Source organism: Pisolithus orientalis (genome assembly GCF_024613125.1).
Source record: "Pisolithus orientalis strain OTSU chromosome Unknown F5J12scaffold_8, whole genome shotgun sequence".
Taxonomy (NCBI): domain Eukaryota; kingdom Fungi; phylum Basidiomycota; class Agaricomycetes; order Boletales; family Pisolithaceae; genus Pisolithus; species Pisolithus orientalis.
The window spans coordinates 1-994,887 of NW_026260789.1; the positions used below are offsets into that span (position 1 = coordinate 1).

A 994,887-nucleotide genomic window follows, 5' to 3' on the forward strand; every position below is an offset into this window, starting at 1 on the left:
AGAGCCTCTAGCTCACAAGCCATCCTGTCCAGCATCTGCATGGTTTCATCCTGTTGTATTTGGAAATCATACATTCGATCCTCATAGTATTGGCAGTGGGCCTCAGCATTGTGGAGTCGATGTTCCAAATCTTTGATTCACTCTTTGATTGTGTTGGATGTTTGTGACACCTTGGTGATTGGGGTGCAGACGGGTGATGGTGCACTGGGAGTTGCAGCGGTTGCGAGTTGGACAGGTGCTGCTGTTGTCAATGGGTGGGTGTCTGCTTTGAATACAAGGGTTAACCATAGCATAAATGTAGATTGATTAAATGTACCTGCTGCCATAGATCCCTCTACCTCCTGTGCAATGGATGGGCCAGCCTCAATGATCAAATCCACTCATACAGTGGCTGGGATTGGGTGGGAATCCCTGTGTTTGAATGCAGGAATACAAATCTCTAAATAAAATTTGAGTCAGCATAAATACGTGAAATTGTGAACATACTGAGTGAAGATCCCTCAGGGATCGTCTCTCCCTGGTTGGAGGGCCCAACCCCAGCATTGATGGCTTTGGAAGCCATTGAAACATGTCACTTTGGGGGACATTCCTTTGGACTTTGGGATTCTTGGGCCTCCATCATCAGGGACAGACTTTGAGCTCACTTTTTTCCCCTGGCTCATGATGGATTCCATCGAGTTGGAGCAGAAATCCCACCTTTGGCATGGCTACATCGAATTTTGTGACCATTGCATGGGAAGCAGGACTTCCTGGGGTTCTTGTAGCATTGGACCTTGTGTCTGTGGCACAAGTCACAGGAATGGGGGTCAGGGGAAGGCATCCTTCTGGCAGCTATGGCAGTGCAACCATATAGTCCATCTGACAGTGGACAAGGCTTGCATTTTGATTGGCCCTGAGTGGGAACGTCTTCATCATCATCGGTTTCTGCTGTTGCCTTCCTAGAGTGGGATTGACATCTGGATCAATGGGATGTCATTTTCGCAGCAGCTTTGCACTTCTGCCTGCCTTGCACTGGTTCTTCCTCATCATCCTCCTTCTCTGGCACCTCTTCTTCACCCTCATCATCCACCTCCATCCTGTGTGAGCTATCCACCATCATTTGCTCCACCTCTGCCTCAGTCACTTTCTGTTTTCCTTTGTCACTCATAGGCATTATGGTCTCTTGAGCAGGTGGTGTTGGTGTTGGCACAACACAGGGCATAGGGAGGCCTAACTGGTGGTAGTTGTATCAACACTCAACAATGTTGGCTCAATTGAGCACCTGTGGCCTGAGTGGAAGACCACCCTATCCCCTTCCAAACTGATGTTGCCAACCACAAGTGGCTTGACATTGTTGAGTGTTGATACAACTACCACCAGTTAGGCCTCCCTATGCCCTGTGTTGTGCCAACACCAACACCACCTGCTCAAGAGACCATAATGCCTATGAGTGACAAAGGAAAACAGAAAGTGACTGAGGCAGAGGTGGAGCAAATGATGGTGGATAGCTCACACAGGATGGAGGTGGATGATGAGGGTGAAGAAGAGGTGCCAGAGAAGGAGGATGATGAGGAAGAACCAGTGCAAGGCAGGCAGAAGTGCAAAGCTGCTGCGAAAATGACATCCCATTGATCCAGATGTCAATCCCACTCTAGGAAGGCAACAGCAGAAACCGATGATGATGAAGACGTTCCCACTCAGGGCCAATCAAAATGCAAGCCTTGTCCACTGTCAGATGGACTATATGGTTGCACTGCCATAGCTGCCAGAAGGATGCCTTCCCCTGACCCCCATTCCTGTGACTTGTGCCACAGACACAAGGTCCAATGCTACAAGAACCCCAGGAAGTCCTGCTTCCCATGCAATGGTCACAAAATTCGATGTAGCCATGCCAAAGGTGGGATTTCTGCTCCAACTCGATGGAATCCATCATGAGCCAGGGGAAAAAAGTGAGCTCAAAGTCTGTCCCTGATGATGGAGGCCCAAGAATCCCAAAGTCCAAAGGAATGTCCCCCAAAGTGACATGTTTCAATGGCTTCCAAAGCCATCAATGCTGGGGTTGGGCCCTCCAACCAGGGAGAGACGATCCCTGAGGGATCTTCACTCAGTATGTTCACAATTTCACGTATTTATGCTGACTCAAATTTTATTTAGAGATTTGTATTCCTGCATTCAAACACAGGGATTCCCACCCAATCCCAGCCACTGTATGAGTGGATTTGATCATTGAGGCTGGCCCATCCATTGCACAGGAGGTAGAGGGATCTATGGCAGCAGGTACATTTAATCAATCTACATTTATGCTATGGTTAACCCTTGTATTCAAAGCAGACACCCACCCATTGACAACAGCAGCACCTGTCCAACTCGCAACCGCTGCAACTCCCAGTGCACCATCACCCGTCTGCACCCCAATCACCAAGGTGTCACAAACATCCAACACAATCAAAGAGTGAATCAAAGATTTGGAACATCGACTCCACAATGCTGAGGCCCACTGCCAATACTATGAGGATCGAATGTATGATTTCCAAATACAACAGGATGAAACCATGCAGATGCTGGACAGGATGGCTTGTGAGCTAGAGGCTCTGCATATTCAGGTATATGGATGAGCATTGGGTGACGATCTCATCAATCTCTTAGGGCCTCTGGCAGATGAGACAAGGGCAGATAGGACAGCAGGGTGAATGAGGCTGTCTATCATTTTACTCCTCCATGGTACATATAATGTCATTTTGTATTTCCATTTTAACTGACCACTTGTGCCGCATCACATATTCAACCTTTATTTAAGAGTGAGAAAAAGACAATAATGGCTAGACAGCCAACAGAATTGCAAAGGATAATCTCATTCTACTAAAACAACTGCTAATGTATCCTGATAGGTGGAAGCTTAGCAAATGCATGGCTTTTTGACATAGAATAGTTAACTTGAAACTTAAAAAATGAGATAGCAGGATGGTCTCATTCTGCTAAAACCAGAGCTGATGGAACCTGATAGACAGAACCTTTGCAAATGAACAGACTGTGTGACATGCAATAGCAACCTGCCATTCAACACAAATGCAATTAATAGTCTGATTTGGCCAACACATCTGAGTCTGCTAATACAGCTGCTGATGAATCTGAATAGATGGACACCTGGCAAATGAGTGGGCTATGCTATTTACAGTGTTCACTTGAGAGTTACAAAACAAGATAACAGCTAATAATAGGATGAGTGGCCTGGGCAATATGCAAGGTTGATATGGACTGTCTTGACCTGCTAACATGGCATTCAATGGATCCTGATAGACAGAACCCTTCAAAATGAGCGGACTGTGCGAGATGCAAGGCTGAGAGCAATCAGTCATCAGATGCAAATGCAAAGCAATATTCTCATTGTGCTAACATAGGATCCAAGGTATGCCCACAGGTGGGACATGTGCAAATGAGTGGATTGTGAGATTTGCAAGGTTCAGTTCAGGGAAAACATTGCATTCTGCTATTGCAGGAGCCAATGTATTTCGATAGGCAGAAGCTTGGCAAATGAGCAGATAAATATTTCTCCACAGATGGAAATACAACCAAGGGCATTCAGCCAGTCACTAGTGACCAATTCACCCTCTGTAGTGAGAAATGAGTATTCTGTTTCCCAACAATGGTTTGTTGCTGTTCACCTCAGCCCATGGATGCATGAGCCTTTCAAGACAAATGACATACATACTCATGTCATACCAGACATATCCACAATGGAAATAAAACATGTGAAAGGTGAATGAATGGGCTAGCTTGCCACTGGATGTCTCCCACAAAGTACCCACTGACCCGCCCATCAGCTACAGGGTGGAATGCAAGGGCAGGGAATGGAAACTGCAGGTTCACATTAAGCTAACATTTAACTACAAATCTTTCTCCAGAACAAACTGAATATCAGTCGCATTCATGGCCTGCCATTTGCATTTGGCATGCTCAGCCAACCTCAAATACATCATCCTCCGCCTCACTGCATAACACTGCACCCCAGGAGCTCCAATAGCACTGCTTCCCATCTGTATCTTATGCCATTCTTTTGCTCAAAATCTGAAGAAACTTATAGCCCATTGAAATTCTGATATTACAAGCTCTTCCTCTTCTTCCCAACAATCTTTGACAGATTTTGCTTGCAGCCAATGAATGCAATAAACTAATTGAAGAAAGTTCATCAACCTTAAAGCACTGTTGAACAGTAAGGTCAACATACATTCAGACATCCAACTCTTTGATTCTGTGTCCTGTGGGATGTCAATTGACCAAAACCATGGAAGATGGGTTCCATGGTGCTCCTGTGCATTTTGGGAGAAGGCCGCTGTCTGCACAGCCAGGTCTTCTTTATGAAGCTCTTGATAATGTCCTAAGATATCTGCACCTGTGCCAAGTACAAGCATGGCATCTCTGCATTGATTATAAATTGTGGCCTGTTGTTTTACTGAGACATTGATAGTGTGGATCATATCCCAGGCCTGAGTTTTTGCAGAATAGCTCTTAGCTGTGTGCACCACCCCCCAAAAGACAGCCACCTTGTCTGCCAATGTAAGATGGAGGCCATGTAGCACATCATTAGCTTGACCTGTGCAAAGCTTCAGCTCCATTTCTGCAAGATTTTGAAGCCCTTGAGCTTGACATGCATCAATGCCAAGAGTGGATGGAAGTGGCAATTTGTCCTGCAGTCCTGCCTGGGTTCCATCTGAAGCAGGCAACTCATCCCCCACATTGTCCAGCCAACCATCATCCAAAGCATAATCCTGCTCTGAATTTGCATTGAGAAACACAGTCTGCTGTACAGATTTGCTGGTGGAAGTGTTGGAGCCTGCTTCAAGGTGCAGCTTCAAGTAAATTGCGGCATCCACAATAAAACCCAATTGTTCAGATGCAATGTGATCAGCATGGCATGCTATAGCCAATTTTTTCAATTCTGATGCCCATTCCCTGACATCCTTTCTGTCCATGTGAAGTGAGGTTATGGCCTCTTCTAAGTGTAAACTGCATGCTAGCCAACTAGCTGCTCCATGTAGGCTTCTGCTGGGTCTTGGTTCCTCCAATAACACTAGTTTGATGGCATGCACTGTTGGTGCTTCTTGTGATATGTCAGTATTTTGCATTTATCCAAAAAGGTGGATTCCATACCTGCCCTTAATTGAACTTTGAAGATGTCCATGACAGATGGGTCATCAATGTGATCATGCAGTGCATGAATCTCTTGTGTTTGCCAGCTGCTTCGCTGCTCTGCAGTCAAGGCTTCATCTAGCTTTATATATGCCTGCCTCACCAATGGTGCTGCTGCTCAAGCCACTTTGAGCTTCTGTGATAGGCTATCCACTTAATCTTGGATGTCAGAGAGTGCGCTGCAAGTGGATCCTCAGACTAACCAATCCAAATCATCTTCATGAAGTTGGAATCATTCATCTGGAAATCCAGCAGTTCTTGGCAGTGTGGTGAGGTCATCCCAGTGTGCAGATGTGGATGCCACATTAAGGATGGACCACAATGTTTCAATGATTTCTCTGTCTACCCATCCAGCCCCCTTGATGAACAGCAGGGCATACCATGCATAACATTCCTTCTTGTGTCCATGCACATTCCATATGCCAATTCCAGGGATAATCTGAAGTAATGATGGGATATCAATCATCTCACTTCAACCCACATGCTTCTGCAGATTCATCATGTAGGAGCAGTTAATGTCATAGAAGCAAACCACTTGTTTGATCCCTTCCATATTGTATCCCAATGCATTTGCCAAAGAGTAGTCCATGTTCAACTGTCTGCAGCGCCATCAGCAGGTGTCAAAATTGATGATTCAACCTCATACCTTTCTCCTTTTTGGAAGTCAACAACACAATGCAGATAAAAGCATCTGTGCCATGTGCATGCAGTTGCCCCAATTCCGGTTGCATGAAGCTTTCCCTGGGCTGTGTTTGCCTGACTGATAGCTCTGTGGTTGTTGCAGGTGGATTTCTGTGCCTGAGCTCAGATCATGTTTTGCATGGGTTGAATGAATTCATACCTCTGCAACATGTGGAGTGGCCTTCAAATAGTCCACATAGTGCGGATTGGTCACCATATAACCTAGTCTGTCCATCAACCACACCTGATCTTTGGATTTCTGCTCATGCATGTGTTCCACTTTAAAGTTTCTGTCCATTACTACTGTGCAGGTCAACTGCCAGCTGGAGAAGGTCAGCATATGAGGATTGCATTATTGGAGCCACTTACTGGTCCAAATCCTCATTAGTATCAACATTTATTCCAGGCTGGGGGCATGCTGCACAAAATAATGCCAGTCCACCTTTCTCTGCTGACCTGGTTGTCCTGCAGAATCCATTCCATTTAAGTAGCTTGAGGTATTGCCATTTCCATGCAACCCATAGAAGCTCATGGTATCTATCCTGATTGACCCTTCAGACATTCCAACACTTGGAACCAAAATACCAAATCTTACTGGAACAAGGTGTGGAAACACACTGGATGTGATCTGACACAACTTTCTGTAATAGTTCATACCAGACATTCCACATTCCAGGTTGTCCCTCAGGAAGTCATCCAGAACCACAAATGTGAATGTGGTGCTTGGCTTCTTGAATGTTGAGGGAAATAGTTTGGCTCTGAGTAACTGTATGTATCAGGTTTCTGCAGTCTTGCATTCACACCAATTCACTACAATGAAATGAACACCTGTGACATCCATGATGGTGAGATATCTTGACCCCACTGGAGGATGGAGGTGCTTTAGGTTTTCTTCAATATCTTCCACATCTTCCCATTCTTGATCATCCATGGGCAGAGGTTCACCTGCTGCTTGCTGGGCTTGTGTGATTGCATGGGGACAGGGTGCTCTGCCATGTCCTAGGTGCATCTGAATGCCAGTCTGTGGGTCTTGATGTGAATGTAATTCTGGGCAACCAACTGATCTCTCACCATGTGGAGGGCAGATTCCTCATAGAAGTCCCCTGTCCACTGTTGGATCCTGTGGAAAGGCAGGCTCTCATGACTCTTCTAGCAACATTCTGTGCAGAATAGGGGCTGATGCAAGCAATCCAGACATCCATATACCCCATCATTGCCATACCAGGTGCAGTTCCTTGGCTCTGGGGAGGCTTCCAGCTCCAGGAGTATCTTCAAGAACTCCCCCTTCTGTGGAACCCATTCACAGATGTAATCATTCTGCATCTGACACACCATGTGAAGTCCACTTTTGGGTTGGCAAACTGCTGCATACCTTTTTCTGTGGTAACATCAGTTGCTGGACCAGTGGGCTCATGCTTTCATGTCCATCAAAGGCTGAATCTGCCCATGCATCAAAGTACTTGTGGGAGCAAGACCTTGAATGCTTGGATGGCGAGGATCAGGGAGAATGGACAGGGGTTGTTGGATCTGGCTGTGTGATCACAACTTCTACCAATCACAATCTATATCTACCTCCAGTTCTTCGAGTCTTGACTTCCAGCTGCTTCACCCTGATGGCCTGGGGTAGGACCAATCATTCTCATACTCTTTTGAGTGCTTCCCTTGGCCATCTGGAGGTTGCTGATTTCACAGTATGAGGTCAGTTGTTAGAAATGCTACTGCTAGTGCAAGTCACTTTATCATTTAGCTCTATCAATGTTGGTACCTTAACACATGTCAGGGCATAAATACAAATGCAACTACACTGGCCTTGCACAATGCATGGTGCTGCCTTCTTATTACTACTCAATCCCTGCCTGCACATTCCCTTCCTGCTGCAACATTACCTGGGTGCTTTGCCTGGATTATGATGGTGAATTTGGATGCTATATTAGCTGATGAAGGTGAAACAAGATGTTCAGTATCAATATAAGTATGGATATGACTGGGCAAGCCAACTGACAGCCCAGATGCAAACCAGGAGCTAATCCACCTTTGGGCAGGATCCTGTCAAAGAGATCAGCCTGATTGGATATTTCAGTTGCTTCATGGAGGTCTGAACAAATTCCTTGGCATGACCACACTAGTACTGAAATGCATTGAGACCAAACAAGGGTGTGAAAAAACTTAGTAGCCAACCATCTATTATACACCATTATACATCATACCACATCATACTCCATGGAGTCCCAGTACAAATCAGATGCCTGGGATCAGACAGAAAGAGATGATGCTGATGGTGAGGGAAACATAGAACCATCAGATGTGGGGGAAAGGGAGGAAGAAAGGTTTGAAGTGGAAGAGTTGGAGATCCTTGGGTGCCAATGCCAGGAATGGAGGCAAGCAGGGAAGAAGAAGCCTGCAGTTCTGCTATCCATATGGGAGGAGATGCAGCGATTGGACAGGAACAAGGAGTTGAGAGGGAGCAAATCCAGGCCAAGTGCAAGGTATGCTCTAAAAGTTCTGATTCAGATGCTCACAATTCAAAGCACCCTTGTAGCTAATACAAGATTGGTTGAAAAAGCCCCTCCAGTCAAAGAAGCCCCACATTACCCTTAGATGCAGTTACAAATACTCTGTGTGGGCAGTGGTCTGTGAATTGTACCAAGAGCAAATACAGGAGAAGCTTGCAAAAATGAAAGTAGAAGGTGATACCCATGGAAGCAAGCAGATCCAACAGTATCAGAATGCATTGACAGCTTTTATTCATGACAACCTGATGGAGGAACAATTGGCTGCAGCTGAAGATATAGTGGAAAGGTGGAATGGGCAGGAAGGCCCCATGCCAGAGACAAAAGCAAGGTGTGATTGTATGAGGTCAACTTCCCAGTCTTCAATTTATCCTGGTTCCCAGGAATGCAGCCAAGTATGGGTACAAGTATGTCTGGAACTTTGCAATGGAGATGTGGAGGTATTGCAGAATGTGCATAGTGTGTATGGCTGGGTGGAAAAATGAGGAGGGAACTATACAGGCATGCACATGAGTCCACCATATTCTCCTCTAGGCCTAGGTAAGACTCATGCAATGACAGTATGGACTTCAATAATGAAATCATGGATGGAATCCCCTTCAATGATGTCCACACACTGGAAGGAAGCTGGCAAGAGTACCTTGGGGAAACATTTGAGGAACCAGGAACACCACCCAAGCATGATGGTGAGTCAAGTCCTGAACATGCTCAGAAAAAGACAGTGGCCAAAGCAACAAGGACTGGCAAGGTTGACTCTGTGAAATTGGTGAAAAATGCTGATGGAGAGATTTGGATAGGAGAAATTGCAGGCCTTAGCCAGGACCAACTACAAAAAATGGTTCACAGATTTGTGACTGCTCACTACCATGAGTGGCCAGAGTATTTAGTGTCCTCAATCTCTGATGAGTGCTATCAGGATTAGCATGCAGAAATCCCTTGTCAGCAGTGCCATTCAAGAATTTTGGTCATCATCAAGCAGAAATGATAGCAGCCTGCCATCTTCCTGAAGGATTTACCTTCAAATGTGACCCAAATCACATGTGGATGACAACAGCTACCCAGCTGCTGTCCTTTTGGCACAAGCAACAGGAATCCCATCCAAATGATGTGTTTGGATTTCAGAAATGGATTGATTGATCTGGCAAGCTGCAGCCACCAGTGGATAGAACTTTGGCACCCCTCCAGGTTGTGAGGCAGTGGAAATACTGAAAGACACCTGCCCCCAAATGCAAAAAGAATCCTGGAAAGAAAAATGTCAAGGGCAAGGGTAAAGCACAGGAAGAGGGAGTGGCAGATGATAGCATGGATGATAGTGCAGATGACAGCACAGATGACAGTTTTGATGATCACAGTGAGGCTGAGGCAAGCAATGTTGGAACAGATGGTCCCTCTGCTAAAAAGGTGCACCATGTGTGATTTTCATGCCTGACAGATCAGCACTAATGTAATTCTGGTCTTCAGGTATCTGGCGGGAGGCAAAACCATGCCAAGACACCATTCCCTTCTCATTCCCACTCAAATCCCCCACCAGCTGATGGTTCCCATAGTGAGTGGCTCTCTGCACCTCCAGCCCATGCAAAGACCCTGGTGCATCATCTGCAAAATAAAGTGCTAACTGACTATAATGGGCAGGAAAGCAACAGCCATGATTCCAATGATGAAGCTGATGAAGACACTCATTTGCCCACCCTATCCAATTCAAAGAAAACAGCAACATCCTTGAATAGTGAGCTTCCCACTGTAACTTATATTTGCAGCAAACCCTGATCTGCACTCAGGGAACGAGTACACAACTGAACTACAGGACCACTCAGAATATGCAGATGAAGATGGATTGGAGAGCATTCCTTTCACTGACCACCCAACTGAGGAGGGGTCAACAAGCAGAAAAAAAGGTGGAAAGCTGAAATCTGCCCTGAAGCACACACACCAGGCAAGTTTGGTCATGTTGAATCAGCTGTCATGGCTAACAAGTTTGCACTGTATATTAAGCAGGCTCTGTCAGAATCAAGTGAGCCAGACCATAATGGATCTGTGACCACCAATGCAACATCTGCAAATGTGAAACAGGGCATCCCTGGGAGCACCTGGAAGTCACCTCATGTCAGAAAGGCCCCTGCAAGGCCAGATGCAGATGTTCCATCTCCTGATGCAAAGAGATCGCACAAGCAAACAGGCAGCAATCAGAAGCAGAAGTAGTTGTCAAATCCCTCAAACAGTCAGAGTGGAAACCTTTTTTGGAACTTGTGTATGGTCTATAGAGGGCTTAGCCTAGTGTGACACATTAGAATACAAGTGTATGGCATGTATGGTAGCTCATGACACCATGGTGGTTGTGAGAGGCATCTTTGATATCAGAGAGAGGGATAGTTAAGCAGGATTGTTGAGCACGACAATTGAGTGGAGAGCTGAACAGGACAGGTCCACATATTGGCCATGTGGAAGTGACTGGTAGCTATCTATGTAGGGAGATATTGCTGCTCATCTCCCATGTATTGCTGTTACCCAAAATTTGGCTCCATCTGCCATTGTCCAACCTTGCTGAACCAAATATGGCTGTGTCTGCCATTGTCCAATCTTGCTTCCCACAGTGTGAATGATATTCTTGCCATTGTTCCTACAAGTTTAAATCTTGATTGATCATCAACCTATCAGTGAACCCATCATTGTCAAATATGTCCACTGAACAGTCCTGCCAAGTTTGTTTCTGTCATCAAGGTGAGGTTGTCTTCATTGTTGGATCCAGCAACCTAAGCCATCCACAGCTAATGTAAGACCAATTGAGCCAAGGCAATCTGGCTCCCATGTGAAGCAGTCCAAAAATCTGGAGGAGATGCTAGTACAACTGCATGAGTTGCAAGAGCCAACCCCTCCACCAATTGTCTCAAGTGGAAGGGCAGATATGGCAGGGTCAAACATGGATATTGTGGCTGGTGAGTGAACATGATTTCTCTCCAAGCTAAACAACAAACATTCTTTCACTATAGATTCATGCAAAAGCTTGGTGGATCAGTTCCTGCAGGAAAGGGAGCCAACTGCTCTGGCAGAGGGCAGAATTGTGGCTGGTGAGTTGGCACGATTGCCCTTCAAGCTAACACACAAACTAATTTTCTAGTAATAGATCCACATGACAACTTGATGAATCAGTTCCTGAATGAACAGGAACCAACTGCTCCCCCAGCAGATGGTATGAATGTGGATCTACTCAAGCAATTGCTGAATGTGTGGGAACCATCAGCACTGCCAGTCATGCCTGAGAAATTATACAGGATGGATGGGTCTTCAACACCTGCACAAGACATTACTATGCAGGTTGATTTTCTGGCAGACTTGCAGAATGTGTGGGAACCATCTCCTCTGCCCATCACCTGCGAATCATCATATCTGAGGGACTGATCTCCTTGACCTGATTCTCTGACTAACCTGCTTGCTCAATTGCAGGATATGAAGGAACCAATGCCTCCCCCACTTGTTTCAAATGTACCCATCGAATCTTTTGACTTGGCAGTGGATGAGGACAATGGTGCAAACCGTTTGACTTTTGGCATGCCTGAATGATCAGAGATGAGGGATCTTTTCAAGGAAATATGCAACAGTGAGCATTTATTTGGTTCTATTCATGTGATCAGTGATATCCATCGATTATGTAGGTGAACTCCCATCTGCACAGCAATCTCTTCAAATGGAACAATGGGGATTGGCACCTGTTCCACAATGCAATCAAGGTATGGGCATGAGCTTAATCTGATACACCTTTGACATTGATAATTTTAGTCCTGTGTGCCTTACATGCTGTGGTATCTCACTATCACAGAAACACCACTCCCAGCAACACACCATTTGATCCCACCCTCAATAGGCACCTTGTGCAGGCTGCAAATGCCATTGTGAGAGAATTGGGCACAGCTGCAAGGGACCAGTATGGTGCAGCCTCTCAGGGCCTTTGACTTGTCAATATGCTTGATTTGATGAAAGTCATTCATTATCCACATTCTGCCTTTGAAAATTGTCCTGAGCCATTCATCACCAGCCAATCACACCCATCTTGCCAGTCTGTGGTAGAGATGGGTATCCTCTACTTGGTGTGCCAGATCGAGGTGGCCTCTGTACATCTGAAGCAGACTGCCAATATCATGGGATGGCCCATGCATTGGTTTGCAAACCTAGCAATGGACTTGGTAGGTTTTACATCAATTTTTCACAATGTGTGACTGATACATAATTCCTTCAGAATCAGCTTAATAGCTGGATTCTTCTGATGGTGTTGCATGCCAGTTATACTCCTCCCCTCCTGGCATGCTACCATGTGTACCTCAGACACCAAGATGATGAGGTTAGCTTCTGTGATCAAATACAGCTAATGCCCCTTTGCACATTTAGCATAATTGACAATATCAGCACCATCATCCCACATTGGACCCCACACACAGCTGATCCCAATTCTGGCTTTGCATTCCCTTGGTGGCTATATTGTTCCAAGGAATATGCAGTGGATTCCCAAAGATTGCAAGGCAAGGGATTGTTTTCCACAGCCTGGGATTTTTTTAAGGTATGCTGCTTATTCTTGTCACTGCAAATAGTTGATGATGGCCCAGGGCTTGTGGCCATTGCCTGATGTGCCAATCACAGACTGTCTTGATGGCCATATTGAGGAGCAGGTAAACTACTGCATCGAAAATATCTGGAAATATGCCAATGTTGTCAGTGGTCGGGGTTGACAAATTGACCATTTCTACACTAGGTGGTGGGCATTGTGCGGGTTGTTGGGCATGCTGCTTCAATAGTTTACATGTTTTTGACTGTGGAGTTGGTTGAATATACATTGCTGTAAATGTCAATCATTTATGAGATGCCACCCATTCACATGATGTCTGAACCCCTGCCCATCCATGCGATGTCCGACAATCTGCCCATCTGCATGATGGCCTGAGTAGGTTTATTTTTTTTGCAGTTTATGATGCACACCCTTTAGCTCTGAGTACCCACCCAATCTATGATGTTGAAGCACCCACCCATTTGCAAAATCTTGGCAACACCACCCATCCAAAGTTCAAGAGCCAGTATATCCTAATAAAATACAAGATCCACATTGCCTACTAAATCTTACATTGAATTTTGCAGCTTCAAATCAACAGTTGTCCAGTTGCAACTGGTCTAGGTAGTAGGTCATCCATCCACAGTGATTGACACATGGGAACATGCACCAACTGATGTACATTGGCATGCATGTAGTATGCCAGGCATGCTCTGTCACTGTCTACAGCTCCCACCCCATGCTCCAGTGCTGAACCTGAAAATGCAATGATCATCCCTGGGTTGTAGCACAGCTGCAGATTCAATGTTGGAATGACAAAGTCCAAGGGCAGGTAGTCACCCACAGTTACCAGCATGTCATACCATGGATCCCATCCATTGATATCCCTGTGGTAACAAGTTGCCCAATTCACCATCACGGACATGCTGCTATATGTGGAGCTCCATATCAGCAGTATGGAGCTCATATCTGAATCCACCCGCTGTTCTGCCTGTTTGCCAAGGCAGATCAATGCTTCCCTGCCATCTGCATACATTGGTGGATGGATGACATGCAGGATCACAGATAACAGGGCATTGGTGTCAGACATTTGGTTGACCCATTCCCTTGTAGAAGTGTTTTCCATCCTGGATTTGAGCAGCCATGAGGCTTCTGGGAAACCATTTTGGGGCTTCAAGACAGATGAGTGCTTTATTCACAAGGAAAGAAATGATCACCCACCCCATGACCCTGTTGAAACCATGCAGGTGACAGGTTGATGGCACCTTTCAACTCAGCATTATCACAGAAATATGACTTGTCTGTCTGCCATGCCTGTGGGGAAGCCTTTATGCTCTCCTGCAGTGGTTCCCTCAGAAGATAAAGGTGGTTCCATACGTCGGCCTGCCATTGCATTAAGTCAGTAGAATATGAGATTCTGCATTCCCTTACCCTTCTTTTTGGGCTGAGAGCATCCAGCAAATACCAAATGCAGATGGTGTTTGAGTCAGTCACCAGAATGGACAGCTCAGTCACTTCCATGTATCTCTCAGCAGCTTCTGCATCACAGGTTTTTCCACCCTGAATTTTCCTGACATTGACTGTGGAAAGATGAAAACTTCCATCGCACCATTATGATGGACTTACTTGGGTGATGATAGGCCTGTGAGATTACTGACAATATGTGATCCACTTCACATAACACTGGAAATGGAATTGATATATCTGGAAGGGCGCAAGGTCTGCTGAATACCTCCTCTTGAAATCTGGCTTTCATATATGATGCAATGCAGTCTGTTAGTTCCATTCACCATCCATGGGGGGTTTATAGACATGTCTTGCATAGTATTCATGCTTGGGGTGGATGAGGTTGGAATTGTATAGCAGGCAAGCCACTTGCAGCTTGTTGGAAAATTATGGCATGTTGGGACACTTGCCTCAATATTTTGCTGTGATCCGATCAATATGTTGTGATGCTATATGTGCTATTGGTGTTGGGCCCATCTTATGTTGTGACAGGGGTGGATCTTACTAGACAGACCTGTCCTGGTTTTATCGAAATATAAAAGATATTACTGAAGGGCCCATCCATATGTTATGACCATATAAATAATACTGCTGAAGGACCCATCCTTATGTTGTGACCACATAAATGATACTGCTGAAGGGCCCTTCCATATGTTGTGACACTATAAATGATATTACTGATGGGCCTGTCTTTATGTTGTGACAGGGGTGCATCTTACTAGACAGGCCCATCTATGTGCTGTGACACTGTAAATGATATTGCTGATGGGCCCATCTTTATGTTGTGACAGGGGCGCATCTTACTAGATGGGCCCATCTATGTGTTGTGACACTGTAAATGATATTACTGATGGGCCTGTCTTTATGTTGTGACAAGGGTGTATCTTACTAGACAGGCCTGTCCATCTGTTGTGACAATGTAATTGATAATACTGACTGGCCCATCTTTATGTTGTGACATGGGTGCATCTTACTAGATGGGCCCATCCATGTGTTGTGACCCTGTAAAAGATATATATTGAAGGGCCTGTCTTTATGTTGCAACAGGTACATCTTACTATGGATGGGCCTGCCCATGTGTTGTGATGGTATAAATGGTATTATGGAAAGGCCCATCCATATGTTGTGATGCTATAAATGACATTACTGATGGGCCCATCTTTATGTTGTGGCAGGGATGCATCTTACTAGATGGGCCTGTCTATGTGTTGTGACACTGTCAATGATATTACTGACAGGCCTGTCCTTATGTTGCGACAGGCATACATCTTGCTATGGATGGGTCCATCTATATGTTGTGACAGGGGTATATTATCCCAAAGACTGGCCCTTCCATATGTTGCCAACTCTGTAATCTATCATAGATGGGCCCCTCTTTATGTTGTGACCCTATAAAGCATATGACAGGCAGGCCCATCCATATGTTGCAACCCTATAAAGCATATGATGGGCGGGCCCATCCATATGTTGTGACCTTCTTCATGATACAATAGGTGGGCCCATCCATGTCTTACAGTAGCTTAGCATACTTACTTGGTCACGGGCCCATCTATATGTTGCAGCATCCTTACCCTCCACAGGCCCTCCCATATGATGTGGAATTGTGTTTATGGGCCTGTACATATGTTGCTCTCACTATAGGCCCTCAGGCCTGTCCATGTGTCATGGCTAATCTATTTAGAGGGGCCCATCACAGGGTCTATATAAGTGTTGGCATTTTGGCACACAGGCTACCTATATGTTGTGACTAAATGGACTACATGGGGTCAGCTGCAGGGTTCTTCCAAAGTCTCAGTGGTGGCAGCAGCATTGTCACTTGTCTGAAGTGGGTCTAATGGAACTGCATGCCCTTTGCCCTTATCAATGGGCCTTCCAATCTGGTACCATGGATGGTCTGTGACATTGGCATCCTTTGCATCTCTGATCTTGTCAAAGTTCAGCCACTCCTTCAACACCATAAGCACCACCAGATCTCTCATAATCATTTCAGCAGTGATGATGTGGGTAGGGATGGTGAATTTTGAGGGCAGTTCCTCAACCAAAGGGCACACATGGGTCTGGAATGTTGTAAATATTGCAGGATAAATAGATTGGCATGCCACAAACCAACTGTTCCCAAATGACATGCATAGCTCTTTTCCAGTATTGCTTGTTCCTGTGGTCATGGAGTGTCAGAAGCTCTGCCATGACTATGTCTGCAGCATTAGTGACTATTTCATGTGGGAGAGTGATGGAGGGAGTGGTGGTGGCAGCAGTTTGGGATGCTTCAGCATGTTGGGACATTTTTGTGGAAGTGGGGTACTGGTGCAAGAGCAGTGCAGTCAAGTGATAGTTGACAATTGCATCAGCAGTGCAGCTGCATTTTATATTTTCATGAACCATTGTGCTGGCATCAACACTGGCCAGTAGACAAACAAGCCAAAATAGCCAAATCTGACATTGCAATCAACTTATCAACATTTTACAGATTGCTGAATATCATGGAGCAAAAGTCAGTAAGGTGGAGGCCAGGCAGTCTGGACACTTGACGTAAGTAGTTGTTATAAGATACAACTATCAATAACCTTCACCAGTCATCTCCCCATGTAATAAACTGCAGGTATTGCCAGGTGCTGACAATACAGATATGGTTGTAGATGAGCCAGAATTTCTACCATTTGGTGCAGCCACAAATGCCACAGCTTCAGGCCATCAGCTAGGATCACCATCATCCTCCATGCCACCAAATGCCAGCCCTTCCCTGCCATCACTCAGCATGCTTGTGCCATCTTGGGACTCACCACCACTTTCACTGGAGTTGCAGCCATCTGCTGCTGATCAACAATGGGAGGTGTGGCAAGCAAGTCATTCCATGCCATCCTTGGCTGCCATTGCACCTAGCTGGGATTCACCAACATCTTCCCTGGCAGTCTCACCCCCACCTAGATCATTGCTGGCATCTGCACAAATTCCACAAACTGTGCCATCTCCCATGGTTCATGCATATATGGATGAGTGGTTAGATGGTGCAGCAGCCTCTGAGCCACAGCCCATCCCAGCTATATCATGGCAACCATCCCCCCAGCCTACAGCCACCAATGCCACTGCTGGTCAGTACCATGTCATCTCTTGTTGCTGCCAGTATTAAGTGTATTAGCTCGCTTTTCAGTGCTGCAACATTTCTCCAGTGACTTGGGTATACAAGGACTTCATGACAAAGGGCCAATTACAACATGTAAGTTGTTTTATGATATCCCTCACATATATATCAATCATCCAGCAGTGGAAAAAGCATGGCAGCTTGCAGTTCTTCTTGTGGGACTGACTGATGAGCACCTGCCCCATCTTAACACCACTACTGATGGGCCAATCATTGCAGCCTACAACCACTACAGCAATATATTGGTGCAATCAAGCATCTGGTTCCACCTGTTGCTTGCAAGGAGAGTGCAGCTGGAAAGGACTCAGCAATATATACAAGATTTGATGACCAGCAATTGGGATGGCAAGGATGAATTGGAACTGGATGAGGATTTGTTGTAATGCAGCCATTGGCTGTCAAAATGTAGTATCACATTCCATGGCCATGTAAAATACAAATGCTAACATTGCCTATGTTTCTTGGAGGGACTAGGAGTAGGAACATTGTCATCAGGCTGCTTTGGTGCCTTCCACACCTGTTTTGATTGCCACATACCCCTCATATTGTCTATGCTGGTCCAGTGCATGGGTACTAGGATTGAGAGATAAATTGAATCCACAATTCAGTGACCATGGCACAAGTACTGACTCATCAATGGAATGGGCAACTTGCACTTTGAATCTTCCTGTTTATGGTCTCTCCTGATAGTTGTTGGCACTGCCAAAGGATCTGCCAGATGGACTGAATCAGGCAAATCAATGCAGCAGGCATCAGGCACAGGTTGCACAGGGCTTGTGATGCTGCCCTCAACCTGCTGCAAGGCATTTGATGGTTCCTTGCTGATGGCTGAAACATGTCAGCCATTAATGTTAACAATATTCAGCTGTTGTGATCCTGCTGGCTTACCAATTGGCTGGCAGGTGTTACCCTCAGCCACTTGGCATCTGGCAATCCACCACTGGGAATCTGGCAATGATACTGCCTCTGCAGTGTCTTCATCCACCATGCCCGTGCCTGTACCATCATTTCTGTTTGATAGTAATGTTGGTGGAATTTGACAGAGATTGGATTCATCGTCAGAATCAGACCCTACAACTTTGTTCCCCATTAGATAATATTGCAGCACATTTAAGTTCCAGTTGCATTCCTTCATACCTGTTTGCCATCACAGCTTCCTCCTACCCCACATCATTTTATCCATCATCCTTTCACCTGCTGAGTGTTCTGGTCTCCCATCCAAATCCTGCTTCGCACACATCCTCACTCCACTGCTGTCAGCCTCTGCCACTGGCATTCAGAGGGACCCCCCAGCATCTCTCCACTTCTTGAAGCTGAATATATTGTTGGGATGCTGCTCTTTTCTCTCTTGCCACCATTCTAAGATTGCTGTCAACTTGTCCTGGGTAAGTTGACTTGGCTCTTTGAAGGGAACCTCAGGTGGCAGAACCTGTGGTGCAATATAAAGTGCAGTGTTGGTTGTTATCGCACTCCATGGAACAGTTGCCTGTGAATTCCTGCAGGCCTTCCCTGTAATGCATTTCAATGAACAGTATTTCCCCTATTGTTATACATACGATAGTGAAATGTCACAAATGTCTGCATGATATCCTTCAACTTTGGTGCCCACATGTCCAATATGTTCAGGATGTACAGTGTGCTGTTTTCACTGACCAGCAGGATGGTTTTAGGTTTCCCATTGCTCTTTCTCTGCCTTGACCATGGAGCAGCATCTTCATCTGGTGACTCAGCATCAGTGCCACCATTCCCAAATGCTGTTTGTGCATACATTACAAATTTATCCTGGCACTTGTCCAACTCCTCAAATAATTTGCCATTACCCAATTCATCATTGAAATCATGTCTGGATGAGTTGGTCAAAATCTGGCAGTACTCATCTGCACAAAGAACAAATTCCTCACACTCCAACTATCACCTCTCCATTGGCATCTTCCCATGCTGCCATCACTACCACCCTGGCACCTGTTATGCTGATGACTCGTATCGCATCATGAATTGAGTGTGATGAAGCACAAGCACATGACTGTGTGAGAAGTGACGTGTAATTTAACTTCACTAGCAATGGAACACTAGTCTTGGCCAACTGAAGTCATACTGGCGAGTCCTTGTTGGTACAGTGTGCAGAGCTAAGGGTGGTTGCAAAGTAGATTTCGAATGAGGGACTGGTATGATACATGTGGGTTTATATATGTATGTACAGTACCAGTATGTCAAACATTTGAATACAAGGTTAATCGCTCACCAGTTCCCTAAAGCAGAGGGTGCAAGGGCAACCATACTGTGGACAGAAGGGAACAGGGGTAAACGAGGGATTAAACCTGCACAGGTGAGAGGGATTAACCACGTACGAGTCATAAGTGGAGTGTTCAACCAGGGTTAAATGCATCACATGACTGCATGGATCAGGGCCACCAGCAGATCACAGAAGGAAGGGGAATGGGTGCAATGCCTGGCTATAACACAATGTGGGGTAGACAGGGGTCTACCATAAAAGGAAACAGAGAAGGGGAAATGTATGGAACACAAGTCCAACTGTGTAGACAGTGGCTTGCAGGTAAAGGGAACACCTCAAGAGGCGAGATGAAGTGTGAATGGGTTATGTAAGTGTCTGTAAGAGGGAACAATGTGAGCGCAGCATAACATCACCCCCCCTCAAGGCCTGAGGTCCTCCGAAGGCAAATAAAGGCCTTGGACTACCCACGAGTGGATTTTGGAGTTAGTTGCCACTGCGAGTTGGGCAGTTAGACAACCAATGTCCAAGGCATGAACATCGGTAGCAGGCAAATTGATGCAGGGGATGCTGCCAATTGACGGGAATGAGCCCACCAAGTTCTCTCTTGCTGAGAGAGGAGATAGGTACAGGGACAAAGGGAGTTGCTGGAAGAGCTCTTGATGTGTGATGAGCATAGAAGAGGGCCCTTCCAGCGGCGTCACCTCAGGCCTGGGCGAAGAAGTCAAGCCAGTTGTGGGGTGATCCATTGAAGGGGACTGCAGTGAGGGCATCTGCGATGGCTTGGAAGTGTTCTCGACCTTGGCCTGGTATAATCTTCTCCCAGCAATCATGACACCTCTGTTCAACATCTCCTTCAGCTTCTCCACCTCCTCTGGCTTTAACTCTGGTCCTTTCTTCCAAGACCTCACATGCCTCTCTTCCGAGAGGGTCCTCAGGTAGGCCTGATCTTCCAGACATTGCTTGACATGTCAGAGGGAGGAACCCACGAACCACGATGTTGAGGGGGGTTCAGTCGAGGAAGGCGCAAAAGGAAGAAATGAGGGAGGGGCCGTAGTCTTCATGGATGATTTTGACAATGGCCTCTTGGGTCTTAAGAGCTTCTTGGAGGATGGAGGAGTTGGTTTTGTCAATGTCCTCGTATGTATGCACTTCGAAACTTGCTTCTGCGGTCCCTACCTGGTCATGTACTTGTTTACCAATCACTTCTGAGCTTCTGAAGATCTTAGACAACACCCATAGATGTTCATGACATTCTCCTGCTCTCCAGCTGTGTGATTCCCAGCGCTCGAAGTCGTTAAGCAGCCACACATAACCAAGGAAGATGCTTGCCTCAGGAGCCACCCATTTGGTCATAGAGGGGGCTGCAGGTGTAACTGTGGGGGCCAAGAGGTTGGCTGGTGTGACAGATGGTGCTGGAGCAGATGTACCAGAGCAGGGGAGAGGCAAGGGGGATCTATAACCAGCTTGGGAGAGTGGGGGCGTGTTGCAGGGTCTGAAAGAGGCATCATAGTGAGGTTCAGATGGTCCTGAGTGAGCCTTGGACTTTCCCTTGTGGGCGTCCTTACAAGCTCTCTGCGAAGAGGGGACTGAGTGGATGACTGGGTACAGGTATGGGCACAAGGTGGAGGCAACAGAGTCATGAAGGGGTTGGTAAGCCCCTGCATATGAGGAGTGGGAGGATACTGCAGGGGATGGGGAGCATAGCACTCCATGGGGGCATACAGGTGGTTCTGAGAGGCATGGAGGGGTGCTGGCATAGCGATCAAAGTATGGGTGAGATGGGTCATAGGGTTCATCGATGTTGGCATGGAAGTCATTGTCAAAGTAGTCAGAGCTGGGATTTTCAGTGTTGGGGGTGTAGGACATATCATGTTCAGAGGTTGTGAACATGCTTGTACTCCCCGAGAACCTCTGGGGCATTTATAAGGTTGTCCTCACTCTCCCAGCTGTTTTGGGAGTGCGGGTAACTGAGCCACTTGACCAGATAGAGGTATTTTTGCTGCAGGGTTACACCGGGCTCTTTGGATGATGACTTGACCTTGCATGCACGTTTATGTTTAAGTATAGCCTCAACTTCCCATTCATTCTCATCTCCTACCAATTCAGGTGGAGGCGGTGTTATGCCTGAGCATGGTGACTTCTTCAAATGGAATAGGCACGAAGCATGCGAGGTGGGAGTCTACAGGCCAAACTTGTCATAACCCCTATGGCTGAGTTATTATCTTGATCTGACAGAGGTTCTGTCTGCTGGCGAGTCCCTAAGGTTGTTCGCGTGGAGAGAGAACAAGGACAAAGATAAAGGGATGAAGCTCAGTTGCAAGCTATCAAAAAACTGCAGATACAGGATGAAGTATGTAGGATTATATACCCCTAAGTACGAGTACTGTACCAGTCACGATGCATATCCACAGTAGTCAACAAAACAATCAGTCAAATAAATAGGAGTCATGTGGTGTCAAAGGTGGGGGTAGGGAGGCAACAAAGGCTATACTGGCTGGCGCAATCAATGTGCAGCAAGGAGCCAGACACTGGAGCTATAGTACAACATGTAAGCAATATAAACAAGTCAACAGGGACCAAGAAATGAACAAGTTGTCCATCAGAGAGGGCAGTGGAATGCCAGATCACAGTGGTGGCATAGTCTCGACAGGTATTGGAAATACCTTGACAGTGGGGGATCTGTACATTCCCTGGAGCATTCAAGCCCCTAGGATGGCGACAGTTATGAGGGACATGACAAGGCATGTGATGCATGTGACCGCGAGGAGCCGAAAAAGGAAAGACCCCTGATGGAGGTGTAACAGGCAGTGGTTGTGCCAGGCCATACTCGTGTGTTTTGATGAAAGGAGTGAGTTTGGATGCATGGAAAACAGGGTGTATATGCCAGCTAGGGGGCAGCTGGAGCTTGTAGGTGACCAGGCTGATCCATTTGGAAATTACAAATGGGCTGTGGCATCAGGGCGCAAGCTTTCGTGATGGGACATCCCTTTTTAGGTCAGAAGCATCCAACCAAACCTTATCTCCTATGGAGAACTCCGTATAGCTTCCTTTCAATTGTTGTTTCATTAACTCCTGTGCTTCTTTATGAGCGATAATCATGGCATCCCAATTGGTGGCCAGTTGCTTGAGTTGATCACCTGCTAACGACTCCTGTGGGGTTTGTCTGTGGGATAGGGTGCAGGGTCGAATCTGTACATGAGTGAATATGGTGTCTGGTTGTGGGACAAGTGCACACACAAGTTATGTGCCATTTGAGCATCTGGGAGTTTGGTGTGCCAGTTGTGGGGGTCCATGTCTGCATACATGTGCAGGTATGTGCCGACTTCTTGATTTACACATTCCACTTCGCCATTGGTTTGTGGATGGTACATGGTGGAGGCTTTCAACTCGATTCTGAGGGAGCAGTACAGGTCCCTTGTGAAGGCAGAGATGAATTGGGGGCCTCTGTCTGAGATAACAGCCTCTCAGTACACCCCAATGAGGGTAGATGTACGTGTGGTAGAGGTCTGCTATACTGATACTATCCACAGTTTTAGTAGTCAGTAGGAAGAACGTGCCTTTGGTTAGTCCTTGGTCAATGACGGTGAGGATCAAGTCGTATTTTCTGCTGGACAGGGGCAGGTCAGTAACCAGATCCATGGAGATCTGTTTGAATGGGAAGGGGTTCTTTGCTACTGTTGTGTGGCATGATAGGTGGAGTGGTTGGGTGTGTATTGACCTTGTTTGCCTGGCAAGAAGGGCAACCTTTGCAGTAGTTGCAGATGGACTGGTACATTCCAGGCCACCATATGTATTTGTTCATTTTCTTCGTCATTGCCTTTACTCCAGGGTGTCCAAACGCAGGAAGGTCATGGTACTGCTGAAGGACATCTTGGTGGACTGGTTCTGGCACGAAGATTCATCTTCCCTTTCTTCTGACTCCATCAGACCCTTCTGTTGTTTCAGGGGCCAAGAGGAACACAGATGCTTTCTTTACCTCCTGGTACAGGTCAGCATTCAGCTGCAAAACGTGTCCTTTACCTTTCTGAACCTTCGGAGTTTCCTCACATGGGCATTCAGCAGGTTTTGGCTCCTTGAAAGTGACCTTTCGGACAGGCTTTGGAGCTTTTGAGGGCTCAGGGGCAGTCTGGTCGATCTTGAAAAGGGAAACAATGGAGGGTCTCACCCCCCCCTCAAGCCAAATGGCCTTTGGAAGTAGGGTAGAGACGGTACTGGGCTCGGTATTGAAGTCCAAGTGGCAGGAAAGGGTGTCAGCAGCAGAATTTTTGGTTCCTGCAATATGGATGAACAGGAGTGGGTACTCCTGCAGGGTAGCCTGCCAGTGGGCTTGACAGGTGGTGAGCTTCTGTGGTTGTGCATAGTAGGTGATGTTTTGGTGGTCTGTATAGACCTTAGTCGGTTCCGGGGGTGACAGTAAATAGGGGTGCCATTGTTTGAGGGCATGCATTACTGCTAGCATCTCCAAGTCATAGACTTGGTAGTTTTGCTCAGCTCCAGTAAGCGACTGAGACATGTAAGTGCAAGGGTGAAGTACTCCCGAGTCATCAGCCTGTGACAGAACAGTGCCAGTGCTGAGTTTTGAGGCATCAGTGTGGAGCACAATGGGCTTCCAGAGGTCCAGAAGACAAAGAACTGGTTTGGACAAGAGGGCCTTCTTCAGGTCCTCAAAGGTGAGAGCCTGTTCAGGTCCCCAGGTCCATTTTGCATTTTTCTTGGACAAATCGTGCAGTGGTTGAGTGGTTTGCAAGAAGCCAGAAATGAACTGTTGGTAGAAGTTACAGAAGCCTAGGAAGGAACGGAGTTCTTTCAGGGTCTTCAGAGCAGGCCAAGTTTTGATGGCTTTGATTTTAATCTCCGATGGTTTGTATTGACCCTGACAGATCATGAACCCTAGGAACTCTATTTCTTCAGCTTCGAAGGTACACTTCTTGAGTTTGAGACATAAGTGTTCCTTTGAGGTGATCTCGAGGAAGTGTTGGACTGCAGCACATAGTCCTTCTTTTGTTCTTGAGTGTATGGTGATGTCATCCATGAAAATGATGGCCTTTCTCTCGTTTTTGAGCTTTCTGAATGTGTTGTCCATGTACCTCTGGAATGTAGGCAGTGAGTTGCACTGCCCAAAGAACATTACCGTTGGTTTGAAGAGTCCTCTAGGGGTAATGAAAGCCCCTTTCCACTTGTCACCTTCCTTTACCCTGATATTCATGAATCCCCAGCGAACATCAAACTTCATGAAGTAGCAGGAGTCGGCAAGTTTGTCAAGGAGGGACTTGACATCAGGAAGGGGGTACAAGTCAATGATGGTGTGAGAGTTTAGGTACCAGTAATCTTGGATGAGTCTTCTTTTGCTGTCTTTCTTCCCTATGAAAAACATGGGGGCAGCTTGCAAAGATTTCGAGGGGCGAATCTTTCCACACTTGAGGTTCTCTTTGATAAACTCATCAAGGGCTTTGAGTTTGTCTAGCAAAAGTGGATAGATTGCTCCTTTCTTTGGCTGGAAGCTGGGCTTCAGGCAGATTTTGTGGTCAAGGAAACCTCGGTGAGGCAGAAGAGGGATTTCTTCTTTGGAGAAGACTACTGAGAAGTCCCAATATTCCAGAGGTAACTCAACTTCTGCTTGTATGTGCGAAGCCTCGAGCTTCGTAGAGATAGATGTGTGATTTATTTTGACCATCCTTGTGAAGTCAGTTCTGTGGACTCGGTTTTTCCTATCAAGGCCATGGTCTAGTTCTCCCCAACCAATCAGCTTTCTTGACATCCAGCTGATTATGGGGTTGTGTTCCTTGAGCCAAGGCATTCTGAGAAGGGGGGATTCCCAATTTCCAAGCTTGAGGACATACATGTGGATGTGCATAGTCTTTCCCCAGATCTTGGCTCTGAAGGAAGCGATATGGGTTACCCAGTCTCCTGTCTTGCTTTTGTAGCTCCTTGACTCCCATGGTCTTGCGATTTTTCGAGTCGGGATGTCGTACTTCTCAACTATCGCAGGGTCAATGATGTTTGTTTCGGTGCCTGAGTCCAGGATGGTTCAGACAGTAGCATTTTGTCAATCAATGAGGTAAGCGAAACCAGTGATAGAAGTGATTGACATATCTTGTTCATAATCATACACTTTCTCGGTCTCTATCTTAACCTCTATCTTTCAGGATATGATGGGCTCTCTTCCTGACACTACACCAGTGGAGCCTTTCAAAAATCTGGGTTCCCTTTCGGTCCCCTGTCATCTGTGGGTTTGTCATTCTCCCCACAGTAGTGGTCAATAGGTTCTGAATCTTCCTCCTCTTCGGAATTCTTGTCGAGCTCCTCGAGCATGGCCAGGATGTGAGTACAGAATTTCTGGGCGAAGGAAGACCTACTGTTTGTTGTGGATGAGGGACACTTAGACTTCATGTGTCCTGTCTTACTGCATCCATAACAGGTAGGAGCTTTGCTCTGTGATCGGACCTTGGACTTCCAATTGACATCCATGGTGTAAGGGTCTCGGTATGGAGTCTTCAGAGATGAAGCAGATTTTGATCTGTGAGAACCTTGTTGTTCTTGCTTCCATAAGTAGGATCAGTCTTGGAAAGAAGCTTTTCCAGTGAAGACCCTGAGAGTTGCCATTGCTGTGTGTGCTGCTGTTGCTTGCTGGATCCAATTTTGAATGGTATCAGGCTTGGGGCCTGACATGAGGATCCACTTATTAATTTCCTCATTAAGGCCTTTTCCGAAGAACACTGCAGCAGTAGTGTTGTGGGTGGATATTCTGGCTTTGTTGAGGCAGTTGTGGAAATCAGCGAATATACTCGTGAAGGGAGTGGTCTCCTTGGCAGATCACCGATAGGTAGATTAGTGTGGTAGCTTTGGCATCTCCTACTTGGAAGGTTTCTTTTAGTTTAGTGACAAACTTGTCCCATCCATCGAAGATTTTGAGATCTCCAAGAGCAGTTGTATTTTCATTGATGTAGGCCTCAGTGAAGGTGCAGGCTGAACCACTCCCCATGTAAGAGAGGGTGAATGCGATCTTGGACTGATCTTCATAATAGATATGGTCGTTAGTGGCGAAGATAGAGTTTGATGCTGCTTAACCAGGCAGAGAAGTCCTGGTGTGCTCTGTTATACAAGAAGGGATTGTTCAGGCCGATTTCTTTCAGTCCCCCTCCCTTAGAGTTGTGTTCCTTTCTTCTCTCCTCAGAACCTTGGGAGGGGCCCTTAGGCCTTACCACATCTTGGTTAAAGAGTGACTTGTAGAATTTGGCAGCCATTTCAGGGGTTACCCTACTCTGTCTGGCAAAGGGGTCCTGGAGATTTAATCCAGAGGTTTGGTGGGTGAGTTCTTCTGCCATCTGATCGGCTGAAGTAGTAGGAAGGTAAATGTTTGTTGGTGAAGATGAAGTAGAGGGGTCCGCTGGTCTGGCTGTCCCTTGAGTGGTTTCAATGTCCAGGCTTGAAGGCCTGGGATCACGATAAGAAGTAAAGTTTACTGGAGAGGTCAATTCTGCTGCTTGCCTGAGTTGGGGCCTTACTGGCAGGTCTTCAAGACCTATATGTGGGTTTGGAGTTTGCACTGAAGGGTGACAAATAAGTGGCCTCGCTTGGAGGACTTCTTTTCCTTTACAAGAGGGTACAGGAGGTTTGAACGAAGAGGCTGCTGATGGAGGCCTCTTACTTCCTTCTTCTTGGCGGTTCGAAGACAAGTTGACAAAGTGGAAGGTTAGTGCCAAAGGTTAGGGGCTAGCTCACTGATATTAAACCAGTGGTTCCTGTTAAAGTGGTGGGAGGTGGTCGTTTTGCAGGCTATTTTGCCTAGCAAGGATTCCAGACCACAGGTATCTGAAGGTAAACTGGGCTTTGATGTGTCTGGGTGATTCGAGATCTTCTGTTATGCCAACAACTTGTATCATGTCACGAATTGAGTGCGATGAAGCACAAGCATGTGACTGTGTGAGAAGTGACGCATAATTTAACTTCACTAGCAACAGAACACTAGTCTTGGCCAACTGAAGTCGTACTGGCGAGTCCTTGTTGGTACAGTGCACAGAGCTAAGGGTGGTTGCAAAGTAGATTTTGAATGAGGGACTGGTATGATACATGCAGGTTTATATATGTATGTACAGTACCATATGTCAAACATTTGAATACAAGGTTAATCGCTCACCAGTTCCCTAAAGCAGAGGGTGCAAGGGCAACCCTACTGCAGACAGAAGGGAACAGGGGTAAACAAGGGATTAAACCTGCACAGGCGAGAGGGATTAACTGCATACGAGTCATAAGTGGAGCACTCAACCAGGGTTAAATGCATCATGTGACCACATGGATCAGGGCCACCAGCAGATCACAGAAGGAAGGGGAACAGGTGCAATGCCTGGATATAACACGATGCAGGGTAGACAGGGGTCTACCATAAAAGGAAACAGAGAAGGGGAAACATACAGAATGCAAGTCCAACTGTGTAGAGAGCGGCTTGCAGGTAAAGGGAATGCCTCAAGAGGCGAGACAAAGCGTGAACAGGTTACATAAGTGTCTGTAAGAGGGAACAATGTGAGTGCAGCATAACAGCACCACACCACTTCCACATTTCCTTAGCAAATTCCTCAGCATATTTATGGCCTTTCTTCTCTGTGGTTCTGTTTCTTGTGAGTGATGGGCAGCATTGCCAAATGGTACATACTCTGACTGAACATCCTGAGGTGGCTGCTGCTCATTCCATTCTTTGGCCAATGCCTTGGCCTCCTGTATCTCCTTAGCAGTAAGGGACTTCATGATGGTGTCAACAGCCTTCTGATAAGACTTGATCATTTCTGTGGATCCCTGCTTGATACCAGCTTCTTCCAATGCTTTGTTGATTGATTTCTTTTGATGGTGCATGACCACCTTCCTCAGTGTCCAACTGCCACCATATTTGATCAGAGCCTGTCAACTATGGCTCTGGCTGTGGTTGTACAACCAAGTCTGAATTGCCTGGAAATGGTAAGGACATGCCAGGTAATCAATCACAGGTGTGGCACACCTTCTTCTTCCAAACCCATTCATGCATTTTCAGCATCACATTTGCATCAAGGTTCTTTATCTTGTTTCTGAGGGTTAACATGATGGAGCTCCTCTTGTTTCAGTCAGCATTTTTCCATGACTCTAGCTTGGCCTCAAGAATCTCAATTTTGGCTGGCTGAAGACTGGTTCCCTTTTGCAGCAGGGAGGGTTCAGTGTTGTTGGAGAAAGAGTCACTTTCATAGTCACTGGATGCCATTGATGATGGAGGTGCTCATGCACAAATTTTCTGGGGACAGCTAGTATGATGTCTGTTAAAGAGAATAGACTTCTCTGGCATTCTCCCATGTCAATGAAGGTTACATTTCCATGTCTAGTCCATTCTTGCATGCCAGTTGATCAGACAGTTTCCAAAGATGGCTAAGGTTGTTAGTCAATCATGAGATTTCCATCCCTGAGCCATGTGCAAAGGTGGTGCCTCTCAGACTGCATGGATCCAAGATCTTTGGTAATTGGGCAATGTGCATTGAGACACTGTGGATGGTATAGTCACTATGGAAATGATGTAGGACAAGGCTTTTTGCAAGTGCTCATTCATTTCATTGATCTCTAGGCAATGTGCAGGTGCCAGCACTGAAATCATGTGCCAGATCCTAAGACAGCATTACCATAGTTGGTGGTCAGACCTTGCTAGCACATGTTGGCTGCATGTATTTGTTGCAATCAAAACCCTTCTGCATTGCAACATTCATCATGGGGAAGTCAAAGATTGCACCAGCAGGACCTGCTACAAGAGTGACCCAGGTGACCTGGCAACAAGTGAATACCACCCAAGGATATAGGGATAAGATGGTAAAAGTAGCACCCAGAAAGTGGGTGCCAGGCCATGCAACTCAGCTGCCTGTGCAGCCTGGCTCTGTTATCCTGAATCACCTGGACTGCCTGTTGGATGATGTGGGTGAACAACTGCCTTCCAATAATGATGTATTGCCTGCAACACCTTTTAAGCCTTGGAAAAGTCAGGTGTGTGGAATGCCACATTGCCCCACAAACCTGCAATGACAGTGTCACACAATTGTAGAATAGTTATCTGCAGCAGTGGTTGCCACACCAATGGCATTATCTAGCCATCCTGTTGGACATGGAGGCCCCACCTGAGCCAAGGGATTGTGTCCTGTGTGGAGCAGATGGAATCTTCCAGTGCATTGAGTGTGCCCATCAGCCAGTCTTCTGCACCATGTGTTGCCAGGCAGAACACAAGCACTGGCCATTCCACAGGGTGGAACAATGGAATGGCACATTCTTTGAGGAATCATCCCTGCAGCTGGTAAGCAGCTGAATCATGATGGTTGTTCCTGTATTTACCATTCAGGCCAGTTTGGTACTGCATGTTGGGCATGGTGGGAAGCACTGCCCAGCCAGTGGTTGTTCAAATGATGAAGTCACAGCTGAGGAGGAAGATGATTGGGAGGATGTGGATCAAGATGGTTGTCCACCAAATCTGCAGGCCCTGAAGAACCAAAGCTGTCTAATTGTTGTGCACACCAATGGAATACACTACTGCAATGTGCAGTATTGTAGATGCCCTGGGGCAGAGGATTCACACATACAGCTGATGTGGGCTGGGATGTTTCCTGCTACCACAAAGGCTACAAGGACTGCATTTACCTTCCAAGTACTCAATGACTTCATTTGAGACAATGTGGAATGTGGTACCTCAGTGATGAATTTCTACAGCAGACTTCACTGCATAACCTCCAATGCCATTCCTCATCTGGTGCCAGTGCATCCTATTTGTTGAATTGTATCACTGCAACATGGCTCTTAGCTGGATGATAGGATAGGTACAGGGAACTGAGAGTTGCTAGGATGTGGTGGCTCCTGAAACTACTGAAATGGCAGGGATCCCACACAAGTGCAGAAGATGCCAGCCCTGGGGAATTAGTGTTATTCTGTCCAGCATGTCCTCAGCCCAGCATCAACATTCCTGAAGATGAAACAGATTATTCCCACTGGGTGATAACATGAACACTGCTAGCCATTTATACAATGTGTAATCCAGTTGGACACTGGCAAGAAGCTTGGTCATGGATGGGAATTTCAAGGCAGAGCATATGCATCCAAAGGATGCTGGCAGCAAAGCCTGGTTGATGGATGGAAAGGGGTACATGGTCACATCACAGCCATACAAGGAATATTTGAGCAGCACTAAAAATGTGGTTGAGGTGGGTGATGTGTATGAATGTATTACACAATGGACTGATCACACTACAAGATCTCAGATTGCAGCAATCATCAGGCAGTTAATCAAGCAAATGCCAACCAGCAGTGGCTCACATCTACAGGAATAGGGGATGTGCCTGTGCATGGCATGGCTGTTTTGTGCTGCATGCAATGGTCAACTTCCAGAAGGGTGAACAGTATGAATAACCTTGTAACAATGTATGACATTATTGACATTGACATCACAGGCAGGTTAACATGGACTATGTGCTTGTGCATGCCATCAGGCATGGCACAGTCCCTGGCCAGCAAGTGATACATTTCTATGATATTAACTGCCAGTATAGCAAAGGTTTAGAATGATGGCTACATGCCAATGCCTATATATCCATGCCAGATGGCATGTGGATCTGCCCTGGCATTGGGTTGTGGCATGTTCATGGCCACCACACAGAATGCTTTGCACAATATGCTCCCAATTTCATTGTCGGTGCTGGCCAGGTGGATGGGGAGATCATGGAAACCTTGTGGTCCTCCCTGAATATCATTTCCCCATCTGTTAGAGGCATGGCTACTCCCCATCAGCAGGAGGTACTTGATTTCCAAATGAATGATAGCAATTTCCTGAAAATGGTCAGAATGCATAAGTCTAGTGCTTGTATCAGACATGGTTGCATGGTTAACAGGCTACAGCAATGAGACTCAAGCAGAAACTCAAGGTTGCTGAGGAATCTTATTTAGTGGTTGAAGGCAGATTTGCTGATTTGAATGGTAATGTCCCACTGGCAATCAGCCAATCATGGGGGGAAGAAGCAGCAGCAGCATTGGAAAACCAGCTGTCAAGGCCACAGGCCATGGATATATATGAGGTCAGGCTGCAGAAAGGTAGGTAATGAAGGTTAACCTGGACAGGATTTGCACTGAGTGGTATTGAAGCTCCCTCTGAAAAGGAAATCGAGATAGATTTACTGGCCATCCCCCAGCCAGGGCATTCGCAAGGTATGGTGACCTGGATTGCGAAGGCATTGAAGATAGAGGAAGCACAAATCCAGCTTACAGTGGCATGCCAGCACATCACCTCAAGAGCAACAGAAGCTCAAAATCTCCACCATTGCATGTCACTGTGATCATCTCCAGTCCCATATACATGGCATTTTTGACACTGCTGAAAAACTATTTGGGAACAGATTTGAGGATGCCAAGCTGTGCTGGTCATCTAACCCACATGATCCAGAAACCATTGCATTGCTGCTGCCATCCAATGTTGGCAAAGATCATTTTGAACAATCTGGCCTGGGGTATGTGACAATAATGGAGCTGCAACTGTGGCAAGGACAGGCCAATGATTGTCTTCATGAATTGTGGCTTGTGCTTGCAGAGAAGGCAGTCATCTTTCAAACTGACATTCACCATGGAAGTAATTACCACATGGCCACACATGCCTGGGGAAGGGTGGCCAACACTGAAGCAGCAGTGCAATGTCATGCTGCTGTGTACTTCCAGTGCCACATTCAAATGGGCAGGTTAGGGGCCAGGCCGGTGTGAGTCAAAGTGAGGTTCAGTGGTGAAAACCAACCAAAACCAACACAAAAGACAATGAAAGTGAGTGGTGGTGTGCCTATGCGGAACCTAGATGGTAGAACCTGTTCTTTGGGAGGGTTTTTGTGAGCTACAACACTCAAAGATGAGTGCTGAGGGTTGGGGGTGCTCCTGACGAAGAGGGAGCAAGAATGTGATAGAAAGCGATAGGGTAGACTGCTGTCAGCCTACAGAAGGATGGATGGTGACTTAATTCGATGTCCTAAGCTGTACTGAGCTCAGGGAGGGCTTGGAGCGAAGTATATGGATGATAGATGATGATAAGCGAAGTAGATGATAGCTAGACCCTTAATAAAGTCTCAACTATCGAAGCTGATGAATGATTTACTGAGAGATGATAAATTGCGAGCAAGAGGGGCTCTCTGATGTCTTTTTTTTTTTTTTGCTACCTAAGTACAGTGACTTATATACAGTACAGGGGCGTTGCCTATGGAAAACAAGGTGCAAACACTTGGTAAGTGATTGGTAACTGATGAGTAAGGAATGTAAGCGATGGGTAATCATCTTGGAAAGCATTGGTAAGCATTGGTAAGGATAAGTAAGCCAAAAAGTGAAGAATCAGTAAGCAAAGTCAAAAGATTGGTAAGTATTGGCAATAGGTGAGTCAAAGACAGTCAGAATGTCACAGTATGAGTCAAGCAATGTCAGGAACTGGGAAAGTGCACTGGAATCACATTAGGGGGAGGCTGTGCATGTCACATCTTGAAGAGATCACTTCTAGGCCAAAGTGGGATGACAGAGAGGCAGCGCTGATCTGATGCTGATATAGTACATCCAAAAGTGGACAGGGTGAGTCAGATGTCAACAGGGGTCAAGCTTTGGGGGTCTGTGGGGTGACAGGAGCATAGGGGATCACAACTTTCCCCCCCAAACCATCCTCTCAGTGAAGCAAATAAAAACTTCATGAACGAGGCTCTGTTGGAAGAGAGGATGAAGGGGGAGCGTCTTCTGCTGTATCTTGCAACAAGGAGGCAAGATGTGCATCATACTTGTCATGGACGCAATCAGGGAGAGTGGAGAACAGTAGATTATACTGTAGCTGTCGCAATTTTGGGAGAATGACAGACGAGACTGGTATGAAGATGTTGCAGGGGGCAGGGAGGAAGGATCCATATGCTTCTTGGACTGGAGAGACTGAAACGACCACATAAGACCTTTCCAAGCGAATGACAGACCTGAGGCGACCAAAGAATGTCCTCCTGGAGGTCATACTGACAAAAAGAACACGCTGTCCAAGCTGGATGGGCTGAGAGGGGGCAGATGAGGGTGGGATGTACCAGGATGCTTCAGGATGGAAGCTGGTAGGAACTCCTGGTAGATATATGTAGCCATGGTCCCTAGCAAAGGGGACAAGCAAAATGACTGATGTGGAGGCAGCCATATCAGAAGAATTAGCGAAATGAGCATCTTTTGGAGGGAGTGCTGTAGAAACGTGTGGAGTGTGCAAATCCTTTCCAATCCTGGAAGGTAGGATCACGTGGCTGAGCACTACAAGCAAGTGTGGGAATGGTTTCGGTGTCTGCAGAATTGGTGGAGATACGTCGAAAACTGGAATGCCGTACATGGGCGCTTAAGAATTTTACTGGCACTTCACTTGCCTCCTCCTTTTTCTTTGCTATTGACAACTTGTTCTTGTGTGAGGGATGACTGCCGACATTGCTGGCTGTCCTTCTTCGCATGAGGGCTATGGTCTTCACCTCCATTCATCAGCTACATCCATGTCCACCTCACCAAACACCTTTGGTGTGTGACACTGGATATCCTGGAGCAATACAAAGAGTTGAATGACCCTGACCTAACTATCAGCATGGCAGTATCTGACCCAAATGCCAGAGGTCACAGAGATGATACCCTACCTTGGATCTGGACAATGGATGTACCAAGGGACATGGCCACTAATGATTGGATGTCAGAATGTGAGAGGAGCAATCACATGGCAGCAGCATCTGAGATTTACTTATCATTTTCTCTAGTCTACAGGGTCAATTGGCTCTGAATGAGGGCACTGCGGGACAGATGGAAGGAGGAGGTTCAGCTGTTGAAATGTGAGCAGGAGTGGACTAAAAACTTCTTTGAAAACAAGGTAAGATTTTGGACTGGCAGAAAGGCTGCCACATTGGCAAAGGGACAGGCCAGGCCAGCATGCTATTCTGCACAGAAATGCCAGATGTATGGCAGATCAGCATGTCTTCTGTGAACCATTTCCATCTAGAGACCACTAGCTATCTGCAATGACATCATTTTTGAGATCTCCCAAATGATGCCAGGGTTATGGATTGTATATTGGTTGGTGTAGTTGAATGCAAGCTGAGCATTTGCTGATGAGTGCTGCCTTAATGGCAGATGCATGCCACCATGCAAAGCCATGGGAAAGTTGGCCAACACTTATATAGTATGACATCTCATCTTTCATGCCAGTAAGTCATGTCATCAATGTTCACCATGGCCAAACTCTCCATGGCCATACAGTACTTGGGAATAAGGTTTTGTTGCCTTGTCGCTGCCATGAAGAAGCCAGATTGGTCTGAATACCAGCACACTAGTTGGTATCAACATTTCCTGGCAGAAGCAGTAAGCCACTGTTCCTGTGGTGGTGCAATGGTTGATAGTGGTACAGGGTACAATGGAGTGTCTGATGGGCGCAGCATCTCGCCATCCCATTACCCTGATTGTGCCTGCTCACAGCCAACAGGCTGTTAGTGTACCTGAACGATGGTGATTGGAGTCCCTGCAACATTTTAGCTTTCATCAGAAGCTTGAATCCCTGCCTGACTAGGATTAAGGAGTGCCATGTCAAACTGGCCACTACCATGTCCCATGCATGGTGGCAGAACAACAGTGGCAAAGTGGAATTGGGATATGAGAGGAGACCTCTGTGGGACATAATTACAGAAGCCACAGAATTTTTCGCAGGAGTATCAGTAAGTGGCAGCACACCTTTGCTCACTTCCAACTCACCCATTGTATCAGAATGGCAGCATCTCACTACCACTGCTTATTAATTCACATCCATCACCCACTGCTGAATGCACTGCACTACATGTGATGTGCACAGAAGGCTTGAAGGATATTGATCAAGAGTTATCATATCTTTCCAAGTTAATCTTACATTCACAGGAGCAGATGTCATCAATAGAAGCTGTTACCCAATCTAAACTTGCTTTACAGGTTGTGTGGGTGGAGTCAGTGTTGAACATGTGGGAATGAATATACAGCCTCTGTACATATTATCAACCATCTATAATGAGTTTACTTTGGGGCTGGTAGCTTTACCTTATCAGAATCTATGCTGGTAAATGGATAGGGGCATTCCCTTGATCAATGGATCTTTTGTGCACTCTTCTCCCTGTGGCCACAATCATGTCAATGTCATTCTTGGGCCAGCAGCCTATAAAGCTATCCACCAGGTTCACAGTCAGAGATCCATGATGTGCCAGCACCATTGAACCATCTCCAGCATGGTGCTTGAAAACTGCCCATTCAAAGATGCCACTAGCAAAACCAGCTGGTCATCTGGACCTTGATTCATGTTGCTGGCAGTATTGGAAATGTGCAACCCCCAATTGGAACATGTGGAAGGGGCTAATATCTTCTGTAATGTATACTTCAGCAGCATTCATGGTTGTTCAAGGTTGTGTTCCAGCCAGGCTGCATTCCAAAATGCCAATGAGGCTGTGTTCTCATTGCTGCAGAGAGCTTCTATGCCACATTTAGTTCAATGTTACCACATTAGTCACTACCATTGCCAGCAACATTGGCCACACAATTGCTGCAGCCAGAGGGATCCATGCCATGTGTATTCCTTGCATCTCCAGATGATATCCTCCTTGTTGCTGGTGGATTCCCTTAACTTCCCCAACCTGATCACATTAGAAATGTCTGGTACCAGCACATTCCCATCCAACTATCTACTTTCTGACCAGCTTGTAGAGTACATGCACTGCCAAGTTCTCCATGAGACACATCCTTGCATTGCCACTGTCCTGCCACAACCTCTCAAACTCAAGATTCAGACATGTATTGTGCTCAATCAAATGGTGACAACACTGGCCAAGGCCTATTGTAATCCCCATATGCTGTTTTAAGAGAGCTGCCACACATCCCACTAACATTTAATGCAGTTCCCTCCAGCATTGAATTAATCAGGCTGTTGGAAAGCTTATCACCTTGAGAAACAGGTTTCAATTTGGACCAGGAGGCCTGCATCCTTTCTGCTCATCCACCATATCTGAGTGGGTGTATTTGGATGTTCCTGCAATCATTCCGGGTGAAGAGGATGCAATTGCTTTGTGGTATCTACCCAGTGCATTGTCACAATCAATGCAGGTAGGCATTGTGATGTATCCTGCTGTCCTCAGTTCACAACCCTATCAAGGACCAGATGATGGGAGCTATTCCCCCACTTTCCAATATGTTGACTCAAAGCATATCCCATGGTTCCTGGCAAACATCACCCAATTACTTTCTGGTGGATCACCATTTGCCAGCAGGCTGCTTAGAGCTTTCACCACCCTGGCATCAACTTGGTCATGCTGTGAGGGTCATCCTCATGCTTCATCTCAAAATACTCATTGCTAATGTTGTAGACACTGGCACACCAGCCTTCCATATCTGCCAACCTTGCAGCTCCAGCCACTTGGCAATGGATCCATGCCATCCAAACACCATTGGCAATTCTCTGCTACACTTTCAATTATGCACCCTCCTTTGTACAATGCTGGTCACCAAGCCATGCAGCAGCTGACTGAGTGGTCTGCCATAAATGATCCCAAAATGTTGGCAGTCCTCCAACACTGGCCAATGGTTTACACCAACATCTCCATGATTGCTAACCAGTTGGCTCCCCTCCATCATGACCTGCAATCCCATGCTGACTGGTATGACATGCTCATTAGTGTCAGCAATTATTCTGAATGCATTCTTGACATTCCCTCTCTTGGTCTTCAATTTGATTACTGGCCTGGCACTGTTGTAGCCTTTTCTGGCCAGCTTTTGCAGCATGGTGTGAATGATGTGAGCGGCAACCATTGCTCACTAGCATTTTACATGCAGGACAATATTCACAACTGGCTTGGAGTCCCTTGAAGTGATTGGATCCACATTCCATTGGTGTGGCAGGCTCTCACAGGCATGTAATGCACCCATGGCACCCTGTATTGTATTGTATTGGTCCTTATTGTTGGAAATATCATAATAGTTCTGACTCTAGATTTACATGTGTATCAACACATGGTACATCACATGACTTTGCTCACCAATCAGCTCCACAATGATGTCATTATGATATCATCTATTGCATCATATTCCATAGCATTCTCTGCTATTCTTTACTATACATAGTAACTATACTGTAGCTCTTTCCTTTTAAGTTACTGGACCGTGCATACAGCTACATGTACATAAACTTGGGGTATCTTTCCTAGAGTCCCCATCGTCTCAAACAGACAATCTACTGTTCATACACACACTTGAGCACCAACAAGTTTACCTTTTCAAATCTACTCACTAACTCATAAAGGCAAGTGCTCTTGTCTAGCTCTTCATAGTAGCCTGTCCTCTGCACAATACTTATTTAATGCCCCAGGCATCCAGTATTTGATCAGCACAATCCCAGTTTGAATGAAATCTATGAAATCAATGCAATATTACTAGCCACCATTCTGTGATCATATGAAGTATAGGTTATGATCTTATACTGGTGGTAAGATATGCAGTATACTGACAATTCATGCTATGCTTCATGTCCATATCTATAGCACCCTAGCTGTGTGCTGCTGTATACAGAACTATCCTCACTGGATGCCATGCACTGACATGAATCCTACTCAATCTGGATGTGTGCTGTGGTATGTTGGGTCAATGCCATTGGCTGCTGAGAACTGCCAGTTTATTCTTCTGCATCTAACTGTGTGCTGCTGTATGCAGAACCATCCATGCCACACATCAAACCTTGATGTGGATCCTAAGGCAGTCAGGTGTTTACCACTGTTTGCCATGCCCATGCCACCAGCTGCTGCCACATTGCCAGTGTGTGCTGAGCAATATCTGCCAGCTGCCACAACCCTCCAGAGACTCCCAGAGTAGGTGCTGCTAGGTGCTGCAGTACATGTTGCCACAACTTCCCCATAAATTATGCTGCATGTTGCATTGTGCCATAATGTGGAATGCCATATCTGTCAGATGCTACTGCTTCCAAATACAAGGTGCTGCACTGCTGAGCTATCCCAAAGCATGCTGAGGTCTTGTGCCAACTTCCAGTGCTGAGCTACACATGCTGCAGCATGCCACTGGATAGGTGACATCTCATACTAGGCTACTCCAGGTACTACAGGGACAATTTGATTGTGGCCTACTCATGTGTTATTTGATAATAGAAGCTGGGCTGGTCCATACAGCAGGGGGATGACTCAATGTAGGGCTCAACCTCCACTGGCCCATGGTTTTGGAGGATGACAAGCTGCAGGATTGTCAAGTCTATGGAGAGGAATATACTCAGACTTCAAGTTGGTTGAAGCTGAGGTGCAGTAAGGAAAAAACAAACTGCTAAGTGTCCGCTTTTGGATTACATAATGCTGTGCTTGGTGAACCACAACTAAGGTGAAAGTGATAAACTCCAACACATGGGACATGGCCAATTGTCAGCCTCTGCTGGCCCTGTCATATGGTACAATGTAGGTACATTATGTGTGATGACTACAGCATGTCTGGAGTTTTGGAGGATGACAAGCTGCAGGATTGTCAAGTCTATGGAGAGGAATATACTCAGACTTCAAGTTGGTTGAAGCTGAACAATTAACTACCTATGGAGAGGAATATACTGTAGGTAGGTAAGTAAGTATTCCAATATAATGAATGGAAGGAGTCCCACCTCAGACTTCAAGTTGGTTGAAGCTGAGGTGCAGTAAGGAAAAAATAAACTGCTAAGTGTCCGCTTTTGGATTATGTAATGCTGTGCTCAGTGAACCACAACTAAGGTAAAAGTGATAAACTCCAACATGCCCCTTCAATGAGTATAGTCAAGAAGGAATTAAAAGAAAATAATACCCATAGCTTCAGAGAAATGAACATGCTTCTCCCTAGACACACCCTTAGTCAGCACATTGGCCACCTGGTCATTGGTAGACACATAGTTGACAACTACTTCTCCAGAATCCACCTTCTCTCATATGAAGTGATGATGGATTGCAATATGTTTCATGCGGTCATGGAACATCACATTTTGAGCCAGTGAGATAGCAGATTGATTGTCAATGAGGAGTGGAGTGGGTTCATGTGACAACACAGTCTTGAGTTCAAGGACTAGGGTACGAATCCAGATAGCTTCCTTCGTGGCAGCACATGCGGCCATGTACTTGGCTTCTGTACTCAAGAGAGCAACAGATGATTGCTTTTTTGATGACCAGCTAACAGCTCCACCAGAAAGGATGAAAGTATAGCCAGTAACAGAGCAGCAGTCATTGATATCCGCTGCCCAATCTGCATCTACATACCCAATCATGCATGCATTTGAGTCTTGCTTATAGGTAAGATGGACATTGGGGGTGCATCACAGATAGCGAAAAATGCACTTTAGCACAGTAGAGTGTTCATGCCCAGGGCATGCAGCATGACAGCTCAACATGCCTACAGTAAAGGCAAGGTCAGGCCTTGTTGCTAGCATTGCATACATAAGGGCTCAGAGCACCCTGGTATGACTTGGTGTTGGCCTCTGGAATTTCTAGTTTTTTGAGCTTTAGGTTAGGCTCAATGGGGGTCACAATGGCTCACCCCTCACTCATTCCAAAGCACTCAAGAATACTCTCAACATATCTCTTCTGTGAGAGCTGTATGATACCTTTATCATGGTTGTGCAGTATCTCCATTCCTAAAATCCAACATGCCTCCCCCAGATCTTTCATCTCATACTCCTGCAAGAGCTGAGCCTTGACATGCTCAATGGTTGTGTGGCACTTTGAGAGTATTAGCTTGTCATCTACATAGATAGCAACAACAATGAGTATGCTGTTCTCGACTTTAAAGAAGAGGCTATGGTTGGCCTGGCTTCAAGTGAAACCCAGGGATTCGAAAACAGTCCAAAGACAAGAGTACCATGACTTGGGGGCCTGTTTAAGGCTGTAGAGTGCTTGTAGCAGCCACCAGACTTTGTTGCTGTCAGGAGGAAAGCCCAGAGGGGGGCAAAGGTATATTTCTTCATCTAATAGTCCATTTAGGAATGCAGATTTAACATCCATCTGATGAATTTCAGGATTATACTTAGCAGCAAGCACCAGGAGTATGCAGATGGTTGTGAACTTGGTGATGGGTGCAAATGTCTCCATGTAGTTGATCCCATGTACCTGTGTAAAGCCTTTGGCTACCAAACAAGCCTTGTACCTCTCAATTTCACCAGTTGGCCCTTGCTTGATCTTGTAGACCCATTTCGAGTCAATCAGTTTATGGCCAGGAGGCAGGGCAACTTCCTCATACAGTCTGATGGACTTAAAGGTCTGTAATTCGTCAATCATTGCAGTGTACCACTGATCTGCATCAGTGCATCGCATTGCATCATTGAATGAGCAAGGTTCATTGTCATGTGTTGTGGATGCTTTGTAAGCCACTTCCTCATTCATCTCAGCCACCTCAGCCTCGCTGTTGCCACACACATGCTCTCACTCTCGAGCAACTTTGTTGATGGGGCTTCCACCCTCACTCTCTGCACCTGAACCCTCCAGCACTGCAAGCTGTTGACTAGGTAAGGTTGTCCTGTCATAGGAATTGATGAAAAAGCGATAATCATCATCTCTAGGTGGTGCTTTTTGTGATCTGGTGGACCTGCAGGTCTCCTGAGGCAGAATTGGAGTTGGATAGAGCTGCAGGGGTGTCGCTTTATGCATGGTAGGTTTTGGCATCGTCCTAGCTCACTTTACTGATGGTTTTGAGGCCATTTCAAGCGCCTTTTTAGGACTCTGGCTGCTGCCTGGCATGTTACCCTCCAAGTGCTGTGGGGAATGATCTACCTTTGATCCTGAGTGATCAGGTGCGTCGTTTGACTCGATTTTGACCTCATGGACAACATCTTCACTCTCTCTCTCACTAGACTCAAGATCCCCATCATCAGACTCCATGTGAGCATGGCCTTCCATGCCTGAAGCCCTGATGGTATCCAGGTGCAATGTATTGCCCTTTTGGGCATTCCCTCTTATGTCTGCTGGTTTACTAACCATGCCTGCAGGATCTTCTTCTATCTGGACATGATCTAGGCCCACTGCTGTGCTTCCCTCATCAAATACTACATCCCAGGATTCGAAGACACTGACCAGTGGGCTGGTGTAAGCACAGGTATGCTTTCTTGTTCTCTGCAAAGCCCAGATGAATGCATTCTAAGGACTTTGCATCTAGCTTCTTTCTTTTTTCCTCAGGTATATGTACATGTGCAGTGCAGCCAAAGGTTCGGATATGGGCCAGCAATGGCTTAATCCCTGTAAAGGCTTCATATGGTGTGACATCCTTGGAGATGGCACGGGTCAGTAATCGGTTGATTAGGTAGGCCACATACTGGATAGCATCCCCCCAGTATTTATTTGGCAGTCCAGCATCTTTTAGCATCACCCATGCACTTTCAACAAGTGTGCAGTTCATCTGCTCAGCAACACCATTCTCCTGTGGGGTATAGGCATTCATCTTCTCATGGTGGACCCCTTTCAACTTGAGGTAGGCCTTGAACTCATCTGTGCCATACTCCCCACCTCCATCACTCTGAAAATAATTTGCTTTTTCACCAGTCTTGAATTCAGCTCAAGCAAGGTAGTCTTTCACTGAGGGGAAGACTTTGTCCTTGGATTTTATTAGTTTAACCACAAGGTGGTGCAAGCGAGCATCAATGAAGGTTACAAAGTAGCAGTGTCCAGTTTGGGCTGTAGTCTCCATGGGGCCACATACATCAGAGTATGTCTGGTAGAGTACTGTTGGGCTTTCAATGTTTGACCTGATGGGTATCACCTTATGGTGTTGCTTCCCTTCAAGGCAAGGTTGGCATACTGAGTTCAAGTGCTCAGTGCCAGTAAGCTCCATGCCTTCAACCATTCCTGCTTTAACCAGTTTAAGCACAGATTTTGTATTTGCATGCCCAAGTCATCGATGCCACAAGTCAAGTGTGGCTACAGACTTTGGTGCTGCAGCTGCGAGTACCAGGAAAGTAAGGGTAGGGTCAAGTAGTGGAGATGGTCCTTGTACGACAAGTGCTCCATGACTCAGAGAGTGAGTCCTTGCTGCAAGGATGTAGAGTGAGCCTTGATGACGACCCACACCTACAGTGTCTGTACCATTGGTGACTGAGCATGTTCCACCCATGAAGGTGACCTGGACATTTCTAGTAGCAAGGTATGCCACTGAGAGGAGGTTTGCACTGAGATCTGGAACAAAATAGACCTTCTGTAGTAGGATTCTACTGGTCTTCCCATTTGGAAGGTCCATACAAAGTTTGATCTGTCCAATGGCAGTAGCAGGAATTGTGCTCCCATTTCCAACGACTACAGGCTGTGGGGGTGAGAGCATCTTTAGTGAAGCGAACCATTTCTGCTGACAGCACATATTCACAGAGGCACCAGAGTCAATGACCCAGTGCATGTGTAGATTCTCACCATTGTCAGTGGCCATGAAGAGCTGTAGGGTGCTGTCTTCAGCAGGTGAGATGCATGCGACTTTAGCAACAAGTTTGTCCTCCTTAGGCTTATCCTTTTCAGCCTGTGACAGGGACTTGGCTGCCTCATCAGCCTTCTTCTTGTAGCAGTCATCTTTGACATGGTTCGTCTTCTTGCAATAGCCACAAGCCTTTTTCTTCTTTTTTGTCATTCCTCTTTCCCTTTTTGTTAGGCATCTTTGTTATGAGGGCAGTTTGTGCCAAAGAGGTGTGGCAAGACTTCTCTTCTATCAAGACTTGGGAAATGACAGAGTCCAGAGTTAGTTTCTCATCAGATGACATGAGTATAGTGCAAAGGGTTGAGTACAAGGTTGGAAGGGAGATGACCATGGCTATGGCAACAAGAGAGTCTTCAAGGGGCTGTCCAAGAGACTTTAGGATTGTTGCCTTCTGCCACATGGCATTAAGCTGCATCTCCATTGAGACATCATCTGCTAGGGTACCATGAAATAGTTTGCCTATAAGGTAGGCTATCATTTGTTTCCCTTTGCCTTCATAGCACTTGCATAGCTTTTTCCAGACTTCTGCTGCCATCGTGGCATGCAGAACATCACTAAGTGGGTCATCCTTTAGAGTAAGCATGATTTGAGCCCTTGCTTCTTTATCCTTGTAGTGCCAGTCTGTGCATGCAACTGGATCAGCTGCTGCATCAGGTGCCTTCAACTTTCCTTCTACAAGCTCCCAAAGTCCACAGACATCTAGGATCATCATAATTTGGTACTTCCACATCTGGAAGTTTGAACCATTGTCTTCAAGGGATGGTATGTCATAGAGTCAACTGGAGGCTTGAGTAGCTTTACCCAAAGGTGTAGTAGAGGTTACTGTTGAGGCAGAGACCAGGACCTTTGAGGGACTGGAAGTGGATGCTGACAGACCAGACATAGTAGACACTTTGTACCAGACTTGATGTGTTCAACTTTCCTAGGATTAGAACTCACAAGTGGGGCTCATAACCTTTTGGAGGATGATGAGCTGCAGGATTGTCAAGTCTATGGAGAGGAATATACTCAGACTTCAAGTTGGTTGAAGCTGAACAATTAACTACCTATGGAGAGGATTATACTGTAGGTAGGTAAGTAAGTGTTCCAATATAATGAATGGAAGGAGTCCCACCTCAGACTTCAAGTTGGTTGAAGCTGAGGTGCAGTAAGGAAAAAATAATCTGCCAAGTGTCCGCTTTTGGATTATGTAATGTTGTGCTTGGTGAACCACAACTAAGGTAAAAGTGATGAACTCCAACATGGAGAGTTCCTAGAGCTATGAACTACAGGACAGACTTGTCGACGGTATCATGGCTCTGGAGGAATGTCACATTCCTCTAGAGCCATGACATGGTCTTGGGGCACTCGCATAACTCTGGAGTGAAATCGTGCTGACCGACAAGCTGCCTTTCACTGCTGCATACCTAGAAACCCAGGTTCCTCTCAACGTTATCATTATAAATTGGGTGGGTGATGGTGCAAGAAACCCCAACTTCGACGTGGTACATCTATGGCCAGATGTCTTCTTTGCCAGTGCCAATCGCTGGCAGCACCCTCACATACTTGATGTTGGTTAGTACCGTTTGCATAGCATCATCTACGCATTTGAAACTAAAGGCCTCGCGGGCTTGGAATTGCCTTCTCCTCAAGGACGTTCTTATCGAGAAGCATGGGGAATGCACCCATCCGTATTCTTTCTTGCCTGACCTGCTGCAGCCTCTTGCCCTCAGGAATCTGAAACTTGTTAACTTTGTCCCTACACCTGAACTTGCAACTGCCACACCCACGACACTTGATCTGACGTTCTATGGTCACCCGAACTGGACCGCAATTGCTCATATACCTCTGCTTATCCCCGCCCAGCTACTTACGATACGCTTACTCACCAGCTACACCACTAGTCAGATGCTTCTGCCAGACCCCGTTGAGCTTCCGCTTCTCGAAACACTCATACTCGCGCTCGACAACTAGTATTCAGTTATGTTAAGACCGAAGGCATCGACATTACCATTTGCTAGGATATATTTCAGGACAGGACTTTTCATTGCAGATGACATAATTTTGGATTCCTCTCCAGCAAGTGTTCCACGAAGGTATGCATACAACCTTGCATCTTATAAACACGTAGGTTACGTGCACAAGGCTCGCCGCACCTTGCTGTAGCGACGGCGGGGCTCATTGGTGGGTCGAAACGGAAAGTGCCTGTGTCACGCTCATTGGCAGTCTGTGATCGTCAATTTCTGTGACTTACCACCTACGCTCATGGTACCCACGCGTTCGCATACGATGAGTATTCTGAAACGACATTTTTAAATAGGTGATGTATTGGTATCGTCCCTACAGATGAGCTTATACTCCGGGTCATTCTTGGGAGAAGTGTTCAACTAAAGCTTGCTTGTGCAATTCCAAGTCTTCAAGTGTACTGCGCAGGGCCCTCCGTTCCCAGTTTCCGAATATAAATCCTTCGTATAGCATGGTAGTAGCCAACCATGTAATAGCAATAGTAAACAGAACCAAGATAGGGTTCACCCACGGGACAGCAAGTGCCATAGAGCCAAACGTGAGGATCAGCAATGCTAGAATACATATTGCGAACGTCGTCAGCTCGCGGCGCGACCGTCCCCATGAGACACGATAGGCAGCCTGGAGCGCCCCAAGGACCGCCGAAACGGATGTCAACGACATTTCAGAAGCCTCCCTGGCCCATATCGACGCAGTGCTCTTTAATATGTCGTTCGTTTCTGGTGCCGGCCTGTTTGCTGCCTCAGGCATATCGATTGCAAATGTTGCCTCCACCCCGAAATGATCGGAAAAGGAGCAATTGTTCCTCGGGATCAGGGTTGTAAAGATGACCTTGGAATCCTGACACTCCAGTTTTGGGATGGGGGGGTTGTGGAAAGGATGGTTGGGACGACGAAAAAGAATGTAATCGAGGCGTTTTCCTTGATACATTCTAACCAGCGGATCGAGGGATGGCTTTGGATCACGGTAAGAGTTCAAGGGGGAGTCGGCTGTAACGCCGTACTTCACGATGCCGTCGACCGGAGATATCACTTCGGAGGGGGGTGAAACATAATTGTGGGAAACCGTCCAGGCATCGAACAGACCAGCGTGATCAAGGATGACGCGCATGGGAAGGCTACTGGGTACACTATTGAAATCACCTAGCTGGAGTAACAGCGTAAGTGAGGTGCCATCAGTGAACACAACCAGTTACTTACAGCAATCACATAATTACCGAGCTCAGCAGCTTGCCTGACCACTTTTGCAAATTCCCAAGCATTGACCAGGCGATGAGCGCGCTTGTATTCTGGGCCATCTTCGCCTCCTTTAGCGTATAACTGAGGTAGCGGGTTGAGAAGCCGCAAAGAAGGGCGGTATTTGGGCTTACGTGGGTATCAAAAACCTGCACCTTTCCAAGGATAGGGTGCATAATGACAATACTGCCTACTGCTTTGCCAACAAACCAGTCACCACCTGCCACATCTATTGGTTCTCCGTTAAGAGAATATGGTGTGACGCTGGTGGAGATGATAGGCCATTTCGTGAAAATAGCCAGACCAGCACCCAACGCACCGCTGAGATAATGGTATCAACACAAAATCGTAAAAGGGCACACAGAGAGCGCACCTTAGAAATCGTTTGGCATATGGCAGCCTGTGTGATACGGCGCTTCGAATTTCATTATAGTCCCCCTCGACCCACAGCTCTTGTAGGGCAACAATATCATGGTCGGAATTGGAGAAAGCGTCGGCAATGGCTGCAATGCGTTCCCGACGGTCTCTCGAGACATATTTCAAACCCCTGCAGAAATAACATGAACGATTCAGAAGTGTGTTGTAGTACGAGCTCGACTCACCAACAGTTAAGAGTGGCAACCCGAATGACGTCCATGCTGCCATGAGGCCACTGCTAACCGCTCGTCATGGTCATCAAATATTAGGGAGTCATCACGTGATCGTCTCCTCATTAAAATGTAAACGCGGTTGCCATTTCAGTGGCAGAGCAGGCGACGATGGCTGTAGCGTTTACTCGTGAAGAGTACGTTTCCCGCATTGTATGGGTTACGATACTTACCTGACGTGCTAATGGATAGTATCGAGATATCGACGAGAGCGGCTGATCACTTCACGCGCCTCTACTACACCACTTATGATTCCCCCACTCGTGTGGAGGACCTCCCCAAGTTCTATCGCCCCACTTCAACACTAACGTGGAATGGGAATCCTTGTCAAGGGTCCGAAGGCGTAAAGAAACTTATCCAAGACATGCCCAGCACCCGACACGAGGTCCAGTCATACGATTGCCACCCCATATCCGGTGGGTAACTTGGCTCTCCTTCTCTTGCCTCAGTATTCAATTACCTCAGGGACGCAACCACCCTCGCTGTTAGTATTTGTTTCCGGGAGTGTTTCCCACGGAAAGGTTCCAGCAACTAAGTTGACTTCAAGTCGCTCCGTCGACGACCAACCTCGGGTGTTCTTCCAAACATTTGTTCTGGTTCCGGATCCCGTTGCGCCATTGGCCAAGGTCGGGGAAGTTGCCAAGTATTACATTGATGCTGATGCGATGAGATTTGTTGGTTGAGGTCCAGTACTCGCGCTCAATTGACGAACCAATCCATGTCTCACTTCTTTACGAAGCGAATAACCCCGAAAGCTGCTGCGACTCTCGGAATTTCTATGCAATAATACCTTTGCTATCGAGTTAACGTGTGCGGAAAACGTTGCGGGATGTCCAGACGCGCTTCGTGGAGGGCAAGATTTGTCGCACTGCAACCTGCCCCGCCTTGGAGACACACTATTTGCAAGGCAGGATTCCATCCTCCACAATACTACTCAGCGGAGCTTCATCATGCGTAATGGTTGCTCAAGTCGCTGTAAGCTGGTGTCAGCCTGGACCACCACAAAGAAGACAAACATTCACTCCTAACCACGCCTCAATTCTGTGAGTCGGCGACTAAAACGTATGGTGGCATTCTCATTCTGGAGCGAGCGGGGCACAGCCTCACGTGGGCCCAGTATATAAGATTACTAGAAAAGGACGTGTTTACAATGCCCACAAGCCTCCTAAGTTCCTACCCTTCTTCATCACCCCCACTCACACGACCAGCTGAGTGGAGTCGGAGCACCGAAGAGCGGTATTCGGGGAAAATGCAGAGTTTCTGACAGGTTTCAACCTGCAGTGGACCTTGTAGACAGGGTCACATCCTCAGAACCCTTTTATGTAATTGGAAAAATAGCAAGATTTCAGATCTTGAAATATCCGAGTCAGCCCCAGAACTAGCCAGCATCAAGATGCCTCACTCGCTGTTGGCAACGATTCGGTTTGACCCGTTTCTCGAGACCTTTACCTGGAATAATGACCTGGCAGACGGTCCCCCCTCACCATATTTTTTGCTTTCGTATCAGTTTCACCGTTTGGTATCGGCTAGCGTTGCCGCCCAGTGGCCCTCCGCACACCTAACTTTTGACAAACTGAAAAACGTCTGCGACAATATTGTATGCAACGTAAACGGTGGGTGTATGCGACAACCCTTAAAGGTGAGTTTGGGGATCTCTTTGCCTGACCACGCGACAACAGGACCGTCCAATAGATACGCGTCATTTTATCACCTTCCGGTGACCTTACTGCGTCTGCCGTACCTATTCCCCCGCTGCGATATGACCCAACTTTACCATCACTGTTCAGTCCAGACGTGATTTCCCAAGTTCCACTCGAACCGATCTGGACAATTCATATTGACACCCAACCAACGTCGGGCACGACGTCTATGAAGACAACCGATAGGCAACCGTATGACGACGCTCGTGCACGCGCCGGCATGCCTCCCGTGGGCGTTCCGCCCCATGGCGTGGATGCGCCGGGCTGTCCGGACGACGTGATTTTATACAATACGTCTGGTGCAATGACGGAGACTTCAATATGCAACATAGCATTTTATCGCAGAGGGAAGTGGGTCACGCCACCACTCAGCGTTGGCTGCATATCGGGGGTACTTCGGCAATGGCTGCTGGAAAATGATCGCATCTACGAGGCTGAAGAGAATGAATTTTTACTGAATACAATTAGTGATAATGATTGGGTATTGGTCTTCAATGGTGTCATTGGCTGTCGACTGGGAAGGGTGCGAATACACGATTAAAGATGGGAATACGTATACTTTTTTTTTTGGTCAATCAACTCGTGCGCATCATTCGCCCGCTACCACGTGGCCCTCCCCTTCGAAAATCTCTCCATCCATTTCACTTAAAATGTAGTCCAGGACAAAGCTTTCCTGGACTAATCGGCCCAACCTAGAGAGGTGACGTTGTGTGTATGGAATCAAACTATCAATCAACTCCTTGAACGCGGTTCTTCCGCCTGCCTGCTTTCGGGGGTTAGCTTCGGACGAAAGGGCGTCCGACGACTCGTTTCCAAAGGCAGAGACGATGTCTTCGATGGGCCGTAGTTTCACCATAGCGTACAAGACACTTTGAGCGACCCCACTCGTTTTGGCATTGGAGTTCCAGTCGCGAACGTACCGCAAGAGTAGTGCAAGGTCTTGCCCAGATAACGAACGGAGTACCTCATCTACTGCCAGATGGCCAGTCACGGATCCATTGCTTACTGACAAGGACTCTGTCGCTGATGACTTGATATCCCCAAACAGTAAAAACAACTTCCCAGGTTGCTGCATAGAGAGCGCAAGCTCTATTGCTCTGCGGTAGTCATGCAGCGCGATATAATTCACGAAGTCTTGTTCTCTATAAAACAGGCAGGTCAAGCGAAAGTAAAAGGGGTCACTACGAGTGTCTCACTTGAGAACCTGCTCAACGCGCTTCGCTTCTTTTTCTTGTTCATATTCCTCAGTGCAGTCTTCCCAAAACGTGACAACAGAATCAGCAGCTGCAGAAACTATAACCCGCTCGTCTGTGCTGATAGCAAGAGCCCAGACCTAGCAGTCCATAAGAAAAAGGTTCCAAATAGCAGTGACCGCCCACCTTGTCCTCATGGTTATCCAACGTCGCAGTGCATTCTTCTTCCCTTGTGCTCCAGAGCTTCACAAGGCCATCGGATGCGGAACTAACCAACTGAGTTCCGTGATTGATGAAGTCCACGCGGAGAACTGAGTTGGCATGTCCCTCGAATGTCTTTACACAGGTAAAGTCCTCCAGATTCCACAGTCTTATGGTCTTGTCACCGCTGCCTGTAGCCAGAACACGTTCCGTCTTCCCAAACTTCACATTCCAGACACCCCGTTTATGCCCTTTGCATGTCCCCAGGATCTTAATTTCGCCAGACGGAGGTCTTGACCCGGAAGACGGACAATAGAAGATTTCGTAGACATTTGCTGTGCGGTCTTGTGACCCCGATGCCAGTAATTGGTCGGTTGGTGCAACGTCGAGGGAGTTTATATCCTTTTCGTGAGCCTTAAACGTTGTAAGGCTGCGACATTTAAGGACCTGTTGGTCGTCACTCGTCAGTGGGACGTCCGACAAATCCCACATTTTTATCGTGCGGTCCTGACTGCCAGTAAATAAGAACCGAAGTCGTGTATCGGTGTCACTATGCGTCCGAGATATTGCAACCGCCCCAACACTCCCTGCGTGGCCCTCGCAGAAAGCGACGCAAGTCCACTGCGCGCTGACGGCTGACGAATGCGAAGGGGCCCATATTCTCGCAGAGTTATCCTTGCTACCGCTTGCAAACACATGACCACCTGCACTTCTGTCCAGAGACAACACAATGTCCGAGTGGCCAGGTAGCAGTTGAACACTAGAACCCGAAGTCGAGTATACACGAATCAGAGAGGAATTGGTAGCGAGGGCAATGTAATTGTCATGGACGCTGCTTTCGGAGGCATTCGAAGGATAAACTGCCGGAGATAAGAAGGCTGCGTCAACAATTTCGTCATTAAATCCAATCAACTGCTGGGTAAGTTTTCCGGAATTAACAGAGTGGATGAAGATATTCTGGTCTGCGTGAACGGAAAGGACAGCTTCCAGAGTCGGTATGTACCTGTTTGATTCAGAGAATCGCAGGAAACGGTGATGATCCAGTGCTTACATCGCTTCAAGTACCTGTCGCTGCTCCTCCTGCTCCTGTTCCCAACCTGTGCCCAGATGATGAAGGAGAGTTCCTTTCCAATTCCATATTTTAACAACGCCCTTTTCTCCAGCAGTAAATAGATGTTGATCGGCGGCCGTGGAGGAGCCGTCACAGTCGCAGTGGACAAATCCGACGGCTTCCACCCGTTCCATTACGGGGATAGTCTTGACCGGGGTGGGACTGGTGACCAAAGCTTTGGACTTGCCCTTGTTTTGGCCAAGGGTTGCACCAGAAAAGGTCATGTCCCATATCAAAACCACCGCATCTCTCCCGCCACTGAGAAGCCATTTGCCGTCTGGTGTGACGTCCAAGCCACGGGGTACAGAGACATGACCCTCAAGAACAGCAACAGGACGCAGTGCCCCCTGATCGTTCCTCGACGTTGCCGTTAAGTCAAACACCCGTATCTTGGTGTCAACAGAGGCGGTTATAAGCTGGGCGACACGTTCATGTTGGCCGAGAGACTCGTTTCTTGGAAAATTGAACTTCAACGCACTAACTACACCACCGTGCCCCTTGAATACGTGAGTCACATGCCCGGTGGATATTTCCCAGACCTTTACGACACCGTCCGCTGATCCGGACGCAAGGTAAGTTGAAGTTGGGTCGACAGCGCACACATGGACTGGAGCATCATGTGGACGGGCTGTTATTCGAGAGGGTGGGGCAGGTTGGCCAGTAAGCGTTTTGGGAATCTTAAAAAGCCTGAGAGAAGGTGCATCCGTAAAAGTGACGAGGTGGGATGCATCCGGCGTCAAACAAAGTGAAGTAATACTTTGGCCATCCTGCACGCAGAATTACCACAGCCAACACATAGTAGCAAATGCACCACTCACACTCGGGAATCGACATAGTAATCGGCCACGTTTTACGTCCGTAAACAGCGCCTCTCCAGAGAGACAGGTGACAATGTTTGAACCATTCGAGGTGATCGCTACCGGGCCACCTGTATACAATGGTTCAATCGTACGCAATTTCTTGTAGCTTCCCGATTGTTAGCGTATTCGTTACGTAGGAATTCCGAAAACGACACACCCTCTGTATTTTAAACGCTGATTTCCTACCATATTTCTTAGTCGAGGTACTGGAAGTTGTTTGGTCACTTGAACACCAGTCTGAGAGCACCAGCAGTATTTGCAGCCTATGTACACACTAAATCGCGAGTCTGATTGTCGTTGAATCACGTGACAAAAATTCATCACGCGCAGCTCTGTACAGTCGCGATTCCTCGCTAGCGCCTACAAAGCATCCTTCGACCACAGTTGTGTACAATTGCGGAAGGTTGATCTTACTGGTGGGCTTCGGCCAACCGGAGTGTTACATATTTTACGGGCTTGGACCAGCAACGAACATACTCACCGGCTTGCACCGGGCGCTCTCTCCACTGACACGCATTTCATGTTCTGATACTCCATCCTGCCACTAGGTGCAAGTTCTAAAAAATATGGTACTATCGGTGGTCTATCAGCGACTACATCATTATAAACATTTCGTTAGTACTTCTGTATTTACCCGGTATCCAATGTGCGTGTTCTACATATGTACTGGAAGTGATGGAAGATGCATACTAAGCATGCGGGCCTTCAAGGGCGAATGTCGGGAGGGTGGCATGGAATTCGAGGAAATTCGCCAGTCAGAATAGAGTAAGGAGATTCCACCCGGGAAGCTCCATGCGATACCAGAGATAGTGTGGCAATAGTTGTGACGAGGAAACCTTCGGATGAGAAGTTCCAGTAAAGGACGACGAAACGTTAAGTGGAATCAGCACTTACTGGATGGCAGAAGGTTTCAGCTCGCATGACTTACGCTCTCCCGTTGACTCTGAAGTCGGAAGATGGTTTCCTCGGCAACCCTTCTCAATCGTGCTTCCTCCTGTGCCACCCTCTCGGCCTCCCTTCTCTTCCTACCTTCTTCTTCCAGCATATTCTCAGTAACTCTCAGGGCAGCCTTTGCGCGTGCAGCCTCCGCATGCGCCTCTGCGAGTTGATCTGATATTCGCATCGACAGGGATACCGCGTCCGCAGATTGGCGACGCAGCCCTGCATTTTCTATTTGCAGACGGTCGATAAGGCCTTCGTCAACGGTGGCAAACACGTTAAGGCTCCGTTCTGGACTGTACACACGTGAAGGGCCCTCGCGAACACCAAAGATTCCGAGGCTAGAAGTTGATGGATGATGATTACGAGGGACGATCATGTCTTCTTCGCTCTCATACTCCACTTCTGACATATCACATTCGTCATCTTCTGCCGCTATGGTAGAGCGCTCTTCAGCTGCATCGAGTTGCATTTGCGAGCGTAACACCGAATTTAGGCGTGATTCGCTTGGAGATGCTGACTCTGGCTCCGTCCAGACTTTTGGTAACTTCGAGTTACTGATAGTTTCTGTCGGCTTCCTTGGCCTTCCACGTCTCTTTTTCTCTGAATCTTTTTCTGAAGTCTTCGAGGATCGTCCGCGCTTGCGCGGTCGTTTGGTGCCCGGGGGTGCGGAAAGATTTACCGTCCAGTATGAACCAAACCCAGGATCAGTGACTGGGCGGGGTTGACGCTCAAAAAGCCTGTTTAAGGAGAGGTGGTGGCGAACTGATTGCTGTAGACAGGTGTAAAAAAGTGACTACGAACAACTGCATAATGTGATGGCATACCTTCCAAGTAGGGCCTGCGTTTCGAAAATATGTGTATTTGTTTTCCATAGCCGCATATATTTCGCGAATAGTCAAGCGCTTATTAGCACTTCCTAGTATCGCACAACGAAGGATCACGGGTAAGGTATGCTGTGGCCGACCATCTGTATCGGGCAGACAGTCCAGTGTATCAGGACAGTTGGGGTGTGGTTTGCGTTGCGCACATCTCAGATCCGCCGTACTGGAGCTTGGCTCTGCAACTACACTTGCACCCGCGTCCGATGCAGATACGGGTGACTGCCGACCATCCTCGCGCTTACGGGGGCTGGACGACGGTCTGACGACCATCGACAAAGGGGTGAAAGAAATGAGCACAGCCTTCCATGTTTAAAAAGGAACATACTCATATAATTCCGCTTGATCTTCCGTAGGATTAAGCAAGTTTTTAATGCTCGACATGCTTGCGCACGAAGAGACCTGCTAGCAGCCGTCAAGTCGGACAGCTGTAAGTATATACAGTCGAGTCCCCGACGCGCATTTGAGGTGTGTTGTGGGTCCAGAATGGATTACCTAAGCAGGAGTCGATCATTTCTTTCTTGAATCAATAACCCTACTGACAAACTGGTTATTAAGTTGGACTAATATTAATCCAACGATATTCTACATCGAATAATCAAAATCATACATACAAGCAAGCCCGAAGATGGAAGAAAAATAAAAGAAAGAGAGAGAGAAAAAGGCGTTAATAATAACCACTAAAGGGTCCATGACCATATTGATAGCTGATAGGTGTGGACGCTTGCGATTCCCACTCCTGATCCAACCAGCTGGGCTGATAACACAGGGGAGGAAGTGCACCCTGAGCAGAGATATTTACGATTGGAGGCTGCAAGTATGGCTGAGGATTAGAGGAAGTCGTTGTTTGGGGCCACGGTTCATATCCAGGATGACATGATGTGGCAAGGTCGATGCCTGGGATGTCTAATCCCAGCATTTGAGCCATCATGCGAGTGCTCATGTCTTGGATCCCTCCGGTGGGCGTCATGAACTCCGTTACTGCAGGATCAGCAAAAACCTCCTGCTGAGGCGAATCGGGGCACTTCTCTCGCCCAAACGCGTCGTCCGCGCCACGTTTTTGCCGATCAGCATTCTGTTCAAGCCGTAGGGCAATATTACTGTCGACCTTCACCTTGGCTCCATTCAGGAGATCCCATGTTCTCCCCATGCTTGGCCACGTCCCCTACTCGGACGTTACTACATCGCCACGTATATGTTATGCACACTTACTTGCATCTCTTGCAAGGCGGCCAGCAGCTGTCGAAGCCCAATATACGCTTGGACGTTTGAGGGAAATAGCGTCACTGAGCGCACTCAGCACTAACCAAAATCTCCTGTCGACCTGGCAACTCACATGTAAGGATATGCATAATGCTGCCTCAAAAGTTAATACTCAAGACGACAGCATGCTGCAATTAACTCACCCAGCACTGAGAAGATAGGAAGAAAGGAATGGTGTACTGTGTTTAATATCGAAATTCTCACGATAGGTTGTTACTAACCCCACGTGAGCACGCATCCCTCGGAGAGAAGGCTAATTATTTACCAATATTGCTGATATATGTAGCAGCGCCCTGACATAGATCAAATGCCTTGAGCGTCGTTGTATCTGAATTACCAGGCTTGTTGTATAAGTCAGAATCCGAGCTAGCAGTGGAGTTGATCAGTTATACTGATGGGAAACCTGTTTTACTCACCCACTCCAATTTGGAATGCTGCCATCAGGATGCTATGTGAGTAAGTCATGAGGTGATGGGGAAAGTTACTCACAAGGCTCTGTGCAGTAGTAAGACAGCGGACCAGTACTTGATATGGATAAACAGGATCGGAGGTGGTGGAACAATACGCTTGCTGGCTGGGTCATAACTAAGGCCGTCCGGAAGCTGGTGATACCACTGATCCAGGCGGGCTTCGAGATCGCTTAGAATTGCACGCCTCGAACCACGCCTGGTGGCCTTGACCGGATAAACTTGGGATGAGATAGACCCTATGACTACAGCTGCAGGTAGCGCACTCAGCATCTGTTAACAATGAAGTACAAGAGACAACACGGACAGAGAGATGCGGCAGCACGGAAACATTGCATTACTAGTATAGTTGAGAATGGTTGGCGAGTGACCAAATCGGCGCCACCTTCATCCTCGTACTGTTGATTGATGAGATTCATTTGCACAGCGACAGAAACGACCCCACCTCGTCAGCGTCAGGGAAGAGCGTATCATAGTCATTCTCCCTTATAGAAACAGGACGCCCTAAGAACAAAGTGAACATAGAAAACAGTCGTACCAATGCCCACACACCCATATAGATGGAAGTATGCCTAGACAACCAAACATTAACAAAGACCTGGCACTCCACGACAAAAAATGTGTACTTGTCTGCTATGCAGCATGCCCACCAAATTTGTTTCCTGACTTGGTTCTCCTCAGCGGAGAACATTCTCTTTCCGTTGCACTGCCAATCGTCCGCGGAACGATTTAGTCCAAGATCCAATGCCTGTGATTGCACCTCAGGAAACCTCCAAACCTAGATCTGAACGAATACAAACCATCCTAATGGCCATTCCTAACAGAAATGAGCTTTTTCAGTAACTGCCTGAACCCACACAAGTTTACAATACCAATATAAAGCCATCCTTGCTCCATGGAGCCTAGAACATCCATGAGTTAGGTTTCTCCTCGACGCATATGCGCCCTACCTATCCCGAATTCACGGTGGCCTAAGAGGAGTAACGCCTGACATGTGGTAGCCCGACAACTTTGATATACTTGCGCTGCAGTTTGATCAGTCATTGAACGGCGAAGCAACGCTGAGAGGCAAACCTAGAATGTTCTTCGCTTGGACAAAATGTTCACACGTAGTATTTTCCCATAATTTATCCGTCGACCCAGGATTCGGCCTGTCAAGGTAACGAGCAGCAACAGCGAACATGGAGAGAAGGAGCAGTTTGGTAACAGTTTGTGATGGTTCCGGCTGCGGCGAAGACGAGCTCCCACTGGCTTCAGGCGTAGCCGGGTTGCTCCTTCCACTGCAGTGAGCAAATAAAAAACGATAAGAATTAAAATCCCACTTTCGCTTCCTGGATAGAGGTAGTCTGTCAAGCAAGTCATTTCTGTGGGCACAAAGCTTACACTCACCATTCGTTCCACTCTCGCAAAAACCGACCCTTATGAATGACAGGGAACATCGGGTGGGCGTAGGAGAAGTATAGGTTGACAAGTTGATCTTGAACAGGTGGTGGAGGTAATTTGACGTTTATGTCATTCTCAGGCGCATCATATGACATGTTAGCTTTGGTAGATGGCCAAAATCGGGCCATAGGGAGTCTCCTGAAGAGATGTTAGTGCATTAAAATGAAAGATGAAGGTGTAAGCCCAACCAAACCCCTCCTTCATTGCGTTTATCCAAACGATCACTCCTCGAAAGGAGATGGAGGCCGCTTGTTTTTCCGTGATATCGAATCTGGTTCAACAAGCATCAGAAGTAGGATCAAGAAACCGCCAGGATCTTACCTCTTGATTTTCATCCAACGACAGTTGGCCGAAGGCCGTGGTTGCACGAGACTCATCTACGTCATCTGAGTCTGCATATGCCCAATCCTCAGCAACCAGACGGGTAGCTTAACCTTAATACTCGCCAGATAAGCTTTCTATGGTGTACATCTCATTCCAGTTGGGTTGATGTGGGGTCGGGGCGATGACTGGTTCGTTTACCCGAGGTCGTCGTAATACGGGACCCATGTCCGAAGGGCGGGATGGAGAATGGGATTGCCCGCTGGTTCCTTCTTTGTCGAAGGCAGACCTTGTTAACCGCGCAGTCAAGCGATCCTGCCAGTCCGTCGTAGGAAATGTGGACAATGAATTAGCTACATAGGAAGTGAGCCAGGAAACGCCACAAAATAGTCCGAGCCAGACGCCTTAAATACCTCTGGATGATTTTGATACAATTTCTCTAGACATGCGAGACTGACGCCTGAGCCGTGAGGACTCGCGCACAGAACCTTCATTGCTTCGAAAAATACAGGCTAAAAAGTCTTCTTTGGTAGCCCCGGTAGCTTGTGTAAGGCGTCCTGAAGGGCCCTGCACCATAGATGAGTGACAGCCTCGGAACTATATCCCAAAGCACAAGCATACGAATGGGCCAGTGTCCACCCTGTCCAAAATCTCTCGTGCTAAGTCATCCTCTCGAATCTCTGCCAGTAAGTTTTGCACGCGCGAATCGGAACAGGCAATTATGGCCCCTAAGAGAGCCTCGACTTGATGCCACCGCTGTTCGATTGCTTGAATGTAACCTTTCGGAGGCCCACGCTTATAGCTTGGCCCTGAAGAGTGTTGACTGCCAAGCTGACTTTGCTGCACGTAGAACTTACCGAGGAAAGTACATGCTAAGTGGGTGGAACATATGAATCCACTCAATCAGGGCGGTACGAAAATCCACGCACTGTTACCACCGACTGCACAACTCCTGCAAGATCCCGGTACATGAGACGGCTCGCATTTGCTCTTCGTCTTCCTGCACTGGTCACAAGCTGAATTGACCACTTAGCACACAATACGACCTGAGGAACAGCGTGCAATAATACCCCGAGTACTGCGTTTTCGAGAAGAAAACTGGTCTTGAGTGACCTCGTCGTCTGAGGGCTCTGAGTCGTTCCACTGAGCTGCTGACATGGCGACACACAGGACTTCGAAAGCCTACTTCAGTAACACCCACTGTTCCGACTGGATTGATAATATGTCTATACTCAGTCACAATCTTAGTAGTACCTTCACACGCATCACCTTGAATAAATTACAAGTATTCAAAGCTAGACCCTCCGAACCCGGCCGAACGGAGGAACAGGCTGGGAACAACTAGGGAGATGTTCAGGATTGGAGACACAAATCAATGTTATATACGCCGACAGTCAGGAAACTGGCCATGTTTCTCCAGAGCTGTTCATGAGCATTGAAACACAGCTAAAGCTGCAATATTGCAATGTCCCGGTAATAAACCCTCACTTGAGGGGACTGTACGGGAGTGGTGCGAGTATGAAAGAATCCATCTCTTTAGCAAGCTGTGCGGTCTAAAGCGAACGCTCAACATAGAACCGGAAGTACGTGTGTGCACAATACCTTGGAAACAGTTTCCGCCCAACCGTCGATTTGCCATGCTTTCTCTCTTGTTTCTTTCCTAGCATCGAGGCTCCTGCAAGGGTCAAGAACCAGTAAGTGGCAGTTCTCAGATTTGGATCACGCCATACGGGTATTGCCATAGGTGATGCACTTGGTGAAGTCTTCCAATCTGCGAGAACCACGCGCCGACTGGCGATACAAATTTGCGACGGGCCTCTATCCCTCTACGCCTAACGGTGCGGCATCATTGATAACTTCAACAGCGGTCATCAACATTCGAGCACCTACCAAGCGTTTTCCCATTCCAGTAGCGTCCCCGGTTTCAGCTGATAACACCGGAGCTCGAAGATTCCGCCTTGAGCATGTGGCGGGGCGGTGGGTAAAAAAGCAAATTCTTGTGCAAGCTGTGTAGTGCGGGAATTTATGTGTGGGAGAAGCTTTCTGTAGGACTCCACGTGCTATTAAAACGATTGATATCAGCAACGCAGAAAGACGGAATATGTCGAGAAACTAACCTGCGAATTTCTAATGAGCTCCATTGTCTTATCGTAGCCTGCGTAATTCTCGTATTCCAGGATGTGAACTTGAGAAAGTACGTTATGAGTGGTTGCATTGGAATGAATAACCAAGACTACCAAAGACATCCTGGTCGCCGACAAGAGTCTCCCAGCTACCCGTGAGCTTGACATGCAGTCGTGGATCACTCTTGATACCGGCGTAATAGTTCTCTCTAAAAGAAAAACTTGTCAACACTTGCAACGAAAAGAGTGCAAATTACCCACGCGGCTTCCTTATACTTGTCGATGGAGTCCGGCTTCGCGCGATGCACTATGGGCAAGGTCAGGTCGACTGATGAAGAGTAGCTGGTTTGTGTATTCGACCTTCGAACCCATGCACGTATTTTCCTCTCGCAACGAGCCTCGAGTGCTGCAGAATCTCTATGTCACCAGCTTTCTTCGCCTCGGGTGATCCGTGAAGTAAGGACTGGCAACTTCGGTGAGGGGGACAGTGACGAAGAATTTTAGATATTACCCTGACTGATATACACCTCGATCCTTTCACGAAAAAGTTGGGCTTCAGTGGAGACTTTGCTACGTGTCCCAACATTGGTGCAGTCACAGAGACGAAACGTAGTGGCGCAGGAGCGGGCTTAGCCTCACCAGGGGGATCATTCCTTATTTGGGCGTTCAAGGTGATTAGTAATACATGGTACTATGATAGCTCTCTCAGCCAAATTTCGGAAATGGTCCATGCCACAGATGCGTCAGATTTTAGTAGAGCCTTGAAGTAACGAACATTTCCATCCACCACTCGGACACTGCACTCGACCAGGGCAAAATCTTCAGAGAACCGATTATACAATAAGGTAGTGGTCATTGATGTATTCCTACACATCAGTGGGTGGGGTGAAGAAAACTGAAGCAACAATCAGCCTAGGAATAATTGCTTAGTCAGTCGGCTTACCCAATCGCCTCCATCTACCGAGGATTGGAAGACAGATTTCCGGAGAATCTCTTCACTGCTAGGGGGAACGAGGAAGACAACCTCCAACTTGACATCCAAGGAACCCACAGGATAGAGGGAATCGAGCATGACGTACTCCCCCCGTCTTGCCACTGCAGATGATGAGAGCCTCAGGTTAAACTTAAGCATAAGTAAATCATAACCCACAAGACGTGCTGCGAAACGCTGTAGCAGGCATGCCGTCCACCGCTTTGGACAGGGAGTGACGAGTGTAGTTCAATACTGCCTTTTTGTCCATTGCACTGGCATATTGTCCCTCGCGAGCGATGAGATCAGTCGCAGCATGGCCACTGGGGACGTCATCGCCCAGCAAGCGGATGTTGGTTTCCAACAAACACGAGGAACCAAGACAGGGCGACCTGCTGATAAACCATTGCCCAATATCAGCGGCTGCCTTTACAAACGGAAACGCCTCCAATGCAGTCTCCTGATGGGAAATGTCATGGATCCCAGACACGAGTTGGTCAAGGTATGCGCAAGCATTCATCTTATATGTTTGGCAGTCAAAGTGAAACAGTGTAGACCAAGGGCTTACCCCACTCACAATATGTCGCAAATTGCGCTCATGGCCCTCCTGACCAATAGTGAATGGTTCACCTCCACCGAGTTCAACTCCGTGATCAAACCATATCTCTGGTATCTGGTTGCTGAGAATCGTGAAGTAGTTGTCTGCTAAACGAACCTCCTCAGGCGGCATATTGAGATGCCGAAGGAGGGAGACAAAATCAACTGCCTGCTTTCGAGACATGATGGCACCATGACCAAGCCATGCAAACCCCGAGTGAACACCTGAAGGAGTCAAGATTGTACGCAAGCGACTTGATAAGTGTTCATGCGCCGGAAGGAGGTGGATTGCAGTTTGCGGTGATTCTGCAATCCGATATCGAAGTGTCTGTATGATCTGAGGGAGAACAAGGTAGTCGTCATCCTGGAGTCCACTCAGTGAGCTATGAGGAAGACGCCACTAACTGACGCTGACCTGGAAGAAACAAAACTGTGTCTTAGCCTGAACACACGCCAGAAACCGCGCGTGAAAGTAGAGGTTGCGTTCAGAGTTGTAAAGTCTAAGCTTCGCCTTGGGGCACCCGCTGCTAGCAAACGTCTGCAGTATTCAGATGCTCAGGCCAGGCTCATCGAATACAATATACACCAACCTCATACGTCAGTTCCTTTGGACTATTATTCCAGATGAACGCTTCGGCGACAGTGTCGAGCAGCGATTCCTCGCAGAGCAAGGAGACAATGCGAACAACATTATCCAAGCGAGACCAGTTCAACACAATTGCAGTGACATCAGGACGTTGTCGAGGAGTAACTGTATTCTGCGAACGAGCACGACTGATATTCACATCAATACCATCCACGAAACTTGGAAGGAAGAATCCCGGGTGGAAGGTACCCTGCAAGGGCAGTTCCGCCGCGGCTAGCTCTTCGCAGGATAAGAAGATCGCAAATCGCACGGAAAGAAGCACCACAATAGCGGCGACCAGTACGGCCAGGGTCCTGCAGGGCCACTGCATACTATGGACTAGGGACAATGATGTAGCTTGCCTCTGCGTTTGAGCCCACGGTCTTTCGCGGGCAACACACTCATCAATTCTGAAACCCCGACCGGGCCTTGGTTTCATCCCATCTCGTATGATGTGTATTGGCTATAATTGGTACAGGGACTCTGATAATTGGACAAGTCCGTACAAAGCTGCTGCCTAATCCATCCTGCCTTTCAACGTACGTGTTACGACGCGATCTTTGGTACTATGATACAGTCAGTCTCACATAGCAGAAGTAGAGGGAATCTCACATGACATGTACAACCGCACCCCAGCCAGAGAACGCGTCCCTGTCAACACCGTTCAAGAGTGTTTGTGAAATAGTCTCAAAGAGATCTTCAGGTCCCAAGTCAGGTTCCCATAGTCCCTCTGCCAGACCATAAAGTTTGGAGCTCGCAGTTCCAGCAACTACGAAATCTTTGGCAAAATTGAGGCAGCCGATAAGGTCTGCTGCCGCAATAAATGGTTTGGAGCCCGATGAAGTATTCTCCAGCCCGGCTATAACAGGCTCGACGAAATACGGTCCGAAGCGGTGTTCGTAGAGGGTGGAGGAAACAAGGTGAGCAAAGGTCTGAGGTTCAATGTCCCTTTCCTCCTTGATCGTGTACATGTTGACACGATAGCGAAAGCGTTCTCGACTGCTACACGTTAAACAATGCCTTACAGGAGCGAACATCTCGACTCACAGAGTAGTCACGTCAGTACCCAGTCCAGCCAAGCCAACGTAGGTTCTATCAGTCACAGGGAAGATCTACCAAGTAGTTAGTGAACAGGAGGGTACGGAAAACAAGAGTGATATTCACTCTCTGGAAATTAGATGCGATACCCAGAGCCTGGTTTCCAAACCGCAAGTCTGAGGCAATCGCAACGCAATCCTTCCCGACCATGGCTATGACGGAGCCACCGTTGTATTCCATTATCGACTGTAGCAGCACTGTGTCAGGAGAGAAGGAAGCCTAGTTTAGGGACACACCATCTTGTATCAAAGGTCGAGCTGACGATGGTACGCGTTAACTGGTGGTATGAATGCATACCACCAGGCGACCACAGTTCTGACGCGTCCACTTCTGTCACGGATGCGTGACAGGTCACGTCACGGTCGATCTGATCGCCGATCGCCGTGGACAACTTCAGAAGAGTCCAGCATGCAGACATCACTCCGACTTCCATTCTTTGCACTGGGTCAGCGTAGCCTATTACGCTTTTACTCGCTGCGAGGAGCTACGGACTTGCAAGCCCGCGCTCGGGTACAGTGAAATCACCCACTCTTTCTTTGCTTCACTTTTCGACGTTCAAGCCAGGGCCGGATCATTCAAATAGACTCCCGGAATCCCCTTCCAGAGCTTGTCGACTCCTTCAAGAGGAAGCACGATTATCTACGCATATCCCTCACTGAACGGTGTAATCTAAGATGTGCGCTTGTGTTGTTGTATTCTTGACCTTCGCCCGCCAATGAGTTGATGATAGGCTTCTACTGCATGCCTAGCGAGGGCGTCCAACTCTCCCCAGCGGAACATATCCTCACAGACGACGAAATAATTCATTTGGCAACCTTGTTCGTCAGAAGTGGTATAACAAAAATACGCCTGACGGGGGGTGAACCGACAATCAGAAAAGGCTTGGGTACACTCATCAGTAATACACTTAACTTTACGGGGCCGCACTTGGCTGACGGTCGTCTCAGAGAGGCTCGACTCTTTGCGTTCGCTTGGTTTAACATCAATCGCGATGACAAGCAATGGACTTGCATTGCATCGTCAGCTGCCAAACCTTGTCGACTCGGGTTTAACTCATCTCAACCTGAGGTTTGCGTTTATTTAATCGACTTGGGAATACCCTGATGGTTATGGCTAAGGTAGCCTCGACACACTTGACCCTTTCAAATTCGAAATTATGACCCGGCGCCTAGGGCATGATGCAGTCCTAAAGTCGCTAGGCGTCGCTCTCTCTTGCCGAGGCCTACAATCAGTCAAGTTGAATGTCGTCGTCGTGAAAGGCCTCAATGATTCCGAGGTTCTTGATTTTGTCAACTTGACCAGGGACAGAGATCTTTGGGTGCGATTCATAGAGTTTATGCCTTTCTCAGGCAAGATTTGCTCTTCGGTGACCGGGTTTTCCCACTCACTCCCGACTGGTTTTAGGGAACAAGTGGGACAGGAATAAGGTGGTACCGTCAGCGGATCTCCTGGCCATGATCAGGAAGCAGCACCCAAGCATCGAACAAGTGCAGACAGTGCCGAGTGACACGGCTCGTTTATGGAAAGTCCCAGGTCACAAGGGCGGTATTGGTTTCATTAGCAGCATGTCCGATCACTTCTGTTCGTCTTGTAACCGGTTGCGCATCACCGCTGATGGCAAGATTAAAGTCGGTACACTTTCCGTTCTTGAACACGTACTCACAAGATGGCGCCGCAGGTTTGTTTATTCGACCCAAAGGAAATCAGCCTTCGTGACGAGATGCGACGCGGTGCGAACGATACCGAGCTACTAGAAGTCGTTAGATCCGCAGTTTGGGGCAAGAAGGAAAAGCACGCAGGCATGGATAATATTGACACTGTTTCGAACCGCCCTATGATTCTTATCGGAGGTTAGGCTCTTTGCTTTGCACGCGTAGCAACCTCTGCGGGATACGACCACAGTACCTTCCGTCCTTAACGTATCTTTCGCCGCTTGCCGCAGGACCCCGCAATTCTCAGCATTCGGTCCTGCATCTGGGAAGCACAACAGCTGTTATCCGGCCATCGAATTCTGTTGTTGCGACCCCTACTGGTCATCTTGCGCGTGGCTGCGACCAGCGTCGATGGAGTGCGCGATCCGCTACCGATGAGCCGCGACTAACGCACATAGATGTAACTGGTCAACCGTCGATGGTCGACGTAAGTTCCAAAGAGGCCACAAAACGCAGCGCTACTGCGATCGGCCACATTTACATCCCCAAGATCGCCTACGATCTCGTGTTGGGGATGGATTCTCCACTTGCCCATCGGCCACCGCCGTCGCATGAGAAAGCATGGGCGAAGTCCCTTAGTAAAGGACCCGTCCTGACAGTAGCGCAGCTTGCGGCTATCATGGGGTGCAAACGGACGCCGGAGCTGATTCCGCTCTGCCATCCCTTACCGCTATCTAATATCTCGGTGACTCTGACACCTGAGGCAACACCACAAGATGAGCAAATGCAACATTCCACACATAGGCTACCATGCCGAATCAAATGCACAGCGACGGTTACGTGTGAGGGTAAAACTGGTGTCGAAATGGAAGCCTTGACAGCTGTATCCATCGGACTTCTCACAGTTTGGGATATGCTGAAAGCTATAGCTGGGAAGGATATGGCCATAGGGAATATCATGGTATCACATAAGAGTGGCGGGAAAAGCGGCGACTTCGTCCGTGACGAGGGCAAGTAAGATAACTAGAGTTAGTCTAGCAAAGCGGTTTGTTCGAAGTCTGAGGCCGATTTCCGAACCATGACATTTGGGGGAACCACAGATTCCATAGCCGGCCGGGGCTTATCGATATTGTTGATGTGATTCCTGCGGCCGCAGCCTACATAGTCCGAAGTATGAACTCATCACAACTAGTGCAGTTTGGTGAAAATCTGGAAAGCCTTTGTAACACCAGACTGAGATTGGGTGACTTGCACTGCAAATAATGGGCATGTCGAAACGAATATAATGGTATCAGCGGGGGGTGCAGATGAAATTCTCAAGCTTCCAGGCAGGGAACAGGTAGTGTTGTTTCAGAACTCCTTCGGCTCGAGATCTTCGGGGGGGGTACATTTCCACTGTCATTCGGTGCATACTTTAGACCAAGACCCGACCAAAGGTTGACGATCGCAACTGCATGGTATAAGTATTTCGGATGAAGGAGCTTCTGAGTCGCCCGCAGCCGACAACGCACGTCCGTGCTCCCACATACCGGCGTTCGTGCTTTTATACTCACTGTAGAGAACTGAGCGTTTTCATCAGACGGTTCTAAACCGTCTGACTTTCGCCGTACATATTGCTTTGGTCAACAATCTTGGCACAAGACAGTACAGCCGTCATCTGTTTGGGACTGATTATTCGCCGAAGCTTCTCCGGACGCCATCTATCCACTGATACAAACCTACAGTCAATTCGACTCGGCCAAACACACCTAATGCCACGGACCTTGGATCGTAATGAACAGGCGAGTTAAGAGTATCAAGCGTCGTGTGACTGGACGAAAGACGAGAATTTAATGGGATCTAGCAAGTCACCTTCCACCAGACGGCTGATCTCTTCATCTGCCTGCAATTCGCTCCGAAACTTCAGCGCATAGACTGGGTACGTGGGCGGCTCACATCATTCAACCTGACGATCGTTGGGATGGCGGTGAGGCACCATGGGTCCTTGCGGAAGATATTGTCCTGGGACTTCCATCTGACCATGTTACGTGGAATTGAGTGCCATCATTCGGCTGAGCAGGATATATTGCTCTTACTCTGCTTTCTGGCCAACATATACGAGAACCGCGAATGGACTACTCTCTGGAGCAAAGGTTTCGTTGATCAAGTTCTCCACAGCTGCGCAGTCCTTGACCACAGCTGTTGGAGAAAACTTCACGAAAATGCAAAGAAAAAGAACACACGGGGCACCACAATTTACCGTCCACTCGAGATGAGAAGAAAACAAGGAAGCGGTTTTGACCAGTCGCGAGAGCTGCAAGTTCAGCCTCTTGAAGAGGCATCTTGATTCTTGATGATCTGAATAACGCCGAAGTACCAAGTGTGGTGCTGTCCAAGCGCAGTAAAAGCCGAGCTCCGAAGTCCTAACTTAACAGGCGCTACGGAAGTACTGCATGCCCACCGCATTCCGAACTGGGGACGCAACCCATACATATGTACATAGGATAAGATATACGGATGTCGATGACTCCGTAAGCATAAGCTGAGTGTGATCTAGTGTACGCAGTCAGATGGCAGAGAAACTGATTCAGGGTAGCCGGGGTCACGGAAAGAAGATCCAATCGCAGATATCCTAGAAACACGGAAGGCTCTAAGGAACTCAGAATATCATGCCTGCTCTGAAACAGAAGGTACGAAGGGTGGAGTAAATCTCGCAGCACGACGACCGAAATCACCGTGTACGTCCAGCAAAATCTTCAACGCATTCCGGGCGCGGATTCTTGATATATCATCTTGTCTGGATGTTAGCGCTGTTTGTACCTGAGGTGGTTTCTCCTCCCATGGATACTGAATAAAGCATAAGCCAGTCATGGTGGAAAATACAATTAGCAAAACTCACCGGCAGGAACTGCAAGAACGTAGAACATCAGCATCGCGGTAAATATACTACATGGACTGAAGCATACCTTGTGCAAGTATTCGTACGCAAGCAGAGTGAAACCAAACTGTGGACTACTCCTCACAACTCGTGCAGGTCCGCCTTTGAACAGTGCTTTGAAGCCTTCTTCACGATCTAAATTTGTGCAACAGCGTTAATCATTCAAGTCCAACGGAGCTTGTCACGAACAAATTTTCACAAATGCATCTGCAAGTCCCTTGTAATGAGATTGACCTTTGCGAGCTTCAACTTGAAGGCGAGTTTTTACAACGTCTGCAACAAATCAACACGAGCACAAGAGAATAACATACACCAAAATACAAACCAGCAGGTGTCGTGAGATAGGCTGCTGGCATTCCACTGTATATTGGGTCAACAAAATTGTGATGAGAGCGATGAGCAACGGAATGACACTCACGCGATCGCAGCCGAACCGAGAGTCTCTAGAAAGCTTAGCTGCTTTCCGTTGTACCCTTCGTGGAAGATGTCTTTCTTGAGATGCGAATATGTGGGGAAATATATAGCGGAGAACGGAATGTCACGAAGCAAGCAAGCACTAGCACCTCGGTACAGACCGAGGATACCCAGCTGCCGCACGATATGAACGGCACCCTTGGGAGCTGCACCTTCCACACGCGCGGTCTCGCCTTGCACTTGTAGGCGAATTTTCCTGAAGGCTCTCTGAATTGATTAGAACCATCGCAGATCAATGGGGCTTACACAATTTCCAAAGGATTTGTGAATACCTAAGAGATTGAGCACTTAAAACGCGTCGATGGATGGTAACGCTCACCACTTGGCAACCGCCCGCAGTACCCCCAGCGATGAGCTCCCATATCAACTTGATTCGACCAGTCTCGGGGTCCATCGCTCGCTGCCGTACGAAATCATTGACAGTAAGCTTAATGGCTTTTTCAGGTGCAACGCCCTAATGCTTCTTAGTTCGTCATCATTAGGAACTGAAAAACTGTTACCCACGATCAGCTGAGGGCCAAGGCCACGATAGAAACCGATAAAACCCTCGTTTCGGAAAATTTTACGCGCACAGTCAAAACTGTTCTTGTAAAGCATTTGGCCGACAACGGTACTACGCTGATTTTGCATCCTATTCCATGGAGAGAATTAGCATAGCAATAAATAATGAATTTCCATTGTATCGCACCGGGTCTAAAAGACAGGAATTCTTCTGTCATCTCGCAAGTATTCAGCACCTTAGCAAACGCACCTTAACTGTCGAGTGGCACGTCAGTACACTATATTAGAGATCATAATCGACGAGCACACACCCATATCTATCGGGTATACAATAGTTGCTCCAAATGCACCTGCGATACCTAAAAAGGCATTAGAAGATACTTTGTTAACAGGTCATCTTGCATACCTCCTTGAGCGAAGTTGTAGACCGACTGCAGGAATCCATTTAAGAAGGACATTTGGGCAGAAACAGATTTCACTTCAGTCTCTTCATGAGGAGCCTTCCAACGAGGGTCCAACAGCTGCGCAAAGTCTACCAAAGCCAGCCGCTTTTCAGCGCTGCCTCTCCCCGCAAAGTGGAAGATAATAGATGCCTCCATGGGTGTAAATAAAGAATAACGAGAGCTAATCGAAGCATGGTTCAGAAAATCAGATTGATCTATACGTCCGTCTTTGGATTTTGCGGTAGCTTCTCGAATGATACTACGGCAATGTCAATTTTGAGTTGGCAATATTACTGGTTACGCACCGTTCTACCATATCCATCTCTGAGGAGCACTCAGCGTCCATGTTGCATAAACTCAACCATCACGCACCTCGAACCACATTATGAAAGGCCACCACTTCCGAATAGGATATACGACCCCCAGGTGTAAGCGTGCACAAGGTCGGTAGGCGTTCCACAACAGCATCTGATAGTTTATGTCCAGCAATTTCCTAAGTGAGACGGGGTTACAATGGTCTAATGGGCTCTGCTGAGATACAAACATACTAGTATTATCTGTTTGAACTGGTCTGGCTTGATGAAGCCATCTTGATTCGCATCTAGGTACTGGAAAGCTTGTCGCACTCGTTCGCCTTGGAGACCCTTCATCAGTTGAGTGAATTCATTGTCTAAATAAGTGTTGGTTAGCTAGAGCGACCCCTCGGAACAGTATACCGACATCCAAGGACACGGGTTCCATTCTTCTTCCCAAGATATAACTTAACCCAATCACTGCCAGAAGTCAGTTGAGACTCGATGACGCGCAAAACATGCCAATCACCATTCGAAATCAAAAGGAATGGCGGAGGAGTTGACGTTGGCAGTAAATACATTTTTAAACTCGTCTAAAGAAATTGTCCCGGAGTTATCGCTTATTATATAAATAATCAGACACTGGGGCATTCCGGATAAAATGTTTCGGACTCACACGTCGAAGTATTGAAAGGCTATCCAGTAATCGGCATCGGGGCGCTTTAGCATCGTCTCGAAGACAGTGAAGTCGTCCCATGAAACTAGGCCACGCCTCGACGTGTCCGCGACACGGAAGAGAATGGCGAATTGGGCACGACCAATCTTAGACAAGTCCCCTCTTGGTGCAATGGCATTGACAAAATTTTCTGGGTCAAGGTATCTGACGTTTACCATTAGCGAAAATGTAATTGGCGCCCGGTAAATCCCTTGCTTACTTTTCCCCGTTAACCACCACCTTCGCATTAGCATCAAATACCCGCCTCCAACGCCTTAGTTCATTCTCTGGGGTGGACACGGCGTTCCGGACTGTTTTCAGCGCAGAACCCGTAAACGAGGAATTAGCTTGGGTATCGCAATGTACCGTCGGCAATAGAGGCAACATCATCCTAGCACTCCTCTAGATTTCCAGGTCTATCCGATTAGATGTGAGAGTATGGGTATCTCTATGAAGAATGCGCCCGGCGGGAGTAGGCTTGCGCCGAAGCCAGTCTATGTAAACTGCAGAGGATGTCGAAAGAGAGGTCAACAAGTTTTTAGCCAAGCACCCGAGGCAACCGGTGCGGGGATACTCGTTGATTATCTAAGCTGTGTACAGCCGCAACACGGCATTACCGCGCAAAAGCCACAGAGCGCGGCAACCTAAAGCTAATGCAGTACATGTCCTTGTTCGGAGCAACTGATCGCACCAAGTGCAAGTCCACATCTTCCTCAATTTTGTGCCCAATCTTTGCCTCCACTCTCTAGTGAAAGCAACCTTCGTTCAGATTCGATCTTGTGAGGCTAATATCGGCTCACCAGCCTTATATCCGCTTCCGCTTTGACCGGTTCCAGCTCCCGTGTGAAACAATAGCAGTGGATCATTGGCATAGCATCGTATAGCCTGCCTGGTCCTTCTCCAGTCCCGTCTCGTGAGACCATTATACCCCGAAAAGCATCCAAGAAATCTAAGGCGGAATCGGGTAAATTCATAACAAAGCGCGTAATGACCTTCCTTGGGGGCAGAGTAGGAGCTAGAGGATGTGTTAAATCCCTGGCGACTTTGAAGCGGTGCTTGTTGATCACGACGTGACTGTTTTTCCTTGAGCCGGCTGAGCTTTGGTCCAGAATATGGAGGAAACGGGTTCTCCATGACGTTGAAGACCGCATTTCGGATGAAGTCACGACCGTCTTCACAACTAGCACGGACCAAGTCGACCACCTTGCGGACAAGTTAGCGCCGATGATAAAACCCCATAATTATCACCTACGTTATTTTTAACAATGTTCGTCGATAAAAAATACGCACTGTCCGGGTTCAAATCGTTCGCCAGCACAGCACATCCCTTCTTGGCGGCCGGTATTGCGAAAGGTCCAACGCCTGCAAAAACATCCGCAACAACGTCTTCTGGCTTGAAAAGTTGGACAAGACGATCGTGTTCCGTGTGTAACCGGGAATTCCAGTAAACTTTGGAAAAATCAAAGGTAAAGCGACAATTGGATTCGTGCTACAAGACGGGTGTCAATGATGCATCATCGCCTGTCAAGATGAAGGGAACAAACATGCTCTACGATAAAATTAGGCTCGCCAGCGAGTAGTTCCATCTTGAAGAATCGAAATTTAGTGTCAATGCTATCGATCTTATTTACGACGGTCTTGATGGCTGGATTTTTCTGCGGAACGCTGAATAGTGGTCAGGGTCAAGTGCGGCTACAGACTCACGTCCAAAATGACTTTGCCTATTATCTTCTTGTACGGTAAGTACTCTTTGTTAAGATTCAAGTGCGCTGGTTCGGGAACATCAGCGGAAATGAAGGTGCGCCCTCCTTGAAGCTCACCGATGTGTCCGGTTATAGAGAAACCTGTCGGAGAGCCGTCGAGCAGCTCCTCAGGGAGTACAGCTTGCAAGATGTCGTCTACATGGTATTAAGTGCTGTCCCGATGGTAAGATGACACGGATCCTGGTACCTGCTGTCCAATAGTCGTAGTTCAAGTGGATCGTGTGGTCGACGAGTTCAGCCGAGTGCTCCGTCAGAAATATACGTGCTTCCGACGACAGGGCGGCTGGTTCGTAACGACCATTGACAGGGACGATCGTAGCATCACGAAAGGCTCACTTACCTTCCGTCGCGACCTTGAATAACAGCAAGCGTCGGCCCTGCATGTCGGATGGATCCCACACGACGCTACGGATCTTGGGTACATCCACGATGTACCTATCCTATGTAAGGAGTCTGTCGACCAGGAAGATACAGGCTCACCTTCGCAATACATCTGATTTCAAAAATGTAGTGGTCTTCTGAGCTGGGATACGGGCTGCAAGGACCATGATTGATTTCTGGAAAACTGATCTGTCCAAGTCGTCCTTCATCCACCGATGTATAGGGGGCGACATGTCCATTGCAAGTTGCTGCATATTTTGTCGTCCGAACGAGCTCGTGCTGTGGAGGATGGTCGATGAGATGCGATGCATATGTGGTCTGTCGCGAGTTCAACCCCTTTCTGCACAGTGCGACGATGTCTTCGCCGTGGCAACTACCCATGCCATCGCCATGCGTCTTGCAGCATGTTGTCGATGTCCATTGTCACCCGACAGACTCACCCGTAACGCCAGCAGCTATGGACCAACTACCAATAACAATTTGCGCCATGTCTTCTCGCCCTTCCGACCAGTCCCTCGTGCGAGATCTGGCGTTGAGATATCCTGAAAAAGTCGTCCCGTGTTTCGGTTAGCATCATGTCATGCTCATCTGCTCGCTTTCTCTACCAAGTAGGTTGACGATCAATCAATCCTTCGTTGACCACGATACTAGGATGTCACCCGTGGTTTTCTCATTGGATCTCCCTGAAACCACGTGTTTCGCGGGAGGAACACTACCGCCGACTTTTCTCTCCTTCCAATGAACGAGAAGACACGTTTAGAACGATGCTGTCTTGTTTACCCGATCCCGTGCTGTTGGAGGACGTGCTCCTTACGCTTCGCCAGAACTTCGAAGCGTTTCCAAGGGCGATGTTAGGAGAAGTTGGTATCGATCGGGCTGCTCGCATCCCAGTGGATCATTCTGCTAGCATTGTGGAACTAACGCCTTTCACGGTCCCCCTTGAACATCAGCTCGCCATTCTGGAGGCACAGATGGACGTGGCAGTAGAACTCGGTCGCAATATAAGCCTTCACAGTGTAAAGTCCCATCAAGCTACCTTGGACCTTTTGAATCGAATGCACGACAAATACAAGGCCAGTTGGTTGCATATAAATATCGACTTCCATAGCTGCGGCGTTAGCGTAGAGACTTGGAAAGCTATAGAGGCGAGTTTCCCATCACGAGTTATCTCGCACTACTTTCTGATGATGTGCAGAAACGCCATCGCAATGTTTTCATGTCGTTGTCCACCGCTATAAACGGTCGTTCGCCAAACCACAGGGCACTCATAGCGGCTTGTTCTCCTCACCGCATCCTGGTCGAGTCGGACTATCACGCTATCGAAGGGTGCACCAGACGCACTTGGGACATGGTGCTTACTGTTGCTGAAGTTAAGGGGTGGTCTGTGGAGATGACCTGGATCGACGATGACATTAGAGAAGAAGAGTGGGGTGTGGTCCGACATCTGGAGAACAATTGGCACGAGTTTCGCCTTCGAAATCACGCTGCTCCGCAGTCAGCAAGATGAAGTCCGGTACATTAAGACGCAGGGCCATCAATTAGACACGGGTATTTGCATGTAAAACAGCGACTAGCGAGTGATATAACTGAGAAGCAATATCAAGCACACGGCGATGACAGTCCCAAGTACAACAGAATCTCGCCTCCTCCGACTCTTTATCATCGACAGAAGATTGTTTATACCAGGCATTGTTTCTACGGTACACGTCAATCATGTACTCATGCCACGAATACGCTCCGGCTTACCGACGACAGCGGCCATTCGATTGCCGACCGAAGATAAAGTGGTTCGTTGACGGCCGAACTCGGCCCGTGTCTCATATGCTTGTCTGATGACCCGACACTTAAGTTTCTGGGATAAGGAAACAGTCGGTGTCAAAGGATACTCACTCCAGGATATCGTCCGTCATTCGATGGGAGCTGTCGATGCGCCCCCGTTCCGCTAGTAGGGCGTCAGCAGTGGACGACTTGTAAGCGCTACAAAGGCTGTGAGCTTTACCGCCAAAACGATGAAGTTCGCGTACTCTATATCATTGCGTACACCCGCCAGGAGATCTGCTTGTTCCAGAGCCTGTTTCACGTTACCCTAGACGCAAGAGAATCAGCATACATCAAGAATAACCGAGGGACCACGCACCTTTGTCCGATGGAACTCCCGTAGGTAATCCTGGTATACTTCCCGATGTCGTTGGATAGCACGGGACATGGATTGAGATGGCGGTGATGTCCTTGGATTGTTGGAGAGTGCAAGCAGAGCATCATTCGTCTCCTTAAGCTGTATCATGTATCAGCCAGATACACCTATTGGATGAGTATTTGCATCATTCACCTTTTCCAAGAGATCCTCGACTTCACCCTCGACGTCACGCCACCTTTCCCGTGAACACCCAGCTTCTACATCTTCTGAATTCCGAGCAATAGCAGATGCCATACGTGAATACGCGGTCAGCTTGGTGTCAAACAGGGACTCGAGGGTCCTGCTTTGTCGGTGTAGAGTATCATACGTCGCCATGATAATGAAACGTGTCCTTGACCTGCAATTAATGGACGTTGCGTTTGACTGACCAGAGCCAACGTTGGACTGCGCTCAGGAGCTCAGGCCACAGGCGCGGCAGATGCCGGGTACCATGATGTAAGCACACGAGTTACATAAAATCATGCAAGTGATGGTCGAGTGCTGCTAACTTCGTGCTACGCTCGCCATGTTGGAAATATCCTTAATAGTTCCAACTCTAGATGTGACTAGACTTACACGTGTATCAACACGTTGTATGTCACATGACTATGATTGGTGATCAGCTCCACAATGATGCAATACTATACGTCATATTCCATGACCTTCTATGCTGTTCTTTACTATACATAGTTAGCTCTTTCCATATATGCTACTGGTCTGTGCGTAAAGCTACATGTATATAAACTCAGTCTTTTTGACCAGAGTCCCTATCGCAATTCCACATTGCTTTCTTCTGTCTAAATGACAACTACTGAGCCCCAAGCTTATTACTCAAATCTACTACTGTTCTAACAAAGGCAAGTGTTCTTGCTTATTGCTCTTCATTTCTCCCATTCCTCTGTGCAATAGGTTATGAGCCCCGCCTTCTAGGCTGGTGTGCTATTTACACATTTGCATTGAGTGATCACTGCCGATGGGCAAATCATGATGGATGTCATAGGCCTAAATGCACTAGGAATGGTAGTAGTTGTTTTCGCCATGTCACTGGCCGCTGGGTTAAACCAGGCAGTTTTATTACTTCATTATGGTGGTTATGATCCAATTTACCTGTGGGAGCTGTTTGTATGCTCTACCACGTTTTGGCTTTCTTTTCTAGGTCTCTCCGCTTGGTGGTGAAGGCAACAGATGTTGCTACAAGAGCAAATTCTTCACAGAGCAGCTGCTACAGCATCTCATTCTTCATCCGCCAACTCCTCCACTGCATTATTTACATTTCCATCTTCCTGATGTCGACTTCGACACTGACCTAGATCCTGTTCCACCCTATGATGCTATTGAGGCACTAGATGCACCTCCTGTTAGGCGTGCACCAACTCCTCTTCCTGAGGAAGTGCAAGCCATGAACGAGTTGCTCAATCCTGAGCTTGATCTTGCTGTCATCCTTGATGACAATGCTGAGTTTGATTTACTCTAATTTGTTCGTGGTTTTTTACAATCATTACGGGAACTAATCTATGGTCATTACAAAGATGTCTTTGGTCATTGCCAAGAAAACTGAACTTCATATTGCTGAACAGTGAGACGGGATGTATGATGATGGAAAGTGGCGAAAGTATGTGGTTAAAGAGATCATAGAGTATACTGAGATGTTGTATGTACAGGACTGTTTGTCTTGGAGAGAGGCCATTCCCTTGTCAGTCGCATACTTCAAGAAGCCAAACGTGGCTACATACCTTGTTCCACTGCAAACCGTGGAAACAGTGTGGCAAACTATGCCCCACTTTCCCAGGTTCAAATCACTTTTCTTCTACCCTGGCCTTCATATAGCATGTTTCATGGATATCTAACCGACTTCTTCCCGAAACTCACTCATATGTCGACTCCGCATGCCATCGCCAATTTTAACAGTTGTGATCTTCCTTCAGCTTACTATGAAGATCCTGCCCTTGACACTGTTCTAGCGTTTTCAGTCACCCACAATACGTTCGTATATATCTACTACAACGTCCACCCACTCTACGACCCATGCTTCAATGGCATCATCCCTCCTCTCCACCTTTGGAACCAGCATCTTGAGTTCCATTTCAGAGGAGTTTGGGTTGATGGAAGCACTGATGTCTGGTGCATCCCCAGGTGGTTCTGAGAATGGTGATGCAGAGGAGACTGCTTTGAGAGCGGTCTGTTTATGTTTATATGACGGTTCTGGGATGAAGCAGATATGGGAGATTGCCTGCAATATACACCTACTAACTGGCATCTTTCATGGGGTACAGACCCCACTAATGCTAACTTCACTTACTGGCCCAGCACAGCAGAGATTATTGCTGATCTCGAACGTGTCATGGAGAAAGGTACTTTTGATTATCTCGCAGAACCCTGACCTCGAGGAATATGCACTATGGCTCTTAGCAGAGCTCGTGAAGCTCAAGCCATACGTCAGAAGCTATCCTCTTCCAAGTACTCTGGATGTACTGTATGTATCCGGTGGGTGATACGACATGGGAACTGATAGTTGTATTATTGACGAGTCTTACAATTGTCTTGAAGTTTTTGTAAAAGATCTTCATTTTTGCCATTCTTATGCTTTTAATGTACCATATTCATGCACTGATCCATATCTTGGATTTCATTCAGATGGAATACCATTGCATGATTGCAACTGGAGCTTCTTAAGCTACCACTACTTCCCTCCGCTAGACTTTGAAAGTCTAGAGCGCAACAACTCTCGCATCTCTTCTAGGAGATTCACTGAGAGAGGCACAAAGCATGAAAAGGTCTGGCGAAATCCTCGTCCTCATATTCCCAAACTTCACAAGCGCCATCCATCTCAAGCTGCTAGAGCATCAGCTTGCAGACCAAAATGAATCAGATTTCATCAATTAAATCCTCCATCCATTAAAATTCATCTGACTCACTCGTTCTTATTCGAACACCTTCTAATGGACTTTTAAAGATGTCCAAAGGTCTTTCGAAACAAATCCCAAAACTTAACAGATTGAACTATGCCTCTTGGTTGGTTCTAATGAAGGCTTACATGCAAACACTCGGTATTATGGGAATCGTTGGCGGTACCACTCCTCGTCCTGGAGCTGGTGCTAATCAAGCTGAACTTGATGCATGGGATACCTCTGATGCTCGTGCTCAGGGGATTTTAACTCATTATTGCAATCCAATGATTGCAATGTCCATTGACAGGTTAGCCACCTCAAATGAAAAGTGGCTTGCTCTCAATATGAGTTATGGCACTCCATCTGCAATGACTACTTTCATGGAGTTTCAACACCTCATTCATATTCAAATAAAACCAAAGGATGATATTATGGTCAAGATCTCAGAGATTACAATGCTCCTTATGGCCATTGCAGCTCAGGGTATAACCCTAAATGATAAAATGAAAGCTCTCATCCTGGTTCATGCTATGTCCCAAGCTTGGGAACAAGCACCTGTCAATATCTTATCATCTATCCCTGCCAACCAACTCTCTCCTGATACTGTTATACCTCACATGAAAGAGGTCTGGGCCCACAAATCAGGCAAATCTATACTTCCCCAAACCAAAAAGGCTGGGTCTTCTTCTCAGACTCAGATTAAACAAGAATCAAATTCACTTCTGGCATGCATGAATAAACCTCCTCTTTGCAATATCTGCAGAGGAGGACATAATACTCAAGATCATATCAGTGGATCAGGCTCTGGATCATTCCGAGGCTGTGGTGGCTGAGGAAGAGGTCATGGAGGTCACGGATGTGGACGAGGAGGCTATACTCCTTACCCACATAATCAACAGCAATCTGGTTCAGGTGGTTGTGGCCATGGACAGAACTGTCGATGTGGCAAAGGCAAAGCCCGAGCCAATAATCTTGAAGTAGAGGGTGCAGAAGCAGTTAACTCTGCTTATATCGAAGAGTTCCTTGAGGACTCTTATGATCCAAACACTCACTCTTATGCTGGATAGTTTGGTGATCACTATGATCAACCTCTCGTTGAGAATTATGAAAATGCTGCTGCTGATTTTGATATAACCGCTCTTGATATTCCCATTCGGGAAGATACTCCAGAATATTCTCTCCCGGAAGCTACTCCGGTTGAAAGAGTTTATTCAAATGACCTTAATACTTATCTCGGATCTCATGTTATCACAGAGACCAAAAACTATGATCCAGATCTTTCACGTCAAGATCTTACTATGGCTATGGAAACAGTTGGAAAAAATTCCAATTATCCAGTTGATGCTACCACTGGCAATCTTGCTCCTTGGTATCTGGAGGAAATTGCTAATTTCCAACTGGATCAAGTTGAGTTAGTCAAGATTCATGTCAAAATTCCTAAATCTAATACACCATGTCAATGTTCTATTTGTCACCGAGCAGCCCTCTCTTGCAAGCTGCTGGACTCGTCCCTTCGGGAACAGTCTCAATGGAAGAACTTGGACTCTTATCAGAGGACGATTTCCCTTCCCCCTGTTGAGCAGGATGGGACATGTATGAGTGGTTCCTGTGAACCCTCAGTACGAGTGGGAACTTCCATTTTGGTTGGTGAGAACATGGTGGAGGATAGGAATGTTAAGGATAATGGCAGTTCAGCTTCGCCGAAACGGATTGTTGATCAGTCTGCCTCTCGATTTCGAGGACATGATTGTGATGACAGAGGATCTCTCTGAAAATCCGTACTTATAAAGAATCAGAAAAAGAAAAACTGCCAGACTATGTCCTTATCTCAATTTCACAAATCTGTGCCAGAAAAGCCTGTATGTAAACCTTTTCGTATAAAGCATAATCCAGACATCAAGTATGATCCAAATGAATCTGCATCGGGATATCTCCCTTCTGCATTTGATGGACATGCCTTTGATTCTTATGACTGTTACCCTTTGGGTGTGTCATATGCAAAACTAAAACAGAACCTTCCAAAGGGTGAGTCTTTATGGATGTTGGATTCTGGAGCATCACACCATGTGACTCCTTTTAAAACTGATTTCCTCACCTATCGAGAATTTAAAAATCCTTCTCTTGCTTCAACTGCTGGCATGAGTTGAGTACAACTTCTTGGTGAAGGAACAGTGGTTATTCACCTGGAAAATGGCTGTAACCTGCCACTACATAATGTTGTTTACAGTCCTCTTTTTTCAAAGAGGTAATGCTCAAGAAATGCACTCTTGAAAAACAGGTACAAGAGTACAGTGACACTTACTGGCAAGACAATCTGAGCACCAGATGGCTGGACTGTCCTTGAAGCGAAAGTAGCTTCACCGACTTCACCGCTACACTGGTTTGTGGGCATACTGCTTCCACCTACCAATGCGTTCACGGTCCTTTGCCCTCTGGATAAGGAACATGAAGAGTCTTTATGGCATAATCGTATGTGTCACCCAGCTCAGGCTGTTCTCAGACATATTTGCCGATTAGGCTTGAAACAAGACATACATCTACAGGGGGAGCAATCCTCATGTAAAGGTTGTGCACAGGGCAAATTGTCTTCCAAAGCTTTTAAACCTTCTTGGAAATGTGCTACAAAACCTCTTGGGTTGGTCCATGCAGACTTACTTGAATTACTGGTCGAATCTTATTTCCGGTCCAAATACATTCTAACCCTCTTGGATGATTTTTCATCTTACGGTTTTTGTCTCTATCTTCGTAACAAATCCAACACTTATACTGCATTTGCCAATTGGCTGGTGTCTATGCAAAATATGACTGGCCATCATTTACTTGTGCTCTGTTTGGATCAAGGGGGAGAATTCATGGGTTCTACCTTTAAAGCACTCCTTTCTTCATGTGGTATTACTCACCAATTGTCCATTGCTGATCAACCTCAGCAAAATGGTCATGCAGAACAATTTAATCAGACAATTCTGGAAAAAGCAGGGACCATTCAACATCATGCTTGCATTCCAAAACGCTTCTGGAATTTTGCCTTCGATTGTGCACTTCATGTGTACAACTGTACTCCTCTTAAGAGGATCCTATTCAAAACTCTGGTCGAACTTTTCTTAGGAAAAATTCCAGATATCACTTATTTTCGCACCTTTGGCTGCAAAGCTTATGTATGGGTTCCTAAAGAACAAAGAAAAGACAAGTTGGAACCACATGCAGTAGAGATGGTTTTCCTAGGCTACGAGCCTAACACAAAAGGATACCACTTTCTGCATGGTCAAAAAATAATACTTTCACTGAACTGCAAAATTCGTAGAAGACTCTTTTCCTTTCTGTTTGGATAACAAGAAGACTGAAACCTTTGACCCTGATTCTGAAGACTGACCATGAATCTATATCTTCTGATGCTGAAAGCCTACATTCATTTCCAGATCCTGATCAGATCCAACTGCCGCCTCATCACTGGCAACCACCTCGTCCAGTTACTCCACCACAATCACTAAACCCACAGCAGGGAGCTGTGGACCAGCATAGAGCTCCAAGAAGAGCACCCACTGCTGTAACACCAGTCGACCCTTGTCATCTTAGGCATCCTCATCAACCAGAATTTATTCAAGGAGACTCGCATAATGTTCATAGAGCTCATCCTCCTGCCGATGACAGAGAACCTTGTCCAAAGCATCGATTTATACCAGTATCTCGTCCTGGAAACATCTATGGAAATAGACCTCCAGTAGAAATCAAGCAAGATATACAACAAAATCGGGATCAAGCACAACAGTGGATTCATAATGCTGAGCAGCATGCTCGCAATTCCAGAGAAGATATTCAGAGATATGCAGAAGAGTGCAGACCTCCTTCTCCAAGGTTACCTCCTGCATTAGTACCTCCTGAAGTTCCTCATCAGTGGACTGAACATCCACAAGGAACTACACCACCATCTCCTGGATCTCCACTTACTCCTATTCTGGATACTCCTGATTCTCCAAAAGGAATGCCTGGTCAAGAAGCAGAAATGCATCCTTTTGAATTTGCACTTGCTGCATGGGTTAAAGAATCTCTGGAACATTATAAAGATGTGCTAAAGTTATCTCCCGATTTACAAAAGAAATGGTTTGATGTGATGAAAGATGAATTAAAGTCGATAGAAGAATGACAAGTATGGACTTTGGTGGAACCACCAAGAGATTGGAAACCAGTCAAGTGTCGATGGGTTTTCGCTATCAAAAGCGATGGTTGTTATAAAGCTTGTCTTGTGGCAAAAGACTTCACACAAGAATTTGGAACTGATTTTGAAGATACCTTCTCTCCAGTTGCTTGTTTTGAGACAGTGCAAATCTTACTCGCATTCTGTGCTCAGAAGAATTGGGAAACTGAAGCACTGGATGTAAAAACTGCTTTTTTATATGGCAGTCTCGATGAAGAAATCTACATGGAGCAACCAGAAGGTTTCAAAATTTTGGGTCAAGAACACAAGGTTTATCAGCTGCTTAGAGCCCTATATGGCTTAAAGCAAGCAGCATTAGCATGGAATAAAGCCCTCCATGCTTCCCTTCTTCACATGGGCTATATTCATTCAAAAGTGGATGCTGGCATATACATCTTCTTGTCAAAAGCTGGCATAGTCATTTTCCTCATCTATGTTGACGATGGATTATTCCTAGGATCAGACAAACATCTTCTAAAAGCCAAGAAAGAAGAATTTATGAAGAAATGGGAATCCCAAGACCTTGGTGAAGTCAAGGAATATCTTGGTATTCAAGTTCACCGAAATCGCTCCAAGAAAGAAATTTACTTGGATCAAATACCATATGTTAAAAAGGTCATTAAAAGGTTTAACATGGAGAGTGCTCGAAATGTTTGCACTCCATTACCTTCGGGATACCAACCAGAAAAAGCACCATTGGATTATCAAGCAACTTTATCCATTCGATCCCAGTATCAATCAATAATAGGGTCATTACTCTATATGGCTCTAGGAACTCATCCAGACATTGCGTTTGCTGTCATTTGCATGTCACAATATATGGTGAATCCCACAGAGGATCATCACAATAAAGCCCTGCACATAGTTTGCTATGTTGCATCTACTCCAAAATTGGCTTTATATTATTCTGGACTCAAGTCAAGGATCTTTGGATTTGCAGATTCCAATTGGGCTTCAAATAAAGACACTCATCATTCCACTACCAGTTATGCCATGTATCTTGGCAATTCTCTCATCTCTTGGCACTCTCGCAAACAGAAGACCATTGCACTCTCTTCCACTGAAGCCAAATATATGGCTTTATGTGATGCTGCACGTCAAATCAAATGGCTTCATATGCTATTTGAGGAACTTAAACTAAAAACAGAAAAGACCATATTATACTGTGACAATATGGGAGCTCGCTTTATAGCTGAGAATCCTGTATCTGATGGACAGTCAAAACATATAGACGTCCAATGGCACTTCGTTCACAAATGTGTTCAAGATGGTTTATTCAGTATTGAATATGTTCAAACCGATAAACAAAAGGCAGACAGTCTTACAAAATCTTTGACATGGCAAAAATTTGAAACTAATCGCTCGTCGATGGGTTTGGTAAACTTACCATTCTAGAGCGAGGGGGAGTGTTGGAAATATCCTTAATAGTTCCGACTCTAGATGCGACTAGACTTACACGTGTATCAACACGTTGTATGTCACATGACTATGATTGGTGATCAGCTCCACCACATGATTCAGTCACTTGTAGTCCTAAAAGTGGGTCATCTGACATGTACATTTCGTCCTGAAACTGGGACTTACTGACATTGGCCGGTGGTCCCTAGGGTTGGGTAGGCCGGACTGTGAAGGTGGGGTCAGCTTATGTCACAGGATGATGGATCAACTTCCCTGGAAGTGGGGTCGGCTGACATGACTATAGGATGGATTGATGACCTGGAAGTGAGGTCAGCTGATGCAGCTATGGGATGAATTAGTGTCCTGGAAGTGGGGTTGGCCGACACAGCTATGGGATGAATTAGTGTCCTAGAAGTGGGGTCGGCCGACACAGCTATGAGGTAGATTAGTGTCCTAGAAGTGGGGTCAGCCGATGCAGCTATGGGATAGGTTAGTGTCCTGGAAGTGGGGTCAGCCAACACAGCTATGGGATGAATTAGTGCCCTAGAAGTGGGGTTGGCTGACACAGCTATGAGATAGATTAGTGTCCTAGAAGTGAGGCCAGCTGACACAGCTATGAGATAGATTAGTGTCCTAGAAGTGGGGTCGGCCAATGCAGCTATGGGATAAGTTAGTGTCCTGGAAGTGGGGTCAGCCAACACAGCTATGGGATGAATTAGTGCCCTAAAAGTGGGGTTGGCTGACGCAGCTATGAGATAGATTAGTGTCCTAGAAGTGGGGTCAGCCGATGCAGCTATGGGATAGGTTAGTGTCCTGGAAGTGGGGTCAGCCAACACAGCTATGGGATGAATTAGTGCCCTAGAAGTGGGGTCGGCCAATGCAGCTATGAGATAGATTAGTGTCCTAGAAGTGGGGTCAGCCAACACAGCTATGAGATAGATTAGTGTCCTAGAAGTGGGGTCGGCCGATGCAGCTATGGGATAGGTTAGTGTCCTGGAAGTGGGGTTGGCCAACACAGCTATGGGATGAATTAGTGTCCTAGAAGTGGGGTTGGCCGATGCAGCTATGGGATAGGTTAGTGTCCTGGAAGTGGGGTCAGCTGACACAGCTATGGGATAGATTAGTGTCCTAGAAGTGGGGTTGGCTGACCCAGCTATGTGATGAATTAGTGACCTAGAAGTGGGGTCAGCCAACACAGCTATGGGATAGATTAGTGACCTGGAAGTGGGGTTGGCCAACACAGCTATGGGATGAATTAGTGACCTGGAAGTGGTGTCAGCTGACACAGCTATGGGATAGGTTAGTGACCTGGAAGTGGGGTTGGCCAAACCAGCTATGGGATAGATTAGTGACCTGGAAGTGGGGCCAGCTGACATGGCTGGGGGAAGGGATGATGTCCTGGCAGTGGGGTCAGCTGATGTGGCTGGGGGGAATGAACCATGACCTGGAGTTGTGGTTGGGCAGACACTTTGCAAGAAAGACCAATATCTTGCTAGTGGGTTAGTGGGGCTGGCCAATCTTATTACTCAGTACACTACTTCCTTGGTAGTTAGCTGGCTGAACCCACATGGTTGTGGAAAAATCCTATATCCTATCCTTATCCTGTGGTATTGAAGTTAACTCTACCAATCTGGCCATTGTATTGGAATTAACATTGGGCAAATTTACTCAGTTGTGTATCAGTACTTAAGGAGGAATTGTCCTGCAGGAAATTACTTGTTTTTCTGAACATTCAATGTCATATGAAATTTGAAAACACAAAGCAGCTATTTTTGATTGTAGTACATGCATATCATATGTATCAAGGTAGGGTATTTTACAAAGATTCCAACAGCCAGGATGATGTTTGCCCCTTTCTCTGTGTCAGTTTGGTAGCCCCTTTGGACATGCAGATAGTATAGGTTTGGGGAGGCTGAGATGTGCCTTGTGTGTCCTTCCCACAGCCAGGATTCTTGCACTCATAGGAATAAGTCTGCCCTGAACAACCAGCTTCCCACTTCTGAATGCTATAACTACTGAGGGCACTGGGCAGGCAATTGTTGTCCCCAAGGCCTGATGAACTTGTCAGTCCAGACAAATTTCTCCACCACTACCTTCTCCTGCCACAACATCAGGATGATGTTGGAGTGCCTACCCAACATACCACAGTCATTCAGGGCATACCTGACTGCACTTTGGACATGGAAGCCTTGAACAAGGGTGGAGTCAAGGACACTCATGAGGAAGGGAATGGTGGTGACTAGTTGAAGTCTCTCAGCATCAAAAAGCAACATGGACCTTGGCTTGAAGCTGATATGGTGTCAGCCATAACCACCAACATTGAAAGAAAACCTACTGTTGCACAGCTGCCTTCAGTCCTTGGAAGCTCTGCTCCTTCCTTACAGTAGAACCACATACAAAGAAGATGAGGTCTCCACCCTTGACAATGTTGGAGAGGGGTAACAGAAGGCCTTGCAGAAACTGCAACTGGTCAGATGGGAGTGACAGTCAAACAATGGTGACTTACCTCAAAGACCTCTGTGGCTATTGGAACCTTATTCTCCATTCCAGAGAACAGATCCCCCCTGTCTTCATCAGTATGGGTAGTAAGGAAAATGACTACCTTAGCAAAGGTAGTCAGACTTGAAGCTAGCTTTGATGCTGCAGTGTCATAGGCAGCTCTGGACTCCTCAGTGGCAAAGTTGAAGGGCAGTTGTGAGAAGTGGTAGGTGTCTTGTCTGAAATATCCCTGCAACATGGTGTGAAGGATATGCACAGGGGCATGGCCAAGCTCTAGAGACTCAAGGTGGAGGTGGATAATGGCAGTAGAGTTACCAGCCACTTCAGAGGTGGTGGCATGCTCAAACCCCCCAATGACCACAAGAGGGTGTTTCAGGACTGGCTTGCCTGACAAGTAGAAGCCCTGTACTTGGAGTTAGAAGTGATTGGGGTGGCAATATGCACTTACAAAATAGGGCTGAGGACTTTCAAATCTTGTCATTTTCCAATGACAGGAAACACACCTGAAGTTCATCCAGAGTTTGAGTCAATGGAATTAATTCATAAAAGGGAGGTTAACACACCTGAAGGTCACAGGAAGCTGGGTGACCTCTGCAAGGCAATCCTCAGGTACTACAACACACTTGTTACACACTACCCTTCTGCAACCTGCCTGATCACAAGGCCACAATGTCCCTCCATCCCTGCACATCACACAGAACTGCATAGAATGTTAGAAAGATGGATGGAATATAAAAAGAGACTTGCCAAGTTCCTCATCCTTCTCTTCTTGGCAACAGGGGCCTTCCTAGCATGGGCCTTGCTTGACTTGGCAGCATGTTTTTCCCTAGCTTTCAGACCAGCAAGAGATACCCTGGGAGCTCTACCCCCAGTGGTCTTCTTAGCTGTCTGCTTGGTCTTCACCATCTGAGTCTATTATGCCAACATTAGTGAGTGGCAGCAACATATGACACAGAAGGGAACAGTAGCATACCTTATTATCTTTACAAGACACAGAAGGTGTAGGGGACAAGCAGTAAGATAACAATAAATGCATTTAGTTTAGTACATATATCATGCAGCAGGGATAGATATCTACATATTTATGGAAAAGAGAAGCCAATGTATGCAACTACACAACACTGGGCACTGGATAAGCAGACCAAAGAGGGTGATATGTAAGTATCATCTGGACACCATGAAGTAGAAGTCCAACAACATACCTTATTGGATGAGACACAGCAAGGGAGATGCAGTGTGGCAGGAGGGAGATATGAATTGATAGCCTACTAGTGTGTTTTGTGAGTGGTACAGGGACACCAGGAACTGGGACAACATACCTTTTGTAGGATGAGACACAGCAAGGGGGTGTTCTGTGAGTGGTAGAGGGATGCCACAACCTGGGATGACATACCTTTTTTTTTTTGATAAGGCACAGCGAGGGGGTGTTCTGTGAATTGTAGAGGGACGCTGCGAAGCTGGGACAACACACCTTTTTTTTTGGATGAGCACAGCAAGGGGGTGTTCTGTGGGTGTTTTGTGAGTTGTAGAGGGACACTGCGCGAGCTGGAATGACATACCTTTTTTTTGGATGAGGCATGGCGAGGGGGTGTTCTGTGAGTTGTAGAGGGATGCCGCGAAGCTGGGACGACATACCTTTTTTTTTTGGATGAGCATGGCAAGGGGGTGTTCTGTGAGTGGTAGAGAGACGCTGCGCACTGGGATGACATACCTGTTTTTTGGATGAGACCTGGCGAGAGGGGGGGGGGGTGTTTTGTGAGTTGTAGAGGGATGCTGCGAAGCTACTTACCTTCTTTTTGAATGAATGGGCTTTGTGAGTAGTATGGGACACTGAACAACGTGCAATAGACTGAGAAGAATGGCAGCATCCTGGTGTGTGATGTGAGTGTTGAAGCCATGAGAGGTTCGACAACATACCTTTTTTGTTTTTTTTTTGAAGGGAGATGCAGCACGACATACCTATTTTGTGTTTAGAGAGGGAGAGGTGCGAGAGATCCAGAGGACGACGACATACCAAAAATTTTGCTGAGATGCAGTGGGGCCAGAGAGTGGGATAACACAACAACGGTCGGTGAGGGAGACACTGTGTGGCAAGAGGAGAGGAGCAAAAGACCATGTCAATCTGGATACTCGGATGCACAGATCTTGATTTTGGACAGGTCACGTAGTGAGACCTATGATAATCTTGGACACAACCTTAATTGTGACATGAACAATGTCACGGCTGTCATGATTATCACATGTGTCTACCCGTACTTTGGATGTGTCTCTGGAACATTACATAGGACTATATACGGAGTGGTCAGTCACTGCTAGGCCGATTTCCGGTTTCAATAAGTGACTACATGTATTAAATGATCCGGTAGTGCTACTACAATACATTTTCTGTGAAATCCCAAGGGTAAGCCACCACTACCGCTCAGCCAATGGCATGAGGGAGTGCTTGCTCGGCTCGACAATGCAATTACGAGAATGTCAAGCGAACATTTAGTATTTAGTATATAGAAGCCGAATCCGGTGACAGTGGAGTCATGTGACATCGCTATTCACGATGTATAGTACGACACACGGTACTGACTCAGAGGAAGTTGCTGGCACTCATGGCAACTGAACATGCGCCGAGGCCAAGAATGTGACATTGATGGTGACCTCGCTAGTTGGACTGTGGCCAAACAATGGTACATAAGACTCAAGTATATAAATCCCCCCCAGTCAGTGGCATGTTTTTTCCCTTACTGCATTTCCCTGCGATGTGATGCTTCCCCTCCATCGTCCTCCCTCTCCCTCCATCTCCATCTCCCTTTCCCCCTCTCTCTCTCCCATTTTGTGTGCTACGTCATCTTCGTTTTTATCTCAGCCCATCGTCTCGGCTGTCATAAGGTAAGTGGCACCTCTGATCCCAGAATTTTCACATTACTTGATTACCGTTACTTTGCAGCATCCTTGGTGCCTCACTATTGACTGTAGTCTGCAGCTACAGGATGTAGGGAGGGGCTGCCCTTGACCTTAGATTGTGCTTGGCCAGCACAATTTTTGGTTGTTGGGTAATATGTTGGGTCTGGGGGAATAGTCTGTGCCTACATTGTAGGCCAGCTCATATGGGATCTGGGGGCTAGTCTGTACCTACATTGTAGGTCAGCTTATGATGTTTTATTTGGTCTGTACCCACCTGTGTGGGTCAGCCTATGACGTTTTTTTGTGTGGTATGTGTTGGTATATATTGGTAGTAGCTAGTTGGTCAGGCTTTGGTGTAGTGAGTATTCAACTTCTGTATAATCTATGTTGTACTGACATAAACTTTCTAGAGCTGTTTGTCTTTGACTCCTGGTGAATAAATAGTGCACCTCAGGTATGTGAACTTTGCAAAGTTGTGTTGATGCTAATGTGTTTTTAGTATCTTTGTTATCAGCTTTTGTGCGCTTTTTTGGGAACTTGGTTGAATTGAGGACAGTTTTTATTGGCCCAACTGTACTTCTGGAGGAGGGCCCCCTCTGGAATGCAGGCAAGCCTTGGTTTCTTATGAAACCATTATACCTTTGTAGTTGAAATTGTAACTGTAGTTGAATTTATGTATGACCTTGTAAATGTCACTGCTTTGATTGGATTTGAATGCTGTGTGGGAATCTATGCTTCTTTTTTTGAATGAAGCATGTGCTAACCCTAACCCTAGCATAAGACTTGGTGTATTTCTTCATGCAAGTCTCCTTCTAACCCTAACCTTAGCAAATGACTTGGTGTATTGTTTCATGTCAGTCTGCCTGGCTGGTGGATGGTGCTAGATTAGCACTGGTGTTCCATGGCTGATCTTCTTAAGCAAGGTTTCCCTTTGATGCTCAAGAGCTTGCCAATGGCATTACTAGCAACCCAACATCTTCCCTTCAAATGCTGACTGGATGTGTTCCTAGCTGTTGGATGTTGCTAGATTGCTAGATTAGTATTGGTGTTCCATGGTTTCCCATGATGCTCAAGAGATTGCTGGACTGGATTGACTTGGAGTTCAACTGCTGCTGAGTTTGATTCCACCATTCCAGGCCCCTGCTTACATGACTAGATGTTTCAAGAAACATGGTGTATCTAGTAGACTAAGTTGGGTTTCTGGATTCTGGATCTTCCCCCAAGTCAAGCAAGGTCCCTTGTGGAGAATAACTTCCAACTTATGTACTGAGTGATTTTTAACTATTTTTCTCATGGTTGAAAAATTTTCCTTTGACTTTTCCAACACCCCCCACATCATCATGGATGATTCCCTGCATACAATGGTGGTTGGAATGCTGAAGGCTGCCTTTGGAACAGTCCCTATGATCTCTTCCAGCTCTATTTTCTCAAATCACCAGCTCAGGAAGCCAAGGTAAGCCATAAGCAGTGATGCTACACTTGCTGTGTATTTAGTTGGATAATAGACTTCGATCCTTGGCTGAGTTAACCCAAGTCAGGGCAACATTGCAAGGGGAATCTGGTCTAACTTCAGATGCTATTACATCTTTGGAAGTTAGGCTGGCATCTGCAGTCATTACACATGCCATCCTCAATCCCTGTAGGTGATTTCCACAACAATTGCAAGTGATCCAAGTCTGACCCTTAATAGATGTGTTGCATTGGGATGCAGACAGGTTTTCTGAACCATTGGTGCATGCCAAGGACAGGACCATCCATTTTGAAAACCCAAAAATTGGGTATATCAATGCTCCTGCCACAGTTCTGGATGTGCATGGCAGGGTGATAGTATGGTATCTGCCTGGTATTGTCCCAGATGCACGGATAGTGAGTGTTTTCATTCTCTGACGACCCTTCACTACAGCTTTTATATCATAGGAACTTCTCAATTCCCTTCTCCTTTCCATAAAAGACAATCTTCAGACTGAGCCCAAGAACAAGCCAAAAGACAAAAGCAAGCTTAACAAACTGATATGGCCATAAGCATCAGCCTGTTGACCAAGTCATGTATGGACATGGCAGGATTTCCATGTCTCCTGCCACATTCCAACAGGCTCATGAGGTTTGTCCAGGTGCTGTGATTTCCATGGTAGGGGCTGACAAATTTAAAGAGGTTGGTTGATACACTCTATCAAAGCACATCCCTCAAACAGAAAGCCAATAGGGAATGGCTGCTCAAGATTTCTTATGTGGAACACTTCTGGAGCAATATAGCAAAGGTCTCATTGCCAGATATGGCCAGGGCTGGTGATCAAGCAATGTTGGCCAAGGCTGGCAGGGTGGAGAATGAGATATCCCTGGATTGGCCATCGGTCTATACCAACATTGATATTATTGTCAATCAGGAAACTCCCTCTCACTGAGATGTCACATCCACCCCAACCCTTCTGGATTCATTAGTGAGCCTGGGTTCTCACAATGCTAAATTCCTTATTCCAGATCTGGGGGCTGAACTGGCTTATTCCCCAGGCACCATGATTTTCCTATCAGGAAAAATCCTTCAACATTCTGTGCCAAAGTGGGAGAAGGGAGAAAGAATTGCATTGGTGCATTATATGAAGGACAAAGTACATGACCTGACTCAAGGTCACAAGACCAGCATGGACTACCCAAAAGGACATTCTTGGGTTGGCTGTCAGATACACTTAAAACACATTTTAGTGGCAATTTTTGGGTACAAATATTTTAAATACATTTGATAACCTTGTTCTGGACTTGTGTGGTGTTGTTTTGGGGATGAAAAATTTTCAATACAGCTGAAAACCTTGCTTTTGACTCTTCCTGTGCTCAATCATGCGTCGTCGTAGAACCAAAGTCCTTGGCAAAAGCTCTGCAGGAGGTTTGTATAAATTTGAAGTCACTAAAACCCGGAGAGGAAAGGACACCTACAAGGAGGTGGATGCTAGACACCTCTACCTCCCATCTCAGAGTCAACCTTCAACTCCAAGGACCCCCAGGACAATAGGCTCCCAAAATGTTGTCCCAGACTCCTTTGACATGCCTACCTTGGACTGGAATGATGAGGAAGATACCCCAAATACTAGGAGGGTTACCAAGGTGGGAAGTTTTGCCTGATACTGCATTGGCTAAATTATCCCCTAGAGTCAAAATGATTTCATCAGAGAATGGCTGCCTTGGAGAGCAGAATATCTCAAAGTCATTCTTGAGGGAGAGCAGCTGGCTAAGGGGGGGATATGTGAGCAGTGCTGTCAGGCAGAAGGAAGTATCAGATGCATGTCCTGCATTGGTGTGCATGCCTGGTGTGGTCCTTGTGCTGTGAAAGTGCATCAAAATCTTCCATTCCACAAGGTACAAAGATGGAATGCTACTCATTACCAGGATACCTCTTTGATGGCACTTGGGTTCCTTTGGCACATTGGCCATGGGGGTTGTCCTTGCCCTCAAAACAGACAGAATCAGGATCCAGACTCAGAGGAGTTGGGCTATACTTCTGGGGAAGGGCCTCCCAATTACAGGTCAATGGCAGTCATATCCTGTAGCCTCCATGTTAACCTCTGGTAGCAGGAGATCCTTCAGATCAAAAATGACCATAGTGCACACAGAAGGAATTTTCACTCATGAGATTTCTTGGTGCAATTGCCCTGGATCAGATCCAATCGACTGGCACCTTGATTTACTCAGGGAAAGACTCTTTCCAGCCAGTATAACAAAGCCCAAGACTGCTTTCACCTTTGATGTTCTTAATCACTTTCTCATTGATGCCCTGGAATGCAAGACTTCAGCTATGAGTTTCTATCAGAAGCTGAAGAGGTTCACCAACAATGCATTTCCTGACTGTATACCAGTTGAGTGCCATGCACTATTTGCTCTTAGGGGGTTCTATTAATGCATTCATTTCCAATTAGGACAGGTACCGAGAGCTGATGAGGGTTTCCAGACTGTGGAGGGATTTGAAACATAGGAAATGGTTTGGCTTTGGTCATGATAAAGAACAAGATCCTAGACAAGGAGAACTTGCACTCTTTTGTCCTGCCTGCCCACAACCAGGTATTAATTTACCTCCAGATTGGAAAACCCGATATGACAGGTATGGAGTGATAATCTGTAGGGTTTTGATTTCTAACTCCCCTCCCCCCTTAGTGATACCATAATGAGGCAATATGTCATGGATGGCAACTTCACTGCTCAGCATATGAAAATGAACAAGCCTGAGTTGGATGTGTCATTAGCAGATGGAACTGGTTACATGGTTGCTGAAAAGCCCTACCAGGCCCATCTTGAGCGGTCTTTGGATAACAAGGAGGTGAGTTGTCCCAAGGTCATGGAGTTTAAATGACCCACTGTACTGGTAGAGATCCACCTGCAGCAATCACAGGGCAATCAATGCTGCTAATATTAACAAGTCCAATCTCCGGTCCACTGGGATTGGTGCCACAGCCTGTGCTCAGCATGGCTGCTTTGTTCCCCATTCTGTGGTGGACTTTCAGAAAGGGGAAAAGTGAGTGGACCTGATGGATGTACTGGAAGCCTTTGGAACTCATTTTGTGCTAGGTACATGAACACAGATTACTCCATCTGCAGTGCTCTTGATTATCATTCAGAAAGCATCACAAAGGCCCTTGTCATTTATGATGTTGGGTGCCAGTGGAGTATTAACTTCCAGAGTCGGGTAAAATCCAGCTGCTCTCTCCATCTCCCTCCCTCCCTGGAAATCATTCCTGCTGTGGGGAAGTTTCATCTTGCTGCCCACAAACTCTCTTGCTTTCCAAGATATAGCCTCAACTTTATCAAGGGTGCTGGTCATCTGGATGGTGAAATTTTGGAGACATTGTGGGCTCCATTCAATAAGATCTCTCCCACTGCAAGGTCTATGACTCAGGCCCACAGACAAGAAGTGTATGATGACCATATGAGAGATTCTAACTGGAAAAAAATTGTCAACATGGGTGAGAGACCTTTTCTTCAAAGAGAAGTTAATTTACCCTGTACATCTCAGTTCCTGCACTGTTGAAAAAATACAAGACCTCACACAAGTGCCTAGAAGAAATGAATCAGGCATATGAGCAGTTGACAGCTGTTCTAGACCCTGGCCAACTTGCCCAATGGGAGTCGGATGTTCTTGAGGCAGAAGCAAATCGAGGTGATTCCCTAGACATTTATTTGTTGAAAGGGGAAAAAGGTCAGTATGTTCCTAAGAAACCCTGGGCATGTCTGATGGCCTGTAGCCCCTACCATGGGTGAAGTGCAGTTAAAGCTCATGAAAAATCCACCTGTGTCCCCAGGGAGCCATGGTTCTGTGGCTTGGCTTGTGGAAGGAATTAGCATAGAGGATGCACAGTATGGTCTGTGGTTTCCAGAAGCAATAGGTTGCTAACCAGACCTGCAGGGACCAGCTAAGATCTGAGCTTAGACAGAGCCACATGTCTACCAGACAAGAAATCAAAGTCTCAGAGAAAAGAAAAAGACTTTCTGCCAGGATTGACAAATTCCATGGCACCAGCCAGGCATTTCTCAAAGGTTTGGAGGTGGACGATGTCTTCATACCCCAGGATGATCCAGCATTCCTTGGGCAAGGTGAAGAAATTGATGACAATGGAGAGTACTGGGAAGATGATGAGGATTGGGAGGCTACAGAAGAAGGAGAGGAGCTACCTGCTGAGCTCATGAGTATATGGATGCCCTCATCCATTGGAGCAACCAAACTGATGGAGCTTGGCCTTCATGACCTCCTCAAAGAAGAAATGGAACTCAGGATTGGGCAAGCTAATGATTGTCTAGACCAGCTCCAAACCAACCTTGGACACAAGGCAATGTTATACAGACAGAACTTCCACAGTGCACAATCAACTAGGGAAGGTACAAGAACCAAGCAGGACATCCAAAAAGTGGTGGCTCGGATAAACAAGCAGGTCAGAAGTTATCAGAGGGCAAGGCAGGCCATTCTCCAGTTGGAACCCAATCAAGAGATTGGACAAAAATATCAGGCTATTCAGCCCCAGGACCTGGCAGTGAGTAAGGATGTTACAGAGGAGAACCGGTTTGGGCAGGGAACCAGCAAAATGGCATGGTTTTGGATGATGGATGGTGAACAGGGTCAACTGAATGCTGAGAAGGGGGGTTTAATGGAGGAGTGTAAGTGTTAATACTACTCAAAAAAATCTCACTGATAAATTGTGGGGCAGTTTACAGGATCAACTGGCTCAAAGCAAGGGCAAGAAGGGACAGGTGGAAAGAAGAATTGTCATTGGTGAGGCATGAGATGGTTTGAGTTCCAGAAGGACATATGGGAGAAAAGGGCTCTACAATTGTTGGAACCAGGGAAAAAGGCTTATGCTCATAAGCAGATAGTGTTGTGGACTGACTTTTCCAAAAAGGCCCAATTGATGTTCCAAGGTAAACAAATGGATTGTATTTAGAACATGGGTATATGTGTATAGTTTTCCAATTACCCTTGCTTTGCACTTGGTATCTGAATCAAAGTGAATAGCAAATACATCAAAACAATCATACCATAATGGTACCTTTCCTAAAAGAGTGATGGCCAAAAACTTCAACCTCCTGCCTAAATTGGGAAAGGCTGAAAATTTTTCACCTTGCTTCCAACCTCCATCATCTGTGCTGCTAATTATCCCCCTGATTTTATTCTCTCATGGCTGATTGGTCTGAAGTCTACTCTGATCTGCTGTCCTCCTATGTGGAGCAGTACACAGATGCCCGAGGGAATCCTGACCTCAGGGCCCAGATCCTGGCTGATGTGAAATCCCAGATCCTTCAGCAAGCATCTTCAGGATCTGTGGAATTGCCCCAGAACTTGAGAGTGGTAGGGTATCTTTTTCATCAAGTTTCACATATCTCAAGTGTATTTAGGCCATCAGAAGGGTGTTTTTGCCAGAACTAGACCCTGAAGACCAGGATGATGAGGAACACATCATTGAGAGCATCCTGGCTGCAACAGACAAGAGGAAGGAGCAGCCTGGGACTGGTGAGGATGAGGATGGCAGAGAGGAGAGGACCAGACCTACCAAGGCTGGAAATTACAGAAAACCCTTCACTGATTTTACTGCCTCCCAGCAGCTCTTCAAAGAGGACATGGATGCCTATGATAGGGAGAGGAGGGACACCAAGGACCCCAAGACCATAGGTCAGAGGACCAAAATCATCCAACAGTGGTGGGAGTCTCTTGCAGATGACAAGAAGGCTGAAGCAGGGAGGGCTGCTTCCAAGTGGAATAAGTTGGGAGCTCCAAAAGAAACTCATGAATTGTCAGTGCTGGTCTACTTCAAATGTCTTATACTAATCATGCAATAATTCAGGTACAGGAGAAAAAATTTTCCCAACATGGCCAGAGACTTTATTGAAACAGTCAGGAGGACCATGGGGTCAAATATAGTGATGTTTCTGGCTCATGAGACTACTGATTCTCAGATCAAGATGGCAGTGTAGGTTCCCCTTTACCTTGTCTATCCAATGCTAATGAAGAAACCTAGCTTTGAAACACAACCCCCTGATGGGAAGAAGGCCTTCTCAGAGTCTTCAGAGCCCACCAAGGATTGGGTTCTAAAGGGAGAGCAAATGTTAACCAATTATCTTTTGACTGAAGCTGGTAAGTGATAAATGTTGGTGATCAATGTAATATGTGTACCTAGGTTGATTCCATACTCAGCTGAGGAAGATTTGAATGATGAGAATCCAAAGGTGGAGATAGCCTTGGATGATGAAGGAAACCCAGAGGTACCAGCTTGGACTGGTCAGAAACTCAAGGTCCAGCAGAGTTTGGCAAGAATGGTCTTCCAGGCTGCCTATGGTATGTTCTTGATTGTCAAGTGCATCTACAGTTGTTGATGGAAGTTGGAAACATAGCAAAGTTTACAGGGAAGCCCAAGGCCAAGGTTCCCTGGGGCCTGCTTATCAAGTCCCATTTGGAGTATCTGAGTTCCGATTCCATCCCAGAAGGATTTGTGATGAAAGATCCTTCAAAATGGACCAAGGCCAACATGTGGATGCTTTGGAATCATTGGAATTCCCAAGAGGAGGAGGATAAGGTGATTGTTTCATTCATCAAGTGCAAAAAGGAGGACGAGCCATTGGGAAGGCCCTGGAACAGGAAAACCCCATCCAAAAAGAGAGAGTGGATGAGCCCTGGGGAGGACAGTGAAGCTGGGGTGGAGGCCAAGCCCTCAGATTTAGGGGAAGAAATTGGTGGGGCTGGTATGACCCCTATAGCAACTTCATCAGGGGCCCAGGATATCCTTGACTCTGGGAGGGCCCCATCTGAAGATACCCCTCATGAATCCAGCCCTGCTTGTCATGCCAATGGGGACAGGGTGAAATATTTAAAGTCCCTTTGCATCATGCCCAGGTACCAGGAACTTGTTGAGCTTGTAGATGGCTTGCCAGAGACAGTAAGTGATAAACTTTCTTCAAATACCAGGTTAACAAACATTTTGTACAGGAACCTGATGCTGGACCAGTCAACCTGCCTGTCTGGGCATCTTGGGCCTGGAGTGCCCAGTATTTGCCCCAGGAGATGCATGGCAATGGGGATTCCTTCTGGAAGGCACTGTATCAATTGCAAAGTGAAAAGTTTGCATCCACCCAGAAAGGTCTTACCATTGTACTGGGATTTGGTTTGTTGTGGAGGGAGTGCAAAAGAGCACAGGACATAGAATCAGATGACCCTGAAGCTGCTAATCTGGGCTTTTTGCTAGGCTCAGGTCTTGATATCCACAAGGGGGAAGATGTTATGGGTGCAGTGGGGCTGGTAGTTGCAAGACTGCAGCAGAATTCTGGTGGCTCAAGCAGAGGGATTGGTGCACAGGAAACAACTGGGGTCAGTGCAGGGGATTCCTGTCCCACCCAGGGGGGTGGCATGAAGGAATCCCGGAATACAAGAAAGGATGTGAGGAAAAGAAAAAGGGGAGGCAGTGGGGATGTTGATCAGAAGATGGCAAAGGAGGGTGAAGAGGCAAGCAAGAAATCAACTAGAGCTCGTCAACCAACCAAGAGAGCTCTGGGTCTTGGTCTATAAATAAACTGTAGATGGTGTGAATCAAAAGGATCCCTATATATGGCTACCCATGCTCATTGCAAGTTTCAAACCCTGTGAGATCACTGACATCACCTGGAGGTGAAGAATGGCCATGGATTCAGGGGGTAAGGCCACCCCCCAGTGAGGTTGGCCAACACTGGTCTCAGGGGGTATGTCCATCTGGAAGTGTCATCAGAGTCAATACTTCTGGTAACATCTAAATTGACAAGCAATTGATTATGCCAAGGGAATTTTCAGGGTTTGGCCAACCCTACTTCCAGGTGGTGAGGTCTGTGTCCATCCCCCAGTGAAATCGGCTGACACCACTTCCAGGGTGTGAGTCCATCCCCCAGTGAGGTCGGCTGACACCACTTCCAGGGTGTGGGTCCATTGCCCAGTGAGGTCAGCCGACACCACTTCCAGGGTGTGGGTCCATTGCCCAGTGAGGTCGGCTGACACCACTTCCAGGGTGTGGGTCCATTGCCCAGTGAGGTCAGCCAACACCACTTCCAGGGTGTGGTTCCATCCCCCAGTGAGGTCGGCCGACACCACTTCCAGGGTGTGGTTCCATCCCCCAGTGAGGTCGGCCGACACCACTTCCAGGGTGCAGGTCCATCCCCCAGTGAGGTCAGCCAACACCACTTCCAGGGTGCAGGTCCATCCCCCAGTGAGGTCGGCCAACACCACTTCCAGGGTGTGGGTCCATCCCCCAGTGAGGTCGGCCAACACCACTTCCAGGGTGTGGGTCCATCCCCCAGTGAGGTCGGCCAACACCACTTCCAGGGTGTGGCTCCATCCCCCAGTGAGGTCGGCCAACACCACTTCCAGGGTGTGAGTCCATCCCCCAGTGAGGTCAGCCGACCTCCCTCCAACATGTCGGCCTATCCACCATCAGGGTCTATAGGCCAATGTCAGTTAGTCCCACTTTCAGGACCAAATGTGCATGTCGGATGACCCACTTTCTGGATTACATGTGACTGAAGGGTCTGGCTCCACAATGATGCAATACTATACATCATATTCCATGACCTTCTATGCTGTTCTTTACTATACATAGTTAGCTCTTTCCATATATGCTACTGGTCCATGTGTAAAGCTACATGTATATAAACTCGGTCTTTTCGACCAGAGTCCCTATCGCAATTCCACATTGCTTTCTTCTGTCTAAACGACAACTACTGAGCCCCAAGCTTATTACTCAAATCTACTACCATTCTAACAAAGGCAAGTGTTCTTGCTTATTGCTCTTCGTTTCTCCTGTTCCTCTGCGCAATATCGCCCACATATCATTCAGAACCCAAACCATCTCTTCGCCCCTTGCTTCGCCGCGACTCTCCTTGCCTGGCGGTAAATACTTTTCAGTACCACACCTATCCTGATGTAGTAAAAGTTACCTCTGCGACCATCTCTTCCGTCCGTTGGGCAGTCGATTCGACACGCTGCTCTACGGCACCAAGCAATTCCCTGGAACCACACGCCATGAAAGTCATGCAGCTGTAGAAAAGATTAGACTTACCCTCTCTCCGTTAAAGCGGAGCTCAGCCTGCCATAAACGTCATCCTGTGCGCGTCGAAGGGTGTTGGCGACTGCAGACTGGGCACTCGAATGGTCAACTGGTTCAACGTCCCGGGATCCGCTATCTGGAAACCGAAGGCGCGGCACAGGTCTATTTTGACCAGCAACTAAAACTCATTCAGTAAGGTAGCTCAATTCCAAGCAGACTGTCGTACATATGTTATCAAGCTGCTGTTCCCCTGACGCAGACATATGGGGGCCGAGCCATGCACTTAGAACTGATGACAGTCCTGGAGGTGCTGGTTGTGGCTGGGGTGGTATTGGTGGTGTCGTAGTCATGTGCTCTAATAGAGCCGTAATCGGCTCGTCATAGACGCCTCTAGAGGAGAACAAAGAAGCCAGCGTAACCCTCGACATAGCCGGCCGTTCGGTCGTCTCACAATAGATGAAGTCACCGGTTATGTCGACGGATATGAGATTGAGGCTGGTGAGATAGTTAGGATCTCTGGTTCGAAGCGGTCAGAGCCATGTAATTACCTTGCAGGCATCGGTGAGAAGGTGCTTGTGTGCAAGAGCTCGAGAGAAGGAAGGGTGTACATTAATATTTCACCCTTCGACCCCCATGCGACGAATGACTGGGAACCTGGCCTGCATCAATCACCAGGTAGGTGCATTGGATTGAGAAATTTACCGTTTCTCTCGACGGGCGAAGCGTGGATTATGTTCTGTTTGGCGTCCCAGTTCACTCTCCCCACCCGTTTCCCCGTGATATCCACCCTGCACTCTGCACCTTGCGCACTTGCTGTGACCCAAAAACAGCTATTCGCTGCAACACTATCACCTTGCCGCAGTGCAACAGCAAACATAACCTTGTCAGCGCGCATCAGTGCGCCAGTTCTGGAGTCAATCACGAAGGATGAATTGTCAAATAGATTGGGTAGGGTCTCTGTGGTGACTGCTTCCACATATGAATATGATGACGAGCCCGGCTGCCGAGCCAGCTTGTAGACGTAGGATGCTCCAGATTCATGAACAGAAATCAACCTCAAGAAAAGGTTTTGTTCTATTTGACGTCAGAATCATTCCACTATACTGGACTCCAGCGTTACCAGAAGCTATTCCTGACACAGTCCACGTCAGGGAAACAATACCGTCTAGTCCACAGTTGCGTGATTGATGGAAATCAAGTGGACCCTTTCGCGGGTGATCAGGTCGCGGGACACGGAGTATGGAAGGGCCCCGCAAGTCGACGACAGAGATACAACCGTCTGCATAACCTACTGCAAGGAAACCTATCGGAACATCAGCAGGTAATGAACAAGCGGGAGAATTGCGAACTCGCCAACGTCATTGAGGGAATGAGACGTCGTTTTACTTGGTCTTCTATGCAACATCAGGTACGGGCGAAATTTGCAACCTGCAGCAAGACTTTGATCAAGCACAACAATTTCATCGTCCACCTCCTTCGGCACGTGTTGTTGGCGATCATTCAGCCGGAAGCGGTAGAGAAGAACTTCCCCCGTCTCTAGGGCAATCGAACACTCCAGCGACTCTTGAGTGAACTGAACTGACTGTATTTTTGGGAGTATCGGCAGATTGACCTTGCTCAATTGAGGGTCCGCAAATATGTCACATATGTTAATGATCAAGTCAACGAGTGTTTCGGGGAAGTCCTTGGTCATCGGAGACTCTCGCGTGGTGATGAGAAGCTGTGGACTGATATCGTGGAATCGTACGCTGGCGTCACCATGGATCGTTATGAGGAGTCGTCTTGGCTGGTACTAGGCGTATACTCTTTAGGCTCCTGCATGAGGCAAGTTTAACGGTAAGCACCTTGGAGAGTTTGGCTTGTGTTAGACGGGCAGGACCAAGCCATGCTGCGCCACCGCATAAGACCAACGCATTCCCTGCGGTCGAAGCTTTGGACAGATAATCCATGATTTCGCATTTGACGTCCAGTGCATAGACTTTAACGATTTTACTTGGGCCGCACCTCAGCGCACTTGGCGGCACTAACAGCTCCTGATCAAGGTCAAGTTTCATCTCCTCTAGTAATGCAGCGAGATGGCCAACGATATCGGTTTCTGACGAATCGGATGAATTCCCCAAACAAGCAAGGGAACTGTCAAGGAAACTCCGTGGGGGAAATCTATACGTTTCCACGCCCTGCGAGCCAGACGAAGTGCCACACAAGCAAATTACGGCAGCAGGATCCCATATGCCGGAAAAGTGGGGGGTCTGGCAGGAGACAACGCAAAAGTCACGCACTTGGGCAGATGGTGAGTAAATGTGTGCCCTCTTGGGTATCAATACTTGAACCATCTCATCACGCGCAGCTTGGTGTAGGGAAGTTGACTTGTCAGGGAAGGGTGCCGATAAGTCGGGGTTGAATGTAGGCATCAAGAGCGCTACTAGTCCCCGATCGCTTGTGGTTGGGCACCCTCCGAGTACGAGAAGCAAAGAATTCCCTCCGCACGAATCGCTTGTGTTAGGGAATCCACACCATGCCAATTTGCATACCGGCTCCAAATTTGGATGTTGGTTGTTTTCACCAACACCCCCAGGTGACTGTTCGAATGGCGACCAACCGCCGACATGCTCACCTAACTCAGCAAGTGTGTTGACGGATAAGGGCCGCGCTTCATCTGCGATCGCCCAGAAGCCGATGACACCATCTGCATAGCCAACGGCGAAGAAATGACCAGAAGGATGGATGGCCATCGACGTCGCAAATGATGCACTGTGTATCGAACCCACCTGGAGAAAGGGTTTATTGTTGTATGCATACAGAGTTCGCTAACACGAATACTGACGCTGACGGGCTCTGGACGCGTATAAACGGCCACCACTGAACGTTTTGCCTGATACAGGTCATGATGGCAAAGGGTGGTAGCTGGATAGTAGCACGAACCAAGTCACAAAGCACTACCCCACCTACGCCCGCCAGGAATCAATACTACCATAGCGTGAAAGACTTGTGGACACACCTGTGAACACAACAAAAATCCATTTCAAGTTTCGAGGGTGACAGATAATTTCTATGGGCAGCTCCCTAGATGCAAATCATTTGTCGATGCATTGGAATCTTTGCAATTGGTCAAGGACCCACATCGCCGGGTCAGAGGGTAACTTCATGGTCGCGTTTACATCTTCGATGTGCAAATTCCACAAATTAGGGATCATGTACGGCGACATCTGGAGGGAGAGCAGGTCATATGCTCTGATCTCCCCCGTTTGAAACACAATGAGAGCCTAGGGATTATAAGTCAACCCGAAACTCCCCAGGAAAGGGATTTATATTACATGGGTATGGAAGGGAGAAAGGGATATGTCGCTGTCAAAATGCGAAACACCTCAGCTCATCAACTCTTGAGGTGTCTGAAGATTCTATACTTACCTGACACAAGAGTTCAAAGCCGACGTCTGTTGGTGCAGCGGGCGTCCAACTTGGCTCAGGTCCCAGACATGTAGTTGGTCGCGTTCGTCTGGGGTCACGATCAACTTCTTCTGGTGCGGGTTTCGGTGAGGATCTGCTCACCGATACACACGAGTTGACGTGTGGAAGCTGAAAACCGAAGAAAGGATACCTGTAGTGGTTCTGGTAGGTCTAGCGACACGTCTACACCCGGAGCTCCAAAGATACGGATCACACCAGACGAAGTTCCTATGGAAGAGTTGATAGGCGTGATCTAACGTCAGTCACCATCGCCTAATAACTTATACGTACCACTCGAAAGGAGTCCCAATGTCGGATCGAATGCGATGGTGACCAGGTCGAAGTGAAAATTTAGAACCCGCAGAATGTTTGGATGCCAGTCACCCACTTCCTTGGTTGTAGTTAGATCAGAGAAAGCCTCACTTTGGTGTCTCGATGTCAACTTAGAAAAAAGCATGTTGATGTACCATGTGTCATCAAGGTAGTGCTAGGCTAAGGCGCCTCAGGCAGCATACCGATATTGAGTAAGTGCTTAATAATGTGTAATGCGAGAGCGATCACTGCTAATGAAAGGTACATATGGTGGTAGCGTATGCTACTAGGATAATTTGTTCTTCGTAAATTCGCTGGAATGCGATGTCCATGGTTTTGCAGGAACTGTAACACTATTGTTTTGAGACGCGGAATTGCTCCGAACCTTCCCCAGCCAACTCCTCTTCTTGCCTACCTGGGACTCGCTGTGCGAAGACGTACGCGGACTGTTAGTGACATCGGTTATAGTGTGAGATGGTGTTACAGCAGTGGTTGCATGACGTGCTGGAGATGGATGACCACCGCGCGGTCGGGTACTACGACTAGGGGTAAACCCGGTCTGCTTAGTGTGTAAGGTTCGTCGCGAGTGAGGTGTGGAGGTATCTCGCATAAGGATGTCGGCGGCGTAATGGCCCTCCGGGGGAACACTGTCCCTTTCGTCATCGTCGGGTGCACGTCGTTTCATGCCTGCCACAATGGTTGCAACATTTCCAGCCGTTTCTGGGACAGCTGATGGAGCGAACGTGGCACGATGGTCGTGTGTACTTGTCATTCTGGGTGTGAGAGACATTGTCATTTTCGGAGTCGCATGAAGTTGAGGAGGCGAAGACGTCTCGCCGGCTTGTTGCGGTGTAGGCATCATCGATGAAGTTCGAGGGGACGCAATTTGCGGGTTTTGGCTCTTTGTCGATGCAAGCTTTGTTTGCAGAGTTTGCACCTTCCGAGTTAACGTTTCCACCTTTGAAGTCAACTTCTTATTCGCCTTGAGTGTTCTGTGAGGTGAATATTAAATTTATTTCGAGCGCAAACATTGCATTTGACTGACTCAAGAATTCGGTCGTCGTATCCCTCGATTTCAGCACATTTAGCCCTGAGGAGGTCGTCCATCTCGCGGTTTTTCTCCTCTGACTCGACCAAGGCGGCATGCAAGTCGGGACCAGACTGTAAAGATGTGAGCTGGTGTCGGAATGCTGCGGCCATTTTCTCATGCTGAGTAGCTTGCAAGACAAGACTGAGCTCGGCAGCCTTTCCTGCTTTTTCAGATTGCGCAAGATTCATTTGGCACTCTTGCAGAGCATTCTGTAATGTCACGCAAGTAGACTCGCTGACAGATGGTCAGAGACATGGTAAGGAGAACGGCAGTCGTAAACACCTCTCTCTGTTCCTGCTTTCCAAGTGTCGTGTGAGTGAATGCAACCGTTGTGTTTCCGCTTCCAGGTTCGTAATCTGTTCTTGCAGTGCATTCCTCTCGTCCTGGAGTACCATCACTTCCGAACGCAGCTCATCAAGCTGTTGCCGTGATTGAGCGATGACCTGGCGGTGTTCGGTCTCCGTCGCAGTCGCGCTGGCAAGCCGACTTTCTACAGCTTTAATTTCCTGCTCGAAAAGCGTCTCGGCGCGCTTGCGAGCATCCGTTTCGGCTTCGAGCTGCCTGCGCAGTGCCTCCAGCTCGCGTAAGCGATCGTCCAGTTGGGCAGAGAGTGAGTCGGACTCCGTTCTGTGCTTTTTCTCCAACGCAAGAACGCTTTGCTGGTGTTCAGCGTGCAGAGCGTTTAACCGCTCCTCTGTACTGGTAAGTTTGTCCTCGAGATCTTGCTTGGCCAAACTTAGCTCGTTCATGGTGGTTTCGTGGCGTTCTAAGAGGCTGGTGTGATTTTGTTGAGACGAGTGGGCCTTCGCCCTTGCATCTTCGAGTTCAACTCGCAATAGACGACAAGCGTCGTCGATCTCCTTCCTTCCCTCCCGGAGCTCATTTTGAACGGCGTCTTGATCTTGCAGGCGTAAGGACATGGTCTTGATTTGTTCTGCCATCCGAACCTCCGCTTGTGCGTGACAGACTCTACTTTCGTCCAGGGCTTGCCTTGCCTCAGCGAGTTCTTCGACCATGGCGTCGAAAGATTTGCGCAGGGCATCAGCATCACGCAAACGATGTTTCAGTTGGTCCAGCTCCCGTTCAACGTTGGCATATTCCTCCTGCGTCACGTTCTTGTCTTTAAGGCCTGCGTGGGCCCGAGATAGCTGGTGTGCAGTGTCCTCCAGCTGTGACTGCAAATCAACAACTTTGGAACGCAGTTTATTGATTTCCGTTTCGCGAACTTCGTTGATTTTCGTAGCAGCCTCTGATGCTGCCTCGAAATCCGTGAGTTGACTGCGTAGAACGTGAACCTCCTCTTGAACATCATCAGCATGCCGGCGTCTTGACAGAAGCTCCTGGGAGAGTGTATCGATTTGACTCTGCAAGGAACTTGCACTACCAGAAGCGGTTTGTAGCTGTTGAGCAGAGGTTCGCCAAGAACGATGTAGGGTAGCGAGCGCGACGAACGCTTGTTGAATCTCGAGGTCTTTTGCGTGCGTCTCCGCTTTCAATTCTTCAAATTGATTCGTGGCAGTATTCAAATTACCATCTATCACCGTCCGTTCGGTCTTTAGCGACTGTATTTCCACTTGGAATTCTGCGTTGGCTAACTCCAGCGCAGCGATGCGACCTTCTGTGCTTTCAGCACCAGAAACCAGTTCGCAACGCTCTGAAGTTAACCTTCCCACCTCCGAAGACATCGTGGCCAGCTGCGCTTCGCTATCCCGTTTCATCTGGTCAAGCAACTCTTCCAGTCTCTCGATGTCTTCTTCCGCTGCTTCCAGTTTCTGGATCGCTCGGTCGCGAGATTCGCGGGCTTCTGCGCAATCCTCCACCATTGCCTCCTTCTGGGCCCCTAGGACTTCCAGCTCTGATGTCATTTCCGCGATGCGCTCTTCTTGGAGTTTCATATTGGTTTCCAAGCGATGGATGTCATGTTGATGAATACCAATCTGCTCTGTACGACGGAGGACACGCAACTCCAGTTCCTGTATATGATCCTTGAGGGCACGAGTCATCTCCGAAGTGGACATGTCGTTAAGCTGCTGGGTTCGCAGGGCATTGTAACGATCCTGAGAGGCGGCGAGTTCATCTTGCGCACGAGCAAGATCGTCTTGCAGGTTTGCTACTTGGAGAGATAGCGAATTCCGCTCCGATTCGACCACTTCATACGTTTTGCTTAATTCTGAAAGACGCTCCTTTGCCTCGGCAAAACCCTCGTGTGCGTGCTTGTAAGCCGTCTCAGTTTCAGCGTTGCTTTCCTCCAGAGACTGCACCTTCCGTTCAAGTTCTGCCACAAGCGACAATGCCTGGGTGCGTTGGTGCTCAGAGGTGGAAACCTCTGCGCTCAACGCATCCAGTTTAGAGAGCAGGACCCTCTGCTCCTGTTCTGCCCCTTCCAGAACATGGCCCCGCTGCTGGACAAGTTGGTTAAGGTCGACAAGGCGGGAATTAAGCACATCCTTATCAGAACGTAGGGACCAGATTCGCTGTTCCGAGGATTCGAGAGCGTTTTGCAGGTTGGTGATGACAATGGAAAAGGCAGTTGCGCATTTAATTAGTTGCCTAATTTGAACCTCCGTATTCCCGTGGTTAGAAACTGAAGGGGCTGTTAAGACTTGAGCCGGACGCTCAGACACCTCCTTCGATAATGACGCAATCTGATTTTGGTAACCCTGTACAGTGATTCGATACTCGACCTCGGAGAACTCGAGTGCTCGCTTCACTTCGTCCCGTTCGTTACGTAGTCGATCAATAGCGTGCAACAGGGTCTCGATATGACTTGCCACTGCCGACTCACTAACATGAGTCGAGCGCCTTCCCACATCGCTCCCAGGTGCATCATCAATATCCATGGCATTATGGATTTTCTGTTCACTCTCTCGCTCTTTCCAGTTCTCAGATGTCTCCACTTGCGCCTGGAGTTGTCTGATCCCCAATAAGCGAAAATCACGAGAAAAGCTTCCCACTTACATTTGTTTGCACTGAGAGTCTCGGAGGAGGCGTTGCGTCTCCTGCAGGAGTTCATTACTTCTTGAAAGCTCCTGCCGGATAGTGCCCCGCTCCTCGTGTAACTCCCTCCTTTCAGCAAGCAACTGAGCTCGGGAGTCTTCGCAACGATGCAATCTCTCGCTTTCTGCTTTGAGACGACTTTGTAATTTGTTGTATGCGGCTTGATTGACGCCATTCGCCTGATTCCCTTTCAGCATGCTTTCCAGTGCGGCAATCTTGGCTTCGTCCTCGTCGATTCTTTGAAGCAATGCAGCTTCCCGTTCCCTTGCATCGCCGTCCGTCCCACCTCCTTTCAAAGCCTCGAACTCCTCCTCTTTCGCTTCTAGAGTAGCCAATAACTCTGACACCTTCTTCTGACTTGCCTTCTCAGCGGAAATACGCATGTTCTCTGCTTTGACAAGGTCCTCCTGGGCGCGTACGAGTTTTTCGCGGAGAGTACATAGGTCCTTCTCTTTGACGGCTAGCTGGACCTTGCAATCGTTGAGTTCCTGATCCAAATTTGGGGATCGGTGGTTGGTAAGGGAGGAAGAACGTCGCCTTCCGCCCCTTTTGGGAAGACGGGACGAAGCTGCCTGCGCTTCATGTTGTTGAAAAATTATTTGCAGCTCGCGCACACGGTTCTGCAGCGCAAGCTTTTCGTTCTCGAGAGCCCGGCGCTCTGCATTGGTGGATTGTGAATGTTGAGAGAGCGTGTCCATCGTGGCCTCCAGCTCTTTGGTGGTGCGTTCCTGAGCTTTGAACTTCTCTTGTGTCGCTATCAGTGAATGCTCTACATTCTCCCTCGATACGCGTTCTGTCCTGAGCTCCGTGTCGCGGTCCGCAAGGGCTCCCTCAAGCCGCAGGGCCCGGTCAGCCTCCTTGCTAAGCTGTGAGACAGTGAGTCTAAGGCGGAGCATTAGTAAGTGAGAAGTGCTTGACTTTGTGGAGGGTTTCATTTAAGGATGCCTTAATCTCGTTTAGTTCAGCTTCGCGTCTCATGAGGAGCGCCCGTAACCCCGCATTCTCGGTATCTGGAGAGTTGGTAAGCCTCTGCAAATGGCTCGACGACCATGATGAGCAAACAAACCTTGACTTGCGAGCTTGTCCTTAATAGCTTGCATCTCTGCAGAGACGTCATTCTTGCCCAGGTCACTGAGTGACATGATACTTTGGACGGACGATGGTGGCAGACCACTTCGATCGTGACCAACCTCCGCAGGACAAAACAACAGTACACAACAACGACGCGTCCAGTCACGTGGTCGTACTATCCTACACCCTTACAACCCTGTAACTATGGCCATGACATCTTCTGCAACCCCCCACGAAGTCTGGTATCCCGCCGCCCTATGATGGTGCATGTTTAGATAACCTTTATCCAAGGTTCGGTACTTACCCGAACCCATATGCATGCACGACCCGCATTTTTCCTTCCTCCAAAGAAATCGTGTTCCAGGGGACGAGATTGTGATTTTCTCCGCGAAGTGGAAAATGGACGATCTCAGCCTCCAGCCGTGGTCCACCCTCACGCGCAGGGCGCAAGCCAACATTATGTGCCAGTATCTTGGTCTGTTCACTATTTCTTAGACTGGGTGCCAGTTCCGAACAACGATCAAAAATAGCCTGTGCAATGTTCATGTCGAGGGAGGTATCCCAATCTCCCACTTCGAATGTGCCCCCGAGAAGTGCCGTATCCGCAAGCGATCTTCCAGGGCGGGGTATAATGTAGGTGTCCGGTACTGCACCGTCGTCTGTCGAGGTTAGTATGCATCGACCCTCCCTTGGGATGTCGGATCAAATACCAGGTTTCAACGCCAGAAATTCTTGCAACTGCGAAGACTGTACAAGAACTGTTTGTCCACGTATTGGGAACAGTTTGGTGTCCTCGACACCAACGATTGATCTGGAACCTATACGGGTCCTCGTACATTGTGAAGAACAGTAGAACGTCCCCGACGTACCAAGAGAGGATGCATTCACCAGTATACCATCAGCCCCAACCAGGGGCCTCAGCTCTTCCAGAGTTCTCACGTGTTGGCGAACGAACTCAACATTACGTGCCCTGAGCTCCGAGCTGAGCCATGGTATATACTCCTGCGGATTGATAGAAACAGTGCAGAAAGCCACTCCAGCAACATATGGTTCCGGTATTTCCTCCCGAGCAAGAATTCGGAACTGGCGCAGCAACAACGATCGAATGCGCTTGCATCAATTCAACGTCGACACTCACTTCGCGTACTAGATCATGCCACCACAACTCGGACGCACTTCCGGCACTTTTTGAGTAAATCTTGGAAGGAAGTTTCTACATACGAAGTCGTAAAGGGTTTATCCAACCTGGAACACCAAGTGCGTTCACCTTCACAAGGCCAGTAGGGATCATGTTCCAGAACTTGTCACTTTTGCCACCCTAAGTCTAACAAGCCACGGATGACTATGTCTCTGCTTACAAGGTAACCTGCTCCCGTCGGCGCACACGTGGATCAATACCCCCCATGGGCATGGGGGACCAATTTGCGCCCTGTGCCAAGAATTGGCGTGTTGAGTGTAGTGAAGTGATTACATCTAAATGGCATACCGCAAATGGACTGGCCCATGCCTGGGACTCCATATCCTCAGGCATATCTCGAGCTACGATAGTCACCCTGAACAAAGCATCAGGAGCTACAGATGCAAGGTAGGCGATCGTGAGACCAATAACGCCGGCGCCGAGCACTACTAGCTGTTTCGGAGACTGATCTCGGGCTACCATAGTGAAAGCGCCTGGTTTGGGGTTGAAATGCTACCTATGGCGTCAAACGTGGTTGAGAGTCAGGAGCGCAAGATACATAAGTGCAAGCGCTTGAGACTGATAAAGGCTTACGAATCATTGATTCGACGACTTGCCCGAGATTAGGCGAGAACAGGTGATAATGATTAACCCGGCAGCTGTGTATACACTACAAGAGCAGAAGTAGACGAAAACAGGCCACCAGGACCTTCCAAGGGCATACACAGGTATAGATAAGGAACACAGCCTCAGTTATACAACGTTGGTCACTTGTACACTGTCGTGCTCTATATATACCTCAACCCCACAATGTGAGTTTGGTAAGCTGCATAACATGACCATCGGGACGTGCGACGAAGAGAGCTCCAAGACGCGTGGCTAGTCGATAGACGCGATATCAGCTAGCGGATCAATGCAGCTCGGACTACGGTATACTGACCTCCAGCAATACCATCACCGTCACAGGGCGTCGCGATCAGTCCCGCACTCTCCAAGGCTGTCGTTACCTGGCCGTATGTCCCGCGGAATAAACCTCCCGTGCTGCTCTCTTTATTTATCTGCGACTTATTCCCTTGCATATTTCCCGCACAACAGCCGGCGCCAGTAGCCGGAGTTTCCATTCCTGCAGCTAAAACAGCAGAAGCCAAAGTCTTCTGCAAGTGTACGAGCCTCTTCTTCGGGTGCATTTGTGGTCCAGCCACATGTGCGCGAAAGCATATGTGAAGCCCAGCCACCCGCAAATCCGACTCGGGAGGAGATCGCATCTGTGGCAGGGCCGGAAGTGGTTTTGGTGGAACAACAATCCATGAAGAACGGATGTTGCTGTTGTCAACACAATTTTGCGACGGGGAAGAATTAAATGCTAGAGGATCAGAAACTGCGCGACACGGCTTCCGTCTCAGCAGTGAGGACGCAGAGCGCAACGAGAATGATCGAGAGAAAAGTCGACGCGGTGTCGGTTTATCAGTAGCTTTCTGCAGAGGTAACGACGGCGAAGAAGTGGAGAGAAGAACGCGAGTTAAAGAGGATGTAGAAGATGATGGAGAATAGGATTCAAGACGTGTAAGAGTCAGGTCAGCAAGGGAAGAAAGGGAGGGTGAGGGGCATTCATGATGAGCTGACTCAAGGGTACTGGATGAACAAAAAAACGAAGGATCACGGAACTCAGTTGTATAAGGAATGCCAGATGAGTTGACCCGGATCTCCTGAAACATTGAAGCGAAGAATGCGGGGTCACTGCTCTGCAGCAGGGCTGTCCGATACTAACCGAGGAGCTTGGTTACGATCCAACCAGACTTGCAGCTTCGAGTTTGTCCACGCACGATGGCCGTGCTGTGAACACGTTGTGATGACACATGCCTGAGGTATCCGCATAACTAATGCCTATATGAGCTGGCTGGTGGTTACACGCCGAGAACGATGGAGCGCGCGGAGATATAGAACGGTTTCGAGTGTTAATGTGGAACGCCACTTATCTGAGAAGGTAAATGAACTCGCAAGTCCGAGGCACCCGGTCAAAGTTGGGAACAAAGATCATAAAGCAAACACTTGATTGAGGTATTTCCAGGGCGAAAGGCATAGGTGGACGTCGGCGGTTATGAGGAGCACGTGGAACGACTATCCGTACGAGTCCTCGCAAGCGCTAACTTGCACTGCGTTGTGAGCATCGAGTCAAGTGGTGTCCAACACAACGGATGGACGACGATAATGACGTTCACAACGTGTCCAAGTGGATCAGCAGTGAATTGGCCACTACTTTGCTCCCACGGCCACGTCACGTTTACCTGTCCGTGGGGCGTAACGATGGAGCTTTGTCGGCACTTTTGGACAAGGAAGAACTTCGCATTAGCAAAACAAACCGGCTCGGCTGAGTTTAAGTTATCTATGGGCAGTATGCATAGAATCCCTATCAGAGTTTGCTAGCTCCCTTCTCGCCACTCTAGTCCTTATGGCGTCAGAGAAGGAGGGACCCGGCCTGCACGGCGTCCGATACTGCCTAACAAAGCACTCCTTAATCTATGGCGAGTGAGGGCTGTGAGGGGTAAGTGCATTTTTCCTTGCCACAAGAAGGTCACTTAAGTTAGGAAACTGAGCAGGCACATCCATCGATAAGATGACCAGAGAGTTTGCCTCGAGCGAGCATAATATATTCTGTATACAAGCGTACTTGCTCCTGCATGAACTCGCGGGGGCACCTGATCGGACAGTAGACGAGCTCCACTTTTTCTCTGCACTATAGCCCAGAGATCAAAAGGTTCGATCAGCCTATGACGTCGTCGTCAACCACTGACCTTCCTAATTTGGAATCCATACCCAAGAAACACAACGGTTTCATCCAAAATATATAGAGTCCCCTCGAGTGCTCAGTCGATAAACGCCGACTGCGTGACTTCCTTAAGCTGCGTACTTTGAAAGGCGACCGCCCGTTGCCATCCTCGCGTATAAAAAGGTTCGCCTCCTCACACTTCGTCTCCTCATCTCCCGTTCCCTCTGAACCATGCAGCCCGACTACTTCCCTCCGACGCCTTGTGCCTCAGACTCTGAGCAGGACAAACACAAAATGTCCTCCATCTCTGCCAAAAGTGAGCCCAATGGCGCCGAGCCGACGGCAGTTACTACTAAAGGATCTCGTCTTTCGCCTGGAGCTCCTCCACGCGTTACCCTTCATCTTGGTCACTTGCCGAGCAAGACGAACATGAGCGTGCCCTACCCACGTTCTCCCTCCAGGGTTCGTATTCCTCTTCCTCATTCTGAGACCGACTGGTTCCTCATGCAGTTTACCTTGCGCAGGTTGACCCTAATAACCCTCCGTGGCCAGCCTTCCGCGGCTACCACCGATACTCATTCGCTCATGCAACCATGGGTGTACGGCTGCCCACCATTCTTGGAAAGGCAATCGATGATGCTTCTCGCACTCTGAACGAGCAATCCTCCGAAGATCTTATAATCGATCTCGCCAGCTGCCTTGAAAGAATGGACCAGCTCATGGTTGACCTTAGTGGGAATGCTAAACTGCGACCTATAATTGATGATGCTGAGGCAGATGTATCCCTCTGGAACAAAGAAATCGCAAAGTACTTCCAAGGTGGGTCTGACGACACAACCCCATTGTTTGATGGCACACCAGTTCTTTCCAAACACAGGCAAAGACTTCATGAATGCTCCCTGGTTATTCGCAGAGGCATACAAGTACCGTCGTTTGCACGAGTGTTTCAGCGTTAGCAAATACTGGAAAGATTACGATGTCTTCTATCGACAGAAGGTGCGTCAGTATCTTGTCAAACGCTACTCTGTTTACATGGTTCGCAGTGCGATACCTTCTCGAGATCGGCAGAAGCCGTCTTTGAGCTTTCAATGCGGTTCGCTGAGCCCTTCTCACATGCAGCGAACCTTTCTGACGCTGAGAAACTGGATGCTGACCGTCTCATGTTCCTGGAGCTGACGCAAGGTAACGGCATTAGTTGTCATTTTGCTCTTGCGTTCTCATTTGCTTTGCTATAGTTTGCCTTTGGGGTAATTCCACCGACCTCTCCCTCCTAATCAACATGTCCGAGGAGCAAATCAAATCTTTGCAGTCGACTGGGGGTGACCACCTGGCCGCTACAGAGAAGAATATTCTTGGAAACCACCTTAATCGGCTTTGGGAAACGGTGAAGTCGATCCGAGAGAAGACAGGTGGACGCGTAGATTTCGTCCTCGACAACGCAGGATTTGAGCTGTACTGTGATTGCGTTTATGGTGACTATGGGTGCTCCAATACCGCTTGATTGCCCTAAAGTACCCTGATTAGCCGATTTCCTCATTCAGAGTGGGCTTGCTAAACAAATCCACTTCCATGGCAAACGGTACCCATGGTTTGTCTCCGACGTGACTAGGAAAGACTGGGAGTGGTTGTTGAACATTATGGTTTACGGCCATCTTTTCCCAAAAGTTACTGAGGTCGAAAGAGAGTCGCTGAGAAGACTTGGAGAGCGTTGGAAGGTGAGTGTTCACCTCCTCAGTTATTTGTTCTGAGCTGACTGACAATCTTCCAGCAATATGAGAGAGACGGCAAGTGGGTATATGAGCAACATCCATTCTGGTGCACCGGGTACACATTCTGGGACCTGCACAGCGAAGCGCCTGACTTGTTTCTGCATCTTTCACGCTCGGACCTGGTTTTCTTCAAGGGTGACCTGAACCATCGCAAGTTGACCTACGACTGTCATGCACCAGCCAGCACTCCGTTCGATGTCGCCATTGGTCCAATGGCCAGTGCGGCGGGTGCCCCTCGTATTTGCAGCCTGCGCACGATCAAGAGTGATGTCGTCGTAGGCCTCGGCGACGATGGTGACCTCATCGCGAAGAAGCTAGATGATGATGAACCCGGCTGGAAGATAAGCGGGAAATACGTATGTATCCATTCATATCGTGCTTAGATCCGAGAGCTAAGGCGGACGCAGGCCGTTGTTTTACTTTCCGACGGTCGCCCGGGAGAGAAGGTTCGCTTCGCATAGTCCAGCAATACCATATCCATCACCCTGTGTTTGTATCATTACTATTTCTCGTTGTTGTCAGTGACATGGAAATTTCATCTTATGACCTTGGCATGGAGAGCGTTGTCAATCTTGAGATGTTCGCGTGGCTCGCAGCAGGCCCGGGTCGCGAGACAGAATACAATTAGTGAGGGAAATGTTACACGAAACCACAATGACTGGGAAGAAGAAAAACCTCTCAGGCCTGCTCCGAGGGCATAAACCGAAAATGTAATGACACTACTGATACCTCAAAGCTAGTGCGTGAGAGAATGTTCGTGGTGGTCAAGATTCCTCTATCATCTGAAACACGGGGGCATCGAGATAGCACGTCAATGCCTGCCATCCGACCAGTGTCCTGGAAAATATGGTGTGCTGCGTGAATTGTCGGGCGTACTGCTGCCGCCAGACATTGAAGAATAGCTATTTCCACCGCCGCTTCCGCTACTGCCGCTTGAATTGCCACCTGTCCCACCGAATAGCGACTGAAAGAAGTTCCCAGTACCACCACCGCCACGCCTAGAATTGTCCAGAGACTGCGAACGCGGGGGTTGGTTCGGCGGAGATCCACGGGAACTTTGACCAGGGTTCCCTCCTGGTTGGGGTACGAGTTGATACCTAGAACATATGAATATAAGAAGGGGAGCCGCGGAACAGAAAACCAACTTGACGCAAACCTGCAAACTGGACAAGTTCCGCTTGACTTCAGCCACGGTAAGATACAATCTTGATGGAACGGATGGTCACACGGAAGGGTGACTACGATCAATTCTCCATCGTCTTCAGGATGTAAGTTGAATTGTTCCTTGCAAACCGCGCAGTCCTTTTGAAGTAAAGGGGCTGGCTGGACGTTAATATGATAACATCGAAGGCATGGACATGTCGCGTACAGCCTTCTGTCAGAAGGTCTCTGGGCAACTTCATTATTATCTCCTCGGTCGCAGGGACGGGTCTCCCAGCGCTGGAGTTTTCCATGATCTGGGTCATGATCTGATCAAGTGCTACGAGAAGTCATCAGTAAACGCCCTCGGAATATATAGACAGAATGCGAACCATCCTGAGTGAAGACATAGTCCCCCAAACGACCATCTCGACCTCCGAAGAACTCCATAAAAGGATCACTGTCATGGCCAGTCGGATCACGACCGATTAAACTCAACAAGTACTGGGCCATAAGACGTCCATTGATGTCATTGCCTTGCTCGCGACGAAGAAACCTGGACTACGGTGAGCAGCATCACAAAGAGAGGCCCGGGAAACTGACTCCGACATCGTGGGTACGTTGTCCCCCTGCCCCTGATTAGGCGAGCGCCCGAGAGTGTTTGGACCTCCAATGATAAACGCTCCACCGGGTCTAGAATGTACTTCCAGTCGGAATGCGCCACTGCCCTGTTATGAATGAGTATTGAATAAGAATGGTGTGCGGACAATAGGTACCATTCCTCTCTCGGGGCTGCGTGATGGAGACGGTGGGGAAGTCGAGTGTCTAAGTGGATCATGTGGTGGACCGAAGACATTTCGCATACCACCTAGCAAAAGGCAACCAAATGTCAGAAGGCGGACATGGGCTGAGGGTGCAGACGAACGGAAGAAGTTATCTATGGGGTCGGGGATGGGATGATCATGGAAATCATGAAGATTGCGTTGGAAATCGCGGGGGTCATCTGACGGGTTCTCCAGCTGATGAACGATCGTATTTAGAATTGTGAGCGGGGAAGAGAAGCTAGATTGCGGGCGCAGTGCGCACCTTCTCCACAAAGGAGCCCCGACAGGAGGAGCATATGGGATCTGGAATCTAATACAAGTATGAGACGTCTTTCCGGGTGGACTGAGAGTCTGAAGCCTCAAACTACGGACCATCAACGGTCTCATCTCAGCGTGGCACTAGTGGGCTGTCAGAAGAAGAGGGCTTGTCAGGAACTAGTGTACTGACTTCGTGACAAAACCACAGGGGTTCTCTGAAGGACATCTTGAGGAGTGTTGGTGGGAGAGTGTCCAAGGGTTGGAGTGCCTCTTACCGGCTTTGAATGTGACGGTCACTGCTTGGCTTCCACTGATGACGCTGTGGGCATTGCCTTTCTCAGCAACCATACTGCTTGTGCTGCTAGGCACTGCAAGGCAAGTTTCTGATTTCGATGTGATTCCATTTTATGCGAGGGTCACTCTTCCAGGACATGCTTTTATTGTTTCTTCATGTCTGCAAGACCTCTAGAGTACTCAGGGTCATACACCAACGGTCACTTGTTGGAATGAAACGAAATGCACCGAAACTATGTATAGATATTCGTTACACGACATCTTCCTTAGCACCCTTTGCCACGTTAACAAGACGGACATGTTGAACATTAGTAGGTTCAATCTAAGTCGAGGGCGACTTTGCAGTACCACGCGGTGTGGGTGGTAGGGTCTTTTCCAGGTAATCTGAGACGAATAAACCCGCTACGCCCAGCGTGCAGACACCCATTGATATGTAAAGTCTTGTCCTGGCAGGCAGCACTGGAGGGACATGTCGATGAGATCGGATGCGCGCAAATTTCAAGGCCTCACCCTTGTATGACCCCCACAATGAGTGATTGCGTACGCGGTCTTTTGTAGGAGAATGTGGTTGCATGGTTGAAACAGTGACACCCTATGAGACCGGATGTGATGACTGGGACAAACTTCTCACTTTGTAATGATGTCACGGGTTGTTCACGATGTTCACTGGTCTGGTACGTTCAGAACCTCGGCCAAGGATGACACGGCGACGTTCACAATAATCTAGATCGAGCACTTGGGAAGGGTGTCGTTCATCGAACGCGACGAGGGAGGGTGTGCCCTCACAATATCTGATTCAGGGAACATCCTGGGTGATTGCCATGTCGGCGACTCCATTGCGGTGAACGGTGCATGCTTGACGGTCACTGAATTCGACACCGCACAAGACGGAGGGTACTTCAAAGTGTGGCTTGCAAATGAAACACTGGACAGAACAGATCTAGGTATGTAGTATGTGCATGCTGATCCACCTCATTCTGACACTCAGTGCAGGTGACCGTAGAGTTGGAGACCATGTGAACCTCGAGCGGGCAATGGCAGCTCATGTCAGATTTGGAGGCCATTTCGTTCAAGTATGGATGCATGCTCGGTACTGGATGGTCGTCGTTTACTATTGTCTACAGGGACACGTTGATACCACGGCAACGATCGTTAAGAAACAGCCGGATGGCGAATCACTGCGGGTGTGGTTCCAACTCCCAGAATCCACGCCGGAGGGACGTTCATTGATGGCCTACCTGGTTCCAAAGGGATATGTGGCCATCGACGGCACGTCGTTGACCTTGACAGGAGTTGACGATGCCGAAAGCACATTTGGAGTGATGCTCATCAAGCACACGCAGGAGAAGATCAGTCTTGCAAAAAAACCTGTGGGTGCCAAGGTGAATATCGAAGTCGACATGGTGGGCAAATACGTAGAGAAGAGCGTTGCGGCTGCCTTGGCTGGCGGGGGAAGCAACGCCGTGCGTGGATTGGTGGAGAAGATCGTGGAGGAAGTGTTGACCCGACGCCAGCAGAAGTGTTAGTTGTACGTATGTAGATTGTTTTGGGTGACAACGTCAACAATACACGAAACCTGCTGTCATTCAATGCAATGGACGTCCCCGTCAAGAGAAAAGTGAGTCTGTCCTCTTCGCAGACTCTCCCATTCGCGTTTCGACTGCCAGCGTGCAGGTGCAGGTCACTGCGAGACTCGATCACAATGCCTATCCTCGCGTCCGGCCCCTCTCCAGGCCAGGCTCGCCCACCAAACAGCCTGTCTCCTCCCTTCCTCCCCAAGGCCAAGGTCAACGGTGGCAGGGATACCCTTCGCAAACTGTCCAGCTCCAGCTCGCTCAACGTCGCCAAGTCGAATGATGTGTCTTTCAGGCCTGGCTCGCCTTTCAAGTCTCTGCGTCCCTCCCCAAACGGATCAACACCACCTGTCACTCATCTAAAGCACCCCAACTCTCCACGGCCCGGTATTAAATCTGCCCCAGTTCAGATAGCGAGCCAAGGAACTCCCGAGTCTCGTCAACGCTCCCTCACCTCCGCGTCGCCTAACCTCGGCATGCCACACCTCGACGACAGGCCACGGAGCGGCAGTGTTGGCTTGCCCTCCCCGAAACTCCCCCCCTCTGGACAAGCTTCGCCCGTGTCCGACCGTATTATGTTGGACAATCTCCAACTAACACCGACATTACCTCCAACTAAGATAAAGTCCAAGGTGTCCAACCTTGCCAAACTTACTAACTCCAATGATGCTTCTTCGTCCTCGTCCTCGCCGCCATGGGTTACAACACGACCAGTCACCAGAACCCGAGCACCTTCACTAACATCCAGCATATCATTACATACGCCGAGCTCCTCACCCCCAACAAATCCGATGTTTTATCCTATCACCACCGCTGCTCCAGCAGCCAATCCCCACCGCTACAACGTATCACGTCCTGTACAGTCACCCATTCGCAATCAGCAGGTTTATGCTCCTACCCAGGATACGCCTCCAAAGAAATTACCGTCATTTCCTAAAGTAGATCCTGCTTCCATTCCTCTGCCCCCACATTCTCCCCCAATATCCGCCCTGTCGCTTTCCTCTAAGTCCTCGGTCTCCCACATATCCGAAACCAATGTTCCTCTCGCGGGAAATACGAACTCCATAACTGTCGGGTCACACGGACGTGCACGCAGCGTCGATTGGAGGGGTGCAGCGGGTCCCTCTCCAACTCAGCCTAACGCTGTGTTCCCCGGCACCCCAGTCGGTGCTCGCAAACATGAAAGTGATGTAGAGTCAGCTGACGAGTCTGAGCGGCACTTACGAGCTGAAGCGAAGACGAAGCGCAAGGTCTGTAATGTTTTTGGGGCGTTGCACGCTATCCATCGATCTTGTTGCTTACCGTTGCCTGGCAGATAGCAGATCTGGAAATTACCAATCGGTCACTTCTTGCGATCAACGCTTCCCTCGAAACAACAAAGAATCGTCAAGCAAAGGAAATAAGGGACCTTCGACGTAAGCTGAGAGAATCAAGGCTGATTCTGCCTCCACGTGCATTCGATGCCCTCAATTCATCGTTTCCTAATGACGGTGATGATGAAATGGACGGCGACGATGCTGATAGTGAAGATATTGATATCGAAGGTGTAGAGGATGAAGGCTTCCAAAGAGTAAGGTGCCTCATTGATGGTTTAATCCAATCTGGCAGGCGCGCACTCGAGAGCAAGCCTGAAGAGTTTAGAAACAACTCCGCAAAAGTCCTCAACGCAGACGAAGTTCGCTCGTGGCGGGACTCGGAGAGGTTCATTGCATCTGCAACAACACGAACAGACGACAACCATGACGAGGACGGAGATGACCAGACTACGCAGAGTCGGTTGTCAATAGCGACTGTCACAGTACCAGGCAGTGACTGTGAATCTTCTCTTGAAAGCGTCGAGGGTTGTTCCCTACGCCCTGCGAGTACAACTTCCCCGTTGCCCCCCATCACGATTACGCCTTCATGACATATACATATCTCATAGACCATAAGCATATGTTAGATTTTACTGTATACCCGTAGCCACCTGACTTCACCTCGCAACCTCAATGTCGTCTAATGGAAGAACTAGCATGCTCCGTACGTTCAGGGGTAAACTTCATGACACTCCGTACTGGCAATGTCCTCAGAAAACTATTCAGGTTTGTTATTCTACGGTATCCGGTATAACTTTGGGTCGATGCGATGTGAAAGAGATATCTCGTTCGCCACACAAAAATTGGTTCTTAAATATTAATCACCTGTCATTCGTTGCGCCCGTTTAGCAAGCTGCAAGTACACCTATGAGCTGTAACATCATTGGAAAAAACTCGGAATACCTACAGCAGCGGCTAAATCCAGTTGACCAGCCGGTGCAGTGGGCCTCGAGACTGCCGCTTTCGGGGCCGAGCCGTTGCCGACCGGAGGACGAGGGGGTGCAGGGATAGGTGGTTTGCCTGGTTGTTTTGGAGCTGGCTTCGTAGCTACTTGAGGGGGAGTCGGCTTAGGTTTTGTCGCAACTGGCGGAGGAGGCTTCCCAGCCGATGCGCTTCCAGGCCGGGAGCCAGTAGAGTTAGCATTAGTAGTATTGTTCGCGGTCGGCTTTTTCCAAGGTGTGGCCGATGAGTTCGAAGGAACAATACCAGGAAAGACCGCTACCGGTTTCGCCGAGACATTAGCTATCTCCGGCTTCGGTGATGGTGTGTTCTTGGAAGCAGATGACGCGTTCGCGGCCGGCGGCACTAACGGCGGAGGTCGACGAGCTGGTGGTGGAGGTGCGATAGGAGTACTCTTAGGCTTCCGGGGCACTAACTCCAGATAATTGTTAGGCGCCCAGCCTTCTTGTCCATCTTTTCGAACGAGCCACCACCCGTTTTCATCCTTCTCGACCAACTCGACAACGTCATCCTTCTTCAGAGATATCTCCCCTTCCTGTCCCTCAAACGCAAATTTAGCACGATATTGTTCCACATCAGGCTCCTCCAGTGCAGGAGGGGGCGGAGGAGGAGGAGGGGTTCTAGCTACGGGCGGTGACTGGAATGCCGCGGCAGCACTAGTTGCGGGCTTCCCAGGAAGCGGTTGGGCAGCTGGTTTGGTACGCGGCGCGCGTTTCGAATTCTGGAGCTTCCATTAGTGAGGTCGATCACAAATGTGCACATTTCCTCACGTTGGATGGTCCACCCGCCCGCAATAATTTTCCTTGAGTAATGGGCCTCACAGTACCTGGCTTCCGCTTTGGTGGCGGGCGCGACACACTATTCGGCGGCTCTCCCGAGGGTACACGAACCGTATGGCTTTTGTACACATCATCACGAACAACCGTCTCATCCTTCGTGAAGGTGATAACTTGCTTCTTCTCTTTCTTTTTGGCATATTCGATGCTAAGGTACCATTAGAGAAAAGAAAAGGAATTCCGAAGAGACGATTACGTTGGTCCAATAGAGACATTTATTGACGCCTGTGTCAGACGCAAAAGCTGGACAACGAGCTCGGTCTTGAAGTAGCAGTGAACAACAGGATCGCCTTCCTCAGAGGCGTTGCAGTTGAAAACCTACAGGATTCGACAGTGAGTAATCATCAAAAAAACAACTTCCATGAAATGCTACCATCCAATCATCCCGTAAATTTGACATGGATATGCTCTTGATGGTAATGAGCGGTATCTTGCGTTCGAGCGCGAAGTGGGCCTGGCCATCCTTCTCTGTGCTGACGACAACATGCACAGCTTTGTTCGTCTATAAAAACATGAGCGCTAGTGGCAAATCCAACGAGATTGTACACACCACTACCAAGAAGCGAGGACTCGGTTTGCTGGAGCGAGCGAATTTTGAAATTAGTAGCTGTGCTTTAGAGCTGAAATTGACTTCTTCGGCTATATAAAACCAGCTCAATATCAGTCATTACATGCGCAGCGAGCGAATATACTAACTGCCAATTCCACAGGCTGAACGTAGCTCCGTGCCTAACGCATTTTCGCCGTTTACATCCAGATAGTCTCCCATAAATCTTCGATAGCCAAGAAGGCTGAAACGTCTGCGTTCTTTCCTGCCTGCAAGCACTTGATGACCATAATCGCGAATCTTGGCATATTCAAGTCCCTCCTTGTTGTTCTTCCAAAACCGTTGAATACGCTTGGCGCATTCGTTTTTGTAGCGCCAGTAATTGCGCCAGGCACGTTGGATGCGAGCAGCCATATTGTGCCAGTAGCGGTCACGCATCGTCTCTAGCGCAAAAAGCTGGAATATGGTTATAACAGCTACGAGATGCAGGAGAAAGTCCTACAGTTTCTGGGTTTTTGATGAATGCTTTCGTAACGCCCATCTGCCACTCATCTTTGGGAATTCCTGTGTCCTTCAGGATCTGCACGCATCCCGATTTTGTGTCCCCTTGCCAAGTGTATTCACCCGCGTATGACGTCGATGGTGAGAGAAGGTAGAACCTTTCTACCATTTTCTCGAAAGTGTTGCGGTAGGCAAAGCCAGCCCGCCGGACACGAATGTTCTCCTGTAGTCCGAGGTACTTTATCTGATGAAGAATAGCTTTGGAGTCGTATTCAGTTGAGCTGCGATTCTGGTTCGGCTTGATCGTTCGAATATATGACGGCTGGGCTTTCATCAGATTGTCCACAAGTGCACCAGCAGAACTCTTAATGGTGACAATCAGTCAGTGCTTGAAAATATACAGAGTTCGCACCTTGATTCTATCTCCAGCTGTCGGGGGGCGCTTCTTGCTGTTGGGATCAGGGCGGTCCGGGAAGAGGGATTGAAGGAATTGGTTTCCGCTACTGCCAATGAGGTCGAAGATATCCTTGATCAATGCGTCCTTATTCTTGTCTGTCATTCCTGCAATGTTGTACGTGACATCGCCAGCATAGTGTCTGACAAGGAACTGTGTCCCGCGGGCTTCGAAGTGGGGATTAGACGACAAAATAGCCGTACGCTGCATGAAGCTGTTATCGGCTGCTGCAGAGTCCGCATGCGCCGTCGCACAAGCATCGTTTAGCGCAGCGAATATGCCAGGTGGTTTCCGCTCTTCTATGAGGTCGCACACAATCTTGTTGTTGAAATATTTGATGGGTGTCCACTTGATTTGCTCCCTTACGTACTCTTCTTGCTCGGTCTTCAATGTCAGTTCGATGAAGATTTGTTGGAGCTTCTCGTTCACGTAATTAATGCACAATTGCTCGAATGAATTGTCCTGAAAAGATGTACGTTAGTGTGCGCAAGCTGGCGCATCAGTATCCTCATACCTCAAAAATCTCGAAACCGAAGATATCCTGTACGGAGAGAAGAAGTAGGTATGTGGTTTATTGGCTGGGATCGCACATACCAAAATGCCAATGACATGAGCGGTCGCACCCCTTGGTTTCATTGAGATGTTGATTCTTGACACGATCCACTCGAATAGGTTGTTGTATATCGCCTTCGACAAGGCGTCCCTCCCTGCTGTAGCTTGCGTTGGGTTGAGAGGCACGTCATAAATTGAACCCCGTCGACCACCACGCTGTGTCTCCACTACTCTCGTTGTGAGCACTTTCTGGAGCGTGGCAGAGTCCGCATCCATCAAATAAGCGATAAAGTCGGTAACACTCGTGTCTGCAATTCTGGCGTTTCCGTCGTCCATCTCCTCGAATTGAACGTTGCCAAGCCAAAGGATGATAGCAAGCATTCGAAATATTTCACTTTGCTCGTTTGCGGTGAGGCCAATGATCCGCATCGCATTCTGTTTAAATGCATCAACTGGATGTGCTCCAAAAGCTAACAGCATGCTCACTAGTGTGGCTCCGAAATCCTCGGTATCGTTGATGTTCTGGACTTCCAGGCAATTTGACACACTTGTGTATGCGTATGACTCCGGACCCTGAAGACCAAACTGCTCTGCAGCGCCAGTCAGCGTTACGTGCATATCATTGCCAGCACACGCACCCCGTTGATCGTCGGACGCAGCCTTCGTAAACTGATAGAAGATATGAAAGTTTCGTTCGTTCTCCACCTGACCAACCACACGGCCCTTCTCCAGCAGGTAATTTGTAATCTGAGCCCCAACAGGTTCACCCTGAGCATTAAACATAATTTGTAAATACTTTCCCTATGCGAATATGAGCAAGCAATCGTTACGCAGGGGAAAGGGACACGCACATGCCGACTTGAATTATTATTGCGAAGAGTTTTAGCACAGCCAAAACTTTCCAACAATGGATTTGTAGCCAACACCATGTCTTTGATTTCCTGTATGCTGTTGTCCTGGCCTCCTGATACCGCAGCAATATACTGCATTATACGTTTGGCAGCTTCGGTCTTCCCTGCACCCGATTCTCCCGAGATAATAACGCACTGATTCTCGTGATATGCATTCATGTTGTAGTACGCAGATTCTGCGATACCGAAAACATGAGGAGGTACCTCTAGCCGGTTCTTGCCTTTGTACTTCTGCAGTACTTCGTCGGTGTAGATGCCAAGATCTTAGCATTATAGCCCGGGTGAACGTTATGCATAATAGAAGGAGGAGGAGGACATGCCTCTGAAAGGATTGACGGATATCAGGACGCCACCGATGTAAGTATATATCTCGGCATTCAACCAGCGTTTCTGGAGGTTGTCGTTGATACTCTCGTTGCTGATCGTGGTCAGCAGGGTCATATCCGAGACTCCGACCTGCTTTTTCTTGAAACCCTCCTTCCAGTCTGCCTGCATGCGTGACAGTTAATCTTGATATCGCGCGAGTCCCAAGCCTACAACATACCTTGGCTACTTTCGTGGCCCCTGCCTTTGCCGGGGCGGCAGCCTTCTTTCCCGCCTTCTTAGAAATTGCCTATCCCATGAGATGAGAAAGGAACCCAGCAAGCCTGACCCAAAACACGCACCATCTGTGGATGCTGAAAAGGTCGAAACAGAAGTGAGATCTCCAGCTGTATCACCAGCACTCAGGACCCCGAGCTCCCCTTGCCAGCATGGTGGCAGGGGTCCCGTCCGCTGCGGCTGCGCTGAGTCGCTCAGCGACCGTAGCACGAGCTCGTCAGTGACAACCAACACTATGGTCAAGTCGTCGGACGTCGTCCTCATCCTAGTCAGTAAACCCGCATCCTTGTGTCATTGCATTTCTTGACGTCTCGTAGGTCGCTATTATCTTCCCCCCAGCAGCCGCTGCTTTCGTGTCAGGGTGCAGTTGCGACTTATGTATCAACGTATGCTTGACAATGTGAGCTAAATCACATTGTCCCTGTTATTGCACTCGCTTAACGCTCAAATAGTTTGGGCTACTTCCCCGGCTTACTGGTGAGTAACTCAGCGGTCCTGGTCCTGGTCATGAGTTATACTAAACCGTCGCCCCAGCATAGTCTTTGGCTCATCTACAAGAAGATGCAAGCTGAGGAGCGCTACGGAAGAGGCGGCTTCGTATGTGAGTGGTCGCCTAATTCAATCCGCCGCCCATATCTGATAAGTTTCCAGATGTCGGTAATGGCACCTACCAGCCCGTGCATAACGCACCCAATGCTCCCCCTGCTAACTACGGAGCCACTGCATAATCTAGTGCTGTTGTCAGCAGAAGCGAGGCACATGTTAGGCTAGCTAGACTAGTGGTGTGCCTGCATTATTCCGTCGCATTTCGTTGTATCTATATGGACATCCCCTTTTCTTTCATTCCAGCTAGGATCGGATCATTTTGGTCCGAGCCATCATGTGCTCAAAGTCTTCCAAGCTCATAGAGCCATCCTCCGAACTGGAAAATACCTGAAGCATTTCCCTCACCTGTGACAAGGGGATAAGCATAAGCACAGGGGTTCCCGGCGTAGTACAAGCTACATAACTAACTTCTTCTGGCTTAAGGCTTTCCTTCAATAACAGAGCTGCTTGAATTATCTCTTGAGCTGTTATACAGTTGGCTATCCAATTGGGCGTCTGCAATCGCAGGGAAAAAACGCGCGAAATCTTCCCTGCAGATAGCTCTCTGTTCTGCGGTGACACGGACATCATCCAAACTGACTGTGGAACACTTCGAGGAAGCTTTGCGGGAACCACTGGTTGCTTGCTTTGATTTGACGATGCCCGAGATATTGTCCTGGTATTCGTCCGAAGATTCTTCCTGGTCGCTAGATAGAACGGAAATCTGATATTCGTCACCTTCTGATCCGCTCTCTCCTTCGACTTCAACAACCTCTGCCTCCTCGCTTCTTGGCGAATTCCCATCCTGCCCTTCGAGTAAGACAGCACAAACAGCCCTCCAATCCTTCCTGTTGACACCCTCAATATCTGTATTTCGAGCACCCCAGCCACTTGCGGCGTTACGAAAGACACCCAGTATCTCGTCATCAGACTCCAGGTCTAGCAGGTGGAGAGTGCCAGGAATGGACGACAACGGAACGTAGAAATCATCGCCAGATATGTCCGAGCCGTGGACACGGGAAGTTGATGATTCACTGTCAATAAAAAACCCTCCTGGTTCCTCCTCTGCATGTGCAGCGGCACTATCGACGTCGTCGATTATAAAACCTCCGGGTGCGGCAAGTTCGTCGTTATTTTGCCGGACAGGTGTTGGTTTCCTTGGCACAGCGGATGCATCGAAAGCCTCGTCCACGCGGCGTCTAAGTCTGGCAGGAAGTGCCAAGAACGCAGGGTCATCCGCATCGTCATGACAGTGGGAACGTTGTCTCGTTGAAACCATCTGCCTACAACGTCACACCGCGAGGAGTACATACGGTAGTCGTCTAAAGCGTTAGTCACGTGCCCGTGCGTGTACTTGACCAATCCGCAAGCTTTTTAGCTACTTCAGCAGCACATTGCAAGATAGTAGTGTCGTAGGAACCCAGATCTCCATTCAGCAGTTTTGAAAATACCCTGAACAAATCTGCCCTCTCCATCTCCTCCATGAGTTCCGTGTGGGATAACTTTTCCGCATTCAAGATGTTGCGGAAACAAACCACACCCCTATGAACCAACCCAGAGTCACCTTTGACCGGAATTGCTTCGGATACAACTCCTGTATCACCGACTTGAAGCGAAGGATCGATGAGCCTACCGATAACCGAAAATGCCCTATGACGCCCCTTCTGAAGTTCAAAGACTGCACGGCATGCACCGGCGGTGCTCGTGAGCATAGCCAGCGCTCCAGAAGCAGCCATTCTGGTTGGAAGGTCTTCCACGTCCGACATCGCAACAAGTAGTTGTATTTTCGAGGTTCCGGATTGGCTACCACCCTCATTCCCTCCATACCGTGCGAAGACTTCGTCTGACCCAGCGACGAGGTTGCAGATCAATTCACAAGACGCTCTGCGAACTAGAGTGTGATCGTCGAGGAGCAAAAGCTCTACTCTGTTTAGAAGATTGGGAAAGGATGCAACTTTAGACGCGCAAATAGGGCTGTGAGATGCCAGATTCGTCAGCGCCATCATCGCTTCGAATTGTTGAAGAGTGCTAGCAGAAGGGTGAAGGATCAACTGCGAAAATGGTCGGACTGCGTCCATCATATTCCCTTCGTTCGGACCAAAAACCTGCATCGGTGAAGAAGTAATTGCGAGTTTTGCAAGAGCTTGAATAGGGACTAGCGCTTCAGAAGGAATGGGGTCTTGGGAAGACGAGGGATACGACTTGATGGTACGCGAGAGGTTCTTTACACCACCACCTTGCAGAACTCTGCCCCTATTTCCTCTGTCCTCCACCAAGCACAAATAGATGCGACCAACAAGGTTTCTTGACGCAGCACTCTCTTCCCCAGTTGCTACAGTCAATACATCCAGCACTCCACTATCGATTGCGGTGCGGCACCTAGTCTGGACATGCATATCTGCGTCAAGCGGATGCGAGAGTTCTTCATCACCCTTAGAACTAGACTGCTTCTCCCCCTGACCTAACTTGCGCAGCTTAGTCCATCTGTCGCTCCTCCTGACTCAGACGTGGCTTGTAGGCGCAAAGATTTGCAGCGATGGCCAGAATACCGTATAACACAGTCGTATGATCATGCAGAACGACCGACTTCGTGCGTTTCGGAACGAGTGTAAATAACGTTTTCAGCACAGTCGTATCCGCTAATGATTGTTTGACTGAGGGAGTGACGCTAAGATACGTCAACCCTTCCACGGCATCACTGACGAAAGCACGGGTATCACTGTTACCAGCAATCATCTCCATTAGTTGGGCAGCATATTCCTCATCCTGATGCTCGACGTTTCCGGGTAAAGGTGTCTCCGCCAGGCCAGAGGAGTCGGACGCCATCCCGCGAGACAGCTTAATCAGAGAGAGAATAGCAGCGGCGCGAATGGCTCGGTCACCTGTTTGGCGGGACTGGTTTCGAAGCCAGGTGACAGCCTCGGCTGGAATGGCCATACGACAAGTCTTGTGCCCGCTCGCCTGCGCGAACAGTCGGGAAACTGCCAATGACAAGGGAGGAGAGGGAGAAACGATCAAAGTCGACAAGAGGTCAGCAAAGCCGTCATCTTGGAAGATATATGAAGCAGATTGCCTATCGACTTGGAAGAGAGCATATAGGAACGAGACACCTGCAATTATGTCGGAATCTCTGGATTCTGACAAGTGCGATGCGATAGGAGGCTGAAAGATGCGTGCGAGGGACTCCGTGCCAGCCTCTTCCTGCTGGCTTCTCCCCGATGCTAAGGAACGCGCGTTTTGACAGAAAGTAGAGAGTACCAAGTACGCCTTGGTGTGTAAAGGAGGAGGATGTGAGGGTATGAACGCCGCCAGTAGTGAGGACAGTTGCTCGGGCAGAGGTGGTTGTGAGTGACGGGCCTTGTCAAGTAGAGCATCCAGGCCTTCTTCGATTTCTTGTAGGCTGCTTTCGTTGGCAGACTCGGTCTTCATCGTGGTGGAGTGACGATTGATCGGTGTGTGGGTGGATCGTCAACCTCACTAGGAAATCTAAATCAAGTGCCATATCCTTCCCGAAGCTTTTACCACCTTCTCAAGGCTATGGATATTGGAAACAATGCAGGGGATGCTCACCATCTCCGCAGAAACAGTACCATTCAACATGGACACAATGTTCTGTTCAAACTACCTAACGGCGAGGTCCGGAGCATAAAAGTGGAGAAAGACTCGTATGTGTCGCGTCTGTTTTTTCTCTAGAGGTCGTTCTATTGATCCTGCACAGAACCATATCGCTAGGCCGGGTAGGCTCGTTCTTCGCAAACGAACTCATTGGGCAGCCTTACGGTTTGTCACACGAAATACACGACAAGAAACTCAAGCGGCTTCCCCCACGCGCGACGCAAGATATCGGTGAGTGTATTGCGTCCTGGGTATAAGTGCCAATTGGACGCGGATTTAGAGGAGACGGATGCTACAAACGAGTTGATCAATGACGGGGATTTCGTGCAACCTCTGACCGTCGCAGAAATTGAGGATATGAAAAAATCTGGCATTCATGCATCTGTATGGTTCCCCCCTCCCTCTAGTTTCGTCATGGGTGCTGATGTCAGAGTGGCAGGAAATTATCAAGACTCAAATTGAGCAGCATGCCAACTATTCTTTGAAAACGGAGTACAGCAAGGAGAAGTATAAACAACGAAAAGAAGCAAAGTATGTGACCTTTCAGGATATGTGGACTTAGGACTAATGCCTGCCTTCAGATATTCCAAGTGCTTTGAGGTCATAGAGCCAACTATATACGGGGTCTGCGACTATTGGTTCAAGAAGGACCATCACAGGATACGAGATATTCGAACCGATACGCTTTCGCAAATGCTCAATCTGGCCAATGTGCGGCCAGGGGGCAAATACATTATCGTTGACGAAGCCTCCGGACTAGTGGTCTCTGCCGTTCTTGACCGACTTGGAGGTAGGCGAAGTGCGGCCTGGCGGGTCAAGCCAACTCACATGTGTTCGCATTTAGGCGAATGCCGAATCATCTCAATCAATGACTCCGATTCTCCCCCTGCGTATCCCGTTTTGAACCTCATGAATTACGATAAAAAAGCTCTTGCGTCAGTGCTGTCAACACTGAACTGGGCAACCGCTCAAGAGGACCATGTCCCCAGTTTGTCCCTTATTGTTTCTGGCGTTACTGCCGCTCATATAATTCCGCAGTCCACGCACCATTGGACCCTACGCCAGGATGCGTATACTCCGAACGTCAGCGGGTGCGGCTGGACAAACGTAAGGCAGTGTCAGACGCCGTCATGAAAACTAGGTCAGAGCTATTCACAGGGGGATTTGATGGGTATGCCAGCTTTTTCCCCTATGGAGATGCCATTGACATGTTTGCTTAGACTACTTATCGCGAGTGACTACGATCCCTTCCAGATTGTGGAGGCCTTGTCTCCTTACCTGGCCGGATCAGCGTCCATTGTTGTGCAGAGCCAGTTTTTACAGGTCTATATCCTCTTTGATAATGGCAATATTCCACATGGGACTGACAATTTTATCCTAGCTTCTAGCTGATCTTCAAGCCTATATGCGCCAAATTCCCAGATACCTAGCTCCGTCGATAACTGAAGGATGGCTACGTCGTTATCAGGTGTTGCCGGGCAGAACACACCCAACCATGAACACGTCCGGGTCAGGGGGCTTTCTCCTGCACGCGATTAAAGTGTGCGTGCAAATATCCCTTCCGTGGTATGATGAAAAGTGACTGACCAATGCATACCGTATGGTACTTCAGTTTTGATGACACGTGTGAGTTAGGTAGTCAAAGCGGGACAGTTTCAAGAGGCCCCCCTACGCCGATGCAACTGGACTTTCAGGAAAGGGGAACGTCGGAGGGAGAGGCAAATACACAGGATTAGGGTTGGGTCACATGGGAACTCGTCGCGAGCGTCGGCCTTTCTGGAAATATCGCAGCGACCAACTGTCCGACAGCCCACGATTATCATCAGAAGGGAAATCAGGTAATTTCCCTCACCTCGTCAAGGATGGTATAGGAGATGTGTTGGTTCAGTCGACGGTTCTGCAACACGGCAAATATCCGCCGTGCTCCTCTTCGGGCATTTGACCGACCAATCATGTTAGCTGCGAGGTCTGTGCCAGCAATGTCAGGTGAAAAGACAGAAGGAATTGAGGATTGCCTTACCGGGGACTAGGGCTGATAATTTGCGGTTAGCTTCGTTTCTGCTACGGAGTTTCTCCTCGGGCGTACGTGCTTGCGGTGGTGTTCTCATTTCCCCCCCTGGCCACAACGTGTCTCGCAACATGCCAAGGGCGCGGGCTAGTTGGCTCTCGTCATATAGAGAGCTAAGGCTCTGGCGCATCTTCCTATAAAACCGTCAGTATTTTTCAAGGTATGAGCCAGGTCATCTGACCTCTCAATGGTGTCGCCCAGAACCTGCTGAAGAATTATGACAATAGCTTGGCGGCGAAGCCAGTTATTCTTCTTGTCAAGCTCGAAGACGGCAAGAACTAAATCGCAGATGGGGGCGGAGAAACTAGACGAGCTCGTCTCGCCATCTAGCGGCTTCAAATCCCCTGACATTTGCATCAGTGAATCCCAAGGTGTTACTTTGCCTAACGCCTTCAGAGCCTGCGCAACTAGTTCTTCGTCGTTGACTGCGGAACCTGCTATCCCCACTAGGCTGGCTGCTTGGCGTGTGAGACGTTGAATCATCACATCCAGCATTGACGGGCCAAAGAACATGTCGTCGATGCTCTCCGTGACCGAGCGGTACATGGTCCGAACAAGGTGCCGGCCATAGGAACTGGAACCTTTAGGCTCTTCATCTTTCACTTCTGACGCTATGAAAGGCGAAACTCTAGACAGAAATGCCCGCAATTCCTTACTTTCGCATACAGCGGGGATAGCGATCAAGTTCTAGTGAATGGTCAATTACATCCGAAGCTGAACGATGGTGACCTCGTTACCTGCATATACTTTTCCAACGCTTGGCGCCGAGTGTCGACAAAACTGCTGGTTAAGGATGTGACTAGCCGTTTACCTGGGAAGTCGAGCGCACGAACGAGAGCATAATTCTCGCGAAGTTGGTTGTGCATACGCAAGAATTCGTTATACCGACGAGCGACAACCCAGCCGGAAGTAAGAGTACTATCGGGTGCAAGCTGTTGCACCTCAACAAGATACCGCACGACAGACTTTCCCTCTTCTTCGCCCACCGTCGAGTTCACTATAGATACTTTCGTGCTCTCGGGAACGAGCCGATTGGCGGACTCTTGTTGTTCGTATTGAGACTTCTGGAACTGCAGCTGTCTAATCTCTCTGGTCATCGAAGATTTCGCTTTGCGAAGGAGCCGAAGCTCTTGTGTGTCACCAGTCAATTCTGCCTTCTTGATCAGAGTGTCCAACATAGTGGCGTGGGCTTCCAGTTCCTTGAGCTTGTTTTCCAAGCGACCGATCTCATACGACAGCTGGAGATCCCCAGGACCGGCAAGCTGAAACGACTCTTTCACAGTATCAACACTGCTTCCAGTGCCGTCTTCTTCGTCGTCTTCTGCGTTGATATATTCATCGTCCTCTGTCATGCCGTGGGTTGTTCCGGGACCTTGAACGGTTGAAGAAAGATTACCGTCATTGCTGTGTAAATGGCGGAGCTGCTCGTCCGTAGCAATGATGTCTGTTAGAGCAGCTTGGATAGCCTGCATCCGCTCCGCCTCATCAGCATCACGCACTTTGTCAATGGGATCGTCGAACAGTGGTGCTCGCGCCGTTTCTGCGTCAGTCACTGGTGACATAAGGACGTCGATGTTACTGCGTGAGGCTACCGCCGACGGGTTTTTTACATATCCGGAGCCAACCGGTCGACCTCCTGAAACGAGGTGAAGGTCGGAGAATGCGAGACTGGGTGACGATTCTGAGCGAGCAATTCGTTTAGCAGGCAGTAGATTCAACTTGGGAGTGGTGGCGGGCAGTGGTGCTATCGATCGTGATTGCGGAGCAGCCATCCTGGCATTATCAGACGAAGAGTCTTCGAGCACTCGAAACCAGAATTCAGATTTTTGGAAATCCTCGAAGTCTTGTTCCATGCCTTGTTCGACTTCTCTTTGAGCCAACATGACGCTTCGGCGAACCTTCTTATTTTCAAGGTCGCTTGGAGTCACCTCATTTGACGCGTATTGGCGAATGGTATCGACGTGCTTCTTGGAAATTGATGATAGACAAGGATGGGGAGGGGTTATGGAGAAGTATAGATCGTTAATCATGGAGACGTCCTCCCTGAGAGTGGTCGAAGCGGAGGGATCCTGAATGGGATCATCCTCATCCTCGGAGCTTGAGTCAACTGCTTCCAGCGGATTTTTGAAACTTTCCACAGTAAGCCAGAACTGAACCAGTAAAGAACGGTGTCGCCGATCCATGAACTCCATGAAGTAGGACAGAGATGTTGGATTGCTGAGGACATCTCGGAAAGATACCCGGGATCTCGTACTTGTTTCCGACATGTTGGTGACCTTACCATAGCTATCAGTAATGACGAGAGGAAAATGATTGGATTAAGCTCACCGGATCCTCCCCTCCTCCGAGGATGGCAATACGCTGTTCAACTGTCCGCTTTGCAGTATACAGCCTATCTAGAAATGCCACGACGTCTTCTGTCCTTTCCCCATCAATCCAGTCGTCCTTTTCATGGTTAGCTGACACGACGTGAGACTTTTGTTGACGGAGAAACAACCAGTTGAACATGCCTAATAGCAGTCTTGTCCTGCGGATCTCAACCATGATATCATTTTTAAGGCGTCGTGCATCGAGTAGTGAGGAACAACGATTGATACTTCGTAGAAAGGATTGAAATTTCCGGTTGTCCGTGCGAACAGTGATTGTATCCCCTCCAGAGGTAAGTTTTGACGGGGTGGATCGGTGTCGCCGCGATGATTGGGCTTCCAAGACGTTTCTCACTTTCGATACCAGCTTCCTGAGGGAAGGCGTCTGTGAGGGGGTTCACGACTCATGCGGTCTATGACTTACTGTTGATGTATTGCAGCACCTGCCTAGATAACAAATGAAGTGGATTGAGGATGCCAAGAAGGGAAATCACGTACGACCTGGTCTATAGTGCAATTCCAGAAGTCCGGGTCCGCAATCATATCCATTAGGGGGTAGAGCACAGTGCACGCCACAATCTCCCGCACGATAATCCTTAATACGTTACTTTGAGCGTCCTGTTCAGGAAGAATCTGTGGGAAGATCCGGTCTACAATGCGCCTCAGGTGCTGTTCTTCGTTTTGTTTCGTGAATGTGGAGGAGAGATTGTCTACGGCAGGGTGCAATCTGGCATCCTTACTAGCATATTTGCTAGCCAGTAGCATATCCAACTCCTCCGATTGAGTAAGACGACGCTCGAGTCCCGCACCACGGAGCACAACCTCTGACAGGCGAAATTGCTCGATATGAGTAGTGACCTTGGGCAATATGCGCTTCACAATGAGAGACGGGAAGTCAACTGCACACACACGCTGCAAAAGCTGATCCACCGACGAGTGTAGTGTGGTAGAGACTGCGGTAGGAAAGGCGGGGGATGAAGATATATCATCGTACCAAGAAAGCACGAAGTCACGAACAACAAAGGTAATGACCTCGTTCAATGAGGTGGAAACGGTGGGCATGTTTGGCAACAGAGGGGACGGTGATTGGGATAGCCTATGGGACCACTGTGAACGAATGAGGACTGCTTGCCATGCTGCGGGAGTAGAAAACGCTAGTGGGCGGGCAGCATGCAACAGGGGACTGGCGCGGTTCACTTCCTTCGAGTCTAAGGTGTGACCGAGGGAGATACTCGCGAGAAGACACGAAATTGCAACTAGAACGATGAAAATCGGGGCGAGGACGACAAGAACGACTGGCGACGAAGCCACGCGAGCTATGACTGGCAAAGATATCGCGAAGAGACCAACAAAGAGCACCGTTCTAGTGTTGATGGCAGGAGGCCCGTCGTAGAGGACGGAAAAGCGATTCATTGCGTCAGATGCGCGGACAACTCTGGAAAGCTAACAACATGAGACGCGAGGGACCGGACAAGCTAAATCAAGCAAGGCCTCGGGGTCCAGTGTCAAACGTTGCGCACGGACTCCGGGAACAATCCAAAAGCCTTCGGGTTATGTAGCTGAATATAATCTAGCCCCTACTCGAGGACCTTCTGGTAATAAACAGCTGCATTTCATGATAAAACACGCGCAGGACACGACCTTTACGTAATCCAGTAGACGCCCTTCGGAAACCGAGTAATGGTCAGAATATAACCTAGTGCAAGTCTCTCGGCTTGCGATACCCTCATCCTAATAAGCATGGCCAGCACGCAAGGTCGTCCGCTGACTACCGCAGAAAGCTTTCTGTGTGGTGGTCTTGCAGCATGTATCGCTGTAAGCCCATGTTGCTTTTACATGAGGGTAGCTAAATCCCGCCAGGTAACTGTTTCCAATCCTGCCGAGGTCGCAAAAACACGCATGCAGCTTCAAGGTGAACTGGCAAAAGGCGGCGGTGAAAGGGTCTACAAACATGCACTCGACGTCCTCTCCAAGACTTGGAGAAATGAGGGAATTCGCGGACTTCAGAGAGGTCTTGGACCAGCTGTGTGTAGTACATCTTTCCCCGAGAGCTCTACGTTTTTGACCCTTTTTGTTAGTACGTTTACCAGGCATAGTCATTTTTTCCCGAATGAGCGAGACACGGGGCTAAACGATTTGCTAGATGCTACTTAACGGCTCTCGGCTTGGTAGGTCCACTTGCTAATATGGGATTACCAATTTGCGGGGTGCTGACACTCCACCAGGACTTTATGAGCCGTTCCGGCGAACCATTAATCGTGTCATTGGCAGGCCGGTGACGGATCAAATACCCTTGACATCTGTAACTGCTGGTGCTGTCAGCGGTGCACTGGGAGGTTCGTCGCATCCATGTTCCAGTGCACATTTTTAACAGCGATGCAGCTGCTCTTGGAAATCCCTTATTTCTCATCAAAGCTAGGATGCAAGTAAGTTACTCACTGCACGCTGCGACCAAACTGCAAACAGTCATCCCAGGCTTATTCCCCCGCACTGCCAGTTGGTACACAGCACTTCTACAAAAATTCTTTCGACGCCTTGTCAACAATATGGAAGTCTGAGAAAATTCGCGGTCTCTACCGTGGCGTAGACGCTGCTATCCTCCGTACTGCAATGGGTTCCTCTGTGCAACTGCCGACGTATAACTGGACAAAGAACCAACTTATCACACGCGGCATTCTGCCTGCAAATAGCGTGTGGACATACCTGGCAAGCAGCTCCGTCTCCGGCGTTTGTGTGGTATGGGTTTGTTATATTGTAATGTCATTCCATCGCATCTTATTCGTGCTGCAGTGTCTCGTGATGCAGCCTGCTGATACAGTAATTACCCTGTTATTTACATCGTGCTCTTGTTGATAAGTTTTAGGCCCTCACAAGAATGTATAATCAGCCTACCGTGATGGGCCCTGACGGTAAGCGTCGAGGGAGCCTGTACAAGAGCCCTATCGACTGTCTCTGGAAAACCTTCAAGGTAGAGGGAGTGTATGGGTGGTACAAAGGTCTGATTGACTAATCTGCCACAGAATGTTACGCTGACGCAAACGTATCAGGTTCAACCGCACATTTCCTACGTATTGCCCCACATACGTGTGTAGGCTTTTTTATCGCGTTGTATTTGGCTCTCAACCATCTTGTCGCAGCATCATCACCCTAACTGCGAATGACATCATTCTAACTGCATACGGGAGACTCGCCTCGAGTTGACCGCGTCGTACATGGTAGAAACTCATTATCTGGTATTTAGTTGATAGTACGATGTAGACGTAGAACTGGTTTCAGAGGGGACCCAGCTCCGAACCTCGACATTACTACACTGGTATATTACTAGATGATCGTATAGAGAAGAGGTACATGTTGATCATCCCGACGAAGTATTTGGTATTAGCGTCCATCTGGAGTTTCTTTTCGTTGCCAGGTAAACCACTGAACCGGGGGATCTGTCCATCCATGCTGACGGCTGTGTGGGTATTAAATTCGTAACCTATGTATACGGGGGGTCAATGACACTGGCATTGCGTGCGGGATCAGACATACCAGGTATCGCTGACCCGTTTCAAACCCCTTGATCGATTCCTCGCCCGTTGTTAGACTAACCGCATCCCACACGGTTATTTGGGCTGTCCGATTTTGGGGACGCCGTAATGTGCGCGCGTCTTTCACGGCAACGACACAAAAATCCTTCACGTCTCGCGCAGGGCAGAGAGCCTGTGGGCGTGTCAAAGTCAGCTTAGGTACTCCAAGGCAAAGATATTCATACTTCGAGCTCTCGCTCAATCTCCCTCTCTGCGTCCTCTCGCTCTTGAACGGTCCTACTTTGAATATGTCGCGCAAGCCAGCCTGCATCCTGAGGCCTAATCGAGGATAGTATTTTCTTGGCCATCGCTGGGTCCTCCTTCAGTGCATCATATAGGTCATGAAAGTTGTCCGGGGGCTCTAAGGAATTAATCGATAACCTAGCGGCTGAAGACTAGCACACAAGTCACCTCCGTGCTTTGGAAATGCTGACCGCGCCCGCTCCTCAAGGCGTTCCGCGTAACCATGCATCGTGGACCACCGTTCGTCATATATGGCCCACAACTTTGCAGCTTCTGATTCTCGCCTCCTCTGCCACAAATCAGTTGATGGTGCAAGAATAGTACTGAATTTCCTACCTGCCACTGTGATTGCAGTTTTGTCTCCTCCTTCTCGTCACGAGGTCCGTCCGGTGTCTTTTGACCGCGCTCGTCCTCGACGAACTCGATATATGCGACTGGATAAACCTGCAGCACGATCAACGCGTGTCCGCTGGAAATAGGCTTTCATACCTTGATAATCTCAACAACCATCGCGGCGACATTCCCGCCATCGGGCGTCAAACTATTCAGCGTCGCTATGAAGGGTGTTCTCTGGAAACCAAGCTTCGCGTGCCACGGAGCCATATGAGACGAATTACCGGTGATGACAAGGACAGTCGAATCGTAGGCTTCGAGAATCTCTGCTCCTTCTTTGCGTTGTGAAGAGAGCTGCGGACGATATGCAAGGATGCCCACTCAACATGTGTAATGGCAGCTCACCTTCGCACCAGCAACAGCGATCTTCCTCCCAATCCTTATAAATCCCTTGCGCGTGGCTCTGGCCAGAGGCTCGTCCACGTGAGTCCGAAGCCTGTACCAACCGTCCGTAACTTCCAGTTCGGGACGCGACACGACAGACCGCCCATTCTCGTCAACCTCACCGTTAGGCCAGCTGATATTTGAAATGCAAAGGACCATTGGCGACTCCACTGATACATCCCTGGTCACGATCAAGCGCAGCGGTGGGCGCGAAGATCCATTTAAGTCTCGCTCGTACCTTGGGTGTTTGTGAACGTTGGACCAAGGACGTTCCGAATTTGAGCTTACCGATAGAGTAACTGACGTATCACCTCAGACCAGCACCAGCGCCTCCGAGCTGGGTCCAGTTCACTCCTTGGATCAAGGGCGACCATACCGGCTAATTTCCAAAGCACGAGTGACCAATGGTTTTCGACCCATGCTTTTGTCGCAAGAGAGCACCCTTTTGCGTGAAGCTCTTCTAAAGCGGCAGCGTGACCCAACGGTGTATTACAATTTCTGCCTGATGACGATGTCTCAGCCCGAAATGAATAGGAAAGAGCGGTACGAGGGTTGATTTCCTTTAGTTCCTTGACGTCTCTTAGATCAGAGTATGAGCTGAGTCTCTCGAGAAAGTTCGGCAATAGACGCACATCCCAAAACCTTGGAGCTCCTCTGCCCGATAGGATTGTGGTCTGAGCGTTGAGGAGGCAAGTAACGTCCTTCCAGCAATTGCAGCTGCTAGATCGCTCAGACGCTGGAATGTGTTGAGTATCACTCTACCTACGTGCATTAAGAGCATTTTTTGTCACTGGCCTATTGTCACTTTCCTTACGCGTGGTCAAGGGGGGATATATCGGACTAGAAATGGTGCTGGAGCGGAGAGCGGTTGAAGTCTTCGAGGGTGTGAAGTCCCACGAGGCAGGACCTTTGCCATTCTTGAAAGGGGTGACAAACCTTGATTTAGGTGCTGATCTTCCGCTGCCTATTGTATAGCCTAACGAGCGCTGAAAAGGTTGTGCCCTCAGTGTAGATGCCGGAAGTTGAGGAGATGGCGGTGCGAATGACGGGCCAGCACCGCTGACTGGGGTGCTAATGTTGGCAATCGTGGATCGTTGTAGGGGAGAGTTGATTGTGGTAGCGACTAAAGGAGATTTAAATGATTTCGAGTGCTTGGTGCCTGCGAACTGAAACGAGCCTGGTACCATATCGTGCGCAGTCGGCACAGGGGTTTCAGGCATGTGAGATAAAGATGCCTTCGGTGCTGGAGTGCAGGTGGCCATCCGGGAAGACACCACTGACGAGACCAGTTCCCCCGAGTCATGCTGCTGGGTTGCGGAGATTGTAGCCCCTTCTTCTTCTTCTTGCCACAGTTTCATCTTCTGCTTCGCTTTGAGGAAGGCAGAGGCAGAAGGGATAAGGAAACCCTCGGAAACACCAGTGACAGGAGCTCCGCCGGAGTGTTGTTCACGGCCTTGAAGTGCAGTCGTCGCAACTTTGAAGCCCGAAAAATGGAGTGGTTTTACTGGATTCAAACCACGATAAGTAGTCAGTGTCTTGGGGCGTATGGCTGGAGGAGTCCTCTGGACCATCAACGTGGGTGGTCGGCAAGCTTGCCGCACTCAGTGCAGACGCTTTAAGAAATAGAGAGGCGACGGGTACTTTATGCGGAATGTCAGTATTGTGCTGCCAAATCAACTCCCACTCTAGACGAGAATGGATCGTCTTCGTCGTCGGATGTCGAAAGCGAAGTAATAGCGTTGTGTGTGTGACGAGTCTGAGGAAGCTTGGGTGTTTCTGGCATGGTTCCGCAGAAGCGCAGGTTAGGCTAGGTTGAGAGAGAAGTGCATTTGCGGCGTCAAAAGCGCTGATGTCGTCCTGGCTGAGACCCTCCACCTGATCGTCATAAGTCGGGGATGAAAGCCGCATTCTCTTTGGAGAGGGCGATAGGGAAGCTAAGCAGGGACTCTGTCAGAGCGATCCCACTTCACATACATACTCGACGTGTACTTGTACCTTGTCTAGTCCTAGTCTTCATGACTCGGGTGGTCGTCGTCGTCGACGACGCGCAGGACACTTCATCAACGCGACGCGCCTGTGATCACGTGACAGTAGTGAAATGGGATACCGGAAAGAGGCCCTGGTGGGAGTTATGTACAAATTATCATTTATAGTACGGGTATGTATTACTGGAGATTGGGATGGGCATCAGCGGGGATGGCTTGAGTATTCAGAAGGTACATAGTTGGAATTGTAGACGATGAACGACCTATCGTCGGTCGACAGCCATCCACTTGGAATAAATACTCACCCACTTTCATCATCGTCGCTGCACTTGACGCAGTGCACCCGAACACCTCCGCTTGTTTTTCCCCCAACGTTCTCCGAAGAACATTCATCTACTCAACTTTTGTGTTCCCTGCATCCCCCGCCGTCGACGTAGGTCCAGCGCCGCCATCACAACAGAGGTGACTGCACCCATGAACGGCACCACCAGCAGTAACATCGCCCAACAGCCGCAGGCAGCAGCGCGTACGCCCAAACTAACCCCCCCTCCTCCCACAGTCTCCCCTCCGGCTCCTCCAAACCACACCCCGTTAACCAATACCAACAAGTCAGCCGTCCCATCCACCACCGTCAATGGAAGCCATCCTAACACCCAGAAACCCAAGAAGAAAAGTGATGCGCCCCTGGATCCTGCTGTCATGTACGAAAGTCTCAAGAACAGGATCGCTGCATTGGAGGAAGAGGAAGTCCTGGAGGAGGAAGAAGAGCGCGGGTTCGGTACGTCGGTGCAACCCGCTCCCTTCACCATGTTTTCACCGTCATCCAGCCGAGGAAGCCTTGAAGTCCGTCAAAGGTTTGGGAGAGAACGCCATCCATGCCAAGTACATCGAACTAGTATGTCCTTCGTGACACACTGAAAACCTTTATACATACCTATGTCTCCCCACAGTTTGCGGAACTCAAAAGGTTGGAACGAGACCACGCTAGAGAGAAGCAGAAGCTTGTCAAGGATAAAGACGCAGGTCGGTTCTACATGTAAAACTTATGGACCCAAGTGCAGTGGCCTTAATTATGACACGGTGACAGCCAAAGGTCAGCTAACCAAGGCGAACCAGACCAAGGCCAAGATGGAGAACCTCGCCCGCGAGTTACAAAAGGTACCGTCCCCCTATCTTTCCCAGTTCTGCAGCTCAGTTCTCCATACAGGATAACAAAAGGCTCCGGGTCCGTTTCCTAGTCCAGCACAGACCTCAGGTACTCTAACCAACATATAGGAGGACAGCAAACGCCTGGCACAATGCGTAGAAGAAGCACAAGAAGAGGTATAACAACTCTTCATCCATATATGTCATGACTTATCCAATACCAGATACTCCAAATGAAAAATGACATGGCTAAACGGATGGACAGGGCAAGGATGCAAGACATCAAATACCGCGAAATGCCGGACATTGTCGTCAAAGTCGTTTGTCGGTATCGTGCTGAACTCTTCTTCAAGATCTCGCGCAAGACAAAGTTCTCTCGACTGTTCAATGCTTGGACGGACAGGATGGCAGGTACGGTGGGGAAAAAAGCAGATGGGAAATTGCTTGCAGGCCCGCATGGTACCTTCAATGGCTCCGCGAAGAACGATGCTGCGAGCACCCATACAATAAATTCATCGAGCTCCACGTCTATGCAGTTCATCTTCTCTCATAATGGTCGCACACTCTACCCTGATCAAACTCCAGAGGAACAGGGGGTGGAGGATAATGACGAAATCCTAGCTGTCGAGTTAATGGACCTTACGGAGGGTCCAGGCCTCGACGAGTGGGTAAGTAATTCAGGTATGTGGCGTGGGTAGTTGTAACGGCGACTTCAGGATGAATTAGCGGAGCCTCGACGTCAGACACTTAAAAAGAACTGGACAGACGACCCTGCAGAGTATGCTTTATGTTGAAATGCTTGCATCTGGCCCCTTACAGTGACTTATCAGAGCTAGACGCTCCCTAGAGGAGATATTCGACGGGGTGTACGTCGTTCCTGAGCATTCGTACATGCAAGAGATTGACTACGCCGTCGTAGTGTACGGGAACGTCTGAAAGAAGTTCTTAGACAATACGAGCTTCGCGAACGACATTTCGAGTGTGTCATCCGTTCCAAGGAGTTGGAGGTGCTGCTTTCTCGAGCTCGAGCCGCCTGAACAGAAGCAGCTTGCGGATGGAGAGAGAGCCCGAACGAACAAGGTGGATGAAGAGGTGGGTCACTCTTCCCTAGTTAATGACCGCCTCTTGCATAACCTTACCCCTTATCCATTCCGTCCAAAATCCGACCTGCGGTTTCAATTTGCAGAATCGGCGACTTCGAAAAGAGCTGGAAGAAGCACAAAATGGGCAGGAGATGCTTATCAACAAGCTCATCAGCTGCTGTAAAGAGGTCAGCATCGAGTTGCCCGTGTTCTCTCGTATATCTTCATCTCATCTTCCCAAGATGTCGGAGCTTTGCTGACACCCCCGTTTCATTCTGGCAGCCCAGCGCTGAACGCACACAACGGCTATTTTCGTCGCTGCGAGAAGAACTCGAGAAGCGGACTGCAAGAGGGAATGAAACTAGCGTAGGCTGAGATCTGTGTCCCGTATGCCTCCGTCATCGAAAATCCAATTCTCTCCGTAGGCATTTTAAGGATAAGTCGTACAATGGACTGAATGTACATGTAACGACCGAGCCGCACTCTGATACACACGTGAGTAGGAAATAGCCCGTTCAGAACCAGAATTCGGGAACCACTACGATGCACATCGTCACAACAAAGCATCCAATTCTTCGACGTTCTCCACGTGACCTGACTTTGTGAACGTCCTACCCTTCACAGATTCCAGACCCTCTCCAGCGTAGGTGACGAGCGGAGAAATTTCAATCTCCACGCCACCTCGCACGCGTGCACCAGCCTGCTCCAAAAACCGCCTGTGTTGAGCCAGCAAGTCACGGCGACTAGTGTCAGGATCGTCCGATCCCGTTCCCGGGGCATTTTTCAAGGGACTAAATTCCTCGTTGCGTGCTACCTCCAACACAGCGAAACGCTTCGTGAAAGGGAACACGTCAAAAACGAACATCTCAAGTTTCATACCGTTGGGTTTGGAAGGTTTGATGACTGCGCCAGTCTCCAGATCAACGGTGGGGATCTTCTTGCGCGCAATGTGGAACGCGAGCTCGCTCTCAAACGACTCTACTGAACGCAGGAAGGCAGTGGTATAGAAATGGTTGGCAATATTGGCTGCGTTAAACATCAGTTCTCCTGTCTTTCGGTTGCGCAGCTCGGCCTGTTCCTTGGTGATCTCTGAATACTCCACAACGCTGAACTTGTCACCGCGACGCGCTACGACGCCAACGGACTCGGAAGGCGAAGTTTTGGGTACGACCTTGGCAGCGCAGTCGGCTTGTTTGCTGATGCAATAAGCCGAGGAAGACGGGATCTGCGACTTTGACAAGGCAGTTGTCGACGCAGTAGGCATGCACATAGAGCACGCCCCGCGAAGACAAGTCTGTGAGCACGCTGCGCGGCTTGTCTGAGGGCGAAAGTGGGGATCGGGTGGCAGCATAGAGACCACCGTTGCCATCAGGCGCAACAGCAACCCGCGATTTGGTCTCCAGCATGATCTTGCCGTCCATGGTCAGGCATGGAAGTGTTCCTGGCATCAACGCAGAGTGAGCGTAAGTCAGACTCAGATAAATCCACACAGGGACGACCTTGTTCGAATATGATCACGTTCTCCGGGTTGAGGCCGAAGTGCTTGTGATTCTCGAAGAAAACCTCCGTCTCTTTGCGAGTAGGGCCACTGGTCATGACATACCACGGGATGATGACGGAGCCTTTTGGCTTCTTGTGCGTCGTCTCTGCGACGGTCTGAAGACGGGCGATGCGTTCTCCCTGGTACTGGAAGAGGGATTTATGGGAGGGAAGCCCGATGTCATAACACCCCTTGGGAGCTGAGCTGCCCAGTCTGGTTCCCTGACCACCTGCCATCAAAAGTACACCGACCTCGCCACGGGCGATGGCTTCGAGGCCGACCTCACGCCACTTGGTTTCGTTGGAAGGGTTGTTGACAACAGATTCGCAGGCATCGACGGGGAGAGGCTCGATGATATCGGCAACGTATTTAGGATCAGTGATCACTTTCTCTGCATCGACAGCCTTTTTGTATATCTTGTTAACCCTATGTACATCGATGGATTCGAGCTGCCGGATGAAGGCGTTGCGCTCTTCGTCCTGATAGGTCTGGGCAGAAGGTGAAGAGGTGATCCTGCCCGGCTGCCTGGTATTTCTTGCGAATGGCATCGATGGCAGCCATCACGTCGACAATGAAGACAATGAAATGTGAAAATGATTTGAATGATGGATAAGAAGGCTGGCTGAAGCCGACTTTATAGCCCCGAAGGACAGTTCCATTTCGGTCCCCGCAAGTACATTCACAACCACGCACGGCATGTACATAACTTTATGCACCTTCACCTCGACGTGGGGTATGTGTCTGGATTCTTCGCGAGCAGTCCGACAATCGATCTGACATGATTGGCAGGAGATAAACTAACTATCTACTTATTATAACAACTGCCATTCGAGCAGTGGTTTGATACTAGCTGTCAAGTCTATAAGTTGGTTGGCACCTGTTCAAGGTTTCGGGATCGGTGAGGAAGACCTGGACATTTTTACGACATTTTCATCACACACTGACACACTAAGACTCGTTGTGAGGGGTGACTCAATTTCTACCTTCGAGAACTCTCGGAAATACAGCTGAGATTGATATCTGTACGATCTACGGTAGCAGTGCGGTGGATCAACCTGCAAAGCTCGATGACCAGATCCCGGGCCACGCCTTCGCAAGTTGCATATCCATGGTCAGTGATATTTTTGTACGCGGTGGGGTGCGTGTTATAGCCGAGCCTAATATTGGGCTGATCACGCGGTCGCCTACTAAAAACACAACACTGCTACGTAGGTCTTCTCCATCATGTCACGTTAGTGCAATTCATCAAATTCATCCCCCAGCCATAAGTCCTTCCACGGAACGGTGGTCTGCCTCTTTCACAAAGCTATGCCAAATGGGCCACCTGGATGCTTTGCTTGTGGCCTGGTCATCCGCGGCTCCTTTTTGTGAATTCTCAAGCACATGGAAGCAATGGTGTTCCACTGCGCCTTGCAGGGGAATCTGGTCTTTAGGGTTCTCACTTGAGGAGCCGATCTTAAAGAGCATTTTCAACAAACCGGCTAATTCGATGGCCCAAATCGGCTCAGTCTCGATCACGAACCCAACCCCCGCCAGACTATAAAAATTTCGGTGTCGGGTTCTCCATTCCTTTGTGCCACCCGTACCCAATGTATTTTGTCCACACCACCCTCCTCGCGCTTGCTGCTGTGTTACCCACCGCCCTCTCCTTCGCCCCTGGATTTCCTTATGGGACCCAGAAGGTGCGGGGGGTCAATCTCGGCGGGTGGCTTGTCCTGGAGGTTCGTCATTATCATGACTTTCGCCACCACGGGCTGACCGACCGCTAGCCATGGATAACTCCGAGCATCTTCGACAACACTGGTGATAGCAGCATTGTCGACGAGTGGACTTTTTGCCAGTATCAGGATTACAACACGGCCCTCGGTGTCCTCCAGAACCACTGGAACACATGGATCACCGAAAGCGACATTGCCGCCATTGCCGCTGCAGGGTATGTTCATTCACACACTCTACCTACACATGGCCTTAGGTCACAACAGTTTAAACCACATCCGCATTCCCATCGGATATTGGGCCTTTGAAGTCGGTCCGGGAGAACCGTACATTCAGGGCCAGCTGCCTTATCTGCAGAATGCCGTGCAATGGGCAAGTACCTACGGCCTGCACGTTATCGTCGATCTACACGGGGCTCCTGGAAGCCAGAATGGGTGCGTATGTTGGACCAATCTGTTGCTAATGCGATTCACCGGGGAAACGCAGCTATGATAATTCAGGGCACCGGATGTCTTACCCTACTTGGCAGTCGAATCAAACCAACATCCAGCGCACCGATGACATCATAAAGACCATCGCTTCCATGTTTGCAGGTCAAGAAAACGTTGTACCCATCATTGCTCCTTTGAACGAGTAAGTTCGCTAATGGTTATGGGCTCGATCGGTTCCTCATGCCCATGTGCTTAGACCAGCAGGCTATATCGGTTCGTCCATGATGGATCCTCTGCGGCAGTACTACCTTGATTCCTACGGGAACATCAGGTGCGATTTTAGGGCTAGCATGTAACGCTTCCGTTCACACACAATTCAATAGATATCCTTACGGCACCTCTCAGCAGGGCAACACAGTCGAGATGATCCATGATGCCTTCCAGCCTCTCAGCTACTGGAACGGATGGGAAACCCCGCCCAACTTCGAGGGTGTAATGATGGACACCCATATCTATCAAGTATTCTCGGATGCTGTAAGGTCCTTTGATTTGCATACGTAGCCTTCCTAATTGTTCACGTTTAGGACGTCGAGATGACCGAACAGCAGCACATTTCTGCGGCATGCCAGACACAAAGCACTTTGTCGAATTTCGACCTCTGGCTTCGCTGTTGGCGAATGGTCACCTGCCATCACCGACTGTGCCACGTACTTGAATGGGCGCGGTATTGGTGCACGCTACGACGGCACATATCCCGGCTCAACCTACGTTGGTAGCTGCAATGGCTGGACGGGGAGTGCATCTACCTTTAGCTCGAGCTATAAGACCTTCCTTCGACAGTTCTGGGAAGCGCAGGTAATTTCTTACGAGAAGGCCGATGGATGGTTGATGTGGACATGGAAAGCGGAAAATGCAGATGAGTGGTCATACCAGGCTGGACTTGCTAACGGATGGATACCCCAAGACCCCACCAATTTAGAATATCCTACCATTTGTGGATAAGATATCTTGTACCTCTGCCACACAGGATAGTGTTATACCCCTTTAGTTATCATCGTCTAGTTTCCAAAGTCTGTGAATAATAGTTGATCCTGGCACAACCTATACATGAGTGTGATGGTCCGAGATCCGGCACTGAGTGCGAGTGCTACACGTCGGCGACGGCGTATTTGCGGAGCGTTGCTTGCCAATCCCCCAAATCTCCTCTACCCATGGTAACAATAGATGCTTTGTTCCCAGATTGAGGTCCGAAAAGGCGGGTTGCGACGCGACGAATGGTTTCTGGTGTGACTTTGTCAATAGCTGCAGTCATGTCAGTAACAGGTATCTTGCGGTCATGCACCAATATCTGGAATAATCATGTCAGCCTCTGGGGAAACTCGAATACTAGGAGTCTTGCCTGACGACCCAAATCCTCCACTTCCACTGCCCTGCTCTCCAATGCCATCATCAAACTAGATTTGAGCTGATTCTTGGCCCTCTCTAACTCAACTGCTGGAACACTCTGGTATATCAACAAATTCAGTTGATGCACAAGATGAGGCAATATTTGGGCGGGCGTGTTCCCCTTCTGCATCGGTATGTCTGGCACGAAGGACGCAAATAGCCCAAAAAGCGACGAGTCAGAGTAGATGTGGTGGAACGAGGCGCAGTGGTCCACTTGCGGGAAGTGGTTGAGGATGTGAGTGTAAAGTCGAGAATACATCCCTTTACCCGGACCGCCTGCCGAAAAGCTGCCTCCACCGCCGAGTAGTACTTGCATAGTGGCAAGGGCATAGATATCGTCATCATGTATGCCTACGCCCTCGAACGCAAGATAAAGATGGTCAAACTCCTGGGTTACGCTTGGAATGTGTCGTACGCCACCAACGTAAAGTGAGCCAGGATTGACGGGATTAACAACGTCGGTATAAGAGTTGGGATACAGGTATGACGCTGCGCGGGTGAGTGATTTGTACACAGACGGCTGTGACGATGGAAGAAGGTGTGGCGGAGCCACCGAGGCTGTTGATAGACGGGGCGTGGAAGGCGAAGGAGAAGTCGTAGGTTTAAGTGACGAAAAGTACTTGTCAGCCAATTCGACAAGTTGCTCGTGCTGCATGCCGGCACCAGCAATAACCATGCGCTCAGGAGTGTACCAATTGGTAATACACTGCCGAAGTAGGTCAGGAGTGATGGTGTCTATACGGTCGCCGGGACACATGAGGGGATTCCCGAGTCCTCGCAGGCCGTATGCAACCTCATGCAGCACCTCTGGAAGTATCATTTCCGGCTTATTGTTGATCTCCCTTATCTCGTACTGGGCCGCGTCTTTTTGTAGGTGGAGCTCTTCGACTGCGAATGTGGGCTGAAGAACTGTTTCGGATATGAGAGAGAGGGCAAGAGGAGTGGCGCGGTCAAAGTGAGAGGACTGATACATGATGGTTTCACGAGCGGAGGATGCCATGATCTGTCCTCCTAGCCTATCCATTACTCTAGCCATATCCTCGGACGAGCGTGTGCGAGTGCTCTTTTTGCGTCGTTAGAAGAGAGCAGGGTCTCTCGCAAAAAGAGAAGGCGCACCTTGAATGCCATCCTGTCCAAGAAATGACTGGCTCCCGAAGTCGAGGAGTCCTCATACCGTGAACCGGCGTCGATATAGAGGCCAACGGAAGCAAAATGACCCGGAGTGGACTCGGTCGCAACCCGAATTTTGTTTGGGAGGGTAGTTATCTTTAAGGGTGGAAGGGTTGCCTGCGAGGAATGTCTTTGTAGTCGCTTTCCGCTGCCATTGCGCAGGACGGTTCTCATGACGAGCAACGTCAGCAGCGAAGAGACTTGGATTATGTCATACACACATTTGGAGAAACAAACTAGGACAAATAGAAAAATAAAATAAAAAAAGCAGACCCCACCGTGATTTGAACACGGGACCCTGCGATCTGCAATCGCATGCTATAACCACTTAGCTATGGAGTCTTAGTAAAGACCTTGACTTCATACATAATGAGGGGACGTTGTCAATACTACTATCGATACGCGAAATGAGTAGTGGTATGAGCCTACTCGACATCTTGCCCAACCGTCCACTTGGCAAACTCTAAGACTTCGATCCCGCCTTCTGCGTCATCATCCACCATTCCTCGCTGCTGACTCCACTTGTTCAAGGCATGACGAACAGTTTCATCTGCACCCTCCGCCCCAAGCATCATGAACGGTTGGTTGTATAGTGAAGTTTCGTCATCGGGGGTTGAACGTATAGAACGGGTGTCAAAACCCGCTATCTGACGACCAATCGCGCGTTCCAACTTCTCGAGGTCCTGCACGAACGTCTTTCTGGACATAAGCTCTGGCAGCCTTGGCGTTTTCAACCCCAGGACTGCAACGGACCCAATACGGCCTTGGAATCCAGAACTCGTAGCTCCGTGAAGATATGAAGCCACGCGGAGACCCAGCACATGAGATTCTCTGCGTAGAGGTCCATGCACCACGGTGACGGCTCTCTTTAACGAGATTTTCTCCCCCACTTTCGCAATGAGATCCCGTATCGAACTAGACACAGTTGAGGATGTCTGCACGTGGGGTTCGCTTTGAGAAAGTAGTGGTGCATCTCCTAGAACGTCCAAGGCACAGGGTCTGATAAAACTTGGTGAAGAGGCATCGTGTTCTGTAATGAACGCGGCTGTGTGCGCGATGTCGGCCGCCAGTCGTGCGAACAACTCGTTCCTCCCCACGAAATCCGTCTCGCAATTCAATTCGATCATGGCGGCACGGACACCTCCCAATTCGCTCGACACTCCGGTAGGGTCTTGCCGAGTGCCATTCGAAAGGACGCAAACAGATACGAGCCCCCCCCGTGTCGTACGCCCTTCAACCTTGGCTGCCTTTTTGGCACCGGAAACGGCGAGATCCTTCTCTATCCATTTCAATGCAGCCTCCACATCGTCGTTAGAGGCAGCCAGTGCTTCCCGTGCCTTAGATATCGGAACGTCCGTGAGCTTGCGCAGCTCCTGAACCAGATGTATGGGTGATTTTTGCGTAGTGGAGTAGGACGCCCTTCCGTAGAGGCATGCTGGGGAGACAGATACCGGTCGTCGGTAGAACACAGACAGTAGTGCCATGAAGACGTTGTTCACTAATAACTAATAACGAGCTCTTTTTTTTTTTCTCAACGCGTCCAGTCACGTGATTTGTGATGGAATCCAAAAAAATTTGGTGCGCGTCATACCAGACGGCTGACGACTTCGGTATGGCTTTCGAGTTTAGAAAGCCACACACTATTCCTCAGGATCTGCTTCTTATCCAAGGCATCGTTGCAACAACACCGTCCATCGCGAAAACCTGCCCGAAAACGGATGAAGTGACGAGTGATGACGACTCGATCGCTAGCACGGACAACGAGATCGACAGCGAGGTGGAGGTAGAAGCAGACCTTGTTCCTGTCGAAGAAGACAAGGAAAAACAAGAGTGAGTTTCCTTGCCTTTCCAAAACCGTTTGCTTTACTGGGTTCTTTTAGTGAGGTACCGGATGGCGCAGCACATCCCTGCTCGCCCTCGGATTCTGAGTTAGAATCAAGCTCAGAGGAAGACTCCAATGTAGAACCAACACTAAGGGACGCTCACGCCTTAGCCTCACATGATCATGGCTCTGACAACGAATACGAAGATGCGGGGGCAACTGGTGATACTGGACATGATGTCCATACGAAGAATGAGGTAGTCGACGCAGGCATCGTCATTCCCGAAGTATCTGAAGTTAGTTCGGAAGACACTCTCGAGAAGGTCGGCGAAGTCATGAGTATTGTTGGAAATGTCGTCGTAGTTAAAGGTCTTCTGGCTGACAACCTGAAAACATTGTCTGAACGCGCTTTGGACGCTGAAACACTACTCGTGTTCGACGATAGAAAAGTCCTTGGCTATGCGAGTCTGTCTTCTCCTCCTTCCGCTAAGGTGCTGACGTTGACTAGATATACGAAACGTTCGGGCCCACATCGCAGCCTCTGTATCAGATAAAATTCAATCAAAAGTACCCAGTGGACACGGAGAAAATCCGAATGTCACGCGAAGTTTTCCATGTCCCTCGAAGGAGCAAGTACGTCTTCGTTGAACAGCTTAAAAGGATCCGTGGAAGCGATGCTAGCAATATACATGACGAAGAACCTGCAGAGGACGAGCTGGAGTTCTCTGATGACGAACAGGAAGCGGCATTCAAGCAACAACGCAAAAAAAGGTGAGGGATCTCACATTGTCTCGGTGGCCCTTGCATTGAATTGTAAAACAGGCGCCAGCAATCCGTTGCGTCATCCAGGCAGACCACTCCTGTGCCCCAGCAACTGTATCCAGACAGGATGTCTGACGAACTTTTCACTAGGTCTAATCCCTACGATGCACATGGACCATATGACGACGATTATAGTTTATCTGGCCCATCTCGGCAAGCTCCCTTACCTTACGACGACCCTTACGCTGAACAACCCCCACCTGAGGCAGTAGGTCAGGAACTTGACAAGCCTGCACATGTACGCTCGCAACGACCGCACCCCAGCGCGGCCGAGAGAACTTTTGAAACTCGAGGGAGGGGTAGAGGCCAACGTGGACGTGGTCACCAACGTGAGGTAAAGGGTCCTAGAGGTCGGGGGTCTCGAGGCCGACTTGGGCGCCATCATAGTGGCTCGACATGGGCTTCCTGGAGGTCACCCGTCATCATCTCCAAGTGCGTTTGAAGGTGCAACGACTGGGAATTTTGCCAGCGATGCTTCGATGTACTCACCGTCACAGTCTGAGCCAACGTCTTGGTATTATCCACAATCGAGAAGTCTCCAGTCGCAGAGTTACCAGCCCCCCGTTCAACCACACATTAACCCTCGTTTTGCATCTGCCTTCGGGTTTGCATTGCCAGGTAACATGGGACCATGGAATTCCCAGCAGACGCAACAGGCTGTCCCGTATTACACGGAGCAGTCACAACAGGGTTGGAGTGTCCCATGGACACGGCCTGGCGATGATTCTGCAGACGGGGATACATACACTCCAATGTAATTTCATTTATTCAGCTTCGTTTAGCATGACCTCGGGACTCCCCCACCGAGGTCAGCTAGTCGAACAGTGTGACCTGTAGCGTGTCTGCTTCGAGAGCTCATGCTTTCTGTCTGAAACGGCGACGGAGATGCAACCAAGAATGTGGTAACCAGACGACAAGTAGATGTTTAGTTGATTATTGTTGACCTTGTGGACTTCCTCCACGTCGTGTATTTGGACAAACCGGTGTGACTGCATGGCAAATCATTGAGTCTAACGGGCGGCTCGTCGTATCTGCACATACCTCTTCGCTTTACGATGCCTCCACCTGCCGACCACCCTGCATTTCGCCTGCAAGTTCTGCAACAAATATTTGATATCAAGCAGTACCCCTGTGACCTACGATATATTGGATGTGTTGGATAGTCTCCGGGCATCTTTGAATCAAGCTGGTTTATTCTCCCTAACACGCACTGCCGAGGAAGGTCTCCATTGTCCATCAGGCATGTGAGGGTGAAGGTCGATGGAAGTGTATCAAGATTCTGGGTCCGATGGACTTCGGTCACTACATATTACGATGACCTTTAAGTGATACGGCGCTCATATGGAGTTTAGGGCTGACGGGGGTGATGTGCAACTTCACGGCACCGCTGAAGGAGGCGAAAATCCCAGTGTTCGTCATTTCAACATGGTTTGTTCTTCCCCGTCAGTGGCCCATCTCCAGCGCCCTGACGGATTTTCCAAGGAATACGGACTATGTACTGATACCTGCAGGGGATGTAGACAAGGCTGTCGCAGTCCTGGCCCACGATGGTTGGCAGTTTGTATAGTACCAGGTTGGAGGGGCTGGTGGTATTGTGAGCGCTTGGTTGCGTTTGGCCCACCCTTGTTCGCATCAACAATTACGGGGGAGCACCGGCACCGGTGAACATTACACCACATAGTTCTCTAGTGCGAGACCTCGTTAGCGATTTGGTTTCATTCTCCCTCCTTGCAATTTTTCGTTAAGAGTGACGGCCCTACCCGCGTTACGGCGTTGGTTAAGTGCACAGCGGTCGACATCGTGGCCCACATAACGCTCTCCGTGTTTTTCTGCCCATGGCAGATGCAGCGTCAAACTCAACGCCGAATTCCCGCCAGAAACGCGTCCTTCCCTCGCGGTCCCGTCGCGGGGGCCCCGGTATTGGAAGTTGTGACGTCGACCTTATGATACTAGACGCGCAGAGGCGACGATGTTCGTGGCTTCATATTTTACATCGCACTACACGCACGCTCACACCGTTCAGTCGATAACGAACCCTTGGTTCCTGCGGACACACCCTTCCTATTGACAACGGACTCCACTTCAGCGGACGGTTCAAGATGCGCGAACGTATTTCAACTGAACACCGTCGCGAGACAGCGCTACTTTGACCGGCCCGATGTTATTAAGGCCTATCGGGAACAGCAGATCATTCAGACCCCTGAATTCACACTTTTGCCAGAGGATGCTTCTGTGGGTGGGCGCTTCAGACCCCGGTCGTCAGCAGAGGTAGGCACGCTGTCTGCTCAGTTGATTCCTACGGCTGATCCAGGGATCCCAGCAGGTCTCGGTGGACACATCAGACGCAGCGTACGAGAAAAGGCATCGGAAGTACGAGACCTTCGAGAAACGGCAACGGTTGCGGGAGAAGGAGAAATTGAAGCACGAGCAGTACAAGCTGAAGGAACGTATCGAGCAACTCAGAGCTATGGACAGTTCTGCGTTCCTTGCTCTACCTGCCTCGTCATTCTCTTTGCCACGAGAAAGAGATCACACGGCAGACGGAATTGGTTCCTCTCTGCATGCCAACGGAACCACTGCCCACAACGAAGGAGAAAGACGGCGGCAGCAGATGCTGGAAGTTGCGTCGATGTTGGAGGAACGTTATCGTACATTATTGCCTTCCGATAAAAAACTAGCAGATCTCAAGAGCGCTAGTCGACAAAGCAGCGTCAATCTGAGCTCTTCTGATGCCCGTCACCTGGAAGAGCTTGTCAGTCCTTCCGCTCCTCAGCCAAATAGCTCTTCCATCATCTTGAAGATCAAAGTTCCTCCAGCTCGGCAGAAAGATCATCTGTGGTTATTCCCTAGCTCCCCAAAAGCAAACTCAGAGGCCCTTTCTCACCGCTCGATATCGCCCACAAAGCCAGTGCCCCGAAACAGTTCCCCGGAGCGTCCACGGAAACGTCCAAGAGAGGATTCTGACTCTCCCTACTCCACCCCTGATCGCTGTACCAGGTATGCGCACTCGGGAACGCCAAAAGCAGAGGCTTGTATGCTCGTGCAATGGGCAGAGCGCCATCGATCTTCTTTAAACACGCGAAAGACTCAAAGGCATGTTACAGCCTTTGGTACCAAGGTTCCCCCGGAAATAGAGGAAGTCCGAGATTTTGAGATTCCGTCTTGGATACGAGTTCCTTCGCCTTCAGCGAGGTCAGACGCGAGAGAGGAATGTATGGCTGCCGGCACCGAGCTGCCTGCTGTTACTTAGCACCGTACTAGCGCAGCAGTGCACTGATTATCTTATGTTTATTCGAAGCTCTATTCATGTATTAATCGAGTCGGTTCAGCACATCTAATGAGAGGAAAGTCATGCTACGATCATGTCAGCTAGTGTTAGCATCTGTGGCCGATTGCTCACGAAGGACGTACCCTTCCTCGCTCGACTAGGAATGCTCTGGCTGATGATCTCCATCGCCCGGCGTCTTGACTCGTAGGGTACGTCCTTGTTCCTTCCCAAGGCTAGCAGAGCGCGCTCGAACGGTCCAAGGCTATCAAGTGAGCGGGTGACCGCAGGAGGAAGATAGCCGGAGTAATCTCCTCCCCTTCCTCTGGTTTTTTGAGCTGAGTAGACCCGTGGTGCGAAAAATTCAGCGAGATTGGTCTGAGGCAGGTTCTCGCCCTTGCTCTCCGGTGGGGCTTTCACAAATTCACGAGCATGCTCTCTCTCAGATGCGAGTTGGGGTGATTGAATTGTACTGCCCTTTGTAACCGCGTTTTGCATGTGCGGGGGTTCATCCTTCGAGTCCACAGCCACCGCAGGCCGAACACATTGCTGAGAGGGTATTTGACGTAGCTCTATCCCCTTGCTGTCATTTGCATTCCGGCTGGGTCGTACGGAGGGTGGCGGATGTGACGCATCTGAGCGTGGTCGAACATTATCCAAAGGTCGTTGCACCGGTCGCTTAGGAGGTGGGGCTGGTCGATTGCTGGACCCTGATTGTGTTGTCATCGGTCTATGAGTGCGATTGAACTGTGAAAAAAAGAAAGGTAGACTCACGGGTGAGAATGCTGCCTAGCGAAGTTTTAGGGCGATGAGGGTCAGCACCCGTCGTCACCGAGGCCAGGTCAGAATAGTGCAAAACCCATCTCAGCCGACAGGGTATACCACTCTGCAGTAGAATGTTGGAACGGTGTACAGTGGTACCGACGCCCCGTCGCTGCAACATGGCCGAACAGGAAAGGCCCGTGCGGAGAGGTGTTACTGTGTGGTACTACGTATAACACACCAAACTTGAAACTAGCGACACATACTACAAAGTCAGACTGTGGCTTCAATCCACAAGGTCCCCATGAACACTTTCCTAGGACGGTTGGCAGTTACATTCGTGCTCTTTCTTATCCTATTTCCTGTTCTCACTTCCCAAGTCTTCATCGTATGGCCCTGGTATGGCCACATGTGGACAGCCGAGCTCATATTCTTGCTGCTACCTTTCAAGTGAGCCTAGCATCGGACGGAGGGTGTTTTGCTGACCGCCTCCCTCCAGTGTCGTGTCGGTCATGTTACTGTGGAACTACTACCTCTGCATAGTTACGGACCCCGGTAGAGCGCCTGATGGTTGGGTAGCCTGTCATGCGACCATGTTCCTCTGGCACTCAACTAACCATAGTATATTGACAGGAACCAGATATCGGCTCTGGCGAAGAATACGAAGTCAAGAAACATACTGGTGGACCCCGGTATTGCCGCACATGCAAAAGATACAAGCCACCAAGGGCTCATCATTGCAAACAGTGTAACCGGTGTGTCCCCTCCCCTTGACATTCGCTGGTTCCCTGACAATTTCGACAATATGACCTCCAGTTGCATCTTGCGCATGGGTCCGTCGTTTTGCACGGACTTTCACCGTATTAGCCTCATTGGTTCACAGACCACCACTGTCCGTGGGTGAATAATTGCATCGGCTACTTCAACTACGGGTACTTCGTTCGATTCTTGTTTTACGTTGATGTGTGTTGCTCGTATCACCTTGCCATGGTCACTCGGAGAGTCTTCTCATTCAGCGGAAGACGCTATTTTGTGAGTACGTTGTAAGTGGTTATCGGTATTGGTTGAATCGCGCACTCCAGGACGAGCCTTCTGCGAAAGGACTCTTCTTTATTATTATGAACTTCGTCACTGTTGTTCCGGTTCTTCTCACCGTGGGAGCTTTCAGGTATGTGTTCTTACCGGGGCACCTGCCCATACTTAGGCGGTTCCATAGCCTTTATCATTTCCATGGCCTCCTAACGAACACCACAACCATCGAAGGTTGGGAGAAAGACAAAGCAGCCACTCTCATACGGCACGGAAAAATCCGCGAGGTGGGCATTTAATGTTCTCGGTGTGACCCATCTTACAGTGCTTAAAGGTCAAGTATCCTTATGTACGTGGATTGAGGGCTGATCATAACCCTCACTCATAATTGCGCAGGACTTGGGTGCTTGGCGGAATATCACCTCCGTGCTCGGGAACAATCCCCTCAAATGGTGCTGTCCATCAACACCGCAAGGACATGGACTTAAATACCAGCTGTCCTCTGGAGATTGTGAGTGGCCTGAGTTTTCCTTACTTTACGAGGACGATCCATTATCCTTGGCTTTGTCTCCGACACATTTTCTGTATGTTCACCAAAACGCTGCTGACCAACCCTCGATCATCCCAGACGTGGAGAGCCAGCACTCTTGGCCACCTCGTGACCCGACCGCTGAGAAAATGCCATTCAAGCTCCCTGAGAGCCCGTGGACGTATGGGAACGAGAGTGTCAATCCAAATCTCCGTCCGTCAAGCTCGAACATGCGGGAGTCCTACAGTCACCAAGCGTATACGTCTGCTCTACCCCCATATCATCCAGATTTTGAAGAAAACTGCAGCACGCAATCTCTGGAGTGTTCTTCGCCTGATTTGGACACCGACTTAGAAGGTTGTGGAGGAATCAAATTACGACGTGGGTCCGAGGGCTACGAGGTTCGCCCGTTGGATAGAGAAGAGATGCTCCAGAGATACATAGAGACCCAAGTGTCTGAGAAAGGCAGATATCAGCTCTATGAACCTGAGGCATTGTTGGAGCATGACAGTGACTTTGGTCCTGACGGAGATCCACGTAGTGGCAGACTCGATCAGTGTATATTGAACGAACGGATGGATCACCATACCCTAAAGACCTCATAATGTAAAAAGTTACAAGGGGACTGTACAGCATTCATTACGCATTAAAAGGACTAAGTAGCGAAGGTGGTGATAGAACATCACCAAGACCATCAAACGACGGATGACCTTTCCATATGGACCCTCCAGGTATGACCTCCCTTCTCTCCCACTTCCAAAATGTTTGTGCCAGTTTGCAGTTCGATTTCCCATATTCCTTGGTTAGCCTTTGCTGATGCCGGCGTACCGTTTAGTACAACTTGGATGTTCTCACGCGGAGGGGTGGTCGCCGCTTGAGACTTCTTAGGGACATGAACCTCCTTCCCAGAGGCAGAACCTTTGGCTTTACCGCCTCTTGCTGGACGACCCCGTCCGCGCTTCTTAGGGGTTGGCTCCTCAGCCTCTTCCGCGCCTTCTGCGTCATCGCGGGCTTCTTCCTCGCTGCTATCTCCATCTTCCTCGCGGAGGAATTTGACATCGACAATTGACAATGATTGTTCCCCTTGACCAAGCCTCAGCGCCCAAGATTTGACACCGTCACGATAATCCAGCCAAAGTGGTCGTCCCCGAGGTTTTGTGACAATCAAAACTGTTGCAAGAGGTCGATGACCACTGAGAGACGGAGCAGGGGATCTCGACACCGAATGAGCAGTATGCTGTTTGGTGGATGAGGTTGAAGTCACCGTAGACGACTGCGGTGTTGCAGTAGTCTGTGTAGATTGGCGGTATGCTGCGTTGGGGTAATGGGTGTACTGTGTAGGTGTAGCGTAGGTAAGGGGCTGAGCAGCAACCTTGGGGGTGGGGGCAGCAATTTTCGGCAGTACCACTACATTCGGGGTCTGGATGGAGGGAGAGGGCGTGACCGGCGTGGCCGAGACCGGAACAGAAGGCGGGGCTTGGGCAGCTGCTGGTGCTGGTGCTGGTGCGGATATCGGTGTAGGTACGGGCGAAGGTGCCGGTGCCGCTGGAGCTGCAGAAGTAGATGCTTGAGGCGACGGCTCGGAGGGGCGAGCAGGAATTTTGGTAGTGATAACAGAACTCGCCGCAGGCAAACGAAGCGTTAGTGGGGCTTGCGTTGCTGGTTGGTCCTTTGAAACCCCAGTACCCTGTGGAGAAGATGTGGATGCCGCGATCGTTGTCGTTGCTCCGCCTGGGACTTTCAGCTTAATTTTCCCTGTAGCCTTCATGTATCTGGAAAGCGTGTAAGGGGGAGGGAGATCAGACATCAATTGACGAAAGTAGTCCTATTCGGCAGGTCAGTATCGACGACAGAGCAGGATAACGTCCCACTAGCCCGTAGCGTAACAGCATCTTCCCAGATCTGGCTGTGGTCCTGGTTAAATGTTAAAGCATTGGAAAACACCAGCTCGACATCATTTGCAAACTCCTCCGATGTAGAATATTCTTTGCGTTTCAGACGTTTCTGCACGTAAAGTCAACATGGAAAAGTCCATTCCTTAGGTAGTCATTGAGCCGTACGAATATAGTCTCGATGCATATGGGACGTTTGATTTCCTTATAATACGTGGGGTAGTCTTTCTTTGATGGCATCTCCATGAAGGCGTCAGAAAGGACTCGATGCCTGGGAGTAGTATGTGTTGGAGATCGTGCATCTAAGAAACCGTGTTCGACTCACGTTTCTTCATCTGTTTTCTCCACCAGCTTCTGAAGCCTTGCCTTGAGGAGACGGTTCATATTTGGAGGTTTGTTCCTTCTCTTGTCGTCGTCACCTTCACCTTCATCCTTTTCCTCCCCGTTGTCCTCGTCTTCACCGCTCTTCTTCACCTTCTTCCCCGTAATTTTGGAAAATTCCTTATTCGCGACTTTCTGCGTGGGGTAAAGTCCATATGTTAAATAACGAAGTTTTCCATGGACACTCACGAGAAGGAACTTGGCATCCAGCCAGATAGGACTGTCCTTCATATTATACCGCTTTGCGTTAGTGAAGCATAGTTCGAAGTCTTGTCTGACGTCGTCGAGCGAAGGATAACGGCCATCATCTATTTTCTTCTTGATGTCATCCAAACATATAGGTTGCGCGATAACAAAATAGTAGTCAGGATACTGGCGTTTCAACGGCAAACGAATGAATGGCGGTGAGCATATGTTGCCTCTGAGATGTGAGTTTCAGTCATAATGTGGACAGGATACAAAGCGGAACCTGTGAGGCGGCGCTCAACTCAGGTATTGTGACGCACTCTTTGTTGACTGCATCCCTGACCACCTGCCACAACCTCATTGCCTGCTCCTTTAACGTCCCCTGGTCAGCGCTTGAGCCGCTCATGTCCAGCTTCTCCTCATCGTTGCTAGCGTTTGCGTTCTCCGTTGTCGTCGCAATTGGTAGTTGAGCAGCTGTTAGCTGTTCCTTGCGTCGCTTCGTTCGTGGAGCATCCACTTCATGGTCTCCGGCCAACGACTCCAGCTCTCGTTTCATCTCCAATCAACAGGGCAGCCCTAGTAACTTTAGGTAGGTTTTATGGTGCTAGAATGGCGTCGGCGATTTGCCCATTATCTTGACCTGAAGCGCTCACAACTCGGGACTAACGACGTTGTCGGTCACGTGACGACGCCCGCGCCGCGTTACCAACTTCAATGTTACTACTGAGCACCCTGAGCAAAATCATCTTACGATTCTGGAACAGCCCCGCTGAATGCCTGTTTGTCAGAAAGACTTGACTGGTGCTAAGAAATCCTGCCTACTGCGGAACCTCCGCAACAGATAGAGTGTTAACATAAACGAGTGCTTGGAGATCATTCATATGTGCCGCGATACTGTAGGAACATAGAACCTTGCTTCTACGTAATGGCAGGTCCCGCCAGTGTAAGAAGTACAACAGAAGAGGATTCAGACAATAGGAACAGTCCTCTTTGCAGAGGAACCATTGCAAACATCACCAATACTTACTTAGCATGCCATCCTCTCGTAGAATTGGATCATCTTTCTCACACCAGGGCAAAGAGCAAGTCTCAGTCTTTCGGACTCTCCAAAAATATTCTGCCCGTGGCACTCGATCCATGCGCCGAAACGGTCCGAGTGAGAATGCGAAGCTCCCTTAGAGTCGATACCACTCGCCATCATACCGCACATACTCCCCCGAATGATCCTTGCCATTCTGTCCTTCTGAATGGACCACTTCAACCTGTGGACGACAGGTAATAGTGTGCGGGATATCGATGGTGTTGAGGATTCGGTATCAGGCAAGACATGTAATTGGTGGAGCGCTTTCAGCGCATTGGGCATGTGGGGTCGGCGTCGAAGATGAGCGGAGATCACGGCCCGAGTATGTTGTTGATTCAGGCGGAGGCTATTCTCATACAGCTTCACCCACTGGTCGGTTCGCTTTAAGAAACAGGGGGTACACATAGAGAGGAGGAAACAGTACCCACGTGAGGCGAATAGAGATACCCTCCCGTGCGCCATCTCCTCTCAATATGTAGTCCACGCAAAACGCCCCTTTGCACGAGCTCCTGTAGGGTGGGTCTCAGAAGTGTTCCTTGGGGGCTCCTTCCAAATAATGAGTGATCCACCCGGGACGGCGTGATGACTCGTAAGCGCGTGCGATGAAGCACGGGGTCCGCTGTCAGTGAGGCCAAATGCCAGTTTACGCGAGCCAAAGCAGCGAGGTCAGGAAGATCAAGAAATGAAACTGTTGACGAGTATCATGAGTAATTAAGCGCATGTATGAATAGGGACGTACAAATGTGAAGCAAAGTTTCTTGCGGGAGGTCGACAAACATCTTGGGAGTGTTAGATAGGTCGCTCGAGTCAGCGACAGCTTGAGCACATTGAACCGCAGGCTACCCATATATGGACATCATCGTGTGTCCCAGTGCCGTGTGATTGGCAACAGCAAAACGAAATTGTAGCTCAGTGACCAAGTCCTGGTCAGTGATTGGATCGGATGAGAGATATTACATAGCGGGTATTATCGATTGTGTGCACCTCCACGCCAGTGGGGTCGGAGACAATTAAACAACACGGGTAAACCCGCAGGTGTCAGGGGCTTGGGCAACACCCATAACCGGTTCGTCAGCGAACCACTGTTGACGTTGATTCGGACAGACAGCGAAAGTGGACTAGTACATTCAAGTGGGATGATAAGGTCAAATATGCCAGATACCAGCATCATCGTGATACCATTGCATTTATACGTAGGTGGAGATCCTGAAGTGACTGCTTCCACAGCCTACAAGAAGAAAGCAAAACAAAAACAGAAAGACGAGGAACTAGAGATGTCCAAATTATAGGGCCAGTCTCCTTTCAAAAGTACGTTCGACTTAGGGGCTAATTGATCATGCATAATCACGTGATAGCACACAGAGGTTGGTGCAGGATAGAACACGTCGGACCCAGTCACCGATTACCATGGCCAGCCAAGTATTGCGCCTTCGACGTCCACCAGAGGTCCCAAAGCTGGCGGCACCTCCAAAACCAAGACACACCGGCATACTCCAAGATCAGCTTCGCAGGTGAGTATGGCGGTCTTTGTTTTAACGTCTGCTCAAAAATACGCAGGGCTGCTCGGCGACCATGGAATCCGGACTATAGCACAGCCGTACGAATACTGCTTCTTCTTCGTGTAGCTGGAGCGATGTACTCTAACATTCAAGACTGTGACGAGGGTGCGTATATCCTCCTTCCTCTAAGTACATCTTGAACATTGCACAGTGTTCAATTTTTGGGAACCCCTACATTTTTTGGAGCACGGAAACGGCTTCCAGACGTGGGAAGTCACTCCAACGTTTGCCATCCGCAGTTGGGGATATATTCTACTCCACCTTCCGCTAGCAAGATTAGGCGCCTTCTTTTCTTCCGGAAAAGTAGTTCCATTCCATGGGATGCTTACCAATGACATTCAACTAATACTTTCACAGAGACCAGCTTTCTTCGCGGTTCGGATAGCTCTTGCTGTCATGTCCACCCTCTGTGAAGCCAAGTTTTGTAGGGTGGTTGTTGATAAGGTTAACGAGCGCGTCGCCCGATACTTGTTCTTCATGCTTCTCTTCAACACCGGCATGTGGATTGCTTCTCCAGGTCAGCAGGGATGTTCTTCTCTCGTCGTACGGCCTTTCAAATCTTACTAGCGCTTCTGCCATCGTCATTCGTCATGTATGCTACCACCCTCGCGTTTGCTCATGCTCTTGAACCATCCAGTTTGAAGAATGGTAGCAGAACTTTACTGGTCACTCTATTATTTGCCACAGGGGCTATTGTTGGGTGGCCATTTGGTCTAGCCCTTGCCCTACCCTTTGTATTCGAGGAATGTTTCGTGTTTGCAGGTGACACCGTTGTATCAACCGAGTACAAACGTTGGATCATAACTCGCTGGAAGCGTTTGTTCGTTGCCGGCCTTGTTTCACTGTTTATATTCGTAATGCATTTCCTTTCCTTCACACGTCAACAAGAATAACTCCTGTGCCAGGTCCCTGTGGTTGCCATTGACAGTGTTGCCTATGGTCGGTGGACACTCGTGCCCTGGAACATCGTCCGCTATAATATCTTCGGCGGTGCTCAACGCGGCCCAGATCTGTATGGCACCTCCCCCTGGCATTTTTACATCACAAATCTCCTCCTGAACTTTAATATCCTCCTCATCCTTGCCCTTGCCTCCTTGCCATCATTATTAATTTCTTACTTCGTGGACAAGAAACGCCTTGGTAACCAGAAGTCGAGTCCTGGCCGCAGTTCTCCATTTACTGTGTTGGCATTGCGCTTGGTTCCGTCTTACCTCTGGATCGGCATTCTATCAATGCAAGCCCACAAAGAAGAACGCTTCATGTACCCCATATACCCTCTACTATGCTTCAACGCTGCTGTGACGCTTTACCTCCTTCGCGGATGGATGGAAGTAGTTTATATCCGCATCACGAACTCCCCATACAAGGTGGGTCATTATTTACAGGTGCGACCATTGGTGCGATAATCTCTACTGAACGACAGGCATCTCGATCGACATTGTTCGGTACAGCGACACTCATCGTCGTCGTTGCTTCGGGACTTATTTCGATCTCCCGTACCCTCGCTCTCTATCACTACTACCATGCACCGCTTGATATCTATGGCCACTTCGAGGTCTTTGAACTCCCTCGCTTGCTTAACAGTACCGGCCTGCTACCGCCCGTTCCAGCCGAAGTGGATGAGCGGGATCGGCCAAATATCGACCTCACACCAATCAAGGAGTTTAACCTCAGACTTTGTGTGGGTAAAGAATGGCACCGCTTCCCTGGACATTATCTCGTCCCCACTGGCGTCGGAGTTGACTTCGTGAAGAGTGACTTCGCGGGATTACTTCCAGCGCATTTTCAACGTTCTTTTGGCCCCTGGTGGGATAGGCAAGGATCTAAACAAACGCCAGCGGGGCTAAACGACTTAAACCAGGAGGCTCAGGAATTCTATGTGCGGGCCTTCTGTGCAGCATTGAATCTATGCTAATTTTCCGCCAGGTCCCGGTAGAATCCTGTGACTACCTTGTAGATCTTGATTTCCCTCACCATCCAACATCGTCCCGGCAGGAACCGAGGTACGCAATTGACGAAGATGTTTGGCAACGTGTCGTCTGCCTTCCCTTCCTCGACGCCGCTCATTCATCGAGGTTGACGAGAACGCTCTGGATCCCAGGATCGTGGTGGCAGAGCAAGAACGAGTTCGGGGACTACTGTCTGCTCAGAAATGAAGAACGTGTGCATGAGAAGGAACGTAGAGTTGCTGCGCGTGTGCAGGGCGTTGACTTTTAGTGTAATACCAATGGGTTTATATCGCGGAATATGGAACGGTTCTCCCTGAAATCATGTTCGCGGCCGCCTCGAAAACGGCTGTCGTATAGTAATATGTATATAGTACCACAGGGAATGGCTATTGGGCGATGGGGTCTTCAAGGGTCATGCACGTGACTGTACACCTCGACTTTCTCTCTAACCACGAGCAACCTGGTTACCCAATGGCAATCACCCACTTAACATCCATTTCTCAGTTGACCACTATATTATCCGGGTCCAACGATAAGTTGACGGTTGGTTGTCCTAAGCATTACCTAGCAGCAGCGCAACTCACCTCCATGTTCGTTTGTCCTGGACAGGTCATAGATTTCCATGCAACGTGGTGAGCATCTAACAAGAGCGGCCCCTCTCCGCTATCTAAGCCTCTGGTCGAGGTGCCCACCTTGTCATGCTATAGCCCCAATATTCGAAGCTCTTGCAAAGCGAATACCCTAGTGTTAACTTTCTGAAATGTGATGTTGACGCCGCGAAGAACGTCGCATCCGCATACGGTGTTTCAGCTATGTAATGTGAAATATGGCTTCTCGGGAATCGATTCCACTAAAATACGGGTTTAATCTCATCAGGCCAACGTTCGTATTTCTTAAGGGTGGTAAGCAAGTGCATACGATTAAAGGCGCTGACAAGCAGTGAGTTGCAAATGAAATTCTGACACCACACCCTGTGACCTAGATTCATAGGGGACTCCAAAACGCGCTGAAACAACTTACCGGTCCCACTGCTGGCACGTTCCCTGGCCAAGGACAAACTCTCAGAGGTTCCCCGTCTAGTGATGACCGGGGGTCAACGTGGACAAATATGGATCCCCAGCTCAAGATATTACTAGCTCTGGTGGCTGCATATATTTTCTTCTGGCTGATGTAGGATACAATGATTTCAATGATACAGACTTACGAACGTGGAAACACGACCGGACATGAAGGATTATACACCATATTGGACCCGTCGCATGCTATCAATCTAACAGTTTGATGTCAGGGTGTGCCCATCACGCAGGTATAGGAACATACTCACGCCCCCATAACGACTGGTATGCTTGTTTGGCTGCCTCTTCTTTTGCTACCTTCTGGTTTCTTCCGACACCTGTACCTCGGAGCACTCCATTCACTGTGTACACATATAAGCACACCTGCGGGTTAGTTGGAGGTCGTGACTCACCAAGGCACCGAACCACCCAGCGAGGCTGATGAGATGGGCCGTCCGCTGTTGCGTCCCAGTTTATGGTCATTCCTCGTTGAGCACATGTTTGATTGAACGTCGCCAAAACAGTCATGGACGGTGGTACGTTTTGTGGTGGTGGGCTATCTAGGGTTGCCGAAGACAGGGTTGTCGAGGTGGTGGCCGCCGGGCTGGAATGAAGGGAAGAATTAGAGGTATAGGGCGGTGGGGATGCGCCGTCTCCTGGGAGTGGGATGGTCGGAGCCTCAGGGTCGACAAGACGGCCTATCCATTGAATGATGGAAGGAAATCCTTTCTGGTCGTATACAGCTCCGACATACGAGTTGAACAGAAAGTTATATTCCTGCGTATCGTGAGCAAGTTCCGATCAGCTCTTTGCCAGGCTTACTTCAGGCCTATCAAGGATCGACCGGTCGGCGACACCTCTTACTTTGCTCTTCATCCCGTACAAGGACACCCACTCGGGCACTTTTGTAATCAAAATTTCATTGTGTTTTTCCTGGGCGTTTTTCACACAAGCTCTTGACTGAGGGTGGTCGGTTTGGGGCGAACTGGCCGACGTACCTTTAGTTCTTCGGCAGGAAGTTTTGGTTGCTTTGAAAACAGAGTGTGAACGACAGCCATGCTCAACACGGAAGAGCCGAGTTCAGCTAAGCGATCGACACTCTCTTGACCATCTGGTGTGTATCTTATTGATCTGTGGGTGTAGATCTCGAGCTGTGTGTCTGCGTCGAGAGCGGGAAGCGGAGGAATGTGGTTCATGTGGTCTTGGAAGCCTGACTCGAAAGGTGAATACAGTTATTGATCGTGCTCGACTTGTAGTATTCAAGTGTGCCACTTACTGTGATGGATTCCGTTATCGTCGAGTGACTGTAAGTACTATCAGTGGAGTCCCAATGGCCTTGGGGTCACGTGCCCAGTCGTCTTCCCTCCAAAGCACTCACCAGCATGGCGGGGCAGTCGTCGACGTCTGCGCGACGTCCGCTCATCCCCGAGAACTTCATCGATGTACCGTCTCAACGACTTTATTATCTTAGCCTCGGTCTGCTCTTACAGGCAAGCATCTATCTGCCTTTGTGGTCGCTGGCTCACAATCGTCTAGGCTACCAAAGCTTTTGACGTCCTCCAGAACTTCTTTACTAACGACGCGAAACACTATTGCAGGAAGTGGCTTTGCATCGACTTCGCTTATATTGTCGTGCTTTCGCAACTGCGAATTCCGCGGTTAACATACGGAAAGGCCACAGTTTTAGTGCAAATCCTCTTGCTATGGTTTGCAGACGGACTGTTGTTTGGGGGAATAAGTCTGAATTTCGGTCAAAGGTCGCCTGACCTGCACACGCGTTCAAACCTTCAGCGTACGTGGTCGAGTCAGCATTAAATGGTGGCGCACTGAAACAATGTGACCCCTAGAACGAATTGATTTGACTTCTACTCCAGAACCATTCTACTGGACGGATATGTTGTCGCCTTCGAGGCTTGTGTCGCTCTTCTCTGATCGCCGCGACAGGAATCAGCACCTATTGGGACAACATACCGTGCACATGTCTCCAATAAGCACGGCACAACTCAACCCGGACGCGCACCCTTTCTGCCTTTCCCCTCCTGGACATAGCGCATTTGTCCCCATCCTTGTCAACGGCACTGCCCCTTCCAGTGTCAGATACTCTTTCACACCTTTGACATATATCGAGGGACAGCCCGGTACTGGCCGCATAGAGCATGTCGAGATGAACGCGAAAGAACTAAAGGCGATCGCGAAGGCACGGCTTGAAGGCCTTCAAGTTGTCCGTTTCACCAGCTCAGGTGAAGACGAATACGATGAATACGACGACGGAGACGATGGTCCCCTTTCCTCTGAATTACATCAACGGAAAACTGAGTCTCTTCCTCATATACGTGTCACCAAACCAGGGACCGTCCGGCTAGATAGGGTTCTCGATAGTTCTGGGATTGCTGTCAAACTAATGCATCCTCTGGAAGTTACGGTTGTTCCGTGCCCTACGGCTCAGTACACCGAGGATTCATTGCAGAGCACAGAAAGCGAAATCCGCTGCGCAGGAGACAACCGCTTGGACCTCATGATTGATATTCGTGGTGTGCCTCCGCTTAGCCTGAAGTGGTCCAAGGATGTCAATGGAAAGAAAGAGACTTTCGTCGTAGACAATATTGAAGGTGGCAATAATGCCCATTCGTCGTCGGGCGATTTACGGGAAGTTGTTCGTAGAACACGGACTCCCCAGAAGTTCAAAGTTCCTCTATCCCTTTCCGTCGATTCACTGGGGCGAGTCACCTTCGTTCTCGAGAGTGTCATTGACTGTCTAGGAAATGTTGTTTCACTCGACCAGGGGAAACCTAGCGAATCACCCCGTACTGGAGTAACTGTAGACTCCAAAACAGTAAAATCCCTCAATGTCTTGTCCCGTCCTCGTGTTTCCTTTCGACAGTGCGGACCTGGAAATCCGGCATCACTCTTGATTGGGTCTGAGAGCTCTTTATTCCTCGGGGTCGACGATGGTGATCATCTGGATGCTCCTTGGACCGTCCACGTCACGTACGATTCGTCCGAGAGTACCGCAGGCCTGAAACCGCAAGACCTGACTCTGCAAGCAGAAGCGAACACGAGAGTGTTGAGTTTCGGCGTTAGTGCTCCCGGAGAATACACCATCACCGATATCAAGGGCAAGGTTCGTACACAATCCCATTTATGGCACAGTAAGCTGAAGATTTGTGCAGTTCTGCGAGGGCGATGTCCTTTCTCCAGACACGTGCAAAGTTGTTCAGAAACCCCTCCCTACGGCTGAGATTGAATGGAAGCGCATCCACGAGTGGTATTTACACGCGTCTCTACGCATCAAGCAAATTTCCTGACATTGCTCATAGTTCAGGGGACACGGGCGTCTCGGCGGCACTGATTCTCCACGGCACCCCTCCCTTCCAAGTTTATTATCGCACCCAGCGCGATAACGAGAGTCCCCGTGACCTCGTGAAAACATTTACTACATCAAGAGGGACAATCACACTTCAGCCAGAGCACAGCGGGCATTATTATTACACGTTTCTACAGCTGAGTGACTCTAACTACAAGAAGATACCACTCGATGGGCCTAGCATAGACCAAATTGTTCATCCGCTGGCTGCCGCCGGTTTTGTCCCGATTTCGGCAGGACGGAACAAAATGGTATTGAACAGTTGTTCTGGAAATGTGGTAGACGTCGACGTCGATCTCAGAGTAAGGAGACTCGTAGCAACTATTATGGAAGGTCGCTAATTACGTTTTACAGGGAACACCACCGTGGAATCTTGAATTCCAAGTAGTTGGCCCGCGTAGCACCGACCCCCTTGTCATCCGCGACATCAGTTCGTCACCCGTGCGCGTGCCAGTGCCGATACCATCCGTTGTTGATAAAGAAGGTGGCACGTTCGAAGTTGACTTAGGTAGGTCAACATTCCTACCCCGTTACCCAGAAATTAATAGATGGCACAGTTGCTGTGGAAGATATGTATGGATGTAAACGTCCCGTTTCTGTCCCAGGTATATCCGTCAACGTCCGGAGAGTACTGGTAGGATTTCAGCAGCCGTAATAAGAGATGCTTTTCTAATTCTTCACAGCCTAGTGCAAAGTTCTATAGCAAAGATGGTCACCGTCAGGTTACTATACTGGAAGACGAATCAGCTGGACTGCCGTTACGGCTTACTGGTGACGGAGTAAGTACATACGTTTCAGGTGCAGATGTGTCCTAACTTTGCTCAGCCCTGGAAAGTCAAGTATCGGAGGGTGGATACTCCGGATCTAATTCAGACTGTAGTCCTTTCTTCGCCAAACGATTATCTCCGTGTTAGAGGGAAAGGGACGTATGAACTCGTGGAAGTGAGTAATGTGGATCGTCTCTGAGATTTTGTTTATCCAATTCCCTTAGGTCAATGACATGCAATGTCCTGGAGCTGTTGTTCCAGGGGAGAATACTTATGAAGTTGATTGGGTACCACGACCATCTGCGAAGTTGGACTTGCACATGTCGGTTGTATTTGAGCCTTACAATCGTTCGCACATCCTTCCTCCAATCTGTCAAGGTCGTGACGATTACGTTGATCTTGAGCTTTCTGGTTCGTGTTCCTGTACAGTGTGGAGGCTACTTTGATAACCGGTTCAACCGTCAGGACGTCCGCCTTTCCAAATCATGTATAACGTGGCAACAAATGCGGAGTCTGGAGGCGGTACAACCGTGCTAGACCAACCGACAATCAGCAGTATTCAGCATCGCACGCGTTTCCAGCTGTACACGTCTACACCCGGTCGTAAATACTACGAAGTCAAACAAATAGGCGATGCCGCTTACCCACTCCACAAGCACACGCATACATTAATCCCTCGCTCAGAACGCCTCTTATTTGAACAAGAAATTCTTCAAAAGCCCTCTGCGAAGTTCAAGTCGGACAACCGTCTGTCTTACTGCCTTAATGACGTCCTGAGCCCCAAAGATCCCGCATCGCCCGACGGCACTATCTTACTTGATGGAACTCCTCCGTTCCAACTGCAACTCTCAATTAAGAACCTTGCTGCCAACAAGGTCAGAGTGGAGACTGTTGAGGTTAATGACAAGATTTGGAGATTGAATCTGCCATCTTACTACTTCACCTCTGTCGGACCTTACCAAGTCACGATTGATTCCGTCCTTGACTCGTCTCGCTGCGAGCAGGCGACAGTCGACCCCTCATACCGATCCATTTGGATAGACGTTGCCGAAACGGCTGCAATCATCCCTCTTGAAAAGAAGAAGGACTTCTGCGCTGGTGATATCATCCAGTTTGAGTTGGAGGGTACTCCTCCTTGGACCATCGGGTGCGTGGAGAATGCGTTAGCTGTCTTCCTTAAGTACTAAACCATCCGTAGGTACCGGATTAACGGGAAATCTTACACCCGGGATGCCAAAGTATCACCATTCTCTATTCTTCAACAGCAGAGTGGCGATTTCACGATTACGTCGATTGCCCATCAACACAAGATGTGTAAAGCGGCCATTACCAACCTGCAGATGACAATACATCCTCTTCCCTCGGCTCTGGTGGGCCACGGCAAGCGCATATACCAAGACATTCATGAAGGTATGCGGACCTGACGTACGAAATACGCAGAGCTCATGTCCTTGCACAGGCGATCAAGCTGAAATCGTCTTTACTCTAATTGGCGAACCTCCGTTCACGTTCACGTATCAACGTTCCGAACCCAGCCCTAAGAAAGGGAGCAAGCCGGGCAAGGTCCTTGAGACCCATACCGTGTCGGGTGTCACTACGCATGAGTATTCAATAACTTCTGCGGTAGAAGGTTTGTGTCACGTGGTGTGCCCTTGCGTTCACATGCTCATGTTCGCTCCCCAGGTACTTGGACGGTTACTTCCATTTCCGACCGTTACTGCCGATATCCCGCCTTGCAAGCCGAATAAAACTATGAGCGACCTTATACATGAGTACCGCATAACATCCGAGCATCTGTAACTGTAGAATTGTGATGCATCTACTCCCACAGGGAGGACAACTTCATTTTCACAAGACTGATATATTACACTGGCAATCCCAAGTGACAGCGGTATTCTCGATAATTTTACACCGTTACGGATGAGATGTAGAACCACTTGTTGACTGGACAAGACATTAGAAGTGATACGCGTCATTTCTTCTGAATACGTACTGGAAGGATCGATGGGGGCTGGGGGATGCCTGGAGTCCGGGGGAATGTTCGCGTACGTAGGATCGTTCGGGGTGACCATGCCAGGTCCACCAACGGTAAGGTTGCGACTATAAGAGCATGTAAGAGGAGGAATGGCGAAATTGACAACAACGTACATGGAGAGATCGTACGCGGGAGTCTTAGCATCTGTCTCTCCGCTCACCAGACGGCGCCAAGCTTCGTGACACTCGTGAATGATCTCTGTCGCATACTTCTTGTTCTTCGCCTCTCCAGAGAAGGCGAAAGTGTTCTCGCCCTTCCCATCTGGGATTTTATAAATCCTGTCACACACATACGTCTTTAGGGACAGATTTTTAAGTGGAAGGTGATGCAAACCTGAACCACTCATTCGTAGCCCTGATGAGACCAGGAAGGTGACGTTCGACGTCCTCGATATCATTGAGCTTAGGGGCTAAGGGATCGTGAACGTCGACAACGATGACCTTCCAGTCGGTCTCTCCTTCGTCAAGTAAGGCCATGATACCGAGAACTTTGACTTGTTTGATCTGGCCAGTGTACCCGACCTGCTCACCAATCTCGCAGACGTCAAGTGGGTCGTTGTCACCCTTGGCCTTGGTCTCGGCGTGGGTTACATTGGGGTCCTCCCAGGTCTAATTACAGTGGGAGGGGATTGCCAAGAGTGAAGATAGAGAGGAGGACCCGACTGACCTGAGGGAATGCGCCATAGTTCCAAATGTAACCATGGTGAGGGAAGCAGTTGCGGACATAACGCAAACGGCCCTTCTTGGTGTCTTGCTTGATGGGATTGAAGGGCTCTTCCTTGGAGATCTCCATCTTTGCGTTCGTCCAGCGGGGGATCTCCACGATCATGTTGAGGATGCCATTGCTCTGGTCGGCAAAAAGCGGAACGTCATGGAACGATGAGACGACAGAACCGTTCTGTTCGATGTACACTCTGTGATCTATTATCCGACATAGATCAAGATAATGAAACGGAGAACATTGCTTTGCGTACCGAGTGTGTTGGGAGCTCCGATGAGACGAGGGGTGAATGCTGTCGTCACGGTCAGTCGGATTTCGTAGTCAACAGACGGGGAGACAAACGGGGGGGCATGGTCGCTCTTGTTGCAAGATGGCGGAGATGATGGGACAGCCTAAAAGTCGCTGCAGTCCCGGCCATATCCGTTTCCTCGCACAGTACCGGACTGGGACAAAAACTATAATTACTAGGACCACAGTGGTAATTTCTGACCCGGTTATCGCCACTGAGGACGATCGATCTAGATCGTCGGCTAGATAACCAGGGGTACGACGACACTAACAACGCCAATCACAACATTCACAGCCCATCCTCCATATCCTCTGCAAGCCATTTTGGTTTGGAAAATCTCCCATTAAAGTCCAGCCGAAGGAGTAACTGCTCCACATGTCGGCGAACTTCTCCTTCGCCTTCCAAACCTTTACCTCGGGCGAATGTCCGCCGTAAAGTGGAAATGTTTCCAACGCTGGCATTTATCAGCACCGACCTGGATGCGTCCCCTGCAGCAGTGAACGGCTGGTAGGACGTCATCAGCGTCAGTTGCTGGTAAAATGATTCAAAGAGTTCATGCAGACTCTGGAAAAGCCATGAACGACTCTGAGCGACAAGCGAAAAACTCAGTTACCTTATCAATCTCCGAGACCTCCTGGAGTCGCTCCTGAACCAGCGTTCCGACCTTGTCGTGTCCCCCTGCTGCAAGGCTGCCCTCAAACAAGAGGGCCGGGAGTACATCGCCTCCCCACCGTTCAACTTGCGCAACAAAACGCTCGCATATCTCGAGAATGGACCGCACGGTGCCTGTTAGAGATGGGTTGGAGAGCAAACAACCCGCGACAAGACGCTCTAGATAAGTAGTGTGAATGTTTCTCAGTGTCGTGAAGTCGAGGCGAGCGTGGTTTGAGGGTGCCACGTTACCGTCATGCGTGACCGTTGCTCCCTCTCGACCAACGCCTTCGGATCGTTCTCGCGCAGGTCCAGTGACCAAGTCCTTCAATCTCCTGAACTCAAGGTCAACGACATCAACCATAACATATTCCAGCAAGGTATCGAGGAACCAGCCCATGTCCCTGACAACTCCCCACCCGAAACGTAGCAGCTGCTGCCGTACCATGAGGTCCTCCGCTGTTCCACCTTCACCTAGACCAGTCCACCTTCGCCTCGCCCGCTGGGCGTTGGACAGCGACGTCCAGCACCCGTGAATGCGGGTCTGAGTTTTACGTACTGATGACAGATATCCGAATAAGGCCGAGTATACTTGCAGGTCGGAGGCGTGCAGAAACAAATCGAGAGGCCAGGTCGTGTCATACGTGAGAAGAAGGGGTGTGCCGAGAAGGAGGTCGTCGAAAGAGGTGGTTTCATTGAAACTGCCGTTCACGGACGACAAAAGCGATTCCGATCCGACCTTCGAGAAAGATGGAAGGAGAGGTCTGATGGGACCAGACGGAAGTTTAAATTTGAGCTTGAGTAAAGATGGGTCATGTTGGGCAGTGGTACTTAGGGATGCTCGGAGCAATGCTAGATTGAGGTCCTGTTCCTTAATCATAGATGGGACCCCTGTGCGTGAGGTGAGTCGTGATATCTTCAGCTTCTCGATATCACGGATGAGCGCGAGACAGAATTCCCCGTTACGTAGCAGGAAATAGTTCGCTCTGAAGTAATGATGAGAAACCTGAAGAATTACGATGGAGAATCTTGCTCACAGAGAAACAACCGCTTCCTCCACGTCTTTTCTTGTTAGGACATGTAGCCAGAGCCATTCACTGACGTTTGTCCGGATTTGACCGATCACTGAATCAAATTTATATCTGTCTTCAGGTAGAACAGTGTCGAGCAGTTGAGCGTGTTCGACCGCTTGTTCTCGAGGAGTCTGATGTGCCCATTTCTTGTGTTTCACCGTTCCGATAGCTCTTCCGACGTACATGATAGACTCGCGTGCTTGAGGGGACACGCAAGCGGGCGTCGAGCCTTCCAAAAGGACATAGTCTCCTGAAGCTAAAGGATCGGTTGCTGTTATTGATCCATGGACCAAGAAAGCAGCTAACTGTGCACGCCAGGTACGTTGAACGGCCGTGGATAGACGAGAAAATATGTCTGCGATTCGGCTTGTCCCCGTTTTCGATCGTGCCATGAGCATGTCGATGAGTGGTCCTGGTTTCCATTCGTCCTTGGACTCTATCTGTTCCATCAGAGATTCCAGTGCTATGAAAGGGGACTCCCATCCCGAGAAAATGGCCAGTATAGCTGTGAGAGGGACGAACGAGCCCCGAGCTACCAATTCTGGGTCTCGCTTCAACAGTTTGGTTTCGGTTTCGACCACCAGGCCCTCATATTCGTCTTTCAGTATTTGATTTAATGTGGCACACAAAGCACAGATATACCGCGATTGTGATCGCGTCAGTGTGAGGCATGCTTTCTTGATGCTACGGTATCTCGCTGCTATCCTTCCTATCGCTTGAAGACATTGTTCCTCGCCCGGATGCAGCAGAGGGCGAAACGCGGGATTTATGGTGTGGTCAGAAGGAAATATGGAGGACGAATGGCCTGCTAAGACGAGCAAGATTTCAGCGATCATCACGACCTCATACTCACTAGGCAGCTTACATAACCAACCCTTGCTTCTACACGAGTCCTGCGGAGGTAAACACGCGCAACATTGAATATGGAGAGTCTCAGGGCCACACAGGCTGACGATGCAGTCTGGGACGCTGACGGCCAGGACGAGACACCAGAGTTCAGCCAATTTACAGTCCGAAGGGACGTCGAACACTTGCGGCGACTTTCTACATTGCAGGGCGATGTGACTACTGTCAGCGAGCTCGATGCCTCGGTGTCGACTCTTGACCTCAATGATGACACTGGCCCTCCGGACGTGGATTTGGAGTCACCATTCCCTCAATTCCACACTCCAATCAGTCCATCATTATCAGTTGTCGAGCCCGGGTTCTCAGATGAAGCAGATTCGAATCCCTCCGTCGACGGCGATGCACATACAGCCTCATTTGAACATCTTCCTGGAGAAACAAATGCTACTTACCCAGCAGTCCACATCGACATCTCTCAACCACCTCTAACGCGTGTGTCTGTAACGACCGAAGATGGCAGCATTCACCCCGACCAACCCATATCGAAAGGCAATGAACCCGACAGTTTCACCATGGCCAGGCCTGTATATCCGGAGTCAGCCAAGCCCACTTCTTCTTCATCTACCTCGCAGTTGCCTCCCTCTTCATCACAGGGCAGTCATAAACCGTCACGAGCCGTGGGACCAAGCGTGTTTCAGAAAGTAGTAAGTAAGACAAGACCCCATTTTCTTCCTCCCAAAAGCCGGGAAGAGGATCGAAAACATCTGGCTGATTGGGAGGCTATGATGAAAGAGAGTCGCGCAGCAGGTATGGCATCTTCACTTATCGATCGTGCTGTTGCCATCCTAACCGTGCCCCTCGTTTTAGAAGAACGGCGCCGCAAGGGCCTTCAGCAACGTAGAATGGCGCGCGAGTTGAACATCGAAAAGTCAATGCATATATGGGAGAAGGACATTCTACCGGACTGGCGTGTGGTCCATCGGGATCCCACCCTTCGAAAGCTCTGGTGGAATGGCGTTCCGACTAAATTGCGCTGCGTGATGTGGGAGCGTGCTATCGGTAACACGCTTGCTCTGAGCAGAGGTATTCTTTGTTCCATGGATTTTCACTACCCTATTTATTTGTTCCCAGACAGTTACCGTAGCTGCCTTTCCCGGGCAAGGCGCACCCTATCCTCTGGTGTTTTTCCTTCGGACATCCTCCAGGAAATGGAGGAGGATATTGTCACAACACTTCCCGCCCTTCATATCTTTCACCCGGATAGTGGTGCTCTGTACCAAGAGTTGAAAGACGTGTTATGTGCATGGGTCATCTCGCGTGCAGACGAAGGGCTAGGCTATACACGCGGTATTTCAAAACTAGCTGCCATGATACTTGTTAATGTTCCTACACCGCAAGCTTTCGTTGCCTTGAGGAACCTTTTGGAGAGGCATTGTCTGAGAGCCTTTTATGGTGGTACAGGAACGAAAGATGATGTAAGTCGCACCTGCGAAAAGAGACCGCAGTCTAACTGAGCTGCAGAGATCAGGTTGAGGCATATTATCGGTCAGAATTAGTCTGCAGACTTTGATCAAGCACTCAACCACCAGAACAGAATTTTCGACACACTGCTGGCAGACAGTATGCCCAAGAGTGCGTTGTCGTTTTACGCTGAACACGATAACGCGCGAAACTAATGTGACACAGTCTACTTTAATTTCAAACAGCATCAAATATCCCCCGCTGCATATTTGCCCGACTGGTTGGCACCACTCTTTCTGGACCATCTTCCTTTCGAAGCCTGCGCGCGGTTATGGGATGTGATTTTGCTTGAAGGCGATTCCTTCCTTTTTCGGGCTGCGCTTGCAATACTGGCCGTATTAGAACCACGACTGTCCTTTCCTGACAGAGACGAGCTCCTCCAACTTCTGAAGTACGCATTCTCTCCCATTTATTAAGACCGTCTCTCATACAACGTTCATAGGGGCCAGAATAAGGCTGCCATAGAAGTAGCTAAACGCGAAGGTCGGCCGCTAAATGGAGGCAAATACGAAATTTATGGTGTCGACGAAGAAACGCTGTGGGATCGGATTGACAGTATGGAAGACTGGTGGAGGGAGTCCACGTGGAGGAGGTTAACCCAGAGAGAGCTACCGGACTTGTGACTGTGGAGATGTATTGGCTTAACATTATATCCATCTAACCTTCGGAAGCATCATCGTCCTCTGCTACTTCCTTGTATAGTGCGTACATCTTGCGCCGATTTGAGTCTCTAGTGCTCTCAGCGCTAGCAACATCAAATAGCGTTTGCAGTACCCCTTGCCTCAGTGCTGCGGCACCTATCGCACCCTCGGTTGAAGGATCGTGTTGACAGGCCGTCGATAGTATGTTGGTAAACTGGCTACCCGGTAAGCGGGCTCTTTTCGGGGGATTTGGTGTCCGTAGAGGCCTGAGGGCTGTCAGAAGTGGGCGGAATAGTGCGGTTTCGAGGTGTTTGTATGTTGTGGACGTCGGTGTCTGAGTAGCTAAAGTAAAGAAAGGGTATAATAGAGCAAGTAACGGCGCGGGCAACGGCGAATCGAACGAAGCGATGGCCTTATCTAGTTCCTCCAAGTAAATATCTGCCAAGTGGTATGACAAACTCGATGGAACTTTTATATCATTCGGGCTGGGATTCCAGGATAAATCAGGGAAGTTAAAGGTGAACGAAGGGGAATGCGTGCCAGAGTGGTCCACCTGAATCGGTGAGGATAGCATTATAATTCTTCAGAGAAGAATTGTCCCAGTGAGATCGCATAAGAAGGCGGAAGCTGGCATTGAGGAATCTCCTGATAAGTAGGTAATATTTGTCCATCCTGAGCAAGGAATCGGTCAGATGACTGCCTGAAGCCCCACAGAAGTAACACACCGCAAGCGATCGATACCATGCCATTCCCTGACCATGGTCGTCCAGAACCCCCGAAGGAAATGGAGGGACGACGAGTCCCTTTTTATAGTAAGTAAAAGTTCTGCAAGCTCACTTGCAAGTGCTTGCTGTACTAGAGGCTTATCGGACATCCAGAAACCTGCAATGAAACGTGAGTGGACCTCAGTCAGCATAGAGTGTCAGCTGAGAAGTACAGTAGAATATCCCCTTCCACAGCTTTGCCATTTCGAGATCTGGTATTTCATTGTTTTCGTCGTCGGAGAGAAAGGCAGCCAAATTTTTCACGGCCTTGTCTCGCGTTTTCTTTTCTTTTAAGAAACAAAACGATATAGCGAGTGCTCCCGTCTACAGTAGTATTTACACACCTGAGGATGCTAGATATTTGCCCAAAGGCAGCGTCCCGCTCGGTGGTGAAGGCGGCATGCAAGTTTTTGGTCAGATGATCTCGAGGGAGATTGTCGTGTCACGTGATCGAGTCATTGAGATACATTACTTCATAGGGTTTCCTCGTCTCTGCCCCATCTTTTGCACTTGAAGCTACGATGTCAAAGAGCCCGATTACTTGTCATGGTGGGCAATCCGGTAACCCGTACGTCGCTTTGACAAGCTGACTATAGCGCGTAGTCCTCGACGTGTCTATAGGCAGACCAGCTGAGGGTGTCGAAGTCACCCTTCAAGTGTACCACAAGGGCCCTGGTGGCATCGACGTATTCAATCCACTCGCTCAGGGGTTTGTTTCTTAGACTTCAAATCGACTTCATCATATCTGATCGTGATTGGGTAGTGTGACTGATGGTGACGGACGCTGCTCCACGTTGCTTCCGCCCCGCAACTCTGCGGAAGCAAAGGATACGGGACAGGAGCTTCGAGCAGGCATCTACAAGATAATATTCAAGCCTACGGACTACTTTGAGAAGATCGGGCGGAAATGCTTTTACCCTTGGGTCGAGGTACTAGATGCCCCCGATCTTGAACCACTGGTCTTTCGCTGATGTTACCGTAGATCACGTTCGACATCGAGAACCCAGATGAACACTATCATATCCCTCTCCTCATCAGCCCATATTCCTATGTTACTTACAGGGGAAGTTGACCGTATATCCAGTGTACTGGCGCTATGATATGGAGACCATTGTCATGGGTGTATAAATTCGCGGACGTATTAAGATGGCATTAGCATTATGGCTAGGTTGATATCATTATGATCACGTGTCTGAAGGTGCGCACAAAATGTGAAATCTATACGACAACGAGGTCAATGCTCGAGAACTTTGTCATAGTGCACACCCTTGATATTCGCGCCACGCATGGAGGACTTTACGTTGTACAAGAACTGTTCTCGATTCTTTCTGAGTTCCTCGGCTGCTTCTGCATAGAACATTGTGATAAGTGCGACCGGAGTAGACCAAGGGGGGTGACATCTTACCTTTGTTCAGGGGATCGTCTGCATTTGGCTCCAGGAAAAGGTACTGCAGCCCAACCATGACCGAATTCAGATTTAGCACCGGCTTCCAATCTTCTCGCAGGATGTTCAGACAAACATTCCCCTCGAGGTCGACGTTTGGGTGGTATATCTGTGCGCCAGTGAGCGTTTGAACCGTGTAGGACAAATATATACGGCTACCGTTTGTAGACACTTCACCTTTGGGGGTTCATGAGGATAGTTGCTATTGATGTTGAACGAGAAGTTGAAGGCTCCGCCCTGGTACATCCCTATATTGCGTCAAAGGACTTTGTTTGATACGGTGGTGGCGACAACGAACCTTCATCGGGGGTAATGGTAAGAGTGAAGTTTAGGAGGTTGGTTGCGTCTGGGAAGTGAGTCTTCATCGTTGGTGGCAAGTCCAGCTCAGTAAGATCTTTAACGAGTCCCTGTCATTTGGTCTGCAGCCTCAATATATCGACGCTTGACATGCCTTTCTGTACACGTATTTGGGCAGCGCTCGTCTTCGGCTTCTTCTTGGCCGCTGCATCCTCGTTCTTCTTCATACTCAAGATCTACAGGGATTAACGTTGGAGCCTGGGGTTAGATAGACCATACTGTGGTTAATACCTTCAACATAGTGATAGCTGGACAGGATGGGTATGTGTGTTGTGTGTTGAGATGGGGGGAATCGATAATGCGACGGGAGCTGCCGACCACATGGCTTCGGCGTGTGTACAGGCCAACCAGTGGCAGCGCTCAAACAGCAGATGGAGTGCTTTTTATTAGGAACTTGTCTGATTTCTTGTCATGTCAAATCTCTCAGAGACTCTGCCAGTGATCGATGTCGACGTATTTCTTTCAGGAGACGGAACTTCACCACGTATCCAGGAGGAGTGCAGGAAGGTGAGACCCCCCCTCTGGTCGGCAGATTTGACCAGTTCAATGACCTGCCTCCCCGAAGGCAGCTGATGCCTTAATCACTTACGGCGCCTTGCTGCTGCATGACTCTCGGGTATCAGAGGATGATAACGATACCTTCCTCGATCTTATGGAAGACTACTTCGCCCAGCCGCTCGCTGATCTTGAGAGGGATCAGCGACCTGAGCTCTCGTACCAAGTTGGAGTCACGCTGGAAAACACAGAGAAACCAAAGTGCGCTGTGGACGAGTCATGCTTGGACGTCATCGCACGCCTCGACCCGTCAGAGCGTCCGTTGGACATCTCGGGTCATCAACCTGATCCCAAATGTCGTTTCTTTTGGAAAATGACCACGCCTCCTCCGTATAAAACGGATTATCCTGCGTTGAATGCACCGAACGTCATCCCTCAGGCCCCTATGTTCAGCGACATATGGCAATCGGTCATGGAGAAGTGGGGGAAGTCCATGAAAGACGCGTATGCTGTGACACCAATCGTACATATTTTTAAGAGTAAGCCCTGATTTGCAGTGTCGAGAACGTAGCCGAGATGGTTGCCCTTGGTCTTGGACTTCCGCGTCAAACCTTTAAGGATGCTGGAAAATACGGGTCCGCACCTCTTCGCCTTCTAGGTTTCTTTCAGTCACTTAACGGAGGATATTCAGTCCCCACCTTCTTGCACCGACAGCGTCCGACCTCGTGAAGTACGGCAAGAAAGACACGATACTTGCGGGTTTCCATACGGATCTTAACTGCCTCACTATTCATGGAAGGTCTCGATTTCCTGGTTTGAATATATGGGCTCGGAATACTGGGAGGCGCATACCTGTGCGCTTCCCTCCCACTGGTAGATTTTTACTAGTGCAGTCAGGGAAACAGATCGAGCACCTCACGGCAGGTCTTATCAAAGCTGGTTACCACGAAGTTGTGGTTAATGATAACACCATCGAGGTGAGAGCTCGACGGTGATATGCACAGGCACAAGGCAACATTAGCTCACGTTCGTTCTTAGACGACAGCCAAACGTAGAGTTAGCCATCCAAACCGTCCTCTCATTCGGATATCTTCGACATTCTTCTGGCACTTGTCTTCAGATTACGATCTTGCTCCTATCCCCAGCTTGCTTGGGCGTGCCAAGTCCCTCCATCCAACTGAGTCTGAAGCATCCTTGGAAAGTTTATACCCATCGATGAAAGTTGGAAAGCAGGTTCAGAAGTAAGACTCTTATCGAGATGCAATTATTTTACTGAACCATCCTCAGTGAACTCAAGCATATCGCTCTGATGGTTTAAAGCTGTTCTCAGCCGTCGGAATAGTAGACCCCTTTTCAGAAGTTTAACTGACCAGTAACACCCGTATATATGTATGTTTGAACGAAGCTGGATTCATGACGAGGTGATGTAAATACGCGCGATGCATTACAAGGCAACTCCGACCAATTTCCACCGAAACGGGGTATCCGAACATACAGAGAAAACTTGGCAGTTTGGCGAACATTTCTTCCTACTGCCCATCAGGGTCGGTTACTATCCGCGGTTATTCTAAGTATGACAATCTGCAAGTACACCGTTGGGCCCCAACTTACGCACCAGCAGCCGAACACACCAGAGTAAACATTTTGCTTGCCATCCCGAGGGTGCGGAGGATTTCGACACTGCATTTCCTTGGTGCGACAGGTTTGATGAGTAGCATGATACTGTACCCACCAGGGAGAGACGGCGTCTCAGAGACTCCCAACCAAGTGCGTCATTTGTCCGTGGGTTCTCCTTCAATATCCTTTCGGCTACAGTGCAGGTGACGTCTGGCCCCTCGCGGTCGGTTCCTTTGGTGGGGCGCAGCTGAAATGTTGCTTCAGGTGGGCGAGAACAGGGGAGAAATTGTTCTGGAGATGATGGAAACAATGTCGTTGGATGTAGTCGGAGATAACCAGCGTGTGACGCAGGATCAAGCTCGCACAGGACCTTGTGTCGTTGCCATGGTGGTGAATGTACCTCAGATTTACACAGGGAGGATCACGAAGAATGACCCTCGTCTGCGCTGTGAGGAACAACTCGTAGGATTCACCCGCAAGGTGCTCCTGAGCCAAGGAAATACGAGCCTTGTAAGTCTCGTTATCGGATAAGGAAATAGTCATCCGCGCATTCGTTGAGGAATGAGCGACACCAGTAGATGAGTGGAGTGTTCCTGAGCTGCGGAGCGGAATAGCTCAGTAGTATCAGCGAACCACCCGTGGTTGTCTTCTAAAAATGATTGAAGATAAAATATTCGAGTCAAGGACGATGCTGCGTTCTACGAAAACAAAGTTCATGTCAGGGTGACGATGACGCTTCGCGAGGGTAACGAGAAGGATTCAACACTGAGTTCGTACGACAAGTAGCTGTCGAAGCCTCCCCAGCGAGGAACATTGAAAGCGACGCCTTTCTTTCGTTCATGAAGCCCGCTACCCACAACCACATGTGTTGAGATCCCAAAGAGACACGCGAACAGGATCCCCCAATTGCGAATGGAGAAAGTTGTCACCAGTGGAATAAGTAATGTGGCGCAACTCCATATGCAGGCAACCGATGGTGGTATAGCGACCGAGTGGGGCGGTTGACTCCAGTATCGCCAATGGTAACTCATCGTTGGTGACGTCGAGAAGTTCGCATGCCGTCATGCATGTAAACCAGGGAGAGCTGTGAGCGCGGTCCACAAAATAGAGCGGTGGCTCGAGATGAATGGTGGACGTAGGTTGGACCACGGCGAATCGAAAACAGCGGATACCTTGCTGTCCTAAGATAGGAGGGTACGGTTACGGGCAACGTGTGAGACGTCAAAAGTTGAATCTGGTTCCCCCGGGTCCTCGTTACCGCTAAGTTCGGCATACAGAGAGTAGTACCGCACTGCTTCTACGGCGCCGACTCCCTCGAAAATGACTCACTGCGGAAACAGGTTTTTAATCAGGTTCGGGGATAGTCGGGTTGGTAATAATAGTTGTGCTATATGTCGAGGGAAGCCAAAGTTAATAATACCTTTGACTATAGTAGCTAAGTGTTCTTGTTTCCAAGCGTTGTCCCAACTCGATTCACAAACTTATCACCATGGTAATCCTGACAATGCAGATAATATTCAGATTGGATTCGAGTGTGGTTATAGACTATGATATTGAGTTGCATTGTATTAATATTGATGATCCTCTCGACTTCAGTTGTGCTTTTCAGAATAGTAACATCAGATTATATTCGGTGTGCTCGCTATGATGACTGCTTCAAAAATGCTTTCCTGCCCCTGGCACCCCCTGAAAAAAAGCATCCCACCTGTGTGCTTACTCACACTCACTTCCTTTGTGAGTACTTGGTGTTTGTACTGTGGTACAGTACTATGTATTCCCAGAGACAACCGAGCGGTGGCATGCAGCCTGGATTGCAGTCCTCGATGAGTCAAGAGGGTGTCACACACAGGCATTCTCACATACCACAGACCCAAATGACACCCTCAGGGCATTCCCAACATGGCCTTCCATCTATACACAGCAGACTTGACGATCCATTCACATCCAGGCCTGCTGCTCAATGAAGGGACCACAATGGTCCATTGGTTGGTACAAATTGCACCTTTATTTATACTCCACTCACTTCATGCTTTGATTAAAGCTCTTTTTGCCAGAATTTTCCTTCCCCCATCAGCTCCATGACACGATGGATCCCACAAGTCCCATCAATTTGCTTGTTCCACAAGAGGGGTCATCTTATGACTATCAGGGAAGGGGTCAGTCAAACCAACCACTCGAATTTACTTACCATAGCAGCGAGGGCACCCATAACCATATGTCCTTCTCATATGCCAGTGCATCTTCCCATGGTCAGTCAGTTGGTCAAGGGCAAAGTGAAACTCCTTTGGTGTTATGCTTCTGTCAGGGGTCTTTCCTTTTTCAACTTCTCTTGGTCATGTGCATCATGTGCCTTGTTGCATCCCTGATAGTCGTTGCCATCCTAGGGGCTCAAATGCTCGAAGGAACGTTCGGATCTCCCACTGTCACGGTATTGCCAATACCCATTGTGAGTTGAAGTGTGGTTCAGTGGTGAAAACCAACCAAAACCAACACAAAAGACAATGAAAGTGAGTGGTGGTGTGCCTATGTGGTACCTAGATGGTAGAACCTGTTCTTTGGGAGGGTTTTTTGCAAGCTACAACACTCAAAGATGAGTGCTGAGGGTTGGGGGTGCTCCTGACGAAGAGGGAGCAAGAATGTGATGGAAAGCAATAGGGTAGACTGCTGTCAGCCTACAGAAGGATGGATGGTGACTTAATTCGATGTCCTAAGCTGTACTGAGCTCAGGGAGGGCTTGGAGCGAAGTATATGGATGATAGATGATGATAAGCAAAGTAGATGATAGATAGACCCTTAATAAAGTCTCAACTATTGAAGCTGATGAATGATTTACTGAGAGATGATAAATTGCGAGCAAGAGGGGCTCTCTGATGTCTTTTTTTTGCTACCTAAGTACAGTGACTTATATACAGTACAGGGGCGTTGCCTATGGAAAACAAGGTGTAAACACTTGGTAAGCAATTGGTAACTGATGAGTAAGGAATGTAAGCGATGGGTAATCATCTTGGAAAGCATTGGTAAGCATTGGTAAGGATAAGTAAGCCAAAAAGCGAAGAATCAGTAAGCAAAGTCAAAAGATTGGTAAGTATTGGCAATAGGTGAGTCAAAGACAGTCAGAACGTCAAAGTATGAGTCAAGCAATGTCAGGAACTGGGAAAGTGCACTGGAATCGCATCAGGGGGAGGCTGTGCATGTCACATCTTGAAGAGATCGCTTCTAGGCCAAAGTGGGATGACAGAGAGGCAGCGCTGATCTGATGCCAATATAGTACATCCAAAAGTGGACAGGGTGAGTCAGATGTCAATAGGGGTCAAGCTTTGGGGGTCTGTGGGGTGACAGGAGCATAGGGGATCACAACTTTCCCCCCCAAACCATCCTCTCAGTGAAGCAAATAAAAACTTCATGAATGAGGCTCTGTTGGAAGAGAGGATGAAGGGGGAGCATCTTCTGCTGTATCTTGCAACAAGGAGGCAAGATGTGCATCATACTCGTCATGGATGCGATCAGGGAGAGTGGAGAACAGTAGATTATACTGTAGCTGTCGCAATTTTGGAAGAATGATGGACAAGACTGGTATGAAGATGTTGCAGGGGGCAGGGAGGAAGGATCCATATGCTTCTTGGACTGGAGAGACTGAAACGACCACATAAGACCTTTCCAAGTGAATGACAGACCTGAGGTGACCAAAGAATGTCCTCCTGGAGGTCATACTGACAAAAAGAACATGCTGTCCAAGCTGAATGGGCTGAGAGGGGGCAGACGAGGGTGGGATGTACCAGGACACTTCAGGACGGAAGCTGGTAGGAACTCCTGGTAGATATATGTAGCCATGGTCCCTAGCAAAGGGGACAAGCGAAATGACTGATGTGGAGGCAGCCATATCAGAAGAATTAGCAAAATGAGTGTCTTTTGGAGGGAGTGCTGTAGAAATGTGTGGAGTGCGCAAATCCTTTCCAATCTTGGAAGGTAGGATTGCATGGCTGAGCACTACAAGCGAGTGTGGGAATGGTTTCGGTGTCTGCAGAACCGGTGGAGATACATCGAAAACTGGAATGCCATACATGGGCGCTTAAGAATTTTATTGGCGCTTAACTCGCCTCCTCCTTTTTCTTTGGCATTGACAACCTGTTCTTGTGCGAGGGATGACTGCTGACATTGCTGGCTGTCCTTCTTCGCATGAGGGCTATGGTCTTCACCTCCATTCATCAGCTACATCCATGTCCACCTCACCAAACACCTTTGGTGTGTGACACCATCCTCAAGGGTCTGAGGACCTTAGAGGGGGGGTGATGTTATGCTTCTGTCAGGGGTCTTTCCTTTTTCAACTTCTCTTGGTCACGTGTGTCACGTGCCTTGTTGTGTCCCTGATAGTTGTCACCATCCTAGGGGCTCGAATGCTTGAAGGAATGTTCAGATCTCCTGCTGTCACAGTATTGCCAATACCCGTTGAGACCACGTTGCCACTTTGATCCAGTATTCCACCACCTTCTCTGATGGATGACTTGTTTACTTCTTGTCCTGCTGACTCATTTCTGACTCATCTATATTGCTCGCCTGTTGTACTATAGCTCCGGTGTCAGGCTCCTTGCTGTGCATTGATTGTGCCAGCCAGTATAGCCTTTGTTGCCTCCCTAACCCCCATCTATGATGCCATATGACTCTTACCTATTTTTGTTGATGGGATTGTTGATTACTGCAGATACACATTGCAACACATCTGTCGCGACTGATATGGTACTCGTACTTAGGAGTATATAATCCTATGTACTTGGTCCTGTATCTGCAGTTTATTGATAGCTTGCAACTGAGCTTCATCTCTTCACTTCTATCCTTGTTCTTTCTCCATGTGAACAACCTTAGGGACTCGCCAGAAGATAGAACCTCTGTCAGATCACTGCGATAACTCAGCCATAGGGGTTACAACAAGTTCAACCCGTAGTCTCCCATCTTGTGCACTTCATGCCTATTCCATTTGAAGAAGTTACTGCGCTTGGGCATAACATTTGGAAGATCGTCAGAGTACTCTGTACTCAGCATCCCGCTCCCAAAGTGCATCTTACCTGATGGAAGAGTCCGATTATGATCGCACGAGCAACCAGAGTCTACATATGACAGTTGCCCAGCTAACAGCCAATCTGAAATGTCTCAGTGAAGCAAACACTAACCTGGAGGACAAACTTACCAATATCAGAGAAGAGAACAAGTCCATCGTCTCTCGTCTTAATGATGTCGAGGAGGTCCTTGCAGAGCTTCAAAGCAAAGTCATAGGTCACAAAGGGGCAACAAAGACATGTTCAAACAATCATGTAGCTCTCAAGGTATGTATCAGCGCTCCGTTCTTGCAATTGTATGTCAGTACTCACTTGGCACCATTAATTTTGAGTCCATTCTCCAACCATTGTTCTGCCAGTTGTGTGGAATTGACTGTGATGGTAAAAAGCAGAATCGTGTTGTGGCCCTCACCACTATCAGGCCACTTGACAACAAACAAGCCTTTGAGGTGACAAATGAAGGCATACAGATTTGGCACCCACACTGGCTTGGCAATGTCAATGATGAGGTGAATGCTAGATTTATCAGAGAAGTTGCCGAGTGTGCCTTTAATAATGAAAAGGTATTCTTCATAGCAATCAGGATTAACCATGCATGCTCACCTGTGACCAACAGAGTCAGAGGGAACTCAGACAATAAGGGCATGTGACATCTTTTGTTATTTTCCTGGCCAGCAATAAGTCCCTCTCAAATTTGGGCCCATCTTTCCTGAATAATGATGAGTACATGACAACAGAAATGACAAAGTTTACTTACACACAACAGTTGCATACTCACAGTATCAAATGTCTCCAATCCAGCAAAACTGTCCAGGGTAAAAGTATGCCTAATGGAGGGGCCAGAAACTTGCGTGGGAAGAGATGAGACTGGTATTTCCGAAGTAATCTTCTAGAAAGAGTTGTTAATACTGAGAAAAAGAATGGTTCATGAGTCACAACTTACCTTGGCAGCCACAGTTGGGGTCCCCTCCACACTTTTGGGCTCAGTTTCACTATTATCAATGGCAGGGATGAGAGGCACAATAGGCAGGGCAGCACCACCCTCAGGGTTTGTCTGGCCTTTGTCAGCAGGCAAGAGGTGGTCTGGAATACATCTGAACAATCCTTGCATGGCAGGAAGTGGCTCGATGTTGACAAGTAGAGGATCCTATGTAATACCATCAGCAAGGATATGAATTATGCAATGACTTACTGAGATGGCTGAAACATGGGCATCTGCAGACCCCAACTTAACCCCACCAGTACCAACGTTGGCACCGAAGTCAACAACACACGCTTGAGTTGCACGAAAGGTATCATTGCCAAGTTCTGGTGACATTGTCGTTAGGGAGATTTCTATGGTCTGGTGTATGGCCGTGAGTGGAAGACACATGAACAATAATTAGCCACATGTACCACAGGGCCTTGGGAGTTTGGCTCGAAAGAGAGTGTAACGTTTTGGACACTGGTTGGGACATGAAGTTGAAGGATGTGTGGCCTATGTTTGATGACTGTTGGGGGACCAACAAACTCGATTTCGTCGGCTTGTGAGGTTGGAACCATCTGGTTAGCATCGATATGGAACTTTTGGAGGTGAGTAGATAGGCTGGAGGACTCAAGTACCACATACCTTGGGTTGGTTCATGGTGTACATGGCAAACTGGTGAACTTGGAGACCAAGGAAAATTTTCACAAAGTCCATTATTTTTTCTGAGGGGTGCAAGGGTGGCAAGAGCCACTCTTCCGATGGTATTATAGTTGGACTATGGCCAATGGAGTCAAGCATAGTCAGGGTGGCAAAATGCACATATGAGAGGTCAGGCTATTGGTGTATTGCCTACATTGGATTATTTGGATATGTTACTCAAAAATCGTTGAGTCAGACTTTACTCAGACTAATAGCCATATCTTACAAAAAAAAATCAAGGTCAGATTATCTACATTTGGAGAATCTGGTTATGCCCCCTGCTAAAATTTCGTTTTTGCAGTGACTGTACCTGTACGCTCCAGAACAGACATCTGACCATGTTTGGCGAGGAGTAATCTCTTCACTTTCGCGTCATATTGACTAGCCAGACTTTGGAGACCAAGGCAGACGCCGAAACCGAAAGCTGGCACCAGAATCTCATGAGTCTAACAAAACCATTCAGCAGTGAGGATATGGCAGGGAGAGTTCAAGGAAATGACACGATCCTGTGACCTCAGATTCAAGGAAGGCGGAAATGCTTTTCTAGGTAAATCGACCCCCCGGACCTCCCTTGATAACTGTACGAGCGAGTGCAACGATTGTGCATGGCAGCCAGCAGCGACGACCGACAACAAAACTTGTTTCAAAAGGTAAGTGGGATGCTTTCCTGTCGCGTGTTCTGTGCGTAGTTCATTTTACCCGTAGCTGAAACCACTATGCGTGCCTCTGTTGGAAAAGTCGCAACTAACACCCGTCAACGTCCCTACCGTCCTCCATTTACTGTCCGATCTCGAGAATACGTTGCATCGCGAATCTGAACGCCAACTATCGACTTCGCTGGCGTCTTATGTATTCTATCCCATCTCGACGATACTGCGACGAAATGCACTAGCACAAATCCCCGATCGCGTACTAGAGCGAGTGCTCAACGTACTTACGGTTCTCTGCGAATCCTGGTGGTGGGACTGCGAGTCAGAAGTATGGACCCAGCTCTTTATGCTATCTAGTTCTATACTCGGTGGCCTGGAGGGCAAGGGGAAAGACAAGCTCAGAAGTGATGAAACCAGGGAAGCTGCCGCGATGTGTTTGCTAGCACTAACGCATGAACGAGACAACTCGGAACCGCCTCCCGGAGCTGCAGAGGGACTATGTTCTGCACGCATAGCATTGCTGCAAGGTCACACTCAATCCGCGAGGTTCATACCCGTTCTCGGCCAGACCATCGATTCCCTCTTAACCACGTCTAAATCTCGTCACAGACCCCTTCAGCACGTTTCTCTCCAGCTGTTGGATGTGATAATTAGGGTTTATGCTCCTAACCGCCTCGTTGCGTCAGTGCTACCTGGCATCGTTAGCACCATGTCCAGGGTTGCTCTGGGTACACAAGAAAACAAAGGGTGGGCGAACGGTAACATCGTTGCAGGTGCACTGCTCGTCATGCAGAATACGATAGCCATATCTATAGGAGACGCAGTGTGTATCGCCGATGGCGCGGTGCGCAGCTTCGTTGTCCTTGAGGACCTGGTGCATCTGAGTTGCTCCCCGAATCCAACGAAGGATACAACAGGGGCGTCCTACCTCATCACTCGTACGCCTAGTTGGTTACATGCTTCTGCGTCTCAACTGCATATCGCGTTGAATGCCTTGACGCCACTGGTTTATCATCCAACGGCCGTGGCTCTAATAGCGCTCGCGAACATGGCGAAAGAGATCCTCTCGACCACATCTTTGACCCTTCCCCAGTCGCAGCCACTTCTACTATCCTGGCTACTATCCCTTTCTAACTCATCGTACCCCAGGGTTGCCGACGCTGCCTACACGTCTTTACTGCACGTCCTCACTGGCAGTCCAGCAAATGTGCGCCAGGTTCTGCTTCAGACTTTGATGCACATATCCAAAGAGTGTATGATCTCCCTGCCGGTTTCTATCGCCTCTCAGGCAGATGCTCGAATAGAAGATATCGCTGGACACGTGGAAGTAATTTGCCGCCTTGCCGTGTCGATGTCTGATATCCCTAAAGATATTGGACTGTCTTCTATCTCTGGTACTCTGCATTATATCTTGGGGCCTGGTGGAGGTATTGAAAAATGGGGGTGGACTCTTTTGTCGGTTCTCCAATTCAAACCTCCTCCCGTCAGCATCAATCCGGTCTCCATATCACAACTTCTTTTGGAGGGGAATCCAGATACTATTGAGAGAGTCACATTCCCGGAAGTTACACTGAAGAATGCCATTTCCAGATATGCAACCGACCCCCTTGCGAGCATGTTCCGTGCTCTGGGCCGTGCAAGTGGAGATCACTGCCTATATGCTGTAGAGTGGTTCGTGAAGCTTGGCCTCCACTCCAAATCCAGTGCTGCTGCGTCGTCACTGTGGTGCGCGGTTAGACTGCTGGAGGGGGTTAGTGGCATACCTTTAACCAGCGATGGATTACAGAACCAGGGCGTGACGAGCTACAGCAAGCATCTGGAGAAGTTCATCAGGGGCCTAACTCGGGAGGTTGCAGAGCTATGGACTGTGGAGCCTGTGGATCCAAGCACAGCACCGTCAGAGGTGCGTGAAGGCGACGAGCTTTCCCCCCGAACAGAAGTTGTGAAGGGAGTGAAGGAAATCAGAGTAACCCTCGACATCGTGGAACCACGTCCGCCAACGACGCCAACAGCCGACGATCAATCGCTACTGCACCGAGCGTTTTGTCTGCAGCTCCTTGCGCTAGGTGCAGGCATTCTGCAAGCTCGGTTCACGGGGTTGCTTATCCACGTCATCTATCCTGTCTTACATTCAATAATATCTCCTAACCATCACTGTTCCCTGAGTGGCATGGCAGCTCTCGCCTTCATTGCAAATGCTACGTCCTACGCATCGCCGGGAAGCCTTTTACTGTCTCACTTTGATTATGCACTCGACGGAGTGTCACGTCGTCTCAATCGCAGATGGTTTGACGTGGACGCTACGAAGGTTCTGGCGGTCCTAGTGCGCTTGGTTGGCAGTGACATCGTGGAAAAAGCGGGCGACGTTGTAGAGGAATGTTTTGACCGACTTGATGAATATCACGGTTACGAAGTCATCGTAGAAGGCCTGATGGAGGTACTTGGAGAAGTTGTTAAGGCTATCGAAGCGGACGAACCACATGTCCGTGACGAGGTGGCGGAAGATAACTCGCAAATGGCCCACGATCTCCAACCACTATACGATTGGATCACCCATCGTAACGATCCTCTACTTGATAGCGATCACACGGACTACGGCCCTGCGCCACGCCAAGCGTGGCACGACCTCAGACATGACGAAGGTGGACAAGGCGAACCGCAGATCGGTGATGATCAACGCGAGGAAGATCCCGCTGAGCAAGCGCTGACATCAGTGCAATCTCTCACCAAGCAGATGGTTTCACGTTCGGTCCATTTTCTAACCTACGGTTCACCAGTTATCCGCACACGCATTCTGTCACTTCTGACATCTGCAACACCTGTCATGCCTGAATCAGCACTCCTTCCCTCGATCCATCAAGCTTGGCCGTTTATTTTGAACCGCCTTAACGACCAGGAGTTGTTTGTTGTCAGTGCAACAGCAGAGCTGATTGAAGCACTGGCCACCCATGTAGGCAGCTTCATGGGTCGCAGAATATGGGACGACATCTGGCCCCGTTTTCACGCCATTCTCAAAAAGCTCGAAAGCACTGACGGACAAAGCGCTTTGGCTCGGAGAGGTTACGGCGCTGTGGGCACCGACTCGGCCTACACCAACTCTCACCGGTTGTATCGGTCAATTATTAAAACGATGACCGCCGCCGTGAACGGAGTTTATATGCAAGATGGAGCTGGGTGGGACGTTATCTTGGCTTTTAGGCGTTTCTTACACCGCGGAGCACATACGGAGCTACAGATGTGGGCGAGGGAATTATACGCGACGCTCAGCAAGGGCAACGAGGATGCCGTATGGCTAGCGCTTATGGCTACATCAGGCCGTCTAACGGGCGATGTTGCTTTTTTAAGAGAAGTCAGGTGGGACATCAATGACAATATATTGTTGCTACTGAATGAGTAGCCTTTCTGCGTGGCGAGCGAGTCACGCAATCGTAGTTGGAAAGTGCCGTCGGATGTGTATTCCGGCTTCCTGAAAAAGTCGAGCAGAGTCCTCATCACTGCATGAAGGGTCGTAAGTACCCATCGATTAATGCTAAAACGGCACGCTTACACCTTATAACTCAGGTGATAGACTACCTCCTTGACGCCGCTCTGAATGATCTTTATTGTACATTTCAAGCACGGACATCTGGGGAAAAACAATGGCAGCTGACGAATAAATAGGCGGGCGATAGACTTACGTGTTACAATAAAGAATAGCGTTCGGCCCTACTCGGTCTCTACCTGCCTCGAGGAGAGCATTTTCCTCAGCGTGCAAACAGAGACAGTCAGTGCCGTTAGTAATTGAAACGCCGTTGCAGTGCGCACAGCCACCTAGATTCATATCCGGAGCATGTATTTCTTATCAATTCTAATCAGTAGCCCGGCTTACCTTCATTGCAATTTTTCACACCACGTGGAGTGCCGTTGTACCTCCAACCTCGAGTTCGGGGGGCGTATGGCATTAAAGAACGTTAAATACCTACCCGGTGGCTACGATGCGGTTGTCCCGCACTAAGATAGCTCCAACCCTGCGCTTCATGCAGTTTGAGCGTTGTGATGCTAAATCCGCAAGCGTCTGGGAACGTGGTTAATAAATCCGAAGAAGCACCTAGGGACATTCCATGCCATGAAGTAGCTGTCCCATCGGGGCCGTAGCCGTTCTGTGCTGAGAACGTTGATGGAGTCGAGGTGGCTATAAAGATCCGGAACTGTCTGGAACGTGTTGAGAACGTTGACCTTCACAAATGGGCGTATGGCATGAAGTCCCAACGTGCCAAAAACGCGATCGTCATCTTGGCGGACAAATTCCTCCAGTGAAAGGGGATTTCGGCTATCGCTCGAATCAGATAGGCTGTCCACAGGCTCGGCCGGATCCTCACTCAAAACCGTGGCGACGGTATCGTTGCAATAACGGCGCGTCCACTTTGATAAGCAGGAAAAAAGGTCTCTTTATGAAGGGACTAATTAGCTCCAATGAGGTCAAATCCACGGTGACAAAGTTGGACTGCCAGTGTCGGGTAACATATTCTAGGAGTTCACTCGGGGTGGCAAACACTGTGCCTGGTGGGAAGCACTGCGCATTACAGTCGCCATTGGTTTCCTTGGTTTGGGCGTCTATCTGAGGCTCTACACGACGTGGATATCACGTAGCAGCGTTGACGGATACCTATAACTGACCTCGATTTGCGCCGAGTGTTTTGGTTGCAAGGTGCACGGCGATGAATCCTTTCGATATTAGGTAGTCCTCGACGACGGACTTGCCTGCGCAGCGAGTGCCTACGATGGCAATGAACATGGATGGAAGATGAGAACCTCAAGAAGCTACACGATGGTTCTACACCCATGTAGGGTTTGTGTAGTTGCTTGTCAATTGCGAGTACAAACATCCGCTATCGTAATTCCCACACCGAAAAATACACAAGTCGCAGAAAACCCGCATACTTCATAGTTTGATAGGTGTACGGCTAAAGTTTTGGGTAACTATCCGCTCCTCATTGGAAGTGAGAATCAAACGGCTCTTCCGTGAAGGCAGCTGAGAAGGTTGAAATTTCGGTTTGGATTCTTTTCTCGCTCGAAACCTTTGCTCCTTCGCTGCTTTGATGTCTTTTGGTATACTGGTACGTAGCTGCTTAATATGGGTGGGAATAAGTTGCTGTTGAGATGATTCTGATGACGAAAGCCACGGGGCAACGAGGTCGGGGATACTGTCCAAAATATCCCTAATTGATGCAAGAATGGGGTGATTCTTCTTCATACAATCAAAGGGCGTTAATGCTAAGGAACAGAGCGATAGATGATACACACGTGAATGCCGATGACCGCTGCCGTTCGTAAGCCGAGAGCCCGTGCAAGCACTGACTCCGACCCTTTGGGCAAAGGAACTAGTTTGACCTTAGTTGTTGACTCTCCTTTTGCAATAGAGAGCGAATTATAAGACGCCACTAGATGAGGAATGTGTTCCACCAGTATGGGTGGATTAACGTCGCCAGCACATGCAAAAACAAGACCAAGTTCGGAACATGGTTCTTGCGAAATGGCGGGCTGTCCGGGAGCATTTACAGTTGTAAGCCTCCGTGCGGATCGAATCTGACGTTCAAGCGCTCGGGTTATTTGATTGATTCCAAATACCAGTTCCAGACTTGGAGACGCTAGGTCAGCTATTTGAAGAGTGCGTTCTTGGCGATGAGGCTCCCCGCCTCCGCCAGGCTGGGGAGTGCTTTGCGTCGACATGGACGCAGCGCTTGTCCGGACCTTTCCCGAGCGCCGACGAGGTAACGGTTCTAGGCATGTCAGGAGGCGCGCCAGACAAAGGTTTTGCAGGTTCACCGGGATGGACGGCCTTGGGAAGGTGAGATCAAGGACCGCGTGACGAAAATGAGGCAGACCATTTAACTCGAAAGGGGTTCTCCAACACGCTTTTGAATGCCGATTTCCGTTCTAACGCAAGGCGGGCCTTGGCGCGGTTTGAGAAGTTATTCTGCACACGGGTGGCAGCCATCTGATAGCAGGTTATCGTTGAGAGCGCCTACTAATGAGCAAGAATGACTAAGCGCAAGCTCATGCGGTAACTGTACGTAACAAGCGTGACACATCACAGGCGCGCGCCTGCCTGATTGGTCAGTACTCCTTCCACTCATTCAGTTTGGTCAAACTCAAGATTATCTGGAACCCCGTGAGTCCTCGGATAGTCGGCTTCTATTCTTTGATGCCTGAAACGCAGTGGTAGCGCTCCTCTCGCATTCTTCAGTGAGACGATGGCATATCGAGGCTCTTCTCTGGCCATGTATTGCAATTCCCGATTATGTACGGCCGTCGATACCGGTTGTCCTCCCAGTCGCACACTTCAGTCCGTCTCGCCCACTGCTATTTAGGATATCACAGGGCGTTGCATCCCTGCCGTCACTTCGGATATCATCCGATAAATTTTCAATCTAGATAAACCTCCCAGAAGGCTACTTCGCCCACTTTCCTTTTCCTATTCACGCGTCCAACGAGATGACTCTCAACCACCTAGTTCCACGTCTTGCTGTGGCGGCCCGCAAACAGGACGATAGAGAAACGAAATTAAAACATTTTCGGAATTGGCGCGTCCACGTAGATCATGGTGTCTTGAATGTTATACCGTTCCTCGCCAAGGGATTTTCCGACAGGGACAGGGCCATTCTCCGTTGCGACGCCACAGCACTTGCAGAGGTCGTCCGGAAAGGAGTATACACGGCAGTAGATGTTCTAACAGCATTCATCAAGGCTGCAGTAGCCGCACAAGATACAACGAATTGTCTTACGGAAATATGTTTTGAAGATGCCCTCGAAAGAGCTAGGGAACTCGACGAGCATATGGAGAAGACAGGAAATGTAGTAGGACCTTTGCATGGCGTGCCCGTTTCAATTAAAGATCATATAAAAGTCAAGGGCCTCGATACGTCGACCGGGTATACTGGTAAATTTGTTCCTCGGACTACGACATACCTTGACGTTGAATAATGACGCAGCATGGGCTTATAACACGGTTGCCGAAGAGGACGCCCTGGTGGTTAAAATATTACGCGATGCTGGCGCCATCATCTATGTTAAAACCCAAAACCCCCAAACCCTCTTAGTAAGTACCTAATCGGTTTGTTCCCATTCTTGGGGATTCATTATTTTCTTTGGTAGTCTTTGGAGACAAATAACAACGTGTTTGGTCGCACATGCAATCCATTCAACAGGAGTTTAACTGCAGGGGGCAGCAGCGGAGGTGAGGGTGCGTTGATTGCTTGCGGCGGGAGTCCTTTGGGCGTTGGGACAGATATAGGTGGGAGTGTCAGAGTCCCAGCAGCGCATTGCGGCTTGTATGGTTTGAAAGGTTCTGTGGCTCGTCTACCTCACTCGGGTCTGCTTGGATCATATGACGGATTGGATGCCATCATTGGTTGCGTTGGGCCTATGGCCACTTCGGCTAGGGATCTTGCATTATTTTGCTCGGTTATGTTGGAGGCCGAACCATGGCTTAGGGAACCTCCCCTCCTTGAGATGCCGTGGAAAGAGAACGTTGCACGGGGCCACGGATTACCGGAAAGGCTGTCCATAGCCATCCTGTATGACGATGGCGTCGTCAGGCCGCATCCACCGATCTTGCAAGCACTAGACATGTACAAGCAGGCTCTTGAAAACGCGGGTCACGAAGTCATCAAATGGGATCCGTTGGACCATCAGAAAGGTTGGGATTTAATTGTAGGAAAACACGCTTTAACTTGAATGGTTAGCTTTCTCATATTCATATCTCGCAGGTCAAGCTCTACTTGTTGGATGGTGGTGCGGAGTATCATGAAACCATCCAAGCTGGAGGAGAATGGGAAGTGCCTCAGTCGAAGTGGATCCTCGACCATGCACGTGGCAGGCGGCCGTATACGCCACATGAGATCCTGCGCTTGAACGTGGAACGTGAGGCGTTTCGGGCCAACGCACTTGCGCACTGGAACGCTACCAAACATCGCACGGCAACGGGTCGTCCTGTAGATGCCATCCTTTGTCCTGTCGCTCCGACGTTAGCACCTCCCCACGACTCCACGTCTTGGTGGGGTTACACATCCCACTGGAACTTATTGGATCTCCCTGCTGTAGTATTTCCTGTTGGACAATACTCGGCTCCGATGTGGGTGCCAGCTGATCTCTCACCGCCCCGCAACGCAATGGAAGATTTCATCACAAGACAATGGAGCCCTGACACCTATGACCATGCACCGATCAGTCTTCAGTTAGTTGGCCGCAGGCTTAACGAGGAGCGTTTGTTGGCAATTTTGGGGGTCATCGAGAACGTGATGCCCCCGGCGGACTCCGTTCCTTTCTCGAGGCGTTTTAGTCACGGTACCAATGGCCACTACAAGGCCACGGATGGCTAACACTATTCGTTAGACTGATGTCGTTTCTTAGAATTTATTGCCTTCTCATCTTCCGAGGAAACGGAGCGTGGAGTGATTTCGGTAGACACTACACTCATTAATGTGACATATGGTGTAAAGTTTCTGGTGTCACAACATTCATCTTCGTTGGCGTTTCGCTGACATTAAGTAACGTTGTCAGCACACATGTTTGCCACTTCATTAGCACATGGAAGAGTGGCCTCAATCTGGCCGTTGAGAGCACGTTTTCAATGCAAAAGCACATTACGGAAATCCAAGGCTTTCCATGGTATGCGCGCTAGAGATCTTAGCATGGAAAAACATCCAATAAAAATGTCGTGTTGCTGTATTATTACTTCAAACGAGGTAAGTGAGCCATCCTGTCGATATCCGTTCCAGTGTTTACCAGATACGGGATCATACATTACAACCATAGATCCTTGTCACCCACAAGGTGGCCCGGCAACTTGAATGATTCAGGGGCCCAGGATTTTGTGCCGAACATGGCTCGCTAGCCTGGAGATACAGAACGTCGAACTGCCCTCCGGGAACATCGAAATCGTTGCCTGTATTCCATCATGTAAGACCCACCCAGCTATAAAGGGGCCAGCAAGGGAGCAGGGATCAATCACGAACAACCTACTCCTGCAATGGCTTCTCGTGTAGAGAGTTACACCCATGCCTCTGACATCGACGACGCCGTCATAGATGCCCTCAAGAGTAACGAGGGAGCAGCCAACACCATTTACCCCTTCATTTTGAAAGCGAAGGATTTCCCCCGAGACGGCTCGCAGCTCTGGATCGCACATTTTGAACACAACGGCCAGGTTACCTTCGTCCTTTCTTGTACGAGGGGCGTCCTTGGCGATTACCCCGTATTCATCTTCACCACCAAACCGCCGACGGAGCGTAAGGACATCACCCAGCCCCTCGGACAGCTCGCGCAAGCCCTTCGCGCATCCGTGGCCCCAGAGAGAGTCTTTGCTGTGTTCTCCTGCGAGGCCGTCACTTGCGAGTTTGCGAGGATCTGGACCGAACTGACCGGGACTGATGTCGAGCGCGAATATTATAGGGCCACATTCTCCTACTGCACGGCGGCCACGTTCACGCCGTCTTCACAGCTGCGTCCCCTCCCAGAGAATCGCGACCTTGCGATTTGGCTGGGCCCGGCGAATGAATCACACACGGCTAAGGTGGCCGAACTCTGTCATAAGTTCGCTGCAACTTCGGTGAGCAATTGCATCGATAAATGGCATTCATATTGACTCAGTTGTGTGCAGGAACCATACCTTCTGACGCCCGAGCGTGCGTTACTGGAAGCAAAAGCCATGATCAGCAGGAAAGAAGTCTGGGTACACGTGATCCAGGAAGGTGTTCATGGAGAACGGGAAATTGCATCGATTGTGGCGGCCACTCGACAGTCTGGGCGTGTTTCTGCCATCACCAAAGTATTCACCAATCCGCGCTGGAGGGAATTGGGATGTGCGGAACGGCTTCTCCGCCGCGTCTGCAAGGAGTAAGTAATCGAATGAAGCTGCTTCACCGTAGTACTAATGCTGCTTCGTCGCGCCAGTCTACTGGCTGAAAAAGAGAGGCTTGTGCTGTACGTCGGCGTTGGAAATAACGCCGCCAGGGTTTACCACAGAGTCGGCTTCCAAGGTCTCGCGGGGCACGGTGAAGTTGAGGGAGTAGAAACATATCTGGAACTGGGATTTGATAGTCAACGTGTTGAGATCGGCTTCTGGTAGTTGCGTGTCGTTGTTTCTCGACTCCGGACCTTCCCTTGTTTCTGTCTTGTCGTTCCTGTTTGCTGCTGCTGTCTATAAGGACTTTGTATCTGCTATGCCATCTGTTCAGAACCAATTTATCGTTACTCTCCATCGTGAACTGTAAACTATTCCTCAAATTCTGGATACCTTGCAAGCAGCTCCGGGCTTGGAAGTAACCGTGCTCTACCCCAGGCTGGTTCGGGCCCCTCGACGGCATATCGAAGGTCCCATGCAAGCTTGGGATCTGTGTGAGCTTGGTTGAACAACTGATGGCATACGTCCAGAGGTAAGAACGCAGTTTTTACACTGTCATCTGCAAACATTGGTATGTACTTCTCTGGAAAGACGGGTCCATGTCTTGCAGATGTGTAAGGGATGCGAGAACACGTGGGTGGTGTTCGAATTTGCTCCCACAAGCGGTTGCCTATCTCAAATGTTTGCCTGGTGTTTGTGTCCTCACAAGTTTGTACGTTGTCATCTCTTCTAGTTTCCCCCCGCCTACCCCTTGGTTAAAGAGCCCCGTGAATTGCTTGAAATCCCCATTTTTGGTAATCTTCTTATACATAAAGTCTGTCAAGGGAATCTTGTCGGTCCCCATCATAGATCCTATGTATCAATCTCTCAACAAGGCGGAGCCACCCCTCAGCTCCACCTTACATAGTCTGGTCTGCCTTGATACATAGTACGCAACGGTTCAACTGTATGGCTCCTGGATATGGCATAAAGGAGCGTCTATATTGTTCTCGCGTTCATTTTTACCCAGGTGAACGCGAGAACATCAGTGCAGGCCACGTACGTTGCAATAACCTTGTGCTTCGGAGACGTTCCCGATCTTCAATGCTTAAAGTACCTCGAAGTACTCTTGCTACTGTGCAGCAAGAGCTTTCTCCCCGCAAGCCCATTTCCTTCTGGCTCTTTCCGGAACCTTGTCTCCTGCGCTTCAGCAGGTTCCCCCATTTTCCCGAGTTGATGGTGAGGGGAGTTAGATCCCGGGGGAAAACAGATGCTTTGTGCTACGGTTCACATGCAAATATATACTTGCATGGTGACACTACTTGTGCAGGTACGAACACTTTTAGCGTATCTTACAGCGGTTGCTCTTCGCCTATCGCACCCACATCCACGGTTCCGGGAGCCCCAAGCGCGTCGCGACGCGGTGGTAGATGATTCAGACTGTTCCAGCTGATTGCCCCCTGTTTTCATGGCACTGTTTTGGATTTTTTGTCAGCCACTATGCGTGAATTGAGACACCCGCTGTCAGTCGGTGACAACGAAGCCGAGAATATCTCTTACTGCAAGGTTGTCCAAATACCATGTTCGGTCCTCTTGCCAAAGTACAGCACAGTAACGAATACAGGGCGTCAACAAGACGCGGATCTACAAGTCCATCTGAATGTTTCTACACAGTTTGCAAAGAAAGTCTATCCAGCATCACTCTACAAAAACTCGTCCATCGCACTCAAAACGTTCTCCCAAAATTTCTCCACGACTTCCTTGTCGAATCCGTTCTCGTCGTAACCGAGGCTAACCCACAGTTTGCCTGCGAATGTGTAGCCGAATAACAGCATCCCTCCGGAACGTTGCCGACTGCCTGTGGTTAGGGTGTGGAGCTTGACAGCTGGGAATGCGGCATGTTTGTACATTCCATCGAGGTTCCCCAACAACGAAAGACCAATGAGTGCCGAGGACGGCACACGAGGTTTCACGGGTTGTGCTGGGGTAGGCGCTGGCGCCGGAGGGGTATACGTACCGCATTCCCTTTCATCGTCTTCTTTCGCCCACATTCGCGCACGTCGGCCCCTTTCTTCTGCCGTCAGACGACAGCGAGATACGAACATGGGAGTCTTGGCTACTTTTGCGCTTTGAACCTTTGCGGATCGTGCTCTGTGCCAGAACGTTGAACTCGGCGCTATCGAGCGGGGAATAATGTTCGGCAAAACGACGTTGAAATATCCCACGGCGAGAAACCAGTAGGAATCATGTGGAGGGTTTACTTTAAAGTACGGCCGAAGGTTCACAGCCGAATACATCAAGCTGATGAGGAAGATTAGCGGATCTTACTTTGGGCGACGTGTAATGGAACTTGCGTTGGTAGGTCGGGTGGACCATTGCCCACTCTCGCCCAAGCCATGTTACAAATGGCGAAAAGTGCAGCCGAGATAGAGACACCATTTGCCTTGCAACGCTTCAGAACAGATTTTGTGCGGTCTACGTCATAGGACACTGTGGGAACGATTGTGCGCCTTGGCTGTCGCGAATTGCGTGGGAAAGCCTGTCCACCCTGTTGGCCAAGTCAACACGGGTCATCACTCCCAATAATACATCCGTGTGGTTCTCGCAAGGACACGTACGATCTGCTTTCCCTGAGAAAGTTGATAGTCTACTTTGCAGATTGCACGGCGCAAGTTACTTGGTTCAGGGGCGAAATTGTCTTCCAGGCAATTTGGCAGTGTAAACACCTATCATATCTGTGAGTACACTGATATGCAGATCGTCAGGGAGCATCGAAGGGTGAACCTTTCCAGGACTAAGACGGCAAGACTGATTCCATTCCTCGTTAAGCAGAATCTCGAGTTCTTGCAGGCTCCTTTCGGACGCGAGCAAGCCAAAGAAGTCGTTTGCGAACTGGTGTAATGCCATACCGTCGCCAAGGAAATGAGCTGCGCAGATCAATAAATCGTAATTGTGATCCGGCTCCGTTTCGGGTACGTCGCTTAGCTCCCGAGGAGTGAGTGGTGGAGTGGGGAGCGGCGCCGTATCACTGGAGATGATGAGGTAGGATATACGTTGATTGGATAACGTGCGCTCCCCGTTGAGATAATTACCGATGAGTTCTGTGAACAGTGTAAAAACAGGCCACACGAGAGGGGAAGACATACCATCCTTGGTGACGGATTTATATTCGAGATTATTATCCGCATCTTCCAATGCATCTTGTGGTGTCAGAGGTGGTGTATACCTGGGTAATGTGTGCGTTATGAAGGTGAAGGGGAAGCTGAATCGAAGGGAACGCACACGAATCTAACGTCTTCATAGCTATGCATCGCGACGGAACACGACAGAAGAGGGTGTCGCGTACGAAGTATAGCCCATACGAGTCGGACGCGTGGGCGCTGTACGAGATGATCTGGGGCATCGAACCCAATGTGAAGGTACCTGCGTCCACAAAAATCAAAAACCGAGTGAGGAATAATGCCCTGTACAGGAGGTGGCACCCACATGTCGTTCACACCGTTTGCCCTTGCAGGGAGATAGTATGACAACTCGGTGTCGCCCATGCGACGGTTGACGCTGCATGGCGCGGGGTTGTTGGCGGCGGCGTCCAAGTCAGAGGGCATGCTGAGGAGGTTAAGAGTTGGCGCAAGAAGATGCCTCAGCAGATAGATGGTACGATATCGGTCCTGAATTCGAAATACATAGTGGTGGTGTCAGGAGAGATCAAGAGTTACATACTTGACTGGTACCCGGGTCAGCTGGGGTTTCAGAGGGGCCTCGAGGCAAAACAAGGCTTGATCTCGGCGACGTGTCCCCGTCAATAAAGCCGCTAACCGCTTCTGCCTGAAAGTGTGGTTACCCTTCTCATCATGGGTCCCGTGTGCGCAGGGGGTTGATTTCGCACACCCCTGAGACCTAGTAAGCCACAGCCTTCCAGGTACAGCAGGTACAGCCCCGACCGTCACAAATAATTCAGGTTCACTTACCAGTGGCCTCGGGCCACTTACATATTAGTACCTTGCGGCTTCTCACCCAATGATGGTCTCAGGATAATATCCTGCCAACTCGGTTTGAACCTGTCCGAGTACCTGCAAGTACCTGCTTGCCCCAATCCATCGGAAGAACTTGCGGGTCTCGGCCGTTCCACTGCACAGCCCGAGCCATATGTTTTTATATGTAACTTCGCCCAGTTCGCCCCTGCCAGCTTCCAATCCAATTAGCCTAATGTTAGCACAACACGCACACTACCTGTCCCACAGAATTTTCTCCCTTGGTCATTTACTTTTTCCGACGGAGCGTGGCAAGTTTCCAGTTATTGTTCTCGGATTTAGAAGGGACCCACGATGATAATCATGGAGTGATGGAGTCCACATTTCCAACACCAGCCCCAATGATGGCTTCTCACTTGCCATTTCTGAATCAACAAACCAGGTTTTTGTTGAGTACCTGTGGATACCCATTTGGAAAACTGCTCGGAAAGCCTCCACAACCACCAATCAGATCTCAGAGCCCACCTTCGTTGTGTACATAGATGTACCCAGAGTATGTAATTTGTTCGTCTGTAAAAATAATGTCCGTACAACAGGGTTCCATGCTATGAAATTCTGCGATGTCCGAGGCGTTCATAATCGAGAGCGTGTCTATTGCTTATCCTCCTCGGGTGCGTTGAAAATAATCGTCATTTCACTATCGGGATCTTTGGGAATCCCGACCCGACCATTCTCAAGGGCTTCCACGTCGTTCTGCCTTCTGGGCGGAGGGGGAGCGACTGTCTCGGCCGACTTTATCCACGTGTAATACCTGCCAGGGGGGTGTCGATGGTCAGCCCGTAACTCTCCGCAGACGACCTAGGATTCCAGGCCCACTTACATTGTTCCTAGAAGAATCAGAAGAATCGAAGCGGCACGATTTCTACAGATAATTTATCCCGTTGACAACCATCATTCCGTGGTCCTTGGTCCCGAAAATATACTGTTACTTACGCAGTCAGAATGTCATTGAATAACCAAACACCCAATACTGTTTGGATAACAGTCCGTGCAGCCTATGACAGAAAAGTGTTTCAGTCAATCGGTCACATCAACAGTGACTGACTACTGACGCTGGAAAACATGTGGGTGATCGGGCTCGTGACCTTGATGCTTAGCAAACCGGCCACACAGAGCAGGAAGCCGAAGATACCCGTTATGAGACTTCCCCACAAGTATACATTAGGGTCCCAGGTAGAGTCATGAACGAGATCCTCGAGAATAGAGAATTCACCGTGGAGAAAGACGAAGGGCAAGAGGAGTGCGACGGAGCCCAAGTTAGTCCAGTATGCCAATTGGATAGTCGAATTGTTGCAGTAAGGGAGGGAAGACTTGATCAGTACAGCATGCAAAGCGATGAAAACAGAGGATAGAAACCCGTAGAAAAGGGACAAAGTAGAAGGAATGGAAGAGGTAGGCAATGTGGATGAGGGGGCCACGCCCATCAAGAAACCGAATGTGACGACGGCGGCTGCGAGGATGACTCGTGACGAGGGTTTAGAGTGTGTATGGATGGAAGATACGAAGATGGTCAGAGGAAGGTTCAGACCTCTAGCAATCTGGCAATGCGAAGCGAGCTGCGTGAGGTTGGTGCGACGGACCCGAGTAGGCGTGACCTACCTGGAAAAAGGACGCTTCTACGCCTCTGAGGCAGAGAGTATTAAAGACAAGGCCAATTATATTAACGGACACGACCGGGACGAGTTTTCGAGCAGTTTGGAGCTCTAGCTTGGGCAGTTCGACCCGAGAGGTGATCGCAGCAGAGGCATGCAGGAGCACCACAGCGATGATGAGTTGCAGAAGAAGGAAAAGGAGCGGAAGGTCCGGAGAATTGTTGAGGACCGCCTTGTTCCTGTGCCAAAACAAATTGTTGAGACTGTAGTCTAGTCATGGATATGGGACGATAAACTTACACGAAGACCATCTGGAGAGCAACAGGGGTTAATGAAGCGGACAAGTGGAGTAAAATTGACTTACCACCAAGGCGGCCGTCATGTAGAAGGAGACGACGGCGGCGACCTTGAGTGTGTACGCATCGCAACGAGAGCTCGAAGCCATGGCGAGAGGAAGCGCTGAGCTGGGAGATTACACGTTGGGGGGGGACAGTTATAGAGCGAGCTAGTGAGACTTCCGGAGGTGACCCCGAACACAACCCTTTGGAATCTGAGATTCAGGTCAGTAGATCTGTTACATAATTGACAAGTTCGATCCAAATCTGGACTGATTTGTCCTTCAGGGGTGGGTGACCAACGCCCCCACCCAGAATAATATTTTAATATCATACTAGGCTGTTCTGCCTGTGTCTGCCTTGGAGGATGACGATGGCCTTAACGAGCGACGATGCCCTACCTTCGAGGCTCTATCAATATCATGACCTCAGTCGTCCCGGGCGTCCTTCCACCCGCTCTGGCATATCCCACTACATATTCCGTCGCCAATTCATTGCTTCGTGTGCCGCGCTTGCAATCGTCTCTGTCGCTGCTCTCGCCCTCCTTACACTCGTAACCACTCCCACTCAGCTCCAGTCGTTTCTCACTGCTGCTCCTGTCACAGAAGTCGAGGATGCACAGTCCTACCTCTTGGGGCCACCCACCCAGAGCTTGAGAGGTTGGCCTCCTCATCATTCCTCGCTTACGCTTAACTTGCCTTCCATTCAGACAACCTGCGGAACGACACAAAATACATCACCTCGTGGTTGAACGCAGGATGGAGTGCGTCTCGTCACAAACCAGTAATCCTCACTCACTAACCTCTAGCGCGCCAGCCAACGACGTAATGACAATTGTGAGAGACCCTCTAGACCATGCAAGCGAGATAAGCAGCTCCTCATGTTGCATCAGGGAAACTTATTATACCTCGCCTTGATTACGGAACGCGTTCCAATCGTCCCAAGTTTCATTCCATCCCATATCGGCCCGGAGGCACCTACTTTACCCTTCGGCCATGTTTTTGACGTCCCACGTCCTCAGCAAAGCTCTCAGGATCCCTGTTCTAGAGTGGGATCAAGTCAAGGACGTCAACAGCAGTTCCCTCGACGAACTCGGGTGCTGGGCGGTCTGGCCGATCGTTGAGCAAGGGGCACCACCGCGCGATAGCTTCCCTCATTCCAAAGCTAAATCTGGGCAAGTCTCTTACGTTCCCTATCACGTTTTGGCTAACCTGAACGCGGCGCAGACCTTTCATACACACGGGCGCCAGACTGGGTGAAAACTTACTGCGCCAGATATCAATGATAAGCACGTTTCCGTTGTGGTCAGCTCGCCCGTCTGGCATATCCGGAAGCTCGGGAGACTGCAATTAGTCAACCTCCCGACCCCTCTCCGCAACATCAGGTATCCCTCCCTCCAGACGATCATCTTCTTTGTTATGATTACCTGTATTACACGGCGGTGACAAGCGTACGTCTCATCTCAGACTCGAATAACATTTTTCCTCACCTACCTCTACATAGGCATGGGAATGGAATTGGGATTACAGCCCGGTGTGGAGGTTCGTTGGAAAACACATGCACTGGAACGCAACGCTCGAGAAGCTTGCGGACGAGCACGCCAGACGAGCTATGAACATTTCAGATGGCGAGCCGACCCCCCCTGTGAGTCTTGTACTGTTTTTGTGTCTCTCACTTACGACCGTCGATCAGTTCATCTCGATTCATATGCGGCACGGCGACTTCCGCATTTACTGCAACGAATTTTCTGATGATCAGTGCTTCGTGCCACTACCCGCAGTCGCTCGGCGAGTTGCAGAGGTACAACAAGAACTCTTCGACAAAAAGGGTATTAACGTTTCACACGTCATCATGACGAGTGACGAAAGAGATCCCAATTGGTGGGCTGAAGTCCGCAAATATGGATGGACTTGGGTAGATTACGCGGCCGAACGAACTGTGGAAAAATACGGCAGGTGGTACGTTAAAAGGCGTCCGAGATCGATTCCGCCCCCCCGCTCATAGTCATATCCAGGTATCCAGTTCTATTGGACGCCATTCTGCAGTCCCGTGGGGCCGGCTTTGTCGGTACAGAATACTCAACGATGTCCCTGCTCGCGTTACGCAGAGTGCAAGACTGGGATGACGGTGCTGTGCGGATGGCCAAGTGGGGTAGACCAGGTGCCGATGACCATTGATCTTATGTGAACGGGCACGGTTGCGATTAGATTCCGTTCCAAAATTTAGGGTGCGTTTTATCCGACCCGAGTCTCACACGGACGCTGCAGGAATCATGGACCGCCTTAGGTAACAAGTAGTATATCCAGCGTGGACACCGCTATGAGTGACAACGTTAAGTACTCTTAGCCCTTCCCATTAAGTTACCTGGTCGTATAGTTACTTCTCAGTGCTGTATGTTACAGTCTTCGGTTCTCTGGCACCGAACGACGCATATACACCATATCGCAAAGTGTCGAATTCACTGGCGTCGGGATACCGAGTTGTTTGCCAAGGTCAACCAAATACCCATTAAGATACTGGATTTCCGGCGGACGGCTGTGGATGATATCAAAAAGCATGGTTGAAATATTTCCCCGGCGACGTGCAGCCTGCCGAACTTCCTCTGAGAGATGTTCCGCCTCAAGTTCGGGTGGCATTCTCCCGACGGGTATTTGGCTCGGATCCTACATCTGGACCGAGCGCATCCACCCAGGCTTCCGTCTCTTTCTCTAGTTGCCTGCGAAACAGCTCGGAAGCTTCTTTGCAAATATTCTCCAGAATGTTTGCGGAGCCCCGATCGCGGAAGAGCGCACCGTTTCGGCAACCCATGAGGGCTGTGAGAGGTTCGATCACGGCATCGACCACGAGCTTCCTCCGCATGGCATTCTGCACGTCTGCTATCGGAGACCACTTCGCTCCTAGCGCATGCAACGAATTCAGCGCCGCGACCGTCTCTCGAAGACCGCGGTACTGGTTATATAACGGATCCCCCGGACGCGTGATATCGTCGAGGCTGAGATGTCGCTCGTATTTTGGCTTCGTTTCGGCAATGAGGGAAGCTTCGAAATCGCGTTTTCGAGGGTCAGACACGATGCCAAATTCCAGCGTGCCGTGTTCGGCACAGACAACGTGGCCAGTGCCCTTGAGCCATGCGCCGTTGGTGTTGGACGCGAGAATAAAGTTCGGTCTTGTTTCTGGGTTCCGGAAGACCTGCTGGACGAGCTCCTCGAAGATGCCCATTCCGTTTTGGAGCAGCACGACTGTGCTGCTCAGGTTGAGCCTCGGAAGCAGCTGCGAGAGCAGATTCGTGGTTTTCAACATCCTCGCGGCGACGAAGACGGCCGTGATGGGATCTGTGTGGACGTCATCCGCAGGTGGTACGTAGTTCGGCGTCTGGTCTCTGGTGAGATTGGGATTGAAAGTAACGCCGGCACCAGGTCTGTCGTGTTTTTCAAGGACTTCGATCTGAAACCCGCCACACTTTTGAATGACACCACCAGTTTCCACGGATAGCACATCCTTGCAGCGTTGGTGCGCGACCCATGCGTTTTTGAACGACTTGTGTATCAGAGTAACGGACTGGGAGGGTGGCAGGGCCGCACGGAGGTGGTAAGCTATCAGGGTGCCGGTAGCCCCAAGGCCGAGCACGTAGAAGCCCATGGTCGCAGCTGAACGCTGGCAGTGTCGTGAGTTGAACTCTCTGGTTGCCTGATTTGGAAATCAGAGATAAGATCATTGATGGTTCTGGCACTTGTCACAAGGACATCCCACAAACGAATACCGGGCCGCCCGCAACTATTTAATAGACTCCCTTTTCGTGATTCTCAGATCTCACCCATATCATTCTCCACTATGGCGACCATCACCCTGAAGCGAACTGAGCAGAAGGTATGAGTAGAGTCACCACTCCCCAACGCTGAGAGATTGATTGTGTTCTTTGATAGATGCCGTTAGTTGGGTACGTTGTTCTGATATTCTATGGGCGTATCGCAGCAGCTGATAGTGGATCCGACCGTGCAGATTCGGACTGTGGAAGGCAAGTACACATCTGTTGCGGTTTCATTGGTAGAGACTCATGTAGGGACAACATTGTCGTGAGTGTAGGTAAACAAGGAGACCTGCGCAGATGTGAGTTCATTTTGCTCAATTTCCGCTTCATAGATTGATCAGAAATTGCCTTAAGACCGTCTACAATGCGATCAAAGCTGGCTACTGTCTCTTCGACGCCGCTGCCGATTACGGGAACGAGAAACAAGCCGGAGAAGGCCTTCGCCGAGCATTGCAAGAGGGTATCGTCAAGCGTGAGGATATCTGTAAGTAGATAATTTGGATTCCTTCATTTGCGGAGCTCACCCGTTTACACAAGTTATCACGTCCAAGGCAAATGATCCCCGTCTTATCGCTTGCCTATGATGCTTACTTTCCTATAGTTATGGAACACATTCCACGCCCAAGAGCATGTAAGTTTGATCCATTCGAGTGAGATTGGTTGTATTCAGTAAACCGCTGTAGGTCAAGAAAGTAACTAGGATGCAGCTGGAACATTGGGGCATCGACTATTTTGACTTGTTCTTGATTCATTTCCCGATTTCCCTCAAATATGTTGATCCAAACCATCGCTACCCTGCGGAATGGATGGGAGACGATGGAAAGGTACATTTAGGGTGAGTTTTCGAGTACGAATCCGTTGCTCGTGGCTTTGACGTGACCCAGAGAAGGTTCCCATGCACGAAACATGGAAGGCTATGGAGGAACTCGTTGATGATGGTCTTCGTCAAGAACATTGGATTGAGGTATGTCAATCCTGCAGCTAATAGCAGTGGCAAGATATCCACCGCCTTCGTCTCGTGCAGTAATTGCCAGGGGTCCCTCATACTTGATGTCCTGCAGTATGCCAAGTATGAACCTCAAGTACTTCAGATTGAACTACACCCGTATTTGACGCAGGAGCCGCTCGTTGATCTTTGCAAACGCTGGGGCATCGCTGTGACAGCCTACTCTTCATTCGGCCCACAAAGTTATCTGGAGCTCGGTATGGGGAAAACTGCTCCATCTCTCCTTGACCATAGTATTATCGGTGCCATAGCCTCGGCTCATGGAAAGAGTACGTAGTCGATTAAATGGCACGTTTTGAGAAGGTTGACCGCAGCTTCATAGCCCCTGCACAGGTTCTCCTAAGATGGGCGACTCAACGTGGACTAGCTGTGATACCCAAGAGTAACTGACCACAGAAGATTGGTTTCTAATCTGCAATGCGACGGCTTCGACCTGACGGAGCAAGAGCTGGCGGCAATTCAGCGGTTTGAATATGAACTATAGGGTGAGTTGCAGTATACTTGGGAGGGTCCTTGTGAAGCTGACTTGATACGTCGCAGCTGAACGACCCTGTTAACATTGAACCCCTTTTGTCCATCTTTGCATGAGGGGTGTGTCGTGACTCTGGTGGCATACGTATGCAGGTGACTTCGAAATGACTTGTACACTATTAGTTAGGGGGTATTTTAAGGAGACCTGCTGTGGAGCGCAGCAGGGCGGAGTTTTAAAGATACAATAAGAGGCGGACCGTCTCCACTGCAGTCCCCCCATGGCTCCCACTCAGTTCAAGCTAACCAAGCGAGACGGTCCCACCCGTCGTGCCAACTTTAACACGGCACCGGGCTGGGTCCTAGTTGTCTTCTAAGATTGCGTCCTTATTTGACATCCCTAGCGAACGTGTCGGGGTGTCATACATAGACGCTGAAGGAGACGAAATCACTGTCAGTTCAAACGAAGAGCTGAACGACTACTACGCGGCACTCTCTGCTTCTGGAAATCCCGTCATCCCCAAGCTTACCGTGCTTGATCTTGGCTCTGTCCGGGTGACCACAGAGACCACTCCTAAACCACAGCCCAAGCAACCCACAGCATCTCAACAACCCCCCTTCCGCAACACGTTCGGAGGTGCAGATGTGTTCCCTCTCGTTTTTGAGGTAGAGGACGAATGGCAGAATTTACCTAAGGATTTAGGGAGCCTGTTTCTCCGTAAGGGCGCCCCTGACAGCCCTCATGCCTTCGTCGAAGTGTTGGACAGCGATGCCAGCAGGTTCTCAGAGGATGATCCTCAGGATGGAAGTACTATTCGTTCTCACTCGCCCGCCCCGGCATCTGCTGTTGGGAAAGGAAAGGGAAAGGCGCGCGAAGACTTCCAACCAAAGGTGGAAGACGACGATGCGTCCTCAACTGATTCCATTTCCGGATCCGTATTTGATGACCAGATGTCTCCCAAGCCTCCCGTGCATGTCTTTGATGTGAGCAATGTCGATATATTCGAGAAAGCTGATGAGTCTGCCGCTCAAAACGGAGTGGCTACTCCTGCCCAGGCTCAGAGCACCCCTGTATTCTCTGAACAGACGCTCAAGGACGTGCATTTGACGAATGCTAAGGAGCCTACTACTCTTGAGACTGAGGACCCACCCCTTCCGACTATCGATCCCATCGTACCTCCGTCCCTTACGCATGATGTTGCAACCTTGCTTAACAATTTTTCCAATGTCATCGCGTCTCACCCTGAGCTAGGGGAAGGCATCCGCCGTCTCGTATCCAATGCTGCAAGTGGAACCTACTGGGCCGCCCATCGCGAGGCCATCTCACGGGCTGCGGAGAATATTCAGAGGACTGCAGCAGCCGAAGCTGGGAGAACGATTGAGGAACTCCGCCGTACTGCAGGAACAAGAAGCTGGCGGAAGAGTTGCGGAGGCTTTAGGGAGGGTGTTCCGCACCTTTTCTGACGGCGCTCCGACTCACGAAGGTGGTGAAACGCAGCGTGCTGATGGCAATAATACCGAAGCGTCGAACATTGGCGAGCAGGCACATACTACAGCTGGAGATTCTGGGGCACAGTTTGTCCCGGATCCGCCCAACCACCATAGGGGTCATCGCGGTTCGTGGTTCGGTGGACCAAACTATCACCGTCATCACCATCCCCGTTTCGGTCCTTTCTGGGGCCCTTACGCGCCACCTCCGCCACCGCCACCGCCTCCAATTAGTATCCCCACAATTCCCCCTGGACCCAGGAGTTGGCCTCGTCCTCCCCCCCATCGTTTCTGGGGTCGCAATGATCTGAGACCCGAACCACGACCCGTAGTGGTTGAGCCCTCAACTCCTGTGATAGAGAACCGCGCTCGTGGTATTAATACTCCTGTGGTTGTCAACGTAGCTTCCTCACCTGTTACTTCAGATCTACCTTCAGCCCCAATTCAACTTTCCAGGTCGGTGGGGCCTAATGCAGACCCCTCTGCTGAGGAGCTGCGCGCGGATCTGGAAAAGGCGAAGGCGGAGTACAAAGCTCGCAAAGAACAGTATCGTCAAGCCAAGGCACTTAGGAGGGCGTCAAGCCAAAGGCACAATGAGAAGCACGATTCGTCGCTAGAGAGGTAAGCATACGAATAGCTGCTTGGCATGAACTATGTGTTTGACATATAAGCTAGTCCCGATATCTCTGGACGGATTCCGGATTTGGACCCAGTTATTAGCGCCCCCAACAAGCATGTGAAGGCGTCGAGTGTTAATCATACTCCGATCCCTATACCGGTGCCTGTAGTTGCGCCAAGCCCTGTAATCCCAGAGCACTCACCGGCAGGGGTTCATATTGTCAGCAACGCCCGTGGTCCGTATCCCCAGCTGGAGATGTTCGAGGTTCCCAGGCGTAGTCTTACTGTCGGGCACACAGGACGTCAGCACATTCCGGTTGAGATTAGGGAACAGGTACTGAGCCGAATCATGAGGAAATTATCAGATGTCAGTCGCGCTGCTTTGTTCTTTCTATATTATGCTGATGTTATTCCATACAGATGGGTTTCACCGCGGGGTCACACCCTAACCTTCATCAGAAGGTCACAGACCAGCTGATTGCCCATCCTCCGACTAGCAGGGACGTGGAGGACGACATTGTTACCAACTTGATAGAAGAGCTTATTCCGACCACGTCAAACCAACCTCGCGCGGGCCCTTCTAGGGACAGTGGAATCCCTGGTGCATGGCACTAGCGGTCGAATGTCGAAGAATATGTATGAATATCATTTGAGATTGGTGAATTTTTCTGTTGTACCATGTACTATAAAAGATCGGTAACGTGTGTAGTCGAGTAATAACTTTTGAGATCGTGCCTCTTATGTAAGCTGGACGAGATGGAAATTTAAGAGAAATTGAATTTTTGCTTCCATGGTTACAAGTTTCAGGTGTATAAGTTCAAAAGAACACCAACTACAGTAGGTGGAAAAGGACAAGAGACAAGGATGGTATTTAGGGGTGACAAGTCGGTAGCTTCCGGTGGACCCTTATTGCTTTAACCCAGGCAGCGGACCAAGTGTCAGACGTGTGGTCGAGAGCTGGTGTATGATGACGATGGCAAGTATTCGTTCACGGAATTAAAGCCGAGTTCTGTCAAAAATGGACTTGTCGGTGGGCGGCGACTCCCGACATCACGTCATATTCCGCTCAGCGAAATCGACGGTCACAAAGCAAACAACCCTTGCACAAAGTCAATCCGGGAACGCCCTTGTACCTGCCACTGGGTGTGTTTGAGCTGACATCCTAAACTTCACCTATGCAACCGCAAAAGGCCTTCATATATTTCAGAGGTGAGTCGGGGCCAGAAAGTTCATTTATGACCCCGACTCACCTCGCGCGTCGTTCTCCGGGATGGCGGGTTCTGCTTTGTTCCACTGCGGACATTTCTTCCAGGTAACATCCGAATGACCCTGCACAGCTGCGTATTTGGTTGTTCGCGGAGACAGGGTGTTCGGGTAGTGGACCCGGTCGACGTCGGCCACTTCCGTTTCGTGGCAAGCAAGGACACCGTTTTATCCTAGGGGGGGCGGTCCAGCTCGCTATCCACAGATAGCAAAGCTAGGTCACTGGCCTGACAAGGGACAGCAAAGCAACATGGCACTTTGCGTGGCCGGGGAAAATCAGATCCTTTATGAAGGAGACGGCGGTGTCCCCGTTGTTTCGGTGGACTCCCTCGTCCACATCTCTGCACCTTTGTCTCTTGTTCGATGGTGAACGTCGTGAGGTGAGTCCTTTGGGTGCGCTGATGGGAGCTGAAAGGCGTCAACAGCCTTTTCCCAGCAACAAATAAAGGGCGCCCACAGGGACAAACAACACGCTTTGGCAAGGACTTACGCTCCGCTTCCCTGGCATAAATCGATTGCAAATGATCTCAAAAAATACCACAAGTGCCACTGGACTAGCTGGATCCCATAAAACGGCGCAACGCCCACTCTTTCTCATCTACAACCTGCATACCCACAACCCATCCTCTGCCGCATAATAATATTTTTCTTGCATCGAAAGGTGGGTACAAACCGGTCCCCCCATCTCGCCTTTGTCATGAATGTCATAGGGATGTTAACGACGACAATTCAACCTTACAGTGAGCATGGAGCCAAACTCAGCACCACCTCCAGCGCACCAGCTCGTACAGATACCCACCCAAACTCTTCATCCTGGAATATCAGTCCCACTGCCCGGCACGCCCGGCTACGTTGCCCTACAGATTCAAGTCATGAAAGACACCCTTGCGAAGGCATCGGAACCAACGCCTGAAAGCAGATGCAAGGGTCCATCACAAGAACTCTGGACACAATGGACGGAGGAGATTAAGAACGGGGAACAACAGATAAGAGACCTACGCTTCCGGGTCGACCCATCAGTCATCTGCCGTACGGTCCAGCTCAAGTTCCTGAGGATTTGGATGTACTGGCGCACTTTCCGTCTTCATGACCTTCCACCCGAAATTATTGCCAACATCTTCCGCTATGTCGTTTGGTCGACTGGCAACCCCGCTGAAGGCGTGGTGCAGCGGCTTTGGCTCACGTGGGTATGCCGGTTGTGGCGGGAACTTGCCATCGGGGACGCTACTCTATGGAATGCTATCTGGTTTCGCGATCCTGCACCATATGAGCGGTCGTTTGCGTGGTTCGATCGAGCTGGAACTGCTCCCATAGACATTCGTCTCGATGAGAGGAATGCGCTGTTGGGGAAAAATGAGGACCAACGCGTTTTCACACCCGAGCAGATGTCAAACCTCCTTGACAGGCTCTTCGTTAAGCTTCCGCAGATCCGTATGCTGGTTGTTATTGTCGATAAATGGGCCCCTGCCATTACTGTCCTCCGTAAACTCCAGGAAGCTGGAAATGCCGGAATTCCTATCAACATCGAAAGGCTCGAGATTTACCGCACGGGCACACCTAACCCGTTGGTTGGACCTAACATCGACAACGACGGTCATCATGATCCTCCCCTGTTAAACGGTGGACAAACACGAATGTTAAATCACCTTTGCCTGGCAGGTGTGCACGTTGATTGGGACGAAACACCACTGCGAAACCTCTCAACGCTTGATCTTCGTAGCATGTCTGTGGACGTTGCCCCTTCTCTCGAACGATTTAGGGCCCTCCTTCGGGAATGCCCTATGTTAACCAGGCTTGCACTGGACGGCTCTGGTCCGCGACCCGCTGAGAAACCCTTTGACCATATACCTGTCGATCTCCTGCATCTTAAAACGCTGGTTCTGGGGTCTTTCAGCCTCCCATACGCATGTTTTATCGTTTCACAGATCAACGCACCTCACTTACTGGACCTAACGCTGATGGCACTGAGCGGCACTGACTACGTACCTCTCATTAAACTACTTACGCCAAAGTTCACGGAAGTACGATTATTGACGCTGTACGGTGTGCAAGTGGAGATGACACCCCTGGGCAAGGCAGCGATGGCGCGGTGGTTTCTAGCGATGCCTGACTTGGCATATGTGCGCATCGCACAGCTGAAAACGAGTGTGCTCAAGTTGCTACTTGACGATCCCGGCAAGTACAAGCAACTGAACGATACTAGTAACTATCCAAGCGGTGACGCTTTTTGCCCCAATCTGAAAACGTTGGAAGTTCAGGCAATGCCGTATGCGACCATCGTGGACTTCTGTCGACGAAGGACAGAAATGGCTTTGCCCATTACCAAAATATACTTAAACCCGCCTTGGGTACACACGTTGTCCGTACAGGCGGTGAGGGAACTTCGCAGCGTAGCTGCCGTGTACGTTGCTCCTGTCGGCACCAACACAGTAGAAGAGAACGAGTTGCTGCAGCGGGATCCAGAGGGTGGGGATGACGACGATGACGACGACGACGATGAAGATGACGATGAGGACAATTAGCGTGTATACGAGGCTTAATGTAGTACGGATCTATTAGGCTTATATCAAGTACGATAAGGAGTAGAACAATACTATTCAACCTGTTTCTCGAGGCGGGTTACTTTCCGACCTGGCTTTCGGTTAAAAGCTATGGTACATGGCCACGCGTGCATCACGTGTCCCCGACTCAAGATCACGTGGTGGGACGCGACGCGCATTTGATTGATCGAAAGTCAACATATGACTTCTAAGCACTATCCTCGATGAACACACCGTAAATTGTTACACTTCGCTCCTTTTCTCTGTACTGTCCTTCATAAGTAATATGGCTTCTTCGGAAAGCACCCCATTCGTCGTCATCCCCTCCCACTTCAATCCTTGATCTGGCAGGACAATCAACGCATGTCGTGTACGTTCGGCGGCGTAACACCCGAGAACAAACAGAAGCCCTACAAAAAGTATACGCAATGACCGCCCACCCTTCGCGAGGTCAGCGACAAAGTCTGGCAGATGAACTCGGAATGTGAGCTTACTTTGCTACATCAGCTCACGAGTTTCCCCCTAACCGCAGCACGCAGGAAACTTAAGTCCGTTACAAACTGGTTCCAGAACAAACGTCAGACGTCCAGAAAAAAATCGCTTGCATACAAAGAAAATATACCACCAAAGCATCCGAACGGACAGACTAAGTTGGGACAGCGACCACATTTCCCGGAAAGCGGCATCGAAATCTTCCGTTTCACGTTCTACTATCTCACTCGACGAGATAGCAGAGCTTTCTGAGCGATCTACTCGGCTCCGTCAATCTGCAGTCAGGCACACCCTTTAGCCTGGGTATCTCTGATATCCAAAAGGAAGTGTCAACTCCACGGCGCTCTGCAGATTTGTGGAAATACATGCCATCATCGCCACTCACCCCCCACTCACCTCCCACACGGGAAGAAACAGACACGTCATCAGAGGCGAAGGTGTTTCACTCGTTAGAGTGGGCGTGTCTAAGAGCCAGGAAAGAGATCCGGGCCGACGACGACGAGCCCTGGAAGGGGCCCGAGAGCGAGGCAGGGACGGTGTCAGACAACCTTAACTTGTTACATAAACGAGATGCTACGTCTGTGCACACTGCCGGGAGTGACTGCGTTACTCACTCCAAGGACGTGGAGGCAGCAATAACTCTGCTAGCAATCAAAACACGCTCCTAAACTTTGTAATCCCTGGTAAATAGACGTAAAGGCACCGCGATTGTTGTATTCACCTTTGATCGTCTACAAGTATCACCGACTCTTTTTTTTCCTACTGTGCACCCGATACCCCTTCCAGCTAGCCATAGATTTTGCATGCAGCATAAGAGTCAGCGCTTCAGCGACTTACTGATTTCCTCGAGTGATAACGACGTTGCGTCCACGTAGACACTAGCTACTTTCCCAACAAGCCCCCTTGGAGCTGACCATCCTCCATGTCTGACCATACACAGAAATGACTTACCTGGGCCGTCGACACGCGTAACAGCGAGATGTCTCTTGCTCTTCGAACAGCCCCCTCCAATTCCCTGCAGCAGCAGTCCTCCTCGCAAGGTCCCGTCAGCGTCAGAAGAACCTAAGACAAGGCGCGATCGTTCGAGCCTCCCGCCGCCGGAGGAGCTACCGTCGGACAGGAGATTATGACGTTCCTTATCCGCCATTCAACAGGTCCATCTGGAACTCGTATTTCATCAAAACCAATCTTTCAACGCAGCAGAAAAAGGAAATCGCGGAAGAACCGGACACGTAGGTTGCTTGATCTGAAGGCAGCAACCCTCGTCGTCGAATGTTCAACTTCAACAGGGATTATAAAACTGTAACGACTTGGTTCCGGAACAAGGGCCAAATGCGTTACTGGTTCGTTCTCAAGGCGCGGGAGAGCCAGCATATTTTACGTGCCTCCTGCTTCGTTCGGTTGTAGGGAAGCCTGACTTTACCTTCACATGACTTGCCGACCACCGAATCCGATGCGTAGACGCGGACTCCGTCAGGTAACCGGGAAGAGCACGAGGACTTACGATCACACTCGTATCCGAAGCGTACTTGTATTCAAAGCCAGCAGATCTGCACCTACAGCAAAGCACAAGCCCCTTATACTGTCGCTAATGTCGCGAGCCTCGTGGACGATCTATAGGCCACAGATGATTCCGTCAGCCGGGGAAGAATGCTGACGCTCGAATGGGCATGTGAACAACAAACCAAACTTCACAGTTCCACCGGAACGAAAGCGAGACCATCCAAACGCGCCAAATCTGCAACGTCCCCACTACCTTTAACATTGTCCGTCCCTCAGCAACCCCCAGAGGATGTGGTACAAAGCGTCTTCCTGCCTCTCCACCTCAAGCATTCTGCCCACCTATTCCGCGAAGGATAGGGCGATCTGCTTGCATCACTGTGACGATGGCTTATATGCTCCTCAAATCGATGGGTGTTTGTCAGAGTCTTCAGAAATGGTATGCGAGGATTAGGCTACATTCGCAGCAATGATAGTTTGCGGGTACTGCTTGGCGAGACTAGAAGATGCAACAAGCGTCCTATATATATATGCTGAACAACACAACGAGAACATTTAAATACCAACCCAGACCCAGGTAGTACGATGATCAACCGAGGGATGGTCTACTCCGTTTTTTTCCAGCTTTGACAGGCCCCGAAGGCGTAATGGATTGCTCTGGAACCGGGGAGTCCGATTGGAGTAGTTTATCCAAGTGAGGACACACGTCTAGGAGTGGATTTTGCTGGCGCTGGCGCCGTATTTGGCGGGACCGATGCTTTTTTCGAATCATTGGAATAATCAGAGGACTCTTTCCGACCATGAGCAGGGTTTAAAGTTGCATAGAAACTACCAAATACCTGCTATTTCCCTGAACACCGGAATGAGGGTGTTAAGCACACTGTCAGTAGCGATGTCCGCCGACTTGGTGAAGACCGATGGACCGTCATCGGACGGTTTACTGCCGGCTTCCTCAGGAACATCAAGCTCCTCTGGTCGTTCCTCGTCTGCTACTCGTAGAGTTAGGAAGCTATCAACCAACGAGTCAAAGAATGTGTGGATTGGCGGGATTAGATGGGACGGTGCATCGAAAAAGCCCGCCGTCTCGCTGCTTCTCCAGGGTAGAACAGGTCCTGAATTCGCGGTAGTCTGGTCACGAGAGTGCTGCACCGACTCGCTAGAAATAACGGGTACGCCAAACATTTCCTCGAACAACGACTTTCTTGGTAACGACTGTCCTTTTTGAAGTCTCTTGGAAGGAACAGATGGTTTCGCCTGTGGGTCAGCATCATCTCCCATCAGAACCACGTTGTAACTGTGGGTAAGACCAACAAGCGAAAACGATTCGCTGCTAGTTGGGGTGGACGGTCGAGGATACCAGATAACGTTGCGAAGGGCGAACGGGAGCGTGTGCTCCATTTGACGAACTGGTGACCGCACGCGGAAGACGGTAGCGACCGCATGAGCAGGCGTCGAGGAAGACGAATGGATGGTCATAAAAGTGTCCCGGTGAGGGTGGGGTAGTAATGTATCGAAAGGTTGACTATTTCTGACATGCCACAGAACTAAAAGAGATAAGTTGGTCAGTGCCGACGCATCTGAGGATAGACATACCTGACCCCGACATTACACTCCATATAACTAAGTTTGGACCCCCAATAATAGCGAGGAAGCGCCCACTCATGCCTATGAAATGTGCCTCACAAGGTCGCTGAGACTCATGGCAAACGAAGACATGTCGAGGCACATTTGTGTAGGGGTCGTACAGAACCACAGATGGCCCGAACACGACCGCTAAAAGAGACCCGTCGGGAGACCACGAAGCATGTCGAGGGATATCTGATTTATAACCCAAGCTTGACCTCGTTACCCAGGAAACTCAACTAACTGTGAGATTGACTAGTGAGCCAGGTGTAGCATTGACTTACTTTCCTCCTTTCCTTTTTTGTCTTTTGCTATTCGTATTCGCCAACCTTTCACGTTCCCATCTTCTCCCGTCGTCACTAGTTGAATATTCGAAGGGCTTGGGCTAAAGGACATGGAAGTGATCTTGCGAAGGCCGTGAGGCCGGTCTATTCTTGTGTTCAATATCCAAAATGCGTTCTTCTTGTCCCAATACCAGAATTTGAGGTATACCTCGCCCTGGAAGCACTCGTCACCTTCCCTGCGATCAACGGTGGCCATCCATTCTCCAGTAGAGGAAATGACAGTACGTTCCACCCGAGTCGGTTCCAGCATTTTTTCATCCTCTACGTGAGATGCGATTGGAAGGGGAAACTTCGAGTTCGGCCACAAGAGTGAGGGCTGAAGGGGAAAATGTTTGAAGTGATGATGGATGAGAGGATGGGAGGACAAGGGTCTCAGAAAGACCATGGAAGGCAAGGGGAGTGGACGATGAAGACGGGAAGCCATTCGACACGGAAGGAGCTGGGACAAGGTTGAGCACGGATATATGAAAATAGACCCAAGTTGTGTACCTAGTTTAATCCTCGCAAATACCCTCGACAACTTGAGGGTTGTTGAGCTGATGAAAGTATGAGTGGCATCCGCGAGTTCTAAAAGGTACTCTTCGTCGGATGTTTTGGGTGGAGAGACAACAACGCTCTTAATCGGTGAGCCGACACGGGGAACGAATTCACATTTCCCAGTGTGCAACTGCCAGATAACAAGTACGGCTTCTTCACCACCGCTCAGAAGGTATGCACCGTTTGTCGAAAATGCAACGGACGAAACGGCATGAGCATGCCAGTGAAAGGCAGACGTCTGTGATTTTTTCTCTACACCCACCACCTTGACTAGGTTAGGATTCAGGCAGTACCACAGTCGCACGACCCCCTTGACATCACCAGTAGCAAAGTATTCCTCATGAGGATGTACTGCGAGACACGTCAGTGGCTCAGGTGATACGAATTTTATGAATCCGGATTTGAGAGCAGCAGTCTGTGCGACAAATGCCTTCCGTCCGGCGATTGCTATCAATCTTTCGCCACTGGCAGAAACTGCGAGTCCGGCTGTTCGTGTCGTCTTCCCAATTGCAAGGACATTCGACACTTTTTGTGCCCCGGTAAGACTATCGGACTCTTGGGACTTGAGAGGCACGCGCAGCACTACGCAACTTTCGTCCTCCGCGTCTTTGCCGTGGCCGGCTGTCGAACCCATTAGTTTCGGCCAACTTCTAGAAGTACGAATGACTCACAAGAGCCTTTTGATTTCTTGGCTTTTGCAGCGGCAACGAAGATGCAATCCTTGATCTTCTCATGGGTGCAAACATGGTGTATGGGTTGGTCTAGGTCGATAGTACGCAAGAGATTGCCCTCGAGGAAGTCCCAGACTTTGATGGTGCCGTCGAGGGATGCTGTGAACAGCTGAAAAGAATTAAGTGCGCTAAGGGTCGCAGATGTAATGGTATCGGTGTGGCCCTCGTCCTGTGACCTTGGTAATATCGAGACGACCTTTCCGGACGACGTCGAGTGAATTTTTACTGTCGAGCCGAAGATAGAGAAGAAGTGACTAGGCAAGAAAAAATGAGATCATCGACTCAGCCAGGCGAAGAGCACAGACCTCCCATCCTTGGTGAATATCGGTGGATGCGAGCTTGCGCTCGTATCGGCTAGCGAGGTCCAACTCCATTTCCTGGAAGGTGCACTTTCCGGTTCTTTAATCCTTCCTGATCTTTGCTCATCACCACTGGAACCCTGAGGGGGATGTGACACTGGGGACCGCTTCTCCTTGTTTTTCTTCTTGCTAGGTTTCCCTGGCTGATGCGGGAGTGATTGACGCGAAAGTTGTGTGATGGCAACGTCCTTGGTCTGCGGCACTACCAAAGATGCGTGGCTCAAAACCTCAGCTGCTGCCATGGGGCACGTTCTCCCCCTCTGCACACTTGCGATTATTGCACGCCGACTCCAAAAAAAATGTATTGCAGCCAGTGCTCGGCTAGTGCCGGCACACATCCTAAATAGGAATCACTGCATTTGGCAAGGGTGCTGTTGGCACTGACGAGATGCCCAGCTCGTGGTTTGGAAGTAAGTCCAGTCGACAGACGCGACCACAGCCAGTGCTTGAGATACACACGGAGTCAGACACAGCGCCAAACGACTCGCAGCCCGGTGTCAAACGCTCTCAGTCGCACTCGACTTTCGAACCGGCATTCTCGTCCCAGTCTGTGATCCCGCCGCCGGTCGTCCACGCCCACATCAATGATCCAAGTGCATACAAAGCTGGAAATCTGCACCATCCTATCACGATCCCTCTGGACGCCAAGGAAAGGATTGATATCCACGATGAGTCCTCAGAGGCACTAGACGATCCCTATACACGCGTAGACCCCGCGCAGGCTAAGAGAAACAAAGGAAAGGCGAGAGAGAACGAGGGACTCTTCACACCCCAAGATGCTGTGCTTGCAGATGTCTTCGGCTTTACTCTGCCTGACATTCCCGCTCCAGGACAAACCAGATCTTTGGAGGACTCTGACACATTACCACGTTCGAGCGTACCTGCAGGCGGATCAGCTATACCCCCATCATTGCCAATCTACGACCCTTTTACTGGAGGACGGATAGGAGAGCACGCGTCAGCGGTGCCATCTGCAGGTGCTACTGCAAACACTACGTCAACGGCTTTGACGGACCCGCAGGCCCAACAGCAAACCACACTGCAATCTCTCCCAACGGCAGGAGATACGGATTTGTGGACTCGCCTTGCACGTATCCTCGAGTTGCAGGGCGAAGTGGCTCGCATGCATGCTGAGATGGAAGGAGTGGGCAACCCAGTCAGGAGTGGTGCTGCGGGTGCATCAGGAGGCGGATATACTATGGGCACAAATCCAGGTGCTACGAGCGATACTCGTTCCCCAACAGCCAAAGTGAGCAACCCACGGAGAAAAGTGAGAGGCGAAACAATACCAGTAGGAGACGATGATGACCCCCCAGCGCCTGGAGCAGGTGAGATGGGAGGAGGAAACATAACAGATACCACCTCGGATAGCGAGGACGAGGATGATGCAAGCGTATTTGCTAAACGCCGGCGCGATGAAGAGTTCGCGAAACTTGCAGATCAGTTCGCAGAGCGCAAGGTTGCCATCGCGCGAATCATGAATAAGGTAGGATGCAACCAATTCATCAACCAATTCACCAATTCACCGCTTTACAGCTTGACGACTTATCTGATGCACTAAAGGCATTCCATGCACTCCAGACCCCTGTGATGGATTTGGGGTCAACGGGCGCCTCAAGGATGGACACCTTTAGCTCTGTAGCGTCTGATGCGACGCGCACAAGCCTGTCTTCACCGCCACCTCAGTATACGGGCTTTCCTCGGCCCACTCTAGAGCCACCACACATCCCGCAACCACATGGAAAAATTGTTATTGATGCCCAGCATGTCGATAGTCCAGTGGACATGAATCCTGCGCAGTCGGTATTCGGAATGGGCGAGTAGTCTTCCTAGTGAATGCTCCCTTCTATACGTTATTCGCGCGCGGTCCATTTTCCAAGTTTCAAATTTCATCCCACAATCTGCGATGATACTTCCAGAAAGATATTACAGCTAAGCACTATGCTAATGGTCCTATATCATAATTTAATATATGGAGGTGTGCGGTGTGTACCATCGAAAATATTCGATGGATTGAAGACGGAAGACAAGGACCTAAAATAAACGATTCGTTCAACGTGCGCTGGTCAGAGCCTGTTACCAACTGTACTGAATCTCAATCCGCTTTTTCGTACTGCGGACGTAGTCCCCCCAACAAACCCAATGCGACAAGCAACTCCTTGCGAGCCTGCTCCACATCCTCGTAGTCCAACGATGATATCGCAAACCGACAATGTTTCTGAGCCATTGCTACCATGGATGGAGACAGCTCCGATGCCGGCACAGGAGGTGGTAGCGGTGGCAGAACGGCGGCATGTATAGGATGGGATGGCAAAGCAACCGGTGAAACAGGAGATACGAATGTTTCTGCAATGCCGTCACGGGTGTCTACCATACAGGGGGTTGCATATTCGGGGACTGGCGGACCAGTGGGCACGAAACCTGGAGGCAGCGTGACATCCAATCGGGGCGAATGCCGGCGAGGAGGTGAAGTCGACGGTGGTTGTGCCCGCCCAACTGTAGCTCGAGGCGGCGAGCCGGAAATCGGCGTCGATCTTTGCGAGATTTCGTCTTGCTCCGCGATACCCTCTAAGGCATGCTCGTGAGTTAACTCATAACCAGGCGTAGCGGTCGTGCTCCACCGCCCTGGAGTGAGCACCTCCTCATCTCGCCGTCCATCACCGTATATCGGGACATCATTTGCTCGGGTGATGTCAGCAGCGGGTAACTGAGGTGGAGGGGAATGCCGCTTGGGAGATCGATACAGACCCGTTGACGGAGAGGGATCACGGAATGTTTTGGGCGGTGTGGTAGGAGGTTGTGAGACAGAAGAGAGTGGTTCTGTGGACGTTGGGGGTGCAAGGGAGCAGCTAGTTCCGCAGTGACAAGCTCCGGATCTACCTTGGGTGCTGCAGGGCCCGGATTTGGCTTGCGCCCTTCTCGGAAGGCCTTGGCAATATCTGCTGCTTTCCACTGCGCATATCGCAGCTTGGATTCTGTCTGGACGAACATGAGGACGGCCAACAAGCTGAGGCAGGAGACGTACTGCTTCTGAGACTTCTGACTTGGGAAAAATCTTGAGCACTTCGAAGAAATTTGAAGCAGCAAGGAACTTTTTCGCTGTAGACCTGTGGGTCATTAGCTCAGATATCGATATCGCTACGGAATGAGTGACCGCTCACTTGTTCGCTCTGCCCGCTCTGTCTTCGTCATCAGCCATCTTGAAGACTTTCAAGGCGAAGTTTTCGACGTATGCTGCACTTGCAGCTTCCATATCTATCGCATCATTTGGACCGATCTCGTTCTTGAGACGTTCGAGTGCTGTAAGGAGACCAAAGAGGAGTGTGCGAGATGCAGCATCCTTGGCCTTGAGTGAGATGCCCACTTGGGCTGCGTAGTATGCACCTGTGGTGGTGATGTCAACACCATCGTCGATCAGGCGCTGATCGGCAGAATAGTAGACGTACACCAATAGGCGATAACGGGTTCTCGTTCAACGAGTTCTTCCGCGCGCTGGAGGAATGGGGCTATTGCCTTGAGCCCCACGGAAACGGGTGGCAAACCAAGAGCCATGACTAGTGTTGTCAGGAAGTATTTGGATGTAGTAGATTTGTCACTGAGTGAGATACAACTTAGTGTTCGACGGCGTTCCTCTTGGTGGGTTTATATATGTCCAAGCAGTCCGACCTCGACTCTGGAGTGTGGACAGAAAACCACAGCTTGATGAAAGGGCGGAGCAAGCCCAACACGAGGCGGCGGCTGTTTCACGTCGTCTTGTGGATTGTTGGTGGATGGTGCCCTCCTACAGCTCTCTTCCTTTGTTGCAGATATCCAGTCGAATCTGGAGGTTCGTTGGCAAACTCTATCAAAGCGCCGGGGGCCAAATTCGAGGGTGGTGACTGCAATTGCCACTATCTGGCCCCTGGTAGAGATCTCTATGTGTCGATGACTTCATAGACAACGTCGCCGAGCACCAAAAATTTAGCTTGCCCGCATGAAACATAGCATGCGCACGCGACCACAAAAGCACTGCTAGGCCACACACGTTATGTCGGTCCCAATCACACAGACGATATCTCCATTTTGCGGCATATGAATCCAGTGTGGACCAGATCCCAGCGCTACATCGGACTATTGTACTCCCCACTGCCTCACTGCATGGCCGCCTCGAGGCCAACACCCCGCCTGCAATCCACCACTACTGCCCGACCGGCTGGTTGACTTATGGGGTATAACAACAGGAAGGCAACCTCATGGCTGGCGACCTTATTATCCCTCCGAGTGGCGCATGACATGGAGACCTTTTCTTTTTGTGCCGCTACGTCTATGCAGGAAGATTACAACGTGTTTTCGGACTTCTACCCACAGCCGTAAAGAGCGACGTCATCGACTTCCATCTGATGACTTGACGAGTACAGGAAGTACATAGCAAAAACCTACAAACCGCGCACCCATATTACGTGCAGCAGCGGTTCAACCGGGTCACTCGCCTTTTGGCATACTTATAGGTGCTAATAGGCCCTTTCCTGGCAAACGAGTGACTTTCAACATCCATCATCATCGGCCGGAGCTTTCCAGTATTCGATCAACTACGTCCAACCCTGCCAATTACCAATATGCCGGCTATGAAAGTCGCCATCTGACATCAAGGCGTCGGAAAGCATCTGGAAAATTCGCCAGCCCTTCTGGGTCACGGTGTGTAAGATGACTTACCCCATGACGGATCCATGTGGGGAGTGACGTCGTGGTGGATACTAATACCTTCTCTCGCTGATGGAACGGTTACTCGCTGAGAAACGTATAGACCGACTGTGGCCGCTGTGAAGGCTAGTGTATGGTGAATATGCAATTGATGCCCCACTCGCGGACGTCTTAGCGGATGTATTTAATCTGCTTGATTTAGTACGGTGCCCGCAATCCAGCGTCCTTAGGGGCGGACTTGTCTTATGCAATGAGGTGGACTCTCATCGTATTCTCATTGAAATATAGAGCACTGCACATGTACCAGTAAAACGGGCATTGGTCGCGCCGGGTTATCCTGTCAATACAAAACACACCTCGTGGCGCTTCGTGGATACCCTCGCTAGTTATCGATATTTCACTGTGTATTTGCCCACCGCAATGTTGGCATAAGGGATGTCCACTATCCCCCCTTCTCCCATCGCGACATGGGAGAGATTACACCTGCACAGAGTCCACAAGACTGGGGTCATGCCGAACACGGTCACAGCGAGTTTGCTACAGATCATGGGGACCCAACTGAGAGTAAGGTCAGTGGGACGGATATGAAACACGGACAGATAGGGTTCACGGCCCCAAAAGCTAAGAAGCGCATACTAACCATGGAGCCGATAGATAAACTCAACGCACAATGTCATTGATTAATCACAAGAAAGTTGAGGACAAGCCGTGTTCTCGGGTTTTATCGCACCCTAAAAATAATTAGCTCGTGGTGACCGGGCCGGAAGAATTGTAAGGCTGAGATCAAACGTATTGTGGTATAAGTTCGTGCGTAGCCAGCTCTCAAGTCACCTCCTACAATCACTGGCTCAGATTCGGTGAGTCGTACCTTGGTTGCGATGCCGAAATAGTAGGTACCGGGTTCGTTATCGAAGGCCCTATGCATGCTTGCGGAGACCTGATGAAAAGCGGCCGAATTTTATAGTAACCCCAGGTCCGGTGCAAAGTGATAGCCAATTTGCTGTAGCAGTCAATCCGTGAACTCACGCCACGCCACACTTGCGAACTTCTGCATCATACACAAAGTTCGCGGCCACCATAAAAGGAGAGCTCCAGGGGAGTGTTGAATAGGGTGACATCAGCAGCTGCTCCTGCGCGGGAAGCTACCACATGTGCTTATGGATTGGGGGTCATGACCAGCAGCACGATATGTGGTGTCTGCGCCACAGTACATCAAACCTTGCATTGTGGTACCTTATCGTACTGCAAATACATACATGGCTGAGTGCGAAGTGGTGATACAGGGAAGAACGGTGTTCGGACTCAGCAATGTGTAAGAGCCACGCCTGCGACCGAACCTCGGCATCAGTAAAGTTCAAGGCTCATTCCATCGTGGATTTCGTAATCCCTGAGGGTGATGTGGTCCTTATATAAAGTATACCTGAAAAGAGTCCATGTCAATAAACGGTAATCGAGCGAAGGCATCAGAGAAAAATGGGGGAGCGCCACCACTCGTCCCACTTAAATTAATCCACGGGGAGCACATAGAAGAAGAAATTTACCATTTCTTCAATTGGATCTTCCTGTAGTCAGTGCCGGTTTGCGCGCCAATAAGCTTCTTCAAATCGCCGACCGTGTCATCGGGACTACACTTGACACGGACTTCATGAACAAATGTCAGAACCGGGGCTGCAAAAGGCGACTGTTACACACCTTTCCGTCCCAGGCGATCATTAGCTATAACCTTTGGATCTGTTAGCTACCTACCATCGTCATGCCACGCAAGGATTACTGACCTCGATTAATGCCATAAGTGACGTCCACAGATAAGATGCACCGTATGATGCCAACTGGGCGTGACAGGTTTGTCTGTGACCTCTATGTCACATGAGACGGACACGTGATCTCCTACCATGCTGGTACTGAAGGCCTCATATGTTATCGAGGCAGTGCACGGATGGCGTTGCAAACACCAGTTAGAGCAGGGGACCGCGACGCCGGGGTACTATCGTGGGTACGCTCAATCGGCAACCCAGAGAGTGGGACCAAATGTTACCGATGACTATGAACGTACGTTACTTTTCGTCTCTGGGATGTCCCGCTCAAGATATGTCTTCAAGGGTGGTACACCGACGCAACGCCCAGCAACCGAATGGTACTCTCTCTTCGCTGTGGTATACACACCGAGATAGGATGGGCGCTTGATCGGCTGCACAGGCTTTGCACGAATGACCAGTTCGCTCTCAAAGCCATTCCAGGTCTGACTGAAGCACTTTTCGAATGGCCCGAGTGGTATGTCACGGAGGGACATCTGGAGCCCGAAGGTTGTTCTTTCTTTACATCCTCAACGGTCGCAGAGAAGAAACGCCGGCATGCAGTGGAGTCGCTCTTTATCCTACGCAACTCAGTCGTGAACGAGCCTAATGTCCATGAGCTTGCAAACCACTCTCGGACGCAACCACTGCTTTTCCGCGCCCTCACTAATCTCGATTTGGATGCTGAAACTAACAATGAATTTCTCCTGAACACTATAGAGCTCCTGCAAGCTATCTCCCCGAGCGTGGTACTACCCACTCCATCCGCAGACGAGAAGGATCCCCTTGCTGGGCTACTGCACATAGTAGAACATTCTTCCAATCGGTCTTTGATCATTGCGACTCTCACTCTTCTTGGCCAGCTATTTTTCAACACTTCAAATTTACCCCGCCTGCAGGCAGAATCCCCTGCTCTGTCTGCCTCGATACGATACCTTCCGCTCTTCGTTGATAAACCTTTGGTGGAGGCATCCCTTAATTACCTTTACGCTCATCTTTCACATCCACCAATGGTAAAGTCTTTTTTTCATCACCACCTGATGCCAAGCGCGCTTCGCGTTCTTGTGAGTCTCCTATTGTCGGAGCAAGTGGAGGAGACGGTGTCGCAGGACATCTCTTTCCCTGCAAAGACGGTCCCCGCGGTTACAATGGTTACACCTGACCATGATTTGACGCGAGAGGAATTGGACCGCCTTCTGCCAATGCCAGAACCTCAACGCTGTTACGAGTGGTACGTCAAACACATTATCGTTTTGATACTGTATTTGACCCAAAAGATCAGGATGCGAACTATGTTCGTGGCTAAACCAGAAGGTGAAATGACTCAAGTTGACTTCTGGAACCTCTACAAGGATGCGTTTACACCGCACGTCGAGCGTTTTCCTGTTCTGGTTGCGTCTGACGTCATCAAGAACGTGAATGTAGTATTTCCCCAAGCCCAGGCGATGGTACTTCCGGGTCCTCCGCAACGGTTCGTTGTGCGAGGGGTTGACCGACGGAAAGAAGCACAAGACAGCCCAAGGTTCAGATGTCAGTGGGACAAGTCTCAATGTTCGGTCCCAGCATTTGGGTCCGTGGGTGAACTATACGATCACCTTCTCCAACATATAGATGCCCTCGGGGTTACCGAACCAATATGTCTATGGTCAACGTGTTCCATCTCGCTTTCCAAGGCGTCCCTGAGGTCGCATGTCTTAACCCACATGCCTAGTGCACAACTCCCAGCGAAACACGCTTCACAAGATGAAATGGTGACTCTTTCACTAACCGACGAGGTGTATCCTATCGTAGACCCGACTCGGCGGGATCTGCCGCCGCTACGCAATGCAACTATCACTTTCCGTCGACCTGCTGCTGATCCACCTTCTACATCACTCACGGCATTGCTTATCATCCGCATTCTCTTCCGCACCTCCTTTGTCGCAACAGACCTGGCTCCACGTGCGGATGGTGAACGATTTGGTTTCCCAGGGGTTGTTGTAGAAGATGAGGGGGATAATGTTACAAACGAGGAATACGCGTACGAGGTTGAAGGAGAGAGAAGGGGCAGACGTGCATTCGTGGGTGTCAGGAGAATGATGGAGGATGTGAGGATTAAAGATGAAGCACTCATGAGTTGGATAGTGGAAATGAGCCATGCGGCATATGACGGTTTGCCTCAGTCGTGAATGGCGATGGAGACGGGAGCCGAGCCCTCCCCCCCATTCCAGGTGCAGGGCTTACCGTCGGCCGCTGGACCCCGAGGTGTCAGCGGTGTCATAGGGCATCCTTGCATTTGTCTCCAGAGCATGTCACACCGATAGTCTAAAAAGTCGATCTAACGAGCTCGCTTCTCGACAGAATTTGACCGGGATTTCTACAATGCAGCTTTTCGATAACGAAGACCCCCATGGGCAGCCCTCTTAAAAGAGTAGAAGGAAAGCAGTCAATATAAAGCATGCTTACACCTAGTATTGTCGTCGAATAGCTGACTGCGAGCCACTGTTATCAGCTGGCCCCTTTACCGCGCGAAAGATGTGCCCTGGACGACAACATTGAAGCGCGCATACCCACTCCGTTTCACAGTGTACCAACAGAAACGCGGCAAGCTGGGAGGTGGTAAATACACCAGTCAGTAGCAAAAACACGTCGGCACGTCGGCTGTACTGCATCTGGGAAACAGCTACGCGACGCGGCTGTTAACAGCTCTTCCGCACTTGAGCGAGCTCTCTCATTGGCCAACAAGTGTCTTAGCGAGTCTTACGACAAGTCACTTCCAAACGGAGGCAGGTATAACCTGCTCACTCCCTCGGGTAGTTTTGCAGATGTGGTGTGTACTGGCGATGGCCAGACCTTAATACTGCGATTTATGATCGCGGGATAGTTACGGACTGCTGTAAACTGTGGTTCCGTAATTGCTTCATCTCCGCCAGCGTCTGCTTATTGGCGACCTTATCTTGTACCTCAACTTCTCTGGGTTTGCCATCCCGCCACGGTAGGTCCGCAGATATCTTCAAGTTTTTCCAGAATGTAACATAAACTATGGGAACAGGCTTGGCCGCATCAGGAGGTATGTCCGATGGGGAGTCTCCCTGTAGCGTCTGCAATCCCTCGGTCTGGAAAATCCTATTAGACACAATACTTGGCTGGCCCGAGACACTGATACCTGTTTTACCAGAAATTGTGTCTATACCATTAGCGATCATAGCCGGTTTCGTCCGAATCTCGCCAGTAAACGTGCCGGCGTGACAAGAGCGGATCATGCTGCGAGGCGATGCAACGCTGCGCCAGGATTCCGGGTGTCGGTGAATCGATGACCTACATACATTCCACAATGCAGCACCAACCATGGTGTTGCAGCCAACGAAATAGTGGGTGGAGTTGATGGCGCCTACTAGTTGCACAGCTTCAAAGTTGCTTCAAAGTCTAAAAGTTTGGATCGGTCGCGTTTGCCCAAAAGAGGCAGGTGAAAAAAGTTTTTCACATCGATAAGCTGAGGTTAGGGTGCGTCCCCGAGCATGAAATCGAAGATTAAAGTTGAATGGCTGTTGTTCGCTCAACAAACATGTCTGAGAGCCGGCGAACCATGCACAGAGACTATCCTAATCCAAAAATTAGTACAAGACATGCATAGACAGCCTGATACACTCTTATCGGTGAGTTCCAGCCGTCGGATTGGCTATCTCCTCCAAAAGTGTTAATCGACTCGGTGAACGAACCTGGCTCGGTGAATACCCGTAGCTTTTATCCCGGTTTTTCCCTCCAAATTCTCCCTCATCCTCTCAGCCTGCCAACAGCACTGAGCCAGAATTCTGCGATACACATGGCAGCCCTGCGCATTGCATCTGCTTGTCTTAGGCAAACCGCCCTCTGGTCTGTCCCACCCCGAACCCCTCTTTGCAGGCGGTGGCTGGCGACGGCCAGATCTCCTGCCTCCCTCTTCGAGTCGCTCGACACTTTCACAGATAGGCACATAGGTCCTGATGACAGCGAAACTGCCTTTATGCTGTCGCAGCTGGGCTACGACTCAATGGATGAATTCCTCAATGCGACTGTTCCCCCAATGATTCGCATTACCAGCACTACTATCAGTGATAGTTCCATGCCCGCTCTGAGTGAATCGGAACTTCAAGCTCGTGCCAAGTTACTCGGTAACAATAACTCCAAGTTCAAGAGTTACATCGGAATGGGATACCATAATGCAGTAGTACCCCCAGTCATACTTCGCAACGTAGGTTATATGCGACTGGAGCGTATCTCTTCACTTTTAAAACGTTGATTTAGGTCATAGAGAACCCTGCCTGGTATACTCCATACACTCCATATCAGCCGGAGATCGCTCAAGGTAGGTCACACGACCACACCAGCTCGATCTTCTGTTAACTCCGAACAGGTCGTCTGGAGTCTCTAGTCAATTACCAGACCATGATCATGTCGCTGACGGCTATGGACATTGCCAACGCGTCCCTCTTGGACGAGGCAACAGCGGCCGCCGAAGGAATGGTTATGGCATACGTCAATTCTAACCAAAAAAGGAAGACTTTTTTTGTAGACCGGGGAGTTCTTCCGCAGACTATTGCTGTCCTGCGGACACGTGCCAAAGGTTTCGGCATCCAATTGGTCGTCGGGGACGCCATCACCGCACTCAACGACGATATTGTACGCGCAGACCTTTGTGGTGTTCTGCTTCAATATCCCGACGTTAATGGTCGGGTCACTGACTATGCAGCGCTCACTAAAGAGGTGCATGCGACGGGGGCGTTGCTTGTCTGTGCTACAGATTTACTTGCTTTGACACTATTGACCCCTCCTGGCGAATGGGGGTGCGATATCGCCCTCGGAAACTCTGCACGTTTTGGTGTTCCAGCTGGGTATGGCGGCCCCCACGGCGCTTTCTTTGCCGTGACGGAAAGTTTGAAGAGGAAGATGCCTGGAAGGTTGATAGGGCGTAGCAGAGATACCCTGGGCAACCCAGCATACAGACTGGCATTGCAAAGTGAGTGGATCTCGTAGTGCACGCCTTTGTGTGCTCACCCGTCATTCATTAAGCTCGAGAACAACATATCCGTCGTGAAAAGGCTACTAGTAACATCTGTACCAGTCAAGCCCTTCTCGCGAATATGGCGGCTATGTACGCCGTCTACCACGGTCCCGTCGGCCTCACTCGCATAGCAAAGAAAGTCCACTTCTTTACTCAGCTCCTCAAGATTGCTGTCGAACGGCTTGGGTTCAAGGTTGTCAACGACACGTTCTTCGACACTCTAACAATAGATGTGTCCTCCGTGTGCAAGAACGCAGAAGTTGTCCACGCTGCAGCTGCTCTAAAGCATATCAATCTGCGTAGGATCGACGGTTCACGCGTTGGCGTCACCCTGGATGAGTCAGTATCACGGGACGACCTGAATGTCCTTGCGAATATTTTTGCTACCTCGGCGTCTAGAACTTGTGACTCCCTCGCAGACCTCCCACAGCCAGTGAGCCCTGGGTACCCCGAGCCCCTCGCTCGCTCCTCAGAGTTTTTACCCCATCCTGTTTTCAACAAACACCATTCAGAAACGGAGATGCTGAGATATATATTCCATCTCGCATCCAAGGATTTATCCCTTGTCCATGCAATGATCCCGTTGGGTAGCTGCACGATGAAGCTTAACAGCACTTCGAGCATGATTCCTCTCACGTGGCCTGAGTTCAGTAATGTGCATCCATTTGCCCCGATTAATCAAGTCAAGGGCTATAAGCAAATTATTGAGGTGTGTGAATGTCACGCTTGTCACTTCTCATACCCGCATTCATGCTATTACCAGGAACTCGAGGCCGATCTTTGCAGGATTACCGGATTTCATGCGTGCTCTGTCCAGCCTAATTCCGGTGCAGCGGGCGAATACACAGGTTTGACAGTGATACGGGCATATCATGAATCTCGTGGCGAGGGTCACCGGGACATCTGTCTGATTCCTCTGAGCGCGCACGGTACTAACCCTGCTGTATGTGTTTTGTATCCCCTACCCATCGATGTCCAACTAATATTCCCTGGTGACAGTCGGCCGTAATGGCTGGTTTGAATGTTGTTGCAGTCAAGACTCACGCCGACGGTAACCTTGACCTTGCAGACTTGAAAGAGAAATCAGAAAAGCACAAAGACAATTTAGCGGCGTTTATGGTGGGCATTCATATGCTGTCTTGGAGCCCGTCTGACCTGTATTAGATCACGTATCCTTCAACGTTTGGCGTTTTTGAGGACGGTGTTACTGAGGCTTGCAAGATCATTCATGAACATGGTGGTCAGGTTTATCTGGATGGCGCAAACCTCAATGCTCAGGTTGGTTTGACAAACCCCGCAGTATGCGGTGGAGATGTCTGCCATCTTAACCTTCACAAGACATTCGCAATGTTAGTGCTCCATGTGTTTCGGTCAAATCATGACTAAACAGTATTTACTGCAGTCCCCACGGAGGCGGTGGCCCCGGAGTAGGGTATGACTTGCCATGCAACCTAATTCTTCGATACTCATTTCCGATCTCAGGCCCATTTGCGTTGGCAAGCATCTTGCACCATTCCTTCCCAGGCACCCTCTGGTCGAGACTGGCGGCTCCAAGGCCATCGATGCCGTTTCTGCTGGACCGTTTGGTAGTGCATCGATTCTACTCATTTCTTGGGCTTATATCAAAATGCTGGGCGGAGACGGTCTCTCCCAATCGACTAACGTCGCATTGCTCAACGCCAACTATATGGCAAGCCGCCTCACGGGACACTATACGTTGCGATTCAAGAACAGGAACGGCCGCGTTGCTCACGAGTTGCTGATCGATCTCGCTGAGTTTGACAAGGCTGCTGGTCTTAAAGTCATGGACTTTGCAAAGCGTCTCCAGGTATGAAGAGGGGTAGAGCGCTTTTGTCGGTGAGCTGACCAGCTGGTTCGGCTAGGACTATGGTTTCCATCCACCTACATGCTCGTGGCCCATATCCACATGTATGCTCATTGAACCCACTGAATCGGAGACACTTGAGGAGATAGACAGGTGCGTGCGACAGATCTGCGCCATTGCTTAGCTGACGCTGCGCAGGTTCTGCGATGCTATGATTCAAATTCGTCGAGAGGTTGAAGAGATTATTTCTGGAAAGCAACCTCGGGACAACAATCTTTTGAAGAATGCCCCACACCCGCCGTCAGCGATCATTGTCTCCGATAAGGAGTGGAATCGGTGAGACCGTTAGTTTTGTTCCTGGCTTAGGCTGATCATGCATTCAGTCCGTATACTAGGGAGCAGGCTGTTTATCCCATGCCATGGCTGCGGGAGAAGAAGTTCTGGCCCAGTGTCGGTCGCATAGATGATAGTAAGTCATCACTACCCATGTTACCTATGAACCTCTGAGCGAACGGTCCAAGCTTATGGTGACCTTAACCTTATTGTGAGTTCTCTGGTTTGCCGCTGTCGACGAGCTGCTGACTCCGTTTCTCCCCAGTGTGACTGTCCATCAGTGGAGGAATTAGCTTCGTCTTGATTCATTTTACCGGGTTTTAAAGTAGACTTTGAGGTGATCATAGCGGTTTTTAGGCTCTAGGACACCTGTAGAATGCGTAATGTTCAACCACCACGCACTGTATGTTTATACCACAGACACGATTACCAGTTTGGTATTGCCTTTGCAATGAAACCATCTACGAACAAACACTACATTGCGACATGGTTCGGTTTTATGACGATCTCTCCTAACATAGATGGCAACGTCACCCAAAGGTCTGGAAGGTATCGTTGTATCCGAGAAAGCACCTCGTCCTGCTGATTCGCCCTTGTAGCGAATGTCAAAAGAACCTGGATCGTATCCGCATTGGGTGCCACGTCTTTCTGACCTTGACCCATCTGTAAGCAAACTGTTTTCACGGCATCATTCAATCTCCCGACACGACACATGCATTCCACGTAAGAATGCCAATTCCCCTGGTTAAACAGGAAAGATCGTTCAGATAGCCTCATGTGAACCTTTTGAGCCAGAGGCCACGCATTGGCGAAGCCACATGCATCCAGTATGATGGAGACGCTCGCATGATCAAAGTTCTCGCTCACGAGCAGCATTTCCCAAACTCTGTACGCTTCCGCGAACAGACCGACGCGCTGATAAGTGTCCATGAGTTGGTTCCAGAGTGAAATATTAGGTGTCATAGTGGGGTCGAGCGTGAGGTGATCGTGAACACGTCGAACGCAAGCTGCGAGGCGGTCTTTCATGACCTCTGGGGCATCAGGAGCCAAGTGGGCGAGATGCTTGAGTAGTTGAGCGTATATGGTAGGGGTGACAGCCAGACCGGAAAGACGCATATCCTTAACGATTTCGAAGTAGTGCCATACGGGTGGAAGGGACCGGTCCTCTCCGAACGTCAGCTTGGACAATGTATCCAGAATCCACTGATAACCCCATGCAGTGATACGCGGGACATTCGTCTGTCTAGCCAAACGCCTGTATGCCTCCAAAGCTTCATCTACGCTTGAGGAACAGCGCATGGCAATCACGATCAGTGATGCGAGGATTACGGAAGTGTGAGGTATGGCTCTGGCTTCCATTGCAGCTAAAAGAGAGATTGCAACATTGGAGTACTTCTGCACATCGGTTGAACTCCCCATAGCTCGGAGGAGTGTGCCATACATGTAAGCATCCGGTCCGACAGAACGCTCGCGCATGAAATCCAGATCTTCTCGTCGTGGGAGTGCATCAGGATCCGCCGGAGGGAATGTGGTCGCAAGCTCATGATACAACTTCAGTGCCTGGTCCAGCAGGTCATCGCTAGAACCTGAAGTCGCAGTGTTACACAAACCGGTGATAAGGGGTTGTAAAAGAGGGGCGCTGAGCGGTAAACCAGTCGATCGGAACTGACGGTAGCTGGACAGGGCGGAAGGGAGATTTCCAGCACGTATTGCGTTGGCAATAATGATCGACCAGTGAAATGCGGATGGCTTCAAGTCGAGTGCTTCCCCGGCATACTCCAAGTCAGAGATGTCGTGGCTGCGACGTAACAGAATGGAAAGTGTACGGTGATGAACTTTGTATCCATCTTCTTGAAGAGATCTGCAGAGTTTGACCGCGTCGACCATACCATGTCGTTCAACTTCGAGCGCCAGACTTTCCTCCCATTCTACAAGTCTTGGGCTCTCCTTAATTACTCTCTTAAGGAAGTGCCTGTTAAACTCCGCTTTGACTTCTCTTGCTTGTTGAGTCTGGTTAAGCTTCACGAAACCATCATAGAGCATGTTGGCAACGTCCTCGTCGTACCAGAACGTGTACTTCTCTATGTCGTTGAAAGCTGCATGGAAGTCCTTCACAGAAGCCCCAGAGTTGAACATCGCCCTGAAGAGGATTTTGAGGGTACGGTTGTTAGGAGGGCAGCCGCTGTGGGCCATCTTAGACAGGGCAATCCGTATCATCCTGACATGACCCACGTCCGCACAGTACTCGAGAAACATGTGCCAATGCTGGAGATATGGCTGGACGTTCCCAGGCTTCTGACGCATTTGAACAAGCCAGTTTAGCAGAGTCTGAGGATTTCCCTGCCTTAGCAACCCATGAATGATGTGACTGTGGACGTCAGCTACCACGGGGAGACCACACAGAGACGTGAAGTTGGCTAGAACTTTCTCGATCAGAGCGAGGTCTTGAGGCCGTGCAGAGCTGGCAAGGGTGTCGAGGACGCGCAGGATCTGATCCTCCTTTAATGGATGTCGCTCTGGTTGAGATTCATCCAACGAATCCAGCGCGTCGTGTATTTGTGCGCGAACAGACGCCAACTTCTGATGCGGTACCCGTCGTTGCGGTCGGACGGAAGGCTCTGGTTGTGCAGCGAGTGGCAATGTACTGAATTTCCGTGAGCATATTTGGCTGGTAACAAGAATTGGGAACCGGTTGTTTCTGGTGTTGTGCAATGGAGGCTTAGGAAGGCTAGGACGGTGAAAGGCGATTGCGAGACGCTCTAACTGTGAGGCTGCACGGCCAAAGGACATTCATGCGTGCACAAAGGTACTGTCGAGTAGCCCAGTGTCCTGCAGTGTTTCAGACAGCGTGTTATGGGCCAAGTTTTGATCCTACCTTGTTGGATGGCACTGGCACCTGAACACAGCTGGGTGGGTGTCCGTGGGAAGCACGGAATGCGGACACGTCTGCTTCACTCGTACAACTTTCTATAACACCAACATGTCTGAAAAACTGCAGGAGGTCTTGGAAATCCCACAAGAATTCGTTCGGGATGGCAACCAGGTTGGATCTGCGTACTGGAACTCTTAGAGGCCAACACTGACGAACGTCGCCAGTTCCTAACACGCTGCACAAAGCCCTCCCGGAAAGGTGTCCCTCCAAAATGCTCAGTTCATTCTCCACTGTTTTGTTAATCCATGCATCTATCTAGAATTCCTCCAAATATCAAGAGCTGTCGCCATTGGCTTCGCTGTCATGGGATTCATTGGGTATTTCGTGAAGCTTATTCATATCCCAATGTACGTGTCTCATAAGCCCCCTCTTCGTACATTGCGTTGACGCCATTCATCCAGAAATAACATTCTTGTGTACGTCAAGAACCATACGATGACATATTGCAATCCCGCTGACGAACTGTTCCTAGTGGTGGGGCTTAGCCATCATCGTGTTCTCTACTACTTGTCCGAGGCGCTGTTGTTTTACGATCCCCCATATTCCATTGGCGACCGCAGTGGCGCAGAGCTGTACACATCTACTGCGCAGGAGTGTTGAGGTCGACATACCCATAACTTACAGTACAAAAGTTGGACCTGTTGGCGTGCCTCCAATCTTTATTACGGGTGTTCATCATTAGGGAGTCTGAAACGGGGTAATTCTACCGGATCTTCCAGCAGGATCCTGGACGAGTTGTGTGGTTTCGACTAGCTGTGGTGAGTGTACATCTGGACTACGTCTGAACAGGGAATCCGCGAGTGACTATCCATGACCCAGCACGAGGCCATTACCTCGCAAAAATCCTTTCGAAGACAGCGGTATGTAGGTGACGCACGTCGAGGAAGGCAGTAACTGGAAATTACATGACATGAACCATAGATATCCTGCTATCGTCTGTCAATGAGCAACAGCGGAAACCGCGAGGACGGTTGGGTAAGGTTGACAGCAGGGATAAATGTTGCGTCCACATTAGGCACACCGTGCGACAACAACGCGGCCAGTTTATCACCGCTGTCGTTTGCAGGCTGCGTAGAGGAGACGGGGAGGAGTGCTGTTATGAGCATTTGAGTCCGTGCCAGCGTCTCCGAAGCGCTGCGATCAAGGTCGTGATGCGACTGTTCCGGGGAGCGAAGCTTAAGCAAACATCAGTTGATCGGTAATGGGCCCACACTTGAAAGCGTGCTTACTTCTGCTTCTGCATGAGCAATAGCCTTGTCGAGCAATACCTCCGAGTCTCTCCCCCATGTCGAGATCACCCGACGAAGGAAGTAGAAGTCGAAGAGCGCTTGATGATGGTCCAAGAATAAGCCGTCGTCGACAGCATCCACAAACGAAGCAGAAAACTTGGTTAAGGTTTCGAACGCCACGCGGCTAAAGGGTAGGGAATGATGGACCAAGCCCAAGGTATGTAACGAAGAAGAAAGGGAGTAAAGGCATTCCAACATCAGGAGGGATGGGCCTGCACTCGCAATCACTGTTACTCAATTAAAGATGAGCTTCTAACTCTGTAGAAGGACCCGTACCTGTGAGGCGAGATTGCAATGCGATTGTTCCTTCAGTATATCTGGCGATCTCGCTGGAAGCCGCGTGGTCCTTCCAGCGTTCCATAACTCGTGCGAACAGCGCAGCGGTTTCCTGTCGAAAGTCTGAGGTTTGATTAGAAAACATTTAGCATACATGTTAGGATCAGCACCCACCACTTTCTCTAGCATGTCCACAACCAATGCCCGAAGCGAAAGAACTGGTAGACAATTCGAGAGCCAGCCGACCGTGAAAAACCAAACACTTCGCTCCAGGATCCAAGTCTTGTACAGCGTCAAACTGAGAAGAGGCTACCTGGGCTAAACGTAACGGACCTAAGTTTTTCACGAGCCGGTCAATTGACTCGGTAAGGGTGTCGACAATCTTCGAGCACAAATTTTCCGCTTCTGGGCGATAAGCTTCAACTAGATCGTCAATCAACCTTGCAAAAAGTCACCACTTATTGTAAATGGAACTTGGGAAACAAACGGACTGGTTCGGTTCCTCCTTGCCTGAGATCCGGGAAAGATCCCTCTGTACCGCAACTGCAGTATCCTCCAAAAGAGTCAGAACCTCTTGGAGGCGGGGTGTCCGCCCTTGAAGCCGCCTTGTCAAATGAGCTCTGAGCGCCTGGAATGACGCTTCGAAAGAAGAGGGTCCACTTCCAGGGGGCGGGTGGGCTAGAACAGGTAGTGGGGAATACATACTGTGCAAAGGTGGAAATTCTGGGTGTCGTGAGCCATTCAATTGCCTGCCAACAGTGCTAAGCTCGTCACTGTACCTTCCACTTCTTCGGGTCGTATGACTTTCAGTTGCTCGACGAAAGCTCCCTCTGCATGCACAAGAGCTGATTTCCATATGCTCATAATGCGTTCCCCCGCAGCCTCGTCCACAAAGCGACTAAGAACTGACTGTTCGTCATCATTCAATCCACATCGAGAAATCCACTTTTTCAAAGCCAATCGGACCCTCCACGCTCCGACGACACTATGAAGTGACGAGAGCGCTCGTTGTATTGCATCCCGCAGATTTGCAGTTGAGTAAGTGAACCAATCGCCTAGCTTTTCCTCCAAGGTTTCAATACAGAGATTCGACGAAGACGACGACAGGTCAACAAAAGGTTTGTACGACTTGATGTTTGGGGGTAGAAGAGACAAATACGTGGAAGACGGAAGCATTGCTATAATAGTTTGCGTATTGACGAGAAATCCTACAGGCAGTGTCTGGGCTGGTGTTGAAGGTGAGTCTTCTTGTATATATTCCAGTACCTGAGTCGCTAAAGGCTTGGCGGACGGGGCAGCAAATATCTTGCGAGAAATGTTGAGAGTGTCCGAGATAACAGCCAGAAGACTCTGTACGGAGCGCTTCACCTCGTCTTTCGTGTGAAAATGTGTTGATATTCCAGTTGTTCGCGCTTCCGCCGGTTGCCCATTATGCACAGATTTCCCAGAGGACCTCACTACCTTTAGAAAGTAAGGCGTTCAAAGTTTTTGTGCGTTGAGACAGATAAATGGTCAGAGTGTCCGTTAATGGTCGCGACTCGAGTATGTGAAGGGTCAGTAACGTGGCACAGGTATCCTACAATGATCTTAGCGACGGTACGCGGTCGGAAAGGCAACACGAACCTCGTATGACTTCTCGGTTGCCCTCAAAGACAACGTTGCCCTATGTATGATCTGAGTGCGGAAATGTGACACTGACTCCCATTGCCTTTGGATCAAAGGGAATTGCTCCTGCAGGAAAAACGTCATGAAACAGAATTACAATACAAACGTTGATACTAACAAGGACATCCACACCCTGATTAAGCCAACTCTCCTCATCCTGCGCATCGTCTCGTATCAAGGCACGATGGACGACACGAGCCAAAAGGAATAACCAGGCAGCTTGGAAATATTTTTCCCTCTCTATTAACCGCCATAGCTGTTCTGGAGCGTCCAGCAATAACTTTATGTGCGCACAAAGAACTTGTAAAGTATGTAGATGCGAATCTATCAAACGAAATCTGAGATTGTGCAGATAGAGCCTTGGTCAAAACGCACCCTGTTTAGCAGTGTTCGAAACACGATTCCGCACGGGGGGACGCTGCTGTGACTGGATAGCATCCTTTATTTCATCCAGGGCATCGTGAACGCGCTTCGCAGAGGACGCAACGGATATTATCACAGTCGAGGATTGCAATAACTCGCGATAGCGCTCCCTGCCCTTTCGAAATACATTCAAAGAGTGTCATAGTCACATTCAGAACACCGTGACGCACCCGACCATAACACGGAGTTCCTCTTGCTTCGCCTCGGCATCAGCGCTGTTCCGCAGATTAAGCTTCAGGTATGATATCATATACATGTATGAGGTACCTCAGCTGAATTTGTTTCTCCCTGACTTCAGCGATCGTATACTTGGTAAAAAGTTGGTCAGGGTCGACGTTTGCTCCATTTTGTAGGTTCGTCGCCATCGTTATCTTATTGGACTGCAGGACGACAAGAGACACTCTGAGCACTGAGGTGGAGTGGAGGAGAGCCGTCGTCGTACTCGGCGACCTCAGACCATCGATCGGTCTGGCACTAAGGGCCTTCGAGCAAGCACGCTGTACGGATTATGTAAGGCGCATGACTTCGTGAACGAAACAATAAGAAAATCTGAACTACTATTTACAAAAACTAAGTAGCGAGGTGTCATTCTCCGCTTTCCGTACTTCCTGAATCAGCGACATCTGCCTCGCTCACACTCCCTCTTTGCTCCGTGGCAAGAGGGGCAGACACTGAGGGAGATGGACGCGATGGTTGTCCAGAAGGTCCATTTTGGCCAGGCAAGTTACTTGACGAGTGAGCCAGGCGTTGATCCAGTGCCTTGAGAGCAAGGGCGCTGACAGAGATTCAGAGACACCGTCGCTTAGATTGCAGTAAACTCACCGTCGTCTTTCAGCCTCCGCTCGTGCGCCGCCAGGCACTTGACTGTACCCAGCTTCGATGTCTTGAGGAAACGATGAAGGGACCAAACGAAGGCGGGTGGCAACTTTGTAGACCGTATTGGCCAGTGCTGACACCGGAGTACTAATGCGCACAAGTTAATCGAGACAAGAGCAGTGCTGTGATGGCACACTTACTGAAGAAGTGGAGGAAACCAGCTCGTAAGAGCAAATGTTTCACTCCTGTCTCCGTATGTGACCACACCACCGAGCGTGTCGGTGACGTTGCGTTTGTAGAAACGAAGATATATCCATGAAACAAACCAGCCAAATTGGATGATAATGTAAGGACACTGGAAGCCAAGCAACGTCATGATAGTGGAAAACGTCACGTATACCATCGGGAGTCTCTGCTCTGGCGTTCAGTTTGAATTCCATGCCAAAGGATGCGACCACACCTTTACGCGAACCCTAAACAAACCGAATATCTGCACTTGATGTTCTGGTATGATTTGAGTGAAAGCCACGAGAAAGCTTGTGAAGAGTGCCATTTGGCCATGATACTGCATGCCATACCTAGCAATCGGCGTCAGAAACGAGGGTCCGGAAGATTGTACGGCACCACTTACAGAAACAGGTCTGCATCTCCTATCGCCGCATATTCGATCCAATTGAAGGCAAAGACAATCAAGTTTGGACCCGTTACACATACAAGGATGAATTTTAGAATTTCAAGAGAGCCCCATAGACGTTCGAAATAGCGTAACGATGCTGGGATTACGATCAACGTGAAGGCGAGCTATGGTCAAGGTCAGAAGCTCGGAGGGAGAGCTTTACCAAATTCTGTGACGTACCTCCCAAAGACTCGCCTCCACCAAAGCAGAAGATACAAATGTCCATGGGTAGAAGAGGCTTGAGCCGGGTACAAGAGTCAAAAATGGTATGTAGGTGGTCTCGGCTGACCACCAGATCCAGAGGTAGAGAGAGGACAACGCGATCGTCGCAAGAGTGAAATAGCGCGTGACGGGCGGCACCGAGGTCAGATAGTGGAATGGGGTTGACAGAACGGCCATTTTTGAGGATGTCGCCTACTGGATCATCAAGCAATGCCCTCCTCCGCGAGAATTTGATGGTCGCAAGCCCCGTGCCCAGACCCAAAGCCCTTTTCACGGCGGGACGAGTTGGATGGCAGCCTTGTTTGGCTCTGTTTGCCAGCACAGCGGAACAGAGTCGGGTTACGTCAGCACATCCTCTTGTTCATGGCCGACTACGACTTTCGCCCGGGAGGCTCACTCAAGTTCAAGGGTGGCGTCGCGGAGGGCGGGATTGTCAAGAAGTACGTGCATTTCTTGACTCACAGCCTTTGTTCTTATATTATCAGGAAGAAGAAGGGCAAGTCGCGATCGCAGGTTGATGACAGCCAGGACAGAGAACGACAGCGAGATAAGCATCGACTAGGTAGCGAGGGCGTCGAACCTGTGCCGGGTTCCGCCCCAGGCAGCAACCGTGGCTCCCCTGCTTTGTCTGGAAAGGATGACAAAAAGACGGAAGCGGAACGACGGTTTGAGGAAGTTCAGCGGCGACGAGTAAGCCCAAGACTCGGATGGGAGATCTATGACTCACTTCCTTGTTCTTGCTAGCTCGTAGCCAAGGTCGCGAAACATGCTCGCAAGACTCACAAAGACCGGGTTAATGAATTTAACGCTAAATTGGAAGCGCTTAGCGAACACCACGATATCCCCAAGGCATGTGCACCTCACTATTTTCTCATGTGCGGGCACTTACAGCGAGTTTCTAGGTTGGTCCTGGGTAAGACATGCCCACTCATGGGGAAAGCCCCTTGCTCCCTTTTCCAACCCCCCCGAGTGCCTCCCCGTTGTCTCAGCTGGTATTTTTGTGATATATCCTGTCATTCCGCCCGTCATGTACTATCCTACCGTCGAGAATATACACTGGATACAGGAAAGGGTGGAGCGGAGTTACTTATTGTGAGATATTTGGCGTGCTGCTGTTGATATAAGTAGACACGGATTAACGGCGCACAAGCCCGTGACAACTCTCTTAACCACATTCTACTTACACTTGGCTGCAACATGTCTGCAGCGCAGCAGCTCGAAAAGAAAGGGCATATCTGTCCACCCTCAAATGCTAAGCATCCATCCGATAGATGGGAGTCACTATTCGTGTACTCCTTTATATGCAGGTTCACAAATCTGCGTGGCAAGGTCGAGGGGCTGGAAACTCCAATGGAGTGAGTGTTCATCGGTTGATATGCTCATTCTCTTCTTCAAATATAACACGCGATTTCCTCCGATTGCAGCTTCGAGAATGCGCTGCTTCCCCGCGAACCCGATCCGATGCTCTCTAGGATACTACAGCAGTTCATCCTCAATTTGCGACCACAGACGCGTAACTTGAGGTAAGTGCATGTGCCACAGCTGAGCTGTGCAGCAGAGATACTCGACGTTGGAACCATTTTTCAGTGTAGACCAAATATCCTCTACAGTCTCCAACGTTCTTTCAGAAGCCTTCAAGAGCTCAGAAAGAACGGTGTTCTGGGACGACCAGCTGGGGGCAAACGTGGACCCTTTCGCCAAACTGGAAGGTGGTATTTTTACCGCCGATTGGGATCTCAAAGTGTGTGACATTTCGTAATTTCTACGCAATAACCCCTAAACGCGTCCCTTGTTGTTCGGGAACAGCTCAAAATTTTACGCCAACTGGTGGAACTGCAACTACAGCACTCTCAGGAGATCAAGGGCGTTATCGATCGCTCGTGGGGCGTGACGCAAAATAAGTACAAAAAAAAGGACGCCACAAATGCCCCGCCCGAACCAGCGGACGCAAAGAGTCGGGAGAACCTGCAACTCGTTCCTATCGGACAGGACTGTGCACGAAAGCGCTACTGGGTTGTGGATGGTCCGTGTGTCTTTCATTTTTCACCCCACTACCTATTTGCGTGTATTTGGTGCAGAGGCCGCATTTTTTTGACTTCATGATTCCGGCGTTAGCCGTTCTGGATGAATTTTCCGCTGACCGCCACTTTGATCTATCTCAGATTCGCCACGGATATATGTGTCAACCAACCCTTGGAAGGTCACGGCGACATTCCAGACCGTGTCTTCAACGCGCGAGGAATACCTCGCCGTGATACAAAGTCTGAAGGCCTCCGCTCCGCAAGGCGCGAAGAAAAACAAGATTGAACAGGCCCATGTTGCTTTAATACAGGCTCTAGAGAGTCGTGTCGAAGCCGTCGAAGCTGAACTAGCGGTAAGTCGCGTTCCGTTGCGTAAATGCAGTTAGTTCAGAGAAAGGGTACATGCTGTGTGTTGGATATTTCGCTGACATGATCTCGATTAGCGTGTTCAAAGGGTCCGCCGAAAGATCGAACAGAGACATGTCCTTATGGCCCAGGCAGAAATTAGAGAAACTCGGACACGCCGTCAGACACGCCGTCCGGACTACGTATACAACGACATGGAGAGCGGCGAGGCAAGTCAATCGCCGAGGGGTAATACTAATTCACTGCTAATACTTGGACCTTCGCCCCAGGATGACGCTGATGAATACGCATTCGAGGAGGAGGATGACGACGAATTTGAACGCACCGATGGTTCCCATTCTCGTGAGAAACGGTCTACTCGCCGCGCAACGGGCCTGCAGGCACGACGGAGATCTACGAGGGTTACAAGAGGCAAGCGCCCTTCGCCAGAATTTTTGGCACACGAATGGCGGGGTGAAAGACGGTCGACTCGCCTTGGAACGTCGGAAGATACGCAACTTGACCGTCCGCCTAAACGAGCCCGGACAGAGGAGAGTGGGTCGAGTCCTGGGTCTGCTGCTGCAGGGAATATTCTCGCGCCGTCCACAACCAATGGCAGTTCGAAGCCTAAGACGGACGGTGCTGCGGCAGTAAAACCGACCGAGATTGCGGTTGAGCAGGTTGGCGGAAAGAAAAAGAGCAAGTATTGGTTTTACGCGGTGGAGCCTATCCATCCGTCAGCGACGAATGGGAGAACGACCGTGACCGGCAGCACAGCTTTGACCGCTACAAATGGCCACCATCACAACGGAGATACGGGACCTCCCGCAACTAACGACGGTCAATTTGCCACAGTCAACAGACACGGGGAAGACATGGATTTAGATGGGTCCATTGATGATAGTCCACCGCCTTTACCAGAGCAGCCAAGGCCACACTGATTTTTTGATACGGTTTGTCCCCAGGAGCCACTTCCCTTCCAAGCATTTCCCTACAGGTTGTATTTCATCTTTCATCCATACCACCTACCAGCATTGGTTTAAGCATACTATAGTCAGTCACTTTATTCTCTTACACGACGTTATCATACATCTCAGCGTTCTAACGATGTCAATGTTATTCCATGCTCTCGTAGTAATTTATGCACTTTTCCGACCTGTACCCGGTCTTGTTTAGCGTTGCGGGACCAATATATGACTCCGATAGTTGAAAGAAAACTGACTTGGATGGGATTCCGAAATTTGGGGGTCGTCGGTGCTTCTTGGCGAGTTGTGAGGCTGGGTTATGTAAACGTCTCATTGTCAGTGGCTGTAATAGTTGGCTTGACGCACTCCCAAAAACTATCCGCTCGTCATCACTTGATGATAGCCAGACTAACTCAAAATGTTTTTCGGAAGCTTCTCAGGCCTTCGTTTCGCTCCAGGGTCTGCCGGAGTAATATTGCGGTCCGCAAGTCGTCAACGCTGACACCAATTATACCGCCTTCACCAGACGACTTTGATCTAGTGTCTCTCTTCGATCAGCCTCAGTCCAGCCACAGGACGCGAGCAGTCCCCGTGACTGGGATATTCCAGCATACGCATTTGACGACGCCTTCAGCTTTCACCGCGTTAGCTGACTCAACTTTGGTACGCGCCCAGCTACTGACGGCACGTATTCTGCGCGCCGCACAGTCGCGAAGCGAGCTTTTCAAGGTCGTTAAAAACCTGGACAGGCTCAGCGATTTACTTTGTGGCGTCATTGACCTTGCTGAGCTCCTCCGAAACGCCCATCCCGATCCACAATGGATGCAGTCCGCTAACGACAGTTACGAAAAGCTGTGCGAGTACATGAACGTGCTGAACACAAACATTGGCTTGTATGAGGCGAGTGGGCCCTTAGCACTGTAAGCTTGTTGCTTACAATGCATTCAGGTTCTTGACGTGGTGTTGCATGACCCTGAAATCGTCAAGTCACTCGGTCCTGAGGCTTATCAGACTGCGCTTATATTTTGGCGTGATTTTGAGAAGTCAGCCATACGATTGCCACCGGAAAGCAGGGAGAAGTTCGTATCCCTCTCCTCTGAAATCCTATCCCTTGGACACGAATTCGTCAATCAGGCTTCCGCTCCAAGGCCGGCTGCATTAATTGACGCGTCAGAACTGGAGGGCCTGAAGGATACTGGCATGGGCGCCAGGCTTCAACGACAAGCTTCTTCCACGCAAAAGAGTTTACTGGTGTATCCCGGATCTCACCAGGCTTATATGATCATGAGATCTGCGCCGTTAGAATCGCCGCGCAAAAAGCTATACGTGGCTGCGCATTCAAGCACCCTTCGGCAGATTGAATGCTTGGAGAGGCTTTTGCGCGCACGAGCTGAGTTGGCATGCTTAGTTGGTTGGGATAGTTATGCTGGTATGGTTCTTCACGACAAGATGGCCAAGACTCCGGGTGGGTGATTCAGTGGACTGACGGTCAGTTTATTCCTAAACCTTGGAATTGTCATTGCAGAGAACGTGAACTACTTCCTGGACACGTTTTTAGATCGGACGGCTGTCCATGCGCAGGAAGCTTTACATGCTCTGAGGCTCCGCAAGCAAGCCCATCTCAAGACCACGTCGTTGCCCGTCATTCAAGCTTGGGATAGATCGTACTACTGTCCTCCGGAACCTCCAGAGCCGCCGATTCCACTCCCTCCACTCTCCCTTGGACGGGTTTTTATGGGCCTGTCACGCCTGTTCAAGCATCTATACGGTATATGGCTGCGGCCGTCAGAGGTTCTTCCTGGTGAAGTCTGGCATCCGGATGTGCGCAAAGTAGAGGTTGTAGATGAGGAACATGGGGTCATCGGCTGGATATATGCTGATCTTTTTGCGCGAAACGGAAAAGCGTGTGGAGCTGCCCATTATACGGTGAGGTGTTCACGGCGCACTGACGACGATGACGAAGCAGGTGACATTAGAGTGGACAGTGTGGAGGAGGGGTTGCTGAAGGCCTCACAAAGCTTTGAGCTCGTGAAGCGACATAGGCTACGTGGTATCCAAGGGGAATACCAACTTCCTCTTGTCGTGCTACTGTGCGAATTTAGTCGACCCTCGGTTCACTCTGGACCAACTATTCTCGAGTGGCACGAGGTGCAGACTCTTTTTCATGAAATGGGCCACGCCATGCACTGTGAGCTCTTGTATCAGCGTGTACGATTGCTAATGCAGTTTTGTCCCGTATAGCAATGATCGGTCGCACCGAGTACCATAACGTTTCAGGTACCCGTTGTGCGACTGACTTCGTCGAGCTGCCATCCATTCTCATGGAACACTTCCTCAGTTCACCGACCGTGCTCTCACTTTTCGATACCAACGGCTTTTCGACGGATAGCCAAACTGGTAACAACCATCGAGATCCATGCCACTTCATTGACACGCACAGCAGTGTATTGCTTTCGGTGCTCGACCAAATATACCACTCCCCATTGGCTTTAGATTCGGAATTCGACTCTACTGCAGTCCTTGCGTACTTAACCAATACGCGTGGCTTGATTCCACACACACCAGGGACTTCCTTCCAGACGCAATTTGGTCATCTTTTTGGTTATGGGGCAACGTATTACTCGTACCTCTTCGACCGCGCGATTGCATCGTATGTATGGCGGCACATATTTTCGTCAAGCCCTGTCGAGCGGGAACTGGGAGAAAGGTACAAGCGAGAAGTATTGTGTTATGGGGGTGGAAAAAATCCGTGGCTTATGTTGAGTGCATTGCTTAAACTGCCGGCATTGGAGGGTGGGGACGCAGCAGCTATGCAGACTGTTGGTCAATGGGGGATAGACGATAGCAGTGTTTCCAGCCGCCATTAATGTTAACAGGGTTGAAAAACCACATTAACATCAATATTCAATGATGAACGATCTAATTTGACCGTGACTTTGGGCTCGAAGTGCAACTAGGAGGTTGCAGGGCTGATGTTCAGCAAAAGCTAGGGGATTGCACGTATAGCGCAAGGCCGTCGCTAGTCGGACAGAGCACGCCTCCTCGAGTGAACAATATAGTGTAATTGTTTTATAGATACAATTTGAAAAATACACATAAAAAACATGGGTTGCAAATGAGAGAAAGCAGGTGGAGCAGTAGCGGGACAGCAATCACTGGTGAGTAACTAGCAACATGCGACGGCGGAACGCCAATGACGCATATTTATGAATAAAGATAATGGAGTTACGATATCAAGCACCAACGGGCAAACCAATATCCCCGAGGACAAAGGCCGCCTGGCTGTCTACCAGAGGGTGTGGCACCGAGAGGTCGGAGAACTCGAGAAAGCCAAACTCAGACGTATTGGTGCTGACACTCTCAGCCTGAGAAGTGGCTTCGCAAAGTGTTACCCAATTGTCAAGGAATGGTACACCTCCCACGGAAGGCGTTCCGTCGGACAGGACGACTTGCTGCTCCGGGGAGAGCAGGAGGTCCGACGAACGTATACCCGGCAATGTATCTTCAGAAGCCTCATTTCCAAGGGGTAAGAAAAGATCGTCAAAGTCGCCGAAATTACTGCGTTCCAGGACGTCCTGTAGCACAACCTCGGAGGACGCCGGTGGTGAATGTGTCACTGATATTCCATGAGTGGAGATGGGTTGGAAAGTAACTAATACTCACAATGGAGCTCACTCTGGACCGAAGCTGAGGGTATCGAATATCCACCAAACAAGACTTCCCATTGCGTAGAGGAGTCAAGATCTGAGCATTCGACAGGAGCAGGGAGGTCAAATAGTGTCTGAAAATTGGTTTGGAACCAATCCTCGATATCACTTTCATGTGATATCGTTCGGGGAAGCGGATCGGAAACCACTTGAGGGCGAGGCACAACGGGCAAACCGTGCGGGCGTTTGGGAATGTTGGGTTGAGCGCCTTCAGAAAGCCGCCGCTTGCGAGAACGAGGCAGTGCACGGCTAGCTTGCGGTTCTGACGAAGCGTGAATCGTTATTCCCTCGTCGGACGAAGGGGACGGAGGCTCGCTTGTATCAGTACTTGGGGTTGGGGAAGACCGGATACTGGGTCAAACTCAGCTCAGCAAAGTGTCAATCACAACGTGTTACATGCCATAAACGTTTTGGGCGCTCAGTGCAAGGAGCACACTGGTTTTCTGATAGACACGCTCTACGTTTGCGACCAGCTAAGACAGGGGGAGCGACATCTTGGTCTTCATCATCGCTTTCATCCGATAATGAGGGGACAAGAGTGGGAATAGCTGATGCTAGAGGCGGCGGGGATGAAAATGGAGAAGGGTATATAGTTGTTTCGGAGCGCTGGTCCTCGTGATACGCATGTATCTCTGCTTTCCTCCCGATGATTTCTTGCTGACGGGTACGTTCCATGGTGAATTTCTGCGTGCCATAGTCTGCCGTATCGTTCCCTACCACATCAAGATCTATCGCAGTGCTGTTCTTGGTGAACGCCGAGTACAGCCCCTCAGCATTCGACTTGATAGCCGCAAAAGCTTTGATTATGGCTGAAGGCAGCGGGCGAGCTGGATCTGGTCGAACCAGGGCACGATATGCAGCATCCACGGTGTCGGCTCTGCAGTTACGGAATTGGTCACGACACAGAGACGTCCAACCAGTGCGACGCCGTGCACCGATAAACCAAGAATTAACCGAATTCTGTGAACAGCCGCAACCTTCAGCGACAGAAGCTTTGAATTGAGGTGAGGGATACGGGTTATGAATGTGCTCAAGCAGCCACTTGGAAGTTGTCGCGATGAAAGGAGTGCATCTTTGGAACCACACTGGTCAGAAACGAGAATTCCAACGTGTCATGAGACAGACCTCTCTTCATTTGGCTGAGTTGACGAAGCTGACGACTTAGGAGCATGGGATAGATGTGCCAAAAATTCCTTCCCATTATTCGCGAACCTCGTCCTAAGAAACTCCTGCTTTTGTTGTAAATCAAGGTAACATTGTGAAACAGTAGAAATACGCGATGCGACGGCATGCGCCAATGCTAGTGTGTCTTCCCTGAGTCCACCTTGCGATTTCATGTCAGAAATATCGACTTGTAATTTTGACCACGTGGAATGGAATGGCAACAAGAGGTTTTCATCAGATAAAGCAGACAACAGTTCTCCTTCAGCGTCGATGAGTCGCTGGTGTATTTCAGCGTCCATAGTTGAGGGGAGTGGCAACGATTTACGGCAGATACCCCCGCAGCTAGCAATTTTAGAGAACTATAGACAATGCGGAGTTCGAAGCGCAGCTCGAACTTGACCCTGTGTCACCCAATCCGTTCAAGTATTTAAGTATCCAATACATATACACCCGCCCTCCGGCAGTTCAGGATGCGGGGACTTTTTCTTGTGCCTATTAGGGTCACAGTGTTTGTCTCATACATTGACGAAGTGACCATGGAGAAGAAGTGTAGGAGTACCAATCCGCCGTCACACCCAGATAAGGAAATGATGACACACAAAGGGTGCAGGATACATGTCATAACCCCAAGAGGGGGTAAGCAAAAACAAAATACAAAGGTGGGAGTAGGGGTGGACATGCCCCAACAGACGAGATATCAAATGTATGATGTAGATATAAGGTAGCTACCACAGGGGAAAGAATCCTCATGAGACAAGAACATCACCTTGTTGACCTGCATCTCTGCCTGAACATACTGAGTCCTAAGCTGGCCATCCTCACACATATCATTGCTCATACCTAGTCATTCCCACATCAGTCACCATGCACACATCATTCCTAACGGGTTATGAGCCCTGCCTGCTCATAACTGACCTTGTCACCAAGCCACCAACATAGAGCCAAGAAGATCCACCCACTTATCTGTCAGAAGGGGGAGAAGAGAGATGTTGAGAGTAAGGGTGCTGGCCAATCCATGAGGCATGATGCCCAATGGGGATGGACCCCCTAATGCACAGACCAATGAGCCAATGCAGTCCTCACCTGCAGCACCAATGGCATGAGCTAGTGTCCTGAGGACACTGCAGGTAACATCTAACTCACCTATGGATTCACCCACAGTTGCAGGCCCCTTGTCACAACTGATAGGGCTGAGCCCAGTCATCAATGGGTCCTCAATGCTGATGACAGCATTGTCAAAGGGGGTGAGCCAGGTCTAGAGAGAGAGGATGAGAGGGAGATGAAGATAGTCAAGACAGAGAAGCTCACCTCTAATAACTGGGCAGCATGGAAAAAGAAGATTTCCACTGTACTCTGCCTCCAAGATCTGTATGAGATGGTGACAGGGGACAACCCACAGCTGTCCAAGACCCTGCTGGACAAATTGAATGCCTGGCATAAATGTGACAAACATGCATACATGATGCTTATGGTAAACCTTGCTAACAATCAGACCATCCATGCCCAATCAGAGACAGAGACTAGTGCCACATTGTGGCATAATCTACATGTGGTACATGAGACTCAGGGCCAGCAGTCCATCACTGCTATTAGGCACAAGATCTATGGCCTCAAGGTGCAGGAGGACATGGACCTCCCCAATCATATCACTAGACTATGCAACTTGCAGAACTGGCTGTATGAAATGGGTGATGTCATGCCTGACCCCCAGTTCCAGGCCATGCTGCTGTCATTGCTCCCTACCTTGTGGGATAGCTATACCTCCAGCTTCCTCAGAGGGTTGCACTCACAAACAACAAAGATATCTATGCAAGAGATAATATCATTACTCCACACTGAGTGGGAATGCCACAAGTGTGAAGGCAGAGAGAGTGGGTACTATGCCAAGAGCAGCAGGAGCAATAAACATAAGGTCAATCACCTGGGCCCATGTGACATATGCAGTCACACCAATCATAAAACCTCTGAGTGCTGCTTCAAGAATAAACCCAAATGCAGACACTGCTGATGGTTTGGCCACACCACTCAAGAGTGTTGGACCAACCTGGACAATAAAGATAAATGGCAGAGACAGAGATCTAGAGACTGAGGTAGAGATCAGGATAGGAAGCAATCTAGTAAACACTCCAGATGATCAGATAAGGCACATCGCATGGTGGAGAATATGGACTCCAAAGACAATGTAGCATTTTCTTCTACTGAAAGTGTAGATACAAAGTCCCCCAAATCAGAGACTTATTCTGTGTATGTGTGGTTGGCTGATAGCACTACAACATCACACATCTGTGCTCATTGCAAAGTGTTCACTACCTACAAGGTACTACTGGACAAAATAGTCTCTGGGATAGGCACCAAGCCAGCCCAGACATGGCACAGTCACAGTGAATAGTCAAATAGGTGACCAGACAGTCACTGTCAATCTATGCAATGTGTTACATGTGCCATCATTGCCTAATAATCTATTTTCAATTGGCCACTTAGATGCACAAGGTGGCTGCTCCATCAGTGGAGGAGGCCAGATCAAGTTGTGCAATTCCTCAGGGGATGTCATCACACTGGGAAAGTGGAAAAACCATTTGTATGAACTACAATTTATAATACCTATAAGGAGCAAGCAAACCAGCCTCACAAATGAAACAACCTTGTGGAAAACATGGCATAAACACTCTGGCCATATCAGGATAAGCAGACTGCACTGCCTCTTCTGTAAGAAGTTAGTAAAAGGGTTCAAAGTTGATCCAAACTCACCCAATTTCAATTGTGAAGCATGCATTGCCACTATACAGACATGCAAACCTCACCTGCCCAAGGCAGTACACTGAGCCTTGGTGCCAGGAGAATTAACTCACACAGATGTGTGGGGACTGGCACAAATGATGTCCATACATGGTCATTGATACCACATATCATTTATTGATGATGCAACAAGGTACACTACAATGTACTACATGAAACAAAAGGGGGAGGCAACAGAACATGTCAAAGAATATGTGCAGATGTTGGAGAGACAGAAAGACATACTCCCTAAACAAATTAGATGTGACAACAGGACTGAATATATCAATAATGCACTGGTGACATGGTGCAAAAAAAAAAGGAATACTGCTAGAACCCACAGCACCATACTTGCCATCCCAAAATAGCATGGCTGAGTGATTCAACTGAACTGTCATAGAGCTGGGGCAGGCAATGCTACTGGCAAAGGACTTGCTGAAATTCCTGTGGTGTGAGGCCATAAACCATGCAGTCTATGTATGCAATTGCACATGGACATGTACCTGTGAGAAGACACCCTATGAAGGGTAGCATGGGGAAGAACCCAATGTATCACACTTGCAAGAGTTTGGGGCATGCATATGGATCTGTTGGAGTGAAACAACCCCTGTCCTTACTTGGACTAAGGCACATGATTGTTGTCACACACCAAAGGTGTTTGGTGAGGTGGACATGGATATGTTATGCCCAAGCACAGTGACTTCTTCAAATGGAATAGGCATGAAGTGAGTGAGGGGGAGTCTACAGGCCAAACATGTTGTAACCCTTATGGCTCAGTTATCTCTGAGGTCCAACAAAGGTTTGCTCTGCTGGTGAGTTCTTCTGAGATCACACAGGGAGGGAACAAGGATGAAAGAGAAGGAAGTTAGCTGAGTTGCAAGCTATTGAAAAACTGAGGATACAAGGTAAAGTATGAGGGATTATATACTCCTAAGTACAAGTACCATACCAGTTGTGATGCGTATCTGCAGTAATCAATGAAACAATCAGACAAATACATGAGTCAGAGGGAGTCATATGGTGTCATATCACAGGAACAACCTGGGAGACAAAGGCTGTACCGGCTGCACAATCAATGCACAGTGAGGAGTCAGACACCGGAGCTATAGTACAACATATGAGCAACACAAACAAGTCAGCGGAGCAAGAAGTGAACAAGTTGTCCATCAGAGAGGGTGGTGGAATACCGGATCAAATGGGAGGCATGGTCTTGACAGGTATTGAAAATACCTTGACAGCAGGAGATCTGAAGGAGCCTTGCAACATATGAGCTTCTAAGATGGCAACGATTACAAGAGACACAATGAGGCATGTGACACACGTGACTGTGAAAAGTCAAAAAAGGAAAGACCCCTGACATGGTCATAACATCACCCCCCCTCTAAGGTCCTCAGACCCTTGAGGATGAGCCAGACATGTTGGCAGGGTGGGCAGAAAGGGGTCTGCAAGTAGTATAGACACAGGAACAAGTGTGTGAAGTGACAGGCGCTGGTGGTGATGGAGACAGCAGTTCCTCAAGGGCTGGAGTAAAGTGGGAGCCATGTCCATTGTGGCAAGACCAATGTCCCAAGTAACAACACTGGAAGCATGCGTGCTGATGAAGGACATGGTCCACAGGGACAGGGGACTGGCCTCCCAGGTAAAAATGAAGCTGGTCGAGAGGGATGGGGACGAAGGGAGCCACAGGGAGAGGGTTGGTGGAGTGGATGGCATTATGATAGTGTTTGTGAAGTCCAACCCATGATGCATCCTGCAGAAGTACCTCCCAGCTGGAGTTGTGAGTTCCCATTCCAAGTCGAGCACCAACCTCTTTAAACAAGTCTCCAGAGCTGACATAAGTCAACTCCAGTGCCTTCCACTGATCCTCTTTTTCTCGTTCTGCCTCCTTCTCTTCTTTTTCTCTGCAGGAAGCTGATGGTTCCTCTTGCTTTGGGCAGATCTGATCAAGAAGTTGAGAAGCAGGGCATGCTAGGAACTTGCTGATTTGTTGGTGATGAAGATGGTGATAGGCTCCACCAGTGACAGCTTCTAAAAGTCCTGAGGAGCTTCTTTCCAGCAGGTTAATCATCATCACCTCTGACAATGGAGTGGTGCCACTAACTTTGTGTGTACAAATTTTGGAGACAGTGGCATTGACTATGTCTGTTGCTCTGTAGATTTCAGACAACAGCCCAAAATACATAACCTGTTCTGGTGAGCACCCATCAATGTTGTCCCTGTTGTGGAAGACATCAAGTGCCCTAACAACATCCAGGTAGTCAGCTGCTGCAATTGGTAATCACGGCTCATCATCCCTGGCAAGGGCTGCCAAGGCAAGGAGGTCAAGGGCTGCGTGTTGAGTGCCATCAGAGTAGGTGGTGAAGGCAGTGCATAAGTTGGCAGGTTCAGGAGCATGGGTGGGACCAGCATCAGTTGCTCTATCACCAGAGTCATCGTTAGCTCACACCTTACCCTTTCCCTTTCCCTGCTGGTTACTGTCCCCTGTGAGGGAGACTCTGGCCTTGGGGGCGGGGACCCTCTTGACTGAGAAGGATGCATATGGATGTGGTTGGTGAGGGCAGGTGACAGGGGGCAATGACATGTGAGGTTGCAAGATGGGGGACAAGGGGTACAAGTCAGAAAAGCTGGTGGTGGTCATTGGAGGTGAGGTTGGGGCATAGACAGTGATGGGTGGGATGAAGAGGTCATCCCAGTCAGCTGAGGGGTCATAAATGGATTCAGAGAGGGGGAGGTCAGCATAGTCATTTTCAGTGTTGATGGAGTGAGGGGAGTCCATTTAATTATGAAGATGATGGGCAAGTTTGTACTGGGAGAAGGCTTCTGAGGCATGGTCTTTTATGTGTTCCTCAGGTTCCCATGTATTTGACGAATGTGGGAACCCTTTCCACTTTACCAGGTATCACCTCTTACCTCTGCACCCATCAACCTTGTGATTGATTATTGACTTGACCTCCTGTTTGATTTCATCATCTACAAGTTCTGGTAGTGGTGCTGCAGCCACAGCTCTGTAGGTGTCATTTTCCACAAAAGGGAAGATTCAAGAAGCATGAAAGATGAGGTGAACCTTCCAAGTGGAAGGAGGCTCCAATCAGAAAGCAACAGGAGACACCACTGGAGTCACTTTGAATGGCCCAAGACATTGGGGCACAATCTTGTCACACTGGTTTTTGAGGCAAAGGTGTCCGGTATCCAGGAGCACCTGATCTCCAACCTTGGGCAGCACATAAGACCCTTTTGAGCATGAACGCATCAGGTCCTGTGCTTTCTTGTGTGCGAGAATGGCAACATCTCTGTTTGAGGCCAGTCTTTCTAACCTTTCATCTACCAAGGGGACTGCAGTTAGCCAAACTTCAGGATAGGGGACAGGTCATAACCCAGGAGTAGTGAAAACAGTGTCATTTGATGGACAGAGTGGACATGGGAGTTGTGAGCAAATTCTGCAGATGGGAGTTTTGCTGCCCACAAGTTTGGCACTTTGGCACAATACAGCCGAAGGTATCCTTCTACCTCTTGGTTGACATGTTCACTTTCTCCATTGGTCTGGGGGTGGTAACCTGTTGAGAGTTTAGGAGTTACCCCTATCACTTGGTACAGTTCCTTTGTAAATGATGAGGTGAACTGTGGTCTGTGATCGGAGATTACTGATTCAGGGACACCATATCAGGAGTAAATGAACTGATGGAAGAGACAGGCAACCCCAACAGAGTCAATTGTTTTATGACACAGAACAAACAGGGTGGCCTTTGTCAGCCCCTGATCGACAACCATGAGAATAGAGTCATATTTTTGTTCTCCCGAAACCAGGAGATTGGTGATGAGATCCATAGATATTTGTTGAAATGGAAACACGGTCTTGGGTGTGTCATGGGGGATCATGGGCAGTGTAGGCGGGTGAGTCATGACCTTGGTGGTCTGACACAAGGGGCAACCTGCCACATAAGCTCATATGTCATTTCCCATACCTTCCCACCATACTTCCTTTTGCATCTTTGCGAACATCGCTTTTTGTCCAGGATGTCCTGCTGACTCATGATCATGATATGAGCACATGCAGTGGCGATGATCTTTGGGGGGAATGTATAACTGAGTGGTTCCAAATCATTTTGTTCCATCTTCTGCTATGGTGATGTTATCCTTGGGTTCTGGACCTGTCAAATCCTTTGGCATATTGTTCTTGACATGTTCATACAGGTCCATGGATATTGCATAAACCCCCCTTGCTCCTTTTACAGGTTTCCTCAAAGGGCGAGCATCAGGGAGCCTATTCTCTTTTGACTTTACCTCACATGGGTGAGAATACAGCTTTGGGTCTGGTTTTGAATGCTGGATCTGGGTGGGTAGTCATCCAATGTGGCAGAGATGGTTAATTTTTAGTTGTTTTTGTATTTTTGTAATTGAAAACAAGGGCAAAATAAGGCAAACTTGGGGATTTACCCCCTCCAAAAGCCAAAGGTCCAGGGGAAGGACTGTGGCCACAGGGGCAGGCTCTGCCAAGGTGCCTTTATGGGAAAGAGTGTTGGCCAGGACCTGAAGGCGACCAGCCTGCCAGGAGAACCAGATAGGGTAAGACTGAATAGTGGAGGCCCACCAGGCCTGTCGAGGGGTGAGCTGCTGGGGCTCATGGTAATATTCTAAGTTCTTATGGTCGGTTCAACAGGGGAGAGGAAGTAGGGCCAGAAAGCCTTAAGTGCACAGATGACAGTGAGCATTTCCAGGTCATAAACCTGATAGTGCTGTTTGGCACTGACTAATGACTGTGAGAGGTAGGAACACAGGTGCCATTTGTTGTCATCTCCTTTCTGGGCGAGGACCACACCAGTTCTGAGCTTCAAAGCATCTGTAAAGAGAGCAAAAGGCTTCGAGAAGTTGGGGATAGTGAGGACCGGAGAGGAGCATAACAAAGATTTCAACCTTTTGAATGCAGCATCACATTCCAGAGTCCACTGGTAAGAAACCCCCTTTTTAGTAAGATTGTGAAGGGGTCTGGCGATGCTTGAGAAGGAGGGAATGAACTTGTGGTAAAAGTTGCAAAATCTGAGGAATTGGCAAAGTCCCATTAAATTGTCAGGGGCTTCCCACATACTGATGGCATTGGTCTTCATTGGTGAAGTCTCCATATGCCCTTTTCTGATAATCATCCCAAGGAATTTGATTTCTTTGGCCTTGAAAATGCATTTACTTATTTTGAGGCAAAGACCTTCCATTTTGCAGATCTTCAAAAACTTGTGAACCTGAGTTCAAAGTTCTTCCCTTGTTTTGGCATGGATAGCAACATCATCCATATATCCTACCTGTTTACCTTGTTGTTTTTCAAAGGTTTTATCCATGTACCTCTGGAATGAAGGGGGTGAGTTACATTGTCCAAAGAACATCACTGTAGGCTTGAAAAGCCCTCTTGGAGTGATGAATGCTCCTTTCCACTCATCTCCTTCCTTGACCCTGAGGTTAGTAAACCCCCAACAAATGTTGAACTTGGCATAGAACTTGGATTTGACTAGCTTGTCGAACAAGGCCTGTGCATTTGGCAGCAGGTGTACATCTGGGACAGTGAACAAGTTGAGATAGCAATAGTCTTGGATTAATTGCTTCTTTCCATCCTTCTTTGCTACGAAGAACACCAGTGCTGCTTGAGGCAATGTTGACAGTTGAATCTTTTTGCATTTAAGGTTCTCATCCAAGAACTCATCTAAAACTTTAAGTTCGTCAGGAGACATCAGATATACCATTGCTTTCTTTGGTTTGAAGTTTTCACAAAGTTGAATTTCGTGATCTAATCCTGGCCGATGTGTTGGGAGCAGGATATCATCTTCTGTGAACACCCTGGCAAAATCTTGATACATTTCTGGAAGCTTGACTTCCTCTTTTCCACTTGCCAGGGTGGCTTCCAGTTCTGTGGACAGAGTTGTCTTGTTAATTTTTACCTTGGGGGTTCCACCTGAGACCTGTTTTACCACTTCCAGGGACAGACTGGAAGATTCCTTCATACTGTCCATGTCTGAAGACACTACCTGTTTGACAAAGTAATCAGATCCTTCGGGATACACATACCCATCATCCTAGCACATAATTTTGCTGGTTTCCCAGTTCATTCTTGGTTTGAACTCCTTGAGGAATGGCATCCCAAGAAGGACATGTTCTTTTCTGATGAGAGGGCCAACATAGCACTTGACCTGAATAATGTGCTCCTTGATTTCCATTTTCAGGTTCACCTTGCAAGTAACCCACTCTTCATCCTTTCCGGTGAATGAGGTCATCTTGAACTTCTTTTCCACCCGATACATCAGGATCCTAAGTTTCTGGACCATCTTCTCCGAGATGAGGGAAACTTCAGCACCTGAGTCAATGCAGGCCCATATTCCTGTGCTGTAGTCCAGTAATTTGACCAATCCAAGAGGAGAATGAATTCACATGTTTGATTCATCATCTATAGAAGTACATTTAGTGGACAACACACAAACAGGACTGACTGATGTAGGAGATTCATCAGTCCCCTTTAAAAACCCAACAACTTTTGCTCCTCTGCATTTGCTTCATGATCTCTGACATAGGTGGTCTTTGTGCCATCTTCTGAGAGGACGATGCAGATGTTGGACAGTTGAGTCTTCACCTTGACTTTACAGTCATGCTTGATGTGACCTTTGGCTCCACAGTTGAAGCACTTAATTTCTGAACCGGAATGTCTAACGTTCTGTTTGCATTTGTTGATGTCCATTGCATCAGGATCTCAGGAACCTCCATGGTAATGAATGAACTTTCTTTCATACTGAGATTCCTTCCCTTCTAGGATGTGCTTCATTGCAATCGCAGTTCGAGCTTCTCCCATGCACTGTATCCACTCTATGACCATGGAAGGGGCATGTCCAGAATTGAGAACCCAGTTGCGATATTCTTTTTGCAATCCTGTTCCGAAGAAGATCCCTGCTTCACATGATTCTTCCTTGAGTTGAGCCTTGTTAACAAGCCCTGTAAACTCCATGATGTAAGCCTTGAGTTCTCATTTGCCTTGTTGGATATCTGAGAGATGTAAGATGGTGAGGGTGGTCTGATCACCTGACTCGAAAGGTTGCCTTCAACCTTTCAACAAACCTTTGAAAGGTGTTGGTGTAGTAGATTGTACCATCTAGCATCTTGTTTTCATTTTGGTAGTTCTTGGTGAATGACATGGCTGTGCCTTTAGTCATATATGTGAGTGTGAACAAAATCTTAAGAGGTTCTGTGTTGTATACGTGCTTGTTCAGGTTCAAATAACCTTTGACCTGTGTAACCCAGGTCTGAAGCCCATTGTGGCTTCCATTGTATTCTCTGGGACACCCGACATTAAACTCCCGACCTCCATTGGGTGGGTGGCTTCCATATGCATCATTGTCATTGGCTGGGGCCTTACCCTTACTGGACCCCTAAATGGGGACCTCTGGGGAAATTACCTTTCCGAAGTTTCAATGATACCAATCACATAGGGCCGAGTCTGTAGGTGTACCTGTTGGGAACAGGCCACTTGATGTTGCACACATTGCCTGGTGGAGCTCCTCTGCCATAGTGACTCTTTGTTCTTCCAACCTCTGTCTCAGTTCCTCTTCCAAAATGGTCCTCAAGGGCATCTCAGGAACTGAATCTCTGTGACTGACTGTCATGGACATTTCTTCTTGGCTGCAAGCTTCCTGTTCTTCTTTGAGGACTGATCCAAACAAAGTATCAGACTTCTGATTGTCTTCTTCTTCTGAACTGAGCGTGACTTCTGAATCCCTAAACCAGGATAGATAAGATAACCAGGGATTTGTTGCAGTAACTGAAGGACCGAGTCATCCTAAAGGGATAGGGGGCAAGGGTGGATTCTGTCCAAGTCCAAGGGGGTTAGGTCAAGGAGGGACTGGAGGTCTTGATATCTGTGGGTTAGACACTTTTATGAATAGTGACAACGAAGGCTGAGGGAGGATTTATTTCTCAAGAGAAACCTGTCAGCATAGAGGGGTGTTTGTTGCGTGAGTGGCTTTTCATGAAGGGAGACACAAGCATGAGCCCTAGGGAGGTGATCTATTAAAGCCTAGTGGCTGCCTGTAGAGTGGTGGATTTGATTGAGGGTAGAGGGGTGCTTCTTGATTTTGTTACATGAGGAAGTGGGAGGAAAGTGAGTTAGTCTTTACTCTGAGGGAGACAAACAAGCCTTTCTTTAAAGGAGTAACTTGGTTTGTTGAAGTTCAGTAACCAGGGATGAGTAGACTTTTGTGAAGAGGTTGATGTGTCCCAAAAGCTGCGTTGAGTTTTTCAATTTTGTTATGCCTGAGCACAGTGACTTCTTCAAATGGAATAGGCACAAAGCATGCAAGGGGGAGTCTATGGACCAAATGTGTTGTAACCCCTATGGCTCAATTATCTCTGAGGTCCAACAAAGGTTCACTCCACTGGTGAGTTCTTCTGAGATCATGCAGGGAGGGAACAAGGATGACAGAGAAGGAAGTTAGCTGAGTTGCAAGCTATTGAAAAACTGAGGATACAAGGTAAAGTATGAGGGATTATATACTCCTAAGTATGAGTACCATACTGGTCACAACACATATCTGCAGTAATGAATGAAACAATCAGACAAATACATAAGTCAGAGGGAGTCATATGGTGTCATATCACAGGAACAACCCAGGAGACAAAGGCTGTACCAGCTGCGCAATCAATGCACAGTGAGGAGTCAGACACTGGAGTTATAGTACAACATATGAGCAACACAAATGAGTCAGTGGAGCAAGAAGTGAACAAGTCGTCCATCAGAGAGGGTGGTGGAACACCAGATCAAACAGGAGGTGCAGTCTCAACAGGTATTGGAAATACCTTGACAGTGGGAGATCTGAAGGAGCCTCACAACATACGAGCCCCTAAGATGGCAATGATTACAAGAGATGCAATGAGGCACATGATGCATGTGACAGCAAAAAGTCAAAAAAGGAAAGACCCCTGATGCAGTCATAACAGGATACAGCTGATGAGTGGAGGTGGAGACCATAGCCCTCATGTGAAGAAGGACAGCCAGAAATGTCAGCAGTCATCCCTTGCACAAGAACAAGTCATCAGTGCCAAAGAAAAAGAAATGGAGCAAGTTAAGCACTGGTTAAAATTCTTAAGCACCTGTGTATGGCATTCCAGTTTTTGACATATCTCTGCTGTCTCTGCAGATACCAAGACCATTCCCACACTCACTTGTAGTGCTCAGCCACATGATCTTACCTTCCAAAATTGGAAAGGATTTGTGCACTCCACACGTTTCTACAGCACTCCCTCCAAAAGACACTCATTTTGCTAAATTCCTCTGATATGGCCACCTCCACATCAGTCATTTCACTTGTCCCCTTTGCTAGGGACCATGGCTACATATATCTGCCAGGAGTTCCTACCAGCTTCTGTCCTGAAGCATCCTGGTACATCCCACCCTTGTCTGTGCCCTCTCAGCCCATCCAGCTTGGACAGCATGTTCTTTTTGTCAGTATGACCTCTAGGAGGACATTCTTTGGTCACCTCAGGTCTGTCATTCACTTGGAAAGGTCTTATGTGGTCATTTCAGTCTCTCCAGTCCAAGAAGCATATGGATCCTTCCTCCCTACTCCCTGCAATGTCTTCATACCAGTCTCATCCATCATTCTTCCAAGATTGTGACAGCTACAGTATAATCTACTGTTCTCCACTCTCCCTGATTGCATCCATGATGAGTATGATGCACATCTTGCCTCCTTGTTGCAAGATATGGCAGAAGAGACTCCCCCTTCATCCTCTCTTCCAACAGAGCCTCATTCATGAAGTTTTTATTTGCTTCACTGAGAGGATGGTTTGGGGGGGGAAAGTTGCGATCCCCTATGCTCCTGTCACCCCACAGACCCCCAAAGCTTGACCCCTGTTGACATCTGATTCACCCTGTCTGCTTTTGGATGTACTATATCAGCATCAGATCAGCGCTGCCTCTCTGTCATCCTGCCTTGGCCTAGAAGCAATCTCTTCAAGATGTGACATGCACAGCCTCCCCCTAATGTGATTCCAGTGTGCTGTCACACACCAAAGGTGTTTGGTGAGGTGGACATGGATGTAGCTGATGAATGGAGGTGAAGACCATAGCCCTCATGCGAAGAAGGACAGCCAGCAATGTCGGCAGTCATCCCTTGCACAAGAACAAGTTGTCAATGCCAAAGAAAAAGGAGGAGGCAGGTTAAGCACCAATAAAATTCTTAAGCACCTGTGTATGGCATTCCAGTTTTCAACGTATCTCCACCAATTCTGCAGACACTGAAACCATTCCCACACTCGCTTGTAGTGCTCAACCATGTGATCCTACCTTCCAAGATTGGAAAGGATTTGCGCACTCCACATGTTTCTACAGCACTCCCTCCAAAAGACACTCATTTCACTAATTCTTCTGATATGGCTGCCTCCACATCAGTCATTTCACTTGTCCCCTTTGCTAGGGACCATGGCTACATATATCTACCAGGAGTTCCTACCAGCTTCTGTCCTGAAGCATCCTGGTACATCCCACCCTCATCTGCCCCCTCTCAGCCCATCCAGCTTGGACAGCATGTTCTTTTTGTCAGTATGACCTCCAGGAGGACGTTCTTTGGTCGCCTCAGGTCTGTCATTCACTTGGAAAGGTCTTATGTGGTCATTTCAGTCTCTCCAGTCCAAGAAGCATATGGATCCTTCCTCCCTGCCCCCTGCAACGTCTTCATACCAGTCTCATCCATCATTCTTCCAAAATTGCGACAGCTACAGTATAATCTACTGTTCTCCACTCTCCCTGATTGCATCCATGATGAGTATGATGCACGTCTTGCCTCCTTGTTGCAAGATACAGCAGAAGACGCTCCCCCTTCATCCTCTCTTCCAACAGAGCCTCGTTCATGAAGTTTTTATTTGCTTCACTGAGAGGATGGTTTGGGGGGGGAAAGTTGCAATCCCCTATGCTCCTGTCACCCCACAGACCCCCAAAGCTTGACCCCTGTTGACATCTGATTCACCCTGTCCGCTTTTGGATGTACTATATCAGCATCAGATCAGTGCTGCCTCTCTGTCATCCCACTTTGGCCTAGAAGTGATCTCTTCGAGATGTGACATGCATGGCCTCCCCCTAATGTGATTCCAGTGCACCTTCCCAGTTCCTGACATTGCTTGACTCATACTGTGACATTCTGACTGTCTTTGACTCACCTATTGCCAATACTTACCAATCTTTTGACTTTGCTTACTGATTCTTCGCTTTTTGGCTTACTTATCCTTACCAATGCTTACCAATGCTTTCCAAGATGATTACCCATCGCTTACATTCCTTACTCATCAGTTACCAATCACTTACCAAGTGTTTGCACCTTGTTTTCCATAGGCAACGCCCCTGTACTGTATATAAGTCACTGTACTTAGGTAGCAAAAAAAAAGAAGACATCAGAGAGCCCCTCTTGCTCACAATTTATCATCTCTCAGTAAATCATTCATCAGCTTCGATAGTTGAGACTTTATTAAGGGTCTAGCTATCATCTACTTCGCTTATCATCATCTATCATCCATATACTTCGTTCCAAGCCCTCCCTGAGCTCAGTACAGCTTAAGACATCGAATTAAGTCACCATCCATCCTTCTGTAGGCTGACAGCAGTCTACCCTATTGCTTTCTATCACATTCTTGCTCCCTCTTCATCAGGAGCACCCCCAACCCTCAGCACTCATCTTTGAGTGTTGTAGCTCGCAAAAAACCCTCCCAAAGAACAGGTTCTACCATCTAGGTACCGCATAGGCACACCACCACTCGCTTTCATTGTCTTTTGTGTTGGTTTTGGTTGGTTTTCACCACTGAACCTCACTTTGACTCACACCACATCAAATGTTACGTCGGACCATTGGTAGAAAAAAAACATATCCTTTTAGGGATGCCATTCCTATGCCAGTTCAAGCCAAGAATGGACTGGGAGAAAAACAAGATCACTTGTTGGGATGACAGGTTTGTTCCTACCAGGGAAACTGACATTTATATTATGGAACATGTTCCTTCCTATGAAGGATACGCAGTAAAATTTAACGACAACGGTTCCATACAGGAACCAGCTACCATTAACAAAACAACTTTGTCTACAGAACTCGAGGCTGCCCTATCCTTGACAAAGGAGGAAGTAAAGCTTCCAAGGGAGTATCAAGAATTCACCAAGGTGTTTTCAGAAGAGGACATCCCATTGCCACCTCATCGGCCAGATCTCGATCACAAGATTAGGTTGCGAGAAGACTTCAAACCCAAAAAGGCAACTGTGTACCTGATGTCCCCTGACGAGTTACAGGTTCTGGATGAATTCCTTGAAGAGAATCTCAAATGCAAGAAGATTCGACCATCGACATTGCCTCAAGCAGCACTGGTGTTCTTTGTAGCAAAGAAAGATGGGAAGAAACAGCTAATTCAAGACTACCGTTACTTGAACTCGTTCACAATTCCCGATGCCCATCCTTTGCCAAGTGCCCAGGCTCTTTTTGATGAATTGGTCAAATCAAAGTATTATGCCAAGTTTGATATCCGTTGGGGTTTTACGAACCTCCATGTACAGGAAGGAGATGAGTGGAAAGGAGCATTTATTATGCCCAGAGGGTTGTTTGAACCCATGGTAATGTTCTTCGGGCAATGCAACTCACCACCTTCTTTCCAGTGTTATATGGATCAAACTTTTGAATCTCAAAGAGGAAAACAGGTAGGCTACATGGATGATGTGGTGATCCATGCAAAGACCAAAGAAGAACTTCAGGATCGAGTGCAGGAGTTTCTGATGATATGTGAAAAAGAAGGGTTGTGCCTCAAGATTAGCAAGTGTGTCTTTGAGGCCGAAGAAATTGAATTCCTTGGGATGATCATAGGAAGAGGGCGTATGGAGACTTCGCCGATGAAGACCGACGCCATTAGTACTTGGGAAGCCCCTGACAACCTTATGGGACTTTGCTGATTCCTTGGGTTCTGCAATTTCTACCGAAAATTCATCCCTTCCTTTTCAAGCATCGCTCAACCCCTTCACGACCTAACAAAGAAAGGGGTGTCCTATCAATGGACTCCGGAATGCGATGCTGCATTCACCAAACTTAAATCTTTGTTATGCTCCTCTCTGGTCCTCACAATCCCAGATTTCTCGAAACCCTTCGCGCTCTTTACCGATGCTTCGAAGCTTGGGACTGGTGCCATCCTCGCCCAAAAAGGAGCTGACAACGAGTGGCACCCCTGCTTGTACCTTTCGCAGTCCCTTGTTGGCGTGGAACAGCACTACCAGGTCTATGACTTGGAAATGCTGGCTGTCATCCATGTGCTCAAGGCATTCCACCCCTACCTCCTCTCCCCCATCAAACCGACTGTGGTCTTTACGGATCACAGGAATTTCGAATATTATCGTGAGCCTCAACAGCTCACCCCTCGCCAAGCTTGTTGGGCTGCAACTGTGCAGTCATACCCCATTCATTTTTCATGGCAGGCTGGACGACTTCAGGTCCCTGCTGATACTCTCTCATGCAAAAGCGAGGTGGCAGAGCCCGCCCCAGTGGCCACAGTCCTTCCCCCAGACCTTTGGCTTTCAGAGGGGGTGGGTCCCCAAATTCGCCTCGTTTCACCCTCTTTTTCTATAATGAAAATACAAAAACAACTAAAAATAAACCGTCTCTGCCATATTGGTTGTACCCCGGTCAGGAAATTGTGCCCTCAATCAAACTCCAAGCCATATTCCTGCCCTTCTGAGGAGACACCAAAGGGGAATAGGCTGCCTGACGCTCGCCCTTCTGAGGAACCTGTCAAAGGAGCCAGGGGAGTGTATGCGATATCTGCGGATCTCTATGAGCGTGTCAAGAATGACACGTCAAATGTCTCGAGAGGTCCAGAACCAAAGGAGAATATCACCATGGCAGAAGATGGAACTAAAAGATTTGGAACAACATGCCTTTACATTCCCCCCGACCACCGCTGACATTGCATGCAAACCTACCATGACCATGAGTCCTCCGGACACCCAGGACAGAAAGCGATGTTTGCTAAAATGAGAAAGGAGGTCTGGTGGGAAGGTATGGGGAAAGACATCAAAGCCTACATTGTGGGATGCCCTGTCTGTCAAACGACTAAGGTGGTGACTCATCCACCCAGGCCTCCGGTTACCCTGCATCAAGCCCCAAAGGTTGCATTCCCATTTCAACAAATATCAATGGATCTTGTTACAGATCTCCCGGTCTCAGGAGAAGCTGCCTACGACTCAATTCTCACGATTGTCGATCAGGGCCTCACTAAAGCCACCCTGTTTGTTCCGTGTCATAAAACTATTGACTCTGCCAGACTTGCCCAGCTGTTCCATCAGTTCATTTATTCCTGATATGGAATACCAGAGTCGGTAATCTCAGATCATGGACCCCAGTTTGCGTCATCGTTTACCAAGGAGCTCTACAAGGCTATAGGGGTCAAGACCAAGCTTTCATCTGGCTACCACCTGCAGACTAATGGTGAGAGTGAACATGTTAATCAGGAAGTGGAAGGGTACCTTCGACTCTATTGCTCTGAGTTCCCCAACTCGTGGTCCGCTAAACTTCCCTCCGCCGAGTTCGCTCACAATGCCAGAGTACATTCTGTCCATCAAATGACTCCCTTTTCCCTTCTCCTTGGTTACAATCCTTCCCCCTACCCAGAGGTCCGGCTTACCCCAGTACCTTCCGTCGATGAAAGGCTGGAACGACTTGCATCAAGCCACGATGTCACAATTCTTGCTCACAAAAAAGCACAAGATCAGATGCATTCGTGCTCAAAAGGGTCTTATGTTGTGCCCAAGGTTGGTGACCAGGTTCTCCTGGATACAAGCCACCTGCGCATCAAGAACCAGTGTGACAAGATTGTGCCCTGAAGGCTCAGACCTTTCAGGGTGACTCAGGTGGTATTGCCTGTCGCATTCCAATTGGACCTTCTGCCCACTTGGAAGGTTCATCCTGTGTTCCATGCTTCCCGGATCTATCTGTTCATCGAAAATGAAACATATGGAACTGCGCCCGCAGCTCCTATACCCAAGTTGGTCGACGATGAAATTGAATGGGAGGTCAAGTCAATTCTGAATCACAAGATTGATGGTCGCAGAGGGAAATGGCGTTATCTGGTCAAATGGAAAGGGTTCCCCCATTTGTCAAATACTTGGGAACCCGAAGAATATATAAAAGGTCATGCATTGGAAGCCCTCGACCAGTACAAACTTGCCCAACATCTCAGAACCTAATGGACTCTCCCCACTCTGTTAACACCGAAAACAACTATGCCAACATCCCCTTTGCCACAGAATCCATTTATGACCCCAACAATGATGGGGTCGTCCCCCCTGTCACTGTCTATGCCCCAACCTCACCTCCAACGTCCCCCGCCGGCTTTTATGTCTCCGGGTACTCCTCCCCCGTCTCTCAACCCCATCTGTTATTGCCCCCTGTCACCAGGGCTCGAGGACCACGTCCACTCCAGAGGTATTCTGTCCAGCGTGTCCTGGTCCCAAAGGTCAGAGTCCCCCCCCCGTGAGGACAGTAGCCACAAGGGAAAGGGTAAGGCACGATCTGGCGATGACCCCAATAGTCCAACAGCCCCTTCTGGTAGCACCAATGCTGCTGAATCTACCAACTTATGCACCCCCTTCACCTCCTACTCTGACAGCACTCAACGTGCAGCCCTTGACCTCCTCATGACTGCAGCCACTGCCTGGCTTGACCAGCAATGATTACCAATCTCAGCAAGTGATTACTTGGACATTGTTAGGGCACTTGACATCTTCAACGATGGGGACAACATTAATGGGTGCTCACCAGAACAGGTTGAGTATTTTGGGTTGTTGTCTCAAATCTACAGAGCGTCAGACGTGATCAACGGACTCGTCTCGAAGATCCATGTTCAGAAATTGAACAGAACCACCCCATTGTCCGAAGTAATCATGGTCAACATGCTGGAGAAGGCCTCCTCGGATCTTACTGAAGCTGTGACCAGTGGAGCCTATCATCAATTACGACAACAACAGATAGGAGAGTTCTTGGCACCACCTGCTTCTCGAATCCTTGATTGGATTGTCCCGAAACAAGAGGAACCATCGGTTTCCAGGATCAAGTTAAAAGAAGACCTAACGGATCAGGAGAAGGAGAAGCATTGGCATGCAGTGGAGTTAGGGTTCATTGACTCCAGAGAGCTTTTTAAAGAGGTTGGTGCTTGGTTGGGAACTGGAACTCATAACTCCTCTTGGGAGGTGTTGTTGCAGGATGTGTCGTGGGCCGGAATGCACAAAAACTACCATAACACGGTCCACTCTGCTGACCCTATCCCTCCAGCTCCCTTCATCCCTGTCCCTTCTGATCAACTTCAGTTTTACCTCAGAGGACAGTCCCCTGTTCCACCCGACCATGTCCTCTATCAACATGCCTGCTACCAGTGTCATTACTTGGGACATTGGTCGTGCCGTAATGGACATGGATCCCGCTATACTCTGGCCCTCGAAGAACCACCAACTCCATCGCCGCTTGGACGTGTTCCCATGTCTATACTACTTGCTGACCCCTATCCACTCGCCCGCCCAATGCAATTTCTGGCCCATCCTCAAGGGTCTGAGGACCTTAGAGGGGGGGTGATGTTGCATTCCTGTCAGGGGTCCTTCCTTTTTCAGCTTCTGGTGGTCATGTGTGTCACATGCCTCGTCACATCTCTAATAACCATCGCCATCCTAGGGGCTCGAATGCTCTGGGGAACGCTTGGGTCTCCAGCTGTCAAGGTATTTCCAATACCTGTCGAGACCATGTTGCTACTGTGATCCGGTATTCCACTGCCCTCTCTGATGGATGACTTGTTCACTTCTTGTTCCGATGGTTCGTCTCTGACTCGTTCATATTGCTTACTTGTTGTACTATAGCTCCAGTGTCTGGCTGTTCACTGTGTGTTGATCGCACAGCTGGTATAGCCTTTGTTTCCTTGTCTATCCCCATCATTGACACTGTATGACTCTTTTATATTTCATTGATGAACTTGTTGATTACTGCGGATACACATCTGTCGTGACTGGTATGGTGCTCGTACTTAGGGGTATATAATCCTACGTACTTCGTCCTGTATCTGCAGTTTTTCAATAGCTTGCAACTGAGCTTCATCCCTTCGCTTTGTCCTTGCTCTTTCTCCATGCGAACAACCTTAGGGACTCACCAGCAGACAGAACCTCTGTCGGACCATCATGATAACTCAGCCATAGGGGTTATGACAAGTTCAGCCCATAGACTCCCACCTCGCACGCTTCGTGCCTATTCCATTTGAAGAAGTCACCGCGCCCGGGCATAACAACAGCAACAGGTACTTGACCTGTTTCTTCCTTTCCCAAACCTCCTTTTGGAGGTTCAGTCACCTGTCCCTCGTACCAAGGGACTACCTGTTTTATGTAAGCTTCAGATTCAGAAGTTGGAACATACCCATCATCCCAGCAAGAGATCCAACCGGTTTCCAAGTTCATATGTGGTTTAAACTCTTTTAAGAAAGGCATCCCAAGCAGGATGTGCTCCTTTCCAACCAGAGGTCCAATGTGTAACATTTAACTCGTATCACTCGGTTTTTGATGATCATCTTCAGGGTTACCTTTCGGGTGACCCACTCCACATCTTTTCCGGTGAATGAGGTTGTCTTGAACTTGCTTTTGACATGGTAGGTCGTAATTCCAAGCTTCTGGACAATTTGTTCCAATATCAAGGAGACTTCAGCTCCTGAGTCGATACAGGCGATTACTCCTGCACTGTAGTCCAGCAAATATACTCTTCCAATCAGCAAACAGGATCGCATGGCAGATTCATCATCTATAGAAGTACATTTAGCAGACAACACAGCTGCAGGACTGACTGAGGCAGGAAATTTGTCAGTCCTTTCTAAAAATCCTTTAACCCAAACTGCTTTCGCTCCTCCATGGTTGCTTTGTGATCACCAATATAGGCGATCCTACTCCCATTGTCCTTAAGGACCACGCAGATTTGCAGTAGTGGTTTGCTCTTGGATTTGCAGTCATGCTTGTAGTGACCTTCAGCTCCACAATTGAAGCACTTAATTTCTGAACCAGAACATCTTACATTCTGCTTGCGTTTGTCAACATCCATCGCATCAGGATCTCAGGAACCTCCGCAGTAATGAATGAACTTTCTTTCATACCAAGATTCCTTCCCTTCTAGGATATGCTTCGTTGCGATTGCGGTTCAAGCTTCTCCCATGCATTGTATCCACTCAATGACCATGGTAGGGGTGCATCTGGAATTGAGAACCCAATCACAGTATTCTTTGTTTAATCCTTTTCTGAAGAAGATCCCTGCTTCATGCGACTCTTCTTTAAGTTGAGCCTTGTTAACAAGCCCTGTAAACTCAGCAATATATGCTTCAAGTTCTCATTTGCCTTGTGAGATGTCAGAAAGGTGGAGTATTGCCAATGCAGTTTGATCACCAGATTCAAAAGTAGCTTTAAGACATTCAACAAATCATTGGAATGAGTCAGTGTAGTAGATGGTTCTGTCAAGAAGCTTGTTTTCATTTTGATAGTTTTCAGTGAATGAAACAGCAGTGCCTTTCATCATGTATGTGAGGGCAAACGAAATCTTGAGCAATTCCATGTTGTACACATGCTTGTTCAGGTTCAAGTATCCTTCGACCTGCATGATCCAGGTCTGAAGCCCATTGTGGCTTCCATCGTATTCTCCAGGATGCCCGACATTGAACTCCCTTCCTCCATTGGGTAGGCAGCAATCATATGCATCGTCAGGATTGGCTGGGGCCTTACCCTTACTGGTCCTTGCCAAGGGGACCTCTGGGGGAATTACCTTTCCGAAGTTCCTGGCATACCATTCACGTAGTGCCAAGTCCATAGGCATTCCTGTTGGAAATGGGTCACTATTACCAGCAAGCATTGCCTTGCAAATTTCTTCTGCCATAGCGAGTCTTTGATCTTCCAACCTCTGTCTCAGCTCCTCTTCAGAAATGGTCCTTGTAGGCATTTCAGGAGCTGATTCTCCATGACCGAGTGTCATGGACATATTGGGTGACTTGCATGCTTCTTGTTCTTCTTTGAGGACTGATCCAAGAGAAGTATCGGACTTCTGATCGTCTTCTTCTTCTGAACTAAGCACGACTTCTGAATCCCTAAACCGAGATAGATAAGATAAGCAGGGGTTTGTAGCGGTAACTGAGGGGCCTAGTCTTCCTAAAGGAATGGGTGGTAGAGGAGGATTCCTTCCAAACCCAAGAGGTTTATTGCAAGGAGGAACTGGCAGTCTCGATCTCTGTGGGTTAGACACTTTAACGAATAGTGACAACGAAGGCTGAGGGAGGATTTATTTCTCAAAAGAAACCTGTCAGCATAGTATTTATTTGTGACATTGTGTGAGTGACTTTACACGTAGGGAGACATGAGCACAGGCTCTAGGGAGGCGATCTATTAAAGCCTAGTGGCTGCCTGTAGAGTGGTGGATTTGATTAAGGGTTGTGGGGTGCTTCTCAATTTTTGTTACCATTTTGTTTAACGGGTTGAGGAGCAGGAAAGGCAGGTTAGTCTTTACACTGAGGGAGACCAACAAGCCTTCAGAGAGCAGAAAGTTGGTTTGTTGAAGTTCAGAAACCAGGGATGAGTAGACTTTCACAAAGAGGTCGATGAGTCCCGAAAGCTGTGTAGAGTTTTTCAATTTTGTTATGCCCGAGCACGGTGACTTCTTCAAATGGAATAGGCACGAAGCATGCGAGGTGGGAGTCTACAGGCTGAACTTGTCGTAACCCCTATGGCTGAGTTATTACAGTGATCCAACAGAGGTTCTGTCTGCTGGTGAGTCCCTAAGGTTGTTTGCACAGAGAGAGAGATCAGAGATCAGAGTAAAGGGATGAAGCTCAGTTGCAAGCTATTGAAAAACTGCAGATACAGGATGAAGTACATAGGATTATATACTCCTAAGTACAAGTACCGTACCAGTCATGACCGACACATTGCAATGCGTATCCACAGCAGTCAACAAGACAATCAGTCAAATAAATAGGAGTCATACAGTGTCAAAGATTGGGGTAGGGAAGCAACGAAGGCTATACTGGCTGGCGCAATCAGTGTGCAGCGAGGAGCCTGACACTGGAACTATAGTACAACATATGAGCAACATAAACAAGTCAGAGAAGAACCAAAAGAAGGGAAATTAACAAGTCGTCCATCAGAGGGGGCAGTGGAATACTGGATCACAATGGCAATGCAGTCTCGACAGGTATTGGAAATACCTTGACAGCTGGAGATCCGAACGTTCCCTGGAGCATTCAAGCCCCTAGGATGGCAATGGTTATTAGGGATGCGATGAGGCATGTGATGCACGTGACCGAGAGAAGCCAAAAAAAGAAGGACCCCTGCTGGAAGCATAACAGGATCTGATTCCACAGACTGGCACCTTCATTTACTCAGGGAAAGACTCTTTCCAGCCAGCATAACAAAGCCCAGAACTGCTTTCACCTTTGATGTCCTCAATCACTTTCTTATTGATGCTTTGGAGTGCAAGACCTTGGCTATGAGTTTCTATCAGAAGCTGAAGAGGTTCACCAATAATGCTTTTCCTGACAGGGTACCAGTTGAGTGCTATTCCCCATTGAGTGGCTTGCATTAATACTTTCCTCTCCATTCAGGACCAGTACCGAGAGCTGATGTGGGTGTCCTGACTGTGGAGGGATTTGAAACATAGGAAATGGTTTGGGTTTGGTCATGATTCTGAGCAAGATCCTGGGCAGGGAGGACTTGCACTCTTTTGCCCTGCTTGCCCACAACCAGGTATTAATTTACCTCCAGATTGGAGAACTTGCTGCAGCAGGTAAGGGGCTTTAATCCATAGGCATTCCATTTCTAACCCCCTTCAGTGACACTGTGATGAGGCAATATGTGATGGATGGCAACTTCACTGCACAGCATATGAAAATGAACAAGCCAGAGCTGGATGTGTCATTATCAGATGGAAAAGGCTACATGGTTTCTGAGGCACCCTATCAGACTCATCTCCAGCAGTCTTTGGATAACAAGGAGGTAAGTAATTGGAGGCTTGAAGGCCCAGGAATATAAAAGACCTGCCATACTGTTAGAGATCCACCTGCAGCAATCACAGGGCAATCAATGCTGCCAATATCAACAAGTCCAATCTCCAGTCCACTGGCATTGGTGCAACAGCCTGTGCAAGACATGGTTGCTTTGTTCCCCATTCTGTGGTGGATTTTCAAAAAGGGGAAAGGTGAGTTGGCTTGTCAGGCAGAATGGATGCATTGGAGCTCACTTTGGGCCAGGTATATGAACACTGACTACTCCATCTGCAATGCTCTTGATTACCATTCCCAAAGCATCCAAAAGGCCCTTGTCATTTATGATGTAGGGTGCCAATGGAGTATCAACTTCCAGAGTCGGGTAAAGTCCAGCTGCTCTCTTACTCTTCCACCTGGTCTCCAAATCATTCCTGCCCTTTGGTTTTGGTTTCAGCTTCACAGGCCTTGCTTTGACAGCATCTTGCATTGCCTGCTCTACCTCCATGGTCACCTCCATCTCTGAGATCTGGGTGCAGCCCTGTTGAACTGCAGTGGTGCAGGCATTACTCAAGTCCTTTGCACACAAGTCATCAGCTTTCTTCTGGCTTGAAGTACATCATTTAACCTGCATGTCAAGAACTATTTGTCCTGGGTGTAGATTAGCCTTTTCTCTTCACAGACAATGACTTCTAGAAGAATCATCAGCCAACATAGTACCTGTGATGCAAGGAGAGAGATGGAGACAGAGCAAGGTGAGTTTAAACTTCGCTTCTTTATGCAAAAAAGATCTCACAAACAATGTACCTAGTTTTCTGTACAAAGTCCCGCTTACCTCAAGCTAATTCACCCACACTGTCCTAATGTGTTTCCTTACATTGAAAATGCCTGCATGACTGACATTTAATGTGCTAGGACACCCTTGTGCCAAACTGGGGTGCAACCATTGGTTTAGAAATCTCTCAGGTCTTACTCAACACATGTGCATGCATCATCCTAGTTTAGGCTGCATTCCCCCAAGTTTCACCATCAGCACAGGGTCACCTGACCATTTGGGACAAGACTACAATGGAACAGACCATGACACAGACATGTTCCCTCCAGCAACTGAGTATGACATTCCAACTCCCAGCCATCAAGAACTCAGTGATGTCGATGGCAATGGTGATGACTCTGACTCATCAGGCCAGGAATGTGAGAGTCTAGGGTTGGAGTTCATTGGTCCTGTGGGTAGGACTTATCACCATTTTCATCCAGGTCTAAACAGTAATTTGTGTATACACTACAATAACTACTTCAACTAATACCTCATCCATAGCATGAAAATGCGATGCCAGCAGTCAATATCCATTGGATGATGCACCACCACCACTGTCTGCAGAGAGGTCTTCTGATGACTGGTCCCCTTTCTGAAACTGGCTGGAATTTAAGCTTGTGGATTTTCTCTTTAGGCAGGCTGAAATGCCTGCCAAAAAAATCAACATGCTGCTTGAAATCTGGGCCACATCATTACTTGCCTTACATGGGGAACTGCTATTTGCTAACCAGAATGACCTTTATCACATCATCAACAGCACATCTGTCAGCAAGGTCAAGTGGGAGAGTTTTGTGGTGCAGTACACCAACAATGGACAAGATGGACAAGACAGCAATACAGCTCCTTGGATGCTCAACAGTTATGATGTATGGTATCAAGATCCACATAAAGTCATCCACAATGTCCTTGCTCATGCTGACTTAATAGGTCAAATCAACTACATACCATACTGGGAGTATAATTCTACAAACAATCAAAGGCACTGGGAGGATTTCATGTCAGGAGCCTGGGAGTGGAACAAGGCAGTAAGTCATGCCCACTGCAGCTTGAAATTGATGCTAACTTCACACTCCTAGGACAGAATCATTAGTGAGGATCCAACAACAGCTGGGGTGACACTAATTCCCATCATTCTCAGTAATGACAACACAACGGTATCAGTAGCAACTGGCCAGACCAACTATTACCCCTTGTATCTCTCCATCAGAAATGTTTGCAACACTGTTCATCATGCTCACTGTAGTGTGGTAGTCCTCATTGGGTTCCTGGCAATGCCAAAGAGTAAGATCCCATGTTCTATGAGTTTGTATCACTGCTAACATACCATTTAGCCACTAGAGAACATGCCAGATCCTCTGCTTTCCAAAATTTCAAAAGGCAGCTTTTCCACTCCTTGATAACACACATTCTTTGTTTGCTTTGACCCACCATGAGTGTCCCAGAAATAATATTATGTGGAAACAAATACTATCAGTGCATCATATATGCACTAGTGGCTTATATAGCTGACTACAAGGAACAAGTTCTGTTGTCTTGTATCATACAGAATTGGTGCCTGAAGTGCCTTGCACACTGGGAGAGTCTGGATGATGATGTGCTCTGTCATCATCGTGAGCATGCTGACACTGTGATTGAAGAATTTGACTTTCATAAACTGTGGGACACATATGGGATTGTTGGTGACATAGTGGTAAGTGTAACCCCATGTTTTCTTTCATTTTCTAATCAAAGACAGCTGTTTACAAACAATTTTCCATGTGCAGACATCTATGGCATGCTTTCACCAGATATCCTCCACCAGCTTATCAAAGGTGGGTTCAAGGACCACCTGGTGGATTGGGTCAAGCACTACCTGATCCACATTCATGGAAAGACACAGGCAGAAAAAGTCTTGGATGAGATTGACCAGCAGTACATGACTTCAACTAATATTCATATCTACTTCATGGTCTTTCAGGATCGCAGCTGTTGCCCCATATACTGGGCTGTGGCATTTCCCTCAAGGTCAACACTTCAAACAGTGGACCAGTGACAATTCCAAGGGCCTTATGAAGGTGCACTCATCCATATTTCCTTTGTGTGATTATTGACCAGTCCTTCACAGGTTTACATTGCAGCAATTGAAGGTTATGTTCCACAATATGTCATCTTCACTTTTCAAGCCTTTCTGGAATTTTGTTACCTCATTTGTCAGAACATTATCACTCAATAGACATTTGTTGAAATTGACAATGCACTCAGGTGCTTCCACCTTTATTGTGAAGTCTTCTGGAATGCTGGGGTAGTTGATACCTTCTCACTGTGCTGGCAACATGCTATGAAGCATTACTACCACCTTATCTGTCAGTTTGGTGCACCTAATGGCCTCTGCTCTTCAATTACAGAGTCCAAACATATTAAAGCCATCAAATGGCCTTATTGGCACACTAACTGCTTTCAAGCTCTCAGATGGATGCTTTTGATCAACCAGAGGCTCAACAAGCTCATCACTGCACACACTGACTTTAAAGAACATGGTATGTTAAATGAACCATTGCTATCACATGCACTCAGGGCTCTAGGTATGAGTATTAATCCTATGATTCACCCCTTTCTGACAGGTGTTCAGGTCAATGTTCCAACAATGCTGATGATCCATGCAACCAAGTTGGGGAAAGCCATGACATGGCTGACAAAATTGAAGAACAAGCAGGGAGTTATGAGGAGGAACTGGGCAATGCCATTGATGCTCCCAGGTTGGTCAAGGCCCATGTATCATTGGCTCATACTCATCATATGTCTCAACCTTCCACTCTGTACATACTTGGATGCTAACTAGTTTAAATATCTTAGAACATAAGTGCACAAGGACCATAGGCACCCTAGCAGCTGAGCTCTGCCTGCCACAGCTTCCCAACATTCTGTGCCACTTCCTCTACTTGCAACTCTTTCCCACTGATGATCTGGATGACATCCCCCTCAACAAGTGCCCACCCTATGATGGTAGCATGTGTGTCTACAACTCTGCATGTTCCACTTTTTTGTACCAAGTGATCTATGTGGCCTCTATGGCATGTGCTGTCACACACCAAAGGTGTTTGGTGAGGTGGACATGGATACAGCTGATGAATGGAGATGAAGACCATAGCCCTCATGTGAAGAAGGACAGCCAGAAATGTCAGCAGTCATCCCTTGCACAAGAACAAGTCATCAGTGCCAAAGAAAAAGAAATGGAGCAAGTTAAGCACTGGTTAAAATTCTTAAGCACCTGTGTATGGCATTCCAGTTTTTGACATATCTCTGCTGTCTCTGCAGATACCAAGACCATTCCCACACTCGCTTGTAGTGCTCAGCCATGCAATCCTACCTTCCAAAATTGGAAAGGATTTGTGCACTCCACACATTTCTACAGCACTCCCTCCAAAAGATGCTCATTTTGCTAATTCTTCTGATATGGCCACCTCCATGTCAATCATTTCACTTGTCCCCTTTGCTAGGGACCATGGCTACATATATCTACCAGGAGTTCCTACCAGCTTCCATCCTGAAGCATCCTGGTACATCCCACCCTTGTCTGCACCCTCTCAGCCCATCCAGCTTGGACAGCATGTTCTTTTTGTCAGTATGACCTCTAGGAGGACATTCTTTGGTCACCTCAGGTCTGTCATTCACTTGGAAAGGTCTTATGTGGTCATTTCAGTCTCTCCAGTCCAAGAAGCATATGGATCCTTCCTCCCTGCTCCCTGCAGTGTCTTCATACCAGTCTTGTCTGTCATTCTTCCAAGATTGCAACAGCTGCAATATAATCTACTGTTCTCCACTCTCCCTGATTGCATCCATGATGAGTATGATGCACATCTTGCCTCCTTGTTGCAAGATACAGCAGAAGAGACTCCCCCTTCATCCTCTCTTCCAACAGAGCCTCATTCATGAAGTTTTTATTTGCTTCACTGAGAGGATGGTTTGGGGGGGAAAGTTGCAATCCCCTATGCTCCTGTCACCCCACAGACCCCCAAAGCTTGACCCCTGTTGACATCTGACTCACCCTGTCCACTTTTGGATGTACTATATCAGCATCAGATCAGTGCTGCCTCTCTGTCACCCCACCTTGGCCTAGAAGTGATCTCTTTGAGATGTGACATGCACAGCCTCCCCCTAATGCAATTCCAGTGCACCTTCCCAGTTCCTGACATTACTTGACTCATACTTTGATGTTTTGACTGTCTTTGACTCACCTATTGCCAATACTTACCAATCTTTTGACCTTGCTTACTGATCCTTCACCTTTTGGCTTGCTAATCCTTACCAATGCTTACCAATGCTTTCCAAGATGATTACCCATCACTTACATTCATCAGTTACCAATCACTTACCAAGTGTTTGCACCTTGTTTTCCATGGGCAACACCCCTGTACTGTATATAAATCACTGTACTTAGATAGCAAAAAAAGAAGAAGACATCAGAGAGCCCCTCTTGCTTGCATTTTATCATCACTCAGTAATTCATTCAGCAGCTTCAATAGTTGAGACTTTATTAAGGGTCTAACTATCATCTACTTCACTTATCCTTGTCTATCATCAATATACCTTGCTCCAAGTCCTCCCTGAGCTCAGTGCAGCTCAGAGCATCAAATTAAGTCATCATCCATCCTTCTGTAGGCTGACAGCAGTCTACCCTATCACTTTCTATTGCATTCTTGCTCCCTCTTTGTCAGGAGCACCCCCATCCCTCAGCACTTGTCTTTGAGTGTTGTAGCTCACAAAAACCCTCCCAAAGAACAGGTTCTACCATCTAGGTACTGCATAGGCACACCACCACTCACTCTTTTTGTCTTTTGTGTTGGTTTTGGTTGGTTTTCACCACTGAACCACACTTTGACTCACAGCACCATGAGTACATTCATTCCTGCCCCATGTGGAGGAACAAAGGACCCTGCTTTGACTGTGTCTTTGTTGTAACTGATCCAGAGGCAGAGGGTATGTGTGGACTGGACATTGCCTGTGTTCTGTGCTTTTTTTTGTTCAAGTATCAAGGCACTTTGTATCCATGTGCTGTCATACATTGGTTCAACTGCATGGGAGATGGCCCAGATGTAGCTACAGGGATGTGGATCATCTGCCCAAGTTACAATGCATGCAATGTCCCACACATCACCATCATTCACATCAATGCAATATATCATGTGACCCATCTCATCCCCATTTATGCTGCCTACAACATCAACACCAGAGACATCAAGCCTCATGACTCCTACAATACATTCAATTCCTTCTATGTGAACAAATTCACTGACCATCATGCATTTGAAATTGCATTCTAGCTTGCCATGGTATGCTCGATGCATACTCAAGAACCACCCAAATCAATTGGCCATATTTACCATGTAACATTTGCTATCCAATTCCTGACCATGAGTTGAAGCAGGATCATCTATCAAGTTGACTGGTGGTGGCCTCTACTAATTAGTATCCCAGACTCTGCACTGGACACATACTCACATGCCATCTGAATCAACCTGTACATCTCTGAGGTGTGTCATGTCATTTCATAGTGACTACAGTTGCTAAAGAATGCCCAAGCAACTGGTGGTCAGCTTCCTGCTGCCCCTGGTCTGCAAGACATTCACCTGAATGCCTATGCTAACCCATCTACACTTCCACCCAGCTTGAGTGGCCCTCCACTCCTCCCTCAGTCAACTTCCACCTGCCCCTTACTTAGGTCTGACTCTAGAGGTCCAGGAAATAATGATAGCCTTCATTTGCCCCTGCCTCCTGTGCCTGTTAGCCATGCCTTTCCTCCATTCAGGGGTCCTCCCCCTCCTGTTTCCATCAATGAATCACAGCATCCCACCTCTCACACCCCACTTGCCCCCATCACTGTGACTTCTCTGGCCCTTCCCAGGATAGTGTTGGTTGTGGCCCTGCCAGTCACCCATGTCTCTTGCTGCACCACCCTGTCCCACAACAGCAGCTCTTGACAGAAGAACTGTGATCTTCCACCAACCAGGATCTAGCACAGCATTTGGAGTACTTCAACTGCCCACTACATGTCCCTTCAGGATCCACATCACCTGCTCCCCATCCCACTTGCCCTCACTCTCCTGTTTCCACCTTCCTGGCCTACCCTCCATGTCACGTCTCGGTTCAACGAAAACTCAAACACAATCCAGCAGCCAACAATAACATATCAAAAGCAAACCTACTATAAAATACAGATATTCACACCAGTTCTATGCCGAACGACCTTTAACCTTTACAGAGCAAACATTGCAAGTTAATTATATATTACAGTACTGAGAAGACACTTCCTAGGAAGACTGGAATGATTGTTGTAATGACGTGAAATTGCTGCAGAAGGTAAGTCCCTAGGTATGACATAATATAGCCCACAAACCACGTAGATATAACAATAACGATAACTATGCATGCAATACAAATGGAGTCCACGAGGGTTTAGTAGGGCAAGAAACGCTGCCTGGGTGAAAACTTTTTCACCTGGTGTGAAAGAGTAGAAAATAGTGATGTTCAAACAGTTAACGCAGGCAGAAAGCCCCAAGGTGGTGTAGCGTATTTCGAAAGACCTCGCCGCCCGATTGGAAATACCCAAGGAAGACTACCATTCGTTTGGAGTACGTGTCTCGGAGTAGTATTTGTGGACAAGGTCGGAATTGAGTGTGGGGTGACCTGAGGCACTCTTGAAGAAGCGACGTCACATTCGGCCATGGACAGCCGTTCACATACGAATGAAGTTGCGCCAAGGAATGAATCTTCTGAGATAACTTTCCGTTTTTTGTGCGGCGACTCGGGAAAGTCAGAGACAACCGAGGGAGCCAATAGATTAGGTAATTGATGGGAATTGAAGGCTCGCAGACGAGTAGACCGAGAAGCGCTGGTACGTGGGACGATAAGTGGAGGTAAGGGTGGTAACGATACATCCCCTCTTCGAATAAGAGCAGGAAGCGGCGCAGGTGTTGGCACAACAGTAACGGATGAAGTAGCAGCAGGTGAATAACACAAGCCAGCCTGGTGCTTTTTACCCCGCCCACCTGTGCGGTCCCGGACTGACAACTGAGAAAACTTTTCCACCAGACCTTCCATATCAATGAAAGATTGCCTGGGGTTCACCAAAGAAGGGCGACGAGGCCACCAACTCGGGTTAAATTCGATTTCAGCCTGTGTCGAACAGCTAATCACAGGACATTGGTCGCGCGGTTGATCAAGTGGATCGGACTGCTTCGCCTCCTTACAACAATCAGTTCAAAATGAAGATAATCGTAGAAGACCACACGTACCTTGTCACTGCAATTTTCGTCGACGGTCGCCTCGCCAGGTTTGGTTACCCAATTATCCATACGGACTGCAGGGCTGTTGGGAGATAGGGCGGTGCCTTCGGACATTGTTCTTTTGCGGAGAACCTTGCCCACTTTCCGATATCGGCTTCTTCGATTTTGAAACTGAAGGATAATCAGACACGTTCCCTACGCACGCCTGCCAGAACGACGCTTACCCACACATGAATTTGCTGATAGCTCATACCAGACTTCCTGGCTAAGAAAGCCTTATCTGCATGAGTCGGGAAGGGATTCTCGTCGAAAAAGTGCTCCAGAAGGGGCACATAATCCTGAGATGGGTTCAGACCGAGCTCATGGTACAAATTGTGACACTCACATGGTTAAATATTCGATTGAACGGTCTCTTGTGGTCAGGAAGTCGCCGCCTGCGAAACATATCAACACCTTCGCGCGCCCAGTCCTGCAGGGCTTTTGTGTACATTCCGAGAAACAGAGGAGTGAGTTGGTCGTCAAATGTGTCGATGTCATCAGTGGGTAGCCGAGAAAGATCTTGTCGGAGACGGGAGATCAAAGCTGTGAAACGCGTCCTGAACTTTTTCGCGCGGTCGAGATAGATCGTGTGCATTTCTTGGGCAAGATGTTGAGGAGCACCAGCCTCCAATAGACGCGCGAAAATTGGAGGAGGCTTTGCAACGCGTATAGGTTCTAGCAGCACATTCGGGTTGCGATTGGCTGTGACAGGTAATGTATCAAGACTGCTTTTCGTGCAGACTAGTATTCGCTTCGACATGGAGCCGAGAGAGGCAAGAAGTTCCTCGGGACTTTGAGGCGTAGACATGGTGGTTTCACCCGAGCTCACAGTACTCGTCTGGTAGCTTGACAAAGGCATACCGCAGGTTTAAGTATGGTTTATAACAAAGTTACAAATCCGGTGTGTGGTGACATTTTGACATCTTTGGTTCCGATTTTCAAGGTCCGCATTGTCCTTTCGCAAGCTCATATCGCCACACCATTCACTCAAGTCCCGTTTCACACTAACATCTACCATGGACAGCGATCTACTTTCGCGACTCGACCACGCTGAGGGCGGTCTGCTGTCGTCGGTTCTTGCAGGAGAATGCTCTTTAGCTTCGTGGGAGGCGCAATGGTCGGCCTTAGTGGCAGATTTGACTGAAGCCTCGAGTTCAGGAGCTAGTACGGTCACTGTAGCCATCGGTGATGCTGTTGTTTCTAAGGTCGCTACCATCGCAAGGTGTTTCTTGGATGTTGAGCGTAAAGATGAGGTCCTTTCGTCGAAGTTGCAGGCCGATATCGACGAGATATTATCCTCTACGCAATGTCTTCACTTGTCATCTTCCACTCTCACCCTCGCCACGTCCACCAGCAAAGCGGATTCCGCACTACCGAAAAATTCCTATGTCGACACGAACACTGCATCCCCTGCATTTATTGGTCCTGCGTACCGCTGGCTACTTCAGCATATCCATAATCCCTACCCACCTCACGATGTAAAACAATCCCTCGCTCTGGCTTCCGGCTGTTCCCTGAATTCGGTTAACTCTTGGTTCACCAACGCTAGGAAACGGATGGGGTGGACATCAATTTGTCGAGAACGTTTTCACGGTTGTCGCGCGGATGCGGTTGACGCAGCATTCCGGGTTATGGTCCAAGATGACCCTGACCGTCCAGTTGGAGACGAGCTCACCAGAGCTTTCATGGAAATGAAGGTCGCAGCAGAGGAACTCTATCCCTCTACGCTCACCAAGAGTAAACACGAAGACTTTGGAATCGTTCGCGAATCGCCCTCTGACAAGACGTACGAAGGATCCCGAATGAACAGGCACATGCATAGTAGCGCTGAGAGTGTAAACGAAGGCGGCTTATACGTTGACGTTCGCTCACTGACATCGTCTCCAATGCCATCCTTAACTGAGGGCGATAGCAGCGAGGATGAAGAAGAAGTAGGACCACCTCCCGTGGCTGGCAAGAAGCGACGTGTGATGTGTGAAAACCAAATGGACATGTCCTTACGAGGCGATAGACCTAGGAAACGTTTACGGTATCTTCCTGCATTTGGTTCATCATATGTAGTGCTGATGACCAGTTCGTTTAGTTCCAGGGAACACCCCGTCATTTCACCGCCAATGCCTCTTCATGTTACTTCTAAGGACCCCAATGACGCTTCTTACTCGTTGCGTGATGTGAAAGCGCCGAAACGACAGGATATGAACTACTGCGCGGATACCACTCGCAAGCGATGGCTATCTGAAGTTGATGTTCAGGGTCTTCCTAAGGACTTCCTTGGGCCGAGCACTGGACCCCGAATCCACGCTGTTTCCGACCCATTACCAAGGGCAACGTCGGAGACGTCCGATATCGATGAATGGTTTAACGCCCACTTTACGAACCTGTTTGAATTCCCTCCTCCCGTCTCTACTGAACTAGACCGGTCCCTTCCTTGGGAAGTGGAACTGTACCAAAATTATTACATTCCTACGCAAGGCGACAATAGCCTGCAAATACCTGATAGTAAGTTTTCTTTTATCTTAGCTGATAATTGAAGTCATCTTATGACCGCGACCTAGACTCGTCGTCATCGGCTATAGGGATGTCTGATACGTTATCCGACTTTCAGGTTGGTGGTGTCACACATGAAAGTGATCTACCGTCACTGGTCGACAGCCATCTGTTGGACCTGTCCAACCATGAGGACATGCCTCTACCTTCCAATTCTCCGAGCATTTCCTGTTCCCCAGACTCGTCGATCCCAACCTTGTCACCTGTCATTGACTGGGCCCACCTGTTCAGTTCGAACGTTGATACCACCCTACCCGACCCTCAGCTAGGCGACTCTGCGATAGCTCACCTTGTGTCTAACACTCCCTTCCCGGATGACGATATTTTTGGTTCGACTTCGATGTTGTTGGCCAACGAACAATTCCTATTCGAAAGGAGCACTTACCTCCCTCGAACCAGCAAAGTTGGGGCAACGGCATGACACGTTTTCATATAAGTGGAAGTGTTTGTAAGTGAAATCCGGAGCGTTCTGGAAGGTATTTTAACCCTCTCCTCTAGGCTGGCGCCGGTTTACTCGTTCGATATCATTATTGCTATGTATTATTTGCGCGGCTCTTACTCCTAGTGTCAAGTGTTTTTACATTGCTACATTGTATAATAATACCCCTGAACCGAATGCTTGTAATCCGAAACAATGCGACGCTAAATATCTTATTGTCAGCGAATATCCTCGGGATCACACACTAGAAATACTGTTGTGTGCTTGTTCTCTCACACAGTGAAGCTGTCCACCTTTCGAGTATCTCTTCTTTCAATTGGCCTGGATAATTTTAATGATTCTGTTCGCAGAATTTCGTCCTGATTCCTTATCACCAGTTGCATACATTTCTAATATCACAAGGTAATTTCGAACTTGATGGCGAACATATACGTATGATTATATCAACGAGGCGCAGCGCTGTTTTCACATAAATTTGCTTGCCTGCTAGCCGTCAGTGACCTGCAGAGTACAACACTCAAACGACTTACAACACCCATTAAGCTTCCTAGTCCACCGCTGTTTCCACCGCCAACAGTACCACCGCTGAATTTGGATTGAACAAGGAGCTTCATGACAGTCATTGCTGCGCCGTTGACCGCGTCTTGCTTGCTACCAGAGCTCGCACCCCCACTACTATCAAAAAGCTTGCTTGCTTCACCCATCGCTAAGCTGATCAACTGGCTCTGGCTGCCTCCACCACTCCCTCCGCCGGAAGTGAATGATTTAAGTGCCTATCATCACGTCAGTACGAGCGTCTTTCAAGGCCCCGACAAGTGGCGGTGGACTTATCCTACCTGCAAAGCAGCCGCGCTGCCCATCGAGCTAGCACTCATATTGCTAGCGGACCCTTGATTGTAGGCCCTATCGTGGGCTTCCTGAACCCTCTCCTCGTCTACGGGCTCCTCGTGTTCGTCCTGGGTACAACGATGAAAACAGTGGTTAACAAGAAGAATTCGGCGACATACTCGGCGCCCCCTGACATGGTTCAACGCAGATGAGAACATGCCGGAGTCGTCAGAGCCACTGTGGCTACTAGCATGCCGGACGACTTCGTCGTCGTCGACTAGATCGAAATTGATGTGGTGATTATGACGATCAAGTGATGTGCGGACAGTGGGCGGAACCTACATTCGGGTCTATCGCTCTCAGCTCTACGGTGGTGAGGACTGTTGTATTCCTCGCCGCCCGTTCTACGGAAGTCGGCTACATCATTGTCTCTGTCACGATCTGCGCGATCTCGTAAAGACAGTGTAGAACACTAACACTGAGGCCTAGATTGGGATTGGGATTGAGATTGGGATTCCGAGTACGTCTGGTAACCTTGCTTCGCGAGATTGATGAATGTATCCTGGAATCGGTAACGTCAATGAGTCGTTTAAGAATTTAGAATTCCGTAAGTGCTCACCATGATGAAAGGCGATGGTAGTATCAGAGGACGGGGTAACCTCGATTCGTGACATCTACCCAGTTATTATACTTATCTAGTCGCACAGCATTATGTCGAAGGCAGTTATATTCCCCTACAAAGAGGGACTCCATTTCACATGCCATGACGTCTCGGCTGATCCTGAAGTTCCATCAGACTTGCAATTCGGAGTCAGACACCTGCTAACGGCTTCTGGCGAACTCCTTGTGACACACCTGCCTAGAACGTGTTTGGCGTTTCTTTTCCATATCACCCAAACCAGACGGAAGACCTCTCGAGTGGGGTCAAAATAGGGTTGTTGATCATCGATAGTAAGTTATCTCTTTCCTGTGTATGGACATAGCTACGGGGGTATCTTGCACTCAGATCCCAGCAACATACTTCAATTATCAATACCTAAACTCGTTCAGCCCTAGGGTTTTGACTCATTCACATTTGTCGTAGTTACTGGTAGTCCAGAATCGCCGGGGAATGCACCAGGTACCCCCTGTGCTGTGTCGGAACGTAGGTTCGTTCTTGGACGCTCAGACGTCTCAACGGGCGGAGCCGCCACACCCGATGTAATCGACTCTGTGCCCACGCCCAGATACGTTTGTGCAACCTCTCGCACTCTGTCGATGTGTGGCTGGACCGTTGCTTGTGCGCTAGCTAGATACTGTTGGCTTGCCCCTACTGCAGAAGACGCCTTTTCTTGCAGTGATGTGAGAGCATCGCCGGTCCCCCAGCTCGGAGAGGTAGGTCCTGGCGCAGAAATCCCCGTCGAAGATCCCATTGAACGTGGCTTCTCTTCCGAAGTTCCATGTAGGGCATTCTGCAGGTGTTCAGTTGCCACCCGCATCGCACGCCAGGGGGAGCGGACTAACCTTGGCAGAATCGACGATGTTGCTCGCCGTGGTCTTGGCCTGGTCAGCATATTGGCTACCAACATTCTTGGCTGTCCCGATATCCTGCTGTCCTTGTGCAACAGCAGCATTCGTCTTATGCTCGACTTCGCGCTGTAAGACATCAACACCAGAAACAGGGTCGCCAGTGACCTCGGGGCCCATTCCCTATAGACAAACAACAATTCACCCATACCCTATTTCGGCAAATGTGATGCAATTACTTACCTGTGCGGCTTGGGCAGCTTTTTCGGCAGCTTCCCTTGCCTGAATTACGTTCCCCCTTACTTCATGTGCGACCGCAGGGTTCGGTGCCATTGCCTGGGCTCCTGCAGCGGTGGTCTCGCGCTCTGCGCACCTAGAGAAAACAATCGTAAGCAATTGGATGAGGCAAGTGTTGGTGGGGTCAGCTCACTCGCTTCCCTCGACACCATGTACAGGTTCTTCAGTTCTTGTACGATCAGTCATGGTTGTAAGTGTATCACAATTCAGCGTTCTATGTTTCCGTTCCCCCCAGTACATGTTTATATATGTATGCACCCGGGGGGACCGACGTCATCTGTCCTTGCTCCGCACCTTGGCTGTCGACGTCATGGGCTTATGGTTGTTTGGGATGTATCGCTTTTTTGGGAAAACAGTACTACTATTTGCTGGTTTCCTCATATATAACTGGTGGAAGGAGCGTACAAGTAGAACATGAAGAGACAAGATAAATGCTTGCCGCCGAAGCAAGTGTGGGCGGTAACGTTACCAAAAGTAGTAGGATCTACACATAGATCGAGAATTCACCCACTACTCGCCGTGTTGGACACCCGAAAGCCTGGATATGGCCGCTTCAGATGCCCGCTTGACTGCTTCAACATCACGAGCAAATTCCCAAATGCGGGACCCCTTTCGGGTTGGGGTAACAGGTCGTGCTCTGTGAGGCAACGGAGAAGTGAATACATCGCTAACGTGCAATCTGGGTGAAGCTGAGAGGCCACCCGTTCTGTGTTTGCTGATGGGGGGCAAGCGGGTAGGTGTGTCTAATGGTGTTGAACTTGGGATTGGACCAGCGTCGCCTGGGGTCGCAGAGACGCCCTGCGATATCATGATCCGGGACGATGCAAAGGGCCGGTGTACGTTAGGTTCGGGAACGTCTTCCACCAGGAGAGAGGAGAACATATTAGACCCAGTAGCAAGGAAGCCAGGTCGCTGGGAGCTATTGCTCACCTCGCGAGACCGTGACGTCATCCTCAAGGGGTCCACTGCAACTCGTACGCCCGCCCTAGGATAAGTCTGCACTCCGATAGATCGATACCACACGCCTCCAACATTATGCATTACCATACACTCTCCCGGCAGTTGCTCCTCATTTGCTGACTCCGCATCACATTCATCCTCAACGTCTCCATCTTGGCTCTCTGCTTCCAATAGTTGGTGGGACTTCAACCTTGAAGTTGGAACCGAGGATTTAGATCCAGGACGAGCTTTAAGAGGAAATTTCCGACTATGAGGCATATAGTCCCATGCATTCTCTTTATAAAAGATATCCCCCAAAGGGGACGGTTTGGCAGACTGAGGAATAACTCCTCTGTTCGGAGTGTATTGGGTGGCAGTGGTGGCAGAAAGGTGGAGGGGAGAAAGGGTATTGGAGAGCGGGGCCTTGTCTTCAGGGAAAACCCGTCTAGGAGCAAATTCTCGCTCCTCCCACGCGAAGACACGCTTTACCTTGGTCGGATCAGGAGCTGGTGATCTCTCTTCGCTTATGTCATTGCAATACGAGCCTTGACGAAGTAAGAGGTGTTGTTTGTCAGCTGCAGCGGGTTCTTCTAGTGGTTCAGTGCGACTGGGTGCAATTTTGGATTGCACAACGCCTAGATTGCTTGCTGACGCGTCACCAGCAACAGGAAACATAACTGGTAGCGGGGTCAGACTGCCGGAACCAGCACGGTAATGACCCCAGAAATTAGAGAAGTAGGTGGTCGTTTGAGGAGCCGATGGAGTCAGATTATTGGGAGATAGGACAGCTGGATTCCACTGCAAGGGGGGAGATGATAAAGGAGTGGGTAACATTCCAACCTGTGGTTGCGGCGAATCAGCAGCAATGACGGAAGGTTGGCGAGAAGAAGCAGGGTCGTAGTGAAGGGGAGTGGGTGGAAGGGACAATAGTCGCACATGAGGGGCGGCCGGGAGCTCGTTTGGACCAGGTGTAGGTAAGCACGTCATTTCAGAAGACAAGGCAGAGAGTAACGCAACCTGACGAGCAGGAGTTGCTGGCTCATCCTCGGGTGGGAAAAATCCAGTGAGAGCTTCCGTTCCGACTGAGTCAGACGAAGAGACTGTGAGTGACGTTTGTACCGGTTGCTCATGTTCAACCCGCGTCAGAGGGCGCATCAGATGAAAGCGCCCTTCAAGAGGCATAATCCTATACTCTCCCTCGTCGTTGGTTCGACCGTATGAACAGGCGCTTAGTGATCCCATGCCCCCGACTGCCACGCGGCGGAGCTCCTCGAGACCAAGAATGAGCCCCGTCGATTCTCCAACCTGGGAACTTTCATTGCTCTGTTGATTCCATATAGAAGTATACCGAGGTATATCTAAAGCCTGGTTAGGCAGCTCACACCGCGAACGACAGTGGGAGTCGTATACGTTAAACCAGCGATCTACAAGAGAGCCATAGTCGTATGCGCGTGGCGGTGGATACGCCGAAGATTGCTGTTCTTTCATGTTGGTGGATGTTTGCGCAGAGGAGCCAGGAGCACGAAACGGAATAGCATGCCAGGGCTTGTTTGGACCGATGAAGTGGATGGCTGATATCTGAGAACCAAACCGTTCATAAGCGGGGGCGTAGCTAGAGCGACCGTGTCAGGATATCATAAAATAGCGAGGCAAGTGACTGACGTATAAGAAGCTGTTGGAGTCGTATTGTACGTAAAACGGAGTCTATGCCAGTCATCACCCCTCCATTCGTTGAGGATGCCTTGATCACCACCGTCCCAACTACCTCGAGTATTAAGGAGATCGTAGACTTGGTTGAACTTGTCCTCGCCAGGAGAAAGAACCATTACACCGGAGTTGAATATATCGGGCCAACCAACATCAGGGGCCGCGGCGAACTCGTGCTCTATTTTGAAGAGATGAGACAAGGGGCGGACCGGAAGAACGTCTGCGTCGAGGAATGTGACTTTGGAGTACTGCGTAAGGCGCAATACGTGTAACTTGGTGAGAACTGTATCCAAATCAGGGCGACCTGTGAGAGGAAAACGTCAGTCTAGAACACTCGAGCTAGGAAACAGGAAAGGATGGAGGAAATGGTGCGTTAAGATGCGACGTGGCCCGGGCGAATGTCACAGATGTATTCAACGGCCGCGGCGAAAGATAAACACGTGGATATGATATGGAAGGGACGCACTCACCAAGTAAATCAAGCTTTTGGTCGTCAGGGTTGGTAAGGACTTCGACGCCAATGACCACGTCAAAAACTTTTCTGAGGAGCTTGGGTGTGCTGACATCGACGGTCTCCGGAGTTACGATACAGACGATGTCGTATTGTAGCTGTTGATCAGGTGGGAGGTTCCGGTGTGCGTCCTTCAAAGCATAAGCGAGGGTGAGTGCACCCGGCAGATATGAATCTGAGGTGAGAAGGGTCACAAAAGCGTACTGTGGAGACATTCGTGAAGGGTTGTTGACGAAGAGCAAGATGAATAAATTAGAACGGCTGGTCACGAAGAGGAGCTGCTCCACGGGCGCAAAGCCGACATGGCCATATTTGGTTCCTGGTTACGGGCGAACTCGTAGAGCTCGTTTCTAACACTTCTGCCAAGGAACAGACCGCTTGTTTGATCGACGTCGTGTCGACTCCCGTCGACGTTAAACTGCGCGTCTCAAACATGCCCCCAAATCAGCATTGCACGGGTGGCTTCGAGTTGAAACTGATTTTATCACGTGATCAGGCATATCGCGGAGGAAACGGAGTTCAGGGGTTTAATGGTCTCATACCATGACAGACACCTTGACCTTCAATCGTGCGTGCATCATTCGATCTTGTTCTGTAAACAAGCTATTGAGACTAGGGTGCAGAAACTCTGAAGGCGATTGCAGAATTCAGTGAGTGGTTCATGGAGCTCCCTGTCTTCCTGTTGCTGAAATTGTCTTCAGTCGAGGTAGCTATACACACCATCCTATATGTTCGCCAGATATATCCCCCAGACCTATTCGTGAGACGGAAAAAATACGACACGCCCGTTTACCAGTCCCGACACCCTGCCTTGAATGAGTATATATCAGGCGCTGTCAAAGCTGTTGCAGACGAGCTTGTTCTGGTATGCCCACACCACTCCCGTGGAAACAGATCCTGCCATGTTTTAGGGGAACGTGGACAAAGTCGTGGTCGTTATGAAGGACAGGGATCATGTCGCTGTAGAACGCTTTATTTTCTCCGTGAAGAACATGATCCAAGTTGAATCATACGATAAAGACACCAGGTAAGGTGCTCCACTGTCTACGCCATTGGTGCCAGATTCCTGAAATCCTGTAGCGTCCAGGATGCAATGACACCTGCCACGCTTAGCCAATACTTCCGGTCATTCCTCATCAAACTAACAATGATCGAATCCCAGCTGGGATTACTCGAGCACCATGGTCAGATTCTTCTTCCTTTACCGTTTGCTACCCCGACGGTGTCTTTAATGTGCCTTCGCACTTTTAGAAGATTATTCGTTTGCCATAGTAATGGAACTTAACGACGAGAAGGTTCCATCTGTGAGTCGGGACAAGGTCTGTTGCTCGTCCATCGTATTGTGGTCCAGTCGCAAACTCAGAATCCAGAATCCTCCGCCTTGGGTTCTCGCGGACCAGCAGCACACCACATCAGGGGCATCAGAGGATTCCCAGCTCCACCTGTTGCGCGCAGTCGATACTGGAATTATCAGTGTAGGCCAACTCACCTTGACTTAACACTCATTCTCACGGCCACCTAGCTTTCTTTGGCGGTGCAAGAATCAGGGGAGAAATTTCAGAAAGTTGTGTCCTCTGATCCAAAAGGAAAGGGAAAGGAGATAACTTAGTGGAGAGCGAATGTGCTACCCGCAGAAACTGGAATTTACAGTCCTAGCAATACACGACCTGTACGATTGCCGTACTACAAACTTGCGCCCAGCAAGTCGCAGTCGGGGCTAAATATCCACCCGTATACGCTGAATGATGGGTATGATTCGGTCCCATTCCTCCATAGCCTGCCGACGTTATCTAGTTTTGTTGAGTCCAAAGTCGCTGATGACTTACCGATTGGTAGAACTCGATCTCTCCGTCCGCAAGATTACTGAGCATTTCCTTCATTTCAGCTTCTTTTGTATTCTGGAAAATCCTCTGTTCCCGCAACGTCTCATCGCTGAAAGCATCAGACGTCTCATGCGCCGTGGTGACTGCATCTTGGAGCTACGCGCAAATTGTCAAATTGAAACCCACAAGTCGGAGAGCCATCCTTACTTCTTTGATCTTGATGTCCAGCTTGCGCATCTTTTCTACCCGGCTGCGGTCATCGTCTGCTCCTCTGATCGCATCAACTTTGTCTTTCAGATACGCGCTAAGTCCAAGACCGCTGCTCCCCGCATGCCCTGATATGATAGCGGATAAACGGTCGCGCTCGAGGGTAACGCCTGATAGGTAATCTGACAACTCCTCAAAGTCAAGCTGCTTCTGATCACGAAGCTTCAGTACGGCACGATTTGCATGGGAGTAGATAAGGAGAGAGTGCAGGTGAACAAGAAATGGATCGGTCGACGTTTGGGTCTGTAAAATTCCGAGGGGTCACTAAGGGAGTTATTTATGACCGAGCGACCGACCTTATGGCGCAGCAGGGCTGAGAACTCGAGCAACGTATTTGAAAAGTGATTCAAGGGATCCGTGATTCCCGACTCCAAGAAACCCAGACCCTGAGCGGCAACGGCAAGATCGTGGTAGTCAGTCATGAGATCTTCATGAAGTGCAAAATGACCAGTCTCGTTCAGCGTTGAGTCCCACGTCATGGCACCGGCTTACCGTTCGTTCTCCCGCGGATACGGTTCCAGAGTCGCTCAGAGAGGACCAGACCCTCTTCGAACTTATCGACGCTTTCACGCATCTCCAAGAAACGCTCGTCTGGTTTACGGACACGTGCGAAAGCGTTCAAGAGCGTGTCCGATATGTTGTCAAGGAGTCCTGGTGTTGGTTCAGGTCCAGGGGGGTGTGCGAGGTGTTGGTGCATGTAGACATGCTCGAGGACAACGTGAGTGACAAACCAACAACTAAGCTACGCCTTACCCATTCCGTGGACTCCAAAAAGGCACGCAAGAGCGTGCTGCGTTGCAGCGTAGGGTGCCGAGCTATGCGCTCCAAGAACCGGTGGAGTCTGCGGAAGTCAGGGAGCGCACCATGGCAGTGAATATATGCCTACTCTAGTCTGCGACGTTCCATAAACTCAGGGCTGAACCTATCGCCAGTTATATATTCTGAGGAAGGATTAGCCTGTGTTGGGGTGATTTACATAGGCCGCACCCAACCGATGCTTGTCGGGGAGCGCAGGTACCACACATGCTGGGAAGTCTTTGACAAGGTGGTCTCTGAGAAATACAAAGTCCTGGAACCGTCGACGAGCCGAGGGACTCTGAGACGAGAATATGGGAAGGTTGGTCTAGCCACATGGATCAGCGCGGCAACAGGACAATGAGGTCATAGGACGTGCCTTTGCCACAACCAGATATGAAACGTATGCGTCCTTGGTCTCTGCTAATTCCTTGACAGGGTCCTTAACGATAGTGATAAGATATCCCTCCCACTTTGGGTCGTGAGGACTGTGCGGCTCTTCAGCTCCCGCCGTGCTCTGTCTGAACCCGGGTCCTGCTTGTTTCACAGCATAGTCAACATCATACGGCGCTGAGGCTGATTCCCATGTTACGCTGTCGAAGACGTCCTCGTCCATGACTGGTCGGCTTGTCGTAAGCTATGTAGTTGCAGTCGGACCCGGGGCTAATTTAAACTAGCATTCCCGTTTGTGTGACGTGTGTGACCACGTGACACAAACGTCGCAGAAGCCGTTGCACGACAAACCACAACAACCGCTTTCTGCCATGCGTCAATATTCCAGCCACGGTCGGCTGGCGCTATTGGCACTGCTCAGCGCGGCTTCGGCGGTCGCGGGTTATGAAGTTACATTCGCCGACTCCGATTACTCCAGGCAGGTATGTTCTGGGATGTGGGGGGACTCAAATACCTACATCAATGGTGCGCAGTTATTGCACCCTTGAGGCGGGAGCAAACGTTTCATCTCTGCTTGACAGTCACCTTCGACCCACGAACATCCTATGGCCAGGTAGCTATGGCTATATACGAGTGGAAAGACGTCAAGTATCTGGGTGCGGTCACTTCTGAGTCGGACGATTCTCTTCCCGTGAGCTATTCCTCCAGCGGCCTTGACAACACCTGACGGTTCTCTCGAATTAGCAGAAGACCTACGTATGCACTACGGACGCTGTAACCTCTGGGCTGTGCCTGTACCAAGATATTGGCAAATTCATCTACAGCTCGGACGATGGCACCCCAATGAATCAGACAAGTTTCTGGACTGCAAGTGTTACGCTGGATCAAGTGGTGTCTTCACACAAACAACAAGACAAAAGAGGCGGAATTGCTTCAATTCAGACTCACCCCATCGCTCGCCAGGAAAGCGAGACTCTCAATCCGAGCCCTGCTGGCACGCTGACGTATACTGGCCCAATCCAATATCAAGTTCGCAAGACTGGCTATTATTGTGTGGGTACGTGTGACTTCCAATATGACGACGCCCTGTCATGACATCTCTCCAGCCATTGTGCCTGTTACGATCATTCCACCTACTACTCGCCAAGTTTCTAGTGATACGCCGTCCCATCCCACTTACAGTGGTGTCGTTCTCTTCCAAAATACATTTGACGGCCAACTCCCTGCCGCAGACTATCCCAAAGTTAACGTAGGTGTTCTTTGTAAACCCGCATATCCATCTAATCGGTTCGTAATACAGTTTTACCTTTCCATGTTCTTTGCATATGCACTGCTGGGGTGTGCTTGGGCTTGGCTATGTTACAGACATATGACTGAGCTACTACCCATCCAAGTACGTACTTCACTGTTGTGGGTGACCTCGTCAGCTCAACCGTGTACAGTATTATCTGTCCGGTCTCGTGGCTTTCATGATCGTTGAGATGGCTGCGAACTGGGGTGAGCTTCTCATAGACGAGCTCTTGCACTTCTTTTGATGGAAAAATGGGAAACAGTATATTATCGGTACCTCAATGCGCACGGCAAGAATACTGCTTCGATCGTCTTTCTCTTCGTTGGTTGGAATAGAGTTTTCACGATACATAATGTTTTGAACTAAAATTCTTTTTAGTTGCCATTCTGGATGCCGGCCGGAATGCGCTTTCATTCTTCATGTTGCTCGTGGTTTCACTTGGCCTCAGCGTGGTCAGGGAAACATTGGGTAGAACAATGATAAAATGCCAGACTCTAGCTGCGGCTCACTTTGTCTTCGGAGGTTTGTCAATATCTGCACTATCTATGCCTTCTAACGCCATAGCAGTACTATATGCTGTCGGGATCGTCGAGCTCTCACTCGAGTCGACGTCGGCATTGGTTCTCCTGCTATTTGTTATCCCATTGGCCTTCACGCTTAGTGGCTTCCTTATGTGGATTTTGCACTCTCTGACTGGTACTTAAATCTTAGGCACTGTGTAAAACCAAGCTGACCGCCGTTCCAGGCACCATGAACCAGTTGGCCGCTCGTAAGCAACGATACAAGCTCAAAATGTTTCAACGGTTGTATTATATCTTGCTTGGTGCCGTGGTTGTGATTGCAATATTTTTCGTCGTGTCATCATACTCGTTCTCGGACCGACTAGCGGAAGGTGAGTTACTGTGTAATGAAGGAATCACTGGCTCAGCTTGCTCAGATTACGCGGCAAAATCATGGCGTGCGAGATGGTGGCTCCTTGACGGTTACCTTGCCCTTCTATTTTTCGTCGCTTTCTGGTCGATCGCCTACCTCTGGCGGCCTACGGAAAATAACCGCAGATAAGTATTTGTCCTCTCTGTTGTTAAGGTCTTCCTTATCTTTTTCCGTTACGCTTGCGATGTCAGACGAGATCGCACAAGAGGACGAGGATGCGGAAGATTACGACCTTGAAGCCCTTCAGGACAGAACCGCTGCACGAGAGGACGACGAGATTACTCTTGTAAACAACCGAAGGGAACCGGATCCACTTGCGGAAAACCATGTCGTCTTCGAGATTGGCGATGAGGACGCCGGCAGCGACGATGAAAGTGATGCCACTAAGAAACGCCGAGGTGGCGAGCGGAAGTCGGTTGAAGAGCTTGAGGGTTCGACTGACGAGCGGGAGGGTCTCATGGGGGGAAGGTCGAGAAACAGGAATGATTAGACTACCCACGGACGCTCCTTTCTGCACTCATTGGTCTCTTTCTCATATCTATTAGTACATGTAGAATACGCCTTTACTTTCGACGGCTGGTATGGAACATGGTATAAGACCGTCGAGGTTCGGGAAAATAGTAATTGCTTCCAATCCGGTGCCCATCACCAACGTACCAGTCCCCGGAGTCCTTACGATCATGCTGCGCTCGCACTAGCAAGAGACTTCGCAGGGAGGTACAGCGATCAGGAGATAGGTGTTAGGTTTGGAATTTGAAACCTGACGCTGCGGTCCGTCCAGTCCCATTAGGGCCGCTCAAAGTTGGCGCCGACGCCTACAGCTAAGTTATGGTAGTCGCGCTGTAGGCGTAGGCGTAGGCGTCGGCGGCGGCATCTTTGAGGAACCCTATTGATAAGCTGTAGGGAGTAAGCTGACCACATTCCTCTGGTACCAAGAATCCAGTCCATTAGAAAGCAAATCAAGTATCACTCAGGAGGGCAGATAGAAGTAATAACATTCTGTTCCTTGGCGTTTCATGCTGGACCAGTATCCTGGACTTTCCAGAGACTGTCGGGATACTAAAAGAAACAAATTATTATCCGGGAACGAACTACAAATGATAATGCAAATAAATCTCGACGGAAGGAGCACAAAGTACAGAGACGAAGGACCGCCTTAGCTATTAGAATCTCTGACGCGCCCAGTCGACGTCGTGTAAAGTCGTGCGGCGATGTTCATGCTTTGTAATTCCTGGGGTGATATAAGAAAATCTGGTTCCATAACACAAGAAAACAACCTTACTTGGAACAAGAGTTTGGCAGCATAAGGGATGTACAATTGCGAACAAGCCGTTTTGTTCTTGCATGCACGACACTCAAAGGTTTGCTTTTTCTGAACAAGCATGCTCAGTACGTATGATCGGACGATTTGATGTTGGGTAGCGCTTACAAGATTGGCTATTGCAGTCAGGCCGCAGCTGTCATTGCTTGTCAGTAGAACCTCGAGATAGGGACAGTGAAACCCACATATCGCAAACATGCAGACGGTAGGCATCGCTAGCGTCGAACAGCCGTTCCTTCAAGAAGCCAGCAACACCATGCGAAATCATACAATCGCGCTCCATTTCTCCGAAACGGAGACCACCATCACGACTACGCCCCTCCACAGGTTGTCTGGTCAAAATCTGCACAGGACCTCGGGCGCGAGAGTGGATCTTGTCGTCCACCATGTGTTTTAGGCGTTGGTAATACGTCGGCCCGAGATAGATTTGCGCTTGGAGCTTCTTGCCCGTATGGCCATGATACATTACCTCTAGTCCACGGGATTGATATCCTTTCTGACGCAAAAATGTCGAAACGGATTCGACTGTAAGCTCAGTGAAAGGTGTGGCGTCACCCTCGTTGCCAAGAAGGGTGGCAACTTTTGAGAGAAGACACTCAACCAAATGCCCAATGGTCATACGTGATGGGATGGCGTGAGGGTTAATGATCAAGTCAGGAGTGATGCCCTCAGCTGTGAAAGGCATGTCGTCCTGGCGATAGGTGATTCCAATAGTACCTTTCTGACCATGACGAGAAGCGAATTTGTCGCCGATTTGAGGTATACGAGTGGAACGAACTCGGACTTTCACAAACTTCTGTCCCTCAGAGTTCGTGGTGATCAGCACCTGGTCGACGATTCCGCTTTCTGTACTCTTGAGAGGTGTTGACACATCACGTCGAGTATGCGTCCGTGTACGCTGTCCGAGCTCCTCACTATCCGGAGGTATTGGTGCTGTTTTGCCAATGATGATATCTTCTCCCAGAGCACGGATACCAGGAGCAATCAAACCATCGTCCTCCAGCTTATCGTAGGTACCGTGCTTCATTCGCAGGGTCGTCTCGCGAGTAGGCTTTTCGAATTCCTCCAGCTGCTGGATGCCACTCTTCTTCTCTAAGTCCATGTAACTCCGGTAGTAGATACTTCGGAATAAGCCACGGTCGATAGAGCTCTGGTTCATAATAACGGAATCCTCTTGATTGTACCCGCTATAGCACATGATGGCAACGATGGCGTTCTGACCAGCGGGGAGCTCGCGGAACTTCAAGTATTCCATCGAGCGCGTGGTAGCAAGGGGTTTCTGAGGGTAATACAAAATATTCGCCATGGTATCCATACGGACCAAAAAGTTGGTTAGGTAGATGCCCATGGCTTGTTTACCCATGGCGGACTGGTAAGTATTACGAGGAGACTGGAAGAGGATGAGAAAACCCGTACAGTGATACGGATGATCAAACCCACCTGATTGTGATCGGGGAAAGGTATGATACTAGCACAAACACCCAGAATCATACTGGGATGAATTTCACAATGCGTCCATGTATGCGCAGACGTCTTTGCTTTCAGCCGCGCAGTGGGGTCATAGTCGCCATCGTTTTCGTAAGGGTTGATACCGGCAGATTGCAATCTGGAATTTTCGAGATCTTCTGGCGTCATGGATATCATAACAGTCTCCTCTTCTTCCGCGTCCAATAGCTCCACAATGCCAGTCTTGATCAACTGCTCCCATTTGAACTCCTCGCCATCATCATCCCGGTAACCTTGGCCGAGCCACTTGATATGTTTCTTCTGTAGAACGAGTTGCTGGTTTTCAACAATAAAGAGCGGCCGACATACACGACCGGCGTCGGTATAAAGTCGAAGCTCTCGTTCGCGAATATCGCGAACCACGGAAACTTCGGGACTGATATCGTCCTTCCGACGGAGTTTCTTTATCGTTTTAACGAGGTTGGCAGGGTCCCGATGTACACCCATCCAGACGCCGTTTACGAACACTTTCGTGCAAGGAGTAGCAGAATGCGCGTTTTCCTCAAGAGACTCCAAACCCCACTCTTCTAAGAATTCGATAACGGGAGCTGAATAGGAACCGACGGAGATGCATGCCATAAGCGCCAGATTTTTAACGAGCCCACAAGCTTGCCCTTCTGGAGTTTCAGCGGGACACACCATTCCCCAGTGCGTATTGTGCAGTTGACGGGGCTTTGCGATCTTTCCCTCACGCCCCAACGGCGTGTTACACCGCCGGAGATGAGATAACGTCGACGCATATGTATACCGGTTCAACACCTGGGACACACCGGCCTTTGCTGACATCGATTTTTTCTGATCTCCCCAATTTCCAGTTGCCAGCGAGTACTTCAGACCATTAGTGATTGTCTGGTGCTTCACGGCTAGCGACAGGTTGAATTCCTTGTGAGTCTCAACACACTGCGAATTACATGAGTATGTGAATGTAAAAACAGCGGCCACAATCGACGTACTTTTTGCAGATACCGGTATACATCCCTAGTAAGCTTCTTGAACAACATGCGGAACAGATTTGCAAGCAATGGCCCAGCGAGATCGAGACGTTTCTTCCCAAAGTGGTCACGGTCGTCGAGTTCTCTCCTTTCTAGAGCTGCAAGGAGTAACCGATGGATCATGTACCCGAAAAAGTAGGCCTTCTTGGACTCCGAACCCTCCGCCATAGAAACGTGTGGAAGCATTTCCTTCTGCAGAATCTCCTGGGCATACCGTATACGTCGTTCACGAGAAAGACCAGTAGTCGTTCCACGGTTACCAATGAAGTCCAAGGCGACCTCGCGATCTTGGATGACAAAGCCTTCATCTATACAGGGTTTGAGCATCTCTAGCATTTGAGAGTCTTGCATGTCATAACAAATGTGTTCGAGAATGTCACGGTCTGAGATGACACCCAACGCGCGAAAGACTACCCAGATAGGGATGTCTACACGGATGTAAGGAATGGTCGCTTTAATGACGTTCCCCAACTACAGAGTTGTGAGAGCATGTCGGCACCAAAGGCTATGCATACTCACAGTTCGCTCCTGGTTGCGGTTGAATAATTTGACCTGAAACTGGCTAATGGTCTTCCCGCCTTTTTCTACAGCACTCCGGATCTCAGCCAGGAAACTTATAGGAGATGGCTGCGCTTTTGCGAACACATATACATGATTTGTAGCCATGCGCTCTTGAGCGATGAGCACCTTCTCCGACCCGTTAATAATGAAGTAACCCCCAGAGTCGTACGGGCACTCGTTCAGATCATACAAATCTTGGTCTTGCAACCCTCTGAGGATACAGAAGGTTGAGCGGAGCATGATGGGTACCTGAGTAGCAATGCTGTTATATGTAAGTCGCACTACCATCGTTACACGGGCTTACCTTGCCAATCCAAACTTTTGTCGTGTCATCCGCACTCTCATCATGTTCTGGCTCCCACAGAATGTCTCCAGGAACACCATTTGGATCCTCTCGTCCAACAAGCACCCTCTTCTTCATCTCTATGTATAACGGCGCAGAATACGTCAAGTTCCTCAGACGTGCTTCTTGGGGGAAGACTGGAACTACGGAACCATCCGCTTCAGTGACAGTGGGCCGCGAGAGGTAGATTTGCCCAAATTTGATTTCATAACGTCGTGTCATATCTGCTTCATGACCCGTATGCTGGTCTGCCTGATCCAGTATGAGATCCGCGTTCTCGTCCACCAATTCCTGCATCGTGTTCTGCACGAATTCGTCAAAAGAGTCTAACTGTTGTCGCACAAGACCCTTCTGTTCGAAAAAGCTGGAAATCACGGTCCAACAATCCTCCTGCGTAATTTCCTCATACCCTTCTTCCTCCTCGTCCATGCCATAGTCGGGATCTCCGTACGTGAACTGTGTTTGTGTTTGAGAGGCATCCATATCTCGAATGATAATTGAGATACAATTCTCTGGCAAACTAACGTCTGTAGATACCTTGGCTCATGATGGAAGCCTAGCAGCGTGTGGTTGTCGAGACAAACGAGGAATTAGACGTCTCGATAGCTATGAGCGACCAATGTGCAGGGCCTAAGCTGAACTTGGGTTTGGTTTGACGAACTTCGCTGAGGAAGACGGTGGTTCGAGAGCAACGACGAGCGCGTCGTCCAGCTCAGCTAGTAAGCCATGTAAGATATGTTGATGTGTCTTTGCGCACGTGGATGACTAATCACAATGTCTATACAAGTGGACAGGCCCTCAACAACTTATTCATTTTCTGAAGAGCACTACCGGCATATCCACCCTGCGATGAGTTCGTATCAGTAGGTATACACCTTCCTTTCTTTTATGGAGATGAACACTCACTCCAAACAGTGCCGTGTGGTTCAAGTAGTGATAAAGCTCGTAAAGATCTCCACGGAGGTTGTATTGCTGGACAGGCTCGGTCTTGGGCATGTGCTTGTGGTATGCAACGAAGAAGCTGCCTGGTATTCCTCCAAATATACGAGCAATCGCTAGACTGCACAAGGCTTAAAGGAGATTCGTGATCGCTATCCACGGAAATTACTCACTCAGCTTCGTTGTGTCCGTAGTAGGACGACGGATCAAAAATGACCGGTTGACCCGTTTTCCTGTTAGGTCCCTGTGTTACCAGACTACGCAGGGATTGGATTAGTTATGAATGGAAGGACGGAGAACTTACCCAAAGATCACCGTGTAGCAGAACTAGGTTCAATCACTAACGGTTGGAGGAGCCACGGTATGACTCTGCATTTCAAGTACATAAACCGTCGTTCCACCAAGCATACCGACCGACATACCTCGTCCGTACCTCCTCTCCCTTATGCGACAATTCGGCATATCTTCTTTCACTCGGAAGCTTCTGTAGAAGATTCTTGATCATTGCGCTGAAACACTCTTCCCAAGTGCCAAACCATCCGTTGTCTTGTCTGGTGGCTCCACAATATGTTGGAACGGCAAACCCGAATCCTTTGGGACTCTTGAAAGCGTGCAATTCCTTCGCAAGTCTTTCGCCCAGCAACTCTGCCGTTTGGACGGTCAGACTGCCAATGTCCATGTACTCAGAGAGGAAGAATGGATTTCCAGGTCCCGATGGTGCATCGTCTCCCGTAGTGCCGCTAGCCAATAACCTTGGCGCCAGCCCAGGCGCAGCTTCGTAGATGGCGCGGAGCGATTCTGCTTCTCCCACATATTGGTCCTTCTCCCCCGGGCTTCCAACCTTAGCATAGTACCTTTTTCCTGTGGATGATTTGACGAGGGGTAAATCGAAGGTGAATTGCGCGTCTGGCTCGATACTTTGGAGATAGGGGAGAAAGATGCTACTCATTGCTGGATCGATAAGGCGAGCAACTGCTGTGTGTAATCGCAGGCTACGTAGGCTAATCCAATTGGAACTGGGACTGGAATTGGCTGACAATGCAACCAGCGGCAGTTATAATAGTGATGTCATGTTCCTTAATCTGGTAAGGGCCCCTGGAATACTGATCTACTCAGGCAGCCAACCGAACCATCGGTATTCAGCCCTCCCACTTCGAAGGAAGTCTAGCACTCCTACGCCACGGGGCGGTATCAATGCGGAGTGAATCCTCACATATCCCAAAAGGAAAGGCACGGATGGATACTGTGTTAGGGTTTTTTTTGCAGAAGTCGCAAACGTCCTGACCTCCTTGTTGCTATGGGTGGCCTCCTTTAAACCATCTTAAAACGGTCATACCTCGATCAAGGGAAAGCCGACGTCGCCCTCCTCGTATGAGAACTTATATCCCAGCCTTGGGAGCTGCCGTTGAACCCGCAAACCAATTCTAGCCTGGACTGACCTCGTAAAATCTAACAGCAGGACTCCTGCGGGACGCGGCGTATCAGATGTCTCACATAAATACACAGTAAATACTCAGCATCCCGAGGGGCTCAGGCTTCGGGACTCTCGTTTTTCAGCATTTCCTCAGCCTCTGAATACCTTCTTTGAGTCCCCTGAATGACGGCCTCGTCGATACCCCAGCCTTCGCCGCTACCTCCAGGCCCACTCTCCAGGCCCTTGCGATACCCTACAGAGACTAGCCAATCCCTCACATATTGTTTGTCGAAGCTGGGTTGAGGCTTCCCTGGAACGTATTGATCGAGAGGCCAATAACGCGACGAATCCGGAGTGAGAACCTCGTCGACAAGGATGACTTCATCCTCCGAGGTATCCGCGGTCGACGGAATCAACCCAAATTCAAACTTGGTATCCGCGAGGATAAGTCCATGGGAATATGCGTATTCAGCCGCAGTCGAATATAACTTAAGGGCTATGTCTGCAACGCGGGTGTAAACCTTCGAACCGATAAGTTGTCCAGCTAGATAACGTGAATCGTAATACTGCGTGGTAAGGTATCACAAAGTACGCACCCCTATCCGGAGAGATGTTCTCGTCGTGAGCGCCTTGTTCCGCTTTCGTCGACGGGGTTACCAGTGGTTGGGGTAGCCGCTGGGACTCGACCATTCCCTCTGGAAGAGGCATTCCGTGCATAGTTCCAGTTTTCTTGTACTCCGCCCATGCGGATCCTGGGAGTCTCAAAAAAGTCACGAGCAGTCGAATCCAAGAATCATGGAACCTCACCGGTGAGGTACCCCCGAACTATAAACTCGATGGGTATGACTTTAGCCTTCTTCACAAGCATGGAGCGGCCATCGAGTTGATCCTTGTATTTCCTCACTTCCTCGGGCATCTCGTCTATATCGGCCGTCACGAGATGGTTTGGAACGATACCCTTCAGTTTCTCAAACCAGAATAGCGATATTCTCGTTAATGTCTTCCCTTTGTCGGGAATACCCTATATGAGCGTCGTAAGGATAACGACAGCCAGCGATCGAAACCACCCACATCCTTCAAGATAACGTCGAATACTGATATTCTATCGGTTGCGACGAAGAGCAAGAGATCTTCTGAGGAAGTGTGGTAAACATCGCGCACTTTTCCCCTCGATATAAGAGTGAGGTCTTGCAGATCAGTCGTCAACAGTGCGGAAGGCATTAGTTGAACAGGGGACAATCGAGGGAAAACTTCAAGAGTCCTCGAGGGTGGTATCGGAACAAAGTTATATCGTGGCAAACTACATTGCGGGAACCGACGCAACAGCCCATCGGCCGTTGGATTGGTATATTATAAGTGAATGGTGGTTAGGTCTCACTGTAACTATGCTACATGGGTGTCCATAATATATGTATTGCGAAATTCTACCGCACATCTACCTTTTGGTCCAATCCTCATTGATCGTCATCAACGTTCATACGCTAGGAGTGAGCCTGTTCACGTCTCCGATCAGAGTCATGCTCCTTCAGTAGCAGAGCTGATCACGTACCAGCCGTACTTCACCATGTCGTCCACATCGACAAATGCGGCCGAAGCCAACTGTCTGGCTTCAACCCATACCCAGACCTGTAAATTTCACTTTGTATACCACAACAGATCACATGTGTTTATTAACTGACCTTCAGGAAAGCCCCGAGGTTGTCGGACGGCAGGTGGGCAATAGATTCTTCCAATGTCATTTGCCTTCCGAGTTGTCTTAGAATTGGTAAGGCGCTCTTGAATAAGTCCAATGTCGGGTCAAGTTGTCGCCCTATACCCTCCAGCAGCAAGATAGATATCACTGTGTTGATAAAATCTCCCTCCATTTTCACATGGTGTTGCCGGACAGCCTTCAAAACCTCGGTCAAGATATCCGAAATTCTGATTTGACCAAGCGAAAAAGTCTTGCGCTTCACGCCGAGCACGATATGTTGCATCCTGAGCGCGAATGTCTCGGCATCTACGACGAGATCAGGAGTGCGGCATCGTTCGACCATGAGCTGTCCGGCGCGATAGCCATCAAATTCGGCCACGGCACGGAAAAGATCCAAAAAATTCCGACGGTTCTGGGCATTGAGAGTGGTCACCAAACCGGTATCAATGAAGACAATTTCAGGGATGTATCCGCCGTCGCAGACCCTCTGCAGTTCCTTTCGCCACTCTACAGGTTTGCCTCGAAGTTCTTGCAGTTGGGAGACAATCTGATCGGATTCTGACTGATGATGGAGCGTGGACGCGGTCCCGTCTCTTTTGTTAAAGAAATTGTCGAAAAGACTACGTAGGAGATCATAACTTGTAAGCGACCGCGTGAACTTGACCATGATATTTCCTGGGTGAAGATCTGCGTGGACAAAGTTATCAAGCAAGAGCATGTTCTGTATAGGTCTTTTAAGAAAGAATATCAGGTTCATGATGCTTTGCCTACCAGAAAAGCATCGAGACCGATGGTAGCCAGTTGTTTGTCGAATGGCCCAGCACCGTTCTTCAAGAACAGTTCTAATGGCAGAGCTCGTTCATATTCCTCTACAAGTAACTCAGAGGTAGAAAATTCCTCGAGGGGCCTTGGAAAGGTGACAGGAAGAGTGCGCGGCGCAAAGTTTTGCTCGAACGTAACCAAGTTTCCCGCTTCGCGACGGAGACATAGTTGTTGACGCATCATATCACCGAAGACAGCGACCTCCTCAGGTAAGGAAATCCAGCGCATGCCGGGGAGGAGAGTGATGACATGGGCGAAAAACGACATGATCGAGAGGTCACGCGCGATTAGTTTGGCGACACTTGGATGGAGAACCTTTACGGCGACTGCGGCGGTTGGTACTGACGGTAGCGGTTGGTCTAACATGACAGGATTCAACGAACCAGCCATTTTTGGCGAGCGTTTTGGACCGAGATACGACGGTGGTATAACGTCTGGCCGAAGGGTAGCTTTGTAAACCTCATGTGCCTTCAGTGGACAGCGCTAGCGAAAGACGATAAAAGGCACACCTGCGCTATTGCACCGGTACCGATGGGATTCTGGTCGAACTCTTCGAAAATTTCGCTAAATGGCCTCTGGAAGACCTTTTCCAAGCCGTATATTGTAAATTCTAATGGATGAGGTCTCCCCTTGGAATGCAATTCTCCAAGTTTGTCACAGAGTAAAGTAGGAAAGAGGTCAGGACGGGTCGCAGCCCATTGGGCAAGCTAGAGATGCAAACTTAGAGTAGATCGTGGCAGAAATGCGTGATATTCACCTTTATAAAAGTGGGACCCGCTACCTGCATTTTGGAGACCAACAATCCGTACCACCAGACGGCACCCCAACGGTCTCCTTGCAATCCCCTTTCTGGATTACCAACCAGCAACATTGGCATCGTGGCAATGACCGGTAGGAAGAGAAAGAACAGCTGTAAGAAACGCTTTGCAGTCATCACAGGATCCAAGACATAGTCCTGAAGTAGACTCAGTATTCGGGAGATGACTGAGAGGTGGGGTTCTGCAGGTGATCCAATCAGGTCCTCGTTCGCGAAGTCCCTGACACGTTTCTGGGTGTCTGGACAAGGTATGAGGGTTGGCGACGCAAAGAGAGTGGACAGATGTGGTTGTGGACTTGGAGACAGGTACAGAAAAATCCCTCCTGCGACTGGAAAGAGCCATAGTCTGGAGCGCCAAATCCAAGCGTGGGCGTTAGGGGGACGGAAAGGATGGGAGGAGGGTGGTGATAGTATCGACTCGGTCCTGACGGATGCGCGGGGGACCTTTGGCACGAAGTTCACCGTGGCGGGCCGGGAGGACAGAAGGAGTGACCTGAACCCATTCCAGCGAAGAGCCATCGACGGGTATGCCAGACCACTCCTCAGGCCAGGACTTGCAGTGGTTAATAGTAGAGCAGTGTCCGCTGCACGTGATTATAGCCGAGTTATCTGGCACAGACTCCAAATCTGCTTCCATGTCATACAGGTACCAGCTTGCTCGGTGGTAACTCGGCTGCTCACTTACTGCGGTATTTAAGTCAACCGGAGGCTAGAGTGTAAAAAGTTTGTCCCCTCCCGCTTCTCTCGTTTCACCGTTTACATCTGGATGACCGCTTTTCGCAGTGTCTTTGTGCTCCTCCCCTGGGCCGTGCTCTCCGCCGCGCTCGCGGACCCCACCTCGGCCGCTGACGCGTGTCAACAAATTGCGGCTTCAGTTTCGACCTCTTCCGGAGTCTTCTATCCTGGTTCGTGCCATTCAGCGAAATATTCTATCCGACTCTGACATCATGCAGGTACCTTGCCATATCCACGCGACGTGACCCACTGGGCTTCGTCCAGCTCGCAAAATGCGACTTGCTCTTTCGAGCCCGGAACGGCTGAGGATCTGGGGAAAGCGGTAGGCTCTAAATCGGCTCTGTCCTACTAAAGTGACACGTCCGTAGCTTAATGTGATATCTACGCTGCGAACACCTTTTGCAGTCTGTTTCCCCTTCTCTCGTTCGCGTCCTGTTCTGACGCCAAAGTTATGCAGGTCAAAGGTGGTGGCCACACCACAAACCCCGGCTTTTCATCTACCACTGGCGTTCAAATTGCGTTGTCGCGCTTTTCGGACGTGGTCTATGACCCGGAATCGCAGACAGCGACCATCGGCGCGGGTTTGACGTGGGACACTGTCTATGCTGCTCTTGATCCTCTCGGTGTCAATGTCGTAGGCGCGAGAGGTCCAGGAGTTGGTGTTGCTGGTTTATCACTTGGCGGAGGTATGTACGATCGAGTTTGGGCCATTAATAACTTCGTACTTAGAACCGATTGTAGGATATTCGTACCTCACAAATCAGTACGGTTTGACTGTTGACACCGTGCAGGCTTATGAGCTTGTAATGCCTAACGGTACTGTCAAAAACGTAACGGCGCAGGACCAAGACCTTTTCTTCGGGCTGAGGGTACGTCTACGAGCTACGTACGGTATCTAGAAGGGCTCTGACGGTAATTTGTAGGGTGGGTTCAACAACTTTGTGTGCATTTTCCTTATAATCTTTATGTTTGCCACTCACTCTCCTGTAGGGCATCGTAACAAGGTTCACTTTGCAGACGTTTTCGCAGGGACAGGTTTGGGTGAGTCTTCCCGGAGTGAACCCGCGAACCAAGCATTTCTCAGGCTTCTGCAGGGTGGTTTCATCACCTACTCCGCCGACAATATCGGGCTCCTTAATCAGGCAATCGTTGACTTCGCGTCAAAGACGACTGATCCGAAAGCATCTCTTATGATCACATATGACTACTTCCTCAGTCGAAACTCGGTACTGTACTTTGTGCATAACCTGGTCTACCCCCTGCTTACCAGCCCACAGTTGGGCCCATCGGCGCTAGTGTTCTATGACGCGCCCACCCCGCCCTCGGGTGTTTTTGACGAATTTCTAGCTATCCCCTCTCTTGTCAAGAACGTTTCGACTATGTCGTTCCCTGCACTTATCAAAACGTCAATGGCCAACGCCACCTACGGCAGCCGGTAAGATAAATGCAAACCCAGAGAACTCTCCTGACCGGCATCGCACAGCGCGATTTTCAACACCATATCAGTCCTAAACTACTCCGTTCCATTCCTTAATGCTGTAGTGAACGAGACCACTGTGAGTACAGTGTCTAATCCTAGCATTATGAATTCACGTACCTGGGTTTGTAGTTCTGGGGTGCAAGCTCGACCCTCGGCGCTGAATTCGTGTCCTATGTTGTAGAACCATTCCTTCCCTCTCTATACAAGCATTCCTCTACCCCGTCCGCGTTCCCTCCGACACGCGCCAACGGCTTCACCCCTCTTAAAATTTACTACTCGTGGGCCAACCAAACGTCCGACTCTGCTATGCATGCTGCGGTACGGGAGAGTGCCTCGACTCTCCAGAATCTAGTGGGCGAACCTCTAGCACCACGATACCCCAACTATGCCATATTCGATACGCCGGCGGAGATGATGTACGGAGACAACCTTCCGAAATTGCGTAGTTTGCAACAGCAGGTGGATCCTAAGCACGTCATGGACTTGGCTGGCGGTTTTAGGTTTTGAATTATAATGGACTTAGATATACAGTAGACTTCCTTGCAATCCCGTCGTGTCACGGGCTTGGAAATTCGAGTTCTGCAATGGAAGAATTTGTTGGGTTATAAACACCGTGATAGAATCGTGCAAGCACCACAAAAGTACTCTGCAAACACTGAGACGGGCTATGGCGTATCAGTACTCCAAACAGCCATGGAAAGCGCTCTACCTAGCCTTTCAGGTCCCTGTGACCTTGTTTGTGCGACTGCCTGTGTGGGCGGTAACATATATTTTCCCTTCCGCCCGGCCACGACCAACATGGTCGTGGAGACATGCAATTGCGGTTGCACTCCTTCGACGTGTAACTGCCACCGCTGCTCTGTAAGTGTTATAGCCCATTTTGCGTCGCCATCTCCCCTGCTAAACTGCTGCATCGTTGGTTGCACAGCGTGGGCGGCTTTGGACCTGTCCCCAACCATCGTGCAATAACTCCTGCAAAAAATGGAGAAGGTGTTTGGATCGACGGAGTACCCCACCTCATTACAGCTGAACTCAAAGTCTGGACCACGCTCTCCAACGTTGAGCCCATTCGTATCCCAGGATACTGGCTTGGAAAGAAAGGTATCTCCCATATACCCGATTCACCAGTACAGCCTGGTAAAAAGGTGTTTATATTTTTCCACGGAGGAGGATATACCGTCGAATGTGCCCATCCAGACGGTGGCACAGCCAACATACCCCGCGCGCTGATCGAACTGGATCCCCGTATCCCACGTGCTCTGGCGGTCGAGTACCGGCTTTCATCTACTCATCCATTACTTGATCGTCATCCGTTCCCTACCGCTCTTCTGGACGCACTTGCAGGGTACAATTACCTCGTGAATGTCGTAGGCTACAGCCCACACGATATCATTGCAGCCGGCGATTCTGCAGGCGGGAATCTGGCCTTGGCACTTGTACGATATCTTACTGAAAGCGTGTCCGCTACTGAGGTGTCCTTGCCAGGACCACCTGGCGGTCTCTTACTCTTCTCACCCTGGACGGATTTGAGTAATTCGCATGACACCCCTGGCTCCTCTTTCCTCACTAACACTATGGACTTCCTCGACGATGGAGGTGAGGGTTCTTTCGTATCCTATTGCAAACAAGCTTTTCTCGGACCTTATGGTCTTGGAATGGCCTCCTGCAATCGCTACATCTCCCCTGCATGCATGCATCCCTCCGTTCAAGCTCGATTCAAAGGCTTTCCACGGACGCTCATCACTGCTGGCGATGCAGAGAGGCTGCTCGACCAGATACGCACTCTGAGGAACAGGATGGCCATCGATATGGGAGCAGACAAAGTGACTTATTACGAGGCGACGGATGCTATTCACGATTGCCTTGCGTTTCCTTGGGATCCCGCATGTCCTGCAACGCTGAAAGCCATTCAGCAATGGCTCGCTCAGTGACCATATTGGGCTGGGTCATAAAACAATCCTCAAGCCTCAAGAATGATGTACTGGTATCGCAACACCTCGTCTGCTTAATGTGGTGCCCATACTCTGTGTTATGTATTCAGGTTTGAGTCCTAATAGATGTGAGGTAAAATTACTCATACTCTCGTACACTAAGGACCCCCTTGGAACATGGACTACGATAATAATTCACCTCCGGCGGCTTAGTTCACCTCTTTCAGGACCCCGGCCCTGGACTCGAACGTGATCTCACGAGATCCGGGGAAGGGACCGCTTCGTTAGTTTCGTGTAGGTACCGATCACTTCCACTTGACATTTCTGCTATGTCATTTCAGGCCATGAACCAACCCGTTTCGTTTCACTGACGTGTGTTTGTCTGATTGGCCTAGGTTGTCACATGCAACATCCAATTCTGCCTAATACTATATTCCTGATCAGATTTGCCGTAATGTATCCGAGACTGCCCACATGTTCCGATTTTCTCGGTGAGATTTGCTGAGTGTATAAGATTCGTATACTGGGCCCGTGCACGAACTCACCGGACCTCGTCAAGAGAATCAAGCATGGCAGACCATGGCAAATACTCCAGACAGCCATGGAAAGCAATCTATCTTGCATATGAGATTCCCATAACTTTTCTCGTGCGACTGCCAGTGTGGGCGGTAACATATGCTTTCCCGTCAGCGCGACCACGACATGCATGGTCGTGGAGGTACGCAATCTCGGTTGCATACACTCGGCACTCAATTACCACTTCTGCTCTGTAAGTGTTGTTGATCCACTAGCGTTGCTATCCCTCTCACTAAGCAGGTGTGCCTCTGGTTGCACAGAGTGGATGGTTTGGGCGGTCTTCCTGACCATCGTGCCATAACTCCTGCAAAAAATGGAGAAGGTGTTTGGATCGACGGAGTACCCCATCTTATTACAGCTGAACTCAAAGCCTGGAGCACGCTCTCCAATGTCGAGCCAATTCGTATCCCGGGATACTGGCTTGGAAAGAAGGGCATCTCCCATGTGCCCAATTCATTCGTGCAGCCTGGTGAAAAGGTGTTTATATATTTCCACGGAGGAGGATATACCGTCGAATGCGCCCATCCAGACACCGGCATTCTTACCAACATACCCCGCACCCTAATGGAAGTTGACCCCAATATCCCACGTCTTCTGGCGGTCGAGTATCGACTTTCATCTGCGTATCCATCGCCTGATCGTCATCCGTTCCCTACTGCGCTTCTGGATGCACTTGCGGGGTACAATTACCTCGTGAATGTTGTAGGCTACAGCCCGCTTGATATCATTGTCGTTGGAGATTCTGCAGGCGGGAATTTGGCTTTGGCGCTCGTTCGATACCTTGTTGAAAACAGTTCATCCACCGAGGTGTCGTTGCCAAGACCACCGGGCAGTCTGTTACTCCTCTCGCCCTGGGCAGATTTGAGTGGTTCGCATGATATCCCTGGCTCATCTTCCCTCACCAATACTATGGACGTTATCGACGATCTGGTCGAGGGTACTTTTGCGTCCTATTGCAGACGAGCCTTCCTCGGTCCTCATGGTCCCGAGATGGCCTCCTGCAACCGCTACATTTCCCCTGCGTCCCTGCATCCGTCCGCCCAAGCTCGATTCAAAGGCTTCCCACGTACGTTCATCACCGCAGGCGGTGCAGAAAGACTCCTTGATCAGATACGCACTCTAAGGAACAAGATGGTCGCTGATATGGGTGCAGACAATGTCACGTACTATGAAGCGGGGGACGTTATCCACGATTGGCTTGCCTTTCCTTGGGATCCTGCATGTCCCGCAACACTGAGAGCGATTCAGCAGTGGCTGGCTTGACCATTACTCTGTAATTAGTTGATCGGCTTCGCATATGTAAGAAAAACGTTCTGGAATGGTGTCCTTGTACTATGTCCCTTTATGATTTCCACTCCGTATCATACTTGTCGTATAGTACTCTTGGCAATAAGAATGATCACTGTAAGACGCATTCGTTGTATATCCCCACGTGACCTTGTCAGTGGCGTTCTTGCCAACGGTACCAACTTGGCTAGTACACTACCTATGAGTTGAAGCCAAGTACTGTGGTCCAAGCGCTGTAGTAGACTCGGCAGGAAGGCGGTTTGCAGTCTTGACCAAGTCTTGACCATAAATATTTGGCATCGGACGGGAAGACCGGTACGCTGTAAGTACATTTACCGCAGTACATAATTCGCCATCCAGGTACGCGCCACAGAAATTCCTCTATGCATCCCCAGTTGATCCACACGCAGCTTCTTAACTAACTTGTTCGTCCACCACGCGGGGCTCAAGCTGGGCGAGAGTTTTAGCGCTGTTCTCCTGGTGAGCCACCTATTGTGTTTATCTGGTATATGGAGTCAGGTTATAAAATCTGTCCTCAAATGAAGATACGGTTGAGATGGTCAGTAAACATCGCGCTCCACGCAAGCAAAAGCGCGGGTCACTCTCCAGCAGAGCGCAACTGGCGCGGCTGATGAAAGAGGTTACGTGCGGAACTGCGACTCGAGCAACAGACCATGGCGAGAACTTGGCTTCTGCTTCATTGTCCCCATCCTCAGAGCCCTCATCTTCTGGTCACATCGTATGCACTTCTGTCGATGCGAGAGGAAAAGCTAAGACCAGCCCCATGGTTAACTACGCTAATATCCTCCTGATCGAGCGCTTCCAAGCCGCCGTGGAAACTCGGACTGCTATCTGCCGGCGGCTTGAACAGCTCGTGCGCAGTTCGACCATATACTCGCCAGCGGTGCAGAACCGGCTTGTCCGTTTCCTCCGCGATGATTTCATCCGTGGCGATAGGACGCTTCAGATAATCGAGGGTCTCAGGCACTCGGACTTCATTAGCGCACCTCCTAGTGAGGATGGAATTGATATCGTGCGGGAAGAAGTCTCGGAGAGTACAAAAATGCTCTTCGAGGGGAGTAAGGAACTAATGGTAATCGGGGACCAGATCGCGACGTATTTTTCGTAGCAGGCACGAGTCTCATCCCTCGTTTTGTTAATTGTGGTTAGCTTCGTAGCTCATCAAGGTGTTTGAACATGGCAGGGTCAATGATTCAGATTGTCAGGCGTATAGTACATATGTGGCTTGTAATTCCAAAAACAGTTCGTTGTAAAATCGTGCACATGGTATCCTAGGCTCTAGTTGTTTCGTACACGGCGCTTGGCTCGAGAACGCGGACCGAGCCAGAGTATCAACCAAATCATCGGGCTCGTAGAAAGACTAATCAGTGCGAGGATCGTGTAGGTCCATCCTACACCTACACCATTCAACATCAAGTCTATGACCGATACGCATGCTGCCCCAAGCGCGCATCGCACTAAGTTGTTCTGTGGGTGAAAGGATTTTAGGGGTCTGAAAAGAACGAAACTAAAGCACAAAACGCACACAGGCTGTCACCGACGAACCCTGGGTAGGCAGCAAGTCGACAAGAAGTGTTTGGGTGGTGTTCAATATAGCCATCACTGAGAAGCAAACTGGCGAAAATGAGTCTCAGAACTACATTGAATGCCCCAGAGCCAGAAAATGATAACGTACATATGAACTGCAGTACCAGTGACACTGCAATGTTAACCTTCTGATGCAAGCACCACCCATAGCCAGCACAACATGCAATGCAGATTAAGAGTTGGATAGGTATGGTCTTCAATCTCGCCTTTTCAATCGGGAAGTTTTCTTCATAGACGATAGCTTCCCGGGATCCTGGCGTGTCCGAGGTAATCCTGTGTTCACAGGCGAGTTTCTCCTTCAACAGCCTGTAATCCCTGTCCATTATTTTCCCGATGACATATCCTCCGATGATGGTTCCAAGACCGGAAGCCAAGAAACATAAGCCAGTTTCAGTTTCATTGAGGAAGGAGTAGGTGGATTGGAATATAGTTGATATAGTGGCGATGATCGCATAGAACACGGCATACTGAACGGCATTGAAGAGCAGGAGAGCTAGGACATCCGGATATGTCAAAATACGCAGCGGATTTACAAAGGGAACACGCAGGGGTCGCTCTGTCGTCATGCCTTGCCTACCATGGCCCACAAGTGGAACCAGAGGTCGATAAAATCTAGATGGCAAAACGCTACCGTCCCCAACCAGTTGTCGCAAAGTCTCTGGGAAGAACCTGTAAAGAAATTGATGTTGTGACAGGGCGACCAATATTGAATAGTACGTACACCAACAGGGCGACAAAGCAAAGTGCAGAAGCGATGGCAAGGATCCAAAAGATCCATCTGCATTGTCGAAGTGAAGTGAATTCGGGACAAACGTTGGTCTGCCACTCACCTCCATCCAAGGGTCTGTGTGAGAACACCTCCAATTACCGGACCAAAAGTGGGACCGAACTTGCAGAACCCGGATTGGTCATCATCCGAAATGTCCAAAACCTCAAAATGTCTACTCACTAGCGGTCCTACAGAGAAGAGGCCGAAGAAGCTACCGCGCTCTGCGCGAGTGGCAATATCTCCTATAACCCCAGCGCCTATCCCGGTTTGAGTTGAGTAGATCTAATATTGGCTGCAGATGCAAAATCTACCTAGCGCGACAGTACTGGCTGAGCCTGCAGCTTGGACGCAACGTAGCACCAAAAGTAGCCAGTAATCCGAAGTTGGAGTCGAAGCAAGCCCAATACAGGCAACGGTTAAGACCAGCATGCAAGATAGGAAAATCGGTCGCCTGCCCACATAATCCGCCAGAGTTCCCCAAAATACCGGAGCTGCAGCGTGGTGCATATGTATTCGCTAGCATAAAGGATAGTGATATACTTACAAATACCCTGGAAAACCATATAAACAGTGACGGTCAAGTTGATGAGCTCGACTGATTTATGGAAATCCGCAGCTATAACCGGGATGGCGGGCATGTATGTCATAGCAGCCAAAGGACTCATGGGATCGTCAGTGTCTCGTTGTGGCTAAGAGGCCTGGGTAACTCACCTGAAGAGAGCGGCAACGGAGGCCATTACCACGATGAACCACCTTTCGGCGGGAGTGTAGATGCTGTAAGGTCTTTCTTGTGCTCTATTTGACGGCGGAGAAGGTACGGCCTTTTCGACGTCATGCTTGTCGTTGGTTGGCGGAACCGTGCACTCTTGATGGTCTTGGTTCATGAGAAACTGAAGGCAAGATAGTGACAGTAGACTTTCAGGGCGTTCCAAAATCGACCCATCAGACGGCCGATAAGTTAGTGACGTTCCAACGATTACACGGCACCGTGCCCGGCAGGATGGGTGGGTACGGCTTTACATAATGATAATGGAAAGCCTCCACAAAGCCAGAGCAAAGCAAAGTCGAGAGAAAATCGAAGACATCCGGATGCCCAGTGCCCTACCAGCGGTGATGAACACGTAGACCACGATGAAGCAGCCTTTGCACGTTTTCCGAAGGGTGTGAACTTCCGCCTCTGCATGGCACTAATGTGAGGACTCACATGAGGCTATGATAAATCAATGGTTTTACGTGGTGGTCGACTTGTCAGCAAAGTCAGCTCTTTGCAACCATGTACGTTACAAGGAAACGCCGTCACCTTGACGGTGCGAAAACATGGCGTTCTTGACCGTATGAATTCATGAAGTGGGTGAACGACAATCCAGAAAGGAATCCATTGCTCGTTGCATTTGCAGGGTTTGCGCTGTTTTTTTTCTGCTTTGATACACTAGTATGAGTATGTATCCCTGACATCGAAACGGAGGTGGCAAATGTCCAGGCACCCTGTCACAGGTCTTGCAGGAACATTCTGCGGATTCGAATTCATAGTGATCACGTGAATCATGGATTGTCTAACTTTTAGTGAGAGAGCAGTTTGAGGTTTAACTTCCCTCTTAACTCTCAAACTTGCACATATACTCGTCGTATTTTGTTCTATAGTATATTCTCTCTACCAACAGGTGTTCCTGCCCATTCGACGTTGTTTATATATGTCTATCCCAACTGGCGTTACCCAGCCTATCCCTGTGCCTCTCAATCGCCCACCGTTCCCTCCTGAGACTTTCCACTGCTACTAGTATCTCGGCCAGCCAGCCCAAAAATCGTTGGTCTCATGCTTTCTGCTTTCCCCTCTACGAAAGTCACTGTCGATAATCTTATCGACACAGAGTGAGCCCATTCCTCTGCAGCCTATAGGTGGTGTTCTACCCACATCGTCAAGCGGCATTTGTCTTCGAGCTGGCCATAAATACTTTGTATGCACCGTAGGGTCCATGGAGAGAGGTTGACAAACCTGTTCGAGACCTCGCGAGGACAACTCGTCCGTCGAATGCCCCTGTCCGCTCCTTCCTTCAACTCGCTGTCGCCACAAGCCTCGTCGTGGCGACCATTCCAATCAGCATGGATTCCTCTTCAGTGGTGCTCAGGATCACAGCACTTCCGACCGCAGGTCTACCATCTACCTGACGACGCCGGGGCTCCTTCATCCTAGTGTCTTTTTTTCATTCATGTTACCTGGCTTTTCCAATTTTGCTCTCTTTTCGGTTACTTGTGAAAATTTTGACTCGAACTTCTGGTGCATTGGGATGCATGCTTCTCCTATTGCAAATTTGGAGCCTTCAATCGTATCCTACGTCTCTCCTGGTCAGTCTTCAGGTCAATGATCAAATTGATTCGGATGACCTCCGTACTTGTTTGGGGTCAGTCGAGTTTACTGTCGTCGATAATATTGTCTGTCTCTCATTAGTTGGATATTGCGGGATGAGGAATGTTCTCCGAACTAACCCCGGAATATTTGAAGGCACACCCACTCAAATCCTATCCGGGCTGTATCTTACAGTGGCCGTCTCCGGTCATTCGCCCTCTCTCATCCTTCACTCCTTTTCTCCTAGTTCACTCCTGCCCATCCTGGCAGCGAACCCCATGGTTAATTATGTTAATGTCCTCCTGATCCAGCGCTTCCAAGCCGCCGTGGAAACTCGGACTGCTATCTGCCGGTGAGTTGAACAGCTCGTGCACAATTCGACCATATACTTGCCGATAGTGCAGATCCGACTTATCCATTTCCTCTGCGCTGATTTCATCCGTTGCGGCAGAACGCGTTATATGATCGAGGACTTCATGCATTTGGACTTCGTTAGCACACCATCCAGTGAGGATAGAATTGATATCGTGCGGGAAGAGTACAAAGACGCCCTTTGAGGAATGGTAATTGGGGACTAGATCGCTACGTGTTGTTCGTAGCAGACGTGGGTGTCCCTCTCCGATTTGTTGACTGCTGTGAACTTTGTAGCTCTCCCAGGTGTTCGAATATAGCAGGATCGATGTTTCAGATTGTCAGGCGGTACAGTATGAGTATATCTGTGGCTTGTAATTCCAAAAACAGTTCGTTGTAAAATCGTGCACATGGTATCCCAGGCTCTAGCTGTTTCGCGCGCGGCGTTTGGCCCGAGAACGCGGACCGAGTCGGACTATCAACCAAATCATCGGGCTCGTACAAAGACTGATCAATGCAAGGATCGTGTAGGTCCATCCTACACCTACATCGTTCAACATCAAGTCTATGACTGAAACGCATACTGCACCAAATGTGCATCGCACTAAGTTGTCCTGTGGGCGAAGGGATTTCAGGGGTCTGAAAGGAATAATGACACTAAAGCATGCAACGCACACACGCTGTCACCGACGAACCATGGGCAGGTAGCAAGTCCACGAGAAGTGTTTGAATGGTGTTCAATATAGCCGTCACTGAAAAGCAAACTGGCGAAAACACGTCTCAGAACTACATCGAATACTCAAGAGCCAGGAGACGATTACGTACATACAAATTGCAGTACCAGTGGCACTGCAATGTTAACCTTCTGATGCAAGCACCATCCATAGCCCGCGCAACATGTGACGCAAATCAAGAGTTGAATGGGTATGGTCTTTAATCTCGCCTTTTCAATTGGGAAGTTTTCTTCGTGGGTGACCGCTTCTCGCAATCCTGGCGTGTCCGTCGTAATCATACGTTCAAGGGCGAGTTTCTCCTTCAGCAGCCTGCAATCCCTATCCAATATTTTCCCGATGACATATCCTCCGATGGTGGTTCCAAAACCCGAAGCCAAGAAACACAAGCCGATTTCGGTTTCGTTAAGGAAGGAGTAGGTTGACTGGAAAATAGATGATATAGTGGCGATGATCGCATAGAATAGCGCATACTGAACAGCATTGAAGAGCAGGAGAGCTAGGACATCAGGATACGTCAAAATACGCAGCGGATTTACGAAGGGGACACGCGGAGGCCGCTCTGTCGTCATGCCTCGCCTACCATGGCCCACAAGTGGAACGAGAGGTCGATAAAATCTAGATGGCAAAACGCTACCATCACCAACCAACTGTCGCAAAGTGTCTGGGAAGAACCTATAAAGAAGTTGACGTTGTAATGGAGCGACCGATATTGGATAGCACGTACGCCGATAGGGCGATAAAGCAAAGTGCAGAAGCAATGACAAAAATCCAAAAGATCCATCTGCATTGTCGAAGTGAAATGAATTCGGGACAAACGTTAATCTGCCACTCACCTCCATCCAAGGGTTGGAGTGAGAGCACCTCCAATTACCGGACCAAAAGTGGGACCCAACTTTCAGAGCCCAGATTAGTCACCATTGACAAAATGAGGTCACAAACGTTCACTTACTAGTGGTCCTATAAAGAAGAGGCCGAAGAAGCCACCGCGCTCTGCGCGAGTGGCAATGTCCCCTACAACGCCAGCGCCTATGCCGTTGAGTTTTAATATCGGTTGCAGATGTAAAATCTACCTAGCGCAATAGTACTGGCTGAGCCTGCAGCTTGGACGCAACGCAGCACCAAAAGTAGCCAGTAATCCGAGGTTGGGACCGAGGCAAGACCAATGCAGGCGACAGCTAAGACCAGCATGCAAGATAGAAAAATCGGTCGCCTGCCCACATAATCCGCCAGAGTTCCCCAAAATACCGGAGCTACGACACGAGGCATACGTATTTATTACAAGAGAGGATAGTGATATACTTACAAATACCCTGGAAAACCATATAAACAGTGACAGTCAAGTTGATGAGTTCGACTGATTTATGGAAATCCGCAGCTATAACCGGGATGGCGGGCATGTATGTCATAGCAGCCAAAGGACTCATGAATTCGTCAGTGTCTCGTTGTGGCTAAGAGACCTGAGTAACTCACCTGAAGAGAGCGGCAACGGAGGCTATTACTACGATGAACCACCTTTCGGCGGGAGTGTAGATGCTGTAAGGTCTTTCTTGTGTTCCATCTGACGATGGAGAAGGCACGACCTTTTCGACGTCATGCTTGTCGCTGGTTGGCGAAGCCGTGCACTTTTGATGGTCTTGGCTCATGAGAAACTGAAGGCAAGTAACGACAGCAGACTTTCAGGGCATTCCGAAATCAACCCATCAGACGGCCGATAAGTTAGTGACTTTCCAACGATTAAACGGCACTGTGCTCGGCAGGATGGGTGGGTACGGCTTTACATAATGATATTGGAAAGCCTCCACAAAGCCAAAGCAAAGCAAAGTCAAGGGAAAATCAAAATCGAGGACACCCGGTGGTCCTACCGGCGATGACGACCACGTAGACACGATGGAGCAGCCCCCGCATGCCACCCGAGGCGCATGGACCCCCGCCCCTGCATGACACGAATGTGAGGACCCATACGAGGCTATAGCGAGTCTATGTTTTTACGTGGGGGTCGACTTACCAGCGAAGCCAGCTCTTTGTGATCGTGTACGTTACAAGAAAACGCCCGCTTTGACAGTGTGAAACTTGGGCATCCTGGACCGTGTGGATTCACAAAGTGGGCGAACGACTCGCCGGAAAGGAACTCAGCACCCAGTGCATGGTTTGCGTTGTTTTCTTCTGCTTTGAGATGTAAGTTGAACGTTTGAAAAGCCCAAGGCCAGTGACGACGTCTATATGCGGACATATGCTCTGAGCCAAATGCGGACTGGCTCTCCTGGATGGATCGAAACTTTGTGCACTAGTGATGCATGCTCGGATCCACTTGCAATGCCACTCAGGTCAGGCCATCAGACAAGCTTCAAGTGTTACTTGTCCGAAAATCCGACACGTCGTGTGTGCTTTGATTCTTCAGGTGCGAGGACGAGGATCGCTAGGGGGTGCTGGGATATTGGTGCGATCCATACCACACAGGATGGGCGTCGAGGACAAATACTTATGATCGCCTTGAGTGTGCGCCACATACATATTACATAATCTAGTCCTCAGCCCCACGCAAAAGGGGATGGAACTAAAATGCATGTTAGCTAATGCACAGCCCTAGTAACTCCAATCCTATTAGGACCCACACGGTTAGAGTTCGTGCGGACTTGTGATAAGTGCATTTATTCCGAAAAATTTGCAGGTGGCTGTGCTTACAGCCACTGCAAATTTTTCGGAATAAATGTACTTCATCCAAAAATTACAATATTGACTGTCAGAACGCTTCAGATAATCAGGGGTCTCGGCCACGTTTCGGATATGGTCAGTCAACCATCCGGTGGAGATGAGACTGATGTCGGTTGTGTGGCCGCACAACACGGCATGCACGGTTCGTCATTGCAAAAGCGGTTCGTTTCGACATCGTGCGTAAGGGATATGTAGAGTATCACATCGTCGCTGCCATCCTAACTGTTCCGCGTGCGGCGCTTGGCCCGAGAGCGTGGACCCAGCCAGACTATCAACCAAATCATGGGGCTCGTGGAAAGACTGATCAATGCGAGGATCGTGTAGGTCCATCCCGCGCCTACGCCGTTCAATATCAAGTCTATAACCGACACGCACGCCGCTCCAAATGCGCATCGCACTAGGTTGTTCTGTCGGTGAAAGGATTTCAGGGATCAAGGGAGAATAACGGTACCAGGCGACGAAACGCACACAGGCTGTCACCGACGAACCCTGGGCCGGCAGTAAGTCTACAAGAAGTGTTTGGGTGGTGTTCATTATGGCCGTTACTGCAAAGCAAACTGGCAGAAATAAATACATCGAATACCTCGGACCAAGAGATAATGACCTACATACAAATTGCAGTACCAGCGGCACTGCAATGTTAACCTTCTGCTGCAAAGACCACCCATAGCCGGCGCAACATGCGACGCAGATTGAGAGTTGAATGGGTGTGGTCCTCAATCTCGCTTTTTCAATCGGGAAGTCTCCTTCACAGGTGCCCATAGCGATTCCGCGTTCACGAACGAGTTTCTCCTTGATCCCCCTGTAATCTCTATCCATAATCTTCCCAATGACAAATGCTCCCGTGATGGTTCCAAAACCTGAAGCCAGGAAACATAAGCCGATTTCAGTTTCGCTCAAGTAGGAGTAGGTTGACTCGAATATAGTTGATATCGTGGCGGTGATCGCATAGAACACCGCATACTGTGTGGCGTTGAAGAGCAGAAGAACCAGGATGTCTGGATAGGTCAAAATACGCAGCGGATTCACAAGAGGGACACGCGGAGGGCGTTCTATGGTAACGCCTTGCCTACCATGGCCCACAAATGGAACGAGGGGCCGATAAAGTCTAGACGGCAAAACGCTCCCGTCGCCAACAAGCTGTCGCAGGGTTTCTGGGAAAAGCCTGTAAAAAATTGGTGAGGTAACACAAGTATTGGATATATGGTACATACGCCAACAGGACTACAAAGCAAAGTGCAGCAGCGATTGCTAGGAACCAAAAAATCCATCTGCATTCCATAAGTCCAGTAAAATTAGATCAAACGATGATCTACACCGCCCACCTCCATCCAAGGGTCTGTGTAAGAACACCTCCAATTACCGGTCCAAAAGTGGGGCCAAACTTGCAGCGTCCGCGATGGTCAACATTAACACGATGTCTAGAGCCTCAAACATTCACTTACTAGCGGCCCTACAGAGAAGAGGCCAAAGAAGCTTCCGCGCTCTGCGGGCGTGGCAATATCCCCTATAACCCCAGCGCCTACCCGGTTTCGAGTTGAGCAAATCTAATGTCGGTTTTCGGGTGCAAAAGATCTACCTAGCGCGACAGTGCTGGCTGAGCCTGCGGCCTGGACACAACGCAGCACCATAAGTAGCCAGTAATCCGAGGTCGGGACCAAGGCAAGCCCAATGCAGGCAGCGATCAAGACCAGGATGCAGGATAGGAAAATCGGTCGCCTGCCCACATAATCCGCCAAGGTCCCCCAAAACACGGGAGCTGGAATGCGTATAATAGAGATGTATTCACTACCAAACGGATGACGATGTACTTACAAACGCCCTGGAAAACCATGTAAACGGTGACGGTCAAGTTGATGAGTTCGACCGATTTATGGAAGTCTGTGGCTATGACTGGGATGGCAGGCATGTATACCATAGCAGCCAGAGGACTCACGAAGTCGTTAGTACTTCCCAGTGGGAGCCAAGATATTCGGCAACCTTACCTGAAAAGAGCGGCAACAGAAGCCGTTGCCACAATAAACCACCTTTCGGCGGGAGTATATATGCTGTAAGGTCTTTCTGCTGTTCCATTTGACGACGAAGAAGGTAGGACCTTTTCGACGTCCTCCTGCTTACTTCTGGTCTGCGCAGACGTGCTTTCTTGGTGGTCTTGGCTCATGAGAGATGGAAGATGAGCACACGAAAAACCATGGCAAACGATAGAATGCTCTTATATCTGTCGACGGCTGACTGTGACCTTCCGGTAACTACACATAGGCAGCCAGCGTGCTGCGGACCTGCGCGTCCCCACGGCAGGGTGCATATGCTTCTCCATGTTTTACGTGGGGGTCGACTTGTCAGCAAAATCAGCGCTCCATGATCATGTAAGTTCCAAGGAGGTACCGTCAATCACTCTGGTATGCAATAATTCTATCTCTTCGACAGGTGAACTCATAAGTTGATGAACGAATACCAGAAAGTAACTCACTGCTTGATGCCCTTCCAAGATTTGCATTGTTATCTGCTGCCTAACGAAGAGAGTAATATCAGTGACGAGATCGATATAATGCAATGTGTAAATGCGTTACAGGTGAAAGCATCGGCCGAATTATTTCCGATGGGACCGACTACGCCGCCGACTCCGATGTCTAGTAGCCGTTGCCTGCACCAGTCTCACAGGGGACCTAAAATATACCCAGAACGCCACTCAGTGAAACACAATCCGTTAATGTTGTGGTATACAAATTGGCGGGAGTCACCGTTCTCCCAAAGGAAACTGCCATTCTCAGAACCAGCTCGACGAAGAACCTTGCTTCTGATGTGGACGTATCAATAGTTTACACGCTGTTACACTGGTAATACCGTCAAGACATTATAGTACATGAAAGAGAATGGAAAGTAAACCGTGGAGATCAAAGAACGCACTAGGTCTGCTTCATTCTCCGTCTGCCACCAAACCATGACGCCCTCTCTTGATACGGTCCTCCAAGCCTCCTGCACCCCCGAATACTCTCTTCTGCTCTTGGCTCAGGAAGCTACCCATGCCCCTAGATTTCTCGCGTGCAAGTTTTTCAGCTTCGAGTTCAGCTTTCTCCTTCTCCAACAGAGCCAACAATCGCTTTTGCCGTTGGGCCTCCACCGTTGTAGCGTCCGATTGCATGGCAGCCAAGCGAGCAGCCCGGTCCTGGCCGTCATTAACCGGTGTCTTCGAAACTGCTTCCGAGGGACGCGAAACAGGAGGTGTGACACGAGTGCGTTTGGCATAGCCGTGGTCGTTTGCGGGGCTAGGACTCCTCCGACGTTTGTAGCTATCCCCATATTGTCGTCGGCGATCATCGTCTGTGGGGTGGTCGTGGCGGTTGTCGTCGGAATCGTCGGACCGTGGCCAACGACGGACCCTGTCGGCAACGTGGCGCTCTCGGCTTCTATCGTCCCGGTGTCTACGATACGAATCAGAAGAATGACTCCGGCTCCTCCTGGAACGGTATTCATTGCGATCGTGTCGTCGGTCATCTCGGTAAGATCGCACTGGCGATCGCGAGCGACGACTATATGGGCTAGGAGATCGTGGATAATCAGAGTCGTAACGACCAGACGAATGTTTCCGATGGTCATCTCCTGAACGCCGGGATGGGGACCTGTCTCTGCCACCCGGCTCTCGGCCTCTCCTGCTCTCTTTTTCTTTCCGCTCTTTCTTTTCTTTTCTATCCTTTTTCCTCTCCTGTCTGTCTTTCTTGGGCTTAATGCCATTGCGCTCCTGTAACTCACGAAGACGGAGAGGATTTGACATCAGTGCCTGATAAGCAGCCTGCTCTTGTTGCTTGATGGCAAGGAGAGGATCCTCGCGGACCTTGGCAGCAACATCACGAGGGGTATTTGCATTCTGCGTAGCAATGAAATTCTTGTGTGCAGCACCAAGCTGAACCCACCAATATGTTAGTCTCGGCGAAAATATGATACTTTTGCACCAAACACACCTTTGCATTCTCATCCCCGATCAATAGCTTATCCACTCGCTTTTTACCGAGAAGATAATCCTCCAAATCGTTTGCATTTGTGCTAGTTCCAGTGGCAGGAGTAGCGTACATCCATTCTAGCTTTTCCGTCCTCTTTTTACCAGTTTGTTCCTCCTGGAGACGCTGGAGTTCCTGCAATTGCCGTTCTTCCTCCTTCTCCTTGCGAAGCTGGTCGAGCTTCTTCTTCTCTTCGAGCTAAACACATATACAAAGTGTTAAAACCAATGTGTGGAGTAGAGAAAATGATGAATGCGTACAGCTTTCTTCTCCTCGAGCCAGACCCGCTCCTGATTCTTAAGCAGGAGCGGGTGCCAAGATTTTTTCATGTTCAGGTCTCCACCACCCATCTTGACTTGAATTCAGTTGCGTGGTAGATGAAAAAGGGTCTGAGTGGGTGATGATAACGGACAACCAGTGGTCGACGCACTGCGACCGAATACTGACTCAAGTGATTACTAATCGAGTCAACATAATGTTTGTCCTTGTTTGGTCACACGCTGTGCCTGCGGTTGACGAAGGGCGCAAGCCGCGTGTGGTTTGGTCATGACCACCGCCACCGTCGACCGTGTCCTCGTCGACCACTACCATGCCAGAGCCACCAGACACAAACGACCTGGGGGACACAGAACCTCTCAACAGTGGCACTGATGAATTCTCACACCCCATGTCAGTTGTCCTTTGGCCAGCTCGTGATTTCCAAGTTGACACTGACATACGACGTTGCATTCGAACCTCGATAGATCTGCACGTTCAATGTATGCGCTCACCCGTCGTGAAATGGCGCGGGGAATTGCCAATCGATTCGTTCACTCACGGACGTACATCTTTCTCTACCTCATCATGGCTGCCCTTTCGGTTACCACAGTTGTACTTAGCCTCCACGATGGATGTCCAGGTCTCCCCTTTTACGTGTTGGAAGTGATTATCAATACTTCTATGATACTCGAAGTTAGCGTGCGCTTTGTTGCCTTCGGAAGGGTAAGTCTCCTTATTAAACCGTCCAAGTTGCTTGGATCTAGGAACTCCGTTGCAGCAATTCTGGAGATCGCCCTTCAATGTATTCGATTTAATCCTGACTGTATTTTGTGCCACAACACTGCTGGTCTTGGCGTTTGCCGGTTGCGGAGCGACAAGCAAAGAAGAGGAGTTGCTGGATACATTGTTGCTAATAGCGCGTAACGTGCTGCAATTTGGTCGTCTGGCTTCTGTGATGAGACAGTGCGTTGCAGTGACTGCGTTTGCACGTGACAACGTACTGACGAATTTGCATACAGATCTGGCCAATCTATATTCTCGCGGCCGAAGCCCATCGACATTACGGCAGTGCGAAGAGCCGGGTATACCGAACTTGACTTGGACCTAGAGGATGAAGATGAAGACGCAGAGCTTGGTAGGCCGCTTGTGCAGGATTCGATACTGTTCGATGCCCAAGGAGAACAGGGGGAAGAGAGGTCGAGGATGTCAACGATGCCTCGAGCTGCTCAGGCAATACACGAACGGGATTCTGTGGATGTGTGGGCAGAGATAGGTTGAATCTTGGCTGTGATGCAATGATTGGTTTTGTTTAATTCTCGACATGGGCTTGGCAGTGGAAGTGAGACACGAGGATGGTGAGTAGTGAATGTGTAATATGCCTTGCCTTGAAAAGATGCAAGTGCCCCTGGTGTATTGGACATCGCGCTGCTTCATCGATCGATCTTGCTCTCGGCGGAGTTGTCAGCACGTCAAGTGAGCACCAGAAGTGCGATTTGGAATTGATAGGCGCGCTTCACATAGTTGACGGCGTGCAAATTCGTGACCGAGCTCAATTTAACAGGTGATCAACGTTGCTAAGCCAGTTGTGGAGAGCCCTGAGGAGCCCCATGTGGATTTTTGACAAGGGACTCCGAGGAGCTACATGCGGTGATCGGGGATGAACCCTCGCTGACAGGGAGGTAAGCGGCTACATGAAGTTTTGTATTCATGTACGTGTGCCTTGTTTTGCCTCGAGAGTGAAGATGGACCCCAAATTATGGATAGCCTGTTGACAACGACTCACACGAGAACGGGGATGATGATGTCTGTACACAAGGAGAGAGTTATATATATATTGGTGATAAGTAGTAAGATAAGCGCTTTAGATTGACAGGTCTACGTCCTTGTGGAGGTCCCCTGATCCTAACGGGTCAACGTAGCGACGTCCGACGTAAAGTGGAAGTCGTCGGACACGTTGACTGCCACATGTCTGACTGTTAGTGTCCCTCAAGAGTAAGTCGTGTTGACTGTGCGGGGCCGTAAGGACGGATGCGGTGTCCCTCATTGGCTTTCTATGGCGATTTGCGGACAAATCACGACTTCGGGGCTTCTCCTGCCACGTCTACTGCTGCGCCCTGCAAAATTGACAACTGGCAGCGGGCGCCATCGGGAAATCCCAGTCATTCTGAATACATATGTAGAGTGTCTCACCCGATCGCAAGCGTGCGAAAGGGCTCGCGAGTAATAAACACTAATAAGCTACGCTATATGGTAGCGACTTTTTATGTCAAGACGGCTGTCGGTCTGCGGTGGAAAAATATACCGCCACTGGGGGAACCCTGTTCCGTCTAAAACTTATCACGCGTTCCTTTTGCATGGGACCCTCCTCCCATTAAATTTCTTTTCCCGTGTCGTTCGACTCCATACCAGCACCGCGTATCAGCGCTGCTGCAGTACATGTCATTTACACTAACTGTCGTTTGACTACTCACCGATCCCTACACCCAGTGGGTGAGTGTGGTAGCTTCGGTGTCGCTGCCTTCTCACTCTAATTCAATGTCTTCCCAGCACCCTCATGTCATCTGCCCGACAATGGTTTACGAAGCACGTTTATTCCACTTCGAAGCCTCCAAAAGATATTCCTTGTCCTGTCACAGAGAAAATTTGTGATGGCGCAAAATCTCCCGCTTCCTTCAAGTTCAATACGTTGACTGCAGTCATGGGCAGGAAGCCCAGAAAATTACGTCGGCCCCCTCCTAATCAGGACCAGCTTTCTATCTGCCCGTCAGGCCACCATAATCCTCCAAGGTTTTCAAAGAGACCTCACTCCAAATCTGTCTCTTCTACCGTTCGTTCAGGTAATGATTCCATGAAACTCCAGCCCCCCTCCGATGCTCCCAAAGGCCGTCCTTCATTAAACCCCCCTTCTGTCCTAACCCTCTCCGACCCAGACCCGTTCGCTGTGAATGCAATATCAGTACCTGGTAGTATCACCGATAGCAATGGAGTCTCTCTTTCATCAAGTTCCGTTACCGCAGACGTCATCCGAAAGGAAAATGCCGCACTCGAGCCTGCACGTACTTCTTTGGCTTCCTCTTCCTCGTGTTCCCGTCGCCCCAGTGATTTGTCGTCCCCTGATTCGCCAAGTTTCCCGTTTCTTGACAGCGAGAAGGCTCAGATCAGGTATTTATTAGTCCATCTTTATCTTTGCTCCTAACTAGACATCTCAAAGGACGCGCCTTGATCGAAAAGGCCACCACCCTTATCCATCTGAGGAGTCCCTTGACAACCGTCGGGTTTGTATCTATGGTCTCAGTTTGGTTGGGTGCGAGTCTGCTGCCACGTTGACAGAGAGGGATATTTCTGGTACCCTCCCGCCTTCGCGTCCGAGAGATCACGCGGAATCAACGTCCCACAGTTCTCCAAGTCTTCCTCAGACGCTGCGCAACGTCGTCACGCCACCGGAGTGTGAATCAGTGCCAGTGTTACCCCGTCCACCTGCTCTCAATCGTAAAGTGTCTGCTTTGCGACTAGCAACGGAACCACCGTGTGCTCCTCCACCCCATGCCCTTCCTGCTGTTCCCAGGTCAAGTAAATGGGGCCCCGAGCACGAGGAGGAAGACCCTCATCCATCTCCGTCTGGATCTGGGTCATCGTCTAGTATATCATTTGCTTCCTCTGCCTCCTCGACACCTGATGAGAACGATGAGGAATCCCTTGACCCTCGATATCGGACCCTGAGGGAACGACCGATGGTTGACCAGGGACCAGTGGCTTCTATAAGACCAACACAGCGGGATATCTCGAATGCTCCGCCTTCGGACATATTTGTGCAGTCCCCAACGGCCGCCTCTCCACTGTCGTCTTCCTCCGCACATTCCTTGAAGAAGTCTGCCTCTCACTCCACTTTGCAAAGGTGCATGATGGGCCCCTGGCTTTTCTCTCCTGCTTCTTCGAATGATGTAAAAACCCCGAACAAGGAATCAACGAAACAACGCTCGTTCCATCAGTCTCAGCGCGCGCATCGCCCAGCGCTTCCTCCGCTTCGTCACTCTAGTTCTTGTACACCTGCGGCGTCGACACCTACTCCGGGATCGCCCGACTCACGGCGAGGTATCTCAAGTAGCCCTCCCGTTAGTGTCAGGAAACGCTTGTTCTCAGGGTCCAGTCAACGGAGGCCATCGACAGCAACTACCGAGGATGATCTGCGTTCCATATTTAGTTTACCCTCGGAGATGGAGCTTAATCATGGGTCCATATCTCTTCATTCCGTTTTATTAAATGACGCGGACTCTGAGGTACTGCCGAGTGGAACACCAACGACACAAGCAACAGACTACGGGCAGCAGATCATGTCTCCAGCTGAGATGTTCGCTGTTGAAGCCAAGGTACAAAGCGAGTTCGACAGCAAGTACGGAGGGGTGATACGGAATCGGCAACGCGTACTGTCATCCGTCTTAACTCCGTCTCCCGAACCTTCATATGTGAAGGAAGGGTTTAGTGCTGTGCCGCTGACATTTACTCGCTCCAATGTTCGTGCCTCACAGAGTCTGTCGGTGCCGCAATTAAGCGTTCGGTCGTCAACAACGCAGAAAACTCCCTCCTTTCCAGGATCGTTAAACGTATCCTCCGGAGGGTTACCTCTCCCGCCTCCCCGTTTGCCCAGGCGTCCACACACGGCCGAGCCGCCATATGGCATGCCCTCCAACGCTATAAGCGTTTCGAACAAGCAGGCGAGCGATGTACCTTTTATCTCTTTAGCTCCGCCACCTCGCAGAACTTGCGTACTCCCTATCATTCATGGAGACTCGCCCCAGAAATCGATGATTCGCAAACCATCCTTCTTGGATATTGCAGACGAATCGCCCTTTATGGACAATAGCTTCCTTGACCTTGAGGGCGGGAAAGAATCATTGGATCTCTCCACGGACGAGGGATGCGAGGATGACTTTGTGGTCTATGCTCTATAAATCACATGCCATCTGCGGACCCACGCTCTTTATAAGATCTTTATTGGTTTCATTATTTACTACTATAGCCTCCCTCCACTTACCTTACTCCGCGTCTCTAAGTTGTCGCCTTTCTACTGTTGTTCATTCGATGGTTGTTTTACTAGCTTACATCCCAGTCGTATGACTAGTGTGTTTTGTTATTTCCACTGCATCTTCAATTCCCTTGTAACCCTCTGATCTGGAATCCTGGCCTTTTTTCGCGGACACATGAGCACCTCATTGTCAATCTGTAGACTGGTACGTATAATGAAATACCGGAATCAGGAATTTCAACCACTGGCAGAAGCATTGCGTCGCCATGTAATTTCCATTTGAATGCTGAAATAAAAACTTACATGTAGATTACTATTTATCCAGAAAGAAAGCAACGAATGTAATAAATCCAAAGCGAAGAGGGTAAATCCCTAGTTTCAGTCTGTCTCATCAGTGTGGTACCCAGCGCGTCTCATAGCGCCCAAGCGATGTCTAGCAGCACCAAGGTCTTTTTCGAGTCTCAAGATCTCAACTTGCTGCTCCATTTCCCGTCTCTTGAACTCGAGCACGGCCATATTCTTGTAATCGACGTCTTCCTCGGCCGCTTGTTTCGCGGAGATAGCCTTGACTTGCCTCACAAGCGCCTTGCACGCTTCTGTGACAGCCTTAGCTGCGAGCTCTAGTCGTTCCTGCGTCTTCGACATGAGGTTTGCTTTGACTCGGGATGCAGCTACTAGTTGGGCAGTCGCTGCAGCGACTTCGTTTGAGGCAACGATGAGCTGCTCGAGCGAGTGCGTACCAGAGAGCACACCGTCAGCGCTCTCGATGAGTAAATTGGTGGCAAAAGCGACGGATTTAGCAGCCGAAATGAGACCTTCTGTCCATCTGTTGTTCCGCTTGTAGAACTGTTGGACCGAACTCGATCCTTTCCCTTGTGCGACAATCTCCTGCTGAGACTCCGTTGCAGCCTGGATCAGTCGGGCAATGGCATTCGTAATAGCCATTGCTGCCGACAAGATAGAGTCGTGTACCTGGAGATCGACCGCACTGAACCGCGAAGAGTCACGTGGGCGGGACATAAGCTCCTGTAGTCGTTGGGTGGCAGACTCGATAGCTTGGGCCGCATTCAACATTTCCTGTTCCACGATATCTCCAATATCACCATTAGCCTTTCCAAGTGCCTTGGCTCCTTTAGGCACCATGACATCAACAACCTCAGAGAGACGCGTAAGAGCGTTCCTAGTCTCGCTGTTGTTGCGCATTGACACTTCTTTCCGTTGAGCAGGTTTGAGGAGATCGAGTTTGTAGGATTGTAAGTTGAGGAAGAACCTGAGGCCAACGTCTCCGGCAGTTTTGGCAACGGCAATGATTTTGTCAGACGCATCGTCATCATTGGCAAGGCGGGTGATTCCTTTGGTATTCACAAGGACGTCGGACAAGACTTGAGCGAAGTCATTGGCACCCTTAATAACGTCAACGTAATCCCCGCCAACGTCCCCAGAGAGGTGGAGATTGAAGACAGTGGCAAAGTCTGTGGCGGTACCGATCGCCTTTTCTATCATGGACAAGGTATACTCCGGTGTTGAGTTGATGTTTCCGGCCTGCGTTGGAGATTCGAGTTCGTAACTTGCATCATCCACTTTCTGCACGCATGCTTGCAAAATTGAATCTGAAGTCGATCTAGATCAGCTCCAAAAACTCGAGCGCCAAACCTATGCACTAACCAATGATCTGGTTTAACTTCTTGCGATTATCAAGGATAAGCGTGTCAATTTGAGCATTGGTAGCCTCCTCGCTAATGCCTTGGTTCTATGGAGGGATTAATCATGAACCCAAACCTCTTTGTATTGACCCTACCTGTTGTGCCTCCGACAGCTGTTGGATGGTGCTGTCCATGCCCTCTTGGAGGATCATGATCTCCTGATCCTTCTCTTCACGCAGGCGTTCCATATCAAGTTGGGCATTGTTCACTTTCTCCAGTAAGTCGTCCATTTGCATTTGTTTAGCCTGCGAACAAACATGAGCATGAGGACAACAGCCGCATATGTGGAGCAACCAACCCTCAATGAGTCCTCCAATTCGTTGATTTGGCGATTGTACTTGGTCAACACGCTTGATACTTCTGAGCTCTTCGAACGCATTGTGTCATCCGCGCGCTCATTGGCAAAATTAATCTCGCGCCGCAAGCGATCCAACTCGTCTTTATGGGAGGCTTTCTGGCGATCAATATCGAAGCGAGCCTTGTCACGTTCACGGATCATGTCAGCAAGCTCTAAATTCTTCGCCTTCAAATCCCGCTCCATGCGCTCCATGCGATCAACAGCCTCCTGTGCAGAATTGGCCTTCAGCTGCATTTGTTTGAATTTCGTGAGCATGTCCAGATGTTCCGTCCTCAGCTGGCTGTATAACTTCGCCAAGGCTTCGTACTTATTCCGCCATAGAGTTACTTGGTCTTGCAGCTGTTTGATGAGGTCATCCTTCGAAGCCATCTGCGCATTGATATTGGCTGTGACGCCGCCAAGCTCATTTTCAAGTGCTTTTACACGCTGCAGAGGCAGAGTCGGCCAGTCAGATGGTATGCGAATGTAAAATCACCTACACGATCATATTGCTCCAAGAGTAGTTGATCCCTCTCATACTGTCCCCTCATGGCTAATAACTCTCGCTGGTAGTCGGCCACTTGTTGAGCAGCTTGGTTATTCATTTGCATCATCTGCTGTTGCAGAAGTTGTTCCTGCGCTAGGCGTTCTCTCTCCTGTTGCTCGTGTTGCCGCTGCTCAAACTCGCGTTGTTGTTGTGCTTCAAGCTCCTGCCTCTGTCGTTCCTCGGCTTCGCGTTGAGCTCGCAGGGCAGCTTGTTGATCTTCGTATTCCTTTAGCAATCGAGCCTGTTCACTGACGGCGGCAGCATCAGGGGAGGGTGCTGCTGGGGGTACAGTCGGGGATGCAGCAGTCTTCGGCCTAGCTGGTAGATCTGGGGGATTGCCACTGTCGAACAGATTAGGTGGTTCCTGGAAACAGAGGTCCGTAAATGACGAAAAAATAGCCATTCTAGACGCGTACTTGACCAAGCTTCGGTACGTTGATAAGACTAGTCAAGAACTTGAGGTTAGAGCACTCGTAGTAAAACTTGCGCAAATTGTAGTGCTGTGCGTTAAACCGTTGGTGGAGTGGTTCAAGGGCTTCGTGATCATTTGTTCCTGTGTACAGTCAGTGTTCCGTTCATTTTTGGACGTCCCTTCAAGCACTTACGCCTGTACAAAGCGCGCAGCATACTAGTGATAAACCTGTATATCCCCCAACTCTCCTTGACCAATGGCACCAGAGATGATATGCGACATTCATTATTAGCGGAATGCCTGAAGTGCGAGAAGACCATCCGCTCGAAGGACTCGATCTGATCCTGCAAACCCATGAGATCAGTGATGGTCTCATATCTGTGAGACGTTAGTTTTTATGATCAGCATCATCAGACTACTGTCCGCACCCTTCGTTTGGATCGTGGATTCCTTTCAAAGAGATATACTCCTCGTATTCAAACAACCCATTGAACTCTGGCCGGATTCTGTGGAATCGAAGTTTGGCTAGAATGTATTGTACGTAGGTCCTTATTAAGGACCCATAGCCTAGCAGGAACGATAAGATTTGTATTGCATCAGACGACTTATAAACACAGACCTCGCTGGCCATCGGTACTGACGGAACGTGCACAGGTCTCGAGCCAACCTGTTTGACCGTGTGCTTCTTTGATGGTCTGCATGTTGAACCTCAGCGACGATACCTCGATGGCTGCAGAGAGCAACGCACGACTGGATGTCCTTCTTGGAGAACTTTATGGACAGTTATGAGTGCCTTGAAAGTCTGCACCTCGTCAGATAATATAGGCTGTACGCGGAGTCCACTCCAGAACGAGATAGAGCTGTGATAATCCCAAGTGTAAACGATGCATTCTGCCAAACGTTCAAGGTGTAGGTGTAAGGAGCCGAAGGGAGATGAGGTTACGAGAACGCACTTCGGACGTGTTTCTGCTTCGGAGCTGACTCGTCAGAACTAGTGGCCTTCTTGATATTGATGACTAGTTCCTGTTCTGCCTTGTCCTTGTCCACAGGACGGGTGGGGTAGTGAACCTCTTCCGAATCCATGTCGAAGCCATTGGGACGACGTCTCGTGGACCTGAATAACCAGGGTCAGCCAGTGTACTGGTGGTTATCTATCGAACTACGCCTACATGACTCCCGGGAGAGAAAGTGGTGGTATCCGAGATTGAGAGAAACCGTGGCGGAGCGGACTGCAGCCGCGATGAATTGATTGTGGAGAGCACTCAGTGCGTGGGAAACTCACCTCTTTGCGATGCTCTCGTTGTTCAGGACAGCATCGCTTCAGAGTAGACCTCTGCTGAGGACTGGACAGCGTTTTGCAGGTGCCCGTCAATTGGTACATACTGACGTGGTCAAGAGTCCGACCACCTATACTGCACGGAAGGACTCCTGGTACAGTCCAACTATCCTTCTCTTGGGCTTCATCCCCTTCTTCACGTTTGCACTGGGAACTTGGCAATTGCAGCGTTTACAATGGAAAATCAACCTTATTGACGAGTTGGAAGAGAAGCTTCAGCGTGACCCTATCCTTCTTCCAAAGAGAATAAAGTGCGTTAACGACTTCATGAGTGAATTGTTTCTGAACTTGCTCGAAAACTGGAAAGCGTCTCTGTCATTCCAGAATTTAGTTACCGCAGGGTGCTGCTTCGAGGAACATGGGACCACGACCATACAATGCTACTTGGGCCTCGTGTTCGAGATGGTGTGCATGGTTACCACGTAGTCACTCCGTTACTTCGGTCGGAGGGGTCCATCGTGCTGGTAGACCGGGGTTTCATATCCAGCGACTTTGTGGGTAATTACGATCGCAGTGAGAAAGATGAGGTTGAGGTGCAGGGGATGCTGAGGACTTCGCATAAGCGTAACGCTTTCACACCTGATAACCAGCCTGTTGAAGGCAAATGGTTTTGGGCTGATGTTGACGCAATGGCTGAATACGCGGGTGGTGACACTGTCGGTGTCCAGCCTGTCTTCATTGAGCAGATATTCTGTGAGTCGCCCACGTATGTGGACAAGGATAATGACGATGACACATGCCAGCTGGTCACGAAGGCGAAGCCACCTCAAATATAAGTAAAGGCATCCCGGTTGGTCGTGCAGCTGCGGTAGACGTGCGAAATGCACATTTATCTTACGTCGTTACATGGTTGGTCCATTTCCATGATAAGTTCCCTCGCTCACTTCCAGTCGGAAGGTACTCGTTATCAGCATTTACCGCTGTTATGCTTAGCCGTCTCATAACGAAAAGAAGGGCGCAAAGGCGTGTGCGACCTTTGCCCAGGTAGCCATGGCATCTTGCGACTATTGGATGGTATCGCACTACGTTATATCACTGCTTGAGAATTTGGCTGATAGAGCTTTGTGATCGCACTCTCCCGCCGAAAACCAAGGTACTAGTCCCCCGTCCCTTAGGTTTTGACTGTGCTCCGAAGTACGGTGACTCCAGAACCTGGCCAGCCTTTGGCTGGCGAGTAAGTAACAATCTATGCCTTTGCGAGTTGTAAATGTCAGGAGGTTTTAAAGTCCCGTATAGCAAGGTCTGCGGTCATCACTCTATTTCGGTGCTACGTAGTTCACATTGAGTCGATCAGTGGGTGATAGAGATGGCTTCAGGCTTCACCAGTCACCCCGCGAGCAGAGTCTGCAGGATTATACTGTCGTAGACTGACATCGATGTCTCGCTTTTCCTCAGGGTACCGCTGTTCAATGCAACGTACGGACCTTCGCAAGGAAAGTAGGCTGTAAACATTCCGGAAAGAGGTCCACGCCTCTGATTGGATGTCTCTTTCTCTTACTTCAACAGCGCGGTTCTGTTCCGGAAGGTGAGTCGTACTACTTTCCTTTCTCTCACCACTGCGATGCAATTGATATGGTTCTGCAGTGAACCCACTCCTGAAACTCGACGGGTTCATGAAACAACTTGGTAGTTGGCAGGCTGCAGTCCTGAACACAACATGCACGAATAGCGTTAGTTCATATTTAATCAAAATGTTTTACTGATGCCATTGCATCATCATCATCGCCTGTTGCCCATCTGACACCTGTTGAGCAAGAAACCGCTAGCGGACGCAGTAGAAGAGACTGATATTGGAGGTGTTACTTCGTGCGGCTGCCAGGAACCACGAACGAGTCTCCCTCCTCTCTGATCCGAAAGATTACGTCAAGTTCTTAGCAGTCTACAGAAGTGGCCAGGGCGATGTCAGTGAATCTCTTCGCAGCCGCCTGGCGCTCAAAGCTTTCGAAATGACAGCGAAATATGACGACACGATCAGCGGCTGTTTCAGAAAACATTATGTGTCTTCGGGCGACAGCGGTCCAGTCCAAAGAATGCCCCTGTAATACGGCGCAAATCCCCACCAAAAGCCTGCCCAGGCCTTCGTTACGAAGAGGATTCCGTTCAAGGGTAAGCGCGACTTTAGCGTGGTTGCATGGCCCGTCATATTGACGAACTTGGCTAGTGCTCTGTGGCCCCCCTGGATATGTTAACCTCTTGGATGCCCTCAATTTATATGCTCTCGTCAAGGAACTTCAAGAGGCACTTAAGCTCCCCCCGCCGCTTCCTTCAAGCACGTCTCTCCTGCGGGTGCAGCAGTCGGTGTTGCGCTTGATGAGGTAGAGAAGCGGATGTATGGTGTCGATGATCTGAGGGAAACCCTCACACTACTAGCTTGTGCATACGTTCGTGCGAGAGGTGCCAATCGCATGTCGTCGTTTAGAGACTTCATAGCGCTTCTACAACGTGCGACCTCGCAACTGCTCGTATCGTCTCAAGGGAGGTTTTGGATGGTGAGATGGCCCCAGGCTACACGCCCGATGCCCTCGACGTGCTGAGAAAGAAGAAAGCCGAGAAGTACTGAGTACATTTCCAAGGTGAACCCCAATTATGCGCCACCCGAATTAGAAAGACGTCAGGTGTATTGCGTGAGTCTCGAGCAGCGCAGAAACGATATTAAGACCGACGCCAAGTTGTTCGAGAACATCGTAACCCAAAACAAGGATGCTAATACTCTCATCTGCCGCGTAGGACCAACGCTGATATATACTTGTTGCCACCCTTGCCTTCAAATACATCCAATCCAACTGTGTCGGGTATGCCAAAGACGGCGTAATCATTGGCCTCGGCACTGGTCAGCAGTCTCGAGTTCACTGCACCCGGCTTGCAGGCTCCAGCACCACCCTCGTGTACTGGCACTTCCGTATAGAAAAGATGTGAAGCGTGCTGAGAAAGCGAACGCGATCGACTTGTTCGTGAGCGGTGAAGTCCTTGATGAGGATGAGAAGTTGCAATGGGAAGGTCAATTCGAGACCACGCGGGCCCCGCTCACAGACGAGGAGAAGATGGAATGGGTAGCAAAGCTCGACAGACTGGCATGCTCCAGCGACGCATTCCTCGTCTTCCTTGACAACGTTCACCGTGCGCGCAAGAGTGGTGAGATACCTTGCCGCCCCGAGAAGCGTCATGGACGAGCTAAAGGGCAAGAACCCTCTTAAGAACAACAGGACGGTCGTGCTTACATTTCAAAATACAGAAAACATTGCTCTATACAATCCGGAGAACTCTTGGACCGACCATGAAGTCCGTCGTTCACAAATGATTTTTGAAGAATAGTACAGCAGCCTTGAAGGAGCCCTCCTTACCCGCCTTGACCTCCGGCTTGGATACATCACCACGGATAGCAAACCCATGCGCACATCCCTCGAAGTACTCGCGGCGGTAGGTTTCCGTAAATTGCGCACCCTCGCCAAGGATCATATCCGCTTCCGCCTGGGATTCCTTGAGGAACTGTGTGTCAAACGTGCAGGAGTTGATCAGGAGGGGGGCTTTGGACAGCTTCTTGTATTTCTGCACGTAAGAAGACAGAACGTCAGATTCGTGCAAGGGATTTGAGATTGAACAAAGTTACCTCAAGATCCTCGGGAACTTTGAGAAGCGAAGGGTGAGAGACGACAGTGACCTTGGAAATGTTCTCGAATGCGATGTCGAAGCCGTACCGAGCTGTTGCGCTTCATAACAGTCACACTGAGATCGGTTTTCGTTCGTCCCAGTAAATAAAGCACCCACCACCGAAGCAGTAACCAGTAGAACCAAAGTCCTTCACACCCTGTTCCCTGAGCGCAGCAACGACCTTGTCGATGTTGGGCCGGGTCTGGTCGTTCCCGTGTCTAGCGAACCAGGCAGGAATATCATATTTGCCACCCTGCAAGATAGTCAGGGACACTAAGTCATCTTCATTGAGTACAATACGTACAGTGAGGGCGTCGCCAGGGAGCGGATCACCATTAAGGTAATCAATCGCGATGGTCTCGTGGCTTTATTATGTGATCGGGCTTTGTGGAAGGAAAACCACGGCTGGACCCTCACCTTGAATCCATTTCTGGCAAAGTCATCCACGAGGAGCTATCCGCAGTGAGCACCTACACTTTCTAAATATCCCAATGGATGAGGTGCTTGATCCTACCTGAGCGTTGATGAGGTCAATACCGAAGATGGACGGGAGAAAGAGGACAGCCTTCTCCTTGTTGTATTCACCAGAAGGTGTGCTAACGTAGCGTCTCACACCTCCTATGAACTCAATTTCACCTGGATTGGCAGTAATGTGTCACGTCAGACACCCTGATAGTTGCAGCTTTATGAACGAACAAACCTTCTGGTGTCCCCCCGTGGCGAACGCCTGGCAGGACGATTAGCGCCCAGTCTCGCTCGGCTATCTCAGGTATTAGGTGCGGTCACTTACCCTTAATGCAGTCTGGGCATAACGACATCTTGCACTTTGGAAATTCCAAAGATCAGTAGGTGAAGATAATAGTGTTTGTCGCGAGGTGAAATAACGGGGCAATTCGACCCAACTTCGATAGCCGAGGTGCGACCGAAGTGAGTACACGTGAGTTGGACGAAGTACTAGTTCTGGTCAGGTAGAAAAAGTTGGCGAAGTTACTCCGAACAACTACATATCAGCTCATAAACAACCAGCCTGAGCAGGGTAACCGACCCAGAAATTCATCAGAAAGAAGTGTGAGGTGGTGCTTCATATGCAGCTACAGTGAGTGGTTCAGCCAGACAACATCATGTAGCAAACTCAGTGCCAATCCCAGAAGCACAACACGTCCAAAATTTGAAGATGAGCTGACCATTCCCGTGAAGACCGTGTCACAAGGGGTGAAACAACCCCTGCGCGGTCATATGTATAACATTTACGCACCACATGTATCATGAAGGCATTCACATGCCTGGCACGAAGGTTGGACTCCAACAGTGAGACTGGCATATGCTGGCTCAGAAAGGAAGGGCAGACAAGGATTATCGATTATATTTGGATTCTCTAAATGTGTTTAACCAGTGCTTCCTTTTCGTGGCATAGCGGTGGACGGTGGAAAAGAAGGACAAGGATCCCCAACAACACCGCTCAGGGGCAAGTCAGTTATGCCTACTTCATTATGTAATCACGCGGCATTGCATTAGGAGCTGCCTAATTTGGGTGCCACCTTGACCACACTTCTCTGCCTGTGCTCCAGCGAACCAGGGCATAGAGTCTGACACTAACTAGGTCGTTTTCAGCTTGGCTAGATGGGAGACAAAGGTTCCTCCATAGATCCAGTAGCCAGCTGCACATTGCGCATGGAAGACCCTCCCGCTCGATCACCCCGCATTCGGCTTCCGGACAGGTTCCTCACATCTCGGTCTCATGGAGGGTCTTCTGGGTCATCCTTCCCGTCTTCTTTGCAGGAACCTATTTCATTTTCAAGGTTGGATGTGCTTGACCCGGTGGGTTTGAATGAGTCCAGGCGACGTGCTCAATCGTTTGGCTTGGAGTCCAATGAACACGAACGAAACACCGTGAAGAAACCTTCCGTGCGTTACGGATCACGCAGGAGGTCAAAGCGTGCCAGCCAGGGTCCTCGATGGTCGGGTTTAATGGAAGAGTCACTGATGCCCGACTTCCAGCCCGGCGCCTTCTCGGATGAGTACGACCTGTGTGCGTTGACTACTAGATTACTTGTCATTCACGAGTATTCATCCCCGTATTTACAGCGCAGGAAGGTAAGCGAACGAGTCTTGACCCGCGTGCACTGACCAACGTTTGCCCAACAGATCCCAAGATTTTACAAGATGTACAGAGAGCTCTGCAGTTGCAGTCGCGACGCAGAGATCGCAGGTCATATCAGGCTAGGCCCTCAGACGACGACACATCACAATTGACCAACGTTGTTGATTCCTTCACTGCCCGTCCGTCCAGCTCTTCGACAACACCAATGGAACAGTCCACATCCGATCATCTACTGGTTACTCCGCTGCAATCGGCCGTAGACTTTAGTCCACTTACGAAGTCGGTCCCTCTCCATCCTGTCCCTCTATCCTCTAACGGAGGGGCTACTCTTGACTGGGCTGGTTCACAGTCTGAAGATGAAAAGTTGGACAAGCTATGGCCAATACACAAGGGTAGGCGTAAGGGAAAGGAGAAGGTACCACCCGCAAATCGAGCATTCATTGAAAAGCAAGAAGCACTCTTCATAGGTTTGTCGTTATGGATAATTATGGAGGAAAAAGCTCACCAACAAGGACTTTTTGACAGACAGGATTGCCAGAATCAGAGCAGAGGCATCTGCAACGACAGTTCGGAAAGCAGTTATTGTGAAAGAGCAGCTTGGTCGCCAGTATAATGTGGTGTTCAGTTCAATTGCCAACGGACTCACTATCAACTTGGCCGAGGTGGTGCGCTGGTATTTTGCTTCCACAGCTTGATATGCGGGCCTGGTTAGATGGTGCTGAGCCTTTGACGTGGCTGAAGCATCTGTTAGATAATCGGGGGAATGACCATGTAAGATGGCGCGTGTCAGCTCTCCTTATGGAAGAGTATGCAAGGTTCAAGAAGGGCGCAGGCCACGGACACCCTTCTCCTATTGTTGGCTCAACGGTGTCATCCCCGTCGTTCCCTCGTATCTCTCACCTCACATTGCAAAGTCACCTATCTCAATCACGGCTTCGTCAGACGCCTCCCCCAGTACTTCCTGCCAGCAAGGCTCGCTTACCAGAGAGTCATATATCGTTTAGTCCGCTCGTGGCAAACTCTCGCGACTCTATCGACGACTCTCAAGGTCATGGACATGCAAGGGTCAAGGGCTGGCGACGGTCCTTACCCACATTTATCGAAGGCGCAAGTGCCCGTGTTAATCCCTTCCCATATAGCGCTGTCACACCACCAGGAAGCCTCTCTCCCGCGAGCAGCCATTTCGGCTTCCGCGACGCCGTTCGCCGCTTCCCTGAAGAGGGGTCTTCTTCAGCCCATGGCTCTCAATCTGAGGATCAAAATGATTCTTCTCTTGATGCATCTCGATTAAACCCTAGGCAGAAGCGCGAGCCCCGTTTTCTACTTCGCAGAGTCCAACCATCCCGGCCACCATCACCAGGGATGAACGATAGAGGGGGACCCTCTGATCCGCCATCGCCTGTCGCGTCGAGAGCCGAAATCGAAGGTCATATACAGAACGACACTGTCAATCCTGAGGCATTACCCTCGAAGAGTGCAATTGTGGATAAGGGAGACTCGACCCTCTCTGGCGATGCCCCTCCCAAGCCTTCATATCGCAGTATATCGTTACCGCTTGGTAATTGTATGCCCTTCAAGCCGGCCTCAGAGAACGACGAAGGCAAACTAGAGGCGGAGTATGGCCTTAGATGGAGGTGAGGCTTGTGTTCATCCTTGTGATGCATGATTAACGATGGTGACATTCCAGGATACTTGAGGAGTTGAAGGGTCACAATCATAGGCTCCGTCATAGGCTGCAGAGGGTAGCAGCCGATATCCGCGAATACGAGATTCTTTGTTCAAATGCACTGCCTACCCTCGGAATTTCGTACCGTAGTCTCCCTCCAGAGCTCCTCGATGCCATTGGCCATGACCCTTCCTCGGTAACCGGCGGAACCCGTAAATATCGAGGTTGGCAGGCTGTTGAGGATGTCCACGATCGTGTCACACGTCAGCGTGAGATTATCAGGCTGTTTCTATCCACAACGGGTGAAGATGCCCTTGCTATTCCCGACATCTTAGACAAGCCCATCACGCTGTTGATGGAAAAGCTTCAGGCAATCCAGCGGGCGCAACAACCTCTGAACGAGAAGGCTGATGATGTTAACAAGATACTTGCGGAGGTCAGATCGATTCACGCGACCGTTAAAAGGGAGTACAACGAGGCAGTTTCGCACACCTCAGTCGTCTATCCAGAGGTTAGTGAACATGTCTTTGTGTAATGTATGCCTGACTACTAACCCTGAATTCGAGTTATCCCATGTTGTCGCCCTGGTAGAAAAGTACCAAGACCAGTACCAACAGATCTGGGAGTTCGGCATGGACGTGTTAACGTTCGTCCTGGATACAATTACACCTTTCTGGAGAAACTATGGAAAGACTATCATGGAAGATATCCAAGACTTTCTTATCATCCCTTGGTACCGGAATGAATTCACTGGAGAGCCCAAGCGTTACCCAGTGGAGTCCTTTCCTCGTCGATCTGTACGCCACTGGTTCTCTTTCTTGGGGCTGTTTGCTTTTATTATCTTGATTGCTTTCCTCCAAGCACGCGCCGCAATTACCTCCACATGGCATTACAGGCTACTCTGGATTGATAACCATGGGGTTCGGTGGGCGATTCTACCACTCTTTTGGGTTGCAATTGTCATCCAGTGGGTTGCTGTTATCATCGAACTTTGCATCGTCTTCTTGCAGGCTGCTGTCGTCTCGTGGTGGCTAGGTTGGCTTGTTGGGCTCTGCACGTAACTTCCCCATGCTTCTAAGTTTCATCCCATGCATTCATTAGTATACCTTTAACTTGCGTCATAATCGTACATCATACACGATACCATCAACTCTATTTATATATTCAGATCATCAATGGCATTTTTATTGTTATCAGCAAGCGGGATCTTTGTAGCAGCCGTTGCAGGTTGCGAGGCAGGTTGTTGTAAATCCTGGTCCGCTTCTTCAGTGTTCGGAAGATCACTAGCAGCGACAGGTTTTGCTGGCTTGGAAACCCGACCATCATTGACACACGGCCGACAGTAGCCTGTAAATTCGTTGCGTTCAGACGAACAACGACACCAGCTAACGTACTTACGCCCTCCTTGGATGAGTGGTACTTCGCTCTGACCACACGAAAGACAAACAATCCGTGGAGGCTCAAGTTGGTTTTTGTTTTGAGTGAGTCGCTTCCGTTTTGCAGTGAGAGAACCTGGAGCGTTGCCATCCGCCACGCTTCTTGCGAGTCGTCTTTCTCCTGTTTTTACTGCTTTCTGTTGCAGGTTTGATGAGCTTCATGGAATATGAAGGTACTGCAGCCTGATTGGAGGTAAGCAACGTAATGTCGTATCCAGAGTCATGAACTCGCGTTTTGGACTTGAGAAAGCTGTGAACCCTCCGGAAGTCGGTGCGCCAGAAACGCCCTGTCTTGCGGTTTCTGCATGGAACACGCGACTGAGTATCATTATAACAAGGGGTGGATAAACTACCTACGATTTCGCTAAGGACTTTGCAGTTCTCTTCTGCATTGGGTCCCGCCCAACGTGAGATTGTGTCCCATACAGCCGAGCTGGCCGATTTAAACCGGAAGCTCACGACCTGCTTCGGGGTAGTCTCGACCTCCGGGACACCTTCAACACTCTGAGCGTTCGGGAAAGTAAATGGGACAGCAGTGGTGAGGATGATGTCCCCGAACGAGCCTGATATTCCGGGTAAAGAGACAAATTCACATTTCGAAGGTCCTCGAGGAAAAGTCCAACGATCGATTAGATTTTCTCTAAACTCCAATACGAGATCGAAATCCCTGGTGGGGGGTTGTAGTTGATATTGCGACGTTGTCGGCAAGGCTGGAGTTCCGGAGTCGGCACGCGCTTTTGACTGAGTAAAATCGATGGATGGTTGGGTGGCGTCGACTGCCGCGGAGGGAGAGCTTGCAAGGGATTGAATGAGTAGACCAAGTGTCTTGAGCTGATCTGGCGATGCTTTCCCGGCGACGGCCAATTGGAGGAGATTTGCAAGGGTCGGATTAGAAGCAGCTGCCTGGTTAACTTGTGCAACGAGGGCTTGCGTAACGTGGAGCGTCGATGGCAGAGAAGCCAACAGGGGGGTAGAGTTCGGCAACGCAGTCAAAATTGTTTCGTTTGCCTGGCTGGATTGGGGCCTCAATTGCCACGAGCCTGATGGCACCGACTGATACACAAAGGTAGTCGACGGTGCGACAAGCACGGCGACTGGGTGGTAGTGAACCTCGAAGACCGTCGTGTCTGTGAATATATGGGGACCAATTTCGAGAGTGCATCTTCCACGGTTATACATTGTGTGCGGCGGCGGCACGACATCGGGCTGCTTTCCTCCTCTTGAACGAGTCGAGAACTTTGGGAACGACGATCGCAGCCATTTTTCCCTTGCTGCAGCAAACCAGAGTGAGCATTCCCGACAGAACGACGAGAGACGTTAGGCAGATCTGACATTGCTTCAAAGACTGTAATATTACAAAACTGGCTAAACCTGAGAACGCAGAAGACACGGAGAACAGAATTTCATTACCTTTCGTCGACAGCCTTCAACTCGGCCCCTGCAAATGCTCTGGTCTCCCAGTCAGGCGTATCCCCGACAGGCAGCTTCAAGATCTGAGTGGATCGGTTCATAGGGTTTGTGTGATTTTGTTTGTCACACTACTTAGGATATGATGGATTTGATCTTGTCAGACCAGCGATAGACTGCAACTATCGTGGTGACTTCGTAGTTGAAAATGAGCACGCGCGTTCGTAAGTCGATCGTCCTGTGTTTCTCGTTAGAAAAATCTTACTTCTCTGTCTACAGAAAAGGGTGGTACTGTCTTCCGGCCCGTTACAAAGGCCCGAGCGCGCACGGCAGATACCTCCTCGGATAGGCAAACTTCACTGTCTCAGGATACTCGCTTGTCACAGGCTACTCCGCTACCTGATGAAGCTCCTGACAGTGCACCCCCACCCGCTCTTTCCCCGATGCCGCCCACGGTAGTCCCCGTTAGACTCTCATTTACCCCATCTTCAGATGTATCGAATGTTCAAACCGTTCCTTCCGGTACTCCGATCATTGTTGCACCGTCTAGAGCACCATCGCGAGTGCAACTGACTGAGTTACAACCACCACCTGTGTCAGAAGGCGATGTAGTCACCAGTTCAGTCGAGGACGAGACTTCATCTCAGAAAACCACACGGCGACCAAGATCAAGGTCTGGATCAACCACGTCTAGAAAACCTCGGAAAACACGGCGGCCCACAACTCCTGCTTTTGATGCCGAAGCTGACACGGGAGAAGACCTAGATCCGACCTCAGTTACAATGGCAGCCTTATGCGAAGACACGGGCCAAGGTCGCGTCAGTAGCAAAGCTGCCCAAATTGTTCAAAATCATCAAGTATGGAAAAAGTCCAATCGCGAAAAAAGGACGAGAATGCGGGTGATCATGGAGGCGAAGAAGTACGGTCGTGGTGAGGACGCTGAGACGGCTCAAGAAAATGGTGCTAGGGAGGTTCGCTCCGAAGAAGGTTCTACAAGAAACACGACCCCGGGAATGTGCACAGACGCTACTTCAGTTCCCACAGCTGAAGATACCTCTGGGAGCGGTTTCGATTACTCGCAGAATGTTTCTACAAGCCAGTATAATGTCCAAGTTCGCATTGGGCCCAATGGGGAAACGATCGTAGACGAGGAGTCCTTATTCGTGGACCGTAATGCAGAAGAGGAAACAGCAAATTACACCCTTGTAGAAGAATCTGACGTCTCTAAGTTTGTCAACTCGGGGACCTATGGCAAACGCTTCCGAGGTTCGCGATGGAGTGCAGAAGAAACGGAGCTGTTTTACGATGTAAGACTGAGATTCCGCGTCGATTACCATTTTTCTCAGAGCCCCGTAGGCGTTATCGCAATTCGGGGAAAACTACGAACTCATTTCCTACGTGCTTCCTGGTCGAGATCGTAAAGCATGCAAAAACAAATTCAAGGCAGAGGACAAGAGGAATCCAAACAGGATTGACTTTTGCCTCAAAAATCGCCGGCCCTATGGTATCGTCTTGACTTTTTCGCAGAAGCGTTGCTGACGTACATTTGCAGATATGCAAACACTTTCTCGCATGACAGGAAAAGACTTTAATGGACCCACACCTGAGATTCGTGCCCCCATAACATTGTCCCTGGCAGATCAACCGAAAGGTGCCGAGCAAGAGGACCAACAGGGCGAGGAAGACATCACCAAGACATTGCCTGCTGCCCAGGGGAGCGGCGAAGAAGTACTTGGAGATGTAACAATGTTTGCAGCATGAGATCTGTAGATATCATGGTGTTAGATGCCATCCACAGGAAGACGAACATATTGTGAAGCCGGGATAGCTCAGCTGGGAGAGCAACAGACTGAAGTTGGTCGATTTCTGGAGGTCCCGTGTTCAATCCACGGTCCTGGCACTTATTTTACAAAATTTTTGTCTCGGAGGACATGGCAAGGGAGATTTCCCATCTAACTTTGGGAACGTTCATCGATCCATCAGTGAACGTGCAAGTATTTCTGTGTGGCCAGGCTGAACTGGGTCGACGATGACCTAGGTTTGGTTATCCCCTGGAAAAATCCTGGCCATAAAGCGGCGCCCCCGCAGAGTTTACACTCCAATGTACTAATATTTGATAGAACGCCCATAAAATACATGTTGCATGACCTCAGGTTAGCCGGCATCGTTCTTAGTCTCTTCGCCAGAGGTGTCTGGTGGCAGTTCTGCTCACACCGTGTGGGTCTCAAGCGACAGACTACTTTCCGACGCCAAATCCTGATATCGAGGCATTGCTCTTGCAGTACTCCTGTGAGAATACAAACGTTCTCACAAACTCATGTTGCAACGTTGTGAAGGGCCGCCTAGTGTTGCAAACTCAGTATTGGGACACTTACACGGGGCTGGAGGATTACGGACACCTTTTGCCAGGAGGCAGTTGGACTATTCACGGCCTCTGGCCCAATAATTTAACGGGTAAGCTAGCAGGTTGCAGACTTTGACGGCCAGTGTTCAGTTCTTATAACCAGTATCACAATTTGACCAGGCGATGCGACTCCGATCTGTCGCCTTCAGATCTTCCAGTTGGCACGACGGTCCCACCGGTATTCCCACCGTAAAGACATTCATCGAAGATTTTAACCATTGGGACCTTCTCAAATGCAGTAAGTGAGGAATGTCGCAGTTCAGAATCGGGTGTCCAAGACTTCCCCTCCGTAGTGGAGGCATTCTGGACCAGTCAAGACGTTCCGAATGAAGATTTATGGGCGCACGAGGTTGGCCAAATGCAGAGAATTCCGAACAGGTGTGTTTGACGCACTTATGTAGTTCTCCAAACATGTAACCTGTACGTCCACGTTCGAGGTCGCTTGCTATGAGCCTGACTACAAGGAACACCAAGATGTGGTGAACTTTCACGAAACTGTCGTCAGTGATCCAGTTCCGTCCCACGTACAACATGCTCGCAGTATGTGGTTTTCGTCCTGTAAGCACATGGTGACTCCATCCGATTCGACTTGGCAGAGCTGGTATCATTCCTTCGAACGAGACAACCTATATGCCAGCACCATCCCGTATTCAGGGTGCAGTGGACATGGTGTCATTCTCGATGAAGTGTGGCACTTCCATCATGTCTTGGGCACTGTACGCATACTTCCCTGAGTTGATGGTGTGTGCCACGTCCGATGACAGGGGTAGTACGGCCACACCGTCCAGCTGCAGAAGCGGGGGATTGTGGTACTATGAGCGTACGCCCACCTCCGAGAGCGACGTCACTTACTAGTGTGGTATTACCGTGTGTTGGTGTGATGCCAACTGGGAGAAAAACGTGATAAACGCGACGCGACACGGAGTGCCAAACACACCCAAACAAGTCGGTTGGTTGGCCAGCGGTGGGTCTGCAAGGAACGTCATGAAAACTCGGAGGGCCGCTTTCAACCACATTCCTTGTCATTTCACCACAGACTGTGTCGGACATGACAATCACACTCGACGTTAACGCCCCAGCGGCAGAATCAAGCACTCGGAGAGCCCTAGCGGACATTTCACTCTCAGTCGCTAAATGCAAGAAAATCGTGGTCGTCACTGGAGCCGGTATCTCCTGTTCGTGTGGCATACCCGTGGGTGACTCCAGAAAGTGGTGGTCAAACACAACCGTTGACCTTCCACATAGGATTTTCGTTCTTCAGACGGCCTGTATGCTCTAGTAAAGGAGCAGTACCCCGACGTGGTTATGAAAGGAAGGGATCTCTTTGACGCGTCGCTATTTCGCGACCAGACATCCACTTCTGTGTTCTACTCGTTCATCTCGCAACTGAAGCGTTCCATCGATTCTGCCTCGCCTGCACCAACACACGAATTTATCAAACGCCTGGACAACAGACACAAGTTACTGCGGTCATACACTCAGAATATCGACGGCCTCGAGGAGAAGGCCGGCCTTATCTGCAGCTCGACCCAAGGGACCGACTCAAATATAAAGGGGAAATCAAAGCTGTGGGCAGACGAAGTGAGGAACATCCAACTCCATGGAGATATTCGCCGCGTTCGATGTACTTTCTGCTCTATTGACCTCCCTTGCACTGAAGAACATATACGCATGTTTGAAAAGGGCGTACCTCCGGATTGCCCGGAGTGCACGTCGCGTTGTAAGTTTCTGTCTCCTATGGTTTTTTCCTCATCTAAAACAGTCCCTTAAGCGGAGGCACGCATCGCTAGGTCCGCTCGTGCCTTGAAGGTTGGATCACTGCGGCCTGCTATCGTATTGTACGATGAGGCCCATCCGATGGGGGACGACATCGGGAAGATACAGTCACAGGATATGGCTCGCAAGCCTGATCTACTCATCGTCATGGGCACGTCCCTCAAAGTTCATGGACTGAAGAAGCTTGTGAAGGAATTTGCGAAAGCTGTACACGCCACTGCTCCAAGTCCAACCGGTTCCCCAAAACGAGCTAAGAGGTGGCAAGGAAAGGTCGTCTTTGTCAATAAAACACCCCCAGGGAGCGAGTGGTCGGATGTAATCGATTATCACATCATGGGCGAGATAGATCAGTGGATCGAAAAGGTGACAGAAGACTGGAGGAGGATCCGACCATCAGATTGGGAAATACAACAGACATTGGATAACGACGGAAATTTTAAAATAGCGAAAAACAAAGGTCAGGACCTTACGTGGTCGCTTGATACGATCGTTGATATGAGCGTCCAACAGGCAAATCCAAGCAGAAGCCGCCGGGGGCGGAGAATGCTTCGCCCTCTGGCGGAATTCCGTTTCCATCCATCATTATAAAGCCTGGTTTGAGTGCACCATCGTCGCCTTCGAAGCGGCGACAGTCTATTTCACACTACTGCGACCTAGACTCCTAGTCCAAGGAAAAGGCGGGACGTAGCGAAGACCTATGACAAAGCAAGCAAATGCCTACTATTCGTTGATGCGACGAATTCCATTCCCAAAATGGAGGATGGGTTCGCTACGGATCCCTTTGGAATCACCCTTCAAGCATCCTGAGAGACGGCCAAGGACACGGACCATGTCGACCGAGATGGACATAAAGAGACCTAGAGCAAATAGTACTACAGCTGCGTAAAAAACGGGTAGAAATTGCAGTGAAGTCGTAAATTTTGTGCAACCATACTGTACACTACATACTAGTTGCTAAACATATTCATTCGTACATGTGAAAAGCGAATGTCTTTGTTCGCAGGTTGAATTATAGGCAATACTTTTTGTACCGCCAGGCAAACAGAATGGTATAGCAAAGCAAATGCCCGAAAGTACGGGAGAGCCATTCCGAGAATTCGAGGTCTACTCACTGATTAACTCGGAGACACTCCAATCCTCGAAGGAACCGTCGGGTAGATATCGACGGATGATAAGGGGAATTTTTCGTTGTGAAAGCTCCTTTATGGCAATTTGTAGCGCGTCCGTCTCCCCGTCCAAAGGAACGAGCACTGGAGCGTTCATACTTTCCAAGAGTGCTTAATAGGCCAAGGGACAGACACAAATGATGGCATTGTAGACTCACCTGATCTGGAGGGCCCGCGTCCCCAATATTCGTGCACGTTCGTATTTTGTGAGGTATGGCGTTGTGACACGGACTTTATTGGGTTGCCTCTCTCCGTGCAGGCCCACAGCAGGGGCAGGCTGTTGATACTGGGACTGATCTTCTCCAGTTACCATCTCTTGTTCGTGGTCTTCACCATTAACCCCGTTTGGATGGGAGACCTCGCCAGTACCCTCTTCGCCTTGTTCCTCCTGGTGTTCTCCTTCGTGCAGCTCCCCCAAAAGGTCATAGGTTTCGTCCTATATATACGACACATGAATACCCGAGCAGAGTCCCGCAACAGGGTCTAGACGCACGAATCCACCATCAGCAAAACTAGGCAAGACATGTCCATGAGACTCTAAAACATTTTATGTGGTGCAAGGGACGGACCTCGGACCTTCGTAGTCGTAGTCATCCCTTCCGCCACCGTCATAACCATCGTCGGACATGTTTGCTCGTTAGAGGAGAAGATCAAGCCAAGCACAAACCAGAGGCGAATCCCAGACTGTGGCAGTGTATTATGTAATCAGATGCATGGAAGGATCAGTTCGACGAAAGCCTTGGAAGCCTGTGCTACGCCTCGAACAGTCACATATTAGTTTGTAATCCTCGCAGACAGTACTTTGTGTCCTTGTGAAATTGGCTGCTCATGCACCAATCGAACATTGGTAGTAGTGTTCGGTTGGTTCATGTGAGATTGATCCAGGTAAGGTTGCATTGATGGCTTGGGGTTGGCACTGTAGATTGTTCCCATCATGCCGGAGCTGCACTTGATGACTTGGATTTCTTAGTTGGTTGACTATGGTTCCCCATGGCGACCTCGAGCCGTTTTCGTCGACCCGCCAGGTTGTTATATTAGTGTACTGTAGGAGGTAAACCGTGATTCCATTTGTGCTTCCAAGGTCTAATTTTCTTTCAGAGAACTTGATTGAAATGTAATTTCGACGGGTGTGTCTTGCAGGAAGATTGATCGATGACCGGTATTATCCGCGGAATTGAGTACTTGTAACTCGATGGATTAGACTCGGACGACTGTCCGCTCTGCGACTTGTCGTCTTACCATGCCACCACGAAACAACCCTCGCTCATGGGGCAGTCGCTTTGACCCTCCCACTCCTGCGGCTGACTCGATCACTCCTTCTCCCCAGTCGCAGACAGCCGGAAGTGCCGAGTCCAACTGTCCGCCAGACAGAGTTGTCCACGACGCTAGCATTTTCATAGGACGGTAAGAGACGCGCCGCAGTCGTCGACCGTCGGCTAACAATGCCAGCCTCCCCTCCGGTGTCGATCATGCCATACTTTCGGCGTCCCTTGCTGAGCACTTATCACAGTACTCCGAGATTCAGGGTATTAAAGTCGTCCATGATTCCAAGGGCGGCACCTGCGCATTCATTCAGTGTCAGGTATCTTGCCTTTTCAAACCCGCAGTGGATTGTCTCATCCCTTTCCAAGGACCCTTTTACCGCAGCTACCCTTTTGCAAACTCTCCGTGCTTTACCTCCATGCCAGTTTATGGGACGATACTTGCGATATGAGCCTGCCAGGGCCTTCCGTACCCTCCTCATCTCTTACAGGTAACACGCAATTTCCCTATATGCGCATATATACATCAGCTTTCTTCGCACTGATTACCATCTGACGCCTCCTCCAGGAGTCCGCGGCAATACAAAGGCAACGTGCACCCAGACGGGACTCCTATGGGCGTACCACATCAGCTTAACTGTGGCGAGTTCGTAGAGCTAGAATTGCCGACAGCTATGAAGCTCATCAAAACACCCGGCGCAAGGTCGTTTGGTTCATACGAACTGACTTAGATTCTCACCAGATTTACAGGAGGCGTACTATCCTGTACAACTCGGATGCCCTTACAGATCACGGGTACGAGGGTATCAGCCTTCTTCTGGATCCCCTTCTTTATGATACAGAAGTAAATCCATATTTCCTTCCTTCTAGAAGTCACAACCCAATGCTCATCTGCGCCAGACGTTAAAGAAGATTGCCACACTGTTCGGGCCTGTCGAGCACTTCCGGCCCTACAAACTCCAGGAGGATACCTCACGGTGCGGTGGATATCTAAATCTACACAATAGCCCGCGCTCTGCGCTTATGGACCCTGGCTGTTGGCAAGTGAAATGGTGTCACCGTGACGATTGTGTGAGCGCTTGGATGGTGCATATACTGATTATTGTCATTGTCGTGCGCTGATATCCTAGCTCTTCGAAGACACTCCGCAGTGTCCCTCATTTAACAGTAACGTGGGCGCACCAATCACATTCGGAGAAGCACGGCCAGCAGCAGTCAAGCACCTCAAGCACCTCACCTTCCAATCATACCTCGCAAGTATGGGGCAGCCACGTAGTCGCTCGTGATAGCCTGAACTCCCCTGAATGCTCCCGTTTCATTCCCTCTTTCCATGGTCCTCCCATGAATCGTGATTCCTTCACTGACCAAGTCGATCTCATGCCGACGTTGTGGGTACGAAATGCCCCTACAACCCCGGATAGCGGAATACAGCAGTGTCGACCCCGGGCAGCATCCCTCACTCAACCCAAAACCTTACCTCCATTACAGTCTAGCGAACAACTTTCGACGCCTTGCGGGTTAGCTTTGAAGAATCCGATTTCAAGGACCTTTCCAGGCTGGCGGGATCGCCGAGGGTCCCGTTAATCACCCTTCACATGCTAGTGCTTCCAACCGGAGGATTATGTACTCTGCGACCTTCACTGTGCTCCCACCGACACATCCATCGTTCAGCGACTCAGGGGACGCTCATGACGTTAATCGGCAAGAAGTTCCATCGTCGCCCAAGCTCGTAGCATTTCCAGCTCCGAGCGAAGCTGGTGGACGCCGTTCTCGAACACCTGACGATGATTTCTCGATCATGTCACCTAGGGAATTCACCAGGCAACTGATGCAGTCATCATCATCTGAAGGGAGACAATGTTGCCCGTGATCCTACGACGATCTTTGTTGGGGGCCTGCGGATGTCTGGTCCTAAGCCCTGGGTCGAAAGTAAGATTCGTGCGATATTTTCGAAATACGGAGGGGTCAAGGATGTTACTGTGGTTCGTCCTGGTCAGTCAGGTTTCAGACTTTGAGACCCTTTCCCACTGACCACCGAACATCGACAGTGAACAATCGACCTGGCTATGCGTTTGTCAAGTTTGATAACACGGAATCACCTCTTCAAGCCATAAGCCGAGAGGTAGATTCCACTCCGGCAGGTACAGACACAAATAATTAAAGCAAGTTTGCAGCACAATCGCATCGTAGACGGGCGACGGATTCGTGTGCAACTACGGGATTTGCGTCCCTACCGATGGAAGACTTTGCAGTCTATTTTCAGCCCGGAAGTTCAAGGTTCAGAACCGTCGACAGGTTCCGATGAAGGATCTCAAGACGACCTGACACACGGGAAAACTGAAATGAGTAGCGTTACCGAGGACATGCGAGCTATCGACTTGAAAGATGTCTCTGCGGTCGCTGCCGTCCAAGATGCCCGTCCGCTTCACGAAGGGAATGACGAACATCATGCGAACCATGCTGTGCGGGGAGCGCAAGGCAGTCACCGAGCATTGACTGCCGTAGCAGTCCCCACACGCAACCAGCACCAAGGAACTGATAATAACACACCTTCGGGGACCGTAGATGTATTTCAAACTAACGTGACACTGGTACCTCCACCGGTAACAGCTCACCCGGTACCTGCCTTTGCATACTACCACCCTCAAGGATGGATGCCCGGTTTTGGACCATACTCTCACCCTCTTTTAATCCCACATTACCCAGGATACCAAGTGGCGCCGCAAATGACACCGCCATTTCTTCATGGAACCGGCATGGAGGGTACACAAAGTCCCCTAGGCCCTGCGCCGCCCAATGGGCTCGAAAGTGGGTCAATAGTGAGTCGTTCAAATACGTCCGCTGTCGAAGTGGAGGTGACAAGCTTCTCAGCCCTATACACTGTATCCACACGTGGTTGGCTACCCCTTCTCAGATGGAACTCGACCCGGGACGGCCGCCATGCCACCTAACCCCAACCATCATGTGCCAGCTCCTTTACCTCCCACTGGATTGCATCCAGGTGATCGGGGCCCGCCATTTCCCACGTCCCATTCCCTGAATGGAGGAACCTCCTTCACTCCTGAGAACGAGAACTCGCCTTCTGTTACTTGGCGGCCTTACCCTCCCATGCAGTCGCCACCTGTCTTCTTCCACCCATTCTCACAGCCGCTGCCATTCCCCGGCAATACTCTCGGACCGAACCTGTGGCTCCCCAATTATGGCTGGCACGAGGAAATACTTCATCCATCAGCTGTACAGGCCCTCCCACGTCCGCTTATCCCATCCACCCACGAGGTAAATGTGGAACCAAGACTTCGCAACCATCCCTCTCGCCGACCGCACCGCAGGGACGGGTACCACAGGAATAACCAGTCCCGTGCACCGGCTGGCCGCTAGCTTCGGTGCTCTGCCTCGTCTAGTGGAGCGTCTGATCACGCCATTAGTGCCAACACCACTCAGAAAGACGCGTAGAAGAATCCCATGCTTGCCAAAGACGAACCCTTCTGAGATCAGAACAGTTTCTTTTTCATTTCCCGACCGAATAATCCGAACACATCAAAAATGATGACTGTAATTTCATGTACTCGTTATCATAATGTGCACCCTATATCGATTCCAACCACTTTCGTCTTGCCACTCTTTTGTCCCCTTCCACACGTTAATGTGACATATGACACTCCAACCTTGCGCAAAAGTTAGAGGACTAGATGTCTCCTGTTCTACCCTCTTACCGTTAGGTGCGGTTCCAAAGGTCCTGGTCCAATTTCGACGAGTTTACAAGTATTCCACATCCCAGTGATCTGTCGAATTTGATTCGTATTTGCCACGTGATCAGCAAGCTGGATGGATTACGATTCTACGTAAGTTTTGTCATAAGGATCGTCAGGACACAAAGCATATACTCCTCGAGGAGGTAGAAATAGTATGGACGGATGAATGCAATAAAAACAGCATTGTCGTGATTCATCGAGATGTAGGTGCAGGGGGTATACGTGCTAGTCGATATGCAGTGAAATAAAATCGCCGTCAGCTGTCTGCGCGAATAAGATGGAAGAAGTAAGGAGGGCATGGTATCATCTCTGTACATTCGTGAGGCTGAATTAGGGTCCTCGGAGACCAGACTTCGAATAAGCATCGGATTAGGTTGTGTGTAGTGTAAAAAAGAATTCGCGGCCTTTCACTTTGAAAAAAAGTCCGTGAACTACCTCGCTAAGTAGTAAACGGATTACTCACTGCTACAAAGAAAGATGCAAGTGGGGTGTGGTCATGCTATTATGATCTCTTGTGTCCGTAGGTCCAAGACAGATGCACACTGCCGACTCCGGCAATTTGCACCCGTGCGCGCACACGGCACACCTGGAAAATGAAAGTCAAACGCAGCCGTACCCCTCATTGACGTGGAAACGCACCATGTCCGCAACTTCGGCCTTCCGAAAGTTGACATGAAGGTCGCCATTAGGCATTCTCGTGATCTGGTCTATCTCGCCAAAGGACTATACATCAAGCATGAGCACGCCGCATAGAAAAAGTCTCAGAAATGTGTCCTACTAACTTCGCACCACCTCTGGACGGCTTCCAAACGCGCATTGTCGTTGAGAGCAATTCCGCTAATAACGAGCTTCTTTCTGCGGGATTGGCTACTAATCGAGGACAGGGACACACGGGGTCCATTGTTCCGACTCGTGTACAAAACATGCGGTTGGGAAGACCCTTGCTCTTCAACGACTGCCTGATTTGCGGCATTATGCGGACTCGACTTAGGCTTGTTCGTAAATGGCAGACGGAGAACGCTCGCTTTCCGCGCTATGGTGCGGGACAAGCCAGGAGGGCCAGGAAGGTTCAATGACGATCTAGGTTGGGACCATGCGCTTGGTGATGATGACGTCCGAACGTCGGGTTTGGACGGCTGTTGAAATGAGGTTCTTGATCTATCTGCCCGAGAACGGATAGAACCAAAAATAGACGAAGCCTTGGAGGGCGTGGACGACGGAATGGGAGAATCACCGTCGGCATCTATCTTGGTGGTCGCAGTAGGGGTCGAAGAGAAGGTGTTTGTAGATGATGACATGCTTGGTCGTGAACGATCAAGAGTAACGTCGGCAGGACTCAGAAGACGGTTGTCGGGGACCGAAGCAGACTGGAAATGACCAAGAACAGACGGCCGCCATCGCCATGCAGAATTTTCAGGCACCTGAAGACCTGCATGGGGTGGTGAGCTTTGGGAACTCGAACTTCGGGCATGCTGACCCGCCAGACTTGCTTTGGAGCTGGACCCCGCGCGAGATGATTTGTGGAACATGGATAGCTTGGAAGGATTGCGGGACGTCGTCGACGACATTGAAGGAGATGCAGGACGTATTGAGAAATGGAAATTACGGGATGAGGGTGCAGCATTTGAGTGTCGAATTGTTGCATCTGAGAGCGCCTGCTCGTGTGATGCCTAAGGAAATTATGCATGAGGTTGGGAATTAAGTCGGACATAAGTGGCATACCTTTACTCGAACGGGTTGGTCAGCTGGATAGGTTGGCGCTTCAACGTTATCGACCAGGATATAGTCGTGAGTACTTGCACCGTCCTCACATGTCTGACCATGGGTAGTGGCGCCGAGATGCGGGTAGGCAAGATATGGATTACACCGAGTGCCAACGGGATCCACGTGAGAGAGGTCGTCGATATCGGAAGGCGTGGATAGGCCTGATTGATTCGGGAGTTCTGCGAGCCATCGCGATAGACGACTTGAACGCCTCCGCAGGGATGAATTTGGCAAATGCAGAGAGGCAAATGGGTCCTCGTCCAACAAATCATTTGCGCGCGCCGACGCGTCTTTTCTCCGAGCAAGAAGGCTCGGAGGAGAGCTGGCATGCAGGGGTTGACCCTCTCCTGTGAAAGGGATGCGTGAGTCCGTTATCTAAAAAAAAAGAGAAGAAAAAAAAAAAAAAAAAGAAATATGCCTACGAGATGCTCTAGGGAGATACTTTGCTGTTTCATTGCTGAGATGTGAGGCGAGTGATCTGGGTGGGTGTGGGTTACTAGACACAGACGCGGAGGCCAAAGACGCGGATAGCTGGTCGACAGACATATTATTAGGCGTTACGAATGGTTGCAGGAGGGGGGTATACGGGGGAAGAAAGGAGCGTCCCTCTGGAGTGAGCGGTGGGTCGACGCCTCTCACTATCTTGGAATATCAGTGCATGTGCATGGAACCAACACGCCAACTTTGCTTGAAACGAGGCCGGCTGCCACACTCCACTCCGCATATTCGGGTTGCCTATTTCGGGTGGGCCAATGTGATTATATAATCCATACATCTCAAAATACTTGTAGCAGTATTATGTATGTAACTGGAGGGCTACATCAGCGTGTGTTCCATGACAGGAAGTCATGATGTGCCTTGTGCACTTGCTGTATCGCCAATCATAGTCTCCTGTGCCACCTGCACCGGACCGATCGTATCCATCACCTTGTGCGCAATGGCAGCGAAGAGTTTGGCTGACGTTGTCTTCCGATACTTCTCAACCACCTCAAAAGCCTTATCGCTGCTTCGCTCCCGTCCTCCGCCGGCTTCGTTAGGCGGCTCTGCAGCGTCCAGAAGAGTGACTAACTCGGGGTCAAGCGGCATTCTACCCAGGAACGGCAAACCTTCCCGCTTTGCCATCTCTTCTCCCCCTCCGGTAGAGAACACGTTGCTGACTTCTCCACAGCATGGGCAGACGTACCCACTCATATTCTCGATTATTCCCAAAACTGGTAGATTGACTGCACGGGTAAACGAGAGACACTTCATCGCATCCAGTAGAGCGACCGCCTGGGGAGTAGTCACGATAACCGCTGATAATCGCGAGTGTACCGGTGCCAGGTGTTCTAGTAACGATAGATGTTCGTCAGAAGTACCTACATACTGAATTGAGTGTCGTAAAATGGACAGCTGGAATCCGCACGTACCGGGAGGCGTGTCTATTATGAGATAATCTAGTTCCCCCCATCTCACGTCACTCAAAAACTGCCTGATCATGGCATTCTTCTTCGGGCCCCTCCATACGACGGAATCACCTCTGTTCTTCAACAGAAATCCAATGCTCATACATGCCAGTCTCGGAACGCCCTGGCCATGGGCATCTGCATACACCGGAACCCAGCCGTCGCTACTCTGATGGATGCCGTGACCATCAAGACCGAGCATGCGTGGTAGCGAAGGACCTGTCAAATCGACATCGAGAAGACCTATGTGTGCGGTCGGCGACGACGCATGAAGGCTGAGAGCGAGCTGTGTGGAAACAGATGATTTCCCGACGCCTCCCTTGCCCGAACATACGATAATTATGTGCTTGATTGGATTTACCCGTCGAGCGACCGGGGTCGTCATCGGTGAAAATCAAAGGAAGATTACATAAACCAACACCCAGACTCTCATGTCCATGCCATCTGGCACTGCCAAGTATCTCACGTTCTCGTCTTTTTTCCTTCCAGTTGTTCTCCGTAATTACCTTGCTTTCTTGCCCTTGTTGGGGCCATCGGAGATCTGAACCGCGTACAGTGGGAGACGAGGTGGTTTTTGATCATCAAATGAGTGTGCCATCTTTATAGGTCCCCCTAGGTTCTCGCACATGTGGCTGACAATATATTTTGGTAAACACGAAGTAGCACCACCAGCTAGCTACTCATACATATCAGTCTAGGATGCAAAACACTTGAACACGAAGGAGGCTCTTCCACTGACTTGCTGCGAGATCTGTGCACGCCATCTTCAGGATTCCAGCCTGCTCATTAGCAAACTGTCAACCAGAATCTGAGAAAGGTGAAGCGGTGCATGAGTCCATCGAACTTCATCGGTGGGTACCCTGCGAAACTTTGTCAACCGTACCCCAACAGCAGGAAAGGTGGTAGGCTAACCTTCCGAAACAGAACTGTGCCTGCTGGAATAAGAGAAGAGAGATAACCAACCAGAGGCGTGATCCCTGTCCAGCACGTTTGTAGCCTATTTTTGTTGCAAGAGGCGCGTAGGTCGTGTAGAACCACAGTGCCCAGAGGAAAATCGCGCTCTCAACGATAAAATGTGCGACAGCGTGATCTAGCAGACCAACGCCGTGCGCGCTCTGCTCCGGGGGGTAAAGCTTGATGCCTGTGGTAGTGATGGATGCGTCAAACCTACACTTGGAGTGAACCACAGCAGCGCCCCGTACCGGGTCTGTGCGACGGAAGTTCGAGGAAGAAATGGCTGAAGGTCACACTGAATACGGCAGCTACTTCCTTGGCTTTCACTCTACGATCCAACAGCAGTATATATGCGGCAGTCAAAGCAACACCTGTGTATTGGTTATTCCATCGTCGAGAGATTTCCTTTGCAACTGACCTGTGGCTGCTATTCCGACAAGGGAGTGACTGTAGGGATAATCGGTAGCATACGGGAAGCACCCCCCACGTCGTGCAGTTTCTTCATGCGCTTGAAAGCGCTCTATGCCGAACAAGTTGAGTATGGAGAAGGTGGTATCTGGAAGGAATCCTGCTAAAGTGAGCAGCCACAGGGGAACTCCTGGTGCGAACACCTTGGCCACCAGACCTGGAGCTACGTGTCCGATCCACATTGTTCAATAAGATGAACTAAGGTGCCACCTGGGGATGAGATGAACGGATTATATAGTACCGATTTTCAAACCAAGGGATCGACGTCATCGACGACGTCGAGAGACAACCACATTCGTCACGATAGGGCGCACCGCCCCTAATTCGTTCGAACGTTCACCAACTTACCGATCGAGTCGCCCATATGAGACTTACTGGTTACATTTTAGGCCTTCGAAGAGGGGCCCCACAAGTCCACGGCGGTGCAATAAATACGGTACGCCACACACACACCGGGTCGATCGTGTACCCAAGGACCCGTACTGCGCATCGGAATTTATCTAGCGGATGCCTGTGTCGCAGCCTGTGTTGGTTAGCAGTTGCACTTACATGGACACTCGTCGTCTATTCACCCGATTCCATAATCACGGATCCGGTCCACAACTCGAACGTCTTGGAGCGGACAGCTATGTACATAAGATGAGCACACGTGTGCACGCCATGCCACCTGTATCCTGCTGATTACGCTGACGCGTATACGGAATGTTGTCGTACTAGTAATGATGCAAGATTATCGTGGATTTTAAGCTCCGCCGTTGTGTTGGTTGGCTGGTTCCCACGAAGCCTTGTCCTGCGTCGTCTCTCTGCGCTCTCCTCTTCGCCTCTTCTTGGTCTCTCCCACTCATCTCCACCGCTGCTCATCCTCCCAACTCCTAGCTGACCTCCAGGGAGCTCCTCTCTACGTGACAAGCACCCGGTTTTTTTTTTCTTCCCCTCTCAGTGAGTCTACTTCAGTCCAACCGTGCGGTTTTTGCAACCATCGCACCACATGTCCACTTGAGCGCCTCAAGGCGACCACGTTGTCTTTTGACTCCTCAGACGAGCGTGATACGTGAGGCCACCTTTGATCCTCTGGCCCGCTCTCCACTCCCTGGGGTAGCTGTGGCGCTTGTCTGAGTTCGCCATCCCGCAGTCCGGCCGGTTCTACACAGCAAGTAATGGAGAATCTGCTAACGAATCGAGACACTGCTTTACACACCTTTTCCACCTGCTTCTTGTTATTTTAGCTTTCTTGCATGCCCTAGCTCTGCATACTCACTCTGTTGTCCAGCCGTATCATCAGCCCCGTCGTACAGTCATTGCTATCATGACAGACAACCCAACCCATAGACTTGACCTCCGTGTCGGTGGAAAGTACAGGCTCGGCAAGAAGATAGGCTCGGGCTCATTCGGTACGCAGGGTCATTGTGTGCTTGAATGCATGCCCACCCCAACCACTCCCCAGGTGACATCTATCTCGGAATCAACATCATCTCCGGCGAAGAAGTGGCCATCAAGCTCGAGTCTGTCAAAGCAAAGCACCCTCAGTTGGAGTACGAGTCCAAAGTTTACAAGACTCTGGCCGGCGGTGTCGGCGTTCCGTTTGTCAGGTGGTTCGGCACAGAGTGTGACTACAACGCGATGGTCTTGGACTTGCTCGGTCCGTCCCTCGAGGACCTCTTCAACTTTTGCAGCCGCAAGTTTAGCCTTAAGACCGTGCTGTTACTGGCTGACCAGTTGGTTCGTAAACACATTTTCATCTTTTTCTCATCTAATTCACATCTCCAGATCTCTCGTATCGAGTATATTCATTCTCGCAATTTTATCCATCGCGACATCAAGCCCGACAACTTCTTGATGGGGATCGGGAAACGAGGCAACCAAGTCAACATTATTGATTTTGGTCTTGCAAAGAAGTACCGTGACCCCAAGACTCATCTGCACATCCCGTATAGGGAGAACAAGAACCTCACAGGGACCGCCCGCTATACTTCGATCAACACTCACTTGGGCGTCGAACAGGCCCGCCGGGATGACCTGGAGTCCCTTGCTTACGTGCTCATGTATTTCCTCCGTGGTGCACTTCCCTGGCAGGGCCTCAAGGCTGCCACCAAGAAGCAGAAGTACGATCGTATCATGGAGAAGAAGATGACTACTCCCACGGACTTGCTGTGCCGCGGCTTCCCTAATGAATTTGGCATATTCCTCAATTACACTCGTGCACTTCGGTTCGACGACAAGCCCGATTATTCCTACCTCCGCAAGCTCTTCCGTGACCTCTTCGTTCGCGAGGGCTTCCAGTATGACTACGTCTTCGACTGGAGCGTTCAGCGCGGCGCTCCCGAGGACGGTAGTGCCGGCACGAGTCAGAAGGCGAGCGCTGGCAGAAGAAAGGTGGTCCAAGAAGAAGAAGACCACCGTGCCAGTGACAGGATGTAGGTGCCGCACCCATTTCCTTTGTTGTTGTTTGACTCTCTAAATCGTTGCTAGGCTTCGTTCGCAGACCCGTCAGCTGCAAGCCAATGCTGCTGGTACTGTAGGCCAACAACGTGGTGCAACTCGTGGAAGGGAAGGTGATATTTGGTAATGGACATGCTCATACTTTCTGATTTGCGCGGGGCACGCCCTGGGTGCGACCGAGATTGGGGGCGGAGGGAAGTGGTGAGGTTACTCGGTTGCGGTTGGTCAAAGTTTGCAGTTGGGATGGCGGACCCGGTGGGTCGTTCTGCGGTGGAATTGGGGTTATTGTAGGGCACCTCCCGCCCTTGCGGCTGGCCCGATGCGTTACTTGTTCTCGGTGACGGTTCAGCACCTCAAGTCTTGTCGAACCTACGGTTCCGTTCGATGTCCGCTATCGATTCGTCTGTTCCACGGTACAACGGGATCGCCATCGCATCCGAATTGATCATTCTGTATAGCACGGACGCTCTTTTCTTTCAAGCTACCCTGATCTCCCTCTGTGGAATGAGAAGGGTGGCCGTCTATTCCATTCTTGCTTTCCAGACTTATCCCCTTCAGCGCCGTCCCCATACAACATATACTACTATATTTGCTTCTTCATGTCCCTTCCATGCCCGTATACGCTCTTTTTTGCGCGCCCCTGTTTTCCATTGTGTGGTTGCTTTTGTTCACGCATTTGTTGTCCTTCTGTCTTCCCTTTCACTAGGATAGTCTTTCCAGTGAAGGCGAGTAGGCGGAAGAGGGCGCCGAGTTGAGATAGTGGTAGGAGATATGACTGGCTTTTATGAAAGAACGAACTCATGTTTCGATACGCCTACTTGCGACTTAGTAGTGTGGTAGGACTCTCCATACACATTAGCCTAGCCTGGGAATTATCAAAGCCATAACTCTCATTTATCGTCGCAGAGATCTTGCTGCAGTCACCGATCACACAGCACCATGGAGACAACACACGGATTACTGTACGCTATGCATTGACAAGATAACATACAGGCTCAAGGCCGTAACTAAACCTCGAGACTTTGTGATGGACCTGGGGTAATTAATTTTGAACGACTATGTGCTTGGCAGTCTTGTGGTCCTACGACAGGGTTGGGACTGCGGGGGACGATGTCCCGGCAGTAAGCCGCGGTTCGTTCGTCAGGCACCAGCTACTGGCATTGCACAGCGACGCTGCAACAGCCGCCGTCAGTTGCGGGGATGGGAAAGAGAAGGATGGCAGGGACGTACAGAGCCGTAGCTCCCATAGGCAAGCACAACTGGTTAAGCAAAAGAGTCAGTGATGACACTCGTCGCAAGCAAATCGATGGGGTACTGACTCCGGTGTTACCCAGCGTGCATCACCTTTCCACTCTCACATTCCGGAGGGCGCCCTCAGGAGTGCAAGAAATATCGAGTTGACACGGACTGGATACCATGCATGGGTGATGAGCACGGATAGCAAATAGAAGGAGTGCCTACCTTGTGTCCATGAAACAACCCGGGGTCACAAGCATTGTTCCCAGGGAAAGAAAGGAAGACCCGGTCGACCAGCGCTTTATAGGTCATCCTCGCTCACTTCAGGGGAGGCCAGTCCTTCCCAAAAGGACAAAACACCAAGATTGATCCAAGCCCACCCCTATAAAGTACGTACTACATACAGCATCTCATCACTGATGGCTATCATGATAAAAGCTAAAAGCGCAGTGCTTCCCACGCAAGTTCATTGGCATGTTCTATCGCAGAAATCGTGCACAAATCATCCTTTAAAACGTCTGTACTCAGCACAGAGACGCTCGTTTGATTTAACCCAGTGCCTTTTGGCGTCCCTTCCGTTTCTCAATATGTGATTCCGTGGAGTGGCGGAAGAAGGCCAGGGCTCAATTTCAGAACGTCGGCGATCTTCGACAGAACACGGAGGTCCGTTAGAAGAATAATGTGGGAGCAAGTTCGGTACTTCATTCCATTTGTAGAGGACGTCTGCTCGGCATACTACAATTTTGATCAGTTCCTGTGCGCGAGGCAAATGGAATAAAGGCAATTTCGGCTGACTGGCAACAGCGAACCGGTCCTCTGTTGATCTCCGCTATATTGAACATGCCAAGGCCTCCTGTTCCAAGCGTTCCAAACGGCTTGTTGCATGCCGCCATCAACAGATCGAATGTGTCTCGTAAGACGCATCGAAAAAGGACTAAACCCATTGTACAATGCTACTCGGCGCCAGCCAGAAAGGTTTCAGTGCACCTGGCAGGTCAAGTCCTACGACTTTCCCCTCTTCATTAAACCTTGCACCATTCTCCACCAGTGCCAAGATAAGTCGAGGAATGGCAGCTGCTGTGCCGTTGAGCGTGTGTGCAAATGCTGTCGCTGACTGTGACGACCCGTGGGTGGAAGGTCCATTGGCAGAGGCTTGGGGTGCAGCAGGTCGACGATAACGAATATGTAAACGGCGAGCCTGATAGTCGGTACAGTTCGACGTCGAAGAAATCTCGCCCCAGCGTCCACGACCAGGCATCCAAGCTTCCATATCATACTTCCTAAATGCGCTGGCACCTAGTTCCTCGGTCGGCATGTCTAGGACGCTGAACACAATACTCGTCATGATCGAGCTTTGGCGGCAACGCAACCACCCTTACCGAAATGGTATCCCCAATCCCTCAAATATCTCCGTCTGAACACGTCGAAATTCTTCCATGATACGCTCGCTGTCATCGTCTTCGCATACAGCAAAAAGTTCTACCTTCGTGAACTGATGAACACGGTACAGGCCTCGGGTATCTGCGCCTCGGGAGCCTGCCTCTGCTCGGAAAGCCCGACCAAGTCCAACGACTTTCATTGGCAGGGTATTTTCAGGAAATATCTTATTTGCGAACATGCCAGCCAATGGTATTTCCGCGGTTCCTGAGAGTACAAGCTCAGGATGTGAGTCAGCAATGAAGTACGTTTGAGAAGCAGAGCTGCCGGATTGCTGGTCTCTGGGTTGGAAACCGCACCGGGAGGCAATATCCTCACGAACAACATCTGGTGTCGTAACAAACTTGAAGCCATGTTTGAGAGCGATCGAGATAGCATAGTTCGTCAAAGCACTTTCAAGCAGTGCAGCCTCCCCCTGCAAGTAATACCATGATGATCCTGTAACGATTGCTGCCGACTCGAAGTCAAATAGAGCCAGAGCCCGCCCAGCTTCCGTGTGGTCACGGTCAGCACTGGCGGGCATTGGGGGAGGGCCGTGAGTAGATAGGACAGTGGCAGCATCCTCTGGGCCAATGGGGGCATCGGGATGCGTATCGTTCGGAAGTTGTAATGCGAGGTTCAGGAGCGTTTCTTCAGCTACAGCCAGGTTCTCCTCAAGTTGTGTGATTTCCGTCTTCAGTGTCTTAGCCTCCCCTAGTAAAAATTGCTTTTCCGTTGGATCTTTGATCATACGAATGCGGTCGCCCATGGTGGATCGCAAGTGACGTTTCATACTAAGCTGACTGGATAATTCCTTCTGCTCCGCGTGCGTGCGCGCGATGGATTGGAGAGCACCGACTGGCAAGGGATATTTCCTGTTAAACGCGTTATGTGATTTATACACTATGGATTCAGAGATGGCATTATAGTCGAGTCTGGGCTTGGGGAGGACCGCTGTGTCGGAGACGGATTTCGAATGTGACCGACGACCTTAAGGTGTTTTGTTAGGCAACGAATTCTTTCGATGATGTCGAATTTACCTGGTTGAAAGGTCGAGCAGAGACAACGGCAGCGCCATTTGGAAACGGTCCACCGCAGGATGGTGGACATGTCCAGCAAACAATTTGGGAGTATGAATCGCGGGCCGTCACGGGGCCGTCACGCGGTTCTTGAAGTCAGTCCTGGGTGAACGCGTCTCGCGTCGGGCTCAAGTGTTATATATCATGGCATCCAAGGGAAAGCTTCCAGACAATGGAACCACAGCCGTGGCCTACGAACTCCCCTGGTAATCCCTTCAACGTACTGCATCACACATTAGCAGGTAACGAGTGTCCTCCAGGGTCGAAAAGTACAGGCCAATCACTTTGGACGACGTAGTGGGCAACACGGAAACGATTGAGCGCTTGAAGGTAATAGCTAAGGAGGGAAACTGTCCGCACATAATCCTCTCCGTGTGTCGAACTTTCGCGTTATCCTAGGCTGGTCTTCGTGACACTCTGCCTGCAGGGGTTGCCCGGTATTGGCAAAACAACGAGCATCCATTGTCTTGCACATCAACTTCTCGGGGATGCGTACAAAGAGGGTGTACTCGAGCTGAATGCCTCAGACGAGAGGTCCGTTGACTTCCACTGAGGTACAGTTCGACTGATCCATGAATGCCACAAAGAGGTATCGACGTAGTACGGAATAAGATCAAGGCCTTCGCCCAGAAAAAGGTGACCCTCCCACCGGGAAGGCACAAAATTGTGATACTGGATGAAGCGGACAGGTGAGGTGTCTAGTACTGAGCGGCGATCCATCCTCACTCTCAATAGCATGACGCCTGGTGCTCAACAAGCTCTTCGCCGCACTATGGAAATATTCTCGAACACCACGCGATTCTGCCTCGCGTGCAACATGTCAAACAAAATCATCGAGCCCATTCAAAGTCGATGCGCCATCCTTCGCTACTCAAAGCTGCGGGACAGTGAAATACTGAAACGGTTGTTGGAGATTTGTGAAATGGAGAAGGTGAGTCCGAAAGGCACATTTCCCGCGTATTCGTTGACGACGGTGACCCCAGGTCCAATACAACGATGATGGTTTGACGGCACTCGTCTTCACATCCGAGGGCGACATGCGCCAAGCTATTAACAATTTACAGTCGACACACTCAGGCTTCGGTTTCCTATCAGGTGAAAATGTGTTCAAAGTTTGCGATCAGCCCCACCCTGTGATCGTCCAAACTATCATCCGCGCTTGTATAAAAGGCGACATCGACTCGGCAATGGAAAGGCTAAACGAACTTTGGCAACAGGGGTATAGCGCAGTTGACATCGTCGTGACGATGTTCAGAGTAACGAAAACATTTGATGAGTGAGCCAGAAACATGTGGAAGGGTGGTAGAGGTTAATACGTCACTTCAGGTTGCCTGAGTATACCAAGCTTGAGTACATCAAGGCAAGCACCCTCCCCAATGACGACCAGTAGTTGGCTAACTATCGTTAGGAAATCGGATTCACACACATGCGGGTACTTGAGGGCGTCGGCACCATCATCCAACTTGGCGGGCTATTGGCTCGACTGTGCAAATTGGTACGGTACAAACCTTCTCTCCATGGAGCAGTGTTGTTGACAAAGCATCAAGAACATCAAGCCTGAGCTATTTCAGTTCTAGATAAATTTGCTATAGAGGAGACCCGCTGCTAATGGTATTCGAATCATAGCCACCTAGCGTGTTGAGTATGTAGAGATGTAGCTAAGATAGGGGCAATTATCCGAAAATGGTAATCATTGGCATCGGCGCTGACATCGTTACAGTACAGTTGCAAGTCGCTGGTCCTTGCCAAAGACCGCAGAATGGAACAACTTGGAGATATAATTCAGCAGATTCCTTAATCCTGTTCGTGATGACGCAGATGCTATCTTGGAGGATATCGGCCTAGGAACCGTCCCGTCCACTCAGGCAGTTCATGATGAGATCGAACGGAAACTACTTTCTCCTCCAGACATCCTACCGGAGCATTGGCTTCCCACTTACCAAGTGTATGACTTTTCTTAGATGGTTTGTGCGACATTGACCTTTCTCGGCGCAGGCATTGGAAACATGACGTCCATATACCTTCTCTATTGTCGCTCGCTCCTGCTCCCCCACCAACGAGCTTGCAATTTGTTCGTGCTGGATTAGACGGCCACGTAACTGGCTATGTCGAAGTGCGTTGTCGAGGTTTATCATGCTTTCCGTGATCTGAATACACTCAGGCCCCCAATCCTCGTGTTGCCACCGCGCTGACATCCAGCTCGATGGACCGAGCCCCCGCGCCTCCCGCAAATTTTGTTCGGGGAAAATCAAGTTACATTCCTTTTCAGCCGGGTGGCCTAGATGATGTGTTGTTATCCTCAAAGACTGGGCAACCAACCGAGAGAGGACTGAGAACCGTAGCTCCTGGGTTATCTAGGGGCTTACGACTCCCCGGCGACGAAGTCGACGACGAGACTCTTGATGCGTTGGAGGAATCACTGCGACCGAAAGCTGCTGCTGGTGACCTCGTGATTGTACTTCCTCTTCTGCTACTTGAGAACCGTCTGATACCGTCACTCTTAGGGCGATGGCTTCCTGGTAGACGACGAACAACGTATTGACTCGGGAATATCCCAGAACGGTCGCCCAACCGAGGTGGATGAGTTACTACCAGCGGATGTGAGGTGAACGTGACTCCCCATGCTTATATCGCTTACACCCAGTTTCAGCGATCCCTTCTCCGACCAACAAAAACAGGTCGCGTGAAGCGTTCCAAAGCAGCGAAGCGTGAATGGGCTCATGAGGTCGACGTCGGAAAACCGATGACCAACTTCCACAAGCTTGTTCCGGTGATGGCGCACAAGGTAGTCCTTCTGCGTGGTGGTGTGCACATACGACGTGTTCATGCTCCTCTTTCACAAGTATCCCTTTGAACTGGATACCTTTCAAAAGGAAGCAGTTTACCATCTCGAGATGGGCGACTCAGTGTTTGTTGCTGCTCACACTTCCGCTGGAAAGACAGTCGTTGCGGAATATGCTATTGCGCTGGCAGAGAAACATATGACTAGGTATTTGCTTTCGTCCATGAGGAAAGTCTCTTTTTCCACCTCGATCTCAGGGCAATATACACATCTCCTATCAAAGCTCTATCGAACCAGAAGTTCCGTGACTTCAAGCAGACTTTCGGTACTTCTTCAGTCGGCATTCTCACCGGAGATGTCCAAATAAATCCAGAGGCTAACTGTCTAGTTATGACTACTGAGATCCTTCGTAGCATGCTTTACAAGGGTGCCGACCTCATCCGAGATGTGGAGTTCGTAATCTTTGATGAGGTTCACTATGTCAACGATGCAGAGGTGAAATATACCCTTTTCTGGCTGTATCCTGTTCGCTAATCCGTGCCTGACGCGCAGCGAGGCGTTGTATGGGAAGAAGTTATCATAATGTTACCTGACCATGTCAGCATTATACTGCTTTCGGCAACTGTGCCAAACACCAAGGAATTTGCAGATTGGGTTGGGTCTGTTGTTCTCATCCTTCCCGGCAACTTGGTACAGTGACTCACCGCCCATCAGACGCACAAAGAAGAAAGACATCTATGTCATTTCCACCTTTCAACGCCCAGTACCTTTGGAGTTTTACATCTATGCAGGCAGGGATATGTTCAAGATCCTGGATGCCAGACGTAACTGGCTTTCTGAAGGGTACTTATTGAAATCTTGAAAATCTATTTTTGGCTGACATGAAGCGCCTGCAGATACAAGGAAGCATCTGAAGCACTCAAGAGGAAACAAGACAAAGAGAGGGAAGCGGCTGGACTCCCCCCCCTACAGCGAGGCGGCGCGCGTGGAGCAGCACAACGTGGGCAACGAGGCGCAGCTGGGGGGCGCGGAAATCATCAGGGGTCTTCGTCACGTGGACTTGCAGCCCGTGGTCGCGGGGCTGGAGGTCCTTCGCGCACCATTCATACTGGTGCAGATAAGAACTTATATGTCCATCTAGTAAACCATTTGCAGAAGAAGGGGCTCCTCCCCGTCGTCGTATTCACACTTTCAAAAAAGAAATGTGGAGAGCACGCCAATACATTGTCGAACGCCGACCTCTGCACTTCCGCGGAAAAAAGTGAAGTCCATGTCACGATGGAGAAGGCGTTGTCCAGACTGAAAGGTGATTTCTGCGTCACGAATGGGTCGTAGCCTTATTCAGTTCTTCAGGTTCGGACAAAAAATTGCCACAGATAGCTGAGATGCGCTCTTTTTTGTCCCGTGGTATTGGCGTGCATCACGGTGGGCTCCTTCCAATTGTCAAAGAGGTAAATAATCGCTACCCTGTTTCGACAACACTCATATTCCCTACAGGTGGTAGAACTCTTGTTTTCTCGGGGACTTGTTAAAGTTCTGTTCGCCACCGAGACGTTTGCGATGGTGAGGTGGCATGATCTCTACTTGGTGGGTCTAATAAGGCTGCCCTGGACAGGGCGTCAATATGCCTGCAAAATGCGTAGTATTCTCCAGCACCCGAAAGCATGACGGGCGAAATTTTCGTCAAATACTCCCAGGAGAATGCACACAGATGGCTGGTCGTGCTGGTCGGCGCGGACTTGATTCGACAGGGACCGTGATTATTGTCGCAGGCAATGAGTTACCGGAGGTAAGCAGTTCCTTTCCCTGAATTTTTGTGATTTTAAAGTGCATGGACAGCAAGGAGACCTGAGCAACATGATCCGTGGAACGCCAGCAAAGTTACAGTCACAGTTCCGGCTAACATATAATATGATTCTCAATCTCTTGCGAGTCGAGACCTTGCGGGTAGAAGAGATGATCAAGCGCAGTTTCTCTGAGAATACGAGTCAACGACAATTACCAGAAAATCAGAAAAAAATCTTGGAGGTGGGAGAGATAAGTCCCCCTGTTAGTGAACTACCTAACATATATCTAAGCACGAGCGAACGCTTTCATCGTTCCCTAAACTCGAGTGTGGCATCTGCTTGGAAGACATCGAAACCTACTACGACTCCTCGCAAGCGGTAGCTTCCCAAAACAACCGACTCCTGGAGATGGTCTTAAAACATCCATCTAACCAGAGCATCCTGAACCCTGGGAGAGTAGTAATTATCAGGGATCAAGTGCGTTCGCATGATAATGTAATTTATAACACTAAATGCAGCGGGACTTTCCAGCTTTTTTACCCATTCAAAATCGCTGTTTTATTAAGGCCCGACCTTCGTGAGAGATCTGCAGACAAGAAGTTCTTTGTATTGGCCGTCGTAGATCAAAGAAGCAAAACCGGGAACTTCGGTGAGTGGAAATCATAACTGCAGTAACGGAGCTCATCAGTGCAATCTTCAGATGTGAAGGAAGACGTTCCTCCGAGATGGTGCTCGAATGCTCTTTCACTTACAGTGGAAAATGCAACATACCGATTCGAGACGGTGCCGATAAGCAGCATTTCCTTGGTAACAAACAAGATAATCAAGGTAACTTCACAAAACCCGCGACGTCGCCAGCCGGTTCTAACGGTTAGCCGAAGGTAGACGCTTCAGGAATCATTGAAGACCGCAAGAAATCCTCCATGCTTGAAACAGTGACTCTCTTGCAATCTACAGTCCAGGAATGGTTGTCTAGCGGTACAATTCCGGAGGTTCAATGGGGACGTGTGCGCCTGCTGGAATTTCAGGAAGCTCTACGAGAAAGGGATCAAATTTTGCGCGGTATCGAGAAAGGTATCTTGCGTGCTTTGTGAGAACTTCGAAGATCACGTGCGTTGCCCCTTCCGCGTCGGTGGCGCCGAACTCATTTCGCAGTATCTCGTCTTGCATAGAGCTAAAATCTTGGCTAAAAGCATTGCCGAACTGAAGGCCGAGATTTCGGAACAAAATTTAGAGCTTATCCCTGACTATGAGCAAAGGATTGCAGTGCTTAAAGAGCTCAATTTCATCGATGAAAATTCCACTGTCCAACTGAAGGGGCGCGTGGCGTGTGAGGTATGTTAGTTTTTGATCGGTTCCGCCGTACTTGATGATGATGAACAACCGCAGATAAATTCTGCCAACGAACTTATTCTCACCGAGCTCATTCTCGAGAACACCCTTGGTAACTACGAGCCGGAGGAAGTCGTTGCACTTTTGTCTTGTTTTATTTTCCAGGAAAAAACGGATGTCGAACCGCTCATTCCTCCTAAGCTGTCAGAGGGCTTAGAGGCCATCACAGCTATAGCTAACAGAGTTCTGCGTGTCCAGGAACACTACCAAGTTCCAACAGAGGATTCCAAATCCGGTTTTAAAATAGGCTTGGTAGAAGTAGTGTATGAGTGGGCGAAGAGCATGGTGCGTAGCCGTTCGATGGTGCAACTAACTGCTAAAGCATCTCTTCACAGCCATTTGATCAGATCATGGCACTGACAGATGTCCCTGAGGGCACCATCGTTAGGGTCATCACACGGTTAGATGAGACTTGCCGTGAGGTTAGAGACGCTGCCCGCGTTATAGGCGATGCAGAGCTGTTCAAGAAAATGGAGGAGGCGCAAGTGAAGATTAAGAGAGACAGTAAGTTGACGCATTCCCAACTTCGCCGCAATTCTGACCCAGGTGCCCTCAGTTGTATTTGCGGCAAGCCTGTACTTCTAAAGCACTTTGTTGTAGAAATTTGGTCCGATCGTCCGAGGATGCCAAGGCTTTTCCCGCGAAGGTCCTAAGGTTGAGCATTTTTGTACATCTGTTGTGGTCGCCGTGAGGATCCGCATGTGGCTAGTCCATGATGGTACTAGTACATATGCGAGAACCATATCAACATGCCCGATAGACAACACAACTCCTGTTCGACTTCCCTCCACCGTCTACACCTAGTTCGTTTTCTTGTACATCCACCTGTAACCTACGACGCTACTGTAGTGATACCCAAGCAGGAGATTCGGCCATGAGCGACACCATTTCCCCTGCAAAACTATCCTCCACGGGTATTGTTCATGAAAGGCGGCGAGTCAACCCTGAGAACCTGGCACTTCGACTTGGACCCGACCTCGTACGCGACATGGAGGCGCTCATCGTTCCTGGGAACATTGCAATGCCTTCATTTGCGGTTCGAAAAGTGCTTCAAGAACGGTACAATGCCGACAGGCGCCATATTTACGACTACTTTCACAGCCGTGGTTTGCGGGTGGTGAGGAAAGAAAAGGTAAACAGTGGCGTAGAAACCCCTGTCTCTCAGTCACCAGTAGGTTCAACTGCACCCTGCATGATGGTCTCCAATTTTTTAAAATATACTTCTTGTTGCGTAGCACCACAGAATTCGTTTTTCGAGACTGCGCTCGCGTCCTCACCGCAATAATAAACCTACTGCGTTGCCGAATACTAGACGTCGAACATCTCGTCGAATAACCAAGTCGAAGGCAGGACCTCGCGAGAATACCCCTATCAATTTTGGACGTACGAAACTTTCTCCCGCGCCGATCAACACTCAACAAGAACAATCAACGTGCAGTGGCGTCTCTCAGGAAGAGAAGTATGGAAGGTTTTCCGTGACATCGGACGCCAGTGATCTCATGTATCCACCCGGAGTTCATGACTCTGATTTCGAAGTCGATGGACACGTTCCTACCTTGGCACCCATTCAGCAAGAATGGAACATAGCTTCGCTATGCTCTACGAGCACCAACGGTGCCTTCCTCACGGATGCGAGATCACCTTGTAGCACGGAACGACAGACGATCTATGGGGAATTTTCTGACAGCCTCGGCCCTGTTTGTGGAATCCAGGAGTGCGTTGGAACTTATAGGCAGCACATGCAAGATCGCTCTCGGCTGTATTATGACTCTGTCCACCCCGTAGATAAGCCATCGCTCCCGGCGGATTTGAACAGGACGCCCGCACTTGAAACCAACGATTTTAGGTTCTGGGGACTTTCCAGCGATATCCTCGGATCCGAACAAAATTATCTCACTCGAATCAAGCACGATATCCAAAAGACGATGATGAAACAACTCGAAGACAGATTAAACTACGAGTACCGCGTGCCACTGATTGGATCCGATCAATCTTTCGTGCAGACACTAGATGATCTGTTCCCTACCCCGCCAATGGATATGAGCCACATTATAGATTCACCGGTCGTTCGTTCTGGGCAATTCGCTGTCACTTTCCCGTTCCGTACTCTGCCTGAGATCAAGCGCGAACTGCCGAGTGAGGACTGGCAAATACACGATCCATTCGGGTACCACACCAGGTTCTTATCTTATCTTTACGTCTAGCAATCAACTAAACATTTACAATGAGCAGTGATATTCATGGCTTTACGACCCATACAAACCAGCAGAGCGCAAATATACCTTTGCAGGCCGTGGAAATGGAACGTTTTCAATCGACACCGAAATCCCTCACATCTTACGCCGACCATCACAGTATTACTCTTTCAAGTGCCAGTAGCGGTAGTTCGACTTTAGAATGTCGCGTGCGCAGGTGCAAGGGTCCGTTTGACCAAACAGATGCACACTTCGTTACCTTCGGGCAGTGCAGGTCACCCCTCCGCGAACGGCATAGCATGCGAACTATGTCAGCTACGTCCCGTAGCGAGCCAAGAACACAAGCTACTGCGCCTGCGGGTGGCAGCATATAGATTACTGTACTGGTCTTCATCCCGGTATCTTGGGTAGCTCATTTCCAAGCACACCGCCCGTCGCCTGGTGCGACCAGCGCATGCTTGTGTACACAGCTGGATATTATATTCAGTATCACACCAAATCACGCAGGCACGGTATAGCCTGATTTCTCCGAGTCTCTATCAATCTCGCTGGCAAACCAGTCACGGCTGTTTTAGAAGCAAGAATCCAATGATGGACGTAATTTTCTATTTAGAAGCTGTTAGAGGGATAATGTAGGGTCGATTTGTCATTTCTACAGTAGAAATTGTCGGGGAATACCATTGGAGTACCATTACTGTTATTTTGTAAACATACACGCAGCAGCCCTGGAGAGAGTACATAATATGTTGTGTTGCAGAACAAGTACAAATGCATGGTAAGTCCCTGGTTAGGGTATTTCGAGAAGCCCAAAAGCCGTACAGCCTCCGACGGAAGCTGGTTGGAGGTGTGTTCGTCTGAAAATTAAATTACCGATTAGTGCCATCTTATCGCCATAGTCCTGCAATCGCGGGAGTACATAAACCCTTCCGCGGAATAGGTCGCGATAGATTGCGACATCGGTTGTTCTTGGGGAAGGCATAAACCTTGACACGCCCCTTCTGATGCGTCTTCATCATCATCATCATCGTAGCATTCAGGATCATCCAAAGACGCGCTGGGTGACGAGTTCTGGAGCTGATATCTGACAGCGTCAGATACAGGCTGACACAACAAAGGAAGTGGCGAAAACGCCTCCGGGCGCTGGGATGATAAGGCTCCACAGCAGGAGTCAGATTTTGGACTGTTCTCGATCGCGCTGGACGTAAGCTCGTCCAGGGGGATAGGTGGTATAGGGCGGATAGGCTGTGGCTGCATGATGGGTATTGGATGGGACATATTTGTACAAGTGATTGCGCTAGAATAGCAGAAAGGCTGGTGACGTGATGCCATAGCAGATGGGCTCCCGATCGGAAGAGACGAAGTCCCGAGATCGCTATAAATGTGTTGTAGGGGGTGCACATGTGGCGTGGCTGGAAACGCTTGGCTGGGATGCGAGAGCTGTTCTCTTTGGAACGCTTCATCAACGATCGAGTGATACGAGGTAGTTGGGTAACCGGGCGCTGACGCGGTCATTTTGCGGTCGGAAATGACGCGCACGGATGAATAGGTGTCGCTGTGGTGGTGAGGGTGGTGGGTAAACGATACTGCAGGTTCCGATTGATCGCCCTGCGTAGAAGTTTTAATGGTCTGCTGTACTGGTTGGCTAGCATGGGTTAATTCATTCGGATCTTCTTCAAGAATCATCATTGCGTCCTCAGCATTGACGCATTCGTCATATTCGTCGTCATCGTCATAATCGAATTCGTCAAAGTCTGGTTCTTCTGGTGCCACAGGGTCGGCGACGTCAAAGTGACCCAAGGCAGACAGGGGGGTGGGGATGGAATATGATGACGCAGACGAGGGCGTGGCGACATCTGATGTCGTCCAGTGGGTCTCCTTGGGGTTCACCGTAGCCACAGCTCGAGACTTTGACGGCTGCTGTGGTGGACACCAAAACGACGACCAGGATTTGAAGTTGGACTCAGAGGACATGTCTGCTTCAGCATAAGAGTACAACAACATTCCTGGTGACGATGAAGAGCTCCCAGGAGAGTGGGCGTATGCATGCATGGTGTCTGTTGGTGGTCAACGCGTTTCAGACTGGCAGCGGCATAATATATGCAATGTGGTATTTCACCTTGACTGTAAGGGGATACCCATTTACTGGAAGGATCCGTGGTGGACAGAGGCTGGGCAGCAAAGATCATGGAGTTGAAAGGGACGCCAATGAGTCAATTGGCGAATAAGACTTAAGGTGGTACATATATCATTGGAAGGGACTAGCACGCACCGCATGATGGGGTAGATATATATGCGTGTACCTCCATCGTTGGCAGGTGACGGAGAAATTGCCCTCCAGAATCAGTGATGGGATTCATCAGGGCTGCGGCAGGACCTTTCCATTTATCAAATGCCCGTCACGGTCCGAATGGCAATTGAACAATGACTAGAGTTGCATGCCGCCAGTGGTATCTATAAGTATGCATGACACACGTTGCCGGCTTTTTACGAAGGGTGCCACCCCTTTGAATCGGTTCAAGAATGGAACCATCCAGTATGTGTGCTTCTGCAGCGCCAAGATGGCGATATATCTGGTAAATCAGCGGTCAGAAGGCTGGGGACGGACATCGCCACCCTACTATTACCTGTCACAAAGGATGGGATCTCATTGGATGTGGCGACCACAGTCCTGACCACCAAGTGAAGGTGTCTAGGAAAGCATGCACCTGAGCCTCGTGTTGGCAGCGCCATCATCGAAAACCTTACTGACGGGACGCGGCGCCTATATGACGATGAGGTACACGGCCTTGTGACTTTTGACGTTTTTCCTCATTCTTATTCACATCGTGAGGCTGCGGGGAGTAGAAAAGGTGTCATCTTGCAGAGATTGACAACGTACAGATCCCTGCAGCCGGCTGCAGGGACGCAGTCTGCCCAGATCTCGCATGCAGCGTAACCTATCCCCCCGTTATCGCGTGGAGTTCTTCCAAACACCCTCCTTGGAGCCGGAAGCCTGTGCCTTTAGATGTCCCAATACTACTAACTGCTGTCAGAGGCGGTGGCTGTAACAAAGGAGCGTCTTCGTTGATGTTCGCCTTTTTGTGGCTTAGACTTTTTTTTGATAGACGCGTTCACATCATTTTTCATGTCACCAAGTCAGCAAGTGAAGGGTCCCACAACCGTAGCTGCATCACTACGACAACACAAGGGTTGGTGGCCGTGTGCGCTCGAAATGATTGCAAGTAAGAAAACGAATGGCGTGTGCGAAGAACAGACATGAGGCGTGCTACAGCAAGTATCACCCGAGGAACAGGGAAAATATACAACACTTGACTATTAGTAAAAAAATGGAGCCAACAGAGAGGCACGTCAAAAAATTATGCATCTCGCCAGAAAAGGGAGAGCACCGATTAGCAGGTTCCAGGAACCCCAGACCTTTGCATGGCATCGAAACGTCTACTCGGCTACGGTAAGACCACTCATCGCTTTCTGAACGCCTCTGTCCAGTCCGTTCGAACTGGCACCGGAGCCACCATTCATGGTTGCACCTCCGTTGAAGACACGCGGACCCAAGCCAGGGTGCCTTACACCGAGCGCAGCCCCCAGCATCCTTTTGCCAGGGTCACCGATCTTGGGAGGGCCCTCTGCGTGAAGAATAGCGGGATCTTCGGGTGGCATGGAAGAATTAATGAGATCATTCAGGGAGGGGTGAGAGGGAAGCGAAGGAAGCGTTGGTGAAGGTTCACGCCCATTCATTCGATTAGGTGCATGCTCGGAGATGGTCGTGTTCAGCACGTGGCCGTTTTGGGTACCGTTCCGAAGACCGCTGCTACTGGACTGGCTATTGTTCGCGCTACGGGTTGGAAAGACGGAGATAGAGGCGGCGCGCATATTATGTGTGCGGGAAGGGTTGCTATTGTGCAGACCGCGAGAGTTGACAGCCTGAATGATGAGCTGAGCGTCCGGTGCGTCATACGGTCTTATGACGGCAACACAATTGGTTGTCATGATGGATGGAGGGAAGGCAAGCGTGTGGAGATAGGCACGTTTAGCTGAAGACATGAAAAGTGCATGAGCAGGTGATAAATACAACTGCGTGGCGAGAATAGATGTGCTCACCGACAGAGGCGTCTTGGAAGACAATTAAAAGACTGGTGTCGTCCCTCCACTTGATCTTAAACCCGCCACCCATGTTTTCCCATTCTGCGAATGCGGTTTGGATGTCCTTTGTCTTGAGTTCTTTTGGGAAGCCGCTCAAGGAGAGGATGCGCGTGACTGCAGCAGAGAGACCCGAAGTGGAAGCGGAAGACATGGATTCACGGGATTATATGGATGCAGAAGAGAAGGATGGGATGCTTGTAAATATTGAAACTAACGGTGGGTTGAAAAAATGTAGACGCTTTGCCGAACCGAAACGTGGTGGAGAACACAAAAAAAAGGATGACAGCCGCCGACAGAATATAACTTGACGAATGAGCAGGATGCTAATATGTATTCCTCTGATTATTAAAAAGCGAGCGTCGAGTGGGATTTCTTGGGTGTTGTACAGAGCCAGTACTGGGTTGGGTCTGACCCTTGTCTTCCTGTCCCATCAAATGATTGCCGAGGGCGGGTCTTGGGTTCACACGGTCCCACTATGATGATCATGGACAACGACGTCCTCCTCCGAGCCTGTCTCATCATACACGAACTCGCCGACTCCATCAACCAGAACCAAAAACTAACCAGCGCCATCAATGCCCGCGCAGCAGCACTCAAGGTTTGTCTTCTACCCTGTCAATCAGACGCACGCTACAATGATGCATGCAGGATCAGGCTGCGCAATCCATCTCGGGTTTCGCACTAAGACGTGTTAACACAGATATATCCAAGGGTACGTATGCTCTCCATATCCCATCAGCTGTGCTCGGACACTACCCTGTCATCCCACAGAGTTTTTCGAGTCCGAGCTCGAGCGCACCAATGCCCAGCTTGTCGTCGAAAACCAGACCCTCCTGCACGAAAACAAGCAGCTCAGCATGCTCCTGAAAGAGCACGAGAACACCCTCGAAACTGTCATGTCCAAGTTCCGTCACCATGCTGTCCGTACACACTTTTTTTCTTCTATTCGATGGCGTGCCCTGCTCTGATGCCACTGCCTTTTACACAGTTGGCGGCGCAACACCACGAACAAACCCTGACACGCCACTACGAAACTTTACTCCTTGCTTGCGACTCCCAAAACCTGTACACGTCTCTGGCCAGCGAAACTCAGACCGCACGTGGCCTCCAACGCCTCGCAGTCGCCCTCCGCTCCCTGTACCGTACTTTGATCGGCGAAGACCCTGAATCCTCTGACTCGGAGCCTTTGGACCTACACGCACTCATCGAATCTCTCTCCGATGAGTCTGCTATGCCTATCATCCAGGATGACTGGGCACTCGAACGCGAGACCGAGATCTCGCGATTGCGACAGGAGAACGAAGAGCTCCGCAAGATGCTCGGTATTGACCCGAGCAGCCTCCAGGAAAAGGGTATCATACTAGATATGGAGCGTGAGGGTGGTGAAATCGGAAGACTCTGTGCAGCCCTCCGCTCTGAGGTACCACGCAGGCGCAGTGAATCTATGTCGCCGCGAGGGTCCCGGTTTAGCGCGTGGGCCTCTGAGGAATCGTCTCGCGAGACTGCTCCATGGCAAGGGTGGGATACCAATACAGGTCCACAGCATCAACAGCAACTGTCACACCCGCAACCACCACAGCAACACCAAGCAGGGATTGCACCCCCACACCAACGTGCGATGGACCTCCAGCCTGGAATACGGATGCAGCAGCCGCGTCGTCCTCCTATGTTCGCCAGGGCAGCCGCACCAGCACCACCTGTCAGCGTGGGTCCAAATCGGAACATCCCACCCTCACAATGGTCACAACAGGCATGGTCGCCCGCAGGGTCGGCTTTGGATTTGAGTCGGTGATCGATCGTGTTGTGGTTCCTTTATCTCTCACACGACTGTACTTTTACTGCACGATACCAATTTATTAACGCCAATTCATCATTCGAAGATGATCAATCTGAGGTCGGACGATCGATTGCAGGTGTCTATGTAAGTGGGTCACGTCGAAAAAAAATGGAATGCAAAGGTAAATTGGCGAGGGAAAGCGTATGTGACTTCAGAAGCTATGTACGAGGGGTGGGTATCGCGGATAAAACATAATAGGAATACAACAAATTGCTTACCACTAAACCGACCTGCTAAAAGGAATGCGGGACGTGGTACATGTACAACAAACGGATAACAGTGGAAAGAAAGGGAACCAAAAAAGACACGAGTAGCATTAAAGAAGGAAATACGTCCATTATAGCCCGTTCCGGTTGAAGTGGAACCGGTGACATAGAATACCTTAACGATAATCCAAATCTAAACGCAGCCCATGATCGTGAGCAGGCTCAAGCGACCGCAAAGCGTACCTCACAGCCGAGCCCACTTCGTCCGCGACCCTCGAATGCGACGCCTAACATACGTTCCTTGCCACATCCAAGCCCACCTTCGCGCGCACGGCCCTCCCACTCCTTCCCGCGGGCACACATCAAATTCTGTAACGCCCGCAGCCGAAGGACGGTAGGGTTTGCGACAGGCCGGAGGCGATAAGCAAGCATCGTAGGTGGGGTACGAGGGCGGAGTGGCGACGGGATGATGATGGCATCGGCGGTGGATAGCCGATTCTGCGACAGACCACCACAGCTTGGTGACCTTGGTGTAAGATTGACAAGGGGGATAAAGAGGACAGGTTCGACAGGTGTTGCTGTAGCTGAATGATCCGGGGACACGAATCTCTTCACGTCCCCGGAGTATGCACGATAACCGGTCGGCCGTCGAGACTGGCGCGCAGGGTGCTGTGGAGACTTGTCATTGGCTGACATCGGTGGCCCAACTGTCAACAAGGCAGCGTAAACATGTTCGACTAAGCCGGCGACCGAACAGCCAACCCGGTGAAGAACGGATTGCCGCATTCGGCCAGATGAGCTCGCTGCCCCCTCTGCGCTAACAACACCGTTACGATTATCCCCGCTCGCCTGACGTTCGGATTGTAATGGCCTGGGAAGGGTCAGGGGACTCTCCTCGAGGGAAATAGGAATGAATGAGCAACGCGGGTAATGGTAGTCCCGCTGATTCTCATGAGTAGCGGGTAAGAGGACAGGCAGGGAGCACTCGGATGGGGTGGCTACCTGCGTATCTGGGATAGTAACATCGGTGCACGAGGATCTCCAGCTGCCAAATGAAAACCACGAGTTCGATCGCGAGGATAACGGCGAGGACATCGACGTCAGTGACTCAGACGACGGGGGGGAGGGTATAGGTGCTGAGTCGCGAACGACGGACTGCGAAAGATGTGCAGCACGTCTGCAAGGTGCGCTGGCGGCTTGCGCCTTCCGTCGGTCGCCTTTCCACTCCACAGGTTGCAATAGATTATCCAGCAACTGGGTACGCGCTGACGGTCTGCGTCGATGTCGTGTGTTATTGGATAACGAGTCCAGTCCGGCGATACACCGAGCATCCTCGACTTGCTCAGATGCGTCCGGAGGGAAGAGCCTACCCTTCATACACTTGACGACCTCCCTGAAACATACCGTGGGTCTCGGCGAATCGGTGACGGCCTGTTTACCTGCCGCTTTAGGAGATCGAATGACTTGCCGGGTGGAGGTTGGGCCGGAGGGGTTGGTGGGTACCATGAAGCTGTATTGAAATGGGGTTTCCTCTCGTGTAGGGTTCGAGTAAGAATATCTCTCTGCACGAGCCTGAAACCCCGAACTGTCAACGAAAATTCAGAGCAGAGGTTCGGAACTCGCACCCTTGAGTAGCGTTGTTGTCTTTGCGCGGCGCGTCTCCGCTCGTTCTCTGCAGCTGCGAGTTGTTGCTCTCGTCTTCGCATAGCGGCGAGCTTGTCCGCCTGTAAACGTTGTTTCTCTTCCTCCCACCTTCTCTCGCACGCCTTTAATCGCATGGATCTCTGTGATTTCGCTGCCCACTCTCTTTGTTTGCGTTGGGTCTCCTCCATGGCTCTCCTATCTGCTTCCTCGAGGGCGAGGGGACCAGAAGGAACAAAGTAAACATCGAAGTCCTCGTCGCGGACCTCGTCTATCCTAGGGTCGTCGTCAGAGGTGACTTCAATGCCTTTGAGTTTGAGGAGAAGTGTCTTGGCGAGTCGTATGTCATCCAACGCGTAAGCTACCTGAACCTGGTCCTCGAGTGTGGTGGGCGGCGATGGTGGAGAGTCATAAAGGTCGGAGGAAAGAGAAGCCGAGGAAGACGAGTCAGATGAGTGGGCGGCTGAACTATCCGGCATGGGAGATGGTGACCGTTCGAATACAACCGAGGGGGAAGAGGGGAGGGGAATGGTGATAGATGACTCGATGGCAGTGGGATGAGGTGGCGAACACGCGTCACCCGCAGCGCTTGAGGATGGGACCGATTCCGATTGTAAAAGGAGACTGTTGGCCATTGTGTCCGGTTGGGAGGAGGGTTGCGGTTGCTGCTGTTGCTGTTGCTCGAGTAGATGGGCTCTCCTTTCTTCGGAAGCCACTCTGGCCTTGGCAGCAGCAGAGATCTGGCGAGACCTTCCCCTGTGCTGCAGTGGAGGAGGACGGACATACCAACCACCCGAGGGTGGACGGAAGGAAGCGGTGAGCATGGGGGGCGGGCGGAAGAGAAGACGAGACAGGAACGGAAACAGAGATAGTTAAATGGCAATTGGAATGATTACCATGTATATGAAGTAAAAAAAAGGAAAACACGCGGAAACACACTTGACATACGAAAATGAGACGGGTACGTAGCCAATGGCCTCGAGGCAGATGTTTTATGGGCGTCTCGATATCGGCCTTTTAGGCTGTGATGGCAACACAGCCGAATGCTGTACTCGCCTCCACCACCTCAATCCCACCTTGACCGTCAATGAGTGTCCTTGTCGTCGTCGGCGGCGACGATGAGACCGACAAATGGGCTGACTACAAGTTGTGCAGTCACTGTGCGTTGAGCGGGGGAACCTCGATTGGACGACCATAACGGGAAAAGCCGGCCAAGTTTACTATCATCCAATCAGAATCGGCCAATTTGTGTGGCTGTCCAATATATGGCGGGGCTGGTTTTGGACACGGTCGGGCCCATCGTCGACGACAATGCAAGACAGCTCCTCAATCGATATCGATTATCGTACGCCTCGAGGCCTGCCTCCACAGACCAACAATGCCATTTGGATAAATCACCTCCAACAACGAGGCTTTGCTTCTTTGCCCAACCGTACCCCTTTCAAATCGATACGCTCAGCCCAGTTTGATCACTTGTGAACGTGTGCCGCGGAGTGTCTCCCTTGCAGGGTTACCACGTCGTGGCTCAATATTTATCTCACGTCCACCCTCCAAGAAAAATGTCAGGTCTGACGTGTTTGGCCGTTTCGAGGCCACGGAACTGTCTAACTTTGTACATGGTTTGCTCCGAATTTCATACCCACGCACAGTCCAGACTTTTGCTTCCGCTCTCGCTCCAACCAACTTGTCAGTCCAACTTCCACCGACCAGTCATCGCTGCTGCGCCCATAATACACCAATTTCCATTGCTTCCCGGCAGGGTCGCTCGGCTTTATGAAGATATCGGACGGAGCTGGTTATTTTTCTGATAAGACCTCCCACAAACCTACTAGCTAGCATGTCCATAGGCTGTGTGTCACTACTTCCCTGCGAGGCTGGCTCAGTCTTTGAAGCAGACCATCAACCTCATGTATCACCACAGTCATCCGTCTACTGTGCCACCACTCATTGAGTCACGAAACAGAGCTTTTGGTGTTGATTATCATATGTAGCGTGCACCGGTCATCTGATGCCCTTCAACTCTCCACACCGCATGCTCCCCCAGATCCATGCCATGATAAGTATGTAGCATATCTCACACGTATGAACAGAGGCCGGGCAGGCTCCATTCGCTCAACCTCCAAAGCACCACCGGTAATCCAACGCCTTGTGCGTCAGTTTATTGCTTACAGATCCACGGGCGCTCCGCTGCACTCAAATTATTTGCGGATGCCTGAACCTTATCAACCCCCGTTCCTATTCCATCAAGTCTTGCACAAACACGGTAAGTTGTTTCGCAAAGTCCCTGTCTGGTCGATGTCATTCATCTTGCAGGTGTCTCTAGGTGTCCCCCTGACCGAGGTAATGTTATTGGCTGGCGTCATGGGGGATCCCCACGCAGTTCTCCATCGTTCTGTCAATTCGTGACACTACATATTCTTAGACGGGTGGGCGGTGCGCGTGCCTACTCTAAGCTCAACTGATGCGATGACTGCCCGTTCACACTAATGCTGCTTAACCATGAACCGTAAAGCGCCGAAACGCCAACGCTAATAGTCAAGTGTCCACTGGATTCGTCGCCTTTGCGCGATTCCCTGTAGTGAGTCTGACAGAGCTAGCCAACCCTGTGCACAGGAACGAACGATAGCAAGGATAGGCATGTCCGCCCTGGGATGAGGGTACTATTTGATTCATTGTCCAGCTTAGTGTCTCCGAGCACCCAGGATGTCGATAAATCAATGATCCCCGACACTGCCCGCCTTTTAGCTCGTATTTGGTAGTACATTCCCACGATCCGGCATTCGGCATTCTTTTTGAATTTCGCGCGAATTTCACGCGACAGCTGTGAGCGGCTCAGGTTTCAGCGTCTCCAGTGTTGGTCTCACTTGTGAACGACGTGTGTGCCTGCTGATGTCGCATTTCAAACTGCCGTCTACCACGTTCCTCTTCACTAGCGGGTACGTCTAACTACCTCGAATACCGACATGTTCGCCCGTCTGTCGCGGCAAGGAACACAGTGGCTGACTGTGCATGTGGAGCGTTCTCTATCTTCACACGAAGACAGCGATGGGATTGTGAGTGTCCACTCAACGTTCTCAGAAGCTGACACATACTCCGTACTGTGCAGTCTGTGGACGTGAGCCTAGCGTCCCTGGTTTCTCCCTCTAACCTGTCGTGGGGTTGTGTTACTGGATTATACGAACGTAGCATCTTGCCAGTGTACGAGAGTCTGAGAAATATTGTAGAGGAGGATATCGAGCACGTGTCGAGACTACTTTCCGAGCTCGAACCATCAGGGGGGAACGGGCCCTTCAGAACAAAATGTCACGGGCACAGCTAATTCTACATCCCGTTCATGTCCAGGCAGTCCACCTCCAGAGAGGCGGAGGCGTCACCGCCGGCGACCATCTCTTCCTGTGAGTATTTTATGTCATCTTCCAATTGTAAAGTGCTTGAGGTTATCTCAGCCTGAACTTCCTGTTATTCGCCCGCTCGAACCGTCTGCTCCTATCGTGATCGTGACACCATGTCCAGACGCGCCCCGAGAGACATCCTGCTGGGTTCCTTGCCAAGATGCATCTTTCGGCATGCGTCTCACCGTGCCCACGCATGTTGCACTTAATAAGGTGCACCCACCGTTGATGACAGATGGCATGCACCCCGCTCCGCGGATCGACGAATGGCAGTACATTAACGGCCGTTGGTACGCAGTCGTTCCACCTCCGGCAGAGCAGTGCAAAAGAGGGATGTACTCAAGGCCAGCCAGTGCAAGAGTTCGATCGCGATCTCGGTGTCCACCGTCACGGGTGATGAACGTAGAGGATTCGATCTATGGTTTGTGACTCTATGATTATGCATTCTAGGCCCTGGTGGCATTTGTAGTTCTACGGGCCAATTGAGTTTGGTTCCGTGTATGTCTATATCGTGCTATTGTATTCATCCGTGCAATACACAAGGGAGCAGTGTGGCCTGATGCTTTCACATTACATTAACATTGTTCCGCTTGTATAAAGATGTGCTATTGGGACACGTTGGTTGAGTGACTTTGAGGGGTGGGAAATTACTATATGGAGTACGACTTGACCTTCTCCGCAAGTGCCATTAGTGGCCGGTGTGTGGTGGTCAGTGCAGGTACCCATACGAAGGTATTCTTTACAGGAACCCCTCATCCCACATGTCGCTTAGAGCGTTGCTGTATGCCTACGTGCTCGGTGGCTTCACGTTCATCCCCCTCGTCCTATGCGCACTCAGTCGCCATCACCATCTACACGTCGGTACCCGTCCAAGAACCACCCAAGGATGCCAAAACAGCGCATGCTCGAGCATCGACACTAGAGAAGTCCAACTCTGCCCATTCTACAGAGGCAGAAGGTTCCATTGCGGCAACTACAGGGGGGAGTGAGGACTGCCGAACTTGGACCTCTCGAGGTCAACGACCGCCCCAGGACTCGGAAAGGCTGGCTAACCGTGCGCCGGACATTCGAAGAATCGGAATTCGACGGATTTTATATGACGTTCGTAAAGTCTTACCTTGATGCACGGTCCAAGGACCCGAAGCGCTCGCGGCCCAAGGACATGTGGTACGTCGTACTCAAGGGAAAGATTCTCTATCTATATGAGGACGAGGGTATGACGGAGTGCGAAGCCGCGATAGAGCTAGGTGGCCATGAGGTGCTGGTATTCCCGGAGGGACTGGCGGACGGGGAATTGTTTACCAGACGGAACGCGATTTGTCTGAGGCCGAAGCCGAAGGCACTTGTTGAACAGGGTATGCCAAGCGTCACAAGACAGATGGCGATGGGGAGTGGGGATGCAGAGAGGGACGAAGAGGTGTCAGTGGCAGCGGCCGAGAGCGGAAAGGAAGGAGGGAACGGGACGAGAAAGAGACATTCCAAAGAACGCGACGGGGCCAGTCGAGAACTTGCCAAGGAGGAAGCCTTCAACATTACCTCGCCATGGTTTATCTTCGTCCGATCGTGCGTGGAGATGGAAGATTGGTATCTGGCACTCGTGCATGCCTCTGACCACCCAGCCGGTACGCCATTGCTAAGTCCACTCCAAGCAGTATTTTCGCCATTCGAGATGAACCACCTCGTTGCAACACTCGATCAACAGCCGGACGTTATACCGATGCGCTGGCTGAATGCACTCCTCGGACGTATATTCTTTAGTTTCTACAGGACCCAGATGCTCGAGTCTTGCATCATCCACCGGCTCATGAAGAAGCTTTCCAAGGTTAAGCGGCCCGCATTCCTCACTGAAATTGCAGTCACACGGTTCTCGATCGGAGACAAGGTTCCGACGCTGAGCAAGCCTATGCTCAAGGAGCTCACGAAGGAGGGCGACGCGTCGCTCGAAATAGGCCTCTTTTACAAGGGCGAGATCCGTGCCACTGTTGAGGCAACCGCCGTGATCAACCTTGGAGCACGGTTCAAATCTTACACCGTCAAGCTAGTACTAGCGGTGGTACTGCGCGAGCTCGAGGGGAACCTTCTTGTCAAGGTGAAGCGACCTCCAAGCAGCCGGATGTGGTATGCGTTCACGAAACCGCCACGAATGGTGCTCAACGTGGAGCCCATCGTGAGTGACCGTCAGATCACCTGGAGTATGATTCTCAATACCATCGAGTCCAAACTCCAAGAAATCGTGAGTTATTTTTATGGACAGCGTTGATTGTTTGTAAATTTATGCCACGCTGCCAGATCGCCGACTCGGTGGTGCTGCCAAACATGGACGATATCAGTTTCTGGGACAGCACATCCTACGAACACCGGGGTGGCTTATGGTCAGACGCTGCGCGGACAGAAAAGCCGGTGACCCCTCTGGCAGAAGAAGTAAAAACAGACATTCCTACAACCTCCGCTGTTTCCGAGGAAAAGGAATCCCTGATGACCCAGCTTACGCAGCCCATTGATGCACTTGCTTCTGAAACACTTCTTCCGGATCGCGCCCCAGGTATACGGTCTGCACCCGCCTCTTGTTCTTTGGACAGCGATAACAACCCCAAATCATCCGCGCGACGGTCCTGGTTCGGTGCGGGAGAGATGATCGATAACGGCGATGCAAATGACAGCCAAGATACTGGCATCCCACGCGGCAGAAGAAGCAGGGCCCAGGGTGCGGCAGTGGGCAGTACAGTGCCTGCTTCTGGAATTACCGCTGCACCCGTGTCAAACGTTTTGGATACTGAAGAGGACGTGCCTAGGTACCTAACCCCGGAATTTCCACTGCGATCGTCGTCTGCACATTCTCAAGCACGCTCATCTCGCACTCACTCTGTGTCATCCTCCGTCGGTGATGATACAAACGTGCTTTCAGACTCGAGTGTCGCGTCTGCGTCTCAAAGTCCTCGACATTCGTTTGGTGCAGTTTCTACGACAAGCTCGTTTTTGTCGACCCTCAAGTCAAAGGCTGCAGACAAACAGGCACTGAGTAATACTGCTAGGGACACAATACGAAAGTGGGGAGCTAACTGGGCAACGTTGAGGAGAGATATCAGCAAGAGTGGGACCCAGGACGAGGTCCCTGATGCTGGTCCCGCTGACCAGCGTAGCGGGACCGATAATACTCACAGCAGGCCGAGTTATGCAGAGGTGCGGGCAGCAGTTGCAGCACGGAGGGAGCAACACGGGCAAGCTAATGGGGAATACAAGGCTTCGTCACCGATCCCCATTCCTCAGACAGGATCACCACGCACAGTGGACAATGTCAGCTCACGTTCTGCGGATTCGTCACTAACGAAGACATCTGACGGGGCATCTACGTCGAACAAGGCTACTGGAATAACCCTGTCCCGTTCGGTGGGAGATAAGAATGCTGAACCTTTCTACGACCACGACTTCAGAGATGATCACCCCGGACCGTCGCCCATACATACACAGCCATCTCAGGCACGCACAATGACCATTCCCGGCATTCATGCTAGCCATCGTGGAGAGATCATGTCACTGGGGAACGTTGCGCCTGTATCCCATCCTACGGAGAATAAGCCCAAGGCAACGACGATTCAGAGTATGTATCGTCTATGGAAGAGTCCTACGCTTTCTGGTCAACAGGATGGATCGGAATCTCAGACAGATACGCGTTCCGAAGGTGCGGATTGTAATCAAGATGTTACGCCTCTTGCACTGTCACCAGACTCAACCCCAACACCACCATCAAAGCCTGTGCCACCCCCATTACCACCGAGGACGGTGTGTTCCGCGAAACTAGCGCCACAAGTGGCAGGGGCGCAGGATCTGATTGAACGGCCCTCATTACCATCTACGCAATTTTCGGCGAGCGACGGGGCGTCGGATCGCGAGTTGCCAGTTTCATCGAGTTCGCCCGAACACGTAACCGAGGTCACAGAGCCAGCACGGGTACGGGGTCCAGATTCGAAGCCACCACTGCCGCCGAGGAGGATTCATACGCCAGCTTTGTGATCTTGTGCTGTCATTTTTTTTTTCCTGTCGATGTCATATACACGGTAATAGTTTAGTCATTATTCTATCGTATTTGCTGTCCCTGAGGCTGTCGCTTTCAATTGTGGATCAGTCAAAATGGAGGATTGACAAAAAGCCGGTCCGCTTGCCACACAGCCACGCCTCGGGTCTGTTGTCAAGGGAGCCGGGCAAGAACGCCGGCCTCGCAAACTGACAGTCGTTTAGCTTATACTACATATTAGAATGAAGGCAAAGTCAACAATAAAACGCCATCATTGGGTTTGACGGATTCTTCTCGCATCTTTACCGCTACTTGTGTAGTGGCGCAGCCTGACGCTCAACCGACCCCTCGTTTCATAATAATACTGCTGGTGGTTTACGGACTTGTCACTGATTCGCTCAGTTGCACCGGAAGTTGAACACTTTAGCCGAACCACTCTTGTGACAAATTTCAATTCGATACTGCCAGCCGGGTTTTCATTGAGCTCCTCGTTCGATCGCCCTGTTCAAGTTCTTCCCTCACAGCACCTTATAACGACCGACGCCGCCGCCAGCACGCGTTGTCTCCATACCCAGGTATACCCACCCCCATCGACCAAGTTGGATAAATCCATGGCACAGACATCTCCTGTCGTGGTGGCCGGTTCCTCACTTCAGATATCCCCAAACCTCGAGGCCCTGCTCCAGTACGACGAGTTAACCCGTCACAGCAGCTCACCGACAAGCTCGCGTCCCTCCCTCGCGTCTACTTCGTCCGAGTTCCCATTTAGTCTCCCTCCCCCACCCCCGCGTAACTCTCAATCGAGTAGGAAGGTGACCACCCCGGAGACGGTGAGCCCCAAGAGCGCGGGACGGCGACGAGGCGTCAAGCTCAGATCAGACTCTTGGCCCGATGCTCTTCTTGTCGCTATGCCGGACTCTGCATCCCCGGTCGAATCAAATACCACATCTGCGACAAGCATACCCAATCCTTTTATTAATCCTACACCCGTCGTTGCCAGGTTTGACAGCGTGATAGATGGTATGTACAGCATCCGATGTATCTGACAGCATGATCCCATTGACCGCTCCAGATGGATTATCCACTCCCAAGCCGGGTGACGTGTTTGTACCCACGGAGTCGCCTACTCAGGCTTCACCAAATGAGCTTGTTGTATCATCACCCGAGTCTTACACCTCGCAGTCATCCACTTGTCATCGCGCCTCCCCCGCGTTGCACAAGGTAGAGAAGATGCTGAGCAAGGGGAAAGATTCGTTAGCCATGTTCGCGACTGCAGCCACGCCGGGCAGCCTGAAACAGAAGTCGGATAGCCTAGATGTTGGCCGCAGGCGCTATCGTGCTGAGACCATGGATGCGGACAACCTGCCTGCAATGAGACGTATGTCACTTTTTTCTGTAACAGGGGTTAATTCAATTTAACTTATTGTTGGCAAAAAGGCTACTTGACAGGGACTCCCAGGCTGGGTACGTCAACCGCTTATGGCAAGGGTGGTGCCAGTTCCCCAGACACTTCTACAATAACTCGACCTTATCCCACTAAAATCAAGCGGTCGTCGGGATCAGCTGGACGATACACTGGTTCTCCACTGCCCTTAACGCATCCTGCAATGTCTGATAAGGCCTCAACCCGTTCACTGTCAATATCATCATCTACTTCTTCATGTTCATCGCTTAATGTCACTGCGAACCCGGCTCGTACATACCCCGCATCGTCATTACCCAACTTACCGCTTTCATCCATGACATCTGGCAAAGAAAGACAGCATGAAGGCAGCCGACGCGATATGGATAATGAGAGTCGACATTCATTCATCGATTTTTATTCTCCCTCTTACGCGGACGGCATGATTTCTTGTTCCGAACACGGTGATAACAGCAAGAAGGATCCACCTTCCCGCAAACAACAACTCAACCTTACCATTCCCTCCAACGACATCTACGGGACTTCGACTGGAAATCCTTCCTTAGTTTCCCTAGCTACCATGACTTTTGCGCCTCCCAGTCCTGTTCCTTTTGGGGAGTCGCCGCTTCAACAAACCCCGAACTCTCCCTCGGCCTCTTCCATTGCTCTTTCGGCCATGATATTTGCGCCTCCAAGCCCTGCAACCGAATTGCCATCCTACGGATTTCTAAGGCCAGAGTCTCCTGGTTCAGCCGCTACCCTTACCCCCATTGAATGCGCGCCGCCGTCCCCTCCAGCGGTCGGTCACCGGAGAAAGCGTGAGCTTGCCACCGCCTTCAAGATGGCGTCCTTGCGTGTCGGGCGTAACCGAGGCGGAAAACGTTCTCTTTCGTTATCTCCCCGTCCACCATCTCAAAGCCTGGCTCCAATGCCGCCTACAACTAACTTACTTGGACGTGATGAACGCGCTGACCTCGTACGGCGCAATCGCAAACTCGCACAGGTCTTCGGCCAGACACCAGGCCATGACATGTCTGCGTTAGATCTTCAGGAGCCCCGACGGCTAAAAATGCCGCCGCTAGCATTAACTTCCTTGCTCGGAGCTGGGAAGCAGCGCAATCACCGACAAGCAATATCTGTCTCACACGGTCCCGTGTCCTGTGATGCGAAGACGGAGCCTTCGTCCCCGTGGCAAATTGACGATTCGTGGTCGCTGGGAGAACGGAGATACTCTATTCCACTGACACCTAGTTCGTTCACATTCTATTTTGATGATGATACGTCCCGCACGGTTCCAACAAACGATCATCGTGGGGTGCATAGCCTTAGAGATTCGCCACTTCAGCGAAATTCTTCAAGTTCATTCATAGACTTATCTGACGACGAAGAAGTCTCACGTGGTGATGAAGCTCCGGCTATCACAGCAGACGGTAATGGGATCAGCGGACGCCGAACCATCTCTCACTTTTCTTCCACACCGTCCCTTGTCGACAGTTTGGATCCAGACAGACAAGCGGAAGGCGAGCGTCGGCGTAAACGGGATAGGTTGGCCAAACTTCATCGCTTTCTCGGGTCACGAATTCCACCAGACCTCGTACTCGGTTTTCCGGCTGAACTTGAACCACAGCCATTGTCAAGTTCGCCACCAATGGAATCTTTCCACGATTCATGGTTGCGCGGCCGCAAAGGGGGTGCATTGGACCATCACGAACACTTCGATCGCGGAAAGGAAGAGCTTGATCAAAGGGAGAAGGCACTGAACGTTAGGCGTGCGCAGAAGATGGAAAAGGTATGTATAACGCCGCTGGACCGCACCCCGCATACAATGATTTTATCAGGTATTCGGTACGCCTCCTCCGCAAACTCTTTTCCACACCCGCCAGGGCCCCTCCACTCTACCGCACTCTCAACCGTCCTCCCCTACTGGGTTGACGTATACCTCCAACCCTAATCAATCTGCGTACAAAGGAAAGAGTTCCCATCGACCACCACTATCCGAGTCTGTGACGTGTTTGCTGCCCAAGAGGCAAAGATCCTCCATTTCAAACCGCCGAGTATCTATTGCCCAATCTTCGGTTTATCTAGATTACGAACAGTCTCTGAATTCGCTAGTGGACATAATTGACAGGGTAGGTGTCTTTTGGCGTGCTGTCAGAGATTCGTCTGACCCTTTCGATCCAGGATGATCGCGAATCGCTTCTTGAATTGCATCGTTTCATCAATAGCGAGCTGCCAGACCTATCCTTCGACATGGAGCGTGTGGCAGACAATAAACGACACTCGGTCACGAGTTCCCACAGATCGGAGCGACGACACTCTCTCCCTAGCAGCGCGTCCATGCTTTCACTGGCTTCTGAGTTCCATTCCGTTCCACACGAGACATCAGAATTTCAAGTTCGTCGGCGGAGAGCAGCCAAGCTAACCAGTTTCTTTGGCGTTGATTATCGTGACCTGATTGATGATATTTTGGAGAGTATCGAGAGAGGTGTGGAAGAAGAACATACGAAAGGTACTCTACAGCCTGAGGAAGCCGAGGTAAGCCAACATAAATCGCCTTTGACGTTGACTGAGGCGTAGCCAGGTCTTGCTGTACAAAGTTTGGTCTCTCAAGTCGACTCAGGGTCAACAATCGTAGTCAATTACCAAGCGGTGTTCTTTTTCTGTTTCACTATTACTTAGCATCCACGTGCAACGCCCATGATGTTTGTAACATTCACACCTAATTAATGCAACTATGGAAATATGGTGATAATGGAGTAAACGTAAACGAAACGGGTGCGGTATCAGAGAATGACCAAGTCTCCACGGCACGAGTGACACCAGAAGATGTGTGATTCATCCATGAATTGCGGTCGCCATGGATGTTCTTCATGGACCGAAGATAAGGAATGTTCATTGCCCTGCGGCACGGGAGAAAGCACCCGTGGAGTGTGGCTGTTGGCAGCAGTCTCACTCTCAATCCTCGCTTTCAGCATGCTGAGGCTGACTTGTCGCTTATGTCGGGTTTCCGGGGATAGTCCGACGTCGAACACGGACCGAGTCGAGGGTGGGACTAGACTACTCTGTTTGCCAAAAGATGCGCGCCGTAAGCCCGAACTCGCTCGACTCGATGGTCGTACAGATGTGCTGGGGGAAAAGGGTCGCGGAGTAGCCCTTGAAGTCCGGGTTTGTGCTAGTTGATCCTCCAAGACACCGATCTGGCGCTGGAGACGGTGCGCCCTGTCTTGCGCTTCGAAGACGGCGGTCTCCAACGCACGTATTTGTGATTGAGCAGAAGAGAGCTCCAAGACATGCTGCTGCTTGAGCGCGCTCAGCATCTCGTTATCTAGTGACGAAGGGGTAGCGTCGTCGGTCACGGGGGTTTTCTGGAAGCTCTCCAACTCCTCATCCTTTGCCATAAGCTCGCTACGAAGAATCTCGATTTCGCTTCTGTACTGATCAATGAGGTTGCGTTGCTCTTGTTCGATGTTCCGCTGCGAAACGAGCTCAGATTCTAGTTGAGCAAGCTCCTCAGCCCTGCGTCGCGACTCAGCAGACAACCGATTGCTGAGGTCAGCTTGGCGTATTTCCACCTGACGCATCTTCGTGCGCTCGGTTTCCAGTGTATGTACCGCAGCCTGCGATGTCTGGAGCTCCGCTTCGAGAACAGCATACCCGCGTTGCAGGTCGGCGATAGTTTGCTGCAAAGACGTGACATCCTTCTCCCGCAAGTGGTCTGATTCGCGTTTGAGCATCGCAGCCTCTGCTTCTCGCTCCGTCCCTTCGTTTAGAGCAATCTCAAGTTTTGAGATTAGAGTATCGCGAGACTTCTTGTCGTGCTCCAGTTGCTCTATCTGGTCCAAGAGCTCCACTTTGGCGGCGGTCAACTCCACGATCTTGGACCGCATTTCCTCTGAAGATTGCACGAGTCTAGTGCCTTCTGCCTGAAGATCCCGTTGCGTCCTCTCAGACTCTTCAGCACGACGAACGGCAGCACGCAGCTCGCCCTGCAGGTTTGTTAAGCTTCTATCTTTGGAGGAAACGTCGGCGGCAAGTTCGGCAAGTTTCTGCTGCAGTCCCCTTACGACATTCTGGTTGAACTCGACTTGGGACTGCAGCGACGCGCGTTCTTCCTCTAATTCGCTCCGACGGTTGTTTGCAGTATCAAGGCAGGCCCGGATTGTGGAAAATTCCTCTTCCAGAGACGAATATTTCTTTTCCCACCCGGCTTCGCTTTCGGTCGTTGAACGGAGTTGAGACTCTAATTCGTCCCTTTCGCTTTTGAGGCTGTTATGATCCTAGAAGATGGTTTCAGTTAGACACGTAAATATGACTCGGAGGGTACACCGATGACCTGTTTGAGTTTACTCAGCCGGAACTCCAACTCGTCAGCCCGATCCTGAGTGTTCTTCAGGGAAGCCTCCAGCCTGTCCGCTCGATCATCATTTTCAATTTGTTCCTCAAGCTCCCGAACGCGTTGCTGGTGTTGGTCACAGGCTGCTTGCAACTCGTCCAGCTCAGCTTTCCGCAAGTGAATCTCACGCTCCTATTGAACATTAGTACGCATACATATGCCAATTTGGAAGTCCACAGACCTGATCATGACACTTCTCAGCCAGCTCCTTCTCCTTTTGAAGTACTTGCCCAAGTTCGTCGCCCTTTTGGGCGGCTGAGACCTCCAGATCATGCACCCGCTCTAAAAGGGCTTGTGTTTTCGCTTGCTCGGAGTGAAGAAGACCCTCCTTCTCTTGAAGCTCTGTTTACCGGTTAGAACTGCGTTCATACACAGTGAGAGTTGAATCACACCTGTCTCAGTGGCCTCCATGCGCTGCAGAGAAGAAGTCAGAGACGCCTTCTCAGATACGAGTAAAGCAACGGTCTGTTGTCGGCTCTGATCCTGTTCTTGCCAATGCTGAGAATTTTCAGCAGCCTTCGCGAGCAGGTCGTTTATGCGTCCGTGGGCCTCAGCAAGCTCGGCTTCTATGCGCGTGGAGTGACTCCTCAACCCATCAGTTGCTCGCCTTGACTCGTTCAGTTCGGAAGTCGCCTTCTGTAACTCTACTCCACGAGCACGCTACTCAGAACAGCCCCACAAAGTTCCTTTGCACGTACCTTCCTCGAGTGACTGGACCCTACTCAATGTTGTGCGGGATAATGTGTCTAACTCGCCGCATTTCGAAGTCAGCCGTTCAATTTTGGCAAGGCTCGCCTTTTGGAGATCTTCCAGGCGTGACTTCTCTGCCGCGAGGGCGTCCAGGTTATGTGTCATGGAGAGAGATGCTTCTTTTGCCTGAGCAAGCTCGGCTTCGAGTGCCTTGCATCGCAACTGCTCGTCTTTTAGCAGTTTCTCTGTCTTTGGATCTTCTAATTTGCCGCACAATGAGACAAAGAAAGTTTCGGTCTCGAGTATTACTTGCCTGACCGGATATCACCCAACCTGTTGAAAGATGCTCGGTGTGTATTCGTCTGTGACTGAGATGCGGTAATGTTACCTCTGTTCAGCAACATCGAGATGTAGATTATCCTTGTCACGCAAAGCAAACCGTGGGCTCGACAAGGGGGTGCCGAAGCTCGGAGAAGTCGCGCGTTCCGGCAGTACCTGGGTCTTGGCCGGGGTTAGCTGTGGACTCGAAGGTAACGACTCAGGTTTTGAATCTTTGACTTGGGCTTTAGCCAGCGACTCGAGCCAACTGGTATCCACTTCTGTATTGTTGAACCTACGAAAGGATAGCAGGCCTGAACTCGTGCAGATGCGCGAAAATATGAAGGGGCGTACAGGTCACTGATATCACGCTCGGGTTTCCCGTCTCCTGCTGGCGCTGTAGATTCTGCGGGAGCTGGAGTGTAAGACCTTGACGGCGGGGGACTAGCTAAAGCAGCATTGCCACCAACACTCTTCTTTTGCTGCCGTTTCTTGAGCTGTTGTGCAACGTCAGGACTCGGAGCTGGAGCAGCACTACAGTGACTTCGTGAACGCGTACCATGGCTTTCGCCCTCGCAGTTTTCGCAGCTCTGTCATCCTCAGACATGTAACGAAGAGAAGGTTGGCCGCTTGCGGAACCGTATTAAGGCTTGTTGGAAGGAACAAACGTATGGCTGAGCCTAAGTCTGCTAATGCTACATATCATTTACCCGGAGTTGCAAAATGCAGAAAATGTTTCGGCAACAGCTCACTCATTACCACACATCAATACAGTAAAAGTACACAGTCATGTTGAAATCTGAAAGAAGAGCAGAAATAAAATAAAATAATGAGATGATGCTCCCAGAGTGGTGCAAAGAGTGAAAAATGGGACAGAGTTGCAGAGGGAGTCCCCACCAAGCGAATTGTCACAGTGTGACACTGTAGTAAATTGCAACTCCGACGACGTATCCCTCAGCGGTGAGCATCAGAGAGTAATGGATTTTGATACTCCGCTCGAATTTGTCACAGACCTACTTACTGCAGGCCACACTTGCTCGTTTTACGACTTGGAATGCACGATCTACCTTCATTTAATCGCTCGCGGCTTCTACACTAGACTCCCGTCTACCATCTTTCAGATGTGCCAGTCTGGGCGATTAGCCCATTTTCCGGGAAAGAGCTCTGTTCTACGTCTTTGTCACCTTTCCCAAGTAAGCCACTTGGTACACGCTTGAACGTTTGAACTCTCGCCTACATCACATCGCATACTCCATGAAGTAGTACGACAAGTCACGCATTTATGGCACATCTTGCCCTGCGTCTTCCATCCTCACTGATATCGGCGAACCCGAAGATCGTGCGATGGAGTATCGCTCATTGGATGCGTTACTGATCAGAAAATGGTGTCATTACTGTTATATATCTAAGCCAAACTAGAGGTTGCCGTTGGCTCGATCGTTGAGACATATACTATATATCCTGCAAAACCCCAGGGGACAAAACGGTTTTCGGACCTGGAACAGGGTGCGTTTAGGAATTGGTGTCTATATCAAAGCATGTATCACGGAATGTGGCTTAACAGAGCTGAGTATGCCATCCACGCTCCTGGGCCTGCAATCCGAAGCCGTACACCCCCACCGTAATTATCATCAATATCGCCTGCCTATTCGACGATCTCCAGCTATCTACTTCGTCTGGTTTCGGGCACATCAACTTCACCCTCTGGACCGAAGCCCGCTTGATTAACACCTTCCGATACGTCTTCTTCCGCTGCTACGCCTGCTGCATGGGCATCTTCCGTATCTTCAAATTGCCCGAGCACCTTCGTTAGCTCCTCGTTAGCTCAGCATCGTCTTCAAATAATGTACGCCAGTCAAGTTTTCCTTTCTGGATGACAACCTCGCCTAGAGAACGTAGTTGGTTGGCTTTCATCAGTATCGCCTCTTCCACCGTGTGCGAAGATATAAACCCGTAGATATGGACATCACGGATTGGATTAACGCGGTGGGCTCTGGCAGAAAATATGAACCACCTAGTTACTCCACCTCGCCGATCCTCACGCCACCTGCTCATCTGAGGATTGAAGTCACTGTCATAAAAGATAAGCTCCTGTAAGTCTGGAAAATAGTTGGCGTAGGACGGCCCACGAAATATGGCAGAATGTAAATACTCGGTGATATACCCTTTGTCTTCAACCTTGGTTGCACCATATAAGCGTATCCGTGAACGATAAGGAATATCTCTAGAATATATTCAGAACCTGAGTCCCCCTATCTTTTCCTGACGAAGCAGACAGCTAAGTTCTTGAAGTTTACTACAGTCGGGTTGGATAAGCGACAGATCGGGGAATGCGATCTGCAGCTCTGCAGCTTAGGAGTACGCATCTTGACAACCTGCACACGCAAAGCGAAGAACGTCCCTCGCGCAGTACAATTGCAAATCCCATGATCACACCCACAAGGCCCTGAGCACGCTGCTCGTAAGCTATTACCATTGCGCTTGGCGTCGTCACCGTGTCTAGGTAGAACGACTTTAGGTCAATGTGGAATAGCGGTAGAATGGACCGTCGACATCACCACATGATGTTGAGCATTTCGTCACTACAGATGGGTGTATGTGAGCAACACAATAATTGAAATGGCCGATTTGGGCCGATTGTGCTTGCAAGTAACGAGCACAGTATGCAAGATAGCCTTTGACGGTACGCGTGTCCTCTTCGACATCTTTCGTAGCAAGGAGCAGGGGCCGGTTGCGTTAGGGAGTCGGGTTTCCAGGGCAGCAACAAGCGGAGTGTCTTGCTGACCGATAAAATGGAACCCGAAAAGGTCAACATTAACTTTCTCCTCCTCGTGCTTGTGTAGGAGTTTTCGCCGAACAAGAAGCTCTTTGATCTCATGGCCCTCAACGGCAGAACGAGGCACCGCAAAGGAAGTAATGACTGGTTGAACTTCGAAAAGATCTGGATGATTACGCACTTTGCGAGGATGTTGGCAAATTCTCTGGTAGACGCCAGACTGCGAGGCTTCGTAAGTTTGGGCACGGAACATGAATTCCTTGTATAGGAAACGCTGCCATTCCCCGAGAGGGCAAAGAACAAGGTGGTCGTATTTGCTCGGAGGTTCCTTTTCGAAGTCTCTTTCCAGGCGACGGAGGAGATATGGACGTAGCAGTGTGCAATTTGGATACTCATTGAAGATTCCCGTTGTCAAAAACTGTACCCATCTCAATTGCACGTTTCAAAGGGTCTAACGGAGGTAGATGTGAGTCACAAGGACAAAGTCGATGAATCAATGTGCCATACTCGAAAACCACCGTCCAAATTCCTTTAGGTTAGCAAAATTTGGAGCAGATTTTGAAGCGGGGTTCCAGTTAGAAGAAGGCGTCGAAATGAACGAATCATCAGGAGAATGTTCCATCTCGGGGATTTGAAGTTCTTGATCATGTGCGCACATCAAGAACCATATAATACCATATCTTGCGCCTACATATGGGCGCATCCTAACTCGCCAACGTGCATGAGGTGACGTACGCGTTGAAGTGATGTTTATTAGTCCACCCTTGGCGCAACTCCTTTCAACATTTCAAAGCCGAGAATCTTAAAACCAGGGAGAATTTCTTTAGATTCCATCTCCTAGTTTAGGAGTAGGCTCGTCAGCACAATCTATGTGATTTGGTTCAGGTTTCGGAAATGAATGTCGTGCCGAGTAACTTACGATAGGATGTGGTCCTTAGATGTCGCGATCGTTTGAATGGGTTTCCCAAACGTTTTTCGTGCATTACATTCCTGCCACTTTGAGTGCTGCGCAATGCTAGACTCACCCAAGTCCCATTTCATCCACAACAATGTCATTTAGGTCGCTGGAATGTAGAGAAGCACTCCTCGCAAAAGGAGGGGAGGTTTTATCTTGCTGTCTGGCAACCAGTCGACGGGTGCAACCGTACAAGGTTTCAGATAATTGGGTACGCAAAGGGTCTGCTAAGACAGACCGTCTGCCATGTCATCCCTTGACAAAGGTTTATGCGGCGGTTTTCAGTCTATCTTCCTTCGCCGTCGCTCCAGTCAGCAGGTTGTTGAGGCGTAAAAGAATAGCACTTTCTTTGTCGGTATCATCGTCGAGCCTAGGGTTAGTTAGATGGTGAGTTCTTATCCACTTCAGAGGGGGACCTGGACTTGTTTGTCGAGATACATCCTCAATAGGCGAGCTAGTGGCAACGTCCTCACTCAGAGGTGTATCAAGTGTTGTGGCGTTAGACGCGGACCATACACGCTTTCCAGCAGAAGAAGCTGACTCTGGTGAACCGTAGGTGTTGAGGGACAGCCCAATGCTGATAGCTCGTGCACCGACTCCATCTGTTCCGTTTCACCGGGTGGAATACTGTCCGCCGTGTCGTCCACGGAGTCCTCCTGCTCATGCATGTTAGCAACCTTGGAATCATCCTTGCCCTCAAATCAAGTAACAGTAACGTCTGTGTCGACTCGTCTTCCCCTTCGCTGCCTTCCAGGTCTGACTCGTCCGCATTATGCACCGCGTTACAATGTCTTCTGCCATATGAATCTCACTGGACTCCTCTGCGCTTTCCGCACCCTCCATCGAGATGCTACGGGACCAGCTCCGCGATCTCGGCATATCACCTCTTGCAAGTGCAAACTGCTGCCCTTCCAGGATCCGCCTGGATTGATCCAGAATTGTGTCTGGGTGCTCATATTCACCTCGCTTCCCCTCAGCTTCTGCACGCAGTCTCATTCACGGATGTACTGTAGACATACCAAAATAAAAAATCAGCAACTGCATGCCAGGCACGGCTACGTACTAGTATAACAACGTACAAAAACCGCTTTTCCCCATTCGCTTGTAACGGGCGTCCTCAGCCACCCACTCCTCTTCTTGTACCTCAACGGCCTTCTCTCCAGACGCATGTTGATCCCAATACATCGGTATGCGACTCGCAATGTGAACAGCTACTTGCTATCTTCTCGGTCATGCCGGCCCCGTTGTATGACAGCCTCATATACGCAGTCCCACGCATCCTTGGGACGTTGGGGCTCTTGAGGGGTAAAGAGCATTTGCTGACGGAATTCCTACTGCACCCACCGATACAACTGCCGCTACTAGCGGAACCGAAAGATGCCGAGGATGGGAGTTCGGCATAGGGGAAAACCTGTCCAAGCCTCTGCAGCTATCAATCGCGTTGAAGAGAACCACTTTTTGTATCGCTATTGTCTAGAAAGTCGTTTCCGTCTGATCTTAGTGATCTACTAAAGTTAGTGTATAATCGCAAGAACGACTTCAGAGATGACTGAAACCATGTAGTGGCTGCGGGTCGGGTTTGTGTAAGACTGAGGGGGATAACGCACAATGAGGCACGTGCGCTTTACAGGGGGTGTTGTCTTCTCTAGTGGGACTGCTAAGGCTGAGGTAGGGACGGTGAGCGCGTGTTCCTCATGAGCTCATACCTTCGGGAAGTACTACACACAACTTACCAGAGGGGTCGAGGCGGAGTCATCAACTATCGTTGCACTCTCCTGCTTTCGTATGGGAAGGAACCACCTCCCTGTCCGCCATGGACTCTGGGAGCTATCGGTGAGGGCACTGTGCCCTTTACCGATTGGGCACCCCGCTTGGACACCAGCGTCGAGTTTCGCATCGGGTACACCTCTATTTACTTGGCCTTCGTTTTCAAGGACGACACCGTGGGCGGTGCGCTAATGGGAGGGACACTTATTTAATGCGGCTGTGGATTGCGTGCTGAGAGGTAATGGTCATGACGCGTTGCGTGTAGTCCCAGAGGGCCCCGCCTCGGTAGTAACTTGCTTCAATTGGTTGGACTTCGCCTTATACTATCGACAAAAGTCAATTGTAACTGTAGTTGGAGAACGAAGAAGCTGAACACATACCTCCCGGAGCACAACCGAGTCATCTTGCTCCGCAAATGGGGGGTCATAAGTTAGCAGTGTCACGAAATCTTCGAGGGGAATCTTTTCCGGGCCCTGGATCCAGGTGAAATAAACATCCATCAGCCTCCATCGCAGGGAAATAAGATGCCAACTTTAGGCACTCACCAAATCGTCATGTTTATCCCGTACCTGGTCCACTGGTGTTGTAAGGATGGCCTTAACATCCACCTCGGCGACACCATTGACGGACGCGAGCGAATGGAATTGGAGGCGGGTCTGCTTGTATCAACACGAGCATGATCGGTTGTCCGTCGCCAGCTTTCACCCTCGTCAGTCCGCGACCCATTCGCATTTTGCTCCTTCACCAGCAGTGGCCTGAGTCTCCTTCGTACTACCGCTGGGGATCGCGTTCTTCCTACACTCCATCCCATCCGAACAACTGAAATTCCTCTTTCTAATCCTCTCCTTGTTTAATTCAGAGGTTGTTCAGCTCCTTCAGACCCGCAAGATTTCCGTGTTTCCACATCTGCAACTCCCAGGTCTAAGTAGACGAGTCGTAACCTGTACGACTTTGTCTTCGCTGTATGCAAGAATAGGGCTGTAATAACCTGCACGAACAGCTTTAATAAGATATCGTATATTACGTACGAATCCTGTCGTGGCTGGAGTGCCAGAAAACCTGAGTACGTAGCTACGTACTGAGCTAGAAAATTGCAAGCCTTCGAGCTTACCGCAACTCTTGCACTGATCGCTCAACTCACTCACAAATCGAATGAAAACGACGGGATATATACGACGGGGCCGGAAGGGAGGGAAAAATTGGATAATAACATCTGGGCAGCAGCAGATGACCGATAGCGAGACAATATATGTACTGACACGCAAGAAATACTAAACGGATTTCCAATGGATTGTAGGGACTGACGCATGGCGAACGCTGCGTTGGTGCACCAACATAACAGTCACGAGTAGGTATAGGGCAACGATAATGGGAACAGATAGTGGGCGGAAACATTGAAAGAGATGAAGAATGCAAGTGTCATCAGGCAAATTTTGGTCATGCCCATACCTACAAGAGCGGACTCAAGAATAAATTGCAATGACAGGTTGTTGGCACTTACCCTAAGGGTGCTGTCCCAGCTGCCTGTGCAAAGGGCCATGCCATCAGCGGACACACCAAGACAGCTCACTCGGTTCTCGTGTCCAGTCAAAACTCCTACGCGCTCCCCTCTTAAGGTATCCCACACATTGCATGTCCAATCATCATAACCTCCGAAGAGAATGCGACCCGAGATTGAGAAGGCAACTGAAGTAATACCGCAAAGGATGTTGTCATGTGTAAAGCTGTTTAGCTCCCTGTCTGCACGGATATCAAATAGCCGGCAGGAGGCGTCGTCAGAGCCGGTTGCAAATGCATCACCGTTTGGGAAGAATCTAGTTGATACATGTTGAATACCAACAAAACACGAGCGAATACTTCGATGTACTTACTGGACTGCATTGATGTCAGACTCATGACCGGTGAAGGTCTGTGTAGCCCGACCGCTGCGAATATCCCACAATTTCGCAGTGGCATCGCAGGCGCCAGAGACAAATACGTTCTGGTTTGGTCCCAGAGACAAACTAAGGAACCGTCAGATGCAAAAATAATAAACAATGTGGCAAATAACGTCACCTCATGACATCGCCAGTATGGTCGCTAAATTCGACGACTCTTACACCAGCTTCGATGTCCCACAACATACAGGTCATGTCGCCCGAGCTGGTGACGATTTGCCTGTCGTTGATGAACCGGCAACAGCTGAGATAGCCGGAGTGAGCGCTCAGCTCGCGCGCCCCTCTAGCACCGTTAGCGTCTCTACTGTTCAGATTGTATATAGAGCAAATGTTGTCGAGACCACCGCAAGCGACGAAATTCCCAGAAGGCGAGTAAGCGCACGTCATGACCCAACTGGACCGTAGTGGGATGGCGTGAACCTTATTAGTGGTATAGGCGTCCCAGACAATAAGTTTTCCGTCTTGTGACGCTGAAACAAGGTGTCGTCGGTCCGCTGACCAATGCATGGCGTAAATCTTTGCAAGGTGACCCTTCAATGCGCGCCGAGGCCGCATCACAATACGAGGGAGGGTGTCGATGTCTGCAGCCATCGTACGCACTGTTGTGGCAGAGCAGGTGTGGACATGGTTGAAATCATTGGAGCGGCAAAACACATACAGCTTGTGTCAGCTGAAGCCTCTCGGCTAGCACGTATCTTCTCTTTCAGTATCTCAGCTTCACGACGCGCTGCTGCGATCCGCTCCTGTATATCGCCTTGCGGTTGAGCCATTGTGAATCTTTAAGTCTAGATAGAAGTCACAAAGGTTGAAAATGAACAAGAGAAGAAAAAAGGGCAAACCTTGCAATATTTTGTCAACCAAAGAAAGATGGACGTCAGAAGGAGAGCGTGAGATCTGTGAAATACGTCGGATAGTGCCGGGAAGTGCTGTAAAATGGAGCTGGGGTGTACAGACACCGTCCTCAACGACGGCGACGGGGACAAAAAGAAAGGAAAAAGAGTTTTGGTAAAGAGTTGATGTTTGGACCTGAAAGCTGAAACACCACGCTGGCAGGCTGGGGCGGGGCAGCTTCAAGTTCTGTCAACTGATGGATCGTTCGACACGGCAATCGGCTATTTCCGTAACTCCGCTAGTCAAATATTTCCTAACAATAGCAAAGTAGATTTACCCCGAATAGGTAATACTCGGAAACACAACAGCACCAATAAATATTACTAAAGCTACCTCCAACCCCAAAAGAGCAAGAAATCCTGCAACACCTTCATTCATCGGAAACTTAGACAGCACCCGTCTGAGGGTAGTATGGCTGCTGAGGATGAGACGAAGCAGGCGAGTGAGTATACTGATGTTGGCCAGATACACCCGTGTATTGAGGTTGTTGTACCGGTACCTGGTACTGACCAGCCGGGGTTCCTTGATACTGGCCCATGGGCTGCGGTGGCGGAGGTGCTGTTGGCGAAGGCGCAAGGAACCTGCTGTCCTTGACGGATTTCAGCCAGAGTGAATTGCCCCGCGAGGCAGCGATGCAAGTAAACACGAGCAAGACGATGGTGTATCCCAACACTGCGAGTCTTAGCTCCAACGGGATAGGTCAACGTCAACCGAGTAAGGCACTTACAAACAAAGAAGGCGAGGAAAGAGAAAGCCTCAACAGCTTGGATTTCGCGACAGGCTCCGTTAAGGGTAGCATCTGTTACCGAACGTCAGCTACGTCAATACGCGGTAGAGATTATCAAAAGAACTCACAGTTCTCATACACGCATCCTGATGGGAAGGAAATGTTGCCAGCGGAAACCGCTTCCGCGGCTGTCGCTACCCACAAGACCCACAAGATAGCTGCATAGCGACACGCATCAGTCAGCGACCATCTCCTCCAAATGCCGATCTATCTTACACAACCAGATCAACTCAACAATAATCATCGACGTGAACGCTCCACGACGAACGACATCGACTATGAGCCTAAGAAAGAAAGAAAAATGTCAGCATCGAACTGCGAGTTGGCGACATCGATGTAATGTACATGACTGGGACAGTAAAGATGGTCAACACGGCCGTGGCAATACCTAGCGCGCAAAATACAAAGTAAAACGCGTAATATTGCTCGGTGAGGGAGATGAGATGGCCGGACAGGCTCATGACGATGAGTGAGAATACCACCAACAGGGCTACAGAGGGTGTCAGACACGGCTGTTGCTCTCGGAATTAACTCACCCAGCACGATAATGCGAGCAATATGGAACACACCCATCTTCAACGTTTGGAATGAAGTGAGAATGGTTCGTTCAGCTCTTGTCCCTTATATGAGGGATCGGTAGCCCTGGCATTTCCGCACTGCCTCCAAGGTCCCAATAAAGTGGTCAGGGCAAAGACAGGTCCCGCGACATTGTCAGCTTGGCGAGATCATGCCAGCGTCAATAGATGCCCCTGTGAGTCCCATATAAATGAACGATCGTCACCGAATGCAAAGGCATTGAAAGCAGAGAGAGACTGCCCGGCATCGAAAAAAACTGTCTGAGCTGATCAGATAGAGTGGGACGACTACACGTCTCAATTGTTGTAGAAATGGAAGGAATCAGAGTCTCCAGGAACAAGGTAAAACCAGGAACATTACTTGCCTAGAACATCGCAATGTGCACAATAAGTAACGCCACAGGCAGTCATGGTAATACTGTATCCGCCACTCAAGCTCAACATGCAAATATCGGCGGACGCCTTGGCATTGGAGGATGCGGAATTATCGAGACTACGTGTCTGGGTCAGACCTGTCCTCGAGCACCGCATTTCTTTCGTGAGTTCCGAGGTCCAGACAGTCGCCAAGGCATCGACACTGAGTGATGACACGTGACACTCCCGGAACTAACATTCACAAGTTAGGAAGTTCTTTTTCTATCCAGAGATTGGCCACCCATCAGATTATCAGGTTGGCGAATTGAAATCATGGATGCGTGTCGCGGAGTTCATCGGGTAATAAGTGACAACGGCTTGATCACGATATGTATCTTCAGAACTACGGGAAGACTCCTCATTTTCCAGTGGCTTTGCTTTGGTACGGCTCTGTTTGACGCGGCAGTAGTTTTACCTCCCGCCAATGTGCAGAATCGTCGGGACCGTCCGTTAAAACCCGCGGATGTCGATGCGCCTACTTGACAGGCACCCTAGGTAGTGCTGAAAATCAGAATCCCAGGCTTTTGATGTGCCTAGACGCGCATTAATCGACCCTTAACATGACCGGAGGTCCTTGTGTCCTGGCCTCGTAACATGCGTCATGAATGTTGAATGGCCCATCTAGGGAGACGTATCTGCTACTGCCCTCGGACCCTTCCCCTGTGCGCTAGTCGGTGGTATTCGGAATACTTCCCGCTCTTGTCCAACGCAAAAGCTACATCTTTGAGTCTGTAAGTCACTCCGCACTGGCACATGTCAAGGTTTACCCATGGAACCCAGGCGTTCTTCGCCCGCCACCCCACCAAAGAAAGTCGACGGATAATTTGGTCAGGTGTAGAGACGAAAGAACACTAGAATGACGATTACCCTTCTCGGAGCGACTTTCTGCAGCTCATTTCTGAATGCCTGTCGTGGTGAGACCAAACAGACCCCGTTGTAGGTCTCGATAGCCGGCAAAACGACGTCTGTTTTTACCCAACAGCTCTAGCCATTTCGTTCCGGGTACGCAGCCTTCTGAATGGGGCAGAATACAACCAAGTCATTTAGGAGCGTCCGGAAACGCCTACCTGGACAGCGAACAAATGAGAAGGGGAGGAGTAGCCAGGTCGGCTAATTGGGAAGCGATGGCATCCGCGTCATGGCCCTGCGATGTGAACGCCTTAACGACTTCATTGACCATACGAACGTCCTGGCTGCCCGTTATCGTCTCTTGGAAGTTGCCAGCGCCATAGTAGTTGGCTGATCGCGGGTGGCTGTGTAAGACCGGGCTGGAGTCTACGGACACTCTCCCGCTACTGGCAAATGCTCCGGTATCACTCATATTTTTCAAAGGGCGAACTGATACACGCACTTACACAGCGTGGTTCATGTGGGAAGTTGGTCGAGATTTGCTTGACTTTCCATAAACCCCGCCGCTGCCAACCTCGTTTCGAGTGCTTCAATGCGTACTCCGCATGTTCTCATTGACCGATTCAACTGACACCGAATCATCGCCGTTGCAGCATGTCTGTCCGTCCGAAATACACTTGCTCTGAGAGGTACAGTCGTTTCGAGTGTGTTAAATGCGAAGGTTTCCTAGTTAAGCAAGTACGCAGTCAGGTGAGTGCACTAGGGGCGCTCAATCTCCTGGCAAATGTAGTGCTTGCCAGAGGGTTCCCCAGATTGGCAACAGTACCAGCCAGGCGCGGCCCTATACTGCGATGGCGATTATCGGCAACGCACATACCGGACGAACGTTGCTCTACTTGCCTGGTTTCCGAGCGCAAGGGAGTTCGAAGATCGTTTCATAGACCTCACCAAGGATGTGGCCGACGCCCTATGACGGTGCGTGGAGCGATGCAATATGAGATACGCGACATGAAGTCCTCGTGGTTGTTTCTCGTCTCTGCTTCTCGCCAACCAGTCCGATCGCTATTGCGTGCAGAGTGCGCATTATATTCCAGAACATAATTTCGTCCGTCGTTCTCCCAACTTAATGGGCCATGCAGCGATCACGAAAGCGCCGACTTTAATTCCGTTCGGTATTGCCCTCGCAAGCAAGCCGCCGTCGCCCGTATTTTCAAAATGCGGCCTCCGTCAACTCATTATAAGGGGCTTTGACAACGGAATGTAGCTAGCCAGTACAACATCCAATGTCTCGAGGTTTGTCTTATTCTCGATATCCGCGATATCGAGGTACTCAGTCCATCGTTGTAGACCCAATCGTCGCACTCAACAACTGTATGTCGGGGGACGTGCAGTTCGTTGACCACTGCTGACACCTTTCTTTCAGACTTGCAATCCATCGGCCAGCCCACCGCCCTTAGCTGGAAAGACTCCAAGAGTGGCTCTCCTCATTCTCCAGTGTGGAGCTCTGTCTGCAAAAGTTGAGTCATCGTAGATTATAGTCACGATCACTAACATTATACAGTATACGGCCGCGAGTATGGGACAGGCACCGGTGCCCAGAAACATATCGCACGAGGCGACGCAGCAGCGCAGACCCTGGAGGCGCTCAGAAATGAAGCCGGAGGTGGATAGTATAGCAGACTTGGCCCCTGTGTTGTCTGATCATTTCTCGCTCTTCTCCCTCATCTATGCCCCATTCACTTTCTGTTAACAGCTTATTTATTTTGTTCTGTGCTTGTTGCAAAAACACCCTTCGTCGTGTTGTATATGACTTCTCTTTCGTACTATCATTGTTCGATCGTTCCAATGAGAGCGTGAAAAGTCCGAGATCATCACAAGATTAATCAGAAACACGTTATTGGCAACCCAGCATCTCTTCATGCAACGGCCTCTTATTCCTATTTCAGCCAGCTGTCCAAGTCGCCTTAATATGACACTTTTGTAGGAACCAGTTCACACCAAGCCAGTTCAGCCAACCACCACCGATTCATTAAGCCGAGAAAATCATCTGGTGGATCTTGTATATTGACCTGCCACAATCGGACTCCGGTTTGACAGTCAGGGAGGGGGCTTAATCTTCGCGCTTACAATCGACAGCATACTGTATTGTGATAAAGCAAGTTCAGGAACGTCTAGATAGCTATGCCTCTAGTCCTTCCAAAGTCCTTGCTGCGCAGTGATGTGGCCGGTAAGCAATGAATGCTTTGTCCATGATAACCTTGAGGGTACCGTCAATTAGCTTGACCCGGCTACGACTTCGTCGTCGAAACCTTAGGTGGTGTTGGTACTGTGAGACTGTTCCCCATGACCCTGCCAAGTAACAATATCTTGCGCGAGTTGTCAGAAGCTGATCTTCGTTAAGTCTAGTGGTGAGAAGTGCCGCTGAGTTTGAAATCCTTCTCTGCTCGGGACGCCTGAGTTTAAACATTGCCTCTGCCACAGAGATCGCCAGTCGAGTAACCAGCGCGACCAGCCATGTCTCGACGTTATGCACCACACATCTTTGCTGGTCTATTGGGTGCGAGATTATCCCTTTGAGAACGTCGCTGTATGCTTGAGAGCGATACTTGGCAGGTATGGCAACTGGCATATACATCTTCAAGCCGGTACTCGATCAAGTTGCTGTTGAAAAGTAAATACACACGTTCCTATTAATTGGCCTGCCTGTCACACTAATGACTCTTGACCCATAAGTAAGGAGGGACTAATACCCAACGATGGTACTGCCAAGTCTGCAGTCGGTGGAACTCCACCTCCCTCTTCAGCTCAACAGTCACTAGTGACCAAGTAGTGTCTCCAGTTTTTGGTCGCTTGAGCCTTGCACTGCGAACTGCGGGTCTTTGACTTACCTCATGTACGTTACGAAAAGCCAACAAATAAACAATTATGGGGGTTCGGGTGGAACGGTGCTAACTACGCCTCAGATCTATGTTACACGTCGGGCATCAACCCATATAGACACGCGGCAAGTGGTTGTTATCTTCTCTCCTCCCTTGCAAAAACACCCCCGCTAACGATCGCCATTCGTTCTCACCGACACGCCATCGGTATTGGGGGCGCTCGCACTACGGCGTTCCCATATCTGGCGTAAGTAGGTGTCACCGTTAGTGTTCTTGATATTGAAAAATTGTATTCCAACCTGCAACACTGATTCGCCCAAAAAAATCATTTCTTTTCGCGTTTCTTCGACAATTAGGTCTTGAATCTGGAACCACTTCTCGCCATCACCTCCTCCTCCTCCAGCACGGAGATGAACTTTCCAGGTAGTATTCTCTTTATCACGCGTGGTGCCCGCAACGGATTCATGGGTAACGTTTGCAATCAGATCGTAGACGGTTGGTGGATGTGAAGGTGGTGCATCAAGGTCTGTCACCGTAGCGACATAACGTGGCGGTATCATTGGTTGCGGCGCGTCAGTAGAGCATGCCTGAAAGATCGACATCACTTACATTCGCGGAAATCAACGCCCCTAAGTGGAAACGTGACAATTGTATGGTTCTTCTCTTCCACAAATACGTTGTTTGTGAACCGTTTATAATGGAGAATGATGTAAGGCGGAAGCCGCTGGCACTTATACCTGCGCAGTTGACCAGCAGATTCCTGATGACGGTCGGAAGTTAGCACCACTGACAGAGGATCGTTCAGCCTACCTACCTGGGTCGTAACACCGTTGTACTTAGCGAGCACAGAGTAGATGCTGACTTGAGGAATGATATTCTTCTCGACCGCATCCTGGAAAAGGGGTGGCGGTGGAAGATCGATAGCTAAGAAGAGAAATGGTGACGTTGTCGACTTGATCTCTGATATGGAGTTTCAGGCCGTTGTATGAATAGAACATTCAGAATTCAGACCTCTGTCAATATCAAATTTCGGTTTCTCATTTCCGCTAGCGTCCGGGCGAACTATGACTTGTTGTGTCTCCATACGCAGCTCCCCCTGGAACGTCGAATAGATTTTACCTATTTCGCTTATAGGGGTTAAACCTCATCGAGTGTGTGACACAACTCACTGGAATTCTTCTTTCTTGAGCCGCCCATTTCTTTGTGAAGGTGATTCAACAACCACCCCAAAAATTCCACAGGATCTCCTTGTTTTTCCAGCCTAAACTTCCCTCCACTAGCACGGTTGACTTCTTGGAGGAACTCGTGCGGACTAACTTGACTCTTGAAAAGCCGCGGGTTCCATATCTTTTTGGCAAGTGTTGCAAAACGCTTCAACAGCTCTGGTTCTTTTCCTTTGAAATTAGACAGAAGGAGGTGATCGCGTAACGGTGGGACGTGAAGTAATGAGTGTATGATGACGTTCATGTGATCGTTGCGCTTGATGTTATTGAGACCAATATAGCCCGAAATGTAGGGTCTGTTGTTCAGATCGTAGGATGGTTTGAGTAAATGCGTAGGTGATGACAAACCCGATATCGACGCTGGTGTGAAGGTCGGGTTGAGTACGAATGAAATGTCCTCCAAGGAGGGGTCTGACACATGATAACCATCTGGAAGTACATAGACCTGACAAGTAACCAGGTTAGTGTGAGACACTTATTTGCGCCAGAGTCATGCACCTTCGCCGTTTCAAGGTTGATGAATACGTGGTGGTCGTCGTGAATAGAGTGGGCGTAAGCATACGAGTTTCGCCCCCGTCCTTGAAAGTACTTTCCGCACACCAAGCAACCATATGTATTGATATTCGACGTAGAAACAGAGCAGACCTTCTCGAAGTCGAAATCGAGCAAGGCTCTGTTAATCTGCAAATACAGTAAGAAGCGCAAACATAAAGTCCGGAATGGTTAGCGCACGGTGTCAAGGTACAGGTCTGACGTCCTTGGCTCGTTTTTCATGTTCCCCGGCCCCGTGCCATAGAGGTCCTCAAAATCGTCATTCACAGGAGCGTCGGGTATTGCATTTCCGTCAATGGGCTTGTGTTCATTTTCGCCACCGCCAATCGATCGAAGTTGGTCTGGGCTGTCCTCCACTTTGGCTCGTTTAGCGGGCCGTTCGCCATCTACGCTTGCTGCGTGTACAAAAGACTGTGCAGAGTTCGGCATTGCCGCTTTGTGTTTAGTGGACCAACGCCGAGTCTCAGTGGTAGCCTGTAGGCTGTTGTCGGTAATTGGATTATGTAATCTCTATCGCTTGACGTTGAACATCACCACAGTAAGTCTAGTAGTACTTCGGGTTCAAATGCAGACTGCATGACTGAAGCCGTCTAGTTGGTATGTTTTGCAGTCATTCAGGCTCCGTGCGTGTACTATCTCGTGTGGGACTCCAAAATGTCGCTACGTTGTCATCGTCAGCGGTGTTGCGCTCAGCACAACCTAACCCCTCTGTGCCGTTGGATCCTACTTTGAAAACGCTGCTACAAGGTGTAGATTTGTCGGTGTCCGGTTACAAGAAGACAACTGCAGGCAACGTCAGCTCGAGAACGCTTCGTGAACTCGAACCATTTCAGGATGAACATGGAGATGTGGCATACCATGGCATGGACGACGAACGAAGCGTGTTGGGCGAGTCTGTGCAGGGAAGAGAAGACAGAAAATCACCCGCAGCTCGATTTGGGAGCAGCGGTATTGGGGCTGTTATCCTACCTGTGGAGCTGCAGCGAGCCATTGTCTCACTCATTGATGGTACGCGTATGCACCCACAACCAACCACCCTTTAACATGGTTCCATCTTGGGGACAGATTCGGACAAGTCGCAGCTCCATAGTGATGCTAAGCGCCTCTTCTTAGATGAAATCGGAGCGAGAAGCAGCTGGGATGTAGCTTACGACGTGAAATACAAATCCCGGAAGCAGAGCTATCGGCATGCTACGCGTGATGCCACCGCATTTTCCTCTGTCATCCTTCCACTTCACTACTCTGCCATCTACGCAGTGTTCCATCATCTTAAACACAGGCTGGGACCGACGTGGAATGTACAAAGGGTGATCGATTGGGGTTCTGGGACAGGAAGCGGACTTTGGTATGGATCTGGGAACGTGTATAGATCAGTGCTAACCAAGGTGCTACGAAAATAGGGCAGCGTTGAATGCCTTCCGAAAAGATCCAACTTTTGAGGAAGCTGGTTCCCTTGTGTCTAATTCAAGCATTACCTCCTACGTCGGTATTGACAAGCGTGAGGGTCTCGTTGGCATTGGGAAGCGATTACTTCAAAGTTCGGCCTTTGGTTCCTATTCCCGTCTGGAGCTAACTTGGATATAGGAGCGGGGTCGGGTTCACTAAGTGTGACTTGGCGAAAGGCATTTCATGAATCGGACCGTGTCAACCGTGCTGACGGCCAGAACACGGTTGCCCTTTCAGCGTTTATGCTCTCCTCGCAGCCATCACAGCTCTCCAAGAAGCAAATGGTCAAAGACATGTGGGAAAGTGGAGCACATACCATTGTACGTCCGACGAATTTTGCACAAGCATCTGTCTGCCTGCTTGCAGGGTTCTATTTCCTTTTCTTGTGGGTCTGTGACCATGACGGATACCAATTATTTTTTTAGATCCTGGTTGACTTCAACACCAAAGCCGGCTTTGAGAATATAGCAGAAGCAAGACAGCTCTTGCTCGACCTTGGGTGCAAAGATCTGCAGGATCCACGATCCCAACATTTGTCTTTTCGTGGATCGCACGTTGTTGCGCCTGTAAGTTATTCTTCCCGAAGAGTAGCTCCATCATCTCATATCCAATATCCGGGAACAATTTGTTCCATCAGTGTCCGCACGATCGTCCCTGCCCCCTCTATCAGCTTGGTGCCTCCCGCCTTACATGCGGGTTTTCGCAGCGTTTACAGAGCCCTTCGTTCCTCCGACGCACCAAGCACGTGAAAGAGGGCTATGAGGACATAGGATATTCATACATTGTTGTGCAAAGGGGTGCGCGGCCAGACATCGTTGCAGAACCTGTGGGGAGAGTCGGCGCAGTGGGAAAGGAAGCAATGGAACGTGCACGCACTGCTAGGTTAAGGGAACTTAAACGGGCAGATGAACGTCAACACACCGCCCAATCGGCGTCGACGGTTGACGTCGAGACCGAAAATCAGAAGTTGCAAGTCCAATCAGGCACTCTTCCTATGGGGCCTAACACCGCTGCACCTGTTTCCGGCCAGGCGAATGTAGCTGATGCCGATGCCATTGATGCTGCGACGACCACCAGTTTTCCTCATGGTGATGAGGACCTACCACCGAATCCGGTGCGAGCACAGATTTCGACGGCGGACCTTGAAGAGACATTGAGGCGTGAGGCATACAGATGGCCACGACTCGTGTTCCCTCCACTGAAGAAGAGCGGTCATATCATTATTGACGCGTGCACAGCAGAAGGTCTGTCATGATCATTGCCGTTATCACGTACTGTGCTTCCACGATTAGGATCTGACATATTAATTTGTGTGGGTTTTGTGGGTGCAGGGAAAATCATGCGCCTCACGATCCCGAAATCACAAGGAAAGCAAGCGTTTTATGATGCTCGAAAGTCATCCTGGGGTGACCTCTTTCCTCACCCGCCCAAAAATAAGCCCGTAGAACGGTTCCAGTCGGCGCAATCTGGCCACGGAGATGGTCCAGTGCGAGGGGATGACATAGGGAAGAGGGCGAAGAGTCGTGACAAGCAAAGGAAAGCGGAAGGAAGGAGCTATGAGGCAATAGACGCCAAAATTCGGGAAGAGAAGCGGAAAGCATCCAGGAAGGAGCTGGCTACTGAGAAAAGGCTTGCTGAAGACCTGGACATACCCTACTGACGATTGCTCGTGTCTGCATTGCGACACTGTACACTCGGTCCTTTCTACTCTTCACTCACTTTTTAGTTTCATTACGACAAGTTTGCATCGTCACGGCGTTCCAGTGCTACTCAAGTATCTTAAGGCTGTTACGCTATGATTAGACCATTTCCCTTGCTTAGTTTATGATATTGAGGAAATTTCTAGCATCGAAAGTACAGCCAAGACCAGTGCTGCTGACCTCTGCGGGTTGATCAAAGATCTCTTATTTGTATCCCCGGCCCTTGCGAAGAACTGAGGAGAATGCGAGTGATGGCGTTCACTGTGCATTCTCGGTCAGTATTCTATATATAAAAACAGACAGAAATTGTCGGAAGGGAAGAAGACTTCAACGGCGAAGTTGTGGAAACAGTAAGAAGTGACTGAACCGCATTGCCCCGTTTGCTGGCGGATGGCTGTGTATAAGTTTCATAGTGAAGCAGACCTACCTGGTTTAATGCTCTTGCTCTTCGACTTGCCTTTCTCCGCCTTCGCGTCGGCTTCACCCTCACCGTCCTTCAAATTACCAGTTGCACGCTTCACGTTGGAAACGAACAACTTAACGTTCTTCACTACGTCCTCGATAGGGAAATGCATCTATTTGCAATATTGAGCAGATATTAGTGACGCTCTGAATATACCTCAATGGAGGAAAGAACTAGCACACCTTGGCAATGGGCATGCGGATGGTACCCGACTTATCCCCCCTCCACTCAGTGGTGCTGGACAGCCTTGAGATGTATCCCTCAATGTCATCTGTCACCGTGCCGCGACGCTCAGATGGCATGAGCCCACGCGGACCCAATACACGGCCGAGTTTCGATGTGATGCCGCGGATAAGACTAGTGGTGCATAGCACTGTTGTGCAATTGTTGTGTTTGCCCGCTGCGACCTAATTACACCGTTTGGCTGGAGGCCGTGTTTCGGAGAATGAAGTGATATCACGTACGCTCTCCACAAGCTCAAGGCCACCAACTGTGTGAGCACCAGCGCGCCGTGCCTCTTCCGCCTGCCGCCCCTCCGCAAAGACGAGGATGCGGGCTTCCTTCTTGGGTTTCGCCTCCCGTGGAAGATTTATCCGGCCAGTAGGAACTGGTGCACCACGCGACATGGCAGTCCTAATGGTTATTTCGTAAGTCGAATGAGGGCGTGCAACCTCCACTGCCTGTCGAACTGGTTAGCAATGAACCAAAGGAGGTTGCAGGAACATACGCGAAGGACAGCGATGGCGTCCGGGAGTGTCATCTTTTCTTGTGCATATGCATTCTTTTCGCGTTTTTCTGCACGTTTCTTTGCTATCAGCGCAAGTTGTTTCTTCGTGAGCTTGGGTTTCTTTGTGGCAACCCTGGAAGCAAGTACTCCAGGCGTGGACGAGAAATGCCGCGAAGACAGCTCCAAGTTAATGGACCCCTTGTTGCTCAGTGGAGTGACTACGCAGGTTTGGTTAGCCAACAAGCGCGTACATCGCCCACAGAGAAGTCCAAACGACATTGAAAAAGACTACAGTGTTGCCAAGTCCTTGCAGTGAGCACAACTACACGATAGAAAAGTCGTGTGTTTACGTAATTATTTACCTATCATAGTAATAACTACCCCTAATCCCAATATATGTCACCGTGAGAATCCGTCTTGAAGAGTTGGGTCTCACTGCCACCGCGGTTTTGGCCTCCATCAACGATGAGCTTGTCTCGTGCGTCGCTGCCGTCGCGGATCGTCAAGACAGCTGCTCGCTATAGCACAGCACCGGATGCCACAAATGCAACCAATGCCAAACGCGAAGTAATTCGCCGAATGCTCTACCCACCTAATGTGCGGAACCGACCCTCACCGACGGGCTCCTGGCGTCCCAACGTCGGACATGCTCTCCAGCGCGCTATTCCCTCTGCACAAGCCCACGAAACGATAGAGCGTGCTTGGAAGCTCTATCAACGTCATCTCCGCAAGAAACGAGATGCCGAGCTCGAACGCAAGTTCGAGTGTATGCGCAAGGCAATGGCGGAACTGGAGGAAATCGACCCCATATTGTTCAGAGATGCAAATAAAACGGAGGATCCAAGGACAAGGAGTCCCGCTGAAATGGAGGCACTGAAAGACATCCCCTCTGCCGAGAGAAGAGCGATCGAGTCGCGCGTAAGGGGATTGTTCCCTCGAGAGCTGAAGGTGCCCGCCGACACGCCATCGTCAGATGGCTGGCAGCATGAGTGGAGACATTTCGACCGTCCTCTACACTAATTCTGTGAGTATTTTTCGGTGGGTACGTAGTCTAAGGCTGATTTGACATGTTCATTTGGCCCACGGCCAATTGGACAACCAGCCTGTGTTTTTGTTCCCGGTGGATACAGGTCCTTGAGAATGGATCTCACGACCCTCAAAGATACCTGCAAGCTACTTAGAATGTAATTTCTCTAAACTCTGTGAATCTTTCGGGGACCATCATAAAGGGATCAACTGTACTTCGCCCGGCCACCTTGGCAACAGCAGCAGCATGCACACCTTCCAGTGCTTCTGTCCACGATTGTAGTGCAGCGTAACGTTGCTTCTCCAGTGCTTGGCTACAAAGAGATGGTTACAACTGAATTTTAGAGAGGGAAACGAGACTTACGTCCTATCCAGTTCCAACCGCATGCCAACTTGGTCTATGCGACCATCCACCTTACCTTCAAGAATAAGTCCAATGAGCAACTCCTCAACATCAGCGATTTCAACGTTGAGTTGCTGGCAAGAGCAGCGGTGAGCTCCTTTGAGGATTACTGGTAAGGAGTGTAACAACGCACCTTGGCAAGGAAAGAGAGTTCAAGTCGTGTGTAAGGTTTGATGAGGTCTATGAGGTACTGGGTTCGTAGGCTTTTTAGGAGTTCTCCAATGTAAGAGCGGATGAAAGCATCGTCCATGATCGTCGAACGATTGTCTGCAAGGTAAACAGTGAGTATACCTCGCGACCAATAATACAACCCATACCCTTTAAGATCTTCTCTGCCGAATGCACCTCTCTCCGCTGATACGCATCCACTAAATCAGTCATTGCCTTGATTTGAGGATCATTCTTGTATGGCTTCGTCTCCTGGGAATCGAAGGGATTCACTTCTGAACCTGTCAACATGTTCGCAAGTACAAGGTACTTCAGTACTTGGATACGCTGCGGTGAACCTGCTTCGTCGTAATTCCGGAAAGATTCGAAAAAATCTTCCGATGCACGGTTCCATCGACCTGCGTAACATACATAAGTGTCGGGTAACTTGGCAGACCCGTAGCCGGAAACTGACGTTCGGCCATCCACATCTTGCCTCCACATTCCTTGATGACCCCCATAATTCGAGGGTGCGGTATCGCAGATCTCACATTATTGGCGGCGTTATATATTTCCTACGTTTAAGCTCTTTGAGGATAACCAGGCACCGCAAGCGCGAGGTCAAGCACACCTTAAGTTTTTTGACATTACGCATCTCGTTATGCATCTGGATCTCGAGCGCGTATATCTCGAGTAATTGGGTACCACGTTGGGATTGGTCCTCGTTGTCCATGGCAGCCTTCGTAGTGGCGTGTAATTCTTGTATGCGCTGTGTTTTCAGTCGGTGAAACGATCTACAACAGTCGCCGGCGCACACAAACCTTGCTGAGTCGGCCATATTCTTTCCGGTCCAACCAAAGCTTGGCAAGCTTGAGGTTGGTCTTCACTGATAGCCGCTGTAAAGAAAAGGCATGTTGTGCGGTTAATAGATGACAGCCAACGTGGACCCACCTCATTTTTCGCCTCCTTCAAGGCCTCATTTGTCACCTGGTAGAACCTTTCCAACACCTCGACTTCAACGGGCCCACCCTTTCCTCCTCCCACGTAATCAAGGATCCCATTGATGGTTTTCTCGGAGTAATTGCGCGTCACAGCAGACTTAGGTGTAAGTTAACAGTTGCGTGTATGTCTTAAGAGCATCGGCAGGTCGATGGAGTTGGAGGAAGAGGAGCTTAGTTGATTGTTTGAGTGCTTTGAACCCCCTATATATGCAACACGTAGAACCCAATGTAAACGAATGGTGGTCAGGAGCGCACCAGTCGCCTTTCTCGGTTTCCTGGTCCACTATGACCTTGAACTCCTTCAACGCTTGCTCTGGATCATCCTCCTTCTTCGCTGAAGGAGACGGATGTCAAGTCCCAAGATCACCATCCGTATACAATGAATCGAGTGACAGGACGGGACGTACACTTTGCAGTGTAGTACATATTCTCGACATCTGCACTCCCCGAGTCATTTGCCTCGTCATTATCGGAGTAGTCGAAACCATAGTCCTGTCATCGAAGTCCATCAGCCCAGGGTTGACGGGGGCGGCGCGCAGGTAGTCGCTGGTCGACGTGCCTCATCATCGCTGCCTTGCATATAGTCAGCGTCATCGTCATCCATTGTCTCTAGTAAAAACGGTGCGGTGCAAGTGATCGAAGTAGTGGGCTTGACGTGAGCGCCAAGCGTCTGCAACCACCGACGCTGTGGGATAAGCTAGGCGTCCCTCTGCAAACTCAAGCACTAATTGTGTGCGCCACAGACCCCTCTTGAGTTAATATCACTATGTTCGGCTACTAGTAGGAAGGTACATGCTAGGTAAAATACAAAATGGGCAACGAAGCGATAACAACATAGGAGATGCGTCATGAAAAAAAAAGTGGCAAGTTTCTACCAGTCTGCGAGGGTATTGGAGTCTTCTTCAGGCGAGTCTCTGTCTTTCATCCATCGATCAGGAATCTAGACGCATAATATCATCAGCCAAACGCTTAATTAGCAAAGGAGATGCCAATTTACCATCGGGAAGTATCTCTCCATTGCGCTGAGGAAGCGTTGCTTGTACTGCTTGGGCGTCACAATCGTCGGCTCGCCTTTCCCGCCACCCAAAAACGTAGATTCTTTCACCCAGCTTTCCAATTTCTTGTCCCATGTGTACGTCCGGATATAGTCTGCAGTATTATCGGTTACGGACATCCGCACGGTCGATAAGTAACTGAGGGCATACCGACGATACCAGCGACGAGTTCATGTGTGTCGTTGTCTGCACCAACTACCAGCGAGTAATCCATGACGTTGATATCCGCCAGGAAGGTGCTGTCGTTGTAAAGCGCACCCCGCAAGATGCGTTTCGAGTGCTCCCGCACATAGAAAGGCGAGAGATGAGCGGCTGGCAGAAAATTAGCCACACGAAGCAGACAGACCAGGCTAGACATACTTTCAACGAGGTTCTCATCAAGCAATACCTCATTTTCCCGACCAGTCGATTGCACGTGACGGTTTCTGGTGGACCCTTTCAGGTCATATATCTGGATAAAATGATGAAGCCAAGTGTGAGTAGACGAGAAGTCGTCCCTACCTTCGCAAAACGGCGGTTGTAAAAAAGGTTCTCCATAACTAGTAGATTCATGTGCATAACTTTAGCCTCTGTTTCTCTCTTTTGATTTCTTGAACGTTAGCTTGTAACAACCAAAAACTTTGGCAAGAAGTGTAGGCCGCTAGAATGCAATGAGCGTACGCTTAGGATTTATGTCAACAAAGCGTACATCTGCCGCGAATGCTGATGCCATATAGTCAAAATATGCCTGGTGCAAAGGACTCCATGGTCGCCAACTCAGCCCTCGACAGCTCCTTCGCAATGAATCGATCATCTACCAGTGAAAAAAGGATCATAATTACACACTTCGACTGGGAAAAGAAAGGGATTAACCTCGGGTCTTTAGAAATGCCGAACCAGATTTTCCGCCATTAGCGTTCCATTTGACACATCTTGCTAATGACTCGATGATGCTTTTGTCACAATCGTACATTTTTCGCAAAGCGTCAAACTGTTCCGGGTACAAAATCGTACAGCTTATCGTCAAGCCACCACTTTCAAATGCTGTTGTTTCAGGTAGCATGGATGAGTGTGTACGAACCCTTGAAAGGCGAAACGCTTACAAATTACCCATGACATCTTTGAAGATGCTGATTTCAGGTCGTCTGTCGGGTTCAAGCAGTCCAATGTATCGACATTAACCACGCCCCAGGTTGAGGAACAGTCGGTAGTGGAGTGATCGTCTGGCATGAATGCTTCTCCTTCAGTAAGTTTTGGTTCCTTAACTGTTCGTTTCTCTGCTCGTGATTTGGCCAACATTTCACGATATTGTATTGAGCTTTGGAAACGTATGTCAAAAACACCTTGCAGATAGAGTGAGACGACGCTCACTTTAAGGACAAAGCAATGATGGAGGTGGGCTCATCAGTATGAACGACCATCGACGAGCCACGGAAAATATGCTCTCGATCATCGAGCGTGTCATCATCACACTCGAAATCCTTACTACGAATAGACAATAGTCGGTATATAGAACCACGGATGTCATCTAGAGAGATGGTGGGCGGCGTCGGCGGTGCTAGATAGCCTGAAGGCTCTGCTTGAAGAAAAGGAGACGGCGGTAGAGATCGTGAATGTTCCGGGACTATAGAGGGCGGCGGTAGAGGTGGGGTGGAAGACCGTGGAAGAGCTGGCTGTTGGGGTTCAGGGATAGGCTCCTCTTGGACTGTGACTTGTGGCAGTGTTTGGGATTGTTCAGGAGAGGATTCCGTAGTTATCTTGTCAGATGATTTGCGTGCTTCGTCTTCGTCGCCCCCTTCGTCATCTGCCTCACTAGAGCTATCGGAAAGGTCGGTATCATCTTTGATGGCATCTTTAATAGGCTGTACATCCACCTTCGCCTCCGAGGAAGCCACAGGACGGGCTTTGCGTCCTCGGATGACTGCATATCTGCGGTTGGCACGTTCATTGTCCCTACTTATGCGTTCGAAGTGCCTCGCAATGGTGGAAACCCTCGAGCCCCCCGGCTGTTGCGACCTTCTGTTGGTAAACTTTGCGGTACCACCAGAAGGAACGCGTGTGGACGGTTTCTCCCGACCTACGGGGCGAGAAGGTGTTTTGACTCGTGCCCTTCCTCCAGCAGATCCTGAGGCCAACTTCGAGGAGAGTGGCGGAGATGCCATAGACCCTGAACTCTCCATACTCTTGGACCCACGTCTGTCCGGCGAAGTCTGGCGAGAAGCGTCCGGAAGTTTAATTGTATGTGGCGCCTGCCTGGAGGGCCGTCGATTTCCCAAATAGCGAGGAGCTGCGTTTGCTGCGTAGCCAGACTCGAAATCAGAGACAGACTGTTTCCTGGCAAGGTCGTGTCTGTGCTGGCCACGGACTACCCGCTGGGGAACTCGGGGATTATCTTCCTGCTCGCTCTCCGAGACAAGTGGAGGCGGTGGTAACAAGGCAGTTTTGGCGAGTTCTTCAACGCCTTGCGCAGGAATGAAGTCTTGATACCTGGCGACGAGCTCCGCGACGCTGGGGTGCGGAGTCGAACGGCGGGGTAGTCTTGATACGCGTGGGGGACGATCAGTTCCAAAGCCATTCCGCTTGGCCTGAGGATCACAAATTACTGAGACAAGAAGTACAATTTTCTCTTCGTCACTTACCCGTCTCCGTTCGGATACAGTACCATCCTCTTTCGACGCTCCAATGGTGGAATCACTATCCGGGTCTGATTTAGTAGCAGAAGCTTGGTGGACCAACTCTTGAGGTGCAATGGATGCTTCCTCCGATTTCAAGGACAACTCCTTTTCAGCAGGGCTCTCCAGACATGTTTCGAGCTCGGGCTCCGAGATGTCCGATGCAGAGGAAATAAGCGACTCTGTAGTATCTGTATCTTTCCGCCTGCCCAATCCACCTTCCTTCACCTCTGAAATTCTCATCGACGGCACGCGGTGTTCAGAAATGTGACTTGCTAGGTCAGGTCGCTTTCCCCATCCCACCCGCACAGCACCGAGTGCGGACACGCGGCCAGTACTTTTCTCCAGAGTCAGAGAGCCCCGGGGTTTAGGGAGCTTGTCAAAGTCCTGTTGCCACGCGACAATACGATCTTGACGGAACGCTCTGACTTGATTCAATGCCAGCGTGTCTGTTGGCGGTGACTCGTTATACACCTTGTTGATCAGATGAGCGATCTCCTCCCGTTCGGCCAGGGCGCGGGCGATCAGTTTATTGATGTCAGCTGTGAGGTTGACGTTGTGGTCCTCATCATCGGTAGCAGGCATCGATGCCAATAAGCTGTAGATCATCGATTAGTGCCGAATACCAGGTTGCATTCCGCAGCTGGAGGCGCTCAAAATCGGCATTCTTCAGCTCCAGCTGTATTTCCGGGCTCACGCGGATGCGCATGGCAGGATATATGATCTCGTGCAACGTGATAGGATCTGCCTGGAACCGAACCGTCATACCCCGGACGGCGAAGTATCTAACGTGGTGTTGGTATATGTTATGCTGACAGCCGGCGCCTTGCACGAGCCTGACATCGGCAGGATAGAAGTGAAGTTCCATGAATTTCGCAAACGAGTACCGCTGCATTTCCGCCGAAATCGGAATGAATGGCGTTGCTGAACCACAGACACGACAAGCACTCCAAGTGGTGATCATATCTGGGGAAGGGTACATGTGCCTTCCACGGATCTGACCATCCCACTGCTCGACGGCAACGCAAAGCCGGGTTTCATTATGTACGAAAACCTGGCAATGTCGTGCAAGCGGTTGGTCACATCCTTTGCTTGTGCAGATGGCTCTAGGGTCAAGGAATTGTACCAGCGTGTCGTTGACAGCCTTTTCGATGAATTGGCCAAGCGTGCAGTCGTTTTCGCCGTAGAATGAGATATAAACCATGCTCGGCGGGGAGCAGGCACCATGGGAACCGAACTCCTCGATTGGAGTGGAAAACTTCCACAGACTGATGCATTGATACTTTTCTACATTCAGGTCGTCGCGATTCTTGCGAAGGTACCACTCCCAGATGCGACGATGTTCATCGTGTTTCCACTTGACCAAGCTCAATTGGCTCTCGAGTGCGATATCAGCGGTGGTCTTCAAATGACGCAGTCTCCAAACTAGACGGCATAGACGGCATAGGAGAAGCGGCGTATGCTCCTGGCAAAATGTGTTCTGTTGAATTCGGCTGTGGTTCGAAATAACTTTTTGGATCTCCTATGTCATACTTCTCTTGGTCCGGAGGTGGAGTGTCGGGCAACGCAGGTAGCGGTAAAGCTTCAATCTGTGCCTTCACATCGTCACAAATATTAGCATCAGTTTGCGTGTCGTTAGTCCACCGCGGTCTCCAGTGTTGGTGTCCTGGAAGGATTATTCTCCTTGAGTTTGTCCAGTGTTCCCTTTCTCTTCTCGCCGAACAATCTCATCCTCCCAGGCACGCTGTGCACGCGTGAGCTCCTCATCTAACTCTTGCATCAGCCTTATTGGGTAGGGCGGGGGGAAGCGTAATGTAGCAGATACGGAAATGAATGTCTTGTAGTATGGCTCAACTGATGCCTTGATGCGTTTCGATAGTCGCACACGATCGGCATCTACATCAGGAAGGTCTTCCTCAGTAGCTTCGCCACTGGGGTCGTCCATTTTTTCCCTCTCTTCGCCAGTGGCGGTCTCCAAATGAATTAGCGAGACAGATGAAGGCACGAGTGCACTTGGGCCATGTCCGTTAGGAGTACCGGACGCTTCCAACTGCAGAGACTGCCGCGACATTCGTCGCTGGAACCGCCTCTTGTGAGAGAGACGGTAAAGTTATGACGGAATCCTTCCAAAGATGCGTTTCCAACTTCAAGTTTCTCACGACGAACGTCAGGAACCGGATAGCTTTCTTTACCTTCCTCAACGTCTCGGAGTCCCCGCCTCTCAGGACAATGGTACACCCCATATCGTGATTACAACCCTCGAAGCGCATGTACGTTTTGCGCCTCCCTGGGATGAGCGGGTGGTCAAAAGTTTGGATACGGAATCGAGTGCAATGGCCTAGACGAGGTTCTAGGGCCAACTTGTCCATAGATGAAAAGATGTCGCCCTGAGTCATCCTTGCTACGAACTGGATAGCGGAGGGCTTCACCGACCGAGCAACAGCAATGTTTTGCTTGGCAAGCGCCTCGAGCGCAATGCGCGAGACGGATTTTTCCGCTATAACGATGTGCGGGCGAAGTGCAGCAATCCGGCTGGTAAGATTTCCAAGGTACTCCTTCTCCTGACGCATTACCTGTCCGAAATTCACATACTGTCCTTCGACGCGATGGAACTCCAAGGGAAAGGTAACGAGCATGACGCGAGGGTTATGAAGCGTCCGCGACATTTGTTTATGGGCCACGTTCTTAGTTATGACAGCCCCGTCAACATATTCTGAATCTGACGGTGCACCGCCCGGTATCTTTTTGATCTTCACGTAGCGCCTGATGTCCATGTCCTCACCCTGACGATAGGGAAGCGAGGTGAAGGTGAGTTCGCGGGCTATTCGAAGAGCAAGTTTCAGGAGCGTTTCTTCCCATTCCTTGATATTCGGTATATCTTCCGTCAAAAGCATCTGCCGTAGCATTATTCGCAGGTGAAACATCGAAATCAAGTTAAGTTCATGTGCATATCTACGGCCAAGGAGTAAGTTATCCGAGTAACCGGTAAAAGATGCTTACGCGGTAGAATCCCTCCTGGTTCGCCAACTGTCTATATTTGTGATGCTATCCAACCGAGAATGCGCCCTGCTTCGGATAAACGGTGTGGCTACGTCGAAATCCCCAAAGCTGTTGAACCTCGACCTCACTGTTTCACAAGCCCCAGGGCCATCGGAGGTACCAAAAAGATCTGGAGAGCTAACTGGAAATTGGATAGTGCTTGTACTCGGTCGTTCCACGTTCATTGGAGTAGTCATAGGGAACTCCACAGGCGCTTCGGGTAGTGTATCGTCTGGATGCGTGTTGCTACTTTGCTGGTGCTGGCAGACAACGGCTTCGGGAACCTTCTCATCTTCGATAAGACTCCGCCGGAAAGGAGCGGTACTATCTCGAACGGGCTCAGGGCACCTAGGTGTCACGAAAGCAGATATGTCCGAACCCGAGAGTGAACGCTTCGTCTCCGCGATTGAGTATAAGTTAAATGGCTCTTCAGATCTTCCGAACAGTTGTGATGCAGCAAATGGCGACTGGGGATGGTGACCTAGACCGAACGTGAATGCATCCGTTCCGAGTTGGTGAGCCGGGAATGGGGATACCGACGACGTAACGGAACGGTGGTCATCATCGTCTTCCTCATCAACAGTGGCAAGCTTTTCCAGGCATAAGTTGCATACACGTAACATGCCGTCGTGGCCAAAGCGGGTTCCTTTGATGATGTTGGAGGCACACCGGGAGCAGAATATCTGGCCTACTACGAGTCATCGAGCAGTCATGCATAGTGGCAGAGTACATACCGCAGATGCGACAATGGTGCTTTCGGCGCCAAGTCGTGAAGACACTCTTGCAGTCGTAGCATTCTTTAGCATTCCCATCGTCCATCCAATAATCCCTCGATAACCCTACGCGATGAGTTAGCCTTAATGCCATAGAGAAGTTCCACAAGTGCGACAGACCTTCCCCCCGTATTCTTCGAATGACCTTCGACACGGATGCAGACCTCTTCAACGACGTTGTGGTGCGTATGCTCCGAGCATCGTCTGGTATGGGAAATCCAGGAATAGCAGTACCGAATGCCGGCCCATCGGTTCCATCATAGAAAGGACCGCGAGATGGGGGTCGGTCAAATTCGGGCCCGAACGTAGGAGATTCAAAAACGACGGGTGTGAGAGATATGAGAGGAGGGGCAGGATCTGGGGGTACTACTTTCAGCGAAGTGGGGCGTTGCTCGGAGGATGACCTTGACGAAGGGTTGACTTGTGTATTCGGCAGTGGGGTGGCAGACGGGCGTCTCTGTATGGTCCCGTTGGCAACCAGCTGGGAATTAGACGTCGGGGCGGGCAATGACAATGCCAGCGGGGCAGTAAAACTGTTCTTTACACGAGAGAAGAGAGAGGTGACCAGCGCGTAAGAAGAGTTGTCATTCTCATCCTCCTCAGCGAACGGATTGAACGACGTCAGGCTGGTAACGCCCTCGGCCACTTTCGTGCTACTTCGAGAGGCTGACGGAGGTCCACTCTGTGCCAGAGACTCCATGTAGACACTTACTTGTTGATCAGGAGCTTGACAGCTTGGTTATCACTGCTTCCATACTTAGGTAATACGCGCTGTGCCATATCGGCATCTCCCGAGAACCTTTATGCAGTCATATAGCCCCTGATTTACCCTACAACTTTCTTGTCCTGCTGTCCTCGGTCTTCTGGGACAGTGCTTGAGACTGGTGCTTAAGCTCAGCATTATATCGCTCTCTCGTCTGCTTTTTTTCAACACGCTTGGTCTGGCGCTCAGCCTTGACGGCTTGCTTCCGAGCCTTTTTGTCTTCCTTGGACTCGTCGCGCGGTCGGGTAACTGTTTGCTTGGGAACTTGGGTCCGCAGTGAGTACATAGCCTATGACGCCTGGAAGGAAGGAATTACCTTGTAGAATTACCTTATCCTCTGCAGAAGGGCTTTGATTTGTGACGTTCCTCCAGAGCGTTCGTGTCTGCACTGGGAAGACCGGTACGATGATCAAGTTTGATTTTTGGAACAGGTTTAGATGTCCTGGCACGGATGATTTTTGGGTGGTTCTCGAGATTAGTGTAACTCGCTGTAGAAATCAGTTGAAGCCATCCAACTCATGGGAGTCACCCACTAAGTATAGTTTCGCAATCCCATCGGCTTTCCTTCTCGTTAGCATGGTACGATGCAAACAATTTCTCGTCATCTTCCTCGTCACTGTCGTTTTCCACTACCGATATTCTCACAGCCCCGTCCTGACCTATTGCCCGCCGAAGAGTATCGAGTTTGTCGACAGCAGAATCTCCAGGAAGAACAGGTTTTAGCTTCCGCCCCAGTAGTTCGTAATTCTCCACGAAGTCATCAACCATGGCAGCGAAGTCCTCGCGACTCGTAATGAGCTCGGGCGCTTCGTCGCAGTCGGATAGATCAGGCGATGCTTCGTCCTCTACTTTATCCCCGTCTGAACCATACTCATTCGACATGAGCTAGCGGACTAAGGTCAGGGAGTTTGACTGAAAGAGAGAGCAAGTCACCTGATCAAAACGCTCGTCCAGCGTAAGTAGTGCCTCTGTGCGGTACATCGATGAGCTGCTCATACTGTACCCCGATGCTACGGAGGATCCTTTTCGTCTCTGCTTACCCCCAACGACACGCAACTTTGGAAGGTTACCAACCGTGTCGCCGCCCTCGGAGTCGAGCTCCTCGTCACAATCACTTGGAGGGGCTCTCTTCTGTTCTTTCTGGAATTTTGCAAATCTTTCCTCCCAACCCCCAGCTTCCTCGTCACCATCTTGGTCACGTTCTGTGTCTGACGGCTCTCCATCTTCCTTGAATTCATAATTAACTTCTTCTTCGCCCCTTTCCCCTCCGGCGACCAAATTTCCGAAGAAGTCATCTTCTAGAGAATCGTCCACAAAAGCATCGTCTTCAAGGGCTTCTAAGGTTTGTCGAAGATGTGGGTCCATATCAGGCTGGAAACCGGAAATCGAGTCGGGAATAGCTTGCTGTGACTCGAATTGATGGGGCATCTCATGCCTCGAAGGAAGCGCCTCCGGTGGAAGGTCGTTAAATAATATATCATGCCTGTCCCTTTCCCTTAGCTTTGGATTTGATTTGACGCATGGACGGAGCCTCGATAAGAAAGCTCTCTACACCTTCCTCCTCGGTCCCCACAGAGCGGAGATGCTGCATGTAATCATATTCGACGTCATCAAAGTAGACACCATATAGCGCCGCTTCGCCGACGTTTAGACGGGCGTCATGCGCGATGTCTTTTGGATCTAGGGCAGATTCCAACTCTGCGCGCGTTTTCCCCTAAAGTGCATGCCTAGGTATTGATTTCACTGACATTTCAGCTGATATACGCACCTTTCTGTCATTGCCTCGTACAACCTCCTTTAGCACGTGCTGACTCGCGTCTGGATCATTAATAAGAGGATCTCTTTGTGATCTATGGACAAGCTGGAAATGCTTTGCTCCAGGCTGTCTGAATATTGACTTGGTGGGCATCCTTTCTCCCCATCCACACATACACTGAGTAAATGTAGGAGGAGCACAGCCACCAAGCTTGCGGATGTATTACGTAAGCGTTGTCGGTTGCTCCTTCCCCGTCACGAATCCCACCGCTGCAGCAGTGACGGTGGAGGCCACTGCACTTGCTACGTCTTCAATATCTTGCCATTCGTTCACACTCGCGTCAACGTCTTGTCCAGCATCGTAAACTAGTCGAAAGGACTGCTATAGAGCACCTGAAGTTCGGCGCCTTGGTCTGCTTGCAAGTTGGAAGATGCAACGGGAGCATGTTCGTCGTGGTTTCTCTATATAAGTTCCTTTTCTTCGCTTTCTTTCCCTTGCAGGCCAATTGACACGTATTTCCCGTATATACTAGTCATCAAAAGGTCGTCCTAGAAATCGATTTTTCTGGTTGTCTCTGGGTGTGTCTCCTCAGACTTTGACGCGCGGTAACTTACCACCACGGTGACAGGGCTACACAGAACTTACTTTAGTTCCAAATAACGCGAATCTAAAGACAATCCATCTTCACGCTAGACAATGTAGTACGTGGTTCCTTGGTCCCATGCAACTCACCAGACTGACTGTTTCGCAAAACAGCAATTCATTTTGTCACAGTTGCTTCTCATCAAGCCGATTTCGTGCATGGTGATCCGCTTGCCAATGTCAACAGTTTCGACTCCTCAAGACTGTCATACGTATCCGGAACTAAAGAGAAAGATCTACACGGCCCTTGCTGAGGGAGATGAAGGCGAGCTGTCTATCGCGATACCAAAAGAGGTGCCGTTGAGGCAAGTTGGCCAATCCGGTCATTCTACCGCAAGTGGTATCTTGAGCGAAAGTGAGGAGTTCCTTCTGCTTTGTTTCGTTTAACTCAACAACCCCACAGCTGCTACGCCTGAGCCCCAGACACCAGGCCCCTCTTTCCAAGCCCCAACGGGACCGGAGTTTATGCCTATCGTTGTCCACATCGAATATAGTCTGAGGAATCCCATAGATGGTATCCAATTTGTCCTTCCTACAGATGCTTACCCATATGTGAGTATCGTTTGCATTCGTCATGCGGAATTCCTTATAAGTTGCAGCGCGTTCCTCACGCGTTTACTACTCCTTCCTCCCCGGATGCGGCGAGATGTTGGGTGCCATGCATTGACAATCCATGGGAGAAATGCACATGGGAGTTCGAGTTCGTGGTTCCTCGGTACTTGGAAGAACCAGATCCGGTACAGCAGAGCGATGACGGTGATTTCGGTGAGCCGCACGGTTCTATCCCCACAGTTGTCGTGTGTACGGGAGATCTTGTGGAGCAGGTGTGCTGTCGTTCCCCCCCTCTCCTGCGGAGATACCATAACACTTTGACTCCTAGGTCTCCCATCCAAACAACTCGAATAAAACCATCTTTCTCTTCTCGCAGACGGTTCTGACGTCGGTACAGCATGTTGCATTCGCTGCTGGCCCCTTCCACGTGTATCAAATTCCGTCTGAGACAACTATGGAAGAGCCAGCTGGCGCTGCACAACCTGCAATGCATGCATTCTGTCTACCTGGACATGAGTCTATGTTGCACACGTCGGCATCCTTCCTTCGCTTGGCGATGAATTTCTATAGCACTGACTTCGGCTCATATCCATTCGGGTCTTACAAGATTGTCGCCGTAGATGATTTGCCTACTCAACGCTTCGATGCTGCAACGTTGTCGCTTGTTACTATCGATCTTTTGCATGGGGATGATGCCATCGAACAGGTCGTAGAAACACGCCAAGCTCTCAGCCATGCCCTTGCTTGTCAGTGGATGGGCATCAATATCTTGCCAAAGACGTGGTCGGACACCTGGCTCGTCAATGGCTTAGCTTTGTATATCACAAGCCTTTTCATTCGAAAGCTCCTGGGGAACAACGAGTACCGTTACAGGCTTAAACGAGACATGCAGCGCGTCGTAGAGTGGGACAGTGGCTCGATGCCGCCAATCTGCCAACCACAACACTTGGATCCGCCAGACTCAGCCACTTTACCGTTCGTTAATCTGAAGGCTCCGCTTGTCCTTCACATACTTGATCGGCGGCTTGGAAAATCGGGGACTTCACTTGGCCTCTCGCGAGTCTTGCCCAAGATTTTCTTATCTGCTATCAGTGGGGAGCTTCCAAACAATGCTCTGTCCACGCATTCCTTTCTTAGGACCTGTAGAAAGGTGAGCGGTGCTGATCTACGCACCTTCGCAGAACAGTGGATATATGGAAGTGGATGCCCCGCCTTTGGTTTCACAGCAACGTTCAATAGGAAGAAGATGGCAGTTGAGATTACAATGCGCCAGGATGCTCCTGCTTATCGTGCGCACGAGCATAATGCAGTGTCCAAAACGTTGTTGAAGCCTGTGCCTTTCTTTGAGGTGCGTTTGAGGTCCTTCAGGTCCCTTGACCCTAGATTAACCAGGTGACCGAAGGGTCAAATGACTGTACGAATTCACGAAGCTGATGGAACTCCTTACGAACACGTTCTTGATATCCGTTCTACCTTCAAGCGCTATGAGGTGCCCTTTAACACGAAATACAAGCGTATCCGCCGGAACACCAAACGGTATCTTGCTCGACAGCAAGCTGCGCAGGCGGCGGCTGAGGGCGATGCTGAGGCTGCTGAAGCAATGGGTCTCATAGATATGGGCTTCGGACTTGAGATTTGGGAGAATGAGAAAGAACGGGAGAATTGGAAGGTTGCAGATTGGACGGAGGAGGATGAGCAAGTGATGTCTGGAGCCACATATGAATGGATTCGCATGGATGCCGATTTTGAGTGGATTGCGGCTATCGCCTTCGAACAACCAGACTTCATGTGGGTGTCGCAATTGCAACGCGACAGGGATGTCGTTGCGCAGCTCGAGGTATGTCCCAACCAGTGTGGCAGCATGAAATGTACTCAATCCTCTTAGGCTGTCCACGCACTTGTCGAGGCAACCTACGGCCATCGTATCCAGTACATTTACCAAGACAGTGTTGGTCACCAACTATTACTATCGGATTCGGTGTGAAGCAGCCCTGGCATTAGTGCATGTAAGTCAGAGGAATCAACTGAGGGAAATTTAGTACTGAAGTTAGCTAGTGTGCCATCCGGACGCTTAATTTCCTAGGCTTGTTTCATCTGTTTAAGCTCTTCCTACGATATTGCTACGACCCTGAGGATCCAGCTCAGGACCTCTTTGCACATACGTATGTCCCCAAGCCAAACGACTTCTCTGATCTTTCGGAGTACTCTGTCCGTAAGGTTAGTTAATAATGTCTAGTGTCCCATACATTGACGATCACTAACAACACTATGCAGAGCCTTGTCCAGGCTATATCTAAGGTCCGCTTCGAGAATGGAAAGACGCCCTCCGTGGTTCGGCAGTTCCTTATCGACCAACTGAGGTACAATGACAATACTGCAAACCCTGTAGGTAGTCGAGCCCTCCAGACAAGCTGCTTACTTACACGGAATCCCAGTATTCCGACACTTTCTACATCTGCACCCTTATATCATGTGCAGCATGCGCTTTGGTATCGACTGCTCCGCCTGAACGTGGTGAACTTCTCCGAGAAGAAGTGCGATCCGAGCAGACTGCCGAGGATGTTAACCTGTTAAAACAGGCCGTTGAAGAGGCGAATAGGTATAAGAGCATGGATAGGCTTATCCCCTCACCTCACAATGTGGTATCAATAGCAGTGTTGGAGGTAAGTAGGCATCCGAATATAAATGACGTTTTCTGACAGCGCTCAGTTTTACTTGCTGATGACAACGGCCAATCTTGTTCCTCACGACCTCCGTGTGTTCTTCCCTCTCACTCGGTATGTTTGTTCTGGTGGCCGATTGACACTCCTGCTTATCGTCATCAGAGAAGGAAATTACACGCAAGTCCGGATCGCCGCATTCGACGGGTTATTCATGTCGAAGCAGTGGTACACTCCCGCTATTATGCGATATATTTTGGCTGTCATGGCTAATGACCCCTGCCGAGTCATAAGGCGCCATGTGGCTCGATGCGTGTGCCAGAGCTTGGCCCTTCTGGTGACCATGGGCGAGATGAAAAACGCAATGAAGGATTCAGAGTCTTTACTCATCGAAGAGGATGGGTCCGTTCAAGAGAAAGCGAAAGAGAACAAGAAGAGCGATGTGGACTTGATGATCAAAGTCCTTCGTAAAGACCGAGAAATCGGCAAGAATGAGGTTTTGCGGGAGTTCTTAATGCCCATTGCACTGTGAGTGTGGCCCCCTCCTTAGCCCAAGCTGCATGTTTACCCTGCCCAGGGCTCCTAATGTTGACCATGAAGTTCGATGGGGTATAATCAAGCTCGCTGATATCGTTCTGCGGGGTGTCGAGGAAGCTCCGCCGAAAGTGACCATTCACTTACCTCCGACACCCATTGCGGAGCAACCACCGCCAATCAAGCTCCCTCCCAAAGTGGCAGCGCGGCCAGTCAAAACCAGCGGTCCGCCTACGCGAAGCCCACTCGTCCCCGCGCCTGCGCCTCCCAAACTGAAGATTGCGCCTAGCGGGTCACAAGTCCGTGCTTCTTCCTCGACTGCTCCTGTCGCCCCCCCACCGCATGTTCCCCGAACTGTGCCTCCACCGGCCGCGAAGATCAAGCCGAAGCTGAAAGCCCGGCAGCCAATGGCAAACGGCGTCAAAGCTCCTCAAGTTCCCAAGGCGCAATCCGGCGGAATGAGCCTAAATGACTTGCGTGCTTGTCGCAATGCACTGAAGAAACTGAGATTGCACAAAAATGCGGCAATCTTCTTACAGCCAGTGGACCCTGTCCGAGACCATGCACCAAAGTTGGTGTCATAGCTCCTTTCCCCGCGTGAAACTTAACTTTTCTTAGCTACTACGAGGTTATCAAGAATCCTATGGACTTGAGTACGATAGGCGCTAAGCTGGAAGAGGGGATGTACAAGGATCGCTTTGCGCTCGAAGCAGATTTCCGTCTCATGGTTTCGAATGCGAAACAGTACAGTCCGCACGGCACGTTTGCACATACGGAAGCCATTAACTTCGACATCTTCTTCGAAAAGCGTAAGTATTTTCTGGTTCGCGTTGCGTTTGCCACTGAGCTGTTGTTAGTGTGGAATCGCATCAATAAGACTCTTGAAGTCGCGGGCAAGACCTCCGAGTCACGATCCGCAGTCCCGCAAATCGATACGGCCAAACAGTCTTCATCGAAGTCCACTGTGGAGGTACCAACTACAACTCCTACTGCTCCCGCACCGCAACAAAGACGAATTGTCAAGCTAAAGGTCGGCGGTACTCAGGCTAAAGCTGCCGAGAAGGCTCAGGAAAAACCCAAAGCCCCTGTCGTGGCCAAAGTGCGCAAACCTATCCTACCAGACGAGGCACCACCGCCTTACGTCGACGACGGGTCCCACGATCTTCTTCAAGAGGTTATTGCAATTGAACGGGAGAGAAACGAGGAAAAGCGACATCGCAAACCTAAGGAAGTCGTTCGAGATGTTTCTCCCAGCAGAGCTTCTGGAAGTGGACCTCCTGGGAAGCGCAGGAAACATAATGTGGACGGAGACGATGACATTCTGGCCCTTGCTACACCGCTTTCACGGAAGGATAAGGCCAACGCGCCGTGTGTGACATCGGGGACGTCCACCCCAGCTCCAGAACTCTCTGTTACTCCAACATTGAAGATAATTCCTCCCGCAGCGAAATCCAAGAAGGAGAAGGCTCCTGAACCGGCAGAAATCTCCACACCAGCGGCAGAGGCACCTCGCACATCAAACAAGGGTAAGGAAAAGGAAATTCATAATAACCAAGTCGCTCCCTCCAAGCCACGACCGACAACTGCTGCCATACCCCTCAACGAGAAGAAATGTCGGGATATCCTGAAGGCTCTTTCCAGGCTTCCTGAATACCCTATCTTTGGGCAACCCGTAGACCCAGTGAGGGATGGGTGTCCTACGTACGTTTATGACTTCTCTCTACTTGTATGGTCACCGAGTTTTTGTCCTCCAGGTACTTCGACGAGATTGCTCACCCGATGGATTTTGGCACGATGGGTCAAAAGTTGACCGAAGGCAAATACGTTACCATGGAGGAGTTCGCCAAAGACGCGGAGCTGGTGTTCAGTAACTGCCGACAATTCAATCCTCCTACCACATATCCCGTTAATTGCGCGGACGCTGTCGAAAAGGTGTTCAAGAGAGAATGGAGTAAAGCTTTTGAGAGGAAGCTCTCTTGGGCGGAGAAGCGAAGCCTACAAGGACTCGTGACATCCTTGGTCAAGGATGAAATGTATGCCCCCTGAAACTGTTACCTGTCCGGGTCTCTAACTTGGTTTTCTGACTAGCTCATTCGTGTTCCGGGAACCTGTGGATCCGGTTTTGCTTGGTATCCCGACCTACTTCCAAATCATCCCCAAGAAAGATGCGCGCGATCTGCGGACGATTCGCCAGAAGCTAGACACCGACAAGTACGACACTATAGAAGCGTTTGAGACCGACATGGACCTCATGATCCGGAATGCCATCACGTTCAATGGGATTGAGTCAGAGGTTGGGCGGATTGCAGTCATCGTCAAGGACAGGTATAAGGATATGTTGAGCAACATCAAATGCGGGGGTGGCACGAAGCGGCGGAAAGAGGCGGATGGGAAGGGAACGCCGCAACCGTCCAAGAAGGCCAAGCTCGGCTGATACATGAGTACTTGAGCACCTCCCTGCTTGGAGTCTTTGACTGCTGGACGAACACCCGATCTGCTACTCTACGAGGTCCTTATAATTGCATCATATCTATCGTCGTTTATGCTTTGGTTATGCTGTGTATCTGCTTTTGTATCGCATGCAATAATGTCATGCATTGGCTCAACGGGGAGAGTAGTCTATCGCAGGGATCGACAGTTTACTACGTGATCGGAAGTCCGCGTGTACCGAGCGCGATATAACACCTGCTTCAACGACGTGCAATCACTTGCAAATCGACCCGCTGTTCAAAGCTTATCCTCTCAAAAACATACACGATGGCCCAGGAGCAAAGGACCCCCGAAGATGCGATTGATCCCATATGGACATCCAGCCGTACAGCGCGTCAGATCTATGCTTTAGGAGAAGTAGAGAAAGTGGGTAGGCATGCCGCTCCCTAGTCTCGGGGCCCTTTCATCGGCATTCCCTGTGTGTAGGACATCACCCAACTGCTGTCGCTATCAGCGTCCTCGGTGTCACTGCTCGCCCTTCCACAGACGGATGAACCAGGAGACGAATTACCTCAGGGCGAAGAACGCTCTGAGGAGTTCGTGGCCAAAGTGAGCGAGTATTTTCAACGACTGGATGTGAGTATACCAGTCGCTTTCGCTTCCGCTCTTTTATGACGCATTGGCGCTCCTTACCGACATTAATGTTGCCAATCGTACGCGTCCCCTTGATGATATACGAAGGCCATTCAAGTTGCCATTCGCTCCTCTCTCGCTCACATCCGTCAATCCCGTATAGCACCATCTGCGATCAATGCGCCGCCTCCCAACTTCATCCCGCCCTCCCTCGGTGTAAGCATACCGACGTCGAGCGCAGGCACTGGCACTGGCAGTTTGAATAGGGGAAGCGAAGGCGCGACCGAGGTCAGCAGGGGCCTGCAAGAAGAGAGGGTAGACCGCGACGCATGGGTTAGTATTCTAAATGCCCTGAATAAACTCAAGGCCGCTCGCGAACAAGAACAAGAATCCGGAAATGCAGGACAGTCATCTACAACCACAAGTCGGGTTCGGGATCAAATTCGGGCTAGCAGGGATACTACAGGGTGATGGTGTTGGATGTAGGAGAGGGTCGCTACACTACGTCTCTACTGGCTACCGCTCAAACGAGGGGAATTAACTGTGCACACGTTGGAGGTAGAGGGTTCCGGTGATGTGAGCAGCAAGCGAATAGTGTCTGCCGAAATGAGGGGTCAAAACGTCGTGCATATGCTGTGATAAAGGTGGAGGATGCCACGGGAGGATGCGCTTTACTGACTTACGCGTTCGCTTCCTTTAGTGCTTCCTCGGCTTTGACCAACTCTTCATCGTTCTCAAACTCGGGCTTATTCTTGACAGAAGCCTGTTCCATCACAACAACAGCATATAATCGAATTGATTTGCCATGACCGTCAGAGGGCGACGGTAGAAGGGTGAAGGATTTCGAGGGTGCATGACGCAAGGTGTGAATATCAGTCACAACGAAGACGGAGAAGCGAGGGGGGACGTACAACGAGCGACGTGAGTTCTTGGACAGTCTTGTCCAGCCTATCACGTGTATCATTGACCATTCTTTGTGACTCTTCTGCTATCCGTCTCTATAGAGCAAATGAAGTTCCAAAACAGAAAACACAGCTCATTAGTATTCATCGTTTCACTTGTGCGCGTCAACCACACCCAAGGGTCGAACCGTACGTTCAGTCCGCACGTTCCCCCTTGGTTGGAATCTGTGGAATTCGAACCACGATGACGAAAGATTAAATGCCACCGTCATATAGCGTATAGGAAGCAGGCTAACAAAAATAGGATTCATCCCTTTCCGCGCGGTGGCGTATGAATACGCATGCCGTGGAGGTTAGAAGGGAGAAAAGAGAAAGGAAAAGGAAGTGACGAGAAGACTCGCTGACTCGAATGATCAGTGCTAGCGTCGCAGCTGTCTCATATCAATTTCCGCTGGTCTGGTGCAGTATGCCAGTTGGCACGCAAGGGTAAAACAGGGCGTGCCGTCTAAGAGGTTGGCATTGAAACCACAGGGGCTGCCCCCGATCCGCAGCCACATGAAACACAGCAAAAGGGACCAGAACTCTCCATCCACACAGCAAAAAAAAGGGGTCCAAGGGAACATGGGAACGGGGTCCGATTTTTTTAAAGCAGTAAAGAAAAGGGAATCGCTCACAGCGTGTTTGAGTTCCCATTCATCTGCGTTCTCCTCGGCAAGTTTGCTCAGCTTTTGCCCCTGAGCATGCGCTTCGTCGCGATACAAGATGTGTTCTTTCAGAAGCCTAAACGCGTGTCCGTGTGTGTGTGGTTCCGATATTGCGGTTATGTGCCATGTATCATGCAGGTCAGTAAAGATGCCAATTCACGGAAATCGTAAACATAAAATGAGATGAGAGCTTCTGTCACGGTAGTGATGGATCATGGAGACGGCATGATAATGATATGATGATGATGAGTGATGTCAGTCAGAAGCTCTACTACGATTCATATATCCTCTGGTCCCGAAGCAGCGGGCCATCGAGTCACGGAGAGATAGGCGGAAAGCGGAGAAGAGCTATACCTACAAGGCAAATGCAAGAACGGGGGAGAATATGAAGAAATGTGCGCAATATGTGCGGTAGGACGTTTGATGGCAAATCGTACCGTTTAGCAGCGGCAACCTTGATCTTAAGCTGGCGGCGTACGACCGCCTTCTCATCTGGGGTGCCGTTCAGCGTCGGTGCTGGGGACATCGTCGGCGTCGGTCGAATGTATGGATGATATTGAGAAGGTCGACACTCGTCTGACCTAGTCAGGTTAGTTATCGATCATCAGCCGATAATACGACATGTCCAACAATCAAATGCGGAAATCACACCCATTTTCCAGAGATTCATGCGAGGTCGTTCAAATTTGATACAGTAGGCACAAGACAAGCACTACATACATCGCAGGTGCAAGGAATCGTGTACATGTCATCTGAACCAATAGACAGCTACACTACCTACGAAAGAACAGACCAGACGCATTCAGAACAGAGCAATAAAGAAAGCGAGACCAGGTAGGACAGTAGAGTAATGACGCGGATTCGATATTCAGCGAGATCAACACAAACAGACTTGTGCGGCAGTAATAGATGTCGTGGGCAAAAGACGAAGAGAACGCAGCTCAACAGTGGCTTCCAGTTCCTGCAAGCAGGAACAGACCAGAACCACAGGTTCCACCAACCTGTGCCCCCTCGCCCACAGAAGCCAAACCCAGGTGCTCAAGCAACCACCCAACAAACGTTCGACTGGCGAAACGTCGTCAAGGGAGCGAGCTCACTGAAGACGGCCATGGTACGGGAAACAAAGGAAGGGATATACCTCACTGTCGAGTGGTCTACGATTCACCTAACAATGCCCTTGACTCGTGAATAGCACATAGAATTCACCCACCCAATGAGTGCAATAAAGGAAAGACAGTCTGGATGTCTCCGTCGCTGAAATAATCGGAGGTGATGGAGGGTAAGAGAGCGGTGCGTGTCGTGAAGCGAGCGCAGATGAGGCGCTCAGTTCATGACGGAGACGTGAGAGCAATCGCGGGCAGTCCTCGAGATGTACATATGACACCAAGCCATAGTGGTGCGGAAGACGTCGGAGGTTGTCGGACGTGGGGATGAATGCCAGTGTATCGGCACGCACGAGGGACGTAACCACAGCGAAGTGGTCGTCGCCTATAAGTGCGTAGCGGAGGTATGCAGAACGGGAGGAGATCGACGAAGCGACAACTGAGATTTTTAAAAAAAAAAAAAGAACAAGAGGTGCACGCGGACGCATCGAAACGCGCACGCCACTCGCGTGGGGGCACAGGCAACGTTTCTCGTAGTTCGCGGTCTTGTGTCTGTGACGTGTCGAATCATCCTACAACCGGCTCTGTGGGTTCCGAATCTTCATCCTCTGAATGACACCTCCGGCTCAAGCGTACGTGACCCGCCAACAGGCCGACCACAGGCCAACCTGTGACGAAGGAACACGTCATGAGCGATAGGCGCGGCCAAAGGACCGTCTCCGAACCCAAAGTTGGATGGTGGCGCGTGTCGCGGACAGCTGAGGAACACCGGGGCTGCTGCGATCGTAAAAAAAAATGCAAGGAAATTTAAAAAAAAATGCGATGCAGAAAGTCCATTGTGATAAAATGCGACCCGCTTCCAGGCAGGTATTCCAGTGTACAATGCTGTCATCCGTGTGCAATAATATAGTGCATGAAGAATAAGTAAACCGACGGCGAGGAGGGCAGTCTCCAGATTTTCTTCCAGCAATGGCCAATGTCAAGCGAACAATCAGAAATTTGACTGTGATTGTTGCGACACGGCGGCGGCAGCAGCAGCAGCAGCAGCTGCGTGTCTCTGCTCAGCTGTGCCGAGCATCAGCGCTTCGTTGACACTGATATACTATTATTTAGTAGCTGATCGTGACAGTTGACAACGCGGGTACTTACGTACGAAGCCGCTGTACTTCGTTCTCTGCTTGCTGGAGTCTTGCCTGGAGTTGCTGGGCAGTCATCTCGAGATATTTGACATGAGTGGTAGCGCGGTCAAGGAGGGACACCTTGCTTGACTTCTGATTCGAGACCGGAAGGGCATCCTTGAGTCTGCGGTAACCGTCCCGGAGTTCATCGCGACGCCTCTGCTCCGACTCGATGCGTTGCTTGCGAATGGTTTCGCGGCGGGCATCGGTGGAACCAGAGTTGTTGGTGGCGGGCTGGAAGTCCTCGTCTTCGTCGTCAGAGTCCTCATTGCGAGATTTTCTGCGAGCAGACTTGGCTGCCGAGCGAGTGGCAGGAGCGGCGAGGGGGTTGAAGCGATGGGAGCGGGGAACGGCTGCGTAGGGCACGCTGTGAACTGAGGCGGGGGAGTGAGTTCCACTGCCACGGCTGCGCCTGCCTGAGGTGAGGCTATCCGAGGACAATTCAGCAGCACTCATATTGTAGACAGCAGGGGGCGAGATGCCGCTGTTGTCCGCAGGCGTGTATGACCGGCCCGGAGAGGCGGTGGTGTAGGCAGCAGACGAGTAGGAGTACTCTCCGATGGTGTTAGCCAAGTTCAGCGAGTCAAAGTCGAGACGAGGGGAGGAGGAAGATGGACCCGGCACTGTCACGTGACGGTGAGCTAAATATAACCTGATGGTAGATCCTGATTGATGAGACTCACATGCCATGGTGGAGACGCCGTATGGGGACTGAGGATATTGGAGGTAGGGTTCGAGGTTGAGGGAGTCGTAGGCGAAGGGGCCGTCAATGAAGTTGGGGCTGCGGGGGTGCTCGAGCAAAGTGGAGTCCATGGCGAGAGGAACGTCGGTTTGAATGGTAGGCGGGGGATGTGTTTGCACAGCAGACAGACGGAGGGGACGGCAATAAAAGGCACTGGGGCGCTATCGATGGTATTGTGTTGAGCGTCGACAAGGGACAGACAAAAGCAATAAGATATACTTACGTGAGAGCTGGCTTATACGACCCGGCCGCACAATAGATCTGCACGCAAGCGAAAGAAAAGAAGAAGAAAAGAAAAGAAAAGAAAAAAAGGGCGGGAGGAAGGAGGAGCGAGGAGACGCGGAGTCGAGGATGCGAAGGTTAGAAGATGGGGAGGACCAGAGACGGATTTGATTCCGTCGTTATATCCTTCCTAACTGGACCCGATTCGGCTAGGTCTTTCCCTATAAGGAAGGAAACGCGTATGTTCCATATAAGGGAAAAGAAGGGGGGGTGTTGCCTCGTGTTGTGATCGGAATTTCTAGTCCCTTGTGTGAAGCCTTCTGTGCGTAGAAAAAAGGATCTCAAACGGGGATTTCATTTGATATGAAAGCTATTCCCTCTCTGTCTCTGTCACACTCGTCTCGGCATCTCGCCGGTCTGTGGTCTGTGCTGCGTGTTATGAATCTCCCTGCATTCCTCAACCCCCCCCTCTGCCCATGACCCTGATTCACTTACACACTCCCCCTCTCCCCCGGTCACACCGCTCCGCCTCCCCGTGCTCCAGACGCTCTATCATGTCATTCAAATCTGTTCTCACCGAACCACTCATCCGCCCTCTCTCAGCGGCACCCGGCTCCCACTCTCGGTTTGCCGACAGAATTCCTTGCAACGTTGTTTTCATAATACGCTGTCCGCCACTGCGCTAACTTTGTGATCAGCTCGCCTTCCCTGCATTGATCCATCATCATTACACCCTATCATCCTCTTCTTCATGATGACGAAACCCAACTAAGCACTCACCCTCTGACGCTCAACGTTCACCATTTTCCAACATTCTCTTATCACCTAACTCAGCGGAGCGCCCAAAACACAAGACGATGCCTTTCATCTATATCCGTAACCTTGGTACCTGCTGTGGAACCATCCTCCCAAGGGATTAGAGCGCTTTTAATCGCGGGTGGGATTTGAAAAATTATAATGACTACAACTGCCGTGATTCTGGCCTATCAGCCAGTCGGCCCATCTGCGTTATCGACTTCGTCCATCTATTGTGGACGGGCACAGTAATCAAATCCTGTAGGTCCATGTTATCGCCCGAAATAATTTTTACTCCATTCACTACAACATCTTGTAGCGAGCAAGATCACAAAGAATGAACCCGGCTTCTTCACACCAAGTGGGTTGGAATGACACGTCTTGTATCTCAATGACGTTATCATATCCACGTAATTAGACTTTAAGGAGGGATGGCATTCAATCTACATACCTCCACGCAGCAACTGCCTGTCCAGAGGAGGCGATGCTGGTCTTGTCTTCCCATCAGGGCAGGCTGACCTAACGAACCCCTGGCCAGTTCGTTTAGTCGACCGGCAGACGAATCACGATAAACCCGATGGTTTACCAAGGATAAGATTAAACAGATAGGCTCTGTTTCTGCCTCACTCCATCCATTCAATAGATAGAAGGAAAGCAGAATGCCAAAGCTTCCTTTCCCCGCGGTGTTCATATCGACCGTCCCATAGTTGAGGGGCCCACTCGCAAGAGAGAAATAAACCGAAAACAGCGGCATCCGACTGCCCACCCATCGTGCTTGCCGTTACACCTGCTGATCGGAGCAGATGCGACATATGGACAAACGGACGTTCGCTGAGTATGGAAGAAAAAAAAAAAAAGATGACGACTCTTCATCAGCCAAGCTTTGAGTGGGTCAAAATCACGGACCAGAACCGAAAAGAGCGTAATGACCCCGTTGAAAACGCACGGCCACAGGGTCGCAGTGGACAAGACAGAACGCTACTTTGCTCAACGAAACGATGCCCGAAACAGTGTAAAGACGTGAAGACAACAGTCACGGAAGTCCATAAGCCAGGCGCATCAGCAGCGTAGCGTGCACGTCTGGGAAGAAAAACCACGGTGCTTGACGTGCACCTACCAGATCGGCCAACCGAGATGGCTTACCAGATAGACGAGCGTTTGCGGCCGCAATCTAGTGAATGGGAGAGGCGAAGAATCGATCCTCCACGGTTGTAAGTGAAATGTGAGAAGATCTGTGGATGTAGGGTTCTCTTCCATTTTTCGGAAGGCTCCAAATTCATGAAAGGGATCGAGAGCGGTGTCCCTTGATTCGTCACAAAACTATATCCTACCCCTGTATGTGTAGCGGGTCGAGTGCTCAGTAGAAGATTGGCTCCTTCCCAACCACAGGGTCATGCGATCCATGGTGCCTCCACATTGTCGCACTATAGAGGAGGAAGAATCTATTATTTACTCTGTATTGCCCCAAACAGTCCCGTTTCGCGGGCAGGTGACGTGCAGTGCGGCAGGGGGTATGGTAAAGTCACGAAGGTGTGACGGCGTGACACCTCTCTTTGTCGTACCACTCATCACAGCGATCGGCCTGCCATACGTACGATCTCAATCAGATCTCACTTCTATCAAGATCAGAGCGATGTGTACCAGAAAAGCCTCTTCACCCCTCCTTGGGAGTACTCTGACAGGTTGCCATTTGCCACTCGGTTTGTGATCTTCGAATGGCCGGCCCCCTAATAAGTGTCCTTGCATCTACAGTACTTAGCTGTATTACTCACACGCGCGCAGCTGGTCCCTGAAGACCTGAATTCGTTTGCCGCCACTACATCTTTCATGTATGTGGACCCTTGGCGCGTTTGCCATTGCACAGCACGCCTTGCGTGCATTCTTATCATTGCAGCAGTGACAAACAGGACTACGCCGTATTGGTCCACTCATCTTTGAAAATCGCCTTGTCACCTCGCCACGTATAGCACAGTTGTTGTACCATTGACAAGAGAAGTAAAGGACGCGTGTTCTTGTTCTTAGCGGCCGCCAGAACACCCGTTGCGTCATTGCGTAGTAGACTATACCTCCCTTGATCTGAGGTGGCGGGATTTAGATTTGACTCGACAGTTCATATCCGCCAAGGGCACAGCAGAGACACCTTTTCTGGTTTGACCTTGTCGCTTTCCTTTTCACAACGCCACATTGAGTCGCATCATGTCAACCGCGCCCTAGTTTGACAGAGATGCCCGACGTTTCCTCCTTCACTGAAACCCCCCTTTTCGAACAAGCGAGGGGCGCCGTACCGTTACTACATCACCGCGGAACAACCGACTTGGGATTCTAGTCCCCTACCGGGAAGCCTTTGGTTCCGGAGTACTAACATGTGGCTTCCCTCCATTCCATAGGTACATTACTGTACATTACTATACAATGAGACGCGATGTTATGTACCGTTCACAAGCCTAGCCAACCTAGTACTACGTTTACTTCGCACATCCGGCTACCCCGCCAACCTCTGGAACTTTCCACCATACTTATTCGCATCCAACCCCGCAGCGTTACTGGGAATTCCAACACTAATTTTGGATGGCCCCCGTGTTCATCGAGGGGGGGTTAGTACCAAACAGAACAGGTAGCCCGGTCCATCCTAAAACAAGTACCGGTATACCCTCCGCCCCGGTCGCATCATGCCACTTGCGTCTGGGCATCCCAAATGACGATAAGTTCTTTTTCATTCCGCCTGTCGGATCCCCACATACGTATATACCTTATCGTTACTACCCTCAAGGACGTTCACAATGATTTTTCAATTCGTCCGAGCCACCCCCCGCGTCACTGGTTCCATATCTGAAACCGGGCTCTATCATCTGCCTCCGTTTCAACGTTTCCAATTCCCCGTCACGGTTTTACCCTTTCCTCCTAGACCCTACTTCGCACTTTGATTATGAGGTTGACTGACATCACGGTTACCGGCCCGTAGACGTGGGTCTGGTCATCCTCACTTGGCGATTCTCTCCCCAAATCATGATCGTGCCCACACGACCAACGCCCGATGATCATCCATGATCACGAGCACCGTTTCCTGGGAAAGAAGTATCCGTAGGAATGGACTCTCCCTCAGTCCAAGTGCCCTCGGATGTTCCTGTGGCTGGGCGTTAATGTTGGCTGGCGGATGTATTATCTAGACGTCCAGGTCAAATGTTAGCATTCCGAGATATGAATAGGTTGCCGTGATAGCTTAAACATTTGACTGGAGTCAAGTCTTCTAAATCTTTGTTCGAGTCATCTAACGTGATAACCACCAACCGGCCTTATTAGCAGAGTAACTTGCCAACTCGAATTCCTGGACGAGGTACGTGGACTCCGAGGACATCCGTATATCGGTGAGGGATCCCGTTCCCGACGTCCGGCTACGTTCCGACTCCATAGCCATACACACGCACTTCGTTTCATCACTACAACCGTTGATCAGTTTACCCACCGCAGACCAACTAGCGACTCCCGAAGTAAATCAGCCCTATTGTCGTGTAGATACCGGCTATAACTCCGTAAAGTGGGTCCACGACTTCCGAGTTCCAGGTCGTTCCAGGTAGCAACATCCATGTGTATAATAATAAGACTCGAATTCCACCACGCTCGTCGCAGTGGTGTCCAAACGAGGGTACGTGGTCCGGTGGATAGTTACTGGTTGGACAGCATTCAGGGTGGTGTGTCCAGAAAGAATGACCTGCTGCGAGAGCCACCTATTAAAAACTCAGCCTGTCATAACCAGTTGCGACTCTCTAAGCGACTCCACAACCTTAGAAGTTCCAGGTCGTTCCAGCTAGGCCTACCATGCGGATTATTATTAGACTCGAATTGAACCACGCTCGTCGAAGTGGCGAACGAGGGTTAGCTACATAACCAGATGGATAGTTACATGTTGGACAGCATTCAGGGTATCGTGGGTGTGGGTGCTCAGGAAGAACGACCCGTTGGGGTAGCCACTTATTAAAACTTAAGCCTGGTTGGTCGTCCGACCCATTGGGAGTCAGTTAATTAAATCTAATTGTCCTCTCGTGTCGACTACGCTCGGGTGGCTTACCGACGGGCAACTCGGTACATGGATGACTTACATATATAACTCTGACTGCAATGCTCATATACTTGTACATATTCCCAGAAACACGAGAGATTAGCTCGCAGCATTCGTAGGATGGAGGGATGAACGCAGCGACCCTGGCATCTAGATTCTAAAGTTAAGCCCATTCTTTTTGATTGGCCCGATCGGTACTCGACCTGTACTGAAGTATTTCAAAATGATTAAGGTGTGTGTTTATGTTTGGCCATTTGACCCTTGGTTTTCGTCGGTGTAGGGCCTGCAGCAGCCCTTCTGGTCTGCGGGCTATTTGCCCCTTGCCGCTTAGCATAGGACATATCGGAAATGTATATTTCTGGATGGGACGGAGGCGGGACGGCCGTCAAGTATGTGAGAGGTTGCCCGAGTCCAGACATGCAATTTGTGTTACTGAAGTGCAGTGAAGAGCAGTTTCTGATAAAGGGATCCCTGGCCGTAGATCAATAGTCTGCCTCAAGGGATCCATCAGTGCGGCTCGGCGGTCAGGGGGTCGTGCGTAGTATCAGTAAGGCAACCAACGACGACAGTGGCAGCCTGATGTTGGTAATGAAAACTTTTGAGAGACGAATCGGTCAATTTCGGGCCTTGGCATGCAGCCTCGTTTCAAAGCCTTTGCGACGGCAACGGTGATACCAACCTAACAGAGGAGAAGAGCGACCCCGATTTAATTTTGGGTTACTCCTTGGGGTCGGAGGCTGAGGGGAACCAATGGGATCAGTGGAGAAGAGATGCGTCCTGTCAACGCATCATCTAAACAAGAATACTGCAGTTTGAGTTCGCCTACATCAAATTCTTTAGGGTGCCATCTTCAGCTGATGAGAGAACCCCCACGGAGGATGGACCGTTTTCAGCGGTATCATTGCGGAGGAGAAACTAGCTAAGCATGCACATGCACAACAAGCAAACTAGCGATATCATGTCCAATATTATCGCGCCCTCACTCTGCGGCCACAACTGAACCAAAGTCCCATCAGCTAAAGGAATCGTGATGCGTGTCGATGGTATTCCCCCAGCCCAGCATCTCGGAAAGCACTGGGCACCCGAATTACGTCTAACGCCGTAGGTCTGTACTCCGATCTAATTGCACCATAGCTTCCTTCAAGAAAGCCACGCGTCAATTTTGTGATCGCAGATATCGGATGTCCATTGGGGAGGCGACGGGTGGGGCTTCGTCATTGCGTGGGTCGAGAAAGAAAAAAAAAAGGAAATCGTGTGCAATTTCGTTCCAGCATTCGTGAATTTGAATGATTCATCACGTTTCATCACGGGTGAAGGGTGTGTGTACATGGGGTCGTATCCTGCGTGTCGTAGCTGGTAGCGTGTCAGAGGGCATCCTGTACCCCGTGCTCGTGCTAGCGTGACCCAGCCCATACCACAGACTGGACGGCAGTAAAAAGGCGGAACGGAGTAGCCAAACGGCGTGCGTCTGGCGACATCTGTGATCGTGATGGGAAAAAAAAAAAGGGTAAAGCGTAAATGGAAAAAAGACGAAAAAAAAAAAGCGAGAACGAGAAGGTCAGAAGAAAGGTGAGGAAAAAAGGTATCAATATTGGCCACCAAGGAAAGGGTGCAGTAGGAATCGCAGGAGGGCACAACTCAACGGAAAGCCGGAAGTAGGCGGACGGGCGCAAGGGTGATGGAGATCCTTCAAAATGTTTCCGTCCGACATCTATCCACGGACACGTTGCACACTTATCGGCCCGTCATCATCGACGGTTGACATCGTTGACGTAAATAAACGGCCAGATCCACTGGGGCCCGAAAAAAACGAGACAGTCGACGGGGGGCAGACAAGGCGAAAAGGGTATGACACGAGGCCAAGACGGGGTTGATAATGCAACCGTGATCAAGCGGATTTTGCGATAGTTGCGATCATGCGTCTCGCTCTCAGAACGAGATAACTTGGTAAACCAGCCGTGTCGGGATATCGAGCCGCGATGGAAGAAGTATTCCAGAAGAACCAGACAAGTGAGATAACGAGGTGAATGAGCTCCTTTGTGCGTAAGCGCTACCGGGCGCCAAATAGCTCGACCAGCCCTCCTGCGAGTCCAGAACTCGCCACTCCCTATTGTTGTGCCGAATGGAGCAAGAATAAAAAATACAAATTGCGCGACAAGAACAAGAGATGCGATACAAAGAAATGGGAAAAGAAAAGAAAAATCAACGTTGGGAAAAAAGACAATGGAAAGCATGCAGTAGCGTCCAACGAGAAAATGATTTTTCGGAGCTGGGATCAGTATCTTTCTGATGCTTCAGCAGGGCTCCGTGAGTCCTCCCGCGGCGGTTCCTGACCCTGCACATGAGTGAGGGAATGTGCGGGCATGCCCGGTTCTGGAGGCGGAGATAGGGGTCGACTATCAATGCCATGCATGGCATTATTGCCATTGTTAGTGACGGCAGCAACCGAGCCTGGGGAGGGGGTGGCGCTGGGAACGCCAAGCGAGATCTTTTCGTTGACTGCTCGTAACCGCTGAACCTCCTGTTCCAACACAAGCAGACGGGCCTGCATCTCCTGTGTGGTTTTCTCGAGGTAGATGATGTGATTGGTGGCTACAGCATGCATGTCAGTGACGCCGCCGATGCCTAGACCAATCAAGGGGAAGCACTAGCTCACCTCGCTCGAGCAGCGATACCTTGCTGCTCTTCTGGTTGGAAACGGGCAAGACGTCTTTCAATTTCGCGTAACCGTCGCGTAATTCGTCTCTACGCCTCTGCTCAGCTTCGATCCTCTGCCGCCTGGTAGCCTCTTTGCGGGAGTGGGCAAGGTTCTCTACAAATGTGGCGCCCATGTCGTCGTCGTCTGAGTCGTTCAATGAGCGTCCTCGAACGCGTCGTCCGGATGAACTCGTGGTGGGGGAAGGGGTAGGGTTGTAGCGTAAGGAGGAACGATGTACTAGGCTAGTACCTCTCGAGGATGATGGGGAGCCTGTCCCACTGCTGTTTCTAGAATGGTGGTAAACGCCGTCCGCTGAAGTGTCCGATCCTGAAATGGGGGGAGACAAGGGATCGTACATGTGTGGAGAGGGCGGAGGGGGAGAGCCAGCAGGCAGAGTCATGGACACATGTTGTGGCGATGAGGTGTAAACAGGTGGCGGATATTGATGATGCGAGGACATGAGGCTGAGATTATGGAACTGCAGGCCTTGATGAAGGTCAGGCGCGGAGAGATGGCCTACACGAGCCCGTTATCAGATCAACATGCGGTTAAGGCGAGTCAAGAGACGCGAGGAAGGAGAACCCACGCGGATGAGGGCCAGGATGCTGTACGACTGGATAAGACTGTTGCTGAATCTGCTGGTGGTTGTACGCGATGTAAGACGTTTCTTGCTCGGCAGGATAATACCCGTAAGGATTCGTTCCACCGAGATTTTGGGTGTGATCATCTGGCATATGCTGTTGGTGCTGTTGCTGATCCATCGTCTGCAAGGTCGTGGAGGGGTCGTGGAGTTGAAATGAAAAGTGTGGGTTGGTGGATCGTGAAGAAACGTGAATAAAAGGCAAGAAAGGGGACCGAAGAATGAGAGAAGAAGGAAGAAACGAGATCCAAGAATCAGAAAACTGTCGAATGGCCCTCGTTCACGCTCGAGGGACCAGAACCGAAAGCCACACACCCCACACAACAGGTTTAAGCCTCTCCCACTTTTCTCACGCACTCTTGTTTGTACACTAGAGAACAACGAGAAGACGATGCTTTGTACACGGAGGAGTACGTGCTGCGACCCGCTGGCCCGACATAAACTCGCTAATTATATGAGCTGCCTCGAGGCATCATCTGCATATTAACGACCGGGGGGAGCACACTCCCCATCAAAAGGTTGATCCAATAGCCAGCACTCAGTACTCATTGTCGATCGTCGAACGAGGGTGGAGCTTGTGGTATGCACGGCTGCCGTCCCTACCGGTATCAGCACCGGTGACGTTCGATAGCCGTTGGCAAGTATGTACCTTATCTACCTCTTCGGTGTCAGAAGCACAGCAGTGGGGCGAGAGGCTGACCCTGCAGTCTCCTCCCACTCGTGAAAAAATAAAAACAGGGGGCAGAGCTGGCGCAGACTCCGATGGTCATGAGGGTTTAATGAATTCATATATCCGTCGTCGGCGGAAAATACAAGTACTTATGGGTTTGATGCGGCGATCGTCCGGAACGCAAGCCGGTCTCGCAGACAGGGCTTAAATCTCGGAGAGAGGGGACTCCGTGTCTGAGCATCTGCAACCTGATACGAAGCCTTTGCTGAGGGACCTCCGAGGACAGAAGTACTGCTAGTAGGTATGTCAGTACGAACATGCAGGAGACGACTGTGCTGTCCAGAAATGGTGATAGCTTCCCACCTGCGATGAACGCGAGACTTTTCGCAGCTCAGTTGTAGCTGCGGGCGCCGTGAAGAGCCTTAGCGCTCAGCTCAGCAACTCGGTCCTTCACGTTTCATACTAGTAGGCTGAGACGGCACACTGCTTTCTGTATGGCTTGATTTCATCCTTTTCTGCAAAGAGTTCATTGCGATCGCGTTTTTCACTTCTGCTAGTTCAGCAAAACGCGATCAGAAACGTCCGGCCAATCCAGCAAAGAGATAATTGTGCGTCTGTCGATCGTCATCGCCATCGAACAGCCTTTTTTCTCTCTCTTTCTTTTCGTCCGTAACCGCCCTTGCGTTTAGCCGTAATGCCATCCAAACCAAGTTCTCATGCCTCCACCAGCTCTCAGAGCCAACAGCCAGTGTGGTCACCTCCGCGCGCACCTCTCCCCCCTCACCGACTCGCCAAGCTAGCCAATGCTCTCGGCGTTGCTGCGCCTCTTCCTGCAACAGGATCAAGCAATTCATTCTTGTCGCAGTCCGCTGTATCTCCAGCACCCCACCCGCACTCTCCCCATACCGATATAGGCTGTCGTGCAGGAACTCCCTCGGTTGCATCTGCACACAACTTTGCGCCTCTACAGTCAAAGTATCTTCTTCATGTCATCCCTCCGGCTTATCTCCCACATGACTCGGATGTGGGCGAGTCTTCTGACTTGATACCGCTTCCACCTGGCGCATCCGGATATCACACCCAATTTCGGCGCGGGATTCTCGTTTCGCTGCAGTCTACGCTCCAAGCACAGTTGATCGTAATAGCACGGGAATATGCACTGCCTAGCACTCTTGGAATCGTTCTTTATCTCGTTTGTTCCTCTCCACAGGATAGGCAGAATGGTGCAGCAGACATTGGAGAACCTGGCCCCCGGTTATCAGAAGACATGTGGAGACACATCTGGGCGCGTGTCCTCCGTGCGGAACGCGACGAGGCGAGCGCCTTCTCTCGAAGTCCGACTCCCAATCCTCTTGGCCTCGGACTTACCGTAGAAACTAATGTCCAGGTTCAGGCACTTCGGCCCTTGGTCACTCCCACGCGAACAGAAACCCCTCTTCCCCTGTCCACCGCCAACCTCCTGACTCCTTCGCCGACTTCTGCATCATCCGCTTCTGACTTGCGTGCTCAGACCAAGTCAGCTCCTCCCTCCACATCGCACACTGACCCGGACACCCCAGACACCTCACATTCATCAAATCAAGACCTGCCCGGAATAGATTTGCCGGGCTTGAAATCGCCGTCTATCATACCTATTCTGGCAAAAGTAGAGTTCGACATTGACCGCAGAAGAGCTGGCTGGTATGAACCTTGGTTACGGAGTCGTCGTATCGCCCACGCCAAACGAACGGAAAGTCGGTCGAGCAACCGGACCGGTTCTCAGTCCCGCAATGGTGAGGCAACTAGTCCCGCGGACGATAGGCGGGCTCCCTTCGATCTCAAGCTGGTCGGAAGAATGCAGAAACCCGGCTTCTTGCGCACAGCCGACGAATCTGATGAAGACCGGGTGGATGATGGCGGTTACGCCCCCCTCTCTGGATCTCCAGATGGAGGGGACGACGAACATCTGGTGGACCAGACCGCTTGCATGACTTCTGCTAGAGATCCGTTGATTGATGTATTTGGAACAGACGCGGAAACGTGGGCCGGGATCCGTTCTAATTCTCAAGGAACACGGAAGGAGGTTGGTCCGAATGTAGTAGAGCTTGCGTTAGACGCATCCTCACTTGCGCCTCTTCCTTCGCTGGCCGATGAACGTGAAACAGAGGATGAACCAAACGATGCCACGGAAGTCCGAGAGATCATGCACAATGTGTCTGCGCTGCCTTTACCATCACCCCCGACCTCTGGAAGTAAACGACCTCCGCCCCTGGTTTTTTCACTCAACGTGTCAAAAGGTGTCGTTCCAGACAACCATGATTTACCCTCGCATGCGACCTGTTCAACCACCTCACCAATAGCGGAGGATTCCGATTTTCGTAACAAAGAAGGGTTTTCCCTTGAGATGGAACAGGAATATTTGTGCTCACGAAGCCCTACAGAGGATAAACGAGTCGGCGCCCTATTTGAGGGATTGGATCTCGGGTTAGATTTCGATGACGAAGAGGAGGTCCGAGTTCACTGTTTGTATGTCGTTTCTCTGAGACTGATGATACATTACCAAAGTACGACGAGAATGACCCTAATGACCGGCGAAGAAGTCAATATCTTATGAAGGCGAGATTAGATGAAATAGAAAGGGTAAGCTTCGATGATCACTGCTGCTAGCGGAGGTGAACCAGTTTGCCAGACGTTGGCTCAGTTCTCGCCTCGTCAACTGAAAACAAGCACCGTGGACGAAGACCTGACGATCACCCACCGCCGTACACTTACCAATACACACTCTCCTGATGCGTTCGGTATCAAGAGCCACAGCCCAACACACGATCGGTAGGTGCAAAATCTGAACGTGCAGATGGAATGTCGTTGAGCCACATACTGCAGCAGCCAGTCTAATTCCATGTCACACGCGTACGGTGCCGCCTGGCCTGCTGTTCCATACCCCTCTGTAGCCACATCAATTCGCAGTTCTTCACGGCGCTCCGATTTACCCCCATCACCTCCTAAACTGGCGCTGAATGGTATCACCACTGGGGCTCCCAAAGCTTTCGTTCCCCCTTCTGCAAGAGGCGGCATGTCACCGGAGACAGAAGCACGACGGCGGGAACTTGATCAGTCCATCTATCCTGCGACAGTCCCGGCTCCTTTCACCCGGCAGACTGATCTGACCTCCGACTCCCCCATACCATTGTCTCCAGATCCATTCGGCCGCTACCCTTCTATGTACGAGGAACAGGTTCTCCCCGTGTCGTCTTACTGGGATCCGGCCACAAAACAGTTCTGCGAAGTTCCCGCCGACTCACGGCCGTCGACGTCGTCAGTGGATGAAGGTTCGCTAGCTTCAACGACGCAATCTAGCCGATTTTCTGCGGACTCAAGTATAGTAACGGACCTAGTTGATAAAGGTGGGAAGGCGCAGGGGGCGCTCGTTAGTGTAAAGGGTCTCAAAAAATTGTGGCGGAGGAGCAAAGGTTCATCTGCCTCCACTGCTCAGCCTCCTACCCCTAGTCCTGGAATGTCTTTCCAGGGCCAGCTACCCAGGCCCCCGCAGGAACAACTTGGACCACCACCTGTAACAACTGCTGCAGCAAGGAATGGCAAAATGAAGGCGCAAATGGACCAGCTCCAGTTCGACCAAGAGTCCCCATATCCCATTCACCCCGGAAGACCTTCACTCAACGGTACCCGGCCAATCTCGCCAATCTTGCCACCTCCCGTATCTTCAGGAGAGAAGATGAGCGTCCGAAAATCCATTCTGAAGTCATGGAAGTCAGTGACAGGGTCGCAGCAGAACCCAGGTGCTTCTGACACGCGGAAAAGCACGGAACGCCCTGTGTCCAACGAAACTGTAAAGCCGAGGCGGCCTAGTGTTCTAGACAATAGTGTACCGCCGAGTCCTAGACTTCCTGACCATCTACTCCAGTCTAATCACGCACGGAATGGGAGCGGCATCTTCGAGCGGAGGAAATCCGCCGGCAGGTCCAAGATGAGCTCAAAAGCGAACTATTCGTCGTCATCACAAGATATGCTCGGCATCACTTCGCAGCAGCAGCGTTCTTCCATTGTGACGATGCAAGCGCCAGGCTCTGCATCTTCGTCCCATTCCCAATTTTCCGCATCTTCGATGGATTCGAACACGGAAGGGCGGGGGAGCTTTGATAACACATCCCAATTCGAGGTGATATCTGCACCTAAAGTCCATCCGAATCTTGCTTACCCATATCAAACGCTGGATTTCGAGTAGTATTAACGGACGTCCGCCCTTCGTGGCCATGAATCAGGGTCCAACGAATGTGCGCACGTCTTGAACTTACTCCTGGCCCCCGTCACATTTGGTATGCACGCTTGACGCCTACGTCGAGCTCCTATTTTCTCCCGTCGTGCCTTGTTTTTTTTGGTCCGCTTTCGTATCTCGCACAATGCATATTGTATATTTTACATTCCCTTCCACCTCACGAGACTAAAGGAATTTTGAAGTTCATTATTTGTTCGGGTGACATCTCTCCATGACACCTCCTTTCCTGGACAAACAAGCGGAGATGACGATCCCAGACCCGACGGCGATCGTTCTGATCGGAACTAAAAATGTGGACACGGCCAGGCGAGTCTTTTATTGGTGCTCCAGCGTGATCTCTGGTGTACAACAAGCTTCTTTTTTCATGTCACATCAACAGAGGCCGATTATCTACGCCTCATCGTCGGGTATGGAGGCAGAAACAAGACGCCGTGACGCACAGGAGTTCGTCACATGTTCATGCATTGAACGTTTGCAGGGTTAACTGAGGCCGAGGACTGGTCTATTAAATTTCACGCCATCTCACCTCGGGGGGTGCGCATGTGATATGGGTGAGTTGATGTGGCACTGCGGCCCATCCGCCTTCGATACATATTATGTGGGTGTGTGCATTCTCTTTTTACTAGTACCACCGGAGGCCTTCATATCCATGAACATGGCGAGAACACGTCCTGTGGCAAAAGTTCAAGGTCACGTAACCACTAATTCCACCCGCGTGACGTTGTTTAGACGCATTCTGAGTTTGAGTGGTTTGCACCTGCCCGCGACGCGTCACAGGTGCTCCAGTCCATCGTTTCATATCTATAAACCCCCTGTAATCATTGGTGGGTCTCCCCTGAATATCAAGGTTTATCCGACCATTTGGCGCCAGCAGCGCAGTCTCCAGAGAACGTTACTTAGTCCATATCCAGGGGAGAATTCGACCCCGCCACACACCACCCCTCCCTTCGGACCTGCACAGCACATATTGAAACAGGGTCAATTTGGTTCCTTGGTGCTAGTCAGGAACATGCGTCAGAAGTCCTCTAACTCGATGGCACAATAATGTGAACTTGCCAAGGGTCGACCTCCTTCTGAGGGCTAAACTTTTCCCGTTACCATTAAGGCCGGAACTGATCTTCAGCGTCCGCTGGAACGACAATCGCAACGTAGCTATCCGAAACACGGGGCATCGTGTGTCAGGCACTGCTCAAGTACAGCATATGAATACTTTTCAGTACAAACAGAAGCAGTACAGTATGGGAAGAGTGAAAGGATCCGTTGGCCGCCGCGAACCTGTAAAAGTCTACTCCGGATCGCCGGTCCGCGGGGAGACAAAACGGTTTGAATATCACAAACTCGGAAGCAAGGTAGAAAATGTATTGATACACGTGCTGGATGAAGACTAATCGGATACGTTCTGCATCGCATGCAAACTTGTTCGGAAAGTGGGATGCGGAACTTTCCGAATCCAATTCTGCGGATAACGGAGAACGCCTATCAACCATCCACCGACGGGTGCAAGGCTAATATAGCTGAATGGCCGCTATTAACCTAGCCGCCCAACACCAGTGGATGCGAATGCAACTACAGCAGCTAATACGAGGCAGACGAGAAGACCCAAGGGTTTAGGGCGCGGACAACGTGCTGAGAAAAACGACGACCATCGATGTTGTTGCTCAAACGAAAAGTGCACACTTACCTGCACTCGTGTCCAGCCGAACTGGCTGCTGATAAGTGACCGTACGAAGGTGAGCTACATGTAGAGAAATCGAACTAGGACGAGGTGAGAGCTGCAACGTAATCCGGAGATGAGCGAGAGTGGTTTGTTGCTCATCGGTAGCTGTGCTGCTAGGGACCAAAACCACCTCATCGGCAATGCCCCAATTATCCATGACAGGAGACGGTTTGATTTTGCAGCCAAGGGTACTCAGCATGGTGGAGAGGACAGAGTCGATGTCATTCCCGTTTCTCAACGGGAACTTTGCATAGGGGAATTTCGGGTCCAAGCTGGAATATGTGGAAAGAATGTCGCGGACATGATTGATGAAGTACATCGGCGGTTGTGAACAATCTCGGCACGGGAGCATAAAGCTGGAACTACATTCGTAGTCGCAATCGTCACTGACACCATTCCTTGGCGTAGAGGGTTCAGCGGTCGTACAGAAACACTTGGCTCCTGTCCGAGTGCACGGCCAATCTACTACACATGAACCAAAGACACAGGAATTATAGGTTTTACAGTCTTCGCAGAGAGATGATAGTGAAGAATGGAGACACTCCTGAAGACACTGGAGAAGATGCTGGGTCACAACGGCATGGATGTCAGCGCAGATGCGAGAGTGAAGCTCCGCAGGCAGAGGGAGCGAAACGCCGCGAAAAGTGACCAGACTCGGGTGGAAGGCGGCGAGGAGCGCATGAGTAAGGGCGATGCGGGTTGTGTGCAGAGACATGATGAATGGGTTAGGCCGCTTATCCAGCGTCTTCAGCGCATGCTAATATGAGCGGCAATGAAGGCATATGATTCAGGGTCATACTGAGATCGATCATGATCATGGCGACATGGTCACAGCAGACAGAAACGATGAGGGCTGAGCGCGTTCTTGCGTGCTCGGTTACACGACGTCGCCGACTGGAGATCCTCCAATGCAACGCATCTGAAACAAAAATTTCTCTCCAAACAAACCACTGAGGAAGCAAAGCGCTAACCCTAACCTTAGTTTAGGTGCATCGACTTCGACCGTGGCCGTTGCTGGCAAGAGCGTTGCTCGTCATTGTACACGATGATCCCGTTGCGTCAACATGCACCATATAGTCTCCGGAACGTTATATTTAACAGGAGAATGTATTCCCTGCCAATTCATCCGCCCGACCTTGCTACAGAAGCTGCAGAGTTCGAGGCCCGCGTCGCCCACCTCACATCCTACTTCTCGCAGCCCCGTTTCGCTAACATCACCCGGCCATACACCCCTCGTGATATAGCTCTCAAACAGGGATCAGCACCAGTTCTTCCCCTTCCTGCCTCTCTTCTCGCCGACAAGCTTTTCCGTATATTCGAGGATGCCAGTGCGAACGGACTCCCCGTACATACTATGGGAGCTATCGACCCCGTCCAGATGACACAGATGGCCAAACATCAACAGGTCGTATATATTTCTGGATGGGCGGCTTCGTCCCTCCTCACCACCGGCAACAACGAAGTTGGTCCTGACTTTGGGTACGTGCGAAAACCTCCCGCGCTCAGCACAATGTTTACAGTGGAGGCCAATGCAGTGACTATCCCTACACGACTGTTCCAAATCAGGTGCATCGTATTTTTCGTGCACAACAACTACATGACCGGAAGCACTACGATGCCCGAATGTCGGCGTCACCAGAGGAAAGGGCTAAAATGCCTTACATTGATTACCTCCGCCCCATCATTGCGGATGCAGACACTGGGTATTTCTCCCGGATTCTCTCGCTATTGTGCATTAATATAGCACAAGACACGGCGGACCTTCCTCAGTTCTGAAGCTCGCCAAGCTCTTTGCAGAATCCGGTGCAGCCGCTATCCACTTGGAAGATCAGCTTCATGGTGGCAAGAAATGTGGCCATCTCGCGGGTAAAGTTCTTGTCCCGGCGTCCACACATGTGTCTCGTTTAGTTGCGACGCGCTTCGCGCTTGACATGCTGGAGTGTCCCATGCTGGTGATCGCTCGTACTGATGCAGAAAGCGGGAGGCTTCTCAGTTCAAGTGTGGATCCTGGCGATCATCCGTAAGAGGTACGTTCGGTCGATTGATACGTAACTAACGCAAATTGTCAGGTACATCCTGGGTACCTCGGTACCTGGACAACCGCTCGCAGAAGCGCTAGCAAGTGCCGTGAGTGCGGTGGATGCAGCGCGCATTGAGCAGGAATGGGATGCTACTCATCCACTCATGACATTTGACGAGGGTATTTCTTATCTGGTATTCCATCTAGCTCGATGCTAACCTGTAAACACTTTTTCATCAGCGGTTCGTCGCGCAATCCTCGATACCTCAGCAATATCTTCACCTGAGAGCACTTTTGAGCACTACAAGTCTCTAGTATCCGGAAAGTCTAACACGGAGGCGCGCAAGGTTGCACGCGACATACTCGGAAGGGAGATCTTGTGGGATTGGGATTGTAAGATCCTTCTCTGATCATTATATGAATCTCAAACTCGTATTGTAGCGCCGCGCACGCCTGAGGGTTACTACCGCTTAGTCCCTGGTCTCGCTCCCGCTTTGGCCCGCACTGTCCGCTACGCACCTTATGCTGATTTGCTTTGGCTTGAGACATCAAAGCCAGACCTTGAGCAAGCACGCAGGTTTGCAAGGCAAGTAAAGGAACAGACCGGTGTGCAAAAGTGGATGGTATATAACCTGAGCCCGAGCTTCAACTGGCTCGGAGACGGATGGACTGGTAAGTGAGGATATTGATGTCTGAGAGCAAGATAAGATTAATGTGAGTGCTAACTGTACGCGCCGCAGAGGATGATTTGAAGAATTTTATTTGGGAACTCGGCAAGGAAGGGTGCGCTGGAATGCCAGTTGTCTCATTCGCTCCTAGATTATCTGACAGAGATTAATCGCAGATTTGTCCTCCAGCTGATCTCGCTTGCTGGAGTACATAGCAATGCAGTGGCCACCGGTATTTATCTATTCTACTACTCCGTTCCATTATCTTACTTACCCTGTCATGACAGCTGAGCTAGCCGAACGATACAAGACAGATGGTATGCTAGCCTACGTCAACCTTGTGCAGTGGAAGGAGAAAGAAATCGGGTGTGATGTATTGACTCACCAGAAGTGGTGCGTTTGCCTACGTTTCAACGACTACGCTGTCATGGCTAATGGCTGCTCATCCTAACTCTCCGTTGTTACTATTGTCTCGCATGCCCACGATTGGCTGCTGGAATGTGTAGGTCTGGTACAAATTACATCGACTCGATTATCCAGACCGTCACGGCTGGATCTGCCAGCACCTCGGCTCTTGGGGAAGATTCTACAGAGCACGGGTTCTGAAATGTGGAAGGGAGGCTGGGCCCGACCTATCTCTGTTTCCATCTACCCTAGAAACCAGGTGCGATGTGTGGGCGAGATTACAAGACATACTAGTTTCTATGGCCAAGTCAGCGGAGCTGTTCTGTATGGGTCGGAAGGTGACTCAAATTTTCTGCGTTGAGTCCGCATGATATGTTCATATCGAGTGAGGAACGATCGTGCATTCGACCTCGGAACAACTAGTGTCAGTCGACTATACGCTATGCTGCTGCATAGGCCCGGGGAGAAAGGCTATGTTAACTGCGTTATCCTGAAAATTTTTACTTCTAATCCCGCATCGACTTGATCTAAGGTCAATGGCAGGAAACCGTCTTCCATAGGGTGTTGAACCTCCACCACCATGAGAGCCTTCTCTGTTGGTTGGAACTATATTTAGGATGGGCTGTTTCGTAACTGAAATGGGGAACCTACTAATTTCCTCCAGAAAATAAGACAAGGTTGCCTGGTTACGTATGGTTATTCCGATGAGTGCCATCTGGGCCGTGCCCTGCGACAACGCGACAGACAGAGTCGCCACAAGTGGTGGCACCATGGTGGGATCGAACACCTAGATAGTATGAGTAGTTGTCCCGCAACAAAAAGACAGCCAACATACTACGTCTGCACCAAGGATGATCTCGACATCTGTATTGGCAAGGAACGAGGCAAGACTATCCGGGGAAGAAATGGCATCGCACCAGTCGAGCAGTCGGTACTCGATATTCGGATGACATGAAGATCGGTCTGAAAAGTAGCGGGCAAGTGATCGGTACATGACGCGCAGATCATCGTAGCACTTACTACATGCCAACTCCATGTTGTGTTGACACCGATCAAGAACGCAAGGATTCACATCCGTAAGATAGATGGTCGGTGGACTTGCCGACTGCGCGCCATCTGTGGGATCTGCCGAAGTAAGATCGAAGCGTAGTTGCAGACTTGCGATTAGGATCCCCAGGAATCCAGTACCGGATCCCAGCTCAAGAACAGTGTGGTGAGCGACGAGGTCTAGGTTTACATGTTGTTAAAGTGCAGGTGAGCACGACTGATCGAAACCGACCAGTATGTTCAATCAAGTATTGGGCAAGAGCGAAACTTGCCCGCCACGTTCGGAGGCCGGTTGTGCCTGCAGCTATAGTAGTGCGTGATTCGAACAGAGTGATTGTCTCGTGAGTACGCTTAACCTCATCCGCGGAAAAGGACCGGTCTGGGGGATTCCAGTAGTGCGTAATGTACGAATCCGAGGGTAGGGCGTTCGCACTGGCAATGTCAGTTATGGTAGGTCATGTTTAGCGCGTTCGGCTCGCACCACAGAGATGGAATAAGGGTTGTATAATGCTGGTACATCCGCTCGTCGATTTCATTGTCCTGCATATGAGATGGGCTAAGGACAACGTGGATGATCGTGGAGGTGAACCCTACCTCTTCGTTTTTGCTCAAATTTTCAAGTTTTTCCAAAGCCCATTTCCAAAATCCGCGCTGGTATTCTCGTGCTGGAGGATACTTGCTGAGATGATCGTTCAGCAAGATGCCGATCAAGAGGTCATGGACGTCGCTGAAGGAGAAAATAGGGGGGATTGTAATATGCCTAGGAGGAACAAGCGCAGAATAGGCATGAAGGACTCTCAATAAATACACCTTTGCATCAGAAGCTCCTCCAGTTCTGCGTGTTGCAGATACGGACATCTTTACGACGTCCACTGAATTTCTAGTTTCCCTCGACGGAGGACAATCGTTCCCTACATAAGAAGCTAATCAGCTTGAGTTTGAGTGTATTTGGTCATCTACGCTACAAAAGTAGCTCAGCTGGTTACCTTCCCGTGTTTCTGAAAGCCCTGAGGGAGCCAGAGATCTCAAGGCTGTCGAAACATGGGAAGGCAAACATGATAATGAAAGATGGCACGGGTACATCGCAGGCGAGCAAACCCTAAAGCAGATCACGTGACCGTCCAAGTCAAAGCCTCAAATTTTCTCGACATGCCCATCTGTATGTTTGCACGAGTCTGCCTTCGTCGGTTGGCTGCCCAGCAGCTGGCGTATCTGCCCCCCAGATGCGTGCAAAGGACGTTCTCGTCATCATCTCCCCGCTTTCTGAGACGACACCGCGATAGGTCACGTTCAGTGCCCGGTGAACCGGATGGTGACTCTGAAGGCCATCTTTCTGCCGAGTTCCTGAAGCCTCTATGTGAAGGGCAAGAAGAGGATTTGTTCGGAACTGAGATCGAGGATGAAGTGACTGAAGTGCAAGGAAAAGAATATAGGCCCAAGCCAAGTACATTTTGGCAGTGGTCAGAAGAGGTCGCTCCAGACTTCCGAGATCCCAAACCTCGCAACTGGCTTGGAGGTGACGTCGTGAGTGCTACCTCCTTCTCCGTTGCATCCCGCGGTGATTGTAAAGTGTGCAGCCCTTTCCACTAAATCCTTCCTTCAAACCTCCTGTACCTCTGTCCGATGCGCTGCGAACCCAACTTTACCAATCTTTCATGCGTGACCCCGAAACGAATTCCGTTCGCGCACTTTCTTCCAGACATAACATTAGCATCAAGCGTGTGGACGCAATATTGCGACTCAAGGGTTTGGAGGAGGCATGGAAAAAGGTACATTTTAGCGTCAGTTATCATTCTTTCGGCCACCCATCCTGCCAATGATGAGCATGAGAAATTCGATTAGTCTTTAAGACACATACATGGTTATAACCTTATCCTCTACTGAACTATCATTTATCATCCGTTTGGTTTCAGTGCTAATCTCACCCATAGGTAAATATCTGGCGTAGGTTGCCGTGCAAGCTAGCTTACTCTTCCGTCTCCCCTTGTCTGCGTTCAATAGGAGGTAAGTCCGATTCCTTGCTTGTGCCGTTGGCTACACGAATATGATGATACAATATACATCATTCGCGTTTTGTAAGCAACCTGCTGTTCCTTACATAGCAGTGGGAATGGTTAAACCTTTCGACCCCATCTGAATCGGTCGCGGCTATCCCCTCGTATTGTTCACAATGTGCTAATTATCTTTCTCCTAGGGCACTCCCCTGCAAACTGGGTTCACGCAAGGAATGGAATATGTGCTCGCCGTGCCTCAACCTGACGAAATTGTGAAAGGAGTTAATGCTGATACGCCGCTTCAATACTACCACACTGGCCGGAGGGAGGCAGAAGAAAACCGAGATCCTTCTGCGACGAATCCCCGATACGACGTGGAAGAAGCAGATAGACAAGATGAGGTCGAAGGTACTAGCGATATGTCGAGGTTTAGGTACCAGCGGATGTTTTGGGAAAATGTTCCGGAGGGAGAGGTGGGTTTATCCTTGCAGTCGAATTCCATCGATCCACATCGTAATCGTGATTCTCCTAGGAACCCATCATGCCCACTATACTGGAAGCTGCTCGTTCCTCGGCGCAGCCTTCTGAACACAAGGCCAAGGTTACGTTTGTCGAGCCTCGCCCAGGGCGTCCTGCAATCAAGTTTGTTGACGTCGGGAATACTTTCTTCGACGCACATGAACAAGAGCGACGTGATAAGGAAGGCGCACGAAGAGCAGTACTGCGGGCTCGCAGGCGCGGCCTTGAGTGGGCACAGCCAGACAAGGCGTAGTGTTGCTGTTGTTTTACACTAGTCCAATACGCTACTTTCACTGCCATGAATAATGATTTGCCTTGCACTGGTGATAACCACAATGATAAGTTGAACCTAGTAGTAGTGCGCTAGTGTACAAGAGCTACTCCGTCGCGAGCGTGCAAACAAGTGTAAATACGAGATTTGGAGTGATCTTCAGCATCTTGTAGCGGGGGTCCATACGATTACCTTGCAAAAATGCAGCGCGGCCTTCCAATGGCAAGTCACGGTATGAACGTTGTGCAGTTCTAAACTGACGATAAATCGTAGCAACCTACGGTGGTCCTTCTCAAGGAGGGGACAGACACCTCCCAAGGCACCCCACAACTCTTGTCGAATATATCAGCATGTCTTGCTGTAGCAGAGACCCTTTCAAGCACCCTTGGTCCAAGGGGGATGGACAAACTGATAGTCAACGAACGTGGCGAAGCACAGATCACGAACGACGGCGCGACTATCTTAAAGCTCCTGGACATCATTCATCCTGCTGCCAGAACCTTGGTTGACATTGCACGTGCACAAGATGCAGAAGTTGGCGATGGGACTACGAGCGTGGTTCTTCTTGCTGCTCAACTTTTGAAGGAGGTCCGGGGCTATATTGAGGAGGGCGTCAGCCCACACATCATCACTAAGGGCTTCAGGAAGGCATCGCAATTGGTATGGCTTGAGCATCAATCGCGTCTCGGCATGATCTGACTCGTCTACAGGCTATTGAGCGTATAAAGGACATTCAAGTTGTCGTGGACAAGAGTAATCCGGAGTATGTTGGCGTCCGGAACCAATGCTATTGACTAACTTGCGCACTAGGCGATTCCGCTCCCTTCTGCTGAAATGCGCGTCTACGTCAATGTCCTCAAAACTGATTCACTCAGAAAAGCCTTTCTTCTCGGAGATGGTTGTTGAAGCAGTGCAGTCTTTAGACCCAGAGGACCTTGATGAGTCTCTGATTGGGGTCAAGAAAATCCCAGGAGGGGGCATGCAAGACTCTGTTCTTGTTCGTGGCGTGGCTTTTAAGAAAACCTTCACTTACGCCGGTGCCGAGCAACAACCAAAATCGTTTAAAAACCCACGCATCCTTAGCTTGAATGTCGAACTCGAACTCAAAGCCGAAAAAGATAACGCAGAGGTCCGTGTAGAAGCGGTATCTGACTACCAGGCTATCGTGGATGCCGAATGGGAGATCATATATCGGAAACTGGAAGCCATTGAAAAAACTGGTGCAAAGGTTGTATTGAGCAAGCTGCCGATAGGTGATTTGGCAACGCAGTGGTTTGCCGATAGAGACATTTTCTGCGCTGGCCGTGTTCCCTCTGCCGATCTACGCAGAGTATGCCAGGCTGTTGGAGGCTCGATGCAATCCACATGCTTTGACATCGGTCCAGAGCACCTCGGCACGTGTGGTCGATTCGACGAGCGGCAAATTGGAGGAGAGCGATACAATGTTTTCGAGGACTGTCCGAAGGCAAAAACTTGCACTTTGCTACTTCGTGGTGGTGCAGAACAATTTATCGAAGAAGTGGAACGCAGTCTTCACGACGCAATCATGGTGGTTAAGCGGGCCATGAAAAATGGTGAAGTTGTTGCCGGAGGAGGTGCTGCAGAGGTAGTAGCTTCTCTTACTTGACTCTATGATATGCTGATTATTTTTCCCCCTAGATGAACTTGTCTGCTTATATTAGAAAGCACGCACTCCAAATTCCAGGCAAGATGCAACTCATTATGACTGCCTTTGCAAAGGCGTTGGAAATCATTCCACGGCAGATTTGTGACAACGCTGGTCTCGACTCGACCGACATTCTCAATAAGCTCCGCATGCGACATGCTGCTGGAGATAAATATTATGGCGTGGACGTGGACGGACCTGAAGGCACCCGTGACAATTTGGAGGCGTTCGTGTGGGAGCCATCCCTCGTCAAAGTTAATGCCATCAACAGTGCTACCGAGGCAGCGTGTTTGATTCTGAGTGTCGACGAGACAGTCAAGAACCCACAAAGTGAACAGGTGTGTCCTCCCAACATTCCTAATGCGATGCTTGGCTGATGCCACGGCTATCTCAGCAAAATCCTGGACCACGCGCACCACCGGGTGCAGCACAGCGAGCTCTCAGGGGTAGGGGTCGTGGCGTACCAAGACGGTGACAGAGTAGGTCTGGAAGTAAAAGAGTATATAATTCCATAACTGTACCGCGTTAGTCCGTATACAGTCAACATAAGTTGGACCAAATCGGTGCAAATAACGCGAGCCTAATGAACGCGACTCTCAGAGCTACCGTGAGCCTAGAGATGAGTAGCAAAGCACTTTTCTTTGCAGGGTCAGATGACGAAACAGACCCTCTTCCGGCCGACAATGCGGCTCCAGAATCAAGCGCGTCTCGGCCAAGTACACCTTCGGAATCTCGCTCGCGGTCGCCGACTACAGCTACCGTCCCGGAGAAGAGGTTATTTCTGGTAGACAGCGATGAAGAAGACGCATCTCACTCTTTGGGACATGCACCGGGAAGATTCAGACTCCCTGACGCCCAGGCTAATCACGATTCAAGTGATATTGAATTACCTTGCTTGGAAGAGCTGCCCCGGACGTCCAGTGTTAGCAGTATATCCTCGGAACTCTCTAGCACAAGGTTATCTCCTATCGCGTCCTCATCCCGACCACCACCTCTCAAAAAGCAGCGGCTAGCCTCTCCCAAGAATTTCCGTCATCCGCCCAATATGGAGGACGCATATATTGGTTGCATCGTATGCAACGCTTGGAGCACCGCAAAGGGGAAGGGATACATCAATCCAGGAGATGAAGTTTTAATTGAACGTGATGCCCTTGAAGACAGGACCGGGCATGTCAAGGGCCGAAATAAAGAGGCAGAGAATAAAGGAAAGAAAAAGCAACTTACACTCAAAGCTATGATGAACCCTCAGCCGTTCAACTTCGCAAAGCGTAAGATAGACGCAGTCATCCGATTGACAAACAAGGCTGGCTTCGGTGAGCAAATACCGTCTGGTGATTAACAATGAATTCTATATCATTTCAGAGTTTGGCAGACTTCCGCAAGATCTATCTGTGTGGATTTCAAGGCTACTCGATCTAGGTGGGTATTACTCCTTCCAATATCCATTATGCACTTATTCATGCGTTGGTTATGGTAGATATGATTACCTTCAAGGGCAGCACCATGATCGACTGTCCGACAGTGCTTCATTCGGGTGCGGACGTTGTTGTATCGCTGTCGGTTTATATTCGCGCATCCGCATTTAAATCTCCAAGTACCTCGGGAATGGAAACGGGCAAAATGTCTGGGCTTGGGCAAGAAACGGAGGAGGAAACTGTTCTCAGGGGACGAAAGACTGCACTTCTGACTTTGTTCGACGCTCTCAACCTCCGACCACGACGTGGCGCTCAAACTTACCAGGATCGCAATGTCTCGAACAGTACGTCCGACAGCCGGTCGGAGCGTTCCAGCGGAAAAAAGAAAGTAAAAACAGAAATTGTGGGTGACGGAGAGGAGGTGGAAGTGGAGGATGGCGAGGAGCTTTCCGACGATGATCTCCAACTAATTTATCGAAAGTAATCAAGTTTCCTTCCTTGCACATCCCTTTGCTGATTTGCTCCAGAGCGCAGCGAAATGATCGAGCGCTAGCAGAAATGGACCCTCCATCTACGTTTACCCTCACGTTGAGGGGATACCAAAAGCAGGCATTGATGTGAGCTGTCCATAAATCACCAGGACCCTGACCGAACGTCAGTCAGGTGGATGCGTTCCATGGAATCAGGTGAAAAATCTGCAAGGGATGCAACTTGCATGCATCCTCTATGGACCGAGTAAGTCACCCTTAACATTACCTTACTTCCCTTACACGCTGTCAGGTATGCATTCCCTGCCGAACCGCGGGATGGTGTTATCGACTTGACCGCAGACGAGAAACCTTTCTACTTCAATCCCTACTCCGGGGAATTGAGCTTGGAATTCCCTAAGTCTGAGCTAAAACTCAAAGGAGGAATCCTCGCGTAAGTCACCCCACAAGTCCCTCGGTATCAGTTGACTTATCTGACTGGTCAGTGATGGTAAGGCACATAGTTCAACTTTCGATGAATTATTGATTTCAAAAATATGCGGACATTCCATGAGACAGAGAGTGAGATTGGTTTATACCCTATAATGATCCAGCCCTGACTTACTCACTTCCAGTGGGAATGGGGAAAACAATCATGCTTTCCGCTCTAATCCACGCAAACAAAGACCCTGAGCCAGTCCGCCCGGAGGACGAGGGTAAGAAAGCCCGTCAACTGAAGCTTGGCAGCACATTCAGACCAGTTCTTAATGGTCAACGGCTACAATCGAAGTTCGGCTCGTCCGCCACCCTTGTTGTCGCACCAACGTCACTCCTTGCACAGTGGTCTGAAGAGCTGCTACGTTCCAGCGTTCCGGGGACGATACGGGTGACGGTTTGGCATGGACAGAATAGACTAGACTTGGATGCTTTACACGACTACGACGGAGACCAGAAGAGTATCCCGGTGGTTATAACTTCATACGGCGTGCTGGCTTCTGAACATGCAAAATTTCAGAAATCAAATGGGCAATCATCTATCTTTCAAAGTTAGTCGGCCAATAGTCCATTGGTTGAAGTGCACTGAACCCGTCCCACTGCTAGTCGAATGGCTAAGGGTCATTCTGGACGAAGCCCATCATTGTAAATCTCGGACGAGTAAAACTGCCCGGGCAGTCTATGCACTTCAAGCCAGGCGGAGATGGGCAGTTACTGGTTTGCGGATTTGTTGATGCACGCTGTGCCTTATTCACATGAGCCTCCAGGGACACCGATTGTGAATAAGCTTGAGGATCTCTATTCTCTTCTGTGAGGGGGGGTTTGGTCTATTCAGATACTTGCATATTGACTCGTCTGGATAACAGAAAGTTCCTGAATTTTATCCCTTGGTCTTCACATTCATTTTTCCGCTCGTTTGTGTATTTTCCTTGTTGCTTGACCTATGAGGATGAAGATTTGGCAGGTTTATCACGGTGCCTTTCCTCGCCCGCGACCCAAAGGCAATTGAAATTGTCCAGGTCATCCTGGAGAGTGTCCTTTTGCGACGAGAAAAGAGCATGCGAGACAGCAATGGTAACCGTATTGTTGAACTTCCAGCGAAGGAGGTTTTGATTGAGAAGTTACAATTTACCCCTGCCGAGCGGATAATCTACGACTCCATATATAATACTGCCAAGCGCAACTTCGACCAGTTGAATGCGAAGGGCTTAGTTGGCAAGAACTACACTCATGTCCTTGCTATGCTTATGCGGTAGGTGTTTTCTCTCGATGGTAATGAGCATAGCTCACCCCGCGGTCACCGTAGTCTACGCCGTGCCGTACTGCACCCGGACTTGGTTGTAAACTCGGACAATGGTAGCCAAGATCCTAGTTCGAAGCCCAGCGCAATCGACCTTGATATGTTGATTTCGGATATATCAAAGGATTCTAATGGTGAAGGGGGCTCGAAAACTGCGTTTGCAGAGAACGTCCTTGCCAACTTGGCCAACGCATCTGAAGTCGAATGTCCAATCTGTCTCGATGTAGTGGAAAGCCCCTTGATTATCCCACGGTGTATGCATCAATGGTGAGCAGTTTCACCTGTCAATGATACGTCGATAACGAGACGTCGCTGTCTTAGCTGTAGGGATTGTATTGTCGCTCATCTTACTGCCTGCTCGGAGCGAGGTGAAGAGGGTCGGTGCCCTACGTGTTCGCAGGGACCAGTTAAGGAAATCGAGCTGATGGAGGTGATTCGTTCAAAAGGCCTGCCAGGAGAAGAACAGTCGCCCTTCGTTAGCACGAGCAAGGAGCTGGCTGGCGTATCGCTACGGCGCAACGACTTCCGTTCCTCTGCTAAGCTGGATGCTCTCTTACAAAACTTACGTGAGTTTCGGCTGCGGGTCTTTGAGGCTATGTATTCTAATTGATGCTTGTGTAGGGCGGTTGCAAGATCAGGACCCCTATTTCCGAGCAATCGTTTTCTCTCAATTTACTTCGTTCCTCTCACTCATCTCCGCTGCACTCGACCGCGAACACCTAACATGGTATAGGTTTGATGGCTCTATGGACATGAAGAAACGGAATGCTGCGATCACAGAGTTTAAACAAAATGAGCGTAAACCAAAGATATTGCTCATCAGTCTAAAAGCCGGCGGAGTTGGATTGAATGTAGGTCACCACCATCATGAGGAAGTGTCGTTATCTCAGCCATGACAGTTGACAACTGCTAACCATGTGTTTATGGTGAGTACTTTATGTATAAGGAGCGTACGGCAACTCCCTGACAGGCGCTTTAGATGGACTGTTGGTGGAATACGGCGACAGAACATCAAGGTTCTGTCGTTACGTTCGTGAGGTTGTCGTAAGGTGACTGATGCCGTCTTTCTAGCCATTGATCGTGTCCATCGATTGGGTCAAGAGAAGACCGTCTACGTGAAGCACTTCATCGTGGGTTCCTTGTAATTTCCCAGAACTTTCGACTTAGATGCTTTACAGGTGGAAGACACCATCGAAGGTCGAATTTTGCAGATACAGAAACGTAAAACTGCAATTATCAAGGAGGCATTCCGAGGCACACAACAGTCTGGGAAAGGTGACCCGGAGAGCATCGAGAACCTCAAGGTCATCTTTGGCGACGATTAGCTCCAAAAGCACCTGTTGTAATATGTTGTAATATACCTGTACTACTAGATCCGCAAATATGTTAGCAACCAGGAGATGCAAGTGCTTCCATATCATTACGTAACATACAGCAAGCTACAATTAACTAGCTTTCGACGTGCGCATTAACCCAGAGCACTCTGTGACTTGATTGTTCCACAAAATTGACACGACCAGAATTGATGTGATATCCCACTCTCCCCGCACACTAAGCATGTCCATCCGGATGACATATCACTAGGCCGTTCTGCAAGACACGCTCCACACTGGAGTGTAATACCGTCATTAATCAAAGTACAAAGAGAGCACGACCATTGCTTGTCAATTGAGGTCGAAGTACCTGAATGCAAGCGATTTTGGTGCCGCCCTAAATCCTGAGAGCGTCCAACTGAGCTCGGCTTGCGGGACGATTCATTAGCCGGTTTTGGCATTGAAGCTGCGGTTGCTAATATGTCGTCGCCGGTCAGATCGAGAACTTCGGTTTGTACGCTCCCTTTGGCAGCCTTAGCTGCTTCGCGCAACGCTACTTGGCCCGAGCCACATTCCAGTTCGTCTCTCTTTCTGCGTTCCGCGGCCTAATAGGAACACATGAGAGAAATCGAGCACCGGTAGAACCTGACTCACTCTAGCTGCAAGTTCCCGAGGGCTCAAATTGTTTAGAACAGTATTTCGGCCTCCAAGCCTTCCCCCGCCTCTGAAAATGGCCTGCAAATTTTGTCTCTTCTCCGCAGCATCAGCGGCTTTCGCTCTCGCAAGATGTGCCGGCAAGTTATGTGATACACCAGTACCCAGCCGATGACCCGGAGAAAAGAAACCCTCTCCGGCATAGCCGGACCGCTGCAGTGCATCATACTCGTCCTCAAGCCCTGCTAAAAATTGATAGAAGCGTTCATCGTGAGGCCCGTGTACGTTGTGTGTGAGCTAAGTAAGGGTGACCCTAGCACCTGAGCATTATCTAACCCCCAAAAGGAGGGAACTCGCCTCGTGAAGCATTACTCTGACAACCTGATCTTCTTCGAGGAAAGTGTCTGACGCCCACGCTGGACGCAGTCTAAGGAGTATCTTCTCGCCACCATTGACGTCTGAGAATCCCATTAGTTTCGTACGCCTCCTGGAACGACACAGTTCGCGCACTTAACCCTGCGTTCCCGGTAGCCTGTTAGTGGACACAGGCCTTGCAGACCTTGTCAAATGGGAGGCCTCACCGAGTAGGTTAGTACTCTCAGGGAAGAACTCGGAGAGCACGGGCAGAACCCAGCCGTGCTTACGCATAATCGGTTTGACGAGTGACGCGACACGCTGCAACATCGGGAGCGCCCGTTCCGCCTTAGGCATGTCCTTAAGATGAGTGAAGGACCGTACGAAGACATCTGGCATTCTGAGGAAGCGTAACCCAAGTGGAAGTACAAAAGTAAGTTATCTGCATTAATGACGCGTACATGCAGGCGCTAATAATAGGCAGGTCATCAAGGGCGTCGGTTCTATTCCAGCTGTGGCTTCGAAGGCTCTGAGAGAGCGCGCATTCCACCTTCTAACCCTAAACGAACGACCCAATCCTTACTGAAGATATATGCGTTCTTACTGATCAGTACCGCGGGTTGGTCAAGTTTTGGACTCAGGGCCTCATAAACGTCAAAGGTAGACACTCTCAATGCTTGGCCTACCGCCAGGTCCTATTTCAAGTTAACTCAGGAGGGACTCGCGGCAATTTCGGACCGCTTCATTCTGATCGATCGAGACCATCTTGAGCGACTAAGAGTTAAGCTAGTGTTAGAGTGGAACATAGTTCTTGACCAGCTTGTACCCTCCCAAATGGTCGTAGGGTCTTGCCTAAACGGATCAGCCCTTCTTCCCCCGAGCAAGATCTATTCTGAGTAAGGAAAGGTCTACGGATGACCGGTTGACCCCCGTGAGCAAAATCCAGTGGAATTGGATACCACAGCGGTAAACTAGCTTACACACAGGCACAGCGTTTCGTGTGTGAACGAACGGGGCGTTTGGGTTCATGAGGCTGTGGGTAAGTCAGCCGGTCTTGGTCTTCAGATTTCTCCAAAGTGTCATGAAGAGCACCGCCCCGATTCCGACTAGTGCTATCTCCAACCCTGTGTATTTCAGCATCCCGACAGAGACGCCCGATCCTCCCCATACAGCACCTGTGACACGACCAGTATAGTTGGAATACTGGATTGCCATCGACGACCACCTGTTCCGTTCGGGTGGGAGTTGTTTGCTCAGAAGGCTGAGCGTCACCGTCGTCGCGAGATTAAAGCCCAGAGCAATTGCCCACCAGCACATGAAAAGCGAGCCGTAGTTAATCTTTCCCGTGCGCAACAGCGACAGGAAAACAGCCAATCCTGCTAGGCCTAGTCCGCATCCTAAGGCAAGCAGCTTTCGATCTTGAATTCGGCCCGCAAAAAAAATATTTGCGAGGAGAAATGGGAATGCTGTGATGCCACCTAACGCGATGAAATTCCCTGCTGCGAAAGGTGACCAACGAAGATCGGGTGTGGCGGCCCCAAATACGGGGAGGTTGGCTTCCCAAGAGCCCAAAATAAAGAAGCATAACATGGCAAACCAACACATACAGAATATCACACCGCACTGTGTGGCAGGAACGTGGTGAAATAGAATCCAGAGGGTAACTCGTGAAGTTGGTGTGCTTACAGTTGCCCGTGTGAATAGGGTTCCTCCTTGATCATCATGGCTGGGTCCCGGTACATTTACGACCTGGAGCGGCAGTGAATTCGTCGGCTGTGAAGGAATCCCGTTCACCTGAGGAAGATCCTCGAAGTATATCGCAATGATGACCCAGAAAATCGCGTAAACACCAGCCATGACCCAACCCGGACTGGTATACCCATTAAAAATTGGGCTGGAAAACCCAATCTTATATAGCAAACCGCCGGAGAAAGGTCCAAGAGTCATCCCCAAACCCTGTCCGACGACCAACCAACTCGCCAAAGTGGTTCTACGACGGATGCCTACGATGCGGGGGTCTGTGCAGTACCGCTTAGTATACATGAACCCAGTGAACGATATCCCATTCAAACAACGTCCGATAAGGATCAGGTATAGGAAATGAAGTCGATAGGCACTGGCATAAGCAATGTGACCTAGAATCGCTGTGAGGCAGCCGACATGCAAGGGCATGGCATATCCGCCTAGATCTTGGGTGAGAATGGACCAGGGATTCACAGGCGCACTCACCCTTGTCGAATTTCGTCATAGGGATGAGTGCCAGACCCCCAAAAACAGTGGGTATACCAATGACCAGCCCAGAGAATGTTGAACTGCCACCCAAGTACTGGGCATACTCATTGGACGACGATACAATGATGAAGAACGAGATCTTCCAGTTCCGGGGTCAGATGGATGGACTCATTGAAGCGACGCATGGTAGCGCCTACCTGCAGTAGTAGGTTCATCGTAAGTATGATGCATAGCGACGCAATTTTAGGAAGCTTGAGTTCCGAGTCATCCTCATAGTTGCCAACGCTAGGACGGAGGGTGACCATCGGATGTTATTTGATATTCGGCGACGCGGCGTGGCAGGGCTGGACGACTACGGGGTGCGGCAGCCGTTGGCGGTCAATGGCAACCACAGCGGCCAGTCGTCTGCTTAAGCGGTCGTCTCGCTGATCATAACATAAATCCACAGCTGCGAGTCATTCCGCCGGCGGCCCTAGGTTAACCTGGGCTACCTGGTGGACGTGGGACTCTTGGATTCTCAATTAAAAGGGCACGTTGCTTGAATTGGGTCGATGCTATTGCTGTAATGACGCGCGAGGCGGAGTACTACTTCTCTATAGAACTTCTGATCTGAGCGCTGGAGTGAAAATGGATGCTTGTCCCGCGGAGGGCCATTGTATTACATACAAAGGAGTTGAGTAATTCATCGGACACCGAACTTTCATCTATCAGTCCCGAGACGGAGGGCGCCTCCTGGGTTCATGTTTGGCGCAGGTAGCTACCGTCACAGCCTCGGATGGACGCTCAGGTGCAACGAGCCGTCCGCGAAGTCAGCGTGTGATACACGCTCCCAGCTGGCAAACTTGTCTTTTAACGGAAGTGGTGGATGCCGATAAGCCCAAGTGAGACCAATTCACCGGGAACACGATGGAAGTTTCAACACGTGGACCTCAAATCACCGATGAACCAAAACGAGGGTTGGAGCTTGGAGATTGGATCAATACTGTACGGATTACGCCACGCCCGGTTTGTGAACTTCGTTGCCGTCTAGGCGCCCAAACGCTTTATAAAGGATCAGCTGTTGTTGTAAGACAGGTCAAACTTCAGCCCACATACTCGATGTCCGCACTTCTTGAAAAAGAAAATAACTCTGCAATTACTCCCATCACGCCCTCCGATCTCAATAATCCGGTTACTTTCCCTACTTTTTGGGGTCTCCCATCAGAGTATGAAATAAATGACACGTACCTGTATTCGACGAAACCCCGCAAACACTGGTGTTTCCTTGGAAAAATTATTAGCAGCAGTGTCCTCGTCCGACTCGCTCTGGAAGTGGAGGACAAGGAGGGGCATAGATTACTTGTCGCGTTCCACACAGACGACCGCGGTGCCGCATTCCTGGACCAATGCAAGGAGGGCCATACGATTGCCGTCCTTTACGCAACACAGCATACATTTGCTTTCAGTCCGCCCGGATTAAGGCTGGAACAGGATGTCCATGTGAAGATATTCCCGTACTCCCTGAATGAGATGTTGGAAGCTAGCAGTGAACTGTTTGAGAAGGGGATGGCGAAAAGATGCGATGGGTGCGACAAGACAGACACTCCTCTGAAGAAATGTAGTGCTTGTAATGGTGCATGGTACTGTTCCAAGGCAAGTTGACCTATATCCGGGATGCTCAGTAAACAATATTGACGATGGTCTGAAGGGATGCCAGACAGACTGTTGGCAAGCGCATAAGCAACGATGTCCGATTCTCAAAGAAATACAGTGGTTCGCAAGGAAAAATTGGGAAAACAGTGTCCATCAGTACTTCTTCCCCAGACACCCAAGAGGTTGGCATGTCCATCAACGTTCTCGAAATGCATTACCGAGTATGATGTCACAGGCTTGTGGATTCTAGGATTATTGATAGTAGGTATAGTGTTACTGCCCTGGAGCATGATGAAACTGTGGAGAAAATGAGTACACCGTACTTGCGCACACGTGAAAAACGCGCACGATGTCCCTCAATCGAGCTTGTGCATCATTAAACTGCTTCTCCAAGTACTTTGACTGTTTTACCACCTCAGGGGTAGAAAGGATAGCGAGAAAATAAATGAACGGACCTTTTTGTTGAGAGAGTTGACCTCGTCAGTCAACTCTTTCTCCTGCGCTTCCAACTCCTGTTCCATTGTCTTCTGTGGAACCATCAAAAACCTACATGGAGGAGTTGTCGTTTCCCAAGGGACACACTGAGTGGATTGCGCACATTTTCCCCACACCTTTGTACAGATTAACGTCGTGTATAACGCTGGATATTTCACTAATAGTCAGCTGGACGATCCGACGCTCGCGCTCCTTGGCGGTGCATTGCTGCTTTGTTAAGTTGAGTGAGCGTTGAGACTGAACGGCCGATTGTTGAATTTGAATGAGGATCTATGGTGTCATGGCTGAATCGTGGCCATTCTCGAGTGTCAATGATATACACACTTTCCTCAGCGTTTCGTCGGGCAACGCAGACATCGTAGTAGCTAATGAGCAGATGAGTCCATGGCATTCGGGTACTTGTACTTGTATGGACCGGTGGACCGGAGTTCAAAAACAACTCCTACGCGGGGGACGCGTTCGCCAAGTTACACTACAGTAAATCATTGGCTTCATGGCTTCATTCGAGGACTACGATGAATTCGGCAACTACATTGGTGCGGATCTTGGCTCGGACGAGGAGGATGAGGCCATGCAGACAGACTTCGGTCAAGCTACCCAGCAGCCTGCTACGTTGGAGGGCTACGATGAAGAGCCAGAGCCAGAACCCGTCCAAGAAGGCGCGCTGATGGAAATTGACGGTCCGTGTCTTCGGTCCAGGCGTACCCTCATCTCATGATAAACCATATCAGAACCCGTTCACAGGGCCGTAGTTCTCCATGAGGACAAGCAGTACTATCCGTCCGCTGAGGATGTCTATGGACCTGACGTAGAGACTTTGGTTCAGGAGGAAGATGCTCAGCCTCTCTCAGAACCTATAATCGCCCCCATAAAAGTACGGAAGTGGGCAGTCGAGGAAAAGGATATGCCGCAGACACGGTTTGACAAGGGGTACGTCCTCCACATCCTCCGCTATTGAGCCATGTTCAACTAGGATACAAGGTTCTTGCTGAATATGATGTCTTTACCAGAGATGGTGAGGAATGTCGCGGTGGTTGGGCATCTACACCACGGAAAGACAGCATTGATGGATACGTTGGTCTTTGAGACACATAAACTCGTCTGGGACGCAGATCACCAGGTGTGCAACATAATTGTCGGCCAATCACGAGGATTTACCGTTCTTTTGCTTCAGTTAAAATACACTGACACCCACGTTCTGTCGCGCGAGCGAGAAATCTCGATCAAGTCGTCCCCCATGTCTTTGGTCCTTCCTACTACTAGTGGCAAGTCGCATCTAATACATTTAATCGACACACCCGGACATGTCAACTTCGTCGACGAGGTTGCCTCGGCTATGAGACTAGTCGATGGCATTGTCCTCGTCGTGGACGTCGTTGAAGGGGTTGGTTCACGTTTCTCAGTGCTCTTCCTCGTGTAACTGATCGTGGCTGTAGACGATGGTCAATACAGAAGCTATAATTCGTCATGCTCTTCAAGAGGACATCAAGATGACGTTGTTGGTCAATAAAATTGACCGACTGATCTTGGAGTTGCGTCTTCCGCCTGCAGATGCGTACTACAAAATAAAACATACCATTGAGGAGATCAACACCTTTATCAGGTAGGTTTCTGCGCACGTTCCATTTGGAAACTTAATTATAGTTGCAGTGGCATCAACCCTGACCCAGAGCTACGTCTGAGTCCTGAGCGAGGAAACGTGGCCTTCGGAAGCACTGACATGAATTGGTGCTTTACTCTCCGCTCCTTTGCGCAGATGTATGCGGTCAGTTATGGCTCGCTCGACGTTACTGCTTTCGCAGACCGTCTATGGGGAGACATCTACTTCGACAGCGAAATGCGGAAATTTACTCGCAAAGCCCCAGAAGGAAACTCAAAGCAGGCTCGCTCCTTTGTGCATTTCATTCTCGATCCGCTCTACAAACTTTATAGTCATGTCCTAAGTGAGGAAACAGAAGATCTCAAGAAAATTCTGGCACAGTTGAAAATTGTTCTGAAGCCTGTGATGTACAAAATGGACGTGCGACCACTGCTCAAAGTGATCCTCGACCAGTTCTTCGGACCTGCGACGGGATTGGTGGATATGATTGTGGAGCACATACCATCTCCTGTTGCCAGTGCGGCAACCAAGGTAGAGCGGACGTATACAGGACCCCAAACATCGGACATTGCCGCTTCAATGAAGCAATGCCATCCAGACGGTCCTGTGATGGTCCAAATCACAAAACTCTACCATACGACAGATGCTCAATCCTTCAGAGCATTCGGTCGTGTTATGAGCGGGACATTGCGGAAGGGTGCACAAGTAAAAGTTTTGGGTGAGGGTTATTCGCCAGAAGACGAAGAAGATATGATGAAGGCTACCATCGAGGACATTTGGGTAAGCGAGGCTAGGTAAGAGGCACCTGTCTTGGCTGTGCTCGGATGCTTTAATCCCCGTTTCTAGGTATTTCATTCCAACAGAAGAAGCACCAGCAGGAAACCTTGTTCTCATCGGCGGTGTTGACGCCTCAATTTCTAAAACTGCAACTTTGGCACCTGCCGACGTGGACGAAGACCTGTACATTTTCCGTCCTATCAAACATGTGACAGAGTCCGTGCTCAAAATTGCTATTGAACCGGTGATGCCATCCGAACTCCCCAAGATGCTTTCCGGTTTGAGAAGTATTAACAAATCCTACCCCCTTGCGACCACAAAAGTTGAAGAGAGTGGCGAACATGTGCTGATGGGCACTGGGGAGTTGTACCTCGATTGTGTGATGCACGATTTAAGGAAACTGTTTTCCGAGATTGAGATCAAAGCATCCGATCCAGTGACTAGGTTCTGCGAGACCGTCTTGGAGACTAGTGCCCTGAAATGTTACGCGGATACACCAAACAAAAAGTACGTTCTCCCCCCTTTCACTTGGTGGGTTGTGCTGACGACGACGACACAGGAACCGAATTACAATGATTGCAGAACCTCTGGAACGAGGTGTAGCGGAGGACATCGAGCGGGGTAGGGTGACGATACGGATGACGCCGAAGGAACGAGGAACATTTTTTCAGGAGAAGTACCAGTGGGACCTTCTTGCCTCGCGATCAATATGGGCATTTGGGCCGGACGACAGCGGGCCGAATATTCTTTTGGATGATACACTACCTTCACAGGTGAGTGCTTGCTTTTGGGGTGAGGGGTGCTAAACATATGTTGGCTGTGATAGGTTGACAAAAAGTCGCTTGGCACGGTCAGGGATCACATCAAGCAGGGTTTCCAATGGGCCGCACGGGAAGGTCCGTTGTGTGACGAGCGTAAGTTGTATTAGTGGAATGGGATCTCGCTATGTAAACTGACAGTGTACTAAGCAATGCGCAATGTGAAGTTCCGTATCCTAGACGCCAGTCTAGCCCCGGAGCCCATCTTCCGTGGAGGCGGGCAAATTGTTCCAACTGCGCGGCGCGTGTGTTACTCTTCATTCCTGATGGTATGGAACCAGGCACATAATCCGATTCCTTGACCTGAGCTAGTGTATAGGCCACGCCGCGTTTAATGGAGCCTATTTACTATGTCGAAGTGCAGGCACCGGCTGACTGCATTTCAGCGGTATACACTGTTCTTGCTAGACGGCGAGGCCATGTCACGCAGGACATACCCAAGGCTGGGTCGCCCCTGTACACTGTGAAAGCGCTCATTCCCGTGATCGATGCCAATGGCTTTGAGACGGACTTGCGTACGGCGACGCAGGGTCAAGCGTTCTGCCAGCAGGTGTTTGACCACTGGTCGATCGTTCCGGGTGAGTGGACCGCAGCGTGTGGATACTTCCAAGAGGCTGACGGCTACCACCTCTCTAGGTGACCCCACGGACACGACCATCAAGCTTCGACCGCTAGAGCCAGCATCCGGACAAGCACTGGCTAGGGATCTGGTGCTAAAGACGCGACGAAGAAAGGGTCTGGGAGACCAAATTGCGGTGTCCAAGTACTTAGACGACGAGTTTGTGGTGAGTAACTACGTTGCACTGCGCATCGACGTGCGTTAATTAGAACGCGACAGCTCGCGTTGTCTGCGTCTGGACACGCTGATTTGCTCGGGTAACTACTAGGTTGTATCGTATCTTAGCGAGCGTGTGTATGTAGAATGCTGAGGAACACGCGGGGGTGGATGAGCGTGGGAGAGCATACGTGGCCAGAAAACAGCCGGAAACATTTTATAGGCAGACCCACGCGCAAAGTTTGTTACCTGCACACTTCGTCGTCGTCGTCGCCCGCTCGTTTCACTTTCTACTTCTCTATATTCCCGTTTATTCCCTTGGTAATATATAGCAGACAACCATGCGCAGCGCAGCCCTGTCTGTCATTCTTGCCGCCGCCGCTGCCGGTGCAAATGCGTCTGAGGAACCCAAGCCAACATTCAAGGCAAGAGAGCTTGCTTTTCACTCAAATGTACACCCCTTGTACTCATACATCATGTAGGCAACGGAAATCTCAGCACCGTTTATCGAGCAATTCACGGATGACTGGGCGGAACGTTGGACACCCTCGGAAGCTACCAAGGAGACTCCTGTTGGTGGCGAGACTTTCTCTTACGTCGGTCAATGGAAAGTCGAGGAGCCCGAGACCGTCCTCATCGAGGGAGATAAAGGTCTCGTCGCAAAGTCGAAAGCCGCCCACCACGCCATCTCCGCACCTTTTGGCTCCGCTGTTGACTTCTCGGAAAAACCCCTCGTGGTTCAATACGAAGTCAAGTATCAGAAAGGAGGCAACTGCGGTGGTGGATATATCAAACTCCTCGCGGATGGGTTCCAGACGAGTGGCAAGGAGTTCGCTGATACGACGCCGTGGGTGGTTATGTTTGGCCCTGACTTGACGTGTCCCGGCAATAAGGTGCGTTTCTGCTAGCACGTTTTGGGGATGGCGTGAGTAGGACGCGCTCATGCATATTCGTTTGGGCATAGGTGCACTTTATCTTCCGCCACAAGAACCCTATCACGGGCGAGTATGAGGAGAAACATCTCAGTCCTGCGCCGAAACCTGCGTTTGGCAAGGACACTAACCTCTACACACTGGCCATCAAGTATGTTCATTTTCCGTTGCATATATGCGGTTGGATGTGATGTATTTATTCCTGCAGCCCCGACAACACCTACGAGGTCAGGTTCAACGGCCTCGTCCAGAAAGTTGGAAACGTTCTCGAGGACTTCGAACCCGCCGTCAACCCTCCCGAATTTATCGACGATCCTGAGGACAGGAAGCCGGAAGATTGGGTTGACAAGAAGAAAATACCTGATCCCGATGCTGTTAAGGTGTGTTTTGACATGGAATGACGTGGAGGATGTACTTCAGCTAAATATCTTCGTAGCCTGACGATTGGGACGAGAACGAGCCCTATGAAATCCCAGACGAGGATGCTGTAAAACCCGAGGGTTGGCTGGACAACGAACCTGAGATGATTCCTGATCCCGGTACGCGGTTTTACCCCTATACTTGTCCCGTTTGCTGACTCGCCGCAGAGGCCGAAAAGCCGGAGGAGTGGGATGACGAAGAAGACGGTGACTGGGTTGCACCATTGGTCCGCAATCCGGCTTGTGATGTTGCTCCTGGTTGCGGTGAATGGAAGCGGTAGGATCCTCCTCAGTTCAGGATCGCGCTGACGGCTGACATGAAGGTTGCTAGTCCCTACAAGGCCAATCCAAAATACAAGGGCAAGTGGTACGCTCCCATGATCGATAACCCTGAGTACAAGGGTGAGTGGAAGCCGCGCCGGATTCCCAACCCTGGCTACTTCCAAGATCTCGAACCCGTCAAGAACCTTGACAAGATCGTACGTGATTACTACAGGTTCAAGGAGTGGAGATTGATTTGCAATCGTGCATGTGTTAGGGCGGTGTTGGCATTGAACTCTGGACGATGACCGAGGACATCCTCTTTAACAACATTTATGTCGGCCATTCGATCGCTGATGCAGAGCTTCTTGGCAACGAAACATGGGTGGTCAAGCACCAGCTGGAGGCTGCTGCAACTGCCAAGGTGCTTGAACTTGATCAGGAGGAAGGGCCATCTTTCAAGGAGGACCCACTTGGTTTCGTGCGCAACAAGGTCACCGATTTCATCGATGCTGCAAGCGCAGACCCAGTTGGCGCATTCATGGCATACCCTGCTACTGGTGCTGGGCTGATCGGAAGCTTCATCGCGGTATTCGGACTGCTCGGTGTTCTCGTTAGCCTCATTGGTTCATCACAGAAGCCTGTGCCCAAGGTATGCATGCATACATTTTATAACCGATATGCGGGGCGATTGATCTTGCTCGTGGAATAGCCCTCGAAAAAGACGGATGCACCCACCCCAGACGACGAAAAGAAAGATGAGAAGGCACCCGTTGCGCCTGCTGGAGGCAAGAGCAAGGAGGAGACGCCAGTCAAGAAGCGCAAGTAAGTGCGTTTGGAGGTGACTGGGACAGGAGTGGTCCGAGTGTGACTGGGAGCGATTGAGAAGGGTATCCGCTACTTTGCCTGCTTATTCTTATCCTGCTCTATCCTACCGCGCTGGGGTGATCAGTGATCGTGATTGTATTCTACCACACTTGGACTTGGTCACAACTATTAGGTAGTTCTACTCGATGAAACCCTAACCCGAACATGCAATAGATCTCTCTCACCTGCCCAGTGCCCATGCTTGTCCTCCAAAGTCTGCACAACTACCTTGCACAGGTCCTTTCACCGCCCTCTATCCACACAGCGCTACTCGTGAGCCCGGAGGGCGCACTGGTGTCGTACGCGTCGCAGTTAGATTGCGAGAATGACCAGGGGTCGGTGTCAAGTTTTGGAACAACGCCGACGGCAAGGGCAATGGAATTAACAGCGGACGGTCCCTCTGGCGGGTCGCCTGATTCATTCGCTGGGGGGCAAACAAATAGCAATGCTTCTGCGTCGGCATCCACTGACTCACCCTCGCATTCATCTGCAGCAAGCTCTGTGGCTCGGTTCATGCAATTGACCACATTACCAGGAGAGCTGCCAGCACGAGTACGGTCAAAAGACGAGGTACGGAAAGTGGCTGGACTGAGTGCAGAAATATGGGCTGAAACGAGGGGGGCGGAGGGCGAAGAAGGTATGGTTGAGAGTGAGGTATGTGTCGACTGGGTTTACATGTACAAATCTACTGCAAGTACTAACAGCATCGCAACCCATCCTATCAGCTTGGCCGAATACTCGTTCTTGCTGTCGAGGAGCCGCAAGAAAACAGCGGGTCTGCAGAAGAACCCCTATTGCTGCTTGCACTCAATGGCACAACTGACGCCGATTGGGCAAGAATGAGCAGAAAGGTGTGTTTCGCGCGCATGCATTGAGATTGTTCTTGCGTCGACGCGCTAGCTTTTTTTTCTTTCTTCTGTAGGCGCGCAAACTGGCTGCCTATCTGGCACCGTCTGTGAATAAACAGCGTGGACAGATGCAACCTGTGTCACCCGTGAGCCCAGCGAATGGAGCTCCTAAAAGTCGGACGCGGAGTGCGGCGACGTCACCCGGCAGAGCCCCACGCTGATTCTTTTGGCGACGGCGATGGGGGTTTGATTGAGTCTTGTAATAGGGTTTTACCATAATAGGCAGTTCGCCTCGAAGTCTTGCAGTACCGGAATGTTTCACCAGAGCGTCTCTGCGTCGTTTGAGACACACTAAAAACCGAATGTTTTGTTGAGAGACAGAAAGGGTACGATGTACTTCTAGAATACCCATGGTTACCGTACAGCGTCCTAATGCATAGTCCCGTTGCGTGGGAATTGGAGCAGCGCGAGAAAAAATACGAAAAAAGCCGGTATATTCGAGTTTGAGTCCGCTGCCGTCGTCACCGAACGTCGAACGAGGATGTCGGGCGGGTCGTGGTCGAGAGTGACGGCGAGCATACGCGTGTCTCGAAAATATCCACGGCTGTCGCGTCGAGAGCACACCGTCAGTGCGTTCGCGCAGCCCCCTCAGTCGTCGCGCACCACCTGTCCGGTCCAGCCTGACGTCGTATCCTCGTCGCCGTCTGCAACAGCGACCATCGATCCTCATGCCTTGTTCTCGGCAGAGGTCGCACAAATACGGTCCCAGCTGTGCAACCTCTTGACCTCGTCCCACCCCTCGCTCACTGAAATCGCGTCGTACTATTTTAGACATCCCTCCAAGCAAATAAGACCGTTGCTCGTCCTCCTGTTCTCCAGAGCAACGAATGGCTTGGGTTCTCATTTCCCAGTCAAAGCATGGGCTGCAGAACACTCTAGACTTAGAGAAGAGGAGCTAGACGCGCCCCTTACAAGACCAGACGTCCTCTGTGACTTTAACCCCTCTATGCCAGACCACACCGCGTCGTTCAGTACCCCTTTCGACCTTTGTTCACCCTCGAGACGAACGTATCCAAGCCCACCGTCCACCCTCTATCCCTCCACATCCTCACCACATGTACCCGTGCTATCCCACTCCATCCTACCCACTCAAATGCGTCTAGCCCAGATCGTAGAGATGATCCACGTCGCCTCTCTTTTACACGACGACGTCATTGACAAATCACCTCTTCGACGTGGTGCACCCTCTGGTCCAGCAGTCTTCGGCAATAAGCTCGCCGTACTCGGAGGTGATTTCCTCCTCGGCCGTGCTTCTGCCGCCATCAGCCGCCTTGGCTCAGCAGAGGTAGTGGAGCTTTGCGCCGGAGTCATCGCCAACCTCGTCGAGGGTGAGATCTTGCAAATGAGCCCGTCCGACTTGCCTGAAGGCACTTGCCATCCGCTGACGTCGTTGAGCGCGTCTCCGGTGAACGGTGCAGCTGCCGAGATCAACCTTGATGCTCTGCACGCGTCGCCATCGACTCCCCCACCATCCGTGTTGTCGGAGCGGTGGAGCACATACCTCAGGAAAACTTACTTGAAGACTGCAGCCCTGATGGCCAAGGGAATTCGTTCCGCTGTCGTACTTGGCGGATGTAGAGACGGTGAAGTCTGGAAGGAGGTGGCTTATGCTTATGGGCGCAACCTTGGGCTTGCTTTCCAGGTGAGTCGCGTGCGCTCACTTTGACGACCGCATCGCCAATCGCTTCTTGTTGCCAACAGCTCGTAGACGACGTCCTCGACTTCTCGTCTAGTGGGTCACTTGGTAAGCCTGGGTCTGGCGCAGATCTCCGTCTTGGCCTCGCCACGGGACCAGTGCTCTACGCGGCGGAAGAGTACCCTGAGCTAGAACCAATGATTGCTAGAGCTTTCAACGAAGAAGGTGACGTCGAAAGGGTGTGTTTTGGGCAGCCTCTTACATCGAAAGGGGGAAGTATTGACGTCTATATGACAGGCACTGACTCTGGTACTTGCCTCGTCAGGCGTAGAGCGTACGCGTGAACTTGCAATGGCGCATGCTGACAAAGCTCGCGAAGTCTTGCAACTCCTGCCTCCAAGTGACGCACGAGAAGGTCTTGTGGCACTGACGGAACGCGTCGTGAAGCGTGTGCGGTAGTTACGCTGCTGAAATGTGTTACTCGTCACAGGGACTTGGATAACTACCGCACCACTCAATATACTACCCACTTATAGATGCACACATACAATATTATTACTTGGCATTAAGGGCAATTTCACCTTAACACGCCCGCCATTGCGGTTGCTACGAGATCAAAGCCGGAAGCCGCTGTGGGACGTACCCGCACCATCCTCCCTTGGGCAACTCCTTCTACGGAAACATTCACCGAGCCCTGATCGAGTAAGAGTACTTGCATTAATCCCCGCGTAATACATTCGTTGGCTGATACACAGCATATGATTCCCACCTAACTTGAGTTGTCGAACGCCCGAAAAAGCTGTGGTACTCGTACATGGATCAGATGTGGCACATCATCCGATGATGCTAGCCAAGCGTCTAACGCCATGTCTCAACTTCATATTTGTCGTTAATGACATCACATTACCAACCGCCACTCAGCACATACCGGGCTGTGACAAGTCAAAAGTCAGGGAGTGTGGCACGTATTCTGACGGAATTCCCTATCATCCCTTCACATCAATCTCAGAAATTAATCCTCGCGAATAACACGGTGGTCCTATGGATGCTCTCAGCGTACCGCTGGAGCCTGCAATGTGATCGTCACGTACATCACAGTCAAACGGGTTCAAGCCGGCGGAAACCCTGTGGCTAGCAATCAGTGCACTGCAATCAAAGATATCCCATCTGCTGCTGCCAGTCCGCTTCCGGCGTTCGTGTATTGAACGAGCAGTGATCAAGCTCTGCTGAGTGATATCGATCGTTGGCATAGGGCAATTCAGTTCGGCTGCCAGATGACGGACATGGCTGTTGGATAATTCAAAACGTTTCAAAAGGGGGACAGAGGCAAACACTTGACACACTCCAAAACATTGACGCCGAGATCGATCGCACATCCGTCCGTGCCATCGAAGCGCTCATTCAGCATTCTGTCGCCGTAAATGATAAGACTGGCGCAGCCATCAACACCCCGCCAGGATTAGTAGGCGTAGGGCGCACCTTGGAGCTGGCATGATCTCTGTAAATGGAGCGTAAACTCTTGTACATTACAGGAATTGGACACCATCATGACAAGTGTACCTTTCATAAGGCTGTATACCGCCTGAGCGCCGATGCCGGACTTTTCTCCGAGTGTAAGAGCCTCGGCCAACAACTCGTTGGCGCTCATAAGCATGCCATTGCATATCAGTTTTAGCATTGGAGCTAGATGCAGATTTATTCTTCAAACGATCGCTATCGGAGGCGATTCTGACCAACCTCTTTCGATGTTCCCACCGAGGTCAATTATTTTCTTGCTAACAGGGATCAGAAGATGGGCAGCCTTCCTCTTGCAATTGTAGTCGCCACTCATGATGATTGTCAGTTGTCCTGCACCTGCTGCAGCAGGCGGACCGAAGACGGGGGCTGCGACGAAGTGGCAGCAAGAAAAGCCGGAAAATAGCCTGTCGATTTCCACTAAAGCATTTCCTCATCCACTGTACCGTCATATTCGGCGAACCATTTTCTAACCTGCTAGTGATGGGCGGATCTAGGAAATGTCAGTCATCAAGAGATGCCCGGGTCGCGCCACCTACTGTGCTCATGTTCACGAATATCTTGGGCCTTGTGGGCAGTGTTTGCTGATGAAACCGAGTGTATCCACGGACACTGTAGCAAGAAGGGAATCCGACGCACAGAAAGTGTCTTGGCGAAATCATTATATACGTGCTGCACCACCTCGTCGGTGGCGAGATTAGTGAAGATCACGTCGCACTCAGTAACGAGTTGGGCTGAACTTGAAGCTACGATGGCATTGGACGACCCGATCTCGTTGACGAGCCTCTCCGCCTTGGCTACAGTTCGGTTGTAGACCAAGATGGGCGATGCTGCTCTGCCCGACGTCGCAATGTTTCGAGCCATGAAGTAACCCATCGCGCCGAGCCCGTACCATCCGACCTTTGGAGGACAGGAGCTGTCAAGTAGAGATGGATGCGCGGGTTGGTCGTTGCTGGGTTGCATGGTGATCGAGTCGTTATCTGGGAAGCAGCGGACGTACTCCTACTTTATACCAGAACGGACTCCGGAGTGACAAGTGTGGATAAGCAGGATCCGAGCTACCCGAAAGCAGTAATCCCATGTCGGCGTCGTCGCTGTCGACAGCCCAACAGACGACTCTGTATTACAATATCGTATTACATTCAAGGATTGCCGATATACCAGCTGTCAGTAGTCTAATCACTCTACACCCTCCCATCAAGTTTCACGTGACCGTGACCCAAGCGGTGACCAGGGTCCCAGGAACAGACCCCGGACACATCATTAGACACGTATCCGAGAGAGTATAGTGCCTTGTTCACCAAACGGACGATGAGGACGACGGTGGTGCTACCCGTTCTTTTGGCAGTGCTCGTCACTGGACACGGTGTTCACGAAGAAGATCCAAAGCTCGCGGATGCCGACTATGCCATTCGTCACGTATGTATCAGCACTCGTTTCAGTAGCTTCCATTTCTTTTCCTGTTCGACACTGGGTGATTCGCTGATGCCGCTCGTCTACAGATGGCCACGGAGCACCACATGTACGGGAATGCATCCCATTGCTTTGGCTCACGGGCGTCCTGACGTCGCAAAAACAGAGACTCGTTTGACCTAGAAAGCTTCTTCCAGTTGCACGATCTTGACCAGTACAGTCCTCTCGCTTATCCATTTTGCAATGGCTAACTGGAAAATGCAGGAATGGCGTATGGGATCGAGAGGAGATAGAAGCCATCTATGGTGTTCACCATGTCTACTCACAGAAGAAGTCCAAGGTAATGCACGCCGTCGCATTACCCCTGTCGGAGTTCTCATCCCGTTAGGACGAAATCGAACACAAGGAGAAGGCTGACTACATCGTCGAAACCGTCCTCAAGGCCCTGGACAAAGACGGTGATGGGAAGGTAACGCCCGAGGAATTCGCTGCCGCTGGATTGAAAGGTCTACCTGCGTTTGACAATATGGGTGCAGAGGGCCACCACTACGACGTTGAAAGCGGTGAGCCAACCCCGCGATGCTTCGTGACGTTTATTTATTTATGCGTTTTCTGATAGAGTTTTTCCTCCATCACGAAGGTATTACACGTGCCCGCACTTGGAGCTTGACGCATTACCTACTTTCCGCATAGAACAGTACCATTCCACTCCAGAAACACAGACTGAAGAGTCGTACAATCATCCTGAAGACAGAGAGCACTTCTCTCATCACGAAGCTATCGAACGCCAAGAGTATGAACGAGAAGCTCGGTACCAGGGCATCTCCGTAGAGGAGGCCATGCAAGCGCATGAACAAGTGCCGATCCGCCAACCGGCCGAGTCCGCTCCTAGACCCAAGATTACGAGAGGTGTACCACCAGAGAAGCAAGACCCTTCAGTAAGGTTCAAGGACATCAACAAGGATAGTGCTACCCAGTCGGAGTGGGGAACTGGCGATCAAGGCTACAAACAACCGAAATCTCCCGCAGAGAGACTCAGGTGAGCGTCGACGCTACGTAAATACTTGACGACGCCCACACATACTGCTTTGCAGGAAAAATACGCCCTACAAGGTAAGCATGTGCGATTCACTTTCAATCCATTAGATAAGCATACTCATGACTAGGAACGAATACAGTATAAGTTCCGTCGCAGCTGGGGCGACTTCTGATTACCTGCGTCTTTCATATATACCACCGATGTTTACAGCTCATCTGGTTTACATGTCTGCCCGGTGTATTTATACCCAGCATTGCTTACTATCTATTATCACATGCAGCTTTTACTGGGTTTCGTCAGTTCATTGCAAATCGTTTGGTCACTGACTATATACTATGTACGAGAAAGAAAACGATCCACCGTCTGAGGTACGAAAAAAACCTGGGGTACAAAAAGGTCACGCGTCTCATCGACTATCAAACATGTCATCCAGGATGCCTTGCTCAACGGCCTCCCAGTCGATGTTGCCTGCGCAAGCGTAGACGCTCTCATATGACGATATACTGACATGTGAGAAGAAGGGCATCAAGTCCCGGATCGAGTCAATCTGGCGGAGGTTGTCCAACATTGGACGTCGCATCTTAACGGATTGGCCTGCGGAAGGGAAACTGATGGACGCGGATGACGTAGGGAATGTTACCCCACTATTAGCCTTCGAATGTTCCTATTACGTTCACATGGGTATAGAGGATATGAGTCAACGAGGAACACGTTACCTTCGTCTCCGGAATCGGCAAGCTGGTGATCGTTTCAGCTAGCTGGTCGAACATGGCATGTGGAGTCCAGTTATCTGGGCGGTAGATTGCATCGACAGTATCTGTGACGAATATCCATTGATGTCTGTGCAAAGGTAGATTAGTACGGCGAGTGCATGCACGAAGGATAAAACCCAACATTTGGAATTCTTCAGTCTGTAGAGTCAATAACAGGTCAAGACACTTGCTAGCTGACAGAATGAGTGGCAACTCTTCGGACTCGTCTGCTGGCACTGTCACGATGATTTGTTCAAAGATGCGGTACTACAAACCAGGGAATATGTGAAAAGGGGACACCTTGAAAACAGCAACTGGTCTCACCAGTTCAGTGAGAATGACCGGCCAGAAGCTTGTCAAATTGTGCGGTGAGAGCCGGCACAAAAGCACACGGATGCACAAATAAACTTCGCTCTGAACGATGGCAGATGGAACATTGCGCAGAATATCCACGAGTTTCTCTTGCACGCTCGGTAGTTGCGTTAAGAAGTGGTTCTTTTCCCCAGTGAACAAAACAAACGAGAGCCTTCGCAGGTTGAGTGACCGAACAAGCATCTCATTTTCCCTATTGGAGAATATGTTCGCAGAAGGCGCAGACGCTATGCGACCTGAAACGAGGGTGTCAGAAGTACGACGCGAGAACTCCGATACCACCCACTCAGAAGATCGCCGAATGAAGTCTTGTCGGAGTCAAACAGTGCTTTGACTACAGGTTTCCATCTCGTCGCGGCCGCAGTGTTAGAATTGAATACTCGGTTATCATAGAGAATATCAATCACTGGTGCCCTCCAGACCTTAAGCGCAGCAGATATCTTGGTCATCTCCTTGATTATCTCTACAACCACTGGATTCAGGTCCAATGGTCTAAGTTCAAGCAGGTTAGGCGAAGGCCCAAGGAGACAAAAGGTGGCGATGTGCTTACCTCGACTTCCCTTTTATCGCCGGATTCACGACGTAATACACGATATTACTACATGCACTTGCTACTTTGTCATTGTCGGGGAGGAACTTGCGCAAATTGGGTAGCACGGTTGTTGCAACGAAGTTGGTGATCTATTAACACACGATCATTAGCAAGTTCATCGACGTTATTTCCTTGTGCGCACCTGGAGTGACAACTCATTGCCCAGCGTTGGTTTAACATTGTCTGGTAATGACGCCGTGCTAGGATTGGCATTGTCCTCTACCTTCTGGTCGAATACTGTATAGATATCGTCTTAAGTGACACCCCAGCTCAGATGGATCCAAGCTTACCTCCGCGAGGCATTGGAGATGAACGCCCGTTCATAATGGATTCTCTTGTGGTACGTCTGATCCAACTCCCAGACTCCGAGCTACGTCCAGCAAACGTGACGCAAGCATCAAGCAGTTTTACAAACACCTCTTGAAGATCCTTCTTGATGCGTTTGTCTTCCATCGCTGTCGTTTGGGTAACTTTCTCGCCGAGCACACATAGGCATCTGTTGGGTTGTCTAAGTAAAGTTCCGCGGTGAGTGTAAACCAACATACCTCAGTACCAGATAAGTCTGTGCGCGGAACTCTCGAACGTTAGAATTGACGTCCTTCGCAAGCTGGATAAATCGTCCCCACACTTGAAGAGCGAGGGGTCCCTCCAGCCGAGACAAGTATTGTTCAAGAAATTTGAGGAGAGTGCTGTCGGACCTACGAGCATATCCGTACGCTGCATTAAAAGAGAATCGCCTCACTTACAGGATACTATTAATATACTTTCGACTTCCACCCGCGAGCCCTGGAGTTCTTGCTCCTACGCTCTCGCATACCATGTGGACGGCGGAATGAGCGCTTGCGATGAGGGTGTCGACTAGTTCGAAAGTGGCATCCTCCGCTTGTTTCGGATCACGAGAATACAATGTAAGGTCGCGATCCCAACATATGACTAGAGATTCGAGTACTTCATTTGGATGTGCTCGAGAAAGGTGCTCAAGTGCTCGGCGGCAACGTGCTCGTGTTCGACTATATATAATCGACAACGAATCATCTTTGGAACGTCTAGAACTAGGAGCCGTCCACACGAGATTGATCCAAATGGCGAACAGAGCACGAATCCCTTCATGCAGCGACCGGTAACCAGGCGAACGAGGCTGTAAGAGGCTCAGTAGTAAGCCAAGGTCACTGAGATGAACTTACAACAAGGTGGTCATCAGGTTGCGTGGAGGCATTATCCACAGTAAACACATTGGAGACAAGACCCAGGATACCACTGCTTTCCGTGGCGGACTTCTCCTGTGACGGGGAGTCTTCGTCTTGTTGACTCAGCTCCGCCTGACTCGCCAATCCGAGGATAAGCAGGCGCTCCACGGCATTGAGCAGCATAATGAACTCCGCGTCAGTAGCAACTCCAAGAATGCTAGAGTCTGGTTGACTGGCTAGAAGAACATCGGCCAAAAATGCACGAAGTTGCCGACAGAGGCAATCGACTATCGGTGATATGGCGCCCTGTAGGGCCGACTGAAATTGCTGGATTGCCATTAGCACGAAGTCGAGCCAGTGTTGCAACATTACACGGTTATGAGGGAGAGAAATGCCATCTATGAGTGTCTGAGTCAGAAGAGGATTCATAGCATATGTCCTTGGTCCCGCCTCTGAACTGCCGCCCTCCGAGCGAAGAACGCTCGATTGTGCAATGTGGGCAGAAATGAGTGAGTGGAGAATGCGAAGTAACTTGTTTTGCAGGTCGAGGCGTCGGAGGTGTACCGTGAAATACAGCTTGCCAATCACGACAGGTTCCAATACCTCAAGCGAAATATAATCGATTTCACCTCGTGCAACAATCGCATGGAGGAGGTCGACGGATGCCGATTGTATTTTGATATTCAGAGGACCCATCGTCGTTTCTTGCTGTTCTTTTGGTTCTGACTGGAGGAAGCTATATCTTGATATCAAATGCGGGACGTTTGGCAATTAGCAGTGAGACGAACCGTGAAAGTACCTCAACCAATACATCAAGGAAATTTGCAGTTGAATCGATAGAGCCTATATTGAAGACATGTAACCTGTCATATCCAGGGCCAACAAATGCATACCTGCTGCAAGCCTGTGGGTTAGTGGTTTGTGGTTCGACCGGTTAATTGGGTAGCTCCGAGCAGTTTTTACAAATCCTTGGCCACCAAACTGCACGATGGCTAGGAGCACTTCCAGAAGGTGGTGAACGTAGCGCTGATCAAATGCTTGCTCGTATATATAACCTTGAACCTCTTTTCCTTTTATCTTTGTCCGGCAGGGTTTCCGACGAATGGTTGGGTCAATAAGGTCGTAGACAATCGGCTCCAAAACCCTCGCATAAGACCGGAGATTACAACGCATCCATGTCTCACCAGCTCGCCGTATGCTGGGTTGGTCGTGGCGGAGAGTATCCAGTACTATCATCATAGGGACCTTTAAGCGGAAACCGGGGGAGACCTCGTCCTCTACTCATAAGGAGTCCACTGAACGTTCCATAATCAAAACCGATGCCTTACCTGTTAGTCTCCAGAGCACTCCAAATGCCTCGAATGCCTCCTCCAGACTACAAAGATTGGGCGAGTTGAGGCTTTGAGCAATGATGGATTCGACGTAACGGTGACCAGTGGAAGATTCGAGGGTCCAAACCAGACCCACAGCTCGCACATGGTAAATGGCACAGTCGTGTCGGAGAAACCTGAAAAGCTATCATACTAAACACATGATGCACATGAAAACACACTACTGCCAACTTACTCTCTTTACCATTCGGCTGACTACTAGCTTTTGCTTAATGGGAGCATTTGGCAGTAGCCTTGACGAATGATGAAGAGCAATGATGAGGCTTATGCAGTGGTCAAGCAAAGGGAAGCCAACGCTCTGGAATTAACTGAACAACGCGACAAGATCTGAGCTTTCATTACATACCTCCATATCCAGGCAATCTAGCATGTCCTCAAGCCAACCGGAGGGCACTTGGGAAGCGTCGGGGCTTGCATCAGGGCTCACATTAGAAAGTTCAACTAGCCACGTAAGCGTAGAGAGTAATTGTGAGAATGTAGCTATCAGGTCAGCACCTGAACCTTGCGTTTGCACCATGCATTTGGCGCACGTCTGACATACTGTGAGTAGCTGTTCAACAGCAGTCGTTATAGGCACTGCTAGACGGTAATTCAAAATAGTAGGTGGGTCAAGATCATAGAACTTCATGGCAAATACGAGCGGACTGAAAGAAGTAGAGGACTCTTGAAGTGCAGTATCACTTAGTTTGGGGCGTTCCTGAAGAGCCTCTGGTACCACATTCCGTAGGACTTCCTGTTGGAGAATACAGGTTTCCCTGACTGCCAAGGATGCCGCACGAGAATTATTCTCTTGAATATGGGTCTAAGTAGGGGTGTGAGTTTCAATCCTGGGATCGTACGTATACTCTTACCAATAGTTTCTCCACGAGCGCCGCAAAAACGATAGGGAGATGTACACTCCGAACTTCGTCGTCATGCACTTGAAGTTCACGAAGAAGGAAGAGTGTCAAATGAATTGCCTGTCGTAGTTCCTATCACAACAGGAAGCGAATGTATACTGCAAGTCAACATACCTCTAGCCGTTTGCCATCATCGATAGAGTGGAGAATGGAACGAAACAACTGCCTCCAAAGAATACTAGGCTCCACAGCTTCCAGCAAGGTGCTCGCTGTCATAGCTACCTGGAAGATAAGTCAACGACTGGGGGCACCCATATGAAAACTCCGGCGCACGTCGTCACTCGTGTCTGACTTTGATTGCATGTGCTGATGAATAGCTTTCAAGGCATCATAAATCAAGTCCTCAGTTAGCGGCGACCCTATTTCCCATTTATCAAGAAGAGAAATAAAGATCTTGAAAGGTCTGGACTCGGCGTATTCTTCGGAGGGAGTGAACATTTCATCCTGGTTAAAGTTAACTTCCTGCCCAAACAGCAGATCACAAAGGCCAGTCACCTTCAAAGTAGAGCTGAGGAGCTGCAGACCATGTTGTCTCAGGTATGCAGATTGAGCATCGCTCTTGTCATCTGGACCCAATAGCCAAGTGTATAACCGTCGGTTGAGAGACAAGTCACGACGCAGGACGACGCTAGTCGCCGCCTTCATGAGAATTGCACGATCTTCTGGTTGTGTACTCTTGAGCGTAGCACTATCCATACGCATCGACTGCAGTAGGATGTCTAGAGCACCCCTGCGGACCAGTAGGTTGTCGTCTTCGAGTACAGCAGAGAACGCTCGAATCATTAGACCAATATCCCGTCCAACAACGTGCGTGATATCTACTATCGCTCAGCCTTGGAAACACCCGACAAAGGGGAAACACACCATCTTCCGAGTGTAGCGCAGGGAGGCGACGCAACAGGAAATTGAGGGCTGATCCTCTAGCAGGAGGCATCGTGATCATGACAAGCCACATATTTTGCATGAAGAAAACTGGAGACACAGTATCCGCTAGTCGATCTAGCAAGCCAAGCACCTTGTCTACGATGCAGTCACGTCACCGACAGAATAAGGATGAACTGCATACCTTGTCAAAGAACTCCCCAGTCTCCTCCTCAAGGCCAGGTAACAAAGCAAGGATAAAGGATTTCATGACGGGGCGCAGATCATGTTGCAAAGGTAGGTAGTAGGTGTCATAGATGTTGAGCAGAGTGGGCTGAGGGAAGCACGGTTGAAATGAGTCACCAGCTGCGACAAATGATCGCCACACATACCTTTACTGAAGTCGACGCGTATTCAAAGAATGGAAATAATCCTGACGACCAAAGGGGGAGATCACGCTTCAAGCCCTCGGTCTGGCACCCTTGTAAGTGACGCGGCATAGTAACAGACGAGGTTCCTTCTCACCCTGAGAACAGATAGGATGTGTGTATACACGTCGAGAGCTCTCTGGTGCACGCCAGCAGGGAGTGCCGGGTTCAGACATTGCGCTAAACGTTTTGCGACGATTAGTTTGTGTGGGATCTCTTTGAACTGCAGGTAGGACTGGAAAGTCTGAGAGAAGCGCGGTCAATCGGATGGCGCCCCGAATCGGGTGAAAAGGTACCTTGAGAAGCTGCTTCAGAAATGCGATACAATCCGCCCATTCGTGGACATTATCGAACGCGTTGAGACATTTCTCGACCTGCTGGGTGTACTTCTTATATTTGGGGTCGGAAGCGTATGGCTGCTGAGAGGCAACTTCTGGGCCGTGAATTCAGACAGTTATCCGCGACATCCTATGCGTTCCACTCACGTCTTTCCGCCGCTTTCGTTGAAGGATGAGAAGATCCCCTTGCATCAGCTCCTGACTTGCCATCGCGTTCTTTGACGGTCGCATCCCTGGCCAACATCTTCGGACTCAAACACCACGAGGACAAGCACGCCTGTCCTGTTGGTCAAACGCGAATATTGAATATCCGATAGTGCACAAGCTTGACGACCACTGAAGCTGGCGGAGAGTAGCCCTCCATACTGCACGTCACTCAATTTGGTATTTCACCCCTGCGCGGAGGGTAATGACGTGTTCACAAAATAAACCTTGAACAAAACCTCTTTAAAGGGAGATTAGACGATGAAGCACAGTCCAAGTAACGGTAAGTTAAATAATGTCAGCACAACCAAAATACCAACGAAATAGTCAAGATGGCTAAGATTCCATGAGATGAATGGCAGATTCAGGCGCAGTTGTGGCGTCCGATTCGTGACCGGCCTCTGAAGCTGGACCAGCTACTACATTCCGCATCTTGGTCGGAGCTTTGGTAGGGTGCAGATCCGGAACTATAGACTCAGAACGTGAGGGTGCTGCAGATATACCTGCCGAACCGCGAGGTGCTTTGGCCCTTCCTGACTTCCCCCCGGGCGCGGAAATCGAGGTCACAGCCTTTGGAACCGCAATCTTGTCTCCTTCAGCGTGCTTGGCAGCTGCCGCCGCCGTCGCGAGCTCGGATTCCTTGTCACCGACCCACGAACGTGCAAACCAGCGGCCCCCTGCTATACCCCTAATTTCACGATTGGCAACTCTCCACCGGCGTGCTTTGATTCCGCTACGATCTAGGGGTAGTGTGGATGCAAAGCCTGTACCGATTTTGGGTGGCGGCTGAACTGGGAATGGCTTCGAAGGAAGGGGATAGACTGGAAGTGGAGATATCTCCGCAGGTCCTTCGGGAGTTGGGGGTTGCGGCTGTTCAGCCTCTCCCGCATCTGGAGAAGGACCAGTTTCTTGTCCTTCCATCGGCAGTGGTGATGAAGGCGCTGTCATAGTATGAGCTGCATGAGTTAACACGAAGGCAATCAGCACAAAGAACGTCGCAACTTACTTTCACTCATTGCGGTATCATCCACAGGAGGGATTGTCAAGGTTGTTGACACTCTGTAGGCAGGGTATTAAGAAATAAATGAACGAAAAATAGAATAAAATAAAGTCGCCCACGTACTTGGTTGCTTTGCCTTTCGCTCTGGAAGCTGCGGGGGCTTTGCGAGCTGCAGCTTTCTTCTTGGGTGCCTTCTCCACAACGGCCACGCTTGGAGCTGGTTCTTCGGGCTGTTCACCGCGCTCTTGGGGTTCTGTCAAACGACTTAACTTTGGTAAACCAACAACACTTGAATACCGACCAGTCTTGTCAGCGTCCTTGTCTTGTTTTTCACTCTTGCGTGGCCGCGGTTTTTTAGCAGGCGCCTTTCGCTTTGTTCCGACAGTAGTATTAGTGGTAGCAACAGTAGACGTTGCCGGTCCGTCGTCATCGTAAATTAATTGGTCTTCCTCATCCTCTTCTTCGACATCTTCGTCGCTTGCAACTGGGGTCGGTCCAGATTGTGCGCCCTTGCGTGCAGCTACTGATACGCTAGGAGGTGAACCCTTCCCTTTATTCTTCTTCTCGCCAACCAACAGCTTCACCCTAAACTTCGACGTTCGCGTTGGCGGAGGGGTATTCTCCTCGTGTAGAGTGGAGATTTGGGGAGCATCCATGTCAACGTCTTCGTCCACGGCAGACATTTTTCCAAGCTTCCGGATCGGAATGAAGTAGCTTGCTAGCGAATCTCAGAACACAGGAGAGCACTGGCCAAGCCGTGTGATTGACGCGTAGCAAAATTGTTCGAGTGCCACAAGATCAATAAATGTGAACGAATTTGGAGCGCGAGATACCGAACCTTTGAGGGGGTCTGCCAGTGAGCTTGCGGTAGAGTCTCCACAAGGGCCATCTTGAAACCAATTATGCAAGGTAGCGCTGCATGCTGAGCTTGGCGCCGTTGGGGGACCACACAACAGTCAACACCCTTCTCAGTCCACACCGAGTCCAGTAACAAGACAATGATACGTCCGGGTTGTGCGTACGAAACCAGGTCAATCGTTTTCATAGCAAAAGCACTTCACCCGGGCCCCAACTACAACGTATGCCTAGTACACATGAGCCTTCGATCGACGGAGTGAGGCGGGCCGACGGGGCGATGATTATGTCAGCAGGGAAACGCCGACTTCCCCCGCCTGTCTGCTAAAGAAACTTGCAATCCGACGTCGTCCCTTGGCAATTACTACATAGGTGAGTCCCCGTTCTACCTTGCACGTCGTCTGCGGGCACTGACGACAAACCACGTCAACAGTGCTGCTTGCCCGCAATCTCCGTGGTCAAGTCTACTATGGTCTCGTCCACCGTCAATGTATGTGGTCCGCTCGCTCATGTCAGAGAACGGACTTGGACATTCCTCTTCTGTTGTCCACAGGTTGCCCGTTATACTGCACTATTTGCTGGTGTCTTCTACGGCATCTACCACCGCCGTTCCTTACAAAAAGCACATGACCATGAAAAAGAACAACACGCCATCCACCACCGGGAACAACTAATAGTACAGGCAAAACAAGCATGGCATCAGAAGCAGGAGAGTGCAAAAGATGATGGCGGTGAGTATATTTCACCTGTGTTGTGTCGTCGCGATTCCAGTTGTGCATCCGTGCCCGCCTGCCTTCTTTTGTGCTGTCTGTCTGACCCGAGATTCTCTCTTCAGTGGTTACCGACCCAGAGGATCCACGGTTTGACTTGGAAAAACTCATTGCCAAATGGGAAAAAGAGTCACTATAGATCCATTTCATTCTTTCCGTCAATATACCGTGATAGATTGCATCCTCTGCTTAATTTTCGAGCGTAGTATGTGTGAGGAAAGTGATGTGCAACGCCCAGTATCGTTCGGTGGTCATTTTATCGTACAATTATATCAACGCTGTGAACTTGGGTTGCAATAGCTGCGCGCGGCCGACGCGACGCGTTCTGTCGTCTTCCATCTGCCTTCCCCGGCTGCAACCCTCAAACCCATCATGAAACCCGCCGTACAAGACGAAGAGATTGAAGATGACCTTGCTGCGGAGGAGGAGAACAAGCTAATTAACGAGGTCCGTTCCAGTGGTACCGGCCGTCGTGCTGCTCACAAGTAGTGTTGCAGGAGTACAAAATATGGTCAGCCAAACCGCCGTGAATGGCTTATTAGATCTCTCAGTCATCCTCCAGGAAGAAAAATGCGCCGTATCTGTACGACTTGGTCATCACACACGCCCTGGACTGGCCAAGTTTGACATGTCAGTGGTTCCCTGACAAGGAGTCGTGCGTCTCATCACCCCGTCGAGCAAAAGCATTCCTCACAACTTCGCTGCCAGACCCCCCAACAAGCCGTATACTGTTCACCGCCTACTGCTGGGCACACATACGTCCGGCCAATCACAAGACCACTTGCAAATCGCGACCGTCCAGATACCCAAACGTTCAGGACCCTCTGCGGAGAAACTCGATCGCAGCGACTACGATGACGAACGAGGAGAGCTTGGGGGGCATACCATCCCACCGCAGCCTCGCATCCAGATCGTTCAACGAATCAACCACCCTGGCGAAGTCAACCGCGCACGGTACATGCCACAAAACCCGGACTTGATTGCCACCAAGGCAATATCGGGCGAGGTATTCATATTCGACAGGACAAAGCATTCCAGCGAGCCTGAGCGAGGAGGTCTGTGTAAGCCTGATATCCGCCTCGTCGGACAGACGAAAGAAGGGTATGTCACACCGCGGCTTGTATATATCCCGTGTCTGACGTGCGCAGATTTGGACTGGCTTGGTGTCCCACCAAGGCAGGTCACGTTCTTGGTGCTTCCGAGGACATGACCATTTGTCATTGGTACGTTGCACTCTCCGAACTCTGCCAGGTCCCCTAATCTTCGCAGGGACATGAACTCGTACACGAAAGCGAAAAATACCATCGAGCCAACGACAGTGTTCAAGGGCCACACTTCCGTGGTTGGGGTGAGTAGGCAAGCATATATATATGAGGGCTCTGTTAACATTGTCGCAGGATGTTGACTGGCATCCCACGAAGGAGAATGTCTTAGCAAGTGTCGGGGATGACAAGTTGCTGATGCTGTTCGTAGTTTATGTTTCGTTTTGCGTTGACTTCCGAGTTCATGGCCCCTGCGCAGGTGGGATACCCGTGCACCGACGGAGCCAACGACGAAAGTGAGAGCACACGATCGGGAAATTCTGGCTTGTGCCTTCAACCCTGCTTTCGAGCACCTCATCATCACTGGTAGCGCAGATAAGGTATTTTCTTATTACAGTCCTCGTCTCCACCTCGCTCTAATTGGATTTCACTGTAAAGACAATAGTCCTACACGACATCAGGGCTACAACAAAAAGGCTCCACACGTTTGAGTCGCATACAGACGAGGTGTTGCATCTTGCCTGGTCTCCCCACACTGCGTCTGTCTTCGCATCTGCTTCGAGTGACCGGCGCGTAAATATCTGGGATCTTGATCAGATCGGGGTGGAGCAGACTCCGGATGATCAAGAAGATGGACCACCTGAACTCTTGTTTATTCACGGAGGTAAATACATTCCGACTACCCTGTGTTCTCGACGGAGTTACATTTCGCACGCAGGTCACACCGCCCGTCCATCGGACTTCTGCTGGGCCCCTGGTGAGGGAGAGATTTGGACCGCAGCCACGACGTCCGAGGACAACATTGTTATGGTCTGGCAACCAACCATGCGTATATGGGCGGGTGACGAAGTCAAGATTGATGAGAAAGAGCTCGAAGGAGATGCCATGGAAGGAGTCGAGAGCACCAACGAAGCCAACGTGTCGGTCACTGCGTCAAGCAGCAAGATTGTGAGCGCAGCCGGAACGACGAGTATACGGAGTCAGAGCATGAGCATGAGTGCAAGTACGAGCAATGTAGACGCAGAGGACGATGACAACTGAAAAAATGCGTGCGCAGTACTGATCCAGAGGAATTATCGGGTGATACAAGGAAGCAATGCCAGGTCGTATGTAGTGAGAAGTGTAACGCGCTATGGGCTCATCTCCACCGAGCCGTACTCAGAGAAATATCAACCTTCCGAGTTCGAATAACACTAGTTGCGGTCCGTTGAGTACTTGTGGTGACTCATCGTCGATAGTGACTTCGAGGCACTCACCTCCGCCTACAACCACAAAGAGGATAATACCGAGAGCCCACAAACTAATGGGGCTCCGTTTCGACAACTGCTCTTGGCGAGAAGGCTTGACTGCCTTTTTACCTGAGCGAACGGCGTTTGCGAATTGAGCGTTCTTCTGACGCAACTCGAACTGGGTAGGCTAGGAAGGCAAGACTGTTATTAGCTTTGCTCGTCGAACATGTCCAGAAGACGCTTACCATGCCAAAAAGTAGGTACAAGGGAATGAGCGACGATGGACACGATAGTCAATATTATTGCTGGGAGTAATTAGACAAGGAAGGGCAGTCTAGTTCAAGGCTGCCCAAACAAACACTGACATCGTCCGATGCCAGGACATGGAAAAAAAGTGTCCCTCAAGGCGACTCTTCAGTCGCAGCAATCTAGGCTGAAGGCAAAACAAAAAGTTGACCACGCCGCACAAGTTGCAGAACAGAAAGGAAAGCGACGCAAGAACCAGAACAGCAGGAAGTCAAATCCATCGCAATCACTACCAACAGTTCCGTTCAGGCCAACGGATGCAATTCTCCTCATCGGAGAAGGGAACTTCTCATTTGCTCGCGCTTTACTTGTCGATCCACCACCTGGACTCGAGCACCTTCCACCTGCAGCGGTGACTGCGACTTCTTATGATGCGGAAGAAGATTGCTACGCAAAATACCCCGACGCAAAGGAAATCGTCGAGACTGTGAGGAACCGGGGTGCTCAGGTTCTGTTTAATATCGATGCGACTAGACTGCACAAATATCCCGCATTTAAAGGGAGAAAATGGGATAAGATAGTCTGGAATTTCCCTCATGCAGGTGAGGGCCTTGTCCGACTGTGCCAATATATCATTGACATCTCATGGGTTAAGGAAAGGGGATCACTGATCAGGATAGGAACATTCTGTCCAATCAGCGACTCATATTGGACTTTCTACGCTCCGCTCCGCATTGTCTCGTACAGGGACCCATACCTTTGGTCCATCGGAAACGGCGGCGAAAGAGTCAAGATGATGACGAAGACGACGAGGATGATGTGGTCATGGACAACATATCTGACTCGGATGGAGAACCATCAGTTCAATCCGCAACAACAACCATTGGAAGAGGCACAGTGTTGATCACACTGCGAAATGTTCCTCCATACACCGCTTGGTAGAGCCTGTGATTCAGTGAAAATTTCGTCGCTCATGGTTCTCCGCAGGGACGTGCCACGACTAGCAAAGTCACCTCCGAAGCCGACCAAGACCGGCGATACTCCAAACCCTCGTTACAAGTTATTGCGCTCTTTTGTATTCCAAAGGAGTTTGTGGAAAGGGTATGAACATCGCATGACGAAAGGGGACAGAGCTCATGGCCAGGGAACAACTGGAGCAGGAGGAGAAGATCAGACATGGGAGCTCTGCTTGCAGGATTAGATTACTGGTCCTCGAAAGATGCCCATCTATATGTCGTAGGTAGTGTATAATAGGTGAACGATCCAGGTGTCATGACAGGGTGCCCGTTTCCGTTCCTTGGCTTTCCTCTAGTCCCTTTTTCAAGCCCTCCAACATCCTCGCCAGCTTCCCTCCACTTGCTTCGCTAAGAATGGCTGCTAGTTGCATGGCCGGTGAACTTAGCAGTCCGACGATCTGGGCACGCAGAGTGTCCAGCGTTGGCAGTTGAGCGACATCCCTGACTGTCGGAGCAGTGAAGACCCGTCCTTCGATAAGAGCACCCATAACTTTGAGCTCGGGTGTTAGGTCAGGTTTTATCCGCGGTCGTGGTCTTCCGGGGATGAAGTCCGCATCGTCGTCTTTGCGATTTTTCGCGTTTCCAGCAACCTCCAGAACAGCTTTCTTACGCGGCACTGCATGATCCATGGCGCGGATAATAGCATTGAGTTGTGGAGGGTTCAGAGATGGTAGGGTCAACACCGCGAAACCGCCCTGCACGAGTCCTGCTACCTGTTCTGTGGCCTGCGCGTCCAGAGGAACATGGTCGCGGAGAGCAATTCCGAAGATGGACGTGCGCATGATGGTCAATTTTGGCGGTGCAACGACAGGTGTCTGTGTAGCCTGCGGTGTGAGGAGGGCAGAGGGAGCACCAAACTTGGAGTTGGCGACCTCGATCTCTCTCCTTAAGAGCTGCAGTTTGCGCGCGTTGAATTCTTTGTGTTGGAGGAATATCATGGGTGCTTGTCCGCTTGCCTTGAGCATGCGGGTGTACTTGTTGTACAAGAACGACTTCCGCTCTCCATAGCGACGCGGGACTGTCTTCCCTTCGTAGATCAGCGACGGGGCCACCGACACTGCATATCCGCGAACCCACGGCTGCGCTGAGACGGCGCGCCCTGTCCACAGCATCCTCCTTGCTTGCTGGCTTGTTTTTCTCAGAAACCATGGAAGGTAGCGGGGACTGTCACAGTCACGTGACCCGTTGACATGTCACGCTCTTTTTCTGTGCTGGGGGCTGGTGTCGCTCAGAACACTCGACGTTGGTGGTTGAGTGTTGAGTGTGCCATGTCCGTTCTTCGTTTTCTTTGGAAGACATTCAAAGTTTATTGACATGGGTCGACCATATTAGGGACGACGACGACGCTTTTCTTTATGGGGAGGAGGCAACTACTACATCGGAGGTTGTGTCGAATTCCGGTAAGGCAGAAATACTCTAATCGCTGTCGGAGAGACCTCCTAAAAACAACACTTGCTGTATCTCGCTCAATGTCAATGCAACTTCTGACCTGTGTTCATTCGCGTGTGTCCGATCAGCAACACCTCAACCGTGAGTCTTGCTCGAATGCGTGGGCTGGGCGTCATTGAAACCCGCCTACAGTGTGCCGCCGGTCGAGGAAGCCGTTCCTACTAGTGCTGTCATCGACAACCTCGAATCCAAGACAGAAGAGGAACCTCCTTTCGGACTACCGCACGAAGAAGACGAAGTAGAGGAAAATGGAGTAATCGAGGAGGAAGAGGAGGAGGAGAGCGACGATGTAAGTGTGCTTGGCCGTCCCACAGATAAACCAGTGCTCATCCATGCTCGCCAGGACGTCGAAATTATCATGGAGCCCACTTCCCGGTCCCTTGATTTTCGGTCCGTGGTTGCATCCTTGTTCACTCCATGGCTCATACCTCATACCCCGCTCCAGACAACAAAACGCGAGCGCGCGCCGTTCGACAAGTCAAACAATATCCAGTAAACGCATGTAACCGTTTGTGTCTGCTCTATTCTTCATGTTAACCGCCATGCAGCGCAGCCACTGCAGCTAACTACAGAGTATACACCTCGAGACAGAGCAGCTCCCGCAAAACTACCACTACCACCATCTATACCAGGTCCACACACTGTCCAACCCTCCCTTCACGATGAAGGCCCAGATCCATCGTCATTTCCACCCGCTACTGTCCCCCCCTCTCACCCTTCCATAAACCCAGACATGCCGGGAATGCTCGATGGTCGGTCCATTCTGGACGTGGATTTGAACGCTATGGCGGAAAAACCGTGGCGTCGTCCCGGTTCAGACATTAGTGACTGGTTCAATTATGGGTTCGACGAGATATCCTGGGAATTGTACTGTTACAGACGACGAGACTTGGGAGATCTCGCTAGTGTCCTCAAAACCAACGTGCTTGTGCGTGTTCAAATCGGCGTGCTCTGTACCTGCATGCTTACATATGCATACATCTGTGTAGAACTTTGCAGCGATGACCGAGGACCAATTAACAGCTCTACCACCAGAGCTGCGAACCATGGTCATGACCGGTGCGAACGCGATGATGAACCAAAGCTCAAGTGCCAACATGATGGGTCCCAACGTCGGCATCAACCCCATGATGGACATGTCTGGCATGGGCGCGATGAACATCCCAATGGGAATGGGCATCAATGGCGACCTCGCCATGCAGATGCAGGCCGGTGGACCGATGATGCAAGATGGGCCAGGACCAGTAGTGACAAACGGGACTCCGGAGCAGGGCGTGCAGATGGGCATGCAGGACGGGTTCGGAGGAGGAGCCCCGGGTCCTGGTATGATGGGTATGGGGATGGGTGGTGACTACGGTATGCAGGTATGGTTGGATCCCCCTTCTTTATTCTAGTTTACTGTATAATGAATTCGTCCGTGGCATCATCGCTTGATGCTTCTGCGTTCCTTCCTTCTAAGCAGGAGCAAGGGCCCATGGGACAAGGGGTATACCCTGCTATGGAGGGCAGCAATACACCTGTTCCGGCCCCAGTGCAGACACCTACACCAGGAGGGCCTCCTGCAGGGCCCGCACATGCCAGCCGGGGCGGTCCGCCACCAGCACAGTTCAGGGGCAGAGCGATGGCACAAGGGTTACGTGGACGAGGGATGTTCGTGGGACGAGGTCGAGGGAGATATGACGGGCGTACGTCAGACTTCGTACTTGGTGTGCTACACGATGCACTGACTCGTTTTACTATCCCCGTGCAGCACCGCCAGGGCCTGTTCGGCCGGCTTCGCCATTACCCCCTGGTGTACCCACTGGTCCACGGAATCAGAACCGCTACAAAGACAGGGACGGGAATGCACCTGCTGTAGAGGGGTTGGATTATGGCGGAACAGCCAAGGATGCAGGAGGGAGGACGCCTTCGGGCGAGCCAGAAGATCGTGGGCACAGCAGGTAAATTAGCATAACGTGTCCGCCGTAACACGCTCTTGTCTGATATTAGATTGAACAGGAAGCGGCGTAGTTCACCAGGCTTGGACGATACGAGGGGAACCAAAAGACGTTGAGCCGATCATACTACATATATGCTTCTGTTTTTATTGTGTGCCGGTGTCTGTTCTCTCTTCATAAGTTGCTAACTATTCCACTATTCTTGGGAGACGCCTTACAAATATTGTGTTTGTGGATGCCTCCATTATGCAGAACGCTTGCCATGTCACGTTGACGAGGGCTTCTGGTCTACATATGGGAATGGCGCGTCGTGTGTGATAATTATTTAGCGTGTACCAACTGGAATTAATCGATAGCCGACCGAGGTCCGAGTGACGTCCAGGTAACCTTTTCCTGCCACCAGAAGGCGAATTGCCACCATCCGTGACGGATTTCCCGTTTCCCCGTGCACCACGCTTCGCATTCTTCTGCCTGGCCCTACAAGCATCGCAGTACCACGTTCCTTCGGGTGGCACGGCAAGTCTGATACAAGTGAAATGAAAGTATGCAGAAGGGTTCACGACGAATCCACTCACGCTCGTTGTTCGTGTCGATACATCGCAGAAGCAGTAAGTCATGCCATCTCCCTCGCCATCGCACTCCCAGTAGCGGTTTCGGGAGTTACGCTGCCTGATTGGGCATTGCGTGAACCAACAGGTAAGTTCAACAGTGTCAGAGGTCCCACGGACAAGCCCGCGTGAGCATCGAACCAGCGAAGGAAACGGTCCTTCACCTATTGCGTAATGAGATAACAGGATCCAGCCTCGATCGAGCGCGACGATATTGCAGACGATTGCACTACGACTGACTTTTTCTACCAGTGTAGATCCAGCTTATGATGCTGAACGATACGGATATCGTTTCTCCTGCAGCGATGTTGCTATCGCTAAGAATGAACTCGCTGCAGCACGAGCTGAATTGGCTCGGTTGCAGAACCGCGAGCGAGAGCTACTGGAGGAACTTTGCAGCGTCCGCGCCGCCACCCGGCTACAGAAAGATAAAATCGACAATCTCTTCAAGCATCACAGACTTCCTGCACCTATCACTCGTCTTCCGCTCACAGTACTTTCCGATATCATTTACCATGTCATTTTCAACATTCGCCCTGAATCGGATGCCCATCGCTGCACAAAGAGGCAATTAGCCAGCGTGTCGCGTCTTTGGAGAGACGCAATTTTCAGCTTCCCAAATCTCTGGACTACGATCGTGATAGATCCTTGGTGGTCTACTTCTCTTCTCTGGGCACATATCGAACGAAGTGAAGAGCGCCCTCTTGAGATTATCATAAGCAATGGGCCGTCTCTTTACGGCATGAATGATTCATCGTTCAACGAACTCCTATGCATTGCCGTCACATGCGGATACCGATGGCGCAGTCTCGTTATTCGACAAGCAAATCCTGCCACCGTCGGAAACATCTGGAGGATGAGATTCTCCTCTCTCGAATGTATCCAGATCTTTGGGGTGAAAATCCCTGATAAATCTCTATTGCTGACGTCTCGATGTGCTCCTTCTCTCAAATACCTGACACTCTGGGATCAAGGCAGTATGGACCAACTTCCGGCGGTTTCCAATCTCAACACCGGCCAGTTCCGCTGGTCACGCAGCGGCTCGGGACCCCATCTATTATCATCCCTGCTTCCTTGCCAGCAATTGAGACGACTCGTTCTTTCCGGGCCTCATGAGTCTTGTGACCAGTGGCCAGGTCCTCAAAGCATTCATTTACCGGCCCTCGTATCTTTAACAATCGAACTCATATATCCGCAGCCGGCGTTGGCAGCCATGGTAGTTCCCAACCTTCATTATCTCTGGTGCTCCCTCCCACGTGGTAACCATGGCTGGGCACACGTCTTTGGGGGCTTTTCCAACGTGTCTACAAATGTTCGGCATCTTCGCCTCAATCATTCAGGTGGATCAACCAAAGCGGATGCCAGGGCCGTATACGAGGCATGCCCTGATGTATATCAAGTAGAACTATCCGCCGATGACATCCCTGCCTTTTTTCGCGGGAATACTCCGGCTGACCGTTGGCCACACCTCGAACACTTAACTCTGGAGGGCATGGAGGTTGGAAAGATACCTCGTGATCTTAAAGAGTGGTTCGACGGAAGAAAATCAAGGGAACAACCTCCATTACCGCTGACACTCTCCGAGTTTCGTGAGACTGAGGGGGCGCCTAATGGTTGGTTGACCTCCCTGTGCAAATCGCTGCGTGGTCATTGCCTGTTGGAACTGAAGAACTTTCCACTGAAAACCACCCTGAGGATGCTCACAAGGGGTACGTGTTTGTACTTGACTTGCCATCCTGACGCCCTAACCTCACCGGGTAGGATGTACTGGACTCATACGGAAGCTGTGATTCCGTAAGAATCTTCATTAATGAGCGTCTCGAAGGATGAGTAGTGATGTTTTCTTTTTCCCATTGACGGCCCTTTGTGCAATCCTAGCAAGCTACAGTACACTTGCTCATAATGCATAACTGTTTCTTTCCACTATTGAATTTTTTTGCGGTACCAGATGCTAGTTTCTGCGGGTCCAACATTATGCATTATGAGCAAGTGTACCGTACTTGCACATGACCATGATGGTTGGGATACCAGACCGTGAAGTATGCCCGTCAACCGTGTTGATTACGTAGGAAACTGTCCACAATGTGTTTGCTCCTCTTTCGATGATGATATTCAGGAGCTATATAATATGTCCTCATATCCGCCTCCCAATATAACATGTTTTCAGATCATGAGTTCTGCACTCTGTACACTGTCTGCTAAAAGCGCTCTTCGTACGACGACTGTGTCAGTGAAATATTATATGTTCAGGATTCTTGGGGGATCATATGAGGAGTCGACATTAATCGGTTCGTTCTTCCAGAGGACGTGATCAACTAGTCACCATTTGATTAATGAGATCTGTCCTCATGTTCTCTTCGATGCAGTACGCCAAGCAGGTATTCGCGCTCGATATAATGGTCTTGGACGTCAGCGCCGTCAATAGGAAGGTTTTCGAGCGGAGATACCTCTGGCCTTCCCCGAATGGGCGGGAGAAGCGAGCGCGACAGATAGCGATTGAGAAAGCAAGCCGAATGGGCCTTTCGATATCGCTCTGTCGGAAGTTACAATACGCCAGGAACGAACTTTGTCACTAACAAATAATCGATGAAAACTCCCTGACATGAAGAAAAGGTGCATGAGGCCCGTCTTTTCAGGGTCCCTCGCACTGCGGTCCTTGTTGACTCATCGTGGAGACCAGTCATAAAAGCTCTGAACACAAGTGATACGACAGGGTACGACTGCATATTATTAGTGCGTGGATTCACGTTAATACCACTGATTAGGGCCGCTCAAAGTTGGCGCCGACGCCGACGCCGACGCCGACACCTACAACTAATTTATGGTAGTTGCACTGTAGGCGCAGGCGTCGTCGTCGGCATCTTTGAGGGGCGCTATTGTAGTTCTGCGAATCGGAATGCTGACGTAGCATGTTAACTACTCCACTATTCCTGGGAGACAATCTACAGATGACTCGTTGCGTTTGTGGATGCCCCCGTTCTGCGGAACGCTTGTTGTGTCGCGTTGACAAGGGGTTTCTGGTTTATCATTTCGCATGTACCAACTGGAATTAAATCGGTAGCCGACTGGGGTCCGAGTGACGTCCAGCTTACTGGGTCCACCTTGCCGATAGCTCCTATACTCATTTCCAAGGTAACCTTGGCTTGCAGATCCGTGGTCACAGTGCATAAGATACAGACTTAAGTATCGGCGTCCAGCTACAGTAGAAGAAAAACGGAAAATAATAGTCACGAATTCGCAGCACTCCTTGCGCCGGAACGTGAATTGCCACCACCTGTGACGCGCTTCCTGCTGCCCCTTGCACCACGCTTCGCATTCTTCTGCTTGGCCCTGCAAGCATCGCAATACCACGTTCCTTCTGGTGGCACGGTAAGTCCGATACAAGTGAGATGAAACTGTGCAGAAGGGTTCAATCAGAAAACGAGACAAGCTCCAAACGTGAATCAACGAACCCATTCACGCTCGCAGTTGGCGTCGTCACATGCGATCATCTCTCCGTAGCTTATCCCGTCGCAGAAGCAGTAGGTTCTGTCGTCTCCCTCGCCATCGCACTCTCCTGCTTCAGTAGCGGTGTCGGGAGGTACGCTGCCTGATTGGGCGTCGCGTGAATTGACAGGTAAATTCGGTGTCAGAGGTCCCATGGACAAGCCCGTATGGGCATTGCGCGTTACGGGAACCCCTGGTCCCTCCAGTTGAGCGTGTAATGGTGGTGCTGCCCAATCGTTTGGGTGTGTGGCAGATGCGTCGTATTTATGTACGCCATTTGTGCCACTACCGTACTGCGTTGATAGCAGCGGGGCTGCAGAGGTGGAGGAAGGCGGAGGAAAGATGTCTTTTCGTGAGCTCGTACCATTGGGTACCTCATCATGTCCCCTTCCGCGTCTACTGGACGAGTTGCCAGTGCGACTAGAACTCCCTGCAGCGCGTGAACGGGTTGTGTGTGATTGAGGAACGGCAGTGATGTTGTGGGACATGGTGGAATGAATGGATTCTGAAGGAGACGCCGCACGTTCGGGTCTTGCAGAGAGCAAGATCAGGACAAGACATTGCAAAGAAGGTAATTATATGGACATACCTTCGTGAACGAATGCCATTGCGAGCACGAGAAGAACCCAAGTCCCCGTTCCGGTCCTTGCGTGGCGACTTGACACTGGGGATATCCATGTCATCGTCTCTGTGGTTCCTTTTGCGCTTCAAAGGGCTGGTATCGTGACCGGTGGACATGATCGAGTTGTAGTTGTTTCTTCTGCGACCACGGGAGTTCTCCATGATGGGCATGTATGATCTCGGGGCAACGTGAGGGTAGGTGGTGTCTCGGCTCAAGGAAGACATTTTGAAGGAAGGTACTAGGCTGATTAGGGCGCGCATGTAAGAGATGTGGCCATTGACATTGTCTGCAGCCTGGCATGCGACGCGGATTTTGTCTTCGCCGCCGAGTCTGAGGCGGGCAGCTTCATCGGCGATTTCAGTGAGGAGGAAGAGCCTCTCTTGCTTTGAGAGAGCGCCTTCTTCGATGACTTGGGTGAGCTTTTGAATCTTGGTGGTGATGGAGGTCATTGACGAGGACAGGACTGCGTCGAGTTCCCGCAAGTCTGCAAAGTTGCGAGAGAGGTCAAAGGGGAGGCAGTCTAGTGTATGGGTGTACTCTGAGAGTAGTGACAGAGTGTAGACGGTGCTGGCATTGCTCGGCTGCTGCGACCTCGACGCTCGCATTGGCATCATTGCTGGCGAGCCTCGTTCGATTGATTTTTGGTTTGGCAGAGAACGAGCATCTCAGCCTCGACCATCGCAGACGGCGTTTGCCGGGCCGGCGGCACTATATTATCTTTATTTTTACATTTTTGTTGTCCATATCGTGGGAAATTTAAAAAGGCAGTTCACGATCGAATGACGGCATAGGAATGGACTCCACACAATTGATAGGAAAAACAAATATACAATACAGCGTGGTTGTAGTAGAATCTATCGAGTAGAAAGATATGGAAACACCGGCGAATGTCGAATACAAGCGTGATGCTGATGATGTCCCGCACCCGTCCACCACGTCGTACAAGCCCCCGATCCCACAGATATCCCTTCCTGTTCCCTCTCCCCTTCCCTTTCCTATGATACAGTTGGGTATAGCATGGTTTGATGTTGATCTTAAAAAGACGTGAAACGCGAGAGGGTATCGCACGCAAGTTACTTGCGGCAGAGTTTTCTGAGGGGGTTCTGGTTACCGCCCGTATGAGACGACTGGGTGCTGGGCTGGAAGCCTAGCTGCGAGCCTAACGAGGCGTACATGGCGTGCGTGTCACGCGGGTCTCCGTGGAGAGTGGGGAAAGCATGTGGAGCCGCCGGGGCCGTGGGGAAGAACCCAAAGGTGGGAGAGCGAGGCGCAGCGGGGTACCCGTCGTAAGGAGGCATTATGATATTAGAACTGCGTTGAATGTTTCTACGGTAGCAAGAGCGTCGCGAACCAGACGTGTGATAGGATGCGTGCGATAGGGGGTATCTGCACAGGAACGAGATAGTAGTGGTTCGACGGAAGAGGCGGACAATGCAAGGCGTTGCGCGGTTGTTCGACCAGATAGGTCTTTGGAGAAGACCAGTGTGGATATTCGAAGCAATTATATACCAAACCAGGGAGACTCAAACGACGCCAGACTCACAAAAACGCAAGTACAAGCCAGCAACCCATTTCGGTCGTCGCCTTGTCCTGATTGGGAAACGATACCGGCATGATCGAGGATATTTCCTTTTCTGGAACAAACAACTCCACGTGATCCATCCCTTGTTGACGTTATGGTGCAGTTTGTTCTTTTTTTTCACAAGGACCCCAAATTGGGGTTATACTCCTAGATCAGGGTTAGGTGTAACTCCATCCCCGATCATCATTGCAACCTGGCGTGCTTCTTTGCTCGCAGTGGTCCCCAGCCGTCACGTTCCACTTTTTACACTTTCAAACACGTGCACTCCATTACACTATCGCAGCGCTTTTCACACATTCCGGGAAACGACATGCCAAAGGCACCCAGGCTCGCATACTACGCGGTTAGGAAGGGCCGCCAGCCAGGCATATACCTATCTTGGTAGGTGAGGTCGTTTCAGGAGGACCAACCCCAATTGAATATCCATCGAGGGATGACTGCTATGCGCAGGTGAAAGGTTTTGCCGGAGCTGTATTCAAAAAGTTCCCTACGGAAGCACTGGCAAAGACGTTCATGCATGCAGTGGCATGGGACGGGTTATCAGCACCATCAAATCATCAGCCCGTCTCGAGTACTTCTGCGGCTGTAGCAAGAGTTGCACCATCTACTGGTATACCTGACGCGGACGGAAAGGAGTTCGATGTCGTCTATTGTGATGGCGCATGTAAAGGAAATGGAGCGACCGGCTCCAAAGCCGGTATAGGGGTGTGGTGGGGCCACAACGACCCCAGGTATGTCACTGACGTCAATCTGTCTCCTCATACTGTTGCATTTCCGTTAGAAATTTGTCGGAACGGTGCCCAGGAGATCAGACGAACAACAGGGCTGAGCTCATAGTGAGAGTATCCTACTTTGCGTGGCATGACCTGACTGTTCCAGGCCATCGTGCGCATTCTGGAAACGACGCCGCCGCTGAAGCGCAAACTCCTGATCAAAACTGATTCGCAATACTCCATCAGATGTCGACGCATTTCGTTTCACAGTGATGATATGCTCATCATTCCTTGCAGGCGTAACATCCTGGATTTTCAAATGGATGACCAACGGATTCCGCACCTCAGACGGACAACCGGTGAAAAACCGTCCTGTACTCAAGTACCTCGCGGCATTGCTTCACGCGCGGCACATAACTTCCCAGACCGTCGAGTTCAAGCACGTCCGAGGACATGTCGGACTTGAGGGCAACGAGGCCGCTGACCGACTCGCCAATATTGGCGTATTACAGCCTCCCCTCCCGGAGCGTGATTGGGAACAGCTAGAACAGAATGTGTCGAAAAACATAAGACAGGAGGAAAAGCAACAGGACGAGGACCTTCAGGTACTACGATAGCGATGGACGTGCCAGCGCTCAATTGTGTTGTCGCAGGCATATGCAGATGGTCTATTGGATGACGATGAACTCGTGTGCCTGAGCAATACAAGCATTGGCAATACACAACCGCCACAGTCACCAACAAGGCCACCGGTCTCGACAACCTCATCCACTGACGTCAACAGGAGCATCAGACCAGCGAAGGCGACCATTCCGGCAGTCGCGCATTCACTCCCCACCTCAGTCGTGCGGAAAGATGCAGAGCTGCAGGTACTTCCGATCACTTGTGATCTGTGTGATCCCTCCTGAATGACTCGAAACAGGACTATGCCTCCTGTCTCCTGAGCAATTCTCAGCTTGCGGCCGAGATGGCAGCAGATGGCGAGTTCCCTTCGGATTATTAAAGCCGTTGGATATGACTCCTGCTGCCAAATGAATTGTGTACACGAGTGTAGCCCGTCTTATACTGTATCAGCCATGTTTGTGGGTACTATAGGTACCGTGGACAGTCACTTGTTTTGCCGTAAGCTCGTGCGGACGATGTACACGGTTTTGTTCGTGGCGTCCGAGTCAGAACTGTGATGTCCGTTGCAACTTATGACTGTAGGTTGTTCCGAATCCTTGCGCTTGTTATTTCATTCACAGATTCATGAGGCACTGATCCCAGATTTGAGGCTTTGAGCCCCTCACGCATGCCCACGCCTCTCTTATTTCAGTAGAATTACCAGTGACCGTAGAAGCGAAACGACCTAATCTCCCTCACCTCTTTTTACCACCATGTCGGTATCTGTCGTTCCCGAGGACAAGGACAAGCCCGAGCAGGTGTCGACCCGAAAAGGAGTCCACTGGTCTTCCATAGCGTATAACGTTGCTTGGCGAGTGTATCATCACGCTCGAAAGCACACTGGCGTGGGCATCGTGTGCTCCGTCGCGTACTTCGATCCGTGAGTCGTCGTTTTCGAGGACCTTCACCTCCGTCGACGCTGACCCGTTTCAGCGGGAACTGGGGAGTTGATCTCCAGGCAGGGTCGCAGTTTGGATATAGCCTCCTGTTCTGCGTCCTCCTCGCTGGCCTGTTAGCAGCCCTTCTTCAGGTATCCTTCGTTACTGCTGCTGGAATTATCGCGTTCATCAGAGACACCTTCTGGCAGGTCCTTGCTAGTCGTTTGGGAGTGGTAACAGGCCTAGGTAACGAATCAATCTACATATATATATATATATATATTTCCCGCTGACACTTGTTAGATCTTGCATCTCATTGCAGACTTCTGCTCCATGACCGCCCTCGGCACAAGATGCTATGGCGCTGGGGCGTGCTATATCCGTTGTACGTCCTCTCGGAGATCGCCATCATCAGTACAGACCTAGCGGAGATGCTCGGGTCTGCTATCGCCCTTGTCCTTCTCTTTCCATCACTCCCTCTTTGGGCGGGCGTCTTGTTGACTGCCTCTGACGTCATGCTTCTTCTGGCATTTGACAATCCGCTGAGGACGAGACCTGTCAAAATGTTCGAGTACCTGATCACCGCACTGGTATGTACCCATCTAGCGCACATGTTCTCCGCTTCCGAGATCGGGTTGGTGACATGCAAAACAGACCCTCGCTGTGCTCATCTGCATGGCGATAATCATAGCACGCATCAATGTAGACTGGGCAGATGTGTTCAAGGGGCTTCTTCCGTCGAAGGCACTCTTCGAAAACGGCGCATTGTACACCAGTCAGTATCTGTGGTATCTGTAACTTGATTTTCTGCCGCTAAATACCATCTTAGCCGTCGGTATCCTTGGGGCCACCATCATGCCGCATAGTTTGTTCTTGGGATCACACTTGGCCACACAAGACCGGATGGCTGAGGCACCTCTCAAGGAAGTTCATACTCACTCTGAATCTGCCAGTTTTGAACCTCCGCAAGACAAGACTTTCCTTCAACGCTTGTACCACTTTGTCAAGCAGCCTTTGAATGTCTTCAGTTGTGACGGTTTACCCGAAGATAATGCGGACTATGAACCCACCACTAACACTCGACATGCCACGTTCTCGGAACGTCTGCGCATCCACTGTAGACGACTTTTTGGAGTGTTTCGTTCCGAAGAGTCATATTATCCAGCCAATGTATTGACACACGCAAATAGAGAGAATAACCCTTTGCCATTCGTTCGGGCACACGTTTACCATGGCATGGTCGACATGATAATCAGCTTGCTAGGTTTCGCTGTCATCATCAATGCCTTGTGCGTCTGATGGCTGTGGATATATCGGCATCATGCTCATATTCTTCACCAGAATTCTCGTTCTTGCCAGTGCTGTCTTCTATTACGGATCTGGTGCCCGGGGTTCGATGGCTCCTGCAAGCTTATTTGACGCCCATACCCTTATTAGGGACACTATCGGAAGGCGTAAGTTGGCCAACATTGCGTAAGTTCGCTTGGTTTTTAACATCTGCACAGCTGCCGCTCTGCTCTTTGCCCTGGCTTTGCTTGCCTCAGGCCAAAGCGCTTCCGTAATTGCAACGCTCGCTGGTCAGAGCGTCTCTGAGGGTTTCTTGCACTGGAAAGTTTCGGTATGACTATCATTCCCAATTACCTGTTGGCAACCATTTAATTAGGCGTTATATCAGCCCATTCTCCGCCGCCTTATTACTCGGTTGCTGGGATTGGTCCCTTCGATGATCGTGGCTATCGCTGTTGGTCCGAATGGTATCAATGCGTTGCTTGTCGCAAGCCAAGTTGTCTTGTCCATCATCCTTCCTTTCATTACATTTCCTCTTATCTATCTAACGTCGACATCTCGTTTCATGAAGGTTCGCAAATCATCACAACCATCATCTTCTGATGGGACAATGCCCCCCCATACGGACGTCGCTGAGGCAGACCCTCCAGCACTCGAGGCTACTCCCAGGGACACCCGCGAGACGCCACGAGACCCAGAGACAGCTGACCAAGCAGAGTATGTTGACTTCAGCAGCGGGAAGATTGTGACTGCCGCCGGCACTTTGACTTGGCTTATCATTGTCTCTGCCAATGTTTATGCATTGGTTACCCTAGGCCAGGGCAACTAAAATGTCGTCATCGTCGTGTAGATCTTCGTACTTTTGCCGCAATTGACGGGAGACTAAATACGGATAAATGTCGGTGTATCTTTAGGATTGAAAAAGTTGTTTCAACGCTACATTCACTTCAACACTACAGCTGGATACTGTGACTACTCTGCACTATAGTAACTCAATACGAAATTGTTTTGTTGGGAGCCTTCCATTGTCATTTTATATGAGTAGTGTTTTACACCTTCGTCTCAGTCTTGTGGTCGTGAGTTTCATCCGTTTCCGCCACATGTGCCCTGTGGAAAGGTCAGAACAACCATCTGCCGGAATGAATGAGAAGCTCCATACAGCGCTTCCTCTTTTAATTCCGTGTGATTCTTGACGCGTAAATAGATCATTGGGAGAGCGAAAATAAGGCCGCCTGCGGTCAAGCACCAAGAAGACAAGAAGATATTCATGTAGCTAGAGAAGCGTTGATTGATCAGGAGAGCGTATTAAAAAAACGACGATAACACACGGAATGCCAACTGCATCTGCACGCCACACGCCTGCAGCTCCGGCCGATTGAATTGATTTATCTGCGTGGTGCACTCATGAGATAAATCGCCACCAGCATGATCATGGGGTGGACCTACAGAAGCCTGTGAAGACGGCAAGCTTCGAAGGGTCGTTTGACATAGCCCCCATCAACCAGTATGCAGTCGTTTGCCACATTGCGTCGAAGAGACCACAGAAGATCATAAGCCAAACATGACCCAGGTATCCATGATCGTGAATATCCATCTTCTGTGTAAGAAGTGCCACTGACTCTCTAGTGTAAGTCCTGTAGACACGTTTTTTCTTCAGTTCGTTGGACAAAATGCGGTTTTAAGAAGATCGTACTTCTGATAAGAATATCCCCACGCGTTCACAATGAATACCATTGCGAAGAGGATGGCCCAGCCTGCAAAAGCCCGAGAACGTCGCTGACAACCTGCCTGGTCGAGGACCAGAGCACCGATCGCGAGCGATCCCACAATTTGAGACAGCCAGTACACGAAATTATTCAGAGACCGTGCACGAATGTCAAATAGGGCCTGGTTGTAGTCATTGAATTCTGCACAAAAGATAGTTAAGTAAGTGGGGAAGCGTATGAGCGCAAATTGCTTACGCCATGTATAGAAATAATTGCTGGCATAGAACATGGGGAACAACAGCAAGATCATGGGATCAGTGCGCAGTGCGAGCCAGAGACCATAGATCTCAGACTTCCAAGATGGATGACGGTACGTTTCCACTTTCGTCCCGTCCGTCCGTATCATTTTTTTTGGATCAGCCATTAATCTCGGGATACATACCCCAATCAAGGTTAGGATCAAAAAGCCGATCTAGAATGTACGTTGTTAGTAGGCAAGGTAGAAGAAGGCAAAATCGGCGCACATATGTTCCATTTCCCACTTTTGAAATAGAAGGTAGGTTCTTGTCAGTAGATAACTCTACCTATCGTAGTCGCAACTCACCTTGATTTGCCTGTGGACACCTTTATTGAGCAAGCCTCAGGGCCAAGCATAAATCACGCTTACCTCGGATTTGAAGTTCTGGCCAAGAGACACCGCAGCGCCGACGACACCTCCCAAGTTGAAAATAGCCCAGAAGACGCCTATGTATTTACCCTTTTCCGCTTCCGTCGGGTAACTGAGCACCAGGGAGCCTTGTGCAGTCCACAGGAATGCCGCGCATATACCCAAAATAGCACCGGCAGCAACGACAAAAGGTCCCGCAGTCGTCGGATGAATATTATCTGCGCTATTTTCCCCTTCAGTCAGCAGATTCCGCCAGCCCCCCAATCTGCACATACAGGAAGGAGCCAATAAACAGTGCGTATCCCACGGTTCCAATCATCAACGTGTTACGAGGGCCCAAGGTATTGTTTATGGATCTGAAGAAGTGCGAGCATTCGAGTACGAACGATCGTCGGAGTGGATGCTGACGCACCCGGCAAAAAACGAGAAAAATGCGAAGGTCGAATACAGCGCAGTATTGGCGTTGGAGGCGGTTCGAGCATCTACTTGGCCACCTCCGCCCAGTCCCGAGAGTGCATTAAACATACCCGGACACATGAAGCATACAAAACCCAGCATACAAATCTGGAAGAGTGGATGGTAATAAAACCCCAAAAAACCCTTGCAGCGTTCGGAGGCAACCTGTTCATCAGTATTAGAGCCCAGGTGGAGTGTCTTCTCGTCGTTGTTTTGTTCAGGTCTTGGTACTGCCATGGTAGTAAGTAGAAGACAATGGACGTAAGGGTCGGCTCCCTCCACCCTGACGCCCTAAATACTCACCTTACCTCCTAACTCCTAGTCGCCCCCCTTTCGTTTATCTTGCACTACAGACTTCGATAAGGGTAATTGCGATACTCATCAACAAAACAAAACAAAAGTATTTACAGGCCGATATAAATCAGTGTCCGTATTAGACGGTGGTACAGGGCACTATAATTAGCTCCGCTTTTGCGATGCCTGGCGCGGTGTATTCAGGCTTTTGAAGGGTTAAATCAGGGGGCGCACACTCACAAGGAATGCCATAAGCTGTTGATAGCCGGGGTTACCTGGCTGCGGTGCGCCGGGCGGCAGGCTTGACATAGGAGGAGGAGACATCAATTGTTGCGTGGGCGGGGGTTGCATACCATATTGGGGCGCGGGGGGTTGTTGCGGGGGCTGTTGTGTTTGCGTCTGCTGAAGTAGAGCAAGGATATTCGCCGGCAATCCAGCAATGTTTGGAGTCTGGCCTGGTTGAGGTGTAATCTGGTTTTGCATTGTCGCGTACGGGTTTGATGCTGTTACTGGCATTGGGGGATATGGGGGTACAGGTTGCTGCATCGAAGATGGTGGGGGTGGATAGTAACTTGGAGGTACAGTAGGCATCCCGAGGCTTGGTTGTACTGGTGCAGGTGCTTGTTGAGGGGGCACCGGAGGAGCACCACCATTTTGCGGCTGCTTGAGAGCTGCCAAAAGTTGCTGAACTTGCCGAGCTTGCTCTAAACGATCATCCATACCACCCTGTAATGATATGAAGCTCATGTACAGCGCTTGAAACTAACGACCACTTACTGTCTGAGTAACAGGTGTGGAAGGCGCGGGCTGGCTGTATGCAGCCGCAGTACTTGTTGGTTGATTATAGCCGCTAGCCTGGTATGGAGGGCGACTGTCAAACCTGTCCGCACCATATCCACCACGTCCTCCACCACGGCCACCTCTTGAGTCTTCGTCGTATCGTGGCCGGTCGCGGTCTCTCCCCCACTCATCTCGGCGATCCCAACCATCATCGTGTCCACCACGGCCGCGACCTCTTCCACGACCCCTCCAACGACCACGGAAACCGCGACCGCCATCTTCCCAATCACGACCGCCCTCATACTTAGCTTCACGGCTATATTCAAACCATATGAGCGGATGGGTACGAGTGTAAAGGCGGGAAACGCTTCCATACCGTTGAGGGGTTGGAGTGACTTCGGATTCCTCCCACGCAAAAACAATATCCATGGTTCCGTCCTGTAAACCCTGATGACGAAGCCTGTCAAACGCATCCTCGCAATTCTGGGACGTCGATTAACGGAGGGGCCTGGAAAAACTTTTATGAACCATACCCTTATGTCAAAGTACTCCACATAACATTGACTGACCATTTGTCAGGGCAGAATATAATTGCAGACAGAATGTCACTCACTCGGTCCGATCATCGACTGGACTAACCGATTTAACGTCTCCAAACTGCTGGAATTTGCGCCTGACTTCGTGGTGATCGATTGGCTGGCGAGAGTCTTTCAAAGTGACGATAAGAAAGCCTTGAAATTGCTAGAGTCGCTCAATCGATGCCGTTCGATTCCGAAATGTTGTGTACTTACTTGGTTCTTCTCTCGGTCGATGCCCTGCTTCGGGTCATCTCGGGGAAGGGAATAGTGAACATCAATCTATTGGTAATGACCAATCATCAGGTCGAGTGACGATCGGTAATTCAAGCAACTCACGGGCCGCCCACTTATTTCAGAACCTTGAAGTCGCTCTCTAGCTCTTTCGGCCGAGCGCAAATCATACTTTATGCTGACTTAGCACTAGTAAGTAGGAACTGCCGTATCACTCACATATGTAACAAAGACCATCCCACGAGTAGCAATAAGGTCAAAGAAGGTCTTGATATTACCGTGTTCTTCGAAAGAACGGCGCACATCCTCGCTGTTGGTTTCGTACTGAATTCAACGCATCATTAGTTCCGAACGATTTGCAGGAACTATGAAATATTTCATCGAAAACAACTTGCCTTAATATTTCGGATAAAGAGAGTTCGACATGGCCGTTCTCGCTGAATGCGTTCTTCGATTATGGAATCATGAACTTTGTCATCACGTTCCCGACGCACATTTCTTCGTGGTCGCATACCAGACCCTCCATCGTCATAGTTATGATCCGTGCCGTCTAAGGGAGTTTGCGTGTGAGATCAGAACCTTCGCGACAAAAAAGACCAAAATTAAGAGGCAGAATGAAACGAGTGACGCATCGGCGGCAACAGATAAACAAGTAAACGCGAAGGTGTTCCGCGGAGGAAATTCAAGTCAAATCCAAGCACCCAATCTCCCAAGCTGCATAATTCAATAGAGATGGCGCCTGGTAAACTCAATCTCTGAGGGATCCGACTTGAATGCTTTGCTAATGAATAGCTTAGAGCTCGCGACAGTGCTACCGCCCAGTAGAAGGCCAAAAAAAATATAGCAGGGCAGAACTGGCAGTCTTAGCCCGCTCCGTTCGCATCTTAGATGATGCCGCGATATGTGACGCTGCCTGTGCTCGCACTGCATTTTTTTTTCAGTCTCAATTCAAGCGCACCTTCATAAGTTCCGTAGCCTTGAGTATAGCCATCTGACGGATCCGGGGCACTAAATTGGCTAGAAGGAGGACCAGCTCCGTAACTACCGGTGCCATTTTGGTAGAACGCATCTTGCAACGAGGCGTCGTAATTATTGTACGGGTTGACGTCTGATTGGGGTGGAGCTTGATCATAGGCATTGGTTGTGTGATTGCTGTCGTAACCAGAATGATGATAACCTCCACGGCCACGACCATATCCTCTGCCACGAGGGCCACCTCTATGAGAGTACGATCTGTCAGGGCCAGGACCACCAGAAGATCCGCCTCTTCTGTAGGGAGCGCCCTCATAGTTTCCGCTACCGTAGGGATGATGACGATTCATTTTATAAGTCGATTTTTGCACAAGCTCAAAAGCGCAGCGGCAGCTTAGTTAAGGCCCGGGGCTTATGAAGTGCGTCCAAAAAGGCGTGCGTGTCCGCTATTGATACTGAGAGTGATTCCTCTGCGACTGGGGCGCTTAGCTTAGGAGGGATTTGGATGACCGAATCGCAGGGGGATAGATGATGGAGGTCTGGAACAAAGAAGCGATGAGCCCCAGCCGGCCGTGAATTTTTCTGATGGCTGGATGAGGCGTCGACCGTGGGAATCAAAGGTGTGCAGATTACGTAACCCGGCGTGATTCCGAAAATGGTTGCCGTGCACGGGTGCTCCTCCCCAACAGCACCACGCCATGTCAAAGCAATTCCAGTTCAAGCTTGTCCTCCTAGGTTCGTCGTCTGAGCGATTCTAAACCAGAGTTTTTCTTCTTATGCTGTTTCATAGGCGAGTCAGCGGTAGGCAAGTCCAGGTACAGTCACGCGCTTACTATGCACCGGCGCAGACCTCATGGCGATTCCACAACAGTTTGGTTCTACGGTTCGTGAAAGATCAGTTCGACGACTACAGAGAAAGCACTATCGGCGGTATGAAGCACCTCTACATTGACCCCTTTTGCACTTGACCCCATCCCCGTACAGCTGCCTTCCTGACGCAAACTGTGACATTGGATGATCAGACTATCGTCAAATTCGAAATATGGTACGTAACCAACGATTATTATGTCTTGCGTTTCTCAGCTCTTAGTCTTACAGGGATACGGCTGGACAAGAGCGCTACAAGGTATGGAACCCTTCCGTTGCTTTTCCGAATGGCACTCACCCCCTTATCTTATAGTCCCTTGTATGTTCACGTTCTGCATTATGACCTGTAATTGAACATACAACCACTTCACAGGCTCCAATGTACTATCGCAATGCAAATTGTGCAGTGGTAGTTTATGACATAACACAGGCTTCCTCGCTCGATAAGGCGCGCACTTGGATCCGGGAACTCCAGCGTCAAGCAGATCCCTCAATAGTCATCGCACTGTGCGGTAACAAGACTGACCTTACTGCTCGCCGACAAATCACTCAAGAAGAGGCAAAAAAGTATGCAGACGAAGAGGGACTCATGTGGTTTGAAACCAGCGCAAAGACTGGGGAGGGTGTTTCGGAAGTATTCACAGCAATTGGTGGGCAAGTTTCCACGCTCTAATAACCCATACTCATCCCGACTGTAGCGAAGAAGCTCCCTCTTTCCGCACCATCATCAAGAACGAGTGCCGCTCGAGGGACTGCAGCAGCACGGCAAGGCGTTGACCTGAACAGGCAGACCACCACCCAGGGTAGCAATGAGGCCTGTAATTGTTGATTACAGTACTTGGTTACACTTCGGCCTACAGTTTGACGGGCACCCCTATCATTCCCCTCACATTAGCCTTTGGCTTATTTCATTTGTAATCATTCAGCACTTGACGGTTACCTTTCCAGACGTACACCTTTCACATCATCATTCAATCGATAAGACTAACTATCAAAACCAACGGATCAGTGTGAAGCTTATTTCTTCGCAACGCTTGTGGCACCTACAACTAGGCTCGAGTTAGGCCAAGAAGTGGAACCCGCACCGAAAATTCCGTTCTCACATCGTTGAAGTCGTTCACTGACATGACTACTGCTGTCTGCTGTCAGATGAGCGCTCACGAGAATCACCGACCTCTCCCGATAAGATACCTGGTCACAAGCTCTTGTCACTAGACATTCCCTGAAAATGTCCCTGTGATGCCCTCCAAACCACTACTGTAGATCTGGTTCTGGTTGGAGCAATGAGTACTTGGCGTGGAAAGCATTCGCCGCAGATTAGGATATATCAGTATTGCGCACCGTGAGAGACCTCCAGGGAGTCTGTGGCAATAAAGTTTGCTCACCTTGACGACCTAAACCCACAAGGAAAGTATCTTGGCAGAGTATTGGCATGTACACACCGCAAACCCCACACATGCACAACAAAGAGCAACCAAGCATTTTGGCTGCCAAGTGAAACGTTCCAACTCGTATGTCAGGAAACAACACTGCACGGCCCATCCTTACAAGAGGAAACTACCTAATGCACTTGACAGCAGCGGACGATCGACATGTGTGACACAATCACGAAATATCGGATCGCCACCACAGGACTACCTCTTCGAGGGATAGAACTAGCTTTGAAGACAAACCTATGAAGCGATTTATTATGGACGAAGAACAGAACTATGGTGATCAACAAAACCTAAGAACGATAACTTGTGAAGTACCTAAGTAGCTACTGGGGAGGTGCGTGTGGTGAAACGCTCTTCAGCGCAATGCGCCGGAAAGGCAACTTCCGCGTTACGTGAGGGGCCAGTCCCTGAAGGACGGACGAATGAGGCACTGACGACAAGGGGAAAGGAGGGCTAATGATATCCAACGGTAATGGCATGCAATCAATGAAAACAAATGAATCGATGCTGTGCTCTCGTAGTTGGGAAGGATCGTTTGGTGGGATGATATCAGTAGGGTCTATAATTTGCATGGGTGGTACCTGCATGGACGTTGGACTGCAGGAATCGTGCATAAACCATGTGACCATACCTTCAAGTCCTCGAACGGTATCCATAACTCGTCTCCCTCAATAGTATGTGGGTAAACTTCCATTTCTCGCTCGTCATCAAATGCTCGGAGGATATCAGGTTCGTGTTCAAGGACCATTTCGTCGAGTTTCCACTCAGGGAGGGGTTCGACGAACGAGCTTGGTATCCAACCAATACGATCCCCTTCTAATCGCATAGCCGCCCACCAACCCGAATCCTCTTTCTTGACGACGGCTAGGACCTCATCTTTGCTGAAGGACAATTGGTCTGGGTCGGGAGACTCGAAATCAAAATTGCACACAACGTGACATATTGCCCAGTCTGACGTGCCAGTGCTTGGGGTGGATCCAGACGTGGTGAGATTCGAAGGAGAGGCGTCCGAGGAAGGATCATCGTAAGACAAGGGTTGCTGAGTGGTTAGGCATGATGTATCAATTCGAAGGGCTTGACGGGACCCTCCAGTGTGGACTGTGGGCATCCTCGTTCAGTCCGGCGGAGCGGGACGAAGGATGGATGAGAAACCACTGATATCTGACATTCAACCGTTTTTATCTTGTCGTAGAGACGAACCATCATTGGTCTGAAATACTTTTTTCTCAAAAAGGAAAGCGATGAGGATGGTCCACGACAGGGTGATGGTTACACTTGACCACATCTGTTGCGACATCGGCCGTGGCAGCTGCGAGCCTTCCCACAGATGCCTACTGGACCACCTCCCAAACTCGCACGTTGTCTTGACACCCATAGGACAGCCCTTAACCCTGAATGTCTCCAAAACGTGTCACAGCACCAGAAACACCTACATCATCAGCGAAGGCGCCCGAGGTACAGTGGGGATGCTCGAAATGAGTTTGCTAGTGTGTGATCGGGAATGGTGGTAAGGCACGGGTGTCACCGCCCCTTTCACTTTCCAGGAAGAGGCTCTGCAGCCGCGTCTCCAGGTCCACCCACGTACCCATTTCTGCAAGGGCTATAATAGTCAGCCTGTCAACGACACTGACAATGAACCTTACTGCCTAGCAACATTCATACATATAAAGCATCCGTCACGGGTCAGACACGTCTCCCACAATTTCCCAGCTGTCCTTGGGCCGGTTCCGAGTTCCGTTCGCAAGTCCACGACCGACATTGGACTTTGATTGGTGGATGTGCGCCTAAGCAGGGTGTCCATAAGAATTCGAGAAACTGCGATCCTGCCAGTGCCGAGGTTGAAGCACTTACATTATGTAATCATTCTTCGGTGCTTATCTTATCGAGTTCGATGCAGAGTACCGTCGTGCTGCGGGAGGATTCAGTACTGTCAGTTTGTCAATTGACCACAATAACATATCGATGCCCTCGACGGCGTGGAGTGCAGCAAAAGCCAAGGTAAGCTCACAGATGTCGCCCATACTTTTGCAGCTTTGACCCCACAAAAGTTGCAACTTCGGTAGGCAAATGGCAAAGTGTCCAGTGACTCACCTCGCCATATCTCACGCGATGTCCTAGTCTTTCTGTACAACGTCTACGGACGCTACAACAGAAGAAGGAAGCCCAGGCTAAGAGTGCGCGTCGTGATATCGCCATCTTACTCGAGAAGGGGAAGATAGAGAGCGCTCGGATTAAAGTGGAGGCTGGTAAGATCGATCTCCTTCGTGACCTAATGATATTATCCCTAATTGAGACCCGTTAGTCATTAATGAGGACGTCACTCTCGAACTATTGGAGTTGCTGGAGTTGTACTGCGACTTGCTAGTAGCTCGCTTTGGTCTATTTGATCAGAGGTAAGCAAACAGGTAACATCTGGACCTTCGCACTCAAACACCGTAACTCAACCTTCTAGCACACGGGAACCCGACCCGGGTATCAGTGAGGGCGTATGTGCTATCATTTACGCTGCCCCCAGAACCGAGGTGAAAGGTATAAATGAGCACCATCCTTCCATAGTGATACTCATGCTGTTTGTCAGAACTACAGGCGCTGCGTGAATTTCTCATGCATAAATATGGCCGTGAGTTTTCGGTAGGCGTGATGGAGAATCGTGGAGGGTGTGTAAGTGACCGAGTGAGCACGCTCTCTCTGGCCGCTTGTTCTTCTCTGAATTTATTTCCGTGCGAATCTGGTGACAATAAGGTGATGAAGAAGTCGGTGGTCGAAACGCCGTCACCGACGTTAGTGGAAGCCTATCTCACAGAAATAGCGAAAGGCTACGGTGTAAATTGGAGCTCTCCTGCCACCAAAGCAGAAGCTTCAGAGGGCGTGTCTTCCCAGGTTAGGTGCATTCTTTGTATGGCAACTCTACAACCAACGATTTCTCTCCTAGGACTCTGTGCCCACGGCCCCCGCGGGCGAACAGTCAGACCAGCTACCAGCCTACTCCGAAGATGGGTCCAACGGCAAAGCCCCTAGCCCTGATGTTCCGCCAACCAAAGAAGACTTAAACGAGAAGTGCACCCCATCGATACCTGGCATACCCAAAGATGGTCCGGAAGACGATTTCGAAGCCTTGGCGCAACGTTTCCAGGCTCTGAAAAAGCGCTAGCGGAGGTCAGATGACATGTACCCTTTTGTTCGCGCAGTTGTCAGTACCGTATAAAGTTTGTAATAATCTCAAATATCCTAGGAATTCAAGCAAAGCCACGTCGAAGGATAATATTTATGCGACACGTTTCCACTGACAGGTGTTCCGGGGGCTGTTGGAGGTCCGCTGATCGTTTTTTGCTGCAAGTATTAATGTATCCCCGAGCTACCTCAGTACGAACACGCGGCAAGATAGATGCCTAGAGGTCGAAGATCCTGAAGGCCTGAATCGTGGTGTGGTTCGCTTTAGTAGTATACACAACTTGCTCTGACCTCCGCCGGGATCTGGCAACGTATGGCTAAAACATTTTATGTGTACTGGACTTCCTTTCGACGTGTAAATAATGCGGTATACATATCTTCATTATTCCGTAGAACGCATGTTCCTTTGTGGATTGGCCACGTCATAACGAGTGCAGACAACCAAGATCGGTAAGGCAAACGGTTTGTAGGTAGGTATGTAGATCGGCGTGCACGCGGCGGGTAGAATACTGGCATACCAACTTGGAAGTGTACAGTATACATAAGAGTTTTCTAGCAATTGGATGTGGCCAATGATTTAATGTACACGGATGGGTTGAGAACCCTTCTCAGAGAGCCGTGCATTAGATCTACGGGGAACATCGGAGTACCGAAGTCCGCGTTCTGATGTTGATGCACCACAAGATTGTACTCGCTTGGTTTTTGGAATCAGTGCGTCGTGCAAGTTGACTAGTTAGGTTCCTTGGGGCAACTCACTTAGGCGGAGATCGAGGAAAAGCTTTGGTAACGTTCGCCAGAAAGTTCTTGAGGATGCGGCGATGTTCGGCTGAACGACCTCTTGTTATTCCATCAAGTAAAGTTCACTGCAAAAGTGAACGCTTTGCTCCCGTAATCGGTCGCTGAGACATGGATTGCCAGTAAAGTAAGTGGCTCGGTGACCCTGAGACAGGTTATCCGCCGCAAAACCTGAGCGCAACAGCAGCCACTGAATCACATATTGCAGAACGTCTTTGGTATCAACGCAATAAATATTACTTGCACACAGGTTCCCGGCGAGACTGTGGGGCAACTACCAGCTGCTGTCGGACTTTTCTGCCACGCGAGGTGAGACCTGTTCAGTGATTTGCAGCGATGAGTTATCGGGCGTCTTGGAATAATAATAAGTCAGCGGAGGCGAGGGATAATGTCCGCCGAAAATCTGCCAGCCGTGCCAGCCGCATGTCATACATAAAATCCGATATCTGTCTTGCTTGCAAGCCTCCATAGTACACCATCATGTCTCCTAGAGAACAGGCCTTCCTGGACGATGCAGACAGCGATTGCGATTCAGATCGCTCCACCCAAATGTCCCTCGACTCCTTTACACAGAGCGCCGCAAGCTCAAAGACGTCTGTAGACGTTTCGATGCGGTCCTCTTCCCCCACCCCCTCGGTGTATTCGATGACGAGTTCTCTGCGCGCTCAAGCCTACATACAGGAGTATGGGAGGGACTTGAACAATTATTCTGATGTCTACCGTTTACCGGCCGACGAGGAAGAGCTGGAACGCCTTGGTTAGTTTCCGCGTCGCTCAGTCCAGTGCCGTCATCATGCCCGCTTCAGACAATCAGTACGTGATGTTCTGCAAGGTCTTGGGAAAGTATCCCCCATCTCTACCGACCGTCCTGGCGGACGATGGCTTTGAGGTCAAAGCAGTGCTTGATCTGGGGTGCGGCAGTGGCATATGGTAGGTACTGTTTACGCCAACCTGCTCCTGTGCTGAGCGATTAAGGATAATGGACGTTGCGCGCGAGTTCCCTCACTGTAGCGCGGTAGCAGTCGACCTCGTTCCCATGCAATCTATGTGAGTGTTTCCCATGAATCCGACATGCACACGGACCCCTAATTTTCCCCAAGACACATGCCTGCAAATTGCAGGTGAGAGACGACACGATGCATTGTCGTGTTATCCTATCTTATTATTCCTATCGGCTGCAGGAGCGAAGTCGACGACATTAACCTAGGGCTAGAGCATTTTTATGGTGACTTCAATGTCGTCCATGTACAACTTATTTCCGCTGGGGTGAGTTCCCAGAAAATGCATGCGAGGTATCCCTGACTATCTTGTACTGCTAGATCCGTGATTATCACGCCATGACAAATCAGATAAGTCACGTCCTGAGGCCTGGTGGTCTTATAGATATCACCGAGTATCCATTTTACTTTACGGGGCCAGACAAAAAGCCGATAATTAAACCAAAGGGGTCATTTGAACCCCCTTGGACGGCCCTCTGGATGTCGTATGCTAGCAGGGCTATCACGGCACGCGGTGGTTCTACCGATGCGGCATTGCACCTACCTGAGTGGATATCATCTAATCCAGCATTCGAAGATGTTGTGGTCAGAGATTCATGGATGCCAGCGTCTCCCTGGCTAAAGGGAGACGACCCAGAAACGATTTTCTGGAATGACATTGCTGTTACCCTGAGGGAGGATATGAAGGTCGGTTGTCATTCACCAGCAATTTGTACAGTGTATTTAGGCGTTGCAGGTGTTCATGAGATCTGGTCGTCCACTCCTCCTTGGTCACGGGTTGTCGGCGGATTTCGTTGATGCGATGGAACACAACGCGTGTCAAGAACTTGATGAAGCAAAGACCCCGCTTTACGCCCTCATTCGGAACGTATATGCCCGCAAGAGGCTTTGAGCTCGCAGCTCGCCTTCGTCCATCACTGCCATCTTCCACTTGCCGCGTACACCATCTTGAGCATTTACTTTCATTTCGGTTATCAAGCAATCCGTATACCTCTGCCTACATGCTGTGTTCTACTATCTCAATATATTACTACATGACTACCTGCAACGTTGCCAAACCTAAATTTCCCTATCGAGTGTTGGACGTTGAATGAGGAGGTTTGACCATGTGCGAACGTCCCAGTACCAACGGCTGATAATGCGATCCGGTTAGTTTCACTTACAAATCTAAACTGCCGTTACGATACAACGCACCAAAGTCAACTGTAAACTCAGTTGATACGGGCCGTCTACAAGTCTCAACGGTCCTTAGCATTGGATTAGAGATTCAATGCTGCAGAAACACCCGAGCCGCTCCCGCGAACAGTGCTAGCGGTCTTATTGAGCTGCAACGTTTCACTCCACTTGACTATAGGCCGACGGTGGTTTAAATTGTCTTTATCTGACCTGCAAAACCACAGGTTCAGCAATGTGCCTCGTGGCAGCTTGCCTCGGAAGGTGACAATCTGAGCAACGTGTGGGATGAAACTTGCTGTAAGTTTAGGAAATACCTTCTGGAGCAATGTGTACGCTACAAACAACGTTGTCAAAGGGCAGTGTTAGTTGGACACATACATCAGAAAGCTGCGGGATACAACTGGATATTTTCTGCTACCTATCGCTAACTGTAGGATCGGCAGCTCCTACTGATTCAACCTGCATCACTTTTGCACCTGTCATGGGGTAAGAAAAAAAAGTGTGCAAGAGGAGGACCGATGGTACGTTACCGCTAGGTGTGTAACCTAATTCGGGTGGTGCGGTGGGCGTGTGTGACTCACATACGGAGGTGTTTGAGGTGGCATTCGACAAAAGGAATATTGTCAGCGCGTTAGTTTGCTGAGAATGCGGGATTTACAAATCATGCATTAGTAGTGAGAAGATTCAGGACTGGCGTTCCTAACGGTGCGTAGGCCAGACGGGGGGCTTCAAGATACTCCCACCTCTGTCAGCCTAAAAAATGCTTAGCGTGCTATGGCTTTCAAATAAGTCAAAATGAAAGAAACACGAACGAATGTGGGAGAGCCTAGGAGATTGCTTTCATTTAACTCAAGCCTACTGAGCAGACAGGCTAGACTGGAGGCCAGCCCTCCGAGGCTGCCAAGCAGGTTATTAGGAGTCATATATCCTTTTGTGGTAGCACAGGTTTTGAAGTTCGCTAATTGGAAGGGAGGGGGGAAGGGGGGGAAGTGTGGTCAGGCTAAAGAATGGAATATATATATATATGTATTCAAAAACGATTGACAATGTATAGAAACCAGGGGCACCTGTTGTGTGCTGATGAGAGTGCCAGTGGTATGGAGTATCATCGATTCATGAACCTGTAGGACTGGAACGCCATCGTCAGGTCAAAACAAGAGCCAAACAAGGCACTTCTGTCTGGGCCACGTCCGTCCCGAGTGTCGGTCTCGAGCTCGTCCTTGACATCGTATGCCATGGCCTACGCGTCCAAAAAAGAAGAGGAGAGCGGTCTCAGCTCCTACTACAACAACAAAACGACTATCATCCAAGAAGCCCGTGTTTTCAACGAATCGCCCATCAGTCCACGGAAATGCAGAGCCCTCCTCACCAGGATAGTCTACTTGCTTTACCTAGGCGAGAGCTTCAGTTCGCAGGAGGCTACTACCTTGTTCTTTGGTACCACTAAACTTTTCCAGCATAAAGACGTGCGTCGGGCTTTTGTCTCTCCGCATTGTGATGTTTATGATATGTCCAGAGTGCTCTCCGGCAGATGGTTTATCTTGCCATCAAGGAGGTGGCCACCACTGCGGAGGATGTGATCATGGTTACCAGCAGCATTATGAAGGATATGCAACCAAATTCTGAGGTTATATACAGACCGAACGCGATCCGAGCCCTGTGTCGCATCATTGACGTGAGTTATGTCTTTGTTGTCGGTCACAGTAACTTAACATTACCACTACTCAGCCGTCCATGGCGCAAGGTGTTGAGCGGTTCTTTAAAGCAGCTATTGTTGACCGTACCCCATCGATTTCGTCTGCGGCGCTCGTATCGTCATATCACCTATTCCCTCACGCCAAGGACGTCGTAAAAAGATGGGTCAATGAAGCCCAGGAAGCCGTTAATGCGAAGTCGTCACCGTCTTTCTTTGGAGGCTCATCAGGGGGTTACCTAAACTTTGGCTCATCGGGCTCGCCGAGCAGCGGGTATCAGCCTATTCCATCTACCAGTTACATTGCGCAGTACCATGCTCTGGGGCTACTCTATCTTATTCGTCAACACGACAGGATGGCAGTGACCAAGATGATCCAACAGCTTGGTGGCGGAAAATCGGGAGCTGGTACAACGCTGAAGAACCCCATGGCGTTGTGTATGCTGATTCGGTATGCTGCAAAGATTATGGAGGAAGATCCAAAGTACGTGGTCTTCGAAACAGTTCTTTAGGCCCTGTTCTCATCGTACATAGCATGCAGAGACAAATGTTGGATCTCCTTGATGGTTGGCTGCGACATAAGAGTGACATGGTTAACTTGGAGGCTGCACGTGCAATATGTGAGATAAAGAATGTCCCTACTGCTCAACTATCGAAAGCAATATCAGGTTTGTCATTGTTGAGGAGAATACAAGCATTTCGCTGATACCTAGGTAGTTTTGCAGTTATTCCTCTCTTCGCCAAAACCTGTGCTCAAATTCGCAGCAACCCGCTCGTTAGCTTCCCTCGCTTTGACTCATCCAAGTAGCGTCGCTACCTGCAATGTGGACCTAGAGAACTTGATCGCTGATTCGAATAGGAGCGTGGCGACTTATGCTATCACGACCCTTCTCAAGGTGATCTCGGTCTCAATCTTTCTCTCCATTATCTGATATTTTGTAGACCGGCAACGAAGCTTCCGTGGATCGCCTCATGAAACAAATTACAAGCTTCATGTCAGAGATCAGCGACGAATTCAAGGTCATCATCGTTGACGCCATCCGCTCCCTCTGTCTCAAGTTCCCTACAAAACACGTGTCAATGCTCTCTTTCCTTGCTGGCGTGTTACGTGATGAAGGAGGCTATGACTTTAAGCGTGCGGTCGTGGAGGCGATGTTCGACATGGTGAAGTATGTTGCAGATTGCAAGGAGCAAGCACTCTCTCATCTGTGTGAGTTCATTGAGGATTGCGAATTTACCAAGCTCTCTGTTCGCATCCTTTACCTTCTTGGCATGGAGGGACCCAAGTCTCCGCAGCCTACCAAATATATTCGATTCATCTATAACCGGGTGGTTTTGGAGAATGCCACCGTTAGAGCCGCTGCAGTCTCCAGCCTCGCTAAGTTCGGAGTCAATGCGATCGATATGGGCCTGCGTCGAAGTATTGGCGTGCTTTTGAACAGGTAAGTGTTTTTCCAGATACCAATAGTGGATATCTCAAACGCGTGGCTAGGTGCTTGGATGATGTTGACGATGAAGTCCGTGATCGTGCTGCCATGTACCTGAAGGTCATGAAGGAACGACCACTTGCAGACGCATACATAAAAGAGGGTACGCATGTTGCACTGATTTATCTTGAGGCAAACTTAGATTTTTGCAGAGTCCGTGTTCTCTTTGGCGGCGTTGGAGTCTAAGCTTGTTGCCTATATCAGCGACCCAGTAGCAGTGTCCCAACCATTTGACGCAACTTCAATACCCAAGGTTAGCCGTGCGCAGCTGGCTGCGGAGTCTGTTCGTAAGTTTTCGCGTGGAGTCTTGTGCATTCAACGCAGGCGGACTTATTGTAATGCAGTCCCGAGTACATTAGATACTATCGCTATGCCCGTCGTTGAAACCGATTCGACGCCGCCCCCTCCGACAGCTGCAGACACACAATCTACCTATGTACACCAGCTCGCTGAAGTGCCCGAGTTGGCTGAATATGGGCCAGTTCTCAATAGCAGCGCGAAACTGGCCCAGCTTACTGAGTCGGAGACGGAGTATCAAGTAACGTGTGCCAAACACATATTTAAGGAACATATTGTGTTCCAGGTGTGTTTCGCATTACATGGTTGCATATCAGCGTTGATCGTTATTGTGCTACAGTTCAATGTAACCAATACCCTTCCCGATACGGTTCTGGAGCAGGTGTCTGTAATCATGCAACCACAAGCAGACTGTGGTTTGACAGAAGACTTTATCATTCCTGTACCCGCTTTGATGACTTCGACTTCACCTGGCATAGTCTATGTTTCTTTCTCGCGAGACAATCCCGAAGAGTACGCTACTGGCTCGTTCCAGTGCACTCTCAAGTTCGTCAGCAAGGAACTGGACCCTTCGACTGGTGAACCCGAAGAGGAGGGGTACGAAGACGAGTACCAAGTAGAAGATGTGGAACTGGCGGTTGGTGGGGACTACATCATACCCAGTTATGCTTCCTTCTCGTCGGAGTGGGACAGATTACGAACAGGCGCTAGTTCTACGGAAACCTTTTCGCTGACTGCCATGGAGAGCATAAAAGGTACGTCACATCTACCGATCTTCCCTGAGCGTGGTCACTGATTGTTGTCCTACGAATCTCTTGACTTTCTACGGTTGCCATGCCGTTGTCAACTCACTGCTTAACATTTACAGCCGCGTGCGACTCGATTATAGAAATTCTCAACATGGAACCTCTGGGAGGAACCGAAGTGCCGACGTCAGCATCGGTCCACACTTTGCAGCTGTCTGGGTTGGTCACTGGAGGTGGGGGTAAGGTGCTGGTGAGATGCCGGATGACATACGCCAAAGGAGAAGGGGTCACTCTCGAGTTAAGTGTTCGCGCCGAACAGGAGAGGGCCTGTGCATTGGTCGTGTCCGCCGTAAGTGGCTAGAATGGTGGCGGAAAACAAATTCTCCGGAGCGCTGAGCGACGTTCTCATAATGAACTATATACATCTACTTAGTCCGCTGGTTGTTATTCTACCGGTACATGGATCAGAGGACATTCCGGGTTTCACATGACATGGTACTTCCGGCTTTGAGACAGGTTGAGAGACAATCGCATTGCGGATCATGCGCATGGATGACTGAGACTTTACAGCAAACAAATCCTGGATGATAACCCGCGCCATTCTTCTGTTCCACGTTCCTCGCTTTACAGCCTTGTCACTTATCAGGGGCCGTGCGCGCGGCATAAACCGGTGTTGTCGACCTTGGAAGTCACCTACAGACACGAACTCACGGCCTCTATAAACGCCGCAATGCCAGCCCCATCCTTGCCCTCCCCTAGGATCATCCACGTTAACACTAGAGGCGCTGTAATTCTAGCGGAGGAGTCGCCCGAGGTGCGTACTCCCGAGTGTTTTTTTCTCGCATTCTCAGCAGTGTAACTGAGCGCTCCGTACTCCCAAAGACTCGTGATAGCAGAGGCATCTACCTCCCAAATCACATTGAACCAGTTTCGCACATTGCTGTGGATGTACGTCGCGTCTAGTTTAACGGCCTTTGCACGACAGCGCTCAACCATCCCACCACAGATAGGTGGATCGTTGGCTAAGGTTGTCTATTTCACGCGTTCACCTGAAGAGCCTCCATCACCCTCGGTTGCCGGTCCAAGTGATGCTGCGAGTAATTCCTTCCTACATGCCGAAGGCACACCGTCACGATCATTGCCACCTTCTCCGCGGCTGCAAGCCAGCCACCCTTACTCACGCAACGGCACACTGACACCCGCGGTTCTTGAGTCATCTCAAAACAATCAAAGTGGCAATGCAAGTCGATCCGATGCAAACGGGAATCAAGACGAGCGGTCCGTGTACGATGGTGAAACTCTTGACACAGAGCTGTTGCGGTCGACGATCCTCAAGCGCACGGCGACGGTACATCACATCCCAGGTGGCTACATCAATTTTGAACGATTCGAAACGGAAAACATCTCCGCGCTCATCTCATTCATTTCCGATCTCATTGTCCGCTCTGCCGAGGCAAATGGCGTCTCTATCGAGGAGATGAGGCGTGGCGTTAAGATTATGGGAACGGGGGGTGGAGCACATAAGTTTGGAGACCTGCTTGAGAAGGAGCTTAAGGTGGAAGTGGTTCGTGAGGAAGAGATGGAGTGTCTGATAGAGGGGATGAAGTTCATGACGATGATACCAGAGGAGGTTTACTATTTCTCGGACGAGCTCATCTCAGAGTTCTCGCATCCCGGTACCGGAAAGTCAAAGAGCTCGGCCGACGGTTCAATTGATAAAGGGAGGGCCGCCACGGCGTCTTCCTCTACAGCAAGTCCGGTGCTCGAACGGCCATCACCTAATCCGCCGAGATATGCCGTGACTTTCGAAACCGAAGAGCCCTCGGCACACCTGCCGTGCCTTCTCGTAAACATAGGGTCGGGTGTATCCATCATCAAGGTTGATGCTGATGGGACGTTCGAGCGGGTAAGCGGCACCAGTCTCGGCGGTGGCACCCTGTGGGGGTTACTAAGTCTACTCACACCTGCGAAAACCTTCGACGGTAGGCATCAGTCTAGGGCAGATATGTGGCGTTTGTCTGACGTGCGGCTCTGGCAGAAATGTTGGCACTCTCTGAGAAGGGCGACAATACAGCAGTAGATATCCTTATCGGGGATATCTATGGCACGGATTATTCCAAGATAGGGCTCAAGTCGAATACAATTGCGAGTTCGTTTGGCAAGGTGTTCAAGAACCGTGGCGAGGGCAAGGCACCAGGCGAACGACGCAATTTTAAGGCGGAGGATATCAGTAGAAGTCTTCTTTATGCTGTGTCGAACAATATTGGGCAGATTGCGTCAGTTCCGAGGAAAGCCCTTGATGAGTTGGCTGACGGCACTTGGTTACAGTTATATGAATGCGGAAAAGTACGGCCTTGACCGGATTTATTTTGGCGGCTACTTTATCCGTGGTAGGTCTTTCGGGTTGACTGGTGCTACTGATCATTACTCAGAGTGTGTGCACAGGTCATTCAGAGACTATAGCAACACTTTCATATGCGATACGGTTCTGGAGTAATGGGAAGAAAAGGGCATTATTTTTCAGACATGAAGGCTTCCTGTATGTTGTCAGTTTGGCGGGTTTAATTTACCATGCTGACCGCCCATATAGGGGAGCTGTTGGAGCCTGGATCAAAAATATTGAAGGCGGAGGGGCATTATCCCAGACGCCAGCATCGGAATCGCTCCACGGGTCGGATCCTTGAAATGTGATACCCTACAATTACTTACCCTGACTGGTGCACCATCGGAGTTCTCGAGGTACAAGTTTCTTGCCCGTCGTCGCGAGGCAGCCATGCTTGCTGCTGACTTCTCATCGCTACTATAAATACAGCCACACCTATCCATGCGATTTTTGTATTAACTCACAGCCATCTAATGTCCTGCCCCTTGACCAGTGCATTGCTAGCACGATAGTGTGGGAATCGCTCATTTTGTTTCATACCGTACATGTTGGGACGGCCCGAACCCGATTTTAGGATTTCCACATTGCGTCTAAGTACAACGTGTATACTAGTGCCTCAGCTCTTTGGAATTGGCAGGGTGTCTCCATTATGTAAATGCGTCCTAATATGAAGAGCGGACAATACTTAATATCACGATGTGGATGACCAGGCGACCCAAATCCGTACCACCAGTACAGTGTACTATATAAGACACGTCTACCATTTTGGGGATGCTAGTTTGCGCCAAGCGCGTAGTCAAAAGCAGGTGAGTTTTGCGCAGTATCAAACCTGTCTCCCTCGTGTCTGGGCTCAATGCACGATAAGATGGCTCTTGCAGAGATGAAACTAAGAAAGCTAAAAGAGGAAGCTTTGACGTCGTGGACGGATAACCCGCGTGAAAAGTTATTTGGCGGGGCAGTGCAGCACGCCGGCCTGCTCGCAGGTGATGATCCAAGGGCATTAGAAACGGAGGTCGAACAGTCGATAGAAAAGGCGGGGCACCCCTCAGTGATGATGTAAGAGAAGAGATCAGCAGGCGTGGGAATATGGCTCATTAACACACTGGTTAAAAAAGTTGCCGTTATAGTATATGGACAGAGCCCGATATACAAAGTCTTTGTCATGTCTCAAGTCTAGTCTCCCCCCTTCCTCCTCCTCCCCCCATCCCCTATGGACACCGTCCTCGACGAAAAGCCTTTTATTTCTTCCAAAAAGTACATGCAGCTTATATCCGTACCCGTCCCCTCTAGCTATATCAGCGAATACGAGGGTGAAACAAACACTATGGTTACCAAACCACATCTAGAAGAGGAAAAGCCCTCCAGGGTGACGGACAAACCACAGGATGCTGCGGACAGCGGTAAACCATCCAAGAAACCCCGTCATCGTCACAGTCCTGCTCAGCTCGCTGCTCTCAACGAGCTGTTCGAGAAAAGTGAACGCCCAAGCCTCGACGACCGAAACGAGCTGGCCGAGAGGTTAGGAATGTACGTTTCTTCTTTCGGACGCTGTCCCATATTCCCATGCTGGTTTTGTACACATGCTTAAAAACTCTTCGTTTATTAGGGAGGGCAAAACCGTCAATGCTTGGTTTCAGAACAAGCGGGCTTCTACGAAGAAGCGAAATAAGGGGGGCCCTTCCGAATCGGCCCCCATGAATCAAGGCGACATACCGGAGGACACTTTCAAGGCATCTCCGCCTTCTGCACTACCATCAATAGCAAGTTTACTAAATGATGCACCCTCTCTGTCATCGACATCATTAAACCCGCCACACTCCACACAGCCCCGCTCATACTCTCGGAGGACGAAGCGGAAAGACTTGCACTCGAGGGATATGGCCTTCCCCAATGCCGATGTTACTATTAACCACAACCAACATGATCATCCTCGAGAGGGTGTTCTTGAAAGCTCATTCTTCGCTGGTCCGCAGGAGTTCTTTTCCATCCAAGACAAGTTCATTTCTCACAATCGTGGGCCTGACGCTGAGGATGGGGCTGTACCATCACTACTAAATGGGGAAATGGCCCGCTTCCCACCAGAAACGGACAGCCGCTTTGTGTCCGAAAACGATGGTGCTGCTGATGGCCATCCGTCTAGGAAGGGAAGAACCGAGTCTTCTCGCATGCGCACCTCTTCTAAGCAGGCGGAAGAACTTCACCGTGTATACGCTATCAACTCTCGTCCCACTCGCGATCAGAGGCGAGAACTGGCTGATCGCATCGGAATGTAAGTCATGTGATTCCGCTCGTCAATTATCTGATCTAAATATGGTAATCATTTTAGGCGTCTTCAAAGTGTAACAAATTGGTTCCAGAACCAGCGCAGTCAAGCCAAGAAACACAAGGATGAACCCAGATCCGTTCCTGCATCCTCACCCGTGGAAAGTGATGTATCCGGGAATCGTGAACACCTTCCACTTCCCAATGATAATGATGGTGCGCCTGCGCCACTGCACTGGAATCATCCCACCGCTCCACCACGTGGTCGTCGGCCGTCTTTGGCTCTGCCGGACAACAGCCTTCCGCCGTTGCAGAAGTTGACATCGAAGTCAGCCATCGAGCCTCTAGGTAGAATGTCACTCCCTCCGTCTCATCCACTGTCTCCGCGGACTCGCAGAAGCATGACCCCTTATGCAAGACATACCCGTTCCGACGAACCCCCACCCCAGAAGGGTAATGTCAAGGCTGAGGATATCCTTGCACGCAATCGCCGTTCCAGACCCCAGCCACATCAACTTCGGGCTCTCAGACAGCTCTTACGGCGGACATCCACACCTTCTATGGAGGAGCGTACTGCTTTAGCATTGGAGATAGGAATGTAAGTGGGCCGAGCACGATGGATAATTTCGTGTTTATTCAGGTGTTCTAGGGATGTTGGTCGGGTTACAAACTGGTTTCGCAATGTCCGCCAAACAGCACGCAAACGTGCGAAGCAGAGTCGGGATGGTTCTTCGTCGCGGAGTCGTCCCCGCGAGCATGACACTTCCTCTGGGTCATCATCTGCGTGTGACGAGGAGGACGCAATGGATCTAGATTATGAGGATCTACTTGACCGCGAGATAGATGACTGGAGTGAGGAAGAATGTCAGGAGGCTGTTACACCTTCTTCAGGGGTGTCCCAGTCTCCACCGCCTGCCAAACGGCCCAGACCGCATATTCCCGTTCATCGTGGGATAGAAAGCATAGGCGTTGGGAGCATGGGTGTTGGCCTGATCGAACCTGGTGCTTTCCAGGAACTAGAAAAGGCCGTCGGAATATCGAATGTTGGCAGTGCAAACGACTACACGCTTGTCCCCAGAAGGAACCCTGCGACCGGTTCTGGGGTGCGAATCGAGGATGCCCTTCTATTATTGAGCTTCCACCAGCATGTTGTTCATTAGTATGTAGGTGCGTCTCTCACGGTCGTCCCCCTGCGTTCGCTTTACTGATAACAGTTGTTATAAGCGTTTTAGAAGTTTGCCACGACCTACCGGATATCCGAGAGGCGCGATCGTTCTGACCTTTCTTTCAGTGTATTCTTGCCTCCCATCACCAGTTCATCGTTGTTGCACGACATCCCATGTGTGGACGCTACCACCCAAGTTTGCAGCATATCCATTATTATTGCTTAATTCATTCTTATTTATTTCTCCTCATCTTGCGATCTGAAAGCGCTACCGTGCTAGCCTCTGTTTCCTGTGTTTCCATATGTGCACATGCTGCAATACTATTGCGTACTAGCATTTAGCTTGTATGTTCTCGTCGCTATATACACCTTCAATCGCGAGAAACCTGTAATCTACCCAGCATATGTCCTAGAGACTGTGCCTGTTGAAATAAATGCTCACCCGTATGATTCTTGGGATGCTAAACGCCATATCATTCAGGGCCACTAGCTCTGATGCAGTGATGGTTATCAAAACTCGGTAAACATATGCATACCAAATTGCCAAAGCTGGGCCCGGGACCTCTGTTAGTTTATCATACGGAGTTGCGTCTTGCGCTTCTCCCTTTTCGCGCAGCTTTGGTTTTGCCAGCCTTTGGACCATCTATCAGCAGAAGGTTCGATAACTTCCCTTCCTCTTCCAGACGATCGAGCATCTCGATTGCGGCTTGGTAACCCTTCCTCTCAATCTCATCAAACTTGCTGAATTGAAGAGTACCGTACTATAAAAGGTGTTTTAGTCGCTATCGTAGAAGATAAGTGATCCGGGAACTTACTTCCTGTACTGGCATCTGCATATATATACACCCCCGGGCAACCTTGGCTTCTTCCAGGGTCCTCACACTTGATACACTGGTCGGAAAACGCCGCCGTCAATCGTCCGTCTATTGACCTACAGGGCCAGACACTTACTAAGCAAGGCGACTCTGGATTTCGGTAATAGCTGGTACACTTCTCGCACTGGAGAAGGGATTCCACCTATTGACAAGTAGCCACCATCCCGATACGGAATCGCCGAAGTTTCGTGGAGAATTGTCGTCAATCTATCAACGGAAAACTCGGTTAATTGACAAGGTCCGGTTGACGAAGGCGCAAAGTAGTCGACATACGGAGCCAACGTCCGATGCAAACACCGCACTTGCTCCCATAGAAAACATGGTGGACACCTGTACGTCTTTGAGAAACCTTAAATATAGTAGGACTTATCACGGTGACATACGGGGAGGTTGTCAACTAAAGAGTAATATGATCATCCCGGGTACGATGGAAATAGCCTCGTGACTTACTGTAACCGCCGTCTACAAGCATACTGCCATTATCGCACAGAGGAGGCAATAGACCGACCAATGTCATGGATGCACCTTCCGGCGCATACGTCAGGGATGATCAGGACGGCTACCATCATACTCACGAATATATCTCCAGGCATACCCCGTATCATGAATTTCCATTCGAGAAGTGATGATGTTTGTGGTGTTGCAATAGTAAGGCAGCCACATGTCTTCAATATGGAGGTCGTAGAAGGTCTAGCCAGCTTCAATACAACGTCCGATGTGAATACCTGAGAGTCCTCTACCTTGTAGATTGTCCGGTTAAACTCGTGTCCCTGCAGAAACATCAGTCAACTCGTGTTTGAGGTTAACGTAAGCGGAATGCGGAACTTACAGTCGTGTATGCGACGATAGGGTAGGTTACGTCGGACAACATCCTCCAGATGTTACCCATCCTACTACTAAATTGTTTCGCGCGACTTCTGCTAAGGATAACGTTGCATTCTCGAGCATACAAGCCCCCAATGAATGATCCGATACTCGTGCCCCCGATGCAGTCGATGGGGATGCCACGTTCCTCAAGCGCACGAATTAAACCCTATTACGCGGCTTTAGGAAAGAAATTCCATAAAGAAGGATAACTTACAAGGTGAGATAGCCCGCGCGCACCACCTCCACCAAGAACTAGTCCAATAGACCTGCCACAAAGTCTCCGGGCCAGCCTGGAGAAGTCATTGACCATGGGTTGACGTTGCGGACGGGCATGCCTTGGGACACCTCTGTACTTCTGTATCTCACTCTGAACTCTGTCCTTCAGATTCCTGAATGCTACCACAGCCCCAGGATCTTGTGGTTGGGACACCTTTGCAAGCGGAACCACCAGACCCTACAAATGATTGCATCAGCACGCTCCGTAGCCAATAGCGAAAAAAAGGCCTACTGGGAGTTCCACGTGAATGTGTTGATGTATCCAAGGCCGGTTCTATGGATCGTCTAAGAAAGTGCACGTTACAGAAACCTGTATACACGTGCCTTCAGCCACTCCCTCGTTGAGCCAGGTACAACTGATCGTTCTGGGTGGAGGAGCACGAGCTCCTTTCGGGCCGTAGTCTTGAGTGAAAGCAGCAGACGCTCATATTCGCCAATACTAGGGTCGTCCCCCATACCAACAACCATGACAAAGTCCGCCTGGATGCCGTTAACCAAAAAGAGGAGTTCTAGACTGACAGCGACCCACCTGACGAATACATGTTTGTGTCCAAGGGCTGTTGACCGGCGAATCCGCCACGTATAGGACGGTGCGGTACCTCTGCTCAAGGTCTGCCAACCAAGCAGCAGCCTTCAGCTTACCCATCCTGGAGAAAGCGTGTCGACCAAGGTGGCCAGAAACGGAAGCCTGAGTGAGATATGACGTCCTTGCTCCCATTTCCTCCAATGCTGACTTCAGTTTCCGAGCGAAGGTGTTGACGGGTACATGACGAGATACGGGGAGGATAGCTACTGTCTTGAGGTTAGTGTTATTCCTACCCAATTCAGACACGGTATTTCGGAAATGGACACTGGAAGTATCCAGCTCATCACGCACGCGCGATGCGATAGTCCGCAAAAGCCTAAATAGCGGCTCTAAATGACATAATAATATAATCTGTGCGCCCACTTACTGTGCGGTTGTACGAGGGTTTCTACAATGACTGATGAGAATGACTAAATACTACATTCAACGTCTGACGTACCGCGATGATATCGCATTGAATAATGTCTGTGGCATGCGAATAAGCTCAGAGTCGCGGATGGCATGCATTGTTGTTCGGCGGGGTGAATTGGTAATGACATCGAGTTCTCCGACGGTGTCGCCCTGGCCATATTCGCCCGTGATTGTCACCTTTCCATTCTCCCCCTCCGTTATTGCGCGTAACCGTCCATTTATGACAATGTAGAAACTGTCACTGATGTCTTGAGGACGCCAAAGTACCTGGCCCGCCGTAACTTGCATCCAATCCAAGCAAGCGTCAATCTGCAAAACTGGCGGGAATGATGTGAGACACCAAGGTCGCTTCCCATCGTATACAGACCTACCCAAGGGAGATAACATAGAAATCAACCGTTTTGCAAGGGTAAGTTGTACGATAGGCCGCTTCTCCACCAAGCGTTCCAAGGCATTCGACGACAAATAGCCAACATAGGTATCAGTCTTGGCTTGAATATCGACATACGAAGGCGTGCTACAAAGTGACGCTGAAGCAGGGTCAGTTGGCTACAAATTACAGTATGGTGACGTACCAAGGTATCCCGCAATACCTCCGGGCTTCACCGTGAAGAGAAGTTTTCGTGTTTCCTGGCTTTCCGTTTCCTGCCTGTGGTCACACGTGCACATTGAATCCGTATCAGAACCGGAAAACCTTGGGTGAGCAGTTTGAGAGGTGAGAGCCTTGGGTGTATCAAGGGGTAGAAGAATGTCAAGGAATCCTTCTATAACATAGTATAGCCCTAGATGAAGATGTAACGACCGTCAACAACAGCAAGGACGGACGTCCTGGGGGGTCCGAACCTGTATTTCGTTCTCCAGCCTTCACTAGCGTCGACCCAGCCGAGAAGAACAAAATCTCCACTTCGTTGTCTAAACCACTCATGGAGTCTGCGACGTTTGACGACGAAGCGCCCGTTGCACTCGACGTACCATCGTCCCCACCGTCAAGGAGAGAAAGAGAGCCGAAGGGGGACGAGAACGTCCCTGTACCAGGACGCACTGGGTCAAAAGGTGGAAGCCCAGGGGAGCCCTCACCAGACTCTGGCCCGCTGATAGGCGGCTGCACCAACCCGATAGATTTCGCGATGCAAGACATAACTTCCTGGCGGAGGTCGAACTCATCCCCGGTGGGACTATTCCGAGGGGAGTCATAAGCTGCAAGCTTTGGTGTGCTCAGAAAACTAAACGTGCGATATACTGGCTTGAAGTTCTCATTGTTTCCTTGACTAGAGGATGTGAACAGGTCACCAGCTTGAACTTGGTGGCGCGAAGTTGACGAACGATGGCCAAAACTTCGCATCGGCAACGGAGGGTCGGCCATTTTTTCTTTTGACGAAGATGTTTCAGAATGATCCTTCAATTTGTTCAACGAGACCGATGATGATGTCGTGTAACTGAAGTAGTCGCTTTCTGAATCCGTACCCTGAATGGCTACATCGTCAAAGCGCTGTCGCAAGTATTGCAACCCGCCACCTTCATAAAACGACGCAGGTAAAGGATGACACGCGATCTCGTTTATGGCTTTCTCGGTACGAAGGACTTCTGTAGTCAATCCCAAATACTTGTGGGCCGCGCTGAACGTTACCCGCGAGAATCTAGTAAGAATGACTGACGGAGGACAACTCCGAATCAGTAATTGCCAACGCATTTGCCTACGACACGAACCTTGCACGATATGACCAGTGGCTTTCGGAAATTTCTTGGTCACTCTTCGGAAGGCTTCAGCAGGTATGACAGACAGTGTACTATCTTCCGTGGCTCTTCCGACAATGCCATGATGGAATTGCGACTGCGGATGCGGACTTGAGTCCGAATGCACATTTGAACGGGCATCAGAAGTAGTTCCGCGGAACTGCCTGTCCACACGCTGAGGTGAGACCGTGTCCGCAAGCGGCGATGCCAATTCACGGGGGTGGGCAGTTGAACCAGACGAGGAAACCGATCCTCCCCGCCCTCGACCCCGGTGAACGAAATGCTCCGCATCAGGATCGAGCGTCACATGCGAAACATCAGAGTTCGTTCGCCTAACTCTAGTCTGTTCTGGAAGCGGTACCTGGTCACCGGACTTAAGAGCCGACAACGCAGCAGGCTCGTCCTGCCAGCTCAACTTTATCTCGTCTGTAAACAAGCTCAGGATACTAAACAGGCTGGACAGTGTCCCACCAGTTCCAACTTCATTGATTAACTGGTATCCGTTCATGTCTTCTTCATCCCAGGAACCATTTTGCCGAACGTTTGGGCCCGTGCGAGCAAACACCTGCACTGTACCATCTATTACACAATAGAAGTTCCTGTCTTGATCGAGGGATATGCTGTCCCCTGCTATTAAGCGCCTGGTTTGCAAATGTCTGGCTAGTTCGTGGAAGACCTACAACGATCAGTCTATCAAGACGTAAATTACCATCCGCACGCGGACACCCACTGGTTTCTCAAGAAAGCCAAAAACGCGAACGGCTTGTAAGAATTCATCTAAGTAGTTATGGAATGAAGGTGGGGGATCGGTGGTGTTAACATCGGGATGTAAAGCATTGACATCAGGCTTGACCAGGGGTGGCTCTCTTAGTTGAGAGTAAATGTTGAGGTATCGGAAGCGTATCCAATAATTAAGCGCAACAGCGGAGGCGAGGAACATGATAGCAAATGACCAAAAGTTTAACTGAAAAGCACGAGAGTATCATCAGTCCTGCAAATCACATACAAGGGGAAGCCGCGACTCCAACCGTCAAAGTCATCGAATATGAGAGAACGAAGTAGATAAAACGGGGGATCGTGATGGTCGCGAATGCAATGAGAGATCTTGCCCACGACAGCATCCATACTGTAGCACGATTACTCGTCAGTACACGTCCCAGCGAAATTACGCGCGCCAAGGATGAGGCCACGCACACATAACCCAGAAACAAGCGGACAGCAGGGAAATCAGCGGGTGTCGCCCATCGTATTCTGGCATACTGGGTGGCGGGGAATCCATGTTGCAGAAACGTCGTCCACCCTCAGTGCGAGTGATGGTTACACGTTACTGGTTGGCCCGCGACGACTCGCCTGGATGACGAAATCAAGTGCCAGCAGGAGACGTCAATGCCTCTTTAGGCAATATGGCCCTTGTAACCGGTGGCAGTGCTGCTGTATTCTGCTCGTCGATGATGGCAGCGACGTCCACACCGTCCTCAGACTTGCAGACGACTTCCGGCGTAGAAAGAGAAACAGAGCAGGGCCTGGATGTCGAGATTCTGAGGGAGAGCGCGAAGAAGGCCTTAATAAACGCCCTTAATTCCGTGCGTTGCCCAGTACCAAGTGTGTACGTACTAACCCTGGTGCAATTGCTGCAGGTGAATGGCGCGAAGACTCTCGTGCTGGACCCCACGCTTGCTGGGCCACTGGGGCTCGTAACGGAAGTTGCATTATTGAAAGTACGCTTTCTGCTCCCAATGTATTGATCGCGCGTGTCGACCACTTTTTGCAGCATCACGGGGTGGACAAGATGTTTTGGCTTGAACCTGGCCCTCTCACATCTACAACTACAAATGTAGTGTATCTCTGCAGACCTCTCATAAAATATGTGAAGATTATAGCAGGTTCGTTGCACGGCATTGTGAATACCACCTCATTCATACCGCACGTCCAGACCAGATCAAGAGGCATGCTAAAGACTCGGTGAAGCATACGTACACGCTCTTCCTCGTCCCGCGGACATCGACACTCGTTTCCAGAATATTGGAAGAGGAGGGTGTACTTGGAGATGTATCTATCTCGTCATACAACCTACAGTTTATACCCATTGCTGAAGATGTGATTTCACTTGAATGTGACAGTGCCTTTAAGGAGCTGTGGGTGGTACGTTGTTCTTGTCTCTCCCGTTGATGGGCCTGATCGCTGCGAATAGGACGGCGACGAGACTATCATCTACAACTCAGCGCTGGCACTGGATGTTCTCCAGAAAATATATGGCCAGTACCCCCGCATAGTAGGTAAAGGAGACTATGCTTCGGTAATGTGATCCGATAGATTGCCATTGCACACGTTGACCTCTAGTAGAAATTAGCTACCTTACTCACGAAATCGCTTGCCAACCAACCATCGCCCGTCACCAACCCCACATCCTCGTCGGCGCCCTTTGATTCCTTGATCATCCTTGATAGACGGGTTGATATGATCACACCTCTACTAACCCAACTTACCTACGAAGGTCTTATTGACGAAGTGATCGGAATTAAGAATGGTATTTGACCCCTATCTGATTCTCGAGTATACTTTTCTCATTCCCACTTAGGTCACGTTGAATTGCCCATGAGTCTCTTGAATCCACCGCCAGCTCCAAATCAAAGCCCACCACAACCCTCCACCTCTGCCGCGGCTACCTCTATCATTGGTGAAAAGACAAAGAAATACCACCTTTCGGCTGCGACAGACCCACTATTTGCCGATCTGCGAGACCTGAACTTTTCATCTATGGGGAAGCGATTGAGCCGAACGGCGCATAGGTTGGATGAAGAGTACAAGGTTAGATAGTCTTCATCGCGCTGGTGGAGTGCGCCCTGATATCTCGTAGGCTCGGCAGCAGGCAAAGACGGTTGCTCAGCTCCGAGACTTTGTTGGAAAGCTCGGTGGCTTGCAGTCTGAACATCAGGCTCTGAGACTGCGTAAGTTCTGGTTTGCGTCACTTGGCGTGATCTCAACAGCATTCTTCAGACACTGGGCTTTCGGAAATTTTGCTTCCTCATACCAGAACGGACCTATTCAACAAATCACTCGAGATCCAGCAGAGTTAGCAAATTATATTATACCTCTATGACTCTCGTTCTGAGCCAAGCTTTTCTAGACCTGCTTGCGTCATATGAGGCGTCCGCGCAAGTGACAGCGATCGAGGAAATGGTTGCTCAAGGAGCGGACATGCAAACCATAGCAAGGCTGCTTTGTCTAGCCAGCTTAACAATGGGTGGCATTAAGACTCGTGCTCTGGAAAGCATCAAACGAGAATTCCTGCAGGTAAGGACAAGTTACTTGCAGGGCCTCTCCTTTACACTTGCTCTACAGGCATACGGCTATGACCTCCTCCCGCTTCTTCTCTCCCTCTCCAGCCCGCCGCTCTCTGTCCTCCTTCCGAACCCTTTGCCCCCTTCAGCCTCACCTATGGTGACCACTAGCAAGCTCCCTTTCAGCACGGTGCGCAAGTCGCTCCGACTTCTCATTGATGACAATCCGGAAGCACTCGAGGAAGTCGAGAATGACATTAGCTTTGTCTATTCTGGGTACGCGCCGATCAGCGTCCGACTCGTACAGTGCGTCGCGCAAAAGAACGGCGTAATCAGCAATCCTGTTGTAGATAAGGTAACCGGCAGTGGCGGCGCTGGAAACGCAGACCACGGTGATGCGGACGGAAGAGGCACTTCGATAAACGCGAAGAAACTATATGCACATCCAATTGTTGGGTGGAAGGGGTTCGAAGATGTCTTAGGCACACTTCCGGGAAAGATATTCGATATTCCAACAAATACGAACAATAATTCGGGTGCCAACTCTGTGACCACCCTCGTCCCCTTACCCAGTAAGTGGATACCACCAGTTTTGCAAATGCTAGGCATTGATTGGTATGTTCCTATGAGTTCGACCACACGAACAAATGTCGACGACTGTTGTGTTCTTCCTTGGTGGGTGTACGTATACTGAGATTGCGGCCCTTAGATGGGTCAATCGCCAGCACAGAGGTAGGTTTCTCCCGTTTCGATCCATTGGGGTGGCTTCACGTAACATCTGAACAGGTCGGAAGTTTCTGATTGCGACAACGGGCATCATAAGTGGTTCGAGCTTGATAAAAAGTATAGCAGAGGATGGGAAAATTGGTCAGGACAAGGTCTAAGAGGCAGTAGGTAGGCCTGGGGCCTAGACTCGTTGAGGCCACGCGGGCTTGTTCACTATGTTCAGTCAAGTTCCTGTGTCGCATTTTTTTGGTTGATGACCATGACGATAGGAAAACAGTACTGCAGACACTCAGAGACCATGTGTGGTCTGTGCGAGCAAAATAGTTATCCTGTTGAAGAGCCGGCGCGTAACCGAGGCGCGTCACGTCTTGTTTAGGCGCTCTGTTTACGGACCCCGGTCACCATACTGCAATTTCCTTGGATAGTGGGTATCGTTAAAGCTGGAAAACGAAGATTTCGCGCAGATCGACACCTGGGCCTCGCTTCTCCCTGTTTCGAACGAACTGCACCACCTCGATGTAGCAAGTGTGCGATGCACGTGACCTGGAGTGCACGGATGCATGCAAGTGCCAGGGGTCCGGAATTGAGTGTGTCCCTGTCAGCAAACAGGAAGGCTCTCTCGTATAAGCTCCGCCCAACCCAAACCAACATGAGCTTTTCCTCCTTCCTCCAGACCACCACTATCGCCCAATTTCTTTATTCCCGTCCACCTCCGTAAACACTTCAAACAGTGCGTGAGTGAATGGTTTACTAATTTTATAAATGCTCCTAACCATAGTCGGCCCCTTTTGTCGGCGTGGTCGTGGAACAGTTTCGCTTAGGCAATACCCACCGTCGTTGGCCAGCTACCCCATCTGATTATATGATGACCGCCACAGAGAAGAAAACGACGACTGAGAAGCCACCGCGGAAGACCAGTAAGTGGTCGTGACTTGTATGCGCCTGCTGTCAGTTCGAATCCATCCTGTAGAATCCTCTGGTGGCGGAGGTGGGAAGAAGAAGCTCACCGTTTTCAATAAGTTCATGCAGTCGGAAATGGCGCGCCTGAAGGAAACAGAACCTAACATGACCCACCAGGAGAGGTATGAAATGATTATGCTTTCGTGCATCACATTGAACTAACCACTTTTGCCAATAGATTCAAGCAGGCTACTGCCAATTGGAAGAAGGCCAAAGAGAAGCCAGCTACCACGTGATTTTCGTCGTGCTTCATGTATTGTGACCGACTTTGATCACATCAGTCATGTTCATCTTTGTCTTATCCAAGCACACCGACATGCTTGCCTTCTTACATTCTATCCCTACATCTTACTACAAGGACACGTTTTGTTCCTTTACCATGTGTCGGGTCTATGATATTCTTATCGATAAACGACATGTTTCTGTACGTTACATGCAATTTCTCTATTCGGGTCGGTTCGTCCACATTCAAATACTGTCCAAGTTGGTCTAGCAGATTTCGTTAATTTCATCGTATTCCACGTTGAACTTGGTAACTTCTTTGAGTTGTCCTGTCAAGTCATTAGGCACACGGAACATCGGCTTGATGATGCAGGCGCTGACGCCCTGTTATCGATGATGAAGCTTGTTTGTAACTGACGTTTATGACGTCGCCATTCAACGTCCAAACGTTCAACTGCTGTGATCGCAGCAACCACCATGCATTTGAGTAAGGGTACGACTGCCCGATGTTGAGCGAGGCGACAGATAAATGATATGGTGTGATAGCCCCTGAGTGAGATGCTTGTGTTCCACAGTTTAGCGTCTTTCCGTTGATGTGCTGTCTGTCTCGCTTGCCTTATGTTCCTCCCGTGGGTCGTCTAGCTTGCCTATAAGTTATTATCTTCCGAATCGCTGTCTGCTGTCTTATCTTGCTGTATCTGTCCTCCTCAACCCATGAAGCTTTCTCAAGCCATCGATAACGACGACGACGACAACCTCTTCCAGTTTGATCCTTATGAATACAGGAATGACTCGGTCAGCAGCCCTCCTGTGCCATTCCCTCCCCCCATGAGTTTCTTCCCTGCTGATGGTGACCGGCAACAGCAACGATCTGTCCCGCCTCGTGCATCTGCCCGTTCACTCGTGCCACAAGACCCTGATGGACCACAGGAGCAGCAGTCTTCCACCCCGACCATGGCGGACCCGGGCAAGGGGAAAGACCCTATGCTAGCGGAACCCCTCTCCATCCCCCCTGTCCCGCAGACGCATGGTCTCTTTGACTCCACCATTTCTAGATTCCTTGTCCCGCAGGACAGCGAAGTTGCTTCTTGTTCATCCTTCCATCCTACTCCATTCGCTCTCGAGTCTACCCATATATATGACTCTTCACACGTTGAGACCGCCACTCAGGGTGCAGACGATCAGTCACTATCTCGTCTTGGCCAACATGATGGTGCGTTTGCGGCCTCTTCCCCCTCATTATCTGGCAAGGGAAAAGACAGGGACATCCCGCCCACGTTGCCTCCTTTGTCTTTCTCCCCAACGGAATTCAGCTACAGCTCCCTCGACTGGCCTTGCCCCTCATCACCAGGGCCTTCCTCGTATGGTTCCAACCATACGTCACTCTTCACACCTTCATTAAGTCAGTCACAGTCCGACACCACTCAGCAACCAGACTCTCTTCCGCAGCTGCAGAGCGGCTTTGGAAGACCGAGTCCCTCTCCTTCGCTTAGGAGGTCGCGGTCCAATTTCTCAATCCGCTCAACGCCCTCCTGTGCACCATCCATGGCGAAGTTCAAGTTCAAGCTCGGTTCGTCCTCCAAGACACCGAGCAACGTTGCGCGTAAACTCTTCGGCAGGAACAAAGGCGACATTTCGGATGCATCTCCAACAGGGACTGAATCTGGCCCCTTGAGCCCGTCGCAGGATGAACTGCTCGTCCGGCCACTGGATTGCACTTTACCGTGGCAGACCTTGGACGACGCTTTGAAACCGCTTTCAACAGACGTGCTGGAGCAGGTGGACAATATCGCTGCAATGATATCCGAAATGCCTATCTCGTGGGATCCTAACGTCCATCGCTTTGAACCGGTACCCAGTCTGAAAGACAAAGGGCGCTCTTACTCATCTCCACTCCCCACCTCGGCTTTCGATATTGTACCTCAACTGGAGCTCGATGCGTTTATGCCTTTGTCGTTTAACCGTGCCTGCAATAATTTCGATGAGGTTCTGCCAAGGGAGTTGAGGCTCCAGATATTCCGGACCTTAATAGAGGTGCACAAAGAGGAACATGAAAAACTTATCCGTAGGGGCGAATGGACAGCACTGAAAGCGTCCTCGTCCAAGAACCGCTGGGTGGGGAGAGACCGTGCTATGCGAGAGTTGGTGAAATTCAGCAGGGTGAGCATCGTGCACCTTCGTTAATACATGAGCCGAAACCGAATATTGGCCAGGTGTCAAAGACATGGCACTCGCTCGTGTTCGATGGACAACTGTGGGAAGACGTGGACTTGCAGGTGTTTCCGAAGCTGCCTGCCCTTTTCCTGGAACGACTCGCGGAGAATATCGGTCCTTTCGTCAAGCACCTTGACCTCTCCGGGCACACTGGCCTCGCATCGAACACACTCCTTGATATGATAAACAGCCTCTGCGTGCGCTCGGCACCCATTCTGAACTTTACATATACGCAGCTAACCACAGTTAATCTCCAAGGCTGTCCTAATCTCACCACACAATCGCTCCACGGTCTTTTAATTAGGTCGCCGTTCCTGCGCTCTTTATGCGTCAAGGGCCTTAGGGCGGTCACCAATGCAACATTTGATGTCCTAGCACTCTGTCAGCAGTTGACATCCCTGAATATGAGTCGTTGCATCCACATTGATGGCGAAGGTCTACGTGCGTTCGGGGCAGCCGTCCTATCGCGGGGAGCCTATCTTGCACTGAAAGAGCTTAAGTTATCGGGGATCCAAGATGTATTCGACGACGCGTTTACGACGTTGGGGAAGGCGGCGCCTGACCTTGAGGTCCTAGACCTCAGTTACTGTCTGAGTCTGCACAACTCGGCACTGGCGGCCCTGGTATCCTGTGCCGAGGAAGACAGACATAAGACGAAGACCATCTCGCTGAGCGCGCGCGAGGCAGGCATGGCGGTAAGGGATTCGCGTCGGTACTTCCGGCGTGTGACGGCGCTCAGACACCTCTCCCTCTCGCATTGCCCACTCCTGACCGATATCGCGTGCTCTAATCTTGCATATGCACTCCCCCACCTCGAATTCTTGGAGCTTGGGGGGATCGGAGGAGAGTTGCATGACGATGGACTGGTGAAGCTATTAAAGACGACACCACTCATACGAAGGCTGGACCTCGAAGATGCGTCATCCATCACAGATGCGGTCCTCACAGTTCTGACCCCAATCAACGAAGATGATTCTGCATCTCCCACGGACGTTGCCCCACCGCAGACGGGCCACGCGCTGGAGCACCTCGGAGTATCACACGCATCGAGGCTAACAAACGAGGCATTCTCGGCCCTTATTCGTGGTTGTCCCAAGTTACGTTTCCTCGAGGCAGATAGTACGTTGGTGTCAGGGTCTGTGGTCAAGGAGTTCGTTTGCACCTCTCGAGAGCGCAGAATTAAAGACGCACATTTCATCGCTGTGGACTGCCGTTTGGTAGGCGAGAATATTGTGAAGGACGTTATGCCTCACACGCGGCCGCGGAGGGGATGGAGGTCATGGGAAGCACGCAAGCTCGGCTACTTGGATGGGAGAGACGGTGAGGACCTTAAGGTCGGGCAGGACGAGTGCGATGAGGAGAGGGTTGTCCTCAAGTCATTTTACAGCTGGCAGACGGTGGATGCCGTGAAAGCTGCGAGAGACCGAAGACGGAAGGCGACGAAGAAGTCCCGGGATAACGGGTCATCTGAGCAGGTGAGCGAGCTGGGGGAAGGGAAGTGGGCAAGCAGAATGAAGTGGTGGTCTCCGAGTAGGAGATCTTCCGGGAACAACACCCCCGGTTTGGACGATAGCGATCGCGATGGATGCATCATAATGTAAAAACAATGGTTCGTTTTCGTGCTTTCCTTCTTCACGTTACTGGTTTCTGTGTTGTTGTACATTCCACGCTGTACCCACCACATTTTGGTAGTGCTACTACCTTTGTATCCAAAGAGAAAGTTAAATGTAACATGATATCGTGGACATAGAACAGAATTATTGTCGGGGTTTCTTTTCCTTACGCTTGGATTTCTTTTTGGACGACTTAGACAACTGTGCTTCCGTTGACGAAGACGGCGTGCAGCGTTGGGATTCACTGACAGAAGGGGCTTCCTGTGGGACAGATTTCGACCTTTCACGGCTACCCGAAGGCTCCGGCGTCGACGAAATGCCTTCGTAGCCTATCGGCAAGAAACTGTCACCACCGTGATCAAAGAAAAGAGGGATAATAAGGGACACGTACCCGCGACTGAGTCGATACGTGGCCGTTTTTTACGGGACGAGGTCGAAACTTGATCCACCTGATTGAGTTCTTCCTTCATCTTGTGCTTACCTTTGTCGACTAGCAGCGTCCCCATCGCGGGCTTCAACTCCAGTCCATCTGGCGTACCTTCCATAGAGTAATCTTCTGCCAGTATTTCGCCGAAAACTTCTAGTTCCTCTTCTTCATCATCACCCAGCTCCTGCAGATTCCGCTCGTACTCCGCACGTTCGAGCATCTTGCTGGTGATTTTGACTGGGACACGCTCTAGTACGCTGGTGCTTGGACCGGGAATAGGTGCGACAACCGCATCCATAGATTCATCGTCTCGTTCATTCTCAACCGACGTTACGTTCGTTGCTTGTGCGATGGCGTGTTTTATGAATCTTTCCGCTGCTTCTTTGTCAAGGCCGAGTTTCCCTGCTCCCACATAAAGTGTTAGAACAGCCAATAGTACATCACGACCGGGGTCGACACTGTTTTGGACTCGTGAAAAAAAAGACTTACGTTTCTGGTTGGACTCTTCAGCGTCTTTGATCTTGTCAAAGTATACGCGCACGCGGTCCTGTTCTGGGAATGGGTATGAGGTATATGTCGGGGGAGAGACAACGTACGAGTTCGCGAACGATCGGATGCGTCATCGGGTCAATGCCACGAGCTTTCAGGAAAACTACATCGCGAAGCCAATAACACCGCCGCGGACGTTTTGACCATAGCATGCGGCCACATCAGCGGTTTAGAAACGCAGAGAGAGAGAGAAAACTGTACACACCAAACACGAGATCATACACCACATACGGAATGATGACCTGCATCTTTGCCTGTTGGACCGTGTCCAGTCTGACCAGCGTCTCGGTGAGGGACTGGGAAAAGAGAGGCTCGAGCTGGGATTCGAGCTCATCGAGATGTTTATTCAATCTCGCGATTTTTTTGCGAATTTTGGTCGCGTCGGTCGACATGGTCGTGAGCGAACTAGTTACAGCCACAGGGTGTGGCATAAATGAAACGTGGAACACGGGAAAATATGGTTTGGGTGGATGGCTGTCAACTTGACAGTCAGGGTCTCGACCAATGAAGTACTGTTACCAAACCAATCAGATCCTGCGGAAAAAGCTCCCGTTTCATAACATTACACCAAGTAAATATGTAGCTAATCGGAATCCTCATCAACGTTGCTCACAGCATCTACCCAAAAGCCGTTACTGACTTCTAATGAAGCGTCAGGCCCTCGTATCGACAACGTAACCTGCCAGAATGCTTTCTCGGCGATCTGAGCAGCGTAGTCGACAGCGTGCGACATGTCTGCAGGTAAGACAGGCACGGTCCAATAAGTAATATCATCCTCGGAACCCATCAGAACGTCGCGCTCTGTCTCCGTCGGGAAATGTTGGGTATAGAACGTCTGGAAGAGGATATTGGGAGGAGGTGATACTGAAGATAGTATCGCTATAAGATAGGGCTCCAGGAGCGCCTTAGCACCTCGTTCCTGGTCCAACAGTGGCATGGACAAGTAGACTATACCTGATATATGGTCATCGTAACATCACACATACCTAGTAGCAAGAGAAGCTCACATTTCCCGGGGGGTGCACACATCGTACCAGGTCCGGCCGTTAACACATGTACAGCGCTCACGTCCGAACCACCCCCAACTGATCCGGGAGGAAACACCATGATAAACGAATCGGACTGCGTCGCCTCGGGCTCCTCGCTGTCTTCACGTGGAGGTAACAAGGGATTATCCAATATGACTATGCCTCTCGCCACTGCACGAATACGACTATAAGCATCTGATGGTTCTGAAGATATCGGTGCGGAAAGATGTCGCAAATGATCGGGGACATGACATTGGGAGGACAGCAGACAGGATGCATAAAGTGGCTCCGGAAAATTGTCAAGTTCGACAGCGTAGCGGCGACTGCCGCCCGTAGCCTCGGAGGACGAACCCCTATAAACAATGTTCGCGATCCGTCGACCCAGAATATACACAGACCCATTGACAGCTGCAGCGCGACAAAAGGCTTGAGCCAGATCTCCTGAACCTCCGTAATAAGAAACGACGAATGGCGAAGGCCCGTAACGCCCTGTAGACTGCAAGCAACTACGCACACGGGACAACGCAGAAGCCGTCGGCTCTTAAAAAAGACAGTGAGTTGACTGGCAAACAAACGGTGGAACATATGGCTCACCATCAGCATGGCTGCAATATGCCAACGCAAATACAATGCTCTGTGAGATGTCTTCGCTCAAAAAGAATGTTTGACGAAGGAATTCCTGGAAGGGAGTGTCTTCTTTACCCTGGAACTCGGGACTACTTTCATAATCCCCAGCAACAAACATCAAGAACCGCATGAGACGACGTTTTTCTATCAACGGGATCTTCTGATCCCTGAACACGTCTTCTTTTCCCCTTGGCACATTTTTGAACTGGCCGCCATTGTATATCGAGACCGGACCTAGCAACTTGAACGAACAGTACCGCGAAATGCCGGACGCTATTACGGATGTGATGAAAGGACCGATGGCGGGAATAACGGAAGGAGATAGAGATATCGTGTATTGCTTCGGATGCGACACGTTGAGCGCAGAACAATATTCTGTGGTATACGTGGGGCATCTCTGGACTTGATCGACGGAATCTGAGGAAGCATGATGCTCAGCCCATGCAACTATTTCGTCCAGCGTCAAAGCAGCCTCGTCTCCACCATAGTATGGGTTCGGATCGACATGGGCTACTTTGAGTCCGGCCTTGGCAAGTGCGCTGGGATCGCAGCGGATCAATTTCCGTTACCAGCGGGCAGGAAGATACATACGCGGCACTCATGGAGTGTGTGAGACCAGTGCCAATGATGATAACATCAAATTCGTTCTCCATTGTGCAGGAAACAGCGGAGACAGGAGTCCGCCGACGCCGACCGACCTAAGTTACCGGACAGTAATCACGTGACCCACGAGCGGCCCGCTGCCACCGGCATTGGAGACGAGTGTCATCTCCTCTCCTCAGTCCACCTCCACCATGGTAAGACCGGTAATCTGCTTTGATCGCTCGCTAAGCAAATTCCCACAATTGTAGTCATCAGAGCTGAGGTACACCGCAAATACACAACTCGAGCATTGTGAGAGACCCTTTGGTTCCTGTTTCAGGGTGTATCTGATAGAATGCTTTTAGTGCATGCTCGTTACACCGGCACAGGTGCGTAGGGGGGTCGCATCAAAGCGATGTTTGGCTAAATTTTGATAGGTCATGCTGATTTAACCAAATAGTGAGTCTGCGTGCGTCACATTGTTCCCGACGGCTGATTTTCGCGGGCAGTGAATGGATAACTCATCAACACCGCGACTCACTTGCGTCTATTATGGGACATCCTCCATTGCTCTCCTACCTCGCTATTGCCGACGGAGAAGCCATGGGAAGGGTCAGGTTTGAGATGACAGAGGTGTGATTTGAGTCGTCACTTTTCGGCGTTCGAGCGACAGACTAAAACCATCCTGCAGCGCATGTTGCAGCCTTGTGGTCCTCCTCCACGTAAGGACGATGACTAAGTACATACTCCATGCTTGGTCAAGTCGGGTTTTGTTATGTATACGTGAAGACTAGTGACACACGTCGTTTGAATGTGCACCTAACGCCTGCATTTCATCATGATTTCAATCTCTTGTGCCTTCGTTGCGTGAGTACGTATGTGTGTGTGTATTGTCTCATCGGTCGTTCTCGCGTAAGGTCTACCCCAAGTGCGGGACGTGATGCGACTGATTCCACACCATTTAATTCCGAGTCAGGTACGTGGCAGAGCGATGGTGTATAGTGACGACGCAAGGCACGGAACTAATGCGAATGAGGTGATACGTGGCTGTCGGATTCGGACAGGATACGTGGAGTGTGAAGGGGCAGCCCTCTGTTTCGAACCAATCGGAGGAATAATTTGCAGGACAACTATAATTTAGGCAAAGCTTCCGAGAAGGCGTAATGACCGCACATGTTTATTGGCGTGCCTTGTTCCCTACTTGGGAAGTCAATGCGAGTTTCCATAACCGGAGCGTCCCAATTGACGTGCCAGGTTCCGTGACCTCGCAAATTATGAGGAGCGCAGGCCAGTGCCCAGTCGATCGCGGAGGGAGTGGAATCCCTCGCAGGGTGTTGCCATCAGCAAGTGGCTTGATCCATCTCAGTCGGTCAAATCCGGTACGCAGACAGCTCACCTCATCGCCGAGACTCACTGCCACCTCACACAGCTCGAGTATAGTAAGTGCTAGCCTTTATGAATATCACCAGTCAGTGCCTGCTAACTTCTGTCTTCTCAGACACCAGCTTCCTGCCAACTGTCTGTCCGGAGTGTCTCTGTGGAACCCGAGGCCCATTATCCGCTTGTCATTCTCATACCCCTTTGTTACCCCATACCTGGCTGTGGACGGCCGCCACAACAGACAAAGGCTGCCTTTGAACCATTGCACGTTCCGCTCTCGCTTTGAGCTCAGTTTTTTTTATATCCCGGAAACCCCACTCAACGATGTCTCCTACATCGTTTGCTTTTCCTCTCCCACCCGTATCCTGCTACTTTCCTGGAGATCCCCCACCTGCTGCTTGTCGAAGCCTTGGGTTGAGGCACAAACGATCTCTCAATCCAGAATCCCTCTACTCGTTCTTGGACCTTTCCGAACAACACCACTCCCTGGTTCGCACATACTCGGGATACTTTGCGTCAATGGGAGAAGAAAGCAGTCGTCGAAGAAGGCTGCTGTCCAGAGCAAGGCGCCCTAAACCCCAGCATGAAGAGGAACCGTCTCCACCCCTACCTCTTGACAGCGCTGCAGTCCCCGAGTCCCCGCAACGCAAAAAGGGAGCCGTGTTTGATTTCATAAAGAAAAGTAGACCACCCGTAGACCCCGAAAACATCCGACCTGACCTGGCCAAGGACACCAAGCCGGATACCGCGGGTCTAGATGCCAGCACCATAACGCTGGATCAACCAAATAGTCCACCTACCAATGGGTTTGAAGCTAGGGATCGCTTTTCTTACCGGCGAGGATTGATGCACCACCCGTATTCGCACGTGGATGCTCCCTATATGCTGTCTTACGATAGACCTTCCATGGAAAAGTGAGTAATGCTGGCCGGTGATCACTAATCATAATTAACGGTTCGTAATAGTGACAAGTTTTCCGAAATGCTCCTGCAGCGACTCAACCCGGATCCCTCGCCTTCTTTTCTCAAATTCGACAAAGAGGGTCCCAAAAGTATTCTTGACCTTGGTTGTGGCTCGGGCGAATGGGCCATTGCAGCGGCTACTTACTGGGGGTCCGCTCGCGTAATTGGTTTCGATCTTGTCCATCCTTCGCGTTTGGGTGGTGATGCTAAGCTGCCGGAAAATCTTCAGTGGAAACAAGGAAACTTGTAGGTACCTCGCCAGCGAATCAGTCACTCCCTAACGATCATGACAGTGTCAAGTACAAGTTACCGTTTCCGAAGAGCATGTTCGACCTTGTACGGATGGCTAATCTGTCACTCTGTATACCCGAGAACCGTTGGGAACACGTTCTCAAAGAAGTTAAGCGTGTGCTGAACCCAGGAGGTTATCTCGAATTGATCGACGACTACATCCACTTCCCTTATTCGAAGAATACACCACAACAGCCCACTAGATCCCAGGCCACTCGACCCCAGTCTCGTTCGCTTTCTTCAGGCTTTGATGACACAGACGAGGAAGGCGTCTCTCAGGGTACCAACGCATTGGATTCAGACGAGGACGAAACTGAAGAGGATTTCGTGAGCACCAAGAGTCGCTTCTCGACGCTGGTGGAACCAGATCCTGTTCCCCCTGACGTTCCATACGATCCTGTCGCCGATTGGAATCGTGAAGCCGAAAACTCGAAGAATTTAGAACAAGTTTTCGAGAATATGCTTGCGCAGAAATTCAATATTCTTTTCCGCCCTCGAAAGAAGATCGAAGATACACTGCAAGACGTGTTTGGACGTTACAACTCAGACCGCATTAACGACTTTCGCTTGTTTCTCGCACCTCCCGCTGACAAAGAGTCTGACAAGGCATCTGTCGAAAGTTCCGAGAGCGGCAGCAGCGCCAGCGCCGGGAGCATCAGGAGGGCCAAAAGAGATTTCGTTCACTGGGTGACGGCAGTCGAACGAGACAGGAAAGACAAGAAAGATAAAGACCGCAAGAAAGGGGACCGTTCCAGTGGGGAAAGTGTGGCGAGCTTCACGCAAGTTCCTGAGAACATTAGCGCCAAAGCAGCTGGTCGCCTGGGAATTAACCCAAGTTCCCCGCGTCATTCGGCACACGGACAATCACCTGGCATTATTGTCAATATGCAAACCTTCATCCCTCTTTCCCCCCTAGAGCTCGAGATGCACGCATGCAAGCACATACATACCCTCCTTAGTTCCAAAGCAGCCATACACGAATATCTCGATGAGGTATCGAAGAGGACCCATCTCTCCGTGCCTGAACACGAGATTGATGATACCCTTTGGGATTATGAATGGTATGGCATCAGATTTACTACATCACTGCTTCGCCCAACAACTCATTGCTTTCTTATCAGCTTCCGTCGAAAGCGGTTTAATTGGCCTGCGGAAGTGCCAGAGTATCAGCTGGACTCGCCAGAATCGGAAACGCCTAAATCTGCTTCCCATCGGCATTCTTTCGATGGGCCGCGGCGCCAACGGCAACTCGAGGGTGAAAGCTCCCCGTATAAGCCGAGCAAGCACTGCCAGCAAGACTTGGACCTTCTCCGTTCGATCTACGTGTACAGAGCGCAGAAAGTGGACGACGACTTCCTCCTGCTCGCATAAGGACGTGTTCGTTTGACGGACTTCCCTCTTCCCACATGTGACGTTTTGGCCACCATTTCGACTCTATTACTTTACATTATCCGTCGACTCGACAGGGTGCCAAGCAACGCTCTCCTTCATAGCAACCACATAACCAATATCCATATTCTTCCACCTCGTCATGGCAATTTGTATCGTTAATTTCGCATTTCGTCGGCTGCCCATCCGCACCCTTGTCATAGATGTGTATCCCTTGTCCTTTTCACCTTGTTTCTTCGCATCACGCAGTGTTCGCTTTCAGTTGTGCTAGAATCATTCGATAGTCGGAGTATGCGTTTTGTAACGGTACAACATCATCACATTTAGCAGTAACTTGTAATATATGGAATTCACATTATGTACACAGTATTTCTCCCTGCTCAACAGGTGACGAATGGTATGATTTGACATGAATGACCTCAGCATTTCTCGCCATCAACTACCGTGACAGTCACACTCTCAACTTCGCAAGCGATCCGAAACTGGCGCATTTGAAAATGGTCCCCGATGACTTCGCTATACCGATTCAAATTGACATTGCCCCTATCCGGATCATAGAATCGCTCTCGGAAGTTGATGACAAGCCGCGTCCCGACGAGAATCTCAAGCAGCATCACGAGCGGCACGCAAATATTTGCGTAGCGAGACTGCGGAGAAGGGTCGTGGATGAACGCTTAAGTCGATTGGGACACGAAATTACGCGAAAAAAGGAACGCACAGTGACGCTTTGCCAGATACCCATGACGACTGCGCACATCACGAGATTCCTGACCCAACAGTCAGTCTTCGCAATACTCATTGGGATCGATCATTGTCAAACACGCTTACATGAAGAAATAGAAAATGCTGTCCCTTGCCAGCACCCTAGTGAAAGAGTTCATCTCTCTTGGTCCCCCAATCGTTCGCAATTGATTTGTCTCCCGTAAATGCGCACAATACACCTTTGCGGCAAGAAGGAAGAGGACGGTCTCGAAACAGAGCACCGGAATAAGGAGGTAAGTGAAACTCCCGTTCACGCCGAAAAACAAGCAAAATTGTGCTTGGGAGGACGAAAAGCGGTTACTTAGTTCAACTAAATTGTTAGGAAATTCTTGGCGTAAGTCCAAATAATCAGGCAGAGAGAAATCCTGCGTACCCTCCAATCCGCTTCCAGGTCCGATGAAATGGGAGATGATGATAGCAATTGCTACAATCTCTGCGAAAAACGAGAAAAGAAGGAATGATAAGATTTTAGTGGAACGCCTATACATCGCATATATGCGCAGAAGCATGATCGCTATTGGCTTCGCGTCAGAATGTAAGGTTTCAATACCGCAGTCTCACGCACCCTGGGTAGCCCATGTGTAAGCTAGCGTTCCCCAAGCACGAAATCGGAACAGTTGTAAACCTAGTATTTTTTATCACTGTTAACTCAACATCGCTACCATATGGGTGGACAGGAGATACTTACACCTGTATGCAAGTGAGATGGGCCATTTTCATAGAACATCAGTGACGTACTCCTGAGAGATATCAGAAGAGGTTCATTTGAGAACCAAGAATAGCGTACCTGTTCCGAACTTGAGCTCGTAAAACAAACTACTCCGTTTCGTTAGATGGTCATTATGATGAGTCGCAGGGACAAACCGCACGGCAGACACCCGCTCTGTCGGGCCGAAGTTATAATCAGCTACTAGAGAAATACTTGGAGGTATCTGCATACAGGAGCACTGCATCGCCCAAGTAGCGGTCCTGCAGGAATGATAAGCACTCCCCCTAAGGTTGTCTCCGAAACTCACTATGATATACAACACTGTAACGATAGATGGCGCAGTCCCCTGCACACATTGAATCAACAAGACCATCAAAATAGGGTTCTTGACGTACCCATATGAGCTCTATCTGTTTTGGGGCCGCATATGAGGCGGGCGAGCATGACACGATCAAGGAGACTCACTTCACGGCCAAAGAAGAGAACTGTGGGAGGGGATAAGCTGCAAACCATTTGCGTACCGGATGAACCATACTGTGATCATACAAGGCAGCTGCAGTGGCAGCAACTAACAGGGAGTGGGTGAAGGTTAGGGGTCACTACACCGAACTCAAAGGACTCACTCTGCACATAGGCAAAGACGCTGTTTTCGGTAGCAAATGCAGCCTGTGAGGAGGATATGCTCATTGAAAGGGATGGTGATGGAAGTCAAATGAGTGGAAGTCAGAAAGAGGCCTTGACAATGAGACCTCATCTCAATCAATCATTTTTGTTCGTCTTGCTCGGTCAATACATGCAGCTTCCTTTCTAGAAATTACTCCTGGCCCGAAAAAATAGGACTGACGTATATTAAATTGTCGTAAATGGGCGGCCTGGAGCGTCGTCGGTGTGTAAAGCCTAGCGGCATCAAGGTGCTCTCATCGGAAACAGACCGACCAAATTTTTTTAAGTTTCGTACTCACGAGTCAGGGACTGTGCTGTCCGTAGTTCGTACTAAGTCATGTGGAAGGACGACCTCAGTGCACCTTGGGAAGAAGGAAGCAGTACTCCATGGAGAAACTGGGATTGTAACATCAAAACGAGCAATCACTCTGACAACGGTTATGCATGACAATGGAGTTCATGCACAGTTGTTAAAAATACCTGCGTATGTAGCAAGCGAATAATAGTTTGCGGAGGTTGTGTGGACTCGAGCCCAACCGGAAACTCGTGTCCTTGATCGATATCGGCTGCTTGTCCTTTGAGAACTGACAAAGCCTACTCGCTCGTTTGTCGAGCCGGACTGTGACCCGTGCCTCAGCGCTGCACTCAACACCAGCGCCCAATTACAAAGCTGATGAATAGTTACATGACATACCACGCTAGTACATACCTTGAGTTACGGCTTAAGGCTGCCAAACCACTCAGGGAAACGCCCGAGGACGTCCACCAAGGGGAATGAGTTCGACGTTACCAAGCGGCCAGAGATTGTATTTGATGTTAGTTGAAACAAGCTGCTATTTGGTCGTTCAGGAGGCTGACCAGACGTGGCTGACTGGCGGATTATGGTTTGATCCGACTTCGGCCTCCATCCGAGTCTGACAACTAACACCAAACCAACGCTATCTCCTGGCAACATCATGCGGGAGATTCTGTACATCCAAGCCGGTTCACTGTCGAATTATACGGGAACACATTTTTGGAACACACAGGAAAGCTACTTCGCCTACGACGAGGACGACGTTTCTCTCGCAGATCATAGCATCTCGTTCAGAGAGGGCCGGGACCCACACGTGTGCCGGTTGTGTTTCAGCTTCCCCAGATAACGACTGACCAGCCGGATAGAATTATCCCACCTTGTGTCCGAGACTCCTGGTCTTCGATCAAAAATGTACGCCTATATGTTCGGTATGATACATCAAGAATGAGCTCATGCTGCAAGTCACAAAGCAAATTTTGGATCACTCGCGAAGAACCGAAGCACGGAAGAAGACGTCTCTTCCGTATCAACTTGGTAGTTACCGTTGTTGATGCGCCGTTCGGTCGATTCCAATTCCACCTTGTAGGCAAGGAAAGGTTCTTCGCCACGAAAAAGAGCGCGTCCCGCAGAGCGAATACCAAGCTTTCCTTGAAGCAGAAAATGAACCGAATGCCTTGGAACTCGATAATAACCCTCCGGAGACCAAAGTCAGATTTTGGTCTGACTACAGTCGCGTCTTCTTCGATCCCAAGTCAATCCAACCTGTTCCTGACACACAGGAGAACGCCGAGGGCGACTGGACTGCGAGCCAAGAAATATTTCGGCAATACGACAAGGTATAGTTTCCTTGTGTCTTTCCGGCTTTTCTGTTCACGTCTCACTCAGGATGTCGAATTGATGGAAGGTCCGGTGCGTCTCGCGATTGAGGAATGCGACAACTTTCAGGTATTTAATACCGGGCATCATGCCCTATTTATATCGAAAAGCACTAATTTAGGGCGTACAAATGATGCACGACACTGCTACGTTTGGTGGTTTCTCGCATGCAATGTTGAGATCTTTCCGCGAGGAACACCGAAAGACCTCAATCATGACTTTTGCTTTACTCTCAGATGTCATGCCGAACATGGCTGAAACCGGCTACGTATGCTCCACTATGATGGATATCTTCCGCTTAGCTTTCAATACGATTCTTGTAGGTTCCCTATACGAGAGGAATTATAAACGATAGTTTATGTCTTCAAAGCCTTCACGAACTTTGTGACCTCACAGTACCTGTCTTGGCTCCACGGTATTGGAGACGTCCTACTAGGACACCTGCATTCTATACCGAAGTGCGTAGCTCAACAACCCCTTCCTTTGTTTCTCCAGCGGCTCATTGAAACAGGCAAAAAATATTCACCAATTGTCTGCCGTCTTGTCCGCTATCGCGGAATCTGCTACACTTCCGCTCAGGTGTTCCCGTTTCCTCCGAGCGTTCTCCATCGGAGCTGATTTTTGAGCAGATTGCGAGGTGGTCTGGACGACCTTGATAGCTACATCGGTCATCTTAAATGGAGAAGATCGCTGCCTTTTGCACATCTCAGCGGGAACCTATTACCAGGAGGCCGCGTTTCGAGGGCCAATGTAGACGATGTCATTCAACTGTCACCACATTCTGAGGTATATGCAATGTTCCAACTGGATGTATCTCTGTAGCGTTTGAACGTCGTCTTTAGGAGCGATGCACACCATATGCTCGCAGGGAGGTTTCTCGGGGATTTGCAGGGGAGGATATAAATGTATACAAATCGTGGACTGAGATGTCCGAACTCAGGCATCCGCTCTTGCTAAGGCAAGTCTTCCTTTGGTCAACCTTGTTTCTTATTTATCAATGCCACACAGTCACCACGCCCCCTCGTATCCAATCCAAACGTCCTTCCCTGACATCTTCCCTGGCTCACGACCGAAATCAATCAAGCTGTTTTCCTCGATGACCACATCTCCATCGACAGCGGCGTGTTTGCCACAGTACGCCACATTTGTCCAAGATGCCGTCAGTCGCAGGGATGTGACGTTAACAGCCATGGACCTGGAGGACGATGATGTAAAGGAATTGGCAAATGTATTGTGGCAAATCGTGGACAGCTACGATGACAGTTCAAAAGAGGAAGACAACGGGATGGAGCTTGGCGAGGATGAGGAATGATGCCGAGTAAAAGACACCCAAGGTGCCCAGTTTGAAGTATCCTGGCGAACCAACGTCCTCGATGGTGTGAATTAAGGTATATTCGAGGGGCTTCAAGGAAAGTTCTACGGGAAGGGTTATACTATGCCCAATTTTGTGCCCAATCATGATAAACCTTTTCGTGGACAATTTATCCTGACCTGCACTAGGGCCTAGAGATACACTCGCGTCAGTCGTGTTAGCAGTAAGTCCAATAACGGTTTCAGTTAAAAACTATCGTAAAACCCCGTGTACGTAGCAGGGGCGATGTCATAAGACGTGCCGTTGGTAGTGATGCCCCTTGGTGCGTTCTCAGATAGCTGATGTAGATAGTATGTTGTGACTAAAACGTACTGGGCACCTGGCCGATGGGGGACCACAGCTCCCCATTAGGGCATTCATACACGCAGTGCGTGGGCTGACCTTAAGGGCGCGTATTAGTTAATTATCACGACAGTTTAACGCGATATACACTTACCAGGGGAACCACAGCAACCCCTTGTTTGTCGATATGATGATCTTTGCGATCACCAATCAAGGTAAATATGACTTAGGCTTTTGAAGCCACAGACGGGATCATATACATCACGGTAAAAGTTATCTGATAGCATAGGTTTTCTTGGATGGAATTGATCAATTGAATTACAAAGCCAATAGCGAAATCCCCGGAGCAAAGCAAGAGATAGGGGTATTCCAACGAGCGGTGCTGCTAACGTCAAGAACTGCAAAATGGACGGACCCAAGTCATCTAGAATGCTTCATTGTTAGCGCGATTGGGTCCATTACGTGGTAGGAGAACGCACTGTACCTGTTAACCCCGGGGTAGACTCCGTATAGTGTATCAAATGTCAGTACTTGATCTTATGATAATCCATTTGGAACCTAGTAACAACGCCAACGAGCTGCAGTCCTTACGAGCCATCTTGTTTCTACCCCAGAGCTTCATTGAACAGCCTTGGACCGTCCATCAATGTGCACAACGACGGGGACTTGCGCGAGCTCCACATGAGAATACTAGAAGGATGGAGCGTACGGAATTAAGGATGTGTCAATTGATAGAAGGGTCTCAAGCAGTTTGCAGAAAGGTGTGCAAACTGTAGTACAGGTCAAAACAGAATGATGGAATGGGTCCAATCTCTTGCCTTTCCAATTACCCTCATACGTGTTGTAAGCGTCACCCTGGTAGTTCTAACATGCACAGACTATCCGTTGGTTTGCTCATGATATCTCCGCGTCAGTTCCGCCCTATGACATACCTGGCCGGGTAAAAGTAACGACACGCAGACAGATACGCCGGTTCCCCCAATGCCACTGCCATAAAAGAACAACATGCCGGACTCGTAGGTTGTCCCGTCACTGAGATTCTGGGACGGATTGAGGTGAGTCATCTAAAACCGCTCTGCCTCGGGGCCATAACTACCACCCCTCTAAACTCCGCACTTACTTGGTTCCCGTTCATTATTGTCCATACGATCATGGATGCGAAAGTCTGGCAGTGCGATGGACAGGGGGTTATGTAAAGAGGAAATCACCGCATTGTCGATCCAGTGACCAGAGCGACCATCAATAACGAGACCATTGATAGGGGATCAGCATTCTCCATGGAAAAGGAATCTAATGAGATCACTGACTCGCAAGATCGACGACGACCTAAGGTTTCAACCCACCCAGGGAACATGGACCGCTTCAGAGCCACATGCTAGAACGTGCTTCCGTCTCAATCAAAATGTCGGGCATTAAAATCGAGTCAGACGTTGCGGTTGGTATTCGATAGATCGCTATCCTGCAGATGTGCGCATGGTGGCTTGAATATAGGCGAAACTTTACGGACAGACGCGATGTCTGCACTGCACGAAAATCTTTGAGGTAACGAAAATAAACGGGCGATCTGGATCTATAGAACGAAGAAGGGCTTCGAAGCGCATGAATGATAACCAGAGGATCGTTGTACGCGCGACCCAGCCCAGACAAGGGATAAAACGCCGACCACGGCAACATAGCGCCCTACCGCTGCACAGCTGAAGGATACATGAGTGTGAAGTAGCGATGCAATACTGGGCATATGGAACATGCAAGGATGGCTAGAACGAGCAAAGGCGAAGCGAGTAAGGCGTAGCCTTGCTCTGCCCTCGCCATGGACTGCAAAAGTTGACAAAACACACGAGGCGGATGTACATACTCATAGTACGGATCCGATACAAACTAAGATGGATGGTAGGAATTTTGAAAGTTGGAACACATGAATGTAATGTGGAGATTCGAGATTGCGCTGTACAAAGTTGGTTCCAACTTGTCAACTCGGTAAGTAGTGGCTGTGACGTGCTGCTTCCGTCCTCGGGAGTCGGAACTAACCCCACGGTGTGGGCCACAGTTCACCGTTCTGGTTCATTTTTTCATCCGTCCACCGAATCATCGAATTCACAAGGTACACGACGCCTGTCTGATTTTCCACTTCTGTGCACTCATGGCTGACGCTGTATGGTGGAAGGGACGGGGGGGATAACTACTGTAAAGCACTTAGGGGCAAAGTCCCGGTCCCTAAAATAAAAGCTCTTTTCCTTCGATACCTTCACTTGTTTGTTCATGGCGAGCTCAGCGGTCGTTGTGAATCCAAACCTCCCAAAAGACCCAAGCTTATCTCAGCCTCAATCGCTGTTGGACCACGACGACCGCTTCGAACTTCCAATCTCCATTGCTAATTCTCCGGCCAACACCCTAGAACCAGTGAGCAACTTTCTTTTGCACCCGCACCGAGTCACACAGAAAATTTGTGTTCGAAACCAGAGCAGAAGGAACCGATGTGATCAAGGAGGCTACAACTTTGTACACATCCTTCACCTCGACACTGGTGAATCTGGGCACCCATTTCCCTCTGTCCTGCGCTTGTAAATTGATCCAGATAACATCTCCCGATGGGAGTTCCCACTGCCGTAGGTTGCATGCTGTACTGTCAGCGGCACCCCAGTCTCAATATATCCACACCAGCCATCTACGTTTATAGTTGCACCTATGGGTCGGAATCCATAGCTACGGAATATATCGACGAAGATACCTTGAGATGGCGTGGATGCCACGTGTGGAAGAGTATGTTCTCCTAGACCATATGATCCCGCAGAATATGAACCCTTGTCCAGGGGGAGCTGACAGGTTCGGTCTTTGCAACGTTGGGCCATCAGGCCATCAGTGCCTCAACGACGACCTTCGTTCATCTGCGTTGAATACTGATGCTCTGAATAGGTATGCGTCCGTGTGTGAATATATTCAGTTTGTGTTCGACTGTCAATCTCTCAAATGTTGCACAAAGGCACACTCACGAATCACGAAGCGAAGTTCAGAGAGCAGATGAGTAAATTCCGTCGAGGCTTGATGCCCGAGGAAGCCATGGAGCGCGTGAAGAGCAAGAGGGATAATTGGATGGCACAACCATATAACCGTAAATACCCTTTTGTGTTGTGACATGGTGATCCACATGGAGGAACATCGTGGCGAGATATGTTCTACTTCATCTCAGGAGCCTTTCAGATCAGAATCAATCTATCACTTAACTGCCCTTCTCATGCACTCCGGTTCGCTGATGAAAACTTCGACGTGTCTCATCCAAACAGGAATGAAGATACCAATGTGCGTATGCAACTGGTTGGCCGGTGAAGTTAGTGTCGTCCACAGGCATGTGCATCCTGAACCATGAAGCCATGGCAGCACGAGGCAGGGACACTGTTGCTAGTGTCTGTGCGGATTCCAACATCAACGCTGCGGCTGCTCCTCTTACCTATAAGCTATAACCATTGTGTACGCGGTAGTTTGGAGCCACCGACCTGTAGCCCTAGTGAGTAGTGAAAGGAGTGGAGGATCGGCGCCTTGCGGGTAGCTATGATATGTATGTGATTGTGTTAGCAAATTTGTCGCAACTGTGCTCACCATTCCATCCCATCCCTGTGTGACTTCGCCCGTAATACACTCGGGCCGTCACTAGGTGGTGTGAGAAAGGCCGTCGCAGACCAGCCGCTTCCTGGAAACAGTGAATACAATGAGAACTGGGAGGATTTGCGTGAGAGCTTCGACCGTACAAAGGCACGAGAGACGAGCGGCTCGCACTCGCCGTGGACGATATCTACACATCTACGATGGTGCAATTACTGAAGCCGCTTTTGGAAACGGCGAGTTCAAGTACACTTTATAGTGTCATATTCAAAAGTACCCTCTGACCATATTCCCGTACAGGCGTCTGGCAGCAGCAGATGTGTTGTCAATGGGGGTTCTCCAACGCGAATGGGACTTTCACGTTTCAGACCAGGTAGCATTCTGGAGTGCACATCGGCGGTAACTTGCGGGAACTCCGCATATCTGAGGGGCAGAACATGTGGAATCAAAGAAGTATCGATCGATGGAGCGGCCTCGAGCAATTTGTGGAAACTGTCCATACCGCAATACAATGAGGCAGAATGGAATGACGAATAGGGCTACACGTGTCCTCGCCTTCCAATTATCCTCGATCACCGAAATACTTGCTGTGGGCTTCACCCTGGCAGTGCATGCATGCGCAGAGCATCTTGATGGTACCCAACGCCCGTTGGGTTCATTCATGAGACCTGGCGAGTGAAAGAAACGATGCGCAGACACGGACACTGGTTTCTCCAACGTCACTGTCATAAAAGAACAATGCGTCGGACTCGTAGGGTGTTCCGCCGACAAGACTCCAGGTGAGTCATCCAAACCCCCCATGCCTAGAGGTCGTAATCATTGCCCGTCCAAACCCCGCACTTGCTTGGCTTTTCCGTTCATTATTGTCCAGGCGGCGACGGCATGCGAATACTTGGCAGTGAGATGAACGGGATGAGCCTTAAAGAGGACGCCACCGCGTTATTGATCCATTGGTCACAGCGACCATCAATAACGAGGTGATAGGGGACCGATGTTGTCAATAACAGAGGGACCCAGTGAGGTCACTGGCGAGATCGATGACAGTGTAGGGTTTCGACCTGGGGCCTAGGGAACGTGGAGCGCTCTGATTTAGAGCTCCATGCATGAGCGTGGTTTCCATCTTGATCACATTGTCAGGCATTGAAATCGAATCGGCCGTTACTGTCGGTGCATATTGACTTGAGACCTTCCGCGAGCTGCTAATCGTGTATGTTGGAGATACGCAGGCCACGGAAACGGCCCCACACCTAGAGTAACGTTTCCGTAGCCGTGTAGAGGTTGCGCGGATTCCGCTCTCGTGTAAGGAACCGAGACCTCAAACCTTCTGAGGTGGTCTGAAAAGGAACGACCACGTACTTAGGAGCAAATGGACTAGACACTGGCCTGCTAATACGTGTCGTAGCACTGAAAAGGGCAAATAAAAGCACGTCCCAACGTTCTGATCCACGAGTTGAGGAGGACCTCACCATAGTAGCATGCTTGGAAACGCGTCACGTCAATCGATTCCTTAACAACATTCATTGTCCACTAACTTCAACGAACGGATTGACCACGTTGAAAGCAGTGTACTCCACCGGAATTTGGGATCGAACTTTGAGCCTTTTTTTGACATCTCCACTTGGCGTTGGATTGGACAAAGTCTGCAGGACGTCTGTTGACAACCGGCGGAACACAGGCTGGTGACCAATCTCGTATACTACGCTGATAAACGCCACTTGAATTCGCATTTCTGCGGTTGGGTTGGAGTTGAATATCGGCCCCGAGCTCCATGCAGTTTGCAAGATGCGTACATGCTGCTGTGTAGTTTTGCTCAAGTCCTGTAGGTTGTGATGGCCGAGACATCCATCGAAGATGGCGGTCCAGGACTTCGGACTTACACTTGGTATGTGACGTTGTTCAATCTTCTGCAACTGCTCCACCGGCAGTGAATGACACGAACTTTAGTACAGGGTGTTAACGAGGGCCGCAATTCGGGGATCGTGAACTCCAACAGTACCTGAGAAACCTAAATCCATTTTATTTGTTTCGACTCCTGTTAAGCACAGTAGCAAAAAGCGAGTGGGTATACAGCAACATTAACTAGTACTGTCTCGATAACGGGTCCCTGACAATGTTCACAAACGTCAAATTGATCGAGGTCAGGTTTAAATAATAGCAAATGATGAGGAAAACGAGTCATAACGAGGGATGGGGCGTGCCAGTAGAAGTGATGCATTGCAAAAGACATCATGCAGAGACTCGCAAACGTCAATCGGACATGCCAATGCTATAGCAGAACACCTCGGTCCTTTCCTGAGCGTACAAGTTGTGTCCATTCCTGTCTCCAGTTACTCATCTGTTTTCGCAGCTTCTTGTCGCCTAGGAGGTGCTCGATCCAGAACAAAAGCGCGTCGTCGTCTTCGGGAACAAACACCGACGACAGTAACGAAAGGACAGTCTCGAAGTTGGCCGAGTTTGACGTGATATGGTCTTACACAGAGAGATGAGAAGCTGTAGCTTGCAGCAATGTACCAAATGTTCTTACCCCGGTATACCCAGATGACTGCAATTGCGGCAGCGACGAATACATCCTGCCCCTCGAGTAGGAAAGCGTCCCATAACCGCAACTGCGTCTGAAATGGCACCGAGTTCGCGAATAGGGTGATGTACCACTTGGTGGCATACGACGTCGTAGAGATCATGTGCTTCCTAAGAGCGGCGTAAACACCAGGCATCTTGGACTGCATAATACGCTCTTGGACATAGATGGCCTCTAAGAGGCCTGGGAAACCCGGAGAGAATATGGTGTGCATAGAATAGGCGTCATGTAGGCGGGAGAGTGCAGCATAAACCCTTTCGGGCTCGAAATAGGTAAGAAGCGTGGCGGCGATGGGGCCCATACCCTGAACGTAGCCACATTGTGAACATCGGAGGGAGAAGGAATGTAGGACATGAAACAGCGACCGTTGCCTAGGCAGGCTCAGACTGAATGGTGATCAGACCAAGACAAAAGACGTACCCCAGACCATAGCGTGTATGAAACAAGATATGGCCGTTAATTGTCCGCGGCACATCCAGGTCGATTTGAATGTCATAACTTGACGGCTTATCAATTTCCTGATAGTAGTACTCTTTCAATCTCACAACTACCTCATGTCCCGACTTGGAAAAGTCATTCATGAGCGTTTCCCATGCTGCATTTCTCCACCGATCAGGTATGCCCTTGTAGACCCGCTGGCGGAGTTTATGGGCTTTCGACGGCTTCACATACCACGACTCGGCATTTCCGCCGCGGTCACGACTACGGACTTCTAGCATCCTTCCCCACTTTGATATACGCGCAGCTTCTTTGAGCGGAGATGATGGCGGCGGTAATGAATTGACGGACACCGCTTGGGGTGGAGCCGCCTTAGGACCCGCGTGAACAGTACTTAGTCGTTTCAGTAGAGGTGCTGATGGTAGTAACACCAATCGATCATGGTTAGTAACCGTAAAGAAGCCATACCTGCATAGAGTGAATATGAGAGTGACGGGTATCCTGTTATGAAATCCCACCGATCTAAACTCGACAAGACGCGCATCTCCTCAGGTGGCAGATCTCGTGATTTCGCAGATGGGCCGTCTACGGCGGCTTCTGCGCGGAGTTCGCTGGCACAACTGGCACGGTTTCGTGCACGCGTGCGTTCCACCCCTTCTTCGTAGCCATCACCACTCACGCCGGTGGCATGTAACTGGGCGTATACACTCCTAACGTGAAAGGAGTCCAGGTCTTCGCCCTCTGAAGGGACGAGAGACGTTTTACTGGACGGGCTGCTTAACTTTGAATACAGTTTGGTAGCTGGGGACGACGGTGGTGTCTGAGAAGACGCTGGGGGAGACAGGGAAGAAGATGGTTGCGGGGGTGCAGGAACAAAAGGGGGTTCGGATGAAGGTGAATCCGTTCGCCTGGGATGTGAGGATGGACGACTTTGCGGTGGTGTGGGTAGCGGTTTGAGTAATACAGGGGGCAGGTTGACCTCAGAACCTGCCTGTGAACTGCATGAAGTAACAGGACTGTTGCGGCCTGAAGGAACGCGGGGAATGCGTGGGGGTACTTCTAAAGTATCCCGTCTGTTGAACGAACTTGGGGTGCAGCCTGAGACTGGCCGTGAACGAGAGGAGGGCCTCGAATTGGGTAGCGATGATCGTTCGTAAGGATTGGCCAGTGGACTAAATTGATGAGGATCGAGGGAAATATCGATATACGCGGAGTCGGTCTTTGATACGTATGTACTGGCGGTTCGATTAACGAAGTTGTTGTAAGAGAAACTGTCCCCTAGGGACAAGTCGAGTTCTTGAGGCGAATCGTCAAAGGCTGACGCGGGCCAAGCTGCAGCTGCAGTTGCAGCCCCGTCGCCGTACATGGAATATATTGAAAATATGGTGGTTTCTGTGGAATCCCGTTCCTGGTCGGTCGACGACAAGGTAAGGTCTGGTATGGAACAGAAAGTCGACGAGGGCGATGAGCCCTGACTTGGACTTGAAGGCGATGGCCTGGGCGGTGCGAGAGACGGCGACGACGATGGCGTCTCCATAAAACACGCCCTGTCAGCGGTGGAAGGGAGGAAAATAGAACGGCGGGAATAAAACAGTTTCAGTCGGTGGAACGGTGTCTTTCAAGTGACGGGCGCTTGTGAAGCTTCCGCCATCATCCGCTTTAGGAAAGTCCTCGCAAGACCGTACTACCAACGTTCAATGTATCAAAGATATCCGGGAAAACAATCTAACTGCTACAGTGCACCCCTGACCGGTAGACCGTTGACGGGCAGTGATTGGCGCCCATCAAGTACCATTGCGAGGAGATCAAATGTCTTGGTGCACTGCACAAGGGGTGGTGGACCCATCAGAAAGCTCGAATAAGTACGGTCCAGGCAAGGAACCGAGTTTATCAACGTGATGCTAGAACGAGTCGAATATCCTATAAGATATATGTACTTGGATCGGTGATCCCCGAGTGACCAGTGAACTTTAAAGAAACTAATCCTTACATGTCGGACAGGGGTGCTCAGGGAGTTTAATTCACCACAAGACCGGTCAAAGCGGCCAAGTGCATTACCGGGTAATCTGTACGATCCGTCGTCAGTGTTCACGTTCAACTGCTGTATGTACGTCTGGGAGCAGCTGAAGTGTGTCGGGGTGTTCGTGCCGCGTGCAGCCAGCAGCCGCTTAGCTAATTAGTAACTCACTAAGTCATGCTTCTAGTAGTACTAAGCACGTCGCACCACTTCGGGAATCGACTCGTACCCAGCTGTATCGGATTACAGGGCTGGCCCGTCTCCAAGGCATCTTGCCTATTGCTGGTCAGGATCACCGAGAATGTGGGAGCGGACTCTCCAAGATCTCATTCGCGGCCTACGCGCCAACAAGAATGACGAAGCCAAATTCATAGCCCAGGCCATGGACGAGATTAGGAAGGAAATAAAGAACAAAGACATGGAACTCAAGGCAGGCGCCGTCATGAAACTTACCTATGTGCGTACGACCCTCGCTCCCGTCGCGTGTCCGGAGGGTGATAGTCTGAGCCATAGCTCAACATGTTAGGGTACGACATGAACTGGGCATCCTTCCATATCATAGAGGTCATGTCGTCTTCAAAGATCCACCTCAAAACAGTCGGGTATCTTGCCGCCGGCCAGTCTTTCGACGACGACACCGATGTGCTCATGCTCACCACCAATCTGATCAAGAAGGTGAGTCATTCGAGTCCGCTCATTAACAATATTCACATTTCAGCAGGATCTGAGCTCTAGTCCTGCCGAGGTTGCGATTACACTGAACGGCCTGTCCTCTGTCGTCACACCCGACCTTGCGCGAGACCTAATACCTGAAGTCTTCGCTATGCTCAACCACTCCCGTCCTCACATCCGCAAGAGGGCCGTTTTGACCCTCTACAGGGTGTGCGAGAGGTATCCGGAAGCTCTTTCTCAGGGTATCATCCGACTGCGGGAAAAGCTTGATGATTCGGATCCAGGTAATCCTTGTCAGACCGTAGATTGGCTTCGTCAGTGCTGACCGCGTCGAAGCCGTCGTTTCAACTACAGTCAATGTCATCTGCGAGCTCGCCAGACGCAATCCTCAGGATTATCTCCCTTTAGCCCCTCACTTATTCCATCTCCTGACTACCTCGTCCAATAACTGGATGCTTATCAAGCTCATTAAACTGGTACGTATTTTCCCAGATACACTGTTAGGTGCATACCTAACAGAGGTGTCCAGTTTGGTGCCCTTTCCCCTCATGAGCCTCGGCTGGTCAAGAAACTGCAACCCCCTATAACAGAGCTCATCTCTACGACGTCTGCAATCTCCCTGCTCTATGAGTGTGTGCATACATGCATCATAGGCAACATGCTTCAGGGGCCTTCTGGTCTATCCCTAGCGCAGACTTGTGTCTCAAAGCTCGCTGCATTCCTTCAGGACGCTGATCAGAACCGTCAGTGTTGTACCACACCACCACTCGGATCTTCGCTGATAGGTGATGCACACAGTCAGGTACATTGCTCTCCTTGCCCTCGTCAAAATCGTGCCTACCCATGCGAATTTGGTTGCGGAACACCAAGACGTTATCCTTGCCAGTGTGGATGACGATGATATTAGCATCCGTATGCGCGCTCTTGATTTGGTCACCGCCTTGGTGAGTTTTCTCTGCGTGTTGCCATATAACAAGCATGTGAACACCATCACCAGGTCAACAAGCACAACCTGCAGTCCATCGTCCAACAACTTCTCTCCCATCTCGTGCAGCCTCAAACCTCAGTACCCTCCGCCGTCCAATCGTTATCCCAGCATGTCGTACCCTCCATCCCCTCTAAGGCACCCTCCCTGCCTTCTCAGTCATCCGCATATCGCCTCGTTCTCTCCCAGCACGTCATTTCAATGTGCTCGAACTCCATGTACGACAACGTTACTGATTTTGAGTGGTATCTCTCAGTCCTTGTCGACCTCACTTACGTCTCAAATGTGGACATCGGCCCCCGAATACGCGACCAACTTGTCGATATCATGGGTAGAGTACGGGCAGTGCGAGCGTATGCCGTGAAGCTGATGGTGAAACTGTTGTCCGATGAGACCTTACTGGTCCATGCTGGGGAGCCTGGGAGTTGCTCGGAGGTGTTATGGGCAGCCGCGTGGATATGTGGGGAGTACTGCGGGTGTGCTTCCTTCCCCACTTCGCTAAGGTGTATTCCCTTACCCCATTTAACATTTTTCTAGCGAGCTGCTCGCACCAGAGGAGCTACTCCCTTACCTGCTTCACTCGGAAATCCACAATTTAGATCCGGATACCATAGTTGTGTATCTTCAGGCAGCCACCAAGGTTTTTGGTTATTGGTTTACTGAAGCTGCCCAACAATGGACAGACGACCTTCTTGACAAAGTGAAGGGCGCAGTTGACAGCATGATGGAACGATTGGAGGACTTCGTATCGAGTCCGCATATCGAGGTACAAGAACGGGTGAGTTCACGTAACCGTTTCCATCTTTTGGCACATCCGCTAAGATAGGCTCGTTTGCCACAGGCAGCGAACATCCTCCAGTTGTTCACATTCATTAAGCATGACCTTACTACTTACCGCCCCAAATCGGAACCCGCTTTCTCAGATGGTTATTCCGCATCGCTCTCGGTTTTTGACGCCCCGGAAATTGACAGCGGGCCAGCTTTCCCAAAGAGCTTGTATCTGATTCACCCACTGTTTTCCACTTACGAGCTTAATCCGGTAGCGTCGGCGGCCCAAGCAAGCGTGCCCATCCCCGAGGGGCTCGATTTGGATGCATGGCTTGTCCCGTCGATGCAGGTACCCGTTAATGACGAAAATGAGGGTGGTGAAATGGTGGCTGAGAAGAAGGTGAGGAAAAAGGGAAAGAAGGGCAAAGAAAAGGGATCTTCGGACCGGACGAAGTCGAAAGAGACGAAGAGACGGACGGAGGGTGAGGAAGTACTTGTTCCTTTGGAGGACACTGAGACGCCAGAGGAGATAACGGAGCGGGAGCGAGTAAGCCTTTTTTCCCCCCTACTGCCAGTATCTAAACGTGATTTACATTGGCGGTCTCCAGCAAAAGGCGGAACGACTGGAACGGATGCGAGAGGACCCATATTACATTACAGATGACCAACCTCCCAAACCCCCTGTGGACGACGTCGATTCAATTCCGATCATACGATTAGACGAGCTACCACCCCCAACGCCCAAAGGTGACGTATAGTCAATGGCGGTCGTCTTGAACATAACACAGCTGACCTGCAAAACGTAGTTGAACCCCGCCTGTTCGCACTCAAAAGCAGCTCTGCGCGTTCCTCTTCTCCCCGGTTTGTCGTAGAGAAAGAGGGAGAGATGCCCGAGGGTGCGATACCTACACCACCTCTGTCACAGTCTGCTCCCATAACTCGACAACAAACGCCAAGTTTGTTCGAGCGAATATCGACACCGCCTCCTATTTTGCCTTCTTTCCAGCAGTATGATGTACCTGGGAATGATGCTCGTGCCAGTACACCAGAGCCCATCAAGGTCACCAGAGTGAAGAGGAAGGGCACTGGTACCGGGAAGAAAAAGCACACGACGGGAACGGGTTAAATAAATTTCGATTGGAGTACACGACATGTTATTCGCACCCGAACCAGTTTATATCTTAGTGGAAGCTACACAATATACAGGGGGATCTATTAGCATACTAGAATGCTAAAGACAAAGGGTATTGGCGGTGTGGTACAGGGTGACTGGGATGTGTGTTTACGATAGCGGCTAAAGTGAGATGCGTTAAGAGTGTCCAAAGGTATACTGCAGGAAAGTATTGCTGGGTAAACGAGGTTTGGAGCACGGCCAACGACAAGAAAGCGAGGAGAAAAGAAGTGATGCGATGTAAATGTCACCTATTAGCCATCGTCCTCCACTCGCTCCACCGAATCTACGATCTCGTTCACAATCTCCAGCGTCACACCAGGTATGATACGCTCGGCCTCCGTAAACGCGCGCTGCAGAGTGCTAAGCGCAACGCGAGCCTCCTGTGTAGACACGCGGGGAAATAACTGGGGGCCATCAAACGTCAGCTGTTTCTTGCAATAAGAGGAAACAACTTACCGATGCAATTGCAGGAAGTATAACAGAGTCAAGCATTGTCGTGTCAGGCAGATCCTCGTCATCCGCACCGGGTGCGGCTTTCTCCTGGACCAAAGTCGCTCCGCGTGGGTATGTCTCCGTATATGCACCATCATAATCACCCTCGTCAGAATGTCGCCCCTCATCCGCAGCCTGACGGTCGGTATGCACGCTGTTCTGACCACCGCTCGGCATGTGCCTAACTGTCGACTGGTCGTGAGATGATCGTCGCGCAGACTGAGGAGACGTTGGAAGTGGTGGTAGTTCCGTCTTCCTTATCGACGAATTGGAAGTTCGTTTACGGGTGGTAGATGAGTGAGACAGTTCCGACCGCGTCGACCCGTTCATCTCCCATGTCAGTGGAGGTCCTGAGACCTTGATGGAATTGTTAGTTCGACCAATGGTCGAAGGCTTGCCAACATGTCGAACGGTGCCGAAGTCCCATAGATCCTCAGGATCGCTGTGATCAGACCTAACACACCGGGGTAAGTTTCGCTGTGGCATTTTCAAACATCACAACTCACTCTGCTTTCGCAGCTTCCTGCTCTTCTTCTAATCTTTCGCCACCTTCAGCTTTCCAGCGTTCGTGGCGTTCAATTAGCTCGGTGAGGTAAATCGTTTTCTTTGCCATCCGTACGAATTTGTGTTTAAGAAGCTCTCGTGCTGATGGTCTCTGGTGGGAGAATTGGGTTAGTACACGTCAACATAAAAATGACAAACGAACGTCGCGAGGGTCCCGTTGCAGACAATATGAGACGAAGTCCCGGAATGGCTTAGAGAAATGGCTGTCCAGTTGGGGAGGAGGGTTCTTCGGGATGAGGAATAACACCTAGGGGTTGAAGGATGCCGATCAATGGCGCAACACGCTGTAATTAAGCTAGAAAAAGGAAGACACTGCCAACTTGCCTTCATTGGGTGCAGCTCTGCATATGGCGGTTCGCCTTTAGCCAGTTCGATGGCTGTGATTCCAAGACTCCAAATGTCTGCCTTGTGATCGTACCCACTCTGTTTGATTACCTCCGGGGACATCCAATATGGCGTGCCAACAAACGTATTCTTCTTCGCGGAAAGAGTTCCGGACAACTGTCCCGAAACCCCAAAGTCGGCCAGCTTGACCTCTCCTGACGCGGATAATAAAATGTTGGCCGCTATTTTGGGCGCAATCAGACGATGTACTGCTATTTATCACGGGTGGTACCTCACCCTTAATGTCACGATGAAGCTTTCCTTCAGTGTGGAGGTAGTCTAGACCACGAAGGAGCTCTCGTAGAATTATGGCGATATACTCTTCTCGGAAAACCCCTGGTTTCATCTTCGTATTGATTCATAAGATTCAGTACCTCTTCTAATCACGCAAACGGTGACCATACCAGATCAGAGCATGAGCCACCTGAACAATACCTGAGGGAAATGGATGTCAACGAGGACACGTACGCGAACGTTCAAAAAGAATACGTACTCCATGACGATCCATAGATGCGATCCCTTGAGGTAAGAGCCATGGTATCTTGCATGAAGAATCGCTGCATGTTAATCTCATCGAATCCAAACAGGGCAGAGCATGGCACAAAGGAGGACGAACTTGGTCACATGGGGAGAGTCTAGCTGTGAAAGGATCTGTATTTCCTGTTGAATATCTTCGATCTCGTCTTCGGCGCTCTCGAGGTCTATGATTTTGATGGCGACCGTTTTCTGCGTTCGCTTGTCGTACCTGAAATACAGATAGCCGAGATCGTATGAAAAGAAAACTTGTTGTTAGGAGGGACCAGACGTACCCTTTGTAAACCTCGCCAAAGGATCCCTTTCCTGAGGGAAGCCAATCAGTCCCGCATCCGTGAACGAACAGACCAATGATACACACCGATCCTATCTTGTTTGACGTAGAAATCCTCTGGGTCTTGATGGCGGGCATCCTGCGGTGACCAACTTCAAATCACACGTTGCCTGCAACCAACTTGTGCGAGCGTACCATGATCACAATCGATGTATTCTGGTGCCAGACGCTAGATACTAGCGACTATAACGTGCCGTGGACACGAGTCTGTGCTCGCGATGCGTTGATAACACGGAAAATGAGAGCGACAGTAGGGAGACACTGGACAGCTATGAGAGGCGTGCTAACTAGTGGTGGAGGGCAGTTTGGCAGAGTTCCTTATTTTGTCGCCACCACAGCTCCACGATGTCAACCGGCCCTTTCATTCACCCTTGGACACTTTTATGTACCGACACTCCCAAATGCCGCTCCGGGCACTGTAACAGAAGCGCACTGGAACGGCGGAGGGAAAAGACAAGGTCATCGGGAGCTCATTTTATTGGTTTGATCTAATTCATATGCGAATCTACCTCGCGCAATGTCTGCTTCTGCGACATCGTCACTACCAGGAAACTTACGTGTCAGTCGCGGGTCGTCAGGGTATGTCTTTTATCAACAATGCAAGATCAGGAGAACGATATCTCGGGCGTGTTGGTATGGTTATATAGCCTTTCGATGCTCCTAAGTGTGCATGTATTAGATCGCGTAGTACAAGTCGACGCCGCAGTATAAACACTCACAGGTGTGTGATCTGTCTCATGATCAACATGCACGAATGCGCGCTCGACATTCGGCAATCTTTCGAGTTTGTCTTGCAGCTGTTGAGAGATATCGTGTGCCTTCCACAGAGGAGTGGCGGCATCCATCACGATGTCAACTTCGACGAAATAATCCTGCCAACAATTAGCAAAGGAAAAACAGTGAATTGCTCGAAACTAACGGGTCCGCTCTAGAGTTGTAAAATATCCATCAGCACCGGTCAGAAAGGCAATTTATGTTATACTACGTACGTGGTACGCACGAACGGTATCGATCTTCTCAATGTCCTCGCTGAATGTCATCGCCTTGTAGATGATCAACTGGATGAACTCGTGCGGTGCAGATTTGCCAGCCAGCAGTCCAAATTGTTCATAAATGGTGTGAATCCATGCAGCGATGACGCCCGTTGCGATCTGGAGGGCATGTATGAGGAAACGGGGTGATTTTTATACGGGCCTGAAGTCTTACGAGGAGACCGCCAACGGGGTCCAGCCCTGGTCTGTGGTCAGCGAAAGCGAGGTTACACCATCAATGTAATACATACACCATTTCCATCTACTGCCACCGGCGGACATGAGAATACCTGTGTTACAAACGTCCATGTGTCGAGAGGCCTGCTAAGGAGAGAGAATTCTTACCAAAACCGTTGATGAACAAATCATTCCGATGGTCTTCCCATAGGACATGAACTTGACTTGACTTGGACCGGAGACCGAAGCAATACAAAAAAAGAATAAATTTAGCTCCTGTATAATCCATATATTAGTGAACAAAAGTCGAGAGTGAAGAGAATTAAAATACCGAGGGCGGCAGCAACAGCGAGAATTGATGCCAAGTGGAAAGAATTATCTGACTGCCGCGACATCAAAGTCTGGATGGCCTCGACTATGACAACCAGGTTGACGGCCGACATGCTATCCACATGTTATTGGCGGACGCTGATAGGTGTAACAAGATAAAACATACAGTGCGCCTGCAAGACAGTATGGTGAACTTGGCGTATTTTTTTACAAGATGGAACTATTTCACCGTATATGATGTTCCCGATGGTCTCCAGCCTAGCCCCACCCACTGGCCATTTGTTCACATCCATCTTCATCGCTTGTTTATGCATGAAATACAAGAACAGGTTACTTCCAAAGTCGAAGACGGCGTCGATCCCAGTTGCAATAAGCGACAGTGATCCAGAGCTTATAGCAGCGTAGACTGTACACGAGCTCAGCTGGAAGAGGGATGAATTACCTCCGGTGACATACGTTGGAGGGCGCAGAGACTAAAGTTTGCTATGAGACTTGCCCAAACAGCAATCCTTATCTGAGTTAACACATTGGCGCGTTGTGGCGGTAATGAATGTTTCAATTTTGGAACTCACGGCAAAGCGGGAAGCCTCTTCGTCAATCCTAGCTTCCTCCGTGTGTTCGTCCATAGACTTCAGGAGGGAAGCAATGAGCTTGATTAAGAGCGGCAGTGTGAGACGACATGATACAGCCCACAATTGAGGGCACGAACTTCGTTTTGTTTACGGTGGTACTCCTCCAGGCTTTTACCGGTCTTATGGCGTCGGCGTAGCTGGTTGAGTTCGTCGTCTGGCATTATGCCCAAGCGAAACCTGTAGGGGTCTGGACGGTGCTCGTCCTTGATTTGCGGCATCACTTCAATATCGCTGCCCATATTTACCTGAGGTGGGGAGATGAGCAGTGAAGTGAAGTGAACAAAGAGGAACAGCGCGTACACCTGACGCAGTGGATGGGTTTACTAGCCTCGGCGACATGGCAGAGCAGGACACAACTGGAAGAGCTGTCGCTGGAAAAACAGTGCAAAAAGTCAGGCAGATAACAGAGACCGTGGCTTGGTACAAATGTAGTTTGGTGCTGTTCTCAGGGGCGGTTGACAAGGGCCGATGGGTCTCCGGTGCATTTTTACCCCGTTTCTCACTGTCAGCACCAAGCAGACACAGCTGAGAAATTTTGTGGTGCAGCCCCGGTTTCGCGATACATAATCATCCGATCCTGTTGAACTGCCGCAGTTCACGATGATGACATCGATGGCGGACCAAGGGTATGGCTCGCTCGCTCTGCTTTTGCTCGTTCTAGCCGTCCTCGTGTGTGTCCCATGTGCCCAATATTGTAATTCACACTCACCCACCCTATCAGCTTTTCAGTCATAGGGTGGTGTATCCTCTCATCGTGCATGGGCGGTGACATACTCAACAGTCTCTCTGAACTGTGGAACCTCCTTGCCCTCTCTGCAAGGACCAGTGGGCCGTCCACGCGGAGACCATACGGGGAAGAAATATGGGAGATGGAACACAGGCGGCGGCCATGACACATACTTTGAGATGGGCCGGAGAGGCGCAACCGCTTGCTGTATCGTTGTGGCCTGGGTCCCATCCCTTGTCCGCGCTGGATCGTGCGTACAGCTAGCAACAGTCACCATTCACGTGCCTTCGAAGCTCTTCTTCGTTCTGCCGATCCAGGCTGTCCGTTTATTTTCGTTGCCTCCAAGATTTCCGTGCAGTGCAGATCCCCGTTATCCTCATGTTGATGCGTCCATCCGTAAGGTTGCGTATATACCCAAGCATCATGTCTGCAGGAGAGCGATCAATCGAAGAGTCTCGCTTATGATGCCAGTGACGGACTCTGCTCTCTTCTTAATGTCTTGCCACATCTGTCATAATGGCGTCTAACTGAGCACGATCGCGGGGTAAGTGGATGTACAGCAAGTCTACAAGGCGTTTCCATTGTGAATTACCAACTGCCGTCGCAGGGATTAGGCAGGTCTATCTTCGTTTCAACATCCCTGCAGGGATCTACATAGTAGTGTTTGATTGCGGCCGCTTTATAGTATATTACTCGCAACTGTAAGATTATCAGGTTGACGGTTGGGGACGCGATCACGTGCAGTAGAATGCTCTGAAGCTCAAGTTTTTGCCAACTGCCGTCGTTCGCGCGGCGCTATCTGTCGTGAAATTTTGTTTCCATGCACACTGTGGGGCTATTCGACCGCCTTCAGTGATGATGATTGGGTTTTCGTTACGGCGTCCAACCTTCCACCTGCAATTCATACAGAGTTATTCTACCAAAGAAATCCGAACTCCTCTCCATGACAAACTTCATACACTGGATCCCTGGTGAGTTACCCTCGGGAAGTTGGAAGACTTGTCGTCTATTCACGTCCTCCGGGTGGATATGTGTCAATGTCGTCCATACAGGCTCGGAAGCAGAAGCAGCAACATCAATGGCGCATTGCGTGCCGACAAAACCTCCTTGAAATGTCAAAATCAGCCGCATTGGACGCACTGGTTCTGGAAAAACCAAGTGAATTATTTGCGGAAGACCCTGTGTGCAGAGCACAGGTCAATCACGACCATTGATGTATAAAAGTATCGCAATTACCTGCTGTGATGTCCAACACGTCTCAGGATTTCCATCGGTGAGGTTTTTTTTGCCAACAGTTTTGTCGAGCGTCGAGCTGACCCTGGGTAGTGTGATCAGCCATCTTCTTAGAATTTTGCACAGATCACTGACTTCACTTTGGTATCTGAAGTCACTAACGGTTTGTAGGGTCCTTCCATCCGACTGGGATATCCTACTAGCCACCCCGTAGGTGAATGAATCGGTACACCGATAAGATATTACTGGTGACAAGAGACACTTCAATACTGCATCGGGCAATTATCAAGGCGTGGGAATTCCGCTCCTCAAATTTAAGCTCGACGAGTCCTTGGGGATACTCTGTCCAGCAACATGTCGTGCACATCCGGTGTTACCTTGCCAGAATGGCTCGCCGCGGCGCGATCAGAGACCTACCTAGAAAAATCATTTACTCTTCTGTGGAGCCGCGAACGGCAGCGCAATAATGTTCGTTTGACGTCTTTATCTGACAACAGCAGATCGACTTTCCGCGGGCTGCTGAGAGCGTCCTTGCCCCATGGTACTGACGAACACTCCAAATACTACTCAGTTGCGATCGGAGGGAGCCTAGAGAATCGGTGGGGAAATCGTTACTCAAATATAGCGCCCTATGACCGCACCCGCGTGGTTGTGGGGAAACAAGGTGGATGCACATGCGGAAGTAATGAGGGAGAGGGGAATGGACGTTACTTCAATGCCAGTTGGGTGAGGGAGTTATATGGGAGGAAGCTCTGGATCGCAACACAAGCTCCGCTGCCCGAAACGGCTCACACTTTCCTCAGCGTTATCGCGCAGCCTATCATGGCATCACCACCCTCGTCAGGTCTCAATATCCCCTCCGGAAGTAGGGTTCGTACGGTTGTGCAGCTTACACTCAATCACGAAAGCGGTCGGACCAAGGCACACTTGTACTTCCCTAATACCGTAGGGGCGACGATGATGGTAGAGCCGGAACGAGGTTGCGACGCCCCTCCTTTCAGAGTGACCTTATTGGAACAAACGATTATCAACGAAGCTTGTTGCCTGAAAAGTAAAGTCGCTTTTGTTCCAGACGTCAAGAATCCGGGCAAGGCTGTGGTCTTCACCCATTTGTTGTACGCGGCTTGGCCTGACCACGGAGTTCCTGCAGAAGAAGACCATGCTTCTCTACTTTCTTTCGTTCGTCTCGTTGATAGAGTCAATAAAGAGGCCACCCAAGGCAGCTCCAACGACGATCTTGATCCTCCTTCCATGGTGAACTGCTCTGCAGGGATCGGGAGGACGGGAACGTTCATCGCTCTGTCCTCCCTACTTCGCGCTTTTGGCCTCCTTTCCTCTTCCACTGTCCCTTCGTCTTCTTGCAAGGGGACTGTTGCTATCAGTGCCCCGTATTCACCGTTGGGCCCTCTGCCCGACGAGTTTCAGAATGATCCCGTTGTTAAGGAGATCGATAGTTTACGGGAGCAAAGGCCGAACATGGTGGAGAGGATTGGACAGGCAGGTTTGATTTACAGCATTCTTGAGTTGGCGTTTTCCGAGAAAAGGTAGTACGTTCATGGTGTTTCAGTTGGTCTACAAATTGCAGAGCACTTCAGGGAGGTTCATTAGTTTATGGCTACTAATGGGTCTGACGGACGCACATTTTCCTGGCTTCCTTGCAGTCCTTATGGAAAATGTGCTTGGACGAGATTGGAATGTCTTCAGAAACCCATAAGTGTGTCCAGAGGATGCACCGCCAATATGTCATCTGCAACGTGAAACAGTTCGGAAGGCCCGAGTCCCCAGCCACCTGTTATACATGTGTGCGGCCGCCGCGATAAGCTGGACTTACTAACTGGAGCGTAATACTGGCTATCATGAGAACGATATCTTACTGTTCTTTGTCATTCCCGTTGCATGCTACCAGCCTTTTCCCGCAGACTCGGTTTACTGTCCCGCCATTTCTGTTCGAGTTCTTCAAGAATGTCGTATCCTGCTTCGATGCATGCCATCACTATAGCCAAGACCGGGGGTCCAGAGGTACTGGAGAAAACCGAAATCCCATTCCCCACAGTCGAGCCCGAGCATCTTGTGATCAAGGTATGATATCGCAAGCGCTTACTCTTCCTAGCTGACGATCGCTGGATGACGGTTGGGGCCGCGAACAGATCGAATATGCCGGTGTTAACTTCATCGATGTATACTTCCGGTATTTTCTGCCGCCTTCTTCTCTCTCTGAAGGTGCCCATTGATGTTACCAGGCAGGGCATTTACTCAGCTAACAAGCCTTTCCCGTTTGCTATCGGCAAAGAGGCCGCTGGGACTGTCGTTGGCCTACCGACTGACTCTACTGTGCTCGATGATCCCGAGTACCAGAAACGAGGATACAAAGTAGGGTCTCGTGTTGCCATAGTGAGTATATACGGCCGGGAAACTGTATGGTACCTTCTGATACGTGAATTGCAACAGGAACATCTAGGTGCCTACGCGGAATACGTTGCTATGCCATGGAGGGCAGCGTATCCTGTTGCAGACAGTATACCCGTGCGCGTCGCGGCCGCTTCTTTGATCCAGGGCGTTACTACCATCTCCTTCATGGAGGAGGCATATACTGTCAAGGAAGGTGACATCGTCCTCATCCACACTATTGCTGGTGGTTTGGGTACGCTCATGTGTCAGTTTGCTAAATCTCGCGGGGCGATCGTCATCGGGACGACGTCGACAAAGGAGAAAGCTGAATATGCCAAGAAGAACGGTGCAGACCATGTTATCCTTTACAAGAACGAGGATACTGTCGCAAGAGTGTTGGAGATCACGAATGGCGAAGGTGTACACGCGATATACGACGGTGTGGGAAAAGACACGTACGTTTTTCGGAGTAGACAACTTTCTTTACTGATTTTGCCCCTTCTATAGTTTTGATTCCGACTTCAAAATGATCAGGAGGAAGGGAACACTTGTTTCCGTTGGGAACGCATCGGGTCCTGTGCCGCCTTTCCCTCCCTTGAAGCTTGTAGAGAAGAACATGAAATTGGTGCGACCGACGTGGGTGTATATTCCCCAGGTTTCATCCGAGCACACGATCTAACTTTCTGTGCTAGGATGGGCAACTATGCCTACACACCGAGTGAAGTGCTATATTATGCAAATGCCTTGTCCAGTCATCTGTCAGACGGAACGCTGAAACCCTCGATACACAAGGAGTATCCCTTCACGGCGGAAGGCGTTCGGGAATCCCACACCGACCTGACCTCTGGAAAGACGATAGGAAAATTATTGATCAAGATCAGCGACTGAAATCAAAGAATGCATGTACACCCTGACGGAATAGTTTGCACTGTACAACAATGAGCCTTACTCGGGTGCTCGTCATTGAATATTGAGTATTGATAACCAGAGAAAAGCCTGGAAATTGTTTAGCACATTCTTACCCTCCGTATACATCTAAGATTGTAACATCAGGCGAATGAAACTTCAATGGATGGAATGCAACTGTGATGTACCATTCAGCTTGTCAAATTTTCGCTGCCTGTAACACTAGATGTTCTTGTTCTCTTACGAACAGGTGCTCCGGGAGAGCCATTCGTGTGTCGTCGGCGAGATAGAATTGACCGACTGCGTTGCCATGCAGCTACATTGGTAGGGTTGCTCAGATGTGAATGCAAAGAGGTTCTCAAGCGCATGTCTGGTCCCATTGTCAACAGGGAAGTCCACGAGTGCCTTCCACATTGGCAGTATGTGCCACTTTGTTGCCTTGTTGTTGGATGATATTCAAATGATATTACCATGGGAGAAGAGGAACCTGAGGACACACTTGGAAAGAGTATACCTGATGTGACGAACTTGAAGAGTACGGTGAACATGCCCTATCACTTTGGCTCTTGGTTGGCCGCTGTAGTGTCTGCAATGTCTCACCAACAAGACTGGTAACTTTGTCCCATGCGAGGTCGGGCAAGATGCAACGGTGTGGTGGCACCAATGTCGAGGTAACCTGGGAAGGACCAGCCAATCAATATGGTGAATGTAACTGTGAGCACAATGACTTACCTGACACGGGTCATCAATTGCAACAGTAAGTCCATTGTTCTTCCGCCAAACTTCTTTCTTCTGCTGGATTTCTTGTCAGCCCAGCCACCTTAGACTGAAGCTCGTCGAGCTGTTTCTCTATTAAAGCAAGTGCTAATTCTAGAATGTCACTGTCAGTTCGAGTCGGCAAGGGAAATATAACGACGCTCAAGCAGTGAACATTCTTCTGTCGCCTTGCCCAAATTTGCGGCCGTTTACCCACCTGCTGACGTCGACCACCATAGTAAATAGCCCCTGTATGATATCACCTTACATAAGCGGACGTTGCTGGCAGAGATTGACTTCCCCCGAAGGTCTCAAGGCCTCATCCCTAAACCACTCTGCGTCTCCATCTGCGAACTTTTCTGCGAACTTTACTGGGGTCTCATCTATATACTTCAATATGAATTTTTCGAGTAAGGCCTATCGTATTATCCTTCGTCTATTCCACACTGACCTTTTGAAGACTTGGAATTCACCCTGGATGATCTGAACAACGCCGGCCTTCTGGGCGATGGCGAGTCCCTTAGTCTTTTTGTTCGTCTATGCCACACTTGCCATCTCCATTGTAGGCGTTTCGGGGTACGCCACACAGGCGATTTCGACAATGAAAGAGCGCCCGGAGCTTTTGAGTGAGTCTCTTCGTTTCTTTCCGCGTCTATCCTACACTTACCACGGTCCGTTCAGACCTTTCTCTCTTCGCTCTCGAGTGCATGAACCTCACGGGCCAACAACGCGAGGACCTTGTCCCGCCCGGCTCCCCGACGCTAAGCGACGTTTCTACGATGTCTTCCAATCTCTCCGCCGTCACCATCGCCAGCGATGCCTTTGAAGTCTCCCCGTACACCCCCAGCGATTTCGAGAGAAAATCGTACTACAACGGCATCACCGGAGATGGCGACCACCCGGAACTTGTTTACCGATCAGATTGCCTTACCACACCCTTCCTCAGGCCCAGCGGCAGATACGCCCATCTCCCTGTCAAGTCAGTCCGTGGAGTCTTTAAGACCTCGCTCAATGGTGTCTGGAGCACTGTCGGTCCCAAGATCTGTGAGCTGATCATGGCTTGGGGGATTAACTGGTCGTCCATCGACCCTGCCCGCTTCTTCACCCATGGACCGCCGGGAGAGGAGGAGAAGGGGAGTCTCGGACCCGTCGTGATCTGGATTGGTGTTGTTCCCAATTCTACCTCCTCCGATACCGCCCACAACGTCTCCCAGGAGATCCTCAAGGTTCTCCGGGATCACGGAGTCGAGGACGTTGTCGTGGAATGGCGCGCGGCCGTCCTGCAGAGGCTGGCTGGTCTACCGCTGATGCGCCATGTCGGCAACACTAATGTCACCCACCACGTCCGTCGCTTCCTCACCCCTCTTCACGGCGTTCCCCTGGCGACGCAAGGAATGGAGAAGGAGGATGCCCAGGGCACTCTCACTCTTTGGTTCCATGAGAACAGAGACAAGGACGGCAACCCCAGCAACAGGGTGTTCGGAGTCAGCAACTGCCACGTCCTTCGCAAGAACACCACCGTCGAGTACGACCATAAAGGCGGTGCACCTAGGGACTACGTTCGAGTTTGTGGCGTGCGTCGGTTCCAGAGGGGCCTTGACGAAATAACGAAGGCCATCGGTGACCACAGCATTGTCGCCAACTTTTGGGCCCGAGAGATCGTCAAACTGGAGGCGAGACTGGAGGCGAAGGGGGGAGCCGACGAGGAGGATGCGGAGGAGATGAAGGCGAATCGACAAAAATTAGACGACGAGAAGAAGGCTATCGCCAAGCTCGAGGCCTTCTACACTGAGGTTAAGAGAGACTGGTCCGACATTAAGCTCCATCGCAATATAGGCCATGTTCAATATGCTGCACCTATCACGGTCGACATTGAAGGCGGCACAAAGTACACCTCGGACTGGGGGGCGTTCTTGGCCGCTGAGGCGAAGGTCAGGGATCAGTTCGAGGGCAACGTCGTCGATCTCGGTGCGTTTCGACTCATTTTTCTCATTTTTATCTCGTCTAATGGAAACGACCTTACTTAGGATCGAAGTATTCTGTTGAAGATCTTACGGCCGTATTTTATTCTCGGGGTAATGGTCCCACCATGTTCAAGTATCCCGAGGGGAGAAAACTCAGGATTATGGGTTGTGCTACTGAAGAGGACCTTGCCAACCCGACAGAGATCGACAGCGAAGGCCGGCCCTACCTTACGGTCGGTAAGGACGGCAACACTACTGACCTCACCTTCGGACGCTACGCCGGCTTGGAGTCATTTACCCGCAACGAGGTCGGTGTCCCGTCTGTCGAGCTCGGCATCTACAACATGGGCGTCAAGACTTCCGACGCCTTCTGTGCCAAGGGCGATTCGGGCTCCCTCGTCTGGTACATGAAGGATGGTAAAGCTTTCATCGTTGGCCAACTCCACTCGGCCGATAACAAAGGCGCCTCGACCAGCAACCATGTTGCGTATTGCACCCCGGGCTGGTACTTACTGCTCCAGATCAAGAAGAAGTTCAAGTACGCTGACTTCTACCGCACCACCTGGTGAGATTGAGAACAATATCGTCGGCTTTCTACGGTCCGTTCTGTGTTCTGCAGTGTCTCGAAATGGAAATGCACAGCATGATGTATTTTTTTATGGCACCAATAACTCTTCATCTACTTCACCAAATGCAATGGGATTAGTACCATTTGGCTTTGCGGGTGATCGGCTTAGATTAGTATCCTTGGAAAGCCAGAATTCTGTACTTCATGGTCCAGTTTCTTGTCAACAGGGAAGTCGACGGGCGCCTTCCAGTCGGTAAGGAAAATATAACGACTCTCAGTCACTGTGGACAAGGAAAGAGGTTCTTTTGTCAGCTTGCCCAAATTTGCAACCGTTTACCCACCAACTGACTTCGACCGCCATAGTAAATAGCCCCTGTATGATATCACCTTACATAAGCGGACGTGGCTAACAAAAATTGACAGCTTCTTGAATCGCTGCCTGAACGATGTCGGAGGACGAGGACTTATGTGAGTGCTCTTTACTGTGCAGAGGTACCACTTGACGAGTGCAGACGACGAATCAGAGACGAGCGGCCTGTTAGACGATGTCGACACTGAAGAAGAGGACATCTATGGAGATGGCATTCCCGCACCCGCAGAAGCTGCCCTCGAAAACGACTTCGAGTATGTTTTGTAGCCTCGTATTAAGAATCTTAACTTCCGACCATCTAGTCGTACAGGCGTCTAGTAAAAGATATTCGAACGGCAGACGATGTATCTTCAGTAGCCGTGCTCCAACGCGAATGGGATTTCCGTGTTCCGGACGAGGATGCATTCCGAGACGAACTGCGTGAAGCATCTGGGATTGGGAAGAGGAAGAAGAGAAAGGTATCGTAAACCAAACTGTCACTTCTCGCCCGGCTGACTCGACGATTATCATATTCGCTGTATTCATCGTAGCGTCAGCGGAGAACCGGACCCGCTTTGTCCCACCAAGTGCGCGCGCTGATTGGTCAAGGTAACCAGGCATACGTAGACAATGACCTCCAGGAAGCCATGCGCATGATGCAAGAAGTCATTCGCATCGAGCCGCGTGCCATATCAGCTTGGACAGGTCCTCGCACAATGCTATGAAGATAAAAACGAACCTCAGAAAGCGCTCCAGCTGAGGATTGTAGCAGCTCATCTCAGACATGATGCGGAGGAGTGGGAACGCCTTGGCGAGGCAATCCAGGTAATGCGGACAGATCCGGGTCATCGATTTCTCTCCTAATGCTTTACGTGCAGAGACTTGGGATACAATCAACAGGCGTTGTATTGTTATAGTAAACTGTACAGTCTAGATCCTACAAACGCGGATGCTCTCTGGGATCGAGCCACACTTGCAAAGGAGACGAACGACCTTCGAATCGTATGTACCTCTTTCCTCACGCCCTTTCCGCCCGCTCTTCCTTATCAGTGCACATGCAGGCTCGCCACTCCCTCCTCACCATTCTCAAGCATTTCCCTCACGATACCACCGTTCTCACAGAACTTCGTCCCATCCTGATAGAACTCTCCGATTTTGTACTGTGTGCATCACTCTACGAAGGCGCATTGGAATATTACCAAGGTTTGTATCCACTTGGGCATGCCCTCGATCCATCCCTCTCTAGAGCGGCTGCTCCACCCATGGAATTCGGATTGATGGAAATCCTTGTCCTCGCCGATTTGCACAATACCATGAACCAGTACGACCGCGCCATCCAGACAGTTCGACGGGGTTGGAGGTGGCTCCAGGGACGCGCTACACAAAAATTTTGGGATGTATGCGAGGATGATCGGGAGTATGACCCGCCTCCAGAGGAAGGTGGCCTCACCGTCCAACGCCATGGCGACGTCCAACCGGGATATTATCCGCTTGACGTCAACGCCCGACACCGGCTTGCCGTGTCGCGCATCAAGATGGGCGATTTTGAAGAAGGAAAGGTTCGTTGTTCGTTTCTTGTGACGGTAGCGACGGGTAATGTACGAGTTTGAGATAGATGCACGCCACCATAGTGCTCTCACAAGACATGTTAGACTATGGTGCCCTTTTTGTGGAAATTGCAGACGCCTATTTTGAGCGGGAAATGTACAGTGAGGCACGACCAATCTATGAAACCCTTGGGGCCGAATCAGCTGTATGTTTCCCACCAGCGCATATATGAGATGGCTACGCTCACTTCCTGTAGACAAGCAGTTTATATGTCCTGCTTCAGGTTGCCACTTGTCGAAGGATGCAAGGCGACTTGCGCGAAGCTTCAGAAGTGTACCAACAAGGTTTTCGCGCCCACTCTCCTCATACCTGTTTCTGATGTCACCTACAACAGTCATCGAAGCAGATCCGTCCAATAATGACGCCAAGATGAAACTAGCCGAACTTTACGAGATCATGGACGAGCCCCGCAAAGCGCTCGAGCTCGTGTATCAAGGTACCATTCGATCACGAATCTTATTCCGCTGCCTCTGACGGGAAATTTTAGTTATCGATTCCAGAAAACGACGTCCAGCCCAGCCTGAAGATATCAACACCGACAGAACCACTCCGCAGCCGACCGCATCTCTGTTCGACGAAAAGTTCCAAACGAGGCAAAAGGGTAAAGCTGTCAATAAGCAAGGTCGACTGAGTCTGGCGGAACTCAAATCGCTCGAAGAAGAACGTGAGAAGGAAGTCGTCACGGGATACAAGCGGATCGAAGAGCTTTGGCCGATGATACTCGGTGATCATCCGGATGATCAAGCTGAGAGAGAATGGATACTTGAGGCTGAGAAGCTTATTGAGATGTTCAGAGAAACAAGGAATCTGTTCCTCACGACCAAGGTGGGTGGGGATGAACTGACATGCACTTGCGGACGCTCGATGGCCGTGTAGAACTTCGATTTCCGGGGCATGTTTCCCAAGCGCCGACATCAGCGAAGAACCGATGGCGCTGACGAAGATCGGATGGCCTCGAGATTGGAGTTGAATGGTGTGTTCTTCACCCGTGCCGTTCATCCGTGATCTTACAGTGTTGATTTCCCAAGAACGTGATAAACACATCCGGAAGGGAAGAGATGACACCCTAAACACAGAAAAGGTTGATTCATTCCGGGGCGTTTCCTTCGAAAATTGGCTCCGCGTATTTATGCAGGTAGGAGATCAGAACTGTCGTATAGTCCGAGACTTACGCTTCCCGTGCAGTATGCGTTCACGCTGACCAAACGAGGGGGCCACGAATCGGCTGAAGAGGTGCTACGACATATTCTTTTGTCGAACGCCTACCGCAGCAAAGAGACGCAGGTCACCATCCGGCTTGCCATCATCAGTATGTGATCTTTCACAATTCCACATTACGAACTAATCAAACTCCTCTCTAAGCCTGCGCAATTTCTGTGGGAAATTATGCCGTTGCTGTCGAACAGTGCCGAAAGTTGATCAACTCACATCAATTCAATAATGAACCATTCCGAATATTGATTTCGTCGCTCTCGAACGGACTGCGTGCTACGGATTCTTTCATAAGCTCTACGCTCCAGAAACATCTGTTTAGGGAGTTGCGTCTCAGTGACGCCGCTGTCCGGACGCCGGAACTCCTGAAGTGGAATAGCTCTAGTCGACGCTACAATTTATCCTCGACAAAAGCAGGGGAAGACGATGATGGGACAAAAGGCGGGGATGTTTTGGATGAGGAGGCTGATGATGCTGGTGATGCTGATGCATCGGGAGACAAAAGGCAACCACGGCTACCGACGAAGAACAACCCGATGCCAGTCGCCATCTATGGACAGTTGTGTCTTGCAGCGAAAAGTTACCAGAGTGCAATATGTGAGTTCCCTAATGATTTCTACTCTTTCATCTAATGTCGTTATGGGTTAGTTTACCTTCTGCATGCATACGACTATTGTCCTGAGGACCCTATGATCTGCTTGTGTTTGGCCATCTCCTCGATTGGGCGGGCGATGCAACGCCAGTCAGATAACCGACACCACCTAATCGTGCAAGTGAGTGGTTTGGCTCCTCGTGCTACCCTCTCTTGAAAACATATTTAGGGCATGGCATTTCTCTCTCACTACCGCAGGATCCGAAGGCAAGATGGGGATCACGTTCTCCCAGAAATTGAGTTCAATTTCGGGAGAGCGTTCCACCAGCTTGGTATCCAGTCTCCTCTTCTTCCGTCATCCACTTACACAGGTTCCATCCAGGTCTTCACTCGCTCGCAGTCACGCATTACGAGAAGGCACTGCAGTTGGTTGAAAGCCGGAGTGACAATGTAAGTCAATGATCGACGTCTAGCTCTCCTTACTGAACTTCTGAGCTGTGCGCTTGTAGGATGTCTCCGTCGCACGAGAGGCTGCGTATAATCTTTCGTTAATTTATGTGACGACGGACGCTGTGCTTCTTGCGGACAACCTCTATCGGAAGTGGCTCTCTGTATGAATAAAGGCCGTGTTTATTCCTGCCTGTATCGATAGTCTCGCTCCTAGTTATGTATAACTCAGTTTCGATGGGAGGGTCGGTTGTGCTTAACGCATTGAGAATGCGATCGGGTATCACGAATGAGTCTGCTGCCAGAGTTACACTCCTTTGAACTCGGGTGAGTGGGGGTCTGCGCAGATGAACCTACTGTTAAAGGAAGGAAGACAATGGGACGCTTGGAAATTTTCAAGTCGTCCCTGTCTATCCATAATCAACGACATACGCGCCCTGCCTACTAGTAGGGATGCTAAACCGCTGAGAACAGAGAACAGACAGCAAGCGAGCTTCTCGAGTTGCCATGGTAAGCATCCGCGCATGATAGGTTTAGGCCAAATTCCTCAAACCCATCACCAGGACACTGAGTGTCTTAGAAGACCGTTGTACCTCCTGCCTGAAAATTTACCTGCTCGCCTTGTAGTTCCTTCCGCGATTCAAGGTTTGACCGCCGTCTCTTTCATGGAAAAGTCATATTAATATTGCTGGTAATTAGAGTTCTTCCTGGCGAGTTTGTGATCACTAAAATTAGAAGGTCGTGTCTGTGCCATAGGCTGGTTTTTTGGCTTGCGACTCCCAAGCTCATATATTTTGCATGCACACATTACTTATCGTATAGAATTGGGGGGTAGCAGGTAAATACGAAATCCTTCTCCAGACTCTAGGACATGCACTGTCAAAAATGAGCGAGGGTTGAAGCAAAGGTACGTACTAGAGCTGGCAGAGCAGGACCTCTGCTGGTTGTGTCCCCCACTAATCTGTTTCGGTACTTGCACATGCGAGTTCAGTGCTTATTACCCATTCAAGCATACTCAGGATAGGAGGATTTCCATAGACGTCCTGAAAAGCACGAGGGGCAGGAAAATGGGTTTAGCGCTCGACGTGCACGAATGGAACACGTACCGAGTTAGATAGGCGCACAGTCAGATTGAACGTCAGCGGGACGTCCTTCAATTCCGGCATGGCAATACTCATTATAGCGTGTCGTACAGTGATATCAACCACAGGCCGCTTGACATGCCAGTCCGCAAGTTTTCGATCGTGAAGCCATTCCGCGAGATCACTGACAGTTGAGTAGCTGAACCCTTCAAAGGACAGATATTCAAGGTGCATCCAGCGGTCGGAGTGGATAAAGGGTTGTCTCCCGCTCCTCCCAGCAAAAAGCATCGAATTCGGACACGTTCATTTCTATATGACCTACACCGTGAAACGCCACATAGACGACAACAGCGTCCTCGATGTTCGTATAACCATTCTGAGGATATTAAAGGCAGAATACTGAACATTTGCGGATGTCACCAACCAGCCAATTCCGAGTTCCAGACACAACGAGTAGCTGAAATAAGTATGCCTTGGGGTCACGATAGCCGCCAAAAATGACCGGGGATCATCGAGCACAACCGCAAGGGACTCGAGAAGGTGGCAAGTGGATACCGTCCGGAAGTAGAACCCCACAACTTCGACCCAAAGATCGAAAGCACTGTCAGCATTCTTAGCGACGTTATAGATAGGTAAGAGTGGTGCTCCTAACGGAGAACGCCGTAACCTAAGAGATTTGAGACTAGCAGCAGCGGAGAAGTTATCGAGTCTTATGCTTTCCTTAAGATCAAAATACTCGAGTAGTTGGGCACTTTCAGAGAGGAAAACGATACGTTCCAAATGCTTTTGATGACTCCACCATCCATATCCTGCGAGTTGTTCTTGACAAGGAAGCTACGCCAGCGGTATCCATAAGAGACCATAAGACCAAGGAGTCCCGAAAACTTTGGAAAGTGATTCCGAAAAAGCCAGTACCGTATTCGGACGTTGAGTGGACATTCACGACTTCTCTTTACGTGTGCTAACACCAGAGAGGTAGACCATGATCTATTGCGATAGTGGTCCAGAGACCCGGTGACTTCATAATTACGTCTCTCCAACGACGTGACACTAGCCAACGCCTGCTTGGTGTACTGGTGGGCATAGGCCGGGCCGGATAGATTACCTGATAAAGAGCTATAACAGGAGGACGGCTGATAGGGGTGTGTGTAGTGTGCTTGAGGAGTTGGTCGATCGTGGATGTTGCAAAGGTGTTTGGCATTCTTGTTCTTCCAACAGTTCCAGTTTGTCTCGGGCTTCGGCAAGTTCATCCATAGTGAGGTCATAGTAATGGTTACCTATCTACGGTTTAGTCATCTGCCCACACCATGTCCAGTACCAGACAATATCTCGTTTCCGCAGTGACTGTCGGTGTAGTCCATGGAGAGTCCAAAGGAAAGAAAGACTCACCTGCATGTCCATGCAGTGTTCCACACCCTTCTGAGAGGGGTCGATTCAATCCGAAAGAGACTCTGCATGTACCGTTATTACCAAGCGCGTGCTGGAACCGAATGAGTGCTAACAGAGAGCAGAAAGTCGCCACTCCGCGCAGGTTGTCCGGTTGCCGCAAGAAACGTTCCCGCTACTGTATTAGCCTCCGCCGAAAAGCTGCGATATGGCATACCCTTCTACGATCCAAGCCATAACCATCACTGAGACTGGTGGTCCTGAGGTTCTCGAGAAAACCGAGATACCGTTCCCTACCATTGAACCCTGAGCATCTGGTTATCAAAGTATGAAACCAATACGACTCGAACCTCTTCGGCATGGTTGCGTTATTGACAAACGTGATCGATGATAGGTTGACTACTTCGGTATCAACTTTATCGATACTGCCTATCGGTAATGTACTCTGTTCTCGTTGTAATCTACGGTACTGACGATATTAGCCGGGGAATTTATCCTCCGGATAAGTTCCCTTTCGTTATAGGCGTTGAGGTTTCTGGGACCATCGTTCGCCTCCCGACAGACCCTGCCGTCCTCAACGACCCTGACTACCAGAAGCGAGAGTACAAGCATGGCTCCCGAGTTGCCGTGGTAAGCGTCCTCACATAGTTGATTCACCCGGCCTCCAAAACCCATCGTTAGGACAGTCTGAGCTCCCATGCGGAATATATTTCGGTGGCCTGGAAGACAGCGTACCCTGTGCCTGAAAGTATAACGGCTCGTACTGCAGCCGCATCCCTGATTCAGGGTTTGACTGCCATCTCTTTCATGGAGGAGTCATACAATGTCCAGAAGGGTGACATCATTTTAATCCACACTATTGCGGGTGGATTGGGCTTGCTCATGTGTCAATTTGCCAAATATCGGGGGGCGATGGTCATCGGAACGACAGTCGACAAAGGAGAAAGCTGAACTTGCCAAGAGCAACGGCGCAGACCATGTTATCACTTATAAGGAAGAGGATACTGTTGCCAGAGTGTTAGATATCACGAATGACGAAGGTGTACATGCAATATTCGACGGCGTGGGCAAAGATACGTGCGTCCGCCTGTGTGTTATAAGAGTCGCTTGACTGATGACGTGTTGGCGGTGCAGCTTCGAGGCCGATTTCCGCATGATCAGGAGGAAAGGAACGCTAGTCTCTATGGGAGGGGCCTCGGGACCAGTACCACCCTTCGCTCCTCTGAAGCTATCCGAGAAAAATGTTAGAATAGTGCGGCCAAGGTACGTTTTCGTGCCCTCGATATATTTCGATATTCCTTCAGCGAGTCGTCTTGCATAGGATGAGCAACTACGCCTATACACCAAGCGAATCATTGTATTACGGGGATGCGCTATTTAGCCCTCCTGTTAAACAACACGTTGAAGCCTTTGATTCACAAGGAATATCCATTCACAGCTGAGGGTGCTCGTGAAGCTCATATGGATTTGATTGGCGGAAAGACGGTAGGGAAACTACTGATCAAGGTTGGCAACTGAGTGGTGTGTTAGACGACGTGTAGTAGAGTGACCATAAAAAAGAATATATGTATATCTGACGTTTAATTTCCCAGTGTACGATACCGATACTGTTCAGCAGCTCGCAGACCTGCACCAATTCACTAGGCCTTTGGATGCTGCCGTGTTCACTGTTATGCATTTCAAATCGCGGCGGCCGTTTATAGAAAGTTTTGTACTTCGGAGGAGTGTCGAAGCCCGCGCGACTAGTGTGCCCTTGTTTTTTTGGTAGTCTGTTGCCATGAAAAACACTGCCCGACCCCGCAAAAGAAAACAAGGAAACACCCGCTGCGTATCTTGTGCAAACAAGGTTCCGAGGCCTGTAAAACGGTGATGATCATGGGACTCACCCAACCGCATATTTTTTTCCCTGCTTGAATGGCGTTTCGTTTCTGGTCTCTGTGCACCGAGCAATCCCTGCCCAACCTTGGTGTCGCCCATACGCAGGATTCTTGGGAGTCACGCGTCAATTTGAAGGGACCGCCATCATTAAATGCCCTATCGGATGACATCCTAATCGACGGTTTTTAGTTACCTGGATGTAGAAGACATCATGTCTTTGCGAAGTGTAAGAGCTCATTGGTTAACCTCACCCACACAGTGGAATTGACTGCTCCCAGGTGAGCAAGTTGTACTACAATTTAACACATCAAGGTATCATATGGAAACGGTTCCTCAGGAGGATTGGTCCAAATGCACCACAGCTTCCGCCCTCGTCACGTCACTCCCCTCGATTCCTAACCTCATTTGAAGCAGAACGGCTCGTCATTAGAGCCGTCACTCTTGACATGAACTGGGTGTCGTCACGACCTTCTACTCTTTTTCGCAAATCGTTTATGGCACACCGGTTAATCCAGTCGATGGTCGTGCTCCCTGGAGGAAAGTATATGGTGGCATCCGTGTCTAACTGGGCAAAAAACCTCTATTCACTATGTGTTTTGGCTCTTGATCACCGTGTCGGAGGTATAGTCCCTGCTAGCTGAGACTCCAGTCAAGCAGAAAGCATACAATCTCAGGGCCAAATACATGAGTGTAGACGGTAATCCGAGCATCGTTATTGCATATGTACGCCGCAAAAAAGTTGGTCGCATTTCCGACGAAAGGTGAGTTCCACTTCCCCTCTCACATATGGGGGTATATTGCTAATCACTGACGATAGCAGCCGCAACGTGGATCCTTCCATATATCACGACGTAAGGAACAACCCCAGACTGAAGATCGATCCACCTGTTCCCTTCCAATATGTGTGCTCTTGCGTGCAGATCCCTCTGGATGCTCTCGATACTTTAGCAGATCCACACCTCGACCCTGGTTCTCGCGAATTCTTTGAATTCGCAGGGTCCCAACCTCCCCCCTTTCGTCTCTTGTCTGTTTTGCGGAGTTCGTCAGAGTTTAGTATAGTTGACCTTGCTATTATCGATGACGTCCCTACCTTGGCAGTGGTCAAGGATTTAGAGACCATCGTCTTCAAGCAGTTGACGGGGATGGGTCTTGTTACCACAATGGTCTGTGCACGCGAGGAAATGAACTCGGATCTTGTGAGTATCTCCTAATGAATGGATCATGTGTACTCAGGGTCCCCATAGATTTATCGGATATGTAACATTCGCATTTTACCTCATCAAGGAGAGATCCTTGTAGTTCGGGCAATAACAGATATGACACCTACCGAAACGAGGGATCCAAGAAGACCACCTGCTCAACCTTCAGGTCTCCTCACTGTGGCTATGTTTGCCATACCGGCTGCCGGCGACAGCGAAACTCCTAGTCACACATCCACCTCACTGGTCTCGTTCCGCGCAGACGACGCGGAAGATATTCAAATCAGTGACCCGCATGATTATGACCTGCTGGGTGGCAAGTCACCCTCGGACCCTGTCGTCGCTCCGCCCATCAATATCTTCTATCGAAAATCGGGATGTCGACTGAGGTGCATCACACTTAAACCGGTACCTATGCCTTTCTGGCTCCTTGGACCAGGTCAACCGCAAAGACCATACTACTCCGTACAGGATACCTTCAACGACGACGCCCAGTCGCTTTTCTCCGAAGAATACACGTGGCACAGTACATGCCGATTGTTCGTCTGTCCCGGCTCCCACCGTACACTTCTATATGGCACCCCGCCTGAGGATCGTACCGACACTCCGGGCGTCAATTCTATATACAGCCATATCGTGGATCCGCATTTTATCGATGAGTACAGCTTGAAGAGACACGAGCTCCTGCAGGGTGTCTTACGAGAGGCGTACGAGCATCGGTCTCAGGTCCTAGCAAAGTTCGATCTGTGCCCAGACCTATATGATGATCTCAGAAGAGGCGTGAAAGCTATAGCGTGGGACTGAGAGCATTGGCCGGATTTTCTACGTGAAGCCGGATGACGCCTATATTCATGTCGTCGACCTTGCGTACGCTCCATCGCAAAGTAAGTTTTCCATCTCACTTCTAGAATGGTCTATCTGATATATCGTGGTTCATTAGCTGCGGATGGCCAGAGGCGCCCACTCCCGCTGGCCGATCAGCGGATGCTTGAATTGTAGTGCATGGACTATTTTCTTCAAGTTGACCCAGATCAATGACCTTATTCCTTGGATACCCATATTGTAGTTCTGTCTTTCTAACGCAACCCACTGTAACATTTGTACGCATCAAGAGTTCTATGTTCACTTTGCTTTCACTGCACTCACTGCCTTTGCTGATCTTTGAATGAATGTATCCGATCTGAAATGGTAGAGGCAAAAAATAGGAAGAATGTCAATAACTTACAACAATTGTCGAGCTACTACAGTACTACATCTAGTCTTGACAGGTATACGTAGAACAAAACAATGCATGCCTTACATCTTGGGACCAGCAGCATAGTGAGGGCAGAGGAAACGGAAGTGAAGACTCCCCTGTGCAAGGACTAGTGTGTAGTAAAGGAAAATGAAAGATGAGACGTGGACGGGAAAAAAAAAAAATTAAGGAGATTATTCCCTTGTGATCTACTCATGACATATATCGAAAATGGTAGCGATGTGCGCCTCGTTCACGGGGAAAGCCCTCTTGCGTCGCGGGCAGAGGGCGACATCAACACATGACCATTGGGAGAATCGTATGACCTTTGCTGGTCACCTCTCACGCTCCCTCTCTTTCTGCTTGTCTTTCTTCCCAAAGCCAAGCATCGGCGCGCTCAAACTAAGCTTACGCCTAGCCCTTCGAAAGCCTGTTTCAGGCGTGCTTGCCGCTGCGCTAGGTAGTAATGGAACATTGAAGGCGTGCGCAGACTTTGGTCGTCCATTGATTGGAGATCGTTCGGCAGTACTCGACTTTATGGTTGATGTTCCCTTCACAGTGTGAGGGGACACATGAGTGTCGCCGTTCGCAATATGCCCGCCTGTAAGAATTCATAGTGCGTGGCGAATGAGTAAACCCGTTCATATACCTTGATGGTGAGGAATCGGCGCCAATCGGGCCGGAAGAGGTGGCGGGACGGGCGGGTGCTTTATGCGCCACGGACGAGTATGTATCTCTGCTGTAGTGTCCTCGTTGTGTGCGGACAATATCTGCGCTTCCCCGTGAGAACGGTGTTGTGTATTCCTGCGTGGTCTTGGAGCCATGTGGAGAACTGGGTATAGGGGGCTAAGCTCCTTATGTACCGATCGGAAGGGGGGGATGCATGAGCAGTTGTAGGACCAGCATATGGGGCTGCAGGGAAAGGTTGAGGTGTCTCCTTGTGTACATGCGCCGCAGACTCTACGGATGGTCGTCCATGATTCGAGCGTAATGCAACATCCGCTGTCAACGGTTCTGAAATTCCGCGAACATTTCGTGATGCTGGGAAAGCAGGAACTGGCGGCGGAGTAAGTGGTGCCAGAGTGCCAAGCAATATGTCAGGTGGTGGTGACAGGGGTTCTGCGTCGGCTTCAGAGTTCGGCCGCAATTTTCCTATGCTCCTGAAGCTTCTCTTGCGGAACCAGCTTGGAATCCTTTTTTCATCCTTCTCTTTTGCACTGGCGTTACCAGTAGCTAACTCATGCGAAGCAGGGTCTTCCTTGGGAACTGGCACAGTGGGGAAAACGCCAGGCGAGTCGGACTGTGCCTCGGCTGCATTAGAATGCGCCGTCGGCCGTGCAGGGCGCAATATGCCGTTCCTTTTCGGAGAAATAGCCTCCGCCATTGCCGCGGAGCCGATAGTTGACACATGGGGAGTGGATGACGAGGATCCCAAATTGATTCTCAAGAGTTGTGACGGGGTTTTTCGGGGTGATTTGGGAGCCGGTGCAGGGGTTGGTACAGGAGGTCCTTGCGGCGATAGCGGCGAAACTGGTGGGGGTGATGAAGGGAGTGAAGGTGCAGATGCCTCTCGGGGTGTATAATGGAGGCCGGGCGGGTGAGAGGGAAGAGTTTTCGATATAGAACTAGGGGAGTCCTGTCAAATTACGTTGCAGTGGCTCGGGGTGAGCCACCGCCTGTTCCACTTGTTCCAGACTTGGCGGGCGGAGACCGAGGGCAACCAGATCAAGATCTGCAGCTTGGTAATAAAGCACATATGCAGAGCCGGAGTTCGACTCGCCGAAATACTTGGGAATGTCGCTCTCCTTGATGGTGTCTACGGTGTCATCATCGAACACCAGCCAGGTATCCATAGTCTTGATAATGCTAACATAGTGTCCATGATTTGGGCCGCTAGGTTCGGGTAAACGTGAGCAGGGATATCAAATGGGCCGACTGAACTAGCGAGAGGTACTATTCACGTACCTTCCGATATGTACGACGATGGCAAATAGTTTGTACAGCCGATCAGGATTCGAAACGTCATCGATCGTATTAAACAGACGAAGTTCGAACGGGAACGCAACACGGTACGTCAGTTTGATGTATTTTTGCACGTCCTCCTGGTATTTGAATCGTTTCAGATGGAGTGCAAGGACGTTTGGAAGTTGCTTAATCTTCATCCTGCATTCTCGTGCCATAAGCAAGCACAGTGATAAGGAACAGCCGGCACCAACCTCTTCTCGGCTTCTTGCAGGCCGCAACATGCATCACAGAAGAACTTATTCCTCTGGCAAAGCATTTCGCTCGCACTAAATTGTCGTAAACAGGCGGTGACGCTGGAGTTTTGTTCGATATCTATGGACAAGTCTAAAAAGGACTCGTCTCGTGAAGATACCTGGAACTATCATGTAATAATGCCAAGGAATGTAATTGGTCAGCTTACGTTCTCGCAGGTGAGACATCGCGTTTCGCTCGTTAAGCTCCCCTCGAATATTTGGTGGACGAATGTACCGCCTGACAAATGGGATGCTGAACTTGAGCTACCACCTATTATGCTCTGTGAGGCGTCTGAAGAAGAATTAACTGATCTAGGACACTGTAAACGGCATTAGTGCATTCGGGAATACAGGTCAATCCCACGTACAATCCTCAGCAGAAGCTAACCGATTTTTTCTCTCCTCTTGTACCTCCTCTACAATCCTGTTTAGGAGGTAGTTTAGGAATTCGTGGGCATCCTGGTGCATTGTGCTTCTAAACGCTTCATTAATTTCTCTGAGCTTCTCAATAAACGCTCGTGGCGCAACCGTTCCCTTGTCAGCTGGATTCTGAGCGATGTGTATGTATAACGAACGGAGGGCGGAAAAGAGAGTGCGCGGTGATGAGGGAATGGGCGGTGCTGGTGAAAGCGATGCACCATTGGGAGTGGATGTATCCAGTGTCGGTCTTCGCTCCGATTTACGACGGGGAGGCACGGAGGAGTTGGTTGACGTGGGAGCACCCGCGGAGGCGCACTGAGGTGAAAGAGGTTGGTGGAGGGATGCATATGGATCTGGATGGTTAATTAGAAGCTCTCGAAACGGTACGCAGAAGTACAAGGCCTGAAGGACAGAGTTGGCATAACTAGGGGGGACACGATAGTCAGCGTGTGAAGGGTGTTCGTGCAAGGTTGCAGCTCACCAAGTATTGCCAAACTGTGAAAGTGGTCAGGATGCAGCAAACAGAGCCTCTAGGAAAGCAATACACACATTCTCGAAGCCAAACTGTTTTCCATCCGGGGAGGGTATCGGTACGGGGGTTGGAAGTGGGATGTCTTGAGTCGCAGGAACCTGTTGGGCAAATGGGTTCCATTTCCCGATCGCCATGACCCAGGTAGAGTGATTAACGGCGAAATGGGCGAGAACAGTAATTAGAAGTTCCTGGTGCGTGGTGACGAAGGTTGTGGCCTGGTGTGGACATGCTCAGGACATGCAGAGAGATTCCGATGCTTGCACTTGCAGACACTCCGGTTCTCTTGCCTTTGCGGGACAATGCCATAAGGGGCAAGCCATTCCCACGTGGCTATTGCCTTATCGTGTTCATCACCCTTGTTCTCTTACAAGTAAGTAGCCAAGACTGCAATGCGCACTGATCCGAGTCCGCTGACGTTGTGTTCCTGACTATTACCCCTGGCGTTCCCCTCAGCGCATGCCAGTAAACCTCAGCAGTTCCAGCGGCTCTTCGTCCTCAGCTGACACCTATTGCTAAACATTCCTGTGCTCCGCAGCTGTCACCAAGGCACTGCTACATTGATGGCGTCGCCGCTATAATATGAAAGGTTTGCGATGCCCAAATCCGCAGAGGTCCCTCTCCACACACGTGCAGATGTGAAACCCCATCATTCATCCATATGTGTTATTGTTAGCCAGCGCATAATGACGAGTAGAAGCGTGCTCACAGACCGGTGACGTCGTGCATAGACACAAAATGCCTGATATCAATGAACGGCTCGTATCCATAGTGCATTGTTCCTCTAGCTTGGCCTAAGGCCACACGAACTATCTACAGAATCGAAGCTAGACCACACCAGTCTGCCTGACATGTACCCAGTCGCCTACCCTCATTACACCTTCCTTAGTGAAAATTCCGTTGCATCCTAGGCAAGGTGCATCAGCTCGCGCTGGATCCAGTCCCTTCCGAAACTTCATCATAGGCTTGAACGGCACGGCGTTGTCACGAACACCTGTCACGGTATCCACATTGGGGAGCTGGGGAAATGGAAAATTACCCATGCACCAGTCGACAGCAAGGGGATGGGGACGTGAGGCGACGTGTGTCAAGCGGGTTTCATCAAAGAAAAACGTATCCTCTCACCATGCAGCGAGTACATTTAGAAACCAAACGCGCAAGTGACGTTGCACGGTCAACAACTTGTTTCTCAGATGCAATGGTCATTTCGGTCATGATATCTTCAACAAATGGGGCTCCTGCCCCTTTGATAACTATGTTTGGTCGAAACCTATAAACCCAAAGGATCGGTCAACGTTTACCAAAGGTAGGTCAGTGACAACAAGGCACCAAGAAGCTTTCCAATTACCTCTCGATCTCTAACTCACGCTCAGTCCACTCTTCGCCCACGCCTTGGGATCCGATCATCTCCCTAGCTTTACCTTGCACAGCAGCCACGCTCTCCTCGGATATGATAAGGAAGGGATACGCATCCTGGAAATACGACGGTACATCCAGTTTCGGGAATCTGCTCGTGGGCGGACACAACCGTGGGCGTGGACCCTTCATTACGAGGTGGACCGAACACCCGAGATACTCCGAAAGAATAGTAGATGGCGATCGACCACTTAGAGATTCGCAGATGTAACCGTCGATATCTTTCTTTCTCCAGAGGGAGACTTCCACCCTAGTAAGCAAGGACGTCGTCAGCCGGTTTTGTACAAGCAAGTTACAGTATACTTGCCTCCGTAAACGGCAGACCTCTTCTTCCCCAGGGTTCAGAGGGACGGAGAACGGCTCACAACCAGAGTTCTCCGGGAATGAAACTTCCAGACGTTCTGGCTTTAAGGAAGAACCCGAGACAATCCGAGGATGAATCAACACCATCTACATGCACGCCGCGCGGCCGTTACGTTAGGAGGCGCGAACTTAGGGCGAGTTGCAAAGCTTGACCCTACCTTGCTGAGCTGTCGAGCAGTTACCACAGAATTGTTGTGAGCATGAATGATGCACCATCTTCTGTCGTACTGTACTTTGTGTTAGTGAATCCAAACCTCCAACGGCCGGCGTTTACCTCAAATCCTTCTAACGTGTATCTGGCCTGTTGCACTGGGGTTCCTTTGCAACTCTGGCGATGGAAGTGTCAACGAAATGGCAGATCCCATGTCTTATTTAGTCACCTTGATTGGATGGATGAGAATCTTGGTCACCCGAATATTCGAAGTGTCAAACTCTGCCGTAGTAGGACTCTGGGTGGTAGGTGCATCACCGCTGGTTGAACCTAATAATTTTATGATCAAAAGCACATGGAAGGACGTCACAAAGCATCAGCCAAGTGCACACATGCACCCACGAGGCAGCCGGAGTAGGAAAACGATCGTCTTCCCTTCACGCTTTGTTTACTGCCTGCCTCAGTCTCCTCTAGGACTTCCTACACAGACTCTCCGAAATTGTATATGGGCTTACCTGAAGATTTGGATCTGCGTAACGCCAGGTAGACACACGAAGCAAAAAATACGAAGGCTGGTATCAAAGCTCTGACGGCGGGCAGCCCTGGGAGGCCTTTCAGAATACTTTCCGTCATACACGACTCTCTAAGGATGCGGCGCGGCTCGAACTGCGATACGTGACCTTCAGCTGCAAGCTCACGCTACGCTTACGCATGTGACTGACCTTGAGGGGGTATGATGCGCGGGCTCTCGTTCTTAGGAACAAGCAAAATTGACATGAAACCAAGCACTCCACATATGCAAACAAAGTATCGTCAGTGACTGCGCGCTGCCGCCGATTATACCTAAGTTACAAGGCTAGTGAGATTCCTGGTAGTACATTGCTTCTTCCAAGCATCCGTTCAAATCTCCTACATGACCACCTCACGCCGTCCTCATGATCAGATGGACCCCACTATCCGTGCTGACAATGCCACTGATTTCTTTCACTTGCAGCGCGAAGGCTGCATCTTCGAACGGTTTTTGCATCTGGTTACGGCCGAAATGGCCAAGGTCGCCATCCGCGCTATGCGAAGAGCAGTCCGAAGTGTTCTCTTGCGAGTTCGCCAAACTTCTCAGCTTTGTTCGAAGCAGCTTGGATCTCGCGCTGGTACTTCTCGAGGATGGCGATCGCCTCTTCTTTAGTTCGTGTGATATTGGGCTATGGGTAGCTTCAGTGCCTGGCAGATCACTGGAATGAACCACAGGAACGCGCACTTCTTTCCAGCTCGATGGACGACGACTAGCTCTGTGCTTCACGAGAAGGTGACTTGCTCTGATCTGACCTGCAGATGGGTAATCCGCTTGAGTCGCATTCAAGTATTCGCGAGCGCCAGGTAGAGCTTGGATATCCTGTTCTTTCAACCCTTGCGGAGCCTCCCATCGAGACTCTTTCGTCTCCTTGTTGAAGAAATAGGGCAGTTTCTTTGAATTGGACATCCTCACTTCCCACCCGGACGACTAAGTGCAACTCTGTTCAGTATCTGGATCATAATATCTTGTCCTCGTTTCGACGCACTTACCATTTCCGAATCAGCTCGCTGAAGAGGGAATATTGGACGTGGAGCTCGTTGTACAAGGATATTAGAAAGGTAGGCAAGCCATGCAAGTACACTGATCTCGCACGCCTGTATCCTTTTATGGAAGGCTGTGCTGAGTCATCAATCGTCTACGAAGATGATGCTTCGTAGACAATCTGGTATCCCGGCTACTCATCATCGATCATTAGCGTAAAGGATAAGTCTAAGGATGTGGATCTGGATAGTATCACAGAGGGTAATGGTAAGAAAATTTTTAAAAGGCGAGCAGGAATTTGGCACAACTTTTAATTGTTCATCATGCAAGGAAGCACAACGCATTTTCAGACCCTCGGGATAAACAGCGGTGCTTTATGAAGATCCTACCAATCTTCGCTGGATGAGAAGTCACTCTGACTCTTGGAGGCGTTCTCTCGGACGCAGACACTCGAGGAGACGCAGTGCCGCTTACCAACGGGAAGAACAAGTATTTCCTGACCAGCGCGGCCGTTTCCTACGGGAACTACAGAGGGGGGTATCATTAACGGTCATCAACGGCTTCTACTACCGTCCCTCTAGGGGTTGGCAAAGTAATTACGCGAGTCAACAAATCCGCGATTCTAAAGGTCGAGTCCGCCATTAGTTGCATGTAGGTAAATGTTGGAGTCGTAAACTATGCATAACCGTTGGGATTTTTCGACTGCCAGTTCCAAAGATCTCTGCACATAACCTCCAAGGGCTGAGGTGCCTTGAAACCCAGTTCCTTTTCAGCAAGGCTCGGGTCGGCAGTGAGATCTGGAACATCCCCACGCCTGCAAGAGAAGACATTTCAGAAGGAAACTTCCGCGTATTGACACGTCAACCTACCTCCTTCCAATAATTTCGTACTTGTAATCGAAGCCAGTAGCTTTGCGCATAGCCTCGACAATCTGGAGTACACTCATCCCACGCCCTTTCCCTAGGTTGTACGCCTTGTAGCGGGCTTCGTTAGGACAATTGTCAAATGTAGTGGACTCGGGAGCTAGAGCATCAAGAGCGAGGAGGTGTCCTGATGCCAAGTCCAAGACGTGGAGATAATCGCGAACACACGTGCCATCACTGTACGAGACCTTATTAGTACAAATTCCACTCGCCTAACATATCATATTTCCATACGGGGTTGGATAATCATTCCCAAACACCTTCAGGGTGTCCTCTTTGATGCGTCCAACGGCCATCTGTGCAAGCAGCGGCAAAAGATTTCCAGGTCGACCCCGGGGATCCTCTCCTATGAGGCCGGATGGGTGTGCACCAGCAGGACTAAAAAAACAAGTGTTAAAACCTGGACCAACGCTAATACAGATAGCTGACTTGAAGTAACGCAGAGAGATTGCACGCCAGCGGTCTGGTTCGGCTGTCCATTCTTGTTAGCGCTACGAAGGTACCGTCAGGACCGAATAGTTTACCATGACATAAGTCCTCAATAATCATTTCAGACATCACTTTCGACCGGCCGTACGGGCTATGAGCTTTTAACCGAGTGGTCTCCGGAATAGGTATTTTAGGAGGTGTGCCGTAGACGGTGGCAGAGGAGGAGTAAACGATGCGGGTGCAGTCATAAGCGGACATGATTTGGAGAAGCAAGTTGGTCGCGACGACATTGTTGGCGTAATATTCCAAGGGCTTTTCTACCGACTCGCCGACTGCCTTGTACGCCTGAACAATTTTTTTTTCCGCCGTTCGATTGTGGGCCGGCTGACAGAAAACGCGAAAAGACTCACTGCAATATGGATAACGCCCCAAATCCCGCCCTTTCCATAGTTTTCAAATACTGCTCTAACTTCTTCGGCGCTCGTTAGGTCACATTGGTGTGCAGTGATTTCTGCACTTTCTAGGTCTGCTGGTGTTGGGTTTGCCGGGAGTGCATCACGCGCAAGTTGGGAGACGCGGGTCAACGCAGTCGGGAATGAGTTGTGATGATTGTCTATAGAGATTACTTTGTATCGTCTTGTCTGCTGCAGGGAAAAGACAACATGTGAACCTGTAAATCGTACAGTGAGTTTCCAAGGTTGAAAACGCGGCCCCGCACGCTGCCGCCGCGAAAGAGTAGACTATTACCGATATAACCTGCTCCGCCAGTGACCAAAACGCGCTGTTTTACGCCGAAAGAAAATCCAAGGTTGAGTCTGTCGTCAGCGGACACGTGCAGCAGAACGCACTCGCAGCCCGTTCTCTGTGGACATTATAGTTTCTCAGTGGTTATTATAAGGTTTCGTGTGGTATAGAGAGAACAGGGAACAGAGGTATCGCGTTTGGACAGTGGTTGTGGTGTCGAGAAAAATAATAAGTTGAGTTTTCCTGTCGAATCGGATGGTGGCCTTACACCGCAGCAGTACGTGAAAAATGAATCCGAACATGCGTGTACTTTTCCTAGCGAGTATGTAATGGCTAACAGGTTGCACAAGTAACACTGCACAATGTCGAGGACAGCGAGGAGACATCTCAATCGAGGGGGAGAGGAGGTCGAGGTTGCCTGGCGCCTTGCTGAGGCCCAGGGTCACACCCAATCCGAAGTATTTCACTTATAGGATCATCGGTCCTCCATCTTCACATCTCCTTCTGCATCCTGCCGACTTGATGGACCAATTTTACTGGCTTCCAATTGGACCTCGTTTATCACACCACGTTCACCCCCTTGCGAACCCATGTTTGGAACATTCTCCTCAGCCTTTTGCGTCTTCTCCTCTTTTTTCTCTCGTTCTTTTTCCTTTTCCGCTTCGATCTCTTGGGCGAGTAGGAGTATATCCCCCGTACCAATCTTACCAAAATGTTGCAGATACTGATCGCGTGCCATCCGCAAGGCAAGCCAGGACCATCTTTGCTTGTTCTAAAAGGCACGTTCAGTGTATCATTAGCAACCATTACAGTACCACACTTACTTCTTCGAATTTCTGAACCTGTTCGTCAACCGGGGGAGCTGATACTTGTGCAGGAGCAGGAATGGGTGTCGGTGTGGCTGTTGCTGTTGCTGGGAGTGCCGGGGCCGCCGAGGGAACTGTTGTTGTAGATGGTTTAGGCGGTAGAGATGGATGTGCGGGTGAGGCAACAGCGGTTGACGGAGGGTGAGGCGACATCTCAGGTTTGTTCGCCTCCGTGATTGATGGTTGGGCATCCTGAGACACAGGTGCAGGGGCGGCACTTTCTGCTGCAGGTTGATTGGATGCTGCGGCTTTTGCTCGAGCTTGGGCAATTCGCTCCGCGGTCCGGGCCAGTGTCCTCTTCCGCATGTCAATCCGAGCATCTTCTTGTTTGATTTTTTTCACGAAGTCCTTTACATCACCCACCCTATTTGTCATTATCAGTAAATGAAGCAGAATGAAAATAAAGCAACCAAACTGGAAAGGGTTCTGTAGATCTGTCAAATCCCTGTAACCCATTTGCCAGATCTCCGTCAACGATTCCGATCCGAGACTCCATGTCCAGTCTTCCGGATCTTCTCTCCGCTTTCCTCTAAGCTCCCTTGTTGCCTCCTCTAACCCAACCCTATTACCGTCCACTTCTTCGCCCCACGGCTCCTTGTCGAATGGAGGGCACATGTCATTTTTCCATCTCACCCAATTTCTTTCTCTGTCAAAAATAACATTGACGGTGTCCGCGAACGCAGGCCCACCAGGCGCTGTCGAACGCAGCTCAGCAGTAGCCTTCGTGATAGTTTCTTGAACCCATTGTGCGTCTGCTGGCTCCAAGGTGAAGTCCATCTGGAGAGAGCGGTTGCGAGGGGTTGCCCATGCTGCTTTCGCTGTCTTCGTGAATGTGAGGAGATGATGAAGGATCATGAGTAGTTGGAAAAGGATTTGACGTCGAAAATGTGTATCAGCAAGCTAGACATAGGTTGCATGAGCGACGAGCAATACGCAGGTACTAGCTTCGCAATACCTCTAAGCTCAAGAGGTCAGGACTGGTGAGGAACTTTGCAAAGAAATAATCGCTGCTATTTGTCTCATCCCCCGGTTCCGGTTCGCGTTTCCGTTTCGATGTATGAGATTGACCAGAAGCAGCCCGGTTACCCATCATAGCGCGTTCTTTCGTCGTGGCCTCTTTGATCACAGGTAAAACCTTGTCTACCGCCTCCTTGAACTTGCTGAGAGTATCGGGGAGAGCGAACAAGGGAGGCCGCGAGAACGGAAGCTGTAAACACCAAAAGGTATTGTAGAATTCTGAAGATAAAATAAATGACAAGAAAAGCGAGGAATTCAATACATACCCCTGTCTTTGGACTCAGCGACTCGTTTCTTGGTGTCATCCTCTGCCTTGTCGTCGACAGTCCATTCTGTCGCCAGGCCCAACCTGCTTAGCAGAATCAACACTCATCTCTGCATCACCGCGGTCCACGTCTATGACCCCTTCCCACACAGGACCATACTCCCCCCGCAGGTTAACACCACTCCGCTCGCCCAGAGGGAATACGCCGCTCAAGAATGTCGATATCCGTCCACAGAAGAGAGTGGTTGAACCCATTTTCGACAGGCGACGTAGAAGATCATTCAGCGTTCTGAGTAGAATGAGAGCCTTCCCTTTCTGTGGAATCATTCCCTTCGTGAGACGGGATGCACGCCCTTCGATCCAGGAGAATATCTGTGAACAGGATGGAATTGTCTGTGTTTCCAGAAGATCCTGCAATACGGTGAAAGGAAAGGAGGCATCACAAGCGTCTGACCTCTGCCGTGAATGGAACAGTTCTAGGAGTGACGACCTGAGTACAAACCGTGTTCGGTGAAAGTGAGGACAAGGTCCAACCGGTCCATGAGCTTGCTGTAGTAGGCAGCGTCGTCCTTTTGCAGAGCTTGTCCCTCTGATTCCTGGTTGCAGATTCTCGAATCATCGTTTCCCTTAGACATGAAAAGGCTGGACGCACTGCCAATGCGAAGACTTCACTCCTAAGGACCAGCTCCCATTGACTCTTGACATTCTCTAGTGACCCCTTGCTCTCCAACTTCCGCACTTCCTTCGCAACCTTATCATCCAGTGCCTTCTGTTCGAAAGGTCGCTTAGGGAAAGACTTGAGGAGTTGCTTCACACTCTGATTTTGTGAGCTCATTATGGATAGCAAGCAGACAACAAATTGGAACGCGCGTGTACACAAATTTTGCCACTCCGCGATTTATCGGCTTTGCGTTATGCCCTCCAACAACACGGACGATGATCTCGCAACTGGCCGCCAAGCGGGACAGGAGACCTCTTTGGAAGAGGACATGGGGGTCTTGACAGAATATCTTTCAGGAAATATTTTGGGCTCTCGCACTTCCGGTGCACAAACCGTGTCGTCCGAGGAAGAAGTAGCTGTCCTTACCACAGAGTGCAGTGAAGACGACTCGGATCTTGAAGAGCTTTTGACACGCTTAGACGAAGCAGATGGTATGGTGACGGGCGTGGAGAATATACTGGACAAGATACTGGATAAACTAGATGATCTCCTGATACATCTTGACTCCCGAGATACAAATCGCCCCAGGACGGACGATCCAGGCGACTCCAGTTCAGCAAAGTCATGAACTCGCTGTGAGTTCGCAAGTCTCTGGATGTAAACCTGTCTCATCATATTTTCAAGTTTTGACGAATCTCCCTCCCAACATGACGGCACTATCAGTGGGTTAATAATGTGCCCGCCATCTCACCGCGATTACAAGCTCAACAGCCTACAGGTACGTATGCACGAATTACAAATGCGACGAATGGATGTGAGGATATCAAAGCGAATTTACGGGAGTGTCCTCGAAGCTCATAGTATCAGACCGCTTCACAGTCTGCACAACATCAGAACCCTTTCTAGCAAATACGAGCTGGGCATTGTTCATGTGAGCCACGGCTGTCAGTAAAGTGTAAATCCGAACGACTCACGAGGTATGGATTCTCAGTCGAACCGGTAGTGTCTGCCAGCACTACGTTCTTTGAGACCTCTGTAACAACCGAGTCATTGTACTTGAACCAGTTCTCGGGCTTCTCCGGTAGATGTCTAGAGTAGAAGAAGTAATGCCCAAAGGACGGTGACGAGCCACGGTGGATGAAGACCGAAGTGAGCTCATAAGGGAATGCCCTGTCGTGCTTCCATACTCCCTCCAATTCTTCTTTTAGCTTCGCAATTTCGGCCTTAACTTCCGCAACTTCGCCGCTCAGTGTTGTTTGCTCGTCATTGAGCTGAGCCACCAGGCTACCGTTAAGTTGTGGAAGTTCGATACTTTGTTGCTTCGACAGGAAATTTAGAGTATTCTCCAGCGGGGGTCCAAATGGCGCATGCTACAGAGTCTTAGCGGTCTTGCGACACATCAGGTCCCACCGACCTACCTTGTCTTCCGTCAAGAGTCGAAGGCGTTCCCTATACGAATTAAGAGCTGCCTGTATGCTCTTTGACTTCGCCTTTTTCAACGGGTCTGCAGTGTCTAGGAACCGGTCCATGTAAATTGTCTCTCCAAATTTCACATATACTTGAGATTTGTAGGGTTGTAGTGTTTCACGATTGAATTGCACTCGCTGCGACATATATATTATTTTAGCACCCCAGAACAATATTTTACTCACCTGCAACTGGATTTGAAGCAGTGGTGGCAATTCAACCAGTGACACTTCCATCCTTGCTTTCGAGCCTTCAAACTCTACCGTGTCATCGAAGTAACTACTCAATCCATCGTAGATATCAATCCCACTATCGATGACGTTGACGGGCAGATGGGAGAACAAGTCTTGTTTCTCATGGACAGACAACCGGGACCGACGCTGATCTGGCAGCACGGAGATGCGTTGTCGCAGTTTTCCATAGAAAAGCCTGCACGCTCCCGTTCAGATCAACAAGTTCCGAACACAGATATGGGTAAAAAAACGACCTTTTGACAATGCTACCTTTGTCGTGTGCGTCGTTCGTATCATCAAACTTGAGCAACGCAATCTCAATCTGGAACATGCAATTGTCCATGCATTCAGCGACATCATGCTGCTTGCCTGCAAGGATCGAGAGATGAAAAACAGTCGAAAACCAACCACTACAATTAAATGTAACTCACCGAAAAGCATAACCGATTCCGAATTCGCCGCAGGCTTCCTGGCTGGCAACGGAGGCTTCTTTGAAGTGTCCTCGGAGGCCTGCACGGCCTCCGTGCGGTCCGCTAAACTAAGGGTCACATCCTGGGAGCTCGAACTACTCGCCGAAGCAATGCGAGGGGACTTCGATCTTCGTGGGGACGGCGGATGTGATACCATCACGTACCCGTTGTTCTCAGCGTCAAGCGCCAGTGTCCCCGGAACATCTTCGTCGATTTCCATGGGGACCCCTCGGCCTTCCCGGGGACGCTTCCCTAGAACAGAGTTGGGTGAATCTGACTTGACAAGCCGAGAGGGTGGGTCCTCTACGAGGGTTGCATCGGTATCATTCGAAGAATCCGTTCCCCCTTTGTCAACTTCGTCATCTTCCTCGTCCCGAGGCGTTACGAGTGCGAGTTTGGCAAGGTCCATTGTAGGAGTAACGGCAGCTGACTCGCAATACTCCAGTTGCCAGAAGAGGTCCGCAAGTTGACCAACGACTGCGCCATAAACTGAGATATCTTAAGATAGAACAAAATAAGATACCCACATTTCCTGGAACGCAGGATTTCTCGTCGAGTTATCAACCTTCCACCAACCCGATGCTTCTTGAGATCGTCATCAGAATACTTCTCGTCTTCCACAGACTTCACACTGGTAGTTGCCAATGGCGTGATGGCGTTACGCAAGTCTTTGATGGTGTAGAAGTACTGCGGGTGGGGTCAGCGTGATGCTTAGAATCACGGTGGTTTCTAACCTGTAGTAAGGAATTCAAATAACAGGTATTGCCCAACTGGTTCAACCCTCTGGGAAGATCAGCACGTGTTGGTGGTAGCATATCGCCCGCTGAAGAGAACGACATTGAGTCCGCAATAGAGTTAATCAGGGGACATCACACACGATCCTGGCCAGTTTCTAAAAATTTTCGTATCCGATAACTATCTCGAGCTTCCGCGATGGTCGCCAACGCGTCTCTCATCCGATCAGACTGGTGGGGTTGTTCCTCCACCTGGTATCGTATGTCTTAGCCACTCCACTAATAGAAAATCGCTAACTCGTACTTACCCTCATCATATACACTGTCATCAACATAGACTCGTCAGTCTCAGGAGGAACCTCCAAGATGGTGTAGGCACGGTTGGGATCCATAGCATTCTTCGACGAATCTTCCCACATCTTTCTGAGTTTTGTGCTACCCCGCGATTCTGCAACAATTCTGAAGGCCTCATTGGCATCCCTCTGGCGTTGAATGCCATTCTTAGCGTCTCTCCAGGCTCTCCGAACACAGTCTTTCCAAGCCTCAGCAATGAAATCGTCATCGACGTCGGCATCCAACTCCACACGGAGTGGACCGTCCTTTCCGAATCCTAAAACGCCGACGGCATTCCTAAGATCATCTTCAGTATACCGATTTCTTGAGCGTTCTTCGAAAACTAAATTTTGGACATCTTGTGGGGGAATTTCTCCAAATTCTTGCATGGCTTGCACGACGGTGAAAAACTGGGAAAAGTATAATGGCGTTTGAGCAGGGTCACATCTGCATTGTGCCATATATGCGAACATCAGCAGCTCTGATGGTAGGGAAAATAAAAATCAGCTTCGTGGTATGATCCTGCTTGTTTACCTGGCGTATACGTAGTCGGCGTCATGCCAAGCCCCCTCAATGCACGTTGGACAGGCTCGAACTCAAGCATCGTTGATAGTGACGACAATCGGGGAACTGTGACAAATATATGAGGATACTACTTCAATGACGAGAATAGAACGCACTTTGATTTGGGTGTGCTCCAATGCCCATTTGGTACATCTCACGGGCTGGATCCGTCTTTACCCACAGACGCTGAAAAGTGTAGTTCTTAAGCATGTTGGCTATTGTACGTCAGTCTCAACAGATAATGCGATGAGTAAAAGGACCTGCCATGGCGGTTTCTGTATTCCAGTAGCCACGCACTGGTCTCTACCCAGAACCTCAGAAGCTTCCTACGGCTGTCTCTACCCTGAAGCGTGGTGGGATCGGTGTTGGGAGGCATCATGGTCTCATCCTTGGCACCCGTTTGCGTATTCTCATTTTCGGTGAGCACAAAGCCTAGGCGCTCAAATATGTGACGACTGGATCATTGGTCAACCGGGTCATGCTGAATGCACAAGAGGAATATCCTCACACAGTGGGCGTCCACCCGATTTTCTGTTGGAAAACCCTCCGATGCACCGGTAAGGATCGATTTTCGCCCTTCCATAACTTGTTCTCGACGATGCTAAAGTAACGCTTGAGTAAAGCCAGCCAAGTGGAGCATATATAACTCACAGAAGAAAAGTCTCCAATGCTGAGACAACCGACTCCTCCCTGTTTTTGTTTGGAGGTGGGTTATCCCACCTATCACGTGTACATTCCTCCAAAAACTTCATTGGTATGACACCGGGGATCACGTCAGAAACGACGCAATACACCGAGCATTGACAGCAGACATAAAGATCGAGCAAATCTCCCTCCTCTTCTTCCTCATCCTCGACCACGGCGTCTTCCCGCATTTTGTCGACGGAGAACTCCGCAAGATTCAACGATGTTATCTTGCGTCTCCTCTCTTTCTTCAGATCAGCTTGCTCCCATCCCGCCCGACGGAATGCGGGATCGAGCTTGTGAGCATCTACAGCTTTTTCGTAATAGTGGAAGTGATGGGTCTTGTTTGCGGGTCCGAAGGGTTGCTCAGCATCTCCCACGCAGGAGACAGTCCGTCTACGATGCGCGAGATCTGGGAGCGGGGCAAGTGGATCGGGGGCGAATGACTTTGCGAGGGGAGGCAGTATTGTAGATGACTTCCACTGTAATAAAACCCACCCATAATGTTTCCGGCAATAATAAACATTGGGATGTGGAACAGCATGAATAAGGTCATCCTTGGAGGGCGGTTCCAAATTAAAACCCGTATCGCCCCCATCTCTGGAAGTAGAAACATCCGGCCTGATATCCGGTGTGATCACGCTCACTGAATACAAAGAGTGTTCGGGGTTATGTAGCATCTCAGCGAGATATGGGGGAAGAACACCAGGACCCGGTCGTTTGCACCTTTCCCGTACGGATAAATCCCACCAATTTTCCTCCTCTTGTGGATCCCTGCCATCGATATCGACTAACTTGGAGGCTGAGATGGTATAACCTCCTGGGTCGTAGTGCTGCGCCCAGGTGGCACCAGAGTCCCAGGACGTGGATTGTGCATTCCATGCATCATCTTCCCATGCCTTCCCAGTACTCCAATCGCTACTCGTTCCGTTGGTCCACGAGTTAAAGGTGGTTTCCGCTGCAGGCAAGAGAGCTGGGACGGGATCCTCGATTATTGGTGCCTCTTCGACGAGTTGGGGCTCACGAAACGGGCTATTTCCTGGAGCGCTATAGTCAGGAGGAGGAGTGCTGGGTCGAATGACCTTTGTATGGGATGATCCGAGATTTTTTGGACGAGATGGGAGAGGCGGAGGAGGGTTCTTCTGACCGTAGAAATGACCCGGTGCGACCGTACCTAGTACGTTTGCACCACTACTGGCGGTTACGTTAGAGGACGGTGGTAGGGGTGTGGAACGATGAGAAGTCTTGTTGGTATCATGGTTATCCATGCTGCAGGTAAAAGGCAAGGTCGTGGTTTGATCAAGGCAAAAAGAACGCGGACAGACTTTGATCCTTGCACAAATGACTGTCCTATGCCCAAGTTGACTCTACACCATCCAGCAGATGGCAAATCGCAATCCTGTTGCAAATGATAAGATTTCGGGGTAAACGACGAGCTGTCCTGTGCACTGCCAGAGAGGATGGGAGCGGCTGCACTGCAAGCAACGCGCGGACGCTTATGTAATCCCATCACGGTATCTAACCAACTTTGTCTACGCGTATGTAGGTATCTAGTGAAGTGGCTCAGAACTTAAAGACCTACGGGGCAGGAGATGTCAGTCGGAGGAATGCTGGTGGACAGGTAAAGCCGACCTGGTCCTCGGTATATCCAAGCTCTTTGAGGATGCCGCCGAGTTCTCCCTGCTCCCTGCCAGCTTTCTTACCCGCGATTGCAGCCACTTGCGGCGGCGGTCCTACGACTCTATGTGAGCTTCGCTTCAGCTCATATGGAGGTCATCTTACCGCAAACAAATACTTTCATTTTCTCTCCCAGAGAAGCGGGTGCGATGTGCTGCTTGATCAGATCAACGTTGATATATCCGCTCGGACCTGCATTGGATAATTGGGAGACTTGAAGGTGAAACATGCGCTAAAGGCTCACCTTTCCATTTTTCGGAAGGCTTGTCGACGACATAAACAACGTCGAAGGTCTTGGGATACTTCTTCTTCATGGCATCCAGCTCCTCGCGAAGCAGTATATCTGCCTCAGAGACATTTGCAAAAAGCAACTTGAACTTAGTCTTGTTGTTCTTGTCTGCTAAGACGTGTTGTAGGACCTGGTACATCGGCGCACTACAGCCTTAGATCGGTCACTGGTCGCCGGAAGGATCAATGTGGAGACCTTACATTCCTGTTCCGCCGGCAATGAGGCCAACCTCGTCAAATTCATTCACTACATCACCAGATGAGTCCACTATCGGGAAGCAAATCCGAGGTAATCACTTTTCCATGGCCACTTTGGTAATGGTCCCTTGACGGCAAGCGTGTCACCGGGACTAAGGGAGTGGATATATTTTGATACATTGCCCGTCTCATACTTCTTAATGAGGAACGAGAGTTCTCCTTCCAAGTCTGATGGCGAAATGGGAGTATAAGGCCGAGCCATGGGTTTCCCGTTTGCATCTTTCAGATCCTCTGCCTTAAGAAAAACACAGGAAGCAATCGGCAGTAGCGAGGCCTGCCCCTCGGGTAAGTCGAAAACGAAGCTGGGTTGATCCGACGTGTTACTGGACGCAAGGCAGGTGAGCGGGATAACTTACACGCTGGTATTATGGCTATAAGGTTCGACTCGCTTGAGCTTGATGTCGACGAACTTCTGAGGGTCGAGCGGGCTTGTCAAGATCTTCTTAGGTTTTTCTGACTCTGTCTTGCCAAAGGTCATGTAGCCATAGGCCCCCGCCACAGCGAGGCCGGCACCGACGAGGTACAATGGAAGGTTAGAGTTTTTAGCGCCAGCCTCCGCTGAGTAGAGCCGGGTGGCAGCGGTCTATGTACACGGGATCAGCCAACTCCGAAAAATGGTGCGGAGGCAGACAGATCTATACCACTGGGCGTGCAACCCGAGAGGTAGCACGAATGAAGGACATCTTTCAAGCGTCTCACTCGTCAACTTTCTCCGCCTAAGCGATGAGAGAACACAGGTATGAGAAGGTGCAAATAATGTTTCGACTTTGTAAGCCTGAGAATCGGTCATTTGGCGGCGGTTACAGCCGTCAATACGGCGGGCCCCCGGCCCAGGTTAAGCCCCACACCAACAGGCATTTTCCAGCGTGTTCCACGATGGCCAGGAAGAGACTGCCATATGCTACCAACCAGGCATACTCACGGGAGAGTCAGACTGGTAGTTGGGATACGTTTCTATTGTCAACGTCGCAACCTCAGCGTAATAGTCAAACTCCATTTATTATCTGCGGAAGACTTCCAGGGAAGGTCATCGGACCTCGGGCACTGCCGATTTCAGATGGCCCTCCCTGCTATTAGTAGTCGGTGATATAGGGCTATATAGTTTCCATATCTCAGCACCCTCGTCGACATCCTGCCATCGACTGAGGTGCACTTTCATATCAGATCTTAAAGGCCTCGCCGGTCTTCTGTCCAGTCACATCTGCAATGTCCTTCGTCAAGCTCAGCATATTCGGCACCTCGTTCGAGGTTTGCATCCCATATTGTCAGGATCGCTTGATTCATTCTTGATCCTCTGAATCTCTAGGTAACTACGCGTTATGTTGACCTGCAACCAGTGGGAATGGGTGAGGGTTACACATCCCGATCACACAATCAAGCTAATGCACGATTTTTCTCCTCCAGGGGCTTTCGGCCTGGTGTGGTATGGCTTCCATCGTTTCAGCGACGCCCTACGTTGACGCCTTGCAAGCTCTGCAAAGGATCAACTGACGGGCTCTTCTGTCGCCATCAAAAAGATCATGAAACCATTCAGTACCCCTGTCCTCAGCAAACGGACCTACCGCGAACTCAAACTTCTCAAGCACATACAGCATGAAAACGTAAGTCTGCTGACAATCAGCTGCTGCGCCTTGCATCAGATATAAACTTTAGTACTGCAGATTATCAGTTTGAGCGATGTATTTATATCCCCTCTCGAGGATTTGTGAGCGGCGTAATGGTACACTCAAGTGCGGTGTTAACTTTACACCCCAGATACTTCGTCACCGAACTACTTGGGACGGATCTTCACCGCCTTCTAACCTCTCGTCCATTAGAGAAACAATTCATCCAGTACTTCCTCTACCAAATACTTGTACGTGGTTTCACATGCTTTCCTCTCCTAGACCTCACTACCCACCCCTCCCGCAGCGAGGTCTAAAATATGTTCACTCGGCTGGTGTTGTCCATCGAGATCTTGTGAGTCACGGCGAACTCTGCGCCTGAATCTAACCTTTCCCTATCTGCGTCGCTCCAGAAACCAAGTAACATCCTCGTCAATGAAAACTGTGACCTGAAGGTGAGTTCGTTTTTCGCCTGCGAAATGACATCGTCGATGTATTCCCTCGTGCAGATTTGTGATTTTGGTTTGGCCCGCATCCAAGATCCACAAATGACCGGATATGTCTCGACGAGATACTATCGCGCTCCGGAGATTATGTTGACATGGCAAAAGTATGATGTGGCCGTCGACATCTGGAGTACTGGGTGCATATTTGCCGAGATGTTAGAGGGGAAACCGCTTTTCCCTGGAAAAGACCGTATGCAGCTTCCTATCTTGTTGACCCTTGTCGGTTAACGAGGAATTTGTCCACAGATGTCAATCAATTCTCGATCATCACCGAACTGCTAGGAACACCTCCAGATGATGTCATAGAGACTATCGCGAGTGAGAATGTAAGTCGCTGTGCATCACTTGACACACTCAGTTTCGTTCTCACGATCATCACGATCTGTCAGACACTTCGATTTGTGCAGAGCTTACCGAAGCGCGAGCGGGTGCCGTTCAGCCAGAAGCTGAGAACCACTGATAAGGATGGTTAGCTTTTCGTGGCTTCTTATCGGACCATGCTTCTATGACCCCTTCTGATCTAGCTCTCGACCTTCTGGAAAAGATGCTCGTTTTCGATCCCCGGAAACGTATCGATGCCGCCACGTCCCTTGCGCACGAGTATGTAGCTCCATACCACGACCCTACAGACGAACCAGTTGCAGCGGAACAATTTGATTGGAGCTTCAACGATGCTGATCTTCCGGTGGAAACTTGGAAAGTTATGATGTACAGTGAAATCCTTGGTCTGCCGTCCCCTGCAATCGCAGAACATCGTTTAACCGATGCCTTGTAGACTTCCACCAAGTTGACGAGTCAACTACGTCTGCACCCATACATGAAGGTGCATTGGCAGGACCAGACGGATACGTTCCTTCGCAGTCATCCCCTTCTTCCAAGTAATCATACAATGGGTTTTCATCGTCCACGCCGGTTGTTTTCTCTCGACCTAGTGCGTCAACCGTCCATTACGGAACATAGCGCTAACGCATGTGTCGCTCAGGATTGTCTTGCGGAACTATGATCGTCTCGTGGCTCTCACTCACTTGAAGGGTTTTACACTTCGTCTTTGCTCAAAGGACGCTTTCAATCAATATCGTACTCAGTGCTCATCTATCTCTTGTAGTCTTGCTTCCGATTTCTATCAAGTTCTTCAGCAATTTCAATACATGTATTGCTTCTAACCCGAATACACGATGGGATAGACACTATTAGTTGACATTGTTGGGATGGGAACCATGTCTGTATATAGTTCAGATCATTACTTGGCAGGTCAACAGTGCTGAAGTGAAGTGTATGTTCCCGTTCGTAAACTTTCACTCGTCCTCCGATCGCGCAAAGCGCAGCTTCCGCACGCCATGTCTCGTCGTAGGCGTCCTACTGCCTTCGAAGTTACCTTTCCGGGAGGAGGCAGCTTCGTTAGGAGAGTCTACCGGTACATCTGACGTAGATCGCAAGCGAGTTCGCGACAGCGATCCCGAAACGCGAGTGCGTTTTTGACGTATTATACCAACAATTTTTTAAATCTCCACTACTTATCAGAGAGCAAAGCGCCGTAATCTCGATGGAACTCCGAGGCCCCGTACGTTGCATTCGACCTACCGGGACCCGTGTTTCGTTCTGACGCAGACCAGCACGAAAGTATGAGCCCAGGCCATACGAAAAACAAGAGGCTGCAGGTCTCAGGCTCCTCGGTGAAGAACAATACTTGATCAATCCAGATGATAGGCATATCAGAATGCTCTCTCGCTTCGCGTTTTTCGACCCAAATCACGAGTTGGAGATAGGTGTCGCTCGACGTGCTCGACGACTTGATTGAAAGACGAGATGAACTCGAAGTCGAAGTCGAAGGCGCGGGCTTTGCGGCTGCAAAGTTTGAAGTTGAAGACGAAGGTCAAGAGGATGACTTGGATGGGGACGTCGACGAGTTGCAGTATATTCGTCTGACAACTGTGCGGCGCTTTGTTATCAACTACTTGTACGAGGACCGGTATGTTCGTGGCGCGCATGTATTGTTCTCATAATAACAGCACCTTACAGCCCGGTTTATGTCGAAACCGATCATGCAATTTACGAACTATTCGAACCATCTAAGAAGTATCGACGCGAATATCGGTCATTCTACAAGCCTCGGCGAGTCATGCAACTCATCATTTCTTCCGCGTTCGAGGATCCCGACAGGGAGTTCGCTGAGTTTGTGCAGCACTTCACGTCACTGGAGGTCCTTGACCAGCCATTGGTGGAGCGAGACCTGTGGGATGTGGTGAGTTTGCGGGTCCGAGTATGTGGGGAGTGCGTCTAACCTATGCATAGGTCCCCAAATTAAAGCAGGTCCTGGAGACTATTTACTATGGTGATCGTGTTCGGGAAAGTCACACCGTTTCATACTTGCTGTCCAGGGATGCACCGAAGTTTCTAAAGATGGTTGATGTCACGAAACTTAGGAGGAGGTCCCCTCCAATTCCGGACATCGAGTACAAAGGCAATCTAGACCTTGCGACTCTTCGACCCGAAAATCAAGTGCCAACTCATGTGACGCCCCGTATATCCCAGCTTGCACTTGGGTTATTTAGAGAAAGGTTACGAGTCGTTGGGCCTCAACCAGTAGCCGAGCCTGAGCCACCATATGCTGACTTGACGAAGAGGGTGAAAGGCTTCATAATACGAGTATCTATGCGTAGGCAGCTGGAATTCTCGCGGCAACAGCGCTTGAAGCCTCGTTCACGATATCTCAAATATCTAACAATTGACCGTTTGGATTACAACGTAAGGAACTGCCATCCTCTTTATGTGTCCTACCTATCAAGCCTCCTAGGTTGGGGATACTATAGTCTCTGTGGTTGGCGAGGACACCGACAGGCGTTCCATTCCTCCCGAACTTCCGCACCCTGATGATGTCTCACCGACAGACATCCTGGCGGACTATTTCTGGTGCAATTGCTTCGATGTTTCAACCTAACGACGACATTAATGTTCCCTGTAGGTTTGCTAGAATAGTGTGGCTCGATTACGAAGACGAATTGGTGCACTGTTCAGTGGTTCGAACACAGCTCGAAGACTTGCATGGCACAACTCGGACATCCTCAGGAACTTTTCCTTACCAAACGCTGCGACAGCATTAACATGAGCTTCATTATTGGGAAAGTCCAGGCGCATTACATCGCCCCGGGGCAGACACTCGCCGAGGTGTCGCCACACGACTTCTTTTATAGGTATGCTAATAGTTATTCCCTTGCGTAAGCGCTAAATTCGCTTTCGAGGTATGAATGGGACGACCACCTTGGAACAGTTCAAGAGTGCAAACATGGAAAAAATTACAGCTGCTCAAGAAAACCATCCACCGGACTGTTGTCACGTATGTGATATTAAGAACAAACTCGATCAGGACCGGCTTGCACTCCCGATAGAGAACGGTGTAGCGTGGCATGCCCGAGAATATCACATCGACGACTTTGTCCTCATCAGGGCTGATGACGGGCCATGTCTTATTGGCCACATACGCGGCATCCTTCTTGAACCGGATTCGGATAATGAAGACGACAACAAGATCGTTGTAACGCTCCTCGGACGGGTAGACAAGGTACATTGCCGGCCGGAAACCGTTCTGAAAGATGAGGCATGTGCATTAGGTTATCTTCATCAGAATACCTAACGAAATATTCCTGAGCTCAGCGGCACTTGTTTTACACAGATGAGAGGGTGAGAATCGTTATATCTGACTTGGTTGGGATCTGTTTTGTGGTGGTCAGCAGCTCACTGCCCGAGATCGAGGATTGGAAAGCGGTTTCTCCGCTCCACTTCTATATCAAGTATAGACATCCTGTGCTTGATGTCAGGTCATGGGATAAGATGGAGGAGATGCTGCCGCAGGAACTGGAGGTATGCCAGCGCTGCCTAGACCCAAATCTTGAAAACTTGAGGGACCTGGACGATTACTTTAAGAAGGGGCCACGGTTACGTGCCTTCGATCCATTCGCAGGTGTCGGAGCATTCGCTCTGGCGATGGAAATGGAACAATGCTTTAAATTAACACATGCCATCGAAATTTCGCCCTAGCGCTGCTGAAACCCTTAAGTGTGTACACCATGGCTTCTCCAACCTTCATGTGGGCTTACATTGGTCCTCAGAAGGAACGCATCGGCGGAGGTCAAGGTATATAATCAATGTAGCAATCGATTGCTTCGTCAAGCCATATTGTTGCACGGGGGAAAAGACCCCGACCCCCTAAGGGCAATAAATGGTGATGCACTACCTGACCCTCCAATGCCAGGTGACATAGACTGTATTCGTAACGGGGTTTCCTTGGTGGGCTTGTACATTGTCAACCGAATAGTGGTCTTATGTACTGATCTTTCCAGCCAACCTCATTCGCAGATGAATATGTTCCAGAAAGCGGATGATCGCAAAAGCAATCTTATACTCAACATTTTGTCTTGGGTGGACTTCCTCAGACCACGATATTGCATTTTCGAGAACGTCAGAGGGTTTTTGACTTACAATCTGAAGGCACGACAAGATGGGCCGCATCGACTTAAAGGAGGCATTCCTATGGGTGGGTTTAAACTGCTCATACGAGCGCTCATTGATATGGAGTATGTATCGTTTAATATGCTCCTAACCCATGGTCTGAGCGCGGCGCACCACAGTTATCAAGTACGTTTCAGCCTATTACAAGCGGGCCACTATGGAACTCCGCAAACACGAACAAGGTTTTTCTTGATTGCGGCGGATAGAAAACATGAATTACCTGAGCTGCCGCAACCCACTCATGATTTCCCCGTAGGTTGATAAGCTTGAAATAAAGCTCCCGAGCGGAAGATCGATAGAGCCTGTCAGAACGGTGCCAGGAATTGCACCTCACAGATTCGTCTCTACCCGTGATGCAATTAGTGATCTTCCTGTGTTTCATTGGTACGTGACTACGGCGCTCAACACTTGTGGATATAACCTCAGACGATTGCGAATGCAGGAAAAACCCGAAAAGGAATTACACCAGGGAGCAAATGCGTGGCCTTAAGCACATTCGGTGCGACGAAAGCAAACCATGGTGTGGCTTGTCAGGACCAGATGTCGCTTATGAACATGAACCCCGAACCACCTTCCAGCTATGGTGCCGGAAGATGGCAACGACAGATCTTCAACACTACACTCGCACGTATGAACCGATAAAAGTCGAACGGTGCAGTAACTGAGCTGTTTCCCTACGTCCTCGACGCGCTAATGAGGTGACTTGCAGGGTCGTCACGATTCCCTTTGGTGACGATGCTGACTACCGGAGTGAGGAAAATGGTTAATCCTCTTATATTCACTATCAGCTGATGTACTACCAGCCTTGCGACCTGATCTTTGGGAATGGCAGTTCAATAACCCACTTTCTGCAACTGCCAGAGACGGCTTCCGACCTGGTAGATATTCAGCTGCTGGAGAGCCCATGCATAATGCTCACCTCTGACCTGCTTCTTCGTCAGGGTATTATGGCCGCGTGCCGAAAGATGGATGGTTTCAAACAACTGTCACCAACGTTGACCCGACAGCCAAACAATGTCGCGTACTGCATCCATATGTGCGTGATTTGCGCATTGCCTTGAAGTTTGGTGCCAACCAAAGCCATCACAGTGTCGGCGCATTGTAACGGTCCGCGAACTCGCCCGCTCACAAGGATTTCCTGACTGCTTTGTCTTCTATGCAGTTGATGATCGTGTTGTCACGGTAAGTAGGAAATCGGGACCAAAGTTCTAGGTTGATTGACTAATAGTTCACTATAGATGCATAGACAAATCGGAAACGCGGTTCCTTGGCCTCTCTCCATGGCTATTGCACGTGAATTTAGAACAGTGCTACTCAAGAAATGGAAAGAAGGGATGGCTGAGGATGTGATGGAGATTGACTGATGGAAATAGGGAAACTTACCTGATAGCTATGTTAAACCGGTAGCTCTGAGACCCAAAGAAGTACATTGGCGATGATTATAAGCAATGCTAGTAGTAGCGACGCTTGTGCGGCAGCTAGTCCTCCACTAGCTCATATCCCACACAGATCACCTCCTGAACAGCTCTGACATCCTACGAGGTGCCGCCCGGACTCTAGATCTTGTTCGATCATGCGATATTCGCCACCGCATCTGCACTCGTAAAACCATTCGTGCTTTTTATCGTTAAAATCCTGTCCACAAGTGGTGACTTCAGTGAATTCCTCGAGCGAAACAAATTGCGCCGGCCGGGGCCCTCGCTCATGTGCATCCTTCGCGAGTGAGCAAGGCGTCGTGCGTTCCACGTGAGGACGGATCGATCAAAGTCCTTATATGCCTCCTTTATCAAGGCGATGTCTACCGATGAATGGTCATCGCTAGATCGCGAAATGGTGTCTGGCACGCCTGCAAGATTGGGATTGGGTCGCTTGTCCGGATGTAATTGTATGAGGGTGCGGTGGTACGCATGTTTAATATCGCCTTGCGATGCATCTCGGGAGATGCCAAGTAAAGTGTAGTAGTCCAGCTCGGTGGAGTGAAAAGATGGTAGAGACGGATGGGACGAGACGTCGTTACTAATCGAGTTGGACCGTACGGCTAGTACTGTCGAGGTTATGGCGATTGCCGTCAGGAACCCACAGCGAGTGTGCTTGTGTCATGGGTCACAGAGTATGCGTTGGTCCACTAATATACACAAGTGCTACACGGGTATGGATTTACACTATCTGTCGTGTCCTGAATGATGGACTGCAGAAGTCCCGACCCTCACGATGAACGTTAGAATATTGAATATCGAATGACCGTACCTGGTCACCATATGCTTCCTAAGCCAACCTCACTGAGGTACTTCAGGCACTCGCATCGATATCCACGAGTTCCTTCCCTTCCTCTACCATCTCACCGTTCGCGCATCCCACAGCTTTGACGATCCCTGCTGCTGCTGCTCTTATCACAGTCTCCGTCTTCATACTCTCCAACACAACCACCACTTGGCCCTTCTCCACCTTGTCGCCTACAGTGACCTTGACCTCGACGACCAAGCTAGGCATCGGCGCACGCAGAGCCCCTTCGCTTGCAGCTAAAACATCCCCTCCCAAAGACACCAGCCACGATGGCGAGGGAAGAGCAAGGGTAATCTTGGATCCATCTGCGGAGAAAATATGTAGACGTTCAGCTATGTCGGAAGTCGTGGATGCTGGCGTGAGTTGAGACACAATGGTGGTTCGCCGCGAGAAAGCGGTGAGGGTAGTTGGCGAGGTTAGCTGCGCAGCAACTGAAGTAAATGTGATGGGACTGCCAGAGGGACTTTGCACCCTAACGTCGAAGTAGCCTGGCGAAGTCTGCCCAACTATAATATTTATGTTTGTTCCAGGTGATTCGTCCATCGACAGAGTTATAGTGCGTTCACACACTTCACCGTTGAACCGACGCGCCCCAAGCGATACCCATGGTGATTGAGGAGCATTGCTTTTTGTTATGTCACGAAGAGCGACATAAAGGGCAGCTTGGGCCAATACCTCTGGTGATGGTTCATTCACCGGAGGGAACAGCTCTGCATAGTGTTTCTAGGTCGCGTGAGCGCTCTTTTTGAGTCCAAACCAAGTGACTAGAGCATTATTACCTTGATGAAGCCAGTTTCCACGTCCCCCTTTATGAAAGTGTCATTTCCGGCGAGAGTACGCAGGAAGTCGATATTTGTAGAAACCCCGACGACTTTGTACTCCTCCAAACCACGACGAAGTACCCGCAAAGCTTCCGTTCTATCCCGGCCATGCACGACTAGCTTCGCGATCATCGGATCATAGAAAACACCTATCTGCGCGCCCTGTGTAAAACCTTGCTCCAGGCGGAGTGAAGGTGTGACAGCGGAAGACGTGTCCGGCGTGCGTTGAGTAGGTTGTGCCGCCTCTGAAGAGAGCAGAGCTAATGGCGCGGCAAAAGCGTGCGTTGGAGTCGGCGTGGAGAGGTAGAGAAGAGATCCAGAGTCGGGAAGAAAATCATTACGTGGGTTCTCCGCATATATACGAGCCTCGAATGCATGTCCCACGAGAGGGATATCAGATTGACTGAGGGGTAGTGGATTCCCGGCTGCAACCTAGATTTGTGTGCTCGAACGAGATTAAACGAAAAATAAAAGAAAATACTTACCTCCAGTTGCCATTCTACGAGATCGAGCCCTGTGATCATCTCCGTCACGGGATGTTCCACTTGTAATCGCGTGTTCCTGCCGTCGCTCGTATCAGCTACAGCGTTGAAATAGTTGACATGACACAAACATTTCCATGAAATAGAACTTCTGCGTGTCATTATCAAATATAAACTCTACGGTCCCTGCACCGACGTAGTTCACTGCCCTCGCGGCCGCGATAGCTTCGTCAGACAAGTCCGCCCGCAATTCAGGAGAAAGACCGGGAGCAGGTGCCTAGCGATCAGTGTCAGTGTCGTTCTCCTCGCAATCGGATTACAAATCACCTCCTCGATAATCTTCTGATTGCGTCTTTGCACAGAACAATCTCGCTCCCACAAACTGACTACGCCTCCCATCGTGTCTGCGAACACTTGTACTTCCACATGTCTCGGGCGCTTCAATGAACTTCTCCACCAGTACGTTCTGGTCTCCAAATGCCTTGAGTGACTCGCGTTTGGCGGATTCGAGAGCATCCATGAAGTCATTAGGTTGAGACACGACACGCATACCCTTGCCGCCACCTCCATGAACCGCCTTGATCAGAACTGGATATCCTGAACGCACGGGTAATGACGTGAGACATCCCGCATTCAGATGCAAAGATGGGAAACTACCAATTTTCTCAGCTTCAGCAAACAGACGTTGCGGATCTTGATCCGTGCCATGATAACCCGGAACACAGGGCACACCGGCAGCTAACCCATAAAAACTCAGACCCATCAGGATTATTCCAAAGTGTAGTGGACACACCTAACATGATGTTCTTGGACTCGCTAAATGTAGTTTCATAACAGAATCGATGGGTACCCAACCACCGCCTTGCTTTACTTACCTCTTTGATCCCATGGATACTATGGCACTTGAAGGCGGGCCGATGAAAACGATGCCTTCCTCGGCCAATCGTTCAGCAAACTTGGCATTCTCGCTGAGAAAACCGTAGCTGTTACGAAAATTCGTGAGAAGTGTTCAACTTGAACACGAACTAACCCACTTACCCAGGGTGAACAGCCTATAGTGACTTTAGTAGCATCAAACGAACAGAATTTAGATGTCTGAAGAGGCCGAACTGACCTGTGCTCCGCTCTTATGACAAACATCGATGATCTTGTCTATGCGCAACTAGGATGGCACTTAATATTGCTTGCTTTTTCCTTCTAAAATTGAGACGTACATAGCTCTCTGCGGACGGTGCTGGCCCAATGCAATATGCTTCATCGGCCTCAAGCACATGTAAAGAATTTGCGTCAACTTCGCTGTAGACAGCGACCGTCTTGATCCCGAGTTTCTTTGCGGTCCGAATGACGCGACAAGCGATTTCACCCCTATGAATTGGTTACATCTGAGCGACATTATACAACGCCGTATATTAAACAGGGAGGGAGGACCTGTTCGCAATAAGAATCTTGTCAAAGTGAGGCCTCCGAATCGAGGACGAGTCATCTGGAAAGTTGACAAGCTCACTGTCACACGCCAGACTGGTAGACACCACTGAGCGCAACTCACTACTGTGGACTGTGGTGGCCAATCCTCTTCGGATGGGGGCATTCACCCGACGAACCGATTCTCCATTCTTGACATTGCGAGCAACGCCTGGAACAAGTGCCGCCGTTCCCGGAGAGGCCCTGGGTATACGAAGGACGGCGACGCCGTTAACGAGGGCTCGGGAAGCAGTCTGAACGGGTATACGACAGAGCGACTGTGCCACAGTGCGATTGGTAGGTATCATTGTCCTAGTGAGATGTAGACAAACCAAGGACTCGAAGAACTTGTCTCGATGATCCGGTTGCGTGGTACATATTCCCAGATGGTTCTCGCCCCTATTATAGGCCGACAGCCGAGTCGAGTTCCGGGCTCATGTGGGTTCCGGCTTCAAACTTCAAGACTTACGATTTATCTCCACAACCATTGTGTGGACGAGCATACAGCAAGCTTTTTCAGGCAGAGGTCAGACCGATCGTGAAGAGTCTTATGATGTATCACTATCCCATCTCACGCAAACGCCGCGAGCATCATCACTGGTCGGAGACACAAATCGTGCACATAACATGAGTAGCGCAAAGCATGTCATATTGGTTGCGAATGACGCTCAGTTTCGCCCAAAAGGTGTCGGGCTCTCCTCAACCATACCAACCTTGGAAAGCTGGCTCCCAATACCAATGGTATCCTGAAGCAAGTCCTCCCCTAACATCTTCAGCTCTCCGTGAGACTTCCGACCTTGCTGTCGTTGCGCAGGTGGGACTCCAAACACCGTCTCTTCCTCAACGACATCTCCAAGTTCTCCATCCACTGAATCGAAGCTATCCTCATCGAATCCGTCTCCTTCTCCTGCATCAACGACGCGTGCAAACGGATGAATAGGTGCTCCAGCCACTTCTTCCCCGCCATATTCCTCGGCACCAAGCGAGTCGCTGGAACGGTTTGAACTGGAGGAAGCAAAAGAGTCGTCCGGGTCAGCATCCCGGGCGGAAGCCATGAGGAATGCCGCCGAGGGCCGAGCAGGCTCATCACCAAGAGAATCCGAATCTGAGTCTGAATCAGCGCGAGATTGGGTCCGACTGCCCAAGCCGATCACGGATTGCTCATCTTCGTGAAGGTGGAAGACGTCTGACGCTTGCTGCTCCGGTGTGTGTATGTCGTGTTGGACGACAGGGGGCGCAAGCAACCCTGCTTCAGCATCACGTTGGACGAATATGCCCGTGCCAGAGGACTCGGAATCCCGTGTCCTTGACTCTGGCATGCTCAGCCCCACACGACGCATCATCGTGTCCAGGCTTGTGTCAGTTTCGTTAGTGTCGTTACCAAGTGGATACGCGTGACGGGTGTACCGTGAAAGCGAAGGCGGCGTTGGGATAGTACTCATTGTGTCATCTTTGACCATAGAGGATCCATATCCATAAGCTTGCGACCTTTCGAAAGTCGCCGCACTTCTCGTAGAAGCGAGGTGACCTTGGACATCTCCAAGTAAGTCCCGCCGAATGCGGTCTGCTGCTTCCTTCATAGGGGTCCTGCCCAATGTGGGGAGATTGCTTTTGCCTGGGGTACGCCCAGGAGGTAGAAGTCCAAGGCCAATACTGGATCGAGGCGCCCTCGCGAATGCCAGTGTCCGCGGGGGAGACATGCCATGCATGAGTTCCATAGAATCGTCGAACGAGTCGTCGAAGTCCTCAAATGGCTTTTTCCCGACTGCTTCGGAGGAGTGCTTCGTAAGAGACGGGATATCAAGAGTTGAAGACGACGTGGATGAGGACGCTGGCAGTTGAGGCTGAGGTTTATGCGGAGACCGTTGGTATGCCGGCCGTCTTGGAGACGGTATTGCGGGCTCAGGCTGCGTTTCAGGGGCAACATATGGCTGGAGGTATTTTGGGATGGCGACTGGTGTCTTTGGTTTAACTTTGAGCGGAGATACATGTGTACCCATGGTTCTGACGCGAGGTGTTGGCATCGCGCTAGATGGATTCTTGAGTATACCTCGAGGAATTGTTGTGGAAGGTTCTTTGTTCTTCCCCTTGTTGTCCACGTTCTGCTGGACAGTATCCTCTTCCTCATACGCAAAGCTGTCCTGAGTAGAAGTAATGTCTTGACGAGCGGTGGCTTCTTCCTCTTCTTCGCGAGTGAAGCTTTGCAACTCACGATCAAGACGCACAAGTGGCGACTCGAGAGAGGAACTCCAAGATGGCTGATCGTCTGCAGTTCGGTCCTGAACATGCACGCCACGGGCGGGCGTGGACGAGATGGCGTTCGCAGGCATAAACGAGCTCTCCGACACAGTAGCATCGTACGTTTGATTGCCTGGGTTGACACTGTGAGAAGACTGAACACTTGGTTCAGGCCGATTTGGAGTCGATTCCGCATCAGAGTATGCAGACGAAGAGTTTTCGGCGAGAGATGTCTGCGATTGCGTCTCGTTCGCATGATGGTCGTCCTCGGCTGTTGGTATGTGGATCTGGGCGGCTTGTTCATAGAAAGACGTCCAGAACTGGGTAGCATTACAGACGTACATCTTAGACCATACTGTGAAAACCAGTTTCACCCACCTTCGCTGCTTCGCGTACGGGCTCCGTGCTGACAGCGTAACGCTTTACGGCTGGCAGAAGCCTATTTGCCAGTATGTTCTGTATCTTGGAGAAATTTGCATCTATATTCTGCGCGTCGACTCGTCATTCATTTTCGTGTTTTGAACGTTGGGAGTGCTTGCCTCTAGCTTAATGGTTATGAGCTGTTCAATCTGGTCAACCTGGTCGTTGACAGGCGCGCTCGTGTCGAGCCCTGGGACGATGATGGACGCAGGGTCCGCTGCTGGTGTCCATCTGGGAGGGTTAGGTGGAATGGGAGTCGTCATGGCCTGTCACGATCGATGATCGACAAGGAGAAGTTCTTTATTTACAGACACCGACGTGCTTCTGTTCGTTCGTGTATCCACTACATACGCCAGACTCCTAATTATTTTTTGTCTACATACATTTACAGTAAATGAGTTGTCTTCTATAACTTACATCCACCTCCAACTCAGAACATGCCATCCCGTGGTGGTACTACAACTGGCGGTGGTCGCGCCGCGCTACCCGGCCTGTTAGTCGACCGAGGCGGTAGAGCTGCCCTCCTAATCGTGGAGACCTCACGTGGAAGCGGTGGTATCACTGTAGGTTCCAATTCGCCAATCGCAGCAGGGGTTCGTATACGCGACGGGACGGACGGGGTTGATGAACCGATTGTCAATGAAGTCGCGGAAGACGACAGTTGAGATGTCCGGGTGCGGGGGACGGACGGTGGAATAACAATGTGCGCTGGAAGTGTGGGAGGTGCGAGGCTCAGTGGTGTCTTCGGAGTCTCCACCAGAAGATCGTCCAGAAGGTAACGGAAGTCAAGACCAAACTCTTGTAGAAGCTTGAAGCAACAGTCAGGTATTCAACACGGAGAGACGATGGAAGGAAACGTACCTTCCGGCTTTGAGTGTGTGCAACTTCTAACGCCTCGTCAACGGTTTGTTGGTCGGCATCGGAGTTGTAGACTTGGTTCCGGAACAACTCCGCAAATATTTCGATTTGTCCTTTGGCCCAGTCAATAAAGCCTCCAGAAGTGTCAACATCCTCACGTAGAAACTAACAAAAAAAGTGACTCACTGCTCGTCATCTCGTGTTCCACGAACCCAGCAAGGAACCAATCCGCGGTGTGTTTAAGCGCTGTGAAGATGACCACCGCCAGGTCATGCACATATAACCCGATATGTCCTTCAAAAGGTATCGCCCGGATGTATCTTCTGATTGCCTCGCTTCTAGCAGCCAAAAAGGTCTCCCGGGCTCTTGAGCGGGCGCCGAGTCGCATAAGATGCCCTACAAGTTCTACGCAAGTGGACTTCGTGTTGCGTGGGCGTGCTAAAGCGTCCAACAACGCGGATGTAAGTGCTGAAATGAGGGGAGCTAGTGAGGGGTAAGAACGAGCGGATTCTGCAAGTTTGACAGCGCGCGACCAATCGCGCAGAGCTATGGCGACGGTAAGGTCGTCAGATAACTCAGACAAAACTCGGGCGTCGTCGTCGCTCTTAGCTTTTGCGGAAAGGTCCTGAGCAGTCGGTGCATTAGCTGCTCTCGCAAGTTCGGCCATCCAATCTGGTAGAGGGGGCAGCTTTTCTGGGTTGAAAACTGCCGAACCACGCTATAACAGATGTTAAACTTGTCGATGCAGCAAAGTACAAAATAAACACACGTCTTCCGCTGCCCATAGGCTCTTTCGGCGTTCGTGCTCACCCTCTCGTTCTTTACGCTTTCGAACGGCAAGTTCTTCTGCTACATGGCGGAATTGACCAAGAAGGGCCTTCTTATCTGAGGACGCCTCAGTCCTATATACGTGTGTTTCTTTTCCATGTCGTATTTTGAAGACGTTGGTCATATCTATCAACACATGACCATCTGCGAAACTGATGCATGAAACATACTCACTGGCTGTGTCTTTGGTATCGAGCACCAACATTTCATTCAGAGGCCAACACCTTTCAGCGACAAGCTTCCCTGTTGTTTCGCCTCCACCCATTCCCGACGCGGCGGCGGCGCCTCCGCCCCTCCTTCTCGCCACCAACACTGCGTCATCCAATACCACGAATCTCACGATATTTACCACCTTGTAGGTCGCTGCGTTCAATTCGAATACCCCATCCATCTCTGAGGTAATGTGCCGGCCGGGGGTGGCTGGAGCAAACTTTGCTGAACCAGATATCTGTGAGTGTAGTGTTTGCATCTGAGAGGCATACAGAATGCGAAGATCAGCGACGGATGAACGAGCGGCACGTCTCCGGTCTAAAAGATGCCCATGTTACTGAGACGAAGGTGTGACACGACTGCTTGAATGTTACCTGCTACGGAGGCCGATTCCTCGATGTGCAGTAGTGAAGGCATGGATTTCCATTCTTGAAGGCTTTCCTTGAGTTCGAGCATCTCGTTCTCGAGAACACTAATCTCCTTTGATATGAGAACGAACTCGGCATAGCTAAGTCACCGGTCAGATGGTGCACGATAAAAACGAGGGCAGACACCAACTTTTTGAACACGTTCTTTTGAAGTTCGACGGCCGTGTCATCCTTGGCTGAGCGCAGTGAAGACTGCAGGGACTTGAGCTCTGCTTCGGTAGAGTTAGCTAGTTTTGCTTTCAAGTCTGAAGCGACGTCAGTGCACGAATGATCGTTTATTCCGAGTACTTGCAAGCATCGGGGTCGAAGTTCTGCTTGTCGAGGAGTCTCTGGTCAGCAAGACGAGGGTCCTCCTTTACCTCTGCAACATCCCGCACAATCTCATCTGGATCCCTCGCGACACCTGGCCTCAGCCCAATAGGAATGGACGGTACAGTAGGAACTGAAACATCTGTTGGAGAGGATATCTCTGCGTATTTGAGAGACATCCGTTTCTTGATCTTATCGTCCACGGTTGATTTGCGGGCATTTTGTCTGGTTGAGGGTGACTTCGCTAGTTTCGAGATGCTCCGTTTGATGGGCTGGCGAGAGTCGGACGGGCGACGCGTTCGCAGAGACTGCATCCTCGCTGTAAGATGGGTATTGGTGCGGGGAGTGACGAAACCGAACCAAGCTGGCTTCCTAGTCGAGACGAGCTGGTTCGCCTGACAGCGGCTGGCAGCCTTTCTGTTCAAGCCTTGACTTGTCCGTTCAACAACGTTGTTAAGTTGTCCCACCGAGATCGTCCTAGCCGGCAACGACTACGACGACGCTGCACAGGAGCAGAGGCGACGGCTGAACCAGTGAGTGCTACAACATTGGACCCGCCCGCTGCATGAACGTGGGTGCGAGGGTGTCCTATTTACGACTCTCTGTACAGTAGGCTGTTCCGGTCACCATATCCATTCCTTTCAGCAACGCTGCTACTGGTATCGGATTTCAAATAGGACATCCACCATCATCGGACTTCCGACCCTTCCTTGGACGTCTACCACTGATATTCATCGCCCTCAACACACAGGGTCCCAGCCATGTACGGCGCACAAGCGCAATCACGGCCCAACTCATTTTACAACCCCGAGCTTTCTCAGGGAGACCCATCTTATCAGCCGCAGCAGCAGTACAACAACCATCAGCAGAAAGACTATCTTCCCGATCCACCCCGCCGCCCTCGCCAGTCTCGCCCATCTAACTCTCCCGCTCAATACCCTGTAGACACCGCATATGACGATTATGACCACGATGACGCCCCCGATCTTGCTCAACAGGATACGGAAGACTTCTACGCACCGCAACAGCGCCGTCGTCCTCATTCCGCTGGCGGGCACTCCCCCCCACCCCATTCCAACGGGCCCCTCCTCGACCACTCTCACCTCCGTCCTGGCAACCAAGCTTCTCTTCTCTCGCACGAGCGAACACTCGAACTCTACCGCGCCAATGCCAAGAAAAATCAAAGCCCCGATACTCAGTTCGAATTCGCAGTATTCATGATAGAAGCCTCAAAGTCAGTCCAGATTCCAGCTCCGACACCAGGAAATGTCGTGGAGATCGAGAAGGCACTGGAGAAGCGCGATAACCTGATCCAGGAGGCAATAGCATTGCTGAAACGCCTAGCTGATCGGGGTCACGCCGAATCGCAGTATTTCTTGGCAGACTGTTATGCCAACGGGATCGGGACTTACAAAGGCAGGCAGGACTTTGATCGGGCGTACCCGCTGTTTATTCTCGCTGCCAAACACGGTCATCCGGATGCTGCGTATCGTGCTGGTACTTGCTGCGAAAACGGGTGGGGATGTAGGCGAGAATCGGCCAAAGCCCTTCAGTTCTTCCGGAAGGCAAGTGCAGCGCTCCACCCCGGAGCGATGTATCGCCTGGGGATAGCCGAACTGAACGGTGAACTCGGTCTCTCGAAGCGACCACGTGAAGGCGTCAAGTGGCTGAAACGATCGGCGGAACATGCTACCGCAGAGTTCCCCCATGCTCTGCACGAGCTGTCGCTGCTACACGAGAACGGAATATATAACGTTGTCTTTGTCGACACCGAGTATGCGGTTGAGCTGCTGGCGCAGGCTGCGGAACTGGGATATGGTCCATCCGCATACCGGTTAGGCGAGTTCTACGAGTATGGGAAGCTGGGCTGCCCACAGGACCCAGCGCTCTCCATCCACTATTACGTGAGCCAATTTGTCCGAATATCGTGTCTTCAAGTGGTTGAAATACCTGTTATGTTGTTGATGCAGAATATTGCTGCCCAACAAAATCATCGAGACGCCTGTTTTGCACTAACGGCATGGTACCTTGTTGGCTCACCAGGGGTACTTCCTCAGTCTGATACAGAGGCGTTCCTGTGGGCGAAGAGGGCAGCAGACGGGGGACTTGGCAAGGCCCTGTATGCCGTAGGATATTTCCTTGAAGTGGGCATCGGTACAACCCCCGACCCAGCAGAGTACGCGTCCCTTGCTGGATTGGGTGGCTCCAATTGACATTCCGATCAGATCTTTATCATATTATAAGAAAGCTGCAGAATTGGGCGATAAACGAGCGCAACAGCGACTTAGAGGACCTCCTGGTAATGGGGCATCAGTGCAACCAACCGACGGTTCAGAAGGGAAGAATAACAAGGACTGCATCATAATGTGAAAATCCGTTCCCCACACGCAACACCTCCGATGGCAGCGGTTCCCGGCGAACTCCCCATTAATATGGACTACAGTTTTGTTTACTATTTTACCTGCCATACTACGCATTGGATTCGGTGGACCTGACTACTTTTCACCACAATACCTACATACTCTCCCTTGATGCCCACGTTCGCTCCTTGCCGATGATTAGGCGTCCTGGGCGCAAGGACGTATTTTGATCCGTTACAGATCTTACCCCAACATCATAAATATCCAAACGTACAGCTATCATAGTATATTGTTGGTTGCTGGGTCACGGTCGACTGGGGAGCAGGCTCACGACCTTTCTCAGTAATCGAGACCCCCTACAGTTTCAACGGGTTCTTAGAGCAATTCAGGTATTACTCCAAGTGTCGTTGTGTACAAAGTTAGGTTTTGTCAAGTAACGTGGGTTTTTCACTACGGTGCTCCGCCTAGGAAGCGAGGCCTCGAGGATCCAAATCCGGCGGCAAGCTATCGGTGACGATGGTCTACGTCCATGCTACATCTCTAGTTCCTTAGGCTAGTGACGAGGTTAAATCTAAGTCAAGGTAAAGGTAGTGTACGTACCTTGCGATGCATTCGATCTCGAAGAGGACGTCTTTCGGAAGCCGTGCCACCTCGACCGCCGATCGAGCAGGCTTGTGGTCACCGAAGAACTCGGCATAAATTCCATTTACGATCACGAAATCATTCATGTTCTTTAAGAATACCTACATAGACCGGAGTCACGTTGATAGGTAACCTAAGAGAAAGTTCGGAAGTGAGATACGCACGGTAGTCTTCACGACACGGCCGACGTCGCTGCCACTAGCCTCCAGGACTGCCTTGAGGTTTGCGAGGGCCTGCGTAGTCTGTTCGACGATCCCACCGTCGATGATTTGCATAGTCGAGGGGACGAGGGGGATGCAACCCGAGAGAAAGACGAGGTCCCCAGCCTTAACTGCCTGTGAATATGGTCCAATTGCAGCTGGCGCATCTGCCGCAAACCTCGTTAGAGCAATCGATCCGACGGAGAGGGGAGATAGTCGTACTTTCGGTCGTGACGGGTGTCAAGGAGGAGTGGGTGGTCACTGTGGTAGACATTTTCCGTATAACTTTTGCGACTGATGTTGATCGAGAAACGTTGAACGGTGTCAGTAATAATCCTCGGCTGGTCAACCTTGGGGTGATATTAATGCCACGGGCGGCCAACTTTAACAGATGCTGGAACATCAGCTGCGCAATGATCACAGGTCTTGGTTAAAACGTGTGTGCGTCCCATAGGCTGATACGTCCCATGTTCCCCCGAGTCCACAACAAATGCTCAGTAGTGATATTCCAATGTCTTAAGAGATCCAAATATGGAAAATTCCGTGGCCGACTCGACTAATGGGCTGGTTCGTCCAATCCAAGATGAAGTTGGGGCTTGTTCGCCACCATCCCAGGCGGTCACTACCAATATCACCACTGCGTCCGAGCGTCCTTGCGACGCACCCGAGGAATATGACCAGAACGATGTCCACATCGCCTCCACCAGACAACGAAAGAGCAACCAAGCGACCGAAACTCGAGCATCTCACCTCTGACTCGTTCAAGAACGGGGTCTTTCTTGCCCCGATGGTACGATCCGGTGCTCGTGCGTCATTTCCGTCCCCCATAATCCGTTGCCTCATATCACGTACACTAGTTCCCACTCGATTGATGGCACTAAAACATGGTGCATCCCTTGTATGGGGTCCGGAGGTAGTAGACAAGGCCATATTACATGCAGAACGCGTCGTGGACCGTCAGTAACCTCAACATATCATCCCTTTCTCTCCGATTAATTGATTGGTGTCTTCATAGCCGTCACCGGTGTGATCTCATACAATGGCAAGACTCGTGCCATTTTTACAACACACCCCATTGAGAAACCCTACCTCATTTACCAGATCGGTTCAGCATCCCCAGAGCTCGCCGTACAGGCGGCGAAGACCGTCGTCCAAGACGTATCAGGCGTCGATCTGAACTGCGGTTGTCCAAAACCGTTCAGCACTCACGCTGGCATGGGAGCTGCCCTCCTAACAAACCCTGATCTCCTATGTGATATTCTCACCGCCCTACGGAGAGAACTCCCACCTCACGTTACCGTTTCAGCAAAGATTCGGCTTCTACCGTCACAGGACTGACACGAAGAGACTTGTGGAACGAATCGTGCGAACTGGCGTAAGTGCACTTACGGTGCATTGTCGAACCCGAAACATGCGGCCAAGAGAAGCTGCGCTTATAGAGAGACTGAGGGAGATAGTAGAGTTCGTGGACGGTCTGGGCCTAGATATACCAGTCGTGGCCAACGGAGATTGTCAGGGTTGGGAAGATGCGAAGCGGGTGAAAAAAATCACCGGTATGTCTCATCGAAAGACATCGAAGCAACAGTTTCACGATTATATCCTTAACATAGGAGCATCTTCCGTAATGATTGCCACTGCTGCAGAAGCAAATCCCTCATGTTTTTCATCCACACCTCTCCAAGACTTGGGGGCAACGCTAATACCCTCATACTTGCGACTTGTAAGCGTCACGATGTAACAATTTCCCATCGTCTTTAACAGCTTCCAGTGCAGACTATATTGATAATCACTGGGCGTTAACCAAGTTTTGCATCAGCCAGTTCAGAGGCGCCCGCAAAGAGGTCACAAAGGACGAGACAAATGACCTCAAGGCTCGGATAATAAAGTCGAAAGGCTTCGAACGAACTCACTGATCTCATCAGCAACTCGTCGGGGGAAGCAGATATCGTTGAGATCGCTGATATTATCCGGTCACGACGACCTCGACCGCTTTTGGTAGACTCCGAAGCAGAGAAGACACTGCAGAGTGTGTCACCAGCAACCGAGAAGGGAGGTTCGTCAGACGATGATGGCCCATTCGTTGCGACACCACCAGATCGTCCTAATCCGGAACCACCTACGTCACGCGCGCCTCTGGGTCCAAGCTCGGATACCCGAATACCCCTACCTGCAATCATTACTGGGAGTGACATGCTTACCCCCACTCCTACTCCAAAGCCTCTTTTTCCATTCGGCTCTTAGTATGTACCTTCGAGAACTACGTCTGTTGTACGGCGCCCATGATGTTGCACAGGTGTTTCATTATCATTCCATTAATCATCCATCAAAGTAAGGTGTGGAGAGCAGTGCTGATATCATGGTTCTGTCAATCGCAATGGCCAGCTTACAAAGCGGGTTGCCTCATGCGTATGACTTCATAATCATATAAATCGGAGGACTGAAACTTCGAAATGCTGTATCATCACAAGCGGGGACCGCTCAAACCAACTACATAGTATGACGACGAGCAGAAATCACACGGCCATAGCTATTACCGGCAAAGCGATGGTGGAATCCATCCAAATGCCTACGGTGGAACCAAATTCTGGGGAAGTACTGGTTAACGTGGCTTATAGCACTATCGCTGCGCCAGACGTTTACATGGTAGACGGTGCTCTGCCAACCAAACCCGAGGACTATCCTATTCCGCTGGGACTCAATGTCAGTGGAACCGTTCTGGCTATCGGAGATGGCGTTCCGAAGCTTAAGATAGGGGATAGGGTGAGTGCACCCCTGGAAGTAGCTACGTACTTGTCGTTCTCATGCTTGCTGCGCCGGCGACAGGTATGCGCGTTTACACTGCTGCAGGAAAAGAGCAAGGGTTTGCAGCTGAAAGCTGTCGTCCACCATACCCTTTGTGCAAAAGTTAGTCTTGACAATGCGTGTCATACTACGAAGGACATAACCTCTTCGTGATGCAGATCCCAGATGACATGTCACTGAAAGATGCGGTGACCATCCCAGACAACTTTGTTACCGCGTTTTACACGATTTTCGACCAACTCGGACTACCTTTTCCACAGCCGTTCCCAGCAACTGCGGCTCCACCGCATGCGGAAGCGCCCATCCTCATCTATGGTGCAGGATCTACAGCGGGTCAATATGCCATCCAGGTTCTTAGACTAGCTGGGTACGTCAACGTCATTGCAACGGCTTCTTCCCGCCATCACGAGTATCTTCGGTCCCTCGGAGCGAAAGACACCGTTGATTACAGGGCGCCTGATATGGCTGACCAAACCATCCGTGTTGCTGGCGGCAAAGTCCAGCTTGTGATGGACTGCATCGCCGCGGAAGGAACGATGAAGAAAGTGGCACAGGTTGTCTGTCCCAAAGCTAAGGTCGCATTATTACTACCGATCAAGGAGGGGGAGTCGTTGGTCCCGGAGAGTGGAAAAATGTGGATGGCGGTTCCCCCTAGCAGAAATCCATTTGGTGAAGACGTTAAAGTTATCGGTGTGAGAACATTCCTCTACCAAGACGTGAGTGCCTCGTCCGTCGTTGATCTTGAGCAAGGAAGCTCGAGCTTATTACCCCTTAACTCGGGAACCCCAGAACGAGTACATGAAGAACAATTTGATGCCTGAGATACTTCCGTATTTGCTGAAGGAGAACTTGATAAAACCAAGCCCGATCCGTATGTTCAATCAAGGCACATTCCTAGAAAGGACGCTCGCGGCCTTGGATTTGGTTCGTAGTGGGAAAGTGAGCGGTGAGAAAGTGGTCATTCAAGTGGCCTAAGTCGTGAAGGGAATTGACCTGTACCTTGGGGCTCAGCGAGATAACCATAACCATGTGATCACAGATATGTAATATAACAATAGTCTCGCAAAGTCATCCGTCGTGTTTCTTTTGAGTTGCCGGCTCATATCTGGTACCGAGTAAGCGGCCATCCCTGAGTCACCGCGTTCTTGAGAAAATGCAGATCTGGGTTTGTCTGGCAGGAGCAAACATGAACACATCGGCTTTGGCAGTCTGGCGCGACGACATCGTCGCGCGCATTGCCCGATTTGCACGAGGATGTCAGCTATGTGAATGTCGAAGAAGTATGACGCCATGTGCAAATGCAGGCGCAGCTGTGCCAGTTAGACTCGCCTTGCCGACCAGACTTCTACATAGAAGTGTTGACCTGGGTACAAGCCTGAAGAAGAGAACTTCGAGGTAGAAAAGGTGTATAGAAAAGGATATGTATATTTAGGCCCAATTTAAAGATCCAATGGTACATGTATAAGCCAGCTCCGGGACATTTATCACAAATCGCATATCAAACAGTCATGTACGTAAAAATGTCAATGTGTTATCGCAGGGTCACGCTGATAGTACACGTGTATGCAGGAGTAGTCGATATGTGGGTGAGGATGGGTGCGTCCAACGTATTCCGAGGGACATTAAGACCAGCATGGTGGGGTTTCTTACATAAATGAAACTTACCTTCGGAGTGGTGACTCGTGACAGCAACAACGCTAGTGTGCCTTGACCAACGGTTGCATCAGGGTTCACACTGGGTTCAGTTGTCAACGGAATTGCCTTTTCCGGAGGGCGGTGGTCAAGGCTTGAATCAGCTTCAGGATCGGGTATCATCCCTACAATTGCCGAGAGGCCATCAGACCGATCCTGGACGAGCTTTGCGTTTCGGTTGAAAAAGGCACACGGCAGGCATGGGGTGAGAGGAGTAAGCAAAGAAAGCAATGGGTGCCTTGCGGCGATAACGTTGTCACCGAAGGCTCGGAGTGTTCATTGATCTATGAGGATTCCCAAGTATGGAAGCCTTGAGCTGGATGACAATATCGTTGACAATGACGAGTTCGCTATTAGCGGTGACGTCCGCGGGTGGGTATACATACCCGAAAACCTGCGCGCGCAGGTCCGCAGCTTGAATCCAATGGCACCAACTATCCGTAGCGACGTGATGTGCAACGGGTGCATTGCCAGCGGCGATGCTGATGATCGATGAGACTTGGAGACATTATAGTGTTGGAAAGCAGCGCCCGAAAGTTCCGGGGCGACCAATCGGAAGCAGCAGCGACCCATGACAAAAGGGAAAACGCAATCACGCGGTTCGAGAAGATAGATTTCTACGTCGAAAGCTTCTGGTTATTATCGACTTTCTGCTAGAAGACGGTGATCGTGTGGACCCCGTGTCTCGCAGATGAGCTCATCCACCAAGCTAGTAGACAAAAGGAACTTCGAAGAGTTGAGTGAATTTGAGTGGTCCACGTGGGAGGCCTAAGCCGGCCCGATTAGGAAGTAGTTGTCCGGCCCCGTTATAGCACCTTGTTGGCAGCGTTTCTCTGTCGTCGAATTCCCTGGGTCATATAAAGTTTTTTGTTCCCAAGGCCGGGGAGCCGCCAGCTCTCGCCTTCCTCCTCTTATCGCCATCATCGTCGCGCATGTCGTCCTCGCCGTGTACAGCGACCGCGACAATGACGGTGATGATGCCCCTAGAACCAAACAGACGCCGGTCCCTCTCTGACCCACTGGCCGCCGCCATCCAACCTCCAGAGGATGAATCACCTGCAGATCGCCACCGGAGACTTCAAGCAGAACACGAGGCAAAACTGGTCAGCGATCGCATCGACGAGATGCTCAGGGAGGAGAAGAAGGAGAAGCGAATGAAGCCAGAAGTCAAGATACTTCTCCTAGGGCAGAGCGAGAGTGGCAAGAGCACGACGCTCAAGCGTAAGTAGTCGCTGCCTTGTCATGCATTTTATCTACTCTTCGCAATATGCTTCCCTTTATGTCACAAAATAGGTATACTTCGGTAGATCTACAGCTTCTTGCTTTTTTCCTATTTATCATCATATCATGGGATCTTGTGCGCATGAAAGTTACTCCACCAGTCCTTCGCCCGTAACATACTTGCAGACACTGACAATCCGTCCGCAGAGTTCCAGCTGATGCATGCACCTGCGGCCTTCCGTGCCGATCGCCTTGCATGGCGTGCAGTCGTCTACCTCAATCTTGTTCGGTCTATCCTCAGGTATTCCATCCGTTTATTTGATCGCCCATTGGTAACTGCAACCTTCTATCAGAATACTTGATGCAGTTTCTCCGGATGCAGATCCTGATGGCGACGGGGTCGATTTGTGGCCCGTGGCTTCCAACCGCAAGTTTGGTACCCGGGTAGCGAAATACGAACAATACCGAAGGGCGCTGGAGCCTTTGCGAGAGCTGGAGGAACATCTAATTCGTATGCTTTCTGCGCCTGACGAAGTTGAACCCGTCCGTATAGCACCCTCAAGGCCTGATTGGAACTTGCACAATATTACTTCTGTAAGCCTCCCCTCGTCAACTTCAAATAGCCGTCGCCCCTCTCCTGTCATCACCATTCCACATCGCCGAAAAGTGTCCTCTCCATTCACCCCCACCTCCCCGAGCACCGCTCAAAGTCTCCCATCACCAGGCGGATCCAGTAGTAGTTCTTCAAAGTCCAAGCCTACTGAAGTCAGCGTTCACACTACTTCCAACTGGAAGAAAGCGTTTAGTCTCACTAATAAAATCAAGAGCACCAAAAGCGCTCATACGAACGAGATTGAGGGGTGGTGGGACGATCCATCAGATCCTGTCCATGTAATCAACGCATGTGGTCCAGCAATGTTGGGTCTTTGGAAAGATCCTAACGTCAAACAAAGGCTCCGAGAGCTTAGACTAAGAGTAGAGGAAAGCAGTGGATTGTAAGTAATGGCATCCTTGTTATTTTATTTCGCGTGCTCACCCGTGCCAGCTTCCTGGATGAAATTTCACGTATCACTGCCCTTCGATACTTCCCAACTGACCGTGAGTGCTCAGTCATTTTTTTTTTCTCACTCACTAGCTGAACAACCATATTCAGAGGATGTATTAAAAGCACGCCTCAAAACACTGGGCGTTGTAGAACATTCATTCTCTATCCCCGATTCTAACCGTAGAACTATCGAATGGAAAATCTATGATGTCGGCGGTGCCCGGAATCAGCGTTCTGCCTGGGCGCCCTACTTCGACGATGGTAGAAATTTCCATAGTCATTAACATTCATTGCTGATGTCTATATACAGTAAATGCTATAATATTTTTGGCACCCATATCGGCTTTTGACCAGGTGTTGGCTGAGGTACGCGTTATAGATTGTAGGAACTCCCGTCCCACGAACAATTAACAAAATAACTAGGACGCCCGTGTCAGCAGACTGGAAGATTCGTTTCAGTTGTGGAAGTCGCTCGTTTCCAACAAACTACTGACTAATGTCAGCATCATACTTTTCCTGAACAAAATTGATTTGCTGCAGGTGAGCACCATTCCCCTTCCACATTTGCCGCTCACCGAACAATGGAATCGTGTGCGTCAGGCCAAGCTCAGGAGTGGCGTGCGCCTTCGTGATCATATGCCACATTATGGCGATAGGCCCTAATGACTACGATAGCGTGTCCAAATGTTTGTTTGATGATTCGCCTGGTGTACATGGTTACTGATCGAATCTTACAGATTTCTATAACAAATTCGGAGCAGTACACCAAGAGTTTTCCGCTCACAAAGCAAGGGAACTCAAGAGTAAGATTCCCACGATGAAGGTGTATAAGTTGTCTGACGCCGTACTTAGTTCATTTCACCTCCGTCACCGATACTAGGCGGACGGCTACTATAATGAAAAACGGTGAGTGTATACATCATACTTGACTAGGAGGCTCCAGCTTACTGTGTTCCCATTTTATAGTCCGAGATATTATCATTGCAACCAACCTAAAGAGTCTCCAGTTGATGTAGCACCAAGTACTCCCATGGTCGCAGACCCTCTGTTTTTCTTCGTCCAATTCGTTCAAACCTGCCTGCTTATACATACTGTACACTGGGAATTTTTAACCATCATCAATTTGTTCTAGATACTGTTTCCCTTCATACCTGACTTGCTTGTTCTGTCCTGAACATGCTTCCCCTTCTCCTATGTATATTTCACTTTTTAATACCCTGTCTTCATATTATCTTAGCATAATTAAGCCCAGCTAATAAGTGGAATCTTATAGGTTGTTGGTAGACTCCGACCATTCCAACTTAGTTGCAAGCATTTCGGTCGTCAAGATACAGGGTAAGCAGATGATACAATGCTGAACGTAGACACCATTACATAGCATCGATAATCTCCTTCAGTCTCACCTCGTCCAGGATTTCAAATCCTTTCTCGGGCGTGACCTGATGAGGAGGTATATAAACGTGCAATACAGACGAAGGAGTATGAATTCTTACCTGTGCGAGCTGCACATTGTGGTGGTCCAGTTTCTCTTCCATTACTTGTTTCAGTACCCGAAGCGTCAATTTTTGTGCTTCCAGCAATGACATTCGCTAATGTGAATGTAAGCGAGCCGTGAAATCGCACAAAGAAAAGCACGTACCCTGTACCACTTGTCTTGAAGCTCGCTCTGTGCTGCTTCTGAACCTGAACCGATGGCTTTCGCCTCATATCGCATGAACGTCCCTGATGGATCCGTGTGGTACCTATACGAAGTCAGCACACAAGTCCAACCCAAGCCTGAATGCGATGCCTACAATTGTGGACCCAGCTCGTCGATACCAGCGATGAGCAGAGCAACACCAAATGGCCGACTCATCAACGCCTCTTCGTCGTGCACACTCTCACCAAACCGCAGGGCCAAATCACAAACAGCCTGAGTGACGCTCTCTACTTTAATCCGTTCGTCGTACGTGAATGCATGGTTCTGCTGCGGTGACACGAGCATGGTCGATCATCATCCGCGCGTCGGCTGTAAGCCCAGACATAGCACAACCGAGATGAGTGTCTATTTCCATGATCTTCTCAATGGAGCTAGATTCTAATAGGGGCGATTGGACACGCTTTTCGACGGCGAGAACGACACCTTCGTTTGTGCGGACGCCTACAGTTGTAGAGCCGAGCTGGCGAGTGACGAGAGCTCAGGTACGCATGGGATCTGGAGTGTGGTGAAGTCGCAGGACTTACTTTGATGGCTTCGATGGCGTACTCGACTACGGAAGGTTCGTGGGATCATCTGTGCGCACAAGAAACGAGATGTACGTACCTTGGAACAGTCGACCCTCTGGCGAGAAGGTATTAACGCCTCGATCTACGCAGGGGACGGTATCAGACGAACATTATATACCCACGAGTTTCGAAAATCGGTCATACCGTACTCTGAGCGCGTCAAGAACATGTTGGACTGGAAGGATGCTACTGAGGAATGGATTGATCAATGCTATGTACATGACACGCAAGTCGACGCGCGTCGGCGAAAGTCAGGAAGATGGGAATGTTTTTCCTTTCTTGGACATCATCGCGGGACTCTGATCAGATGAGTCCGTGCGGAACGACTTGCTTGAGTGTCTTCCATGGTATTGGCTTTAGCATAACTGGAACATTTACAATGAAATGGCATTTAGAGGGTTATGGAATGGACTGGACATAATCGCTTCCCTACGGGAACTGCAAGCGAGACTTTTGGCATTTGTGTAGAATCCACGATCCGATCCGCTTCTCCTCACCACAACTTCCATCATGAGCAGTCTAGGACACGCAGAACTACGCTCCATCCTTACATTCACCGTCAATCTTGCACGTACAGCAGGAACTCTCATTCTCGAAGGCTCCCAGGCCATCCAGTCTGCACCAGATGTTAATCAAAAGAAGAATTCAGTCGATCTAGTCACTGAATACGACGTTGCGGTCGAAAATCTTGTCATGAGCGAGATCAGGAAGGCCTATCCCACCTTTAAGTTGTGAGTGCTGATCTTTGAGTATAAGTAGATTCCTGCGGGAGCTCACGGGTGCTTGACCCTTTGCCTCGGCCAGTATCGGCGAAGAGTCATATTCCTCTGGAACGCGGCCGGAGTTGACGGATGAGCCGACGTTTTGCGTCGATCCGATAGGTGAGCGCAGACAAGGATCGCCGCTCTGCGTGAGTTTGCTTATACGTCGGTTTCGCAGACGGAACCACAAACTTCGTCCATGGTGTTCCCCTTGCTTGCATATCACTGGGCCTCATTTACCAGAAGCGACCGGTTTTAGGGGTCATCTATAACCCCTTCCTCCAGCACTTGGTTCGTTAGACAACCTTACACGTCTTGCTCCGGGGTCTCATCAAAGAAAAATAGTACACTGGTGTTGAGGGACAAGGTTCCTTCCTTACCTGCGGCACCGGGTCGCCCATGAAGCTGCCCCTTGCCAACCCCAAAGCTTTACCGTCGCTTTCGAAGGCACTTATAGGTGACGTACTCACCCTTTCTCGATGAGGATCGACAGCTCATTCGCATCAGCCGTCGAGTGGGGAGCTGATCGCGGCGTGCCGATAATTACTGCCAAGTCCAACTCTTTCCTTCGCCTCGCCAGCGACCCTAATGACGGCGTTCCTGGCGGACGAATGTGCCATTCAATTCGTTCGTTGGGAAGCGGTGCGCTGAACATTGCAACAGTCGCACAAGGAAGTTTCGACATGTTTTGGTACGTGAAGTGGCAACCGGTTGGACATCTTTTATTGAACATCTTCCCCAGGGAAATCGGATGCTGGTAAGTGTTGGATACGCCCTGTTTCCACTAATCGTGATTATGAGTTGAACATCGTGCGTTCTAGGCCCTGGGATGTCTGTGTAGGTTACTTCGGAGTTTAACTCGCAGACTGTCTTTTTTACATCAGTGGGCTCTAGGCGGGCATTGTCATTGCACAAGAAGCTGGCGGTGTTGTGACCGGCTCACACGCCGCGTTGGCGTCAGCTGTTGCTGATCCTTCCGTAGACCCTTTCAAAGTGACTCCGGAGGTCCTGACGGGGCGCAAGTACCTGATCATCAGGAAGATTCCTGATACTCCCCAGGAGACAGGTAGGGAAGCTCAGCTTCGGATCGCGAAGGAATTCTACGAGACCGTCGAGGATTGTGACCCGAAGTAAGAAAAGGTGCATAGGGAACAGACGGGTAGAATGCAAAACAGTGTACGACGGACACCCGATATATTCGCTCGAACGTATCCACAACGGTAGATGATGCGGCGTCGATCTCAGTCAAATGATATCTAGAACTTGTAAATACGATATGAAGGAAGCGAGAAAACAACGTAATGTGGGAATGGTGGCCCGAGAGGCTGTCGAAGGTTTCTCTACTTCTTCATCTTCCCTCTTCACATGCTAGCCTCGATTAGCTTCTGCTTTCTGAGCGACTTTCGTAGTGGGCTCATCCGAGATTGGCCCGTGCGCTAGGTCGTGACTCGCTGATGTGTGGCAGTATCACGCCTGCCAGCCTTAGAACTTCGAAATCGACTATCCATGATACATTGACGCGAACATTCATGCAGATCATGCACTGGGGATATACGTACGGTGTCACAGACCACCTGACCGCGATGAGCAGATGTGGGGCTTTTGTTGTGTCGGAACTTCCCATAAGGTGCGTGGCAGTACCATCTGCTCAAAAATAGCGACACGGAGGCTGAACTCGTGGAAAAGGAAATCAGGAGCTGCGCAGGCCGGCCAGCCGACAGCGCCTTCCCTCGCCCTTTCAGCCTTGCCTGCAGCTTTTCTAACTTCCTACCACGAGCGTTACCCTGGTTTTGCTGACAAGCTTTGCAGGCCGCAGCTGGCAGCGGTATCATGGACCCCAATGTCATTCAGCCCAGACAGCAGACCACTGCAGCCACTGCAGCCGGTAGCAGTGCTACTTCTGCTTCTGCCTCAGCAACAACATCCCAGTTCACTCTTCCCGCCAACGCAGCGCCCGGTCAGATCGTCTTCACACAGCCTCCCCTGCAATCGACTTCGTACTACAAGATCGCCTCAGGGGAATACATCACCTTTGGCTGGAATTTCACCGGCCTATACGTTACACCCACATCTCTGACGGTTTCTGCGGCTTGCGAGAATGGGAACACGTATCCTGTGGGTCCATCGAATGGTGTAATACCCGGGAACGCACAGAGTGTAGTGTGGTACCCATACGGTTACCAAACTGCAAATCCGTCCCTACCCCTTGCTCAAGCGACCTATACTCTCCAAATATGGGGCGATCAGGGTCCGAGTGCTGCCCCAACAGCAGGGTATTTGGAGGCCAACAGTGAATTGCAGTTTGCCCTGTACACGCCACAGCCATATACGCCATTAGCCAGTGGTGGGTTGCATCACCCCTCTACAGCGTTCCTGACAAGCTGACCATCCTTAGGCTGGCAGTGTACAGGTTGTGGGGGTGCTTTGGCACAGCTCTCAGCACATCCTGCGTCCGTCGCTCTCGTGACAACGTTGCTTGTTGTCTTCCTTTCGGGCTTTACCACCTTGCGGAGAGTCTGGATATGAAAAACTCTACTTGACCGCTTTTATCTGCTTGGCGGCTCTGGTGCCACATGTCTTTCATTATGCTCACGTTCTTCGACCAGTTGGACTTGATGGACTACTCACTGGACAATATAGCATGTAGTACATTTTTGGTTTCACTGATACTCCCGCATGTTGTTGCAACACTACTAAGTATTGGGGTAGGATTCCCGTCCTTGGACTTGTACAAGCCCCGTTGTGCAATATAGCATCTTCGCAGGATATATCTGCTGCTTTCAACTTCTTAAATTGACACGCCCCTATACAGTAACTTACGAAAATAACAATTGGATGTTGCAACTGAAAGGTGTGGCCGACATCATGTGCGTGCTGTACTACCGTCATCACTGGCATGCACACATATTTTCAAGTACTTGTCTGACAGTGCGACATTTCTCATCGTCAAACGGCGTGCGCAAGACGCTTCAGTACTTAGGTGGGCTCTCGGTACATGTCTGAGGACAACCCGCTCACCGTGAACCCGACTCATCCCAAATTAAAATTCGGCGCACCTGCTTGCTGTTAAACCGAACAAGGGAAGCCCTGTGGTGCGCACCGGGCACCTGGAGCGGAGCCGGCCGGTAATTGCAGTCAAGTATCGTCTACTCCTTCTGCTGATGCCACTTGCCAGCGAAACCTGTGGTTGCCACATAATTGGTGCTTGATGATATGCAGTAGCTCTATATTCCGGGATCATCGCCATTGTTAATAGAGGCGGTCGATCGACCCACTGGATCCTTGGCAATACTGTAAGTTTAATAATTCCGATTGATATATGGCAAAGTAACGTTCTCAGGTACCCTGTGACGGTGCAGCCTTTCTGTTGTGTGCAGGTACCGGCCAAGTCTAGAGTCCGCCGGCAGGACAATAGGCGTCACTCCTCTAACCCCGCCGGCGCATGTCTGTAATGGACCTCCGAGGAGAAGTAATTAAGCAAATTTTCAGAATTGTGCACAGTTAGATTGGTGTAAAGATAAGCAAGTACTGTTCTCCCCAGAAAAATAGAGCGCAATGAGGAAGTCGGTGAGTGTTATCCATTCATCACGCTCTACCAATTGGAACGAATAACTACAAGTCACCCCGTCCTAGGACGGCGACAGGCATACAAGCGAGTACTGCCTGAATTCATTAATGTGGCTGTTCAGTACACATGTTAAACGTTGACTTCGAAAAAAGCGCCCTTGAAGGCGGAAAATGGCTCGGCCTTTTCGGGTTGCCGGTCCCCAATAACGATCCGCTGATAGAAAGGAAAACAAGATATCGAGTAATCTATGGGTTACTGGTTCGAAACCTGATGCCAAGATCATGAGGAACGACTTCTTAGATGTCCGTCGGCCTTCAACCTAGTGGAATATCTGACAGACAACGTTGATTTTCGTCAGAAATGCGTCCCCATCTACGAACCTTGCACTAAAGGAACAAGGAGTGTGTATGGCGGTGTATGGTACGTGGAGGCACACCGCCTATCTTATTAATTATTCCCGCAGAAGTTCTGTATCGACCAGCGTTTTTTGGGCTTGCCTTGTTGTTACCGTAACGGTTTCTGATTGGCTGGACAGGCTTCGGGCGTCATCTCGGACTGCTGGCTGTGTCAACCAGTGGTGGGGACTCCCGAATATGAAGCTCCAGGTCTGTAGTAACGGTTTAAAAGGAGAACGCAGATGTGGGATGACAGTATCTACCTTAGTGTTTCCCCTTCCTGTTTTACCCTCTCAGCCTCCACTTCTCCTTGCCGATATGACGTGCTCGGATAGGCCGCAGATGTTCTACCTTCCGAACACCATGGCTAACTGGCCATGGCCGCGGAGGATTAACCCATTTTTCGAAGAAGTCAAGGCTGAGGTCGACGAATGGTTCCGCTCCTTTAATGCACTCTCCCAAAAGTCGTTGAAAGCATTCGAGAAGTGTGACTTCGGTTGGTATTCTTCCGTGATGTGCACTGCGTATACAATCCATTAAGCAAGTCATCACTGCCGACAGTTCGCCTTGCTGCGTTGTCTTACCCTGATGCCTCGCGAGGTACGTACACGAATATCTGGTAACTGCGTCCAACTGTTTATACTTGAGCAGAGCATCTTCGAATTGGATGCGAGCTCATGATCGTTTATTTCATTGTGGATGAGTATACCGATGTTGAGGATGCCGATCGCGCTGCGGAGATGGTTGACATCATTATCGACGCCTTGAAGAACCCACACAGACCACGTCCGGAGGGCGAAGTCATCCTGGGTGAGATTATCAAACAGTCAGTGGACTCATCTGAATCTGGACCGACAAGAACACTCAATCATTCTTTTCTAGATTCTGGTCCAGAGCTATACAATCCGCAAGTCTGACGTCCCAGCAGCATTTCCTGGACGATTACATCACCTATCTCCGTGCTGTCATTGTGGAAGCTGGTGATCGTGACAAGAATGCAACTTACGACATCCAAGGATACCTTTCCATTCGTAGACAGACCGTCGGTGCTCAGTCTGCATTTGCCATCTTTGAGCTCGGTTTGAACCTTGTCGACGAAGTGTACTACCACCCCGCAGTGACAGAGCTGATCGATTGCGCCGCCGAGCTGATCCTGATCGACAACGTAAGTCTCGTGTACGGATCGCCCCATATGGTGCATCGCCGATGATGATATGTTTTATACAGGATTTGGCGTCATACAACAGGGAACAAGGGACTGGTGATGAAAATCACAACTTGGTAACAGCGATCATGTTCGAGCTCGGTCTTGACCGGAGCGGTGCGATGGCATGGGCAGCTGCGTACCACACAGAGATCGAAGCCAGGTTCATCAACGGCTTGCTTAAACTACCTTCGTGGGGCGCCAAACTGGATGCACAGCTCAAGGAATACTTGAATGGCATTGCCAACTGGGCACGGGCCAACTACTGCTGGAGCTATGAAAGCCAGCGTTACTTCGGCAGCAGGGGCGGGGAAATCGAAAAGACGAGATTGGTACCTTTACTTTTGAAGGCGAGACGTGATCCAAAATTGCGTGAACAGGATATCGTCGTTGCAGACTTGCAGCTCTGACCAGCATAATGTGCAACTTCTTTCTTGTAAAATACCTCCTCTGTATGTACGTACTCACTGCGTGTAGCAAATCTTACTATGTAATATTTAATGGTGATAGGTCGATCGCTGATCGTCAACGCTCAGTATCCCCGTTTGCTCATTCGTCCCTATGACACGGGAGGTCACGCACCAGGATGAAAGAGTAGTTGCACAGCTGGAGCGCTGAAGATTGATCCTTCACTAGCACGAGAAAGTCAACCCCGCTCGGACCGGGATGGACTAAAGAGAGATCACCCTTCTACGGCCGTGGGATTATGGGGTATTACATAAAATGGTAGTGACCGTTATGTTGTGGACAAGAAGTGACCAGAATATGGGTCATGAGGACGATAGTAACAATGAAGGGAGCAAAGCACTTCCCAAGTCTCAAGCATACCTCATGTTCCATCCCCTAACCACTTCTCCCACTTCTGAAGTACGATTTCCAGTGCGTCGTGGTCCTTAGTTCCGCTCTCAGTCTGCATCCTTTCGTCGCCGTCTCCTTGGGAGGAACGTGGGGCTCCGAACACGCCCTCGACCACCGCACGCCTGAGGAAGGGAGCCATGACTCGTGCATACGCAGCTCCCCCAGCGCGTAATATATCCAACTCCTTGCCACTCGCTCCGCACTCCACAGCATACGTAAACAGTTCTTGCCCTGCCTTTGATAGACTAGACTCTAGTGCATTGATAACGCCATTCACCGCATTAACAGGCACGAATAAACGCAACCTATTTAGTGACCGCAAGTATGTATTCAGGCTGACTGCTAACGGCGGGAAGGATGTCAATATCTCTGGCGGTATATGGGCAGGAGCAGACGATTGTGTGACCAAAGTCGAAAGAGAAGGGAGAGGTTGAACCGCTGAGACCAGCCAAGTGCTTGGTGCTGCTGACTTGTTTTTGCCGGATGTGTACTTGGAGAGTGTGAGGCTCCATTCGCGGTTAGCACCTATTCGTAGGTCACGTGTGAAACCATCTACTACCGCTTGGGTAAGGAGTCGAGAAAGCAGCGCCCGAAAATCCTGTCATGAACAGTTTGTTAAGCCAGAGATACATGACAAAGGTACATACCATTCCGACTCGCGCCATTGCCGAGCTGCAATACGCTAGTTGCGTGGAAAGCGGGGCAAGGTGAGGATATGCCCACCGAAGGTGTGTTCGGAGAGGTGGAAGTAGTAGGGACAACAGTGTGGGCAGCAACGTTTGCTTAATTACTGGATTGGGCTGTGCAGTCGAAGATGAGTGAGAGGGACCACCAACGTGTGATCGTTCTAGGAAGATCGTGGTATACTGAGTGATAATATCATACGCCCCCTCCCTCCAAGCATCAATATATTTCTTGAGGAAACGAGAGACGTCGTCGGCTTGTCTATCCAGTTGTTTCTCCCTATCTTCAGCGGTTGGCCCCGTGATATTGTCATTAACGTCAAAAGTGGCGGCACCGGATACACCGGCATCTCTCTCTAAATTCTGTAATGCACTTCGAAGGCATTCGATGCGTGCACTCGCAAATGTCAAAGCGAGCTCGTCTTCCGGCATGGCCTGCATTCTGCGAAGAAACTGTACAGCTTTCCACAAAGCAGGTAACTTCTTCGGTGGCTCGAATAAAGTGTCGAGGAGGAGGAGCCGCATAGAGCGGAGCGAGAAAGCTACCTCGTCCTGCAGGGATCGCGCTAATTGCAGTGAGGACGATGTAGAGTCCCCCTCTTTAGATTGTAGAGTGCATAGCGCCGCCAGTACAGTTGTTGCGTGAGTGGCTAGCGTAAATGCTTCAGAGTAGAGGCCGTTCCGGACGCAAGTGTCGATAAGAATTGGTATATCGAGTAAATCATGAAGTTTATCCTGCTGCTCTAGCACTACCCTGGTTTTTTGTCGTTCTTCGATAACACTTGGCCCGCTCTTCTCGCGAAAGACGCGTGCGGCATCATCTAGAGCGGGCAAAGCAGTGTCAAGGAGGGCGTTGAGTGATGAATCGAGAGAAGAGAGAGAGCCAAGCAAGGACGTTGAGCTTTTATGTAGCGACAAGAATGTCGGGTACGACGTATGCGTCAGAGCTGTCAATGACGACGTGATCGTATGTGACTGAGTCGTTAACGAAGCCGGTGTTGCCAGAAGATCAGACAGTGGAAGAGATGGCAATTCGGTGAGATAGGCGGCATTCTCTGGGGCCTCGAACACTCCTTGCGATTGTGAGAGTAAGTCCTGAAGTGCACTAAGCTCGCCGTCGGTTCCAGCAGCTTGCGTACTCATGGTCTTGAAGATATGTTCAGCCTAATGGGTTCTGACCAGAAACCACGGCGTTTGTTTGTCCTTGTTAAGTTCCCAAGGCTCTGAATCTGAATCCTTACATTGAAATTCATATTTTCCGTCCCTGATGTTATTTCCGCGCTACGGGGACCAGTGTCCGTCCAAGTACATGTCAGCGGTGGGATACGAATGCGGATTGATGAGTTCTGTCCAAATCCAGCTGGTGGTAACTAGCAACAAACTCTTCGACGGTATATATACACCAAGACTCGACTTCGTGTGTTACATATGTAAAAGTATTTCCATCGACATGGCCTGGGATGTAATTAAATATAGTTTGAGGGTGCAGCTACGTAGTATGTATGTATAAAGAACTAAGTAAGAAGATCAAATAACATGATGTGTTGAATCTTTAGTCCCAGGAAGTGAGATAGCGTCCTGATCAATGGGTGCGTGTAAAATAAAAATACGATAGGCAGAAATCGTTAGAGGTTTCGTGAACAACATGAGAAGCGCGACTAGGCGGCCATAAATAACTACTGTGTCAGATGCTACAAGTGTCCGAGCGAAGCAGCTATTGGGGGAAAAAAGGCGTATGAAAAACACTAGGGTGGTGTCCGTTTCCCGAACGACTGGTCAAAATTAGGGTCATTCTATGTGTCAAAAGTGATTGAGTCAACGGCGCTGAAAAGGGCCGTGGAGTTAGTACGCTCTCCACTGGATCGGGTCGACTTCAGTACTCACCACCAGCGCGCGGTGAAGACAAATGTCTCTCGTTATCCGCAGTTCAACTCCTCGGAAGGCGCAAGCCATCTTCAAGGCCCCTAGTTGCCGCTCGCAATCCCCGCGCCAAACGTTCACAGTTACCGACTCCAACTCATCCTTTGTCTTCACGAGTTCGACAATATGTTGCAAAGGCGTGGATGGATCCATCCCAAATGCAAGATGTGTGACATGCTCGGGTAAATGTTGGAAAACGGTGGGTAATGTCCATGCTCTTTCCGTCCGGAATTCCCGGAGGCCACGGCAACGGATGACGGCATGTGCATGCTTGTGAGTAGTACACGAGGGGAGAGACAACGCGTGCAGTTCCTCGCCATGATGTTCGACAAGAAAGTCCAGGAGGTGGAAGCTTGGCTCCCGGTCTAGATCTATCCCACGAAGGCTCTTGGCCTCCGCGGATGTATGAAGGACCCATCCGAGGAAGTCGAGGGATGGCTCGACTTGACAGTTCATTCTGAGCTTCTCGAGTGTTCCTGGGTAACAGGGCCGACGCTTGAGCGCTGGAGAGAGGTGTGGAGTCTTTCCGGCGATGGAGAAGGATTTCAAAGACGGCCAGACGGCAAGAAGCTGAACGATCAAATCATCGTTATCAGACCAATTGCTGAAATGCAGGTGGGAAATTGCTGGTCCTGTACGGATCAGATCAAGGATGTGTTCCGTAAACGGCGGCGCGGGTCGTTGAACGCGTTCTGTTACATGACCATTCCGTGCAGGTTCATTGAAACCATAGACAGAGAGGTCGATCCCGTAGAGGTTTGGGCACAAGGTGATGGCACGTGCAAAAGAGGCCCGCTCAAGTGGAGAAGGCTGATTGTCGTCCAAGACAACGTGTAACTGCTGAACGGCATCACCGAGCGCGACACCTCGCATTGTAGACCGATCAACGGCAAAAACAAACGATTCATATGCCACCTCTGAGTGCAGTCGGACCCGCCTAAACAAAAGCTTCTGGGCATGGAATGACCATGACCTACAGGTGAGGGAGAAAGATGCAAGGAGTTGAGTATCCGGTTCGTGATTGTCGTTCAAATGAGCCAGCTGGAGAATACAGAGGACAATTTCCAGGGGTATACTCGATATGGGAACACGAGGTAAAGCAGTAGGAGCCATGCGGAAGCCACGTGGAGAGACCGCCACTGCGAAATCAAAGGAAACCTCTTCGGGTACCGCCTGAGCAAAATTATGCGTTAGTGTAAGAGCAAAGCAAATATGGTGGGCATTGAGCACCTTGGGAGACTTGGACAAACCGAAAACGTGCCAAGTTAGGGAGTCCGACGTTCATCGTGAGGAGCGACGACGACGAAAGTCGCAGGCAAGGAGGAGAACGGGCAAGACCTGCAGACAGGACCTAGCTGGCAACGTTTGTGGACGCAATACCTCCTCTCCAAGCAGGGTGGGCGGTATTTATACGATTCCAAGTGCAGATAATTGCCAATTTCCGAATGTAATGTCATACGGAGCGCCGAAGGTGGAAGCCCTAACTTGGCCAGGAGACCATCCTAATGGTTCGGATGACGACGTCGGCCCTTCGAGTTTGTATATCCCTTTTCTGAATAACAAAAGCCTACTCGTTTCCGTTGGAACGGGCATGTATTGCCCGTTCGGTCAGTCCAGGGGTGGTGAGAGATCCAACCCGGCGGTCGCGTTTCCACATGTACGGGCAGTGAGTCTGGATATTGTCACCTCCAAGCCGGATCTGTCCCGGTGGATCTCATTGTTCTAGTCAGTGGGATGAGATAGACTTACATTTCCAGCAGGTATCGCATGGCGCAAGTACTCCAACACCTCGAGTCAGCATAACCACAGAACCCGAAGCGCCGTAATGACCGTGAACAACCGCGGCATTAGGTTGAGGCAGTGACGCTCAACCGCACTGCCCACCAAGTAAGGGTTGTAACCAGTTACCCTACAACGAGTTTATAAGAATTCCCTGCATCGCTGTACCTGGCCGCAGGTGAGCTTCGGCGATTCATTTGCGTACGTTAGTACCCTTGACTTGCAAGTAATGTCTGGTGAAGCTGGTCGGCGTCTGTAAGGCTTAATGAAAACACGTGAAACAGGTGTAATTACGACACTGGCTACCATCTGGGAAAGGATGGAAAGATGTGCGTATTTACACGGCGATTGTCGAGCCCTCATCCAACCATGGTTGCACTGCATATGGGACAGTAAACCGTGTCATGCCAGTTCCCACAGCGCAACTTTACCAAGCGATTTCCCAACGGATGTCCATTTCGTAATGGCGCGTAGATAAGCAGGCTGGCCCACCCATTACTCAATATCGCCGCGTCAAGACTTGCACCTTCCGTCCCAACTGAGTATGTATATGTAGATATACCCCCCGGATCAAGGTACGTGCACGTTCCAGGCACCTGAGAGTTGGAACCAGGCCACTGTCATCTGCTGTTATGTGTCATGCAACCAAAAACACCTAAGTTCAGGAAAAACATACAGCAGTCTGAGGTGTGTTGTACCTCGTGTTGCACAGCGACTTAATTTTCGGTCGAATTTTGGCCAGCTTATCGGAGTCCAACAGAGTCCAGTTTGCACTAACGATGACCCCGCGGAGAATCGAAAGTGGCATATTGTTATTGTTCGACATATGGCCATTGTTCGACAAGGTAATCTCGCAAGTTCAAGGGGGTCGCAGGGTCGCCGGACGGGGCTTCTTTTGCCGCAGTTCAGCGTTCAGCGTTCAGCGTTCAACGTCATTACCGTAATTGTTCCAGCAAGGACTCCACTGAAGTGTGGGCCAGCTATTCAAGTATACACTCATCCTCCGCAAGGATCGCTCCACACAATTTCAGCGTCACTAAGCGTGCTTTGGAAATGATGCCTGAAGGACTTTTGGGGTTAAATGAACGGTGACCGCACTGGACCCGGTCCTAGATATCACAGTACGTTTTGGATTAAATAAAGTCGCGAACACGACTGTTGGATCTGGTGGGTGCACATGGTGCTTCAGATGTAGATGTGATGCATCAGAAAGCTGTGTGCGCACCGTATGCCAACATGACTTAAATAGGATGTCTACAAGCCTCGGTATGTTCAAAGAGCTGTAATTGTAATTTGCGACGCTTCTTTCACCCGCCCTACTTCAATTTTCATACTTTTGTTCGGGACAGTTCTGGAGGTGATAAGAGACCTCTTACAGCAGTCTTCGGCTGGCGCTCTCGTTTTCCGATGGTCGCAGGTGTCGAGTACATCAAGAGTACTCTGAGCATGGCCGTGCCACTGAATGCAAACAGCAGCAAAGTAATAAATCCCAGCAGCAGCCCTCGCACCCAAGTGCACAGCAATATTATTCCAGACGATGTCCAAGTCGTCGCTCTCGTCTGTAGTCTCGAACTTGGTTCGTGCCTCGATGGGCGCGTCAGTACCGGCGTCCGTGCCAGACGAAGACCTCGATAGGCACGTCGCAGAACTCATTCTCAAGGAGGCCAAACAAAAAGCAGAGAGTTACACAAAATTGGGTGTGGAGGCGTATCTCCCTACTGGGTATGTCCCATTCATTCACCCTCTAGTTCTGTGCGAGTCCGTATTGAATATTTCACTTAGGCCAGACGCGAATGCTCCACGTGCTAACAAGCGGTTTCTCTCTTCTATAATCCGACGTACTGATGACCACAACAAGACTATACTTCGTGAACAAGCCCTCGCTGCTCAGGAGATCAAACGTGCAAGAGAGGAGGAAGAGAGACGGGAGAGAAGGGCTCGTGCAGAGGAGGCTGCTGCGGCTGAGCGTTCGAGACGACGGAGTGGGCGAAGAGATTCAAATAGTTGGGGATGGGATGGGAGAAAGGACAAGGAGAGGCGTAGCATAAAGGACTGGAGTTCTGACTGGAGGAAGCAGGACGTTGGGGAGTCCGAGGATGAGCATGCGCGCGGCCGCCACGAGCGGCGTCGACGGCGCCGACGCGAAGACGACGATTCCGAGGATGAATATAGGCGCGAAAGGGTTGAGGGACGGCGGAGCCGAAGACGGAGAGATGACGATGAGAATGACGGGATGGATGAGCACGGTCGGGACGAGGGGCCTCGGAGGCGCCGACATCGCTCCCGCTCCCCTTCCGGTGAGCGTGACAAGGATCGGAGACGTAAGAAGAGACGGCGACATACCCCGTCAAGAGACAGGGACTCGAGAGATGAGGGCTCCCACCGCAGCGAAGAGAATAGCAGGAAACATAGACACCATGATGACAGGGAACGCGAGCATCGTCGTCAGCGACGGCAGAAATCAAGTCACTCACGTTCGCCTTCACCCGCCAGTTCTCCAGCACTTTTGGATAGCAAAACTTCTTCGATACGCGCTCAAAGTCCATCACCAAAGCTTCCACCGCAAGTGCCTCTCAGTAACGGCGAGGTTCCTTCAGATTCAACACAAGGAAACACGGCGTTTCTACCCTCGTCATCCGAGACTCCATCCGACAGCCACTTCATGGATGCTCGCCGAAAAGCCAAAGGCAAGCATAAGGAGATAGAGCCGACTAATTGTTTCGTTCCTGATCCATCATCATCGCCATTGCCACCTCCACAACCATCCCCGCCTCCACGTCGAAAACGCGGGCTTCCGTCCGCCTCTACGTCCGTCCGTTCACCATCTGTTTCACCCCCTCCACTTCCGCCAACAGCTCTTCCGTCCAAAATGGATAAATATTTTGAAGATTCTTATGATCCCCGTCTCGATGTTTCCTCACTCGCCATTCCGTCAGTTCCGAAGACCGGACTCATAGATGACACAGACTACGCTGGCTGGGATGCGATGCTCGAATTTCTGCGGCAGCGTCGACAGGACAAAGAAGAGAAGAAACGGCTAGAGAAACTCGGATTCCCATCGCGCGAGATAAAACCGGAACAGCTAAAAAAGAGGAAGCCTGGCGAGGCTGGTAGTGGCGACGGCATTATGAACATCGAGTACAATAAGCGGGGTAGCGTAAGAGAGTGGGATTTGGGCAAAGAAGGGGTGTAATGAACCTTGCCCTTCGTCCACTTTTTGCATTTGTATTTTTTGTATCATACCCATCGTCATCATAGCGGCTATGTAGTACACTTGTACAATGATTCCACAAGACGGCATTGAAGAATGGGAGAGTAGCTACTGGGATGACTCGACGCACAAGCGCCCTCCATCAATGTCACAGCATTCCAAACTACTTCCCTACGACTTGCTGGATAACCAAAATTTCCTCTGCAGACAACTGGTCGACGTTCGCTGCAAAGTTATTGGTATTCATCGCCGCACATTCCTTGAAAAATCCTATCAAGTGTTCCTGTTGATTTGTTAGTTAACTACTCAGGATCAGCGTGTTAGGCGTATGAACCTTCATATTGATCTGGGATACGGGATCGTTCTTGAGATCCTCATCGTCACTTTCGTACAGAATATCGTCATTATCAAAGTTGGCACCTCTAGGGCCGAGCATCTCCGATAGAAATGCAAACTCGTCTTCTTTGAAACCTTGATGCTGCTGCTCTTCTTCTGTCCATTCTTCGTCCTGTAGATCAGAATAGTAAGACCGGCGCGCCCAAAGCGAGCCATAATTTCGAGGACTCACCCCGTCGTCCGAGTCAACCTCAAAGCCTTCACCAGGAATGGTGGCTGGTTCGCCATCGGAGCGTAGTTCACGCACAAGCAGTTTAAGTACCTTGACTGGGAACGGTATTGACGTGAACTCATGGGGGACTAGGTACAATCATAATCAGTATCCCATCACGACCATAACCCACACCACGCAAGCCACAAGAAAAGCGGAAGAACGATGCGTACTTGTCTTGGTCTTCGACCGGGTCATGATCACTGTGCCAGCGAACACAACCCCCGTTAAACGAAGAATGGATACAGAGGAAGTAGTCAAACAAGTAGACTCACCATTCTTAGTTTCAGGTTTGACGATGATGTCTCCCTTGACCTTCAGGCTCCGAAGGCTAGGTCGAGCAGACGCATACAGCCGGGAAAGTGCAATGGTACTGATGCGCGTAGGCCAGAAGCCCTGGAAAGTCTCCGCGTTCTCGCACCACGTGTGGATAACTATGTCGAGTGCGCTTCTGTCTTGCACCCGCGTCGATTCCAAGAGAGAGATTAATGTATCAGCTTGATTGCAGACCAAGAAAGCGAAGGGAATGACGAGGCTTTGCAAGAATGTAGCAGTCTTTGCGGTCAACATTCTTTGGGCCATTGCGCGCAGGAGTTCGGGGAGCACTGGAAGGACCGACTCTCCAACACGACGCAGGAGGTGGGTGATAAGATCACCAATTACTAGGCCACCAGATTCGTCTTCATTTTGCAGGAGCTTCGCAACGAGCTTGAGTATGTGATCCAATCCAGGCTGAGAATTGGAGTCGGACCAAGAGAGGATTTGCGAACAGTCCTTGCGGACAATCAAGGTGATGCAGACAATACCGTTCTAGAAGGACAATCAGGGCAAAAAGTTCGCACTCCCTTGGTAACGTACATACCTGTAACACATCCCGGTCTTCTGCATGTTCCAGGCAATTGAACAGACTAGGTGCAAGGTGGGCAAAGAAGCCCTCCCCGAGTCCACCCTCCGGCCCTCCGCGGACGAGACTAGAAACCAGGTCGATAGCTGATCCGGCAATCCAAGGTTCATCGGGCTTAGCGTTTGCAATCGCAGTACACAGTGTGGGCAAAGCCTGTTTAACCACGGTCTCGTACACCCCGTTAGCACGAGAAGCAGCGAGGGATTCCAATATCTCTGTGAAGATCGAGAGGAAAATAGGGTCTGATCATATTTTTAATGTTATTACTGACCACAAAATGTCCGTCGATAGCTCACCTTTATTATTTTTGGCCCAAACTTCTAGTACAGCGATGACAAGCGAATTGGCAAGATCCTGGGATAGCCATGAGCCCTTGTCAACGTCCAAAACTACCGACATCGCTTCGAGGACAAGAGATAGCGTATCTTCCGTGGTGACGAGAAGGAATGGCCCAAGGTCTTGGGTTATCCGCGGTGCGAACGGTCTTACAGCAGAATCTTCTGCGCCTTCACAGAAACTGAACGATCTAAGTGTAAAGGCATGCGAAATTGGTTGAATTCCTCACTTGTGGATTGCTTTGACAGCGGATACTTTAACGGGGATTCCGGCAACATTCGATTCCAGGACCTGTGTTGCTGCCTCCAGGTACTGACCGGCTATTTGCAACGGCAAAAGTTTGGCAAACTGGCTAGCAAAGACGAAGGCTCTGCCTTGCAAGAATGGGAATTCTGATGGAACACTTCATCAATCGTGTTAACAGAAAAAGAAAAGACAACTTGCGAGTTTGGGTAAGGATGGATGGGATAAGGTTTGCAAGGAGGTCTTCAATATCTATAGGTTTTGTACGACCTGATTCAACCTCGTCATCGATGCATTCTAGTATGTCTTCGGCATGGGACCCAATGACTGCGAGTGCAGCTTCTAAAGCTTTCCACCTGTAGGAAATCTCAATACCGAAATACGCACAATAGAGGTTTCGTAGGCTACCAGTCAATTGCCTCGCCATCACGGGCGAGGTGGGAATTCGTGATGGTTCGCTGAAGCTGCTCTTGCAAAATAGTGCACACTTGCGCTGCCGAGCGATCCAACAGGGTCTGTTAATGATCTGCACGTCAATCAAGTCATAAGGTAGGAATAGTGCGCCCGCACGTAAAGCAATTCGAAGCCAGCAGGTCGGACGCCATACGTCTGAATTTCGTCTTCTTCCTGTGCAACGAAAGCATTTGCATTTGCCGCCCACATCTCCTCCTGGGAAGGTGTAAGAGTCCGGAAGTGAATATTGTGATTAGTTACTGACATCCTCAGCAGTCATTTGCGTATACTGGAAGATTGCCGCGACTACAGCGCCTAGGGTTTTGTGTTTGTGTCAATAGCCACTCTCTGGCCTTTCCTCCTCGGGCTACATTTGAAAGGAAATCAAATATCGGGCAAATCAGGTGCGGAAGTTCTACGGCTTCGTCTTCCGATGATCCAGGGGCATTTTCTGACGCGGTGATATAACAGCGGTTATAAGTGACGTATATTACTTGCAGATGGTGGAGCGCAGCATTCAGGTAATCTGGTAGGTAAGCGACCATTGCGCGCTGGAACGAAGTATGGATCGTGCCAAGAGTCTGCAACACGCCACCTTTCGTGAGCAAGCCCGAGTTCCAGTAAATTTCCACAAACCTTGAAGACTTGTATTCTGACAGACAGCCCGTCCCAATTCTCCTGGTTAGAAAGTTCTTGAGCAGGATCGAGATTTAAAAGCACTCTGAAGGCATCCAACCACACGGGCAGAATGGATTGAGGTAGCTTCCTTCACCGCCTCGGGATGCTGACCTTTGACCATGTAAAGGGCAGTAACACATTGGCGGAAGACAGAGACCGCTCGCGCTCGGGTCAGGGGCATATGTTGCTAATTGTCGGGGTAGTTGTCAGGATAAGGCAGGAGCTCGTTACGGAGGAACTCACTTCTGGGGCGCCAAGAATCGCCAAAAGCACTGGCAGGAGTTGGCGGAGAACGGGCAATATTTGATCTTCTGTTAGGTCAGATTTTATGAATTCAGTGAGCACTTGCATGGATCCATGGACAGCATCCGGAGAATTAGAAGAGATAAGCTGAATTAGAGAACTCAGGAGATCGGGGTATTCATCTGGCCAGTCACAACTGGCAATTGACGACAGTGTACGGGCCTGGGTATGCCAAAGTCAACCTCTAAAAACCGCTCTATGTATGCTATCACCACTTGCACTTAGTGATCTTATTTTGCGATTTGGGTCTGAGAGTCCCTGAAAAACTGCGTGGCGGATTTGACATTTTACCTGAAAAAGAACGTGAATAAAAGTCATAGACAACGCAAGTAATGGGTACCTCTACGGACGGAGAGTTTCCCTTGAACGACGGAAAATACGGTGACCATCGCTCGGTCACGTACTTTCTTAGGACGACTGCCCGCGGAGTGCTTCGCGCAGGTAAGACGCGTGAAACAGAGAGATACGAGTCACTTATCTGTCGGATGGACACATCCACATTCTGTACCAATGCCAGTTGCGAAAGGGCGAAACCAGCTTCTATTAAACGCGTCAGATCGACATGAGATCAAAGAAGGCATGGTTTATGGATGACTTCGGACGAGCCTTGGTGCTGAAGAACTTCAGAAAGGTTCAGCTCAGCTGACATTCGCCTGTTTGCATCTGAGCTCAAGGTGTCGGCCAGAATGTCTTGGATACTGTTCGACGTCATCGCCATCATGCACGTTGATGAAGATTGTTGCAAGCCTCGCCTCTGCACCTTATAACAGCGTGTATGGCACGCTTATCACGTGATAGCCCCATCAGCGTTGACGGCAATTGCCGGGTGGCAAGCTGAAAGGGCCTGGCTGGAGGCCCCTTCTTTTTCCCTCCCAGTACTATTTACGCCCTCGCGCATTGTGCGCCCTTGAGCATTCAGTACTGACCCCCTTTGCACGATACAGAAATAAGTAAGATGGGTGGTGCAGGCCAGAGCGGGGGTGGCGGCTCTGTTTCTTCAGGGCCTCTCACTGAACGCCGGACGTCTACCCGGCAGGCGAAGAAAAGGCGTATTGCCGCTCCTGAATCCGAGCAATATGAGGAGGATGTCGAGGATGTGGCATCCAAGAAGAAGAAACCTCGCAGGGGCCCACTGGCGGGGAAGGTTGGCGGGCCTTCATGGAAATGCCCATGGATATACTCTTCGAGGTGCGCCCCTGAATCTGCCCTTACCCGACCGGAACTTAGTTGAACTGTTGTGCAGATCTTTGGGCACCTAAACCCCTTGGACGTACTTCGCCTTGCCCGGACTACAAAGCAGTTTAGGCGCGTCCTCATGGACCGGTCTGCTCGCTGTATTTGGATTGCCGCTCGCAATAACCTGCCGGACCTCCCAGACTGCCCACCCTTCATGAGCGAGCCTCAATTTGCCAACCTTGTTTTCGACACCCATTGCCATGTGAGCCCTAGCCTTTCTTGATCTTTTTACAATTCTCAGTTTGATATCTAGGAATGCCTGGCCCCTAACACCCGTTCTGTGGACTGGTGTCTCGCTCGACGTATTTGTATGAAATGTACGAAAGTTTGGTAGGTTACACCACTTGTCAGCTATTCGAAACTTCCTCATCTTCGTCCAGTATGGTCGAAGAGAATTACGCTTACGGTCCAGGGTCGCCATACGCGGCAGTGCCTAGTAAGCTGGGCAGTGAGTACATGAACACGATTCCAAGTAGTTCATCACGTTAATTGGGCATGGTCACGTCAGAGCGAGGACGTCAGTGCTACTACAGGAAGGATTTGGAGGAATTCCATCGGAGGAGGGTTTCTCTAACAGACCCTCAAGAACGTGAGAAGTTCGTTGAAGAGTGTAAGGCCCGTGTTCTCGAAATGAACAAGGTAGTCGTTTGTTCCGCAAGACTTGTAGTGCCCTCTAATGCTCTGTCCTCAGCATGGCGTATTGTTGGATGCATGGGCCCTTAGGCAGGCGAGTGCTCGATCTGTGGAGTTGGAAAACTTGAGGGGTGCAAGGAAACAAGCGTAGGTTTAGTACTGCGTTATTTCCGCTTCAGGTTTTGAATCCTGCTCCTTAGAATCATCGAGGAACTGACCAAACTTGGTTGGGGATCCCGAAATAGAGCAGATCCCTCCGTACGATGACCTTGGTAATCACAGGCTGGTGAAACAGCCCACTCGCCTGACGTCCCGCAGTACGTAGGCTCATTTTTGCGCCTCCGAGCGGTTCCCTGAACCTTGTTTTAGTATGGAGCAATATCAGGCTAGAAATGATCAAGCATATGGAGGACCTAAGAGCTCGCCGTCTTCAGCGCGAGCGCAAAGCATTGGTGTTTTCCCGCAAGCAGCTTGCCATCTCAATTCTTCGCACATATAAGCAGGAGCAACTACCATTTACAGATATTATGCCCGAACCAATGGACTTTTGTACGTTCCCTGAAGTGTCCGCCATCATAGACCTCCCGACGGAAACAGCGGTAACGGAAGCTAGCTTTGCGGACGTGGTTTCCCGGTTGGGGGAACTAATTGCTCAGTGGCGTATCCGCACTCACAACAGTTTCATCGACAAGTTTAAAGATGCATTGTACTCAAAACACCAACGGACTGCTGATGCCTTGGTGGAGAAACAAACAAACGGCGAAGCCAAGGCTAGTGCTTCGTCGTCAACTGATGTGAAAGGGAAAGGCAAAGCAAAAGCTGTCGAACCCCCTCTGCCAGATAAAGCAGAGCTTGTCAAAGTTCTTTCGCTCGCCACCACGGTGTTCCGCTGTGACCATTGCGCTACTGATTCGTGGATGACCTACGGCGATCCTTTCCAGGATTCTCCATCAAAGCACTCTGCGTCGGCCATTCCGCTCTTCTATCCGAAGGTCATGGGTCACCATTGTTTAACTAAGGGATGGGCACAAGAGAGTCCGATCACAGCCTCAGAGCCGATCAGTGAACTCAGGTGGTACCACCGGCATGTGCGTACGCAGTGGACGTGTGCACCTCTCCGAATCGACGGACAAGCTGAAGCAGTCGCCTCTAACATCATCGTTGCATGTGATCGAGATCCACTTACCACCACAACGGCCGAGATGGACACATTGGACTCGAAGCTGGCCTGTCTCAGCTGTCCTAAGTGGGACCCCGTAGTCAAGGATTCGTGTAGAGCTTCCGTGTTTGGTTGGCGCGCAGCGGTAGGTTTATCTGCCCACTTGACCTGACCCCACATTTACATCGTTACTAGTTCATTCACTCCGTTCAAAACCACAACCGCGATGCCAGCGGGGTGAAGTGGCAACTCCTCGATGAAAACCTTGCGAAGGACATTGAGAGCCTAGATGTTAACTTGCCTTCTCCGGAGCCCTCCTTGATTGCAACGTTCATGTCGGCCGTCCTCGGGACAGAATTACATAGTACCAACGAGGACAACACATGGCTCTGTGCTCACTGCATGGATCTTCCCGAAGAGAAGGATTGTTTGATACTCTCCAAGGTGAAGAGTCATCTGTCCGCTGCGTATGTCGTCGAGTCATTTGTCATTTCACCTGACCTAAAACGCTCTGCAGGCACGGGGTGGATGAACCCCAGGAAAATCAGGACTACTATCGAGATTACGAGGCCCCGCAAGGGCGTCGAAACCCATACACACCCAATCTCAAGATTGCCTTAACGATGGAAAGGTCTTCAGTTGTAGCTTTCCCTGATGGCTATATGTCAGATGATAGCTACGATAGCTACGATAGCTATGGGTGGCTATGTGACGCCTGTGGTGACTTCCACGACGAGTTTGACGAGTACGACGATTACCCGTTCTTCCTTTAAGGGTGATCTTCCCTATCTTTCAAGAGAAATTACGATTTCAGCTCTGGCTCTAATTGCACTTTCACGCATTTGTCTGCGCACTTTTGTTTATTCTGGCTTCACTACCGTACTGCCTGCGTTCTCGTAATTGTTGCTGGGACAATGTTCTCTGTTGTCTGTGCCTCAGATCCGGATATGTACTTTAACATAGCAGTCCATGAAAAGGAACATGTATTGTTATTGTGAATGCACTTAAACTACAAGTTCGCCCTCAACGCTTCCTGGCTCAAGGCCCAGTCGAGGGAGGACTGCCTCATAACGATCCAGGTCCTTCTGTTTCAAATACTTCAGTACCTTGGCTCGTTGGTGAACCATGCGCCGCAACGCTCTGCGATTGTCGATATCCATACGGAACTTGAGCAAATGCGCCCACAAATTGCGTATTTTCAGTGTCAGGATAGCGGCTAAAGTGATCGAGATGAACAATGAAAAATGAAATGTTGTGAACTGCCAAACCATACCTTGCACCTCCGGGAGACCAGTATCATTGGGAGTCTCGGGGGTGGAGAACAGTTCTATGCATCTTCTCCGGTTTTCGTACGCGATTCCCTTTGCATTTGCATTACGTAGGCTAACAAGTTTCGCAAACATGTTCGCCTTCGCAACTTCATGCTTCATAGCTTCTTCCGTCTCTCGCACTGTATCCGCGTTAAAGTGGACTCGCCCCCTCTCCGCGGAAAGAACTGGCAAGACCTCGAACAACATCTTCTTGTTGTCTCCAGAGACGCCATAGTTGAGAGTAGAGGGAATATTAACCGCTCCTTCGGGGAATTCGAGGAGTTCGTGAGCATCCTCGGAGTGGAGCTTGTCTTGTGTTATAACAGCTTTTGCAAGATCGCACTGGGGCCACTTGTCCTGACCTCCACGTGGTATACCAAGGACGGCGTGTAGACGTGCAGCATCCTTGACCCGTTTACGTTCTTCCCGTACAGCAGACTTTGACTCCTTGACTTTTTTGCGTTGTGCCAAGCAGACGGCGGATGTATGTAGCTGCACACGCGCCGTCGATGCCACGGAACGCGGTGTCGCTAGAGGCAAATGAGCGGTCGTGTTTCTGGTAGCAAAGTTGCCATCTCACCTTGTCCAGCTAGTATTCTGTACATGAGACACGGAAAGACGCGACGGAAACAGGACTTCGAATCTACAGGCGTGGGAAATTCGTGCCGGAGATATAAATATCGCTTTTTCCTTCTTCTTTCTCTTTTTCTTTTACCAAGGGAGAATGCCACGCTGCGCGACGTAGAACACCCCCGACCGTCGATGACAGTGCCAGTGACGAAAGTCCTGCTCTCTCAAGATAGACCCAGCATAGGAAGTGTCGTATTGACGCTTTTCCGCAGGACACGGCATGTCGACAAACGCTGGAACATATTGTTCATCTTCGGTGCTCTCCTTTATACATCCATACTTGTAGTCGTGTACCGGAATCCATTACGGTTAACGTTCATCTAGTCCGAAATCAGGTCATACATATACTGGCTCGTGCTCCCTGCTAAACACCATTACATTCTTTCTCCACATCAACAAGCAGCTTGGCCCACTTTCCATCATGCCAGCTCGCAATTTTCTCCCACTCATTGTCGTGCAATACCCTCTTGAGCCAAAAGAGGATAGCTGCAACGATAATGTCTGCGTAGGAAAAGACGTCTCCCATCAACCACTTTCCCTCTTCCTTGTCGTACCATTCCTGACTAGTGTTGAACATCCGCTCAAGATTAGTCCAGTGCTCCTCGCGTTTTAGCCCTTCTGCAGAGAGTTCGGTAAATTTTTCTTCAAACATTATCTCCCTTGTGGCGATGTAGTATTCCGCACTGCGCGCGTTCAAGATCTCGCTTGTGCGAACGATAGGAAATTTGAAGGCGGCCCGCAGTAGGTTGATGACTACGCTGTCGAAAGCGCGAATGAGGCCTTTGCTCTTGTTGGAGAATATGGGTTTATCAAGGTATGTCTTCTCAAGGTACTCGGCAATCTCCAAAGAATCGGTGACCAGCGCACCGGTGTTCGGGTCACTTAGAACAGGTAGGGTATACTTTTCTGTGCCATCCAGTCGCTTGCTTGGTTTGGCTCCGATCTCCTTCATTCTCGGAGCGAGATCTGGGTACTCCACCCATTCTACCCGGAACGGAAGATTCTTGTAGCCCAGGGCGAACCTATAAGACCATGTTATACCTCAGTGGATAGGAACAAATGATGGATCCACTTGCCTTGGCTTTGTAGTACTAGGAGACCAATGATTCCCTTCGAGCTTGGAGGGGAAGTCGTAAAGGATGAGGGGTATCATTGGTGCGTGGATGTCAACTTAGAACTGGTATGTCTGGTTCTTATGTGATTCTGAAACAACTGGAATCATGCTGTGTCATGATTGGTGATGACTGCATAGCGCAGTCCTGATCGGCGTCTATCCTACATCCATGCAGCCCGAAAATCAACGCGGTCCGAGATCCCGTGAGGCTGTATGGGGGCGGACAAAAATGGTTGGGGAAGAATTGTGGGAGTGCGCCTATGGCACTTCAGACAACAACACTCCATGCAAATGGACCGAGGCGTATGCTTCTTGAACGCGGACATCACACAAGGGGTGACGATGGCAGATTTGCATCTGATATTCTGTGCGGTGTTATGCATTTGTGCATGGAGGTTGATCGGGACCCCCCTGAAGCTGACCTGAATTCTGTTGCTATTTAGCGTATCCTTCCAGAGGTCCACCTTCGGTCAAAGCTACGCCGTGATGACATTGTCCGTATGGTTGGGGTTTCTACAGACTTCGGATTCACTCTCCTGTCCGTCCACGTAGGAGAAGCTGTTCTTCGACTCTCATTCCTGTTCATTCGGCGAAAGCCCTGCTCTCTCAAATAGACTCAGCATGGGAAGTGCGGTATCGTTGGGTTTAAATTTATATGAGACTGATCGACTAGTGGGTGCGGCCGCCACTACGAGGTCTTTACCCACGCCACATGCGGCCGAAGCTCCCAGCCGCCGGTGGCTTTGCCTACGCGTCATCAGAATCGCCATATCACCTGTCTCTGCAGCTCCGCCCCCCCGCAGGCGGAGTTTCTCCTACAGCCTTGGTGATGGCGGTTACAGGGATCGCTTCGCCCCTCCTGACCTGTTCCCGTCATCTCACTAGGTGGGCCGTTTCCCGTAGCTACCGTTTCTTACTCTCCTGACCTGTCTTTCGTCTGTTTCGCTAGCTCAGCTCAGTTTTTTGGTCACCTGGCCCACCCGCCTCTCATTCCTCTTCGTGTTCGTCTCGCGTTTCTTATGCTTGTCGCGATTTTCTCTGTTCGATCGGCTGAAGTACCTCTCGCTTCGCAATTCATCCGGGCTGCAGTCGCCGCAGCCTTGGTTTTACTATCTAATTTTCGTTTTCGCACCCTCAGAGCACCCTGAGTCGATTAGATGCTTTTCTGCAGGATGAAAAACGCTAGAACATCGTCCACCTTTGGTGCTTTCCTTCGTACATCTATACTGGTAGTCGTGTACCAGAATTTCATTGTTGTCAACGTTCACCTCGTCCGAAATCAGGTACAATCATACACCAGTGCAAGCTTGGGCCGCGATCCTCTCTAAGCACCATTGCATTCTTTCTCCACATCAACAAGCAACTTTGCCCACCTTCCATCGTGCCAGCTCGCAATTTTCTCCCATTCATCGTCGTGCAAAACCCTCTTGAACCAAAAGAGGACAGCCGCAATGATAATGTCTGCGTAGGAAAAGACGTCGCCCATCAGCCACTTTCCCACTTCCTTGTCGTACCACTCCTGACTAGCGTTGAACATCCGCTCAAGAATAGCCCAGTTCTCGTCGCGTTTTGGTCCCTCTGGAGAAAATTCGGTAAATTTCTCTTTAAATGTTGCCTCCCTTGTGGTGATGTAGTATTCCGCGCTACGCTCGTCCAGGATCTCGCTTGTACGAACGATAGGTAATTTAACACCGGGCCGCAGTAGGCTGATGACCGCAGTGTCGAAGGCACGAATGAGACCTCTGCTCTTGTTTGGGAAGATGGGCTTCTGCGGGTATGTCTTCTCAAGATACTCGGCAATCTCCAACGAATCAGTAACCAGTGCACCGGTGTTGGGATCGCTGAGAACAGGTAGAGTGTACATGTCTCTGTCCACAAGCTTGTTTTGTCTTGCCCCGATTTCTTTCATTCTCGGAGCAATATCTGGGTACTCCACCCATTCGACCCGGAACGGAAGACTTTTGTAGCCCAGGACAAACCTATAAGATCAGGTTATGCCTGAGTCAGAGGGAACAAATGATAGACCCACTTGCCTCGGCTTCGCGGGATTGGGAGACCAATGATTCCCTTCGAGCTTGGAGGAGATGTCGTAGAGGATGAGAGGCATCATTGGTGCGTGGATGTCAACTTGGAACAGACGCTTCCAGTTCTTTTGTGTTGCTGAAACGAGTGGAGTCTTACTACGTCACATCAGAGTCAGCAGCTGATGCGACAGCTGCGCAATGCGGTCCCAATTGCGGGGCAGTGACATTAGTATTCCGCGTCATCACCACGCATTTCCCTGGGGATGGTCATCAACTTTTTGTCGCTCGGAACATTGCGGAACTCCGCTGGTATTGCAGCAACGAGTTGCTTCTTTGACCACCAGGAAGATAGGATTTTTTCGTAACCCATTTTTTCAGTTCTGCGCGCACACTCCGTCGACCGGAAGGGCAGTCGTCCGCGGTCCGAGCTTCGTTCGTTGTCATCCGACAACATTTCTTCGACGAAAATCAAGTGGTCGATTTTTATTAATCTCGGGCTCTTGGAAAGGGAATATCAGAAACAGAACCTTGTCTGTGTGCGGCCGGATCGCAGTGCAGAATACGATCATACTAGTGATCCCTGGAAACTCCAACTTGCCACTGGGCGACAGCCAGCTGAAAGTTTTCATGGAACCTCGTGGTACATCGCGGCCAATGCATCTCGGCTTCTGATCACTTCGACTCGAGCCTATAGATCGACACACTTTGGCATGTTTGATAAATATGGAAAGCTAGACTAATTCTCATCGTTGCCCGGATGTCGAAAAAAGGTTGAGGAGATCATGTCGTCCACCCGTCTTCCTCTTCTACCGCCTTCTTCGTTCTTCGAAGCACACTCTCCTGTCTGTCCGATTCTAGCTTTAGCTGGTTTGCATTACCTGGGATGGTTTGATTATCAAATCTTACATACTCGAGTACTCGCTAAACCCCTTTGCTAAACCACATTGCACTCTCTCTCTACATCAGCAAGTAACGTTACCCACCTCCCATCGTGCCAGCTCGCAATTTTCTCCCATTCATCGTCGTGCAGCACCCTCTTGAACCAAAAAAGGCGAGATGCAATGAGGATGTCTGCATAGGAAAAGACGTCCCCCATCAGCCACTTTCCCTCTAAGCTGTCGTACCACTCCTTGCAGGTCTCCATTGCACACTCAAAAATAGCCCAGTGCTCGTCGCGTTTTGGTCCCTCCGGAGAAAATTCGGAGAATTTCGCTTTAAGTCCCGCCTCTCTCGCGGCGATGAAGAACTTCGCGTTGCGTTCATTCAAGATCTCGGACGAACGGAGGAGAGGGAATGTGATGGCGGCCTTCCATAGGTTAGAAGCCGCAGTGTCGAAGGCGAGAATGAGACCTTTGCTCTTGTTGGAGAATATGGGCTTCTCGGGGTATGTCTCCTCAAGATACTCAGCGATCTTCCATGAATCGGTAACCAGTGCGCCAGTGTTGGGATCGCTAAGAACAGGTAGGGTGTACAACTCTCTACCGTCCGGGAGCTTGTTTTGTCTTGCCCCGATCTCTTTCATTCTCGAAGGGATATCTGCGTATTCCACCCATTCGAGCTGAAAGGGAAGACCCTTGTAACCTAGGACGAACCTATAGACCAAGTTATGCCTGAATCGGAGGGAACGAATGATAGATCTACTTACCTCGGCTTCGCGGGATTGGGAGACCAATAATTCCCTTCAAGGTTGGACGGGATTTCGTAGAGGATCAGAGGTATCATTGGTGTTCGAACGGTGACCTGGGGCGGACTCCTTCGGTTCTTATGTATTTCTTGAATGCCAGTGTACTAGTCATGCGGTGTCGTGTGTGTGCGTTTCGCGTTTCGTCAGCAGCTGACGAACACGACACGTTTGTCAAGGCAATTACTATGTACCAAGCATCGCCCCCGTGATCGGTGTTAGTGGGAATTCAGGAGCGCACCGTCGATGGAACACCGGTGAACTACGCCCGTCCGACCACGAACTACGTTGTGTTCACAAGTGCTGGGGACAACCTTTGGTCCTAGTCAAGTCCGAGGTTGGGCGAACAGTCCGATTGTGCGAGTGTATCAGTACTGCGTTTCGATAGGGAAGGAACACCTGTTCGTTATCACCCACACTAGGTACTGCGGTACCCAGCTGGTATCAGTAGAGAGTAGCAGCACTTCGTTTCTCGTTTGACCCACCTCGTATGTCGTGAGGGACATACATGTGTTTGAAATATGGTAAAGCTTCGCGTACACAAGAGTTTGGCTGGTCACACAACCATCAGTCCACGGCGGTAGTGAAGAAGCAAAGAGCATTGTCCAAGCCATCCACAAGTGTTTCTTCAGAGAAAGTCGAAGGAGAATAAATTACAATGTGAAGCAAGTCGCTCTCGCGAAAATTCCGATCCTGTTCGTGACAGAGATGAGAAAATAATAAATTTTACGAGAGGTAAAGGGGAAGCTCAGGGCGTTCTTATTCGAGTACTAATTCATTTTTCCTTCCGTTCTACATCGAATCATACATATGTACCACGCAAGCTTGTCTCGCGCACATCGACTCCTTGCTCAATTAAACCTTTTTGCATTCCTTCTCCACGTCGGCAAGTAACTTTCCCCACTTCCCATCGTGCCAGCTCACGATTTTCTCCCATTCGTCGTCGTGCAATACCCTCTTCAACCAAGAGAGGATAGAACCAGTGAAGATGTCTGCATAAGAAAAGACGTCGCCCATCAGCCACGTTCCCACCTCCTCGTCATACCACTCCTTGTAGGTGTTGAACGCCCGCTCAATAATAGCCCAGTGCTCGTCCCGTGCCGGCCCCTCGGGAGAAAATTCGGAGATCTTCACCTTAAACATTACCTGCCTCGTGGTGATGTAATATTCTGCGCTGCGCTCGTTCAGGATCTGGCTTGCGCGGAAGATGGGGAATTTAGCGGCGGGCAGTATTAGGCTGATGACCGCATTGCCGAAGGCGTATATGAGACCTTTGCTCTTGTTAGAGAAGATGGGCTTCTCAGGGTATGTCTTCTCGAGATACTCAGCAATCTCCCAGGAATCGGTAACCAGTGCACCGGTGTTGGGATCACTGAGAACAAGTAAGGTGTACATTTCTTCGCCGTCCGCGAGCTTGTTTGGTCTTGCCCCTATCTCTTTCATTCTCGGAGCGATATCTGGAAGTTCCACCCACTCGACCTGGAAGGGAAGGCCCTTGTAGCCAAGGACAAACCTATGGACCAAGTCATGCCTGGGTGTGTGGGAACGAATCGCAAATCCACTTACCTCGACTTCGTGATATTGTCAGACCAATAGGTCCCATCAAGTTTGGAAGGGATGTCGTAGATGATGAGGGGTATCATTGATGCGTGAACGGCAGCCTACACTGATTCCTCGGGTTCTTATGTGTTGCTGGGACGGGTGGAGTAGTGACATACGTAAAAGTTGAGACGAGTCACGCTCCTCCTACTGATCGATGATAGACGCCAATCCATTTCGGAAAGGGAACCTGTTGTAGTGCGAAATCTCACTGGTAACATAGAGTTCGCCGCCCTGCAAAGATCAGCAACCCTGCAAAGACGGGCTGACGAGCGTTGCAAGAGCTCGAGTGAATGGAAGACAATTGAACACTCCAGGGATAAAGGAAGCATAGGATGTATCAGGGGCGGGAGAGACACGAGAATCACTGCGTGTCAATGACTTGCGCGGGACTTTACGCGCCTCTTTCTGCCGTCACGAAGACGACAGGCCGACGGAGGTAACGGGAGGTTCCACACGCGATCCTGAAACGCGTTTGATTCAGATCATCGCGAGGGCATGAACCCCATTTGGACACTATCAGGGTGAGGCTGTGCCACTGACTGAGCAGTATGGTTGTCCGAGGAGACACTGTCCATAGTGGTATCAGGTTGCACGACAGAGGAAGAGCAGGTCGAGAGTCGTACACGACTTTCCACGTCCTGACATAGAATGAAAGAAAAGACAGAGAACGCAGGCTCCAGAAAACATACCTTGGGGAAGTTGGAATGAGCCGCGCCATCAAACAGTGTCGAAGGTAGTTTATTCCGATGCAAAAGAACAGAATATGGATCATCTTTTTTTAGTGGATAAACTCACTCTAAAGTGATCTAGGGCCGAGTGGGAGATGACTCTCGTGTTCCCCAGCTTCCGTTGGAGTTTGATTGTATAGGGGAGAGAAACAGACGTACCGAACCACCTGTGATCAGGCTACACACGGCCGGATTTCGTTTCGTTTTCCCTTCTAAAATTCGGTGGCCTGGATTATCTTCCCATCTCGGTCGCGAACAGGCCTTCCCCGACTGAGAGCGTTTTCACGTGTGCGGCTTGCTTTGCATCGCGATCAAAATTGTCTCCTTTAACTTTCTTTAAGGAAACACCTTTGGGTGATGACACGGATGACGAGCATTCGTTGCTGCCATGGCTTGTACGGCCAGTCGACAGATGTCGTGATACTTACTCTTAGGATCTATGGCCAACTGCCCGACTATTGCCGCACCTGATTCTATCCGTTTCCGCACTAGTCAGGGGGTTCAACAAAGATTATCAGACAGTTTCCCACGCTACCTGATAAAAAAGATTGCGGACCAGCTCCACCGCACATCCACCGTCCTCCATCATGTCTGTCACCAAAGTCCATGCCCGCCAGGTAAGCTCAATAGAATCCTCAGTGCGACCTCGTTCATCGTCGTCACTCTCCGTAGATCTTCGATTCCCGCGGAAACCCAACCGTAGAGGTTGATCTCTATACAGAACGAGGTGCGCATCGCATTAAGAGATCGGCCGGTTTATTCACACCTACCAGGTCGATTCCGCGCTGCCGTGCCTTCTGGCGCGTCCACTGGTGTTCACGAAGCCGTCGAACTTCGTGATGGCGATAAGGCCAACTACGTCGGAAAGGGTATGTGTCCGTCGCCGATACAGTAGACGCGCGTGCTAACCATTCGACGATTTTCCAGGTGTCTCCAAGGCCGTTTCAAACGTCAACGATATCCTCGGCCCTGAACTCGTCAAGTCAGGCCTCAAGGTCACCCAGCAGAAGGAGATCGATGATTTCCTTATCAAACTCGACGGCACCCCAAACAAGGGCAAACTCGGTGCTAATGCCATCCTTGGTGTGTCCATCGCCGTTGTCGAGGCCGGCGCTGCAGAAAAGGGTGTGCCCGTCTACCAACACCTTGCTGAGCTCGCCGGCGTGAAACCCCCTTATGTCTTGCCCTGCCCGGCTTTCAACGTCATCAACGGTGGCTCACACGCTGGTAACAAGCTTGCTTTCCAGGAGTTCATGCTCCTGCCCACCGGTGCTTCCTCTTTCACGGAAGCAATGAAGATCGGGACGGAGACGTATCACACCCTGAAGAAGGTCATCAGCGCCAAGTACGGCATCGATGGTAGGTCCGACAGTGCCTCCTGAAAATTCAACGACTCATTGTTTTAGCCGTCAACGTTGGTGATGAGGGTGGTTTCGCCCCTAACGTGTCCGGCGCTGAGGAAGCCCTCGAACTGCTCTCGGAGGCCATTAAGAAGGCTGGATATGAGGGAAAAATAAAGATTGCTCTTGATGTCGCCTCGTCGGAGTTCTACAAGGATGGCAAGTACGATTTGGATTTCAAGAATCCCAAATCGGATCCTCAGAATTACATCTCTGGGACCGAGCTCGCTGAGCTTTATATCTCTTACTGCAACAAATACCCTATCGTTTCCGTCGAAGACCCATTCGATCAGGATGACTGGGAAGCATGGGTTCACTTCACGAAGCACAGCTCCGTGCAAATAGTGGGTGATGACTTAACTGTCACTAACCCCTTGCGTATCAAGACGGCCATCGAGAAGAAGGCTTGCAACGGCTTGCTCCTGAAGGTTTGATTCCCGAGGTATGGTTGTGAATTCATCTAATGGAACCTGCACGCAGATCAACCAAATCGGTACTATTTCGGAGTCAATCCAGGCGTATGTAGTGGTTAAATTTTTGGTAAATACGTGTGTTCTAAATCTCCTTTGTAGTGCGCAGCTCGCCCAGTCCGATGGTTGGGGTGTCATGGTTTCTCACCGCAGTGGTGAGACCGAGAACACTATCATCGCAGACCTCGTCGTTGCCCTTGGTACTGGCCAGATCAAGACTGGTGCGCCCGCACGAAGCGAGCGCGTCGCAAAATACAATGCCTTGTTGCGCATCGAGTAAGTGTTGCTGACTCTGCACTGGTCTATTGCTTAACATGTTATTTTGCAGAGAGGAGATCTCGGGCAGCGGTGCGACATACGCAGGTGGGAAAGGTCTCGCTGAGGGTCTCAACGCGCCTGCTTTGCACAAAAAGTAAAAGATTTCGCGAGGAAGCTGGTTACGATGAGCTTCTTGTTGGAGCAAAACTAGACGGTGTGCGGGTGGCTTTGTACGATTCATTTTAGACGGTTGCATTGATGTTGTGCTCATTATATGCTATTTGCGAGAAAATGTCATTATCGTTTTTTTAGATCGAGCAACAATGGGTTATCAGTTTGCCGAATCTCCTTGATTTGAAGTCGAACGTGATAAGGGGGGTCACGTGCAATGACAAGGATCGCCTTGCCCCAGTACTAGTGTTCTGGTGTATCGCTGACAGTCTGACTCCGCCCACGAACGTGGCTGAAAATGACTATCTCTTGACTGGCCCTACTCCTGATTGGCGTCCAGCGAGCTGTGACGCACACTTTGGGCTACCTTTGATCGCTTACGGGTGGTGTCGGACGCCACGCCACCTGTGCTATATAACCGGCGAGTCACAGCTTTGTTTCTTGTCTCAGACTTGATGTCTACTGCCACATCTTCCACTACCCTGTCGTCCAGGCCCTCCTCCAATGACACGCTGAGTGTTCGCCTCGTCACGGAAGGCGTCGCCAAGGACGTGCGCGCCCATGAGCGTGCTCGTCGTCGTGCCAAGGAGCGAGAGGAGCACGCCCAGGCCAAGGGGCGGAAGGAGAAGGCAGCCGTACTGCGAGCGTTGGGGTTCAAGGTGTCGTCGTCGACATCTTCGGGCGGGCACGGCGGGAAGCCCGCGGTGGCCCGCAAGTACAGCATGGAGATCTGGGATGGTGACCAACCCGACGCTTCGCCGTGGAGCAAACCGTCCTGTGTACCTCTTGAACCCGCCACTGTGCCTCTCCAGAGCAATGTGGGCCCTTTCACCGAACTAACGCTGGCCGACCTTATTTCTGTCCCACGCCCTCAGAAGAAGGGGAAGAGTAAGTACCCCTGACACTGCTTGACTCGGTGTGTATCAATATGGCGCTGACGGCGTTAAACAACAGAGTTGGATTTCGAAGTCATTCCACCTGTCCGTGCTGTCATCGCCTTGGACGATGACACGGATGACACGGAATCTGATGAACCATGGGAATATATCACTCGTGCGAGCTTCCTCACCAGTGAACTTCCGCAGAAGGGGAGGTCTTATGCACAAGCTGCCGCTGCTCAGTAATTTAAGGCCTCACCCTCACCTTCAGGGCCAAGATAACCTAAACTAGATAGTAATTATTTGCCATGTCGTGTTGCGCGGTTCCTTCTTTTTCTATTCCTTATTGTAATTGACATAAATCCCTACATCAATATCTGTCGTTCTCGATCTTCGCCTAGTTAGACTTAGTTACTGATTAGACTATGAATGGGACTATGGCAAATGGCGGCATTAAGAGACTGCTAAGGTGTCCAACGACTGCTTCTATTGCCGTGAACAGTTATGCAGTCTTTGGTAACGCGAAGACCACCGAATATTATTGTGCCCGTTTGGATGAAACTAATGTGTCCGTGCTTCGTTTGTTGACTGCAGAAGTTGAGTCAGCTTTGATGTTGCACGAGGGGTGTTGCTGAGGCTGCAGGTAAGATGTGTTCTTGCAGAGTGTTGGGTCGACTGCAGTTTTGCTAATGATTTGCAGTGACTGGCACTAATGAACTGACATGGCATGTTCGCCTTCGTCGCGTGGAAATTGTGGGTGGTCATCTCTATACTCCATTAACTGTCACTTGGGTACTGGTCAATGCCATGTACGCAAACGGAACGCAAACGTGGCAACCAGTTAGAGGAGAAATCGCTGTTTTCACTATCCGACGCTGTGGAGGGACGAAGTGCTTTTGTTGGTGGTGGAAACGAAGTGAAGATACCATGAAATTGTCAGTTCGTGAGCTGCCTTACTGTTTCTTTTTATTGTAAATTCAGCCTCGCAGGATGCTGACTTGTGGAGCGTGGGTGTAGCTCAACGGTGAGTGTGATATGAACTACCGCAGTCCGCGTCGACCAGTGTGCCACGAACCGTAGCTAATGCCATCCAGTACGATCAGTTGTTGTGAGAAATGAAATATAATCGATGGTCCCGACTGCGTACGTTTCAGAAGAGACCAGTCATGACGTTCGCGCCGACGTATAAATACTTCCGAGAAACGATGTATGCTGGTGCGATCGTATTTATACAACTGCTATGAGGAGTCAATTGGATACCATGCTTAGTGAACAACATACCTGCCGTCAGCGACAGCCTCTTTCTAGTCCTCGGAGATGGGAAGCTGAGCACAGCATGACGGTCCTGCATATGACTCAGTACCCCAATTCTTACCATTCCGTTGGACGTCGACCGACGGGACCCTGGCTGTCGCATCAAGCCGAGGGTACACGTATGTACTACTTACGGCGCCTTGCGTTTGCGTAGCAAGCTCGGCAAGGAAAGGATACAAGGCCAGGGGCCACCACGGCCATTTCTGGGTTCTGACAAGATTAGTTGATCGATTTGCGGATGACGAAACTTGTGGTCCGTTGGGAGTGAGCCTGTAATCCGGCATCCAATCCGCAGTTCCAGTGCATTGTATACTATTTAACCTCCCCTTTCTTGACGTTTGTTGTCCAAATGGATCCAGCTGCTTTACTCTCAACCGTACGCGATAACCTGCTGGCGGTGACTCGCTCAGCCACTTTGCTCGACGTCGTTGCAGTCACCGCTGCTATTTGGGCACTTCGTGGTGCCCTGACAGCTGCCCGGAGGTCCTTCAAGACTACCAAGCTTCGCGGGCCACCCAGGGCCGACCTGATATATGGCGCATCTAAGCGAATCTTTGAAGCACCAGATGCCGGTGCCATATATGAGGCATGGGCTAAGGAGTACGGCGTAGCCTTCGAGGTCCCGACTACCCTTGGCGGGACGAAGATCATGTTAACCGACCCAAGAGCACTTGCACACTACTATGCCAGGGAAACGTGGACATACGTTCTAACTGAATCGGCTAGATTTTTCCTTCAGCGCAACGTATGTAAAATATTCAGTTTCTAATCATTGGCCCTTTCATAGTACTATACAGTTTGGACGAGGGATACTGTGGTCACAAGGTGAAGACCACAAAAGGTAGGCACAGTCAAATTGCAGGCAGGAATTATATACTGATATTTTTCCGTCTTCAGGCAACGCAAGTCGTTGACCCCTGCGTTCAGCCAAGCTGCAATAAGGCACCTTACCCCTATCTTTTACAATTCTGCTCACAAAGTAAGCCTGTGCTTCCCTACGATCTTCGAGACTAAGATCTACGTTTCAGGCGAAAGCCGCGTGGGAAGCCATGATTGACGCTAGTGATGGCGACAGCACTGTTATCGAGGTCCAGAACTGGTATGCTGAATTTGTCCACATTGCGGTCACACAACACTGAGAAAATTTTAATCCAAGGATGAACCACATTTCGTGAGTCAGCTTCGTTCTGTGGTTACTCAATCCAATCTAACCGATCTTCCCAGACTTGATACCATCGGGTTTGCAGGGTTCTCTCATGATTTCGGTTCTCTTGACGGCAAACCAGCCTCAGTAACTGAGATTTTCGATACGTTCGGATCGTCCTCCAAACGATCAGCAGTAAATGTCGGCCTCCTCCTCCTCTCACAAGTGATCCCTCTGTTGTCTTTTATCCCGACATCGAGGACTAAACTGCTTCGTGAGATGCAAAGAACTATGGAGGATATATCGACAGAGTTGCTAGCAAGGACAAGGAAAGAGAAGGAGGAAGGAGTTCTTGACGGGAAAGAGGATAGGTCAATCATTGGGGTGTTGGGTATGTTTCGTGATTGCTACTTGAGATTGTCCTTACAAGCGGTGTACGCAAAGTAAAAGCCAACGATTCGGACTCTTCCATTCATTTGACTCGTGAAGAGGTGTTGGCGCAAGTGAGTGAACAAAACTCTTACCACTGGGCATGCAACCTAATTTCTTCTCCTTGTAGATGAAGGTCCTCCTAATTGCTGGGTATGAAACGACGTCTAGTAAACAATTTCTCAGCTTATTACGCGTCATTACGGACTAATCAATTTCACAGTCACCATGACATGGGCATTGCTTGAACTGGCGGGGAACCCCGACATACAAAGCAAACTGCGACAAGAACTCTTAGCTTTCGGTGAAGAACCGACGTATGACCAGCAACAAAGTGGTTTACCCTACCTCGATGCTGTGGTGCACGAAACCCTGAGAGTGCATCCGCCCCTGACAGATTTTGTTCGTGTGGTGCGTCACTGACTAACAAGTGAATACGTGTTCCCCATTAATCTGAAACCACCATCCCAGGCGGCGGAGGATGATGTTATCCCTCTCTCAGAGCCCGTCGTCACTCAGTCTGGCGAAACCGTCAATAGCATCTCCGTCGCACGTGGCACTCGAATCGGCATACCTGTCTCTTGTATCAATAGATCTGTCGAAATATGGGGAGAAGATGCAAAAGTTTTCCGCCCAGAGCGTTGGCTGGAAGAAGATGGGATCCCAAGGAAGGCAAATGACATTCAGGCATACCGACATTTAATGACATTTGTCGATGGCCCGCGGACTTGCCTTGGCAAGGGCTTTGCGGTGGGTGAGTTTAAGGTGCGCCTTCTTCACTGCTCTGAGACTATCAACGATCACTGATTGGTTTCACTCTCAAGGCGGTTATGTCAGTGCTGGTGAAGAACTTCGTGTTTGAAATGAGAGACGGACCCGATACGCAGGTGGAGCTTGGCAGAGGATTATTGCCTAGGCCCAGGATAGTTGGAGAACAGGGTACTGCCGTGCCGTTGCGCGTACGCCGGTACGAAGGATGAATCGATGATCATGGACGGTCTGTATTTGCGTTGGCCTACGAAATGCTAAACTATGTACTATCTGTTTTCCCTCTGAAATCTAATATGTGCTTCCTCCCGAACTTCTGATGTATCGTAGGCACTAAAGCACCACTCATGGTGAGCTAACTGGGTGATAAAATGTGTGATGAAGGATCATGAGGAAATCAACAAGAATCTGCAACTGGAAACTCGTCTGGTCATTTTTCGTCACGCTCATGGTTGCGTGACCAGATATTGTGACGTAAACAACGTGCCTGGACTGTACAGTAGCGCTAGTCGGATGCATATGTACGAGCGTGCCGCGGAGTTGTGGTCATAGTCAGCATCCCATGATGACTTCATGATGCTTAGAAGCACGACATGATGCTTAGAAGCACGAAGCCAACGAGAGATCGTAACGAAATCAAGCAATGCATTGATCATTGGGACACGTAAAGAGGTCCAAGTCGACCGAACACGAGAACATGAATATGAGCACGGAGGTGTGTAGACTGAAAAGTAAATTACATACTTACAGCGCCTTGCGTTTGCGTAGCAAGCTCGGCAAGGGAAGGATACGAAGCCAGGGGCCACCACGGCCATTTCTGGGTTCTGACAAGATTAGAGAGGACTAATCACTGATCGATCTTCCGGATGACGAATCTTGTGGTCCGTTGGGTGCGAGCCTGTAATCCGGCATCCAATCCGCAGTTCCAATGCATTGTATCCTATTTATCCTCTCCTACTTATCGTTCGTTGTCCACGCAATCATGGACCCAGCTGGTTTACTCGCAACCGTACGCGTTAACCCGCTGGCGGTGATTCACTCAGTCAGGTTGCTCGACGTCGTTGCAGTCACCGCTGCTATTTGGGCACTTCGTGGTGCCCTGACAGCTGCCCGGAGGTCCTTCAAGACCACCAAGCTTCGCGGGCCACCCAGGGCCGACCTGATATATGGCTCATCTAAGCGGATCTTCGAATCACCAGATGCCGGTGCCATATACGAGGCATGGGCCAAGGAATACGGTGTAGCCTTTGGGGTCCCGACTACCCTTGGCGGGACGAAGATCATGTTAACAGACCCTAGAGCACTTGCACACTACTATGCCAGGGAAACGTCGACATACGTTCAAACTGAATCGGCTAGATTTTTCCTTCAGCGCCATGTATGTACAATACTCGGTCTCTAGTAGTCCCTTTCACAGTACCATACAGTTCGGACGAGGGATACTGTGGTCGCAAGGTGAAGACCACAAAAGGTAGGCACAGTCAAATTGCAGGCAGGAATTATATACTGATATTTTTCCGTCTTCAGGCAACGCAAGTCGTTGACCCCTGCGTTCAGCCAGGCAGCAATAAGGCACTTCACCGCTATCTTTTACAATTCTGCTCACAAAGTAAGCCTGGGCTCCTCTACGATCTCCGAGCCTGAGATCTACATTTCAGGCGAAAGCTGCGTGGGAAGCCATGATTGACGCCAGCGATGGCGACAGCACTGTTATCGAGGTTCAAAGCTGGTGCGCTGAATTTTCCACGTTACGATTACACAAAGCTGAGGAATTTTAATCCAAGGATGAACCATATTTCGTGAACCAACTTCGTTGTACGGTTACTCAATCTAATCTGACTGATCGTCCAGACTTGATACCATCGGGCTTGCGGGGTTCTCTCATGATTTCGGTTCTCTTGACGGCAAACGATCCTCAATAACTGAACTTTTCGATACATTCGGATCGTTCTCCAAACGATCAGCCGTAGATGTTGGCCTCCTCCTTCTCTCACAAGTGATCCCTCTGTTGTCTTTTATCCCAACATCGAGGACTAAGCTGCTTCGCGAGGTGCAAAGAACTATGGAAGATATCCCGACAGAATTGCTAGCAAGGATAAGGAAGGAGGAGGAGGAGGGAGTTCTTGACGGGAGGGAGGATAGGTCAATCATTGGAGTGTTGGGTACGTTTCGTGATTGCTACTTGAGCTTGCCCTTACAAGCGATGTACGCAAAGTAAAAGCCAACGATTCGGACTCTTCCATTCATTTGACTCGTGAAGAGGTGTTGGCGCAAGTGAGTAAACGAAACTCTTACCACTGGGCATACAACCTAACTTCTTCCCCTTGTAGACGAAGGTCCTCCTTGTCGCTGGGTATGAAACAACGTCTAGTAAATAATTTCTCAGCTTATTATGCGTCATTATGGGCTAATCAATTTCGCAGTCACCATGACATGGGCATTGCTTGAACTGGCGGGAAACCCCGACATACAAAACAAGCTGCGACAGGAACTCTTAGCTTTCGGTGAAGAACCGACGTATGACCAGCAACAAAGTGGTTTACCCTACCTCGACGCTGTGGTGCACGAAACCCTGAGAATGCATCCGCCCCTAACAGATTTTGTTCGTGTGGTGCGTCACTGACTAACAAGTGAATACGTGTTCCTCCTTTAATCTGAGGTCACCCTCCAAGGCGGCGGAGGATGATGTTATCCCTCTCTCTGAGCCCGTTGTTACTCGGTCTGGCGAAACCGCCAGTAGCATCTCCGTCGCACGTGGCACTCGAATCGGCATACCTGTCTCTTGTATCAATAGATCTGTCGAAATATGGGGAAAAGATGCAAAAGTTTTCCGTCCAGAGCGTTGGCTGGAAGAAGATGGGATCCCAAGGAAGGCAAATGACATTCAGGCATACCGCCATTTATTGACATTTGTCGATGGCCCGCGGACTTGCCTTGGTAAGGGCTTTGCGGTGGCTGAGTTTAAGGTGTTCTTTCTTCGCTGCTCTGAGACTATCAACGATCACTGATTGGTTTCACTCTCAAGGCGGTTATGTCAGTGCTGGTGAAGAACTTCGTGTTTGAAATGAGAGACGGACCCGATACGCAAGTGGAGCTTGGCAGAGGATTGTTACGTAGGCCCAGGATAGTTGGAGAACAGGGCACTGCCGTGCCGTTACGCGTACACCGGTACGAAGGATGAATCGATGATCATGGACAGTCTGTACTTGCGTTGACCTACGAAATGCTAAACTATTTACCATGTTTTCTCTGAAATTTAATATATACTTCCTGAACTAACTGGGTGATATAATGTGTGATGAAGGATCATGAGGAAATTGCAACTGGAAATTCGTTCGGTCATTTTTCGTCATGTTCATGGTTGCAGTGACCAAATATCCTGACGTAAACAAGGTGACAAGGCGCTACTTTCCAGTTACGGATGTCTGGGCTATACAGTAATAGTGCTACGACGCCTATGAGCGTGCCGCAGAGTTGAGGTCGTAGTCGGCATCCAATGACGACTTCATGATGCATAGAAACACGAAGCCAGTGAGAGATTGATTGTAATGAACCAAGTAATGCATTGATCGTTGGGACACGTTAAGAGGTCGAAGTCCACCGAACACGAGAATATGAATACGAGCGCGGAAGTGTGTAGACCGAGAAGTTACGAAACCAAATTCTGGAATGTGCGACTGATCAATGGCGTTGTAAGGCTACAAGATTGCAGATGCCGTCCGGGAGATTAAAGAAGACTACTAGAGTCCGCGATTGGAGAGAATATCGGTAGAGGATGAGCCTATGAATGCGGATGAGAAGAACTTAGACTGTTACATGCCGACGGCCGGCTTACCTCGGTGTTAAAGACGTATTCTAGAATACACCATCAGAATCAGTCATAAACACGGGATATCACCATCGAAATCACTCACCACTTAGCGGAAGAACACTAGCATCAGAGAACAAGAGATAGAGATATTTTAGCGTTTCGCTCTGCAGCATCAGCGAACATCAGCATATTCCTCTCAGAAAATAGTTCAATCTTGGGAAACATACCATCATAAATGTCTCCATCTTGTCCTCGTGTTCAACTGGCACCTGGTCGACGTTCTTTATGCTAGCGTACCCGCCGGTCGGAATGCGACAGTGCTTCTCTATTGCTTGGAAAATCGCCCAGCCTTGGTCACGGTACCACGTATCGCCAGTTAAACGGAACGCGATAAAAAGTGACTCGACTGTTTCTGGGCTAAAATGCGAGATACTGTACAAGTATGACGTGTTATCAGATATCGCTGAACATACCGCAAGATATACCGCGCGTCAAGCGGCGGAGGCTTCCCGGGGCTACGGTGTGCATGCATAAGATGGTCGCGAAACAATATAGCTCACACTAACGGTGAACCTTTGATGTACCAGTCCGGTGGCAATTTCTTCCCTGAATTTTTGTCCTTCTGACTTCGAAGGCGGAAATACGCGATTTCAGGGGGAAGTTTTCTAGAAACCGTTGAACAGACATCTACGTTAGCATAGATGCACTTACGTTTGAGTGTTGTGCGTCGCTAGGCAAGTCTTGATAAGCTCCACGCCAGTGAACCAGTCTCGCTTCCCTTGAGGAGATAACTCATTTGGCAACGGAGGCACAGACACATGGTCAACCACAGCTCCGGAGGTAGTTGCGCCTAGCATGAGTGAACCACCCAGAAAGCACACCAAGTGATCTTGTTTTGGAAGCAAGCGCCAGCCTCTGCAGTGTGCAAATGAGGGAATATCTGTCTGATAAGGTTCTGCAAAGCACGAATGAGTCACCCACGTTTTGCCGTTCTTCGCTCTATCAGGTATGAGCTCGGCCGTGTTGAGCAAATTACCCGGGACACTGCGCTGAGCGAGATACATATGGATACCGGTCATCGCCTCGTCATACATCTGTGAAGGTGTGAGAGGTGTGTGACGTTGTCCTATTGACTCATTCGGGCACTCACTTGGCGATAGATGTCTTCCGTCTGGTTCTGGGAAGGCCGTGTGCATCAGTGACATGGAGGTACGGCTGTTGGCAGACTTACCGTTTGTAAATATTGCTTACTGCGAAAGTGGTTAGCATAAGTTGCCATGGGAAAATATTAGGAGGCCAACAGCAAATACTCATAGTAGGAGTCCCCTCGAGAACCAAGGCGTATCGGGGAGAGTCCATAGATACCAGTTTCGATGCTTTCCGCAGATGAGTCCATCACACCTATCTGAACGCACAATTTCGAAGCCACACGTACTCGATGAATATGGGAGCCAGACCATGAGGAAGCGTTGCAGCTTTCAGAACGACCATTACCTGATCCATTAACATGGGCACGGTTTCTCTGCCTTTCGTTGCAACGGCGTACCTTCTCGACTTTATCCCAATAGATGTCTTCGTCGGTAAGGTATGCAAGATAGCGAAATTCAAGCTGCAGGGTAGATGCCTCTGCAGTACTAACAAAATCTCCAGTATCGCGGTCGGGTACACCTTCTAGAAGATGCAAGTTTACCATAGGCAGCGGTAAACCAGACGGGGTGTCGAAGGCTGGAAGCAAGCGATCGGCAATTTGCTGTGCTTTCTCTAGGAAAAGAGTATCTCCTCCGGACAGATAGTAGGTAGACAACAAACCACCCATGACACGAATCGTCGTCTGATGATACACGCATGTAATCTTTTTGACGAATCCGCCGCCTGACGGGTACTTACCTCGAAAGTGCTGAAAGATGCGTTCCTGTCGAAGGAGAGTTTGTCCCGTATCCACGCTCTTGCACGCTCGTATTCGTCGTCGAGTCCCATGATAAGCATTGCATCTATTGAATCGATGACGGTGTACCCGATACCACCAGCTGCAGTCAGATTGGTACCCTTCTGCGAGATTGGATGGTACTCGTCGTCGCCCATCGCATCCCGTTCTAGCCCCTGTTAAGTCATGCAACCTCCGAAGGGAGCACAGACATACCATACGCCAGCCACGCATGCTGTCCACCGTGTATGAGAGACATGAGAGTGGACCGAGATGAGTTACATGCATTACCTTGAACGCCTCCACCACGGCATCTCGCCTCGCTTCGTCTGCGGTGAACACTGGCACGGAATTGGGACGTACGCCTTTGAGGTAGGTTTCGTCGCGAAAGTATAGAAGATTCTGCAAGGAGCGCAATGGGAACCAGTGCGAAACGCTATACACCTAATGTGGGTACATCATCTTGAGGAGCGAGACTCGTAGAATGCGTGAAGGGAGGACGCACTACAAGGGAAGCCAAGAGAACCAAGGCTGGGATTGCGAGTGCAAAAGGCTTCGGCGAAGGAGACCCGCCATCGACTTTGCTACCGGCCTGCGTCTGAATCTCGTCGGTCTAAGTCACGGAATAGAGACGGCTCTGTAATTACCTTGGACGTGTCGGTTTGGTCAGTTTTAGTTTTGATTCTTCTGTGTGGATGACTTTCCGCCATGGGTCCACGAAGAGAATGCCAGATGGTAGAAGACAAGTAGTTAGCACCACCGTCTGCCAATTGTGGGGAGCACAACACGCTGGAAAGGCACCGAGTTGTGTTATATCCGAGAACGGACAACCCTTCCACAATTAATCCTACATACTATCGAGTCTCCGTCCCATCAATGGATGATTTTCTCCGCGACGATACTACAGTTTTGTTCTTTTTACATAAAAAGATGGTTGTAAATCGTCTTTCCGCTAACGGGGGAAGCCCCAGTCCTCGTGTGGTCGTACGCAAGCTGTATGACGTTTAAGTGTGGACTCCCCCGGATCATTGCTGTGTCTCCCACCCCTACCGACCGTCCTTGTTTCATAGATAAGCCTCTCTCACTAGTTCACTTGTTGTCCTTAATCCCCAATGACAATCGAACTCGCCTCTCTTCCTCTACCTCCCTCCGCAGATTCATCCAAGTTCGTCGACTTTGGCCGTGAAGTCAAAGGCGTCGACCCTGGCAACCTCACCCCGGAACAGTTCTCTGAGGTTTCCGAAGCTCTGTACAAGGCAAGGTGTCTTTATACCATATCGTACTCACACTAGGTCTTAACTGTTTCCCCAGCACAGCGCTCTCCTTTTCCGGAACGTCACCCTCACCCCAGAACAACAGTATGCTCTGACCAAGGTTTCCTTTCGCCGTGAAAACCCTCACGGGACATCTTCGAACTGACATGCTTCCTCCTCCCTAGGCGTTTGACCCTGAATCCGAGTCTTACGGCCACGGTAACAACAAGACTCAGTCCACCAAGAGGTCCATCCTTCACCCAGATCTCAAGACGATTCCCCGGGTCCCACAGGTACAGCTTATAGGAAATGGGATGGTATACAATCACGAAGGCCTCGAGAGCGCCGCTCTCAAGCACCCCTCGCACACCACCTTCCACAAGACCAGGGTTTCCGAAGAGGACGAGCAGAAAGGATACACTCGCTTCTATCGTTGGCACATCGATGCCGCGCTCTATGACTATAATCCACCTCGTGTAACCACCCTGTATGGTATCAAGGTACCAGCCGGGCCAAAGCAGACCGTCAGGTATGATGATGGCACCGGCGACGAACTGTCCGTCCCCCTGGGGACCACTGCCTTTGTCTCTGGAAAGACGATGTTCGACATCTTGCCACGCGAGTACAAGAGTCTTGCCGTGCGCACCAAAGTAAGGTATGCGCCCCATCCTTACGTATGGATGGCTCCGGCCCGTGCTATGCCAACTGGCTTGGGTATCGAAACAGAAGGCCTCGAACTCCCCGTGAACGAGCTTCCCTCCTGGGAGGAGTCCAAGATTAAGACTTTCTCTATGGTACGCCAACTATCGGTCCCTGTTCCCCGCATCCCTCCCAAGTCTCACCGAAACCTGCAGCTGTGGAAGAACCCGATCACCGGGGAATTACACTTCCAGGTTCATCCCTGTGGTGTTCAGGAACTCATCATCGATCCCTTGCCCGAAGGTGCTAATCGAGACAGTGCCCTCTATCCCAATGGGGCTCATCTCAAGGATCTCAAGGAAGTTCGCTCTCTTCTCTACACGATGCAGCGCCCCGCTATAGCACCACAAGTGAGTATGCATCACCACTTTACAATCCCTCGGATCCCTTCATCTTCCCAGACTGAGTTAGCCCATTCACTCATGTAACCCCATCAGCTGGTATACCCCCATGACTGGAAAGAACGAGATCTCGTCCTCTTCCATAATCGCGGTATTCTGCACACCGTCGTTGGAGCTTTCAAGCCTGACCAAGTCCGCGCGTTCCACCAATGCAATCTGGCCGCATCAGATGTGCCGCAAGGTCCCTCTGAGTCAGACGTCCTCAAATGGGCGTGAATCGTTGGGTAGGCAGTGTTGTCATGTATTGTATACTTTGTGTTGCGATCGGGTGCCAATGGAGTAGAAACACTTATCTTTTGGGACTTTCCTGTAGAAACAGGCAATACTAATTGACAATGCAGTGCTGGAAGGATTTTCATACTGTAGGAGCAGTCACTGCGGAAACGAAATTTTAGCAGGGGGCATAACCAGATTCTCCAAATGTAGATAATCCGACCTTGATTTTTTTTTGTAAGATATAGCTATTAGTCTGAGTAAAGTCTGACTCAACGATTTTTGAGTAACATATCCAAATAATCCGACGTAGGCAAGATCCGAATATAGGCAATACACCAATAGCCTGACCTCTCGTACGTGCATTTTCGCCACCCCGACTATGCTCGACTCCATCGGCCATAGTCCAACTATAATACCATCGGAAGAGTGGCTCTTGCCACCCTTGCACCCCTCAGAAAAAATAATGGACTTTGCGAAAATTTTCCTTGGTCTCCAAGTTCACCGGTTCGCCATGTACACCATGAACCAACCCAAGGTATGTGGTACTCGAGTCCTCCAGCCTATCTACTCACCTCCAAAAGTTCCATATCGATGCTAACCAGATGGTTCCAACCTCACAAGCTGACGAAATCGAGTTTGTTGGTCCCCTGACAGTCATCAAACGTAGGCCACACATCCTTCGACTTCATGTCCCAACCAGCATCCAAAATGTTATGCTCTCTTTCGAGCCAAACTCCCAAGGCCCTGTGGTACATGTGGCTAATTATTGTTCATGTGTCTTCCACTCATGGCCATACACCAGACCATAGAAATCTCCCTAACAATGATGTCACCAGAACTTGGCAATGATACCTTTTGTGCAACTCAAGCATGTGTTGTCGACTTCGGTGCTAACGTTGGTACTGGTGGGGTTAAGTTGGGGTCTGCAGATGCCCATGTTTCAGCCGTCTCAGTAAGTCATCGCGTAATTCATATCCTTGCTGATGGTATTACATAGAATCCTCTACTCGTCAACGTCGAGCCACTTCCTGCCATGCAAGGATCGTTCGGATGTATTCCAGACCACCTCTTGCCTGCTGACAAAGGCCAGACAAACCCTGAGGGTGGTACTGCCCTGCCTATCGCACCTCTCATCCCTGCCATTGATAATAGTGAAACTGAGCCCAAAAGTGTGGAGGGGACCCCAACTGCGGCTGCCAAGGTAAGTCGTGACTCATGAACCATTCTTTTTCTCGGTATTAACAACTCTTTCTAGAAGATTACTTCGGAAATACCAGTCTCGTCTCTTCCCGTGCAAGTTTCTGGCCCCTCCATTAGGCGTACTTTTACCCTGGACAGTTTTGCTGGATTGGAGACGTTTGATACTGTGAGTATGCAACTGTTGTGTGTAAGTAAACTTTGTCATTTCTGTTGTCATGTACTCATCATTATTCAGGAAAGATGGGCCCAAATTCGAGAGGGACTTAACGCTGGCCAGGAAAATAATAAAAGATGTCACATGCCCTTATTGTCTGAGTTCCCTCTGACTCTGTTGGTCACAGGTGAGCACGCATGATTAATCCCGATCACTACAAAGAATACCTTTTCATTATTAAAGGCACACTCGGCAACTTCTCTGATAAATCTAGCATTCACCTTGTCATCGACGTTGCCAAGCCAGTGTGGGTGCCAAATCTGTACGCCTTCATTTGTCACCTCGAAGGCTTGTTTGTTGTCAAGTGGCCTGATAGCGGTGAGGGCCGCAACACGATTCTGCTTTTTACCATCACAGTCAATTCCGCACAACTGGCAGAACAACGGTTGGAGAATGGACTCAAAATTAATGGTGCCAAGTGAGTACTGACATACAATTGCAAGAATGGAGCGCTGATACATACCTTGAGAGCTACATGATTGTTTGAACATGTCTTTGTTGCCCCTTTGTGACCTATGACTTTGCTTCGAAGCTCTGCAAGGACCTCCTTGACATCATTAAGACGAGAGATGATGGACTTGTTCTCTTCTCTGATATTGGTAAGTTCGTCCTCCAGGTTAGTGTTCGCTTCACTGAGATGTTTCAGATTGGCTGTTAGCTGGGCAACCATCATATGTAGACTCTGGTTGCTCGTGTGATCATAATCAGACTCTTCCATCAGGTAAGATGCACTTTGGGAGCAGGATGCTGAGTACAGAGTACTCTGACGATCTTCCAAAGGAGCTTCACTTCGCCCTTGACCAACTGACTGACCATGAGAAGATGCACTGGCATATGAGAAGGACATATTGTTACGGGTGCCCTCGCTGCTATGGTAAGTAAATTCGAGCGGTTGGTTTGACTGACCCCTTCCCTGATAGTCGTAAGATGACCCCTCTTGTGGAACAAGTGAATCGATGGGACTTGTGGGATCCATCATGTCATGGAGCTGATGTGGGAAGGAAAATTCTGGCGAAAAGAGCTTTAATCAAAGCATGAAGTGAGTGGAGTATAAATAAAGGTGCGATTTGTACTGACCGATGGACCATCGTGGTCCCTTCGTTGAGCAGCAGGCCTGGATGCGAATGGATCATCGAGTCTACTGTGTATAGATGGAAGGCCATGTTGGGAATGCCCCGAGGGCATCATTTGGGTCTGTGGTACATGAGAACGCCTGTGTGCGACACCCTCTTGACTCATCAAGGACTGCAATCCAGGCTGCACGCTGCCACTTGTGTTTCTCTGTGGTCCGAGGCCATGTTGGGAACGCCCCAAGGGCGTCATTTGGGTCTGCAGTACATGAGGACGCCTGCGTGTCACACCCTCTTGACTCATCGAGGACTGCAATCCAGGCTGCGTGCTGCCGCTCAGTTGTCTCTGGGAATACATAGTACTGTACCACAGTACAAACACCAAGTACTCGCAAAGGAGGTGAGTGCGAGTAAGCACACAGGTGGGACACTTTTTTTCGGGGGGTGCCAGGGGCAGGAAAGCATTCTTGAAGCAGTCATCATAGCGAGCATGCCGAATATAATCTGATGTTACTATTCTGAAAAGCACAACTGAAGTCGAGAGGATCATCGATATTAATACGATGTGACTCAATATCATAGTCTATAACCACACTCGAATCCGATCTGAATATTATCTGCATTGTCAGGATTACCATGGTGATAAGTTTGTGAATCGAGTTGGGACAACGCTTGGAAACAAGAACACTTAGCTACTATAGTCAAAGGTATTATTAACTTTGGCTTCCCTCGACATATAGCACAACTATTATTACTAACCCGACTATCCCCGAACCTGATTAAAAACCTGTTTCCGCAGAGAGTCTATTCATTTTCTTAAATACGATTCCGAGGCGGGGTCCAGGACTCGACAACTACAACATCCAGGTATCGCAGAACATTTCAACCAAGACCGATGGAAGCACAGGCATCCAACAAACGTCGTTCCTGCAATTAACATGTGGGAGACTTACGAGTACGGTGAGATAGCTCTGATCGAAAGGGGCAGACTAACCAGACAAAAAGAGAGAGAGAAAGAGAAAAGCGGGAACGACGATCAAGTTTGTGAACTAGACAAAATAGCACATAGGGGGAAAGGTGGGATAAAATTGAGAGCCGAATCACATCCGTTAGTAATCGGGAGATATCAGTAGGACGATGGGAATGTCGGGATTCTTACTAGCATTAGAAGAACGGTGTTCAACACAACTCGGGCCGCCCATTGGGACGGCCAATCAACCGTCGCCTCGTGGTTAGGCAGATACAGCGGAAGGAAGCGGAGAAGTAGCGGAAGACACTGCGGCAGGAAGACCGGCGGCTTCCTCGGTGGGAGCGCGAGACGCGTTCGCCTCGGGATAATACGGGCTAGACACAGGCTCCGACCTGGCTGAGGAGACATTGTCATGTGAAGCCTGCTCAGCATCTTGCTCACGGACATTGCTGTCCTCGCCGACATTGTTGCTCCGCGATTCCACCTGATCGGGCTCAGTCCCAGAATATACCGACCCGCGGAAAGTGTCTTTGGGAAGGTCCCGAGCAAAGCTGTACAAGGTCTGGATGCCATGACTACCGCGCGTCTCCGCGTCGGTATCCTCAGTCTCCGGTTCTCCCTCACTCTCGTCAATTGCGGTGCGAAGGGATGACACAGCAATGTTAGTGTTGTTCATGAACCCGGCTACAGAGGGGGTATGGTAAGATGGGCCCAACGACGGCAACGGCGGCAGGGAATAGGTACGTGGTAGGGGCACTGGGAGACTTCGTTCAGAGACCCGCGCAGCAGCCAAGCGGGCAGCGGGAATTGGTGGCGTGGACGCAGCAGACTTGGTCTTGCGCACTGGTCGAGAGGCGCGACGCGTTGTGCCGGTCCTTCCGGTGGTACGCTGGGAGTTTCCGGTAGCCGAGGGACTATCAGCAGATGCTGACTGCTCGGCTTGAGCTGCAGCGTTAGAGTCCACTGAAGTCTGAGAGGAATTGTCGCCTTTGTGCACACGCAAGTGTTGCAGAAGGTTGTCGTTGCGGTTGAAGCGCTTATCGCAGGAGGGGTGAGTGCACTTGAATGCTAGTAGCCAAAACAAAAAATAGTGTTAGTAACATTAGAAATACTGTGACGCAGAAGCATAGACCCACGTTTTTCATGAGTGTGGATGGACCTGATATGCCTTTTCAAGTGTTCGCCACGACTGAAGCATTTGCCACAATCTTCCACCTTGCATACATAGACCCTATTCTTCTTACCGTCAGTATCCCCCTCGACAGCGGCGGCGTCTTCTGCGGTGGGCACTCGGCGTCCACGACTTTTCTTTGTTAAATTCGGGACGGGCACAGGGGGCGCGGTGCGTATGCGGGGGCCGCGACGTTCTGAAGTAAACGAGCTCGAAGATGCGTCGAGGAATGTGTATTCGCCTACAGAGGGAGCACGAGGGGTCATCGTTCGTGTTTGCAGGTGGGAAGGGTCAGGGTCTTCGATGGCGGTGGCGGACGACGAGGCCGATAGTAAAAGCGTGGGTTCCACTTTGAGCATCTTGGAAGGCATGTATGGCGGGTCTTGTTCGCCATCTATGTCTGTATCTTCGTCCACGGCGCTGGCGTCGAAGCTGCGTTTGAGAGAAGTAGCTCCTTTCTGCGGGTCTGCGTCAGGGTCGTCGTCTTTGCTGTACTTTCCCCAGCGTATTGTCGGACGACCGGTCGTTTGGGAGCGTGTTATTCTTCGAGCACTGCCAGCGGAGTCCGGTGTTGAAGACATCGGGTCAGCCTGAAGAGGGGCAAAGACCCGTTACCCGAGGGTTCGGCGTTTGCCCTAGTCAGTAGGGGGTACGGGAAGAAAAGGAAAAACGGAGACAAACCGTTTTCTGCGGCGTATTTAGGTCAATGAAGGTCGAGTCGGGCGCTTGCACGATCAACGACGCCCCGTTGGGGGAATTGGCGTGTTCTTGAGGGTGGTCCATGGTTTTTTTTACAGAGCCTGATGACGGGCCATCAGAACAAGGGGAACCCGACAAAGTAGACAAAACAACAAACCTTTGTGGGGAATAAGGAAAAGAGTGTGGGCCGATAAGCCTGAGCGCTGCCAACGGCGACGAGGACGGTTGTTTGCTGAGAGTGGCTGCCGTCGAGGGCGGGCTGAACAGATGAGTTGATTGTCGGAGCCCCTGTCCACCCTGCAACGAGACAGGGAAAAAAACAAGATCAACAGTACCTGCCACGTGTCGGAGGTCCGGCAGGGACCACATATTCAACTCCGCAGGTCCATCACATCCTCGGCACGAACCCGGCACCCACCTCTCTTCGCTGTTAACCCCTCTCTACCAACCATCGCGCACCCAGCACTCCCCCCTCGACATGGAGTTGCAGGGGAGTGCCTTTGCCAGAACTTGCGAGGCAACAGGCTAGTAGTCTTTCCCGTACGTACTCGATTACCATCTTTAAGAGGCAACGAACGCCCGATTTACCACGATAGGGATCCTCTGCTCTCCTGCAGTACCGGTACTGGCTCTCGCCCGGCAGTTTCGAGCGCATGACAGCCCGCACCTAGTCGTTTTGGACAAGAAGAACCGTGGCTGCGGCACCCTTTCTACCACTTCGCACCGTTTCACAGGTGGCCGCCGTGCCGAGTAGGTCGTGAATATACACTATACATGCACTCTATCTCTCATGTGCTGGGCTGAGCGCCCCTCACCTTTTGTAGCCTTGTTCTATCCTAGCGCTCTACAGCTCCACACTCCGTACCTTCCCTTAAATGAGCTGTGGCTTCTTCTTGCCTTCCATATGATCCCCGCTCTTCCTGACAGACCATTCCCAACGATTCATGTAGTTGTTGTTTTGTGTGTGACGTTCGTAGTCGTCTTTCACAGAGTTGCATATTCCTGTTCTTCATCCAAACCTTCCGTATCTTTGGACATCTTCACTGGAAGACGGAAGAAGAAAGCATCGTTTTCATCGGGGACAGAAACGACGTTGGAGACCACTTCATTTCCAGCCCCTGACTGTTCGACCAGCACAGACGAGCAATATCAGCTCGCAACTGCGCATCGTCTCCGTCACGCCGTCGTCCGGTTGTCGTCAGGGAGGGACATAACCGTTTCATGGCCTGGTAAGCTATTAAGTGCCCCCTCCAGAACACTGGTAGTCTTTCCACAGAGAACACCCTCGGGATGGCAAGCAGTCTGCGTTATCTATATTGATGCCGGTCAGCTTGGGCTATCTCGTTTCTCCGTTCCCATCACAATGTGGTGGATACCCGCTACGACTAATTCTGCAGAAGGCATACCTAGCTAAACCATCCGCAGTCTATCTCTCAGATCGCGATAAAGATTCCGGTGGAGAGTGGATCTGGTGCAGCTTGCCAGGGATTCCACGCAGGCCACCCTGCACTCCATACGTACGCGTAAGGTTGCCAAATGAACGGTTTTATCCGGTGGTGCCTGCGGGAATCTCACCTCGCCTATAGCACATCCAAGCCGGTCTGTAGGTATACCAGGCATGTTGCGCGTTACTTATGATCTGGAATCTAGTGGCAACTTCTGGATGGCTTAATGAACGACCTGTAAGACGTGACTATACATCTGGGTATATGGTAAACCCTCGTGGGAGAATAATGTCTGTCAATTTTCTGGTTCTGGACTCGCCTGGTAACTTACTTATCTCCAAACTCTCGTTGGACGGGCCAGGGTTGTTGAGAATCTCACCCTTCAATCAGTCACTACGCACGGCATACCCGTGGTAGCCACATGCCCGCAAAGAATTTGTGTTCGCTCATGAATGTTCGCGATGCGGTCGGTGGTTTCGTTCGCCGCACGTTCCATCTATGATTGCCGTCAGTAGACTACTTATAAGCGCTATGAACGCGAACATGGCGAGGTTCCTTCTGGGCGGCATCAAAAGGCCTTGATGCTATGACTCAGTTTAGTTCTTAAACCCATGTAGGACAATTCACAACTAGTGGTGCATAGGATGTGGGGCTTGTGCGGACTGGGTCAGCCTCTGTCATCGAAGTTTGACAAGTTTAGAGGTGACTTGGTCAAGGGGGCAACAACCAACTTCCCGGCCACATATAGATATGAGGACGTTCGTCCAATTGATTCGTCCCACGGATGAGATTGTCCATATCGGGGTGTGTGTGCTTGTGGGGGGAGACTTACGTCCAGCAGCTCGCTCCCGGCTAGACGAAATACCCTGGTCAACGAGCCGATGATCATGTGCATGCGGGCATGGAGCATTCATAGGCACGGACTGTGTAAGGGCTGTTGAATAGAAAATAGAATAGTTAAAATTGGGCTCACGATCGGTAGCACTCGGCAAAGCAGAGAATAAGTGGAGGGACCCTGTGTACGCTGAAAATGATTTCAATTATGAGTTCATTCCGTGATGTGCGACCAGTAGGAAGACAATAGAGTAAGTGACGGTGAATATGCACAAATTGATCCAGACTCCCCATATATGATTACCCCGTCCGGTAAGAGACAAGATGATGGTGAGACAGAAGAGTATCCGGGGTGATATCGAGAAGTTGATAATATTGAGACGAGCATGACCGCCAATTTTGACCAAGACGAAATAGGCAGAAGGGAAGGGTTCCGTGGCAACCTTCCAATAACAGCAAATGAATGACTAGACCTGGGAATATACTGGAATATGGTACTCGGTTAGCTTACGTTGTTGGGCTGACATGCGTAGGATGGAAGACCTGTGTAGAATGCACAAGCAACACGTCTCGTAAGACGGTAATGTAGTGGAATGTAGGAGCGGGAACAAAAAGTCAGACTGATGGGCCATGGGGTCAGATTAATGAGGACATTGAAAACGATCAGACGCGGACAAGGATAACAACGCGCCGCGCATCGATGGACCAACGGCCACCGGGACTGGATCATGAGTGATAGTTCGGAAGTGAGCGATGAGATGAACTTTGGATCTGCAGGGACCCCGCAGTGGACTCCAACAGTAAGCAGGGCGCCTTGGTCTGCCGCTAAGTTACGAAGAAATGATAACGTTCAGTCGTCGAGATCAACCAACGATCGGAGATGAGGCAAACTTTAGATTTGGGCACACACATCCCCACGTAATGCACCATGACACGATACTAGAAAGCGGACAAACCTTAGTTTTGGAGTACTTGAATATGGGATGATAGCGGCGCGGACCACCCATTCCTACAGATACGGTAACCTTCGACGTCGGGGACCTCGTGTGTGGATCACCGACGCTGCCCTGCAGAACCGGGCTTCACAGAAACATATCGGGAGCACCAGGCGCTGAGAAGAACCTTTAAGGAAAAGTTACACCGAAACTGGGCCCGTGTAAGTTACAGAATCACCGCATCAACAAGTATATACAGGCAAGAAAGAAATACGATTCAGCGTTACACTAGTTCGCTGCTGACTCTTCTGCGTCTTCTCCCAGCTTCCCCCCCTGGGCCTCGTTTCGTTCGGCGGTGCCGTTCCTGCCAGGTCTTTCTGCTGAGATCCGAACAGCCCGCACACCTATTTCCCCAAAGCTTTCCTCCTCGACGAGGGTGGCCCGTAACCGCGGTCGTTATCACCGCCGCCTGCTGCAATTAATCCCCCCCAGCGATTGTTCTCCTCCCCCCCCGCCAAGCTTTCCAGGTCTCTCCGTTCTTCGCGCTTGCTTAGCTGTGCCTTGAATACGACTGAGCATCCGCCAAAAAACAATTCCAATTTCCGAAACTGCTAGTTTATCTCTGTCCGGGTTGGCCACTATCGCAGGGAGCCGCGTCCTTGTCGTTTCACCCCCCGATTGCAATTATTATTAAGGCCACAGCCACCCCGATCACATCCAGGCGACCACTACTAATAGTACGCTTTTCGTCTGTTTCTGCTTTGTATGACCCCAAATTTCCAACATTTTATCAATTGCATATTTCCGTAGACCGCTCCGGACAGGCGCACGTTGCCCGCAACTCAATCCCTACACTCTCTGATTTGACTTGGCTGTGTGTGTGTGTGCCTAAATTCCTTTAAAATACGGATGTCGGACTTGAATCGCTACTCTTCATTATCTTCCTCCCTCACATCCTGTCATCCACCTGGTTCGCGTCACCACTACAACGTCCCAAGTCGGTCTCTGGGCTCCGCAGGAATGACTGGCTCACCCTACTCCACATCTACACAGTTTCGTTCAGACTCGACGCCAGGATCAGACTTGGGACGATTTTTTCCAGTTGCTCACTCTGTGAAGTCATTTAGCCCATATCAGAAGGCAAATTTGGGTTGTAGCCCTTATTCCTCTGCAGTCTCTGCGTCTTCCGCTGAATCTCCCTTGTCCGCTGCCTCCTCGGCGAATGAAAGCCCCCTTCCAGAGCCTCTTGTCGACATGGACTACGACGGGCACGCTCAGATCGTCAGCGGGAACGACGATTGGTGCTCTTACTTACCATCCGACGACATCACTGCGTCTGGCTACCAGTACGGAAATGGCCCTTGCGCGTATCCGCTTTCGACCTATGCAGCCGAGAATCCTGATATCTACAAGCAACCTGTCGCGGGATTGCTTCCCATGAACATGTCCGTTGCCATGAAATACTCGTGGTCCCCACTGGCCAAACGATTTCAGCCGCTATTTCCACAAGGGCAGCAGAACCCGCGAAGTGAAAATAATTATTCTTCGCCTCTCGCGGCTCCCCCTTCCCTGCAATCTGCAACAGGTCCTGCGTGTTCTCCTGCGCAGCCGTTTGCACCAGATCTCGAGAAGACGGACCTTGTTTATCCCCATACAGCTCCATCGCCCCAACACTCCATCACCGCACCTGTGCCGCAATCCCACACGACAGCTCTTGCTGACTACATGTCTACTCAACATCATCGCACTGTCAAACGGGAAACCGAGTCGGGCTTTCCGGACTTGTACGATCGAGGAGGGGACACAGTCAGCTCGAGTCATCCCATGGGTGTGCTTGGCGCTTCCTATGAACCAGGTACGCATAATTCCATTCCTGACATGTCTACAACGAACGTATATTATGCAGGGTCGGTAGCCTCACCGCCTAGCGAGTCCATTGCACTGCCATCGATGCCGTATATGCAGAGCTCTGTCGCGCAAAGTGCGATCGCAGCCATGCCTATATTGTCCGCCCCCATTCCTCGCCACTCAGCGTATTATGGAGGTTCACTCGTCAGCAACTGCGAGCGTACGTGCCACGAACAGGAACACGAGCAACACGAGCGGCAGGCGCTGAGAGTGAATATACAGAGCTTGCAGGAGCAGCGGACGGTTCGGCCCGCCGAAGTGTCCCCGGTGACGGGCTTCACAGGATTACCGAACATGGACGACGATGCCGAAGGAGAGCCGGACGAAATGCCGTTTAACCTCCACGAGGAGGATGTGAATGATGGGTGTAGTACGGGTCATTTTCACACCGCGAGGGTTGAGGGGGTTGTGCGTTGCACCAGTCATCCGAGCAGGGAGACGGCGGCGAGCAATGGGACGGCTAGCGAGGATGATGAAGATGCGGAAGGTGTCGAAGATTGTTCTGTTCATGGTGGTACTGACGACTATAAGTTGGATCTGGGGGATGAACAGGATGAGGACGATGAGGACGGTGATTTTGTGCCACGGCGACGTACTACGCCAAGGAACACGAGGGGCTTACGTGCTCGATCCTCGGCAGGCAGGAATTCGGCGCGATACCAGCCTTACGGTGACGACGGTTCTGTGAAACGTGCCTCTAAATCTCCTCTCATATCTGCATCAGACTTATGTCCAGGGCCATCCGGGAAGTCGAAGAAAAACGCCCGCACCCTCCCTATTCCCGTCCCTATTCCAAATCTCACGAAGAAGTCGAGGGGTCGTCGGGTTCCGACTGTCCAGACCATCAGCAACTGTGCACGGGGTCAACGAGATGCGGGACTGAGCGCTCGCATCTATCTTTGTGACGTCAGCGGGTGTGGGAAGTGTTTTGCGAGGGGTGAGCACCTCAAGAGACATATCAGAAGTATCCACACCCATGAGAAGCGTACGTCACGACTTTATTCCACTCGGGCGCAGTGTGCTCACCGGTGCCGCAGCGCACAGATGTCCTTTTCCTGGATGCGGCAAGGAATTCAGTCGTCATGATAATCTCGGTCAACATACGAAAGTACACAAAGACTCCCCGAAGCTCCTTGATCACATGAAGGCCGACGAGGTTTAAAGCCCCCTCGTAGTTTGCGAGCCTAGTCCGAGGAGTTTCCCAGCTCGCGACCGCCCTGACGGCAGTCGGACTTTACAAGGCAAGGAACGACCTCTTTGGTTGAATTAACACGTTCTCTCCTCTTCTCTCAATATGCGACATGTTCCTCTGTCAATCTCATCTGTCGACGGTCACTCTCCACGATCCAGACCATTAATTTGCCTTATGTTTCCGGTTCCGTTCTATCCCCAGCATTCTCCAGCGTTCAGTTTCCGTTTTCTCGCCTAGTTATGCCCACGTCTACCAACGTCTGTTCTTCCCACGCATCAATGAGCCTTCGCGCTCATACGCTCATGCTCTATGGTGGCATTTGACTCCATTTTGTGGTTTATGGGACTTTGTATCGGGATCTCTCGGTTTTTGGTCAACGCAACGTTCATAACGCCATGACTTCGCTTCCGCCATTTCCTCCCTCCTTCTCGTCATTATTACCCCGTGCGCCTGTTGGCGTATGCCGTTCTGGTGGATGCCCAGAAGCCTACGAGCCTTACGTGCCCTTTCACGACGTGCCGTGTATTATCTTATTGCCGTTCAGATGAGGACGGTTTGGATTTGTATCATTATTCTGCATCGTTCATATACACATACACAACCACGGAGATGGACCCTTTTTCCTCGCTGGGACCAATGATTATATTCTATCATCATGTTGGTGTATGTAGCCTACGTACGTTATGTTTGTAAACTAAGAAAAGTTCTTGCAGGAATTTATGGGTGGCAATTTTTGTCTAAGGCCAGAATTTCGTGGAACTGTGTTTCATGTAGCAGGCGAGTGGATGGTTTGAAATGGTCCCCCTTTCACAAAAGACGTGGCATGGTCCGATGGAAACCGTCGCCCACGCACGGCAGAGCCATCAATGTGTCACATCGATCGTTTGAACGTGATTTCGCATGCGCGTTCATTTGGGACTCTTCCACAGTGACACTGGTTTTTTGCTTGGGGAGAAAAATCAAGAAAAAGAAAGATCATTCCGGCGGAGTACTCGCCGTACGATTATGATTACATTACAATGGATCCAAATGAGAAATACAGCTACTGTGCGCGGAGACAATAAGATGTCTATGAGCGGCCAAAAGTGCCCTCCCATACCGTAGTGTGATAAGAAAGGACTTGTGAGGTACAGGAATTCGTATTAAGGATAGCTCCAGGGGAATCTGACAGTGACAGTTGCGATTTCGCCCAACGGCGGTCCATCGTAACACGGAATCAGAGATTTGAAACGAGCAGCGTATTATGCATCATCGGTCATTATGGCGAAGAACTCCTGTTCATTGATCTCGCCATCCTGGTCGAGGTCGAATTCGTCTATCATTGCTTGCCTAGGAAATGGAAGCCGGAGGTTAGCAAATTTGGAACACAGAAAATATCAAGTCTTTTTATTTTGGGAAATAGCGGTGAATAAATTGGGGCGCTGCAATGGAAGACGAGACCGCACAGCAATGTAGACGGAAACAGGGCATTGGGTTAAAGTGCTGCGCCTAGCTGGATCTTGCCACCCCAAAAAAGTGAAGATTGATGACACCTACAGCTCGTCGTCTTCCAATCGGTCACCAATCTCCTTCGCCACTCTTCTGAGATTCCGTAGGCTGATCTTTCCTGTGTTATCGTCGTCGAATAATTGAAAAGCCCGACGAATTTCATCCATCGGATCTCTGGCGAGTATCCGCTCGCTCACTGGAATGCACGGTCAGCAGCGACTCTCTATACCAGATTCGGGTGAGAAGAGCCTTCCGTAAAACTGTCCGCTGACACAGGCTAATGAAACACTGCGTGGAGTGCTTGCTATTTATGTGCGTGCAGGCAGCTGCCACCAGGCGGCATGCTAGTACTCGAGTTGGAACGAAACGAGGACTCAACTTATTTTGGCGAAATCCTCAAAGTCTATGAGGCCATGCCCACTCTTGTCGTGGTCCCTAAGTATCTTCAGGACCTCCGCCTTCTTCATGTCAAAGCCCAAAGCGCGCATCGCGACCTTGAGCTCGTGGTAGTCCAACGACCCATCCTTGTCGGTGTCGAAGAGTTCGAATGCCTCTTTAATCTCTTGTTTTTGTTCATCTGTCAATTCTGGACGCGTGTGGGTGCGCCTCTTGGCTTTTTGCGCTGACGTCGAGTACATCGTTGAACGTGTTAGAAGTTACGACTGGCTTGTGTAGGTACACGTGGTCACGTGACACAACGCGTGTTAGACCCTGGACACTCCTATATTGAGACCACAAGCATCACCGCATTAGTGCAAGTACTCCTTCCACCGTCATCCCGGTGTGTAATGATTGATTGGTCACTGGATTTCAGTGACACTTATCACAGCGGTCAAGTACTCAGAAGTACTTCTGAATCTGCGTTCAATCTACCATCGTCTCACTGAGTAATCGATTGGCTGCTGGATTACAGTGACATCGATCACTACCGCGCCATCTGTTACAGTGGTTGTCCACTCGAGACAAGATGGTAGATTGTGAACGCTGTGAACGCGGTTTCCCGCATCAGTCGGCGTACTTGCAGCATATCCGCGACTCCCGCTCGCACAACATCTGCGAGGATTGTGATAAAGATTATTTGCACGAGAGCGACCTCATCCAACATTACAAAGGCAGCTCTTGCCATCATTACTGCGCCGATTGTGATACCCACTTTGACGATGAAGATGAACTCATCCATCATTATCGCACGGCAAACGGTCATGCCTATTGCGGCTGGTGCGACAAGGTACTGAAGGGCCAACGTGGACTCGATGATCATAACAAAAGTTGCCACTACTGCTGCAAGAAATGTGGGCGCCATTTTCAAACCGAGAACGACCTTAGAAATGTGAGTATCTCATCTGCTATCATTCCTCGGTCACTGGTTGATTTTCCATCGTTGATAGCACTTGAGGTCCAAAGCCCACCGAGAAGCGGACACCCGTTATCGCTGCAACCGTCCTCCCCTTGTAACGGAGTGCGTCATGGACATCTTTCAAATATCTATGTGACCTGATGCATCGTTTTAGAAGCCCCGATTACGAAGACGGAATTTATCGATGCCCCGATCGTTCTTGTACAAAGCAATTTGGCACGTTTGGGGCTCTATTCCAGCACATCGAAAGCGAATCGTGCAATGCCAGGGAGGATCGGGCTTTAAAACTGCTGGTTGGAGTCGGCAGAGGGATCTACGGCGCGTAGACCTCTTGAGTGGTCCCTTTATTGCTTTCCTCCATTTCTCCAATGCTTCGTGGATGGTGGCAGCGGAAACTATACCTGCCCACAAACTTGTATGTGTGTACATTAGGTGCCTGAACAACATGGATGCAATGCCCCCACATCGTTCGCTGGACCATGATAATCAGTGCTTACGTGAACCGATTTCACGTGAAACGAGTGACTGGCGCGTCGGAGTCCAGAATTCAGTACTCAGGGCCGGGGGTATAAAGCAGAGACGCGTCCGTATTACACGCCTTCAACGTAGACCACCGTGTCACCAGTCCTCAGATCTTCAGAAATGAGCTACTGCGATCGCTGCGATCGTGATTTCTCCTCAGACCATGCTTGCCGTCAACACATTCGCGACTCCGCGAGTCACTACCTCTGCGATGACTGTGGTATAGACTTCTCTTCTTGGCGGGGTCTCAAAGAACACTGGGTGCAGAGTCCTGACCACGATTACTGCCAATACTGCAACGAGCATTTTTCTGGCTGGTCTGATCTCAGTGACCACTATCGCAACCATCATGGCTACTGCGAAACGTGTAATAGGATCTTCAAGAACGAAAACGGACTACATGAGCACAACAGGCAGAGTCACCAGGATCGCTACTGCGTTTCGTGCAGGCGTATCTTCCGATCTGAGAATAATCTCAACTCCGCAAGTTTTCTTTGTTCTGGTGAAGCTGTTGCTTGATTTTTGTTCCATAGCATTTGAATTCCAGCATTCACAAACCGAAGGACGTGAAGTGTCCCTTCTACGGATGTGACATGGCTTTCGTGTCCAAGTCTGCTCTGATACTTCATCTCGAATCCGGTTCTTGTCAGTCCGGGGTTAACCGTCAGAAGGTGAACCAATACGTACGTCAGATGGACCGCAACAACGTCATTACCAATCCGTCGCGTCTTCTCACCGGTGGTGATGACACCACCGTGGATTATATCGCATCTGAAAGGTCTTGGAATGGTCAAGCATACGAATGTGTGCTTTGCCACTCCCGTTTCGCAGCGTTGCTTGATCTTAATCGCCACTTGGCGAGCCCCCGTCACCAGGACAAGATCTATAAATGCCCTCTCAGCTCCTGCGGGATACACTTCCGCACTCTCAGTGCATTATGCCAGCACTGAGAGGTGTGGTATTATGAAGTTCCAGGTTGTTAGGCACACGCTGGACAACATGTTGTCCGGTATTGGTCGCATCGGATATTACTGAAGCAGGTAACGCTCTGTCATCATCCACTCAACCCAGACTCGAACGTTTGCGCAGGTTGAGAATACCCTCGTCATGTTAATAAAGAAACCTAAGGAATCCCCTACTGTATACTTCTAGTCTCTGTCTACAACGTGTATCAGTATAGTTCTGGAGATCGTAACATATGATAAATACTTACGTGGTTTGTCCGTGGTCATGCAATATATGGGCGTTTTCGATGTCAAACTAAATGAGTTGGGGATTGCCGCAGTTGTCGTATTTTCCATGATGTTCGGACGGTCGCCCTTTTTTGCAGCGTCTTGCATCTTCTCGCTATTTCTCTGTAATGGAGTAGCCGCCAACACGGAAATTATCAACTTCATATCTGACCTACAGCGTTCCGTTGAACTCCCTCAGGTCGGAAATTGGTGAGTCGCCACTCGACGACTGTCTACGGCACAAGTAAAGGATCTCGCCGCCCTTTGGACGGTTAGGGCAACACTTAATTCCTCCCATAACGAACGGCGATGGGCGATTCAACCTGCACCCTTAGGCACGCCCTTGCGCGAGGTGTGTGAGGCAGACAAAGAAATCACCCCAACCAGCCCTTCGACGTGCCCTCATGAGCTCTGGGTAAGATTAAACCTAGACGACACGATCTGGAGAAGCTATCGTGCCTTCACCCTTCGTCTCTCATGGGCCGCTTCTGTAAGTCTTGTCATTTGCCCAGGGATTTCCCAAACACGGAGTTCATGAGACTTTTTTTTGCCATTCGTGCTGGTGCTGGTGGACTATGGTGGTCACTCGTCTTTCCTCACCCTAGACTCCCGCGGACTTCTTGATAGAACTTTATTCGCCAGAGGCGGTCTCGACTTTCTTTGCCGGTCAGCACCAGCGGCAGATCACCCTAGCCGAAAATGCCCCTTCATTTCGGGAGAGGCCTCCGTTCCTCATCACACGGACCAAGTATGCACGGATACGGATCGTAGACACTGGCGTGCCCACACCCCAGATTCAGTTAGGTCGCCCTAATCCACGCTTGTCTGATCAGGTGGTCGAACCCAACGTTCACTTCATTCTCATCCTGGAACCGCTGTATTGGGGTGTCCTGCCAGCTTCGCAATTGCCGACCGTATGCTTCCTCATCCCTGTTCTCCTGGCGGCCGCAATGGCAGTCCCACGAGTCCTCGCTTATCTCGATCCATTCGTATTGCAAGCCAGGGAGGATATGGTATCTTTGGACAAGGAACAGTGAATGCGCGTTTTGGCCTTCAGATCAGGTTCTGGGCACGCACTTGTGGCGTGCATGGCGCAGAAGAGTGGATCTAACTGCGCACGGAGAGGAAAGCACGAACATTCATGGAGATTCGATGATCATACTAAATCTCATAACGCACACGATACAGGGCTAAATTGGACCCCTTGCACATTACTCCCCACCTAATAACATTTCCATAGAAATAAACCGAAACACACGTAACTCTCGTATTCATATTGATCCCAACATGCTACAGCTGCGGACAGAGGAATCATTCAAGCAACGCTTTCCAATTCAACTAAGTGCACCGCTGCGAACCAAGCAAGGATAATCTCCACCCGCGGACCGTGTAATGGGATATTGATATTAAGGGGTTTCTTGTTGCCGTTCGACGCTTTGTCTGCTGCTGCTTTGCTAGCACGTTCCTTCTGCCTTCTAGCAACAGGCGCAAGCAACATGCGCACACAGTCGAGCGCCTCGACGAGATCGATACGGCGACTCCCACTAGACGAACATGGTGTTGGCGTGTCACGCTCAGGGGAGCGCGGTGACGGGGTTGCGATCCCTTGGGTCGACGACGATGCGATTGGAAAAGAGGGGTCACTATCTTCAGGATAAAATGACGCCTCTTCAATTAGGCACGTGGATGGCGATCGCGGGGGTGCCTCGATTTCTGCCCGGCTGCGCAGGGAGTCTGCTTGCATAGCCGAGTGTGGCAGAACGCCAACCTTCCATCCGGCTGCAAGACGCTCGAGGGCTTCGATAAACTCGGCTTGAGCCATGGATCTGGGAGGGAGGAAAACAGGGTATCCCTCAAGTCCATCTACGATAACCGCAGTTCTTGCGAAGGTCGTCACAAGGGTGGCAAGTTCTCCAAGCATCATTTGGCAAATGAGAATGTTGAAATGAGACTCTACTATCAGAGGGTGGTATGTGGTGAAAGCGAGAGGAAGGGTGGAATCTGCTATAGAAGGACGACTTGCAGCACTGTGATTTCCAGGCCGTACAATTTCCGTTAGCAGATATGCCAACTCCACCCTGCGTGCCAATTCAGCTGGCGAATCTGTGGTTGGAACAGGAGATGGCCCCTCAATGGTATCAAAGTGGGAGAGGAAACGTTCATGGTCGCGGATGCACTTGCGTAAGTAGCCATCGATTTCGTTACGGGCGACGTCGTCCGCGAGAACCTGTCTGTACGCACGCGCTTTTGGACCGTCGCTTTTTCCCAGTGGTCCGTCGGGATTTCCAACTTCAACCCCTCCGTACCGGCCGTTGGCCAGGTAGCAAAGTCGAAGCTCGGCACCATCGACGGCTGAAGTCGTCTTTGCAATGCCCTCGAGCCCGAGAATAGCCGCCTCGATAAGATAAACAGCCTGTTGTAAATAAGCTGCGCCCCTCAAGAACAACAACTGCGGCTCGATGGGGTCGGGTGCATCAGGTAAAACCGATGCATGTAGAAGCGGCTCTCCGCCATCAATATTAGAGGCGTCTGCCGATGCGCTCGTCCCATTTGGCGGTGCCCGTCCGTGACTTTTATTTGAGCATTTCTTTTGCTTGGCACTCCTTCCGCGAGGTTCTGTCGGCGAGGTAACGGTCCGGTGAGCAGTCCGGCCCTTGCGCACGGAGCGGGCTTCCTTGAGGGCATGCGTGAAGTCCTTGGCAGCGAGCATGTACTCGTCACGAAAACAGTGGACAATGCCACGGGTCCTGAAATATTCCAATCGTTGAGGGTAGGCAGCGATGAGTTCATCCAAAACCTGGGTAGTAGTTGATTCTGTGAGCTGCCTGTTCGCACTACATTTAACAGTTAGAAGGTGTATTCTTATTACTTTAGACGTACCGAGAGGGTATCTTTTCATGAAAGAAGTGGACATATCGCGCATCGGGATCGTTAGGATCTACGGTGCAAGTTTGCTCCAACACAAAATGCACAACAACGGTCCACGCGTACCATGTTTTAGAACTCTTTCAGCAATATCGTCGAACACACTGCCGCCTTGCATGACCATCACGCTGCTGGCAATCTCGTCAGCTTTGTAAGCCGCTGCAAGCTTTTGCACGGCGAGTGCCCGCAGTCTGTGTACACGCATCGCGCTCATGGCAACATTTCTTCCACCGCCGACGTTACCTGTACCGTCAAGACCGAGGGCATGAGTAGCCCAAGACGCGCTTCCCCCTCCATTTCGCATGGAGCCCAGAGCTGCCGCAGAAAGCCCAGAAGATGCACGCACGGATAGTTCAGCTGCCTCGTCGATGAGTCGCCTGATTGCTGCTACGTTACGAAATACACCTGGATCAATAGGTGGAGGCGTAGGCCTTCCTGGTATAGACACTGGGAATGTGGGTGGTGAGGGATGCAGCGTGTGTACGGAGGGCAACGAGGGGAATGTACCCCCCGGCGAGTCAGGCGGTGTATAATCCGAGAGGGACCGGAATCCTCTGTCAAACTCACCCGAGCGAGGAGGGGGGCGGAAGCCAGAGGCTCGTTTCGGAGCATTTCCGTTCTGCACTGGCGGTAAAGGCAGAGGCTGACCTTCTGGAGGAGACATAGTGCCAGGGTCCAGATTCAAGACGAGTAGGGATTCCAGCAACTCGAGTGGGAGTTGTAGCCAAGGTCCCTGATGTGGGAAATCGGCGGGGGAAAGCATCGATGATTCAGCTTGCAAGCGAAAAAAAGATGATGTGTGTGTTGAACTCACATGGTAAGAGCTGATGTATTTCCAGTGTTTGTTCCTGCTGATGCAGAGGACCGGGGGACGTTCAGCTTCGGTCAGGTTATCAACCTGCGGTTGTCCGGTAGCAGAACTTGAGCCGTTCTTGGTGGCAGCCTTCTTGGATTTCTTTTTCTTCTTCTTCTTCTGAGTCGAGGGTGGGGCGACAGGTTGCGGTGAACTGTTGTCGCACAAGCCCTTCGTTTGCGCGAGATGTTCTTCCCGTCCATTTGGGATTGCCGAACAGGGCGAGCAGTCAGAGTTTTCGCTCTGCCTATTGGTCATCTCGGTTCTTGTCGTTTCCATAACTGAACAAGTGCAAATTGGCGTGTGTTGTGTTACAAGACGGAAACTGGGATGGGCAATATTCTGAACCTCCAGCCATAAGCGCATCATTTTCATTTTTGCGGCTGGTTGTAGAGGACACCACATCGGGAAGTAAATTCACATGTGAATTGCATGCAGTATTAGCGCTCATGTTGATGATCAGCGCGACGCTCCCCCATGACGCTTCGCAGTGGGCCAGCCAGTCCATCACGACGTTAGCAGCTCAGTGGTGTGAACGGTCAGCTTCATAGTATTGTCGTAGACATGGCTGAAGATACGTAATTCCTGCGTGACAAGGGCGGTCCTTGGAGCCAAGGTGTTCGAACTCTTGTCCCAAGTTGCGCCGGTTGCACTTCTGTAGCTCTCTTAGTCCCATACTAATCTTAGCGCCCCGACAGCGTGTCGCATTACCTCCGCCAAGTCTTCCGGTGCTCTTCATGACGGCTGCAGGAGCACCAATTGGAGTCAGGTGACCTCTACTTGACCTGATTTGTGGTGTCTTACTGCCATGGCAGTGACTGCGTACAGTCGAGGCGGCCGCGGGCTTGACGTGAAATCTGAATGTATCTCACAACTACGGCATATCATATATCAAGGTTCATAGATAAGTTCACAAAATGCGGAACATTATCTACTTCGGGGACAATTGCCTTCTTGTCGAGTTTTTAGTCTGCCTAGAGGAGACTATTACCTACGACTGCAAGCATGGTCCGAACGTTTTGACGCACGCGTCCACACATCATGCCATCAACGGCGGCCGTCCCTGCTTGATAAGATATGTACATAAACCATAGTTGGATACGATGAAGAATTGCCTCACAAAAGTCTTGACTATCTTCGTCATTCATATGACAGTATACCCCACAACCCAGTAGTCTATTTCCCCACCATGAACAACGGAAGCTATCACACATGTCCTTCCGCCAGTAGTGATCATAGAATCGTGGTTTCCCGTCTCGTGGTTTTCCCAGCGATGGTCCTCAGAGTTTTGTGGGTTGATTGATTCACACAAAATAACGTGTTACTATCGCCGTACATGCCGCGCAGAGGGTACCTCCTGAGATCTACACAATGATTCTGCATGCTTGGACAACGAGTAGTAATAGCAGTCAGCGTCATCTAAAATGACCCGTAGGGCAATTACTGCACCCCGAGTGCCAGGAAGTAAGCCATGGCTCCATGGCATAGTCAGGGTCAGTTCGAAGTTAAGAAAACCAGACGGAATGGACGATGGATATATGTAGTAGAACCGACCCTATGTGACGGAGGAAAGGAACCAAGCGGCGAAGTTAGGCTTAGTAATCGGTCCTAAGACCTTATCCTTATCTTAGCTAGCGTCCCTGATCACGAGTGCAGAGCTGCTAAGCCCGACCGGCCTCCTATGTATAAAGCCTGGGACATTAGTCGAATGGTCAGCCCCAAGGTTACTTTCAATCCTGGCGCTTCTCTAGTCAACCATGCATCTTCTTTCGACTGGATCGAGTGTCACTGGAAACAAACTTGCTGAAATGGAACACCCCCTTGACCCACTCACACCAGACGAGGCATGTGCATAGTCTAAGTGCCAATTAGTTTGCTGACGGCTTATCGGAAATTAGATTAATGCTGTTACCTTGACTATTAGGCGGTACACGGCCGAACACACAGACATCAAAGCGGTGGACTTCAACAACTGCGCTCTTTTGCCTCCCCCTAAGAGGGCCGTCCTCGCTGCCTTGGGCATTCCAATTACTCCTGGCGGAAAGCCCGAAACCCCTAGTAAGATCGTCAGGAAGGCAGAATCAGACGTAAGTACAATACCACTAACCCTCAAGTCGGACGACCACTCATATCTGCGTTAGTTCTTTGACGTTGTGAACGGGTATGTGTTACTTTAGTAGTTCGAAAACTTTATATAACAGAAAACTGCGCCACAGAGTTGCTTACAATGCAGTCGTGGCATTTGACGATGGGGAATGGAAAGTGGAATCCCTCCAGCTTCTTCCGGAGGGCGCGCAACCCCAAATAACTGTAGAAGAACTTATCCACTGTGAGGTTGTTGTACGGAATGATCCCAAAGTGCAAGCTCTGGCAAAGCAAGTTGGTAAGTCGATCGTATGCCACACCTCGCTGGGTCTGACATGCCGACGTAGGTGTTGAACCTCATCAAATCTTTGCCGATGGATGGGCCATTGGCTGGGACGACCGATTCCCGAAGAACCTGCGGCTCCAACAAGCTCTTTTGTTTGCTCGTTTTTCGCAACACGACAACCTTTATGCCCATCCATTGGTGATTTTGTCCGCTTTCAACGTGCCTTGCAACACTTGACTCTTCATGTCACCATAGGATTTCATCCCAGTGATTGATTCACTTGCAGGAAAGGTCATCCAGATCGATTTCCCGCCGTCGTGGAGGAAAAAGAGTGATGGGGATGTTGAGCTCTCTGTGTCTACGACGCAACCACTGCCCCTTTCGGACGATTCATTTCCGGTAGCAAACCGCGCACGTATTCCGCCTCCGCTGGCACCTCATGACTTCCTGCCCGACCTCATGGAGAAGGCAGATCCAAATTACAAAGAACGTGATGACCTGAAGCCATTACATGTTGTTCAGCCTGAAGGCGTGTCTTTCAAGATGAAAGGTCATGTACTGGAGTGGCAGAAATGGAAGATGCATATAGGTGAATAACCCACTCCATTTCTCGTTAATTTGACCACCTTATCATGCCTCCCCCCAAAAAAAAGCTTTCAGCCATCGCGAGGGTATTGTACTGTCTACCATCACATACAACGACGATGGAGAAATTCGTCCGATCTTCTACCGTCTTTCGATTGCAGAGATGGTTGTCCCTTATGGTGCCCCCGAATACCCCCACCCAAGGAAATTTGCATTCGATTCGTGAGTAAATATTGTTGCCAATATAATATGCCCCGTTTAATGCTTGCCGCAGAGGTGAATATGGTATGGGCACAGTGGCTAATGAACTCTCCCTCGGTTGCGATTGCCTGGGCAAAATTCATTACTTGGTGCGCCGCATGCTGCACCGTGGAAGATGCGTTCTGACCGTAGTTCCGCATACCAGTCTGGCACTTATGTTACCCACTCTGGTGCCGCCCTCGTTATCAAGAATGCCATTTGCATTCATGAAGAAGATGCCGGTGTGTTATGGAAGCACTCTGACTTCCGTCCCGGTGGTCGCTCTCGGACCGTGAGGAGCCGGCGACTTGTTGTCAGCATGGTTTGCACTGTCGCCAACTATGGTGAGAATACTACCAATTTCCGCCTTGTTTCATACCAGACACTGAAGACCTTACGTATAGAATATATCTGGAATTACTACTTCTACCAGGACGGTAATGTTGAGGTTGAGATCCGTCTGACCGGTATTTTGCAAGTTTACGTCACAGCCTCTGATGAGCCTACTCCCTATGGGATCACTGTCGCCCCCGGTATCAACGCTCATTATCATCAACACATTTTCTCCCTTCGTGTCGACCCTATGCTGGACGGTTTGCAGAACTCTGTCATTGAGTCGGACATTGTTGGTCTTGATGCGCCGACGGGCACGAATGAGAATTTCGCTGGCAATGGCTTCGTCGTCAAGGATCGCGTTCTCAAGTCTCAAGTTGAAGACGGCGCACGGGATTTCAACTGGGCGAACGAGCGTCGTTGGCGGATCGCGAACCTGAACAAGACCCACTACGCATCGGGCAAGCCAGTGTCGTATGCAATTATGACGAAGGGTACTGTGCTCCCTCTCTTGGCAAAACCTGATTCCTGGATTGCACGTCGGGCTACCTTTGCGCACAAGCAGCTCTGGGTCGTGAGAGACGAAGAAGGCTCAAGGTTGTTCCCTAGCGGCAAATACGTCCCACAGACTCGAGAAGGGCCCAAAGATTCCGTCGGAAAGTGGGTGAATGAGGGTAACGGCAGCATTGAGAACGAGGACATCGTTCTCTTCCTTACGCTCGGTGAGTTGCTTTACTTTCCCCCCTTTGTTTGACAGCCTGGAGTCTTTCCACGTGTACCGTAGGAACGACCCATATTCCCCGCCCGGAAGACTGGCCGGTGTGAGTCCGGCTCTTGATTTCTTTGTCACGAGCTGTAGCTTTGTCCTCCAGCATGCCTGTGGAACACCTTAGCGTCCTCTTCAAGCCTTCCAGTTTCTTCACCAACAACCCTAGTATGGACGTCCCTGGCACCAAAGACCGTCAAAGTCGACCCGCATTCGATATTGTCAACACCAATGGACAACATACGAACGCGGCGAACGGAACCGCGTGTTGCGCAAATTAAACCTGCGGGGAATTAAGGAGTTCAACGCCTTATCTATGTTCTACTATGTTCTATGGCCCATGCTTTCTTTGCACTGTACTCAAACTTGTTTCTGATTCTAACCCATGTATCATCGTGTTTGATATTGTATTATACTGCTGAGTCCATGGAGGGGGCGGGACTGATGCAACAATTGATTCACCGGCAGGGACCTCTTAGCCATGGTAGTAAAAATGAGTGCTGTGTTGACTGACCGCCAATTATCGATTCAACCGACGGTTCAGCCAGATACAGTACCTAACGATTATATCGAAGATGGGACTCGAAACTGAGGGAGTTCCTTACGTGGTAAAGCCCGTCCCATCCATAGGGAATGACACGGAGGGCACAACCTCCGTTCTAGTAGCACGGATGGATCACCATGTCAAAAGCTAAGTCCGTGCATCGTCGGGCGTTTGGCGTCCTCCTCCAATGCCCAGACTTGACGGATCGGGTTTTGGCGTACGTCCGGACCGTCTCCTTCACCGGTATTATCACCGGAGGATAAATTTGCCCTCAACGTAGGCCGAACCCCCAGGCACGCGCATAAAGCCTTATACCGCGACCTAATCAAACGTTGCAGTTTTTCCATGTCGACCTCTTCAGCCATGCTGTGGGACTGCGGGTCCGACGGATTGACCCGCGGAAATTGCTGGATGAGTTCGAGTAAATGTTTGATGTGGTGTACGGTGCGCCTGATGATGGGTCAGCAATGGGCAATATGGCGGGCAGGCAACACGATGGCGCAGGGCACACGCAACTGATCAGTGTCCGGCTGTCGGACATATATAGCTCGCCACGCCAATGCAAACCCTTCGTAAAAGCCAATTTCTTCCCAGATCTCAAAGCCTTTCTCTCTACCCAGTGCTCGCCCTTCGATCAGGCCGTGAATGCGTCCATGAGCGAATCCGTCGGTATATCCAGCGTCATAAAATCTGTGAGACAAAAAAAGGCTCTCAGAGAGCTTGCTTTGCTGGTAACAAGAATGGCCTAGCAAACGTCTGTTCGAGGTGCACAAGTTGCTCGAGATCGAAGCCTTCCATAGCGATAGTGATTAATTGTGGATGGTGCGGAATCGAATCGACTTGGCAAGCGGCTAAAGCTGGAAGAGCCGAGGCCTCTCAGCCGATGCGCGGCATATGATGTTGACATCCACAACAACTCCGAGAGCGTGAGTCTACTCGGCAAATGGAGCCAAATTCAAACTCTGTTCTTCCTAATAGCTTAGGATGAATGCGTGGAGTGTGCTAAGACCCACTTGCTCGTACCACATGGTGATCAGTTTCAAGGTAGGCACTCGCGCGCGGTTGTGGAATCGGCTGCCTTTCTCATTTGCTGGTCGGATGGCTCTTGTGCCGGTTGTACTTGCCAGTCTGCATGCTAGCTTATATGACTTCTCCGAACCATCAAATCAAGCAGCCGGAGCCCTTTTGAACGATATTGGATGGTGGTTCACCGGCCGTACTTAAACAAGTTTCAAATCGGGACCATGGTTCCACCGTCCTCTCTGCCGCTATCATGTCCCCTAACGCTCCCGAAAGTTATATCGACGTTCTAATCATTGGAGCGGGGCCTGCGGGACTCACAAGTGCTACTGCCTTTGCGGCTGCAGGCGGTATTAACGTTAGGATTATTGACCAAAGGTAACTGTAAAATTTAAGTGCCGCATTCAGATTTATAGAGATTAGGGCACCCAGGGCATCCAAGATTTCTGTCGGCCACGCTGACGGCGTTCACGCAAGAACAGTCGAAGTTTTGCAAGTAAGGTTTACCCAAAATTTACTCTTTCGTTCCCCTTAAAATGTTGTAGAGCTATGGCCTCGCCGAACGCATGTTACGCGAAGGGAATCAACTATACATGTATGTACGTTACGATTAAGTCACCCTCCAACTCATTGCACGACCGGGGCTCACTCTCGCACTTAAGGCATTTTACAATCCCAATGACGCCGGCGAAATCGAGGTGAGAACACGGCTTTCTTCAACACACAAGCTAAAATTCGTGCGTCCTCTTGCAAAGCTTACTGGTCGCGCTCCAGGCGTGATTGCACCAACCGCGCGCTTCCCCTTTGTGGTATGTTGTTTGACGTTTGGGACTGCTGGTTATGCTGACTTCCTGTGGTCTAGGTGGGCCTTCACCAAGGAGCTATAGAAGCTATATTCCTTGATTTCATGAGTCAGAATAACTTGATCGTGGACCGCCCTACGAGGCCATATGCTATGGAGATCTCGCAAGGACAGCCTCATAGTCCATCGTCATACCCGGTGAAGGTCAGTTTGCGTAGGTACTCAATCTTCTTAACGTAACCTTCCTGTAGGTAACACTCGAACATTTGAACGCGCCTACCGATGGAGGGAAGACAGAAGTCGTCCATGCCAAGTACGTCATCGGTGCCGACGGTACGCAATGTTCCTGAGTCTCCGCGTCCTAAATGTAAGATTATTACCAAGGGGCACATTCGTGGGTCCGCCAGACTCTCGGCATCGATATGGTCGGAGAGCAGACAGGCAAGGGTTTCAGATTCATTCTGTTTTTAATGATCTGACAAGAATCATCAAGATTATACCTGGGGTGTCGTCGACATAGTTCCGGATACCAATTTCCCCGACATTCGCAATAAAGCAGCCATACACTCCGAAAACGGGGCGTGCTTGATTATTCCACGGGAAGACGATAAAGTGCGGTTGTACGTCCAATTGTCAGAAGACGTTGTGGATCCCAGTACTAGGAGAGTCGATAAAAGTCAAATGAGTCCGGAAAAACTTATTGAGGTGAGTGTTTGCGGTGCGTTGCAAGCTAGTGTTGACTGTGTCTGGCGAAGGTGGCCAGGAAATCATTGCATCCTTACTACCTGTCTTTGTCGTCAGAGATAGAATGGTGGTCGATATATATCAGTAGGTTCCTGAGGTTAGTTCTGTGCATCACCTCATGTTATTCTTCGTAGTTGGCCAGCGTGTAGCATCTAAATATTCAGACAAGGACCGCGTGTTCATTGTCGGTGATGCCTGCCATACGCATTCACCTAAAGCTGGTTCGTTCAAATAATTGAAGCCAACTGTATCCAGTTACTCAATGATTTGCAGGTCAGGGAATGAATGCGAGTATAAGCGACGCGCATAATCTTGGTAGGCTATCCATGCGTCTAACAGAGTCGGCTCTAATTATTGTGTACAGCTTGGAAAATTGTCCACGTCCTTAGAGGATGGGCACATCCGTCGATCTTGAAAACTGTAAGCACTTCGGCTATCAAACCAGGATTGTTTTTTCTTACCGTCAGTCTCGAACAGTATGAGACGGAACGCAGAAACTATGCACAAGATTTGATCGATTTCGACAAACGATATGCAGCATTGTTTTCAGGTAAGCCGAGAACCTTGGAGAATCAAGAAGGCATAACGCACGAAGAATTTTCGAGGTGCGTGCATTGATGCGGTCACCTGCAGCAGCCATAGATGACGTCTTGTATCCAAGGGCGCTCCAGATTCATGGCGGCTTCATAAGTGGTATAGGTGTCCACTATTATCTTTCTGCGATCGTAAACACCAAACATCAGACATCTGCAAAGAATCTCGTCATCGGAGAACGCATGCCCCCTCAAATTTTCATCCAAGGAGCAGACGCGAGACCGGTGGAAGTTCACGATTTGTTACCTGCTGATACCCGCTTCAAGATTCTTGTCTTCCTCGGTCCTCTGGATGGGTCCCGGCTCGTGAAAGTCAACGGACTCGCGAATGATTTAGACGCGCCTACGAGTTTCTTGAGAAAATATTCCATAGACGGTCAATTCTCCCACATATTCGACATCATATCCATCGCGCAGGGAGATAAATTCGTTTTCAACTACCTTCACGTCCCTCAGATTTTTCGACCTCATTGGTCTAAGTAAGTTTTATTCTCGCCGTCGCCCGTACGTCAGTGAACAAACTATTTACATCTCAACCCCTTGCAGGGTCTTGTTGGATGACATTGATGTTGCTAGAACTCAAGGGGGTGATGCCTACGAAAGATTTAGCATCAATCCACAAGAGGTGACGTTTGTGATTGTCCGGCCAGATGGATTTGTCGGGATGATAGCCCCATCTACTGCATTAGAAGATGTGGATGAATATTTCGCTTCCTTCCTGATTCCCCGTACATGTTGAACTATCGTAGATGTTTCCCATTATGCATGCATTATTGTATCGTGTTTCATCGTGCATTTGGATGTTCAATATTTCAATACCAATGTTCAGTACTCCGAAGGTGTCCACCTCATGTACTTATGTAATGCAACAGCGAAGAATCGGCCCGAAATAGTGGCCTAAGCGTCCCCGCCATGGTACGGTCAACAAAATCGGCAAAAACCCCTCGATCTGTGCAGAGCCCAGCAGCATCGTCGTCAAAAGAATTGCCATTGCCTCAGGACGGGTTCGCTGACAACAGCGTCGAGCTCCCTAGCTCGGAAAGTGAGGGTACAGGCGATGCAAATGACAGTATCGACCAGGATGAAACGAATGATGATGACCTAGACGAAGGCATGGACCACGAGGGATTTGCAGGGCCATCCTCAAAAGTGGTCAAGCCTTTGACACCCGAAGGCCTCGCGGCCTTCAATGCAGAGATTGCACGGACGGGTGTAGTCTATATATCTCGAATACTCCCAGGAATGCGCCCAGAGAAGGTGCGGCATCTGATGACGCACTATGGGGAGGTAGGAAGGGTATATTTGCAGAAGGAAGGTCAGTATCTCTCTCGTTTGCGTCGTGGTCAACTCGTCTTCATCATTCTTAATGCAGACCCTAAGACGACGTATCTTCGACGAAAATATACCACCGACAAAAAACCCCATTTTACAGAGGGTTGGGTAGAGTTCAAGGATAAGAAGGTAGCACGGACGGTAGCTACCATGCTCAATGCTCAGCCTATCGGAGGGAAGAAGGGCACGCGATGGAGAGATGATGTCTGGACGATGACATATCTCCCGAAATTCAAGTGGAATATGCTAACCGAGCAAATAGGTCGGTAACAAAATACTCCTTACTCATCACCGGGCACTGATGTTGCGGCGTTATAGCTCACGAAGCAGCTGCGAGAACCGCTAAACTGCGAGTCGAAATTACACAGTCAAGATCAGAACAGAACGAGTATCTCAGAAATGTCGAGTTGGCGCGGATAGTGGATAAGCGGAACGAGAAGCGGAAGGGAAAGGGTTTGGAACCTCTTCAACTAAAAGAGAAAAGAAAAAAACGACCGCCAGTCGATGATGACAGTCGGGAGAAGCGAAGGAAGCGACACAGGGTGGATGACGATGCGAGAAATACTCAGTTGCAGGACGTGTTGGGTAGTATATTTTGAATGACTGTGTGTCGCGGATGCATCTACGCTAAGTTGCTTGCGACCAAACTTCTCATCACCCCAAAGACTTTTCCAAGTGTAAAACCCAACGCAACATCATGCATGCAGCCACCTCCGCCAAGGTAGGGTAACTCAAAACCGGACGACAACTAAAGGCAATATTCCTCGTACTTCAGAAGCAGCGTGAATATGTCGAGCAGCTCCAAGCAGAAACAAATGCTCTGCAGGCACGGCTAGGGTACGAAGCAAACGTTCCGAAACAAGCCCCTATCCTGATCCTCTTTCATGTAGAGAGGACGAAAAGGCGGAAACCATTGTATCGAACCACATTAAACTGCTCCATCGTTACAATGAAGCAAAGGATGCGGCTCAGGTGCGGGAGGTCTCCATTTTTTTTTGGACTTGCTAGCTTATCAGCACTGCTATGTACCGAAGATTCTGGTTGGCAGGGTACGTCGGTGACTTAACGAGGTCAGATATGGTCTCCAAACACGAACTCTCTCTAGCTTGCATCCCTCAAGGGAACGACCGTTCGACAAATTTACATCGACATGGATCTGCTGGACGACGCGAATTGAAATAATCACGGTGAATCGGTGGGGTGCTCTTCGTAACTCTCTTGATGTGTCACAGCCGTGTTGGTGACTGCGTGCATACCCAAAATTAACCATTGACACGCATATATGCGGGAAGGAAGTTCTCTCGTATCCTCCATTGCATACATCCTATCCCAGCAACGTGTGTGACCAGCCTTCTCGAATCTCTCCGAGCTGAGGATCGAATTCACGTCAAGACTTGATCAACCAACACATGGGTTAGGTGCTCGCGGAGGGCTGGAGTGATAGCAACTCCGCTCATCTGCTGTAAGGGATCATTCGATCATTCGAGTTGGTAGAAATCGAATTGTGGACGGGTATCGTCACAGAAGAGAAGCTCCCCACCTGCCCAGTAAGCATGTAATGCGCCAGGCGGCAAATCTGCGAGCCAAACCTTCGTTAATGGGGCACTTTCAGAAACTGGCACATCATCGTACCTCCTAAAGGACACCGAAATGATCATAACACACAACTCTGGGCTGCAGTAATCGTCGACGGTTCAAGCATGCCTAGTCATTGTGATGGCAGAGCCAGCCAGCTAGGTACCACAAGCTGCCCACACATCAACCACATTCCCTATAGGGCCTCGCACCGTCCCTGGGCCAGATTTGCGCAGGAAGGGTGACATCTTCCAGCATTCCAAGTCCAAGGTTTCCGTGCTCGTTCCACCCCCAACCCCAAACACTATTAGATATACCCTTCCCCATGTCCCTTGATGGCGAGGTCAACACGAGCACATGCTCGCTGCCGCATGCCAGCTTGATAATATGGGTTGTGGGCTCGATGGGTAGCTTCACAATGCCAATTGTGTTTGAGTTAGATACCGCAGAGTTAGTTCTGCCAAGTTGTCCTTTCGCATTGCTCCCCGTCGCAAGTAGAAGGTCTTGCATACGTTCTCGGGTATGGACGTATGTCCCGTTCCATGTGCACCCGATTCTCTCAATGGGCATCTGCAGCAATGAGAGGCCATCGAGCTGGTCCTTTCTGTTAGAACCAAGCACTGATATGCGGTTAGATTCGTGTAAGACAACAGTGTGTTCGTTCCCCAGCGCACAGCAACGCATAGGATCGCTCGCTACGTCTATGGGTATCAGTGCTGGACGGCTGATGACCGCAGCCTTCGTTTTCTGGCCCAATTGACCTTGTCGTGAAGATCCCCACCCAACGAGGACTGAAGACAAGGTCGCACCGTCGACGGTGCGAGTCTGTAGCTCTACCACAACGTGTCGCGGTCCCGCCTGGAGGGATTCGATGGTGAGAATACTATTAGGAGGCTTTGCGCCTGCTTTTTCGTCTAGTGCAGAGGCTAGATTGACGATCCTCGCCTTATTTGCGGCATTCAAGTTCTCTCCACCACCTAGCGCACCGAAATCGTGGCTGCCCATGGATATGAGTACGTCTGGTCTCCCGGGGCACGATAATACGAGATATGTTGTCTCCCATGCAGCGGCTACGAGACGACAAGTGTACGGCAATCTCCTCTGCTGAAACAGCTCACCAAACGGCATTGAAAGCGGCCTGAATACGAAGGGCTCATCCTTTGATGCTTCCATTGGCGCGTTACGGTCTGGTCCTAGCTGTCCTTTGCTCCCATCACCTGCACCCCACAATTGGACATCTCCGTCCTTAGACTGGAGAAGGATAACAGTATGGCTTGAACCGCTCGCAAGGCCTAAGATTCTGGCGGTGTTGGTCGGTAACTGGGGACCGTGATCTTCGAACACGCAAGGTGTGAATGAGTGGGCGTCATCAGTGGAGCCGGTCCCTAGCTGCCCGCGAGCGTTGGAGCCTGCTGCTAACAAAGTGGTAGGATAAGGACGTGAGGGTGTTGTCATCGCCTTGAAATCTCAGTGTGCAGCTCAAATTCCAGTGTAGAGTTTGCTTGCCACGAATAGGCGAACAGGTCACTTAAAGTTGGCACCTGCGCCGCCGCCGACTACCAAAAATTTAGCTGTAGGCGTAGGCGCCAACTTTGAGCGACCCTATTGTATCTACTATTGCCTTGGCTTCGAGGAGATTACTGTCGCATCACTACGCAGTACGATACAGACTATAGTTACATATGCGCAATGAAATTATGTACACTAGATTAATGGGCATCATCTCTCAAGGTATCGCTTCCTCGTACATGTACGTAGGCATCAAGGATAAGTTAGGAGAGTTTGGAACCCATAAGTTTGACTATCAACACGCGGCTCGTCAGTATTGTTTCAAAGGTAGTAATTGCAAATACGCACCAGTTCCGTCGGGCTCACCAACGGCGTACATCATTTCTAGAGGGTGGAAAGCAAAAGACGTATATCTGGGAATATATGACGAAGGCGGACGTCGGGAATATACGGGTAACCCTGTCGGCAGCATCATTGAAGAGAGAACGTTGAAATCCGTCATAGAGTGTAACAAGAGTCGTTGGTGTCTCCAGTTCGCTGGGGTGAAGTGGGGACCGTGGCCTTTGAACACGCAAGGTGTGAGCGTGTGAGCGTCATCGATGGAGCCGGTGCCCAGCTGCCCACGAGCATTGGAGCCTGCTGCTAGCAAAGTGGTGGGATAAGTGCTTGCCAGTGTTGTCATCTCAGTGAGAGGCTCGGATTCCAGTGCAAACGTAGCTTACTTGGGAGCAGGAGGCGCCTCCGGCATTTCTGTTACACTCCGATTCTAACAGACCGCTCGTATAGTATTTAGACCTGCGTGGCCTATGCACACTATCCCCTACCATGAGTCGGCACTTTGTTCTGGAGGGGCCAAAACTCAACGTAGGCTGGATTACTTCGTACACCTTAGTTTATACACTATAAATGTGTGTTCGAACTTGTACGAGCAAATTTGATATAGGAGTTGTGTGGGTTGTGGATCACGCGCACGGTTGGGTGGTAGGGGATAGTTACTTTTACCGCGATTGTCCGAACTTATCCGAAGCGCTGAAGTTCACTGCAGTCTGCAACACCTTCAAAGGCCGTATACAAAAAAATTTGTTGTTGTGCAGTCATCCCAAATTTCGTGAAAGTTGTTACATGGAGTACGATGTTATCTACGGTAATTAGGCTGGAGAAAAAACTGAATACACACCGGTCAAGTGTAGTGTATTAAACTGCTAATGCGGAGGGTCCTGGATAACTCGTGCTTGGGACGGCCTCTTGGGTACCGAGTACGGGTTTGTCTCCTGAGACCGCTGTACCAAGCGTGTGCTGCGCAGCCCAAGCAGTAAGTAACAACTGATGTTTCGACGTCCCCGCTCCTGCATCAGCCATGATTCTGAAATAGTGTTTGTTCAGAAATTCGTATCTATGCTATTGCACCGCCTACCGCCGCAAGTGAGCTTGATCGTCATTTGGGTCTGTATGCGTCCCTTCAATAATTCGTCCAATCTGACCCAAACCCTAGTCACAGTGGTTATGGGGATGGTTCAGAGTGCATGGTACGACGTACTGTCATGTTCCCTTCGTTCCCAAGGTAGTCCACGACCTGAGCTACATCAATTGAGTCATCCCACAAAGTTGAAAGTTGGCTCGCCTGTGGCAGTAGCTGTTCCACTTCTTGGCAGATTCCACACCAACAGAGCCACAAAATCTATGAATAATTGGACCTTAAGCCTCAGAAAACAACAACTTGACCATACCTTTCCTGTGATGTCTTCCTCCAGTGCCCGCATTTCATCCTCGTCGTCTGTTGCATCAAGTTTCTCTCGGAGCGCCTTTATCTCTTGCACCATAGAACAAGCGTCTGCATACCTACATCGGCATTCAGGGAATGGTCTATTGGATGATTGAAGGTGCAGTACTGACTTGTCATACTTGGGCTTCATCGGACTAAGACTCAATCAATCGCGGAAAGAGGAAGTGATTTAGGCAAAAAAAAAAAAAAGCACTAACGAGCGTGAGTCGATGAAAGTAGTACTGATGAAATCGAGTAACTTTTCGTGACGAGGATTAGTCGCGGCTTATTCTGGCTGGTAGTAACACATACCCCAACACTCAGGGTTTGGGATATGGACTGTACCTCGCGATCCATGTTTCGCTTCTCGACAGGCGTTCTGCCTCTCACGAAACTGAGAACCGAGAACTTGGCATTTCTTCCGCAAAAAAAGTAACGCCATTTCGAGGCGTGGATCTGGCACTGCCTTGCATGTGCGCCTACCTTTGAATGGAGTATGTCTTACAACCCAGCTGACAAACGAGAATTTCAATAGAGGTGCCCCCAAGCCATTTCCTGAAGTATGTAAGTTTGCATCAGGAACATGCTTAGCGTGACGGCCTGACCATTGACGATGCCTCTTGAGGCGTCAGCGTGTAACTCGGTCTGTGTAATTGAGGGCAGCCTTTCGAAGAATGTTACCTTGCCAACCTACATTTCGAGAGTGTGAATGGCTGACGTATCAGCAAAGTGGATACGTACGAAGTTGTGTAGGTATTCAAAGCCAAACATATCTGAGAAGAACTTAGTTGCTCCATTCGTCGCCTGTTCAATCTGTTGCTACGTTAAGTGTGTGTTCGTAAGTCTCATGCATTGTTCAACACACTGCAGACTTTCGACGAGTTTCGGATCCCCCAGGTCGGCGCTGCAAATGATGTGATTAGTGAGATAGTTAGTCGCAAGATGACTTGCAATAAAATGTACCAGGTTTACTAAAGTGTAAAAGTGTTCCCTACATTCCGAAACATAGCATTAATGTCACCACACGCAATTATCAGTTAGGGCTAACCGAATTCCCTTGAACTGTTCCCTGCGCAGTACGCAAGCAGGCCCTCTTCGCCAAACTTGTGGGCTTGCAATAGTGCACAAGGGGGTGTAAGTACTTGGCTCTAGGGAGCAGCGACCACCATCCAGCGCCGAGCCTGAACCCCGAGGTTAGAGTAACAGGAAGACACCAATCCTCGGGAAAGACTCATACCTCCCAAATCCTTCCGTTCACCCATACGATCAACTGCATAAACTTGTGAACATTGGATGACTCTTATCACGAGGTGTTTGTCTGCAAGACGGGTAGACAAGGCTTTCAATAGCAGCGTGAAATGTCGGTTATTCGGGAGGGAGAGGCCAACCGGTTGATACAGTTCCAGGTGTCTCTCTTCGTTGTGAAATGTCGCAACAAGGTCATTCTGGTTCTGCATCCGATTCAAAGCGGAATGATAGCCGGATGCACGAGAAACCACTGGGCGATAAGCTGGATCAGTGGGATCGAAACCAAGTGACTGCATATCCTGCATATGCTCCAATACGTTGCCATAACGCTTGAAATGGCCGTCGGAGAAGTCTCCATAATCACCCAACTGTATGTATCAGACACGACAAGAGCTTAAGGACGTATGCTATGACTCACCGCAATCCTTTGATGAGAACATTCGTCAAACCATACCGACCTCCCATCCAGTTCCAAGCAGTGCGAACGGCGAAGCGTCTTCATAAGACCAGGTATGCCAAGACCGTCTCGATCATTCTGTCGTAAATCGGGTGGTTAGGTCTGCATGCATATAGAAGAATGTGGACCAACAGAAGTAACCGTCCATCCGTGTGGCCCAACACAACATCCGGAACATTGCTCTACGTCAATCATAATTCTCAGATTGCTTGCATCCCATCTACCCCAGACAACTCTCGCTGCCCAGATTGATCGAGGGAGGTGAGCGTGCTTAATGGCATTCTCGTCGTAACCTGAGCTTGGGCATATTTCGGGCATGGTATGCACGGGCATTCCACATCACATCATACACCTTCTTAGCGAAGTGTATCCAGGCTTCGCCTTGAGGTGCAGGGTGTTCCTCATACGCAATGTGGACCCACCCTTGGTCGAAATGATACCCAAGTCCGACAGCGAAGCGACATTTGCTGAGGTCGCTCGCATAGACTATGACGATAAGATCGTTTGTACGTGACCAGAGCTTGACGGCATCGCCTGAGGTGTCGCGTGGAAACGCACCACAACGGGTGAAACCATAGTGCAGGGTATGCTTGTCATCGAGAGTAAGATCACGGTATGTCTCGTTGGCGTCCTGAGAACAAGAAAGACCGAGTGTTCGAAACTCTGGATATGTGTCATGAATCCCCGTAGTGTCAAAAGTCCTGTCGAAACAGGATCCAGAGGAAGCCAAGTCGATAGAAATCAAATCTCCACGACGGTTCCTACATGCCAGTATGGCCTTAAACAGGGTTGGAGAGTCACGATAGGGTATGAGGGGCAAACACAGTTGAATACCGGCAGTTGGTGACAGAGAACGTGCGATATTGTTGGGAGTGGGCAGCACCACGCAAAGATGCGAGTGCACGCCGATGCGTGTTGCTCCGGGAGTTGCCAAGTTTGAGTTGTTCGATATACTCCACCAGGCGGTCGACGAACTCGTCAGGTTCCACCCTTTCAATGTGGTGACAATCCCGGAAGTAGCTCGGGTCATTTGCCAGGACACTGCCCGGCCGCCGTATCCATCCTTCGGTGTCCCATGCAAATATACTGTGATCGCTAGATACCCGGAGGATTTCGAGCTGTAGCCGTTGAAATGCTTTTTCCCCTTCCCCGTACAACATGGGCATATTCACGCCAAATAATCCCAACAGCGAATACGCTCGATCTTCCACTCGCGTCGTCTTGCGGTCGGCTGCCCAAGACATGACTCGAGCGACACTGGGACACTTCGAGGTCAGGCCATCTCTCAAAACTTCATCCGGAATCCGTGTTATTATTTTCAGTGTATCCGCCAGAGTCTGTTTGTTGCCTAGGAAAGTCCAATCCTTGTTGAAGAATTGGACTTCCTTCGCAGCTATCAGCTCTTGGAGCGTCCAGCCTCGGATGAACCATTCTGGCCAACCGTTGGAGCTGTCGTATTTGCTTTCATTTGGTCGAGTAGGAAAGGCCGACTCGTCAACGTCGTTGAGGTATACGTAGCACCTCTGCGAGTTTCGGTACCAGCGATACATCGAGTTGATGGCTTCTGATAGTTCAGCGCTGCTGCGCTTGTCGATACAACAAGTATCAATCCACAACCACCTATAGCCGTCCCTCATGGCCTGCTCGCAACTCTTGATGATCTTCTGATAGCCACCACGCTGTCTAACCTCATCCCTTTCCTGTTCCTCCATCTTCATCAGCTCAGTCATCTCATCGTAATTGACCTCATTCCCCCAACGGTGTGACAGTATCGCATAGCTCGTAGTCTTGTCATCAAGTTCCTTCAAGATCACCGTTTTTGTGTCGCTTCGTTCAAGGATGCTTTCCTCCCGGTCGAGGACACCTTTTACATCTAAAAACCTCATCTTCCTAAAAGGTGAACGAAAAGCTCAGCGGCATCGTGCAAGTACGGGTTACTGCACATACTATCTAGGTATCTCTTGGATGTGGCGAATTATGCGCTGGGTGAAGGAGAAACGGAAGGCCTGAAACACTCGTTGGGTCTTAAGCATTGGCACATGCGCTGACCATGAGCCCGTGAGCCATATTCAAACACCGACGACCAGAGCCGAGTTCCAGATCTTGATATGCAAGTCGGCGCTTCAGTTGTACAACTGTTCCCTCAACGCCAACGTGGACGAGGGTATGAAGAGTGATGTGGTCTGACATGCAAGAACTGAGTACTACAGTTGTATCACGATATCGCCCAGGGTTCGAATACTTATATACCAAAGCCCTCTGGGCACTCCTGGACACATTTGGGGAAAGCACGTGATGTAGTTCTTTACATTTACAAGCGACTCTACAGGTGATTCTATTGAGTGAGTGTGAGTTCAAGTTTATGGGATTCTATCGAGTGAATGCATGTCCAAGTGTACATAAGAGATTAGTACTGTGGGGGGGGGCAATATCAAACGGAAAAGTCCACGGGGCACATGTTTATGTTCTCTATGTGGGATGGTGGATTACATAACTGTCATTTATGAGAGGATGTTTTCATGCTTAGAGGACGACGTACGAGCAATCTTCGATGATGTGCAGGAAGGAGGCATCTCCCTCTCCGAGTGGTTTTAAGCTGTCGAAACACGTACAACGACGGACAAGCAGCCGAACACTCGTGAACGTGGAGGGCATCGACACACTCTGTGAAATGCCGCAATAGATTTAATATCCTTCAACGTCAGGAAGGGGTACTGTTCCACAAACTCGCGCACTGAGTCTGCGCGACATACCAACAACAATCCTCTAGGGTACACAGACTCGGCAGTAAATTCCTGTAGCTGATAGCAGCAACAATGCTGGCACCAGCCGCGTCAATACACAAGCAGCACATGCCACTGTCCATGGTCGTCTGCACGACGTTATCTGACATGACGTGTACAAACAAAATGCAAATGCAGGAACCCCCCCCGAAAGGAAATTGCACGTGATCGGACTTAACGGTCCGGTATGATCGTTGAGGACAAAGAGTTTGCAGACCTGGCCTGACGGCGTCCAGGAATAGTTTACTAACGCATCGCTACACTGCGATACAAACAATAGTTATGCGCAATGAATTTATATACACTAGATTAATGGGCATCTCTCAAGGTATCGCATGTACGTGGGCATCAAGGATAGTTAGGAGAGTTTGGAACCCATAAGTTTGACTATCGACACGCGGCTCGTCAGTATTGTTTCAAAGATAGAAATTGCAAATGCGTACCAGTTCCGTCGGGTTCACCAATGGCGTACATCATTTCTAGAGGGTGGAAAGCAAAAGACGTATATCTGGGAATATATGACGAAGGCGGACGTCGGGAATATACGGGTAACCCTGTCGGCAGCATCATTGAAGAGAGAACGTTGAAATCCGTCATAGAGTGTAACAAGAGTCGTTGGTGTCTCCAGTTCGCTGGGGTGAGCGCAGATGTACTGTTAAGGCGCAAATGGTTCAGCAACGACCAAACAAGATGTCTGGATGCACGTACGTGGAAAAAACGGCAGTTTGGGGATGGACGTCGAAGGTCGATAGCCCTCCTGGATGTAGATCTAATGTGTGGATGGGGCGCTCGGGACCTCTGACATCCCATAGGCGGACATCTCCAGCAAGGCTGGTTACATGAGCCAATGCGCGCTTGATAAGGAGACTGAAACAGACCTGGTTGACAGGAATTGCCCACTGTATCTTGGGTGATATTTGACGTTCTGTACCCACGAAGGATGACTTTGGTAGGTCCTAACTATTGCATCTTCTTCCTCTAGACGGCGATCAAACATTTTTATGACACCATCTGCAAATGCAGCCAAGAAAGTTGATACAGAGGTGTGGTCAGACACTATAGCAGTGACAGGACTTTCAGAGTTGGTCTCCAAATTCTGCCACAGGGTTAGTACATGTTTAGCGGAGCCCCGATATGCCCATATACTCACCAATACATGCAACTCGGTATGCCCCTCCCAAACTCCGATGATCCTAGAGTCACCGCCCACAAGTAAAGTACCTCCCACTTGTCTCCAGTCCATAACGATTCCGGTTCCTCTCCGAACGCTTATCATCTCATCAAGGGCGCGGAAAGAGCTGACCATCTGCAGTGGACCCTGGTCCAGCGCCGGATCATAATTGCGATACAATCGTATAATGCCGTCGGCTACCGAGGAATAATCAATGGACTTGGGCAGCTCGAAACATCATTAACGAACCCGAGCCTGTCATAATAATGCCGCCAACATCTTGGTTGATGATATGTAGCGACGTGATGCTTGTCCCACGAGGATTGCCGTTGCAGAAATAATTCAACCGCTTCCGTTGGGACCAATCCCAAACGCTGTGACTTCTGTCAGATCTTACAACATTACTTAAGACGAAGTGCAGACCCTATCATATCCGTGTCATTGGCGACAACTAGATGTGGATCGTAGGAATGGAGTGCCATGGAGAGCGGGTTGCCGTTGACTTGCAAGTTTGCTACCGGCCTGTCCCATTGTACGCGTTCTGTACGAGTTCCAACATCAGGCAGAAGATATGGAAATGTCAAAAGAGATTACCTGCTTGGAGAGTCTGGGGCTGTGCCTCGGTTATTAGCTGTTCATTCCGTTGTTGCCTCCAAACTTGATAATTGTACTGCACACTTCCAGGCTCATCTGCTTCTGCTTGCTATGGATATCAACACAACGTGAGATTGGGCCGCACATAATCATAACCTTCGTACCCTCATTTGGGGCTCCTTGAAGTACTCGCAGCACCAATCAAAGAACGAGCTCTTCAGAGGGAGGACATCTCTAAGTCCATTTCCCGTTCCACAGCCTAGCGGCACACTGCCCGAGTCCGTCGAAAACGTACTCCCGCATGGGCTGCTAAGGTCACCACCAAGTCCACTCAGGTCAGGTGCATGTCGCCGCCCATGGGCGCCTGATCGCCGACGTGCGCGCAAGCGTACCATATCCTCTTCCATGAGTGCCTCCATCACGTTCAGTGGCGTGTAGTCGGGTTGCGGAGCATACTCCGTTGGAGATGGTGGTAGCGAAGCCCTCGTGGGGGTCGGCGGACGAGAATAGGGTGATGCGTACTGCGCAAAGTTCAAGTTCGGGGATGGGGGTCGTGACTGTGTTGCGTCCAAGCGTGACGGGGTCGAAAACCCGGGAAGGGGGCTGGGAGGTACCCGACCTTCTTCCACGCTTGGGAAGGCGATTCCACCAGCAAACGAGCGCAGCACGCTTGCAAAGGAGGACGTACGCCGAAGTGTGCTTGTGACGCCAGAAAAAGTGCTAGCTACAGTGTCAGCCCGCTTGAGACTGGGCCGGCTGGTAGTAGGTGTGGGGGGACGTGGCATGAGCGGTGAAGACTGGAGAGATGGACCACGAGAATGTGGACCAGCTGCAGATCCATGGTAATTCGGTGGTACGGGTGGGGAGTCGAGCGTTGTACAATCGAGCCGGTAAAATGGAGATGCAAGGAGAAGGGCCATGACATAGTCGGTGATGGTCTGTGCATTTGTTGCGACTTCGTGATATGGGTCAACAGTGAGCTCAAGGAGAGCGACAAATATAGTGAAGAACGATGAAAGTAGCACGCGATTCTCTTCACGAACCGCATCGTCGTCCGCGAAGGAATCAAGCCATTCGGACATGGCCTGCGAGGTCACTTCTTCTTCACGAGGCTGCGGGTTCATTTCGGTTCGCCACTTCCGATCTTCTTCCCAGTAGATCCATGCGCAGACGACAAAGTAACCTCGCCATTCTTTGACAAGGCAGCTGATAAGGACGAGAAGTTCTTTACGAACCATGGGGCTCGCATCTTCCTTTGCGACAACTGTTGCGCCTGTGACAACTGCAACTTCCATGCGAAAATGAACACGTTCTTCAAGTTGGTATTGCGTCCCACTACCCCCGCCTCCTTGTTTGGCAGGGTCAGCAGAACCACTTGCGCCCATGAACGTGCCCAAGGCGTACATAGCAGCAGCCCGCACCTCCGGAGAAGCATCGGAAAGTAGCGGAACGAGTTTGTCCTGCGTACCCCGGTCGACGCCATAAACCTTGATCTCGTCGTTTCCTTCCCAAATTTGCGCGATACAAAGCGCACTCCACTGCCGGAGCAAAAAATCGTTCTCCTTCAACTTTTCAAAACAGCTGTCGAAGACCCGCTCGCGCCAGCACGCCATTTGACCATGATAGAAATCCCGGGCGACTGTGGCGAGAATGAAGGCACACATAGCCTTATGCTCAGAGCTATTAGGGAGGGAATGCTGAGGCTGATCGTCCGTTAGTCCGAGCACGTTCGCAAAATATTTGAAACCTCCGGTGTTATGTAGATCAACCTGCACGCTAGGGTCGACAGCCATAATGCGGGCCCAGATGAAAATGAGCACCGGGCGTAGGTCCTGGCCCGCTGCCTGAAGCAGTTTGGATATATATGGGAAAATGCCTATGGTGAGGACAAGATTGACGGCCCATGGACCGAGGTCGACAAATTGCGAGAGTAGAATGAGCGCGCGAAGGCGATGGGGCTGTGACAGAAGAACCTGAAGCACGATAGGAAGCTGGTCTGGAGGCTTGCGTGGGACAAGGTCATCCGAATGTTGAGTATTAAGTCCTCTCCCGCCAGCATGTCCATCAGCCACCAGGCCGTCTTCAAACCCAGGACCCCCGTTCTGCACTGGGAGGGATAGTGGCCCACGCTTCGTAAGAGCTGATCCACCACGAGATATCCAGACTTCGAAAGCCGTCAGCTGGTCGGCGAAGAATCGGCTGGGAACGTACTGGTAGGGCTTCTCGCCCTGAGGACCAGTGGTATTACCCCGGGGGCCCTGCTGGCCAATGCGACCTGTGCGTGCAACTGCAGGCCCTAGGCTCGGCGTCGCGTTTCCTGCAGAAGGCACCTTGGAAAGTAGATCGGGAAGCTGTCTGAGACATGTATCAACGGCGAGATCCCATGCTGACCATAGTGGATGGGTGTTGGTTGGAGGTAATGGTGGATACGTGTGAGGTGTGCAATGGTAGTTTTTCATGATACGTTCAGCGAGGAGAAAATTGCGGAATAGCGAGGCAATGAGGAGGTCGGAGCGATACAGTCGTGTGAAGATGTCCCGAGGGAATGTTGTCCACGCAATTGTATCTGTTATCGCCGTGAAAATCCAATTAAGTTCGCCCAGCGGGGTACGACGATCTTTCAGATCTCCTGGCAATTGCATCACCATGTCTGGAGTGGTATTGTTGGGTAGGTGATGTGTCATGATGAAGTAGCGTAATGCGATGTCGATTGGGGACGTTAAACACGATGTGAAAATATCTGCGGGTAGCTCCGGGCAGGAAGGAAGCTGCTCATGTGCGAGACAAGCTGCAAGCTGCAAGGAGTGCATGTACGGCTGCATGCCGTCAGGGTAACCTCCCCGGGTATTGAAGACTTCTTGGTCCCGGCGCTCCGCAAAAATGTTGAAATTGGTCAGCAGGTTACCAGCGGCTGAGCAGTCCCAAATGTATACACCTGGCGATCCGAGCCAGCCCTGTAGCTCCATGAGGGAAACAGGGATATATTGGGTGTAATTGCGGTTGAAACACCACAATTCACCGCTAGGTGTTGGCTTTGGCACGCCGTGGCCGTTATAGTAGAAGCAGACTGTGTCATCTTTGGCTTGTTTGCGAAGAGTCACACAAAATCTGCGAAGGTCTTCATAGGATGGATCAAGAATGGGCTTGTATGGGATTTTGAGGCTGAGGCCCTCGAACTGGTGTTGGAGGTTGGTACCGATGGCTTCTAAGGCTTTGTGGGAGGGCAAAGTATGTGGATCTACCCAACACTCGAGAACAGCACAGGGGCTAGTCTTGATGACATCCGGTGGATCCACGTCTATATTCAAACATAAGACGAGAGCAGCGTTCGCCGTCTTTAACTTTGAAGGAGCAGAGCCCCGCCAAGGAAAGATCTTGGATGAGTACGCCGAGTGCGGAGAGGGGTTGCCGCAGGTGAGATGGCGTTTGGCGGACCAGTAAGGAATCCAGCCACGTTTCGATATAGTATCTGACCCCACCTCGGAGGTCTGTCTATCCCTTAAACCTTGAGCCTGGTAAGTCTTCTGGCAGTGTATGGCAAGCGCGGCAACACCTACATTGGGCATTTCGACCGTGCTGCATCTGGGCGTTTGCCAGTTGACCGATGCTGGTGCAAACGGACGACGGTGCCTGCAGTGTTGCTGTGATTCCACTGCAGGGATGTGATGCCAGAGGCAACGCGTCGATCTGACGTGACGCCGGTGTGACAAGGATGTGACAGATTGGTTGTCACGTCACGGTTACTATAGGGTGGCGGTAACTACTAACTAGTGAATGCTACTTACTAACATTAGGCTTTTCGTCAATATAATAGCGACGAGGACGAACGCCTTTTGGGAATGTCCTCGATAGACCCACCTATAGGTGCTCTCGTCGAGATATCAAACGGTCGGGGAATCGTCCGTTTCTGCGGAACGACATCCTTCGCACCAGGCAAATGGGTTGGGATCGAGCTGTACGAGCCGAAGGGGAAGAATGACGGCTCTATCAACGGGATCGCATACTTTTCGTGCAGACCGCTGTGTGGCGTGTTCATACGTCCAAGCCAGGTAAAAGTCATCTCTGCTGAACCTGAGCAACTCTCCGTGAGCGTGAGTGCATGTCTGGTACTACGTTCTTGCATTCCTAGGCCACATATCCTTTCTAGCGACCTCATCCAGGCGTCGCGCGATCCGGGTCTGGTCATCAGCGTACGCCAAGCACGGGTGTGTCACGCGCTGCGTCCCTCCGTTCGGCCGGTGCATCGTCGTCATCGCGTTCGTCAAGTCCAGTGAAGCCCCCGGCTTCGTTGATGCCCCTTCTTCCATCCGGAACAGCCAGTCCACGCATCTCTCGCCTGGCACCACCATCGTCACCCGTGAAACGCATCTCTTCGCTCGCTCTTCAACCGCGCAAGTCTTTCCCTCGCACATCCTCTGGAGACAGCAGCGGTCCTCTTAGTCCTGCACTTCAAACCCCACGTAGCAACCGGTTACCAGTCCAAGACACAACTATTGTGACGTCCCAACGAGCTACTTCCCCATTGTCTCTCCCTCCTCAAACCGGGTCACCAACCAGATCTGAACCTGCCGAACCTCAGCTACCACCCGAACCTGTAGCAGTACCACATATTTCTCCACAGGTTTCATCTCTTCCTTCCCTAACAAGCGGATCAGTTTCATCCCCTATTGTACCTTCCCTGAGTGGTGGACCCCTCCAAGCACCCACCATACCGGTATCGAGAGAACCATCGTCGCAGAGCGTTGCGGTATGTATGCTTCCTTTTTCGTGGCTAGTTGATTTATGTACCGGAACAGCGCAGTGTCGATGATACAGAGCTTCAAGAACTTCGTGCAAAGACGCGTGTTTTGGAAGCGAGGCGGGCGGATGACGCGCGACACATTCGCGAACTTGAGACTCGTCTCTCAGAGGCCGAGTCTTTCGTGGCTATTAGACCTAAACTACAAGCAAAGCTCAACCAACTCCAAACTGAGCTCATCGCAACGCGCCGCGAGCTTTCAGACGCGCAACAACTAGCGCAGCTTTCCGATAACCGTGGCATAGATGCCCACGAGCAATTGGAAATGGCGATGTTGGATAAGGAAGTGGCTGAAGAGAAGGCGGAACTTGCACAGGCAGAACTGGAGGAGACGAAGGAACGACTCGCCCGCATGGAAGTAGAGTTACAGGTCCTGAAAGAGGGCGGCGGTAAGTGAACTTCCTGGCTGCGTTCACTTTGTCAAGATTTGATGTGTGCAGCTGCCGGGGATGATGGAGATCCGAACGTCAAGACCTCTTTAGCTTACATTCAACTGGAGAAGCATAATGAGCGTCTCAAGGAGGCACTCATCCGGTGTGTACTGCCTCTGCTCGAAGTTGCAGTATCTTAAATCGTCGTTTCTATCTAGTTTGCGTGATATGTCTCAAGAAACAGAGCAAGAGCAGCGCCATCATATCGCCGAACTAGAGAGAGACATTGCCGGGATTGATGAACTTCAAGGTTCTTACCTCGCCAGCATTCCTCACCGCTCGATTTTTGACACAGCATTAATAGAACAACATGAATCTACGTTAATCAAATTATCAAATGCCGAAACACAGATTGAAGATTTGAAATCACAGCTCGATGTTGCACTCGGAGCAGAAGATATGGTGCTTCATCTCACTGAGCGGACCATCCAGTACACCGAGGCAAGCAGTTCGAACATCTATCCAACTTGTATTTCTCTAATCCAGAGTAGAAAATTGAGGAGATGCGTATCACTATCGAAGACCTTGAGGCCCTCAAGGAACTTAACGATGAACTCGAAGAGAACCATGTTGAAGCTGAGAAGGTTTTGCAAGCAGAAATCGGTTTGAAACGGTCGTATTATTCAGCAAAAATCCTCTAATCCAGTATTCTGTCGCACAGATTCCAAGGATGGGCAGATCCGAGAACAACTCCAGAAAATCTCAACACTCGAGGATGCTTGTCAGGATCTCGACAATACCATTGGCCAATTCCGCGAGCTTGTCCTTCAGCTGCAGAGGTATAGTTCATTCACCTGTGCACTTCCTAAATTCCTAAATGTCTTCGCAGTGAACTTGATACGTTAAGGACGCAAACTCAAAACGCACAACACGAATCCGCTGCTGCCGCTTCTCAGACCGCTGCGATGATGTCCCTTAACTTGAAACTACAGTCGTCCGCAGCCAAGAACCAAGCCAAGACAGTCGAGCTTGAGATTCGCAAGCTCGAGACACGAGAAACACGGGAACTCCTGACTATCATACAGGTGTGTTCCTTATTTTCTTCGCACAGGTTCGGTAATAAAGAATGTGCCAAAATAGCCGTACTTGCCGCAAGTGTACATGGAGAATGACAGTGATGCCACAAGTTGTTACCTCTTCTTCCAGCGCTTAGGGTGGAAGATAGATATCATCAACAACATTGTCGGGCAAGCACATGGGTTACCAGAGTCCCTTAATGGCTCAGTATCGGAGACACTTGTTGGTATCTGTGAGATGCGCGGTCGTGCTGCTTATCTTTCTACTCTCTGCAAACGCTTCGCTGCTGTGCTTCGACGATGCGATCCAACGTCATTCTTGAATGCTGGCAGGATCTATCCTGAAGTCGCCCCCATGGAGAAGCGCATTGACATGCATGTTGATCTTCTCAGGCGAGACGAATTCCGAGAAATGGAATTCGTCAGCGATGTTCTCAAGTCCGTTTCGTTGTGCCCAAAGACATGAAGTGTCACTGACTAGTGAATCATCTAGATTGCAAGGCCAGTTTGACCATCTTGCAGAGACGTATTTCAATGGGTACGATTATGATCTTGGTGAAAGAGAACTTGGATATGCGCTGTCGTTTGACTACGATCTCGATGCCGTCGCTGCTTCGATCGGTCTAACGAAGACATCTGTTGCTTCCATCCTACACGACGAGGGTGAGCTATTTTTCATTCGATTTTCGATCTAACTGATCGGGAACAGACGTTCTTCTCGACATGGGAGGATACGATCCGGAGACTGAGCTCTTCGAACCTTTGCAAAAACTCCTTGATCAGTGCAAGAGTGCCAAGGTTCTTTCCAAGTGGGTGCATCCATTTATACCGAAAGTCGAGCTAATTTACGCCATCCCTAAATAGAAAGCTCACCAAACGACTAGAAGATGTGATACAGGATTCGGCAGCTCTCAAGGCACATTTGGTACCGCACCTCAAGTCCCTCAGTAACGCTGTGCCTGAACTTGTGAACTTCGGTATATCTGTACGTCATTCGCATATCCCTTGTTGATAAGACCTTGACATTGTTCAGCTCGCTCAACAAGTAATACCTCACCTCGGCGACGCTCGCAGCGCCAAGTCGTCGTTCCAGCTGACTACCGTATTGTCGTACGCGAAACAGACGGCCATGTCTACTGTTGCGAAGGATATGCGACCCGGCACTTCCTGGTGGGAAGCCGTGAGCGAGGCTATTTCTGCTCTGACGGCGGAATCCAATAAACTTATTACCGCTTGCACTTGAATCGGAGAATGTATGGAAGAGTACGTTATTTGTTTCGGTTGTCCACTTAATGGGTGAGCTAAATCCCTTGGTAGTTACCGGCACACCACCTTGGGTGGCACGGATTGAAGAAATCCGGGCAAGTACTGCCGTCAACGCCGAAGCTGAACGCAAGGCCGCACAACTGCAGGAAGAAGTTCAAGGCCTTGTTCGCACACTGAAGGCCAGAGATCAGAACCTTCAGGAAGCGAGTGTCAAAATTGAGCTTATGGACCGTCGCATGGAGGCCGTTAAGAAGCAGGCGGATACTATTATCGAACTTGAAATCGAGCTCTCAAAGGCGAGGAAACAAGAAAGGGCTTACGAGGAGGCTATGGAACAATTACAGGCAGATTTGGATACATTAGAGCAAGACAATTCCAAGCTGAAAGCAATGGCTGCTCCAGAGAAACAAAGTAGGCGAAAACAGACCAAAGAAAAACAGAATACTAATATGAAAATGTTCGACAGCGACCGGTAACCAACCTGCAGAACCCGACAATGCACCTATCGAAGGCAGCTTTGAAACGTCCCACCTACTTGATCAGGTTGGATGCTCTATCCTGTGCTTTGTATGCCTTTGTCTCATTTTTGCACAGATCGAGGCTCTTCGTGGGACAGTGCGTTTCTTGCGGACAGAGAACTCGTACCTCAAAGGACAAGACCTCCTTAAAGAAATACAGGCATTGCCACCTCTCCCAGATCCCGTCACCCGAATTGCCACCCCTCCATTGGATCCCCCAGGTACCTCAGACACTGACGAGTCGGACTATGACATCCCGAGCACACCTCCGACGTTACGCTCGTTGGCAACGGAAACGAAGGTGCTCTACCGTGATGTGATCAAGTTTTCTTCTTCCCCTCGCGTAGTGGACCTTTCGGTGCTCCGTGCTAAACGCGCAGAAGGCGAAGGAAAGGCCGGAAGGGGTTGGTTGCGCAAGAAAGACATGCCCGCACATCAAATTCTCGAGCGGAAATTGGAAGCGGAACGCTTGCGCAAGCGCGTGAAAGGTCTTCTGGATCGCGCGAGCGTGCTTTGACGGATAGCCTTTTGAGACTGCCGGTGCTAGATAGTTGTCCTCAAATCGCCTTGTGGAAGGCACACACTTTAGGTCAGTTGGTAATTCTCATCATGATCCGGACTAGCCGGCTTGATCAGCAATAATGGATAGACAATAGCTCAAAAAATAATATCCTACACGAGCACTTGTTTTATGTTCGACATTGGGTAGGAAGTAACCCGGTACCCTAGACCCTTTGCCCCGCCGAAAGGAGCTATAATTCTGCCCGCAGCGCTACTTCCATCAGCTTCCATCCTAGCCGATCAGTCACGGCCAGAGATAAAAGGCCCCCATCGGTCTCTTGTTCACCAGCACTCGACCACCATGTCTCTGTCCCCCTTCGTTATCTCCATCACGCTTGATCTTGCTACTCACGAGGCGCTTGACAAACAAGTGACTGATCACGTTCAAGATACGGTCAGCGATGCCGTGAAACGCTGAACCTTGAGATCCCGAGTCACGTTGTTTGCAATTTTTATTCCTCGAGTCACAATAGCCCGTTTTCCAGATCCAATACTTCAAGCACCCTAGATCATTTAACATGGAACGTGCTTACACTTCCTGACATCTGTTGTATATAACCGTTCCCTTATTCCTGTGAACATCACACTAGATGCCATCAGTAAATTGACAACTCATCTCAAGAAACTTACATGCCGTGTAGTGAGACAAATGGGTAAACACTATAATACATCTAATTGTACAACAACCGCAGTCATTTCGAAGTCGTGACGGTGAATCCAACATAGTACAAAGGGGCACTCAAAGGGAGGACGCATATACCAAATGAACGAGAGAAGGACGAGAAACAAATTTCAGAACAAGGTATATCTGCTACTGTCTCCCGGGGTCACTTTGCTTCCGCTCTCGGAGCCGGGGGATTCGGGCCTGACGTTACGAAAGGTGGGGAGCTGAGAACGGTGCAAAGGTTCGAAATAAAATTGCCATCCTGGCGGGGCCAATTTTGGTGGCCCCAACTGACGACTGTATACACGCTTGCGAATTTCCGCCGCATCTCGTGGTCCCTTCTTGCGGCGAATGTTCACATCACGGTCATCAGTAACACTGACAGACTCCGCGCGACGGGTGTAGCTGCTATCTGACTGCAAAGGGGATGGAACGCTTGATGGTTGGAATATGAGACTGGAGAGATGTTTGCTCCGTTGGAAATGTTGCTTCTTGGCTGTGTAAGGGGTCTCAGAGATAGGGGGAGATGTGGAGCTGAAGATGGTCCTGAGAAGATGGACAGGATGTAGGGAGATGGATCCAACACCTGAGGTGCCGGTGAGGTAGCTCTCGGAGGGGTGACGGCGGTTGATATTGAAGCGGGGAGAGATGGGGAGCTTAAATAATCGCCAGAACCATCTGTCGGGTTTAGAGACCGATCGGAGAGAGAACGAAAGGCATCGACGCCTGATGGAGAGAAAGAGGGACCCCGAGTCACGGAGGACACGGCGACGGGATTGAAACGCGAAGCGGAGTGGCTGGCCCGTATTGGGGCGTAATTAGGCCGCCGAGATATGTTGTTGTTGTCCTAGATATTGAGGTTGTTGAAGGATGCGGACAGTTGAGAGCGAGAGACGGGGTAGTTCAATGAGAAGATAGGATCGTCGTCGTCCACAGAGCTGAGGCCGTAGTTGGAGTGATCAGGATGCATGGAAATATTGATAATGAGGGGGTAGGAGAGAGGTGCTTTACATAGCAGGCTCCTTCGAGTGGTATTAGTAGCGACAGTAATCATCAGGACGGCTGCAATGGCCAGACATTTTTCAAACCTTGTTATATATCAACGACTGAACGATCAGAATCCAACCGTTGGAAGGCAGGACTTCCACAGGGAATGTGAGCCCCGCGAACAACGACCTTTGGTCCGATTGGTTAATTCACTACATTACTGGGTTGCTTATATTGAATATGATCCTGGCTGGATTTCAGAACGCACTTGATCAATTGAAGTCAGAAGACCATCAAAGATTTGCTAGGTGAGCTGCGTAGCAGAGCGACACGGCACCGTGTGGCTCGACCCGCGTACGCGTCGACATGTATCGATGATCATCTTACTAGCATCTGTGAATAAGAGAGGCTGTAGTGCGTGCGAGGCACCCACCTGATCCCGGCTGCCCTCGTGATGTAATCCATGTAGAAGATACCACTCACACTTCCCCCTCGTCTTCATCCTCCCCGTCCTCTTCCTCTTCTTTCGCCGGCTTGAACTTCCTCTCCTTCCCAGCCTCCTTATTGCCCACCGCGTCCCTCCATACGGTAAGCTCTTCCCCGAGTTTTAGCCGTGTAGCAGCGATCGCAGTGCGTAGTCCAGCATAGTATTCCCGCACGTCCGCAGGGTCCAGATCCGATGCACTGGATGAAGAGCTATTACCGAGTGGAAACGTATGAGTGACGGTGGGCGTCAGCGAAGGTGGATGCTCTGTTTCTGCGGGCAACTGAAGGGTATACGATGCTGTCACTGTCGGCTTCACTGTAACCGTCGTCATCTCTACTTGTGGATGACTTAGAAAACAATTCAAGATAATCTTATCAGGGGTTACCAGCACCGCCACCATCGCGGAGTCCATCAGTATCATCCGAAGCTGAAGATTTATAGTCCTCATTATCTAGCTGGAATGGCCGTAAACTGAGTACAGAGCCAAAGCACCATTTCCAAGGCGCACTGTCACTCATCGGACGTACACTCCAGTTATCTGCTCACACAAACCAAATAACTTCCATTGCCGTGCAAATAACTCACTTGGTGCACCCAGTATAAGAGTAAGTTGAGCGTGTTCCGCAAGTTCGTGGGCTACTATGCAAGCATGCAACCACGGCAAGTCCTGAGTATACACTGGTGTGCGAGTGGGTCAACACCCGCCAAGTAATCTCCGCCGAACAGACACGAACAATATGTCCAGGATGAGTTCTCATGAAGAGTAAAGCTCCTCTTTTGTGTCTATGCCTGTGCAGCATCGTTTGAGCAAAGCAAAAGGTATGAAAGACCAGAGCTACGACACGCACCTAACTCCTCTCTAACAGATTTCAGCTCGTCCAGGTATGCCTGGTACTGTTGTTTGTTTTCCACCTTCTCCTTGACACCTTCGAATATACGAACTGCAGTAGCATAGTCATTCACCCGCCGTGCTGCACGGAGAGCAGCCTCGATAACACCGGGTGAAGGAACAAGATCATATGCAAAGCAGTTGTTCAGACCGCGCTGAACCTCGAAGAGATCTTGTGCTCCCTCGAAAAATGCAACATAGCGTTGGGAGAAAGCTTCAAAGCTCTCCTGGCCGTGAGCGTCTGAAGAAGCGTAACGAACGGCAGAAAGGGACGGCGCTGCAACACGACGGACAGCAGCAGGACGTGCACGGAGGACGGCCGAGAGGATACGCGAGTTCATCGCAGTCGAGGACAACGAAAATGACGGTTCGGCGCAAAAACACACTTTAGCCGGAATTTACCGGGAGCTAGTTGGATAAGTCAAAAATATTTAATTATTTAATTATGAAACTAATCAAGAGCACACACACGCCCTCTTCGCTTCATCTCACCCACCATGGCTGCCCCATCGTACAAGCTCTTCTGCATCGGCAACCCCTTGTTGGACCTGCAGGTTAGAGATGGCGAAGGGCTGCTCAAGAAGTACGATCTCAAGGCCAACGATGCCATTCTGGCAGAGGAAAAGCATATGCCGATGTATGTCGCATGCTTCTTTTTATGTGCTTATCCTGATCACTGTTGACATTTATACCCTCTTCAGCTATGACGACCTGGTCAAAAATTACCAAGTCACCTACGTCGCTGGAGGAGCATCCCAGAATGCTGCTCGAGGTGCTGCCGTGAGTTATGTTCAATAGCCACAGCACTCAATCAGTCTACAATCTGTGCCCTTAGTATGTCCTTCCACCCGACTCCGTTGTCTACACCGGATGTGTAGGTGACGACAACCTCGCAGACCAACTCCGCGCTGCGAACAAGCGCGAAGGTCTCCACGAGCGGTATCTCGTCAAGAACGGCGAAAAGACTGGCGCTTGCGCTGTCGTGCTTACTGGTCACGATCGGTGGGTTAAGTTCGCAGACCCGTAACCTCCGGATACTTAATTCTATCTAGTTCCCTCGTTACGACTCTGAGAGCTGCTGAGAAGTTTGAAAAGTCCCACCTTTCGTCACCAGAAGTAGCGCCTCTGATCGATGCTGCCAAAGTCTTCTACGTCGAGGGCTTTTTCCTCACACACGGCACCGGATCCATACTAGAGGTCAGCAAGAAGGCTTCAGCTGCCTCCAAGGTAAGTATCTGTGTCCCAGGATCAAGTTGCGTTTCCACGGTCTCTCAAAAAAAATTCCAGGTGTTCGCGTTGAACCTCTCAGCGCCTTTCATTCCCCAGTTCTTCAAGGATCAGCTCCAGAGCGTTTTACCTTACTGCGACGTCATCATCGGGAACGAGACCGAAGCCGAAGCATATGCCTCCGCGACAGGTCTTCCGGAACCCAAGAACCTCGTCGCAACTGCCAAGGCCATCGCAATTTCGCCGAAAGAGAACAAGAGCCAGCCCCGCGTTGTCATCTTTACTCACGGACCGGAGTCAACCGTACTCGTGTCCAGCGCGGAACCGGATAATGCCAAGGTGTTCAATGTGACGCCAATTCCAGATGACCAGATCGTAGACACCAACGGTGCTGGTGACGCGTTCGCGGGAGGCTTTCTGGGTGCCCTCGTTGCGGGCAAGAACCTCAACGACTGTGTCGAGGCCGGGCACAGGATGGGTGCCATGTGTGTCCAGCTGGTGCGTCCTTTCATACAGTTTCCGGTGTTGGCGTATACTGACGGTCTGTTGTGTGTAGGTTGGACCTCAGTTCAAGTGGCCCAAGGTTCAGATTCTGTAATTTTTGGAACAACATCAATGGACATATTCTTTTGTTTCTCTCCATATCCATTGCACGCTCTCAACAGCGAAACCATCCCGTGGATACCACGCTCTCCACAGCATTGTAGCACTCTAAATTGTCTCATTCCCAATGTATCCAGGATACGGAATCGATTGGTTAGCAACATAATCAGTTTCCTCGGCACCCCTGGACGCCACATCATCAATGACAAGTACGTGTCAGCTGCAAATTGCAGTGCAGTGCGAGCAGAACTGCAGATAGACACTCACTAAAATATAACTCTATACGTGGCACTGAATTGTATTTGCCCGTAATGAAGGAGAGAAAAAAGCAAGTGGCAGGACACACATGCGCAGGGAGTATGAGAAAGGGCACACGAGACAACGCACGATAGGGAGTGACAAAGTAGGTGCTGATGTCAACTGGGTATCTACACAATATTAAATACCCTAACTTTACTTTGAAGGATGCTCGCGGAGTCTACAGGCTGAGCAGTAATGAAGGTAGAGGACGCAATCCTTTTGTACTGCGAGTGAGGCAGCTCGGTCAACAGAAGGGCATTAAATGGCCTCCCAAGTGTAAGAAGTAGCTGCTCTTCATTCGCAGCATCTAATATGGCGGACTGACCCTTTGAGTGCCAGGGGCGAACGAGCTGCAGAGTACCTTGCGAAATTGTTGGATCTTCTAGCTTCTCTCGCAGTGTGATCTCCACTGGCCTTAGACCGGATGCCTGGATTTTGTACATGTAACTCCGCGCCGATGGATCTTCCTCTGTCAGTTGAACCGCTGTCACACCGTGGGCAATGCATGGCAGTAAAAGGCTGCGATTGAGGAATCGTGGCAGGGGTGCTCTAGTGAATGAATGGAAATCGTACACGTCGCTTGGTGCGTATGAATCTGGGGTTCGCAGCGGAACCGTCGGGGCGATGCCTGATGGTGTCAGGGGACGGCTGAGAAATCGTGGGAGGAACGATGCGGCGAGTGAGCCACACAGGTTACGCAATGCTTCGAATGATGAGAGGCCCACACTCGTTGCCGACGACTGTCCTTCTGCGATAGATTGATGTCGATGCGTTGGTAGCATTTGATACGCGGTGATGTGAGCAGGGACACAGCTATGGAACGGTGACGATTCTCCGATCCAATCCAAAACCGAGATATCCCCAGACTGCGATATGATTTCGGCTAGGAGACGGCCAAGCGAGTGCTCTGCGGATTCACCATACAAAACGGGTAGATGAACATCAAAGATTCCAAAAAGTGAATACGCGATATCTTCGGGTCGAGTGGTGTGACGCGATGACGCCCATTGCAGTCTGGAACGTGCATCATCCATGCCGGGAGAAAAGTTGGTGAGGAACCGCAATTCTATTTTGGTTGTCCTCTCCAGCTCTTCTAGTAGGGTAACATCGGCCTTATGGTTTGAAGACGTTAGGTTCTTGTAAAGTGACCAATCTTGGGTGTAGAATACTACGGTTTGGGGAGCCAGTAGTTCTTGGAGGGTCCACCCGCGTCTGAACCATTCGCTGCTCCCAAGCGAACCGGTATTGGAAATGTCAGAAAGGTATACGATGGTTAAAGCCGACTGGCGATACCACGCGAACATTGATCCTATCGTTTCTTGCACCTCGGCACTGCTGTGTTTGTCGATGCAGCACGTGTCGCTCCATGCCCATAAGTAATCCCGCTCCAAAGCAACACGACAGAAGGCCTGGAGCTTTCCAAAGCCCCCATTGGTTGACATACTATATACAGGGCGGCCCTCGATGTCGCGCAATGATGGCTCTGCTTCACCCCAGCGGTGGGAAAACATGGCGTACTGGAAGTGTCTCGAGACATGAGTATGGATGATTTCCATTTGCTGGTCCCGGCCGCGTGTTGTGCACAAAGACTCCAGCCGCTTGTACTCTTGACTTTTCATAAAATGTGACACCTGTGCATCACGATTGCACAGGATGCCAGTAGGTGTGTGCAGCAGCCTGGTCGGCACGGTTTTGAGGGTTTCAAAAGCAACGTTACGTATGATTTGCTTAACATCGAAGAGGGTGATACTTGAGGCATCAGAGGACATCATAGCAACTTGTGAGGTGAACTTCATTTGGAGGTAAGCCGTAAGACAGAGCCGGGACACGTCGTAATCTGGGTCCCCACGCACGAGTAATTGCAGGACTTCTTGTTCAAAGGCAATAGCGTCATCCAGATCAACCGCTACGGGTTGTTGGCGAAACCGGTCTGCTAGACACTGTGCAAGGTCGTGGAGGGGTGAAGCACGATTGGGATGCCCGGTTGGGCGGAATTGAAGGATGTATCGGTATAAAGTGATGGCCTCGTTCAGCTCGACGGTTGCGTGATGAGTTTGGAACCTGGCTCTATGGTAATTCGCAAGGGCACATAAATTGTCTACCGCTCGACCAAGCATAACGGGTTCGTCCGAATTTGCCCCCTGGGCCAGCCTCTGAACCCATCCTGCAACGGAAACATCCTCGGAGGGTAATCGGAGCTCTAAAGCATACGTTGCAAAACAAATAGCGTTGTCTAAGTCAGTCATCGTGGCCTGTTTCTGAAACCTATCCCAGAGGGGTAACGAGAGCTCGAAAAGGGAAGAGGCAAGATCAGCCCTGCTTGTAGGACAGACTACCGATGCAACCTGATGAAGGGAATTTGCGTCGTGTGACCTGGGCACGTCAGGTTGTTTCTGAAACTTCTTCAAAAGGTCACGAGCAAGGTTGTAAAGAACTACGGCACGATCGGGATGCCCCGACGGACAGAGCTCTACTGCTGTGCGTCCGAGTGTGATGGCTTCTTCCAAGTCATCGACCACCCCCTGCTTATCATGTCTATTCGACAGACAGAGAGCAAGTTCACGGAGTGATGAAGGATGATCAGGATGTCCAGAGGGACGTAACCCTAAAGCTGTACGGTGCAGTTCGATTGCTTCCTCCAAGTCGTGCATCACAGCCTTTTCTGCGAACCTCTTTCTGAGGTCGCAAGCAAGGTTGTAGAGAGATATGCCATGACCAGGATCTCCTGGTGGACAGAGCTCTAGTGCTGCGCGTCCAAGCCTGATGGCTTCTTCCAAGTCATCGACTACCCCTTTGTTGTCGTATCTATTCGATAGACAGAGCGCAAGTTCACGAAGCGACGAGGGACGATCAGGATGTCCAGAGGGATGTAGTTCCAAAGCCGCCTGGCGCAGCTTAATCGCCTCCTCTAAGTCCTGCATCACAGCCTTTTTCGCAAACCTCTTCCTGAGGTCGCGAGCAAGAGTGTGGAGAGATTCACCACGATTGGAATGCCCCAGTGGACGGAGCTCTAGTGCTGCACGTCCAAGCATGATAGCTTCTTCCAAATCATCAACTGCCCCCAGTTCGTCGTGTCTACTTGAGAGACAGAGAGCAAGTTCATGGAGTGTTGAGGATCGATCATCTCTTGCGGGACGCAGTTCCAAAGCTGGACGGAGCAGCTCAATCGCCTCCTCCAAGTCGCAGAGTGCAGATTTTTGTGCGAACTTCTTCCTGAGGTCGCAGGCAAGGTTGTAAAGAGATTCGCCATGATCAAGATGCCCTCGTGGACAAAGCTCGAGTTGTGCACGTCTAAGGGTCACGACTTCTTCCAGGTCATTAACTTCCCCTTGATTTTTATATCTACTCGAGAGACAGAGAACAAGTTGACGGAGCGATGAAGACCGACGTGGATGCCCAGGCGGACGTAGTTCCAAAGCTGCGTGGTACAGCTCAATCGCTTCTTCCAAGTCACGGGTTGCAGCCTGTTTCACGAACCTCATCCTGATTCGGTAAGCGAGGTTGAAAAGAGATGTATCACGGCTGGGATGCCCTGGTGGACGGAGTTCTAGTGACTCACGTCCGAGCGTGATGGATTCCTCCAAGTCATCGATTCCCCTCTGCTTTTCATATCTGGTTGACAAACAGAAAGCAAGTTCGTTGAGTGACAAGGACCGCTTGTCATTCTTAACTGGCCGGAGTTCCAAAGCCTCGCGGTGCAAAGTGATTGCCTCGTTTAAGTCCTCTATTTCACTATCTTTGTCGTACCTGTCGCAGAGGGCGTACGCTAGGTCGTAGAGGGCGACATCTCGGCCATCTTCGCCTGGACCGCAGCGGTCCAACTTTGCTCGCCTGCGGGAAACATCGTCTGCTGAAGACATTGAATGCAGTTACACCGGGATGATATACACAGCGGAAATGGTTCTGCCTTCACACCAAGTTGGGTGATCAATTTCAATAAGACAGAAACAGCTGAACCCTACATTACCCTTATAAACGACAAATAAAGAGGGTGAACAACCTTGCGTGTTAGAATGCAATTCGAATCAAGGAGGCTAATTGAACAGCGCAAAAGAACCCGCAGGTGAAGACACGGAGTGTAGCGCAGGCAATCTTGTGTGTCTGTATGCCTACTCCGAGGACGGGCAGAGAGTCGGCAGTGATGTTGACAAATGTGACGCTATCGCAGATCCTGGAGCTCTCTGAGTTCACCGAGGGTGACGAGGATGAGGACGACGCCGACGACTCCGAGTTCGACCTTCTCCGACGCGGCTCGGATAACACTACACGGACGTCAGTCCACAAACGCAGCGTAGCGATGGACCGCACAGTACTCACCGATAGTTTTGAAGCAAGTTGGTGGGAAAGGCGAAAGGCCCAGGATTGCCGCCCATGCCGTACGTGCATTAATTGGAAACCGGTGCTGTGACGACTGGCGAGCAATGCAACAAGTATACAGTACAGTTGCTCATAATGCATAGTTGTTTCTTTCCATTATTAGATTGTTGCAGTACCAGATGTCAATTTCTGCTGGTCCGAAGTTATGCATGATGAGCAACTGTGCTGTACACCAATACCGAGGAATTGCGGGCACAGGCATCACATGTCGAGGGTTGGTTTACAGTCCAGCAAAATCTCAGGAAGCAAGTCGCGTATCCCCTTCTCCCATACTTCTCATCATTTGACCCGCACGGCTTCCTGCTTTCCACGAAAAACTTGGATGAGCGAGGGGACCCCCGGCCAGACCAGGACACTGCAATAGGGCGGGCTCGTCCCAGGCTGACTGTAATATGCCAGCTATTGATTATCCACCTAGCTAAAGATGATATTGCCGTCCCCCTACTAGGAAATGCGACGATCCACGCCGCAAAGTTCTGCCCGGAGCTAGGTTTGGGTCGAAGGACGTCAGGGACGCATGCTTCCTATCTACTTATCTCCCACATGGCTACCGTACCAACATACAAGCTGTTCTGCATTGGAAATCCCCTGTTGGACATCCAGGTCAGGGGTGGGGAAGCGCTACTCGAGAAATATGGTCTCAAAGCCAACGATGCCGTTCTGGCAGAGGAAAGGCATATGCCGATGCACGTCCGGCCAAGCGCTCACTCGTAATCAATCAATACTGACAACCACCTTCTCAGGTATGACGAGCTCGTCCAGAATTACCCCGTTACATATGTCGCTGGAGGAGGGTCTCAGAACGCTGCTAGAGCCGCTGCTGTGAGGTTATATCCAGTAATCAGCGTCTCCAGACCGCCCTGTCTAACAGTTTCACCTGGGCCCTTAGTATGTTCTGCTCCCTGACTCCGTCGTCTACGTTGGATGTGTGGGTGACGATGAGTTCGCAGACCGACTTCGCGCTGCGAACAAACGAGAAGGTCTCCACGACCGTTATCTCGTTAAAACGGGAGAGAGAACAGGCGCCTGTGCTGTTATACTAACCGGTTATCACCGGTGAGTGTGCGGAGTCGCAACCTTTCCTGCACACGCAACCAACTTAGTCGAGTCCAGGTCCCTCGTTCCAACTCTACGAGCTGCAGAGAAGTTCGAGAAATCCCACCTTTCGTCACCAGAAGTGGCGCCTCTGGTAGATGCCGCCGGATATATCTACGTGGATGGCTACTTCCTCACACATGGCACGGAGTCTGTGCTTGAGATCGGAAAAAAAGGCAGCAGCAGCCTCTAAGGTAAGCACATACCACTTCGTCCCTAGCGTTGACCCTACATCTCTGGGGCCACTGAAACTCCCTGACAGGTGTTCGCACTGAACCTCGCCGCGCCTTTTATTGCACAATCCTTCATTGCTCAGCTACAGAGTGTCCTTCCCTACTGCGACATCATCATCGGGAACGAGACCGAGGCCGAAGCATATGCCTCCGCGACAGGTCTTCCGGAACCTAAGAACCTCGTCCTAACTGCCAGAGCTATCGCACTCTTGCCGAAAGCGAACCCGAAACAGCCGCGTATCGTCGTCATTACACGTGGACCCGAACCGACCGTGCTCGTGTCTAGCGTAGATTCAAATAATGTCAAGGTGTATAAAGTGACACCAATCCCCGATAGCCTGATCGTAGACACTAATGGTGATGGCGATGCATTCGCGGGGGGCTTCCTCAGTGCCCTCATTGCGGGCAAGAACCTTGACGAATGTGTTGAGGTTGGACACAAGATGGGTGCCATGTGTGTCCAGATGGTATTTCTTCCACACACCCTTGTCAGTGTTCTTATATGTTGATGACATGTGCCGCATAGGTCGGTCCTCAATTCAAGTGGCCGAAAGTCCAGATTCTCTGATTTTCGCAAGAGTATCCCCATACACATACGCATTGTCTCCAACGCATCCCGTCTATTTTGCATAGATACCGCGTTCTCCGAGCCATTTTAGCATTTTGATCTTCTTATTCCCAGCTATATCAGTGTCACATTGTCGAAAGCGGATGCATTTCCGGTGTAAAGCCAGTGTATACAACCGATAAAGAACTAGGAATCGTAAAGCGTGCGTCTATTATACTTAGAGGAACGTTATTAACCAACGACAATTGATCATTATATAAAATCCTGATGATGAAACAAGGATACGTGCGAATCTGTCAATGCGTGAAAAATCCCGCAAAAGCGCAGGGAGAATGATGTATGCATGGTACGTAGAATCAATGAGTGTCGTACAGTCTCATGAAGGAGACGGAGAAGCTAGCGATTCCTGTTTCAGGACGTGCAGCATTAGATCGAGCACCGTGACCTTCGTGTCGTTTACACTGACCTGCGTCAACAACTCGGCTGACAGACGTGTCAGAAGATAACGCAAGCATGAAAGGAGATATAGACTAACCCGGGTTCAACATCGGCTCCCCGTCTTCTGTCAACATCTGCTCCATTTCAGGGGGATACTGTATCGTCGAGTCTGGTGACGCATACGCAGGGTTTGGAGTGCCGTCAGTCGGTGGTATCCCCCCCACCGTTGTACTTGCGGAGGACCCATCCTGTGTACTCGGCTCCGAATCCCCGGAGACATCTCCAACCTCGATCTGCCCATTTTGAGGTGGCAAATCGGCCTTCCCTCCGGAACTCACTGAAGATTCCCTATTTTCAGACGCGGACTTGAGCACTGCATCTACAACTCCCCCCAATGCTGCTGGTGCCTTGGCATCTGGACAGCTCTCATCCAGAGAAGCACCCATGTCTAACGACGGGTCGATGACGGGTACTGTACTCGGCGTTTCCGAGTTTCCATCGCCATGATCCGCGCCGACATTGCCCGCTACAGCGGGGCTTGCCGTACGCGAAGACGACGAGTCAGCCTGATGCGGGGACCCTGCGCTGTTTGGTGATTGATGTTGATGTTGCGGTGGAAGGGGAGGCGAAACCAAGTCAAGGTGAGGTGGCACAGTGCTAGATCGGTAATACGGCGAGGGGTAATATGCTGGATGAGGGGGTGGATAGCCCATTGCAATTATGTGTGGAGGAGGTGGCGGAATCTGTGACCCATCACCCCATGGGGGATGGTGCGGGTGCGTCCAGGGCGGTTGATGTAGGCGAGCAGCGGATGTGGGAAGGCCAATCGGAGGGGGGTACTGTCCGTCGACAAGTAGGTTGCATGGCATTAACACTGCATAAATGGTATGGTCAGGTATGTGCGATGGAGTGACCAAAAGACTATACATGCTTCCTGGTAGTGTGTGTTGCCGGTAGTAGGTTTGAGGTCCGCCAGGAGGTACGGAAGTTTGAGGAACAGACACGGAAGAGTGGACTGAGGGGTTATCCCTACCCTTGGATGTAGATCTGCTACGGCTCTTTGGCTTCGAGCTTGATGATTGCAGATTCTCGGGCGCCGTGCCGTCCTTCCTCTCGGGATCTGAAGGTTCGATTACGACGCCGTTGTGTCTAAACACACGCATAAGCCTTTGTCAAACGAATGCGCCAACTAGAATGAACCTTGATTTCTGATGTCTCCGAAGGGCGTCCGTCTAATACCTGGGCGTTAGCCCAATCTTAGTGAATTGCATGTCGCGAGACTCACCCGGGTGAACGCAGCATCACATTGGGGGCAAGCGCTAGTGGTCACTGACTCAAGCCCCACCCTGCAGGTACAGTGTTACAGTGAAGGAACTCACAATGAGGGTGGAGAATGCAATTTCGTCGTGCGTTGGTGTCGCTTGAGATCTGCCTCTCTTGCAAATGTCTTTCCGCATCCACTAATCTTGCATGCCCACACTGCGGATTCGACCGTTGGTTTCTTCTTCAATACCGAATCCTCGGTCGAAGGTGTCGTCTTCCTCTTGTGCGACTCCTTTTTCTCGACGGACTATTAAATACAGGATTTCGCAAGTTGGCGATAGGGGAACGCCGACGGATACATCGTAAGCGCGTCATGTCCATGTCCAACGGAGAATAGTTCAGGTCGCTGTAGGCTAAATGGAGAGTTCAGGAAAGGCGCCACGCACTGTCTGCTTCGTCTGTCGGACCATCTTCCGATCCTTCTGTCTTTCTTTCGCAAGGTGCCGCTTAGTACGGATACGAATCCCAATCGCAGTTGCCAATCACCCCCACAAAAATGAAAATATCAAGTTTCGCTGTGTCTACTGACCACGGCGCGGCCAAGTTCCCGTTAGTGGGGACTTGTTTATGCTGCTGTGGCGGGGGGGTGGCTGACCCAGGGGGATTAACGAATTTATCTGGTGGCTCTCGTTGGCGGGTGGATGTGGGGGAGACAAACAATCCGAGCACATGGGAATTCTAGTCTACTGTTGATTAGTAAGAGCGACTTCTATGGACATCTTATCTACGATTCCTTGACTATACTAGAATATCGCCTCCTCTTCTAGAGCCTCATGCCTTGCTTCTGTGTCCTTCTCCTTAGAGACACCTTCAAGGTCTCTAACAGAGAAAATCAGTATGCTAGTTAAGGGCTGTCACAAAAAAAGAGCTTACACCGTAGTTGGAACCACACCATTCTCGGGAGCGGTGATTGCAGACTTTGGTCCATCGAAATATCCCGGTAGCCGTGTCCCGTCTGGAGCAATTCCACAGTGGCTGTAAGTTACATGAGGGGGATCAGTCGACCTCACGCGTGGGGATATCAACGCACTCTACAACCTGCTTCCAGTACGACTCGTAATCAAACTCGTATTCGTAATCTCCTCCAAATTCGGAGTCCAGCTGAGACTCGGGAATAAGTTCCGTGACGACCGGATTGAAACGCATCTAAAACAATGGAATCAGACCAGACTGCTTTTGGAGAAAAACGAGAAGCTCGCCTTATCACGCGTGACGGGGTCTAGGAAAGGTGCAATGCCCTTGTAGAAGAAATTGAGGATAAAGGGGAGATTGACGATGATAGCACGTCCCAATGTCTCGACGTAGTGTTGCTGGAGGATGCTGAGGACCTACCTTTCGTTTGGTAACCGCTTTTTTTTTTAACAGCCAATGAAAGGATCGCCCACCTTAATTGCAACGGATACAGAGGGATTCGTGCGAAGAGTTGCTGTCTTATAATCCACAAAAATGACGAGGGTCTCTTGACCTGGAGGCATCATATCCTTTGCCCGTTCTCTATCGAAATGTAAGAGAGTAGGGAAAATGAGCAGAGACAACTTACAACCACCACACAAGGTGCCTCAGCTGGCGTGGACTCGTTTCGGTATTTTCACGACCAGGACGCATGTAAATGATGGGACGTCCGTCTTTGTCGAATCCATTCAAGAGACTCGACACGTTCCTTTCAGCCCCCCCGAACAAACGGCCAAAGGCAGACATTCTCGAAGGACTTACATCTTACCGGTCTCGCTCTCGATTTTGACCTGCAAATATGTCGGTAGTGAGATCACGCATCACCGCCACGCAACTCTCAGGGACGCCAACCTCGTCAGGGGGAATAAGGTCAGGCTTGAATTCCCTCCTCCATTCGAGTGTCCCTTTTATTCGTTTCTGCGCGTCGTTCATTTTCCACTTGGCAGCCCGCATGTACCGGGGTATAGTGTCTGGCTTGTTCAGCCACCGGAGTTCCCAGTTGTAGTATGAGTCTGACTCCGGAAGAACGAGAGTGTGTGCATACTTGATCCATATTCATTAAAAAAATCCGTGAAACGATTAGCATTGAAACAAGTCGCTCCCCGTGCGCGCTTACCTGACGAAGTTCCTCTATTTGAGCGGTCTGCTCTTCAGAGTAAACGTGGATAGGTCTAATGACCGTGCCCGGCTCTGGAAATAAATGGATGCTAGTGGTCCTGGCCATCTCCAGTCAGCAGAGGTAGCTAAACCGTCCAAGTCCGAAATATTAGGGAGAGCGGGAGGTCGCTCATGTAGCACACAGCCTGGTGAGAATAGTATTAGACACGTCTTTTGCCAAGCTTTGCCACCCTCGTGCCGTTTCAAGAGTAGCATGCTGACGTCATCGCCATCCGTGGGAACTCTGCACAACTCGTCGACGTTCGCTGAGCAACCGCCATCATCGAACTCCAACCATGCATTTGATGTATACCCTTGACGAGAACGGCAACAGGGTTTATACCCTCAAAGTACGTCGGTGACTTCTTTAACGTACGACTGAGAGCTTGTCTCACTGTCCGTTCCAGAAATTGACCGACAAGGGTAGTATCACTAAATCAGCGCACCCAGGTGTGTTCAAGTCCGTATTATAGCCTTTCTTCTCACATCCTAGGGGCCTCTAGCGCGATTTTCGCCTGATGACAAGTACTCGCGACATCGCGTCACCATCAAAAAACGCTATGGCGTGCTCCCAACCCAGTTGCCTTCTAAACCCATGTAAGGCGGCGAACATGGATACTGGCGCCAACATCTGCTTTGGGTGGGCGGCGGTACCGCATGTCACCTACTAGTTCCTCGAATTTAACCTTTTTTCGATGCCTATCTGTAGGCCGGTCTCTTCGTGGGCTGATGTCTTGTTGGTCAGCAGCCTGTAAGTTAGATTCGGTGCTCAGACCATTCCGAATTTGTTCCAACTGCTTGCGGTGTAAAACATTACTTCCAATTCGTTACAAGGCTATTTCGCATTCTTATTTCTGTTCCATTTGCGGGAACACGCTTGGTGGTTTACGAAGGCTCCGCTCTGTCCAGATGCACCAAAAGGCGGCAACTCCCGAAGAACATTGCAGTATGCAGTTTCGTGCAGCCCTGTGCAACCCCCTTTTTCCAGGCACGTTAATTCTGAGGCTCGTTACTTAATAGAGCCCCAGTGGCGCATCTTCAGTGACTGATCGTCCAGCACTTACGTCACAACAGGCAAGCTGTCTAACGTCTACGTTCTGCTGACACCGTTACCCACCACCACTTGACCCTTTGGGTGTGTCAGATTGCTTTGCGTCATGCCACGAATATTCCAGCCGACCTCAGTACGCAGTCCAGCACATTGTCTAGAAAGTTTGCTGTCGTGCGTGGGAAAAATCTAGGATGCTGCTCGAGCAACTTGTTGCGCGCTCTTTGCAACTCCTCAGCACTTCGACCACCAACGATCCATAAATTTTCGCTACATACGACACTTCCACACTGAGACATGCCTACTAACACTTCACTACGCAATTACTCTTGGCGTGGTACGGTTGCTTGCAGCTTTACATGAAGTTGGTGTCCCCCCTGAACCCTGTTCTTCATTTTCGGTTGCAAAACATGAGTGAAACCGGCCTAACGAATTTCACTCGCACATGCCGTAGACGCGTGCATGATCCAGTAGTTGTCAGCATGCTGTTAGTTGATGTGAGGTCTCAGACCGTTTCCGAATCACTGGACTAGGCTACAGGTTTCAACTGTTTGATCGCCATCACCGCTCCACACGCCTGGAGGCAGAGATAAGTACCGGCCAACAGAAATAGGTATGCTGTGAAAATGCCGATGGTCGGTTCACCATCACAGCCGATGCCCCGCTGATTAAGAGTTTAGAGCCTTCCACCCTCTGGTGACTGGTAATTCCCGATGACTTGACTCGAACCAGGTCTGTCGTGGGTTGATCGGGCTTTGCGGGGAGCTGCCGAGGAAGCTTCCACACTTCTCTTTGTATACATTTACATGTGTGCATGCTCGGTTTATGTAACGCGAGATAAGCCTGTTTACACCCTATGTGCCTCGGGACACTTCGGAGTACCTTGGGTGGTAAATATTGTATTGTCAGGGGCTAGTAGAGAAAATACCATGGAGTAGTGTTGTTGTACATGGTCTGTCGGGTTTGGTTGACTCGCTTGTCAGTCAGTCATTGCCGTGTTGTTGCCGTGCATGCGAGTCAGGTTTTGGGCTTGGCTCATACTGTGACTCTGTGTGAGTCTTTTGCACCAGTTTGCACCCCGGTACCGCCACGTTGAATCAATCTGTATCAGGTATCCAATCCGACGGGCATTGGTGAATACCCAGGATTGTCAAGTCATTATCCCGGGATCCGATCGGGATCGTCTTGGATGAGCTGTTGTAAGCAACATAAGCAACATTTACTGGTTGGTAAATATGGATGACCAACGAACTGATGGAATATATGAAGCGTTCTGAAGTCGCTGTGTATCCGCCGCTTCCTCAGTTCCCCCTCTCCCTCCCATCATTTGAAGGCCGGCGGAACAACCCGCCTCTGGTTGGACAAAAACACAGTATATAATATCTTTTTTGGTGGTCCTGACATGACGCAGGGCGTCCAGCACATGGAAACAGCGACAGCGAACTCTCATGTCGACATCCAGGAGGCAGAAGAAACTTTTGACGAGCTCGTGCGACAGCTCTCCAGACATTCACAAATTCGGAATGTCCACCGCTCTAACTTGACATCCAAAACTGCCTCCGTGACGTCTCATACAGGCGCTCCTGACGTAGAAAAAGGAAAACTAGACCCTGAAGACGGTGACGAGCAACCGTTCGACCTGCGTGAATACCTCACTTCATCCAACGATGCAAACCAGGCAGCGGGAATAAAGCACAAGCACGTGGGCGTCACTTGGGAGGATCTGGAGGTAAACGTCATCGGCGGCGCTGGTTATAAGGTGGGTTACTTCATAATACGTGAAGAATGTGTTTGAAACAGTCGTGGGGTGGATTCCGCAGGCATATATGCCGACATTCGGAGGTGCGTACTCATGGGAGACATGTTGTTGAGCATGCGAACTGAAGCTTTCATTCAGATGCTGTCATCGGATTTTTCATGTCACCCTTCCTTTGGTTGTGGGGCCTGTTCATGAGTTTTCTCCCGAACAAAAGGCCTTTGACTCGAACCATCTTACACAAGTGCGTAATCGATCATCCTGTGGTTTGAACGTCTCAGGCTCACCTCATTCAGGTCATCCGGCGTCCTAAAGCCTGGAGAGATGTGTCTTGTGCTAGGTTGTCCAGGCGCAGGCTGTACGACATTTTTGAAGACTATTGCGAACTACAGAGAGGATTACGCGAGTGTTTCCGGTAATGTCCTTTACTGCTGGAATCGACGCGGAGGAGATGGCAAAGTACTACCGCGGCGAGGTGGTCTACAACCAAGAAGGTAACGTGAAAGGCTGGCTGTTCCCATGCTGCATTCTACTTTTAGACCGCTTCTTATCTGTGTGCAGATGATATTCACATCGCAACCCTGACCGTAGCGCAGAGTCTCGACTTCGCCCTATCTACGAAAACAGCCGGGCCCCAAGGGTCGCCTACCAGACGTGTCTTCTAAAGAATTCAGGAAAACAGTACAAGATGCGGTACTCAAAATGCTCAACATACCACATACCCGGGATACTCTTGTTGGGAATGCATTCGTACGTGGTGTTTCGGGAGGTGAGCGTAAACGTGTCAGTATAGCCGAGATGATGGCCACTCGTGCCCGTGTCCAATGTTGGGACAACTCGACTCGCGGATTGGACGCTTCTACGGCATTGGATTTCGTCAAGTGTTTGCGGATTATGACAGATGTCCTTGGACAAACCACTTTCGTGACTCTGTAAGTCGTCGAGGCGCATATTTCCAATTAGTTATTCAGAACTTCTTCGAAGATACCAAGCTAGCGAGAGCATATACGAACTGTTCGACAAGGTGCTTGTACTGGACAAGGGTCATCAGGTCTACTTTGGTCCTCCTTCGGAAGCACGTTCATATTTCGAGGGCCTCGGCTATCGTCCACTGCCTCGACAAAGTACCCCCGATTACCTGAGTGGTTGCACCGACCCCAATGAACGCCAGTTTGCGGACGGACACTCCTCAGGCAATACGCCTTCCACTCCCGAAGGTCTTGAAGCTGCCTTGCGCAAATCTCCTATATACAAGGACCTCCAAGACTCCTACCGAGAGTTCACCTATCAGATGGAGACAGAAAAGGTTGATCAGGAAGCCTTCCGGGATGCCGTGCTCGCAGATAAGAGACGAGGCGTCTCGAAGAAGAGCCCATATACACTCGGATTTTTTGGCCAGGTAAAAGCACTCACTATCCGTCAGTTCCGGCTCCGTCGCCAGGACCGATTCCAGTTGGTAACTAGCTTCATGCTTGCTATTGTGAGTTTGTTGCTCGGTCAGATGTTGTGGCAACTTAAAATATGCGTAGACTCTTGCGTTGGTCATTGGTGGGGCCTACTTCAACTTGCCTGATACTGCTGGTGGTACTTTCCCGCGTGGAGGCGTGGTCTTCCTTGCCATGCTTACCGTTGTAATTGAGGCATTTGCAGAAGTAAGTCGTATAGCTTTTTGTTAGTTCAGAGTGTTTACGAGCCGACATAGATGCCTTTGCAAATGGTCGGCAGGCCAATAGTCAACAAACAGGTTGGTTGTTTCGTGGATGAATGCGTCGAATTGGTATCTGAGGTGATGGGTAGACGTCTTACGGATTCTATCGGCCGGCAGCTATCGTCCTGGCCAACTTCTTTGCGGACATCCCTATTGCTGCTGTCCGGGTCTTTATCTTCGATGTCATCGTCTATTTCATGACGAATCTGTGCGTCGCCAGCTTTCTCCCATTCAGCCTGAATTTTAACATGTCGTTACAGGGCACGTTCGGCAGGTGGATTCTGGACCTTCCACCTTTTCGTCTACACGGGATACCTAGCTTTGCAAGGTTTCTTCCGGACCTTAGGACTTCTATGCGTCAACTTTGACAGTGCATTCCGCTTGGCTACGGTTTTCGTTCCCAATATGATGCAGTACACCGGATACACGATACCGACATTTAACATGAAGCGATGGCTATTCTGGATCGTACGTCTTCTTCTCTACATCTTTCTGTGCTTGAAAGTAACTGTGGTCAGTATTACATCAATCCGCTTTCTTATTGTGAGTCCAACCAAATTTTATTCATGGAGAAAAAGTATAATGAATATATGCAGCGTGGGGTGGTGCTATGGAGAACGAATTCATGCGCACCAGTGTAAGTGGTTGTGCTGAACTCATGCAGGCATTTAGCTCAAATTCTCCCAGTATACGTGCGACGGAGACTCCGTCGTCCCCCGTAATGGTCCAGGGATGAATATATATCCGTTTGTATTCTGAACTGTATGGTGGCGTCCGGCATCAACTGACCGTGTTTACAGCAATGATCTCGGACCCAACCAAGTTTGTACTCTTTTTGGTGCACAGCCGGGCAGCGACGTGATTCCAGGGAAAGATTACCTCGAAGCGGGTTTCGCACTTAATACAGCTGACATCTGGCGGCGCAACCTAGTCGTGACTGTGGCCTTCATCGTCTTCTTTTTATTTACGCAGCTCGTCGTAATCGAGTTGTTTTCAGTGCGTATCAAATAGCGTCGTGATGTTGGTTTTTTTTTCAATAACTCTCGTTGTCAGCCTAAAGTTCCTGGCACTTCTGTCAATATTTTTGCCAAGGAAAACGCTGAGACGAAGCGACTCAATGACGCTCTGCGCGAGAAGAAGGCTGCTCGCGCCAACGAGAAACAAAACATAGAAGATGAGAAGGCTGAGGGGAAAGAGCGACTTGCAGATGCGGAGTGCGTTTTGTTATCTTCTTTTTCTACTGATATTGATCTGATTTCGCAGAAACGAAAATCCTCATGCCCATCGCAAGGTGTTTACGTGGGAAAACCTGAATTACACTGTGCCTGTTCCAGGCGGAACCAGGAGATTGTTGCACGATATCTGCGGCTACGTGAAACCAGGTACTCTCACGGCGCTCATGGGTGCCTCCGGTGCAGGTAGTGTTACCTACTTCCATATCAACCCCCGGTTTAATGATTTCCAGGGAAAACGACATGTCTCGATGTGCTCGCCCAAAGAAAAAATATCGGCGTGGTCACAGGCGACGTGCTAGTCGATGGCCGGCCTCTCGGTCCCGATTTCGCTCGCGGCACTGCTTACGGTAAGGTGTATGGAATCAAATCTTGTGACGCGGGATCTAATCAAATCACCAGCGGAACAAATGGACGTTCATGAAGGAACCGCTACCGTGCGAGAGGCATTGCGCTTTTCCGCATACCTTCGTCAACCTGCAGAAGTCTCTATCGAGGAGAAGAACCAATATGTCGAGGAGATAATTGAACTTTTGGAGCTTCAGGACCTTACGGAAGCGCTCGTTTTCAGCTTAAGTGTCGAAGCGAGGAAACGACTTACCATTGGTGTCGAGCTTGCTAGCAAACCGGCTTTGCTTCTCTTCTTGGACGAACCTACTTCCGGGTTGGACGGTCAGAGTGCATGGAATCTCGTCCGTTTCCTACGGAAGCTTGCTGATCAAGGCCAAGCTATTCTGTGTACCATCCATCAGCCTTCAAGCTTGCTCTTTGAAAGCTTTGACCGTCTGTTACTGCTCGAGTCCGGGGGTGAGACGGTTTATTTCGGTGACATTGGTAAGGACTCGCACGTCATTCGCGAGTACTTTGCACGGCACGGCGCACAATGCCCGTCAAACGTGAACCCAGCGGAGTACATGCTCGAGGCTATTGGTGCTGGATTGTCCCCTCGGGTTGGCCCTCGGGATTGGAAGGACGTCTGGCTCGATTCTGCAGAGTACAGGCGTGTACGTGAGGAGATTGTCGAGATCAAGGCCCAGGCACTTGCGAAGCCCGCTCCGCCTGAGGGGAAGACACAGACCTGTGAGCTGTTTACCCTATTTTGACATTTCTCTCTTCCTTACAATGGCATCGGTTGTATGCAGACGCTACGTCGTTCTTTTATCAACTCAAAGTGGTCGTACAGCGAAACAACATGGCTTTATGGCGGTCTCCCGACTATGTCTTCAGCCGCTTATTCGTACATGCGATATTCTCGCTTTGCATCTCATTGTCGTTCCTGCAACTTGGGAATAGTGTGCGCGATCTGCAGTATCGCGTATTCGGAATGTGAGCATTTCTGTGGATCGCAAAAGATTTTTGCAATGAACTCTAATTTTTCGGCTAGTTACTGGCTTGCTGTGCTTCCACCAATCATCATGACGCAACTGGTGCCTCTCTTTATACTCAATCGACGTATGTGTTTTGATTCATCCTATGGTCTCATTCTGATGTGTTCAATTTTATCAGTTACTTTCATTCGGGAGGCATCCAGCAGAATATATTCTCCATACGTTTTCGCCATTGCTCAGCTCCTGGGTGAAGTCCCGTACTCTATCCTGTGTGCCACCGTGTACTGGGTACTTATGGTACGTATGAGGTTCGTGGCGTATACAATTCGCTGAGCTCGCATTTGCAGGTGTACCCCATGGGTTTCGGTAAAGGTAAAGTCCATGCTACTAGTTAATGTTTGTGGAAACTAACACCGAAAATTATAGGGGCCACTGGCACCAATGGGACTGGCTTCCAGCTGCTTGTAGCAATTTTCATAGAATTTTTCGGCGTTTCCTTTGGACAACTTCTTGGGTCACTGTCGCCCTCTATTCAAATCGGTGTCCTCTTTGTGCCCTTTTCCGCCGTAGTGCTAGCAATTTTCTGTGGTGTTACGATTCCTTATCCCTCCCTTATCCCTTTCTGGAGGGATTGGCTATATCAACTCGATCCATTCACTCGGATGCTTTCCGCAATGTTGTCTACAGAACTCCAGTAAGTTCGTTCTTCATATGTAACTCTTGGCCCTGGTATGCGCTAACACGAACGCATAATAATTCGCAGTGGGCTACCCATCGTTTGTGCCTCAGACGAGTTCGCCGTATTCAACCCGCCCACTAGCCAGACGTGCTTTGAATGGGCTGGTGAATTCGTCGATGCGTTCGGTGGCTATCTCAACAACCCGAATGCAACTACTGCATGTCAATATTGCCAGTATAAGGTAGTTTTACTTTGTGCTCTTAATCCAAGGCGACTCATGTTTGAGCGATAGGTCGGAGACGAATACTTCACACCGCTTAATATTAGCTTCAGCAACCGTTGGCGGGATGTCTTCATTCTATTCGCGTACTTCGTCTTCAACATCCTCGCAACCATCAGTGAGTTGCCATTTTCGGCTGTGGCCTCCCATTCCTCACTGATGACTTTTTTTTACTAGTCGCATCCCGATTCCTACGTTACGCCAGACGATGATCGTTGATATATTGATTTGCGCATAATGAGCTAGATTCACATGGAAGCATTGCAGAGTTCACGAACAACCTACGACCCGTAAAGATAATGTGTAGCTAACAGGAATTATAATCGTTGGATGCCTACTCTTTGAGTTGATCGTTTGTGATTCTTTGACTGAAGTGTCAGGCTGCGCACCTCCAGCGGAAAAGGCAGCTCGTCGCGTTTGCCAGCACCATCGACAATCATAATTGGCCTGAAGTGGTGGTTGCTTGCTGGAGGGCGCCATTTACGCGCGGCAAAACCCACCGGTCGTGACTGCCCGAATGAACCATAGCCATGCAAGGGAAACGTTGCAACACATGGGAATCACAATTGTACAGTGGTAGACTGAAGTGTATTTTTATCTTAATCTACCATCAATCAGCCTCCATTCGTCTCTGCGATGTTCTTGATGGGAATAGTCGTATCCGATCGAGCCAATGACTTTTGATTGACCTGCACCCACAAGTTTCACAGCCCCATCGTCAGACTCAATGGAATTCAGAATAGTCCGCCTCGCAGATGCACAATGGATCTACGATATACAAAGCCGCGACCTCAGTCTAGAGCATAACACAGAATATATTAGACTACTGCACATCAATGGCGACATAGCGAGGACCTAAGAACAATCGTCAAGGGCCTTATAAGTACCGAGTGCAGAAGATGGCTGTTTGAACTTGACCATAGGCCAGACCTTGTTTTTAAGGGGCGGTGTCGATCGATATGTGCACCTGAGGAAGAAAAATAAGTGCCCAGCCAACGAGGAGGAAGGAAACCAAATGTAAATCAGATAATTTCTACTATCGGGTTATTCCCTGAGGTTCATCTTTTTCCTTAGGAATCTGATGTCCCTATGCTATTTATCATCACGGACGACATGCCTCAGAAAACAATCAAGGAACGAATTACTCACTTGCTATAGTTCACCAAACGTTAGAATGCAGCGCGGTATGTCTCTGCAAAAAGGTGCCGAAGGAATGAAGGACCATCCTCGTGGTCAGATCCCTGTCGTTTCATCCACTGACACAGCGTTGTCAGTTGTGTCATCCTAGGTCTAACCTCCAGTCTTGGGCTGCTCTTCTCATTGGGTAGGAAGATGAGATGCGGGGAGTCCATTTCATTTGCCCAAAACGCGGTCTTCTCCGGAGATGCGGTACCTTGAGGAAATCGAAGTTTTACCCTCAACTCGTTCCAGTGCCGCTTCCCCCTTCTTTTTGTCTTTCGCATTCTTGGGTGAGTTTCTCAAGGCAGTTGGTTCGTCGGACTCGATACGCTGCCATTTGTTGGGTCTCGATGCCGGGGCATCCTCTGCGTGAGGCTATTGTCAAAAAAGAACGAAAAAAACGCTGCTTATATAAGCGAATTCGACCAATCCTGCTTATGTAAGCTGTCTGAGATAGCCCCTATTGGGAGATACTTCAGGCACTTTGGTTTCCGTGCAAACCCACTCAAGCTTTTCCTTTTCGGGACGAAGGAAAGTGTGTGTATCGGGAAAAATACGCTAAGGAACTCCAGTTACATAACAGAGTTACATGGTGCTTTATGGTATCAAAGTATAGGTACGTATATGTATGCGGTCTAGTGTATATATGATCGCCCATCACCGGACGGAGGTTACGGGTATTACAGCGGATGACGGCCCCGCCGTCGTCCTATATCAATGCATTAAAAACCCTCGTACCGGGTCACGCGCAATGGCATCGCCGTGCCTTCTTCACCGACTATTCGGGGCCTGGGCAGTATTCCTCTGCACAGCTCAATTTGCGTGTCGGGACCATCTCTCATCTCGAATGTGAAACTCTTTACCAGTACCGACAACACCGCCTATGCAGAGGTGTATTAGTATACCCCAATTGAGCATGCGGCAATCCCGAACCCACCTTAATCTCGGACACTGCAAAGCCCTTTCCGAGACAATTCCTTGGCCCATCAGCAAAGGTCAAGAGGTGACGGTATCCTTGGACATCCTGTGCCTTCTTCGGGATGCCATCTCTCTCAAGCCAACGTTCTGGGCGGAAGACCTTCGCGTCTGGTCCCCAGATGGCAGTCGACCGGTTGGTGTATGCCAAGGGTAACCCGATTCTCGTGCCACGTGCTACTGAGATGCTGTTGACGGCCTGACCAGACTTGGTAATGACAGGTTCCGAGAGAGGGATAACGTCATCCTCTGCTGCCTGGGAGAGTGATATGAAGGTCAAAGGGAGGGGATACGACTTGTTTTCAAGTTGACTTACCACGCGGACAAAATCTGTCAAGGGGGGATGGATGCGGAGGGACTCATGTACCACAGCGTCGAGGTAAGGAAGTGTCTGGCTACTCTGCAACTGGTCGTAGGTTGGCTCGGAACCAAAGGCCAAGAGCTCGTCCCGCAACTTGCTTTGGATGTCTGGGTTGCGGGCGAGTTCAACCAACGCCCAGGTCAAGCTATCTGGAAAGCCCGTTAGGCTTGCCAACAACCTTTGCTAAAACGAAGGGCTCACTCGATGTAGTGATGTAACCAGCAAGAAGTAACTCTTTCATCTGGTGATCCCGGCTTGTAAGTGATAACTTGTCAGGAGTAGTTTCACCGTTTACTCACCGACGATAGCACTTCTTCGGGGGTCACATGCCGTCCGCCCTCGGCCTCAGTAGCTTTAACTATGGAAGTTCCTCCGTAAGTCTGACCTCCAATCGTAGCGAGATGACGTACTAAGCACTCCGATGATCGACTTGTCCTCTTTTCCATCAATAACTCCCTCTTTCTGTTCTCTCTCCATCCTCTCTAGGAGATTCTTTGCGACACCCGACAACGTTTCTTGCATGTCGGTGAGTGATTGAACACATGACACCGGTATGTAAGAAAACACAGGGAACACTTCTGCGAAGAGGACGACGGCAATATCAAGGAACGATTGCTTAGCCGACGCGTCGAAGGCACTGAACACTTTTTGGATTGTGGCAGGTTTACCGTCGAGAGAACCGAAATCATGGGAGAACCCGGCCATGCCAATGGTGTCGAGACTGGTGCAAGTGTTCAGACGAAAATTTAACAAATACGACGGTGATTGCCTCACGAGATATGGTTCATCCAATCTTGGATTTCGATGATAGCACTTTCACCGCCACTCATGTCGATCAGAGCGTCCCAACCAGCTTTCGTCTAGGCCATCAATGCTCAGTTTCCGAAAACAAGTCGAACAAATTTGGTAAGCCTTACTTTGTGAGCACAGTTATAGAATATATGGGAAAGCTTTCGCAGGGCGGCGTGGCTGAATGCAGGCGATAAAGACTTGCGTTGTCTGAGGAACAAGGGTAAGTACGTCATCTCGGCGTTGGGAATACTGGAGTTACCTCTTGTGATCTTCCCCGTGCGACCACAGTATCCCTCTTCCGAACTGGATGTCGAGTTGTAAGCGGAACATGCAAGGAACTGTTGTAGTAGAACATACCCCGCGTTCGAGGAATACTCTGGTCGAATCAGTTAGTACAGTATGTCCAGGTTTCCCGGGCATAGTAGTGTGCGAGGGCTCTTGGATCGCATAACATGATCTTCTTCCCGCCGAAACTCGTCGGAACCTCGTAGGCCACACCATATTCCTCGGCCCATGTTTCAAAGATCTCCCCCGTGTCCGGTGACTCGAAGAGGTCCTTCGATGCCCCGAATATGGGGTGCGTGCCAGGTGGTCCACGAAGGCTGGTGGTCTTGAGTTTCCTTCGAGCTGCGCGCAAGGTACTGCGTAGAACCAAGACACCGGCGATACCTGCGAGGACGCTAAGGATAGAAGTCGAGCGATAAACTGCCAGCAGATTATCGTAGCCCGCTGCGTGCATGGTAAAAGTAGTGGAAGACATGTTGTGTCTGAGTCCGTTGCTGCTTCAATGGCGAAATCAGATGAGTTTATATAGTACTGACGTGCCCGCAGAACGCTGGCTATGAACTCAACAGGGTTACACTCCCAGTGGTGGAACCATGACAGTTTGCTACCGATGGTCAGATTCTACTGATGGCTGAACAGCTTCGGATCAATGGTCGTTGGGTGGAAAACCTCCTTACCTTGCCTCAATTTGGTCCCATAATGGAGCGGGAGGAGTACCTGAGACGGGACACCGACCGGAACGGCGGTCTGTCAGCTAGGGGGCGATAGATGAATTGGTTGGATAACTGTCAGTTTCGGGATATGGCAACGATTCTCGGAACAGCCTGTTCAGCGTCAGTCCAAGGGATGGTAATCTGGCGTCTTCGCCTCCAAAGTTCCAACGGACATGACTCTACGTTGTCTCTCTGCAGAACATGCAGTTGTTTTGTGTTGTTAGATATGGATATAGTTCTCGAAATTCGAGGTTATGACATGTTATCTGGGAATGAGAGAAGAACAGAACCCCCTGACGCAGCGGAGACTGCAGGAATCACATGTCTGGCGTGTGAGCTCGGATCAGCGGGATCTTCAAAACCGGGACCAGCACGAGGGCTGGCCACGGGGGTGCTATTTTCCACTCTCCTTCACACTCACCGTGCTCTTCGGGTTGTACCTCTAGAGGCCCTGCAGCGCTTGTTTGGTCGATAGGTTATTTGGTGGCTGTCGGTGCCAACTTCTCGTTGGCGTCGTGTGTTTGTTCTGTTTTTGTTCCCTTGCGTTTACACCTAAACATTAATTCCTGATAGAGCTCGAGATGCCTAGGCCTATCAATGCTTTTTGGTACTTTCGCATCGCCACTGCCGACAGGCTCACGACTTAACGGGGTTATATTGCTCGGTCATACTAATCAGGTGCTGCACAGGTGAATTATTATAGTTGGCCCGCCATCACCGCGATGAGGTAGACATTGGATACTGCAGCTGCGAAGACTATTAGTGGCGTGACTTGTAAGAGCTTTTGTTTCATGCCCTAGCATTAATTCTGCAGGGATACGTTTCAGCATACCGACCTTCAAGTCCTGGTTTTCTCCATGACAAGCGGGCCCTCACTGCCCAGCCTTTCTGATGAGTTTCTGCACCAGTTTCCACCTCACAGACATATAGTATGTTCCAGGGGTCCAGGCATCGTTTTATGGGAGTGAACCGGATCAGATACCCTGATCTTCGCCCGAATCCTAGTTTTCGCATGCTAACTTCATTAACACGTGCCGCCGGCAATCGCAGTGCGTCAGATAACCTGGTTACGATGGCAAATGTTTTCACTAATTTGCAACGCAACGTTCATTCTGCGTCCTGAGACTGCCCCGTCTACCCCGGCATAGCAACGACACCAACGTTTCAGCGATGACGGCGAACTGTGCGTGGCACGACTTGCTCGAGATGCGAGTTTGGAGGTTCTATCGCTGAAGCCCCTGTGCCTCGATTCCCAATATTTCACTAGTTGGTGCTTGCTCTACTAGTCATAACCGAACACTTCGGGTAGGCATAAAGCTCGCACTGGCAGCAGACGTTTGTCATAAGTGCAACCTTCAAGCATTCATACAAATCATGTGGTCCCCGCTCACTGGGTATAGGTCTGCGACGGTGTGTGCAGCTTAGATTCGTAAAAATAAACCACCTATTCAAGTAGAACTTGAGAGGGCCTGAGATGCCAATCAGTGCTTTTTGGTACTGCACAGGCTGGGCCCCTAAGTTTCTTTGCCTCGGCCTTCTGGTCAGGTAGGGTACAAGGTTGTTCACTACTAGACAAGGCTCATCGTCTTACTCGACGTAGAAGCAACGTTAATCCGTCCCAGAATTCAGTCAAAAGGTGACGCAAAGCACTGATATTGCAGACATGAAGCCTACCACATCAGGAAGCGAAAAAATGGTCTAAACCTGTTTAAACCCGTCACCGACTGGTCGTGACCGCGATTCCGTCATTCCCCGTCTCTCTGATGCAGTTCGGATAAACAGAAATCTATCCATTCATCGTTCGGAAAATCAGCCAGTTTTACACACCAGAGAAATTGTTATAATCGGGCGGCAAATGTGAGTGCATGGCATCACTCGATAATGCGGGAGCCGCGAGTTGTACGATAGAAAAAGTATAAGAAAAGAAAAAAAAAGAAACGAGTGCCCAATCGCCGTAAGGAGAGATGGATGGAGTCATGAGGTATCATATGACAAATGCGCCTGCGAAGTCCGTATGTAACATCATCTTTAACATGTACTATGATGTGCAGTGTGAATCGGTCGACCCGTCGTCTAGAAAGTAAAGGGCAAGAGGTCCCACATAAATGACAGCGCTGTAACCTTTCGAGCCGTTAAAGCCAAGGAAAAGTAGGTGGGGAACCAAGCGACCATCGACCGTTAGTAGGCTCCTCCAGCTTGTGGTGGAGCTGCTCCTGGCGGCAAATTAAACGCAGTGGAGGCTCGCGAATACCGATTTTGAGGGGCCTGCGAAGATGACCGTCTTCCTTGGCGCGGCACCCTCCGTACGACATCTGGTCCACGGACAGGACCGTTGTCCGACAAGCTCACACCACGCGTCTGCCTAGGCGGCGGAGGAGGTACTTCCTCTGGTTCAGCGGTGTATCCATAACTCTCATCGTACGAAATGACTTGCGCTTCGGTAGGTCGGAATGGGTTCTGCGTCTCTCCAGGATACTGGTTCGACAAGGTGGGATTGCGCAGGACACCACCGTTGTTACCAGCTGTCCGTGCAACTTGCGCATCAAATTGCGGAGAATACCTGTCACCAAAAACGTCGGAGTATTGTTCCTGAGGGCTAGGTACCAGGCGCTGGTGTGAGTTCGAACCAATGTCAGACATGTGCGTTGCATCCTCGCTCGAGCGGGCCACAGATGTTGCTGACGCCCCTGAAGGGAACGCTCTGGGCACATTCACGGGCAAGGGCGTTGGAATCCCCAGGAATCCATTGCTGTCATGTCGTTGTCGGCTGGTGTGAGGCAATGAGGGCGCCGACTCGGTGGTCGACGAATCAAGGCCGCCGTTCGAAGTAGGGGTAGATTGTGTCCGAATTCGAGGCTACCGAATATCTATTACTGGACCCAACCAGTAGCAGTCAGAAAGCGGTCCAATCAAGGCAAACAAAAAATAAAAACGGAAAAATCAATCGGGTAACTTTACCTCTTGTCTAGTGCAGAAGAATCGCGAGATTGCATGCCGTTCCTCCACCGTCGCTCGCGCTCAAACTCCGCCCAACGCTTCATGACAATGTGCGACGAATCGAATTCACCCTCTTTATCAGCATGAGTACCGCCCTTGTCGCCAGATATCTGCCTTGTCTGTCCCCACGAGAAGTCGTCGAAATGCCAGAAGGCGTAAGCTGGGAGGAGCCCGTTCCATATGGGGAGAGAGACCAGATACACAAGCATCCAGCCAACGTACGCAACCTTGCGAGACGTGATGACAATGAGGAGACCAGGAAGACCAAGGATAATGGCCAGAAGAATGAGAGGGATGGTCGTGTTCGTGCCACCAGGAATGATGGAAACGATGATCAGGTAGAGCGTGAAACTGATCGCAGCAGGTAAAACCAGTGTACCCATCAACTCCATTCCAACGACAAACTGCATCGAGAAGCAGAAAGTGCCGCACAAGTCACGTACAAGAACGAGCTCAGCAAGATTGTGAATAGTAGAGTTGATCCAACGACGCCTTTGCGACAGGAGTACCTGGAACGTGTCAGGGACTATCGTCTTGCAGACTGCCTGAGGGCAGAACATCGTCTTCCGGCGAGGGAAGGTCTTCAAGAGCAAAGTGGTGAGGTAACGATCTTCACCCAGTAGAAGCAAGTTCTTCTTGTGGAGTGTGTCAACGACGTTCTCTGAGTAGTGTTCCACGATATCGGGATTCGCAAGGATTGGAACCCAATAACCGCTGTCGCCCTTCGGCGCCTTAATCCGGTACATGCTGAAGCAACCTGGCAAACATGTTACTCCTCCGAACATAGCCTCGAACGCCTTAGTCATATGATGCGAGATGTAGTACTCAAAGACTACGAGGCAGAAAGCATCAGTACACGAGCAGTCAGTGCTTCTAATGACACTCACCTTGCATCATGGTGACAAAGTTATCTGCCTTGTTGGCGATCTTGGTCTCGCCGCACAACCCCATTATCTCAACATCGACGACCATACATGACACCATACGAGTGAGCGAATCAGGGAAGACCTTGGTATCTGCATCCACACAAAGCACCAGCTCGTATCGATCAGGGCTCACACCCGTCACCCTCCAAATGCAATTGAAGAATTCATATTCAAATGTAGTCATTCGCTCATCAAACATGACTTTCTGAAGGAAAGCCATGAGGACGATCTGACTGTCACGCTTGCCGCGGTTACCGGGTTTAGGGTCATTGGCTTCGAGCGGGTTACCGACTTTGGCGACGACTACCATTGGGACGCGCTGTTGCTTTGACCGTTCGACGGTAGCACTGTCATAGTGGTAGAAACCTGCGTAGACCTTTGCCATGTTGTGCCTCTTGTGTCCGTCTGCGATAGCAACATACGAATGGGGCTCGACTTCGTTAGGAGGGATAATGAAATCCTTCATCATCGACAAACAAATCTCGGGCGTTGTAAGCGTGTTGCCTGCACCCTTGACCATTCCATCAGCGATAACCAGCAAGAGCTTGTGGCTATTAGGATAGTCCGTCGTTGCCAGGGAGTCCAAGGTGGTGCGCAAACCTTCAACAGACTCAGAATATGCTGTGACAAGACAGATGGTGTGTGCAAGCGGGAAATTGAATGGCTCGTAGTCGGGAGGAGGCTGTGGCACAACGTTGACCAATGGGAAGGGGCACGGAGTATCTGTATATCCGGAACGAGAATCTCCGAATGACACTGTGCTCCTGGACGCGCGATAAGCAGGCGAATCAGGAGGGGTTCCCTTTGTCCTCGGACTGGAATGTGACGTGTTCCGCTTGTAAGGAGCGTCTAGCATGCCGTACGCAGTAGTCGGGCGTGGATTGGGGCCCTTAAGAGCGTTCTCTTGCGGAGTGAAGCGAGAAATTGAAGGGAGGAATGCACTTCGCTTTCCTCCCTTTCCGTGACGGAGTCCGTTCTTGGAGACATTTGGACGATACTCACTTGGCGCAGGACGGTAAATATCGTTTGACCAGTCCTCTATTTCCTGAGAGCGTTGCATCCGTTGCTCGTAAGTTTCACGTGGGAAGTTCCCGAGTTTCCACGAGAAAAACCAGGAGAAGAGAACAGCCATTCCGAAGCGGATGCCGACGACCCCGATGATGAAGACGAGTGAGATGTAGAGCACAACTTCAGAGGCGACGCAGCCGATGCTATTCGTGTCAATAAAGCCGACAGTGACAATATCCTGAAGACATCTCCCAGTTTGCTGTTGAGCAGTGCGCATGAACATCATGGTCAAGTCCTTGCCATTGTAAGTCCCATCGGCACTTTTCATTTCGTCGAAAAGCGTCGGGTATTGAACTTCCGTTCTGCTTAGCCACTGTAGCAAGTCTAGGTCAAGTACGGTACTGCCCTAGTGTTAACAATATTTGGACATGAAATTCATTCGGTTTACTCACGATTCATAGACTGCGAGGTTGCGATTTGACGCAATGAGGTCGTCCCACGTATAGTAGACTTGCCCTTGGGGTCTCATACCAGCCAACCCCTGCCTAGCTTGGCTGGAAATATGGCAGTTGGTGGAGTCGCCATAACCAGTCAGGTTCTGACTGTTGGATTGCGGGTTGAAGACGTTGCAAGGAAAGTACCAATCCGGTTGATCATTGCTACCGTTGATGGCTGAACCACTGGCCTTTGTGATGAGGCCGAGGCAATTCTGGTTCACTGTTTGAAAGAGGAAACTAGCATCGTTGGAAGCCAAGTTCCAGCCCCCGGTAATAAGCGGGTTGGTGGACCCATTGAACGGTCCGACGGCGGGATGTTTGAAATTTGAGAAGTCGTAGTCGTAACCGTGGATGATCACAGAAGCGTTGCTGATCTGTCCCTGATGGTATCTGTTCGGCGGCGTCCCGCAGACGGCCTCTGTGAACCCGAATGTAATGAATCCTACGGCGGCCATCTCCATTAAAATGAGGAAGATCAGTCCCATTTTCTCCCTCCAAGCACGCTGCTGTTCTGGCGTTCGAATCCCTGCAGGCCAAATTCTATGATGGTACGAGCAGGGTGGGTTAATGATACTTACCACAGACGCGAAACATGAAACCAGGGATCCAGCAGGTTAAGACGTAGCAGTATATGAACCAGCAATTCTTCGGGCCAGGGCCCATGCGATCTAAACAGCTACGCGAAGTGCCGTCTGTAGGATTGAGTGGTGCAGAGGACTGGGCTGAGGGTGGCCGTTTCCGCCGGAGAGTCGCTCCACGTTTGAAGGCGGCAAGCCCAGTTTCTCGGACATCTTGCTCTCGGCCTAAAAGTGACTTTCCTCGACGAAGTTTTTCCCTAGGATAGTTTCCGGTAGCTGTTTGGGCAAGAAGGAATCAACGAAAGGAGATGTGGTTTTTTTGGCTAATGACTGACTCGAGGGCTGAACGTCTACGCCGCCATCGTCCTCACCCTCCAAGCGAGAGGCATGCGTACGATAATGCCATAGGCGATGGCCTGGTTCTATCTTTTCTCTATCAGGCCGAACGAGGCTCTTCTTTCTGCCGACCTTTCCCCCATCTCCGTAGTCCCCACCTTCGGGGTCCTGGGGAGTGGTTGGCAGTTGGTTTTGGTATGCAGAGGGCATCGTTCTCCTGCGCTGCGAGTCGAGCGACTCCTGCCTGTCCCCAAGCTCCGCGTCTTGAAATGTGATGTACGGTTGGGAACGTGGACTAAGGGGTGTTCGCTGACCATAATCAGCGCTGGGTGATGAGGAACTTTGGGGGAGCGTCGGTTGGGCGTAACGCTGTTGGTCCGTGTGGGAAGGCGGATGAGGACGATTCAGCCGCGTTGGACGCTGTTGCTGATAACTCATGATGGTGTGTGGATGGACAGACAGACAGATGAGGCTGGCTAGTGCCGGTGAGGTCCAGGGCCACCAGCTAAGACCAAACTATCCAGACTATCTACCAGTGAGAATGGCACGGAAACAAAATAAAAAAGAGTGGCAGTGGACACGGTGGAACGGAAAGGCAGCGGATGCCAGGCGGGGCGCTGGCTGCGGCAAAACTTTGAGAGTGTTGGCGGTCGACGACCCGGGTTTGGTCACCTCTCACGCTTGCCTGCCACTCAACACTAATGGTACTACAAACTTTACTTCAGTCGAGTCTTGACAATGTATGTAGACCGACTCGTTCAGAACACTTTCGAAACCAGAACATGCCCCTGCAGGATTCAGCCATGCGGCCAGTTGGCAATCGACACGCTGTCGTGCACGCCGTCTACTTTCCTCATGGCAGTATCTCATCTCACGTGTGTTATGCCGCTGCTTAATTGAATCATGAGCTCATCCGATTACTCCTCACGGAGAACCAGCACACGGGAAGCAGTGAGGGCACCTCGCTGGTCCAATGCTGATGTGGTGGTGATTATTGTATGTACTGGCTGTAACTTCGTCTCTCTCACTGATCCACAGTCGTTTCTCCCAGCATCAGTCCGCCCGTTACAGGGACCTCCGTATCATGAGGGGTTATATGACTCGTTTGAGAGAACACGCCGAACGACTCCTCGGTCATGACCGGGTAGATACACGAACAACATTCTAGCCCATCAACGCCCTCGATCATGGGATAATTCACTCCGCTTTCATGTATATCTGAAGACTAAACGAAACATAATTGCCTGTTCGTTCCCCCATCAATTCCGAGGAAAAGCGATGCGGATAACACCGATGCACCTTCACAATGTGGCAGAATTCCAAATATGTCATCCTTTCCAAGCATTGCTCGAAGCCAGGGACATCTCCATAATTCATTGTTTCGACAGGAAAAGCGAGTTTGAGTGCTGTACTGAACTTCTCCACCCAATCTATACCATGGGGGGTTTCGGAAACGTTATATGGCGTCACTATTCTTGAAAAGCAGTAACTACACATGTTCCCATGGCAAGACACGCGCATGCCACGCGTGTCCGGGCACCATCTCACACTCTTCTCCTTCATATTAGAAGCCTTTGACGTCAAATGGTTCCATCCCCAGGGGGGAACTGTTTGAAGATAGCCATAAGGGTGGTGATAGGATGATGTATCGGTTTACGTCACCGGTCACTCATCAGCGTTCAACATTCAAATACTCAACGTTCAAATGTTCAACCTTCTTAGTTGCCCGCGCATGCCATCCATGTTTGGCGCACGGTCCGATAATAATGACAGGACCTGACACAGGTTCCGAACACAGGGCTGGCCGCGGAGAACTCTCATGTTTTGATATGGCGGTACATCTCGATACATATCAACTGTCTCATTGTAATCGTGATTGGTTCATATCACTACTACGTTCATGAATGCGACAGCCTTGATACGGGCGCCAGCCATAAATCGTCTCGCCTTTACGTTTTTCCAGCCAGCCCCCGCAGTTTGTTCAGTTCATGTATCATTGGCCGGAGATCGCAATCAGGTGCCAGTGAGCAGAAGTGCAGTGCATATCTGGAATGAATCCAACACAAACCGATGATCCCGATTGGTCAAGTTAACTCTGTGCATACCCCTGTCCACTTCGGAACGTCAGATACAGCACGCTCGAGAGGATGCATTTGGGGTGTTTATTTTGACCGCCAGTGCGAGGGCATGACTAGAAAAGGGAGTTCAATACCCCTCATTGTCCCGACCACCCGCTTTGATAAGTACTTCATGGCTAGCTACTCATCAAACATGAGGAAGCTCGAGGTGCACGCTACAGAAATCTACCCCGCCTCTTAAATTTCATACCGCAGGACGTAGAACATGCGTTTGTAGTCATAAACTTCACCACGAGTCGTATATCTCATCTACGAAGAATCGAAGATCTCATCTGTGCTGCAAGCGGTTTACATTTCGACATGCCGCGGCATTAGCTATTAGCGAGAGGTTGGTATCACAGAGCATGGCCAGTCGCGCTCAAAGTATCAGGGCTCCCGTCGGCCACTTGTCAGGTAGATGTGAAATTAAGAGTGTGGCATCATATCTCAAGACTGACCAAGACACACCATCCTCCGTCACAAGCAATGAGGCAAAGAGCACTTGCATCATCCAAACATCGGAGGAAGCTAATTGACCGGATGCAAGGTCCGCCGGATCGCCGTCATACACTTGGTCACCAAGAAAGGGTAAGTAAGTTATCGCCAACGTGATCTCCTTGACTAACGTGGAAAGGCCGTCGTGTTCAGAGTTGCTGACGGTCTTCAGCATGCTGTGGAGTGTTGGCGAAACGCTAAGAAGGACTTATCAATGGAAGTCAGTGCAGTGGTCATCGAAGTGGCGAGATGTGAAACAGGTCGCCGGCGGCCAGTTGAAAATTGTCCTGAACAGATATGACATCCATCTACGACTTGGAAACGAACTCAGCGATACTGGCCACGCGACGGTCATTATGCTCCCTGCATTGTCAATGATTGTCGCCTTGCCTCTTGCTGCTTAAGTCGGAAATCTTGGTGGGCCAAGTGTCTGCGGCGTGAAAAGAGACCGAGATTTCATCAGGATATCGGTCCAAGTAATCGATGCATCAAGGAATTGTCTGCACCGTCCCGCAGACGCCGGAAGTGAAAGAAATGAAAGCACGCACATTCCGCCTGGCCGGTAGCCTTAATGTCGACGAATACCTTCCTCTTTGAACGACGATCTACCGTTGAGAGTGGAGCGGATAAGCAAGCCACACAACCATGGTGGTCGAGCCATCTCTCTGGGAGGTCAGGTATAAAACATCGTGTGGTGGAATAACGGTCAGTAAGACAACCCCTGCCACCAACTGCCCACTTCGGAGACCATGCCTGTCACCTTCCTCACTTCCCTTGCTCACTTCGAGTCCGTGGTAAGTGGATCGTACGGCTTTCTATGACGCCATAGGCGTTGACGTCGCCGGAACCAGATTAACGGTAACAGACCCGTTATTGTCGAGTTCTGGGCCGAATGGTGTGGGGTGTGTCGATCCATGTCACCACTCTTCGAGCAACTGGCAGCACAAAACCCAGCGGCGCAGTTTTACCGCCTGGATATCGAAGACGTAAGAGATGTTGCCCTGGCCCTGGGTGTCCGAAACGTAGGTCGCAGTCTAGATCTGATGACCTTTCGGCTCAATCACATTCCACAGCTGCCAGCATTTAAGGTATTCAAAAAGGGTGTCCAGGTGGGCGACCTTATTGGTGCTGATCATTCACAACTCGTAGTAAGTTATGTCCGAGTGCATATTCGGAAATGTGCTCACGCTGATATCACCGTTTTTAGCGGTTGGTTAAGAATATGTAATCGATGTCTTAGAATCGGGGCTCGCGGCCAGCGGTATGGTTCCTATGGGTGTTATGGTTATTCGTTCGGTTGTGCACGAATCTTCTGGTTGTACATGATGCATTACTTACAAATACAATTTCTTGCCTAAAGGCTCAAAATCCCAAAACGGGGGTTATTGATGTGACATCAGCGCCTTCTCGGAACTTCAGCACCCCCACAAAGATGTTTGGGGAAATTTCTAAACTCGAAGAGTGGGGCGAGACGTGCTTCGAGGAAGCCCACTTTGTCAACGCGTGACATGCCACAATACATTTCATTCGATCTGAGGCTGCGTGGCACGATTTGAGATTCAGGTAGACCAGACGCATCAGACCAGCACTGAGCACAGCTGTTACTAAGTCAGACACTTACCAGCATGTCATTTACAAATGAGAAACCCTCGGGATAGGTGTTAGCCTAGAATAGTTGCCTACTTCCATTTGATATAATAAATCACCAACCTGCGTGGCTTTCCTGAACGCAGAAAGTGTGGATGATGGTAGATAGCAATGCAGCCAACAGCAGGGTGTCTGCAGCCGAGGCTTATACCTCCACTGTCGCCGCATCAAGGGGCGCAAGCTCCGGCGCATGATATCTGGAGTGCACTAAGTATGTAATTGCAAGTATTAGGGCACGACGCTAATGTTTTGCCGTTTAGAAAGGCACGGAAGTATTTGTCCGGCACAAACAAGGTTGTGGGCGGTCGCCTCGAGGTTTCGGTGAGACAATACTTGTGTTGTTGCTCACTCCCAGCAGGAGATCGTCGTCTTTGCTTTCTCCCATTTGTTTCCAATATGGCGGCGGCCTCGATGTCATCTTCGCCAATAACCCAGGTGTCACAACACCAAGTACCGATCCAATCGAACTTGCAGCCACAGCTGCTCACCAGGCTCCTCCTCGACCTGCGCGGGAAGCGCTTCTCGGTGGACAGAGAGACAATCATGAATCTACCAGAATCTGTCCTGCTGTGCCTCTTCCCAAATGGTCTTGTACTTAGCCGACAGAGTTCGGCTTTCTCTGACGGTGGAGAAAACGAGGAGGACGAAGAAGTGTATGGGGTCGACGTAAGCCCCATTCAATCTGCGATGCGTAGCAAGCCCTTAACCCACCCCGTGGAGTAGTTCGACCCGGATTGTTTCTCATATGTGCTGGAATTCTTTCGGAGTGCCTCAGAGACGTTCTATGGAACTGCCACAAACCCTGGCTTGTTTGCTGCTCAGCAACATTTGCTCGACGGTTCACCATCAGACTTTGGCCCCGCGGCCTCTCAGAATCCACTTCTAACGAAGCAAGCTATTATAGTTCTTCGCGAGGAACTTGAATATTTTGCCATTCCCCCAACGGATGGCCAGGCATTGACAGACGATAATGGTATTGCCAACCAGGCTTTGTTAGAAATCAAGCGCCGATGCGGGCAGCATATAATCGAGAAGCGCAACATATTTACCGCCTTGCAGCGCAACGTTCACAAGGAAAATAATGTCGCCGAGCAACATCTGATTGACATGTTGTGCATGAGGTGACTAACTTTCACCTTTGCAGAGATGACAGAACTCTCTGACGTTCGTACAAGTGGATTCAATCGGGATGACGAATGGGGATACCGCGCCGTAGAACCTTCACGATGCTGCATATCGTCCATAGCTCTAGTTCTCCTCAAGACGGGTATCATGCACCACCCACCAGGACCAAATGGTGAAAGGCCAGTGACTATTGATTACAACCAGATGGCGACTGCCCAGAAACTACTGCTATTCTGGAGAAAACCTGCTGTAAGCTGCTGGCCCCTTCACAATACTAGGTGACTGATCTAGTCTGTAGCGTAAATGCTGGTGGGACGGCATGGAAGTTGACATCTCCCAGTCTGAGGAGTCCTCTCAGATAATAAAACTATGGGCGAGGAGGGTTTGGACTCTGGAGCTCAGTCTGGTTGGTGTCTATTATGTCTCCAAATGCGAGTTACTCATTGCCGTTGTAGGTTTGATTGTAGCTTCATGTCATTTCGCGACGTTTACGATGTACCCATTCATGTTGTTCGCACACTTGCCTATCCTGAAAACCGTTGCCTAATTATTTATTGGGGGTTGGTTCATAATGCATAGGGATGGCCCCAGGAAACAATAAACATGTTCTAACTTTACTCCATGATGACATCACCATTGGGCCTGTCCATCTCTACACTCGTTCCCAAATGACGAGTACAAACTTCAGATTCTTTTCTGGACTGGGGTTTCCTACGGATATTGTTTATCTTACATACACAAGCTAATAAGTGACGAGCAGTCAAGAGCTCTACGACGACAGACCCAAAGCAAAACTATGCAACTAAAGAGGAAGCGGTCGCCACGAGAGCCTGCACAACTAGTTAGCTAGGACCACCAGCCAAAGACCTACAGGTACGAACATTCAGTGCGCTGGGGTTAGCCCCGACAAGTTCCTCAGTTTTGTTTCCATTACGGAAGACAAAGAACGCTGGAATCTGAAGAATACAGGGGTCTTAGCATCTTAATACAGATCACTAATGGTGCAATACGCTGACCGATCGGATTTGAAGTTCGCTGCTGATGTCTTGTTGTTCGTCAACATTGAGCTTGTAGAATTTCACTTGCGTATATTGACCCGACAACTCTGCAAATCTAGGGGAAATGATTCTGCATGGCCCACACCAATCCGCATAGCAATCGATGACGACAGGTACATCGCCGTTGATCTGCGATGTATAAGTTAGCCAGACATTACATTGCAATCAGCGGCATTTTGACATACAAGCTCTCGGAACTGCTGGATTGATTCGATTTTCTCAACCATAGTTATGCGTTATTTCGATTGATGGGTCGTTAAGAAGAGAACGATTGCGGAACGGTAAATGATAACGCACAGGATTAGGATGAGTGAATTTATACCCTTATCTCAACCCATGACGCGATCAGAGTCACGTGATAGGCTTATTCACAACGCCATCACTCAACCAGCACTACTGACAAAACCAGGCAGGAAGCGATTACCATCATAGTAAGCCGAGCCCAGGCACGTGGCCAGGTCACGTGCGGAGGAAGTGCATAGCGTTGACGGGAATACTTGGAACACTGCCGGTACCTGCAAATGTAATGGATTTGTGAGCAATAAGAAAAACTTCTGGCACACTCTTCCCTCTTCGCGAAGTGGCCGAAATGATGCGACTAGGGTTATAGGGGTCCATTGATCATCATTTCTGAAGTTGAAACATGTAGAGGATATGGAAGTTCTCAGACGGTAGCTTTATGTCCCGGATGATCCCTAGTTGCGTCTTGATCCGTACACATGTCGCAAGAGATGATGACCAACTCGTAACACGTCGGAGCGCTTGCGAATGCGGATTGTTTGGTTTACCGTGAAGATAATAGTAAGCTACCTAGAGCGTCTTTCCGCAATAATACTCAGTGCGCAAACATGCAAAATGTATGTCAAGTTGTAATAATAGAAGGTGCAGAAGGATCCCCAAGAGCTGTCGATAATATCGGACAGCCTCAGAAAGAAAGAAAGAATGCAAGATTACCAAGGAAATTGCTAATGAATGTCTGATGCGGACTCGGGCCCGGAAGGAAAACGAACGTTCGAATTCATAGAGATAAAAGGGAACGAACCGGCTGCCGCAGAAAACGAAAAACGAAAGGTTCACCGCATCAAAAAATCGTTACTGTATACCTCTTGACCATGGAAAACAGTTGTTTATAAACGAAATGAGGCAGGTCACTTTGCGACCTTCCAACTTGACGGCGGAGGAACCCGACTCCGTCCCGGACTCCTGGGTGAGGAAGGCGGAGCTGCGCCTGTCTTCGCACGAGGTCTCGGAGCGGGCCCATCATATGCACTTGCAGAACTAGCAGGGACGCCACGACCCGCTTGCAAATAGCTCGATCTCGACGACGGTCCAAATGATTCCCCATATGCACTCTTTGACGCCCATCCAGCCGCGCCGCCGAACTCGCTTTGCGTACTGTTGATTCCACCACCATACATCAAGGCTGTGCCCGGGAACATCGTAGGAGCACCATGCCACGGTCCTGGCGGCACGAGCATACCCGTATTTGGCATACCCATCATGCCCGCTCCAGGTCTGGGTCCCGCCCCACCATACACACTCGCCGCGCTACCACCTCCGTACACAGATCCGCCGCTCCCAAACCCAGCGTTAGAACTCCTCTCCCATTCTTCGCCGGCGACAGCAATAGCGTGTTGGGCGACTGCCATCTGGTACGCCTGCTTTGCCATCATCATGGCGCGCTGATGGGCAGCAAGGAAAGCAGGGTCGTTGTTGAACTGAAGTTGAGGAACCACGCCACTCATACCCGTAGCCATCGGTTGTTGCCAAGATACCCATCCACTCGGTGTCATCATGCCCGGCATATTGCCCTCCATACCCATTCCCATCATCGGGTTCATGCTCATTCTCATTCGTCCATTCCCGGAACGATGTGACAGCTCGTCATCCCATCCATCGTGTACCAGTGGACCACGGCTATTGACGAGCTTGCCAAACTAGCAAAGGGAAATCAGATATCGATATCTCGCCCTTTCACAAGAGAAAACAAAGTCGGCATACCTCGATAGCAGCCTTTGCTTCGCTCCTTCTCCTCTCGCGCCTCCTCTCCTCCTCTGCAGCTTCGCTCTTCGCCCTCTCTCTCCCGCGCTCCCTACCTTTTTCAGGTATATCCTCGAAGGTAACGCTTGACTTCCTTATGTGGGCACGTGCCTTCAATGTAGACCCGACATCGCTCCCACTCTCAGGCAGTCTAACACCAATCTCACTCCCATCGCGCGGAGTGAACGGAGGACCGCCACTGCTAGACTCGCCAGTCGAGCTGGGGGCAGGACTGTCACCACGTGCGGAACTATTGCCCACGAAGGGGCGCTGCGGCATCAACTGCGACCCGTATGATAAGAAGCTGCTGTTGCGGCCAGACGAGGACAAAGAAGGCGGCGAAGACATCAGAGATGCCAACGTGTGCGACTGCGGACGCGAGCGGGTCTCTGGAGGGCCGGCAGAGGTTGCACGTAGCTTCATAGTACTCTGGGAAGACTGCCTGTTGTCCGCTTTGACAGATGGAGAGTCGGGGATAGAACGGATAAGTGGGATAGGGGGAACGCGAGACGCGCGAGAAGATGACGAGGTAGTAGACTTGGAGTCTGACTTGTCGGTTGACGAATATGAAGGGGGATTCATCAAAGTAGTGGAGCGCGGACGGGCGCCCACACCAGCAGCAGACCTTGTTGTCCTGATGGGCGGTGAGGAAGTCACCGGAAGCGAGGCGGCGATAGGTGGGGACGGCGAGGACGGCGACGTCTGTGAGATCCCGGACATGCTAGCGCGTTGGGGCGGTCTAGATACTACTGCAAACGAAGACAAAGGTTGTCGCTCGCGGATGGGGGTTGGGATAATGCGATCGTTAGATTTCTGCTCAGGTTCCTGAACCCGAGGGAAAGCGCTAGAGTTGGTCTGTGACTTCTCTTTGTCTCTCTCCGAGTCAAACGAATTAACAAGTCGGATGGCATTTACAAGTTCCTCCTCGGAATCCGAAGGGCCTTTGACTGTAGCGGTCGAGACGGTGGTCGCTTCACTGCTCATTCTCCGATGATGGGTCGTTGGTTGCTGTTTACTTCCCACCACAGGGCTCTGCCCTCTCATCGGTGAGGGACTTGAAGAGTTCGACATGAAACTGTTCGACATGTTGATCGCTGGCGGTGGGGAGAAGGGCTCATCCTTGCCTGTGGGCTTCTTGATCGAGTTCTCGTGCCTCAACACAGGGGTCAGAACGGGAGGGCTTCCGACGAGAGACTTGATATCGATCAGAGGTTTCGGGGGAGCACGCGAAGACTTATTCGTAGAAACCGAAGTTGAGCTTCCGGGTCTCCGAGGCGGAACCAAAGTCGATAAGGGCTTATCCTCTGAGTTGCTACTATCCGAATTATCAGATGAAGTATCTGAGTCGTCATTCTTCCGTCGCTGGGGCACCGATTTGGGCTCTGATGTATTGTGCGTCACGGTGAAGTATGGGGAATTGCCACGATTATGAGCTAGATGCCCCAAAAACAGCTGAAGACCTTACCAGGTAACCCGTGAGCAGAGTTTGTGCCTGCCAAGAGTGACGCACGGCGTGCTGCGGCGTCAGGAATTATCGCACTCGTCGATGCGGAAGCTCTTGCCCGGGTTGCAAACGACGACTCCATCGGGCTCGCTCGCGGCGAATCTGCTCTAGACCATCTCGCAAAATCTGACGCTGATGGAGACGGCTCAGGTAAAGAACCGTGTCCCATCTCGGACTGAGCAAGACGCCGAGAAGTAATGGTGCGCTCTCCACCACGCTTCTGGGTTAGTTCATCGCCACTATCCACGTCTTCATCTTCTTCGGAACTCGAATCTTCCGAATCAGAAGAGGTTTGTACGGCAGAACTGTTTGGCCTAGAGGATGACCAAGGGGGGACGGAAGCACGATTTGATTGAGAGATTTCTGACCCTGAAACAGCCGAAACCGTAGACGCACGCTTCCTGGCAACAGCATCGAGACGGAGTGTATCGGTGGCTGACGGAGGCCGGAAGGAAGGGACAGGGGACTCTGCGCGGCTTCTCCGAGCCTGCGCTTCACGGAATGCGGCAACAGATATCCGCTGTGACGAATCAGACCCAAAACTTTCATCCCGCGGTCGTGGTCGGGGAGGGGGCAAAGAAATATCTGCCACTACTGAAGTATTGTGTGCCTTCTGAGGAGACGCGTTGGTACCTGCTGGAATGTGGCGAAAAGACTTTAAATTGAAAGACGAATCTTCGGTTCCTGATTTAGTAGCGGGGGGAGAAGAAACGGTCGAAGGTGGTTGCGAGACTTTGGATTTTGTGCGCTGTCTCGCCCATGAGAAAAGGCCTGGTTTTTTAGATAGATTCGAAGGGGCAGACGAGTGAGCATCACTGAGTACATCCGTTAACGATGATGTACTGGGGGTATCTGTACAAAGGTTCGAACGTGTGGAATGGGGACTGCGGCCGTTATAGACCCCAAATATGGATGACTTTGGTGGAGGAGGGGGAAGACCATGACCTGGATCTGAGACGACAGAGGATCGTGGTGGTGCGTCGTTCAAGGACACGGGTGCTAGCTGAGAGGCATCCGGTGTGCCTGGCTGATGCACATGCTTGTTGCGACGGAAAGGGAGCTTAAGTTTGCTGGAAGAAGCACCTCTGGGACCTGAGTATACAGGAGTCGGACGGGGCAAGCATTCGTCAGGGAAGACATATTCAGCTTCGATGGACTCTCCTCCTCCTGTACTCGCGACGGATGCCACCGATTCGGTTGCTGCAGGGGTGGTCGAGGACGGGTTGTTCCTCGAGTTGCTGCCGTGCTTGTCACGTTTGAAAAACCCACCCAGCAATGGCATGAAGCGCAGGGTCCGAGTCTAGGAGTAATGACCGTCAGCGTGATCCAGGTAAGAGAAAGGAAAGGAGAGCTGAAGGTTGTCCAGCAGGACCATGCCATGAGGTCCTCGTTCGTAACATTAAATATTTTTTGTTCCGATATCTCCAAATATGGTAATGTAAGGTTGCTATAGTGCACTTCTAGTGGGATGATAAGCGGCTATCAAAACGTGTATGGCAAGCAGGGCGTCTGGTTATTCCATTCTATTGCACGATTGCCTTCAGCGAGCGGTTGGGGTGATCTAAATCATGGTTGTACAACACTGAGATAACGGTGCGGCAGTGTGGCGCAAGGTCAGACACAGGTGGGCCAAATGACGGCTGGGCGTCGACCGTGTGCCATGACGCAATCGAGTCTACGTTTTCTATGCCCCCTATCATCATCATAGGGAACCTGACCGGTGACGGGCCCGCTATGTGGCTAATTGTTTGTTCAACGGCCTCAGGATCTGCATGAGAACACCCCTATCAATTCCGCTGCGTGAGACACAAAAATTCGAAGCTGTAGTAAGAGATCATCGAGTCCACTGTCTGTGCCTCCACACCTGCCTAGCCCACATGTCTCCATCACAACAAGACCTGGCCTCCTGCGGAATATGGCAGATCGCTTCCCAGGATGTCACTACAACACGTTTTGCAGTGCTTCCCGTTCCTCGTCCGTCACCCATTCTCCCACTGTGGTTGGTCAGATTCCATGCTACCCTAGTACACACACGGCACGTCATCCGCAGGAACTGCTTAGATCAAAATCTAGAAGTTGTACCGTGGAACTCTATATAGTGTAACGTAGAAATGTAAACCTAATTAGCCTCGTGTTCAATGTCCTCGTCGGTATCTGGCAGGTGTGAGTACGTTTAAGAACCTTTCTATGGAAAACGTCCATTGACAGAATGGAACTGCCGTCTTCCCTAAGCAAACCAAAGACTCGGCGAAGGAGCCCTCCTTTCCCTATGTTTGGTCTACGCAGATTCGATAATCGAGTCGGTTCTGGCAACAGGACTCGGGCCCGAGTCGTTCCAGCCACCAACGTGCGATCCCATAAGCTTCTGCGGTGATGGTCAGTGTCGAAGTCACAGATCCAGAAGAACCACTGACATGGATATTTCCTGCGTCTACGCCCCCTGCATATCCAACCTTCTTTCCATCCTTGAACACAATGCAGGTGGGAACCTATCGGTGCACGTCACGGTGAGGTGAAGACGAATCAGACATGCATTGGATTAGCAATGCTCACCACTCTAATATCTATTTCCATGGCTACCTCGTCGAGTTCATCGACATTCACCCAGTAAAAGTCCACCCCAATGCGTTTCCAGGTCTCTTCAAGCATCGAGAAGTGCTGGGCAGGGAACTGTAGCATACCGCTTCCGTCGACATAGAAATCTATAACCACAACTCGACCGCTGTTAATCTAGAATTAAAGAGGTCGAGTCTTCTTCAGCGCAATACCAGCATGCCAAGCTTACGATCCTCGTGAAATCCTGGGCATTTTTGATACAGTTTGCAGCCATCGGAGTGCTCTTGGAACAAAGAGAGGAGGATGCACCACTATAGAAGATTGGAAAAGACTAACAGGGACGCGCAAACCGCAGATTAGTGTGACGAGGTACGCCTTTTATCGCCCCAGAGCACAGTATCGGATAGGCGAATGCCATGAGGCCGCGATGTGTTGGGGCAAGCCCGAAAGAAACCTCTTCTTAGTTTTGGGGACGGTAAGCACCAAATGCTTATTCACGGCGCAAGAAAGTACACCACGAACCTCTAACGATGGTTGCGTCGATGCAAGTGTGAACGTCAGTATGACATGTTATATTCTGTATTCTGTGATGGCGCAGTGATGTCATGTACACGACGTCATTCGTCCGACGGTGGTGTGTGACTCAAGTAATGATAAACCTCCGGAACCGTCGAAGAGTTTGTAGGTTCGCACACAGTAGCACTGTACCTGGGCCTGGATCATGAATCAGAATGGCGGTGTTGTTGTGAGGTTGCAGAGCATAGCCAAGTTCAGACTCTCCGCTCAGTTCGGTCGACGGCTCGTGAGTCGATACAACGCCTCTGAGAATAATTCACCGACTCGGATGTCAAAGTGGTCCGAGAATCGACCACCTGCCATTTACGGAAGGCAACACTGATGCAGGCAATAGCTCGACGAGGGTCATTTATTTGAGCCGGCTGTGTGCGTCGACCAACTGCCGTGAGCTATCTGTCAGCACTCCTGAGACCAGCTAGACGTTGCTATCTCCTTGGGCGCGGTTCACAACGACGCCCATTTATTAACCCGTCTGGTTGGTAGAGGTATGTAAGTTTACCATTTTATCAATTTCCCGGCCCACTGAGAAATCGAACGACCTCCAGGTTAGGGAAAATACTTGGCAGTGGGTAGCAGGAAGATGGCGCCAAATTTCCTCACAAAACTTGTCAGACCGTCGGCTGCCCAGAATTCCGCAGTCCCAACTGGAAATACCCCTGCCAGTGACGAACCGCGGCTCGTCAGCTCCAGCTCTCGGCGCTCCTCTATCGCTGGCGAGCCATACTCTCATCTTGCACCGAGACCATACAGTGAAGAGACATCCGACACGCATTCGCCCAGTTCCAGAGGTAGCTTCAAGATAGGCGTCATTCCTCCTTCGCCACATCCCGCAGGCAGCCCCATGTCTGGCTTCACCGACCTTCCTTCGACGGAGTCCGGACACATACACGACGTTCCTTTTTCTACTCACAGACGCACACGTTCACAAGACCGGCAAGTACCTGACAGACATGCGATTTCACTCGCCGCACACACGATGAACGTGAATCCAGAGTGGGCCATCTCTGAAGAGGTTTTATCTACACCCCACCCAGACCGTCCTGAAGTCAGGGGCCCCACAACACTGGAAGCTTCTCCAGCACAGAGTCTGCGTCAACTTAGTCCCGCATCTTCGACAGGGAACCTCAGAGGATTGATCGATAAACATACGTCTCGCAGCGCCACGGAACCTGATGTTCCGAATGTAGAGAAGAAGCCTTCTAAGCAATCTATCCGTAGCCGCACGCAACCCCCTGTCCCGTTGAAGCTCGATCACATTAACAAGTCCAATGCATGGCATGATGTGAGGAGCCGTCAGAACGGCCACCATGAGGACGGCAATAACGAAGCTATGCTTTCGGGTGGTGCCAGTGGCGTAGTCGAGTCGCCCACAGCGGCATCCTCGCAAAAGGCCGAGTCTCGTGAATTCCTCAACCTACGTACTGACGTTGATGCAACTTCGCTTCGGTCAGCGGCAAGCTCGACTTCGAAGAAAACAAAGCAAGCGGGATCGGGCTGGCGCCGGCCCTCTGTGGGAAACCCTACACGTAAGAATACAGGCATTGCTAGTGCCCTCGCTGCCTCCGGTCTAGCAATGGCGAATGCGACATCGCAGGTACCCCCTCTCCCAACTACCCCTTTACCTCAGACGCCCAGGAACGGCAACGCCCGGAACGGATCAAAATCCAGAGAAAGGACCATGTCAGTCAACAATGCAGCTTCCCCCTCCGTTTACTCTATGCCAGGAACGATCAATGATGGTAATAGCGCGAGGCAAATATCCCTGAGCAAGAGTGATTACTCGGACAGACAATATCAATCAGATTCATCTGAATCGACTGGTGGTTCGGAGTCGGACGACGAGTTGGACCTGAATGAAGAGAACATCCCTGTCACTGGTTTCGCAGTCGCGAGCAGTAAACGCAACGCAGACTTCCACGAGCTCTTCCCTAACATCCCCGAGGGTGATTACCTCATCGAAGGTAAAGTGTTCTCTTTGACCCCTAAAAGCCTCAGAGTGACGGTCACCGCAGACTACGGTTGCGCACTGCAAAGGGAGATCCTAATACAAGGCAGAATCTACATATCAGAAAACCATATATGTTTCCACGCAAACATATTTGGTTGGATCACCGACGTATGTTTGCCCGCTCTTATGCCCAAACTGTTAGCCCAAGTAACACGTTACCGTGTAGCTCTCCATTCCTATATACGAAATCACAGGGCTGGAGAAGAAGATGACCGCGTTCGTCATTCCGAACGCAATTCAAATCACCACCCGACAAGCAAAGTACACTTTCGCCTCGTTCCTATCACGTGATACGACGTACGATGTTATCGCAAACATTTGGCGTCTCGCGCGCCCCGAGTATAGCGTCACCGATGGTCCCGGAAGCCGAACAAACTCTTCGCGGGATATTATGTCTACACCAAGCGTTTCGGAGGCCGTGGCAGCTAAGGGGACAGCACCTGTGGCGGGCGCAAATAAGGTGACCCACTGCTCGTGTTCCAAGAGCGGTGGTCATTTGAACGAGGTGGCGCTCGAGACGGTATTACCAGGCACCCCGGAGAAGATAAACAACCTTATGTTTGCGAGCGGGTTTATCAAGCATTTCATGAGGGTGGACCAGAAGTTGACAGGTACCACTTCCTCGGTTCATCTTCGTTCGTGCAGTTTCAGACTTGACTTTGTCTTTAACAGATATCCAGGTATCCGACTGGACACCCGTCGCTCCAGGGTCCAAACTGCTATCTCGAAATATGTCGTACATCAAGCCGCTGAACAACAGCGTCGGGCCGAGACAAACCAAATGCGAACTTCACGACGAAAGCGTGTACTGCGACTTCGACGACCACGTCGTGATGATGACAACCACCAAGACGCCAGACGTACCTAGCGGCGGCGTGTTCTCCGTGAAGACACGCACATGTATAATGTGGGCGAGCGCGGTCTCGACGAGAGTGATCGTCACGACGCAGGTCGAATGGACGGGGAGAAGTTTCATTAAAAGTTGGTCGATCTCTTGGGGTGTTAGCAGGAATCTGACATGGTGGTAATCTCACAGGTCTGATCGAGAAAAGCGCTATCGAGGGTCAGAAACAGTACCATTCCGACCTCGATAAAGCGATGCGGATGTACATCCAGGAACACCAATCCGAGTTTATCCCTGAAGGTTTCGACCCGTGTGCGGTTGCACCCGTCGAGCCGATCACGCCTATCGCAGAGGCAGCAGAACTCGCTTTGGACGGAGTGTCCGGCGAGGAGGTGTGGAAGGCTCGGGAGCGTGATAGGAACAGGCGGGGTCTCCAATGGGCATACGACACCTTGGACGGGGCGTACAATGTCGCGAAGCGGTCGACCATGGGCGCAATCGAACTCGTGAAGGAGGCATGGGACCAGTCCTCGTCAACGACAATCTTGTGGTTCGTCATTGTGGCCTTGGTATTCAGTAATATTTGGACGCTTTCTCTTGTTGGGAAGAGGGAGGAAGCAGGGAGGCGAAAGGAAGCAAAGAAGGCAGAGGAAAGGGAAAAATGGGTGAAGGAGGTTGTCCATAGTATTTGGGAGGAGATGTCGACACGACCATCAGGGAGCTTCATGCCAGCGTTGCAGCTGGGCCCTTCGACAGATTGGAAGGCTGAGATTGTAGGTATCCGACAAGCACTGGATGCGGTGGAGGAGCGGGTTAAGGCTATCAGAGAGAACTTGGATGCTTTGGACTAGTCCAAGTTCTCGGTGTTTCTCGCTGGGTGTCGGCGGGACTCGTTTGTATTTGGTATTTACTTTCGGGGGGGCACATTCCTATTGCATGGCTCACCTCACCTATTAACTAGTGAGATATCGTGCAGCCCATGGTTTCTGGCACTTTGGAAGAAAGTGATTTTCTGCAAGTATATCAGATTCCAAACATATCAGGTCCGCTACATGGGGGACATTTCTTCTGCCACTATTATTATCCACATTCCGATATGCAAGAAAAAAAGCAGAAAAAAAACAAACAAACAAAAGAATAAAACCAAACCTGCGAAGAAGTGATAATGATGGAACTGCTAGAACCGAAAAATTAGGACGAGCGACGATGGTAGCGATGATGATGGGTCTAAAAGGATCGTTATCATTTGGGATGCAAAGGGCTAAAAACACTAAAGACAACAGCAATGCAGGTAATGACAGACAAGGAGAAAAAAGGACATCAAGTAATTATGACCGAGAGGAAAGGGCTGTTGGTTCGGTGATGAAGCCGCTTTTTTTTTGCTTGATTTTTCTTTTTCTTATAAAAAAAAAGAGGCATGATGGTAGTAATAGTCAACAAGAGAACCGGCAGGTGTTAAAAAAGCGCGGAAATAAGCAAAGAAAGAAAAAAAGGAAAGTGAGACTGTTAAAGTAGTGTAGAAACAATGCATGATGATAATGAGACTGGAGAGAGAGACAGAAAATATGAAGCTTACACAAGATAGGGAGACGTGTTTGTTTGCATGTTTGGAATTAAAGAGTCGACGACGCCAAGGATCCGGCCCCCAGTGGCGCGGACAGAAGATCAACAAAAAAAAAAGAAAAAGGACGGTGGTCAACGGGGAGAAGCGAAAAGCGAAAGCATTTTTTCCGCGTTTTCCTTGTACTTCTTCAGCTTTTTGCTCCTATGCCTTTCGGGTCCGGGCTCCTCAGCCGCCGACTGTCCAGGTGACTGGGGTGCGCTCGAGGAAACTTTGACGACTTCCGGGGACGCAAAAAGATCTGGTGGCGGAGCTTCCCCATTGGATTGATCCGACGACGCACTCTGTTCGCCAACGGACACCGCCGACTCTTTCGACTTCAATGAAGGAGGTATGGGCATAGAGGTTGCAGACGGTGTCAATAGTCCATTACTTGACATCGACGAAAGGGTAGTAGTGTTCGTGGTGGAATGCGTAGGAGTCTTCGAGGAGCTCCCATTCTTGGACGGGTAGGAGGATGAAGGTGATTTCCCAGTAAGGAACTGCTTTGGCGTTCGGCGGAACTTCAGACCTGGCGTACGCCCTCGGCGGTGTTTGTCTGAAGGACTAGGCGAGTCCCCGGGATCAGCCGCATGTAGGTCAGATTCCTTTGAAAGACCAGAGAACGAGCGACCGGTAAGCCTCTGGGACGGTGTTGATGCTTTTCGGAACACAGCAAGCTTATACCGGTCCACGACACCCCGTGCAAACAAACTCGTGCCTTTGGAACCGTTACGGTCTTCACCGTCGCCTGCCTCAATGAAGTCCCAGTCATCATCTTCGTCGTCCTTTTCTGTCGATTCCCCGTCTTCGTCCCCGCCATCTGATAGGAAACGGTCCAAAGCGGGTACGCCAGATTTCTCGCGGCGTCCACGCGTGGTGCGCGCATTGGCTTTCGTCGCAGGTGCAGCGATCCTCGCCGTCTTCGTTTTCCCGTCCTTGGCCGGCAAAGGCGGAGCTGGTTCTTTCGGTGACGCTGGTATAGCAATGATGGGTGTTTCTTTGCTGGTCCTGGGGGTAGCCGGACCTTCTGACAAAGGAATAGGTGCAAGAGAAGCAGGTCTTTCATCAGGCGCCGGGACGCCGAGATTGGGCTGTGACTCGGGTTGCAATGGTTGTGGCCGCGCTTCAGGTGTCTTCGGTTCAGACTCAGATATCTGCTCCTCAATGCCCACCGGCGACTCCGAAATCTCTGCTGCCTGTTCTGCCGAAATATCCACCACATCCGTCACAGCCGATGACAGATCTTCATCCGTCTCCACCTCACCACTTTCCTCCGAAACATCTTCATCTACGTCATCTTCCTCAATAAGCATCGAATGACGTCCCTTAAACGAGTATCCATCGAACACGTCCACGGTGTCATCATCACCATTGGGGTGCACAGAAGGACTGCGAGAATGTGACGGGGTCGGGTAGGCATCTTCACCATCCGTCCGTTCAGTATCTGTTTGGTCGCGTTCTTGATCAGTATCCGTCTGAGCATTCTCGTTCGGGTCATCTAATACTGGTGCCATATCCAGGAACGTCTCATCGAAGTTCTGCGTATCGCTTGCATTTGATGGGTCAATCGGTGGAATAGTGAGGGGCTGCAACACATAGGGAGAAAGGTGGGTCAGAAAAAAGGCCACAAAATACCTCCGATTGAGAAACCGACTCACGTATGTAGCGTTTGTAGTACACGTGCCCCCAGTCGCTACGCGAGAGATAAACCTATCAGCACCCAAATGACGGCTCAACCGCAGTCCTCGGACTCACATCATAGAGAAATACGGGTGTCGTTTGATCCGCGGCTCGCATATTCTAAGTGCAGGGTTCCGTTGAAGCAACTGCATAACTGGCGTGAACATCGTCCATCGCGATCAACGACAAACTTACCCCTCGAATCAGGCTCTTCGTGTCCTGATCCATCGCTCTATCCTCGGGAAATTGCAATTCATCTTGCAGTACTCTCACGTACATGTCAGAGTGGTTGTTTGCCCAGTACGGGGTCTACTCAACCACCACCCAACCGACCATGAGCGCAAGCCACATACACAACCGCAGAGAGAACGCTCACAATGCCCATTAACATCTCATAGAGCATGGTTCCAAAACTCCACCAATCAACTTCATAACTGTAGGGCAAGCCCTGGATGACTTCCGGTGCCAGGTATTCGGCAGTTCCACAAAACGTCGTGGTGGTATCCGCAGGTCCAATAGTCTGTCCTGGCCATCCCATCGCAAGATCTCTCTCCCCCTTCATCCAGGGAGGAGTGGTAGCCTCATAGAACTCACCTCTCGTCCCGGAAGGCGTCGGGGGAGCCGTGATCGGTGACATTCTCCGTGGGAATTCCTTGGAGAGGCCGAAATCAGTCAAAACGATATGGCCATCCGCGCCAATGAGGATGTTCTCAGGTTTCAAATCACGGTAAATAACGCCGGCAGCATGTAGACCCTCTACGCCTTCAACAATCTCCGCAGCATAGAAACGGGCTCGATCACGGCCTAGCCTGCCCCAACGTGCAAGCTGCGTCGCGAGGTCACCGCCTGGATGAAAGTCCTGAAACAAAAAATGAGTTTCATGTTTCGGTGAATAAGAGGAACTTAAGAATGGAACGCATATAATATGAATGAGAGAACGAGGTGCATACCATTACTAGGAAGAGGTTTTCCTTGTCATGGAAGCTCCACCACAGCTTGACGACGAAGGGGTCCTTGCCCTCCTTGGCCATCCGCATGAGCACAGCTTGCTCCGTGAGTGTATGCTGCAATTCTTGATGAGCGAGAACATGCCGCTTCGTGATTGCTTTGAGGGCGTAAAGCTCTGAACTGTCCTTGTGGCGCACGAGAAGGACCTTGCCAGCGCAGCCCTTGCCCTAGAACACGCATCATTTCGAAATCATCGACGGCGACCTTTCGCTGAGATTTCTTCTTGCGATTCGGGTCGGAGGACTGGGACCGCTTCTTGCGCTCCCGCCGACCAGCCGTAGTGGATATAGATGACTCGTCGCCGGTTGTCGCCGAGGATGTGCCGTCCATCTGCGTCGCAGAAGTACTGTGCCTGCGGGGACCACGGCTGGGGTCGGCAGAGTGAGAGCGGGGAACCCGTGACGTGGGACCATCGGCGATAGGCGTAGGCAGTGTAGTAACCTCTCCTTCATTGGTAGCGCTGGTAACGGCATCCGCATCGATGGAGGGCACCGGCTCGTCAACAGGTGATGGGCCGGATTCTTCGTCAGGTATCTCAGCATCAACAGGTTGCGTGGATGTAGTACGCTCTTCAGTCACTTCTTCCGTACCAACGCCGAGGGGGGACTCGACGAGGGCGTCAGTGTCTTCTTCCTCTTCCTTGATGCCTTCTTGCAAGATGCTCTTGCTCCCATCATTATTCATTCTCGACTCGCCGTCCATGGTACCCTCCACGCTCTCGATGCCATCCATGACTTCGCTTACGTTACTCGAGCTTACCGTCCTCGAGCTGGCATGGACAGACGCCGCCAACGACCCTTCAGGGTTCGGATTTTTCCCGCTGCCAACATGTGCTGCCAAATCCGATCTCACCCGCTTAATTGCCCTCTCCGTTCTGACACTCTCGAGATCGTCCGTCTTCACACGTACGAACCGTTTCCAGGCACGGGTCTGGCGGAGCGTTGGTTCGTTGGCGATCGTGGTCAGGTATGCTGCGAGACTGGTCATCATGGTGTTTTTATCCGCGGGCGTGCTCGCGGCAGCAGAGGGTGGTTTATTACCGTTCGAAGACGAGAGCGCGCCCACAGACTCTCCAAGGGACATGAACGGATCTCCGGACTCCTGTGAAGGGGACACGAGCGGTGTTTGTGAGCCTGCAGGGGAGGCTCCAAAATTGGGACTGCTGGGAATTCTAAGAGACGCTTGCCGCCCTACTTTGTTTGACGAGGGCGAGGTGAGGCGAGAGAGGGTGTTGAGAAAGGTAGACTTGCGTTTTGGAGGGGAGGGCAGTGTCGACACGTCGATAGGGAGTTTGGGTAGCTTGGCAGATCCATCTGAGTCCGCGAGCTTGGCGTGTAACTCGACGATTTCAGTGGCTGTACGGGTGAGGGTGAGATTATGTGTCGGTGCTGGATAAGAACGGGAGTGGTTAGTGATGATGCACGTCAGAGGATGCATTTACGAAAGGGTAGGGGTGGAACAAACGGAGGGTTAAAAGAGAGGGGGGGATATAAGTTTGGGTACAGCGCAAGCTCTCCGCGATCGAAGGAAGACGCAGGTATTTGAGAAAGGTTGCTGTGATAGTCCTGTGCTTTGAAATGATGGTAATGCATGGCGCGGTAGCGTATGGGAATTGATAGAATGATGTCGACAAGAAGAGAGCGAGGAAAAAGGCATGGATGGAAATGAATACGACGCACTCTTTATGTAAATAGAGTATGAGCGGGCATCATGCGGCGTCTCTGCGACGCTAATGGCCCAGGGCCCGTCCTGTGCATCGATGCGAATGGGCTGTCTTCTGATGGCCCGGGGGGGGGCGGCGTCTAAAGAGTTCATACTGCGGACGGAGGTGTTGGTGGTGGTATCGGCGAGCTGAGGCGCGTGTTGATGAGTTTGAGTCGAGTTCGAGCGTGATTCCTTGAAGAAGGCGGCGAGGTTGGTGACGCTGGCACGTTCGACTCTGGAGGATGTGTGTCGTGGATAGAAGGTAGTTGGTGTGGTGCAGTCGATGCTGGCTCTCGTGGTAGTGGAACTAGACTGTCGAACGGTGTCTGCGGAGGAGCGACCACGACTACGGATAGGGAGCGGCGTCTTTGAGGGAGAGCGCACCGAAGCCGAGGACTGATTTGAGGTTGGAAGTCTTCGGTGCGTGTTGGGCGACGTCGTGCATGCGACGAGCGACGAGAGGGGAGTCGGAAGATCGATGAATTAGAAAGAAAAAAGATAGAAAAAAAAAAGATTCAAAGGGGGGCGTGTCTGCGGCGAGGAGGGGCAGTCACTGGCCACGAGGAGAGAACAAAGAAAAGAAAAGAAAAAAAAGACAGTCTGGGTTTGCCTCGAGGTGGGGTATGTATTTAAGTCAGGACGGCCTCGACAGACCGCCCGTTGCACAGCTACACAGCGACTACCATTCCACTCATTCGTATTGTCAATTCAACAGGAGGTCCTTATCAGACCTGCTGACCAGACCCACATCCCCCACACAAGGAAACGTCGTCAGGGACAACGACCTTGCTGCGATATTTTACCCGCTGCACCACCCTTGCAAGCCCAAACTCGCCACCTCCTGTAGTACTCTAGGAGAACCCCCAAGCGATTGTCATAAACCACACATGACGCCCTTTCCTGTACGACTCGCTACAGCCAGAAACCACGGCACAGAGGTCCAACTTCTCGCGCTGCACAAGGCAACGTCCAAAGCGGTCCAAGTCATTTCCAAGATGATCCATCCTCGGTACCGTGGACCCGGACTCTGAGTCGCTATCCTCTTTGACACCCTAGCGCACTTCGAGTTGATCCTTCAATGCCTCGTGTACACCCACGTTGGACCGTTGGACGGGATTGGTCCTTTGGCACATCGGCCGCAAAAACCTACGGAGGGTCGTTGAGCCACCGCAGCCCTACCGATGGCGAATTGACTCATGTCGCTCCGATTGGTCGATTCGAACCGGAGTGAATGGCCTCGTGTAATCTGGCTCGTTTTCTGGTACGGAGGCACCCGTGAACCAATGCTAACATGCGAGCTTGTTGAGTGCGATGATAAGTTTGGGGTTACCGGTGTAATGTTTGTCACTATCTGGATGCATGGAGATAGGGCGATATCATCCATCCATTCACATGTCTCTGATCGGCGTGCGGCAGACGCGGAAAGACCTGCCAATTCCTGATTGTTCCGGGCTCGATGCCAGCTTGAGACGAGCACTACAGTTGGACTACAACGTGTTCCGTGTCAATGAAAGTTATCGATGTTCCTACCACGTTGCAGGCGATTCCAAATGCGAGCTACGCGTTCGTTTCACTGATAAGATCGCCGCGATGAGTCGATGATCATGGCCAGGACAGCCCACATCGACCTCCTGGCCATTGACCATCGGCAATTCCCGTCGACCCCCCATGTTGACCCCTCCTCGACCCCCCGACATGTCCAAAAGAGAGATGACCCCTCTCTGGGTGTCCCGGCGTGGAACGTTTGCCCTCGTCATTCGCTGCAATTCTTACTCGGAAGTCCACCCCGTCGCTAAACTGACAGACGCCCATGTTGACTTTTTATTTTCTTCTCTTTGCTTGACTGGGCTCATCGACCCTTCTTCTGGACAGATCTATTGCTGTGAACAGGCAGAGTCCCATCTAGCCAACGTCACACCCGTTACCAGCCAGCGGAAAGAAATTTGCTTCTCGGCTCGCAAAAACATACTATCCCCCTCGTCGCTTCTAAATTACAACCATGGCCGCTGAACCCACTACCGAACCCACCCACCCCCTCCCCGAGGAACGGAAAGAGGAATTCGAGGAAGGCGAGGAAAGCGACGAATACGATATCGATGTGAGTCCAATTCGCGCTCCTAGGCAGTTTTTTTGGGGGGTGCCTGTCCCCCCTGCCACACTGCGTCTTCTAGGTCGACTGACGTCATGTAGGAGGAAGACTCCTATGAGCTGAACGAGGGAGAAATCGAAGGGGAGGAAGAGGAGGAGGAAGATGGGGAATATGATGAGGACGACGTGGTCCAAGTGGATCAACCTAATAAAAATGTGCGTAGCTCCTCATGACGAGAGCGTTTTACATTGGTGCTCATTTCGACCCGCCTCTTCTTAGTTGACCGCCCTCCTTCTCGGAAATGTATGTACACTTCATCTCATCGTTCATCTCCACTCATTTTCCACGGTAGGGTGTCCCCCACGATGTGGACGAAGACGAGGACGATGAAGACGATGAAGAGGAAGAGTACTACGGCGAGGATGCTGGCACGGAAGAGAACCCCATCGAGTTCCCGTCCAACAACGACTCGAAACCAGTCAATGCGGGTACCAAGCGCAGTGCACAGTTCGACGAGGAAGAGGATGATGAAGAGGACGAAGAAAGTGCCCCCAAGAAGGTCAAGGTATAGGCCCGACGCTACCATCCAGGTCGGTGCGGTTGGTTATGAACTTGTTATTCGCGTTGTTTTGCTTATTTTTTCTCCTTCCTCACTGAGTTATCGATAAGTACTCCTGCTGTATGTATGTGGTTCGTAGATCTATTTATACAAAAAAGCCTGTCGCGAATAGACTCTTTTCCATGACTTCTGGGACGATAGTGATACAACTGAGAATTACAATACACACCTCTTTCACGGGACAACGATCGTCTCCGTGAACTCCATCTCTCGAAGGTTCCTCCTGTACATCGTCCTCTTCTCCGGTCTCGTCCCCAACTCCACAAAATCCACCTCCAGCGGTTCGATTATCACCAATGCGAAATTCTCCAACGCCTTCTCCACATTCCTCTTCTCTTCCTCGTCCTTGGCCTCCCCCAGGGCAGGCAGCGATTCGGGCCACTCCAGTGCATCATCGTATCCGCCCTTCAGAGGTGTCCCAGGTACAGGTCTACACCACGACGCGCGCATACGTCCATTGAGATGATTGAACGTGGAGAGACGGGTCTGCTCCCAATTAAGGTTCTCCTGTCTCAGAGCGTCAAATAGGATACTGTGGCCCGGTGACGGTATATCGGGATAGGATCCTGCATACGACGACGAGGGGACGAGAGAGATGCGTCCCGAGATACGGAACTGTTCCAATGTTGGCTCTGTCCAGAACACAGCTTCGACGCCGTTAGCATCGGTGACCTGAGTGACCTTGGGTGTGCGGATGTCGGTGGTGCTGACAAGAAGAGGCAGAGAGGGGTGTTTGGATGGCGTCACGAATGAGCGGAGGATGTGCGAGCGGACGCGGGGTGTCCTCGACGGATGGTCGTATGTGGCCAGTTGGAAGACTACAGTGATTGAGTTAGGAGTGCCAGCGACGATTTGGATGAACTGCCGTCGACTGACCTCCTTTCATGTTGTCCACCTGCTCTACCCTGTCCAATGCCTGCACCAGGGCGGGATACCAGTGCCTGTGTGCTTCCATTCGAGCTGTCATGTAGTATCGCCTCGCGTTTAATGGACGATCCTCGCCGTTCGGTTCAAAAGCGTCCCTGAGGAAGAACTCGACTCCTCCCCACCTATCCATCCATACTCAACATGCCCCGCGAAAACAGCTTCTCAGATGCAGACGGTCGTTCTCTCACACCAGACCTCGACAAAGAGGCTGAAAACGACGATCGAAATCGAAATCTGACTACAGCACCCTCACAACGAATTCGCTCTGGTACCGCAACCACCACTACTTTCTTAACACCCAAAGACCGCTTCCGAGCCTGCGTCAAGAAAGTCATCCACCTCCACCGCACGTCCACCTTCTTTGCTCGCTATGGCAGCGCAGGCGCAGAACCGGGCGTCGATCCACGTCGTGACTCCGCCTACCTACACTACGGACACATCAGAGAGAACTGTATCATTACCCTCGTCGATTATTCGGCCATACGGTCCTCCGTCGGTAGAATGTCCAATAGGGAGTTTGTGTCGCTGCTCACTGATACACGGGCCGGTGAGAGGGAGGGCTGGGTCAAGGTACGGTGGATTAACATTTGTGGGGTCAGCTGGGACGTGATAAGTGCGCTGGCGTTGCATTACGGTGCGTGTGTCATTTCTCCACGCCGACGAACCGAACTTCACAAGTTCGTATATAAGACTTGCACCCCCTCGCCATTGAAGACGTCCTCCACCGACGCGGTCGCGCCCGCTCAAAAGCAGACTACTACGCTAAACACCTCTTTATCCAGGTCTTGAGCCATACCCTGTATGACCCCGACGCACCAGAGGGATACGAGGCACTCGGAGACCTCACGGTCGATTCATCAGACGCAGAAGATTCGACGCCGAACCCAGGTCTACTAGGCGAACAGATTCGTAGAGAATACTCCCCCGAACCGGTTTTCTTAACCGAAAAGGATGACAGCACCCCAACGACTAGGTCACGTGCTGGTACCACAGGCACCTTCAGGAGAAAAAGCAGCACCAAGAGACGGCTGGCGCCGGGTGACGTGGAAGACAAGCCTGGTCACCCAAACCCAGTTTTGTCTGGGTCGGTCATCACACGTAAGGAATCTGTCGTACGTACCACTTGGTTTGTGGAGCAAACCTGTTCTGAACCGAGTCGCACCGTTAGGCCCGGAAGAGACGCGAAAAGGCACAACTGACACTCGAGGAACTTAAAAAAGAGGGCAGAGTACATGTAAAAGTACAGCCCATCTCCATCTTTCTCCTCAGAAATGGTATGGGTCCGCTAGCCATGTCGCGCGTATATTGATGCCAACCTGATAAACGAACCTTAGGCACCGTCATCTCCATTCTCCCGCGAGACTGCGTCAGTTTTGCAGAGCCCATCATGGCACGACTGCGCCAGCCGGACACAGGTCTCCGGATGTCTGCAGATGCATCCCTCCTAGTACAGAGTCTCCTTGACCTTGGTTCGTTGTTCTTTCGTTTCATTTTCTGTCGGGCTCTTTGTCTGATAACAGATTCAAGTGGTGGACTCTGCATTCGAGGTCGTCGACGCTTTCCATGAAAAGGTTCTCGAGCTCGAACACGACGTCTTGCTGAAGCCCAATATCAAGACCGTCTCGCGACGTATGTCATCCTACCGTTGTCACGCCCATAATATATTTTTCTGATTTGGACATCCAGTGCACATCCTTTCGGGCGATCTCACTTTGCACAGGCGGACGATGGAGCCACTCAAAACACTTATATACGGTCTGAGACGGTACGACGAAGATCGATGTGCTGCGCTCATCGAACCTGAGGATCACCAGACAAAAATCCAGGGATTCATGAGCCACAAGGCGAAAATATATCTCGTGCGTAGTTATGTTCCTCCCCGTTCTCTGGAATTGGTTACATGCTGAACATGGACAGGCGGACGTACACGATCATATCGAGTATATCCTGTCCAATATGGATACTTTTGCCGGTATAGCTGAGAATTTGATCAACTATACATTTAATGTCAGAGTTCTCCTTCAACTCGTGATGTCCATGCTTACCCTTGTGCGTAGCTAAAATCGTACGAGATGAACGAGACGATGTAGGTTATCGCTTATTGTACTCACGGCATGGATTCCTAATCCCCCCGTCGCGCAGGCGTCGTCTGACAATGGCCACAATCATCTTTCTCCCCTTGACCCTTCTCACCGGATACTTTGTATGTCCCCCCTATCCTGAGCACCTACTATACGCACGCTGACACTCGCGACACTCGCAATAGGGCATGAACTTCGAAGCCATGTGGTCTGTTAAGTTCCATAGCGACTTGTTTTTCTGGGAAATTGCGATACCTGTCATGATCGTCCTCATCCCGTCGTTTTTGTGGCCGGATATTAGGCGGATGTTGCATTATGTGCAGAAGAGATATGTAGAAAGAAGGCAGCGCACGGTGGGTTTTTGTTTTCTTTTGTCATTCTGGAGGTTGTGTTGACCATTTTACTACACTATTTAGCTGGTAAAGAGAAAGATCACGTAATATCGCCGTGAATGTCGATTTTGGGTTTTTTTTTGAGAGGTTGCACTGATAGAGACGAATGGGCTGCTGATCACCTGTATACCCGTATGTATGTCTTTTTTGTTACTGTACTCGTTCCTTTGATGTCTACCGTAGTGTATTGTTTGATTCTGTTGGTCTCTTACCATTTCGGTTGAAATGGATAGCACCCTGTTTTCCTCGGGGCGAATTTGGTGTGCCTCCTGGACATGTTAAGTATCGGTTGGAACAACTTCGGCATCGCATTCCAGTTTCCGGTTCGATATGAGAAGCCACTGTCGATCCCGCCAAATTCTATTCATACCTGCCCCCACTTCTTGAACCAGGGCTTATCCTGTTCATCCACGAGCCAAGGCAGACGCCACAGGGCGGGCCCCCTGCACTGGCCCGCCAGGGGCACCACGCCCATACTTGTTGACAGCGCTGATTGGATTCACCCCGTATCTTGTCAGGTCTGCACTGCCCCAAGTCGATGTGTTTACCTGTGCTCGTTTGCTTCTTGCTCAGCGTCTTTTCTCCCGCAGTCACCTTGGAATTTTACTATCACCGTTGCCATCTCTTGTCGTTAAATCTTCATCGTCGCCGGCAGCTCCAATTTGTAGCAACGGTAAGTATATCATCTTCAATCGATCACCGGCGAGACAAACTCACAGACCGATGGTACGAGATGCGACTCATCCACGTTACTACCATACTCGACTTTGAGACGAGTATCAATCAGGGGAGAGGCATTGACCGTTCAACAGAAATCCTGAGAGAGTTTTACGGTCCGGCTCTCGCAGCGAAAGAGTATGCCATATTGTCACATTGCTGGGGTGTAGCAGAGAACGGCGAGAAAGAAGTGTCATTCCAGGAGATGGAACAGCTGGCGACTACGTACAACAAGACGAGGAATGAGATCAGGGGGCGTACCGGATACAAGAAGGTAATCGACGCCTGCAAGCAGGCCAAAGTGGATGGTCTGGAGTGGGTGTGGGTCGATACCTGTTGTATCGATAAGAAGAGCAGTTCGGAACTATCAGAAGCGGTCAACTCCATGTGCCAGTGGTACGCAAACGCAAACCAATGCTATGTCTACCTCCACGACTCCACTGGCTCTATCCGCTCTTCTGCCAAGTGGTTCACCCGAGGTTGGACTCTTCAAGAACTCATCGCACCCAAGGTTGTCCACTTCTTTGATTCCAAGTGGGAACGCTTGGGAAACAAGGAACAATTTGCATCCAATCTTAGTAGGATCACACGCATCCCGGAGAACATTTTGAAACATGGCCTGAATTCCGAACGCCCCAGCATTGCCCAGATTATGTCCTGGGCTGCTGACCGGGTTACGACACGAGAGGAAGATCGTGCATATTCGCTACTGGGACTGCTTGGTGTCCACATACCGATGTTATATGGGGAGGGGAAGAACGCGTTTCGCCGTTTGCAGCTGGAAATCATACGCTCGTCCAATGACCAGAGTATCTTCGCGTGGGGCCAAACAAAGGATGCCGGGTGGTCTAACAGCTTCTTGGCAGACGACCCAAGCTACTTCAGGGATTGTTCTGATGTCATTTCATTGTCCCCCGATGAATTCACTCGCTTTCTCACCAAGTACCGTCACATCCCGGAAGACGAGCTCAGCCAAATTCCTGCTGAACGGCTTCGCACATTCACGGTTACAAATGATGGCATACAGATATGGCTACCCACGGTAACTCTCGGGCCATACGCTGAGGTCCAGTTGGCGTGCCAGAAGTCCAGTAGGAATGCTCTCACCAATTGTACTACTATGAACCTGGCGTTCTTCGAATCTGGCTGCTTCAGATTTTTCGGCGGCAAAATACCTAACTCGGGGCCGATGGAATTCAAGCCACATTTCCTTCCTTACAAAGACGTGACACAGAATTCCAGCAGCTTTACCTTCGAATTAGATTGCCAGAGTCTTGCCGTTCATGGCTTCGTCGGACATAGTGTCGAACCCAAGAGTGTACAAGCCAAAGGCGACTCGGTCACCCTCTCGAAGGATAACGATTTCGCTACCGTTACTTATGTGCATAAACGACATAAGACATGCTTGGCAGTGGTTCCCATTTACTTCCGTGGCCGAGGCCGTGTGTTTATCATCTCTTCCCGAAATTCGTCCTGGATTCCATATCTGCGTCTTCATGTCTTGAAGGCATTCCTCAAAATCTGGAAAGACGAAGGGTGCCATGTGGGGCATGCCCATGCTCCTCGATCTATCCGGCATGTAAGGGCGATTTATACGGAGCGCTCACGCCTGGGCTGCAAGGTTACAATCGAAGTTGTCCGATGTCCTGGTTGCTGTCCGTCGCGAATGGAATCGGTGGGTCGGCGTACTGCTTTCCAATCCGGATGCCCATGTGCGCTATTGTCTAAAGTTTACATCTCTGCAGGAGGCTCCCCAGCTACCCAGTGTACCAATGAAACCCACGTCTTTATATTCAGTGAATGTATGCTCGGAGTTGATGGCAGACCTCTGGAACATTAGGTGAGCATCTGCGGCACTGGTTCATCGGTTGCTGGAAGTGCCGATGCTGCACTTCGCATCACAGGTTTAAATTCTCTGAGCTTGTTGGATGGGTAAGTCGCATTCAAATCCCCGCCCATGAACATCCGAGGCGAAGGAGCTGAACCAATCAAAGGCTCCGTACGTGGTAGGGACTGTCGAAGCTGCCACTAAATACTTCATGGATATGTTTGGCGTCAGCAACTTTCACAATTTCGTGTGTATTTACCATCCATTTGTGTTTATGATCCGACCTCATGTTATCTGTCTTGGAATAAACACTAGATCGGGGAGATAACATTCTTTAAGGAACTGACTTTGATCATGGGATCAGACGTCAGTGGTAGACTCTGCACAGGGGAAGATAGAAAGGGTAAAGTTGGGTTCCTTTATTCACAAGCTACTAAGATTGAATGTACCTTTCAGAAGACGAACAGGTAACTGAGGTGGCGCAGGAGCAACGCATCAACGCGTCAGTAAAATACTTGGTGCAGATTAAGGACTCGTGGCTCGACATCGAGCCACGATTTAGCCACCCCACTCGAGCAAAATTGTGGGAGGAGGCAATGAAATGGAGGCTGGAGCCAGTTGCCGCCAAGGTAGATCTATTCCTATCTTTAGGGTGAGGTGCCGCTCATTTATTTGACATGGTGGTTAGCTCCTTCGAGTAATCGGTACTGCCTATGAACCGTCTGAGTAAGGAAGCATCACCTGTCTCAGTTAAGTCGATAGCTCACTCCATGTTAGTTCCCACTCAACGCAAGGCCTTAAGTTCAGCAAGTGCACACCCTCTTCTTGCCACGGTAACCCACACTCATGGAGCACTTCATTTAGACAGGAACTTCTGTCCAACCTACAAGAAATCAAGAAACTCCAAGAAACCCTTGCTGAAATTGATGATGACAACGGAAATAACAACAACAATAATGCTAAAAGGCGGGCACTGGTGGAAGATGTTGCGGGAAGGGTGACTGCTTTAGTGACCCTTGTTGTTCGCTGGCTAAAAATGCATATACTAGATCTTACTAACATTCTGGCGCGGGATCTCCTCCGAGGTTTCACACATGCTAGACAAAGTACGACGACCCTCATCTTCTTTGGTAGCGGTTGATATTGATTGGCAGGTTGCTGATCGCTTTCTGAATGATGAGGCAATCACGATGACTCCGGACCTGGTACAGTCCCGAAGACATGTAAGCCGTTCTCTGCGCCTCTCTGCATCGGAAAGCTGAGTTAGTGACACTTCCACTAGCGCCTTTTCAATATCGGACGGATTCTCTTGCAAGTAGCCTCCTCTAACTCAGATGACGGCCTGGATCCACTCCAACGGTCCGTGTTCTCACCAGACATCATAATGACTTGATAATCAAACAAGTTTGTTTTTCTGGTCCAGGATGATGGACGACGCGGCCGATGGTGTTTCGAAATATCAATTAATTCTCGCTGAACTAGCTCGGCGATCAGAAAAAACGAATGCGACCAAGAATGTGCTGAATGGCCGAAGTTGTTGATGCTAAGTTGTGCCGGTGGATTTTCGCACTCGGTGTTATGTAGGGATAGATATATTCAGGAACAAGAGTGAGACAGACATGGCTTCGAAAGCAGTAGCCTGTGCACTAAGTTCGATAAACTGAAGTTGCGCGAGAAGTTGACTTAGAGAGCCTCCTTACCGGGTTATTCGTTCTTGATGCGGAAATTACCGCTAAATGGTAGTTGAGAGTTCTACTCACCGGAGATAATGTGTTGTGGGCTGCCAATCAAACAAGCACATGGGATGTCTTTCATCGTCCACTTTCCCAGCGATGGCCAAAGCATGGAGAGTCACATCCACGAGGACGAGTCATCGGAGTACACTTTCTTTTCCTTCCTACCCTGACCGCTGGCGAGTACCTTGCCTGTCATATCCGGCAGCTTGCCAAAGAGGTTCTTGGAGACATCAGCTGCGTGGTATCCACTGTTGCTTTGATACAGTCAATATCGCTGTTCACGATGATGTCGTTCACTAGAGAGAAAAACAATGAATGGTATGACCCTGCGGACGATTGATCCCGATTCCCGACGCTGGGCACAAGCCTTGCAAGGTGAATGACCCAGGCGGGGCGATCACTCGTGTGACCATCCCGCGAGCTGAGGTGCAGAGCCACGGTCGTAACACAATTCGCAGCTGGACGGCCTGTCGAATGTGTGCTCCGGGAGGCGAACGAGGACGATGAGGACGCAAGGAGTAGGGGTTTCCTGGGGGGTGTCGGGGGTTTGGTGGACTGACCACCTTTCAAACTGCCTCTTTGCTTTACACCGCCCGGCGCCTCGACCAGGGCAGGATACCAGCGCCTACGTGGTTCCATTTGAGCTGTCATACGTAGGACCCCGTGTTTAATGACATGGTCTTCGTCGTCTCTTGTGTAGGAAGATTCGACCTCGCTCTCCCATGCCTCGCGAAAACAACTTCCAGATTCAGACTCAACGAAGATGTCCAAGGCGAATCAATCCTCTAAGGACAAGAACGATTTCGTTCGGGCATAACCACTACCCTTCAAAGACTGTTTCCGAGCCTGCGTCAGGAAAGTCATCCACCTCCGCTGCACCTCTATCCTCTTCGCTCTCCATGGCAGCGCTGGTGTAGAACCAGGCATCGACTCGCGTCGTTTCTCCGCCTAGCCACACTACGGACACATCAGACAGAACTGTATCATCACCCTCATCGATTATTCTTCTGTCCACTCCCCCGTCGATGGAATGTCCAGTAGGGAATTTGTATCGCTGCCCACTGATAGGTGAGCCGGTGAGATGGCCAAGGTGCGGCAGATCAGCACCTGTGGTGTCAATTGGGACGTGCTAAGTATACTGGCATTTATATTACGGCCCATGCGTCGCTTGTCCGCGTTGATGAACTAGATTTTACATGTTCAGACTTGCACCCTCTCCCTACTGGAAACGTCCTCTACCGATGCGGTTAATACCGCTCAAAAGCATATTACTACCTTAAACACCTCTTTATTCGGGTCCTGAGTCATACCTGTATGACCGACGCGCCAGAGGGACATGAGGAACTGGGAGACCTTACGTCAGATTCATCAGACGTGGAAGAGTTGGGGGCGAACCGAGGGCTGGGTGAACAGATTCGCGGAGAATCATCATCATCGCCCGACCCGTTTTCTTCACTGAAAAGGGTGACGGCGTCGTATCGCCGACAAGCCAAAGGGACTTACACTTTTGCCTGGGATGGTCGTTATACATGGAGAATCTGCTGTAGGTCCAAGTTGGTTTGTGAATCGGATTGGTTCTGAACTGAGTCGCGGCGCTAGGACCGGAAGAGACACGAAAAGGCACGATTAACACTCGAGGAACTTAAGAAAGAGGGAAGGGCATATGTAAAAGTACAGCCCATCTCCATCTTTCTCATCAGAAATGGTGTGGATCCCATCACAATGTGGTAGGTATATAAGGCCAACTTGATACACGAATCTAGGCGCCGTCATCTCCATCCTCCCGCGAGCCTGTCAATTTTGCAGGGCCCAGCACGGCACGACTGCACCAGCCAGACACGGGTGTGCGGACGTTTGCAATTGCGCTCCATGAAAGGTTCTCCAGCTCGAACCCGACTTCTTGCTAAAGCTAATATCAAGACCGTCTCGCGAGGCATTTCCCTGCCGTCATCACGCCCACAACCTCTTTGACTTATACTTCGTTATCTAGTGCGCATCTCTTCGGGCGGCCTCGCTCTGCACAGGCGAGTGATGGAGTTCCTCAAATCAGTTATATATGATCTGAGACAGTACGGCGAAGATCAATGAATCGCGCTCGTCGAAGCCAGGGATTGCGTGACAAAAACTCAGGGATTTACGAGTCACAAGGCGAAGATACATCTTGTATGTAGTTTCGTCCCTCTGCATTCTTGTGACTGTCTGACGGCGTCTGCATGTATACACTGGACATAGACAGGCGGGCCTACACGATCACATCAAGTGTGTTCTCAACTTTTAGTGTCAGTCTCCCTCCAACTCATGGTGTCTGTACTTATCCTTGTGTATAGCTAAAATCATACGACATGAATGAGACGAAGTAGGTTGTTGTTCGTGTGCACACATGTCATGGGCTCCTAATGCTCCCATCCCCCAGGCGTCGTCTGACAATGGCCATAACCATCCTTCTCCCTCTGACCCTCCTCACCGGGTACTTCGTGCGTCCACTCTCCTGAGCACCTACCATACACGCGCTGGTACATGCAACACCTTGCAACAGGGCATAAATTTCGAAGTGATGTGGTCCGTTAATCTCCATACCGACTTATTATTCTGGGAAACCGCAATACCTGTCATGACCGTCATCATCCCGTTTTTGTGGTCAGATATTAGGCGGATGTTGCATTACGTGCGGAAGAGATATGTAGAGGGGCAGTGCAAAGTGGGCTTTTGTTTTCTTTTGTCGGTTTGGAAGTTGTTTTGAAAATTTTGTGACACCATTTAGCTGGTTGGTCACCTTTATACCTGTATGTGTCCTTTCTGCTACGCCACTCGTTCCTTTGATGTCTATCATACTGTATTGTTTAGTTCTGTTGATCTTTCTTACCGTTCTGGTTGAAATGGGAATTGCAAACAGCGGAAACTATCAATAGAGACCATCCTCGAGGCGAACTTGGTGTGCTTCCCAGAGAGTTCACCGTAGAATAGCAAGGCATTGCATTCCAGTCTCCACCTTTTACTGGTCACTACCTACCGTCACCTCTTGAACCCGGGCCCATCCTGTCCGTCTACGAACAGAAGTAGAAACCAGACCGCAATAATGCCAGAGGTGAGCCCTGCGCTGACCTACGAAAGGTGCCATGCTTGTTACATGCGGACTGGGCTGATCAGGATCCTGAGCTCGTGCCTTGCCAGGTTAGCATAGGGTTTTCAGAACCACTTTTTGTGAGATTATTGTTATACTGTTCAAGATTCTACTAGCGCCCATAGCCATCGAGCACGTGTATTAAACTTACCTTACCTGCATTCACCTCTGTTGAAAGACACATTCACGTCACGTTGACTGTCTTGTTTGCCCGTGCTCGTTCACCTTCCTATCGCTCGATACCTTTCCTTGTCCAGTTACGTTTGTTTGCCACCACTGTTGCCGTACTGTCACTGGATCTACGTCGCCTTTGTGCGTCTCCCATCCTTGTAGTAACAGTAAGGGTGTCAAATATCAATCGATTAGTGGCGAGACCAACTGACAGACCGATGGTGCAAGATGCGACTCATCCACGTCACTGCTATACTTGACCTGGAGACGAGTATCTATGAGGAGAGAAGCATCGACCTTTCAAAAGAGATTTCGGGAGAGTTTTATGGCCTGGCTCTTGCGGAGAAAGGATATGCCATACTGTCGCATTGCTGGGGTGTAGCGGAGAATGGCGAGAAAGAGGTTTCGTTCCAGGAGATGGAACAGCTCACGACTATGAATGAGGAGAAGAGGAATGAGATTAGGAGGCGCACCGGATACAAGAAGATAATCGACACCTGCAAGCAAGCCCAAAAGGATGGTCTGGAGTGGGTCTGGGTGGACACCTGCTGCATCGATAAGAAGAGCAGCTCGGAACTGTCAGAAGCCATCAATTCTATGTACCGGTGGTACGCAAACGCAAAGCAATGTTATGCCTATATCCACGACGCTACTTGGGACTCCTGGTTATACAAAGACGAAGTCGGCACTATCCACTCGTCAGCCAAGTGGTTCACTCGAGGCTGGACACTTCAAGAGCTCATAGCTCCCGAGGCCGTCCACTTTTTTGATTCCAAGTGGAATCGCTTAGGTGACAAGAAGCAACTAGCATCTCATCTCGGCGGGGTCACACGAATCCCAGTGTATGTCCTGCAAGATGGCCTGGGTTCCGGGCGACCTGGTGTTGCCCAGATTATGTCCTGGGCCGCTGACCGGACCACGACACGCGAGGAAGACCGAGCATATTCGCTACTGGGATTACTTGGTGTACACATGCCAATGTTATATGGGGAGGGGAAGAATGCGTTTCGTCGTTTGCAGCTGGAAATCATACGTTCGTCCAATGACCAAAGTATCTTTGCGTGGGGTCAAAAACAGAATGCTGGGTGTTCTGGTAACTTTTTGGCGGAAGACCCGAGCTGTTTCCGGGATTGTTCTGATATTGTCCCGTTGTCACGCCAAGACTTCATCGACGCTCTCCAGAGAGATGCTATTGCTAAAGAGGCGCTCCATAACATTCCTGCTGAACGGTTCCGCACATTCGCTGCGACTAACGATGGCATACAAATATGGCTACCCACGGAAACTTTTGGGAAGCTTGCCGAGGTCAAACTGGCATGTTCTTACGAGCCCAAGCGGAGCAATTATTATTCTAATATCCCTATCACCATGAACCTGGTGCTCTCTCAATCTGGTTGCTTCCGTTTTTTCGGCGGGCGAATACCCAAAGCGGGGCCAATAGAATTCAAGCAGCACTTTCTTCCTTATAACGACGTTAGGCAGAATCCCAGCAGCTTCACGTTTGAATTAGATTGCCAGACTCTTTCCCTTCATAACTTTCTTCAGTATGGTGTCAACCCCAAGAGTATACAAGTCGAAGATGGCTCGGTCACACTCTCAAAGGATAACGATTTTGCTGCCATTACTTACGTGAACAAATGGCGCCGGACTTGCTTTTCAGTAGTCCTCGTTTACTGCTGTGGTCGAGACCTCGTGTTCATTGTCTGTCCTTCTAAGCCTTTGGAGTGGCAGGAGGTACAACTTCTGCGCATTTGCTCCTTGGAGCGACTGCTCGGCAACGAATGGAAACCCGAAATTCGTCGGATGGAGCATGCCCACCTTCGCCGATCTATCCACCACGTAAGGGTGGTTACCACGAGGCATTCGTGTGGCGTCGGCTGCAAGGTGACAATTGATGTTGTCCGATGTCCTGGTTGCTGTTCTTCGCAGAAAGCTGGCGATTGGAACCCATGGGTTAGTGTACTTTTTCATGCCGTGCACTCATCCGTATTACCAGTTTACATCTCTGCAGGGCTGGAGTGAGGCTTCTCGACTGCCTGGTATTATGCGGGATGGGGCAACTGCTAATGTAAAATATACTTGGCATGTCGATGGTTCTCCCACATCCTTCTATCCAACAAAGTCAGAAATTAGGGTGAGATTGACATGTGTTTTACTGCTATGCCTAACTGCAGTAGCCAGGTGATTATGGTCAGGTTTCACGTAGCGGTCACAATTTCAAGCGGCAGGGCAATATCTTTGAGCTCGCTACGCAACTTGGTATCAGTGGACAATTTGATCTCGTTGAGAATGCCATTAGCCATCCATTTCTCACATCACCAGCAGAAGATGTTTTGATTGCACCATATAGGGGATTCAAGGCAAACCGATACCTAGCTCTCCACAAAGCAATTGGCTGGTCACTGCCAGCCACCCAACCACTTATTTCTCTACTGAGAATCTCCTCTTTCCATCTCACAGGTGCACTTATAGTAACAACAGTCATCGAGTGCTCAGAGTGTTACTGTGATGTTACTGAGATTGCTGATCCAAAGGCAGGGATGAGGCTTGACACCCCTACTCCTTTTCACACCATAATGATGCCCATGTCTTGGTCCCCAGTAAATGATGTGTGCTCAGAATTACTGGAAGATATCCGAAAAATTAGGTGAGCACCTGCTGCATTCATTCATTCATTAGTTGTTGGAAGTGCTGGCACCATATTTCTGAAATTGTAGACTCAACTTCTCTATTCTTGTTGGATGGGTAAGTTTTTTTATAGGGCTGCTTTCAAATCTACCCATGGACTTCCAAGGTGGATGAGGTGGACCAGTCAAAGGTCCTGGAGGATGTGGTGACTGAGGAAGCTGCCATCAATTTTTTCATGGATATGTTTGGTGTCACCAACTTGAGTAATCTTGTATGTATTTTTTCTCTGCTTGTGTTTGTGATATAACCTCATGGTATGATTTGCTTTGGAATGAGCTTTAGGTTGGGGAGATAACATTCTTTCATGAACTGTCTTCAACCATGAATGCAGAAATATGTGGTAGGTCCTTCATACAGATGAAAAAGGGTGAGTATGGGCACTGGGATGCCATTGTCCACAATGTGTGCTTCAGGCTGTAGCTTGCTAACATGGGAATTAAGACAGAAAAGTAGTTGAGACAGTGCAACAGCATCGGATTGAGGCATTAGTCAAGTTCTTGATGCACATTGGGGACCCAGCAGTACTCTGTGATGACCCAAAACCTATTGACATTACCTGGACAAAGTTGCGAGAGGAAGCAATGAAATCAAGAATGAGGCCCTTTGCTGCAGAGGCAGGTCCATTCTTATTTGCTGGCTAAAATTTTTCTCATTCATGTGACATGGTGGTTAGTTCCTTCAAGTAATTGCTACTGTCTATGAAAACTGGAAACCTGGGTAAGAAAACCTCAATTCTTTCAAGTAATATCATGGCTCATTGCATGTTAGTTCCCACCATCAAGACACCAAGTTCAACAAGTGCCACAGCCTGTTCTTAGTGAGGTAACTCATGCTAATCAAATGTACTCTTTAGACAGAAGCTTCTGTCTGATATACAAGAAATCAAGAAACTCCAAGAAGTGCTCACTGAGATTGATGATGACAAAAGGCAGGCACTGGCAGAAGATATTACAGGAAGGGTAACTACTTTATCAAACCTTGTTGTCTGCTAGCTGAAACACCTACATACTATACTAGATCTTACTAGTATGTTGGCATGGGATGTCCTTGGAGATTGCAAGAGTATTAGAAAAAGCATGGAAACCTGCATCTTCTTTGATACTGGCTGACATTGATTGACAGGTTGCTGATTACTTCAGCATGAGTGATGAAGTAATAACCTCACCCCTAGGAGAGTCTCGAGTGAATGTAACTTGTTTTCTGTGTTGAGGAGCCAAGTCAGTGACACTTCTGCTAGGATGTTCAGAAGATTGGATGCATTCTCTCACAAGCAGCCTCCTCTACATTGGATGATGGCCTGGATCCACTCCAGAGGTGTGTTCTCATCAGACATTGAAGGGCTTAGTTACCAAACATTTTTTAAAATGAAAATTAACTGGTCCAGGATGATGCATGATGCAGCAGATAGTGTTTCAAAATATCAGTTACTCCTCACTGCACTGACCAACCAAGCTGCCTTGAATAATGCAAGCACTGAGAGTATGCCAAATGGCAGAAGCTATTGATGTTAACTTATGTTGTATGTAAGATCAGCTACAAGGTGTAGGAATGAATATCCCTGACAGTCTTTAACTTTCTCTTCAATGGATTTCCGCACTCGGTGCTGCCAAGTTCAGATGCATCCCAGAAGTAGTACTACTGCATGGGACAGATGATATAATACGTGACCCCACAACTCAGGTGGAGGGTCGGGGAATCTGCAGCATGATTATTACTGTACCTTGGAGAAGATGCTTACTTCCACATTGTATTCCCACTGCCTCAAGCAAGGTTGAATTCCTCCTGCGAGGATTTGAAAGCTCCTCATAGCCTGTTGTACCAGTCAGACTTCCGTGGAGAACATGGTGGTGAGGGAATTAAACAAACATCTGCCAACCTGAAGTTGTCCACCAAAAAGTTCAGAAGCTTACCTGGAATCACTCAACCTCATACAGTGAGAATGCAAGAGTGAGACAAGTGTAGCCTCGCGGAGAGGTTAGTATGTGAATAAGCACTAGTCTCCGAAGCTACCATCGGATCGGAGTATTCATCAGGGATTTATAGGTGGTGTCATCGTACGAACTCATCATCTCTTTTACAGTGATTCTCATACATATCATCATATTATACACTCACACTGGTGATAAACCGAGTCTGTGCAAGAAGTTGGTTTAGAGAGCTTCCTTAGTTTCAGCTTTCCATCCGTTCTGGATATGGAAAATCGCCGCCGGTTAGTCAGACATGGAAATGATGGTAGGAGTTCTGCTCACCGGGAATAACGCGTTGTGGGGCCGCCAGTCGAACAAGTAGACGGGATGTCCTTCATCGTCCACTTTCTCAGCGACGGCCGAAGTATACAGAGTCACCTCCACGGGGACGACATCAGAGGATGCCTTCTTTTCCTTTGGCACGGCTGCGGCTTCCGACCCGCCCTGAGCGCTGGCGAGTACCTTGCCTGTCATATCCAACAGCTTGCCAGAGAGGTTCTTCGTGATATCAGCCGCGGTGGTATCCACCGTCGCCTTTGTTCTGTCGATACCACTGTTCACGATGATGTCGTTCACTAGGGAGAAAGGCAATGGTATGATACCCCGGACAATTGATCCCGATTCCCGACGCTGGGCACAAGCCTTGCAAGGCGAATGGTCTGGGCGGGCGAAAACTGTGGCTATACCTACTAGCTGAGGTGCAGAGCCACGGTCGTGATACAATTCGAAGCTGTACGACCTGTTGAACGCGTGCTCTGGAAGACGAACGAGGACGATGAAAACGCGGAAGTTAGGAATCTCCTTCAGGATCTCGGAAAGTCCTCGGTCTTTGGCTTTGGGAACCGTCACATGGCTCCAATCGCCCTTGTTTCTGCCTTTCACAGAGGTTTGAGGATCGAAGCCATAAAACTTAGCAATCCTTGCGCGAGCTGCGTGGCGTTCATCGTCAGTGGCCTTCTGGTCAACCTTAACGCCTAGAAACTCTTGGTACGAATAGTCTACAGAGACAACGTTGAGACAACCCCAACGGAGTGGGAGGAGGAGACATACATTTCGGGTAGGAATCGGCGTCTAGGAATCGGGTTTGCTCCGAGGTCCAGTACTCGCCTTTCTCGTTTCTGAATGGGTATAGGGCTCCGCGAGCACCAGCTGGGAGGATTTGCTCGTTGTACACCTGTGCGTAAGTCCCACGTTGCTAAAAAGCTGTTAGCATCACCTTCTGGTTTACAGTGTCGTACGAACCTGGGTCCAAGGATATGCTACATCATCTTTTACATATCCATCTCCCATCCAATAGTCCCTGTAGCACCACTCCCATAATGCGACTGTGGCGAACGGTCAGCAGGTAAATTCCAATCATGCCTTTCTTATACTTACGGATCCTATCTACATTGCTGTGGTGGACTAGCGAAATATTAGATAAACAGCTGGCCAGCACAGGGTGAAGGACCCACAAAAGAAGATGGGATCAAAGGCAGCCTGCACATGGGGTTGTGTCGGTCACGATGGTGGGCTCGATTGTAGTGTAGTGACTCACATAGTCTGGGTCAGACTAGGCACAACAGTCGGTGTGAGTTATTCAGTGTGATAGAGCGAAAGCGCTAACCATGTGCCCATTCCCGCCCTTTGTAACATTTTAGTAACGTTGAAACATCTGATAATCAAACACCTACAATAGTGCCATGAATAATTCCGTGCACAGCCTCGAGGGAGCCGACGTTGCGATAGTCCGTTTCCCTGCGCGATTCATTGACCGAATTCGAAAATTCGTCATAACTACGACCGTCAGCATAAATTCAGGTACGATACATAAAACGTACGCCAGGGCAGGATCTTCCCCGTCCGAGAATGTGAATAGTAACCCGACTTTTGTACGAATGTTCACAGCCTGAGCCTTGAGGGCTCTATCTCAGCGCAGTTAATTGACGTCCTGACGTATGAACGGAGAAAGCTACTAACTGCTGCAGGGCATTGATATCGCTCCCACCCTCTGGGGTGTTTGGAGGGTGCCGGTAGGTTCGCGTCCATTTCGAATAATATGCTGTTTGACGTGTCTAGAAACGTTCTGCTAAGTAGCCTAATCGTAGCCTCCCACTCGTGATCTTACCGTCGAATTCTCGAGGTCAGTGAAGTCAGAAGGGATGCCTCCTTGATAGGTGTAGTACGAAAAGGGGTTCTGGACAGTCGTCTTTTTGCCTCCGGCAACCGTGACCTCCAGTTGATCTTCGTAGAGCACAGGCGGAAGCCCTTCCTGAGCGACCCTTGGATCAGCCCAGTCCCAATACCTGTGCCAAACGGCCGTTATCAGAGGCATGGTATCGTAGTCACTTATCAAGCGTACGGAAAACGAAGTTTCTTCGCCTCTCGGATCCATTTTCCGCGCTCTCCGATGTTGGTTCTCTCGATCTCCGCCGCAATGCGGTCAGCGACATCGCCAACGGCTTGCTGTATGAACACTCCAGTCAACAAAGGTAATTGGAACTCTTTGGTTTTCGAACCTCAATGAGCAACATGTACGGGCGATGCCAAGTGGTAAAGGAGACTGATCCATGACTAACACAAGTTTATCATGCAAATACCATATCACACTGCAAGCCACCTACTTGCAGTAACCTAAAATCGAATCTCAGCATGCACACCAACCTTAGTTATGTAACAAATTTACCACCAAACCGTGAAGGGATGGGTAGGGTATCCTTGCGATCATTTGCGTTATAGTCCGACGCCTTCTCGTCTGGGGTCTTCCGATCGCCAGCGTACTCTTGGTAAGGTTTCCCGTGGATTCCAGCAATCTCCATGTACGAAGTGGCGGGCAATTCAACGCCCGGGAAGACAGTACCGACGGACGGATTCGGCACGCCCTGGACGGCAGCGTAGCTGAGAACAAAAAGTGTGAACTGCTTAGGATGATGCTTTTGCATGTCCTCGATAGGGATGCGATCATAAACACCCCCTGTAGACTTGCGCCCGACGATGGGATAGTAGTAAGGAGCTGTACTCTGCGTGTGGCTTGTAGTTGTCATAGTAAAGATCTAGCTGGAGGATGTAATGAAGTGAAGATAGTGGGTAGATGAATGACAAGAGGGGCAGTATTTATGCGTTTTAGAAAGCTTTGACATACCAGTGTTGTGGAGGGGACGTCTTCGTGCGCTCGGGGAGGTCCATGCCGGTTCACCTTGTCAGGGGCTCCACTGAACAAGTGTATGCCAAGTACGGCGCCACTAAATATCCGGCTATCAAGACTCCACAGCCTTTGGGAAGCGATCCTAACTGAAATGGGGGTAAGGAGCTGGTTCAGCTTAAATTAAAGAACATGCTCATAGTCTCACTGTGTCCACACCATAATGGGCGCAATTGCATGGCTCCAAGGTTGATGACGTAGACAGAGCGACGGAGCGGTGAAGCATTTGGGTATGTGTAACTCCAAGGACTAGTTGAGGGATTATTATTATTCACTCCTTTCGTCTTGGCATTGGAGATGATTCCAGGTTGAATGGTGCGGTTTCAGGGCAATGGGAAAGCGATAGACCGATGCGCAGCGCTCCTTGTTCTAGAGAAGGCTACAGTAGGTGAGAGGACCACAATTGGCATATGTATTACCCCTGTGGACACTTCGGCACGAGGCGCATCGTATACAGATATTGCACGTGAGGCCTGGGGGAGAGAAGAGGAACACCTGACCTGGCCAAGAGGGAGATGAGCGGTGTCTCGGCGCATACAATAATGTTCTGATGGATTGTTCCGATCGTTTCAACGATTCATATCACGGGGAATTGGGTCGTTGGTCTTGGTACGAAGACCACCGCCGATTCATTGGGGGCCGCCGAGATAGTGGGTGAAAACAAGGCTCCTGCTGCGCCATGAGTTCTTGGCTCCGTCGTCCCTTACAGCAATGCAGTGATCCTGCGCCGGTACACCACAGCCGCATCTTAGGACTGTAACCATCCAAGGACGTGCTGGATCATCTAACTCCGCACGATAGTAGAACTGTCCCGAAAACGGCAACTGTAGCGGTGGAGCACTCACCTTGTCATGCATTCCCCTAATGGTGACAGTATAGACGAGGAATCATAAGTTCAGGTGCATCGTGGTTCCTCTCGTCAGCCAAATCTCTCAGGCAACGACGGTCATATTGATGGATTGATCATCCTTGATTGCTTCAACTTCAAGGGTACCAGCGTGAGTAGCGGTGACCGAATTTTCGACTGAACAAGGTTTTGGACCACGCGCACGTGATCTATGAATTAGCCCCTGTGTTATGGTGTTCAAACCCGATCCCGATGATGTCGGCCAGGCTGGCATGCTGATCTGCGCCATTGCTGGTTATGTCCCGTGGTCGATATGGAGTTCTGATGGCCGGGTTCAGCGAGAACGAATTACGGTAAGCGTTCAGGAGGGCCGCTTAATTGTCATGAAAAGGTTTTAATGGCATTTTGCTACCCGACGGCTGAGGGGACCCAGGCCGCTCTGACAAAACTATTCTTTTGTCTCTCTGGTAACCTTCTTTTTACTTCTCGGCCAACTCGTTGCGTCTTGCTTGCGGAGCGGATGGGCGTCTTCGCTCTTTTTGCAACCTTGTTATTTTTGCTATTGGTGGGACTTTCGGACTTAGTTGCCGCCCAAGATGGTGGGATAAGTGGTCCGACGACAAGCCCTGCTGCTTCTGGGTACCAATGTGATCCCAACAGGTGTAAGCTACCCAGTTGTAATTGCGCGAGCGCAAGTCCGCCTGGTGGGCTTGACCCCGTAAGTCTGTCCGTCTTCGCAACCCACTTTACAACCCAGCTTACAAAGCCCTCTCTTAGTCGGAGGTTCCGCAATTCGTTGTCTTCACTGCAGATGATGCTATCCAATCTTACACACTAGATGCCATCAACCAGCTTCTTGCACAGCGGATGAACCCGAACGGATGTCCCATCAAGATGACATACTTTACTTCGATTTCCTATACCAACTACACGCTCGTTACAGACTGGTACGTTGCGGGAAATGAGATTGCTGATCACACGTGGGTGCAACAAGTCTTTTCTACGACGTGTCTTGCCTTCTTCCTACTCACTTGTCGTGCATTACCGCAGGATGACTCATGTGGGGTCACCGCCTGCGAATGAGATCGATGGAAATCTGATTGCCCTCAACACGCTTGCTGGAATCCCCTTCAATGCCATCAAAGGTTTCCGCGCCCCGTATCTTAATTATACCAATACAACTTTCCATCTCCTCGCGGATGCTAACTTTACCTACGACTCCTCCGTAACATCATCTATCCCAGTTACAGACCCGGATACTGACGCCTACTGGCCGTACACGCTCGATTATGGTCTTGCAAATGACTGCTTGACGACTCCGAACATCTGCAAGGGGCAGCCCCAGATACCAGGGTTTTGGGAAATCCCGATGTACGCGTTCTTCGACGACCTTGGGGAGGATGGTCCGCACCTCATGGATCCATGGTTGGACGCCGCCAATGGTGATTCGACAGTAAATAATACTGCTACCTTGGAGTACATGAAGAACACATTCACGGCCCATTACAACGGTGATAAGCAACCCATCGGATTGTACACCCACCCCATTCATATTTCCGTACGTTGGCATTCTCACCCATTCTAGCAAATACTTTTTGGTTGCTGGTATACTCATAGCGAAGCATGTCGATATAGCTTACTTACCCAGGATCTGATGCATCGACTGCGACTATCAATATGATCAACGGGTTCCTGGATTGGGTACAGGAGCAGCAAGATGTCTGGATTGTCTCAAACGAACAGCTTCTCGCCTGGGTTCAGAACCCTGTACCGATATCAGAACTTGATAGTTTGGACGCGCTGAAATGCAAGACTCCGGATGTCGACTCGTCAGTGCAGATCTGTAACGGCATACCAACGAACGAAGCGGGGCTGTTGCAGGAATGCTCATTCCCAGATTACCCCTTCTTCACTTGTGTGAGTGGCTTGTGCCTACCGATAATAAACAGAACGTCGTTGACTAGCCGATTATGTTTGTCCAGTATGGCTGTCCTCAATCAGAGCCATCCCCTTCGAACCCAGACCCTCCGCAACAGGTAGCAACTGGACAACAGGCAAGATTTCGATGTAAGTTTTCTTTGCCCGTCTGACTAATTCTTGTCGACGAGTTTTGTTCCCCTACGTGCTTCTCGTTATTAAGTGCCCGCAAACTGTTCCACACCATTCTGGGACCCCATTGCTGGAGAATGTCTATGCACTTCCACCGCGTGTCAGTACACAGATCAGTCTCTTCCGATTGGAGTATGTTCATTCGTGTTCCTTTCTGAGTGTCACTGATGACGCGCCGATAAAACGTAAAGCCGAATGGTGCAAATCTAACAGGTGGTAATCCCTCTGAGACTTATCAGTCGATGCCTACACTCGTTCTGTTTAATGGTGTTCCTGGTGACTTTGCAGCCAGGGCCAGCAGCATATCGGGTCTGGTAAGTACGCTCATACTTGGAATTGTAGGGGCAGCAGCAGGCCGAGCAGTGTTGAATTTATGAAGACCATAATACGGGAATCCTTGGGAAAGAGATGCTGGAGTGGCAGTCTTAAACCATTCAATCCAATACCTTGCATATCCTGGTGATCGTTCCCTCATGTCGCTACATTCTACTTTCGCATTGGGAAATTCAGGAGTTTTCCTGCCGTGATTACGTAACTTCACAAGCCTAATTTCAACCAGCCCGAACAAACCAGACGAATGTTTACCATGTTCATGGAATGCCCTACCTATTCCCAGTAATGTGATAGAGCGCTATTGACAGTGTACGTCATGCTGCTCTGTATAGCTAACAGCATATCCAAGTACATACGGGACTGGGATAAGAATATGTATGTCCATGAGCACAAGTCAAGAATCGTACTATGTTAAAATCGTGCACGATACATCGAATATAGATGGATACAAAGAGGGGCGTCGCAGTTTCGTCTGTAGAGGTAAAGGGGGTCGCATTAATAAAGGCGAACGGAGAAAAACGGAGAGTAGAGGTGACAAAGGTAGTGCACTATTCAAGCGCGTTAAGCGAAAAGTTGTCCTCGGAAACCATCACCACGTCGTGCGGAAAGTATTCCACGGATAGCCACGACGATGAGAAGGAATGTAGTAAGGATCCTGTCAAGATAGATATTAGCATTGTTTTGATAATCTGTCGCATGAACGCACCATAGAATCCAGGCGAACGCCTCCATTGCGTTTAGCTGGCCACAATATACGAATACGGTGTTGCTGCGCAAGAGTTAGCAGTTAACGTAAAGACATGCACTGCGAGAACTCGCCTGCAGTTAAGCCCCCCGCCAAGCGAGGCTGTGATGCTGGCTGCTCCAGCAGTCCAGAATATCCACGTGAGGACCAAGCTAAATGGACAAGCCAGTTAATTTGCATGGGAACCTACACGACTGAACTTACAAGATCATAAGGGACAACACACTGCTCAACACGCTGGATTGGGATGTAAAGAAGAGCAAGAGGTAACATGAAGACAAAACAGTTGTCCATATCGATGCGAAGAGAATGAAGCGAGTACGATCTCGTTCAGAAATATTGAAGTAGTCATGGCGTGCATTGAATCGGGATGTAAGCCATGCGGAAATAGCAAGCTGGAGGGAACCCATAAACACATCTGTCATCGACAGAGACAACGAAGGGGACCCACTTGAATAATACTGAAGAAGATGATCAACCCAAGTACGACTGTGGTGCTGCTGTCAGCCACCTGCTGGATGGCGAAGTAGGGGGAGAGCTTACATGGGAATCCTCTCTGAAAATGATCGCCAAAGGCCATGTCAGGTTATCGTGAGTCGTGAGAAGTCGTGCAGGAGGGTGAATGGGAGGGAAAGTCATGGGTCGTAAATTGTCTCAACTTGAACATGCCACTGTGGCTGTGCAAAGCTACCGTCTGACGTCATCACTTCACACTGCGGACTCTTGTGGACAGCAATCGTAAAGCCGAGTTACACAGGTCCCAGATAGGTGCAAAATGGAAATGCAGATAGTGTGATACAAATGCTCGGGTCCAAGATATCATCAAAGTCACACTCAAACGCGTCCACCGAAACGCCTGCTAATGGATGAACCTTCGTCCGGCACACAGACCCTATCCCCCGGCATTAACTTGCTGCAAACAATCTGCGGGTTGACAATAAGGAGTTTGTCCAAAGTCGTATTGTGGCTGCGGGCGATGTCGTAACAGGTGTCACCGGATTGGACGATATACGATATTGTTGTACTTGGGCAGGGAGCCGGTGCAACACGGGTAGGGAGTAAAACAAGACGCCACACAAGGAGCAACACGACCGAGACGACAAGGAAAAAGGGAAATAATGTGCGGTAAGAGCCGCCTCGGAGGGTATGACGTGAACCGTGCTAGAGAACTAGTGTCACCAACTCGTCAACTCCAACAACAATGGCTGACCAACCTCATCTATTGCAAGTTGGCGATAGCCATTCCGTTGGGTAGGCGCTGCTTCGAGATCATCGTGGTCGTCGTCGACTTGGGGTGCAACGGCGACAGGCAACTCGGAGACTTTCCAATACGTTGGCCCTTGTCGTTGTCAAAGAGTTGGAAAGACGCTACCTTGGACGAGTTCACCAAATTCAGATCCCTCAGGGCCTTTATAGAGAAGGCCGTCGTTATCACGAAAATAATACCGCCCAGTGTCGCTGTCGTATCCTATCCGCTCTACTCCCTCAGGTAGTCTGTAGTTATCCTGCGTGCTTCCGTCAACAACAAGGAAGAAGTCCATATGAAGACAAACCTCATCGTACTGCGTCCAGCGCCCCATGATCAGAGTCCAGTGCAGAGTCCAGCCAGTCACTGGAGCTTGCAGTCCAATAAGTTAGTTGACAGAAATGGAAGTGCATGGATATATGAAGACGGCGGGGACCAAGCAAGCGTAAACAACGACGATTTGTCTCGACTGCCATGGCCGACGCACAGACCACCTCAATCACAGGGACACCCGTGCCAAATGTCCCTCCTGCAGTACCAGGCCAGGGTGGCGTTTCCACTCCAGCTCAACCAGAGGTTGCCTGCGAAACTTTGTATATTCAAAACTTGAATGAAAAGGTCGGAATCGATGGTACGTGTCCTCCGCTGATCGCTGGCTCTCGCACTGGATCTGACCACCTAGCCTGTGGTGCGTAGTACTGAAGGCGTCGCTACGAGGTCTTTTCAAGTCATATGGTGAAGTCCTCGATGTCGTTGCTCATGGTAACCTCCGGATGCGCGGCCAAGCATTCGTCTCGTTTGCTTCGCCCGAGGTAGCAGCGAAAGCCTTGAAAGAAGTCCGTGGTTTTCCTCTGTATTCGAAACCGATGGTATGTCTTCTTGTTTTATGCATTGATACGTTGTTGATTAGCCTCAGCAAATCTCGTTTGCGAGAACGCGCTCAGATGCTGTTGTCAAACGCCTAGCCCCTCAGAATCTCGAAGTGCATAAAAGCAGGAGAGGCGAGCATAAGAGTATGTGTCCAATTCAACTCTGTGCCATTTCAACTCAAATCTTTTCCCGCACTCTAGAACTTACCCGCTATACCAACCCTCTGAAGCAAAAACTGCGCAGCAAGAGACTGGCAGCAGCAGGACGTACGTCGTTTTTGTGTTCCAAGTCCATAGCCTAACTGTCTTTCAAAGTGGCTGGTGTCTCCGCAATTCCGGCGCCCAAGCGTCCTGCCGTCCAAATGCCAGACGAATACCTACCACCGAACAAGATCCTTTTCCTGCAAAACCTTCCCGAAAACGTTACAAAGGACCAACTTATGGCATTATTTTCTCAGTGCGTCCGCCTTGGTTTTGCTCGATTCGCGCACTGACTGGTGGGATCCCAAGGTATCCCAATTTGTACGAAGTTCGGCTCATTCCAACAAAGAAAGATATCGCTTTCGTGGAATATGTGGACGAGGCAAGCGCAAGTGTCGCGAAAGATGCATTGCACAACTACAAGCTGGACGGAGAGAACAAAATTAAGGTATGTAATGCACGTCAGCCGGACGAGGACCACCTAACAGAGTATTGCAGATTACCTTCGCCCGCAAGTAGAACGTGCACTGCGTTCGCCTTATTATTGTATACGCGGAGTGTAAGATCTTTTGTAATGATGTGCTAATGATTTTTTTTTTTTCGCACTGGACTATGTTACCAATACCTGGGCAGCTGTGCAACGATATTTTGAGCATTTTTCTGGAAAGCATAGACGTGTGATTTCCTTTGGCATCGTAAGGAGAGACTGCGAGACTACCCAAAGGAAGTGCACGTGCTAAGGCGGCTTCTACTGTACCTTCGAGCGTGTCAGTCACTTCCGGCGTTAGCCTCGAGGCGCGACGGTTTGATCTTGAGACTGGGCCCACGCTGAACGTTGAACCACTACCATCGATAAACGCATCAACCAAAGTCTCGCACCATTACAATACTTGTCAGCGACATGCCTATCAGTTTCGTGCGTGAAAAAACCTCAACTTTTTTTTATACATCTGACGTTTGGGATAGGACGACGACGACGACGACGCATACCCTGAAGAGGACGTTGTTCAAATCTATCTGGCAAGTCAAGTCTCTGGTATGCCTCACGTTTGCTCTCCATTTCTTCTTGACTATCCTCTGTCTACGATAGATCACGGCTCCCAATCAGCCCCCGGATCGTCAAGATCCTCTAGTACCTCTTCCTCGATTGACGTTCAAATGGCGAACAACCTCCGTCTCGAGAGTCCCCAGCGCCCTTCTCGGCCGTCTGACGCGAGGAATGTAGGCGTGAAACGTCCTATTACACACGCCGAGTCCTTTTCGATCAATCCCACCAAAGTCCGGAGGACGGGATCCGGGGTCGCGTGCGCAGGGTCGTCACCGGCCAGTCAGACCTTAGACGCTGACACCCTAGACCCCTATATCATCGCCCACGACCAGTATATACAATCTCTACTTGACAAGAAGCGAGTTCCGTGGGGGACTATTTTTGAGCTGGCTCGCGGTGTTACAAATGGTTCGTGGCTTTGGTCCGATGTAACCGAAGAGCGCGTAGATCAGTTGTGCGGCACTAATGCTGAAACTGCACCTCGGGTCTCTAATGTCATGACTGGAAAGCGGACAAATGCATCTGCGGAAGCCATGGAGGTGTGGTACGTAGGGTATGAGTGTTTTGGCTGAGAGACCGTATCTCACCAGTTCATCTTAGGGTGGAGTACGATCGTGAGCAAGCTGCCATCCTGGAGAACAAGGGGCGCGGGCTGGGAGGGATGGGTCCGTGGCATGGGAAGGATGGATGGTATGGGGGAAGAATACAGCAGGTAGCGAGGCTAAAGGAGGCAAGGAGTAAAGGGTCCTTCTACATTCAGCTCGAAAGGCCCGAGATTAGGCGCTCCCACCGCTTTGCACGGTATCTGGGATCACGGCGAATCCTTCAGGTCAGGGTTCCTGACAGCTTCCTTTACCAACAGGGGGATGAGGTACGGAGATTCTTTGGATGTCACAAATTCATCCTTTGTGGTCGAGTTTTCCTTCCATTCCATGCGAAGGAGGGTGGAGTCTATATGGTGGAGAACAATCAAGGTTTTGGGCACCAGTGCAACCCCCAGGATGGTGACCATTACAGGTTGCCCTTCATGGACTTCATAAACTGGCACAACCCCTTCAAGCTGAATAGCCATCAGGTATGGTAAACTGCTCTGCGCATTTGTGGTATGCTCATGTTCAACACAGCCAATTAGTAAATGGTCTGCTCGTTGGGCATTAGGTTTGTCCACTTCCGTCCCAACAATTGCCTTTGAAGAGGAAAACATATGTTTTATTGATGATGAATGTAAGTCATTGTCTGCAATGTTCTTGAGCTTCAATTGATAAGGCTGGGTGTCTTAAGATGTGACTCCTGCTGACTGGGGTGGTGGAAAAGCCCCAGCTGAGAAAACTTACACTGATGGGTGTGGGTGGATGAATGGGGCTGGTCTGACTCAGATCATGAGGAGGATGGGATATAGCAGTAGACCAACTGCTGTACAGGGTAGAATTGGAGGGGCAAAGGGTATGTGGATGCTTCATCCAGACCCTGAGGAGCAGGTTGCTGATGGAAGGTGTAAAATTTGGATTCGGAGGTCACAAAATAAGATCTCCCTTGCCAAACCACTCCCTGAGTCCCAAAGAATGTTTGAGTTGTTGGCTCCTTCAAGGGTAACTGGGCCATGTCAATTATCAGCCCAGACTCTGGTCAATCTTACTCACAACAAGGTTCCCCATGAAGTAATCAAGAAACTCATGGCTCATGGCCTCCATGAGGAGGTAAAAGAACTGATTGATTGGGGGAGGCCTGAGTCTATGCTTAGGGTCTGGAGGGCAGTGGAAAAAGCAGGGCATGTTGTTATCAGTCGTATTCAAAGAAGGACTGCAGGGGAAGCACGTGCACTGGGTATAGGGAGGCTAAGGCCATGGGACAACCAGGAACAGCAGGATGAAGATGAGGGTGAGGTGGACAAGATGGAGATGGATGAGGATGAGGAGCAAGTTTATGAATTGGGGAAGGTTCCAATGCAAAAGTTTGTGGGGAGGACACCCTTTTCAGGCCAACCACTTGGCTTGTATGAAACAACACTGGAATTGCTCCAAGCTGGTTTCCATCCAATGAAGCTGAAGCTGTTGTTCAGAAAACTGGAGGTAGTCCTAACAAAATTGCTTGACAGCTATGTGCAAAGGTTTCACATCCCAGTGACTGAGTCAATTGAAGCATATGTTGTACCAGGTATAGATATTTCATTCTCACTGTATGGGTTTTTGTACTGATGGTGGTATAACAGACCCATATGGTGTCTTGAATGAGAATGAAGTTCACTTTTGTTCTTCAGAGCCATTTATTGATCCAGTCACTGGTGTTCAACAAGACACTATAATTGGACCTGTTTTGGTAAATTTACCATGTAAAAATCATTGCCTTACTGAAAAATTCCATAGGTCTCAAGAAATCCAACAAGGTTACCATCAGATATTCAGAAGGTATGAATGATTATGCACACATGACCTTGTGAAATAACATAGCCCCTCAGGTCACTGCAATCAGTCATCCAAAGCTGAGCAAGTATTTTAATGTCATCATATTCCCTGTCAGAGGGAAGTTCACTCTTGCAAGTTACCTTGGGGGAGGAGGTAAGTTCATGGTATTTTTGGAAGGTCTCAGATGTTTAATTGAAGTGTTTAGATTATGATGGAGGTGTGTTTTAATATGCTGGGTATAGTAAAACTGCACACTAAGCTGGCACTCTTTAGACACAGTCATGCTCACTTGGTGCAGAGAACTTGTGGATAATTTCAAGACCTCTTCCCGCTGTGAGGAGCCCAAGGGAGTCAGGGAGGCTTTTGAAAGAGAGGTAGAACATGTCAAAGATTTTGACAAGAGGATTTCTGGCTTGTCACTCAAAGAGGCACAGCAAGCCTTGCAGAAGGTTCTCCTCTTGGGCCTGGCAGAAACAAAAGTTGGCTTGTACTCAAAATTCCATGACCTGGCAGTTTATACAAAGGGGTATGCCAGTCAAGAGGCAATAAAACTAGCATTTATGTATGTGGAGAATTTAATCTATGGAACAAGACTAATTGAGAAACCAGGTTCACCACTTGCCTTGATTCCAGCAAAACAGGTCTCAGAGTCAAGGGGACTGTGTTTTCTAGAGACAGGAAAACTTGGGGTTCAGACAAGCCATGGTATGTCCACACCTTGGGGGGAAACAAGGGAGAGTCAAGTGTGGTCAAGAGAGAAAAACCACCTTTCATCTTGGATGCCTTGGTTGAATATGGGCATGCTCTGAAACAAAAACATCTCAAGGAGTATCAGCAGCATTGGGATTACCAGCAGGATGAGGAGGTTGATGAAGACTTGGCTGGCCCCTGGAAAGCTGCTAGAGCTAAAGCTGATCAGGCCAGGGCAGCAAATCTCACAGTGTTTTCCACCAACCTGGAGGATATTGAAATGCATGTGCTGGGAGTGTTGGATGCCTATAAGAGGGTTGTTGCTGCTGCAAAGGACACAAAGGAGGAATCCAGGTCAAGTTCATCCAGTGATCCCTACACTGAGGTGGCTTGTAGATTTTTTCAGAAGCCAGCCTTTAGAGAATTCCAAGCATTCTCAGATAGGGATGTGTGCATTATTAAAGCTTCCTTTGCTGCACTCAAATCAGCCAATTTTGCCTTTTCTGTTGCATTCAAAGATTTATGCAGCATTAAAGCACAGGCATCAGGTAGTGTGCCTTTCACACACCTGTTTGCTGAATCCATGACCATTCCGAAAAAAGTCACCCAATCCATCTCTTGAATAGCCACAACCATACAAAAATAATGTGTTGTTTGGTAGACTACTGGACTATATTAGCTAAACTTAGAGGTTCACTGCAAGCATTTTACAATTTTCTTTGCTGAAATAGATTAAAGGAAGAGAAACCATTTTATCATGCATGTTTTCAAGCAAATCCCAGTGTAATATTTCCTTCTTCTTGTTCATGTTACCCAAAAAGTTAAACAATGCTTGTAGTAGGGCATATCCTAACATTGCCAATATGCATACTACAGGCCATGCTGCATAGGTATGTGATCAAGCAGGTTTAAACCAAACAAGGGCCACATTTTCCCTCATCTGAATTTAAGTTGTTCACTTCCACCTGGCTTACACTCACCCCATGCATTATTATCTTCTATAAAAAAGGAACTACATATGTAACATGAGAATTAGAGTTGGAGTTCCAAGTCAGAAATGGATGTCTTGGGAAGATCTTCCCCTGACATAGATTTTACCAGATGGTTCAATTTGGACAGTACTCTAAGTCTATGAGACTCCATCAGTCCTTCCCCACCAGGGGATGGGGAGTCCACAAAACCTTGCCTTGGCTTCCTGAGGTCATCTCTCTCTAACACCAGGCTGGATGAGAGTTTGGATCCCCCCAGAGCAGATGTCAAAATCTGGTCAAGAAGGGCAGACAGGGCAGGATCAGTAAGGGGCAAAGCAGCCACCAGGGGGGGATGATGTCAAATGGAGTGACAGCAGGCAAAGTAGGGAGAGTAAAATTTTAAGCTGAGAATTAGACTGTATAAGGCAATGTGGTGCCTGGGAAAGGACTCATTGCTCAATGAAGTGCTGTGCTTAGGGTTAGGGTTAGGACTGTAAACACTCAAAAAAACAAGGGTAATTCAACAACAATCATTGCATTTTCAAGTAAAATTTACACACATTACACCCATATAACAAGTACTACTAAGAATTGCAACAAAAAGTTCCCAAAGGAACTGAGACCCTACTACCAATCCAGAGGGGGCCCTCCCCTAGAATGGCAGCAAGTTCTCATGAAAAAAAAAAACTCAACAATCAAACAGTACCCCATTTCTAACTATTACACCACTGAAGCATATATCAGTACCTAAAAGGTAAAAAAAATCGAAAACTTACAACCAGGCTCACTTGAAGACTAGACTACCAAGTGTTAGCATAAGTAACATGACACAAATCAACACCATATGCTTACCAAGATTTAGCATTAAACATTTAAGCAAAGACTATACATGGCAGAAGCCATCCCCCAGTACCCTTAGCCTGCCCTGGTGAGAGGACAGGCTTTGAAAATGTGCCAACCAGCAAAGCTGGTATGGATGAACCCCCCAGTGCCACACAGACTCAAAAACAAAATTTAACCTCCCATTACAATAGCACACTGGCCAGGTGCACTGAGAATGGGGGGGGCACCACCCCAGCATGTAAGCAGCTGCAGTCTGCATATGCATGGGATGGTGGTCTGCAATGCAATGTCAGTGACAACTTACCTTATGTAGACACAGATAAAGGCTGATATACTACAATTATTAATGTATATAAAGAATAGAGGGTTAATGGCATAGGCTTACCTACCATTTATGTTCCCATGGTGTCAAGACATGGAGGGGGGATGACATCTCAAACAAAGGCAACTGCAAAATTAAAATTATTAATGTATATAAAGAATGGAGGGTTAATAGCATGGGCTTACCTACCATTCATATTCCCATGGCCTCAAGATGTGGAGGGGGATGACATCTCAAATGAAGGCAACTGCAAAATTAAAATTATTAATGGATATAACCAATAGCTGGTTAATGGTGTGGGCTTACCTACCATTCATGTCACTGTGGCATCAAGACACAGAGGAGGGATGACATCTTGAATGAAGGTGACTGCAAAACTAAAATTATTAATGTATATAAAGAATGGAAGGTTAACAGCATGGGCTTACCTACCACTCATGTTGCTATGGCATTAAGATGCAGAGGGGGATGACACCTCAAATGAAGGCACCTGCAAAATTAAAATTATTAATGGATGCAACCAATAGATGGTCAACTGCAGGTGCTTACCCACAATTCATGTTGCCATGGCATCAGGATGTGGAGGGGGATGACACCTCAAATGAAGGTGACTGCAAAATTAAAATTATTAATGGATATAATCAACAGATGTCAATGGCATGGGCTTACCTACCATTCATGTCACCATGGCATCATCCCAAACAGACACAACAAAGGACACTAGGCAAATGAGAATTAATTTATATAAAACAAAAGATGGAGAGTGGGGGGCTTACCTGGGGCATTGATGATGATGTGCTATGGGGTGTCAACACCAACAGTGAGACAGGGGGCATGCCAATGACAAGGGTGGCATGGACAGATCCCACCTCAATGATGAGCATGGGACAGAGTGGGTGCACATTGACTAGACAGTGGGACAGAGGGAGTGCACTACAGACAGATTGTGTGGCAATGATGAGGGAGGGAGGGAGGCAATCATGGTTGATGATGAGGAAGAAGTGGAAGAAAGAAATGACAACCAGTTCCAGTATATAAATCCCTCTGTTTGGGAATGTTTTGCTCATCACATGTGTAGGAAAATTTTCAATGTGCCTAGGCCCAAGCATGTGCACACCGATCACATGCTTCTTGTTTTGTCAGTGCATGACTTGTCATTTTTTTGCTCTTCCCCAGCCACAGCTCACACAACACAGTACATCCCTTCTACTTTCAATCTTCCCCAGGCCCTACCTCTACACCCACATCCATACCAATACCCCACATGTCCTGCATCCTCAACAACACTGCCAGGTAAGTCCCTCCCCCATGCCACTTTTCTTCTTTTACACTAACCTCTGTCCATCTCCATGGCCAGCACCTGTGCATCCCTGCATCCTCAACATGACCACAGCACACCAGGTAAGTCCCCCCACTCCCACATTTGTTTCTTTTACACTAACTGCCCTCCATCTCCCCACTCAGTGTAAGAACAGTCTCTACATGTCACCACACATCCTGTATCCTCGACAACATGACCACAGTCCATGAGGTAAGTTCCCCCATTGCCATATTTGTTTCTTTCACACTAACCTCCCTCCATCTCTGCACCCAACATGATAAATCAAGACCCTACATGTCCCTTCAACCTCAACAACAACAATGGTACATCAGGTAAGTCCCCCACCATTGTCATGTTTGTTTCTTTCACACTAACAACTTCCATCTCTGCACCCAACACCATAAATCAAGACCCTGCATGTCCCTTTGTCCTCAACAATAACAACAGTACAATGGGTAAGTCCCCCCCATTGCCATGTTTGTTCACAATAAATCAAGATCCTCTGCATCCCTTCATCCTTGATAACAATGACAGTACATCAAGTAAGTCCCCCCATTGCCATGTTTGTTTCTTTCACACTAACCTCCCTCCATCTCCACACCCAACACAACAAATCAAGACCCCACATGTCCTTTCTCCTTGACAACAATGACAGTACATCAGGTAAGTCCTTCCCATCCCCATGTTTGTTTTTTCACATTAACCTCCATCCATCTCCAAACCCAACATGATAAATCAAGACATCATGTGTCCCTTTGTCCTCAACAACAATGACAGTACATCAGGTAAGTCCCCCCATCCTCCCATTCTTTTTATATACTCACATTACCTGCATTGTCAATAACTCACAGGGACTTCAACAATGTCAAGACCACACATCTGGTAAGTTGCCCCCATTGCTGTTGTTCTTTTATATTCTTAAATTACCTGTGTCCTTGCCACTGTGCACTTACTCCCTGATGCCTTGTTCCTTTATATTCTTAAATTACCTGTGTCCTTTCCACTGTGAACTTACCCCTGTTGCTGTTGTTCTTTTATATTCTTAAATTACCTGTTTCCTTGCTGCTGTGCCATCTTGGTCAACATCAATAATCACCTCACAAACATCTCCAGTTCATAGGTGTCCTTGATGGCCAGAACCAAACAGACTGCCAAGAAGGTAACTGGGGGCCATGCCCCAAGGCTCAACCTTTTCACCCTCCAGAAGAAAAATGCACAGGCAAAGGTGGCTTCAAAGAGGCCTGTCAAAAAGATCAAGTTGCAGCCTGGTACAAATTCTGTGAGTGCTTTCCCATCTGCCATACACCATCTTACATCTACCCCAGCACTGTGTTATGTGTAGGGATGGTGGAAAGATGTGGATTTGTCAGGAGAGAGGATGTTACAGAGTGGTTTGTGATCTGTGTTTAGTAGCCCCTGTAGAGGATTTGCAGAAGGTGCAACAAGACCATGTCAAATTCAAGTGTGTCTGTTGTCACTGGAAGCAAACCAGAGGTGAACCAAAGCCCTACCTTGTAAGTCCAAACTCCCCAGCCCTCTTCATCCTTAAACTGAAACATGTCAAGGCTTTTTACTCCAAAGGGGAACCTGCCCTTCCCAATCCCCCTCACCCCAAAGGTGTCTTTGAGCATGCCACTGCATCCCAGATGGCATCCCTCCCCACAGCACTGGTGCATCTTCACCTGGAGACTCTACAGGTTGGCCAAGCCCAAGTCAACATGCTTAATGACTTTCTCCATGCCTATTTTCCTAACAAAGCCTACTCCTTCTCCAAGTTACCTTTTAACCTGGCTACCCAAGATTCCCAGGCTACATACCAAAAGGCAGCAACAAGCCTGGCCACCTCCCTCTCCTCTTATCCAATGGTGGTCCTTTTCCTCACCACTTACAGTGATGAAGACAGGAGTGATCTCTTTGCTGGTTATGATGAGGATAACAACCCCCATGCATCTCAAGTCTTTCAGGTGAGTGCCATGCACCCCCCTTGGCACCCCCAGTTAACCCCATCCAGGTTCTCCAACTCCTTCTTACCCCCCTTGCTGAGATTATAGAGGGAGCTGACATGGTGTTCTATATCTGTGGTTCTGTGGTTACAGAGGCACAGAGCTTCAATGGGGTAAAACAGGCTGCCAAACTGCAAGTTTCCTCCTTTGATGCTGACTCATCCCTGACACTTGCTAGTTTCAAGCCAAGGTCCATCCTCCTCTTTGATGCTCCAAGGCTCCAATCCCTACAATGGCACCCTACCTCCAGAGTCTCCTGGACAAAACTGTGATAGAAGGTTTTCATGTCAGAAATGCAGTGAAGGATGCTTTGTGGGACTGTGCCAAACTTGGGAGGCACTCAAACATCATTTTGATTGTTTGACAGGAAGAAAAGCTGTAGGTAGAAAAGTATATCTGGACTGACAAGCATCTCAGGCCCTGGGGTCATCACTTGCCAGTTGCATGTCCTCAATGGGCAACCATGCAGAAGTGGCATTGGGGGTCAGCAGGGGAATTTATTTCTTATGAATGTTGCTATGCTCACTGTGGAAAGTGTTATGTTTCAGCCCTCCCTCTTCTTTTCTTTACATGTTTACTTTGTGTTGATCCAATGGACTATCTTTCCTTTTTGAGCTGTCTTCCCTCTGATCCAACAGCTCACTGTTTCCACCACTCATGTTACTTCCCTGTTACATGCTTAGGACATGTGTCACTGTTGTTCAACCAATAGTGTAGTTACCTTGTTACATGCAGACACCTCATGGTCTGTCTCTTGTACAGTATTTGGACTGCCAGGTCAAGTCTAGGAAATCCAGACTTGAGCTGCTCAATCATACACATCATTCTCAGAACTTTGCCCTCAGTGTCCCTAACCTGGACCACTCTTACAGGTGTTGACCAAATCCTTTGCCATTGCTCAGTAGAAACCCATTGTCTGCATTTGAGCTCTCCCTACATCTTGACTTTGGTCAAGTGTAACAAAAGCTCAAGTCTACCAGCCTTTGGCCAAATCGGTCACTGCTTAGTGCACCACCACAAACCCTTGAAACAACCAACACTGGGTGCCATTGCAACCCACTTGCAAAGAATCATCATCTGATGAAGAACAGGAGAGCACTGTCACCAACACCTCCTCCAATGAACCTGAACAACTGGACAAGGGTTTACTTCAGGTATCCTCTCGAACCTTTTCACTCAGTCTCTCACCTTGCTTGGTACCCCATCCCACTGGTACCTGTCCCCACCTTTCCCACACCTCTGCCCCCACCTCTGAATACAATGTCTGGATCATCATCAAAGGCAATGGTCAGTGCTATCACCACCAAAGCCACCAAATTGAAGATTGGTGTCCCATCTGACTTTGATGGTGACCAAAAGACTGCTATGAGTTGGCTGTACTCAGTACAGACCTATCTCTTAGTTAATGAAGAAATTTATGACACTGACACAAAGAGGGTTGTCTATGCCCTGTTGTATATGAAGAAAGGTGTTGCTCATTCCTGGGCAGCTACCTTCCAGAAGACATCTCTGGAAAAGAACCCCCTGAGTTTCAGCTCTTTTGCTGATTTCATGAAGGATTTTAAAAATTCCTTCACCTCCTCAGACACTGCTGGTACTGCAATTGCTAAATTGCATACCATGAAACAGAAAGATTCAGTAGAACAATATATTACCAACTTCTGAACTGCCACTGCCAACTCTACCATCATGGAAGACATTGCCTTGATCAAGTTCTTCTCACAAGGACTCAAGCCATTCATTGCAAACCAAATTCATATCATGGAAACCACTCCCACAAAGGTCACTGAGTGGTATGCACAGGCACAGGAATTTGATGCAAAATGGAGGAAGGTAAACGAGTTCTCTGGAAGAAAGGCAAAGAGAGCATTCTACCCCAAGAACAATCTCGCCAAAGAAAAAGATCTGAATGCCATGGACATGGATGGAGTGAAACTCTCCAAAGAAGAAAGAGACTGACACATCAAGGAAGGAAGATGTTTTGGTTGTGGAAACAAAGGACACCTCTCTAGAGAATGTCCAGACAAAGTGAAAACCCCCCAAAAGAGGATAAAGAAAGTCTGCAAGATTGTGGAGGTTGAAGAAAGCAACAATGAGGAAAAAGTCGCTGGTCCTTCCATCGCCCTAGTAAACATTGCTAGGAAACTTGGAAAGGATTTTTAGAAGGGAACTCTGCATTGATGCCAGATGTTCCCCATACCAAGGACAGTTCTACTTCTGTTGCACCTGTACTAGTATCTTCCACCCCAGATCATACTATACAAATCCCTGTTATGCTATATGCATCAGAAGGAACAAAGAAAGTTGTCAGCACCACTGCACTGGTGGACTCCAGTGCTGAAATTTCTTGCATCAATTGGGGATTTGTGCAAAAGCAGTGGATCCCTACTTGATGGCTCACTGAACCCATCCTCAGCAAAAATGCAGATGGAACACAGAATTCCAAGGGAAAGATTCTGTTCTCTGCCACTCTCTACTTCAAGGTCAAAGGGCTGGTTCACCAGTCCTTCTTCCATGTTATCAATTGTGGAACAGAGAACGTCATTCTGGGACTCCCTTGGCTCCAAGAAAATAACCCTGTAATCAACTGGAGAACAGGTACTCTCTCCATCGATGAAACAACTGACAGGTCCAAGGAGTTAAAATGCAACTTCTCTTCTGTTGCAATTGAGGAACCCTCTGTGAACCTGGTATCCCCTGTAGAAAAGAAGGGGATAAACAAGTTCATGGATTACAAAGAACCAGAAGACAAGACCATCCATGCACACTTCATGATGTCACTTGGTGTACTCATGGAGGAAGCTAAGAAGGTTAACCCAAACAATAACTTTCTTCAGAAAATCACTACTGCCACTGAGCTGGCTAACGAAGAACATAGGAAGAAACTGAAAGCTGTCCTCCCTGAAAAGTACAAGGACTTTGCTTTGGTTTTTGAAAAACCCTCTGATGGAACCCTACCTCCATCATGACCCTATGATCACACCATCAACCTTGTTGAGGACTTTGTCCCCAAGGTGGCTAAAGCATACCCACTCTCCCCATCAGAAAGTGTTACACTGCGCTCACATTGTTTCCCTCTGCAGACCCTTATGTAACCTGCTCGCACCTTATCCTGCCCCCTGGGGTGTCCCCTTGCCCACAAGCTGCTGCCTATGCCATTGGACTTGTGTTCTGTGTGTTTCCCCCTTTTCTGTTTCCTTTTATGGTAGACCCCTGTCTACCCTGCATTGTACTATAGCCAGGCTGTGCCTGTTTCCCCTTCCCTCTGTGATCTGCTGGTGGCTCTGATCCATGCAGTCATGTGATGTGTTTAACCTTGGTTGAACGCTCCACTTCTGACTTGTTACAGGGAACTCTGCATGTTTAAACTGTGTATTTGAATGTTTGATGTCCAGTACTGTACATATGTATATAAACCCACATGTATCATACCAGTCCCCCATTCGAAATCTACTTTGCAACCACCCTTAGCTCTGGGCCTGTACCAACAAGGACTCCCCAGTACAACTTCAGTTGGCCAAGACTAGTGTCCCGTTGCTAGTGAAGTTAAATTATGCATCACCTCTCATGCAGTCATGTGCTTGTGCCTTCATGCACTCGATTCATGCTGCGTTATGAGTTGTCGGCATAACAGAAAGAGTGTGCAGAGAAATTCATTGAAGAAAATCTTTGAGAGGGAAAAATCTGTCCTTCGAAGTCCCCTCAGGCTGCACCCTTCTTCTTTGTGGGAAAGAAAGATGGCTCCCTCTGCCCATGCCAAGATTACTGATATCTGAACAGACACATGGTGAAGGATGCATACCCCCTTTCCCTCATATCAGATCTTGTCAATAAACTCAAGGGAGCATCTATCTTCACAAAGATGGATGTCTGGTCAGGCTACAATAATGTCTGCATTAAGGAAGGAGACCAATGGAAGGCAGTGTTTACCACACATAAAGGACTCTTCGAGCCAACTGTCATGTTCTTTGGGTTGTGCAACTCCCCCACTACCTTCCAGCAATTCATGAATGACTCATTCCAAGATTTGATCACTGAAGGATGGTTAGTCATCCACATGGATGACCTCCTTATTTTCTCCACTGACCTGGAAGAACATCAATGAAGAACTCATCATGTTCTGGAATGAATGAGAGAATTGTCACTTCCTCTTAAGTTAGAAAAGTGCCATTTCAATCTGATGGAGGTTGAGTACCTTGGAATGATTATCAAGGAAAACACTGTCACCATAGACCCTGTTAAAGTCCAAGGTATCACAGAATGGCCCATCCCAAAGAAGGTCAAAGATGTGTGATCTTTTTTAGGATTTGCAAACTTTTATAGGAGATTCATTCCCCATTATTCTGATATTGCTCAACCCCTGATTGACCTCACCAAGAAAATGACTGCTTGGGAATGGTTGAGGAAATGCAAAACTGCCTTTGATCTCCTAAAAAGGATCTTCATGGCACAACTGACCCTTTGAATGCCCAACACCTCTTGACCATTTGCAATAACAACTGATGCATCCAAATATGCAACTGGAGGTGTTCTCCTCCAAGATGATTCCAATGGCCAGTGGCAACCCTGTGCCTTCATCTCCCAGTCATTTAATCCTGCAGAACAAAACTATGACATCTACAATAGGGAACTGCTAGGGGTTATTCACAGACTAAAGTCTTGGAGACATTATCTCCATGGGTCCCCATTCCTGGTCAAAGTGTTCACTGACCACAAGAACCTGACCTACTTCAAAGCACCCCAGAATCTAAATCATTGCCAGGCCTGTTGGCTCCTCAATCCTCAGACTTTGATCTGCAGCTTGAACACATCCCAGCAAGGACCTAGCTGCACCCGATGCACTCTCCCAATGATCTGATCATGTTCCCAATGATGATGAAGACAACAAAGGAGTAACCCTCCTTCTACAAACATTGTTTGTTAGTCTTATTGATGCAAACCTTACCAAGAAGGTCACATCCTCCTCCATAAAGGACCCTGTGGTTCAAACAGCACTCTGCACCATAGAAAATGTTGACATGCCACTCCTGTTCAAGTCCCATCTCTCTGATTGGAGATTTGACAGTGGAGTACTGCTTTACAAAGACCAGGTGTACATCCTGGATGATCCCCTCCTCTGTCAAACCATCATGTCTAATCACCACACTCATCCTTCTGCAGGACACCCTGGGGCCTTGAAAACCTGACAACTTGTCTCTTCTGAGTTTTGGTGGCCCAGACTCGCTGCTTTCGTCTGGAGGTATGTTGAAGGCTGCACTACCTGCCAGCAGAATAAGGTAAACACCCACCTGATGGTACTGCCCCTCACACCCATCCCCTCAACTGCGACCTGCCCCTTTCAACAGATCTCTTGCAATCTGATTACCAACCTTCCCCTCTCTAGGGGGTATGATTCCCTCCTGGTCGTGGTAGACCATGGGCTTACAAAGTGGGTGGTCTTAACACCAACAAAGAAAACTGTGTCTGCTGCTGACATTGTGGCACTCTTTTTCAAAAAGGTCTACTCCTGTTTTGGGCTGTATGACAAAATCATATCCAACAGAGGCCCTCAGTTTGCCTCCACATTTTCAAAAGAACTCACTTCCCTTATGGGATACTCCCTTGCCCTTTCTACCACATATCATCCCCAGACCAACAGAGAAACTGAATGCATAAACCAAGAGGTTGAAACATACCTCCAAATTTTCTGTCAGAATGAACCTGCCTCATGGGTGGATAACCTTCCCATGGCAGAATTCATGCATAATCACCACCCTCATTCCATCACCCATCAGTTACCCTTCTACCTCATGTATGGATATGAACCAAAACCCCTTCCATCTCTTATTGTGGAAACCCATCTTCCCACTGCCAAGTCTGGACTTGATGAACTCCAAAAAGCCAGAGAAGAGGCCCTTGTGGCCCATGACCTAGCCAGAAGAGCAATGAAAGACTGCTCATCATGACCCTTCTCCCCCTTCCAGAAAGGAGACAAAGTTTGGCTTGAGGCACAGAACTTAAAACGCTCCTACAAAAATAGAAAGATTGCTCCAAAATGGGAAGGACCCTTCACCATCTCCAAGGTCTTGTCTCCGATCACTTATTGCCTCATGATTCCTGCAAGATGGAAAATTCATAACATCTTCCACACTTCCCTTCTATTGCCCTATCATGAAAATGATGTTCACAGACCAACCTTTCCTGCCCCACCACCTGACTTGGTCAATGAAGAGGAAGAGTATGAAATTGAGGCAATAGTCAGCCATAATAGATCTGGCTGTGGACATGCCTTTTTAATCAAATGGAAGGGTTATCCTTCATCTGAAAACTTGTGGAAAAAGAAACTCACCTTGAACATGCAGATGACACACTCTCTGCATATAAAAAATGCTTCCCAAAAGACTTCCCCCTCAGAAACAACCCACTTGATGTTCTACTCATACTGTTAGAAAGGTGTCCCTTGAAATGCTTCCTTGTTGATACACTTACCCTCATGAACCCTCTTGTCACCCCACTCCCTTCACCTGTCAACAATGACAGCCTGCCAGTAATCAAATGATCGTACCACCATTTTGTCACAGACCCCACTGTCATCGGCACCATCTATCATGAAGTCAACAAGAACTCCCCTCTTGACTTAGTGTATCACACTACCATCCAAGCCCTTTGACTTGAGGAATTGTCTCAATATGTTAATCAACGAAACCCTCTCCTGTCCCCTGCATGCACCATTCTGAATGAAATAGTGTATGAGCAGGTCCCCTTGCTCCTCCAACTCTTTGATGTCCTTGGTGGGGCAAACCTCATTTACAATGTATGTCAGTACCCTACTCTGATTGCCCCCCCCCCTCCTCCTGGGTCAAGAGGACCCTCAACTGCAACCTCCCCTCCAGTTTCTTCTGTGTCATCCTCTTCCTTGCATCATTGCTGTCATCCTCCCACTCGTCTCACTCTCTCAGGAGAGCTGATAGACCTCATGACTGCTGTTTATCAGGCCCTAATCCATGACCCTGCAAGTCTCATAGCTCTCCATCTGAAGTTGATCCCAAGACTGCCTTTGGCATCTGTAGAGCTCAACTCAACTACACTTTAAACATTGTTGAAACCCTCACTCGACTGCCACCATCTCCTGTGTTGAATGAACTTGCTGAGACTGATTGACCTCTCACACCCTCTGATCCATGTTATCACCAAATGTGTTATGTCTGCCATCATCTTGGGCATATCCATGTCAACTGTGGACTTTATGAATGTCCACTCTGCCACTCCACTCACCCTGGGCATACTCAAGGACAGTGCCCATCCTTACACCCTCATTGCCCATTACAAGAGAGAATTTCCACTCCTGGCATGGTGGATGATCATACCCTGGTGGGAGTGAGGATGATGGTTTGTACAACAATAACTTCAGTTTTGATGACTCAGCCATCAGCAATATGACCAGAGAACCTTATGGAGAGTAGTTGAAGTCAGGGACTTCAATGCTTAGAAAGGGGGTAATGTTATGTTTCAGCCCTCCCTCTTCTCTTCTTTACATGTTTACTTCATGTTGATCCAATGGACTATCTTTCCTTTTTGAGCCATCTTCCCTCTGATCTGACAGCTCACTGTTTCCACCACTCATGTTACTTCCCTGTTACATGCTTAGGACATGTGTTGCCATTGTTCAACCAATAGTGTAGTTACCTCATTACATGTGGATGCCTTATGGTCCATCTCTTGTACAGTATTTAGACTGCTGGCTCAATTCTAGGAAACCCAGACTTGAGCTGCTCAATCATGTGCAGTGTTCTCAGAACTTTGCCCTCAGTGTCCCTAACCCAGACCACTCTTACAGGTGTTGACCAAATCCTTTGCCATTTGCAAAGGTTACTGCAGCCATTGCTCAGTAGAAACCCATTGTCTGCATTTGAGCTCTCCCTACATCTTGACTTTGGTCAAGCATAACAGAAAGGGGAAAGGGCCTGATGGCTCATCCCTCCCAGAAAAGACATTCACTTTCTCCATCCCTGAAAATTCCATTCACCTTACACAGGGAGAAAGAGGAACATCTTCATGGCTACAAGTGAAGATGTAAATACTTCGAAATCCTTGTAAATACCTATGCAATCTTGGTGACTCTAGTCATACCCATTCCATCAGGACTATTTCAACAGTTTGGAAAGATGTGTATTACAGGTTATGAAACAATGTTGCCAATAACATTTCTTAAATGCAACTACTAGCTAGCACCACCTGAGATGGATGTCATGCCATGGTGAGCATAATGGAGGTTCAGTTTCAAGACCAGTATGCCCATCACCCAGCCATGTCCATCTATGACACCTCCAAAGGGGTGAGCCCACAGGGCAGTGTGGTCAGCTGATCTAACTTTCAATGGGTGGTTCCACCAGTGAGGTCAGCTGAATTCCACTTCCAGGGGGTGGGTACATCCCATGGTGACATCCACTGATCTTTTCAGGGGGTAGGACCATCCATGAATGAGACTGGCTAATCCCACTTTCTGGGGATCACACCCTACAGTGGTGCATCAGCCAATCCCACTTTCAGGAGGTCACACCCTGCAGTGGTGTATTGGCTGATATCATTCTCAGGGGATGGTACCATCCACCAGTGATGTCAGCCAATGCCACTTTCATGGGGTGGGTCCACCCACAAGTGACCTTGGCCAAACCTTCTTTCACATGTCAGCCCACCCACCCTCAGGGCCCAGCAGCCAACATCAGTTAGTCCCACTTTCAGGACCACATGTGACTGAAGGGTCTGGTGAGATGACACCCACCACCATCCTTGAATTGCTTCTCATATGCGATCTTCTTCAATGGCCTGGTGGGTGGGGATGAGGCTTGGCCCACTTGCTTGTTGCCTGATGATGTCCCAGTGCCACCACACTCCCTCTTTGCATCAGGACCATTCCACCAAAGTAAACTTCCTGTTATGCCCATGTCAGGGTTTTTTCCTTTTTTGACTTCTCATGGTCACATGCATCATGTGCCTTGTCATGTCTCTCATAAGCATCACTGTCTTGGGGGCTTGCCTGCTGCAAGGCTCTTCCAGATCTCCTGTCAGCAGTGTATTTCCAATACCTGTCAAGACCATGCCTCCTGTCTGATCCAGTGTTCCACCACCCTCTCTGATGGATGACTTGTTACATTTCTCCTTTCTGACTCATTTATATTGCTTATATGTTTCCTTCTTGCTCTGGTGTCAGGCTCCTTGCTGCGCATTGATTGCACAGCTGGTATAGCCTTCATTTCCTTGTCTACCCCCATTATATGACACCATATGACTTGTTCTGATTTATCTATTTGACTGATTGTATCATTGATTACTGCAGATATGTGTCACAACATGTCCTGTCATGACTGGTACAGTACTCATACTTAGGAGTATATAAACTCATGTACTTTACCATGTATCCTTAGTTTTTCAATTACTTGCAACTCAGCTTCACCCCTTTGCTTTCACCCTTGTTCCCTCCTCCATGTGATCTCAGAAGAACTCACCAGAAGGAGTGAACCTCTGTTGGGCTATCGCAATAACTGAGCCATAGGGGTTACAACAAGTTTGGCCTGGAGTATCCCCCCTGCACTCATTGTGCCTAGTCCATTTGACAAAGTCACTCTGCTCAGGCATAACAAAATTGAAAAACTCAATGCAGCTTTTGGGACTTGTCAGCCTCTTCACACAAAGTCTACTTGTCCCTGGTTACTGAACTTCAACAAACCACTTTACTCTTAAAAGGCTCATTGGTCTCCCTATGTGTAAAGACTGACTCACCTTGCTTGTTGAACAAGATTGAGAAGCACCCCTCTACCCTCAATCAAATCCACCACTCTATAGGCAGCCACTAGGCTTTAATAGATTGCCTCCCTAGAGTCAGCACTCATGTTTCCCTATGTGTAAAAACACTTGTGCACCTGTTTCCTCTCTCACACTGACAGGTTTCTTTTGAGAAATAAATCCTCCCTCAGCCTTTGTTGTCACTATCCATAAAAGTGTCTAATCCCCAGAAATTGAGACCACTATTCCCTCCTTGACCTCAACAAACCCCTGGTTATCTTATCTATCCCAGTTTAGGGATTTGGAAATTGTGCTTAGTTCAGAAGAAGAAGACAATCAGAAGTCCAAGACTTCTTTTGGATCAGTCCTCAAGGAAGAACAAGAAGCATGTAATAAAGAAGAAATGTCCATGACAATCAGTCATGGAGATTTGGTTCCTGAAATGCCCCTGAGGACCATTTTGGAAGAGAAACTGAGACAAAGGTTGGAAGAACAAAGAGTCATGATGGCAGAGGAGCTCCACTGGGCCATGCATGCAACTATGAGTGACCCATTCCCAACAGGTATGCCTATTGACTCAGCTCCATGAGATTGGTATCATAGGAACTTCAGAAAGGCTGTACCCCCAGAGCTACCTGCTGGTGGCAGTAGTAAGGGGAAAGCCATAACCAATGATGATGATGACTACTCAAGCTCCCACCCAACAGAGGTTAAGAGTTTAATGTTGGGCATCCCAGAGAATATGACAGAAGCCACAATGGACTTCAGACCTGGATTACACAGGTCAAAGGTTACTTGAACCTGAACAGACACATCTATAACATGGAGTCCCTCAAGATTTCGTTCACACTCACATATATGACCAAAGGCATGGCAGTCTCTTTCACCAAGAACTACCAAAATGAAAATCAGATGCTCAATGGTACAATCTACTACACTGATACCTTTCAAAGGTTCATTGAAAGGTTGAAGGCCACCTTCAAGTCTGGCAACCAGACCACCCTTGCTATCCTATGCCTTTCAGACATCTCTCAAGGCAAATGAGAACTTGAAGCATACATTGCCAAGTTCACTGGACATGTAAACAAGGCTCAACTTAAGGAAGAGTCGTGTGAAGCAGGGATCTTCTTTGGAAAAGGATTGAATAAGGAGTATCATGACTGGGTCCTCAATTCTGGACATGCCCCTTCCACAGTCATTGAGTGGATACAGTGCATGGGAGAAGCTTGGACTGCAATTGCTATGAAGCACATCCTAGAAGGGAAGGAATCTTGGTATGAATGGAAATTCATTCATTACTGTGGAGGTTCCCAAGATCCTGATGCAATGGACATCAACAAATGTAAATGGAACATTAGACATTCTGGTTTGGAAATTAAATGCTTCAATTGTGAAGCTGAAGGTCACATCAAGCATGACTGTAAAGTCAAAGTCAAGACTCAACTCTCTAATGTCCACATCATTGTAACAGAAGACAGCATGAAGACCACATATGTCAGAGATCATGAAGCTAATGTGGAAGAGAAGAAGTTGTTGGGTTTTTAAAGGGGACTGATGAATCTCCTGCATCAGTCAGTCCCATTTCAATTTTGTCTGCTAAATGTACTTCTATAGATGATGAATCAAATATGCAAATTCATTCTCCTCTCAGGTTGGTCATTTTACCAGACTACAAGGCAGGAATATGGGCCTGTATTGACTCAGGCACAGAAGTTTCCCTCATCTCAGAGAAGATGGTCCAGAAACTTAGAATCCCAACCTATTGGGTTGAAAAGAAGTTCAAGACCACATTATTCACCAGAAAAGATGAAGAATGGGTCATGCGGAAGGTAACCCTGAAGATGGAAATCAAGGAGTGCATCATTTGAGTCAAATGCTATGTCAGGCCCCTTGTCAGAAAAGAACATGTCCTACTCAGGATGCCTTTTCTCAAGGAATACAAACCACAAATGAATTGGGAAACCAGCAAGATTACTTGTTGGGATGATGGGTTTGTTTACCCTGATGAAAAAGCTGACATTTCACAGGTAGTGTTGACAGATGCAGACAGTAAGAAGGAATCTTCCAGCCTGTCCCTGGAAGTGGTAAAATGGGAATTGGGTGAAACCCCCACTTTTAAAATCAATAAAACTACTTTGTCCACAGAACTCAAGGCCACCCAGGCAAAGGACAAGCAGGAAGTTACCCTCCCAGAAATGTACAAAGAGTTTGCCAAGGTGTTCATGGAAGACAATATCCCACTGCCAAAGCACTGTCCTGGTCTCGACCATGAGATTAGGTTACAGGATGACTTCAAGCCAAGAAAAGCAGCAGTATATCTGATGTCTCCTGATGAACTCAAGGTACTAGATGAGTTCCTGGACAAAAACCTCAAGTGTAAGAAAGTTTGACTGTCAACTTCACTGCAAGCAGCACTGGTGTTTTTCATCACCAAAAAGGATGGAAAGAAATGACTTATTCAGGACTATCACTATCTAAATTCATTCACCATCCAAGACACACACCTGCTGCCAAATCTGCAGGCACTGTTTGATGAACTTGTTGAATCGAGGTATTATGCCAAGTTTGATATTTGATGGGGGTTTACCAACCTCCAGGTAAGAGAAGGAGATGAGTGGAAGGGAGCCTTCATAACTCCCCAAGGGCTGTTTGAACCAACAGTAATGTTCTTCAGCCAGTGCAACTCACCACCTTCTTTCCAGTGATATATGGACAAAACCTTCAAATCTCAATGTGGAAAGCAAGTAGGATATATGGACAATGTCACAATTCATGGGAAAACCAAAGAAGAACTGTGACAATGAGTACAGGAGTTCCTGACAATATGCACCAAGGAGGAGTTACACCTCAAGATCAACAAGTGTTGCTTTGAGGCTGAAGAAATTGAGTTCCTAGGAATGATCATAGGAAAGGGGCATATCAAGACTTCACCAACAAAGACCAATGCCATTAGTACTTGGGAAGCTCCTGGCAATCTTACAGAGCTTTGTTGCTTCTTAGGCTTCTGCAATTTCTACTGAAAGTTTATCCCTTCCTTCTCAAGTGTCACCAGACCCCTGCATGACCTTACTAAGAAAGGGGTTTCATATCAATGGACTCCTGAATGGAACATGGCCTTTGAAAGGCTCAAGTCTTTGTTATGCTCCTCCCTGGTCCTCATCATCCCCAACTTCTCAAAGCCTTTTGCATTGTTCACTGATGCTTCGAAGCTCAGAATGGGAGTGGTACTTGCTCAAAAGGGGCCTGATGGGGAATGGCACCTGTGTTCCTACCTTTTGCAGCTGCTAGTTGGTGCAGAACAGCAGTACTAAGTCTATGACTTGGAAATGCTGGCTGTCATTCAAGCCCTCAAAACCTTCTGCCTGTATCTCCTCTCCCCGGTCGAACCTACAGTGGTCTTTACAGACCACAAAAACCTGGAGTATTACTGCAAACTGCAACAACTTACTCCATGGCAGGCCTTGTGGGCTGCAACTGTCCAATCATATCCCATTCATTTCTCTTGGCAGGCTGGTCACCTGCAGGTCCCTGCCAATACTCTCTCCTGCAAGGGAACTTTGGAGGAACCCACCCCAGTGGCCACAGTCCTTCCCCCAGACATTTGGCTTTCAGAGGGGGTGGATTCTCGTGTTCACCTCGTTTCTCCAACTTTTTCACTTACAAAATTACAAAAACATTTAAAAATTAACTGTCTTGCCTGCATTGGCCATCTTCCTGCTCAGTTGGAACGCATGAAACAAAACTTGAAGCCATATTCTTGTCCATATGAGGACAAGTCAATGAAGAATCAGCTGCCTGACACTTGCCCTTTGAGGAGTAATGACAAAGGAGCACAGGGAGTTTACGCTATTCTGTGGAACTGTATGAGCACATCAAGAATGAAATGCCAAAGGACTCTACAGGTCCAGAACCCAAGGACAATGTAACCATCATGAAAGATGGAACAAAATGGTTTGGAACTACACATCTGTATATTCCCCCTGAAAATCACCACCACTGCATGCATTCCTATCATGATCACGAGTCAGCTGGCCACCCTGGACAAAAGGCAATGTCTGTGAAGATGCAAAAGGAAGTATGGTGGGAAGGTATGGGAAAAGACAACAAGGCTTATGTGTCAGGATGTCCTACATGTCAAACTACGAAGGTCATGACTCATCCACCAACACCGCCAGTCATTCCCCATGATATGCCAAAGACTGCATTCCCATTCCAACAAATATCTATGGATCTCATCACAGATCTCCCAATTTCAGGAGAACACAAATATGACTCTATTCTCATGGTTGTCAATCAGGGCTTGTCAAAGGCCACCCTGTTTATACTGTGCCACAAAACAATTGACTCCATTGGGATCACCCAGCTCTTCCACCAGTTCATTTATTCCCATTTTGACATCCCTGAGTCAGTAATCTCATACTGTGGACCACAATTCACTTCTTTGTTTATGAAGGAACTGTACAAAGCAATAGGGGTAACTCCCAAACTCTCGATGGGTTATCACCCACAGACTAACAGGGAAAGTGAACATGTTAGTCAAGAAGTGGAGGGGTACCTTTGGCTGTACTGTGCTGAAGTGCCAAATTTGTGGGCTGCCAAGCTCCTGTCTGCAGGATTTGCCCACAACTCCCAGATCCACTCCATTCATCAAATGATGCTGTTTCCACTACTCCTCGGGTATGACCCATCCCCCTATCCAGAAAAGTGCCTTACCATGGTACCCTCAGTCAATGAAAGGCTGGAAAGGCTGGCCTCAAGCCACAATGTCACCATCCTTGTGCACAAGAAAGCACAGGACTTGATGCATTCACACTCAAAAGGGTCTTATGTGCTGCCAAAGGTCAGAGATCAGGTTCTCCTTGATACTGGACATCTCCAAATCAAAAACCAGTGTGACAAGATTGTGCCCCAACATCTTGGGTCCTTCAAGGTGACTCAGGTCATCTCCCCAGTCACCTTCCAATTGGACCTCCTGCCAACTTGGAAGGTTCACCCAGTCTTTCATGCCTCTCAGATCTTTCCTTTCAATGAAAATGACACCTATGGGGCTGTGCCTGCAGCACAACTGCCTGAACTTGTGGATGATGAAATTGAATGGGAGGTCGAGTCAATAATTAACCACAAAATAGATGGGCACAGAGGGAAATGAAAGTATTTGGTTAAATGGAAAGGGTTCCCCCATTCATCAAATACTTGGGAGCCTGAAGAACATATAAAGGACCATGCTTCAGAGGCCCTTGACCAGTACAAGCTTGCCCATCATCTTCAAAACTGATGAATTCCCCTCACTCAGTCAACACCGAGAATGACTATGCCAATCTCCCCCTTGCAGAATCCCTTTATGACCCCACAACCAACAGGGATGACCTCTTCATCCTGCCCATCACTGTCTATGCCCCAACCTCACCTCCAGCAACCACTTCCAGCTTTCCTGACTTGTTCCCCTCATCCCCCATCTTGCAGCCTCATGCAACATTGCCCCCTGTTGCCTGCCCTCTCTGACTGCATCCACATGTGTCCTTCTCAATTAAGAGGGCCCCCACCCCCAAGGCCAGAGTCCCCCCAGTCAGGGACAGTAACCAGCAGGGAATGGGAAAGGGTAAGGCATGAGTTGACAATGACTCCAATAACAGACCAACCTCTGGCAGTGGTACCCATGCTCCCCAACCTTCCAACATATGCTCCACCTTCTCCACCTACTCTGATGGAGCACACCATGCCACACTCAACCTCCTCACCTTGGCAGCCCTTGCCAGGAATGACAAGCCTCAACTACCAGTCTCAGCAAGTGACTACTTGGATGTTGTTAGGGTGCTTGATGTCTTCAACAGCAGGGATGACATTGATGGGTGCACACCAGAACAGGTTAAGTATTTTGGGCTGTTGTCTGAAGTCTACAGAGTGACAGACATAATTAACCATGCTGTCTCCAAAATATGCACCCGAAAACTAAATGGTATGATGCCACTCTCCAAAGTCATTATGATTAACATGCTGGAAAGAGGCTCTTCAGAGGTTTTAGAAGCCGTTACAGGTGGGGCCTACCATCATCTTCTTCACCAACAGATCAGCAAGTTCCTTGTGCCACCCACTCTCAACTTCTTGATTGTATCTGGCCAAAGCAAGAGGAATCATCAGCTTCAGGATGGAAAGAGGAGAAGCCAGTTGTCACAGATCAGGAGAATGAAAAGATGTGGCATGCACTAGAGTTGACTTATGTCAACAGAGCAACCTTGTATAAAGAGGTTGGTGCTCACCTTGGTACTGGGACTCACAACTTGGCCTGGGAGGTCTTGCTTCAGGATGCCATGTGGAATGGTCTCCACAAACACTATCATAATGCCATCCACTCCACTGACCCTCTCCCTTCAGCTCCCTTCATCCCTGTACCTGCAGATCAACTTTGGTTTTACCTCAGAGGGCAGTCCCCTGTCCCCACTGACCACCCCCTGTACCAGCACACCTGTTACCAGTGTTGTTACCTGGGACATTGGTCATGCTGCAACAGATGTGGCTCCCACTATACTCCAGCCCTCAAGGAACCATCATCTCCATTGCCACCATCACCCATCACCTCTCACACTCGTTCCCATGTCTATACTACTTGCTGACCCCTTTCTGCATGCCCCACTAATGCACCAGGCCCATCCTCAAGGGTCTGAAGATCTTAGAGGGGGGGTGATGTTATGCCCATGTCAGGGGTCTTTCCTTTTTCAACTTCTTGCAGTCACATGCATCATGTGCCTTATCACATCTCTCATAAGCATTGCCATCTTGGGGGCTTGCCTGCTGCAAGGCTCTTCTGGATCTCCCATCAGCAGTGTATTTCCAATACCTGTCAACACTGTGCCTCCCATCTGATCCAGTGTTCCACTGCCCTCTCTGATGGACAACTTGTTATGTTTCTCCTCTCTGACTCATTTATATTGCTTATATGTTTCCTTCTTGCTCCAGTGTCAGGCTCCTTGCTGTGCATTGATTGTGCAGCTAGTATAGCCTTCATTTCCTTGTCTACCCCCATCATATGACACCATATGACTTGTTCTGATTTATCTATTTGACTGATTGTATCATTGATTACTGTGGATACATGTTGTGATGTGTCCTGTCGTGACTGGTACAGTACTCATACTTAGGAGTATATAAACTCATGTACTTTACCATGTTTTGGAGGATGACGAGCTGCAGGATTGTCAAGTCTATGGAGAGGAATATACTCAGACTTCAAGTTGGTTGAAGCTGAGGTGCAGTAAGGAAAAAATAAACTGCTAAGTGTCCGCTTTTGGATTATGTAATGCTGTGCTTGGTGAACCACAACTAAGGTAAAGGTGATAAACTCCAACACCATGTATCCTCAGTTTTTTGATTACTTGCAACTCAGCTTCACCCCTTTGCTTTTGCCCTCATTCCCTCCTCCATGTGATCTCAGAAGAACTCACCAGAAGGAGTGAACCTCTGTTGGGCTATCACAATAACTGAGCCATAGGGGTTATGACAAGTTTGGCCCAGAGTATCCCCCTCACATGCATCATGCCTAGTCTATTTGACAAAGTCACTCTGCTTGGGCATAACACTTCCCTTCTTGAGACAAATGATGTCACCAGTGACAATACCAGCCCTAGTGAGTGTCTGGTTATTGATATCCATGAGGATGTCAGGCCTGATCAACTGGGGTTCAAGTTCCTGTTCACAGAGGGTGGCATTGCAAGCACTAAGGTTCATTTCAGCATAGTGAAGAAATCAGGAGAGATGAGAAGGAGATGGGACAGGTGGTGAAATGGGAGGATCCTGTGGCACACATGTGGGTGTCACAGGAGGCAGAACTGGAGAAGTGGGGGTAAAGGTGGGCTGAGGGGGTCTAGATACACTGGGTGACAGGAGGCTGGAGTTTGCAAGCATCTGGAGAAGGAGAACACCAGTAATAGAGTTGATATCAATGTTTTGCAACACCTGGGCTTGCACTTTGCAGGCTGGATGCAAAAACAGCACTTTGTTGCTCCAATTGAAAGACTCAAGGTTTGGGGGAAATGACAATGCAGCTTGCCCTTCATCCTACAGATAGTTTAGGGATAGAATGTTTGTGAGTAGCAAAGGACTTACCAATGCATGGCACCAGTCCAGTATCATGGCAGGTGAAAGGGGTATTGGCCCCACTGGCCCAATGTAAGTCATTCCTTCATCATTCTCATTCTTGTAGTGGCTCAGGACTTTCATGTGCCACCAGGCAAGGTGCATATCAAGGTCTGAATGTTTCTGCTTTCCACTATCCTCACCAGATGAATTGCTTTCATCTCCAGAGCCATTGATAGTTGGAAGTTTCTCCACATGTTTCATATTGACATAGATCTTCATTGGGCCAGTGTGAATGCTACAAATCCTCTTGACCATGTCCTTGTAGTCGACTTCATTATCAACATCAATTGCATTACTGATGGCTTGGCTAAGGTAAAGCATGGTTAACACAGATTTACAGAGTGAGAAATGACTTACCTCTGTGCTTTGGGCAGTACAAACTTGAATGGAAAATGTTTACTGCTTGAGACCCTATATTGTCCTAGACCATGCTTGTCCAGTACATGTTGTAGAAAATTGAGGTAGTTAGTATTGTTAACAGCAAAAGTAAGCTCTTTTGTCTTCATGGTTGCTTTTGGTGTGGTCTTTCCCTTCTCCTTTTTCTTGGGTCCATAGACAGAAAGCAAAATCATGAAAGAATGTAATTTTTCTGCATCAGGAGTGGGGGATTGTGACAGCAATGACATGTTGAAAAACAAGTCTGCCATAGGGACAAAGTCTAAGTATGTGCTTACAGTACACAATGTTACCATAGAGGTGGTTTTGGGGTCCTATCCCAGCTATATCTGAACAGACTAATCATCAAACAGATTTTCCACATCATTTTGCAAACAGCTGTAATTTGATCAATGGTATACCTAGGAGGGTTTCAGTAGTGCTTGGGGGCAAGGGTGGCTACACAAAGTATTAAATATACAATACCCATTGTTATTTGAATACCCTGCCAAAAAAAACTGACCAGATGTGTAGGTAGTGGTGTGGATTCATTGTGCAGTATCAAGTCACATGATCATAACCAAACATGGTCATGTGGGCCCTGGCCATCTACCCCTATTTTCTCTTGGGGATTAATATGGACTGAATTACAAGCCAATCTTTGAAAAAGTGCAAACATCTGGACAGTTCTTGAGTCACTGTATGTCAAGGGTTGGTACTTGGTCAGAACTTAGCCTCATTGAAAGTACTTCATATATTCACTGACTTGACACATGAATAAGCCTTTGTTTGCTATCTTAAGAGGTAAATTACTTTGAGGATGTGCATACCTGAAAATTCATCATTTCAAGCAGTCAAAACAATCTCCCAGGTTATTTAGTCTTGATGGATCAATTATCTCACTGTCCACTGACTTAGACAAGAATCACGCTATCGCACGAACAACGGTGTTTGCGCAGCATGTCGAGTCATGATTGCATGGGCACATGGTAGTAACAATATGCAGTGATAGCATAGACGATGGAACAGTAGACAAATACACGCAGCGCGATTAAATCTTAGTTTCGTACGCTACTGGTGCCATCGTTTGTGGAGCGTTGTCGGCAACCGAAACGATATGTGCTTCACGAGGGGCTGCGGGAATGCGCTTGAGGCACACACGTTCTTTTGGGAGAACGGCATTAATTATAAAAGATAGACACTAAAACAACGGACACATACCGCCCTTCTCCTTGGCTTCAACGTGTGCCTCGTGATTCCGCTTCACACGATCCAGAAATTCTTGTCGGCACTTCGAGTGCTTGACGTGCTCGACCCGGAGGTTAACACGCTTTTCGATGTAGCGATTCCCCACCACCTTGTAAACGATCACGCCGACGGCATGTGGGGTGACGTTGTAGACAATGCCTGTTCGTCTGTTCGCCAGTAGTCAGCATAGGACGGGAAAAACAATAACAGCTAAGACGAACGAACCCATGGTAGTACTTATGGGGCATACCCTTTTGTTGTGCAGCGTTGGCCTTGATGTCCACGATGTCACCGACACGATAGTTGACCAAGTAGGTCGAAAGTTTAATTGGGCCATGGTCTAGGTGTTGCAAACTTGTATTAGCGTCGGTCCTGCGAAACGAGAAACATGAAGTTATTACCTTTGAAGCCCCGCTTGAACATGTCGCGCGTGCGCGCGCGGTAACCAAACGAGTGCGGCATCTTGATGTCTGCTCCAAAGTCTGATCAACGAAGCGGCCCCACCGAAGGCCACAAATGATACTTACATCGTTAGTGTCGGTATCGACGTCGAGAATGTCAGGCTTGAGCTTGAGGCCAAAGAGTTGACTCGGTTATCTCCGAGTGGCTTCAGTGCAACTGTACAGTTGTGGCTGCTCGTCTGTTGTCCCACCTAATTTGGTTACCCAACCGTGGACAGCTGAATCCCGTCAAGGCGACGTCTATCCTCAAGAAAAATGCCAAGGTACAGTCCTGTTCATGCCGCTTGTTGCAGGATGGATCTGATATGCTTGTAGAGCACCACGGAATCATAACAAAACGTGAGCCATCTCGTTCTTTTGGGATTTATACGGAAGTCTGTGTGGGGGTTTCTGGGTGCTGATGGAGTCTTGCTATTCTCTGTGGTAATTATCCAGCTACAAGGTCCCTCGTCGACCATTCGAGTCTTCCCGTCTCGATGCTGAGCTCAAGGTACCGTAAATCTCATATGATCTGGGGAGATACAAAAGCGCTGAAGATGTTTATTTCTACGCTCATTTAGCTTGCTGGCGAGTACGGCCTTCGCAACAAACGTGAAATCTGGCGTATCGGTCTCGTCCTTTCGAAAATTCGTCGTGCTGCTCGTGAGCTCCTCAAGCTCGAAGACAAAGACCCTAAGCGACTTTTCGAGGGTAACGCCCTCATCCGTCGTCTTGTCCGGATTGGTGTCCTCGACGAGACTCGCATGCGGCTTGATTACGTGTTGGCATTGAAGGTCGAAGATTTCTTGGAACGTCGGCTGCAAACTCAGGTGTTCAAGACTAACCTTGCAAAGAGTATTCATCACGCCCGTGTGCTCATCAGGCAACGCCACATTCGGTAAGTCAGAGCAAATGATACGCCAATGGCTGAGCACTCATTCCTCTCAGTGTTGGAAAGCAAATCGTTAATGTGCCATCGTTTGTGGTCCGTCTGGATTCACAGAAACACATTGACTTCGCCCTCACCTCGCCATACGGAGGTGGACGTCCTGGTCGCGTCAAGCGCAAGCGCGCTGCTGCCGCAGCCAAGAGGGAAGAGGGTGGAGACGAGGAGGAGGAAGAGTAAACGCTTCACTATTACTTATATTAGGTTGTATGTCATTTCCTACATCACGATGTCCTTCCATGCTATGGACATATGCCAAAACACTCCATGACCTCACTTCTGTTTACTTCTCCGATAGTGAATTACTAAGACAGATCGGTTGGCATGCAATGCAGGAAGCACGTAAGACCAGAAGAATAAGGAAACTCGAATGTGTATTACAAGGAAATGGCCTTTCTGGTTCCCCGAGAAGCAATATCCACCAACCCTCACTCTATAGTGTACCGCAGGATCGATTCAACCTATGGTTTAGCTACCCCACCCCACTCTCCTTGAACCTCTTGATGTTTAGGGTTAGGTCATTGGATACCAGTTCGTGAACGCCCGGTCTCTGCTCATGGTCTTGCACCGGTTGTACGGTTCCAGCTATCCACTTAACTCATACACGGTTATTATGATTTTGTCCAGATAGTTGATACTGCTAAGGCTGAGGTTTCGGGAAGACAATCCTTCTAAAGATGTGCCTTCCTCCAAAGCCGTCTTCAGACTTGCTTCCATCAGATTTCGAAGTTGTGCAAGTCCCTCACAAAACGCAGCTTTGAGGGTTTCAGTTTTTTTTCAAGGCCCTTGCTATATTGACTCCTACGACACTCGTAAGGTAATGAAACAGTTGAGGAGCTCTGTGCAACTCACCTTCCGTTGTGAGGCGTTCCACGCGAAGTTGGCGGTAGCAGATCTGCGATACCCACAATACATCCGCTTTCGGAAGAAGCTTCCCACCCTTGACAGAAATGTGAGTAATGTGTTTCATACGGGAACTTGGACACATAAAATCCAGTAGCAGAAAACCCAAATCTTTCGCTGCCTATCGGGCCGTCTATCCATGCCTGTGGGCGACCACACGGATTGGGCTGCATTAAGAGGAAGTCGCGACTTAGCACAAAGTATGCACCCGAAATCAATATCAACGGCACCTGCAAGAAATGTATGACCACGCACGTAAGCACATAGCCACTGGAGCCCCCAGTTGCAGCTGAATTCAGGTCGTGCTGAGAGAGAAGACCTTGACGGTCATTAACAGTGGTCTCAATGCGGGCATTTCTTTCAAATATTCTTGGGGTCACCTTCGTGCCGCCGATATTGTTAACGACAGTGTCGAACCGCAGTGATCCCAATCTGTGTAAGTGATACACCCGTATTACAAGGATGCCGAAGTATAACGCACCAAATTCAGGTTTTGTTTGAACACTGACAATCGGGACTCGAGCGTGGTTCCACACCTGAATTTGAGTAGCTTCTACGAGCCCTACCTAGTTTAACTTTTAGGCTATTTGGAACAAGACCTTGTGATCTATCTTCTCCGGCATCGAAAAGCAACATCTTTATCGCTATCGGGCACCTCAGAGTCGACCAACAGATAGCGACAGGCTATACCTACCTGCTGTAGAGTCCCAAACCTTGGGTAATGGTGCCAAACATTTCTACCCGACATTCACGGAAACGCTTCCCCAGGACGGCGGCGAGGAAGTTATATATGTACCTGATGTGCCTCGTGCTTCTTTTGCTGCGTAGGCACTACGTGTGATTCGAATTGTGTGTTGTCAGAGTGCAGACCTGAACAAACATCCTGCTCAAACCAAGTCGTGATTGAATTAGATCGCAGGTGAACTCGGCAACGGCTCTGGCTGCTGCTTTATGCACTTTATTCACCCCCAGCATGGTCGTGCGTTTGTAGGAGATGGACTGTAAGATGAGGGCCGAAAATGCAGAGATCGACGGGAAGGATGGTGACTGGAGGGTGTTGCTGGGTTTCCACCCACTTTAAATGGAATCCCATCATTCCCCTCGAGTTTCGTGGTAGCTGTAGGGTCGCGCATACTACTCCACATGCAACGCTCGGACCTGCGGCTTTTGTGAGTTGTATAAATGACGATGACTCCGGAAAAGGTCAAACGTCAACTGACCGTTCACGTGCAAGTCAAAACTGTAACTGGGCGCAACAGACTTTGATATAAAAGCGATAGCGAGGCCCCCAACCAATGCCAGCCCCTTCTTGTTATCTACCATGTCTGAAACTCTACTCGCGCAGCATCCCCCCGCAAGTGCGTCTCACCGCTGTCCCTGTTGTATCAGCTTACACCCCTATCTTAACAGTCAAAGTCGGAGGTCGGCGCCTCTCCGTCGGTAACAACAAATACAAGGCTCACACTATCCCGTGAGATATGGAGTTGCTTGGCATATGGATGTCTGGGTTAATCACCTTGCAGTGGTGGAAACTCCACGAATCCGAGTTCTAATGGAACCGAGAATCCTGACTACCCTCGCCCAACTGCTCACGAGACCGACAGAGCACCTCAGAAAGAGGATGAAGCTCCGAAGAAGCAAAAGAAGCAGGGCCACCGGGCGCGGGACGACAAACAGTTTAAGGAGAACCCCAACAAAAAACTCGACGCCATTCAGCCCACCAGAGATAGTGTGGCCAGTAAGCATGGGTTTGGAGCTGCTGGCAGAATTGGACAACCCATGTCCAAAGGGCTCATTGTGTAAGCTAGGAAGGGCGATGTCTTCGCTGATAGTACGAGTCGTATAATGTTACAGACTGCCTCAAGGATTATACCTGTATGCGTACTTTCGACACTGATATCCTGAAAGATCATCACATCCTCGTGATACGAGAATAAGGAGAGCAATCCGTTACGACTAAGCATAACCAAGCAATGCAGAACACTAGAAATACACGCGATTAAGATCGTGCAGCGGCCTTCCTGCCCCGGAGCTTCTTCGGTAGTGCAGGCTTCTTCTCGTTTTGAGCGGCAATGAGAGCAGAAGTGCGGGCAAGTGCAGCCTAGCAAGGGGAGATGAGTCAGTGAGCGTTCTTCCCCAGGCAGTAATCGAGTAATTAAAAAAATGTTAGCGTCATTCGCGCCACCTTCAGTAAAACTCTGGAGGATAAAAGCATAGTGGCGATAAGCTATATTAATCTTGCAAACATGTCCACGCCCGGCCTTCCTTAGCACCATTATAGGTGTATCCAGCGGGTTCTAACGAGAGTGCGTTCGTTCCATAAAGCGAATCCCACAAGATGTATACACGAAAAACAATGGAATTGAATGGAGTAACGACTCACTGTCCGCAAGTCAGGGCGGTATCCCCGCTTCGCAAGACCGGCAACGACGCCGAACGCGCGCCGGGGTCCTGACCGGTTGCGGATCGTCAAGGTAGTCCGAGCTGAGCGAACAGCGTGAGGGGAGACTTTAGACTTCCGGGTAGTAATCTGGATGCCTGAACCCGAGTCCTTGATATCGATAGTCTATACGAAGACAACATTCAGCATCTCGTGAGAAATGGCAGTGAAGGGGCTTGCCTTGGCATTTGAAAGGCCAGAGAATTTGTGTGAATGGAGATTCCGGAGGTTACCCTGCCCAGTCATTAGTAAGATGTATAACCGAAAGAGCTACGCGGAGATCACGGACGTGCTCAGTGGAGAAGGTCTTTCCTTCAGGACCCCTCTTTACCATGAAAGAGTTGTAATTCTGCATGATTGGGGACCTCTGTCAGGACCTGCTGATAAACCAATTCATCAAGGCTCACTAACGCGGAGAAGGAGCCACTGGAGATCGGAAGACATTTTGGGTTCGTCGCTCACGGCGTTCGTGCAAGTATGGACGAGTGTCCTCAGCGAGCGAGGGTGGCTGAACCAAACTGTACAGTCGACGCAAACATTGGCAAATAATAACATCCCGCCGCAGATCTTTCTCATAGTACACAAATTCATGAAGTGGTTTGGCTGGTACAAGTACATATATAATGCTGGGAAGCTGTCGTATCTCAGGAAGTGTGGTATGGGAGTCGGTTACAGGTGCGGAATCCGGACAGTTAAACAAATTTCGGGCCAGAATCGCAACGTGCCGCGATGCTGAAGTGGTGGAAACGCGTAGCCGGTATGTTTAAAAATCATCCCAACGTGTGGTTGTCCTTTCTGCCTGGGATAGTGACTTGCCTGGAATCCCTCGCTGGACCAGCGTCCAAACTCGCCGCGTCAAGCGTACTAAAACTCTTGCCAATTACTAGAACTTGGCTCCCACCCTCCCCAAGCGAGCCACGCATATGTTCCGAATTCGGCTTGCACGAGAACCCGCGACCAGATGTTGGTTGGCTGTGAGTGCGAACCCACTCTGATCCAGAGAACCACAGCGTCGCGCACAATACACCCATGACAGCTATGTAGTTGTTGATCACAACTATCACTATGCCGGCAGTGGGGTGTCTGTCCGTCATGATCAAGATGATTTGTGCAATGTTGAAAAGGAGAGGGAAGACGAAATTTGCCACAGAGATATAAAATATTTGGCGGAAATGCTCTGATATACCGCCGACTGCATATTGGGAAACACGCAAGTTATTTTGCTCGTTTCCGAGGAACCAGGGAGGCGGCACTCACCCTTTTGTATCAATGATGTACGGACGTGGAGTTTGTAAAGGAAGAGGCCGACGGTGTATCTTTCGAAAATGTGACAGCTGAGCTACCCAGTGGACCGCACGGAGGGCCGTCAACTCACAGGTTGTCTGCCATCTGTATTATCCATTCGGCGACGATTTTAGGATTACGATACCAGCTAGCGTCTTGCTCCGGGACAAAAGGACCCTTAGTGATATTTTCAGACTTAATATAGTCGTCGAGGAAAAGAGCCTGTACAATGTGTCACCGGCAATGGACCTGATCAACGACGAAGAAACGCACTAGGACTACCACTCGAGCACATTTGACACAAAATGGGAATGCAAATATCTTCACCAGTGTGACCGGAGCAGTGCTGGTGATGGGGTAGAGTACAACAAGCCGAGTCAGCAATATCGAGTCGTAAAGTAATGGACACCAGAGAGCAAAGGTGATGGCAACAACATAGTACTGCTTCCACGCATGATTGAACGGGTCGATTATCACCTTCCCACAGGCTAGTCCAATCAGTGTTCCCAGTGTCAGGGCGAGACAGATAGCGAATATATTCAATCGGAATGCCACGCGGCGCCGAGACTCCCTCGTGGAGAACACGAAAAGGGCCACAAGGAGGGTAAACAAACATGCAGACAACGCGGTGCTTGCAAGGATATAGTTGAAACTCGGACGTATGGCGACGACGAACGCGCTTACGGCCTCTGTACCTTTTACTGAGGGCATTGGTGACACGGAGGCACCTGACTGCATACATGGACGTATGATATACCTGCCAAAGGAAACACCATCAATACCCCTTCCATAAAAAAAGACTGGGCCGAAACCGCTGAGCTCAGTTGTGGTATCGATGACGATACAAATATGAATTTCTCGCTACTCGCCGCTTGCGTGTGTCATATCAGAATCAATTGGCAAGAAAAAAAAATAAGGGACCAATCGGGAAGTGAGAGGGACATCGTTCACGAGAGGGGGAGGCATTTCATCAGTTCGAGATGCTGGGTGCATGAAACACACTATTAGAGCGTGATGCGTTGCATGTGCATGAACTATACGGAGTTGTGTCAGTTCGAGTATGAGTTTGGTTTTATTTGGCTATGTCCTCAAAACGATACTTGCTTTCAAGGCGCAGCATCACACCATGATCTGCTCCCTATCTGAGAGCGCTGCTTGCGGCGTCACGTCAAAACGTCCTGATCGATCGGACAGGATGATGTGGTTTCAGGCATAACAGATAGTTCCGGTACTTGAGAGTTTTCAGGAACAAATGATCGACACGGACGAAACGTGCTCATTCCAAACTTAGCTTGAAACAGACCGAGGTGACATCGCAATACTGTGATCAATTTGACAGGCATGATCTTCTAGTCGACGAGTTGGCGAGGTACAGGCTTTTGCAACTCGGACATGCCTCGGGTTGACAAGCAACGATTTTTCAGTGTTTGATATCTACTAACCTAGTACTGGCACTCTGCATAAGTCCTGAAATTGGTTGGAGCGTCAAAACGTTTTGAGAGGGATCCAATCGGTGCGTGGATTCCAGCGTGCTCAGGCAAAGATACAGGCATCCTGATACCGTCGGATGCGCGCCTCTGCAGATCCAGAAACAAGCGTGAGATGATGACCTTCGGGACTAAGTATCAGTGCAACCCACGCGCACTGTCACAAATAACCACATAGACACAGAGTCTGTCAGATCGTCGTAACCCGTGGTTTCCGGAATTGTTGTCGGTGAATGGCCTATTACTGGACAGGAAAACGTGGTATGATCGAGTTGTAACGGAGTAGTATTCGCTGATGGACTGTGCGAGCGTGATAGATTCACGCTAAATTATAATTCTCCTCCTGCACTAGGGTAGTATGCTGATTGGAATCCTTCGTTGGCCTAGCATCTGAGTCTGTCACGTCAGGAATAACAGACCCCCCTCCGATTACTAGAATTTCGTCCCCGCTCTTCCCACTACCACCATGTAACCTACCCAGCCTTGCATTGAGTAAGAACATGTCATTACTTGATGATTGGTTGTGGGCTCGAACCCACTCCGTTCCTGAGAACCACAGTGTGGCACATAGTACACCCATGACCGTAACGTAGTTGTTGATCAATACTAGCACGGCGCCGGTAGTGGGGGAATGATCAGTCGCTACCGAGACGATTTGCGCGATGTTGAAGATGAGAGGAAAGACGAAATTGGCCACGGAGATGTAGAATATATGGCGGATACGATCCGCTAGGCAGGTTGTACCTATATGTCGGGAAACGCGTGAGTCGTTTAGTTCGCCCGCCAATGAAGATGCAAGATGGGCGCTTACCTCTATTTACTGGCGATGTACGGACATGCAGGTTGTAGAGGAAGAGGCTGACGGAATAGCTTTCCGAACGAAAGAATTAAGTCCTTCAATAGATCTCTTCGAAATCAACTCACAAGTTGTCTGCCACTTGCATTGACCATTCAGCAATTGGTTTAGGATTTCGGAACCACGTGGCAAGCTCATCCTGGACGAGCTCGCTGGTGTTCATCCCGGACCTAACAAAATCAGAGAGCCCAAGGGCCTGCATAAAGCATCACAGGCAATGAACCTAAATGTTGGCAGAAAACGTACGATAACAACCACTCGAGCACATTTAATGCAGAATGGGAATGCGAATATTTTCAGTAGGGTGGCCCGAGGCGTGGTGGAGACGGGATAAAGTGCAAAGAGTCGAGATAACAGTATCGAGTCATACAGTAGCGGTGGGATGAGGGAGAAAGCAGCTGTAGCAATATAGACGCCTTTCGGCACCTGATGAAATGGGTCGGTTATTGCCTTGCCATTGGACAAGCCAGTCAAGATGCCCAGCGTCAGGGTGAGACAGATAGCGAATACGTTCAGTCGGAATACCGCGCGACGTCGAGACTCGTGCGTGGAGAAGGCAAAAAGGACCACAAGGAGAGTAAACAGACACGCGGAGAACGCAGTGCACGAGAGGAGGTAGTCGAAACTTGGATGTATGGCCTCGACGAATGCATTGATGGTGGATTCCGCACCTGTCACCGAGGACATTTGTGAGACGGAGGCGAATGGAGGGCGCCTGTTTGCGTACCTCACCCATGATATACTTGCCCTTAATGTACCGGATGACATTACGTTACCTGTGGAAGAGTTAATCTATAGCAGGTGGAAAACTGGCTGAATGACTAAGATCATCGGCGGGAGGCAGTATCGAAGGCCACAGGATGTCACAAACATTGATCTTCTTTCCCGAAGGCCATGACTAACGAATGCTTTGCCATGCCATGGGCCGTGCGTTCCCGTCTTACTATAGTCGGTAATAATGGTCGTAGAACTGAAGCAATAGGAAGACTTGCTCAAGTTCGAGTTGCTACAAGGCAGCTGTGCGGAAAATGCTAAAAAGGTTTGGGGCCACAACGCGTCAATGAAATTAAGGGGATTTGATGGTAAGATACCATCAATATGAGGCGGAAGCATTACAAGACCAGATATTGCGTACAAAGGAAGCACCAGTATCCGAACAAGATATCTGCACTGTATTACGTGCTTCATGAAACTCCAACATTCAATCCTAAAGCTACTCATGATGGTAAACAGCGAAAAAATGCACACGGATATTACGGGAAGACGTGGTGCTCCTGGAGCCGGGTACACTGTGTCGCTAAGCGGAATGCGAATATGTGGAACTCGGAGGCTAACAATGAGATGGAAAAATTGTTTTGGCTCGTGTACGCATGGTATTGATAGCCCGCGTATGGACGAGCTGATGCTGGATTAATAGCTTGTGATTGCCACCTCATTGAGCAGCCGTGGAAACTGACTGATTGCTGTCCAGGATCGCCGAGGAGCTATGTAAAGCCCGAACATCGGTGTTCACCGGTATTAAGATATCGGCGTCGGTAATACGGCGCAGGGGTCACAGGCGAGCTTTATATCAGGCAGGTAGGACTCGGGCATAGGCATACTTTAAGGCTGTTATGGTGGGCGTCGAGGGTTGGTTCCGTCGTTCATTTGTAGACCGCAGCTTGCTCGGACGAGGGGAGCCTCAACAATTGGTTTTCGTCTCACCATAAGTGGGCGCTGTACAGACTGTGTTTACAACGATGTGCTACCCAGATCCTACGATGGACGAGCATGGCGTATGTACAGGTAGGTGTGAGCTGGGTATTATAAGTGAAGCGCAAGAATTGGACTCCTTCCTTTTTACCAGAGACAAGTATATGCTCTATGTTCATCTAGCAAAGGTGGATGTGAGCGCCTTCCCTGTCTGCGAGATCAAATGCCACAGGTGATCCTGCTCATGTTATGAGGGTACGTTTCTTTAAAATGCTAGAGAAAACAATTCCCATCATTTTGGGGTTGGGTGAATGATAATGCGTAATCTCGTCTGGCTTTACCTTGTCATCTCCACCCAGCCTGATCTCGCAGCTCAACGAGCCACCTCTGACAGCTCTAAGTTACAAGACATTGGGTGGAGCACGAAACGGTTGATAATTCGCTAGAAGGTGCAGGTGAGCATCGCAACAACTCCACACATTGCTAAGCATGGATAGAAACACAGCATACAGGTCAGTGCAACTTCAGACACCCCGTCAGGTGCGCATCCGCTGCATGTGTTTGATAATTCTGGTACGATATCTCGTTTCCGTCGACTTTCAAGCAAGCTTCCTGTTGCTGCCAGGAATTCGGGGCGTCCGGCCCAATACGAAAAAAGCGGCGTTTGCATCTCCCCTGATTGGGGGTGACGAGCTCAGCAACCATCGATTTTCACGTACGCCAGTCACAAGCATTCTCTTATACACATTGTGTTACAGAGAGCCCAGTATACAAAGCAACACACCATTTCAAGAGGTGTCGTAATGCGAGTACACTGGTAAGAACACATAATAGAACTAGGATGAAATTGTAATGCGGTTCTCACTTCAGAGGGGTTAGGGATCACACCGTGTGGTATTCATCCTCTTCCGCCAGTATGGTGGGTTGCTTGCAATGCGTTGCAGGCCCAGCGTCCCAAGTCTGCCATGTGAGGCGTGGCAAACCACTTTCCAACTACTGCCTTTTCACCCTCACGGTTCCAGTCACGCATCCTGTGCAAGTTCGATTTGGGTGAGAACATGTCACTAGATAATGGTTCATTGCGAGCCCTAAGCCACTCCGATCCTGAAAACCGGAGCGTTGCGCATGATACACCAATGACAGATACGTAGCTGTTGGTCAACCATAGCAGCGCGTTGGCGAGGGCAAGCTGAATATTCGCAGCATTAATCATGATAAGGATTGCTATGTTGAAGATGAGGAGTAAAACGAAATTGGTGGCGGAAATGTAAAAGATTCGGTAGATATGGGCTGGTATTGCGCCTTCTGCATGCCGAGAAATACCCTTCGTTTCAGTCTGCCTGCCAAGGTGTAGGGAAACATACTGCCCACAGCGGTTCATCAAATTTATACGGACACGGAGGTCGAGTCTGCGATCTGCATCGTGAATGCAGCAACCAGGTGAGGGTTGTGGTTGAGCGCAGTGTCCTCGGTGACGGTAAGAGCCTGCGTACCGAGGCACCATGCATGGGCTTAAATGTCGACTAAGTAATGCACGAGAACTACCACTCGCACATTTGACGCAGAAGAGGAATGCAAACAACTTCAACAAAGTAACCAGTCGTGTACCGGAGACGGGGTAGAGTGCAGAGAGGCGAGTTAACAATATCGAGTGGCACAGCAACGGCGCAAAGACGATGAAGACGGACACAGCAGTAACACTGGTCGGCGACGGCCAACTGAATGGATCAAGTATGATCTTCCCAAATTGGAAGCCAAGCAATACATCCAACGGTAAGACAAACATATAGCAAGTACATCAGGAAATTAACACTTTACTATTTTTGACCTTTTTGTGACTTTTTTTGACTTTTTTTGTGACTATTGTGACTATTTGCGACTTTTTGGGAAGGAACCTACTATCTGTACTTTTTTTTTTGACCATATACAGCATTTTGAAGAATGAAAAGAGAACAGAATCTATTGAGACAACTAAGTGATGATATATCTAAGCTAAGAAATGTCTGAAAATTCAGAGATATTGAGCCATTGGTGTGATGCACACTGTCTGAGAGAAAACTCACAATATCTCTTTGGAACCTCCATCAATTTGAATGTATGTGGTATCTACTGAAAGCTATGAATTAGGTGGTTTGAACAAGACCAAAATCAGCAAGAACAGTGCAGCCATGCCTGCAGGACATGGGTAATGATAGTAGATTCCTTCCCAAAAAGTCACATTAATCACAAAAAGTCAAAAATAGTAAAGTGTTATTTTCCTGATGAGCATGTGAAAACATGTACTTCAAACAATTGGCAAGAATCTAATAGGATGAAGATTGGGCAAAAAGGTTTAAAACTAGTGGCCAAAGGATGAGGGTGAGTGTCATAGCTGTGTTGGTGCAGCAGGATACACCCATTGCTGATCATGGAAAGAAACACTACACACATAACAGTGCAACTTTGGACACCTGTCAAGTGTGCATCTGCTGCACATGTTTGATAAATCCATCAGGAATCTGAGGCATCTGGTCCAACATGAATAAAGCAGCCTTTGTATCCACCCTGATTGGGGGGCAACACCTTCAATTCTGCCAAGTGCACTGGTCATAAACAATCTCTAATACATGGTATGTTATAGAGAACCCAATATACATAGTAACCTACCATTGCAATAGGTGTTGTATGGCAGTACACTGGTGAAAATACATAACAGGATAAAATTGTAAGGCAGTTTTGGCTTCAGCAGGGTTGGGGATCACATGGTACAGTACTTCCCTTCCTCCACCAGTGTAGCAGGTTGCTTGCAATGCATTGCAGGCCCAGCATCCAAGTCTGCAGTGTGAGGTGTGGAAGACCACTTGTCCACTGCTCCAATCTCACTCTCAGACTTCCTGTCATGTACTGTTTGCAAGTTCATTTTGAATGAGAATATGTCACCAGATAACAGTTGACTGTGGGTCTGAACCCACTCTGATCCCGAAAACCAGAGCATGGTGCACAATACACCCATGACAGTCACATAGCTGTTGATGTACCATAGAAGTGCATCCACGATGAGGTGTCAAGCAGTTGTGACAAAGAGGACTATTAAGACAATGTTGAAGATGAGAGGGAGGATGAAATTGGCAGCAGAAATGTAAAAGATTTGGCAGACACAGGCTGGCTTTCCACCTGATGTATACTGGGAAATGCATGTTGTTCAGTCCCCCTTCAAAGACATATGTATAGGAGAATGTACTCACAGTGTTTTATTGAACCTGTGTGAACATAGAGGTTGTAAAGGAAGAGACCAATGGAATACCTAGTGATAAAGAAACAATTGAGGCTTTTGACAGAATTCTCAAGGGTTTACCAACTGACATGTTATCCACTATTTGCATTGTCCATTCAGTGATCAAGTTAGGATTGCAGAACAAATGATCTGGCACAATTGTGATACCCCTATAATTGTCATCCACAAAAAGAATCTGTATGCAGAATCACCATGCATGGACTTAAATATCAACAAGGTAACACATGATAACTACCACCTGGGCACATTTGATACAGAAGGGGAGTGTAAATATCTTCGGTAGAGTGGCCAGAGGCATACTGGAGACAGGATAGAGTGCAAAGATGTGAGTTAACAATATTGAGTCACACAGTATTGGTGGGAAGAGAATGAAGATGACTACCATGGTAATAACACTTTTTGTCAGTGGATTGAATGGATCGACTATCAGCTTCCCAGACTGGATGCCAAGCAATATGCCCATCATTAAGATGAGACAGATAGCAAATACATTCAGCTGGAATACCAGACAGTGTTGAGACTCCTTGGTGGAGAGTTGAGAAGGATGATGAAGAGGGTAAACAGGGAGGCAGAGAAAGCAGTATTTGTCATGAAAGAGACAAGATTTGGATGTATGTTGCTGACAAACTTGTTGATGACAGCTTCTGGATCTGTCACTGAGGACATTTGTGAGATGAGGAGAATTTAAATGCATGTGCACACCACTAGTATACTCAACTCCATGGATTGAATGTTGCCTGGCTGGTTTGCACAGCCCATGAAAATGAGTTCTAAAAAGAGCTAATATTCCTTCCACCAAGAAGACTAGTCTGAATTCTTTAGGCACCATTCACCCTGCAAATGCAAAGTCCAAGTTTTTGACTTCAGCTTTGGTAAAGAGGGTCACATGATGTGAACTATCATGTGCATCCACCTGAGGTATGCAACCATTGTCACCCAGTTACTGCAATCATCAAATGTCTGGCTCATCTGTGGGATCAACCCACTCGTTGCACTTGCATGGCCTTACAATCAATCCTCTAGACCTGTGGAACCCCCTGCCTCCCCCCAGGACTTGCAAGAAAGCTGCAGTATGGACAACAGAGGAGGAAGGCATGTTACTGGATTTCTTGGCCTCTCATCTTTCACAGGCCAGTGATGGGAAGTTTAAGAAGGTGACATGGAATGCCACAGCAGCCCACATGGCTCATAATTATCCACTGGGTCTGGATAATGGTGATAAGACAGCTGAATTGTGTGAGCAGAAGTTCAAGGTGGTAAGTTGTCATATCATTCTTTTTTTTTTTTTTGCCTTGCTAACAATTAGCCAGCTTAAAAAATCCTACTATGCCATCGCCAATCTTAAATTGGTGGCCTCTGGCTTTGCTTATGACAATGAGCATGGTGCGATGGTCTTGCTGGACAATGCTGATCTTTGGGATTGGTATGTAAAGGTAATGTAGTTTTTTTCTTGTCAGATCATCCACTAACATCTAGTCAGGTGCACAAAGATGCAAAGCCATTTTGCAATTCTGGGTTCCCCCACTTTGCCAGCATAGAGGTCCTTTTCCCCTTGCATGGCCAAGGTCAGTTTATCTACCAGCCACACACCACTGCCACACCTTCTACAACCATGACCTCTGCCTTTGATACTCCTGCCTCTACTGCACCCCCCACTGCTTCAACTATTCCTACCTCCCCTCCCTCTCTCTCCCTCCTTGACATGATGTATGCTCTCAACACTCACTGTCATGAGGACACACAGTCCATGGATCCAAACTTCATCCCCCCTTCCACACCATCAAGTTTTTTTTTGTCACATGTGTCAGCCAGGTCATCATTGTCATCAGCTGTCACCAGCATCAGTTGTGGAAAAAGGAAAGCCAAGTCCATTGCAATGTCTGAAGGTGGATCAAAGTGCTCTTGGCCCCCATCAGCCAAAGTGTGTGCTGAAGAAGATTGCAGTTCATTCATTGCTGCCATCACCTCCAGGCTCAATAACTTCATGCATGCAATCACTGCCCCATTGCCCCTGCCACCTGTTACCAATCCCCTTGTTGACACTGCCATGGACTACATCAACAACATGCTGCAGCTCTTGACAGATGATTGGATCGACATTGGCAACTACTTCCTCAGTGCATCCCCAGATGAAGTGAATATTTTCCTCAAGCATCAGGAGCTGGCAAAGCAGATTTGGGTGCAGTGTCAGCTGATGAAGTACTGGGATGGGCAGAGATAGGTGTTTGTTTTTGTTTTTTTGTTTTTTACAATATACAAATGTACCCCCCCCCTGCATATCTTTTCAAGTCCCCCCCCCTTTATACAAATATGTACATAATAAAATGTACATGACTATGACTAGCTTCCTTCCTCTCCTATGTCCATGGCAAGTTCAGGGTCAAAGAACTCTTCTGGCTCATAGTGCTGTATGAAATTGTGGAGGGCACAGAGAGCAGCAGGTACTTGAGTTTGGGTGTGGATGCTATATTCAGGGGGAATTTGAAGAATCCTCCATCTGCATTTTATAACACCAAATATCTGTTCAATGGCATTTCTAAGTCCAGCATGGAAAAGGTTGAATAACTCCTCTCAGTTTTGAGGTCTATAAAATAGAAGTTACAGGTACACTGAGCAGGATGGACTAGCAACTTACCTTAATCCAGCCTGGTGCCATTCTTTCAGATGGTAATGAACACCTCAATAGGGAACCAGAAGTGCATCACAGGTCCCAAACCCTGCATCTGCAAGAAGGTACTTCCCAGGTGGCATGTGCAAGTCATTCCTGTGTGCATTATGCCACATGGTTGCATCTGCAGTTGACCCATCAAAGCCAGTGAGGGCATATGTGAAGAAGAAGTCAAAATCACAGATGAAGAGACAGTTTTGAGATAGGTAGCCCTTCTGATTCCTCATGTAAGGCTGGTCCTCAGCAGCAGTGAATGCTTGAATATGAGTGCCATCAACTGCACCAATACAATCCTGGAAAAATTGGAAGTGTGGGTCACTAGTAATCATAGTTGATGTGGGAGTGTTGTTGGTGGGGAATTGCACTTGGGATGCATAGAATTGTCCCCCAGAAAAGAAGGTCAACATTGCTTTGAAATATCTAAAAAATTGTGAGAAAAATATCAGACAGTCCAATGAACTCCCTACCTAGTGATGGTCCCTGGTGAGTGTTGGAACATCTCAGCAACATGCTGGGATGACAACCCAGTAACACAGGTGTAGAGGAATATCCCAAGTTGTTCCTCCACAGAAATTCCATTGTGAGAAGGCACAAAACCATGATGGGTGAGCACCTGCATCAGGTGATCAAAAACCCCATGGCTGACACCAAGGCCAGTCCATATCCTGTCTGGATGACCATTCAGGAGCTCTAGCATCCACCCCTCACCAGTCAGGATTGAGGTATGGTAGGGGATTGGTTCTGAGTCAGAATGAAAAAGGAGGTCATAGAGGCATAGCACCTGGATCATCACTGCTACTACAAGTGCAGCAAGATGGTGATGACGATGGTGCTGGAGCTGCTGTGCTTCAAGATCCATAGCAGAGTTGTTTGATCTGTTATCACAATGTTATCTATTGAACTACAAGTTGTGTTGTTGTCTTATATAATCATCACATGACTACATTACTGAAGCAGAAGCCCAAAGCTTGGACTTCGCATTTGCACAGGCATGCACAGCTTATATAATCATCATGTGACTACATTGCTGAAGTTGAAGTTGAAAACTTCAACTTCAACTTTGGAGGGTGAATGGCACCTTATCATTTGAGATAAAAGATCAGTGGCAGCAGTACAGTGTCTGTATTCAAAATCACATACTTACCTATCAATCTTCTTTCCTGATGGCTACAGAGCACTTTCCATACTGGCTATTGGAAAATTCAAGTAACAAGACCATATCGTGCAGAGGACAGGCTATGGTATGAAGAGCAAGACAAGAACACTTGCCTTTATCTTGAGTTTGACAGTAGTTTTGAAGTAAAGTTTTGTTGTGGGCTCAAGTGTCTGTTAAGACAATAGAATGAATACTTGATTCAATGGGGACTCTAGGGAGAAATCCATGAGTTTATATACATGTAGAGGTATGCACAGACCAGTAGCATAAAAGGAAACTACTACAATGTATAGTAAAGCACAGCAGAGAATGCTATGGAATATGATGCAATAAGTGATGACATTCTGATGTCACTGTGGAGCTGGATGACTGAGCATGTCAGGTGATGTAACATGTTTATCACAACATGTAAATCTAGAGTGATCTAGATGATTGGAACTATTATGATATTTCCAACACTCCCCCTCACTCTAAAATGGAAGATTAACTAGTCCCATTGACAAGCAATTCATTTTGAATTTTTGCCACATCAAAGACTTGGTAAGACCATTGGCTTTTTGTTTGTTGGTTTGAACATATTCAATACCAAATAAGCCATCTTGTACACATTCACATACATAGTGCCATTGGACATCAATATGTTTAGAACATCCATCTGAGACTGGGTTCTCAGCAATAAAGTGAGCACCCATATTGTCACAGTAAAGTATGGTCTTTTCTGTTTTAAGTTTGAGTTCATCAAATAGCATGTGAAGCCATTTGATTTGACATGTGGCATCACAGAGAGCCATATACTCAGCTTCTGTAGAAGAGAGTGTGACAGTCTTCTGTTTATGTGATTGCCAAGAAATGAGAGATGTTCTGAGGAACATTGCATAACCAGTTGTAGAATGACAAGTGTCTTTGTTCGATGCCCAATCAGAATCAGCAAAACTGAAAATCCATGATTCAAGTCTGGAGTAATGAAGGGTGAGTTTAGGAGTAGATGCAATATAGCAAACTATATGCAACACCTTGTTGTGATGATCCTCTGTGGGGTTCACCATATATTGACTCATGCATATGACTGCAAAAGCAGTATCCAGACATGTACCAAGGGCCATATATAGAAGTGACCCAATAATTGATTGGTACTGTGAGCAGAGTTGAGAAGTTGCTTGATAGTCAGAAGGGACTTTTTTTGGTTGATATCCCAAAGGTAATGGAGTGCAAACATTTTGAGCAGTCTCCATACCAATTCCTTGATGACCTTTTTAACATAGGGAACTTGATCAAGATAAAGCTCTTTCCTTGATCAATCTCAATGAATTTGAATTCTGAGATATTCCTTGACTTCCCCAAGGTCACAAGATTCCCATTTCTTCATGAATTCTTCTTTCTTGGTTTTCAGAAGACATTTGTCCAATCCTAAAAATAATTCATTGTCAACATAGATGATGAAAATGACAATGCCAGCTTTGGAAGAATAAGTGTAGATGCCAACATCCACTTTGGAGCATATGTAGCCCATGAGAAGTAATGATGCATGTAGGGCTTTATTCCATGCAAGTGCCACTTGCTTAAGGCCATAGAGGGCCCAAAGCAGCCAATATACCTTGTGTTCTTGACCCTTAACTTGAAAATTTTCTGGTTGCTCCATATATATTTCTTCATCAAGGTTTCCATATAGGAAAGCAGTTTTAACATCCAGGGCTTCCATCTCCCAATTCCTTTGGGCAGCAAATGCAAATAAGATTCACAAAGTTTCGAATCTAGCCACTGGAGAGAAGGTATCTTTGAAGTTGGTTCCAAATTCTTGTGTAAAGCCTTTAGCCACAAGACGAGCTTTGTAATGACCATCACCTTTGATAGCAAAAACCCATCAACACTTTACGGGTTTCTGATCTCTGGGAGGATCCACCAGGGTCCAGACTTGTCTTTCCTCAATAGACTTTAATTCATCCTTCATCGCATCAAACCATTTCTTTTGAAGATCTGGAGATAATTTTAGTACATCTTTGTAGTGTTCCAGAGATTCTTTGATCTGTGCAGCAAGTGCAAACTTGAATGGATGCATCTTGATTTGTTGATCTGGCATTCCCTTTGGGGATTCCAGAAGTGGAGTTAGAGGAGATAGAGGTGACAGAGGAGTAGTGTGTTGTGGATGTTCAGTCCACTGTTGAGGAACCAGAGGAGGTACCAAGACTGGAAGTAAGGCTGGTGAAGGTGGCCTTCTTTCCTCTTCATAACATTGTAAAGCCTCTTCTCTCTCTCTAATATTATGTTCTGCATTATGGATCCATTGTTGGGCTTGATCTTGATTTTGTTGAATATCTCTTTCTATTTGTACTGGAGGTCTATCTCCATAAATGTTTCCAGGATGGGAAACAGGGATAAATTGGCATTTAGGACAAGGTTCTCAGTCTTTGGCTTGTTGTGGCTGTGCTCTCTGAACATTTCAAGAGTTGCCAGGAACAGAATAAGGTTGGTGAGGATGCTGAATGACTCAAGGGTTGACTGATGGTATAGCAGCAGGTGCTCTTCTTTGTGTAGGAGCTCTATGCTGGTCCACAGCTCTTCCCTGCTGTGGGTTTGGTTGTGGTGGTGTAATAGGATGAGGTGGTTGTGGTTGATGAGGCTGTGGTTGGATCTGATCAGGATCCAGTAGAGAGTGTAGGCTTTCAGAGTCAGATGATGATGATTGGTCATCTTTGGAATTGGGGTCAAAGGTTTCAGTCTTTTTATCCAAGCAGAAAAGAAAGGAGTCTTCTATGAACTTTTCAGTATGAGATAAAATGATTTTTTGACCATTAAGGAATCTATATCCTTTAGTGTTAGGCTTGTAGCCTAAAAATACCATCTCAATTGCATGAGGTTCCAATTTATCTTTACATTGTTGTTTTAGAACCCATACAAAGGCTTTGCAGCCAAAGGTGCAGAAATATGATATATCAGGAACCTTTCCTAAGAATAGTTCCATGAGAGTTTTAAAGAGAATCCACTTGAGTGGAGTTCTATTGTACACATGGAGTGCACAATCAAATGTGAAGTTCCAGAAGCATTTTGGAACACAGGCATGATGCTGAATAGCACCAGCTTTCTCAGAAATGGTGCAGTTAAACCACCTGGCATGACCATTTTGCTGTGGTTGATTGGCAATTGACAATTGATGAGTAATTCTGTGCATAGAAAGGAGTGCTTTAAAGGTAGAACCCATAAACTCTCCCCCTCAATCCAAATGGAGTGCAAGAAGATAGTGGCCAGTTTGATTCTGGGCAGAAACCATCCAATTGGCAAAAGTAGTATAGGTGTTGGATTTATTACAGAGGTAGAGGCAAAAGCCAAATGATGAATAATTGTCAAGTAGAGTAAGGACATATTTGGACTGGAAGTAAGATTCAACCAGTAATTCCAATAGGTCAGCATGAACCAATTTGAGAGGTTTAGTAGCACATTTCCAGGAAGGTTTGAAGACTTTGGATGATAATTTTCCCTGAGTGCACCCTTTACAGGAAGAAGTCTCCCCCTGTATTTGTATATTGGGAAGACCCAATTGGTGAAGATGTCTGAGAATAGTTTGTGCAGGGTGACATAGCCAATTATGCCAGAGTAACTCCAGCGAAGTCCTAACCAGAGGGCAAAGGACTGCATACATGTTGGTAGGTGGAAGTGGTATGCCCACAAACCAATGTAGGAGTGAAGTCAGAGAGGCTAATTTGGCCTCTAGGACAATCTGGCCATCTGGTGCTCAGATCACCTTGTTTGTTAATGTCACTGTACTCCTATACCCATTTTGTAGGAGTGCATTTCTAGCACAGAGCCTCTTTGAAAACAAAGGGCTGTAGACAACATTATGGAGCAGTAAATTTTGCCCATTTTCAAGGCAAATGACCACTGTTCCTTCTCCAAGTAACTGAACTCTACTTAGCCCAGCAGTAGATGCAAGGGAAGGAGTTTTAAATTCTTGAAAAGTAAGGAAATCAGTTTTAAATGCAGTCACATGGTGTGAAGCTCCAGAATCCAACATCCATATCAACCCACCCTTTGGTAGGTTCTTGAAAGATGCATGCACACCCAAGGGTAGCAGTCAAAAGCATCATAAGCATTGCAGTCAAATTCACCAGGGAAATATCCCATGGCTGATTTGTTAGGATCATACTCTATATCTGGGTTATGATGTATCTGGAAAGGTTTACATGGTTTTGTATCAGGAACTGATTCATGAAATGTCTGTAAGGACATAGGGTGGTTTTTCTTTAATATTTGGACAGATCTTCAGTTGCAACAATCATGTCTTCGAACATCTCTGGCAGTGTGACCAGAATTCTGGTCTGTCTGTGGAGATGACCTGCCATTTTCCTCAACAACCTCATTCACCACCATGTCCTCATGAGCCAAAATGGTATTTGCCACTCCACCTGTGGTCTGGCCAGGACTACATGGACATACCTGGTTCTCCCCAAGAGGGGAAAGGGGAACTGTCCTCAGAACAAAGTTCTGAGTCTCCCATTGCCAGGATTCCCATAGGGAATACTCACTTGGTGTAAAGTGAGGGCTGCTCAGTGACAGATAGAACATGTACAGGGCAAATTAGAATGAGGGATATTTACATGAATCTTGACTGACTCAACTAGATCACTTTGGTGACCCTGAATTTCATCAAGGTACCTGGAAGCCAGTTGGCCTGTGGAGGCATCTATGGGTAAATTGGGAGATAGCTTGACCAATTCCATAGCGGTGGTTATATCCTGATGAGTCAGGTCTGGATCATATTGGGTAGACTTGCCAATAACATGCAAGCCAAGATGGGTATTTAGGTCAGTGGAGTAAACATTCTCCATGGGAACAGGTTCCTCAGGAGTATATTCAGGGGAGGGATCATGATTGATCTCAATAGCAGTGATATCAAAATCATCAGCAGCATATTCATAATTTTGATAGTCAGGGAGCTCTTCAATATAGGCAGATTCAACTGCCTCAGCTCCCTTGACCTCAACAGCACTAGCTCAGGCTTTGCCCTTGCCTTTGCCTCAATGGCAATTCTGGTTTCCACCACAAGAACCAGAACCTTGCTGCTGTTGCTGCTGTTGCTGTGGGTAAGGGGTGTAACCACCACCATGTCCACCTCAGCAAGATCCTCCTCGACCTCCTCAACCTCTTTGGTTTCTGCATAATGATCCAGAACCACCTCCATGGTGATCTTGAGTATTATGTGAGCCATGGCATATATTACATAGTGGTGGCTTATTCATCTGAGCTAGGAGTGAATTAGACTCCTGCTTGATAGTTGTTCCTGATGATGATGATGGTTTCTCCTGCTGTGGAAGCAGGGACTTTCCAGATTTATGAGACCAGACTTCTTTCATATGAGGTATGACAGTATCAGCAGATAATTGATCGGCAGGAATAGAGGATAAGATATTGATGGGTGCCTGTTCCCAGGCTTTGGACATAGAGTGGACAAGAATTAAGGCTTTCATTTTGTCATTAAGACCAATGCCCTGGCCCTGGATAGTGGCCATTATCATGGTAATCTCTGAGATTTTGACCATGATGTCATCCTTTGGTTTGATCTGGATATGGATCAACCTTTGAAATTCCATGAAAGTAGTCATGGTGGAAGGTTTGTCATATTTGGATTTCAATTCATCCCACTTCTTTTTGCAAGTATCTTTTTTGTCAATTGACATAGCAATCATCAGATCACAGTAAAGGGTAAATATACCCTGGGCATGTGTGTCCAAAACTCACCATGGTTCCTGCTGTGTGACATCGGCAGGCATAGGTTTAGTTCCAGAGATGATGTCCATAATGCTGAGAGTTTGTATATATGCTTTCATAAGAACCAACCAGGATGCATAGTCAAGGCTGTTAAGTTTTGGGATTTGCTTTGAAAGGCCTTTGGACATCTTTTAGAAGTCCATTAGCAAGTGTTTGTATAAGAATGACTTGGCAGGATGAGTCAAATAAGGAGGATTTAATTGATGATTGGCTTGGCATTTTGGTCTGTGAGCAGCAGCTCTAGCAGATTGAGACTTGCATTGGGTATGATGAGATTTGGGAACATGTCTGCAGGGGTTTTGCCATTCCTTTACTATAGGTGTGCCTCTCTCAGCAAATTGCCTTAATGGGATGTGAGAGTTATTTCTTTCGAGAAGATTGAATTCTAACAGTTCAAAATAATGATACTGAAAGATACTCCATGTTGCATCATGCAACAAGATTCCATCTCCCATAAATCCCAAATAGGGATTGGCACAACTATAAGGAATTGGAAAGCATTCAGTATTATGAAACCTGGGATATCCAGAGTGTATGATAATTTCAAATATAGAGTATGATTCATCTATCATACAACTATCAGTTTCCTTGTGGTACTGGCCTCTAGATGTGTACAGTACGTCCCTTGTACCAGGAAAAGGAAAGTTGTGTGTGAGTGGCATGTGAAAGGCAAGCTCTACTAAGAGCATTGGGAGGTGAGAGGCAGTGGCATGGTTGTGTGAAATAATCGAAAGTAGTATCCTCCATGGTATGTTCAAGATCCCAAAAAACATCCTCTGTTGAGGGCCAGTAAGCAAATTGTTGGTGACTGGCTCTGTCAAGCCATCCGAGATGGCGATTAGAGGACAAGTATCAATACCTGGTACCCATATCTCCTTCATCCTTAAGTCTCCAGGTAAAGGTGAGTAAATCACCTTCAAATCTGTCTCCTCCCACTCATCTTTGATGGAACCATCTGGGAATGACCCTAAGGTCACTGGACCTGTCAACCCAAGCTCCTCTGAAAAGGCACTCAAGATGTTCATGCCAAACCCAAAGAGGTGGGATGAGCCCACAGAACTCTGGGCCATAGAGGACATGGGCATTGTGGGTGATGTAGACAAATATATTGTGCATGATGGTGGAAGTAGGAACTGTGAAGAGGGAAGGATCTTCATAGGTGACAGAGGGAAGGTCACAGCCATTAAAGTTGGCTATAGTGTGTGGAGATGAGGAATGAGTTAGCTTTGGAACAAAGTCAGTAAAGTAACCATGATAGGAGATGTGGATGCAAGGACAAAAATAAGGTGAATTGATACCAGGGAAACTTGGCATGAGCTCCCAAGTGACCTCAATGATGGATAGAGGGACAAGATAAGTAGCTGGATTCAGCTTCTTGAAGAACACCATGGAAGATGGCACCACCTTGCACCAAGAGGCACACTTGCATATGTACAACATCTCCATAAATTCTATGACCTCCTTTACTGTGTACTTCCTCCATTTAGCTCCCTTGTACATTCCATCCTGATGTTCAGTGATTTGGGTTTCAAGATGCTTTGCAATGATGAGAGACATTCTTTTGCAGCAATTAGTTCCTGTAGCTTAAATAAAAGACAACAAACAAGTTTGTTAAAGTAAATTGAACTCAGTGAGATCATTAACAGGGTTAACAATCATGAGAACAGGCTCATTGATCAACTCATTGAGTGCCTGTACTTCCTCAGCCAAAGGCATCGGAGCATGACAAGGAGGTGTGGGATCAGCTGCATCAACCTCAGTATATGGTGGTACAGAATCTGAATCAGGTTTGAAGTCGATGTTGGGAAGGTGGAAATGTGAGTAGTGAGGAGGTGGAGGAGGAATCATATGATGAGCAGTGATAATGGCTTGGACTGCAATGACAGGAGCAATTTGTCACTGTCAGAGTCACCACCAGGCAGAGAGTCCTAGAAATGTCATCCAGAAAGCACTTGAGCTGATAAACAGCCAATGCAAGTTGCCTACATTGAAAGCTCCATAATAAACAAGAAAAATGGACTGATAACAGCCTGCAAGAAGCAACAGAATGAAGGTGACTACCACAAACCCTAGCACATCTAGGCCTACTCGATCCATAGTGATTTGCCCATTGGCAGTGATGTATTCTATGCAAATCAAGTAAATAGCACATGCCTAGAAGGTGGGGCTCATAACCTATTGTGCAGAGGATGGGCTACAGTATGAAGAGCAAGACAAGACCACTTGCCTTTATCTTGAGTTTGACAGTAGTTTTGAAGTAAAGTTTTGTTGTGGGCTCAAATGTCTGTTAAGACAATAGAATGAATACTTGATTCAATGGGGACTCTAGGGAGAAATCCCCAAGTTTATATACATGTAGAGGTACACATGGACCAGTAGCATAAAAGGAAACTACTACAATGTATAGTAAAGAACAGTGGAGAATGCTATGGAATATGATGCAATAAGTGATGTCATTCTGATGTCACTGTGGAGCTGAATGACTGAGCATGTCAGGTGATGTAACACATTATCACAACATGTAAATCTAGAGTGATCTAGATGATTGGAACTATTATGATATTTCCAACAGACCAGCTAAGCTGCCATTGTCAACACCCTGATACACACAAGTTATGATCAATGGGGTGCCCAGGCATCATTCTCCAGTAACACTGGAACTTGGTTGATAATGATGTTAACTGGTGTCTGGTACAGACTGTTCCCCAATGACCATGATTGCGAACTGCCAATTCCAGATTTTACAAGCCTCTGTAGTGTTCCCTTACAGATCGGTCCTTGCCTTCCATTTTCTGCTTGAATGTGACAAAAATTGTTTGGTAGACAGGCCTTGGTATTTGTTATACTCAGACTTGGAAAACAGCAGTAAAATCAGGGGAGCAAAGGAACCTGGGCCAGTTGGTGTGCCAGCTGGTTCTGTATCTGACAATTATATAAGGCCCTGTTTGGAATGCCAGTTGAAAATTTTTGAAAAAAAAAAGAGATATGGAAAATTTCTCTCATGGTGTCACATGACATAGGTTGTGGGAACATGATTAGGTAACCTTGGCCTGTTCATCACTCCCCTGGGAGTCTGATGCAGTGAGCCACCTGACATGTCCAATTCATCCAGCAATGGATCTAGGCAATCTCTTTGCTTGAGTGGCCCAGTGGATCCTACCATTCTGCAGAATGCTGGTGAAAAACAACCAAAACCAACACAAAAGACAAAAAGAGCAAGTGGTGGTGTGCCTATGCAGTACCTAGATGGTAGAACCTGTTCTTTGGGAGGGTTTTTGCAAGCTACAACACTCATAGATGAGTGCTGAGGGTTGGGGTGCTCCTGACAAAGAAAGGGCAGGAATGCAAGAGAATGTGATAGGGTAGACTGCTGTCAGCCTACAGAAGGATGGATGATGACTTAATTTGATGCTCTGAGCTGCACTGAGCTCAGGGAGGACTTGGAGTGAAGTAGATTGATGATAGATGATAATAAGGAAAGTAGACAATAGCTAGACCCTTAATAAAGTCTCAACTATCAAAGCTGATGGAGGATTTACTGAGTGATGATAAAAATGTGAGCAAGAGGGGCTCTCTGATGTCTTCTTCTCTCCTTTTGCTATCTAAGTACAGTGATTTATATACAGTACAGGGGTGTTGCCCATGGAAAACAAGGTGCAAACACTTGGTAAGTGATTGGTAACTGATGAGTAAGGAATGTAAGTGATGGGTAATCATCTTGGAAAGCATTGGTAAGCATTGGTAAGGATAAGCAAGCCAGAAGGCAAAGGATCAGTAAGCAAAGTCAAAAGATTGGTAAGTTTTGGCAATAGGTGAGTTGAAGACAGTCAAAACATCAAAGTATGAGTCAAGTAATGTCAGGAACTGGGAAAGCACACTGGAATCACATTAGGGGGAGGCTGTGCATGTCACATCTTGAAGAGATCACTTCTAGGCCAAGGTGGGATGACAGAGAGGCAGCACTGATCTGATGCCAACATAGTACATCCAAAAGTGGACAGGGTGAGTCAGATGTCAACAGGGGTGAAGCTTTGGGGGTCTGTGGGGTGACAGGAGCATAGGGGATCACAAATTTCCCCCCCAAACCATCCTCTCAGTGAAGCAAATAAAAACTTCATGAATGAGGCTCTGTTGGAAGAGAGGATGAAGGGGGAGTGTCTTCTGCTGTATCTTGCAACAAGGAGGCAAGATGTGCATCATACTCATCATGGATGCAATCAGGGAGAGTGGAGAACAGTAGATTATACTGTAGCTGTCACAATCTTGGAAGAATGATGGATGAGACTGGTACAAAGACATTGCAAGGAGCAGGGAGGAAGGATCCATATGCTTCTTGGACTGGAGAGACTGAAATGACCACATAAGACCTTTCCAAGTGAATGACAGACCTGAGGCAACCAAAGAATGTCCTCCTAGAGGTCATACTGACAAAAAGAACACACTGTCCAAGCTGGATGGGCTGAGAGGGTGCAGATGGGGGTGGGATGTACCAGGATGCTTCAGGACAGAAGCTGGTAGGAACTCCTGGTATATATATGTAGCCATGGTCCCTAGCAAAGGGGACAAGTGAAACAACTGATGTGAAGGTGGCCATATCAGAAGAATTAGCAAAATGAGCATCTTTTGGAGGGAGTGCTGTAGAAATGTGTGGAGTGTGCAAATCCTTTCCAATTTTGGAAAGTAGGATCACATGGCTGAGCACTATGAGCGAGTGTGGGAATTGTCTCAGTATCTGCAGAAACAGCAGAGATATGTCAAAAACTGGAATGCCATACACAGGCACTTACGAATTTTAACCAGTGCTTAATTCACTTCCTTTCTTTTTCTTTGGCACTGATGACTCATTCTTGTGTGAGGGATGACTGCTGACATTTCTGGCTGTCCTTCACATGAGGGCTATGGTCTTCATCTCCATTCATCAGCTGTATCCATGTCCACCTCACCAAACACCTTTGGTGTGTGACACTGTGCACAAAGCTGTCTCTGGAAAATGGAGGAGGAGATTGCTCTCCTCAAATTCTTACTTGAGTCTTTGCCTCATGCTGGTGATGGAGGGTTCAAGGACACAGTTTTTGAGGCAGCAGTGGCTCATTTGAGAGCCAAGTTTCCAGTGTACAAAGGTGTGCCAAAGCATACATCAGCATGCAAAAGCAAGTACCATGGGGATGTGAGTAGTGTCTTATTATTATCTTGCTGTCTGATGACTTCATAGCTCAAAAGGATGTATGCTCTTGTGAACAATCACAGGAGTGCATCAGGTTGGACTTGGTTGGATGAGCATGGTTGTGGAATTACAAATGACAATGATCCTTGGTGGCTTGCACAGGTGCAGGTATTGATTGCTCTTATCTACCTGCAATCACACATGCTTACCATAATTGTAGGCTAATCACAAAGTAGAGAAGTTCAAGAACACTGGGTGGCCTCACCTCCATCTCATGGACTGGCTCTTGCCTGGAACAGAGAAGGGCAAATATGTCATCCATCCTCCAAGGGGAAAATCCAAGAAAAAAACAGATACACCCACCCCCAGCACCCAGTTGACTTCCAACCAGGTGGCATCAACTTCACTTTCTCCCTTTGTCATTCCTCAAACTCCTAACACACCAGCATCAAGTTCCCCCACCCCCTTGCTCCCTTCCACATTCCTTGCACCTTCCACAGTTTCCAGTAGCTCCTTGGCACTGACCAGTGTCAGTTGTGGAAAATGCAAGATGGTGGACAGTGCAGGCTCTGATGCTGGGTCAGTGTCCAAGCAGACACAGTCTCATCTGCTCAGTGAACAGGCAAATATGCAGATGGAAGGCTGAGATGCATTGCAGCAAATGGTACAAAGTCTCAGTGGCCTTGCTATGAGCCCCATGCCCTCTGTGCCAGTCAAGACAACCACTGAAGAAAGTATGGAGATGGCAATGCTTATTATTAACACCCTTGATATGCCTCAGCAGGATCACTTCAAGATACTCAACTACCTTGCTGCTCCTGGCAACACAAACCAAATTATTATCTTCAACAAACTCGAGGAGAACATGCACATCAGGTGGATCCAGTGGAAATTGTTACAAGTTTGCAAGTCAGGTAACATTGTTTGAGTAGTTTGTCACAAAGTCTGTATACAATGTAGCATGCATCATCTTTTACTGCAGTTTCTTTGGACAATATGATGCAATTTGAATGCAATACAACCAGATGTGACTGATGAAAATACATGAACAATACATGAATGCTATGTAGTACTATCAGTTTATGCAGGTGGAGGTATTCCACAGCAGCAATGCTTGTCCAGATTCTCTTCCCACATTGACCAAGCAATCTCGTCATGACACTGTTCTGCATGCTGCCTCTCTGCAGTACTCAGTACCTCACCTCCAAGTTCAGGAAGAAGACTGTCATAGTTGTCTTCCTGGAAATCAATGTCTTTGACTGATGCCACTCCTTCAAGTGGTAATGGATTCCCTGGTATGGTATGAGCAATGCATTGCAGCTACCAAATCCAGCATCAGCCAGCAGATACTTGCCTAGAGGAATGTGCAAGTCATTTGTATATGCATCACACCAGGGAGTGGCATCAGCAACTGAGCCATCCCAGCCACAGAGTGCATATGTAAAGCACAAGTCAAAGTTGCATATGAAGAGGCAGTTTTGAGATAGATACCCCTTGTGGTTCCACCAAGTCACCTGTTCTTCTAGGGGCACATATGCCTGGATATGCATACCATCAACAGCACCAATGCAGTCACAAAAAAAAATAAAGCATGGATCATGAGTAATAGTTTCAGATGGGGGGGGGGGGGGGGGGTTGTTGAATTGGGGAATTTGACTTGTGAGGAGTAGAAAGGATTGGATGAAAACTCAATGAGGATGAGTTTGAAGTATCTGAAAACTGTACAGCTCCATTATTTCAGATCAAGAATAATATAACTCACTTGGCTATGGTTTCCAGTGTATGTTGAAACCTTTCACTGACATGGCAAGAGGAAAGTCCAGTGATGCAGAAGTGGAGAAAGATAGCAAGTTGTTCTTTGACAGAGATACCACAGCAGCTTCTAGAAAAACCACAGTCACATAGAATGGATACAAGGGCTTCAAATTGCTCTTTTTGAACACTGAGGTTGTTCTTGATGCACTGCAGATGGCCATCTAGCAGTTTGTAAACCCAAGCTTCACTGGTGAGGATGGAGGTGTGATAAGGGATTGGTGTAGAAGCAGAAAAAAATAAAAGCTGGTAGTAGCAGCAGGCATGGGCAATAAGACATGAAAGTAGGGCCAGAAGATGACATTGGTGTGCAACCTTGTGTTGAGCATTGGCATTGGTATCCATAAGGACAGCATTGCATGGTTAGCACATAGATTGATATGCTCACATAAACATATATCACATGAGACCTTCCCACAACCTATGTCATGTGACACCATGAGAGAAATTTTCTGTATCTTTTTTTCAAAATTTTTCAACTGGCATTCCGAACAGGGCCTAAGCAACTGCAAGGGAAAGTGAAGTCATATGTGCAGGAGTGAATGTTTGAACACTGCAAGTGGCTGAGAACTATTCAAACAGCACAGCTCTTTCTTGATTACTTTTTCTTTTGCAGATTCAGACAATCCATGTGTCCCAGGCCCAAAGTTGGAGTTAGGAGGTCTCCAATATTGCAACATGCTTTCATTGCAGTGATTTCATTAACATGGATTCTAGCTCAGCAGAATTTATTAATGAACTGCAGCTCCTGTGGTGGCCAGCTGATTGTGAGGTGAAACACATATGGAAATTGCCCATTGACCATCAGGCGAAGAAGGTCAATATGTCATTATGTGGTTTCAAGGTGTTCGCAATGGAAGGAGTAAGCACTAATGCTTTTAGAGTTGACCACAATGGGCTGTGCAAACCATGTAGGGGATCAATCAATCATCCAGTTCATAAGGTAAGTAGACCATACTTATTACTGGCACATCTATATGTTTGGATGCAGATCAGACCTCACAGATATCCTTGGTGGTGGGTCCAGGTGCTGTATATCATTGGTGGGTTCACAGGTTTTGTGCATCCATCTTTCAACCTTTCTGATGTGCATGCCACTTTCTCCTCCCATCTGTTTACCCTCTATATTCCTTTTTGCACTTTCTACCAAAGAGTCTTGACATAGCATGGTATTCCAACTGAATGTGTTTGCTATTTGTCTCCTCCTTGTGGTGGGTGTGTTGAATGACTTAACCATTGGGATGGCTATTGTCAGCCCATTTATCCACTGATGATAGCCATTTTTATCTTGCAGCATGCACCTTTCTTCTCTCCCCCTAATACTGCATGACCCAATGTTGCTGATTTGCTGCTCTATGCTCTTGGTGGCACATCTCCCAGATGGTAGTTTTCACATGTTACCTTGTTGACAGTTATGTCCATTGCACACTGATCTTAGATCTTCTGAGAAGCATGTGACTAGAGAAAAGCTGAAGGGAGAATTCCCTAGGATTGTCCCAAGGGGTGCTGTGTGGAAGGAGAAGTTGAAGATTACCCTAGAAGGGGTGGGGAATACATGTGAGGGTCACAGAAGTTAAATCCAGAGGGATGTGGATGTGGAAGGAACAGTGAGATGGGTATATGAAATTCTGAGAAGCTGATTTGTGACAAGAGTGTATTTGAGGTGAGGGGGATATGGGATAAGGTGTGCAGGATTGGGAGATGCAAGAGAGACAAAGACCACTGGAGGCACTGTAGATGCAGTAGACTCAATATATGCACTTAGACTCTGAGAACTCTTGAACTTGTGGAACACACACAGATAGCAACTCTAAAGGTGGTTCACCACTCATCAAACTTTCACTCCCCAGCTACACCCATATCCACTACCCAAGCCCATACCTGTTCTTTGACATGCAAGCCTACTTGATCCATGACACACAACTAGTATGCAGCGTGAGGGACCAGGCAATCACCTCACTGGCAGCAGCTCTGAGGCACATTAGGGTGCTAATTGACATGGCACCACAACCTGAAGAGAGCTTAGAGGCAATATATGAGTGGATGGGGGACTGGGACCAGACTTGGGTGAGTGCACCAGAGACTCATGCAATACAATGTGCTGACAGATCCCCAGGCCAGCATTTACTTGTGGTGGAAGTATGTCAACAAGAACAGAATCTCCATCCTAAAGGTGCATGATGCTAACCTTTGCAACATGACCAAAGAATCTGCAATGCAGCAGAATGAGATGATCCTGGTGGCCATAGCAGTAGCAGATCTTTGTTGGCCAGAAGGGCAGTGACAATTCCATGTAGATGACCTCTTTGAGGACTACTAGGAGTGGGTAGAGGAGAGGGTGTGCTTGGAGGCTGAGAGGTTGGCCAAGGCACTGTCAGCACATACCTGGGGCCAAGCAGCAAGAGGCAAGGGTCAAGACCATGTGCCAGAAGACACCAAAGGATACTTGTCAAGAGGAGCTGCACATTTGACTTCAGCATTAGGAATGTGTCCATATATGCCTTGTAGAATAGGGGTTCAGGAATGGCAACAACTGGCAGAATATGAATGCAATCCAAACAGCAGATCTGGCACTTGTGGCATGATTTAACATACCAACAGATGTCCTGCTCTAGCATGGGCCACCAAAAGCAAGTCAGCAAATGCATGTGAGTCAAGAAGATACCCTTGTGCCCCAGGTCATCATGGGCCTGGTGGAGAATCCCAAGGCATTTGTGTGGGTACCACAAGCTGATGCCACCCCTGGGGATCCTTCCTCCACAGTTCCCCTCCTTTCATGAAATACCAAGTCACAAGATGCACTAGGCTTTCCAAATCCACTTCTTCCAACCCTTCTGGCATTTTCTTCATCTCCAAAAACTCCTTCACCACTCTCGTCCTCCCCTCTCTCTGCTTCACTTTCTCTGATCTCAGAATTTCAGTCTTGAGGTTTCCTGGCACCAATTCTTCAGTGGTAAAGATACCTAGGCTCTGTGACAGGGTGAGAGGTGAGTCTGACATGATGCTTGGAACTTCCAAGGGGTAAGGTTGAGACTCAAAACATGCTTCCCTATGATTCAAGAGCTTGACAGTAAAGGCACCACATTCATCTATCCAATCCTCATAGTCCTCATCTCCCTCCTCATCTTCTTCTGCTCTTGGCCTCCTTGAAAGTCCATCTGGTGCTGTGTCCTTGTGTGCTGGAACATGGCCAAGCTCAAAGTCAAATAGGAGAATTCCAGTGATCCAATGATTTATGGTCATGTTAGGCTGTAGGTCAGGATTGTTAATCATCCCTTTGATATACCATGCATCCACCTCAACAACTAAATTCTGCACACCAAAGATATGAAGTCAGATGTCATGCAAAGCATGGAAAAGTCCAAATAGCTCTAGCTTAGCTTGGCTGTAGCAGTGTTTGTGATCATTGAGGGTTATCAAGCCAAACCTAGCAGGGTAGCATTTTCTGTCTTCCCCCTCCTGCATGAGGAGGTACCCAACAGTGATGTTAGAGGTGTTGACTGCTAAGATGATTTTCCTTTCTGAACTATAGTCAATAGTTCACAATGCAGGGGATGAGATGATTGCTTGGCAGAGGTACTCCATCACTTCCCTATGTTTTTCATGGAGTTCAAAGGGGATGTCCTTCTTGGTCAGCTTGACAAGGGGACAGGCATGTTTGGCAAAGTCTTTGATGAAGATCCTGCAGTACAAGCAGAGACCTAAAAATCCATGTACTTCAGTAATGTTTGTGCAGTAAGGCCAATCTTTAACCCTATGGACTTTGGTTTTGTCTGGAATTCTACCCTTGAACAACACCTTATGCCCAACCACTGATGGACAGTGCAGCAATGATGCATTTCTTTGCCAACACAGTGGCTCCTGCATGGTGCAGATGGTGTAAGATTCAGTTGATGTTCTGCAGGTGCTTCCAGATGAAGTGTCTAATCCCAGAATTCTGTGGAATTGTTTCATAGGTCCCATCAGGATTTTGGTAGTGGGATTTGGGGCCTTTAATAGGATAGTCATCAATAAATGGAATGGTGACTTCTGGAATTTTGTCCTTTAAAATCCAACAGATGTCTCCATGGAAAATTTGGATGGCATTCATGTAGCCCATAGGAAGTTTGGTGAGTTGAAGGGTACTGATAGGAGTTTGGAAGGTAGTGAGGTCGCAGTAATCATCATGTATGGTGCAATGATTGTATCCAACCATAAGATCTAAGATTCCACAGACCCAATGGCAAGCAAAGGCTTCAGCAATTGAATCAATGAAGGGGGGAATGGCTGAGTCCTGGATAGAAATGGTGTTTAGAGGTTGTAAGTCATGTACAAGGTGCAGAGATTTTCCATCCTTCTTGACTATGCAGAGCCATTTTGAGCAATAGGACAAAGTAGATGGTTCATAAACCCCCATGGAAATCTTTTCTTTGATGATGTTAACAACTTCACAGAAAATAGCAGGAGGAATGGGAATATTTCACTCAATCCAAGGCTTGTGGGCTAGCATAGGTATCTTCAGGGGTGGGAACATGTCCTCTCAAAAGGTCCCTCTTTCCAAAGCATCCCAAGCAAAGGCATCCTCTTTCTCCCTGACCAACCATCATACTAGGTCTAATTCCATAGGCCAAAGGAACCTTGCCAGGTCCAGATTGAGCTCATCAGCTTTCTCCTGAGTAAACCTGGAACCTGGCATGAACAGAGGGGGATGAGTAGGTAAAACAGGCAGATCCACAAGTGGGTCTTTGGCCTCCTGATGCTTTACCTGGAATTCTGCTGGCATTGATGTCAGTACTGGCCTCACCTTCCTCACCACAGATTTGTACTTTAAGACATGATAAATGGGATCAAACTGATAAGTAGAGCATAAGGCAGAGATTGTCAGTGGAGAAATGGTAGTAGCAGTCAAAAACAAGAAAGGATCAGTTGGAGAAATGGAACTGGTATCAAAGGGATTGACAGGGGGCATACTGTTGCCTCATAAATCATAGATAAATTCTGCAGTGGAATTTATAGCAGTGTCTGTGGGCAAAAACATAGTAGACTTCAAAGGGTATAAAGGCAGATCAGAAACATAAAGTGAACACACAGAGAAAGCACAGTCCTGGTTTCCTTGCAGATCATACAAGTCCTCAACCAATATTAAAAACCCTGTTCAGGTGGATTCATGTGGTGACACATTTGTTTTTGCATGAAGAAGTCTTCTTCATCTTTGGAATTTATGAAACATGGAAGGGGTTGCAGTCTGTTGCAAAGTCATGTCAGAATTAAAACTTGTTTCCTGGAATTAGGGTTGTGGATTTCTAGAGACTGTTCTCCATCAGGGAAATCACAAAGGACACTGGAGAGTAGGCAGAAGAAGGGTCAACCAAGCAGTAAGTCAAAAGGTGCACAATCAACAACTTGGATTTGTAGATGGGCCTTGACATTTCCTATGTGCAAGGTGGCATTCTCTATGACCCCAAGGGTGCTTTCTTTGGATTGGTTCGCAGCCTCCAGAGTCATGGTCATGTCAGTACAGAGGGGGGCCTCTAAGACTTCCCACAACTCCCATTGCAAGGCCACTACCTGGCATCTGCTGTCCAGAATACATTTGATGTGAAGTTTGTCCATCAAGACTCCATTGACAGCATGTAAGGGAGCCATAATGAGGCCTATGCACTTCCCTTCTGTGTCTCTGACCCAGTACTGCTCATAGGATGCCCAGGCAGCCAAGGGTGTCGCATCTGATGTGGTTTCTAAACTCCCAATCATTATCTTCTTCATCACAGCCAGTTCTCTGACCTGCTTGCAAATCTCTGGGCTGACAGCTAATAGGTCTTTAGTGGAGATTTCCATCTTTGCATCTAAGACCTGGTTTACAATCCACTTGGTCACTGCAGCCTCATCAAAGCTGCTTTGGTAACAGAATTGAGGTGCAGAATTTGTAGATGGCTTAAGCTTCCAGAGATCTGTAAGATTAGGAGCAACTGGGGTTTTTCTGGCTGCTGGGGCTTCCAAAGACAAGGCAGGGTTAGCTGGAGTGGGATTACTGACTGGGATAGGGGCTGCTGGCATGTTGACCAATGCTGGGACTGCTAGTGCTGGCCTTTGATGACAAACTGGGACTTCTATGCTGTTGAAGTGAGCTGTCTTCTTTTTCTTGATAGTGTTCTTCAACTCTTCTACCTGTGCATCAGCCCTTGCTAAGGCACATTGGTCCTCTTCATCAGCATCCTCCTCTAGGTCTTCATTGACTAGATAGGAAGAGGGGTGTAAGTCAACTTGGTATTCCAAGGCATCTCTGTTGCTGAAGAATGTTATGCCTGAGCCAAGTGACTTCATCAAATGGACTAGTCATGAGTGGCATGAGGGGGAGTCTATGGGCCAAACTTGTCATAACCCCTATGGCTCAGTTATTGCAAAAGTCTGACAGAGGTTTGCTCCACTGGTGAGTTCTTCTGAGATCACAGCAGGGAGGGAACAAGGATGAAAGTGAAGGGATGAAGCTGAGTTGCAAGCTATTGAAAAACTGAGGATACACTGTATGGTACAGCTGTATAAATACCTCAGGACAAGACTACTGTACAAGTCACACCAAGGTGATGGTAAGTATCTGCAGCAGTAAACAATGAAATAAGAAAGAGTCATATGGTGTCAAAGATGGGGGTAGGTAAGGAAACCAGGGCTATACTGGCTGTGCCATCAAGGTGCAGTGAGGAGCCAGACACCAGAGCAAGAAATAAACATGATGAGCTTGGTGAGGCTGGGTGGTAGTATTAATAACAATGTGTTCAGCTGACTGAACTTGGGATAGTCGACATGTCCACATCAGCCTTAAGTCAGTATGTACTTATATGTTTCCTTAGTTTGCTGCCAGTGCACATTTGAAGACTGCACTGTGTTTCATAGCCATAGCCATTTCCAGTACAATCTTTTCATCATGGACACAGGGTGTGGCAACTGGCAACCAGTCTGCAAGGAGTATAGATGTTGTGAAAGCAGCCCACATTTCGAATCAGTCTCAGGACAGTCAAGGAGATGTGTCCATTTGCCTCTAGCTCACCTTGTGTTTGGATGGGAGCTGACATTATAGATGCATCATTTCTTTGTGCATGTACCCACCATCTCAACCTGTCAAAACTGGAACCATATCTGTTTTAAACAATGGCTCTGATCCATGCTGACAGACTCTGGGGCAAGACACACAAGGTAGCAATATGGCAAAGCACACTGTGCATGATGATCAGACTGACAGGGTGGGGAGGGACATTGCAGACAGTTCCTGTCTGTGTTATGCCTGAGCACAGTGACTTCTTCAAATGGAATAGGCATGACGCATGCAAAGGGGAGTCTACAGGCTGAACATATCATAACCCCTATGGCTCAGTTATCTCTGAGGTCTGACAGAGATTTGCTCCTTCTGGTGAGTTCTTTTGAGATCACACAGAGGAGGGAATGAGGATGAAAGAGAAGGAAGTTAGCTGAGTTGCAAGCTATCGAAAAACTGAGGATACATGGTAATGTACACAGAACTATATACCTCCTAGCATGAGTACCACACCAGTCATGACAGGATGCATCACAACACAAATCCACAGTAATCAACAAAACAATCAGACAAATAAATAAGTCAACAGGAGTCATATGGTGTCATATGATTGGGATAGGCAAGGGAATGAAGGCTATACCAGCTGCGCAATCAATGTGCAGCAAGGAGCCAGACACCAGAGCTATAGTACAACAAGTGAGCAATATAAACGAGTCAGAGATGAGTCATTGGACAAGAAGTAAACAAGTTGTCCATCAGAGAGGGTGGTGGAACACTGTATCAAGTGGGAGGTGCAGCCTCAACAGGTATTGGAAATACCTTGACAGCTGGAGATCTGAAAGAGCCTTGCAGCATATGAACCCCTAGGATGGCAATGACTATTAGAGACACGACAAGGCATGTGATGCACGTGACCATGAGAAGTCAAAAAAGGAAAGACCCCTGATGTGGGCATAACATCACCCCCCCCTCTAAGGTCCTCAGACCCTTGAGGATGAGCCAGACATGTTAGCAGGGCAGGCAGAAGGGGTCGGTGAGTAGTATAAACATGGGAGTGAGTTCATGAGGCCATGGGCAATGGTGGCGATGGAGATGGCAGTTCCTTGAGGGCCAGAGTGAAGTGGGAGCCATGTCCATTGTGGCACGACCAATGCCCCAGGTAATGACACTGGAAGCATGTGTGTTGGTACAGGACATGGTCTGTAGGGACAGGGGTCTGGCCTCTGAGATAGAACTGAAGTTGATCAAGAGGGATGGGGACAAAGGGAGACACAGGGAGAGGGTTGGTGGAGTGGATGGCATTATGGTAGTGTTTGTGCAATCCAGCCCATGATGCATCCTGCAGTAGAACCTCCCAAACAGAGTTGTAAGTCCCTGTACTGAGGCAAGCACCAACCTCTTTATACAAGTCCTCTGAGTCGATGCAACCCAACTCTATTTTTTGCCACTTGTCAACCTTCTCCTGTTCCACCTGCTTCTCTTCTTTCTGTTCACAGGAAACCGATGGTTCCTCTTGTTTCAGGTGTATCTGATCAAGAAGATGGGAAGCAGGTGGGGTGAGAAACTCACTGATCTGTTGATGGCGAAGGTGATGGTAGGCACCACCCATCATGGCTTCTAAAAGTTCCAAAGAACCTCTTTCCAGCATGTTGACCATGATTACTTCTGACAGGGGTGCAGTGCTGGACAACTTCCAGGTACAAATTTTGGAGACCACAGCATTGATCATGTCTGTCACTCTGTAGATTTCAGACAACAGCCCAAAATATGTAACCTGCTCTGGTGAGCACCCGTCAATGTTGTCCCTGTTGTGGAAGATGTCAAGTGCCCTAATAACATCCAGGTAGTCAGCTGCTGTGACTGGTAGTTGTGGCTCATCATCCCTGGCAAGGGCTGCAGCAGCAAGGAGGTCGAGTGTGGTGCATTGAGCACTGTCAGAGTAGGTGGTGAAGGCAGAGTGTAGGTGGGTAGGTTCGGGAGCATTGGTGGAACCACTGCCAGCTGTTCTATCATTGGGGTCATTGTCAACCCGCACCTTACCCTTTCCCTTTCCCTGCTGGTTACTGTCCCCTGTGAGGGAGACTCTGGCCTTGGGGGTGGGGACCCTCTTAACCGAGAAGGATGCATGTGGATGTGGTCAGAGAGAGTGGGTGACAGGGGGAGATGACAAGCGAGGTTACGAGACAGGGGATGAGGGGTACAAGTCAGGAAAGCCAGTGGAGGTTGTTGGAGGTGGGGTCGGGGCATAGACAGCGATGGGGGGGATGAAGAGGTCATCTCAGTCAGCTGCAGGGTCATAAATGGATTCTGCAAGGGGGAGGTCAGCATAGTCATTTTCCATGTTGACAGACTGAGGGGAATCCATTTAGTTTCTTAGGTGGTGAGCAAGCTTGTACTGAGAGAGGGCGTTGGAGGCATGGTCCTTTATATGTTCCTTGGGTTCCCAAGTATTTGACAAATGTGGGAACCCTTTCCATTTTACCAAGTATTGCCTCTTACCTCTGTGCCCATCAACCTTGTGATTAATTATTGACTCAACCTCCCATTCAACCTCATCATCCACCAGTTCTGGCAATGCTGCTGTGGGCACAGCACCATACATGCCATTTTCAGTGAAAGGGAAGATGCAAGAGCCATGAAACATGGGATGAACTTTCCAAGTCAGGGGGAGCTCCAATCAGAACATGACCAGAGAGACCACCTGAGTCACCTTGAATGGTCCAAGACATCAGGGTGCAATCTTATTGCACTGGTTTTTGATGTGAAGGTGCCCGGTATCAAGGAGAACCTGATCTCCAACCTTGGGCAGTACATAAACCCCTTTTGAGCATGAACACATCAAATCCTGTGCTTTCTTGTGCACAAGGATGGCGACATCTCAGCTTGAGGCTAGCCTTTCCAACCTTTCATCGACCAAGGGTACCGTGGTTAGCCATGCTTCCAGATAGGGGGATGGGTCATATCCCAGGAGCAATGAAAACAGTGTCATTTGATGCACAGAGTGGATTCAGGAATTGTGAGCAAACTTGGCAGTCGGAAGTTTTGCTGCCCAGGAATTTGGCAATTCAGCACAGTACAGCCAAAGATATCCCTCCACCTCCTGATTGACATGTTCACTTTCTCCATTAGTTTGTGGATGGTATCCCATTGAGAGTTTAGGGGTCACCCCTATCGCTTTATAAAGTTCTTTAGTGAAGGAAGACACAAACTGCAGTCCTCAATCAGAGATCACTGACTCAGGAACACCAAACTGGGAATAAATGAACTGATGGAAGAGTCAGGCGATCCTGACAGAGTCAATTGTTTTGTGGCACAGGACAAACAGGGCAGCTTTGGACAGCCCCTGATTGACAACCATGAGAATAGAATCATACTTTTGTTCTCCCGATACCAGGAGATCCATAATGAGATCCATAGATATTTGCTGGAATGGGAACGCAGTCTTGGGCATATCATGAGGGATCACAGGCAGTGTCAGTGGGTGAGTCATGACCTTGGTGGTCTGGCACAAGGGGCATCCTGACACATAAGTTTGTATATCCTTTCCCATACCTTCCCACCATACTTCCTTTCGCATCTTTGCAAACATTGCCTTCTGTCCAGGGTGTCCTGCCAACTTGTGGTCGTGATATGAGCACATGCAATGATGATGATCTTTGGGGGAAATGTACAACCACATAGTTCTGAACCATTTTGTTCCATCATCTGCAATGGTGATGTTATCCCTGGGTTCCAGGCCTGTCGAATCCTTTGGTGTGTCATTCTTGACATGTTCATACAGGTCCATGGAGATAGCATATACTCCCCACACTCCTTTTACTGCTTTCCTCAAAGGGCGAGTGTCAGGCAGCCAATCCTCCTTTGACTTTTCCTCAAGCAGGTGAGAATACAGCTTTGAGTTCAATTTGGGATGCTGTTTCCCTGTGGGTAGACATCCAACTTGGCAGAGATGGTTAATTTTTAGTTGTTTTTGTATTTTTGTTATTGAAAAAGAGGGTGAAAAAAGGTGAATCTGGGGATTCACCCCCTCCAAAAGCCAAAGGTCTGGTGGAAGGACTGTGGCCATGGGGGTGGGCTCTTCGAGGGTGCCTTTGCATGAAAGAGTGTTGGCTGGGACCTGTAGGTGACCAGCTTGCCAGGAGAAGTGAACAGGATAAGACTGGATGGTGGTGGCCCAGCAGGCCTGGTGGGGAGTGAGCTGTTGAGGCCCACGATAATATTCCAAGTTTTTTTGATTGGTAAAGACCACCATAGGTTCAACAGGGGAGAGGAGGTAGGGGTGGAAAGCCTTAAGAGCATGAATTACAGCAAGCATCTCGAGATCATAGACCTGGTACTGCTGTTTGGCACCCACCAAGGACTGTGAAAGGTAGGAACACAGATGCCACTTGTCATCAGCTCCTTTTTGGGCAAGAACTGTGCTGGTACTGAGTTTAGAAGCATCCATGAAGAGGGTGAAAGGCTTCGAGAAGTCAGGGATAGTGAGGACCAGGGAGGAGCATAACAAATATTTCAACCTTTCAAACATGGAATTGCATTCTGGAGTCCATTGGTAGGAAACCCCTTTCTTAGTAAGGTTGTGAAGAGGTCTGGTGATGCTTGAAAAGGAGGGGATAAATTTGCGATAGAAATTACAGAATCCAAGGAATCTGCAAAGCCCAGTAAGATTGTCAGGGGGCTTCCCAGGTACTAATGGCATCAGTCTTCGTTGGTGAAGTCTCCATACACCCTTTTCCTATAATCATTCCAAGGAATTCAATTTCTTTGGCCTCAAAGACACATTTGCTAATCTTGAGGTGAAGGCCTTCTTTTTCACAGATCATCAGGAACTTGCAAACCCAAGTTCAAAGATCTTCCCTTGTTTTGGCATGGATGGTGACATCATCCATGTATCCTACCTGTTTCCCTCTTTGAGACTCAAAGGTTTTGTCCATATACCTTTGGAACGAAGGAGGTGAGTTACACTGTCCAAAGAACATTACCATGGGTTCAAAAAGGCCCCTTGGCATGATAAATGCTCCTTTCCACTCATCTTCTTCCTTAACCCAAAGGTTAGTAAAACCCCAACGAATATCAAACTTGGTGTAGAATTTGGATTCAACAAGCTCATCAAACAGAGCCTGTGCATTCGGCAGCAGGTGTGCATCTGGGATGGTGAATGAGTTTAGGTAGTGGTAGTCTTGAATTAGCCACTTCTTCCCATCTTTCTTTGCTATGAAAAACACTGGTGCCACTTGAGGCAAGGTCAACAGTCAAATCTTTTTACATTTAAGGTTTTCATCCAGGAACTCATCTAAAACTTTAAGTTCATCAGGAGACATCAGATATACCATCGCTTTCTTCAGTTTGAAGTCTTCATGGAGTCTAATCTCATGATCCAGTCCTGGCTGATGTGTCAGGAGCAGGATATCATCTTCTGCGAACACCTTGGCAAACTCTTTGTAAAATTCAGGAAGCTTAACTTCCTCCTTTCTGCTTGCTAGGGCAGCCTCAAGTTCTGTGGACAAAGTGGTTTTATTAATTATAACCTTGGGGGTTTTACCTGAGCCCTGTTTTACCACTCCCAGGGGTAGACCAGGAGATTCCTTCATATCATCCAAATCCTTAGGATTTAATGATACCTGTCCAACCAAACATGAGCTTTTCTTCTCAGGTACATACCCATCATCCCAGCACATAATTTTGCCAGTTTCCCAGTTCATTCTTGGTTTGAACTCTTTTAAGAATGGCATCCCTAGGAGGATGTGTTCTTTTCCAACAAGGGGCCCCACATAACACTTGACTTGAACAGTGCACTCCTTGATCTCCATCTTCAGGGTTACCTTTTGGGTCACCCATTCCACATCCTTTCCAGTAAACAAGGTGGTCTTGAACTTGCTTTTCACCCAATAAGTTGGGATCCCAAGTTTTTGAACCATTTGTTCCAAGATAAGGGAGACTTCAGTGCCTGAGCCAATACAGGCCCATATTCCTGCCTTGTAATCTGGTAGTATGACTAATCCAAGAGGGGAATGAATTTGTATATTCAATTCATCATCTATAGGAGTACATTTAGTGGATAACACAGCGACAGGACTGACTGATGCAGGAAATTCATCAGTCCCCTTTAAAAACCCAACAACCTCTGTTCCACCAGATTTGCTTCACAATCTCCAACATAGGCGGTCTTTGTTCCATCCTCCAAGAGGACGATGCAGACATTGGATAGTTGAGTCTTCACCTTGACTTTACAGTCACACTTGATGTGACCTTCAGCTCCACAATTGAAGCATTTAATTTTCAAGCTGGAACATCTGACATTCCATTTACATTTGTCGATGTCCATCACATCAGGATCTCAGGAGTTTCCTCAGTAATAAATGAACTTTCTTTCATACTGAGATTCCTTCCCTTCTAGGATGTGCTTCATAGTGATCATGGTTCTTGCTTCTCCTGCGCACTGTATCCACTCAATAACTGTGGAAGGGGCATGTCCAGAATTAAGAACCCAATTGCAGTATTCTTTCTGCAATCCTTTTCCAAAGAAGATCCCTGCTTCACGTGATTCTTCTTTGAGCTGAGCCTTGTTAACAAGCCCTGTAAATTCGGCAATATAGGCCTCGAGTTCTTATTTGCCTTGTTGGATGTCCAAGAGACATAAGATAGCGAGGGTGGTCTGATCACCTGACTTGAAGGTTGCCTTCAGCCTTTCAACGAACCTTTGAAAGGTGTCAGTGTAGTAAATTGTTCCATCAAGCATCTTGTTTTTGTTTTGATAGTTCTTTGCAAACAACATGGCAGCACCCTTAGTCATATATGTGAGTGCAAATGAAATCTTGAGAGGCTCCAAATTGTAAACATGCTTGTTCAGGTTCAAGTAACCTTTGACCTGTGTAATCCAGGTCTGAAGCCCATTGTGGCTTCTGTCATATTCTCCAGGATGCCTGACATTAAACTCCCAACATCCATTGGGTGGGTGGCATTCATATGTGTCATTGTCATTGGCTGGGGCCTTACCCTTACTGGACCCTCTGATGGGGACCTCTGGGGGGATTACCTTTCCAAAATTTCGACAATACCATTCACATAGGGCTGAGTCCATAGGCATACCTGTTGGGAACAGGTCACTGTTAGTTGCATGCATAGCTGAGCAGAGCTCCTCTGCCATAGTGACTCTTTGTTCTTCCAACCTCTGTCTCAGTCCCTCTTCCGAAATAGTCCTTGGGGGCATTTCAGGAACCGAATCTCCATGACCAATTGTCATGGACATTTCTTCTTGGGTGTGAGCTTCTTGTTCTTCTTTGAGGACTGATCCAAAAGAAGTCTCAGACTTCTGATCATCTTCTTCTTCTGAACTAAGCATGACTTCTGAATCCCTAAACTGGGATAGATAAGATAACCAGGGGTTTGTTGTGGTAACTGAAGGACCAAGCCTTCCTAGCGGGATGGGTGGTAGTGGGGGGTTCCTGCTGAGCCCAAGAGGATTAGGATGAGGAGGGACTGGGGGCTTCGATTTCTGAGGGTTAGACACTTTTACAGGTAGTGACAATGGAGGCTGAGGGAGGATTTATTTCTCAAAAGAAGCCTATCAGCATAAAAGGGGTAGTTGTAGTGCATGAGTGACTTTATGCATAGGGAGACACGAGTGCTGGCTCTAGGGAGGTGATCTATTAAAGCCTAGTGGCTGCCTGTAGAGCAATGAGACTGATTGAGAGTAGAGGGATGCTTCTTTATCTTGTTATTCAAGGAAGCAGACGAAGGCAAGTTAGTCTTTACATGTAGGGAGAGCAACAAGCCATGTGTGACAAGAGATATGGTTTGTTGAAGTTCAGTAACCAAGGATGAGTAGACTTTTTTCAAAGAGGTCAATGAGTCCCAAAAGCTGTGTAGAGTTTTTCGATTTTGTTATGCCTGAGTGCAGTGACTTCTTCAAATGGAATAGGCATGACACATGCAAGGGGGAGTCTATGGGCCAAACATATCATAACCCCTATGGCTCAGTTATCTCTGAGGTCTGACAGAGATTTGCTCCTTCTGGTGAGTTCTTTTGAGATCACACAGAGGAGGGAATGAGGATGAAAGAGAAGGAAGTTAGCTGAGTTGCAAGCTATCAAAAAACTGAGGATACATGGTAATGTACACAGAACTATATACCTCCTAGCACAAGTACCACACCAGTCACAACAGGACACATTGTGACACGTATCCACAGTAATCAATGAAACAATCAGACAAACAAATAAGTCAATGGGAGTCATATGGTGTCATATGATGAGGATAGGCAAGGGAACAAAGGCTATACTGGCTGCACAATCAATGCGCAGCAAGGAGCCAGACACCAGAGCTATAGTACAACAAGTGAGCAATATAAACAAGTCAGAGATGAGTCATCGGACAAGAAGTAAACCATCAGAGAGGGCAGTGGAACACTGGATCAAGTGGGAGGTGCAGCCTCAACAGGTATTGGAAATACCTTGACAGCTGGAGATCTGAAAGAGCCTTGCAGCATATGAACCCCTAGGATGGCAATGACTATTAGAGACACAACAAGGCTTGTGACACACATGACCATGAGAAGTTGAAAAAGGAAAGACCCCTGACATGGGCATAACAGTCTGCTCATTTCTGGTGAGAGCAGTGTGCAAGAATACAACTTGAACACTAAGAATAACTTTATGATATAGGAGGCCCACAACAACTGGCTGTTGCCCAGGATCGCTGAAGAAGCATGAACTCATCAACCATACCATACCAGTCAGCAGTGTGCATAATGAGGTGCTACGCAGACTTCTGAGCTAGGTATTATGGGGACAGTGCCAATGGAATGCTTGGATGGGACTTCTTCCTTTCCCCCCTAGGTACACTTTAGGTCCACAAAGCTTCATGTCCTGAACAGCAGTAGTGACTGTGCTCATGCCTCATGGCAATTCTACTCGCACCACCTTGTTTAACACCCCCCACCTCCCCCCTTAACCACCTCAAACCACTTTGTGGCTGGAGGAACCATAACAGGTAAACTGCATTGGCTGGATTCACCTCCCTGCCTCCATTCATTTGATCTCACAGCTGAATAAGATGCAGGTGATTGATGTCTCTAGGTTTGAGAGACCTAGGCAGACCATAAAATGGCCTTTGAACACACCTTCAAGTGTCCATCTACTGCACTTGATCAATAAGTATATTGGGAATTTGGCACATCCCCATAAAATGAAAAAGTGACTTTGGCATCTACTCAAATTGGGGATGGGATGACCAGCTCAGCTGCCTGTGTGCACCAGTCACAAGCAATCTCTTGTACACTGTATGTTACAAAGAACCTAATGTGGTTTTGACTTCAGAAGGGTTGGGGGTCACACTGTACAGTACTTATCCTCTTCCACTGCAGGGCCAGTGTCCAAGCCTGTCATGTCAGGTGTGGCAAACTTCTTACCAACCATCACACCTTCACTCCCACATTCCCTGCCAGTGTCATATACCCTTTGCAAGTCCGGTTTGAGTGAAAACATGTCATCAGATAATGGCTTGCTGCGAGTTCGAACCCACTCTGGTCTGGAGAACCAGACCATTGCACACAGTACATCAATGCCAGTTACATAGTTGTTGATCAACCACAGCAATGAGCCAATGAGTAAGAGTTCATCACTAGGAACAATAGTTGTGTTGAAGATGATTAGTACAATGTTGAAGATTAGAGGGAAGATGAAATTGGTGGCAGAAATGTAAAAGATTTGGTGGATACAGGCTGGCATTCCACCTGCTGCATGATGGGAAATATGTGCTGTTCAGTCCACCTGCAAAGATATGGGAAAACATACTCATGGTGCTTTACCAAAATCATGCAGACATGGAGGTTATAATGGAAGAGGGTAACAGAATACCCTTTCAGAAAGGAACCAGCTAGGACTTTGAATGAAGCATTTCCAGTTTATCAACTCACATGTTGCATCAGGAAATTAACACTTTACTATTTTTGACCTTTTTGTGACTTTTTTTGACTTTTTTGTGACTATTGTGACTATTTGTGACTTTTTGGGAAGGAACCTACTATCTGTACTTTTTTTTTGGCCATATACAGCATTTTGAAGAATGAAAAGAGAACAGAATCTATTGAGACAACTAAGTGATGATATATCTAAGCCAAGAAGACTAGAAAATGTCTGAAAATTCAGAGATATTGAGCCATTGGTGTGATGCACACTGTCTGAGAGAAAAATCACAATATCTCTTTGGAACCTCCATCAATTTGAATGTATGTGGTATCTACTGAAAGCTATGAATTAGGTGGTTTGAACAAGACCAAAATCAGCAAGAAAAGTGCAGCCATGCCTGCAGGACATGGGTAATGATAGTAGATTCCTTCCCAACAAGTCACATTAGTCACAAAAAGTCAAAAACAGTAAAGTGTTATTTTCCTGATGTGTCCACTATTTGCATCGTCCATTCTGCGACCATATAAGGGTTACAAAACCAGGTGCTGTCTTCACTCTGGGCGAGACCTTCTGCAGTCGTCGCAGAACCAACATATTTGTTAAAGAAAAGAGTCTGCATATGGAATCAGTGGATAATCAACCTAAATATCGACAAGTAACACACAAGAATTACTACTCGGGCGCATTTGATGCAGAATGGGAATGCAAAGATCTTCAATAGAGTGGCCGGGCGTGTACTGGAAAGCGGATACAGTGCAAAGAGGCGAATTAACAATATCGAGTCGCATAGTAATGGTGGGAAGAGGGTGAAAGCAAGTCCAGCAAGGGGGATATTTGGCGATAGCCAATAGGGCCGACCTACTGCGACCTTCCCTTCGCTGAAGCCAAGTAATACGCCCATTTTTAGGACGATGCAGATAGCAAATACATTCAGTGGGAACACCACACAGCATCGAGACTCCTTGGTGGAGAGTGCAAGAAGGACAACAAAGAGGGCAAACAAAGAGGCAGAGAAAGCAGCATGTACCACGGTAGAAATGAAAGCTGGACGTATGGTTTTGACGAACGCATTAATGATAGCTTCTGGATCCGCCACTGAGGACATTGGTGAGAGGATGTGGATCTGGAGGCAAACACGCACCACTAATATACTCTACTTGATGGATTGCTTATTGCCCTGGCTGGTGTGCACAGCCCATGAAGGCAGGTTCTAAATGGATTTAGTACTCCTTCCATCAAAAAGACTAGTCTGAACTCTCTAAGATCAAAGATCAGTGGCAAATAGGCATATACCTTCTTCCCTCATAGCTGAAGAGCGTTTTTTGCACTTGTACTAGCACCTTCATATTCCATCTCACTGTCAGTTGGCCAACCTGGAGCCACCTTTGGTTGGTAAATAGTTACAGAATTGAAGTAGCAAGACCTGCTAAAGCTAGCGTTGTTACCAGTGTAGCAAACACGAGAGACGATCGATAGGCATCTTGATTCCAATCTTGCGCCTAGTATTGATGGAAAATTGGGGTGTTGGTCATGAAACACGACAGACGCTTCGGCCATTCCCAAAGCTGGAAGAAACGATTTAGTCGCAATTAGGAAAGAGCTGCATGGCAGATATGGAGCTGTCCATGGACATGCGTGCTTCGGAGCGCGTGCAAATACAACAAACGACTGGGGATACGACTAGTTCATGTGAATAGAATTGTTTGGCAGTCGGACTGTGGTATCTGTTGGATTTGGACTCAAAAAGCGGAGGCAACATACAAGACAAGGAGAACACACCGTTATGAAGCCAGTTGCCGCCGTCACTGCGCATTCAAGAGGTTCGCACGGCACCGCCACCTGCCAATTTCTCGTACATACTACAGCCAGGTCCTTCGCTGGAACATCCAGTATATCTTCCGTGTGGCGTTTCCCTACCTTTTCGCAACTAAATGCTCTTCGCAGCTAGAACATCCATATGTTCCTCCTGTGCTGCTATCATCACCTCGAGTCGCCATAAGTGCTCTGTAGCCATCAGGCAAGAAGATCAATACACAATCTCATTGCTGGTACTTCTCAGGCGTCAATCTCAGGCGATTCAGATTCAGTCTTCTCAAAGGAAGGAGTACCAACTCTTTTTAGACTTCGCCTCCATGGGCTATGCAAACTTCGGGCAATGATCCAGCACACGAGGTAGGGTATCTCACCAACATCTTCGGTGACTTATTCAGATGCCACAATTAATGGGTTCGTCAATGCCGTACTATGTCTGAGTCCTCTTGTTCGACCAGAAGGATGCCATTTTATTGACTGTCACAAGGCATCGATTCAAAATATATTTGCTTTCACGACATCTGCACTACTCCTTGCAGATTGGTCACCGCTTCCTACACCTTGCTTATCACACAGGAACTGTGTGGTTAAGTTGACTGTAACCACAAATCACAACTTGATCATTTTACTGCGCACTGGCAGCCAACTAAGGAATATACTGATGTATAGGTAGGAGGCTGTTGTATAGCTGACACCCGATCATCTCGGCCATTCCTGGTTATATGGTTCAGGCGCAGCTGTCAACACCGACAGACCTTTTAAGCACGTCTTATGGGAACTTTCACCCGACCACCTAAGGTATGGATCGGGTGACTTGTACGTTTCTCTGTCCAACAGTTACCACGCAAACTCCTACGCTGGCTGAACGTGATCACAGGACGATTAGTCCCAGAGACGGGTCTTTTTGCGACGCGTTCAGACATACGATTGCGAAAGCTGGGAGCCAAAAAATTCTGTGCAACCGGGTGTGGTCAAGAGGTCATACCCTCTGCCAGTTCTTTCGGATCTTTATGGCTTCCGATCAATGCCTTGCACTCCTCGAGCGCACTCAGTGCCGTTGGATGTGTCGAGTATTTAAAGGGGGCCGTTGCACTCCTCCTTTGGTGAAAGCCTAGATACAATGAAATCACACCCACACTCACATGATAAATGGTGAGCCTTGATTGGTGGGGGGTTGTGCGCCTATGACTGTTGAGTAGATTTCAAAACGGGCATTCACCAGTGCTCGATAACTTACCACAATATCTAAGCTAGGGTTCACTCACCTGTCGGTGCTCCTAACACCAATTCTCCATCTTCAGAATAGGTCCTTTCTTCCGCTCGTTATCTAAACTGTCATGCGTAATTTTACGGCTGTAATAGACCGGAAGAGCATTTATTCTATGGACATGTTGAAAGCTCAGTGAAGCATGATTCCCGATAAGAAGGGCACTCCACTAGCGTTTTCCCCATTTTTGGAGAAAAGACAAGTTATGAGGAGAATCTGTATACCTGACTACGTTCTTCAACGCTTCACCTGCGAAAGCACGGCTGGCCGTCATTGCAGTGCCGACCCCTGTCCCCGCTTTAGTAGACTTGGAACCACCGTTCTCCTATCCATCAGGGTCGTCATTTCATTATGAGCACTGCCGAGCGACTCAGTAAGAGGCTGCGCGCTCGAGCATGCAGGGGTTCCGAATCCGGATGATGACGAAGATGTGGACTCGGCGGCCCTCCCACAAATCTGCGCCGCTGGACGCAAGTTTAATTCGAGACGTTCCCGAAACTTCCCGAAACTTCACGTTCATTCATGCCACTGAAGGTGCTACCTCAGCGGAATCCCTCCGGCTCACGTGCAAACGACAGCACTAGCTCGAACTCCTCAAGTCTTTTTGTCGCTTCAATTTTGCGAGCACTTAGCATTATTGGCTCTGATCTGGGCCAACTGAGTCTGGGGAAAGAGACTTCGGACATTGCAGGCGATGCCTTTCTGTTTATTTGTGGCAAGAGCTACTTGCAAGAATACACCCTGGAGACCAAGAACGACTTTATATCATAAGAGATCTAATTGGCTCTTTTAACAGTGTATCGGCATCCTTAAAGATTTGGATGAACTGACATTGAATTGATGACTACTGCCTAGCTGATCATCGAGCGTTTGTAGAGACCGACAACAACCCGCGCAGGATCGCTGAAGAAGCCCGATCTCATCCACTATTTGTCTCGACCTTACCGCACCAGTCAGTGTTCATAATGACGCGCTACACAGATTTGCAAGCTGTGGGCTTATGGGGACAATGTCAGTAGAGCGCCTGCTCCTTTCTGCTACAGGTACACTTGACGTCCTCCAAGCTTCATATCCCCAACTGAGACCAAAGGCGGACCAGATGTCGGTCACCCCTTGTCCTCGCGTCATGGCAAGTCTACTCGTGTCAGCTTGGTTCTCTAAAATACCACCCCTCCCTCCTCGATTAAGATCAACTCACACTGCTTTTTGGTTGGGCGAACGATAACGGGTAAACCGTTATGGCTAGTTTTACCTCCCAATCTCCGCCCACTTTGATCTCGCAGTCCAATACGTTGCACGCCACTGATGCATCAAGACCTGTTACGAGGACCTGGCTAGACCACGAAACGGTCATTAATCACCCCTTCTGGTGCGCATCCGCTGTAATCAAGAATTCGGCGCGTCTGCACAAAACAAACAAGCGACCTTCGCATCTACCCGATTTGGGGATAACCCAGTGACCCACTCGCACCAGTCACAAGTAATCTCATACCCTGTATGTTACAGATAACCTAATGTACATAGAGTAACCAATCATTTCAAGAAGTATCACATGCGAGTACGCTGGTGAGGACACGAACGAACTAGGACAAAGTTTTGATTTCAGAAGGGTTGGAGATCATACTGCATAATACTTATCCTCCTCCATCACAGACTCAGCCTCCAAGTCAGCCGTGCCACGTGTAGGAAACCTCTTGCCAACTACTAGAAGTTCACTCCTGCACTCCCTGCCAGTGTCGCGTACCCTTCGCAAGCTCGGTTTGAGCGAAAACACGTTGTCAGATAGTGGTTCGTTGCGAGTCCGAACCCACTCCGATCTGGAGAACCAGACCGTTGCGCATAATACACCAATGACGGTTACGTAGCTGTTGATCAACCATAGCAGCTCGCCAGCGAGGAGGAGCTGAGCAGTTGTGGCAAAAGCTGTGTTGGCGATGATTAGTACGATGTTGAAGATGAGAGGGAAGACGAAGTTTGCAGCGGAAATGTAAAAGATTTGGCGGATACGGGCTGGCATTCCAGTTGCTACGAGACGGAAAGTACGTGACGTTCAGTCTACCTGCAAAAATGTGGGACAACATACCCACCGCGTTTTATCGAATCCGTGCGCGCACGGAGATTGTAAAGGAAGAGGGTAACGGAATACCTTTTCGAAAAGAAACGGCTAAGACTTCGAATGAGGCGTTTCCAGGCTTCTCGACTCACATGTTGTCCGCTATTTGCATCGCCCATTCAGCGACCATGTAGGGGTTACGGAAAAAGGTGGTGGCCTCATTCAAGAGGACACTTGCTACGGTCGTCGCAGACCTAACATAGTTATTGAAGAGAAGAGCCTGCATACAGAATCAATGGGCAATGAACTTTAATATCGATAATTAACGCACAAGAACTACCACTCGAGCGCATTTGATGCAGAATGGGAACGCAAATATCTTTAGTAGAGTAACTCGAGGTGTACTGGAGAGCGGATAGAGCGCGAAGAGGCGGGTTAACAATATCGAGTCGCACAGCAATGGTGGGAAGATGGTAAAGGTGATTGCTGCAAGGGGAACACTTGGCGGTAGCCAATTGAGCTGGCCTACTACAATCTTCCCATTGGTGAGACCGGTCAATACGCCCATTATTAAGACGAGACAGATAGCAAACACATTCAGTCGGAATACCACGCGGCGTCGAGACTCCTTGGTGGAAAGTGCAAGAAGTACAACAAAGAGGGTAAGCAAAGAGGCAGAGAACGCAACATTTACTACGCTAAAGACGAAAGATGGGCGTATGGTGTCGAGGAGTGCATTAATGGCAGCTTCTGGATCCATCGCTGAGGACATTTGCGAGATGAGGTGAACCTAAATGCATACCGCACCACTAATATACTCTACCTGACGGATTGAATATGTATACTTCAGGCTTCATGGCTGGTTTGCACAGCCGATGATGGCACGTTCCATTAGAGAAGACGATGAGTCTGAATCCTTGGACATGATCAAAGATCCATGGCAGCGGCATAGAAACCACAGGGTTAACTTACGTGATTACCTTCTTACCTTATGGGTTGAATAGCGCTTTCCGTACTAGTTGCCTCGTTTTTCACCTCACCATTGTCCGGCCAGCTGGCAGCCACTGTTGGTTTATACGTGGTTGGAGAATCGAAGTAACAAGAACAGCTAAAGCCAGCGTTGTTACTGTGCAACAAACACGAAATACGATCCTGACGCCGCCCTTGTGCCTAGCATTGATAGAAAGTTGAGGTGTTGATCACGAAACATGAAAGACGCTCAGGAAAACCGCAGTTGCAAGAAACAAGTTAGACGCAATCAGGTAGGAGAGAGCTAGGGTGAAGATATTTTTGCTGATGCATCGCCACGGCCGCTCAGGTAACCATAAACATCTTTAGTGAGGATCACAATAATCAACAGATGACCGTTGACCATAACTTGATTATTATCAGGTGGCAACCCACAAGAACCGAGCGGGACCCAGGATTGCGACAATTGCACGATTCCCTTGCAGATCGGTTGCTGCCTTCCACTTTCTGGCTGCATCCCACAAGAGTCCTCTGGCAAAAGGACCGTGGTATCTGTCGGATTCGGACTCAAAACTCGGAGTCAAGGTACAAGAACCAGGGAAAAGCATGAGACGCTCCTGGTCTCTACCTCGTGGCTTGAAATGCGAAGCGCACAGGCGGTCGCAAAAACTATCCATGTCGACCAAAGATCTTCATGGTCACCTGTCCTCGGAACCTCTAATGTGTTCGAGGGCTTTTCCCTCCTCTCTGCATCCCTCTGGAGTGTCCATGGTGAGACGAAGATCCTCTCAGACACAACATACTTCGCAGTCGGTGAATGATAGGGAAGGCGCATGGGTTTGACCCTGACGCGATGGGACAACTCTTCTTTCGGGGATGAAGAGCACGGTCAGGTATTCAAATCCGCCCTGCAACTCTTGTTGTGCAAGCTTGCCAAAACTATTTGCTTCGCATCGATGTCGAGATAATTAAAACCAGGAGATGAGTTAGTTTTAGGATGTACGACACTTTCACCAAGCATCCGCAAACGAGCTTCGGACTCTCCAGGCACACGGAAATTGTTATGGGCTGGCAACCTTCATCGTTCCGATCAGAGTGAGCTTGGTGAGGTTGGGTGATGACTTAACGATGACGGTTGAGCTAACTAACTGAACCAGGAATCAGGTCGACGCATCCGCATCAGCCATTATCAGCACGTAATACCTATACATTTCTTTAGTTTGTCGCTGATGCACATATGAAGACCGGACCGTGATTCGTAGTCACAGCTGTCTCCGGCACAATCTTTTTGCGATGCAAGCAGGGTGTAGCAAGCGGCGACCAGTCTTCAAGGAGTACAGAGGTTCATGAAACAACCCCACAAGTCGAGTCGGAGTCTCAGGACAGTCAGGGAAGTGAAATGTGTCCATTTGCCTCTAGTTAACGTTGTGTCTGACAGAAGCCCGCGTTTTCGAAGTCTTGTTTACTTAGTCTGCATACCAGCCTGTTGATGTCCCGACTGCGTTGTCTCGCTCATGTGCCCACCATCTCGACCCGCCAAAACTAGAACCGTATCTGTTCTGTGTAAGGGACGGCTCTGCTATCAATCTGTAGCGCTGGGCGCAGAGTCTGATTTGAGAAGTTCTCGAAGCTGGACGTCCATTCGTTCAGGCGCCGACTCAGATACAAACGACAACAGGTACTAGTTCGAACTCCCTTAAGTCTTCTCATCGCTTCGATTTCTTAACATTACCAATTCTGATTCGCGCCGACCGACTCTGAGGCAAGACACACAGGGCACCAGTGTGGCAAAGCACGTTGTGCATGATGATCAGACCGCAGGGCTGGGGAACGACATTGCCATTTGCAGGCGACGCTTGGCAGCTTATTTGTTGTAAGAGCATCGTGCAAGGATACGACCAAGACTCTAACAATAACTTCATGACATAGGTGATCTGTTTTGACTCTTCTAATAGTGTATCGACAACCTTTCAGATTTGGATGAGCTGACGTTGGATTAGTGACTGCCACATGGTCGCTGAGCAGCTGTAGGGACCCGCAGCAACCGGCTATTTCCCAGGATCACCAAAGAGGCCCGAACTTACCGGCCATTCGTCTCGGTCCTACCCCACCAGTGGGCAGGGCGCATAACGACATGCTACGCAGACCTCCGAGCTGGATATTACAGGGACGATGCCAGCAGAGCGCCTGGATGGGACTTGTTCCTTTCCGCCCCAGGTACACATTACGTCCGCCAAGTCTCGTGTCCTCAACTGCGGCAGTGACCGTTCTCACGCAAAGGCGGACCAGATACCAGCCATCCCATTCTTCGCCTCTCGCCAATTCTACTTGCACCAGCTTGTTTCTCTAAAATGCACCCCTCCTCTTCCCTCCCTTAATCAGAACGCGTCGTTTTGTGGTCAGGCGTATGATAAAGGCTTAGATCTCGCAGCTCAATATGTTGCATGCCACTGACGCCCCGAGGTTTGTCACGAGCACCTGGCTAGACTACAAAAGGTTTTTAAACACCCCTCAGATCGGTGCATCAGCCGCGTGCGATCGAAAAATATGTCGGGCATTCAGCTTGTCAGCACAAAACGAAAAAAAAAAGCGGCCTTTGCATCTACCTTATTTGGGGACGAGTCACAAGCAATCTCTTATACACTGTATGTTACAGGGAACCTAATCTACGTAGTCACCGACTATTTCAACAAGCGTCGTACATGGGTACACTGGTGAAGACATAAACGAACGAGGACAAAATTGTCATGAGATTTTGACTTCAGAAGGGTTGGACATCACACTATACAGTACTCATCCCTTTCTGTCAGTGTGGCAGGTGACTTGCAGTCTGTCGCGGGCGCAGGGTAGAAGTCTGCCGTGTTCGGTGTGGCAAACCTCCTGCCAACCACCACAGTTTCACTCCCACACTCCATGCCGGTGCCATGCACCCTTCGTAAGCTCGGCTCGAGTGAAAACATGTCGTCAGATAATGGTTCGTTGCGAATCAGAATCCGCTCATATCTGGAGAACCAGACCGTTGCGCACAATACACCCATGACCGTTACATAGCTGTTGATCAACAATAGCAACGAGCCGACGACCAAGAGCTGGCCAGTCGAGGCAACAGATGTGCCGATGATTAACATGATGTTGAAGATGAGAGGGAAGACGAAATTTGCAGCAGAAATGTAAAATATTTGATGGATGCGGGCTGTCATTCCACCCACTGCATGGCGGGAAATACGCGCCGTTCAGTCCATCCGCAAAGATATAGGAGAATATACTCACTGCGCTTGATCGAACCCACACGGACACGGAGGTTATAGAGGAAGACAGTAACAAAATACCTTTTTGAAAAGGAAGCAGTCAAGGTTTTCGGTGGAGGGTCTCTAGGTTTATCAACTCACGAGTTGTCTATTATTTGCAACGTCCACTCAGCAATCATGTAAGGGTTACGGAAGAACCAGGTGGCAACCTCATCCGGGTCGAGGTTGACTCCATCCATAATCGCCGCAGAGCTAGTACAGCGATTGAGAAAAAGACTCTGCATACAGAATCAGTGGGCGATGGACCTATATATCGACAAGTAACGCACGAGAACCACCACTCGAGCGCATTTCACACAGAAGGGAAATGCAAATATCTTCAATAAAGTAGTCGGAGGTGAACTGGTGGGGGGATAGAGTGCAAAGAGGCGGGTTAACAATATCGAGTCGCACAGTAACGGTGGGAAGACGATGAAGGCGAGTTCAGCAAGGAAGATACTTAGCGGCAGCGAACCGAGCTGGCCCACAACGATCTTCCCATTGCTGAAACCAACCAGCATGCCCATCGCTAAAACGATACAGACAGCCAACACATTCAGTCGGAATACTGCGCGGCATCGAGACTCCTTGGTGGAGAGAGCAAGAAGGACAGCAAAGAGGGTAAACAAGGAGGCAGAGAAGGCAATATTCACCACGGTAGTGACAAAAGCAGGATGTATGGTATTAACGAATTCATTAATGATAGCTTCTGGATCCGTAACTGAGGACATTTGTGAGATGAGGTGAATGTGAATGCATACGCGCACCACTAATTACTCTGTCTGATGGATTGCATATATACGCCCTGGCTGGTCTGCACAGCCCATGAAGGCAGGTGCAAAAGGAGTTAGTACACGTTCCTTTGAGAAGGCAACATAATCCGAATTCTTTGAGATTAAATGTCAGTGGCGACGATATAGTGTCAGTTTGTTGCCTGAAGAGGGCTAGACTTTGTGTTACACCTCACCCGTGACTAGTCGGCCAGCCACCAGCCAATGCTGGTCTGTACGTATTTGCAGAATTGAAGTAACAAGACCTCCTAACGCCAGCGTTGTTAACATTTTTGGGGTGTGACAAGATACGGTTACGATAGTTCAACGGCTCAGGCCATCAAGAATCGAGCGGAACCCAGGATTGAGACAGTTCCACGATAACGCTAGATTAGTATCTTGGCTGATAACGACGTTAACTGATATAGTCAAGATTAATATTACGTTTTCCTAACGATTATGGTCATAAACTCCCGAATCGAAATGAGTATTTGACCTCCCACCGTATGGGATTCCCTTGCAGATTAGTCCCTGCCTTCCACTTTCCGCTCGCATGCGACAAAAATTGTTTGGCAAATGGACCATATCGAAACAAAAGTGACCGGTGACCTTCACATCTACCAGAATTGGACGGGATGATCGACGTCTCATACACTACATGTACACAGGTGGGGACACAAATGAACTAAATATACATAGGATAACTCATAATGCAGCTTTGACTTCATAGGGGGGTTGGAGATCACACCATAAAATTTTTATCTGCTCCTGTCAGTGATTGCCTGCAGTTCGTCACGGGCCCAGTATCTGAATCTGCGGTACCAGGTGTGGCAGACCTCTTGCCAACTACTATAATTTCACCCCCACTATTCCTGCCAGTGCCATGTACCCTTCGCAAGTCCGGGTTGAGTGAGAATATGAGTATGTCGTCAGATAATGGCGCATTCCAACTACGAGCCCACTCCGGTCTTGAGAACCAGAGCGTTGCGCACAACACACCCATGACGGTTACGTAGTTGTTGGTTAACAATAGCAGCCCGGTGATAGTGAAGGACTGATCAGTTATGACAAAGATGATTAGTGCAATATTGAAGATGAGGGGGAAGATGAAATTGGCGGCGGAAATGTAAAAGATTTGACGGATACGGGCTGGCATTCCGCCTGCTGCATGTTGGGAAACGCGGATCGTTCAGTCTGCCTGTGAAGGTGTAGGAGAATGTGCGCACCGCTTTTTACCCAACTTGTGCGGACATGGAGGTTGTAAAGGAAAAGGATAACAGAATACCTTTGGAAAAGAAAACAGCTAAGGCTTCGAATGGAGTGCTTCAAAAATTAGCAACTTACGCGTTGTCTGCTATTTGCATCGTCCATTCAGCAATCAAATTAGGGTTGCGGAACCAGGTGGTGGCTTCGTCCTGGGTGAGACCCTCCACGCTCGCAGATTTAACATAGTTAATGAGGAAATGAGTCTACAATGTACAAACAAAATTAGTGTGCAATGGACCTAAAGTCGGCAAGGTAACGCACGAGAACCACCACTCGGGCACATTTGATGCATGCCGGGAATGCAAATATTTTTATCAGAGTGGCCAGAGGTGTACTACCGAGGGGATAAAGCGCAAAGAGGCGAGTCAACAATATCGAGTCGCAGGGTAATGATGGGAAGACAGAGAAGGCGACGCCAGCAAAGTAGACACTGGTCGGTAGCGGATTGTACGGGTCGACTATGGCCTTCCCATTGGTCAAGCCAACCAATACACCCATTGTTAGGACGATGCAGATGGCAAACACATTCAGTCGGAATACCACGCGGCGTCGAGACTCCCTGGTGGAGAGGGCGAAAAGGACTGTACAGAGGGTAAAGAGACAGGCAGAGAATGCAGTGTTTGCAATGATAAAGTCGAAACTAGGATGTATATTGTTGACGAATGCACTAACAGTGGCCTCTGTATCTGTCGCTGAGGACATCTCTTGAGATGGGATGAGCCTGATTACACACATGCACAACTATTATACTCGCCCTAGACGTACTGGACCGCCGCCCTACCTCCCGTGAATGCAGAGCCTAAAAAGGGATAGTTCTCCTTCAATTGAGAAGATTGGTTTGAATCCCTCGAGGCCATCGATCAGTGGCGGCGGGGGAGTTCTTGATTATGCATTTACCTTCTTCCCTGATGGTTTAGGGCACTTTCCGTACTAGCACCCTTGTATTCTACCTCATCATCGATCGGCCAGCACAGGTGCTGCTGTTGGTTTCTACGCGCTTGTAAAATTGAAACAACGAAACCCGCTAGGCCGCTACTGGCACTGCTTTTCTTATCAAGCCGGCATCTGCGCGGGAGAGACAGGAGTCCCACTGGCATATGTAATAAGTAAAGTTGCAATCAACGGAAACATCCTAACCTGAACCCTGAACTTTGCAGTGAGTCCTTGATACTGACGGCGAGTCGAGGCAGTGATTACAAAACAGGAAGAATGTTCGCAGAATGCGAAGGAAACATGCGAGAAATAATTTGCAAAAGGTGAGTAGGTGTGGGGAAGGTATATTGCTCTGGATGTGCCAACCGCGTCCGATGTTGTTGACCAGAAACAGTTTTATGAATTACGACAAATTTCTGAACCGATGCTTCGCCATGATTTGATTGTTATCGAGTGGCGATCGCATAGCCGAGTAAGACCAAGGATTAGGATAACTCCCAAATAGGATTGCCACCCAGGCGATAACGCGTTAACTGGTAAGGACTGATATACATTTCCCTGGTGACCGTGACTATAAACTCTTGAATATATTTTGGTTTTACGAACCTCCGTACGGTATTCCCTCGCAGATCGGCTGCTACCTTCCGCTTTCCACCAGCATGTGTTCAGCAGAGGCAGTTGCCACATGCCCTCCAGTGTTAGTTCTCAGGATCACTGTAAACCCCTACCTGACCAAGCATGATCGCAAGACATTTAGTTCTTGAGAAGGTTTGTTTGCAAACCATTCCGTTGAGTTCGAACGTACGGTTTTGAAGGCCAGGAACCGAACAAAAAACCTGAACTGGGTCGACCGCAGGAGAGGGGGCATTGGACTGTGCTTACGGAGACGAAAAGCATAGTCGGATATTCAAATTCAACTTGTCTTGCTCCACGCACACAGGAATATGCGAGTGGGATGACCTTGTGGATATCGTGAAGCGTGCACCTCAGAGTGCTTAGCAACACTTCCATGGAGCGAACGCTCTTCGGGTTTAGTAGAGTCCTGAGAATATCCATGGCCGGTTGCACGACGACGTATACACGCCAGTGTATCTTATTAACCTTAAGCTTAATGGGAAAGTTTTCGGATACTGGTGGGTGCAGGTGGATGCGCATCTTGAGATCTACCCGGTGGAAAGGCTCAAACACTCACCATTTATAAAATGCGAACACAGCTTCGCTGTTTCTTAGGCTTTCATCAAAGGGCAAGCACTGGGCAAGTCCTTAGTACAAATACGTCGACTTTGACTTTATTTGGTCATTTACAACCCTCCCTGACCACACTAGTGCTGGGAACCACATTCATACCCAACAGGGTCGTCGTTTCGCCTTGGGTAAGTACTGTCGAGTGGCCCAGAGGATACGCCCTCGAGCCTGCTCATCGCAGCCTCAGGCAGATGGCGACAATGAAAGTCTGGACACGTAAGGCTGCACAACCTACCACCGACCTGCACCATTGGGAAGATGATTCAAAACACCTGGTCACAAAGTTTATGATGTTCGTACAAGTAGCTGGTGCGGGGGTACTCCTAGAACACGTCCAGCCCAGGCCGGTACGCGATTGCCAGCATGTTGCACGCCCCGGCGCTGGGACTAATAGGGGATGGCGGAGTTACTGTTGGAGCATCTTGCCTGACGAGAGGTTGGCCCGAGTCGTACACGGGGCCTTTTCTAGGGGCACCACACGTGTATCGCATCGAGGATTGGTAATTATTGGCACCACAGGTTGGCGTATTCCCTAATTCGGCTTGGATTCCTGCAACCTCGAATTTAACCCTTGTTGGGGCAAGATGACTGGTCTGACAACCATCTCGTAGATCCGAGGCCTTAACCCGCCATCCCACGTATCGTACAAATAAATTCATATGCATACATACGGAAGCGCTACGGCTACAAAGTTCATCGACGTGCAGGCTGTAATAGCCCATCGTTTTGAGAAGTGCAGTATACGAGTGTACTGTAGGCGGAAAAGAGGGGGGGGCGCTGTAGTAGAAATTACACCAACATATACTTATTCTCTTTGTCCGGGGTGTTGATTCTGTCCGCCAGCTCGGTGCCCGAGTTCGTCGAGCCAAGTGTGACAGAACCTTTCCCTATCACCACAACTCCGCTCCCACTCTTCCCCCCAGTGACGCGATCCCCTCCTGAGTTCAGCTTGGGCGGGATGGCCATATGGTCAGAAAATGGTTCATTACGGGTCCGAACCCACTCCGATCCGGAGAACCATAGTGTCGCGCACAACACACCAATGACGGTTACATAGTTGTTGATCATGAGCAGTAGCACCCCGGTAGTGGGATTCCGATCAGTCGTGATATAGCTGATTTGTGCAATGTTGAAGATAAGGGGGAAGACGAAATTGGCCACAGAGATGTAGAAGATTTGTCGGATACGCTCTGCTAACCCACCCACTGCATGTCAGAATATCCGTCAATTCTTTGTTTTGTCCATGAAGAATCAAGGTGTGCTGACCTCTTTTAACCGACGATGTGCGGACGCGAAGGTTGTAAAGAAAGATGGTGACTGAGTACCTTTCAAAGAGGTGATACGTTGAGCTCTTCATTGCATCGCGCGTGAGGAAGCCAACTTACAAGTTGTCTGCAATTTGCATCGCCCACTCAGCAGTCATTTTGGGGTTACGGAACCATGCAGTGGCCTCATCCTGCTCGAGAGCCAAAGTGCTCGGCTGAGAGCTAACATAGTCGTTGATACCAATGGACTGTACAAAGTGTCATCGGCAAACGGAACTCAACCCAGACGAAGAAACGTACGAGAACGATCACTCGAGCACATTTGACGCAGAAGGGGAATGTGAATATCTTCAACAGAGTGGTACGAGGTGTGTTGGAGACGGGATACAGTGCAAAGAGCCGAGTTAACAGTATCGAATCGTACAGTACCGGTGGGAAGATGGCGAAGACGATTGAAGCAACGTAGACACCTTTCGATACCGGATTGAATGGGTTGACTATTGCCGTTCCACCAACCAGACCAGTTAATACGCCTAGCGTCAAGGCGGCACAGATGGCCAATACATTCAGTCGAAATACCAAGCGCTGGCGAGACTCTTTGGTGGAGAATGCAAAAAGGACTACGAGGAGGGTCAATAGGCAGGCAGAGAATGCGGTGGCTGATAGGATGGCGTCGAAGCTTGGACGTATTCCAGCGATGAAACCGTCGATGATGACGTCCGGGCTAATCTCTGAGGACATTTGTGGGATGGGTGTATCTGAACTCACAGACACACCTCTGATATACTCTTGCTAGATGCCGGATGATTGCCATACCTGATTCACACCGTCCAGTAATGCAAGGGTCTCATCAGAAATAGCTCTCACGTGTTTCATAGGGGGACATCAGTGGCTGGGAGAAGCAGCTCATCAGAGAGACCATAGCCTTGAACATTGATATCTTACCGAAGTGCGTTTTGACCATCAATGCCCTCGTACCCCCCACTGAAACAATGGACATTACCATGAAAGTCCACATCGACGAGACGGTGTTCAAACTGATCTTGCTCTGGGAGTGGAACTATCCATAAAACGTGCCATAACTTCGGGGGGGACTTCTTGATGACTCTAATTATAAATTTGCGCCCATGTGTTCTCAAGATTGATGCAGGACGAGATATCAATCGTGCACGAGGTTGCGGAGTGATGGCAACGGAGGCTTGAGGGATGCAAGCTGACTGCGAAGAGCTTCACCATTCAGTCATCAAATCCCGACACTGGCTATTCATCAGCGCTTCAGCATCGGCGACCAGTTATTGCATGGGACAAAATAAAATTTTCCAGTTTGGTGGAAAGTTAACGGGCACGTGCTGAATTTCAGCTGGCTGTGACCCAAGCTATGACTAGCCTAATCTTAGATGATATCCCCGCTTGTCCGTTCCTCTCACCACACTCTTCTGCGGAGCCTTGGGGCGTGAAACGTACAGGTACAGTACAAAATAGGGAAATGGGCATGAACAATGGATATCAGACTTTATCTGCTAACGTCGTTATCAGGTAGTCTTCCTAAGGCCAACCAAAGACTCGACGGAAGACAATCATTCCTTCGTTATCAGCCAACATCAGGAAGCGAGGGAATGGTTTAAACTTGTTTAAACCCGTCACTGACTGGTCGTGACCGCGATTCCGTCATTTCCTGTCCCTCTGATGAAGATGCCAGTAATAGTGTTATTGTGGAATTGTCCCAATCCTGTGTCCCGCTCGATTCTTGTAAGTCTCGTAATCCTTACTAAAACTGTTCGTGGTTGACTGGACTGTATACCCCAATCATTTGTTGCAAGTATTTGCATTTGCTCTATCGTCAGCAATACTATGGAAAGCCAGACTTTCCATACGGTACATCTTCCACGCAGCTCTAATTCCCACCTGATCGTGGCTAAATGGTTTCTTGTAGCTGCGAGAATGGCCTGAGTACCTTTCGTGTTTCTTGAGCAGGTCTTGTTACTTCAATTCTGCAGTCTGGTTAACTGATCAGTAGTCTGAAACGAGGGTACCGATAGTACGGAAAGCGCTCCTCAACACCAGGCAAGAAGGTAAACACGTAATCCTGTGGTTTTTATACCGTCTCCACGGATCTTTGATCATTCCAACCGTGGACTCAGAGCTATCTTCTCGATGGAAGGTGTACTGACTCTTTTCTTAGAACCTGCCTTGGGCTGTACAAACGGGCGGTATTGACCCAATGAGTAGGGTATATATATCAGCGGTGCGCGCATGCATTCAGATTCACACCATCTCACAAAATGTCCTCAGTGACAGATCCAGAGGCTATCATCAGTGGGTTCGTTAGTGGCATACATCCAGCTTTCGTCATTACCGTGGCAAATACTGCTTTCTCTGCCTCTTTGTTTACCCTTTTTGTTGTCCTTCTTGCCCTCTCCACCAAAGAGTCTCGACGCCGTGTGATATTCCGACTAAATGTGTTTGCTATCTGTATCGTCTTAACAATGGGCATAGTGATCGGCTTCTGCAACGGGAAGATCGTAGTAGGCCGACTCTATTGGATGCCGCCAAGTGTTCCTATTGCTGCAGTCGCCTTCACTGTCTTCCCACCGTTACTGTGCGACTCGATATTGTTATCTCGCCTCTTTGCACTGTATCCCCTCCGCAGTACATCTTCAGCCACTCTCTTGAAGATACTTGCATTCCCATTCTGCGTCAAAAGCGCTCGAGTGGTAGTTCTCGTGCGTTACTTTTCGATGTTTAGGTCCATTACCCACTGATTCTTCTGTATGCAGACTCTTTTCCTCAATGACTATGTCAGGTCCGCGACGACAGCTCCAGGTCTCCTCTGGGGTGAGGACGCCACCTGGTTCCGTAACCCTCGCTTAATCGCGGAATGGACATTGCAAATAGCAGACAACTCGTGAGTTGGTAAATCTAGAAGTGCTCCATTGAAAACCTTGAATTGTTTTCCTTCTCTAAGGTATTCTGTTAGTCTCTTCCTTTACAACCTCTATGTCCGCGCGGGTTCAGTAACACGTCGTGAGTACGTACTCTCATATATCTTTGCAAGGGGACTGAACGACACCCATTTCCCGGCATGCAGAAGGTGGGATGACAGCCCGTATCCGCCAGGTCTTTTACATTTCCGCCGCCAATTTCGTCCTCCCTCTCATCTTTAGCATCGTATTAATAATTCTCTTCGCAACTCCACGGCTCCTCGCTATCGGCGAGCTTCTATGGTTGATCAACGGCTACGTAACCGCCCTGGGTGTGTTGTGTGCAACGCTCTGGTTTTCAGGATCAGAGTGGGCTCGGATCCGCAATGAACCATCATCCAGCAACATTTTCTCGTTTAAACCGACCTTGCAAAGGGAATGTGACAGGAAACATGGGTGTGAAATTGCAGTAGTTGGCGAGAGGTTTGTCACACCAGACATAGTAGGCATTGACTTCGCTCGCGGCGGACTGCAAAGCTCCCCCCCCACTGACGGAAGAGAGTAGGTACTGTACGGTATGATCCCCAGCCCTTCTGAAATCAAAACTAGCATCACAATTTTTGTCCTAGTTCGTTTGTGTCTTCACCAGTGTGTTCGCATACGACACGTCTTGAAATGGTTGGTTACTATGTACATATATCAGATTCTTTGTAACGTACAGTGTATAAGAGATTGCTTGTAGATGGTATACTCCTGGCATATTTATTGGTCACGGCAGATGCGCAACTGAAGGAGTGTTTAAAGGCCGTTTTTTGATTTCGCTAGGTCCCCGTAACAGACCTTGAGGCGTCAATGGCGTGCAGCATATCGAGCTGCGAGATCAGAGTGGGTGGAGATGGGAAGGTAAAACCAGCCCATGTGGTTTACCCCTTATCGTTCGCCCGACCGAGTTGATTAAGGGGGGAGGTAGGCATTTTAGAGAAACAAGCTGACGCGAATGGAACTACCGAGAGGCAAGGACAAGGGATGACTGATTTTCGGCTGCAGTTGGGGACGAATTCGGGCTTCTTGTGCGATCCTGCGCCGGTTGTTGTCAGTCGCTACGACTGTTCGATGATGAGGTGAAAGCCACTAATCCGATGTCAACTCATCGAAATCGTTGAGGTGTCACTACACTGTTGGAAGAGCCGAAATAGATTTCTTGTGTGTTAAGCTGTTCTTAGTGTCCGGGGTGTATCCTGGCACGTAGTTCTTACTCACAAACGGGCGGATAGGCATCATCTGCAATGTCCGTCGCCTGATCATTGTGCACAACGTGCTTTTCCATATTGCTACCTTGCATGTCTTGCCTCAGTCAGTTGGCCCAGATCAGAGCCAACAAGACTAAGTGCTCGCAAAATCGAAGCGAGAAGTTCAAGCTAGTGTTGTCGTTTGCATCTGAGCCGGAGCTCGAAGGGAACAGGGGATCCGCTGAGGTAGCACCTTCAGTGGAATGGATGACGTGCGGATTTCGGGAACCTCTCAAATTAAACCGGCGTCCGGTGGCTCAGATTGATGGCGGGCCGTCGAGTCCACTCCTTCGTCGTTAATCTGGAACTGCATGCTCGAGGGCGTAGCCTCTCACTGAGTCACTCAGCAGTGGCCATAGTGAAACGACGACCCTATTAGATACGAATATGATTCCAAGTCCACCAAAGCGGGAACAGAGAGGTCGGCACTGCAATGACGGACAGCCGCCTTTTGGAGGTGAAGCGTTGACGAACGTAGTCAGGTATGGACTTTCTCGTAACTTGTTTTTTTCTCCAGAAACGTGGGAAAACATAGGCGGGGAGACAGTCTGAATCCGTGAAGATTTGACGGACACTGGCACCCGTGTTTCACCTCATAATCAGCTGGACAGCATGGGAGCCGCCACTGGTTTATACATACTGTACTTGTTGCCATCTACCAAACTTCATGAAGTTCGTTCCGCGCTGGAACGGCAAACTAAGATACCGGACTAATGATGACTTAGCTTATTATTGGTGCGTATCAAAAGCTATACCTGCCTTGGGGTTGCGCGATGTGCAAGTGCTAGGTGTACCCTCTGTTTGGACCGATAGCATACCACCACACACCTGGGTGGCGCCGTATCTCCTTGCATTTGATGTTTCTGTTAACTTAGTTAATGTTCCGTGCGGGTCCCGAGACAGGTTCGGAGCCCTCGAAGCCAGATACGTGAAGGCTAGCACGTTACGCATCCAAATACTTCCTATCATGGGGCTACTGGATATGCTCGAAGCTGGAGCGTTAGGCCTGGGATTCCTGCCCAAACAAATGCTGATTGGACGAACAGGTGGACGAGTTCTCCGAGTCAGCCTAGGGGTAATAGAAACCGCAGACACGAAAGTAACCAGTCTGGAAACCAAAATGAGTGTGTTTGTATCTAACTTCATAACTAGTGTCACAATTACATCTAGTACAGATTTCATAAATATGCGTGTGGTCGTCACCCGTCGTTTTGAAAAGCATCGTGTGCGTGTGCACTGCAGGTAGCACCAGTGTGATATATATCACACCAAGCTATACTTGTTCTCTTTCTCCGAGGTTGTGAATTGGTTGGAATCCGACCCGGTGTCCGTGCCTGTCGCGTCAAGTGTGACAGACTCTTTCCTTATTACAACGACCTCACTTCCACTCCTCCCACCGGCAACATGGTCTCTGGGAAACTTCGGCCTGGGCGAGTTGAACATATGGTCGGACAATGATTCGTTGCGTGCGCGAACCCACTCCGTTCCGGAGAACCACAATGTTGCGCACAATACACCCATGACGGTTATATAGTTGTTCATCGTGAGCAGCATAACGCCGGTAGTGGGATTCCGATCAGTCGTGATACAGATGATTTGTGCGATATTGAAGATAAGGGGGAAGACGAAATTGGCAAGGGAGATGTAGAAGATTTGGCGGATACGCTCCGCCACTCCGCCGGCTACATGAAAGAAAATGCATGAGTTTTTGATTCGCCCACGAAGAATTTTGGGAATATGCTAACCTCTTTTAACCAACGATGTGCGGGCGTGGAGGTTGTAGAGGAAAAAGCTGACAGAATACCTTTCGAAGAACGATAAGCGCTTCGTTGGCTCGCAAAGGAGGACTCGCACTCACAAGTTGTCTGCGATTTGCATCGTCCATTCAGAGACCATGAAGGGGTTACGGAACCAGGCAGCAGCTTCTTCCTGCTCGAGGCCCGCAGTGTTCAACGCGGAGCTAACGTAGTCGTTGACGCCGAAAGACTGCACAAAGCGTCACCGGAAAATAAAACTCAAAATAGAAGAAGAAACATACGAGGACAATCACTCGAGCACATTTGACACAGAAGGGGAATGCGAATATCTTGAACAAAGTGGTGCGAGGTGTGTTGGAGATGGGATACAATGCAAAGAGCCGAGTCAACAATATCGAGTCGTACAGTACCGGTGGGAAGACGGCGAAGACAATTGAAGCAATGTAGACACCTTTCGACACCTGATTGAATGGGTCGATTATTGCTCTCCCACTGACCAGGCTAGAGAATATGCCCAACGCCAAAGCGACGCAGATAGCTAACACGTTCAGTCGGAACACCAAGCGCCGTCGAGACTCTTTTGTGGAGAATGCAAAAAGGACAATAAGGAGGGTAAACAGACACGCAGAGAATGCGGTATCCGTAAGGACATAATCGAAGTTTGGATGTATCGCAGCGATGAAATCATTGATGATGGTCTCTGAACCGGCCACTGAGGACATTGTAAGATGGGGTGTATGTTTGAACGCTCACACGTATCTCTGATATATGATATACTCTTCCAGGATGTATGGGAGATTACCATACCTGATGTACACAGCCTGATCACGCAAGAGTGTGATCTGATGCAGTTAACGCGCGTTCGAAGACAGAGAAGTCGTCTGGATAGCTCGAGAGGACAGTGAAATCCGTAAGACTATAGCCTTCAACACCGAACGTCTTTCCCGACTGTGGGGCGCTTTGACCTACACTGTTTGTTCTCTTGGACAGCAAGTCATGATGTTGTCGGTGAATTCTTGAATCGAGCTTGTGTTGTTTTGTTTTCATATCAAGTCAGGTCAGCACTTGCATAGCTCCTTCCGCGGAACCTATACACGTGCACCTCCGGGACCTCCTATTGCGGCTCCAACTTTGCGCCGCCCTGGTTTCATATCAGATATCGATGGCATGAGGCTGTGATGTGCGGCTTTAATGGAGAGGGAACGATTGTCTGATGCGGAATCTCTGGCCTGCCTAAGAGATTCGAGTAGCAGAATGCGGCCCGGTTGGTGGATGCAAGTCGTCCATGCGCAAAGCTTCAAGCCTCACCGGCACCGCTCGACCTTCAGTGAATATTTGAATCTTGACTGTTTGTCGGCGCTCCCACTTTAGGGTGAGAGTTTGCTAACAATTTGCCACAAATACCAGCAAACACCCTGGCTATTATGAAATTAGAATTCTGCCGGCCCGTTTGTTGGTTCTTCGCATCGCCAACCCAGAATTCAGTTGTTTTGAGGTGATACATACCTACGAACTGAAAATTTGGAGAGCGTGGTGGCGACAATATACAGCAGATCTTTCTTTCGCGCACCGATCTGCCAACTTCGTCGACAAGGTCGTGCTGCGCTGGAACGACTGTACAAGAAGTACCGTTCTAATATCATGCCTCCCTCGGCGACTCCTGACCGTTTTCACATATCGAAAGCGATGCATATTCCATTACAGAGATTCCCTAATTTACAGTAGGAACAACGGGCGAATAGCCCCGCGGACCCAGTTGCGAGAAGCGCTGTCACTGCTGCCGTCTCATTCCGCACACGACCAGTGGCCGAAGATGTGCAACGCTTACCCTTTATCAGTCTTTGAATGCACCTAGAAGAGCCACCCAGCGGTCTTTCCGTGGGCGGCTTTACGGTCTGACCGCAAATCAATGAGGTGGGCAAAGGTGAGTTACACGTCCCAATGCCCAACAATCGACTTTAACGTGCGCCCGCTATCTCTGCTTTCTAACCGCAGCTAAAGATCCTGCACAGGTACTTGCCAATACATCTACATACTTCCAAGGGGATGGTCATAGCTCGTGGATCCCATCACAAATGGTATCTGTTGCAGCCACCCGCGCTAGATCGGCTCGTGGTAGAGCCCGGGCGGATGGCTGTGAGAGACGTCAAGAAATTTCCGCTAGACAGACGCCATTTGGGCCGAGAAGCCTCCTCTGTACCTTTGTTGCGCCGTTAACCGGAAGTGGCTACGGCGAACACTTGCGATCATATCTGACAAACGGGGCAGGCTTGCATGATAACAAAAAAAAAACTTTCATGTACAGCTTCATACAACGGATTGGCAACACAGCACTGGCCGCTATTGAATGAATTTGGGATCTCCTATTTAGAGGACGTACAAAAAAAAGCCATCGTACGGGACCGCGCGGTCATTTGGTACGTGTTGTATTCCGGAGACAATTTGCGTGTTAATTGTGGCTATGACACTATCGTCGATTAGGAACCTGTATATTTGTGGTGGATACGCTAGGCACTGCGTCGGCTGGTACCCTCCTAGGCGAGTACCTCATCCTTAGAGCAAGGCCACAGAGTCTGTCATAGGCATGAATATATTACATTCAAAGCATGTAGAAATATCACCGCCAGTGTTGTATCGGTGTAATCAGATACCTGCTCCCCATGGGACCCTGCAATATCTTGAATGACAAACATCAACTCTCCTTGTTGCAATAATGTATGCTACCTTATTTACTCGAGTATAGACTTGGTTTGATACCAGGCTAATGAGTGCACGAGGGAATGACACTTGAGACGGCCCTTTCACACTCTGTGTGAAGCGGGCTGTACTCGTACCTCCGGCACGTGCCTTGATGTGGGGTATGCGTCCTACCCTGGCTAGCGGCAGTCACGGGGACACTGATTTCTTTTCTGACCTGCTTGCGTTGGCTCGCCAGGCTAAAATAGCCAGTTTCTCTCTCTCCACCTTCCCTAGAGCTGTTTGGTTTGAGCTTTTGGGCTCACTTGACGGGGTTTGAAGGTCTATTTTATTGCAAGTCCAGTAGTTTGTTTTCTTCACAACACTTTATGTAATAATAGTACTGCCCTTCTTTTGAGCCGCCGGGTCCTCTGGGGCTATACATGTTCTGCGCCCATACATGGATCTGCAATTGTGTGCACGCTATCTGCCTATATATGTTTCTTCTGACAGTTCGACTTCCCTAGTTCATTGGAAGGTCACTGTAGGTGGAAAGTGTAGATACTTTTTCGAAATTGGTCGACTGGAGATGTGCATGCCTGAATGCAAAGTTGCTGTCAGGGGGCAATCACACGTTGCGCCTGGAAAACAAGGTGCCTGCCGTCAAGTCGGCATCAGCGATCATCGGCCCCGTTTTTAATGTCCCGATGCTTAGTGGTAAATGCACGGATGCGCATGGCGATGACGGGGGGTAGTTATTAGCGTTTTGGAGTTTGGGACTAACCACGAGCGGCCACTCAAGTTGGAGGCATTCTAAGAGCTGTCGTCGTTGAAGCTGGCCTCACTGGTTACGCATTTGAAGCACGGAACTCACTCATCGAAGGAACATCAACCATGGCTTCAGTATTTGCTATAGACAGGGCTACGCGGGGGAAAAGGGCCCATAGAAGGGCCCTACATAGGTGACGCAGTGTGCCTTATCAAAGGGCTTTTTTTTTCTTAAAATACAAAAACAGCGGCTTTGATGCTCTTGTGATGCTCTCAGATTCTACAGAACTGCCATATATCAGTGGAATTGTGAGACTTCTCACGATGTAGAGAAGCACGATGCTCACTTTGGTTTGGGCTTCGAGACAAAGATCTTGCAACCACTAGGAAAGTTGCTGTCCTTTCCACTGATTTACTAAAATTCCGAGCGGATCAGAGGGACAGCAGTGATACTACAGAAATGACCGGATCAGATAGCCATCATTGACTTCGGCAGCAAGCAGACGCTGGAGGACCGCAAGTTCTCCAGATCATATTATGGTAGCCTTCATCCTTTAAAAATCTATGGGCAGCGTTGCTCTGCTATCAGATCGATACGCCCTTACAACCCTCAATCACTTCTCTATTCACACCCTACAGCGAATTCGTCGACGAGCTCCCCTTCTAGAAATCATCGAAACCACATGGGCACATTTCTGAGCAGGATTGGTGAAAATCTTTTCATAAGTCTACATGGTTTTGTCTGCTTACTTATTCGCATAGGTTTTGTCCTCATTGTCGGTCTGGCCTCTGCTATGTACAGCTTTGCTTGACTTTGTCACATCTTCCCTTCTCATGTCTTTATTTTCTGTCAAGGGTATATGGCATAACGACTGTCCAGGAGTGTTTTAAATGGAATGATTGGGCTGGTACTATGCTTACTGGCTACGCAGACTTATGTATATTACATGCACTACTCCGATGATGCCTCGGCCTTGAAGTTCCTGGTTACTGTCATATGGTGAGTTAGGCCAACTTGGGACACCTGTGAAATCCACTCACAAGATATCAGGATTCTTGATACCATACATTTCTCGTTCAGTGAGTATTTGGCGCATATAAGTCAATGCGTGGTTAACGGCAGATTAGTGGGTCACATCTTGTATTACTACCTGGTAAAACCGACCTGTCCACACTTTGTAACTGTCATGCTCAGTCACTCCAGATTACTAGTTATGGCGTTCCGACGAGTTTGGAGTATATCATTTGGCTCGTATATCTTCCCATTTCGAAATTACTTCCCACTGATGAAATATGGCAGGTCGATACCAGTGCGCATACCCAATTTTCTATCAGGCATTAATTATGGATGTATCCACCACTTAGGCATCGATTCTAGTGAATGTATGTTCTACCTATCTCAGAACTACTTATAAAATTTAGTTGTATTGCAGGTATTTGTGATTTCGATTGTTCAATGGTAAGTGATCGTTTGCTATGGCTTGACACTCATAAACCGACTGTCTCTAGCTTCTTCCTGCGTCAGATATATCACCATAGGTGGTTTAAAACCCGCCTCTCGAGACTTTCCTGACGGCATCCAGTTTGTCGCCCTGGAGTGAAGTGGTTGGTAACTGCCCCAATCGTGAGTATATTTACTTGTCATGACAAAGGTATCATCCAGTGACGCAATCGTAATAGATACTATTAATGATAGCTCACTTCGGTGAGCCTTTTTAATGTGCTCATGAGGCATTTCTAATGGCACTCAGCAGGGCTTGGTATTGGTTCGTGCTTTTCTTTGATCACAAGAGGCCTATTCTAATCAACAAACAGAAACAGTTGTCATGGAGTGCCCTAACCTTTCCAATGACATTCACAGAAATACTGATCTCCGTCCATAGGCTGGCCAATCATGAAGCGAGCATACTCACACAGCTTATGGTAGTTCCATTGACTGAGAAATTTGTGCACCGGCTCACAGTCTCACTTATTCCTAGTTTTCTGGAGTGGCACCCTCTTTGGTCGTCATCACGCTGGCTGAGGTTCTAATCATGGTGTTGCTTTGCACACTTTTTTATGAGTCTAGCTCTGGTTCTGTGTTCCCAAGGTGACTCCGGTCCGTATCAGTGGTCTATTGCTAACACGCCCTGCTTTAGAACGAAGCATCTCCTGAACACACTTATCATCTATGTTGTTAGCCGGTTTTTGCTGATTTTGTAAGTTCGATATCTCTTTAGTTGGCAAACATGACTTGATATCAGGCTTTTCGTCGCAGCCTAGTCACCATTGCAGATTTTGTCACCGTGCGTGTGGCGCATTGCACTACAACGATGTCGATCTCACACTTTCTTCAGGCTGTTATTAAACAAAGTACATGGTCAATAGGGTTGAGTTTCATCCTTGAAAAATGTCAGTCTTCCATTCCCTGCAATTGATGGACAGATCCCCCCAACTTATTATCAAATAGTATATGCCAACTCGCTTCTGGCATCACTAAACTCCCGGGAACACCTTCGATCTCAGGGTGCAGGTACCCTGTCAGATCTACGCATCATTGATATCCATTTGGCGAACCTACCGGAGCTTTCGAGGGACGTTGAGAGTTCCCAAGGCGGGGCAAGGCGGTTCGACGTGTCCGAGACAGCTGTTATCGATATAACCATCGATCCTGCACTGCTTAATAGGATAACAGCGCCGCGAAGAGAAGAAGAGCTGTAAATCTTGTAGTTCCGTGCTGCGTCCGCCATTCGGTTAATGTAGATGGCATGCAGACTCGACCAGTGCCACATTATTTAAGGTGACTTCGGCATGACAAAAAGAAAGAAAAAATTAAATAACTGTTCGAGGGGGCCATGTAGGATATTGGTTGCAAGCATATGCGCAAACGAGGATACTTTAGCAGTATGTGTATCCAGATATGGAGTCCGCTCTCCATCGCATCTTGTCTCCGTGCTGCGATTATGTAATATATCGACGTTGACGAGCACCTCCTAGCTATGCCTTCCCACAGAGACCGCGACCGCGAACGTGACCGTTCAAGATCGCCAGACAGGGAAGACGAGTTGCCAGAAGGCGTTTCGCCCATATCCGAGTCTGACTATTTTCTGAAAAACTCGGAATTCAGCATATGGCTGAGGGACGAGAAGGGAAAGGTCTGTCGTGCAACTATTTTATCAGTCATTTGAGAATAGGGACGTTGAGCTACGAATAACGTTGGCAGTACTTTGATGAACTCTCGGGGGAGAGGGCGAGGAGGTGAGTGTAACCGCTAGATGGTGTGTTGTACAATTTGCTTAGTAGTCAAGCTATCAGTTATTTTAGAAAGTTCGTCAAGGTATGAAGAGGAATTTGCATCAATTTCACGTTGTGTGCTCATCTTCATCAGGCGTGGAATAGAGGAAGGCTTCCGAGTAAGTTCACCATTGCATGTCGCTTTGGCCTACTTATGTATCACTTTTACAACGCTTGCAGGATCCTTATATAACGACCCAAGATCGCTGCCCGCAAAAAACAGACGGGGTATAAATGGTCTTTCGCATCCAAAAGTTCAGGAACGGACGCGGAAGCTCTGCGATCCGCCAGAGAAGATGTTGATTCTGCCACTTATGGTCCTGGTCGTAAGTCTCGTGGGGACACCAGAGCGACCGGCGGCAGAACGCTTGGCCCTACACTTCCTTCAGCGTCTGATTTGGTGCTCGCACGGGAAGCCGCGTCCGAGTACCAAGCAACAGAACGTGACCTGAAGCGGAAGCGGGATCGTGCAGAAGCCAAAGACCGTCTAGAAGATATCGTAGGGCCGAAGGAAGTCGGGAGAGAGGCAATGTTGGAAAAGAAGCGCGCACGCAGAGAAAATGATAAAGCGTTTGGAGAAAAAGGCGATGAGGGCCTCGAAGCAGACGAATCGACTTTATTGGGTGGAGGGGACAGCTTCAAAGATCAGTATGTCCACTACTTTGATTCCTTGGGGTAGCGCATATCTTATGCTTTTTACAGCATTGCACGACGCGAGGCAGCCCGACGACGATGGGAGGAGAAACGTGCCGCTGGGCGCGAAGATAAGGAGGCGGCGACAAGGGAACGTGCGGTTGCTATGCGGGAGAAGGAGAGGGCGACGATGGATATGTTCCAGAAGCTTGCCAAAGAGCGGTTCGGATAGAAGTTGTGTGGTCGCACACACATCCGTACTGTAACTATGCCCCGACCCAATTACCTTGTTCTTGCTCATATGAGACTACCGACGTTCCGGGTACTTACGCCGTCCTATGTTAAGTTGCTAGAAACTGATAAGCACCAATTTGCTCCCGCTCGAGTTCTTTGCAAGGTGTGCACGGGAGGCCGTGCGTGCAAATTGTCACAGTTACAAGAATTTCACTCCTAAGTATCGTGGAAAATCTTTGAGTTGATCATCTGCTCTACGTCTCCATTGCATCCTTCACCGCGGCATCCCCATTCTCAGCTGTAGTTGAAACAGATATCTCCTCGAACACCAACGAGCCTTGCTGCTCCTTTAGCCACTGTACACTCCGTTTCTCATCCATGAAATACGTGTATGCCCTCCGTAGGTCTTCTACGCTAACCTGTTCAGCTTTCCGTTTTCGCGAGATCATTTGCGCGCAAGATATCAGATTAAGGGCGTATCGCAGCGTCGTTGAGCTTGCCATTGAAGTTAGCACGTTGAGGGAGTCGGATGTAAGTGTGACGTCCTCCTCTTCGCACCTAGGGCCCGATGAGCTTCCACTTGGGAGAGTAGTAGGTTGGACGCATTACCGGATCTGAATGATTTGCTGGATTTCTTCCTCGCTATACGGTCTTGTACTAACTATGAGGACGCGGTCTAGTAGATCGACTGGTAGACCATGCGGACTCCGGACATTGGTTCCACGTATTCTTGACATCCCTCGGTTCGACGCCATGATAACCAAGGGAGAAAGCTCGCTTTCCAGTGCACGATTCAGGAAGGAGAAACACTCGATGTCCAGCATGTGAACTTCGTCGATGAATAGCACCTATCATATCGTTAGTGAGCCAGACGTTCCAAAGAAGGGAAAAGATACAAACACCAGGTATTATCTCTGCCTTTCCTTCCTCGCGCCATTCGGCCACTTTGGTATTTATCTGTTCCCTCAGCTCAGGCTTAATTTCGCCGGTGTCACCTGCAAACAATGCAAGGAAACCTTGCGTCCTACTGTTGATGACATCGATCTCGTGCAGGGAGACGGTGTGCACAACTTCTTTTCTTTTTTGAATTTCGCCTTCGGGGCATTGCACGAACTTAGTCTGCAACGACCGAGGCCCATCAGCCACTAGAAAGAAGGGAGAAACCAGACATACATCTGCACCCATTGCATCGTAGTCTCTCGAGCGCGTAAAGGATCGCCCGAGTTTGGACACCTTTCCCGAGGTCTTATCAATGATAATAACATCACCAGCGAGGACCTTTTCCTTCGAGAGTGCATCGATCATTTTTGTTCCAAGATCATATATAGTTTCCATATCGGTTGTTTTAATAGTCAGCTTTCCTGTCTTCGTTGCCTGTCTCACGGAGAAAAGTCAGAGCCGAGGGGGAAGAGTGGTGGTGAAGCATACCCCAGTAAGACTACGATCGATCTGAATCTCGACGACCTCGCCCTCTATGATTTCTGTTTCTTCTCGTATTCGCACGCCGATGCTGCGTCGGATTGCTTGGGTGAGAGCTTCCGTTTTGGACATGGAAAGCGAGAAAACCTCGCTAGCCGCTATCATGGTAAACGGGACATCCTGACCTAGAGTCTGTGCCATGCCTAGCGGGAATACAATCATTCGGGTTGAACACAGCAACTGCTGATCGTACACACCTAGTGCAATAGCAGTCTTGCCTGTCGAAGGTGGGCCGGCGAAAAGAATGGCGCGTCCAGCAATACGACCCTCTTGAACCATCCTGAGAATCATACCAGCCGCCTTGCGCGCTTTTCCTTGACCGACCATTCCCTGAGAATTTTCTCTCGGTTCTAGTCTATCGTCGAGACCTAAACCGCGGACATGCGAGTGCGCGCCTGGTAGGATAGAAATTGGGTTGAGAAAGACGACGAAACAACGTTCCTTCCTCACCTATTCGCTCCATTTTTGTGATGTCCCGTAGCTCGGACGTTCCTGCAGTGATTTGGGTAGCCTATACGGATACGCATCTCAGTATTAGTCCAATCCGGTAAACTCGCTAGCTGTTACTGTACCATGGTGAGGAATAGAGCGCGTCTGTTTGTTCGGCGCAAACAAGGCTCGTTCCGTCCTCCAAATTATTGGCCTTCTTGTGGCACTCTTATTAGGCCAGGTAAGTTCAGCGCAATGTAGAGAAGTCGTTACATAGGTTGACCTTTCTACAGAGCCCCTCGCTGAACAGATGTTCAGCATTCGGGCTGGGTATAGCCTTTTGCAAAGTTTGACGACCGTCGCTGCCCAACCGAAATTCCCCTCTCGGACAATTTGCCATGCTCTGCGGACGAGTCTTTCCGCCCGGAATTACGCCACAACTTCTAACTTCAAGAATAAAAAGGAGGAAGCAATTGCATCCTTTGACCATGTAGAAGCCGAGTACAAGACCTACAAACCCATCACTCCCGGTATTCGTCATCTAAAGCGCCCCATTAACCCACACCTCTACAAAGGCAAGCCCGTTCGGCTGCTTACAGTCCCCCTCCGCAGGAAAGGTGGTAGAAACTCGACTGGACGCATTACTGTACGGTTCCGAGGAGGAGGACACAAACGGCGCATACGGGTTGTCGATTTCATGCGGAACGAGCCGGGGGTGTATGATGTTGTGCGGATAGAGTACGACCCCGGTCGGTCCGCACACATTGCACTTATAACAGCACGCGATCCGAAGACGGAGGGTACGGCAAAGTGGAAGTACATATTGGCACCAGAAGGACTCCGAGCTGGGGATGTCGTGCAAAGTTTCAGGTCGGGTATACCAGAGGACATACACCGGGAGGTTTTCGGCACGCAAGAGGAGACGGCTGCAAATGCTGAGGAAGTCGATGTTGCCGAGATGGAGCGGAGGGCGAAGGACAAAGCCACCACAGACGCTTTGGCAGTTGGCATTCTCAGTGGAAAGACGATCAAGCTTGGGAACTGTCTCCCTCTCCGACTGATACCTACCGGAACGGTGATTCACTGCATCTCACTTAACCCGCAGGGTAAAGCTATTCTCGTGCGCTCGGCGGGTACGTTTGCCCAGGTGTTGCACCACGAGGAGGGTGGCCGATACAGTCATGTCCGGCTCCAAAGCGGTGAAATACGAAAGGTCCTCCAAAGTTGTGTTGCTACTGTGGGAAAAGTGAGCAACGCGGCATGGCATGGCCGTTCGCTTGGCAAGGCAGGCAGGAATCGGTGGCTAGGATGGCGGCCCCGTGTGCGAGGTGTTGCCATGAACGCGTAAGTCGTCAACTAAATTCTTCTTCGCATTCGTCCCATTCATATTCAACTTATAGCTGTGATCACCCACATGGTGGTGGGCGTGGGAAGTCCAAGTCCAACAAGCATCCCGTGTCTGTCTGGGGCTGGCCAACCAAAGGCAAACGCACCCGTAAGCCAGGACCGAAAGGACCCAAAAACAGCAACAAGATGGTACTCAAGGAGCGTCCTCGTGGTAAAGAGAAACGCTCGGGTGTATCTAGCAGATAATCTGGCGTATACTCCATAGGTCATTTTAATATATCATGATGGCTGCTTCACCAGAGGCATCTAAACTGAGCCAGGTTGGTTCGTGTGCAGGCGCGGTCACGTGGGGGGACGCGTTTATGGCTGGGCACGCGCGTCTGTTTGCTGTGTGCCGAAGGGAGCGTGTGTTGTAGTTAAATACGCGTGCTATGAACACAGCACGCCTTCGAGCCCCACCGCACCGTCACCACCAACGCCGAGGCAACGATGCAGCAACCCTCGTCATCGCTGACGACGGCGACAGCGACCGTCATGCGATCGTCCAAACCTGCCTTGTCGCGAACGTCGTCCATGGCAAGCTTATCGTCCGATGATGTGGGTCGTCGCACCCGGAAACGTTTCACAAGCGTCCAGCTTGTGATGCTGGAACAACTATACCATCGCACCTCCCATCCGAGTCGCGAGGAACGCGAAGCCGTCGCGCAGGCTGCAGGCATGTACGTCTCTTTGCTGATATTTCTGTACCCGGAAAGCAAGATTGCTTCCGTCGTCCTCACGGCCCGCTGACGGCTGTGTGTTCGATTTAGGGAAATGAAGTCTGTTACGATCTGGTTCCAAAACAAGCGCCAGACCGAGCGCAAGGTCGCCCTCCACCATACTGCTAACCCATCTCAGACTGAGGTGCACCGACCAGCACATGCCGAACGTGGGTCGACGTCATCGCATGCATCGTCCTCCTGCTCTACCTCGTTACACTCCCCCCGGCTTTTCCACTCCCGGAAAACATCTATATCCAGTCTCCACCAGAAGAACACCCCTCCTCGTTCCCGACCGTCCCTCGATCGTGTAGCAACGCAATCAGAGTCCCGACTCCCTCCACCTCGTACACCCACAAAACCACGTGATCCATTTGCGTCGCCATGGGACAACATGCCATCTTCACCACTCGCGCCACCCGCAAGCCCACCAGTCCGTGACCTCGTTGAATTCATGGGCAACGGGCGCACCCTCGAGTGGGCATGTGCAGTTGCGCGTATTGCGGAAAAGGAAGGCCGTGCAGGGTTGTCCTCGAGACGCGTTGCTCACCGCAGGGCGAGTGATGCCGTTGGGGACGAAACGGAAGAAGAAGATATTGAGGCTGTCACTCCTGAGGGCAGCCTTGGCTTCAACCACATCGCATGGAGTGAGACAAAGAACGAGGCTCCACTGCGTGTCACCCCACAAAACTTGACCCTCTGGGGTCAGGCATCAGGAGAAGACAAGGGAAATGCAGTGCAAGATGACGACATGATGCGCGCTGCGCTTGCTCTATGTGGTCTTGGGCGAAGACAGGCATGACCTTGAGTTGGTGGGTTATATGTACATACTGCCAAAGTATCCTTCATATGCATATTGTAACCGCGACGCATATGCCAACCAATGTTGTGCATACCCGTAATTACTGCTCATCTTTTACGCGGACTGCTTTACATGTTACATGTACTTTCTTGTGTGCTAGTTCTATGCTCGCCCAGCTCAATATACATAGGTTTGGAGGAAACTGGCTTAACTGTAACATCCCTGCGCTATATCATATACCATGAGCAACTAAATGAAAAAGCAGATAGACGTGATGGACCGCAAACCTATCTGCATTAACTTCCATATCGGCGCACACGCAACGGCACCTTCGTACCAGCTTCTCCAACCACCCTAGGTCTCGACAATATTCCCATAGTCATCTCGATCTTCGTGTTTGGTCCATCCCTCATCTCCAACACAAAATTCTTAATCAACGTGAACATGACCGTCTATGCCAAAGTATCTCAGGATCCATGTACCTAATGTCCCGCAGGACGAACGTGAGAGTCCTACCTTGAATTCGGCCACTGCAAACCCTTTGCCAAGGCATGTCCTCGGTCCATCTATGAAAGTCAGCAAATGCCTATACCCTTGCATTTCCTGCGCCTTCTTCGGTATGCTCCCCTCTTCCAACCAGCGTTCTGGTCGAAAAACTTTTGCATCTGCACCCCAGATAGCGACTGAACGATTGATGCAGGCGGTGGATATCCCAATTCGAGTGCCACGTGTTACAGATATGCTGTTGACGACTCGGCCGAATCTGGCACGAACGGGCTCTGAGAGGGGGATAACATCGTCTTCAGCTGCCTGAGTAGGAAGGAGTACCCAATTCAGTGACAAAAAGAGAACGACTGTTTGGAACTGAACTCACTTGACGAACAAACTCGTCCAGAGGAGGATGGAAACGGAGTGTCTCGTGTACCACAGCATCCAGGTAAGGAAGGTTGTTGGTAAGTTGGTCGTACGTCGGGTCGGAACCAAAAGCCAACAGCTCTGCCCTAAGCTTGGTTTGTATATCGGGGTTCCGAGCGAGCTCAAGCAGCGCCCAGGTCATGGTGACTGCGGAGACCACGATGTCAGGACATACTGGCCCCACTTATGGATGCAGTTACCTGAAGTAGTTTCATAGCCGGCGACAATGAGTAATTTCATCTGTTAGAGGCAACTCTATGATCACAAAGGTTGCGAGAAGTGGCTTGCGCGTACCTGAGCAAGGATTTCTTCAACGGATAATTGGACATCGGTACCTGAATCTTTGGCTTTTACTGGGTGCTGCGCATCAGTAAGCCAAGTTAGCTCGTGAGACACGATAACATACACAGCACTCCGATGATAGACTTGTCGTCTTTCCCGTCAACGATTCCTGCTTCCTTCTCTTCCTTAGACCTCTCCAAAAACTTTCTCGAGATGTCTGCCAGCGTTCGGTTCATATCACCGAACAAATCACCCCTCGATGTTGGCACATATGTCAGTAGAGGGAACACGGTGGCGAGAAGGAGGAGGGTAGAATTCGGGACCGATCCTTCAAAGGTAGTGAATACGTCAGCCACGGGGTTTGTCTTTCCGTCCAGAGAACCAAAATCATGGGAGAAACCAGCGAGCCCAATGGAATCGAGCCTGGGGGGAGCGTTGAGGTACTGAATGTCAGAAAATTAGTTTCTCGCACGAAATATGGTTCATCCTGGTCCGGAAAATGACTAAGCTCTCGACTGCGGGTGGATAAGATGGCTGACATACCAATTTTGAACATCAATGACAGTATTGTGACCATCGTTGGCATCGATCAACGACTCCCATGCAGTCTTGGCCTAAAAAGATACATACGTTCGGGTCACTTGAAGAAGAATCGGATTTTAGTCACCCTTACCCTGTACGCAGAATGGTAAAACACAGGAAGCAGTTGACGAACAGCCGCGTGACTGAACGCTGGCGACAAGGACTTGCGCTGTCTTGGAAAGCATCAACGCTGCTTCCAGAAGAACAACGTCTGCACTTACCTTCTGTGCTCCTCTCCCTGTGCACACAATATTACCATTCCGAACTGGATATCATAACATGAGATGACTCATGATTAAAGGGGAACTTTGCGGCTATACTTACACTCTTTCTGGTGAAGATTAACCCAAAATCTGTGTGTACGTACGTCCGAGTTTCCTTGTTATAGAAGTGAGCGATGGCCCTGGGGTCACACAACATGATCTTGCTCCCCCCCAGCATAATAGGGACCTCGTAAGCGACGCCATACTCATTGGCCCATGCTTCGTACATGGCCCCTGCATCTTCCGCGTGGAATAGATCCTTGGCCAAGCCGAATATAAGACTTGTCCTGGGGGGACCTCGAAGTCTGGTCGCTTTTAGTTTGTTCCGGACCATACGGAAGGATATGCGCAGCGCCCAAAGAATTGCTACTCCCTTAGCGACATCAAACGCAGTTGTTGATCGGATTATCTCCTGCAGGCTATCGTATATGCGAACGAATACAGTAGATGCATCCATTGTGTGAGACGTGAGTTTCGCAATGTACGAGCTGTGTATGGTGTGCTGGGAAGGATCTGAGGAAGACGGGTGATGCATTCTCACGTGCACTGGGTCGATGGGTCGACCCATCGACCCCTTGCTGTGACCGCCAGACAGGACAGGCCAAGACTGTTAATTGTTTCGGTATTCCCTCTAGGCCGGAACTCACCGAACTTTGCACCACCTGGCAAATCTTGTCCGGTCTGACCCTCGTCGGTCAGAAGACACGGGTGTAAACGTGACAATATGATGTGCGCTGCACTTGTTCTATGTCGTCTTGGACGAAGACACGCATAATGGGTTGTATGTATTAGATTTTTTTGCAGTACCAGATGTCAGTTTCTGCTGGTCCGACGTCATGCATTATGAGCAAGCATTTTACATAAAGCAGTCAAGTTATTCTCGTGTTCTCAGCGACGGAATGCCGCATATGCCAGCCATGGTCGTGCATGTTCGTAATTACTACTCGCCCAGCTCATTATACATTGGTTCGGAAGAAACTGGGTCAACTGCGACATCCTTGCGCCACGTCACACACTACATGAAAAGGGAGAACGACATGATAGCCAGTAAATCTATTTGCATTAAACTCCAAATCGGCGCACACGCAGTGGCACGTTTGTGCGGCCTTCTCCAACCACCCTAGGTCTCGGCAGTATTCCCATAGTCATTTCAATCTGCGTATCAGGTCCATCCCTCATCTCGAACGCAAAATTCTTAATCAACGTGAATATGACCGTCTATGCCAAAGTATCTCAGTATCCATTTACTTGATGCTCGGAAGACGAAGCGAGAGTCCTACCTTGAATTCGGCCAACGCAAATCCTTTGCCAAGGCATGTCCTCGGTCCATCCACGAAAGTCAGCAAATGGCGATAACCTTGCACCTCCTGTGCCTTCTTCGGTATCCCGCCTTCTTCCAACCAACGTTCCGGTCGAAAAACTTTTGCATCTGCACCCCAGATGGCGACTGAACGATTGATACAGGTGGTAGATATTCCAATTTGAGTGCCACGTGTTACGGATACGCTATTGACAACTCGGCCTGATTTGGTACGTACAGGCTCTGAGAGGGGGATAACGTCGTCTTCTGTTGCCTTAATAGGTACCCCAGTCAGTGACAGAAAGAAAACGATCATTTAGAACTGAGATTACCTGACGGAGAAACTCTCCAAGAGGAGGATGTAGACGGAGCGTCTCGTGTACCACAGCATCGAGGTAAGGAAGGTTATTGGTAAGTTGGTCATACGTCGGGTCGGAACCAAAAGCCAACAGTTCCGTTCGTAGCTTAGTTTGTATGTCAGGGTTCCGAGCGAGCTCAAGCAACGCCCAGGTCATGCTGACTGCAGAGACCATCATGTCAGGACATACTAGCCGCACTCATAGATGCAGTTACCTGAAGTAGTTTCATAGCCGGCGACAATGAGTAATTTCATCTGTTGGAGGCAACTCCATGATCACAAAGGTGCGAGAAGTGCCTTGCGCATACCTGAGCAAGGATTTCTTCAACGGATAATTGGACATCAGCACCCGAGTCTTTTGCTTTTACTGGGTGCTGAGTATCAGTAATCCAAGTTAGCGCGTGAGACACGACAACGTACACAGCACTCCAATGATAGACTTGTCGTTTTTCCCATCGATGATTCCTGCTTCCTTCTCCTCCTTGGACCTCTGCAGAAACTTCCTCGAGACGTCCGCCAGTGTTTGGTTCATCTCAGCGAACAAATCACCCCTCGATGTTGGCACATGTAGCAGTAGAGGGAACACATCGGCGAGAAGAATGATAGTAGAATTCGGAACCGACCCTGCGAAGGTATTGAATACCTCCACTACGCGGGTTGTCTTTCCGTCCAGAGAACCAAAATCATGGGAGAAGCCAGCAAGCCCAATGACATCAAGCCTGGATGGAATGTTGAGGGTCCAAATGACAATAAATAAATAAATCGCACGAAATATGATTCATCCTTGTCCAAAAAACAAGTAAGCTCTCGACTATAGGTGAATAAGCCTGTTGGCATACCAATTCTGAACCTCGATAATGGCACTGTGACCATCGTTGGCATCGATCAAAGACTCCCATGCAGCCTTGGCCTAAAAAGATACATACACGCAGGCCCGAGAGTCGAATTCAATAACTCTTACCTTGTACGCAGAATTGTAAAACACAGGAAGCAGTTTACGAATGGCGGCGCTGCTGAACGCTGGCGACAAGGACTTGCGTTGGCTTGCAAAACATCAACGTGGCTTCTTAGTAGTTGAACGACACCCGCCCTCACCTTTTGTGGTCTTCACCTTGAGCGCATAGTATTACCCTTCCAAACTGGATACCAAGTCATGAGATAACTCGTGCCTAAAGAGGAACTTTGCGACTACACCTACACTCTTCCTGATGAAGAGCCGCTCGAAATCTGTGTGTGCGTATGTCCAAGTTTCCTTGCTGTAGAAGTGGGCGAGGGCCCTGGGGTCACACAACACAATCTTGCTCCCGCCAAGGACAGTAGGGACTTCGTAAGCGGCGCCGTACTCAACGGCCCATGCTTCGTACATGGCCCCCGCATCCTCTGCGTGGAATAGATCCTTCGACAAGCCGAATATAAGACTTGTCCTTGGGGGACCTCGGAGTCTAGTTGCTTTCAGTTTGTTCCGGACAGCGCGGAAGGATATGCGCAGTGCCCATAGAATAGCTACTCCCTTAGCAACGTCAGTTACAGTGGCTGAACGGATTATCTCCTGGAGTTTAGCGTATATGCCAACCGACACGTCCATCGTGTTGAAATTTCGACTTGCACAACGTACGCACCGTTATATGGCGTGCTGGGCAGGGTTGGAAGGAGACAGGCAATAATTCATGGTGGCACGATATAAACGACCAATCAGACCCAGTGTGAACACTCTGTCCCTCGCATGGTACAGTGCACTCCCGTCGGCTGGTGAGCGCTTTCCGGGTATCATACAATCCCCTCACTTACACATGCCTTGGGTGACGGTGGGCTACCCGTCGGATATCCCGTTCAAGAGGTTGCTGACTAATACTGCACCACCATGAAAGCCCACACAGCCACAATCACGTGCGGCGAAGGTTGCGGCCGATTCGGAAGTCGATACGACTATTATTGTCTCAGTCATGTCTCATCACATCCGAAAGACTCGACCCCCGGGGATCAGAAACCTGGGGAAGACAAGGGTAAGATAACGACATAATATACGCTGCGCTTGGTCTTTGTAGTCTAAGATGAAGACAGGTATGACTACGACCGGTGGGTTATATGTACGTACTGCCAGAGTACCCCTCGTATGGACGTTATAACGGCAAACTTGCTCTCATATTCTGAGCGATGGAATGCCGTAGATGCCTACCATCGTCGTGCATGCTCTTAATCGCTACTTACCTTTACACAGACTGGTTTACAAGCTGCATATACTTTCTTATGTGCGGTTCACAAACCGATCTGCATTAGCCCCCGTACCGGTTCACGCGCAATGGCAACTTTGTACCGTCTTCTCCGGTCACTCTAGGTCTCGGCAACAATCCCATCGCCATCTCGATCTGCGTGTCAGGTCCATCTCTTATCTCGAACACAAAGCTCTTGACCAACACGACCATGACCGTCTATAACAGTGTCGCTCACCATCCACTTGAATATCCCCCGGAATGGAACGCAAACCACTCACCTTAAATTCGGCCAATGCGAATGCTTTTCCCAGGCATGTCCTTGGTCCATCCACGAAAGTCAGCAAATGTCGATAACCTTGCACCTCTTGTGCCTTCTTTGGTATCCCGCCTTCTTCCAACCAACGTTCCGGTCGAAAAACTTTTGCATCTGCGCCCCAGATGGCGACTGAGCGATTGATACAGGCAGTAGATATTCCAACTTGAGTGCCGCATGTCACGGATATGCTATTGACAACTCGGCCTGATTTGGCACGAACAGGCTCTGAGAGGGGGATAACGTCGTCTTCTGTTGCCTAAATAGGTACCCCAGTCAGTGACAGAAAGAAAACGATCATTTAGAACTGAGATCACCTGACGGAGAAACTCTCCAAGAGGAGGATGTAGACGGAGTGTCTCGTGTACCACAGCATCGAGGTAAGGAAGGTTGTTGGTAAGTTGGTCATACGTCGGGTCGGAACCAAAAGCCAACAGTTCTGTTCGTAGCTTAGTTTGTATGTCAGGGTTCCGAGCGAGCTCAAGCAACGCTCAGGTCATGCTGACTGCAGAGACAGCAATGTCAGGACGTACTGGCCCCACTGATGGACGTAGTTACCTGAGGTAGTTTCATAGCCGGCGGTAATGAATAATTTCATCTGTTGGAGGCAACCCTACGGTCACAAAGGCTGCGAGCAGCGCGTTACACGTACCTGAGCAAGGACTTCTTCAACGGACATTTGGACATCAGCACCTGCATCTTTGGCTTTCACTGGGTGCTAAGCATCAGCAATCCAAGTTAGCTCGTAAGATGCGATAACTTACACAGCACTCCGATGATAGACTTGTCGTCTTTCCCACCAACAATTCCTGCTTCCTTCTCTTCCTTGGACCTCTCCAAAAACTTCCTCGAGATGTCCGCCAGTGTTCGGCTCATGTCACCAAACAAATCACCCCTCGCAGTTGGCACGTATAGCAGCAGATGGAACACTTGGGCAAGAAGGATGACGGGAAAATTCATGGTCGATCCTGCAAAGGTATCGAATACCTCTACCACGCGGGTTGTCTTTCCGTCCAGCGAACCGAAATCATGGGAGAAACCTGCGAGCCCAATGGTATCGAGCCTGGAGGGAGCGTTAAGATGCTGAATGACAGAAAATAAATTTATCATACGAAACGTGGTTCATCCTTGTCCACGAAACAGGTGAGCTCTTGACTGCAGGTGAATAAGATGGCTGACATACCAATTCTGAGCGTCAATTACAGCACTGTGACTATCATTGGCATCGATCGAGGACTCCCATGCAGCCTTGACCTAAAAAGATATACAAATTCAGGCCCAAGAGTCTAATTCAATAACTTACCTTATGTGCAGAATTGTGAAACACAGGAAGCAGTTTACAGATGGCGGCGTGGCTGAACGCTGGTGTCAAGGACTTGCGCTGCCTTAGAACACATCAACATGGCTTCGAGTTGAGCCATATCCGCGCTCACCGTTTGTGGTCCTCGCGTTGTGCACACAATATTGCATTTCCAAACTAGACGCCATGACATGAGATGATTCACGAGGGGAACTTCACGACTATACCTACATTTTTTCTCATGAAGTGCAATGCGAAGTCTATGGGTATGTACGTCCAGGATTCCTTGCTGTAGAAGTGGGCGAGGGCCCTGGGGTCACACAGCATGATCTTGCTCCCGCCGAGAGTAGTAGGAACCTCATAAACGACACCATACTCACCGGCCCACACCTTGTACATGGACGCAGCATCCTCTGTGTAGAGTAGATCCTTTGCCCAACCGAATATCAGATTTTTCCTGGGCGGTCCTCGAAGTCTGGTTGTTTTCAGTTTGTTTCGGGCTATGCGGAAGGATATGTACAGGGCCCAAAGAATAGCTATTCCGGTAGCGACATTCATGGCATTGGCTGAACGGATTACCTTCTGGAGTTTAGCGTATATGCGAGCGAACACGGATGTATCCATGGTGTCGAGAGGCAATTTTCATCATGTACATACGGTTATATGACGAGCTCAATGAGATCGGAAGAATACGGCTGATGAAAGAACGTCGATACGAACAACCAATCAGACCAAGTGTGAACGTTACCAGGGAACCACCATGAGATGCAAGACACCTGAGCCATTTCCACGAAGTATCTTTCTAAAACCTTTTATGCCTCAGTGGCGTCACGTGGATGTGCACCTGAACTCATCTCATTGGCTCGGTGGTTTCGGCCGGTGTGTGTGTACACGTGACGTGGGCGTCAGCGACGGTCGCCTGCTGGACGCCGTTGTCGGTGGTGTCACCGTCTTCTGGCTTTTCGGTAATTATAGCCACGTCGTGTAACATTCGGGGCGTCGTTAGTGCTCATAACGGGTGTCCGTACTCCTCTTCCCATGGCATCAGTGGAGGACGGGGCATGCCACGCCTGTGCGTAATACAACTAACTTCAACTTCATACTGAGGTTTCGAGTGCGGTCTATATTATAGGCTAATAGCCTTGGACAAGTCTTGGACGCTGTCTCTCGGGCTCCTCCCCTTCTTTCGGCAAAGGAATTGCAAGAACCCATCACCTAGCAACATCAACTGCAGTATCTCCTGGAGTATATGCGAACCAGCGCAGCAGACACGTCCATTGTGTTATGATTCGACTTGCACAATGTACGCACTGTCATTTAGTGTGCTGAGCAGGATCTGAGGAAGACGGGCGATGATTCATGAAGGAACGATACGAACAGCCAATCTCGGACCAAGCCTCGTACCGTATAGGGCGAGTGCTCCTGTCAGTTGACAAGCGTTTTACAGGTTCATGTGATCCACTCACTTATGGCAGCCCGACAGGAAGGTCAGTGCAATTACGATCAGGTGTGGCGAACGGAACTGGGATCGGTGGATCGACCTCTTGCGATGGCGATGCTCTGGACCGTCGGACAGAGGCAGACGACGACTATTATCTTAGTACTCGCTCCCATACCTCATCAGACTCGACGCCCCTCTGCAAAACTTGACCCTCGGGGATCAGGGACCTGGGAAGCTGTGAACTTTTTGCATTAAGTCGAGACTATTGATATTACCATGTTGCAAGTCTTTGAAGCGAATGGTCTCATTCATGGTTTCATCCCCAGAATTATCGGCTACTCCCCTGAAGCGGTTGTAGCGCGAGCAGAAAGTTGGTTGCTGTCGAGCCACCTGGAGTAATGGGAATGGCACACGTGTGCAATATTTGACTGGTCGGCAATTTCTCGGTTCAGTGTTCACGCTGACCTTGCATTCTTCCGGTCCCTCCCATCCCGTAGCCTTATAACGATGGGTGCATCATTTATGAAACTCGAAATCTCGACACAATGGACGCATCTGCTGTGTTCGTTCGCATATACGAAAAACTCCAGGAGGTAGTCCGTTCAGCCACTGCTATCGATGTCGCTACAGGGATAGCTATCCTTTGTGCTCTGCGCATAACCTTCCGCATAGCCCGGGACAAACTGAAAACAACCAGACTGCGAGGACCGCCCAGGAAGAATCTCATATTCGGCTGGTCCCAGGATCTACTCCATGCAGAGGATGCAGGGTCCATGTATGAAGCATGGGCCACTGAGTATGGCGTCGCTTAGGAGGTCCCTACTACTCTGGGCGGGAGAAAGATCATGTTGTGTGATCCAAGGGCCCTCGCCCACTTCTACAGCAAGGAAACTTGGACATACGTACCCACAGAGTTTGATTTGCTCTTCATCAGAAAGAATGTAGGTATAGTCATGAAGTTCCCCTTTAAACGTCAGTCCTCTCATATCACAACATTTAGTTTGGGAAGGCAATATTGTGCGCACAAGGCGAGGACCACAAAAGGTGACGGCGAATATAGTTCTACTCGAAGCAGCGTTGATATTTTCAAAGACAGCGCAGGTCCTTGTCACCAGCGATCAGCCATGTGGCTATTCGTAAACTGCTTCCCGTGTTCTACAATTCTGCGTACAAGGTAGGAGTATTGAATCCAGCTGTTGGGCTGAACGTATGTACATATTACTTGCTAGGCCAAGGCTGCATGGGAGACATTAATCGATGCCAATGATAGTCACAGTGCCATCATTGAAGTTCAGAATTGGTGCGTTAGTTACTTAACCGCAATGGAGAACTTAGTCACGTTTGAGCAAGGATGAACCATATTTCGTGCGATAATTTATTTTTTGACATTAAGATTTTCATCTCTCCCCTCTAGGCTCGATACTATTGGGATCGCGGGTTTCTCCCATGATTTTGGTTCTCTGGATGGAAAGACTACCCTTGTAGTGGAGGTGTTCGATAGTTTTGCAGTGTTGGCCCCAAATTTCCCATTTCTCCCTCTCGTCCAAGCGTTCCTCCTGCTGCTATACATGCCAACCGCCAGAGGTGATTTGTTCGGTGACATGAACCAAACACTGGCGGACGTCTCGAGAAAAATTCTGGAAAGGTCCCGGGAAGAGAAGGAAGCTGGAGTCATTGATGGGAAGGATGACAAGTCTATCATTGGAGTGCTGAGTATGCTGTCGGGTCTCGTGAGCTAACTTGGATTGCTGATACGCAGCACCCAGTAAAAGCCAAAGATGCAGGTTCCGATGTCCAATTGTCCATCGAAGAAATCCTTGCACAAGTACGTGCAACACCGCCTGTGGGCTTTGTGAAGACCATTGAGTTACCTCCAACAGATGAAATCATTTATTACCGCCGGCTATGAAACCACCTCAGGTAACTGCGCCCATAAATGGGGCTGGTGTATCATGACATAGTGTTCTCCGCAGTTGGCATGACCTAGGCACTGCTCGAACTCGCTCGGAACCCCGATATACAAATCAAGCTACGAACAGAACTATTGGCTTTTGGTTCGGACCCGACGTATGACCAACTTACCAACAGCCTTCCTTACCTGGATGCTGTGGTACACGAAACACTTCGTCTCCACCCTTCTCTAGCGGAGTTCCTTCGTCAGGCGAGTTCAGTTCCAAATGACCATTTTCTCACCACAGCTAAAATGAGTACACCCTTCTACTTAGGCAGCAGAAGACGATGTCATCCCCCTCTCAGAGCCTGTTCGTACTAAATCCGGCCGAGTCGTTAACAGTATATCCGTAACACGTGGCACTCAAATTGGAATATCCACCGCCTGCATCAATCGTTCGACGGCTATCTGGGGTGCGGATGCGAAAGTTTTCCGACCAGAACGCTGGCTGGAAGAAGGGGGCATACCGAAGAAGGCGCAAGAATTGCAAAGTTATCGTCATTTGCTGATTTTTGTGGATGGACCAAGAACATGCCTCGGTAAAGGCTTTGCGGTGGCTGAATTCAAGGTGGGTTTCTTACGCTCGTCCTCCGGGATACTGAGATATTTTGACATAGACGGTCATAGTCGTATTGATCAAGAGTTTTGTATTCGAGATGAGGGATGGTCCTGGTACGCAGATCGAGATGGGGATGGGATTATTGCCGAGGCCTAGGGTGGCTGGAGAGGACGGTACAAAGTTGCCATTGCGTGTGAGCCGTTACGAAGGTTAATGCAGACATGTTTATGGTCCACCAGGTCGGTCTGCTTTCTCATTTTCTGGTTAAGTCAACGTTGTTCAAGACTAGCAGCCCGCCGGTATTGGGGGAATGATCAGTCGTGACAAAGATGAGTAGTGCAATGCGAACGCGAGAGGGAAAACGAACTTGGTGGTGGACACGTAGATTATTTGGCGGATACGATTCGGCATGCTGCACGCTGTAAAATGCGCATCGTTTGGTCCACCTCGAAGATGTGGCGAGAGTGAACTTACCACCCTGTTTCTGTCTTGTATGGACATGAAGGTTGTAAAGGAATCAGCTAAGGCAATCAATAAAGTACTTCGAGATTTATCTGCTAATTGCGTCGTGCATTCAGTGATCATGTGAGGATTACGGAACCGGTGGTGGCTTCTCTGGCTGAGACCTTCCGTGATCGTCGCAGACTTAGCATAGCTATCAGGGAGAAGACTCTGCATATAGAATCAGTGCGCAAATGGACCTAAACATCAACGATCATTACACGGGAGCTACTACCACTTGGGCGCATGCGACCAATACCTCGTGGATCGGATGACTGCCTTAACTGGTTCACACAGCCCATGATAGCAGTCTAACAAAAGCCCTTGAGATTGACGGATGGGCGTATCAGTACTTGAAACCATGGGATCACATATCGATCTTCTTGCGTGATGGCTAATGAGTACTTTCCATACTGGCAGATGTGTTTCATCACATGATCCGCCAGATAGTGTGGGGAGCCGCCGATGGTTTATACATGCGTGCAAAACTGAAGAATGAACAAGACCCGGTGGGCTGGGACCTGGGAGGGTTCCCCTGACATAACACGGTGAAAATCCTGCAGCAAACACACGTTGAAGTGCGGGGGTCCCTATCGGCTCCGATTTTGCGGCCAGTTCTTGATGTTGATGGCAGGACGGGAATGACCTCGCTGGGTGGAAAGATCATTCATCGATCATATCCATATCGAAGTTCCACTAGTGGTGGAGCGGTGGCAGTGCTTACGGCAGAAGCGGCCTCGAGGTATCAAGCTCATTTTCCTTGTTCGTATCTCACCACTGCTTTTTGAGTTCGAATGCGACAGGTACCCCAGTCTGCCATCTAAACAATTTCTGTCGCATGCGGGTGGAAGTTGGGACCTGTTACTTCAACGCGTATGTGGTCCCTGTGCTGGCCGAATCGCTGACCCATGATGATTCAGAGGTCAAAAGGGTACCAGTATGGGAAGTGCTCTTCAGCTATTAGAAAAGGAGATCAGTAACATGTAATCCTGTGGTTTCAAGTACTGATATTACTCCGCTGCCGTACTGATCTTCCCAGAGATTCACACTAGTCTCATCGAAGGAAGGAGTCCATGGGTTGCGCAAACCTGATAATATTCAATTAACCCGGTAGAGTATATTAGTGGTGCATACATACATCCAGATTTTCACCCCATCTCACAAAATGGCCTCAGTGGCAGATCCAGAAGTTATCATCAATGAGTTCGCCGACTCCATACGTCCAGCTCTCTCCCTTATCATCGCAAATACTGCTTTCTCTGCCTCTCTGCTTACCCTCTTTGTAGTCCTTCTTGCACTCTCCACAAAGGAATCTCGACGCCGTATGATATTCCGACTGAATGTGTTTGCTATCTGTGTCGCCCTAACTATGGGTATATTGGTTGGCTTCTGTAATGGGAAGATCGTTGTCGACCAGCTCGATCAAGTGTCGACAAGTCTCGCTATTGCTACAATGGTCTTCACTTTCTTCCCACCGTTACTGTGGGACTCGATATTGTTAACTCGCCTTTTTGCACTCTATCCCATCTCCAGCACACCTCCAGCCACTCTATTGAAGATACTTGCATTCCCTCTCTCTGTCAAATGTGGTCGAGTGGTAGTTCTCGTGCGTCACTTTATCAATTGTCAAGTCTATGCACTGTAATTCCAAATGCAGACTATTGTCATCACCAAATATGTTAGGTCTGTGACAACAGAAGGCCCCATCCTGGCTGAGTCCACTGACTGGACCCGCGATCCCTACTTGATCGCTGAATGGGTGATGCAAATAGCAGATAATATGTGAGTTGATACACATCGAAACACTCCATTGAAAGCCTTGATTGTTTCCTCTTCGAAAGGTATTCTGTTAGTCTCTTCCTTTACAACCTCCATGTCCGCACGGGCTGGATAAAACCCGGTATGTGTTTCTCCCATATCTCGCAGGCGGACTGAATGGCACATATTTTCAACCATGTAGTAGGTGGAATTTCGACCCGTATCCGCCAAATATTTTACATTTCCGCCGCCAATTTTGTCTTTCCTGTCATCTTCAACATTGTACTAATCATCTCCGTCGCTATTGATCTGCCCGTTACTACCGGTGGGCTGCTATGGTTGATCAACGACTACGTTACCGTCATGGGCTTATTGTTCGCAACGGTCTGGTTCTCCGGATCGGAGTGGGTTCAGACTCGCAACATCGACTTGCGAAGGGCACATGACACTGGCAGGAAGCGCCGGAGCGAAATTGTGGTAGTTGGAAAGAGGTTTGCCACACCTGACACGTCAGACTTGGATGCTGGACCCGTGACGGATTGCAAGCCACTTGGCATACTGATGGGAGAGGATAAATACTGTACGGTGTGATTCCGGACCCCCCTCAGGTGAAAATCCCATTACAGTTTTGTCGTAGTTAGTTTGTCTCCCTATCGGTGTACTCACCTACAACACTTCTTGCGATGGTGGGTTGTTACATATGTATATCGTGTGTTACGTAACGTATAGTAGTTGTGTAAAAGATTGCTTCCGACCGACGCAGGGAGAAAAGATGAAAGGTCGCATTTTTTTCTCCTGTTTTATGCCGGGCGTCCCAATTCTTGAGATCTTCAAAACTTTCTCATCGACTAGTGTTAGTATATTTGTGTAAAATCCCACATGTCTAGCAGATGGGCATTGCGCACCTGACGGGGTGTCTGAAGTTGGACCGATATGCGTGTGCCATGCTTACTAGGTGCGACCCGTGTCGCCGCGTAGTTATCTGGTTAACACAACTAGTAAGTTCAAGCGTCTTTGTTGCATTTGCACGCAATCCACTCAAGGTTTTTAGATGGAGTGTAGAAATGTGTGTATTGGGCAAGATAGACTAAGGAATTCCAATTAATAAAATTACATCGACGCACCCAGTGCTTTGGTATGTATGTGGTCTGGTGTATATATGCAACGATTAACCCACTCACGGATCATCCACCATCGACAACAAAAGTTAAGGATAGTCTAGTATATCATAGCAGAAAACGGCGCTGCCGTCGTTCATCCATGTCAATGAATCAAAAGCCCTCGTACCGGGTCACGCGCAATGGCATCGTGCTGCCTTCTTCCCCGACCACTCGGGGCCTGGGTAATATTCCTCTGCACAGCTCAATTTGGGTGTTCGGACCATCTCTCATCTCGAACACGTAACTCTTCACTAGCACCGACAGCACCGCCTGTGTAGAGACCTATCAGTATACTCCGACGGAGCATACAGCAATTTCGAACTCACCTTGATCTCGGATACCGCAAAGCCCTTTCCGAGACAATTCCTTGGCCCATCAGCAAAAGTCAACAGGTGACGGTACCCTTGGACATCCTGTGCCTTCTTTGGGATACCATCTTTCTCGAGCCAACGATCTGGCCGAAAGACCTTCGCGTCCGGTCCCCAGATGGCAGTGGATCGGTTGGTGCATGCCAAGGGCAACCCGATTCTCGTGCCACGTGCTACCGAGATGCTGTTGACGGCCTGGCCAGACTTGGTAATAACAGGTTCTGAGAGAGGGATGACGTCATCTTCCGCTGCCTGGCGGGGGGAATGTGAAGGTCAAAGAGAGAAGATATGGCCTGTTTGTAAGTCGACTTACCACGCGAACAAAGTCTGTTAGGGGAGGATGGATGCGAAGGGACTCGTGTACCACAGCGTCGAGGTAAGGAAGTGTCTGGCTACTCTGCAACTGGTCATATGTTGGCTCAGAGCCAAAGGCCAAAAGCTCGTCCCGCAGCTTGCTTTGAATATCTGAGTTGCGGGCAAGCTCGACCAATGCCCAGGTCAGGCTATCTGAAAAATCCGTTAGGCTAACCAACAACCTTTGCCAACACAAAGGGCTCACTCGATGTAGTGATGTAACCAGCAAGAAGTAACTCTTTCATCTGGTCATCCCGGACCGTAAGGATAACTTGACAGGAATAGAACCACCATTTACTCACCGACGACAACACTTCTTCGGGGGTCACATGCCGTCCGCCCTCTGCCTCAGTAGCTTTGACTAAAGGACGTGCTCGGTAAGTCTGACCTCCAGTGTAGTGAAATAACATACTGAGCACTCCGATAATCGACTTGTCCTCTTTACCGTCAATAACTCCCTCTTTCTTTTCTTTCTCCATCCTCTCTAGGAGATTCTTTGCGACGCCCGACAACGTTTCTTGCATGTCGGTGAGTGACTGAACACACGATACCGGTATGTAAGAAAACACAGGGAACACTTCGGCGAAGAGGACGACGGCAACATCAAGGAACGATTGCTTGGCCGACGCGTCGAAGGCACTGAACACTTTTTGGATTGTGGCAGGTTTACCGTCGAGGGAACCGAACTCATGGGAGAACCCGGCCATGCCAATGGTGTCGAGGCTGGTGCAAATGTTCAGACTAAACTTTAACGAATACGATCATTATTGGCTCACGAGATATGGTTCATCCAATCTTGGATTTCGATGATAGCACTTTCACCGCCACTCGTGTCGATCAGAGCGTCCCAACCGGCTTTCGTCTAGGCCATCAATGCTCAGTTTCCGAAGACGCGTCGAACAAGTTTGGTAAGGCTTACTTTGTGAGCACAGTTGTAGAATACATGGGAAAGCTTCCGCATGGCTGCATGGCTGAATGCAGGTGACAAGGACTTGCGTTGTCTGAGAAACAAGAGTAAGCACGTTATTTCAGCATCTGGAACATTGACGTTACCTCTTGTGATCTTCTCCATGCGACCACAGTATTCCTCTCCCGAACTGGACATCGAGTTGTAAGCGAAGCATGCAAGATACTGTTGTAGTGGAACATACCCCGCGTTCCAGGAATACTCTGGTTGAGTCGGTTAGTACGTATGTCCAGGTTTCCCGGGCATAGTAGTGTGCGAGGGCTCTTGGATCGCACAACATGATCTTCTTCCCGCCGAAACTCGTCGGAACCTCGTAAGCGACACCATATTCCTCGGCCCATGTTTCAAAGATCTCCCCTGTGTCTGGTGACTCGAAGAGGTCTTTCGATGCCCCGAATATGGGGTGCGTGCCAGGTGGTCCGCGAAGACTGGTGGTCTTGAATTTCCTTCGAGCTGCGCGCAAGGTACTGCGTAGAACCAAGACACCGGCGATGCCTGCGAGGACGCTGAAGATAGAAGTTGAACGATAAACCGCTAGCAAGTTATCGTAGGCCGCAGTGTGGATGGTAGAAGTAGTGGAAGACATGTCGTGTCTGAGTCCGTTGCTGCTTCAATCGTGAATTCAGAGGGGGTTATATATGTGCCGCAGGACGCTGTGAATGACAATGGCATCGCTATGAATCCAATAGCATTACACTCCCATGGGTGGAACCATGACGATCTGCTGTCAATGGGTAGGCTTTGATGATGGCTGAACAGCTTCGGATCAGTTGTTGTTGGGCGGGAGACCTCATTCGTTGCTCTCACTGGCTCAATTTGGTCCCATACAGGTGCAGGAGTACCTGAGACGGGATACCGACCAGAACGGCGACCTGTCAGGCACGAGGCGATATCTAACTTGGTTCGAAAGCTATCAGTTTCGGGATATGGCAACGACACTCGGAATAGCCTTCTGTTCAGAACGAGTAGACGATAGTCAGTCCAAGGGATAATAATCTGGCGTCTTCGCCACGAAACTTTCCAATGGACGTGACCCTATACTGTCTTTCCTCATCAGAACATGCAATTGTTTTGTGTTGTCAGATATGGCTCTTGAAATTCGAGGTTGTGACATGTTTTCGGGGAATGGGAGATGAAGATCGTTTTGTGCGCTAGTGTCAGAACCCCCTGACGCACCGGAGGCTCCAGGAATCACGTGCCCGGTCTGACGTGCTCGGATCAGCGGGCTCTCCGAAACCATCGGCTGCATCGAAATGTGTGCATCTTCAACGACGGTAGTACTCGACCGGCTTACCGGGACCAAAACGAGAGCCGGGGAAGCTGTCTCCCAGTCTTTTCAGGAGCTTCACATCCACCGCAAGTCCGTACTCTTCGGGTTGCACGTCTCGACTCTCGAGGCACTGTAGGCTGCGGCACTTGTCTGGTCGACTGGATAAGATGTTTGGTGGTCGTTGGTGCCAACTTCTCATGTGCGTCGTGCGTATATGATCCTTTGCATTCACGCCTGTTCCGAAAGACGTCAATCAATGCTTTTTTGGTACTTGCGCATCACACTCGCTTGTTCCGCGTATGCACGACCATATGAGGTAGTATGTACTGCACAGGCGGATTGATGGCTATTAGTCCGCCATCACCGCAACAAGATAAACGTTGGACGGTGCAGCCACATACAAGACTATTGGTGGCGTAACATGTAAGAGCTTTCGTTTCATGCCCTAACATTACTCCTGCAGGGGTACGTTTCAACATAATAACCTTCAAGTTCCAGCTTTCTCCATGACAAGCGCGCTCTCACCCAGCTTTTCTGATGTAACAATACGCGAGTTTCTGGACCAGTTTCTGTCCCGCAGACATGTTATATCACACGGACGCCCTGCTATGAGAGTCAACCGGATCAGATACCTTAATCTTCACCCGGATCCCGGTTTTCGCAGAATAACTCCGTCAACACGTCCCTCCGTGAACCGCTCTGCGCCAGACGACCCGGCTTCCCCGTCTACCCCAGTGTAGCAACGACACCAACGTTTTAGGAATGGCACTGAACTCTGGCACAATCCGCTGAAGACGCGAGCTTGGTCGTTCTACCACTGAAGCCCCTGTGCCTGGACTCTAAACGTTTCACCGCTCTACCAGTTATAACGGAGCACTTCGGGCAGGCATTTGTTTTGACGGGTAAAGTTTGCCCAGGCAGTGGACATCTCGTTCAACGATTTCGTCATAAGTGTATCTACCTTCAAGCATTCATTCAATCCATGTAAGCTTCCACTCGCTGGATATAGGTCCGCACCAATGGTGTGTGCAACCTGGTTCCTGAAGATGAACTCGGTTATTACGATCATTCTCAACTTTCACCGTACCATGATATCAATCAGCTACTTGTCGCAACGTACTTTACAAGTTACGATACATCAAATGTTGTATGGTCGCAAGAAAGAAAAAACATATTTTAGCTTATCACCGGTCAACGCAAACTCGAAGTGTCCATCATCCTTCGTAACGGCGTATACGCAATGGCACATCACTACCCTGTTCTCCAGCTATCCTAGGCCTCAGCAACACTCCCATTACAAGCTCCACTCTTGTATCGGGTCCGTCTCTCATCTCAAACACGAAGTTCTTCGCCAGCACTGACAATACCACCTTGGAAGAGGGTAATTAATAATCTGATCGTCCGAACGCAAGAAAGAGGGCGCACTTTGAACTCGGTCAGCGCAAATCCTTTGCCAATGCAGGTCCTTGGGCCGTCCACAAATGTCAGTAGATGTCGGTATGCCTGAATATCTTGTGCCTTCTTTGGAATGCCATTTTCCTCCAGCCAGCGTTCTGGTCGGAACACCTTTGCGTCTGATCCCCATATTTCGGTAGATTTGTTGATAGAGGCGATAGGTATTCCAATATGAGTGCCACTTGCTACAGTGAGGCTATTGACGACTTCGCCAGACTTAGTTACAACAGGCTCTGAGAGAGGGATAATATCATTCTCCACCGCCTGAAAAGTTGACCTCAGGTTAAGTGGGGGAACACGATTTCGCTTGTCGCTCGACACACCACACGAAGAAGGTCCGTCACAGGAGGATGGACTCGCAGGATCTCGTGTACCACAGCATCGAGATACGGTAAGTTGCTTTGTAGCTGGTTGTATGTCGGTTCTCCACCAAATGCTAAGAGTTCCTGGCGCAGTTTGTTTTGTACGCCAGGGTTCCTCGCAAGTTCAAGCAAAGCCCATGTCATGGAAACTGTAAATTACATGCAACCTGGAGTGAGATATGAAATAAAGAACAACTTACTAGATGTCGTTTCATACCCGGCCGCAAGGAGGATCTTCATCTATAAGGAAGGCGAATGAGTAAGTACGCTATGTGGTAAGGGTTCCGTTTTCTTACTTGCGCCAGGACTTCCTCTGGAGACGATCGAATATCAGAGTCCGAGTCGTTGGCCTTCACTTTATGTGCAGTTTTCTTAAGGGCAACCTCACATAACGATACAGGAACGCACTCAGCATTCCGATGATTGACTTCTCTTCTTTGCCATCAAGAACTCCTTCTTCTTTCTCCCTCATTATCCTTGCTAGCAACTTCGTCGAGATATCTTCCATAGTTTCTTGCATCCCACGGAGCAGTTTGATCCTCGGTGTCGGCAAATACATAAGCCAAGGGAACACTACCGAGAGAAGGATGAATCCCATATCCACGGCCGATCCCTTCGGGGCTGATGCAATCGTATCAAATACCTCAGTCACTGTAGCTGGCTTGCCATCAAGGGTGCCGAAATCGTGAGAGAAACATGCCAGTCCGATGGAATCAAGCCTGCAACAATCGGAGATCAGCGCAGGTGGATTCAACAGACGTAACTCACGAAATACGGTTCATCCTTGGCCAAGAGTTTTTCAGTTTTTCGTTCTCGCAGAAGAAACGGTCTAGCATACCAGTTCTGGACTTTGATGACAATGTTATCGCTGCCACTGGCATCAATCATGGTGTCCCATGCAGCTTTCGCCTGCAACGTCAAAATTAATTTCGGAGAAAATGAGGAGTAGGAAGGTTACTTTGTGGGTGGAATTAAAGAATATGGGGGTGAGCTTCCGTATGGCAGCTTGGCTGAACGCAGGTGTCAAGGATTTGCGTTGCCTGAAGGAAAAATCTCAACGATAACTTTCATTTATGAGATACCCGTGCCTGCCTCTTGTAGTCTTCGCCTTGTGCCCACAAAATTCCTGGTCCGAACTAAATGTGTAATGAGAAGTCTCCGATTGAAGTCACATAGGTGGACCTACAGTGCGTCTAAGGATAAGCCTGGTATCTTCTGTGAGTACATATGTCCATGTTTCCCGAGAATAGTAGTGTGCGAGTGCTTTTGGGTCAGATAACATGATCTTCCTCCCGCCAAGGGTAGTCGGGACTTCATAAACTACACCAAATTCCCTGGCCCATGTTTCGAATAAAGCACTAGGATCTGGTGATTGGATGATTTGTTTCATTGCGCCAAATATGAGGTTGGCTCTAGGTGGTCCGCGAAGCCTAGTGGTGATGAAGGTCCCTCGAGCAACTCGTAAGGCACCACGAAGTGCCCAGATGACAGCAATGATAGCCGCGACGTCGATCAAAGTGACTAAGCGACCCAGAGTGTTGCGGACAGTTAGGAACATAGAATACAGGTCGGGGCCCATGATTGTGTCGGGAAACGATTAAGAAGGAGTGATAAGGGAGTGGTTAACTGCGGATGAATGGGTTGTGATAAATGCGGAGGAGTGAATGGAGTCACCGCCTTCAAGTCACGAGTTTGTTCCGGCAGATTAATCGATGACCGATGCAAGATGACTGGCTAGCTCGTCGGAACCATTACTGAACCGAGAAACCCCTGAAATGGCCCTAGCTTGTATAGAGCAGTGTCAGTGTACGGTTTCATTGCCAAATGGATCAGACCGTGTACCCTAGGTATCATGCAGAAGCAGGTTTGCGGACGAGTTGTGTGGAGAGCGTAGTAGACTGCTAAGGATTCCTGGTCCTGAATACATGATGTTTTGCGGGCCCAGCATCGAGTCTCAGGCCGAGCCCAGATCACTGGCCTAAAGAGTGTTAGCTTCCCTCTCACAAAACCAAGGAGTCTGTGCAACCGCTGCTGCACGACCGCGGAAAAGTATGGCTATTTTGCCTACTACGTCAATCATAGCTTCCCATGCGGATTTCGTCTGAAACATCGTTCTTGGTATCGAAGATTGCGGTGAGAAATGGGTTCAACCTCGTGAGCGCACCTGTTAACGACAGGCGCGAAGTTCGTCATGGCACTGCAGGCGTCGAGTAACTTCCCTCTCCAAGTTGCGTGTGCCTACCTTTTGTGGTCTTCGCCTTCTCACTACAGGACCTCCCATCCAAACTGGACAGCGAAATGTGAGACGAGACATATTGCGTTTACGTTGTGTTCACGGAACAACCTAGTCGAATCAGTGAATAACACCTCCACGATTCCTGGAAAAGTAGTTTGAAAGTCTGCAAGTGCCTTCGGACTATATGGTATAATCCTCCTCTCGCCAAGGGTAGGTAAGACAACGAATGCTGCATCATATTCCTTGATGCGTACTTTGTATAATGCTCCAGCATCTGGTGGTTGTGCGAATAGGCGTATTAAACATGAAGTCGGTTCTGGGCGGTCCATGAAGCTTGAAGCCTAGTGGTCTTGGTTCTTGAAGGACTCTCGAACATCGGAAGCCGTCACGAAGTGCCCAAATCGCAGAACCACTATTGAACATCGAGCAGAGTGGCGAATGCCAGCGGGTGGTCATGGATAGTTTCGAGTAAAGAAGGTTAAATCAAGGATACTGTAAATAGTACAAGAACAATTCGACGACTGCCATGGGTCACTAGTCACCCGGAGTTCCCTGCCTGTGGAGTTCCGCAAATCAACGGACCTCCGCCACGAGTCCGACATTTGAATGTGCGAAGAACGATGAGATTAAGAGGGATAGTGCAAGCCGAATGATTAACATCACTTGAGATGAGATTGCCTGCCCGGAAGTCAATCCATGCTCCACTTGTTACGTTTACCGTATCACGCCTGGATCCCCATAAGCTGAAGAATGTGTTCAGTACTGCCCCTCTTAGGCGAAAAATGGCCCGGCGTAGCGAACAGCTCTGAGCATAGATTCCCTTGAAACGACTGGCCACGCCTTAAGGCTTGAAGCTTGACTATTACTGTTCAACGAAGTTGCACTTGGTTCAAGTCCTGCAGCCTGCCAGCGCTTCCCTAGGCAAACCAAAATTTTCGGAGAGGACAAGGAAATCCTTTTTATATGCCCGTGCCATTCGAGTTATGTAGCGCCATAACACTCGGGCCCCGAGTACTTGCTTGCGATGTGAGGATATCCGGGTCTGATACTGGAATGTCCCCTGCTTCGCGTAGGATGATCGAGGGGCATTTGGCGCTTGCCATGATGCGTGGGCACCCAGCCCTTCGTCATATCGAAATCATTTTGAGATGGTCATCTACAGTTGTGGAACTAACTCAAGGCCTGCCTAGATTCACAGATGTAAGTACTCGACCAATTCCAAGTCTCAGGGCTAGGTCGTGGCATACAGGAAGATGCCACGGCATTGGCGCTCATGGTAACCTGTGCAACATGCAGTGTGAAGTATTATTACCTTGTTGTTGGCATCTTTCCCCTGACCTTGTCCTTCTGTCGTCCTATACTGCCCCCTCTACCTTCCCTGTCCCCATAATCTACCAGGTTTCGTGTCTTTTTCGCTCAGCGCCGACAAGAAAGATTGAACAGCTCTCACGCGAAGCCAAAAATTCCCGTCATATGATTCACATCTAGTGCGCAAGCTGATAGGCCATTTTGTCTTCAAGTGCTCGCCTAATCCGAACGCTTTTGTCGACTCATCTCCCTTGGCTCTACGTAGTCCAGAGGAATGGCTGCAAGCATCCAAACCACACGAACTGTGGCTTCGGAGCGTTCTATTGCACCTGCACACGCAGATTCACGACAAAGCTTAGCGCTTGACGGAACCCTGGGATCACCGTCCTCCCCCAGCATCATATCTGGCCAGGGACCGCCTCCTTCCCAACAGTACCAACAGGAAACCAACGAAGTGGGGGAGTCCATGTCCACATCTGATAATGCGACCCACTCCACCGGAAATTCACCTGGTGGGACTAGATTGCGAAGCTTGTTCAACACCACTACGCACTCTCGGTCAACTAGTTCGGTAAACTCACAGCAGTCGAGGTTTGCCGTTTTTCTCTTTTCCCGCGGGCTTACTAAACATGCATAGTCATTCGGTGCGTTCCGCGGAGATAGCCCATTGGACCAATAGCTTCGTGCACTACACCCCTGTCCCTCCACCTCGACAGAAACCACCACCGATCATATATCAACCGTATGTTATGCTTACCCTTCTATCACAATTAAGGCATTGTCTGATAATTTGGTGTTCATCAAGGATCGGTCCTGAGCCGCCACTCATACCTCCGTTGACACTGGTACGAGTTTTCACTAGTGACAACATCCGCGTATCACTGTTCAAATGTAACAGGGACCATCCATCTCAGATGGTCTCCTTCCTGAGGAGTCGTTAGTATTCCAACCACTCCCGGATATCCCGGAATTGGTAGGTTTAGTTAGGTTGCCGAGGTCCCGGGTTAATTATTATGTGTAGCCTGTTCTCGGATTCCCATGGATGGTGAATGTGGCCGACAGACTGGAAGGGGTTGATACGCAGCTAGGGTCGTTTGAGGGTGCATATAGTTCCCCTTCCACTATACATGTGAGTTTAACACTTTTCCATGACGATGACTTTTCAGTATTGAGGTATAGGAACATGCCGATGTGCTGGATGATGAGTTTCGCTCATCGACAAGTACTTCCAGTGATACCGACGATCCACAGACGGATAACCCTCCGGAAAGCATCATGTCTCCTATGGACGTAAGCCGTAAATCTGACAACTTTTTGTGGTTATTCATATAACTTTGAGTATCCAGCTACCTGCTACTGGCCGGCTGCCATCGGAGCGCATCTTGGAAATGGGCGATGGACCAATGCCAACCAATGAACAATCCCCTGAGGACGCAAGTTCTATGGAGCTTATGTTATATTCTGAGACTTATGTCAACATATTAGCCTCCTGCAATGCTGGCCAGTTCAACTGTCAAACCCCACAGTATACCTCAGAGACATAAGAAGCCTGCGACTTTACGCGATTGGATCAACAAGACCAAACCAGGAGAGTTGTTTGTGGGTGCTTGGGCTGATCTGGTGATATATCTAATATCTCTTCGTGGCTCATTACTGGTCTAATCCTGATCTTTGAAGCCTGTGGTTCCAGGGACTCCTCGGCCCCCTTGGGCAGGAATCCAACATAGTGATATCGTTCCTGATCCATGTGACCACGAATCGTTTATAACTACAAGCGAGTACGGCGGTGGTTTTGTATGTTGCAGGTGCCGGAACGGTTCGTAAATATTGTTATTGTTGTCTTCGTTCTTATAGCAGCCTTCATTGTGACAACCTGAGACTGGTACTTTTGTTTGGGTGTAGACTAGTTTCGATACTTAAACGTCCCGCCGGCAGGGGCAAGACGTCGTGTATTAAATATTTGTAGTATCATCGTTATATTCATGTGAGTACGCCGCCTTCCTGCTTCTCGCAACACAAAATGCAATAGTCAGCAAGTGGCCCTGTAAACCAGGGCCCAAGGAGCCACTTCAGCAGTATTTGACATTCATATCTTCTCCCGAGGGAATTCGCCAAGTTTCCTTTCCACTCGGTGGGACCCAGGCTACCACTGCGCAGGGTGCATGTTCATCTCGCCTCCCGCTCCTCGGAGACTTTGTAACAAGGTCTGTGAGCTCCGCGCCACGCAAAGGAAAGGTGAGCCATACACATGCACGATCGTTATGCAGAAAATGAACCACCGCTGCGAGCTAAAGGATGAGACTGAACAACGACCGAACAACTGCAGTATCACATCAGAACTCAACTAAATGGCGGCAGTTCTGTTTTGGACAAGTCCGCCACCCATTCGGTGAAGCCTGCAGGTTCTTATCACTGAGAAAGTACCCTCTGGCAGCGAAGGGAGGCCTTAGAACTTTCAAGGTGAAAATGTGGGACATCTGGTAATCATCGTGGGACTGCATGTCTAGGAGGCGGGCTGGAGCGGAAGGTCGCCAAGCGCGAGCATTGATTTGTCGGTACGTAGCCTGGCATGGAGCAGACGAAAATGGGAGCTTCTCGGGGCACCGCTCAGGGACATTTGGGACCCAAGGCGCGATTGAAAGCAGGTCTTTTCGAACCATCACTCGGAAGCGAGGAGATGCGCCTTATGGCCATACGAAAGTTAACAAGAGTCCTCAGACGTAGAAAGGGAAATTATTCTAAAATCCGGGCATCTTGAAAGCCCGTTCCCAGTGAGTAGCGCGAAGCATCAGGAGCAGCAGTAATTCCATGACTTGTGTAAGCCCGACGCTAGTAGCGTGCGGGGTCTCGATGACAATGTCAACACATTAACTCAACTGCAGACAACAAAAGGCCGTGGTTTCGGTTGTTACTAGAGTTTCATGCGGGCGAGTAACAGTTCTGCCACTTCATCGGACCTTATTCCTATAAATGTTAGTAGGCGCGACCTGTGACAAGCTCAAGTGTTCAAGAGCACAGGGTCATCAAACTACATACAAGCCTAATGCTTGAAGGTCTTGCAATATATCTGGTTATCTTTTCGCCGAAATTGCGCATTGTATGTCGAGTAACAGTGAGCTTGTCTTAGGAACGCATTTTAGGCTGCTAAGGGGTTGCAAGGGCCACTTACAGTCCGAAAAAAATGTGTCGCAATATCCGCTTGTAGTAAACGCATAGTGCTAGAAGTACCATGTCAGGATTCATACGAGCAAGTTCACGTTCCAGCAGTCGGAGCCACAGAAATTCCTATCGCACACTCCGACTGTCACGTGCTGATGCACGAATTGGCATCACGTATCACGTCGATCGATAGAGCAGCCAAGGTATGTGTTCGATGTTCAGACACTATTCAACTGCTGCTGAAGCGACCGCGATCCAAGCTTGACCATGGATGAATTTGCTGAGGCACGCGCAGCGCTGGTCACTTTGGAGAAACGAAAACAGGGACTCATCGCGGAGCTCAATGATGTCCACGCTGCCATTCGTTCGCAGAGGAACAAACTCGAGGAACTTATCAGGCGGTTGCCTGTTTCCCCTATCAATCGCCTCCCCGACGAGATTCTTTTGCGAATTTTCGAGTTAATCTTAATCTTTGGAACCGCACGTACGGAGGACAAGAATTGTTGCGTGCGTTGGAAAGGACAGCTGGTAGAAGTGTCTCGGCAGTGGAGAAATGTGATCTTGCATTCGCCATGTCTGTGGACTACCATCAGAGTGTCCCCGTCGTGGAACACAGCGCGCATCGAGGCCCACATCATGCGGAGCTCTAAATCACCGCTGGACATCGAAATCTCTCCTTGGAGAAATTCTTACGTGCTCAAAGACCGACCGCTTCTACGACGGCTCGAACTCGTTGTTCCTTGTGCAGAACGCTGGCGCAGCCTCACTATATCCTCGGTTGTATCATCCTCAACGTTCCGGGTCTTGCAAAGATTGGATCATTTGTCCCTGCCTTCGTTAACATCCGTTTGGATCGAACGTTTCCCTTGTTGCGAACCAGGAAAGTTTGATCTCCCATTCCTTCAGCCCCAGCGCACTCCCCTTATAGAAAAAATATTCATTTCTGGGGACATTGGAATGCTAAAGGGCCGCGAGATACCTTCTAGCGTGAAGACGCTGGCCGTGGAATCGACCTCTCTGCGTTGGAAAATCACCTCTGCGCTACTTCTTGAATTCGTGCCCTGTCAGAGACTGACCTCTCTGTGTCTTGGTAATTTCACCAATTCCGAGGAATTGCCTCCCAATAGTATCCAACTCCCTCTGCTCGAAAAGTTTGTATCCAGAGGTGGAGTCTCAGCCGCGCTGATATGCGCCATCGTGGCGCCTAGACTCAAACACTTTGAATGTCACGAGCTCAGCGCATATCCGTCTCTACATGACCGTTTCGTGGCCGTTGGTGGCAAATTTAGCAACGTTGACCATCTGGAGTTGCATGCCGGGTCTCAACGGTCTCAACGATATAAACCCCCATCACAGTCCCTACGTTTGGCATTTCCTGGTGTGCGTCACTTGGTACTCTCAAGAGTGGACGCAATTGCAATTCTTCCTTCTGCAGAGGACCCAGGCACGGTTTTCCACTGGCAACACCTTGAAAGCCTAACTAGCATCGGATATCCGGAGGAGGAGGTGGAGGAGAAGGAGAAGAAGGCCTTTATCGATAATTTGGCCAACTGCCTTAGGCGGCGACAAGAAGCCGGTCAATCAAAGCTCCGATTAACCTTTCCAATGCCCTTTTCAGTCGAAAGATTTTTATTCGTGTATGAGCAGCTCAATGATTTGTGTATTTTGGAATGCGCGTATAACACCCACGATATCACTCTCTCCGGGGTGACCAGTAGCAAGCCGTGGTTGGTGCGTACCTCATCCATGTATACTTGTTGAGCGTGCCGATGCTGAACATTCCCTCCCCAATAGGATGTGTCATTCAGCCAACCTTACATTTTGGATGCCCTCCGGGACGCCGTGATGGCGGGATGCATTCGAACAAACGGAAGGGGTTGATTGTGGTGGCACCGCTATATGTTGCTCGTGTCTCGTAGAACAGTTGCGCCTTGTACAGCTTTTTGTTGAACACGGATCTAATCTCGATAATTACATGAGCGGCATGAGAGCATTACAATTCTACAAACACAATTGAAGAGGCAACGCTCGGTCCACATTCTGCAATTCTCAAGAATGGGATCATCCACCTCTTACATGTTGTAAATGAACTTCCCGTATATGACGCGCAAGGTTATGTCGTCGGATGTCGTTTCCGGAACCTTGCCATCCACACTGTAACACTGCATCCCGAGACAACAGACAATTCCGTGCGTGGACATGAGGTGTCCAGGAGCAGTGTTGCATGTGATGGACACTGAACACGGACTGTCGTCTGAAACCATTTAGAGACAGTGAGTTGCTGGACAATTAGTGTACATCCTGCTGTATCGTTAACTGAACCAACGGAATAACGCATGAAACAAAAACAACACACTACTACTGAGGAGACGTCATTCTTTCACCGTTCGAACGTGAGCGAAGCAATTTCAACCACAGGGAGTGGTCATAGGGGAGAAATCCCGAGACGAGGGTGTATGAAACGTGGAACAGAACGTGTGTGGAGAACGACGAGGCAAGTAAATAGCCTGCGCGCAGGACGATAGACCAAGAAGAGCGAGAGAATGAACAGCCACAGAAGCACTCAATACCTATATATTGGTCAAGCACAGGAACTACAGCAGCAACCAAAGGCTCTACCCCGAGTTATGACTGCCATTGGAATACAGCTTGCCAAATGGACCATCAGCCGCAACCTCACTTGCTATCCTGTGTTGAGACACCCATATCTTCACTAAGGGAAATTGGCCAAGTTTTTGTCCCACTAGGTAGAGTCCGAGCTCGACTGTGCAGGGGTGTACATTCATCCCGTCTCGTGCTGCTCTAAAGAGTTTGTAGCAAAGCCCGTGAATCCTACGCCATGCAAAGTGAAGGTAAGTCAGACACTTAGACGGTCATCAATGAGTCATTACTATGGATCAGAGCATGACATTGTTCAACGACCATATAAATATGATCTCACGCCGGAACTTGATGAAGTGGCAGCAGTTCCGCTCTGGACAAGTTCGCTACCCGTTTGGTGAGATTGTAACATACCAACCGAGCTGGCATCTTTTTGTCACTGAAGAGGGTACCCTTCCAGAAACAAAGGGAGGTTTGTGAAGTGAGATTATAGAAAAATTGGTAGCAAATGGTGAGACCGAATGTCTAGGAGGCTGGCTGAAGTGGAAGGCCGCCAAGGGAATCCACAGTGCAGTGTTGGTTGTCAGTGCGCAGCTTTGGGGCGTTTGAAGCCGACGGCGGGCATTGAAAAGCAAGTCCTTTTGGACCATTTCTCAGATGTCGGGGAACGCACCTTGTGGCTAGACAAAAGTCAACCCAAGTTGAGAAGAATCCTAAGACGCAGCAAGAGAACTCTCCAAAATCACAGCATTAGACAAGATTAGCGAGGAGCACCAACATAAATCATCAAATTTCCGGACGAAGAATCCATTATATTCTTCGTGCAAGTGTCTCTAGCTCGGCTGAGAGTGGATTTAATTCACGCTTACAGTGAAGCGATTACCAGCAAATCCTGATTATAAAACCCTCCAAGATGATTGTTTGACCCGTGTGCAGAGTAGCGAAGGCATCGATTTCATGACTTGCATAAACCATCTCGTTGATCCAGGTGACAACGCTAGTAGCGTGCGAGGCCTCGGTGAGAATGTCAGCACAGCAAATCGAATGCAAAGAACAAACGAGCATGGTTTTAATAGTCATTAGTCACTAGTGGTGTTACATGCGGGCAAATAGCAGTCCTTCCTGCGCTTCATCGGACTTTGTCCCTAAAAGTGTTAGTGGGTGCGACCTGTTACAAGTTCAAGTGTCCAAGAGCACAGAGTCACCAAACTACCAGCCTACTTGAAGGTCCTGCTACGTAGAGGGCAGTGGTTTCCCTTTCACCGCCATTGCGCATTGTGCATTGTGCAGCAGTGAACTTCTTTTAAGACCGCATTTGAGGCTACCAGATTTTAGGTTGCCGAGGGCTGCAAGGGCCACTGACAGTACTTCCTATAAAGTGTGTCGCAGTATACACTTAGAGTAAACGCCTTGTGCTAGAAGTAATGACTCACGCTCGAAACATACCAAGAGTTTCATTTCGAAGCAGTCGGAAGGATGTCCTCATTCCTGTTGCGTTCGCAAATGGTGTCCAGTACAGTGAGCTCCCACAAGTTACAGTGGTGAGAGCGCGCTCGAAGTGCCAACCCCGCTTCTTCTGCTTACAGATTACCATACAGTGTTGAGAGGACAAGTATCACTGCCGGGGTTGGCAACACCAGTGCTATTTACATCAACACCCACTTCATTCATCAATACAGCAGCTGAGGTACGTGTCCAATGCCTAGACACTATTCAACTGCTGCTGAAGCGATCGCGATCCAAGCTTGACCATGGATGAATTTGCTGGGGCACGCGCAGCGCTGGTCACTTTGGAGAAACGAAAACAAGGACTCATCGCGGAGCTCAATGATGTCCACGCTGCCATTCGCTCGCAGAGGAACAAAGTCGAGGAACTCATCAGACGGTTGCCCATTTCTCCTATCAATCGCCTCCCTGATGAGATCCTTTTGCGAATTTTCGAGTTAATCCTTGGAGCCGCACGTACGGAGGACAAGAATTGTTGCGTGCGGTGGAAAGGACAGCTGGCAGAGGTGTCTCGGCGGTGGAGAAATGTGATCTTGCATTCGCCATGTCTGTGGACTACTATCACAGTGTCCTCGTCGCGGAGCACAGCGCTCATCGAGACCTACATCATGCGGAGCTCTGAATCACCGCTGGACATCGAAATCCATCATAATGGAATTCTTTTCGCTTTTGAGGACAAACCGCTCGTACAACGGCTCGAACTCGTTGTTACTTGCGCAGAACGCTGGCGCAGCCTCACTATATTCTTGGATGCACACTCAACATTCCGGGTCTTGCAAAGATTGGGCCATTTGTCCCTTCCTTCGTTGACGTCCGTTTGCATCAGGAATTTCCCCTGCTGCGAACCAGAAAAGTTGGATCCCCCATTCCTTCGGTCCCAATGCGCTCCCCGTATGGAAAAAATATTCATTTCTGGAGACATTGGAATGCTGAAGGGCCGCGAGATACCTTCTAGCGTGAAGACGCTGGCCGTAGAATTAGACTTCTTTTCGCGTAGCGGAATCAACTCTGCGCTACTTCTTGAATCCATGCCCTGTCAGAGATTGACCTCTCTGTGTCTTGATGGTCGCATCAATTTCGGGGAATTGTCTCCCAATAGTATTCAACTCCCTCTGCTAGAAAAGTTTGTGTCCAAACTTGGTGGAGTTTCAGCCGCGCTGATACGTGCCATCGTGGCACCTAGACTCAAACACTTTGAAGGTCACGCATTCAGCGCAAATCAGTCTCTGCATGACACTTTCGTGGTCGTTAGTGGCAAGTTTAGCAGCGTTGACCATTTTACGTTGTACGAGTCTCAAAGACATGAAACCGTATCGAAGTCCTTGTGTTTGGCATTTCCTGGTGTGCGTCATTTGGTACTCCCGAAAGAGGACATAATCGCGGTCCTCCGCTCTGCAGAGGGACCGGGCACGGCTTTCCACTGGCAACACCTTGAAAGCCTAACTAGCATCGGACATCTGGAGAAGGAGTTTGAGGCCTTTATCAATGATTTGGCCAACTGCCTTAGGCGGCGACAAGAAGCGGGTCTATCAAAGTTCCGATTAAACTTATCAACACCCTTTTCAGTTGAGAAACTTTTGTTCGTGTATGAGCAGCTCAACGATGTATGTATTTTGGAATGCGCGTATAACACCCACGATACCACTCTCCCCGGGATGACCAGTGGTAAACTGTGGTTGGTGCGTACTTCATCCACGTATACTTATTAAGTGTGCCGATGCTGAACATTCATCAGGAAAATAACACTTTACTATTTTTGACTTTTTGTGACTAATGTGACTTTTTGGGAAGGAATCTACTATCATTACCCATGTCCTGCAGGCATGGCTGCACTGTTCTTGCTTATTTTGGTCTTGTTCATACCACCTAGTTCATAGCTATCAGTAGATACCACATACATTCAAATTGATGGAGGTTCCAAAGAGATATTGTGATTTTTCTCTCAGACAGTGTGCATCACACCAATGGCTCAATATCTCTGAATTTTCAGACATTTTCTAGTCTTCTTGGCTTAGATATATCATCACTTAGTTGTCTCAATAGATTCTGTTCTCTTTTCATTCTTCAAAATGCTGTATATGGTCAAAAAAAAAGTACAGATAGTAGGTTCCTTCCCAAAAAGTCACAAATAGTCACAATAGTCACAAAAAAGTCAAAAAAAGTCACAAAAAGGTCAAAAATAGTAAAGTGTTAATTTCCTGATGAGTTCCCTCCCCAATAGGACGTGCCATTAAACCGATCTTACATTTTGGATGCCCTCCGGGGCGCCGTGATGGCGGGACGCATTCGAACAAATGGAAGGGGTTGGTTGTGGTAGCACTGCTATATGTCTCTCATATCTCACCCCCGCTGTAACGAGCTCCCTCGTAGAACAGCTGTGCCTTGTAGATCAAAATCTCGACGATTACATAAGCGACATGGGAGCAATATACTTCTACAAACACAACTCAAGAGACAACGCTCGGTACACACTCTGCAATTCTCAAGAATGGGTACCATCTCTTGGATGTTGTAAATGAACCTCCCGTATATGACGCACGAGGTTATGTCGTCGGATGGCACTTCCGCAATCTTGCCATCCACATTGCAACACCGCATCCCGAGACAAAAGCCCGATCCCATGCGCAGACATTAAGTGTCCAGGTACAACGTTGCACGTGATGGGCTCTGAACATGGACTATCATCTGAAACCATATAGAGACAGGGAGTTACTGGACAATTAGTGGACATATTGCTGTACCGTCAAGTGAACCAGCGGAAATAACGTATAAAACAAAAATGACCCACTACTGCTGAGGAGACGACACTTCTTCATTATTCGAACGTGAGCAGAGCAATTTCAACCACAGGGTTCGGTAAACTCACAAGTGAGAAACCTCCGGGCGAGTGAGGACCGAGCGTGCAACAGAGCGTACGTGGAGAACAGCGAGGCAAGTAAATGGCCTGGGTGCAAGGTGAGAGACCAGGAAGAACGAGATAACGAACAACCGCAAAAACCCTCAATACCTATATATTGGTCAAGCACAGGAACTACAGCAGTAACCAAAAGCGCTACCCGAGCTATGACTATCACTGGAATACAGCCTGCCAAAGGACCGTCAGCCGCAGCTCCACTTGCCGTCCTGTGTTGGTTCTTTCTGACTATCAAGGAAGACAAATAGGATGATAGACCCACTAGTTCCCTCTTCTTCTGACTCATCTTCATCGTGTCCATACTGAGGGAAGACCGCAAAACACTTAGGGTGTACTCTTGATTGTTCATCAGCCTTTTGCACGCCGCAGCTGCATGGGCGTGTTACGCCCTGCTCCAGTCGATGAAGTCACTGCTCGTTTTGCAAAAGCCATGGCGAGAACCGGCCCAACCACCTATGTCTTAGTCACTTGCAACGGTCGGCGAACCCGTTTAGGACACCCCCCCCCCTTCGGGAGTATTGCTTCTTTGACGTGCATTCTACGAGTGGAGAGATTGCACGGAGTCGGAATAGACCAACATTATCTCGACTGAAAAGAATGCAACCCAGTCAATTTCTCCTCTCTGCGTCTAGAAGATAGCCCAATCAGATCATAGGCTTTGAGATGGGGTACGGTTGAAGATTGATGGTCGGAGGCACGAAGACACCCCATAATTCAGGTCGGGGGTTTTTATGCAGACGAGGAGTTCCCTTTCGGGTGCTGCCAAATTATTGCATCTAAGATTGACAGCTTACCGGAGAAAGGGTCGTTCCGTCGGCTCGTGTCGTCATCGTACCGATCGCTACGCTGCTCAGTCAACTGGAACTATGTCTGCCTGGCCAGCGAGAGTTCAGAGTCCCAATCAATGGTTAGGCACCTAAGGAGACTCCGACATGCAGTGGAATTAGGTGTGTTCTTTTTACCTTTCCTTGCCTTCGGCTCGCTCATGTGTTACGCTATTGTTCGTCGTTGAGATTGCATGATCACAGTACATAGTCAGAACCTGTAAACTTTGTGTCTTAGAATTACATCACCGAGGACATGTCCCGTGTTAGCCATAGCTCGTAAAAACTACAATATTGAAAAACAGCACATTACAACGCCTTCAATAAGGATCAACGGTACCATCGATGAGATAAAGCACTCCATTCATCGCCTATGAATCCCGTCAGACCAAACCATGATATCAATATCTGAAGCGGGAACCAACCTCTTTCACACTGATGATCTTAGACCCATCTTCGAGCGTGACCCGTGACCAGTTTGGGGAGCCCTGCCCAGTCTTCGAGGTTGGGATGAAAGTAACAGATTTGCCCTCGAGTAAAGTGTCATATGTCACGGGGACACTCGAGAGAGAGATGTGAGACTGACGGTTGGTTAGCTCTACGGCCGCAAGCACAGAACTACACACGGAATCTTACGGGGATGATATGTGCTGAGACCCAACGGTAAACATTACGCTTCGATTGTTCGTCGAATTGTTGCTCAGAAAGCTCAATGATGGGTACAGTGGAAGGCGGCCCTTGATGTCTACAGCGATACCATGACTTCTGAGTACACCGAGTTTGTCCATTGCCAAAATGAAATCCTACTTACGGTTTCCTGGCCAGTGCCATAACAGCCCTGTTCGTCGGCACCAACAGTGTGAGGTACTGATCTCCAGTGTCGAAATCCAGCGACAGTTCGGTCTCCCTGGCGTACGAATAGTAAATGCTGGCTGATGGCTCTATGGTGAGCAGGTCGGCCAGCGTCGGTTGTGGGCGAGTCATGGGAGTGTAATCCTCATCCAACCCGCTTTGCTGGCTCTGCATATTTGGTGGAGACGAGAGTATGGACTGTTCGTCCAAAGAGGCGGAAGCAAGGAAGGGTAGTGCGAAGACGAACAAGTGAGATAGTTGCATCGTTGCTCATTGAATTACAGGCCAAGCTCCAAACACTACTGGTACCAGGGCCGCGGAATTGGAAATCGGCAATCGGGTAAATCCAACTGGTACGTAGAATGGAGACTACGAAACCAACACATCATCATCATCTACAGTCGAGAAACCCTATCTCCTTCTCCTTCTCCTTCTCTGCCGCTCTGCGGTCCAGCTTCTCCGGAATCGTCCATACTACGGACTGGGGGTGCGCCTTCTCCACCAGATTCAAGGGAGTCAGCGGTAAACATGGCTTCTTCTTCCTCCCTGGAGGTCCAGTGATGCGAGGCAGAATTTACATCTCGACGCCGCCTACTCTGCCACAAATCCCGATACAACAGTGACTTGAAGAATTCATAGGATACGTCAAGAATTTCGTGCGCATGCTGGAGCGTGAACTTGGGCAGGAGTTGAGGGCCGCGCAAACGGAGCACGAAGTAGTTGTATAGTGTGCTGGCGACCATGTACAACATGAAGAGGATCATGGCACTGCAGTATTCAGACGTTCAGTCGTCGTAAACAGAGTATTTCTTGGGACATACGTGATAATACACGAGACGAATAGTCCGGATAGGACGCCTCGCTCCCCTGTCGGGCAAGCAAACTAGAAAGATTTGGACGTGATCCCTGAAGAAGTTGCCGGATTCTACTCACGTGTGTCCTCCATTCGAGCTCGTAGTGACAAGCATCTTCGGAATTGGGAGGGAATGTATCAATAACGACAGGGTTACCTATAATACCACATCAGTCCCGGGTGCATCGAAGTGAGCAACGTGATCATCGTACCTGCCGCGAATACAGACGTATCACATATGAAACGGATTGAAGAGCTTCCACGGACGTTATCCATATCCTTGCAAGGCGATCCATTGGATTGTCGAAGCATCAAGCCTCCCTCTACCATCTCCAGGGTTGTATTCACGATCCTTGGACAAGACTACTTCACACTAGCAGTGCATGCGATTTCCGAATGACTCACCCGATGGCAAAGTCTCCATGGTCTCGCCGTATCAGTCCAGCGATATCCCCCTCGTCCTCAGAAACACCGGTATTCCATGGGTCGGTGGCCACACCTTTACAGACATTAAGGTAGATTTTCCGTCCGGCATCTATCTCGAACTGGTAGTCTTTACTGTGATGCACTTGGGTGTGCGGTGCATCTAACAGGCGACGGCATGGCGCACCTTGACTTGAGAGGGGTGAGGTCGTAGTATTTACCCCCAGAGTGAAGTGTACATGGCTTTTCATCAGCGTAGGCAAAGACGGAAAAGGTAAAGATTGTTGCCAGCAGCAAGTGGCCTAGTTTCCACACACATCGGGTTGTCATTTGACCCAGAGCAACCTTGTCTGGCACTGCGCAGTTCCAGGGTCCACTGAGTGGGCGTGAACTTGCGCTTTGCTGGCATTGCCTTTTCAGGCCGTTCCCACGCACGACGGTCACGCTCTCCACAGAGTCAGTTTATTTGCAATGTCCTTTCGGACGATGTCTTCGAGTACTGGTAGTCTGGACTCCGAGACATAGTTCGAAATGACTTGCTTTCAATGCACGCCTTGGCTCTTGGCTCACCGAACGGGTGGCGAACAGAACAGACCACAGTCGGACGGTCTCATCTTTTGGTTCGTGGAAATGACTCTCTGTTTAGATAACGACCGTATTTTTGTCTGGTTCACCTTCACTTTGCGTCGCACGGAATCCTCAGATTTTGTGTCAGTGTAGTAGAGCAAGACAGGACAATCTTTGGAGAAGAAACGGGTATCAAATACTGCTAAAGTAGTTCCCCGAAGCCTACTTTATAGGGCCATTTGCTGAATATTGCATTTCGTGTTGCAAGAAGCGGGAAGGTGGCGCATTCACGATGAATATTTTGAATGATGATGATACTACAGATACTTAATACACGACGGCTTGCCCTTGCCGATGGTAGTGATGTACTTCATAAAAAATCCCTCAGTGTATAACCCTCGGAAGAAGAAATGCCGCACAAGACATGTAAGTATCGAAACCAAACGAAAGTACCAATCCCAGTGCCATAAGAATGAAGACAATAACGAAATTCACGAACTGCTTTGGCGCCGGCAACATACGAAACCGACGCTGTACTCGCTTGTTGCAAGAGATACGCAGTCAGGTAGGTCAACAACGATATCATAATACCGGTTTTCTGTTTGAGGGGTCTGAGAAGACAGCGGAACGACAGTCTTCAAAGATCAGGACTAGACGAGTAGTGAGCCACGGAGAAATATATTCACCGGTTGAGCATAAGCACGTGCAACGCGTTCTATCTTGTGGAATGGACCACTTATTACGGCTAGGAACTTGTGATGTCTTTGCGGTAGATCGGGGGACACACCGGGCTAATGTGTAGACATAAGCTTCAGAGTATAACATAAGCTCCATCAAACTTGCTTTCTCGGCGATTGATTTGCTAATTGGTTCCGACCCATCTCCCATGTCGAGGATGCACTTTGATGACGACCAGCCAGTGGCAGGTAGCTGGACAGTCAAAAATTGAATGCATTTCCACATAAAGTTGTCAGATATATGGCTTACATCCATTGGAGACTTCGTGCTTTCCGAAGACAAGGTATCCGTCCGCGAATCGTCAGAATCACTAGAAGTACTTCTCGATGAGCGAATGCCGTCTTCCAGCACATCAATAAAGTCCTATATCTCAGCATTGAAGAGTCATTGTCACGAAAATGTGCGAAATAAAACTCCCGTGTACAGTGGAGGGAGAGTCATATAAGTCCCCGAGCTGCTGTAGCTCGGTATCAACCCTCAACATCCAGGGGAAATCGAGACCAGGCTACGCAGAATACTTAACTCTGGAACTCAACAACCCAATAAAACCTACCAATTCTGGGATATCCGGGAGCGGCTGGAGTACTGGCGATTTCTGAAGGAGGCCATCTAAAATAGATGGTTCCTAATGTGTTTGAAAGGTGAGTGTGTTAGTAGATACTGTCACTAGTAAAAATCCGTACCAGCACCAATGGAGGTAGGGATGGTGGCTCAGGATCGATCCTTAATGGGTACCAAAGTATCAGACAATGCTGCAGTTGTCATAGAAAGATAGGCATAGCATACGGTTGGTATATGATCAGCGGTTGTTTCGGTCGGGGTGGGGGAACAGGGGTGTAGTGCACGAGGCTATTGGTCCAGTGAGCTATATCAGTAGGAGACGTCGAACTACTACGCATCTTTAGTACACTAACGGAAAACAAGAAAAACGGCTAACCTCGACTTCTGTGGGTTCACAAAGCTAGTTGACCGACAGTGTGTAGTGATGGTGGACAAGCTCCGCAATCTAGTCCCACCAGGTGAATTTCCGGTGTAGTGGGTCGTATTATCAGATGTGGATGTGGACTCCCCCACTTTGTTGGTTTCCTGTTGGTACTGTTGGAAAGGGGACGGTCCTTGGCCAGAAGTGACGTTGGGTGGGGATGATAGTGGGGTTCTGTTCAGCACTAAGCTTTGTTGTGACTTAGTAGTTGTCCGATCTGCATGTGCTGGGGCAGTAGGACGTGCCAAATCCGCAGTTCGCGTGGTTTGGGTGCTTTCAGTCATTCCTTGAACTACGTTGGAGCCAAGAACAACGGGTCGGTGCAAGGATTCAGTTGGACAAGCACTTGAAAACAAAAATAGCCTACATATCTAGGCTGTGGGGGGAAACGTGACGAAACCATTAAGTTGGGTGGATTATAGAGAGGGAAAGATAGAGAGGACAGTGTAGGAGGACAGAGGGGGGCAAACTGATACCAATGGTCGATTGCAACAACGCGAAGGTAAAATAGGAACATTGCACGCTTGGCAGTAGAAATGATTGCACACCAAGTTCCGCCAATCCGAGCACTAGGACCATTTGATGGTTGCAACTTGCATGGAGACGGCGAAAGTCCCGTTCCGAAATCATTTTGATGTGACAAAGGCCTTCCGCACGGTAAACTGCTTGGCAGAAGTCAGTCTATTTACCACATCCTTTCCAATGATGCCTCCGAGTTCGAAAGGACTTGCTTTCGATTCCCGCCTTGGCTCTATGTCCCTAACTGGTGGCTACGGCCATGGAGCTCTGTCTGGAACTTGGCTCCCGTGCGCGACGCGTCATGCTAGAAGTACTAACAAACCAGCGCTTATGTACGCCGAACTATAGGTTCCCTTGGCGACTTGCCATTTCAGTCCGCCTCCTAGGTATCCAGTCATGATTGTTTACCAGATACTCGCTCATACACTCTAGAACCTCACTTCAATGCTGGAGGGATACCCATACCCTTTTTCGTGACGAAAGCGTGCTAAACAGAGCAGTGACCATAACTAGACGGGCTCACCTTTACTTTGCATGACATGGAACCCTCAGGCTCTGTTTCAAAGTCTCTGGAACAACGAAGGATGGGACGCATATCCACTCTGCGCAGTCACAACTTATGGTCCCCTTAGTAGGAAGGACATTTAGTGAATTCCCGTCAAATGTATTGCATGTTGTATTGCCAGAGGCAGAGAGGAGGTAATGATTGTTTGAATGATGATGATATTACATATATTTAATACATGATATCTTGCCTTTGCTGATGGTAATGATGTACAATCCTTGTCAGGGTATAACCCTCACAGGAGAGGAATTGCCGCGCAGGACATTTAAGTATCGAAACTAGTCTGCAGCCAAGCGAATCCCAAGATTTCATAATAAGGGCTTCCATAAGAGTGAAGATTATAAAAACAAACTTCATGAATTGTTCTGGTACCTGCAACATAAGAAACCAACGCCGTACTGGCTTGTAGTTGCAAGTGAGTCGCATTCACATGGGTCACGGACGTATATATATTCCTGAGGCTGGCTTCTTGTCTCAGGAGTCCCAGCAACGACAGACTTCAAACACCGGGATTAGGCCAGCAATGAGCCATGAAAGGATATACTCACCGGTTGGGCGTAAGCGGGTGCAGCAGGTTCTAGTCCTTGCTCGGTCTTGCGGAACGGGCCGTTTATTGTCGCCAGGAATCTGGTCTTGCGGAATGGGCCACTTACAATCGCTAGGAACTTGTAGCGTCTCTGGGGCGGATCGGGGAACTGCACACCGGGCTAATGTGTAGATGTAAGCTTCAGAGCATAATATAAGTCCCATCAAACTTGCGTTCCCAAAGAATGATCCGTCGTTTGGACTCCATCCGTTTGACGACACCCAGGCAGCAGGTCGCTGGACACCCAAAAATCAAATGTATGGCCACAGAAAAATCGGCAGATTTATAGCTTACATCCATGACAGACACGCTTTCCGAAGACAAGGTATCCATCTGTGAATCGGAGTCGCTGGAAGTACTTCTCGATGAACTGATGTCATCTTCCGGCACATTGGTAGGGTCCTATACCTCAATGTTGAAGAGTCGTCGTCGTGAAAGAGGGCGAGTTAAAACTTACGTGGATAGTGGAGAGGGGCGGCCGTAGCTCAGTGTCAACGCTCAAGGTAGTTAGCGGCCGGGGTTGTTTCGGTCGAGATGCGGGAACAGGGGTGTAAAGCACCAAGCCATTGGTCCAATGAGCTATCTCAATGGATCGCGCCGGACCACTATGCATTTTTAGCATGCCGACAGGAAAAGAAAAAAGTGGTTGACCTCGACGTCTGCGAACTTAATGAGCTAGTTGACCGATGACGTGTAGTGATCTTGAACAAGTTGCGCAATCGAGTCCCACCAGGTGATTTGCCAGTGTAGTGGGCGGCATTATTGGGTGTGAATGTGGACTCCCCCACGTCGTTGGCTTCCTCTTGGTACTGTTGGAAAGGAGGCTGTCCTTGGCCAGAAATGACGTTAGGCGGAGTTGATGGTGGGGTTCTGTCGAGCACTAAGCTTCGTCGTGAGCAAGTAGTTGTCCGATCTACGTGTGTTGGGGCAGTAGGACGCGCCAAGTCCATAGTTCGTGTGGTCTGGATGCTTTCAGTCATTCCTTGAACTACGCTGGAGCCAAGAACAATGAGTCAATGCAAGCGTCTGGTTGGACGAGGCCTTGAAAACAAAAATAGCTTACATATCTGGGCTGTGGGAGAAAATGCGACGAAACCTCAAGTCGGGTAGATTATGAGGAGGGAAAGGTAGAGAAGACTGCAGGAGGACAGAGGAGGGCAAACTGATACTGGCAACTGATACCAACGGTCTATTGCAACAACGCTAATGCAAAATAGGAACACTGCGCGCTTGGCAGGGCTGTACAGGTACAGGTTACAATGAACGCCCCGCCTCGGAACTTAAAATGGTCGCACAGCGAGCCTAAGAATCGGGGCCCTGGGATTATTTGATGGTTTGCAACTTGCATGCAGACGGCGAACGTCCCGTTTCGAAATCATTTTGATGTAACAAAGGACCCCGCGTCAACTGCCAACGTAATGCCCATTGATCATCCTATGCGATAACGTGAAGCAGAAGACATTCAAGTGTCAGATCCGAATGCATTCGCATCGCAGGCAAGTGCTCATCCCAAACGAAACGATTGCCGGGAGTTCTGCCTATGTTCTATGTGGAATGTCTACCGCGTCGAGTCGGCGTCGAGGTTCTACTCAGAATGACGTTACAGCACATCGTGGGATCCCTCGATGCAGCACTCCACAGGACACACGCACCGGATCCTGCATTGCTATACCTAACACAGAGTCCACAGGACACGGGCACGGAGAAACGAGTCTTCTTCGGAATATTCGGTCTGCCCACTAGGGTAGCGCTGCGGATTCAAGTTTCTTTTGGGAGGAACTTCATTGAACAATCAGAAACCCTTCCGGATTCTGTCAGATTTCACTGTTTCAATTGGGCAGCGATCGGGGCTGTGGTACTGGGGACCGACGAGTCTCAAATCTAATTTTCAGCCTAAGACGTTCCGGGACTAAACACAGCAAATGGATAGAACATAGATGCAAGTACACATTCTACTACTACAACAAAGCGGTACAAAAGTGAACCGGGTGAGGAGGGAAATGTGAGTGAGTATCATGAACGCATGTCGAAAACTAAGTAGTAATAAGAAATGTTGGGCATAGTGCCTCGAGAATTACACAAAGAGAGAACAACATCCCTTGGCTCCATCCTCGCTGGTTGTAATCGTGCTTTGGCCGTCATCAGGAAACGGGACATACTCACCGGAAGGGGGCCTTGGTTGACACTGACCCCCAATTGGCGTGACCACTATCTGCTACACAACAGATACTCGATGTCACCACCGATCCCAACCCTACAAGTGAGAGGGAATATTCACCTGTGTACACTGCGCAGGTGCTATCCAAACGGCCCTCTGGGAGACGGGCAGCCGATTCCCACCTGGAACTAGGAGTTGCCAAATTCTCTTGAAAGTTGAAACCGTTGACAGATCAGCATGGTTCTGCCGATTCTCAGACGTGGGTTGGGCTGGCATTTCGGCTGGTGTGCTCGTTGGTGAGCGGGCTGCAGGAAGCTAGAAATCCTGATTTTAAACAGAATGCAGTACCCTCCTCGCGCGACCTACCAACGGTGGGCTTGGCCTCCGTTGGTTGCCCGCATCATGCGTATTTCCATCACAATGGTGTAGACCTCCTGAGGAAAGGAACTACTCTGACTAAGTGGGTGGGATTAAGATGGTCGTAGCTAAACACTAACACTCGTGGCAGACGCTCCGCTGCCTGTAGAAAGACGGTAACCCGCAATATCGACCGTGCCTGCCCTGTTTCCGACATCCACGCTATGCGCGTGTGTACCGCACTGCGTCGTGATGAATATGATGAAAAACGGTTTCTTTCCATAGTAACAAGGCAGGTATGAATTCCATAGCACTAACCGATGGAACTCGTGAGATCACAGAGATGGCGTTGAATTCCCTGGCGTCGTTATCCGACGATTCATGCCTTTCCTCAGCTTCTTCTGGCAGCGAGGACATGTGGATAGTTGGCTGCGAAGGATGTTGAGCGGAGGATCGCGGTAAACAGAACCTTGGAAATCTTACATCCATAAGTTCGATCGGAGGAAGCCTCATTTCAGACAGCGACCACTCGTCAGGAAGGAGCACTTTCCTAATAGAAGGGCCCTGTGAAAGTGATTTTCCACGTGTGTTCTCACTATACTGTAAATTTGCTTACAGTGTCTATTTCAGGCAACATTGGCGTCTTCGGGTCGCTGATAAAGAGCTCGACATGGCACCCGAGGGTGGCTCTTGACACAATGAGAACTATATCAGAGCAGCATGGTGACTACAGTGAAGGCGACCTACCCGGTAATGGGAGTATCACCGCGCGAGCCCCGAGGCCTCGTGCGTTTAAGCTGAGAGGATATCGGTATCAGTGGTGGTTTTTCTGCAACAGCATCTGCACACGCACGATGGCAGTAAACTTTTGTGGCAGGCGCGTCGCGTTGCTACGTGAATGCGTGAATTGCATGATGGGGCCTGATCCCCCTGATGGCAGAGAGGTACTGGCGGTGACTTGCGGAGAGTCGACATGATCGAGGGTATTATGCATATACTCTCTACCTCCAGGTCTGCCCCTGGCGGCAGTCTGTGTGCTAGTAGGAATGGGTTGGCCTGAAAATGAACCACCACGCGCAAGGGGAAATCGACGCGATTGCTGGTCAGGTGAACAACAACACTTGGGGTCGACAAGCCTAGGTCTGCTAATATTCAACGCAGTGAGAGGCATTAAAGGATGATCGTCTGGCGTTATCCCGTCCTTTGTCCAAAGCAGGGCTTCAGTGTACAAGCTACCACCTTCAGCAAGTGGAGGTCGCTGGGGCTTTGTTGGCATTATTGAGATATGGCAATCAAGCGATGAGACTGCTGGGTAACTGCGCAGGCAAAGACAGAAAGGATACGCGAGTGGAGGAGTGTTGGTCCGAATCCATGTTTTGAGGGCATTTTCACTCAGTTTTCACTCGACGATTTGGCGGAGCTTCACCGAAATATGAATTCACATTTAGGTCGTGACAAATATATACAAACACCCTTTACACTTGGCCCTGACAATTAGTAATAGCGTATTAGTAACTGGTCTTGTCGCCGGCACCAGCCGATTCCCGCCGTCGCGGTCGACCCAACAAAACCGGCTGCTTCAACGACGAGGGCGAGGATGGCCAGCACACTACTACGCCGTCAATTTGCGCTGCTAAGACGAGGCCCGTTCCGCTCATTTGCTACATCGACTGTTCGGTGTAGACCGGACACACCGCAGACGTCCAAGAATAATGTATTCGATACACATACCGTGGAGGACCTGCATGGCCTCTCCGCATCCGAAATCCTGGCAGAGACTGGCACTCGTGCTGACACAAAGTTGAGACATTTTACTGGTGGGTGAATGATACTTTTGCGTTGTCGAACCGCGAGATTCATCACTTCATGGCAGTCAATTTTGGGTGAGTCCCCGAACTTTAGTGAAGGACCTATTGACCCAGGTACACGTCCAGTCCTCAACACCCTGCAGCCCACGGTGTGCTCCGTTTGATTTTGGAGTTAAATGGGGAGGAGATTCTCCGTTCGGACCCTGTATGTGCACATACTTCACCGCGTTGTTGTTTACTCATCGCCAGTAGCACATTGGACTTCTACATCGCGGTACAGAAAAGCTGATCGAGTACAAGACTTACTTACAAGCATTGCCGTACTTCGATCGTTTGGACTACGTCTCCATGAGTCGGTCCCCGTTTTCCGACGTATCCCTTGCACTAACCAGGTTCTCTTCAGTGACGAATGAGCTCTGCTACAGTCTCGCGGTAGAGAAACTTCTTAACATCGAAGTTCCTGAACGCGCCAAATGGATCCGAACTCTGTTCGGTGAAATTACTCGTGTCCTAAACCGTGCGTCACAAGCTACTCCCCGTTTCTAGTCAACTCTGAACCAAGATGAACAGACTTGATGGCCGTTCTTACACACGCTATGGATGTTGGCGCACTGACACCATTCTTGTGGGGCTTCGAAGAACGCGAAAAGCTGATGGAATTTTACGAGCGCGTCTCCGGTGCTCGTCTCCATTCTGCCTATGTCCGCCCGGGCGGCGTTGCTTTCGACCTCCCGCACGGTCTCCTGGAAGATATCTTCAAATGGGCCACTCAATTCAGCTCACGCGTAGATGAAATCGAGGAGGTCGTCACAGGTAACAGGATATGGAAACAACGGACGATCGGTATCGGTGTCGTGACAGCCAAGGAGGCGTTGGATTACAGTTTCACTGGTGTCATGCTGCGCGGGAGCGGTATTCCGTGGGATTTAAGGAAGGTTGCTCCATATGATAAATACGATGAGGTGATGAGTGGTTCTTCCTTGCATCGCAGTCAGACATTCATTTGTCGTTCATCAGGTCGAGTTCGATGTCCCCGTTGGAAAGAACGGTGATTGCTACGACCGCTACTTGTGCAGAGTCCAAGAATTCCGGGAGAGTTTGCGCATTATTCATCAGGTGGGCTCAACTTGTGCAATCTGCATCGTACGGCACTGAGTTGGATGTCATCCGTAGTGTCTAAACAAAATGCCAACCGGTATGGTTAAAGTGGATGATAACAAGATCGTTCCGCCACCCCGTGCATCCATGAAGGAGAGCATGGAGGCACTTATTCATCACTTCAAGGTATACATTATCCGTATAATAGCACGATTAGACCTAACGATCTTCCCGACAGTTATTCAGCGAGGGTTACTCCGTGCCACCCGGCGAGACGTACAGTGCTATCGAAGCTCCGAAGGGCGAGATGGCTGTATACCTTGTCTCGTACGTATCCATTATTCCCCATTTTTTCTTGCCGCTTAATGTGTCCTTTCCTGCAGTGATGGCACGAACCGTCCATACAGATGTAAGATTCGCGCTCCAGGATTTGCGCATCTTGCTGGAGCGGACTTCATGATGAGACGTACGTGTTTCCCTTCCGCAATTCCACTCCCCCTCCTCTGATGCCGGTTCGTCTTGCAGATGTAAGACGTGACGAACAATCGTCCTTCGTTCAGGAGACTGACTCTTCCTCTTTAGCACATGCTTGCAGATGCAGTTGCGATCATTGGTACCATGGACCTTGTGTTCGGGTGAGTTGACTGACGTCCTGAAGAATGTGGTTACGTTGACTAACGATGTCGTTTAATGCGCAGCGAGGTAGATCGTTAGATATTTTCTTTGTACCTCTGACCAGGGATATCCTCACTTCCAAGGATAATATAGCTAGTTCCTCCTCACGTGATCTGATCTCTCGGAGTGATGAATGATTGCTGTATCCAACATTCGGACATCTCTTGGATTCACTAACAATATGCAACGATGAATGCATCGTTTCCCGTAGTTAGAGTCCAAGTCACTAGACACTGGTAGTGGCTCTAAGTGGACACTGGGTTTCCTAATTTGGCATGCACAACTTGGCAGCATCAATTTTACATTTGGCAAGCTCCTGATATACGACGAACTCAACTATCGAGCACATGAAATGACCAGGACACAAAAAAAATTTAAATCAGCAAAGAAAGGCAGACCAGGTAGTCGCCCTGCGCACTATGCCAATGCCCGAGAAAAGGCGAGAGCTGCTGCAGCGATCAACGACGTATACGAAGACCTTCCAGAAAAGGGCCGTCGGAACACCGTTGGACTCGATCTTGATAAACACGAAGGACAGGGAAGGCGTCATCACTCGAATGCTGGCCTAGATGTTGAGGGTCGAGATGCAGAACGGCCGTCTGCGCGGCTGTTGGGTGAGAACGAAGAGGACGAGCAGCTGGGTAGTGACGATGACGAGGAGATCGATAGCGAGGATGCCTTTGAGGACAGCGATGAAGAGGGGTTTGCAGGATCGAGCTTTCGAAGGAAGGTATGTGTGGCTGGACGATCGAAACTATAGTGTGGTGGTTAAATGGGATGGGATGTCTAGCGCAAGGAGTCGAGCTCACATCAAGGCTCCGGCTCTGAGGAGGAGAGCGGGAGCGAAGAAGAGGGCGAAGATGAAGACGAAGACGAAGACGATTTCCAGATATCAGCTTCCGAGTCTGACTCTGAGGCATCACCTGAGGCCCTCACCGAGCTCAATGCTTTCCTGTCAACACTAGACCCTGAAGACAACAAGAAACGAAAACAAGACGAGGAAGGATTACCAGATTCCCGTAACAAAAAGCGAAGGATACTCTCAGAACGCACGGAACCTGGGGAGGAGAGTGAATTCGGAGCACGCGGTACGTGCCATGCGCATCCCCAGTGCATGTTTGAACTTGTTCACATCTGAATTGTTTTCTCAGGATCTGGTACACTGAAGCTCGATGATCTACTCGCACCGCTGGCATCTACCTCAGCACTGGCTACGCTCAAAAAATCGACGAAAGCCCTCACTTCCTCCAGCGCCAAGACAAAAACACTTCCTGCGCCTCTACCTCAACGCGCTCAAGAACGACTCGATAGAGAGGCTGCTTACGAGAAGACCAAGGAAGAGGTCGAGAAATGGAATACGACGATGAAACGCATTAAACAGGTACATAGTCTCGAGATATGCTACATGTGCACTGAGCGCTGATCTATTCCCTAGGCGGAGCATCTAAGCTTCCCTCTTCAAGCAGAACCTGCTACTCGCGTTTCCAACCTCGAGCTCGCAGCCAAGTTTCAGGTATTGAAAAGTCTTTCAGCACCAAGTTAACCGTCCGTACTGACAGACCACATCTAGCCTTCGAATGAGTTCGAATCAGCTGTAGATAAGCTCTTGAAGTCCGCTCAACTCCGCGACGAGGACATTACCCATACCGAATCTCTAAAAATGGCTCATCTCACTGTGGAGGAGGTTGCAGCACGCCGTGCAGAACTCCGTATGATGCGCGAACTGGCGTTCCGCGCCGACCGCAAGGCAAAACGCGTCGCGAAAATCAAAAGCAAAGCTTACAGACGCATACGGAAGAAGCAACGCGAGCGACTTGATATTCCTGTGGAGGACGAAGACATGGACGAGGAGGCACGGATGAAGGCAGAGGTTGAACGCGCAAGGGAGCGGGCGACTCTGAAGCACAAAGCTACGGGAAAGTGGGCGCGGTCGATGCAAGGTCGAGAGGGATTGGATCAGGACCAACGTCAAGCCATAGCAGAAATGCTCGATCGAGGCGAAAAGCTTCGGAGACGGATAAGAGGAGAGGATAGTGGTAGCGAGTCGGACAAGGGGAGTGAAAGCGGTGACGAAGAACTGGATGAAGAAGGAATCAGGCGCAAGGCCTTTGAGGAGCTCGAAAATATCCGCACAGAAGGGGAGGGAGACACCTCAGATCTGAAGAGCAAAAGCGTGTTCAACATGAAATTTATGCAGGAGGCAGCCACCAGGCGGGCTCGGGAGGCGAATACCCAAGCTGAGGAGCTGGCCCGAGAAATAGCGTTGGAACTTGGAGATGCGGAAGGCAGCGAATCCGGGGACATAACGGAGAATGCTGCTACTCAAAACACCTCGGTGGTACAACGTACCGGTGGGCGAATATCATTCCGGCCGGGAGCAAGCGCAGCAGCAACATCCATTGCAAAACCTTTGGGTTCTTTGGCTTCAGATACCTCAAGCGTCACCCTTCAGTCCGCGGATCTTGTCCAGGATGTCACGCCACAGGGTCGACATAGTCCAACTCCCACGTTGACCGCTGTGACACCGCTCGTTGCTGCACCGGAGCCCAACCCATGGCTCGCACCGGTGGCGTTGTCATCTCGCCTAGCACGCAAGAAAAATGAAGCTGTGGTCCACAAGAATGCCGAGATCTCGGCGAAGTCTTCCAACAAACTTAAGAAGCAGGTGGCAAAAGGGGAAGAAGAGAAGGAACGCGCGCGCGATGATGCCATCTTGGAAGTCGAGGTAGATAATGTCCTTACTATCCCTGACCCTCCTACCACAAGCTCGTCGGCCAGAAAGAAGGGAAAGAAACCTAAGCGGCAGAATCAGCCATCGACCAGTGCAGAGCTCCCTGCAGATGATGATGACTCGGATGTGCACAGCGAAATGGAGGAGCAAGAAGGGGCGGCCGGGCAATCCGTCAACGCGAAAGGGGTCAAGGCCTTTCAACAACGAGAATTGGTCGCCTTGGCCTTTGCTGGGGATAATGTTGTGGAGGTTCGTATGGGGCGATTCCCCCCGAAGACTGTAGCGACTTATTCCATGATCTGCATTCAGGCGTTTGAAGAGGCAAAACGACAAGAAAACGAATCTGATGCTCCACGCGAAGTAGACACGACACTTCCTGGTTGGGTACGTTGATTGTTGATGACAAACACGATGACATCTCACCATTCTTTCAGGGCTCTTGGGGAGGCGCGGGCATCAAGAAACTTCCACCGAAACCTCATCTAATCAAAAAGGTAGCCGGTATCGACCCGTCCAGCCGTGCAGATTTCAAGAAAGCGCATGTTATCATATCAGAAAAACGCGACAAGAAGGCTGCCAAGTACCTCGTCCGGGATCTGCCTTATCCTTACACTAGCTATGCACAGTTCGAGAAAAGCATGGATACCCCACTGGGAACTGAATGGAACACGAGGGTAGGTTTCCAGAGGGCTACCTTGCCCCGTGTTGTGAAGAAGGCGAGTTTTTATTTTTTCTTTCTTTCTTTTCTTTTGTGAAACGTCCCTGACTATTTCTGTTCTCCCACCTAGATGGGCACTGTGATCGATCCATTGGAAAAATTGGCTTAGCAACCCTTCCCTCTCATTTCTCGTAATGTATACCACATCTGTAGCATTGCACGTCACCCATAATATCAATGCAGCTGAGGTCCCGTGCTGTCCTTGCTCTATGATGTGACACTATTATCCTACATATATGGCTATCGCCGCGAAAACGCGCGGCAAACCTCAACAAACCCTATCTTGATATTCTTCCATTCCTTTTGATGAAGCTAATTGTCCCCGTGTATCATTGACAGGAATTTCCAAAGCGGTGGAGTAGATGCCCCCCCGCATGTAATTCAAATCGTCCACGGTGAGGGATCAATCTAATGGAGCCCTCGCATAGATGGATCGTAGCCACATCTGATACCCTTGGGCAAGCAGGTCGGTCCATCATCGATCATCGTACCCTGTGGTAGACAGGATGCAGATAACGAAATAAGATTAGGGTCTATGCGTGGGTGAACAGAACGCATCAGCTGCGTGGGACTGTGTGAACGAACGGGCATAACGTGTCGATGTTCACGTCATGCGGCCATTTTCAAGAGATAGTTAAAGATCTGAATGTTCCAGATATCAGGACTCGTGTTACAAGTCAACGTTGTCACCATTCGAGACTGTAGGGAGACGCCTGGAAGCCCGCGAGACAGCAGTAACTGGGTCTTTCGCCACATGGCGTTGGGAGAAAGTTCGTAATTAGAAGCTGGAGAGCGGCTATCAGGCCACTTCTACTGTCATACGTAGGAAAATGAACAGCGGCAAGGAGTGAGTGGCGCTGGTAATCCTGTAAAAAGTTTTTGTCAGATAAAGTCCGTGCGGGATTTAACAGCATATCAACACTGGGCGTTGGAGACAGCTGAGGATGATGATCTGCACGAACGATAGTTGAATTTTCTCCATGCAAAGAAGGGTTGCCGACCTTCCAGTTCAGTAGCGGTGGTAAGACTTAACTCACTGGGGGAACTCCGGCCGATGTGGGAAAACTTGACTTACCTGGAGCTACTGCCAATGACAGTTACTTACGACAACGACCCACTTGCAGGTCCATCAGTCCTGCTTGGGTCCTATCATATTTAACCGTGTGCGCCGCGATGCGAACAAGAAGATGGAGATCAACAGATCCTCCGCCGAATCTCTAATTAGATGGCAAGGCATTGGAACGCTCCTACGTACCAAGATCTTGTTTAAAAGTGGTTTAAGATCAAGAAAGTCTTCTTGAAATCACGGGTACTGAGCCGCGCAGCACGTATTTGCCACATCAGAGAAACGGGGAATGACAGAGTTGCGGTCACGACCAGTCAGTGACAGGTTTAAACAGGTTTAAACCATTTTTTCGCTTCCTGATGCACACGACGATAATTGGATCCCATCGCGATTTGCACATTACCACCACACACACAAGGTCAGCACTGGGATAACCCTGTAACAAGTTTTTGTCAGCTAAAATCCATATCACATTTAAAAGCGTATAAACACCACTGAGGTTGGAGGAAACTGAGGACAATGATCTACAGGAACGATAAGTTGATTTTTCTCTGTGCAAACGGTTGCCCCGGTTCAGCAGTGGTAACAAAGACTTGACTCACCAGCGCAACCTCCAATCGATGTGGGCGGTAACTTAACTTACCTGGCTGACAGATATAGGGCCTGAAGCAACCGCCAGTAACAATTTTTTTACGACAATGACCCACGAGTGGGGGTGGGGCCAGTCCTGCCTACCTTGTGAAAGATTTAACCGTGTGTGGAAATCATCGGATCTGTCGCCGAATCTCTAATTAAATGGCAAGGCGTCGAAATCCATCCCACTCGAGACTTTGTTTGAAAGTGGCGCGCTCGGGATCGCAAGAGCCTTTTGAAATCACAGGTACTACTGTGTGTGCTGCACATAGCACTTGCTATCCGACGATAGTCGGATCCCACTGCGATTCTCATGCTAGCCTCGCTTCATTGTAACTGCCACCACACAGACAAGGTCACCTGGCTAGCGGATTGAGTTTCATTAACTTCCGCAACTAAGAACCTACCGTTTTTCTTTGTATCCGGACGTGAAACTTTGCCGTGCGACGGACTCCGACTCCGTGACCCTCCTTGCAAGCGCTAACTTCACGCAAGCCTGTCACCTTCACTCATAGTGGTCCAGGCATTCCACGACTGTATATCACCCAATTGGCAATTGGAAACCCACGATGATACTTGGAAGGTGCTTGGCCGATTGGGTTGTACACTTAGTTTCTGAGGGGGCCACCACCGGAAGATACTACATGGGGAATCTAGTGGCATGTGTCATCCCAAGTGGGCTATGGCCAATAGGAACGTCCACCGCCTTACATCGCAGTCGGCATCACTAACATTGTCGATGAAGGCTCGTAGTGCAAACACTTTCGCCAGCGTACCGACGATAACTCTGCGCGGTCTCCATGTGTTCAAGTTCCCCGCCCTTCTCTTAAATGCATGTTTACGCCCAAAATTCAGACACCTGGCTTCTTTCGGCGCTTTCACATTTCACCCATCTTCGACCCTGGTTGCTACCCCTGACCATTATTGCATTTATAGTAACAACGGTGGCAGTGAGCCGCATCGAAAACAGCTAACGTTACGCAGCGCCGCAATTCGATAAGAAGAAAATGGCGAAGATAAAATGCTATTGTTTCCGAGTTTCCGGGTGATGTCGATACACTACATACTCGGACTTCCGACCCCTGAGGGAGCCGAAATTTCCGGAATACTACCTGCAAAGCCTTGGGAAACAGGAACCAATAACAGCAACGCTACTTGGTTGGCAGCCGATTAGTAGTGGGTATGTATATTCCTGAGCGCCGTGTCAACCCCTTCGCTTTGCTTCAAACCAATGGCGATCAGGAACTATCAGGATGCGATAGAACATCTCAACGCGCTGCAAACGAGTGCTGATACCCTTGAGGCTGCCAGAGCTGCCGGTTCCCGTCTCCACCCGAATCCGATACCCAAGATGATTGAGTTCTTGGAGCGGATAGGCTACACCGTACTGTTCGCTCCACTGACCTTTTTTGCTCACTCTCATCAGTTCGTGTCCAGTGCGAAGATCTCAATAAAATTAACGTCATTCACGTCACGGGCACCAAAGGGAAAGGTTCTACTTGTGCATTCACGGATTCCATACTTCGCCAGGCAAGGCCAGACTGGAAAATCGGTATGTCGTTCTGCACTTCCTGCAGTCGACACATCACACTCAAAATCTCAAGGTTTATACACTTCCCCTCATCTCGTGGCTGTTCGAGAACGAATCAGAATAGGCGGAGTGCCCCTCTCAGAGGATGACTTCACTCGATACTTTTTCGAGGTTTGGGATCGACTGCAGCAAAATGGTGTAAGTGTATTTTATTCACTAGCGAGTTAAGGATTCGTTCGATCATGCGTAGCCAAGAACTCCTGATTTTCCAGCTATGCCCAATTACTTTCGATATCTTACCCTCATGACATTTCACACGTTTTTGGCAGAAAAGGTGTGAAAAAATGTTACTATACTTCAGTTTAGCTGACTCGCCTAGGTAAATGCGGCGATTCTGGAAGTCGGGATCGGAGGTGAGAGCGATAGCACCAATATTGTCCCGAGACCTATCGTCACTGGCATCGCTGCTCTCGGTTTGGACCATATGTCGGTACTGGGTAGGACAATTGCGGCGATCGCACAGAAAAAAGGTGGAATATACAAGGTACATATGTTTACTCCGTCTCTCTTAGGCTGACAGTCTTGTTAGAAAGGAGCCCCAGCACTTAGTGTCAGCCAGCCCGAGGAGGGTATGGTAGTCTTGAAAGAGAGGGCCGAAGCGTCGCAGGTGCGTATCGACACTCTTTTAGTCGACTGTGCTGTGATAGGCTGTAGGCTTCTTACTTCATGGAAGTGTCCACCCACCCAGAGATTGAGAATGTTACGCTGGGTACGTTGCTGTCATTGTCTCCCTGTCCCAACCACGACCCCATTTTCGTTAGGCTTGTCTGGTGAACATCAACTTCAAAATGCAGCTCTTGCTGTTCAGATGGCCTACATATTCCTCCATTCAATGGATGGGTTACAGTGCCGCCCTGAGCCGTTGTTGCAACTTCCGGAACCATTTATTCTTGGTCTTGAAAATGCCAAGTGGCCGGGCCGCTGTCAGATAGTACCGGATCCAAATTATCAAAATATAACATGGTATCTCGATGGAGCCCACACCACAGAGAGCCTGTTTTGCTGTACCCAGTGGTTCGTCAGTCCGCGCGTCGGACTATGTAATTCCTCCACCAGCACTACTCTGAACGGGACATCTGGCATCACGGAGGAGATGTCTCGTTGCACTCGTGTCCTGATATTCAACTGCACGAAGGGACGTTCGGGCTTGGATTTATTGAGTACAATGCTCGAGGAGACGAGGAATCGACTGCTTCAGTACGGAAGTACCGAACGGGTTGAAAGTTTCTTCCGGCAAGTTATTTTCTGCAGCAACGTAACATATGCGGACGGCCGTTTCAAAGGCGGTAAGCAGTCTTACCATAGCTGTGACTTTACTCATGATTCGTAGACTTGACCTCGCGCGCCATGTCGGCTGACGCCCGTACGGAGCTCAAAGTGCAGCATGAACTGGCTGATGCTTGGAGTCAGCTTGTCACTACATTCTCGACTGACGCGATTCACGTCGTACCATCAATAGAGCACGCTGTCCGGATAGTGCATGGGATGACAACGACCTTCGATAGAGTCAGTGTTCTGGTGACCGGTAGCTTGCATCTTGTAGGTGGTGTCATCGAAGTGGCGGATTTATCCTCGGTTGCCCTCTGAGGGTTTTTACCTATACATAGACGAATTTAGAAATTAGAAATCTCTCCGTATGCGGTGTCGCCTGCTGTCAAGTACGATAGTCGTGGGGTAAATAGGCGCAGGCGGCGAGCCCGGTGAAGCCATACTTTTTGAGAAGAGGCACGGGATGCAGCGTGACTGAGGAGGGGCCCTCCCTTTGCGAAGTCATCAAGTCTTAGGATGACCAGTTCACGTACTTGGAAGGGATCTGCGATTAAACTTGCTGGCATCCGAAATAACTCGCGCTAGTGGGGGCTGGCGAGAAAGGCTGCAAGATAAAACTGTCTTAACGAACACCCATACGACGGCGCCAGGTGTCCTCACAGCGGTCCCTACGCTCGGATCGTGATCGCGTACGTGCACAGCAGCAGGTTGGGGGAAGGTAAGACTCGGACTGGGCCACGGCTGGAGTCATTATGGTGTTTACCCATCATTACTCTAAAATGGCATAGATTGAATGTCAAAGGCGCCAGAAGAGGGGGGCTGCACCGGTATGCTTTGACTGCGCAACGGAGGCCTGGAAGCACAAGGGACTTTCCTGACAAGTCTGGCTGCCGTACGCAAAACCCGTTCCGCTTCTCCGTGAGCACATTCCCTATGAGTACCCAAGGGGTCACCCTGGTGAGAATAGTGACTCACAACGAGATTTGACCTTGCCTAGAACCACAATATAACCCAATATGAGGTATCGGCTGCTAGGCCTTCTTCATCCTTTGTCGGTGGAAGATCAAGATCACCGAGAGATCTCGAGGCTCCAGAAGCCGCCGAGACAGCGTTGGTTAGACACACTAAGTCCAACCAGTCTGTGTTTCTTGTGTATAGCCTCGTGGACAGTTTCGGCTGTGGCGAAATTGGATCAGTATTACATACTTGGTGACGTTGCTGTACAATGACCTGCAGCGAAGCGATGGATAGCAACGAAAATGGCTGTTCTTGTTGGTAGCCCATCACGAGGACATATGGAGATTCCTTGACAAGTCCTGAGAGCAGTGAAGCGAACGGAACCCCGCCAACCGCAACCATCGCCCGCTGGATATGCAGCTGCATGATAGACTAAGCGTAGATTCTTGGAATAACTAACCGGCGAAAACAGCACACCAAAGCATGCCCGACTCGATCATGACTGATATCTCTCTCTTGAACCCCCAAATTCGTGTATAGGCCCAGAGATGTTGCTGGCTGCCGGCAACACCAGCACCTGAGACACGGGTGCTCAGTGCGTCGGCCTAGTAGTTTCCTCGACAAGACCTTGCAGGAATATGGTTCTGGGCTGGGAGTAGCATCCTCGCAGAGGAAGACCAGCGTCTCCCTTGATCTCGCAGACGTGAGCCGAAGAGTCGACTGAATCGCTCCCAACTCCTCCGCCAACATGTCGATCGGCACCACAAAACATGTCATACTTTACAACAACTGGAACAGTCATCACTACTATGTAGCAAACTGAGAGGTGCAAGCGGGGGGGACTGTACACGTTCACCCAAAGAAAACGCTGGCAGACTCACTTGCATATTTACCACCATACTATACCGGAAAGCTATTCATTACTACATGAATATGCAACACGAAGAAAAACAGATTTTTGAGCAGTGTCTGTCCCCCAACTACGACACTAGTAGAACAAGACCCACTAGTCTCAACTCCACAAGAAGACATCGGAACCGAACTACCCGTGATCCTGCTCAGCCTCATAACGAGGCCTCGCAGCAGGCAAACTTCGATCCCAATCAATATTCCACGAACGTAACGAGCCTCCGTCGTACGGTATCGTTCGGAGGCCCTGACTTGTGCGTGGGGTAAAATTTGGGACAGTGCGTGTATCCAACACGTCCATTCGGCACTTGGAATCGTATAACTTGATCTATACACTATAGATGTCGTTGTCAGCAGCTGAACTCGCCGTTTTTCACAAGTGAACACGTGAAATTGGTAGTGAACTTGAAGAGAGACTAGAAAGCGTGCAACTCAGAAGCCAGAAGTGTGCACTTTTGACGGAAGCGTGTAACTATATAGTTATGACTAAGCATTTCTGGCGAAATTCTAAATCAGGTAGGTCTTGTGGTTCGCTTTCCACAAGACTTTTCGACAAAGGGTAAACGAAAATATGACTTTATGCGTCTATCACAACTTTGTAAACAGTGTTCAGGAGTGCGTTGACACCGCCTGAGGGGAGGTGACTCCGACATGAAGGGGTATCTCCTGTGTATCGCCACCAGGTCCTTGATCCGGGACGTTGCACGGCATCACAAACCCTAGAAACCGGCCGCCACTAAGACATAACTCCAGCCAAGATTCCGAACTGTGACCGTCGGACGAACCATCAGAAGGCCGTTATGCATACATGCCTAATGATATCGCACTCATATCCTTGTCCTCCTTCACAACGAACTGTATACTCACCGCGGCCACCGCGCTTTTGCGTCGTAATTACCGATGGCCCATTACTAACCCCATAACAACTCCGAGGTCGACCTCACAGCTGCCATGCTTCACCTTTTCAGCTTGCCTATACTATAAAAATCCTGTCGCGTTGCTTTTCATGACAATTCTGTAGGCGTCGTGCCGTTACAGATGTGAGTGAGACATGCCACGATTACTTTTGGGCCCTTGGAGTTTTGGATGTGACTCTACGAGGTCTTGCGAGCATGATGTGATTGGGTTTCGTTCTTCCCTGGGCAACTCGGTAGCAGTAGACCTGGCCAATACCGTCCTGCATCTACTTCCAGTCATGTCGTTCGTCGACTCATCGGATGAGTTCCACAATTGTTTATCTCGCCAAACCCGCACTGACGCTAGTACCAACGCAGTGCGCTGATCCGCGCTTTACGTTCCGAAGTCGATCCACGATCGGATGCGGCAGGCTGTGCTGAAATAGCCGTGGAGGGCAGGAACTAAATGCGTGCCGATAACTATGAATGAGATGAGATGTTGAACCGCCCAAGCGGACATTAAAGCGTACCGTGTGGCCTTGCGATCGGAGGATGCGGCGGCACCAATCCAGTTTCAGAACCGAGATTCCAGTTGAACTTACCAGCCTTATACCAACTTACCGGTCTACCGGTTGGCCAGCGTCACCAAAGTACCGGAACAACGTGTACAGTGCGGTAATGATGCGAAATCGAACAGAAGAGCAGAATAAAACATCAGAACATTGTCTAGAAACTCAGACACGGGGATGAAGTGTGTGGCGAAAAGGAGGATGCGCCTAGTAGATTAGAATGGAGTTATTGGCAC

The 994,887-nt window shown here is 49.5% G+C and overlaps 356 protein-coding genes and 2 non-coding genes across 358 annotated transcripts; 175 read left to right on the plus strand and 183 right to left on the minus strand.

Annotated features, from left to right (window-relative positions):
- Positions 1–16,582: 16,582 nt before the first annotated feature.
- On the plus strand, positions 16,583–17,701 carry F5J12DRAFT_781359 (uncharacterized protein; the record flags this gene model as incomplete). Its single annotated transcript, XM_051742553.1, has 5 exons — positions 16,583–16,722; positions 16,865–16,892; positions 16,997–17,486; positions 17,565–17,611; positions 17,657–17,701. 5 exons carry the CDS (start codon positions 16,583–16,585, stop codon positions 17,699–17,701), a joined length of 750 nt encoding a protein of 249 aa, XP_051601577.1.
- Positions 17,702–18,027: 326 nt separating this feature from the next.
- F5J12DRAFT_781360 (uncharacterized protein) lies at positions 18,028–18,812 on the minus strand (the record flags this gene model as incomplete). The annotated part of the gene is made up of 5 exons (XM_051742554.1): positions 18,028–18,053; positions 18,074–18,109; positions 18,167–18,364; positions 18,425–18,673; positions 18,731–18,812. The coding sequence occupies 5 exons, from the start codon at positions 18,810–18,812 to the stop codon at positions 18,028–18,030; spliced, it is 591 nt and encodes a 196-aa protein (XP_051601578.1).
- Positions 18,813–29,489: 10,677 nt separating this feature from the next.
- On the plus strand, positions 29,490–33,568 carry F5J12DRAFT_926324 (uncharacterized protein; the record flags this gene model as incomplete). Its single annotated transcript, XM_051749383.1, has 13 exons — positions 29,490–29,759; positions 29,818–30,063; positions 30,109–30,411; positions 30,576–30,682; positions 30,799–30,961; positions 31,012–31,178; positions 31,208–31,311; positions 31,357–31,550; positions 31,646–31,844; positions 31,872–32,076; positions 32,147–32,500; positions 32,972–33,012; positions 33,328–33,568. 13 exons carry the CDS (start codon positions 29,490–29,492, stop codon positions 33,393–33,395), a joined length of 2,421 nt encoding a protein of 806 aa, XP_051601579.1. The 3' UTR covers positions 33,396–33,568.
- F5J12DRAFT_911826 (uncharacterized protein) lies at positions 33,049–34,122 on the minus strand (the record flags this gene model as incomplete). The annotated part of the gene is made up of 1 exon (XM_051749052.1): positions 33,049–34,122. One exon carries the CDS (start codon positions 34,120–34,122, stop codon positions 33,460–33,462), a length of 663 nt encoding a protein of 220 aa, XP_051601580.1. The 3' UTR covers positions 33,049–33,459.
- An 878-nt stretch (positions 34,123–35,000) lies between these two features.
- On the plus strand, positions 35,001–35,765 carry F5J12DRAFT_781362 (uncharacterized protein; the record flags this gene model as incomplete). The annotated part of the gene is made up of 4 exons (XM_051742555.1): positions 35,001–35,129; positions 35,176–35,273; positions 35,335–35,479; positions 35,727–35,765. 4 exons carry the CDS (start codon positions 35,001–35,003, stop codon positions 35,763–35,765), a joined length of 411 nt encoding a protein of 136 aa, XP_051601581.1.
- An 8,966-nt stretch (positions 35,766–44,731) lies between these two features.
- Positions 44,732–45,267, plus strand: F5J12DRAFT_911827 (uncharacterized protein). Its single transcript, XM_051749053.1, has 2 exons — positions 44,732–44,789; positions 44,868–45,267. Exons 1-2 carry the CDS (start codon positions 44,736–44,738, stop codon positions 45,186–45,188), a joined length of 375 nt encoding a protein of 124 aa, XP_051601582.1. The 5' UTR covers positions 44,732–44,735; the 3' UTR covers positions 45,189–45,267.
- A 5-nt stretch (positions 45,268–45,272) lies between these two features.
- On the minus strand, positions 45,273–47,153 carry F5J12DRAFT_817800 (Endonuclease/exonuclease/phosphatase). Its single transcript, XM_051745148.1, has 6 exons — positions 47,077–47,153; positions 46,848–47,021; positions 46,609–46,795; positions 46,439–46,558; positions 45,469–46,385; positions 45,273–45,419 (listed from the first exon to the last, which is right to left on the minus strand). Exons 1-5 carry the CDS (start codon positions 47,109–47,111, stop codon positions 45,579–45,581), a joined length of 1,323 nt encoding a protein of 440 aa, XP_051601583.1. The 5' UTR covers positions 47,112–47,153; the 3' UTR covers positions 45,273–45,419; positions 45,469–45,578.
- Positions 47,154–47,225: 72 nt separating this feature from the next.
- F5J12DRAFT_817802 (uncharacterized protein) lies at positions 47,226–48,161 on the plus strand. The gene is made up of 4 exons (XM_051745149.1): positions 47,226–47,258; positions 47,314–47,537; positions 47,587–48,094; positions 48,144–48,161. Exons 1-3 carry the CDS (start codon positions 47,233–47,235, stop codon positions 47,802–47,804), a joined length of 468 nt encoding a protein of 155 aa, XP_051601584.1. The 5' UTR covers positions 47,226–47,232; the 3' UTR covers positions 47,805–48,094; positions 48,144–48,161.
- A 353-nt stretch (positions 48,162–48,514) lies between these two features.
- Positions 48,515–49,362, plus strand: F5J12DRAFT_717766 (aminotransferase; the record flags this gene model as incomplete). Its single annotated transcript, XM_051741084.1, has 2 exons — positions 48,515–48,760; positions 48,814–49,362. 2 exons carry the CDS (start codon positions 48,515–48,517, stop codon positions 49,360–49,362), a joined length of 795 nt encoding a protein of 264 aa, XP_051601585.1.
- On the minus strand, positions 49,310–52,444 carry F5J12DRAFT_817806 (U3 small nucleolar RNA-associated protein). Its single transcript, XM_051745150.1, has 6 exons — positions 52,344–52,444; positions 52,145–52,292; positions 51,267–52,093; positions 50,201–51,218; positions 50,018–50,154; positions 49,310–49,963 (listed from the first exon to the last, which is right to left on the minus strand). Exons 1-6 carry the CDS (start codon positions 52,373–52,375, stop codon positions 49,411–49,413), a joined length of 2,715 nt encoding a protein of 904 aa, XP_051601586.1. The 5' UTR covers positions 52,376–52,444; the 3' UTR covers positions 49,310–49,410.
- Positions 52,445–52,717: 273 nt separating this feature from the next.
- On the minus strand, positions 52,718–54,497 carry F5J12DRAFT_817808 (uncharacterized protein). Its single transcript, XM_051745151.1, has 4 exons — positions 54,335–54,497; positions 53,953–54,268; positions 53,081–53,897; positions 52,718–53,022 (listed from the first exon to the last, which is right to left on the minus strand). Exons 1-3 carry the CDS (start codon positions 54,388–54,390, stop codon positions 53,097–53,099), a joined length of 1,173 nt encoding a protein of 390 aa, XP_051601587.1. The 5' UTR covers positions 54,391–54,497; the 3' UTR covers positions 52,718–53,022; positions 53,081–53,096.
- Positions 54,498–54,541: 44 nt separating this feature from the next.
- Positions 54,542–58,690, minus strand: F5J12DRAFT_817816 (fungal-specific transcription factor domain-containing protein). Its single transcript, XM_051745152.1, has 24 exons — positions 58,571–58,690; positions 58,430–58,516; positions 58,358–58,372; positions 58,122–58,309; positions 57,914–58,067; positions 57,626–57,853; positions 57,501–57,571; positions 57,368–57,450; positions 57,126–57,317; positions 56,811–57,067; positions 56,687–56,761; positions 56,609–56,638; positions 56,537–56,553; positions 56,363–56,484; positions 56,289–56,308; positions 56,182–56,240; positions 56,044–56,134; positions 55,759–55,987; positions 55,686–55,703; positions 55,535–55,635; positions 55,413–55,485; positions 55,343–55,362; positions 55,219–55,292; positions 54,542–55,171 (listed from the first exon to the last, which is right to left on the minus strand). Exons 1-24 carry the CDS (start codon positions 58,656–58,658, stop codon positions 54,674–54,676), a joined length of 2,790 nt encoding a protein of 929 aa, XP_051601588.1. The 5' UTR covers positions 58,659–58,690; the 3' UTR covers positions 54,542–54,673.
- Positions 58,691–58,707: 17 nt separating this feature from the next.
- F5J12DRAFT_817823 (NIPSNAP-domain-containing protein) lies at positions 58,708–60,295 on the minus strand. The gene is made up of 9 exons (XM_051745153.1): positions 60,135–60,295; positions 59,984–60,086; positions 59,885–59,930; positions 59,738–59,832; positions 59,618–59,685; positions 59,391–59,560; positions 59,231–59,332; positions 59,103–59,175; positions 58,708–59,053 (listed from the first exon to the last, which is right to left on the minus strand). The coding sequence occupies exons 1-9, from the start codon at positions 60,207–60,209 to the stop codon at positions 58,985–58,987; spliced, it is 801 nt and encodes a 266-aa protein (XP_051601589.1). The 5' UTR covers positions 60,210–60,295; the 3' UTR covers positions 58,708–58,984.
- On the minus strand, positions 60,296–62,253 carry F5J12DRAFT_817833 (uncharacterized protein). Its single transcript, XM_051745154.1, has 6 exons — positions 61,781–62,253; positions 61,606–61,728; positions 61,171–61,554; positions 60,774–61,113; positions 60,567–60,718; positions 60,296–60,518 (listed from the first exon to the last, which is right to left on the minus strand). Exons 1-6 carry the CDS (start codon positions 62,144–62,146, stop codon positions 60,315–60,317), a joined length of 1,569 nt encoding a protein of 522 aa, XP_051601590.1. The 5' UTR covers positions 62,147–62,253; the 3' UTR covers positions 60,296–60,314.
- On the minus strand, positions 62,240–63,204 carry F5J12DRAFT_817838 (20S proteasome subunit beta 3). The gene is made up of 5 exons (XM_051745155.1): positions 63,150–63,204; positions 62,980–63,099; positions 62,863–62,927; positions 62,428–62,814; positions 62,240–62,381 (listed from the first exon to the last, which is right to left on the minus strand). The coding sequence occupies exons 1-5, from the start codon at positions 63,150–63,152 to the stop codon at positions 62,333–62,335; spliced, it is 624 nt and encodes a 207-aa protein (XP_051601591.1). The 5' UTR covers positions 63,153–63,204; the 3' UTR covers positions 62,240–62,332.
- Positions 63,205–63,317: 113 nt separating this feature from the next.
- On the plus strand, positions 63,318–65,748 carry F5J12DRAFT_817843 (uncharacterized protein). The gene is made up of 8 exons (XM_051745156.1): positions 63,318–63,423; positions 63,478–63,589; positions 63,644–63,811; positions 63,861–63,981; positions 64,036–64,262; positions 64,318–64,541; positions 64,592–64,712; positions 64,769–65,748. Exons 1-8 carry the CDS (start codon positions 63,322–63,324, stop codon positions 65,581–65,583), a joined length of 1,890 nt encoding a protein of 629 aa, XP_051601592.1. The 5' UTR covers positions 63,318–63,321; the 3' UTR covers positions 65,584–65,748.
- Positions 65,749–66,467: 719 nt separating this feature from the next.
- On the minus strand, positions 66,468–66,886 carry F5J12DRAFT_718288 (uncharacterized protein; the record flags this gene model as incomplete). The annotated part of the gene is made up of 3 exons (XM_051741105.1): positions 66,468–66,579; positions 66,641–66,732; positions 66,788–66,886. 3 exons carry the CDS (start codon positions 66,884–66,886, stop codon positions 66,468–66,470), a joined length of 303 nt encoding a protein of 100 aa, XP_051601593.1.
- Positions 66,887–67,211: 325 nt separating this feature from the next.
- Positions 67,212–70,298, minus strand: F5J12DRAFT_970855 (mitochondrial carrier domain-containing protein; the record flags this gene model as incomplete). Its single annotated transcript, XM_051750086.1, has 17 exons — positions 67,212–67,391; positions 67,511–67,617; positions 67,672–67,755; positions 67,808–67,842; positions 67,901–68,152; positions 68,203–68,228; positions 68,276–68,410; positions 68,461–68,587; positions 68,765–68,816; positions 68,864–69,159; positions 69,206–69,224; positions 69,273–69,393; positions 69,449–69,570; positions 69,621–69,673; positions 69,723–69,812; positions 69,870–70,073; positions 70,129–70,298. 17 exons carry the CDS (start codon positions 70,296–70,298, stop codon positions 67,212–67,214), a joined length of 2,073 nt encoding a protein of 690 aa, XP_051601594.1.
- A 223-nt stretch (positions 70,299–70,521) lies between these two features.
- On the minus strand, positions 70,522–72,306 carry F5J12DRAFT_904606 (Met-10+ like-protein-domain-containing protein; the record flags this gene model as incomplete). The annotated part of the gene is made up of 10 exons (XM_051748548.1): positions 70,522–70,653; positions 70,709–70,923; positions 70,952–71,111; positions 71,161–71,397; positions 71,453–71,563; positions 71,613–71,677; positions 71,729–71,806; positions 71,859–71,954; positions 72,012–72,106; positions 72,152–72,306. The coding sequence occupies 10 exons, from the start codon at positions 72,304–72,306 to the stop codon at positions 70,522–70,524; spliced, it is 1,344 nt and encodes a 447-aa protein (XP_051601595.1).
- A 101-nt stretch (positions 72,307–72,407) lies between these two features.
- F5J12DRAFT_904607 (uncharacterized protein) lies at positions 72,408–73,559 on the plus strand (the record flags this gene model as incomplete). The annotated part of the gene is made up of 3 exons (XM_051748549.1): positions 72,408–72,618; positions 72,704–73,173; positions 73,248–73,559. The coding sequence occupies 3 exons, from the start codon at positions 72,408–72,410 to the stop codon at positions 73,557–73,559; spliced, it is 993 nt and encodes a 330-aa protein (XP_051601596.1).
- F5J12DRAFT_817885 (V-snare-domain-containing protein) lies at positions 73,548–74,732 on the minus strand. Its single transcript, XM_051745157.1, has 6 exons — positions 74,382–74,732; positions 74,190–74,327; positions 74,077–74,138; positions 73,943–74,029; positions 73,799–73,881; positions 73,548–73,747 (listed from the first exon to the last, which is right to left on the minus strand). The coding sequence occupies exons 1-6, from the start codon at positions 74,562–74,564 to the stop codon at positions 73,623–73,625; spliced, it is 678 nt and encodes a 225-aa protein (XP_051601597.1). The 5' UTR covers positions 74,565–74,732; the 3' UTR covers positions 73,548–73,622.
- A 9,986-nt stretch (positions 74,733–84,718) lies between these two features.
- Positions 84,719–87,103, minus strand: F5J12DRAFT_781371 (uncharacterized protein; the record flags this gene model as incomplete). Its single annotated transcript, XM_051742556.1, has 13 exons — positions 84,719–84,836; positions 84,870–84,995; positions 85,042–85,172; positions 85,213–85,608; positions 85,654–85,708; positions 85,769–85,796; positions 85,949–86,117; positions 86,179–86,186; positions 86,525–86,584; positions 86,765–86,798; positions 86,841–86,875; positions 86,917–86,934; positions 86,995–87,103. 13 exons carry the CDS (start codon positions 87,101–87,103, stop codon positions 84,719–84,721), a joined length of 1,287 nt encoding a protein of 428 aa, XP_051601598.1.
- A 2,337-nt stretch (positions 87,104–89,440) lies between these two features.
- Positions 89,441–90,502, plus strand: F5J12DRAFT_781372 (uncharacterized protein; the record flags this gene model as incomplete). Its single annotated transcript, XM_051742557.1, has 5 exons — positions 89,441–89,553; positions 89,606–89,739; positions 89,812–89,966; positions 90,124–90,201; positions 90,233–90,502. 5 exons carry the CDS (start codon positions 89,441–89,443, stop codon positions 90,500–90,502), a joined length of 750 nt encoding a protein of 249 aa, XP_051601599.1.
- Positions 90,503–90,529: 27 nt separating this feature from the next.
- F5J12DRAFT_687987 (uncharacterized protein) lies at positions 90,530–90,715 on the plus strand (the record flags this gene model as incomplete). The annotated part of the gene is made up of 1 exon (XM_051740340.1): positions 90,530–90,715. A coding segment is annotated over one exon (186 nt), but the record flags the coding sequence as incomplete, so codon positions are not given.
- Positions 90,716–91,367: 652 nt separating this feature from the next.
- F5J12DRAFT_685270 (uncharacterized protein) lies at positions 91,368–91,541 on the plus strand (the record flags this gene model as incomplete). The annotated part of the gene is made up of 1 exon (XM_051740301.1): positions 91,368–91,541. A coding segment is annotated over one exon (174 nt), but the record flags the coding sequence as incomplete, so codon positions are not given.
- Positions 91,542–91,683: 142 nt separating this feature from the next.
- F5J12DRAFT_717717 (uncharacterized protein) lies at positions 91,684–94,368 on the plus strand (the record flags this gene model as incomplete). The annotated part of the gene is made up of 9 exons (XM_051741081.1): positions 91,684–91,944; positions 92,006–92,187; positions 92,241–92,403; positions 92,453–92,598; positions 92,652–93,046; positions 93,097–93,279; positions 93,326–93,449; positions 93,487–94,232; positions 94,283–94,368. The coding sequence occupies 9 exons, from the start codon at positions 91,684–91,686 to the stop codon at positions 94,366–94,368; spliced, it is 2,286 nt and encodes a 761-aa protein (XP_051601602.1).
- Positions 94,369–98,203: 3,835 nt separating this feature from the next.
- On the minus strand, positions 98,204–102,567 carry F5J12DRAFT_817903 (lethal giant larvae like, C-terminal-domain-containing protein). Its single transcript, XM_051745158.1, has 17 exons — positions 102,371–102,567; positions 102,182–102,307; positions 102,041–102,128; positions 101,947–101,977; positions 101,753–101,895; positions 101,631–101,695; positions 101,555–101,577; positions 101,457–101,504; positions 100,477–101,400; positions 99,986–100,424; positions 99,753–99,935; positions 99,335–99,706; positions 99,181–99,286; positions 98,859–99,127; positions 98,645–98,810; positions 98,523–98,592; positions 98,204–98,469 (listed from the first exon to the last, which is right to left on the minus strand). Exons 1-17 carry the CDS (start codon positions 102,534–102,536, stop codon positions 98,419–98,421), a joined length of 3,270 nt encoding a protein of 1,089 aa, XP_051601603.1. The 5' UTR covers positions 102,537–102,567; the 3' UTR covers positions 98,204–98,418.
- Positions 102,568–102,677: 110 nt separating this feature from the next.
- Positions 102,678–107,620, minus strand: F5J12DRAFT_718201 (uncharacterized protein; the record flags this gene model as incomplete). Its single annotated transcript, XM_051741100.1, is given in 9 exon segments — positions 102,678–103,383; positions 103,437–103,715; positions 103,764–103,924; positions 103,976–104,359; positions 104,669–106,427; positions 106,440–106,885; positions 106,949–107,344; positions 107,397–107,488; positions 107,545–107,620. The coding sequence occupies 9 exon segments, from the start codon at positions 107,618–107,620 to the stop codon at positions 102,678–102,680; spliced, it is 4,299 nt and encodes a 1,432-aa protein (XP_051601604.1).
- A 97-nt stretch (positions 107,621–107,717) lies between these two features.
- Positions 107,718–109,182, minus strand: F5J12DRAFT_970897 (FAD dependent oxidoreductase; the record flags this gene model as incomplete). Its single annotated transcript, XM_051750087.1, has 8 exons — positions 107,718–107,804; positions 107,854–108,237; positions 108,271–108,367; positions 108,419–108,632; positions 108,688–108,762; positions 108,817–108,856; positions 108,908–108,978; positions 109,036–109,182. Coding segments are annotated over 8 exons (1,095 nt in total), but the record flags the coding sequence as incomplete, so codon positions are not given.
- A 343-nt stretch (positions 109,183–109,525) lies between these two features.
- On the minus strand, positions 109,526–110,441 carry F5J12DRAFT_890767 (uncharacterized protein; the record flags this gene model as incomplete). Its single annotated transcript, XM_051747427.1, has 2 exons — positions 109,526–109,605; positions 109,667–110,441. 2 exons carry the CDS (start codon positions 110,439–110,441, stop codon positions 109,526–109,528), a joined length of 855 nt encoding a protein of 284 aa, XP_051601606.1.
- A 1,346-nt stretch (positions 110,442–111,787) lies between these two features.
- On the plus strand, positions 111,788–113,723 carry F5J12DRAFT_718307 (uncharacterized protein; the record flags this gene model as incomplete). Its single annotated transcript, XM_051741107.1, has 8 exons — positions 111,788–111,955; positions 112,018–112,312; positions 112,371–112,489; positions 112,537–112,675; positions 112,729–112,965; positions 113,018–113,208; positions 113,262–113,618; positions 113,670–113,723. 8 exons carry the CDS (start codon positions 111,788–111,790, stop codon positions 113,721–113,723), a joined length of 1,560 nt encoding a protein of 519 aa, XP_051601607.1.
- Positions 113,724–113,843: 120 nt separating this feature from the next.
- Positions 113,844–115,782, minus strand: F5J12DRAFT_817964 (uncharacterized protein). The gene is made up of 10 exons (XM_051745159.1): positions 115,675–115,782; positions 115,599–115,625; positions 115,489–115,536; positions 115,328–115,421; positions 115,179–115,270; positions 115,006–115,130; positions 114,795–114,958; positions 114,632–114,742; positions 114,419–114,581; positions 113,844–114,359 (listed from the first exon to the last, which is right to left on the minus strand). The coding sequence occupies exons 1-10, from the start codon at positions 115,708–115,710 to the stop codon at positions 114,074–114,076; spliced, it is 1,146 nt and encodes a 381-aa protein (XP_051601608.1). The 5' UTR covers positions 115,711–115,782; the 3' UTR covers positions 113,844–114,073.
- On the minus strand, positions 115,607–116,378 carry F5J12DRAFT_817967 (uncharacterized protein). The gene is made up of 4 exons (XM_051745160.1): positions 116,289–116,378; positions 115,764–116,237; positions 115,675–115,710; positions 115,607–115,625 (listed from the first exon to the last, which is right to left on the minus strand). Exons 1-2 carry the CDS (start codon positions 116,350–116,352, stop codon positions 116,101–116,103), a joined length of 201 nt encoding a protein of 66 aa, XP_051601609.1. The 5' UTR covers positions 116,353–116,378; the 3' UTR covers positions 115,607–115,625; positions 115,675–115,710; positions 115,764–116,100.
- Positions 116,379–117,335, plus strand: F5J12DRAFT_817970 (uncharacterized protein). The gene is made up of 4 exons (XM_051745161.1): positions 116,379–116,452; positions 116,506–116,722; positions 116,772–116,851; positions 116,903–117,335. The coding sequence occupies exons 1-4, from the start codon at positions 116,438–116,440 to the stop codon at positions 117,302–117,304; spliced, it is 714 nt and encodes a 237-aa protein (XP_051601610.1). The 5' UTR covers positions 116,379–116,437; the 3' UTR covers positions 117,305–117,335.
- Positions 117,336–117,480: 145 nt separating this feature from the next.
- F5J12DRAFT_890771 (uncharacterized protein) lies at positions 117,481–119,258 on the plus strand (the record flags this gene model as incomplete). The annotated part of the gene is made up of 2 exons (XM_051747428.1): positions 117,481–118,602; positions 118,668–119,258. 2 exons carry the CDS (start codon positions 117,481–117,483, stop codon positions 119,256–119,258), a joined length of 1,713 nt encoding a protein of 570 aa, XP_051601611.1.
- A 147-nt stretch (positions 119,259–119,405) lies between these two features.
- F5J12DRAFT_534015 (P-loop containing nucleoside triphosphate hydrolase protein) lies at positions 119,406–124,172 on the minus strand. The gene is made up of 17 exons (XM_051739917.1): positions 124,134–124,172; positions 124,013–124,081; positions 123,789–123,957; positions 123,409–123,731; positions 123,196–123,358; positions 123,044–123,147; positions 122,600–122,992; positions 122,520–122,546; positions 121,964–122,467; positions 121,553–121,915; positions 121,200–121,506; positions 121,054–121,142; positions 120,877–121,005; positions 120,700–120,821; positions 120,438–120,651; positions 119,615–120,388; positions 119,406–119,560 (listed from the first exon to the last, which is right to left on the minus strand). The coding sequence occupies exons 1-17, from the start codon at positions 124,134–124,136 to the stop codon at positions 119,525–119,527; spliced, it is 3,789 nt and encodes a 1,262-aa protein (XP_051601612.1). The 5' UTR covers positions 124,137–124,172; the 3' UTR covers positions 119,406–119,524.
- A 105-nt stretch (positions 124,173–124,277) lies between these two features.
- On the plus strand, positions 124,278–125,079 carry F5J12DRAFT_817985 (uncharacterized protein). Its single transcript, XM_051745162.1, has 5 exons — positions 124,278–124,336; positions 124,386–124,468; positions 124,521–124,545; positions 124,603–124,669; positions 124,720–125,079. The coding sequence occupies exons 1-5, from the start codon at positions 124,304–124,306 to the stop codon at positions 124,794–124,796; spliced, it is 285 nt and encodes a 94-aa protein (XP_051601613.1). The 5' UTR covers positions 124,278–124,303; the 3' UTR covers positions 124,797–125,079.
- A 13-nt stretch (positions 125,080–125,092) lies between these two features.
- On the minus strand, positions 125,093–128,134 carry F5J12DRAFT_970933 (armadillo-type protein; the record flags this gene model as incomplete). The annotated part of the gene is made up of 3 exons (XM_051750088.1): positions 127,155–128,134; positions 125,992–127,114; positions 125,093–125,936 (listed from the first exon to the last, which is right to left on the minus strand). Exons 1-3 carry the CDS (start codon positions 128,080–128,082, stop codon positions 125,093–125,095), a joined length of 2,895 nt encoding a protein of 964 aa, XP_051601614.1. The 5' UTR covers positions 128,083–128,134.
- A 1-nt stretch (position 128,135) lies between these two features.
- On the plus strand, positions 128,136–129,976 carry F5J12DRAFT_534546 (Gcd10p family-domain-containing protein). Its single transcript, XM_051739919.1, has 9 exons — positions 128,136–128,318; positions 128,372–128,499; positions 128,549–128,652; positions 128,708–128,799; positions 128,850–129,058; positions 129,113–129,256; positions 129,307–129,439; positions 129,489–129,591; positions 129,650–129,976. The coding sequence occupies exons 1-9, from the start codon at positions 128,191–128,193 to the stop codon at positions 129,848–129,850; spliced, it is 1,242 nt and encodes a 413-aa protein (XP_051601615.1). The 5' UTR covers positions 128,136–128,190; the 3' UTR covers positions 129,851–129,976.
- F5J12DRAFT_534453 (PhoX domain-containing protein) lies at positions 129,926–134,293 on the minus strand. Its single transcript, XM_051739918.1, has 9 exons — positions 133,201–134,293; positions 133,127–133,149; positions 132,847–133,073; positions 132,665–132,795; positions 131,074–132,612; positions 130,518–131,023; positions 130,289–130,470; positions 130,121–130,236; positions 129,926–130,066 (listed from the first exon to the last, which is right to left on the minus strand). The coding sequence occupies exons 1-9, from the start codon at positions 134,113–134,115 to the stop codon at positions 130,001–130,003; spliced, it is 3,705 nt and encodes a 1,234-aa protein (XP_051601616.1). The 5' UTR covers positions 134,116–134,293; the 3' UTR covers positions 129,926–130,000.
- A 149-nt stretch (positions 134,294–134,442) lies between these two features.
- F5J12DRAFT_970947 (mitochondrial carrier) lies at positions 134,443–136,222 on the plus strand (the record flags this gene model as incomplete). The annotated part of the gene is made up of 10 exons (XM_051750089.1): positions 134,443–134,517; positions 134,563–134,727; positions 134,846–134,870; positions 134,928–135,038; positions 135,085–135,128; positions 135,178–135,438; positions 135,493–135,519; positions 135,566–135,698; positions 135,750–135,786; positions 135,840–136,222. 10 exons carry the CDS (start codon positions 134,443–134,445, stop codon positions 135,901–135,903), a joined length of 942 nt encoding a protein of 313 aa, XP_051601617.1. The 3' UTR covers positions 135,904–136,222.
- On the minus strand, positions 135,981–139,052 carry F5J12DRAFT_534585 (uncharacterized protein). The gene is made up of 10 exons (XM_051739920.1): positions 138,058–139,052; positions 137,924–138,008; positions 137,580–137,870; positions 137,253–137,529; positions 137,004–137,201; positions 136,851–136,958; positions 136,683–136,803; positions 136,457–136,632; positions 136,234–136,404; positions 135,981–136,180 (listed from the first exon to the last, which is right to left on the minus strand). The coding sequence occupies exons 1-10, from the start codon at positions 138,860–138,862 to the stop codon at positions 136,058–136,060; spliced, it is 2,355 nt and encodes a 784-aa protein (XP_051601618.1). The 5' UTR covers positions 138,863–139,052; the 3' UTR covers positions 135,981–136,057.
- A 698-nt stretch (positions 139,053–139,750) lies between these two features.
- On the plus strand, positions 139,751–141,879 carry F5J12DRAFT_904620 (uncharacterized protein; the record flags this gene model as incomplete). The annotated part of the gene is made up of 12 exons (XM_051748550.1): positions 139,751–140,054; positions 140,104–140,171; positions 140,227–140,299; positions 140,364–140,434; positions 140,484–140,501; positions 140,552–140,599; positions 140,647–141,116; positions 141,253–141,288; positions 141,342–141,429; positions 141,464–141,514; positions 141,609–141,692; positions 141,787–141,879. The coding sequence occupies 12 exons, from the start codon at positions 139,751–139,753 to the stop codon at positions 141,877–141,879; spliced, it is 1,404 nt and encodes a 467-aa protein (XP_051601619.1).
- Positions 141,745–143,592, minus strand: F5J12DRAFT_970961 (nucleotide-diphospho-sugar transferase; the record flags this gene model as incomplete). Its single annotated transcript, XM_051750090.1, has 3 exons — positions 141,745–142,735; positions 142,773–142,945; positions 143,004–143,592. 3 exons carry the CDS (start codon positions 143,590–143,592, stop codon positions 142,058–142,060), a joined length of 1,440 nt encoding a protein of 479 aa, XP_051601620.1. The 3' UTR covers positions 141,745–142,057.
- A 1,041-nt stretch (positions 143,593–144,633) lies between these two features.
- On the plus strand, positions 144,634–146,193 carry F5J12DRAFT_904622 (glycoside hydrolase family 5 protein; the record flags this gene model as incomplete). The annotated part of the gene is made up of 7 exons (XM_051748551.1): positions 144,634–144,765; positions 144,814–144,977; positions 145,027–145,194; positions 145,247–145,393; positions 145,448–145,522; positions 145,575–145,730; positions 145,821–146,193. 7 exons carry the CDS (start codon positions 144,634–144,636, stop codon positions 146,191–146,193), a joined length of 1,215 nt encoding a protein of 404 aa, XP_051601621.1.
- Positions 146,194–146,338: 145 nt separating this feature from the next.
- Positions 146,339–147,981, minus strand: F5J12DRAFT_890782 (Metalloenzyme, LuxS/M16 peptidase-like protein; the record flags this gene model as incomplete). The annotated part of the gene is made up of 3 exons (XM_051747429.1): positions 146,339–146,539; positions 146,579–147,700; positions 147,754–147,981. The coding sequence occupies 3 exons, from the start codon at positions 147,979–147,981 to the stop codon at positions 146,339–146,341; spliced, it is 1,551 nt and encodes a 516-aa protein (XP_051601622.1).
- A 95-nt stretch (positions 147,982–148,076) lies between these two features.
- F5J12DRAFT_t85 lies at positions 148,077–148,149 on the minus strand. The gene has a single exon. It is a non-coding gene; the product is annotated as a tRNA-Cys (tRNA).
- An 11-nt stretch (positions 148,150–148,160) lies between these two features.
- F5J12DRAFT_818038 (elongation factor TS-domain-containing protein) lies at positions 148,161–149,323 on the minus strand. The gene has a single exon (XM_051745163.1). The coding sequence runs from the start codon at positions 149,289–149,291 to the stop codon at positions 148,233–148,235; it is 1,059 nt and encodes a 352-aa protein (XP_051601623.1). The 5' UTR covers positions 149,292–149,323; the 3' UTR covers positions 148,161–148,232.
- Positions 149,324–149,405: 82 nt separating this feature from the next.
- F5J12DRAFT_818039 (Gar1/Naf1 RNA binding region-domain-containing protein) lies at positions 149,406–151,440 on the plus strand. The gene is made up of 5 exons (XM_051745164.1): positions 149,406–149,637; positions 149,688–150,078; positions 150,138–150,400; positions 150,452–150,837; positions 150,863–151,440. The coding sequence occupies exons 1-5, from the start codon at positions 149,420–149,422 to the stop codon at positions 151,207–151,209; spliced, it is 1,605 nt and encodes a 534-aa protein (XP_051601624.1). The 5' UTR covers positions 149,406–149,419; the 3' UTR covers positions 151,210–151,440.
- Positions 151,441–151,697: 257 nt separating this feature from the next.
- On the plus strand, positions 151,698–152,018 carry F5J12DRAFT_717714 (GATS-like ACT domain-containing protein; the record flags this gene model as incomplete). The annotated part of the gene is made up of 3 exons (XM_051741080.1): positions 151,698–151,749; positions 151,804–151,879; positions 151,934–152,018. Coding segments are annotated over 3 exons (213 nt in total), but the record flags the coding sequence as incomplete, so codon positions are not given.
- A 183-nt stretch (positions 152,019–152,201) lies between these two features.
- F5J12DRAFT_534887 (uncharacterized protein) lies at positions 152,202–153,805 on the plus strand. Its single transcript, XM_051739924.1, has 3 exons — positions 152,202–152,422; positions 152,475–152,719; positions 152,772–153,805. The coding sequence occupies exons 1-3, from the start codon at positions 152,287–152,289 to the stop codon at positions 153,699–153,701; spliced, it is 1,311 nt and encodes a 436-aa protein (XP_051601626.1). The 5' UTR covers positions 152,202–152,286; the 3' UTR covers positions 153,702–153,805.
- On the minus strand, positions 153,801–154,659 carry F5J12DRAFT_781390 (uncharacterized protein; the record flags this gene model as incomplete). The annotated part of the gene is made up of 3 exons (XM_051742558.1): positions 153,801–153,805; positions 153,863–154,426; positions 154,491–154,659. 3 exons carry the CDS (start codon positions 154,657–154,659, stop codon positions 153,801–153,803), a joined length of 738 nt encoding a protein of 245 aa, XP_051601627.1.
- A 44-nt stretch (positions 154,660–154,703) lies between these two features.
- On the plus strand, positions 154,704–156,641 carry F5J12DRAFT_911855 (DHHC palmitoyltransferase-domain-containing protein; the record flags this gene model as incomplete). Its single annotated transcript, XM_051749054.1, has 9 exons — positions 154,704–154,928; positions 154,978–155,053; positions 155,112–155,233; positions 155,295–155,311; positions 155,362–155,510; positions 155,561–155,646; positions 155,695–155,794; positions 155,842–155,856; positions 155,904–156,641. The coding sequence occupies exons 1-9, from the start codon at positions 154,783–154,785 to the stop codon at positions 156,639–156,641; spliced, it is 1,449 nt and encodes a 482-aa protein (XP_051601628.1). The 5' UTR covers positions 154,704–154,782.
- Positions 156,642–156,685: 44 nt separating this feature from the next.
- Positions 156,686–159,286, minus strand: F5J12DRAFT_534820 (RSC complex protein). Its single transcript, XM_051739922.1, has 6 exons — positions 158,816–159,286; positions 158,499–158,730; positions 158,254–158,444; positions 158,097–158,199; positions 157,912–158,040; positions 156,686–157,861 (listed from the first exon to the last, which is right to left on the minus strand). Exons 1-6 carry the CDS (start codon positions 159,049–159,051, stop codon positions 156,731–156,733), a joined length of 2,022 nt encoding a protein of 673 aa, XP_051601629.1. The 5' UTR covers positions 159,052–159,286; the 3' UTR covers positions 156,686–156,730.
- Positions 159,244–160,544, minus strand: F5J12DRAFT_534805 (uncharacterized protein). The gene is made up of 3 exons (XM_051739921.1): positions 160,316–160,544; positions 160,005–160,264; positions 159,244–159,945 (listed from the first exon to the last, which is right to left on the minus strand). The coding sequence occupies exons 1-3, from the start codon at positions 160,353–160,355 to the stop codon at positions 159,523–159,525; spliced, it is 723 nt and encodes a 240-aa protein (XP_051601630.1). The 5' UTR covers positions 160,356–160,544; the 3' UTR covers positions 159,244–159,522.
- Positions 160,545–160,842: 298 nt separating this feature from the next.
- Positions 160,843–163,485, plus strand: F5J12DRAFT_818051 (glycosyltransferase family 22 protein). The gene is made up of 9 exons (XM_051745165.1): positions 160,843–160,884; positions 160,939–161,087; positions 161,134–161,240; positions 161,287–161,438; positions 161,493–161,652; positions 161,703–161,989; positions 162,041–162,502; positions 162,559–163,014; positions 163,062–163,485. The coding sequence occupies exons 2-9, from the start codon at positions 160,984–160,986 to the stop codon at positions 163,350–163,352; spliced, it is 2,019 nt and encodes a 672-aa protein (XP_051601631.1). The 5' UTR covers positions 160,843–160,884; positions 160,939–160,983; the 3' UTR covers positions 163,353–163,485.
- Positions 163,486–163,555: 70 nt separating this feature from the next.
- Positions 163,556–164,258, plus strand: F5J12DRAFT_904630 (thioredoxin-domain-containing protein; the record flags this gene model as incomplete). The annotated part of the gene is made up of 5 exons (XM_051748552.1): positions 163,556–163,627; positions 163,694–163,716; positions 163,818–163,898; positions 163,961–164,023; positions 164,075–164,258. 5 exons carry the CDS (start codon positions 163,556–163,558, stop codon positions 164,256–164,258), a joined length of 423 nt encoding a protein of 140 aa, XP_051601632.1.
- Positions 163,993–165,335, minus strand: F5J12DRAFT_971023 (uncharacterized protein; the record flags this gene model as incomplete). Its single annotated transcript, XM_051750091.1, has 5 exons — positions 163,993–164,354; positions 164,409–164,501; positions 164,553–164,916; positions 164,962–165,072; positions 165,126–165,335. The coding sequence occupies 5 exons, from the start codon at positions 165,333–165,335 to the stop codon at positions 164,350–164,352; spliced, it is 783 nt and encodes a 260-aa protein (XP_051601633.1). The 3' UTR covers positions 163,993–164,349.
- Positions 165,336–165,521: 186 nt separating this feature from the next.
- Positions 165,522–170,018, plus strand: F5J12DRAFT_717779 (uncharacterized protein; the record flags this gene model as incomplete). The annotated part of the gene is given in 14 exon segments (XM_051741085.1): positions 165,522–165,669; positions 165,686–165,943; positions 165,987–167,260; positions 167,310–167,404; positions 167,457–167,805; positions 167,858–168,011; positions 168,061–168,137; positions 168,187–168,282; positions 168,329–168,445; positions 168,495–168,681; positions 168,736–169,417; positions 169,469–169,680; positions 169,730–169,900; positions 169,954–170,018. The coding sequence occupies 14 exon segments, from the start codon at positions 165,522–165,524 to the stop codon at positions 170,016–170,018; spliced, it is 3,885 nt and encodes a 1,294-aa protein (XP_051601634.1).
- Positions 170,019–170,176: 158 nt separating this feature from the next.
- Positions 170,177–171,469, minus strand: F5J12DRAFT_920243 (inorganic pyrophosphatase; the record flags this gene model as incomplete). Its single annotated transcript, XM_051749260.1, has 7 exons — positions 171,368–171,469; positions 171,279–171,317; positions 170,972–171,225; positions 170,639–170,913; positions 170,419–170,583; positions 170,264–170,370; positions 170,177–170,214 (listed from the first exon to the last, which is right to left on the minus strand). The coding sequence occupies exons 1-7, from the start codon at positions 171,441–171,443 to the stop codon at positions 170,177–170,179; spliced, it is 954 nt and encodes a 317-aa protein (XP_051601635.1). The 5' UTR covers positions 171,444–171,469.
- Positions 171,470–173,912, minus strand: F5J12DRAFT_818081 (gamma-tubulin ring complex protein). Its single transcript, XM_051745166.1, has 3 exons — positions 173,003–173,912; positions 171,928–172,951; positions 171,470–171,878 (listed from the first exon to the last, which is right to left on the minus strand). Exons 1-3 carry the CDS (start codon positions 173,872–173,874, stop codon positions 171,603–171,605), a joined length of 2,172 nt encoding a protein of 723 aa, XP_051601636.1. The 5' UTR covers positions 173,875–173,912; the 3' UTR covers positions 171,470–171,602.
- On the plus strand, positions 173,905–176,045 carry F5J12DRAFT_535052 (rab-GTPase-TBC domain-containing protein). Its single transcript, XM_051739925.1, has 7 exons — positions 173,905–174,691; positions 174,752–174,967; positions 175,016–175,359; positions 175,413–175,429; positions 175,479–175,516; positions 175,571–175,796; positions 175,848–176,045. The coding sequence occupies exons 1-7, from the start codon at positions 173,962–173,964 to the stop codon at positions 176,026–176,028; spliced, it is 1,752 nt and encodes a 583-aa protein (XP_051601637.1). The 5' UTR covers positions 173,905–173,961; the 3' UTR covers positions 176,029–176,045.
- On the minus strand, positions 175,788–177,214 carry F5J12DRAFT_920246 (Nop52-domain-containing protein; the record flags this gene model as incomplete). Its single annotated transcript, XM_051749261.1, has 5 exons — positions 175,788–176,531; positions 176,587–176,718; positions 176,772–176,928; positions 176,984–177,097; positions 177,155–177,214. Coding segments are annotated over 5 exons (932 nt in total), but the record flags the coding sequence as incomplete, so codon positions are not given.
- Positions 177,215–177,331: 117 nt separating this feature from the next.
- F5J12DRAFT_904637 (transthyretin) lies at positions 177,332–177,882 on the plus strand (the record flags this gene model as incomplete). Its single annotated transcript, XM_051748553.1, has 4 exons — positions 177,332–177,359; positions 177,414–177,519; positions 177,574–177,739; positions 177,793–177,882. The coding sequence occupies 4 exons, from the start codon at positions 177,332–177,334 to the stop codon at positions 177,880–177,882; spliced, it is 390 nt and encodes a 129-aa protein (XP_051601639.1).
- Positions 177,883–178,044: 162 nt separating this feature from the next.
- F5J12DRAFT_904638 (ubiquitin-conjugating enzyme/RWD-like protein) lies at positions 178,045–178,778 on the minus strand (the record flags this gene model as incomplete). Its single annotated transcript, XM_051748554.1, has 5 exons — positions 178,045–178,157; positions 178,216–178,363; positions 178,414–178,502; positions 178,553–178,648; positions 178,706–178,778. The coding sequence occupies 5 exons, from the start codon at positions 178,776–178,778 to the stop codon at positions 178,045–178,047; spliced, it is 519 nt and encodes a 172-aa protein (XP_051601640.1).
- Positions 178,779–178,956: 178 nt separating this feature from the next.
- Positions 178,957–180,530, plus strand: F5J12DRAFT_818102 (Clavaminate synthase-like protein). The gene is made up of 6 exons (XM_051745167.1): positions 178,957–179,118; positions 179,177–179,610; positions 179,664–179,741; positions 179,798–180,083; positions 180,145–180,347; positions 180,394–180,530. The coding sequence occupies exons 1-6, from the start codon at positions 179,023–179,025 to the stop codon at positions 180,422–180,424; spliced, it is 1,128 nt and encodes a 375-aa protein (XP_051601641.1). The 5' UTR covers positions 178,957–179,022; the 3' UTR covers positions 180,425–180,530.
- Positions 180,531–188,033: 7,503 nt separating this feature from the next.
- Positions 188,034–191,735, plus strand: F5J12DRAFT_535507 (armadillo-type protein). Its single transcript, XM_051739928.1, has 3 exons — positions 188,034–188,090; positions 188,146–191,595; positions 191,659–191,735. The coding sequence occupies exons 1-2, from the start codon at positions 188,046–188,048 to the stop codon at positions 191,485–191,487; spliced, it is 3,387 nt and encodes a 1,128-aa protein (XP_051601642.1). The 5' UTR covers positions 188,034–188,045; the 3' UTR covers positions 191,488–191,595; positions 191,659–191,735.
- Positions 191,509–192,864, minus strand: F5J12DRAFT_904641 (cytidine deaminase-like protein; the record flags this gene model as incomplete). Its single annotated transcript, XM_051748555.1, has 8 exons — positions 191,509–191,584; positions 191,638–191,715; positions 191,768–191,900; positions 191,959–191,999; positions 192,053–192,144; positions 192,195–192,361; positions 192,456–192,629; positions 192,747–192,864. 8 exons carry the CDS (start codon positions 192,862–192,864, stop codon positions 191,509–191,511), a joined length of 879 nt encoding a protein of 292 aa, XP_051601643.1.
- On the minus strand, positions 192,605–194,244 carry F5J12DRAFT_535345 (uncharacterized protein). Its single transcript, XM_051739926.1, has 3 exons — positions 193,955–194,244; positions 193,374–193,908; positions 192,605–193,317 (listed from the first exon to the last, which is right to left on the minus strand). The coding sequence occupies exons 1-3, from the start codon at positions 194,065–194,067 to the stop codon at positions 193,012–193,014; spliced, it is 954 nt and encodes a 317-aa protein (XP_051601644.1). The 5' UTR covers positions 194,068–194,244; the 3' UTR covers positions 192,605–193,011.
- A 101-nt stretch (positions 194,245–194,345) lies between these two features.
- On the plus strand, positions 194,346–196,499 carry F5J12DRAFT_535396 (amidase signature domain-containing protein). Its single transcript, XM_051739927.1, has 4 exons — positions 194,346–195,009; positions 195,062–195,168; positions 195,225–195,782; positions 195,839–196,499. The coding sequence occupies exons 1-4, from the start codon at positions 194,565–194,567 to the stop codon at positions 196,448–196,450; spliced, it is 1,722 nt and encodes a 573-aa protein (XP_051601645.1). The 5' UTR covers positions 194,346–194,564; the 3' UTR covers positions 196,451–196,499.
- A 268-nt stretch (positions 196,500–196,767) lies between these two features.
- On the plus strand, positions 196,768–198,613 carry F5J12DRAFT_926360 (uncharacterized protein). Its single transcript, XM_051749384.1, has 3 exons — positions 196,768–197,679; positions 197,731–197,966; positions 198,024–198,613. Exons 1-3 carry the CDS (start codon positions 197,101–197,103, stop codon positions 198,196–198,198), a joined length of 990 nt encoding a protein of 329 aa, XP_051601646.1. The 5' UTR covers positions 196,768–197,100; the 3' UTR covers positions 198,199–198,613.
- Positions 198,614–199,356: 743 nt separating this feature from the next.
- On the minus strand, positions 199,357–201,880 carry F5J12DRAFT_818147 (uncharacterized protein). Its single transcript, XM_051745168.1, has 7 exons — positions 201,439–201,880; positions 201,235–201,375; positions 201,099–201,178; positions 200,737–201,053; positions 200,571–200,678; positions 200,307–200,500; positions 199,357–200,253 (listed from the first exon to the last, which is right to left on the minus strand). The coding sequence occupies exons 1-7, from the start codon at positions 201,555–201,557 to the stop codon at positions 199,656–199,658; spliced, it is 1,557 nt and encodes a 518-aa protein (XP_051601647.1). The 5' UTR covers positions 201,558–201,880; the 3' UTR covers positions 199,357–199,655.
- A 694-nt stretch (positions 201,881–202,574) lies between these two features.
- F5J12DRAFT_718335 (uncharacterized protein) lies at positions 202,575–204,020 on the minus strand (the record flags this gene model as incomplete). The annotated part of the gene is made up of 7 exons (XM_051741109.1): positions 202,575–202,734; positions 202,804–202,845; positions 202,917–202,978; positions 203,036–203,521; positions 203,583–203,814; positions 203,876–203,886; positions 203,940–204,020. The coding sequence occupies 7 exons, from the start codon at positions 204,018–204,020 to the stop codon at positions 202,575–202,577; spliced, it is 1,074 nt and encodes a 357-aa protein (XP_051601648.1).
- Positions 204,021–204,283: 263 nt separating this feature from the next.
- Positions 204,284–206,087, plus strand: F5J12DRAFT_781406 (uncharacterized protein; the record flags this gene model as incomplete). Its single annotated transcript, XM_051742559.1, has 7 exons — positions 204,284–204,569; positions 204,620–204,673; positions 204,856–205,088; positions 205,220–205,360; positions 205,414–205,554; positions 205,603–205,868; positions 205,925–206,087. 7 exons carry the CDS (start codon positions 204,284–204,286, stop codon positions 206,085–206,087), a joined length of 1,284 nt encoding a protein of 427 aa, XP_051601649.1.
- An 82-nt stretch (positions 206,088–206,169) lies between these two features.
- On the minus strand, positions 206,170–207,549 carry F5J12DRAFT_971064 (ketopantoate reductase PanE/ApbA C terminal-domain-containing protein; the record flags this gene model as incomplete). Its single annotated transcript, XM_051750092.1, has 2 exons — positions 206,170–206,573; positions 206,599–207,549. The coding sequence occupies 2 exons, from the start codon at positions 207,547–207,549 to the stop codon at positions 206,307–206,309; spliced, it is 1,218 nt and encodes a 405-aa protein (XP_051601650.1). The 3' UTR covers positions 206,170–206,306.
- A 150-nt stretch (positions 207,550–207,699) lies between these two features.
- On the plus strand, positions 207,700–209,001 carry F5J12DRAFT_926362 (NADP-dependent oxidoreductase domain-containing protein; the record flags this gene model as incomplete). The annotated part of the gene is made up of 10 exons (XM_051749385.1): positions 207,700–207,777; positions 207,834–207,847; positions 207,910–207,925; positions 207,994–208,017; positions 208,073–208,202; positions 208,256–208,269; positions 208,320–208,349; positions 208,402–208,552; positions 208,603–208,682; positions 208,780–209,001. Exons 1-10 carry the CDS (start codon positions 207,742–207,744, stop codon positions 208,999–209,001), a joined length of 717 nt encoding a protein of 238 aa, XP_051601651.1. The 5' UTR covers positions 207,700–207,741.
- Positions 209,002–209,470: 469 nt separating this feature from the next.
- On the plus strand, positions 209,471–212,082 carry F5J12DRAFT_818179 (uncharacterized protein; the record flags this gene model as incomplete). The annotated part of the gene is given in 5 exon segments (XM_051745169.1): positions 209,471–209,522; positions 209,623–210,585; positions 210,605–211,054; positions 211,106–211,301; positions 211,356–212,082. 5 exon segments carry the CDS (start codon positions 209,474–209,476, stop codon positions 211,774–211,776), a joined length of 2,079 nt encoding a protein of 692 aa, XP_051601652.1. The 3' UTR covers positions 211,777–212,082.
- A 929-nt stretch (positions 212,083–213,011) lies between these two features.
- Positions 213,012–215,144, plus strand: F5J12DRAFT_535915 (uncharacterized protein). The gene is made up of 2 exons (XM_051739929.1): positions 213,012–213,222; positions 213,303–215,144. The coding sequence occupies exon 2, from the start codon at positions 213,308–213,310 to the stop codon at positions 215,081–215,083; it is 1,776 nt and encodes a 591-aa protein (XP_051601653.1). The 5' UTR covers positions 213,012–213,222; positions 213,303–213,307; the 3' UTR covers positions 215,084–215,144.
- A 262-nt stretch (positions 215,145–215,406) lies between these two features.
- F5J12DRAFT_818187 (uncharacterized protein) lies at positions 215,407–216,349 on the plus strand (the record flags this gene model as incomplete). Its single annotated transcript, XM_051745170.1, has 3 exons — positions 215,407–215,585; positions 215,651–215,873; positions 215,917–216,349. Coding segments are annotated over 3 exons (747 nt in total), but the record flags the coding sequence as incomplete, so codon positions are not given.
- A 1,165-nt stretch (positions 216,350–217,514) lies between these two features.
- On the minus strand, positions 217,515–220,929 carry F5J12DRAFT_971110 (WD40 repeat-like protein; the record flags this gene model as incomplete). The annotated part of the gene is made up of 8 exons (XM_051750093.1): positions 217,515–217,883; positions 217,933–218,637; positions 218,687–218,950; positions 219,001–219,261; positions 219,326–219,499; positions 219,550–220,218; positions 220,269–220,582; positions 220,634–220,929. The coding sequence occupies 8 exons, from the start codon at positions 220,927–220,929 to the stop codon at positions 217,780–217,782; spliced, it is 2,787 nt and encodes a 928-aa protein (XP_051601655.1). The 3' UTR covers positions 217,515–217,779.
- Positions 220,930–221,075: 146 nt separating this feature from the next.
- Positions 221,076–222,511, plus strand: F5J12DRAFT_781412 (uncharacterized protein; the record flags this gene model as incomplete). Its single annotated transcript, XM_051742560.1, has 2 exons — positions 221,076–222,173; positions 222,224–222,511. 2 exons carry the CDS (start codon positions 221,076–221,078, stop codon positions 222,509–222,511), a joined length of 1,386 nt encoding a protein of 461 aa, XP_051601656.1.
- Positions 222,512–222,782: 271 nt separating this feature from the next.
- Positions 222,783–224,239, minus strand: F5J12DRAFT_781413 (Vta1 like-domain-containing protein; the record flags this gene model as incomplete). Its single annotated transcript, XM_051742561.1, has 5 exons — positions 222,783–223,415; positions 223,436–223,666; positions 223,713–223,794; positions 223,849–224,071; positions 224,134–224,239. 5 exons carry the CDS (start codon positions 224,237–224,239, stop codon positions 222,783–222,785), a joined length of 1,275 nt encoding a protein of 424 aa, XP_051601657.1.
- Positions 224,240–226,711: 2,472 nt separating this feature from the next.
- F5J12DRAFT_904649 (ubiquitin-related domain-containing protein) lies at positions 226,712–227,157 on the minus strand (the record flags this gene model as incomplete). Its single annotated transcript, XM_051748556.1, has 4 exons — positions 226,712–226,787; positions 226,909–227,008; positions 227,060–227,090; positions 227,143–227,157. 4 exons carry the CDS (start codon positions 227,155–227,157, stop codon positions 226,712–226,714), a joined length of 222 nt encoding a protein of 73 aa, XP_051601658.1.
- A 102-nt stretch (positions 227,158–227,259) lies between these two features.
- Positions 227,260–229,741, plus strand: F5J12DRAFT_818203 (uncharacterized protein; the record flags this gene model as incomplete). Its single annotated transcript, XM_051745171.1, has 3 exons — positions 227,260–227,416; positions 227,467–228,391; positions 228,443–229,741. The coding sequence occupies 3 exons, from the start codon at positions 227,260–227,262 to the stop codon at positions 229,326–229,328; spliced, it is 1,968 nt and encodes a 655-aa protein (XP_051601659.1). The 3' UTR covers positions 229,329–229,741.
- Positions 229,742–230,691: 950 nt separating this feature from the next.
- On the plus strand, positions 230,692–234,758 carry F5J12DRAFT_818207 (glycine cleavage system P-protein-domain-containing protein). Its single transcript, XM_051745172.1, has 15 exons — positions 230,692–230,795; positions 230,881–231,370; positions 231,424–231,484; positions 231,533–232,135; positions 232,189–232,889; positions 232,944–233,123; positions 233,180–233,299; positions 233,345–233,529; positions 233,583–233,612; positions 233,663–234,008; positions 234,064–234,158; positions 234,204–234,341; positions 234,389–234,474; positions 234,527–234,549; positions 234,604–234,758. The coding sequence occupies exons 2-15, from the start codon at positions 230,963–230,965 to the stop codon at positions 234,640–234,642; spliced, it is 3,015 nt and encodes a 1,004-aa protein (XP_051601660.1). The 5' UTR covers positions 230,692–230,795; positions 230,881–230,962; the 3' UTR covers positions 234,643–234,758.
- On the minus strand, positions 234,759–237,231 carry F5J12DRAFT_818217 (uncharacterized protein). Its single transcript, XM_051745173.1, has one exon. It carries the CDS (start codon positions 237,126–237,128, stop codon positions 234,813–234,815), a length of 2,316 nt encoding a protein of 771 aa, XP_051601661.1. The 5' UTR covers positions 237,129–237,231; the 3' UTR covers positions 234,759–234,812.
- Positions 237,232–237,318: 87 nt separating this feature from the next.
- F5J12DRAFT_890821 (uncharacterized protein) lies at positions 237,319–237,870 on the plus strand (the record flags this gene model as incomplete). Its single annotated transcript, XM_051747430.1, has 4 exons — positions 237,319–237,381; positions 237,435–237,468; positions 237,530–237,617; positions 237,672–237,870. The coding sequence occupies 4 exons, from the start codon at positions 237,319–237,321 to the stop codon at positions 237,868–237,870; spliced, it is 384 nt and encodes a 127-aa protein (XP_051601662.1).
- A 329-nt stretch (positions 237,871–238,199) lies between these two features.
- F5J12DRAFT_717705 (uncharacterized protein) lies at positions 238,200–241,288 on the minus strand (the record flags this gene model as incomplete). The annotated part of the gene is made up of 13 exons (XM_051741078.1): positions 238,200–238,445; positions 238,482–238,786; positions 238,830–238,958; positions 239,010–239,097; positions 239,149–239,275; positions 239,327–239,539; positions 239,593–240,247; positions 240,273–240,411; positions 240,459–240,566; positions 240,619–240,824; positions 240,876–241,033; positions 241,094–241,138; positions 241,191–241,288. 13 exons carry the CDS (start codon positions 241,286–241,288, stop codon positions 238,200–238,202), a joined length of 2,517 nt encoding a protein of 838 aa, XP_051601663.1.
- A 113-nt stretch (positions 241,289–241,401) lies between these two features.
- Positions 241,402–242,937, minus strand: F5J12DRAFT_818228 (eukaryotic integral membrane protein-domain-containing protein). Its single transcript, XM_051745174.1, has 6 exons — positions 242,596–242,937; positions 242,371–242,540; positions 242,200–242,317; positions 241,940–242,151; positions 241,746–241,886; positions 241,402–241,698 (listed from the first exon to the last, which is right to left on the minus strand). The coding sequence occupies exons 1-6, from the start codon at positions 242,812–242,814 to the stop codon at positions 241,509–241,511; spliced, it is 1,050 nt and encodes a 349-aa protein (XP_051601664.1). The 5' UTR covers positions 242,815–242,937; the 3' UTR covers positions 241,402–241,508.
- Positions 242,938–242,969: 32 nt separating this feature from the next.
- Positions 242,970–243,780, plus strand: F5J12DRAFT_818231 (uncharacterized protein). The gene is made up of 4 exons (XM_051745175.1): positions 242,970–243,077; positions 243,123–243,327; positions 243,382–243,486; positions 243,540–243,780. The coding sequence occupies exons 1-4, from the start codon at positions 243,001–243,003 to the stop codon at positions 243,552–243,554; spliced, it is 402 nt and encodes a 133-aa protein (XP_051601665.1). The 5' UTR covers positions 242,970–243,000; the 3' UTR covers positions 243,555–243,780.
- Positions 243,781–246,275, plus strand: F5J12DRAFT_818235 (uncharacterized protein). The gene is made up of 7 exons (XM_051745176.1): positions 243,781–243,992; positions 244,062–244,160; positions 244,225–244,378; positions 244,444–244,660; positions 244,800–245,011; positions 245,102–245,233; positions 245,294–246,275. Exons 1-7 carry the CDS (start codon positions 243,835–243,837, stop codon positions 245,942–245,944), a joined length of 1,623 nt encoding a protein of 540 aa, XP_051601666.1. The 5' UTR covers positions 243,781–243,834; the 3' UTR covers positions 245,945–246,275.
- On the plus strand, positions 246,269–248,909 carry F5J12DRAFT_818239 (mitochondrial intermediate peptidase). The gene is made up of 4 exons (XM_051745177.1): positions 246,269–246,868; positions 246,917–247,433; positions 247,494–248,156; positions 248,210–248,909. Exons 1-4 carry the CDS (start codon positions 246,365–246,367, stop codon positions 248,833–248,835), a joined length of 2,310 nt encoding a protein of 769 aa, XP_051601667.1. The 5' UTR covers positions 246,269–246,364; the 3' UTR covers positions 248,836–248,909.
- Positions 248,910–249,016: 107 nt separating this feature from the next.
- On the minus strand, positions 249,017–251,166 carry F5J12DRAFT_818242 (uncharacterized protein). The gene is made up of 4 exons (XM_051745178.1): positions 250,801–251,166; positions 250,076–250,747; positions 249,632–250,026; positions 249,017–249,584 (listed from the first exon to the last, which is right to left on the minus strand). Exons 1-4 carry the CDS (start codon positions 251,136–251,138, stop codon positions 249,202–249,204), a joined length of 1,788 nt encoding a protein of 595 aa, XP_051601668.1. The 5' UTR covers positions 251,139–251,166; the 3' UTR covers positions 249,017–249,201.
- Positions 251,167–274,371: 23,205 nt separating this feature from the next.
- On the plus strand, positions 274,372–275,161 carry F5J12DRAFT_717786 (uncharacterized protein; the record flags this gene model as incomplete). The annotated part of the gene is made up of 4 exons (XM_051741086.1): positions 274,372–274,439; positions 274,501–274,648; positions 274,705–274,850; positions 274,903–275,161. Coding segments are annotated over 4 exons (621 nt in total), but the record flags the coding sequence as incomplete, so codon positions are not given.
- A 454-nt stretch (positions 275,162–275,615) lies between these two features.
- F5J12DRAFT_904658 (uncharacterized protein) lies at positions 275,616–280,752 on the plus strand (the record flags this gene model as incomplete). The annotated part of the gene is made up of 12 exons (XM_051748557.1): positions 275,616–275,861; positions 276,067–276,477; positions 276,529–276,733; positions 276,784–276,864; positions 276,946–277,142; positions 277,188–277,363; positions 277,410–277,506; positions 277,557–277,595; positions 277,665–278,013; positions 278,136–278,203; positions 278,293–278,481; positions 280,318–280,752. The coding sequence occupies 12 exons, from the start codon at positions 275,616–275,618 to the stop codon at positions 280,750–280,752; spliced, it is 2,493 nt and encodes an 830-aa protein (XP_051601670.1).
- A 972-nt stretch (positions 280,753–281,724) lies between these two features.
- F5J12DRAFT_818248 (uncharacterized protein) lies at positions 281,725–283,619 on the minus strand. Its single transcript, XM_051745179.1, has 4 exons — positions 283,100–283,619; positions 282,939–283,052; positions 282,724–282,885; positions 281,725–282,673 (listed from the first exon to the last, which is right to left on the minus strand). The coding sequence occupies exons 1-4, from the start codon at positions 283,610–283,612 to the stop codon at positions 281,957–281,959; spliced, it is 1,506 nt and encodes a 501-aa protein (XP_051601671.1). The 5' UTR covers positions 283,613–283,619; the 3' UTR covers positions 281,725–281,956.
- Positions 283,620–283,718: 99 nt separating this feature from the next.
- On the plus strand, positions 283,719–286,025 carry F5J12DRAFT_818252 (uncharacterized protein). The gene is made up of 3 exons (XM_051745180.1): positions 283,719–284,782; positions 284,837–285,252; positions 285,309–286,025. The coding sequence occupies exons 1-3, from the start codon at positions 283,770–283,772 to the stop codon at positions 285,719–285,721; spliced, it is 1,842 nt and encodes a 613-aa protein (XP_051601672.1). The 5' UTR covers positions 283,719–283,769; the 3' UTR covers positions 285,722–286,025.
- A 40-nt stretch (positions 286,026–286,065) lies between these two features.
- F5J12DRAFT_766222 (uncharacterized protein) lies at positions 286,066–287,219 on the minus strand. Its single transcript, XM_051742186.1, has 7 exons — positions 287,187–287,219; positions 287,045–287,129; positions 286,910–286,984; positions 286,747–286,844; positions 286,576–286,695; positions 286,270–286,512; positions 286,066–286,222 (listed from the first exon to the last, which is right to left on the minus strand). The coding sequence occupies exons 1-7, from the start codon at positions 287,187–287,189 to the stop codon at positions 286,205–286,207; spliced, it is 642 nt and encodes a 213-aa protein (XP_051601673.1). The 5' UTR covers positions 287,190–287,219; the 3' UTR covers positions 286,066–286,204.
- Positions 287,220–287,559: 340 nt separating this feature from the next.
- Positions 287,560–288,745, minus strand: F5J12DRAFT_536558 (uncharacterized protein). Its single transcript, XM_051739931.1, has 4 exons — positions 288,504–288,745; positions 288,317–288,446; positions 288,071–288,256; positions 287,560–288,018 (listed from the first exon to the last, which is right to left on the minus strand). The coding sequence occupies exons 1-4, from the start codon at positions 288,608–288,610 to the stop codon at positions 287,620–287,622; spliced, it is 822 nt and encodes a 273-aa protein (XP_051601674.1). The 5' UTR covers positions 288,611–288,745; the 3' UTR covers positions 287,560–287,619.
- A 135-nt stretch (positions 288,746–288,880) lies between these two features.
- Positions 288,881–291,742, minus strand: F5J12DRAFT_718310 (glycosyltransferase family 8 protein; the record flags this gene model as incomplete). The annotated part of the gene is made up of 4 exons (XM_051741108.1): positions 288,881–289,944; positions 290,020–290,921; positions 290,972–291,320; positions 291,487–291,742. The coding sequence occupies 4 exons, from the start codon at positions 291,740–291,742 to the stop codon at positions 288,881–288,883; spliced, it is 2,571 nt and encodes an 856-aa protein (XP_051601675.1).
- A 328-nt stretch (positions 291,743–292,070) lies between these two features.
- Positions 292,071–293,136, plus strand: F5J12DRAFT_904660 (DNA-binding protein; the record flags this gene model as incomplete). Its single annotated transcript, XM_051748558.1, has 8 exons — positions 292,071–292,095; positions 292,151–292,177; positions 292,229–292,392; positions 292,439–292,554; positions 292,608–292,711; positions 292,779–292,846; positions 292,898–293,002; positions 293,050–293,136. 8 exons carry the CDS (start codon positions 292,071–292,073, stop codon positions 293,134–293,136), a joined length of 696 nt encoding a protein of 231 aa, XP_051601676.1.
- A 108-nt stretch (positions 293,137–293,244) lies between these two features.
- On the minus strand, positions 293,245–295,028 carry F5J12DRAFT_904661 (uncharacterized protein; the record flags this gene model as incomplete). The annotated part of the gene is made up of 9 exons (XM_051748559.1): positions 293,245–293,304; positions 293,354–293,506; positions 293,558–293,860; positions 293,914–294,069; positions 294,102–294,323; positions 294,371–294,458; positions 294,504–294,558; positions 294,605–294,740; positions 294,792–295,028. 9 exons carry the CDS (start codon positions 295,026–295,028, stop codon positions 293,245–293,247), a joined length of 1,410 nt encoding a protein of 469 aa, XP_051601677.1.
- Positions 295,029–295,159: 131 nt separating this feature from the next.
- F5J12DRAFT_818283 (lung seven transmembrane receptor-domain-containing protein) lies at positions 295,160–297,676 on the plus strand. The gene is made up of 12 exons (XM_051745181.1): positions 295,160–295,330; positions 295,387–295,496; positions 295,550–295,862; positions 295,912–296,054; positions 296,106–296,198; positions 296,248–296,302; positions 296,359–296,421; positions 296,475–296,618; positions 296,664–296,792; positions 296,842–296,988; positions 297,034–297,154; positions 297,207–297,676. Exons 1-12 carry the CDS (start codon positions 295,177–295,179, stop codon positions 297,517–297,519), a joined length of 1,785 nt encoding a protein of 594 aa, XP_051601678.1. The 5' UTR covers positions 295,160–295,176; the 3' UTR covers positions 297,520–297,676.
- A 509-nt stretch (positions 297,677–298,185) lies between these two features.
- Positions 298,186–302,181, minus strand: F5J12DRAFT_904663 (DNA-directed RNA polymerase II subunit RPB2; the record flags this gene model as incomplete). The annotated part of the gene is made up of 8 exons (XM_051748560.1): positions 298,186–298,260; positions 298,312–298,401; positions 298,459–298,486; positions 298,536–299,740; positions 299,791–300,756; positions 300,810–301,319; positions 301,368–301,658; positions 301,714–302,181. 8 exons carry the CDS (start codon positions 302,179–302,181, stop codon positions 298,186–298,188), a joined length of 3,633 nt encoding a protein of 1,210 aa, XP_051601679.1.
- A 349-nt stretch (positions 302,182–302,530) lies between these two features.
- F5J12DRAFT_904664 (Fructosamine/Ketosamine-3-kinase) lies at positions 302,531–303,640 on the minus strand (the record flags this gene model as incomplete). Its single annotated transcript, XM_051748561.1, has 5 exons — positions 302,531–302,596; positions 302,659–302,812; positions 302,865–302,948; positions 303,007–303,060; positions 303,114–303,640. 5 exons carry the CDS (start codon positions 303,638–303,640, stop codon positions 302,531–302,533), a joined length of 885 nt encoding a protein of 294 aa, XP_051601680.1.
- A 252-nt stretch (positions 303,641–303,892) lies between these two features.
- On the minus strand, positions 303,893–305,452 carry F5J12DRAFT_536653 (uncharacterized protein). The gene is made up of 5 exons (XM_051739932.1): positions 305,177–305,452; positions 304,913–305,126; positions 304,702–304,857; positions 303,977–304,649; positions 303,893–303,899 (listed from the first exon to the last, which is right to left on the minus strand). Exons 1-4 carry the CDS (start codon positions 305,324–305,326, stop codon positions 304,222–304,224), a joined length of 948 nt encoding a protein of 315 aa, XP_051601681.1. The 5' UTR covers positions 305,327–305,452; the 3' UTR covers positions 303,893–303,899; positions 303,977–304,221.
- Positions 305,453–305,579: 127 nt separating this feature from the next.
- Positions 305,580–307,956, minus strand: F5J12DRAFT_890841 (uncharacterized protein; the record flags this gene model as incomplete). The annotated part of the gene is made up of 6 exons (XM_051747431.1): positions 305,580–305,598; positions 305,655–305,731; positions 305,785–306,519; positions 306,570–307,079; positions 307,130–307,327; positions 307,378–307,956. The coding sequence occupies 6 exons, from the start codon at positions 307,954–307,956 to the stop codon at positions 305,580–305,582; spliced, it is 2,118 nt and encodes a 705-aa protein (XP_051601682.1).
- Positions 307,957–308,203: 247 nt separating this feature from the next.
- On the plus strand, positions 308,204–310,238 carry F5J12DRAFT_971150 (uncharacterized protein; the record flags this gene model as incomplete). The annotated part of the gene is made up of 11 exons (XM_051750094.1): positions 308,204–308,342; positions 308,391–308,494; positions 308,541–308,576; positions 308,630–308,858; positions 308,914–309,041; positions 309,096–309,113; positions 309,163–309,213; positions 309,267–309,398; positions 309,450–309,607; positions 309,656–309,728; positions 309,782–310,238. The coding sequence occupies 11 exons, from the start codon at positions 308,204–308,206 to the stop codon at positions 310,157–310,159; spliced, it is 1,446 nt and encodes a 481-aa protein (XP_051601683.1). The 3' UTR covers positions 310,160–310,238.
- F5J12DRAFT_536862 (Alpha/Beta hydrolase protein) lies at positions 310,077–311,871 on the plus strand. Its single transcript, XM_051739934.1, has 3 exons — positions 310,077–310,513; positions 310,581–311,693; positions 311,747–311,871. The coding sequence occupies exons 1-2, from the start codon at positions 310,320–310,322 to the stop codon at positions 311,581–311,583; spliced, it is 1,197 nt and encodes a 398-aa protein (XP_051601684.1). The 5' UTR covers positions 310,077–310,319; the 3' UTR covers positions 311,584–311,693; positions 311,747–311,871.
- A 261-nt stretch (positions 311,872–312,132) lies between these two features.
- F5J12DRAFT_818326 (Alpha/Beta hydrolase protein) lies at positions 312,133–313,573 on the plus strand. Its single transcript, XM_051745182.1, has 2 exons — positions 312,133–312,352; positions 312,420–313,573. Exons 1-2 carry the CDS (start codon positions 312,153–312,155, stop codon positions 313,420–313,422), a joined length of 1,203 nt encoding a protein of 400 aa, XP_051601685.1. The 5' UTR covers positions 312,133–312,152; the 3' UTR covers positions 313,423–313,573.
- Positions 313,574–313,932: 359 nt separating this feature from the next.
- Positions 313,933–314,951, plus strand: F5J12DRAFT_536908 (uncharacterized protein). Its single transcript, XM_051739935.1, has one exon. It carries the CDS (start codon positions 314,003–314,005, stop codon positions 314,573–314,575), a length of 573 nt encoding a protein of 190 aa, XP_051601686.1. The 5' UTR covers positions 313,933–314,002; the 3' UTR covers positions 314,576–314,951.
- Positions 314,661–316,870, minus strand: F5J12DRAFT_536733 (major facilitator superfamily domain-containing protein). The gene is made up of 9 exons (XM_051739933.1): positions 316,535–316,870; positions 316,368–316,483; positions 316,135–316,314; positions 316,004–316,080; positions 315,885–315,943; positions 315,776–315,832; positions 315,143–315,723; positions 314,993–315,081; positions 314,661–314,934 (listed from the first exon to the last, which is right to left on the minus strand). Exons 1-9 carry the CDS (start codon positions 316,705–316,707, stop codon positions 314,746–314,748), a joined length of 1,521 nt encoding a protein of 506 aa, XP_051601687.1. The 5' UTR covers positions 316,708–316,870; the 3' UTR covers positions 314,661–314,745.
- A 1,230-nt stretch (positions 316,871–318,100) lies between these two features.
- On the plus strand, positions 318,101–319,215 carry F5J12DRAFT_818352 (uncharacterized protein). Its single transcript, XM_051745183.1, has 3 exons — positions 318,101–318,519; positions 318,619–318,771; positions 318,825–319,215. Exons 1-2 carry the CDS (start codon positions 318,113–318,115, stop codon positions 318,722–318,724), a joined length of 513 nt encoding a protein of 170 aa, XP_051601688.1. The 5' UTR covers positions 318,101–318,112; the 3' UTR covers positions 318,725–318,771; positions 318,825–319,215.
- F5J12DRAFT_537048 (major facilitator superfamily domain-containing protein) lies at positions 318,736–321,002 on the minus strand. The gene is made up of 9 exons (XM_051739936.1): positions 320,723–321,002; positions 320,556–320,671; positions 320,323–320,502; positions 320,202–320,278; positions 320,086–320,144; positions 319,977–320,033; positions 319,344–319,924; positions 319,194–319,282; positions 318,736–319,132 (listed from the first exon to the last, which is right to left on the minus strand). Exons 1-9 carry the CDS (start codon positions 320,893–320,895, stop codon positions 318,944–318,946), a joined length of 1,521 nt encoding a protein of 506 aa, XP_051601689.1. The 5' UTR covers positions 320,896–321,002; the 3' UTR covers positions 318,736–318,943.
- Positions 321,003–322,182: 1,180 nt separating this feature from the next.
- On the minus strand, positions 322,183–323,873 carry F5J12DRAFT_781433 (major facilitator superfamily domain-containing protein; the record flags this gene model as incomplete). The annotated part of the gene is made up of 9 exons (XM_051742562.1): positions 322,183–322,371; positions 322,453–322,470; positions 322,548–322,568; positions 322,589–323,129; positions 323,179–323,235; positions 323,290–323,348; positions 323,410–323,486; positions 323,544–323,723; positions 323,780–323,873. The coding sequence occupies 9 exons, from the start codon at positions 323,871–323,873 to the stop codon at positions 322,183–322,185; spliced, it is 1,236 nt and encodes a 411-aa protein (XP_051601690.1).
- Positions 323,874–324,702: 829 nt separating this feature from the next.
- On the minus strand, positions 324,703–326,383 carry F5J12DRAFT_766255 (Pre-mRNA splicing factor-domain-containing protein). The gene is made up of 3 exons (XM_051742187.1): positions 326,220–326,383; positions 325,924–326,157; positions 324,703–325,865 (listed from the first exon to the last, which is right to left on the minus strand). Exons 1-3 carry the CDS (start codon positions 326,307–326,309, stop codon positions 324,882–324,884), a joined length of 1,308 nt encoding a protein of 435 aa, XP_051601691.1. The 5' UTR covers positions 326,310–326,383; the 3' UTR covers positions 324,703–324,881.
- A 419-nt stretch (positions 326,384–326,802) lies between these two features.
- F5J12DRAFT_904671 (uncharacterized protein) lies at positions 326,803–327,495 on the plus strand (the record flags this gene model as incomplete). Its single annotated transcript, XM_051748562.1, has 3 exons — positions 326,803–326,940; positions 326,996–327,180; positions 327,237–327,495. The coding sequence occupies 3 exons, from the start codon at positions 326,803–326,805 to the stop codon at positions 327,493–327,495; spliced, it is 582 nt and encodes a 193-aa protein (XP_051601692.1).
- Positions 327,496–328,482: 987 nt separating this feature from the next.
- On the plus strand, positions 328,483–331,392 carry F5J12DRAFT_537165 (uncharacterized protein). The gene is made up of 4 exons (XM_051739937.1): positions 328,483–328,707; positions 328,765–329,054; positions 329,148–329,379; positions 329,429–331,392. The coding sequence occupies exons 2-4, from the start codon at positions 328,772–328,774 to the stop codon at positions 331,164–331,166; spliced, it is 2,253 nt and encodes a 750-aa protein (XP_051601693.1). The 5' UTR covers positions 328,483–328,707; positions 328,765–328,771; the 3' UTR covers positions 331,167–331,392.
- A 226-nt stretch (positions 331,393–331,618) lies between these two features.
- Positions 331,619–335,322, minus strand: F5J12DRAFT_781437 (ANTH domain-containing protein; the record flags this gene model as incomplete). Its single annotated transcript, XM_051742563.1, has 11 exons — positions 331,619–332,850; positions 332,906–332,990; positions 333,039–333,188; positions 333,242–333,727; positions 333,781–334,191; positions 334,244–334,380; positions 334,433–334,617; positions 334,668–334,806; positions 334,859–334,934; positions 334,988–335,130; positions 335,193–335,322. The coding sequence occupies 11 exons, from the start codon at positions 335,320–335,322 to the stop codon at positions 331,619–331,621; spliced, it is 3,174 nt and encodes a 1,057-aa protein (XP_051601694.1).
- A 194-nt stretch (positions 335,323–335,516) lies between these two features.
- F5J12DRAFT_818366 (mitochondrial protein required for respiration) lies at positions 335,517–336,556 on the plus strand. The gene is made up of 4 exons (XM_051745184.1): positions 335,517–335,826; positions 335,883–336,268; positions 336,319–336,424; positions 336,487–336,556. The coding sequence occupies exons 1-4, from the start codon at positions 335,531–335,533 to the stop codon at positions 336,506–336,508; spliced, it is 810 nt and encodes a 269-aa protein (XP_051601695.1). The 5' UTR covers positions 335,517–335,530; the 3' UTR covers positions 336,509–336,556.
- A 2,307-nt stretch (positions 336,557–338,863) lies between these two features.
- F5J12DRAFT_904674 (dienelactone hydrolase) lies at positions 338,864–340,041 on the minus strand (the record flags this gene model as incomplete). The annotated part of the gene is made up of 8 exons (XM_051748563.1): positions 338,864–339,121; positions 339,183–339,274; positions 339,341–339,476; positions 339,528–339,581; positions 339,641–339,676; positions 339,738–339,859; positions 339,924–339,950; positions 340,014–340,041. 8 exons carry the CDS (start codon positions 340,039–340,041, stop codon positions 338,864–338,866), a joined length of 753 nt encoding a protein of 250 aa, XP_051601696.1.
- Positions 340,042–340,690: 649 nt separating this feature from the next.
- Positions 340,691–344,165, plus strand: F5J12DRAFT_818392 (uncharacterized protein). Its single transcript, XM_051745185.1, has 6 exons — positions 340,691–341,252; positions 341,369–341,791; positions 341,850–341,989; positions 342,015–342,958; positions 343,012–343,501; positions 343,557–344,165. Exons 1-6 carry the CDS (start codon positions 340,844–340,846, stop codon positions 344,049–344,051), a joined length of 2,901 nt encoding a protein of 966 aa, XP_051601697.1. The 5' UTR covers positions 340,691–340,843; the 3' UTR covers positions 344,052–344,165.
- Positions 344,166–344,225: 60 nt separating this feature from the next.
- F5J12DRAFT_537331 (uncharacterized protein) lies at positions 344,226–345,704 on the minus strand. Its single transcript, XM_051739938.1, has 4 exons — positions 344,784–345,704; positions 344,659–344,727; positions 344,389–344,609; positions 344,226–344,337 (listed from the first exon to the last, which is right to left on the minus strand). The coding sequence occupies exons 1-3, from the start codon at positions 345,603–345,605 to the stop codon at positions 344,451–344,453; spliced, it is 1,050 nt and encodes a 349-aa protein (XP_051601698.1). The 5' UTR covers positions 345,606–345,704; the 3' UTR covers positions 344,226–344,337; positions 344,389–344,450.
- Positions 345,705–345,966: 262 nt separating this feature from the next.
- F5J12DRAFT_818397 (uncharacterized protein) lies at positions 345,967–347,914 on the plus strand. Its single transcript, XM_051745186.1, has 4 exons — positions 345,967–346,057; positions 346,113–347,140; positions 347,190–347,337; positions 347,386–347,914. Exons 1-4 carry the CDS (start codon positions 346,042–346,044, stop codon positions 347,592–347,594), a joined length of 1,401 nt encoding a protein of 466 aa, XP_051601699.1. The 5' UTR covers positions 345,967–346,041; the 3' UTR covers positions 347,595–347,914.
- On the plus strand, positions 347,652–347,733 carry F5J12DRAFT_t83. The gene has a single exon. It is a non-coding gene; the product is annotated as a tRNA-Phe (tRNA).
- A 1,371-nt stretch (positions 347,915–349,285) lies between the features above and the next one.
- Positions 349,286–350,601, plus strand: F5J12DRAFT_718280 (DHS-like NAD/FAD-binding domain-containing protein; the record flags this gene model as incomplete). Its single annotated transcript, XM_051741104.1, has 3 exons — positions 349,286–349,429; positions 349,483–349,957; positions 350,009–350,601. 3 exons carry the CDS (start codon positions 349,286–349,288, stop codon positions 350,599–350,601), a joined length of 1,212 nt encoding a protein of 403 aa, XP_051601700.1.
- Positions 350,602–351,117: 516 nt separating this feature from the next.
- On the minus strand, positions 351,118–351,807 carry F5J12DRAFT_717850 (subunit common to RNA polymerase I; the record flags this gene model as incomplete). Its single annotated transcript, XM_051741090.1, has 4 exons — positions 351,118–351,277; positions 351,338–351,615; positions 351,673–351,691; positions 351,749–351,807. The coding sequence occupies 4 exons, from the start codon at positions 351,805–351,807 to the stop codon at positions 351,118–351,120; spliced, it is 516 nt and encodes a 171-aa protein (XP_051601701.1).
- Positions 351,808–352,817: 1,010 nt separating this feature from the next.
- On the plus strand, positions 352,818–354,700 carry F5J12DRAFT_818433 (uncharacterized protein). The gene is made up of 7 exons (XM_051745187.1): positions 352,818–353,144; positions 353,192–353,285; positions 353,342–353,527; positions 353,582–353,958; positions 354,044–354,207; positions 354,296–354,433; positions 354,490–354,700. The coding sequence occupies exons 1-7, from the start codon at positions 353,056–353,058 to the stop codon at positions 354,600–354,602; spliced, it is 1,161 nt and encodes a 386-aa protein (XP_051601702.1). The 5' UTR covers positions 352,818–353,055; the 3' UTR covers positions 354,603–354,700.
- F5J12DRAFT_537444 (uncharacterized protein) lies at positions 354,461–355,556 on the plus strand. Its single transcript, XM_051739940.1, has one exon. It carries the CDS (start codon positions 354,784–354,786, stop codon positions 355,390–355,392), a length of 609 nt encoding a protein of 202 aa, XP_051601703.1. The 5' UTR covers positions 354,461–354,783; the 3' UTR covers positions 355,393–355,556.
- Positions 355,557–356,339: 783 nt separating this feature from the next.
- F5J12DRAFT_537442 (uncharacterized protein) lies at positions 356,340–358,653 on the minus strand. The gene is made up of 6 exons (XM_051739939.1): positions 358,380–358,653; positions 357,916–358,304; positions 356,976–357,863; positions 356,833–356,916; positions 356,657–356,779; positions 356,340–356,603 (listed from the first exon to the last, which is right to left on the minus strand). The coding sequence occupies exons 1-5, from the start codon at positions 358,501–358,503 to the stop codon at positions 356,696–356,698; spliced, it is 1,569 nt and encodes a 522-aa protein (XP_051601704.1). The 5' UTR covers positions 358,504–358,653; the 3' UTR covers positions 356,340–356,603; positions 356,657–356,695.
- Positions 358,654–358,666: 13 nt separating this feature from the next.
- F5J12DRAFT_766278 (P-loop containing nucleoside triphosphate hydrolase protein) lies at positions 358,667–359,814 on the minus strand. Its single transcript, XM_051742188.1, has 2 exons — positions 359,367–359,814; positions 358,667–359,315 (listed from the first exon to the last, which is right to left on the minus strand). The coding sequence occupies exons 1-2, from the start codon at positions 359,785–359,787 to the stop codon at positions 358,804–358,806; spliced, it is 933 nt and encodes a 310-aa protein (XP_051601705.1). The 5' UTR covers positions 359,788–359,814; the 3' UTR covers positions 358,667–358,803.
- On the minus strand, positions 359,806–361,104 carry F5J12DRAFT_537450 (uncharacterized protein). Its single transcript, XM_051739941.1, has 4 exons — positions 360,775–361,104; positions 360,605–360,727; positions 360,315–360,543; positions 359,806–360,262 (listed from the first exon to the last, which is right to left on the minus strand). Exons 1-4 carry the CDS (start codon positions 361,004–361,006, stop codon positions 360,169–360,171), a joined length of 678 nt encoding a protein of 225 aa, XP_051601706.1. The 5' UTR covers positions 361,007–361,104; the 3' UTR covers positions 359,806–360,168.
- An 862-nt stretch (positions 361,105–361,966) lies between these two features.
- On the plus strand, positions 361,967–363,519 carry F5J12DRAFT_537713 (kinase-like domain-containing protein). Its single transcript, XM_051739945.1, has 5 exons — positions 361,967–362,040; positions 362,095–362,215; positions 362,269–362,543; positions 362,592–363,238; positions 363,294–363,519. The coding sequence occupies exons 2-5, from the start codon at positions 362,131–362,133 to the stop codon at positions 363,388–363,390; spliced, it is 1,104 nt and encodes a 367-aa protein (XP_051601707.1). The 5' UTR covers positions 361,967–362,040; positions 362,095–362,130; the 3' UTR covers positions 363,391–363,519.
- Positions 363,520–365,433: 1,914 nt separating this feature from the next.
- F5J12DRAFT_904692 (uncharacterized protein) lies at positions 365,434–367,025 on the minus strand (the record flags this gene model as incomplete). Its single annotated transcript, XM_051748565.1, has 3 exons — positions 365,434–365,824; positions 365,879–366,905; positions 366,956–367,025. The coding sequence occupies 3 exons, from the start codon at positions 367,023–367,025 to the stop codon at positions 365,434–365,436; spliced, it is 1,488 nt and encodes a 495-aa protein (XP_051601708.1).
- Positions 367,026–368,370: 1,345 nt separating this feature from the next.
- Positions 368,371–373,540, plus strand: F5J12DRAFT_904682 (ATP-dependent RNA helicase; the record flags this gene model as incomplete). Its single annotated transcript, XM_051748564.1, has 24 exons — positions 368,371–368,489; positions 368,781–368,939; positions 368,990–369,107; positions 369,156–369,449; positions 369,499–369,594; positions 369,645–369,779; positions 369,838–369,983; positions 370,034–370,271; positions 370,329–370,435; positions 370,491–370,619; positions 370,673–371,082; positions 371,130–371,227; positions 371,274–371,339; positions 371,392–371,565; positions 371,616–371,804; positions 371,855–372,040; positions 372,095–372,212; positions 372,264–372,391; positions 372,445–372,637; positions 372,669–372,673; positions 372,719–372,898; positions 372,953–373,240; positions 373,291–373,459; positions 373,512–373,540. The coding sequence occupies 24 exons, from the start codon at positions 368,371–368,373 to the stop codon at positions 373,538–373,540; spliced, it is 3,774 nt and encodes a 1,257-aa protein (XP_051601709.1).
- A 436-nt stretch (positions 373,541–373,976) lies between these two features.
- F5J12DRAFT_718344 (uncharacterized protein) lies at positions 373,977–374,240 on the plus strand (the record flags this gene model as incomplete). Its single annotated transcript, XM_051741110.1, has 1 exon — positions 373,977–374,240. One exon carries the CDS (start codon positions 373,977–373,979, stop codon positions 374,238–374,240), a length of 264 nt encoding a protein of 87 aa, XP_051601710.1.
- Positions 374,241–374,347: 107 nt separating this feature from the next.
- F5J12DRAFT_537862 (uncharacterized protein) lies at positions 374,348–375,774 on the plus strand. Its single transcript, XM_051739946.1, has 2 exons — positions 374,348–375,134; positions 375,188–375,774. The coding sequence occupies exons 1-2, from the start codon at positions 374,455–374,457 to the stop codon at positions 375,522–375,524; spliced, it is 1,017 nt and encodes a 338-aa protein (XP_051601711.1). The 5' UTR covers positions 374,348–374,454; the 3' UTR covers positions 375,525–375,774.
- F5J12DRAFT_537662 (uncharacterized protein) lies at positions 375,774–377,460 on the minus strand. The gene is made up of 2 exons (XM_051739943.1): positions 377,267–377,460; positions 375,774–377,204 (listed from the first exon to the last, which is right to left on the minus strand). The coding sequence occupies exons 1-2, from the start codon at positions 377,334–377,336 to the stop codon at positions 376,024–376,026; spliced, it is 1,251 nt and encodes a 416-aa protein (XP_051601712.1). The 5' UTR covers positions 377,337–377,460; the 3' UTR covers positions 375,774–376,023.
- Positions 377,461–378,480: 1,020 nt separating this feature from the next.
- On the minus strand, positions 378,481–379,712 carry F5J12DRAFT_537699 (uncharacterized protein). Its single transcript, XM_051739944.1, has 2 exons — positions 379,249–379,712; positions 378,481–379,181 (listed from the first exon to the last, which is right to left on the minus strand). The coding sequence occupies exons 1-2, from the start codon at positions 379,439–379,441 to the stop codon at positions 378,586–378,588; spliced, it is 789 nt and encodes a 262-aa protein (XP_051601713.1). The 5' UTR covers positions 379,442–379,712; the 3' UTR covers positions 378,481–378,585.
- A 62-nt stretch (positions 379,713–379,774) lies between these two features.
- F5J12DRAFT_685119 (uncharacterized protein) lies at positions 379,775–381,007 on the plus strand (the record flags this gene model as incomplete). Its single annotated transcript, XM_051740298.1, has 4 exons — positions 379,775–379,888; positions 379,939–380,002; positions 380,062–380,210; positions 380,279–381,007. Coding segments are annotated over 4 exons (1,056 nt in total), but the record flags the coding sequence as incomplete, so codon positions are not given.
- A 311-nt stretch (positions 381,008–381,318) lies between these two features.
- F5J12DRAFT_537655 (uncharacterized protein) lies at positions 381,319–383,882 on the minus strand. Its single transcript, XM_051739942.1, has 2 exons — positions 382,959–383,882; positions 381,319–382,905 (listed from the first exon to the last, which is right to left on the minus strand). The coding sequence occupies exons 1-2, from the start codon at positions 383,796–383,798 to the stop codon at positions 381,556–381,558; spliced, it is 2,190 nt and encodes a 729-aa protein (XP_051601715.1). The 5' UTR covers positions 383,799–383,882; the 3' UTR covers positions 381,319–381,555.
- Positions 383,883–385,937: 2,055 nt separating this feature from the next.
- On the plus strand, positions 385,938–386,795 carry F5J12DRAFT_904693 (uncharacterized protein; the record flags this gene model as incomplete). Its single annotated transcript, XM_051748566.1, is given in 4 exon segments — positions 385,938–386,027; positions 386,081–386,217; positions 386,237–386,369; positions 386,421–386,795. 4 exon segments carry the CDS (start codon positions 385,938–385,940, stop codon positions 386,793–386,795), a joined length of 735 nt encoding a protein of 244 aa, XP_051601716.1.
- Positions 386,796–387,020: 225 nt separating this feature from the next.
- Positions 387,021–390,464, plus strand: F5J12DRAFT_537879 (uncharacterized protein). The gene is made up of 2 exons (XM_051739947.1): positions 387,021–388,599; positions 388,656–390,464. Exons 1-2 carry the CDS (start codon positions 387,463–387,465, stop codon positions 390,375–390,377), a joined length of 2,859 nt encoding a protein of 952 aa, XP_051601717.1. The 5' UTR covers positions 387,021–387,462; the 3' UTR covers positions 390,378–390,464.
- Positions 390,465–390,550: 86 nt separating this feature from the next.
- Positions 390,551–394,529, plus strand: F5J12DRAFT_818487 (uncharacterized protein). The gene is made up of 6 exons (XM_051745188.1): positions 390,551–391,398; positions 391,451–391,756; positions 391,816–393,569; positions 393,619–393,909; positions 393,962–394,315; positions 394,362–394,529. Exons 1-6 carry the CDS (start codon positions 390,990–390,992, stop codon positions 394,413–394,415), a joined length of 3,168 nt encoding a protein of 1,055 aa, XP_051601718.1. The 5' UTR covers positions 390,551–390,989; the 3' UTR covers positions 394,416–394,529.
- On the minus strand, positions 394,530–398,039 carry F5J12DRAFT_818495 (uncharacterized protein). Its single transcript, XM_051745189.1, has 10 exons — positions 397,934–398,039; positions 397,741–397,876; positions 397,536–397,678; positions 397,252–397,476; positions 397,177–397,196; positions 396,872–397,123; positions 396,566–396,817; positions 396,355–396,515; positions 396,114–396,305; positions 394,530–396,057 (listed from the first exon to the last, which is right to left on the minus strand). The coding sequence occupies exons 2-10, from the start codon at positions 397,786–397,788 to the stop codon at positions 394,564–394,566; spliced, it is 2,787 nt and encodes a 928-aa protein (XP_051601719.1). The 5' UTR covers positions 397,789–397,876; positions 397,934–398,039; the 3' UTR covers positions 394,530–394,563.
- Positions 398,040–399,485: 1,446 nt separating this feature from the next.
- Positions 399,486–400,603, minus strand: F5J12DRAFT_538015 (uncharacterized protein). The gene is made up of 2 exons (XM_051739948.1): positions 400,465–400,603; positions 399,486–400,408 (listed from the first exon to the last, which is right to left on the minus strand). The coding sequence occupies exon 2, from the start codon at positions 400,351–400,353 to the stop codon at positions 399,736–399,738; it is 618 nt and encodes a 205-aa protein (XP_051601720.1). The 5' UTR covers positions 400,354–400,408; positions 400,465–400,603; the 3' UTR covers positions 399,486–399,735.
- Positions 400,604–401,179: 576 nt separating this feature from the next.
- On the minus strand, positions 401,180–402,081 carry F5J12DRAFT_781458 (uncharacterized protein; the record flags this gene model as incomplete). The annotated part of the gene is made up of 4 exons (XM_051742564.1): positions 401,180–401,328; positions 401,424–401,607; positions 401,749–401,892; positions 401,992–402,081. The coding sequence occupies 4 exons, from the start codon at positions 402,079–402,081 to the stop codon at positions 401,180–401,182; spliced, it is 567 nt and encodes a 188-aa protein (XP_051601721.1).
- A 1,757-nt stretch (positions 402,082–403,838) lies between these two features.
- Positions 403,839–405,718, minus strand: F5J12DRAFT_818505 (WD40-repeat-containing domain protein). The gene is made up of 6 exons (XM_051745190.1): positions 405,456–405,718; positions 405,275–405,401; positions 404,735–405,215; positions 404,551–404,682; positions 404,181–404,493; positions 403,839–404,128 (listed from the first exon to the last, which is right to left on the minus strand). Exons 2-6 carry the CDS (start codon positions 405,384–405,386, stop codon positions 404,117–404,119), a joined length of 1,050 nt encoding a protein of 349 aa, XP_051601722.1. The 5' UTR covers positions 405,387–405,401; positions 405,456–405,718; the 3' UTR covers positions 403,839–404,116.
- F5J12DRAFT_538104 (uncharacterized protein) lies at positions 405,453–407,211 on the minus strand. Its single transcript, XM_051739949.1, has 6 exons — positions 406,831–407,211; positions 406,640–406,784; positions 406,511–406,578; positions 406,363–406,452; positions 406,235–406,306; positions 405,453–406,179 (listed from the first exon to the last, which is right to left on the minus strand). The coding sequence occupies exons 1-6, from the start codon at positions 406,865–406,867 to the stop codon at positions 405,893–405,895; spliced, it is 699 nt and encodes a 232-aa protein (XP_051601723.1). The 5' UTR covers positions 406,868–407,211; the 3' UTR covers positions 405,453–405,892.
- Positions 407,212–407,278: 67 nt separating this feature from the next.
- F5J12DRAFT_926411 (uncharacterized protein) lies at positions 407,279–408,138 on the plus strand (the record flags this gene model as incomplete). The annotated part of the gene is made up of 5 exons (XM_051749386.1): positions 407,279–407,407; positions 407,540–407,583; positions 407,625–407,728; positions 407,909–408,014; positions 408,045–408,138. The coding sequence occupies 5 exons, from the start codon at positions 407,279–407,281 to the stop codon at positions 408,136–408,138; spliced, it is 477 nt and encodes a 158-aa protein (XP_051601724.1).
- On the plus strand, positions 407,907–408,878 carry F5J12DRAFT_818529 (uncharacterized protein). The gene is made up of 4 exons (XM_051745191.1): positions 407,907–408,014; positions 408,064–408,219; positions 408,272–408,575; positions 408,639–408,878. The coding sequence occupies exons 2-3, from the start codon at positions 408,140–408,142 to the stop codon at positions 408,513–408,515; spliced, it is 324 nt and encodes a 107-aa protein (XP_051601725.1). The 5' UTR covers positions 407,907–408,014; positions 408,064–408,139; the 3' UTR covers positions 408,516–408,575; positions 408,639–408,878.
- Positions 408,879–409,415: 537 nt separating this feature from the next.
- Positions 409,416–409,803, plus strand: F5J12DRAFT_890876 (uncharacterized protein; the record flags this gene model as incomplete). Its single annotated transcript, XM_051747432.1, has 3 exons — positions 409,416–409,503; positions 409,556–409,648; positions 409,694–409,803. 3 exons carry the CDS (start codon positions 409,416–409,418, stop codon positions 409,801–409,803), a joined length of 291 nt encoding a protein of 96 aa, XP_051601726.1.
- A 1,378-nt stretch (positions 409,804–411,181) lies between these two features.
- F5J12DRAFT_766309 (cysteine proteinase) lies at positions 411,182–413,276 on the minus strand (the record flags this gene model as incomplete). Its single annotated transcript, XM_051742189.1, has 7 exons — positions 412,967–413,276; positions 412,733–412,915; positions 412,181–412,679; positions 412,023–412,130; positions 411,826–411,971; positions 411,621–411,771; positions 411,182–411,537 (listed from the first exon to the last, which is right to left on the minus strand). Exons 1-7 carry the CDS (start codon positions 413,213–413,215, stop codon positions 411,182–411,184), a joined length of 1,692 nt encoding a protein of 563 aa, XP_051601727.1. The 5' UTR covers positions 413,216–413,276.
- A 17-nt stretch (positions 413,277–413,293) lies between these two features.
- On the plus strand, positions 413,294–416,360 carry F5J12DRAFT_818546 (mitochondrial small ribosomal subunit Rsm22-domain-containing protein). The gene is made up of 8 exons (XM_051745192.1): positions 413,294–413,324; positions 413,381–413,794; positions 413,852–414,131; positions 414,187–414,323; positions 414,371–414,552; positions 414,658–414,798; positions 414,870–415,476; positions 415,564–416,360. Exons 2-8 carry the CDS (start codon positions 413,386–413,388, stop codon positions 415,890–415,892), a joined length of 2,085 nt encoding a protein of 694 aa, XP_051601728.1. The 5' UTR covers positions 413,294–413,324; positions 413,381–413,385; the 3' UTR covers positions 415,893–416,360.
- Positions 416,361–416,486: 126 nt separating this feature from the next.
- F5J12DRAFT_818550 (ribosomal protein L1) lies at positions 416,487–417,458 on the minus strand. Its single transcript, XM_051745193.1, has 3 exons — positions 417,123–417,458; positions 416,860–417,075; positions 416,487–416,802 (listed from the first exon to the last, which is right to left on the minus strand). The coding sequence occupies exons 1-3, from the start codon at positions 417,399–417,401 to the stop codon at positions 416,569–416,571; spliced, it is 729 nt and encodes a 242-aa protein (XP_051601729.1). The 5' UTR covers positions 417,402–417,458; the 3' UTR covers positions 416,487–416,568.
- A 7-nt stretch (positions 417,459–417,465) lies between these two features.
- On the plus strand, positions 417,466–418,248 carry F5J12DRAFT_538385 (uncharacterized protein). Its single transcript, XM_051739950.1, has 2 exons — positions 417,466–418,146; positions 418,201–418,248. The coding sequence occupies exon 1, from the start codon at positions 417,588–417,590 to the stop codon at positions 418,140–418,142; it is 555 nt and encodes a 184-aa protein (XP_051601730.1). The 5' UTR covers positions 417,466–417,587; the 3' UTR covers positions 418,143–418,146; positions 418,201–418,248.
- Positions 418,221–420,303, minus strand: F5J12DRAFT_971235 (PCI domain-containing protein; the record flags this gene model as incomplete). The annotated part of the gene is made up of 12 exons (XM_051750095.1): positions 418,221–418,462; positions 418,513–418,625; positions 418,685–418,818; positions 418,869–419,117; positions 419,174–419,273; positions 419,330–419,467; positions 419,520–419,594; positions 419,650–419,695; positions 419,814–419,900; positions 419,955–420,033; positions 420,107–420,191; positions 420,259–420,303. The coding sequence occupies 12 exons, from the start codon at positions 420,301–420,303 to the stop codon at positions 418,300–418,302; spliced, it is 1,314 nt and encodes a 437-aa protein (XP_051601731.1). The 3' UTR covers positions 418,221–418,299.
- Positions 420,304–420,470: 167 nt separating this feature from the next.
- F5J12DRAFT_818574 (uncharacterized protein) lies at positions 420,471–427,936 on the minus strand. The gene is given in 19 exon segments (XM_051745194.1): positions 420,471–420,639; positions 420,697–420,848; positions 420,905–421,066; positions 421,115–421,205; positions 421,256–421,331; positions 421,351–421,394; positions 421,443–421,494; positions 421,523–421,547; positions 421,607–421,777; positions 421,837–422,051; positions 422,105–423,318; positions 423,373–424,003; positions 424,032–424,781; positions 424,819–425,071; positions 425,149–425,482; positions 425,523–426,357; positions 426,406–427,132; positions 427,179–427,283; positions 427,338–427,936. 19 exon segments carry the CDS (start codon positions 427,915–427,917, stop codon positions 420,571–420,573), a joined length of 6,486 nt encoding a protein of 2,161 aa, XP_051601732.1. The 5' UTR covers positions 427,918–427,936; the 3' UTR covers positions 420,471–420,570.
- Positions 427,937–429,923, minus strand: F5J12DRAFT_818576 (Low temperature viability protein-domain-containing protein). Its single transcript, XM_051745195.1, has 7 exons — positions 429,749–429,923; positions 429,507–429,694; positions 428,914–429,463; positions 428,514–428,865; positions 428,343–428,468; positions 428,297–428,317; positions 427,937–428,244 (listed from the first exon to the last, which is right to left on the minus strand). Exons 1-7 carry the CDS (start codon positions 429,908–429,910, stop codon positions 428,048–428,050), a joined length of 1,596 nt encoding a protein of 531 aa, XP_051601733.1. The 5' UTR covers positions 429,911–429,923; the 3' UTR covers positions 427,937–428,047.
- A 58-nt stretch (positions 429,924–429,981) lies between these two features.
- On the plus strand, positions 429,982–436,755 carry F5J12DRAFT_818579 (uncharacterized protein). Its single transcript, XM_051745196.1, has 19 exons — positions 429,982–430,181; positions 430,279–430,314; positions 430,365–430,437; positions 430,493–430,557; positions 430,607–430,733; positions 430,782–430,930; positions 430,978–431,202; positions 431,259–432,278; positions 432,333–432,781; positions 432,816–432,936; positions 432,986–433,147; positions 433,205–433,315; positions 433,366–433,597; positions 433,758–434,118; positions 434,168–434,695; positions 434,743–434,933; positions 434,982–435,825; positions 435,879–436,157; positions 436,213–436,755. The coding sequence occupies exons 1-19, from the start codon at positions 430,167–430,169 to the stop codon at positions 436,556–436,558; spliced, it is 5,334 nt and encodes a 1,777-aa protein (XP_051601734.1). The 5' UTR covers positions 429,982–430,166; the 3' UTR covers positions 436,559–436,755.
- Positions 436,721–437,762, plus strand: F5J12DRAFT_538563 (uncharacterized protein). The gene is made up of 3 exons (XM_051739952.1): positions 436,721–436,980; positions 437,041–437,190; positions 437,296–437,762. Exons 1-3 carry the CDS (start codon positions 436,882–436,884, stop codon positions 437,656–437,658), a joined length of 612 nt encoding a protein of 203 aa, XP_051601735.1. The 5' UTR covers positions 436,721–436,881; the 3' UTR covers positions 437,659–437,762.
- A 104-nt stretch (positions 437,763–437,866) lies between these two features.
- Positions 437,867–439,319, minus strand: F5J12DRAFT_781469 (tubulin binding cofactor A; the record flags this gene model as incomplete). Its single annotated transcript, XM_051742565.1, has 4 exons — positions 437,867–437,950; positions 438,099–438,185; positions 438,764–438,869; positions 439,231–439,319. 4 exons carry the CDS (start codon positions 439,317–439,319, stop codon positions 437,867–437,869), a joined length of 366 nt encoding a protein of 121 aa, XP_051601736.1.
- Positions 439,320–440,635: 1,316 nt separating this feature from the next.
- On the minus strand, positions 440,636–442,183 carry F5J12DRAFT_538528 (uncharacterized protein). The gene is made up of 4 exons (XM_051739951.1): positions 442,040–442,183; positions 441,758–441,977; positions 441,046–441,697; positions 440,636–440,990 (listed from the first exon to the last, which is right to left on the minus strand). Exons 2-4 carry the CDS (start codon positions 441,885–441,887, stop codon positions 440,888–440,890), a joined length of 885 nt encoding a protein of 294 aa, XP_051601737.1. The 5' UTR covers positions 441,888–441,977; positions 442,040–442,183; the 3' UTR covers positions 440,636–440,887.
- A 6,781-nt stretch (positions 442,184–448,964) lies between these two features.
- On the minus strand, positions 448,965–450,638 carry F5J12DRAFT_538758 (uncharacterized protein). Its single transcript, XM_051739954.1, has 3 exons — positions 450,175–450,638; positions 449,547–450,104; positions 448,965–449,482 (listed from the first exon to the last, which is right to left on the minus strand). Exons 1-3 carry the CDS (start codon positions 450,347–450,349, stop codon positions 449,166–449,168), a joined length of 1,050 nt encoding a protein of 349 aa, XP_051601738.1. The 5' UTR covers positions 450,350–450,638; the 3' UTR covers positions 448,965–449,165.
- A 485-nt stretch (positions 450,639–451,123) lies between these two features.
- F5J12DRAFT_818632 (uncharacterized protein) lies at positions 451,124–455,477 on the plus strand. Its single transcript, XM_051745197.1, has 5 exons — positions 451,124–451,390; positions 451,456–453,386; positions 453,443–453,517; positions 453,567–453,706; positions 453,761–455,477. The coding sequence occupies exons 2-5, from the start codon at positions 451,593–451,595 to the stop codon at positions 455,118–455,120; spliced, it is 3,369 nt and encodes a 1,122-aa protein (XP_051601739.1). The 5' UTR covers positions 451,124–451,390; positions 451,456–451,592; the 3' UTR covers positions 455,121–455,477.
- A 923-nt stretch (positions 455,478–456,400) lies between these two features.
- Positions 456,401–457,877, minus strand: F5J12DRAFT_818645 (uncharacterized protein). The gene has a single exon (XM_051745198.1). It carries the CDS (start codon positions 457,601–457,603, stop codon positions 456,830–456,832), a length of 774 nt encoding a protein of 257 aa, XP_051601740.1. The 5' UTR covers positions 457,604–457,877; the 3' UTR covers positions 456,401–456,829.
- A 110-nt stretch (positions 457,878–457,987) lies between these two features.
- On the plus strand, positions 457,988–460,319 carry F5J12DRAFT_971288 (isocitrate lyase and phosphorylmutase). The gene is made up of 10 exons (XM_051750096.1): positions 457,988–458,367; positions 458,424–458,591; positions 458,639–458,908; positions 458,958–459,088; positions 459,149–459,301; positions 459,350–459,580; positions 459,649–459,691; positions 459,753–459,808; positions 459,864–459,969; positions 460,083–460,319. The coding sequence occupies exons 1-10, from the start codon at positions 457,994–457,996 to the stop codon at positions 460,180–460,182; spliced, it is 1,632 nt and encodes a 543-aa protein (XP_051601741.1). The 5' UTR covers positions 457,988–457,993; the 3' UTR covers positions 460,183–460,319.
- Positions 460,320–460,452: 133 nt separating this feature from the next.
- F5J12DRAFT_890892 (putative methyltransferase-domain-containing protein) lies at positions 460,453–461,886 on the minus strand (the record flags this gene model as incomplete). Its single annotated transcript, XM_051747433.1, has 6 exons — positions 460,453–460,574; positions 460,633–460,768; positions 460,817–460,944; positions 461,002–461,208; positions 461,261–461,460; positions 461,510–461,886. The coding sequence occupies 6 exons, from the start codon at positions 461,884–461,886 to the stop codon at positions 460,453–460,455; spliced, it is 1,170 nt and encodes a 389-aa protein (XP_051601742.1).
- A 307-nt stretch (positions 461,887–462,193) lies between these two features.
- Positions 462,194–463,875, plus strand: F5J12DRAFT_818668 (uncharacterized protein). The gene is made up of 4 exons (XM_051745199.1): positions 462,194–462,552; positions 462,606–462,798; positions 463,221–463,495; positions 463,555–463,875. Exons 2-4 carry the CDS (start codon positions 462,684–462,686, stop codon positions 463,792–463,794), a joined length of 630 nt encoding a protein of 209 aa, XP_051601743.1. The 5' UTR covers positions 462,194–462,552; positions 462,606–462,683; the 3' UTR covers positions 463,795–463,875.
- Positions 463,876–463,950: 75 nt separating this feature from the next.
- Positions 463,951–466,057, plus strand: F5J12DRAFT_818677 (chaperonin Cpn60/TCP-1 family). Its single transcript, XM_051745200.1, has 6 exons — positions 463,951–464,034; positions 464,086–464,472; positions 464,523–464,575; positions 464,623–465,418; positions 465,472–465,816; positions 465,873–466,057. Exons 1-6 carry the CDS (start codon positions 464,014–464,016, stop codon positions 465,951–465,953), a joined length of 1,683 nt encoding a protein of 560 aa, XP_051601744.1. The 5' UTR covers positions 463,951–464,013; the 3' UTR covers positions 465,954–466,057.
- A 16-nt stretch (positions 466,058–466,073) lies between these two features.
- F5J12DRAFT_818680 (SNF2 family N-terminal domain-containing protein) lies at positions 466,074–470,563 on the plus strand. The gene is made up of 20 exons (XM_051745201.1): positions 466,074–466,791; positions 466,841–466,897; positions 466,956–467,373; positions 467,421–467,510; positions 467,557–467,628; positions 467,674–467,814; positions 467,847–467,848; positions 467,931–467,936; positions 467,996–468,406; positions 468,462–468,572; positions 468,623–468,665; positions 468,722–468,769; positions 468,820–469,107; positions 469,162–469,422; positions 469,477–469,721; positions 469,777–470,006; positions 470,055–470,081; positions 470,135–470,171; positions 470,227–470,285; positions 470,334–470,563. The coding sequence occupies exons 1-20, from the start codon at positions 466,098–466,100 to the stop codon at positions 470,478–470,480; spliced, it is 3,387 nt and encodes a 1,128-aa protein (XP_051601745.1). The 5' UTR covers positions 466,074–466,097; the 3' UTR covers positions 470,481–470,563.
- A 4-nt stretch (positions 470,564–470,567) lies between these two features.
- On the minus strand, positions 470,568–472,161 carry F5J12DRAFT_539054 (WLM domain-containing protein). The gene is made up of 5 exons (XM_051739956.1): positions 471,704–472,161; positions 471,633–471,638; positions 471,480–471,580; positions 471,123–471,419; positions 470,568–471,073 (listed from the first exon to the last, which is right to left on the minus strand). The coding sequence occupies exons 1-5, from the start codon at positions 471,873–471,875 to the stop codon at positions 470,624–470,626; spliced, it is 1,026 nt and encodes a 341-aa protein (XP_051601746.1). The 5' UTR covers positions 471,876–472,161; the 3' UTR covers positions 470,568–470,623.
- A 359-nt stretch (positions 472,162–472,520) lies between these two features.
- F5J12DRAFT_717834 (major facilitator superfamily domain-containing protein) lies at positions 472,521–474,013 on the minus strand (the record flags this gene model as incomplete). The annotated part of the gene is made up of 3 exons (XM_051741088.1): positions 472,521–473,659; positions 473,706–473,847; positions 473,906–474,013. The coding sequence occupies 3 exons, from the start codon at positions 474,011–474,013 to the stop codon at positions 472,521–472,523; spliced, it is 1,389 nt and encodes a 462-aa protein (XP_051601747.1).
- A 793-nt stretch (positions 474,014–474,806) lies between these two features.
- Positions 474,807–475,349, plus strand: F5J12DRAFT_781478 (uncharacterized protein; the record flags this gene model as incomplete). Its single annotated transcript, XM_051742566.1, has 1 exon — positions 474,807–475,349. The coding sequence occupies one exon, from the start codon at positions 474,807–474,809 to the stop codon at positions 475,347–475,349; it is 543 nt and encodes a 180-aa protein (XP_051601748.1).
- Positions 475,350–475,613: 264 nt separating this feature from the next.
- F5J12DRAFT_904712 (Prefoldin) lies at positions 475,614–476,192 on the minus strand (the record flags this gene model as incomplete). The annotated part of the gene is made up of 5 exons (XM_051748567.1): positions 475,614–475,637; positions 475,683–475,742; positions 475,796–475,886; positions 475,939–476,105; positions 476,160–476,192. 5 exons carry the CDS (start codon positions 476,190–476,192, stop codon positions 475,614–475,616), a joined length of 375 nt encoding a protein of 124 aa, XP_051601749.1.
- Positions 476,193–476,328: 136 nt separating this feature from the next.
- Positions 476,329–482,246, plus strand: F5J12DRAFT_904713 (Calreticulin family-domain-containing protein; the record flags this gene model as incomplete). Its single annotated transcript, XM_051748568.1, has 21 exons — positions 476,329–476,515; positions 476,567–476,765; positions 476,817–476,955; positions 477,010–477,219; positions 477,272–477,438; positions 477,486–478,229; positions 478,282–478,719; positions 478,772–478,985; positions 479,039–479,126; positions 479,181–479,299; positions 479,350–479,608; positions 479,667–479,819; positions 480,160–480,230; positions 480,288–480,698; positions 480,770–480,888; positions 480,946–481,117; positions 481,174–481,276; positions 481,325–481,433; positions 481,488–481,635; positions 481,695–482,069; positions 482,130–482,246. 21 exons carry the CDS (start codon positions 476,329–476,331, stop codon positions 482,244–482,246), a joined length of 4,542 nt encoding a protein of 1,513 aa, XP_051601750.1.
- F5J12DRAFT_818760 (uncharacterized protein) lies at positions 481,993–483,562 on the plus strand. The gene is made up of 3 exons (XM_051745202.1): positions 481,993–482,938; positions 483,010–483,135; positions 483,207–483,562. Exons 1-3 carry the CDS (start codon positions 482,483–482,485, stop codon positions 483,351–483,353), a joined length of 729 nt encoding a protein of 242 aa, XP_051601751.1. The 5' UTR covers positions 481,993–482,482; the 3' UTR covers positions 483,354–483,562.
- An 82-nt stretch (positions 483,563–483,644) lies between these two features.
- On the plus strand, positions 483,645–485,422 carry F5J12DRAFT_818762 (terpenoid synthase). The gene is made up of 3 exons (XM_051745203.1): positions 483,645–484,834; positions 484,894–485,067; positions 485,126–485,422. Exons 1-3 carry the CDS (start codon positions 483,674–483,676, stop codon positions 485,285–485,287), a joined length of 1,497 nt encoding a protein of 498 aa, XP_051601752.1. The 5' UTR covers positions 483,645–483,673; the 3' UTR covers positions 485,288–485,422.
- F5J12DRAFT_818766 (NAD(P)-binding protein) lies at positions 485,423–487,508 on the minus strand. The gene is made up of 11 exons (XM_051745204.1): positions 486,983–487,508; positions 486,883–486,927; positions 486,818–486,836; positions 486,566–486,763; positions 486,389–486,511; positions 486,308–486,326; positions 486,172–486,258; positions 485,920–486,115; positions 485,757–485,867; positions 485,643–485,703; positions 485,423–485,572 (listed from the first exon to the last, which is right to left on the minus strand). The coding sequence occupies exons 1-9, from the start codon at positions 487,304–487,306 to the stop codon at positions 485,841–485,843; spliced, it is 1,038 nt and encodes a 345-aa protein (XP_051601753.1). The 5' UTR covers positions 487,307–487,508; the 3' UTR covers positions 485,423–485,572; positions 485,643–485,703; positions 485,757–485,840.
- A 146-nt stretch (positions 487,509–487,654) lies between these two features.
- On the plus strand, positions 487,655–488,967 carry F5J12DRAFT_911954 (uncharacterized protein; the record flags this gene model as incomplete). The annotated part of the gene is made up of 9 exons (XM_051749055.1): positions 487,655–487,762; positions 487,846–487,865; positions 487,923–487,970; positions 488,021–488,096; positions 488,145–488,319; positions 488,376–488,396; positions 488,450–488,795; positions 488,851–488,869; positions 488,923–488,967. The coding sequence occupies 9 exons, from the start codon at positions 487,655–487,657 to the stop codon at positions 488,965–488,967; spliced, it is 858 nt and encodes a 285-aa protein (XP_051601754.1).
- Positions 488,968–489,201: 234 nt separating this feature from the next.
- Positions 489,202–495,859, minus strand: F5J12DRAFT_904718 (Dopey, N-terminal-domain-containing protein; the record flags this gene model as incomplete). Its single annotated transcript, XM_051748569.1, has 26 exons — positions 489,202–489,403; positions 489,507–489,635; positions 489,690–489,814; positions 489,872–490,155; positions 490,206–490,411; positions 490,470–490,600; positions 490,654–490,748; positions 490,802–491,007; positions 491,057–491,209; positions 491,258–491,649; positions 491,696–492,434; positions 492,487–492,541; positions 492,592–492,975; positions 493,027–493,213; positions 493,265–493,387; positions 493,436–493,891; positions 493,929–494,060; positions 494,103–494,210; positions 494,262–494,432; positions 494,484–494,806; positions 494,853–495,003; positions 495,055–495,183; positions 495,242–495,322; positions 495,375–495,521; positions 495,574–495,710; positions 495,763–495,859. 26 exons carry the CDS (start codon positions 495,857–495,859, stop codon positions 489,202–489,204), a joined length of 5,343 nt encoding a protein of 1,780 aa, XP_051601755.1.
- Positions 495,860–495,969: 110 nt separating this feature from the next.
- F5J12DRAFT_818812 (uncharacterized protein) lies at positions 495,970–497,745 on the minus strand. The gene is made up of 5 exons (XM_051745205.1): positions 497,658–497,745; positions 497,121–497,565; positions 496,943–497,072; positions 496,826–496,878; positions 495,970–496,775 (listed from the first exon to the last, which is right to left on the minus strand). The coding sequence occupies exons 2-5, from the start codon at positions 497,500–497,502 to the stop codon at positions 496,156–496,158; spliced, it is 1,185 nt and encodes a 394-aa protein (XP_051601756.1). The 5' UTR covers positions 497,503–497,565; positions 497,658–497,745; the 3' UTR covers positions 495,970–496,155.
- Positions 497,746–498,736, plus strand: F5J12DRAFT_818816 (ATP synthase E chain-domain-containing protein). The gene is made up of 4 exons (XM_051745206.1): positions 497,746–498,046; positions 498,108–498,164; positions 498,228–498,405; positions 498,510–498,736. The coding sequence occupies exons 2-4, from the start codon at positions 498,144–498,146 to the stop codon at positions 498,581–498,583; spliced, it is 273 nt and encodes a 90-aa protein (XP_051601757.1). The 5' UTR covers positions 497,746–498,046; positions 498,108–498,143; the 3' UTR covers positions 498,584–498,736.
- On the plus strand, positions 498,734–500,907 carry F5J12DRAFT_539487 (WD40-repeat-containing domain protein). The gene is made up of 9 exons (XM_051739958.1): positions 498,734–498,891; positions 498,942–498,955; positions 499,007–499,099; positions 499,153–499,545; positions 499,593–499,667; positions 499,714–499,792; positions 499,842–499,909; positions 499,966–500,086; positions 500,145–500,907. Exons 1-9 carry the CDS (start codon positions 498,817–498,819, stop codon positions 500,745–500,747), a joined length of 1,521 nt encoding a protein of 506 aa, XP_051601758.1. The 5' UTR covers positions 498,734–498,816; the 3' UTR covers positions 500,748–500,907.
- On the minus strand, positions 500,716–501,228 carry F5J12DRAFT_539557 (uncharacterized protein). The gene is made up of 3 exons (XM_051739959.1): positions 501,181–501,228; positions 500,963–501,122; positions 500,716–500,899 (listed from the first exon to the last, which is right to left on the minus strand). The coding sequence occupies exons 1-3, from the start codon at positions 501,181–501,183 to the stop codon at positions 500,865–500,867; spliced, it is 198 nt and encodes a 65-aa protein (XP_051601759.1). The 5' UTR covers positions 501,184–501,228; the 3' UTR covers positions 500,716–500,864.
- On the plus strand, positions 500,959–502,417 carry F5J12DRAFT_539604 (uncharacterized protein). Its single transcript, XM_051739960.1, has 4 exons — positions 500,959–501,130; positions 501,196–501,783; positions 501,837–502,119; positions 502,169–502,417. The coding sequence occupies exons 2-4, from the start codon at positions 501,309–501,311 to the stop codon at positions 502,380–502,382; spliced, it is 972 nt and encodes a 323-aa protein (XP_051601760.1). The 5' UTR covers positions 500,959–501,130; positions 501,196–501,308; the 3' UTR covers positions 502,383–502,417.
- Positions 502,288–503,329, minus strand: F5J12DRAFT_539825 (uncharacterized protein). Its single transcript, XM_051739962.1, has one exon. It carries the CDS (start codon positions 503,307–503,309, stop codon positions 502,452–502,454), a length of 858 nt encoding a protein of 285 aa, XP_051601761.1. The 5' UTR covers positions 503,310–503,329; the 3' UTR covers positions 502,288–502,451.
- Position 503,330: 1 nt separating this feature from the next.
- On the plus strand, positions 503,331–505,735 carry F5J12DRAFT_539443 (uncharacterized protein). Its single transcript, XM_051739957.1, has 11 exons — positions 503,331–503,467; positions 503,530–503,597; positions 503,715–503,727; positions 503,779–503,935; positions 503,990–504,036; positions 504,092–504,144; positions 504,195–504,574; positions 504,636–505,010; positions 505,109–505,331; positions 505,397–505,586; positions 505,645–505,735. The coding sequence occupies exons 1-11, from the start codon at positions 503,388–503,390 to the stop codon at positions 505,697–505,699; spliced, it is 1,641 nt and encodes a 546-aa protein (XP_051601762.1). The 5' UTR covers positions 503,331–503,387; the 3' UTR covers positions 505,700–505,735.
- Positions 505,639–506,329, minus strand: F5J12DRAFT_539656 (uncharacterized protein). The gene has a single exon (XM_051739961.1). The coding sequence runs from the start codon at positions 506,198–506,200 to the stop codon at positions 505,772–505,774; it is 429 nt and encodes a 142-aa protein (XP_051601763.1). The 5' UTR covers positions 506,201–506,329; the 3' UTR covers positions 505,639–505,771.
- Positions 506,330–506,850: 521 nt separating this feature from the next.
- Positions 506,851–508,307, plus strand: F5J12DRAFT_540112 (uncharacterized protein). Its single transcript, XM_051739964.1, has 3 exons — positions 506,851–507,900; positions 507,953–508,072; positions 508,182–508,307. Exons 1-2 carry the CDS (start codon positions 506,934–506,936, stop codon positions 507,979–507,981), a joined length of 996 nt encoding a protein of 331 aa, XP_051601764.1. The 5' UTR covers positions 506,851–506,933; the 3' UTR covers positions 507,982–508,072; positions 508,182–508,307.
- Positions 508,308–509,343: 1,036 nt separating this feature from the next.
- On the minus strand, positions 509,344–511,067 carry F5J12DRAFT_818852 (uncharacterized protein). Its single transcript, XM_051745207.1, has 3 exons — positions 510,267–511,067; positions 509,644–510,208; positions 509,344–509,586 (listed from the first exon to the last, which is right to left on the minus strand). Exons 1-3 carry the CDS (start codon positions 510,911–510,913, stop codon positions 509,419–509,421), a joined length of 1,380 nt encoding a protein of 459 aa, XP_051601765.1. The 5' UTR covers positions 510,914–511,067; the 3' UTR covers positions 509,344–509,418.
- A 12-nt stretch (positions 511,068–511,079) lies between these two features.
- On the minus strand, positions 511,080–511,861 carry F5J12DRAFT_818853 (uncharacterized protein). Its single transcript, XM_051745208.1, has one exon. The coding sequence runs from the start codon at positions 511,595–511,597 to the stop codon at positions 511,373–511,375; it is 225 nt and encodes a 74-aa protein (XP_051601766.1). The 5' UTR covers positions 511,598–511,861; the 3' UTR covers positions 511,080–511,372.
- A 533-nt stretch (positions 511,862–512,394) lies between these two features.
- F5J12DRAFT_717748 (ribonuclease H-like domain-containing protein) lies at positions 512,395–513,211 on the plus strand (the record flags this gene model as incomplete). Its single annotated transcript, XM_051741083.1, has 4 exons — positions 512,395–512,633; positions 512,663–512,717; positions 512,761–512,842; positions 512,892–513,211. 4 exons carry the CDS (start codon positions 512,395–512,397, stop codon positions 513,209–513,211), a joined length of 696 nt encoding a protein of 231 aa, XP_051601767.1.
- A 573-nt stretch (positions 513,212–513,784) lies between these two features.
- On the plus strand, positions 513,785–516,378 carry F5J12DRAFT_540281 (smf Mn2+ and Fe2+ transporter). Its single transcript, XM_051739965.1, has 8 exons — positions 513,785–514,137; positions 514,191–514,381; positions 514,439–514,725; positions 514,790–514,910; positions 514,965–515,424; positions 515,477–515,589; positions 515,641–515,753; positions 515,811–516,378. The coding sequence occupies exons 1-8, from the start codon at positions 513,971–513,973 to the stop codon at positions 516,249–516,251; spliced, it is 1,893 nt and encodes a 630-aa protein (XP_051601768.1). The 5' UTR covers positions 513,785–513,970; the 3' UTR covers positions 516,252–516,378.
- A 127-nt stretch (positions 516,379–516,505) lies between these two features.
- On the minus strand, positions 516,506–518,488 carry F5J12DRAFT_718128 (major facilitator superfamily domain-containing protein; the record flags this gene model as incomplete). Its single annotated transcript, XM_051741097.1, has 9 exons — positions 516,506–516,695; positions 516,751–516,811; positions 516,869–517,056; positions 517,116–517,329; positions 517,384–517,600; positions 517,653–517,691; positions 517,796–518,018; positions 518,071–518,151; positions 518,208–518,488. The coding sequence occupies 9 exons, from the start codon at positions 518,486–518,488 to the stop codon at positions 516,506–516,508; spliced, it is 1,494 nt and encodes a 497-aa protein (XP_051601769.1).
- F5J12DRAFT_818876 (uncharacterized protein) lies at positions 518,396–521,663 on the minus strand. Its single transcript, XM_051745209.1, has 12 exons — positions 521,093–521,663; positions 520,530–520,684; positions 520,354–520,458; positions 520,240–520,305; positions 520,117–520,182; positions 519,939–520,066; positions 519,859–519,889; positions 519,323–519,808; positions 518,786–519,271; positions 518,660–518,731; positions 518,560–518,605; positions 518,396–518,416 (listed from the first exon to the last, which is right to left on the minus strand). The coding sequence occupies exons 1-10, from the start codon at positions 521,454–521,456 to the stop codon at positions 518,711–518,713; spliced, it is 1,908 nt and encodes a 635-aa protein (XP_051601770.1). The 5' UTR covers positions 521,457–521,663; the 3' UTR covers positions 518,396–518,416; positions 518,560–518,605; positions 518,660–518,710.
- A 115-nt stretch (positions 521,664–521,778) lies between these two features.
- On the plus strand, positions 521,779–523,046 carry F5J12DRAFT_540333 (GTP-binding protein RAB5). The gene is made up of 8 exons (XM_051739966.1): positions 521,779–521,841; positions 521,897–521,921; positions 521,978–522,036; positions 522,091–522,151; positions 522,205–522,232; positions 522,287–522,292; positions 522,347–522,623; positions 522,672–523,046. The coding sequence occupies exons 1-8, from the start codon at positions 521,805–521,807 to the stop codon at positions 522,800–522,802; spliced, it is 624 nt and encodes a 207-aa protein (XP_051601771.1). The 5' UTR covers positions 521,779–521,804; the 3' UTR covers positions 522,803–523,046.
- F5J12DRAFT_818903 (uncharacterized protein) lies at positions 522,827–523,596 on the minus strand. Its single transcript, XM_051745210.1, has 3 exons — positions 523,165–523,596; positions 523,021–523,108; positions 522,827–522,961 (listed from the first exon to the last, which is right to left on the minus strand). The coding sequence occupies exon 1, from the start codon at positions 523,513–523,515 to the stop codon at positions 523,291–523,293; it is 225 nt and encodes a 74-aa protein (XP_051601772.1). The 5' UTR covers positions 523,516–523,596; the 3' UTR covers positions 522,827–522,961; positions 523,021–523,108; positions 523,165–523,290.
- A 27-nt stretch (positions 523,597–523,623) lies between these two features.
- On the minus strand, positions 523,624–524,626 carry F5J12DRAFT_540428 (SH3 domain-containing protein). The gene is made up of 2 exons (XM_051739967.1): positions 524,041–524,626; positions 523,624–523,990 (listed from the first exon to the last, which is right to left on the minus strand). The coding sequence occupies exons 1-2, from the start codon at positions 524,515–524,517 to the stop codon at positions 523,733–523,735; spliced, it is 735 nt and encodes a 244-aa protein (XP_051601773.1). The 5' UTR covers positions 524,518–524,626; the 3' UTR covers positions 523,624–523,732.
- Positions 524,627–525,208: 582 nt separating this feature from the next.
- F5J12DRAFT_818913 (DUF292-domain-containing protein) lies at positions 525,209–526,683 on the plus strand. Its single transcript, XM_051745211.1, has 8 exons — positions 525,209–525,407; positions 525,458–525,468; positions 525,528–525,655; positions 525,712–525,802; positions 525,862–525,938; positions 525,988–526,082; positions 526,152–526,289; positions 526,342–526,683. Exons 1-8 carry the CDS (start codon positions 525,372–525,374, stop codon positions 526,558–526,560), a joined length of 795 nt encoding a protein of 264 aa, XP_051601774.1. The 5' UTR covers positions 525,209–525,371; the 3' UTR covers positions 526,561–526,683.
- Positions 526,684–527,924: 1,241 nt separating this feature from the next.
- F5J12DRAFT_717703 (S-adenosyl-L-methionine-dependent methyltransferase) lies at positions 527,925–529,265 on the plus strand (the record flags this gene model as incomplete). The annotated part of the gene is made up of 7 exons (XM_051741077.1): positions 527,925–528,132; positions 528,182–528,305; positions 528,351–528,422; positions 528,476–528,496; positions 528,557–528,641; positions 528,695–529,060; positions 529,110–529,265. The coding sequence occupies 7 exons, from the start codon at positions 527,925–527,927 to the stop codon at positions 529,263–529,265; spliced, it is 1,032 nt and encodes a 343-aa protein (XP_051601775.1).
- A 367-nt stretch (positions 529,266–529,632) lies between these two features.
- On the minus strand, positions 529,633–530,472 carry F5J12DRAFT_781495 (uncharacterized protein; the record flags this gene model as incomplete). The annotated part of the gene is made up of 5 exons (XM_051742567.1): positions 529,633–529,759; positions 529,864–529,883; positions 529,979–530,025; positions 530,131–530,188; positions 530,362–530,472. The coding sequence occupies 5 exons, from the start codon at positions 530,470–530,472 to the stop codon at positions 529,633–529,635; spliced, it is 363 nt and encodes a 120-aa protein (XP_051601776.1).
- A 143-nt stretch (positions 530,473–530,615) lies between these two features.
- On the plus strand, positions 530,616–534,317 carry F5J12DRAFT_818941 (coatomer subunit gamma). Its single transcript, XM_051745212.1, has 11 exons — positions 530,616–531,015; positions 531,066–531,224; positions 531,278–531,726; positions 531,777–531,910; positions 531,960–532,138; positions 532,185–532,684; positions 532,735–532,832; positions 532,882–533,016; positions 533,074–533,312; positions 533,367–533,781; positions 533,895–534,317. The coding sequence occupies exons 1-11, from the start codon at positions 530,785–530,787 to the stop codon at positions 534,131–534,133; spliced, it is 2,778 nt and encodes a 925-aa protein (XP_051601777.1). The 5' UTR covers positions 530,616–530,784; the 3' UTR covers positions 534,134–534,317.
- Position 534,318: 1 nt separating this feature from the next.
- F5J12DRAFT_540696 (fumble) lies at positions 534,319–536,637 on the plus strand. The gene is made up of 6 exons (XM_051739968.1): positions 534,319–534,586; positions 534,655–534,720; positions 534,779–535,754; positions 535,811–536,048; positions 536,101–536,162; positions 536,218–536,637. Exons 1-6 carry the CDS (start codon positions 534,503–534,505, stop codon positions 536,454–536,456), a joined length of 1,665 nt encoding a protein of 554 aa, XP_051601778.1. The 5' UTR covers positions 534,319–534,502; the 3' UTR covers positions 536,457–536,637.
- An 842-nt stretch (positions 536,638–537,479) lies between these two features.
- Positions 537,480–539,577, plus strand: F5J12DRAFT_718413 (uncharacterized protein; the record flags this gene model as incomplete). Its single annotated transcript, XM_051741112.1, has 4 exons — positions 537,480–537,682; positions 537,762–538,424; positions 538,482–539,015; positions 539,058–539,577. 4 exons carry the CDS (start codon positions 537,480–537,482, stop codon positions 539,575–539,577), a joined length of 1,920 nt encoding a protein of 639 aa, XP_051601779.1.
- Positions 539,578–540,157: 580 nt separating this feature from the next.
- On the minus strand, positions 540,158–545,589 carry F5J12DRAFT_717721 (uncharacterized protein; the record flags this gene model as incomplete). The annotated part of the gene is made up of 22 exons (XM_051741082.1): positions 540,158–540,343; positions 540,398–540,473; positions 540,534–540,664; positions 540,731–540,787; positions 540,841–540,854; positions 540,908–540,982; positions 541,033–541,147; positions 541,198–541,227; positions 541,287–541,490; positions 541,539–541,778; positions 541,833–541,874; positions 541,919–542,080; positions 542,130–542,502; positions 542,554–542,574; positions 542,626–542,914; positions 542,969–543,127; positions 543,173–543,379; positions 543,441–544,247; positions 544,305–545,007; positions 545,062–545,295; positions 545,360–545,457; positions 545,526–545,589. 22 exons carry the CDS (start codon positions 545,587–545,589, stop codon positions 540,158–540,160), a joined length of 4,287 nt encoding a protein of 1,428 aa, XP_051601780.1.
- Positions 545,590–545,759: 170 nt separating this feature from the next.
- Positions 545,760–548,602, plus strand: F5J12DRAFT_818980 (Sec1-like protein). Its single transcript, XM_051745213.1, has 13 exons — positions 545,760–545,914; positions 545,969–546,049; positions 546,103–546,214; positions 546,265–546,473; positions 546,523–546,627; positions 546,675–546,858; positions 546,910–547,139; positions 547,189–547,279; positions 547,329–547,403; positions 547,459–547,625; positions 547,674–548,184; positions 548,243–548,344; positions 548,399–548,602. Exons 1-13 carry the CDS (start codon positions 545,780–545,782, stop codon positions 548,494–548,496), a joined length of 2,100 nt encoding a protein of 699 aa, XP_051601781.1. The 5' UTR covers positions 545,760–545,779; the 3' UTR covers positions 548,497–548,602.
- Positions 548,603–549,200: 598 nt separating this feature from the next.
- On the plus strand, positions 549,201–549,534 carry F5J12DRAFT_718137 (uncharacterized protein; the record flags this gene model as incomplete). The annotated part of the gene is made up of 3 exons (XM_051741098.1): positions 549,201–549,255; positions 549,309–549,420; positions 549,477–549,534. 3 exons carry the CDS (start codon positions 549,201–549,203, stop codon positions 549,532–549,534), a joined length of 225 nt encoding a protein of 74 aa, XP_051601782.1.
- Positions 549,535–550,504: 970 nt separating this feature from the next.
- F5J12DRAFT_718077 (uncharacterized protein) lies at positions 550,505–553,335 on the plus strand (the record flags this gene model as incomplete). The annotated part of the gene is made up of 2 exons (XM_051741095.1): positions 550,505–551,680; positions 551,734–553,335. The coding sequence occupies 2 exons, from the start codon at positions 550,505–550,507 to the stop codon at positions 553,333–553,335; spliced, it is 2,778 nt and encodes a 925-aa protein (XP_051601783.1).
- Positions 553,336–553,654: 319 nt separating this feature from the next.
- Positions 553,655–554,802, minus strand: F5J12DRAFT_819001 (uncharacterized protein). The gene is made up of 4 exons (XM_051745214.1): positions 554,529–554,802; positions 554,371–554,426; positions 554,264–554,321; positions 553,655–554,176 (listed from the first exon to the last, which is right to left on the minus strand). The coding sequence occupies exons 1-4, from the start codon at positions 554,752–554,754 to the stop codon at positions 553,677–553,679; spliced, it is 840 nt and encodes a 279-aa protein (XP_051601784.1). The 5' UTR covers positions 554,755–554,802; the 3' UTR covers positions 553,655–553,676.
- Positions 554,803–554,869: 67 nt separating this feature from the next.
- Positions 554,870–556,946, minus strand: F5J12DRAFT_541157 (FAD/NAD(P)-binding domain-containing protein). Its single transcript, XM_051739969.1, has 4 exons — positions 556,570–556,946; positions 555,946–556,517; positions 555,331–555,891; positions 554,870–555,277 (listed from the first exon to the last, which is right to left on the minus strand). The coding sequence occupies exons 1-4, from the start codon at positions 556,629–556,631 to the stop codon at positions 554,907–554,909; spliced, it is 1,566 nt and encodes a 521-aa protein (XP_051601785.1). The 5' UTR covers positions 556,632–556,946; the 3' UTR covers positions 554,870–554,906.
- F5J12DRAFT_819006 (splicing factor 3B subunit 5) lies at positions 556,755–557,461 on the plus strand. Its single transcript, XM_051745215.1, has 6 exons — positions 556,755–556,775; positions 556,830–556,872; positions 556,926–556,949; positions 556,998–557,019; positions 557,070–557,193; positions 557,252–557,461. The coding sequence occupies exons 1-6, from the start codon at positions 556,773–556,775 to the stop codon at positions 557,297–557,299; spliced, it is 264 nt and encodes an 87-aa protein (XP_051601786.1). The 5' UTR covers positions 556,755–556,772; the 3' UTR covers positions 557,300–557,461.
- Positions 557,462–558,023: 562 nt separating this feature from the next.
- On the plus strand, positions 558,024–560,780 carry F5J12DRAFT_819021 (uncharacterized protein). The gene is made up of 4 exons (XM_051745216.1): positions 558,024–558,854; positions 558,906–559,148; positions 559,196–560,254; positions 560,315–560,780. Exons 1-4 carry the CDS (start codon positions 558,265–558,267, stop codon positions 560,562–560,564), a joined length of 2,142 nt encoding a protein of 713 aa, XP_051601787.1. The 5' UTR covers positions 558,024–558,264; the 3' UTR covers positions 560,565–560,780.
- Positions 560,781–560,938: 158 nt separating this feature from the next.
- F5J12DRAFT_819029 (uncharacterized protein) lies at positions 560,939–563,069 on the minus strand. Its single transcript, XM_051745217.1, has 13 exons — positions 562,677–563,069; positions 562,589–562,621; positions 562,519–562,538; positions 562,449–562,463; positions 562,361–562,399; positions 562,285–562,313; positions 562,214–562,227; positions 562,131–562,160; positions 561,910–561,969; positions 561,718–561,858; positions 561,411–561,654; positions 561,301–561,349; positions 560,939–561,229 (listed from the first exon to the last, which is right to left on the minus strand). The coding sequence occupies exons 1-13, from the start codon at positions 562,738–562,740 to the stop codon at positions 561,002–561,004; spliced, it is 966 nt and encodes a 321-aa protein (XP_051601788.1). The 5' UTR covers positions 562,741–563,069; the 3' UTR covers positions 560,939–561,001.
- Positions 563,070–563,609: 540 nt separating this feature from the next.
- On the plus strand, positions 563,610–565,854 carry F5J12DRAFT_541397 (Misato segment II tubulin-like domain-containing protein). The gene is made up of 11 exons (XM_051739970.1): positions 563,610–563,825; positions 563,878–563,923; positions 563,983–564,046; positions 564,099–564,348; positions 564,398–564,457; positions 564,510–564,656; positions 564,712–564,846; positions 564,900–564,967; positions 565,018–565,174; positions 565,231–565,346; positions 565,397–565,854. The coding sequence occupies exons 1-11, from the start codon at positions 563,673–563,675 to the stop codon at positions 565,698–565,700; spliced, it is 1,500 nt and encodes a 499-aa protein (XP_051601789.1). The 5' UTR covers positions 563,610–563,672; the 3' UTR covers positions 565,701–565,854.
- A 5,745-nt stretch (positions 565,855–571,599) lies between these two features.
- Positions 571,600–574,347, minus strand: F5J12DRAFT_819068 (RabGAP/TBC). The gene is made up of 4 exons (XM_051745218.1): positions 573,174–574,347; positions 572,638–573,123; positions 572,164–572,588; positions 571,600–572,108 (listed from the first exon to the last, which is right to left on the minus strand). Exons 1-4 carry the CDS (start codon positions 574,190–574,192, stop codon positions 571,906–571,908), a joined length of 2,133 nt encoding a protein of 710 aa, XP_051601790.1. The 5' UTR covers positions 574,193–574,347; the 3' UTR covers positions 571,600–571,905.
- A 517-nt stretch (positions 574,348–574,864) lies between these two features.
- Positions 574,865–578,328, plus strand: F5J12DRAFT_819074 (adaptin N terminal region-domain-containing protein). Its single transcript, XM_051745219.1, has 11 exons — positions 574,865–575,129; positions 575,186–575,347; positions 575,394–575,628; positions 575,681–575,820; positions 575,874–576,087; positions 576,143–576,288; positions 576,342–576,805; positions 576,867–577,107; positions 577,171–577,644; positions 577,706–577,844; positions 577,904–578,328. The coding sequence occupies exons 1-11, from the start codon at positions 574,974–574,976 to the stop codon at positions 578,221–578,223; spliced, it is 2,691 nt and encodes an 896-aa protein (XP_051601791.1). The 5' UTR covers positions 574,865–574,973; the 3' UTR covers positions 578,224–578,328.
- Positions 578,329–580,903, minus strand: F5J12DRAFT_819079 (kinase-like domain-containing protein). The gene is made up of 12 exons (XM_051745220.1): positions 580,715–580,903; positions 580,607–580,658; positions 580,521–580,551; positions 580,328–580,456; positions 580,205–580,252; positions 580,116–580,146; positions 579,949–580,057; positions 579,652–579,893; positions 579,470–579,574; positions 579,270–579,418; positions 578,728–579,217; positions 578,329–578,675 (listed from the first exon to the last, which is right to left on the minus strand). Exons 1-12 carry the CDS (start codon positions 580,715–580,717, stop codon positions 578,523–578,525), a joined length of 1,542 nt encoding a protein of 513 aa, XP_051601792.1. The 5' UTR covers positions 580,718–580,903; the 3' UTR covers positions 578,329–578,522.
- On the minus strand, positions 580,895–583,218 carry F5J12DRAFT_541664 (CDF manganese transporter). The gene is made up of 14 exons (XM_051739973.1): positions 583,050–583,218; positions 582,827–582,994; positions 582,690–582,746; positions 582,574–582,631; positions 582,347–582,523; positions 582,284–582,290; positions 582,119–582,231; positions 581,956–582,063; positions 581,862–581,900; positions 581,786–581,811; positions 581,569–581,730; positions 581,499–581,507; positions 581,299–581,451; positions 580,895–581,239 (listed from the first exon to the last, which is right to left on the minus strand). Exons 1-14 carry the CDS (start codon positions 583,086–583,088, stop codon positions 581,219–581,221), a joined length of 1,137 nt encoding a protein of 378 aa, XP_051601793.1. The 5' UTR covers positions 583,089–583,218; the 3' UTR covers positions 580,895–581,218.
- A 750-nt stretch (positions 583,219–583,968) lies between these two features.
- Positions 583,969–584,933, minus strand: F5J12DRAFT_541498 (galactose-binding domain-like protein). Its single transcript, XM_051739971.1, has 3 exons — positions 584,845–584,933; positions 584,713–584,794; positions 583,969–584,655 (listed from the first exon to the last, which is right to left on the minus strand). Exons 1-3 carry the CDS (start codon positions 584,889–584,891, stop codon positions 584,350–584,352), a joined length of 435 nt encoding a protein of 144 aa, XP_051601794.1. The 5' UTR covers positions 584,892–584,933; the 3' UTR covers positions 583,969–584,349.
- F5J12DRAFT_541775 (protein-tyrosine phosphatase-like protein) lies at positions 584,908–586,526 on the plus strand. Its single transcript, XM_051739974.1, has one exon. It carries the CDS (start codon positions 585,064–585,066, stop codon positions 586,255–586,257), a length of 1,194 nt encoding a protein of 397 aa, XP_051601795.1. The 5' UTR covers positions 584,908–585,063; the 3' UTR covers positions 586,258–586,526.
- Positions 586,432–588,090, plus strand: F5J12DRAFT_541523 (uncharacterized protein). The gene is made up of 6 exons (XM_051739972.1): positions 586,432–586,788; positions 586,857–586,897; positions 586,950–587,100; positions 587,158–587,552; positions 587,605–587,733; positions 587,790–588,090. The coding sequence occupies exons 1-6, from the start codon at positions 586,606–586,608 to the stop codon at positions 587,983–587,985; spliced, it is 1,095 nt and encodes a 364-aa protein (XP_051601796.1). The 5' UTR covers positions 586,432–586,605; the 3' UTR covers positions 587,986–588,090.
- Positions 588,091–589,080: 990 nt separating this feature from the next.
- F5J12DRAFT_819130 (uncharacterized protein) lies at positions 589,081–591,473 on the plus strand. Its single transcript, XM_051745221.1, has 5 exons — positions 589,081–589,169; positions 589,220–589,270; positions 589,326–589,385; positions 589,441–590,727; positions 590,787–591,473. Exons 1-5 carry the CDS (start codon positions 589,157–589,159, stop codon positions 591,290–591,292), a joined length of 1,917 nt encoding a protein of 638 aa, XP_051601797.1. The 5' UTR covers positions 589,081–589,156; the 3' UTR covers positions 591,293–591,473.
- A 238-nt stretch (positions 591,474–591,711) lies between these two features.
- Positions 591,712–595,800, plus strand: F5J12DRAFT_819133 (uncharacterized protein). The gene is given in 20 exon segments (XM_051745222.1): positions 591,712–591,759; positions 591,804–591,915; positions 591,972–592,119; positions 592,192–592,345; positions 592,368–592,437; positions 592,457–592,465; positions 592,519–592,642; positions 592,702–593,199; positions 593,256–593,393; positions 593,445–593,532; positions 593,583–593,684; positions 593,736–594,073; positions 594,125–594,221; positions 594,277–594,383; positions 594,434–594,557; positions 594,611–595,057; positions 595,109–595,233; positions 595,282–595,384; positions 595,435–595,502; positions 595,562–595,800. 20 exon segments carry the CDS (start codon positions 591,738–591,740, stop codon positions 595,667–595,669), a joined length of 2,982 nt encoding a protein of 993 aa, XP_051601798.1. The 5' UTR covers positions 591,712–591,737; the 3' UTR covers positions 595,670–595,800.
- A 1,280-nt stretch (positions 595,801–597,080) lies between these two features.
- F5J12DRAFT_542085 (uncharacterized protein) lies at positions 597,081–598,045 on the minus strand. The gene has a single exon (XM_051739975.1). The coding sequence runs from the start codon at positions 597,844–597,846 to the stop codon at positions 597,292–597,294; it is 555 nt and encodes a 184-aa protein (XP_051601799.1). The 5' UTR covers positions 597,847–598,045; the 3' UTR covers positions 597,081–597,291.
- F5J12DRAFT_819149 (uncharacterized protein) lies at positions 597,888–599,729 on the plus strand. Its single transcript, XM_051745223.1, is given in 7 exon segments — positions 597,888–598,255; positions 598,450–598,597; positions 598,649–598,897; positions 598,929–599,044; positions 599,102–599,230; positions 599,289–599,355; positions 599,375–599,729. 7 exon segments carry the CDS (start codon positions 598,176–598,178, stop codon positions 599,483–599,485), a joined length of 900 nt encoding a protein of 299 aa, XP_051601800.1. The 5' UTR covers positions 597,888–598,175; the 3' UTR covers positions 599,486–599,729.
- Positions 599,730–599,738: 9 nt separating this feature from the next.
- Positions 599,739–602,239, plus strand: F5J12DRAFT_819167 (uncharacterized protein). The gene is made up of 8 exons (XM_051745224.1): positions 599,739–600,026; positions 600,049–600,071; positions 600,124–600,466; positions 600,495–600,606; positions 600,663–601,041; positions 601,090–601,824; positions 601,850–601,928; positions 601,985–602,239. Exons 1-8 carry the CDS (start codon positions 599,882–599,884, stop codon positions 602,041–602,043), a joined length of 1,875 nt encoding a protein of 624 aa, XP_051601801.1. The 5' UTR covers positions 599,739–599,881; the 3' UTR covers positions 602,044–602,239.
- Positions 602,240–602,613: 374 nt separating this feature from the next.
- On the minus strand, positions 602,614–605,622 carry F5J12DRAFT_890936 (uncharacterized protein; the record flags this gene model as incomplete). Its single annotated transcript, XM_051747434.1, has 10 exons — positions 602,614–602,879; positions 602,928–603,082; positions 603,142–603,914; positions 603,964–604,171; positions 604,244–604,441; positions 604,495–604,655; positions 604,704–604,843; positions 604,905–605,380; positions 605,438–605,451; positions 605,506–605,622. The coding sequence occupies 10 exons, from the start codon at positions 605,620–605,622 to the stop codon at positions 602,614–602,616; spliced, it is 2,508 nt and encodes an 835-aa protein (XP_051601802.1).
- Positions 605,623–605,867: 245 nt separating this feature from the next.
- On the minus strand, positions 605,868–608,160 carry F5J12DRAFT_819172 (uncharacterized protein). Its single transcript, XM_051745225.1, has 9 exons — positions 607,931–608,160; positions 607,645–607,745; positions 607,539–607,592; positions 607,423–607,491; positions 607,209–607,351; positions 606,834–607,151; positions 606,611–606,755; positions 606,217–606,504; positions 605,868–606,149 (listed from the first exon to the last, which is right to left on the minus strand). The coding sequence occupies exons 1-8, from the start codon at positions 608,046–608,048 to the stop codon at positions 606,313–606,315; spliced, it is 1,140 nt and encodes a 379-aa protein (XP_051601803.1). The 5' UTR covers positions 608,049–608,160; the 3' UTR covers positions 605,868–606,149; positions 606,217–606,312.
- A 177-nt stretch (positions 608,161–608,337) lies between these two features.
- On the minus strand, positions 608,338–609,065 carry F5J12DRAFT_920352 (uncharacterized protein; the record flags this gene model as incomplete). Its single annotated transcript, XM_051749262.1, has 4 exons — positions 608,976–609,065; positions 608,671–608,913; positions 608,568–608,614; positions 608,338–608,527 (listed from the first exon to the last, which is right to left on the minus strand). Exons 1-4 carry the CDS (start codon positions 608,976–608,978, stop codon positions 608,338–608,340), a joined length of 483 nt encoding a protein of 160 aa, XP_051601804.1. The 5' UTR covers positions 608,979–609,065.
- A 577-nt stretch (positions 609,066–609,642) lies between these two features.
- On the minus strand, positions 609,643–614,202 carry F5J12DRAFT_904749 (THO complex subunit 1 transcription elongation factor-domain-containing protein; the record flags this gene model as incomplete). The annotated part of the gene is made up of 16 exons (XM_051748570.1): positions 609,643–609,781; positions 609,837–610,067; positions 610,125–610,268; positions 610,320–610,362; positions 610,415–610,664; positions 610,730–610,989; positions 611,067–611,100; positions 611,665–611,835; positions 611,888–612,293; positions 612,345–612,829; positions 612,885–613,165; positions 613,213–613,278; positions 613,331–613,660; positions 613,714–613,807; positions 613,864–614,028; positions 614,185–614,202. 16 exons carry the CDS (start codon positions 614,200–614,202, stop codon positions 609,643–609,645), a joined length of 3,117 nt encoding a protein of 1,038 aa, XP_051601805.1.
- Positions 614,203–614,695: 493 nt separating this feature from the next.
- On the minus strand, positions 614,696–619,867 carry F5J12DRAFT_971602 (uncharacterized protein; the record flags this gene model as incomplete). The annotated part of the gene is made up of 15 exons (XM_051750097.1): positions 618,325–619,867; positions 618,182–618,274; positions 617,971–618,128; positions 617,790–617,888; positions 617,644–617,739; positions 617,085–617,590; positions 616,920–617,028; positions 616,777–616,865; positions 616,570–616,729; positions 616,004–616,519; positions 615,827–615,941; positions 615,525–615,768; positions 615,291–615,476; positions 614,847–615,242; positions 614,696–614,788 (listed from the first exon to the last, which is right to left on the minus strand). Exons 1-15 carry the CDS (start codon positions 619,623–619,625, stop codon positions 614,696–614,698), a joined length of 4,161 nt encoding a protein of 1,386 aa, XP_051601806.1. The 5' UTR covers positions 619,626–619,867.
- F5J12DRAFT_819203 (uncharacterized protein) lies at positions 619,803–621,367 on the minus strand. The gene is made up of 8 exons (XM_051745226.1): positions 621,222–621,367; positions 620,937–621,163; positions 620,620–620,882; positions 620,524–620,569; positions 620,279–620,469; positions 620,140–620,226; positions 619,990–620,090; positions 619,803–619,935 (listed from the first exon to the last, which is right to left on the minus strand). Exons 1-8 carry the CDS (start codon positions 621,261–621,263, stop codon positions 619,921–619,923), a joined length of 972 nt encoding a protein of 323 aa, XP_051601807.1. The 5' UTR covers positions 621,264–621,367; the 3' UTR covers positions 619,803–619,920.
- A 134-nt stretch (positions 621,368–621,501) lies between these two features.
- F5J12DRAFT_819211 (mitogen activated protein kinase) lies at positions 621,502–623,962 on the plus strand. The gene is made up of 13 exons (XM_051745227.1): positions 621,502–621,828; positions 621,887–621,926; positions 621,985–622,003; positions 622,052–622,181; positions 622,242–622,285; positions 622,336–622,435; positions 622,492–622,539; positions 622,598–622,639; positions 622,694–622,880; positions 622,937–623,016; positions 623,080–623,158; positions 623,215–623,415; positions 623,466–623,962. Exons 1-13 carry the CDS (start codon positions 621,787–621,789, stop codon positions 623,570–623,572), a joined length of 1,119 nt encoding a protein of 372 aa, XP_051601808.1. The 5' UTR covers positions 621,502–621,786; the 3' UTR covers positions 623,573–623,962.
- F5J12DRAFT_819224 (uncharacterized protein) lies at positions 623,963–628,578 on the plus strand. The gene is given in 22 exon segments (XM_051745228.1): positions 623,963–624,060; positions 624,080–624,157; positions 624,212–624,251; positions 624,304–624,456; positions 624,497–624,659; positions 624,710–624,932; positions 624,983–625,435; positions 625,485–625,600; positions 625,653–625,692; positions 625,727–625,892; positions 625,930–626,285; positions 626,342–626,622; positions 626,797–626,982; positions 627,028–627,261; positions 627,316–627,448; positions 627,474–627,580; positions 627,639–627,848; positions 627,906–627,946; positions 628,000–628,074; positions 628,138–628,232; positions 628,286–628,378; positions 628,435–628,578. 22 exon segments carry the CDS (start codon positions 624,028–624,030, stop codon positions 628,558–628,560), a joined length of 3,402 nt encoding a protein of 1,133 aa, XP_051601809.1. The 5' UTR covers positions 623,963–624,027; the 3' UTR covers positions 628,561–628,578.
- A 704-nt stretch (positions 628,579–629,282) lies between these two features.
- F5J12DRAFT_819234 (carbamoyl-phosphate synthase L chain, ATP binding domain-containing protein) lies at positions 629,283–632,609 on the minus strand. Its single transcript, XM_051745229.1, is given in 15 exon segments — positions 629,283–629,384; positions 629,444–630,202; positions 630,259–630,732; positions 630,786–630,861; positions 630,914–631,059; positions 631,110–631,220; positions 631,240–631,379; positions 631,440–631,520; positions 631,576–631,598; positions 631,658–631,765; positions 631,803–631,807; positions 631,897–631,944; positions 631,997–632,147; positions 632,211–632,265; positions 632,329–632,609. 14 exon segments carry the CDS (start codon positions 632,549–632,551, stop codon positions 629,486–629,488), a joined length of 2,358 nt encoding a protein of 785 aa, XP_051601810.1. The 5' UTR covers positions 632,552–632,609; the 3' UTR covers positions 629,283–629,384; positions 629,444–629,485.
- Positions 632,610–632,799: 190 nt separating this feature from the next.
- F5J12DRAFT_819244 (uncharacterized protein) lies at positions 632,800–635,203 on the minus strand. Its single transcript, XM_051745230.1, has 3 exons — positions 635,021–635,203; positions 634,860–634,967; positions 632,800–634,801 (listed from the first exon to the last, which is right to left on the minus strand). The coding sequence occupies exons 1-3, from the start codon at positions 635,162–635,164 to the stop codon at positions 632,912–632,914; spliced, it is 2,142 nt and encodes a 713-aa protein (XP_051601811.1). The 5' UTR covers positions 635,165–635,203; the 3' UTR covers positions 632,800–632,911.
- Positions 635,204–635,218: 15 nt separating this feature from the next.
- F5J12DRAFT_819246 (uncharacterized protein) lies at positions 635,219–637,978 on the minus strand. The gene is made up of 8 exons (XM_051745231.1): positions 637,518–637,978; positions 637,356–637,470; positions 637,172–637,305; positions 636,762–637,115; positions 636,529–636,713; positions 635,946–636,477; positions 635,763–635,893; positions 635,219–635,709 (listed from the first exon to the last, which is right to left on the minus strand). The coding sequence occupies exons 1-8, from the start codon at positions 637,846–637,848 to the stop codon at positions 635,332–635,334; spliced, it is 2,160 nt and encodes a 719-aa protein (XP_051601812.1). The 5' UTR covers positions 637,849–637,978; the 3' UTR covers positions 635,219–635,331.
- Positions 637,979–638,153: 175 nt separating this feature from the next.
- F5J12DRAFT_542995 (uncharacterized protein) lies at positions 638,154–640,173 on the plus strand. The gene is made up of 3 exons (XM_051739977.1): positions 638,154–639,438; positions 639,505–639,710; positions 639,760–640,173. The coding sequence occupies exons 1-3, from the start codon at positions 638,296–638,298 to the stop codon at positions 639,902–639,904; spliced, it is 1,494 nt and encodes a 497-aa protein (XP_051601813.1). The 5' UTR covers positions 638,154–638,295; the 3' UTR covers positions 639,905–640,173.
- Positions 640,174–640,356: 183 nt separating this feature from the next.
- Positions 640,357–641,216, minus strand: F5J12DRAFT_766454 (YjgF-like protein). The gene is made up of 3 exons (XM_051742190.1): positions 640,959–641,216; positions 640,701–640,903; positions 640,357–640,637 (listed from the first exon to the last, which is right to left on the minus strand). Exons 1-3 carry the CDS (start codon positions 641,137–641,139, stop codon positions 640,443–640,445), a joined length of 579 nt encoding a protein of 192 aa, XP_051601814.1. The 5' UTR covers positions 641,140–641,216; the 3' UTR covers positions 640,357–640,442.
- A 205-nt stretch (positions 641,217–641,421) lies between these two features.
- Positions 641,422–642,977, plus strand: F5J12DRAFT_904758 (uncharacterized protein; the record flags this gene model as incomplete). The annotated part of the gene is made up of 8 exons (XM_051748571.1): positions 641,422–641,542; positions 641,594–641,692; positions 641,752–642,061; positions 642,084–642,289; positions 642,347–642,456; positions 642,542–642,621; positions 642,659–642,731; positions 642,786–642,977. 8 exons carry the CDS (start codon positions 641,422–641,424, stop codon positions 642,975–642,977), a joined length of 1,191 nt encoding a protein of 396 aa, XP_051601815.1.
- A 103-nt stretch (positions 642,978–643,080) lies between these two features.
- On the plus strand, positions 643,081–644,529 carry F5J12DRAFT_542985 (chaperonin 10-like protein). Its single transcript, XM_051739976.1, has 4 exons — positions 643,081–643,496; positions 643,560–643,640; positions 643,697–644,254; positions 644,328–644,529. Exons 1-4 carry the CDS (start codon positions 643,233–643,235, stop codon positions 644,511–644,513), a joined length of 1,089 nt encoding a protein of 362 aa, XP_051601816.1. The 5' UTR covers positions 643,081–643,232; the 3' UTR covers positions 644,514–644,529.
- Positions 644,530–646,207: 1,678 nt separating this feature from the next.
- F5J12DRAFT_904760 (guanine nucleotide binding protein, alpha subunit) lies at positions 646,208–648,512 on the plus strand (the record flags this gene model as incomplete). The annotated part of the gene is made up of 10 exons (XM_051748572.1): positions 646,208–646,451; positions 646,659–646,752; positions 646,805–647,446; positions 647,497–647,549; positions 647,605–647,757; positions 647,807–647,862; positions 647,920–648,036; positions 648,097–648,124; positions 648,234–648,321; positions 648,440–648,512. 10 exons carry the CDS (start codon positions 646,208–646,210, stop codon positions 648,510–648,512), a joined length of 1,548 nt encoding a protein of 515 aa, XP_051601817.1.
- Positions 648,513–648,866: 354 nt separating this feature from the next.
- F5J12DRAFT_890953 (proteasome subunit alpha type 5) lies at positions 648,867–649,930 on the minus strand (the record flags this gene model as incomplete). The annotated part of the gene is made up of 8 exons (XM_051747436.1): positions 648,867–648,935; positions 648,990–649,085; positions 649,136–649,238; positions 649,290–649,422; positions 649,475–649,655; positions 649,720–649,745; positions 649,799–649,843; positions 649,906–649,930. The coding sequence occupies 8 exons, from the start codon at positions 649,928–649,930 to the stop codon at positions 648,867–648,869; spliced, it is 678 nt and encodes a 225-aa protein (XP_051601818.1).
- A 191-nt stretch (positions 649,931–650,121) lies between these two features.
- On the plus strand, positions 650,122–651,824 carry F5J12DRAFT_819296 (myo inositol monophosphatase). Its single transcript, XM_051745232.1, has 8 exons — positions 650,122–650,492; positions 650,566–650,642; positions 650,701–650,813; positions 650,868–650,979; positions 651,030–651,213; positions 651,265–651,279; positions 651,344–651,359; positions 651,417–651,824. Exons 1-8 carry the CDS (start codon positions 650,272–650,274, stop codon positions 651,654–651,656), a joined length of 978 nt encoding a protein of 325 aa, XP_051601819.1. The 5' UTR covers positions 650,122–650,271; the 3' UTR covers positions 651,657–651,824.
- Positions 651,825–651,975: 151 nt separating this feature from the next.
- On the plus strand, positions 651,976–653,218 carry F5J12DRAFT_543266 (uncharacterized protein). Its single transcript, XM_051739978.1, has 3 exons — positions 651,976–652,149; positions 652,209–652,866; positions 652,918–653,218. Exons 2-3 carry the CDS (start codon positions 652,353–652,355, stop codon positions 653,046–653,048), a joined length of 645 nt encoding a protein of 214 aa, XP_051601820.1. The 5' UTR covers positions 651,976–652,149; positions 652,209–652,352; the 3' UTR covers positions 653,049–653,218.
- A 1,585-nt stretch (positions 653,219–654,803) lies between these two features.
- On the plus strand, positions 654,804–656,099 carry F5J12DRAFT_718259 (isoprenoid synthase domain-containing protein; the record flags this gene model as incomplete). Its single annotated transcript, XM_051741101.1, has 5 exons — positions 654,804–654,981; positions 655,047–655,085; positions 655,134–655,311; positions 655,368–655,650; positions 655,713–656,099. The coding sequence occupies 5 exons, from the start codon at positions 654,804–654,806 to the stop codon at positions 656,097–656,099; spliced, it is 1,065 nt and encodes a 354-aa protein (XP_051601821.1).
- A 275-nt stretch (positions 656,100–656,374) lies between these two features.
- On the minus strand, positions 656,375–658,489 carry F5J12DRAFT_543347 (Dor1-like family-domain-containing protein). Its single transcript, XM_051739979.1, has 3 exons — positions 658,472–658,489; positions 657,195–658,404; positions 656,375–657,145 (listed from the first exon to the last, which is right to left on the minus strand). Exons 2-3 carry the CDS (start codon positions 658,371–658,373, stop codon positions 656,519–656,521), a joined length of 1,806 nt encoding a protein of 601 aa, XP_051601822.1. The 5' UTR covers positions 658,374–658,404; positions 658,472–658,489; the 3' UTR covers positions 656,375–656,518.
- Positions 658,490–658,892: 403 nt separating this feature from the next.
- F5J12DRAFT_543475 (uncharacterized protein) lies at positions 658,893–660,438 on the minus strand. Its single transcript, XM_051739981.1, has 3 exons — positions 660,381–660,438; positions 659,115–660,323; positions 658,893–659,054 (listed from the first exon to the last, which is right to left on the minus strand). Exons 2-3 carry the CDS (start codon positions 660,261–660,263, stop codon positions 659,046–659,048), a joined length of 1,158 nt encoding a protein of 385 aa, XP_051601823.1. The 5' UTR covers positions 660,264–660,323; positions 660,381–660,438; the 3' UTR covers positions 658,893–659,045.
- Positions 660,439–662,466: 2,028 nt separating this feature from the next.
- F5J12DRAFT_904767 (uncharacterized protein) lies at positions 662,467–664,122 on the plus strand (the record flags this gene model as incomplete). Its single annotated transcript, XM_051748573.1, has 4 exons — positions 662,467–662,651; positions 662,712–663,250; positions 663,284–663,505; positions 663,617–664,122. The coding sequence occupies 4 exons, from the start codon at positions 662,467–662,469 to the stop codon at positions 664,120–664,122; spliced, it is 1,452 nt and encodes a 483-aa protein (XP_051601824.1).
- Positions 664,123–664,303: 181 nt separating this feature from the next.
- Positions 664,304–668,376, minus strand: F5J12DRAFT_904778 (armadillo-type protein; the record flags this gene model as incomplete). Its single annotated transcript, XM_051748575.1, has 19 exons — positions 664,304–664,423; positions 664,475–664,648; positions 664,709–664,836; positions 664,921–664,950; positions 665,023–665,521; positions 665,610–665,893; positions 665,948–666,168; positions 666,217–666,390; positions 666,428–666,586; positions 666,639–666,745; positions 666,801–666,899; positions 667,055–667,319; positions 667,345–667,402; positions 667,425–667,548; positions 667,605–667,826; positions 667,857–667,955; positions 668,005–668,081; positions 668,139–668,166; positions 668,260–668,376. The coding sequence occupies 19 exons, from the start codon at positions 668,374–668,376 to the stop codon at positions 664,304–664,306; spliced, it is 2,985 nt and encodes a 994-aa protein (XP_051601825.1).
- Positions 668,377–668,522: 146 nt separating this feature from the next.
- On the plus strand, positions 668,523–671,691 carry F5J12DRAFT_819383 (uncharacterized protein). Its single transcript, XM_051745233.1, is given in 11 exon segments — positions 668,523–668,808; positions 668,908–669,102; positions 669,154–669,230; positions 669,374–669,384; positions 669,409–669,539; positions 669,592–669,680; positions 669,734–669,759; positions 669,779–669,850; positions 669,903–670,837; positions 670,888–671,159; positions 671,210–671,691. 11 exon segments carry the CDS (start codon positions 668,620–668,622, stop codon positions 671,463–671,465), a joined length of 2,253 nt encoding a protein of 750 aa, XP_051601826.1. The 5' UTR covers positions 668,523–668,619; the 3' UTR covers positions 671,466–671,691.
- On the minus strand, positions 671,692–672,695 carry F5J12DRAFT_740138 (S15/NS1 RNA-binding domain-containing protein). Its single transcript, XM_051742014.1, has 3 exons — positions 672,583–672,695; positions 671,966–672,532; positions 671,692–671,908 (listed from the first exon to the last, which is right to left on the minus strand). Exons 1-3 carry the CDS (start codon positions 672,605–672,607, stop codon positions 671,697–671,699), a joined length of 804 nt encoding a protein of 267 aa, XP_051601827.1. The 5' UTR covers positions 672,608–672,695; the 3' UTR covers positions 671,692–671,696.
- Positions 672,696–672,996: 301 nt separating this feature from the next.
- F5J12DRAFT_904770 (uncharacterized protein) lies at positions 672,997–673,785 on the minus strand (the record flags this gene model as incomplete). Its single annotated transcript, XM_051748574.1, has 2 exons — positions 672,997–673,654; positions 673,733–673,785. 2 exons carry the CDS (start codon positions 673,783–673,785, stop codon positions 672,997–672,999), a joined length of 711 nt encoding a protein of 236 aa, XP_051601828.1.
- A 1,065-nt stretch (positions 673,786–674,850) lies between these two features.
- On the minus strand, positions 674,851–677,655 carry F5J12DRAFT_543642 (uncharacterized protein). The gene is made up of 2 exons (XM_051739982.1): positions 677,416–677,655; positions 674,851–675,725 (listed from the first exon to the last, which is right to left on the minus strand). The coding sequence occupies exons 1-2, from the start codon at positions 677,490–677,492 to the stop codon at positions 675,071–675,073; spliced, it is 732 nt and encodes a 243-aa protein (XP_051601829.1). The 5' UTR covers positions 677,493–677,655; the 3' UTR covers positions 674,851–675,070.
- Positions 677,549–678,192, minus strand: F5J12DRAFT_819398 (uncharacterized protein). Its single transcript, XM_051745234.1, has 2 exons — positions 677,693–678,192; positions 677,549–677,637 (listed from the first exon to the last, which is right to left on the minus strand). Exon 1 carries the CDS (start codon positions 678,063–678,065, stop codon positions 677,820–677,822), a length of 246 nt encoding a protein of 81 aa, XP_051601830.1. The 5' UTR covers positions 678,066–678,192; the 3' UTR covers positions 677,549–677,637; positions 677,693–677,819.
- F5J12DRAFT_544444 (uncharacterized protein) lies at positions 678,193–679,269 on the minus strand. The gene is made up of 2 exons (XM_051739988.1): positions 679,018–679,269; positions 678,193–678,964 (listed from the first exon to the last, which is right to left on the minus strand). The coding sequence occupies exons 1-2, from the start codon at positions 679,092–679,094 to the stop codon at positions 678,307–678,309; spliced, it is 735 nt and encodes a 244-aa protein (XP_051601831.1). The 5' UTR covers positions 679,095–679,269; the 3' UTR covers positions 678,193–678,306.
- Positions 679,270–680,321: 1,052 nt separating this feature from the next.
- F5J12DRAFT_543770 (Enolase, C-terminal TIM barrel domain-containing protein) lies at positions 680,322–682,301 on the plus strand. Its single transcript, XM_051739983.1, has 8 exons — positions 680,322–680,398; positions 680,454–680,508; positions 680,555–680,650; positions 680,709–681,140; positions 681,188–681,609; positions 681,662–681,699; positions 681,754–681,927; positions 681,980–682,301. Exons 1-8 carry the CDS (start codon positions 680,369–680,371, stop codon positions 682,065–682,067), a joined length of 1,335 nt encoding a protein of 444 aa, XP_051601832.1. The 5' UTR covers positions 680,322–680,368; the 3' UTR covers positions 682,068–682,301.
- F5J12DRAFT_544046 (uncharacterized protein) lies at positions 682,234–683,294 on the plus strand. Its single transcript, XM_051739985.1, has 2 exons — positions 682,234–682,968; positions 683,035–683,294. Exons 1-2 carry the CDS (start codon positions 682,536–682,538, stop codon positions 683,202–683,204), a joined length of 603 nt encoding a protein of 200 aa, XP_051601833.1. The 5' UTR covers positions 682,234–682,535; the 3' UTR covers positions 683,205–683,294.
- Positions 683,295–684,498: 1,204 nt separating this feature from the next.
- On the plus strand, positions 684,499–686,892 carry F5J12DRAFT_544080 (cytochrome P450). Its single transcript, XM_051739987.1, has 11 exons — positions 684,499–685,017; positions 685,070–685,113; positions 685,170–685,251; positions 685,301–685,371; positions 685,429–685,443; positions 685,497–685,807; positions 685,861–685,919; positions 685,976–686,015; positions 686,069–686,256; positions 686,317–686,610; positions 686,670–686,892. Exons 1-11 carry the CDS (start codon positions 684,622–684,624, stop codon positions 686,823–686,825), a joined length of 1,656 nt encoding a protein of 551 aa, XP_051601834.1. The 5' UTR covers positions 684,499–684,621; the 3' UTR covers positions 686,826–686,892.
- A 703-nt stretch (positions 686,893–687,595) lies between these two features.
- Positions 687,596–689,794, plus strand: F5J12DRAFT_717963 (cytochrome P450; the record flags this gene model as incomplete). Its single annotated transcript, XM_051741094.1, has 10 exons — positions 687,596–687,991; positions 688,041–688,084; positions 688,141–688,222; positions 688,272–688,360; positions 688,465–688,775; positions 688,829–688,887; positions 688,944–688,983; positions 689,037–689,224; positions 689,286–689,579; positions 689,639–689,794. 10 exons carry the CDS (start codon positions 687,596–687,598, stop codon positions 689,792–689,794), a joined length of 1,659 nt encoding a protein of 552 aa, XP_051601835.1.
- Positions 689,795–690,234: 440 nt separating this feature from the next.
- F5J12DRAFT_543909 (glycoside hydrolase family 47 protein) lies at positions 690,235–693,234 on the minus strand. Its single transcript, XM_051739984.1, has 19 exons — positions 693,204–693,234; positions 692,996–693,137; positions 692,854–692,946; positions 692,640–692,792; positions 692,565–692,583; positions 692,312–692,517; positions 691,971–692,255; positions 691,860–691,918; positions 691,726–691,800; positions 691,656–691,674; positions 691,575–691,601; positions 691,406–691,518; positions 691,136–691,339; positions 690,991–691,089; positions 690,898–690,939; positions 690,652–690,841; positions 690,528–690,588; positions 690,449–690,468; positions 690,235–690,394 (listed from the first exon to the last, which is right to left on the minus strand). The coding sequence occupies exons 2-19, from the start codon at positions 693,056–693,058 to the stop codon at positions 690,341–690,343; spliced, it is 1,782 nt and encodes a 593-aa protein (XP_051601836.1). The 5' UTR covers positions 693,059–693,137; positions 693,204–693,234; the 3' UTR covers positions 690,235–690,340.
- On the plus strand, positions 693,068–695,175 carry F5J12DRAFT_819459 (Clavaminate synthase-like protein). Its single transcript, XM_051745235.1, has 5 exons — positions 693,068–693,604; positions 693,660–693,722; positions 693,787–694,395; positions 694,456–694,650; positions 694,738–695,175. Exons 1-5 carry the CDS (start codon positions 693,461–693,463, stop codon positions 694,915–694,917), a joined length of 1,191 nt encoding a protein of 396 aa, XP_051601837.1. The 5' UTR covers positions 693,068–693,460; the 3' UTR covers positions 694,918–695,175.
- Positions 695,176–699,359: 4,184 nt separating this feature from the next.
- Positions 699,360–699,901, minus strand: F5J12DRAFT_718305 (uncharacterized protein; the record flags this gene model as incomplete). Its single annotated transcript, XM_051741106.1, has 2 exons — positions 699,360–699,439; positions 699,508–699,901. Coding segments are annotated over 2 exons (474 nt in total), but the record flags the coding sequence as incomplete, so codon positions are not given.
- An 846-nt stretch (positions 699,902–700,747) lies between these two features.
- Positions 700,748–701,961, plus strand: F5J12DRAFT_544626 (uncharacterized protein). Its single transcript, XM_051739989.1, has one exon. It carries the CDS (start codon positions 701,032–701,034, stop codon positions 701,653–701,655), a length of 624 nt encoding a protein of 207 aa, XP_051601839.1. The 5' UTR covers positions 700,748–701,031; the 3' UTR covers positions 701,656–701,961.
- Positions 701,962–702,413: 452 nt separating this feature from the next.
- Positions 702,414–703,719, minus strand: F5J12DRAFT_544673 (uncharacterized protein). The gene is made up of 5 exons (XM_051739990.1): positions 703,412–703,719; positions 703,196–703,345; positions 703,032–703,140; positions 702,660–702,963; positions 702,414–702,609 (listed from the first exon to the last, which is right to left on the minus strand). The coding sequence occupies exons 1-4, from the start codon at positions 703,525–703,527 to the stop codon at positions 702,727–702,729; spliced, it is 612 nt and encodes a 203-aa protein (XP_051601840.1). The 5' UTR covers positions 703,528–703,719; the 3' UTR covers positions 702,414–702,609; positions 702,660–702,726.
- A 2,385-nt stretch (positions 703,720–706,104) lies between these two features.
- On the plus strand, positions 706,105–706,501 carry F5J12DRAFT_690978 (uncharacterized protein; the record flags this gene model as incomplete). The annotated part of the gene is made up of 2 exons (XM_051740382.1): positions 706,105–706,348; positions 706,401–706,501. Coding segments are annotated over 2 exons (345 nt in total), but the record flags the coding sequence as incomplete, so codon positions are not given.
- Positions 706,502–707,796: 1,295 nt separating this feature from the next.
- F5J12DRAFT_766496 (Ca2+-binding EF-hand protein) lies at positions 707,797–708,797 on the minus strand (the record flags this gene model as incomplete). The annotated part of the gene is made up of 3 exons (XM_051742191.1): positions 708,423–708,797; positions 708,092–708,239; positions 707,797–707,884 (listed from the first exon to the last, which is right to left on the minus strand). The coding sequence occupies exons 1-3, from the start codon at positions 708,679–708,681 to the stop codon at positions 707,797–707,799; spliced, it is 495 nt and encodes a 164-aa protein (XP_051601842.1). The 5' UTR covers positions 708,682–708,797.
- Positions 708,798–708,879: 82 nt separating this feature from the next.
- On the plus strand, positions 708,880–709,865 carry F5J12DRAFT_819496 (uncharacterized protein). Its single transcript, XM_051745236.1, has 3 exons — positions 708,880–709,373; positions 709,432–709,502; positions 709,555–709,865. The coding sequence occupies exons 1-3, from the start codon at positions 709,011–709,013 to the stop codon at positions 709,724–709,726; spliced, it is 606 nt and encodes a 201-aa protein (XP_051601843.1). The 5' UTR covers positions 708,880–709,010; the 3' UTR covers positions 709,727–709,865.
- Positions 709,866–710,042: 177 nt separating this feature from the next.
- F5J12DRAFT_904782 (uncharacterized protein) lies at positions 710,043–710,872 on the plus strand (the record flags this gene model as incomplete). The annotated part of the gene is made up of 2 exons (XM_051748576.1): positions 710,043–710,405; positions 710,456–710,872. 2 exons carry the CDS (start codon positions 710,043–710,045, stop codon positions 710,870–710,872), a joined length of 780 nt encoding a protein of 259 aa, XP_051601844.1.
- A 352-nt stretch (positions 710,873–711,224) lies between these two features.
- Positions 711,225–712,191, plus strand: F5J12DRAFT_717709 (uncharacterized protein; the record flags this gene model as incomplete). Its single annotated transcript, XM_051741079.1, has 3 exons — positions 711,225–711,364; positions 711,431–711,644; positions 711,760–712,191. The coding sequence occupies 3 exons, from the start codon at positions 711,225–711,227 to the stop codon at positions 712,189–712,191; spliced, it is 786 nt and encodes a 261-aa protein (XP_051601845.1).
- A 176-nt stretch (positions 712,192–712,367) lies between these two features.
- F5J12DRAFT_544761 (uncharacterized protein) lies at positions 712,368–715,280 on the minus strand. Its single transcript, XM_051739991.1, has 4 exons — positions 714,894–715,280; positions 714,146–714,812; positions 714,035–714,092; positions 712,368–713,988 (listed from the first exon to the last, which is right to left on the minus strand). Exons 1-4 carry the CDS (start codon positions 715,209–715,211, stop codon positions 712,470–712,472), a joined length of 2,562 nt encoding a protein of 853 aa, XP_051601846.1. The 5' UTR covers positions 715,212–715,280; the 3' UTR covers positions 712,368–712,469.
- Positions 715,281–716,689: 1,409 nt separating this feature from the next.
- On the plus strand, positions 716,690–719,508 carry F5J12DRAFT_904785 (copper amine oxidase; the record flags this gene model as incomplete). The annotated part of the gene is made up of 12 exons (XM_051748577.1): positions 716,690–716,776; positions 716,831–717,019; positions 717,074–717,093; positions 717,149–717,315; positions 717,365–717,501; positions 717,559–717,892; positions 717,957–718,110; positions 718,163–718,238; positions 718,295–718,472; positions 718,533–719,183; positions 719,246–719,282; positions 719,334–719,508. The coding sequence occupies 12 exons, from the start codon at positions 716,690–716,692 to the stop codon at positions 719,506–719,508; spliced, it is 2,205 nt and encodes a 734-aa protein (XP_051601847.1).
- Positions 719,509–719,646: 138 nt separating this feature from the next.
- On the minus strand, positions 719,647–720,655 carry F5J12DRAFT_819538 (uncharacterized protein). Its single transcript, XM_051745237.1, has 4 exons — positions 720,526–720,655; positions 720,288–720,461; positions 719,833–720,221; positions 719,647–719,784 (listed from the first exon to the last, which is right to left on the minus strand). The coding sequence occupies exons 1-3, from the start codon at positions 720,567–720,569 to the stop codon at positions 719,912–719,914; spliced, it is 528 nt and encodes a 175-aa protein (XP_051601848.1). The 5' UTR covers positions 720,570–720,655; the 3' UTR covers positions 719,647–719,784; positions 719,833–719,911.
- F5J12DRAFT_819541 (FAD binding domain-containing protein) lies at positions 720,656–723,759 on the plus strand. The gene is made up of 17 exons (XM_051745238.1): positions 720,656–720,815; positions 720,899–721,169; positions 721,224–721,287; positions 721,337–721,390; positions 721,454–721,489; positions 721,547–721,600; positions 721,654–721,797; positions 721,845–721,926; positions 721,978–722,034; positions 722,087–722,298; positions 722,349–722,421; positions 722,472–722,558; positions 722,611–722,652; positions 722,702–722,757; positions 722,815–722,942; positions 722,999–723,409; positions 723,477–723,759. The coding sequence occupies exons 2-17, from the start codon at positions 721,045–721,047 to the stop codon at positions 723,667–723,669; spliced, it is 1,818 nt and encodes a 605-aa protein (XP_051601849.1). The 5' UTR covers positions 720,656–720,815; positions 720,899–721,044; the 3' UTR covers positions 723,670–723,759.
- A 284-nt stretch (positions 723,760–724,043) lies between these two features.
- Positions 724,044–724,861, plus strand: F5J12DRAFT_718261 (uncharacterized protein; the record flags this gene model as incomplete). The annotated part of the gene is made up of 3 exons (XM_051741102.1): positions 724,044–724,245; positions 724,303–724,524; positions 724,581–724,861. The coding sequence occupies 3 exons, from the start codon at positions 724,044–724,046 to the stop codon at positions 724,859–724,861; spliced, it is 705 nt and encodes a 234-aa protein (XP_051601850.1).
- Positions 724,862–725,646: 785 nt separating this feature from the next.
- F5J12DRAFT_544943 (regulator of chromosome condensation 1/beta-lactamase-inhibitor protein II) lies at positions 725,647–727,427 on the minus strand. The gene is made up of 2 exons (XM_051739993.1): positions 725,895–727,427; positions 725,647–725,838 (listed from the first exon to the last, which is right to left on the minus strand). The coding sequence occupies exon 1, from the start codon at positions 727,290–727,292 to the stop codon at positions 726,021–726,023; it is 1,272 nt and encodes a 423-aa protein (XP_051601851.1). The 5' UTR covers positions 727,293–727,427; the 3' UTR covers positions 725,647–725,838; positions 725,895–726,020.
- A 1-nt stretch (position 727,428) lies between these two features.
- Positions 727,429–728,386, minus strand: F5J12DRAFT_544942 (uncharacterized protein). Its single transcript, XM_051739992.1, has 4 exons — positions 728,171–728,386; positions 728,069–728,112; positions 727,695–728,011; positions 727,429–727,638 (listed from the first exon to the last, which is right to left on the minus strand). Exons 1-4 carry the CDS (start codon positions 728,171–728,173, stop codon positions 727,610–727,612), a joined length of 393 nt encoding a protein of 130 aa, XP_051601852.1. The 5' UTR covers positions 728,174–728,386; the 3' UTR covers positions 727,429–727,609.
- Positions 728,387–728,407: 21 nt separating this feature from the next.
- On the minus strand, positions 728,408–729,600 carry F5J12DRAFT_545085 (uncharacterized protein). Its single transcript, XM_051739994.1, has 8 exons — positions 729,421–729,600; positions 729,327–729,367; positions 729,240–729,269; positions 729,074–729,185; positions 728,968–729,024; positions 728,884–728,919; positions 728,761–728,834; positions 728,408–728,709 (listed from the first exon to the last, which is right to left on the minus strand). The coding sequence occupies exons 1-8, from the start codon at positions 729,463–729,465 to the stop codon at positions 728,541–728,543; spliced, it is 564 nt and encodes a 187-aa protein (XP_051601853.1). The 5' UTR covers positions 729,466–729,600; the 3' UTR covers positions 728,408–728,540.
- A 277-nt stretch (positions 729,601–729,877) lies between these two features.
- Positions 729,878–731,378, minus strand: F5J12DRAFT_545133 (uncharacterized protein). Its single transcript, XM_051739995.1, has 5 exons — positions 730,946–731,378; positions 730,775–730,891; positions 730,346–730,724; positions 729,981–730,289; positions 729,878–729,921 (listed from the first exon to the last, which is right to left on the minus strand). Exons 1-4 carry the CDS (start codon positions 731,144–731,146, stop codon positions 730,126–730,128), a joined length of 861 nt encoding a protein of 286 aa, XP_051601854.1. The 5' UTR covers positions 731,147–731,378; the 3' UTR covers positions 729,878–729,921; positions 729,981–730,125.
- Positions 731,379–731,886: 508 nt separating this feature from the next.
- On the minus strand, positions 731,887–732,642 carry F5J12DRAFT_690908 (heterokaryon incompatibility protein-domain-containing protein; the record flags this gene model as incomplete). Its single annotated transcript, XM_051740381.1, has 1 exon — positions 731,887–732,642. A coding segment is annotated over one exon (756 nt), but the record flags the coding sequence as incomplete, so codon positions are not given.
- Positions 732,643–733,954: 1,312 nt separating this feature from the next.
- On the minus strand, positions 733,955–738,927 carry F5J12DRAFT_890984 (raptor N-terminal caspase like domain-containing protein; the record flags this gene model as incomplete). Its single annotated transcript, XM_051747437.1, has 9 exons — positions 733,955–733,983; positions 734,040–734,248; positions 734,305–734,427; positions 734,475–734,692; positions 734,747–734,964; positions 735,017–735,141; positions 735,191–735,308; positions 735,362–735,470; positions 735,526–738,927. 9 exons carry the CDS (start codon positions 738,925–738,927, stop codon positions 733,955–733,957), a joined length of 4,551 nt encoding a protein of 1,516 aa, XP_051601856.1.
- A 273-nt stretch (positions 738,928–739,200) lies between these two features.
- On the plus strand, positions 739,201–743,907 carry F5J12DRAFT_904790 (dynein associated protein-domain-containing protein; the record flags this gene model as incomplete). Its single annotated transcript, XM_051748578.1, has 19 exons — positions 739,201–739,452; positions 739,509–739,961; positions 739,983–740,108; positions 740,158–740,548; positions 740,600–740,693; positions 740,749–740,840; positions 740,895–741,031; positions 741,082–741,193; positions 741,252–741,369; positions 741,420–741,615; positions 741,671–742,044; positions 742,100–742,269; positions 742,316–742,415; positions 742,471–742,591; positions 742,640–742,786; positions 742,857–742,869; positions 742,924–743,283; positions 743,339–743,415; positions 743,467–743,907. The coding sequence occupies 19 exons, from the start codon at positions 739,201–739,203 to the stop codon at positions 743,905–743,907; spliced, it is 3,774 nt and encodes a 1,257-aa protein (XP_051601857.1).
- A 1,970-nt stretch (positions 743,908–745,877) lies between these two features.
- Positions 745,878–746,439, minus strand: F5J12DRAFT_545142 (uncharacterized protein). The gene is made up of 2 exons (XM_051739996.1): positions 746,036–746,439; positions 745,878–745,984 (listed from the first exon to the last, which is right to left on the minus strand). The coding sequence occupies exon 1, from the start codon at positions 746,418–746,420 to the stop codon at positions 746,082–746,084; it is 339 nt and encodes a 112-aa protein (XP_051601858.1). The 5' UTR covers positions 746,421–746,439; the 3' UTR covers positions 745,878–745,984; positions 746,036–746,081.
- A 30-nt stretch (positions 746,440–746,469) lies between these two features.
- F5J12DRAFT_819582 (COX5A, subunit VA of cytochrome c oxidase) lies at positions 746,470–747,363 on the minus strand. The gene is made up of 2 exons (XM_051745239.1): positions 746,938–747,363; positions 746,470–746,878 (listed from the first exon to the last, which is right to left on the minus strand). Exons 1-2 carry the CDS (start codon positions 747,317–747,319, stop codon positions 746,844–746,846), a joined length of 417 nt encoding a protein of 138 aa, XP_051601859.1. The 5' UTR covers positions 747,320–747,363; the 3' UTR covers positions 746,470–746,843.
- A 68-nt stretch (positions 747,364–747,431) lies between these two features.
- F5J12DRAFT_545279 (Ribokinase-like protein) lies at positions 747,432–749,020 on the plus strand. Its single transcript, XM_051739997.1, has 6 exons — positions 747,432–747,615; positions 747,680–747,758; positions 747,814–747,980; positions 748,031–748,205; positions 748,266–748,703; positions 748,762–749,020. Exons 1-6 carry the CDS (start codon positions 747,476–747,478, stop codon positions 748,801–748,803), a joined length of 1,041 nt encoding a protein of 346 aa, XP_051601860.1. The 5' UTR covers positions 747,432–747,475; the 3' UTR covers positions 748,804–749,020.
- A 216-nt stretch (positions 749,021–749,236) lies between these two features.
- On the minus strand, positions 749,237–753,458 carry F5J12DRAFT_912036 (uncharacterized protein; the record flags this gene model as incomplete). Its single annotated transcript, XM_051749056.1, has 3 exons — positions 753,426–753,458; positions 753,076–753,370; positions 749,237–753,015 (listed from the first exon to the last, which is right to left on the minus strand). Exon 3 carries the CDS (start codon positions 752,966–752,968, stop codon positions 749,237–749,239), a length of 3,732 nt encoding a protein of 1,243 aa, XP_051601861.1. The 5' UTR covers positions 752,969–753,015; positions 753,076–753,370; positions 753,426–753,458.
- A 570-nt stretch (positions 753,459–754,028) lies between these two features.
- On the plus strand, positions 754,029–755,381 carry F5J12DRAFT_890990 (Ribokinase-like protein; the record flags this gene model as incomplete). The annotated part of the gene is made up of 6 exons (XM_051747438.1): positions 754,029–754,195; positions 754,229–754,307; positions 754,375–754,541; positions 754,599–754,734; positions 754,843–755,280; positions 755,340–755,381. The coding sequence occupies 6 exons, from the start codon at positions 754,029–754,031 to the stop codon at positions 755,379–755,381; spliced, it is 1,029 nt and encodes a 342-aa protein (XP_051601862.1).
- Positions 755,382–755,600: 219 nt separating this feature from the next.
- On the minus strand, positions 755,601–757,798 carry F5J12DRAFT_545320 (uncharacterized protein). The gene is made up of 7 exons (XM_051739998.1): positions 757,529–757,798; positions 757,199–757,389; positions 757,105–757,138; positions 757,020–757,051; positions 755,917–756,968; positions 755,848–755,864; positions 755,601–755,787 (listed from the first exon to the last, which is right to left on the minus strand). The coding sequence occupies exons 1-7, from the start codon at positions 757,550–757,552 to the stop codon at positions 755,758–755,760; spliced, it is 1,380 nt and encodes a 459-aa protein (XP_051601863.1). The 5' UTR covers positions 757,553–757,798; the 3' UTR covers positions 755,601–755,757.
- A 10-nt stretch (positions 757,799–757,808) lies between these two features.
- Positions 757,809–759,423, minus strand: F5J12DRAFT_819630 (CRAL-TRIO domain-containing protein). Its single transcript, XM_051745240.1, has 9 exons — positions 759,211–759,423; positions 758,946–759,137; positions 758,856–758,884; positions 758,683–758,790; positions 758,528–758,636; positions 758,342–758,470; positions 758,173–758,288; positions 758,016–758,117; positions 757,809–757,961 (listed from the first exon to the last, which is right to left on the minus strand). The coding sequence occupies exons 1-9, from the start codon at positions 759,316–759,318 to the stop codon at positions 757,886–757,888; spliced, it is 969 nt and encodes a 322-aa protein (XP_051601864.1). The 5' UTR covers positions 759,319–759,423; the 3' UTR covers positions 757,809–757,885.
- A 96-nt stretch (positions 759,424–759,519) lies between these two features.
- On the plus strand, positions 759,520–760,255 carry F5J12DRAFT_819638 (Nop10p-domain-containing protein). Its single transcript, XM_051745241.1, has 4 exons — positions 759,520–759,601; positions 759,659–759,701; positions 759,755–759,891; positions 759,961–760,255. Exons 1-3 carry the CDS (start codon positions 759,548–759,550, stop codon positions 759,850–759,852), a joined length of 195 nt encoding a protein of 64 aa, XP_051601865.1. The 5' UTR covers positions 759,520–759,547; the 3' UTR covers positions 759,853–759,891; positions 759,961–760,255.
- A 1,123-nt stretch (positions 760,256–761,378) lies between these two features.
- On the plus strand, positions 761,379–767,622 carry F5J12DRAFT_819654 (pleiotropic drug resistance ABC transporter). The gene is made up of 29 exons (XM_051745242.1): positions 761,379–761,493; positions 761,552–762,058; positions 762,120–762,141; positions 762,197–762,299; positions 762,352–762,475; positions 762,504–762,549; positions 762,617–762,642; positions 762,683–762,987; positions 763,040–763,535; positions 763,585–763,707; positions 763,758–763,799; positions 763,853–763,971; positions 764,024–764,231; positions 764,282–764,306; positions 764,360–764,400; positions 764,451–764,509; positions 764,564–764,759; positions 764,817–764,977; positions 765,027–765,181; positions 765,229–765,345; positions 765,398–766,075; positions 766,138–766,321; positions 766,380–766,447; positions 766,502–766,620; positions 766,671–766,695; positions 766,750–767,017; positions 767,087–767,243; positions 767,295–767,400; positions 767,460–767,622. Exons 2-29 carry the CDS (start codon positions 761,702–761,704, stop codon positions 767,492–767,494), a joined length of 4,365 nt encoding a protein of 1,454 aa, XP_051601866.1. The 5' UTR covers positions 761,379–761,493; positions 761,552–761,701; the 3' UTR covers positions 767,495–767,622.
- Positions 767,623–769,006: 1,384 nt separating this feature from the next.
- Positions 769,007–771,328, minus strand: F5J12DRAFT_766548 (cytochrome P450; the record flags this gene model as incomplete). Its single annotated transcript, XM_051742192.1, has 10 exons — positions 769,007–769,342; positions 769,399–769,692; positions 769,753–769,946; positions 769,999–770,038; positions 770,097–770,155; positions 770,208–770,518; positions 770,572–770,657; positions 770,715–770,796; positions 770,849–770,927; positions 770,986–771,328. 10 exons carry the CDS (start codon positions 771,326–771,328, stop codon positions 769,184–769,186), a joined length of 1,647 nt encoding a protein of 548 aa, XP_051601867.1. The 3' UTR covers positions 769,007–769,183.
- Positions 771,329–773,389: 2,061 nt separating this feature from the next.
- On the minus strand, positions 773,390–778,583 carry F5J12DRAFT_819669 (glycosyltransferase family 2 protein). Its single transcript, XM_051745243.1, has 6 exons — positions 777,929–778,583; positions 777,594–777,869; positions 776,971–777,541; positions 775,472–776,919; positions 774,546–775,416; positions 773,390–774,354 (listed from the first exon to the last, which is right to left on the minus strand). Exons 1-6 carry the CDS (start codon positions 778,365–778,367, stop codon positions 773,766–773,768), a joined length of 4,194 nt encoding a protein of 1,397 aa, XP_051601868.1. The 5' UTR covers positions 778,368–778,583; the 3' UTR covers positions 773,390–773,765.
- Positions 778,584–781,290: 2,707 nt separating this feature from the next.
- Positions 781,291–781,769, plus strand: F5J12DRAFT_890997 (thioredoxin; the record flags this gene model as incomplete). The annotated part of the gene is made up of 4 exons (XM_051747439.1): positions 781,291–781,335; positions 781,393–781,563; positions 781,615–781,689; positions 781,749–781,769. The coding sequence occupies 4 exons, from the start codon at positions 781,291–781,293 to the stop codon at positions 781,767–781,769; spliced, it is 312 nt and encodes a 103-aa protein (XP_051601869.1).
- Positions 781,770–782,248: 479 nt separating this feature from the next.
- Positions 782,249–784,043, plus strand: F5J12DRAFT_545798 (uncharacterized protein). The gene is made up of 6 exons (XM_051739999.1): positions 782,249–782,399; positions 782,449–782,854; positions 782,912–783,309; positions 783,364–783,562; positions 783,612–783,719; positions 783,769–784,043. The coding sequence occupies exons 2-6, from the start codon at positions 782,585–782,587 to the stop codon at positions 783,772–783,774; spliced, it is 981 nt and encodes a 326-aa protein (XP_051601870.1). The 5' UTR covers positions 782,249–782,399; positions 782,449–782,584; the 3' UTR covers positions 783,775–784,043.
- A 112-nt stretch (positions 784,044–784,155) lies between these two features.
- On the minus strand, positions 784,156–784,598 carry F5J12DRAFT_781565 (putative thioredoxin; the record flags this gene model as incomplete). Its single annotated transcript, XM_051742568.1, has 3 exons — positions 784,156–784,269; positions 784,330–784,500; positions 784,557–784,598. The coding sequence occupies 3 exons, from the start codon at positions 784,596–784,598 to the stop codon at positions 784,156–784,158; spliced, it is 327 nt and encodes a 108-aa protein (XP_051601871.1).
- Positions 784,599–785,130: 532 nt separating this feature from the next.
- On the minus strand, positions 785,131–789,325 carry F5J12DRAFT_819692 (uncharacterized protein). The gene is made up of 3 exons (XM_051745244.1): positions 787,877–789,325; positions 786,373–787,793; positions 785,131–786,308 (listed from the first exon to the last, which is right to left on the minus strand). Exons 1-3 carry the CDS (start codon positions 789,195–789,197, stop codon positions 785,520–785,522), a joined length of 3,531 nt encoding a protein of 1,176 aa, XP_051601872.1. The 5' UTR covers positions 789,198–789,325; the 3' UTR covers positions 785,131–785,519.
- Positions 789,326–789,772: 447 nt separating this feature from the next.
- F5J12DRAFT_819694 (uncharacterized protein) lies at positions 789,773–790,929 on the minus strand. Its single transcript, XM_051745245.1, has 5 exons — positions 790,808–790,929; positions 790,701–790,754; positions 790,469–790,645; positions 790,330–790,404; positions 789,773–790,280 (listed from the first exon to the last, which is right to left on the minus strand). The coding sequence occupies exons 2-5, from the start codon at positions 790,743–790,745 to the stop codon at positions 790,194–790,196; spliced, it is 384 nt and encodes a 127-aa protein (XP_051601873.1). The 5' UTR covers positions 790,746–790,754; positions 790,808–790,929; the 3' UTR covers positions 789,773–790,193.
- A 337-nt stretch (positions 790,930–791,266) lies between these two features.
- Positions 791,267–794,910, plus strand: F5J12DRAFT_819703 (uncharacterized protein). The gene is made up of 6 exons (XM_051745246.1): positions 791,267–791,532; positions 791,593–793,008; positions 793,060–793,163; positions 793,222–793,666; positions 793,728–794,036; positions 794,092–794,910. The coding sequence occupies exons 2-6, from the start codon at positions 791,628–791,630 to the stop codon at positions 794,748–794,750; spliced, it is 2,898 nt and encodes a 965-aa protein (XP_051601874.1). The 5' UTR covers positions 791,267–791,532; positions 791,593–791,627; the 3' UTR covers positions 794,751–794,910.
- Positions 794,911–795,172: 262 nt separating this feature from the next.
- F5J12DRAFT_971821 (uncharacterized protein) lies at positions 795,173–800,339 on the minus strand (the record flags this gene model as incomplete). Its single annotated transcript, XM_051750098.1, has 9 exons — positions 795,173–797,088; positions 797,138–797,195; positions 797,258–797,328; positions 797,378–797,491; positions 797,559–798,041; positions 798,133–798,357; positions 798,395–799,578; positions 799,870–800,220; positions 800,279–800,339. 9 exons carry the CDS (start codon positions 800,337–800,339, stop codon positions 795,595–795,597), a joined length of 4,041 nt encoding a protein of 1,346 aa, XP_051601875.1. The 3' UTR covers positions 795,173–795,594.
- A 1,554-nt stretch (positions 800,340–801,893) lies between these two features.
- F5J12DRAFT_891003 (uncharacterized protein) lies at positions 801,894–802,554 on the plus strand (the record flags this gene model as incomplete). Its single annotated transcript, XM_051747440.1, has 4 exons — positions 801,894–801,992; positions 802,085–802,198; positions 802,263–802,286; positions 802,336–802,554. 4 exons carry the CDS (start codon positions 801,894–801,896, stop codon positions 802,552–802,554), a joined length of 456 nt encoding a protein of 151 aa, XP_051601876.1.
- F5J12DRAFT_971827 (pyridoxamine 5'-phosphate oxidase-domain-containing protein) lies at positions 802,456–803,454 on the minus strand (the record flags this gene model as incomplete). The annotated part of the gene is made up of 1 exon (XM_051750099.1): positions 802,456–803,454. A coding segment is annotated over one exon (678 nt), but the record flags the coding sequence as incomplete, so codon positions are not given.
- A 216-nt stretch (positions 803,455–803,670) lies between these two features.
- F5J12DRAFT_718425 (uncharacterized protein) lies at positions 803,671–806,005 on the plus strand (the record flags this gene model as incomplete). The annotated part of the gene is made up of 10 exons (XM_051741113.1): positions 803,671–804,163; positions 804,220–804,641; positions 804,698–804,803; positions 804,864–804,998; positions 805,057–805,158; positions 805,216–805,388; positions 805,447–805,536; positions 805,587–805,615; positions 805,672–805,732; positions 805,796–806,005. The coding sequence occupies 10 exons, from the start codon at positions 803,671–803,673 to the stop codon at positions 806,003–806,005; spliced, it is 1,821 nt and encodes a 606-aa protein (XP_051601878.1).
- A 730-nt stretch (positions 806,006–806,735) lies between these two features.
- Positions 806,736–810,088, plus strand: F5J12DRAFT_971847 (heterokaryon incompatibility protein-domain-containing protein; the record flags this gene model as incomplete). Its single annotated transcript, XM_051750100.1, has 13 exons — positions 806,736–808,298; positions 808,354–808,559; positions 808,624–808,651; positions 808,714–808,794; positions 808,863–808,950; positions 809,004–809,176; positions 809,236–809,273; positions 809,325–809,357; positions 809,412–809,544; positions 809,597–809,653; positions 809,702–809,770; positions 809,830–809,906; positions 809,971–810,088. 13 exons carry the CDS (start codon positions 806,736–806,738, stop codon positions 810,086–810,088), a joined length of 2,664 nt encoding a protein of 887 aa, XP_051601879.1.
- Positions 810,001–810,623, plus strand: F5J12DRAFT_819741 (uncharacterized protein; the record flags this gene model as incomplete). The annotated part of the gene is made up of 2 exons (XM_051745247.1): positions 810,001–810,077; positions 810,345–810,623. A coding segment is annotated over one exon (279 nt), but the record flags the coding sequence as incomplete, so codon positions are not given.
- A 1,639-nt stretch (positions 810,624–812,262) lies between these two features.
- F5J12DRAFT_546557 (uncharacterized protein) lies at positions 812,263–813,475 on the plus strand. Its single transcript, XM_051740000.1, has 7 exons — positions 812,263–812,446; positions 812,516–812,562; positions 812,611–812,639; positions 812,697–812,757; positions 812,820–813,066; positions 813,128–813,368; positions 813,431–813,475. Exons 1-5 carry the CDS (start codon positions 812,368–812,370, stop codon positions 813,021–813,023), a joined length of 420 nt encoding a protein of 139 aa, XP_051601881.1. The 5' UTR covers positions 812,263–812,367; the 3' UTR covers positions 813,024–813,066; positions 813,128–813,368; positions 813,431–813,475.
- A 58-nt stretch (positions 813,476–813,533) lies between these two features.
- Positions 813,534–815,780, plus strand: F5J12DRAFT_546678 (heterokaryon incompatibility protein-domain-containing protein). Its single transcript, XM_051740001.1, has 3 exons — positions 813,534–813,716; positions 813,771–815,528; positions 815,587–815,780. The coding sequence occupies exons 2-3, from the start codon at positions 813,804–813,806 to the stop codon at positions 815,758–815,760; spliced, it is 1,899 nt and encodes a 632-aa protein (XP_051601882.1). The 5' UTR covers positions 813,534–813,716; positions 813,771–813,803; the 3' UTR covers positions 815,761–815,780.
- Positions 815,781–815,785: 5 nt separating this feature from the next.
- F5J12DRAFT_819777 (uncharacterized protein) lies at positions 815,786–817,828 on the plus strand. Its single transcript, XM_051745248.1, has 12 exons — positions 815,786–816,222; positions 816,293–816,320; positions 816,370–816,474; positions 816,546–816,630; positions 816,705–816,877; positions 816,937–816,980; positions 817,032–817,061; positions 817,117–817,222; positions 817,281–817,337; positions 817,386–817,451; positions 817,501–817,577; positions 817,648–817,828. The coding sequence occupies exons 1-12, from the start codon at positions 816,116–816,118 to the stop codon at positions 817,766–817,768; spliced, it is 999 nt and encodes a 332-aa protein (XP_051601883.1). The 5' UTR covers positions 815,786–816,115; the 3' UTR covers positions 817,769–817,828.
- Positions 817,829–818,413: 585 nt separating this feature from the next.
- F5J12DRAFT_891008 (common central domain of tyrosinase-domain-containing protein) lies at positions 818,414–821,253 on the minus strand (the record flags this gene model as incomplete). The annotated part of the gene is made up of 16 exons (XM_051747441.1): positions 818,414–818,449; positions 818,513–819,228; positions 819,281–819,425; positions 819,473–819,555; positions 819,608–819,634; positions 819,685–819,709; positions 819,768–819,782; positions 819,837–819,854; positions 819,904–820,006; positions 820,051–820,134; positions 820,190–820,284; positions 820,338–820,515; positions 820,572–820,675; positions 820,729–820,783; positions 820,834–820,843; positions 820,896–821,253. 16 exons carry the CDS (start codon positions 821,251–821,253, stop codon positions 818,414–818,416), a joined length of 2,052 nt encoding a protein of 683 aa, XP_051601884.1.
- A 1,604-nt stretch (positions 821,254–822,857) lies between these two features.
- On the plus strand, positions 822,858–824,888 carry F5J12DRAFT_819796 (uncharacterized protein). The gene is made up of 7 exons (XM_051745249.1): positions 822,858–822,976; positions 823,036–823,238; positions 823,309–823,816; positions 823,894–824,175; positions 824,241–824,325; positions 824,399–824,499; positions 824,559–824,888. Exons 2-7 carry the CDS (start codon positions 823,126–823,128, stop codon positions 824,742–824,744), a joined length of 1,275 nt encoding a protein of 424 aa, XP_051601885.1. The 5' UTR covers positions 822,858–822,976; positions 823,036–823,125; the 3' UTR covers positions 824,745–824,888.
- On the minus strand, positions 824,889–826,107 carry F5J12DRAFT_819808 (uncharacterized protein). Its single transcript, XM_051745250.1, has 6 exons — positions 825,989–826,107; positions 825,897–825,934; positions 825,650–825,840; positions 825,520–825,597; positions 825,407–825,469; positions 824,889–825,355 (listed from the first exon to the last, which is right to left on the minus strand). Exons 1-6 carry the CDS (start codon positions 826,023–826,025, stop codon positions 825,262–825,264), a joined length of 501 nt encoding a protein of 166 aa, XP_051601886.1. The 5' UTR covers positions 826,026–826,107; the 3' UTR covers positions 824,889–825,261.
- A 36-nt stretch (positions 826,108–826,143) lies between these two features.
- F5J12DRAFT_819813 (carbohydrate-binding module family 50 protein) lies at positions 826,144–827,123 on the minus strand. Its single transcript, XM_051745251.1, has 4 exons — positions 826,999–827,123; positions 826,818–826,950; positions 826,660–826,766; positions 826,144–826,606 (listed from the first exon to the last, which is right to left on the minus strand). Exons 1-4 carry the CDS (start codon positions 827,023–827,025, stop codon positions 826,280–826,282), a joined length of 594 nt encoding a protein of 197 aa, XP_051601887.1. The 5' UTR covers positions 827,026–827,123; the 3' UTR covers positions 826,144–826,279.
- Positions 827,124–827,165: 42 nt separating this feature from the next.
- F5J12DRAFT_717897 (uncharacterized protein) lies at positions 827,166–828,347 on the plus strand (the record flags this gene model as incomplete). The annotated part of the gene is made up of 6 exons (XM_051741092.1): positions 827,166–827,322; positions 827,388–827,560; positions 827,608–827,704; positions 827,762–827,827; positions 827,876–828,017; positions 828,071–828,347. 6 exons carry the CDS (start codon positions 827,166–827,168, stop codon positions 828,345–828,347), a joined length of 912 nt encoding a protein of 303 aa, XP_051601888.1.
- A 124-nt stretch (positions 828,348–828,471) lies between these two features.
- F5J12DRAFT_547045 (RNA dependent RNA polymerase-domain-containing protein) lies at positions 828,472–832,604 on the plus strand. Its single transcript, XM_051740002.1, has 11 exons — positions 828,472–828,677; positions 828,728–829,353; positions 829,410–829,884; positions 829,934–830,033; positions 830,091–830,963; positions 831,019–831,125; positions 831,173–831,214; positions 831,265–831,364; positions 831,417–831,428; positions 831,485–831,773; positions 831,821–832,604. Exons 1-11 carry the CDS (start codon positions 828,663–828,665, stop codon positions 832,521–832,523), a joined length of 3,342 nt encoding a protein of 1,113 aa, XP_051601889.1. The 5' UTR covers positions 828,472–828,662; the 3' UTR covers positions 832,524–832,604.
- Positions 832,605–834,793: 2,189 nt separating this feature from the next.
- F5J12DRAFT_781578 (uncharacterized protein) lies at positions 834,794–837,633 on the plus strand (the record flags this gene model as incomplete). The annotated part of the gene is made up of 16 exons (XM_051742569.1): positions 834,794–834,929; positions 834,953–835,067; positions 835,116–835,175; positions 835,214–835,330; positions 835,395–835,438; positions 835,646–835,690; positions 835,769–835,813; positions 835,856–835,900; positions 836,014–836,021; positions 836,136–836,143; positions 836,210–836,240; positions 836,479–836,637; positions 836,701–836,749; positions 836,772–836,872; positions 836,924–837,322; positions 837,370–837,633. The coding sequence occupies 16 exons, from the start codon at positions 834,794–834,796 to the stop codon at positions 837,631–837,633; spliced, it is 1,626 nt and encodes a 541-aa protein (XP_051601890.1).
- Positions 837,634–856,581: 18,948 nt separating this feature from the next.
- Positions 856,582–857,529, minus strand: F5J12DRAFT_819819 (ribosomal protein L21e-domain-containing protein). The gene is made up of 5 exons (XM_051745252.1): positions 857,407–857,529; positions 857,281–857,349; positions 857,105–857,219; positions 856,853–857,046; positions 856,582–856,795 (listed from the first exon to the last, which is right to left on the minus strand). The coding sequence occupies exons 2-5, from the start codon at positions 857,339–857,341 to the stop codon at positions 856,683–856,685; spliced, it is 483 nt and encodes a 160-aa protein (XP_051601891.1). The 5' UTR covers positions 857,342–857,349; positions 857,407–857,529; the 3' UTR covers positions 856,582–856,682.
- A 22-nt stretch (positions 857,530–857,551) lies between these two features.
- F5J12DRAFT_819825 (putative 40S ribosomal protein S9) lies at positions 857,552–858,575 on the plus strand. Its single transcript, XM_051745253.1, has 5 exons — positions 857,552–857,603; positions 857,656–857,679; positions 857,776–857,830; positions 857,901–858,217; positions 858,268–858,575. Exons 1-5 carry the CDS (start codon positions 857,596–857,598, stop codon positions 858,443–858,445), a joined length of 582 nt encoding a protein of 193 aa, XP_051601892.1. The 5' UTR covers positions 857,552–857,595; the 3' UTR covers positions 858,446–858,575.
- Positions 858,576–858,981: 406 nt separating this feature from the next.
- F5J12DRAFT_781581 (uncharacterized protein) lies at positions 858,982–860,143 on the minus strand (the record flags this gene model as incomplete). Its single annotated transcript, XM_051742570.1, has 5 exons — positions 858,982–859,066; positions 859,118–859,357; positions 859,424–859,600; positions 859,863–859,999; positions 860,039–860,143. The coding sequence occupies 5 exons, from the start codon at positions 860,141–860,143 to the stop codon at positions 858,982–858,984; spliced, it is 744 nt and encodes a 247-aa protein (XP_051601893.1).
- Positions 860,144–860,489: 346 nt separating this feature from the next.
- Positions 860,490–860,971, plus strand: F5J12DRAFT_891018 (uncharacterized protein; the record flags this gene model as incomplete). The annotated part of the gene is made up of 3 exons (XM_051747442.1): positions 860,490–860,526; positions 860,579–860,639; positions 860,692–860,971. The coding sequence occupies 3 exons, from the start codon at positions 860,490–860,492 to the stop codon at positions 860,969–860,971; spliced, it is 378 nt and encodes a 125-aa protein (XP_051601894.1).
- A 196-nt stretch (positions 860,972–861,167) lies between these two features.
- On the minus strand, positions 861,168–862,052 carry F5J12DRAFT_904811 (ribosomal L28e/Mak16; the record flags this gene model as incomplete). The annotated part of the gene is made up of 5 exons (XM_051748579.1): positions 861,168–861,269; positions 861,552–861,734; positions 861,789–861,842; positions 861,898–861,957; positions 862,020–862,052. The coding sequence occupies 5 exons, from the start codon at positions 862,050–862,052 to the stop codon at positions 861,168–861,170; spliced, it is 432 nt and encodes a 143-aa protein (XP_051601895.1).
- A 111-nt stretch (positions 862,053–862,163) lies between these two features.
- Positions 862,164–863,951, minus strand: F5J12DRAFT_819847 (uncharacterized protein). The gene is made up of 4 exons (XM_051745254.1): positions 863,166–863,951; positions 862,984–863,114; positions 862,866–862,924; positions 862,164–862,800 (listed from the first exon to the last, which is right to left on the minus strand). Exons 1-4 carry the CDS (start codon positions 863,628–863,630, stop codon positions 862,379–862,381), a joined length of 1,077 nt encoding a protein of 358 aa, XP_051601896.1. The 5' UTR covers positions 863,631–863,951; the 3' UTR covers positions 862,164–862,378.
- A 747-nt stretch (positions 863,952–864,698) lies between these two features.
- F5J12DRAFT_891020 (uncharacterized protein) lies at positions 864,699–865,922 on the minus strand (the record flags this gene model as incomplete). The annotated part of the gene is made up of 4 exons (XM_051747443.1): positions 864,699–865,123; positions 865,191–865,249; positions 865,304–865,431; positions 865,482–865,922. The coding sequence occupies 4 exons, from the start codon at positions 865,920–865,922 to the stop codon at positions 864,699–864,701; spliced, it is 1,053 nt and encodes a 350-aa protein (XP_051601897.1).
- A 1,765-nt stretch (positions 865,923–867,687) lies between these two features.
- F5J12DRAFT_819870 (uncharacterized protein) lies at positions 867,688–868,619 on the minus strand. Its single transcript, XM_051745255.1, has 2 exons — positions 868,421–868,619; positions 867,688–868,343 (listed from the first exon to the last, which is right to left on the minus strand). Exon 2 carries the CDS (start codon positions 868,306–868,308, stop codon positions 867,826–867,828), a length of 483 nt encoding a protein of 160 aa, XP_051601898.1. The 5' UTR covers positions 868,309–868,343; positions 868,421–868,619; the 3' UTR covers positions 867,688–867,825.
- A 34,345-nt stretch (positions 868,620–902,964) lies between these two features.
- F5J12DRAFT_547293 (uncharacterized protein) lies at positions 902,965–903,683 on the minus strand. Its single transcript, XM_051740003.1, has 2 exons — positions 903,565–903,683; positions 902,965–903,503 (listed from the first exon to the last, which is right to left on the minus strand). Exons 1-2 carry the CDS (start codon positions 903,566–903,568, stop codon positions 903,100–903,102), a joined length of 408 nt encoding a protein of 135 aa, XP_051601899.1. The 5' UTR covers positions 903,569–903,683; the 3' UTR covers positions 902,965–903,099.
- A 470-nt stretch (positions 903,684–904,153) lies between these two features.
- On the minus strand, positions 904,154–904,783 carry F5J12DRAFT_891029 (uncharacterized protein; the record flags this gene model as incomplete). The annotated part of the gene is made up of 2 exons (XM_051747444.1): positions 904,154–904,291; positions 904,343–904,783. The coding sequence occupies 2 exons, from the start codon at positions 904,781–904,783 to the stop codon at positions 904,154–904,156; spliced, it is 579 nt and encodes a 192-aa protein (XP_051601900.1).
- A 3,395-nt stretch (positions 904,784–908,178) lies between these two features.
- Positions 908,179–910,057, minus strand: F5J12DRAFT_547394 (uncharacterized protein). Its single transcript, XM_051740004.1, has 6 exons — positions 909,783–910,057; positions 909,634–909,726; positions 909,142–909,572; positions 908,963–909,090; positions 908,845–908,903; positions 908,179–908,782 (listed from the first exon to the last, which is right to left on the minus strand). The coding sequence occupies exons 2-6, from the start codon at positions 909,665–909,667 to the stop codon at positions 908,376–908,378; spliced, it is 1,059 nt and encodes a 352-aa protein (XP_051601901.1). The 5' UTR covers positions 909,668–909,726; positions 909,783–910,057; the 3' UTR covers positions 908,179–908,375.
- A 2,337-nt stretch (positions 910,058–912,394) lies between these two features.
- F5J12DRAFT_547444 (uncharacterized protein) lies at positions 912,395–914,238 on the minus strand. Its single transcript, XM_051740005.1, has 4 exons — positions 913,357–914,238; positions 913,169–913,305; positions 913,050–913,108; positions 912,395–912,987 (listed from the first exon to the last, which is right to left on the minus strand). Exons 1-4 carry the CDS (start codon positions 913,795–913,797, stop codon positions 912,557–912,559), a joined length of 1,068 nt encoding a protein of 355 aa, XP_051601902.1. The 5' UTR covers positions 913,798–914,238; the 3' UTR covers positions 912,395–912,556.
- A 269-nt stretch (positions 914,239–914,507) lies between these two features.
- Positions 914,508–916,136, minus strand: F5J12DRAFT_548172 (uncharacterized protein). The gene is made up of 5 exons (XM_051740008.1): positions 916,000–916,136; positions 915,364–915,948; positions 915,181–915,305; positions 915,063–915,121; positions 914,508–915,000 (listed from the first exon to the last, which is right to left on the minus strand). Exons 2-5 carry the CDS (start codon positions 915,835–915,837, stop codon positions 914,579–914,581), a joined length of 1,080 nt encoding a protein of 359 aa, XP_051601903.1. The 5' UTR covers positions 915,838–915,948; positions 916,000–916,136; the 3' UTR covers positions 914,508–914,578.
- Positions 916,137–918,069: 1,933 nt separating this feature from the next.
- On the minus strand, positions 918,070–919,286 carry F5J12DRAFT_891033 (uncharacterized protein; the record flags this gene model as incomplete). Its single annotated transcript, XM_051747445.1, has 4 exons — positions 918,070–918,485; positions 918,547–918,605; positions 918,666–918,793; positions 918,846–919,286. The coding sequence occupies 4 exons, from the start codon at positions 919,284–919,286 to the stop codon at positions 918,070–918,072; spliced, it is 1,044 nt and encodes a 347-aa protein (XP_051601904.1).
- Positions 919,287–920,827: 1,541 nt separating this feature from the next.
- On the plus strand, positions 920,828–922,031 carry F5J12DRAFT_891034 (uncharacterized protein; the record flags this gene model as incomplete). Its single annotated transcript, XM_051747446.1, has 4 exons — positions 920,828–921,268; positions 921,323–921,450; positions 921,523–921,569; positions 921,634–922,031. The coding sequence occupies 4 exons, from the start codon at positions 920,828–920,830 to the stop codon at positions 922,029–922,031; spliced, it is 1,014 nt and encodes a 337-aa protein (XP_051601905.1).
- Positions 922,032–924,018: 1,987 nt separating this feature from the next.
- F5J12DRAFT_718347 (uncharacterized protein) lies at positions 924,019–925,234 on the minus strand (the record flags this gene model as incomplete). Its single annotated transcript, XM_051741111.1, has 4 exons — positions 924,019–924,428; positions 924,501–924,559; positions 924,614–924,684; positions 924,743–925,234. The coding sequence occupies 4 exons, from the start codon at positions 925,232–925,234 to the stop codon at positions 924,019–924,021; spliced, it is 1,032 nt and encodes a 343-aa protein (XP_051601906.1).
- Positions 925,235–929,895: 4,661 nt separating this feature from the next.
- Positions 929,896–930,751, plus strand: F5J12DRAFT_548240 (uncharacterized protein). The gene is made up of 5 exons (XM_051740009.1): positions 929,896–930,045; positions 930,095–930,154; positions 930,214–930,241; positions 930,293–930,347; positions 930,406–930,751. Exons 1-5 carry the CDS (start codon positions 929,990–929,992, stop codon positions 930,654–930,656), a joined length of 450 nt encoding a protein of 149 aa, XP_051601907.1. The 5' UTR covers positions 929,896–929,989; the 3' UTR covers positions 930,657–930,751.
- Positions 930,752–930,934: 183 nt separating this feature from the next.
- F5J12DRAFT_971937 (uncharacterized protein) lies at positions 930,935–932,241 on the plus strand (the record flags this gene model as incomplete). Its single annotated transcript, XM_051750101.1, has 5 exons — positions 930,935–931,090; positions 931,159–931,193; positions 931,251–931,272; positions 931,453–931,877; positions 931,932–932,241. 5 exons carry the CDS (start codon positions 930,935–930,937, stop codon positions 932,092–932,094), a joined length of 801 nt encoding a protein of 266 aa, XP_051601908.1. The 3' UTR covers positions 932,095–932,241.
- Positions 932,242–932,350: 109 nt separating this feature from the next.
- Positions 932,351–934,150, minus strand: F5J12DRAFT_904823 (TIP49-domain-containing protein; the record flags this gene model as incomplete). The annotated part of the gene is made up of 8 exons (XM_051748582.1): positions 932,351–932,654; positions 932,706–932,944; positions 932,997–933,215; positions 933,270–933,470; positions 933,525–933,718; positions 933,773–933,970; positions 934,026–934,086; positions 934,148–934,150. 8 exons carry the CDS (start codon positions 934,148–934,150, stop codon positions 932,351–932,353), a joined length of 1,419 nt encoding a protein of 472 aa, XP_051601909.1.
- Positions 934,151–934,183: 33 nt separating this feature from the next.
- F5J12DRAFT_766618 (translation protein SH3-like domain-containing protein) lies at positions 934,184–935,744 on the plus strand. The gene is made up of 3 exons (XM_051742193.1): positions 934,184–934,245; positions 934,298–935,348; positions 935,405–935,744. Exons 2-3 carry the CDS (start codon positions 934,315–934,317, stop codon positions 935,595–935,597), a joined length of 1,227 nt encoding a protein of 408 aa, XP_051601910.1. The 5' UTR covers positions 934,184–934,245; positions 934,298–934,314; the 3' UTR covers positions 935,598–935,744.
- On the plus strand, positions 935,663–937,138 carry F5J12DRAFT_548415 (homeobox-domain-containing protein). Its single transcript, XM_051740012.1, has 2 exons — positions 935,663–936,070; positions 936,161–937,138. Exons 1-2 carry the CDS (start codon positions 935,841–935,843, stop codon positions 936,909–936,911), a joined length of 981 nt encoding a protein of 326 aa, XP_051601911.1. The 5' UTR covers positions 935,663–935,840; the 3' UTR covers positions 936,912–937,138.
- On the minus strand, positions 937,060–939,410 carry F5J12DRAFT_971949 (cytochrome P450; the record flags this gene model as incomplete). Its single annotated transcript, XM_051750102.1, has 10 exons — positions 937,060–937,363; positions 937,428–937,721; positions 937,786–937,973; positions 938,027–938,066; positions 938,121–938,179; positions 938,233–938,531; positions 938,652–938,722; positions 938,782–938,863; positions 938,912–938,955; positions 939,015–939,410. 10 exons carry the CDS (start codon positions 939,408–939,410, stop codon positions 937,208–937,210), a joined length of 1,629 nt encoding a protein of 542 aa, XP_051601912.1. The 3' UTR covers positions 937,060–937,207.
- Positions 939,411–939,851: 441 nt separating this feature from the next.
- F5J12DRAFT_548298 (cytochrome P450) lies at positions 939,852–941,506 on the minus strand. The gene is made up of 7 exons (XM_051740010.1): positions 941,451–941,506; positions 941,032–941,394; positions 940,920–940,978; positions 940,827–940,866; positions 940,586–940,773; positions 940,234–940,527; positions 939,852–940,171 (listed from the first exon to the last, which is right to left on the minus strand). The coding sequence occupies exons 2-7, from the start codon at positions 941,141–941,143 to the stop codon at positions 940,016–940,018; spliced, it is 849 nt and encodes a 282-aa protein (XP_051601913.1). The 5' UTR covers positions 941,144–941,394; positions 941,451–941,506; the 3' UTR covers positions 939,852–940,015.
- F5J12DRAFT_548351 (uncharacterized protein) lies at positions 940,921–942,432 on the minus strand. The gene is made up of 7 exons (XM_051740011.1): positions 942,400–942,432; positions 941,810–942,347; positions 941,707–941,750; positions 941,573–941,654; positions 941,451–941,521; positions 941,032–941,394; positions 940,921–940,978 (listed from the first exon to the last, which is right to left on the minus strand). The coding sequence occupies exons 2-6, from the start codon at positions 942,194–942,196 to the stop codon at positions 941,325–941,327; spliced, it is 654 nt and encodes a 217-aa protein (XP_051601914.1). The 5' UTR covers positions 942,197–942,347; positions 942,400–942,432; the 3' UTR covers positions 940,921–940,978; positions 941,032–941,324.
- A 125-nt stretch (positions 942,433–942,557) lies between these two features.
- Positions 942,558–945,061, minus strand: F5J12DRAFT_971955 (cytochrome P450; the record flags this gene model as incomplete). Its single annotated transcript, XM_051750103.1, has 10 exons — positions 942,558–943,040; positions 943,103–943,396; positions 943,455–943,576; positions 943,671–943,695; positions 943,790–943,848; positions 943,902–944,200; positions 944,321–944,391; positions 944,441–944,522; positions 944,571–944,614; positions 944,669–945,061. The coding sequence occupies 10 exons, from the start codon at positions 945,059–945,061 to the stop codon at positions 942,885–942,887; spliced, it is 1,545 nt and encodes a 514-aa protein (XP_051601915.1). The 3' UTR covers positions 942,558–942,884.
- Positions 945,062–945,366: 305 nt separating this feature from the next.
- On the plus strand, positions 945,367–945,947 carry F5J12DRAFT_819997 (uncharacterized protein). The gene is made up of 4 exons (XM_051745256.1): positions 945,367–945,509; positions 945,570–945,740; positions 945,803–945,861; positions 945,925–945,947. The coding sequence occupies exons 1-3, from the start codon at positions 945,499–945,501 to the stop codon at positions 945,846–945,848; spliced, it is 228 nt and encodes a 75-aa protein (XP_051601916.1). The 5' UTR covers positions 945,367–945,498; the 3' UTR covers positions 945,849–945,861; positions 945,925–945,947.
- Positions 945,948–946,423: 476 nt separating this feature from the next.
- Positions 946,424–948,602, plus strand: F5J12DRAFT_891041 (cytochrome P450; the record flags this gene model as incomplete). The annotated part of the gene is made up of 10 exons (XM_051747447.1): positions 946,424–946,674; positions 946,741–946,819; positions 946,879–946,922; positions 946,971–947,052; positions 947,108–947,178; positions 947,293–947,591; positions 947,645–947,703; positions 947,866–948,048; positions 948,104–948,397; positions 948,447–948,602. The coding sequence occupies 10 exons, from the start codon at positions 946,424–946,426 to the stop codon at positions 948,600–948,602; spliced, it is 1,518 nt and encodes a 505-aa protein (XP_051601917.1).
- Positions 948,603–949,831: 1,229 nt separating this feature from the next.
- F5J12DRAFT_548703 (uncharacterized protein) lies at positions 949,832–951,364 on the plus strand. Its single transcript, XM_051740013.1, has 4 exons — positions 949,832–950,495; positions 950,547–950,671; positions 950,731–950,789; positions 950,850–951,364. Exons 1-4 carry the CDS (start codon positions 950,055–950,057, stop codon positions 951,236–951,238), a joined length of 1,014 nt encoding a protein of 337 aa, XP_051601918.1. The 5' UTR covers positions 949,832–950,054; the 3' UTR covers positions 951,239–951,364.
- A 428-nt stretch (positions 951,365–951,792) lies between these two features.
- Positions 951,793–954,082, minus strand: F5J12DRAFT_766625 (cytochrome P450; the record flags this gene model as incomplete). Its single annotated transcript, XM_051742194.1, has 9 exons — positions 951,793–952,077; positions 952,134–952,427; positions 952,489–952,682; positions 952,735–952,890; positions 952,942–953,252; positions 953,306–953,391; positions 953,449–953,530; positions 953,583–953,626; positions 953,681–954,082. The coding sequence occupies 9 exons, from the start codon at positions 954,080–954,082 to the stop codon at positions 951,919–951,921; spliced, it is 1,728 nt and encodes a 575-aa protein (XP_051601919.1). The 3' UTR covers positions 951,793–951,918.
- A 1,713-nt stretch (positions 954,083–955,795) lies between these two features.
- Positions 955,796–958,162, minus strand: F5J12DRAFT_971959 (cytochrome P450; the record flags this gene model as incomplete). Its single annotated transcript, XM_051750104.1, has 11 exons — positions 955,796–956,136; positions 956,192–956,485; positions 956,545–956,732; positions 956,784–956,823; positions 956,880–956,938; positions 956,992–957,302; positions 957,352–957,366; positions 957,422–957,492; positions 957,542–957,623; positions 957,666–957,709; positions 957,770–958,162. 11 exons carry the CDS (start codon positions 958,160–958,162, stop codon positions 955,981–955,983), a joined length of 1,653 nt encoding a protein of 550 aa, XP_051601920.1. The 3' UTR covers positions 955,796–955,980.
- A 1,357-nt stretch (positions 958,163–959,519) lies between these two features.
- On the plus strand, positions 959,520–960,531 carry F5J12DRAFT_548751 (uncharacterized protein). The gene has a single exon (XM_051740014.1). The coding sequence runs from the start codon at positions 959,783–959,785 to the stop codon at positions 960,305–960,307; it is 525 nt and encodes a 174-aa protein (XP_051601921.1). The 5' UTR covers positions 959,520–959,782; the 3' UTR covers positions 960,308–960,531.
- Positions 959,905–961,390, plus strand: F5J12DRAFT_820110 (uncharacterized protein). The gene is made up of 4 exons (XM_051745257.1): positions 959,905–960,718; positions 960,765–960,869; positions 960,933–961,100; positions 961,149–961,390. The coding sequence occupies exons 1-3, from the start codon at positions 960,402–960,404 to the stop codon at positions 961,066–961,068; spliced, it is 558 nt and encodes a 185-aa protein (XP_051601922.1). The 5' UTR covers positions 959,905–960,401; the 3' UTR covers positions 961,069–961,100; positions 961,149–961,390.
- A 2,105-nt stretch (positions 961,391–963,495) lies between these two features.
- F5J12DRAFT_820113 (uncharacterized protein) lies at positions 963,496–965,236 on the plus strand. Its single transcript, XM_051745258.1, has one exon. The coding sequence runs from the start codon at positions 963,554–963,556 to the stop codon at positions 965,045–965,047; it is 1,494 nt and encodes a 497-aa protein (XP_051601923.1). The 5' UTR covers positions 963,496–963,553; the 3' UTR covers positions 965,048–965,236.
- A 2,402-nt stretch (positions 965,237–967,638) lies between these two features.
- F5J12DRAFT_891047 (uncharacterized protein) lies at positions 967,639–969,102 on the plus strand (the record flags this gene model as incomplete). Its single annotated transcript, XM_051747448.1, has 1 exon — positions 967,639–969,102. The coding sequence occupies one exon, from the start codon at positions 967,639–967,641 to the stop codon at positions 969,100–969,102; it is 1,464 nt and encodes a 487-aa protein (XP_051601924.1).
- Positions 969,103–971,451: 2,349 nt separating this feature from the next.
- On the minus strand, positions 971,452–972,115 carry F5J12DRAFT_904818 (uncharacterized protein; the record flags this gene model as incomplete). Its single annotated transcript, XM_051748580.1, has 4 exons — positions 971,452–971,502; positions 971,557–971,712; positions 971,768–971,876; positions 971,943–972,115. The coding sequence occupies 4 exons, from the start codon at positions 972,113–972,115 to the stop codon at positions 971,452–971,454; spliced, it is 489 nt and encodes a 162-aa protein (XP_051601925.1).
- Positions 972,116–972,378: 263 nt separating this feature from the next.
- F5J12DRAFT_904819 (mannose-6-phosphate receptor binding domain-containing protein) lies at positions 972,379–973,589 on the minus strand (the record flags this gene model as incomplete). Its single annotated transcript, XM_051748581.1, has 6 exons — positions 972,379–972,751; positions 972,805–972,866; positions 972,917–972,993; positions 973,049–973,188; positions 973,242–973,394; positions 973,447–973,589. 6 exons carry the CDS (start codon positions 973,587–973,589, stop codon positions 972,379–972,381), a joined length of 948 nt encoding a protein of 315 aa, XP_051601926.1.
- A 1,621-nt stretch (positions 973,590–975,210) lies between these two features.
- On the minus strand, positions 975,211–975,979 carry F5J12DRAFT_549224 (uncharacterized protein). Its single transcript, XM_051740017.1, has 2 exons — positions 975,502–975,979; positions 975,211–975,455 (listed from the first exon to the last, which is right to left on the minus strand). The coding sequence occupies exons 1-2, from the start codon at positions 975,828–975,830 to the stop codon at positions 975,326–975,328; spliced, it is 459 nt and encodes a 152-aa protein (XP_051601927.1). The 5' UTR covers positions 975,831–975,979; the 3' UTR covers positions 975,211–975,325.
- Positions 975,980–976,698: 719 nt separating this feature from the next.
- F5J12DRAFT_820151 (uncharacterized protein) lies at positions 976,699–978,561 on the minus strand. Its single transcript, XM_051745259.1, has 7 exons — positions 978,280–978,561; positions 977,868–978,209; positions 977,674–977,821; positions 977,511–977,618; positions 977,390–977,452; positions 977,179–977,337; positions 976,699–977,127 (listed from the first exon to the last, which is right to left on the minus strand). The coding sequence occupies exons 2-7, from the start codon at positions 978,194–978,196 to the stop codon at positions 976,984–976,986; spliced, it is 951 nt and encodes a 316-aa protein (XP_051601928.1). The 5' UTR covers positions 978,197–978,209; positions 978,280–978,561; the 3' UTR covers positions 976,699–976,983.
- A 933-nt stretch (positions 978,562–979,494) lies between these two features.
- F5J12DRAFT_820189 (uncharacterized protein) lies at positions 979,495–981,134 on the minus strand. Its single transcript, XM_051745260.1, has 6 exons — positions 980,585–981,134; positions 980,479–980,528; positions 980,348–980,420; positions 980,215–980,295; positions 979,720–980,160; positions 979,495–979,666 (listed from the first exon to the last, which is right to left on the minus strand). Exons 1-5 carry the CDS (start codon positions 981,005–981,007, stop codon positions 979,954–979,956), a joined length of 834 nt encoding a protein of 277 aa, XP_051601929.1. The 5' UTR covers positions 981,008–981,134; the 3' UTR covers positions 979,495–979,666; positions 979,720–979,953.
- Positions 981,135–981,258: 124 nt separating this feature from the next.
- On the plus strand, positions 981,259–983,602 carry F5J12DRAFT_820197 (Ndufs2, NADH:ubiquinone oxidoreductase 49 kd subunit). The gene is made up of 13 exons (XM_051745261.1): positions 981,259–981,548; positions 981,605–981,614; positions 981,666–981,744; positions 981,792–981,891; positions 981,943–982,056; positions 982,110–982,501; positions 982,557–982,655; positions 982,713–982,823; positions 982,876–982,964; positions 983,021–983,103; positions 983,124–983,125; positions 983,220–983,272; positions 983,336–983,602. The coding sequence occupies exons 1-13, from the start codon at positions 981,329–981,331 to the stop codon at positions 983,349–983,351; spliced, it is 1,368 nt and encodes a 455-aa protein (XP_051601930.1). The 5' UTR covers positions 981,259–981,328; the 3' UTR covers positions 983,352–983,602.
- F5J12DRAFT_820200 (small-subunit processome) lies at positions 983,603–987,039 on the plus strand. The gene is made up of 9 exons (XM_051745262.1): positions 983,603–984,042; positions 984,103–984,400; positions 984,464–984,693; positions 984,748–984,825; positions 984,883–986,292; positions 986,353–986,427; positions 986,478–986,759; positions 986,832–986,892; positions 986,945–987,039. The coding sequence occupies exons 1-8, from the start codon at positions 983,665–983,667 to the stop codon at positions 986,868–986,870; spliced, it is 2,790 nt and encodes a 929-aa protein (XP_051601931.1). The 5' UTR covers positions 983,603–983,664; the 3' UTR covers positions 986,871–986,892; positions 986,945–987,039.
- Positions 987,040–989,576: 2,537 nt separating this feature from the next.
- On the plus strand, positions 989,577–991,651 carry F5J12DRAFT_549354 (Mur ligase). The gene is made up of 9 exons (XM_051740018.1): positions 989,577–989,844; positions 989,898–990,012; positions 990,065–990,189; positions 990,242–990,325; positions 990,371–990,535; positions 990,581–990,658; positions 990,706–990,760; positions 990,813–991,337; positions 991,382–991,651. The coding sequence occupies exons 1-9, from the start codon at positions 989,692–989,694 to the stop codon at positions 991,636–991,638; spliced, it is 1,557 nt and encodes a 518-aa protein (XP_051601932.1). The 5' UTR covers positions 989,577–989,691; the 3' UTR covers positions 991,639–991,651.
- The last annotated feature ends 3,236 nt before the right edge of the window (positions 991,652–994,887 follow it).

What these genes read in the sequence shown, in the direction of transcription:
- F5J12DRAFT_818495 (XM_051745189.1), bottom strand. Translation starts at nt 397,788, where the DNA reads ATGTCTGAGGATGACAGAGCTGCGAAAACTGCGAGGGCGAAAGCCATG. An exon ending in GTTGGGTGATATCCGGTCAG is followed by an intron (nt 397,124 to 397,176) that starts GCAAGTAATACT and finishes GCGGCAAATTAG; the next exon opens with AAGATCCAAAGACAGAGAAA. An exon ending in CATGGAGGCCACTGAGACAG is followed by an intron (nt 396,516 to 396,565) that starts GTGTGATTCAAC and finishes ACCGGTAAACAG; the next exon opens with AGCTTCAAGAGAAGGAGGGT.
- F5J12DRAFT_818913 (XM_051745211.1), top strand. Translation starts at nt 525,372, where the DNA reads ATGCCCTCGACGGCGTGGAGTGCAGCAAAAGCCAAG. An exon ending in CCCCAGAACCGAGGTGAAAG is followed by an intron (nt 525,939 to 525,987) that starts GTATAAATGAGC and finishes GCTGTTTGTCAG; the next exon opens with AACTACAGGCGCTGCGTGAA. An exon ending in CAGAGGGCGTGTCTTCCCAG is followed by an intron (nt 526,290 to 526,341) that starts GTTAGGTGCATT and finishes TTTCTCTCCTAG; the next exon opens with GACTCTGTGCCCACGGCCCC.
- F5J12DRAFT_820151 (XM_051745259.1), bottom strand. Translation starts at nt 978,196, where the DNA reads ATGACTGAAAGCATCCAGACCACACGAACTATGGACTTGGCGCGTCCT. An exon ending in AAAGCGTGTCTGTCATGGAT is followed by an intron (nt 977,453 to 977,510) that starts GTAAGCTATAAA and finishes TTGGGTGTCCAG; the next exon opens with CGACCTGCTGCCTGGGTGTC. An exon ending in ACGGATCATTCTTTGGGAAC is followed by an intron (nt 977,338 to 977,389) that starts GCAAGTTTGATG and finishes TCTACACATTAG; the next exon opens with CCCGGTGTGCAGTTCCCCGA.
- F5J12DRAFT_819808 (XM_051745250.1), bottom strand. Translation starts at nt 826,025, where the DNA reads ATGGCCTTTGGCGATCATTTTCAGAGAGGATTCCCAT. An exon ending in TCTTCTTCAGTATTATTCAA is followed by an intron (nt 825,841 to 825,896) that starts GTGGGTCCCCTT and finishes GGTTCCCTCCAG; the next exon opens with CTTGCTATTTCCGCATGGCT. An exon ending in GGCGGGGGGCTTAACTGCAG is followed by an intron (nt 825,470 to 825,519) that starts GCGAGTTCTCGC and finishes ACTCTTGCGCAG; the next exon opens with CAACACCGTATTCGTATATT.
- F5J12DRAFT_817800 (XM_051745148.1), bottom strand. Translation starts at nt 47,111, where the DNA reads ATGGACGTCATTCGGGTTGCCACTCTTAACTGTTG. An exon ending in GTTGCCACTCTTAACTGTTG is followed by an intron (nt 47,022 to 47,076) that starts GTGAGTCGAGCT and finishes TTATTTCTGCAG; the next exon opens with GGGTTTGAAATATGTCTCGA. An exon ending in TATGCCAAACGATTTCTAAG is followed by an intron (nt 46,796 to 46,847) that starts GTGCGCTCTCTG and finishes CCATTATCTCAG; the next exon opens with CGGTGCGTTGGGTGCTGGTC.
- F5J12DRAFT_818217 (XM_051745173.1), bottom strand. Translation starts at nt 237,128, where the DNA reads ATGTCCTTTGGCCGTGCAGCCTCACAGTTAGAGCGTCTCGCAATCGCC.
- F5J12DRAFT_543642 (XM_051739982.1), bottom strand. Translation starts at nt 677,492, where the DNA reads ATGATACCTCTGATCCTCTACGAAATCCCGTCCAACCTTGAAGGGAAT. An exon ending in CCCAATCCCGCGAAGCCGAG is followed by an intron (nt 675,726 to 677,415) that starts GTAAGTAGATCT and finishes CTGATCTTATAG; the next exon opens with GTTTGTCCTGGGCTACAAAA.
- F5J12DRAFT_544080 (XM_051739987.1), top strand. Translation starts at nt 684,622, where the DNA reads ATGGATCCAGCTGCTTTACTCTCAACCGTACGCGATAACCTGCTGGCG. An exon ending in GATTTTTCCTTCAGCGCAAC is followed by an intron (nt 685,018 to 685,069) that starts GTATGTAAAATA and finishes AGTACTATACAG; the next exon opens with TTTGGACGAGGGATACTGTG. An exon ending in CAAGGTGAAGACCACAAAAG is followed by an intron (nt 685,114 to 685,169) that starts GTAGGCACAGTC and finishes TTCCGTCTTCAG; the next exon opens with GCAACGCAAGTCGTTGACCC.
- F5J12DRAFT_766618 (XM_051742193.1), top strand. Translation starts at nt 934,315, where the DNA reads ATGTTCAGCATTCGGGCTGGGTATAGCCTTTTGCAAAGTTTGACGACC. An exon ending in CGAGGTGTTGCCATGAACGC is followed by an intron (nt 935,349 to 935,404) that starts GTAAGTCGTCAA and finishes TTCAACTTATAG; the next exon opens with CTGTGATCACCCACATGGTG.
- F5J12DRAFT_818235 (XM_051745176.1), top strand. Translation starts at nt 243,835, where the DNA reads ATGTCTGCAGCGCAGCAGCTCGAAAAGAAAGGGCATATCTGTCCACCC. An exon ending in GCGCTACTGGGTTGTGGATG is followed by an intron (nt 244,661 to 244,799) that starts GTCCGTGTGTCT and finishes GATCTATCTCAG; the next exon opens with ATTCGCCACGGATATATGTG. An exon ending in ACGACATGGAGAGCGGCGAG is followed by an intron (nt 245,234 to 245,293) that starts GCAAGTCAATCG and finishes CCTTCGCCCCAG; the next exon opens with GATGACGCTGATGAATACGC.
- F5J12DRAFT_542085 (XM_051739975.1), bottom strand. Translation starts at nt 597,846, where the DNA reads ATGACCTCACTATGGATGAACTTGCCGAAGCCCGAGACAAACTGGAAC.
- F5J12DRAFT_819234 (XM_051745229.1), bottom strand. Translation starts at nt 632,551, where the DNA reads ATGATACCTACCAATCGCACTGTGGCACAGTCGCTCTGTCGTATACCC. An exon ending in GGCCACCACAGTCCACAGTA is followed by an intron (nt 632,266 to 632,328) that starts GTGAGTTGCGCT and finishes TCAACTTTCCAG; the next exon opens with ATGACTCGTCCTCGATTCGG. An exon ending in GTCCAAGAACATCATGTTAG is followed by an intron (nt 631,521 to 631,575) that starts GTGTGTCCACTA and finishes TTTATGGGTTAG; the next exon opens with CTGCCGGTGTGCCCTGTGTT.
- F5J12DRAFT_819006 (XM_051745215.1), top strand. An exon ending in AAATACACAACTCGAGCATT is followed by an intron (nt 556,873 to 556,925) that starts GTGAGAGACCCT and finishes GAATGCTTTTAG; the next exon opens with TGCATGCTCGTTACACCGGC. An exon ending in TGCTCGTTACACCGGCACAG is followed by an intron (nt 556,950 to 556,997) that starts GTGCGTAGGGGG and finishes AAATTTTGATAG; the next exon opens with GTCATGCTGATTTAACCAAA.
- F5J12DRAFT_819211 (XM_051745227.1), top strand. Translation starts at nt 621,787, where the DNA reads ATGTCCTTCGTCAAGCTCAGCATATTCGGCACCTCGTTCGAG. An exon ending in GTGTTGTCCATCGAGATCTT is followed by an intron (nt 622,540 to 622,597) that starts GTGAGTCACGGC and finishes GCGTCGCTCCAG; the next exon opens with AAACCAAGTAACATCCTCGT. An exon ending in ATGAAAACTGTGACCTGAAG is followed by an intron (nt 622,640 to 622,693) that starts GTGAGTTCGTTT and finishes TCCCTCGTGCAG; the next exon opens with ATTTGTGATTTTGGTTTGGC.
- F5J12DRAFT_543770 (XM_051739983.1), top strand. Translation starts at nt 680,369, where the DNA reads ATGTCTGTCACCAAAGTCCATGCCCGCCAG. An exon ending in CCAAAGTCCATGCCCGCCAG is followed by an intron (nt 680,399 to 680,453) that starts GTAAGCTCAATA and finishes CACTCTCCGTAG; the next exon opens with ATCTTCGATTCCCGCGGAAA. An exon ending in CGCCAAGTACGGCATCGATG is followed by an intron (nt 681,141 to 681,187) that starts GTAGGTCCGACA and finishes TCATTGTTTTAG; the next exon opens with CCGTCAACGTTGGTGATGAG.
- F5J12DRAFT_971288 (XM_051750096.1), top strand. Translation starts at nt 457,994, where the DNA reads ATGTATTCCCTGCCAATTCATCCGCCCGACCTTGCTACAGAAGCTGCA. An exon ending in GCTCGGAGACGGATGGACTG is followed by an intron (nt 459,581 to 459,648) that starts GTAAGTGAGGAT and finishes TACGCGCCGCAG; the next exon opens with AGGATGATTTGAAGAATTTT. An exon ending in TAGCAATGCAGTGGCCACCG is followed by an intron (nt 459,809 to 459,863) that starts GTATTTATCTAT and finishes CTGTCATGACAG; the next exon opens with CTGAGCTAGCCGAACGATAC.
- F5J12DRAFT_818546 (XM_051745192.1), top strand. Translation starts at nt 413,386, where the DNA reads ATGTTTTGCAGTCATTCAGGCTCCGTGCGTGTACTATCTCGTGTGGGA. An exon ending in GGGACAGGAAGCGGACTTTG is followed by an intron (nt 414,132 to 414,186) that starts GTATGGATCTGG and finishes CTACGAAAATAG; the next exon opens with GGCAGCGTTGAATGCCTTCC. An exon ending in AAAGTGGAGCACATACCATT is followed by an intron (nt 414,553 to 414,657) that starts GTACGTCCGACG and finishes TTATTTTTTTAG; the next exon opens with ATCCTGGTTGACTTCAACAC.
- F5J12DRAFT_819244 (XM_051745230.1), bottom strand. Translation starts at nt 635,164, where the DNA reads ATGACGACTCCCATTCCACCTAACCCTCCCAGATGGACACCAGCAGCG. An exon ending in TCATAACCATTAAGCTAGAG is followed by an intron (nt 634,968 to 635,020) that starts GCAAGCACTCCC and finishes GTCGACGCGCAG; the next exon opens with AATATAGATGCAAATTTCTC. An exon ending in CCGTACGCGAAGCAGCGAAG is followed by an intron (nt 634,802 to 634,859) that starts GTGGGTGAAACT and finishes AATGCTACCCAG; the next exon opens with TTCTGGACGTCTTTCTATGA.
- F5J12DRAFT_544046 (XM_051739985.1), top strand. Translation starts at nt 682,536, where the DNA reads ATGTCTACTGCCACATCTTCCACTACCCTGTCGTCCAGGCCCTCCTCC. An exon ending in CCCTCAGAAGAAGGGGAAGA is followed by an intron (nt 682,969 to 683,034) that starts GTAAGTACCCCT and finishes GTTAAACAACAG; the next exon opens with AGTTGGATTTCGAAGTCATT.
- F5J12DRAFT_819074 (XM_051745219.1), top strand. Translation starts at nt 574,974, where the DNA reads ATGTGGGAGCGGACTCTCCAAGATCTCATTCGCGGCCTACGCGCCAAC. An exon ending in GCTTGATGATTCGGATCCAG is followed by an intron (nt 575,629 to 575,680) that starts GTAATCCTTGTC and finishes ACCGCGTCGAAG; the next exon opens with CCGTCGTTTCAACTACAGTC. An exon ending in ACCACCCCCAACGCCCAAAG is followed by an intron (nt 577,845 to 577,903) that starts GTGACGTATAGT and finishes TGCAAAACGTAG; the next exon opens with TTGAACCCCGCCTGTTCGCA.
- F5J12DRAFT_819068 (XM_051745218.1), bottom strand. Translation starts at nt 574,192, where the DNA reads ATGGAGACGCCATCGTCGTCGCCGTCTCTCGCACCGCCCAGGCCATCG. An exon ending in GTCTTGTCGAGTTTAGATCG is followed by an intron (nt 573,124 to 573,173) that starts GTGGGATTTCAT and finishes CACTCTATGCAG; the next exon opens with GTATGGCTTCTTTACGGTTA. An exon ending in CATACACGCTATGGTCTGGG is followed by an intron (nt 572,589 to 572,637) that starts GTACGTCTTTTG and finishes GAGCCTGCCTAG; the next exon opens with GCAACGGTCGCTGTTTCATG.
- F5J12DRAFT_534887 (XM_051739924.1), top strand. Translation starts at nt 152,287, where the DNA reads ATGGCAGATGCAGCGTCAAACTCAACGCCGAATTCCCGCCAGAAACGC. An exon ending in AGACGCGCAGAGGCGACGAT is followed by an intron (nt 152,423 to 152,474) that starts GTTCGTGGCTTC and finishes CACACCGTTCAG; the next exon opens with TCGATAACGAACCCTTGGTT. An exon ending in GACCCCGGTCGTCAGCAGAG is followed by an intron (nt 152,720 to 152,771) that starts GTAGGCACGCTG and finishes CAGGGATCCCAG; the next exon opens with CAGGTCTCGGTGGACACATC.
- F5J12DRAFT_543347 (XM_051739979.1), bottom strand. Translation starts at nt 658,373, where the DNA reads ATGAGTACGCAAGCTGCTGGAACCGACGGCGAGCTTAGTGCACTTCAG. An exon ending in CAATGGCGCGAGTCGGAATG is followed by an intron (nt 657,146 to 657,194) that starts GTATGTACCTTT and finishes TGTTCATGACAG; the next exon opens with GATTTTCGGGCGCTGCTTTC.
- F5J12DRAFT_541498 (XM_051739971.1), bottom strand. Translation starts at nt 584,891, where the DNA reads ATGGAAGGACCCTACAAACCGTTAGTGACTTCAGATACCAAAGTGAA. An exon ending in ACTTCAGATACCAAAGTGAA is followed by an intron (nt 584,795 to 584,844) that starts GTCAGTGATCTG and finishes CACACTACCCAG; the next exon opens with GGTCAGCTCGACGCTCGACA. An exon ending in CGTGTTGGACATCACAGCAG is followed by an intron (nt 584,656 to 584,712) that starts GTAATTGCGATA and finishes CTCTGCACACAG; the next exon opens with GGTCTTCCGCAAATAATTCA.
- F5J12DRAFT_819021 (XM_051745216.1), top strand. Translation starts at nt 558,265, where the DNA reads ATGTCTCCTACATCGTTTGCTTTTCCTCTCCCACCCGTATCCTGCTAC. An exon ending in GATAGACCTTCCATGGAAAA is followed by an intron (nt 558,855 to 558,905) that starts GTGAGTAATGCT and finishes GGTTCGTAATAG; the next exon opens with TGACAAGTTTTCCGAAATGC. An exon ending in CAGTGGAAACAAGGAAACTT is followed by an intron (nt 559,149 to 559,195) that starts GTAGGTACCTCG and finishes CGATCATGACAG; the next exon opens with TGTCAAGTACAAGTTACCGT.
- F5J12DRAFT_818550 (XM_051745193.1), bottom strand. Translation starts at nt 417,401, where the DNA reads ATGTCGTTTGGACTTCTCTGTGGGCGATGTACGCGCTTGTTGGCTAAC. An exon ending in ACGCCATCGCTGTCCTTCGC is followed by an intron (nt 417,076 to 417,122) that starts GTATGTTCCTGC and finishes CCAGTTCGACAG; the next exon opens with GCAGTGGAGGTTGCACGCCC. An exon ending in GCCTTGAGCTTGTGGAGAGC is followed by an intron (nt 416,803 to 416,859) that starts GTACGTGATATC and finishes CGGTGTAATTAG; the next exon opens with GTCGCAGCGGGCAAACACAA.
- F5J12DRAFT_819694 (XM_051745245.1), bottom strand. Translation starts at nt 790,745, where the DNA reads ATGGCTGCAAACTGTATCAAAAATGCCCAGGATTTCACGAGGATC. An exon ending in CCCAGGATTTCACGAGGATC is followed by an intron (nt 790,646 to 790,700) that starts GTAAGCTTGGCA and finishes CTTTAATTCTAG; the next exon opens with ATTAACAGCGGTCGAGTTGT. An exon ending in TGGAAATAGATATTAGAGTG is followed by an intron (nt 790,405 to 790,468) that starts GTGAGCATTGCT and finishes GTGCACCGATAG; the next exon opens with GTTCCCACCTGCATTGTGTT.
- F5J12DRAFT_548415 (XM_051740012.1), top strand. Translation starts at nt 935,841, where the DNA reads ATGCAGCAACCCTCGTCATCGCTGACGACGGCGACAGCGACCGTCATG. An exon ending in GTCGCGCAGGCTGCAGGCAT is followed by an intron (nt 936,071 to 936,160) that starts GTACGTCTCTTT and finishes TGTTCGATTTAG; the next exon opens with GGAAATGAAGTCTGTTACGA.
- F5J12DRAFT_819079 (XM_051745220.1), bottom strand. An exon ending in GCTTCATCGTGACATTAAGG is followed by an intron (nt 579,894 to 579,948) that starts GTGAGGTACCAC and finishes CGCCCAAAATAG; the next exon opens with CGGCCAACATTTTATTATCC. An exon ending in TACTTCCTGCAATTGCATCG is followed by an intron (nt 578,676 to 578,727) that starts GTAAGTTGTTTC and finishes GATGGCCCCCAG; the next exon opens with TTATTTCCCCGCGTGTCTAC.
- F5J12DRAFT_766454 (XM_051742190.1), bottom strand. Translation starts at nt 641,139, where the DNA reads ATGTTCCAGCATCTGTTAAAGTTGGCCGCCCGTGGCATTAATATCACC. An exon ending in GACACCCGTCACGACCGAAA is followed by an intron (nt 640,904 to 640,958) that starts GTACGACTATCT and finishes GGTTTGCGGCAG; the next exon opens with ATGCGCCAGCTGCAATTGGA. An exon ending in GCCGTGTCGTGAAGACTACC is followed by an intron (nt 640,638 to 640,700) that starts GTGCGTATCTCA and finishes CGGTCTATGTAG; the next exon opens with GTATTCTTAAAGAACATGAA.
- F5J12DRAFT_818903 (XM_051745210.1), bottom strand. Translation starts at nt 523,515, where the DNA reads ATGGGCCGTGCAGTGTTGTTTCCTGACATACGAGTTGGAACGTTTCAC.
- F5J12DRAFT_541397 (XM_051739970.1), top strand. Translation starts at nt 563,673, where the DNA reads ATGCGGGAGATTCTGTACATCCAAGCCGGTTCACTGTCGAATTATACG. An exon ending in GTCTCTTCCGTATCAACTTG is followed by an intron (nt 564,047 to 564,098) that starts GTAGTTACCGTT and finishes TCCACCTTGTAG; the next exon opens with GCAAGGAAAGGTTCTTCGCC. An exon ending in TATTTCGGCAATACGACAAG is followed by an intron (nt 564,349 to 564,397) that starts GTATAGTTTCCT and finishes CGTCTCACTCAG; the next exon opens with GATGTCGAATTGATGGAAGG.
- F5J12DRAFT_818632 (XM_051745197.1), top strand. Translation starts at nt 451,593, where the DNA reads ATGCCATCCAAACCAAGTTCTCATGCCTCCACCAGCTCTCAGAGCCAA. An exon ending in ATTTCGATGACGAAGAGGAG is followed by an intron (nt 453,387 to 453,442) that starts GTCCGAGTTCAC and finishes ACATTACCAAAG; the next exon opens with TACGACGAGAATGACCCTAA. An exon ending in CACAGCCCAACACACGATCG is followed by an intron (nt 453,707 to 453,760) that starts GTAGGTGCAAAA and finishes CACATACTGCAG; the next exon opens with CAGCCAGTCTAATTCCATGT.
- F5J12DRAFT_818433 (XM_051745187.1), top strand. Translation starts at nt 353,056, where the DNA reads ATGGGCGTACCACATCAGCTTAACTGTGGCGAGTTCGTAGAGCTAGAA. An exon ending in CCCTTCTTTATGATACAGAA is followed by an intron (nt 353,286 to 353,341) that starts GTAAATCCATAT and finishes CATCTGCGCCAG; the next exon opens with ACGTTAAAGAAGATTGCCAC. An exon ending in CAACTTTCGACGCCTTGCGG is followed by an intron (nt 353,959 to 354,043) that starts GTTAGCTTTGAA and finishes TTCACATGCTAG; the next exon opens with TGCTTCCAACCGGAGGATTA.
- F5J12DRAFT_819246 (XM_051745231.1), bottom strand. Translation starts at nt 637,848, where the DNA reads ATGCAGTCTCTGCGAACGCGTCGCCCGTCCGACTCTCGCCAGCCCATC. An exon ending in GCCTATGGGCAGCGGAAGAC is followed by an intron (nt 636,478 to 636,528) that starts GTGTGTTTATTT and finishes CATCTGTTATAG; the next exon opens with CGTGGTTCGGCAGTTTTCAA. An exon ending in CACACACTCAAAGCCGGAAG is followed by an intron (nt 635,710 to 635,762) that starts GTACGTTTCCTT and finishes TGTTGCTTCAAG; the next exon opens with CTTCTACAAGAGTTTGGTCT.
- F5J12DRAFT_819029 (XM_051745217.1), bottom strand. Translation starts at nt 562,740, where the DNA reads ATGAGCATATCCTCCTCACAGGCTGCATTTGCTACCGAAAACAGCGTC. An exon ending in AGCTGCCTTGTATGATCACA is followed by an intron (nt 562,539 to 562,588) that starts GTATGGTTCATC and finishes CCCCTCCCACAG; the next exon opens with TTCTCTTCTTTGGCCGTGAA. An exon ending in ACCTGGAAGCGGATTGGAGG is followed by an intron (nt 561,655 to 561,717) that starts GTACGCAGGATT and finishes CTAACAATTTAG; the next exon opens with TTGAACTAAGTAACCGCTTT.
- F5J12DRAFT_539604 (XM_051739960.1), top strand. Translation starts at nt 501,309, where the DNA reads ATGCCAGGACATGGAAAAAAAGTGTCCCTCAAGGCGACTCTTCAGTCG. An exon ending in CTGGAATTTCCCTCATGCAG is followed by an intron (nt 501,784 to 501,836) that starts GTGAGGGCCTTG and finishes TCATGGGTTAAG; the next exon opens with GAAAGGGGATCACTGATCAG. An exon ending in GTTCCTCCATACACCGCTTG is followed by an intron (nt 502,120 to 502,168) that starts GTAGAGCCTGTG and finishes GGTTCTCCGCAG; the next exon opens with GGACGTGCCACGACTAGCAA.
- F5J12DRAFT_818766 (XM_051745204.1), bottom strand. Translation starts at nt 487,306, where the DNA reads ATGCAACCCAGCAACGACCAACCCGCGCATCCATCTCTACTTGACAGC. An exon ending in CGGTGGGAACATCGAAAGAG is followed by an intron (nt 486,512 to 486,565) that starts GTTGGTCAGAAT and finishes ATCTGCATCTAG; the next exon opens with CTCCAATGCTAAAACTGATA. An exon ending in TGAACCCGTTTGACTGTGAT is followed by an intron (nt 485,868 to 485,919) that starts GTACGTGACGAT and finishes GAGCATCCATAG; the next exon opens with GACCACCGTGTTATTCGCGA.
- F5J12DRAFT_545279 (XM_051739997.1), top strand. Translation starts at nt 747,476, where the DNA reads ATGGCTGCCCCATCGTACAAGCTCTTCTGCATCGGCAACCCCTTGTTG. An exon ending in GAGGAAAAGCATATGCCGAT is followed by an intron (nt 747,616 to 747,679) that starts GTATGTCGCATG and finishes TACCCTCTTCAG; the next exon opens with CTATGACGACCTGGTCAAAA. An exon ending in GTGCTTACTGGTCACGATCG is followed by an intron (nt 747,981 to 748,030) that starts GTGGGTTAAGTT and finishes AATTCTATCTAG; the next exon opens with TTCCCTCGTTACGACTCTGA.
- F5J12DRAFT_544943 (XM_051739993.1), bottom strand. Translation starts at nt 727,292, where the DNA reads ATGACAACACCCTCACGTCCTTATCCTACCACTTTGTTAGCAGCAGGC.
- F5J12DRAFT_818242 (XM_051745178.1), bottom strand. Translation starts at nt 251,138, where the DNA reads ATGGACGCTGAAATACACCAGCGACTCATCGACGCTGAAGGAGAACTG. An exon ending in ACTCAGCCAAATGAAGAGAG is followed by an intron (nt 250,748 to 250,800) that starts GTCTGTCTCATG and finishes GTGGTTCCAAAG; the next exon opens with ATGCACTCCTTTCATCGCGA. An exon ending in GGTCCAGAGTGAGCTCCATT is followed by an intron (nt 249,585 to 249,631) that starts GTGAGTATTAGT and finishes ATGGAATATCAG; the next exon opens with TGACACATTCACCACCGGCG.
- F5J12DRAFT_535915 (XM_051739929.1), top strand. Translation starts at nt 213,308, where the DNA reads ATGGAGCCAAACTCAGCACCACCTCCAGCGCACCAGCTCGTACAGATA.
- F5J12DRAFT_819133 (XM_051745222.1), top strand. Translation starts at nt 591,738, where the DNA reads ATGTCGGAGGACGAGGACTTAT. An exon ending in CTCGAGATTGGAGTTGAATG is followed by an intron (nt 594,222 to 594,276) that starts GTGTGTTCTTCA and finishes TGATTTCCCAAG; the next exon opens with AACGTGATAAACACATCCGG. An exon ending in GACACCACCTAATCGTGCAA is followed by an intron (nt 595,234 to 595,281) that starts GTGAGTGGTTTG and finishes AAACATATTTAG; the next exon opens with GGCATGGCATTTCTCTCTCA.
- F5J12DRAFT_817808 (XM_051745151.1), bottom strand. Translation starts at nt 54,390, where the DNA reads ATGTCGAGCATTAAAAACTTGCTTAATCCTACGGAAGATCAAGCGGAA. An exon ending in GATCAAGCGGAATTATATGA is followed by an intron (nt 54,269 to 54,334) that starts GTATGTTCCTTT and finishes GATGGTCGTCAG; the next exon opens with ACCGTCGTCCAGCCCCCGTA. An exon ending in ACGCAGGCCCTACTTGGAAG is followed by an intron (nt 53,898 to 53,952) that starts GTATGCCATCAC and finishes ACCTGTCTACAG; the next exon opens with CAATCAGTTCGCCACCACCT.
- F5J12DRAFT_818576 (XM_051745195.1), bottom strand. Translation starts at nt 429,910, where the DNA reads ATGTGTGGATGGGGAGAAAGGATGCCCACCAAGTCAATATTCAGACAG. An exon ending in TACGAGGCAATGACAGAAAG is followed by an intron (nt 429,695 to 429,748) that starts GTGCGTATATCA and finishes CATGCACTTTAG; the next exon opens with GGGAAAACGCGCGCAGAGTT. An exon ending in GGATAAGGTAATTCTACAAG is followed by an intron (nt 428,245 to 428,296) that starts GTAATTCCTTCC and finishes TGCGGACCCAAG; the next exon opens with TTCCCAAGCAAACAGTTACC.
- F5J12DRAFT_535507 (XM_051739928.1), top strand. Translation starts at nt 188,046, where the DNA reads ATGGCAGCCAGCAGCGACGACCGACAACAAAACTTGTTTCAAAAG. An exon ending in AACAAAACTTGTTTCAAAAG is followed by an intron (nt 188,091 to 188,145) that starts GTAAGTGGGATG and finishes TTTTACCCGTAG; the next exon opens with CTGAAACCACTATGCGTGCC.
- F5J12DRAFT_543909 (XM_051739984.1), bottom strand. Translation starts at nt 693,058, where the DNA reads ATGGCGGAAAGTCATCCACACAGAAGAATCAAAACTAAAACTGACCAA. An exon ending in ACCAAACCGACACGTCCAAG is followed by an intron (nt 692,947 to 692,995) that starts GTAATTACAGAG and finishes GACGAGATTCAG; the next exon opens with ACGCAGGCCGGTAGCAAAGT. An exon ending in GACGCGCGGTATATCTTGCG is followed by an intron (nt 690,842 to 690,897) that starts GTATGTTCAGCG and finishes CTCGCATTTTAG; the next exon opens with CCCAGAAACAGTCGAGTCAC.
- F5J12DRAFT_537331 (XM_051739938.1), bottom strand. Translation starts at nt 345,605, where the DNA reads ATGTATAACCGTGGAAGATGCACTCTCGAAATTGGTCCCCATATATTC. An exon ending in GCAAAGTCCTTAGCGAAATC is followed by an intron (nt 344,728 to 344,783) that starts GTAGGTAGTTTA and finishes TGTTCCATGCAG; the next exon opens with AAACCGCAAGACAGGGCGTT. An exon ending in AGCTTTCTCAAGTCCAAAAC is followed by an intron (nt 344,610 to 344,658) that starts GCGAGTTCATGA and finishes ACCTCCAATCAG; the next exon opens with GCTGCAGTACCTTCATATTC.
- F5J12DRAFT_537655 (XM_051739942.1), bottom strand. Translation starts at nt 383,798, where the DNA reads ATGCTCACCGCTTCCTTCCGTCCACCCTCGGGTGGTTGGTATGTCCGT. An exon ending in GACAACAACGCTACTCAAGG is followed by an intron (nt 382,906 to 382,958) that starts GTGCGAGTTCCG and finishes TCGGGGTTTCAG; the next exon opens with GCTCGTGCAGAGAGATATTC.
- F5J12DRAFT_817964 (XM_051745159.1), bottom strand. Translation starts at nt 115,710, where the DNA reads ATGTCCTTCAGAGAACCCCTGTGGTTTTGTCACGAA. An exon ending in CTGAGATGAGACCGTTGATG is followed by an intron (nt 115,537 to 115,598) that starts GTCCGTAGTTTG and finishes TACTTGTATTAG; the next exon opens with ATTCCAGATCCCATATGCTC. An exon ending in CTATGTCTTCACTCAGGATG is followed by an intron (nt 114,743 to 114,794) that starts GTTCGCATTCTG and finishes GACTTCTCGTAG; the next exon opens with CACTTGATCAGATCATGACC.
- F5J12DRAFT_537699 (XM_051739944.1), bottom strand. Translation starts at nt 379,441, where the DNA reads ATGTCTTCCGCTTCCACTTCGGGTCTCTCTGCTGCAGTCACGCGCATC. An exon ending in CTTCCAAGACGCCTCTGTCG is followed by an intron (nt 379,182 to 379,248) that starts GTGAGCACATCT and finishes TCATGTCTTCAG; the next exon opens with CTAAACGTGCCTATCTCCAC.
- F5J12DRAFT_817985 (XM_051745162.1), top strand. Translation starts at nt 124,304, where the DNA reads ATGGTCAAGTCGTCGGACGTCGTCCTCATCCTA. An exon ending in ATCAACGTATGCTTGACAAT is followed by an intron (nt 124,469 to 124,520) that starts GTGAGCTAAATC and finishes ACGCTCAAATAG; the next exon opens with TTTGGGCTACTTCCCCGGCT. An exon ending in CGGAAGAGGCGGCTTCGTAT is followed by an intron (nt 124,670 to 124,719) that starts GTGAGTGGTCGC and finishes ATAAGTTTCCAG; the next exon opens with ATGTCGGTAATGGCACCTAC.
- F5J12DRAFT_541523 (XM_051739972.1), top strand. Translation starts at nt 586,606, where the DNA reads ATGCTACCAGCCTTTTCCCGCAGACTCGGTTTACTGTCCCGCCATTTC. An exon ending in TAGGGTCTCGTGTTGCCATA is followed by an intron (nt 587,101 to 587,157) that starts GTGAGTATATAC and finishes GAATTGCAACAG; the next exon opens with GAACATCTAGGTGCCTACGC. An exon ending in GACGGTGTGGGAAAAGACAC is followed by an intron (nt 587,553 to 587,604) that starts GTACGTTTTTCG and finishes CCCCTTCTATAG; the next exon opens with TTTTGATTCCGACTTCAAAA.
- F5J12DRAFT_819130 (XM_051745221.1), top strand. An exon ending in CGCCGGCCTTCTGGGCGATG is followed by an intron (nt 589,271 to 589,325) that starts GCGAGTCCCTTA and finishes TCTCCATTGTAG; the next exon opens with GCGTTTCGGGGTACGCCACA. An exon ending in GGGCAACGTCGTCGATCTCG is followed by an intron (nt 590,728 to 590,786) that starts GTGCGTTTCGAC and finishes GACCTTACTTAG; the next exon opens with GATCGAAGTATTCTGTTGAA.
- F5J12DRAFT_541664 (XM_051739973.1), bottom strand. Translation starts at nt 583,088, where the DNA reads ATGTCGCCGAGGCTAGTAAACCCATCCACTGCGTCAGGT. An exon ending in TAGTCTCTGCGCCCTCCAAC is followed by an intron (nt 582,524 to 582,573) that starts GTATGTCACCGG and finishes GCTCGTGTACAG; the next exon opens with TCTACGCTGCTATAAGCTCT. An exon ending in TGGCAGTAGATGGAAATGGT is followed by an intron (nt 581,812 to 581,861) that starts GTATGTATTACA and finishes ACCACAGACCAG; the next exon opens with GGCTGGACCCCGTTGGCGGT.
- F5J12DRAFT_541157 (XM_051739969.1), bottom strand. Translation starts at nt 556,631, where the DNA reads ATGGAGAACGAATTTGATGTTATCATCATTGGCACTGGTCTCACACAC. An exon ending in ATATTGCAGCCATGCTGATG is followed by an intron (nt 555,892 to 555,945) that starts GTGAGCCATATG and finishes GTCTTTTTTAAG; the next exon opens with AGCCGACGGCTTCTGCGTTG. An exon ending in GTGTGCACCCCCCGGGAAAT is followed by an intron (nt 555,278 to 555,330) that starts GTGAGCTTCTCT and finishes ACCATATATCAG; the next exon opens with GTATAGTCTACTTGTCCATG.
- F5J12DRAFT_911827 (XM_051749053.1), top strand. Translation starts at nt 44,736, where the DNA reads ATGTCTTCTTTGCCAGTGCCAATCGCTGGCAGCACCCTCACATACTTG. An exon ending in CCCTCACATACTTGATGTTG is followed by an intron (nt 44,790 to 44,867) that starts GTTAGTACCGTT and finishes CTTCTCCTCAAG; the next exon opens with GACGTTCTTATCGAGAAGCA.
- F5J12DRAFT_766222 (XM_051742186.1), bottom strand. An exon ending in TGAGAGCGATAGACCCGAAT is followed by an intron (nt 286,845 to 286,909) that starts GTAGGTTCCGCC and finishes ATTTCGATCTAG; the next exon opens with TCGACGACGACGAAGTCGTC. An exon ending in ACCATGTCAGGGGGCGCCGA is followed by an intron (nt 286,696 to 286,746) that starts GTATGTCGCCGA and finishes CGTTGTACCCAG; the next exon opens with GACGAACACGAGGAGCCCGT.
- F5J12DRAFT_539557 (XM_051739959.1), bottom strand. An exon ending in CTTTGTGGTTGTAGGCGGAG is followed by an intron (nt 500,900 to 500,962) that starts GTGAGTGCCTCG and finishes GACCGCAACTAG; the next exon opens with TGTTATTCGAACTCGGAAGG.
- F5J12DRAFT_819847 (XM_051745254.1), bottom strand. Translation starts at nt 863,630, where the DNA reads ATGCAGTCAGGTGCCTCCGTGTCACCAATGCCCTCAGTAAAAGGTACA. An exon ending in GTGCTCGAGTGGTAGTCCTA is followed by an intron (nt 863,115 to 863,165) that starts GTGCGTTTCTTC and finishes CACATTGTACAG; the next exon opens with GCTCTTTTCCTCGACGACTA. An exon ending in TACATCATTGATACAAAAGG is followed by an intron (nt 862,801 to 862,865) that starts GTGAGTGCCGCC and finishes CCCAATATGCAG; the next exon opens with TCGGCGGTATATCAGAGCAT.
- F5J12DRAFT_538385 (XM_051739950.1), top strand. Translation starts at nt 417,588, where the DNA reads ATGAGCTTGTCTCGTGCGTCGCTGCCGTCGCGGATCGTCAAGACAGCT.
- F5J12DRAFT_818645 (XM_051745198.1), bottom strand. Translation starts at nt 457,603, where the DNA reads ATGTCTCTGCACACAACCCGCATCGCCCTTACTCATGCGCTCCTCGCC.
- F5J12DRAFT_536733 (XM_051739933.1), bottom strand. Translation starts at nt 316,707, where the DNA reads ATGAACCAAGACCATCAAGAGTGCACGGTTCCGCCAACCAACGACAAG. An exon ending in TATGGTTTTCCAGGGTATTT is followed by an intron (nt 316,315 to 316,367) that starts GTAAGTATATCA and finishes ACCACGCTGCAG; the next exon opens with CTCCGGTATTTTGGGGAACT. An exon ending in AGCCAGTACTGTCGCGCTAG is followed by an intron (nt 316,081 to 316,134) that starts GTAGATTTTGCA and finishes AAACCGGGATAG; the next exon opens with GCGCTGGGGTTATAGGAGAT.
- F5J12DRAFT_818081 (XM_051745166.1), bottom strand. Translation starts at nt 173,874, where the DNA reads ATGATCGCTGAAATCTTGCTCGTCTTAGCAGGCCATTCGTCCTCCATA. An exon ending in GAGGAAGCGGTTGTTTCTCT is followed by an intron (nt 172,952 to 173,002) that starts GTGAGCAAGATT and finishes TCATTACTTCAG; the next exon opens with AGCGAACTATTTCCTGCTAC. An exon ending in AGGTCTCGGAGATTGATAAG is followed by an intron (nt 171,879 to 171,927) that starts GTAACTGAGTTT and finishes TGGCTTTTCCAG; the next exon opens with AGTCTGCATGAACTCTTTGA.
- F5J12DRAFT_537444 (XM_051739940.1), top strand. Translation starts at nt 354,784, where the DNA reads ATGAGTAGCGTTACCGAGGACATGCGAGCTATCGACTTGAAAGATGTC.
- F5J12DRAFT_820113 (XM_051745258.1), top strand. Translation starts at nt 963,554, where the DNA reads ATGGATGAATTTGCTGAGGCACGCGCAGCGCTGGTCACTTTGGAGAAA.
- F5J12DRAFT_818352 (XM_051745183.1), top strand. Translation starts at nt 318,113, where the DNA reads ATGCTTCTCCTATTGCAAATTTGGAGCCTTCAATCGTATCCTACGTCT. An exon ending in ACTCGGACTGCTATCTGCCG is followed by an intron (nt 318,520 to 318,618) that starts GTGAGTTGAACA and finishes CCGTTGCGGCAG; the next exon opens with AACGCGTTATATGATCGAGG.
- F5J12DRAFT_547444 (XM_051740005.1), bottom strand. Translation starts at nt 913,797, where the DNA reads ATGTCCTCAGTTACGGATCCAGAAGCTATCATTAATGAATTCGTTAAT. An exon ending in GCGCTCGAGTGGTGGTTCTC is followed by an intron (nt 913,306 to 913,356) that starts GTGCGTTACTTG and finishes TTCTGTATGCAG; the next exon opens with AGTCTTTTTCTCAATCGCTG. An exon ending in TTGCAAATAATAGACAACTC is followed by an intron (nt 913,109 to 913,168) that starts GTGAGTTGATAA and finishes CTTTTCAAAAAG; the next exon opens with GTATTTTGTTACTGTCTTCC.
- F5J12DRAFT_740138 (XM_051742014.1), bottom strand. Translation starts at nt 672,607, where the DNA reads ATGTACAGAATACTAGCTGGACAAG. An exon ending in CAGAATACTAGCTGGACAAG is followed by an intron (nt 672,533 to 672,582) that starts GTGAGATGGCAA and finishes ATTTGCCTCTAG; the next exon opens with CGACACCGCGTTCCGTGGCA. An exon ending in TGGTCTCCCGGAGGTGCAAG is followed by an intron (nt 671,909 to 671,965) that starts GTATGGTTTGGC and finishes CGATCACTTTAG; the next exon opens with CCGCTATCCTGACACTGAAA.
- F5J12DRAFT_818397 (XM_051745186.1), top strand. An exon ending in AAACGGAGCTGTTTTACGAT is followed by an intron (nt 347,141 to 347,189) that starts GTAAGACTGAGA and finishes AGAGCCCCGTAG; the next exon opens with GCGTTATCGCAATTCGGGGA. An exon ending in CAAAAATCGCCGGCCCTATG is followed by an intron (nt 347,338 to 347,385) that starts GTATCGTCTTGA and finishes GTACATTTGCAG; the next exon opens with ATATGCAAACACTTTCTCGC.
- F5J12DRAFT_819459 (XM_051745235.1), top strand. Translation starts at nt 693,461, where the DNA reads ATGACAATCGAACTCGCCTCTCTTCCTCTACCTCCCTCCGCAGATTCA. An exon ending in TTTCCGAAGCTCTGTACAAG is followed by an intron (nt 693,605 to 693,659) that starts GCAAGGTGTCTT and finishes CTGTTTCCCCAG; the next exon opens with CACAGCGCTCTCCTTTTCCG. An exon ending in AACAGTATGCTCTGACCAAG is followed by an intron (nt 693,723 to 693,786) that starts GTTTCCTTTCGC and finishes CCTCCTCCCTAG; the next exon opens with GCGTTTGACCCTGAATCCGA.
- F5J12DRAFT_819203 (XM_051745226.1), bottom strand. Translation starts at nt 621,263, where the DNA reads ATGTCCTTCATTCGTGCTACCTCTCGGGTTGCACGCCCAGTG. An exon ending in TATAGCCATAATACCAGCGT is followed by an intron (nt 620,883 to 620,936) that starts GTAAGTTATCCC and finishes GGATCAACCCAG; the next exon opens with CTTCGTTTTCGACTTACCCG. An exon ending in AATGAAAGTATTTGTTTGCG is followed by an intron (nt 620,091 to 620,139) that starts GTAAGATGACCT and finishes ATAGAGTCGTAG; the next exon opens with GACCGCCGCCGCAAGTGGCT.
- F5J12DRAFT_538104 (XM_051739949.1), bottom strand. Translation starts at nt 406,867, where the DNA reads ATGGGTGTGTTCCATATTGCTCGCATTATCGTGCTGG. An exon ending in TGCTCGCATTATCGTGCTGG is followed by an intron (nt 406,785 to 406,830) that starts GTGAGTTAATTC and finishes CACCCTCTGTAG; the next exon opens with CCCTGTTGGTGGTATTCTCA. An exon ending in TGTTGAGTTGATCTGGTTGT is followed by an intron (nt 406,453 to 406,510) that starts GTAAGATAGATC and finishes GTCGCTATGCAG; the next exon opens with CTATCTTGTGGGTCTTGTGG.
- F5J12DRAFT_818677 (XM_051745200.1), top strand. Translation starts at nt 464,014, where the DNA reads ATGCAGCGCGGCCTTCCAATG. An exon ending in GTGGACAAGAGTAATCCGGA is followed by an intron (nt 464,576 to 464,622) that starts GTATGTTGGCGT and finishes CTTGCGCACTAG; the next exon opens with GCGATTCCGCTCCCTTCTGC. An exon ending in CCGGAGGAGGTGCTGCAGAG is followed by an intron (nt 465,419 to 465,471) that starts GTAGTAGCTTCT and finishes TTTTCCCCCTAG; the next exon opens with ATGAACTTGTCTGCTTATAT.
- F5J12DRAFT_818505 (XM_051745190.1), bottom strand. Translation starts at nt 405,386, where the DNA reads ATGGCTCAACCGCAAGGCGATATACAGGAGCGGATCGCAGCAGCGCGT. An exon ending in GGCTTCAGCTGACACAAGCT is followed by an intron (nt 405,216 to 405,274) that starts GTATGTGTTTTG and finishes CTGCCACAACAG; the next exon opens with TGCGTACGATGGCTGCAGAC. An exon ending in CATACTGGCGATGTCATGAG is followed by an intron (nt 404,683 to 404,734) that starts GTGACGTTATTT and finishes ACGGTTCCTTAG; the next exon opens with TTTGTCTCTGGGACCAAACC.
- F5J12DRAFT_817970 (XM_051745161.1), top strand. An exon ending in ACTGGACAGAACAGATCTAG is followed by an intron (nt 116,723 to 116,771) that starts GTATGTAGTATG and finishes CACTCAGTGCAG; the next exon opens with GTGACCGTAGAGTTGGAGAC. An exon ending in TTGGAGGCCATTTCGTTCAA is followed by an intron (nt 116,852 to 116,902) that starts GTATGGATGCAT and finishes TATTGTCTACAG; the next exon opens with GGACACGTTGATACCACGGC.
- F5J12DRAFT_819777 (XM_051745248.1), top strand. Translation starts at nt 816,116, where the DNA reads ATGAGGCTTGACACCCCTACTCCTTTTCACACCATAATGATGCCCATG. An exon ending in TCTCTATTCTTGTTGGATGG is followed by an intron (nt 816,321 to 816,369) that starts GTAAGTTTTTTT and finishes TGGACTTCCAAG; the next exon opens with GTGGATGAGGTGGACCAGTC. An exon ending in GGCCTGGATCCACTCCAGAG is followed by an intron (nt 817,578 to 817,647) that starts GTGTGTTCTCAT and finishes TAACTGGTCCAG; the next exon opens with GATGATGCATGATGCAGCAG.
- F5J12DRAFT_819669 (XM_051745243.1), bottom strand. Translation starts at nt 778,367, where the DNA reads ATGAGTTATCAGCAACAGCGTCCAACGCGGCTGAATCGTCCTCATCCG. An exon ending in TTTCATGTTTCGCGTCTGTG is followed by an intron (nt 777,542 to 777,593) that starts GTAAGTATCATT and finishes TTTGGCCTGCAG; the next exon opens with GGATTCGAACGCCAGAACAG. An exon ending in AACCTCGCAGTCTATGAATC is followed by an intron (nt 776,920 to 776,970) that starts GTGAGTAAACCG and finishes ACACTAGGGCAG; the next exon opens with TACCGTACTTGACCTAGACT.
- F5J12DRAFT_818231 (XM_051745175.1), top strand. Translation starts at nt 243,001, where the DNA reads ATGGCCGACTACGACTTTCGCCCGGGAGGCTCACTCAAGTTCAAGGGT. An exon ending in GAGGGCGGGATTGTCAAGAA is followed by an intron (nt 243,078 to 243,122) that starts GTACGTGCATTT and finishes TTATATTATCAG; the next exon opens with GAAGAAGAAGGGCAAGTCGC. An exon ending in AGGAAGTTCAGCGGCGACGA is followed by an intron (nt 243,328 to 243,381) that starts GTAAGCCCAAGA and finishes TGTTCTTGCTAG; the next exon opens with CTCGTAGCCAAGGTCGCGAA.
- F5J12DRAFT_819703 (XM_051745246.1), top strand. Translation starts at nt 791,628, where the DNA reads ATGGCGCCAAATTTCCTCACAAAACTTGTCAGACCGTCGGCTGCCCAG. An exon ending in TATTTGGTTGGATCACCGAC is followed by an intron (nt 793,164 to 793,221) that starts GTATGTTTGCCC and finishes GTTACCGTGTAG; the next exon opens with CTCTCCATTCCTATATACGA. An exon ending in GGGGAGAAGTTTCATTAAAA is followed by an intron (nt 794,037 to 794,091) that starts GTTGGTCGATCT and finishes GTAATCTCACAG; the next exon opens with GTCTGATCGAGAAAAGCGCT.
- F5J12DRAFT_535052 (XM_051739925.1), top strand. Translation starts at nt 173,962, where the DNA reads ATGGAGAGTCTCAGGGCCACACAGGCTGACGATGCAGTCTGGGACGCT. An exon ending in CACGCTTGCTCTGAGCAGAG is followed by an intron (nt 174,968 to 175,015) that starts GTATTCTTTGTT and finishes ATTTGTTCCCAG; the next exon opens with ACAGTTACCGTAGCTGCCTT. An exon ending in GAGCTCCTCCAACTTCTGAA is followed by an intron (nt 175,797 to 175,847) that starts GTACGCATTCTC and finishes CAACGTTCATAG; the next exon opens with GGGCCAGAATAAGGCTGCCA.
- F5J12DRAFT_538015 (XM_051739948.1), bottom strand. Translation starts at nt 400,353, where the DNA reads ATGAGTATCCAAATTGCACACTGCTACGTCCATATCTCCTCCGTCGCC.
- F5J12DRAFT_818051 (XM_051745165.1), top strand. Translation starts at nt 160,984, where the DNA reads ATGGCCAGCCAAGTATTGCGCCTTCGACGTCCACCAGAGGTCCCAAAG. An exon ending in TCACGAACTCCCCATACAAG is followed by an intron (nt 162,503 to 162,558) that starts GTGGGTCATTAT and finishes ACTGAACGACAG; the next exon opens with GCATCTCGATCGACATTGTT. An exon ending in AGGAGGCTCAGGAATTCTAT is followed by an intron (nt 163,015 to 163,061) that starts GTGCGGGCCTTC and finishes ATTTTCCGCCAG; the next exon opens with GTCCCGGTAGAATCCTGTGA.
- F5J12DRAFT_549354 (XM_051740018.1), top strand. Translation starts at nt 989,692, where the DNA reads ATGGCGATCAGGAACTATCAGGATGCGATAGAACATCTCAACGCGCTG. An exon ending in AAAAAGGTGGAATATACAAG is followed by an intron (nt 990,536 to 990,580) that starts GTACATATGTTT and finishes CAGTCTTGTTAG; the next exon opens with AAAGGAGCCCCAGCACTTAG. An exon ending in AGAGGGCCGAAGCGTCGCAG is followed by an intron (nt 990,659 to 990,705) that starts GTGCGTATCGAC and finishes GATAGGCTGTAG; the next exon opens with GCTTCTTACTTCATGGAAGT.
- F5J12DRAFT_534453 (XM_051739918.1), bottom strand. Translation starts at nt 134,115, where the DNA reads ATGAATCGCTTTTCCGTCCTCTACGACGGGCCTCCTGCCATCAACACT. An exon ending in CAGGACAAGACTGCTATTAG is followed by an intron (nt 132,796 to 132,846) that starts GCATGTTCAACT and finishes ACGTCGTGTCAG; the next exon opens with CTAACCATGAAAAGGACGAC. An exon ending in CGTTGGAAAAGTATATGCAG is followed by an intron (nt 131,024 to 131,073) that starts GTAACGAGGTCA and finishes ACCATTCACTAG; the next exon opens with AACTTGATCGCTATCCCCGC.
- F5J12DRAFT_548703 (XM_051740013.1), top strand. Translation starts at nt 950,055, where the DNA reads ATGGCCTCAGTGGCAGATCCAGAAGTTATCATCAATGAGTTCGCCGAC. An exon ending in GTGGTCGAGTGGTAGTTCTC is followed by an intron (nt 950,496 to 950,546) that starts GTGCGTCACTTT and finishes TTCCAAATGCAG; the next exon opens with ACTATTGTCATCACCAAATA. An exon ending in CACGGGCTGGATAAAACCCG is followed by an intron (nt 950,790 to 950,849) that starts GTATGTGTTTCT and finishes TCAACCATGTAG; the next exon opens with TAGGTGGAATTTCGACCCGT.
- F5J12DRAFT_817838 (XM_051745155.1), bottom strand. An exon ending in TCGCATCTAATTTCCAGAGA is followed by an intron (nt 62,928 to 62,979) that starts GTGAATATCACT and finishes ACTACTTGGTAG; the next exon opens with ATCTTCCCTGTGACTGATAG. An exon ending in GGTGCGGTTGTACATGTCAT is followed by an intron (nt 62,382 to 62,427) that starts GTGAGATTCCCT and finishes ACTGTATCATAG; the next exon opens with TACCAAAGATCGCGTCGTAA.
- F5J12DRAFT_540333 (XM_051739966.1), top strand. Translation starts at nt 521,805, where the DNA reads ATGTCAAAGCAATTCCAGTTCAAGCTTGTCCTCCTAG. An exon ending in CAGAGAAAGCACTATCGGCG is followed by an intron (nt 522,037 to 522,090) that starts GTATGAAGCACC and finishes ATCCCCGTACAG; the next exon opens with CTGCCTTCCTGACGCAAACT. An exon ending in ATCGTCAAATTCGAAATATG is followed by an intron (nt 522,152 to 522,204) that starts GTACGTAACCAA and finishes TTAGTCTTACAG; the next exon opens with GGATACGGCTGGACAAGAGC.
- F5J12DRAFT_819638 (XM_051745241.1), top strand. Translation starts at nt 759,548, where the DNA reads ATGCATTTGATGTATACCCTTGACGAGAACGGCAACAGGGTTTATACC. An exon ending in ACAGGGTTTATACCCTCAAA is followed by an intron (nt 759,602 to 759,658) that starts GTACGTCGGTGA and finishes TGTCCGTTCCAG; the next exon opens with AAATTGACCGACAAGGGTAG. An exon ending in CACTAAATCAGCGCACCCAG is followed by an intron (nt 759,702 to 759,754) that starts GTGTGTTCAAGT and finishes AGGGGCCTCTAG; the next exon opens with CGCGATTTTCGCCTGATGAC.
- F5J12DRAFT_820189 (XM_051745260.1), bottom strand. Translation starts at nt 981,007, where the DNA reads ATGCCAACAAAGCCCCAGCGACCTCCACTTGCTGAAGGTGGTAGCTTG. An exon ending in TGTTGCCTGAAATAGACACT is followed by an intron (nt 980,296 to 980,347) that starts GTAAGCAAATTT and finishes TCACTTTCACAG; the next exon opens with GGCCCTTCTATTAGGAAAGT. An exon ending in CTCCGATCGAACTTATGGAT is followed by an intron (nt 980,161 to 980,214) that starts GTAAGATTTCCA and finishes CATCCTTCGCAG; the next exon opens with CCAACTATCCACATGTCCTC.
- F5J12DRAFT_536558 (XM_051739931.1), bottom strand. Translation starts at nt 288,610, where the DNA reads ATGTACTGGGGGGAACGGAAACATAGAACGCTGAATTGTGATACACTT. An exon ending in CATGGTGTCGAGGGAAGCGA is followed by an intron (nt 288,447 to 288,503) that starts GTGAGCTGACCC and finishes TGTTTTCTCTAG; the next exon opens with GTGCGCAGAGCGCGAGACCA. An exon ending in ACATCGTCGATTCTGCCAAG is followed by an intron (nt 288,019 to 288,070) that starts GTTAGTCCGCTC and finishes GAACACCTGCAG; the next exon opens with AATGCCCTACATGGAACTTC.
- F5J12DRAFT_818038 (XM_051745163.1), bottom strand. Translation starts at nt 149,291, where the DNA reads ATGGCACTACTGTCTGTGTTCTACCGACGACCGGTATCTGTCTCCCCA.
- F5J12DRAFT_817885 (XM_051745157.1), bottom strand. Translation starts at nt 74,564, where the DNA reads ATGGCGACGTATGATACTCTACACCGACAAAGCAGGACCCTCGAGTCC. An exon ending in TCGAGGATCTCTTGGAAAAG is followed by an intron (nt 74,328 to 74,381) that starts GTGAATGATGCA and finishes TACATGATACAG; the next exon opens with CTTAAGGAGACGAATGATGC. An exon ending in GGGAGTTCCATCGGACAAAG is followed by an intron (nt 74,139 to 74,189) that starts GTGCGTGGTCCC and finishes TCTTGCGTCTAG; the next exon opens with GGTAACGTGAAACAGGCTCT.
- F5J12DRAFT_818853 (XM_051745208.1), bottom strand. Translation starts at nt 511,597, where the DNA reads ATGCCTCCTTACGACGGGTACCCCGCTGCGCCTCGCTCTCCCACCTTT.
- F5J12DRAFT_818812 (XM_051745205.1), bottom strand. Translation starts at nt 497,502, where the DNA reads ATGTCTGCCGTGGACGAAGACGTTGACATGGATGCTCCCCAAATCTCC. An exon ending in CAAGGACGCTGACAAGACTG is followed by an intron (nt 497,073 to 497,120) that starts GTCGGTATTCAA and finishes GTCGTTTGACAG; the next exon opens with AACCCCAAGAGCGCGGTGAA. An exon ending in GCGAAAGGCAAAGCAACCAA is followed by an intron (nt 496,879 to 496,942) that starts GTACGTGGGCGA and finishes CCCTGCCTACAG; the next exon opens with AGTGTCAACAACCTTGACAA.
- F5J12DRAFT_534805 (XM_051739921.1), bottom strand. Translation starts at nt 160,355, where the DNA reads ATGTTTGTCGACCTCCCGCAAGAAACTTTGCTTCACATTT. An exon ending in AGAAACTTTGCTTCACATTT is followed by an intron (nt 160,265 to 160,315) that starts GTACGTCCCTAT and finishes ACTCGTCAACAG; the next exon opens with TTTCATTTCTTGATCTTCCT. An exon ending in GGTATCTCTATTCGCCTCAC is followed by an intron (nt 159,946 to 160,004) that starts GTGGGTACTGTT and finishes CGAACCGACCAG; the next exon opens with TGGGTGAAGCTGTATGAGAA.
- F5J12DRAFT_542985 (XM_051739976.1), top strand. Translation starts at nt 643,233, where the DNA reads ATGACGACGAGCAGAAATCACACGGCCATAGCTATTACCGGCAAAGCG. An exon ending in ACCATACCCTTTGTGCAAAA is followed by an intron (nt 643,641 to 643,696) that starts GTTAGTCTTGAC and finishes TTCGTGATGCAG; the next exon opens with ATCCCAGATGACATGTCACT. An exon ending in GAACATTCCTCTACCAAGAC is followed by an intron (nt 644,255 to 644,327) that starts GTGAGTGCCTCG and finishes CGGGAACCCCAG; the next exon opens with AACGAGTACATGAAGAACAA.
- F5J12DRAFT_537662 (XM_051739943.1), bottom strand. Translation starts at nt 377,336, where the DNA reads ATGATCTTTGCTGCCCAGCCTCTGTCCACCACGGATCCTTCCAGTAAA. An exon ending in GGTATCCCCTTACAGTCAAG is followed by an intron (nt 377,205 to 377,266) that starts GTGAAATACCAC and finishes GACCACCAACAG; the next exon opens with ACACCATGCATGCATACGCC.
- F5J12DRAFT_819398 (XM_051745234.1), bottom strand. Translation starts at nt 678,065, where the DNA reads ATGGCTTGGACAATGCTCTTTGCTTCTTCACTACCGCCGTGGACTGAT.
- F5J12DRAFT_818529 (XM_051745191.1), top strand. Translation starts at nt 408,140, where the DNA reads ATGACGATTACCCTTCTCGGAGCGACTTTCTGCAGCTCATTTCTGAAT. An exon ending in GAGACCAAACAGACCCCGTT is followed by an intron (nt 408,220 to 408,271) that starts GTAGGTCTCGAT and finishes CAACAGCTCTAG; the next exon opens with CCATTTCGTTCCGGGTACGC.
- F5J12DRAFT_537862 (XM_051739946.1), top strand. Translation starts at nt 374,455, where the DNA reads ATGTATCCACCCGGAGTTCATGACTCTGATTTCGAAGTCGATGGACAC. An exon ending in CCATTCGGGTACCACACCAG is followed by an intron (nt 375,135 to 375,187) that starts GTTCTTATCTTA and finishes TACAATGAGCAG; the next exon opens with TGATATTCATGGCTTTACGA.
- F5J12DRAFT_818574 (XM_051745194.1), bottom strand. Translation starts at nt 427,917, where the DNA reads ATGGAGTCTCTGGCACAGAGTGGACCTCCGTCAGCCTCTCGAAGTAGC. An exon ending in ATCATTGCTTTGTCCTTAAA is followed by an intron (nt 422,052 to 422,104) that starts GTGAGCGTCGTC and finishes ACGTTTCCAAAG; the next exon opens with CTCAATACAATATCGTGAAA. An exon ending in GGCATTTCTAAAGACCCGAG is followed by an intron (nt 421,548 to 421,606) that starts GTTAATCCCTTT and finishes TTTCACTGGTAG; the next exon opens with ATGATCGATTCATTGCGAAG.
- F5J12DRAFT_819167 (XM_051745224.1), top strand. Translation starts at nt 599,882, where the DNA reads ATGGCGTTTCGTTTCTGGTCTCTGTGCACCGAGCAATCCCTGCCCAAC. An exon ending in ACATCATGTCTTTGCGAAGT is followed by an intron (nt 600,072 to 600,123) that starts GTAAGAGCTCAT and finishes GACTGCTCCCAG; the next exon opens with GTGAGCAAGTTGTACTACAA. An exon ending in TCTTGATCACCGTGTCGGAG is followed by an intron (nt 600,467 to 600,494) that starts GTATAGTCCCTG and finishes CTGAGACTCCAG; the next exon opens with TCAAGCAGAAAGCATACAAT.
- F5J12DRAFT_542995 (XM_051739977.1), top strand. Translation starts at nt 638,296, where the DNA reads ATGTACGGCGCACAAGCGCAATCACGGCCCAACTCATTTTACAACCCC. An exon ending in CGCTCTCCATCCACTATTAC is followed by an intron (nt 639,439 to 639,504) that starts GTGAGCCAATTT and finishes TTGTTGATGCAG; the next exon opens with AATATTGCTGCCCAACAAAA. An exon ending in ACAACCCCCGACCCAGCAGA is followed by an intron (nt 639,711 to 639,759) that starts GTACGCGTCCCT and finishes CATTCCGATCAG; the next exon opens with ATCTTTATCATATTATAAGA.
- F5J12DRAFT_819383 (XM_051745233.1), top strand. Translation starts at nt 668,620, where the DNA reads ATGGGTGGTGCAGGCCAGAGCGGGGGTGGCGGCTCTGTTTCTTCAGGG. An exon ending in GGGGCCCACTGGCGGGGAAG is followed by an intron (nt 668,809 to 668,907) that starts GTTGGCGGGCCT and finishes ACTGTTGTGCAG; the next exon opens with ATCTTTGGGCACCTAAACCC. An exon ending in AAGAGTCATCTGTCCGCTGC is followed by an intron (nt 671,160 to 671,209) that starts GTATGTCGTCGA and finishes AACGCTCTGCAG; the next exon opens with GCACGGGGTGGATGAACCCC.
- F5J12DRAFT_817903 (XM_051745158.1), bottom strand. Translation starts at nt 102,536, where the DNA reads ATGCTTTTTTCTAAGTTGACATCGAGACACCAAAGTGAGGCTTTCTCT. An exon ending in ATTGGGACTCCTTTCGAGTG is followed by an intron (nt 102,308 to 102,370) that starts GTACGTATAAGT and finishes ACTCTTCCATAG; the next exon opens with GAACTTCGTCTGGTGTGATC. An exon ending in TTACCCTCTGACCCGGCGAT is followed by an intron (nt 101,696 to 101,752) that starts GTGGGTCCTTGA and finishes ATTTGCATCTAG; the next exon opens with GGAGCTGCCCATAGAAATTA.
- F5J12DRAFT_538758 (XM_051739954.1), bottom strand. Translation starts at nt 450,349, where the DNA reads ATGGATCAGCAACAGCACCAACAGCATATGCCAGATGATCACACCCAA. An exon ending in GCATCCTGGCCCTCATCCGC is followed by an intron (nt 450,105 to 450,174) that starts GTGGGTTCTCCT and finishes GGGCTCGTGTAG; the next exon opens with GCCATCTCTCCGCGCCTGAC. An exon ending in GGTATCGCTGCTCGAGCGAG is followed by an intron (nt 449,483 to 449,546) that starts GTGAGCTAGTGC and finishes TGCATGCTGTAG; the next exon opens with CCACCAATCACATCATCTAC.
- F5J12DRAFT_548751 (XM_051740014.1), top strand. Translation starts at nt 959,783, where the DNA reads ATGCCCGTGCCATTCGAGTTATGTAGCGCCATAACACTCGGGCCCCGA.
- F5J12DRAFT_817823 (XM_051745153.1), bottom strand. Translation starts at nt 60,209, where the DNA reads ATGTTGGGACACGTAGCAAAGTCTCCACTGAAGCCCAACTTTTTCGTG. An exon ending in CGAGGTGTATATCAGTCAGG is followed by an intron (nt 60,087 to 60,134) that starts GTAATATCTAAA and finishes CGAAGTTGCCAG; the next exon opens with TCCTTACTTCACGGATCACC. An exon ending in CTGGAATGGGAAAACGCTTG is followed by an intron (nt 59,333 to 59,390) that starts GTAGGTGCTCGA and finishes CCGCACCGTTAG; the next exon opens with GCGTAGAGGGATAGAGGCCC.
- F5J12DRAFT_818680 (XM_051745201.1), top strand. Translation starts at nt 466,098, where the DNA reads ATGAGTAGCAAAGCACTTTTCTTTGCAGGGTCAGATGACGAAACAGAC. An exon ending in GAGGATCTCTATTCTCTTCT is followed by an intron (nt 468,666 to 468,721) that starts GTGAGGGGGGGT and finishes TCTGGATAACAG; the next exon opens with AAAGTTCCTGAATTTTATCC. An exon ending in TACGGCGACAGAACATCAAG is followed by an intron (nt 470,172 to 470,226) that starts GTTCTGTCGTTA and finishes CCGTCTTTCTAG; the next exon opens with CCATTGATCGTGTCCATCGA.
- F5J12DRAFT_545142 (XM_051739996.1), bottom strand. Translation starts at nt 746,420, where the DNA reads ATGACGACGGTTACAGTGAAGCCGACAGTGACAGCATCGTATACCCTT.
- F5J12DRAFT_818228 (XM_051745174.1), bottom strand. Translation starts at nt 242,814, where the DNA reads ATGGCCGTTCTGTCAACCCCATTCCACTATCTGACCTCGGTGCCGCCC. An exon ending in TGGAGGCGAGTCTTTGGGAG is followed by an intron (nt 242,541 to 242,595) that starts GTACGTCACAGA and finishes CCTTGACCATAG; the next exon opens with CTCGCCTTCACGTTGATCGT. An exon ending in GCGGAGGCTGAAAGACGACG is followed by an intron (nt 241,699 to 241,745) that starts GTGAGTTTACTG and finishes AATCTCTGTCAG; the next exon opens with CGCCCTTGCTCTCAAGGCAC.
- F5J12DRAFT_535396 (XM_051739927.1), top strand. Translation starts at nt 194,565, where the DNA reads ATGACTCTCAACCACCTAGTTCCACGTCTTGCTGTGGCGGCCCGCAAA. An exon ending in TACGTCGACCGGGTATACTG is followed by an intron (nt 195,010 to 195,061) that starts GTAAATTTGTTC and finishes ATAATGACGCAG; the next exon opens with CATGGGCTTATAACACGGTT. An exon ending in AAAACCCCCAAACCCTCTTA is followed by an intron (nt 195,169 to 195,224) that starts GTAAGTACCTAA and finishes TTTCTTTGGTAG; the next exon opens with TCTTTGGAGACAAATAACAA.
- F5J12DRAFT_537442 (XM_051739939.1), bottom strand. Translation starts at nt 358,503, where the DNA reads ATGTCTGTCGACCAGCTATCCGCGTCTTTGGCCTCCGCGTCTGTGTCT. An exon ending in GTATCTCCCTAGAGCATCTC is followed by an intron (nt 358,305 to 358,379) that starts GTAGGCATATTT and finishes TCCCTTTCACAG; the next exon opens with GAGAGGGTCAACCCCTGCAT. An exon ending in CCGTCCAGAGGTGGTGCGAA is followed by an intron (nt 356,917 to 356,975) that starts GTTAGTAGGACA and finishes CTTGATGTATAG; the next exon opens with TCCTTTGGCGAGATAGACCA.
- F5J12DRAFT_539487 (XM_051739958.1), top strand. Translation starts at nt 498,817, where the DNA reads ATGAAACCCGCCGTACAAGACGAAGAGATTGAAGATGACCTTGCTGCG. An exon ending in GATGACAAGTTGCTGATGCT is followed by an intron (nt 499,910 to 499,965) that starts GTTCGTAGTTTA and finishes GCCCCTGCGCAG; the next exon opens with GTGGGATACCCGTGCACCGA. An exon ending in TCACTGGTAGCGCAGATAAG is followed by an intron (nt 500,087 to 500,144) that starts GTATTTTCTTAT and finishes TTCACTGTAAAG; the next exon opens with ACAATAGTCCTACACGACAT.
- F5J12DRAFT_819149 (XM_051745223.1), top strand. Translation starts at nt 598,176, where the DNA reads ATGGCATACCCTTCTACGATCCAAGCCATAACCATCACTGAGACTGGT. An exon ending in CTCGAGAAAACCGAGATACC is followed by an intron (nt 598,256 to 598,449) that starts GTTCCCTACCAT and finishes TGACGATATTAG; the next exon opens with CCGGGGAATTTATCCTCCGG. An exon ending in CGATGGTCATCGGAACGACA is followed by an intron (nt 598,898 to 598,928) that starts GTCGACAAAGGA and finishes GAACTTGCCAAG; the next exon opens with AGCAACGGCGCAGACCATGT.
- F5J12DRAFT_819813 (XM_051745251.1), bottom strand. Translation starts at nt 827,025, where the DNA reads ATGGGGCGCTGGACGCAGTACGATGAG. An exon ending in GCTGGACGCAGTACGATGAG is followed by an intron (nt 826,951 to 826,998) that starts GTTTGTCTTCAT and finishes GGAAGCACGCAG; the next exon opens with GATAACTACAGACTACCTGA. An exon ending in GCCAACTTGCAATAGATGAG is followed by an intron (nt 826,607 to 826,659) that starts GTTGGTCAGCCA and finishes CTAGTTCTCTAG; the next exon opens with CACGGTTCACGTCATACCCT.
- F5J12DRAFT_539054 (XM_051739956.1), bottom strand. Translation starts at nt 471,875, where the DNA reads ATGCCAGATGTCTTCGTACGGTCCTTCACTCATCTTAAGGACATGCCT. An exon ending in TCAGAGTAATGCTTCACGAG is followed by an intron (nt 471,420 to 471,479) that starts GCGAGTTCCCTC and finishes ACCCTTACTTAG; the next exon opens with CTCACACACAACGTACACGG. An exon ending in CTCGGGAACTTGCAGCTAGA is followed by an intron (nt 471,074 to 471,122) that starts GTGAGTCAGGTT and finishes TGTTCCTATTAG; the next exon opens with GCCGCGGAACGCAGAAAGAG.
- F5J12DRAFT_545798 (XM_051739999.1), top strand. Translation starts at nt 782,585, where the DNA reads ATGGCGGCGGCCTCGATGTCATCTTCGCCAATAACCCAGGTGTCACAA. An exon ending in ATTGACATGTTGTGCATGAG is followed by an intron (nt 783,310 to 783,363) that starts GTGACTAACTTT and finishes CGTTCGTACAAG; the next exon opens with TGGATTCAATCGGGATGACG. An exon ending in TATTCTGGAGAAAACCTGCT is followed by an intron (nt 783,563 to 783,611) that starts GTAAGCTGCTGG and finishes TCTAGTCTGTAG; the next exon opens with CGTAAATGCTGGTGGGACGG.
- F5J12DRAFT_818366 (XM_051745184.1), top strand. Translation starts at nt 335,531, where the DNA reads ATGCTCTCGTTGTTCAGGACAGCATCGCTTCAGAGTAGACCTCTGCTG. An exon ending in CTTCATTGAGCAGATATTCT is followed by an intron (nt 336,269 to 336,318) that starts GTGAGTCGCCCA and finishes GACACATGCCAG; the next exon opens with CTGGTCACGAAGGCGAAGCC. An exon ending in TTATCTTACGTCGTTACATG is followed by an intron (nt 336,425 to 336,486) that starts GTTGGTCCATTT and finishes ACTCGTTATCAG; the next exon opens with CATTTACCGCTGTTATGCTT.
- F5J12DRAFT_819172 (XM_051745225.1), bottom strand. Translation starts at nt 608,048, where the DNA reads ATGACGGAAAGTATTCTGAAAGGCCTCCCAGGGCTGCCCGCCGTCAGA. An exon ending in ACGCAGATCCAAATCTTCAG is followed by an intron (nt 607,746 to 607,930) that starts GTAAGCCCATAT and finishes TAAAATTATTAG; the next exon opens with GTTCAACCAGCGGTGATGCA. An exon ending in CGTGAGTTAGAGATCGAGAG is followed by an intron (nt 606,756 to 606,833) that starts GTAATTGGAAAG and finishes TTGGGTTTATAG; the next exon opens with GTTTCGACCAAACATAGTTA.
- F5J12DRAFT_819692 (XM_051745244.1), bottom strand. Translation starts at nt 789,197, where the DNA reads ATGCCATTGCTGGGTGGGTTTTTCAAACGTGACAAGCACGGCAGCAAC. An exon ending in CTCTGCTCACGGGTTACCTG is followed by an intron (nt 787,794 to 787,876) that starts GTAAGGTCTTCA and finishes ACAATACATCAG; the next exon opens with AGCCCAAATCGGTGCCCCAG. An exon ending in AAGCAAAGGCTGCTATCGAG is followed by an intron (nt 786,309 to 786,372) that starts GTATGCCGACTT and finishes TCCCTTTGCTAG; the next exon opens with TTTGGCAAGCTCGTCAATAG.
- F5J12DRAFT_545133 (XM_051739995.1), bottom strand. Translation starts at nt 731,146, where the DNA reads ATGCCCGTGCATACCATGCCCGAAATATGCCCAAGCTCAGGTTACGAC. An exon ending in GTTCTCATCAAAGGATTGCG is followed by an intron (nt 730,725 to 730,774) that starts GTGAGTCATAGC and finishes TGATACATACAG; the next exon opens with TTGGGTGATTATGGAGACTT. An exon ending in TGAACGGAAGGATTTGGGAG is followed by an intron (nt 730,290 to 730,345) that starts GTATGAGTCTTT and finishes CTCGGGGTTCAG; the next exon opens with GCTCGGCGCTGGATGGTGGT.
- F5J12DRAFT_549224 (XM_051740017.1), bottom strand. Translation starts at nt 975,830, where the DNA reads ATGACTGAAAGCACCCAAACCACGCGAACTGCGGATTTGGCACGTCCT. An exon ending in GTGAACCCACAGAAGTCGAG is followed by an intron (nt 975,456 to 975,501) that starts GTTAGCCGTTTT and finishes AAAGATGCGTAG; the next exon opens with TAGTTCGACGTCTCCTACTG.
- F5J12DRAFT_817967 (XM_051745160.1), bottom strand. Translation starts at nt 116,352, where the DNA reads ATGCAACCACATTCTCCTACAAAAGACCGCGTACGCAATCACTCATTG. An exon ending in ATTGTGGGGGTCATACAAGG is followed by an intron (nt 116,238 to 116,288) that starts GTGAGGCCTTGA and finishes ATGTCCCTCCAG; the next exon opens with TGCTGCCTGCCAGGACAAGA.
- F5J12DRAFT_538563 (XM_051739952.1), top strand. Translation starts at nt 436,882, where the DNA reads ATGGCCCAGGAGCAAAGGACCCCCGAAGATGCGATTGATCCCATATGG. An exon ending in CTTTAGGAGAAGTAGAGAAA is followed by an intron (nt 436,981 to 437,040) that starts GTGGGTAGGCAT and finishes CCCTGTGTGTAG; the next exon opens with GACATCACCCAACTGCTGTC. An exon ending in AGTATTTTCAACGACTGGAT is followed by an intron (nt 437,191 to 437,295) that starts GTGAGTATACCA and finishes TGATATACGAAG; the next exon opens with GCCATTCAAGTTGCCATTCG.
- F5J12DRAFT_818668 (XM_051745199.1), top strand. Translation starts at nt 462,684, where the DNA reads ATGCGTGACCCCGAAACGAATTCCGTTCGCGCACTTTCTTCCAGACAT. An exon ending in GGAGGAGGCATGGAAAAAGG is followed by an intron (nt 462,799 to 463,220) that starts TACATTTTAGCG and finishes TATCTTTCTCCT; the next exon opens with AGGGCACTCCCCTGCAAACT. An exon ending in AAAATGTTCCGGAGGGAGAG is followed by an intron (nt 463,496 to 463,554) that starts GTGGGTTTATCC and finishes TGATTCTCCTAG; the next exon opens with GAACCCATCATGCCCACTAT.
- F5J12DRAFT_818248 (XM_051745179.1), bottom strand. Translation starts at nt 283,612, where the DNA reads ATGCCTTTGTCAAGCTACCAGACGAGTACTGTGAGCTCGGGTGAAACC. An exon ending in ATCAGCAAATTCATGTGTGG is followed by an intron (nt 282,886 to 282,938) that starts GTAAGCGTCGTT and finishes ATTATCCTTCAG; the next exon opens with TTTCAAAATCGAAGAAGCCG. An exon ending in ACGAAAATTGCAGTGACAAG is followed by an intron (nt 282,674 to 282,723) that starts GTACGTGTGGTC and finishes GATTGTTGTAAG; the next exon opens with GAGGCGAAGCAGTCCGATCC.
- F5J12DRAFT_539443 (XM_051739957.1), top strand. Translation starts at nt 503,388, where the DNA reads ATGTCACGCTCTTTTTCTGTGCTGGGGGCTGGTGTCGCTCAGAACACT. An exon ending in TTGAGTGTTGAGTGTGCCAT is followed by an intron (nt 503,468 to 503,529) that starts GTCCGTTCTTCG and finishes CGACCATATTAG; the next exon opens with GGACGACGACGACGCTTTTC. An exon ending in AGGAGGAGGAGAGCGACGAT is followed by an intron (nt 503,936 to 503,989) that starts GTAAGTGTGCTT and finishes CATGCTCGCCAG; the next exon opens with GACGTCGAAATTATCATGGA.
- F5J12DRAFT_819997 (XM_051745256.1), top strand. An exon ending in TATGATTCGACTTGCACAAT is followed by an intron (nt 945,741 to 945,802) that starts GTACGCACTGTC and finishes TGATTCATGAAG; the next exon opens with GAACGATACGAACAGCCAAT.
- F5J12DRAFT_818876 (XM_051745209.1), bottom strand. Translation starts at nt 521,456, where the DNA reads ATGAATCGTCATCATCCCTACGGTAGCGGAAACTATGAGGGCGCTCCC. An exon ending in CTGAAATAAGTGGGCGGCCC is followed by an intron (nt 520,183 to 520,239) that starts GTGAGTTGCTTG and finishes CATTACCAATAG; the next exon opens with ATTGATGTTCACTATTCCCT. An exon ending in TGGAGTACTTTGACATAAGG is followed by an intron (nt 519,809 to 519,858) that starts GTATGGTTCATA and finishes TCGACGTCCCAG; the next exon opens with AATTGCGAGGATGCGTTTGA.
- F5J12DRAFT_820110 (XM_051745257.1), top strand. Translation starts at nt 960,402, where the DNA reads ATGGCTGCAAGCATCCAAACCACACGAACTGTGGCTTCGGAGCGTTCT. An exon ending in GTAAACTCACAGCAGTCGAG is followed by an intron (nt 960,719 to 960,764) that starts GTTTGCCGTTTT and finishes AAACATGCATAG; the next exon opens with TCATTCGGTGCGTTCCGCGG. An exon ending in CCACCGATCATATATCAACC is followed by an intron (nt 960,870 to 960,932) that starts GTATGTTATGCT and finishes GTGTTCATCAAG; the next exon opens with GATCGGTCCTGAGCCGCCAC.
- F5J12DRAFT_548298 (XM_051740010.1), bottom strand. Translation starts at nt 941,143, where the DNA reads ATGAACCAAACACTGGCGGACGTCTCGAGGAAGTTTCTGCAGAGGTCC. An exon ending in TTGAAGAAATCCTTGCTCAG is followed by an intron (nt 940,867 to 940,919) that starts GTATGCGCAAGG and finishes TGCCTCCAACAG; the next exon opens with ATGAAATTACTCATTGTCGC. An exon ending in TTGCGTTGGCCGAATTCAAG is followed by an intron (nt 940,172 to 940,233) that starts GTAGGACTCTCG and finishes ACTTTGGCATAG; the next exon opens with ACGGTCATATTCACGTTGAT.
- F5J12DRAFT_818326 (XM_051745182.1), top strand. Translation starts at nt 312,153, where the DNA reads ATGGCAGACCATGGCAAATACTCCAGACAGCCATGGAAAGCAATCTAT. An exon ending in TCAATTACCACTTCTGCTCT is followed by an intron (nt 312,353 to 312,419) that starts GTAAGTGTTGTT and finishes CTGGTTGCACAG; the next exon opens with AGTGGATGGTTTGGGCGGTC.
- F5J12DRAFT_819541 (XM_051745238.1), top strand. Translation starts at nt 721,045, where the DNA reads ATGTCCCCTAACGCTCCCGAAAGTTATATCGACGTTCTAATCATTGGA. An exon ending in GTTAGGATTATTGACCAAAG is followed by an intron (nt 721,170 to 721,223) that starts GTAACTGTAAAA and finishes TAGGGCACCCAG; the next exon opens with GGCATCCAAGATTTCTGTCG. An exon ending in TACGCATTCACCTAAAGCTG is followed by an intron (nt 722,559 to 722,610) that starts GTTCGTTCAAAT and finishes AATGATTTGCAG; the next exon opens with GTCAGGGAATGAATGCGAGT.
- F5J12DRAFT_819296 (XM_051745232.1), top strand. Translation starts at nt 650,272, where the DNA reads ATGAGCAGTCTAGGACACGCAGAACTACGCTCCATCCTTACATTCACC. An exon ending in ACCCCTTCCTCCAGCACTTG is followed by an intron (nt 650,814 to 650,867) that starts GTTCGTTAGACA and finishes AAAGAAAAATAG; the next exon opens with TACACTGGTGTTGAGGGACA. An exon ending in GCTTTCGAAGGCACTTATAG is followed by an intron (nt 650,980 to 651,029) that starts GTGACGTACTCA and finishes CATTCGCATCAG; the next exon opens with CCGTCGAGTGGGGAGCTGAT.
- F5J12DRAFT_818579 (XM_051745196.1), top strand. An exon ending in CTACAGATGCTTACCCATAT is followed by an intron (nt 430,931 to 430,977) that starts GTGAGTATCGTT and finishes TATAAGTTGCAG; the next exon opens with CGCGTTCCTCACGCGTTTAC. An exon ending in TTCTTAATGCCCATTGCACT is followed by an intron (nt 434,119 to 434,167) that starts GTGAGTGTGGCC and finishes TACCCTGCCCAG; the next exon opens with GGCTCCTAATGTTGACCATG.
- F5J12DRAFT_818852 (XM_051745207.1), bottom strand. Translation starts at nt 510,913, where the DNA reads ATGATGCCAATGCGAGCGTCGAGGTCGCAGCAGCCGAGCAATGCCAGC. An exon ending in AATGGCATTCGTTCACGAAG is followed by an intron (nt 510,209 to 510,266) that starts GTATGTCCATAT and finishes GCTCTCTGCAAG; the next exon opens with ACCCGAACGTGCGGCGTCTC. An exon ending in CCAACTGCGAGCGTGAATGG is followed by an intron (nt 509,587 to 509,643) that starts GTTCGTTGATTC and finishes CCTTCTGCACAG; the next exon opens with TTTCATCTCACTTGTATCGG.
- F5J12DRAFT_543475 (XM_051739981.1), bottom strand. Translation starts at nt 660,263, where the DNA reads ATGGCTCCTACTGCTTTACCTCGTGTTCCCATATCGAGTATACCCCTG.
- F5J12DRAFT_544626 (XM_051739989.1), top strand. Translation starts at nt 701,032, where the DNA reads ATGTGCTGGGCTGAGCGCCCCTCACCTTTTGTAGCCTTGTTCTATCCT.
- F5J12DRAFT_539656 (XM_051739961.1), bottom strand. Translation starts at nt 506,200, where the DNA reads ATGACTTACTGCTTCTGCGATGTATCGACACGAACAACGAGCGTGAGT.
- F5J12DRAFT_534585 (XM_051739920.1), bottom strand. Translation starts at nt 138,862, where the DNA reads ATGGTCCAGAGGACTCCTCCAGCCATACGCCCCAAGACACTGACTACT. An exon ending in AAAAAATGCTCTTAATGCAC is followed by an intron (nt 138,009 to 138,057) that starts GTAGGTAGAGTG and finishes GCGATCTAGCAG; the next exon opens with CTGCAATTGCTGGAAGGACG. An exon ending in TCGCTGTTGCTGGTGCGAAG is followed by an intron (nt 137,202 to 137,252) that starts GTGAGCTGCCAT and finishes TATCGTCCGCAG; the next exon opens with CTCTCTTCACAACGCAAAGA.
- F5J12DRAFT_819825 (XM_051745253.1), top strand. An exon ending in GTCTCGATGCTGAGCTCAAG is followed by an intron (nt 857,831 to 857,900) that starts GTACCGTAAATC and finishes ACGCTCATTTAG; the next exon opens with CTTGCTGGCGAGTACGGCCT. An exon ending in ATCAGGCAACGCCACATTCG is followed by an intron (nt 858,218 to 858,267) that starts GTAAGTCAGAGC and finishes CATTCCTCTCAG; the next exon opens with TGTTGGAAAGCAAATCGTTA.
- F5J12DRAFT_545320 (XM_051739998.1), bottom strand. Translation starts at nt 757,552, where the DNA reads ATGGTCCGACAGACGAAGCAGACA. An exon ending in TTGCATTCTCCACCCTCATT is followed by an intron (nt 757,139 to 757,198) that starts GTGAGTTCCTTC and finishes AGTGACCACTAG; the next exon opens with CGCTTGCCCCCAATGTGATG. An exon ending in GTGATGCTGCGTTCACCCGG is followed by an intron (nt 757,052 to 757,104) that starts GTGAGTCTCGCG and finishes CCCAGGTATTAG; the next exon opens with ACGGACGCCCTTCGGAGACA.
- F5J12DRAFT_820200 (XM_051745262.1), top strand. Translation starts at nt 983,665, where the DNA reads ATGACCAGGACACAAAAAAAATTTAAATCAGCAAAGAAAGGCAGACCA. An exon ending in CGATGAAACGCATTAAACAG is followed by an intron (nt 984,694 to 984,747) that starts GTACATAGTCTC and finishes TCTATTCCCTAG; the next exon opens with GCGGAGCATCTAAGCTTCCC. An exon ending in CTGGGGATAATGTTGTGGAG is followed by an intron (nt 986,293 to 986,352) that starts GTTCGTATGGGG and finishes ATCTGCATTCAG; the next exon opens with GCGTTTGAAGAGGCAAAACG.
- F5J12DRAFT_548351 (XM_051740011.1), bottom strand. Translation starts at nt 942,196, where the DNA reads ATGGACGTGTCGGTTGGCATATACGCTAAACTCCAGGAGATAATCCGT. An exon ending in CAAGGTGAAGACCACAAAAG is followed by an intron (nt 941,655 to 941,706) that starts GTGAGGGCGGGT and finishes ATGTTTTGCAAG; the next exon opens with CCAACGCAAGTCCTTGTCGC. An exon ending in TTTACAATTCTGCGTACAAG is followed by an intron (nt 941,522 to 941,572) that starts GTAAGAGTTATT and finishes GTATCTTTTTAG; the next exon opens with GCCAAGGCTGCATGGGAGTC.
- F5J12DRAFT_547045 (XM_051740002.1), top strand. An exon ending in GCGGAAGCCATGGAGGTGTG is followed by an intron (nt 829,354 to 829,409) that starts GTACGTAGGGTA and finishes AGTTCATCTTAG; the next exon opens with GGTGGAGTACGATCGTGAGC. An exon ending in TGAAGCATATGTTGTACCAG is followed by an intron (nt 830,964 to 831,018) that starts GTATAGATATTT and finishes GTGGTATAACAG; the next exon opens with ACCCATATGGTGTCTTGAAT.
- F5J12DRAFT_817806 (XM_051745150.1), bottom strand. Translation starts at nt 52,375, where the DNA reads ATGGTAGGAAATCAGCGTTTAAAATACAGAGG. An exon ending in CAGCGTTTAAAATACAGAGG is followed by an intron (nt 52,293 to 52,343) that starts GTGTGTCGTTTT and finishes ACAATCGGGAAG; the next exon opens with CTACAAGAAATTGCGTACGA. An exon ending in CGACAGGTACTTGAAGCGAT is followed by an intron (nt 51,219 to 51,266) that starts GTAAGCACTGGA and finishes TGAATCAAACAG; the next exon opens with GTACATACCGACTCTGGAAG.
- F5J12DRAFT_537879 (XM_051739947.1), top strand. Translation starts at nt 387,463, where the DNA reads ATGACGTTCGTAAAGTCTTACCTTGATGCACGGTCCAAGGACCCGAAG. An exon ending in AGTCCAAACTCCAAGAAATC is followed by an intron (nt 388,600 to 388,655) that starts GTGAGTTATTTT and finishes CCACGCTGCCAG; the next exon opens with ATCGCCGACTCGGTGGTGCT.
- F5J12DRAFT_536862 (XM_051739934.1), top strand. Translation starts at nt 310,320, where the DNA reads ATGGCGTATCAGTACTCCAAACAGCCATGGAAAGCGCTCTACCTAGCC. An exon ending in GTAACTGCCACCGCTGCTCT is followed by an intron (nt 310,514 to 310,580) that starts GTAAGTGTTATA and finishes TTGGTTGCACAG; the next exon opens with CGTGGGCGGCTTTGGACCTG.
- F5J12DRAFT_547394 (XM_051740004.1), bottom strand. Translation starts at nt 909,667, where the DNA reads ATGAAGCCTGAAGTATACATATTCAATCCGTCAG. An exon ending in GCGCTCGAGTGGTAGTTCTT is followed by an intron (nt 909,091 to 909,141) that starts GTGCGTTAATTA and finishes TTCTGTATGCAG; the next exon opens with GCTCTTCTCTTCAATAACTA. An exon ending in CACGGATTCGATAAAACGCG is followed by an intron (nt 908,783 to 908,844) that starts GTGGGTATGTTG and finishes TCCGTCTCGTAG; the next exon opens with CAACTGGAATGCCAGCCCGT.
- F5J12DRAFT_817816 (XM_051745152.1), bottom strand. Translation starts at nt 58,658, where the DNA reads ATGTCAGCAGCTCAGTGGAACGACTCAGAGCCCTCAGACGACGAGGTC. An exon ending in TCGAAAACGCAGTACTCGGG is followed by an intron (nt 58,517 to 58,570) that starts GTATTATTGCAC and finishes TGGTCAATTCAG; the next exon opens with CTTGTGACCAGTGCAGGAAG. An exon ending in TCCTATCTTCTCAGTGCTGG is followed by an intron (nt 55,363 to 55,412) that starts GTGAGTTAATTG and finishes CTTTTGAGGCAG; the next exon opens with CATTATGCATATCCTTACAT.
- F5J12DRAFT_540696 (XM_051739968.1), top strand. Translation starts at nt 534,503, where the DNA reads ATGCCAGCCCCATCCTTGCCCTCCCCTAGGATCATCCACGTTAACACT. An exon ending in TAGCGGAGGAGTCGCCCGAG is followed by an intron (nt 534,587 to 534,654) that starts GTGCGTACTCCC and finishes GTACTCCCAAAG; the next exon opens with ACTCGTGATAGCAGAGGCAT. An exon ending in ACCTGCGAAAACCTTCGACG is followed by an intron (nt 535,755 to 535,810) that starts GTAGGCATCAGT and finishes CGGCTCTGGCAG; the next exon opens with AAATGTTGGCACTCTCTGAG.
- F5J12DRAFT_818039 (XM_051745164.1), top strand. Translation starts at nt 149,420, where the DNA reads ATGGCTTTCGAGTTTAGAAAGCCACACACTATTCCTCAGGATCTGCTT. An exon ending in GAAGACAAGGAAAAACAAGA is followed by an intron (nt 149,638 to 149,687) that starts GTGAGTTTCCTT and finishes GGGTTCTTTTAG; the next exon opens with TGAGGTACCGGATGGCGCAG. An exon ending in AAGCAACAACGCAAAAAAAG is followed by an intron (nt 150,401 to 150,451) that starts GTGAGGGATCTC and finishes ATTGTAAAACAG; the next exon opens with GCGCCAGCAATCCGTTGCGT.
- F5J12DRAFT_544444 (XM_051739988.1), bottom strand. Translation starts at nt 679,094, where the DNA reads ATGATACCCCTCATCATCTACGACATCCCTTCCAAACTTGATGGGACC. An exon ending in GACAATATCACGAAGTCGAG is followed by an intron (nt 678,965 to 679,017) that starts GTAAGTGGATTT and finishes CTTGGTCCATAG; the next exon opens with GTTTGTCCTTGGCTACAAGG.
- F5J12DRAFT_543266 (XM_051739978.1), top strand. Translation starts at nt 652,353, where the DNA reads ATGGACCCCAATGTCATTCAGCCCAGACAGCAGACCACTGCAGCCACT. An exon ending in ATATACGCCATTAGCCAGTG is followed by an intron (nt 652,867 to 652,917) that starts GTGGGTTGCATC and finishes GACCATCCTTAG; the next exon opens with GCTGGCAGTGTACAGGTTGT.
- F5J12DRAFT_541775 (XM_051739974.1), top strand. Translation starts at nt 585,064, where the DNA reads ATGTCGTGCACATCCGGTGTTACCTTGCCAGAATGGCTCGCCGCGGCG.
- F5J12DRAFT_818760 (XM_051745202.1), top strand. Translation starts at nt 482,483, where the DNA reads ATGCTTGTCCTCCAAAGTCTGCACAACTACCTTGCACAGGTCCTTTCA. An exon ending in AAGGTATGGTTGAGAGTGAG is followed by an intron (nt 482,939 to 483,009) that starts GTATGTGTCGAC and finishes CCATCCTATCAG; the next exon opens with CTTGGCCGAATACTCGTTCT. An exon ending in GGGCAAGAATGAGCAGAAAG is followed by an intron (nt 483,136 to 483,206) that starts GTGTGTTTCGCG and finishes TTTCTTCTGTAG; the next exon opens with GCGCGCAAACTGGCTGCCTA.
- F5J12DRAFT_817802 (XM_051745149.1), top strand. Translation starts at nt 47,233, where the DNA reads ATGGCTGTAGCGTTTACTCGTGAAGA. An exon ending in GTAGCGTTTACTCGTGAAGA is followed by an intron (nt 47,259 to 47,313) that starts GTACGTTTCCCG and finishes GCTAATGGATAG; the next exon opens with TATCGAGATATCGACGAGAG. An exon ending in CGATTGCCACCCCATATCCG is followed by an intron (nt 47,538 to 47,586) that starts GTGGGTAACTTG and finishes CAATTACCTCAG; the next exon opens with GGACGCAACCACCCTCGCTG.
- F5J12DRAFT_540281 (XM_051739965.1), top strand. Translation starts at nt 513,971, where the DNA reads ATGTCGGTATCTGTCGTTCCCGAGGACAAGGACAAGCCCGAGCAGGTG. An exon ending in GCTGTCATCATCAATGCCTT is followed by an intron (nt 515,425 to 515,476) that starts GTGCGTCTGATG and finishes ATTCTTCACCAG; the next exon opens with AATTCTCGTTCTTGCCAGTG. An exon ending in TAGGGACACTATCGGAAGGC is followed by an intron (nt 515,590 to 515,640) that starts GTAAGTTGGCCA and finishes ACATCTGCACAG; the next exon opens with CTGCCGCTCTGCTCTTTGCC.
- F5J12DRAFT_819870 (XM_051745255.1), bottom strand. Translation starts at nt 868,308, where the DNA reads ATGAACCGCTGTGGGCAGTATGTTTCCCTACACCTTGGCAGGCAGACT.
- F5J12DRAFT_818147 (XM_051745168.1), bottom strand. Translation starts at nt 201,557, where the DNA reads ATGCCCTCTGACTTGGACGCCGCCGCCAACAACCCCGCGCCATGCAGC. An exon ending in TATGAAGACGTTAGATTCGT is followed by an intron (nt 201,179 to 201,234) that starts GTGCGTTCCCTT and finishes CACATTACCCAG; the next exon opens with GTATACACCACCTCTGACAC. An exon ending in TAAATCCGTCACCAAGGATG is followed by an intron (nt 201,054 to 201,098) that starts GTATGTCTTCCC and finishes CACTGTTCACAG; the next exon opens with AACTCATCGGTAATTATCTC.
- F5J12DRAFT_537713 (XM_051739945.1), top strand. Translation starts at nt 362,131, where the DNA reads ATGACAGACAACCCAACCCATAGACTTGACCTCCGTGTCGGTGGAAAG. An exon ending in GATAGGCTCGGGCTCATTCG is followed by an intron (nt 362,216 to 362,268) that starts GTACGCAGGGTC and finishes ACCACTCCCCAG; the next exon opens with GTGACATCTATCTCGGAATC. An exon ending in CACCGTGCCAGTGACAGGAT is followed by an intron (nt 363,239 to 363,293) that starts GTAGGTGCCGCA and finishes AATCGTTGCTAG; the next exon opens with GCTTCGTTCGCAGACCCGTC.
- F5J12DRAFT_544673 (XM_051739990.1), bottom strand. Translation starts at nt 703,527, where the DNA reads ATGGGTGGTCCGCGCCGCTATCATCCCATATTCAAGTACTCCAAAACT. An exon ending in TGTGTGTGCCCAAATCTAAA is followed by an intron (nt 703,346 to 703,411) that starts GTTTGCCTCATC and finishes TTCGTAACTTAG; the next exon opens with CGGCAGACCAAGGCGCCCTG. An exon ending in CGCGGCGCGTTGTTATCCTT is followed by an intron (nt 703,141 to 703,195) that starts GTCCGCGTCTGA and finishes ATGGCCCATCAG; the next exon opens with TCTGACTTTTTGTTCCCGCT.
- F5J12DRAFT_819654 (XM_051745242.1), top strand. Translation starts at nt 761,702, where the DNA reads ATGACGCAGGGCGTCCAGCACATGGAAACAGCGACAGCGAACTCTCAT. An exon ending in TCGGCGGCGCTGGTTATAAG is followed by an intron (nt 762,059 to 762,119) that starts GTGGGTTACTTC and finishes TGGATTCCGCAG; the next exon opens with GCATATATGCCGACATTCGG. An exon ending in GGTGGTCTACAACCAAGAAG is followed by an intron (nt 762,550 to 762,616) that starts GTAACGTGAAAG and finishes ATCTGTGTGCAG; the next exon opens with ATGATATTCACATCGCAACC.
- F5J12DRAFT_819224 (XM_051745228.1), top strand. Translation starts at nt 624,028, where the DNA reads ATGTCTCGTCGTAGGCGTCCTACTGCCTTCGAA. An exon ending in TACTTTAAGAAGGGGCCACG is followed by an intron (nt 626,623 to 626,796) that starts GTTACGTGCCTT and finishes ATTGGTCCTCAG; the next exon opens with AAGGAACGCATCGGCGGAGG. An exon ending in GGGGTTTCCTTGGTGGGCTT is followed by an intron (nt 626,983 to 627,027) that starts GTACATTGTCAA and finishes TGATCTTTCCAG; the next exon opens with CCAACCTCATTCGCAGATGA.
- F5J12DRAFT_818980 (XM_051745213.1), top strand. Translation starts at nt 545,780, where the DNA reads ATGATGGCAGCGACGTCCACACCGTCCTCAGACTTGCAGACGACTTCC. An exon ending in AGTGATCGGAATTAAGAATG is followed by an intron (nt 546,859 to 546,909) that starts GTATTTGACCCC and finishes ATTCCCACTTAG; the next exon opens with GTCACGTTGAATTGCCCATG. An exon ending in GGTCAATCGCCAGCACAGAG is followed by an intron (nt 548,345 to 548,398) that starts GTAGGTTTCTCC and finishes ACATCTGAACAG; the next exon opens with GTCGGAAGTTTCTGATTGCG.
- F5J12DRAFT_820197 (XM_051745261.1), top strand. Translation starts at nt 981,329, where the DNA reads ATGGCCAGCACACTACTACGCCGTCAATTTGCGCTGCTAAGACGAGGC. An exon ending in AATTACTCGTGTCCTAAACC is followed by an intron (nt 982,057 to 982,109) that starts GTGCGTCACAAG and finishes CAAGATGAACAG; the next exon opens with ACTTGATGGCCGTTCTTACA. An exon ending in ATGGCTGTATACCTTGTCTC is followed by an intron (nt 982,965 to 983,020) that starts GTACGTATCCAT and finishes CCTTTCCTGCAG; the next exon opens with TGATGGCACGAACCGTCCAT.
- F5J12DRAFT_817833 (XM_051745154.1), bottom strand. Translation starts at nt 62,146, where the DNA reads ATGCAGTGGCCCTGCAGGACCCTGGCCGTACTGGTCGCCGCTATTGTG. An exon ending in CACAGTTTTGTTTCTTCCAG is followed by an intron (nt 61,555 to 61,605) that starts GTCAGCGTCAGT and finishes AGTGGACTCCAG; the next exon opens with GATGACGACTACCTTGTTCT. An exon ending in AGCGCAATTTGCGACATATT is followed by an intron (nt 61,114 to 61,170) that starts GTGAGTGGGGTA and finishes CAAACATATAAG; the next exon opens with ATGAATGCTTGCGCATACCT.
- F5J12DRAFT_817843 (XM_051745156.1), top strand. Translation starts at nt 63,322, where the DNA reads ATGCAGACATCACTCCGACTTCCATTCTTTGCACTGGGTCAGCGTAGC. An exon ending in TTAACTCATCTCAACCTGAG is followed by an intron (nt 63,982 to 64,035) that starts GTTTGCGTTTAT and finishes TGGCTAAGGTAG; the next exon opens with CCTCGACACACTTGACCCTT. An exon ending in CAAGAAGGAAAAGCACGCAG is followed by an intron (nt 64,713 to 64,768) that starts GCATGGATAATA and finishes ATCGGAGGTTAG; the next exon opens with GCTCTTTGCTTTGCACGCGT.
- F5J12DRAFT_534546 (XM_051739919.1), top strand. Translation starts at nt 128,191, where the DNA reads ATGGATATTGGAAACAATGCAGGGGATGCTCACCATCTCCGCAGAAAC. An exon ending in AAACAACGAAAAGAAGCAAA is followed by an intron (nt 128,800 to 128,849) that starts GTATGTGACCTT and finishes GCCTGCCTTCAG; the next exon opens with ATATTCCAAGTGCTTTGAGG. An exon ending in CGTTCTTGACCGACTTGGAG is followed by an intron (nt 129,059 to 129,112) that starts GTAGGCGAAGTG and finishes GTTCGCATTTAG; the next exon opens with GCGAATGCCGAATCATCTCA.
- F5J12DRAFT_818392 (XM_051745185.1), top strand. Translation starts at nt 340,844, where the DNA reads ATGGGAGACAAAGGTTCCTCCATAGATCCAGTAGCCAGCTGCACATTG. An exon ending in CTCGGATGAGTACGACCTGT is followed by an intron (nt 341,253 to 341,368) that starts GTGCGTTGACTA and finishes TTTGCCCAACAG; the next exon opens with ATCCCAAGATTTTACAAGAT. An exon ending in CTATCAACTTGGCCGAGGTG is followed by an intron (nt 341,990 to 342,014) that starts GTGCGCTGGTAT and finishes TTGCTTCCACAG; the next exon opens with CTTGATATGCGGGCCTGGTT.
- F5J12DRAFT_818102 (XM_051745167.1), top strand. Translation starts at nt 179,023, where the DNA reads ATGTCAAATCTCTCAGAGACTCTGCCAGTGATCGATGTCGACGTATTT. An exon ending in GGGAAGTCCATGAAAGACGC is followed by an intron (nt 179,611 to 179,663) that starts GTATGCTGTGAC and finishes CCTGATTTGCAG; the next exon opens with TGTCGAGAACGTAGCCGAGA. An exon ending in GTTGGAAAGCAGGTTCAGAA is followed by an intron (nt 180,348 to 180,393) that starts GTAAGACTCTTA and finishes AACCATCCTCAG; the next exon opens with TGAACTCAAGCATATCGCTC.
- F5J12DRAFT_818816 (XM_051745206.1), top strand. Translation starts at nt 498,144, where the DNA reads ATGGTCTCGTCCACCGTCAAT. An exon ending in TGGTCTCGTCCACCGTCAAT is followed by an intron (nt 498,165 to 498,227) that starts GTATGTGGTCCG and finishes TGTTGTCCACAG; the next exon opens with GTTGCCCGTTATACTGCACT. An exon ending in GAGTGCAAAAGATGATGGCG is followed by an intron (nt 498,406 to 498,509) that starts GTGAGTATATTT and finishes TTCTCTCTTCAG; the next exon opens with TGGTTACCGACCCAGAGGAT.
- F5J12DRAFT_537048 (XM_051739936.1), bottom strand. Translation starts at nt 320,895, where the DNA reads ATGAGCCAAGACCATCAAAAGTGCACGGCTTCGCCAACCAGCGACAAG. An exon ending in TCCGTTGCCGCTCTCTTCAG is followed by an intron (nt 320,672 to 320,722) that starts GTGAGTTACTCA and finishes CGAATTCATGAG; the next exon opens with TCCTTTGGCTGCTATGACAT. An exon ending in TGCTTTATCGCCCTATCGGC is followed by an intron (nt 319,925 to 319,976) that starts GTACGTGCTATC and finishes ACTTCTTTATAG; the next exon opens with GTTCTTCCCAGACACTTTGC.
- F5J12DRAFT_535345 (XM_051739926.1), bottom strand. Translation starts at nt 194,067, where the DNA reads ATGGCTGCCACCCGTGTGCAGAATAACTTCTCAAACCGCGCCAAGGCC. An exon ending in AACCCCTTTCGAGTTAAATG is followed by an intron (nt 193,909 to 193,954) that starts GTCTGCCTCATT and finishes CACCTTCCCAAG; the next exon opens with GCCGTCCATCCCGGTGAACC. An exon ending in CAGCGGTCATCGGCATTCAC is followed by an intron (nt 193,318 to 193,373) that starts GTGTGTATCATC and finishes GATTGTATGAAG; the next exon opens with AAGAATCACCCCATTCTTGC.
- F5J12DRAFT_537165 (XM_051739937.1), top strand. Translation starts at nt 328,772, where the DNA reads ATGTCATCTGCCCGACAATGGTTTACGAAGCACGTTTATTCCACTTCG. An exon ending in CTCTTCTACCGTTCGTTCAG is followed by an intron (nt 329,055 to 329,147) that starts GTAATGATTCCA and finishes TCTCCGACCCAG; the next exon opens with ACCCGTTCGCTGTGAATGCA. An exon ending in AGCGAGAAGGCTCAGATCAG is followed by an intron (nt 329,380 to 329,428) that starts GTATTTATTAGT and finishes GACATCTCAAAG; the next exon opens with GACGCGCCTTGATCGAAAAG.
- F5J12DRAFT_548172 (XM_051740008.1), bottom strand. Translation starts at nt 915,837, where the DNA reads ATGTGTGTAATCAGGCTCATCCCATCTCAAGAGATGTCCTCAGCGACA. An exon ending in GTGCCCGAGTGGTGGTTCTC is followed by an intron (nt 915,306 to 915,363) that starts GTGCGTTACCTT and finishes TGTACATTGTAG; the next exon opens with ACTCATTTCCTCATTAACTA. An exon ending in ATGCAAATAGCAGACAACGC is followed by an intron (nt 915,122 to 915,180) that starts GTAAGTTGCTAA and finishes TCTTTTCCAAAG; the next exon opens with GTATTCTGTTATCCTTTTCC.
- F5J12DRAFT_544761 (XM_051739991.1), bottom strand. Translation starts at nt 715,211, where the DNA reads ATGGAAACGACAAGAACCGAGATGACCAATAGGCAGAGCGAAAACTCT. An exon ending in AATACATCAGCTCTTACCAT is followed by an intron (nt 714,813 to 714,893) that starts GTGAGTTCAACA and finishes TTCCCACATCAG; the next exon opens with GGACCTTGGCTACAACTCCC. An exon ending in TGAAAGAGTTCTAAAACATG is followed by an intron (nt 714,093 to 714,145) that starts GTACGCGTGGAC and finishes CTTGCACCGTAG; the next exon opens with ATCCTAACGATCCCGATGCG.
- F5J12DRAFT_534820 (XM_051739922.1), bottom strand. Translation starts at nt 159,051, where the DNA reads ATGAAACGAGAGCTGGAGTCGTTGGCCGGAGACCATGAAGTGGATGCT. An exon ending in AGGGATGCAGTCAACAAAGA is followed by an intron (nt 158,731 to 158,815) that starts GTGCGTCACAAT and finishes CTCACATCTCAG; the next exon opens with AGGCAACATATGCTCACCGC. An exon ending in GAGAAAACAGATGAAGAAAC is followed by an intron (nt 158,200 to 158,253) that starts GTGAGTCGAACA and finishes TACTACTCCCAG; the next exon opens with GCATCGAGTCCTTTCTGACG.
- F5J12DRAFT_819819 (XM_051745252.1), bottom strand. Translation starts at nt 857,341, where the DNA reads ATGCCGCACTCGTTTGGTTACCGCGCGCGCACGCGCGACATGTTCAAG. An exon ending in GTTCAAGCGGGGCTTCAAAG is followed by an intron (nt 857,220 to 857,280) that starts GTAATAACTTCA and finishes TGCAACACCTAG; the next exon opens with ACCATGGCCCAATTAAACTT. An exon ending in TGAAGCCAAGGAGAAGGGCG is followed by an intron (nt 856,796 to 856,852) that starts GTATGTGTCCGT and finishes TTCTCCCAAAAG; the next exon opens with AACGTGTGTGCCTCAAGCGC.
- F5J12DRAFT_766278 (XM_051742188.1), bottom strand. Translation starts at nt 359,787, where the DNA reads ATGACGACCCCGGTCGCTCGACGGGTAAATCCAATCAAGCACATAATT. An exon ending in CATAATAGACACGCCTCCCG is followed by an intron (nt 359,316 to 359,366) that starts GTACGTGCGGAT and finishes TTCAGTATGTAG; the next exon opens with GTACTTCTGACGAACATCTA.
- F5J12DRAFT_546557 (XM_051740000.1), top strand. Translation starts at nt 812,368, where the DNA reads ATGAATCGCGCTCGTCGAAGCCAGGGATTGCGTGACAAAAACTCAGGG. An exon ending in ACAAGGCGAAGATACATCTT is followed by an intron (nt 812,447 to 812,515) that starts GTATGTAGTTTC and finishes CACTGGACATAG; the next exon opens with ACAGGCGGGCCTACACGATC. An exon ending in GTGTGTTCTCAACTTTTAGT is followed by an intron (nt 812,563 to 812,610) that starts GTCAGTCTCCCT and finishes CCTTGTGTATAG; the next exon opens with CTAAAATCATACGACATGAA.
- F5J12DRAFT_818283 (XM_051745181.1), top strand. Translation starts at nt 295,177, where the DNA reads ATGCGTCAATATTCCAGCCACGGTCGGCTGGCGCTATTGGCACTGCTC. An exon ending in TGAGATGGCTGCGAACTGGG is followed by an intron (nt 296,303 to 296,358) that starts GTGAGCTTCTCA and finishes AATGGGAAACAG; the next exon opens with TATATTATCGGTACCTCAAT. An exon ending in CTCGGACCGACTAGCGGAAG is followed by an intron (nt 296,989 to 297,033) that starts GTGAGTTACTGT and finishes CAGCTTGCTCAG; the next exon opens with ATTACGCGGCAAAATCATGG.
- F5J12DRAFT_818252 (XM_051745180.1), top strand. Translation starts at nt 283,770, where the DNA reads ATGGACAGCGATCTACTTTCGCGACTCGACCACGCTGAGGGCGGTCTG. An exon ending in AGACCTAGGAAACGTTTACG is followed by an intron (nt 284,783 to 284,836) that starts GTATCTTCCTGC and finishes CAGTTCGTTTAG; the next exon opens with TTCCAGGGAACACCCCGTCA. An exon ending in TAGCCTGCAAATACCTGATA is followed by an intron (nt 285,253 to 285,308) that starts GTAAGTTTTCTT and finishes ACCGCGACCTAG; the next exon opens with ACTCGTCGTCATCGGCTATA.
- F5J12DRAFT_536908 (XM_051739935.1), top strand. Translation starts at nt 314,003, where the DNA reads ATGGTCAGTAAACATCGCGCTCCACGCAAGCAAAAGCGCGGGTCACTC.
- F5J12DRAFT_819001 (XM_051745214.1), bottom strand. Translation starts at nt 554,754, where the DNA reads ATGCCACACCCTGTGGCTGTAACTAGTTCGCTCACGACCATGTCGACC. An exon ending in GGTGTATGATCTCGTGTTTG is followed by an intron (nt 554,427 to 554,528) that starts GTGTGTACAGTT and finishes TTCGCGATGTAG; the next exon opens with TTTTCCTGAAAGCTCGTGGC. An exon ending in TGAAGAGTCCAACCAGAAAC is followed by an intron (nt 554,177 to 554,263) that starts GTAAGTCTTTTT and finishes ATGTGGGAGCAG; the next exon opens with GGAAACTCGGCCTTGACAAA.
- F5J12DRAFT_539825 (XM_051739962.1), bottom strand. Translation starts at nt 503,309, where the DNA reads ATGCTGTGGACAGGGCGCGCCGTCTCAGCGCAGCCGTGGGTTCGCGGA.
- F5J12DRAFT_819496 (XM_051745236.1), top strand. Translation starts at nt 709,011, where the DNA reads ATGGTAGATTGTGAACGCTGTGAACGCGGTTTCCCGCATCAGTCGGCG. An exon ending in CCGAGAACGACCTTAGAAAT is followed by an intron (nt 709,374 to 709,431) that starts GTGAGTATCTCA and finishes CATCGTTGATAG; the next exon opens with CACTTGAGGTCCAAAGCCCA. An exon ending in CGTCCTCCCCTTGTAACGGA is followed by an intron (nt 709,503 to 709,554) that starts GTGCGTCATGGA and finishes GCATCGTTTTAG; the next exon opens with AAGCCCCGATTACGAAGACG.
- F5J12DRAFT_545085 (XM_051739994.1), bottom strand. Translation starts at nt 729,465, where the DNA reads ATGGATCGCGAGGTACAGTCCATATCCCAAACCCTGAGTGTTGGG. An exon ending in AGGAAGACATCACAGGAAAG is followed by an intron (nt 729,025 to 729,073) that starts GTATGGTCAAGT and finishes AATTATTCATAG; the next exon opens with ATTTTGTGGCTCTGTTGGTG. An exon ending in GATCAAGCTCACTTGCGGCG is followed by an intron (nt 728,710 to 728,760) that starts GTAGGCGGTGCA and finishes ACACTATTTCAG; the next exon opens with AATCATGGCTGATGCAGGAG.
- F5J12DRAFT_540112 (XM_051739964.1), top strand. Translation starts at nt 506,934, where the DNA reads ATGAATGATTCATCGTTCAACGAACTCCTATGCATTGCCGTCACATGC. An exon ending in CCTGAGGATGCTCACAAGGG is followed by an intron (nt 507,901 to 507,952) that starts GTACGTGTTTGT and finishes CTCACCGGGTAG; the next exon opens with GATGTACTGGACTCATACGG.
- F5J12DRAFT_819538 (XM_051745237.1), bottom strand. Translation starts at nt 720,569, where the DNA reads ATGGAAGGCTTCGATCTCGAGCAACTTGTGCACCTCGAACAGAC. An exon ending in CTTGTGCACCTCGAACAGAC is followed by an intron (nt 720,462 to 720,525) that starts GTTTGCTAGGCC and finishes TTTGTCTCACAG; the next exon opens with ATTTTATGACGCTGGATATA. An exon ending in CGACAGCCGGACACTGATCA is followed by an intron (nt 720,222 to 720,287) that starts GTTGCGTGTGCC and finishes ACCCATCATCAG; the next exon opens with GCGCACCGTACACCACATCA.
- F5J12DRAFT_534015 (XM_051739917.1), bottom strand. An exon ending in TCATCAAAAACCCAGAAACT is followed by an intron (nt 121,507 to 121,552) that starts GTAGGACTTTCT and finishes ACCATATTCCAG; the next exon opens with CTTTTTGCGCTAGAGACGAT. An exon ending in AACTGGATTTAGCCGCTGCT is followed by an intron (nt 119,561 to 119,614) that starts GTAGGTATTCCG and finishes GTGTACTTGCAG; the next exon opens with CTTGCTAAACGGGCGCAACG.
- F5J12DRAFT_818762 (XM_051745203.1), top strand. Translation starts at nt 483,674, where the DNA reads ATGTCGGGCGGGTCGTGGTCGAGAGTGACGGCGAGCATACGCGTGTCT. An exon ending in ACCTTGGGCTTGCTTTCCAG is followed by an intron (nt 484,835 to 484,893) that starts GTGAGTCGCGTG and finishes TGTTGCCAACAG; the next exon opens with CTCGTAGACGACGTCCTCGA. An exon ending in AAGAAGGTGACGTCGAAAGG is followed by an intron (nt 485,068 to 485,125) that starts GTGTGTTTTGGG and finishes TCTATATGACAG; the next exon opens with GCACTGACTCTGGTACTTGC.
- F5J12DRAFT_818207 (XM_051745172.1), top strand. Translation starts at nt 230,963, where the DNA reads ATGGCAGCCCTGCGCATTGCATCTGCTTGTCTTAGGCAAACCGCCCTC. An exon ending in GGCGGTGGCCCCGGAGTAGG is followed by an intron (nt 233,613 to 233,662) that starts GTATGACTTGCC and finishes TTCCGATCTCAG; the next exon opens with GCCCATTTGCGTTGGCAAGC. An exon ending in ACACTTGAGGAGATAGACAG is followed by an intron (nt 234,159 to 234,203) that starts GTGCGTGCGACA and finishes GACGCTGCGCAG; the next exon opens with GTTCTGCGATGCTATGATTC.
- F5J12DRAFT_544942 (XM_051739992.1), bottom strand. An exon ending in GAGGCGCCTCCTGCTCCCAA is followed by an intron (nt 728,012 to 728,068) that starts GTAAGCTACGTT and finishes AACACTGGCAAG; the next exon opens with CACTTATCCCACCACTTTGC. An exon ending in TGGTGAGCCCGACGGAACTG is followed by an intron (nt 727,639 to 727,694) that starts GTGCGTATTTGC and finishes GCGTGTTGATAG; the next exon opens with TCAAACTTATGGGTTCCAAA.
- F5J12DRAFT_546678 (XM_051740001.1), top strand. Translation starts at nt 813,804, where the DNA reads ATGCGACTCATCCACGTCACTGCTATACTTGACCTGGAGACGAGTATC. An exon ending in CTGGCGATTGGAACCCATGG is followed by an intron (nt 815,529 to 815,586) that starts GTTAGTGTACTT and finishes ACATCTCTGCAG; the next exon opens with GGCTGGAGTGAGGCTTCTCG.
- F5J12DRAFT_819582 (XM_051745239.1), bottom strand. Translation starts at nt 747,319, where the DNA reads ATGAACTCGCGTATCCTCTCGGCCGTCCTCCGTGCACGTCCTGCTGCT. An exon ending in ATCTGTTAGAGAGGAGTTAG is followed by an intron (nt 746,879 to 746,937) that starts GTGCGTGTCGTA and finishes GATGCTGCACAG; the next exon opens with GCATAGACACAAAAGAGGAG.
- F5J12DRAFT_540428 (XM_051739967.1), bottom strand. Translation starts at nt 524,517, where the DNA reads ATGCCCACAGTCCACACTGGAGGGTCCCGTCAAGCCCTTCGAATTGAT. An exon ending in TACCGTTCGAGGACTTGAAG is followed by an intron (nt 523,991 to 524,040) that starts GTATGGTCACAT and finishes ACGTCCATGCAG; the next exon opens with GTACCACCCATGCAAATTAT.
- F5J12DRAFT_819630 (XM_051745240.1), bottom strand. Translation starts at nt 759,318, where the DNA reads ATGGCCAGGACCACTAGCATCCATTTATTTCCAGAGCCGGGCACGGTC. An exon ending in AAATAGAGGAACTTCGTCAG is followed by an intron (nt 759,138 to 759,210) that starts GTAAGCGCGCAC and finishes ATATGGATCAAG; the next exon opens with TATGCACACACTCTCGTTCT. An exon ending in GGTGTGGTTCCAACTACGGT is followed by an intron (nt 757,962 to 758,015) that starts GTAAGCTCTTTT and finishes TTTCTCTGTTAG; the next exon opens with AGACCTTGAAGGTGTCTCTA.
- F5J12DRAFT_536653 (XM_051739932.1), bottom strand. Translation starts at nt 305,326, where the DNA reads ATGCCTTCCGCACTGTTGACGACTGATCTGCAAGACCTCACTCTTATA. An exon ending in TCGACGTTATCTTGAAGGAT is followed by an intron (nt 305,127 to 305,176) that starts GTGGGTGGTTTC and finishes ACGCTCATATAG; the next exon opens with GGTATTCCCGACAAAGGGAA. An exon ending in AGTTCGGGGGTACCTCACCG is followed by an intron (nt 304,858 to 304,912) that starts GTGAGGTTCCAT and finishes TGAGACTCCCAG; the next exon opens with GATCCGCATGGGCGGAGTAC.
- F5J12DRAFT_818239 (XM_051745177.1), top strand. Translation starts at nt 246,365, where the DNA reads ATGATAGCCAGACTAACTCAAAATGTTTTTCGGAAGCTTCTCAGGCCT. An exon ending in CAAGATGGCCAAGACTCCGG is followed by an intron (nt 247,434 to 247,493) that starts GTGGGTGATTCA and finishes TTGTCATTGCAG; the next exon opens with AGAACGTGAACTACTTCCTG. An exon ending in AATGGGCCACGCCATGCACT is followed by an intron (nt 248,157 to 248,209) that starts GTGAGCTCTTGT and finishes TGTCCCGTATAG; the next exon opens with CAATGATCGGTCGCACCGAG.
- F5J12DRAFT_537450 (XM_051739941.1), bottom strand. Translation starts at nt 361,006, where the DNA reads ATGTGGATCGGACACGTAGCTCCAGGTCTGGTGGCCAAGGTGTTCGCA. An exon ending in TGTCGGAATAGCAGCCACAG is followed by an intron (nt 360,728 to 360,774) that starts GTCAGTTGCAAA and finishes ACCAATACACAG; the next exon opens with GTGTTGCTTTGACTGCCGCA. An exon ending in ACTTCCGTCGCACAGACCCG is followed by an intron (nt 360,544 to 360,604) that starts GTACGGGGCGCT and finishes TCACTACCACAG; the next exon opens with GCATCAAGCTTTACCCCCCG.
- F5J12DRAFT_818487 (XM_051745188.1), top strand. Translation starts at nt 390,990, where the DNA reads ATGGCACAGACATCTCCTGTCGTGGTGGCCGGTTCCTCACTTCAGATA. An exon ending in GTGCGCAGAAGATGGAAAAG is followed by an intron (nt 393,570 to 393,618) that starts GTATGTATAACG and finishes TGATTTTATCAG; the next exon opens with GTATTCGGTACGCCTCCTCC. An exon ending in TACAGCCTGAGGAAGCCGAG is followed by an intron (nt 394,316 to 394,361) that starts GTAAGCCAACAT and finishes AGGCGTAGCCAG; the next exon opens with GTCTTGCTGTACAAAGTTTG.
- F5J12DRAFT_819796 (XM_051745249.1), top strand. Translation starts at nt 823,126, where the DNA reads ATGAACCCGAACGGATGTCCCATCAAGATGACATACTTTACTTCGATT. An exon ending in AATGAGATTGCTGATCACAC is followed by an intron (nt 823,239 to 823,308) that starts GTGGGTGCAACA and finishes GCATTACCGCAG; the next exon opens with GATGACTCATGTGGGGTCAC. An exon ending in ATTACCCCTTCTTCACTTGT is followed by an intron (nt 824,176 to 824,240) that starts GTGAGTGGCTTG and finishes ATGTTTGTCCAG; the next exon opens with TATGGCTGTCCTCAATCAGA.
- F5J12DRAFT_818941 (XM_051745212.1), top strand. Translation starts at nt 530,785, where the DNA reads ATGGCCTACGCGTCCAAAAAAGAAGAGGAGAGCGGTCTCAGCTCCTAC. An exon ending in AACTTTTCCAGCATAAAGAC is followed by an intron (nt 531,016 to 531,065) that starts GTGCGTCGGGCT and finishes TGATATGTCCAG; the next exon opens with AGTGCTCTCCGGCAGATGGT. An exon ending in CTATCACGACCCTTCTCAAG is followed by an intron (nt 532,139 to 532,184) that starts GTGATCTCGGTC and finishes GATATTTTGTAG; the next exon opens with ACCGGCAACGAAGCTTCCGT.
- F5J12DRAFT_926360 (XM_051749384.1), top strand. Translation starts at nt 197,101, where the DNA reads ATGGCTTCTCGTGTAGAGAGTTACACCCATGCCTCTGACATCGACGAC. An exon ending in ATAAGTTCGCTGCAACTTCG is followed by an intron (nt 197,680 to 197,730) that starts GTGAGCAATTGC and finishes AGTTGTGTGCAG; the next exon opens with GAACCATACCTTCTGACGCC. An exon ending in CTCCGCCGCGTCTGCAAGGA is followed by an intron (nt 197,967 to 198,023) that starts GTAAGTAATCGA and finishes TCGTCGCGCCAG; the next exon opens with TCTACTGGCTGAAAAAGAGA.
- F5J12DRAFT_538528 (XM_051739951.1), bottom strand. Translation starts at nt 441,887, where the DNA reads ATGGACTCCACTTTGCTCGAGCACCCCCGCAGCCCCAACTTCATTGAC. An exon ending in CGGCGTCTCCACCATGGCAT is followed by an intron (nt 441,698 to 441,757) that starts GTGAGTCTCATC and finishes GTCACGTGACAG; the next exon opens with TGCCGGGTCCATCTTCCTCC. An exon ending in GAAGTACAGCGGCTTCGTAC is followed by an intron (nt 440,991 to 441,045) that starts GTAAGTACCCGC and finishes ATAGTATATCAG; the next exon opens with TGTCAACGAAGCGCTGATGC.
- F5J12DRAFT_548240 (XM_051740009.1), top strand. Translation starts at nt 929,990, where the DNA reads ATGGTGTTGCTTTGCACACTTTTTTATGAGTCTAGCTCTGGTTCTGTG. An exon ending in TCTGGTTCTGTGTTCCCAAG is followed by an intron (nt 930,046 to 930,094) that starts GTGACTCCGGTC and finishes GCCCTGCTTTAG; the next exon opens with AACGAAGCATCTCCTGAACA. An exon ending in CCATTGCAGATTTTGTCACC is followed by an intron (nt 930,242 to 930,292) that starts GTGCGTGTGGCG and finishes CACTTTCTTCAG; the next exon opens with GCTGTTATTAAACAAAGTAC.
- F5J12DRAFT_766255 (XM_051742187.1), bottom strand. Translation starts at nt 326,309, where the DNA reads ATGGGTGGTGGAGACCTGAACATGAAAAAATCTTGGCACCCGCTCCTG. An exon ending in GGCTCGAGGAGAAGAAAGCT is followed by an intron (nt 326,158 to 326,219) that starts GTACGCATTCAT and finishes ATATGTGTTTAG; the next exon opens with CTCGAAGAGAAGAAGAAGCT. An exon ending in TCGGGGATGAGAATGCAAAG is followed by an intron (nt 325,866 to 325,923) that starts GTGTGTTTGGTG and finishes TGGTGGGTTCAG; the next exon opens with CTTGGTGCTGCACACAAGAA.